Here is a 1153433-nt window from a genome sequence, read left to right as displayed (position 1 = left end):
AATTCAGTTGCTATTCTTGTCCATATTACAAATACACATCAAATTTAAATCTCTGATATAAATAGGCACAGCAAGACAAGTTGTTCAAGATTAAAGTTGGTGGCTATCAATGTCACCTGGCATTCATAGATCAGAAAGGTATTTGTACAGTTAATATCAGCAAACAAAGGGGCTAATTGGATATGACAAGCAGAAAGGTGAGAATTGATTTTGGCTCTGTGAAAGGAGACAGAGGGCAAAGGGGAAAAGAGAGAGACCAGGACGAGAGGAAAGGAACGAAGATGAGTTGGGGGGGAGGAGGGGGGAGGAGTTGGGGAATGTGGAGTTTAATGGAAACCAGAGAAGTTGATGAAACCTCTGTGTAAGCTCATGGCCAGTGGCAGACAAGAGTTCTTTGTGTGGTGCTGCAGCTCCACCATGTCCAACTCTCTAACATTTTAACATGGGTTTGATAATGTTTTTAGTTTCAGGCTGATTTATTAATTTCTAGGTTGATTTATTGGATTTATGCATTTTATATTTTCATTTGTTAAACTTTTAGTGATATCTTTGGCTTGGCTTCGCGGACGAAGATTTATGGAGGGGGTAAAAAGTCCACGTCAGCTGCAGGCTCGTTTGTGGCTGACCAGTCCGATGCGGGACAGGCAGACACGATTGCAGCGGTTGCAAGGGAAAATTGGTTGGTTGGGGTTGGGTGTTGGGTTTTTCCTCCTTTGCCTTTTGTCAGTGAGGTGGGCTCTGCGGTCTTCTTCAAAGGAGGCTGCTGCCCGCCAAACTGTGAGGCGCCAAGATGCACGGTTTGAGGCGTTATCAGCCCACTGGCGGTGGTCAATGTGGCAGGCACCAAGAGATTTCTTTAGGCAGTCCTTGTACCTTTTCTTTGGTGCACCTCTGTCACGGTGGCCAGTGGAGAGCTCGCCATATAATACGATCTTGGGAAGGCGATGGTCCTCCATTCTGGAGACGTGACCCATCCAGCGCAGCTGGATCTTCAGCAGCGTGGACTCGATGCTGTCGACCTCTGCCATCTCGAGTACCTCGACGTTAGGGGTGTGAGCGCTCCAATGGATGTTGAGGATGGAGCGGAGACAACGCTGGTGGAAGCGTTCTAGGAGCCGTAGGTGGTGCCGGTAGAGGACCCATGATTCGGAGCCGAACAGGAGTGTGGGTATGACAACGGCTCTGTATACGCTTATCTTTGTGAGGTTTTTCAGTTGGTTGTTTTTCCAGACTCTTTTGTGTAGTCTTCCAAAGGCGCTATTTGCCTTGGCGAGTCTGTTGTCTATCTCATTGTCGATCCTTGCATCTGATGAAATGGTGCAGCCGAGATAGGTAAACTGGTTGACCGTTTTGAGTTTTGTGTGCCCGATGGAGATGTGGGGGGGCTGGTAGTCATGGTGGGGAGCTGGCTGATGGAGGACCTCAGTTTTCTTCAGGCTGACTTCCAGGCCAAACATTTTGGCAGTTTCCGCAAAGCAGGACGTCAAGCGCTGAAGAGCTGGCTCTGAATGGGCAACTAAAGCGGCATCATCTGCAAAGAGTAGTTCACGGACAAGTTTCTCTTGTGTCTTGGTGTGAGCTTGCAGGCGCCTCAGATTGAAGAGACTGCCATCCGTGCGGTACCGGATGTAAACAGCGTCTTCATTGTTGGGGTCTTTCATGGCTTGGTTCAGCATCATGCTGAAGAAGATTGAAAAGAGGGTTGGTGCGAGAACACAGCCTTGCTTCACGCCATTGTTAATGGAGAAGGGTTCAGAGAGCTCATTGCTGTATCTGACCCGACCTTGTTGGTTTTCGTGCAGTTGGATAATCATGTTGAGGAACTTTGGGGGACATCCGATGCGCTCTAGTATTTGCCAAAGCCCTTTCCTGCTCACGGTGTCGAAGGCTTTGGTGAGGTCAACAAAGGTGATGTAGAGTCCTTTGTTTTGTTCTCTGCACTTTTCTTGGAGCTGTCTGAGGGCAAAGACCATGTCAGTGGTTCCTCTGTTTGCGCGAAAGCCGCACTGTGATTCTGGGAGAATATTCTCAGCGACACTAGGTATTATTCTATTTAGTAGAATCCTAGCGAAGATTTTGCCTGCAATGGAGAGCAACGTGATTCCCCACACCAGGGTCATGCCTAGCGCGGAATGCCACACTGACCACCGGCTGGTTCGCTGCAAGCTCAACCTTCACTTCAAGCCAAAGCCCAGGAACAATAAAGCCCCCAGAAAGAGGTTCAATGTTGGAAAACTGCAGTCAGACGAAGCGAGAGGAAACTTCCAGGCAAACCTCAAAGCAAAGCTCGACGTTGCAACCCGCCTCACGGACCCGTCCCCTGAAACCCTCTGGGATCAGTTGAAGGCTACCATACTGCAATCCACTGAAGAGGTACTGGGCTTCTCCTCCAGGAAAAACAAGGACTGGTTTGACGAAAACAGCCAGGAAATCCAGGAGCTGCTGGCAAAGAAGCGAGCTGCCCACCAGGCTCACCTTACAAAGCCGTCCTGTCCAGAGAAGAAACAAGCCTTCCGTCGCGCATTCAGCCATCTTCAGCGCAAACTCCGGGAGATCCAAAATGAGTGGTGGACTAGCCTCGCCAAACGAACACAGCTCAGCGCGGACATTGGCGACTTCAGGGGTTTCTACGAGGCTCTAAAGGCTGTGTACGGCCCCTCACCCCAAGTCCAAAGCCCGCTGCGCAGCTCAGACGGCAAAGTCCTCCTCAGCGACAAGATCTCCATCCTCAACCGATGGTCAGAACACTTCCAATCTCTTTTCAGTACCAACCGCTCAGTCCAAGATTCCGCCCTGCTCCAGCTCCCTCAACAGCCCCTAAGGCTAGAGCTGGATGAGGTTCCCACCCTGGATGAGACATATAAGGCAATCGAACAACTGAAAAGTGGCAAAGCAGCAGGTATGGATGGAATCCCCCCAGAAGTCTGGAAGGCTGGCGGCAAAACTCTGCATGCCAAACTGCATGAGTTTTTCAAGCTTTGTTGGGACCAAGGTAAACTGCCTCAGGATCTTCGTGATGCCACCATCATCACCCTTTTAGTGATATATTCATTGATGAATAGCTGTACACTCCATAATATTTGGGACAAAGACATTTATTTTCTTTTATTTGCCCCTGTGCTCCACAGTTTTAATCAAACAATTCACGTGATTAAAATGCACATTGCAGATTTTATTCAGAGTTATTTATATCGATTTTGGCTTGACCATGTAGAAATTACAGCACTTTTTAGACCTAGTCCCCTCAGTTCAGGGCACCATAATATTTGGGACACAGCAATGGTCTGTATATTAAAGTTGTCATGTTTAGTACTTTGTTGCATATCCCTTGCATGTAGGGTGGCCATTTCAAACTTGCCAAAGTGGAGAACATACAGGACAGGGTCAGCGCCAGAACGGATCTTATAGGGGGGCATTAGGGTAAGGGGGAGCCACACTCCAACACGCGTAAACCCATGGGGGAGGAGGGAGCTGGTACCTTCCTGCCGAATGAACGTTAATGTCCTTCAACGTTGCAGACAAAAGCTACATGGAGTCACTAGTGTGCGTCAAGCTAGACGCTAGTGATGCTTGACATATGCTAGTGATGCGGGTGGGTCAGCGTCAGAAACTCTCGGGGGTGGGCGCTGCCGTCACACTTCCCCCTCATCGCACGTGCCCGAGAAGAAACATGCACACTGCATTTAACAAGTAAGTGCCTTTTCTGCCACTTAATTTGTCCTCCATTTGGGGGAGTAGGGCCTACACCCTCAAATGGAGGACAAATTAACGTCCGGCTTGAGGTGGTGCCAGATGGAGGACAGAGGGTTCAAAGGCCGGATTGCCTGGCCTAAAACTGGATATATGGCCACCCTATTTGCATGCAATGACTGCTTGAAGTCTGTGATTCATAGATATCACCAGGTGCTGAGTATCCTCTCTGGTGATGCTCTGCCAAGCCTCTACTGCACCCATTCAGCTCCTTCTTGTTTCAGGAGGCATGCTCAATTGGATTTGGATCGAGCCATTCAAGAATTTTCCAGTTTTTAGCTTTGAAAATCTTCTTTGTTGTTTTAGCAGTATGTTTGTGATCTCTGACTTTCTGCAGGATGAAGCACCATCCAATGAGTTTGGAGGCATTTGCCCGAACCTGAGCAGATAAGATGTTTCTATTCACCTCAGAATTTATGTTGCTACTGCCATCAGCATTACATCATCAATGAAGATATGTGCGCCAGACCCTGCGGCAGCCATACATGCCCAAGCCAGAACACCCCCACCACCATGTTTCACAGATAAAGTGGTATGCTTTGGATCTCTTGGTCAGTTCCTTTACGCCTCCATGCTTTGTTCTTGCCATCACTCTGATACAGGTTAATCTTGGCCTCATCTGTCCACAAGACCTTTTTCCAGAATTCTGCAGGCTCTTTTAAATTCTTCTCGGCAAACTGTAATCTGGCCATCCTGTTTCTGTGGCTAATTAGTGGTTTGCATTTTGCAGAGTAGCCTCTGTATTTCTGTTCATGAAGTCTTATGCAGACAGTGTCATTGACAAATCCACACCTGCCTCCTGAGGAGTGTTTCTGATCTGTCAGACAGGCATTTGGAGATTTTTCTTCATTTCTTCATTATGATGAGAATTGTTCTGTCATCAGCACTGGACGTTTCCCTTGGCCTATCAGACCCTTTGTGATTACTGAGCTCACCAGTACGTTCTTTCTTCTTAATGATGTTTCAAACAGTTGATTTTAGTCATCCTAAGGTTTGGGTGATGTCTCTTACTGTTTTATTCATGTTTTCAGCCTCATAATGACTTCTTTGACTTTCATTGGCACAACTCTGGGTCTCATGTTGAAAAATGGCAACTACAGACTCGAAAGGTGATTAAAAGCTTATACGTACACCAATGAAGCAATTAAACATACCTGAGTACTCAGAAACACCTGTGAATCCAAATGTCCCAAACATTAAGGTGCCTTGAAATGGGAGGGGGGGGGGTGGGAGGAATGTTATGGACCATGGACAGTTTTATTTTTGACCAGGGACAGTGACTGACTGTGCAACAGGAGAAAGGACCGTGTGCGGTGCGGAGTGCTGGAGCAGCGAGCTGGGAGGGCGAACAACTGTGGACCGTGAGAGCTGTGCACTGAAGCCAGTGGGCTCACTGAGAGTGCGCCCGCTGTTGTCCACCCCTCTCCTCCAATATGGAGTGCTGAAGTCACAAGCTGCGGCAGTTAAACTATTGCTCGTACTGAGGGACAAACTGTCAGGGAGTTGACCCGACAGCTCCAGCTAAAAGGCAAGAGGCTGAGGGGCTCTGTTGGCGGGTGCTGCTCTGACAGCAGATTTTACACCCTGATTCCCAGAGTGTGTGTCCAACTTGTGCTTCTGCACTCCCCTTTTGAGAGAGGACTTTGTGAGATACAAGTCATTTGGTATAACCTAAGGCAGGATTTTGGCGGAGAAGACCGTGTGACAGAGGGTCATCTGGTGCAACCCCAAAGAGGGCTTCGGAGGTGCAGACTTCGTGCTAGTGACTAGGAAAACACTGTGAGAAACCCCCTTGTGAGGAAACTGAAGGTGGTTGTTGCCACGCGAGAAACTAAGGAAAGTCTCCTGCATTCACCTGCCAAGGTTATAAATCTGCTCAGTGACAACAGTTGTCTCTTTCCACGTTCAACTCAAAGACCTGTGCACAACTGAACTAAGACATTAAAGCCTGGAGACCAGATTCTGTGGACTTTTCTTTTCACTGACTTACTTGACGAGACTGACTTGGGGTTTTATTTTGGGGCATTTGAGCTTAGACTGTCATGGTCTGAGTATTTTTTACATACACACTATAAAATTCCATTGTTAGTATATAGTTGCCATAAAGGCTTATGTTTGGGTATTGAGTTTATTGAGATAATTATGTTATTGACAATTGTTAATAAATTTTGAGTTAAACTTAACCCATTTGTTTATGCGTCCTTCAATTGCTGCTGGTAGAGGCATAACAGGGACTGTGTATAAAAAGTGCTGTAATTTCTACATGGTCAAACCAAAATTTCTATATGGTCAAACCAAAATGTATACAAATAACCTTGAATAAAATTTGGAATGTGCACCTTAATCACAAGTGATTTGTCAGATCACAAATCTAAAACTGTGGAGCGCAGGGGCAAATGAAGGAAAAAAAAGGTCTCTGTCCCAAACATTATGGAGCGCACTGTATCTGTCTTTCACCTTGAAAATTTAAATCAGTAAAAATCAAAAGAAATGGCAATAATTCTTTTTGATGTTGAAGTTGCATAAACTCTGATCGGCCTTTCCAACCCCAATCTCTGAGGTGGCTTCATTTGCCCATGGTTTCTGTGTCACCGTCTTAGTGTTACTCCATAGAACACAGGACTTTGTATTTGTTGTCTCCAAGTTGTATCGGTGTTTATCCATAGATCCAGTGGTAAACTGGCAAAATGGAAGGAGCATTTAAACATTCAGTAGTAATTCCTCAAGGAATAGTCCATTGTACTGTCTTAGTTTTTAAGATGAACCATTTAATGGTTCTACATAATCATTACATTCATGACTCTGCAGTAAGTGGAGTAAACTGTTCCTGCAAAGCAAGTTCCAGTGACGGTCCTGGAGCTGAGCTTTAGGATCTTGTGATGACCTGTTTGAATGGACCATAAAGGATGGATAGAGTATGTCAATTGGAAAATTGCAAAATTTTGAAAACCTTGGGGAATATTTGCAGGTGAGATACAAACCAGAAGACCTGGATTAAAGGTTAAAGGGGAAAATTTTAGGGGGAGTGGGAAGGGGAACTTCTTCACACAGAGAGAGGTAGGAATGCGGAACGAGCTGCCAGCTGAGGTGATGAATGCAGGCTCAGTTTTTACATTTGAGAAGAATTTGGGCAGATACATGGATGGGAGAGGTATGGATGGCTATGGACTGGGTCCAGGTCAGTGCGACTAGGCAAAAAAAATTGTTTGGCACAGACAAGAAGGGCCAAAGGGACCTGTTTCTGTGCTGTAATGTTCTATGGTTCTATACATACTCCATCATGATGGTGGCTTTTGTGGTACAAAGGGGAAAAAGACAGGATGGCAGTTAAAAAATAGTGTCCATTGCTTGTATGGTGACTTGGGCTCAACTCAAAATGGGGAGTTAGTGAATGCAAACCAGTAACCAAGTGAATTTATGCTCACACCAATACCCCAGATGGATCGAGAACGTTGACTGGCCTTTTCACTCCATGGATGCTACCTGACCAGTTGAATAACGAGTTTGATGTCCAAGTGCATCCCAGAAAAATGGTGTGAACCAGAGGCCTTGGATTTGGGGCTTGACGCATTTGATGGTGGCTGTCACCTGCGTAGGCAAATGTTGGCAGTCACGTGGGTGGATTGTTTCCCGGCACAATCTGGGCCTGTGTGAATTTTGCTGAGAGTGCGTGCCCAGCCTGAACCTGGAGTGTGGTGAACGGCGCGACTCATAATGAAATTCTCATGCTGGGCTGTAAAGATCCAGAGTTGGGAGGTTCAAATCTGACCAGGGCAACCGAGGCATTTAAATCAGCTATTCATAATCTTTATTTTGGTGACGGCCCCTGAAGACTCCGCTCAAGATTTATGGCTCCCCTTCCCTGTGAAGCAGTCAAATTTAGTTGGTTTCTTCTGTACATCTCTCCTACCAGCTACATGACATTTTTTAAAAAAGTATTTATGTTACATGAGGTGAAAAGCAAACAAGGCTTTTACTTAAATGTGCTCTGGCCCCTGGGAGGTTGAGAATGGCTGATTTAAATTAATTTAATGAAAGTAAATGGAATAAAGAGAATTAGTGATTGACAGATGAGAGAAGGGCAGGGAGAGGGGTTAGAGGGAGGATGGATCAGCTCATGATTAGAATGGTGGAGCAGACTCAATAGGCCTGTGGCCCTACTTCTGCTCCCAGATCTTGTGAGTTCACTCTCACAAGAGCTCAGGAAAATTGGAGCCCTTGTCCGCTACTCAGGCCCTCAAGTCTGCTCCACCATTCAATGGGATTTTAGCTGATTTACCCCAGGCCTCTCCTCCTCCTCTCTAACCCCACTTTCATCTCTATCTGTTGAGAACTGTGTGACTCTAGATCAGCCATTCTCAACCTTTTTTGGCTACGGCCCCCTTAGGACTCTGCTCAAAGTATATGGACCCCCTTCCTTGTGCAACAATCAGGTTTAGGTGATTTCTTCAATATTTAAATTTTAAATTTTTAATAAAAAATAATGTAGACATACGCCATGGTAACAGGCCATTTCGGCCCACGAGTCCATGTCATCCAATTTACACCCAATTAACCTACATCACCAGTACGTTTCGAATGGTGGGAGGAAACTGGAGTCCCCGGGGATACCCCATGGAGACATGGGGAGAACGTACAAACTCCTTACAGACAGCGCAGGATTCAAACCTTGGTCCCGATCACTGGTGCAGTGTTGCGTTAACCATGCTGCCCCACCAACTATATAAAAAAGATTTTAAAAAATTTATGGTTTCAGTCTGTGGCCCCTCCTTAAGTGTACTGTAGCCCCTGGGGGTGGGGGGAGGGGGACACATATGAAGTGGAGTTTCAGGACTAAAATGGAAACATGAAGGACACCTGACAGCTGTGGCAGGGCCTAATGGACATAACCTGCTACAAAACCAAATCCGATGCCTTCGGAGACGGCTTCGCTCCCTGATGAACTCAATGCCCTTCTGCGCCTGATTCAACCACAAGAACAAGAAAGAACTACCAATGCATAAGCCTATGTCCCTTGATTATCCTCTCTGATCCGTATCCAAGGATGATGTGAGGGCTGTTTTCAGGAGATGGAATCTGAGGAAAGTATCTGGTCCGGATGGAGTACCTGGCTGAGTAGTAATACTGTGCTGACCAATTTACCAACATATTCACGGACATCTTCAACATCTCACTCTGGCGGGGCGTGGTACCCGCCTCTTTCAAACAGACATCAATCGTACTGATGCCCAAGAAGAGTGTGGTAACCTGCCCAAATGATTCTCGACCAGTGGCTCTTGCATCAACAGTGATGAATTATTTTGAAAGGCTGGCAATGAAGCAAATCAGCTTCTGTCTGAGAGGAGACACGGATCCATCCAATTCGCCTACTGTCGCAACAGGTCTACGGTGGATGTCATCTCACTGGCCCTACACAAAGGTCTGGAACACCTGGACAGTAAAGATGCAAGCATCAGGATGCTCTTTATCGACTACAGTTCAGCATTTAACACCATCATCCCCTCAAAATTGATCAGCAAACTTCAAGACCTGGGACTCAACACCATACTGTGTAATTAGAACTTGCATTTCCTCACCTCCAGACTATAATCAGTGAGGATTGGTAAGAACATCTTCCCCACAATCTCCATCAGTACCGGAGCACCATAGGGCTGTGTTCTTAGCCCCCGTTCTACTCACTTTATACCGACGACTGTGCGGCTCAGTGCGACACTATCTACAAATTTGCTGATGGTACCACAGCAGTGGGTGGTTTAAAAAAGGGGGAATGAGTCAGCATATAGGAGGGAGATTGAAAACTTGGGTGAATGGTGCACCAACAACAACCGCGCTCAATGTCATCAACACCAAAGAGCTGATTATTGACTTTAGGAAGGGAAAGCCAGATGTGTACAATCGAGTGATCATTGGGGGATCAGAGAGGGTGAGCAATTTTAAGTTCTTGGGAATCACTATCTTGGAGGATCTTTGCAGGACCCAACACACAAATGGCATCATGAAGAAAGCATGTCAGTGCCTCTACTTCCTCAGGGGTTTGCAGAGTTTTGCTATGACATTGGAACCCTTGGCAAATGTCTGTAGAGGTGTGGTGGAAAGTGTGCTGACTGGCTGCATCATGGTCTGGTATGGGCACATTAATGCCCCTGGGTAAAAAGCCCTCCAAAAAGTAATGGACACAGCCCTGGACATCACAGGCAATACCATCCCCAGTATTGAGCACATCTACAGGGAACGCTGCTGTTGGAGAGCAGCAACAATCATCTACACCACCCAGGACACGCTCTGTTCTCATTGATGCCATCATGAAAGAGGTGTCGGTGCCACAAGACTCGCACCCCCAGGTTCAGGAACAGCTGCCACCCCTCCACCATCAGACTCCTCAACAACAAACTCAATCAGGGACTCATTTAAGAACTCTGACTTGTGCACTTTATTTTTTATAAATCTCTGTTGCTCAGTCAGTTTGTTTACATTTTTTAATTTGTTTATATGTGTACGTTGAGTACAGTTTTTTTGCACTGCCACTAAGTGGTAATTCTGCCTGGACCGCAGGAAAAAGAATCTCAGGCGATATTATGTGTGTGGTCTCTGTCAATAAATCTGAACTTTGAACTTTCAGAATTTTGCTGCTGCAGATCGACGGCAACGTGGCCCATCCTTCTCTGATCACCTGAATAGTTCCAGCAAACGGATACAAGTCCCTCTACAAGGTGGCTCCAGCTCATTCCAATCCATCCTTCGGTGGATGGTAGCCACCTTGTGCTGGTTCACGCGACCACAGTGCCGCACGTTGGAATGCCCACCGAGTCTTCAGAGGGATTCTTTTGGCCCAGTTGCTCGGATTTGCACCATTCTGACCTGTCCATGACTACTTCATCCAACTGACGACTTGCTTTCGGCACTGGCTGTTGTTTCACTCTAATTGGGTTAAAGAATCTGAATTTAATCTTAGCAAATGGAACTGTGCCCAGATGGAAAATTTGAAATGCTGTTGCAGTGTTTTGATTGGATATTAGTGTCATCTCTAATTAGATGGATTGCTGCTTCTCCTGCTTTAATAAGTCAGAGCCTGGGACTTCATTTCTTTCAGCAGAAAAGGAATATTATTTTTAAAACAGCGAGTCAGAGAGGGGAAGTCACAGGCTGCTTTGGGAGAATGGGCTGGTTGATTTTGGGCTCTCTCCAGTGTTGCTGAGTGGCCAGTGTGGGCTATCAGGAGTTTGCCCGAACCTGAGTCGTATCTGCGATGTGCACCCTCCAGGGCGGAGCACTGTTGTAATGCACCATTGGTCTTTTCAGTGATGTGTTTTGTCCGAGCCTCTGGTTTCAGTGGTCGGGGTCCCAGCTGGTCAAAGAGTCAGGAGGACATGACAGTGAAGCAGGCTCTTTGGCCCAGTGAATCCACACTGACCACCCATTAACCTTAATCTGACTAGCTGCACCACTGTGTAGACATCCACCACAATCACTGACATCCCATCCATCAAAGACATTGATGGTGAGTTTGTGCCTCAAGGCCATCATCCTTGTCATGCTCTCTTTGTAAACTCGTAGAAAATGAGTGCAGTAGTAGGCATTCAGCCCTTTGAACATGTACTACCATTCAATACAGTAAGTATGGTAACACTACAAACAATACTTTTTCTTTAAGAGACAGGCACAAAATTAACTAAGAATCAAAAACACAAGGTTTTAACCTTTACAGCGGATACACCAGGGGTTTTACTGTATTATATAATACTCTGGTTAAAATCTCCTTTGGAATTCATGCAAATCTTCCTTGTCCAATTGGCCTCTTAATCCTCTTTTGGCTGAATATTGACATAATTATTTATAAATTACTCTTGTGTTAAACTTTGCATTTCACCATTATTTGGTATGCCTTTGAAAAGGTTAGTGTATTTGTAAAATACTGAGGAAGTCATTTTTTGGCAGAAGTTGTGCAGATAGGTTTATTAAGGATCATTTAATGGTTCAGTATGGTGGCGGGGAGCCTTGTGGTTGGATCCATTCAGTCAGAGATTCTCAGTGATCTCTGCGGAGTTGTAAAATTATACTTGCACTGTCTTTACAACCAATGTAGCTAAGCAACTAATAAAGATCAAATGTTATATAATGTTTTAATGCAGGCATAAACTTGGTGCAATAAACCGGCATTGACATATGGTGAACTTGCTTTAATTCTACTTGTAGGAGAGTTGAACGAATGAACAAATATGAAATTCTACTGGATTTAGTGATCTTACGATGCTTAATTGTGGGTAATATAACCTGCTGCAAGAAATGTAACACCACTGGCATGTGTTTTGTGATATTTATCATTTGTGATCTAAGGACAAACTGCTAATATAGTAGGGAATGATCTCTCGCTGAGGGGCTTTCTTCCACTTCTGCCTCTTCCAGAGACTAGTCTCCAATTTTCCAGTCATCCTGCATTGAAAAGGGAAGAGCTAGTATTGCACCTGGGTCAGGGAGCAATTAGTTTGAGCCTTCAAGCAGGTGCAATCCACGCCCAATGCACTCTTGCAGCTGGGTACAGAAAGCCACAATATTTGTAGACCATTAACTTCATCTGAAAGAAGTTACTCAGCAAACTGCTTTTTAGTTCTGGTCACTTCATGCCAGGAAGGGTGTGGAAGCTATGGAGAGGGGGTGGAGAGGAGATTTACCAGGAAGTTGCCTGGATTGGAAAACCAGTGCTGGGACCTTTCTCTTTGGAACGTAGAAGGATGAGAGGAGACTTAATAGAGGTCTGCACAATTCTGAGAGTCTTTGATAAGGTGAACGGCAGCGCCTTTTCCCGTGGGTGGGAGTAGCAAACACCAGAGGACGTGTGAAAAGTGAAGGGAGGGAAGTTTAGGGGAGATATCAAGGGTACTTTTTTTATATATAAACACAGAGAATTGTGGGTGCCTGGAATGCCTTGCCAGAGATAGTGGTGGAGGCTGAAGCATTAGGGGCATTTAAGAGACTCTTAGACAGCCACATGGATGGAAGAAAAATAGAGGGTTACAGGGTAGGGAGGATTTAGTAATTTTTAAAATGATTACCTGGGTTGATACAACATCAAGGGCTGAAGGTTCTGTACCGTGCTCTAATGTTCTCGATGTGGATGATCCTTTGAATAGTACTGGTGGGGAGTGTCGGGGGTGGGGGAACCTACCAGTGGTCAGGTCTCTGGGATGGAGTCTGGTCCTGAGGATAAGAAAGGATGGGAGGAGAAGAGGCAAGCTGGATAGGAGATTCCATAGTTAGGAAAACAGATAAGAGGTCTATGGAGAGATCGAGAATCCTGGATGGAATGTTGCTGCTCTGATGTCAGGATCTGAGATATGTCAGATCGATTTCATGCCATTCTCAGGAGAGAGGGCGAACAGCCAAATGTCATGGTCCATGTAGCGACCAATGACATGGGTAGGAAGGGTGAGGAGGTCCTGCAAGAGAGATCTGGGAGTTTGGCACTAGGTTGGACAGGACCTCTAGGGTTGTGATCTCAGGATTGCTATCTGTGCTAGTGAGGTTAGAAATAGGAGGATAATTGCAGTTTAACACATGGTAAAGACTGTATAGGAGGGAGGGCTTCAGGTTTCTGGATCACTGGTCTCTTCTAGGGAAGGCGAGACCTGTTCCGAGGGAACAAGTTGCATCTAAACTGCACTATTAGAAGTCAACGGGTTGTGGGAAATTCTAAAGTGCATTTATTTTAATGTAAGAATTACGGAAGGAAAGGCAGACAAGCTTAGAGCATGGATTGGCACGTGGAATTATGACACTTGGTTGCAAGAGGGGCAAGACTGGCAGCTCAATTTTCTGGGCTTCCATTGCTTCAGATGCAATAGAAAGAGGGAATGAAAAGGGGAGGAGTGGTATTGCTCATCAGAGAAAATATCACAGTTCTCAGACAGGACAGATCAGAGGACTCATCAATTGAGGTAAAATGGGTGGAGCTGAGGAATGGGAAAGGTATGACCACACTCATGAGGTTGTATTATAGACAGCCCAATAGTCAACAAGAATTGGAGGAGCAAATTTGCAGAGAAATAGTAGACAGCGGCAGGAAATCTAAAGTTGTGATAGTAGGAGATTTTAACTTTCCATTGGGACTCCCATACTGTAAAAGGGCTGGATGGCTTGGGGTTCATCAAATAGGTTCAGGGAAGTTTTCTAAATCAATATATAGAGATACCAACTAGAGAGAGTGCAATACTGGATCTTCTATTAGGGAATGAGACAGGACTGCTGACAGAAGTATGTGGAGGGGAACATATTGCGGCCAGCGATCATAATGCCATTAGTTTAGTTAATTAAGGAGAAGGATAGGTCTGGGACTCGGATTGAGATTCTAAACTGGAGAAAGGACAATTTTGAGGAAATGAGTAAACATCTCGAAAACCTGGATTGGAATAAGTTGTTTTCTGGCAAGGGTGTGTTTGGTGAGTGGAAGGCCTTCAAAGGCAAAATTTTGAGAGTACAGAGTTTGTATGTTCCTGTCAGGATTACAGGCAAAGTGAACAGCCATGGGGACCCTTGATTTTTGAAGGATGTTGGGATATGGTTAAGAAAGTTTATAGCAGGTATAGGCAACATGAAGCAAATTGAGTACTCGTAGAGGATTAAAAAAATGTAAGAAAGAACTTAAGAAGGAAATCTGGAAGACTAAAATTAGGCATGAGGTTGCTTTGGCAGACAATTCTAAGGGTGTATTAAGAGCAGAAGTAACAAAAATGGTCCCCTCGAAGATCAGAGGGTTCAGCTATGTATGGACCCAGAAGAGGTGGGGGAGATCTTAATTGTGTTTTTTGCATCAGTATTTACTCAGGAAGTAGGCTCGGTGTTGAAGGAAGTAAAGAAAACAACCAGTGCAGGAGGGAGGGCTTCAGGTTTCTGGAACGTTGGGCTCTCTTTCAGGGAAGGTGGGATCCATTCTGATGGGATGGTTTGCATCTGAACTGGAAGGGAGTAATACCCTTGCGGGGAGGCTTGGTTGTGCTGCTCTGGTGGGTTTAAACTAGGTGTCCAAGGGGGTGGGAATGGAAACCAGAGTGCCAAAACAACTAGAGTGGAGGATGGAAAAGAAGATGTGAAAATTGCATGTACTGTTAGAAGTCAACGGGTTGTATGTGGTAGAAATTTTCTAAAGTGGATCTATTTCAATGCAAGGAGTATTTAATGAAAGGCAGAAGAGCTTAGAGTGTGGATTGACACAGGTGGTCCTCAAATTACAATGGGGTTGCGTTCCAACAAGCCTATCTTAAGTTGAAAAAAATGGTAAGTCGAAAAAGAATACAGGTGTATGACTCCGAAGGTGCTGTATCAGTCCCCACAATGATCCTAGTGCCCCGCATTCGCCCCACGGCCCTGTATCATTCATACATTGATCATAATGCCTAACTCGCCCCCTACAGCACAGTATCAGTCCCCACACTGATCCCACTGCCCACTCTTTCCCTACGCCCCTGTATCAGTCACACATTGATCGCAATGCCCAACTCTCCCCTACAGTGCTGTATCAGTCCCCACACTAATCCCACTGGCCCGGTCTCTCCTGACAGCCCTGTATCAGTCCCCACACTGATCCCACTGGCCCGGTCTCTCCTGACAGCCCTGTATCAGTCCCCACACTGATCCCACTGTCCCGCTCTTTCTTGACAGTGCTGTATCAGTCCCTGCAAGCTTTCTGACTGAACTAAAAGAAGTGATTTACCAAGGAGACTACAAAGAATTCATCTTAGAAGAATTTATTATTTATTGGAAAATTCAACAACGCTTTTGAGCCCCAAGGACTCAAAAACTAGCAGCAACAGAAATTCACCAAGACAATGGCAACTTAAACATTACTGGTTTATTTTCTTAACACAGAATAATAAGATCAATATTGAACATATCACTATTATGTTAATTAACAACCCCCTCCTAATTCTAAGCATGTGTGTGTGTATAGGCGGTTCATTTTCACTGTCCACTCATTTACTGTTCACTTCTCCAAGTTCACTGGTATCAGGCAGTTTTCAGTACTGTGCACAGAATTTAACAGTCATTACATTCAACAGGCTCTGGTGCCTTAACCTAAGTTGTTACCAGTCAGGAAGGTCTTTGGTGGGTGCAGAGTGATGTTCTTTGTTCATTGGACATGCAAACTGATTTCCTTCAATCAGCAAACAAAGTGACTTTCTGAAGAAATGTGCTTTCTCCTAGGTTGCCGCAAAGAGTTCTTCTTTTCCCCTATTACGGGAGAAACACAACAACCAGTCACTGCAGAGATTTCGAATAGGCTGAATTCAGAACTCAAAACCTGTCTTGAAATGGGTCTTTAGCAGGCTTTTCACTCTGCAGCCTTGCACTAACTGCGGCAGCTTTTGTCTCCCTCCCTCTCTCCTCTTTGTTTCAGTTTCTGTCTCTCTGTTTCTGTAATGTGATGTTTGCTTGTGAAAAGTGACCTAAACTACCTAATCATTCCCCCTTTTTAAACATATATTTTATTAACTTATTCTATTACAACTTTAACGTATTACATGCAAGTAAATAATGAGAGTCCTGCTATTGTACCATCATAACTGAAAAGTCATGAAGTCAGACCATTGTAAGTAAAGGAGCCCCTGTATGATATTGTGGCCATTAGTGAAACTTGGTTGCAGAAGGAGCCGGACTGGCAGCTCAATGTTCTAGGTTTCCATTGCTTTAAATAGAATAGAGGGGAATGAAAGAGGGAGGAATGGCATTGCTCCTCAGGGAAAATATCACAGCTGTGCTCAGGCAGGACAGACCAGAGTACTTGTCTACTGAGGCTATATGGGTGGAGTTGTGTAGTCTTGCTTGATGCCTGTCTGCTCTGAGATTGGACCTTTTGGTTAGAATTGCAGCTTGTAAGCCATCATGAAGCAAACAGGGGTACTTTTATGGTGGAAGTAGATGAGGGATCAGAGGTCTCCACACACCTAACAATGGTGCATCAGTCTGCATCTGGGAAAATGGCAAACAAGTTGTCTACACATAATCGCTACACAGAGAGATGGGTAGAATTAACAAACATTCGAAATACTTATTTTCTGACCCCCTGCTTCATTCTCCATGGGTTGGTTATTTCTAGTCCACTAAACATCGCATCCATCACTGTTATATCTGTGTCATGTTATCCATTGTAGCCTTTGCCAAGATTACCATTAAAAAAATTGTATTAAGTAGCTGTCAAACCAAAAAATGTGCTATATATTCTGTTCAGTACGAGTTTGTGTTAATCACAGTTTTGTCTATTTACCTGCATGGAGGTGTAATCTTCAAATCAGTTTCCCATCTAAACCTCATTCAACAAAGAACAAGCAGTGGTATGGAAGATGACCACTTGATTAGTCCATATACAGGTTTTTAAGCATTTAGATTAGTTTTCCTATGAGGTCATATGTATTTATATCATGGGGAACATTGTTATTTGCAGGACATCTGAAAGCACTTAACAGCTAGTGCAATACTTTTGAAGTGTAATTCTAGTGGGAAAGGCTGCAATCATTTCACTAGCACAAACTGGGACATCACTTCGTTGAGCACCTTGGCTCTGTCCGCTGCAATAACATGGATCTCCCAATGGCCACCCATTTCAATCCCCACCCCATTCCCATGCCGACATGTCTGTCTACGGTCTCATGCACTGCCAGATTGAGACCACCTGCAAATTGGAGCAACAACATTTCATATTCAATCTGGACACCTCCAAACGGACAACATCTAGTTTTCCTTACCTTCCCCCTCCCCCCAATCCTTGTATCTCTCTCTCTCTCTCTCTCTCTCTCCCATGTCTCCTTTCCTCTAGCTCTGTCTGTCTGTCTTTCTATCTCTCTCTCTCTCTCTTTCCCTTCATCTCCTTTCATCCACGTCTGCATTCACAGAGCCACCCCCTGATCAATGCTCACCTTTCCTCTCCTGTCTTATCCATGTTCAATTCAGGCTTTTTGCCTGTTGGCCTGTCTTCCTCCCCCTGCCCTTTCCTCCCTCCTCCCCCAGCCCTTTTATTCAGTTGCCTACCTGCTTTGTGCTCACATCTCGAAGAAGAGCTCAGATCTGAAGCGTCGGTAAAATATCTTTGCCTCCTACAGACACTGCGAGACGGGCTGAGTTCCTCCAGCAATGTGTGCTTTTGCTATCATCACAGGATCTGCAGACTTTTGTGTTTCACTTTAAAGAAAGTAGATTGTAACTTGAGCAAGCAACTTCATGAAATGGAGACCTATGGGATAATAGAGCAGGAGCAAAGCCAAAGATATTTTCTGCTGCATCTAATTAAGGACATTGGAGAGGAATAATTTGACTCACTTGGTTTACAAAGCTATGATTCATAGATTGTTCAGATAATGTGTGTGTCCCTTCTGGACTGGACCCAGATAGCTTCACAGCAACCCATGTAAAATGATCACCATTCCATCCAGATGATGACTCCCACAGTGCAGAGAAAGTTGGGAGATTCAAAAGAAGATGGATCTCTTAACTTGTGTTTATATTACTGTCGCCATTGTATCCTGGTGCCATGTTTAACGTTTCTAGTTACAGCACTTATAATTTTGAAAAGCCAAATGCTGTACTTAAATTAAGGATTAAATTTGCAATGTTGGCTGTCATCTCTGAACTTGAAAATAATATATTTATTTTTAAAAGGGGTCTTTTTATTTTCCTCAAAATCAGAGGGCTTAAAAGTAAAAAAATAATTTGCAAGTCTTCATTGTAATTGGGGAGAAGGTTTGTTGATGTTTGCATCCACTGTGGGCATGTGCAGCACTAGAATGGTGGATGCAGTCTGTTGGGAAGAAGCATGGGTATATGGGTCAAGCACTGATGAGTGCCGGAAATGCCAGGTCTCCCGACCGCAAGCCCATGTGCCGGAGTTGCCAGAGGTGCCAGGTCTTCCGACCGCAAGCCCGTGTGCCGGAGGTGCCAGGTCTCCCGACCACAAGCCCATGTGCCGGCATTGCCAGAGGTGCCAGGTCTCCCGACCGCAAGCCCATGTGCCGGAGGTGCCAGGTCTCCCGACCGCAAACCCATGTCTTCTACATTCCCACCAATGGGTATTAATCCCTTTAGCAAGGGAAATACATTGACACAAGCACAAAAAGAAATGTCCCTCCACCTTCTAGCAGGTGCATCATATAGATCACATGCGGCTCTTTGACATGTAATGTGTGGCTCGCGGAAAAGTGTTGGCAGAGACAGGAATCGTTCGAGCCAGTGCTGACAATTGTAGTTTTAGTGGGCGTGGCTTGCAATGGAAAATATTTGGTATGTATACTTTATTTGCACGTAATAGTCTATACCATGTAAATGTCGAGACTGCCCACCCATCTGATATACATGACATCACATACAATCCTGAGATTCTTTTTGCTGCAGGCAAAGCAGTATTACCACTAAATAGTAGTGCAAAAAAAAGCTACACAGCGTAAACATGTAAACGAATAAAGAACTGTAAACAGATAACGAATGTAAACAAACTGACTGTGCAATACAGAGAGAATTAAAAAAAGAAAATTAATAAAGTGTACAAGTAAGAGTCCTTAAATGAATCCCTGATGGTGGAGCTCCCAATGCCACGACCACCCTCTCTTGCCTAGGCCCCAGCCACTTGCCCATCCGAGCTCCCGATGCCACAACCATGGACTCTCACCTAGGCCCTGGCTGCCCACCATTCCAAGCTCCCAACGCCCCGGCTGCCCTCCCATCGGCGGTACTGACGCCTCGGTCACCCTCCCACTGGAGCTCCTGACGTCTCGACTGCGAACTCTTTCTCATTTAGGCCCAGGCTGCCCGGTGCTCCTGACGCCCTGGCATCATTTAAGCCCATCCGAGCTTCTGACACCCGACCATGGACTTACCTCTGGTCTTGACCGCCCACCGTCCATCCGAGTTCCCCATGCTCTGAACAACACAGGTACATACTGCGGCCAAAAGTAGAATGTGTGTAATAGTTAACCCCCTAAATTTTACCCTAAAAATTGGTCTACATAATTCAGTATGTGTACTTTTTGATTATTGAAACTAATACAAATGAGCAGTTTAATGACTAAATATTATTACATACATGTATTTCTTAATGTTTATACTGTATAAAGTCCTTGTAAAAAAAATGTATATGTAAGAGTAAAAATGTATATTGCGGCTCTCAAACATTTGAACTTTATGGTATGTAGCTCTTATGGTAAGCATGTTTGGCCACCCCTGATATCGAAACACAAAATCATACAGCACAGATATGGAGCCCTTATGGACTATCTCATCCAAACTGTCTTCAAACCTACCAACCTTAGGCCCATTTGCCCTGTATCCCTCCACGCCTTTCCAATTAAAAAAAAATTTTTAGACCTGCAGCACAGTAACAGGTCCTTCTGGCCCATGAGCCCGTGCCACCCAATTACACTCAGGAGAACTCCTTACAGACAGTGCAGGATTCAAACCCATGTCACCAGCTCTGTAATGGCATTGCGATAACTGTGCTGCCCCATCCAAGTGCTTTTTTTTGGCTTCTCATCCCCCTCAAACCTTTGCATTTAATTCACCCAGAGACCTTTCAGATTGGAAAATGCAGCTTAACAACAACATCAATTTATTTAGTATCCAGGGAAGTCCCAGGCATCTCTGATGTGAACAACATCTCAGGGTGGCGGGAACTTGACAAACATGCAGACACAAAGATAATTTCGGAAGCTCTGAATTTATGAATTAGGGATGAATGATTTTTTGTTGTGTGTAGTGGGGTTCAATGGAAAGCTTAGGTTTGCATACAATACAGGCAGCTTGTAAAAAGTCACCATGCTTTTTTTAAATCTTGGTCCTTAAATGATGCTGATCTCTTCATCTCCTGTGTAACATTCTAACACTTGCTGAAAATATTAGAGTCAAGAGATAATAGGGCCGAAATTCCACTTGGCTCTCTGTTAGAATTTTGGCTCCTGATTGTGTCTCTGTACGGTCGGTTCCATTGAACTCCATGCATTCTCTATTTTAATCATCTTTTCGGATAAAGGCTAAGAATTTCTTTTCTGCACAAAGTGAAAAACCAAATTCACAGCACGTCAATATCAGCGAGAGAAAGAAGTCTAATCCTGTTTGTAGTAAACTGCAAAAGGTTCAAAAAGGTATGGGCTTGGTAGGTCAATTGGTGGAATTGGGCAGTATGGGTTTCATGGTGTATCATTTAACAAAAGGATTCTCATAAGCATGGCAGTTTGTAAACCCTCCAAAAGGTTGTGGACACAGCCCAGGACATCACAGGCAAAATCCTACCCACTACTTAGTACATCTACAGGGAACGCTGCCATCAGAAAGCAATAGCACTCATCAAGGATCCCCACCACCCAGCACACGCTCTGTTCTCACTGCCGCCATCAGGAAAGAGGTAGAGGTGCCACAAGACTTGCGCCACCAGGTTCAGGAACAGCAGGTCCCCCTCCACCATCAGGGATTCATTTAAGGACTCTTACTTGTACACTTTATTAATTTTCTTTTTTTAATTCTCTCTGTATTGCACAGTCAGTTTGTTTACATTCGTTATCTGTTTACAGTTCTTTATTCGTTTACATGTTTACGCTGTGTAGCTTTTTTTTGCACTACTATTTAGTGGTAATACTGCTTTGCCTGCAGGAAAAAGAATCTCAGGATTGTATATGATGTCATGTATATCCTCTGATAATAAATCTGAAATCAACTTCACTTCACAGTCAGAATCAATGAATTTGCACTGAATTTGCCAATTAAATTCGCTGCTGAAACGTAAAGGTTGTTACTTCATAGGGTGAGGACCTTGTAATGTGGCTGTTTATGTTCCTGAAAACCTCTGTGAACAAACCATCAGAAAAAGGCATGAAACTGCCTTTTCACTCCTTCAAGAAGTAAATTGTTCCTAGATATTAAATCAGTTTTAATTTTACCTTGTTTCTCTCAATCCAACAGTTTTTTCCCTTTCTTTCCTCTCTATTGTTTTCTCTGTTCAGTCCATTTCTTTCTGAGCTGTTTGGGGTGAGGAGGCAGATGACAGATCCCCTCATTCAACAAGGTTCCAGTCATGAAGAGGGAGTGCAAATTCATTGAGGACCCCTTCTTCCCTGCATACAGCATCTTTTGGCTGCTCCTGTCGGGGAAGAGATACAGGAATATCAGACCCAGCACCACCAGGCTGAGGAACAGCTTCTTCTCACGGGCAATGAGAACGCTGAATGACCAAAGGAACTGCTCACACTAACCCTCTGAGACTCTCCTATCAACAAAACAAAATTTATTTATTTATTTATTTGTATATATGAATACTTGTCCTGCATATGTATTGTTTGTCTGCAGGTGTGTTATGTCTGGTTGTGTGTCGGCTTTTTTTTGCACTGACGACTGGAGAACACAGTTTCATCAGATTGTACTTGTGCAATCAGATGACAATCTCGACTTTGTTAGCACCTCGGTGTTGGAGTAATTTCTAGTGTGAAATTAATTGAGCCAAACCATGAGAATAAAATCTAACTTGCACTGTGAGATGTCTGCTCCAAAGAAAATCAGGTCCAGAGTTTCCCAAGAGATGCTTGTTCACAGCTAAAAGTTCCAAGTGTGAATGGCTTGCTACAAGTTCACAAAAGCATGCAGTTCCATAATTGCCTTCCTCTTTGAAGGTGGTTGCTTTGTGGCATGCAGTTGCAGGCAGATCATTCATTAACATCTTCCAGCTACTCCAATCGGGAAAGAGGTACAGAAGTGTTAGAGCCAGAACCATCAGGCTGAAGAACAGCTTCTTCCCACGGACAGTGAGGATGCTGAACGACTGCTAAAACAACTCTCTGTGACGCTACTATATATTAAGACTATTTATTTCAATACATGAACATATGTACTGTGTATATGTATCATTGGTCTGTATGTGCATTATGTCTGTCCAGGTGTTTTGCACTGTTCTGCACCGTGCACTGGAGAACGACGTTACCATCAGACGACAAATAAACCTGAACTTTAACTAACAGTAAAAATCTTCAAGGACATGCAGCTAAAATGAATTTTTCTAAATAACCCTTATGATTTTTTTTCTGGATTTTATTGTTCACGGGAACATTTGGCGCCCATCCCCCAGAAGGAAGCAGTTGAGAATCAACCATTTGAGCTCTTTTACAGTAACCTATTGACCAAACCAGGAAAGGATGTCAAATTCCTCTGCTGAAGAACATTTGTAAATCAGGAAGATTTATTTGAAAAACAACAATAATGTGGTTAACTTCACTGAAATTGGGGGAAAAAAATGATTCCAGATTTGTTTTATTTAGTTCAAGTTCCATAGTTGCCATGATGGGATTTGGATTCTGCCCATCATGAAACCGAATACTGAAAAATATGGTGGTGCTGCTGCTGGTGCAGTCCCGGGAGAGCAGCGAGCGGAGATTTGAGAGGGTGCTGAGGGCAGGAAGGGCCTCGGGAGCTGAAGTCTTGTTGATTGTAATGGAGGTTTAGATCTGGAGCTCGGGTGGTCAATGGTTCGAACATGGATCTACCTGGTTGCAGAGGCCGCGGGAGCACTGGAGGCGAATCCGCGGACACTCGGTGTCTCTGAAGGGACCCTCCTTTGCTTCTCTTTCTCGTCTTGTCAGGCTCACCGGACAATGCTCCTGGTGCCTTTTACCAAGCAAAAGTTTAAATATATTGTGTATATTACATATTTTGTATTATTACATGACAGTCAAGGGAACCTTTGACCATTAAGTTAACCATTAATGATAATGAGTTTACTAACATATAATTGTGCATGGTACAAATGCACCAAAATTCCTATTTTCTGTAGCCAAACAATTATTTAATAAATAAAGAATCACAGTGGTATGTATGAAATTAAATAATAAATATTCATAATTACCACAGTAGACGTTACAATAGTGCAGACAGTTCATTTGCGATGACATAGCAGTCCCTGGTTAGTGTTACAAGGGGAGGTTCAAGAGTTTTATAGCTGTTGGAAGGAAACTGTGCTTGAACCTAGAGATGTTGGTCTTCAGGCTTCTGTATCATCTGCCCGAAGGTAGCTGTGAGTAGAGGTTCTGACCAGAGGGGTGGGAATCCTTTTTGATTTTGGCTACCTTCTGGAGGCAGTGCCTCCCAGAGATGTCTGCACTGGATGGGAAGTCAGGGCCTGTGATGCACATGGCTGCGTTTTCTACCTTCTGTGTTCTTAGGCATTCGAATGACTAAACCAAGCCATGATGCAACCAATTAATATACTTTCCACCTATAGATGTGTTTACACACCATTTGAACCTCCTCTCATCCTTCCTCAGTTATCTCTCTCTCAGCTTATTCCTTTAATCCTCTTGCCCTTACAATGTTCCTCTCTCCTTTCCTAAAATGGACCTTACTTACTTATGACCTCCCTGTAAGATTTCTCTGTGACTACTTTATACTGAATGTCCTGAGTTTTGCTTTTCCCTGTATTACCAGCATTCTTGCTATTCAACCTTTCATAATTTAAAATTCATGTTTTGTACCACCTCTGTTGACTCTCTTTACGTCTGTTCACCATTTCTTGATGGGTACAACCCTGGCATTTCTTGCATCATCCTGGTGTCCTTCATCGGAGGTGAATCCACAGGACCATAAGAGTGGCAGAGAGAATCTCTGGAGTCTCTCCACCCCACCCCCCTCCGGCCCAAAACGTGATGTACTGGGATCGTTGTCTGAACAGGGTGCACAAAATCATTGAGAACTTCTTCCCTGCATACAGCATCTTTCAGCTGCTCCCATCGGGGAAGAGATACAGGAGTATCAGAGCCAGCGCCCCCAGGCTGAGGAACAGCTTCTTCCCAAAGACAGCGAGAACACTGAACGACCAAAGGAACTGCTCACATTAACCATCCGAGACCCTCATATTTATAAAACAATATTTATTTATTTGTATTGATGAAGTTCTTGTTCTGCATTTGTATTGTTTGTTTGTATATGTCTGGTTGTGTGTCTGCATGTTTTGCACCGAGGACCAGAGAACGCTGTTTTGTTGGGTTGTACTTGTACAATCAGATGAAAATAAACTTGATTTGAACTTGAACACACCAATGTCTCTGTACCCTTCAGTATGATCTGATGACTGGACTGTATATCCCACCCCCCACATTTGACGCAAAGATGGATTCATTCACTTTTAACATAATATCCCATGTTAAAAAAATTCTCTCTAAAAATAAACCCTTCTAATGTTTTGATCTCTGATGACTTTGTTAACCTGCATTGCTAGTTCTAGGAACTTGTTTACTTTACTCCTTTACCTCAGTGAGATTCTATTTTATCAAGTAAGTCAGAATCTCCTCATATCCTTTGCTAAAATATAATCATTTTTGCTTAATTTTAAACTTAATTAACCAATGCTAATGTTTTCTGTAAGTTTTATTAATGTCCTTTTGGGAACCAAAGAAATTTTGCCATCGTTGATCATTACAAACATGTTTACAAAAAGTTAAGTAAGGCTTTCCAAGAAAGCTCACAGTGTCCATCAGTAAAGAGTAAGCATTACTTTTGTTGGCTTAATTGCATCCCTCTACTTCCTCAGGAGTTTGTGGAGGTTTGGTATATCATCGGAAACCTTGGCAAACATTTACAGATGTTTAGTGGAAAGTTGACTAGCTGCATCATGGGTCTGGTATGGGGGCAAACCATATGTCTGAGTGCAAAGCCCTGCAGAAGGTAACGGACTCAGCCCAGGACATCAAAACCAAAACCGTCGACTACAGCAACAACTACAGGGGTCGCTGCCATTGGAGAGCAGCAGCAATCATCAAGGCTCTTTCTACACCATCCAGGGCACGATCTGGTCCTGCTGCTGCCATCAGGAGAAAAGGTCTAGGTGCCACAAGACTTGTACCACCAGGTTCAGGAACAGTTGCTTCCCCTGCACCATCAGACTCCTCAACAACAAATTCAATCAGGGACTCATTTCAGGACTCTCAATTTGCACATTATTTATTTCTGAATATTTATTTTTTTCTGTATTTGCACAGTCTGTCTTGCATTTCGCTCTTTTTCTTGAGTACAGTTGACACAATCGATAAGTAGAAATTTTACCTGTTCTGCAGGATAAAGAATCTCACAGTTGTATGTGGTATTATGTGTGCACTCTGACAATACACTTGAACTTGAACCCTCTCGAGCAAGGAGGGCATAGAACATTAATTAGTCAAGAAGGAAAACAAGTATCACAAAGACACTCCAATAAAGCAGATCTTTCTTTAAAAAGCTGACAGTTAAGTCTAACATCTTGTTTAAAAATATTTGAAGTGAAGGAGGAAGACATTCTAGGGGGAAAAAAAATTTGGAAGAAATCAGATGGCTTGCTTGAATTTGAACACTGTGTTAATGACCTTTGGTGTATTTGACAATGTTCCCAGCTTGGCAGCTGAATGGATGGGACTTTGTGCAAGTAATTAAGGGCATGTTTAATTCATTATTTATGTGCATGGTGAGTAGGTAGCAATTAAGGAGCAAACAAATTAACATTTCAGATTAAACTCTTCTGTTGAGTGCTAATATCCTCTCTTGAAATTTAAATGTTTAAATTTAGACATAGAACATGGTAACAGGCCATTTTGGCCAACGGCATTTTGGAGGTTGGGAAGAAACCGAAGGGCTCAGGGAAAACCCACCCAGATACGGGGAGAACGTACAAACTCCTTACAGACAGCGCGGGATTCGATCCCCGGTCCTGATCACTGGCGTTGTAACAGCATTGCGTTAACTGTGCCGCCTCTAAATAGTAACTGGTAATTGATGTTGTTATTTCCAACATATTCTACATTTAAGAGACTGGCTTGATTGAATGTTAGTAAGTAAAACATCTGTCCTACCCCTTGCTATTGTCTTCCCTGACATGAGTGCATGCATGGGGCCACAATGGATTAAGAGTACATGCCTGCTTAGGAATTTTAATTTTTTAAAATTTAAATTTAAGTTTAGACATACCACTATTTTAACCCACGAAGGGGTGCCGTCCAATTAACCTACACCGCCGGTACATTTTGAATGGTGGGAGGAAACTGGACCCCCCTGGGGAAAACACACGCAGACATGGGGAGAATGTACTGTGACGGATTATATAATATTTTATATTATATATAAATATGTCTTTAAAAGAGATAGATTGAGGGGTTTAGTGTGTAGGTCACTTCACAATCAGAGAAACACTTCATAAAAGAGATCTCATTTAAAATGCAAGAGCTATGGATAAGGAGACTTCATGTCCACAGTGACTTTGCAGGAACTTTGTAGGTATTAATTGGATTGTTGCTGTGGAGTAAATGAACTATTGTCTTTAAAGTAACAGATGGCCAGGCTCAAGAAACTGATTGTGGGCCCGGCAATCTCCCTGGTTACAGTTTGCTCTTCTAGGAAGGGTCATGTGGTTTTGCAAGCAGAGAGAGTGGAAAAAACAAACAGAATTCGTGTCTTAGAGAGAGAGAGAGAGAGAACTGGTTGCTGCAGTCATGACAAGCTGGCAGCTTGTTGAAACCCCCATTTTGAAGACGGGTTGTGAGTTCTGAGTTCAGCCTGTTGAAAAACCCTTGTGGTCCTTACAAGAGGAAATGGCTGACTAGTGTGTTTCTCCTGAAATAAGGGAAACAAGAGAAACTCTATGGTGAAGAGGTTATCATTTGGAAACCCTGGTGGGTCAAGTTTCTCTGGCAAGACACGGAAATGGCTGTTCAGAGGGAATCAGTGTGTGTGTGTCCAACGAACAACAAATCTTTCTATAAAACCAACTGAACCCTCCTGAGCAGTAACCTTTAAGCACCAGAGCCTGGTGAAAATTCATAAATGTTCAATTCTGTGCACACTATAAGAATTGCCTGATACCAGTGAACTTGGAGGAGTGAGAAGTGAGATTGGACTATTAAAGCAAAGAATTTTCCTGAACATATACACATGACAAAAAAATGTGCTTAGAATTAGAAGGGGGTTAAGTTAAGTTAATAGTAATAAGTTAAAGCTTGATCCTGTTTTTTTATGTTTAAAGAAAATTAAAAACAACCATTGTTGAAGTGACCATTTGTCTTGGTGAATTTCTATTGCTGCTGGGTTTTGGGGTCCCTTGGACTCGTAATAGTACCAACTCCTTACAGACAGTACGGGATTTTACCCCGGTCCCGATTGCTGATGCTGTTATGACAGAGTATATAGATATATTTTTGGGAGATCAACTGGGAAAGGTTTGTTAGAGTAGGTCACATACAAACACTTTAAAACAGATCTTATTTAAAATACTGGAGCTCTGCCCCATGGTAGACATGTCGGGGCCTACAGTCTTTGCAAGAGATTTGGAGAGTGCCCAAGAGACTTCACTAATGAATTGTTGTTTACAAAAAGGAAAGAGATTAAAGAGCATGTTGGAGCTGCCTTCTGTCTGGAAGGGGAACTTGCTGTTCTAAGGGGGTCATGTGGTTTTGCAAGCAGAGAGAGAGTCAAACAGGCTTTCTCTCAGAGAGAGAGAGAGAGACAAAGAGATCACTTCTACAATGTTACAGCTAGCAACAGCAACTGGGACTGGAACAAGACAAGCTGGCAAGCTTGTGGAAAACCCCATTTGGAAGACGGGTTCTTATTTCAGCCTGGTCAAAGCCCTTGTGGTTCATGCAAGAGGAGAAGACTGGCTGTCTAATGTTTCATTTGGAATAAGGGAAACAAAAAGGAACTCTGTGATGACTTGAAAGAAAGAGGTTATCATCTGGAGAACTCTGAAGGGGAAAAATTTTGTCAGCAAGACACTGGAGTGGCTGATTAAAAAGGAATCAGTTGTGGATGTCCCGGAACAACAAATCTCTCCCTGAAAACCAACAAGAACCTTCCTGAGCGGTAACCATTTACCTTTCAAGCACCAAAGCCTGGTGAACTTTATAAATGTTAAATTCTGTGCACAGTATAAGAATTACCGGCAACCAGTGAACTTGGAGGAATGAGAAGTGAGATTGGACTGTGAACCAAAGAACTTTTCTGAACTTACACACACATTACTAATGCGTGCGCTTAGAATTAGAAAGGGGTTAAGTAAGTAAATCAGTAGTGATAAGTTAAAGTTTGATTCTATTTTCATGTTTAAAGATAATTAAAAGCAACTTTTGTTTAAGTAACCATTTGTCTTGGTGAATTTCTATTGCTGCTGGGTTTATGGGTCCTCTGGGCTCATAACACTGTAAAAACATTGCGTTAACTGCTACCCCAACTATGTCACCCACTTCCAATTACTTTCTTGAGAAGTAGAAGCAGTGTTCCATTTGAGTGCAGTCTTTAGTACGAGCAACAGCTGTGTCACAGTAACAGAGAAATAACAGATTATGGGGGATGGAGGATAATTCTTTCTAATAGATTCATTGGCACAGAACCCATTATTCAACTAGTATAAAAACAGAATCATCTGCATTGCATTAACTTCCAGGAACTCTCCAAAATGGTGTGACCCTTTGATGCATCAATCCTACTACCATCTCAACCAAGGAGAGCAACTCAAACTGTTCAATTCTCACCCACACTTGATATTCTCTATATTTCTTACCAAAGCCTGCACCTCTTAGTTTTAGTGCTTCACTTGATTCGGCATCTTTGGTTGGCTGCTGTGGTGCATTCCACATTTACAAAGCAATTTCAAAGGTCATATTTGTTGTCAAAGTATTTACATGACATCATGTACCACCCTGAGATTCTTTTTCCTTGATTTGAGTGAAGGAGTAGTTTCTAGAATTGTTTTTAATTTCTGCTGTTTGAATTTTCCCTGCCTCTCAGTTAATCTGCTAGAGAGAGGTGTCATTTCCCACCCTACTTGATGGTCATTACTATTTAACAAATCTTAAGATGGATTCTCCTCTTCCTTGCAACTGGGGAACTATGCCTTCCTTGGGTATCCATGTAGATTTGGTGAGGCCTGTGAATAGTGAGACAACCAATTCATGGGGAAGAAAGATGAGGTGACGGACTCCATTCCTCGTTACCCACAACAACCCCCTGCTGTTGGGAAGTTTGAACACTGACCCCAAGAATTGGTAAACATACTCTGGTGAAGGAACTCAGTGGGACAATCCAGTTCGACTCCCAATGGTTCGACCTCTGTATCTGCTCTTCCATCTCCACCATGCGTCGATGTGCTGCTTGACCTGCTGAGTTCCCTTCCGGCAGAGTGCGATTACCTTCAGATTCCAGAATCTGCAGTCTCCTGTGTATCTCCAGGATGCTACAAATTTCTGTGGAACCAACCCATTATGTCCGGGTATGTCCAGACTCTTCATGACGAGGGTGAGGGTTTAGGCGAGCCCTCAGGAGGATGTGTAACCTATGGCGTTTCATCATTTGGAGGCATTTTGTTTCTCTTAAAGTAGTAGGTGCTGCATTACAGTATATCCTCCCTTTTGTCACCATTATTATGTGATGTGATACAGCTGCAATTTTTCTGTCCATTAACTTGTAAGGTTTAATAATATCTTTCAGTGGTGAACTCTCTGTCTAGGTAGGATTTAGGGATATATATTTGTAAAATTTCTCTGTCCCGAACCTCGTACATTCTTATCCAGACTTTATTGAACTAAAACTTTTACAATGTCTCCACACCCAGCATTTCATAAGTCTGCACCTTGATCTCATTGTCAGGTACTGTCTCCCACTGCTTGACCTTGTCATAACATCAGAAGATTCATTCATTGAGAGGTACAAGGGCAGAAGCATATCCTTTGGCCCACCAAATCCACACCAACTATCAACCACCCATTTGCACTGATGCCTGCAGATGCTTCCACTCATCTACACGCTGGGGCAATTTACAATGGCTAATTTACTTGTCTATCTGCATGCCTAAAAAAAGGTCAAAAGATCACATTTATTGTCAGAGGACATACATGACATAACATACAACCCTGAGATTCCTCTGTAAGAACACAATGCTGGAAAAACTCAGCAGGTCAAACAGTATCCTGTATATAGGAAAGTTAAAAATACACAGCTGATGTTTTGGGCTCGAGCCCTTCATCATTTTCCTCTGGGCCAGGGAGAATTTCCACTTATCATCAACTGTAAACTGTACTCAATACAAAAGAGAGGAATGTACAGGCAGTCTCCGGCTTATGAACATCTGACTTAGGATAACCCGTACTTACGAACAAATTGCTCCCCAATTTGTGTATGTGCATAATGTTACCTCTCGAATGCAAGAGATCGATGGAATGAGAGTTAAGTGTTAACTTTTAATGATTTTTTTTTGCATAGAAAGATAAAATATATACTAAGATACTATATACTAAGATAAACATTTGACTAACTGACGCTAAATAAGAAGCTGTTCCAACTTACTTACAAATTTGACTTAAAGACAGACTTAAGGAATGGAACTCGTTCGTAAACTGGGGACTGCCTGTATACAAAGGAAAAATGTAAGCAAACTGTGTAATACAGAAAAAAAGACTATTCAATAAGAAATAATGTGCAAAGAATAAGAGTCCTCCAATGAGTCTCTGGATCTGTTGTTCAGGAGTATGATGGTTCTGGGATGTGGGAGAAGATCAGAGCACCAGGAAGGAACCCACATGGTCACAAAGAGAACATATAAACACATGCAGTGTGACGGATTTGTGTTAAAATTAATCTTTAAAGTTAAAATATATTATTTCTTAGTACGGAATAAGTGGGCTGTAGATACACATAATTACTCTCAGAGAATCCTTTGAAATGGCAGCTGGTAGATCTTAGAGACTGTTTGTCCGCTTATTCATTATTCTGCTGGAAGCCTGTTTGTCTAAAGAGACAGTGTGACTGCTAATTCAAAACTGTAAATAGTCATAAAAGTCTTATGACTGTTCTCCATTGAAAATGCAAAAGAATAGGTGTTTGGTCAGAAGCATCTGTGTACATGCATAGCTGTTCTGCTGGCTGGTTTCAATATCCACTCAATCTTTTGGAAGAGTTGAAACTTTAATGACTGCAATGATGTCATGCCACATAATTAAAGACATTTTCAGAAAACCAATTACTGAAGCAGAGACATTTTGAAAACAGAGGAAGGTGCTTGACCATCCTGTTAGTTACATAGAATTGAAGGAGGAAGAGGATGGCTGCTTGTGGTCCTCTTGTGAAAGAGGAACACCAAAAAAGTGGTTTTGAAGAATTTAGCCACTTCATCTGTCTCTTTGAAAAGAGGACAGATTCATTGCGACCATTTCTACATGGTCACTTCATGAAATCCTTGCCTGTGTTTGTGAAAACATCATGGAAGAAAAACAAGTTCTGAAAATTCTATGCAAGAGAGGAAAATCATTCGTATGAAGAAACAATTCTTTGAAAACAACTCTCCAAGAAACCTGAGTTTTGAGAAGTCTGATGCCCTACACTTACTCTATAATTGCTTTTGAAGAGCAGTGAAGACTTTGAGTTTCAACACAAAAGCTTTCTGAGGCTGAATTTTTAAAATCATCTCCAGAATTCATCTTAAACTGTAATGGTTTGCGTTTTGCAAACACACAAATGTTATATTAATAAAAATGATCATTTTGAAGTTACCATTGTCTTGGTGAATTTCTATTGCTGCTGGTCTGATATATAACAGCAGATAGTGTTCAGGGTCAGGCTTGAACCTGGGCCTCTTTCTGTCTGAGAAATGTGTGGATTGGGATTGTAAGGGTGTGTGGTTCCAGGCAGGAACTCTCTGTTTCTGGGCTCTTGATCATCCCCCAATTCAAGGGCTCAGTCATCAGTGACTGTAATGTCAGCTGTCAAGATGCCCAGTGGACCTTTCCCCCTGCCAAATCTCTCTGACTCCCAAACACTTTTTTCTCATTTAACAAATTCTGTAAAGGCTCCATTTTGTCTGAGCTTCTGGATTCCTCTTAGTTCAACTGTCATATTTTGAATGTTACCGCCCCACCCCCCGCCCCCCAAGTGAAGCATCTGGGCACTTGCACTTTACTGTAGTAAAGTGCCTCTATGGAGATTGAGTGTATTTGCCAGTTGCTTGAGATTGTGCATTGTAGGATTCACAAACTAACCGCAAGAAGGCACTGATTTTAAATGTAGGCAATTTTTTCCCTATTTATTTTCTGCAAATTTTATTGCCGGTTGCTTAATTTCTAGATAACGGATACTTTACTGTGCATTGAAGGTGGAGTCACAATACAAATTGTTGTAGAAGTGCTTGAAATGTAAATCCTTCAGCGGTTGCATTGCTGGAGCTGACAAGTGTAATCCCTGTGAATGATAGTGAGCTTACATACTTGCAGAGAACTGATACAATTGTCAAAGAAATTTAAGCACACCACCTTGGAGAATCAGGGGGGCACAGATTTGTTGTACATAATTGTTCGAAATTACCTGTCCACTGGAAAGAGTTACCTGCAATAAGAGCTTCAGGGGACATTAAATCGATTTGGTGCTCTGTTTCCTATCTGTTAATGAGAGAAATTCATGCAACAAGCTCAGTCAAATTTCAAACGTAAGGAAGCACAAGAACCGCAGATGCTGGAATCTTGAGTGAAGCTGGAAGGACTCAGCAGCTGAGAGAAATGGTCAGTCAACATCTCGGGTTGGGGGCCCTTTCTCTCTCTGGATGCTGCCTGACCCGGTGAATCCCTCCAGAATCCCCTTTGTACTAAATTTTTGGACATGTTGCAAATGGACGAAGATGTGGTTTCAACCTGTTAAACAGGAAGTCTTCAGATGCTGGGGTCGAGTGCAAACATACTGGAGAAACTCAGCAGGTTACACAGGGTCTGTAGGAAGTTAAGGGTAAACAAAGTTTTTGGCCCGAGCCCTTTGACAAGGCTTGAGCAGAAAGCAGGCAGGTGCCTGAATTAAAAGGCTGGGAGAGGAGGGAAGAGGGAGCTGGGGGTGAAACACAGGCTAACCACTAAGAAGTCATAGGTGGATATAAATGGGAGGGGAGAAGAGAACATAAAGCTGAGAAGTGATGGAGGGGGGAGGTGGTATTGTGTGAGAGGATGGTTGTTGCTTTATCTGTATTCTGCCTACACTCAAGGTTTTATTTTTTCTGCTTCTCAGAAGGAAGAGGGACCCCTGGCTCCAGCTTTAAAGACAAGTCCAGGTAGGAAACATTTTAATTAAATGATAATTGATTGATGAGCTGTGTCTGTGCATGGTGGCACCACTGCAAACTTAAAGATAAAATTTTTCAGCCACATTTCATATGTAAAGTTTCACATGACAGGAACGAACATTGGGAATTTGGTCATGTAAATGCATTGATCAAGGTCTCATTTTCCTTGTGAAACCTCAAACTGTGATCCATTCTGCCCTCTCTGAATGATGTGAATGACCTGTTGCTCTGAAGGAGTCTGGGGAAGTTTGCCCAGTCAAAACATTTGATTTGAAAATTGCCATCAAAATCTATTGATTTGGTCACCAGCCAAATGTCAAACGTTCAGGCCAAAGCCGTGTATTTGCAAACCTGCCACATTTTGATGAAGAGGCTTCTCACTACTCCAGGATCCCCGAAAGCCTTGATGAAGGTTCCTACTCAACTGCTGTGTTCCTTTGCACCAGATTCTAGCATCCACAGTCTCTTGTGTGCCCACCAAAGATCATCTGCACAATTGGGCTACTGCAGCTGTGACTATTTATCCATGCTTTTATATTTTCTTTTGTGGTGTTAATTTAATTTATGCTTATTGTTTGTTTGTGCATTTTACATGCCTCTATTGCAGCTGCAGAAATCAAGAATTTCATTGCACCTGAACAAAGTGCAGAAAGATCCCTATTGTCCGGAATTCAAGCATCTGGCCAAAAAAATCACGCAAAATAAATAGGTAAAAAAGGCGGAAGCTTAAAGTTGGCACGCCTCGCCATTAATTTGCCAATCATGCAACACACAGCCTTAAACAACCGGAAAATTAACTTATCCTGCATCTACCAATATCCGTAAGTGCCGGATACCAGGGGTTTTACTGTACATGTGGATATTATAATAAACTCATCTCAATTCTCCTAAATCATGAACTTGCCTGACCCGCTCTACCAACCTGCCCAGTGTCTTCTAGGTTTTCTTATTTTAGTTTAAAATTTCGAGAATCTGCAGTCTTTGCAAACTCTGCTCTCAATCATAAAGCGTATCTCGAAGACAACCAAGATGGATTTTTTTTTCAGTTCTTTATGGCACAATATGGCCTGTGTCAAATTTATTTTGGCTCCCTACTACTGACCTCTGAGGTAAACTCATACACAGAATTATTGTTCTGAATCCTTTGACGCAGATACTATTCATATTCGTGATTGTTAAATGTTCTTTGCCAGATTCAAAGGACATTCCCTTCCAGTTGAGATGTTGGATTAAGTATAAAGCAAGTAAAATTTCACTACTCTTTGTTCAAATGATTTTGACATGTGAAACCAGTTAATTCTCAATAGGAACTCATTAAGACTCTCTGAAATGCATTGTTTTACCTCATCCAATTAGTCTAACTGGAGTTCACATTGAATGCAAATAGTTCACTTGGTTATTTCTGGTGTGAACCGAAGCTATTAATGCTTCAAATGTGATTATTAGCAGTTAGAAATTCAAATTGATAATGCAGAATAAAATACATTGGTGCCATGGGAGGTGCTCAAATTTGTTTTTGTATCATTGATGCAATTAAATCTCTTGCTGATTTCAGGATATCATAGGGCGAAACAGCAAGGCTGCATGTGGAATCACATAGTGCAGGAGACCATTCGATCCATGGCGACAATTCTGGCTAAAAAGCAGCCAATGAGACTAATCGCACTTTCCACTTCCTGGTGCATAGTTAATGTCACCCTCAGGTGCACCAAAGCATTCAGCCAATGAATTCAAAGGCTGGATGACACTCTTTTGTGTTTTTACCACAAGCGACTTGGGTCTCAAAGTTACACGTGACAACATTAAAATACAAACCATTAAACAGTTTAGATCAAATTATTCTGACTTGTAACGGATTTATTACTTTTACTGGTCAGCATTCCCCTCCTGACCAAGAAAGCCACCTCATTGATGCTGATTATAAACTACAGTAAAACTCCCGATATCTGGCACCTGTGGGAATTGGTCGATACTGGTTAAGTGAATTTTCCAGTTGCTTGAGATTGTGTGTTGCATGGATTGGAAAACTAACCGCTGGTGGGGGAGGTGCCAATTTTAAACTTTTGTATTTTTTACTTAATTATTTCCCACGATTTTTTTTGCCCATTGCTTGAGGCAGTCAGTTGCTTGAATACCGGATAATGGAAATGTTACTGTAATTAAATGGTTAGATACCTCCTTTAAAGTATTGGAAATAGAAAGTCATTGGTTTGCTGACCCTCTTTAGTGGTCAGCTATGGGCATCCTAAATATTTCCACGAAATGGGGTGGCACATGGTCCTCTTTCCAGATGGCAGCAGTGAGAACAGAGCATGTGCTGGGTGATGAGGGTCTTTGATGATTGCTGCTGCTCTCTGACAGCAGCATTCCCTGTAGATGTTCTCGATAGTGAGGAGGGTTTTGCCTGTGATGTCCTGGGCTATGTCCACTACTTTTTTCAGGGCTTTACGCTCAGGGGTATTGGTGTCCCCATACCAGACCATGATGCAGCTAGTCAGCACACTTTCCACCACACCTCTGTAGAAATTTGCCAGGGTTTCCAATATCATACCAAATCTCCACAAATTCCTGAGGAAGTAGAGGCGCTGACATACTTTCTTCATGACAGTCTGGTGCTGGGCTGGACTTTGCCATCAACGGGGCCACATTTAGTCCTTTCGGAGAGGCCATGACATTTGGTTATTGACACGGTGCCAACCCTGTTTCAGCTGCAGAACTTCAACAACAAATCTCAGCAATACCTGATGAAACTGAGCATCCATTGCACATTATGCTTCCATGTTGCTTGGCCCCACTAAGCACTCCCTACCAGATGGCTTTTTCCCTGTGCAGCACCCGTTCTTTCACCTCTCCCCTTTGCATCATTCAGGAACCCAAAGATTTCTTCCAGCAGAAGCATCAATTCACTTCAAGTTCAAGCTTAATTAGCATCTGATTGTACAAGCACAATCCGACGAAACAGTGTTCTTCGATCCTCAGGGCAAAACATGCAGACACACAACCAGACATAGCACATATACAGACAACCAATATATATGCAGGAGAAGTATACATATACAAAAATAAATAAATAAATAGATATTGGTGAATAAATGGTGAAGTCTCGGTTCGTTAGTGTGTGCAGTTCCTTTGGATGTTCAGCGTTCTCAGCCTGGTGGTGCTGGCTCTGATACCCCTGTATCTCTTCCCAACAGGGAAGGGCAGGAGGGGTCCTCAATGATTCAGACAATGATCCCGGAAGATCACGTGGATGGGAGTGGGGGGGGGGGGGGGGGGGGAGGAAGATTCCAGTGATCGATCATCTCTGCCACTCTTATGTTCCTGTGGATTGACCTCTGATCCATTTCTCTGCAGCAACCGAACCTGTTGCCTGTGTTATTTCTGCACCCCCCCCTCTCACTCTGAACTTCCTGTCTTGTGCTGTAAAAGACAAAGCCCAATGCAACCATGAGGGACAGCCATCACCTCATGCTCTGTCTGGGTACATGGCTGCCTTCCGGACTCGATATCAAATTCCCCAATTTTAATTAATTCACATTTTCTGATGATAGCCTGCCAATCATCTGTGGCTTTTGGAACAGTTTTTCCTCCCCATCAGTATAGCCTGGCTGGGTGAGTATATTTCCTAGCCTTGTTATTGTTAGTACATAACATAAAGAAACATAATGTGTTGTGAACAGCTACTTGAACTCAGTTGATCTCACTCTATCAGATATTCCCTTTGTTCTCCCCATCCTTCTCCCACCTTCTCTGCTTCTGAAAACTCACTTGTTTTCTCTCTTTCTCCATTCTAACAAAGTGCCTTTGACCCAAAATGCCAACTCTGTTTCTCTTCTTACCGATGCTGTCTGACATGCTCAGTATTTCTAACATGTTCTGCTTTTATCCTGGCTTAAGGGATTTGGGGAGAAATGAGGCAGGCACTAAGAGGCCTGGAAAAAAAAGCCTAGAAAGGAGGTGTGAGGGTGGATGTCATGTATCAAGCATCAGCAGTGTGACTGGGGTTTGGGGTGGGGGGGGGTTGACTTACACTGGCCAGAGATGGGTCCTATATCGGGATGTGTTGTCCAACTTGGAAGTCACAGATCAGGAATTCATGGCCAGTGATGTAGAGTGGTGAGGGCTAGGTAAGATTGGGATGGGGTTGGGGTGGAACCACAACAAAAACCTTGCCTGGAGACCAACCAGTGATGTGGTTTGAAACAGTGGTCAACAATATTTTTTCAAAGGGTTTTCTTTCTGAGAAAAGTTGGAGAAATGTGATGCACTGGCGTTAGTTCAACTGACCTTGAAATGTTTTGCCGCTGGTTTTCGTTTGTACTCAGCATCCGATGTCTCTGGTGTCAGTGTCCAACAATAATCAGCCAACAATGATGGATTCCAGTTGCCCTGATACCGCTTTTCCATGGTTGCAATGTCCTGGTGAAACCTTTCAATATGCTCGTCACTGATCAGCAGGGAAGAAGTACAAGTGTGGATGCAGAAAATGAATTTTCAATGACATGTTGCACTTAATGGTTTTGTATGCTTGAAGTAGACTTAAAATATGACAGGAAATCACAAAAGTATCTAAAAAAAAGAATGTGATAGGAAAATTTTAAGGTGATTTTCATGATCAGCAGGCCAAAATCCATAAAATACACCCAAAAGTGTTCAGGAAGCTAAATCTTCGCTGTCCAGTGTAATTTTCAATCTCCCCTGGCAATGTAGAATCATGTAATTTGATCCGTGCCTTGCACAGAAATGAAGCCAGGTGTTCATGGTCATCAAAGTGAGACAATTCCACTGGTCAGAGTTATACTTTGTACAAAAGTTGTGGTTTGTGGAGGTCAACTATTGCAGGCCAAGGGCATCATTACAGAGTTTGTCAAGGCAAGGCCTGATGTTCAATCATTTAGTGGCCTCATCATTAACCTTCTTTCCATTATATGGTCCATCATGAGGTGGGGATGTTTGCTGATGCTTGTCACAGTTAATAATTTCCAGAGCAATATTCTCTCTTCCCTTGTTACAGTTCCTAATCTTTTTCCATTTGACAAATTGAAAAATGTTTGTTTTATAATCAGCTTCTGTTTGTCTCGTTTCCCCACACTGTTCTTGAATCAGCAGCTGTCACTAATCCACAAACAGGCATGTGTTTAATGAAAATAAAAGTATGTGGGTGTAATTTGTCCAGCCCTTGCAAGAGTGTTGGTTGATGCTGCACTTGGAGCTCACAGTCACAGTGCACCAGTGATATTCTTTACCCTTGATTGAATGACAGCACAAAGGTAAAGTTTTTCAAATTGCATTAGTGTTTTTTTGCGGGGGGGGGGAGGAAAGAGGGGTAGTCATGTACTAAATATTAAAATCCATTAAAATATGTAAAACATCAATAGCACCAAAGCCCAACTCTCCCCATCATTAAGAATGCTGCTGTTGGAGACACCACCCAGCACACCTACTCTGATTTCGCTGCTGCCATCAGGAAAGAGGTTAGGTGCCATGAGACTCATACCACCAGGCTCAGGAACAACTGCTACCACTCTATCATCAGATTCCTCAACGACAAACTCAATCGGACTCGCTTAAGGACTCTTACTTTTGCATTTTTATTTTGTTTTTTCTCCTCTCTGTATTTTAGTGAGTTGTTTACATTTGTGATGGATTATATTATATATAAATATGCCTTTAAAAGAGATAGATTGTGGGGTTTAATGTGTAGGTCACTTCACAAAAGCCACTTTCAGGTGGAATAGCTGGGAGAATATGACTCCGGAGCTGGCTGTGGGTGCGTGCGAAGCGACATTCAGGTGGCAGCGCTGAAGGTGCTGTTCTGGGACCTGAAAGGTCCGCAGCGGGGAGAGGTTCCGCGGAGCAAATGCCGGCTCCTGTTGACTGTGACCGTAGTCCCACCCGCTTTCAGGTGCCTAGGGGGCGCTCAGAAGTAGAGAATACGCCTACCTGAGGAGAGTTGGGTAAGTACTCCTCAGGTCAGGGTTCTCCGTTTTCAGGTGGCCTCCTAACAGCTGCATTCGGGTATTTTAGGTGGCTTTACGTTGGGGTATTCTGGCCACCTGAAAACAGCTATTAAGACAGTAATATTTCACAAAAGAGATCTCATTTAAAATGCAAGGGCTTTGCTGAAAGAGAGACTTCATGTCTACAGTGGCTTTACAGAAACTTTGAAGAATGCTTATGGAGATTTCACAAGTAGGTGTTAATTGAACTGATGCCATGGAGTAAATGGACTATTGTTTTGAAAGCAACTGATGGCCAGGCAGAAATTGATTCTGGTGCCGCAATCTGTCTGCTTGCAGTTTGCTGTTCTAAGAGGATCATGTGGTTTTGCAAGCAGAGAGAGAGAGAAAAGGCCAAACAGGCTTTCTCTGAGAGAGAGAGAGAGAGAGAGAGAGAGAGAGAGAGAGGGCCGGGGGGAGAGAGAGAGAGAACTAACTTTTGCAGTGGCTTTTGGAAGCTTGTTGAAACCCCCATTTTGAAGACGGGTTGTGAGTTCTGAGTTCAGCCTGTTGAAAAACCCTTGTAGTCCTTACAAGAGGAAATGGCTGACTAGAGTATTTCTCCTGAAATAAGGGAAACAAGAGGAACTCTGTGGTGACCTGGATAAAGTGGTTATCTTTTGGAAAACCCTGATGAGGCAAGTCTCTTTGGCAAGACACTGAAGTGACTGATGGAAGTAAATCAGTTTATGTGTGTCCAACGAGCAATGAATCTCTCTCTGAAACCAACAAGAACTTTCCTGAGCAGTAACCATTTACCTTTAAGCAACAGATCCTGGTGAAAATTCACAAATGTTAAATTCCGTGCCTGATACCAGTGAACTTGGAGGAGTGAAAAGTGAATGATTGGACTATGAATCAAAGAACTTTCCTGAATATATATACATTACATACACGTGTGTTTAGAATTAGAAGGGGGTTAAGTTGGGTTAGTTAATAGAGATAAGTTAACGTTTGATCCTGTTTTTATGTTTAAAGAAAATTAAAAGCAACTTTTGTTGAAGTAACTATTTGTCTTGGTGAATTTCTATTGCTGCTGGGTTTTGGGGTCCTCTGGACTTGTAACACATTTTAAAATTTGTTTACATGTAAACATTATGTATAGTTTTTTTTGCACAACTAATTAATGTTAATTCTGCCTCACCCACAGGTAGAAGAATCTCAGGGTTGTATGTGATGTCATGTATGTACTCTGACAATAAATCTGAACTTTGAGGGACATAAGAGGTAAATAATCTGAGGCGGGGAGAGAATGCAATAAAACGGAGATAAAATGTTCTCCTTTGCACAAAAGAACATTTGTGCAGCTTAGTAGCCATCTGCTGGGATCTCTGTGGTTGGTACAGAATGTTAAACTCCACCTGGGCCATGAATCCCAATTCCCTTTAGAGCAATTACGGTTTTTAAATTCCATTGATGAAATAAATACAAATGCAATACATGATAGGAAAAATAGTAAATGATCATAAAGACATCTGATTCACCTTTGTGAAGGAATCTGCAGCCCTTATTCAGTGCGGCCTACATATAGAACGACATGTTTGATCTTTCTTATTCTCTGAAGTCATCAAACATGTGCAGAGATGGGGGTCAATCATGGTTTGAATCTATAAAATTAACTTCTTGTGTCTCTACTCTGGAGAGGAATATTGGGACAACATTCAGTATAAGCCTTCTCCATCCAAAAGTTCTGACCAAAATGCTTGTTTTCCATCATTATGAACAGTTTGTGCTCCATCCTTTTACTCTTTGGGTTCTCACTTGGGAGTTTTGCAACAGTTGTATTTCAGAGCAGGTGGAGCAGACAGTTTCTGTTGTGCCCTGATCTCTGTGAAGTCCTTTGTTGTGAAACCAACATCATTAAGTTCTGGATTAACAGAAAAGAGATCGTTCAGGAGTAAATCTGACTTTGGATCACTCTAGAAAGCCCACATTGTGTGTGGGCACTCCCACCGAGTGCCTTATTGTCAGTGTAATTCAATAGGCAAGCCACAATGGCTGGATTCATCTCTGGTCTTAAAATTTAATGAAGGGCTGACAAACACAGCATTCCTTTGCTGCTTTCTGTCAAGAGACCAAGTGTGATGGTGATTTTGAGATTTGTGATATTTTTAGTAAAACTTCTGCTTTCAATGAGGATCCGGAAGGAAGTACGTTGGAGTCAAGTTGAATGTAAACACAGCTCAACTTGGGAGATAAAGTTACATCAGCAGAACTGTGAAGTTCATGATATCCACTGGCAGTCACTGTTTTATGTCAAAAGAATTGATCTTTTTACGTGCTTCTTAACTTTGTGGGGAAAAAAAATGGATGTGGAAGGGGTTCAGTCTGGGGTACTACTGGGCGAACCAAAATGCATAAGCTCTTTGAAAACATCAAGATCAGTGCTCAATTTTTCCAGGTTTCTACGTTAACGTTTGTTACCTTGGCGTATTGATTTGTGTGCTGTTGAAATGGTGTGTAATTGTCCAATTGTCAGAACAGGTGTGTGTGTGAAAGGTTTGGAAGCCTCTGGGTGATGTGAAAAAGTACTAATGAGCACAATTCATGTGTTTCCTCTTGGAATAAGAGGCAGAAGAGAGAGAATAACCCATCTTGCAGGTTGTGAGTAAGGCCATTGGAGTGCAGTCTCAAAGAAGCACGTCTCCCAATCTCCCTGTGCCTATTACAAACTAACTCCAGCAGCTTAACTTAGTTTGTCAGTTAATGGGATGCTGCCCTTCTTTAAAACTTTGCTAATTAACCTATGTTGATATTCCAGTGCAGTTATGAGAGAGTGCCAATCTGTCAAATATGCTGCCTTTTCGATGAATTGAAAAAAATATCCTTGGATGTTAATGGTGCAAAAACACCATGTTCTCCTGACTTTTATTCCGTTAAAGACATCTGAAGTCCTTGTGGCATCTTTCTGTGTAAAATTTGGCAGCCAGATTTGACCTCAAAATGTTGCCTATTGTTGACATGGAAGACAACACTTAGGGAAATCTTTGCAATACTGTAAAGTATAAATAACACATTAGCTGCATCCATGTCCACCCATCACAACCATCGTCCTCGCAAGTTTCAAGATAGCCACCATCAACCAGTACTCAAAAGGGCAACAATAACAGGCCTTAGTGACTACTGCCCTGTGGCATTGACCTCCACCATTATGAAATGCTTTGAGTGTCAGGACCTATCTCCCAGAGACGCTGGATCCATTTCAATTCACCTATGGAAGAAACCAATGCTGTAGTGCCTTCACTCCATCCTGACCCACCTGGAGAACGACGCCTCATACACTAACTTGCTGTTCATCGACCAGCTCGGTGTTCAATACAATCATTTCCCAGAGGCTGGCGAAAAAGCTGTCCTCAATAGGACTCAACATTCCTCTCTGTAACGGGATTCCCCAATGGAAAGACCGCAGTCTGTCTGGGTAAGTAGCAGAATGTCGAGCCCCTTCATGCTGGCGCACTTGAGTCCAGCCCACTCCTGTTCACGCAACTGATCCACGCCAGCTCCAATAATGTCATCAAGTTTGCAGATGACATGACAGTCGTTGGCCTAATCAGCAACAACAATGAGTCGCACTGTGGAGAAGAGGTGTAAAATCACGTGACATGGTGGGAGAGTAACAACCCGAATCTCAATGTGGCAAGACAAAGGAGATGATTGTGGACTTCAGGAGGACCAGGAATGACCACCCTCCACTGCACTTTAATAACTGTAGTGGAAAAAGGGAACACCATGTTCCTTGGAGTCCACTTAACTAGTGACATATTGTGGACATACAACATCTCCTCACTTGTCAGGAAGGCGCAATAGCAAGGCTACCAGCGTCATTATTTCAACCTTCTGCAGGAGCTCTGTCGAGAGTGTCCTGGCTGACTGCATCACAGTGTGGTACGGTTGCTGCAGAGCAATGCATTGGAGGTCAATCCACAGGATCATAAGAATGGCAAAAATGATCACTGGAGTCCCCACCCCCCCTCATTGATATGATCTACTGAAATAATTGTCTGAAGAGGGTGCTCAAAATCACCCCGCGCACAGCATCTTTCAACTATTCCTGTGGGGAAAGAGATACAGGAGCATCAAAGCCAGCACCACCAGGGGCAGGGAGAATGTTGAAAGACCAAAGGAACTACACACACTGACTATCTGAGACTCTAAGATTTCTGAAATAATATTTCTTTATTTGTTGATATGAATACTTGTCCTGCATATGATTTGGTGTATGTTTTGCCAGGTTGAATTTGTGCAATCAGGTGATACTTGACTTGCAAAGATTATAGATCAAAGAGAAATGCCCTCAATTTCCCAGTGAATGGGTCAGTGTGGACATATCGTAATTAGTCCAGAAAATCATGCTTAATGCAAAATTTTTGGTAAAGGTGACCTCGGAAAGAATGTCCCAGATATGGAGTGTCCTCAGTCACAGCCGATTAGTTAACAAGTTGCCATGTTGTGCAAATGAGCTCATTTCTGCAGCTGCTGATGGGTGGATGTGAAACCCCACTGGATCATAATCTGAGTTTTCTTTGGCGAGGACTGATTGAGTTGTTTGCAGCATCTTCAGGCCTACTGATGTTGGCTTATCCATGATGGCCAAGGTATCAAAGACTTTCCTTACCCTTTGCGATGTTCCTGCAATAACTTGTTTATCTGGCTGTAATATTTAAATTTGAATTTTAAATGTTACATTTAGACCTACAGCACAGTAACAGGCCTTTCCAGCCCATGAGCCCATGCCGCCCAAATACCCCAATTAACCTACACCCCCCAAACGATTTGAGAAAGGGCTTTCTCCTCACCTCACAAACTTAGGCAAGTGCATTGCAGTATATAACAAGATTTAGTCCATGCAAACGTTGGATGGGTGCTGATAAGTATTTACTTCAATTGATGGACATTCAAGGATAACCTCATTAGAAATATAATACAAATTGCAGAGGTATTATTCCCTCGTGTGCACATGTCTAGATCAGGAGATTGTGGTTTCAAAAGTAAAACACGAAAGATTGCAGATACCATGATTTAAGTGAAAGGACAACGCTGGATAAACTCAGCAAGTCAAACAGTGTCCTTTATGTAGCAAAGATAAGGATACACAAGTTAACATTTCGGGCTTGAGCCCTTCATCAAGGTTTGAGCTACGTGTGAACAGACATCTGAGCAAAATGGTGGGAGGGAGGGGTAGGGGGAGAAGCACAACCTCACAGGTAGGAAGTAACAGGTGGATTCAAGTCCTGCTCCAGATATTTCTCAGCACTCTCTCACAACTACTCTGGAATATCAACTGAGGTTAATTACCAAAGTTTTAATGGAGTACAGCAAACCATGAACTGACAAACTCTTAAGTTTAGTTGATAGAGTTCTCAGGCTGATACTCCAGTATGGTAAGAGAGGGGTATACAATATTAAAGCTGCCACCTTTCAAATGAGGTGTAAGCCAAGATCTTTAGATTGAATATTTGCTAGCAAATATTAGCCCTTCAATTAACATCCCTAAAGTAGGTTGTTATATGTACATGTTACATTAGGGTTACATCTCAAGAAGTACTTAATTTGCAGTAGGTAGACTTTGGACTCTACATCACCTTTGTTGACCTCACCAATGCCTTTGACACCGTGAGCAGGAAAGGGGGAGGAACCTGCAGATGCAGCGATGTTTAAATGTATTCAATGAATATGACCGAAAATAAAGTAAATTGCTTTAAATTTTATATATTCATGCAAAGGAAGTTTGTTCAGAGAAAGCACAATATAGTATTTTTGTCTTTTAAACTGTTTATTCTTAATTCAGGTGTATTAGTTCGACATTGTAAGAATAAGTCTCAAGCAACCAGAAAATACACTTATCTGGCATCTACCAATCCCCATAGGTGCTGGATACTGGAGGTTTTACTGTACAAAACAAAGAAACGAAACACATATTTTTTATACATTCAATTTGTTGTGAGACAAATGTTGTGTTGCTCAGAAGAGAGCTCCTTTTTCTGTGTATTTTATGGAGTGGTCTGAGATGACTCACATGATGGACAGGTCTATGTGAGTTGCCTTCTGCCAGGACTGTGCACTCGAATAGAACATGCTGAGTTGCTCTGTTGTGTTATTAATTCTTAGGAACTAATGAGTCAGCCTTCAATGCTCCTGGATAATTAGGGAAATGAGCATTGGAACATCTATGACTATCTGCCAAATAGGATGGTAAATAGGTATGTTTACATATTTTAAAATAGTCTCCTCTACTTCAGAATTGAGGCCTGATGCGTAAATGTTTCCCAGGTCATGATTCTGCCAACATTTCCTCACGTAGCTGTGTGTAACTGTTTAATAATGGACAAATGAGATATGGAGAGGAAATGCTTGTGTTTGAAAGCAATGAGAATGTTAAAAATGAATTGTTGTTTAGTGGAAACTGATGTCAATAAGCAAAAGTGGGAGATGGGGTGATCAGGGCTTGGTGTAAGGGTCACAGACCTTTGGGGTTGAGGGGATAAAGGCGGGTGAAATTTGGGAGAGATTAGGCTTTCAGTGGGGGACAGGATTAAGACCAAGGTAGAGTTGGATTAGAGTAAAACACCAAAGTCTGCAGGTACCGTGGTTTAATTAACAACACAATGCCAGAGAAACTGATCAGGACAAAGAGAGTACTTATATAGCAAGGATAAAGATACAAAACCAACAGTTCAGGCTTGAGCCCTTCATCAAGGTATGAGAAAATGACAAAAGAGTTGGAAGAGTTGGGAATTAATGATGTAGTGGTGATGTTCTTCCCACCGGTGTATACATCACCCAACCCTGGTTCAGCCTCAGAGTTACAAGGTGAAATTGTGTGGCTAAGATCCAAGGAATGGAAGCAGAAACATGCATCAGATCTTGTATTGTGAATTGGCTCACAAGTTTGGGCATGGAGTTGGACAATATTCCTTTACAAGAAAGGATGGGCTCCACATTTGTGGAAACCTTTGGGCCTGGCTCCTTTGTGCACCTCAATTCTGAATCCAGATGTGTCAATGCACCAAACATTTCATTGTGCACACCCATCAACTCTCATCTCCACTGACATCTGTGTGAGGCACTTCCTCAAGAAGGCAGCCAGCGTCAGAAAGTTCCCCATCATCCTGGCTCTGCTCTCTTCTCACTGCTATCTTTAGAAGCAGTGGGTCAGGATGGGAGTGAAGCCTTAAATTCAACACCTCTAGGTTCAAGAACAGTTTATTTCCAATAGCCATCAGGCTCTTGAACCTCCAGTCACCTGAACCAAAACATTACATAAAGACATCAATAACTTGTCTGCCCAACTGAGGAACATTTTTAACTACCTGTGAATGTTTGTTCTTTATTTTCCTTTCTTTGCCTGTTATATTTATTATTTTTCTCACTTTGTGGCATCTTAATCATACTTAATTTGTGCTAATGTGTTTGCATTTGTCCATTCTACTTACATTTGTGAAAGTAAACTTCATCTGTGGGTTTCCCATTTAATGATCTCAATGGAGTCCCTGGGAGCAGTACTCTGGCACCAACATGCTCTCAGTGGAATAGCCTTCTCCTTCCTTGGCTGTAGGCCACTGTCTCGTCCACGTGACAATTCAGAAACACTTTTGTGCAAATTTGAGAAGAATGGTGCTGCGCACTTGAAAATTGGCTTCATTCAGAGCAGAGCAATATTTCTGGCCTTCCTTACTTTGGGCTATTCATCTCCTGAATTTTTATCAGGATCTTCATTTGTCTTGCATTTTTTTTCTTATGTATCGCTCCTAACAGATTATGTCAACAGTAGTGCAATGCCCAACATTTATCTCGTGTGATTTTTCAAGGTTTGAGGTTCTTTTTATCGACATGTAATAATACATAAAAATGTAATGTACATGATACACTTTAACTTTTGTCTGGTGTAAGGCAAAGAGTCACCATGAGCATTGCCTGATGCCTCTAAAAATAATTGAAAGAGAAGCAAAGGAGAATCCCTTCAGAGTCGCTGAGTGTCCATAGCTCCCACAGTCTCTGCAGCTATTTGAGAGGTGAGAGGATTCGTCCAGGTCAGAGTTAGGGGAAGGTGGGGGGGGGGGGATGGGGGAAGGGGGGAGGGAGGAATTAGGAACTGTGCGCTAACACCAATCGTAATGTGTAACTATAGTATGGCTTGTGGAGGAGATGGGAACGTGAGAAGATTTTCACCCATGTCAATGCCACAATGTCAAGGAGGGGCTTTGCTCTATTGAACAGTATTTGAGCCATGTGGCAAGGAGTCATTGACTTTGACCACATCTATAAACTCACAGAATCTTTTGCAGTGTGCTGCAGTCATATGCTTGGACTAAAGATTTTTGGCTTTGACCATTACAACCCTCTCCTACTACCTTCTCACAGGTTTGCCTTGTGATTCCTGGGATGCTGCAGACATATCACATTTCCTGTTCTCTCCAGGTTCACTAGTGCCTCCTCAACAGCATCCAAAACCACAGACTCTGCCGTGTGTTGTTATTCTTTGCATTTTCACTGGGTTGCTGCCTGTTGGACAACATTTGCTGTCACCTAATCATGTCCTTCAAGAGATACTGTATGACATTGGCACCTCTGGGCCCCATCTTAGGTGTGGAGCTAAAGAACAGCATTTAGCACTGAATGCATGCAGCATGTAAATAAGGGACAAAAGAAAGTTGGCACATCATCTACAGGAAGCATTAGGTACAGATTAATCTTGCTTAGTATTATGTCCACTTTAGGAGTTCTGAACATCTCATCCAATGGTTTAACGTGATGGGTTGGAGTCATGTGAGCTTTCCATTCATTCCAGCTCTTGCATTAACGGAGGTTTTAGAAAGAAATGTGTGTTTTGTTTGTTTCCTGTTATGTTGGTTTGCTGCTATTTTGTTAGGAGTGTGTTCTCCCAGATCTGGGTCCTATGAATCATTAGGGCTAAAATTGGCCTTCTTTAAAAGTTTAAAATAGCAATTAGCAAATTGGCATCCTATTTTACACCTTATCCCAGTTTATTATCATCTCTGACTTTATTGGGTAGAAAAGTCAGACTTTATGTAAAACTCCCACTAATTGGTGCTTTTTAATGATGTTTTTGAAATATGCCGGTATAACTTATTTGTTCAAAATTACAAGCACTTAAAAGCAAAATTTATTATCCTATAAATAATATTCTTTTGGTCTTTGAACATTTGTAGATTCCCCATTGCCTGTAATAATTTTATTTGACAGTTTGTATTAACGTAGTGTTTGTGATTGTTGGAGGATAAAATTACTGGGTGGTAGCACGATGGTTGATGCAATGTTGTAAAGCAGAGGGATAAGTGAGCACACTCAGAGAATTCTCCATTGCGATTAAAGGCAACTGTAAAGGAAGATATGGTCTTCGTTGTTTGCAAGGAATGTGTGTGGTTAGGTTCACCTTTGTTGGTTGCAGTGTCTCAGCCAACAGTAACTCCATGGGATTAAACATTCCCAGTGAGCTGACCTGGACTCACCACATCAAGGCAAAAGTGCCTCTACTTCCTCGAACACTAAGGAAGTTTAATATGTCCCTTCACACCTTCTACAGGTACACTCTCAAAGGCACATCACAATGTGATATGGGCGCTGCTCCCCACCGTGATCAGAAGCTGCAGATGCTCAAAACATCATACAAATCTCCTTAACTGCATCAACTCCATCTACACTTCCCGCTGCCTCAGAAAGGCAGCCAACATACTGAAGGGTCCATCCCATCAGGAGTCAAGTAATGGAGTAATGGCTGGTAGGGTAAAACCAGCCCTCTCCAGAAAAGAAGAAAGAAAGTTAAGAAAAGACAAAGTTCAATAAATACAAAATATAAGAAATAAAAGATAAAGTTGCAGAGAAGAGAAAGAAAATGGCACCTAAGAAGGAAAAAGTAAAAACAACGGGAAAAATAGAAGAAAGGACACTGGAAAAGAAAGGAGAAGGCCTTACCTGCATGAAAGAACAGGGAGCTGTGGTGGAGAAGAGCGCCCGATCTCCGAGGTTGGTGACGGCCCCACGGAGTCACGAACCCCTGACCGGTGGACTGCAAAAATGGCTCTCTGAGCCAAACAAAAGTGCGCAATGCGCAATCTAAGGTAAAGGAAAACACTGAAGGGAGGGGGGCTCAGCTGAGGAGCGGGTAATCATGGTGCGACCAGCTGAGGGATGAAAGGAAAGAGGAGCAGCAGCAGGAGGCTCAACAGATGAGCAGCTCAGAAGAAGAGGACCAACAGCAAGAGACCAAGCAAGAAGAGACCCGACAAAGTGAGACAAGCTACTCATCAGAAAAATCAGAAGAGACACAAAGAAGAAAAGAAGAAGACACAAACACAGGTACAGACACAGAAGAGGAAGAAGAAGACCAAGATCTTCACAGAGAGATAGAAGGTAAAACAGATGGACAGAATATAGATAAAGTTTTTTTTCAAGAACAAATGAGAGCATTAAAAGAATGGTTGACATTAGAATTTAGTGAAATTAAAAGAAAAATGAAAAGTACAGAAGATAAAGTGAATAGATTGGAGCTGGTCATGACAGAAATAGGGAAAAGATTAGAAAATGTGGAAGTATGAGAAATGGCTGTAGAAATGGAAGTAAATGACAAGAGGAAAATTGGAAGAAAGTGATAAAAAAGTTAGTCACAAGAGTTGTTAGCTCAGAAAATTGATATGTTGGAAAATTGTAGTAGCCGAAACAACATAAAAATAGTGGGCCTAAACGAAGATGAAGAAGGCACAGATATGAAGGAATTTATAAAAGAATGGATCCCAAAGGTCCTGGGAACTACAGAAATGCAGGAAGGAATGGAAATGGAAAGGGCACAAAGAACACTAACTCCAAAACCACAGACACATCAAAAACCAAGATCCATTTTAGTAAAACTTTTGAGATATACCACAAGAGAAAATATACTGGAGCGGGCAAGGAATAAAATTAGAGAAGACCATAAACCATTGGAATACAAGGGTCAAAAAATAATTTTTTTACCCAGACATAAGGTTTGAACTCTTAAAGAAGAGGAAGGAGTTTAATACAGTGAAATCAATCCTATGGAAAAAAGGTTATAAATTCATGTTAAGACATCCAGCTGTGCTTAAAATATTTATCCTCAGGGTGCAAAACAGACTATTCTCAGATCCGGAGGAAGCACAAGAATTTGCAGAATGCTTGCAGGACAGAAGGAGAGATGAAGAGATGTAATAAGAATGAAGAATGGCGATAAAATATATATAAAGATGCAAAAACAATGTATATGTAAAGAACTAAAGAAGGGAAGGAAGGAAGTAAGGGGGAAAAAAGGGAGAACTTTGTTATATGTGTAAAAAAAAAAGTGTTTTCTGGGGGGGATTGTGGGGGGAGAAAATAACCATCACTACGAAATCAGTTGACACTTGCGAGCAGGTTCGCAATCCAAATGGAAAGGGGAGTTGTGGTTGCCCGGCAAGGGATAAGGGGCAACTCAGAGATGGGGGGGGGGAAATATTTGGGGTTAATGGAATATTGGATGTGGGAGTTGTTGGAGTATTTTATGTTTTAAATGTGTTATCATACATTGAGTTTAAAAAGGGAAAACAGATGAAAATGGGGAAAAGGGGGATGGTGGTGGTGAGGAAGCAGAAATGAGGTGTAAACAGGATATGAGATGGCCACATTGAACTATATGACTATAAATATTAATGGAATACATAACCAAATTAAAAGGAAGAGGCTATTAAATTTACTGAAAAAAGAAAAAATAGATATAGCATTTGTGCAGGAAATGCATCTAACTGAAGTGGAACAAAACATATTAAAGAGAGACTGGGTGGGCACGTAGCGGTAGCATCATATAATTTAAAACTAGAGGTTTAGCTATATTAATTTATAAAAATGTACCAATCAAAATAGAGGAGAAAATAATAGATCCAGTAGGGAGGTATGTAATGATAAAGTGTCAGATATATTCAAAATTTTGGAATTTGCTCAATATATATGCACCTAATGAGGAAGATCAAAAGTTTATGCAAGATATTTTTATGAAGATTGTAGATACACAAGGAAATATATTGATAGGAGGGGATTTTAACCTTAATTTGGATCCAATGTTGGATAAAGCTGGACAAAAGACTAGTAAAAAGTGGCCAAATTTATGGTTAAATCAATGCAGGAAATGAAACTTATGGATATATGGAAGAGGCAGCACTCAAGAGAGAAGGAATACTCATATTATTCAAGTAGGCATAAAACATACTCAAAGATTGATATGTTTTTGTTGTCAGCCCATATTCAAAGGAGAGTTGGGGAAACTGAATATAAAGCTAGATTACTATCTGATCATTCACCCCTGTTATTAGCAATAGAACTGGAGGACATCCCACCAAGAATATATAGATGGAGGTTAAACTCCATGCAACTTAAAAGGCAGAAATTTAGAGAGTTTATTGAATGCCAAATTAAAACATATTTCGAAATAAATACGGAATCAGTGAAAGACAAATTTATATTATGGGACGCAATGAAAGCCTTCATTAGAGGGCAGATAATAAGTTATGTAATTAAGATGAAAAAGGACTACAGTCGGGAAATAGAGCAGTTGGAAAGGGAGATAGTAAGTGTCATGATAATGAATGTGTATGAGATGTACCGGAAGTCACGTGGTATGAGAGAGAGATAAGAGCACAAGCAGGAGAACAAAGGAAACTGGAAAATAAAGACACTGAGAAGTTTACCTAATAAAACTTGTGTTCGATGTTTTATTAACTTCACATTTCAGGCCACAAATGTGACATTGGCGACGAGGATGAAAGAAGCTTGAAGAAAATTAAAGACTAAAGAAGATTACAGAGGATTAAAGACAACTTCAAGGTGATAAGAATTTTCTCTTTGACTCAGTACTTTTGGGGCTGGAATATTTCCTCATGGCTGGTGCAGACGGTGACTTTCTAACACATAGTGGGATTGCTCATTTTGACCCAACGGGAGATGCAAGCACTTTAAGTGTGAAGTGGAAGGCATGGCTGGAAGAATTTGAATCCTACGCCGACAGTCGTGGCCTATTTCTAGATACCGGTACAGTTGAACAAAAAGCGCAGAGAAGGGCGTTACTTCTTTTCACTGCTGGTCCCGCAGTTCGGGAAACATTTAAGACACTTTTGAATACTGGAAGAAAGGATGAATACCGGAAAGCGGTAGATACATTAAATGCACACTATGCAGTGACACCGAATTCTACATTTCAACGCCATTTGTTTCGGAGAACGAGACAAGAAGATGGCCAGACAATTGCTCAGTACGTGACGAGACTATGCCAGCTAGCTGTTGGATGCAATTACATGCCAGCTGATTTGGACAACCAATTATTGGATCAAGTCGTACAGCACTGCAGATCAGATAAACTCAGAAGACGTCTACTGGAAAGAGGGAGTGAGTTGGAACTCACCGATGCTTTAACCATTGCTGCTGCATTAGAGGCTGTTGAAGGGCAATTTCATACCATGACCCTGAAAGACAACTCAAGCCAGCAAATTAAGAGGCTCTCACATCGACATAACCAGCCAAGATATATGTCGACACAGGACGTGGAGTGTTATCGATGTGGAAACCGAGGTCACTTTGGAAAAGACCCATATTGCCCGGCCAAAGGCAAAGTTTGCAGAAAGTGTGGAGGTAAGGACCACTTTGCAAAGAAGTGCAAAAGCAAGTCCAATGCAGACCAGAAGAGGAAGAGTACAACTTCCAAAGGCAAAGCCTGGGGGAAAGGAAAGTATCCTGGAAAGAAAGACACCATTCGCCAGATAGACGGTGACGATGATGATACCCAGGAGGAACAGAGTAGTTACCAATTTAAGTTGAATGATGTACATCATGAGAAGGTCCCAGTGATCATTGGTAGAGTGACAGTGCAGGTCATTGTAGACTCAGGCAGTGACAGTAATGTGATTGATCGACATTTATGGGAGAAGTTGAAAAGGAAAAAGATCATCTGTACCTCAAAGAGGTGTTCCAAGAAACTGTATCCATACACAGCAACCAAGCCATTGCAGACCATTGGATGTTTTACTGCAACTGTTGAAGCTGGAGATAAGTACACCGAAGCAGAGTTTATGGTCATAGAAGAGAGGGGAGAACCATTGCTGAGTAGAAGCACAGCGCAAGACCTGGCAATACTTCATATTGGAGCTTGTGTCAATTCAATTCAGTCATATGAGGATATGAAGCAAGAATTCCCCTCAGTCTTCTAAGGAGTAGGAAAGCTGAAAGGACGACAATTGAAGCTAGCGGTAGATGAAACGGTCAAACCCAAGGCACAACCAATGCGCCGAACTCCGTTTGGACTTCGTGGGAAAGTCGAAGCCAAAATTAAAGAATTGATCGAACAAGACATTATTGAACCTGTGGAACATTCGACACAATGGGTCAGTCCTGTAGTGATTGTGCCCAAACCAAAGGGTGACATAAGACTATGTGTTGACATGAGAATGGCCAATAAAGCGATACTTAGAGAACGACACCCTATACCAACAGTGGAGGAAATTCTTCAAGAACTAACTACCAGCAAGGTATTCTCAAAAATTGATCTGAAATGGGGCTATCATCAATTAGAGCTGGATCCAGGTTCCCGAGATGTAACAACATTTGTGACTCACTGTGGATTGTATCGTTATAAGAGACTATCATTTGGAATTAATGCAGCTTCGGAGATCTACCAGTATGAAATCCATCGAGTGATTCAAGGCATTCCTGGAGTTGCCAACATTTCTGACGACATCATAGTCCATGCACCAATGAAGGAAGAGCATGACAAACGGTTGAGGCGTGTACTATCTAGACTACAGGAGGCAGGCCTTACCGTGAATGGAAACAAGTGCCAGTTCGGTGTGTCAGAAATGGACTTCATGGGATACAGACTTACATGGGAAGGACTAAACCCTGCAGAGGCCAAGGTGAAAGCTATTGCAGAGGCACGTGCACCTCAGAACGCAACAGAGGTGAGGAGTTTCCTGGGATTGGTCAATTTTTGTGCAAAGTTCGTTCCTAATTTCGCTACAGTGGCAGAACCACTAAGGAAACTAACCAGGAAAGGTGTACCATTTCATTTTGGATCTGAGCAGAAGAAAGCGTTCACAGCGCTGAAGCAAAGCCTGACAGATGCAAAAACTCTTGGATATTACGATCCGGCGGCATCAACCAAAGTCATAGCGGATGCCAGCCCGGTTGGTTTAGGAGCCGTGTTGGTCCAGATGCATGATGGAGGACCAAGAATCATTGCCTATGCCAGCAGATCGTTATCAGATGTGGAAAGAAGATACTCTCAGACAGAGAAAGAAGCACTCGGACTTGTATGGGCCTATGAGAGGTTCCATGCATATTTATACGGCATTGAATTTGAACTCATCACAGATCATAAGCCATTAGAGGTGATCTATGCACCTAGATCCAAACCATGTGCCAGAATAGAGAGATGGGTACTCAGACTACAACCCTACAAATATAAAGTAATCCACATTGCATGGAAAACAAACATTGCAGATCTGCTGTCCAGATTGGTGAAGGATGGTGGTCCACAATCCAAGTCAGAATTGGGAACAGAAACAGAGAGCCTTGTACGCTTCGTAGCTATTCAGTCGACACTGAAAGCTGTGACTACGAAGGAAGTCGAGAGAGAATCCGAACGTGATCCAGAACTCAGGGAAGTAAGAGAATGCATACAGAGTGGACAATGGGACAAGTGTACTCACAAGGCTTACATTCCCATTAGAGATGAACTTTGTTGCATCGGACAGTGTGTATTAAGAGGTTGCAGATTGGTGATACCGCAAAGATTGAGACCGAAGATCGTATCCTTAGCGCATGAAGGACACCTAAGTATTGTTGGTACCAAGCAAAACCTCAGGACCAAGGTATGGTGGCCAGGTTGTGATAAGACGCAGAGAAATTTGTTAAAACTTGTCACGGATGTCAAATCACAAGTAGGAGTAATCCTCCAGAACCGATCCGGAGCACGCAACTCCCGAGAGGACCATGGATCGATGTAGCTGTTGATTTTCTTGGACCTTTACCGACGGGTGAATCAATTATGGCAGTGATAGATTACTACAGCAGATACTATGAGTACATGGAGTTGAAGTCCACAACCACTGAAAAAACAATACAAGCATTAGCAGAGATATTCGCAAGATATGGATTACCTGTTACATTATACTCTGACAATGGTCCACGATTCATTTCAGAGACATTTGCGGAATACATGAGGACCACAGGTATCCACCATCATAAAGTAACTCCGAAATGGCCGCAAGCCAACGAAGAAGTAGAGAGACAAAATCAGTCCATTGAAAAACGATTGAGGATTACACACGCAGAAGAACAAAATTGGCGAGAAGCATTGCTATCTTATGTGGCTGTCTATCGAGCAACGCCTCATGCAACCACTGGAAAAAGTCCTGCAGAAGCATTTTTTGGGAGAAAAATCCGTACAAATATGCCAGAAATAAAGGAAATCCGAGACGACCAGGAGATGAGGGACCACGATGCTGAAAAGAAAGGTGCAGCAAAGCTGTACACAGATTCGAAACATGGAGCCAAGTACTCAGACATCATGCCAGGAGATAATGTTCTAGTGAGGCATGAAACTGGTGGTAAGATAGACACACCTTATTACCATCAACCCTATACTGTCGTATGCAGAAGTGGCAGTATGGTGACAGTCAAGTCTCCGACTGGAGTCCTGTATAAGAGAAATGTATCAGGTGTAAAAAGGTACCAGTCCAGAGATACATCGAGCGAAGAGGTTGAAAGGCCAATACGAGATGCTGAAACTGAGAGACCTGATGATGTTCCAGAGGCAGTTACCAGCACTCCTGATGAAGTGACTAGAGCGCCAGAAACACCCGAAGCCGTGGCGAGCAGTATTTCCGACGCTGAGAGTGAACAACCGAGAAGCGACGACAATATCGCAGGCAGGCCGAAACGAAACCGGAAAGCGCCCAAACGATACGAAGACTTTGTGCCATAGTTTTAATAAGAACTTTGGGACAGTATTTTAATCTTATATCATAAAGTGCATGTATGAGTGCTGTAGGAAGTAAATTTTATGTAGTTGAGTTATAGTATTACCATTAGTAACCATTGTAGGTTTGCGAGGGATATTGGTAAGTGAAGGTAAAGTTTATTTCTGATTAAAGGAGGGATGTCACGATAATGAATATGTATGAGATGTACCGGAAGTCACATGGTATGAGAGAGAGATAAGAGCACAAGCAGGAGAACAAAGGAAACAGGAAAATAAAGACACTGAGAAGTTTACCTAATAAAACTTGTGTTCGATGTTTTATTAACTTCACATTTCGGGCCACAAATGTGACAGTAAGTACAGAAAAGGAACAAGTAAAAAGGGATGATATAACGAAAAGGAAAGTATTGGCGGACAATAAAATAAAATACGAAACATTACAAATGTACAAGGTGGCAAAGAACATAATGAAAATAAAGCAAAAGTATTACGAACTAGGGAAAAAAAACACGTAAAATATTAGCCTGGCAACTTAAAACAGAACAAGCTAAAAGAATTGTATTGGCATCAAGAAAAAGGACAAACAAATTACATATAACCCAATAGAGCTTAATGAGAACTTTAAGGAATTTTATGAAGAATTATACCAAACTGAGAACGAGGGGAAAAATGATAAAATAGAAGAGTTTTTAGCTAAAATTGAACTGCCAAAATTGCAAGAAGAGGAGCAAAACAAACTGATAAAACCATTTGAAGTAGAGGAAGTACAAGATATATTAAAAAAGCGCCTGGAGCAGATGGATTCCCAATAGAATTCTATAAAACATTTAATGAATTATTAATTCCTCCTCTCCTGGAAGTAATGAACCAGATAGAAGAGACACAAAACTTGCCAGATTCATGTAAGACAGCAATAATTACAGTAATACCAAAGACAGGGAAGGATCCACTAACACCAGCATCGTATAGACCATTTCTTTACTTAATTCAGATTATAAGATAATAGCGAAATGATTAGCATACAGATTGGCCGATTGTGTACCAAAAATAGTAAAACAAGATCAAACTGGATTTATTAAGAAAAGATGAACAGCGGATAATGTCTCTTAACTTAATAATTTAATTCATGCTGTTGCTTTGGATGCCTAAAAAGCCTTTGACAGAGTAGAATGGAATTATTTATTTAAAGTATTACAGAAGTTCAATCTACCAGAAAAATATATTAATTGGATCAAAGCATTATATAATGGACCAATGGCGAAGTTAACAGTAAATGGATATGTATTGAACCAATTTAAATTAAGTAGGTCAACAAGACAGGGATGTCCATTATCCCCTCATTGTTCACTTTAGCAATAGAACCATTGGCAGAACTGATAAGAACAGAAAATAAAATAAAAAGGATAAAAATAAAGGAGAAGGAGTATAAAATCAGTTTATTTGCAGATGACATAGTATACTTAACAGAACCAGAAATATCAATAAAAGAATTACATAAGAAATTGAAGGAGTATGGAGAAATATCAACGCAAATAAAAGTGAAGTGATGCCAACAAGTAACGCGGATTATACAGAATTTAAAAAAGAATCACTATTTAAATGGCAAACACAAGCAATCCGATACCTTGGTATTAGGTTAGATAATAACTTAAGCCACCTGCACAAACTAAATTATCAGCCACTAATAAAGAAATTGCAGAAAGACTTAGAACATTGGAAAGAATTACCGCTAACATTGATAGGGAGGGTAAATTGCATTAAAATGAATGTCTTCCCAAGGATACAATACTTATTTCAATCGTTACCAATTCCCTTAACAGAGAAATTCTTTAATGAACTAAAGAGAATAATAAAGAAATTCTTGTGGAAAGGGGGGGAAGCCGAGGATAACGTTAGACAAAAATTATTATAGAGCAGCACAATTCAGGCATTTATCAGATTTTTACCAGACAAGGGAAAAACCAGACTGGATTAAGATAGAATTAGATAAAATAGGGGAGAAGGTACCAGGACATATACTTTATAAGTGGGATTAAAAGCTGGCACAATATAAAAGCTCACCAGTACTGCATCATTTACTCAATATATGGAAGAAGATCCACTTAGAAAGGAAAAAAAATACCAAATTTACTATTGACGCAAAATCCGCGAATCCCTTTTACAATAGATAACCTTTCCTTTAGAGAATGGGAGAGAAAAGGAATCAAAAGAATAGAAAATTGTTTTTTTGGGAAATAATTTATTAACATTTGAACAGTTGAAGTACAAATATGGAATAACTCATGGTACAATGTTTGCATATCATCAATTGAAAGCTTATTTAAAGGATAAATTGGGAAGCAGACTGAGATTACCAGATGGAAGCAGCTTTGAATGTGATTACAGACACAATGATAATTAAAAGATTTATAAGGAACATGTACATTAAGCTGCAAGAGAAGGAAAATGATGAAATAAGCTATAAACCCAAACAAAAGTGGGAAAAGGATTTAAACATAAAGATAAAAAATGAAACATGGGAAAAGTTATGTTCTGGAACTATGAAGAATATAATAAACACAAGGTTACGCATGATACAGTATAATTGGTTACACAGGTTATATATCAAACCCCAAAAGTTAAAAAAAGTGGGATCCAACATTATCAGATAGATATTTTCGCTGTAAGAAGGAAATGGGAACAACAGTACATGCAATTTGGGCATGTGAGAAAGTGAAAATGTTTTGGGAAGATCTAGATCAGATATTAAATAAAATCACAAAAAATAACATACCAAAAAAATCTAGAGAACTTTCTTCTAAGTAATATAAGAAGTAAGGAATTAGGCCTCAAATTGGATAAAGCGCAAAAAAGATTTATCATGATAGCCTTAGCCTTAATGTCAACTTGGAAAATGGAAGAGAGCCTGAGAATACAGCAATGGTACATGGAAATGAATAAATGTATTCCATTGGAAAAAATAGCATATAATTTAAAAAATAAAGTCACATTACTTAAACAAATTTGGGAACTACACATGGAACATAACAGAGAGGGCTTGCCTCAGACCTCCAGCCCCTAAAATGATAAGAAGACAAAACGACTTGATCCAGTGTATAAAAGTAGATGACACATTTTTCTTGTTTATTTTTCATTGTGTGATGACAGGGGGGTGGGAAGGGGGGGTGGGGGGAAGGTAGGGGTGAAAAAAAGGGAGAAACTGCCACTGTGTATATTTAATGAGAAACGTTTGTATATATTTTGGTTGATATGGTTCAGTGTGAAAAATAAAAAAATTATTTTAAAAAAAGGGTCCATCCCACACTGGCTGAACTCTTTTCCCTCTTCCTTTGGAGACAAGGTTAAAGCGTGTGGGATCATGCACCAACAAGTTCAAAGACAGCTCCCCCACCCCCACAACCATCGGCTCCTGAATGGCCCTCACAATAGTGATCACATGTTGCCCTTGCTATATCCTCATTGATATTTTCACTGTAACACCACCCAGTAACATTCTCTAACTCTTCTACTTCATACCGCTGTACGCATGTTGGAGTTGACTCACTTGCTGGACTGCTTGGAAAACAAACCTTTCTTGCAGTAGTAGGCATAAGGTGACAATGAACATAAACTCCAAAGAAAGTTGACACCTCAACAGAGGAGCCAACTTCCTGCAGCAGAAATCTTTGGTGTAATAATGTTCTTGGCAAAAGCCTAATTGAAATGATCAAGTTTATTTGAGTTTACTACATCAAAGGTCACATCGTGGGGCGGCATGGTTAGTGCAAGGCACTAGTGACTTGCGTTCGAATCCCATGTTGTCTATAAGGAATTTGTACTTTCTCCCTGTGTCTGTGTGGGTTTTCCCTAGGGGCTCCAGTTTCCTCCCACCCTTCAAAAACGTTCCGCAAATGTAGGTCAATTGGCTGTAATTGAGTGGCATGGGCTTGTTGGCCAGAAAAGGGCCTGTTATAAAATTATATGTCTACATTTAATTTAAACTATTTTAATCTTATTGTGGCAATAACATAGTGTTGTCTGTTGACTTTATCATTTTGCTTTGATTGACCCTGTCACTTTAGGAATAATTATTGGGGGACATCTTTTTTTCCCTGAGTTCACTGCCCAGCTGCCTCTGGGCCACAGCATTGTTTAACATGACTCCAGGTACAACTTTTTGCTAGAAACCTAGCTCAGTTACTTTTAAAATTAAGACCAAGAAGCAAGTTAACAATGGACTTAAATTTACAGTGCTCTTTTCACAACCATATGGAGTTATAATATGGAAGATTATTTCCTTCTGATAATACACCTCTAATTGGGGATGATATGGTGCTATTGTGTATATCTTGAGTTTTTAAAGATGGTTGCATTGTTTCTTAAATATTTGATACAGAAGGAAGACCAGATATAGAAATGTAAATTATAGTTAGTCATTCAGATGGAAGCCCTGATACAGAAATGTTCATCACATTCCGACATTCAGAAGGAAACCCTGATACAGAAATTGTCATTACAGTCGGCCATTCAGCCTCAAGCCGGATACAGATATGTTCATCCAAGTCGGTGATTCAGCCTCAAGCCTATACAGAAATGTTAATCCCAGTAGGGCATTGAGAAGGAAGATCTGATAGAGAAATGTTCATCCCAGTCAGTCATTCAGCCTCAAGCCTGATACAGAAATGTTCCTCAAAGTCGGTCATTCAAATTCAAGCCTGATACAGAAATGTTCATACCAGTCGGTCATTCAGACTCAAGCCTGATACAGAATTGTTCATCCCAATCATTCATTCAAAAGGAAGCCCCGAAACAGAAATGCTTCCATGCTGAATAACTGACTGGGAATAACATTTCTGTATCAGGCTTCCTTCTGAATGATTCACTGGGATGAACATTTCTGTATCGGTGCTTTGTTCTGAATGAACGACTGGGATGAACATTTCTGTATCGGGCTTATTTCTAAATTACTGACTGTGGTGAACATATATGTGTCGTGGCTTCCTTCTGTATGACTGAATTTGATGAGCATTTCTGTATCGAGTCTTCCTTTTGAATGACTGACTGGGATGAACAATTCTGTATCAGGCTTGAGTCTGAATGACCGACTGGTATGAACACTTCTGTATCAGGCTTGAATTTGAATTACCGACTTTGATGGACATTTCTTTATTCGGCTTGAGGCTAATTGTCTGACTGGGCTTAATATTTCTGTATCAGGCTTCATGCTGAATGACTGACTGGGAATAACATTTCTGTATCAGGGTTCCTTCTGAATGACTCACTGGGATGAATAATTCCGTACCGGAACTTGCTTCTGAATGATGACTATGGTGAACATATCTGTGTCGGGGCTTCCTTTTGAATAACTAACTGTGATAAACATTTCTGTATCGGAGCTTCCTTCTGAATGCCTGGATGTCATGCACAGTTCTGTATCAGGGCTTCCTTTTGAATAACTGACGGTGATCAACATTTCTGTATCAGGCTTCCTTCTGAATGATTCACTAAAAGAACTTTTCTGTATCATGCTTGAGGCTGAATGACTGACTGTGATGGACATTTCTGTATCAGGGCTTCCTTCTGAACGCCTGACTGTGTTGAACATTTCTGTATCGGAGCTTCCTTCTGAATGACAGACTGGGATGATGTTGTCTGTATCGGGGCTTCCTTCTGAATGATTGTCTGTGATATACATATCTGTTTCTGGGCTTCCTTCTGAATGACAGACTGGTATGATCATTTCTATATCGGGGCTTCCTTCTGAATGACTGAGTGTGATCAACATTTCTGGTTCGGGCTTGAGGCTGAATGACTGATTGGGATGAACATTTCTGTATCAGGGCTTCCTTCTGAATGTCGGAATATGATGAACATTGCTGTATCAGGGCTTCCTTTTGAATGACTGACTGGGATGAACATTTCTGTATCAGGGCATCCCTTTGAATGACTGGCTGGGATGAATATTTTTGTATCGGGACTTCCTTCTGAATGACTGAATGTCATGCACAGTTCTGTATCAGGCCTTCCTTTTGAATGACTGATGGTGATCAACATTCCTGTATCGTTCTTCCTTCTGAATGATTCACTGGGAAGAAGATTTCTGTACGATGCTTGAGGCAGAATGACTGACTGTGATGAACATTTTTGTATCAGAGATTCCTTCCGAACGACTGACTGTGTTGGACATTTCTGTATCGGGCTTCCTTCTGTATGATTCACTGGGATGAATATTTCTGTATCAGCGCTTCCTTCTGAATGACTCATTGTGATTAACATTTGTGTATCGGGTCTTCCTTCTGAATGATTTACTGGGAAGAACATTTCTGTATCAGGGTGCCTTCTGAATGACTGACTGGGATGAACAATTCAGTCTCGGAACTTCCTTCTGAACGATGTCTGTGGTGAACATATCTGTGTCGTGGCTTCCTTTTGAATGACTGACTGGGATGAACAATTCTGTATCAGGCTTGAGTCTGAATGACCGACTGGTATGAACATTTCTGTATCAGGCTTAATTTGAATGACTGACTTTGAGGAACATTTCTGTATCAGGCTTGAGGCTAAATGACTGACTGGGCTGAATATGTCTGTGTCGGGCTTCATGCTGCATAACTGACTGGGAATAACATTTCTGTATCAGGCTTCCTTGTGAATGACTGACTGGGATGAATATTTCTGTATCGGGCTTCATGCTGCATAACTGACTGGGAATAACATTTCTGTATCAGGCTTCCTTCTGAATGATTCACTGAGATGAACATTTCTGTATCGGTGCTTTGTTCTGAATGAATGACTGGGATGAACATTTCTGTATCAGGCTTGAAGCTGAATGACTGACTGGGAATAACATTTCTGTATCGTGTTTCCTTCTGTATGATTCACTGGGATGAACATTTCTGTATTTGCGCTTCCTTCTGAATGACTCATTGTGATTAACATTTCTGTATCGGGGCTTCCTTTTGAATGACTGACTGGGATGAACATTTCTGTATCAGGCTTGAATTTGAATGACCAACATTTTGGAACATTTCTGTATCAGGCTTGAGGCTGAATGACTGACTAGGATGAACGTTTCTGTATCAGGTCTTCCTTCTGAATGCCCGACTGGGATTAACATTACTGTATAAGGCTTGAGTCTGAATCACTGACTGGGATGAACATTTCTGTATCAGGCTTCCTTCTGAATGTAGGAATATGATCAACATTTCTGATTCGGGCTTCCTTCTGAATGATTCACTGGGAAGAACATTTCTGTATCGTGCTTCCTTCAGTATGATTCACCGGGATGAACATTTCTGTATTAGCGCTTCCTTCTGAATGACTCATTGTGATTAAAATTTCTATAACGGGTTTCCTTCTGTATGACTGAATATGATGAGCATTTCTGTATCGGGGCTTCCTTTTGAATGACTGACTGGGATGAACAATACTGTATCAGGCTTGAGTCTAAATGACCAACTGGTATGAACATTTCTGTATCAGGCTTGAATTTGAATGACCGACTTTAATGAACATTTTTGTATCAGGCTTGAGGCTAAATGACTGACTGGGATGAATATTTCTGTATCGGGCTTCATGCTGAATACCTGAATGGGAATAACATTTCTGTATCGGGCTTCCTTCTGAATGATTCACTGGGATGAACATTTCTGTATCGGTGCTTTATTCTTAATGAACGACTGGGATGAACATTTCTGTATCAGGCTTGAAGCTGAATGACTGACTGGGAATATCATTTCTGTATGGGGCTTCCTTCTGAATGATTCACTGGGATGAACATTTCTGTATCGGTGCTTTGTTCTGAATGAACAATTGGGATGAACATTTCTGTATCAGGCTTGAATTTGAATGACCAACATTTTGGAACATTTCTGTATCGGAGCTTCCTTCTGAATGACAGACTGGCATGAACTTGTCGGTATCGCGGCTTCCTTCTGAATGATTGTCTGTGATGTACATTTCTGTTTCTGGGCTTACTTCTAAATTACTGACTGTGATGAACATTTCTATCGGGTCTTCCTTCTGAATGACTGAATATGATGATCATTTCTGTATCGGGGCTTCCTTTTGAATGACTGACTGGGATGAACAATTCTGTATCAGGCTTGAGTCTGAATGACCGACTGCTATGAACATTTCTGTATCAGGCTTCAATTTGAATGACCGACTTTGATGAACATTTCTTTATTAGGCTTGAGACTTAATGTCTGACTGGGGTGAATATTTCTGTATCAGGCTTCATTCTGAATGACTGACTGGGAATAACATTTCTGTATCAGGGTTCCTTCTGAATGACTGACTGGGATGAACAATTCTGTAGCAAGCTTGAGTCTGAATGACCGACTGGTATTAACATTTCTGTATCAGGCTCGAATTTGAATGACCGACTTTGATTGGCATTTCTGTATCAGGGCTTCCTTCCCAACGACTGACTGTGTTGAACATTTCTGTATCGGAGCTTCCTACTGAATGACAGACTGGGATGATATTGTCTGTAACGGAGTTTCCTTCTGAATGATTGTCTGTGATATAAATATCTCTTTCTGGGCTTCCTTCTGAATGACAGACTGGGATGATAATTTCTATATCGGGGCTTACTTCTGAATGACTGAGTGTGATCAACATTTCTGTATCGGGCTTCCTTCTGTATGATTCACTTGGAAGAACATTTCTGTATGAGGGCTTCGTTCTGAATGACTGACTGTGATGAGCATTTCTGTATCGGGGCATCATTCTGAATGAACGACTGAGATAAACGTTTCTGTATCAGGGCTTCCCTTTGAATGACTGACTGGGATGAATATTTCTGTATCGGGACTTCCTTCTGAATGGCTGAATGTCATGCACAGTTCTGTATCAGGGCTTCTTGTTGAATGACTGACGGTGATCAACATTCCTGTATCGGGGCTTCCTTCTGTATGACTGACTGGGATGAACAATTCTGTATCAAGCTTGAGTCTGAATGACCGACTGGTATTAACATTTCTGTATCAGGCTCGAATTTGAATGAACGACTTTGATGGGCATTTCTGTATCAGGGCTTCCTTCCCAACGACTGACTGTGTTGAACATTTCTGTATCGGACCTTCCTTCTGAATGACAGACTGGGATGATAATTTCTATATCGGGGCTTACTTCTGAATGACTGAGTGTGATCAACATTTCTGTATTGGGCTTCCTTCTGTATGATTCACTTGGAGGAACATTTCTGTATGAGGGCTTCGTTCTGAATGACTGACTGTGATGAGCATTTCTGTATCGGGGCATCATTCTGAATGAACGACTGAGATAAACATTTCTGTATCAGGGCTTCCCTTTGAATGACTGACTGGGATGAATATTTCTGCATCGGGACTTGCCTTTGAATGACTGACTGGGATGAATATTTCTGCATCGGGACTTCCTTCTGAATGGCTGAATGTCATGCACAGTTCTGTATTAGGGCTTCTTTTTGAATGACTGACGGTGATCAACATTCCTGTATCGTTCTTTCTTCTGAATGATTCACTGGGAAGCAGATTTCTGTATTATGCTTGAGGCAGAATGACTGACTGTGATGAATATTTTTGTATCAGAGATTCCTTCCGAACGACTGACTGTGTTGAACATTTCTGTATTTGCGCTTCCTTCTGTGTGACTGAATATGATGAGCATTTCTGTATCGGGGCCTACTTTTGAATTACTGACTGGGATGAACAATTCTGTATCATGCTTGAGTCTGAATGACCGACTGGTATGAACATTTCTGTATCAGGCTTGAATTTGAATGACCGACTTTGATGGACATTTCTTTATTAGGTTTGAGGCTAATTGTCTGACTGGGCTGAATATTTCTGTATCAGGCTTCAGGCTGAATGACTGACTAGGATGAACGTTTCTGTATCAGGTCTTCCTTCTGAACGCCCGACTGGGATTAACATTACTGTATAAGGCTTGAGGCTGAATCACTGACTTGGATGAACATTTCTGTATCAGGCTTAATTTGAATGACCGACTTTGAGGAACATTTCTGTATCAGGCTTGAGGCTAAATGACTGTTTGGGCTGAATATTTCTGTGTCGGGATTCATGCTGAATAACTGACTGGGAATAACATTTCTGTATCAGGCTTCCTTCTGAATGATTCACTGGGATGAACATTTCTGTATCGGTGCTTTGTTCTGAATGAACGACTGGGATTAACATTTCTGTGTCAGGCTTGAAGCTGAATGACTGACTGGGATGAACATTTCTGTATCAGGGCTTCCTCCTGAATGTCGGAATATGATCAACATTTCTGTATCGGGCTTCCTTCTGAATGATTCACTGGGAAGAGCATTTCTGTATCATGCTTGAGGCAGAATGACTGACTGGGATGAACATTTTTGTATCAGGCTTGAATTTGAATGACCGACTTTGATGAACATATTTGTATCAGGCTTGAGGATAAATGACTGACGAGGATGAATATTTCTGTATCGGGCTTCATGCTGAATAACTGACTGGGAATAACATTTCTGTATCGGGCTTCCTTCTGAATGATTCACTGGGATAAACATTTCTGTATCGGAGCTTCCTTCTCAATGACAGACTGGGATGATCTTGTCTGTATCGGGGCTTCCTTCTGAATGTCGGAATGTGATGAACATTTCTTTATCAGAGCTTCCTTCTGAATGACTAACTGTGATTAACATTTGTATATCGGATCTTCCTTCTGTATGACTGAATATGATGAGCATTTCTGTATCGGGGCTTCCTTTTGAATTACTGACTGGGATGAACAATTCTGTATCAGTCTTGAATGTGAATGTCCGACTTTGAGGAACATTTCTGTATCAGGCTTGAGGCTGAATGACTGACTGGGATGAACATTTCTGTATCAGGTCTTCCTTCTGAACGCCCGACTGGTATTAACATTACTGTATAAGGCTTGAGGCTGAATTACCGACTTGGATGAACATTTCTGTATCCGGCTTGAGGCTGTATGGCCGATTGTAATGACAATTTCTGTATCACGGCTTTCTTCTGAATGTCGGAATGTGATTAACATATCTGTAGCAGGGCTTCCTTCTGAATGACTAACTGTGATTAACATTTCTATAACGGGTCTTCCTTCTGTATGACTGAATATGATGAGCATTTCTGTATCGGGGCTTCCTTTTGAATGACTAACTGAGATGAACAATTCTGTATCAGGCTTGAGTCTAAATGACCGAGTAGTATGAACATTTCTGTATCAGGCTTGAATTTGAATGACCGACTTTGATGAACATTTTTGTATCAGGCTTGAGGCTAAATGACTGACTGGGATGAATATATCTGTATCGGGCTTCATACTGAATAACTGACTGGGAATAACATTTCTGTATCGGGCTTCCTTCTGAATGATTCACTGGGATGAACATTTCTGTATTGGTGCTTTGTTCTTAATGAACGACTGGGATGAACATTTCTGTATGGGGCTTCCTTCTGAATGATTCACTGGGATGAACATTTCTGTATAGGTGCTTTGTTCTGAATGAACAATTGGGATGAACATTTCTGTATCAGTCTTGAATGTGAATGACCGACTTTGAGGAACATTTCTGTATCAGGCTTGAGGCTGAATGACTGACTGGGATGAAAATTTCTGTATCAGGTCTTCCTTCTGAACGCCCGACTGGTATTAACATTACTGTATAAGGCTTGAGGCTGAATTACCGACTTGGATGAACATTTCTGTATCCGGCTTGAGGCTGTATGGCCGATTGTAATGACAATTTCTGTATCACGGCTTCCTTCTGAATGTCGGAATGTGATTAACATATCTGTAGCAGGGCTTCCTTCTGAATGACTAACTGTGATTAACATTTCTATAACGGGTCTTCCTTCTGTATGACTGAATATGATGAGCATTTCTGTATCGATGCTTCCTTTTGAATGACTAACTGAGATGAACAATTCTGTATCAGGCTTGAGTCTAAATGACCGAGTGGTATGAACATTTCTGTATCAGGCTTGAATTTGAATGACCGACTTTGATGAACATTTTTGTATCAGGCTTGAGGCTAAATGACTGACTGGGATGAATATATCTGTATCGGGCTTCATACTGAATAACTGAATGGGAATAACATTTCTGTATCGGGCTTCCTTCTGAATGATTCACTGGGATGAACATTTCTGTATTGGTGCTTTGTTCTTAATGAACGACTGGGATGAACATTTCTGTATGGGGCTTCCTTCTGAATGATTCACTGGGATGAACATTTCTGTATAGGTGCTTTGTTCTGAATGAACAATTGGGATGAACATTTCTGTATCAGTCTTGAATGTGAATGACCGACTTTGAGGAACATTTCTGTATCAGGCTTGAGGCTGAATGACTGACTGGGATGAACATTTCTGTATCAGGTCTTCCTTCTGAACGCCCGACTGGGATTAACATTACTGTATAAGGCTTGTGGCTGAATCAGCGACTTGGATGAACATATCTGTATCCGGCTTGAGGCTGAATGACCGATTGTAATGACAATATCTGTATCACGGCTTCCTTGTGAATGTCGGAATGTGATGAACATTTCTGTATCAGGGCTTCCTTCTGAATGACTAACTGTGATTAACATTTCTATAACGGGTCTTCCTTCTGTATGACTGAATATGATGAGCATTTCTGTATCGGGGCTTACTTTTGAATGACAGACTGGGATGATCTTGTCTGTATCGGGGCTTCCTTCTGAATGTCGGAATGTGATGAACATTTCTTTATCAGAGCTTCCTTCTGAATGACTAACTGTGATTAACATTTGTATATCGGATCTTCCTTCTGTATGACTGAATATGATGAGCATTTCTGTATCGTGGCTTACTTTTGAATTACTGACTCGGATGAACAATTCTGTATCAGTCTTGAATGTGAATGACCGACTTTGAGGAACATTTCTGTATCAGGCTTGAGGCTGAATAACTGACTGGGATGAACAATTCTGTATCAGGCTTGAGTCTGAATGACCGACTGGTATGAACATTTCTGTATCAGGCTTGAATTTGAATGACTGACTTTGATGAACATTTTTGTATCAGGCTTGAGGCTAAATGACTGACTGGAATGAATATTTCTGTATCGGGCTTCATGCTGAATAACTGACTGGGAATAACATTTCTGTATCGGGCTTCCTTCTGAATGATTCACTGGGATGAACATTTCTGTATCGGAGCTTCCTTCTGAATGACAGACTGGGATGATCTTGTCTGTATCGTGGCTTCCTTCTGAATGTCGGAATGTGATGAACATTTCTTTATCAGAGCTTCCTTCTGAATGACTAACTGATATTAACATTTGTATATCGGATCTTCCTTCTGTTTGACTGAATATGATGAGCATTTCTGTAACGTGGCTTACTTTTGAATTACTGACTCGGATGAACAATTCTGTATCAGTCTTGAATGTGAATGACCGACTTATAGGAAATTTCTGTATCTTTTGAATGACTGACTGGGATGAACAATTCCGTATCGGAACTTGCTTCTGAACGATGACTGTGGTGAACATATCTGTGTCGTGGCTCCCTTCTGAATGACTGACTGTGATGAGCATTTCTGTATTGGGGCTTCCTTTTGAATTACTGACTGGGATGAACAATTCTGTATCAAGCTTGAGTCTAAATGACCGACTGGTGTGAACATTTCTGTATCAAGCTTGAATTTGAATGATCAACTTTGAGGAACATTTCTGTATCAGGCTTGAGGCTAAATGACTGACTGGGCTGAATATTTCTGTATTGGGCTTCATGCTGAATAACTGACTGGGAATAACATTTCTGTATCAGGCTTCCTTCTGAATGATTCACTGGGATGAACATTTCTCTATCGGTGCTTTGTTCTGAATGAACAATTGGGATGAACATTTCTGTATCGGAGCTTCCTTCTGAATGACAGACTGGGATGATCTTGTCGGTATCGCGGCTTCCTTCTGAATGATTGTCTGTGATGTACATTTCTGTTTCTGGGCTTACTTCTAAATTACTGACTGTGATGAACATTTCTGTATCGGGTCTTCCTTTTGAATGACTGACTGGGATGAACAATTCTTTATCAGGCTTGAGTCTGAATGACCGACTGGTATGAACATTTCTGCACCAGGCTTGAATTTGAATGACCGACTTTGATGGACATTTCTTTATTAGGTTTGAGGCTAATTGTCTGACTGGGCTGAATATTTCTGTATCAGGCTTCATGCTGAATGACTGACTGGGAATAACATTTCTGTATCAGGGTTACTTTTGAATGACTGACTGGGATGAATAATTCCGTACCGGAACTTCCTTCTGAAAGATCACTATGGTGAACATATCTGTGTTGCGGCTTCCTTTTGAATGACTAACTGTGATAAACATTTCTGTATCAGGGCTTCCTTCCGAACGACTGACTGTGTTGAATATTCCTATTGAATGACAGATTGGGATGATCTTGTCTGTATCGGGGCTTCCTTCTGAATGACTGAGTGTGATGAACATTTCTGTATCGGGCTTCCTTCTGTTTGATTCACTTGGATGAACATTGCTGTATCAGGGCTTCGTTTTGAATGACTGACTGGGATGAACATTTCTGAATCAAGGCTTCCTTGTGAATGACTGACTGACTGTGATGAACATTTTTGTATCAGAGATTCCTTCCGAACGACTGACTGTGTTGAACATTTCTGCACCGGAGCTTCCTTCTGAATGGCAGACTGGGATGATCTTGTCTGTATCGGGGCTTCCTTCTGAATGATTGTCTGTGATATACATATCTGTTTCTGAGCTTCCTTCTGAATGACAGACTGGGATGATCATTTCTATATCGGGGCTTCCTTCTGAATGACTGAGTGTGATCAACATTCCTGTATCGGGACTCAGTGTGATCAACATTTCTGTATCGGTCTTTCTTCTGTGTGACTGAATATGATGAGCATTTCTGTATCGGGGCTTCCTTTTGAATGAATGATTGGGATGAACAATTCTGTAACAGTCTTGAGTCTGAATGACCGACTGGTATGAACATTTCTGTATCAGGCTAGAATTTGAATGACCGACTTTGAGGAACATTTCTGTATCAGGCTTCAGGCTGAATAACTGACTGGGATGAACATTTCTGTATCAGGTCTTCCTTCTGAACGCCCTACTGTGATTAATATTACTGTATAGGCTTGAGGCTGAATCACCGACTTGAATGAACATATCTGTATCCGGCTTGAGGCTGAATGGCCGAGTGTAATGACAATTTCTGTATCAGTGTTTCCTTCTGAATGTCGGAATGTGATGAACATTTCTGTATCAGGTGTTCCATCTGAATGACTAACTGTAATTTACATTTCTACATCGGGTCTTCCTTTTGTATGACTGAATATGATGAGCATTTCTGTATCGGGGCTTCCTTTTCAATTCCTGACTGGGATGAACAATTCTGTATCAAGCTTGAGTCTAAATGAACGACTTTTATGAACATTTCTGTATCAGGCTTGAATTTGAATGACCGACTTTGATGAACATTTCTGTATCAGGCTTGAGACTTAATGTCTGACTGTGGTGAATATTTCTGTATCAGGCTTCATTCTGAATGACTGACTGGGAATAACATTTCTGTATCAGGGTTCCTTCTGAATGACTGACTGGGATGAACAATTCCGTACCGGAACTTGCTTCTGAATGATGACTATGGTGAACATATCTGTGTCGGGATTCCTTTTGAATGACTAACTGTGATAAACATTTCTGTATTGGTGCTTCCTTCTGAATGCCTGGATGTCATGCACAGTTCTGTATCAGGGCTTCCTTTTGAATGACTGACGGTGATCAACATTTCTGTATCAGGCTTCCTTCTGAATGATTCACTGGAAAGAACTTTTCTGTATCATGCTTGAGGCTGAATGACAGACTGTGATGAACATTTCTGTATCAGGGCTTCCTTCCGAACGCCTAACTGTGTTGAACATTTCTGTATCGGAGCTTCCTTCTGAATGACAGACTGGGATGATCTTGTCTGTATCTGGGCTTCATTCTGAATGTCGGAATATGATGAACATTGCTGTATCAGGGCTTCCTTTTGAATGACTGACTGGGATGAACATTTCTGTATCAAGGCTTCCTTGTGAATGACTGACTGGGATGAACATTTCTGTATCAGGCTTGAATTTGAATGACCGACTTTGATGAACATTTCTTTATTAGGCTTGAGACTTAATGTCTGACTGGGGTGAATATTTCTGTATCAGGCTTCATTCTGAATGACTGACTGGGAATAGCATTTCTGTATCAGGGTTCCTTCTGAATGACTGACTGGGATGAACAATTCCGTACCGGAACTTGCTTCTGAATGATGACTATGGTGAACATATCTGTGTCGGGGCTTCCTTTTGAATGACTAACTGTGATAAACATTTCTGTATTGGTGCTTCCTTCTGAATGCCTGGATGTCATGCACAGTTCTGTATCAGGGCTTCCTTTTGAATGACTGACGGTGATCAACATTTCTGTATCAGGCTTCCTTCTGAATGATTCACTGGAAAGAACTTTTCTGTATCATGCTTGAGGCTGAATGACAGACTGTGATGAACATTTCTGTATCAGGGCTTCCTTCCGTACGCCTGACTGTGTTGAACATTTCTGTATCGGAGCTTCCTTCTGAATGACAGACTGGGATGATCTTGTCTGTATCTGGGCTTCCTTCTGAATGTCGGAATATGATGAACATTGCTGTATCAGGGCTTCCTTTTGAATGACTGACTGGGATGAACATTTCTGTATCAAGGCTTCCTTGTGAATGACTGACTGGGATGAACATTTCTGTATCAAGCCTTAATTCTGAATGACTAAATGTGAATGACACTTCCATATCGGGTCTTCCTTCTGTATGACTGACCTGGATGAACATTTCTGTATCAAGGCTTCCTTGTGAATGACTGACTGGGATGAATATTTCTGTATCGGGCCTTCCTTCTGAATGACTGAATGACATGCACAGTTCTGTATCAGGGTTTCGTTTTGAATGACTGATGGTGATCAACATTCCTGTATCGTTCTTCCTTCTGAATGATTCACTGGGAAGAAGATTTCTGTATTATGCTTGAGGCAGAATGACTGACTGTGATGAACATTTTTGTATCAGAGACCCTTCCGAACGACTGACTGTGTTGAACATTTCTGTATCGGGGCTTCCTTTTGAATGACTGACTGGGATGAACAATTCTGTAGCAAGCTTGAGTCTGAATGACCGACTGGTATGAACAATTCTGTATCAGGCTCGAATTTGAATGACCGACTTTGATTGGCATTTCTGTATCAGGGCTTCCTTCCCAACGACTGACTGTGTTGAACATTTCTGTATCGGAGCTTCCTATTGAATGACAGACTGGTATGATCTTGTCTGTAACGGCGCTTCCTTCTGAATGATTGTCTGTGATATACATATCTCTTTCTGGGCTTCCTTCAGAATGACAGACTGGGATGATCATTTCTATATCGGGGCTTACTTCTGAATGACTGGGTGTGATCAACATTTCTGTATCGGGCTTCCTTCTGTATGATTCACTTGGATGAACATTTCTGTATGAGGGCTTCCTTCTGAATGACTGACTGGGATGAACAATTCTGTATCAGGCTTGAGTCTGAATGACCGACTGGTATCAACATTTCTGTATCAGGCTTGAATTTGAATGACCGACTTTGATGAACATTTCTTTATTAGGCTTGAGACTTAATGTCTGACTGCGGTGAATATTTCTGTATCAGGCTTCATTCTGAATGACTGACTGGGAATAACATTTCTGTATCAAGGTTCCTTCTGAATGACTGACTGGGATGAACAATTCCGTATCGGAACTTGCTTCTGAACGATGACTGTGGTGAACATATCTGTGTCGGGGCTTCCTTCTGAATGACAGACTGCGAAGATCATTTCTATATCGGGGCTTCCTTTTGAATGACTGACTCGTATGAACAATTCTGTATCAGGCTTGAGTCTGAATGACCAACTGGTATGAATATTTCTGTATCAGGCTTGAATTTGAATTACCGACTTTGATGGACATTTCTTTATTAGGCTTGAGGCTAATTGTCTGACTGGGCTTAATATTTCTGTATCAGGCTTCATGCTGAATGACTGACTGGGAATAACATTTCTGTATCAGGGTTCCTTCTGAATGACTGACTGGGATGAATAATTCCGTACCGGAACTTGCTTCTGAATGATGACTATGGTGAACATATCTGTGTCGGGGCTTCCTTTTGAATGACTTACTGTGATCAACATTTCTGTATCGGTGCTTCCTTCTGAATGCCTGGATGTCATGCACAGTTCTGTATCAGGGCTTCCTTTTGAATGACTGACGGTGATCAACATTTCTGTATCAGGCTTCCTTCTGAATGATTCACTGGAAAGAACTTTTCTGTATCATGCTTGAGGCTGAATGACTGACTGTGATGAACATTTCTGTATCAGGGCCTCCTTCTGAATGTCGGAATATGATGAACATTGCTGTATCAGCGATTCCTTTTGAATGACTGACTGGGATGAACATTTCTGTATCAAGGCTTCCTTGTGAATGACTGACTGGGATGAACATTTCTGTATCAGGGCTTAATTCTGAATGACTAACTGTGAATGACATTTCCATATCGGTCTTCCTTCTGTATGACTGACTGGGATGAACATTTCTGTATCAAGGCTTCCTTTTGAATGACTGAGTTGGTTGAATATTTCTGTATCGGGACTTCCTTCTGAATGACTGAATGACATGCACAGTTCTGTATCAGGGCTTCCTTTTGAATGACTGATGGTGATCAACATTCCTGTATCGTTCTTCCTTCTGAATGATTCACTGGGAAGAAGATTTCTGTATTATGCTTGAGGCAGAATGACTGACTGTGATGAACATTTTTGTATCAGACATTCCTTCCGAACGACTGACTGTGTTGAACATTTCTGTACCGGAGCTTCCTTCTGAATGACAGACTGGGATGATGTTGTCTGCATCGGGGCTTCCTTCTGAATGATTGTCTGTGATATACATATCAGTTTCTGGGCTTCCTTCTGAATGACAGACTGCGAAGATCATTTCTATATCGGGGCTTCCTTCTGAATGACTGAATGTGATCAACATTCCTGTATCCGGACTCAGTGTGATCAACATTTCTGTATCGGTCTTTCTTCTGTGTGACTGAATATGATGAGCATTTCTGTATCGGGGCTTCCTTTTGAATGACTGACTGGGATGAACAATTCTGTATCAGGCTTGAGTCTGAATGACCGACTGGTATGAACATTTCTGTATCAGGCTTGAATTTGAATGACCGACTTTGATGGACATTTCTGTATCAGGGCTTCCTTCCCAATGACTGACTGTGTTGAACATTTCTGTATTGGAGCTTCCTATTGAATGACAGACTGGTATGATCTTGTCTGTAACGGCACTTCCTTCAGAATGATTGTCTGTGATATACATATCTCTTTCTGGGCTTCCTTCTGAATGACAGACTCAGATGATCATTTCTGTATCGGGGCTTCCTTTTGAATGACTGACTGGGATGAACAATTCTTTATCAGGCTTGAGTCTGAATGACCGACTGGTATGAACATTTCTGCACCAGGCTTGAATTTGAATGACCGACTTTGATGGACATTTCTTTATTAGGTTTGAGGCTAATTGTCTGACTGGGCTGAATATTTCTGTATCAGGCTTCATGCTGAATGACTGACTGGGAATAACATTTCTGTATCAGGGTTACTTTTGAATGACTGACTGGGATGAACAATTCCGTATCGGAACTTGCTTCTGAACGATGACTGTGGTGAACATATCTGTGTCGTGGCTCCCTTCTGAATGACTGACTGTGATGAGCATTTCTGTATTGGGACTTCCTTTTGAATTACTGACTGGGATGAACAATTCTGTATCAAGCTTGAGTCTAAATGACCGACTGGTGTGAACATTTCTGTATCAGGCTTGAATTTGAATGATCAACTTTGAGGAACATTTCTGTATCAGGCTTGAGGCTAAATGACTGACTGGGCTGAATATTTCTGTATTGGGCTTCATGCTGAATAACTGACTGGGAATAACATTTCTGTATCAGGCTTCCTTCTGAATGATTCACTGGGATGAACATTTCTGTATCGGTGCTTTGTTCTGAATGAACAATTGGGATGAACATTTCTGTATCAGGCTTGAAGCTGAATTACTGACTGTGATGAACATTTCTGTATCGGGGCTTCCTTTTGAATGACTGACTGGGATGAACAATTCTGTATCAGGCTTGAGTCTGAATGACCGACTGGTATGAACATTTCTGCACCAGGCTTGAATTTGAATGACTGACTTTGATGGACATTTCTTTATTAGGTTTGAGGCTAATTGTCTGACTGGGCTGAATATTTCTGTATCAGGCTTCATGCTGAATGACTGACTGGGAATAACATTTCTGTATCAGGGTTCCTTCTGAATGACTGACTGGGATGAATAATTCCGTACCGGAACTTCCTTCTGAAAGATGACTATGGTGAACATATCTGTGTTGCGGCTTCCTTTTGAATGACTAACTGTGATAAACATTTCTGTATCAGGGCTTCCTTCCGAACGACTGCTGTGTTGAATATTTCTGTATCGGAGCTTCCTATTGAATGACAGATTGGGATGATCTTGTCTGTATCGGGGCTTCCTTCTGAATGACTGAGTGTGATGAGCATTTCTGTATCAGGGCTTCCTTTTGAATGACTGACGGTGATCAACATTCCTGTATCGTTCTTCCATCTGAATGATTCACTGGGAAGAAGATTTCTGTATTATGCTTGAGGCCGAATGACTGACTGACTGTGATGAACATTTTTGTATCAGAGATTCCTTCCGAACGACTGACTGTGTTGAACATTTCTGCACCGGAGCTTCCTTCTGAATGGCAGACTGGGATGATCTTGTCTGTATCGGGGCTTCCTTCTGAATGACTGAGTGTGATCAACATTTCTGTATCGGTCTTTCTTCTGTGTGACTGAATATGATGAGCATTTCTGTATCGGGGCTTCCTTTTGAATGAATGATTGGGATGAACAATTCTGTATCAGGCTTGTGTCTGAATGACCAACTGGTATGAACATTTCTGTATCAGGCTAGAATTTGAATGACCGACTTTGAGGAACATTTCTGTATCAGGCTTGGGGCTGAATAACTGACTGGGATGAACATTTCTGTATCAGGTCTTCCTTCTGAACGCCCTATGGGATTAACATTACTGTATAGGCTTGAGGCTAAATCACCGACTTGGATGAACATATCTGTATCCGGCTTGAGGCTGAATGGCCGAGTGTAATGACAATTTCTGTATCAGTGTTTCCTTCTGAATGTCGGAATGTGATGAACATTTCTGTATCAGGTGTTCCATCTGAATGACTAACTGTAATTTACATTTCTACATCGGGTCTTCCTTTTGTATGACTGAATATGATGAACATTTCTGTATCAGGCTTGAGGCTAAATGACTGACTGGCCTGAATATTTCTGTATTGGGCTTCATGCTGAATAACTGACTGGGAATAACATTTCTGTATCGGGCTTCCTTCTGTTTGATTCACTTGGATGAACATTGCTGTATCAGGGTTTCGTTTTGAATGACTGACTGGGATGAACATTTCTGAATCAAGGCTTCCTTGTGAATGACTGACTGACTGTGATGAACATTTCTGTATCAGGGCTTCCTTCCGAACGCCTGACTGTGTTGAACATTTCTGTATCGGAGCTTCCTTCTGAATGACAGACTGGGATGATCTTGTCTGTATCTGGGCTTCCTTCTGAATGTCGGAATATGATGAACATTGCTGTATCAGGGCTTCCTTTTGAATGACTGACTGGGATGAACATTTCTGTATCAAGGCTTCCTTGTGAATGACTGACTGGGATGAACATTTCTGTATCAGGGCTTAATTCTGAATGACTAAATGTGAATGACACTTCCATATTGGGTCTTCATTCTGTATGACTGACCTGGATGAACATTCCTGTATCAAGGCTTCCTTGTGAATGACTGACTGGGATGAATATTTCTGTATCGGGCCTTCCTTCTGAATGACTGAATGTCATGCACAGTTCTGTATCAGGGCTTAGTTTTGAATGACTGATGGTGATCAACATTCCTGTATCGTTTTCCTTCTGAATGATTCACTGGGAAGAAGATTTCTGTATTATGTTTGAGGCAGAATGACTGACTGTGATGAACATTTTTGTATCAGAGATTCCTTCCGAACGACTGACTGTGTTGAACATTTCTGTACCGGAGCTTCCTTCTGAATGACAGACTGGGATGATGTTGTCTGTATCGGGGCTTCCTTCTGAATGATTGTCTGTGATATACATATGTGTTTCTGGTCTTCCTTCTGAATGACAGACTGCGAAGATCATTTCTATATCGGGGCTTCCTTCTGAATGACTGACTAGGATGAACAATTCTGTATCAGGCTTGAGTCTGAATGACCGACTGGTATGAACATTTCTGTATCAGGCTTGAATTTGAATGACTGACTTTGAGGAACATTTCTGTGTCAGGCTTGAGGCTAAATGACTGACTGGGCTGAATATTTCTGTGTCGGGATTCATGCTGAATAACTGACTGGGAATAACATTTCTGTATCAGGCTTCCTTCTGAATGATTCACTGGGATGAACATTTCTGTATCGGTGCTTTGTTCTGAATGAACGACTGGGATGAACATTTCTGTATCAGGCTTGAAGCTGAATGACTGACTGGGATGAACATTTCTGTATCATGGCTTCCTTCTGAATGTCGGAATATGATCAACATTTCTGTATCGGGCTTCCTTCTGAATGATTCACTGGGAAGAACATTTCTGTATCATGCTTGTGGCAGAATGACTGACTGGGATGAACATTTCTGCATCAGGGCTTCCTTGTGAATGACTGACTGACTGTGATGAACATTTTTGTATCAGAGTTTCCTTCCGAACGACTGACTGTGTTGAACATTTGTGTATCGGAGCTCCCTTCTGAATGACAGACTCGGATGATCTTGTCTGTATCGGCGCTTCCTTCTGAATGATTGTCTGTGATATACATATCTGTTTCTGGGCTTCCTTCTGAATGACAGACTGCGAAGATCATTTCTATATCGGGGCTTCCTTTTGAATGACTGACTGGGATGAACAATTCTGTATCAGGCTTGAGTCTGAATGACCGACTGGTATGAACATTTCTGTATCAAGCTTGAATTTGAATGTCCGACTTTGATGGACATTTCTGTATCAGGGCTTCCTTCCCAACGACTGACTGTGTTGAACATTTCTGTATCGGAGCTTCCTATTGAATGAAAGACTGGTATGATCTTGTCTGAAACGGCGCTTCCTTCTGAATGATTGTCTGTGATATACATATCTCTTTCTGGGCTTCCTTCAGAATGACAGACTGGGATGATCATTTCTATATCGGGGCTTACTTCTGAATGACTGGGTGTGATCAACATTTCTGTATCGGGCTTCCTTCTGTATGATTCACTTGGATGAACATTTCTGTATGAGGGCTTCCTTCTGAATGACTGACTGTGATGTGCATTTCTGTATTGGGGCTTCCCTTTGAATGACTGACTGGGATGAATATTTCTGTATCAGGGCTTCTTTTTGAATGACTGACGGTGATCAACATTCCTGTATCGTTCTTCCTTCTGAATGATTCACTGGGAAGAAGATTTCTGTATTATGCTTGAGGCAGAATGACTGACTGTGATGAACATTTTTGTATCAGAGATTCCTTCCGAACGACTGACTGTGTTGAACATTTCTGTACCGGAGCTTCCTTCTGAATGACAGACTGGGATATTCATTTCTATATCGGGGCTTCCTTCTGAATGACTCATTATGATTAACATTTCTGTATCGGGGCTTACTTTTGAATGACTGACTGGAATGAACAATTCTGTATCCGGCTTGAATTTGAATGACCGACTTTGAGGAACATTTCTGTGTCAGGCTTGAGGCTAAATGACTGACTGGGATGAATATTTCTGTATCGGGCTTCATGCTGAATAACTGACTGGGAATAACATTTCTGTATCGGGCTTCCTTCTGAATGATTCACTGGGATGAACATTTCTGTATCGGAGCATCCTTCTGAATGACAGACTGGGATGATCTTGTCTGTATCGGGGCTTCCTTCTGAATGTCGGAATGTGATGAACATTTCTTTATCAGAGCTTCCTTCTGAATGACTAACTGTGATTAACATTTGTATATCGGATCTTCCTTCTGTATGACTGAATATGATGAGCATTTCTGTATCGTGGCTTACTTTTGAATTACTGACTCGGATGAACAATTCTCTATCAGTCTTGAATGTGAATGACCGACTTTGAGGAATATTTCTGTATCAGGCTTGAGGCTGAATCACCGACTTGCATGAACATTTCTGTATCCGGCTTGAGGCTGAATGGCCGATTGTAATGCCAATTTCTGTGTCAGGGCTTCCTTCTGAATGTCGGAATATGATGAGCATTTCTGTATCGGGGCTTCCTTTTGTATTACTGACAGGGATGAACAATTCTGTATCAGGGCTTCCTTTTGAATGACTGAATATGATGAGCATTTCTGTATCGGAGCTTCCTTTTGTATTACTGACAGGGATGAACAATTCTGTATCAGGCTTGAGTCTGTATGACCAACTGCTATGAACATTTCTGTATCAGGGCTTCCTTTTGAATGACTGACGGTGATTAACATTTCTGTATCGGGCTTCCTTTTGAATGATTCACTGGGAAGAACATTTCTGTATCATGCTTGAGGCTGAATCACTGACTGGGATGAACATTTGTGCATCAGGGCTTTCTTGTGAGTGACTGACTGACTGTGTTGAAAATTTCTATATCGGAGCTTCCTTCTTAATGACAGACTGGGATGATCTTGCCTGTATCGGGGCTTCATTCTAAATGACTGAGTGTGATCAACATTTCTGTATCGGGGCATCATTCTGAATGAACGACTGAGATGAACATTTCTGTATCAGGCTTGAGGCTGAATGACTGATTGAGATGAACATTTCAGTATCAGGGCTTCCTTCTGAATGTCGGAAAATGATGAACATTGCTGTATCAGGGCTTCCTTCTGAATGACTTACTTTGATGAGCATTTCTGTATCGGGCCTTCCTTGTGAATGACTGACTGACTGTGATGAACATTTTTGTATCAGAGATTCCTTCCGAACGACTGACTGTGTTGAACATTTCTGTATCGGAGCTTCCTTCTTAATGACAGACTGGGATGATCTTGTCTGTATCGGGGCTTCCTTCTGAATGATTGTCTGTGATGAACATTTCTGTATCGTGCTTCCTTCTGTATGATTCACTGTGATGAACATTTCTGTATCGCATCTTCCATCTGTATGACTGAATATGATGAGCATTTCTGTATCGGGGCTTACTTTTGAATGACTGACTGGGATGAACAATTCTGTATCAGGCTTGAGTCTGAATGACCAACTGCTATGAACATTTCTGTATCAGGCTTGAATTTGAATGACCGACTTTGATGAAGATTTCTTTATGAGACTTGAGGCTAAATGTCTGACTGGTCTGAATATTTCTGTATCAGGCTTCATGCTGAATGACCGACTGGGAATAACATTTCTGTATCAGGCTTCATGCTGAATGACTTGACTGGGAATAACTTTTCTGTATCAGGCTTCCTTCAGCATGACTGACTGCGATGAACAATTCCGTATCGGAACTTCCTTTTGAACGATGACTGTGGTAAACATATCTGTGTTGTGGCTTCCTTCTGAATGACTGACTGTGATAAACATTTCTGTATCGGGGCTTCCTTCTGAATGACTGAATGTCATGCACAGTTCTGTATCAGGGCTTCCTTTTGAATGACTGACGGTGATCAACATTTCTGTATCGGGCTTCCTTGTGAATGATTCACTGGGAAGAACATTTCTGTATCATTCTTGAGGCTGAATGACTGACTGGGATGAATATTTCTGTATCAAGTCTTCCTGCTGAACGCCCGACTGGGATTAATATTACTGTATCAGGCTTGAGGCGAATCACCGAATTGCATGAACATTTCTGTATCCGGCTTTAATATGAATGACCGACTCTTTTTTTAGTTGTATCTTCCTTCATTGCTAATTTTTTTTCTATATTTACTATTTCCCTTTCCAACTGCTCTGTTTCCTGATTATAGTCCTTCTTCATCTTGGTTACATAACTTATTATTTGCCCTCTAATGAATGCTTTCATTGCATCCCATAGTATAAACTTATCTTCCACTGATTCCGTATTTATTTCAAAATACATTTTTAATTGTTTTTCAATAAATTCTCTAAAATCCTGCCTTTAAAGTAGCATGGCGTTTAATCTCCATCTATACATTCTTGGAGGGATGTCCTCTAGCTTTACTGTCAATATTAAGGGTGAATGGTCCGATAGTATTCTAGCTTTATATTCTGTTTTTCTTACTCTATCTTGCATACTAGCTGATAACAAAAATAGGTCTATTCTTGAGTATGTTTTATGTCTAGCCGAGTAATATGAATATTCCTTTTCTTTTGGGTTTTGTTTCCTCCATATATCCAAAAGTTGCATTTCTTGCATTGATTTAATTATAAATTTGGTTACTTTGTTCTTTCTGTTAATTTTTTTCCCAGTTTTATCCATATTTGAATCCAAATTCAGGTTGAAATCCCCTCCTATTAGTATGTTCCCTTGCATATTAGCTACCTTCAAAAAGATATCTTGCATAAACTTTTGATCTTCTTCGTTAGGTGAATATACATTGAGTAGATTCCAAAACTCCGAATATATCTGACATTTTATCATTACATATCTCCCTGCTGGATCTATTATTTCCTCTTCTATTTTAAATGGCACATTTTTACTAATTAATATAGCCACTCCTCTTGCTTTTGAATTATACGATGCTGCTGTTACATATCCTACCCAACCTCTCTTTAATTTCTTGTGCTCCAATTCAGTTAAGTGTGTTTCTTGGACAAATGCTATATCAATTTTTTCTTTTTTCAGTAAATTTAGTAGTTTCTTCCTTTTAATTTGGTTATGTATTCCATTAATATTTAAAGTCATATAGTTCAACGTAGCCATTTTATACTTTGTTTATCTTCCCTTTCCGTTTTTCCATCATTACCTTTCCTCCTTTTCCATTTCTGTTTTCTTATTTTAAACCCTTTATAAGACAACATTCCTAAAACATCAAACATTTTCCTTATTCTCCTATTTATACCTTCTTTAGCCCCAATCTCCCCTTCCCCTCCTGAGTTGTCCTTTATCCCTTGTCGGACAACCACATCTCCCCTCTCCATTTGGGTTTGCGAATTCACTCGCAAGCGTGAACTGATTTTGCAGTGACCGCTATTCCCCCGCACCCAGCCGCCCCCAGAAAAGATTTCACTTTTCATATGTAACAAAGGTCACTCTTTTAATTCCCTCCTTACTCTCTCTATTCCATTACCTTCCCTTATTAATTCTTGTCTATACTATCTATATTTTCCTCTAAGTACAGATACATTCACGTATGCACATTATACCTATACACTCTTATACCTCTTTACCCACATACATATCAATCGTGATCATTTTTACTCTCATTACATGTCTTCATCCCTCAGTCTATTTTGTAATTGTTCTGCAAATTTTCGTGCTTCTTCTGGATCCGAGAATAGTCTGTTTTTTTGTCCTGGAAAAAATATTTTCAATACCGCTGGATGCTTTAGTATAAATTTATACCCTTTCTTCCATAAAATCGCCTTTGCTGTATTGAACTCCTTTCTCTTCTTTCGGAGTTCAAAACTTATATCTGGATAAATGAAGATTTTTTGCCCTTTATACTCCAGTGGCTTGTTGCCCTCTCTTACTTTTTCCATTGTCTTCTCCAGTACCTTTTCTCTTGTAGTATATCTTAGGAATTTTACTAAAATAGATCTTGGCTTTTGTTGTGGTTGTGGTTTAAAGGCCAGTGCTCTATGTGCCCTTTCTATTTCCATTTCTTGCTGTAGTTCTGGACATCCTAGGATCCTAGGGATCCAATCTTTTATAAACTCTCTCATATTCTTGCCTTCTTCATCTTCCTTAAGGCCCACTATCTTTATGTTATTTCTTCTGTTATAATTTTCCATTATATCTATTTTTTGAGCTAACAGTTGTTGTGTCTCTATAGCTTTTTTATTAGATTCCTCTAATTTCTTTTTTAAGTCCTCTACCTCCATTTCTGCTGCTACTGCCCGCTCTTCCATCTTGTCCATTTTCTTTCCCATTTCTGTTAAGGTCATATCTATTTTATTCATTTTCTCTTCTGTGTTGTTTATTCTTCTTCTTAAATCATTAAATTCCTGTGTTTGCCATTCTTTAAATGACTCCATGTATCCTTTAATAAGAGAAAGTAAAACCTTTATCTTGCCTTTCTCTTCTTCTTCTATTTCACTGTACTCTTCCTCTTCCTCTTCTTCTTCCTCTGGGTTGGCCATCTGTTGTATCTTTGTTGCCCTTTTCTTCTCTTCTTTCTTGTTTCCATTGTGTTTTGTGTTCTCTTCTTGCTGCAGGTGTTCTGCAGCTGTCGTTGCCGGCTGTGGAGATCGACTCCCCAGCTGGTCCCCCCTCCCGTCGGTGTGTTTTTTTTCATGCGCGGTTGCGCACTTTTACTCGGCTCAGCGAGCCATTTTTGTAGTCCAATTTCTACCGACCTGAGGGAGCGGGTTTCTCTCTCCACCGCGGGCCTCTTCGAACAGGTAAGGCCTTCTCCTTCTTCCTCCGTTGTCTTCTCTTCCTCTCTTCTTACCGTTGATTTCGATTTTTCTTTTTTTGTCGCCATCTTCTTTCCACCTTTATACTCACTTTTCTTTAACTTTTACTTCTGTGCCTTTGTGTTTTCCTTTGTTTTTTCCGACTTTTCTGGAGAGGGCTGGAGTTCACCGTCCGCCACTACTCCATCACGTGACTCCCTCTGAATGACCGACTTTGATGAAGATTTCTTTATGAGACTTGAGGCTAAATGTCTGATTGCGCTGAATATTTCTGTATCAGGCTTCATGCTAAATGACTGACTGGGAATAACATTTCTGTATCGGGCTTCCTTCTGAATGATTCACTGGGATGAACATTTCTGTATCGGTGCTTTGTTCTGAATAAACGACTGGGATGAACATTTCTGTATCAGGCTTGAGGCTAAATGACTGACTGGGAATAACATTTCTGTATCAGGCTTCCTTCAGAATGACTGACTGGGATGAACAATTCCGTATCGGAACTTCCTTCTGAACGATGACTGTGGTGAACATTTCTGTTTCTATCTTCTTCTGAATGATTCACTGGGAAGAACATTTCTGTATCATGCTTGAGGCTGAATGACTAACTGTGATTAACATTTCTATGTCGGGTCTTCCTTCTGTATGATTGAATATGATGAGCATTTCTGTATCGGGGCTTCCTTTTCAATTACTGACTGGGATGAACAATTCTGTATCAGGCTTGAGTCTGAATGACCAACTGCTATGAACATTTCTGTATCAGGCTTCCTTTTGAATGACTGACGGTGATTAACATTTCTGTATCGGGCTTCCTTCTGAATGATTCACTGGGAAGAACATTTCTGTATCATGCTTGAGGCTGAATGACTGACTGGGATGAACATTTGTGCATCAGGGCTTTCTTGTGAATGACTGACTGACTGTGTTGAACATTTCTATATCGGAGCTTCCTTCTGAATGACAGCTGGGATGAAGATTTCAGTATCGGGCATCATTCTGAATGAACGACTGAGATAAACATTTCTGTATCAGGCTTGAGGCTGAATGACTGATTGAGATGAACATTTCTGTATCAGGGCTTCCTTCTGAATGTCGGAAAATTATGAACATTGCTGTATCAGGGCTTCCTTCTGAATGACTTACTTGGATGAGCATTTCTGTATCGGGCCTTCCTTTTGAATGACTGACTGGGATGAATATTTCTGTATCAGGGCTTCCTTGTGAACGACTGACTGACTGTGATGAACATTTCAGTATTAGGGCTTAATTCTGAATGACTAACTGTGAATGACATTTCTATATCGGGTCTTCCTTCTGTATGACTGACTGTGATGAACATTTCTGTATCAGGGCTTCCTTTTGAATGACTGACGGTGATTAACATTTCTGTATCGGGCTTCCTTCTGAATGATTCACTGGGAAGAACATTTCTGTATCATGGTTGAGGCTGAATGACTGACTGGGATGAACATTTGTGCATCAGGGCTTTCTTGTGAATGACTGACTGACTGTGTTGAACATTTCTATATCGGAGCTTCCTTCTGAATGACAGCTGGGATGAAGATTTCAGTATCGGGCATCATTCTGAATGAACGACTGAGATAAACATTTCTTTATCAGGCTTGAGGCTGTATAACTGAATGTGATGAGCATTTCTGTATCGGGGCTTCCTTTTGAATGACTGACTGGGATGAATATTTCTGTATCGGGACTTCCTTCTGTGTGACAGAACGTGATGAACATTTCTGTATCGGGGCTTCGTTCTGAATGAACGACTGGGATGAACGTTTCTGTATCAGGTTTGAGGATGAATGACTGACTGGAATTAACATTTCAGTATCAGGGCTTCTATCTGAGTGACTGACTTGGATGAACATTTCTGAATCAGGGCTTCCTTCTGTGTGACAGAACGTGATGAACATTTCTGTATCGGGGCTTCGTTCTGAAAGAACGACTTGGATGAACATTTCTGTACCAGGTTTGAGGCTGAATGACTGACTGGGATTAAGATTTCAGTATCAGGGCTTCCTTTTGAGCGACCGACTTGGATGAACATTTCTGTATCAGGGCTTCCTTCTGAATGACCGACTGTGTTAAACATTTCTGTATCAGGGCTTCCTTCTGTGTGACAGAATGTGATGAATATTTCTGTATCGCAGCTTCGTACTGAAAGAACGACTTGGATGAACAATTCTGTATCAGGCTTGAGTCTGAATGACCAACTGGTATGAATATTTCTGTATCAGGCTTGAATTTGAATTACCGACTTTGATGGACATTTCTTTATTAGGCTTGAGGCTAATTGTCTGACTGGGCTTAATATTTCTGTATCAGGCTTCATGCTGAATGACTGACTGGGAATAACATTTCTGTATCAGGGTTCCTTCTGAATGACTGACTGGGATGAATAATTCCGTACCGGAACTTGCTTCTGAATGATGACTATGGTGAACATATCTGTGTCGGGGCTTCCTTTTGAATGACTTACTGTGATCAACATTTCTGTATCGGTGCTTCCTTCTGAATGCCTGGATGTCATGCACAGTTCTGTATCAGGGCTTCCTTTTGAATGACTGACGGTGATCAACATTTCTGTATCAGGCTTCCTTCTGAATGATTCACTGGAAAGAACTTTTCTGTATCATGCTTGAGGCTGAATGACTGACTGTGATGAACATTTCTGTATCAGGGCTTCCTTCCGAACGCCTGTCTGTGTTGAACATTCCTGTATCGGAGCTTCCTTCTGAATGACAGACTAGGATGATCTTGTCTGTATCGGGGCTTCCTTCTGTATGATTGTCTGTGATACACATATCTGTTTCTGGGCTTCTTCTGAATGACAGACTGGGATGATCATTTCTATATCGTGGCTTCCTTCTGAATGACAGAGTGTGATCAACATTTCTGGTTCGGGCTTGAGGCTGAATGACTGATTGGGATGAACATTTCTGTATCAGGGCCTCCTTCTGAATGTCGGAATATGATGAACATTGCTGTATCAGCGATTCCTTTTGAATGACTGACTGGGATGAACATTTCTGTATCAAGGCTTCCTTGTGAATGACTGACTGGGATGAACATTTCTGTATCAGGGCTTAATTCTGAATGACTAACTGTGAATGACATTTCCATATCGGTCTTCCTTCTGTATGACTGACTGGGATGAACATTTCTGTATCAAGGCTTCCTTGTGAATGACTGAGTTGGTTGAATATTTCTGTATCGGGACTTCCTTCTGAATGACTGAATGACATGCACAGTTCTGTATCAGGGCTTCCTTTTGAATGACTGATGGTGATCAACATTCCTGTATCGTTCTTCCTTCTGAATGATTCACTGGGAAGAAGATTTCTGTATTATGCTTGAGGCAGAATGACTGACTGTGATGAACATTTTTGTATCAGACATTCCTTCCGAACGACTGACTGTGTTGAACATTTCTGTACCGGAGCTTACTTCTGAATGACAGACTGGGATGATGTTGTCTGTATCGGGGCTTCCTTCTGAATGATTGTCTGTGATATACATATCAGTTTCAGGGCTTCCTTCTGAATGACAGACTGCGAAGATCATTTCTATATCGGGGCTTCCTTTTGAATGACTGACTGGGATGAACAATTCTGTATGAGGCTTGAGTCTGAATGACCGACTGGTATGAACATTTCTGCACCAGGCTTGAATTTGAATGACCGACTTTGATGGACATTTCTTTATTAGGTTTGAGGCTAATTGTCTGACTGGGCTGAATATTTCTGTATCAGGCTTCAAGCTGAATGACTGACTGGGAATAACATTTCTGTATCAGGGTTACTTTTGAATGACTGACTGGGATGAACAATTCCGTATCGGAACTTGCTTCTGAACGATGACTGTGGTGAACATATCTGTGTCGTGGCTCCCTTCTGAATGACTGACTGTGATGAGCATTTCTGTATTGGGACTTCCTTTTGAATTACTGACTGGGATGAACAATTCTGTATCAAGCTTGAGTCTAAATGACCGACTGGTGTGAACATTTCTGTATCAGGCTTGAATTTGAATGATCAACTTTGAGGAACATTTCTGTATCAGGCTTGAGGCTAAATGACTGACTGGGCTGAATATTTCTGTATTGGGCTTCATGCTGAATAACTGACTGGGAATAACATTTCTGTATCAGGCTTCCGTCTGAATGATTCACTGGGATGAACATTTCTGTATCGGTGCTTTGTTCTGAATGAACAATTGGGATGAACATTTCTGTATCAGGCTTGAAGCTGAATTACTGACTGTGATGAACATTTCTGTATCGAGGCTTCCTTTTGAATGACTGACTGGGATGAACAATTCTTTATCAGGCTTGAGTCTGAATGACCGACTGGTATGAACATTTCTGCACCAGGCTTGAATTTGAATGACCGACTTTGATGGACATTTCTTTATTAGGTTTGAGGCTAATTGTCTGACTGGGCTGAATATTTCTGTATCAGGGTTACTTTTGAATGACTGACTGGGATGAATAATTCCGTACCGGAACTTCCTACTGAAAGATGACTATGGTGAACATATCTGTGTTGCGGCTTCCTTTTGAATGACTAACTGTGATAAACATTTCTGTATCAGGGCTTCCTTCCGAACGACTGACTGTGTTGAATATTTCTGTATCGGGGCTTACTTTTGAATGACTGACTGGGATGAACAATTCTGTATCAGGCTTGAATTTGAATGACCGACTTTGAGGAACATTTCTGTGTCAGGCTTGAGGCTAAATGACTGACTGGGCTGAATATTTCTGTGTCGGAATTCATGCTGAATAACTGACTGGGAATAACATTTCTGTATCAGGCTTCCTTCTGAATGATTCACTGGGATGAACATTTCTGTATCGGTGCTTTGTTCTGAATGAACGACTGGGATGAACATTTCTGTATCATGCTTGAGGCTGAATGACAGACTGTGATGAACATTTCTGTATCAGGGCTTCCTTCCGAACGCCTGACTGTGTTGAACATTTCCGTATCATGCTTGTGGCAGAATGACTGACTGGGATGAACATTTTTGTATCAGAGTTTCCTTCCGAACGACTGACTGTGTTGAACATTTGTGTATCGGAGCTCCCTTCTGAATGACAGACTCGGATGATCTTGTCTGTATCGGGGCTTCCTTCTGAATGATTGTCTGTGATGAATATTGCTGTATTGTGTTTCCTTCTGTATGATTCACTGGGATGAACATTTCTGTATCGGAGCTTCCTTCTGAATGACAGATTGGGATGATCTTGTTTGTATCGGGGCTTCCTTCTGAATGACTGAGTGTGATGAACATTTCTGTATCGGGCTTCCTTCTGTTTGATTCACTTGGATGAACATTGCAGTATCAGGGCTTCGTTTTGAATATCTGACTGGGATGAACATTTCTGAATCAAGGCTTCCTTTTGAATGACTGATGGTGATCAACATTCCTGTATCGTTCTTCCATCTGAATGATTCACTGGGAAGAAGATTTCTGTATTATGCTTGAGGCCGAATGACTGACTGACTGTGATGAACATTTTTGTATCAGAGATTCCTTCCGAACGACTGACTGTGTTGAACATTTCTGCACCGGAGCTTCCTTCTGAATGGCAGACTGGGATGATCATTTCTATATCGGGGCTTCCTTCTGAATGACTGAGTGTGATCAACATTCCTGTATCCGGACTCAGTGTGATCAACATTTCTGTATCGGTCTTTCTTCTGTGTGACTGAATATGATGAGCATTTCTCTATCGGGGCTTCCTTTTGAATGAATGATTGGGATGAACAATTCTGTATCAGGCTTGAGTCTGAATGACCGACTGGTATGAACATTTCTGTATCAGGCTTGAATTTGAATGACCGACTTTGATGGACATTTCTGTATCAGGGCTTCCTTCCCAACGACTGACTGTGTTGAACATTTCTGTATCGGAGCTTCCTATTGAATGACAGACTGGTATGATCTTGTCTGAAACGGCGCTTCCTTCTGAATGATTGTCTGTGATATACATATCTGTTTCTGGGCTTCCTTCTGAATGACAGACTGCGAAGATCATTTCTATATCGGGGCTTCCTTCTGAATGACTGACTGGGATGAACAATTCTGTATCAGGCTTGAGTCTGAATGACCGACTGGTATGAACATTTCTGTATCAAGCTTGAATTTGAATGTCCGACTTTGATGGACATTTCTGTATCAGGGCTTCCTTCCCAACGACTGACTGTGTTGAACATTTCTGTATCGGAGCTTCCTATTGAATGAAAGACTGGTATGATCTTGTCTGAAACGGCGCTTCCTTCTGAATGATTGTCTGTGATATACATATCTCTTTCTGGGCTTCCTTCAGAATGACAGACTGGGATGATCATTTCTATATCGGGGCTTACTTCTGAATGACTGGGTGTGATCAACATTTCTGTATCGGGCTTCCTTCTGTATGATTCACTTGGATGAACATTTCTGTATGAGGGCTTCCTCCTGAATGACTGACTGTGATGTGCATTTCTGTATTGGGGCTTCCCTTTGAATGACTGACTGGGATGAATATTTCTGTATCGGGACTTCCTTCTGAATGACTGAATGTCATGCACAGTTCTGTATCAGGGCTTCTTTTTGAATGACTGACGGTGATCGACATTCCTGTATCGTTCTTCCTTCTGAATGATTCACTGGGAAGAAGATTTCTGTATTATGCTTGAGGCAGAATGACTGACTGTGATGAACATTTTTGTATCAGAGATTCCTTCCGAACGACTGACTGTGTTGAACATTTCTGTACCGGAGCTTCCTTCTGAATGACAGACTGGGATATTCATTTCTATATCGGGGCTTCCTTCTGAATGACTCATTATGATTAACATTTCTGTATCGGGGCTTACTTTTGAATGACTGACTGGAATGAACAATTCTGTATCAGGCTTGAGTCTGAATGACCGACTTTGAGGAACATTTCTGTGTCAGGCTTGAGGCTAAATGACTGACTGGGCTGAATATTTCTGACTGAATAACTGACTGGGAATAACATTTCTGTATCTGGCTTCCTTCTGAATGATTCACTGGGATGAACATTTCTGTATCGGTGCTTTGTTCTGAATGAACGACTGGGATGAACATTTCTGTATCAGGCTTGAAGCTGAATGACTGACTGGGATGAACATTTCTGTATCAGGGCTTTCTTCTGAATGTCGGAATATGATCAACATTTCTGTATCGGGCTTCCTTCTGAATGATTAACTGGGAAGAACATTTCTGTATCATGCTTGAGGCAGAATGACTGACTGGGATGAACATTTCTGCATCAGAGTTTCCTTCCGAACGACTGACTGTGTTGAACATTTCTGTATCGGAGCTTCCTCCTGAATGACAGACTGGGATGATCTTGTCTGTATCGGGGCTTCCTTCTGAATGATTGTCTGTGATGAATATTGCTGTATCGTGTTTCCTTCTGTATGATTCACTGGGATGAACATTTCTGTATTTGAGCTTCCTTCTGAATGACACATTGTGATGAGCATTTCTGTATCGGGTCTTACTTTTGAATGACTGACTGGGATGAACAATTCTGTATGAGGCTTGAGTCTGAATGACCGACTGGTATGAACATTTCTGTATCAGGCTTGAATTTGAATGACCGACTTTGATGAACATTTTTGTATCAGGCTTGAGGCTAAATGACTGACTGGGATGAATATTTCTGTGTCGGGCTTCATGCTGAATAACTGACTGGGAATAACATTTCTGTATCGGGCTTCCTTCTGAATGATTCACTGGGATGAACATTTCTGTATCGGAGCATCCTTCTGAATGACAGACTGGGATGATCTTGTCTGTATCGGGGCTTCCTTCTGAATGTCGGAATGTGATGAACATTTCTTTATCAGAGCTTCCTTCTGAATGACTAACTGTGATTAACATTTGTATATCGGATCTTCCTTCTGTATGACTGAATATGATGAGCATTTCTGTATCGTGGCTTACTTTTGAATTACTGACTCGGATGAACAATTCTCTATCAGTCTTGAATGTGAATGACCGACTTTGAGGAACATTTCTGTATCAGGCTTGAGGTTGAATCACCGACTTGCATGAACATTTCTGTATCCGGCTTGAGGCTGAATGGCCGATTGTAATGACAATTTCTGTGTCAGGGCTTCCTTCTGAATGTCGGAATATGATGAGCATTTCTGTATCGGGGCTTCCTTTTGTATTACTGACAGGGATGAACAATTCTGTATCAGGGCTTCCTTTTGAATGACTGAATATGATGAGCATTTCTGTATCGGAGCTTCCTTTTGTATTACTGACAGGGATGAACAATTCTGTATCAGGCTTGAGTCTGTATGACCAACTGCTATGAACATTTCTGTATCAGGGCTTCCTTTTAAATGACTGACGGTGATTAACATTTCTGTATCGGGCTTCCTTTTGAATGATTCACTGGGAAGAACATTTCTGTATCATGCTTGAGGCTGAATCACTGACTGGGATGAACATTTGTGCATCAGGGCTTTCTTGTGAGTGACTGACTGACTGTGTTGAAAATTTCTATATCGGAGCTTCCTTCTTAATGACAGACTGGGATGATCTTGCCTGTATCGGGGCTTCATTCTAAATGACTGAGTGTGATCAACATTTCTGTATCGGGGCATCATTCTGAATGAACGACTGAGATGAACATTTCTGTATCAGGCTTGAGGCTGAATGACTGATTGAGATGAACATTTCAGTATCAGGGCTTCCTTCTGAATGTCGGAAAATGATGAACATTGCTGTATCAGGGCTTCCTTCTGAATGACTTACTTTGATGAGCATTTCTGTATCGGGCCTTCCTTGTGAATGACTGACTGACTGTGATGAACATTTTTGTATCAGAGATTCCTTCCGAACGACTGACTGTGTTGAACATTTCTGTATCGGAGCTTCCTTCTTAATGACAGACTGGGATGATCTTGTCTGTATCGGGGCTTCCTTCTGAATGATTGTCTGTGATGAACATTTCTGTATCGTGCTTCCTTCTGTATGATTCACTGTGATGAACATTTCTGTATCGCATCTTCCATCTGTATGACTGAATATGATGAGCATTTCTGTATCGGGGCTTACTTTTGAATGACTGACTGGGATGAACAATTCTGTATCAGGCTTGAGTCTGAATGACCAACTGCTATGAACATTTCTGTATCAGGCTTGAATTTGAATGACCGACTTTGATGAAGATTTCTTTATGAGACTTGAGGCTAAATGTCTGACTGGTCTGAATATTTCTGTATCAGGCTTCATGCTGAATGACTGACTGGGAATAACATTTCTGTATCAGGCTTCATGCTGAATGACTTGACTGGGAATAACTTTTCTGTATCAGGCTTCCTTCAGCATGACTGACTGCGATGAACAATTCCGTATCGGAACTTCCTTTTGAACGATGACTGTGGTAAACATATCTGTGTTGTGGCTTCCTTCTGAATGACTGACTGTGATAAACATTTCTGTATCGGGGCTTCCTTCTGAATGACTGAATGTCATGCACAGTTCTGTATCAGGGCTTCCTTTTGAATGACTGACGGTGATCAACATTTCTGTATCGGGCTTCCTTGTGAATGATTCACTGGGAAGAACATTTCTGTATCATTCTTGAGGCTGAATGACTGACTGGGATGAATATTTCTGTATCAAGTCTTCCTGCTGAACGCCCGACTGGGATTAACATTACTGTATCAGGCTTGAGGCGAATCACCGAATTGCATGAACATTTCTGTATCCGGCTTGAATATGAATGACCGACTCTTTTTTTAGTTGTATCTTCCTTCATTGCTAATTTTTTTTCTATATTTACTATTTCCCTTTCCAACTGCTCTGTTTCCTGATTATAGTCCTTCTTCATCTTGGTTACATAACTTATTATTTGCCCTCTAATGAATGCTTTCATTGCATCCCATAGTATAAACTTATCTTCCACTGATTCCGTATTTATTTCAAAATACATTTTTAATTGTTTTTCAATAAATTCTCTAAAATCCTGCCTTTAAAGTAGCATGGCGTTTAATCTCCATCTATACATTCTTGGAGGGATGTCCTCTAGCTTTACTGTCAATATTAAGGGTGAATGGTCCGATAGTATTCTAGCTTTATATTCTGTTTTTCTTACTCTATCTTGCATACTAGCTGATAACAAAAATAGGTCTATTCTTGAGTATGTTTTATGTCTAGCCGAGTAATATGAATATTCCTTTTCTTTTGGGTTTTGTTTCCTCCATATATCCAAAAGTTGCATTTCTTGCATTGATTTAATTATAAATTTGGTTACTTTGTTCTTTCTGTTAATTTTTTTCCCAGTTTTATCCATATTTGAATCCAAATTCAGGTTGAAATCCCCTCCTATTAGTATGTTCCCTTGCATATTAGCTACCTTCAAAAAGATATCTTGCATAAACTTTTGATCTTCTTCGTTAGGTGAATATACATTGAGTAGATTCCAAAACTCCGAATATATCTGACATTTTATCATTACATATCTCCCTGCTGGATCTATTATTTCCTCTTCTATTTTAAATGGCACATTTTTACTAATTAATATAGCCACTCCTCTTGCTTTTGAATTATACGATGCTGCTGTTACATATCCTACCCAACCTCTCTTTAATTTCTTGTGCTCCAATTCAGTTAAGTGTGTTTCTTGGACAAATGCTATATCAATTTTTTCTTTTTTCAGTAAATTTAGTAGTTTCTTCCTTTTAATTTGGTTATGTATTCCATTAATATTTAAAGTCATATAGTTCAACGTAGCCATTTTATACTTTGTTTATCTTCCCTTTCCGTTTTTCCATCATTACCTTTCCTCCTTTTCCATTTCTGTTTTCTTATTTTAAACCCTTTATAAGACAACATTCCTAAAACATCAAACATTTTCCTTATTCTCCTATTTATACCTTCTTTAGCCCCAATCTCCCCTTCCCCTCCTGAGTTGTCCTTTATCCCTTGTCGGACAACCACATCTCCCCTCTCCATTTGGGTTTGCGAATTCACTCGCAAGCGTGAACTGATTTTGCAGTGACCGCTATTCCCCCGCACCCAGCCGCCCCCAGAAAAGATTTCACTTTTCATATGTAACAAAGGTCACTCTTTTAATTCCCTCCTTACTCTCTCTATTCCATTACCTTCCCTTATTAATTCTTGTCTATACTATCTATATTTTCCTCTAAGTACAGATACATTCACGTATGCACATTATACCTATACACTCTTATACCTCTTTACCCACATACATATCAATCGTGATCATTTTTACTCTCATTACATGTCTTCATCCCTCAGTCTATTTTGTAATTGTTCTGCAAATTTTCGTGCTTCTTCTGGATCCGAGAATAGTCTGTTTTTTTGTCCTGGAAAAAATATTTTCAATACCGCTGGATGCTTTAGTATAAATTTATACCCTTTCTTCCATAAAATCGCCTTTGCTGTATTGAACTCCTTTCTCTTCTTTCGGAGTTCAAAACTTATATCTGGATAAATGAAGATTTTTTGCCCTTTATACTCCAGTGGCTTGTTGCCCTCTCTTACTTTTTCCATTGTCTTCTCCAGTACCTTTTCTCTTGTAGTATATCTTAGGAATTTTACTAAAATAGATCTTGGCTTTTGTTGTGGTTGTGGTTTAAAGGCCAGTGCTCTATGTGCCCTTTCTATTTCCATTTCTTGCTGTAGTTCTGGACATCCTAGGATCCTAGGGATCCAATCTTTTATAAACTCTCTCATATTCTTGCCTTCTTCATCTTCCTTAAGGCCCACTATCTTTATGTTATTTCTTCTGTTATAATTTTCCATTATATCTATTTTTTGAGCTAACAGTTGTTGTGTCTCTATAGCTTTTTTATTAGATTCCTCTAATTTCTTTTTTAAGTCCTCTACCTCCATTTCTGCTGCTACTGCCCGCTCTTCCATCTTGTCCATTTTCTTTCCCATTTCTGTTAAGGTCATATCTATTTTATTCATTTTCTCTTCTGTGTTGTTTATTCTTCTTCTTAAATCATTAAATTCCTGTGTTTGCCATTCTTTAAATGACTCCATGTATCCTTTAATAAGAGAAAGTAAAACCTTTATCTTGCCTTTCTCTTCTTCTTCTATTTCACTGTACTCTTCCTCTTCCTCTTCTTCTTCCTCTGGGTTGGCCATCTGTTGTATCTTTGTTGCCCTTTTCTTCTCTTCTTTCTTGTTTCCATTGTGTTTTGTGTTCTCTTCTTGCTGCAGGTGTTCTGCAGCTGTCGTTGCCGGCTGTGGAGATCGACTCCCCAGCTGGTCCCCCCTCCCGTCGGTGTGTTTTTTTTCATGCGCGGTTGCGCACTTTTACTCGGCTCAGCGAGCCATTTTTGTAGTCCAATTTCTACCGACCTGAGGGAGCGGGTTTCTCTCTCCACCGCGGGCCTCTTCGAACAGGTAAGGCCTTCTCCTTCTTCCTCCGTTGTCTTCTCTTCCTCTCTTCTTACCGTTGATTTCGATTTTTCTTTTTTTGTCGCCATCTTCTTTCCACCTTTATACTCACTTTTCTTTAACTTTTACTTCTGTGCCTTTGTGTTTTCCTTTGTTTTTTCCGACTTTTCTGGAGAGGGCTGGAGTTCACCGTCCGCCACTACTCCATCACGTGACTCCCTCTGAATGACCGACTTTGATGAAGATTTCTTTATGAGACTTGAGGCTAAATGTCTGATTGCGCTGAATATTTCTGTATCAGGCTTCATGCTAAATGACTGACTGGGAATAACATTTCTGTATCGGGCTTCCTTCTGAATGATTCACTGGGATGAACATTTCTGTATCGGTGCTTTGTTCTGAATAAACGACTGGGATGAACATTTCTGTATCAGGCTTGAGGCTAAATGACTGACTGGGAATAACATTTCTGTATCAGGCTTCCTTCAGAATGACTGACTGGGATGAACAATTCCGTATCGGAACTTCCTTCTGAACGATGACTGTGGTGAACATTTCTGTTTCTATCTTCTTCTGAATGATTCACTGGGAAGAACATTTCTGTATCATGCTTGAGGCTGAATGACTAACTGTGATTAACATTTCTATGTCGGGTCTTCCTTCTGTATGATTGAATATGATGAGCATTTCTGTATCGGGGCTTCCTTTTCAATTACTGACTAGGATGAACAATTCTGTATCAGGCTTGAGTCTGAATGACCAACTGCTATGAACATTTCTGTATCAGGCTTCCTTTTGAATGACTGACGGTGATTAACATTTCTGTATCGGGCTTCCTTCTGAATGATTCACTGGGAAGAACATTTCTGTATCATGCTTGAGGCTGAATGACTGACTGGGATGAACATTTGTGCATCAGGGCTTTCTTGTGAATGACTGACTGACTGTGTTGAACATTTCTATATCGGAGCTTCCTTCTGAATGACAGCTGGGATGAAGATTTCAGTATCGGGCATCATTCTGAATGAACGACTGAGATAAACATTTCTTTATCAGGCTTGAGGCTGTATAACTGAATGTGATGAGCATTTCTGTATCGGGGCTTCCTTTTGAATGACTGACTGGGATGAATATTTCTGTATCGGGACTTCCTTCTGTGTGACAGAACGTGATGAACATTTCTGTATCGGGGCTTCGTTCTGAATGAACGACTGGGATGAACGTTTCTGTATCAGGTTTGAGGATGAATGACTGACTGGAATTAACATTTCAGTATCAGGGCTTCTATCTGAGTGACTGACTTGGATGAACATTTCTGAATCAGGGCTTCCTTCTGAATGACCGACTGTGTTAAACATTTCTGTATCAGGGCTTCCTTCTGAATGACTGACTGTGATGAACATTTCTATATCATGGCTTCCTTCTGAATGACTTCCTGTCCTGAACATTTCTGTATCGGGGCTTCCTTCTGAATGAACGATTGGGATGATAATTGCTATATCAGGCTTCCTTCTGAATGACTATCTTGGATGAACATTTGTGTATTTGCCCTCGTTCTGAATGACTGAGTATGATTTATATTTCTGCATCAGGGCTTTTTTCTGAATGTCAGAATGCGAAGAACATTTCTGTTTTGGGGCTTCCTTATGAATCCCTGACTGTGATGAACATTTCTGTATTGGGGCTTCTTTCTGAATGAACGACTGGGATGAACATTTCTGTATCAGGTTTGAGGCTGAATGACTGACTGGGATTAACATTTCAGTATCAGGGCTTCCTTTTGAGTGACCGACTTGGATGAACAATTCTGTATCGGGGCTTCCTTCTGAATGACTTCCTGTCATGAACATTTCTGTATCAGGGCTTCCTTATGAATCACTGACTTGGATGAACATTTCTGTATCTCCCCTCGTTCTGAATGACTGAGTATGATGAACATTTCTGCATGAGGGCTTTTTTCGTAATGTCGGAACGCTATGAACATTTCTGTATGAGTGCTTCTTCCTGAATTACTGACTGGGATGAACATTTCAGTATCGGCGCTTCCTTTAGAATGACTGTATGTGTTGAATGTTTCTGTATCAGGTCTTCCTTCCATATGACTGACTGTGATAAACATTTTTGTTTCAGGGCTTCCTTCCGAATGCCTGACTGTGATGAACATTTCTGTATCGGGGCTTCGTTCTGCATGAACGACTTGGATGAACATTTCTGTACCAGGTTTGAGACTGAATGACTGACTGGGATTAAGATTTCAGTATCAGGGCTTCCTTCTGAGTGACTGACTGTGATGAACATTTCTGTATCGGGGCTTCTTTCTGAATGAATGACTTGGATGAACATTTCTGTACCAGGTTTGAGGCTGAATGACTGACTGGGATGAACATTTAAGTATCAGGGCTTCCTTCTGAGTGACCGACTTGGATGAACATTTCTGTATCGGGGCTTCCTTCTGAATGAACGACTGGGATGAACATTTCTGTTTTGGGGCTTCCTTATTAATCACTGACTTGGATGAACATTTCTGTATCGGGGCTTCATTCTGAATGAACGACTAAGATGAACATTTCTGTCTCAGGCTTGAGGCTGAATGACTGATTGGGATTAACATTTCAGTATCAGGGCTTCCATCTGAATGACCGACTTGGATGAACATTTCTGAATCAGGGCTTCCTTCTGAATGACCGACTTGGATGATCATTTCTGTATCGTCGCTTCCTTTAGAATGACTGAATATGTTGAATGTTTCTGTATTGGGCCTTCCTTATGAATGACTGTCTGGGGTGAACATATCTGTATCAGGCTTCCTTCTGAATGACTGACTGTGTTGAACATTTCTGTATCAGGGCTTCCTTCTGAATGACTGACTGTGATGAACATTTCTGTATCGGGGCCTCCTTCTGTGTGACAAAATGTGGTGAATATTTCTGTATCGGAGCTTCGTTCTGAAAGAATGACTTGGATGAACATTTCTGTACCAGGTTTGTGGCTGAATGACTGACTGGGATTAACATTTCAGTATCAGGGCTTCCTTCTGAGTGACCGACTTGGATGAACATTTTTGTATCAGGGCTTCCTTCTGAATGAACGACTGGGATGATTATTTCTATATCAGGCTTCCTTCTGAATCACTGACTTGGATGAACATTTCTGTATCTGCCTTCCTTCTAAAGACTGAGTGTGATTTATATTTCTGCATCAGGGCTTTTTTCTGAATGTCAGAATGCGATGAACATTTCTGTATCGGGGCTTCTTTCTGAATGAACGACTGGGATGAACATTTCTGTCTCAGGCTTGTGGCTGAATGACTGACTGTGATGAACATTTCTGTATCGGGGCCTCCTTCTGTGTGACAGAATGTGGTGAATATTTCTGTATCGGAGCTTCGTTCTGAAAGAATGACTTGGATGAACATTTCTGTACCAGGTTTGAGGCTGAGTGACTGACTGGGATTAATATTTCAGTATCAGGGCTTCCTTCTGAGTGACCGACTTGGATGAACATTTCTGTATCAGGGCTTCCTTCTGAATGACTTCCTGTCATGAACATTTCTGTATCTGTCTTCCTTCTGAATGACTGAGTGTGATTTATATTTCTGCATCAGGGCTTTTTTCTGAATGTCAGAATGTGATGAACATTTCTGTATCGGAGCTTCTTTCTGAATTACTGACTGGGATGAACATTTCTGTTTTGGGGCATCCTTTTGAATCCCTGACTTGGATGAACATCTCTGTATCGGGGCTTCCTTCTGAATGACAGAACGTGATGAACATTTCTGTATCGGCGCTTCTTTCTGAATGAACGACGAAGATGAATGTTTCTGTCTCAGGCTTGAGGCTGAATGACTGATTGGGATGAACATGTCAGTATCAGGGCTTCATTCTGAATGACTGACTGTGTTGAACATTTCTATATCATGGCTTCCTTCTGAATGACTTCCTGTCCTGAACCTTTCTGTATCAGGGCTTCCTTCTGAATGACTGACTGTGATGAACATTTCTGTATCGGGGCCTCCTTCTGTGTGACAGAATGTGGTGAATATTTCTGTATCGGAGCTTCGTTCTGAAAGAATGACTTGGATGAACATTTCTGTACCAGGTTTGTGGCTGAATGACTGACTGGGATTAACATTTCAGTATCAGGGCTTCCTTCTGAGTGACCGACTTGGATGAACATTTCTGTATCAGGGCTTCCTTCTGAATGAACGACTGGGATGATTATTTCTATATCAGGCTTCCTTCTGAATCACTGACTTGGATGAACATTTCTGTATCTGCCTTCCTTCTAAAGACTGAGTGTGATTTATATTTCTGCATCAGGGCTTTTTTCTGAATGTCAGAATGCGATGAACATTTCTGTATCGGGGCTTCTTTCTGAATGAACGACTGGGATGAACATTTCTGTCTCAGGCTTGAGGCTGAATGACAGTCTGGGATTAACATTTCTGTATCAGGGCTTCTTTCTGAATGACTGACTTGGATGAAAATTTCTGTATCGGGGCTTCCTTCTGTATGACATAATGCGATGAACATTTCTGTATCGGTGCTTCGTTCTGAATGACTGAATAAGTTGAATGTTTCTGTATTGGGTCTTCCTTCCGAATGACTGACTGTGATGAACATTTCTGTATCGGGGCTTCTTTCTGAATGAACGACTGGGATGAACATTTCTTTCTCAGGCTTGAGGCTGAATGACTGACTTGGATGAACATTTCTGTATCAGGGCTTCCATATTAATCACTGACTTGGATGAACATTTCTGTATCGGGGCTTCCTTCTGTATGACTGACTGATGAACATTTTATTTTCGGGGCTTCATTCTGAATGAACGACTGGATGACCATTTCTATATCAGGCTTCCTTCTGAATCACTGACTTGGATGAACATTTCTATACCTGCCTTCCTACTGAATGACTGAGTGTGATGAACATTTCTGCATCAGGGCTTTTTTCTGAATGTCGGAACGCGATGAACATTTCTGTATCGGAGCTTCTTTCTGAATTACTGACAGGGATGATCATTTCAGTATCACGGCTTCCCTCTGAATGACCGACTTGGATGAACATTTCTGTATCGGGGCTTCCTTCTGAATGATGAATGTGTTGAATGTTTCTGTATTGGGGCTTACTTCTGTGTGACAGAACGTGATGAACATTTCTGTATCGGGGCTTCGTTCTGAATGAACGACTGGGATGAACGTTTCTGTATCAGGTTTGAGGATGAATGACTGACTGGAATTAACATTTCAGTATCAGGGCTTCCATCTGAGTGACCGAATTGGATGAATATTTCTGAATCAGGGCTTCCTTCTGAATGACCGACTTGGATGATCATTTCTGTATCGGCGCTTCCTTTAGAATGACTGAATATGTTGAACATTTCTGTATAGGGGCTTCCTTCTGAATGACTTCCTGTCATGAACATTTCTGTATCGGGGCCTCTTCTGTGTGACAGAATGTGGTGAATATTTCTGTATCGGGGCTTCGTTCTGAATGTACGACTTGGATTAAAATTTCTGTGTCAAGGCTTCCATCTGAATGACTAACTGTCATGAACATTTCTGTATCAGGGCTTCCTTATCAATCACTGACTTGGATGGACATTTCTGTATCGGGGCTTCCTTCTGAATGACTGAATGTGTTGAACATTTCATTATCGGTGCTTCATTCTGAATGAACGACTGGATGACCATTTCTATATCAGGCTTCCTTCTGAATCACTGACTTGGAGGAATATTTCTGTATCTGCCTTCCTACTGAATGACTGAGTGTGATGAACATTTTTGCATCAGGGCTTTTTTCTGAATGTTGGAACGCGATGAACATTTCTGTATCGGAGCTTCTTTCTGAATTACTGACTGGGATGATCATTTCAGTATCAGTGCTTCCTTCTTAATGACCGACTTGGATGAACATTTCTGTATCGGGTCTTCCATTTGAATGACTTCCAGTCTTGAACATTTCTGAATCAGAGCTTCCTTATGAATCACTGACTTGGATGATAATTTCTGTATCGGTGCTTCTTTCTAATGACTGAATGTGTTGAGTGTTTCTGTATTGGGGCTTCCTTCCAAATGACTGACTGTGATGAACATTTCTGTATCGTGTCTTCCTTCTGTGTGACAGAATTTGATGAACATTTCTGTATCGGAGCTTCTTTCTGAATTACTGACTGGGATGAACATTTCTGTTTTGGGGCATCCTTTTGAATCCCTGACTTGGATGAACATTTCTGTATCGGGGCTTCCTTCTGAATGACAGAACGTGATGAACATTTCTGTATCGGAGCTTCGTTCTGAATGGACGACTGGGATGAACATTTCTGTATCAGGTTTGAGGCTGAATGACTGACTGGAATTAAGATTTCAGTATCAGGGCTTCCTTCTGAGTGACTGACTTGGATGAACATTTCTATATCAGAACTTCCTTCTGAATGACTTCCTGTCATGAACATTTTTTGTATCAGGGCTTCCTTATGAATGACTGACTTGGATGAACATTTCTGTATCTCCCCTCGTTCTGAATGACTGAGTGTGATGAACATTTCTGCATGAGGGCTTTTTTCGGAATGTCGGAACGCTATGAACATTTCTGTATCAGAGCTTCTTTCTGAATTACTGACTGGGATGAACATTTCAGTATCAGGGCTTCCTTCTGAATGACTGTGTTGTACATTTCTGTATCAGGGCTTCCTTCCGAATGACTGACTGTGATGAACATTTCTGTATCGGGGTTTGGTTCTGAATGAACGACTTGGATGAACATTTGTGTACCAGGTTTGAGACTGAATGACTGACTGGGATTAATATTTCAGTATCAGGGCTTCCTTCTCAGTGACCGACTTGGTTGAACATTTCTGTATCAGAGCTTCCTTCTGAATGACTTCCTGTCATGAACATTTCTGTATCAGGGCTTCCTTATCAATCACTGACTTGGATGAACATTTCTGTATCGGGGCTTCCTTCTGTATGACTGACTGTGATGAACATTTCATTATCGGAGCATCCTTCTGAATGAACAACTGGGATGATTATTTCTATATCAGGCTTCCTTCTGAATCACTGACTTGGATGAACATTTCTGTACCAGGTTTAAGGCTGAATGACTGACTGGGATTAACATTTCTGTATCGGGGCTTCCTTCTGAGTGACCAACTTGGTTGAACATCTGTGTATCGGGGCTTTCATCTGAATGACTGAATGCGATGAACATTTCTGTATCGGAGCTTCTTTCTGAATTACTGACTCGTATGATCATTTCAATATCAGGGCTTCCTTCTGAATGACCGACTTGGATGAACATTTCTGTATCGGGGCTTCCTTCTGAATGACTTCCAGTCATGAACATTTCTGTATCAGAGCTTCCTTATTAATCACAGACTTGGATGAACATTTCTGTATCGGGGCTTCCTTCTGAATGAACGACTTGGATGAAAATTTCTGTATAAGGGCTTCCTTCTGAATGACTTCCTGTCATGAAAATTTCTGTGTCAGGGCTTTCTTCTGAATGACTTCCTGTCATGAACATTTCTGTATCAGGGCTTCCTTATCAATCACGGACTTAAATGAACATTTCTGTATCGGGACTTCCTTCTGAATGAGTGAATGTGATGACCATTTCTGTATCGGGGCTTACTTCTGCATGAACGACTTCGATGAAAATTTCTTTATCAGGGCTTCCTTCTGAATGACTTCCTGTCATGAACATTTTTGTATCAGGGCTTTCTTCTGAATGACTTCCTGTCATGAACATTTCTGTATCAGGGCTTCCTCATCAATCACTGACTTGGATGAACATTTCTGTATCAGAGCTTCCTTCTGAATGAACGACTTGGATGAAAATTTCTGTATCAGGGTTTCTTCTGAATGACTTCCTGTCATGAACATTTCTGTATCAGGGTTTCTTCTGAATGACTGACTGTGATGAACATTTCTGTATTGGGGCTTCTTTCTGAATGAACGACTGGGATGAACATTTCTGTATCACGTTTGAGGCTGAATGACTGACTGGGATTAACATTTCAGTATCAGGGCTTCCTTCTGAGTGACCGACTTGGATGAACATTTCTGTATCGGGGCTCCTTCTGAATGACTTCCTGTCATGAACATTTCTGTATCAGGGCTTCCTTATGAATCACTGACTTGGATGAACATTTCTGTATCTCCCCTCATACTGAATGACTGAGTATGATGAACATTTCTGCATGAGGGCTTTTTTCGGAATGTCGGAACGCTATGAACATTTCTGTATCAGGGCTTCTTCCTGAATTACTGACTGGGATGAACATTTCAGTATCGGCGCTTCCTTTAGAATGACTGTATGTGTTGAATGTTTCTGTATCAGGTCTTCCTTCCGTATGACTGACTGTGATAAACATTTTTGTTTCAGGGCTTCCTTCCGAATGCCTGACTGTGATGAACATTTCTGTATCGGGGCTTCGTTCTGCATGAACGACTTGGATGAACATTTCTGTACCAGGTTTGAGACTGAATGACTGACTGGGATGAACATTTCTGTATCTGGGTTTCTTTCTGAATGAATGACTTGGATGAACATTTCTGTACCAGGTTTGAGGCTGAATGACTGACTGGGATGAACATTTAAGTATCAGGGCTTCCTTCTGAGTGACCGACTTGGATGAACATTTCATTATCGGGGCTTCCTTCTGAGTGACCGACTTGGATGAACATTTCTGTATCGGGGCTTCCTTCTGAATGACTGACTGTGATGAACATTTCAGTATCGGGGCTTCCTTCTGAATGAACGACTGGGATGATTATTTCTATATCAGACTTCCTACTGAATCACTGACTTGGTTGTGCATTTCTGTATCTGTCTTCCTTCTGAATGACTGAATGTGATGTACATTTCTGTTTTGGGGCTTCCTTATTAATCACTGACTTGGATGAACATTTCTGTATCGGGGCTTCATTCTGAATGAACGACTAAGATGAACATTTCTGTCTCAGGCTTGAGGCTGAATGACTGATTGGGATTAACATTTCAGTATCAGGGCTTCCATCTGAATGACCGACTTGGATGAACATTTCTGAATCAGGGCTTCCTTCTGAATGACCGACTTGGATGATCATTTCTGTATCGTCGCTTCCTTTAGATTGACTGAATATGTTGAATGTTTCTGTATTGGGCCTTCCTTATGAATGACTGTCTGGGGTGAACATATCTGTATCAGGCTTCCTTCTGAATGACTGACTGTGATGAACATTTCTGTATCGGGGCCTCCTTCTGTGTGACAGAATGTGGTGAATATTTCTGTATCGGAGCTTCGTTCTGAAAGAATGACTTGGATGAACATTTCTGTACCAGGTTTGTGGCTGAATGACTGACTGGGATTAACATTTCAGTATCAGGGCTTCCTTCTGAGTGACCGACTTGGATGATTATTTCTATATCAGGCTTCCTTCTGAATCACTGACTTGGATGAACATTTCTGTATCTGTCTTCCTTCTAAAGACTGAGTGTGATTTATATTTCTGCATCAGGGCTTTTTTCTGAATGTCAGAATGCGATGAACATTTCTGTATCGGGGCTTCTTTCTGAATGAACGACTGGGATGAACATTTCTGTCTCAGGCTTGAGGCTGAATGACTGACTGGGATTAACATTTCAGTATCAGGGCTTCCTTCTGAGTGACCGACTTGGATGAACATTTCTGTATCAGGGCTTCCTTCTGAATGACTTCCTGTCATGAACATTTCTGTATCAGGGCTTCCTTATCAATCACTGACTTGGATGAACATTTCTGCATCAGAGCTTCCTTCTGCATGACTGACTGTGATGAACCTTTCATTATCGGGACTTCCTTCTTAATGAACGACTGGGATGATTATTTCAATATCAGACTTCCTTCTGAATCACTGACTTGGATGAACATTTCTGTATCTGCCTTCCTTCTAAAGACTGAGTGTGATTTATATTTCTGCATCAGGGCTTTTTTCTGAATGTCAGAATGCGATGAACATTTCTGTATCGGGGCTTCTTTCTGAATGAACGACTGGGATGAACATTTCTGTCTCAGGCTTGAGGCTGAATGACAGTCTGGGATTAACATTTCTGTATCAGGGCTTCTTTCTGAATGACTGACTTGGATGAAAATTTCTGTATCGGGGCTTCCTTCTGTATGACATAATGCGATGAACATTTCTGTATCGGTGCTTCGTTCTGAATGACTGAATAAGTTGAATGTTTCTGTATTGGGTCTTCCTTCCGAATGACTGACTGTGATGAACATTTCTGTATCAGGGCTTCCATATTAATCACTGACTTGGATGAACATTTCTGTATCGGGGCTTCCTTCTGTATGACTGACTGTGATGAACATTTTATTTTCGGGGCTTCATTCTGAATGAACGACTGGATGACCATTTCTATATCAGGCTTCCTTCTGAATCACTGACTTGGATGAACATTTCTATACCTGCCTTCCTACCGAATGACTGAGTGTGATGAACATTTCTGTATCGGGGCCTCTTCTGTGTGACAGAATGTGGTGAATATTTCTGTATCGGGGCTTCGTTCTGAATGTACGACTTGGATTAAAATTTCTGTGTCAAGGCTTCCATCTGAATGACTAACTGTCATGAATATTTCTGTATCAGGGCTTCCTTATCAATCACTGACTTGGATGGACATTTCTGTATCGGGGCTTCCTTCTGAATGACTTCCTGTCATGAACATTTTTTGTATCAGGGCTTCCTTATGAATGACTGACTGTGTTGAACATTTCTGTATCAGGGTTTCTTCTGAATGACTGACTGTGATGAACATTTCTGTATCATGGTTTGTTCTGAATGATTGACTGTGATGAACATTTCTGTATCAGGGTTTCTTCTGAATGACTGACTGTGATGAACATTTCTGTATCATGGTTTGTTCTGAATGACTGACTGTGATGAACATTTCTGTATCATGGTTTCTTCTGAATGACTGACCGTGATGAACATTTCTGTATCATGGTTTCTTCTGAATGATTGACTGTGATGAACATTTCTGTATCAGGGTTTCTTCTGAATGACTGACTGTGATGAACATTTCTGTATCAGGGTTTCTTCTGAATGACTGACTGTGATGAACATTTCTGTATCAGGTTTCCTTCTGAATGACTGACTGTGATGAACATTTCTGTGTCAGGGTTTCTTCTGAATGACTGACTGTGATGAACATTTCTGTATCAGGGTTTCTTCTGAATGACTGACTGTGATGAACATTTCTGTATCAGGGTTTCTTCTGAATGACTGACTGTGATGAACATTTCTGTATCAGGGTTTCTTCTGAATGACTGACTGTGATGAACATTTCTGTATCAGGTTTCTTCTGAATGACTGACTGTGATGAACATTTCTGTATCAGGGTTTCTTCTGAATGACTGACTGTGATGAACATTTCTGTATCAGGGTTTCTTCTGAATGACTGACTGTGATGAACATTTCTGTATCAGGTTTCTTCTGAATGACTGACTGTGATGAACATTTCTGTATCAGGGTTTCTTCTGAATGACTGACTGTGATGAACATTTCTGTATCAGGGTTTCTTCTGAATGACTGACTGTGATGAACATTTCTGTATCAGGGTTTCTTCTGAATGACTGACTGTGATGAACATTTCTGTATCAGGGTTTCTTCTGAATGACTGACTGTGATGAACATTTCTGTATCAGGTTTCTTCTGAATGACTGACTGTGATGAACATTTCTGTATCAGGGTTTCTTCTGAATGACTGACTGTGATGAACATTTCTGTATCAGGGTTTCTTCTGAATGACTGACTGTGATGAACATTTCTGTGTCAGGGTTTCTTCTGAATGACTGACTGTGATGAACATTTCTGTATCAGGTTTCCTTCTGAATGACTGACTGTGATGAACATTTCTGTATCAGGGTTTCTTCTGAATGACTGACTGTGATGAACATTTCTGTATCAGGGTTTCTTCTGAATGACTGACTGTGATGAACATTTCTGTATCAGGGTTTCTTCTGAATGACTGACTGTGATGAAGATTTCTGTATCAGGTTTCCTTCTGAATGACTGACTGTGATGAACATTTCTGTATCAGGGTTTCTTCTGAATGACTGACTGTGATGAACATTTCTGTATCAGGGTTTCTTCTGAATGACTGACCGTGATGAACATTTCTGTATCATGGTTTGTTCTGAATGATTGACTGTGATGAACATTTCTGTATCAGGTTTCTTCTGAATGACTGACTGTGATGAACATTTCTGTATCAGGGTTTCTTCTGAATGACTGACTGTGATGAACATTTCTGTATCAGGTTTTCTTCTGAATGACTGACTGTGATGAACATTTCTGTATCAGGTTTTCTTCTGAATGACTGACTGTGATGAACATTTCTGTATCAGGTTTCCTTCTGAATGACTGACTGTGATGAACATTTCTGTATCAGGTTTCCTTCTGAATGACTGACTGTGTTGAACATTTCTGTATCAGGGTTTCTTCTGAATGACTGACTGTGATCAATATTTCTGTATCAGGTTTCTTCTGAATGACTGACTGTAATGAACATTTCTGTATCAGGTTTTCTTCTGAATGACTGACTGTGATGAACTTTTCTGTATCAGGTTTTCTTCTGAATGACTGACTGTGATGAACTTTTCTGTATCAGGTTTTCTTCTGAATGACTGACTGTGATGAACATTTCTGTATCAGGGTTTCTTCTGAATGACTGACTGTAATGAACATTTCTGTATCAGGTTTTCTTCTGAATGACTGACTGTGATGAACTTTTCTGTATCAGGTTTTCTTCTGAATGACTGACTGTGATGAACATTTCTGTATCAGGGTTTCTTCTGAATGACTGACTGTGATGAACATTTCTGTATCATGTTTTCTTCTGAATGACTGACTGTGATGAACATTTCTGTATCAGGTTTTCTTCTGAATGACTGACTGTGATGAACATTTCTGTATCAGGTTTCCTTCTGAATGACTGACTGTGATGAACATTTCTGTATCAGGGTTTCTTCTGAATGACTGACTGTGTTGAACATTTCTGTATCAGGGTTTCTTCTGAATGACTGACTGTGATCAATATTTCTGTATCAGGTTTCTTCTGAATGACTGACTGTAATGAACATTTCTGTACCAGGTTTGAGACTGAATGACTGACTGGGATGAACATTTCTGTATCTGGGTTTCTTTCTGAATGAATGACTTGGATGAACATTTCTGTACCAGGTTTGAGGCTGAATGACTGACTGGGATGAACATTTAAGTATCAGGGCTTCCTTCTGAGTGACCGACTTGGATGAACATTTCATTATCGGGGCTTCCTTCTGAGTGACCGACTTGGATGAACATTTCTGTATCGGGGCTTCCTTCTGAATGACTGACTGTGATGAACATTTCAGTATCGGGGCTTCCTTCTGAATGAACGACTGGGATGATTATTTCTATATCAGACTTCCTACTGAATCACTGACTTGGTTGTGCATTTCTGTATCTGTCTTCCTTCTGAATGACTGAATGTGATGTACATTTCTGTTTTGGGGCTTCCTTATTAATCACTGACTTGGATGAACATTTCTGTATCGGGGCTTCATTCTGAATGAACGACTAAGATGAACATTTCTGTCTCAGGCTTGAGGCTGAATGACTGATTGGGATTAACATTTCAGTATCAGGGCTTCCATCTGAATGACCGACTTGGATGAACATTTCTGAATCAGGGCTTCCTTCTGAATGACCGACTTGGATGATCATTTCTGTATCGTCGCTTCCTTTAGATTGACTGAATATGTTGAATGTTTCTGTATTGGGCCTTCCTTATGAATGACTGTCTGGGGTGAACATATCTGTATCAGGCTTCCTTCTGAATGACTGACTGTGATGAACATTTCTGTATCGGGGCCTCCTTCTGTGTGACAGAATGTGGTGAATATTTCTGTATCGGAGCTTCGTTCTGAAAGAATGACTTGGATGAACATTTCTGTACCAGGTTTGTGGCTGAATGACTGACTGGGATTAACATTTCAGTATCAGGGCTTCCTTCTGAGTGACCGACTTGGATGATTATTTCTATATCAGGCTTCCTTCTGAATCACTGACTTGGATGAACATTTCTGTATCTGTCTTCCTTCTAAAGACTGAGTGTGATTTATATTTCTGCATCAGGGCTTTTTTCTGAATGTCAGAATGCGATGAACATTTCTGTATCGGGGCTTCTTTCTGAATGAACGACTGGGATGAACATTTCTGTCTCAGGCTTGAGGCTGAATGACTGACTGGGATTAACATTTCAGTATCAGGGCTTCCTTCTGAGTGACCGACTTGGATGAACATTTCTGTATCAGGGCTTCCTTCTGAATGACTTCCTGTCATGAACATTTCTGTATCAGGGCTTCCTTATCAATCACTGACTTGGATGAACATTTCTGCATCAGAGCTTCCTTCTGCATGACTGACTGTGATGAACCTTTCATTATCGGGACTTCCTTCTTAATGAACGACTGGGATGATTATTTCAATATCAGACTTCCTTCTGAATCACTGACTTGGATGAACATTTCTGTATCTGCCTTCCTTCTAAAGACTGAGTGTGATTTATATTTCTGCATCAGGGCTTTTTTCTGAATGTCAGAATGCGATGAACATTTCTGTATCGGGGCTTCTTTCTGAATGAACGACTGGGATGAACATTTCTGTCTCAGGCTTGAGGCTGAATGACAGTCTGGGATTAACATTTCTGTATCAGGGCTTCTTTCTGAATGACTGACTTGGATGAAAATTTCTGTATCGGGGCTTCCTTCTGTATGACATAATGCGATGAACATTTCTGTATCGGTGCTTCGTTCTGAATGACTGAATAAGTTGAATGTTTCTGTATTGGGTCTTCCTTCCGAATGACTGACTGTGATGAACATTTCTGTATCAGGGCTTCCATATTAATCACTGACTTGGATGAACATTTCTGTATCGGGGCTTCCTTCTGTATGACTGACTGTGATGAACATTTTATTTTCGGGGCTTCATTCTGAATGAACGACTGGATGACCATTTCTATATCAGGCTTCCTTCTGAATCACTGACTTGGATGAACATTTCTATACCTGCCTTCCTACCGAATGACTGAGTGTGATGAACATTTCTGTATCGGGGCCTCTTCTGTGTGACAGAATGTGGTGAATATTTCTGTATCGGGGCTTCGTTCTGAATGTACGACTTGGATTAAAATTTCTGTGTCAAGGCTTCCATCTGAATGACTAACTGTCATGAATATTTCTGTATCAGGGCTTCCTTATCAATCACTGACTTGGATGGACATTTCTGTATCGGGGCTTCCTTCTGAATGACTTCCTGTCATGAACATTTTTTGTATCAGGGCTTCCTTATGAATGACTGACTGTGTTGAACATTTCTGTATCAGGGTTTCTTCTGAATGACTGACTGTGATGAACATTTCTGTATCATGGTTTGTTCTGAATGATTGACTGTGATGAACATTTCTGTATCAGGGTTTCTTCTGAATGACTGACTGTGATGAACATTTCTGTATCATGGTTTGTTCTGAATGACTGACTGTGATGAACATTTCTGTATCATGGTTTCTTCTGAATGACTGACCGTGATGAACATTTCTGTATCATGGTTTCTTCTGAATGATTGACTGTGATGAACATTTCTGTATCAGGGTTTCTTCTGAATGACTGACTGTGATGAACATTTCTGTATCAGGGTTTCTTCTGAATGACTGACTGTGATGAACATTTCTGTATCAGGTTTCCTTCTGAATGACTGACTGTGATGAACATTTCTGTGTCAGGGTTTCTTCTGAATGACTGACTGTGATGAACATTTCTGTATCAGGGTTTCTTCTGAATGACTGACTGTGATGAACATTTCTGTATCAGGGTTTCTTCTGAATGACTGACTGTGATGAACATTTCTGTATCAGGGTTTCTTCTGAATGACTGACTGTGATGAACATTTCTGTATCAGGTTTCTTCTGAATGACTGACTGTGATGAACATTTCTGTATCAGGGTTTCTTCTGAATGACTGACTGTGATGAACATTTCTGTATCAGGGTTTCTTCTGAATGACTGACTGTGATGAACATTTCTGTATCAGGTTTCTTCTGAATGACTGACTGTGATGAACATTTCTGTATCAGGGTTTCTTCTGAATGACTGACTGTGATGAACATTTCTGTATCAGGGTTTCTTCTGAATGACTGACTGTGATGAACATTTCTGTATCAGGGTTTCTTCTGAATGACTGACTGTGATGAACATTTCTGTATCAGGGTTTCTTCTGAATGACTGACTGTGATGAACATTTCTGTATCAGGTTTCTTCTGAATGACTGACTGTGATGAACATTTCTGTATCAGGGTTTCTTCTGAATGACTGACTGTGATGAACATTTCTGTATCAGGGTTTCTTCTGAATGACTGACTGTGATGAACATTTCTGTGTCAGGGTTTCTTCTGAATGACTGACTGTGATGAACATTTCTGTATCAGGTTTCCTTCTGAATGACTGACTGTGATGAACATTTCTGTATCAGGGTTTCTTCTGAATGACTGACTGTGATGAACATTTCTGTATCAGGGTTTCTTCTGAATGACTGACTGTGATGAACATTTCTGTATCAGGGTTTCTTCTGAATGACTGACTGTGATGAAGATTTCTGTATCAGGTTTCCTTCTGAATGACTGACTGTGATGAACATTTCTGTATCAGGGTTTCTTCTGAATGACTGACTGTGATGAACATTTCTGTATCAGGGTTTCTTCTGAATGACTGACCGTGATGAACATTTCTGTATCATGGTTTGTTCTGAATGATTGACTGTGATGAACATTTCTGTATCAGGTTTCTTCTGAATGACTGACTGTGATGAACATTTCTGTATCAGGGTTTCTTCTGAATGACTGACTGTGATGAACATTTCTGTATCAGGTTTTCTTCTGAATGACTGACTGTGATGAACATTTCTGTATCAGGTTTTCTTCTGAATGACTGACTGTGATGAACATTTCTGTATCAGGTTTCCTTCTGAATGACTGACTGTGATGAACATTTCTGTATCAGGTTTCCTTCTGAATGACTGACTGTGTTGAACATTTCTGTATCAGGGTTTCTTCTGAATGACTGACTGTGATCAATATTTCTGTATCAGGTTTCTTCTGAATGACTGACTGTAATGAACATTTCTGTATCAGGTTTTCTTCTGAATGACTGACTGTGATGAACTTTTCTGTATCAGGTTTTCTTCTGAATGACTGACTGTGATGAACTTTTCTGTATCAGGTTTTCTTCTGAATGACTGACTGTGATGAACATTTCTGTATCAGGGTTTCTTCTGAATGACTGACTGTAATGAACATTTCTGTATCAGGTTTTCTTCTGAATGACTGACTGTGATGAACTTTTCTGTATCAGGTTTTCTTCTGAATGACTGACTGTGATGAACATTTCTGTATCAGGGTTTCTTCTGAATGACTGACTGTGATGAACATTTCTGTATCAGGGTTTCTTCTGAATGACTGACTGTGATGAACATTTCTGTATCAGGGTTTCTTCTGAATGACTGACTGTGATGAACATTTCTGTATCATGTTTTCTTCTGAATGACTGACTGTGATGAACATTTCTGTATCAGGTTTTCTTCTGAATGACTGACTGTGATGAACATTTCTGTATCAGGTTTCCTTCTGAATGACTGACTGTGATGAACATTTCTGTATCAGGGTTTCTTCTGAATGACTGACTGTGTTGAACATTTCTGTATCAGGGTTTCTTCTGAATGACTGACTGTGATCAATATTTCTGTATCAGGTTTCTTCTGAATGACTGACTGTAATGAACATTTCTGTATCAGATTTTCTTCTGAATGACTGACTGTGATGAACTTTTCTGTATCAGGTTTTCTTCTGAATGACTGACTGTGATGAACTTTTCTGTATCAGGTTTTCTTCTGAATGACTGACTGTGATGAACATTTCTGTATCAGGGTTTCTTCTGAATGACTGACTGTGATGAACTTTTCTGTATCAGGTTTTCTTCTGAATGACTGACTGTGATGAACATTTCTGTATCAGGGTTTCTTCTGAATGACTGACTGTGATGAACTTTTCTGTATCAGGTTTTCTTCTGAATGACTGACTGTGATGAACATTTCTGTATCAGGGTTTCTTTTGAATGACTGACTGTGATGAACATTTCTGTATCAGGGTTTCTTCTGAATGACTGACTGTGATGAACATTTCTGTATCAGGGTTTCTTCTGAATGACTGACTGTGATGAACATTTCTGTATCATGTTTTCTTCTGAATGACTGACTGATGAACATTTCTGTATCAGTGTTTCTTCTGAATGACTGACTGTGATGAACATTTCTGTATCAGGGTTTCTTCTGAATGACTGACTGTGATGAACTTTTCTGTATCAGGTTTTCTTCTGAATGACTGACTGATGAACATTTCTGTATCAGTGTTTCTTCTGAATGACTGACTGAGATGAACATTTCTGTGTCAGGGTTTCTTCTGAATGACTGACTGAGATGAACATTTCTGTATCATGTTTTCTTCTGAATGACTGACTGTGATGAACTTTTCTGTATCAGGTTTTCTTCTGAATGACTGACTGATGAACATTTCTGTATCAGGTTTTCTTCTGAATGACTGACTGTGATGAACATTTCTGTATCAGGTTTTCTTCTGAATGACTGACTGTGATGAACATTTCTGTATCAGGTTTCCTTCTGAATGATTTACTGTGATGAACATTTCTGTATCAGGTTTCTTCTGAATGATTGACTGTGATGAACATTTCTGTATCAGTGTTTCTTCTGAATGATTGACTGTGATGAACATTTCTGTATCAGGGTTTCTTCTGAATGATTGACTGTGATTAACATTTCTGTATCAGGGTTTCTTCTGAATGACTGACTGTGATGAACATTTCTCTATCAGGGTTTCTTCTGAATGACTGACTGTGATGAACATTTCTGTATCAGGTTTTCTTCTGAATGACTGACTGTGATGAACATTTCAGTATCATGTTTTCTTCTGAATGACTGACTGTGATGAACATTTCAGTATCAGGTTTTCTTCTGAATGACTGACTGTGATGAACATTTCTGTATCAGGTTTTCTTCTGAATGACTGACTGTGATGAACATTTCAGTATCATGTTTTCTTCTGAATGACTGACTGTGATGAACATTTCTGTATCATGTTTTCTTCTGAATGACTGACTGTGATGAACATTTCAGTATCAGGTTTTCTTCTGAATGACTGACTGTGATGAACATTTCTGTATCAGGTTTCCTTCTGAATGATTTACTGTGATGAACATTTCTGTATCAGGGTTTCTTCTGAATGACTGACTGTGATGAACATTTCTGTATCAGGGTTTCTTCTGAATGATTGACTGTGATGAACATTTCTGTATCAGGGTTTCTTCTGAATGACTGACTGTGATGAACATTTCTGTATCAGGTTTCCTTCTGAATGACTGACTGTGATGAACATTTCTGTATCAGGGTTTCTTCTGAATGACTGACTGTGATGAACATTTCTGTATCAGGGTTTCTTCTGAATGACTGACTGTGATGAACATTTCTGTATCAGGGTTTCTTCTGAATGACTGACTGTGATGAACATTTCTGTATCAGGGTTTCTTCTGAATGACTGACTGTGATGAACATTTCTGTATCAGGGTTTCTTCTGAATGACTGACTGTGATGAACATTTCTGTATCAGGGTTTCTTCTGAATGACTGACTGTGATGAACATTTCTGTATCAGGGTTTCTTCTGAATGATTGACTGTGATGAACATTTCTGTATCAGGGTTTCTTCTGAATGACTGACTGTGATGAACATTTCTGTATCAGGGTTTCTTCTGAATGATTGACTGTGATGAACATTTCTGTATCAGGGTTTCTTCTGAATGATTGACTGTGATGAACATTTCTGTATCAGGGTTTCTTCTGAATGACTGACTGTGATGAACATTTCTGTATCAGGGTTTCTTCTGAATGACTGACTGTGATGAACATTTCTCTATCAGGGTTTCTTCTGAATGACTGACTGTGATGAACATTTCTCTATCAGGGTTTCTTCTGAATGATTGACTGTGATGAACATTTCTGTATCAGGGTTTCTTCTGAATGACTGACTGTGATGAACATTTCTGTATCAGGGTTTCTTCTGAATGACTGACTGTGATGAACATTTCTCTATCAGCGTTTCTTCTGAATGATTGACTGTGATGAACATTTCTGTATCAGGGTTTCTTCTGAATGACTGACTGTGATGAACATTTCTCTATCAGGGTTTCTTCTGAATGACTGACTGTGATGAACATTTCTCTATCAGGGTTTCTTCTGAATGATTGACTGTGATGAACATTTCTCTATCAGGGTTTCTTCTGAATGACTGACTGTGATGAACATTTCTCTATCAGGGTTTCTTCTGAATGATTGACTGTGATGAACATTTCTGTATCAGGGTTTCTTCTGAATGACTGACTGTGATGAACATTTCTGTATCAGGGTTTCTTCTGAATGACTGACTGTGATGAACATTTCTCTATCAGGGTTTCTTCTGAATGATTGACTGTGATGAACATTTCTGTATCAGGGTTTCTTCTGAATGATTGACTGTGATGAACATTTCTGTATCAGGGTTTCTTCTGAATGATTGACTGTGATGAACATTTCTGTATCAGGGTTTCTTCTGAATGACTGACTGTGATGAACATTTCTCTATCAGGGTTTCTTCTGAATGACTGACTGTGATGAACATTTCTGTATCAGGGTTTCTTCTGAATGATTGACTGTGATGAACATTTCTGTATCAGGGTTTCTTCTGAATGATTGACTGTGATGAACATTTCTGTATCAGGGTTTCTTCTGAATGACTGACTGTGATGAACATTTCTCTATCAGGTTTTCTTCTGAATGACTGACTGTGATGAACATTTCTCTATCAGGGTTTCTTCTGAATGACTGACTGTGATGAACATTTCTGTATCAGGGTTTCTTCTGAATGACTGACTGTGATGAACATTTCTGTATCAGGTTTCCTTCTGAATGACTGACTGTGATGAACATTTCTGTATCAGGGTTTCTTCTGAATGACTGACTGTGTTGAACATTTCTGTATCAGGGTTTCTTCTGAATGACTGACTGTGATCAATATTTCTGTATCAGGTTTCTTCTGAATTACTGACTGTAATGAACATTTCTGTATCAGGTTTTCTTCTGAATGACTGACTGTGATGAACATTTCTGTATCAGGTTTTCTTCTGAATGACTGACTGAGATGAACATTTCTGTATCAGGGTTTCTTCTGAATGACTGACTGTGATGAACATTTCTGTATCAGGGTTTCTTCTGAATGACTGACTGTGATGAACATTTCTGTATCAGGTTTTCTTCTGAATGACTGACTGATGAACATTTCTGTATCAGTGTTTCTTCTGAATGATTGACTGTGATGAACATTTCTGTATCAGGTTTTCTTATGAATGACTGAATGATGAACATTTCTGTATCAGTATTTCTTCTGAATGACTGACTGAGATGAACATTTCTGTATCAGGGTTTCTTCTGAATGACTGACTGTGATGAACATTTCTGTATCAGGTTTTCTTCTGAATGACTGACTGATGAACATTTCTGTATCAGTGTTTCTTCTGAATGATTGACTGTGATGAACATTTCTGTATCAGGTTTTCTTATGAATGACTGAATGATGAACATTTCTGTATCAGTATTTCTTCTGAATGACTGACTGAGATGAACATTTCTGTATCAGGGTTTCTTCTGAATGACTGACTGTGATGAACATTTCAGTATCAGGGTTTCTTCTGAATGACTGACTGAGATGAACATTTCTGTGTCAGGGTTTCTTCTGAATGACTGACTGTGATGAACATTTCTGTATCAGGTTTTCTTCTGAATGACTGACTGATGAACATTTCTGTATCAGTGTTTCTTCTGAATGATTGACTGTGATGAACATTTCTGTATCAGGGTTTCTTCTGAATGACTGACTGTGATGAACATTTCTGTATCAGGTTTTCTTCTGAATGACTGACTGTGATGAACATTTCTGTATCAGGTTTCTTCTGAATGACTGACTGTGATGAACATTTCTGTATCAGGTTTTCTTCTGAATGACTGACTGTGATGAACATTTCTGTATCAGGTTTCTTCTGAATGACTGACTGTGATGAACATTTCTGTATCAGGGTTTCTTCTGAATGACTGACTATGATGAACATTTCTGTATCAGGTTTTCTTCTGAATGACTGACTGTGATGAACATTTCTGTATCAGGTTTCCTTCTGAATGATTTACTGTGATGAACATTTCTGTATCAGGGTTTCTTCTGAATGATTGACTGTGATGAACATTTCTGTATCAGGGTTTCCTCTGAATGATTGACTGTGATGAACATTTCTGTATCAGGGTTTCTTCTGAATGACTGACTGTGATGAACATTTCTGTATCAGGTTTTCTTCTGAATGACTGACTGTGATGAACATTTCTGTATCATGTTTTCTTCTGAATGACTGACTGTGATGAACATTTCAGTATCAGGTTTCCTTCTGAATGACTGACTGTGATGAACATTTCTGTATCATGGTTTCTTCTGAATGACTGACTGTGATGAACATTTCTGTATCAGGTTTCTTCTGAATGACTGACTGTGATGAACATTTCTGTATCAGGGTTTCTTCTGAATGACTGACTGTGATGAACATTTCTGTATCAGGGTTTCTTCTGAATGACTGACTGTGATGAACATTTCTGTACCAGGGTTTCTTCTGAATGACTGACTGTGATGAACATTTCTGTATCAGGTTTTCTTCTGAATGACTGACTGTGATGGACATTTCTGTGTCATGGTTTCTTCTGAATGACTGACTGTGATGAACATTTCTGTATCAGGTTTTCTTCTGAATGACTGACTGTGATGAACATTTCTGTATCAGGGTTTCTTCTGAATGATTGACTGTGATGAACATTTCTGTATCAGGGTTTCTTCTGAATGATTGACTGTGATGAACATTTCTGTATCAGGGTTTCTTCTGAATGATTGACTGTGATGAACATTTCTGTATCAGGTTTTCTTCTGAATGACTGACTGTGATGAACATTTCTGTATCAGTGTTTCTTCTGAATGACTGACTGTGATGAACATTTCTGTATCAGGTTTCCTTCTGAATGATTTACTGTGATGAACATTTCTGTATCAGGGTTTCTTCTGAATGATTGACTGTGATGAACATTTCTGCATCAGGGTTTCTTCTGAATGATTGACTGTGATTAACATTTCTGTATCAGGGTTTCTTCTGAATGATTGACTGTGATGAACATTTCTGTATCAGGGTTTCTTCTGAATGACTGACTGTGATGAACATTTCTGTATCAGGGTTTCTTCTGAATGATTGACTGTGATGAACATTTCTGTATCAGGGTTTCTTCTGAATGACTGACTGAGATGAACATTTCTGTGTCAGGGTTTCTTCTGAATGACTGACTGTGATGAACATTTCTGTATCAGGTTTTCTTCTGAATGACTGACTAATGAACATTTCTGTATCAGTGTTTCTTCTGAATGACTGACTGTGATGAACATTTCTGTATCAGGGTTTCTTCTGAATGACTGACTGTGATGAACATTTCTGTATCAGGTTTTCTTCTGAATGACTGACTGTGATGAACATTTCTGTATCAGGTTTTCTTCTGAATGACTGACTGTGATGAACATTTCTGTATCAGGGTTTCTTCTGAATGATTGACTGTGATGAACATTTCTGTATCAGGGTTTCTTCTGAATGACTGACTGAGATGAACATTTCTGTGTCACGGTTTCTTCTGAATGACTGACTGTGATGAACATTTCTGTATCAGGTTTTCTTCTGAATGACTGACTAATGAACATTTCTGTATCAGTGTTTCTTCTGAATGACTGACTGTGATGAACATTTCTGTATCAGGTTTTCTTCTGAATGACTGACTGTGATGAACATTTCTGTATCAGGGTTTCTTCTGAATGACTGACTGTGATGAACATTTCTGTATCAGGTTTCCTTCTGAATGATTTACTGTGATGAACATTTCTGTATCAGGGTTTCTTCTGAATGATTGACTGTGATGAACATTTCTGTATCAGGGTTTCTTCTGAATGATTGACTGTGATGAACATTTCTGGATCAGGGTTTCTTCTGAATGATTGACTGTGATTAACATTTCTGTATCAGGGTTTCTTCTGAATGATTGACTGTGATGAACATTTCTGTATCAGGGTTTCTTCTGAATGACTGACTGTGATGAACATTTCTCTATCAGGGTTTCTTCTGAATGACTGACTGTGATGAACATTTCTGTATCAGGGTTTCTTCTGAATGACTGACTGTGATGAACATTTCTGTATCAGGGTTTCTTCTGAATGACTGACTGTGATGAACATTTCTGTATCAGGGTTCCTTCTGAATGATTGACTGTGATGAACATTTCTGTATCAGGGTTTCTTCTGAATGACTGACTGTGATGAACATTTCTGTATCAGGTTTCCTTCTGAATGACTGACTGTGATGAACATTTCTGTATCAGGTTTCCTTCTGAATTACTGACTGTGATGAACATTTCTGTATCAGGGTTTCTTCTGAATGACTGACTGTGTTGAACATTTCTGTATCAGGGTTTCTTCTGAATGACTGACTGTGATCAATATTTCTGTATCAGGTTTCTTCTGAATTACTGACTGTAATGAACATTTCTGTATCAGGTTTTCTTCTGAATGACTGACTGTGATGAACATTTCTGTATCAGGTTTTCTTCTGAATGACTGACTGATGAACATTTCTGTATCAGGTTTTCTTCTGAATGACTGACTGTGATGAACATTTCTGTATCATGTTTTCTTCTGAATGACTGACTGTGATGAACTTTTCTGTATCAGGTTTTCTTCTGAATGACTGACTGATGAACATTTCTGTATCAGTATTTCTTCTGAATGACTGACTGAGATGAACATTTCTGTGTCAGGGTTTCTTCTGAATGACTGACTGTGATGAACATTTCTGTATCAGTGTTTCTTCTGAATGATTGACTGTGATGAACATTTCTGTATCAGGGTTTCTTCTGAATGACTGACTGTGATGAACATTTCTGTATCAGGTTTTCTTCTGAATGACTGACTGTGATGAACATTTCTGTATCAGGGTTACTTCTGAATGACTGACTGTGATGAACATTTCTGTATCAGGTTTCCTTCTGAATGATTTACTGTGATGAACATTTCTGTATCAGGGTTTCTTCTGAATGATTGACTGTGATGAACATTTCTGTATCAGGGTTTCTTCTGAATGACTGACTGTGATGAACATTTCTGTATCAGGTTTTCTTCTGAATTACTGACTGTGATGAACATTTCTGTATCAGGTTTCTTCTGAATGACTGACTGTGATGAACATTTCTGTATCAGGGTTTCTTCTGAATGACTGACTGTGATGAACATTTCTGTATCAGGGTTACTTCTGAATGACTGACTGTGATGAACATTTCTGTATCAGGTTTCCTTCTGAATGATTGACTGTGATGAACATTTCTGTATCAGGGTTTCTTCTGAATGATTGACTGTGATGAACATTTCTGTATCAGGGTTTCTTCTGAATGACTGACTGTGATGAACATTTCTCTATCAGGGTTTCTTCTGAATGACTGACTGTGATGAACATTTCTGTATCAGGTTTTCTTCTGAATTACTGACTGTGATGAACATTTCTGTATCAGGTTTCCTTCTGAATGATTGACTGTGATGAACATTTCTGTATCAGGGTTTCTTCTGAATGATTGACTGTGATGAACATTTCTGTATCAGGGTTTCTTCTGAATGACTGACTGTGATGAACATTTCTCTATCAGGGTTTCTTCTGAATGACTGACTGTGATGAACATTTCTGTATCAGGTTTTCTTCTGAATTACTGACTGTGATGAACATTTCTGTATCAGGTTTCTTCTGAATGACTGACTGTGATGAACATTTCTGTATCAGGGTTTCTTCTGAATTACTGACTGTGATGAACATTTCTGTATCAGGTTTCCTTCTGAATGATTGACTGTGATGAACATTTCTGTATCAGGGTTTCTTCTGAATGATTGACTGTGATGAACATTTCTGTATCAGGGTTTCTTCTGAATGACTGACTGTGATGAACATTTCTGTATCAGGTTTTCTTCTGAATTACTGACTGTGATGAACATTTCTGTATCAGGGTTTCTTCTGAATGACTGACTGTGATGAACATTTCTGTATCAGGGTTTCTTCTGAATGACTGACTGTGATGAACATTTCTGTATCAGGGTTTCTTCTGAATGATTGACTGTGATGAACATTTCTGTATCAGGGTTTCTTCTGAATGATTGACTGTGATGAACATTTCTGTATCAGGGTTTCTTCTGAATGATTGACTGTGATGAACATTTCTGTATCAGGGTTTCTTCTGAATGACTGACTGTGATGAACATTTCTGTATCAGGTTTTCTTCTGAATTACTGACTGTGATGAACATTTCTGTATCAGGGTTTCTTCTGAATGACTGACTGTGATGAACATTTCTGTATCAGGGTTTCTTCTGAATGACTGACTGTGATGAACATTTCTGTATCAGGGTTTCTTCTGAATGATTGACTGTGATGAACATTTCTGTATCAGGGTTTCTTCTGAATGATTGACTGTGATGAACATTTCTGTATCAGGGTTTCTTCTGAATGATTGACTGTGATGAACATTTCTGTATCAGGGTTTCTTCTGAATGATTGACTGTGATGAACATTTCTGTATCAGGGTTTCTTCTGAATGACTGACTGTGATGAACATTTCTGTATCAGGGTTTCTTCTGAATGACTGACTGTGATGAACATTTCTCTATCAGGGTTTCTTCTGAATGACTGACTGTGATGAACATTTCTCTATCAGGGTTTCTTCTGAATGATTGACTGTGATGAACATTTCTGTATCAGGGTTTCTTCTGAATGACTGACTGTGATGAACATTTCTGTATCAGGGTTTCTTCTGAATGACTGACTGTGATGAACATTTCTCTATCAGCGTTTCTTCTGAATGATTGACTGTGATGAACATTTCTGTATCAGGGTTTCTTCTGAATGACTGACTGTGATGAACATTTCTCTATCAGGGTTTCTTCTGAATGACTGACTGTGATGAACATTTCTCTATCAGGGTTTCTTCTGAATGATTGACTGTGATGAACATTTCTCTATCAGGGTTTCTTCTGAATGACTGACTGTGATGAACATTTCTCTATCAGGGTTTCTTCTGAATGATTGACTGTGATGAACATTTCTGTATCAGGGTTTCTTCTGAATGACTGACTGTGATGAACATTTCTGTATCAGGGTTTCTTCTGAATGACTGACTGTGATGAACATTTCTCTATCAGGGTTTCTTCTGAATGATTGACTGTGATGAACATTTCTGTATCAGGGTTTCTTCTGAATGATTGACTGTGATGAACATTTCTGTATCAGGGTTTCTTCTGAATGATTGACTGTGATGAACATTTCTGTATCAGGGTTTCTTCTGAATGACTGACTGTGATGAACATTTCTCTATCAGGGTTTCTTCTGAATGACTGACTGTGATGAACATTTCTGTATCAGGGTTTCTTCTGAATGATTGACTGTGATGAACATTTCTGTATCAGGGTTTCTTCTGAATGATTGACTGTGATGAACATTTCTGTATCAGGGTTTCTTCTGAATGACTGACTGTGATGAACATTTCTCTATCAGGTTTTCTTCTGAATGACTGACTGTGATGAACATTTCTCTATCAGGGTTTCTTCTGAATGACTGACTGTGATGAACATTTCTGTATCAGGGTTTCTTCTGAATGACTGACTGTGATGAACATTTCTGTATCAGGTTTCCTTCTGAATGACTGACTGTGATGAACATTTCTGTATCAGGGTTTCTTCTGAATGACTGACTGTGTTGAACATTTCTGTATCAGGGTTTCTTCTGAATGACTGACTGTGATCAATATTTCTGTATCAGGTTTCTTCTGAATTACTGACTGTAATGAACATTTCTGTATCAGGTTTTCTTCTGAATGACTGACTGTGATGAACATTTCTGTATCAGGTTTTCTTCTGAATGACTGACTGAGATGAACATTTCTGTATCAGGGTTTCTTCTGAATGACTGACTGTGATGAACATTTCTGTATCAGGGTTTCTTCTGAATGACTGACTGTGATGAACATTTCTGTATCAGGTTTTCTTCTGAATGACTGACTGATGAACATTTCTGTATCAGTGTTTCTTCTGAATGATTGACTGTGATGAACATTTCTGTATCAGGTTTTCTTATGAATGACTGAATGATGAACATTTCTGTATCAGTATTTCTTCTGAATGACTGACTGAGATGAACATTTCTGTATCAGGGTTTCTTCTGAATGACTGACTGTGATGAACATTTCTGTATCAGGTTTTCTTCTGAATGACTGACTGATGAACATTTCTGTATCAGTGTTTCTTCTGAATGATTGACTGTGATGAACATTTCTGTATCAGGTTTTCTTATGAATGACTGAATGATGAACATTTCTGTATCAGTATTTCTTCTGAATGACTGACTGAGATGAACATTTCTGTATCAGGGTTTCTTCTGAATGACTGACTGTGATGAACATTTCAGTATCAGGGTTTCTTCTGAATGACTGACTGAGATGAACATTTCTGTGTCAGGGTTTCTTCTGAATGACTGACTGTGATGAACATTTCTGTATCAGGTTTTCTTCTGAATGACTGACTGATGAACATTTCTGTATCAGTGTTTCTTCTGAATGATTGACTGTGATGAACATTTCTGTATCAGGGTTTCTTCTGAATGACTGACTGTGATGAACATTTCTGTATCAGGTTTTCTTCTGAATGACTGACTGTGATGAACATTTCTGTATCAGGTTTCTTCTGAATGACTGACTGTGATGAACATTTCTGTATCAGGTTTTCTTCTGAATGACTGACTGTGATGAACATTTCTGTATCAGGTTTCTTCTGAATGACTGACTGTGATGAACATTTCTGTATCAGGGTTTCTTCTGAATGACTGACTATGATGAACATTTCTGTATCAGGTTTTCTTCTGAATGACTGACTGTGATGAACATTTCTGTATCAGGTTTCCTTCTGAATGATTTACTGTGATGAACATTTCTGTATCAGGGTTTCTTCTGAATGATTGACTGTGATGAACATTTCTGTATCAGGGTTTCCTCTGAATGATTGACTGTGATGAACATTTCTGTATCAGGGTTTCTTCTGAATGACTGACTGTGATGAACATTTCTGTATCAGGTTTTCTTCTGAATGACTGACTGTGATGAACATTTCTGTATCATGTTTTCTTCTGAATGACTGACTGTGATGAACATTTCAGTATCAGGTTTCCTTCTGAATGACTGACTGTGATGAACATTTCTGTATCATGGTTTCTTCTGAATGACTGACTGTGATGAACATTTCTGTATCAGGTTTCTTCTGAATGACTGACTGTGATGAACATTTCTGTATCAGGGTTTCTTCTGAATGACTGACTGTGATGAACATTTCTGTATCAGGGTTTCTTCTGAATGACTGACTGTGATGAACATTTCTGTACCAGGGTTTCTTCTGAATGACTGACTGTGATGAACATTTCTGTATCAGGTTTTCTTCTGAATGACTGACTGTGATGGACATTTCTGTGTCATGGTTTCTTCTGAATGACTGACTGTGATGAACATTTCTGTATCAGGTTTTCTTCTGAATGACTGACTGTGATGAACATTTCTGTATCAGGGTTTCTTCTGAATGATTGACTGTGATGAACATTTCTGTATCAGGGTTTCTTCTGAATGATTGACTGTGATGAACATTTCTGTATCAAGGTTTCTTCTGAATGATTGACTGTGATGAACATTTCTGTATCAGGTTTTCTTCTGAATGACTGACTGTGATGAACATTTCTGTATCAGTGTTTCTTCTGAATGACTGACTGTGATGAACATTTCTGTATCAGGTTTCCTTCTGAATGATTTACTGTGATGAACATTTCTGTATCAGGGTTTCTTCTGAATGATTGACTGTGATGAACATTTCTGCATCAGGGTTTCTTCTGAATGATTGACTGTGATTAACATTTCTGTATCAGGGTTTCTTCTGAATGATTGACTGTGATGAACATTTCTGTATCAGGGTTTCTTCTGAATGACTGACTGTGATGAACATTTCTGTATCAGGGTTTCTTCTGAATGATTGACTGTGATGAACATTTCTGTATCAGGGTTTCTTCTGAATGACTGACTGAGATGAACATTTCTGTGTCAGGGTTTCTTCTGAATGACTGACTGTGATGAACATTTCTGTATCAGGTTTTCTTCTGAATGACTGACTAATGAACATTTCTGTATCAGTGTTTCTTCTGAATGACTGACTGTGATGAACATTTCTGTATCAGGGTTTCTTCTGAATGACTGACTGTGATGAACATTTCTGTATCAGGTTTTCTTCTGAATGACTGACTGTGATGAACATTTCTGTATCAGGTTTTCTTCTGAATGACTGACTGTGATGAACATTTCTGTATCAGGGTTTCTTCTGAATGATTGACTGTGATGAACATTTCTGTATCAGGGTTTCTTCTGAATGACTGACTGAGATGAACATTTCTGTGTCACGGTTTCTTCTGAATGACTGACTGTGATGAACATTTCTGTATCAGGTTTTCTTCTGAATGACTGACTAATGAACATTTCTGTATCAGTGTTTCTTCTGAATGACTGACTGTGATGAACATTTCTGTATCAGGTTTTCTTCTGAATGACTGACTGTGATGAACATTTCTGTATCAGGGTTTCTTCTGAATGACTGACTGTGATGAACATTTCTGTATCAGGTTTCCTTCTGAATGATTTACTGTGATGAACATTTCTGTATCAGGGTTTCTTCTGAATGATTGACTGTGATGAACATTTCTGTATCAGGGTTTCTTCTGAATGATTGACTGTGATGAACATTTCTGGATCAGGGTTTCTTCTGAATGATTGACTGTGATTAACATTTCTGTATCAGGGTTTCTTCTGAATGATTGACTGTGATGAACATTTCTGTATCAGGGTTTCTTCTGAATGACTGACTGTGATGAACATTTCTCTATCAGGGTTTCTTCTGAATGACTGACTGTGATGAACATTTCTGTATCAGGGTTTCTTCTGAATGACTGACTGTGATGAACATTTCTGTATCAGGGTTTCTTCTGAATGACTGACTGTGATGAACATTTCTGTATCAGGGTTCCTTCTGAATGATTGACTGTGATGAACATTTCTGTATCAGGGTTTCTTCTGAATGACTGACTGTGATGAACATTTCTGTATCAGGTTTCCTTCTGAATGACTGACTGTGATGAACATTTCTGTATCAGGTTTCCTTCTGAATTACTGACTGTGATGAACATTTCTGTATCAGGGTTTCTTCTGAATGACTGACTGTGTTGAACATTTCTGTATCAGGGTTTCTTCTGAATGACTGACTGTGATCAATATTTCTGTATCAGGTTTCTTCTGAATTACTGACTGTAATGAACATTTCTGTATCAGGTTTTCTTCTGAATGACTGACTGTGATGAACATTTCTGTATCAGGTTTTCTTCTGAATGACTGACTGATGAACATTTCTGTATCAGGTTTTCTTCTGAATGACTGACTGTGATGAACATTTCTGTATCATGTTTTCTTCTGAATGACTGACTGTGATGAACTTTTCTGTATCAGGTTTTCTTCTGAATGACTGACTGATGAACATTTCTGTATCAGTATTTCTTCTGAATGACTGACTGAGATGAACATTTCTGTGTCAGGGTTTCTTCTGAATGACTGACTGTGATGAACATTTCTGTATCAGTGTTTCTTCTGAATGATTGACTGTGATGAACATTTCTGTATCAGGGTTTCTTCTGAATGACTGACTGTGATGAACATTTCTGTATCAGGTTTTCTTCTGAATGACTGACTGTGATGAACATTTCTGTATCAGGGTTACTTCTGAATGACTGACTGTGATGAACATTTCTGTATCAGGTTTCCTTCTGAATGATTTACTGTGATGAACATTTCTGTATCAGGGTTTCTTCTGAATGATTGACTGTGATGAACATTTCTGTATCAGGGTTTCTTCTGAATGACTGACTGTGATGAACATTTCTGTATCAGGTTTTCTTCTGAATTACTGACTGTGATGAACATTTCTGTATCAGGTTTCTTCTGAATGACTGACTGTGATGAACATTTCTGTATCAGGGTTTCTTCTGAATGACTGACTGTGATGAACATTTCTGTATCAGGGTTACTTCTGAATGACTGACTGTGATGAACATTTCTGTATCAGGTTTCCTTCTGAATGATTGACTGTGATGAACATTTCTGTATCAGGGTTTCTTCTGAATGATTGACTGTGATGAACATTTCTGTATCAGGGTTTCTTCTGAATGACTGACTGTGATGAACATTTCTCTATCAGGGTTTCTTCTGAATGACTGACTGTGATGAACATTTCTGTATCAGGTTTTCTTCTGAATTACTGACTGTGATGAACATTTCTGTATCAGGTTTCCTTCTGAATGATTGACTGTGATGAACATTTCTGTATCAGGGTTTCTTCTGAATGATTGACTGTGATGAACATTTCTGTATCAGGGTTTCTTCTGAATGACTGACTGTGATGAACATTTCTCTATCAGGGTTTCTTCTGAATGACTGACTGTGATGAACATTTCTGTATCAGGTTTTCTTCTGAATTACTGACTGTGATGAACATTTCTGTATCAGGTTTCTTCTGAATGACTGACTGTGATGAACATTTCTGTATCAGGGTTTCTTCTGAATTACTGACTGTGATGAACATTTCTGTATCAGGTTTCCTTCTGAATGATTGACTGTGATGAACATTTCTGTATCAGGGTTTCTTCTGAATGATTGACTGTGATGAACATTTCTGTATCAGGGTTTCTTCTGAATGACTGACTGTGATGAACATTTCTGTATCAGGTTTTCTTCTGAATTACTGACTGTGATGAACATTTCTGTATCAGGTTTCTTCTGAATGACTGACTGTGATGAACATTTCTGTATCAGGGTTTCTTCTGAATGACTGACTGTGATGAACATTTCAGTATCAGGTTTTCTTCTGAATGACTGACTGTGATGAACATTTCTGTATCATGTTTTCTTCTGAATGACTGACTGTGATGAACATTTCAGTATCAGGTTTTCTTCTGAATAACTGACTGTGATGAACATTTCTGTATCAGGGTTTCTTCTGAATGACTGACTGTGATGAACATTTCTGTATCAGGTTTCCTTCTGAATGACTGACTGTGATGAACATTTCTGTATCAGGTTTTCTTCTGAATTACTGACTGTGATGAACATTTCTGTATCAGGTTTCTCTGAATGACTGACTGTGATGAACATTTCTGTATCAGGGTTTCTTCTGAATGACTGACTGTGATGAACATTTCTGTATCATGTTTTCTTCTGAATGACTGACTGTGATGAACATTTCAGTATCAGGTTTTCTTCTGAATGACTGACTGTGATGAACATTTCTGTATCAGGGTTTCTTCTGAATGACTGACTGTGATGAACATTTCTGTATCAGGTTTCCTTCTGAATGACTGACTGTGATGAACATTTCTGTATCAGGTTTTCTTCTGAATTACTGACTGTGATGAACATTTCTGTATCAGGTTTCTCTGAATGACTGACTGTGATGAACATTTCTGTATCAGGGTTTCTTCTGAATGACTGACTGTGATGAACATTTCTGTATCATGTTTTCTTCTGAATGACTGACTGTGATGAACATTTCAGTATCAGGTTTTCTTCTGAATGACTGACTGTGATGAACATTTCTGTATCAGGGTTTCTTCTGAATGACTGACTGTGATGAACATTTCTGTATCAGGGTTTCTTCTGAATGACTGACTGTGATGAACATTTCTGTACCAGGGTTTCTTCTGAATGACTGACTGTGATGAACATTTCTGTACCAGGGTTTCTTCTGAATGACTGACTGTGATGAACTTTTCTGTATCAGGTTTTCTTCTGAATGACTGACTGTGATGGACATTTCTGTATCAGGTTTCTTCTGAATGACTGACTGTGATGAACATTTCTGTATCAGGTTTTCTTCTGAATGACTGACTGTGATGAACATTTCTGTATCAGGGTTTCTTCTGAATGACTGACTGTGATGAACATTTCTGTATCAGGTTTCCTTCTGAATGACTGACTGTGATGAACATTTCTGTATCAGGTTTTCTTCTGAATTACTGACTGTGATGGACATTTCTGTATCAGGGTTTCTTCTGAATGACTGACTGTGATGAACATTTCTGTATCAGGGTTTCTTCTGAATGACTGACTGTGATGAACATTTCTGTATCAGGTTTCCTTCTGAATTACTGACTGTGATGGACATTTCTGTATCAGGTTTTCTTCTGAATGACTGACTGTGATGAACATTTCTGTATCAGGGTTTCTTCTGAATGACTGACTGTGATGAACATTTCTGTATCAGGGTTTCTTCTGAATGACTGACTGTGATGAACATTTCTGTATCAGGTTTCCTTCTGAATGACTGACTGTGATGAACATTTCTGTATCAGGTTTTCTTCTGAATTACTGACTGTGATGAACATTTCTGTATCAGGTTTTCTTCTGAATGACTGACTAATGAACATTTCTGTATCAGTGTTTCTTCTGAATGACTGACTGAGATGAACATTTCTGTATCAGGGTTTCTTCTGAATGACTGACTGTGATGAACATTTCTGTATCAGGTTTCCTTCTGAATGACTGACTGTGATGAACATTTCTGTATCAGGTTTCTCTGAATGACTGACTGTGATGAACATTTCTGTATCATGTTTTCTTCTGAATGACTGACTGTGATGAACATTTCAGTATCAGGTTTTCTTCTGAATGACTGACTGTGATGAACATTTCTGTATCAGGGTTTCTTCTGAATGACTGACTGTGATGAACATTTCTGTATCAGGGTTTCTTCTGAATGACTGACTGTGATGAACATTTCTGTATCAGGTTTCTTCTGAATGATTGACTGTGATGAACATTTCTGTATCAGGGTTTCTTCTGAATGACTGACTGTGATGAACATTTCTGTATCAGGTTTTCTTCTGAATTACTGACTGTGATGAACATTTCTGTATCAGGTTTCTTCTGAATGACTGACTGTGATGAACATTTCAGTATCAGGTTTTCTTCTGAATGACTGACTGTGATGAACATTTCAGTATCAGGTTTTCTTCTGAATGACTGACTGTGATGAACATTTCTGTATCAGGTTTTCTTCTGAATGACTGACTGTGATGAACATTTCAGTATCAGGTTTTCTTCTGAATGACTGACTGTGACGAACATTTCAGTATCAGGTTTTCTTCTGAATGACTGACTGTGATGAACATTTCTGTATCAGGTGTTCTTCTGAATTACTGACTGTGATGAACATTTCAGTATCAGGTTTTCTTCTGAATGACTGACTGTGATGAACATTTCAGTATCAGGTTTTCTTCTGAATAACTGACTGTGATGAACATTTCTGTATCAGGGTTTCTTCTGAATGACTGACTGTGATGAACATTTCTGTATCAGGTTTCCTTCTGAATGACTGACTGTGATGAACATTTCTGTATCAGGTTTTCTTCTGAATTACTGACTGTGATGAACATTTCTGTATCAGGTTTCTCTGAATGACTGACTGTGATGAACATTTCTGTATCAGGGTTTCTTCTGAATGACTGACTGTGATGAACATTTCTGTATCAGGGTTTCTTCTGAATGACTGACTGTGATGAACATTTCAGTATCAGGTTTTCTTCTGAATGACTGACTGTGATGAACATTTCTGTATCAGGTTTCCTTCTGAATGACTGACTGTGATGAACATTTCTGTATCATGTTTTCTTCTGAATGACTGACTGTGATGAACATTTCAGTATCAGGTTTTCTTCTGAATGACTGACTGTGATGAACATTTCTGTATCAGGGTTTCTTCTGAATGACTGACTGTGATGAACATTTCTGTATCAGGGTTTCTTCTGAATGACTGACTGTGATGAACATTTCTGTACCAGGGTTTCTTCTGAATGACTGACTGTGATGAACATTTCTGTACCAGGGTTTCTTCTGAATGACTGACTGTGATGAACTTTTCTGTATCAGGTTTTCTTCTGAATGACTGACTGTGATGGACATTTCTGTGTCATGGTTTCTTCTGAATGACTGACTGTGATGAACATTTCTGTATCAGGTTTCCTTCTGAATGATTTACTGTGATGAACATTTCTGTATCAGGGTTTCTTCTGAATGATTGACTGTGATGAACATTTCTGTATCAGGGTTTCTTCTGAATGATTGACTGTAATTAACATTTCTGTATCAGGGTTTCTTCTGAATGATTGACTGTGATGAACATTTCTGTATCAGGGTTTCTTCTGAATGACTGACTGTGATGAACATTTCTGTATCAGGGTTTCTTCTGAATGATTGACTGTGATGAACATTTCTGTATCAGGGTTTCTTCTGAATGACTGACTGTGATGAACATTTCTGTATCAGGTTTCCTTCTGAATGACTGACTGTGATGAACATTTCTGTATCAGGGTTTCTTCTGAATGACTGACTGTGATGAAGATTTCTGTATCAGATTTCCTTCTGAATGACTGACTGTGATGAACATTTCTGTATCAGGGTTTCTTCTGAATGACTGACTGTGATGAACATTTCTGTATCAGGGTTTCTTCTAATGACTGACTGTGATGAACATTTCTGTATCAGGTTTCTTCTGAATGACTGACTGTAATGAACATTTCTGTATCAGTTTTTCTTCTGAATGACTGACTGTGATGAACATTTCTGTATCAGGTTTTCTTCTGAATGACTGACTGTGATGAACATTTCTGTATCAGGGTTTCTTCTGAATGACTGACTGTGATGAACATTTCTGTATCAGGGTTTCTTCTGAATGACTGACTGTGATGAACATTTCTGTATCAGGGTTTCTTCTGAATGACTGACTGTGATGAACATTTCAGTATCAGGTTTTCTTCTGAATGACTGACTGTGATGAACATTTCTGTATCAGGTTTCCTTCTGAATGACTGACTGTGATGAACATTTCTGTATCAGGGTTTCTTCTGAATGACTGACTGTGATGAACATTTCTGTATCAGGGTTTCTTCTGAATGACTGACTGTGATGAACATTTCAGTATCAGGTTTTCTTCTGAATGACTGACTGTGATGAACATTTCTGTATCAGGTTTCCTTCTGAATGACTGACTGTGATGAACATTTCTGTATCAGGGTTTCTTCTGATTGACTGACTGTGATGAACATTTCTGTATCAGGGTTTCTTCTGAATGACTGACTGTGATGAACATTTCTGTATCAGGGTTTCTTCTGAATGACTGACTGTGATGAACATTTCTGTATCAGGGTTTCTTCTGAATGACTGACTGTGATGAACATTTCAGTATCATGTTTTCTTCTGAATGACTGACTGTGATGAACATTTCAGTATCAGGTTTTCTTCTGAATGACTGACTGTGATGAACATTTCTGTATCAGGGTTTCTTCTGATTGACTGACTGTGATGAACATTTCTGTATCAGGGTTTCTTCTGAATGACTGACTGTGATGAACATTTCTGTATCATGTTTTCTTCTGAATTACTGACTGTGATGAACATTTCAGTATCAGGGTTTCTTCTGAATGACTGACTGTGATGAACATTTCTGTATCAGGTTTTCTTCTGAATGACTGACTGTGATGAACATTTCTGTATCAGGTTTCTTCTGAATGACTGACTGTGATGAACATTTCTGTATCAGGTTTTCTTCTGAATGACTGACTGTGATGAACATTTCTGTATCAGGTTTCCTTCTGAATGACTGACTGTGATGAACATTTCTGTATCATGTTTTCTTCTGAATGACTGACTGTGATGAACATTTCTGTATCATGTTTTCTTCTGAATGACTGACTGTGATGAACATTTCTGTATCATGTTTTCTTCTGAATGACTGACTGTGATGAACATTTCAGTATCAGGTTTTCTTCTGAATTACTGACTGTGATGAACATTTCTGTATCAGGTTTCTTCTGAATGACTGACTGTGATGAACATTTCTGAATCAGGGTTTCTTCTGAATGACTGACTGTGATGAACATTTCTGTATCAGGGTTTCTTCTGAATGACTGACTGTGATGAACATTTCAGTATCAGGTTTTCTTCTGAATGACTGACTGTGATGAACATTTCTGTATCATGTTTTCTTCTGAATGACTGACTGTGATGAACATTTCAGTATCAGGTTTTCTTCTGAATGACTGACTGTGATGAACATTTCTGTATCAGGTTTTCTTCTGAATGACTGACTGTGATCAACATTTCTGTATCATGTTTTCTTCTGAATGACTGACTGTGATGAACATTTCTGTATCAGGTTTTCTTCTGAATGACTGACTGTGATCAACATTTCTGTATCATGTTTTCTTCTGAATGACTGACTGTGATGAACATTTCAGTATCAGGTTTTCTTCTGAATGACTGACTGTGATGAACATTTCAGTATCAGGTTTTCTTCTGAATGACTGACTGTGATGAACATTTCTGTATCAGGGTTTCTTCTGATTGACTGACTGTGATGAACATTTCTGTATCAGGGTTTCTTCTGAATGACTGACTGTGATGAACATTTCTGTATCATGTTTTCTTCTGAATTACTGACTGTGATGAACATTTCAGTATCAGGGTTTCTTCTGAATGACTGACTGTGATGAACATTTCTGTATCAGGTTTTCTTCTGAATGACTGACTGTGATGAACATTTCTGTATCAGGTTTCTTCTGAATGACTGACTGTGATGAACATTTCTGTATCAGGTTTTCTTCTGAATGACTGACTGTGATGAACATTTCTGTATCAGGTTTCCTTCTGAATGACTGACTGTGATGAACATTTCTGTATCATGTTTTCTTCTGAATGACTGACTGTGATGAACATTTCTGTATCATGTTTTCTTCTGAATGACTGACTGTGATGAACATTTCTGTATCATGTTTTCTTCTGAATGACTGACTGTGATGAACATTTCAGTATCAGGTTTTCTTCTGAATTACTGACTGTGATGAACATTTCTGTATCAGGTTTCTTCTGAATGACTGACTGTGATGAACATTTCTGAATCAGGGTTTCTTCTGAATGACTGACTGTGATGAACATTTCTGTATCAGGGTTTCTTCTGAATGACTGACTGTGATGAACATTTCAGTATCAGGTTTTCTTCTGAATGACTGACTGTGATGAACATTTCTGTATCATGTTTTCTTCTGAATGACTGACTGTGATGAACATTTCAGTATCAGGTTTTCTTCTGAATGACTGACTGTGATGAACATTTCTGTATCAGGTTTTCTTCTGAATGACTGACTGTGATCAACATTTCTGTATCATGTTTTCTTCTGAATGACTGACTGTGATGAACATTTCTGTATCAGGTTTTCTTCTGAATGACTGACTGTGATCAACATTTCTGTATCATGTTTTCTTCTGAATGACTGACTGTGATGAACATTTCAGTATCAGGTTTTCTTCTGAATGACTGACTGTGATCAACATTTCTGTATCATGTTTTCTTCTGAATTACTGACTGTGATGAACATTTCTGTATCAGGTTTCCTTCTGAATGACTGACTGTGATGAACATTTCTGTATCAGGTTTCTTCTGAATGCCTGACTGTGATGAACATTTCTGTATCAGGGTTTCTTCTGAATGACTGACTGTGATGAACATTTCTGTACCAGGGTTTCTTCTGAATGACTGACTGTGATGAACATTTCTGTACCAGGGTTTCTTCTGAATGACTGACTGTGATGAACATTTCTGTATCAGGTTTTCTTCTGAATCACTGACTGTGATGAACATTTCTGTGTCATGTTTTCTTCTGAATTACTGACTGTGATGAACATTTCTGTATCAGGTTTCCTTCTGAATGACTGACTGTGATGAACATTTCTGTATCAGGTTTCTTCTGAATGCCTGACTGTGATGAACATTTCTGTATCAGGTTTCTTCTGAATGCCTGACTGTGATGAACATTTCTGTATCAGGGTTTCTTCTGAATGACTGACTGTGATGAACATTTCTGTACCAGGGTTTCTTCTGAATGACTGACTGTGATGAACATTTCTGTATCATGTTTTCTTCTGAATTACTGACTGTGATGAACATTTCTGTATCAGGTTTCCTTCTGAATGACTGACTGTGATGAACATTTCTGTATCAGGTTTCTTCTGAATGCCTGACTGTGATGAACATTTCTGTATCAGGGTTTCTTCTGAATGACTGACTGTGATGAACATTTCTGTACCAGGGTTTCTTCTGAATGACTGACTGTGATGAACATTTCTGTACCAGGGTTTCTTCTGAATGACTGACTGTGATGAACATTTCTGTGTCAGGGTTTCTTCTGAATGACTGACTGTGATGAACATTTCTGTATCAGGTTTTCTTCTGAATGACTGACTGTGATGAACATTTCTGTATCAGGTTTCTTCTGAATGCCTGACTGTGATGAACATTTCTGTATCAGGGTTTCTTCTGAATGACTGACTGATGAACATTTCTGTATCAGGGTTTCTTCTGAATGACTGACTGTGATGAACATTTCTGTATCAGGTTTCCTTCTGAATGATTTACTGTGATGAACATTTCTGTATCAGGGTTTCTTCTGAATGACTGACTGTGATGAACATTTCTGTATCAGGTTTTCTTCTGAATGACTGACTGTGATGAACATTTCTGTATCAGGGTTTCTTCTGAATGACTGACTGTGATGAACATTTCTGTATCAGGTTTCCTTCTGAATGATTGACTGTGATGAACATTTCTGTATCAGGGTTTCTTCTGAATGATTGACTGTGATGAACATTTCTGTATCAGGGTTTCTTCTGAATGACTGACTGTGATGAACATTTCTGTATCAGGTTTCTTCTGAATGACTGACTGTGATGAACATTTCTCTATCAGGGATTCTTCTGAATGATTGACTGTGATGAACATTTCTGTATCAGGGTTTCTTCTGAATGATTGACTGTGATGAACATTTCTGTATCAGGGTTTCTTCTGAATGACTGACTGTGATGAACATTTCTCTATCAGGGTTTCTTCTGAATGACTGACTGTGATGAACATTTCTGTATCAGGTTTTCTTCTGAATTACTGACTGTGATGAACATTTCTGTATCAGGGTTTCTTCTGAATGACTGACTGTGATGAACATTTCAGTATCAGGTTTTCTTCTGAATGACTGTCTGTGATGAACATTTCTGTATCAGGTTTCCTTCTGAATGACTGACTGTGATGAACATTTCTGTATCATGTTTTCTTCTGAATGACTGACTGTGATGAACATTTCTGTATCATGTTTTCTTCTGAATGACTGACTGTGATGAACATTTCTGTATCATGTTTTCTTCTGAATGACTGACTGTGATGAACATTTCTGTATCAGGGTTTCTTCTGAATGACTGACTGTGATGAACATTTCTGTATCATGTTTTCTTCTGAATGACTGACCGTGATGAACATTTCTGTATCAGGGTTTCTTCTGAATGACTGACTGAGATGAACATTTCTGTATCAGGTTTCCTTCTGAATGACTGACTGTGATGAACATTTCTGTATCATGTTTTCTTCTGAATGACGGACTGTGATGAACATTTCTGTATCAGGGTTTCTTCTGAATGACTGACTGTGATGAACATTTCTGTATCAGGTTTTCTTCTTCTGAATGACTGACTAATGAACATTTCTGTATCAGTGTTTCTTCTGAATGACTGACTGTGATGAACATTTCTGTATCAGGGTTTCTTCTGAATGACTGACTGTGATGAACATTTCTGTATCAGGGTTTCTTCTGAATGACTGACTGTGATAAACATTTCTGTATCAGCGTTTCTTCTGAATGACTGACTGTGATAAACATTTCTGTATCAGCGTTTCTTCTGAATGACTGACTGTGATGAACATTTCTGTATCAGGGATTCTTCTGAATGACTGACTGTGATGAACTTTTCTGTATCAGGTTTTCTTCTGAATGACTGACTGATGAACATTTCTGTATCAGTGTTTCTTCTGAATGACTGACTGAGATGAACATTTCTGTGTCAGGGTTTCTTCTGAATGACTCACTGTGATGAACATTTCTGTATCAGGTTTTCTTCTGAATGACTGACTGATGAACATTTCTGTATCAGTGTTTGTTCTGAATGACTGACTGTGATGAACATTTCTGTATCAGGGTTTCTTCTGAATGACTGACTGTGATGAACATTTCTGTATCAGGTTTTCTTCTGAATGACTGACTGTGATGAACATTTCTGTATCAGGGTTACTTCTGAATGACTGACTGTGAGGAACATTTCTGTATCAGGGTTTCTTCTGAATGACTGACTGTGATGAACATTTCTGTATCAGGGTTTCTTCTGAATGATTGACTGTGATGAACATTTCTGTATCAGGGTTTCTTCTGAATGATTGACTGTGATGAACATTTCTGTATCAGGGTTTCTTCTGAATGACTGACTGTGATGAACATTTCTGTATCAGGTTTCCTTCTGAATGACTGACTGTGTTGAACATTTCTGTATCAGGGTTTCTTCTGAATGACTGACTGTGATCAATATTTCTGTATCAGGTTTCTTCTGAATTACTGACTGTAATGAACATTTCTGTATCAGGTTTTCTTCTGAATGACTGACTGTAATGAACATTTCTGTATCAGGGATTCTTCTGAATGACTGACTGTGATGAACATTTCTGTATCATGTTTTCTTCTGAATGACTGACTGTGATGAACTTTTCTGTATCAGGTTTTCTTCTGAATGACTGACTGATGAACATTTCTGTATCAGTGTTTCTTCTGAATGACTGACTGAGATGAACATTTCTGTGTCAGGGTTTCTTCTGAATGACTCACTGTGATGAACATTTCTGTATCAGGTTTTCTTCTGAATGACTGACTGATGAACATTTCTGTATCAGTGTTTGTTCTGAATGACTGACTGTGATGAACATTTCTGTATCAGGGTTTCTTCTGAATGACTGACTGTGATGAACATTTCTGTATCAGGTTTTCTTCTGAATGACTGACTGTGATGAACATTTCTGTATCAGGGTTACTTCTGAATGACTGACTGTGAGGAACATTTCTGTATCAGGTTTCCTTCTGAATGATTTACTGTGATGAACATTTCTGTATCAGTGTTTCTTCTGAATGATTGACTGTGATGAACATTTCTGTATCAGGGTTTCTTCTGAATGATTGACTGTGATGAATATTTCTGTATCAGGGTTTCTTCTGAATGACTGACTGTGATGAACATTTCTCTATCAGGGTTTCTTCTGAATGACTGACTGTGATGAACATTTCTGTATCAGGTTTTCTTCTGAATTACTGACTGTGATGAACATTTCTGTATCAGGTTTCTTCTGAATGACTGACTGTGATGAACATTTCTGTATCAGGGTTTCTTCTGAATGACTGACTGTGATGAACATTTCTGTATCAGGGTTTCTTCTGAATGACTGACTGTGATGAACATTTCAGTATCAGGTTTTCTTCTCAATGACTGACTGTGATGAACATTTCTGTATCAGGTTTCCTTCTGAATGACTGACTGTGATGAACATTTCTGTATCATGTTTTCTTCTGAATGACTGACTGTGATGAACATTTCAGTATCAGGTTTTCTTCTGAATGACTGACTGTGATGAACATTTCTGTATCAGGGTTTCTTCTGAATGACTGACTGTGATGAACATTTCTGTATCATGTTTTCTTCTGAATTACTGACTGTGATGAACATTTCAGTATCAGGGTTTCTTCTGAATGACTGACTGTGATGAACATTTCTGTATCAGGGTTTCTTCTGAATGACTGACTGTGATGAACATTTCTGTACCAGGGTTTCTTCTGAATGACTGACTGTGATGAACATTTCTGTACCAGGGTTTCTTCTGAATGACTGACTGTGATGAACATTTCTGTATCAGGTTTTCTTCTGAATGACTGACTGTGATGGACATTTCTGTGTCATGGTTTCTTCTGAATGACTGACTGTGATGAACATTTCTGTATCAGGTTTTCTTCTGAATGACTGACTGTGATGAACATTTCTGTATCAGGTTTCCTTCTGAATGATTTACTGTGATGAACATTTCTGTATCAGGGTTTCTTCTGAATGATTGACTGTGATGAACATTTCTGTATCAGGGTTTCTTCTGAATGATTGACTGTGATGAACATTTCTGTATCAGGTTTTCTTCTGAATGACTGACTGTGATGAACATTTCTGTATCAGGGTTTCTTCTGAATGACTGACTGTGATGAACATTTCTGTATCAGGGTTTCTTCTGAATGACTGACTGTGATGAACATTTCTGTATCAGGTTTCCTTCTGAATGATTTACTGTGATGAACATTTCTGTATCAGTGTTTCTTCTGAATGACTGACTGTGATGAACATTTCTGTATCAGTGTTTCTTCTGAATGACTGACTGTGATGAACATTTCTGTATCAGGGTTTCTTCTGAATGACTGACTGTGATGAACATTTCTGTATCAGGTTTCCTTCTGAATGATTTACTGTGATGAACATTTCTGTATCAGGGTTTCTTCTGAATGACTGACTGTGATGAACATTTCTGTATCAGGTTTCCTTCTGAATGATTTACTGTGATGAACATTTCTGTATCAGGGTTTCTTCTGAATGATTGACTGTGATGAACATTTCTGTATCAGGGTTTCTTCTGAATGATTGACTGTGATTAACATTTCTGTATCAGGGTTTCTTCTGAATGATTGACTGTGATGAAGATTTCTGTATCAGGGTTTCTTCTGAATGACTGACTGTGATGAACATTTCTGTATCAGGGTTTCTTCTGAATGATTGACTGTGATGAAGATTTCTGTATCAGGGTTTCTTCTGAATGATTGACTGTGATGAACATTTCTGTATCAGGGTTTCTTCTGAATGACTGACTGTGATGAACATTTCTGTATCAGGTTTCCTTCTGAATGACTGACTGTGATGAACATTTCTGTATCAGGGTTTCTTCTGAATGACTGACTGTGATGAAGATTTCTGTATCAGGTTTCCTTCTGAATGACTGACTGTGATGAACATTTCTGTATCAGGTTTCCTTCTGAATGACTGACTGTGATGAACATTTCTGTATCAGGGTTTCTTCTGAATGACTGACTGTGATGAACATTTCTGTATCAGGGTTTCTTCTGAATGACTGACTGTGTTGAACATTTCTGTATCAGGGTTTCTTCTGAATGACTGACTGTGATGAACATTTCTGTATCAGGTTTCTTCTGAATAACTGACTGTAATGAACATTTCTGTATCAGTTTTTCTTCTGAATGACTGACTGTAATGAACATTTCTGTATCAGGGATTCTTCTGAATGACTGACTGTGATGAACATTTCTGTATCAGGGTTTCTTCTGAATGACTGACTGATGAACATTTCTGTATCAGTGTTTCTTCTGAATGACTGACTGAGATGAACATTTCTGTGTCCGGGTTTCTTCTGAATGACTGACTGTGATGAACATTTCTGTATCAGGTTTTCTTCTGAATGACTGACTGATGAACATTTCTGTATCAGTGTTTCTTCTGAATGACTGACTGTGATGAACATTTCTGTATCAGGGTTTCTTCTGAATGACTGACTGTGATGAACATTTCTGTATCAGGTTTTCTTCTGAAGGACTGACTGTGAAGAACATTTCTGTATCAGGGTTTCTTCTGAATGACTGACTGTGATGAATATTTCTGTATCAGGGTTTCTTCTGAATGACTGACTGTGATGAACATTTCAGTATCAGGTTTACTTCTGAATGACTGACTGTGATGAACATTTCTGTATCAGGTTTCCTTCTGAATGACTGACTGTGATGAACATTTCTGTATCATGTTACTTCTGAATGACTGACTGTGATGAACATTTCAGTATCAGGTTTTCTTCTGAATGACTGACTGTGATGAACATTTCTGTATCAGGGTTTCTTCTGAATGACTGACTGTGATGAACATTTCTATATCATGTTTTCTTCTGAATTACTGACTGTGATGAACATTTCAGTATCAGGATTTCTTCTGAATGACTGACTGTGATGAACATTTCTGTATCAGGTTTCTTCTGAATGTCTGACTGTGATGAACATTTCTGTATCAGGGTTTCTTCTGAATGACTGACTGTGATGAACATTTCTGTATCAGGGTTTCTTCTGAATGATTGACTGTGATGAACATTTCTGTATCAGGGTTTCTTCTGAATGACTGACTGTGATGAACATTTCTGTATCAGGGTTTCTTCTGAATGACTGACTGTGATGAACATTTCTGTATCAGGGTTTCTTCTGAATGACTGACTGTGATGAACATTTCTGTATCAGGTTTTCTTCTGAATGACTGACTGTGATGAACATTTCAGTATCAGGGTTTCTTCTGAATGACTGACTGTGATGAACATTTCTGTATCAGGTTTTCTTCTGAATGACTGACTGTGATGAACATTTCTGTATCAGGGTTTCTTCTGAATGATTGACTGTGATGAACATTTCTGTATCAGGGTTTCTTCTGAATGACTGACTGTGATGAACATTTCTGTATCAGGGTTTCTTCTGAATGACTGACTGTGATGAACATTTCTGTATCAGGGTTTCTTCTGAATGACTGACTGTGATGAACATTTCTATATCATGTTTTCTTCTGAATTACTGACTGTGATGAACATTTCAGTATCAGGGTTTCTTCTGAATGACTGACTGTGATGAACATTTCTGTATCAGGTTTTCTTCTGAATGACTGACTGTGATGAACATTTCTGTATCAGGGTTTCTTCTGAATGACTGACTGTGATGAACATTTCTGTATCAGGTTTTCTTCTGAATGACTGACTGTGATGAACATTTCTGTATCAGTGTTTCTTCTGAATGACTGACTGTGATGAACATTTCTGTATCAGGTTTTCTTCTGAATTACTGACTGTGATGAACATTTCTGTATCAGGTTTCTTCTGAATGACTGACTGTGATGAACATTTCTGTATCAGGGTTTCTTCTGAATGACTGACTGTGATGAACATTTCAGTATCAGGTTTTCTTCTGAATGACTGACTGTGATGAACATTTCTGTATCAGGTTTCCTTCTGAATGACTGACTGTGATGAACATTTCTGTATCATGTTTTCTTCTGAATGACTGACTGTGATGAACATTTCAGTATCAGGTTTTCTTCTGAATAACTGACTGTGATGAACATTTCTGTATCAGGGTTTCTTCTGAATGACTGACTGTGATGAACATTTCTGTATCAGGTTTCCTTCTGAATGACTGACTGTGATGAACATTTCTGTATCAGGTTTTCTTCTGAATTACTGACTGTGATGAACATTTCTGTATCAGGTTTCTCTGAATGACTGACTGTGATGAACATTTCTGTATCAGGGTTTCTTCTGAATGACTGACTGTGATGAACATTTCTGTATCATGTTTTCTTCTGAATGACTGACTGTGATGAACATTTCAGTATCAGGTTTTCTTCTGAATGACTGACTGTGATGAACATTTCTGTATCAGGGTTTCTTCTGAATGACTGACTGTGATGAACATTTCTGTATCAGGTTTCCTTCTGAATGACTGACTGTGATGAACATTTCTGTATCAGGTTTTCTTCTGAATTACTGACTGTGATGAACATTTCTGTATCAGGTTTCTCTGAATGACTGACTGTGATGAACATTTCTGTATCAGGGTTTCTTCTGAATGACTGACTGTGATGAACATTTCTGTATCATGTTTTCTTCTGAATGACTGACTGTGATGAACATTTCAGTATCAGGTTTTCTTCTGAATGACTGACTGTGATGAACATTTCTGTATCAGGGTTTCTTCTGAATGACTGACTGTGATGAACATTTCTGTATCAGGGTTTCTTCTGAATGACTGACTGTGATGAACATTTCTGTACCAGGGTTTCTTCTGAATGACTGACTGTGATGAACATTTCTGTACCAGGGTTTCTTCTGAATGACTGACTGTGATGAACTTTTCTGTATCAGGTTTTCTTCTGAATGACTGACTGTGATGGACATTTCTGTATCAGGTTTCTTCTGAATGACTGACTGTGATGAACATTTCTGTATCAGGTTTTCTTCTGAATGACTGACTGTGATGAACATTTCTGTATCAGGGTTTCTTCTGAATGACTGACTGTGATGAACATTTCTGTATCAGGGTTTCTTCTGAATGACTGACTGTGATGAACATTTCTGTATCAGGTTTCCTTCTGAATGACTGACTGTGATGAACATTTCTGTATCAGGTTTTCTTCTGAATTACTGACTGTGATGGACATTTCTGTATCAGGGTTTCTTCTGAATGACTGACTGTGATGAACATTTCTGTATCAGGGTTTCTTCTGAATGACTGACTGTGATGAACATTTCTGTATCAGGTTTCCTTCTGAATTACTGACTGTGATGGACATTTCTGTATCAGGTTTTCTTCTGAATGACTGACTGTGATGAACATTTCTGTATCAGGGTTTCTTCTGAATGACTGACTGTGATGAACATTTCTGTATCAGGGTTTCTTCTGAATGACTGACTGTGATGAACATTTCTGTATCAGGTTTCCTTCTGAATGACTGACTGTGATGAACATTTCTGTATCAGGTTTTCTTCTGAATTACTGACTGTGATGAACATTTCTGTATCAGGTTTTCTTCTGAATGACTGACTAATGAACATTTCTGTATCAGTGTTTCTTCTGAATGACTGACTGAGATGAACATTTCTGTATCAGGGTTTCTTCTGAATGACTGACTGTGATGAACATTTCTGTATCAGGTTTCCTTCTGAATGTCTGACTGTGATGAACATTTCTGTATCAGGTTTCTCTGAATGACTGACTGTGATGAACATTTCTGTATCATGTTTTCTTCTGAATGACTGACTGTGATGAACATTTCAGTATCAGGTTTTCTTCTGAATGACTGACTGTGATGAACATTTCTGTATCAGGGTTTCTTCTGAATGACTGACTGTGATGAACATTTCTGTATCAGGGTTTCTTCTGAATGACTGACTGTGATGAACATTTCTGTACCAGGGTTTCTTCTGAATGACTGACTGTGATGAACTTTTCTGTATCAGGTTTTCTTCTGAATGACTGACTGTGATGGACATTTCTGTATCAGGTTTCTTCTGAATGATTGACTGTGATGAACATTTCTGTATCAGGGTTTCTTCTGAATGACTGACTGTGATGAACATTTCTGTATCAGGTTTTCTTCTGAATTACTGACTGTGATGAACATTTCTGTATCAGGTTTCTTCTGAATGACTGACTGTGATGAACATTTCAGTATCAGGTTTTCTTCTGAATGACTGACTGTGATGAACATTTCAGTATCAGGTTTTCTTCTGAATGACTGACTGTGATGAACATTTCTGTATCAGGTTTTCTTCTGAATGACTGACTGTGATGAACATTTCAGTATCAGGTTTTCTTCTGAATGACTGACTGTGATGAACATTTCAGTATCAGGTTTTCTTCTGAATGACTGACTGTGATGAACATTTCTGTATCAGGTTTTCTTCTGAATTACTGACTGTGATGAACATTTCAGTATCAGGTTTTCTTCTGAATGACTGACTGTGATGAACATTTCAGTATCAGGTTTTCTTCTGAATAACTGACTGTGATGAACATTTCTGTATCAGGGTTTCTTCTGAATGACTGACTGTGATGAACATTTCTGTATCAGGTTTCCTTCTGAATGACTAACTGTGATGAACATTTCTGTATCAGGTTTTCTTCTGAATTACTGACTGTGATGAACATTTCTGTATCAGGTTTCTCTGAATGACTGACTGTGATGAACATTTCTGTATCAGGGTTTCTTCTGAATGACTGACTGTGATGAACATTTCAGTATCAGGTTTTCTTCTGAATGACTGACTGTGATGAACATTTCTGTATCAGGTTTCCTTCTGAATGACTGACTGTGATGAACATTTCTGTATCATGTTTTCTTCTGAATGACTGACTGTGATGAACATTTCAGTATCAGGTTTTCTTCTGAATGACTGACTGTGATGAACATTTCTGTATCAGGGTTTCTTCTGAATGACTGACTGTGATGAACATTTCTGTATCAGGGTTTCTTCTGAATGACTGACTGTGATGAACATTTCTGTACCAGGGTTTCTTCTGAATGACTGACTGTGATGAACATTTCTGTACCAGGGTTTCTTCTGAATGACTGACTGTGATGAACTTTTCTGTATCAGGTTTTCTTCTGAATGACTGACTGTGATGGACATTTCTGTGTCATGGTTTCTTCTGAATGACTGACTGTGATGAACATTTCTGTATCAGGTTTCCTTCTGAATGATTTACTGTGATGAACATTTCTGTATCAGGGTTTCTTCTGAATGATTGACTGTGATGAACATTTCTGTATCAGGGTTTCTTCTGAATGATTGACTGTAATTAACATTTCTGTATCAGGGTTTCTTCTGAATGATTGACTGTGATGAACATTTCTGTATCAGGGTTTCTTCTGAATGACTGACTGTGATGAACATTTCTGTATCAGGGTTTCTTCTGAATGATTGACTGTGATGAACATTTCTGTATCAGGGTTTCTTCTGAATGACTGACTGTGATGAACATTTCTGTATCAGGTTTCCTTCTGAATGACTGACTGTGATGAACATTTCTGTATCAGGGTTTCTTCTGAATGACTGACTGTGATGAAGATTTCTGTATCAGATTTCCTTCTGAATGACTGACTGTGATGAACATTTCTGTATCAGGGTTTCTTCTGAATGACTGACTGTGATGAACATTTCTGTATCAGGGTTTCTTCTGAATGACTGACTGTGATGAACATTTCTGTATCAGGTTTCTTCTGAATGACTGACTGTAATGAACATTTCTGTATCAGTTTTTCTTCTGAATGACTGACTGTGATGAACATTTCTGTATCAGGTTTTCTTCTGAATGACTGACTGTGATGAACATTTCTGTATCAGGGTTTCTTCTGAATGACTGACTGTGATGAACATTTCTGTATCAGGGTTTCTTCTGAATGACTGACTGTGATGAACATTTCTGTATCAGGGTTTCTTCTGAATGACTGACTGTGATGAACATTTCAGTATCAGGTTTTCTTCTGAATGACTGACTGTGATGAACATTTCTGTATCAGGTTTCCTTCTGAATGACTGACTGTGATGAACATTTCTGTATCAGGGTTTCTTCTGAATGACTGACTGTGATGAACATTTCTGTATCAGGGTTTCTTCTGAATGACTGACTGTGATGAACATTTCAGTATCAGGTTTTCTTCTGAATGACTGACTGTGATGAACATTTCTGTATCAGGTTTCCTTCTGAATGACTGACTGTGATGAACATTTCTGTATCAGGGTTTCTTCTGATTGACTGACTGTGATGAACATTTCTGTATCAGGGTTTCTTCTGAATGACTGACTGTGATGAACATTTCTGTATCAGGGTTTCTTCTGAATGACTGACTGTGATGAACATTTCTGTATCAGGGTTTCTTCTGAATGACTGACTGTGATGAACATTTCAGTATCATGTTTTCTTCTGAATGACTGACTGTGATGAACATTTCAGTATCAGGTTTTCTTCTGAATGACTGACTGTGATGAACATTTCTGTATCAGGGTTTCTTCTGATTGACTGACTGTGATGAACATTTCTGTATCAGGGTTTTCTTCTGAATGACTGACTGTGATGAACATTTCTGTATCAGGTTTTCTTCTGAATGACTGACTGTGATGAACATTTCTGTATCAGGTTTCTTCTGAATGACTGACTGTGATGAACATTTCTGTATCAGGTTTTCTTCTGAATGACTGACTGTGATGAACATTTCTGTATCAGGTTTCCTTCTGAATGACTGACTGTGATGAACATTTCTGTATCATGTTTTCTTCTGAATGACTGACTGTGATGAACATTTCAGTATCAGGTTTTCTTCTGAATGACTGACTGTGATGAACATTTCTGTATCAGGTTTTCTTCTGAATTACTGACTGTGATGAACATTTCTGTATCAGGTTTCTTCTGAATGACTGACTGTGATGAACATTTCTGAATCAGGGTTTCTTCTGAATGACTGACTGTGATGAACATTTCTGTATCAGGGTTTCTTCTGAATGACTGACTGTGATGAACATTTCAGTATCAGGTTTTCTTCTGAATGACTGACTGTGATGAACATTTCTGTATCAGGTTTCCTTCTGAATGACTGACTGTGATGAACATTTCTGTATCATGTTTTCTTCTGAATGACTGACTGTGATGAACATTTCAGTATCAGGTTTTCTTCGGAATGACTGACTGTGATGAACATTTCTGTATCAGGTTTTCTTCTGAATGACTGACTGTGATCAACATTTCTGTATCATGTTTTCTTCTGAATGACTGACTGTGATGAACATTTCTGTATCAGGTTTTCTTCTGAATGACTGACTGTGATCAACATTTCTGTATCATGTTTTCTTCTGAATGACTGACTGTGATGAACATTTCAGTATCAGGTTTTCTTCTGAATGACTGACTGTGATCAACATTTCTGTATCATGTTTTCTTCTGAATTACTGACTGTGATGAACATTTCTGTATCAGGTTTCCTTCTGAATGACTGACTGTGATGAACATTTCTGTATCAGGTTTCTTCTGAATGCCTGACTGTGATGAACATTTCTGTATCAGGGTTTCTTCTGAATGACTGACTGTGATGAACATTTCTGTACCAGGGTTTCTTCTGAATGACTGACTGTGATGAACATTTCTGTACCAGGGTTTCTTCTGAATGACTGACTGTGATGAACATTTCTGTATCAGGTTTTCTTCTGAATCACTGACTGTGATGAACATTTCTGTGTCATGGTTTCTTCTGAATGACTGACTGTGATGAACATTTCTGTGTCAGGGTTTCTTCTGAATGACTGACTGTGATGAACATTTCTGTATCAGGTTTTCTTCTGAATGACTGACTGTGATGAACATTTCTGTATCAGGTTTCTTCTGAATGCCTGACTGTGATGAACATTTCTGTATCAGGGTTTCTTCTGAATGACTGACTGTGATGAACATTTCTGTACCAGGGTTTCTTCTGAATGACTGACTGTGATGAACATTTCTGTACCAGGGTTTCTTCTGAATGACTGACTGTGATGAACATTTCTGTATCAGGTTTTCTTCTGAATGACTGACTGTGATGAACATTTCTGTATCAGTGTTTCTTCTGAATGACTGACTGTGATGAACATTTCTGTGTCAGGGTTTCTTCTGAATGACTGACTGTGATGAACATTTCTGTATCAGGTTTTCTTCTGAATGACTGACTGTGATGAACATTTCTGTATCAGGTTTCCTTCTGAATGATTTACTGTGATGAACATTTCTGTATCAGGGTTTCTTCTGAATGATTGACTGTGATGAACATTTCTGTATCAGGGTTTCTTCTGAATGATTGACTGTGATGAACATTTCTGTATCGGGGTTTCTTCTGAATGACTGACTGTGATGAACATTTCTCTATCAGGGTTTCTTCTGAATGATTGACTGTGATGAACATTTCTGTATAGGGGTTTCTTCTGAATGATTGACTGTGATGAACATTTCTGTATCAGGGTTTCTTCTGAATGATTGACTGTGATGAACATTTCTGTATCAGGGTTTCTTCTGAATGATTGACTGTGATGCACATTTCTGTATCAGGGTTTCTTCTGAATGATTGACTGTGATGAACATTTCTGTATCGGGGTTTCTTCTGAGTGACTGACTGTGATGAACATTTCTGTATCAGGGTTTCTTCTGAATGACTGACTGTGATGAACATTTCTGTATCAGGGTTTCTTCTGAATGACTGACTGTGATGAACATTTCTGTATCAGGGTTTCTTCTGAATGACTGACTGTGTTGAACATTTCTGTATCAGGGTTTCTTCTGAATGACTGACTGTGATCAACATTTCTGTATCAGGTTTCTTCTGAATGACTGACTGTAATGAACATTTCTGTATCAGTTTTTCTTCTGAATGACTGACTGTGATGAACATTTCTGTATCAGGGATTCTTCTGAATGACTGACTGTGATGAACATTTCTGTATCATGTTTTCTTCTGAATGACTGACTGTGATGAACTTTTCTGTACCAGGTTTTCTTCTGAATGACTGACTGATGAACATTTCTGTATCAGTGCTTCTTCTGAATGACTGACTGAGATGAACATTTCTGTGTCAGGGTTTCTTCTGAATGACTGACTGTGATGAACATTTCTGTATCAGGTTTTCTTCTGAATGACTGACTGATGAACATTTCTGTATCAGTGTTTCTTCTGAATGACAGACTGTGATGAACATTTCTGTATCAGGGTTTCTTCTGAATGACTGACTGTGATGAACATTTCTGTATCAGGTTTTCTTCTGAATGACTGACTGTGATGAACATTTCTGTATCAGGGTTTCTTCTGAATGACTGACTGTGATGAACATTTCTGTATCAGGTTTCCTTCTGAATGATTTACTGTGATGAACAGTTCTGTATCAGGGTTTCTTCTGAATGATTGACTGTGATGAACATTTCTGTATCAGGGTTTCTTCTGAATGATTGACTGTGATGCACATTTCTGTATCAGGGTTTCTTCTGAATGACTGACTGTGATGAACATTTCTCTATCAGGGTTTCTTCTGAATGACTGACTGTGATGAACATTTCTGTATCAGGTTTTCTTCTGAATTACTGACTGTGATGAACATTTCTGTATCAGGTTTCTTCTGAATGACTGACTGTGATGAACATTTCTGTATCAGGGTTTCTTCTGAATGACTGACTGTGATGAACATTTCTGTATCAGGGTTTCTTCTGAATGACTGACTGTGATGAACATTTCAGTATCAGGTTTTCTTCTGAATGACTGTCTGTGATGAACATTTCTGTATCAGGTTTCCTTCTGAATGACTGACTGTGATGAACATTTCAGTATCAGGTTTTCTTCTGAATGACTGACTGTGATGAACATTTCTGTATCAGGGTTTCTTCTGAATGACTGACTGTGATAAACATTTCTGTATCAGCGTTTCTTCTGAGTGACTGACTGTGATGAACATTTCTGTATCATGTTTTCTTCTGAATGACTGACTGTGATGAACATTTCTGTATCAGGTTTTCTTCTGAATGACTGACTGTGATGAACATTTCTGTATCAGGTTTCTTCTGAATGACTGACTGTGATGAACATTTCTGTATCATGTTTTCTTCTGAATGACTGACTGTGATGAACATTTCTGTATCAGGTTTTCTTCTGAATGACTGACTGTGATGAACATTTCTGTATCAGGTTTCTTCTGAATGACTGACTGTGATGAACATTTCTGTATCAGGTTTCTTCTGAATGACTGACTGTGATGAACATTTCTGTATCAGGGTTTCTTCTGAATGATTGACTGTGATGAACATTTCTGTATCAGGGTTTCTTCTGAATGACTGACTGTGATGAACATTTCTGTATCAGGGTTTCTTCTGAATGACTGACTGTGATGAACATTTCTGTATCAGGTTTTCTTCTGAATTACTGACTGTGATGAACATTTCTGTATCAGGTTTCTTCTGAATGACTGACTGTGATGAACATTTCTGTATCAGGGTTTCTTCTGAATGACTGACTGTGATGAACATTTCTGTATCAGGGTTTCTTCTGAATGACTGACTGTGATGAACATTTCTGTATCAGGGTTTCTTCTGAATGACTGACTGTGATGAACATTTCTGTATCAGGGTTTCTTCTGAATGACTGACTGTGATGAACATTTCTGTATCAGGGTTTCTTCTGAATGACTGACTGTGATGAACATTTCTGTATCAGGGTTTCTTCTGAATGACTGACTGTGATGAACATTTCTGTATCAGGTTTCCTTCTGAATTACTGACTGTGATGGACATTTCTGTATCAGGTTTCCTTCTGAATGACTGACTGTGATGAACATTTCTGTATCAGGTTTCCTTCTGAATTACTGACTGTGATGGACATTTCTGTATCAGGTTTCCTTCTGAATGACTGACTGTGATGAACATTTCTGTATCATGTTTTCTTCTGAATTACTGACTGTGATGAACATTTCAGTATCAGGGTTTCTTCTGAATGACTGACTGTGATGAACATTTCTGTATCAGGTTTTCTTCTGAATGACTGACTGTGATGAACATTTCTGTATCAGAGTTTCTTCTGAATGACTGACTGTGATGAACATTTCAGTATCAGGTTTTCTTCTGAATGACTGACTGTGATGAACATTTCTGTATCAGGTTTCTTCTGAATGACTGACTGTGATGAACATTTCTGTATCAGGGTTTCTTCTGAATGACTGACTATGATGAACATTTCTGTATCAGGTTTTCTTCTGAATGACTGACTGTGATGAACATTTCTGTATCAGGTTTTCTTCTGAATGACTGACTGTGATGAACATTTCTGTATCAGAGTTTCTTCTGAATGACTGACTGTGATGAACATTTCAGTATCAGGTTTTCTTCTGAATGACTGACTGTGATGAACATTTCTGTATCAGGTTTCTTCTGAATGACTGACTGTGATGAACATTTCTGTATCAGGGTTTCTTCTGAATGACTGACTATGATGAACATTTCTGTGTCAGGGTTTCTTCTGAATGACTGACTGTGATGAACATTTCTGTATCAGGGTTTCTTCTGAATGACTGACTGTGATGAACATTTCTGTATCAGGGTTTCTTCTGAATGATTGACTGTGATGAACATTTCTGTATCAGGGTTTCTTCTGAATGACTGACTGTGATGAACATTTCTGTATCAGGGTTTCTTCTGAATTACTGACTGTGATGAACATTTCTGTATCAGGTTTCTTCTGAATGACTGACTGTGATGAACATTTCTGTATCAGGGTTTCTTCTGAATGACTGACTGTGATGAACATTTCTGTATCAGGGTTTCTTCTGAATGACTGACTGTGATGAACATTTCAGTATCAGGTTTTCTTCTGAATGACTGACTGTGATGAACATTTCTGTATCAGGGTTTCATCTGAATGACTGACTGTGATGAACATTTCTGTACCAGGGTTTCTTCTGAATGACTGACTGTGATGAACATTTCTGTACCAGGGTTTCTTCTGAATGACTGACTGTGATGAACATTTCTGTGTCATGGTTTCTTCTGAATGACTGACTGTGATGAACATTTCTGTGTCAGGGTTTCTTCTGAATGACTGACTGTGATGAACATTTCTGTATCAGGTTTTCTTCTGAATGACTGACTGTGATGAACATTTCTGTATCAGGTTTCCTTCTGAATGATTTACTGTGATGAACATTTCTGTATCAGGGTTTCTTCTGAATGATTGACTGTGATGAACATTTCTGTATCAGGGTTTCTTCTGAATGATTGACTGTGATGAACATTTCTCTATCAGGGTTTCTTCTGAGTGACTGACTGTGATGAACATTTCTGTATCAGGGTTTCTTCTGAATGACTGACTGTGATGAACATTTCTGTATCAGGGTTTCTTCTGAATGACTGACTGTGTTGAACATTTCTGTATCAGGGTTTCTTCTGAATGACTGACTGTGATCAACATTTCTGTATCAGGTTTCTTCTGAATGACTGACTGTAATGAACATTTCTGTATCAGTTTTTCTTCTGAATGACTGACTGTGATGAACATTTCTGTATCAGGGATTCTTCTGAATGACTGACTGTGATGAACATTTCTGTATCATGTTTTCTTCTGAATGACTGACTGTGATGAACTTTTCTGTACCAGGTTTTCTTCTGAATGACTGACTGAGATGAACATTTCTGTGTCAGGGTTTCTTCTGAATGACTGACTGAGATGAACATTTCTGTGTCAGGGTTTCTTCTGAATGACTGACTGTGATGAACATTTCTGTATCAGGTTTTCTTCTGAATGACTGACTGATGAACATTTCTGTATCAGTGTTTCTTCTGAATGACAGACTGTGATGAACATTTCTGTATCAGGGTTTCTTCTGAATGACTGACTGTGATGAACATTTCTGTATCAGGTTTTCCTCTGAATGACTGACTGTGATGAACATTTCTGTATCAGGGTTTCTTCTGAATGACTGACTGTGATGAACATTTCTGTATCAGGTTTCCTTCTGAATGATTTACTGTGATGAACAGTTCTGTATCAGGGTTTCTTCTGAATGATTGACTGTGATGAACATTTCTGTATCAGGGTTTCTTCTGAATGATTGACTGTGATGCACATTTCTGTATCAGGGTTTCTTCTGAATGACTGACTGTGATGAACATTTCTCTATCAGGGTTTCTTCTGAATGACTGACTGTGATGAACATTTCTGCATCAGGTTTTCTTCTGAATTACTGACTGTGATGAACATTTCTGTATCAGGGTTTCTTCTGAATGACTGACTGTGATGAACATTTCAGTATCAGGTTTTCTTCTGAATGACTGTCTGTGATGAACATTTCTGTATCAGGTTTCCTTCTGAATGACTGACTGTGATGAACATTTCTGTATCATGTTTTCTTCTGAATGACTGACTGTGATGAACATTTCAGTATCAGGTTTTCTTCTGAATGACTGACTGTGATGAACATTTCTGTATCAGCGTTTCTTCTGAGTGACTGACTGTGATGAACATTTCTGTATCATGTTTTCTTCTGAATTACTGACTGTGATGGACATTTCAGTATCAGGGTTTCTTCTGAATGACTGACTGTGATGAACATTTCTGTATCAGGGTTTCTTCTGAATGACTGACTGTGATAAACATTTCTGTATCAGCGTTTCTTCTGAGTGACTGACTGTGATGAACATTTCTGTATCAGGTTTTCTTCTGAATGACTGACTGTGATGAACATTTCTGTATCAGGTTTCTTCTGAATGACTGACTGTGATGAACATTTCTGTATCAGGTTTCTTCTGAATGACTGACTGTGATGAACATTTCTGTATCAGGGTTTCTTCTGAATGATTGACTGTGATGAACATTTCTGTATCAGGGTTTCTTCTGAATGACTGACTGTGATGAACATTTCTGTATCAGGGTTTCTTCTGAATGACTGACTGTGATGAACATTTCTGTATCAGGTTTTCTTCTGAATTACTGACTGTGATGAACATTTCTGTATCAGGTTTCTTCTGAATGACTGACTGTGATGAACATTTCTGTATCAGGGTTTCTTCTGAATGACTGACTGTGATGAACATTTCTGTATCAGGGTTTCTTCTGAATGATTGACTGTGATGAACATTTCTGTATCAGGGTTTCTTCTGAATTACTGACTGTGATGGACATTTCTGTATCAGCGTTTCTTCTGAGTGACTGACTGTGATGAACATTTCTGTATCATGTTTTCTTCTGAATTACTGACTGTGATGGACATTTCAGTATCAGGGTTTCTTCTGAATGACTGACTGTGATGAACATTTCTGTATCAGGGTTTCTTCTGAATGACTGACTGTGATAAACATTTCTGTATCAGCGTTTCTTCTGAGTGACTGACTGTGATGAACATTTCTGTATCATGTTTTCTTCTGAATTACTGACTGTGATGAACATTTCAGTATCAGGGTTTCTTCTGAATGACTGACTGTGATGAACATTTCTGTATCAGGTTTTCTTCTGAATGACTGACTGTGATGAACATTTCTGTATCAGGTTTCTTCTGAATGACTGACTGTGATGAACATTTCTGTATCAGGTTTCTTCTGAATGACTGACTGTGATGAACATTTCTGTATCAGGGTTTCTTCTGAATGATTGACTGTGATGAACATTTCTGTATCAGGGTTTCTTCTGAATGACTGACTGTGATGAACATTTCTGTATCAGGGTTTCTTCTGAATGACTGACTGTGATGAACATTTCTGTATCAGGTTTTCTTCTGAATTACTGACTGTGATGAACATTTCTGTATCAGGTTTCTTCTGAATGACTGACTGTGATGAACATTTCTGTATCAGGGTTTCTTCTGAATGACTGACTGTGATGAACATTTCTGTATCAGGGTTTCTTCTGAATGACTGACTGTGATGAACATTTCTGTATCAGGGTTTCTTCTGAATGACTGACTGTGATGAACATTTCTGTATCAGGTTTCCTTCTGAATGACTGACTGTGATGAACATTTCTGTATCATGTTTTCTTCTGAATTACTGACTGTGATGAACATTTCAGTATCAGGGTTTCTTCTGAATGACTGACTGTGATGAACATTTCTGTATCAGGTTTTCTTCTGAATGACTGACTGTGATGAACATTTCTGTATCAGGTTTCTTCTGAATGACTGACTGTGATGAACATTTCTGTATCAGGGTTTCTTCTGAATGACTGACTGTGATGAACATTTCTGTATCAGGGTTTCTTCTGAATGATTGACTGTGATGAACATTTCTGTATCAGGGTTTCTTCTGAATGACTGACTGTGATGAACATTTCTGTATCAGGGTTTCTTCTGAATGACTGACTGTGATGAACATTTCTGTATCAGGTTTTCTTCTGAATTACTGACTGTGATGAACATTTCTGTATCACGTTTCTTCTGAATGACTGACTGTGATGAACATTTCTGTATCAGGGTTTCTTCTGAATGACTGACTGTGATGAACATTTCTGTATCAGGGTTTCTTCTGAATGACTGACTGTGATGAACATTTCAGTATCAGGTTTTCTTCTGAATGACTGACTGTGATGAACATTTCTGTATCAGGTTTCCTTCTGAATGACTGACTGTGATGAACATTTCTGTATCATGTTTTCTTCTGAATGACTGACTGTGATGAACATTTCTGTATCAGGGTTTCTTCTGAATGACTGACTGTGATGAACATTTCTGTATCAGGTTTTCTTCTGAATTACTGACTGTGATGAACATTTCTGTATCAGGTTTCTTCTGAATGACTGACTGTGATGAACATTTCAGTATCAGGGTTTCTTCTGAATGACTGACTGTGATGAACATTTCTGTATCAGGTTTTCTTCTGAATGACTGACTGTGATGAACATTTCTGTATCAGGTTTCTTCTGAATGACTGACTGTGATGAACATTTCTGTATCAGGTTTCTTCTGAATGACTGACTGTGATGAACATTTCTGTATCAGGGTTTCTTCTGAATGACTGACTGTGATGAACATTTCTGTATCAGGTTTCTTCTGAATGACTGACTGTGATGAACATTTCTGTATCAGGGTTTCTTCTGAATGACTGACTGTGATGAACATTTCTGTATCAGGTTTCTTCTGAATGACTGACTGTGATGAACATTTCTGTATCAGGGTTTCTTCTGAATGACTGACTGTGATGAACATTTCTGTATCAGGGTTTCTTCTGAATGACTGACTGTGATGAACATTTCTGTATCAGGTTTTCTTCTGAATTACTGACTGTGATGAACATTTCTGTATCAGGTTTCTTCTGAATGACTGACTGTGATGAACATTTCTGTATCAGGGTTTCTTCTGAATGACTGACTGTTATGAACATTTCTGTATCAGGGTTTCTTCTGAATGACTGACTGTGATGAACATTTCTGTATCAGGGTTTCTTCTGAATGACTGACTGTGATGAACATTTCTGTATCAGGGTTTCTTCTGAATGACTGACTGTGATGAACATTTCTGTATCAGGGTTTCTTCTGAATGACTGACTGTGATGAACATTTCTGTATCAGGGTTTCTTCTGAATGACTGACTGTGATGAACATTTCTGTATCATGTTTTCTTCTGAATTACTGACTGTGATGAACATTTCAGTATCAGGGTTTCTTCTGAATGACTGACTGTGATGAACATTTCTGTATCAGGTTTCTTCTGAATGACTGACTGTGATGAACATTTCTGTATCAGGGTTTCTTCTGAATGACTGACTGTGATGAACATTTCTGTATCAGGGTTTCTTCTGAATGATTGACTGTGATGAACATTTCTGTATCAGGGTTTCTTCTGAATGACTGACTGTGATGAACATTTCTGTATCAGGTTTTCTTCTGAATTACTGACTGTGATGAACATTTCTGTATCAGGTTTCTTCTGAATGACTGACTGTGATGAACATTTCTGTATCAGGGTTTCTTCTGAATGACTGACTGTGATGAACATTTCTGTATCAGGGTTTCTTCTGAATGACTGACTGTGATGAACATTTCAGTATCAGGTTTTCTTCTGAATGACTGACTGTGATGAACATTTCTGTATCATGTTTTCTTCTGAATGACTGACTGTGATGAACATTTCTGTATCAGGGTTTCTTCTGAATGACTGACTGTGATGAACATTTCTGTATCAGGTTTTCTTCTGAATTACTGACTGTGATGAACATTTCTGTATCAGGTTTCTTCTGAATGACTGACTGTGATGAACATTTCTGTATCAGGGTTTCTTCTGAATGACTGACTGTGATGAACATTTCTGTATCAGGGTTTCATCTGAATGACTGACTGTGATGAACATTTCAGTATCAGGTTTTCTTCTGAATGACTGACTGTGATGAACATTTCTGTATCAGGTTTCCTTCTGAATGACTGACTGTGATGAACATTTCTGTATCATGTTTTCTTCTGAATGACTGACTGTGATGAACATTTCTGTATCAGGGTTTCTTCTGAATGACTGACTGTGATGAACATTTCTGTATCAGGTTTCCTTCTGAATGACTGACTGTGATGAACATTTCTGTATCAGGTTTTCTTCTGAATTACTGACTGTGATGAACATTTCTGTATCAGGTTTCTTCTGAATGTCTGACTGTGATGAATATTTCTGTATCAGGGTTTCTTCTGAATGACTGACTGTGATGAACATTTCTGTATCAGGTTTTCTTCTGAATTACTGACTGTGATGAACATTTCTGTATCAGGTTTCTTCTGAATGACTGACTGTGATGAACATTTCTGTATCAGGGTTTCTTCTGAATGACTGACTGTGATGAACATTTCAGTATCAGGTTTTCTTCTGAATGACTGTCTGTGATGAACATTTCTGTATCAGGTTTCCTTCTGAATGACTGACTGTGATGAACATTTCTGTATCATGTTTTCTTCTGAATGACTGACTGTGATGAACATTTCAGTATCAGGTTTTCTTCTGAATGACTGACTGTGATGAACATTTCTGTATCAGGGTTTCTTCTGAATGACTGACTGTGATAAACATTTCTGTATCAGCGTTTCTTCTGAGTGACTGACTGTGATGAACATTTCTGTATCATGTTTTCTTCTGAATTACTGACTGTGATGAACATTTCAGTATCAGGGTTTCTTCTGAATGACTGACTGTGATGAACATTTCTGTATCAGGGTTTCTTCTGAATGATTGACTGTGATGAACATTTCTGTATCAGGGTTTCTTCTGAATGACTGACTGTGATGAACATTTCTGTATCAGGTTTTCTTCTGAATTACTGACTGTGATGAACATTTCTGTATCAGGTTTCTTCTGAATGACTGACTGTGATGAACATTTCTGTATCAGGGTTTCTTCTGAATGACTGACTGTGATGAACATTTCTGTATCAGGGTTTCTTCTGAATGACTGACTGTGATGAACATTTCTGTATCAGGGTTTCTTCTGAATGACTGACTGTGATGAACATTTCTGTATCAGGGTTTCTTCTGAATGACTGACTGTGATGAACATTTCTGTATCAGGGTTTCTTCTGAATGACTGACTGTGATGAACATTTCTGTATCAGGTTTTCTTCTGAATTACTGACTGTGATGAACATTTCAGTATCAGGGTTTCTTCTGAATTACTGACTGTGATGAACATTTCAGTATCAGGGTTTCTTCTGAATGACTGACTGTGATGAACATTTCAGTATCAGGGTTTCTTCTGAATTACTGACTGTGATGAACATTTCAGTATCAGGGTTTCTTCTGAATGACTGACTGTGATGAACATTTCAGTATCAGGTTTTCTTCTGAATGACTGACTGTGATGAACATTTCTGTATCAGGGTTTCTTCTGAATGACTGACTGTGATGAACATTTCAGTATCAGGTTTTCTTCTGAATGACTGACTGTGATGAACATTTCTGTATCAGGTTTCCTTCTGAATGACTGACTGTGATGAACATTTCTGTATCATGTTTTCTTCTGAATGACTGACTGTGATGAACATTTCAGTATCAGGTTTTCTTCTGAATGACTGACTGTGATGAACATTTCTGTATCAGGGTTTCTTCTGAATGACTGACTGTGATGAACATTTCTGTATCAGGTTTCCTTCTGAATGACTGACTGTGATGAACATTTCTGTATCAGGTTTTCTTCTGAATTACTGACTGTGATGAACATTTCTGTATCAGGTTTCTTCTGAATGTCTGACTGTGATGAATATTTCTGTATCAGGGTTTCTTCTGAATGACTGACTGTGATGAACATTTCTGTATCAGGGTTTCTTCTGAATGACTGACTGTGATGAACATTTCAGTATCAGGTTTTCTTCTGAATGACTGACTGTGATTAACATTTCTGTATCAGGTTTCCTTCTGAATGACTGACTGTGATGAACATTTCTGTATCATGTTTTCTTCTGAATGACTGACTGTGATGAACATTTCAGTATCAGGTTTTCTTCTGAATGACTGACTGTGATGAACATTTCTGTATCAGGGTTTCTTCTGAATGACTGACTGTGATGAACATTTCTGTATCAGGGTTTCTTCTGAATGACTGACTGTGATGAACATTTCTGTATCATGGTTTCTTCTGAATGACTGACTGTGATGAACATTTCTGTGTCAGGGTTTCTTCTGAATGACTGACTGTGATGAACATTTCTGTATCAGGTTTTCTTCTGAATGACTGACTGTGATGAACATTTCTGTATCATGGTTTCTTCTGAATGACTGACTGTGATGAACATTTCTGTGTCAGGGTTTCTTCTGAATGACTGACTGTGATGAACATTTCTGTATCAGGGTTTCTTCTGAATGACTGACTGTGATGAACATTTCAGTATCAGGTTTTCTTCTGAATGACTGACTGTGATGAACATTTCTGTATCAGGTTTCTTCTGAATGCCTGACTGTGATGAACTTTTCTGTATCAGGGTTTCTTCTGAATGACTGACTGTGATGAACATTTCTGTACCAGGGTTTCTTCTGAATGACTGACTGTGATGAACATTTCTGTACCAGGGTTTCTTCTGAATGACTGACTGTGATGAACATTTCTGTATCAGGTTTTCTTCTGAATGACTGACTGTGATGAACATTTCTGTGTCATGGTTTCTTCTGAATGACTGACTGTGATGAACATTTCTGTGTCAGGGTTTCTTCTGAATGACTGACTGTGATGAACATTTCTGTATCAGGTTTTCTTCTGAATGACTGACTGTGATGAACATTTCTGTATCAGGTTTCCTTCTGAATGATTTACTGTGATGAACATTTCTGTATCAGGGTTTCTTCTGAATGATTGACTGTGATGAACATTTCTTTATCAGGGTTTCTTCTGAATGATTGACTGTGATGAACATTTCTGTATCAGGGTTTCTTCTGAATGATTGACTGTGATGAACATTTCTGTATCAGGGTTTCTTCTGAATGACTGACTGTGATGAACATTTCTCTATCAGGGTTTCTTCTGAGTGACTGACTGTGATGAACATTTCTGTATCAGGGTTTCTTCTGAATGATTGACTGTGATGAACATTTCTGTATCAGGGTTTCTTCTGAATGACTGACTGTGATGAACATTTCTGTATCAGGGTTTCTTCTGAATGACTGACTGTGATGAACATTTCTGTATCAGGGTTTCTTCTGAATGACTGACTGTGATGAACATTTCTGTATCAGGGTTTCTTCTGAATGACTGACTGTGATCAACATTTCTGTATCAGGTTTCTTCTGAATGACTGACTGTAATGAACATTTCTGTATCAGTTTTTCTTCTGAATGACTGACTGTGATGAACATTTCTGTATCAGTTTTTCTTCTGAATGACTGACTGTGATGAACATTTCTGTATCAGGGATTCTTCAGAATGACTGACTGTGATGAACATTTCTGTATCATGTTTTCTTCTGAATGACTGACTGTGATGAACTTTTCTGTACCAGGTTTTCTTCTGAATGACTGACTGATGAACATTTCTGTATCAGGTTTTCTTCTGAATGACTGACTGATGAACATTTCTGTATCAGTGTTTCTTCTGAATGACTGACTGTGATGAACATTTCTGTATCAGGGTTTCTTCTGAATGACTGACTGTGATGAACATTTCTGTATCAGGGTTTCTTCTGAATGACTGACTGTGATGAACATTTCTGTATCAGGGTTTCTTCTGAATGACTGACTGTGATGAACATTTCTGTATCAGGTTTTCTTCTGAATGACTGACTGTGATGAACATTTCTGTACCAGGGTTTCTTCTGAATGACTGACTGTGATGAACATTTCTGTATCAGGTTTTCTTCTGAATGACTGACTGTGATGGACATTTCTGTACCAGGTTTTCTTCTGAATGACTGACTGTGATGAACATTTCTGTATCAGGTTTTCTTCTGAATGACTGACTGTGATGAACATTTCTGTATCAGGGTTTCTTCTGAATGACTGACTGTGATGAACATTTCTGTATCAGGTTTTCTTCTGAATGACTGACTGTGATGAACATTTCTGTATCAGGGTTTCTTCTGAATGACTGACTGTGATGAACATTTCTGTATCAGGGTTTCTTCTGAATGACTGACTGTGATGAACATTTCTGTATCAGGTTTTCTTCTGAATGACTGACTGTGATGAACATTTCTGTATCAGGTTTCCTTCTGAATGATTTACTGTGATGAACATTTCTGTATCAGGGTTTCTTCTGAATGATTGACTGTGATGAACATTTCTGTATCAGGGTTTCTTCTGAATGATTGACTGTGATGCACATTTCTGTATCAGGGTTTCTTCTGAATGACTGACTGTGATGAACATTTCTCTATCAGGGTTTCTTCTGAATGACTGACTGTGATGAACATTTCTGTATCATGTTTTCTTCTGAATGACTGACTGTGATGAACATTTCTGTATCAGGTTTCTTCTGAATGACTGACTGTGATGAACATTTCAGTATCAGGGTTTCTTCTGAATGACTGACTGTGATGAACATTTCTGTATCAGGGTTTCTTCTGAATAACTGACTGTGATGAACATTTCAGTATCAGGTTTTCTTCTGAATGACTGTCTGTGATGAACATTTCTGTATCAGGTTTTCTTCTGAATGACTGACTGTGATGAACATTTCTGTATCATGTTTTCTTCTGAATGACTGACTGTGATGAACATTTCAGTATCAGGTTTTCTTCTGAATGACTGACTGTGATGAACATTTCTGTATCAGGGTTCCTTCTGAATGACTGACTGTGATGAACATTTCTGTATCGGGGTTTCTTCTGAATGACTGACTGTGATGAACATTTCTGTATCAGTGTTTCTTCTGAATGACTGACTGTGATGAACATTTCTGTATCAGGTTTCCTTCTGAATGACTGACTGTGATGAACATTTCTGTATCATGTTTTCTTCTGAATGACTGACTGTGATGAACATTTCAGTATCAGGTTTCCTTCTGAATGACTGACTGTGATGAACATTTCTGTATCAGGGTTTCTTCTGAATGACTGACTGTGATGAACATTTCTGTATCAGGTTTCCTTCTGAATGACTGACTGTGATGAACATTTCTGTATCAGGGTTTCTTCTGAATGACTGACCGTGATGAACATTTCTGTATCAGGGTTTCTTCTGAATGACTGACTATAATGAACATTTCTGTATCATGGTTTCTTCTGAATGACTGACTGTGATGAACATTTCTGTATCAGGTTTTCTTCTGAATGACTGACTGATGAACATTTCTGTATCAGTGTTTCTTCTGAATGACTGACTGTGATGAACATTTCTGTATCAGGGTTTCTTCTGAATGACTGACTGTGATGAACATTTCTGTAGCAGGTTTTCTTCTGAATGACTGACTGTGATGAACATTTCTGTATCAGGGTTTCTTCTGAATGACTGACTGTGATGAACATTTCTGTATCAGGTTTCCTTCTGAATGATTTACTGTGATGAACATTTCTGTATCAGGGTTTCTTCTGAATGATTGACTGTGATGAACATTTCTGTATCAGGGTTTCTTCTGAATGATTGACTGTGATGCACATTTCTGTATCAGGGTTTCTTCTGAATGACTGACTGTGATGAACATTTCTCTATCAGGGTTTCTTCTGAATGACTGACTGTGATGAACATTTCAGTATCAGGGTTTCTTCTGAATGACTGACTGTGATGAACATTTCTGTATCAGGGTTTCTTCTGAATAACTGACTGTGATGAACATTTCAGTATCAGGTTTTCTTCTGAATGACTGTCTGTGATGAACATTTCTGTATCAGGTTTTCTTCTGAATGACTGACTGTGATGAACATTTCTGTATCATGTTTTCTTCTGAATGACTGACTGTGATGAACATTTCAGTATCAGGTTTTCTTCTGAATGACTGACTGTGATGAACATTTCTGTATCAGGGTTCCTTCTGAATGACTGACTGTGATGAACATTTCTGTATCGGGGTTTCTTCTGAATGACTGACTGTGATGAACATTTCTGTATCAGTGTTTCTTCTGAATGACTGACTGTGATGAACATTTCTGTATCAGGTTTCCTTCTGAATGACTGACTGTGATGAACATTTCTGTATCATGTTTTCTTCTGAATGACTGACTGTGATGAACATTTCAGTATCAGGTTTCCTTCTGAATGACTGACTGTGATGAACATTTCTGTATCAGGGTTTCTTCTGAATGACTGACTGTGATGAACATTTCTGTATCAGGTTTCCTTCTGAATGACTGACTGTGATGAACATTTCTGTATCAGGGTTTCTTCTGAATGACTGACTATAATGAACATTTCTGTGTCAGGGTTTCTTCTGAATGACTGACTGTAATGAACATTTCTGTATCATGTTTTCTTCTGAATGACTGACTGTGATGAACATTTCTGTATCAGGGTTTCTTCTGAATGACTGACTGTGATGAACATTTCTGTATCAGGTTTCCTTCTGAATGACTGACTGTGATGAACATTTCTGTATCATGTTTTCTTCTGAATGACTGACTGTGATGAACATTTCAGTATCAGGTTTTCTTCTGAATGACTGACTGTGATGAACATTTCTGTATCATGTTTTCTTCTGAATGACTGACTGTGATGAACATTTCAGTATCAGGTTTCCTTCTGAATGACTGACTGTGATGAACATTTCTGTATCAGGTTTTCTTCTGAATGACTGACTGTGATGAACATTTCTGTATCAGGTTTCCTTCTGAATGACTGACTGTGATGAACATTTCTGTATCAGGGTTTCTTCTGAATGACTGACTGTGATGAACATTTCTGCATCAGGGTTTCTTCTGAATGACTGACTGTGATGAACATTTCTGTATCAGGGTTTCTTCTGAATGACTGACTGTAATGAACATTTCTGTATCAGGGTTTCTTCTGAATGACTGACTGTGATGAACATTTCTGTGTCATGGTTTCTTCTGAATGACTGACTGTGATGAACATTTCTGTGTCTGGGTTTCTTCTGAATGACTGACTGTCATAAACATTTCTGTGTCATGGTTTCTTCTGAATGACTGACTGTGATGAACATTTCTGTATCAGGGTTTCTTCTGAATGACTGACTATGATGAACATTTCTGTGTCAGGGTTTCTTCTGAATGACTGACTGTAATGAACATTTCTGTGTCATGGTTTCTTCTGAATGACTGACCGTGATGAACATTTCTGTATCAGGGTTTCTTCTGAATGACTGACTATGATGAACATTTCTGTGTCAGGGTTTCTTCTGAATGACTGACTGTAATGAACATTTCTGTATCAGTGTTTCTTCTGAATGACTGACTGTGATGAACATTTCTGTATCAGGGTTTCTTCTGAATGATTGACTGTGATGAACATTTCTGTATCAGGGTTTCTTCTGAATGACTGACTGTGATGAACATTTCTGTATCAGGGTTTCTTCTGAATGACTGACTGTGATGAACATTTCTGTATCAGGTTTTCTTCTGAATTACTGACTGTGATGAACATTTCTGTATCAGGTTTCTTCTGAATGACTGACTGTGATGAACATTTCTGTATCAGGGTTTCTTCTGAATGACTGACTGTGATGAACATTTCTGTATCAGGGTTTCTTCTGAATGACTGACTGTGATGAACATTTCAGTATCAGGTTTTCTTCTGAATGACTGACTGTGATGAACATTTCTGTATCAGGGTTTCTTCTGAATGACTGACTGTGATGAACATTTCTGTACCAGGGTTTCTTCTGAATGACTGACTGTGATGAACATTTCTGTACCAGGGTTTCTTCTGAATGACTGACTGTGATGAACATTTCTGTACCAGGGTTTCTTCTGAATGACTGACTGTGATGAACATTTCTGTACCAGGGTTTCTTCTGAATGACTGACTGTGATGAACATTTCTGTATCAGGTTTTCTTCTGAATGACTGACTGTGATGAACATTTCTGTGTCATGGTTTCTTCTGAATGACTGACTGTGATGAACATTTCTGTGTAAGGGTTTCTTCTGAATGACTGACTGTGATGAACATTTCTGTATCAGGTTTTCTTCTGAATGACTGACTGTGATGAACATTTCTGTATCAGGTTTCCTTCTGAATGATTTACTGTGATGAACATTTCTGTATCAGGGTTTCTTCTGAATGATTGACTGTGATGAATATTTCTGTATCAGGGTTTCTTCTGAATGATTGACTGTGATGAACATTTCTGTATCGGGGTTTCTTCTGAATGACTGACTGTGATGAACATTTCTCTATCAGGGTTTCTTCTGAGTGACTGACTGTGATGAACATTTCTGTATCAGGGTTTCTTCTGAATGACTGACTGTGATGAACATTTCTGTATCAGGTTTTCTTCTGAATGACTGACTGTGATGAACATTTCTGTATCGGGGTTTCTTCTGAATGACTGACTGTGATGAACATTTCTCTATCAGGGTTTCTTCTGAGTGACTGACTGTGATGAACATTTCTGTATCGGGGTTTCTTCTGAATGACTGACTGTGATGAACATTTCTCTATCAGGGTTTCTTCTGAGTGACTGACTGTGATGAACATTTCTGTATCAGGGTTTCTTCTGAATGACTGACTGTGATGAACATTTCTGTATCAGGGTTTCTTCTGAATGACTGACTGTGATGAACATTTCTGTATCAGGGTTTCTTCTGAATGACTGACTGTGTTGAACATTTCTGTATCAGGGTTTCTTCTGAATGACTGACTGTGATCAACATTTCTGTATCAGGTTTCTTCTGAATGACTGACTGTAATGAACATTTCTGTATCAGTTTTTCTTCTGAATGACTGACTGTGATGAACATTTCTGTATCAGGGATTCTTCTGAATGACTGACTGTGATGAACATTTCTGTATCATGTTTTCTTCTGAATGACTGACTGTGATGAACTTTTCTGTACCAGGTTTTCTTCTGAATGACTGACTGATGAACATTTCTGTATCAGTGCTTCTTCTGAATGACTGACTGAGATGAACATTTCTGTGTCAGGGTTTCTTCTGAATGACTGACTGTGATGAACATTTCTGTATCAGGTTTTCTTCTGAATGACTGACTGATGAACATTTCTGTATCAGTGTTTCTTCTGAATGACAGACTGTGATGAACATTTCTGTATCAGGGTTTCTTCTGAATGACTGACTGTGATGAACATTTCTGTATCAGGTTTTCTTCTGAATGACTGACTGTGATGAACATTTCTGTATCAGGGTTTCTTCTGAATGACTGACTGTGATGAACATTTCTGTATCAGGGTTTCTTCTGAATGACTGACTGTGATGAACATTTCAGTATCAGGTTTTCTTCTGAATGACTGTCTGTGATGAACATTTCTGTATCAGGTTTCCTTCTGAATGATTTACTGTGATGAACAGTTCTGTATCAGGGTTTCTTCTGAATGATTGACTGTGATGAACATTTCTGTATCAGGGTTTCTTCTGAATGATTGACTGTGATGCACATTTCTGTATCAGGGTTTCTTCTGAATGACTGACTGTGATGAACATTTCTCTATCAGGGTTTCTTCTGAATGACTGACTGTGATGAACATTTCTGTATCAGGTTTTCTTCTGAATTACTGACTGTGATGAACATTTCTGTATCAGGTTTCTTCTGAATGACTGACTGTGATGAACATTTCTGTATCAGGGTTTCTTCTGAATGACTGACTGTGATGAACATTTCTGTATCAGGGTTTCTTCTGAATGACTGACTGTGATGAACATTTCAGTATCAGGTTTTCTTCTGAATGACTGTCTGTGATGAACATTTCTGTATCAGGTTTCCTTCTGAATGACTGACTGTGATGAACATTTCTGTATCATGTTTTCTTCTGAATGACTGACTGTGATGAACATTTCAGTATCAGGTTTTCTTCTGAATGACTGACTGTGATGAACATTTCTGTATCAGGGTTTCTTCTGAATGACTGACTGTGATAAACATTTCTGTATCAGCGTTTCTTCTGAGTGACTGACTGTGATGAACATTTCTGTATCATGTTTTCTTCTGAATTACTGACTGTGATGAACATTTCAGTATCAGGGTTTCTTCTGAATGACTGACTGTGATGAACATTTCTGTATCAGGTTTTCTTCTGAATGACTGACTGTGATGAACATTTCTGTATCAGGTTTCTTCTGAATGACTGACTGTGATGAACATTTCTGTATCAGGTTTCTTCTGAATGACTGACTGTGATGAACATTTCTGTATCAGGGTTTCTTCTGAATGATTGACTGTGATGAACATTTCTGTATCAGGGTTTCTTCTGAATGACTGACTGTGATGAACATTTCTGTATCAGGGTTTCTTCTGAATGACTGACTGTGATGAACATTTCTGTATCAGGTTTTCTTCTGAATTACTGACTGTGATGAACATTTCTGTATCAGGTTTCTTCTGAATGACTGACTGTGATGAACATTTCTGTATCAGGGTTTCTTCTGAATGACTGACTGTGATGAACATTTCTGTATCAGGGTTTCTTCTGAATGACTGACTGTGATGAACATTTCTGTATCAGGTTTCCTTCTGAATGACTGACTGTGATGAACATTTCTGTATCATGTTTTCTTCTGAATTACTGACTGTGATGAACATTTCAGTATCAGGGTTTCTTCTGAATGACTGACTGTGATGAACATTTCTGTATCAGGTTTTCTTCTGAATGACTGACCGATGAACATTTCTGTATCAGGGTTTCTTCTGAATGACTGACTGTGATGAACATTTCAGTATCAGGTTTTCTTCTGAATGACTGACTGTGATGAACATTTCTGTATCAGGTTTTCTTCTGAATGACTGACTGTGATGAACATTTCTGTATCAGGTTTTCTTCTGAATGACTGACTGTGATGAACATTTCTGTATCAGGTTTCTTCTGAATGACTGACTGTGATGAACATTTCTGTATCAGGGTTTCTTCTGAATGACTGACTGTGATGAACATTTCTGTATCAGGGTTTCTTCTGAATGATTGACTGTGATGAACATTTCTGTATCAGGGTTTCTTCTGAATGACTGACTGTGATGAACATTTCTGTATCAGGGTTTCTTCTGAATGACTGACTGTGATGAACATTTCTGTATCAGGTTTTCTTCTGAATTACTGACTGTGATGAACATTTCTGTATCAGGTTTCTTCTGAATGACTGACTGTGATGAACATTTCTGTATCAGGGTTTCTTCTGAATGACTGACTGTGATGAACATTTCAGTATCAGGTTTTCTTCTGAATGACTGACTGTGATGAACATTTCTGTATCAGGTTTCCTTCTGAATGACTGACTGTGATGAACATTTCAGTATCAGGTTTTCTTCTGAATGACTGACTGTGATGAACATTTCTGTATCAGCGTTTCTTCTGAATGACTGACTGTGATGAACATTTCAGTATCATGTTTTCTTCTGAATGACTGACTGTGATGAACATTTCAGTATCAGGTTTTCTTCTGAATGACTGACTGTAATGAACATTTCTGTATCAGGTTTCTTCTGAATGACTGACTGTGATGAACATTTCTGTATCAGGTTTCCTTCTGAATGACTGACTGTGATGAACATTTCTGTATCAGGTTTTCTTCTGAATTACTGACTGTGATGAACATTTCTGTATCAGGTTTCTTCTGAATGTCTGACTGTGATGAATATTTCTGTATCAGGGTTTCTTCTGAATGACTGCCTGTGATGAACATTTCTGTATCAGGTTTTCTTCTGAATTACTGACTGTGATGAACATTTCTGTATCAGGTTTCTTCTGAATGACTGACTGTGATGAACATTTCTGTATCAGGGTTTCTTCTGAATGACTGACTGTGATGAACATTTCTGTATCAGGGTTTCGTCTGAATGACTGACTGTGATGAACATTTCAGTATCAGGTTTTCTTCTGAATGACTGTCTGTGATGAACATTTCTGTATCAGGTTTCCTTCTGAATGACTGACTGTGATGAACATTTCTGTATCAGGTTTCTTCTGAATGACTGACTGTGATGAACATTTCTGTATCATGTTTTCTTCTGAATGACTGACTGTGATGAACATTTCAGTATCAGGTTTTCTTCTGAATGACTGACTGTGATGAACATTTCTGTATCAGGGTTTCTTCTGAATGACTGACTGTGATAAACATTTCTGTATCAGCGTTTCTTCTGAGTGACTGACTGTGATGAACATTTCTGTATCAGGGTTTCTTCTGAATGACTGACTGTGATGAACATTTCTGTATCAGGGTTTCTTCTGAATTACTGACTGTGATGAACATTTCTGTATCAGGGTTTCTTCTGAATGACTGACTGTGATGAACATTTCTGTATCAGGGTTTCTTCTGAATGACTGACTGTGATGAACATTTCTGTATCAGGGTTTCTTCTGAATTACTGACTGTGATGAACATTTCTGTATCAGGGTTTCTTCTGAATGACTGACTGTGATGAACATTTCTGTATCAGGTTTTCTTCTGAATGACTGACTGTGATGAACATTTCTGTATCAGGGTTTCTTCTGAATGACTGACTGTGATGAACATTTCTGTATCAGGGTTTCTTCTGAATTACTGACTGTGATGAACATTTCAGTATCAGGGTTTCTTCTGAATGACTGACTGTGATGAACATTTCTGTATCAGGTTTTCTTCTGAATGACTGACTGTGATGAACATTTCTGTATCAGGGTTTCTTCTGAATGACTGACTGTGATGAACATTTCTGTATCAGGGTTTCTTCTGAATGACTGACTGTGATGAACATTTCTGTATCAGGGTTTCTTCTGAATGACTGACTGTGATAAACATTTCTGTATCAGGTTTTCTTCTGAATGACTGACTGTGATGAACATTTCTGTATCAGGTTTCTTCTGAATGACTGACTGTGATGAACATTTCTGTATCAGGTTTCTTCTGAATGACTGACTGTGATGAACATTTCTGTATCAGGGTTTCTTCTGAATGATTGACTGTGATGAACATTTCTGTATCAGCGTTTCTTCTGAGTGACTGACTGTGATGAACATTTCTGTATCATGTTTTCTTCTGAATGACTGACTGTGATGAACATTTCTGTATCAGGGTTTCTTCTGAATGACTGACTGTGATGAACATTTCTGTATCAGGTTTCTTCTGAATGACTGACTGTGATGAACATTTCTGTATCAGGGTTTCTTCTGAATGACTGACTGTGATGAACATTTCTGTATCAGGGTTTCTTCTGAATGACTGACTGTGATGAACATTTCTGTATCAGGTTTTCTTCTGAATGACTGACTGTGATGAACATTTCTGTATCAGGTTTCTTCTGAATGACTGACTGTGATGAACATTTCTGTATCAGGGTTTCTTCTGAATGACTGACTGTGATGAACATTTCTGTATCAGGGTTTCTTCTGAATGATTGACTGTGATAAACATTTCTGTATCAGCGTTTCTTCTGAGTGACTGACTGTGATGAACATTTCTGTATCATGTTTTCTTCTGAATGACTGACTGTGATGAACATTTCTGTATCAGGGTTTCTTCTGAATGACTGACTGTGATGAACATTTCTGTATCAGGTTTCTTCTGAATGACTGACTGTGATGAACATTTCTGTATCAGGGTTTCTTCTGAATGACTGACTGTGATGAACATTTCTGTATCAGGGTTTCTTCTGAATGACTGACTGTGATGAACATTTCTGTATCAGGGTTTCTTCTGAATGACTGACTGTGATGAACATTTCTGTATCAGGGTTTCTTCTGAATGACTGACTGTGATGAACATTTCTGTATCAGGGTTTCTTCTGAATGACTGACTGTGATGAACATTTCTGTATCAGGGTTTCTTCTGAATGACTGACTGTGATGAACATTTCTGTATCAGGTTTCCTTCTGAATGACTGACTGTGATGAACATTTCTGTATCATGTTTTCTTCTGAATTACTGACTGTGATGAACATTTCAGTATCAGGGTTTCTTCTGAATGACTGACTGTGATGAACATTTCTGTATCAGGTTTTCTTCTGAATGACTGACTGTGATGAACATTTCTGTATCAGGTTTCTTCTGAATGACTGACTGTGATGAACATTTCAGTATCAGGGTTTCTTCTGAATGACTGACTGTGATGAACATTTCTGTATCAGGGTTTCTTCTGAATGACTGACTATAATGAACATTTCTGTGTCAGGGTTTCTTCTGAATGACTGACTGTAATGAACATTTCTGTATCATGTTTTCTTCTGAATGACTGACTGTGATGAACATTTCTGTATCAGGGTTTCTTCTGAATGACTGACTGTGATGAACATTTCTGTATCAGGTTTCCTTCTGAATGACTGACTGTGATGAACATTTCTGTATCATGTTTTCTTCTGAATGACTGACTGTGATGAACATTTCAGTATCAGGTTTTCTTCTGAATGACTGACTGTGATGAACATTTCTGTATCATGTTTTCTTCTGAATGACTGACTGTGATGAACATTTCAGTATCAGGTTTCCTTCTGAATGACTGACTGTGATGAACATTTCTGTATCAGGTTTTCTTCTGAATGACTGACTGTGATGAACATTTCTGTATCAGGTTTCCTTCTGAATGACTGACTGTGATGAACATTTCTGTATCAGGGTTTCTTCTGAATGACTGACTGTGATGAACATTTCTGCATCAGGGTTTCTTCTGAATGACTGACTGTGATGAACATTTCTGTATCAGGGTTTCTTCTGAATGACTGACTGTAATGAACATTTCTGTATCAGGGTTTCTTCTGAATGACTGACTGTGATGAACATTTCTGTGTCATGGTTTCTTCTGAATGACTGACTGTGATGAACATTTCTGTGTCTGGGTTTCTTCTGAATGACTGACTGTCATAAACATTTCTGTGTCATGGTTTCTTCTGAATGACTGACTGTGATGAACATTTCTGTATCAGGGTTTCTTCTGAATGACTGACTATGATGAACATTTCTGTGTCAGGGTTTCTTCTGAATGACTGACTGTAATGAACATTTCTGTGTCATGGTTTCTTCTGAATGACTGACCGTGATGAACATTTCTGTATCAGGGTTTCTTCTGAATGACTGACTATGATGAACATTTCTGTGTCAGGGTTTCTTCTGAATGACTGACTGTAATGAACATTTCTGTATCAGGGTTTCTTCTGAATGACTGACTGTGATGAACATTTCTGTATCAGGGTTTCTTCTGAATGATTGACTGTGATGAACATTTCTGTATCAGGGTTTCTTCTGAATGACTGACTGTGATGAACATTTCTGTATCAGGGTTTCTTCTGAATGACTGACTGTGATGAACATTTCTGTATCAGGTTTTCTTCTGAATTACTGACTGTGATGAACATTTCTGTATCAGGTTTCTTCTGAATGACTGACTGTGATGAACATTTCTGTATCAGGGTTTCTTCTGAATGACTGACTGTGATGAACATTTCTGTATCAGGGTTTCTTCTGAATGACTGACTGTGATGAACATTTCAGTATCAGGTTTTCTTCTGAATGACTGACTGTGATGAACATTTCTGTATCAGGGTTTCTTCTGAATGACTGACTGTGATGAACATTTCTGTACCAGGGTTTCTTCTGAATGACTGACTGTGATGAACATTTCTGTACCAGGGTTTCTTCTGAATGACTGACTGTGATGAACATTTCTGTACCAGGGTTTCTTCTGAATGACTGACTGTGATGAACATTTCTGTACCAGGGTTTCTTCTGAATGACTGACTGTGATGAACATTTCTGTATCAGGTTTTCTTCTGAATGACTGACTGTGATGAACATTTCTGTGTCATGGTTTCTTCTGAATGACTGACTGTGATGAACATTTCTGTGTCAGGGTTTCTTCTGAATGACTGACTGTGATGAACATTTCTGTATCAGGTTTTCTTCTGAATGACTGACTGTGATGAACATTTCTGTATCAGGTTTCCTTCTGAATGATTTACTGTGATGAACATTTCTGTATCAGGGTTTCTTCTGAATGATTGACTGTGATGAATATTTCTGTATCAGGGTTTCTTCTGAATGATTGACTGTGATGAACATTTCTGTATCGGGGTTTCTTCTGAATGACTGACTGTGATGAACATTTCTCTATCAGGGTTTCTTCTGAGTGACTGACTGTGATGAACATTTCTGTATCAGGGTTTCTTCTGAATGACTGACTGTGATGAACATTTCTGTATCAGGTTTTCTTCTGAATGACTGACTGTGATGAACATTTCTGTATCGGGGTTTCTTCTGAATGACTGACTGTGATGAACATTTCTCTATCAGGGTTTCTTCTGAGTGACTGACTGTGATGAACATTTCTGTATCGGGGTTTCTTCTGAATGACTGACTGTGATGAACATTTCTCTATCAGGGTTTCTTCTGAGTGACTGACTGTGATGAACATTTCTGTATCAGGGTTTCTTCTGAATGACTGACTGTGATGAACATTTCTGTATCAGGGTTTCTTCTGAATGACTGACTGTGATGAACATTTCTGTATCAGGGTTTCTTCTGAATGACTGACTGTGTTGAACATTTCTGTATCAGGGTTTCTTCTGAATGACTGACTGTGATCAACATTTCTGTATCAGGTTTCTTCTGAATGACTGACTGTAATGAACATTTCTGTATCAGTTTTTCTTCTGAATGACTGACTGTGATGAACATTTCTGTATCAGGGATTCTTCTGAATGACTGACTGTGATGAACATTTCTGTATCATGTTTTCTTCTGAATGACTGACTGTGATGAACTTTTCTGTACCAGGTTTTCTTCTGAATGACTGACTGATGAACATTTCTGTATCAGTGCTTCTTCTGAATGACTGACTGAGATGAACATTTCTGTGTCAGGGTTTCTTCTGAATGACTGACTGTGATGAACATTTCTGTATCAGGTTTTCTTCTGAATGACTGACTGATGAACATTTCTGTATCAGTGTTTCTTCTGAATGACAGACTGTGATGAACATTTCTGTATCAGGGTTTCTTCTGAATGACTGACTGTGATGAACATTTCTGTATCAGGTTTTCTTCTGAATGACTGACTGTGATGAACATTTCTGTATCAGGGTTTCTTCTGAATGACTGACTGTGATGAACATTTCTGTATCAGGGTTTCTTCTGAATGACTGACTGTGATGAACATTTCAGTATCAGGTTTTCTTCTGAATGACTGTCTGTGATGAACATTTCTGTATCAGGTTTCCTTCTGAATGATTTACTGTGATGAACAGTTCTGTATCAGGGTTTCTTCTGAATGATTGACTGTGATGAACATTTCTGTATCAGGGTTTCTTCTGAATGATTGACTGTGATGCACATTTCTGTATCAGGGTTTCTTCTGAATGACTGACTGTGATGAACATTTCTCTATCAGGGTTTCTTCTGAATGACTGACTGTGATGAACATTTCTGTATCAGGTTTTCTTCTGAATTACTGACTGTGATGAACATTTCTGTATCAGGTTTCTTCTGAATGACTGACTGTGATGAACATTTCTGTATCAGGGTTTCTTCTGAATGACTGACTGTGATGAACATTTCTGTATCAGGGTTTCTTCTGAATGACTGACTGTGATGAACATTTCAGTATCAGGTTTTCTTCTGAATGACTGTCTGTGATGAACATTTCTGTATCAGGTTTCCTTCTGAATGACTGACTGTGATGAACATTTCTGTATCATGTTTTCTTCTGAATGACTGACTGTGATGAACATTTCAGTATCAGGTTTTCTTCTGAATGACTGACTGTGATGAACATTTCTGTATCAGGGTTTCTTCTGAATGACTGACTGTGATAAACATTTCTGTATCAGCGTTTCTTCTGAGTGACTGACTGTGATGAACATTTCTGTATCATGTTTTCTTCTGAATTACTGACTGTGATGAACATTTCAGTATCAGGGTTTCTTCTGAATGACTGACTGTGATGAACATTTCTGTATCAGGTTTTCTTCTGAATGACTGACTGTGATGAACATTTCTGTATCAGGTTTCTTCTGAATGACTGACTGTGATGAACATTTCTGTATCAGGTTTCTTCTGAATGACTGACTGTGATGAACATTTCTGTATCAGGGTTTCTTCTGAATGATTGACTGTGATGAACATTTCTGTATCAGGGTTTCTTCTGAATGACTGACTGTGATGAACATTTCTGTATCAGGGTTTCTTCTGAATGACTGACTGTGATGAACATTTCTGTATCAGGTTTTCTTCTGAATTACTGACTGTGATGAACATTTCTGTATCAGGTTTCTTCTGAATGACTGACTGTGATGAACATTTCTGTATCAGGGTTTCTTCTGAATGACTGACTGTGATGAACATTTCTGTATCAGGGTTTCTTCTGAATGACTGACTGTGATGAACATTTCTGTATCAGGTTTCCTTCTGAATGACTGACTGTGATGAACATTTCTGTATCATGTTTTCTTCTGAATTACTGACTGTGATGAACATTTCAGTATCAGGGTTTCTTCTGAATGACTGACTGTGATGAACATTTCTGTATCAGGTTTTCTTCTGAATGACTGACCGATGAACATTTCTGTATCAGGGTTTCTTCTGAATGACTGACTGTGATGAACATTTCAGTATCAGGTTTTCTTCTGAATGACTGACTGTGATGAACATTTCTGTATCAGGTTTTCTTCTGAATGACTGACTGTGATGAACATTTCTGTATCAGGTTTTCTTCTGAATGACTGACTGTGATGAACATTTCTGTATCAGGTTTCTTCTGAATGACTGACTGTGATGAACATTTCTGTATCAGGGTTTCTTCTGAATGACTGACTGTGATGAACATTTCTGTATCAGGGTTTCTTCTGAATGATTGACTGTGATGAACATTTCTGTATCAGGGTTTCTTCTGAATGACTCACTGTGATGAACATTTCTGTATCAGGGTTTCTTCTGAATGACTGACTGTGATGAACATTTCTGTATCAGGTTTTCTTCTGAATTACTGACTGTGATGAACATTTCTGTATCAGGTTTCTTCTGAATGACTGACTGTGATGAACATTTCTGTATCAGGGTTTCTTCTGAATGACTGACTGTGATGAACATTTCAGTATCAGGTTTTCTTCTGAATGACTGACTGTGATGAACATTTCTGTATCAGGTTTCCTTCTGAATGACTGACTGTGATGAACATTTCAGTATCAGGTTTTCTTCTGAATGACTGACTGTGATGAACATTTCTGTATCAGCGTTTCTTCTGAATGACTGACTGTGATGAACATTTCAGTATCATGTTTTCTTCTGAATGACTGACTGTGATGAACATTTCAGTATCAGGTTTTCTTCTGAATGACTGACTGTAATGAACATTTCTGTATCAGGTTTCTTCTGAATGACTGACTGTGATGAACATTTCTGTATCAGGTTTCCTTCTGAATGACTGACTGTGATGAACATTTCTGTATCAGGTTTTCTTCTGAATTACTGACTGTGATGAACATTTCTGTATCAGGTTTCTTCTGAATGTCTGACTGTGATGAATATTTCTGTATCAGGGTTTCTTCTGAATGACTGCCTGTGATGAACATTTCTGTATCAGGTTTTCTTCTGAATTACTGACTGTGATGAACATTTCTGTATCAGGTTTCTTCTGAATGACTGACTGTGATGAACATTTCTGTATCAGGGTTTCTTCTGAATGACTGACTGTGATGAACATTTCTGTATCAGGGTTTCTTCTGAATGACTGACTGTGATGAACATTTCAGTATCAGGTTTTCTTCTGAATGACTGTCTGTGATGAACATTTCTGTATCAGGTTTCCTTCTGAATGACTGACTGTGATGAACATTTCTGTATCAGGTTTCTTCTGAATGACTGACTGTGATGAACATTTCTGTATCATGTTTTCTTCTGAATGACTGACTGTGATGAACATTTCAGTATCAGGTTTTCTTCTGAATGACTGACTGTGATGAACATTTCTGTATCAGGGTTTCTTCTGAATGACTGACTGTGATAAACATTTCTGTATCAGCGTTTCTTCTGAGTGACTGACTGTGATGAACATTTCTGTATCAGGGTTTCTTCTGAATGACTGACTGTGATGAACATTTCTGTATCAGGGTTTCTTCTGAATTACTGACTGTGATGAACATTTCTGTATCAGGGTTTCTTCTGAATGACTGACTGTGATGAACATTTCTGTATCAGGGTTTCTTCTGAATGACTGACTGTGATGAACATTTCTGTATCAGGGTTTCTTCTGAATTACTGACTGTGATGAACATTTCTGTATCAGGGTTTCTTCTGAATGACTGACTGTGATGAACATTTCTGTATCAGGTTTTCTTCTGAATGACTGACTGTGATGAACATTTCTGTATCAGGGTTTCTTCTGAATGACTGACTGTGATGAACATTTCTGTATCAGGGTTTCTTCTGAATTACTGACTGTGATGAACATTTCAGTATCAGGGTTTCTTCTGAATGACTGACTGTGATGAACATTTCTGTATCAGGTTTTCTTCTGAATGACTGACTGTGATGAACATTTCTGTATCAGGGTTTCTTCTGAATGACTGACTGTGATGAACATTTCTGTATCAGGGTTTCTTCTGAATGACTGACTGTGATGAACATTTCTGTATCAGGGTTTCTTCTGAATGACTGACTGTGATAAACATTTCTGTATGAGGTTTTCTTCTGAATGACTGACTGTGATGAACATTTCTGTATCAGGTTTCTTCTGAATGACTGACTGTGATGAACATTTCTGTATCAGGTTTCTTCTGAATGACTGACTGTGATGAACATTTCTGTATCAGGGTTTCTTCTGAATGATTGACTGTGATGAACATTTCTGTATCAGCGTTTCTTCTGAGTGACTGACTGTGATGAACATTTCTGTATCATGTTTTCTTCTGAATGACTGACTGTGATGAACATTTCTGTATCAGGGTTTCTTCTGAATGACTGACTGTGATGAACATTTCTGTATCAGGTTTCTTCTGAATGACTGACTGTGATGAACATTTCTGTATCAGGGTTTCTTCTGAATGACTGACTGTGATGAACATTTCTGTATCAGGGTTTCTTCTGAATGACTGACTGTGATGAACATTTCTGTATCAGGTTTTCTTCTGAATGACTGACTGTGATGAACATTTCTGTATCAGGTTTCTTCTGAATGACTGACTGTGATGAACATTTCTGTATCAGGGTTTCTTCTGAATGACTGACTGTGATGAACATTTCTGTATCAGGGTTTCTTCTGAATGATTGACTGTGATAAACATTTCTGTATCAGCGTTTCTTCTGAGTGACTGACTGTGATGAACATTTCTGTATCATGTTTTCTTCTGAATGACTGACTGTGATGAACATTTCTGTATCAGGGTTTCTTCTGAATGACTGACTGTGATGAACATTTCTGTATCAGGTTTCTTCTGAATGACTGACTGTGATGAACATTTCTGTATCAGGGTTTCTTCTGAATGACTGACTGTGATGAACATTTCTGTATCAGGGTTTCTTCTGAATGACTGACTGTGATGAACATTTCTGTATCAGGGTTTCTTCTGAATGACTGACTGTGATGAACATTTCTGTATCAGGGTTTCTTCTGAATGACTGACTGTGATGAACATTTCTGTATCAGGGTTTCTTCTGAATGACTGACTGTGATGAACATTTCTGTATCAGGGTTTCTTCTGAATGACTGACTGTGATGAACATTTCTGTATCAGGTTTCCTTCTGAATGACTGACTGTGATGAACATTTCTGTATCAGGTTTTCTTCTGAATTACTGACTGTGATGAACATTTCAGTATCAGGGTTTCTTCTGAATGACTGACTGTGATGAACATTTCTGTATCAGGTTTTCTTCTGAATGACTGACTGTGATGAACATTTCTGTATCAGGTTTCTTCTGAATGACTGACTGTGATGAACATTTCTGTATCAGGGTTTCTTCTGAATGATTGACTGTGATGAACATTTCTGTATCAGGGTTTCTTCTGAATGACTGACTGTGATGAACATTTCTGTATCAGGGTTTCTTCTGAATGACTGACTGTGATGAACATTTCTGTATCAGGGTTTCTTCTGAATGATTGACTGTGATGAACATTTCTGTATCAGGGTTTCTTCTGAATGACTGACTGTGATGAACATTTCTGTATCAGGGTTTCTTCTGAATGACTGACTGTGATGAACATTTCTGTATCAGGTTTTCTTCTGAATTACTGACTGTGATGAACATTTCTGTATCAGGTTTCTTCTGAATGACTGACTGTGATGAACATTTCTGTATCAGGGTTTCTTCTGAATGACTGACTGTGATGAACATTTCTGTATCAGGTTTTCTTCTGAATGACTGACTGTGATGAACATTTCTGTATCAGGGTTTCTTCTGAATGACTGACTGTGATGAACATTTCTGTATCAGGTTTCCTTCTGAATGACTGACTGTGATGAACATTTCTGTATCAGGTTTTCTTCTGAATTACTGACTGTGATGAACATTTCTGTATCAGGTTTCTTCTGAATGTCTGACTGTGATGAATATTTCTGTATCAGGGTTTCTTCTGAATGACTGACTGTGATGAACATTTCTGTATCAGGGTTTCTTCTGAATGACTGACTGTGATGAACATTTCAGTATCAGGTTTTCTTCTGAATGACTGACTGTGATGAACATTTCTGTATCAGGTTTCCTTCTGAATGACTGACTGTGATGAACATTTCTGTATCATGTTTTCTTCTGAATGACTGACTGTGATGAACATTTCAGTATCAGGTTTTCTTCTGAATGACTGACTGTGATGAACATTTCTGTATCAGGGTTTCTTCTGAATGACTGACTGTGATGAACATTTCTGTATCATGTTTTCTTCTGAATGACTGACTGTGATGAACATTTCTGTATCAGGTTTCTTCTGAATGCCTGACTGTGATGAACTTTTCTGTATCAGGGTTTCTTCTGAATGACTGACTGTGATGAACATTTCTGTACCAGGGTTTCTTCTGAATGACTGACTGTGATGAACATTTCTGTACCAGGGTTTCTTCTGAATGACTGACTGTGATGAACATTTCTGTATCAGGTTTTCTTCTGAATGACTGACTGTGATGAACATTTCTGTGTCATGGTTTCTTCTGAATGACTGACTGTGATGAACATTTCTGTGTCAGGGTTTCTTCTGAATGACTGACTGTGATGAACATTTCTGTATCAGGTTTTCTTCTGAATGACTGACTGTGATGAACATTTCTGTATCAGGTTTCCTTCTGAATGATTTACTGTGATGAACATTTCTGTATCAGGGTTTCTTCTGAATGATTGACTGTGATGAACATTTCTTTATCAGGGTTTCTTCTGAGTGACTGACTGTGATGAACATTTCTGTATCAGGGTTTCTTCTGAATGATTGACTGTGATGAACATTTCTGTATCAGGGTTTCTTCTGAATGACTGACTGTGATGAACATTTCTGTATCAGGGTTTCTTCTGAATGACTGACTGTGATGAACATTTCTGTATCAGGGTTTCTTCTGAATGACTGACTGTGATGAACATTTCTGTATCAGGGTTTCTTCTGAATGACTGACTGTGATCAACATTTCTGTATCAGGTTTCTTCTGAATGACTGACTGTAATGAACATTTCTGTATCAGTTTTTCTTCTGAATGACTGACTGTGATGAACATTTCTGTATCAGTTTTTCTTCTGAATGACTGACTGTGATGAACATTTCTGTATCAGGGATTCTTCAGAATGACTGACTGTGATGAACATTTCTGTATCATGTTTTCTTCTGAATGACTGACTGTGATGAACTTTTCTGTACCAGGTTTTCTTCTGAATGACTGACTGATGAACATTTCTGTATCAGGTTTTCTTCTGAATGACTGACTGATGAACATTTCTGTATCAGTGTTTCTTCTGAATGACTGACTGTGATGAACATTTCTGTATCAGGGTTTCTTCTGAATGACTGACTGTGATGAACATTTCTGTATCAGGTTTCCTTCTGAATGACTGACTGTGATGAACATTTCTGTATCAGGTTTTCTTCTGAATTACTGACTGTGATGAACATTTCTGTATCAGGTTTCTTCTGAATGTCTGACTGTGATGAATATTTCTGTATCAGGGTTTCTTCTGAATGACTGACTGTGATGAACATTTCTGTATCAGGGTTTCTTCTGAATGACTGACTGTGATGAACATTTCAGTATCAGGTTTTCTTCTGAATGACTGACTGTGATGAACATTTCTGTATCAGGTTTCCTTCTGAATGACTGACTGTGATGAACATTTCTGTATCATGTTTTCTTCTGAATGACTGACTGTGATGAACATTTCAGTATCAGGTTTTCTTCTGAATGACTGACTGTGATGAACATTTCTGTATCAGGGTTTCTTCTGAATGACTGACTGTGATGAACATTTCTGTATCATGTTTTCTTCTGAATGACTGACTGTGATGAACATTTCTGTATCAGGTTTCTTCTGAATGCCTGACTGTGATGAACTTTTCTGTATCAGGGTTTCTTCTGAATGACTGACTGTGATGAACATTTCTGTAGCAGGGTTTCTTCTGAATGACTGACTGTGATGAACATTTCTGTACCAGGGTTTCTTCTGAATGACTGACTGTGATGAACATTTCTGTATCAGGTTTTCTTCTGAATGACTGACTGTGATGAACATTTCTGTGTCATGGTTTCTTCTGAATGACTGACTGTGATGAACATTTCTGTGTCAGGGTTTCTTCTGAATGACTGACTGTGATGAACATTTCTGTATCAGGTTTTCTTCTGAATGACTGACTGTGATGAACATTTCTGTATCAGGTTTCCTTCTGAATGATTTACTGTGATGAACATTTCTGTATCAGGGTTTCTTCTGAATGATTGACTGTGATGAACATTTCTTTATCAGGGTTTCTTCTGAATGATTGACTGTGATGAACATTTCTGTATCAGGGTTTCTTCTGAATGATTGACTGTGATGAACATTTCTGTATCAGGGTTTCTTCTGAATGACTGACTGTGATGAACATTTCTCTATCAGGGTTTCTTCTGAGTGACTGACTGTGATGAACATTTCTGTATCAGGGTTTCTTCTGAATGATTGACTGTGATGAACATTTCTGTATCAGGGTTTCTTCTGAATGACTGACTGTGATGAACATTTCTGTATCAGGGTTTCTTCTGAATGACTGACTGTGATGAACATTTCTGTATCAGGGTTTCTTCTGAATGACTGACTGTGATGAACATTTCTGTATCAGGGTTTCTTCTGAATGACTGACTGTGATCAACATTTCTGTATCAGGTTTCTTCTGAATGACTGACTGTAATGAACATTTCTGTATCAGTTTTTCTTCTGAATGACTGACTGTGATGAACATTTCTGTATCAGTTTTTCTTCTGAATGACTGACTGTGATGAACATTTCTGTATCAGGGATTCTTCAGAATGACTGACTGTGATGAACATTTCTGTATCATGTTTTCTTCTGAATGACTGACTGTGATGAACTTTTCTGTACCAGGTTTTCTTCTGAATGACTGACTGATGAACATTTCTGTATCAGGTTTTCTTCTGAATGACTGACTGATGAACATTTCTGTATCAGTGTTTCTTCTGAATGACTGACTGTGATGAACATTTCTGTATCAGGGTTTCTTCTGAATGACTGACTGTGATGAACATTTCTGTATCAGGGTTTCTTCTGAATGACTGACTGTGATGAACATTTCTGTATCAGGGTTTCTTCTGAATGACTGACTGTGATGAACATTTCTGTATCAGGTTTTCTTCTGAATGACTGACTGTGATGAACATTTCTGTACCAGGGTTTCTTCTGAATGACTGACTGTGATGAACATTTCTGTATCAGGTTTTCTTCTGAATGACTGACTGTGATGGACATTTCTGTGTCATGGTTTCTTCTGAATGACTGACTGTGATGAACATTTCTGTATCAGGTTTTCTTCTGAATGACTGACTGATGAACATTTCTGTATCAGTGTTTCTTCTGAATGACTGACTGTGATGAACATTTCTGTATCAGGGTTTCTTCTGAATGACTGACTGTGATGAACATTTCTGTATCAGGTTTTCTTCTGAATGACTGACTGTGATGAACATTTCTGTATCAGGGTTTCTTCTGAATGACTGACTGTGATGAACATTTCTGTATCAGGTTTCCTTCTGAATGATTTACTGTGATGAACATTTCTGTATCAGGGTTTCTTCTGAATGATTGACTGTGATGAACATTTCTGTATCAGGGTTTCTTCTGAATGATTGACTGTGATGCACATTTCTGTATCAGGGTTTCTTCTGAATGACTGACTGTGATGAACATTTCTCTATCAGGGTTTCTTCTGAATGACTGACTGTGATGAACATTTCTGTATCATGTTTTCTTCTGAATGACTGACTGTGATGAACATTTCTGTATCAGGTTTCTTCTGAATGACTGACTGTGATGAACATTTCAGTATCAGGGTTTCTTCTGAATGACTGACTGTGATGAACATTTCTGTATCAGGGTTCCTTCTGAATGACTGACTGTGATGAACATTTCTGTATCGGGGTTTCTTCTGAATGACTGACTGTGATGAACATTTCTGTATCAGGGTTTCTTCTGAATGACTGACTGTGATGAACATTTCTGTATCGGGGTTTCTTCTGAATGACTGACTGTGATGAACATTTCTGTATCAGGTTTCCTTCTGAATGACTGACTGTGATGAACATTTCTGTATCATGTTTTCTTCTGAATGACTGACTGTGATGAACATTTCAGTATCAGGTTTCCTTCTGAATGACTGACTGTGATGAACATTTCTGTATCAGGGTTTCTTCTGAATGACTGACTGTGATGAACATTTCTGTATCAGGGTTTCTTCTGAATGACTGACCGTGATGAACATTTCTGTATCAGGGTTTCTTCTGAATGACTGACTATAATGAACATTTCTGTGTCAGGGTTTCTTCTGAATGACTGACTGTAATGAACATTTCTGTATCATGTTTTCTTCTGAATGACTGACTGTGATGAACATTTCTGTATCAGGGTTTCTTCTGAATGACTGACTGTGATGAACATTTCTGTATCAGGTTTCCTTCTGAATGACTGACTGTGATGAACATTTCTGTATCATGTTTTCTTCTGAATGACTGACTGTGATGAACATTTCAGTATCAGGTTTTCTTCTGAATGACTGACTGTGATGAACATTTCTGTATCATGTTTTCTTCTGAATGACTGACTGTGATGAACATTTCAGTATCAGGTTTCCTTCTGAATGACTGACTGTGATGAACATTTCAGTATCAGGTTTTCTTCTGAATGACTGACTGTGATGAACATTTCTGTATCAGGTTTCCTTCTGAATGACTGACTGTGATAAACATTTCTGTATCAGCGTTTCTTCTGAGTGACTGACTGTGATGAACATTTCTGTATCATGTTTTCTTCTGAATGACTGACTGTGATGAACATTTCTGTATCAGGGTTTCTTCTGAATGACTGACTGTGATGAACATTTCTGTATCAGGTTTCTTCTGAATGACTGACTGTGATGAACATTTCTGTATCAGGGTTTCTTCTGAATGACTGACTGTGATGAACATTTCTGTATCAGGGTTTCTTCTGAATGACTGACTGTGATGAACATTTCTGTATCAGGGTTTCTTCTGAATGACTGACTGTGATGAACATTTCTGTATCAGGGTTTCTTCTGAATGACTGACTGTGATGAACATTTCTGTATCAGGGTTTCTTCTGAATGACTGACTGTGATGAACATTTCTGTATCAGGGTTTCTTCTGAATGACTGACTGTGATGAACATTTCTGTATCAGGTTTCCTTCTGAATGACTGACTGTGATGAACATTTCTGTATCATGTTTTCTTCTGAATTACTGACTGTGATGAACATTTCAGTATCAGGGTTTCTTCTGAATGACTGACTGTGATGAACATTTCTGTATCAGGTTTTCTTCTGAATGACTGACTGTGATGAACATTTCTGTATCAGGTTTCTTCTGAATGACTGACTGTGATGAACATTTCAGTATCAGGGTTTCTTCTGAATGACTGACTGTGATGAACATTTCTGTATCAGGGTTTCTTCTGAATGACTGACTATAATGAACATTTCTGTGTCAGGGTTTCTTCTGAATGACTGACTGTAATGAACATTTCTGTATCATGTTTTCTTCTGAATGACTGACTGTGATGAACATTTCTGTATCAGGGTTTCTTCTGAATGACTGACTGTGATGAACATTTCTGTATCAGGTTTCCTTCTGAATGACTGACTGTGATGAACATTTCTGTATCATGTTTTCTTCTGAATGACTGACTGTGATGAACATTTCAGTATCAGGTTTTCTTCTGAATGACTGACTGTGATGAACATTTCTGTATCATGTTTTCTTCTGAATGACTGACTGTGATGAACATTTCAGTATCAGGTTTCCTTCTGAATGACTGACTGTGATGAACATTTCTGTATCAGGTTTTCTTCTGAATGACTGACTGTGATGAACATTTCTGTATCAGGTTTCCTTCTGAATGACTGACTGTGATGAACATTTCTGTATCAGGGTTTCTTCTGAATGACTGACTGTGATGAACATTTCTGCATCAGGGTTTCTTCTGAATGACTGACTGTGATGAACATTTCTGTATCAGGGTTTCTTCTGAATGACTGACTGTAATGAACATTTCTGTATCAGGGTTTCTTCTGAATGACTGACTGTGATGAACATTTCTGTGTCATGGTTTCTTCTGAATGACTGACTGTGATGAACATTTCTGTGTCTGGGTTTCTTCTGAATGACTGACTGTCATAAACATTTCTGTGTCATGGTTTCTTCTGAATGACTGACTGTGATGAACATTTCTGTATCAGGGTTTCTTCTGAATGACTGACTATGATGAACATTTCTGTGTCAGGGTTTCTTCTGAATGACTGACTGTAATGAACATTTCTGTGTCATGGTTTCTTCTGAATGACTGACCGTGATGAACATTTCTGTATCAGGGTTTCTTCTGAATGACTGACTATGATGAACATTTCTGTGTCAGGGTTTCTTCTGAATGACTGACTGTAATGAACATTTCTGTATCAGGGTTTCTTCTGAATGACTGACTGTGATGAACATTTCTGTATCAGGGTTTCTTCTGAATGATTGACTGTGATGAACATTTCTGTATCAGGGTTTCTTCTGAATGACTGACTGTGATGAACATTTCTGTATCAGGGTTTCTTCTGAATGACTGACTGTGATGAACATTTCTGTATCAGGTTTTCTTCTGAATTACTGACTGTGAAGAACATTTCTGTATCAGGTTTCTTCTGAATGACTGACTGTGATGAACATTTCTGTATCAGGGTTTCTTCTGAATGACTGACTGTGATGAACATTTCTGTATCAGGGTTTCTTCTGAATGACTGACTGTGATGAACATTTCAGTATCAGGTTTTCTTCTGAATGACTGACTGTGATGAACATTTCTGTATCAGGGTTTCTTCTGAATGACTGACTGTGATGAACATTTCTGTACCAGGGTTTCTTCTGAATGACTGACTGTGATGAACATTTCTGTACCAGGGTTTCTTCTGAATGACTGACTGTGATGAACATTTCTGTACCAGGGTTTCTTCTGAATGACTGACTGTGATGAACATTTCTGTACCAGGGTTTCTTCTGAATGACTGACTGTGATGAACATTTCTGTATCAGGTTTTCTTCTGAATGACTGACTGTGATGAACATTTCTGTGTCATGGTTTCTTCTGAATGACTGACTGTGATGAACATTTCTGTGTCAGGGTTTCTTCTGAATGACTGACTGTGATGAACATTTCTGTATCAGGTTTTCTTCTGAATGACTGACTGTGATGAACATTTCTGTATCAGGTTTCCTTCTGAATGATTTACTGTGATGAACATTTCTGTATCAGGGTTTCTTCTGAATGATTGACTGTGATGAATATTTCTGTATCAGGGTTTCTTCTGAATGATTGACTGTGATGAACATTTCTGTATCGGGGTTTCTTCTGAATGACTGACTGTGATGAACATTTCTCTATCAGGGTTTCTTCTGAGTGACTGACTGTGATGAACATTTCTGTATCAGGGTTTCTTCTGAATGACTGACTGTGATGAACATTTCTGTATCAGGTTTTCTTCTGAATGACTGACTGTGATGAACATTTCTGTATCGGGGTTTCTTCTGAATGACTGACTGTGATGAACATTTCTCTATCAGGGTTTCTTCTGAGTGACTGACTGTGATGAACATTTCTGTATCGGGGTTTCTTCTGAATGACTGACTGTGATGAACATTTCTCTATCAGGGTTTCTTCTGAGTGACTGACTGTGATGAACATTTCTGTATCAGGGTTTCTTCTGAATGACTGACTGTGATGAACATTTCTGTATCAGGGTTTCTTCTGAATGACTGACTGTGATGAACATTTCTGTATCAGGGTTTCTTCTGAATGACTGACTGTGTTGAACATTTCTGTATCAGGGTTTCTTCTGAATGACTGACTGTGATCAACATTTCTGTATCAGGTTTCTTCTGAATGACTGACTGTAATGAACATTTCTGTATCATGTTTTCTTCTGAATGACTGACTGTGATGAACATTTCTGTATCAGGGTTTCTTCTGAATGACTGACTGTGATGAACATTTCTGTATCAGGTTTCCTTCTGAATGACTGACTGTGATGAACATTTCTGTATCATGTTTTCTTCTGAATGACTGACTGTGATGAACATTTCAGTATCAGGTTTTCTTCTGAATGACTGACTGTGATGAACATTTCTGTATCATGTTTTCTTCTGAATGACTGACTGTGATGAACATTTCAGTATCAGGTTTCCTTCTGAATGACTGACTGTGATGAACATTTCAGTATCAGGTTTTCTTCTGAATGACTGACTGTGATGAACATTTCTGTATCAGGTTTCCTTCTGAATGACTGACTGTGATAAACATTTCTGTATCAGCGTTTCTTCTGAGTGACTGACTGTGATGAACATTTCTGTATCATGTTTTCTTCTGAATGACTGACTGTGATGAACATTTCTGTATCAGGGTTTCTTCTGAATGACTGACTGTGATGAACATTTCTGTATCAGGTTTCTTCTGAATGACTGACTGTGATGAACATTTCTGTATCAGGGTTTCTTCTGAATGACTGACTGTGATGAACATTTCTGTATCAGGGTTTCTTCTGAATGACTGACTGTGATGAACATTTCTGTATCAGGGTTTCTTCTGAATGACTGACTGTGATGAACATTTCTGTATCAGGGTTTCTTCTGAATGACTGACTGTGATGAACATTTCTGTATCAGGGTTTCTTCTGAATGACTGACTGTGATGAACATTTCTGTATCAGGTTTCCTTCTGAATGACTGACTGTGATGAACATTTCTGTATCATGTTTTCTTCTGAATTACTGACTGTGATGAACATTTCAGTATCAGGGTTTCTTCTGAATGACTGACTGTGATGAACATTTCTGTATCAGGTTTTCTTCTGAATGACTGACTGTGATGAACATTTCTGTATCAGGTTTCTTCTGAATGACTGACTGTGATGAACATTTCAGTATCAGGGTTTCTTCTGAATGACTGACTGTGATGAACATTTCTGTATCAGGGTTTCTTCTGAATGACTGACTATAATGAACATTTCTGTGTCAGGGTTTCTTCTGAATGACTGACTGTAATGAACATTTCTGTATCATGTTTTCTTCTGAATGACTGACTGTGATGAACATTTCTGTATCAGGGTTTCTTCTGAATGACTGACTGTGATGAACATTTCTGTATCAGGTTTCCTTCTGAATGACTGACTGTGATGAACATTTCTGTATCATGTTTTCTTCTGAATGACTGACTGTGATGAACATTTCAGTATCAGGTTTTCTTCTGAATGACTGACTGTGATGAACATTTCTGTATCATGTTTTCTTCTGAATGACTGACTGTGATGAACATTTCAGTATCAGGTTTCCTTCTGAATGACTGACTGTGATGAACATTTCTGTATCAGGTTTTCTTCTGAATGACTGACTGTGATGAACATTTCTGTATCAGGTTTCCTTCTGAATGACTGACTGTGATGAACATTTCTGTATCAGGGTTTCTTCTGAATGACTGACTGTGATGAACATTTCTGCATCAGGGTTTCTTCTGAATGACTGACTGTGATGAACATTTCTGTATCAGGGTTTCTTCTGAATGACTGACTGTAATGAACATTTCTGTATCAGGGTTTCTTCTGAATGACTGACTGTGATGAACATTTCTGTGTCATGGTTTCTTCTGAATGACTGACTGTGATGAACATTTCTGTGTCTGGGTTTCTTCTGAATGACTGACTGTCATAAACATTTCTGTGTCATGGTTTCTTCTGAATGACTGACTGTGATGAACATTTCTGTATCAGGGTTTCTTCTGAATGACTGACTATGATGAACATTTCTGTGTCAGGGTTTCTTCTGAATGACTGACTGTAATGAACATTTCTGTGTCATGGTTTCTTCTGAATGACTGACCGTGATGAACATTTCTGTATCAGGGTTTCTTCTGAATGACTGACTATGATGAACATTTCTGTGTCAGGGTTTCTTCTGAATGACTGACTGTAATGAACATTTCTGTATCAGGGTTTCTTCTGAATGACTGACTGTGATGAACATTTCTGTATCAGGGTTTCTTCTGAATGATTGACTGTGATGAACATTTCTGTATCAGGGTTTCTTCTGAATGACTGACTGTGATGAACATTTCTGTATCAGGGTTTCTTCTGAATGACTGACTGTGATGAACATTTCTGTATCAGGTTTTCTTCTGAATTACTGACTGTGAAGAACATTTCTGTATCAGGTTTCTTCTGAATGACTGACTGTGATGAACATTTCTGTATCAGGGTTTCTTCTGAATGACTGACTGTGATGAACATTTCTGTATCAGGGTTTCTTCTGAATGACTGACTGTGATGAACATTTCAGTATCAGGTTTTCTTCTGAATGACTGACTGTGATGAACATTTCTGTATCAGGGTTTCTTCTGAATGACTGACTGTGATGAACATTTCTGTACCAGGGTTTCTTCTGAATGACTGACTGTGATGAACATTTCTGTACCAGGGTTTCTTCTGAATGACTGACTGTGATGAACATTTCTGTACCAGGGTTTCTTCTGAATGACTGACTGTGATGAACATTTCTGTACCAGGGTTTCTTCTGAATGACTGACTGTGATGAACATTTCTGTATCAGGTTTTCTTCTGAATGACTGACTGTGATGAACATTTCTGTGTCATGGTTTCTTCTGAATGACTGACTGTGATGAACATTTCTGTGTCAGGGTTTCTTCTGAATGACTGACTGTGATGAACATTTCTGTATCAGGTTTTCTTCTGAATGACTGACTGTGATGAACATTTCTGTATCAGGTTTCCTTCTGAATGATTTACTGTGATGAACATTTCTGTATCAGGGTTTCTTCTGAATGATTGACTGTGATGAATATTTCTGTATCAGGGTTTCTTCTGAATGATTGACTGTGATGAACATTTCTGTATCGGGGTTTCTTCTGAATGACTGACTGTGATGAACATTTCTCTATCAGGGTTTCTTCTGAGTGACTGACTGTGATGAACATTTCTGTATCAGGGTTTCTTCTGAATGACTGACTGTGATGAACATTTCTGTATCAGGTTTTCTTCTGAATGACTGACTGTGATGAACATTTCTGTATCGGGGTTTCTTCTGAATGACTGACTGTGATGAACATTTCTCTATCAGGGTTTCTTCTGAGTGACTGACTGTGATGAACATTTCTGTATCGGGGTTTCTTCTGAATGACTGACTGTGATGAACATTTCTCTATCAGGGTTTCTTCTGAGTGACTGACTGTGATGAACATTTCTGTATCAGGGTTTCTTCTGAATGACTGACTGTGATGAACATTTCTGTATCAGGGTTTCTTCTGAATGACTGACTGTGATGAACATTTCTGTATCAGGGTTTCTTCTGAATGACTGACTGTGTTGAACATTTCTGTATCAGGGTTTCTTCTGAATGACTGACTGTGATCAACATTTCTGTATCAGGTTTCTTCTGAATGACTGACTGTAATGAACATTTCTGTATCAGTTTTTCTTCTGAATGACTGACTGTGATGAACATTTCTGTATCAGGGATTCTTCTGAATGACTGACTGTGATGAACATTTCTGTATCATGTTTTCTTCTGAATGACTGACTGTGATGAACTTTTCTGTACCAGGTTTTCTTCTGAATGACTGACTGATGAACATTTCTGTATCAGTGCTTCTTCTGAATGACTGACTGAGATGAACATTTCTGTGTCAGGGTTTCTTCTGAATGACTGACTGTGATGAACATTTCTGTATCAGGTTTTCTTCTGAATGACTGACTGATGAACATTTCTGTATCAGTGTTTCTTCTGAATGACAGACTGTGATGAACATTTCTGTATCAGGGTTTCTTCTGAATGACTGACTGTGATGAACATTTCTGTATCAGGTTTTCTTCTGAATGACTGACTGTGATGAACATTTCTGTATCAGGGTTTCTTCTGAATGACTGACTGTGATGAACATTTCTGTATCAGGGTTTCTTCTGAATGACTGACTGTGATGAACATTTCAGTATCAGGTTTTCTTCTGAATGACTGTCTGTGATGAACATTTCTGTATCAGGTTTCCTTCTGAATGATTTACTGTGATGAACAGTTCTGTATCAGGGTTTCTTCTGAATGATTGACTGTGATGAACATTTCTGTATCAGGGTTTCTTCTGAATGATTGACTGTGATGCACATTTCTGTATCAGGGTTTCTTCTGAATGACTGACTGTGATGAACATTTCTCTATCAGGGTTTCTTCTGAATGACTGACTGTGATGAACATTTCTGTATCAGGTTTTCTTCTGAATTACTGACTGTGATGAACATTTCTGTATCAGGTTTCTTCTGAATGACTGACTGTGATGAACATTTCTGTATCAGGGTTTCTTCTGAATGACTGACTGTGATGAACATTTCTGTATCAGGGTTTCTTCTGAATGACTGACTGTGATGAACATTTCAGTATCAGGTTTTCTTCTGAATGACTGTCTGTGATGAACATTTCTGTATCAGGTTTCCTTCTGAATGACTGACTGTGATGAACATTTCTGTATCATGTTTTCTTCTGAATGACTGACTGTGATGAACATTTCAGTATCAGGTTTTCTTCTGAATGACTGACTGTGATGAACATTTCTGTATCAGGGTTTCTTCTGAATGACTGACTGTGATAAACATTTCTGTATCAGCGTTTCTTCTGAGTGACTGACTGTGATGAACATTTCTGTATCATGTTTTCTTCTGAATTACTGACTGTGATGAACATTTCAGTATCAGGGTTTCTTCTGAATGACTGACTGTGATGAACATTTCTGTATCAGGTTTTCTTCTGAATGACTGACTGTGATGAACATTTCTGTATCAGGTTTCTTCTGAATGACTGACTGTGATGAACATTTCTGTATCAGGTTTCTTCTGAATGACTGACTGTGATGAACATTTCTGTATCAGGGTTTCTTCTGAATGATTGACTGTGATGAACATTTCTGTATCAGGGTTTCTTCTGAATGACTGACTGTGATGAACATTTCTGTATCAGGGTTTCTTCTGAATGACTGACTGTGATGAACATTTCTGTATCAGGTTTTCTTCTGAATTACTGACTGTGATGAACATTTCTGTATCAGGTTTCTTCTGAATGACTGACTGTGATGAACATTTCTGTATCAGGGTTTCTTCTGAATGACTGACTGTGATGAACATTTCTGTATCAGGGTTTCTTCTGAATGACTGACTGTGATGAACATTTCTGTATCAGGTTTCCTTCTGAATGACTGACTGTGATGAACATTTCTGTATCATGTTTTCTTCTGAATTACTGACTGTGATGAACATTTCAGTATCAGGGTTTCTTCTGAATGACTGACTGTGATGAACATTTCTGTATCAGGTTTTCTTCTGAATGACTGACCGATGAACATTTCTGTATCAGGGTTTCTTCTGAATGACTGACTGTGATGAACATTTCAGTATCAGGTTTTCTTCTGAATGACTGACTGTGATGAACATTTCTGTATCAGGTTTTCTTCTGAATGACTGACTGTGATGAACATTTCTGTATCAGGTTTTCTTCTGAATGACTGACTGTGATGAACATTTCTGTATCAGGTTTCTTCTGAATGACTGACTGTGATGAACATTTCTGTATCAGGGTTTCTTCTGAATGACTGACTGTGATGAACATTTCTGTATCAGGGTTTCTTCTGAATGATTGACTGTGATGAACATTTCTGTATCAGGGTTTCTTCTGAATGACTGACTGTGATGAACATTTCTGTATCAGGGTTTCTTCTGAATGACTGACTGTGATGAACATTTCTGTATCAGGTTTTCTTCTGAATTACTGACTGTGATGAACATTTCTGTATCAGGTTTCTTCTGAATGACTGACTGTGATGAACATTTCTGTATCAGGGTTTCTTCTGAATGACTGACTGTGATGAACATTTCAGTATCAGGTTTTCTTCTGAATGACTGACTGTGATGAACATTTCTGTATCAGGTTTCCTTCTGAATGACTGACTGTGATGAACATTTCAGTATCAGGTTTTCTTCTGAATGACTGACTGTGATGAACATTTCTGTATCAGCGTTTCTTCTGAATGACTGACTGTGATGAACATTTCAGTATCATGTTTTCTTCTGAATGACTGACTGTGATGAACATTTCAGTATCAGGTTTTCTTCTGAATGACTGACTGTAATGAACATTTCTGTATCAGGTTTCTTCTGAATGACTGACTGTGATGAACATTTCTGTATCAGGTTTCCTTCTGAATGACTGACTGTGATGAACATTTCTGTATCAGGTTTTCTTCTGAATTACTGACTGTGATGAACATTTCTGTATCAGGTTTCTTCTGAATGTCTGACTGTGATGAATATTTCTGTATCAGGGTTTCTTCTGAATGACTGCCTGTGATGAACATTTCTGTATCAGGTTTTCTTCTGAATTACTGACTGTGATGAACATTTCTGTATCAGGGTTTCTTCTGAATGACTGACTGTGATGAACATTTCTGTATCAGGGTTTCTTCTGAATGACTGACTGTGATGAACATTTCAGTATCAGGTTTTCTTCTGAATGACTGTCTGTGATGAACATTTCTGTATCAGGTTTCCTTCTGAATGACTGACTGTGATGAACATTTCTGTATCAGGTTTCTTCTGAATGACTGACTGTGATGAACATTTCTGTATCATGTTTTCTTCTGAATGACTGACTGTGATGAACATTTCAGTATCAGGTTTTCTTCTGAATGACTGACTGTGATGAACATTTCTGTATCAGGGTTTCTTCTGAATGACTGACTGTGATAAACATTTCTGTATCAGCGTTTCTTCTGAGTGACTGACTGTGATGAACATTTCTGTATCAGGGTTTCTTCTGAATGACTGACTGTGATGAACATTTCTGTATCAGGGTTTCTTCTGAATTACTGACTGTGATGAACATTTCTGTATCAGGGTTTCTTCTGAATGACTGACTGTGATGAACATTTCTGTATCAGGGTTTCTTCTGAATGACTGACTGTGATGAACATTTCTGTATCAGGGTTTCTTCTGAATTACTGACTGTGATGAACATTTCTGTATCAGGGTTTCTTCTGAATGACTGACTGTGATGAACATTTCTGTATCAGGTTTTCTTCTGAATGACTGACTGTGATGAACATTTCTGTATCAGGGTTTCTTCTGAATGACTGACTGTGATGAACATTTCTGTATCAGGGTTTCTTCTGAATTACTGACTGTGATGAACATTTCAGTATCAGGGTTTCTTCTGAATGACTGACTGTGATGAACATTTCTGTATCAGGTTTTCTTCTGAATGACTGACTGTGATGAACATTTCTGTATCAGGGTTTCTTCTGAATGACTGACTGTGATGAACATTTCTGTATCAGGGTTTCTTCTGAATGACTGACTGTGATGAACATTTCTGTATCAGGGTTTCTTCTGAATGACTGACTGTGATAAACATTTCTGTATCAGGTTTTCTTCTGAATGACTGACTGTGATGAACATTTCTGTATCAGGTTTCTTCTGAATGACTGACTGTGATGAACATTTCTGTATCAGGTTTCTTCTGAATGACTGACTGTGATGAACATTTCTGTATCAGGGTTTCTTCTGAATGATTGACTGTGATGAACATTTCTGTATCAGCGTTTCTTCTGAGTGACTGACTGTGATGAACATTTCTGTATCATGTTTTCTTCTGAATGACTGACTGTGATGAACATTTCTGTATCAGGGTTTCTTCTGAATGACTGACTGTGATGAACATTTCTGTATCAGGTTTCTTCTGAATGACTGACTGTGATGAACATTTCTGTATCAGGGTTTCTTCTGAATGACTGACTGTGATGAACATTTCTGTATCAGGGTTTCTTCTGAATGACTGACTGTGATGAACATTTCTGTATCAGGTTTTCTTCTGAATGACTGACTGTGATGAACATTTCTGTATCAGGTTTCTTCTGAATGACTGACTGTGATGAACATTTCTGTATCAGGGTTTCTTCTGAATGACTGACTGTGATGAACATTTCTGTATCAGGGTTTCTTCTGAATGATTGACTGTGATAAACATTTCTGTATCAGCGTTTCTTCTGAGTGACTGACTGTGATGAACATTTCTGTATCATGTTTTCTTCTGAATGACTGACTGTGATGAACATTTCTGTATCAGGGTTTCTTCTGAATGACTGACTGTGATGAACATTTCTGTATCAGGTTTCTTCTGAATGACTGACTGTGATGAACATTTCTGTATCAGGGTTTCTTCTGAATGACTGACTGTGATGAACATTTCTGTATCAGGGTTTCTTCTGAATGACTGACTGTGATGAACATTTCTGTATCAGGGTTTCTTCTGAATGACTGACTGTGATGAACATTTCTGTATCAGGGTTTCTTCTGAATGACTGACTGTGATGAACATTTCTGTATCAGGGTTTCTTCTGAATGACTGACTGTGATGAACATTTCTGTATCAGGGTTTCTTCTGAATGACTGACTGTGATGAACATTTCTGTATCAGGTTTCCTTCTGAATGACTGACTGTGATGAACATTTCTGTATCATGTTTTCTTCTGAATTACTGACTGTGATGAACATTTCAGTATCAGGGTTTCTTCTGAATGACTGACTGTGATGAACATTTCTGTATCAGGTTTTCTTCTGAATGACTGACTGTGATGAACATTTCTGTATCAGGTTTCTTCTGAATGACTGACTGTGATGAACATTTCTGTATCAGGGTTTCTTCTGAATGATTGACTGTGATGAACATTTCTGTATCAGGGTTTCTTCTGAATGACTGACTGTGATGAACATTTCTGTATCAGGGTTTCTTCTGAATGACTGACTGTGATGAACATTTCTGTATCAGGGTTTCTTCTGAATGATTGACTGTGATGAACATTTCTGTATCAGGGTTTCTTCTGAATGACTGACTGTGATGAACATTTCTGTATCAGGGTTTCTTCTGAATGACTGACTGTGATGAACATTTCTGTATCAGGTTTTCTTCTGAATTACTGACTGTGATGAACATTTCTGTATCAGGTTTCTTCTGAATGACTGACTGTGATGAACATTTCTGTATCAGGGTTTCTTCTGAATGACTGACTGTGATGAACATTTCTGTATCAGGTTTTCTTCTGAATGACTGACTGTGATGAACATTTCTGTATCAGGGTTTCTTCTGAATGACTGACTGTGATGAACATTTCTGTATCAGGTTTCCTTCTGAATGACTGACTGTGATGAACATTTCTGTATCAGGTTTTCTTCTGAATTACTGACTGTGATGAACATTTCTGTATCAGGTTTCTTCTGAATGTCTGACTGTGATGAATATTTCTGTATCAGGGTTTCTTCTGAATGACTGACTGTGATGAACATTTCTGTATCAGGGTTTCTTCTGAATGACTGACTGTGATGAACATTTCAGTATCAGGTTTTCTTCTGAATGACTGACTGTGATGAACATTTCTGTATCAGGTTTCCTTCTGAATGACTGACTGTGATGAACATTTCTGTATCATGTTTTCTTCTGAATGACTGACTGTGATGAACATTTCAGTATCAGGTTTTCTTCTGAATGACTGACTGTGATGAACATTTCTGTATCAGGGTTTCTTCTGAATGACTGACTGTGATGAACATTTCTGTATCATGTTTTCTTCTGAATGACTGACTGTGATGAACATTTCTGTATCAGGTTTCTTCTGAATGCCTGACTGTGATGAACTTTTCTGTATCAGGGTTTCTTCTGAATGACTGACTGTGATGAACATTTCTGTACCAGGGTTTCTTCTGAATGACTGACTGTGATGAACATTTCTGTACCAGGGTTTCTTCTGAATGACTGACTGTGATGAACATTTCTGTATCAGGTTTTCTTCTGAATGACTGACTGTGATGAACATTTCTGTGTCATGGTTTCTTCTGAATGACTGACTGTGATGAACATTTCTGTGTCAGGGTTTCTTCTGAATGACTGACTGTGATGAACATTTCTGTATCAGGTTTTCTTCTGAATGACTGACTGTGATGAACATTTCTGTATCAGGTTTCCTTCTGAATGATTTACTGTGATGAACATTTCTGTATCAGGGTTTCTTCTGAATGATTGACTGTGATGAACATTTCTTTATCAGGGTTTCTTCTGAGTGACTGACTGTGATGAACATTTCTGTATCAGGGTTTCTTCTGAATGATTGACTGTGATGAACATTTCTGTATCAGGGTTTCTTCTGAATGACTGACTGTGATGAACATTTCTGTATCAGGGTTTCTTCTGAATGACTGACTGTGATGAACATTTCTGTATCAGGGTTTCTTCTGAATGACTGACTGTGATGAACATTTCTGTATCAGGGTTTCTTCTGAATGACTGACTGTGATCAACATTTCTGTATCAGGTTTCTTCTGAATGACTGACTGTAATGAACATTTCTGTATCAGTTTTTCTTCTGAATGACTGACTGTGATGAACATTTCTGTATCAGTTTTTCTTCTGAATGACTGACTGTGATGAACATTTCTGTATCAGGGATTCTTCAGAATGACTGACTGTGATGAACATTTCTGTATCATGTTTTCTTCTGAATGACTGACTGTGATGAACTTTTCTGTACCAGGTTTTCTTCTGAATGACTGACTGATGAACATTTCTGTATCAGGTTTTCTTCTGAATGACTGACTGATGAACATTTCTGTATCAGTGTTTCTTCTGAATGACTGACTGTGATGAACATTTCTGTATCAGGGTTTCTTCTGAATGACTGACTGTGATGAACATTTCTGTATCAGGTTTCCTTCTGAATGACTGACTGTGATGAACATTTCTGTATCAGGTTTTCTTCTGAATTACTGACTGTGATGAACATTTCTGTATCAGGTTTCTTCTGAATGTCTGACTGTGATGAATATTTCTGTATCAGGGTTTCTTCTGAATGACTGACTGTGATGAACATTTCTGTATCAGGGTTTCTTCTGAATGACTGACTGTGATGAACATTTCAGTATCAGGTTTTCTTCTGAATGACTGACTGTGATGAACATTTCTGTATCAGGTTTCCTTCTGAATGACTGACTGTGATGAACATTTCTGTATCATGTTTTCTTCTGAATGACTGACTGTGATGAACATTTCAGTATCAGGTTTTCTTCTGAATGACTGACTGTGATGAACATTTCTGTATCAGGGTTTCTTCTGAATGACTGACTGTGATGAACATTTCTGTATCATGTTTTCTTCTGAATGACTGACTGTGATGAACATTTCTGTATCAGGTTTCTTCTGAATGCCTGACTGTGATGAACTTTTCTGTATCAGGGTTTCTTCTGAATGACTGACTGTGATGAACATTTCTGTAGCAGGGTTTCTTCTGAATGACTGACTGTGATGAACATTTCTGTACCAGGGTTTCTTCTGAATGACTGACTGTGATGAACATTTCTGTATCAGGTTTTCTTCTGAATGACTGACTGTGATGAACATTTCTGTGTCATGGTTTCTTCTGAATGACTGACTGTGATGAACATTTCTGTGTCAGGGTTTCTTCTGAATGACTGACTGTGATGAACATTTCTGTATCAGGTTTTCTTCTGAATGACTGACTGTGATGAACATTTCTGTATCAGGTTTCCTTCTGAATGATTTACTGTGATGAACATTTCTGTATCAGGGTTTCTTCTGAATGATTGACTGTGATGAACATTTCTTTATCAGGGTTTCTTCTGAATGATTGACTGTGATGAACATTTCTGTATCAGGGTTTCTTCTGAATGATTGACTGTGATGAACATTTCTGTATCAGGGTTTCTTCTGAATGACTGACTGTGATGAACATTTCTCTATCAGGGTTTCTTCTGAGTGACTGACTGTGATGAACATTTCTGTATCAGGGTTTCTTCTAAATGATTGACTGTGATGAACATTTCTGTATCAGGGTTTCTTCTGAATGACTGACTGTGATGAACATTTCTGTATCAGGGTTTCTTCTGAATGACTGACTGTGATGAACATTTCTGTATCAGGGTTTCTTCTGAATGACTGACTGTGATGAACATTTCTGTATCAGGGTTTCTTCTGAATGACTGACTGTGATCAACATTTCTGTATCAGGTTTCTTCTGAATGACTGACTGTAATGAACATTTCTGTATCAGTTTTTCTTCTGAATGACTGACTGTGATGAACATTTCTGTATCAGTTTTTCTTCTGAATGACTGACTGTGATGAACATTTCTGTATCAGGGATTCTTCAGAATGACTGACTGTGATGAACATTTCTGTATCATGTTTTCTTCTGAATGACTGACTGTGATGAACTTTTCTGTACCAGGTTTTCTTCTGAATGACTGACTGATGAACATTTCTGTATCAGGTTTTCTTCTGAATGACTGACTGATGAACATTTCTGTATCAGTGTTTCTTCTGAATGACTGACTGTGATGAACATTTCTGTATCAGGGTTTCTTCTGAATGACTGACTGTGATGAACATTTCTGTATCAGGGTTTCTTCTGAATGACTGACTGTGATGAACATTTCTGTATCAGGGTTTCTTCTGAATGACTGACTGTGATGAACATTTCTGTATCAGGTTTTCTTCTGAATGACTGACTGTGATGAACATTTCTGTACCAGGGTTTCTTCTGAATGACTGACTGTGATGAACATTTCTGTATCAGGTTTTCTTCTGAATGACTGACTGTGATGGACATTTCTGTGTCATGGTTTCTTCTGAATGACTGACTGTGATGAACATTTCTGTATCAGGTTTTCTTCTGAATGACTGACTGATGAACATTTCTGTATCAGTGTTTCTTCTGAATGACTGACTGTGATGAACATTTCTGTATCAGGGTTTCTTCTGAATGACTGACTGTGATGAACATTTCTGTATCAGGTTTTCTTCTGAATGACTGAATGTGATGAACATTTCTGTATCAGGGTTTCTTCTGAATGACTGACTGTGATGAACATTTCTGTATCAGGTTTCCTTCTGAATGATTTACTGTGATGAACATTTCTGTATCAGGGTTTCTTCTGAATGATTGACTGTGATGAACATTTCTGTATCAGGGTTTCTTCTGAATGATTGACTGTGATGCACATTTCTGTATCAGGGTTTCTTCTGAATGACTGACTGTGATGAACATTTCTCTATCAGGGTTTCTTCTGAATGACTGACTGTGATGAACATTTCTGTATCATGTTTTCTTCTGAATGACTGACTGTGATGAACATTTCTGTATCAGGTTTCTTCTGAATGACTGACTGTGATGAACATTTCAGTATCAGGGTTTCTTCTGAATGACTGACTGTGATGAACATTTCTGTATCAGGGTTTCTTCTGAATAACTGACTGTGATGAACATTTCAGTATCAGGTTTTCTTCTGAATGACTGTCTGTGATGAACATTTCTGTATCAGGTTTTCTTCTGAATGACTGACTGTGATGAACATTTCTGTATCATGTTTTCTTCTGAATGACTGACTGTGATGAACATTTCAGTATCAGGTTTTCTTCTGAATGACTGACTGTGATGAACATTTCTGTATCAGGGTTCCTTCTGAATGACTGACTGTGATGAACATTTCTGTATCGGGGTTTCTTCTGAATGACTGACTGTGATGAACATTTCTGTATCAGGGTTTCTTCTGAATGACTGACTGTGATGAACATTTCTGTATCGGGGTTTCTTCTGAATGACTGACTGTGATGAACATTTCTGTATCAGGTTTCCTTCTGAATGACTGACTGTGATGAACATTTCTGTATCATGTTTTCTTCTGAATGACTGACTGTGATGAACATTTCAGTATCAGGTTTCCTTCTGAATGACTGACTGTGATGAACATTTCTGTATCAGGGTTTCTTCTGAATGACTGACTGTGATGAACATTTCTGTATCAGGGTTTCTTCTGAATGACTGACCGTGATGAACATTTCTGTATCAGGGTTTCTTCTGAATGACTGACTATAATGAACATTTCTGTGTCAGGGTTTCTTCTGAATGACTGACTGTAATGAACATTTCTGTATCATGTTTTCTTCTGAATGACTGACTGTGATGAACATTTCTGTATCAGGGTTTCTTCTGAATGACTGACTGTCATAAACATTTCTGTATCAGGTTTCCTTCTGAATGACTGACTGTGATGAACATTTCTGTATCATGTTTTCTTCTGAATGACTGACTGTGATGAACATTTCAGTATCAGGTTTTCTTCTGAATGACTGACTGTGATGAACATTTCTGTATCATGTTTTCTTCTGAATGACTGACTGTGATGAACATTTCAGTATCAGGTTTCCTTCTGAATGACTGACTGTGATGAACATTTCAGTATCAGGTTTTCTTCTGAATGACTGACTGTGATGAACATTTCTGTATCAGGTTTCCTTCTGAATGACTGACTGTGATGAACATTTCTGTATCAGGGTTTCTTCTGAATGACTGACTGTGATGAACATTTCTGCATCAGGGTTTCTTCTGAATGACTGACTGTGATGAACATTTCTGTATCAGGGTTTCTTCTGAATGACTGACTGTGATGAACATTTCTGTATCAGGGTTTCTTCTGAATGACTGACTGTGATGAACATTTCTGTATCAGGGTTTCTTCTGAATGACTGACTGTGATGAACATTTCTGTGTCATGGTTTCTTCTGAATGACTGACTGTGATGAACATTTCTGTGTCTGGGTTTCTTCTGAATGACTGACTGTCATAAACATTTCTGTGTCATGGTTTCTTCTGAATGACTGACTGTGATGAACATTTCTGTATCAGGGTTTCTTCTGAATGACTGACTATGATGAACATTTCTGTGTCAGGGTTTCTTCTGAATGACTGACTGTAATGAACATTTCTGTGTCATGGTTTCTTCTGAATGACTGACCGTGATGAACATTTCTGTATCAGGGTTTCTTCTGAATGACTGACTATGATGAACATTTCTGTGTCAGGGTTTCTTCTGAATGACTGACTGTAATGAACATTTCTGTATCATGTTTTCTTCTGAATGACTGACTGTGATGAACATTTCTGTATCAGGGTTTCTTCTGAATGACTGACTGTGATGAACATTTCTGTATCAGGTTTCCTTCTGAATGACTGACTGTGATGAACATTTCTGTATCATGTTTTCTTCTGAATGACTGACTGTGATGAACATTTCAGTATCAGGTTTTCTTCTGAATGACTGACTGTGATGAACATTTCTGTATCATGTTTTCTTCTGAATGACTGACTGTGATGAACATTTCAGTATCAGGTTTCCTTCTGAATGACTGACTGTGATGAACATTTCAGTATCAGGTTTTCTTCTGAATGACTGACTGTGATGAACATTTCTGTATCAGGTTTCCTTCTGAATGACTGACTGTGATGAACATTTCTGTATCAGGGTTTCTTCTGAATGACTGACTGTGATGAACATTTCTGCATCAGGGTTTCTTCTGAATGACTGACTGTGATGAACATTTCTGTATCAGGGTTTCTTCTGAATGAATGACTGTGATGAACATTTCTGTATCAGGGTTTCTTCTGAATGACTGACTGTGATGAACATTTCTGTATCAGGGTTTCTTCTGAATGACTGACTGTGATGAACATTTCTGTGTCTGGGTTTCTTCTGAATGACTGACTGTCATAAACATTTCTGTGTCATGGTTTCTTCTGAATGACTGACTGTGATGAACATTTCTGTATCAGGTTTCTTCTGAATGACTGACTGTGATGAACATTTCTGTATCAGGGTTTCTTCTGAATGACTGACTGTGATGAACATTTCTGTATCAGGGTTTCTTCTGAATGATTGACTGTGATGAACATTTCTGTATCAGGGTTTCTTCTGAATGACTGACTGTGATGAACATTTCTGTATCAGGGTTTCTTCTGAATGACTGACTGTGATGAACATTTCTGTATCAGGTTTTCTTCTGAATTACTGACTGTGATGAACATTTCTGTATCAGGTTTCTTCTGAATGACTGACTGTGATGAACATTTCTGTATCAGGGTTTCTTCTGAATGACTGACTGTGATGAACATTTCTGTATCAGGGTTTCTTCTGAATGACTGACTGTGATGAACATTTCAGTATCAGGTTTTCTTCTGAATGACTGACTGTGATGAACATTTCTGTATCAGGTTTCCTTCTGAATGACTGACTGTGATGAACATTTCTGTATCATGTTTTCTTCTGAATGACTGACTGTGATGAACATTTCAGTATCAGGTTTTCTTCTGAATGACTGACTGTGATGAACATTTCTGTATCAGGTTTCCTTCTGAATGACTGACTGTGATGAACATTTCTGTATCAGGTTTTCTTCTGAATTACTGACTGTGATGAACATTTCTGTATCAGGTTTCTCTGAATGACTGACTGTGATGAACATTTCTGTATCAGGGTTTCTTCTGAATGACTGACTGTGATGAACATTTCTGTATCAGGGTTTCTTCTGAATGACTGACTGTGATGAACATTTCAGTATCAGGTTTTCTTCTGAATGACTGACTGTGATGAACATTTCTGTATCAGGTTTCCTTCTGAATGACTGACTGTGATGAACATTTCTGTATCATGTTTTCTTCTGAATGACTGACTGTGATGAACATTTCAGTATCAGGTTTTCTTCTGAATGACTGACTGTGATGAACATTTCTGTATCAGGGTTTCTTCTGAATGACTGACTGTGATGAACATTTCTGTATCAGGGTTTCTTCTGAATGACTGACTGTGATGAACATTTCTGTATCAGGTTTTCTTCTGAATGACTGACTGTGATGAACATTTCTGTATCAGGTTTCTTCTGAATGCCTGACTGTGATGAACATTTCTGTATCAGGGTTTCTTCTGAATGACTGACTGTGATGAACATTTCTGTATCAGGGTTTCTTCTGAATGACTGACTGTGATGAACATTTCTGTACCAGGGTTTCTTCTGAATGACTGACTGTGATGAACATTTCTGTACCAGGGTTTCTTCTGAATGACTGACTGTGATGAACATTTCTGTATCAGGTTTTCTTCTGAATGACTGACTGTGATGGACATTTCTGTGTCATGGTTTCTTCTGAATGACTGACTGTGATGAACATTTCTGTATCAGGTTTTCTTCTGAATGACTGACTGTGATGAACATTTCTGTATCAGGTTTCCTTCTGAATGATTTACTGTGATGAACATTTCTGTATCAGGGTTTCTTCTGAATGATTGACTGTGATGAACATTTCTGTATCAGGGTTTCTTCTGAATGATTGACTGTGATTAACATTTCTGTATCAGGGTTTCTTCTGAATGATTGACTGTGATGAACATTTCTGTATCAGGGTTTCTTCTGAATGACTGACTGTGATGAACATTTCTGTATCAGGTTTCCTTCTGAATGACTGACTGTGATGAACATTTCTGTATCAGGGTTTCTTCTGAATGACTGACTGTGATGAACATTTCTGTATCAGGGTTTCTTCTGAATGACTGACTGTGTTGAACATTTCTGTATCAGGGTTTCTTCTTAAAGACTGACTGTGATGAACATTTCTGTATCAGGTTTCTTCTGAATGACTGACTGTAATGAACATTTCTGTATCAGTTTTTCTTCTGAATGACTGACTGTGATGAACATTTCTGTATCAGGTTTTCTTCTGAATGACTGACTGTGATGAACATTTCTGTATCAGGTTTTCTTCTGAATGACTGACTGTGATGAACATTTCTGTATCAGGTTTTCTTCTGAATGACTGACTGTGATGAACATTTCTGTATCAGGGTTTCTTCTGAATGACAGACTGTGATGAACATTTCTGTATCAGGGTTTCTTCTGAATGACTGACTGAGATGAACATTTCTGTGTCAGGGTTTCTTCTGAATGACTGACTGTGATGAACATTTCTGTATCAGGTTTTCTTCTGAATGACTGACTGTGATGAACATTTCTGTATCAGGTTTTCTTCTGAATGACTGACTGTGATGAACATTTCTGTATCAGTGTTTCTTCTGAATGACAGACTGTGATGAACATTTCTGTATCAGGGTTTCTTCTGAATGACTGACTGTGATGAACATTTCTGTATCAGGTTTTCTTCTGAATGACTGACTGTGATGAACATTTCTGTATCAGGGTTTCTTCTGAATGACTGACTGTGATGAACATTTCTGTATCAGGTTTCCTTCTGAATGATTTACTGTGATGAACATTTCTGTATCAGGGTTTCTTCTGAATGACTGACTGTGATGAACATTTCTGTATCAGGTTTTCTTCTGAATGACTGACTGTGATGAACATTTCTGTATCAGGTTTCTTCTGAATGCCTGACTGTGATGAACATTTCTGTATCAGGGTTTCTTCTGAATGACTGACTGTGATGAACATTTCTGTATCAGGGTTTCTTCTGAATGACTGACTGTGATGAACATTTCTGTACCAGGGTTTCTTCTGAATGACTGACTGTGATGAACATTTCTGTACCAGGGTTTCTTCTGAATGACTGACTGTGATGAACATTTCTGTATCAGGTTTTCTTCTGAATGACTGACTGTGATGGACATTTCTGTGTCATGGTTTCTTCTGAATGACTGACTGTGATGAACATTTCTGTATCAGGTTTTCTTCTGAATGACTGACTGTGATGAACATTTCTGTATCAGGTTTCCTTCTGAATGATTTACTGTGATGAACATTTCTGTATCAGGGTTTCTTCTGAATGATTGACTGTGATGAACATTTCTGTATCAGGGTTTCTTCTGAATGATTGACTGTGATTAACATTTCTGTATCAGGGTTTCTTCTGAATGATTGACTGTGATGAACATTTCTGTATCAGGGTTTCTTCTGAATGACTGACTGTGATGAACATTTCTGTATCAGGTTTCCTTCTGAATGACTGACTGTGATGAACATTTCTGTATCAGGGTTTCTTCTGAATGACTGACTGTGATGAACATTTCTGTATCAGGGTTTCTTCTGAATGACTGACTGTGTTGAACATTTCTGTATCAGGGTTTCTTCTTAAAGACTGACTGTGATGAACATTTCTGTATCAGGTTTCTTCTGAATGACTGACTGTAATGAACATTTCTGTATCAGTTTTTCTTCTGAATGACTGACTGTGATGAACATTTCTGTATCAGGTTTTCTTCTGAATGACTGACTGATGAACATTTCTGTATCAGGTTTTTCTTCTGAATGATTGACTGTGATGAACATTTCTGTATCAGGGTTTCTTCTGAATGACTGACTGTGATGAACATTTCTGTATCAGGTTTTCTTCTGAATGACTGACTGATGAACATTTCTGTATCAGTTTTTCTTCTGAATGATTGACTGTGATGAACATTTCTGTATCAGGGTTTCTTCTGAATGACTGACTGTGATGAACATTTCTGTATCAGGTTTCCTTCTGAATGACTGACTGTGATGAACATTTCTGTATCATGTTTTCTTCTGAATGACTGACTTTGATGAACATTTCAGTATCAGGTTTTCTTCTGAATGACTGACTGTGATGAACATTTCTGTATCAGGGTTTCTTCTGATTGACTGACTGTGATGAACATTTCTGTATCAGGGTTTCTTCTGAATGACTGACTGTGATGAACATTTCTGTATCATGTTTTCTTCTGAATTACTGACTGTGATGAACATTTCAGTATCAGGGTTTCTTCTGAATGACTGACTGTGATGAACATTTCTGTATCAGGTTTTCTTCTGAATGACTGACTGTGATGAACATTTCTGTATCAGGTTTCTTCTGAATGACTGACTGTGATGAACATTTCTGTATCAGGTTTTCTTCTGAATGACTGACTGTGATGAACATTTCTGTATCAGGTTTCCTTCTGAATGACTGACTGTGATGAACATTTCTGTATCAGGTTTTCTTCTGAATGACTGACTGTGATGAACATTTCAGTATCATGTTTTCTTCTGAATGACTGACTGTGATGAACATTTCTGTATCAGGGTTTCTTCTGAATGACTGACTGTGATGAACATTTCTGTATCAGGTTTCCTTCTGAATGACTGACTGTGATGAACATTTCTGTATCAGGTTTTCTTCTGAATTACTGACTGTGATGAACATTTCTGTATCAGGTTTCTTCTGAATGACTGACTGTGATGAACATTTCTGTATCAGGGTTTCTTCTGAATGACTGACTGTGATGAACATTTCAGTATCAGGTTTTCTTCTGAATGACTGACTGTGATGAACATTTCTGTATCAGGTTTCCTTCTGAATGACTGACTGTGATGAACATTTCTGTATCATGTTTTCTTCTGAATGACTGACTGTGATGAACATTTCAGTATCAGGTTTTCTTCTGAATGACTGACTGTGATGAACATTTCTGTATCAGGGTTTCTTCTGAATGACTGACTGTGATGAACATTTCTGTATCATGTTTTCTTCTGAATTACTGACTGTGATGAACATTTCAGTATCAGGGTTTCTTCTGAATGACTGACTGTGATGAACATTTCTGTATCAGGTTTTCTTCTGAATGACTGACTGTGATGAACATTTCTGTATCAGGTTTCTTCTGAATGCCTGACTGTGATGAACATTTCTGTATCAGGGTTTCTTCTGAATGACTGACTGTGATGAACATTTCTGTATCAGGGTTTCTTCTGAATGACTGACTGTGATGAACATTTCTGTATCAGGGTTTCTTCTGAATGACTGACTGTGATGAACATTTCTCTACCAGGGTTTCTTCTGAATGACTGACTGTGATGAACATTTCTGTATCAGGTTTTCTTCTGAATGACTGACTGTGATGAACATTTCTGTGTCATGGTTTCTTCTGAATGACTGACTGTGATGAACATTTCTGTGTCAGGGTTTCTTCTGAATGACTGACTGTGATGAACATTTCTGTATCAGGTTTTCTTCTGAATGACTGACTGTGATGAACATTTCTGTATCAGGTTTCCTTCTGAATGATTTACTGTGATGAACATTTCTGTATCAGGGTTTCTTCTGAATGATTGACTGTGATTAACATTTCTGTATCAGGGTTTCTTCTGAATGATTGACTGTGATGAACATTTCTGTATCGGGGTTTCTTCTGAATGACTGACTGTGATGAACATTTCTCTATCAGGGTTTCTTCTGAGTGACTGACTGTGATGAACATTTCTGTATCAGGGTTTCTTCTGAATGATTGACTGTGATGAACATTTCTGTATCAGGGTTTCTTCTGAATGACTGACTGTGATGAACATTTCTGTATCAGGGTTTCTTCTGAATGACTGACTGTGATGAACATTTCTGTATCAGGGTTTCTTCTGAATGACTGACTGTGTTGAACATTTCTGTATCAGGGTTTCTTCTGAATGACTGACTGTGATCAACATTTCTGTATCAGGTTTCTTCTGAATGACTGACTGTAATGAACATTTCTGTATCAGTTTTTCTTCTGAATGACTGACTGTGATGAACATTTCTGTATCAGGGATTCTTCTGAATGACTGACTGTGATGAACATTTCTGTATCATGTTTTCTTCTGAATGACTGACTGTGATGAACTTTTCTGTACCAGGTTTTCTTCTGAATGACTGACTGATGAACATTTCTGTATCAGTGCTTCTTCTGAATGACTGACTGAGATGAACATTTCTGTGTCAGGGTTTCTTCTGAATGACTGACTGTGATGAACATTTCTGTATCAGGTTTTCTTCTGAATGACTGACTGTGATGAACATTTCTGTATCAGGTTTTCTTCTGAATGACTGACTGTGATGAACATTTCTGTATCAGGGTTTCTTCTGAATGACAGACTGTGATGAACATTTCTGTATCAGGGTTTCTTCTGAATGACTGACTGAGATGAACATTTCTGTGTCAGGGTTTCTTCTGAATGACTGACTGTGATGAACATTTCTGTATCAGGTTTTCTTCTGAATGACTGACTGTGATGAACATTTCTGTATCAGGTTTTCTTCTGAATGACTGACTGTGATGAACATTTCTGTATCAGTGTTTCTTCTGAATGACAGACTGTGATGAACATTTCTGTATCAGGTTTTCTTCTGAATGACTGACTGTGATGAACATTTCTGTATCAGGTTTTCTTCTGAATGACTGACTGTGATGAACATTTCTGTATCAGGGTTTCTTCTGAATGACAGACTGTGATGAACATTTCTGTATCAGGGTTTCTTCTGAATGACTGACTGAGATGAACATTTCTGTGTCAGGGTTTCTTCTGAATGACTGACTGTGATGAACATTTCTGTATCAGGTTTTCTTCTGAATGACTGACTGTGATGAACATTTCTGTATCAGGTTTTCTTCTGAATGACTGACTGTGATGAACATTTCTGTATCAGTGTTTCTTCTGAATGACAGACTGTGATGAACATTTCTGTATCAGGGTTTCTTCTGAATGACTGACTGTGATGAACATTTCTGTATCAGGTTTTCTTCTGAATGACTGACTGTGATGAACATTTCTGTATCAGGGTTTCTTCTGAATGACTGACTGTGATGAACATTTCTGTATCAGGTTTCCTTCTGAATGATTTACTGTGATGAACATTTCTGTATCAGGGTTTCTTCTGAATGATTGACTGTGATGAACATTTCTGTATCAGGGTTTCTTCTGAATGATTGACTGTGATGCACATTTCTGTATCAGGGTTTCTTCTGAATGACTGACTGTGATGAACATTTCTCTATCAGGGTTTCTTCTGAATTACTGACTGTGATGAACATTTCTGTATTAGGGTTTCTTCTGAATGATTGACTGTGATGCACATTTCTGTATCAGGGTTTCTTCTGAATGACTGACTGTGATGAACATTTCTGTATCAGGTTTTCTTCTGAATTACTGACTGTGATGAACATTTCTGTATTAGGGTTTCTTCTGAATGACTGACTGTGATGAACATTTCTGTATCAGGGTTTCTTCTGAATGACTGACTGTGATGAACATTTCTGTATCAGGGTTTCTTCTGAATGACTGACTGTGATGAACATTTCAGTATCAGGTTTTCTTCTGAATGACTGTCTGTGATGAACATTTCTGTATCAGGTTTCCTTCTGAATGACTGACTGTGATGAACATTTCTGTATCATGTTTTCTTCTGAATGACTGACTGTGATGAACATTTCAGTATCAGGTTTTCTTCTGAATGACTGACTGTGATAAACATTTCTGTATCAGCGTTTCTTCTGAGTGACTGACTGTGATGAACATTTCTGTATCATGTTTTCTTCTGAATTACTGACTGTGATGAACATTTCAGTATCAGGGTTTCTTCTGAATGACTGACTGTGATGAACATTTCTGTATCAGGTTTTCTTCTGAATGACTGACTGTGATGAACATTTCTGTATCAGGTTTCTTCTGAATGACTGACTGTGATGAACATTTCTGTATCAGGGTTTCTTCTGAATGACTGACTGTGATGAACATTTCTGTATCAGGGTTTCTTCTGAATGATTGACTGTGATGAACATTTCTGTATCAGGGTTTCTTCTGAATGACTGACTGTGATGAACATTTCTGTATCAGGGTTTCTTCTGAATGACTGACTGTGATGAACATTTCTGTATCAGGGTTTCTTCTGAATGACTGACTGTGATGAACATTTCTGTATCAGGTTTTCTTCTGAATGACTGACTGTGATGAACATTTCTGTATCAGGGTTTCTTCTGAATGACTGACTGTGATGAACATTTCTGTATCAGGGTTTCTTCTGAATGACTGACTGTGATGAACATTTCTGTATCAGGTTTTCTTCTGAATGACTGACTGTGATGAACATTTCTGTATCAGGGTTTCTTCTGAATGACTGACTGTGATGAACATTTCTGTATCAGGGTTCCTTCTGAATGACTGACTGTGATTAACATTTCTGTATCAGGGTTTCTTCTGAATGACTGACTGTGATGAACATTTCTGTATCAGGTTTCCTTCTGAATGACTGACTGTGATGAACATTTCTGTATCATGTTTTCTTCTGAATTACTGACTGTGATGAACATTTCAGTATCAGGGTTTCTTCTGAATGACTGACTGTGATGAACATTTCTGTATCAGGTTTCTTCTGAATGACTGACTGTGATGAACATTTCTGTATCAGGGTTTCTTCTGAATGACTGACTGTGATGAACATTTCTGTATCAGGGTTTCTTCTGAATGACTGACTGTGATGAACATTTCAGTATCAGGTTTTCTTCTGAATGACTGACTGTGATGAACATTTCTGTATCAGGTTTCCTTCTGAATGACTGACTCTGATGAACATTTCAGTATCAGGTTTTCTTCTGAATGACTGACTGTGATGAACATTTCTGTATCAGGTTTCCTTCTGAATGACTGACTGTGATGAACATTTCAGTATCAGGTTTTCTTCTGAATGACTGACTGTGATGAACATTTCAGTATCAGGTTTTCTTCTGAATGACTGACTGTGATGAACATTTCAGTATCAGGTTTTCTTCTGAATGACTGACTGTGATGAACATTTCAGTATCAGGTTTTCTTCTGAATGACTGACTGTGATGAACATTTCTGTATCAGGGTTTCTTCTGAATGACTGACTGTGATGAACATTTCTGTATCAGGGTTCCTTCTGAATGACTGACTGTGATGAACATTTCTGTATCAGGTTTTCTTCTGAATTACTGACTGTGATGAACATTTCTGTATCAGGTTTCTTCTGAATGACTGACTGTGATGAACATTTCTGTATCAGGGTTTCTTCTGAATGACTGACTGTGATGAACATTTCTGTATCAGGGTTTCTTCTGAATGACTGACTGTGATGAACATTTCAGTATCAGGTTTTCTTCTGAATGACTGACTGTGATGAACATTTCTGTATCAGGGTTTCTTCTGAATGACTGACTGTGATGAACATTTCTGTATCAGGGTTTCTTCTGAATGACTGACTGTGATGAACATTTCTGTATCAGGGTTTCTTCTGAATGACTGACTGTGATGAACATTTCTGTATCATGTTTTCTTCTGAATGACTGACTGTGATGAACATTTCTGTATCAGGTTTTCTTCTGAATGACTGACTGTGATGAACATTTCTGTATCAGGTTTCTTCTGAATGCCTGACTGTGATGAACTTTTCTGTATCAGGGTTTCTTCTGAATGACTGACTGTGATGAACATTTCTGTATCAGGGTTTCTTCTGAATGACTGACTGTGATGAACATTTCTGTACCAGGGTTTCTTCTGAATGACTGACTGTGATGAACATTTCTGTACCAGGGTTTCTTCTGAATGACTGACTGTGATGAACATTTCTGTGTCAGGGTTTCTTCTGAATGACTGACTGTGATGAACATTTCTGTATCAGGTTTTCTTCTGAATGACTGACTGTGATGAACATTTCTGTATCAGGTTTCCTTCTGAATGATTTACTGTGATGAACATTTCTGTGTCATGGTTTCTTCTGAATGACTGACTGTGATGAACATTTCTGTGTCAGGGTTTCTTCTGAATGACTGACTGTGATGAACATTTCTGTATCAGGTTTTCTTCTGAATGACTGACTGTGATGAACATTTCTGTATCAGGTTTCCTTCTGAATGATTTACTGTGATGAACATTTCTGTATCAGGGTTTCTTCTGAATGATTGACTGTGATGAACATTTCTTTATCAGGGTTTCTTCTGAATGATTGACTGTGATGAACATTTCTGTATCAGGGTTTCTTCTGAATGATTGACTGTGATGAACATTTCTGTATCAGGGTTTCTTCTGAATGACTGACTGTGATGAACATTTCTCTATCAGGGTTTCTTCTGAGTGACTGACTGTGATGAACATTTCTGTATCAGGGTTTCTTCTGAATGATTGACTGTGATGAACATTTCTGTATCAGGGTTTCTTCTGAATGACTGACTGTGATGAACATTTCTGTATCAGGGTTTCTTCTGAATGACTGACTGTGATGAACATTTCTGTATCAGGGTTTCTTCTGAATGACTGACTGTGTTGAACATTTCTGTATTAGGGTTTCTTCTGAATGACTGACTGTGATCAACATTTCTGTATCAGGTTTCTTCTGAATGACTGACTGTAATGAACATTTCTGTATCAGTTTTTCTTCTGAATGACTGACTGTGATGAACATTTCTGTATCAGTTTTTCTTCTGAATGACTGACTGTGATGAACATTTCTGTATCAGGGATTCTTCTGAATGACTGACTGTGATGAACATTTCTGTATCATGTTTTCTTCTGAATGACTGACTGTGATGAACTTTTCTGTACCAGGTTTTCTTCTGAATGACTGACTGATGAACATTTCTGTATCAGGTTTTCTTCTGAATGACTGACTGATGAACATTTCTGTATCAGTGTTTCTTCTGAATGACTGACTGTGATGAACATTTCTGTATCAAGGTTTCTTCTGAATGACTGACTGTGATGAACATTTCTGTATCAGGGTTTCTTCTGAATGACTGACTGTGATGAACATTTCTGTATCAGGTTTTCTTCTGAATGACTGACTGTGATGAACATTTCTGTACCAGGGTTTCTTCTGAATGACTGACTGTGATGAACATTTCTGTATCAGGTTTTCTTCTGAATGACTGACTGTGATGGACATTTCTGTGTCATGGTTTCTTCTGAATGACTGACTGTGATGAACATTTCTGTATCAGGTTTTCTTCTGAATGACTGACTGATGAACATTTCTGTATCAGTGTTTCTTCTGAATGACTGACTGTGATGAACATTTCTGTATCAGGGTTTCTTCTGAATGACTGACTGTGATGAACATTTCTGTATCAGGTTTTCTTCTGAATGACTGACTGTGATGAACATTTCTGTATCAGGGTTTCTTCTGAATGACTGACTGTGATGAACATTTCTGTATCAGGTTTCCTTCTGAATGATTTACTGTGATGAACATTTCTGTATCAGGGTTTCTTCTGAATGATTGACTGTGATGAACATTTCTGTATCAGGGTTTCTTCTGAATGATTGACTGTGATGCACATTTCTGTATCAGGGTTTCTTCTGAATGACTGACTGTGATGAACATTTCTGTATCATGTTTTCTTCTGAATGACTGACTGTGATAAACATTTCTGTATCAGGTTTCTTCTGAATGACTGACTGTGATGAACATTTCAGTATCAGGGTTTCTTCTGAATGACTGACTGTGATGAACATTTCTGTATCAGGGTTTCTTCTGAATGACTGACTGTGATGAACATTTCAGTATCAGGTTTTCTTCTGAATGACTGTCTGTGATGAACATTTCTGTATCAGGTTTTCTTCTGAATGACTGACTGTGATGAACATTTCTGTATCATGTTTTCTTCTGAATGACTGACTGTGATGAACATTTCAGTATCAGGTTTTCTTCTGAATGACTGACTGTGATGAACATTTCTGTATCAGGGTTTCTTCTGAATGACTGACTGTGATAAACATTTCTGTATCAGCGTTTCTTCTGAGTGACTGACTGTGATGAACATTTCTGTATCATGTTTTCTTCTGAATTACTGACTGTGATGAACATTTCAGTATCAGGGTTTCTTCTGAATGACTGACTATGATGAACATTTCTGTATCAGGTTTTCTTCTGAATGACTGACTGTGATGAACATTTCTGTATCAGGTTTCTTCTGAATGACTGTCTGTGATGAACATTTCTGTATCAGGGTTTCTTCTGAATGACTGACTGTGATGAACATTTCTGTATCAGGGTTTCTTCTGAATGATTGACTGTGATGAACATTTCTGTATCAGGGTTTCTTCTGAATGACTGACTGTGATGAACATTTCTGTATCAGGGTTTCTTCTGAATGACTGACTGTGATGAACATTTCTGTATCAGGTTTTCTTCTGAATTACTGACTGTGATGAACATTTCTGTATCAGGTTTCTTCTGAATGACTGACTGTGATGAACATTTCTGTATCAGGTTTCCTTCTGAATGACTGACTGTGATGAACATTTCTGTATCATGTTTTCTTCTGAATAACTGACTGTGATGAACATTTCAGTATCAGGTTTTCTTCTGAATGACTGACTGTGATGAACATTTCTGTATCAGGGTTTCTTCTGAATGACTGACTGTGATGAACATTTCTGTATCAGGGTTTCTTCTGAATGACTGACTGTGATGAACATTTCTGTACCAGGGTTTCTTCTGAATGACTGACTGTGATGAACATTTCTGTATCAGGGTTCCTTCTGAATGACTGACTGTGATGAACATTTCAGTATCAGGTTTTCTTCTGAATGACTGACTGTGATGAACATTTCTGTATCAGGGTTTCTTCTGAATGACTGACTGTGATGAACATTTCTGTATCAGGGTTTCTTCTGAATGACTGACTGTGATGAACATTTCTGTATCAGGGTTCCTTCTGAATGACTGACTGTGATGAACATTTCTGTATCAGGTTTTCTTCTGAATACTGACTGTGATGAACATTTCTGTATCAGGTTTCTTCTGAATGACTGACTGTGATGAACATTTCTGTATCAGGGTTTCTTCTGAATGACTGACTGTGATGAACATTTCTGTATCAGGGTTTCTTCTGAATGACTGACTGTGATGAACATTTCAGTATCAGGTTTTCTTCTGAATGACTGACTGTGATGAACATTTCTGTATCAGGGTTTCTTCTGAATGACTGACTGTGATGAACATTTCTGTATCAGGGTTTCTTCTGAATGACTGACTGTGATGAACATTTCTGTATCAGGGTTTCTTCTGAATGACTGACTGTGATGAACATTTCTGTATCATGTTTTCTTCTGAATTACTGACTGTGATGAACATTTCAGTATCAGGGTTTCTTCTGAATGACTGACTGTGATGAACATTTCTGTATCAGGTTTTCTTCTGAATGACTGACTGTGATGAACATTTCTGTATCAGGTTTCTTCTGAATGCCTGACTGTGATGAACTTTTCTGTATCAGGGTTTCTTCTGAATGACTGACTGTGATGAACATTTCTGTATCAGGGTTTCTTCTGAATGACTGACTGTGATGAACATTTCTGTACCAGGGTTTCTTCTGAATGACTGACTGTGATGAACATTTCTGTATCAGGTTTTCTTCTGAATGACTGACTGTGATGAACATTTCTGTGTCATGGTTTCTTCTGAATGACTGACTGTGATGAACATTTCTGTGTCAGGGTTTCTTCTGAATGACTGACTGTGATGAACATTTCTGTATCAGGTTTTCTTTTGAATGACTGACTGAGATGAACATTTCTGTGTCAGGGTTTCTTCTGAATGACTGACTGTGATGAACATTTCTGTATCAGGTTTCCTTCTGAATGATTTACTGTGATGAACATTTCTGTATCAGGGTTTCTTCTGAATGATTGACTGTGATGAACATTTCTTTATCAGGGTTTCTTCTGAATGATTGACTGTGATGAACATTTCTGTATCAGGGTTTCTTCTGAATGATTGACTGTGATGAACATTTCTGTATCAGGGTTTCTTCTGAATGACTGACTGTGATGAACATTTCTCTATCAGGGTTTCTTCTGAGTGACTGACTGTGATGAACATTTCTGTATCAGGGTTTCTTCTGAATGACTGACTGTGTTGAACATTTCTGTATTAGGGTTTCTTCTGAATGACTGACTGTGATCAACATTTCTGTATCAGGTTTCTTCTGAATGACTGACTGTAATGAACATTTCTGTATCAGTTTTTCTTCTGAATGACTGACTGTGATGAACATTTCTGTATCAGTTTTTCTTCTGAATGACTGACTGTGATGAACATTTCTGTATCAGGGATTCTTCTGAATGACTGACTGTGATGAACATTTCTGTATCATGTTTTCTTCTGAATGACTGACTGTGATGAACTTTTCTGTACCAGGTTTTCTTCTGAATGACTGACTGATGAACATTTCTGTATCAGGTTTTCTTCTGAATGACTGACTGATGAACATTTCTGTATCAGTGTTTCTTCTGAATGACTGACTGTGATGAACATTTCTGTATCAGGGTTTCTTCTGAATGACTGACTGTGATGAACATTTCTGTATCAGGGTTTCTTCTGAATGACTGACTGTGATGAACATTTCTGTATCAGGTTTTCTTCTGAATGACTGACTGTGATGAACATTTCTGTACCAGGGTTTCTTCTGAATGACTGACTGTGATGAACATTTCTGTATCAGGTTTTCTTCTAAATGACTGACTGTTATGGACATTTCTGTGTCATGGTTTCTTCTGAATGACTGACTGTGATGAACATTTCTGTATCAGGTTTTCTTCTGAATGACTGACTGATGAACATTTCTGTATCAGTGTTTCTTCTGAATGACTGACTGTGATGAACATTTCTGTATCAGGGTTTCTTCTGAATGACTGACTGTGATGAACATTTCTGTATCAGGTTTTCTTCTGAATGACTGACTGTGATGAACATTTCTGTATCAGGGTTTCTTCTGAATGACTGACTGTGATGAACATTTCTGTATCAGGTTTCCTTCTGAATGATTTACTGTGATGAACATTTCTGTATCAGGGTTTCTTCTGAATGATTGACTGTGATGAACATTTCTGTATCAGGGTTTCTTCTGAATGATTGACTGTGATGCACATTTCTGTATCAGGGTTTCTTCTGAATGACTGACTGTGATGAACATTTCTCTATCAGGGTTTCTTCTGAATGACTGACTGTGATGAACATTTCTGTATCATGTTTTCTTCTGAATGACTGACTGTGATAAACATTTCTGTATCAGGTTTCTTCTGAATGACTGACTGTGATGAACATTTCAGTATCAGGGTTTCTTCTGAATGACTGACTGTGATGAACATTTCTGTATCAGGGTTTCTTCTGAATGACTGACTGTGATGAACATTTCAGTATCAGGTTTTCTTCTGAATGACTGTCTGTGATGAACATTTCTGTATCAGGTTTTCTTCTGAATGACTGACTGTGATGAACATTTCTGTACCAGGGTTTCTTCTGAATGACTGACAGTGATGAACATTTCTGTACCAGGCTTTCTTCTGAATGACTGACTGTGATGAACATTTCTGTGTCATGGTTTCTTCTGAATGACTGACTGTGATGAACATTTCTGTGTCAGGGTTTCTTCTGAATGACTGACTGTAATGAACATTTCTGTATCAGGTTTTCTTCTGAATGACTGACTGATGAACATTTCAGTATCAGGGTTTCTTCTGAATGACTGACTATGATGAACATTTCTGTATCAGGTTTTCTTCTGAATGACTGACTGTGATGAACATTTCTGTATCAGGTTTCTTCTGAATGACTGACTGTGATGAACATTTCTGTATCAGGGTTTCTTCTGAATGACTGACTGTGATGAACATTTCTGTATCAGGGTTTCTTCTGAATGATTGACTGTGATGAACATTTCTGTATCAGGGTTTCTTCTGAATGACTGACTGTGATGAACATTTCTATATCAGGGTTTCTTCTGAATGACTGACTGTGATGAACATTTCTGTATCAGGTTTTCTTCTGAATTACTGACTGTGATGAACATTTCTGTATCATGTTTCTTCTGAATGACTGACTGTGATGAACATTTCTGTATCAGGGTTTCTTCTGAATGATTGACTGTGATGAACATTTCTGTATCAGGGTTTCTTCTGAATGACTGACTGTGATGAACATTTCTGTATCAGGGTTTCTTCTGAATGACTGACTGTGATGAACATTTCTGTATCAGGTTTTCTTCTGAATTACTGACTGTGATGAACATTTCTGTATCAGGTTTCTTCTGAATGACTGACTGTGATGAACATTTCAGTATCAGGTTTTCTTCTGAATGACTGACTGTGATGAACATTTCTGTATCAGGTTTCCTTCTGAATGACTGACTGTGATGAACATTTCTGTATCATGTTTTCTTCTGAATAACTGACTGTGATGAACATTTCAGTATCAGGTTTTCTTCTGAATGACTGACTGATGAACATTTCTGTATCAGGGTTTCTTCTGAATGACTGACTGTGATGAACATTTCTGTACCAGGGTTTCTTCTGAATGACTGACAGTGATGAACATTTCTGTGTCAGGGTTTCTTCTGAATGACTGACTGTGATGAACATTTCTGTGTCATGGTTTCTTCTGAATGACTGACTGTGATGAACATTTCTGTGTCAGGGTTTCTTCTGAATGACTGACTGTAATGAACATTTCTGTATTAGGTTTTCTTCTGAATGACTGACTGTGATGAACATTTCTGTATCAGGTTTCCTTCTGAATGACTGACTGTGATGAACATTTCTGTATCATGTTTTCTTCTGAATGACTGACTGTGATGAACATTTCAGTATCAGGTTTCCTTCTGAATGACTGACTGTGATGAACATTTCTGTATCAGGGTTTCTTCTGAATGACTGACTGTGATGAACATTTCTGTATCAGGTTTCCTTCTGAATGACTGACTGTGATGAACATTTCTGTATCAGGGTTTCTTCTGAATGACTGACCGTGATGAACATTTCTGTATCAGGGTTTCTTCTGAATGACTGACTATTATGAACATTTCTGTGTCAGGGTTTCTTCTGAATGACTGACTGTAATGAACATTTCTGTATCAGGTTTCCTTCTGAATGACTGACTGTGATGAACATTTCTGTATCAGGGTTTCTTCTCAATGACTGACCGTGATGAACATTTCTGTATCAGGGTTTCTTCTGAATGACTGACTATGATGAACATTTCTGTGTCAGGGTTTCTTCTGAATGACTGACCGTGATGAACATTTCTGTATCAGGGTTTCTTCTGAATGACTGACTATGATGAACATTTCTGTGTCATGGTTTCTTCTGAATAACTGACTGTGATGAACATTTCTGTGTCAGGGTTTCTTCTGAATGACTGACTGTAATGAACATTTCTGTATTAGGTTTTCTTCTGAATGACTGACTGTGATGAACATTTCTGTATCAGGTTTCCTTCTGAATGACTGACTGTGATGAACATTTCTGTATCATGTTTTCTTCTGAATGACTGACTGTGATGAACATTTCAGTATCAGGTTTCCTTCTGAATGACTGACTGTGATGAACATTTCTGTATCAGGTTTCCTTCTGAATGACTGACTGTGATGAACATTTCTGTATCATGTTTTCTTCTGAATGACTGACTGTGATGAACATTTCAGTATCAGGTTTCCTTCTGAATGACTGACTGTGATGAACATTTCTGTATCAGGTTTCCTTCTGAATGACTGACTGTGATGAACATTTCTGTATCATGTTTTCTTCTGAATGACTGACTGTGATGAACATTTCAGTATCAGGTTTCCTTCTGAATGACTGACTGTGATGAACATTTCTGTATCAGGGTTTCTTCTGAATGACTGACTGTGATGAACATTTCTGTATCAGGTTTCCTTCTGAATGACTGACTGTGATGAACATTTCTGTATCAGGGTTTCTTCTGAATGACTGACCGTGATGAACATTTCTGTATCAGGGTTTCTTCTGAATGACTGACTATGATGAACATTTCTGTGTCAGGGTTTCTTCTGAATGACTGACTGTAATGAACATTTCTGTATCATGTTTTCTTCTGAATGACTGACTGTGATGAACATTTCTGTATCAGGGTTTCTTCTGAATGACTGACTGTGATGAACATTTCTGTATCAGGGTTTCTTCTGAATGACTGACTGTGATGAACATTTCTGTATCAGGGTTTCTTCTGAATGACTGACTGTGATGAACATTTCTGTATCATGTTTTCTTCTGAATTACTGACTGTGATGAACATTTCTGTATCATGTTTTCTTCTGAATTACTGACTGTGATGAACATTTCAGTATCAGGGTTTCTTCTGAATGACTGACTGTGATGAACATTTCTGTATCAGGGTTTCTTCTGAATGACTGACTGTGATGAACATTTCTGTATCATGTTTTCTTCTGAATTACTGACTGTGATGAACATTTCAGTATCAGGGTTTCTTCTGAATGACTGACTGTGATGAACATTTCTGTATCAGGTTTCTTCTGAATGCCTGACTGTGATGAACTTTTCTGTATCAGGGTTTCTTCTGAATGACTGACTGTGATGAACATTTCTGTATCAGGGTTTCTTCTGAGTGACTGACTGTGATGAACATTTCTGTACCAGGGTTTCTTCTGAATGACTGACTGTGATGAACATTTCTGTACCAGGGTTTCTTCTGAATGACTGACTGTGATGAACATTTCTGTATCAGGTTTTCTTCTGAATGACTGACTGTGATGAACATTTCTGTGTCATGGTTTCTTCTGAATGACTGACTGTGATGAACATTTCTGTGTCAGGGTTTCTTCTGAATGACTGACTGTGATGAACATTTCTGTATCAGGTTTTCTTCTGAATGACTGACTGTGATGAACATTTCTGTATCAGGTTTCCTTCTGAATGATTTACTGTGATGAACATTTCTGTATCAGGGTTTCTTCTGAATGATTGACTGTGATGAACATTTCTTTATCAGGGTTTCTTCTGAATGATTGACTGTGATGAACATTTCTGTATCAGGGTTTCTTCTGAATGATTGACTGTGATGAACATTTCTGTATCAGGGTTTCTTCTGAATGACTGACTGTGATGAACATTTCTGTATCAGGGTTTCTTCTGAATGACTGACTGTGATGAACATTTCTGTATCAGGGTTTCTTCTGAATGACTGACTGTGTTGAACATTTCTGTATTAGGGTTTCTTCTGAATGACTGACTGTGATCAACATTTCTGTATCAGGTTTCTTCTGAATGACTGACTGTAATGAACATTTCTGTATCAGTTTTTCTTCTGAATGACTGACTGTGATGAACATTTCTGTATCAGTTTTTCTTCTGAATGACTGACTGTGATGAACATTTCTGTATCAGGGATTCTTCTGAATGACTGACTGTGATGAACATTTCTGTATCATGTTTTCTTCTGAATGACTGACTGTGATGAACTTTTCTGTACCAGGTTTTCTTCTGAATGACTGACTGATGAACATTTCTGTATCAGGTTTTCTTCTGAATGACTGACTGATGAACATTTCTGTATCAGTGTTTCTTCTGAATGACTGACTGTGATGAACATTTCTGTATCAGGGTTTCTTCTGAATGACTGACTGTGATGAACATTTCTGTATCAGGGTTTCTTCTGAATGACTGACTGTGATGAACATTTCTGTATCAGGTTTTCTTCTGAATGACTGACTGTGATGAACATTTCTGTACCAGGGTTTCTTCTGAATGACTGACTGTGATGAACATTTCTGTATCAGGTTTTCTTCTGAATGACTGACTGTGATGGACATTTCTGTGTCATGGTTTCTTCTGAATGACTGACTGTGATGAACATTTCTGTATCATGTTTTCTTCTGAATAACTGACTGTGATGAACATTTCAGTATCAGGTTTTCTTCTGAATGACTGACTGTGATGAACATTTCTGTATCAGGGTTTCTTCTGAATGACTGACTGTGATGAACATTTCTGTACCAGGGTTTCTTCTGAATGACTGACTGTGATGAACATTTCTGTATCAGGGTTTCTTCTGAATGACTGACTGTGATGAACATTTCTGTATCAGGTTTCCTTCTGAATGACTGACTGTGATGAACATTTCTGTATCATGTTTTCTTCTGAATGACTGACTGTGATGAACATTTCAGTATCAGGTTTTCTTCTGAATGACTGACTGTGATGAACATTTCTGTATCATGTTTTCTTCTGAATGACTGACTGTGATGAACATTTCAGTATCAGGTTTCCTTCTGAATGACTGACTGTGATGAACATTTCTGTATCAGGGTTTCTTCTGAATGACTGACTGTGATGAACATTTCAGTATCAGGTTTTCTTCTGAATGACTGACTGTGATGAACATTTCTGTATCAGGTTTCCTTCTGAATGACTGACTGTGATGAACATTTCTGTATCAGGGTTTCTTCTGAATGACTGACTGTGATGAACATTTCTGCATCAGGGTTTCTTCTGAATGACTGACTGTGATGAACATTTCTGTATCAGGGTTTCTTCTGAATGACTGACTGTGATGAACATTTCTGTATCAGGGTTTCTTCTGAATGACTGACTGTGATGAACATTTCTGTATCAGGTTTTCTTCTGAATTACTGACTGTGATGAACATTTCTGTATCAGGTTTCTTCTGAATGACTGACTGTGATGAACATTTCTGTATCAGGGTTTCTTCTGAATGACTGACTGTGATGAACATTTCTGTATCAGGGTTTCTTCTGAATGACTGACTGTGATGAACATTTCAGTATCAGGTTTTCTTCTGAATGACTGACTGTGATGAACATTTCTGTATCAGGTTTCCTTCTGAATGACTGACTGTGATGAACATTTCTGTATCATGTTTTCTTCTGAATGACTGACTGTGATGAACATTTCAGTATCAGGTTTTCTTCTGAATGACTGACTGTGATGAACATTTCTGTATCAGGGTTTCTTCTGAATGACTGACTGTGATGAACATTTCTGTATCAGGTTTCCTTCTGAATGACTGACTGTGATGAACATTTCTGTATCAGGTTTTCTTCTGAATTACTGACTGTGATGAACATTTCTGTATGAGGTTTCTCTGAATGACTGACTGTGATGAACATTTCTGTATCAGGGTTTCTTCTGAATGACTGACTGTGATGAACATTTCAGTATCAGGGTTTCTTCTGAATGACTGACTGTGATGAACATTTCTGTATCAGGGTTTCTTCTGAATGACTGACTGTGATGAACATTTCAGTATCAGGTTTTCTTCTGAATGACTGACTGTGATGAACATTTCTGTATCAGGTTTCCTTCAGAATGACTGACTGTGATGAACATTTCTGTATCATGTTTTCTTCTGAATGACTGACTGTGATGAACATTTCAGTATCAGGTTTTCTTCTGAATGACTGACTGTGATGAACATTTCTGTATCAGGGTTTCTTCTGAATGACTGACTGTGATGAACATTTCTGTATCAGGGTTTCTTCTGAATGACTGACTGTGATGAACATTTCAGTATCAGGTTTTCTTCTGAATGACTGACTGTGATGAACATTTCTGTATCAGGTTTTCTTCTGAATTACTGACTGTGATGAACATTTCTGTATCAGGGTTTCTTCTGAATGACTGACTGTGATGAACATTTCTGTATCAGGGTTTCTTCTGAATGACTGACTGTGATGAACATTTCAGTATCAGGTTTTCTTCTGAATGACTGACTGTGATGAACATTTCTGTATCATGTTTTCTTCTGAATGACTGACTGTGATGAACATTTCAGTATCAGGTTTTCTTCTGAATGACTGACTGTGATGAACATTTCTGTATCATGTTTTCTTCTGAATGACTGACTGTGATGAACATTTCAGTATCAGGTTTTCTTCTGAATGACTGACTGTGATGAACATTTCTGTATCAGGGTTTCTTCTGAATGACTGACTGTGATGAACATTTCTGTATCAGGGTTTCTTCTGAATGACTGACTGTGATGAACATTTCTGTATCAGGGTTTCTTCTGAATGACTGACTGTGATGAACATTTCTGTATCAGGGTTTCTTCTGAATGACTGACTGTGATGAACATTTCTGTATCAGGTTTCCTTCTGAATGACTGACTGTGATGAACATTTCTGTATCAGGTTTTCTTCTGAATTACTGACTGTGATGAACATTTCTGTATCAGGGTTTCTTCTGAATGACTGACTGTGATGAACATTTCTGTATCATGTTTTCTTCTGAATGACTGACTGTGATGAACATTTCAGTATCAGGTTTTCTTCGGAATGACTGACTGTGATGAACATTTCTGTATCATGTTTTCTTCTGAATGACTGACTGTGATGAACATTTCAGTATCAGGTTTTCTTCTGAATGACTGACTGTGATGAACATTTCTGTATCAGGGTTTCTTCTGAATGACTGACTGTGATGAACATTTCTGTATCAGGGTTTCTTCTGAATGACTGACTGTGATGAACATTTCTGTATCAGGTTTTCTTCTGAATTACTGACTGTGATGAACATTTCTGTATCAGGGTTTCTTCTGAATGACTGACTGTGATGAACATTTCAGTATCAGGTTTTCTTCTGAATGACTGACTGTGATGAACATTTCTGTATCAGGTTTCCTTCTGAATGACTGACTGTGATGAACATTTCTGTATCATGTTTTCTTCTGAATGACTGACTGTGATGAACATTTCAGTATCAGGTTTTCTTCTGAATGACTGACTGTGATGAACATTTCTGTATCAGGGTTTCTTCTGAATGACTGACTGTGATGAACATTTCTGTATCAGGGTTTCTTCTGAATGCCTGACTGTGATGAACATTTCTGTATCAGGTTTCCTTCTGAATGACTGACTGTGATGAACATTTCTGTATCATGTTTTCTTCTGAATGACTGACTGTGATGAACATTTCTGTATCAGGTTTTCTTCTGAATGACTGACTGTGATGAACATTTCAGTATCAGGTTTTCTTCTGAATGACTGACTGTGATGAACATTTCTGTATCAGGGTTTCTTCTGAATGACTGACTGTGATGAACATTTCTGTATCAGGGCTTCCTTCTGAATGCCTGACTGTGATGAACATTTCTGTATCAGGGTTTCTTCTGAATGACTGACTGTGATGAACATTTCTGTATCAGGGTTTATTCTGAATGACTGACTGTGATGAACATTTCTGTACCAGGGTTTCTTCTGAATGACTGACTGTGATGGACTTTTCTGTGTCATGGTTTCTTCTGAATGACTGACTGTGATGAACATTTCTGTATCAGGTTTTCTTCTGAATGACTGACTGTGATGGACATTTCTGTGTCATGGTTTCTTCTGAATGACTGACTGTGATGAACATTTCTGTATCAGGTTTTCTTCTGAATGACTGACTGTGATGAACATTTCTGTATCAGGGTTTCTTCTGAATGACTGACTGTGATGAACATTTCTGTATCAGGGTTTCTTCTGAATGACTGACTGTGATGAACATTTCTGTACCAGGGTTTCTTCTGAATGACTGACTGTGATGAACATTTCTGTATCAGGGTTTCTTCTGAATGACTGTCTGTGATGAACATTTCTGTATCAGGGTTTCTTCTGAATGACTGACTGTGATGAACATTTCAGTATCAGGTTTTCTTCTGAATGACTGACTGTGATGAACATTTCTGTATCAGGGTTTCTTCTGAATGACTGACTGTGATGAACATTTCTGTATCAGGGTTTCTTCTGAATGACTGACTGTGATGAACATTTCTGTATCATGTTTTCTTCTGAATTACTGACTGTGATGAACATTTCAGTATCAGGGTTTCTTCTGAATGACTGACTGTGATGAACATTTCTGTATCAGGGTTTCTTCTGAATGACTGACTGTGATGAACATTTCAGTATCAGGTTTTCTTCTGAATGACTGACTGTGATGAACATTTCTGTATCAGGGTTTCTTCTGAATGACTGACTGTGATGAACATTTCTGTATCAGGGTTTCTTCTGAATGACTGACTGTGATGAACATTTCTGTATCATGTTTTCTTCTGAATTACTGACTGTGATGAACATTTCAGTATCAGGGTTTCTTCTGAATGACTGACTGTGATGAACATTTCTGTATCAGGTTTTCTTCTGAATGACTGACTGTGATGAACATTTCTGTATCAGGTTTCTTCTGAATGCCTGACTGTGATGAACTTTTCTGTATCAGGGTTTCTTCTGAATGACTGACTGTGATGAACATTTCTGTATCAGGGTTTCTTCTGAATGACTGACTGTGATGAACATTTCTGTATCATGTTTTCTTCTGAATGACTGACTGTGATAAACATTTCTGTATCAGGTTTCTTCTGAATGACTGACTGTGATGAACATTTCAGTATCAGGGTTTCTTCTGAATGACTGACTGTGATGAACATTTCTGTATCAGGGTTTCTTCTGAATGACTGACTGTGATGAACATTTCAGTATCAGGTTTTCTTCTGAATGACTGTCTGTGATGAACATTTCTGTATCAGGTTTTCTTCTGAATGACTGACTGTGATGAACATTTCTGTACCAGGGTTTCTTCTGAATGACTGACAGTGATGAACATTTCTGTACCAGGGTTTCTTCTGAATGACTGACTGTGATGAACATTTCTGTGTCATGGTTTCTTCTGAATGACTGACTGTGATGAACATTTCTGTGTCAGGGTTTCTTCTGAATGACTGACTGTAATGAACATTTCTGTATCAGGTTTTCTTCTGAATGACTGACTGATGAACATTTCAGTATCAGGGTTTCTTCTGAATGACTGACTATGATGAACATTTCTGTATCAGGTTTTCTTCTGAATGACTGACTGTGATGAACATTTCTGTATCAGGTTTCTTCTGAATGACTGACTGTGATGAACATTTCTGTATCAGGGTTTCTTCTGAATGACTGACTGTGATGAACATTTCTGTATCAGGGTTTCTTCTGAATGATTGACTGTGATGAACATTTCTGTATCAGGGTTTCTTCTGAATGACTGACTGTGATGAACATTTCTGTATCAGGGTTTCTTCTGAATGACTGACTGTGATGAACATTTCTGTATCAGGTTTTCTTCTGAATTACTGACTGTGATGAACATTTCTGTATCAGGTGTCTTCTGAATGACTGACTGTGATGAACATTTCTGTATCAGGGTTTCTTCTGAATGACTGACTGTGATGAACATTTCTGTATCAGGGTTTCTTCTGAATGACTGACTGTGATGAACATTTCTGTATCAGGTTTTCTTCTGAATGACTGACTGTGATGAACATTTCTGTATCAGGTTTCTTCTGAATGACTGACTGTGATGAACATTTCTGTATCAGGGTTTCTTCTGAATGACTGACTGTGATGAACATTTCTGTATCAGGGTTTCTTCTGAATGATTGACTGTGATGAACATTTCTGTATCAGGGTTTCTTCTGAATGACTGACTGTGATGAACATTTCTGTATCAGGGTTTCTTCTGAATGACTGACTTTGATGAACATTTCTGTATCAGGTTTTCTTCTGAATTACTGACTGTGATGAACATTTCTGTATCAGGTTTCTTCTGAATGACTGACTGTGATGAACATTTCAGTATCAGGTTTTCTTCTGAATGACTGACTGTGATGAACATTTCTGTATCAGGTTTCCTTCTGAATGACTGACTGTGATGAACATTTCTGTATCATGTTTTCTTCTGAATAACTGACTGTGATGAACATTTCAGTATCAGGTTTTCTTCTGAATGACTGACTGATGAACATTTCTGTATCAGGGTTTCTTCTGAATGACTGACTGTGATGAACATATCTGTATCAGGGTTTCTTCTGAATGACTGACTGTGATGAACATTTCTGTATCAGGGTTTCTTCTGAATGACTGACTGTGATGAACATTTCTGTACCAGGGTTTCTTCTGAATGACTGACAGTGATGAACATTTCTGTATCAGGGTTTCTTCTGAATGACTGACTGTAATGAACATTTCTGTATTAGGTTTTCTTCTGAATGACTGACTGTGATGAACATTTCTGTATCAGGTTTCCTTCTGAATGACTGACTGTGATGAACATTTCTGTATCATGTTTTCTTCTGAATGACTGACTGTGATGAACATTTCTGTATCAGGGTTTCTTCTGAATGACTGACTGTGATGAACATTTCTGTATCAGGTTTCCTTCTGAATGACTGACTGTGATGAACATTTCTGTATCAGGGTTTCTTCTGAATGACTGACCGTGATGAACATTTCTGTATCAGGGTTTCTTCTGAATGACTGACTATGATGAACATTTCTGTCAGGGTTTCTTCTGAATGACTGACTGTAATGAACATTTCTGTATCAGGTTTCCTTCTGAATGACTGACTGTGATGAACATTTCTGTATCAGGGTTTCTTCTGAATGACTGACCGTGATGAACATTTCTGTATCAGGGTTTCTTCTGAATGACTGACTATGATGAACATTTCTGTGTCAGGGTTTCTTCTGAATGACTGACCGTGATGAACATTTCTGTATCAGGGTTTCTTCTGAATGACTGACTATGATGAACATTTCTGTGTCATGGTTTCTTCTGAATGACTGACTGTGATGAACATTTCTGTGTCAGGGTTTCTTCTGAATGACTGACTGTAATGAACATTTCTGTATTAGGTTTTCTTCTGAATGACTGACTGTGATGAACATTTCTGTATCAGGTTTCCTTCTGAATGACTGACTGTGATGAACATTTCTGTATCATGTTTTCTTCTGAATGACTGACTGTGATGAACATTTCAGTATCAGGTTTCCTTCTGAATGACTGACTGTGATGAACATTTCTGTATCAGGTTTCCTTCTGAATGACTGACTGTGATGAACATTTCTGTATCATGTTTTCTTCTGAATGACTGACTGTGATGAACATTTCAGTATCAGGTTTCCTTCTGAATGACTGACTGTGATGAACATTTCTGTATCAGGTTTCCTTCTGAATGACTGACTGTGATGAACATTTCTGTATCAGGTTTCCTTCTGAATGACTGACTGTGATGAACATTTCTGTATCATGTTTTCTTCTGAATGACTGACTGTGATGAACATTTCAGTATCAGGTTTCCTTCTGAATGACTGACTGTGATGAACATTTCTGTATCAGGTTTCCTTCTGAATGACTGACTGTGATGAACATTTCTGTATCATGTTTTCTTCTGAATGACTGACTGTGATGAACATTTCTGTATCATGTTTTCTTCTGAATGACTGACTGTGATGAACATTTCAGTATCAGGTTTTCTTCTGAATGACTGACTGTGATGAACATTTCTGTATCATGTTTTCTTCTGAATGACTGACTGTGATGAACATTTCAGTATCAGGTTTCCTTCTGAATGACTGACTGTGATGAACATTTCTGTATCAGGTTTCCTTCTGAATGACTGACTGTGATGAACATTTCTGTATCAGGGTTTCTTCTGAATGACTGACCGTGATGAACATTTCTGTATCAGGGTTTCTTCTGAATGACTGACTATGATGAACATTTCTGTGTCAGGGTTTCTTCTGAATGACTGACTGTAATGAACATTTCTGTATCATGTTTTCTTCTGAATGACTGACTGTGATGAACATTTCTGTATCAGGGTTTCTTCTGAATGACTGACTGTGATGAACATTTCTGTATCAGGGTTTCTTCTGAATGACTGACTGTGATGAACATTTCTGTATCAGGGTTTCTTCTGAATGACTGACTGTGATGAACATTTCTGTATCATGTTTTCTTCTGAATTACTGACTGTGATGAACATTTCTGTATCATGTTTTCTTCTGAATTACTGACTGTGATGAACATTTCAGTATCAGGGTTTCTTCTGAATGACTGACTGTGATGAACATTTCTGTATCAGGGTTTCTTCTGAATGACTGACTGTGATGAACATTTCTGTATCATGTTTTCTTCTGAATTACTGACTGTGATGAACATTTCAGTATCAGGGTTTCTTCTGAATGACTGACTGTGATGAACATTTCTGTATCAGGTTTTCTTCTGTATGACTGACTGTGATGAACATTTCTGTATCAGGTTTCTTCTGAATGCCTGACTGTGATGAACTTTTCTGTATCAGGGTTTCTTCTGAATGACTGACTGTGATGAACATTTCTGTATCAGGGTTTCTTCTGAATGACTGACTGTGATGAACATTTCTGTACCAGGGTTTCTTCTGAATGACTGACTGTGATGAACATTTCTGTACCAGGGTTTCTTCTGAATGACTGACTGTGATGAACATTTCTGTATCAGGTTTTCTTCTGAATGACTGACTGTGATGAACATTTCTGTGTCATGGTTTCTTCTGAATGACTGACTGTGATGAACATTTCTGTGTCAGGGTTTCTTCTGAATGACTGACTGTGATGAACATTTCTGTATCAGGTTTTCTTCTGAATGACTGACTGTGATGAACATTTCTGTATCAGGTTTCCTTCTGAATGATTTACTGTGATGAACATTTCTGTATCAGGGTTTCTTCTGAATGATTGACTGTGATGAACATTTCTTTATCAGGGTTTCTTCTGAATGATTGACTGTGATGAACATTTCTGTATCAGGGTTTCTTCTGAATGATTGACTGTGATGAACATTTCTGTATCAGGGTTTCTTCTGAATGACTGACTGTGATGAACATTTCTCTATCAGGGTTTCTTCTGAGTGACTGACTGTGATGAACATTTCTGTATCAGGGTTTCTTCTGAATGATTGACTGTGATGAACATTTCTGTATCAGGGTTTCTTCTGAATGACTGACTGTGATGAACATTTCTGTATCAGGGTTTCTTCTGAATGACTGACTGTGATGAACATTTCTGTATCAGGGTTTCTTCTGAATGACTGACTGTGTTGAACATTTCTGTATTAGGGTTTCTTCTGAATGACTGACTGTGATCAACATTTCTGTATCAGGTTTCTTCTGAATGACTGACTGTAATGAACATTTCTGTATCAGTTTTTCTTCTGAATGACTGACTGTGATGAACATTTCTGTATCAGTTTTTCTTCTGAATGACTGACTGTGATGAACATTTCTGTATCAGGGATTCTTCTGAATGACTGACTGTGATGAACATTTCTGTATCATGTTTTCTTCTGAATGACTGACTGTGATGAACTTTTCTGTACCAGGTTTTCTTCTGAATGACTGACTGATGAACATTTCTGTATCAGGTTTTCTTCTGAATGACTGACTGATGAACATTTCTGTATCAGTGTTTCTTCTGAATGACTGACTGTGATGAACATTTCTGTATCAGGGTTTCTTCTGAATGACTGACTGTGATAAACATTTCTGTATCAGGGTTTCTTCTGAATGACTGACTGTGATGAACATTTCTGTATCAGGGTTTCTTCTGAATGACTAACTGTGATGAACATTTCTGTATCAGGTTTTCTTCTGAATGACTGACTGTGATGAACATTTCTGTACCAGGGTTTCTTCTGAATGACTGACTGTGATGAACATTTCTGTATCAGGTTTTCTTCTGAATGACTGACTGTGATGGACATTTCTGTGTCATGGTTTCTTCTGAATGACTGACTGTGATGAACATTTCTGTATCATGTTTTCTTCTGAATAACTGACTGTGATGAACATTTCAGTATCAGGTTTTCTTCTGAATGACTGACTGTGATGAACATTTCTGTATCAGGGTTTCTTCTGAATGACTGACTGTGATGAACATTTCTGTACCAGGGTTTCTTCTGAATGACTGACTGTGATGAACATTTCTGTATCAGGGTTTCTTCTGAATGACTGACTGTGATGAACATTTCTGTATCAGGTTTCCTTCTGAATGACTGACTGTGATGAACATTTCTGTATCATGTTTTCTTCTGAATGACTGACTGTGATGAACATTTCAGTATCAGGTTTTCTTCTGAATGACTGACTGTGATGAACATTTCTGTATCATGTTTTCTTCTGAATGACTGACTGTGATGAACATTTCAGTATCAGGTTTCCTTCTGAATGACTGACTGTGATGAACATTTCTGTATCAGGGTTTCTTCTGAATGACTGACTGTGATGAACATTTCAGTATCAGGTTTTCTTCTGAATGACTGACTGTGATGAACATTTCTGTATCAGGTTTCCTTCTGAATGACTGACTGTGATGAACATTTCTGTATCAGGGTTTCTTCTGAATGACTGACTGTGATGAACATTTCTGCATCAGGGTTTCTTCTGAATGACTGACTGTGATGAACATTTCTGTATCAGGGTTTCTTCTGAATGACTGACTGTGATGAACATTTCTGTATCAGGGTTTCTTCTGAATGACTGACTGTGATGAACATTTCTGTATCAGGTTTTCTTCTGAATTACTGACTGTGATGAACATTTCTGTATCAGGTTTCTTCTGAATGACTGACTGTGATGAACATTTCTGTATCAGGGTTTCTTCTGAATGACTGACTGTGATGAACATTTCTGTATCAGGGTTTCTTCTGAATGACTGACTGTGATGAACATTTCAGTATCAGGTTTTCTTCTGAATGACTGACTGTGATGAACATTTCTGTATCAGGTTTCCTTCTGAATGACTGACTGTGATGAACATTTCTGTATCATGTTTTCTTCTGAATGACTGACTGTGATGAACATTTCAGTATCAGGTTTTCTTCTGAATGACTGACTGTGATGAACATTTCTGTATCAGGGTTTCTTCTGAATGACTGACTGTGATGAACATTTCTGTATCAGGTTTCCTTCTGAATGACTGACTGTGATGAACATTTCTGTATCAGGTTTTCTTCTGAATTACTGACTGTGATGAACATTTCTGTATCAGGTTTCTCTGAATGACTGACTGTGATGAACATTTCTGTATCAGGGTTTCTTCTGAATGACTGACTGTGATGAACATTTCAGTATCAGGGTTTCTTCTGAATGACTGACTGTGATGAACATTTCTGTATCAGGTTTCCTTCTGAATGACTGACTGTGATGAACATTTCTGTATCAGGGTTTCTTCTGAATGACTGACTGTGATGAACATTTCAGTATCAGGTTTTCTTCTGAATGACTGACTGTGATGAACATTTCTGTATCAGGTTTCCTTCAGAATGACTGACTGTGATGAACATTTCTGTATCATGTTTTCTTCTGAATGACTGACTGTGATGAACATTTCAGTATCAGGTTTTCTTCTGAATGACTGACTGTGATGAACATTTCTGTATCAGGGTTTCTTCTGAATGACTGACTGTGATGAACATTTCTGTATCAGGGTTTCTTCTGAATGACTGACTGTGATGAACATTTCAGTATCAGGTTTTCTTCTGAATGACTGACTGTGATGAACATTTCTGTATCAGGTTTTCTTCTGAATTACTGACTGTGATGAACATTTCTGTATCAGGGTTTCTTCTGAATGACTGACTGTGATGAACATTTCTGTATCAGGGTTTCTTCTGAATGACTGACTGTGATGAACATTTCTGTATCAGGGTTTCTTCTGAATGACTGACTGTGATGAACATTTCAGTATCAGGTTTTCTTCTGAATGACTGACTGTGATGAACATTTCTGTATCATGTTTTCTTCTGAATGACTGACTGTGATGAACATTTCAGTATCAGGTTTTCTTCTGAATGACTGACTGTGATGAACATTTCTGTATCATGTTTTCTTCTGAATGACTGACTGTGATGAACATTTCAGTATCAGGTTTTCTTCTGAATGACTGACTGTGATGAACATTTCTGTATCAGGGTTTCTTCTGAATGACTGACTGTGATGAACATTTCAGTATCAGGTTTTCTTCTGAATGACTGACTGTGATGAACATTTCTGTATCATGTTTTCTTCTGAATGACTGACTGTGATGAACATTTCAGTATCAGGTTTTCTTCTGAATGACTGACTGTGATGAACATTTCTGTATCATGTTTTCTTCTGAATGACTGACTGTGATGAACACTTCAGTATCAGGTTTTCTTCTGAATGACTGACTGTGATGAACATTTCTGTATCAGGGTTTCTTCTGAATGACTGACTGTGATGAACATTTCTGTATCAGGGTTTCTTCTGAATGACTGACTGTGATGAACATTTCTGTATCAGGGTTTCTTCTGAATGACTGACTGTGATGAACATTTCTGTATCAGGGTTTCTTCTGAATGACTGACTGTGATGAACATTTCTGTATCAGGTTTCCTTCTGAATGACTGACTGTGATGAACATTTCTGTATCAGGTTTTCTTCTGAATTACTGACTGTGATGAACATTTCTGTATCAGGGTTTCTTCTGAATGACTGACTGTGATGAACATTTCTGTATCATGTTTTCTTCTGAATGACTGACTGTGATGAACATTTCAGTATCAGGTTTTCTTCTGAATGACTGACTGTGATGAACATTTCTGTATCATGTTTTCTTCTGAATGACTGACTGTGATGAACATTTCAGTATCAGGTTTTCTTCTGAATGACTGACTGTGATGAACATTTCTGTATCAGGGTTTCTTCTGAATGACTGACTGTGATGAACATTTCTGTATCAGGGTTTCTTCTGAATGACTGACTGTGATGAACATTTCTGTATCAGGTTTTCTTTTGAATTACTGACTGTGATGAACATTTCTGTATCAGGGTTTCTTCTGAATGACTGACTGTGATGAACATTTCAGTATCAGGTTTTCTTCTGAATGACTGACTGTGATGAACATTTCTGTATCAGGTTTCCTTCTGAATGACTGACTGTGATGAACATTTCTGTATCATGTTTTCTTCTGAATGACTGACTGTGATGAACATTTCTGTATCAGGGTTTCTTCTGAATGACTGACTGTGATGAACATTTCTGTATCAGGGTTTCTTCTGAATGCCTGACTGTGATGAACATTTCTGTATCAGGTTTCCTTCTGAATGACTGACTGTGATGAACATTTCTGTATCATGTTTTCTTCTGAATGACTGACTGTGATGAACATTTCTGTATCAGGTTTTCTTCTGAATGACTGACTGTGATGAACATTTCAGTATCAGGTTTTCTTCTGAATGACTGACTGTGATGAACATTTCTGTATCAGGGTTTCTTCTGAATGACTGACTGTGATGAACATTTCTGTATCAGGGCTTCCTTCTGAATGCCTGACTGTGATGAACATTTCTGTATCAGGGTTTCTTCTGAATGACTGACTGTGATGAACATTTCTGTATCAGGGTTTCTTCTGAATGACTGACTGTGATGAACATTTCTGTACCAGGGTTTCTTCTGAATGACTGACTGTGATGGACATTTCTGTGTCATGGTTTCTTCTGAATGACTGACTGTGATGAACATTTCTGTATCAGGTTTTCTTCTGAATGACTGACTGTGATGGACATTTCTGTGTCATGGTTTCTTCTGAATGACTGACTGTGATGAACATTTCTGTATCAGGTTTTCTTCTGAATGACTGACTGTGATGAACATTTCTGTATCAGGGTTTCTTCTGAATGACTGACTGTGATGAACATTTCTGTATCAGGGTTTCTTCTGAATGACTGACTGTGATGAACATTTCTGTACCAGGGTTTCTTCTGAATGACTGACAGTGATGAACATTTCTGTACCAGGCTTTCTTCTGAATGACTGACTGTGATGAACATTTCTGTATCAGGGTTTCTTCTGAATGACTGACTGTGATGAACATTTCTGTATCAGGGTTCCTTCTGAATGACTGACTGTGATGAACATTTCTGTATCAGGTTTTCTTCTGAATTACTGACTGTGATGAACATTTCTGTATCAGGTTTCTTCTGAATGACTGACTGTGATGAACATTTCTGTATCAGGGTTTCTTCTGAATGACTGACTGTGATGAACATTTCTGTATCAGGGTTTCTTCTGAATGACTGACTGTGATGAACATTTCAGTATCAGGTTTTCTTCTGAATGACTGACTGTGATGAACATTTCTGTATCAGGGTTTCTTCTGAATGACTGACTGTGATGAACATTTCTGTATCAGGGTTTCTTCTGAATGACTGACTGTGATGAACATTTCTGTATCATGTTTTCTTCTGAATTACTGACTGTGATGAACATTTCAGTATCAGGGTTTCTTCTGAATGACTGACTGTGATGAACATTTCTGTATCAGGGTTTCTTCTGAATGACTGACTGTGATGAACATTTCAGTATCAGGTTTTCTTCTGAATGACTGACTGTGATGAACATTTCTGTATCAGGGTTTCTTCTGAATGACTGACTGTGATGAACATTTCTGTATCAGGGTTTCTTCTGAATGACTGACTGTGATGAACATTTCTGTATCATGTTTTCTTCTGAATTACTGACTGTGATGAACATTTCAGTATCAGGGTTTCTTCTGAATGACTGACTGTGATGAACATTTCTGTATCAGGTTTTCTTCTGAATGACTGACTGTGATGAACATTTCTGTACCAGGGTTTCTTCTGAATGACTGACTGTGATGAACATTTCTGTATCAGGTTTTCTTCTGAATGACTGACTGTGATGAACATTTCTGTATCAGGTTTCTTCTGAATGCCTGACTGTGATGAACTTTTCTGTATCAGGGTTTCTTCTGAATGACTGACTGTGATGAACATTTCTGTACCAGGGTTTCTTCTGAATGACTGACTGTGATGAACATTTCTGTACCAGGGTTTCTTCTGAATGACTGACTGTGATGAACATTTCTGTACCAGGGTTTCTTCTGAATGACTGACTGTGATGAACATTTCTGTATCAGGGTTTCTTCTGAATGACTGACTGTGATGAACATTTCTGTACCAGGGTTTCTTCTGAATGACTGACTGTGATGAACATTTCTGTATCAGGTTTTCTTCTGAATGACTGACTGTGACGAACATTTCTGTGTCAGGGTTTCTTCTGAATGACTGACTGTGATGAACATTTCTGTATCAGGTTTTCTTCTGAATGACTGACTGTGATGAACATTTCTGTATCAGGTTTCCTTCTGAATGATTTACTGTGATGAACATTTCTGTATCAGGGTTTCTTCTGAATGATTGACTGTGATGAACATTTCTTTATCAGGGTTTCTTCTGAATGATTGACTGTGATGAACATTTCTGTATCAGGTTTCCTTCTGAATGACTGACTGTGATGAACATTTCTGTATCATGTTTTCTTCTGAATGACTGACTGTGATGAACATTTCTGTATCATGTTTTCTTCTGAATGACTGACTGTGATGAACACTTCAGTATCAGGTTTTCTTCTGAATGACTGACTGTGATGAACATTTCTGTATCAGGGTTTCTTCTGAATGACTGACTGTGATGAACATTTCTGTATCAGGGTTTCTTCTGAATGACTGACTGTGATGAACATTTCTGTATCAGGGTTTCTTCTGAATGACTGACTGTGATGAACATTTCTGTATCAGGGTTTCTTCTGAATGACTGACTGTGATGAACATTTCTGTATCAGGTTTCCTTCTGAATGACTGACTGTGATGAACATTTCTGTATCAGGTTTTCTTCTGAATTACTGACTGTGATGAACATTTCTGTATCAGGGTTTCTTCTGAATGACTGACTGTGATGAACATTTCTGTATCATGTTTTCTTCTGAATGACTGACTGTGATGAACATTTCAGTATCAGGTTTTCTTCTGAATGACTGACTGTGATGAACATTTCTGTATCATGTTTTCTTCTGAATGACTGACTGTGATGAACATTTCAGTATCAGGTTTTCTTCTGAATGACTGACTGTGATGAACATTTCTGTATCAGGGTTTCTTCTGAATGACTGACTGTGATGAACATTTCTGTATCAGGGTTTCTTCTGAATGACTGACTGTGATGAACATTTCTGTATCAGGTTTTCTTTTGAATTACTGACTGTGATGAACATTTCTGTATCAGGGTTTCTTCTGAATGACTGACTGTGATGAACATTTCAGTATCAGGTTTTCTTCTGAATGACTGACTGTGATGAACATTTCTGTATCAGGTTTCCTTCTGAATGACTGACTGTGATGAACATTTCTGTATCATGTTTTCTTCTGAATGACTGACTGTGATGAACATTTCTGTATCAGGGTTTCTTCTGAATGACTGACTGTGATGAACATTTCTGTATCAGGGTTTCTTCTGAATGCCTGACTGTGATGAACATTTCTGTATCAGGTTTCCTTCTGAATGACTGACTGTGATGAACATTTCTGTATCATGTTTTCTTCTGAATGACTGACTGTGATGAACATTTCTGTATCAGGTTTTCTTCTGAATGACTGACTGTGATGAACATTTCAGTATCAGGTTTTCTTCTGAATGACTGACTGTGATGAACATTTCTGTATCAGGGTTTCTTCTGAATGACTGACTGTGATGAACATTTCTGTATCAGGGCTTCCTTCTGAATGCCTGACTGTGATGAACATTTCTGTATCAGGGTTTCTTCTGAATGACTGACTGTGATGAACATTTCTGTATCAGGGTTTCTTCTGAATGACTGACTGTGATGAACATTTCTGTACCAGGGTTTCTTCTGAATGACTGACTGTGATGGACATTTCTGTGTCATGGTTTCTTCTGAATGACTGACTGTGATGAACATTTCTGTATCAGGTTTTCTTCTGAATGACTGACTGTGATGGACATTTCTGTGTCATGGTTTCTTCTGAATGACTGACTGTGATGAACATTTCTGTATCAGGTTTTCTTCTGAATGACTGACTGTGATGAACATTTCTGTATCAGGGTTTCTTCTGAATGACTGACTGTGATGAACATTTCTGTATCAGGGTTTCTTCTGAATGACTGACTGTGATGAACATTTCTGTACCAGGGTTTCTTCTGAATGACTGACAGTGATGAACATTTCTGTACCAGGCTTTCTTCTGAATGACTGACTGTGATGAACATTTCTGTATCAGGGTTTCTTCTGAATGACTGACTGTGATGAACATTTCTGTATCAGGGTTCCTTCTGAATGACTGACTGTGATGAACATTTCTGTATCAGGTTTTCTTCTGAATTACTGACTGTGATGAACATTTCTGTATCAGGTTTCTTCTGAATGACTGACTGTGATGAACATTTCTGTATCAGGGTTTCTTCTGAATGACTGACTGTGATGAACATTTCTGTATCAGGGTTTCTTCTGAATGACTGACTGTGATGAACATTTCAGTATCAGGTTTTCTTCTGAATGACTGACTGTGATGAACATTTCTGTATCAGGGTTTCTTCTGAATGACTGACTGTGATGAACATTTCTGTATCAGGGTTTCTTCTGAATGACTGACTGTGATGAACATTTCTGTATCATGTTTTCTTCTGAATTACTGACTGTGATGAACATTTCAGTATCAGGGTTTCTTCTGAATGACTGACTGTGATGAACATTTCTGTATCAGGGTTTCTTCTGAATGACTGACTGTGATGAACATTTCAGTATCAGGTTTTCTTCTGAATGACTGACTGTGATGAACATTTCTGTATCAGGGTTTCTTCTGAATGACTGACTGTGATGAACATTTCTGTATCAGGGTTTCTTCTGAATGACTGACTGTGATGAACATTTCTGTATCATGTTTTCTTCTGAATTACTGACTGTGATGAACATTTCAGTATCAGGGTTTCTTCTGAATGACTGACTGTGATGAACATTTCTGTATCAGGTTTTCTTCTGAATGACTGACTGTGATGAACATTTCTGTACCAGGGTTTCTTCTGAATGACTGACTGTGATGAACATTTCTGTATCAGGTTTTCTTCTGAATGACTGACTGTGATGAACATTTCTGTATCAGGTTTCTTCTGAATGCCTGACTGTGATGAACTTTTCTGTATCAGGGTTTCTTCTGAATGACTGACTGTGATGAACATTTCTGTACCAGGGTTTCTTCTGAATGACTGACTGTGATGAACATTTCTGTACCAGGGTTTCTTCTGAATGACTGACTGTGATGAACATTTCTGTACCAGGGTTTCTTCTGAATGACTGACTGTGATGAACATTTCTGTATCAGGGTTTCTTCTGAATGACTGACTGTGATGAACATTTCTGTACCAGGGTTTCTTCTGAATGACTGACTGTGATGAACATTTCTGTATCAGGTTTTCTTCTGAATGACTGACTGTGACGAACATTTCTGTGTCAGGGTTTCTTCTGAATGACTGACTGTGATGAACATTTCTGTATCAGGTTTTCTTCTGAATGACTGACTGTGATGAACATTTCTGTATCAGGTTTCCTTCTGAATGATTTACTGTGATGAACATTTCTGTATCAGGGTTTCTTCTGAATGATTGACTGTGATGAACATTTCTTTATCAGGGTTTCTTCTGAATGATTGACTGTGATGAACATTTCTGTATCAGGGTTTCTTCTGAATGATTGACTGTGATGAAAATTTCTGTATCAGGGTTTCTTCTGAATGACTGACTGTGATGAACATTTCTCTATCAGGGTTTCTTCTGAGTGACTGACTGTGATGAACATTTCTGTATCAGGGTTTCTTCTGAATGACTGACTGTGTTGAACATTTCTGTATTAGGGTTTCTTCTGAATGACTGACTGTGATCAACATTTCTGTATCAGGTTTCTTCTGAATGACTGACTGTAATGAACATTTCTGTATCAGTTTTTCTTCTGAATGACTGACTGTGATGAACATTTCTGTATCAGTTTTTCTTCTGAATGACTGACTGTGATGAACATTTCTGTATCAGGGATTCTTCTGAATGACTGACTGTGATGAACATTTCTGTATCATGTTTTCTTCTGAATGACTGACTGTGATGAACTTTTCTGTACCAGGTTTTCTTCTGAATGACTGACTGATGAACATTTCTGTATCAGGTTTTCTTCTGAATGACTGACTGATGAACATTTCTGTATCAGTGTTTCTTCTGAATGACTGACTGTGATGAACATTTCTGTATCAGGGTTTCTTCTGAATGACTGACTGTGATGAACATTTCTGTATCAGGGTTTCTTCTGAATGACTGACTGTGATGAACATTTCTGTATCAGGTTTTCTTCTGAATGACTGACTGTGATGAACATTTCTGTACCAGGGTTTCTTCTGAATGACTGACTGTGATGAACATTTCTGTATCAGGTTTTCTTCTAAATGACTGACTGTTATGGACATTTCTGTGTCATGGTTTCTTCTGAATGACTGACTGTGATGAACATTTCTGTATCAGGTTTTCTTCTGAATGACTGACTGATGAACATTTCTGTATCAGTGTTTCTTCTGAATGACTGACTGTGATGAACATTTCTGTATCAGGGTTTCTTCTGAATGACTGACTGTGATGAACATTTCTGTATCAGGTTTCCTTCTGAATGATTTACTGTGATGAACATTTCTGTATCAGGGTTTCTTCTGAATGATTGACTGTGATGAACATTTCTGTATCAGGGTTTCTTCTGAATGATTGACTGTGATGCACATTTCTGTATCAGGGTTTCTTCTGAATGACTGACTGTGATGAACATTTCTCTATCAGGGTTTCTTCTGAATGACTGACTGTGATGAACATTTCTGTATCATGTTTTCTTCTGAATGACTGACTGTGATAAACATTTCTGTATCAGGTTTCTTCTGAATGACTGACTGTGATGAACATTTCAGTATCAGGGTTTCTTCTGAATGACTGACTGTGATGAACATTTCTGTATCAGGGTTTCTTCTGAATGACTGACTGTGATGAACATTTCAGTATCAGGTTTTCTTCTGAATGACTGTCTGTGATGAACATTTCTGTATCAGGTTTTCTTCTGAATGACTGACTGTGATGAACATTTCTGTACCAGGGTTTCTTCTGAATGACTGACAGTGATGAACATTTCTGTACCAGGCTTTCTTCTGAATGACTGACTGTGATGAACATTTCTGTGTCATGGTTTCTTCTGAATGACTGACTGTGATGAACATTTCTGTGTCAGGGTTTCTTCTGAATGACTGACTGTAATGAACATTTCTGTATCAGGTTTTCTTCTGAATGACTGACTGATGAACATTTCAGTATCAGGGTTTCTTCTGAATGACTGACTATGATGAACATTTCTGTATCAGGTTTTCTTCTGAATGACTGACTGTGATGAACATTTCTGTATCAGGTTTCTTCTGAATGACTGACTGTGATGAACATTTCTGTATCAGGGTTTCTTCTGAATGACTGACTGTGATGAACATTTCTGTATCAGGGTTTCTTCTGAATGATTGACTGTGATGAACATTTCTGTATCAGGGTTTCTTCTGAATGACTGACTGTGATGAACATTTCTGTATCAGGGTTTCTTCTGAATGACTGACTGTGATGAACATTTCTGTATCAGGTTTTCTTCTGAATTACTGACTGTGATGAACATTTCTGTATCAGGTTTCTTCTGAATGACTGACTGTGATGAACATTTCTGTATCAGGGTTTCTTCTGAATGACTGACTGTGATGAACATTTCTGTATCAGGGTTTCTTCTGAATGACTGACTGTGATGAACATTTCTGTATCAGGGTTTCTTCTGAATGACTGACTGTGATGCACATTTCTGTATCAGGTTTCTTCTGAATGACTGACTGTGATGAACATTTCTGTATCAGGGTTTCTTCTGAATGACTGACTGTGATGAACATTTCTGTATCAGGGTTTCTTCTGAATGATTGACTGTGATGAACATTTCTGTATCAGGGTTTCTTCTGAATGACTGACTGTGATGAACATTTCTGTATCAGGGTTTCTTCTGAATGACTGACTGTGATGAACATTTCTGTATCAGGTTTTCTTCTGAATTACTGACTGTGATGAACATTTCTGTATCAGGTTTCTTCTGAATGACTGACTGTGATGAACATTTCAGTATCAGGTTTTCTTCTGAATGACTGACTGTGATGAACATTTCTGTATCAGGTTTCCTTCTGAATGACTGACTGTGATGAACATTTCTGTATCATGTTTTCTTCTGAATAACTGACTGTGATGAACATTTCAGTATCAGGTTTTCTTCTGAATGACTGACTGATGAACATTTCTGTATCAGGGTTTCTTCTGAATGACTGACTGTGATGAACATATCTGTATCAGGGTTTCTTCTGAATGACTGACTGTGATGAACATTTCTGTATCAGGGTTTCTTCTGAATGATTGACTGTGATGAACATTTCTGTATCATGGTTTCTTCTGAATGACTGACTGTGATGAACATTTCTGTATCAGGGTTTCTTCTGAATGACTGACTGTGATGAACATTTCTGTACCAGGGTTTCTTCTGAATGACTGACAGTGATGAACATTTCTGTACCAGGCTTTCTTCTGAATGACTGACTGTGATGAACATTTCTGTGTCATGGTTTCTTCTGAATGACTGACTGTGATGAACATTTCTGTGTCAGGGTTTCTTCTGAATGACTGACTGTAATGAACATTTCTGTATTAGGTTTTCTTCTGAATGACTGACTGTGATGAACATTTCTGTATCAGGTTTCCTTCTGAATGACTGACTGTGATGAACATTTCTGTATCATGTTTTCTTCTGAATGACTGACTGTGATGAACATTTCAGTATCAGGTTTCCTTCTGAATGACTGACTGTGATGAACATTTCTGTATCAGGGTTTCTTCTGAATGACTGACTGTGATGAACATTTCTGTATCAGGTTTCCTTCTGAATGACTGACTGTGATGAACATTTCTGTATCAGGGTTTCTTCTGAATGACTGACCGTGATGAACATTTCTGTATCAGGGTTTCTTCTGAATGACTGACTATGATGAACATTTCTGTGTCAGGGTTTCTTCTGAATGACTGACTGTAATGAACATTTCTGTATCATGTTTTCTTCTGAATGACTGACTGTGATGAACATTTCTGTATCAGGGTTTCTTCTGAATGACTGACTGTGATGAACATTTCTGTATCAGGTTTCCTTCTGAATGACTGACTGTGATGAACATTTCTGTATCAGGGTTTCTTCTGAATGACTGACTGTGATGAACATTTCTGTATCGGGGTTTCTTCTGAATGACTGACTGTGATGAACATTTCTCTATCAGGGTTTCTTCTGAGTGACTGACTGTGATGAACATTTCTGTATCATGTTTTCTTCTGAATGACTGACTGTGATGAACATTTCAGTATCAGGTTTCCTTCTGAATGACTGACTGTGATGAACATTTCTGTATCAGGGTTTCTTCTGAATGACTGACTGTGATGAACATTTCTGTATCAGGGTTTCTTCTGAATGACTGACTGTGATGAACATTTCTGTATCAGGGTTTCTTCTGAATGACTGACTGTGATGAACATTTCTGTATCAGGGTTTCTTCTGAATGACTGACTGTGATGAACATTTCTGTATCATGTTTTCTTCTGAATTACTGACTGTGATGAACATTTCTGTATCATGTTTTCTTCTGAATTACTGACTGTGATGAACATTTCAGTATCAGGGTTTCTTCTGAATGACTGACTGTGATGAACATTTCTGTATCAGGGTTTCTTCTGAATGACTGACTGTGATGAACATTTCTGTATCATGTTTTCTTCTGAATTACTGACTGTGATGAACATTTCAGTATCAGGGTTTCTTCTGAATGACTGACTGTGATGAACATTTCTGTATCAGGTTTTCTTCTGTATGACTGACTGTGATGAACATTTCTGTATCAGGGTTTCTTCTGAATGCCTGACTGTGATGAACTTTTCTGTATCAGGGTTTCTTCTGAATGACTGACTGTGATGAACATTTCTGTATCAGGGTTTCTTCTGAATGACTGACTGTGATGAACAATTCTGTACCAGGGTTTCTTCTGAATGACTGACTGTGATGAACATTTCTGTACCAGGGTTTCTTCTGAATGACTGACTGTGATGAACATTTCTGTACCAGGGTTTCTTCTGAATGACTGACTGTGATGAACATTTCTGTACCAGGGTTTCTTCTGAATGACTGACTGTGATGAACATTTCTGTATCAGGTTTTCTTCTGAATGACTGACTGTGATGAACATTTCTGTGTCATGGTTTCTTCTGAATGACTGACTGTGATGAACATTTCTGTGTCAGGGTTTCTTCTGAATGACTGACTGTGATGAACATTTCTGTATCAGGTTTTCTTCTGAATGACTGACTGTGATGAACATTTCTGTATCAGGTTTCCTTCTGAATGATTTACTGTGATGAACATTTCTGTATCAGGGTTTCTTCTGAATGATTGACTGTGATGAACATTTCTTTATCAGGGTTTCTTCTGAATGATTGACTGTGATGAACATTTCTGTATCAGGGTTTCTTCTGAATGATTGACTGTGATGAACATTTCTGTATCAGGGTTTCTTCTGAATGACTGACTGTGATGAACATTTCTCTATCAGGGTTTCTTCTGAGTGACTGACTGTGATGAACATTTCTGTATCAGGGTTTCTTCTGAATGATTGACTGTGATGAACATTTCTGTATCAGGGTTTCTTCTGAATGACTGACTGTGATGAACATTTCTGTATCAGGGTTTCTTCTGAATGACTGACTGTGATGAACATTTCTGTATCAGGGTTTCTTCTGAATGACTGACTGTGTTGAACATTTCTGTATTAGGGTTTCTTCTGAATGACTGACTGTGATCAACATTTCTGTATCAGGTTTCTTCTGAATGACTGACTGTAATGAACATTTCTGTATCAGTTTTTCTTCTGAATGACTGACTGTGATGAACATTTCTGTATCAGTTTTTCTTCTGAATGACTGACTGTGATGAACATTTCTGTATCAGGGATTCTTCTGAATGACTGACTGTGATGAACATTTCTGTACCAGGTTTTCTTCTGAATGACTGACTGTGATGAACTTTTCTGTACCAGGTTTTCTTCTGAATGACTGACTGATGAACATTTCTGTATCAGGTTTTCTTCTGAATGACTGACTGATGAACATTTCTGTATCAGTGTTTCTTCTAAATGACTGACTGTGATGAACATTTCTGTATCAGGGTTTCTTCTGAATGACTGACTGTGATAAACATTTCTGTATCAGGGTTTCTTCTGAATGACTGACTGTGATGAACATTTCTGTATCAGGGTTTCTTCTGAATGACTGACTGTGATGAACATTTCTGTATCAGGTTTTCTTCTGAATGACTGACTGTGATGGACATTTCTGTGTCATGGTTTCTTCTGAATGACTGACTGTGATGAACATTTCTGTATCATGTTTTCTTCTGAATAACTGACTGTGATGAACATTTCAGTATCAGGTTTTCTTCTGAATGACTGACTGTGATGAACATTTCTGTATCAGGGTTTCTTCTGAATGACTGACTGTGATGAACATTTCTGTATCAGGGTTTCTTCTGAATGACTGACTGTGTTGAACATTTCTGTATCAGGGTTTCTTCTGAATGACTGACTGTGATGAACATTTCTGTACCAGGGTTTCTTCTGAATGACTGACTGTGATGAACATTTCTGTATCAGGGTTTCTTCTGAATGACTGACTGTGATGAACATTTCTGTATCAGGTTTCCTTCTGAATGACTGACTGTGATGAACATTTCTGTATCATGTTTTCTTCTGAATGACTGACTGTGATGAACATTTCAGTATCAGGTTTTCTTCTGAATGACTGACTGTGATGAACATTTCTGTATCATGTTTTCTTCTGAATGACTGACTGTGATGAACATTTCAGTATCAGGTTTCCTTCTGAATGACTGACTGTGATGAACATTTCTGTATCAGGGTTTCTTCTGAATGACTGACTGTGATGAACATTTCAGTATCAGGTTTTCTTCTGAATGACTGACTGTGATGAACATTTCTGTATCAGGTTTCCTTCTGAATGACTGACTGTGATGAACATTTCTGTATCAGGGTTTCTTCTGAATGACTGACTGTGATGAACATTTCTGCATCAGGGTTTCTTCTGAATGACTGACTGTGATGAACATTTCTGTATCAGGGTTTCTTCTGAATGACTGACTGTGATGAACATTTCTGTATCAGGGTTTCTTCTGAATGACTGACTGTGATGAACATTTCTGTATCAGGTTTTCTTCTGAATTACTGACTGTGATGAACATTTCTGTATCAGGTTTCTTCTGAATGACTGACTGTGATGAACATTTCTGTATCAGGGTTTCTTCTGAATGACTGACTGTGATGAACATTTCTGTATCAGGGTTTCTTCTGAATGACTGACTGTGATGAACATTTCAGTATCAGGTTTTCTTCTGAATGACTGACTGTGATGAACATTTCTGTATCAGGTTTTCTTCTGAATTACTGACTGTGATGAACATTTCTGTATCAGGTTTCTTCTGAATGACTGACTGTGATGAACATTTCTGTATCAGGGTTTCTTCTGAATGACTGACTGTGATGAACATTTCTGTATCATGTTTTCTTCTGAATGACTGACTGTGATGAACATTTCAGTATCAGGTTTTCTTCTGAATGACTGACTGTGATGAACATTTCTGTATCAGGGTTTCTTCTGAATGACTGACTGTGATGAACATTTCTGTATCAGGTTTCCTTCTGAATGACTGACTGTGATGAACATTTCTGTATCAGGTTTTCTTCTGAATTACTGACTGTGATGAACATTTCTGTATCAGGTTTCTCTGAATGACTGACTGTGATGAACATTTCTGTATCAGGGTTTCTTCTGAATGACTGACTGTGATGAACATTTCAGTATCAGGGTTTCTTCTGAATGACTGACTGTGATGAACATTTCTGTATCAGGGTTTCTTCTGAATGACTGACTGTGATGAACATTTCTGTATCAGGGTTTCTTCTGAATGACTGACTGTGATGAACATTTCAGTATCAGGTTTTCTTCTGAATGACTGACTGTGATGAACATTTCTGTATCAGGTTTCCTTCAGAATGACTGACTGTGATGAACATTTCTGTATCAGGGTTTCTTCTGAATGACTGACTGTGATGAACATTTCAGTATCAGGTTTTCTTCTGAATGACTGACTGTGATGAACATTTCTGTATCAGGTTTCCTTCAGAATGACTGACTGTGATGAACATTTCTGTATCATGTTTTCTTCTGAATGACTGACTGTGATGAACATTTCTGTATCAGGTTTTCTTCTGAATGACTGACTGTGATGAACATTTCTGTATCAGGTTTCCTTCAGAATGATTGACTGTGATGAACATTTCAGTATCAGGTTTTCTTCTGAATGACTGACTGTGATGAACATTTCTGTATCAGGGTTTCTTCTGAATGACTGACTGTGATGAACATTTCTGTATCAGGGTTTCTTCTGAATGACTGACTGTGATGAACATTTCTGTATCAGGTTTTCTTCTGAATTACTGACTGTGATGAACATTTCTGTATCAGGGTTTCTTCTGAATGACTGACTGTGATCAACATTTCAGTATCAGGTTTTCTTCTGAATGACTGACTGTGATGAACATTTCTGTATCAGGTTTCCTTCTGAATGACTGACTGTGATGAACATTTCTGTATCATGTTTTCTTCTGAATGACTGACTGTGATGAACATTTCAGTATCAGGTTTTCTTCTGAATGACTGACTGTGATGAACATTTCTGTATCAGGGTTTCTTCTGAATGACTGACTGTGATGAACATTTCTGTATCAGGGTTTCTTCTGAATGACTGACTGTGATGAACATTTCTGTATCAGGTTTCCTTCTGAATGACTGACTGTGATGAACATTTCTGTATCAGGTTTTCTTCTGAATTACTGACTGTGATGAACATTTCTGTATCAGGGTTTCTTCTGAATGACTGACTGTGATGAACATTTCAGTATCAGGTTTTCTTCTGAATGACTGACTGTGATGAACATTTCAGTATCAGGTTTTCTTCTGAATGACTGACTGTGATGAACATTTCTGTATCAGGTTTCCTTCTGAATGACTGACTGTGATGAACATTTCTGTATCATGTTTTCTTCTGAATGACTGACTGTGATGAACATTTCAGTATCAGGTTTTCTTCTGAATGACTGACTGTGATGAACATTTCTGTATCAGGGTTTCTTCTGAATGACTGACTGTGATGAACATTTCTGTATCAGGGTTTCTTCTGAATGCCTGACTGTGATGAACATTTCTGTATCAGGTTTCCTTCTGAATGACTGACTGTGATGAACATTTCTGTATCATGTTTTCTTCTGAATGACTGACTGTGATGAACATTTCAGTATCAGGTTTTCTTCTGAATGACTGACTGTGATGAACATTTCTGTATCAGGGTTTCTTCTGAATGACTGACTGTGATGAACATTTCTGTATCAGGTTTTCTTCTGAATGACTGACTGTGATGAACATTTCTGTATCAGGGTTTCTTCTGAATGACTGACTGTGATGAACATTTCTGTATCAGGGTTTCTTCTGAATGACTGACTGTGATGAACATTTCTGTACCAGGGTTTCTTCTGAATGACTGACTGTGATGGACATTTCTGTGTCATGGTTTCTTCTGAATGACTGACTGTGATGAACATTTCTGTATCAGGTTTTCTTCTGAATGACTGACTGTGATGGACATTTCTGTGTCATGGTTTCTTCTGAATGACTGACTGTGATGAACATTTCTGTATCAGGTTTTCTTCTGAATGACTGACTGTGATGAACATTTCTGTATCAGGTTTCCTTCTGAATGATTTACTGTGATGAACATTTCTGTATCAGGGTTTCTTCTGAATGATTGACTGTGATGAACATTTCTGTATCAGGGTTTCTTCTGAATGACTGACTGTGATGAACATTTCTGTATCAGGTTTTCTTCTGAATGACTGACTGTGATGGACATTTCTGTGTCATGGTTTCTTCTGAATGACTGACTGTGATGAACATTTCTGTATCAGGGTTTCTTCTGAATGATTGACTGTGATGAACATTTCTGTATCAGGGTTTCTTCTGAATGACTGACTGTGATGAACATTTCTGTATCAGGTTTCCTTCTGAATGACTGACTGTGATGAACATTTCTGTATCAGGGTTTCTTCTGAATGACTGACTGTGATGAAGATTTCTGTATCAGGTTTCCTTCTGAATGACTGACTGTGATGAACATTTCTGTATCAGGGTTTCTTCTGAATGACTGACTGTGATGAACATTTCTGTATCAGGGTTTCTTCTGAATGACTGACTGTGTTGAACATTTCTGTATCAGGGTTTCTTCTGAATGACTGACTGTGATGAACATTTCTGTATCAGGTTTCTTCTGAATGACTGACTGTAATGAACATTTCTGTATCAGTTTTTCTTCTGAATGACTGACTGTGATGAACATTTCTGTATCAGGTTTTCTTCTGAATGACTGACTGATGAACATTTCTGTATCAGGGTTTCTTCTGAATGACTGACTGTGATGAACATTTCAGTATCAGGTTTTCTTCTGAATGACTGACTGTGATGAACATTTCTGTATCAGGTTTTCTTCTGAATGACTGACTGTGATGAACATTTCTGTATCAGGGTTTCTTCTGAATGACTGACTGTGTTGAACATTTCTGTATCAGGGTTTCTTCTGAATGACTGACTGTGATCAACATTTCTGTATCAGGTTTCTTCTGAATGACTGACTGTGATGAACATTTCTGTATCAGGGATTCTTCTGAATGACTGACTGTGATGAACATTTCTGTATCATGTTTTCTTCTGAATGACTGACTGTGATGAACTTTTCTGTACCAGGTTTTCTTCTGAATGACTGACTGATGAACATTTCTGTATCAGTGCTTCTTCTGAATGACTGACTGAGATGAACATTTCTGTGTCAGGGTTTCTTCTGAATGACTGACTGTGATGAACATTTCTGTATCAGGTTTTCTTCTGAATGACTGACTGATGAACATTTCTGTATCAGTGTTTCTTCTGAATGACTGACTGTGATGAACATTTCTGTATCAGGGTTTCTTCTGAATGACTGACTGTGATGAACATTTCTGTATCAGGTTTCCTTCTGAATGATTTACTGTGATGAACATTTCTGTATCAGGGTTTCTTCTGAATGATTGACTGTGATGAACATTTCTGTATCAGGGTTTCTTCTGAATGATTGACTGTGATGCACATTTCTGTATCAGGGTTTCTTCTGAATGACTGACTGTGATGAACATTTCTGTATCAGGTTTTCTTCTGAATTACTGACTGTGATGAACATTTCTGTATCAGGTTTCTTCTGAATGACTGACTGTGATGAACATTTCTGTATCAGGGTTTCTTCTGAATGACTGACTGTGATGAACATTTCTGTATCAGGTTTTCTTCTGAATTACTGACTGTGATGAACATTTCTGTATCAGGTTTCTTCTGAATGACTGACTGTGATGAACATTTCTGTATCAGGGTTTCTTCTGAATGACTGTCTGTGATGAACATTTCTGTATCAGGTTTCCTTCTGAATGACTGACTGTGATGAACATTTCTGTATCATGTTTTCTTCTGAATGACTGACTGTGATGAACATTTCTGTATCAGGGTTTCTTCTGAATGACTGACTGTGATGAACATTTCTGTATCAGGTTTTCTTCTGAATTACTGACTGTGATGAACATTTCTGTATCAGGTTTCTTCTGAATGACTGACTGTGATGAACATTTCTGTATCAGGGTTTCTTCTGAATGACTGTCTGTGATGAACATTTCTGTATCAGGTTTCCTTCTGAATGACTGACTGTGATGAACATTTCTGTATCATGTTTTCTTCTGAATGACTGACTGTGATGAACATTTCTGTATCAGGGTTTCTTCTGAATGATTGACTGTGATGCACATTTCTGTATCAGGGTTTCTTCTGAATGATTGACTGTGATGAACATTTCTGTATCAGGGTTTCTTCTGAATGATTGACTGTGATTCACATTTCTGTATCAGGGTTTCTTCTGAATGACTGACTGTGATGAACATTTCTCTATCAGGGTTTCTTCTGAATGACTGACTGTGATGAACATTTCTGTATCAGGTTTCTTCTGAATGACTGACTGTGATGAACATTTCTGTATCAGGGTTTCTTCTGAATGACTGTCTGTGATGAACATTTCTGTATCAGGTTTCCTTCTGAATGACTGACTGTGATGAACATTTCTGTATCAGGTTTCCTTCTGAATGATTTACTGTGATGAACATTTCTGTATCAGGGTTTCTTCTGAATGATTGACTGTGATGAACATTTCTGTATCAGGGTTTCTTCTGAATGATTGACTGTGATGCACATTTCTGTATCAGGGTTTCTTCTGAATGACTGACTGTGATGAACATTTCTGTATCAGGGTTTCTTCTGAATGATTGACTGTGATGCACATTTCTGTATCAGGGTTTCTTCTGAATGATTGACTGTGATGCACATTTCTGTATCAGGTTTCTTCTGAATGACTGACTGTGATGAACATTTCTGTATCAGGTTTCTTCTGAATGATTGACTGTGATGCACATTTCTGTATCAGGTTTCTTCTGAATGATTGACTGTGATGCACATTTCTGTATCAGGTTTCTTCTGAATGATTGACTGTGATGCACATTTCTGTATCAGGTTTCTTCTGAATGATTGACTGTGATGCACATTTCTGTATCAGGGTTTCTTCTGAATGACTGACTGTGATGAACATTTCTCTATCAGGGTTTCTTCTGAATGACTGACTGTGATGAACATTTCTGTATCAGGTTTTCTTCTGAATTACTGACTGTGATGAACATTTCTGTATCAGGTTTCTTCTGAATGACTGACTGTGATGAACATTTCTGTATCAGGGTTTCTTCTGAATGACTGTCTGTGATGAACATTTCTGTATCAGGTTTCCTTCTGAATGACTGACTGTGATGAACATTTCTGTATCAGGTTTCCTTCTGAATGATTTACTGTGATGAACATTTCTGTATCAGGGTTTCTTCTGAATGATTGACTGTGATGAACATTTCTGTATCAGGGTTTCTTCTGAATGATTGACTGTGATGCACATTTCTGTATCAGGGTTTCTTCTGAATGATTGACTGTGATGAACATTTCTGTATCAGGGTTTCTTCTGAATGATTGACTGTGATGCACATTTCTGTATCAGGGTTTCTTCTGAATGATTGACTGTGATGCACATTTCTGTATCAGGTTTCTTCTGAATGACTGACTGTGATGAACATTTCTGTATCAGGTTTCTTCTGAATGACTGACTGTGATGAACATTTCTGTATCAGGTTTCTTCTGAATGACTGACTGTGATGAACATTTCTGTATCAGGGTTTCTTCTGAATGACTGACTGTGATGAACATTTCTGTATCAGGTTTCTTCTGAATGACTGACTGTGATGAACATTTCTGTATCAGGGTTTCTTCTGAATGACTGTCTGTGATGAACATTTCTGTATCAGGTTTCTTCTGAATGACTGACTGTGATGAACATTTCTGTATCAGGGTTTCTTCTGAATGACTGACTGTGATGAACATTTCAGTATCAGGTTTTCTTCTGAATGACTGACTGTGATGAACATTTCTGTATCAGGGTTTCTTCTGAATGACTGACTGTGATAAACATTTCTGTATCAGCGTTTCTTCTGAGTGACTGACTGTGATGAACATTTCTGTATCAGGGTTTCTTCTGAATGACTGACTGTGATGAACATTTCTGTATCAGGGTTTCTTCTGAATGACTGACTGTGATGAACATTTCTGTATCAGGGTTTCTTCTGAATGACTGACTGTGATGAACATTTCTGTATCAGGTTTCCTTCTGAATGACTGACTGTGATGAACATTTCTGTATCATGTTTTCTTCTGAATTACTGACTGTGATGAACATTTCAGTATCAGGGTTTCTTCTGAATGACTGACTGTGATGAACATTTCTGTATCAGGTTTTCTTCTGAATGACTGACTGTGATGAACATTTCTGTATCAGGGTTTCTTCTGAATGACTGACTGTGATGAACATTTCTGTATCAGGGTTTCTTCTGAATGATTGACTGTGATGAACATTTCTGTATCAGGGTTTCTTCTGAATGACTGACTGTGATGAACATTTCTGTATCAGGGTTTCTTCTGAATGACTGACTGTGATGAACATTTCTGTATCAGGTTTTCTTCTGAATGACTGACTGTGATGAACATTTCTGTATCAGGTTTCTTCTGAATGACTGACTGTGATGAACATTTCTGTATCAGGTTTCTTCTGAATGACTGACTGTGATGAACATTTCTGCATCAGGGTTTCTTCTGAATGACTGACTGTGATGAACATTTCTGTATCAGGGTTTCTTCTGAATGACTGACTGTGATGAACATTTCAGTATCATGTTTTCTTCTGAATGACTGACTGTGATGAACATTTCTGTATCAGGTTTCCTTCTGAATGACTGACTGTGATGAACATTTCTGTATCAGGGTTTCTTCTGAATGACTGACTGTGATGAACATTTCTGTATCATGTTTTCTTCTGAATTACTGACTGTGATGAACATTTCAGTATCAGGGTTTCTTCTGAATGACTGACTGTGATGAACATTTCTGTATCAGGTTTTCTTCTGAATGACTGACTGTGATGAACATTTCTGTATCAGGTTTCTTCTGAATGCCTGACTGTGATGAACTTTTCTGTATCAGGGTTTCTTCTGAATGACTGACTGTGATGAACATTTCTGTACCAGGGTTTCTTCTGAATGACTGACTGTGATGAACATTTCTGTACCAGGGTTTCTTCTGAATGACTGACTGTGATGAACATTTCTGTATCAGGTTTTCTTCTGAATGACTGACTGTGATGAACATTTCTGTGTCAGGGTTTCTTCTGAATGACTGACTGTGATGAACATTTCTGTATCAGGTTTTCTTCTGAATGACTGACTGTGATGAACATTTCTGTATCAGGTTTCCTTCTGAATGATTGACTGTGATGAACATTTCTTTATCAGGGTTTCTTCTGAATGATTGACTGTGATGAACATTTCTGTATCAGGGTTTCTTCTGAATGATTGACTGTGATGAACATTTCTGTATCAGGGTTTCTTCTGAATGACTGACTGTGATGAACATTTCTCTATCAGGGTTTCTTCTGAGTGACTGACTGTGATGAACATTTCTGTATCAGGGTTTCTTCTGAATGATTGACTGTGATGAACATTTCTGTATCAGGGTTTCTTCTGAATGACTGACTGTGATGAACATTTCTGTATCAGGGTTTCTTCTGAATGACTGACTGTAATGAACATTTCTGTATCAGGTTTCTTCTGAATGACTGACTGTAATGAACATTTCTGTATCAGGGTTTCTTCTGAATGACTGACTGTAATGAACATTTCTGTATCAGGGTTTCTTCTGAATGACTGACTGTAATGAACATTTCTGTATCAGGGTTTCTTCTGAATGACTGACTGTGTTGAACATTTCTGTATCAGGGTTTCTTCTGAATGACTGACTGTAATGAACATTTCTGTATCAGGGTTTCTTCTGAATGACTGACTGTGTTGAACATTTCTGTATCAGGTTTCTTCTGAATGACTGACTGTAATGAACATTTCTGTATCAGGGTTTCTTCTGAATGACTGACTGTAATGAACATTTCTGTATCAGGGTTTCTTCTGAATGACTGACTGTAATGAACATTTCTGTATCAGGGTTTCTTCTGAATGACTGACTGTGTTGAACATTTCTGTATCAGGGTTTCTTCTGAATGACTGACTGTGATCAACATTTCTGTATCAGGTTTCTTCTGAATGACTGACTGTAATGAACATTTCTGTATCAGTTTTTCTTCTGAATGACTGACTGTGATGAACATTTCTGTATCAGTTTTTCTTCTGAATGACTGACTGTGATGAACATTTCTGTATCAGGGATTCTTCTGAATGACTGACTGTGATGAACATTTCTGTATCATGTTTTCTTCTGAATGACTGACTGTGATGAACTTTTCTGTACCAGGTTTTCTTCTGAATGACTGACTGATGAACATTTCTGTATCAGGTTTTCTTCTGAATGACTGACTGATGAACATTTCTGTATCAGTGTTTCTTCTGAATGACTGACTGTTATGAACATTTCTGTATCAGGGTTTCTTCTGAATGACTGACTGTGATGAACATTTCTGTATCAGGGTTTCTTCTGAATGACTGACTGTGATGAACATTTCTGTATCAGGGTTTCTTCTGAATGACTGACTGTGATGAACATTTCTGTATCAGGTTTTCTTCTGAATGACTGACTGTGATGAACATTTCTGTACCAGGGTTTCTTCTGAATGACTGACTGTGATGAACATTTCTGTATCAGGTTTTCTTCTGAATGACTGACTGTGATGGACATTTCTGTGTCATGGTTTCTTCTGAATGACTGACTGTGATGAACATTTCTGTATCAGGTTTTCTTCTGAATGACTGACTGATGAACATTTCTGTATCAGTGTTTCTTCTGAATGACTGACTGTGATGAACATTTCTGTATCAGGGTTTCTTCTGAATGACTGACTGTGATGAACATTTCTGTATCAGGTTTTCTTCTGAATGACTGACTGTGATGAACATTTCTGTATCAGGGTTTCTTCTGAATGACTGACTGTGATGAACATTTCTGTATCAGGTTTCCTTCTGAATGATTTACTGTGATGAACATTTCTGTATCAGGGTTTCTTCTGAATGATTGACTGTGATGCACATTTCTGTATCAGGGTTTCTTCTGAATGACTGACTGTGATGAACATTTCAGTATCAGGGTTTCTTCTGAATGACTGACTGTGATGAACATTTCAGTATCAGGGTTTCTTCTGAATGACTGACTGTGATGAACATTTCAGTATCAGGGTTTCTTCTGAATGACTGACTGTGATGAACATTTCTGTATCATGTTTTCTTCTGAATGACTGACTGTGATGAACATTTCTGTATCAGGTTTCTTCTGAATGACTGACTGTGATGAACATTTCAGTATCAGGGTTTCTTCTGAATGACTGACTGTGATGAACATTTCTGTATCAGGGTTTCTTCTGAATGACTGACTGTGATGAACATTTCTGTATCAGGTTTTCTTCTGAATGACTGACTGTGATGAACATTTCTGTATCATGTTTTCTTCTGAATGACTGACTGTGATGAACATTTCAGTATCAGGTTTTCTTCTGAATGACTGACTGTGATGAACATTTCTGTATCAGGGTTTCTTCTGAATGACTGACTGTGATAAACATTTCTGTATCAGCGTTTCTTCTGAGTGACTGACTGTGATGAACATTTCTGTATCATGTTTTCTTCTGAATTACTGACTGTGATGAACCTTTCAGTATCAGGGTTTCTTCTGAATGACTGACTATGATGAACATTTCTGTATCAGGTTTTCTTCTGAATGACTGACTGTGATGAACATTTCTGTATCAGGTTTCTTCTGAATGATTGACTGTGATGAACATTTCTGTATCAGGGTTTCTTCTGAATGACTGACTATGATGAACATTTCTGTATCAGGTTTTCTTCTGAATGACTGACTGTGATGAACATTTCTGTATCAGGTTTCTTCTGAATGATTGACTGTGATGAACATTTCTGTATCAGGGTTTCTTCTGAATGACTGACTGTGATAAACATTTCTGTATCAGCGTTTCTTCTGAGTGACTGACTGTGATGAACATTTCTGTATCATGTTTTCTTCTGAATTACTGACTGTGATGAACATTTCAGTATCAGGGTTTCTTCTGAATGACTGACTATGATGAACATTTCTGTATCAGGTTTTCTTCTGAATGACTGACTGTGATGAACATTTCTGTATCAGGTTTCTTCTGAATGATTGACTGTGATGAACATTTCTGTATCAGGGTTTCTTCTGAATGACTGACTATGATGAACATTTCTGTATCAGGTTTTCTTCTGAATGACTGACTGTGATGAACATTTCTGTATCAGGTTTCTTCTGAATGATTGACTGTGATGAACATTTCTGTATCAGGGTTTCTTCTGAATTACTGACTGTGATGAACATTTCTGTATCAGGTTTTCTTCTGAATGACTGACTGTGATGAACATTTCTGTATCAGGTTTCTTCTGAATGATTGACTGTGATGAACATTTCTGTATCAGGGTTTCTTCTGAATGACTGACTATGATGAACATTTCTGTATCAGGTTTTCTTCTGAATGACTGACTGTGATGAACATTTCTGTATCAGGTTTCTTCTGAATGATTGACTGTGATGAACATTTCTGTATCAGGTTTTCTTCTGAATTACTGACTGTGATGAACATTTCTGTATCAGGTTTCTTCTGAATGATTGACTGTGATGAACATTTCTGTATCAGGGTTTCTTCTGAATGACTGACTGTGATGAACATTTCTGTATCAGGGTTTCTTCTGAATGACTGACTGTGATGAACATTTCTGTATCAGGTTTTCTTCTGAATTACTGACTGTGATGAACATTTCTGTATCAGGTTTCTTCTGAATTACTGACTGTGATGAACATTTCTCTATCAGGGTTTTCTTCTGAATGACTGACTGTGATGAACATTTCAGTATCAGGTTTTATTCTGAATGACTGTCTGTGATGAACATTTCTGTATCAGGTTTTCTTCTGAATGACTGACTGTGATGAACATTTCTGTATCAGGGTTTCTTCTGAATGACTGTCTGTGATGAACATTTCTGTATCAGGGTTTCTTCTGAATGACTGACTGTGATGAACATTTCAGTATCAGGTTTTATTCTGAATGACTGTCTGTGATGAACATTTCTGTATCAGGTTTTCTTCTGAATGACTGACTGTGATGAACATTTCTGTATCATGTTTTCTTCTGAATGACTGACTGTGATGAACATTTCAGTATCAGGGTTTCTTCTGAATGACTGACTGTGATGAACATTTCTGTATCATGTTTTCTTCTGAATGACTGACTGTGATAAACATTTCTGTATCAGCGTTTCTTCTGAGTGACTGACTGTGATGAACATTTCTGTATCAGGTTTCCTTCTGAATGACTGACTGTGATGAACATTTCTGTATCAGGTTTCCTTCTGAATGACTGACTGTGATGAACATTTCTGTATCATGTTTTCTTCTGAATAACTGACTGTGATGAACATTTCAGTATCAGGTTTTCTTCTGAATGACTGACTGTGATGAACATTTCTGTATCAGGGTTTCTTCTGAATGACTGACTGTGATGAACATTTCTGTATCAGGGTTTCTTCTGAATGACTGACTGTGATGAACATTTCTGTACCAGGGTTTCTTCTGAATGACTGACTGTGATGAACATTTCTGTATCAGGGTTCCTTCTGAATGACTGACTGTGATGAACATTTCAGTATCAGGTTTTCTTCTGAATGACTGACTGTGATGAACATTTCTGTATCAGGCTTTCTTCTGAATGACTGACTGTGATGAACATTTCTGTATCAGGGTTTCTTCTGAATGACTGACTGTGATGAACATTTCTGTATCAGGGTTCCTTCTGAATGACTGACTGTGTTGAACATTTCTGTATCAGGTTTTCTTCTGAATTACTGACTGTGATGAACATTTCTGTATCAGGTTTCTTCTGAATGACTGACTGTGATGAACATTTCTGTATCAGGGTTTCTTCTGAATGACTGACTGTGATGAACATTTCTGTATCAGGGTTTCTTCTGAATGACTGACTGTGATGAACATTTCAGTATCAGGTTTTCTTCTGAATGACTGACTGTGATGAACATTTCTGTATCAGGGTTTCTTCTGAATGACTGACTGTGATGAACATTTCTGTATCAGGGTTTCTTCTGAATGACTGACTGTGATGAACATTTCTGTATCAGGGTTTCTTCTGAATGACTGACTGTGATGAACATTTCTGTATCATGTTTTCTTCTGAATTACTGACTGTGATGAACATTTCAGTATCAGGGTTTCTTCTGAATGACTGACTGTGATGAACATTTCTGTATCAGGTTTTCTTCTGAATGACTGACTGTGATGAACATTTCTGTATCAGGTTTCTTCTGAATGCCTGACTGTGATGAACTTTTCTGTATCAGGGTTTCTTCTGAATGACTGACTGTGATGAACATTTCTGTATCAGGGTTTCTTCTGAATGACTGACTGTGATGAACATTTCTGTACCAGGGTTTCTTCTGAATGACTGACTGTGATGAACATTTCTGTATCAGGTTTTCTTCTGAATGACTGACTGTGATGAACATTTCTGTGTCATGGTTTCTTCTGAATGACTGACTGTGATGAACATTTCTGTGTCAGGGTTTCTTCTGAATGACTGACTGAGATGAACATTTCTGTGTCAGGGTTTCTTCTGAATGACTGACTGTGATGAACATTTCTGTATCAGGTTTCCTTCTGAATGATTTACTGTGATGAACATTTCTGTATCAGGGTTTCTTCTGAATGATTGACTGTGATGAACATTTCTTTATCAGGGTTTCTTCTGAATGATTGACTGTGATGAACATTTCTGTATCAGGGTTTCTTCTGAATGATTGACTGTGATGAACATTTCTGTATCAGGGTTTCTTCTGAATGACTGACTGTGATGAACATTTCTCTATCAGGGTTTCTTCTGAGTGACTGACTGTGATGAACATTTCTGTATCAGGGTTTCTTCTGAATGACTGACTGTGTTGAACATTTCTGTATTAGGGTTTCTTCTGAATGACTGACTGTGATCAACATTTCTGTATCAGGTTTCTTCTGAATGACTGACTGTAATGAACATTTCTGTATCAGTTTTTCTTCTGAATGACTGACTGTGATGAACATTTCTGTATCAGTTTTTCTTCTGAATGACTGACTGTGATGAACATTTCTGTATCAGGGATTCTTCTGAATGACTGACTGTGATGAACATTTCTGTATCATGTTTTCTTCTGAATGACTGACTGTGATGAACTTTTCTGTACCAGGTTTTCTTCTGAATGACTGACTGATGAACATTTCTGTATCAGGTTTTCTTCTGAATGACTGACTGATGAACATTTCTGTATCAGTGTTTCTTCTGAATGACTGACTGTGATGAACATTTCTGTATCAGGGTTTCTTCTGAATGACTGACTGTGATGAACATTTCTGTATCAGGGTTTCTTCTGAATGACTGACTGTGATGAACATTTCTGTATCAGGTTTTCTTCTGAATGACTGACTGTGATGAACATTTCTGTACCAGGGTTTCTTCTGAATGACTGACTGTGATGAACATTTCTGTATCAGGTTTTCTTCTAAATGACTGACTGTTATGGACATTTCTGTGTCATGGTTTCTTCTGAATGACTGACTGTGATGAACATTTCTGTATCAGGTTTTCTTCTGAATGACTGACTGATGAACATTTCTGTATCAGTGTTTCTTCTGAATGACTGACTGTGATGAACATTTCTGTATCAGGGTTTCTTCTGAATGACTGACTGTGATGAACATTTCTGTATCAGGTTTTCTTCTGAATGACTGACTGTGATGAACATTTCTGTATCAGGGTTTCTTCTGAATGACTGACTGTGATGAACATTTCTGTATCAGGTTTCCTTCTGAATGATTTACTGTGATGAACATTTCTGTATCAGGGTTTCTTCTGAATGATTGACTGTGATGAACATTTCTGTATCAGGGTTTCTTCTGAATGATTGACTGTGATGCACATTTCTGTATCAGGGTTTCTTCTGAATGACTGACTGTGATGAACATTTCTCTATCAGGGTTTCTTCTGAATGACTGACTGTGATGAACATTTCTGTATCATGTTTTCTTCTGAATGACTGACTGTGATAAACATTTCTGTATCAGGTTTCTTCTGAATGACTGACTGTGATGAACATTTCAGTATCAGGGTTTCTTCTGAATGACTGACTGTGATGAACATTTCTGTATCAGGGTTTCTTCTGAATGACTGACTGTGATGAACATTTCAGTATCAGGTTTTCTTCTGAATGACTGACTGTGATGAACATTTCTGTACCAGGGTTTCTTCTGAATGACTGACAGTGATGAACATTTCTGTACCAGGCTTTCTTCTGAATGACTGACTGTGATGAACATTTCTGTGTCATGGTTTCTTCTGAATGACTGACTGTGATGAACATTTCTGTGTCAGGGTTTCTTCTGAATGACTGACTGTAATGAACATTTCTGTATCTGGTTTTCTTCTGAATGACTGACTGATGAACATTTCAGTATCAGGGTTTCTTCTGAATGACTGACTATGATGAACATTTCTGTATCAGGTTTTCTTCTGAATGACTGACTGTGATGAACATTTCTGTATCAGGTTTCTTCTGAATGACTGACTGTGATGAACATTTCTGTATCAGGGTTTCTTCTGAATGACTGACTGTGATGAACATTTCTGTATCAGGGTTTCTTCTGAATGATTGACTGTGATGAACATTTCTGTATCAGGGTTTCTTCTGAATGACTGACTGTGATGAACATTTCTATATCAGGGTTTCTTCTGAATGACTGACTGTGATGAACATTTCTGTATCAGGTTTTCTTCTGAATTACTGACTGTGATGAACATTTCTGTATCAGGTTTCTTCTGAATGACTGACTGTGATGAACATTTCTGTATCAGGGTTTCTTCTGAATGATTGACTGTGATGAACATTTCTGTATCAGGGTTTCTTCTGAATGACTGACTGTGATGAACATTTCTGTATCAGGGTTTCTTCTGAATGACTGACTGTGATGAACATTTCTGTATCAGGTTTTCTTCTGAATTACTGACTGTGATGAACATTTCTGTATCAGGTTTCTTCTGAATGACTGACTGTGATGAACATTTCAGTATCAGGTTTTCTTCTGAATGACTGACTGTGATGAACATTTCTGTATCAGGTTTCCTTCTGAATGACTGACTGTGATGAACATTTCTGTATCATGTTTTCTTCTGAATAACTGACTGTGATGAACATTTCAGTATCAGGTTTTCTTCTGAATGACTGACTGATGAACATTTCTGTATCAGGGTTTCTTCTGAATGACTGACTGTGATGAACATTTCTGTACCAGGGTTTCTTCTGAATGACTGACAGTGATGAACATTTCTGTGTCAGGGTTTCTTCTGAATGACTGACTGTGATGAACATTTCTGTGTCATGGTTTCTTCTGAATGACTGACTGTGATGAACATTTCTGTGTCAGGGTTTCTTCTGAATGACTGACTGTAATGAACATTTCTGTATTAGGTTTTCTTCTGAATGACTGACTGTGATGAACATTTCTGTATCAGGTTTCCTTCTGAATGACTGACTGTGATGAACATTTCTGTATCATGTTTTCTTCTGAATGACTGACTGTGATGAACATTTCAGTATCAGGTTTCCTTCTGAATGACTGACTGTGATGAACATTTCTGTATCAGGGTTTCTTCTGAATGACTGACTGTGATGAACATTTCTGTATCAGGTTTCCTTCTGAATGACTGACTGTGATGAACATTTCTGTATCAGGGTTTCTTCTGAATGACTGACCGTGATGAACATTTCTGTATCAGGGTTTCTTCTGAATGACTGACTATGATGAACATTTCTGTGTCAGGGTTTCTTCTGAATGACTGACTGTAATGAACATTTCTGTATCAGGTTTCCTTCTGAATGACTGACTGTGATGAACATTTCTGTATCAGGGTTTCTTCTGAATGACTGACCGTGATGAACATTTCTGTATCAGGGTTTCTTCTGAATGACTGACTATGATGAACATTTCTGTGTCAGGGTTTCTTCTGAATGACTGACCGTGATGAACATTTCTGTATCAGGGTTTCTTCTGAATGACTGACTATGATGAACATTTCTGTGTCATGGTTTCTTCTGAATGACTGACTGTGATGAACATTTCTGTGTCAGGGTTTCTTCTGAATGACTGACTGTAATGAACATTTCTGTATTAGGTTTTCTTCTGAATGACTGACTGTGATGAACATTTCTGTATCAGGTTTCCTTCTGAATGACTGACTGTGATGAACATTTCTGTATCATGTTTTCTTCTGAATGACTGACTGTGATGAACATTTCAGTATCAGGTTTCCTTCTGAATGACTGACTGTGATGAACATTTCTGTATCAGGTTTCCTTCTGAATGACTGACTGTGATGAACATTTCTGTATCATGTTTTCTTCTGAATGACTGACTGTGATGAACATTTCAGTATCAGGTTTCCTTCTGAATGACTGACTGTGATGAACATTTCTGTATCAGGTTTCCTTCTGAATGACTGACTGTGATGAACATTTCTGTATCATGTTTTCTTCTGAATGACTGACTGTGATGAACATTTCAGTATCAGGTTTCCTTCTGAATGACTGACTGTGATGAACATTTCTGTATCAGGGTTTCTTCTGAATGACTGACTGTGATGAACATTTCTGTATCAGGTTTCCTTCTGAATGACTGACTGTGATGAACATTTCTGTATCAGGGTTTCTTCTGAATGACTGACCGTGATGAACATTTCTGTATCAGGGTTTCTTCTGAATGACTGACTATGATGAACATTTCTGTGTCAGGGTTTCTTCTGAATGACTGACTGTAATGAACATTTCTGTATCATGTTTTCTTCTGAATGACTGACTGTGATGAACATTTCTGTATCAGGGTTTCTTCTGAATGACTGACTGTGATGAACATTTCTGTATCAGGGTTTCTTCTGAATGACTGACTGTGATGAACATTTCTGTATCAGGGTTTCTTCTGAATGACTGACTGTGATGAACATTTCTGTATCATGTTTTCTTCTGAATTACTGACTGTGATGAACATTTCTGTATCATGTTTTCTTCTGAATTACTGACTGTGATGAACATTTCAGTATCAGGGTTTCTTCTGAATGACTGACTGTGATGAACATTTCTGTATCAGGGTTTCTTCTGAATGACTGACTGTGATGAACATTTCTGTATCATGTTTTCTTCTGAATTACTGACTGTGATGAACATTTCAGTATCAGGGTTTCTTCTGAATGACTGACTGTGATGAACATTTCTGTATCAGGTTTCTTCTGAATGCCTGACTGTGATGAACTTTTCTGTATCAGGGTTTCTTCTGAATGACTGACTGTGATGAACATTTCTGTATCAGGGTTTCTTCTGAGTGACTGACTGTGATGAACATTTCTGTACCAGGGTTTCTTCTGAATGACTGACTGTGATGAACATTTCTGTACCAGGGTTTCTTCTGAATGACTGACTGTGATGAACATTTCTGTATCAGGTTTTCTTCTGAATGACTGACTGTGATGAACATTTCTGTGTCATGGTTTCTTCTGAATGACTGACTGTGATGAACATTTCTGTATCAGGGTTTCTTCTGAATGACTGACTGTGATGAACATTTCTGTATCAGGTTTCCTTCTGAATGACTGACTGTGATGAACATTTCTTTATCAGGGTTTCTTCTGAATGACTGACCGTGATGAACATTTCTGTATCAGGGTTTCTTCTGAATGACTGAATATGATGAACATTTCTGTATCAGGGTTTCTTCTGAATGACTGACTGTGATGAACATTTCTGTATCATGTTTTCTTCTGAATGACTGACTGTGATGAACATTTCTGTATCAGGGTTTCTTCTGAATGACTGACTGTGATGAACATTTCTGTATCAGGGTTTCTTCTGAATGACTGACTGTGATGAACATTTCTGTATCAGGGTTTCTTCTGAATGACTGACTGTGATGAACATTTCTGTATCATGTTTTCTTCTGAATTACTGACTGTGATGAACATTTCTGTATCATGTTTTCTTCTGAATTACTGACTGTGATGAACATTTCAGTATCAGGGTTTCTTCTGAATGACTGACTGTGATGAACATTTCTGTATCAGGGTTTCTTCTGAATGACTGACTGTGATGAACATTTCTGTATCATGTTTTCTTCTGAATTACTGACTGTGATGAACATTTCAGTATCAGGGTTTCTTCTGAATGACTGACTGTGATGAACATTTCTGTATCAGGTTTCTTCTGAATGCCTGACTGTGATGAACTTTTCTGTATCAGGGTTTCTTCTGAATGACTGACTGTGATGAACATTTCTGTATCAGGGTTTCTTCTGAGTGACTGACTGTGATGAACATTTCTGTACCAGGGTTTCTTCTGAATGACTGACTGTGATGAACATTTCTGTACCAGGGTTTCTTCTGAATGACTGACTGTGATGAACATTTCTGTATCAGGTTTTCTTCTGAATGACTGACTGTGATGAACATTTCTGTGTCATGGTTTCTTCTGAATGACTGACTGTGATGAACATTTCTGTGTCAGGGTTTCTTCTGAATGACTGACTGTGATGAACATTTCTGTATCAGGTTTTCTTCTGAATGACTGACTGTGATGAACATTTCTGTATCAGGTTTCCTTCTGAATGATTTACTGTGATGAACATTTCTGTATCAGGGTTTCTTCTGAATGATTGACTGTGATGAACATTTCTTTATCAGGGTTTCTTCTGAATGATTGACTGTGATGAACATTTCTGTATCAGGGTTTCTTCTGAATGATTGACTGTGATGAACATTTCTGTATCAGGGTTTCTTCTGAATGACTGACTGTGATGAACATTTCTGTATCAGGGTTTCTTCTGAATGACTGACTGTGATGAACATTTCTGTATCAGGGTTTCTTCTGAATGACTGACTGTGTTGAACATTTCTGAATTAGGGTTTCTTCTGAATGACTGACTGTGATCAACATTTCTGTATCAGGTTTCTTCTGAATGACTGACTGTAATGAACATTTCTGTATCAGTTTTTCTTCTGAATGACTGACTGTGATGAACATTTCTGTATCAGTTTTTCTTCTGAATGACTGACTGTGATGAACATTTCTGTATCAGGGATTCTTCTGAATGACTGACTGTGATGAACATTTCTGTATCATGTTTTCTTCTGAATGACTGACTGTGATGAACTTTTCTGTACCAGGTTTTCTTCTGAATGACTGACTGATGAACATTTCTGTATCAGGTTTTCTTCTGAATGACTGACTGATGAACATTTCTGTATCAGTGTTTCTTCTGAATGACTGACTGTGATGAACATTTCTGTATCAGGGTTTCTTCTGAATGACTGACTGTGATGAACATTTCTGTATCAGGGTTTCTTCTGAATGACTGACTGTGATGAACATTTCTGTATCAGGTTTTCTTCTGAATGACTGACTGTGATGAACATTTCTGTACCAGGGTTTCTTCTGAATGACTGACTGTGATGAACATTTCTGTATCAGGTTTTCTTCTGAATGACTGACTGTGATGGACATTTCTGTGTCATGGTTTCTTCTGAATGACTGACTGTGATGAACATTTCTGTATCATGTTTTCTTCTGAATAACTGACTGTGATGAACATTTCAGTATCAGGTTTTCTTCTGAATGACTGACTGTGATGAACATTTCTGTATCAGGGTTTCTTCTGAATGACTGACTGTGATGAACATTTCTGTACCAGGGTTTCTTCTGAATGACTGACTGTGATGAACATTTCTGTATCAGGGTTTCTTCTGAATGACTGACTGTGATGAACATTTCTGTATCAGGTTTCCTTCTGAATGACTGACTGTGATGAACATTTCTGTATCATGTTTTCTTCTGAATGACTGACTGTGATGAACATTTCAGTATCAGGTTTTCTTCTGAATGACTGACTGTGATGAACATTTCTGTATCATGTTTTCTTCTGAATGACTGACTGTGATGAACATTTCAGTATCAGGTTTCCTTCTGAATGACTGACTGTGATGAACATTTCTGTATCAGGGTTTCTTCTGAATGACTGACTGTGATGAACATTTCAGTATCAGGTTTTCTTCTGAATGACTGACTGTGATGAACATTTCTGTATCAGGTTTCCTTCTGAATGACTGACTGTGATGAACATTTCTGTATCAGGGTTTCTTCTGAATGACTGACTGTGATGAACATTTCTGCATCAGGGTTTCTTCTGAATGACTGACTGTGATGAACATTTCTGTATCAGGGTTTCTTCTGAATGACTGACTGTGATGAACATTTCTGTATCAGGGTTTCTTCTGAATGACTGACTGTGATGAACATTTCTGTATTAGGTTTTCTTCTGAATTACTGACTGTGATGAACATTTCTGTATCAGGTTTCTTCTGAATGACTGACTGTGATGAACATTTCTGTATCAGGGTTTCTTCTGAATGACTGACTGTGATGAACATTTCTGTATCAGGGTTTCTTCTGAATGACTGACTGTGATGAACATTTCAGTATCAGGTTTTCTTCTGAATGACTGACTGTGATGAACATTTCTGTATCAGGTTTCCTTCTGAATGACTGACTGTGATGAACATTTCTGTATCATGTTTTCTTCTGAATGACTGACTGTGATGAACATTTCAGTATCAGGTTTTCTTCTGAATGACTGACTGTGATGAACATTTCTGTATCAGGGTTTCTTCTGAATGACTGACTGTGATGAACATTTCTGTATCAGGTTTCCTTCTGAATGACTGACTGTGATGAACATTTCTGTATCAGGTTTTCTTCTGAATTACTGACTGTGATGAACATTTCTGTATCAGGTTTCTCTGAATGACTGACTGTGATGAACATTTCTGTATCAGGGTTTCTTCTGAATGACTGACTGTGATGAACATTTCAGTATCAGGGTTTCTTCTGAATGACTGACTGTGATGAACATTTCTGTATCAGGGTTTCTTCTGAATGACTGACTGTGATGAACATTTCTGTATCAGGGTTTCTTCTGAATGACTGACTGTGATGAACATTTCAGTATCAGGTTTTCTTCTGAATGACTGACTGTGATGAACATTTCTGTATCAGGTTTCCTTCAGAATGACTGACTGTGATGAACATTTCTGTATCATGTTTTCTTCTGAATGACTGACTGTGATGAACATTTCAGTATCAGGTTTTCTTCTGAATGACTGACTGTGATGAACATTTCTGTATCAGGGTTTCTTCTGAATGACTGACTGTGATGAACATTTCTGTATCAGGGTTTCTTCTGAATGACTGACTGTGATGAACATTTCAGTATCAGGTTTTCTTCTGAATGACTGACTGTGATGAACATTTCTGTATCAGGTTTTCTTCTGAATTACTGACTGTGATGAACATTTCTGTATCAGGGTTTCTTCTGAATGACTGACTGTGATGAACATTTCTGTATCAGGGTTTCTTCTGAATGACTGACTGTGATGAACATTTCAGTATCAGGTTTTCTTCTGAATGACTGACTGTGATGAACATTTCTGTATCATGTTTTCTTCTGAATGACTGACTGTGATGAACATTTCAGTATCAGGTTTTCTTCTGAATGACTGACTGTGATGAACATTTCTGTATCATGTTTTCTTCTGAATGACTGACTGTGATGAACATTTCAGTATCAGGTTTTCTTCTGAATGACTGACTGTGATGAACATTTCTGTATCAGGGTTTCTTCTGAATGACTGACTGTGATGAACATTTCTGTATCAGGGTTTCTTCTGAATGACTGACTGTGATGAACATTTCTGTATCAGGGTTTCTTCTGAATGACTGACTGTGATGAACATTTCTGTATCAGGGTTTCTTCTGAATGACTGACTGTGATGAACATTTCTGTATCAGGTTTCCTTCTGAATGACTGACTGTGATGAACATTTCTGTATCAGGTTTTCTTCTGAATTACTGACTGTGATGAACATTTCTGTATCAGGGTTTCTTCTGAATGACTGACTGTGATGAACATTTCTGTATCATGTTTTCTTCTGAATGACTGACTGTGATGAACATTTCAGTATCAGGTTTTCTTCTGAATGACTGACTGTGATGAACATTTCTGTATCATGTTTTCTTCTGAATGACTGACTGTGATGAACATTTCAGTATCAGGTTTTCTTCTGAATGACTGACTGTGATGAACATTTCTGTATCAGGGTTTCTTCTGAATGACTGACTGTGATGAACATTTCTGTATCAGGGTTTCTTCTGAATGACTGACTGTGATGAACATTTCTGTATCAGGTTTTCTTCTGAATTACTGACTGTGATGAACATTTCTGTATCAGGGTTTCTTCTGAATGACTGACTGTGATGAACATTTCAGTATCAGGTTTTCTTCTGAATGACTGACTGTGATGAACATTTCTGTATCAGGTTTCCTTCTGAATGACTGACTGTGATGAACATTTCTGTATCATGTTTTCTTCTGAATGACTGACTGTGATGAACATTTCAGTATCAGGTTTTCTTCTGAATGACTGACTGTGATGAACATTTCTGTATCAGGGTTTCTTCTGAATGACTGACTGTGATGAACATTTCTGTATCAGGGTTTCTTCTGAATGCCTGACTGTGATGAACATTTCTGTATCAGGTTTCCTTCTGAATGACTGACTGTGATGAACATTTCTGTATCATGTTTTCTTCTGAATGACTGACTGTGATGAACATTTCTGTATCAGGTTTTCTTCTGAATGACTGACTGTGATGAACATTTCAGTATCAGGTTTTCTTCTGAATGACTGACTGTGATGAACATTTCTGTATCAGGGTTTCTTCTGAATGACTGACTGTGATGAACATTTCTGTATCAGGGCTTCCTTCTGAATGCCTGACTGTGATGAACATTTCTGTATCAGGGTTTCTTCTGAATGACTGACTGTGATGAACATTTCTGTATCAGGGTTTATTCTGAATGACTGACTGTGATGAACATTTCTGTACCAGGGTTTCTTCTGAATGACTGACTGTGATGGACTTTTCTGTGTCATGGTTTCTTCTGAATGACTGACTGTGATGAACATTTCTGTATCAGGTTTTCTTCTGAATGACTGACTGTGATGGACATTTCTGTGTCATGGTTTCTTCTGAATGACTGACTGTGATGAACATTTCTGTATCAGGTTTTCTTCTGAATGACTGACTGTGATGAACATTTCTGTATCAGGGTTTCTTCTGAATGACTGACTGTGATGAACATTTCTGTATCAGGGTTTCTTCTGAATGACTGACTGTGATGAACATTTCTGTACCAGGGTTTCTTCTGAATGACTGACTGTGATGAACATTTCTGTATCAGGGTTTCTTCTGAATGACTGACTGTGATGAACATTTCTGTATCAGGGTTTCTTCTGAATGACTGACTGTGATGAACATTTCAGTATCAGGTTTTCTTCTGAATGACTGACTGTGATGAACATTTCTGTATCAGGGTTTCTTCTGAATGACTGACTGTGATGAACATTTCTGTATCAGGGTTTCTTCTGAATGACTGACTGTGATGAACATTTCTGTATCATGTTTTCTTCTGAATTACTGACTGTGATGAACATTTCAGTATCAGGGTTTCTTCTGAATGACTGACTGTGATGAACATTTCTGTATCAGGGTTTCTTCTGAATGACTGACTGTGATGAACATTTCAGTATCAGGTTTTCTTCTGAATGACTGACTGTGATGAACATTTCTGTATCAGGGTTTCTTCTGAATGACTGACTGTGATGAACATTTCTGTATCAGGGTTTCTTCTGAATGACTGACTGTGATGAACATTTCTGTATCATGTTTTCTTCTGAATTACTGACTGTGATGAACATTTCAGTATCAGGGTTTCTTCTGAATGACTGACTGTGATGAACATTTCTGTATCAGGTTTTCTTCTGAATGACTGACTGTGATGAACATTTCTGTATCAGGTTTCTTCTGAATGCCTGACTGTGATGAACTTTTCTGTATCAGGGTTTCTTCTGAATGACTGACTGTGATGAACATTTCTGTATCAGGGTTTCTTCTGAATGACTGACTGTGATGAACATTTCTGTATCATGTTTTCTTCTGAATGACTGACTGTGATAAACATTTCTGTATCAGGTTTCTTCTGAATGACTGACTGTGATGAACATTTCAGTATCAGGGTTTCTTCTGAATGACTGACTGTGATGAACATTTCTGTATCAGGGTTTCTTCTGAATGACTGACTGTGATGAACATTTCAGTATCAGGTTTTCTTCTGAATGACTGTCTGTGATGAACATTTCTGTATCAGGTTTTCTTCTGAATGACTGACTGTGATGAACATTTCTGTACCAGGGTTTCTTCTGAATGACTGACAGTGATGAACATTTCTGTACCAGGGTTTCTTCTGAATGACTGACTGTGATGAACATTTCTGTGTCATGGTTTCTTCTGAATGACTGACTGTGATGAACATTTCTGTGTCAGGGTTTCTTCTGAATGACTGACTGTAATGAACATTTCTGTATCAGGTTTTCTTCTGAATGACTGACTGATGAACATTTCAGTATCAGGGTTTCTTCTGAATGACTGACTATGATGAACATTTCTGTATCAGGTTTTCTTCTGAATGACTGACTGTGATGAACATTTCTGTATCAGGTTTCTTCTGAATGACTGACTGTGATGAACATTTCTGTATCAGGGTTTCTTCTGAATGACTGACTGTGATGAACATTTCTGTATCAGGGTTTCTTCTGAATGATTGACTGTGATGAACATTTCTGTATCAGGGTTTCTTCTGAATGACTGACTGTGATGAACATTTCTGTATCAGGGTTTCTTCTGAATGACTGACTGTGATGAACATTTCTGTATCAGGTTTTCTTCTGAATTACTGACTGTGATGAACATTTCTGTATCAGGTTTCTTCTGAATGACTGACTGTGATGAACATTTCTGTATCAGGGTTTCTTCTGAATGACTGACTGTGATGAACATTTCTGTATCAGGGTTTCTTCTGAATGACTGACTGTGATGAACATTTCTGTATCAGGTTTTCTTCTGAATGACTGACTGTGATGAACATTTCTGTATCAGGTTTCTTCTGAATGACTGACTGTGATGAACATTTCTGTATCAGGGTTTCTTCTGAATGACTGACTGTGATGAACATTTCTGTATCAGGGTTTCTTCTGAATGATTGACTGTGATGAACATTTCTGTATCAGGGTTTCTTCTGAATGACTGACTGTGATGAACATTTCTGTATCAGGGTTTCTTCTGAATGACTGACTGTGATGAACATTTCTGTATCAGGTTTTCTTCTGAATTACTGACTGTGATGAACATTTCTGTATCAGGTTTCTTCTGAATGACTGACTGTGATGAACATTTCAGTATCAGGTTTTCTTCTGAATGACTGACTGTGATGAACATTTCTGTATCAGGTTTCCTTCTGAATGACTGACTGTGATGAACATTTCTGTATCATGTTTTCTTCTGAATAACTGACTGTGATGAACATTTCAGTATCAGGTTTTCTTCTGAATGACTGACTGATGAACATTTCTGTATCAGGGTTTCTTCTGAATGACTGACTGTGATGAACATATCTGTATCAGGGTTTCTTCTGAATGACTGACTGTGATGAACATTTCTGTATCAGGGTTTCTTCTGAATGACTGACTGTGATGAACATTTCTGTACCAGGGTTTCTTCTGAATGACTGACAGTGATGAACATTTCTGTATCAGGGTTTCTTCTGAATGACTGACTGTAATGAACATTTCTGTATTAGGTTTTCTTCTGAATGACTGACTGTGATGAACATTTCTGTATCAGGTTTCCTTCTGAATGACTGACTGTGATGAACATTTCTGTATCATGTTTTCTTCTGAATGACTGACTGTGATGAACATTTCTGTATCAGGGTTTCTTCTGAATGACTGACTGTGATGAACATTTCTGTATCAGGTTTCCTTCTGAATGACTGACTGTGATGAACATTTCTGTATCAGGGTTTCTTCTGAATGACTGACCGTGATGAACATTTCTGTATCAGGGTTTCTTCTGAATGACTGACTATGATGAACATTTCTGTCAGGGTTTCTTCTGAATGACTGACTGTAATGAACATTTCTGTATCAGGTTTCCTTCTGAATGACTGACTGTGATGAACATTTCTGTATCAGGGTTTCTTCTGAATGACTGACCGTGATGAACATTTCTGTATCAGGGTTTCTTCTGAATGACTGACTATGATGAACATTTCTGTGTCAGGGTTTCTTCTGAATGACTGACCGTGATGAACATTTCTGTATCAGGGTTTCTTCTGAATGACTGACTATGATGAACATTTCTGTGTCATGGTTTCTTCTGAATGACTGACTGTGATGAACATTTCTGTGTCAGGGTTTCTTCTGAATGACTGACTGTAATGAACATTTCTGTATTAGGTTTTCTTCTGAATGACTGACTGTGATGAACATTTCTGTATCAGGTTTCCTTCTGAATGACTGACTGTGATGAACATTTCTGTATCATGTTTTCTTCTGAATGACTGACTGTGATGAACATTTCAGTATCAGGTTTCCTTCTGAATGACTGACTGTGATGAACATTTCTGTATCAGGTTTCCTTCTGAATGACTGACTGTGATGAACATTTCTGTATCATGTTTTCTTCTGAATGACTGACTGTGATGAACATTTCAGTATCAGGTTTCCTTCTGAATGACTGACTGTGATGAACATTTCTGTATCAGGTTTCCTTCTGAATGACTGACTGTGATGAACATTTCTGTATCAGGTTTCCTTCTGAATGACTGACTGTGATGAACATTTCTGTATCATGTTTTCTTCTGAATGACTGACTGTGATGAACATTTCAGTATCAGGTTTCCTTCTGAATGACTGACTGTGATGAACATTTCTGTATCAGGTTTCCTTCTGAATGACTGACTGTGATGAACATTTCTGTATCATGTTTTCTTCTGAATGACTGACTGTGATGAACATTTCTGTATCATGTTTTCTTCTGAATGACTGACTGTGATGAACATTTCAGTATCAGGTTTTCTTCTGAATGACTGACTGTGATGAACATTTCTGTATCATGTTTTCTTCTGAATGACTGACTGTGATGAACATTTCAGTATCAGGTTTCCTTCTGAATGACTGACTGTGATGAACATTTCTGTATCAGGTTTCCTTCTGAATGACTGACTGTGATGAACATTTCTGTATCAGGGTTTCTTCTGAATGACTGACCGTGATGAACATTTCTGTATCAGGGTTTCTTCTGAATGACTGACTATGATGAACATTTCTGTGTCAGGGTTTCTTCTGAATGACTGACTGTAATGAACATTTCTGTATCATGTTTTCTTCTGAATGACTGACTGTGATGAACATTTCTGTATCAGGGTTTCTTCTGAATGACTGACTGTGATGAACATTTCTGTATCAGGGTTTCTTCTGAATGACTGACTGTGATGAACATTTCTGTATCAGGGTTTCTTCTGAATGACTGACTGTGATGAACATTTCTGTATCATGTTTTCTTCTGAATTACTGACTGTGATGAACATTTCTGTATCATGTTTTCTTCTGAATTACTGACTGTGATGAACATTTCAGTATCAGGGTTTCTTCTGAATGACTGACTGTGATGAACATTTCTGTATCAGGGTTTCTTCTGAATGACTGACTGTGATGAACATTTCTGTATCATGTTTTCTTCTGAATTACTGACTGTGATGAACATTTCAGTATCAGGGTTTCTTCTGAATGACTGACTGTGATGAACATTTCTGTATCAGGTTTTCTTCTGTATGACTGACTGTGATGAACATTTCTGTATCAGGTTTCTTCTGAATGCCTGACTGTGATGAACTTTTCTGTATCAGGGTTTCTTCTGAATGACTGACTGTGATGAACATTTCTGTATCAGGGTTTCTTCTGAATGACTGACTGTGATGAACATTTCTGTACCAGGGTTTCTTCTGAATGACTGACTGTGATGAACATTTCTGTACCAGGGTTTCTTCTGAATGACTGACTGTGATGAACATTTCTGTATCAGGTTTTCTTCTGAATGACTGACTGTGATGAACATTTCTGTGTCATGGTTTCTTCTGAATGACTGACTGTGATGAACATTTCTGTGTCAGGGTTTCTTCTGAATGACTGACTGTGATGAACATTTCTGTATCAGGTTTTCTTCTGAATGACTGACTGTGATGAACATTTCTGTATCAGGTTTCCTTCTGAATGATTTACTGTGATGAACATTTCTGTATCAGGGTTTCTTCTGAATGATTGACTGTGATGAACATTTCTTTATCAGGGTTTCTTCTGAATGATTGACTGTGATGAACATTTCTGTATCAGGGTTTCTTCTGAATGATTGACTGTGATGAACATTTCTGTATCAGGGTTTCTTCTGAATGACTGACTGTGATGAACATTTCTCTATCAGGGTTTCTTCTGAGTGACTGACTGTGATGAACATTTCTGTATCAGGGTTTCTTCTGAATGATTGACTGTGATGAACATTTCTGTATCAGGGTTTCTTCTGAATGACTGACTGTGATGAACATTTCTGTATCAGGGTTTCTTCTGAATGACTGACTGTGATGAACATTTCTGTATCAGGGTTTCTTCTGAATGACTGACTGTGTTGAACACTTCTGTATTAGGGTTTCTTCTGAATGACTGACTGTGATCAACATTTCTGTATCAGGTTTCTTCTGAATGACTGACTGTAATGAACATTTCTGTATCAGTTTTTCTTCTGAATGACTGACTGTGATGAACATTTCTGTATCAGTTTTTCTTCTGAATGACTGACTGTGATGAACATTTCTGTATCAGGGATTCTTCTGAATGACTGACTGTGATGAACATTTCTGTATCATGTTTTCTTCTGAATGACTGACTGTGATGAACTTTTCTGTACCAGGTTTTCTTCTGAATGACTGACTGATGAACATTTCTGTATCAGGTTTTCTTCTGAATGACTGACTGATGAACATTTCTGTATCAGTGTTTCTTCTGAATGACTGACTGTGATGAACATTTCTGTATCAGGGTTTCTTCTGAATGACTGACTGTGATAAACATTTCTGTATCAGGGTTTCTTCTGAATGACTGACTGTGATGAACATTTCTGTATCAGGGTTTCTTCTGAATGACTAACTGTGATGAACATTTCTGTATCAGGTTTTCTTCTGAATGACTGACTGTGATGAACATTTCTGTACCAGGGTTTCTTCTGAATGACTGACTGTGATGAACATTTCTGTATCAGGTTTTCTTCTGAATGACTGACTGTGATGGACATTTCTGTGTCATGGTTTCTTCTGAATGACTGACTGTGATGAACATTTCTGTATCATGTTTTCTTCTGAATAACTGACTGTGATGAACATTTCAGTATCAGGTTTTCTTCTGAATGACTGACTGTGATGAACATTTCTGTATCAGGGTTTCTTCTGAATGACTGACTGTGATGAACATTTCTGTACCAGGGTTTCTTCTGAATGACTGACTGTGATGAACATTTCTGTATCAGGGTTTCTTCTGAATGACTGACTGTGATGAACATTTCTGTATCAGGTTTCCTTCTGAATGACTGACTGTGATGAACATTTCTGTATCATGTTTTCTTCTGAATGACTGACTGTGATGAACATTTCAGTATCAGGTTTTCTTCTGAATGACTGACTGTGATGAACATTTCTGTATCATGTTTTCTTCTGAATGACTGACTGTGATGAACATTTCAGTATCAGGTTTCCTTCTGAATGACTGACTGTGATGAACATTTCTGTATCAGGGTTTCTTCTGAATGACTGACTGTGATGAACATTTCAGTATCAGGTTTTCTTCTGAATGACTGACTGTGATGAACATTTCTGTATCAGGTTTCCTTCTGAATGACTGACTGTGATGAACATTTCTGTATCAGGGTTTCTTCTGAATGACTGACTGTGATGAACATTTCTGCATCAGGGTTTCTTCTGAATGACTGACTGTGATGAACATTTCTGTATCAGGGTTTCTTCTGAATGACTGACTGTGATGAACATTTCTGTATCAGGGTTTCTTCTGAATGACTGACTGTGATGAACATTTCTGTATCAGGTTTTCTTCTGAATTACTGACTGTGATGAACATTTCTGTATCAGGTTTCTTCTGAATGACTGACTGTGATGAACATTTCTGTATCAGGGTTTCTTCTGAATGACTGACTGTGATGAACATTTCTGTATCAGGGTTTCTTCTGAATGACTGACTGTGATGAACATTTCAGTATCAGGTTTTCTTCTGAATGACTGACTGTGATGAACATTTCTGTATCAGGTTTCCTTCTGAATGACTGACTGTGATGAACATTTCTGTATCATGTTTTCTTCTGAATGACTGACTGTGATGAACATTTCAGTATCAGGTTTTCTTCTGAATGACTGACTGTGATGAACATTTCTGTATCAGGGTTTCTTCTGAATGACTGACTGTGATGAACATTTCTGTATCAGGTTTCCTTCTGAATGACTGACTGTGATGAACATTTCTGTATCAGGTTTTCTTCTGAATTACTGACTGTGATGAACATTTCTGTATCAGGTTTCTCTGAATGACTGACTGTGATGAACATTTCTGTATCAGGGTTTCTTCTGAATGACTGACTGTGATGAACATTTCAGTATCAGGGTTTCTTCTGAATGACTGACTGTGATGAACATTTCTGTATCAGGGTTTCTTCTGAATGACTGACTGTGATGAACATTTCTGTATCAGGGTTTCTTCTGAATGACTGACTGTGATGAACATTTCAGTATCAGGTTTTCTTCTGAATGACTGACTGTGATGAACATTTCTGTATCAGGTTTCCTTCAGAATGACTGACTGTGATGAACATTTCTGTATCATGTTTTCTTCTGAATGACTGACTGTGATGAACATTTCAGTATCAGGTTTTCTTCTGAATGACTGACTGTGATGAACATTTCTGTATCAGGGTTTCTTCTGAATGACTGACTGTGATGAACATTTCTGTATCAGGGTTTCTTCTGAATGACTGACTGTGATGAACATTTCAGTATCAGGTTTTCTTCTGAATGACTGACTGTGATGAACATTTCTGTATCAGGTTTTCTTCTGAATTACTGACTGTGATGAACATTTCTGTATCAGGGTTTCTTCTGAATGACTGACTGTGATGAACATTTCTGTATCAGGGTTTCTTCTGAATGACTGACTGTGATGAACATTTCTGTATCAGGGTTTCTTCTGAATGACTGACTGTGATGAACATTTCAGTATCAGGTTTTCTTCTGAATGACTGACTGTGATGAACATTTCTGTATCATGTTTTCTTCTGAATGACTGACTGTGATGAACATTTCAGTATCAGGTTTTCTTCTGAATGACTGACTGTGATGAACATTTCTGTATCATGTTTTCTTCTGAATGACTGACTGTGATGAACATTTCAGTATCAGGTTTTCTTCTGAATGACTGACTGTGATGAACATTTCTGTATCAGGGTTTCTTCTGAATGACTGACTGTGATGAACATTTCAGTATCAGGTTTTCTTCTGAATGACTGACTGTGATGAACATTTCTGTATCATGTTTTCTTCTGAATGACTGACTGTGATGAACATTTCAGTATCAGGTTTTCTTCTGAATGACTGACTGTGATGAACATTTCTGTATCATGTTTTCTTCTGAATGACTGACTGTGATGAACACTTCAGTATCAGGTTTTCTTCTGAATGACTGACTGTGATGAACATTTCTGTATCAGGGTTTCTTCTGAATGACTGACTGTGATGAACATTTCTGTATCAGGGTTTCTTCTGAATGACTGACTGTGATGAACATTTCTGTATCAGGGTTTCTTCTGAATGACTGACTGTGATGAACATTTCTGTATCAGGGTTTCTTCTGAATGACTGACTGTGATGAACATTTCTGTATCAGGTTTCCTTCTGAATGACTGACTGTGATGAACATTTCTGTATCAGGTTTTCTTCTGAATTACTGACTGTGATGAACATTTCTGTATCAGGGTTTCTTCTGAATGACTGACTGTGATGAACATTTCTGTATCATGTTTTCTTCTGAATGACTGACTGTGATGAACATTTCAGTATCAGGTTTTCTTCTGAATGACTGACTGTGATGAACATTTCTGTATCATGTTTTCTTCTGAATGACTGACTGTGATGAACATTTCAGTATCAGGTTTTCTTCTGAATGACTGACTGTGATGAACATTTCTGTATCAGGGTTTCTTCTGAATGACTGACTGTGATGAACATTTCTGTATCAGGGTTTCTTCTGAATGACTGACTGTGATGAACATTTCTGTATCAGGTTTTCTTTTGAATTACTGACTGTGATGAACATTTCTGTATCAGGGTTTCTTCTGAATGACTGACTGTGATGAACATTTCAGTATCAGGTTTTCTTCTGAATGACTGACTGTGATGAACATTTCTGTATCAGGTTTCCTTCTGAATGACTGACTGTGATGAACATTTCTGTATCAGGGTTTCTTCTGAATGACTGACTGTGATGAACATTTCTGTATCATGTTTTCTTCTGAATGACTGACTGTGATGAACATTTCTGTATCAGGGTTTCTTCTGAATGACTGACTGTGATGAACATTTCTGTATCAGGGTTTCTTCTGAATGCCTGACTGTGATGAACATTTCTGTATCAGGTTTCCTTCTGAATGACTGACTGTGATGAACATTTCTGTATCATGTTTTCTTCTGAATGACTGACTGTGATGAACATTTCTGTATCAGGTTTTCTTCTGAATGACTGACTGTGATGAACATTTCAGTATCAGGTTTTCTTCTGAATGACTGACTGTGATGAACATTTCTGTATCAGGGTTTCTTCTGAATGACTGACTGTGATGAACATTTCTGTATCAGGGCTTCCTTCTGAATGCCTGACTGTGATGAACATTTCTGTATCAGGGTTTCTTCTGAATGACTGACTGTGATGAACATTTCTGTATCAGGGTTTCTTCTGAATGACTGACTGTGATGAACATTTCTGTACCAGGGTTTCTTCTGAATGACTGACTGTGATGGACATTTCTGTGTCATGGTTTCTTCTGAATGACTGACTGTGATGAACATTTCTGTATCAGGTTTTCTTCTGAATGACTGACTGTGATGGACATTTCTGTGTCATGGTTTCTTCTGAATGACTGACTGTGATGAACATTTCTGTATCAGGTTTTCTTCTGAATGACTGACTGTGATGAACATTTCTGTATCAGGGTTTCTTCTGAATGACTGACTGTGATGAACATTTCTGTATCAGGGTTTCTTCTGAATGACTGACTGTGATGAACATTTCTGTACCAGGGTTTCTTCTGAATGACTGACAGTGATGAACATTTCTGTACCAGGCTTTCTTCTGAATGACTGACTGTGATGAACATTTCTGTATCAGGGTTTCTTCTGAATGACTGACTGTGATGAACATTTCTGTATCAGGGTTCCTTCTGAATGACTGACTGTGATGAACATTTCTGTATCAGGTTTTCTTCTGAATTACTGACTGTGATGAACATTTCTGTATCAGGTTTCTTCTGAATGACTGACTGTGATGAACATTTCTGTATCAGGGTTTCTTCTGAATGACTGACTGTGATGAACATTTCTGTATCAGGGTTTCTTCTGAATGACTGACTGTGATGAACATTTCAGTATCAGGTTTTCTTCTGAATGACTGACTGTGATGAACATTTCTGTATCAGGGTTTCTTCTGAATGACTGACTGTGATGAACATTTCTGTATCAGGGTTTCTTCTGAATGACTGACTGTGATGAACATTTCTGTATCATGTTTTCTTCTGAATTACTGACTGTGATGAACATTTCAGTATCAGGGTTTCTTCTGAATGACTGACTGTGATGAACATTTCTGTATCAGGGTTTCTTCTGAATGACTGACTGTGATGAACATTTCAGTATCAGGTTTTCTTCTGAATGACTGACTGTGATGAACATTTCTGTATCAGGGTTTCTTCTGAATGACTGACTGTGATGAACATTTCTGTATCAGGGTTTCTTCTGAATGACTGACTGTGATGAACATTTCTGTATCATGTTTTCTTCTGAATTACTGACTGTGATGAACATTTCAGTATCAGGGTTTCTTCTGAATGACTGACTGTGATGAACATTTCTGTATCAGGTTTTCTTCTGAATGACTGACTGTGATGAACATTTCTGTACCAGGGTTTCTTCTGAATGACTGACTGTGATGAACATTTCTGTATCAGGTTTTCTTCTGAATGACTGACTGTGATGAACATTTCTGTATCAGGTTTCTTCTGAATGCCTGACTGTGATGAACTTTTCTGTATCAGGGTTTCTTCTGAATGACTGACTGTGATGAACATTTCTGTACCAGGGTTTCTTCTGAATGACTGACTGTGATGAACATTTCTGTACCAGGGTTTCTTCTGAATGACTGACTGTGATGAACATTTCTGTACCAGGGTTTCTTCTGAATGACTGACTGTGATGAACATTTCTGTATCAGGTTTTCTTCTGAATGACTGACTGTGATGAACATTTCTGTACCAGGGTTTCTTCTGAATGACTGACTGTGATGAACATTTCTGTATCAGGTTTTCTTCTGAATGACTGACTGTGACGAACATTTCTGTGTCAGGGTTTCTTCTGAATGACTGACTGTGATGAACATTTCTGTATCAGGTTTTCTTCTGAATGACTGACTGTGATGAACATTTCTGTATCAGGTTTCCTTCTGAATGATTTACTGTGATGAACATTTCTGTATCAGGGTTTCTTCTGAATGATTGACTGTGATGAACATTTCTTTATCAGGGTTTCTTCTGAATGATTGACTGTGATGAACATTTCTGTATCAGGGTTTCTTCTGAATGATTGACTGTGATGAAAATTTCTGTATCAGGGTTTCTTCTGAATGACTGACTGTGATGAACATTTCTCTATCAGGGTTTCTTCTGAGTGACTGACTGTGATGAACATTTCTGTATCAGGGTTTCTTCTGAATGACTGACTGTGTTGAACATTTCTGTATTAGGGTTTCTTCTGAATGACTGACTGTGATCAACATTTCTGTATCAGGTTTCTTCTGAATGACTGACTGTAATGAACATTTCTGTATCAGTTTTTCTTCTGAATGACTGACTGTGATGAACATTTCTGTATCAGTTTTTCTTCTGAATGACTGACTGTGATGAACATTTCTGTATCAGGGATTCTTCTGAATGACTGACTGTGATGAACATTTCTGTATCATGTTTTCTTCTGAATGACTGACTGTGATGAACTTTTCTGTACCAGGTTTTCTTCTGAATGACTGACTGATGAACATTTCTGTATCAGGTTTTCTTCTGAATGACTGACTGATGAACATTTCTGTATCAGTGTTTCTTCTGAATGACTGACTGTGATGAACATTTCTGTATCAGGGTTTCTTCTGAATGACTGACTGTGATGAACATTTCTGTATCAGGGTTTCTTCTGAATGACTGACTGTGATGAACATTTCTGTATCAGGTTTTCTTCTGAATGACTGACTGTGATGAACATTTCTGTACCAGGGTTTCTTCTGAATGACTGACTGTGATGAACATTTCTGTATCAGGTTTTCTTCTAAATGACTGACTGTTATGGACATTTCTGTGTCATGGTTTCTTCTGAATGACTGACTGTGATGAACATTTCTGTATCAGGTTTTCTTCTGAATGACTGACTGATGAACATTTCTGTATCAGTGTTTCTTCTGAATGACTGACTGTGATGAACATTTCTGTATCAGGGTTTCTTCTGAATGACTGACTGTGATGAACATTTCTGTATCAGGTTTCCTTCTGAATGATTTACTGTGATGAACATTTCTGTATCAGGGTTTCTTCTGAATGATTGACTGTGATGAACATTTCTGTATCAGGGTTTCTTCTGAATGATTGACTGTGATGCACATTTCTGTATCAGGGTTTCTTCTGAATGACTGACTGTGATGAACATTTCTCTATCAGGGTTTCTTCTGAATGACTGACTGTGATGAACATTTCTGTATCATGTTTTCTTCTGAATGACTGACTGTGATAAACATTTCTGTATCAGGTTTCTTCTGAATGACTGACTGTGATGAACATTTCAGTATCAGGGTTTCTTCTGAATGACTGACTGTGATGAACATTTCTGTATCAGGGTTTCTTCTGAATGACTGACTGTGATGAACATTTCAGTATCAGGTTTTCTTCTGAATGACTGTCTGTGATGAACATTTCTGTATCAGGTTTTCTTCTGAATGACTGACTGTGATGAACATTTCTGTACCAGGGTTTCTTATGAATGACTGACAGTGATGAACATTTCTGTACCAGGCTTTCTTCTGAATGACTGACTGTGATGAACATTTCTGTGTCATGGTTTCTTCTGAATGACTGACTGTGATGAACATTTCTGTGTCAGGGTTTCTTCTGAATGACTGACTGTAATGAACATTTCTGTATCAGGTTTTCTTCTGAATGACTGACTGATGAACATTTCAGTATCAGGGTTTCTTCTGAATGACTGACTATGATGAACATTTCTGTATCAGGTTTTCTTCTGAATGACTGACTGTGATGAACATTTCTGTATCAGGTTTCTTCTGAATGACTGACTGTGATGAACATTTCTGTATCAGGGTTTCTTCTGAATGACTGACTGTGATGAACATTTCTGTATCAGGGTTTCTTCTGAATGATTGACTGTGATGAACATTTCTGTATCAGGGTTTCTTCTGAATGACTGACTGTGATGAACATTTCTGTATCAGGGTTTCTTCTGAATGACTGACTGTGATGAACATTTCTGTATCAGGTTTTCTTCTGAATTACTGACTGTGATGAACATTTCTGTATCAGGTTTCTTCTGAATGACTGACTGTGATGAACATTTCTGTATCAGGGTTTCTTCTGAATGACTGACTGTGATGAACATTTCTGTATCAGGGTTTCTTCTGAATGACTGACTGTGATGAACATTTCTGTATCAGGGTTTCTTCTGAATGACTGACTGTGATGCACATTTCTGTATCAGGTTTCTTCTGAATGACTGACTGTGATGAACATTTCTGTATCAGGGTTTCTTCTGAATGACTGACTGTGATGAACATTTCTGTATCAGGGTTTCTTCTGAATGATTGACTGTGATGAACATTTCTGTATCAGGGTTTCTTCTGAATGACTGACTGTGATGAACATTTCTGTATCAGGGTTTCTTCTGAATGACTGACTGTGATGAACATTTCTGTATCAGGTTTTCTTCTGAATTACTGACTGTGATGAACATTTCTGTATCAGGTTTCTTCTGAATGACTGACTGTGATGAACATTTCAGTATCAGGTTTTCTTCTGAATGACTGACTGTGATGAACATTTCTGTATCAGGTTTCCTTCTGAATGACTGACTGTGATGAACATTTCTGTATCATGTTTTCTTCTGAATAACTGACTGTGATGAACATTTCAGTATCAGGTTTTCTTCTGAATGACTGACTGATGAACATTTCTGTATCAGGGTTTCTTCTGAATGACTGACTGTGATGAACATATCTGTATCAGGGTTTCTTCTGAATGACTGACTGTGATGAACATTTCTGTATCAGGGTTTCTTCTGAATGATTGACTGTGATGAACATTTCTGTATCATGGTTTCTTCTGAATGACTGACTGTGATGAACATTTCTGTATCAGGGTTTCTTCTGAATGACTGACTGTGATGAACATTTCTGTACCAGGGTTTCTTCTGAATGACTGACAGTGATGAACATTTCTGTACCAGGCTTTCTTCTGAATGACTGACTGTGATGAACATTTCTGTGTCATGGTTTCTTCTGAATGACTGACTGTGATGAACATTTCTGTGTCAGGGTTTCTTCTGAATGACTGACTGTAATGAACATTTCTGTATTAGGTTTTCTTCTGAATGACTGACTGTGATGAACATTTCTGTATCAGGTTTGCTTCTGAATGACTGACTGTGATGAACATTTCTGTATCATGTTTTCTTCTGAATGACTGACTGTGATGAACATTTCAGTATCAGGTTTCCTTCTGAATGACTGACTGTGATGAACATTTCTGTATCAGGGTTTCTTCTGAATGACTGACTGTGATGAACATTTCTGTATCAGGTTTCCTTCTGAATGACTGACTGTGATGAACATTTCTGTATCAGGGTTTCTTCTGAATGACTGACCGTGATGAACATTTCTGTATCAGGGTTTCTTCTGAATGACTGACTATGATGAACATTTCTGTGTCAGGGTTTCTTCTGAATGACTGACTGTAATGAACATTTCTGTATCATGTTTTCTTCTGAATGACTGACTGTGATGAACATTTCTGTATCAGGGTTTCTTCTGAATGACTGACTGTGATGAACATTTCTGTATCAGGTTTCCTTCTGAATGACTGACTGTGATGAACATTTCTGTATCAGGGTTTCTTCTGAATGACTGACTGTGATGAACATTTCTGTATCGGGGTTTCTTCTGAATGACTGACTGTGATGAACATTTCTCTATCAGGGTTTCTTCTGAGTGACTGACTGTGATGAACATTTCTGTATCATGTTTTCTTCTGAATGACTGACTGTGATGAACATTTCAGTATCAGGTTTCCTTCTGAATGACTGACTGTGATGAACATTTCTGTATCAGGGTTTCTTCTGAATGACTGACTGTGATGAACATTTCTGTATCAGGGTTTCTTCTGAATGACTGACTGTGATGAACATTTCTGTATCAGGGTTTCTTCTGAATGACTGACTGTGATGAACATTTCTGTATCAGGGTTTCTTCTGAATGACTGACTGTGATGAACATTTCTGTATCATGTTTTCTTCTGAATTACTGACTGTGATGAACATTTCTGTATCATGTTTTCTTCTGAATTACTGACTGTGATGAACATTTCAGTATCAGGGTTTCTTCTGAATGACTGACTGTGATGAACATTTCTGTATCAGGGTTTCTTCTGAATGACTGACTGTGATGAACATTTCTGTATCATGTTTTCTTCTGAATTACTGACTGTGATGAACATTTCAGTATCAGGGTTTCTTCTGAATGACTGACTGTGATGAACATTTCTGTATCAGGTTTTCTTCTGTATGACTGACTGTGATGAACATTTCTGTATCAGGTTTCTTCTGAATGCCTGACTGTGATGAACTTTTCTGTATCAGGGTTTCTTCTGAATGACTGACTGTGATGAACATTTCTGTATCAGGGTTTCTTCTGAATGACTGACTGTGATGAACAATTCTGTACCAGGGTTTCTTCTGAATGACTGACTGTGATGAACATTTCTGTACCAGGGTTTCTTCTGAATGACTGACTGTGATGAACATTTCTGTACCAGGGTTTCTTCTGAATGACTGACTGTGATGAACATTTCTGTACCAGGGTTTCTTCTGAATGACTGACTGTGATGAACATTTCTGTATCAGGTTTTCTTCTGAATGACTGACTGTGATGAACATTTCTGTGTCATGGTTTCTTCTGAATGACTGACTGTGATGAACATTTCTGTGTCAGGGTTTCTTCTGAATGACTGACTGTGATGAACATTTCTGTATCAGGTTTTCTTCTGAATGACTGACTGTGATGAACATTTCTGTATCAGGTTTCCTTCCGAATGATTTACTGTGATGAACATTTCTGTATCAGGGTTTCTTCTGAATGATTGACTGTGATGAACATTTCTTTATCAGGGTTTCTTCTGAATGATTGACTGTGATGAACATTTCTGTATCAGGGTTTCTTCTGAATGATTGACTGTGATGAACATTTCTGTATCAGGGTTTCTTCTGAATGACTGACTGTGATGAACATTTCTCTATCAGGGTTTCTTCTGAGTGACTGACTGTGATGAACATTTCTGTATCAGGGTTTCTTCTGAATGATTGACTGTGATGAACATTTCTGTATCAGGGTTTCTTCTGAATGACTGACTGTGATGAACATTTCTGTATCAGGGTTTCTTCTGAATGACTGACTGTGATGAACATTTCTGTATCAGGGTTTCTTCTGAATGACTGACTGTGTTGAACATTTCTGTATTAGGGTTTCTTCTGAATGACTGACTGTGATCAACATTTCTGTATCAGGTTTCTTCTGAATGACTGACTGTAATGAACATTTCTGTATCAGTTTTTCTTCTGAATGACTGACTGTGATGAACATTTCTGTATCAGTTTTTCTTCTGAATGACTGACTGTGATGAACATTTCTGTATCAGGGATTCTTCTGAATGACTGACTGTGATGAACATTTCTGTACCAGGTTTTCTTCTGAATGACTGACTGTGATGAACTTTTCTGTACCAGGTTTTCTTCTGAATGACTGACTGATGAACATTTCTGTATCAGGTTTTCTTCTGAATGACTGACTGATGAACATTTCTGTATCAGTGTTTCTTCTAAATGACTGACTGTGATGAACATTTCTGTATCAGGGTTTCTTCTGAATGACTGACTGTGATAAACATTTCTGTATCAGGGTTTCTTCTGAATGACTGACTGTGATGAACATTTCTGTATCAGGGTTTCTTCTGAATGACTGACTGTGATGAACATTTCTGTATCAGGTTTTCTTCTGAATGACTGACTGTGATGGACATTTCTGTGTCATGGTTTCTTCTGAATGACTGACTGTGATGAACATTTCTGTATCATGTTTTCTTCTGAATAACTGACTGTGATGAACATTTCAGTATCAGGTTTTCTTCTGAATGACTGACTGTGATGAACATTTCTGTATCAGGGTTTCTTCTGAATGACTGACTGTGATGAACATTTCTGTATCAGGGTTTCTTCTGAATGACTGACTGTGTTGAACATTTCTGTATCAGGGTTTCTTCTGAATGACTGACTGTGATGAACATTTCTGTACCAGGGTTTCTTCTGAATGACTGACTGTGATGAACATTTCTGTATCAGGGTTTCTTCTGAATGACTGACTGTGATGAACATTTCTGTATCAGGTTTCCTTCTGAATGACTGACTGTGATGAACATTTCTGTATCATGTTTTCTTCTGAATGACTGACTGTGATGAACATTTCAGTATCAGGTTTTCTTCTGAATGACTGACTGTGATGAACATTTCTGTATCATGTTTTCTTCTGAATGACTGACTGTGATGAACATTTCAGTATCAGGTTTCCTTCTGAATGACTGACTGTGATGAACATTTCTGTATCAGGGTTTCTTCTGAATGACTGACTGTGATGAACATTTCAGTATCAGGTTTTCTTCTGAATGACTGACTGTGATGAACATTTCTGTATCAGGTTTCCTTCTGAATGACTGACTGTGATGAACATTTCTGTATCAGGGTTTCTTCTGAATGACTGACTGTGATGAACATTACTGCATCAGGGTTTCTTCTGAATGACTGACTGTGATGAACATTTCTGTATCAGGGTTTCTTCTGAATGACTGACTGTGATGAACATTTCTGTATCAGGGTTTCTTCTGAATGACTGACTGTGATGAACATTTCTGTATCAGGTTTTCTTCTGAATTACTGACTGTGATGAACATTTCTGTATCAGGTTTCTTCTGAATGACTGACTGTGATGAACATTTCTGTATCAGGGTTTCTTCTGAATGACTGACTGTGATGAACATTTCTATATCAGGGTTTCTTCTGAATGACTGACTGTGATGAACATTTCAGTATCAGGTTTTCTTCTGAATGACTGACTGTGATGAACATTTCTGTATCAGGTTTTCTTCTGAATTACTGACTGTGATGAACATTTCTGTATCAGGTTTCTTCTGAATGACTGACTGTGATGAACATTTCTGTATCAGGGTTTCTTCTGAATGACTGACTGTGATGAACATTTCTGTATCATGTTTTCTTCTGAATGACTGACTGTGATGAACATTTCAGTATCAGGTTTTCTTCTGAATGACTGACTGTGATGAACATTTCTGTATCAGGGTTTCTTCTGAATGACTGACTGTGATGAACATTTCTGTATCAGGTTTCCTTCTGAATGACTGACTGTGATGAACATTTCTGTATCAGGTTTTCTTCTGAATTACTGACTGTGATGAACATTTCTGTATCAGGTTTCTCTGAATGACTGACTGTGATGAACATTTCTGTATCAGGGTTTCTTCTGAATGACTGACTGTGATGAACATTTCAGTATCAGGGTTTCTTCTGAATGACTGACTGTGATGAACATTTCTGTATCAGGGTTTCTTCTGAATGACTGACTGTGATGAACATTTCTGTATCAGGGTTTCTTCTGAATGACTGACTGTGATGAACATTTCAGTATCAGGTTTTCTTCTGAATGACTGACTGTGATGAACATTTCTGTATCAGGTTTCCTTCAGAATGACTGACTGTGATGAACATTTCTGTATCAGGGTTTCTTCTGAATGACTGACTGTGATGAACATTTCAGTATCAGGTTTTCTTCTGAATGACTGACTGTGATGAACATTTCTGTATCAGGTTTCCTTCAGAATGACTGACTGTGATGAACATTTCTGTATCATGTTTTCTTCTGAATGACTGACTGTGATGAACATTTCTGTATCAGGTTTTCTTCTGAATGACTGACTGTGATGAACATTTCTGTATCAGGTTTCCTTCAGAATGATTGACTGTGATGAACATTTCAGTATCAGGTTTTCTTCTGAATGACTGACTGTGATGAACATTTCTGTATCAGGGTTTCTTCTGAATGACTGACTGTGATGAACATTTCTGTATCAGGGTTTCTTCTGAATGACTGACTGTGATGAACATTTCAGTATCAGGTTTTCTTCTGAATGACTGACTGTGATGAACATTTCTGTATCAGGTTTTCTTCTGAATTACTGACTGTGATGAACATTTCTGTTTCAGGGTTTCTTCTGAATGACTGACTGTGATGAACATTTCTGTATCAGGGTTTCTTCTGAATGACTGACTGTGATGAACATTTCAGTATCAGGTTTTCTTCTGAATGACTGACTGTGATGAACATTTCTGTATCAGGTTTCCTTCTGAATGACTGACTGTGATGAACATTTCTGTATCATGTTTTCTTCTGAATGACTGACTGTGATGAACATTTCAGTATCAGGTTTTCTTCTGAATGACTGACTGTGATGGACATTTCTGTGTCATGGTTTCTTCTGAATGACTGACTGTGATGAACATTTCAGTATCAGGTTTTCTTCTGAATGACTGACTGTGATGAACATTTCAGTATCAGGTTTTCTTCTGAATGACTGACTGTGATGAACATTTCTGTATCAGGTTTCCTTCTGAATGACTGACTGTGATGAACATTTCTGTATCATGTTTTCTTCTGAATGACTGACTGTGATGAACATTTCAGTATCAGGTTTTCTTCTGAATGACTGACTGTGATGAACATTTCTGTATCAGGGTTTCTTCTGAATGACTGACTGTGATGAACATTTCTGTATCAGGGTTTCTTCTGAATGCCTGACTGTGATGAACATTTCTGTATCAGGTTTCCTTCTGAATGACTGACTGTGATGAACATTTCTGTATCATGTTTTCTTCTGAATGACTGACTGTGATGAACATTTCAGTATCAGGTTTTCTTCTGAATGACTGACTGTGATGGACATTTCTGTGTCATGGTTTCTTCTGAATGACTGACTGTGATGAACATTTCTGTATCAGGTTTTCTTCTGAATGACTGACTGTGATGAACATTTCTGTATCAGGGTTTCTTCTGAATGACTGTCTGTGATGAACATTTCTGTATCAGGGTTTCTTCTGAATGACTGACTGTGATGAACATTTCTGTACCAGGGTTTCTTCTGAATGACTGACTGTGATGAACATTTCTGTATCAGGTTTTCTTCTGAATGACTGACTGTAATGAACATTTCTGTATCAGTTTTTCTTCTGATTGACTGACTGTGATGAACATTTCTGTATCAGGTTTCTTCTGAATGACTGACTGTAATGAACATTTCTGTATCAGTTTTTCTTCTGAATGCCTGACTGTGATGAACATTTCTGTATCAGGGTTTCTTCTGAATGACTGACTGTGATGAACATTTCAGTATCAGGTTTTCTTCTGAATGACTGACTGTGATGAACATTTCAGTATCAGGTTTTCTTCTGAATGACTGACTGTGATGAACATTTCTGTATCAGGTTTCCTTCTGAATGACTGACTGTGATGAACATTTCTGTATCATGTTTTCTTCTGAATGACTGACTGTGATGAACATTTCAGTATCAGGTTTTCTTCTGAATGACTGACTGTGATGAACATTTCTGTATCAGGGTTTCTTCTGAATGACTGACTGTGATGAACATTTCTGTATCAGGGTTTCTTCTGAATGCCTGACTGTGATGAACATTTCTGTATCAGGTTTCCTTCTGAATGACTGACTGTGATGAACATTTCTGTATCATGTTTTCTTCTGAATGACTGACTGTGATGAACATTTCAGTATCAGGTTTTCTTCTGAATGACTGACTGTGATGAACATTTCTGTATCAGGGTTTCTTCTGAATGACTGACTGTGATGAACATTTCTGTATCAGGTTTTCTTCTGAATGACTGACTGTGATGAACATTTCTGTATCAGGGTTTCTTCTGAATGACTGACTGTGATGAACATTTCTGTATCAGGGTTTCTTCTGAATGACTGACTGTGATGAACATTTCTGTACCAGGGTTTCTTCTGAATGACTGACTGTGATGGACATTTCTGTGTCATGGTTTCTTCTGAATGACTGACTGTGATGAACATTTCTGTATCAGGTTTTCTTCTGAATGACTGACTGTGATGGACATTTCTGTGTCATGGTTTCTTCTGAATGACTGACTGTGATGAACATTTCTGTATCAGGTTTTCTTCTGAATGACTGACTGTGATGAACATTTCTGTATCAGGTTTCCTTCTGAATGATTTACTGTGATGAACATTTCTGTATCAGGGTTTCTTCTGAATGATTGACTGTGATGAACATTTCTGTATCAGGGTTTCTTCTGAATGACTGACTGTGATGAACATTTCTGTATCAGGTTTTCTTCTGAATGACTGACTGTGATGGACATTTCTGTGTCATGGTTTCTTCTGAATGACTGACTGTGATGAACATTTCTGTATCAGGGTTTCTTCTGAATGATTGACTGTGATGAACATTTCTGTATCAGGGTTTCTTCTGAATGACTGACTGTGATGAACATTTCTGTATCAGGTTTCCTTCTGAATGACTGACTGTGATGAACATTTCTGTATCAGGGTTTCTTCTGAATGACTGACTGTGATGAAGATTTCTGTATCAGGTTTCCTTCTGAATGACTGACTGTGATGAACATTTCTGTATCAGGGTTTCTTCTGAATGACTGACTGTGATGAACATTTCTGTATCAGGGTTTCTTCTGAATGACTGACTGTGTTGAACATTTCTGTATCAGGGTTTCTTCTGAATGACTGACTGTGATGAACATTTCTGTATCAGGTTTCTTCTGAATGACTGACTGTAATGAACATTTCTGTATCAGTTTTTCTTCTGAATGACTGACTGTGATGAACATTTCTGTATCAGGTTTTCTTCTGAATGACTGACTGATGAACATTTCTGTATCAGGGTTTCTTCTGAATGACTGACTGTGATGAACATTTCAGTATCAGGTTTTCTTCTGAATGACTGACTGTGATGAACATTTCTGTATCAGGTTTTCTTCTGAATGACTGACTGTGATGAACATTTCTGTATCAGGGTTTCTTCTGAATGACTGACTGTGATGAACATTTCAGTATCAGGTTTTCTTCTGAATGACTGACTGTGATGAACATTTCTGTATCAGGTTTCCTTCTGAATGACTGACTGTGATGAACATTTCTGTATCATGTTTTCTTCTGAATGACTGACTGTGATGAACATTTCAGTATCAGGTTTTCTTCTGAATGACTGACTGTGATGAACATTTCTGTATCAGGGTTTCTTCTGATTGACTGACTGTGATGAACATTTCTGTATCAGGTTTCTTCTGAATGACTGACTGTAATGAACATTTCTGTATCAGTTTTTCTTCTGAATGACTGACTGTGATGAACATTTCTGTATCAGGTTTTCTTCTGAATGACTGACTGTAATGAACATTTCTGTATCAGTTTTTCTTCTGATTGACTGACTGTGATGAACATTTCTGTATCAGGTTTCTTCTGAATGACTGACTGTAATGAACATTTCTGTATCAGTTTTTCTTCTGAATGACTGACTGTGATGAACATTTCTGTATCAGGTTTTCTTCTGAATGACTGACTGATGAACATTTCTGTATCAGGGTTTCTTCTGAATGACTGACTGTGATGAACATTTCAGTATCAGGTTTTCTTCTGAATGACTGACTGTGATGAACATTTCTGTATCAGGTTTCCTTCTGAATGACTGACTGTGATGAACATTTCTGTATCATGTTTTCTTCTGAATGACTGACTGTGATGAACATTTCAGTATCAGGTTTTCTTCTGAATGACTGACTGTGATGAACATTTCTGTATCATGTTTTCTTCTGAATGACTGACTGTGATGAACATTTCAGTATCAGGTTTTCTTCTGAATGACTGACTGTGATGAAAATTTCTGTATCAGGTTTTCTTCTGAATGACTGACTGTGATGAACATTTCTGTATCAGGGTTTCTTCTGAATGACTGACTGTGATGAACATTTCAGTATCAGGTTTTCTTCTGAATGACTGACTGTGATGAACATTTCTGTATCAGGTTTCCTTCTGAATGACTGACTGTGATGAACATTTCTGTATCATGTTTTCTTCTGAATGACTGACTGTGATGAACATTTCAGTATCAGGTTTTCTTCTGAATGACTGACTGTGATGAACATTTCTGTATCAGGTTTTCTTCTGAATGACTGACTGTGATGAACATTTCTGTATCAGGGTTTCTTCTGAATGACTGACCGTGATCAACATTTCTGTATCATGTTTTCTTCTGAATTACTGACTGTGATGAACATTTCAGTATCAGGGTTTCTTCTGAATGACTGACTGTGATGAACATTTCTGTATCAGGGTTTCTTCTGATTGACTGACTGTGATGAACATTTCTGTATCAGGGTTTCTTCTGAATGACTGACTGTGATGAACATTTCAGTATCAGGTTTTCTTCTGAATGACTGACTGTGATGAACATTTCAGTATCAGGTTTTCTTCTGAATGACTGACTGTGATGAACATTTCTGTATCAGGGTTTCTTCTGAATGACTGACTGTGATCAACATTTCTGTATCATGTTTTCTTCTGAATGACTGACTGTGATGAACATTTCAGTATCAGGTTTTCTTCTGAATGACTGAGTGTGATGAACATTTCAGTATCAGGTTTTCTTCTGAATGACTGACTGTGATGAACATTTCTGTATCAGGTTTCTTCTGAATGACTGACTGTGATGAACATTTCTGTATCAGGTTTTCTTCTGAATGACTGACTGTGATGAACATTTCTGTATCAGGTTTTCTTCTGAATGACTGACTGTGATGAACATTTCTGTATCAGGTTTCTTCTGAATGACTGACTGTGATGAACATTTCTGTATCAGGGTTTCTTCTGAATGACTGACTGTGATGAACATTTCTGTACCAGGGTTTCTTCTGAATGACTGACTGTGATGAACATTTCTGTACCAGGGTTTCTTCTGAATGACTGACTGTGATGAACATTTCTGTATCAGGGTTTCTTCTGAATGACTGACTGTGATGAACATTTCTGTGTCAGGGTTTCTTCTGAATGACTGACTGTGATGAACATTTCTGTATCAGGTTTCCTTCTGAATGATTTACTGTGATGAACATTTCTGTATCAGGGTTTCTTCTGAATGATTGACTGTGATGAACATTTCTTTATCAGGGTTTCTTCTGAATGATTGACTGTGATTAACATTTCTGTATCAGGGTTTCTTCTGAATGATTGACTGTGATGAACATTTCTGTATCGGGGTTTCTTCTGAATGACTGACTGTGATGAACATTTCTCTATCAGGGTTTCTTCTGAGTGACTGACTGTGATGAACATTTCTGTATCAGGGTTTCTTCTGAATGATTGACTGTGATGAACATTTCTGTATCAGGGTTTCTTCTGAATGACTGACTGTGATGAACATTTCTGTATCAGGGTTTCTTCTGAATGACTGACTGTGATGAACATTTCTGTATCAGGGTTTCTTCTGAATGACTGACTGTGTTGAACATTTCTGTATCAGGGTTTCTTCTGAATGACTGACTGTGATCAACATTTCTGTATCAGGTTTCTTCTGAATGACTGACTGTGATGAACATTTCTGTATCAGGGATTCTTCTGAATGACTGACTGTGATGAACATTTCTGTATCATGTTTTCTTCTGAATGACTGACTGTGATGAACTTTTCTGTACCAGGTTTTCTTCTGAATGACTGACTGATGAACATTTCTGTATCAGTGCTTCTTCTGAATGACTGACTGAGATGAACATTTCTGTGTCAGGGTTTCTTCTGAATGACTGACTGTGATGAACATTTCTGTATCAGGTTTTCTTCTGAATGACTGACTGATGAACATTTCTGTATCAGTGTTTCTTCTGAATGACTGACTGTGATGAACATTTCTGTATCAGGGTTTCTTCTGAATGACTGACTGTGATGAACATTTCTGTATCAGGTTTCCTTCTGAATGATTTACTGTGATGAACATTTCTGTATCAGGGTTTCTTCTGAATGATTGACTGTGATGAACATTTCTGTATCAGGGTTTCTTCTGAATGATTGACTGTGATGCACATTTCTGTATCAGGGTTTCTTCTGAATGACTGACTGTGATGAACATTTCTGTATCAGGTTTTCTTCTGAATTACTGACTGTGATGAACATTTCTGTATCAGGTTTCTTCTGAATGACTGACTGTGATGAACATTTCTGTATCAGGGTTTCTTCTGAATGACTGACTGTGATGAACATTTCTGTATCAGGTTTTCTTCTGAATTACTGACTGTGATGAACATTTCTGTATCAGGTTTCTTCTGAATGACTGACTGTGATGAACATTTCTGTATCAGGGTTTCTTCTGAATGACTGTCTGTGATGAACATTTCTGTATCAGGTTTCCTTCTGAATGACTGACTGTGATGAACATTTCTGTATCATGTTTTCTTCTGAATGACTGACTGTGATGAACATTTCTGTATCAGGGTTTCTTCTGAATGACTGACTGTGATGAACATTTCTGTATCAGGTTTTCTTCTGAATTACTGACTGTGATGAACATTTCTGTATCAGGTTTCTTCTGAATGACTGACTGTGATGAACATTTCTGTATCAGGGTTTCTTCTGAATGACTGTCTGTGATGAACATTTCTGTATCAGGTTTCCTTCTGAATGACTGACTGTGATGAACATTTCTGTATCATGTTTTCTTCTGAATGACTGACTGTGATGAACATTTCTGTATCAGGGTTTCTTCTGAATGATTGACTGTGATGCACATTTCTGTATCAGGGTTTCTTCTGAATGATTGACTGTGATGAACATTTCTGTATCAGGGTTTCTTCTGAATGATTGACTGTGATGCACATTTCTGTATCAGGGTTTCTTCTGAATGACTGACTGTGATGAACATTTCTGTATCAGGGTTTCTTCTGAATGATTGACTGTGATGCACATTTCTGTATCAGGGTTTCTTCTGAATGACTGACTGTGTTGAACATTTCTGTATCAGGGTTTCTTCTGAATGACTGACTGTGATGAACATTTCTGTATCAGGTTTCTTCTGAATGACTGACTGTAATGAACATTTCTGTATCAGTTTTTCTTCTGAATGACTGACTGTGATGAACATTTCTGTATCAGGTTTTCTTCTGAATGACTGACTGATGAACATTTCTGTATCAGGGTTTCTTCTGAATGACTGACTGTGATGAACATTTCAGTATCAGGTTTTCTTCTGAATGACTGACTGTGATGAACATTTCTGTATCAGGTTTTCTTCTGAATGACTGACTGTGATGAACATTTCTGTATCAGGGTTTCTTCTGAATGACTGACTGTGATGAACATTTCAGTATCAGGTTTTCTTCTGAATGACTGACTGTGATGAACATTTCTGTATCAGGTTTCCTTCTGAATGACTGACTGTGATGAACATTTCTGTATCATGTTTTCTTCTGAATGACTGACTGTGATGAACATTTCAGTATCAGGTTTTCTTCTGAATGACTGACTGTGATGAACATTTCTGTATCAGGGTTTCTTCTGATTGACTGACTGTGATGAACATTTCTGTATCAGGTTTCTTCTGAATGACTGACTGTAATGAACATTTCTGTATCAGTTTTTCTTCTGAATGACTGACTGTGATGAACATTTCTGTATCAGGTTTTCTTCTGAATGACTGACTGTAATGAACATTTCTGTATCAGTTTTTCTTCTGATTGACTGACTGTGATGAACATTTCTGTATCAGGTTTCTTCTGAATGACTGACTGTAATGAACATTTCTGTATCAGTTTTTCTTCTGAATGACTGACTGTGATGAACATTTCTGTATCAGGTTTTCTTCTGAATGACTGACTGATGAACATTTCTGTATCAGGGTTTCTTCTGAATGACTGACTGTGATGAACATTTCAGTATCAGGTTTTCTTCTGAATGACTGACTGTGATGAACATTTCTGTATCAGGTTTCCTTCTGAATGACTGACTGTGATGAACATTTCTGTATCATGTTTTCTTCTGAATGACTGACTGTGATGAACATTTCAGTATCAGGTTTTCTTCTGAATGACTGACTGTGATGAACATTTCTGTATCATGTTTTCTTCTGAATGACTGACTGTGATGAACATTTCAGTATCAGGTTTTCTTCTGAATGACTGACTGTGATGAAAATTTCTGTATCAGGTTTTCTTCTGAATGACTGACTGTGATGAACATTTCTGTATCAGGGTTTCTTCTGAATGACTGACTGTGATGAACATTTCAGTATCAGGTTTTCTTCTGAATGACTGACTGTGATGAACATTTCTGTATCAGGTTTCCTTCTGAATGACTGACTGTGATGAACATTTCTGTATCATGTTTTCTTCTGAATGACTGACTGTGATGAACATTTCAGTATCAGGTTTTCTTCTGAATGACTGACTGTGATGAACATTTCTGTATCAGGTTTTCTTCTGAATGACTGACTGTGATGAACATTTCTGTATCAGGGTTTCTTCTGAATGACTGACCGTGATCAACATTTCTGTATCATGTTTTCTTCTGAATTACTGACTGTGATGAACATTTCAGTATCAGGGTTTCTTCTGAATGACTGACTGTGATGAACATTTCTGTATCAGGGTTTCTTCTGATTGACTGACTGTGATGAACATTTCTGTATCAGGGTTTCTTCTGAATGACTGACTGTGATGAACATTTCAGTATCAGGTTTTCTTCTGAATGACTGACTGTGATGAACATTTCAGTATCAGGTTTTCTTCTGAATGACTGACTGTGATGAACATTTCTGTATCAGGGTTTCTTCTGAATGACTGACTGTGATCAACATTTCTGTATCATGTTTTCTTCTGAATGACTGACTGTGATGAACATTTCAGTATCAGGTTTTCTTCTGAATGACTGAGTGTGATGAACATTTCAGTATCAGGTTTTCTTCTGAATGACTGACTGTGATGAACATTTCTGTATCAGGTTTCTTCTGAATGACTGACTGTGATGAACATTTCTGTATCAGGTTTTCTTCTGAATGACTGACTGTGATGAACATTTCTGTATCAGGTTTTCTTCTGAATGACTGACTGTGATGAACATTTCTGTATCAGGTTTCTTCTGAATGACTGACTGTGATGAACATTTCTGTATCAGGGTTTCTTCTGAATGACTGACTGTGATGAACATTTCTGTACCAGGGTTTCTTCTGAATGACTGACTGTGATGAACATTTCTGTACCAGGGTTTCTTCTGAATGACTGACTGTGATGAACATTTCTGTATCAGGGTTTCTTCTGAATGACTGACTGTGATGAACATTTCTGTGTCAGGGTTTCTTCTGAATGACTGACTGTGATGAACATTTCTGTATCAGGTTTCCTTCTGAATGATTTACTGTGATGAACATTTCTGTATCAGGGTTTCTTCTGAATGATTGACTGTGATGAACATTTCTTTATCAGGGTTTCTTCTGAATGATTGACTGTGATTAACATTTCTGTATCAGGGTTTCTTCTGAATGATTGACTGTGATGAACATTTCTGTATCGGGGTTTCTTCTGAATGACTGACTGTGATGAACATTTCTCTATCAGGGTTTCTTCTGAGTGACTGACTGTGATGAACATTTCTGTATCAGGGTTTCTTCTGAATGATTGACTGTGATGAACATTTCTGTATCAGGGTTTCTTCTGAATGACTGACTGTGATGAACATTTCTGTATCAGGGTTTCTTCTGAATGACTGACTGTGATGAACATTTCTGTATCAGGGTTTCTTCTGAATGACTGACTGTGTTGAACATTTCTGTATCAGGGTTTCTTCTGAATGACTGACTGTGATCAACATTTCTGTATCAGGTTTCTTCTGAATGACTGACTGTGATGAACATTTCTGTATCAGGGATTCTTCTGAATGACTGACTGTGATGAACATTTCTGTATCATGTTTTCTTCTGAATGACTGACTGTGATGAACTTTTCTGTACCAGGTTTTCTTCTGAATGACTGACTGATGAACATTTCTGTATCAGTGCTTCTTCTGAATGACTGACTGAGATGAACATTTCTGTGTCAGGGTTTCTTCTGAATGACTGACTGTGATGAACATTTCTGTATCAGGTTTTCTTCTGAATGACTGACTGATGAACATTTCTGTATCAGTGTTTCTTCTGAATGACTGACTGTGATGAACATTTCTGTATCAGGGTTTCTTCTGAATGACTGACTGTGATGAACATTTCTGTATCAGGTTTCCTTCTGAATGATTTACTGTGATGAACATTTCTGTATCAGGGTTTCTTCTGAATGATTGACTGTGATGAACATTTCTGTATCAGGGTTTCTTCTGAATGATTGACTGTGATGCACATTTCTGTATCAGGGTTTCTTCTGAATGACTGACTGTGATGAACATTTCTGTATCAGGTTTTCTTCTGAATTACTGACTGTGATGAACATTTCTGTATCAGGTTTCTTCTGAATGACTGACTGTGATGAACATTTCTGTATCAGGGTTTCTTCTGAATGACTGACTGTGATGAACATTTCTGTATCAGGTTTTCTTCTGAATTACTGACTGTGATGAACATTTCTGTATCAGGTTTCTTCTGAATGACTGACTGTGATGAACATTTCTGTATCAGGGTTTCTTCTGAATGACTGTCTGTGATGAACATTTCTGTATCAGGTTTCCTTCTGAATGACTGACTGTGATGAACATTTCTGTATCATGTTTTCTTCTGAATGACTGACTGTGATGAACATTTCTGTATCAGGGTTTCTTCTGAATGACTGACTGTGATGAACATTTCTGTATCAGGTTTTCTTCTGAATTACTGACTGTGATGAACATTTCTGTATCAGGTTTCTTCTGAATGACTGACTGTGATGAACATTTCTGTATCAGGGTTTCTTCTGAATGACTGTCTGTGATGAACATTTCTGTATCAGGTTTCCTTCTGAATGACTGACTGTGATGAACATTTCTGTATCATGTTTTCTTCTGAATGACTGACTGTGATGAACATTTCTGTATCAGGGTTTCTTCTGAATGATTGACTGTGATGCACATTTCTGTATCAGGGTTTCTTCTGAATGATTGACTGTGATGAACATTTCTGTATCAGGGTTTCTTCTGAATGATTGACTGTGATGCACATTTCTGTATCAGGGTTTCTTCTGAATGACTGACTGTGATGAACATTTCTCTATCAGGGTTTCTTCTGAATGACTGACTGTGATGAACATTTCTGTATCAGGTTTCTTCTGAATGACTGACTGTGATGAACATTTCTGTATCAGGGTTTCTTCTGAATGACTGTCTGTGATGAACATTTCTGTATCAGGTTTCCTTCTGAATGACTGACTGTGATGAACATTTCTGTATCAGGTTTCCTTCTGAATGATTTACTGTGATGAACATTTCTGTATCAGGGTTTCTTCTGAATGATTGACTGTGATGAACATTTCTGTATCAGGGTTTCTTCTGAATGATTGACTGTGATGCACATTTCTGTATCAGGGTTTCTTCTGAATGACTGACTGTGATGAACATTTCTGTATCAGGGTTTCTTCTGAATGATTGACTGTGATGCACATTTCTGTATCAGGGTTTCTTCTGAATGATTGACTGTGATGCACATTTCTGTATCAGGGTTTCTTCTGAATGACTGACTGTGATGAACATTTCTGTATCAGGGTTTCTTCTGAATGATTGACTGTGATGCACATTTCTGTATCAGGTTTCTTCTGAATGACTGACTGTGATGAACATTTCTGTATCAGGGTTTCTTCTGAATGATTGACTGTGATGCACATTTCTGTATCAGGGTTTCTTCTGAATGATTGACTGTGATGCACATTTCTGTATCAGGGTTTCTTCTGAATGACTGACTGTGATGAACATTTCTGTATCAGGGTTTCTTCTGAATGATTGACTGTGATGCACATTTCTGTATCAGGTTTCTTCTGAATGACTGACTGTGATGAACATTTCTGTATCAGGTTTCTTCTGAATGATTGACTGTGATGCACATTTCTGTATCAGGTTTCTTCTGAATGATTGACTGTGATGCACATTTCTGTATCAGGTTTCTTCTGAATGATTGACTGTGATGCACATTTCTGTATCAGGTTTCTTCTGAATGATTGACTGTGATGCACATTTCTGTATCAGGGTTTCTTCTGAATGACTGACTGTGATGAACATTTCTCTATCAGGGTTTCTTCTGAATGACTGACTGTGATGAACATTTCTGTATCAGGTTTTCTTCTGAATTACTGACTGTGATGAACATTTCTGTATCAGGTTTCTTCTGAATGACTGACTGTGATGAACATTTCTGTATCAGGGTTTCTTCTGAATGACTGTCTGTGATGAACATTTCTGTATCAGGTTTCCTTCTGAATGACTGACTGTGATGAACATTTCTGTATCAGGTTTCCTTCTGAATGATTTACTGTGATGAACATTTCTGTATCAGGGTTTCTTCTGAATGATTGACTGTGATGAACATTTCTGTATCAGGGTTTCTTCTGAATGATTGACTGTGATGCACATTTCTGTATCAGGGTTTCTTCTGAATGATTGACTGTGATGAACATTTCTGTATCAGGGTTTCTTCTGAATGATTGACTGTGATGCACATTTCTGTATCAGGGTTTCTTCTGAATGATTGACTGTGATGCACATTTCTGTATCAGGTTTCTTCTGAATGACTGACTGTGATGAACATTTCTGTATCAGGTTTCTTCTGAATGACTGACTGTGATGAACATTTCTGTATCAGGTTTCTTCTGAATGACTGACTGTGATGAACATTTCTGTATCAGGGTTTCTTCTGAATGACTGACTGTGATGAACATTTCTGTATCAGGTTTCTTCTGAATGACTGACTGTGATGAACATTTCTGTATCAGGGTTTCTTCTGAATGACTGTCTGTGATGAACATTTCTGTATCAGGTTTCTTCTGAATGACTGACTGTGATGAACATTTCTGTATCAGGGTTTCTTCTGAATGACTGACTGTGATGAACATTTCAGTATCAGGTTTTCTTCTGAATGACTGACTGTGATGAACATTTCTGTATCAGGGTTTCTTCTGAATGACTGACTGTGATAAACATTTCTGTATCAGCGTTTCTTCTGAGTGACTGACTGTGATGAACATTTCTGTATCAGGGTTTCTTCTGAATGACTGACTGTGATGAACATTTCTGTATCAGGGTTTCTTCTGAATGACTGACTGTGATGAACATTTCTGTATCAGGGTTTCTTCTGAATGACTGACTGTGATGAACATTTCTGTATCAGGTTTCCTTCTGAATGACTGACTGTGATGAACATTTCTGTATCATGTTTTCTTCTGAATTACTGACTGTGATGAACATTTCAGTATCAGGGTTTCTTCTGAATGACTGACTGTGATGAACATTTCTGTATCAGGTTTTCTTCTGAATGACTGACTGTGATGAACATTTCTGTATCAGGGTTTCTTCTGAATGACTGACTGTGATGAACATTTCTGTATCAGGGTTTCTTCTGAATGATTGACTGTGATGAACATTTCTGTATCAGGGTTTCTTCTGAATGACTGACTGTGATGAACATTTCTGTATCAGGTTTTCTTCTGAATGACTGACTGTGATGAACATTTCTGTATCAGGTTTCTTCTGAATGACTGACTGTGATGAACATTTCTGTATCAGGTTTCTTCTGAATGACTGACTGTGATGAACATTTCTGTATCAGGTTTCTTCTGAATGACTGACTGTGATGAACATTTCTGTATCAGGGTTTCTTCTGAATGACTGACTGTGATGAACATTTCTGTATCAGGGTTTCTTCTGAATGATTGACTGTGATGAACATTTCTGTATCAGGGTTTCTTCTGAATGACTGACTGTGATGAACATTTCTGTATCAGGGTTTCTTCTGAATGACTGACTGTGATGAACATTTCTGTATCAGGTTTTCTTCTGAATGACTGACTGTGATGAACATTTCTGTATCAGGGTTTCTTCTGAATGACTGACTGTGATGAACATTTCTGTATCAGGTTTCTTCTGAATGACTGACTGTGATGAACATTTCTGTATCAGGTTTCTTCTGAATGACTGACTGTGATGAACATTTCTGTATCAGGTTTCTTCTGAATGACTGACTGTGATGAACATTTCTTTATCAGGGTTTCTTCTGAATGACTGACTGTGATGAACATTTCAGTATCAGGTTTTCTTCTGAATGACTGACTGTGATGAACATTTCTGTATCAGGTTTCCTTCTGAATGACTGACTGTGATGAACATTTCTGTATCATGTTTTCTTCTGAATGACTGACTGTGATGAACATTTCAGTATCAGGTTTTCTTCTGAATGACTGACTGTGATGAACATTTCTGTATCAGGGTTTCTTCTGAATGACTGACTGTGATGAACATTTCTGTATCAGGTTTCCTTCTGAATGACTGACTGTGATGAACATTTCTGTATCAGGTTTTCTTCTGAATGACTGACTGTGTTGAAAATTTCTGTATCAGGGTTTCTTCTGAATGACTGACTGTGATGAACATTTCTGTATCAGGTTTTCTTCTGAATGACTGACTGTGATGAACATTTCTGTATCAGGTTTTCTTCTGAATGACTGACTGTGTTGAAAATTTCTGTATCAGGGTTTCTTCTGAATGACTGACTGTGATGAACATTTCTGTATCAGGTTTTCTTCTGAATGACTGACTGTGATGAACATTTCTGTATCAGGTTTTCTTCTGAATGACTGACTGTGATGAACATTTCTGTATCAGGTTTTCTTCTGAATGACTGACTGTGATGAACATTTCTGTATCAGGTTTTCTTCTGAATGACTGACTGTGATGAACATTTCTGTATCAGGTTTTCTTCTGAATTACTGACTGTGATGAACATTTCTGTATCAGGTTTCTTCTGAATGACTGACTGTGATGAACATTTCTGCATCAGGGTTTCTTCTGAATGACTGACTGTGATGAACATTTCTGTATCAGGGTTTCTTCTGAATGACTGACTGTGATGAACATTTCAGTATCATGTTTTCTTCTGAATGACTGACTGTGATGAACATTTCTGTATCAGGTTTCCTTCTGAATGACTGACTGTGATGAACATTTCTGTATCAGGGTTTCTTCTGAATGACTGACTGTGATGAACATTTCTGTATCATGTTTTCTTCTGAATTACTGACTGTGATGAACATTTCAGTATCAGGGTTTCTTCTGAATGACTGACTGTGATGAACATTTCTGTATCAGGTTTTCTTCTGAATGACTGACTGTGATGAACATTTCTGTATCAGGTTTCTTCTGAATGCCTGACTGTGATGAACTTTTCTGTATCAGGGTTTCTTCTGAATGACTGACTGTGATGAACATTTCTGTACCAGGGTTTCTTCTGAATGACTGACTGTGATGAACATTTCTGTACCAGGGTTTCTTCTGAATGACTGACTGTGATGAACATTTCTGTATCAGGTTTTCTTCTGAATGACTGACTGTGATGAACATTTCTGTGTCAGGGTTTCTTCTGAATGACTGACTGTGATGAACATTTCTGTATCAGGTTTTCTTCTGAATGACTGACTGTGATGAACATTTCTGTATCAGGTTTCCTTCTGAATGATTGACTGTGATGAACATTTCTTTATCAGGGTTTCTTCTGAATGATTGACTGTGATGAACATTTCTGTATCAGGGTTTCTTCTGAATGATTGACTGTGATGAACATTTCTGTATCAGGGTTTCTTCTGAATGACTGACTGTGATGAACATTTCTCTATCAGGGTTTCTTCTGAGTGACTGACTGTGATGAACATTTCTGTATCAGGGTTTCTTCTGAATGATTGACTGTGATGAACATTTCTGTATCAGGGTTTCTTCTGAATGACTGACTGTGATGAACATTTCTGTATCAGGGTTTCTTCTGAATGACTGACTGTAATGAACATTTCTGTATCAGGTTTCTTCTGAATGACTGACTGTAATGAACATTTCTGTATCAGGGTTTCTTCTGAATGACTGACTGTAATGAACATTTCTGTATCAGGGTTTCTTCTGAATGACTGACTGTAATGAACATTTCTGTATCAGGGTTTCTTCTGAATGACTGACTGTGTTGAACATTTCTGTATCAGGGTTTCTTCTGAATGACTGACTGTAATGAACATTTCTGTATCAGGGTTTCTTCTGAATGACTGACTGTGTTGAACATTTCTGTATCAGGTTTCTTCTGAATGACTGACTGTAATGAACATTTCTGTATCAGGGTTTCTTCTGAATGACTGACTGTAATGAACATTTCTGTATCAGGGTTTCTTCTGAATGACTGACTGTAATGAACATTTCTGTATCAGGGTTTCTTCTGAATGACTGACTGTGTTGAACATTTCTGTATCAGGGTTTCTTCTGAATGACTGACTGTGATCAACATTTCTGTATCAGGTTTCTTCTGAATGACTGACTGTAATGAACATTTCTGTATCAGTTTTTCTTCTGAATGACTGACTGTGATGAACATTTCTGTATCAGTTTTTCTTCTGAATGACTGACTGTGATGAACATTTCTGTATCAGGGATTCTTCTGAATGACTGACTGTGATGAACATTTCTGTATCATGTTTTCTTCTGAATGACTGACTGTGATGAACTTTTCTGTACCAGGTTTTCTTCTGAATGACTGACTGATGAACATTTCTGTATCAGGTTTTCTTCTGAATGACTGACTGATGAACATTTCTGTATCAGTGTTTCTTCTGAATGACTGACTGTTATGAACATTTCTGTATCAGGGTTTCTTCTGAATGACTGACTGTGATGAACATTTCTGTATCAGGGTTTCTTCTGAATGACTGACTGTGATGAACATTTCTGTATCAGGGTTTCTTCTGAATGACTGACTGTGATGAACATTTCTGTATCAGGTTTTCTTCTGAATGACTGACTGTGATGAACATTTCTGTACCAGGGTTTCTTCTGAATGACTGACTGTGATGAACATTTCTGTATCAGGTTTTCTTCTGAATGACTGACTGTGATGGACATTTCTGTGTCATGGTTTCTTCTGAATGACTGACTGTGATGAACATTTCTGTATCAGGTTTTCTTCTGAATGACTGACTGATGAACATTTCTGTATCAGTGTTTCTTCTGAATGACTGACTGTGATGAACATTTCTGTATCAGGGTTTCTTCTGAATGACTGACTGTGATGAACATTTCTGTATCAGGTTTTCTTCTGAATGACTGACTGTGATGAACATTTCTGTATCAGGGTTTCTTCTGAATGACTGACTGTGATGAACATTTCTGTATCAGGTTTCCTTCTGAATGATTTACTGTGATGAACATTTCTGTATCAGGGTTTCTTCTGAATGATTGACTGTGATGCACATTTCTGTATCAGGGTTTCTTCTGAATGACTGACTGTGATGAACATTTCAGTATCAGGGTTTCTTCTGAATGACTGACTGTGATGAACATTTCAGTATCAGGGTTTCTTCTGAATGACTGACTGTGATGAACATTTCTGTATCAGGGTTTCTTCTGAATGACTGACTGTGATGAACATTTCTGTATCATGTTTTCTTCTGAATGACTGACTGTGATGAACATTTCTGTATCAGGTTTCTTCTGAATGACTGACTGTGATGAACATTTCAGTATCAGGGTTTCTTCTGAATGACTGACTGTGATGAACATTTCTGTATCAGGGTTTCTTCTGAATGACTGACTGTGATGAACATTTCTGTATCAGGTTTTCTTCTGAATGACTGACTGTGATGAACATTTCTGTATCATGTTTTCTTCTGAATGACTGACTGTGATGAACATTTCAGTATCAGGTTTTCTTCTGAATGACTGACTGTGATGAACATTTCTGTATCAGGGTTTCTTCTGAATGACTGACTGTGATAAACATTTCTGTATCAGCGTTTCTTCTGAGTGACTGACTGTGATGAACATTTCTGTATCATGTTTTCTTCTGAATTACTGACTGTGATGAACATTTCAGTATCAGGGTTTCTTCTGAATGACTGACTATGATGAACATTTCTGTATCAGGTTTTCTTCTGAATGACTGACTGTGATGAACATTTCTGTATCAGGTTTCTTCTGAATGATTGACTGTGATGAACATTTCTGTATCAGGGTTTCTTCTGAATGACTGACTATGATGAACATTTCTGTATCAGGTTTTCTTCTGAATGACTGACTGTGATGAACATTTCTGTATCAGGTTTCTTCTGAATGATTGACTGTGATGAACATTTCTGTATCAGGGTTTCTTCTGAATGACTGACTGTGATAAACATTTCTGTATCAGCGTTTCTTCTGAGTGACTGACTGTGATGAACATTTCTGTATCATGTTTTCTTCTGAATTACTGACTGTGATGAACATTTCAGTATCAGGGTTTCTTCTGAATGACTGACTATGATGAACATTTCTGTATCAGGTTTTCTTCTGAATGACTGACTGTGATGAACATTTCTGTATCAGGTTTCTTCAAAATGATTGACTGTGATGAACATTTCTGTATCAGGGTTTCTTCTGAATGACTGACTATGATGAACATTTCTGTATCAGGTTTTCTTCTGAATGACTGACTGTGATGAACATTTCTGTATCAGGTTTCTTCTGAATGATTGACTGTGATGAACATTTCTGTATCAGGGTTTCTTCTGAATGACTGACTGTGATGAACATTTCTGTATCAGGTTTCTTCTGAATGATTGACTGTGATGAACATTTCTGTATCAGGGTTTCTTCTGAATTACTGACTGTGATGAACATTTCTGTATCAGGTTTTCTTCTGAATGACTGACTGTGATGAACATTTCTGTATCAGGTTTCTTCTGAATGATTGACTGTGATGAACATTTCTGTATCAGGGTTTCTTCTGAATGACTGACTATGATGAACATTTCTGTATCAGGTTTTCTTCTGAATGACTGACTGTGATGAACATTTCTGTATCAGGTTTCTTCTGAATGATTGACTGTGATGAACATTTCTGTATCAGGTTTTCTTCTGAATTACTGACTGTGATGAACATTTCTGTATCAGGTTTCTTCTGAATGATTGACTGTGATGAACATTTCTGTATCAGGGTTTCTTCTGAATGACTGACTGTGATGAACATTTCTGTATCAGGGTTTCTTCTGAATGACTGACTGTGATGAACATTTCTGTATCAGGTTTTCTTCTGAATTACTGACTGTGATGAACATTTCTGTATCAGGTTTCTTCTGAATTACTGACTGTGATGAACATTTCTCTATCAGGGTTTTCTTCTGAATGACTGACTGTGATGAACATTTCAGTATCAGGTTTTATTCTGAATGACTGTCTGTGATGAACATTTCTGTATCAGGTTTTCTTCTGAATGACTGACTGTGATGAACATTTCTGTATCAGGGTTTCTTCTGAATGACTGTCTGTGATGAACATTTCTGTATCAGGGTTTCTTCTGAATGACTGACTGTGATGAACATTTCAGTATCAGGTTTTATTCTGAATGACTGTCTGTGATGAACATTTCTGTATCAGGTTTTCTTCTGAATGACTGACTGTGATGAACATTTCTGTATCATGTTTTCTTCTGAATGACTGACTGTGATGAACATTTCAGTATCAGGGTTTCTTCTGAATGACTGACTGTGATGAACATTTCTGTATCATGTTTTCTTCTGAATGACTGACTGTGATAAACATTTCTGTATCAGCGTTTCTTCTGAGTGACTGACTGTGATGAACATTTCTGTATCATGTTTTCTTCTGAATGACTGACTGTGATGAACATTTCTGTATCAGGTTTCTTCTGAATGACTGACTGTGATGAACATTTCAGTATCAGGGTTTCTTCTGAATGACTGACTATGATGAACATTTCTGTATCAGGTTTTCTTCTGAATGACTGACTGTGATGAACATTTCTGTATCAGGTTTCTTCTGAATGACTGACTGTGATGAACATTTCTGTATCATGGTTTCTTCTGAATGACTGACTGTGATAAACATTTCTGTATCAGCGTTTCTTCTGAGTGACTGACTGTGATGAACATTTCTGTATCATGTTTTCTTCTGAATGACTGACTGTGATGAACATTTCAGTATCAGGGTTTCTTCTGAATGACTGACTATGATGAACATTTCTGTATCAGGTTTTCTTCTGAATGACTGACTGTGATGAACATTTCTGTATCAGGTTTCTTCTGAATGACTGACTGTGATGAACATTTCTGTATCATGGTTTCTTCTGAATGACTGACTGTGATGAACATTTCTGTATCAGGTTTCTTCTGAGTGACTGACTGTGATGAACATTTCTGTATCATGTTTTCTTCTGAATGACTGACTGTGATGAACATTTCAGTATCAGGGTTTCTTCTGAATGACTGACTATGATGAACATTTCTGTATCATGTTTTCTTCTGAATGACTGACTGTGATGAACATTTCTGTATCATGTTTTCTTCTGAATGACTGACTGTGATGAACATTTCAGTATCAGGGTTTCTTCTGAATGACTGACTATGATGAACATTTCTGTATCAGGTTTTCTTCTGAATGACTGACTGTGATGAACATTTCTGTATCAGGTTTCTTCTGAATGACTGACTGTGATGAACATTTCTGTATCAGGGTTTCTTCTGAATGACTGACTGTGATGAACATTTCTGTATCAGGTTTTCTTCTGAATTACTGACTGTGATGAACATTTCTGTATCAGGTTTCTTCTGAATGACTGACTGTGATGAACATTTCTGTATCAGGGTTTCTTCTGAATGACTGACTATGATGAACATTTCTGTATCAGGTTTTCTTCTGAATGACTGACTGTGATGAACATTTCTGTATCAGGTTTTCTTCTGAATGACTGACTGTGATGAACATTTCTGTATCAGGTTTCTTCTGAATTACTGACTGTGATGAACATTTCTGTATCAGGTTTCTTCTGAATGACTGACTGTGATGAACATTTCTGTATCAGGTTTTCTTCTGAATGACTGACTATGATGAACATTTCTGTATCAGGTTTTCTTCTGAATGACTGACTATGATGAACATTTCTGTATCAGGGTTTCTTCTGAATGACTGACTGTGATGAACATTTCTGTATCAGGTTTTCTTCTGAATTACTGACTGTGATGAACATTTCTGTATCAGGTTTCTTCTGAATGACTGACTGTGATGAACATTTCTGTATCAGGGTTTCTTCTGAATGACTGACTGTGATAAACATTTCTGTATCAGCGTTTCTTCTGAGTGACTGACTGTGATGAACATTTCTGTATCATGTTTTCTTCTGAATGACTGACTGTGATGAACATTTCAGTATCAGGGTTTCTTCTGAATGACTGACTGTGATGAACATTTCTGTATCATGTTTTCTTCTGAATGACTGACTGTGATGAACATTTCAGTATCAGGGTTTCTTCTGAATGACTGACTGTGATGAACATTTCTGTATCATGTTTTCTTCTGAGTGACTGACTGTGATGAACATTTCTGTATCATGTTTTCTTCTGAATGACTGACTGTGATGAACATTTCTGTATCAGGGTTTCTTCTGAATGACTGACTGTGATGAACATTTCTGTATCAGGGTTTCTTCTGAATGATTGACTGTGATGAACATTTCTGTATCATGTTTTCTTCTGAGTGACTGACTGTGATGAACATTTCTGTATCAGGGTTTCTTCTGAGTGACTGACTGTGATGAACATTTCTGTATCATGTTTTCTTCTGAGTGACTGACTGTGATGAACATTTCTGTATCATGTTTTCTTCTGAATGACTGACTGTGATGAACATTTCTGTATCAGGGTTTCTTCTGAATGACTGACTGTGATGAACATTTCTGTATCAGGGTTTCTTCTGAATGACTGACTGTGATGAACATTTCTGTATCATGTTTTCTTCTGAGTGACTGACTGTGATGAACATTTCTGTATCAGGGTTTCTTCTGAGTGACTGACTGTGATGAACATTTCTGTATCATGTTTTCTTCTGAGTGACTGACTGTGATGAACATTTCTGTATCATGTTTTCTTCTGAATGACTGACTGTGATGAACATTTCTGTATCATGTTTTCTTCTGAATGACTGACTGTGATGAACATTTCTGTATCATGTTTTCTTCTGAGTGACTGACTGTGATGAACATTTCTGTATCATGTTTTCTTCTGAATGACTGACTGTGATGAACATTTCTGTATCATGTTTTCTTCTGAGTGACTGACTGTGATGAACATTTCTGTATCATGTTTTCTTCTGAGTGACTGACTGTGATGAACATTTCTGTATCATGTTTTCTTCTGAATGACTGACTGTGATGAACATTTCTGTATCATGTTTTCTTCTGAGTGACTGACTGTGATGAACATTTCTGTATCATGTTTTCTTCTGAATGACTGACTGTGATGAACATTTCTGTATCATGTTTTCTTCTGAGTGACTGACTGTGATGAACATTTCTGTATCATGTTTTCTTCTGAGTGACTGACTGTGATGAACATTTCTGTATCATGTTTTCTTCTGAGTGACTGACTGTGATGAACATTTCTGTATCATGTTTTCTTCTGAATGACTGACTGTGATGAACATTTCTGTATCATGTTTTCTTCTGAATGACTGACTGTGATGAACATTTCTGTATCATGTTTTCTTCTGAATGACTGACTGTGATGAACATTTCTGTATCATGTTTTCTTCTGAGTGACTGACTGTGATGAACATTTCTGTATCATGTTTTCTTCTGAATGACTGACTGTGATGAACATTTCTGTATCATGTTTTCTTCTGAGTGACTGACTGTGATGAACATTTCTGTATCATGTTTTCTTCTGAATGACTGACTGTGATGAACATTTCTGTATCAGGGTTTCTTCTGAATGACTGACTGTGATGAACATTTCTGTATCAGGGTTTCTTCTGAATGACTGACTGTGATGAACATTTCTGTATCAGGGTTTCTTCTGAATGACTGACTGTGATGAACATTTCTGTATCAGGGTTTCTTCTGAATGATTGACTGTGATGAACATTTCTGTATCAGGGTTTCTTCTGAATGACTGACTGTGATGAACATTTCTGTATCAGGGTTTCTTCTGAATGACTGACTGTGATGAACATTTCAGTATCAGGTTTTATTCTGAATGACTGTCTGTGATGAACATTTCTGTATCAGGTTTTCTTCTGAATGACTGACTGTGATGAACATTTCTGTATCAGGTTTTCTTCTGAATGACTGACTGTGATGAACATTTCTGTATCAGGGTTTCTTCTGAATGACTGACTGTGATAAACATTTCTGTATCAGCGTTTCTTCTGAGTGACTGACTGTGATGAACATTTCTGTATCATGTTTTCTTCTGAATTACTGACTGTGATGAACATTTCAGTATCAGGGTTTCTTCTGAATGACTGACTATGATGAACATTTCTGTATCAGGTTTTCTTCTGAATGACTGACTGTGATGAACATTTCTGTATCAGGGTTTCTTCTGAATGACTGACTGTGATGAACATTTCTGTATCAGGTTTCTTCTGAATGACTGACTGTGATGAACATTTCTGTATCAGGGTTTCTTCTGAATTACTGACTGTGATGAACATTTCTGTATCAGGGTTTCTTCTGAATGACTGACTGTGATGAACATTTCTGTATCAGGGTTTCTTCTGAATGACTGACTGTGATGAACATTTCTGTATCAGGGTTTCTTCTGAATGACTGACTGTGATGAACATTTCTGTATCATGGTTTCTTCTGAATGACTGACTGTGATGAACATTTCTGTATCATGTTTTCTTCTGAATTACTGACTGTGATGAACATTTCTGTATCAGGTTTCTTCTGAATGACTGACTGTGATGAACATTTCTGTATCAGGGTTTCTTCTGAATGACTGACTGTGATGAACATTTCTGTATCAGGGTTTCTTCTGAATGACTGACTGTGATGAACATTTCTGTATCAGGGTTTCTTCTGAATTACTGACTGTGATGAACATTTCTGTATCAGGGTTTCTTCTGAATGACTGACTGTGATGAACATTTCTGTATCAGGGTTTCTTCTGAATGACTGACTGATGAACATTTCTGTATCAGGGTTTCTTCTGAATGACTGACTGTGATGAACATTTCTGTATCAGGGTTTCTTCTGAATGACTGACTGTGATGAACATTTCTGTATCAGGGTTTCTTCTGAATGACTGACTGTGATGAACATTTCTGTATCAGGGTTTCTTCTGAATGATTGACTGTGATGAACATTTCTGTATCAGGGTTTCTTCTGAATTACTGACTGTGATGAACATTTCTGTATCAGGGTTCCTTCTGAATGACTGACTGTGATGAACATTTCTGTATCAGGGTTTCTTCTGAATGACTGACTGTGATGAACATTTCTGTATCAGGTTTCTTCTGAATGACTGACTGTGATGAACATTTCTGTATCAGGGTTTCTTCTGAATGACTGACTGTGATGAACATTTCTGTATCAGGTTTCTTCTGAATGATTGACTGTGATGAACATTTCTGTATCAGGGTTTCTTCTGAATGACTGACTGTGATGAACATTTCTGTATCAGGGTTTCTTCTGAATGACTGACTGTGATGAACATTTCTGTATCAGGGTTTCTTCTGAATTACTGACTGTGATGAACATTTCTGTATCAGGGTTTCTTCTGAATTACTGACTGTGATGAACATTTCTGTATCAGGTTTCTTCTGAATGATTGACTGTGATGAACATTTCTGTATCAGGGTTTCTTCTGAATGACTGACTGTGATGAACATTTCTGTATCAGGTTTTCTTCTGAATTACTGACTGTGATGAACATTTCTGTATCAGGGTTTCTTCTGAATTACTGACTGTGATGAACATTTCTGTATCAGGTTTCTTCTGAATGATTGACTGTGATGAACATTTCTGTATCAGGGTTTCTTCTGAATGACTGACTGTGATGAACATTTCTGTATCAGGTTTCTTCTGAATGATTGACTGTGATGAACATTTCTGTATCAGGGTTTCTTCTGAATGACTGACTGTGATGAACATTTCTGTATCAGGGTTTCTTCTGAATGACTGACTGTGATGAACATTTCTGTATCATGTTTTCTTCTGAATGACTGACTGTGATGAACATTTCAGTATCAGGTTTTATTCTGAATGACTGTCTGTGATGAACATTTCTGTATCAGGGTTTCTTCTGAATGACTGACTGTGATGAACATTTCAGTATCAGGTTTTATTCTGAATGACTGACTGTGATGAACATTTCTGTATCAGGTTTTCTTCTGAATTACTGACTGTGATGAACATTTCTGTATCAGGTTTCTCTGAATGACTGACTGTGATGAACATTTCAGTATCAGGTTTCTTCTGAATGACTGACTGTGATGAACATTTCTGTATCAGCGTTTCTTCTGAGTGACTGACTGTGATGAACATTTCTGTATCAGGGTTTCTTCTGAGTGACTGACTGTGATGAACATTTCTGTATCATGTTTTCTTCTGAATGACTGACTGTGATGAACATTTCTGTATCAGGGTTTCTTCTGAATGACTGACTGTGATGAACATTTCTGTATCAGGTTTCTTCTGAATGACTGACTGTGATGAACATTTCTGTATCAGCGTTTCTTCTGAGTGACTGACTGTGATGAACATTTCTGTATCATGTTTTCTTCTGAATGACTGACTGTGATGAACATTTCTGTATCAGGTTTCTTCTGAATGACTGACTGTGATGAACATTTCTGTATCATGTTTTCTTCTGAATGACTGACTGTGATGAACATTTCTGTATCAGGGTTTCTTCTGAATGACTGACTGTGATGAACATTTCTGTATCAGGGTTTCTTCTGAATGACTGACTATGATGAACATTTCTGTATCAGGTTTCTTCTGAGTGACTGACTGTGATGAACATTTCTGTATCATGTTTTCTTCTGAATGACTGACTGTGATGAACATTTCTGTATCAGCGTTTCTTCTGAGTGACTGACTGTGATGAACATTTCTGTATCATGTTTTCTTCTGAATGACTGACTATGATGAACATTTCTGTATCAGGTTTTCTTCTGAATGACTGACTGTGATGAACATTTCTGTATCAGGTTTTCTTCTGAGTGACTGACTGTGATGAACATTTCTGTATCATGTTTTCTTCTGAATGACTGACTGTGATGAACATTTCTGTATCAGCGTTTCTTCTGAGTGACTGACTGTGATGAACATTTCTGTATCATGGTTTCTTCTGAATGACTGACTATGATGAACATTTCTGTATCAGGTTTTCTTCTGAATGACTGACTGTGATGAACATTTCTGTGTCATGGTTTCTTCTGAATGACTGACTATGATGAACATTTCTGTATCAGGTTTTCTTCTGAATGACTGACTATGATGAACATTTCTGTATCAGGTTTTCTTCTGAGTGACTGACTGTGATGAACATTTCTGTATCATGTTTTCTTCTGAATGACTGACTATGATGAACATTTCTGTATCAGGTTTTCTTCTGAATGACTGACTGTGATGAACATTTCTGTGTCATGGTTTCTTCTGAATGACTGACTATGATGAACATTTCTGTATCAGGTTTCTTCTGAATGACTGACTGTGATGAACATTTCTGTATCATGTTTTCTTCTGAATGACTGACTGTGATGAACATTTCTGTATCATGTTTTCTTCTGAATGACTGACTGTGATGAACATTTCAGTATCAGGTTTTCTTCTGAATGACTGACTGTGATGAACATTTCTGTATCAGGTTTCTTCTGAATGACTGACTGTGATGAACATTTCTGTATCATGTTTTCTTCTGAATGACTGACTGTGATGAACATTTCTGTATCAGGTTTCTTCTGAATGACTGACTGTGATGAACATTTCTGTATCAGGTTTTCTTCTGAATGATTGACTGTGATGAACATTTCTGTATCATGTTTTCTTCTGAATGACTGACTGTGATGAACATTTCTGTATCATGTTTTCTTCTGAATGACTGACTGTGATGAACATTTCTGTATCAGGTTTCTTCTGAATGACTGACTGTGATGAACATTTCTGTATCAGGTTTCTTCTGAATGACTGACTGTGATGAACATTTCTGTATCATGTTTTCTTCTGAATGACTGACTGTGATGAACATTTCAGTATCAGGGTTTCTTCTGAATGACTGACTATGATGAACATTTCTGTATCAGGTTTCTTCTGAATGACTGACTGTGATGAACATTTCTGTATCAGGTTTCTTCTGAATGACTGACTGTGATGAACATTTCTGTATCAGGTTTCTTCTGAATGACTGACTGTGATGAACATTTCTGTATCATGTTTTCTTCTGAATGATTGACTGTGATGAACATTTCTGTACCAGGGTTTCTTCTGAATGACTGACTGTGATGAACATTTCTGTATCAGGTTTCTTCTGAATGACTGACTGTGATGAACATTTCTGTATCAGGTTTCCTTCTGAATGACTGACTGTGATGAACATTTCTGTATCAGGGTTTCTTCTGAATGACTGACTGTGATGAACATTTCTGTATCAGGTTTCTTCTGAATGACTGACTGTGATGAACATTTCTGTATCAGGGTTTCTTCTGAATGACTGACTGTGATGAACATTTCTGTGTCATGGTTTCTTCTGAATGACTGACTGTGATGAACATTTCTGTATCAGGTTTTCTTCTGAATGACTGACTGTGATGAACATTTCTGTATCAGGGTTTCTTCTGAATGACTGACTGTGATGAACATTTCTGTGTCATGGTTTCTTCTGAATGACTGTCTGTGATGAACATTTCTGTATCAGGGTTTCTTCTGAATGACTGACTGTGATGAACATTTCAGTATCAGGTTTCCTTCTGAATGACTGACTGTGATGAACATTTCTGTATCAGGGTTTCTTCTGAATGACTGACCGTGATGAACATTTCTGTATCAGGGTTTCTTCTGAATGACTGACTATGATGAACATTTCTGTGTCAGGGTTTCTTCTGAATGACTGACTGTAATGAACATTTCTGTATCATGTTTTCTTCTGAATGACTGACTGTGATGAACATTTCTGTATCAGGGTTTCTTCTGAATGACTGACTGTGATGAACATTTCTGTATCAGGGTTTCTTCTGAATGACTGACCGTGATGAACATTTCTGTATCAGGGTTTCTTCTGAATGACTGACTATGATGAACATTTCTGTGTCAGGGTTTCTTCTGAATGACTGACTGTAATGAACATTTCTGTATCATGTTTTCTTCTGAATGACTGACTGTGATGAACATTTCTGTATCAGGGTTTCTTCTGAATGACTGACTGTAATGAACATTTCTGTATCATGTTTTCTTCTGAATGACTGACTGTGATGAACATTTCTGTACCAGGGTTTCTTCTGAATGACTGACTGTGATGAACATTTCTGTATCAGGGTTTCTTCTGAATGACTGACCGTGATGAACATTTCTGTATCAGGGTTTCTTCTGAATGACTGACTATGATGAACATTTCTGTGTCATGGTTTCTTCTGAATGACTGACTGTCATAAACATTTCTGTGTCATGGTTTCTTCTGAATGATGACTGTGATGAACATTTCTGTATCAGGGTTTCTTCTGAATGACTGACTGTGATGAACATTTCTGTATCAGGGTTTCTTCTGAATGACTGACTGTGATGAACATTTCTGTATCAGGGTTTCTTCTGAATGACTGACTGTGATGAACATTTCTGTATCAGGGTTTCTTCTGAATGACTGACTGTGATGAACATTTCTGTATCAGGGTTTCTTCTGAATGACTGACTGTGATGAACATTTCTGTATCAGGGTTTCTTCTGAATGACTGACTGTGATGAACATTTCTGTATCAGGGTTTCTTCTGAATGACTGACTGTGATGAACATTTCTGTATCAGGGTTTCTTCTGAATGACTGACTGTGATGAACATTTCTGTATCAGGGTTTCTTCTGAATGACTGACCGTGATGAACATTTCTGTATCAGGGTTTCTTCTGAATGACTGACTATGATGAACATTTCTGTGTCATGGTTTCTTCTGAATGACTGACTGTCATAAACATTTCTGTGTCATGGTTTCTTCTGAATGACTGACTGTGATGAACATTTCTGTATCAGGGTTTCTTCTGAATGACTGACTGTGATGAACATTTCTGTATCAGGGTTTCTTCTGAATTACTGACTGTGATGAACATTTCTGTATCAGGGTTTCTTCTGAATGACTGACTGTGATGAACATTTCTGTATCAGGGTTTCTTCTGAATGACTGACTATGATGAACATTTCTGTGTCATGGTTTCTTCTGAATGACTGACTGTCATAAACATTTCTGTGTCATGGTTTCTTCTGAATGACTGACTGTGATGAACATTTCTGTATCAGGGTTTCTTCTGAATGACTGACTGTGATGAACATTTCTGTATCAGGGTTTCTTCTGAATGACTGACCGTGATGAACATTTCTGTATCAGGGTTTCTTCTGAATGACTGACTATGATGAACATTTCTGTGTCATGGTTTCTTCTGAATGACTGACTGTCATAAACATTTCTGTGTCATGGTTTCTTCTGAATGACTGACTGTGATGAACATTTCTGTATCAGGGTTTCTTCTGAATGACTGACTGTGATGAACATTTCTGTATCAGGGTTTCTTCTGAATGACTGACTGTGATGAACATTTCTGTATCAGGGTTTCTTCTGAATGACTGACTGTGATGAACATTTCTGTATCAGGGTTTCTTCTGAATGACTGACTGTCATAAACATTTCTGTGTCATGGTTTCTTCTGAATGACTGACTGTGATGAACATTTCTGTATCAGGGTTTCTTCTGAATGACTGACTGTGATGAACATTTCTGTATCAGGGTTTCTTCTGAATGACTGACTGTGATGAACATTTCTGTATCAGGGTTTCTTCTGAATGACTGACCGTGATGAACATTTCTGTATCAGGGTTTCTTCTGAATGACTGACTATGATGAACATTTCTGTGTCATGGTTTCTTCTGAATGACTGACTGTCATAAACATTTCTGTGTCATGGTTTCTTCTGAATGACTGACTGTGATGAACATTTCTGTATCAGGGTTTCTTCTGAATGACTGACTGTGATGAACATTTCTGTATCAGGGTTTCTTCTGAATGACTGACTATGATGAACATTTCTGTGTCATGGTTTCTTCTGAATGACTGACTGTCATAAACATTTCTGTGTCATGGTTTCTTCTGAATGACTAACTGTGATGAACATTTCTGTATCAGGGTTTCTTCTGAATGACTGACTGTGATGAACATTTCTGTATCAGGGTTTCTTCTGAATGACTGACTATGATGAACATTTCTGTGTCAGGGTTTCTTCTGAATGACTGACCGTGATGAACATTTCTGTATCAGGGTTTCTTCTGAATGACTGACTATGATGAACATTTCTGTGTCATGGTTTCTTCTGAATGACTGACTGTCATAAACATTTCTGTGTCATGGTTTCTTCTGAATGACTGACTGTGATGAACATTTCTGTATCAGGGTTTCTTCTGAATGACTGACTGTGATGAACATTTCTGTATCAGGGTTTCTTCTGAATGACTGACCGTGATGAACATTTCTGTATCAGGGTTTCTTCTGAATGACTGACTATGATGAACATTTCTGTGTCATGGTTTCTTCTGAATGACTGACTGTCATAAACATTTCTGTGTCATGGTTTCTTCTGAATGACTGACTGTGATGAACATTTCTGTATCAGGGTTTCTTCTGAATGACTGACTATGATGAACATTTCTGTGTCATGGTTTCTTCTGAATGACTGACTGTCATAAACATTTCTGTGTCATGGTTTCTTCTGAATGACTGACTGTGATGAACATTTCTGTATCAGGGTTTCTTCTGAATGACTGACTGTGATGAACATTTCTGTATCAGGGTTTCTTCTGAATGACTGACTATGATGAACATTTCTGTGTCAGGGTTTCTTCTGAATGACTGACCGTGATGAACATTTCTGTATCAGGGTTTCTTCTGAATGACTGACTATGATGAACATTTCTGTGTCATGGTTTCTTCTGAATGACTGACTGTCATAAACATTTCTGTGTCATGGTTTCTTCTGAATGACTGACTGTGATGAACATTTCTGTATCAGGGTTTCTTCTGAATGACTGACTGTGATGAACATTTCTGTATCAGGGTTTCTTCTGAATGACTGACCGTGATGAACATTTCTGTATCAGGGTTTCTTCTGAATGACTGACTATGATGAACATTTCTGTGTCATGGTTTCTTCTGAATGACTGACTGTCATAAACATTTCTGTGTCATGGTTTCTTCTGAATGACTGACTGTGATGAACATTTCTGTATCAGGGTTTCTTCTGAATGACTGACTATGATGAACATTTCTGTGTCATGGTTTCTTCTGAATGACTGACTGTCATAAACATTTCTGTGTCATGGTTTCTTCTGAATGACTGACTGTGATGAACATTTCTGTATCAGGGTTTCTTCTGAATGACTGACTGTGATGAACATTTCTGTATCAGGGTTTCTTCTGAATGACTGACCGTGATGAACATTTCTGTATCAGGGTTTCTTCTGAATGACTGACTATGATGAACATTTCTGTGTCATGGTTTCTTCTGAATGACTGACTGTCATAAACATTTCTGTGTCATGGTTTCTTCTGAATGACTGACTGTGATGAACATTTCTGTATCAGGGTTTCTTCTGAATGACTGACTATGATGAACATTTCTGTGTCATGGTTTCTTCTGAATGACTGACTGTCATAAACATTTCTGTGTCATGGTTTCTTCTGAATGACTGACTGTGATGAACATTTCTGTATCAGGGTTTCTTCTGAATGACTGACTGTGATGAACATTTCTGTATCAGGGTTTCTTCTGAATGACTGACTGTGATCAATATTTCTGTATCAGGTTTCTTCTGAATGACTGACTGTAATGAACATTTCTGTATCAGGGTTTCTTCTGAATGACTGACTGTGATGAACATTTCTGTATCAGGTTTCTTCTGAATGACTGACTGTGATGAACATTTCTGTATCAGGTTTCTTCTGAATGACTGACTGTGATGAACATTTCTGTATCATGTTTTCTTCCGAATGACTGACTGTGATGAACATTTCTGTATCAGGGTTTCTTCTGAATGACTGACCGTGATGAACATTTCTGTATCAGGGTTTCTTCTGAATGACTGACTATGATGAACATTTCTGTGTCAGGGTTTCTTCTGAATGACTGACTGTAATGAACATTTCTGTATCATGTTTTCTTCTGAATGACTGACTGTGATGAACATTTCTGTATCAGGGTTTCTTCTGAATGACTGACTGTGATGAACATTTCTGTATCAGGGTTTCTTCTGAATGACTGACCGTGATGAACATTTCTGTATCAGGGTTTCTTCTGAATGACTGACCGTGATGAACATTTCTGTATCAGGGTTTCTTCTGAATGACTGACTATGATGAACATTTCTGTGTCAGGGTTTCTTCTGAATGACTGACTGTAATGAACATTTCTGTATCATGTTTTCTTCTGAATGACTGACTGTGATGAACATTTCTGTATCAGGGTTTCTTCTGAATGACTGACTGTAATGAACATTTCTGTATCATGTTTTCTTCTGAATGACTGACTGTGATGAACATTTCTGTACCAGGGTTTCTTCTGAATGACTGACTGTGATGAACATTTCTGTATCAGGGTTTCTTCTGAATGACTGACCGTGATGAACATTTCTGTATCAGGGTTTCTTCTGAATGACTGACTATGATGAACATTTCTGTGTCATGGTTTCTTCTGAATGACTGACTGTCATAAACATTTCTGTGTCATGGTTTCTTCTGAATGACTGACTGTGATGAACATTTCTGTATCAGGGTTTCTTCTGAATGACTGACTGTGATGAACATTTCTGTATCATGTTTTCTTCTGAATGACTGACTGTGATGAACATTTCTGTACCAGGGTTTCTTCTGAATGACTGACTGTGATGAACATTTCTGTATCAGGGTTTCTTCTGAATGACTGACTGTGATGAACATTTCTGTATCAGGGTTTCTTCTGAATGACTGACTGTGATGAACATTTCTGTATCAGGGTTTCTTCTGAATGACTGACTGTGATGAACATTTCTGTATCAGGGTTTCTTCTGAATGACTGACTGTGATGAACATTTCTGTATCAGGGTTTCTTCTGAATGACTGACTGTGATGAACATTTCTGTATCAGGGTTTCTTCTGAATGACTGACTGTGATGAACATTTCTGTATCAGGGTTTCTTCTGAATGACTGACCGTGATGAACATTTCTGTATCAGGGTTTCTTCTGAATGACTGACTATGATGAACATTTCTGTGTCATGGTTTCTTCTGAATGACTGACTGTCATAAACATTTCTGTGTCATGGTTTCTTCTGAATGACTGACTGTGATGAACATTTCTGTATCAGGGTTTCTTCTGAATGACTGACTGTGATGAACATTTCTGTATCAGGGTTTCTTCTGAATTACTGACTGTGATGAACATTTCTGTATCAGGGTTTCTTCTGAATGACTGACTGTGATGAACATTTCTGTATCAGGGTTTCTTCTGAATGACTGACTATGATGAACATTTCTGTGTCATGGTTTCTTCTGAATGACTGACTGTCATAAACATTTCTGTGTCATGGTTTCTTCTGAATGACTGACTGTGATGAACATTTCTGTATCAGGGTTTCTTCTGAATGACTGACTGTGATGAACATTTCTGTATCAGGGTTTCTTCTGAATGACTGACCGTGATGAACATTTCTGTATCAGGGTTTCTTCTGAATGACTGACTATGATGAACATTTCTGTGTCATGGTTTCTTCTGAATGACTGACTGTCATAAACATTTCTGTGTCATGGTTTCTTCTGAATGACTGACTGTGATGAACATTTCTGTATCAGGGTTTCTTCTGAATGACTGACTGTGATGAACATTTCTGTATCAGGGTTTCTTCTGAATGACTGACTGTCATAAACATTTCTGTGTCATGGTTTCTTCTGAATGACTGACTGTGATGAACATTTCTGTATCAGGGTTTCTTCTGAATGACTGACTGTGATGAACATTTCTGTATCAGGGTTTCTTCTGAATGACTGACTGTGATGAACATTTCTGTATCAGGGTTTCTTCTGAATGACTGACCGTGATGAACATTTCTGTATCAGGGTTTCTTCTGAATGACTGACTATGATGAACATTTCTGTGTCATGGTTTCTTCTGAATGACTGACTGTCATAAACATTTCTGTGTCATGGTTTCTTCTGAATGACTGACTGTGATGAACATTTCTGTATCAGGGTTTCTTCTGAATGACTGACTGTGATGAACATTTCTGTATCAGGGTTTCTTCTGAATGACTGACTATGATGAACATTTCTGTGTCATGGTTTCTTCTGAATGACTGACTGTCATAAACATTTCTGTGTCATGGTTTCTTCTGAATGACTGACTGTGATGAACATTTCTGTATCAGGGTTTCTTCTGAATGACTGACTGTGATGAACATTTCTGTATCAGGGTTTCTTCTGAATGACTGACTATGATGAACATTTCTGTGTCAGGGTTTCTTCTGAATGACTGACCGTGATGAACATTTCTGTATCAGGGTTTCTTCTGAATGACTGACTATGATGAACATTTCTGTGTCATGGTTTCTTCTGAATGACTGACTGTCATAAACATTTCTGTGTCATGGTTTCTTCTGAATGACTGACTGTGATGAACATTTCTGTATCAGGGTTTCTTCTGAATGACTGACTGTGATGAACATTTCTGTATCAGGGTTTCTTCTGAATGACTGACCGTGATGAACATTTCTGTATCAGGGTTTCTTCTGAATGACTGACTATGATGAACATTTCTGTGTCATGGTTTCTTCTGAATGACTGACTGTCATAAACATTTCTGTGTCATGGTTTCTTCTGAATGACTGACTGTGATGAACATTTCTGTATCAGGGTTTCTTCTGAATGACTGACTATGATGAACATTTCTGTGTCATGGTTTCTTCTGAATGACTGACTGTCATAAACATTTCTGTGTCATGGTTTCTTCTGAATGACTGACTGTGATGAACATTTCTGTATCAGGGTTTCTTCTGAATGACTGACTGTGATGAACATTTCTGTATCAGGGTTTCTTCTGAATGACTGACTATGATGAACATTTCTGTGTCAGGGTTTCTTCTGAATGACTGACCGTGATGAACATTTCTGTATCAGGGTTTCTTCTGAATGACTGACTATGATGAACATTTCTGTGTCATGGTTTCTTCTGAATGACTGACTGTCATAAACATTTCTGTGTCATGGTTTCTTCTGAATGACTGACTGTGATGAACATTTCTGTATCAGGGTTTCTTCTGAATGACTGACTGTGATGAACATTTCTGTATCAGGGTTTCTTCTGAATGACTGACCGTGATGAACATTTCTGTATCAGGGTTTCTTCTGAATGACTGACTATGATGAACATTTCTGTGTCATGGTTTCTTCTGAATGACTGACTGTCATAAACATTTCTGTGTCATGGTTTCTTCTGAATGACTGACTGTGATGAACATTTCTGTATCAGGGTTTCTTCTGAATGACTGACTATGATGAACATTTCTGTGTCATGGTTTCTTCTGAATGACTGACTGTCATAAACATTTCTGTGTCATGGTTTCTTCTGAATGACTGACTGTGATGAACATTTCTGTATCAGGGTTTCTTCTGAATGACTGACTGTGATGAACATTTCTGTATCAGGGTTTCTTCTGAATGACTGACCGTGATGAACATTTCTGTATCAGGGTTTCTTCTGAATGACTGACTATGATGAACATTTCTGTGTCATGGTTTCTTCTGAATGACTGACTGTCATAAACATTTCTGTGTCATGGTTTCTTCTGAATGACTGACTGTGATGAACATTTCTGTATCAGGGTTTCTTCTGAATGACTGACTATGATGAACATTTCTGTGTCATGGTTTCTTCTGAATGACTGACTGTCATAAACATTTCTGTGTCATGGTTTCTTCTGAATGACTGACTGTGATGAACATTTCTGTATCAGGGTTTCTTCTGAATGACTGACTGTGATGAACATTTCTGTATCAGGGTTTCTTCTGAATGACTGACTGTGATCAATATTTCTGTATCAGGTTTCTTCTGAATGACTGACTGTAATGAACATTTCTGTATCAGGGTTTCTTCTGAATGACTGACTGTAATGAACATTTCTGTATCAGGGTTTCTTCTGAATGACTGACTGTGATGAACATTTCTGTATCAGGTTTCTTCTGAATGACTGACTGTGATGAACATTTCTGTATCATGTTTTCTTCCGAATGACTGACTGTGATGAACATTTCTGTATCAGGGTTTCTTCTGAATGACTGACTGTGATGAACTTTTCTGTATCAGGGTTTCTTCTGAATGACTGACTATGATGAACATTTCTGTGTCATGGTTTCTTCTGAATGACTGACTGTCATAAACATTTCTGTGTCATGGTTTCTTCTGAATGACTGACTGTGATGAACATTTCTGTGTCATGGTTTCTTCTGAATGACTGACTGTCATAAACATTTCTGTGTCATGGTTTCTTCTGAATGACTGACTGTGATGAACATTTCTGTATCATGTTTTCTTCTGAATGACTGACTGTGATGAACATTTCTGTATCAGGGTTTCTTCTGAATGACTGACTGTGATGAACATTTCTGTATCATGTTTTCTTCTGAATGACTGACTGTGATGAACATTTCTGTATCAGGGTTTCTTCTGAATGACTGACTGTGATAAACATTTCTGTATCAGGGTTTCTTCTGAATGACTGACTATGATGAACATTTCTGTATCAGGTTTTCTTCTGAATGACTGACTGTGATGAACATTTCTGTATCAGGTTTCTTCTGAATGACTGACTGTGATGAACATTTCTGTATCAGGTTTCTTCTGAATGACTGACTGTGATGAACATTTCTGTATCAGGTTTCCTTCTGAATGACTGACTGTGATGAACATTTCTGTATCAGGGTTTCTTCTGAATGACTGACTATGATGAACATTTCTGTGTCATGGTTTCTTCTGAATGACTGACTGTGATGAACATTTCTGTACCAGACCTCCTTCAGGCAAAAAATATTTGCAATATTGCATTGGAAAGCAGGGCTTTGGCAATGATTCAATCTCTCTCGAGAACACCTGAGAGAACATGCAAAATTGCAGTGATTGAAAGTTCTCCTGGGCTCACCATCCCATTGATGACAGTTCTCTCGTGTAAGGGCACAGGCTGGGAATTTTGCCAGATACTGTGACTGTAAGCGATTCTGTGTGAATAACTCGAGGCATTTTCCAGATTCCTGTCTCCAGTCATGATGTTGTTTTCTTTCTGTCCTTGGTTTCACTTGCATTTGAAACACTACTGCAAATCAAGGGCTGTCAACCGGATAACCAGGGCTCTCTGCTTAAGATCTGGCTGATGCGTCTGATGTGGAAGCCACAATGACTTGGGATGCTTGCATGCACATCCAAGAACACTATCAGAAAAGTACTTAGAGCAGCCATCCAAATCGAGGATAATGTGCTGTTCATTGTAAAGCCTTGTCATCACAGGGACATTCTCTTGTCATTAGCTATACAGGTGGTGCAAGGAGCAGGAAAACAAAGGAGGAGGTAGCTTCCTGGACAATCACTTTCTGGGATGTGATAAGCAGTTTCATCAGTATTATACAACCCTGACTCTTTCCGTCTGTCATTGAACAACTTGAAATTAGTGCTCCAATCTCAATTTATGAATATTTTCGCTAATAATCTTATCACGTTCATGCACTGGGACTTGATAGAGCTGGGGCTTGTTTACTGGACTGGAATCAGATTTCTAGACTCTGACAGAGGTATGAAATAGCACCTTTGCACATGGGAATTTAAATACACAATGGTGGCACAGTCACTCAGCGAGTAGAGTGGAGTACTCCTTTCCACTGTCCACCTCTTCCATTAAAAGCTTGGACTCTGACATTCCATTCCATATATTTCCCCATCTCAGCAGGAGTTGCAGAATGGTGGCCAAGACCTACGACAGCCAGAATACAATTCCCCATGAAGGGCCATGGCTAACATTAAGAGGTACCCTCCACTTGCAAGTGGAGGCATCCACTCAGAGGGGTTTGTACTTGCTGACAGCAGTGATCAAGAAGAGCCCCTAGTTCATGCATTGAAAGGGAGAAGGTTCCCACATTCCCAATCTATGTTTTGAGAACAATAGGATTGTGCAGCACATTCAGGATCAGAGTCTGAGAAGTGAAAAGGCAGTCAAGGCAATGCAGAGATGTCTGATCCAAGAGCAAGGTCTGCTGAGCCTGGCTTCCTTCTGAAGCTACTTTGAACTCACCCAGATTATTTGCAATAATTCCCCTTTGCGAGAAAGGCTGAACTCAGTCTGGTGGAACATAGGAGAGATGGTAGGACAACGTTCTCCAAGTACATTTTATTTAATCTTGCGACTCATTACCCTGAAATACCACACAATTTCATTTAATTTTTGGCATTAGATATTTTAATTCTTTGACACTTCAAGATTGCCACGTAAACATGCGGAGCAGACCTAACTACTGTAATAGTGTTGAGGCCACTAGACATGTTTAGCATATAGTTACTGCAGTGTTAAACGCCTCCAAACATAAACCGAGCCAAAAAGAATACAAGCATGAAAATTATGACAGATATAGAATAAGATCGCATTCCATTTAATATTTATCTAAGCTAAATTTCTTCTTCTAAGTGCTTTTGCTTGTGGGCCAAATTCTTTGTATCTGTGACTGTGAAGGACTTCCGTGCCAAGCCTGTAAATCAGATTTCTGTCTTTTGCCCATGCCTGTTTGTCCAAGTACTTGGAACTGAGTCTGGTTATCACAGAGGCTTCCACTCCTTTAGCAAGCAGCACCTTAACCTCAAGGGTCAGGTATGTGGCCCCTTTGACTGATCTAGGGAGTTCAATCAAATAGAAAGACAAATACAGTAAAACCCCTGGTATTTGGCACCTACAGGGATTGGTAGATGCTGGATAAGTGTGTTTTCTGGGTTGTTTGAGACTGTGTGCTGTGAGAACTAATGGTGAGGCGTTTAAGCCTCTGTATTTTTTACCCATTTATTTTCCTTAATTTATTTTTTTGCTGTTTGCTTGAGGTTACCGGTTACTTGAATTCCGGATAACAGGGATTTTACCACATATGACACTTCTTTGTACAAGGCCTATTGGGTGGCATGGTTGGCGTACCGGTTAGTGCAATGCCTTTACAGTGCCAGTGATTGGAACCAGGGTTCTCCCAGTGTCTGCATGGGTTTTCTCTGGGGGCTCCGGTTTCCACCTACCATTCAAAATAAACAGCGGGTGTAGGTTCATTAGGTGTAAATTGGGCGGCATGGACTTTTGGGCTAAAATGGCCTGTTGCCATCTTGTATGTCTAAATTTAATCATTTTTAAATTTAAAATTATGCCTCGCTTGAGTGATATTGAAGTGGAATGCTATAGTAAACTGAAGATAAGGAAATAAATACACTTTACTGCCTCAGACATAGGAATTTGAAGCAATTTTGCAAGTTTGAGTGAAAACTACCCAGTGGTGCATGAGAAGACTGGAGTTTTAAAGAAACCTTGATAGGAAGAGAAAGGAAACAGGATAAAGTAATGTATAGGCATGTATATTACTTCAAGCAGATTACCATCCACCTCTTGGGAAAGATCATGTTTTGAGGCGTTACTCCTCTAAGGCTTGAGATATTGTCAATGGCCTAGTGGTAGAGAGATTTGCAGAATTCAGAAGTGGAATCCTCAGAACAGAGCAAGCGATACAGTGGGATCCAGGAATGAAGTAGGGCTCTTACTGGTTGCACCAAAATTACCCAATTTCATTATCTCTAGAGAATTACTACCATGAATTTGATTCCCATTATCACAAAAATAACTTTATCAATGTCCAAAAATTTCTTTTCAGTTTTTCTGGTACAATCAGCTTTCATCATCCATTTCTAACTCATTTCAAAAAGATGGGAAAAATACCCCAACAGAGATGTTAGATAGAGGCATCACCATTTTGTTCAGATGCCTGCCCACATTTTATTCATACCTTGATAAAGGGCTCAAGCCCAGAACACGGGTTATCTATCCTTACCTTTGCTATTAGCACAACGTCCTTACAGCACCAGTGATCAGGACCAGGGTTCAAATTCTGCACTCTCTGTAAGGAGTTTGTACGTTCTCCCCGTGTCTGTGTGGATTTTCCCCTGCATTTTGTTTACTCCCACTGTTCGAAACATACCGGGGTTGTAAGTTAATTGGGTGCAAATTGGGAGGCACGGACTCATGGGCCGAAATGGCCTATGTCTAAATTTAAATTTAAAAAAATATATTTAAAGTGCATTGTTTGACCTGCTGAGTTTCTCCAGCATTGTGTTTTTACTTCAATCACAGTGTCTGCAGAATTTTGTGTTTTACTCTTTAGATTAAGGGTTTTTACAGATATCTGAACAGTAAAAGAAGAGTTAAGGATAGAGTAAGTCCACTGGATGAGGGACCGGTGGACTATCTGAGGAACCATATGCGATGGGAGAGATATTAAACGATCTTTTCTCGTCTGTATTCACGAGGGAAAGAGACATTGGGCTCTATGAGATAAGTGAGGCAAATGGTTTAGTTATGGAGAGGATAAGGATTAGTAAAGTGAGGGTTTTGGAGCTTCTAGGTTTAATAAAGGTGGATAAGTCTCCTGGTCCTGGTGGAATTTTTCCCAGGACGTTAAGGGAAGTCAGGGAACAAATAGCGGGGGCACTAACAGTGATTTTTCAAAGATCACTGGAGGAGGGTGTGGTGCCGTGGGATTGGAGGTGCCACGCAAATGTAGGTCCGTTGTTTAAAAAAGGTGCAGGCCAAGTAATTATTGGCCATTAAGTTTGACTTTGGTGATGGGGAAAGTTATGGAAGGTATTCTTCGAGATAGTATATATGCATATCTAGATAGGCAGGGATTGATTATGGGCACCCAGCATGGGTTTGTAAAGGAAAAGTCAAGTTTGATGAACCTTGTTGAGTTTTTTGAGGAGGTGACAAAAAAGTGGATAAAGGTAGAGCGGTTGATATGATCTATTTGGATTTTAGTAAGGCTTTTGATAAGCATGTAAAGTTAATAAGAAAGGTTCAGTCACTAGAGATTAATAGAGAGATAGTGACATGGGTTCAGAGATGGCTGGAAGATAGACAGCAGAGAGTCATGGTGGACAAGTGTCGGTCAGGATGGAAGCCGGTGCTGGGTCCCCTGTTGTTTATCATTTATATTATTGATTTGGAGGAGGGTGTGGTTAACTAGGTAAGCAAATATGCAGGTGATGTGAAAATAGGGGGAGTGGTGGATAGTGAGGAAGGTTTTCTTGGATTACAAAAGGATTTGGTTTGTTTGGAAAAGTGGGCTGAAAGATGGCTGATGGAATTTAATGTTGACAAGTGCGAGGTGCTGCATTTCAGAAAAAATAACCAAAATAGGACATATGCAGTTAAGGGGAGGGCATTGAGGTATGCAGAGGAGCAAAGGGACCTGGGGGTTATGGTACAGAGTTCATTGAAGGTGGATTCCCATGTAGACAGGGTGGTTAAAAAGGCATATGGTATGTTGGCTTTCATAAATCATAGTATAGAGTATAGGAGCTGGGAAGTGATGCTATGGCTGTTTAAGGCATTGGTGAGGCCTGGTTTGGAGTACTGTGCTCAGTTCTGGTCTCCTAATTATAGAAAGGATATAGATAAGGTGGAGAGGGTGCAGAGAAGATTTACAGAGAAGATGGCTTACACCATTTAGATTACGGAGAAAGATTAAGGAGACAGGGGCTTTATTCATTGGAATGTAGATGGCTGAGAAGGGATTTGATAGAGGTATTTAAAATTATGAAGGGAATAGATAGAATAGACGTAAATAGACTCTTTCCCCTGAGGGCAGGGGAGGTTGGAACAAGAGGGCATAAGTTAAGGGTAAAGGGGCAAAACTTTAGGTGAAATATTAAAGGATGCTTTTTCACTCAGAGAGTGGTGGCAGAATAGAATGATCTTCCAAAAGAGATAGTTGCGGTAGGGTCCCTTCTGTCATTTAAGAGAAGGTTGGTTGTGTACATGGATGTGAGGGGTTGGAGGGTTATGAGCGGAGGGAAGGAGAGGGAAGCTAGTGGTGTTGTTCAAGTGAACCGGCGTGGACTTGAAGGGCCGACATGGCCTGTTTCCACGCTGTAAACAGTTATATGGTTATAGATCCAATGAACTGGCCAAAGAGTTAAAAGAAGCTGTTTGCTGATTTCTTTCGTACAAGTTTTATGTTTTTTTAAAATGAACATCTGTTTTAAAAAAAAATCTATTTTTGGATGAAAATAGTTTTAGAAATATTCAGCAAGTCCCTGAGCGTTTGAGTATTGCCTTTTGGCAGTGCCCGCCTTTTGACCTGACTGCAGCCTCCAGTTGCTTTTGCATGGACCCAGCCAAAGCAATAGCAATTGCCTCCTTTCATCTTCAGTCACTGTTAAGACTGCCTGGTAACTACGTTATACCAAACTGGTTTATTGTGGCAATAAACAGTTTAATTGTAAGCTCTCAAATGCTGAAATCCAGCCGTACATAGCCAGGCCACATTGTATTTATTTACCCAAAGTGCCAGAATTTTAGGCTGTTCAACATTCCACAAAGGGCTATTTATTATTAACATCTAACTTGCGTCTCAAAGATAACAACGAAACCGTGAAGATACCACTCAAGTTCAAATATTAATACTCGTTCAGAAACTGTTCCAGAATTTGCAATTTTTAGAATATTGTTTAGCATAAATAATACCCAAATTATGTCTTACAAATAGAATTATCTGTTAATTTTGGGAGAGGCAATTATTGCAGTGTTCCCACTAATGTGGGGGATTAAAGTAAAAACCCACCAAACTGCTGGAAGAACTCAACCGGACTTTTCAACGTCCATAGGAGACTGTTACGGAGTGGGTTAATAAATTTATGATAAAATATATCTTAAAAGGGGTAAGATTGTGAGGTTTAGTTGTTAGATCACATTTCACAAAAAAAATCAAGTGCCCTGAAGGGATAGACTTCATGTCTCCAATTGGCTTTGTTGAGACAATGGGCGAGCAGGTGTTAATAGATCAGCATACTGTACAGTGCCAGGCTCAGAACTGAAAATCTTTTGCTCATGCCAGAAGTTTAAATTGCTGTTCTATAAGGGGCCATGTGGATTTGCAAGCAGAGAGAAAACATTCATTCTTTGGGAGAGAGAGACTGAGAGATTCAGCTGCAGTTGGTGTTGAAGACTGCAAGTTTGCAGACCTGCTGCAAGACCCCATTTCAAGACGGGTTTTGATTTCCGAATTAAGCTGATTACAAATCTCTGTAGCCAGTTGCACAGGCTGTGGCCAGTTAATGGGGTTCTCCTGAAATAGGAGAAAAAGAAGAACTCTTTGTGGTAACCTGGAAGAAGAGATTATCTTTTGGAAAAACCTTAAGAGGGGGAAAGTTTCTTCAGCAAAACACTAGTGATTGATGGAAATCAGTTTGAGTGTGTCCAACAAACAATGAATGTCTTTCTGAAACAAATAAAGACCTTCCTGAGTGGTAATAACTTAAGTTAAAGCAACAAAGCCTGGTGAATATAATATCTGTTCAATTCTATGAACAGTATGGAAGATTGCCTGATACCAGTGAACTTGGAGAAGTGAAAAGTGAATGATTGGACAGTGAAAAAGAACTTTCTGGAACACATTACATACACGTGCGCTTAGAATTAGAAAGGGGTTGTTAATAGGAACATGTTAATATTGATCTTATTATTCTGTATTAGGAAAATAAACCAATTTTGTTTAAGTAGCCATTGTCTTGGTGAATTTCTGTTGTTGCTGCTTTTGAGTCCTTGGGGCTTGTAACAAGACAGAGATATATTACCGACATTTTGGGCTTGAGCCCCTCTTCAAGGAATAAGCAGAATAAACCAGAAACAGGGAATCTCAGAAAGTCTCAGAATTCAGACAATGCTGGCTTGGGGGAGATCTGGTTCAGATCAACAAAAGGTGTCAATTGTACATGATAAGGAACAAGGTCAGAATTTATCACGTTTGTGCAAAAGGGGACAGAATGGAGAGACAGAGATAGGGAAAGGCGATGGGGGAAGGGGGGCAGTTTAACGAAAGCCAGAGAAGCCAATAGGGATGCTATCTGGTTGGAGGGTGTCCAGACGGAAGATGACGTGTTGTTCCTCCAATTTGTGGGTAGTCTCAGTCTGGCAGCAAGGGAATGGGATGGAGAATTGAAATGGATGGCCTCTGGGAGATCCAAGCTATTGCAGCAGACAGAGCTGAGGCTCTCAACAAAGTGATCTCCCAGTCTGTGTCCAGTCTCTCCAATGTAGAGGAGCCACAGCAGGAGCACTGGATGTGGTAGATGACCCTGCAGATTCACAGGTGAGTAGTTGCTTCACTTGAAAGGTCTGTTCAGGGCCCCAAATTGTGTTGAGGGAAGAGGTGTGGACACAAGTGGAGCATCTCCTGTGGTCACAGGGTCCCAAGAGGACAATTGGTGTGGAGGGAGGAGTGGACAAGGGAGTCATGGATGGAGCCGTCCCTGAAGAAGGTGGAGCAGGGAATATACGTAGTAGATGTGGGACAAGAGGCATCCTGTCCTTGTTGCACGTGGGGGGTGGAGGGGGCTAGAACAGATGTGCAGGTAATGGAGGATATGTGCGTGAAGGCCGAGTTGATGGTGGTAGAGTGGGCGATACAGTGGTTTGATGAGTTTTGGTGGGGTCCTGTTGGAGGGGTAAGTCTGAGGAGGTATCAGAGTTGTCGTCTAGCTTCAGCCAGATAGAGGCCAGTGCACCAGACCACAACAGCACCACCCTTGTCTGTAGGTTTGATGGTGAGGTTCGGATTAGTGCAGAGAGAGTAGAGGGCCAGGTGTTCCGAGGGGGTTAGAGTGAAATGAGTGAGAAGAGTAGTGAAATTGAGAGTCAATTGGGTAGAGGATGTCGGGGAGGGGAGGAGGATGGTGTGGATCAGGAGGTGGAGGGTGAGGAGAAGGTGGACCACCTCCTGATCCATCCCCTTCCCCTCCCTGACACTCTCCACCCCACTAAATCTCCACCCCAATGAACCTCCACCCCATTGGCCCTCCCATGCCTGATCTTCATCATCCCCTACAACCTTCCCTTCTCAGAGACCGAATTCACCTTCATCCCCATTTGCCCACACCTCAATGAGTTCCGCACATGCCGTGATGCTGAACTCTTCTTCTGTTGGCTCTCTCTCTGTGCCTACTTCCATAACCATGATTCTCCACCCCCCGCAATAGATTCCTTCTTCTGCTTTAAATATTCTTCCTCTTCCTGGAAACCTCATTCTTGTCTTTTGCCTGCTCTGGACCTTTATATTTCTAACTGCCGCCATGACGTTAATCATTTTTACTACATTGCTCTCCTCACTCATTCCAATCTAACCCTCTCAGAACGCCTGACCCTCTACACTTTTCACACCAATCTGAACCTCACCTTCAAATCCACAGACAAAGATGGTGCTGTTGTGGTCTGGTGCGCTGACCTTTATCTGGCCAAAGTCAGATGATGACTCTGACACCTCCTCTGACTTAACCCTCCAACAGGACCTCATCAAACCACTGTGTAATGCACCATCTCTGAACCCATCACTTCCAGTCACCTCCCTGGCATGGCCTCCAACCTTATTGTTTCCCAACCCCGCTACTACCCAAGATCCGCAAACCCAATTGTCCTGGCAGACCTATCATGTCCGCATGCTCCTGCCCCACCGAATTTGTCTCTGCTTGCCTCAGCTCTGTTTTTCCCCCCTCCCCCATCCAATATCTCCCCACTGACATCCGGGACACTTCACAAACCCTCCATCGCTTCAACTTGCAGTTCCCTGAACTCGATCACCTCATGTTTACAATGGACATCCAATCCCTATACACCTCCGTTCCTCAAAGCCCTTTGCTTCTTTCTGGACAATAGACCTATCCAGTCCCCCACCACAACCACCCTCCTCTGGCTGGAAGAACTTGTTCTCTCACGCAATAATTTCTCTTTTGACTCTTCGCACTTTCTCCAGGTTAAAGCAGTAGCCATGGGTACCCACATGGGCCCCAGCTGCACCTGCCTTTTTGTTGGCTACATGGAACAATTCAGGAGGCTACACAAGCCTACACAGGCAAGACCCCTAAACTCTTCCTCTGCTACGTAAATGACTACTTTGGTGCTGCCTCATGTACCCATGATGAGCTCGTTGACTTCATCCACTTTGCTGTCAACTTCCACCCTGACCTCAAATTCACTTGGTCCATCTCTAGCAACATTCTCCCTTTCCTCAATCTCTTGTCTCTATCGCAGGAGACAAACTCTCGACAGACATCTTCTATGAACCCACCAACTCCCACAGCTACCTCGTCTCCACCTCTTTCTGTCCCCTGTAAGGATCCATTCCATTCTCTCAATTCCTCCGTCTCTGTCACATCCGCACCCAGGATGAGGACTTCCTTGCCAGATCGTCAGAGATGTCCTCCTTCTTCAAACAACATACTTTCCCCCTACCACCATCAACTCGGCACTCACCCGTATATCCTCCATTACCTGCATATCTGCCCTGGCCCTGTCTTCCCCCATGCACATAAAGGACAGGATTCCTTTTGTCCTCACCTACCATATCACTAGCTGCCACATCCAACATGTGCTTCTCCACCATTTCCACCAGCTACTACGTGATCCCACCTCAAGACATATTTCTCCTCTCCTCTCCTCCTCTGCAGGGACCACTCCCTCAGTTACTCCCTTGTCAACTTCTCCTTCCCCACCAATCATCCCCTTGGGACCTACCCCTGTGACAGCAGAAGATGCTCTGAAAGTGAAGTAACCTTTCACTTGTGAATCTGCAGGAGTTGTCTACTGCATCCGGTGCTCCCGTTGTGGGCTCCTCTACATCGGAGAGATTGGGTGCAGATCGGGAGATCACTTGGTTGAGCGCCTCGTCTCTGTCCGCCACAATTGCATGGATCTCCCAGTAGACACCCATTTCAATTCTCCATCCTATTCCCTTGCTGACATGTCTATCCATGGTCTCATGCAGGGATAACACCTCCTCTTCTGACTGGGCACCCTCCCACCAGGTGGCATTAATGTAGACTTTTCTGGCTTTTGTTACCCCCCCCCCCTCACTTCTTCCCCCATCATCTCCCTTCCATCTCCTTTCTCACAGACATGATAAATTCTTATTTTGTTCCTTATCATATCCAATTAACACCTTTTGTTGGTCTGGATTCCTCCCCAAGCCAGCACTGTCTGAATTCTGAAACCTTCTGAGATTTCCTCCTTTTTGTTTATTCTGCTTATTCCTTGAAGAGGGGCTCAGGCCCAAAGCGTCAGTGATATACCTTTGTCTCCTAAAGACATGGAAAAGACCATCTGAATTACTCCAGCATTTTGGTGTGTTTTTACTATAATCACAGCGCATACAGACTTTCATAAGGGATTAAAGGTACAGTTGACACCCCCTTCCCCCAAGCCCCCCCCCCCCCCCCCCACTCTGCACCCCTACCCTCAGCATTAGGTATGTTCCTGTAGCAGAAATTCACTTTTATAGAATTTACAACCACTACCAAAAAACAAATCTGGGATATAGAACTTATGAAATTCACTTGAGAAAATGTAAACACAAAAACAATTTCTTTTTCAACTTGCATTCTTCATCGTGAATAAGTAAGTGCAGCTTCACATTGCAGACATAACGCGGGGGTTTCCTGTGGTGTAACAACATTTTCTAGTTCATACATAGAGTATAATAACTTCCTGGAGTAAATTCCAGGGGAATCTCACCTCTAGAGTGATGAAAGTAGAGTGGCACCTTTTTTGAATGCTGCCTTCAATACCCACCTCCTGCAAAGTGGATGGACATGTAGTTGGGGGAAGTATTTCCATTCTGTTTATCTGTTCATTCTCATTCCCTTGAGAGATGGAATGTCTTCTCTTTTTGTTTTAATAACCATAAAATCTAGTGGTTCCTCGCATCATCCTTCTTAAGTAATGAGGTGATTTAAAAAAAATACATAAATTTCGACATACAGCTCGGTAACAGGCCCTTTCGGCCCATGAGACCGTACCACTCAATTTACACCCAATTAACCAACACCCCCAGTACGTTTTGAGTGGTGGGAGGAAACCGGAGCCCCCAGGGAAAACCTACGCAGACGCATTTAGAACATACCAACTCCTTACATAAAGCGCAAGGTTCGAACCTCGGTCCCTGTCACTGGCACTGTAACAGCGTTGCGCTAACTGCTACACTAAACATTTTCTCATTAGAGAAAAATGAAGTCAAGGCCTATTAACCAGAATCATTTAATTCCGTTCCTCAAGCACTCCACTGACCATTAAATTAAGTAGAACATAATGGCATGTTTGGTCTGTTGCTTTGACTTAAATAGAGAGAGATAGGAACAGACAAGTTAGAAAAACATTTCATTGGAGTAAGGGGAATTATGAAGCAATCAGGCAGGAAATTGGAAGTTTAAATTGGGAACAGATGTTCTCAGGGAAAAGTAGGGAAGAAATGTGCCAAATGTTCAGGGGATATTTGTGTGCAGTTCTGTACAGGTATGTTCCAATGAGACAGGGAAGTTATGATAGGGGACAGGAATGGTGGTGTACAAAGGCTGTAAAAAATCTAGTCAAGAAGAAAAGAAAATCTTACAAAAGATTCAGAGAGCTAGGTAATGTTAGAGATCTAGAAGATTATAAGGCTAATAGGAGGGAGCTTAAAAAGGAAATTAAAAGAGCCAGAAGGGGCCATGAGAAGACCTTGGTGGGCAGGATTAAGGAAAACCCCAAGGCATTCTGCAAGATTAGGAAGGGAATTGACAGATTAAATGTAAATTGACTCTTTCCACAGATTAGGAGAGATAAATATGAGAGGACATGGCTTTAGGGTGAAAGGGGAAAGGTTTAGGAAATTTTCACTCAGAGGGTGGTGGGAGTGTGAAATGAGCTGCCATCCGACATGGTAAATGCAGGCTCACTCTTAAGTTTTAAGAATAAATTGGATAGATACATGAATGGGAGAGGTCTGGAGGGTTATGGACTGGGTGCAGGTCAGCGGAACTAGTGGAATAATGTTTCAGCACAGACTAGAAAATGGCCATTTTCTGTGCTGTAGAGTTCTATGGTTCAAGAGGATAAGATATGAAAGAAAAGGATCTATTAAATGTGGGAGTGGGAAAGTGTGTATGGAACCGGAGAAAATAGCAGAGGTACTTAATGACGACTTTATTTCAATATTCACTATGGAAAAGGACCTTGCTGATTCTAGTGATGACTTAAGGGAGGAGATTGCTGAGCCTCTGGCGATGATCTGTTCAAGCCAAACTGGCCTCTTCCCTATACTCCTCTACCCACCCCCTCACAGCTTAATTTATAATGGAATGGTATCACCCTTCTTTTGCTCTCTGTTAACAGTGGCACAATTTCATCCTCCTCCTTCCTTCCAATATCCCCCTTCCTCTCCCTCCTTCCTCTGCCACTCTACTTTTCTTCTCGCCCTATCCATTTTCTCCATTCTTCCCTTTCCCTCTCCTTCCTCATCCCCTCTCTTCCCTCTTCACACCCCATCCCCTCTAGTATGGCACTCTCAGCTATAGGGAATCCTGCGATGTCATTGAATGTATTTAAGGCTGAGATTGGCGGGTATTCGGTGTATTCGATGAGTCAGGGCATCAAGGGGAGAAGGTCAGGGAGTGGAGCTGAGTGGGAGGATAGATCAGAATAGCAGAGCAGACTTGATGGGCCAATGGGCCTACATCTGCTTCTATATCTTGTAATACAGCACTGCTGCATCTTCTGACTTGGACTATACCAGAGGTTGATCCAAATAACAGCAGCTGTAGCACATCAGTATTTAGGAACAAATAGCGGAGCAGAGGATGTGTCTCCATGTTGGATGGCTTAATAATAATGCTATCACAATTTTCCAGTGTCATGGCTACTCTATTAAATCCAAGTGTTTGGTAAGACAGGTAGGCTTTAATTTTTAAATTGATTGACGTAAGAATCCACTGAAATACTGTAATTTAGAATTGTATTTGAAAGTGGATTTATTTGAATTGTATTTGAATGGAAGTATTTTATGGAGCCCTTGTGATTTTAAACAGTGATTGGAGGGCTATATGCAATGTTGAGAACTTTAAATTTGATTTATTTCTAACATTTCTTCTTAAAGCTCATCAATTTTTTCCCCCTCTTTTAACAATTGTAGATCAGCCCAAGTGTTTCTTGAATTTTCTGATTTTCTTTCAAAATTTCCAGCATCTGCTGTATTTTACATTTGGGTCCTTCTTTTTGTGCAGGTCTGAGGAAGTCGGCTTTGCTGGTTCTTTAGCTGAGCTCTCTTCTTGATTTCTAGCCAAGGATTTTGGATGTACTATCACCATTATTTAATCCAACACATTCAACTCCAACTGTCTATATAAGTCTAGCACATCTCTTCCACTGCAATACATAACTTGGCTGGAGAAACTCAGCAGATCAGATGCCCTACTGAGTTTCTCCAGTGTGTTTGTGTATTGCACTCGACCTCAGCATCTGCAGTCTTTCTTGCTTTCTATTGTCTTCTGTGCAGGGGGAGAGTGAGACTAAAAGTAGGAGCGAGGCCACGAGTGGGGCATTTGTTATCTTATTTGGGGATGCCAGTGGAAACCAGAAAATTCTAAAACCAGAGGCTATAGGTTTAAAGTAAGCAGTAGAAGGGTTAGGGGAATTGAAGGAGAAAGACTTTCACCTGGAAGGTGTTGCAACCTGGAACACTGTCTGAGACTGTCATGTTGAGAGGTACTTGCACAACATTTGAATAATAACTGGATAAGCACTCAAATTGCCAAGACATAAAAGACTAAAAGGGCGGTACAGTTGGCAGAGCTGATAGCACAACACCGTTACAGCACCAGTGATCGGGCTGGGGTTCTAATCCCGCGATGTCTGTAAGGAATTGGTACATTCTCCCGGTGTCTGCGTGGGTTTTCTCTGGGGGCTCTGGTTGCCTCCTACTGTTCGAAATATTCCAGGGGTTGTAGGTTAGTTGGGTGTAAATTGGGCTGCACGGGTCTGTGGGCCGAAATTGCCTGTTACCGTGCTGTATGTCTAAATTAAAATTAAAACTACAGACCAAGTGCTGACAAATGGGATTACAAAGTGTAGATGAATACTTGATGGTCAGCATGGACAGATGGTGGGCCTGTTTCTGTGCTTTATTTTGCTATGGGAATATAAATTTCAATCAAATATGCTGAATCACACAGCGTAAGAGCAGCTCATTTGTTCCGTGATGTCCATGTCACATCAAAAAGTGATTCAGTCTCATTTCATTTCTCAACTAATGCTCTGAGGCACTGTAGGTGACTGCACAAAACGACTTGGAGGAGTTTGTGATAAATGTTATGAGGGTAGCTGTCTCCAAATCCCCCTTCAAGGAGCGATTTCCTGACCTCATCACCCACTGAATGAAGAGCCTTTTCTTCCATTCCCTTCTAATCTCTGTGGGAGAATGGTGACTGAAAAGCTCTCCTGAGGCAGAGCTAAAGAGAAGTGACGTGACGTATGATTTAAAACATGCTGTATTTTAATGATGTCTTTGCTAAGATATATATTTGACCTATCTTTGTTACAAATTAAAGGACATAACAATTTCCAGGAGGTCCAAGAAGGCCTTGAAATTGAAGCTTTAATCACTGGAGGACAGATTAGGTGTGTCATGTTACACCAAAATGAGAAATTGCATCCAACGTTATGAAATCAACTTTTAATCATGAATACAGAAGAGTAAAGTTAGCTCCTATTTTTTAAATATATTCTTTTGTAATACTCAGCTATCAGGTTTTTGAACCTTCCCATTATCAGCTAAACCATAACACTTCTACAAGATAAGATCGATGACTGCTGACCAAAAACTTTTTCTTGGCACAACCAGCCAACTAACTGAATATTTATTATTCATTTTTATTTCTCTTCCTTTTATAGATATTCTTTTTCTCCCTTTCTGGCATCTTAATTTTAGTTAATTTGTGTTTTACGTAACTGAGAAGCTGTCGTAATACTTCCTTTGCATTTGTTCATTGTACATAATATACTTTAAATGACAATAAATTTTCATTCATTCACTGTACTTTCTGTTTGTTCTGTTCTGTCTCTGTTGCTTTTATTACCTCAAGTTAAATTGCAACTGTTAACTCCCACTCTCACTTTTTATTTTCCTCCCTCCTTTGCTTTTTAAATTTTTTTTCTGGAACACATTGCTGGAGCTTCCTCTTTCTTTCCCAAAGGGTGAAGTTGCTGCTAAAGCGAGTGGTTCCCAGCAAGATGTGCTCGTTGACTGCCCTCACATGATGTAGTTTGACCTAAATGCGACTTCCTCAGCAGTAAGTGGATTAGCAGCCTCTAACAAAGGATTAAAATAGATATACAAGGAACACAGGGCATAGCATGCCAATCTCCCACTTTGCAGTTCAACTGTCACATAGTGTTAACTGCACGGACTGTGGAGGGCATGGAAATTGCTTGAAAAATTACTGATACATTGTACAAATCAAGGAGCAGAGGATATTAGCCTGTGCTGCAATGTGAGATAGTGTAGCAGCCCCAGCAACCGCGTGGTTAGATGGGCTGAATCGCTGCCCCAGCTAGCTGATTCAAGATGGCACGGGTCCCCCTTCACTCCCAAGGAGAAGCCCACGGTTGACACCACATGTTGCCCAGGGGAGCTCCCCGCTTCTGGGTGATGCACCACCAGCCAGGGAGCGATGCCGCAATGTGCTGACGTCACTTCCAGAGCCGGCGCACACGTCACCGGAAGTAGGTGTTCCCTTAATTTGCAAGGAATCCAAATAATAAAGTCAGTTACTGGTTCACCCTCGCACCGTGTGGACATCTCTTTATTCCATAGCGCTGCTGTAGCAGATGCTACAATTACTTAATTATATTAGCTCTGGATGACAGATCACTGAAGAGGGTAGGAGACATGAGATTCCTTCAACTAACAGCTTTAAATAACCTACACCCCTCATTTAAAGACAATTCTGGCCAAAGAAAACACCCAAAGGTTAACAATGAAAATATTATTTGCAACCTGTGTCAACTGTTGTTCGACATCCTTGCCTCAATTGTGGAAAATATGTCTACAAAGGCAGTGTATTGATTGAAAATCTGCTGAATTAAATCTCAAAGTTAATGGTTTTTAAAAAAAAGTTGTGGATTCCAGAAATATATAAGACAGCAGCTTTATAAGACTTTAGTTAGACTCCACTTAGAATATTGAGTTCAGTTCTTGTCACTTCACTACAGGAAGGATGTGGACGTTATTAGAGAGGGAGCAGAGGAGATTCACAAGGATGCTGCCTGGATTGGAGAGTATGAACTTGGTCTTTTCTCCTTGCAGCAACAAAGGATGGGTAGTGACCTGATAGAGGAGTATAAGATGATGAGAGGCACTGATCACATGGGTGGTCAGAGGCTTTTCCCCCAGGGCTGAAATGGTTAACACAAGGGGGCATAGTTTTAAGGTGCTTGGGAGTAAGTACGGGGGGTGGGGGGGGGGGTGGATGGGAAGAGCAAGTTTTTCACACCAAGAGTTGTAGGTGCATGAAATCTGCTGCTGTCAACTGTGGTGGAGGCTGGGACAATCAGATATTTTAAGAGACTATTAGTACCTAAATGGAATTGAGAAAAATGGAGGGTAACGTACCAGGGAATTTCTAGGCTGTTGTTAAAAGTAGGTTATTAGGTTGGCAAAACACTGTGGGCTGAAGGGCATGTTCTGTGCTGTAGATTTCTATGTTAAGTAGGTTTAAATATGTGTTCTATAAACACAGTCTTGAAGTGTTACATTGATTAGTTCTCTTGATAAGAGTTAGACAGGCAAAGTGGATTTCCAGGATATGACAGATTACTGTAGATGTCATTAATTATCAGGGTAATATTTGTTCACATAGATATAGATAAGATATACACATTTTACCCAAGAAGTTGGGCATGGCCCTTAAGGTCAAAAGGAAGAAAAAGCAGAAAGGGTTCTGAAATCACTAGATCAGCCATGATCATATTGAATGGCAGTGCAGACTCGAAGGGCTGAATGGCCCACTCCTGCACCTATTTGCTATGATACACCAAGTTATTATTTAAATACCTTCCTGTTTCCTCTCAAATTCCTTCATTGCATTTGAGTTGGGTTATTAATGTGTAATAATTATTGGGGAGGGTATAGTTTATTTAGATTACTGATACTGTATTGTAATTTTATTATTTTATTCTTAATTTTTTTTAATGTAATCCTATATGTTATTCATGTTATAAAATCTTAAATAAAGTTTAAAAAAAAATTCCTTCATTGCTTTGCTGGTTAAAAAGTGGCTATTTTAAAAGGTAAGTGGGGAAACTGGGAAGGCAGCACAGTTGGTGTAGCGGTTAGTGCAATGTCTTTACAACACCAGCAATCGGGTCCGGGGTTCGAATCCCATGCCGTCTGTGTCCCTGTGGGTTTTCTCCGGGGGCTCCAGTTTCCTCCCACTGTTCAAGGCACACTGATTAATTGGGTGTAATTGGGCAGTGCAGGCCTATAGGCCGAAATGGCCTGTTACCATGCTGGATATTTAAATTCATTATTGTTGAATATTTCAGGCATAAAAATTCAGGATTTAAGATAACTTTGAAAGTAACAAATGCATGTATAAATGATATGAAGCCAAAAGATGGAAATCTATTACCTTACAGCCCATTATCTTTATATTCAGGTATGAAAGAAAATGAATTGGGGTTTTGTTTTCAGTCTGAAAGTGATTAGAAACACCTCCAATCTACTTGCACTTGTTTTTCCTGATGTTCTCCTCCTAACAACACCCCCAGTCACCCTATTCTTGACATGCTGAAATTTTGATTTTCACTGTGTTTCAGATTCCATTAAACAATTAAAAATCCCTGTTATCCTGAATTCAAGCAACCGGCAAAAAAAATTGCAAAAAAATACGTTTAAAATTGGCTCATCATTAATTTGCCAACCATGCAACATGCATTCTCAAGCAACCAGAAAACTCACTTATCTGGCATCTACCACTCCCCATAGGTGCCGGATACCAGGGATTTTACTGTACTGTCTCAGTAAAAAGACAACACTACTGAGCTTGTACACAAGTTAAAATTCTGTTTCTAGTTAGGTGTAAAAGGGATGGAAATAATCCCAGCATCGGTAGTTGCTGTTAAAAAATGGAAACTTATGTTTTTTGCTAAAATCGTTGAACTCCATATTTAGCTCAACAAACCACACAGTACCCAAGTGAAAAATCCAGTTTCACCTCAGCTCAATGAGAACTGGAGAGGAGGCCAAGGAAAGAGGGTGTCAATGAAGGTTAAAACATAAAATGCAACAACTACTCCAGACAAGTAGCACTTCCTGAAGAAGTGCAATATTTCCAATGAGGCACTCGACAGAATTTTGGGCATAGCACTGATTTCATCAATTTAAAATCTTAACACTTCCAATTTTTCATGCAGCAGCTGTTATGGCAAACATGATTTATACCTCTTAAGCCTAGAAATTAAATAAAACCAGATTCTGAAAATTTGAAACAAAATCCTAGTTTAAAAAAAGGCATATCTGGAAACATTTCTCTTTCCACAGATGCTATGTTGTTTCTAACATTTTGATTTCCTGCCCCCCCTCCCCCCCCCCCCCCCCCCCACCCTTTGTTGCTTAGGCTGTCAGACCTGCTAAGAATTTCCAGCACTTTGTTTTGACAATTTTCCAACATCCACAGATCTCTGAGGGAATTTTAAGAAAGAAAATTACTGCCAATAGTTCAGAGCCACGTTTATAAAGTGGATGGAGATTTGTTTTCTGCAAAACGATTAGGCAAACTGTAAACTCAGACCTCAAAGTCATGTACAATTGTAATAATTGTAAGACTTGCTGTTCTTCAACCAGTTCCAATGATAAAGCCTAATATGCTACTTGACAAAAGGTTTTCGACCTGAAACATTAATTGTTTCTCTTTCCTCAATTGTGGTGTTTTTCCAGCATTTTCTGTTTTTACACCATTTCCCCTCCTCATTGTTCGCTGTTCCTGTAACTTGTGTACAAGCAGACCTGGGTCCCATTCAAAATTAACACTATCTAATCTCCTATTATTCAACAAATACTCAGCTATTTTGTTGTGAATAATCTTGCTTTTTTCCACATTACATTCTACACTTATCCATTCACTCAGCTTGTCTACACTCTCTGAAGCTTCTTTATATTTTCTTTGGCCTCCCAATGCCAGGCAGTTTAGTATTATCACCAAACTTACAAATACAGGTTGTACCTCTCTAATCGGGCACTCTGTGGACTAGCAACTCCCATGGTCTAGCACACCAACCGTGACGCCCCACAGTATTATTTCCTGTTTTAAGCTTTGATCTACTTTTGATAACACAGCAATATGAGCGGTAAGACTGGGGGTTTCGGGCATATATTTACATAGGGGGTTCCCTTATGGGTCAATTTCTGTTTTCAGGCATTTTCTGTGGTCTGGCAATGGCCAGGTCCCAAAGCCACTGGATTAACGAGGTACATCCTGTATAAGATTTGACACCCTCCACTAAATTAGGGATGGATAAGAAATGCTCACTTTGCCAGTGAGTCCCAGATGCTATCAAAAAAAATAACATGGCTATTTGAGTTTGCTCTGCAATGTTACAAGATTATGGCTGATCAAATGCTTCAAGTTGACTTTTCAATCTGATTGCCATGTTGACCACAGCCCTTATTTATAAAAAGTTCTGCCTTGACTGTATTTATGATTGGCTTTCAATGTACTCGTAACTGGGAATACTCAAATGTAATCAATTCCAAAGATTTACAATCATCTGTATAAACTAGTCAGCCTTCATCTCTATACTCAATTGTAACTCTTATTCCAGGACTATGACTTCTTGTTCTGGATACTTCACAAAGAGTTAACAGTCTTTCAGCATCTGACCTGTCAGTCCCTGTCAGAATCATGGCAGTCTCAGAGATACCCTTTCTAATTCATCTGAGGTTCAGTGAATAAGGTCCATTGTTTGTTAGTCACTGTTCACAGGTAAACCCAATAATTCCTACATCTAATAAAGTCATGCGGCACTGATTTCAGTGTCATTTCTATCTTTCCAGAGACCAAAACAATATTTCTCTATGTGATATCTTGTTTAAAAACTCTGTTCAGTCTCATGAAGTGAAGTTGAGGAAGAGAAAGGAAGGTTGAGATGACCATATGAAGACAAGAGAAGGGTGGAAACTGGAAGCAGGCTGATAATTATTTTTCAATTCTGTTCAAGAGCAGTAAACAGCATCAATAATGTGGTCAATACACCTTAAAAAAATAAAGGAGCAAGGAGGGTAACTGAATGAGACTGAAACAAAATTGTTCTACTGTTATGGAGTCCAGAGGACCCCAAAACCAGCAGCAATTAGATATGCACCACAACACAGGGTTACTTAAACAAAAGTAGCTTTTAATTATAATTGAACAAGAAAACAGAATTTCAGTAAATTTAGCAGTTTCTTCCTTTTAATTTGGTTATGTATTCCATTAATATTTAAAGTCAAATATTTCAGCGTAGCCATTTCATACTTTGTTTATCTTCCCTTTCCATTTCTCCATCATCACCTTTCCTTCTTATCCATTTCTGCTTTCTTGTTTTGAACACTTTATAAGACAACATTTCTAAAACATCAAACATTTTCCTTATTCTCCTATTTAAAACTTCTTTAACCCCATTCTCCCCTCCCCCTCCTGAGTTGCCCTTTATCCCTTGTCGGGCAACCACATCTCCCCTCTCCATTTGGATTTGCGAATTCACTCGCAAACGTCAACTGATTTTGTAGTGACCGTAACTCCTCCCCACCCAGCCCCCCCAGAAAAGATTTCAATTTTCATATGTAACAAAGGTCACTCTTTTAATTCCCTCCTTATTCCCTCTATTCCCTTTCCCTCCCTTATTAATTCTTGACTATACTCTATATATTTTCCTCTAAATATGGATACATTCATGTATACACACTATATATATCTATATATATATATACACACACATATACCCCTGTACACACATACATATAGTTCGTGGTCATTTTTACTCTCATTACATGTCTCCATCTCTCTGCTTGTTTTGTAGTTGTTCTGCAAGTTTCCTTGCTTCCTCTGGATCCGAGAATAGTCTGTTTTGTTGCCCTGGAATAACTATTTTAAGTACCGCTGGGTACTTTAACATAAATTTATATTCTTTTTTCCATAAGATCGTTGTTGCTGTATTGAACTCCTTCCTCTTCTTTAGGAGTTCAAAACTTATGTCTGGATAGAAAAAAATTTTTTGACCTTTGTATTCCAGTGGCTTTTTGTCCTCTCTTACTTTCTTCATTGCTTTCTCCAATATATTTTCTCTTGTTGTATATCTTAAGAATTTTACTAAAATGGATCTTGGTTTTTGCTGCGGTTGTGGTTTCGGGGCTAAAGTTCTATGTGCCCTCTCTATTTCCATTTCTTCCTGTAATTCTGGTCTTCCCAGGACCCTGGGGATCCAATCTTTTATAAATTCTCTCATATTCTTGCCTTCTTCATCTTCCTTAAGGCCCACTATCTTTATATTATTTCTTCTACTATAGTTTTCTATTATATCTATCTTCTGAGCTAACAGCTCCTGTGCCTCTTTAACTTCTAATTTCTCTTTTAATTCCTCTACTTCCATTTCTACAATTATTTCTCGTTCTTCCATATTTTCCACTCTTTTTCCTATCTCTGACCTGGTCATTTCCATTTTATTCATTTTTTCTTCTGCATTCTTAATTCTTCTTTTTATCTCATTAAATTCTTGTAATTGCCATTCTTTCACTGATTCCATATATTCTTTAAAAAAGATACATCCATTGTCTTGCCTTTCTCTTCTTCTTCCACTTCTTTCTGTTCTTCTTCTTCTCCTTCCTCTGGATTGACCATCTGTTGTTTCCTTGTTTTCTTTTTACCCTCTTCTTTCTTGTTGTCATTATTGTCTGTGTTTTGCACCTGCTGCTGTGCTGCAGGTGTCTCTCTCAGCTGTGGAGATCGACTCCGCAGCTGTTCCCCCCTCCCGTCAGTGTGTTTTGTTTCATGCGCGATTGCGCACTTTTACTCGGCTCTGCGAGCCATTTTTGTAGTCCTGAGCCCGGGACTTCCACTGATCTGCGGGAGCGGGCTTCTCTCTCCGCGGCGGGCCTCTTCGGACAGGTAAGGCCTTCACCTTCTTCTTCCGACATTCTTTCTTCCTCTTTTCTTCCCGTTGTTTTCGACTTTCCTCTCTTCGCTGCCATTTTCTTCTCACCTTTATTATAAATTTTAATCTTGTACCTTTGTACTTTATGTGTTTTTTTTTAACTTTTCGGGAGAGGGCTGGAATTACCTGACCGGCCACTACTCCATCACGTGACTCCTCCCCGGCAGTGCATATTTTCATGGAGGAAGTGCAGGGCTCTCAGCTTGATCTTTTGAGAGGTTTGGTATCGAAAATAATTGCACACATTTTGTAACAAAGAGTCAGGGGAGTGTGGATCATGGTGGAAGTTTCGTAGATGTGGATGGAAAGAGATTGGATAGGGGAGTAAAATCATGTTTCAATTGAAATAAATCTGAATTTCTGATCCAAGGTAATCAACCTGAAACATTATTTGTCTACTCCACAAATATTACAAAACTGCTTTTGATCAATTGTATTAAAATAAACATATTTCCAAGAGTATAATACCTCTTTCAATTACTGCCTAAACCACTATCTCAGAGGCTCTTTCAGGAGTTAAATAAATATGTCAGAAAATTTCTTTGGAAAGGTTAGATGTCGAGGGTCTCTATTGAACATTTAACCTGGAAATATGAATTGTGTGGTTCACAAAATTACTATTGAGTGGCACAGATGAGATTTCATACCTTTTTTGAAGAAGGAGGTAGAACTGCATGGGTGAAAATAGAATTGGATAAAATAAGGGAAAGAATGGCAGAGAATTTTATATATAAATGGGATTTGAAATTAATAACTGGTGAGAGAAAAACCTCTTTGCTAAACCATTTAATAAATATTTAGTATAAAGTAAGTAGAGGTATTGGAACAAAGGGGTGGGGGATGTTATCTCCTAAAACTCCTCCGATTCATAACAGCCTTATACTATATTCAATGAGTAATCAAATTTTCAAAATCTGGTCCCGTAAAGGGATCAAGTATATTGAAGATTGTTATGAAATGACAAATGATGTCATTTAAGCAATTAAAAAATAAATAGAGAATTCATAACAAAGCAATCTTCTGTTATTTTCAAATAAGAGTGTATCTAAGGGATAAATTGAGTCCAACAATGTTTATACCAAATTGTAGTGATGTGGAGACTCGGATTCGAAAAGGAAATACAAAGAAATTGACTTCAGCAATGTATCTCTTACCCCCAAACAGGGGGCTCACAAAATCCAGGCAGAGATGGGAATCAGACTTAATGTAAGAATAGATGAAGAAACCTGGTCTGAATTATGTTGGGATAGTGATGAATGTAAGATATAGATTAGTACAATATTTTTTGTGGCAACTGTATCTTACACCACAGAAATTAAACAAATTAAATTCAAATCTTTCAGATTGATGTTTTAGATGTGGTGAGGAGATAGGAACTTTTTTATATTCAACTTGGTCATGCTTAAGATCTTTTTGGATGGATTTGGGATTTTTTTTGGAGTAAATTATAGGAATTGTATTTCCACAGAACCCAGAATTATTTTTACTAGGAAACATAACAGGGATAGGACCCAAATTGAAACTGCCCATACATCAAATAGAATTTGTTAAAATTGTGCTGCAGTGGCCAGAAAATGTATAGCTTTTGCATGGGAGCCTGATTCCCATCTAGGTATGGCATGTTGGAATGCAGAAATACTCCGTTATATTCCCCTTGAGAAAATTACCTACAACTTAAGAAATAAGTATGACATTTTTACAAATTTGGCATCCATATTTACAAAATTCAAGCATAAACTGTCATAAATATATCAGCTTGTGCATATAAAATCAATATAGTAAAAAACCGAGGACTATTCAGCATCTATAGGAGACAAAGATCTATTGCTGATGTTTCGGCCCTGAGGCCCCAAGGAAAAATCAGAAAACGGAGAAGCAGGATGTATCAGAATGTCTCAGAATTCAAACAATTGGGGAGGAATCCAGACCAACAAAAGGTGTTAATTGGATGTGATAAAGGATGAGGTAGAATTTATCCTGTCTGTGCGAAAGGAAACAGGAAATGGAGAATGGAGGGGAAGCAAGAGGGACGGGTTAATGAAAGTCAGAGAAGTCGATAATGATGTCATCCGGTTGGAGGGTGCCAAGTTGAAAGATGAGGTGCTGTTCCTCCAATTTATGGGTAATGTGGCAGTACATGAGACAATGGACAGACATGTCGGCAGGGGAATGGGGTGGAAAATTGAAAAGGGTGGCCACTGGGAGATCCACACAATTGTGGCGGACAGAGCTGAAGTGCTAACAAAGCGATCTCCCAGCCTATGTCCAGTCTCTCCAATGTAGAGGATGTGAAATTGATGTAAAATCAATCTCCAGGTCCTCTAATCTATAGAATTAATATTGGCCCTTTCCACCGTGCCCTTCATATAAATCAGGCTCATGATTAGTGCTGTAATCATTTATATTATATTTATATGAATATTATATTTGGAATTACAAGGATGAAAAACAGAGGGGAATGAAAATGTGTCATTGTTCTCCAGTGCTAAAGTCATGGGCAAGGATTGGATGCCAGTTATACTCCCCTCTGAATCTTTGCTTTCATTGAAGGGAGCATTCACATTCATTTGATGTTTGTGACTAATTTCTGCCCCAGTCTACCCTCACAATTAATTCAAGTATTGTGGCCAAATTCAAGGGCATAAATAACTAATAGTTGTTAAATGTTAGTTGAATGTGGAGTTTGCAGCCATATATGCGGCTTTGTTTCTAATTACTCTACGGGTTTAATTTTTAAAAAATTTTTTTATTTTTCACACTATGAACCATATTGACCAAAATGCACACAGACATTTCCCTCTTCAATATACACAGTGTCATTTTCTCCCCTTTTCCCCCCTCCCTTCCCTCCCTCTCTCAACCCCCCTCCCCACTCACTCAATGTTTAACCTATATGATACATTAAACCCATTAAACAATGTCATCACACAATGAAAATAAACAAGAAATTTGTTTCTTCTACTTTTACATACTAGGTCAGTTCATTTATTTTATTTTAGGCGGTGGAGGTCTGCGGTAGGACTTCTCTATTGTGTTCCATGTACGGTTCCCAAATTTGTTCGAATACAGTTATGTTATTTCTTAAATTATATGTTATTTTTTCCAATGGAATACATTTATTCATTTCTATGTACCATTGCTGTATTCTCAGGCTATCTTCTAATTTCCAGGTTGACATAATACATTTTTTTGCTACAGCTAAGGCTATCATAATAAATCTTTTTTGTGCTCCATCCAAATCAAGTCCAAGTTCTTTACTTCTTATATTAGTTAGAAGAAAGATCTCTGGAATTTTTGGTATGTTGCTTTTTGTGATGTTATTTAATACCTGATTTAGATCTTCCCAAAACTTTTCCACTTTCTCACATGCCCAAATTGCATGTACTGTTGTTCTCGTTTCCTTCTTACAGTGAAAACATCTATCTGATACTGTGGGTCCCATTTATTTAACTTTTGGGGCGTGGTGTATAGCTTGTGTAACCAATTATATTGTATCATGCGTAACTTCATGTTTATTGTATTTCTCATAGTTCCGGAGCATAGCTTTTCCCATGTTTCATTTTTTATCTTTAAGTTTAGATCTTGTTCCCATTTTTGTTTATTTTTACAGCTTGTTTCCTTGTTCTCTTTTTCTTGCAGTTTGATGTACATGTTTATTATAAATCTTTTAATTATCATTGTGTCTGTAATCACATATTCAAAATTGCTTCCTTCTGGTAACCTCAGACTGCTTCCCAATTTGTCCTTTAAGTAGGTTTTCAGTTGGTGGTATGCAAACATTGTACTGAGTTATACCATTTTTGTCCTTCATTTGTTCAAAAGATAATAATTTAATTCCCAAAAAACAATTTTCTATCCCTTTTCTCTCCCATTCTCTAAAGGAAAGGTTATCTATTGTGAAAGGGATTTTGCGTCAATATTAATTTTGGTAGTTGATCATTTGTTTTATTCCTTTCTACATGAATCTTCTTCCAAATGATGAGCAGATGATGCAGTACTGGTGAATCCTATGTTGCACCAACTTTTCATCCCACTTATATTATATATGTTCAGGTACCTTCTCCCCTATTTTATCTAGCTCTAATCTGGTCCAATCTGGTTTTTCCCTTGTTTGATAAAAATCTGATAGGTATCTTAATTGTGCTGCTCTATAATAATTCTTAAAGTTTGGTAGCTGTAAGCCCCCCTGTTTGTACCATTCTGTTAATTTATCTAGTGCTATCCTCAGTTTCCCCCCTTTCCATAAGAATTTCCTTATTATTTTCTTTAGCTCCTTGAAGAATTTCTCTGTTAGGTGAATTGGTAATGATTGAAATAGTTATTGTATCCTTGGGAAGATATTCATTTTAATACAATTTACCCTTCCTATCAGTGGTAGTGCTAAGTCCTTCCAATGTTCTAAGTCGTCTTGCAATTTCTTCATTAATGGCTGATAATTTAGTTTGTATAGATGGCCTAGATTATTATCTAGTTGTATACCTAGGTATCGAATTGCTTGTGTTTGCCACCTAAATGGTGATTCTTTCTTAAACTTTGTGAAATCCGCATTATTCATTGGCCTTGCTTCACTTTTATATGCGTTGATCTTGTACCCTGATTCTTCTCCATATTCCTTCAATTTCTTATGTAATTTTTTTATTGATATTTCTGGTTTTGTTAAGTATACTATGATGTCATTTGCAAATAGACTGATTTTATATTCCTTCTCTTTTATTTTTATCCCTCTTATCTTATTTTCTGTTCTTATCAGTTCTGCCAATGGTTCTATAGCTAATGCAAACAGTGAGGGAGATAGTGGACATCCCTGCCTAGTTGATCTGCTTAATTTAAATTGGTTTGATATATATCCATTTACTGTCTCCTTCGCCAATGGTCCCTTATAGAATGCTTTAATCCAATTAATATATTTCTCTGGTAGGTTGAACCTCTGTAGTACTTTGAATAAATAATTCCATTCTACTCTGTCAAAGGCTTTCTCTGCATCTAAAGCAACTGCCACTGTTGGCGTCTTGTTTCCTTGTACTGCATGGATTAAGTTAATGAACTTACAGATATTGTCCGTTGTTCATCTTTTCTTAATAAATCCAGTTTGACCTAGTTTTACTATTTTTGGTACACAGTCGGCCAATCTGTTTGCTAATAGTTTAGCTATTATCTTATAATCTGTGTTAAGTAGAGATATTGGTCTATACGATGTTGGTGTTAGTGGATCTTTCTCCGCCTTTGGTATTACTGTAATTGTTGCTGTTTTGCAAGAATCTGGCATGTTTTGTGTTTCTTCAATCTGGTTCATTACTTCCAGGAGAGGAGGAATTAATAAGTCTTTAAATGTTTTATAGAATTCTATTGGGAGTCTATCTCTAATTTATTTTGCTCCTCTTCTTGCAATTTCGGTAGTTAAATTTTAGCTAGAAATTCATCTATTTTGTTTACATTCTCAGTTCGATATAGTTGCTCGTAGAATTCCCTGAAGTTTTCGTTGATCTCCGTTGGGTTATATGTAATTTGTTTGTCCTTTTTCCTTGATGGCAATACCGTTCTTTTAGTTTGTTCTGCCTTAAGCTGCCAAGCTAGTATTTTGTGCATTTTTTCTCCAAGCTCATAATACTTCTGTTTTGTCTTGATTATGTTCTTCTCCACCTTATATGTTTGTAGTGTTTCATATTTTATTTTTTTGTCCACCAATTCTCTTCTTTTTGTTGTATCTTCCTTTATTGCTTATTCTTTTTCTGCATGCTATTTCCCTTTCCAACTGTTCTATTTCCCAATTGTAGTCCTTCTTCATCTTAGTTACATAACTTATTATCTGCCCTCTGAAGAAGGCTTTCATTGCATCCCATAGTATAAAATTATATTTCACTGACTCTGTATTTATTTCAAAATACATTTTAATTTGTCGTTCAATGAATTCCCTAAAATCCTGTCTTTTAAGTAGCATAGAGTTTAATCTCCATCTATACATTCTCGGTGGGATGTCCTCCAGCTTTATTGCCAATAACAGGGTTGAGTGATCCGATAACAATCTAGCTTTATATTCCGTTTTCCTAACTCTCCCTTGGATGTGGGCTGACAACAGGAACAGGTCTATCCTTGAATATGTTTTATGTCTACCCGAATAATATGAGTATTCCTTCTCCTTTGGGTGTTATCTCCTCCATATATCCAAAAGTTGCATTTCCTGCATCGATTTAACCATAAATTTGGTTACTTTGTTCTTTCTGCTAGTCTCTTTTCCAGTTTTATCCATCTTTGTCCAAATTAAGGTTAAAGTCCCCTCATATCAGTATATTCCCCTGCGTATCTTCAATCTTCAAAAAGATATCTTGCATAAATTTTTGATCTTCTTCATTAGGTGCGTAATCATTGAGCAAATTCCAAAATTTTGAATATATCTGACACTTTTTCATTACATACCTCCCTGCTGGATCTATTATTTCCTCCTCTATTTTGATTGGTATATTTTTATTGATTAATATAGCTACTCCTCTGGATTTTGAATTATATAATGCTGCCATTACGTGCCCTACCCAATCTCTCCTTAATTTCTTGTGTTTCACTTCAGTTGTATCAATTTTTTTCTTTCTTCAGTAAATTTAATAGCCTCTTCCTTTTGATTTGGTTATGTATTCTGTTAATATTTAAAGTCATATAGTTCAACATGGCCATTTCATATTTTGTTTACCTCTCATTTCCGCTTCCTCATCACCACCTTCCCTCCTTATCCATTTCTGTTTTCTTTTTTTGAACACATTGTAAGACAACACTTCTAAATCATAAAATATTTCCACTATTCCCACATCTAAAATTCCCTTAACCCCAAAAGTCCTCCCCACTCTCTGAGTTGCCCCTTGTCCCTTGTTGGGCAACCACATCTCCCCTCTCTATTCGGATTGCAAACCCGCTTGCAAGCGTCAACTGATTTCGCAGTGATTGTTATTCTCTCCCACCCAGACCCCTCCAGAAAAGACTTTTATCTTCACATATAACAAAGCTCACTCTCTTAATTCCCCCCTTACTTCCTTTCTTCCCATTCTTAGTTCTTACTTATACTTTATTCTTCTTCTTTATATGTAGTTTGTCATCATTCTTGTTCTTGTTACATCTCTTCATCTCTCTGTCTGTTTTGCAGGCATTCTGCAAATTCTCGTGCTTTCTCCGGATCCGAGAACAGTCTGTTTTGCTGCCCCGGGATAACTATTTTAAGCACTGCTGGATATCTTAACATAAATTTACAGCCTTTTTTCCATAGGATCGATTTTGCTGCGTTAAACTCCTTCCTCTTCTTCAGGAGCTCAAAACTTATGTCTGGGTAGAAAAAAAAATTTGACCTTTGTATTCCAATGGCTTTTTGTCTTCTCTTATTTTTTTCATTGCCTTCTCCAATATATTTTCTCTTGTCGTATCTCTCAGGAATTTTACTAGAATGGATCTTGGTTTTTGTTGTGGCTGTGGTTTAGGGGCTAATGTTCTGTGTGCCCTTTCTATTTCCATTCCTTCCTGTAATTCTGGCCTTCCTAGGACCCTGGGGATCCATTCTTTTATAAATTCTTTCATATCTTTGCCTTCTTCATCTTCCTTAAGGCCCACTATATTGTTTCTCCTATTATAGTTTTCCATTATATCCATCATTATATCCATCTTCTGAGCTAACAGCTCCTGTGTCTCTTTAACTTTTTTATCAGATTCTTCCAATTTCTTTTTTAAGTTGTCTACCTTCATTTCTATGGCTGTTTCTCGTTCTTCCACCTTGTCTACTCTTTTCCCTATTTCTGTCATTACCATCTCTTATCTACTCACTTTTTCTTCTGTACCTTTTATTCTTCTTTTTATTTAATTAAATTCTCGTGTCTGCCATTCTTTTACTGCTTCCATATAGTCTTCAAAAAATTTCCTATTTATGTACAGTCCCTTTATCTTCTATTTCTCTGTGCAGAGCTTGATGTTCTCCCTCCTCTTCCCCTGAATCCACTTCAGGACCTGTACCCTTTACCTCTCTTCCTTGTATCTGTGTCTCTTCTGACTTTCTTGTTGGGCTATTTGTCTCAGTTTGCTGGGTATTTTTTTTTATTAATGGTGTCTTGATGTTGGTCCTCTTTCTCTGGGCTGGTCACCTGTTGAGTCTCTGATTTCCTTTTTTCATTCTCCTCCTTCTCGTTCCCGTTATTTTCTGTACCTTCTCGCTGGGAGCCCTGCTGTTGGATCTTACTCAGCTGGTCCCCCCTCCCGTCGGTGTTGTCTTTGTCGTGCGCATTGCGCACCTCTGTTTGGCTCCGTGAGCCATCCTTGTAGTCCTGCGGTCAGTGGGTCGCTTCCCCTCGGGGTTTCCACTGACCTCAGGGAGTGGGCTCCTCTCTCCACGGTGGGTCCCTGCTTCTTCATACAGGTAAGGCCTTCACCTTTCTCTTCCGACGTCTTTCCTTCTTCCCGTTATTTTTGGCTTTTCTTTCTTTGGTGCCATTTTCTCCACACCTTTATTTTTTATTTGTTGTGGTTTGTGTGTCTATGGCTTTGCTTTTTCTTTATTTTTTTCCTTCTTTTCTGGAGAGGGCTGGTATTCCCCTACCGGCCACTACTCCATCACGTGACTCCTCCTCTCTACGGGTTTAATTATGCTGTTCCTGAACCTTCAGAATTGGGATGGTGCTGAGGAAACCAGTGAATGTAAAAATAATAATTTTCTGATACAATAGTGTATTTTCTGTTTCTTTTGCATATTTGTTAAGGTTTTGAAAAGAGTAGAAGTAGCCATATGTTACCAATTTGATGCATGAGATATTCATAAGTAACCTGCCTTTCACATTTTAATGCATTCAGATTTTGTGTGAATGTCACTGAATTTATTAGACATGTTGTCTACTCTGGTTTGGAAATTAGCAAAAACATATTTCCTATTATAAAGACATGTCGAGGCAGTTCAGCCTCTTGATTAGCTAAATCAATTTTCTCAGTTATCCCTATGCTCTCCTTAGGCTAATTGAAGAACCATGTTTGAATATGAGAAGAGAACTTGGGTAAAATAGTTTGCTGACAAGTTATGGTGGTGCAGTTACAAGAACATGTTCTGCTGTAACTACCATGCTGCACTGCCTCACAGTTCCCTGCATTTCAATCCTGTCATCCACAACTATTTATGGCCCTTCACTTGTTTTATTTAATTTTGTGCACTAATTTATTCTATTCTTTTCTAATACCTTCCCTCACTAAAGCCCTAAATTCTGCATGAATTCTACTTAACTAACATACTTGACTTGGATCCACTAATGTTATTGTGTGAATCTGGGAGATTCCTGTAAGGAATTTCAGGATCAAAAAGCTTTTTCAGCTCCTTTGAAGGTAAATTCCACACACGAGGAGTGGCAGTGCCTCAGAAGTATTGACTGTAGAGCACTTTGGAAATCCTAAAGGTTCTAGAAGGAGTGCGTCCGTGACAATTCCCAGCAGAGCAAAATCACTCTCATTTTCTTGTACCCCTACACGTTCTCTCTTTCATGCTCATCTCCACTTATCAACACAAATGGGTAAATTACAGTGGGAAGAAAGCAAAGATCCTGGTGGAAAACCAGACAGAATATGGCTGCTCCACACAGCTGAGGACAGGATCAAATCTGAGTCCCTGGAGCTGTGTGGCAAAAGTACTAGCTGCTGCATCAAGGTGCATCAAGGTGCTGCCCACATTATTCTGGCCCAGCATCTACACGGTTCTAAAACAGTGGTTCTCAACCTTTTTCTTTCCATTCACATACCACTTAAAGTACTCCCTATTGCCATAGGTGCTCTGTGATTAGTAAGGAATTACTTAAAATGGTATGTGAGTGAGAAGAAAAAGATTGAAAACCATTCATCCCTTGTTGACTCATTATGTGCACGGTTTCATAACCTCAAAGGAAATGGGCCAATGACAATTTTTCTCAAGCAAAATATTTCAGCAACAATTGGGTCTAGAGCAGAGATTCTCAACCTTCCCTTCTCACTCACATCCCACCTTTAAGCAATCCCTTACTAATCACAGAACACTTAAAGCATAGGGATTACTTAAAAGTGGCATGTGAGTGGAAAGATAAAGGTTGAGAACCATTGCTCTGAAACTACTTGAGCTCTTGAGGATTGGGTAAATAATTAAGTGGCATCCTCTCCAATTCTATGCTGTTTATTGAGGATAGTAACTCTCTTTTGTCTGATAAGGGTATGGAAATTCATCATCCTTGGGATATCCATAAAATACCTCAGCAAATTCTGTCTTTTATGTCATCTGGCAGCGTACAGTGCATCACCATCTGCTAGCAAGAATAATAAAGGAGTGTGTGAATGATCCATGACCTCAGGAAAGAATTTATAGGCTTTGAACTGCAGATGCAAGTATACAGTCCGTCTGTTTGTGCAGTTATGTTATGTAGGACTAGTTGGATCCTACATAATGAACCATTCTAATGTGTTAAGATCCAACTACATAATGTGCTCCATAATTGTCAAGCTGATGACAATTGCATCCATTTGGCCATGGCATCTGAGTCTGCCTGCATGTTGCTGAACCACTTGCATCTCCTGCATGGTTTTGGCTTTATGCCCAAATCCTCACTTATGCACAATCAAACATCTGCTGTACTTTTGGAAACCAGTCCAGTGGTCTGGATGAATTGAGCAGCCCTTGTCATTGAGGAAGAAAGTGGAGATGCCACCCCACTTCAAAGTATTGATCAACTCTGCTGAATGTATGGGCAAAAAAATTGGAAAATTTTCTGCAAGTGGGCGATACAGTTGCCGTAATGGTTAGCACAATCCCTTTACAATGTCAGTGATCAGGACTGGTCCTGGGTTCGAATCCTGCGCTGTCTATTTGTACATTTATATGTTCTCCCTGTGTCTGCGTGGATTTTCTCCGGGGGCTCCGGTTTCAAAAATGTACCGGGGTGTAGGTTAATGGGGTGTAAATTGGGCGGCATGAACTTGTTGGGCCGAATTGGCCTGTTAGAGTGCTGTATGTCTAATTAAAATAAAACAAATGTTTAAAGTGTGGGAAAAGATGAATTTACAACTTTGCATCTGTCAATTGTTCTGTCATTATGTCTATAGTCATCCTCAGACAGATGAAACAAACTCTCCGTATTGAACAACTTGCAGCACTACTCTTCAGTTATGTCTCAGAGCTGAGGCAGAGATTTGTAGCTGATTACCATAGCAACAGGTCTGGACGGAATGCCTTCGGCATTGCAGCCTTTCTGTGCTTCTGTTCATCCTTGCCTGTGAAATAAAATAACAAAAGCACAACTGGACTCAAGATCTAGAAATGTTTTGTCTGAAGAAATTTGTGAACTACTGAGTTGTTTTGCCATTGCTCTGTGCATGAAGGTTATACGGTACAGTACCCCGTATCCGAAACGCTTGGGACCAGATGTTTTTCATTTTATGGGATTTTTTTCAGATTTGGAAAAATGGAACTAAGCAGCACATAACCAGAATACTTGGATCAGTGGTTAAACACCAACAACAAACAGCGGCAGGCTTTTTGAGCACCAACGTGACGCCACAAGTGGAAAATTCACATGAAATAATGTTTAGTACTGTACTTACCAAAATAAAACAATTTCTGCTTACAAGATAAATGCAGCACCAAACACTAGAAATTCTCCTCGATGGCATTTTCAAATGTTTCCTTAGTGTCATCTGCCTCATTAACAATGTCTTTTGTCTTTTGCAACTGCTGGTCCCCGACACCTCCCCACCACCACCACAGGTCCTCACTCCTGCCCGGGAGCCTGAGGCGACTTCTTCGATGCAGATGGCACCTCACCTGATGTTGAGAATGGAGTCACCATCGCCGACTCCGGCTGCAGCTGAGGCTGAAGACTTGAACCCTGGTTCATTTGGCATCTTCCTGGCCAGAAGCAAAAATTTTGGGTTTTTTTCACTGTTATTGTAATCAAACTGGTGCCAATTCAAGTCAGGTGTTGAATTTTTTTCCACTTGTGATGTCATGTCAGCGCGGAAAAAAAGTTCGGATTTTGGATCTTCTTGGTTTTCAGAACTTTGGATACAGGGTACTCGACTGGACCAGGTGATAGAAAAGAGAGCACACAGGGGAATCTGCTGGGGTATATTATAGAAATTGCAAGAACAATGAAGATACTGTATCCCCAATTTCTAGAAGAGATTTGTCTGCTACAGAGTTGCTTCACAATTTCCAAAATACATAGCTTTAACCTCTCCTGCTCATAAATAAAATTTTAGCATTTCACATGTGCAGGGCACTCAATGGCATTTCATCAGTTTTCACAACAATTGAAACACTACAGTGTGTGATGGCTCAGAGTGGCCTGGCAAAGTGTTGATAACTTTCCACTATGGAAGGATGTGTGTGGTGGGGATAATGATGAGAAATGAGGCATACTGATGCCTCTGGTCAGCTGTGTCGAATTGTTGCCAATTGTCATGGTGAAGTGACACCATATTTCATGACAGAGAAAGCAGGAAAAATAGACAAGGAACATGTTTCATTTTTATGGAAATTAGTGCAGTGAGAATGTGAGCGGTAATGCTTTAAGGTCACAGGCACTGAAATGTGCTGACATAAACAACAATAAGAAAAGTGACAGAATGGTTGATGTTCTCCTTCATGGGCTCTTTTCTACACACAGTAATTCTTCACTCCTGTCATCTCCATTGAAGCGGGCTTTGGGTCGCATTTGTGTGTGTGTGTGTGTGAAACACCTCACAGAGGGAAAAATACTAATTAGATTTTGGATTAAAGGCTATAAAAGGGATTTTTCTATTCATATACATATATATCTATTTAGTGACATAAATGCCTTTGGAAAATGGTCTTGGGATTTATTTCTGTTATTATGGGAGCAGCTGTTCGAGGTATATTGTTGTCAGTAATTATAGCTATCCAAACATTCCTCGATAGATAGATTTTAATGTGAGACCTTTAGATTGAAGGAATTCATTGGAAGTTCTCTTTACGATATAACTGTGCTAAACTTTGCAATTATCACATAAAATTGATCTTTTTAACTTTAACTGTGTCATTGTTAAATTTGAGGGTTTCCTATTGATGAAACCAATAAACTGGTTATACTACTACAGGCCTCCCAATAGGCACTGTGAGATAGAGGAGCAGATATGTAGACAGATTATCAAAAAGTGTAAAAGCAACAGGGTTGTTGCAATGGTAAACTTCTAAGTTCCTCAATATTGACTGGGATTACCTAAATGCCAGAAGCTTAGATGGAGCATAATTTTTTTAAAGTATATTCAGAAGGGTTTCTTGAAGCAGAACATAGATAATCAAACTGAAGAAAGTGCTACGAGATATTTTACTGGCACTGAGAATGGCCAGGTGATCAGAGTTTCAATGGGGGAATGTTTTGGGAATAGTGGTCACAATTTTTTTAAGTTTTGAGATAATTATGAATAAAAATAAGCTTTGATCTTGTGGGAAAATACTAAACTCGGGGGGGGGGGGATCACATTGGTAGGCAGGATCTAGGGAAAGTTGATTGGGAGCAGCTGGTATCAGGGAGTTGTTGAAGGGCCAGCTGATTAGAGTCCACAACCCACTTGTTCCAGGAAGGAGGAAGATCAGAGATGGCCAGGTCATGAATCCAGTCACAATGAAAAAGTCAGTATATGTAAATTTAGCAAACTAAAATCAGACTGAGCCCAGGAGGAATACAAGGATTCAGGGGAAAAAAAAAAACTCAAGGACGGCATTAGGAAAGCCAAAAGGGGCCATGAAATGTCTTCAGTGAGCAGGATTAAAGAGAATCACAAGGCATTTTGCACTGGCCTTAAAAACAAGAGGATGGCAATAGAAAAGATTGGACCACTCAAGGACAAAGGAGGTAATTTATGCTTGGATTCAGAGAAAGTGGGCGAGGTACAGTACTAAGTGAGTTCGTTGCATCAGTATTCACCAAGGAAAATGACACAGAGGATAGTGGGTACCAGATGTCGGAACCGGGATGCAAGAAAGTGCCGAGGATGTTGTAGAATAAGAGCATAGGCTGAAGAATGTCAATGGTCTAGGGCATCTTTTCAACAAAAGCAATAAGGTTCTTGGTGCCTGTTAGGATATCACCTAGGTAATTGTAAGACCCAAGTGAGGAGATTGCTAGGGCCCGGACAAAGATCTTTGGATCCTCACCAGCAACAGATGAGGACCCAGAGGATTGTTGAGTAGCCGGTGTTGTTCCATTGTTCAAGATGGGAAATTGGGATGATCCAGGGAATTATAAGCCTGTGAGGTATGGAGACTTAGGGATAAGATTTATGAATGTTTGGAAAGAATGACCACATTAGTGGCACCAGTGTCAGGGCAGTCGGCATAGCTTTGTGTGGGGAATTTTGAGTTTTGAAAGGGTGACGAAGGTGGTTGATGATGGTAGGACAGTGGATGTTGTCTGCACCAATTTTAGTAAGGCGCTTGACAAGGTCCTCCATGGTAGACTGATCCAGAACGTACAGGTGCATGGGATCCATGGGGAATTGATAAAGATGGAAGGTTGTGTTGGACTGGCGTCATTCTGACTGAAGGCCCATGATCAATGATGTTCAGCATGGATTGGTGTTGGGACTCCTATTGTTTACAATATACATAAATGGATGAAAAAGGAGATGAGTGGGTAGGTTTGTGGAGCTGTGAACAGTGGAGAGGGCTATCAAAGAATACAGCAGGACATAGATCAGTTAGGGATCTGGCGAGAGACTTGTCAGACACTGGAAAGATGGTGATGCTGCCGGAGCCGTGGTAGTGGCAGTATTCCACTGGACCCACAGAGAGTGAGGGAGCAGAGATTTCAGCTTTCCCGTGGGGTCCAGCATCCAGTCAAATGCTGTCAGCTCTGCACGGGCTTTGAACAGCCATTGAGGGAGCCGACAGTGGTTTTAGTTGAAATCCCACGACCATGGGTCTGCACCCAAGATGGCGGCGACTGTTAATCAGCAGCAGACACAAGGGGCTGCAGACTCTGGGGAAGAAGAGGACTGGAGCAGGGCACCAGAGGATGGGAAAATCATGCACTGTCTAAGAGGGAGAAGTGGAGGAGATGACCCATGGGGACCAGTGAGGGGGCTCTGCGGCTGAGGGACCAGTGCATGCGGCGACCTGCTGCTGACTTGAAGCAAGGATCTGCGGAAGTTGTGGGCTGCAGGAAACTGCTGTAGGGAGACTCATGCTGGGCTGCGGACTGCTGGAAACTGACTCAAAATGGCTGGAGAGGTGCTCGGTATTGGAACCAGAATGCAAGGAGGTACTGAGGGCACTGAGGGGCTCCTGACTGTGTCGGAGGTTCAGATCCGGAGCTTGGGTTGCCAGTAGTTAGGACTGGACTAACTATGGGGCTGCAGAAGCACTGGGGGTGTATCTACAGACTCTCAGTGACTCTGGGGTGGGACTCTCTTTTGCTTCTCTCTCTCTGACTGTAAGTTCTGTAAGAGGTGCTTAGTCAATTCCTGCCAGTGGTGAATCTGTCTGCCTTGCAGCAGGCAAAATAAATTTCAAGTGATATGACACTGTTTTATTATTATGACAATAAATAAATTGAATCTTGATTGAAATGAATCTCGAGATGTAGTAATCTAGATAAGTGTGAGATGTACTTTGGGAGGTGAATGTTCAAAGTTAAAATTTATTGTCAAAATGTATTCATGACATTATATACAACCCTGAAATTCTTTTTTCTGTGGACCAGCCAGAATTTCTAATTATTGGTAACTGTAAACTGGACTCAAGAAGGAAAGAAATGTAAACAAAACAAGAAATGTAAACAGACTGCAGTATGCAGTAAAAAAATAATGAGCAAAGTACAAGTCTTGAAATGAGCTTTTGAATGAGTGTCGTTCAGGAGTCTGATGGTTGAGGGATAGCAACTATTCCTGAACCTGCTGATATGAGTCCTTCCTGATGGCAGCAGTGAGGATAGACCATGTCCTGGGTAGTGTGGATCCTTGATGATTGCTGTTGCTTTCCGATGGCAATGCTCCATGTAGAATTGTTGATGATGGGGATGTGATGTACTGGGCTGTATCCATTACCTTTTGTAGGGCTTTCCACTCAGAGGCATTGGTGCCCCCCCTACCAGGCCACAATACAGCAAGTAAACACACTTTCTGCCACACATTTAACCATATAACCATATAACTGTTTACGGTGTGGAAACAGGCCATGTTGGCCCTTCAAGTCCACGCCGGTTCACTTGAACAACTCCACTAGCTTCCCCCTCCTGCCCTCCGCCCATAACCCTCCAACCCCTCACATCCATGTACACAACCAACCTTCTCTTAAATGACAGAAGGGACCCTACCGCAACTATCTCTTTTGGAAGATCATTCCATTCTGCCACCATTCTCTGAGTGAAAAAGCATCCTTCAATATTTCACCTAAAGTTTTGCCCCTTTACCCTTAACTTATGCCCTCTTGTTCCAACCTCCCCTGCCCTCAGGGGAAAGAGTCTATTTACGTCTACTCTATCTATTCCCTTCATAATTTTAAATACCTCTATCAAATCCCCTCTCAGCCATCTACATTCCAATGAATAAATCTATAGAAGTTTGCCTATGATTCCAATGACATATTGAACCTCTGCAAACTCCTGATGAAGAAGAAGTGCTGATGTGCTTTCTTCATGATGGTATTAATATTAACATCGAAGTACTCGAGATGGCAGAGGCCGACAGCATCGAATCCACGCTGCTGAAGATCAAACTGCGCTGGGTAGGTCACGTCTCCAGAATGGAGGACCATTGCCTTCCCAAGATCGTGTTATATGGTGAGCTCTCCACTGGCCACCGAGACAGAGGTGCACCAAAGAAGAGGTACAAGGACTGCCTAAAGAAAGCTCTTGGTGCCTGCCACATTGACCATCGCCAGTGGGCTGATATCGCCTCAAACCGTGCATCTTGGCACCTCACAGTTCGGCGGGCAGCAACCTCCTTTGAAGAAGACCGCAGAGCCCACCTCACTGACAAAAGACAAAGGAGGAAAAACCCAACACCCAACCCCAACCCACCAATTTTCTCCTGCAACCGCTGCAACCGTGTCTGCCTGTCCCGCATCAGACTTGTCAGCCACAAACGAGCCTGCAGCTGACGTGGACATTACCCCTCCATAAATCTTCGTCCGCGAAGCCAAGCCAAAGAAGAAGATTAATATGATAGGTCCAGAAAAGGTCATCCAAGATACTGACCTCCAGGAATTTAAAGTTGCTCACCCTTTACACCTATGATCCCCCAATGATCTCTGGATTGTACACCTATTGGTTTTGCCTTCCTGAAGTCAACAATCCTTGGTCTCAGTGACATTGAGTGAGAGATTGTTGTTAGTACATCATTCAGCCAAGTTTTCATTTCTCTCCCGTAAGCTGATACATCGCCCCATTTTAAACAACCCACTACCTGGGCATCATCAGCAAATTTGAAAATGGCATTGTTGTCGTATCGAGCCACACAACCATAGGAGTAAAGTGATTAGATCAGGGGGCTAAGTACACAACCCTATGGTACTCAGTGCTGATGGAAATTGTGGAGAAAATGTTCTTGTCAATCCGCGCTGACTGGGGTCTAGAGGCCAGGAAATCCAGGATCCAATTGCAGAGTGGGATATTGAGGTCCATGTCTTGGAGTTTATTGATTAGTTTTGAGGAGATGATAGTGTTGAATGCAGAACTGTAGTCAATAAAGAACATCCTGATGTATGCATCTCTGCTGCTCAGGTGATCCAGGGTTTTGTGTAGAACCAGTGAAATGGCACTTGCTGTAGGCTTGTTGCTATGGTAGACAAAATAGAAAAGATCCACATCACCACTCAGACAGGAACTTTCAACACCAGACTCTTAAAAGCACTTCATTACTGTGAGTGCTACTGGTTGTAGTCATTTAGTCAGATTACCACACTCTTCTTGGGCACTGGTACAATCGAAGCCTATTTGAGACAGGTGGGTACCACACCCTGTTGTAGTGGGAGGTTGAAGATATCCTTGAATACACTAGCCAAGTTGGTTGTTATAAGTTTTCAGTACTCTGACTAGTATTGCTACGTGGTCAGAAGGCCACTGTGGATTCGGTCCTGGAGACTAAATTAATCACATGTCTCTGAGCCTCCACTGTTCTCATTTGAAATGTAGTCTTTGATCTTCTTTTGTTCCAGATCACTGCCTTCCACAGCTGGTCAATGAAATCAGTTTGTGTAAGAATTTGATCCTGATCTTGGTAATAATCAATTGAAATTTTTTTGTGTTACGTCTACCCAGATCTCTGGCTTATCTGCCAATTTTTGCAGTTTCTCAGTAGGATTTGCCGATTTTATAAAGTGCATCAATTTTGCTGCTGGCCTTCAGATGCCCCTCGGTGGAGACCCTGTACCTCCAGGACTCTGAGATGCTGCATGTTTTGAGCCAGTTTATACCTTACCGAGGGAGCAAACTGGTCTCTCTGTGATCAAGCATGCCATTTGTACTTTGGATTAGATCTATTGCCAGATCTGTAACTCCTCCCGCTCATTATCAGGTCTAGAGGTCGAGACCTGCTGTTTACGCAAAGTCTATGCTAAGTAGATGTATTCCCTTTCTCACCACTCCCCCCCCCCCCCCCCCCCATCCTCCACTGCTCTCGTTCTCTCTCTCTCTTGCGGTTTGCTATCATCAACATCCATCCTGACTAGAATAACTACATCCAACTTAGAATAGAAAGGGAATAGTTAAAGATAGGGCTCTTAAAAACTTGGACCTGCAGAGGCATCTGGAGTTCAGGTCTATAGCTACTTGAAAGTGGCCATGCACTTTGATATGGTGGAAAAGCAGGTAAATGGTATGCTTGTCTTCATTGGATGGGGGCATTGCATATAGAAATAAGGAAGTCATGTTCCAGGTATATAGAACTTTGGTTAAACTGCTCTTAGAGTAGAACCATAGAATTCTCTTTCTTTTCTCTCTTTGGCTTGGCTTCGCAGATGAAGATTTAGCACAGAAAACAGGCCATTTGGTCCTTCTAATCTGGGCCAACCATTATTTCAATGGTCCCACTGACCTGCTCCCATTCCATAACTCTCCAGACCTCTCGCATCCATCCTGTCTATCCAATTTATTCTTAAAATTCTCGATTGAGTCTGCATTCACCACACCAGATTGCAGCTCATTCCAGATTGCAGCTCATTCCACACTCCCACCACTCTCTGAACATTTCTCTAATGTTCCTTCTAAACCTTTCCCCTTTCAGCTTAAAACTATGACCTCTTATCTCACCCAATCTAAGTGGAAAAAGCCTACTCGCATCCATTCTGTCTATACCTCTCATCTTGTAAACCTCTATCAAATCTCTCCTCATTCTTCTTCGCTCCAAGGAATAAAGACCTAACCTGTTTAATTTTTCCCTGTAACTTAACTCCTGAAGACCCTGCAACATCCTAGTAAATCTTCTCTGCACTCTTTCATTCTTATTAATATCCTTCCTGTAGTTAGGTGACCAACATTGCACACAACATTCCAAACTTGGTTTCATCAATGTTTCCCTTCCAAAATGTATTACCTCATATTTGTCTGCATTAAATTTCATCTGCCATTTTTGGGCCCATTCTCCTGGTTGGTCCAGATCCCTCTGCAAGTTTCGCTGTCCACAACACCTCCTATCTTTGTGTCATCAGCAAACTTGCTGAACCAATTTACCACATTATCATCCACATCAGGGGTCCCCAAACATTTTAGGCATCTACCCTTTCAGGGACTACATGGTTCCTCATTGACCCCCAGGCAGGGAATCTCAGCATGGGATAGAAGGTGCTGGGCAAGGTGGCCAGATGTCTAGTTTCAGTCTGGCTTTTGAGCCCACTGTCCTCCATCTGGCACAACCTCGAGCCAGACGTTAACTTATTCTCCATTTGGGGGTGTAGGGCCCGTCGCCAATTTCTTCGGGACTCTATAATTATTTAAATAGAAAACACAGCCCGGGAGATAATTTCAGAAGAGTTTATTGACAAGGTTAACCTTGGAGAGTCCACAACAGAGACTCTGCCCGTATGAGGCAGAGAACAAGCTTTTATAACTCAAAACAAACAAGTCTTTAATCAATTGCTACAGGATATGTACTCCCTCTCGCACAGTATGGTTACAAGACAGATTGAAAAGCAGGAAACATACAAGGACGCATCCTTATCAAATTATGAGATGCCTTGATAGGGCAGATGTCAGAATCTTTCTCCCAGGATTAAAAATGTCATATACTGGAGGAGATGCATTTAAAGTGAGGGGAAAAAAGTTTAGAGGATATGAGTGCTTTTCCCCCACTCAGACAGTTATCAGTGACTGGAACGGACTCCCAGGAATGGCGGTGGAAGCAGATGCAATAGTAACGTTTAATAGGTTACTAGATAGAGGCATGAACATGCAGGGAATAGAGAGATGTGTACCATATACAAGCAGCAGGGTTTAGTTTAACACTGGTATCCTGTTCGGTGCAGACATGTAGGTCGAAGTGCCTTTTCCTGTGCTGTATTCTTCTGCGTTGTATGTTTCTGTGTTCCAAATTTGAATGATTTTAGCATACTATACAAAGGTATTGCTTGGGCTGACATTCACCACAAACAATATGTAAAATTTTTAGATCATGTGATAGATTTTTAGGAAGCAGTTAAATTAGTGCATTTGGCCTGTCCAACCGAGTTAAAAAATGATAACCATGAGATTTTATGTAATATCGCCACCCAACATCAGACAGAGTTAGTGATAATTTTGTCTTTTCTCTTATTCTTCTTTGTTCACCAATTGCAGGGAGAAAACCTCTTGACCAGTGGTCAAATCTCTGGCAGCAGGTCCAGTCATCCACAAAAAATCCCTGGCATAAATCTGTCAGACCAAATTTCCCTTTTGATTTGCACCTGTTTGGTATTAGTTTGGGGGTTGGAGGTGAAGGTTAGGAATTGTGCTGCATAAATGCGTCTAATTAAATTTTGCTTCCTTGATCTTTTGCATTTCCCTCCCTTTGTCATCTTTGTTTTTAAGATGTCTGACCTAATTTCTTTTTTTTCACAGTATGAACCATACTGACCAAAATACACACAAACATTTCCCTCTTGAACATACACAGTGTCATTTTCTCCCTTTCCCCCTCCTTTCCCTCCCTCCTTCACCCCCCCTCCCCACCCACTCAACATTCAACATATATAATACATTAAACCCATTAAACAATGTCATCACACAATGAAAATAAACAAGAAATTTGTGTCTTCTACTTTTACATACTTTTACGTCGTCTTCTCCTGTCATTTTAGGTAGTGGAGGTCCACGGTAGGACTTTTCTGTTGTGTTCCATGTACGGTTCCCAAATTTGTTCGAATACTGTGATGTTATTTCTTAAATTATATGTTATTTTGAACAAATGAAGGATAAATATGGTATAACTCACGGTACAATGTTTGCATACCACCAACTGAAAACCTACTTGAAGAACAAATTGGGAAGCAAGCTGAGGTTACCAAAAGGAAGCAATTTTGAATATGTGATTACAGACAAAATGATAATTAGAAGATTTATAACAAACATGTACATCAAACTGCAAGAGAAAGAGAACGAGGAAACAAGCTGTAAACCCAAACAAAAATGAGAACAAGATCTAAACATAAAGATAAAGAATGAAACATGGGAAAAGCTATGCTCCGGCACTATGAGAAATACAATAAACACGAGGTTACGCATGATACAATATAATTGGTTACATAGGCTATACACCACGCCCCAAAAGTTAAATAAATGGGACCCAACAGTATCAGACAGATGTTTTCACTGTAAGAAGGAAACGAGAACAACAGTACATGCAATTTGGGCATGTGAGAAAGTGGAAAAGTTTTGGGAAGATCTAAATCAGGAATTAAATAAAATCACAAAAAGCAACATACCAAAAAATCCAGAGATCTTTCTTCTAAGTAATATAAGAAGTAAAGAACTTGGACTCAATTTGGATGGAGCACAAAAAAGATTTATTATGATAGCCTTAGCTGGAGCAAAAAAATGTATTAAGTCAACTTGGAAATTAGAAGATAGCCTGAGAATACAGCAATGGTACATAGAAATGAATAAATGTATTCCATTGGAAAAAATAACCTCATTTCTTTTAATCCCTTTTGATGTCTGTGACTTCATGTTGTGGTCAACCTGATTTATTTTTTTCATGCTTCAGATTTCTGCATTAGAAATGCTTTGAAGAAAGAATTGGGGTTGAAAAATAAGCATGAAAAGTACATAACACAAACACGCACTGTGTTTTAATACTGGACATTGAGTCTCGTTTCTCATTTATATTTCAATAGTGTTGGAAGACATCAAATAAGTAAACTGAAGTGCTATGGTTAGAAAGCAATGTGTTAGAAAGGGGATAATAAAATAAACAGTTGCAGAGGCTATTAAAGAAGTCCCTGCAAGAGGAACCAACCTGCAAAATATATCACATCACCATGGACATCTGACACTACCATACTAAAATTTGGCAGTGGTGGAATCAGTGCTTCTGATGGCCATCATCACACCTTTCAGCCTCTGAATTCCTGAGAATGCCATGATGCCCCAAAAACGCAGCCCAGACATTCTACTGGTCAATGGATGTGGTTGGAAAGGACCTCAACTTCATCTTCATCTATCTAGATGACATCCTCATTGCCAGCACGCACAGGACGCACCTCACTCTCCTGTTCGTTGGGCTTACAGTCAACCTGGCCAAGTGCCAGTTTGGCCTACAAACAATAGACTTTCTGGGATACCACATTACCCCAGAGGGCACCATGCCACTGCCTGCCAGGTTAGAGGTGATTCAGAATTTCCCTAAGCTGAGCACGACCAAAGGGCTGCAGGAGGCCCTAGGGATGATATTCAACTTCTACTATCACTTCCTCCCAGGAGTGGCAACCCTCATGCAGCCACTTAACTCATCAAGCTCAGCAACAAGACACTGCAAAGGACACTGGGATCCATGGAGGCTTTCCATATCATAAAGCCAGCACTGGCGAGGGCCACAGTACTCGCGCATCCAGACTCCACCTCTCCCCTGGCCCTCACAACAGACACTTTAGACAGAGTGGTGGGTGCAGTGCTAGAGCAATGGGTTGATGTAAACACTTTTAAACACCAGAGCTCAAATATAGTGCGTTTGACTCCGAACTGTTAGCCCCGTACCTGGCAATATGGCATTTCCACTATAGGCTAGAAGGGTAAGTGTTCACTACCTATATGGACCACAAACCGTTGACCTACACACTGAGCAAAGTTTCAGACTCATAGTTGGCAAGACAACAATGGCACCTCTCTTACATATTGGAGTATACCATGGATATCCGCCATGTCACTGGCAAGGCCAACATAGTGGCCGATGCGCTGTCCAGGCCCACAATCACTGCAACCTCAGGAGGACTCGATGTCACCCAGCTCGCCGAGGATGCAGACGTCCAGGCATACTGGATGGCCATCACTAGCCTGAAGGTCAGTGATTTCTACCCCTCACCAGGAGAACCGACAATGCTGTGCGACATTTCCACTGGTTCCCCCAGGCCTATCCTACCCGCAACCTGGCGACGGCAGGTTTTTGGCCAGATCCATGGTTTTTCTCACCCCTCCATAAGGTCCACAGTCTGCTTGCAGTTGGACAAGTTCGTATGGCATGGACTCCTCTGAGACACTACCCTGTGGTCTCAAAGACCAAGATACACTGGCACACGAAAGTCCCCCGAGACTTTCAAGCCGGCGCAATGCAAGTTTGAACATGTCCTCCATGTTACGTTCACGAACATCGACAGATTCAGAGGTGATACCCATGACTACGTGCGACATGGAGACATGTGCCTGGGCTTTCCTAGCCAGCTGGATCACACGTTTTGGAGTCCCGACCCACATCATATTGGACCGAGGAGCGCAGTTCACCTCCTCTGGTCCAACCTCGCGAAATTCTGCGGCAGTCAGGTCCACCACACCACGGCCTACCATCCCCAAGCAAACGGACGAGTCGAATGGTTCCACCGCCACCTGAAGGCTGCCTTGAAAACCCGACTGATTGGACCGAACTGGATGGATGAGCTCCTGTGGGTGCTGCTCGGAATCTGCACGGCACCGAAAGATGACCTGCCTGCATTGTCCGCGGAGATGGTGTACGGCACACCTCTCAGCATTCCAGGGGACCAACATTTCAAACCCCCAGTCTACAGCCCAACGCTTTAGATGTCCTACGCAGATTGAGAACGCAAGCGGGTGAACGACTCTCCCCGCCACCGTTCTGACAAGGCTTGCCACCCAGTCACGTTCTAGCAGAACTGCAGTCTACCCACTACGTCTCTGTATGCAGAGGACAACAAGGAATCCCCCTTCAGTGCCCGTACAAAGGCTCATTCAAGGTACTGCAGAGAGACGGTGTTGTGTTCACATTGGATATTGGCGGCCGACAGGACAGATTCACAGGTGACCACCTCAAAGACGCACACCTGGACTCCGAACTGCCAGCCTGAACCCCTGGGTCAGACACAGAGGTAAACTTTCCAGAAACTGTCAAACCGCTTAAACAGCGGTGGTGATTCTGGGGGGGGGGGGGGGGGGGAGCTGCGGGGTGTAGTGACCATACAAATGGGCTGAATTGCTGCAACAAATGACCATTCCAAGATGGTGTGGGCCTCCTTTCACTGCCAAGAAGGAGCCCATGTTTAGCGCCAAATGCAAACTAAGGAGCCCTCCGCTTCCATGTAGCAGGCCACCAGCTGAGGAGTGACACCGCGACATGATGATGTCATTTCCAGATTCCGGCAGATATGTCACTAGAAGTGGGTACTTCCAATGGGGCATCATCGCGAATTCAAAGAATAAAGTCAGTCTTTGTTTCACCCTCGTACTGTGTGGACATCTCGTTATTCGGTAGTGCTGCCAAAGCAGTCGCTACAGTGGCTCAGTTTTGTTGTGGCTTCTGATTCTTGGTGAATTACTTTACTATCAGTAAATTGAGTTGTCTTTTGATTAGTTCACTTTTACACAATTTAATCTTTAAGTACAAGATTTTGTCCCATGAATAAAGGAGCATTGGAACACAGATATCATTTATCATGAGCCTGGTCCACTTTTCAATGGATCATGGTTGATGCATGCTCTAATTCCTTACACCCAACTTCGACCTATTTAATTTAATTAGTGTAGTGATCTCACTACATGAGTGTGGAGAAGAATGACACGTACAGAAAAGCCTTGGAAAATGAGACTGGTTTATTGCTCTGGCCGTCGTGTTTATATGGGCCCCAGGCGCTGACATCAGGGTCTCGCATCATCGAAGCTCCGGCTGGGATTGGTCGGCATTTCCGCCAGAGTTCCCCATCTTCCCACTGTACAGAATCACCTGAGATGATGGCTGGTCTCACCCCAAGGTCCTTGCGGCCATTTTGCGGGCCAGTCCATGTCTCCATGTGTGGGCTGCTACATTAGAACCTTTAATTCTCAGATTTAGAATCAGTCGGTGATTCAGCATTAGTTTCTGTTTGTGGGGAGAGTGGGGGGTGGTGTGGGATTTTGGTGAGGGGGGGAGAAGTTTTCAATTTCTATTGTGTTTTATGTATAGCGGGAATATGGATAGTGTTGTAGACAAATAAGTGAGGCAACTTATTTACCAACTTATTTCTATGCTTCATAACTATAATCCATATTGTGGTTAACATATTAAGCTAGTCATTGGAATTCTCGTCTGTTGCTCTAGTCTAAGGACACAAATTCAAATCTCACTGCTTGCAACTGCAAAGTTAAATGCAAATAACACTGGACAACAATTTTTTTCAAAAGGTTTCAGTATCAGATTTCAGATTTATTGTCAGAGTACATATCTCACATCACTTACAACCCCAGTTTTCTTTTTTACTGCGGGTGAAGCTGAATTACCACTTAATGTTAGTGCAAAAAAACTGTACACAATGTATACACGTAAACAAATAAAGAAACGTAAAAAAACTGACTGTGCAATACAGAGAAGGAAAAAACAACAAAGTGCAAAAATAAGAGTCTTTAAACGAGCTCCGATTGAGTTTATTGTTGGGAAGTCTGATGGAGGAGGGGTAGCAGTTGTTTCAGAACCTGGTGATACACCTGTACCTCTTTCCTAATGGTAGCACCGAGAACAGAGCATGTGCTGGGTGCTGTGGATCCTTGATGATTGCTGCTGCTCTCCAACAACAGCGACCCCCGTAGATGTTCTTAATAGTGGAAGGGTTTTGCCTATGATGTCCTAAGTTGTGTCCACTAGATTTGGATGGGGTATTAGTGTCCCCATACCAACCATGATGCAGCCGGTCAGCACACTATCCACCACACACCTGCAGAAATTTGCCAGGGTTTCTGATGTCATACCAAACTTCCACAACACCTGAGGAAGTAGAGGCGCTGACATGCTTTCTTCATGATGCCTTCGTGTATTAGTGTAAGGTCCTCCAGGATAGTGACTCCCAAAAACTTAAATTTGCTCAACCTCTGATCCCCCAATGATCACTGGATTGTATGCCTCTGGCTTTCCTTTCCTGAAGTTAACAATCAGCTCCTTGGTTTTGGTGACATTGAGTACAGGTTGTTGTTGGTGCACCATTTGGCCAAGTTTTGAATCTCCCTCCTGTATCCTGACTCATTGCCCCTTTTCATACAAACACTACTGTGTGTCATCAGTGAATTTGTAGATGGTGATGTTGTTGTACTGAGCCACATAATCATAGGTGTAAAGCAAGTAGAGCAGGGGGCTAAGAATGCAGGCCTGTGGTGCTCTGGTACTAATGGAGATTGTTGAGGAGATGTTCTTACCAATCCTCACTGATTGTGGTCTGGAGGAGAGGAAATCCAGGATCCAATTACACAGTGAGGAGTTGAGTCCCAGGTATTGAAGTTTGCTGGTCAGTTTTGAGGGGACGATGGTGTTAAATGCTGAACTGTAGTTGATAAAGAGCATCCAGGTGAATACATCTTTGATGTTGAAGTGTTCCAGAGCTTTGTGTAGAGCCATTGCGGTGGCATCCACCATAGATTTTTTGCTACAGTAGGTGAATTGGAATGGATCCATGTCGTCGCTCAGACAGGAACTGATATGCTTCAACGCCAGCCTTTCAAAACACTTCAACACTATTGATGTGAGTGCCACTGGTCGAAAGTCATTTAGGCAGGTTACCACACTCTTCTTGGGCACTAGATCGATTGATGCATGTTTGCTTCCTGAAAATCAATTGGGGATTATGATGGACAACTTCAAACTAAACACAAAGATAATTTCAAATGTCCTGTATCACATAGGAAGTTGGAGAAACATTAAATTAACTTTTATTGAATTTAGCATGTTTAATCGCAGAATTATACTGAGCCCAAGCACTCAGGTTGACTGAACATGTTGTACAACAAATGTGAGGAGTCCAGGGTTTGTCTTGGACATCAATTTTACAACTGAAGTAGAGCTTATAGGCTTTCTTAATAAGTGCAGTCATGCTGCGTCTTTGAGCGCGAGGCAGTGGGATCAGTGTGAGTACTGATAGCGTGTAACAGAATGTAACAGAATGTATCATAGCTGATGTGTCATTGATGAGACATTTTTGCTGTATTGAATCTTCCTGAAGATAATAAATGCTATTGTTAAATACACTCACTCTGCTATTGCCTGAAGAAATGTGCATTGACATGGATTCAATCTACATCCGTTATGCATTGCATCTGTATATGAACTGCTTTTATAGCCTGTCTGCATCTATCTGGACTAAGCATACCTAAGCCTAAGACAACATTTGCAGAGCACCTGCACTGAATGCATACCCAGGCATGCTTGGACTGAGCCAAACAGCATGTTTTAAGGATAATATACTAGTAGACTTAAACTGACAAATCACAAAAAGAGGTATATATCGAAAAAAACAGTATATGATAGGAAAGTTTTACAGCAATTTTCATGATCAGCAGCCCAAAATCCATAAAATACACCCGAAAATTATCAAGAAGAAAAAATATTCGTTGACCAGTGTAATTAAGTACAGCTATTCCATGACATACGTCCAAGTTCCGTTCTGACTAACCAGATGCATATCAAAATATATGCAGGTTGGACATTTATTAACATGGCACGTAGTCCCCATGCTACCAGTACTCACACTGATCCCACTGCCTCGCGCTCTCCCGACAATCCATTATCAGTCCCCACCAAGGATCCCTCTGCCTCGCACTTTCCAACAGTCCACTATCAGCCCCATATTGATCCTACTGCCCCACTCTCTCCCATCAGGCCGTTATCAATCTCCACACTGATCCCACTGCCCTGCGCTTTCCCAACAGCCCAGTACCTGTATAACATTCTTTTATCCTGAGAGAAATGCCTGTGATGTACAACTTGTCAGTCACTATCGAATGCACGTAGCTGTTAGCACTATTGAACATACAACCAAGCATAATTTTTATATTTACATATATTTTTCTTTATTTTAAAAAATTTATATAGTTTTTTTTGTCATATATACGGATGGTCGTAAGTCGCATAGATCATAAGTAGGTGAGAGGCTGTCTATCCAAAATTCTAAAGAAAACTCTTTTCAATTACAGCAACTATGAAACTATTTCATCATTGTAAAGACCTACTTTATTCACAACTGTCTTCTAGAGAAGAGAAATCTGCCTTCCTTGCATGGTCTGGCTTTAGGATCTCACCTAAAACATTCAACCATCTTTGGTTACTTCCTCCCACTGATGCTTCATCTTAGATTTTGGGTAATTTCCTGGTCTACAAATAATCAGGACCTTTCTAAGGGAGTTCACTCATTCAAAGATGTAACAAGTGCCCACTCCTAGCTTTAGAATACAGAACATAGAACACGACAGCACAGTACAGGCCCTTCGGCCCATGATGTTGTACCAACCCATATATCCCTTAAAAAAAGTTCTAAACCCACCCTACCCCATAACCGTCTATTTTTATTTCATCCACGTACCTGTCTAAAAGTCCATTAAATATCCCTAATGTCTCAGACTTCACCACCATCCCTAACTCTCTGTGTTAAAAACAACCATACCCTGATGTCTCCCTAAACTTCCCTCCTTTAAATTTGTACGTATGTTCTCTGGTGTTTGCTGATCCTGCCCTGGGAAATGGGTCTTGGTTGTCCACCTTATCTATGCCACTCGTAACTTGTAGGCGTCTATCAAGTCTCCTCTCATCCTTTTACACTCCAGAGTGAAAAGTCCTAGCTCTGCTAACCTTGCCTCATAAGACTTTTCCCAATCCAGACATCTTGGTAAATCTCCTCTGCACCCTCTCTATAGCTTCCACATCCTTCCAATAATGAGTTGACCAGAATTGAATACTAATACTCTAAGTGTGGTCTTACCAGAGATTTGTAGAGTTCCAACTTGATCTCTCTATTCCTGAACTCAATCCCCCATTAATGAATCCAGGATAGTCAGCATGGCTTTGTGAAGGGAAGGTCATGTCTCACAAGTCTACTTGAACTTTTTGAGGAGGTAACAAAAGAAATTGATGAGGGTCGGGTGGTAGATGTGGTCTACATGGATTTTAGCAAGGCATTTGACAAGGTCCCCCTCGAGAGACTCATCCAGAAAGTCATGAAGCATGGGATCAGTGGAACCTTGGCTGTATGGATAAAAAATTGGCTTGCAGGAAGAAAGCAGAGAGTAGTAGTGGAAGGAAAATATTCTGCCTGGAGGTCAGTGACTAGTGGAATGCTGCAAGGATCTGTTCTAGGACCCCTGTTCTTTGTGATTTTTATAAATGACCTGGATGAAGAGGCAGAAGGATGAGCTAGTAAGTTTATGGATGACACGAAAGTAGAAGGAGTTGTGACTGGAGCTGAAGGCTGTCGAAGACTACAAGAGTATATAGACAGGATGCAGAGTTGGGCAAAAAAGTGGCAGATGGCATTCAATCCGGATAAGTGTGATGTGGTGCAGTTTGGAAGGACAAACCAGAAATTGAGTACAGGGTTAATGGTTAGTTACATAAGAGTGTGGATGAACAGAGGGACCTTGGGGTTCAAAACCATACATAGCTCAAGGTCGCTGCATAGATTGATAGGATAGTTAAGAAGGCCGCTCCATTTTTTATTTGTCACTACTCCTTATCTTAATTACTCCTCCCACCAATCACCATTCTATTTAACCCTTAACTTGCTTTTTAAAGGCACTCATCTCCACATGGCTCCCAACGATCCCAGCTCTCTCAAGTCCCACGCTCCTCCTCTTTCAGTAACGGTCCCAAACTTTGTGCTCATCAAACTACAAACTGGACTTGGATGTAGTTTAATTCAGCCCTCGCTTTGACTTTAAGAGATGTAATAGTGATGTGATTTAGCAGGTTATTTTCAGCTGGCATGCAGGATGTTGGAAATTATTCATGTTTAATGTTTGCTAACAGGAAATGCATCAGAATTGCCAAAATTCATGGATGGTATCTGAATGAAAAGAAGTACCAACAGCATAAGCTCAGCTAGTTTGAAAACCTTAATAAAATTTCTCCGTAACCATCTAACTTTCATGGAGAAAAATGGTATAATTTGGTCTTATTTAAAATCTTAAAATCCCGTTAACATTCTGATACAAATAAAAAAAAATTCTACAAATGCTGGTCATCTGAAATAAAAGCAGCAAATGTTATTAACACTCAGCAGATCATGCAGTATTTGTGGAAAGAGAGACAGTTAACCTTTGACACCACAGTCCAGCATCTTTCCATTATCAGGCATTGAGGGGCTGAGTCCAAGGGGAAGCCCCTCGAAAAACAGGGGGTGGGGGGAGTAATGACAAGATGCCACAGTGGTGGTAATGGGGTAAATAGAAATGAATGGAACAATGTACAGTGATGCAAATGTATGGATGTAAAACTAAGGGTGGGAAAAGACATTAAACAATTTTCCTTTTATAAATGATATCATTTTATAAATTATATAAATAACATCTATTTTTGGTTAAAATGATTGTCCATCTTGCTTTCTTTGGGGATCTGCAATTTCCACAATTCTCACTCTTTTTTTTTTATACAGCACAATGCAATAATTTTTTTTTTGGAATGAAACTCAAGCAACAAGTTCTGAATCATTAGTCACCTTTAAAGTCCTGATGTCATTTTTGCATCAAACCTGGAGGTGATGAAGTGTTTCCCTGTTTTATGCTCCTTTTGGAGCTTTAAAAAAAGGAATTTGTCCAAGTTGAGCTGGGTTTGCCTGTGTTGGATACTCCTGGAAATAGAATTGATCCTTGTATATTCTAGCTAGGCCTCTAATGAATCAATCCACCTCAGCAGAATCTCTGCTCAGTCTGCTCTACTTAAAGTTGTGCCCCAAACCATTGCTATCAATGTGTGAAAATATTTTTCTCAATTTTCTGTCCCATATGGAGAGCTGTAATCAATCCTGACAACTTTCTGGTCAGAACTGGTGTGGATAATAAAGAGCTTTTGCACAGTTTAAATCTAATTTTCCTGTCTATATGGGAGCTTGACAAGAACAGAAATAACCAATGGTCGATACAATGAAGTTTTGAGTGGAAAAATTAACAATTAATTAATTGTTAATTTTCTTGCTTTGAAAAATATGTTGAATGGATGATAGCTCACTTTTTTACTAACTTCATTATCTTTCTTTCTTCTTCTTTGGCTTGGCTTCGCGGACGAAGATTTATGGAGGGGGTAAATGTCATTATAATATCTAATTATAAACATTATTTATGTAATGCACTAGCAAGGTGTTCATTTGTTGCCCATGCTAATTGTGTTGTACTGAGTGGCTCATTAGGGCAACTTTAAGGGTAGTTGCAAATCAACAGATTAAGTGTGTCTGAAGCCATGTGCTTGCTGGACTGAACAAGGATGGCATATAACTGCATTTATTTTTCATTCCCTTGAGCTGAAGAGATAGTTAACAGTCACATTAGTCATCTGTGGTTACAAAAAGAAAGACTGGTTAAGGACAACAGATTTGCTTCCCTGAAGGGCATTTCTGAACAAGATGTGTTTTAGAATCTGGTGTTTTATAGTCATACCTCATGTTACGCGTTTAGATTCCAGGTCAATCAGTCTTTAACTTAAGTCTCCAGATCATTAAACCAGGCTTTAGGACCCTAATTCAGTATTTTTTCTACAATGTTACTGCAATTGGATTTTTAATGAAATTGATTGTGGAGAGCTTCAGCAATTGACTGTTCCTGGATTGCCACAATGAAAAAATATAAGATGCTTTATGCTACTTTTCCTCTCTACACTGCAATCAGAGGCTTCCACAGAGAATTTATGCGACGAACAAGACATGTAGATGATTTAATGTTTCAATGGCCACAGTTAGCTATTTCTTCAAGGATTACTGCCAAAGCATCCTAGAAGCTTGAAAATGCCATGAAATAAAGTACCATTTTCAATGGTCTTCACAGAAGAAGACAATGATAAGTTAATTTGCTGTCAAAACAACAGCAAATACAATGGTATTCTTTATGGACAAATGATTAATTAACTTCAATAGAGAAGTGATTAAATGTCTGGAGATGTGCCTCTCTCTTGCCTATATGGTTCATGAAAATGCCCTCTTGCACTTAACCCAATAGGAACTCACAGGATTTGTGATAATTTTGCATAACATTGGTAATAGAAAGATTTATTATTAAGAGTGTATTTTTTTTCCACGATAAGACGAACAGTCAAACTCTATCTCTGCCTCTGGCAATTAATCTGCAAAAGTTAGACTTTTTGTGGAAAAATAATCTTCTGACGATATATTTTTTTCTAAATGTGATTTGATTTTGGGATAGAACCTGTCAGCAATTATGCCCCAATCTACTGGCATTCCCCAGTAAGTGTCAGAAATTTCTGAGTAGAAATGCAAATGTAGAAACATTAAATTCTCAAGCCAAAATCCATAATCCACATGACTAAGAAAATACCATCATTGGATGACATGATTACCTGGTTTCCAAGTTTGCACACATTAAGTAATCCATTTTATAGCCTTGTGATACTTTCAAAGGCAATCATATTTAAATTATTTGCGAATTTGTAGATGTATTTGCATAGACTTTCAATGCAATTTATACAATTATCAATGCATGTTAATCTGCTCATGTACATTTTATTTTAGGGAAGATTACCACTGCACTTCGACTTGAATTTGAACCAGTGATTGCCAAAGACGTATTGTGCATTTTTGTTGAACTGGTGAGTTTGATATTTGGTTTATAATTAGATGAGTTGTGAAGATTATAAATTCATTTAATGCTATATATCAATATCAAAATGACAATAGAGACATGCTCACTTTCAAGTATCAAAAACAAATGCAATATTATTTTCTCATCTGTTTCATTGTTCATTTTTAAATCAAGAAATTTAATGGATAGATTTCTACAGTACATGTCTGACGTTTATGGAACTTTCCTTATCATTTCCTGGTTTTCATCCAGATTATATTTGCTGGAGCATTTATGACATCGAGATTGATTTGAAAGAACTGTTACCTAGCAACATTTAAGATATGCTGATGCATAATGCTTCTCGTAATTGCACAAGACAGGAATCATGGAATGAATTTTCAGAAAATAAAAGGATTGATGATATCTTTTCATTTTTTTCCCCTTTTTCTCCTGAGGCAACTGATGTTGGGTGGAGTTCAACAGGCATCAGCTATTCTCCAGGGTATTTGTGCAAAATGTTTATGCGACTTGAAATAACAGAATGTTCTTATCGACAGCAGATTTTGGGGTAGGGAGGAGGAAGATGATGCCACTGACAGTGTACTGCCATTTTAGTAGGGATCATTGGACACCAGACTAATGGAATGGATCTCTGCAGGATTCATCCTTAGGCTGGAGTGTTGAGGCCAAGTATTAAGGACTCAATTATTATCCCAGTTATCAGCACATTCACTGTTTATAAAAACTATTAGTTAAGAGGAACAAGCAAATCCAGACAAATGTCTGGTATTAAAGCTTTGCAGTTATCGATAAAATTATCAAATACCAACTTTATCTTTGATTAATTTACTAATTATTTTGATGGGGATATCATTTTTATCCACAGAACATACTGAAAAGGCAAGGGAGACTGAGTAAAAGCAGGATTTTTAGTGTTCCTAAATAGTTTTAGGAAGATGATGCTTGTGAATATTACATGAGGTAGCACCTGAGAAAGAGATGGAGAAGCTTGGATGGATGATTAGCTAGAGCACAGAAAGCAAATGAGAAATAAATGGGTCATTTTTAGATTTGCTACCTGTAGGATATATGGGGTACTTAAGTACTCATAATCTAAATTCACAACTTAGGCAGGAAGATAATAGGATTGTATTATTTCAGGTTAGCTGATGGCTCTCAGTCAGGTAACATTCCTGAATAAGGAGATGGAATAAGATGTAAACATCTAACCAAGTGGGCAAGAAATGGCAGTTGTGGTATAATGTAGGGACCTAAAGGCATTTACTTTGGTAGAAAGATTGGAAAAACAATACTTAAAGGGGCTAAACTTGTAAATGTTCCTGTCTAAAGTTTGCCATTTTATGAGACAGAAAACAAATATGCAAGTAATTAATAAAGTAAATAGTGCATTGACCTTTGAAATACAATAATAAGGTGCAGAAATTGTGCAAGGTTTTGGTGAGCCCTCATTGATGTATTTGGACGAGTTTAGATTTCCATGTTTAAGAATGGACATGCTTGTCTTAGGGTCAAGTGTAGCACAAATTCACAAGATAAATTGTGGCTTTATTTCTCTTTGTTCTTAATATTTTAGTTGGTACTTTGCCTGGCCCTCCAGTTCCTTATTCTGTTCTTTATGAATTACTTCCTATTTCCAATGATGTAGATTCCATCACACTTGCTTAATTGTTAGGTGTTTAATGATTCAGGCCATGCCAGAGGAAAATATATATTGGGATAGACTAGTGAAGAACATAAAAGTAGAAAGGCATGGAAAGGGAGGAAGGCACAGGAATGCACACAGAAGTTGACGAAGGGCTCAAGCCCGAAACGTTGGTGACGTAGTTTTGCTACATAAAGGCACTATTTGACCTGCTGAGTTTCTCCAGCATTTGTGCGTTTTTTCATTTAACCACGGTGTCAACAGAATTCTGTGTTTTACCCCAGAGGATTCATGATGATAGCCCTGCAGACTAACAATCTCACCCATTGATTTAAATAGTCATAACTGAAGAAAGACTTGCTGGTCAGCAAGAGCTATGGATGCAATTACAAATAATTGTGATTATACAATATATGGATTTTCACGTAAATTTCAGAAAGTTTATGAGTAAACAAGAAGTAACTGTTAAATAGGTTTCACTTTTTCTGGGTAATGTAACCAAGGAAATGTAACCAGAAGGAAATTCAGTTCCGTGCAGTTAATCCAAGGAGGTTTGTTCTGTGTCTTCAACTGCGTATTTTTTTATGATTAACATATTCCCAGATGGGCAGAAGTGGTTGGTTGTAAACACAACTAGTTTTTTTGAATACCTTGTCCCTTGTGTTAGATATCATTACAAGTTCTTTGTGAGATTTGAAACTTGCCCACCTATTATCTTTAGAATATTTGGTGTCCTCTCTAGTGAGACTGATGCAAAGTATTGGTTTAACTTGCCTGTCATTTCCTTGTTTCCCCTTATTGATGCCCTACTTTCAGCCTCTGCTTTATCCTCTTTCTATATATCAATAAAATTTCATTCTTTCTATTGAGATGACTCACTAGTTTTCTCCCAATCAATTTTATTCCCCCCACCAGATTTTTGTTTCTTTACAGATGGTCAACTGAGAGATACCAGGCTTCTGTCCTGCCATTAGCTTTTCCACTTTACATTCTCTAGTTTTTGATTAAATATTTTTCCTTGTTTGTCATTGAACCTCTCTTTCTAATTGGAATACATTTCTGTTGAATATTAAAATCTGCCACAGGTCATTTATCGACCTTTCCTTTAGCCTGTTTTTCCAGTCCACTCTGCCCAACTCTATTTCCATATCTGATAATTGTTCTTATTCAAGTTTAGGACACTGGTTTTGAATCTGGGATATTTGCCCTCAAATTGTGTCTGGAATTTTATTATTCTGTGATCTCTGTGGAATCGTCTTAATAAGACCTCTTATTAATTCTACCTCATTATGCATGTCCAAATTTAACATAGCATGTTCATGGACAGTTTCTATAATAAACTGCTCTAGGAAACAGTCCTTGATAAACTTCCCAAATTTCTCTTCCATGATAACCAATACACAGAAAATAATAATTTCATGCCTTTGATATTTACCTTTTGAGCGTTGTGAGGGAATATTTTGGGGGATTCAAGTTTATTTGTCATCCAATTGTACCAGTACATCCTGATGAAATAGTATTCTCTGGTTCACAGTGCAGAACAGTGCAAAACCAGCATACAGACATAACACACATACAGACATGATACATATACACAGTACATACAGTACCCTCCATAATATTTGGGACAAAGACACTTTTTTTCCCATTTATTTGCCCCTGTGCTTCAGTTTTAAATATGTAATCAAACAATTCACATGTGATTAAAGTGCACATTCCAGATTTTATTCAAGGTCATTTGTATATTTTTTGGTTTGACTATGTAGAAATTACATCACTTTTTAGAAAAAGACCCTCATTTCAGGCCTCCATAATATTTGGGATATAGCAATGGTATGTATATTAAAGTAGTTGTGTTTAGTACTTTGTTGCAAATCTCTCGCATGCAATGATTGCTTGAAGTCTGTGATTCATAGATATCACCAGGTGCTGAGTATCTTCTCTGGTGATGCTCTGCCAGGCCTCTACTGCACCCATCTTAAGCTCCTGCTTGATTTGGGGGATTGTCCTCTAAGTTTTCCCTTCAGCATATGGAAGGGATGCTCAATTGGATTTGGATTGGATGACTGACTTGCCCATTCAAGATTGTTCCAGTTTTTAGCTTTGAAAAACCCCTTTGTTGCTTTAGCAGTATGTTTGGGATCATTGTCTTGCTGTAGGATGAAGCACTGTCCAATGAGTTTGGAGGCATTTGCTTGAACTTGAGCAGATGTTTTTATACACCTCAGAAATCATTTTGCTACTGCCATCAGCAGTGACATCGTCAATGAAGATATGTGCAGCAGTACCTGTGGCAGCCATACATGTCCAAGCCAAAACACCCCCACTACCACGTTTCACAGTTGAGATGGTATGCTTTAGATCTTGGGCAGTTCCTTTACTCCTTCACACATTGGTCTTGCCAACAGTCTGATACAGGTTAATCTTGGTCTCATCTGTCCACAAGACCATTTTCCAGAATTCTGCAGGCTCTTTTAAATACTTTTGGCAAACTGTAATCTGGCCATCCTGTTTCTGTAGCTAACTAGTGATTTGAATCTTGCAGTTTAGCCTCTGTATTTCCGTTCATGAAGTGCTTCTTCAGACAATAATAATTGACACATCCACGCCTGCCTCCTGAGGAGTGTTTCTGATCTTTCAGACAGGCATTTTGGGATTTTTCTTCATTATGATGAGAATTCTTCTGTCATCAGCAGTGGAGATCTTCCTTGGCCTCCCAGTCCCTGTGCAGTTACTGAGCTCATCAGTGCGTTTTTTCCTCTTCATGATGCTCCAAACAGTTGATTTTGGCAATCCTAAGTTTTTGGCAATGTTTTGCACTGTTTTTCAACTTCATAATAGCTTCTTTAACTTTCATTGGCACAACTCTGGTCCTCTTGATGAAAAGTGTAAACTACAGACTCTAAAGGTGATCAAAAGCTTAGAAGCAAACTCGATTTCTTATACCTGCACCAATGAAGCAATTAAACATAGCTGAGAATTCATGAACGTCTGTGAAGCCAAATGTCCCAAACATTATGGTGCCCTGAAATGGGGGAAAAGTGCTGTAATTTCTACATGGTCAAACCAAAATGTACACAAATATCCCTGAATAAAATCTGGCAATTGTGTGAATTGTTTGATTACACATTTAAAACTGTGGAATACTGGGGCAAATAAAGGGGGAAAGAAAAGTGTCTTTGTCCAAAACATTATGGAGGGCACTGTTTGTACATATATTCAAATAAATATTATTAATAAATGGTAGAGTCATGGAGAGTTGTTTTTCAGTCATTCAGCAGGTCTTGCTGGCTGTGGGAAGAAGCTATTCCTCAGCCTGTTAGTTCTAGCTCTGATACTTTTCTATCTTTTTTCCCAATGGAGTAGCTGGAAAATGCTGCATGTGGGGTGGTACAATTATGTACTTATGGACTTATGTACTTATGGAAAATGCTGCATATGGGGTGGTACAAGCCCCCTTTAATGGTAAATCACATCAACAAGGGGGAGGGTGACCCTAGTGTTTCTCTCTGCCACTTTTATGGTCCTGTGGATTGACCACTACATCAACCACACCACACTGTGATATAGCCGACCAGGATGCTCTCAATAGAGTTCCTGTAGAAAGTTGACCGAATGGCAGTTGGTAGTTTTGCCTGCTTCAGCCTTCTAAAGATATGCAGTCCCTGTTGCGCCTCCCTGACAAGTGAGGAGATATAATGTGGCCAGTATAGGTTACTTCATAAGTGGATTCAGAGGAACTTGGTGCTCTCCATCTCTCCACTAGCAAGCTATTAATGTGTAGTGGAGGGCAGTCATACCTGGTCCTCTTGAAATCCACAATAATCTCCTTCGTCTTGTCCATGTTGAGACTCAGGTTGTTATTGTCACACCATTTCATGAGATTTTCCACCTCTTCTCTGTAGTGTGACTTATTGTTGTTGCTGATGAGGCCAACTATTGGTGTGTCATCTGCAAACTTGATGACTCGGTGGGAGCTGGATCTGGCACTGTAGCTGTGGGTCAGCAGCTTGAACAGGAGTGGTTGAGCATACACCCCTGAGGTGCGCCAGAGCTCTGTGTGATGGTGCTTGACATTCTGCTGTCAACAAAGACATACTGCGGTCTTTCCGTTTGGAAATCACAAATCCAGTTACAAAGTGGGGTGTTAAGTCCCAATGAAGACAGCTTCACCACCAGCCTCTGGGAAACGATAGTATTAAACACCAAGCTGAACTTAGCGAACAGCAGTCTGGCATATGAGGTGTCATTCTCCAGGTGCGTCTGGACAGATAAGATTATAGCATCGTCAGTGGAACAGTTCCATCTGTAGGTGAATTGAAGTGGATCCAGAATCTATGGGAGGTATGTTTTGATATGTTCTATCACCAGAGGCTCGAAGCATTTCATAATGATAGAGGTCAGTGCCACTGGGCCATAGTCGTTGAGGCCTGTTATTGTTGCCCTCTTTGGAACCACAATGATAGCCACCTCGTTTCCCTGCTATTCCTTTTAAACACAGACCAATTCCACATCACCATCTACTGCATCTATATCACTGCTCATTGCCATGCTGATATTTTCCTTGATAAGTGACCCTACCCCACCTTCTTTCCCTTTCTGTTTATTCTTTTGAAATATTGAACTAACTGGAACATTGATGTCTCAGTCTTGGTCACCATGCAAACATGTTTCTGCAATAGGTATTTGATTGGAGTCATTCATTAGTCTTTGTGCCATGATATAATTTATCTTGTAACAAATGATGGGTCCATTCAAATAAACAGCTATGACTTTCAATTTTTTACTCTATCTTGAGCTGCTGCTCACATTTGCTTATATTTTCTGCCGTTCCCTATTAAACTGATTTTCATTTTCCTCCACCATACTGCATAAGTACATAAGTCCATTTCTGTTTGCTTTTTAAACTTATTATCATTAAAACTCCTTCCACAAATAAATTTTGTCAGGACACCATTCCCAGCATGGTTTAAATGAAGCCTGTCCAAACAGAATAGCTCTCTCCTCCCTCAATAACAGTGGCTCCTGATTCAGAACCCATCTTTTCCATGCCAACCTTCAAAGTGTGCATTTCTCTAATCTTATTTATGGTCTGCTGATTTGGACATTATCACTCTTGTGTTCTGCTTTGTAAATTTTTCCCCAAGATGCTGGTAATCCCCTAGCAGAACTGCATTCCTAGTTCAACCTCTGTCCTTAGTGCCTAAATGGACCGTAGCAACTAGATCCTTTCTCCCCCGCCCCCCCCCCCCACCCCTACTCTTATCACTTATATAGTGTGTCTGCATCATAAGATATCAAATTACTGAATCACACCATGGAACGAAAGGAATACACAATTAAATATATAATGTTCTTCAGCTTAACACCACACTGATATATCAGGGGCTAAGGCTTCAAAATTGTTGCCTTATTGTATATTTTTCCTCTCCAGAAGATGCTATCTCACTCTGGGGAAACATTTTATTTCCAGCAAATTAAACAGCCATACCTGCAAATAGCAGGACTTCAACAACACCAGGCATAGGCTGATAAGTGGCAAAGAACACATGCCACAGAAGGGATCAGAAAATAATTATGGATAAAGAAAGCTATTCGGTTCACCTTATTTCATCCCTCAAGAAAGATTACGCAGCACATGGTTGTTCTAAATATTTATAGGGGTTTCACTTCGCTGCAATAGTGTGGATCTCCCAGAGGCCATCCATTTCAATTCTCCATCCCATTCCCTTGCTGACATGTCTGTCCAGTCTTATGCACTGCCAGACTGAGACCACCCATAAATCGGAGAAACAACACCTCACCTTCCGACTGGGCACCCTCCAACTGGATGGCATTAATATCGACTTCTCTGGCTTCCGCTAAACCACCCCGCCAATTGCCTTTCCCGATCTCTGTCTCTCCATTTTGTTTACTTTTGCACAAACATGATAAGTTCTTACCTCGTCCCTTATCATATCCATGAACACCTTTTGTTGGTCTGAATCCTCTCCCAGGCCAGCATTGTTTGAATTTTGAGACTTTGAGATTTTCTGCTTCTGGTTTATTCTGCTCATTCAAGCCTGAAACGTCGGCAATATATCTGTGTCTCCGATAGACATGGAAGAGACCAGCTGAGTTCCTCCAGCATTTCAGTCTGTTGTCAGTTCTATCACTTTATCTAGGATCTTTTCCATGTGTTGATCACATTGTGAAACAGAATTTCCTGGTATCTGTCTTAAATTTGTCTTCACTAGTTTGAAACAGAACAATTTAACAAATTAAACAGATTAAACAAATACAGTACAACTCCAATTAACCAAAATAGTCGGACCAAGCCCATTTTGGATCAACGTTTTTTTTTCCGAGAACTAGTCATTTTTAAAAAACAGACCACTAGCAACAACAAATCACTTGTAACAATGTTTAAACAACAACAAACAACAAGGGAAGGCTCTTAAGCATTAAAATAATGTTTAATTCTCACCAAAAAAAAATGTTAGCCATCGCCGATCACTGACACCTCCCCACTGAGGCCCCGCTCATGCGTGGGAGCTTGAGGTCTCCGCTGCTGCCATGAGCCCAAGGTCCGCTACTGCCACTGCTGGGAGCCGAGGTCTGCTGCTGCTAACGCTAGGAGCCTGATGTCCCTGGTCAGTTTGGCTCTAAAAAACTTTCAGATAAATGAGGATTTCTGATTTGTTTTGGATGTCCTCATCCAAAATTTTAAAAAATGTTGGATAATTGAAGTTTTCGGAGAGTCCGATTTCAGATAACCAGAATTGTACTCCAAAACACCAGGCTTTGTTAACAGAATTTTATATGTTGTTAACTGAATGAAGAAAAAAAACTGTTAGGCATAGTTTACCCAGATTTTCAGCAAGTCTTCAATTGGGCATCTCATGCCAAGTTAATTACAAGATAGAAACTTGTGGCATCACTTGGGATTTAACGTACCAGTTAAAGCATTGTTCCATCCCTGTAGCCAAACATTTTCACAAATACATATGGTTCAGCTTGGAACCACATCAGTAGTGAATTTTATGGTCTCCCTTCCCTTCTGGATTCATTGCTGTCATTATTAATGACCTAGATAATGATGCTTGGACTATAGTTAATAAGTTTGCAAATGTAAAATTAAGGTAGTGGATGAGTTTAATCAAGTACAAAAAGATTTAAAGGCCAAGGAAGTGATTCACAATAATAGATAGTGTTCAATGTAGATAAATGCAGAATCATGTTTATTAGTTATTCCAACACAGAATACACATTTCCATACAATACAGCAGAACAAGGTGAGCAAAAGATTTTGGTTCTTACATGACCAATTCAGCAATCATTAACAGACTTTTGTTGCATTAATAGAATGATTCAGTATAATTTAGGAAAACACTGTTGTTATTGAAACTGATCAAAATGATTTAAAACTAATTAATGTTTCAAAACACACTATATTGTTCCAGTTAAATAGACTGGGGAAGACATGACAATGCACAGGTTGCACAGTTAACGTAGCAGTTAGCCTAATGCTATTACAGCATCAGTAACCTGGGTTTGAATCCAGCACTGTCTGTAAAGTGATTGATTGTACATTCTTCCCGAGACTTGCGTGGTTTTCCTCCAGGTGCTCTGGTTTCCTCCCTCCCTCGAAAACCTACAAGGTCTGTAGGATTATTGGATGTAATTGTGCAGCACAAATTTCATGGACTTGAAGGGCCTTCTATCATAAAATTAAATTAAAAATTAGAATAAGGAACATTAGAAATCAACCAATTCATAGACAGTTCTTCTTGGAGAGCAATGAGTCATTATAGTTCCTTTTGTCTGATATAATGTGTGGTATGTCTGATATGATAAGTAGAAATTCTGCCTGGCCCACAGGAAAAAGAATCACAGGGTTGTATGCAATGTCATGTATGTTCTGTGACAATAAATCCTTGGAAGTTTGGTGAGGTACAGAGAAAGGCTGGAGAAAATGGTACAATGTAATGACCATTTGAATATGCGGCACACTATGCTTATGCTGTCTAGCTTGCTGCAGTCCCATTTCCTGTTTTCAAAAATCTGATTCTGGGAAGATCAGCAGCAATGATTGTCAGATTGTTTCAATATGAAACTAGCAAGTCCAACATTTATTACTTGTAACTAATTTATTCAAAATTGGTGATTTCTTGCACATTTAGAGTCCACATGGATAAAGGCACTTTCAGAGTGGTGAAGCAATGATGAAGAAATTGTAATACATTTTCTTTTTAAAAAAATTTTATTTATTAAATCATGATTAAACATACAATAATGGATACAGCTTAGAAAAACAAAATACATATGATTTTTTAATGTAAATAATAACCCCTTCAACCCCTCACCCCCTACCTTAACCCACCCACCCGTACCCACACCCCCTCTAATCTACCCACAAAAAGAAAGAAGAAAGATAGATCAGCATTTATGGCTCTTCCTCAATTGTACTAGACAGGGTGATGTTGATTCATTAATTAAGTACCATGGTTCAGAACAACGTCACTAACGTGCAGAAAGGGGATTTAATAATTCAATCCAAATACGGGCTCTGAGTTTTAGCAAAAAAGGAATAATTATATAAATTATATGATATATTTACAAGATCTAATCTCCATATGCCATCTCTGAACACTCAAATTATTCTAATTTTTCCAAATAATTGCTAAACATTTTCTAGCCACAGCTAAAGCCGTTCTCAAAAAAGCAATTTGAAATTAATTTAATTTTAATTCTAAACTCAATCTTTCAATATTACCCAACAAAAACACTAAAGGATCTAGTGGAAGTTTCAATTTAAAAATAGCTTCTAAGAGTTCCTTAAATCTATTCCAAAAGGGTTTCACTGTCCCACATAACCAAATAGAGTGTAAAAAAGAGCCTACTTCCTTATGAGATCCGGAGTTAAATATAATTGATGAATAAAATTATAATGAACCAATCGATACCTTATATTTACAATTTTAGTCATACTATCCTTACATAACTTCATCAAATCATCCTGAGAAATGCATATACCTAAATCTTTTTCCATTTTAATCTAGATTTATGAATATCTGGCTTAAGCATTTTATTCTGTAATAAAGCATACATCTCAGATATAAATCCATTCTTGCCACCTTCAGTAAGTAAAATTTCAAACTTAGATTATCTGGGAAACCGTAAAGTTCGTCAAAAATTATCCAACAATAGGCTTTGATTTGATAATAAGAAAAAAAGATATTCGAGGATCTATCATAGTTCTCTTTCATTCTTTGAAAAGAAATAAAATATCCTGCATCTTCTTTCTTCTTCTTCTTCTCCTTTGGCTTGGCTTCGCGGACGAAGATTTATGGAGGGGTAAATCTAACTTCATTTTTTTAATACCATAAATACATTAAATATTTCAAAACAGGTAAATTATAATTATTCCATAATTTAGGATTCCATCTATAAATAAACTCTTCCATCATCTTCTCACCAATCTGAGATAACTCAATATCAGCCCATATCAAAGGTTTATCCACTTAAAACATCCTATTAATAAATTTCAATTATGCTGATTCATAATCATTTTGAAAGGGAGTTGCAAGCCTCCTAATTCATACTTCCAAGTTAATTTCTGTAATGATACCCTTACCATATAATCTTAACATAAAAATTTCCTCCCCAAAGCATTTAAATCTTTAAAAAAACTTTTGAGGAATCTTACAGGGGATAGACTGAAAAAGAGACTGATTTTGTGGAAAAATATTCATTTTAATACAATTAAATCTTTCTACCGATTCAAATTATATTTAATTTTAGACAAAAAGGGCAAATAATTCCAATCTTTCTTAACACCTAAATACTTAATCCGATCTGACCATTTAAATTTCACAATATGCCAACATAAAGAATAATCCATTTCAGTTAAAGGCATAATCTCACTCTTTTCCCAATTAATTTTATAGCCTAATATTTTACCGTACTGCTCCAGTCTATCATGCAAATTCCTCAAAGAATTCAAAGGCTTTGTTAAATATATCAAAACATCAGCAAACAAGTTTATTTTAAATTCATTAGATTTCACCTTGTAATACATTTTCAAGTCAAGAATGATATACAATTTGTGGAACTCCTGTGCCTTCTTCACTAATGTCAATCAGCACTGCACAAATTACAAATGAGCCAATAACTCAGTCCCACACAAACAGTCTGAGTTGGTATCTTAGTATCACTCAGACTGAGACTCAACCTGTCTCAGATCAGAATGTGAGTTTATTGTCAAATACACAAGTACAGTGCACTGATGCAATAAAAGCCTTACTTACTGCAGCTTCCCAGTTACATAAAATTTAAAATGACTGTAACAAGACACAAAGTGCTGCAGGAACTCAGCAGGTCAAACAATATCCATAGAAAGAAATAGGCAGTTGAATGTGTGGCTCAGGACAGACCGGAATTGAATCTGAGGCTCAGTGTCATCAGACAGGGATTGAACCCTTGGCTCAGGGTAAGCTTTTTTATGGTGTATCGTTGCCTTGAAGGTGGCTTAACTAAAAGGAAAAAAAGTTGAACTTAACTTTTTAAAAAAGTCTTACAAGGCAGATCCAGAGTTGCTTTCAACTCAGCTGCGTCAGGAGCCATCTTCCAGAGCTGGGTGGTGGGGCAAGTGGTGCAGTAGTCCTGCCCGTCGCTGAGATGATATCTATACACTCTGAGAAGGGAAACCGGCCTATACCCAAAATGGCGGCCGAAGAGCAGGTAAGAGTGCTGGTGAAGATCTGTTCAAGGAGTTTTAGGACTTGAGGATCATACAAACTGAGCTCCAGTGACATTGCATCCTATTGTGATAGGTAGTTTGGGGAAACAGGAGTATGGGCTTTAGACCATAAGGAAAAAAAAATCACAGGGTGAAAAATCAACAGGAGTCCAAGCCATGGTAGATCAAATTAGGGGACTAGTTAGGGCCTGGGTCTCAACTGATTGCAAGTAAGTACACTGTTGCTTGAGGGGTGCTCTTGGATGCAAGGTCATTGATTTAATTGACTTATTTTCCATTGCTGGGAAGGATAGAATTTTGTAGGAGTGTCCATTGACAGTGATTCCCATGACAATGCAGAACAAGTTTCCTTGTATTGTTTCAAAACGTATATTGCATGGAGGATAGTTGGCATGCTACAAGACCTTGATAGAGAAATTTCTTTGGGATCATAAGAAAGATGCTGTTCTTTCTGGAACATTCCTTTAAGAATATTGCAAGGGAATATGGACCACATTTTCTGTGGAAAATCTATTACTAGACATTCCCAGAAGAACTGTATCTGAAGCACAAAAATGACATGTCAGAATGTGCACAGTTATATTTCTGGAAAATCACAACAACCATTGTGATTGAAATAAAAGAGCAGAATTTTAAGGGGAAAAGACATTTTTCAATTGAAGCTGATATTTATTCTGCAAGTTATGGGTTAAATATATATTTCTGCCACCCAAACTCCACTATTTCATGAAGGCATTGAGTTATTCAGGTTTTCAATTCCAATTATCTTCAATGTACTCTACACAAAGGAAATATTTTATTTCTTTGTCCAGTTTATGAGCATTGAGACCAATTACGTTCAGGTAACTGCACATGAATCAAAATACCATACTGTACTACAAAATAATCACATTTTGCAAGATGATTGCTTCTTCTAATTATAAATATGCCTTCTGAAAATTGCAGTAACTCCAAACATAGGTGTCAGTTGTACATTTTTACAGCACTCCTATTTGCTCTAAACACTGGTTTCTTAAAGACTAGCACACCAGTCCCCAGAATACCTGCTTAAATGAAGTACTGAGTTATAATCACAAGCAAAAAATAATTTTATAAATAAAAGCTACATGTGTCAACTGCTGAGCCATTTATTTTTCAATTGTGAAAAGAATAAACTACATATTCTGTGCATTTGAAATTCAGATAGTGTTGTCTACATGTTGATTAGAAATAACTGAAATGTAACAGAATTCCAATGTCTTTTTTCTTGAAAAATAATGAGTGGAGGGGATGACGATTTGATGATTCCGAACATTTTAAAAATACTGTAAAACCCCTGCTATCTGGAATTCAAGCAACTGCCAAGCTCAAGCAACTAACAAAAAAAACAAGGAAAATAAATAGCTGAAAATGCAGAAGTTTAAAATTGTAAAAGTAAATGTTCTCTAAAATAACACATAAACCTTTGGTGAAGATGGGAGGAAATATTTAGACAGCTGAGTGCCTTGGTCTGCTTTGCTCGAAACAGCTGTTTGAATAAAGTTGTGTTTAAATAAAACAGCGTCGCTGTTGTGTGGGAAGGGAAAAGTTCATTGGGTTCGAAGAACAACGAATCTGGACACACGCTGAGCACAAGAAGGATCTTTATTGAAACACATATAAGGAATCGCAACAGAGTTAACACACACAAATATTCTCAATCACACAACAAAGTGCAAAAAGTCATAATGAACTTAATACTACCAATACCAGCAACTGCTTACACACTTACAAACACAGTACAACCCAGTCACATCAGACAGTACTACTGATACTAACAGCTGTTTGTACAGACTTATCACAACCAAGGACCACAATATGCCTCCTGCTGTTCTTTACCTAATGTGGGCACAGCACAGATGCTATCTACAACTACAACAGAATACAACAGCCCTGATCTCCCTGGAGTGCACACCTTACCAACAATTCCTCCAGCACTAACCACAGCAGGGTTCGTCTCAGGGCTGAAGAGCAAAAGAGAAAGAGGTACTGCACGTGGTGGTCTTGATAGTACAATAAGCTGGGGGTCCAGCCCAGGTAATCAGTAGGTTTTAAAGGGGAAAATATTCAGTTATGCACTAATGGGTGGGCAGATTCCTACCTTGATTGACAGGTGATGCGACTTCCAACTAGGTTCCAGACGGAGAAATCACATAACCCACCCACAGTCCACACTACAGTCACCCAAGATGAAGAATTCATTGATGCCACTGGCTGTTGGGGTGACTCTCTTCAAGTGTCTCCTTATCTCTGCTCAGTAAGAGTCAGAGATTTTATTTATAAACTTGGGGAAGGGGAGGTTAATTATCTATAATGTTATTGATCATCTTTCAGGTGGGAGAGGAACCTGCCGATTCAGTAATGGTTAAATATTTTCAAAGGAAGTGACTGAAAATAAAGTTAAATGCTTTAACGTTTATATATTCATGTAAATTCAGTGTAGTATTTATGTCTTTTAAACTCTTATTCTTTTTAAAAATTTTTTTTATTTTTCACACTATGAACCATACTAACCAAAATACACACAAACATTTCCCTCTTGAATATACACAGTGTCATTTTCTCCCCTTTCTCCCCCCTCCCCACCCACTCAACATTCAACCTGTATGATACATTAACCCCATTAAACAATGTCATCACACAATGAAAATAAATAAGAAATTTGTGTCTTCTACTTTTACATACTGGGTCAGTTCACTTCGTCTTCTTCTCCTTCTGTCATTTTAGACGGTGGAGGTCCGTGGTAGGATTTCTTTGTTGTGTTCCATGTACGGTTCCCAAATTTGTTCGAATACTGTGATGTTATTTCTTAAATTATATGTTATTTTTTCCAATGGAATACATTTATTCATTTCTATGTACCATTGCTGTATTCTCAGGCTATCTTCTAATTTCCAGGTTGACATAATACATTTTTTTGCTACAGCTAAATGCATTGTAAGAGTAAGTCTCAAGCAACCCACTTATCTGGCATCTTCCAATCCCCATAGGTGCTGAATACTAGAGGTTTTAATGTACATACCTCACTGTCTTCACTGAAATAGTCATGGGAATTACATACATAATAGTGCATACCAATATAAAATCAATTATTCTAACAAACCGTTACACATGGTTAAACAAAGTATAACCCTACCTTTCAACATTAAATTCCTTTTCCTGGTACAGAGTATTTTGTTCAATTTGAAAAAAAAACTTCATTACACACTCCCTTTACCCTTATCAATCAATACTCATGGAGATTGCAGAAAGCTTATCTCTGCATAAACGTAGGAGTAGAATGAGGCCATTCAGCTCATCCAAGTCCTCTCTGCCATTCAAATCATGGCTGATACATTTTTCCTTTCAACATATTTCGCCTGCCTTTTACCCATAATCTTTGACACCCTTACTAATCAAGAACTTATCAACCTTTGTTTTAAATACACACAATGATGACTGGGCCTCCACAGTTCTATGTGGCAATAAATTTCACATTCACCACCCTCTGTCTGGAGAAGCTTCTCGTCTGTTTTAAAGAGACATCTTTTTTATTCTGAGGCTATGCCCTTGGGTCCAAAACACTTTCACAACTGGAAATATCTTCTCCACATATGCTTTATCTGGCCCTTTCAATTTTTTATGTTTCATTGAGACACCCCTGTCACATTTGTGACCCGAAATGTGAAATTAATAACACCATCACCACATGCTTTACTAGTTGAACATCTCAGAGTCTTTATTTTCCTGCTTCCCTTATTTCATCATCCTGCACCTTCCACCTCCAGTGCATACCATCTGACTTCCGGTCAGGTTAATACATATCATGCATATTCATTATCATGACATCCCTCCTTCACCAGAAATATACTTTATATCTTTATGTTTAAATGTAAATGCTTAAACACTATCAATAACATTTTTCTGCCTTCTGAACCAACAAAACAACTTCAAATTCCCTCTTCACAAAATGTAACATAAACATGTTATAACCCAACGTAATATAATAGCTCAACTGTTCTTCTGTAATTATACTAATACAATGCTCATCTCGTATGCAAAATGTAAACATTTAAATTTATACACCTCCCTTGTTTAAATTCCAATACTTTTGTTTTTTTTTCATTTAATACCAAATAGTCGACTAAACAAAAATGCAATTCATACAGCACTCATACATGTACTTTATGATGTATTGATCAAATCACTGTTCAAATGTTCCCATTATCACTTCTCTTCCTTGGTGAGTAACATTACTGCGCTTCATTGAAACTCATTCCAACTATCACAAACTTTCACTTTCGTGATAATGCAGGCACGATTAGAAATATGGCACAAAATCTTCATATCGCTTAGGTGGTTTCCTGTCCCGTCTCGGCCTTCCTGCAATGCTACTGTCGCAACTTGGTTGTTCACCCTCAGCACCGGAAACACTGTTCGCTGCGGCCTCTGGTGTTTCTGGTACTCTGGCCACTTCATCGGGATTGCTGGTAACTACCTCTGGAACATCATCTGGTCCCTCAGGTTGAGCATCTCGTATTGGACTTCCAACCACTTCACTCGGTGTCGCTCTGGATTGGTACTTTTTGACACCAGATACGTTTCTTTTGTACAGGAGTCCAGCTGGAGACTTGACTGTCACCATACTGCCGCTTCTGAATACAACAGTGTAGGGTTGATGGTAATAAGGTGCGTCTAGCTTACCACCACTCTCTTGCCTCACCAGAACATTATCTCCAGGCATGATGTCTGAGTACCTGGCCCCACGCCTCGAGTCTGCATAGAGCTTTGCTGCTCCCTTCTTTTCAGCATCGTGGACCCTCATCTCCTGGTCGTCCCCGATTTCCTTTATTTCGGGCATTTTTGTGTGGATTTTCCTCCCAAAAAGTACTTCTGCTGGACTTTTTCCTGTGGTTGCATGAGGTGTTATACGATAGACAGTTACATAGGATAGCAATGCTTCTCTCCAGTTCTGTCCTTCTGCATGAGCAATCCGTAATCGTTTTTCGATGGACTGATTTTGTCTCTCAACTTCCCCATTGGCTTGCGGCCATTTAGGAGTTACTTTATAATGGAGGATACCTGTGGTCCTCATGTATTCAGCAAATGTCTCTGAAATGAACTGTGGACCATTGTCAGAGTATAGCGTAACAGGCAATCCATATCTCGCGAAGATCTCTGCCAATGCTTGTATTGTTTTTTCAGTGGTCGTTGACCTCATCACAGAGTACTCATAGTATCTGCTGTGGTAATCTACCACTACCATGATTGTCTCACCAGTTGGTAAAGGTCCGAGAAAATCAACAGCTACATCGATCCACGGTCCTGTCGGGAGTTGCGTACTCCAGATCGGCTCTGGAGGATTACTCCTACTTGTGAGTTGACACCCATGGCAGGTTTTGATGAATTTCTCTGCGTCTTTATCACAACCTGCCACCATACTTTACTCCTAAGGTTTTGCTTGGTACCAACAATACCTAGGTGTCCTTCATGAGGTAATGATACGATCTTCAGTCTCAACCTCTGTGGTATTACCAATCTACACCCCCTTAATACACACTGCCCGATGCAACAAAGTTCGTCTCTAATGGGAATATATGCCTTGTGAATGCACTTGTCCCATTGTCCACTTTGGATACATTCTCTAACTTCCATGAGTTTTGGGTCATGTTCGGACTCTCTCTCGACTTCCCTCGTTGTCACAGCTTCCAGTGTCGACTGAATAGCTATGAAGCGTACAAAGCTCTCTGCTTCTGTCCCTAATTCTGACTTGGATTGTGGGCATCCATCTTTCAACAATCTGGACAGTGGATCAGCAATGTTTGCTTTCCCGGCAATGTGAACTACTCTGTACTTGTATGGTTGGAGTCTGAGCACCCATCGTTCTATCCTGGCACACGGTTTGGACCTGGCAGCATAGATCACCTCCAATGGTTTATGGTCCGTGATGAGTTCAAATTCAATGCCATACAAATATGCATGGAATCTCTCGCAGGCCCATACAAGTCCGAGTGCTTCTTTCTCTGTCTGAGAATATCTCCTTTCCACATCTGTCAAAGATCTGCTGGCATAGGTAATGATTCTTGGTCCCACATCACGCATCTGGACCAACACGGCTCCTAAACTAACAGGACTAGCATCCGCTATGACTTTGGTTGGTGCAGCCGGATCATAATACCCAAGAGTATTGGCATTCGTCAGACTTTGTTTCAGAGCTGTGAATGCTTCCTTCTGCTCAGGGCCAAAATGGAATGGTACACCTTTCCTGGTTAGTTTCCTCAGTGGTTCTGCCAGTGTAGCCAAGTTAGGGATGAACTTTGCGCAATAATTAACCAATCCCAAGAAGTTCCTCATCTCCGTTGCATTCTGGGGTTCACGTGCATCTGCAACAGCTTTCACCTTGGCATCAGCTGGGTTCAGTCTTTCCCGTGTAAGCCTGTGTCCCATGAAGTCCATCTCTGACACACCGAACTGGCACTTGTCTCTATTCACAGTAAGGCCTGCCCCCTGTAGTCTGGATAGCACACACCTCAACCGTCTGTTATGGTCTTCCTTTGTAGCCGCATAGACTATGATGTCATCAGAAATGTTGGCAACTCCAGGAATGCCTTGAATCACTCAATGGATTTCGTACTGGTAGATCTCAGGAGCTGCACTGATGCCGAACGATGTCTCTTGTACCGGTACAATCCACAGTGAGTCACAAATGTTGTCACGTCCCTGGATTCTGGGTCCAGCTCTAATTGATGATAGCCCCATTTTAAACCAATTTTTGAGAACACCTGACTGGTAGTTAACTCCTGAAGTACTTCCACCACTGTTGGTATGGGGTGTCGTTCTCGAATTATAGCTTCATTGGCCATCCTCATATCAACACACAGTCTTATGTCACCATTTGGTTTGGGCACTATCACTACTGGGCTGACCCATTGTGTTGAATGTTCTACAGGTTCAATAATGTCTTGCTCGATCAACTCTTTGATTTTGGCCTCGACTTTCCCACAAAGTCCAAATGGAGTTCTGCACACTGGTTGCGCCTTGGGTTTGACCGTTTTGTCCACTGCTAGCTTTAGTTGTCGACCTTTCAGCTTTCCTACTCCCTGGAAAACTGCGGGGAATTCTTGCTTCATATCCTCGTATGATTGAACTGAATTGACACGAGCTCCAATATGAAGTATTGCCAGGTCTTGCGCAGTGCGTCTACTCAGCAATGGTTCTCCCCTCTCGTCAATGACAACAAACTCTGCTTCGGTGTACTTGTCACCAGCTTCAACAGTCGCAATGAAACATCCAACGGACTGCAATGGCTTGGTTGCTGTGTATGGATACAGTTTCTTTGAACACTTCTTTGATGTACAAATGATCTTTTTTCTTTTCAATTTCTCCCATAAGTGTCGGTCAATTACATTACTGTCACTGCTTGAGTCTACAATGACCGGAACTGTCACACCACCAATTATCACTGGGACCTTCTCATGATCTACATCATTCAATGTAAACTGATAGTATTTCTGCCCATCCTGGTTGTCATCATCATCGTCACTTTCTGGGTCACCTTCTGTATGGCGAATAGTGCCTTTCTTTCCAGGATACTTTCCTTTCCCCCAAGCTTTGCCCTTAGAAGCTGTACTCTTCCCATTCTGGTTTGCATTTGACTTGCTTTTGCACTTCTTTGCAAAGTGGTTCTTACCTCCACACTTTCTACAAACTTTGCCTTTTGCTGGGCAGCATGGGTCTTTTCCAAAATGACCTCTGTTTCCACATCTGTAACACTCCAAGTCATATGTCGGCATATTTCTTGGCTGGCTATGGCTATACGAGAGCCTATTTACTTGTTGACCAACTTTGTCTTTACTGGGCTGGCTTGAGTTGTCTTTCAGTTTCATGGTATGAAATTGCCCCTCAACAGCCTCTAATGCAGCAGCCATTGTTAAAGCATTGGTAAGTTTCAACTCACCCCCTTTTTCCAGCAGTCGCCTTCTGAGTTTGTCTGATCTCCAGTGCTGCACAACTTGATCCAATAACTGGTTGTCCAAATCAGCTACCACGTAATTGCATCCCACAGCCAGTTGTCACAATCTCGTCACGTACTGGGCAACTGTTTCTCCATCTTGTTTTGTTTTGCGAAACAAATGGCATTGAAATGTAGCATTCGGTGTCACCACATAGTGTGCATTCAATGCATCTACGGCTTTCTGGTATTCCTCCTTCCAGTATTCAAAAGCGTCTTAAAAGTTTCCCGAACTGCGTGTCCCGCGGTGAAGAGAAGTAACGCCCTCCGCTACGCTTTCAGTTCCGCCGTACTGCTATCGAGAAATAGGCCACGACTGTCGGCGTAGGCTTCAAATTCTTCCAGCCATGCCTTCCACTTCACACTCACAGTGCTTGCATCACCCGTCGGGTCAAAATGAGGAACACCTTGAAGTGCTAGAAATGCAGCTCCTGTGACTGCCATGAAGAAAACCTTCCAGCTCAAAGCCACCGATTCAAAATCCAAAATGTTTATCACATTTAAAATCCAAAATGTTTATCCTCGTCGCCAATGTCACATTTGTGGCCCGAAATGTGAAATTAATAACACCATCACCACATGCTTTACCAGTTGAACATCTCAGTGTCTTTATTTTCCTGCTTCCCTTATTTCATCATCCTGCACCTTCCACCTCCAGTGCATACCATCTGACTTCTGGTCAGGTTAATACATATCATGCATATTCATTATCATGACAACCCCTTTCATCCTTCTAAATGCCTGTGAGTTCAGGTCCAGAGCCATCAAATGCTCTTCATACCATAACTCACTATTCCATGGGATCATTCTCGTAAACTTCCGCTAGTCCTTCTCCTTCCTTAGATATAGAGCCCAAAAGTACTTGCAATATTCTAAATGTCGTAGGTTATTGACTTTCATATTTCAATTTTTTTCTCCCCTTATTGCTTTTTTTTGTTGCTTTCTGTTGGTTTTTAAAAGTTACCCAATCCTCTGGCTTCCTGCTAATGTTTGCACTGGCCTCTTGTTTTTATGCTGCCTTTGACTTGACCTGTCTGCTATAGTTGCCTCACCTTCCCTTTGCAATACCTCTTCTTCTCTGGGATGAAACAATCCCACATTTTACAAATTATTCCCAGAAACTCCTGCTATTGGTGCTCTACCATCATCCCTGCTGGGATCCCCTTTCAATTAACTTCATCTAGCTGCTCTTCCATACTTCCATTGTTACCCTAACGACTGTAATACCAACACACCCAATTTTGGAGAATCTATGTAACTCCCATTGAGGTCTTTTAACCCTTGTAATTTCTCAACTCTACCTATAAGGACACTACATTTCCTGATATGATGCTCATTCCTTCGAAGGATTTGATTTTTTTTAAACAATTTGTGGCTTTAAGAGGAAAATTTCAGGGTGTTCCCTGTGAAGCCTTTGCTCACCTTCACCTCTTAAGTCCCACTCCAACAATAGATGCTGCACATCAGCTTCCCTTCCTTCTATTAGCTCCAGTTAATTAGTCACTAGCACTTTTTAAAGAGTCCCTCTCTCACACCAACCCCCAAGATAATATGTATCCCTTGTGCTCGGCTCACTGCAGAAATTAATTTTTGTTGTAATTAAGAAATAAGTTACCATTTCTTGTAAAAGTCTTCTGCAAACACTGACAGGATCTTTGATATTTTTCATATTTGAATGAATCCAAGTAATAAATGTGGAGTTGGAAACATAACTAGGAATCTTTCTACTAAAGAAACTGAAATACTTCTGGTTGTGACTATGGAGATACTGCCTTACTTATTGTGCACAATTTTTAAAAATGTATTACATGATAGAGGAATTAGGGGATATGGGGAGAAGGCAGGTAGGTGGAGTTAGGTCATAAATTAGATCAGCCATGATCGTATTGAATGGCAGAGGAGGCTCGATGGGCCATTTTTGGCCTATTCCTGTTCCTACTACCTATGTATGTAAGGTGATTCATATAAATGTTTGCACTATGATGCTTCCGCTAAACGATGAATTTATTCATGACAATAAATTCTGATTCTGAGATAATGAGATTATGGCTGGGTATGGTTGGTGGCAGGGAGGTTAGCAGTGGATTGGTGACACAATGAAGTTGGTGGTAGGATGGGGGTAGGCTGATTAGCAAGGGGAAGGGGTGATGAGGAGGTGTTGGAATAGAGGAGATGGAATGAAGTTAGGGAAGTGGTTGGGGGGGGGGGGGTGAGTGACAATAGGTGCTTTTAAGCTGCAGCACCTGGGTAGCCCTCCTGGGACCCAGCACCTTTTAAGCTGAGGGGATGGCACTGGTAAATTGCTAACCGAGCAATGTAAGGGGGATCCCCCCCCCCCCCAAGATGACACGGTAAGTGGCGCATAATGCAAACTAGTCTCCCCCGTCCCCCCACCAGCTGTCAGCCTCCCACTGTCAATCGCGCTTCCCCCCCAACCCACGGCATCCGACCCCTCTCTCTCCCCCCTTAACAGCGACCCCCTCCCGCTGATCGTGGCAACTCCTCTCCTACTGATCGTGGCAGTTCCCCCTCCCCCCCCCCCCCACAACATCGAACTCACTCCCCCCGATTGTGGTACTCGTCTCTCCCCCTCGCGGCAGCGACCTCTCAACCCCCACTTCTCCGCCACGGGCCCCCGATCACCGCAGACACTTCAGCCAGTGTTTCCCTGCGTAAGTGCTGATGTCCCTGGAGTAACTGGGTTGGCCATTTTGCTGTTCAAGCCGCCAGTCGACACGTCCTGGGTAAGTTTAACTGGGTTTCCTGACCAACTGTGAGACAGGGCAGGGACCAGATTTGGACCATGCTGACCAGTTCGGACCCTTTCAAGCTGCCTTGTGAGTGGAGCACTAACCCAGCAAAAAGATCCATAGATATTGATGTTCCTTGAAAGGTTCCCTGCTTACTTTTCGATTAGCCCCGTGCATCATCAGGTGCTGTTGTCAGGGCTAGAGGCGGGGTGGATACCTCCCACTGGGCTGTCAGAGAATGGACGGGCCGACAACGTCCAAACCACACAGAGCGAGATGGATCCGCCTCCCGTTGACCAGGCCGGGGGACGACCCCACTGCGCTGGTTGTCATGGCAACGCGGGGTGCTCACCGCCTCACGCGACTGCCGTTTGACGCACGGGCGTTTGGCGGCCGGTGCTCCGGGAGTACGCCGGTGATCGGGCGGGATGACCCCCACGACTGGTGAAATCACTGCGCTTGGTTGCCTGGGCAACGCGGGAGCTGGTCACCGCCCACGTGACCGCTGTTTGACGCAAGGGAGGGGAGGGGAAGAAGAGGAGTCAGTGCGCGTGGTGGTGAGGTGGTCGCCGTCAACTATGGGCTGTTGAAACACACCTCTGGGCGCCCTCCCATCAGCCAGGCAGTCAGGTAAGGGAAGGTTCCGGCGGGGGGCGGGGGTCGTCGAGTTTGAGGCTGCCTGGTTCTCGGCGGAATGATCGAATCACTCGCTTGAGCGGCGAGAGTGGAGAAGTTTGTGTTTCCATTGAGTGCCAACTCAGTTTCTGCCGCAGCAGAGCCACCCGGCTGTTTCCTTGAGCTGCTGCTGTGTGAATGGTGGTCGAACTCCGTTCGGGGCATGTCAGTTTCAACGGAAATGCAACTTTATTGCTGTTTTAGTTTAAAATGTTGCAATCCTCAGTGGAACAATAACGCTGCTTGAAAATAAGTTCAGTGCAACATTACAGGTTGTAGCTCCATGGTAAATTTAAAACCCACGCACAGTCCATTAAACCCTTATAACTGTGACCTGCAGCTATTCCTTCCAATACGGGAAATGAAGGCATTACAAAAAACCTCAGCAAAAAAAAGGAGCATTTTCCTTTGTTTTCGCGTTGTGTCTGTTTTTAAAGCATTTTTTTTTTGGTTTGAAGATTTATAAACGTTGAATGGTTGATTTTTGTGTTGGTTTTAAATGTTATGATTTAGTATAATTAATATTTGGAAAGATGTTACCAGTGTAAGAAATACCTGTGCTTCAGTTCTTTCTGTGACTTCTGCACAATAACTGAACGTCAGAGGTGGGCAATCTGTTGGAAAGGATTCTCAGGGGCAGGATTTACGAACATTGAGAGAAGTGTGGTCTCGGCGGTGGTTAGCATTGCTTTGTGAGGGGCAGGTCATGCCTCACGAGCCTTATTGAGGTTTTTTGAGGAAGCGACAAAAGAAATTGATGAAGGTAGATGTGTGTATAGAATTTAATAAGGCATCTGACCAGGTCCCCTATGGTAGACTCATTAAGAAAGTCATAAGGTATGGAATTCATTGAATCTTGGATGCCTAGATTCAGAATCGACTTGCCTGCAGAGTAGAGGCAAATAGGAGAAGGAACATATTCTGCCTGGAGATCATTGACTCATGGACTTCTGTAGGAACCTGTTCTAGGACCCCTGCTCTTTGTGATTTTTTTAAAATATATATATATATAAAATCAATGAAAATAAGTTCAGTGCAAAGACCCAACTGCGCTGGGTGGGTCACGTCTCCAGAATGGAGGACCATCGCCTTCCCAAGATCGTGTTGTATGGCAAGCTCTCCACTGGCCTCCGAGACAGAGGTGCACCAAAGAAGAGGTACAAGGACTGCTTAAAGAAATCTCTTGGTCCCTGCCACATTGACCACCACCAGTGGGCTGATATCGCCTCAAACCGTGCATCTTGGCGCCTCACAGTTCGGCGGGCAGCAACCTCCTTTGAAGAAGACCGCAGAGCTCACCTCACTGACAAAAGACAAAGGAGGAAAAACCCAACACCCAACCCCAACCAACCAATTTTCGCTTGCAACTGCTGCAACCGTGCCTGCCTGTCCTGCATCGGACTTGTCAGTCACCACCGAGCCTGCAGCAGACGTGGACATACCCCTCCATAAATCTTTGTCCGCGAAGCCAAGCCAAAGAAAAAAGAAATATAAAATCAATGACATGGTAAAATAAGTGAAAAAATGAGTCAGTAAGTTTGTCGACAACAGGTTGGAGGTTACAACAAGGTTAGGACGGGATGCACAGTTGGGTGGAGAAGTGGCAGATGGAGTTCAATCTAGATAAATATGAAGAGATACAATTTGAAAGGTTGAACTTGGAGGTATGTGGTTAATGGCATGATTCTTAACATTGTGGAAGAACAAAGGGAACTTCGGTTCCAAATAAATAGATCTGTCAAAGTTACTGTGCAGGTTTATTGGGTAGTTAAGGCTAATAGTCTGTTAACCTTCAATTGTCAGGCAATTTAGTTCAAGAGCCACGAAGGTAATTTTGCAGCTCTCTAAAATTCTAGTTTGATCATGCTTGGGATATTGTGCTCATTTATGGTTGCCTGATTACAGGAAGGATGTGGAAGCTTTGAAGAGAGTGCAGAAGAGATTTACCAGGATGTTACTTGGATTGGGGAATGTGATTTATGAGCAAGGTTAAAAGGGTGAGGACTTTTCTTTTCGAAGCAATGAAGGATGAGAGCCGATGAAACTTTAATAAAGGTGGACAGCGCCTTTTCCCCAGGGTTAATGTAGCAATACCAGAGGCATCTGTATAAGGTGAGGGGAGAAAGTTTAGGGGAACTGTAAGGGATAAGTTTTTTTTTATTTACACCAAGATTAGTGGGTGCCTGGAATGCATTTCTAGGGTTGATGGTACAATAGGGACATTTTAAAGATTTTGACAGGCACAAATATTGACTGGCACCTCCTGACTGCAAGAATTTGTCCAGTATGTCCAAGTATTCCTGACACAGCATGTGGACCAGCCAATTAGAGGAGAGGCCATACTGGATCTAGTACTGGGTAATGAACCTGGTCAGGTGGGGGAGCATTTCTGTGATGGTGACCATAACTCCCTGAATTTACCATAGTTATAGACAAGAATAAAAACAGAATGGGGAAAGTGTTTAATTGGGAAAGGACTAATTACAATAGAACTCAGAGGAGTAAATTGGGAAAAGATGTCTTTGGGAGAAAGCACAGAAGTAATGTGGAGGATGTTTAGGGACTACTTGTGTCGGATTAGGACTGAAACAGGGAAAAGTGGTAGGAAAAGAACTGTGGTTGACAAAACAGGTGAGTGAGTCAGTCAGAATTAGTCATTTTTAAAACCATAAAAACAAAATTGTGTTTCTCCAGGACAAAAGTGTTACTTAATAACATAATACTATACATAAGACCAAGTGTAGAAGCAGGCACCGTAGCAAGAGGGTGCTGTGAGAAACTGCTGCACAGGAATCTCAAACCATGGCCCGCATCTAAACCCAGCCTCCCAGTAACAGTTTTATCTCTTACAAATTAACAGCATAACATTATATTTAACTTTAAAACAAACTGCTCAACAGAATGTGCAAAATAACAGTGAATGGTACATGTTTATAGACCGAGCCCAGTCTGTGGGCTCAGTAAAACAGGATAGTAATATCCATATCGACATAAAGTGACTCCTGGCTCAGCAATTGCCATTTTTTCCCCCATCTAGAAGCTTCTGCCGCGCTGCCATCTAAGGTTTTAGACCACTACCAGGCCACAGGTGGTAGCGAGAATCCTCCAGCCTATTTATTTCAGGGAAACTCCTCTCAGCCTACAGTTTCTCGGAGTCTTGGCCCTGATAGCTAGTTAAGAGGAAGAAGGAAGCATACATTAGGTGTAGGAAGCAAGAAATGGGAGGGAATCATGAGAATTATATGATAGCCAGGAAGGAACTTAAGAAAGGACTTGGGAGGCTCAAAGGGGGCATGAGAATGCCTCGGCAAGTAGGATTAAGGAAAACCCAAAGGAGTTCGAAGAATAGACGGATGATGAGAATGAAAGTGGGGTTGCTAAAGGATAAAGGAGGCAACATGTGCCTCAAGGTGAGGAAGAGAAGGTTGGTTGGGGAGATCCGAAATGAATAGTTTGTTTCCGAATTCACCACAGAAAACTACCTTGGTCAAGCTGAGGTCAGAATAGAACAAGCTCATGTGCTAGATCATCTTCGATTCATAAAGAAAGAGCGCTGGATCTTCTTAAAGATGTTGGGATTGGTAAGTTCCCAGAACCGGGCAAGTTGCTGAACTCTAACCATTGTGATGTACAGCACCAACATGGATTGTGGTATGTGGGAGTTGCTCAAGAAAGGGTATGTGGACAGCCACTCTCATTGGCTGCATTGCACCCGCTGCAATTGCATTGCAGCCACCATACTTAGCACAGCGCTACCGCACATGTGTGAGTCCCCGCGAGGCATGGCTGATAGCGGACACCATTTCAAGAAGCTCCTGTTGTTTGAGTTTAACAATAAAGCGTTGACTAAGGTTACCACTTATTTGGTACAATAACAAACATAGTGGAAGCTGGTTCATTAAGGACATTTAAAAGACTATTATGCTGACGAATGAATGAAAGAAAAGAAAAAGAAATGAAATAAGAAGGATTTTGTTTTTAAAAATTATTTGTTAGGAATATATAGGTTGGCACAACAGTGAGGGGCTGTACTGTGTTGTAATGTTCTATGTACAGCCAACAACAATATTTGCAAGTTTTTGGATGGATTGAGAGAGAAGGATGTGTCACATTTGTGGCCCGAAATGTGAAGTTAATAAAACATTAAACACAAGTTTTATCAGGTAAACTTCTCAGTGGCTTTATTTTCCCGTTTCCTTTGTTCTCCTGCTTGTGTTCTTATCTCTCTCTCATACCACGTGACTTCCGGTACATCTGATACATATTCATTATCATGACATCCCTCCTTTAATCAGAAATAAACTTTACCTTCACTTACCAATATCCCTCGGAAACATACAAACATCGTAACTAATGGTAATACTATAACTCAACTACATAAAATTTACTTTCTACAGCACTCATACATGCACTTTATGATATAAGATTAAAATACTGTCCCAAAGTTCTTATTAAAACTATGGCACAAAGTCTTCGTATCATTTGGGCGGTTTCCGGTTTCGTTTCGGCCTGCCTGCGATATTGTCGTCGCTTCTCGGTTGTTCACTCTCGGCGTCGGAAATACTGCTCGCCACGGCTTCGGGTGTTTCTGGCGCTCCAGTCACTTCATCAGGAGTGCTGGTAACTGCCTCTGGAACATCATCAGGTCTCTCAGTTTCAGCATCTCGTATTGGCCTTTCAACCTCTTCGCTCGATGTATCTCTGGACTGGTACATATCTCTTATACAGGACTCCAGTCGGAGACTTGACTGTCACCATACTGCCACTTCTGGATACGACAGTATAGGGTTGATGGTAATAAGGTGTGTCTAGCTTACCACCAGTTTCATGCCTCACTAGAACATTATCTCCTGGCATGATGTCTGAGTACTTGGCTCCACGTTTCGAATCTGTGTACAGCTTTGCTGCACCTTTCTTTTCAGCATCGTGGTCCCTCATCTCCTGGTCGTCTCGGATTTCCTTTATTTCTGGCATTTTTGTGCGGATTTTTCTCCCAAAAAATGCTTCTGCAGGACTTTTTCCAGTGGTTGCATGAGGTGTTGCTCGATAGACAGCCACGTAAGATAGCAATGCTTCTCGCCAATTTTGTCCTTAAGCGTGTGCAATCCTCAATCGTTTTTCAATGGATTGATTTTGTCTCTCTACTTCTCCGTTGGCTTGCGGCCATTTCGGAGTTACTTTATGATGGTGGATACCTGTGGTCCTCATGTATTCCGCAAATGTCTCTGAAATGAATTATGGACCATTGTCAGAGTATAATGTAACAGGTAATCCATATCTTGCGAATATCTCTACTAACGCTTGTATTGTTTTTTCAGTGGTTGTGGACTTCAACACCATGTACTCATAGTATCTGCTGTAGTAATCTATCACTACCATAATTGATTCACCCGTCGGTAAAGGTCCAAGAAAATCAACAGCTACGTCGATCCATGGTCCAGTCGGAAGTTGCGTACTCCGGATCGGTTCTGGCGGATTACTCCTACTTGTGATTTGACATCCGTGACAAGTTTTAACAAATTTCTCTGCGTCCTTATCACAACCTGGCCACCATACCTTGGTCCTGAGGTTTTGCTTGGTACCAACAATACCTAGGTGTCCTTCATGCGCTAAGGATACGATCTTCGGTCTCAATCTTTGCGGTATCACCAATCTGCAACCTCTTAATACACACTGTCCGATGCAACAAAGTTTGTCTCTAATGGGAATGTAAGCCTTGTGAGTACACTTGTCCCATTGTCCACTCTGTATGCATTCTCTTACTTCCATGAGTTCTGGATCACGTTCGGATTCTCTCTCGACTTCCTTCGTAGTCACAGCTTTCGGTGTCGACTGAATAGCTACGAAGCATACAAAGCTCTCTGTTTCTGTTCCCAATTCTGACTTGGATTGTGGACCACCATCCTTCACCAATCTGGACAGCGGATCAGCAATGTTTGCTTTCCCTGCAATGTGGATTACTTTATATTTGTAGGGTTGTAGTCTGAGTACCCATCTTTCTATTCTGGCACATGTTTTGGATCTAGGTGCATAGATCACGTCTAATGGCTTATGATCTGTGATGAGTTCAAATTCAATGCCGTATAAATATGCATGGAACCTCTCACAGGCCCATACAAGTCCGAGTGCTTCTTTCTCTGTCTGAGAGTATCTTCTCTCCACATTTGATAACGATCTGCTGGCATAGGCAATGATTCTTGGTCCTCCATCATGCATCTGGACCAACACAGCTCCTAAACCAACCTGGCTGGCATCCGCTATGACTTTGGTTGATGCCGCCAGATCGTAATATCCAAGAGTTTTTGCATCTGTCAGGCTTTGCTTCAGCGCTGTGAACGCTTTCTTCTGCTCAGATCCAAAATGAAATGGTACACCTTTCCTGGTTAGTTTCCTTAGTGGTTCTGCCACTGTAGTGAAATTAGGAATGAACTTTGCACAAAAATTGACCAATCCCAGGAAACTCCTCACCTCTGTTGCGTTCTGAGGTGCACATGCCTCTGCAATAGCTTTCACCTTGGCCTCTGCAGGGTTTAGTCCTTCCCGTGTAAGTCTGTGTCCCATGAAGTCCATTTCTGACACACCGAACTGGCACTTGTTTCCATTCAAGGTAAGGCCTTCCTCCTGTAGTCTAGATAGTACACGCCTCAATCGTTTGTCATGCTTTTCCTTCGTTGGTGCATGGACTATGATGTCGTCAGAAATGTTGGCAACTCCAGGAATACCTTGAATCACTCGATGGATTTCATACTGGTAGATCTCCGAAGCTGCATTAATTCCAAATGATAGTCTCTTGTAACGATACAATCCACAGTGAGTCACAAATGTTGTTACATCTCGGGAACCTGGATCCAGCTCTAATTGATGATAGCCCCATTTCAGATCAATTTTTGAGAATACCTTGCTGGTAGTTAGTTCTTGAAGTATTACCTCCACCGTTGGTATAGGGTGTTGTGCTCTAATTATAGCTTCATTGGCCATTCTCATGTCAACACATAGTCTTAGGTCACCCTTTGGTTTGGGCACAATCACTACGGGACTGACCCATTGCGTCGAATGTTCCACAGGTTCAATAATGTCTTGTTCGATCAATTCTTTAATTTTAGCTTTGACTTTCCCACGAAGTCCAAACGGAGTTCGGCGCATTGGTTGTGCCTTAGGTTTGACCGTTTCATCTACCGCTAGCTTCAATTGACGACCTTTCAGCTTTCCTACTCCTTGGAAGATTGCGGGGAATTCTTGCTTCATATCCTCGTATGACTGAATTGAATTGACACAAGCTCCAATATGAAGTATTGCCAGGTCTTGCGCTGTGTTTCTACTCAACAATGGTTCTCCCCTCTCTTCTATGACCATAAACTCTGCTTCGGTGTACTTATCTCCAGCTTCAACAGTTGCAGTAAAACATCCAATGGTCTGCAATGGCTTGGTTGCTGTGTATGGATACAGTTTCTTGGAACACTTCTTTGAGGTACAGATGATCTTTTTCCTTTTCAACTTCTCCCATAAATGTCGATCAATCACATTACTGTCACTGCCTGAGTCTACAATGACCTGCACTGTCACTCCACCAATGATCACTGGGACCTTCTCATGATGTACTTCATTCAACGTAAATTGGTAACAACTCTGTTCCTCCTGGGTATCATCGTCGTCACCGTCTATCTGGCGAATGGTCTCTTTCTTTCCAGGATACTTTCCTTTCCCCCCCAGGCTTTGCCTTTGGAAGTTGTACTCTTCCTCTTCTGGTCTGCATTGGACTTGCTTTTGCACTTCTTTGCAAAGTGGTCCTTACCTCCACACTTTTTGCAAACTTTGCCTTTGGCCGGGCAATATGGGTCTTTTCCAAAGTGACCTCGGTTTCCACATCGATAACACTCCACGTTCTGTGTCAACGTATATCTTGGCTGATTATGGCGATGTGAGAGCCTCTTAATTTGCTGGCTTGAGTTGTCTTTCAGGGTCATGGTATGAAATTGCACTTCAACAGCCTCTAATGCAGCAGCAATGGTTAAAGCATCGGTGAGTTCCAACTCACTCCCTCTTTCCAGTAGACGTCTTCTGAGTTTATCTGATCTGCAGTGCTGTACGACTTGATCCAATAATTGGTTGTCCAAATCAGCCGGGATGTAATTGCATCCAACAGCTAGCTGGCGTAGTCTCGTCACGTACTGAGCAATTGTCTGGCCATCTTCTTGTCTCGTTCTCCGAAACAAATGGCGTTGAAATGTAGAATTCGGTGTCACTACATAGTGTGCATTTAATGCATCTACTGCTTTCCGGTACTCATCCTTTCTTCCAGTATTCAAAAGTGTCTTAAATGTTTCCTGAACTGAGGGTCCTGCAGTGAAAAGAAGTAACGCCCTCCTCTGCGCTTTTTGTTCCACCGTACCGGATTCAAGTTCTTCCAGCCATGCCTTCCACTTCATACTTACAGTACTTGCATCACCCGTTGGGTCAAAATGAGGAATTCCACTATGTGTTAGAAAGTCACCATCTGCCCTAGCCATGAGGAAATATTCCAGCCCCAAAAGTACTGAGACAAGAGAAAATTCTTATCACCTTGAAGTTGTCTGTATTCCTCTGTAATCTTCTTTAGTCTTTAATTTTCTTCAAGCTTCTTTCATCCTCGTCGCCAATGTCACATTTGTGGCCCGAAATGTGAAGTTAATAAAACATTAAACATTAAACACTTCTCAGTGGCTTTATTTTCCCGTTTCCTTTGTTCTCCTGCTTGTGTTCTTATCTCTCTCTCATACCACGTGACTTCCGGTACATCTCATACATATTCATTATCATGACAGGATGTAATGAGTATGGAAAGATAAAATGACTCCTTTTATAACATTACCTATCATAGGGAGTCAGAGATCCTAAACATAGTCCCTTTTTAATATTCAATCAAATAGATTTGTTGAGATATTAATTCATGTCCAACATTGCTGAGAGCTTGTAGATGAGAGCACATCTGATGTGTTGTAGCAGCTGCTACATAGATTGAGACACACCACGACCATGTTGGAGGTTTCAACGAATTGATTTATTCAAACTTTGCGCGCATCCTTTTAAGGGTGGTGGTGTTGTCACCATGCTAGCCTGAGGTGCGCGCCTTGCTCAACCCACGAGGCAAGGAGGCCCCCCAACGGTGCCATCTTCTCACGGCAGTACAAGCGGAGCTGGTTTGCCACGAGGATGTGCGCTGCCACACTGCCCCCCCCTCGCCAGACCATGCCATTATTTTGGCTGGGCCGTCGCTACCGGCTGGCTAAGGTCCAGGTGTTCCGCCTTGAGTCGGTTGACTGTAAACAACTCCCCCTTGGCCCTGATGCCAGGGTGAACGTCTTGCCTGAATGTTGCAGGACTTTGTAGGGACCTTTCCAGGGGCACGGTGTGTGGACCTTGCCAGACGAAAACGAAATCGACTGTGGCCAACTCCTTGGGGATGCAGGACAGGCGGCTGCCGTGGTGGGACAGTGATTGGGGTGGTAGTGAGGTGAGCTTCCCCGCAAGTCTGCCAGCAAGGTCCTACTCTCAGTCGCGGGGATGGTGCTCAGGCCAAAGAACTCCCTGGGTAGTGACAGCAGCGCACCATAGACCAGCTCCGTGGATGATACCTGTAGGTCTTCTTTTGGAGCTGTTCTGATGCCGAGCAGGACCCAGGGCAACTCGTCCGTCCAGCTGGGACCAGTGAGGCAAGCTATGAGGACCGAATTTAGATGCTGGTGGAAGCACTCCACTAGACTGTTGGTTTGGGGATGGTATGCGGTGGTATGGTGGAGCTTGATCCCCAAGAGGTTTGCCAGCTGTGACCAGAGGTCGGATGTGAACTGGGCACTCCGTCACTTGTCATGTGCACCGGGATCCCGAACCTAGCGATCCAGTGGATGGGTAGATTCCTGGCACAGGCCTTGGTGGATGTGTCCCTCAGTGGGATGGCTTCTGGCCACCTTGTCGCATGGTTGACCACTGTCAACAAATAGCAGGCTTCCCTGGACACCGGCAGGGGGCCCACGATGTCGACATGTATGTGCTCGAACCTCTTGGCCGTGGAGTCAAACTGCTGTACTGGGTCTTTCCATGGAGCTGGACCTTAAGAGGTCTGACACTGCATGCAGTTTCTCACCATCTGGGCTACCTGCTTCTTGAGGCAGTGCCACACAAACCGTTCTTCCACCATGCGAACTGAGGGGTGGGCCAAATCATGGACCATGCTGAAGGCCTGTGGCCTCCATTGCGGTGGAACTACTGGGTGCAGCGAGCCAGTGGAGACGTCACAGAGCAGCATGTTGGGGCTGTCCGTCAGCTTGAGGTCCTGGAGCTGGGGACCCGTGATGGTGGTGTGGAAAGCCATCAACCCTGCAAAGTGTCAGTTCAGACTGATAGCCATTGATTTCCTTGGGTACTGCATCAACCGGCATGGAGCAGTTCCCTTGCTGGTGAAAGTCAAGACCATACACCAGTTTGCCAGAGCCAATACTGTCAAGTGCCTACAGGAGTTCGTGGGCAAGATCAATTTTTACCATTGATTCCTAGTTAATGGCCCAAATCACGATGCCTCCATGCCTGATGCCCAGCAACACCGTAGCCTGCAACTTGAGGATATTTCCATTGGCCCAATAGGCAGTAAGCTCCTCTGTGATGTATCCACCGGTCAACCCCAGCCCATTGTTCCAACTGCTTGGAGGCATCGCGTTTTTGACGCACTACATGGTTTGGCCCACACGTCCATTTGGGCAGATAGTTTTGCTTGGCACGACCTCCACAAGCAGTTCAGGCACTGGGCCAGGACATGCAACACTGCCAGACCTCCAAAGTCCAAAGGCATGTGAAGGCCCCCCTTCAACCCTTCCAGCTGATGTACAGGAGGTTTGAGCATGCCTGTGTGGACATTGTTGTCTGCTCCCAGACTCCCAGAGGACAAAAGTACCTTTTCACCTCGGTCGACACGTCCACCAGATGGCCAGAAGCCATACCGCTCACTGACATGTCCACTGAGTCCTGAGCCTGAGCCCTCATTGGAAGCTGAATTGCATGTTTCGGCCTGCTTAACAACATCACTTCAAACAGGGGGATGCAGCTGCACCACACCACGGCCTACCATTCACAGTCCAATGGCCTGTTCGAGCATTTCCACCAGCACATTAAGTCAGCCATGATGGCTCATCTCCGAGGCCCGGATTGGGTGGATGAGCTCCAATGGGTGCTTCTTGGCATCCACACAGCTCTAAAATAAGACTCTGCCATGTCTTTGGCAGAGTTGGTATACAGTGCCCCACTGACGGTTCCAGGTGAGTTTGTGCCAGCAATCCATGGCACAGAGGAGACAACCGTAGCAGTGCTCACAAGACTCCGAGAGAAGGTAGGAGCACTAGTTCCTGTCCCAACCTCATGCCACAGCAGGATACCTTCTGTGACTCCATCTTCGTCTGCAGGGGCATGCACTGGACTCTACTCCAGCAGCCGAACAAGGGTCCAAATAAGGTGGTGCATCAGAACAGAACCACATGCGTCCTTGACGTGAGGAGACTTTCACCATTGACCACCTCAAGCTGGCGCACCTAGACCTGGAACATCCTGTGACTGTCACCCCCCCATGGAGACGAGGTCGGTCATCCAAATGGACTAAAGAGGTGTTGGCTGTGGCTCCACACCTCCTAACACTGGTTCTTGGTGGGAGGGGTCATGTGGCAATCTCTTGGCTACATCTAAAGCATTAATCTGAAAGTTCTGACTTCAATCTATTTAATTTTTGTGGGGTAAGATGTAATTTATATAAAGAGTTATATTGAACCAATGTATATCAAACATTTATTGTACTTGTCATATCATGACATAATTCCAACTAATTTTTCTCTCCAATACTGATATTTAGATTTATTTTCCCTGCTTTTGAGTTCCCTTTTGCATTAATATATACCTAGCTGAGATAAATTTCTTAATACTGTAGGTCAATTACAAAATAAATTTCTATTTCACTCCTTTTGGGAAATAACATTGTCGGACTCAGTTTATCTCATAAATAGGCTTTTATTAATAACAAAGTATTGTATTCTGTATTCCATATTTATTTTTTAATTGATCAAATGACATTAAATTTCCTCCCTCATAACAATCTTCTATGTTTCTAATTCCCTTGGAGAACCAAATATTCAAAAGTCGATAATTCATTGTAAGTGGAATGTCTATTTTGATTGAAAGGCATTTTAGATACGACAGGGTTCCTTATTCCCATTTTAATATTTGCCTTATTCTGTATATTAATCAAACGCTTCAACAGTGGGGTTTCCCTATCTCCAGAAATTAGTCTAGATTCCATTTATATATAAAATCTTCTGATGTCTTCTCTCCTATCTCTATCGATCCATGCTGGTTTCTCCTTCAAAAAAGGAAGAGAGAAATATAATTTGCGTTGCTTTAAAATAATTCTTAAAATTTGGAAGTTGTCAATCTCCTACTTCAAATTTCCATGTTAATTTTTCTCACAAAACCCTTGACATCTTCCCCTTCCAAAGAAATCTTATATATTTATTTAATTCCTGCAAAAAATTCTGTGACAAGGATATAGGCAGTATTTGGAAAAAAATATTGTATTCCAGGAAATGTATTCATTTTAATATAATTCACTCTTCCCAATAATATTGTTGGCAATTCCATCCATTTAAGTTTTCTAGAATTGTTTTAGGTAAAGGGGTATAGTTCGATTTTAAATATTATATACAGGTACACGATCCTTTATCCGGACATCTAAAATCCGGAAAGCTCCAAAATCCGACAAGTGGGAATGGCAGCCGGGGGACCGGGGGACCGGCGGCCGGGTGGTGGGGGTGAATACGACAGCACAATTCGTGTGGGCTTTCCGAAATCCGTAAAAATCCAAAATTTGGAACACACTGTCCCCTAAGGGTTCCAGATAAAGGATCGTGTCGCTGTAGATTATTATCTACTCTCGTATTCCTAACTAGTTTGTTCCATGTATTGGACATTTATGTTGCCTATCTCTTTGACACTGAGTATAATCTCACTTTTTTCCCAATTTACTTTAGAACCAGATACTGTTCCATATTCTTTTAATCTTTAATATAATTTATGTAAAGATCCTTTTGGTTTTGTCAAGTAAATTATTACATTATTTGCAAATAAATTGATCTTCTGTTCCTCTTAATCAACTTTAAATCCGTTCTGCTAATGGCTAAAATAAATATAGCTGGTGATAATGGACACCCTTGTCTACTAAATCTAGATAAAGGTGCAGATATTTCCCCATTTGTTACAACTTTGGTTTTTAGCTCAAATTGCAAATACTTGTCCCTACCCGAATTTTTCAAGCACATTAAATTAAAAGTCCCATTCAAATCTGTCAAACTCATTTTCTGCATCTGAGGCCACTGCTACACTTAAGTCTCCTCTCTTTTGTGCCAAATGTATCTGTTATTTTTCTATTTTTAACAAATCCATTCTGATCCATAATTATTAACTACGGTAAAAATTTTGCCAACCTATTCAGTAATAACTTGGCTACTATTTTAGAATTTATTTGAAAGACTATATGAAAGTAGTAGAACAATTGGAGAGAGGTAACAAATTTAGAAAAAGATTTACAGAGATTTAATGAGAAGTGGTGATGGCTTATTAAAAAGAAACGTCAATATAAATACAAGCATATTGAACAGGAAGCGATAATGAGAACTAAACAGAAGTATTGTGAATTAGGTGAAAGTGCACATAAAGTTCTTGGCAATTAAAAACAGAACAAACATCGAGAAAGATTATTGTAACTAAAAATGATTTTAACTTGATTAACTGTTACAGATTATAGGTATGCTTTTGGAAGATAAATTGGGACAGGTTTTTTAGGGTAGGTCACTTCAAAACAGATCTCATTTAAAATACTGGAGTTCTGCTGAAGCTAGACATTCTGGCTCCAAGAGCTTTTGCAAAAGCTTTGGAAAGTGCCCAAGAGACTTCACTAATGGATTATTGTTTTGAAAAGCCGCAAATGAAAGAACTTGGAGGAGTAGGTTAGGAGCCGCAAGCTATGTGGGGGTGCTGCTTGCTGTTCTAAGTGGGTCATGTGATTTTACAAGCAGAGAGGCAATCAAACAGGCTTTTTACTGCTAGAGAGTTCTGCAGTTTTACAGTCAGCAGCAACAGCTGGGATTGGAACAGGACAAGCTGGCAAGCTTGAGGAAAAAACCCCATTTGGAAGATGGGTTGTGAGTGTTTAGTTCAGCCAGGTCAAAGCCCTTGTGGTTCATACAAGAGGAGCGGACTGTCTACCTAATAAGAGAAACAAAAAGGAACACTGTGGTGACCTGAAAGAAAGAGGTTATCATCTGGAAAACCCTGAAGTGACTGATTAAAAGCAATAATTTGTGGGTGTCCAGAGAGCACAAATCTCTCTCTTCACACCTTCATGAGCGGTAATCATTTACCTTTCAAGCACTAAAACTGGTGAACTTCATAAATGTTAAATTCTGTGCACAATATAAGAATTGCCTGCAACTTGTAAACTTGGAGGAATGAGAAGTGAGATTGGACTGTGAAACAAAGAACTTTTCTGAACTTACACACATTACATACACTTAGAATTTCAATGGGGTTAAGTTAGGTTGTTTAAGTTAATAGTGATAAGTGAAAGTGTGATTCTGTTTTCATGTTTAAAGATAATTAAAAGCAACTTCTGTTTAAGTAACCATTTATCTTTGAGGAGTCACGTGATGGAGAAGTGGCTGGTAGGAGAATACCAGCACTCTCCAGAAAAGAAGGAAAAATGTGAAGAAAATGCAAAGCCCCAGACACACAAATCACAACAAATAAAAAATAAAGGTGTGGAGAAAATGGCACCTAAGAAAGAAAAGCCAAAAACAACGGGAAGAAAAACACCAGAAGAGAAAGATGAAGGCCTTACCTGCATGAAAAAGCAGGGACCTGCCGTGGAAAGAGGAGCCCACACCCCAAGGTTAGTGGAGACCCTGCAGTGTCGTGACCCACCGACCGCAGGACTGCAAAAATGGCTCATGGAGCCAAACGGATTTGGCTCGTGCATGCGTGAGGAACCGCGGGCGCGCAACCGTGCACAACAAGAACACCAATGGGAGGGGGGACCAGCTATGGAGTGAAACTCCACAGCACGAACAGCTGAGAGAGGCATGACAGCAGGGCTCCCAGCTGGAAGATAAAGAAAGCAACAGGAATGGGAGGGGTGAGAAGGAAAAAGGAAAACTAGAGACACAACAGATAACCAGCCCAGAAGAAGAGGACCAACATGGAAAAAAAATACCCAACAAACTGAGACAAGCAGCTCAACAAGAAAGTCAGAAGAGACAAAGATACAAGGAAGAGAAATAGAAGACACAAACCCAAGAGCAGACACAGAAGAAGAATAATACCAAGCTCTGCACAGAGGAATAGGGGGTAAAATGAATGGACAATACAAAGATTTTAAAAATTTTCAAGAAATTTTCAAGAGCATTAAAAGAATGGCTGACACTAGAATTTGGTGAAATGAAAAGAAAAATGAAAAGTACAGAAGAAAATGTGAGTAGAGTAGAGCTGTCATAACAGAGGTAGGGAAAAGATTTTAAAATGTGGAAGAACGTGTAATGGCAGTAGAAATGGAAGTGAACGACTTAAAAAGAAAATTGGAAGTGACAAAAAAGTTAAAGAAACACAAGAGTTGTTAGCTCAGAAGATGGATGTAATGGAAAACTATAGTAGGCAAAACAATATAAAGATAGTGGGCCTTAAGGAAGATGAAGAAGGCAAAGATATGAAAGAATTTATAAAAGAATGGATCCCAAAAGTCCTGGGAATGTCAGAAATGCAGGAAGGAGTGGAAATAGAAAGAGGACACAGAACATTAGCCCCAAAACCACAGTCACAACAAAAACCAAGATCTGTTTTAGTAAAATTCCTGAGATACACGACAAGAGAAAATATATTGGAGAAGGCGATGAATAAAATTAAGGAAGACAAAAAAACATTGGAATACAAAGGTCAAAATTTTTTTTCTACCCAGACATAAGTTTTGAGCTCCTAAAGAAGAGGAAGGAGTTTAACTCAGCAAAATCGATCCTATGGAAGAAAGGCTATAAATTTGTGTTAAGATGTCCAGCAGTGCTTAAAATAGTTATCCCAGGGCAGCAAAACAGACTGTTCTTGGATCCTGAGAAAACACGAGAATTTGTAGAACGCCTGCAAGACAGAAAGAGAGATGAAGAGATGTAACAAGAACAAAGAATGACGACAAACTACATATAAAGAAGTAAAAATAATCAATAAGTAAGAACTAAAGGAGGGAAGAAAAGGGAGAAAGGGGGGAAAAAGAGAAGGTGTTAAAAATAATAATCAATAAATAAAAAAGAAAAAGATAATAAGAGGGGGAGCTTTGTTGTAATGTGAAGATAAAAGTCTTTTCTGGAGGGGGTTGCGATGGAGAAAATAACAGTCACTGCGAAATCAGTTCACACTTGCGAACGGGTTCGCAGTCCGAATGGAGAGGGGTGTTGTGGTTGCCTGGCAAGGGACAAGGGGTGACTCAGAGAGGTGGGGGACACTTGGGGTTGAGGGAATTTTAGATGTGGGAATGGTTGAAATATTTTATGTTTTAGAAGTGTTGTCATACAGTGCGTTCAAAAAAAGAAAACTGAGAAATGGAAAGGGGATAAGGTGGTGGTGAGGAAGCGGAAATGAGATGTAAACAAAATATGAGATGGCCATGTTGAACTATATGACTATAAATATTAATGGAATACATAACCAAATCAAAACGAAGAGGCTATTAAATTTACTGAAAAAAAAAGCATTCGTGCAGGAAATGCATCTAACTGAAGTGGAACACAATAAATTAAGGAGAGACTGTGTAGGGCACATAACGGCAGCATCATATTACTCAAAAGCCAGAGGTGTAGCTATATTAATCAATAAAAATGTACCAATCAAAATAGAGGAGGAAATAATACATCCAGCAGGCAGATACGTAATGTTAAAATGTCAGATATATTCAGAACTCTGGAATTTGGTCAATATATATGCACCTAATGAAGAGGATCAAAAGTTTATGCAAGATTTTTTTTTTAAGATTGTAGATACGCAGGGGAATATATTGACATGAGGGGACTTTAAGCTTAATTAAGATTCAAAGATGGATAAAACTGGACAAAAGACTAGCAGAAAGTACAAAGTAGCCAAATTTATGGTTAAATCAATGCAGGAAATGCAACTTTTGGATATATGGAGGAGACAACACCCAAAAGAGAAGGAATACTCATATTATTCGAGTAGACATAAAACATGCTCAAGGATTGAGCTGTTCCTGTTGTCAGTCCATATCCAAGGGAGAGTTAAGAAAACGGAATATAAAGCTAGATTGTTATCTGATCACTCACCCCTGTTATTAGCAATAGAACTGGAGGACATCCCACCAAGAACATATAGATGGAGATTAAACTCCATGCTAGTTAAAAGACAGGATTTTAGAGAATTTATTGAGCACCAAATTAAAATGTACTTTGAAATAAATACGGAATCAGTGAAAGACAAATTTATATTATGGGATGCAATGAAAGCCTTCATCAGAGGGCAGATAATAAGTTATGTAACTAAGATGAAGAAGGACTACAATCGGGAAATGGAACAGGTGGAAAGGGAAATAGTAAGTAAAGAAAAAGAACTAGCAACAAGGGAAGATGCAACAAAAGGAAGAGAATTGGCGGACAAAAAAATAAAATACAAAACACTACAAACGTATAAGGTGGAGAAGAACATAATGAAAATAAAGCTGAAGTATTATGAGCTAGGAGAAAAAACGCACAAAATACTGGCTTGGCAGCTTAAAACAAATCACATATAACCCTACAGAGATCAATGAAAACTTTAAGGAATTCTACGAGCAATTATACCGAATTGAGAGCGAAGGGAAAGAAGACAAAATAGATGAGTTTTGAGCTAAAATTGAACTACCGTAATTGCAAAAAGAGGAGCAAAACAAATTGATAAAACTATTTGAAATAGAGGAAATACAAGATATATTATAAAAGCTACTGAACCATTTATCTTGGTGAATATCTATTGCTGCTGGGTTTTGGGGTTCTCTGCGCTCATGACATTTATAAACCTCAAGAAATTATTGAAAATTTCAAACAATTCTGTACAAAGTTCTATCAATCAAAATCTTTAAATGATGAAAATAAAATAGATAATTTTTGTCAAAAATAAATTTACCTGCATTAAGTTTGGAAGATCAAAGAGAATCAAGTGCTCTATTTAACCCAATAGAGGTGACAGAAACACTGAGCTCATTACAAAGTAATAGATCTGGGAGAGGATGGTTTCCTGTCTGAATTTTATAAAATGTTTAAGGATTTATTAATACCTCCCTTTATGAAGGTGCTAGGATAGGCAGCTGAAACATATACCTTACTGGAGGCTTTTAACAAAGCAATAATAACTAATACAAAAGAAAGGACCCTTTAAAGCAGTGGTTCTCAACCTTTTTCTTTCCACTCACATACCACTTTAGGTGCTCTGTGATTATTAAGGGATTACTTGGGTGGTATGTAAGTGAGGGGGAAAAAGTTTGAGAACCACTGCTCTCGATCCAATTGTTGCTGAAATATTTTGCTTGAGAAAATTTGTCATTGGCCCATTTCCTTTTGGAGTTATCAAATCGTGGTGCACATAACGAGTCAATGAGGTACGATTAAAACGGTGGTTTTCAAACTTTTTCTTTCCACTCGCAAACCACCTCAAGCAATCCCTTTCTAATCACAGCACCTATGGGACAAGGAATACTTAAAGTGGTATGTGAGTGGAAAGAGAAAGGTTGATATCTACTGCTTTAAAGCCATCATTATATATACCTATTTCATTATTAAATGTAGATTATAAAATAGTAGTGAGTTGTGTGGTGTGAGGAGTGGAAGAAACACAGCCACCACGTTGAGGGTTGTTAACGACTGTTTTTATCCAAATTCAGCACGCCCCTATAAGGGCAGCATGAGCTCAGTCACCTGGTGCATTGTGACATCATAATCGCTGCCCAGGGTGCTGGAGTCCGAGAGAAACCTCTGATGACACCATTTCCCTATGGCTGCCCCACCACGTGGCGATACAAGCGGGGCCGGTTCGCCATGAGGATGTGCACCACCCCACAGCCCCCCCACCCCTCCCCAAACTGGCTATGCGTCCTGTCACTTTGGCGGCTGGCCCCGGCGCTTGGGTGTGGACATCTGCACCGGCTGTGATAAATCCAGATGAGCCAGCTTCAGTCAGTCCACTGTAAAAAGTTCCTCTTTTCTCTTCCCACCCCCCACCCCCCCCCCCCCCCCCCCACAATGTCCAGGGTGAAGGTTCCACCGGACCGTTGCAAGAATTTGAATGGCCCCTCGTACGGTCGCTGTAGCAGTGCACCTTGTGGTTCCCTCTGCATGAAAACGGACTGGGCAGATTCGAGCTCTTTGGGGAGATGAAACAGCCGGTGCAGTGGCGTGCCGTGGTGGGGGAGCTAGGGAGGCCAGTCGCCTGCATATATCCGCTAGAAGGTTTTTGTCAGTGGCTGTGGTGTTGGGGTCTGAGCTGAAAAACTCACCTGGCAGGGAAAGTGGTGCACCAAAGACCGTCTCCGCTGCTGATGCCTGCAGGTCCTCCTTGGGTGCCATCCTAATCCCGAGGAGGACCCAGGGTAGTTCGTCTGCCCAGTCTGGTCCAGAGAGCCTGGCCATAAGCGATGCCTTCAGGTGCCTGTGGAACCTCCACCAACCCTTTGGACTGCGGGTGGTATGCTGTGGTGTGGTGGAGTTTGACCACTAGGAGCTTCGCCTTCTAAGTCCACAGGGCAGATGTGAACTGCGCCCCTCTGTTGCTAGTGATGTGCGCCAGGACTCCGAAACAGGCGATCTATTAGCTGACCAGAGTCCTGGCGCAGGTCTCTGCTGAGGCTTCCTTAATCGGGACGGCTTGTGGCCCAATCCACCATCGTGAATAGGTAACAAGCCTCCTTGGACACTGGCAGGGGCCCAATGACATCAATGTGCAACTGCCGAGTTGAAGTTCTGGATGGGGGCTCGCGTGTGTCGCTGGACCTTGGAGGTCTGGCACCTGGTACAGTTTCTGGCCAGTTCCGCCACCTCCTTCTTCAGCCCGTGCCAAATTATCTGCTCCGCAGCCATCCGCACAGTTGTCTTTACCGCTGGATGAGCAAGGTCGTGGATCAGACTGAAGAGCTTCGCCTTCCAATGCAGTGGAACCACTGTGCGCGGCGTGCCTGTTGAGACGTCGCAGAGGAATGTGTCCGGGCTGCTAGGCACCTAGACATCCTTGAGTTTAAGGCCCGAGATGGTGGTCCGCAAGGCCTGTGTCTCCGCGTCGTTTCTCTGTGTCTGAGCCGGTTGCTCATAATCCAGGCCGGGCACGAGAGTGTTGATGGCTGGATGGGAAAGGGCATCAGCCACTACATTGTCCTTGCCGGCCCTGTGTCGGATGTCAGACGTGAACTCAGACATGTACGAGAGGTGGCGCTGCTGTGTGGCAGACCATGGATCCTTGGCCATCGCCAATGCTTAAGTGAGGGGCTTGTGATCCGTGAAGGCTGTGAACAGCCTGCCCTCAAGGAAGTAGTGGAAATGGCGGATAGCCAAATACAGCGCCAGGAGCTCCCGATCGAAGGTGCTGTATTTGAGCTTTGGCGGGTGCAGCTGCTGGCTGAAAAAGGCCAGCGGGTGCCATTGTCCATCGAGTCACTGTTCTAGAACCCCCCCCCCCCCGCCATAGCTGAGGCGTCCATAGAGAGTGCCGTGTGCATCTCCAGCCGTGGGTGCACCACCAGCAGAGCCTTTGTTGCGAAGAAAGCCCTGTCTGCCTCCTCTGACCACGATAAAGTCTTTTCATTCATGGCCATGAACGTGAACAATGGGCACATGGTGAGCATGGCACTGGGGATGAAACGATGGTAAAAGTTCACCATCCCCGCGAACTCTTGGAGGGTGAAGGGTTTGGGGAAATCGTTGAACAGCTGCTACCTTCTCCGGCACTGGCGCGGCCCCAGCCGCCAAAATGGTGTTTCTCAGGAACTGGAGGGACTCCTTGCCGAACTGACATTTGGCTGAGTTGACTGTGAGACCGAAGTCCGCCAGCCGGGCAAAGAGTGTGCAGAGGTGGGCTTTGTGTTTGTCACGGTTGCGACTGGCAATGAGAATATCGTCCAGGTAAATGAACTCAAAGTCCAGGCCTTTTCCAACCATGAGGCGCTGGAATGTTTGGGCCGCATTCTTTAGACTGAAGGGCATACGCAGGAACATGAATAGGCCATATGCAGGAACTCGAAGAGGCCAAAAGGTGTGATAATGGCCGTCTTAGCCTTGTCATCTGGATGCACCGGGATCTGATGGTAGCACGAGGTCTACTTTGGAAAAGACCCGTGTCCAATGGAAGTTGGCGGAGAAGTCCTGTATGTGGGGCACTGGATACTTGTCGGGGTTGGTTGCATCATTCAACCAACGGTAGTCCTCACACGGTCTCCAGCCCCCAGTCGATTTCTTGGCCGTGTGGAGTGGCGATGCCCAGGCGTTGTCTGAGCGCCGGACGATTCCCAGTTCCTGGAGCCTGGAGAACTCCTCCTTTTGCCTGCTGGAGCTCCTCGAGCGGCAGCTGTCTGGGTCTAGCATGCAGTGGGAGGTCCCTGTGTGGCGATGTGGTGGAAGATCCCATGCTGGGGCAGGGTGGCATTGAACCTTGGCTCTAAGATGGTGGGGAATTCGTGGAGGAACTTGTCGAACTCATTCCTGGCAGCGACTATGGCAGCAATTTCGGGCCTGCGGGCTTTTGCTCTGTCCAGTCGGGTGGAGTGGAACGTTCAGGCGTTGACCAGCCTTTTGCCCTTCATGTTAACCAGTAGGCCATGTGCTCTGGGAAGTCAGCCCCTAACAGCGCGGTGCACACGGAGGCTAGGACGAACCTCCAGTGGAACTTCTTCTCGATCTGGATCTGTGTCCTGCGGGTGCCATAGGTCCTGATGGTGGAGCCGTTGGCTGCCTGCAGGGTTGGAACTCGAGATCGGGTGCGGTTCTCTAATGCTGTGGGGGGAAGGATGCTGAGCTCAGCCCCTTTGTCCACCAAGAATCAGCAGCCAATGGATCTGTCCATCACGTGAAGGAGGCTGTGAGGCCAGCCGTCGCAGCCATTAACGGCAGCTTGTCTGGTCATTTCCCTGAAACCTGCAGGGCTGGTGGCACTTATGGGGTTGCGCTCCCCAGCACTGGTGGTAGAAACACCAGGTCGACTGGCCCTCCTCTGGCTTGGTCTTGGGAGTGGCTTGCAGTCGACTGGCTCCTGGTCATGCCACCTGGTTGAGGGCTGCCTCCTTCTCCCTCTTCATGCGCCAGAGGGAATCCGCACAGGCTGCTGCTCTCTGGTTCAAGAAGTCTTCATCTGTGAGGAGCAGCTGGATGTCCTCCAGCATCTGTTCCAGGAATATCTGGCGGAAGAGAAAACAAGGCTTGTGGTCTTCCTCTAGGTCCATCATTTCGTCCATCAGCGCCGACGGACTACGGACCAGAAACCCATCTAGGTGAAGGAGCCTGGAAGCCCATTGCTGGCGTATTAGCCCGAAAGTTCCAAGCAGCAGGTCTTCGATGGCGGTATACTTCCCTTAGATGGGGGGGCTGGTGGATGATGTTGTCCATCCTTGCTGCTGTATCTTCGTCCATAGGGCTCACGACATGATAGAACATCGTGACATCTGAGGAGATGTTGCAGAGTTGAAATTGTGCTTCCACCTGCCCGAACTACGTTTTTAGCTGGTGGGTCCAAGAGGGGGGAAGCTTGATGGAGACAGCATTAACCTCTGCTAAATCCATGATGTTTTGAGTCCAGAAAATCGTCTGGGCTCGTCGGGGTCACCACTGTGGCGGTGAGAGCAGTGGAAGAAACACATCCACCACGTTGAGGGTTGTTAACGACAGTTTTTATTCAAATTCAGCACGCCCCTATAAGGGCAGCATGAGCTGCTGCATTTTGACATCATAATTGCTGACCAAAGTGCACGCTGGAAGGGATGCTGGAGTCAGAGAGAAACCTCTGACAACGCCATTTCCCCATGGCTGCCCCGTCAAGTGGCGAAACAAGCGGGGCCGGTTCGCCGAAGTGTCAGCAAAGTGATGGTTGGGCTCTTGGGCTATCAACCCATCTTAAATGAATGAATTCTCACCAGAAGATATCAGACATGAAGGTAGTGACTGCTTCTTGATAAAGGGTTTTAGTTCAATATTGACTGACCATTTCTACCTGTGGATGCTGTCTGATTTGCTGAGTTCCTCCAGCAATTCTTTGTCTGCTCATGATTACAGCATCTGCATCTATTGTGTTTTTTTAGTGATGGCTTCTTGTTTAACTTAAACCATGTACAAGTAAGAAAGTACTTTTTAAATTTAATTTTTCTCTGGGAATATTTGAATATATTGATACTCTTGGATATTAATTTTAAATTGGTCAGAGTAGTGGGATGGTATTTGAAAAGATAATTCTTTAGCTCAAATTAAGAAGAGAATTTAAATTTGTGTGCCTCTGGATCATAAGTCACCAAAGAACTTGCACAGTTAATTACTTTGAAAGCAATTTTCCTTCAAAATGTCTATAAAATTGTATTAAAATAAAAATATTTTTCAGAAAAACTTCAAGCGGGCCTAGTTTAAGAAATGGAATATTAATGTAATTAATATTGTTTTAGGATAAAAGAAATACACTTTTTAGGGCAAAGTGTAAAGATTTACTGTATACTTCGATTCAGAAGGAGTGTAGAATGTTTCATGGCACAGGGCTGGCATATTCCATGCTGAAATGAATGGCCACATAACCATTGGCTCTCTACCTATCACATCTGTCTTTGACCCAACTCTTAGTCTGCATTTTTTTGATCCCATTTGGATCTCTGCCTGTTCCGTCTAACCTATCATCCTTTCATCATACTTTTCCTTTCTTTCATACCTCTGTAGTATGCTTTAAAAGCACATAACTTATTTGCATCAACCATTTCATATGTAAGTTCTAGATTCTGTCTTTTAATAAGTATTTTGCAATTCTTTCTGCCAGGTGAAAAAAAAATCCACTCTGTAGAGAATAGCCAAAATTGTTCCTTGGTTTAAAAAGGCCAACAGAGCAATTATTAGAGAAGATCCTTTGGGATAATGTACTTGGAATTGGAAAAGCGTAGACTTGGTAAACAACATAAGCATACTTTGGTGCATGGGAGGTCTTGTATCTCAAATTTGATTTGATTGTCAATTTTGAATAAAAATGCCACACAGCTGTTACCAATTTCAGGGCCTGTGTGGATGAGTCTGTATCCACATGTACATACTGTGAGCACCCCAACTTAAAGCTATGGATGAACTGAAGGATTCACAGCCTGCTGAGAACTAGGTGGTTGATGTTTAAAACAAGTGATCCAGATCTCTATAGAAGGTTAGGTGTGACCTACGGAAAACTATCTTAACAGCAAAAAAGCAAATCTGAGTGAAATTAGAAACAGAATCAGCTATTCACCAGCTTTGACATGGCTTACAGAGCACAGGCAAAACGAACAAAACCAGTTTGCAAGGAGATCAGAGGTGGTGGTTGGTGGGGGGGTGGGTGGGGGGGGGGGGGGGGGGGCGGGTGGGCACTATAGGACATCTTTGAGACCATGAACTGGAGCTGTTTCAGGTCATGCAAGCATCGAGGAGTATATGTGGTTAGTGACTGGCTACATCAGAAAGTGCATTGAGGATGTCGTCGAGATCAAATGCTTCACAACCAGGGCTAACCAAAAGCCAAGGTTGGATGCAGATGTCAGGCACTTCTTAGCACTTGTGATGTTGCCTTCAGGACAGTGTGTAGGATGGCACAAAGATCAGCCAGAGTAGAACTCTCCCATGTAATCTGGAAGGCAAAGCATAGGAATGCACAGAAAATTCAGTCAGCTATGCGACACCAGTGCATTTCAGGTTCATATTACTGTCACATATTAATTTAAATTTAGACATGCAGCATGGTAACAGGCCATTTCAACCCACGAGACGGTGCTGTCCAATTTACACCCCATTAACCTACACCCCCGGTAAGGTTTTGAATGGTGGTTGGAAACCGGATCCCCCGTAGAAAACCCACACAGACATGGGGAGAGCGTACAAACTCCTTACAGACAGTGCAGGACTCGAAGTCCTGTTCCGATCACTGTAAAGGCATTGAGCTAACCACTATGCCAACTGTGCTGCCCTACATTAAAATGCATACATGATACATTTTAATTTTTGCCTGCCATAAGGAATGCAAAGAGTCGCCATTAGTATTTCCTGGCTCCCCTTACCGAAAGAGAAGCAAAAGAGAGTCTCTTCAGAGTCGTTGAGTTTCCATGGATGTTCCTTCAGCACTCCTGCAGAAGGTCAAATGCATATCTCCAATTTATGATCTACATATGAGCAAGCTTCCATTAAGTTATTATATTCAAAAGTCCAATGTGCATGTTTGTTCCTATGATTGGCAGACTAATTGCCTCCCTCTCTCCACTTTTAATTCTTGTTCTTGTAAATCTGGTATGCTTTGGATGCCAGTCATTACAATGCTGTTAAGATTTTTGTGCATTTTCAATTTATTTACATCTGTAAATATGGAGCCCGTGCATTACATGAGAACAACCTGTATATAGTAACTAGTAGGACCCTTAGTGATGTAGATATTCCGAGGGATCTGCGGGTGCAAGTCATTAGCTCCCTTAAAGGAGGTAAAGAAGATTACATTGGTTTCATTGATCAGCGCATTCAGTGTAATACTCAGGAAGTCATGTTGCAGCTGTAAAGCTTTGGTAGGCTACACTTAGACCACTCTATGTAATTCTGATCATGACAGGAAGATGTAGAGACTTTAGAAAAGGTACAAAAGCGATTTACCAGGATGTTCCATGGATTCAAGAGTATTAACCATGAGAAGAGATTGGATAATTGAGGCTGTTTTTGTTGGAACATTAGAGGCTTGATATATATAAAAATATTGAAGGACATGGAGCAGTGGATCTCGACTATTTTTCCCCCCACTTGCTATAGGTGCTCTGTGGTTAGTAAGGTATTATTTAAGAAGGTTTGTGGGTCGGAGGGGGGGGGTGGAAGGTGGAAAAGGTTGAGAAACACTGGAATTTAGTATGGAAATTTGAAAATCTGGGGGGAATAGATCTGAGGTGACGGGGAAGTTCAAAAGAAGATTTGTGAGGCAAGAACATGCTGCCACATGAAGTGGTAGAAACGTATGGTGGCAGTGTATATGATGCATTTAGACAGACAGAGGAACACGTAGGGAACGGAGGGATACAAACCATATGCAGGTAGATGGGATTGTTTAGTTTGACGTGGTCACTGGTGGCTGAAGGTCCTGTTCCTGTACTGTTTGTTCTTTATTCTATGCACATCATATAGCTCTTTAAAACTTCCAATTTTTCTCAAGATTCTCTCATCACTGAAGCCTTTTCTGTAACTATAATCTTATCAGTTCTGGAGTTATTCATATTAATTGTATTTGCCTTCTCTTCACACCATGTCCTTTATGGGAAAATGAAGCAGATGATCAAAGATCCATAAGTTTTGTAACTTGCTTTTAGACGTAGAATTCAAAAGTCATCATACTTTATTTGATTTTAATTTGTTTTGCTGCAAATTAAATCTGATTTAATTATTTGTTTGGATATACTCCTGCTTTACTATTCCATTCAATTTCTGTTTTTTTTAATTTGTGTAAGTTATAACCCATGATAAACTTGTGCCACTTAATTATTCAGTTTGTAAGTTTTATATTTTGATGCCTTCTTTCTCAGTGCTACTAATTGAATCCTCTCAGTTTGATATCATCAGTAAGTTCTGATATTGAGCTACATATCTCTGGGTTTAAATAATTAATTTTACTTTTTAAAGTTAGAAATGCAGCACAGTGACAGGACCTTCCAGCCCAAAAGCCTGTGCCACCCAATACCCCCAATTGACCTACAACCCCGGTACGTTTTGACGGGTGCGAGGAAACCAGAGTACCTGGAGAAAACCACACAGACACAGTGAGAACATACAAACTCCTTATCGAGCACTGGATTTGACCCAGGTCGCTGATGCTGTAACAGCATTGCACTAACTGCTATGCTAGCCATGCCTCCCATTTAAATTTTTAAATTTTATTTACAGCACAGTGGCAACCAATTCTGGCTATTGAGTCCTGTGCCGTCCCAATATTTTTTAAAAGAGGGTGAGCGCTGCAAATTATGAATGATGATAATCCAAATGGTCCTAAATGGAATTTTCTATCTTATAATATAGTACTCTGTGTGACGTGCAATTTTTTTTATGAGCCAATATAATTCACTAAGCACAAGAACATAAGAAACAGGAGCAGGAATAGGCCATTTGGTCTGTCAATCCATCTCTGCCATTTAAAACAATCATGGCTGATCTGGCAGTGGACTCAACTGTTCCAAAAGAATCTGGAAAAACAACCAACTGAAAAACCTCACAAAGATAAGCGTATACAGAGCCGTTGTCATACCCACACTCCTGTTCGGCTCCGAATCATGGGTCCTCTACCGGCACCACCTACGGCTCCTATAACGCTTCCACCAGCGTTGTCTCCGCTCCATCCTCAACATCCATTGGAGCGCTCACACCCCTAACGTCGAGGTACTCGAGATGGCAGAGGTCGACAGCATCGAGTCCACGCTGCTGAAGATCCAGCTGCGCTGGATGGGTCACGTCTCCAGAATGGAGGACCATCGCCTTCCCAAGATCGTATTATATGGCGAGCTCTCCACTGGCCACCGTGACAGAGGTGCACCAAAGAAAAGGTACAAGGACTGCCTAAAGAAATCTCTTGGTGCCTGCCACATTGACCACCGCCAGTGGGCTGATAACGCCTCAAACCGTGCATCTTGGCGCCTCACAGTTTGGCGGGCAGCAGCCTCCTTTGAAGAAGACCGCAGAGCCCACCTCACTGACAAAAGGCAAAGGAGGAAAAACCCAACACCCAACCCCAACCAACCAATTTTCCCTTGCAACCGCTGCAATCGTGTCTGCCTGTCCTGCATCGGACTGGTCAGCCACAAACGAGCCTGCAGCTGACGTGGACTTTTTTACCCCCTCCATAAATCTTCGTCCGCGAAGCCAAGCCAAAGATACCCTCTCCATAAATCTTCGTCCGCGAAGCCAAGCCAAAGAAAGAAGAATTCCCCTACTCTGCATATATTTAATGAGGCAGCCTCCACTGCTTCCTTGTGTAGAGAATTCCACAGATTTGCTCCTCTCCAGGAAAAGCAGTGCCTCCTCATCCTAAATTTATTCTCCTGAATCTTTAGGCTCTATCCCCTAGTTCTAGTCTCACCTTCCACTATCGTATCGATTATATGTTTCTACAAAACCCCATCTCATTCTTCTGAATTCCAGCAAATACAGTCCCAGGTGATAATCTCCTCATTGGCTAAACCTCTCATCTCCAGAATTAACCCAGTGAACCTCCTCTACACTGCTCCCATGCACAAAGCCAGTACATTCTTTTTCAAGTAAGGAGACCAGAATTGCATTTAGTGTCCCAGTTTCAGCAGAACCTCGCTGGTCTTAAATTCAATCTCTCTAGCATTGAAGGCCGACGTTCCATTTGCCGCCTTGATTACCTTTTGAACCTGCAAGCTATCTCTTTGCGATTCGCACAAAAGCGCTTATGTTCCTTGGCACAACAGCATGCTATAGTCTTTCACAATTTAAATAATAATCTGATCTATTTTTCATTCCAAAGTGGATGACCTTGCATTTACCAACATTGCACTCCACCTGCCAGACCTTGCCCACACTCTTAACCTATCTATCTGCCGCAGACTTTCTGTTTACATTGCAGAATTTGCTTTTCCACTCAGTTTAGTGTTTTCATTAAACTTCAATATCCTACACTCAGTCCCCTCCTCCAAATCAATAATAAATATAGAGAACAGTTGCAGGCCTAGCCCTGATCCTTGTGACACTCTGCTCACCAGTGATTTCTACCCATTTATCTTAACTCTTTGCCTTCTGTTGATGAGCCAATCCTCTAATGCATTACCCCCAACTCAAGGCATCCTTGTCTTTTACATGGCCCCACAGGTTGAACCTCTTTAATCTGGCAACATTGGGTCCTGACCATTGCCGGAGCACAGAAAATCCCAGAAAACATAAATAGGTCCCTATGTAAACCTATCAAAGAAAGAACAAAGCTTAAAACAAGAAATAATACTGTGGGGCAGCTCGATTAGCTTAGTGGTTAATGCAACTCTAATGCGCCAGCGATTGGTGCGTTAGGACAACTCTTTACAGACAGCGTACTCGAACTCTGGACCTAATTGATGGTACTGTAAAGGTTGAATCTGCCACCATTAGTACAAACCCTTTAATGGCAATGTGGGGCTCAAACCTCGGTCCTGATGCAGCAGATTCAACCTTTACAACCCCAGCGATCAGGACCGGGGTTCGAGCCCCGTGCTGTCTGTAAGGAGTTTGTACTAATGGCAGCAGATTCAAAACATACCAGAGCACAGGAGTTCCCGGACTACAGAGTACCAGATAATAGATGTTAAACCTGTATAACATCCCGGTAGTACAATCCTCAGGGTGGCTGGGTATAGCATCGCATAGTCTATTTAAAAAAAAATCTCACAATATTTTCTTAACCTGGTTGAATTCTTGTTGCTGTTTGAGCAGCGCTAGACTCAGATTGGGGAAGAACATCAATTTCCCCCCCCAAAATTCCATCTGTCCCCGTCTCCCTTGCTAGTGCTATTGCTGTCCTCAGCACTGCCTCCCAATCCTGGCTCTCTCTCTCTCTCTCTCTGTCTCTCCCTCCCTCTGTACCAAACCTAGCTGCCAATATATTGACCCCTTTTGGGTTTAGGTGTAACCCATCCTTCTTGTAGAGGTCATGACTTCCCCAAAAGAGATCCCAATGATCCAAGAAGCCAAAACCCTGTCCTTTACACCAGCCCCTCAGCCACACATTCATTTTTCTTAACCTTCCATTTTTCTCCTCAGTTGCTCTTGGCACAGGTAGCAAACCAGAGATCACCACCCTGGCTGTCCTATTTCTTAGTTTCTGTCCTAGCTCTCTGTAATCCTTTTTCAGTACTTCCTCCTTTTTATCTATGTCATTGGTACCCACATGTACCAAGACATCAGGCTGTTCGCCTTCCCCTTTTAGAATACCCTGGACCCGATTTGAGATATCCCACACCCTTGCACCAGGGAGGCAGCACACCATGCGGGCATACCTATCTGGCTCACAGAATCTCCTGTCTGTATTTCTGACAATGGAGTCCCCAATGACCACTGCATTCCTCTTTACCTTTTGGTCCACCATTGTCCATCAATTAAATCAGAGTCTTGAATTAGAGAAACAGATTGCTGAGTTAGAAAAGGAATTTCAGAAAGATGCTACAGAAGATCAGAAAATAGAATTATCTAGGTTGAAATTGGAATATAATACTTTGCAATCTTATCAATTTGAATGTGTGATTAATAGGACTAAACAACGGTATTATGAATGGGGAGAGAAAGCACATAAGGTATTGGCATGGCAATTAAAGAAGGAACAGGTTTCGAGGATTATTAATGCTGTTGGATGGAATTCTCTTATTACTTATAAACCTCGTGAGATTAATGATGAATTTTGTTCATTTTATAAAAAGTTATATACATCTGAAGAAAAACAAGAAATTGGATTGATTGATCTTTTTCTATCACAGTTGAATTTACCAATATTAGAGGATACAGATATACAGGAGTTAGAGGAACCATTTACTGATTCAGAAATTAAAATGGCTATAATGGAAATGCCGAACGGTAAATCGCCTGGTGATGATGGGTTTTCGGTTGAATTTTATAAAATCTTTTATGATGATTTCTCTACAGTGTTTGAGGATGTATAACGTCAAGTTGGAGAACATTATGAATTACCTGTGTCTTGTTCTAGTGCTTTAATTACAGTAATCCCAAAGAAAGATAGAGATCCTTTGAAAGTATCTTCATATAGACCAATTTCGTTGTTAAATGTAGATTATAAAATAATTGCTAAAATATTAGCGAATAGATTGGCTAAATTTTTTACCTAAGTTGATTCATATGGATCAAACAGGTTTTATAAAGAATAGATATGCTTCAGATAATATTCTGCACGTGATTAGTTTGATTAATAGATTTCGACAATCTTCAGATCACCCGATGGTGATATCTTTAGATGCAGAAAAAGCATTTGATTGAGTTGAGTGGAATTTTTTGTTTAAAGTTCTGGAGAAATTTAAGTTTGGTCCTTTTTTTATTGATTGGATTAAGGCTTTATATAGTAAACCGGTAGCTGGAGTATTGACAAATGGATTGATTTCGGAACCTTTTAAATTGACTTGATCAACTCGTCAAGGTTGTCCTTTATCACCAGCTTTGTTTGCGTTAGTGATTGAACCTTTAGCACAATTGATAAGACAAAATACACAGATACAAGGTATGAAAGTTTTAGATGAGGAGTATAAAATTAATTTATTTGCTGATGATGTATTGGTGTATTTAATAAACCCAGCTCAGTCACTTTTGAACTTGAAGGAGTTTTTAATACAATATGGATGTCTTTCTGGATATAAAGTTAATTGGGGAAAAAAGTGAAATATTACCGGTAAGTGAAGAATATTATTAACTTGAAATGGACTGATCGAATTAAATATTTGGGTATAATTCTGAATGTTGATTATCAATCTTTATATAAATTAAATTATGTTCCGTTAATAAAAAAATTAAAACTGATTTGATTAAATGGAAAGATTTACCTATTAATTTATTGGGTAGGATAAATACAATTAAGATGAATATTTTTCCGCGTATGCAATATTTGTTTCAATCTGTTCCGAATTTGATAATTTTTTTTTGAGATTTGAATAAAATGGTTAGGGAATTTTTATGGAGGGGTAAATTTTCGAGAGTAGCTTTGAATAAATTAACTTGGAAATATGAGTTAGGGGGAATTACGTTTACCACATTTTCAAAATTATTATGAAGCAGCCCAATTTAAATTTATTAGTTCATTGATGGATTTGGAACGACCTCTTAGTTGGGCCAAAATTGAGATGGAAAATATTTCTGAATTTGAAATACATCAATTTTTGTTCAGATGGAATATAAATTTGTTACAGCAATATAATGTGCCTATACTAAAACATTTAATGAAGCTATGGGTTAATAAAAATAAAATGATAGGCTCTAGGGGCAAATTATCGGTTTTAATCAACTTATTTCTTTTTCAATACATAATCGAAGTTAATTGCATTGGAGATTTAAAGATGTGAAGAATTCTGGAGATTCTTTTAAAGAGGGTAAATTTTTATCTTTTAATCAGATGAGAGACAGTTTTGGTATTGATAAGAATTCTTTGTTTCTCTATTACCAAATTCGATCTTTGGTAAAACGTACGTTTGGTAGAGATATGATTTTACCTGAAATGACTAAATTTGAGATTTTTATTATGAAGATATCAGAGAAGGGTTATATTTCATCTAAGTATCAAATATTACAGGATGGTATGGATAAAAAGAGTTGGGATAGGTCTAAAAGTAAATGGGAAGGGGACACTGGTTTTATTTTTTCCGAGGATGATTGGTTAGATATTTGTTATGATAGTGTAACTAGATTGATAAATGCATGTTATGCAATGATTAACTATAATTTTTTACATCAGTTATACTTAACACCTGAAAAATTAAACAAGTCTGGTTTTCATGAATCAGATTTGTGTTTTAGATGTGGTAATTCTGTTGGAACTTTTTGTCATGCTGTTTGTTCATGTATACATATACAATCTTTTTGGAAGAAAATTCAATTGTTTTTAGAATACCTGTATAAGATTAAAATACTTTTAGATCCGACAGTGTTTTTATTGGGTAGTTTGGAACCTTTGAAAAGTTTGGGATTAGATAAGTTTCAACTTGCTTTTGTATATTTAGCTTTATCTGTAGTGAAAAAATATATTGCTAGTACGTGGAAAGATACAAATATGATTGATATTAATAGATGGCATAATGAGATGAAATATTGTTAAATAATGGAAAAAAATTACATATGTTTTGCATGATAATTATAGTTTTTATTAATAAGTGGATGTTATATTCAGAATATTTACATTTCAATTTAAATTGATTAGATCTTAATATGTATGCTTAATTTTTTTTCATATTTTTTCTTTATGGCTCTCCTTAGGAGAGTTGGTTGAAGTGGGGGGGCGGGTTCTTTTTTTCTCAAAATATCATTCATGTTTAGGGTTAATTGTTGTATATGTTATGTATTATTTGTTTTTTGAACGGATAAATAAAGTTTTAAAATAAGCAAACTTATAAAGAGCAACCTGATTACTGTGAATATTATCTGCTCCATGTGTGGGTTTCTTTTGGATGGCCATGTATGACTTCACAGTTTAATTAAATTAAAAATTAAAATGGTCTCTTAATTAATTGGTATTCTGTCATAGTTTTTCTTTACTACAGTACGTTTCCCCATATCCAAAAAACTTGGGTCCGGACGGTTTTCAGTTATTGAGTTTTTTCCGTTACGGAACAATGGCTTTAAGCAGCTCAGTCGCATCAGCAGAAATACTTGTATCAGTGGTTAAATAATAACAAAAAACAATGGGAGGTTTTTCAAGCATGAAATAATGTTTAATACGTACCTAAACAAAAGCTTACAAAATAAGCTCCAAACACTAGAAATTCTCCTCAGTGGCTTTTTCATCTTTGTACAGTTAACAAGAGCCCCATTTTTATCAAAATGGCGCCAACATGACAGAGCCTCACATGGGCAAGTCAGGTGATCATTTTTTTACAACTTATGACGTCGTGTTGGCAACATAAAAAAGTTTGATTAATGGAACATTTTGGTTAACAGAGCTTCAGATGAGGGGAAATATAGTACCAGTTTGGGTGCAGCAAATGAGAATATGGTACATTATCAATTGTCAATTTGTTTTGCTTTTTCTTATATATTTGTGCTATTTGTTACAGAATTGTGTAGTCAGTAGAAATGTTCATAGTTCTCTGTTTCAGATTTAGTTTCCTTAAACCAGTTCTGAAGTGTCTTGTTACAATGTTTCCTTGCTTTCATAATGTGAGCTGATGATGACATTGTATTTGCTGATTCTGGCTGGGGGGCTGGTGGGCGGGGGAGGTGGCAGGCAGAGGGAATATTACAGTGGACATGTAATATGGCAGGTTAGACTATTAGAGAATTAATTCATTGGAATTACCTAGAAATGACAGATGTCTGCCTGAGACTGAGTTACTGAAGAGTGCATGTATTGAAACATTTCAGCAAAATTTTAAAGCCATTTAAATAGGGATAGGAGAAAATTGCCAAAAGTGAAACCAATACTTAATAGTTCACATGGTTACCAGATTTCTTCTTTCATCTTAAAATACTCTGTATTTTCATCTTGATGCCAAATTTGGGATCAACAAATAAAATGTAATCCTTTGCTGTGTCCTCAAACAAGTCAGGTCAAATTAAATGTTTGATCTGTCCACTACACTGCATATCATAACAACATAGCACCTCTACTGTTAGCACCTAGAGCTTTTCTTAAAATATATTTAAACTATTTAAACTCTGAGGAGAAAGACATTTTGAGAGATGAGTGGATAAATTTGCTACTTGGCACCTTGAAAAGTTCTGGCATTCTGAGCAGGTAATTGTAAACTTTGTTACATTTGTAAATCATCTGTTAAGTTTCAAAGACTTTTATATTATCTGCTCCATGTGTGGTTTTCTTTTGGATGGCCATATATGACTTCACATTTTTAAAAATTATGTTCAACTAGCAAAGGAAAATAATTATTTAAGAACAAATTATTGTAGTGTCGTGGCCCGCGCACGGAGATGCAGACTGGCCCACAAAATGGCTGCGTGGACCTGGGGGTGACATCGGCCATCATCCCAGGTGACCTGCATGGCGGGAAGATGAAGTCTGGCACGAATGTTGGCCAGTCCCAGGCTGGTGCTCCGATGATGCGGGGCCCTGATGTCAGGACCTGGGGCCCATGTAAACACGACAGCCAGAACAATAAACCAGTCTCATTTTCCAAGGCTTTGGTGTGCGTGTCGTTCTTCTCCACACTCGCGTAGCCGCGAACACTACATTGGTGACCTCGGCAGGTCCAACTGGCAGTTAGGCCTGAAGATGATGGATCAAGCAGAGCCAGTGATCCATCGCAGATAAAGATATATTGCTGTCATTTCAGGACTGAGCCCTTCTTCAAGAAATAAACAAAAAACCAGGAAAAGTCAGAATAGAGACAGTGTTGGCTGGGGGAGGAGTTCAGACCAACATAAGGTGTTAATTGGATATAGTAAGAAGAAAGCCACGTCAGGAACTCAGCCCTGTAAACAGCTTGGGCCAGGGTGGAGACTTGATTGACACCAGGTGACCATAGAATTGGCAGTTGAACGTGTGGATCCAGCAGAGGATGAAGTGTAGGAGACATCCGTGGTAGGTCATGGTGAGTGAAGTACAGAGCTGTGGCAGCGAAAGTGTGAGGGTCTGCTGTTACCTGGATTTTGAGCCAAGGATAGTCCATAGGATATGCCAGGAGAAGACTAAAAAACAAGAGTCAATGCAGCACAGGTACCTGAGATCCTGGTCGGGCCAAACTGGGAGGCTTGGAACTGGAATTCACCTGGCACCAGATGGCGGTAGAGGCAAGTAGCCGGGAAGGCACATGGCTGTGGAAGTGAGTCTGGGTGAGAACATGGTCATGGAGCTTGAGAATAACAGAGAGCAGATGGGGAGCAGTGAGAGAGATTCACACAGACTCCCTTTAAAGAAAGGACAACTTCTTCAGGCAACCCTTGAAGAGATTTTGCAGTGGATGAACTGAACTGAGTGAAACATGAAAGTCTGCAGATGCTGAGATTATAATAAAAATAGAGTGAAGTGTTGGAGTAACTCAGTCGGTCTCAAGGTGATGGGGAAGCTAGAGAAGTTGCTGTTAATGCCATCTGGTTGGTGGATGTCCAGTCAGAAGATGAGGTGTTGTTTCTCCAATTTGCTGTTTGGCAGTGCATGAGACTGTGGACAGACATATCAGCGAAGAGATTGGATGGGGGATTTGAAATGAGTGCTGAGGACAGAGCAAAAATGCTCAACAAAGAGATTTCCTAGTCTGTGCCCAGATTCTCCAATGTAGAGAAGACCACAATGGGAGAACTGAGTGCAGTAGATGACCCCTGCAGATTCACAAGTGAAATGTTGCTTCACTTGGAAGGACTGGACCCTAAATGGTGATGAAGGAGGAGGTGTGGGCACAAGTGGAGCATCTCCTGCTGTTACAGGGATAGATACCAAGGAAACAATTGGTGGGGAAGGAGGAATGGACAAGGGAGTCGTGGGGGAATAATCCTTGCAGATATGGAAGAGACTGGAATATGTATCTAGTGGTGGAAATGGCGGAGGAGGATATGTTAGATGCGGAAGCTGGTGGTGTGGTAGTTGAGGACATGGTGAGTGAGGAACTTCCAATTCCCTGAACTCGATTGCCTCATGTTTAGCATGGACATCCAATCCCTATACATCTCCATCCCCCATACTGAAGGCCTCAATGCCCTTCGTTTCTTTCTGGGCAATAGACCCAACCAGTCCCCCACTGCCACTCTCCTTTGGCTGGCAGATCTTGTCCTCTCCCTCAATAACTTTTTCTTTGACATCCCAGTTTCTCCAGGTCAAAGGGGCCCCCATGAGCCCCAACTATGCCTACCTTTTTGTTGGTTACATTGAGCAATCCATGCTACAACCCTTCACATGCAATGCCCCTTCCATCACTATGTCAATGACTAATTTGGTGCTGCCTCAGTGCGCATGATGAGCTTGTCTCCTTCATCCAGTTTGTTGCCAATTTCCTCACTGACCTCATATTTTCTGTCTGGGTCTGAGTCTCTGTCTCTGTCTTCATCACTGGAGACAAACTCTCACTAGACATCTTCTACAAACCCATCAGCCCCCACTGCTACTTCATTCCCTTTCCCCTGCAAGGATTCCATTCCATTCTCTCAATTCCTCTGTCTCCGTCACATCTGTACCCAGGATGAGGACTTCCATGCCAGATCATCAGAGGTGTTCTCCTTCTTCAAACAACATAGCTTTTCCTCTACCATCATCAACTTGGCCCTCACCCGTATATCCTTCATTACCTGGACATCTCCCCTGGTCCCCTTTGGTCTCACATGTAACAAAGTCAGGATTCATCTTGTCCCCAACCACCATTTCCACTAACTACCACATGATCCCACCATTAGACAACTATTCCCCTCTTCACCTTCTGCAGGGACAGCTCCCTCCATGACTTCCTTGTCCACTCCTCTCTCCCCAACAATAGTCTCCTTGGTACCTATCCCTGTGACCACAGGAGATGCTCCACTGGCACCCATACCTCCTCCCAAACCACCATTCAGGGTCCCAAACAGTCTTTCCCAGTAAAGCAACATTTTACTTGTGAATCTGCAGGGATGAGAGGCTGGATGTGACTAGGAGATTGCTTTGTTGAGCTTCTCAGCTCTGTCCACCACAATAGTGGTGATTTCCCAGTGGCCATCCATTTCAATTCCCCATCCCTTTCCCTTGCTGACATGTCTGTCCATGGTCTCATCCACTGCTAGACTGACACCATTCGCAAATTGGAGGAACAACATCTCATCATCTTTCTGGATACCCTCTGACCGGATGACATTAACATAGACTTCTCTGGCTTTCTTTCCCCCCCCCCAACACTTATTTCCCCTGTCACCTTTCCCCAGCTCTGTCTCTCTCACTTTTCCCTCTTTCCTTTCACAGTACCAAAATCAATTCTCACCTCCTCTTATCGTATCTAATTGAAACCTTTTGTTGGTTTGGACTCCTTCCCCAGCCAGCTCTGTCTCCATTCTGACATTTCCTGTTTTTTACTTCTTCTTTGAAGAAGGGCTCAGGCCAGAAGTGTCAGAAATATGTTTTTATCTCCTATGGACGTTGCAAGACCAGCTGAGTTCCTCCAGCAGTTCCGTGTGTTTTTTTTAAAAAAAATTGTATAGTGCATAACACCTCCTCACAGTTTCAAATGTTTTGCAGTCAATATGAAGTATATCTTTTGTGTGGAATACAGGAAAGCCCCACAAACAGAAATGAGGTAAATTCTAAGACAGTAGCCTAGAAATTGAATTGCAACAAATTTGACTTGATATGAGCACATTGAAGGAAACGCACATCTTTTTGGATATTTGTAGCTGGACCACTGGTTCAGCAACCTTATTTTTATGATGCTGCAGTCCTCAGAGTCTGATCATGGTCAAAGTGTAAGACTGTTGTTTGACATGTAAGCCTGGGAGTTGGAGAGGAATTTGGGAGATAAACCAACTCTATCAGAAGGCAGCTGGAGCTTGCAGCTGCGAGCTCCACAATTGGGGCATCTTTTTTGTTCCTAAGCTTCGTTTATCTGTTCACAGCAGTTCGGGATGCCTTGTAAACAAGGAACCAGCTGTACAGCATGAATGGTTAATTTTTTTGGGGGAAAAAAATAACTTTAATTGATGTTTGCCTATTTTGTGTCCAATGATTGCATACTGGACTGTGTAACCAAAATTGCAACTTCTGCTAATTTGAAATATGAATAGCTAGTCAGAAGATGCTGTCAGAGCTGTCCAGATATTTTGTGTCCAATGATTGCATACTGGACTGTGTAACCAAAATTGCAACTTCTGCTAATTTGAAATATGAATAGCTAGTCAGAAGATGCTGTCAGAACTGTCCAGATTGTTTGGACATGGAACTGCAGCTTGTCAAGATTGATCAGATCAATCGGCATTTGAGACTGGAGCTTGTCAGAACCAATCTCGCATTGTTGTTTGCATACAGACTTGTAAAAAAAAAATTATTTATCAATAAATGTACTGTATTATAAATCAATTACAAAGTATTTGATATACATTCCATTTTTTCCTCATACATGACAATTTTTAATAGTTTTACCCCCACACCCTCCCACTAAAGATCCCATAGAAAACAAAAAATAAAAGAGAAGAATTACTCTTTGACTAAAATTTTTTTAGAAATCATATATATATATATATAAATATATATATATAAATATATATATATATATAAATATATATATGTATATATCTATATATAAATATATGTATATATCTATATATAAATATATATATGTATATATATATCTATATATAAATCTATATATAAATTTATATATCTATATATAAATCTATATATAAATTTATATATCTATATATAAATCTATATATAAATTTATATATATATATATAAATCTATATATAAATTTATATATATATATAAATATATATATATATATATATATATATATATATATAAAAATATAAATATATATATAGTTAGCAATGGATATACAGGAACACGACCTTTTACCCTTTGGGGGACAGTGTGTTCCGAATTTTGGATTTTTCTGGATTTTGGAAAGCCAGATTTAAGCCCACCCAAATTGTGCAGCCGTATCCATCCCACCCCCTTCCAGTCGCCCTGCCATCTCCCCCCCACCCCCTCGTCCGCCCGACTCGCGCTGCCGGTCTCTCCCCCTCTCGCCTGCTCGACTCACGCTGCCGGTCTCCCCCCTCGCCCGCCCGACTCGCGCTAACGGTCACTCCCCTGCTCAACTCACGCTGCCGGTCTCCCCCCTCGCCCGCCCGACTCGCACTGCCGGTCTCCCGGCCGCCCGACTCACGCTGCCGCATCTCTCCCCACTTGCTGGATTTTGGAGCTTTCCAGATTTTAGATGTCCGGATAAAGTATTGTGTACCTGTATTATAAATATTGCATAGTCAACTAGGATTCTTCTTGCCATTACTACCTATTAGTAAATATATTACAAGAGAGAATCCAAAAGATTATTTCACTAGTTAATACTTATTTCTAAAAAAAAGTAGTACTGATTTAAAAAAAACAAAGTATGTTAAAATAACAGTATTTTATCATCAAAATGAGGTTGGGGAGTGAATAAAGGAATCACAAAACAGACTGGCCTGTTATTTGTATGAGACCAGATCTTCAAAAAATCTTTAAACGTATTTCTTAAATTATAAGTAATTCGTTCTAGAGGAATATAACTTCGGATTTCATTATGCCAGCATTCCAGCAATAAATCAGTTTCTAATTTCCATAAAACCGCAATGCATTTTCTCGCAACTTAAGAACTAATGGTGGAAAAGCAATGGCAATAGTTTCAGGATAGCTTGGAGCAAGTACAGCAAATGTACATTCCAGTTTGTAAAAAGAATAAATCAAGGAGTGTACTGCATCCATGGCTAACAATGGAAATCAGAGAGAGTATCAAATCCAAAGAAGCAGCATATAAATTAGTTAAAAAAATAATATTCCTGATGATTGGGAGAAATTCAGTGTTCTGCAGAGGAGGACAAAAGGATTAATTAGGAAAGGTAAAGGGGATTATGAGGGGAAGCTGGCAGGGAACATAAAAAATGACTAAAAACTTTTATAGACACGTTAAGAGAAAGAGGTTAGTTAAGACAAATGTGGGTCTGTTGCGGACAGAAACAGGTGAGTTAATCATGGGGAACAAGGGTAAGGCAGACTGTTTGAATGACTACTTTAGTTCTGTCTTCACCAAGGAAGACATAACTAATCTTCAGGAAATTGTTGAGGATCAGGGATCTAATGTGAGGGAGGGAATAAAGGAAATAATTGTAAGTCAAGAGGTTGTATTAGTTAAATTGCAGGGATTAAAGGCAGATAAATCCCCAGGGTGGATGGTCTGCATCCAAGAGTACTGAAGGAAGTAGCCCAGGAAATAGTGGCTGCATTAGTGATAATTTTTCAAACCTTATATACTGGATTAGTTCTTGAGGATTAGAGGGAGGCCAAAGTAACCCCACTCTTTAAGAAAGGAGGGAGAGAGAAACTGGGAAACTACAGACCAGTTACCCTGACATCTGTAGTTGGGAAGGTGCTAGTATCAGTTACTAAAGATGCAATCACAGTACATTTGGAGAGTAGTGCTGTCATCGGACGGAGACAGCATGGTTTTGTGAAGGGAAAATCATGTCTGACGAATCTAATAAGAGTTTCTTGAGGATATAACCAGTAGAGTGGATGGGGGAAATCAGTGGATGTGGTATATCTGGACTTTAGTAAGGCCTTTGATAAGGTTCTGCACAGAAGAATAGCGTACAAACTTAAAAGCACCGTATAGGAGGTATGGTATTAAGGTGGATAGAGAATTGGTTGATAGACAGGAAGCAAAGAGTAGGAATAAATGGGTTCTTTGCAGAATGGCAGACAGTGACTAGTGGGGTACCTTAGGGCTCCGTGCTGTGGCCACAATTGTTTATAATATATATCAACGACTTAGATGTGGGAATAGATAGCAATATCTCAAAATTTGCAGACGAGACAAAGTTGGGTCGTGGGGTTAGCTGGGTAGAGGATGCTTGGAGGGTGCAGAGTGATTTGGACAAGTTAGGTGAGTGGGCCAGGACGTGGCAGATGCAGTGTAATGTGGATAAATGCAAGGTTATCCACTTTGGAGGTAAGAACAGGAAAGAGGACTATTATCTAAATGGTATCAGTTTAGGAAAAGGGGAGATGCAGAGAGACTTGGGTGTTGCTGTGCATCAGTCGTTGAAAGTGGACATGGAGGTGCAGCAGGCGGTGAGGAGGGCGAATGGTATGTTGGCATTCATAGTGAGAGGATTTGAGTCCAGGAGTAGGGAGATCCTGCTGTAGCTGTACAGGGCCTTGGTGAGACCACACCTGGAGTACTGTGGGCAGTTTTGGTCACCTTAGCTGAGGAAGGATATCCTTGCCTTTGAGAGGGTGCAGAGAAGGTTCACTAGGCTGATACCGGGGATGGATGGACTTGCATATGAAGAAAGGTTGGATAGACTAGGCTTGTATTCTCTGGAATTTAGAAGATTGAAGGGGGATCTTATAGAAACTTATAAAATTCTTAAGGGTTTAGACAAACTAGACGCAGGAAGGTTTTTTCCAATGCTGAGGTAAAACTAGAACCAGGGGTCACAGTTTAAGGATAAGGGGGGAGTTTTTTGGGACTGAGATGAGGAAAAATGTCTTCTCTCAGAGAGTGGTGGATCTGTGGAATTCTTTGCTACAGGAAGTAGTTGAGACCAGTTCCTTGTCAATATTTAAGAATGTTAGATTTGGCCCTTGTGGCTAAGGGGATCAAGGGGTATGGGGAGAAGGCAGGAACTGGGTACTGATCAGCCATGATCATATTGAATGGCAGTGCAGGTTTGAAGGCCCAAATGGCCTACTCCTGCACCTATTTTCTATGTTTCTATGCTAACGCAATTTTTAAAAAACTTTCTGAGGCCAGCTAATATTTGAATCTGAAGATATAACTGATAAATCTCCCAATAAAAATAATACAGGGGTTTGAGGTAACAAAATCCACATTATTTGCTTTAAGAAAACTATCAAGTTAGTCCAAAACTTACTTAATTTAGAGCATGCCTACGTGGCGTGTAAGAAGGTTCCACTTTCCTGTCCACATCGAAAACATTTATCTGATAGACTCATTTTCAACTTCAATCTTTTGAGGTGTGATATATCACTGGTGTTTTTTAAAAAAAAAATTATACTGAACCATTTTGTAGTGAATTAAAAAGACTAATGTGACTAAATCCAAAAATAGGTGGGAAGAGATTTAAATATAGTTATATCTGATGACAATTGGGCTGAGATATGTTATGATAACATGAAAAGTATTCCTTCTTCAGGCCATTTAAATTTTGAGGCTTGGCTACATTGTGTATAATTACCTACTGTTAAAGGTATTAATTCACTCTTACTCCAATTAACCTTGTAACCTGACACTGTCCCATACTGTTCTAGCAATTTCTGCAAGTGATTTATTGAATTCTCAGGATCTGTCAAGTGTACTAAGGCATTATCTGCAAATAAACTCCATTTATGTTAATTTTCCCTACTGTATACCCTTTATATCAGAATTCAATCTAATCATCTCCGCCAACGGTTCAATTGCCAGAACAAAAAGAGCTGGGAATAGTGGGCATCCCTGTCTAGTGGATCTGCCCAGGCAAATATAGTTTGACATAATACCATTAGTTATAATTCGTGCTCTAGGTTCCATATACAAAGCTTTTACCCACTTTATAAACATACGGCCTAATCCAAATGTATCAAGTGTATGAAATAAAAAGTCCCACTCAACTCTATTGAAAGCCTTTTTTGCATCTAGTGCCTCTGCAATACTCATTTTTCCTTTTGATTGTGCCTAATGAGTCAGGCTTATAAATCAAGTTACATTATCTGCCAATTTTCAATTTCTAATAAAACCTGTTTGGAAATTTTTTTATAAAATTAATTAATAATGACCAATCTATTCACTAACAATTTTGTTAATATTTTGTAATCTACATTCAATAATGATATTGGTCTATAAGAAGCTGGTATTGATGGATCCTTGTCTTTTTTCAAAATTACTGTTGTGATGTAATATATGTAGATGTATTTGGGAGATAAATTGGTAAAATTAGAGTAAGTTTACATATATACACACATTTCAAAACAGATCTTATTTGAAATACTGAAGAATTAATATTCAGTGACTTTACAGAAACTGTGGAGAATGCTATGCACATTTCACAAGTAGGTTCTAATTGAAATTATGTCATGAAATGAATGGACTGGAGACAGGTCACCTGTGTTAAACATTTTTACAAGACTTCTGACTTTTCTGCAAAGTGCTCACTCAAAGGTCACTCCTGGGTTCTTGTTTACCTAAAAACAACAGATGGGAGCAGAAGACTGACTCCTATTGTTTGCTGGAGAAGGAGTAGGTTTTGCAAGTGAGAGAGAGAGAAGGACATGTGGCTGGGAGTTGGATCTGAGACGGAGAGAGAAAGTCACAGCTGAAACAAGCAGGAGAAGGTTGTTGGAACTGAAACAGAAACTCCAGAGTGGTGGATGGCTAGAAGTGCTATCTGTTTGATGTTTCTCTTGGAATAGGAGGAACAGAAAGGAATTCTGTGATAGCCTGAAAGAAAGAGGTTATCAACTGGAGAACCTTGATGGGGAAAGTTTTATTAACAAGACATTGAGGTGACTAATGGTGATACCTCAGTTGTGAAAATCCTGGAACAACATATCTCTCTCTGCAAACCCTACGAGAACTTGCTGAGAGGTAAACATTTACCTTTCAAGCGCTAAAGCCTGGTGATCTTTATACATGTTAAATTCTGTGCAAAGTATAAGAATTGCCTGCAACCAATGAACTTGGAAGAATGAGAAGTGAGATTGAACTGTGAACCAAAGAACTTTTCTTCAATTTACACACACATTACATACACGTGTGCTTAGAATTAGAAGGGGGTTAAGTTGGGTTAGTTAAGAGATAAGTTAAAGTGTGATTCTATTTTCATGTTTAAAGATAATTAAAAACAACTTTTGTTTAAGTAACTACTTGTCTTGATGAATGTGTATTGTTGCTGGGTTTTGGGGTCCTTTGTGCTCATAACACTGTTATGATCGTAGTTTTAAAGGAGTCCAGTAGATCACCCATTTTGCCAGTACTTGCATAAAAACTGGGATTGAAACATTTCTAAATTCTTTATAAAATTTGGATGTAAAACCATCTTCACTTGGTGATTTATTATTTTGTAAAGAAGTTATTGTAACAGTAGCTATGAGGAATGAGACTCACAACCACCACATTGGGGGTTTCAACGACCATTTTATTCAAAACCTGCACCCACCCCTTTAAGGGCAGCATGAGGTCCGCCCCAGCGCAGGCGATGATGTCATCCTGCTTGCCTAAAGCACAAGCGCCATTCAGACCATGCGGCAAGCAGGTCTCGTGGCTGCTCTGCCTGTGTGGGGGTACAAGCGGGGCCGGTTTGCCACGAGTATGTGCTCCGCCACATTATAACCTTTGCCACTTCACTCATCATAAAAGTAGTACCCGTACTCTGTTGTTCAGCTGTACTTGAGCTCGGTAACTTTACCTGATCTAAAAAAAACTCAAGATTTTCCTGTCATCTTTTAATGATTCAGATTGATACAGATTAGAGTAAAATCTTTGAAAAGATTCTTTTATATCACTAGGTTTGTATAATATAATGTAATTTCCTATTTTAGTTGCTGTAATTACTTTAGATTTCTGTTCTATTTTCAGTTGCCACACTAATACTTTGTGCTCTTTCCCCTAGTTCATAATATCTTTGTTTACTACGTAAAATCACCTTCTCCAACCTAAAGGTTTGCTAAGTATTGAATTTTTTTCTTTACCAACATTCTTTTTTTATTTTCTTCCAAGGTATTTTTATATAGATCCTTCTCCAATGTCATTATCTCTTTTTCCATGATATTAACTTGAGACATAAAATCCTTTTTAATTTTAGCAGAGAAGCTTATTATTTGACCACGAATATAAGCTTTCATAGGATCCCACAAAATAAACTTATTGGCCATTGTATTTTCATTCAGTGCCAAATAAAGTTTAATTTGATCTCTAAAAACTGACAAAATTCCTCTCTTTCTAGTAATGTATTGTCAAATCTCCATCTAAAGGTTAAGTCTTGCATATCTTCCAAATTAATTACCAATAATATGGGGGAGTGGTCTGAAATAAGTCTTGCTTTATACTGAACTTGTACTCTACCTTGAGTTTGCATACAGACTTGAGACAGAAATTTTAAATGAGCTGAGTCAGAAAACAAACTGCTTGAAGAACTCAGGAGGTGAACCAGCAACTGTGAGGCAGAAGGAGAAATTATTTGCATTTCAGGTTGAATTAGGACTGGGAATGGAGAGGGCAGGTAGCCAGTTTAAAGGGCGAGGTGAAGGGGTGATATGGTTGGAGGGTGATTAGCGAAGACTACATTCTGGAATCTGATAAGTAAGGTGATAATGGGAATCACAAAGGGAGAAATGGGTTCAGAGCATTTCAATTTGGGGCCCATGTTTTCACTGCAACTAGGCACACATGAATAGCATGCAACTTGCAAAAATGATTCTCCCATTAGTTGAAGATTGGTCATTTTCAAGAGGCTAGGTAATATTTGCTTTGTTCCTCCTCTCCCTTCACTGCATGCTCAATTCCATTTCCCATCCTCCAACATAAGCCAACTTCTAATTATCCCTGCTGTAAAGGGGGGCTTGGCCAGGATCCGATGCCACAGACTTGCTTATTTTCAAAACTAAATTATTTAAAATGGATAATTTGTAATCTACAGTATATTCAAGAAGAAAAGAGCAAGTTTGTGTTTGGGTATGATCCCATTTCAGAGTTGGCATATGAGTTTTGTTTTAATGATGCTGACTTGCCTTTATCTCAGTTATTGAAAGATATCAAATATTTTTCCAAAGTAGTTAACTCTGTGTATCCTCAATCAATGTGATCAACCCAGCCCATTTATTTGGTCTAAGACAGTAGGCCTCAACCTTTTTTCCACTCACACACAGGTTAGTAAGAGATTACATAAATTACTTAAGATGATATATAAGTGGGGAGCGGGGGGAGGTTAAGAACCACTAATTCAAGACTAATGTGATTTTTTAAAAATAATCATATTGAAAGTATTGAGCTGATAAGTGTATGGCTATGTTATGAAATGTAATGATTTAATTGAAGTCAGATTTTTTTCGGAAGAATGGAGCCTTTAAAAGTTGCTGTTGGCTTTGTATTTTCGCATTTAAAAACTCCATGCTCCTCAAGAGAAATTGTGTTTCCCAATAAATTTTGATTTAGAAAAGGGACAAACTCAAACTTGGGTCAAATTCAAACTTGGTTAAAAGACTTCTATTGGCAAATAGATCTGATGTCTTTTACATTCACACTTCCCTTTAGATCTATCCATTCCTATGTGATGTACATGCTTTTTTTTGTAGGCTTTCAGTTCTCTACTTGTACGTCCCTGTTGGGGCAGGGACATTTTTTTTCTTAAAGAGGAAGGATTACTATTATTCAACAAGTCAAGAGATTTTTAAAAAAAATCATTTTGAAGAAGAATATGGATTGAAAATTTAAATTTATTAGTTTTAATGTTTATGGAATTAATTGGCTGGTGAGGAGAAAATGGACTTGGGATATCTTAAAAAAAATTAAAGGCAGATTGGAACAAGCAAAATTAAAAAGAGGATGGGTGGGGAAAGTAATATCTTCATTTGGATCAAAAGCAAGAGGTTTAGCGATTTTAATTTAAAATATTACCAATAATAATAGAAGAGAATGGAAGATTTGTAATGGCACACTGTGAAATTTAAACAGAATCATGAACATTTATGAACATTTACGCCCCATATTATGGCAATGAAGTTTTATGAAGGATTTCTTTTTAAAAACCACATGGGGAAGGCAAAATATATTGATTGGAGACAATTTCAATTTTTAGATCCAATATTGGACAAATCAATGAGAACAATAACAAGGTGAAAGCTGCAAAAACATTATGATTTAAATGTAATTGATATATGGAGGTGGCTTCACCCCTTAGAAAGAGACTATTCATTCTATTCAAGGGTACATTAATGTCTGCCCAGTTACAGAGTGATAAAAGCAGAGTATTTGGCAAGACTTTTATCAGACCACTCGCCATTAACATTAACTATCACAATAATGGAAAAGCAAGAAAGTATGTACAGATGACGCCTTAATCTTCTTTCTTCTTCTTTGGCTTGGCTTTGCAGACGAAGATTTATGGAGGGGTATGTCCATGTCTGCTGCAGGCTCGTTGGTGACTGACAAGTCCGATGCGGGACAGGCAGGCGGTTGCAAGGGAAAATTGGTTGGTTGGGGTTGGGTGTTGGGTTTTTCCTCCTTTGTCTTTTGTCAGTGAGGTGGGCTCTGCGGTCTTCTTCAAAGGAGGTTTCTGCCCGCCGAACTGTGAGGCGCCAAGATGCACGGTAGGAGGCGATATCAGCCCACTGGTGATGGTCAATGTGGCAGGCACTGAGATTTCTTTAAGCAGTCCTTGTACCTCTTCTTTGGTGCACATCTGTCTCGGTGGCCAGTGGAGAGCTCGCCATATAACACGATCTTGGGAAGGCGATGGTCCTCCATTCTGGTAAAGAGGAAGGATTTTTGTGAACTTATTAAGAGACAGATAGAAACATTTTGTGAAAACAATCTTCCTTCCACTGACAACAGTTTTCTAATATAGAATACACTTAAAGCTTTATTTAAGGGGACAAATTATTTCTTACACTAAAAATCTTGAGAAAATATGTGAGACTCTTAGAAATCTAGAGAAGAATATAACAAAATTGTAAAAAGAATATCAGGAACACAAGAAAAATATAGAATATTGGAAAATTAAAATTTACAAAATAATACACTACAAACATATAGAATGGAAAAAATGATATTAAAAAGAAACAAAAATATTATGATCTTGGAGAACAGGCATATCAAGTGTTATCTTTACAGATTAGAGCAGAGGTGTCATTCAGAGTGATAAATGCAATAGAAACAGAAGCTGATACTATAACATAATCAAAAAGAAATAATGTTTAGAGAACACTATACAAAACTATATCAATCAAAATTAGTAGGAGATGAAAACAAGATAGAAGAATTTTTTAACAATTGTTGAACTTCCTGAACTAGAAGAGAGAGAAAGAGATGATTTAGATGCTCCTTTTACAAAGGAAGAAATAGATCAAGCTCTGGGTACTTTGCAAGCTAATAGGTCCTTGGGGGAAGATGGGTTCCCTCCTGTGTTCTATAGAAAATTTAAAGATCTGTTGATACCTCTTTTGATGGTTGTGTTAGACCAGGCGGAGCAGACCCAAACCCATCTGGAAGCTTTTTCAACAGCTATAATTATAGTGCTACCAAAGAAAGATAGAGATCAGTTAAAAATCTCATCATACAGACCAATATCACTTCTGAATGCAGATTATAAAATTCCAGCAAAGCACTTTCCAACAGACTGAGTGAGTATTTTCCAAAATTACTGCATCCAGATCATGTGGGATTTGTTAAAGGAAGACATTATTCAAATAGTCTAGGTAGATTATTCAATATAATACATAGCAAAATCAAGGTTGAATCCAAACATAACTTTTTTTAGATGCAGAAAAAGCATTCAATCGATTAGAATGTGCTTTCTTATTTAAAATGTTGGAAAAATTTGGTGTAGATAGAATATTTATAAATTGGATAAAAGCTCTCTCATAAACCACAAGTTAAAATTATAACTACTAATAACCAAATATTCTCCATTTTTCCTGAATAGATTGAGTAGACATGGGTATTCCCTATCACCAGTATTATTCATACTAGCTATAGAACCTCTGGTGGAGATTATAAGAAGGGATCCAGATATTAAGGGCTTCAAAGATGGACAAGAAGAACGTAAAATTAACTTATTTGCTGATGATGTGCTATTATATAAATCTAACCCAGCTGAATCACTGATAAGATTACAAACAATATAAAAAAAATATGGAAGAATATCAGGATATAAAATAAATATGGATAAAAGTGAGATAATGCCATTACAGAATTTTAACATACCAAAAAAGCAGTAGATTTAAATGGAAGAAAGATGGAATTAAATACTTGGGAATAATGACACACAATGAATTTGTATGTTTAATTATACCCCTCTATTAAAGAAAAAAGAGAAATATTTACAGAAATTGAAAGATCTGCCATTACATTAATAGGAAGGTTAATAAAAAGTTTTTTTTTTGGTGTGTGAATGTATATAATCTTATTTATTTTTTTATACATGGGGAGGGGGGGGGGAACTATAGCCAAAAAAAAGGGTTGAGAATGGCTGTTCTAAACTCTAGTGAATACAAAACAAAAAAACCCAATTCCCCCCTGCTCTTTTCTTTTCATATGACAGACTTGGTCATTCCAGGGATCAGTCTTTATGAACTTTATGCAAGTGTATCCTTTCTGGGGTGTGGTGTCACATGGCTGTATTGATGTGTCAAACATTCCTGCTCCTGAACTCTCCCTCTTACTAAAAGGGGTTCCCCAGATTACGAATTAGTTGACTTTATGCAAATTCTTCTATTCATTTTATATAGTAATTAGTAATAATAAAATGTTTGATAGTATTCATTAATGATTGGTTAGTTTAAATACAGGTAGGGTTGGGACAATTCTTAAATAAAATATAAGAATTATAGCAAGTGTACATAGAGCAATAGGCCATGGGGTTACTATAGAAACTGGGATGTCCTAACTTGTGGAGAAATTGGTTTATGGACATTTCCCAGATAATGCCTATATTTTTTTTAATGTAGTTAATGTGGACTTTAACAGGGCATTTGAGAGCTCTAGCTTAACAAATCAGATCCAAAATTGCCTCAGTGGAGTGGAACAAAAAGGAATCTTTGGTGATCAGTTATCTTTCCAACTTCTACAGTTATTGTTCTTGATCCCATGTTTTCTCAATGCTTTCTCTTTTTCCAATGAACTATTCTTCTTTCCATTATCATCCCAGTATTTGCATCATCCCATTTGAATAACTTTTCAACTGTTTCCTGTTTTCTCTTTGCTGATGTCTGTTTTTTTTCTCCCTTCTCTTTCTGTCAGATAATTTTCATAACGATACCAGTCATTGATTGGTAATTCATTCGCAGATTGTTCAGCCAAGCAAGCCAGTTAGTATTTAGTGTAAACAACAGAAAAATCTGTTTTTACCATAGTTACTTATCAACAGGGCGCAACATCATCAGGACAGAGTTCAGTCTGGGAAGGATTCCTGTCACCTCCATTCACGGTGCTTGTTAAATGCAGCAGTATTCTTGTAATTGAATAACATTATTAGACTAATATCAAGTAAACTTCCTTGCTGAAATTGGCACAGCTGACAAGCTACAGGTGGGGGATTTATTTGTGGTTAAGTTGATTGACAAAAGGTAAAAATGTTTCATGATCTGTCTTTCATTTACCAGACTTGATCTTTGGAAATTCTTTTTGTTATCCTCCCAAACTAGTAGGAAACCTATTGTATTTGGCAGGGGCTGGAGAAGATTGTGCAGTGTTATGGCACAATCACGCTCTCACGTGGCCATCACTTTCCTTGCAGATTGTATAGCAGGATGATGCCTTTTACTCAGAGGATGTCACTCACTCCAAGGGGCCACTATTGCACTGCTATAGGTCTCTCACATACTTACATCTTGAATCAGATAAACCAGGCAATTACTTGTCTGATTTTAATTATTAGAATACAGGAGCTTTGGTTGTCTGCTGTAATACCTTCATATTTAGCTTGATGTAATTTCTTTATGATGTAATGCTCATGTGAAACAACTTGATGTCTTTAACATAACATAACAATTACAGCACGGAAACAGGCCATTAGGCCCTTCTAGTCCGCACCGAACCAAACACCCCTTTCTAGTCCCACCTCCCTGCACAATGCCCATAACCCTCCATCTTCTTCTCATCCATATACCTGTCCAACCTTTTCTTAAATAATACAATTGACTCCGCCGCCACTATTTCTCCCGGAAGATCATTCCACACAGCTACCACTCTCTGAGTAAAGAAGTTCCCCCTCATGTTACCTCTAAACCTCTGCCCCTTAATTCTTAACTCATGTCCTCTTGTTTTAAACTTTCCTCCTCTTAACGTTTGCTGTATTGAAGTTGTTAATGCTTTTTATGTCTCCAGCCAGTGGAGAGATTTCCCCCTTGAGACCCATTGATTCGATGTTACTAATTCACTGATGCTGTTTGTAGCGAAATAATATCTTAACAATAAAGGCAATAAGTCTCCCCTCATCTTTTGGAATTCAGATGTTTATAGCCCATATTTTGACAAATTTTTAAATACAAATGTGTTTGGAGTTGACGGGTCCTAGCACCACAGACTGTTGATGTCTGAATGCCATTTGATACCATTTGTTACTTTTATCTCTGAGTACAGGATTGTAGTTAACCTAATCTTTGTACACAGGGCATATACTAACCCACTAATAGTCATTACTGCTATTTAAAACTTTAAATCAGAAAATCCTTGTTATCTGGAATTATAGCAACCGGGAGCCTCAAGCAATTGGCAAAAAATATTGCAGAAATTAAATAGGTTAAAAAAAAAATGGGGGTTTAAAATTGGTGCCCCCTAGTGGTAAGATCATCATTCATGTGACATGCAATCTCAATCAACTGGTAAATACCTATCCGGCATCCATCAATACCCATAGGTGTCAGATACTGGGGGGGTTTTACTGTATTGCAGTGTGAAAGACTGGGTGCACATTTTAAAATAGAACAGCTTATAAATGTCAGCAAGAAACAAATGATGCTGAATCTGTATCATAATAGGAGATTAGATCGCCAAAATTCAAGGTTCTATTTAAGTTTTAAGACCATGTTCAGTTTGTTTCACTAGTAAAGTCACACTAATGGGATACTGCATTAAATCCTTCCAACTTTGTAAGTGGCATACTTGTGTAATGAACCAAGAGCATATTTGTTTATGTTTTAATAATGTTTTAAAGTTTGTTACCATGCTAATTCAATCTTAAGTAGTCAACTGTTAAATGTGATGTGCCTTTAGGATCAAATAACAATGATATGGCATGTATTGATGACATTTCATTTAAAATATGTTCAGTTGTTAAGAAAGTAATTTTTCTGAAAAATGTGCTGAACAGTACTCAGAGGATTAATATGAAATATAGGTGCATGACATTTTAAAAAGGGTTATCAAATTTTATTTAAAATATCATTCAGAGAAGAAGTGTTACCAATTTTCTCACCAAGAAGTGCAAGCACAATGAAAGGATCTTGTAAGTCAGTACACACTATGTTGTATAAATGTAGTTGTACCTCATTGTGATTTACTGTATTTACATTACTGAACAGTTTGCCTAAAAATATTTGGAGATGCAGATGCCCTGAATTCCAGTCTGTTTGCCTTGCTCAATGTGTTTTGGAACATTGTACCCATCATTGATTCAGTGTTGGAATCATTTAATCTTTATGTATTTGGCCATCCTGGAGATCCGGATTTTTTTAAAAAAAATAATAAGAGCTTGTTATATTCAAGCATGTAACAAATTATGGCCCATTCTTATTTCATCTCCTCCCAGTGTTCCTTTGTTGCTAGCATTTCAGCATCCTTAGATGGCATCCTCAGAGGCAATATATCTGTGATCGTGCTGCCAGGAGTGTCTGAGCTGCCTTTAAACAGTAGTTGGATTATCCTTTATGTTGTATTCTTAAGTAATTGATGTACGGTGAAAGTATTGTTCTTGTTTATTGACTTCTGCCTTCACTTAAACAAGACGATAGCTCATAATCACTAGTTCCCTCATCCTTGTCTTCATTGCATGGTAACACAATGCATTGCTGGTGCTTTAGTGTAAGGCCCATTCTCTCTAATACTTCAGTAAATAAGGTGATAGTGCACATACAGAAGCTTTTTTCACCATTGACCTTGGTTTTTGAGAGTTGACAATGCACAGTGAAGAGTTTTCCACTTGTTATGCGGGTTAGGGCAGGTTAGCTCCACTCCAGCATGAAAACTGTAGGAAGTGAAATGTTGACGTGATGAAAAGACAAAGAAATGTATTGGGGTGAGGACCCAAACTTGATGCCAATCTGCACTGGGTTCAGTTAATTAAAATTCTAGCAGATATTAGAAGGATACTTCACAATCATTATCAATGGCTTATGTAAAATGAAAAAAGGCCGTGGTTCATGTTGTTCTGTGCAATTTTGGAATTCCTGCACGATGACGATCGGATGGACTCCGAACTGGAATAGGGAACAACTCTCAGCCACTGAAAGGAGATGGGATGAGGGTACTTGTGAGAATTTTCCCTCTGACAGATAGCAGGTAGACTCCTCTGTAGGTAATAGAGTCATATTTATCTTGAGTATCAGCTATCCTATTAAGGTTTTAGTTTGTGATTCTTTTCTTGAACCTTGCAAAATAATATTATTCTCAAAAGGTATGCCAAAGTGAGCTGGGAACCATTGCAAATAGTTGTCGCAAAACCAACTCAGTAATTAGATTGAGGATTCATGAATAATCAAGGCAGATGCACTTGCAGGCAGTAAGAGATTAACATCATCCATGCTGCTTCCCTGGCTGATGATGTATATACTATTTGGTAAGACATGTAATGTGGGGAGGATGGTTGGATTTTCCTGATGATGGAGGGAGGGGGTGGGAAGGAGAGAATTATAATTTACTGGGCTTATTAGAAATATCACTATTAAGGGATCCATTATATCATGTGTGAACAATGCCTGCCTCCTCTTGTCATCTGTAAGATGAGGCTGTAGATATTGAGCAGGAATAATACCCTGTTCATTGCCTTTCTTCTTGCTGTTTTTCTTTTTGTACCAGCTGCAGTGTACTGAAAATGCACCCAGGCTAGTACAGGGTATGAAATCTCATTCCTGAAGGCAGTAGCATTTTCTGCTGCTATCTGTCTTTGGCTTGGCTTCGCGGACGAAGATTTATGGAGGGGGTAAAAAGTCCACGTCAGCTGCAGGCTCGTTTGTGGCTGGCTGGCTGCTATCTGTAGGCCCTTACATAAAGCAAAAAAAACCCGAATGTAAAGGCGGAGATCTCTGCCCTCATGTTGAAAAACTTGCCTTCATTAATGCTCCAAGGTGCTGACTCCAATCCATCTCCGAGGCAGTGTCAGTGGTGGAGTGCAGCACTTCATTATGCATCACGAATGTACTGCTGCTGCAAGCGGCTGGTTAGGGCTGGGCTGATGACATCACTGAGATGCAGGAGCGGTATTTTGAAAATGCTGACAGTGCACAGGATTTCTGCCTGGAACTAAGACTGGCTGCAAACATCTCAATCAACTTTTCTACCTGCTCTGGGGTCACCATTCTCCACTAAAGGGCTCTTTCTGCGCTTGGTGCATGTGAATAACATAGACTTGGCGGGGGGGGGATGGTGCTATGGCACTGGTCACACCACCTCCATTGGCTCCGGAGGACACCACGAGGCACTGCTCTTCATGAAAGTGACGCAAGAGCAGCCTTTTAGGGAAACTCTATGAAAGGGTAAGTTCAAATTTTTTCCGCGAATTTAGCTGATCTCAAGGCAGAGGCATGACATGAAAAACCACCTTCTGTCATTTGATGGTTTTCATTATATCTGTGCACTCTTGGTGAAGTTGCACAGCCCAGAAGTCCACCTATGTATCATTAATCTGAACTGCCACCTTCACTTCTCTTAGCTGTGATCTTATCCTGGTCTATCAGCATCCATCCCTTGCGATATACTGACTCCATAATGAAGGAATTACATTCTTTCTAAAAATCTGGTATTGACCATCAAATTCTTCTGAAAATTCATATCTGCCTACACCTAGAGGAAGAATTTTCTTTTCAGAAAAAGGTGTGGATTATTAAGGTGAGCTCTTCTTGGGCACACTAGCACATTAAAGTAATGGGAAGCAAGCAATCCTGTTGCCAGAGTTGACACATCACTGAAATCAAAATGTTGCATCTTGCAAGTGCAATCCAATACTCTGGTGGACAAGAAATTGGGAGATACGATAAATATATGCGGTGGCTCATTGAAATGATCCTTCGACGTTGATCTGTGGACTATTGTCTGTGGGGACAGTTGTTCAACCATGTTAGTGTGACTAAAGTTCTTCTGGAAGAGTGTTGTGTATTTCATTGATGAGTGAACCTACATAAACATCTAATTGATGGGGAGGACTGTGATGCTGTGAAGATTCTGTGGAAATTTTATCTTTATTGAATAACCTCCAATGCTAGGGTTTCTAATCTAATGTCACCAGTCACAATCATGTCACTGGTATTTACTAGGAGTCACTATTGAGGCATTCATTAGATCTAGACATAGAACTCTACAGCACAGTAAAGGCCCTTCAGCCCTTGATGTTGTGCTGACCCATATTCCTTAAAAAAACATACTAAGCCTCCCTACCCTGTAACCCTCTATATTTCTTAAATCAATGTGCCTGTCTCGGAGTTTATTAAATACCCCTAATGTTTCAGCCTCCACCACTATTCCTAGCAAGGTATTCCATGCACCCACAACTCTGTGTTTATATTAAAAAAAAACCTTACCCTGATGTCTCCCCTAAACATTCCCCCCTTCACTCTTATTCCTGCCCTGGGAAAAAGATGCTGGCTGTCCATACTATCTATGCCTCTCATAGTCTTGTAGACCAATAAAATAATTTAGAGCTGCACAAGAGACTTAAGACACTGGAATCTGGAGCAAAATACAACCTGGTGGAAGAACTCAACAGGTCAGGCAGCACCAGTAGGAAAAAAAGGACAGTCGATATTTCATCAAGCCGTAAAGGGTTCCGACTGAAAACTCAAGGTTCCCCTTGAGGCTGCTTGACTCACCAGGAATGGGAACCTCTGATGAATGCTTTACTGTTAAATTGAACAATGCAAATGGCGTCTGCCACCAACCAAGCTCTGTCTCCGTCTTCAACTAATGCGCTTCACAAGGACTCGTGCAAGGGAAATATCGTAGCGAGTACAGAGGCTGTAGCGGGCGCAATCAATAAAAGTGCTGTCTACCCCTTTCTTGGGCAACCCCTTTCACATACCACAATCCATGTAGGTGTCATACATTACAATAATTATAGTTCAGCAGTGAACTGTCAGTCTAGTTTACAAGTGCACCCAAAACGTGTTATGTATTAGCCATTGGTGGAAGTGGATGCTTGGGGTGCTTCAGCTTGAAATTATGTGCCATCCTTGGTCTTGGGGTTGCGGCCATTTGATTATGGGTTGTTACTGAGGGAGCTCTGCCTACCCAGGGTTCATATTCCAGATCCTGGTTTATAGTCTCATCAGGAATGGTTCGGGATATGGGTGGTTCCCTTATGGGTAAGATGTGTCGACGGTTTCTTCGATACACCCTTCCTTCTGATTTTACCAGGTATGACCTGGGCTCCTGGCAGCTACTTTCGACTATGCCCATGTGGTCATAGCCCTGTGGAGTCTGCATCTTTATGACTTGCCCTTCTGCTAATGGCACAAGCTGTGTCAAATGGCCAACTGTTTCTGTCATAGCATCCTTTCTGTGTTAGGATTTAATTTCTTGCAGATTCTTTAGCTGAGGCTCCAAGCGTCTCCTTCCCACAGGCTGAGTCGTCCGTGTCTGCCTGGAGATATGCCGCTGTGCTGGAGAACCCAATATGGCGTCGCCGGGAAGTTCAGTAAGTTTAGGAACACATCCATATTTTCCCTGTGGAATTTCTCTGCGAGTTGCTTCGCGCTCCTCAGAGCTCTTTCAGCCAACCTGTTTGACTGTGGGTACTCCAGGCTGCTAGTGATATGGTTGAAATCCCATGTTGTTGCAAAGCATCTGAATTTCTCACTGGTGAACTGGGTGCCATTGTCTGACAGCAGAGTGTAGGGGTGGGGGGGGCGGGGGGGCGGGCCCATGCACTGAAAAGTGACTCTTTAACTTGATAGTGACTGCCGACAAGTGACGTTGGGTAAAAGGTCTCTCTCAAACCATCCAGAATATGAATCGACAAGAATTAAATACTGTTGACCGTGCCATTCGAAGATGTCTGCTGCCATGGTTGACCAGGGGAGGTCCGGCACCACGTGAAGCTGCAGCGGCTCTTCTGTTGGTGCGGTCTGGTCCTGTTGCACCCTGAGCAAGCTTGTACATCCTGGTCTATGTTCTTGGTCATCCCTGGCCAAAAAACTATGTCTCTAGCCCTACGTTTGGTTGCTTCTGCCCCTGGGTGCCCTCTGTGCAGGATGTTGACATAAATGTTTTGCAGTGAACTCAGAACTACTGCTCTCGGGGCTTTCATTATGATTCCATTATTGATGAGTAATTCATCCCGGAAAGGGAAGTAGGGTTGCACTTCAGGTGATAGGCTGCGCTGCTTGTCAGGCCAGCCGCCCTTGATAAAAGTGCTCAGGGTCCTCAAAGTTGTGTCTTCAGCGGTGTACTGTCTCAGTTCATCCAACCAGGAGGAGGAAAAGTGCATTACTGTCATTATATCAAACGTGTCGTCTTCCTCAGCTCATTGGATCGTGCATTTTCTGGGAGCACGAGATAGCACATTGACTGAGTGCATTTCTTTTCCGAACTTGTAAACTAAAGTCAGGTTGTATTTCTGAAGCCTGAGCATCATCCTCTGTAATTGTGCAGGAGCCGCATGGATTGGCTTTTTCAGAATTGTGACCAGAGGTAAGTGGTCTGTTTCTATGGTCACTGGTCTACCATAAATATAGTCATTAAATTTTGAACAGGTGAAAACTACTGCCAACAATTCCTTCTCTATTTGGGCGTATCTGGTCTCCGTGGTGGTGAATGATCTGGATGCGTAGGCCACTGGTTTTCCATCCTGCAGGCATACTGCACACAGACCATACTGTGATGCATCACAGGTTAGCATGACTAGTCTGCACACGTCGTAGTATGATAGAACAGGTGGGCATGACATATGCCTTTTTAATGCGTGGAATGCATTTTGTTGTTGCTCTTGCCAGGACCAAACCACAACTTTATGTGTCAACTCCCTTAGTGGGGCAGAAAGATCACTGGTGTTCAGAATGAACTTGCTCAGGTAGTTGACCATGCCCAGGAAACGTTGTAGCACTGACACGTCTGTCGGTATCGGCATGTCACTGATTACTCTAGTCTTTGAAGGGTCCACCTTCAGGCCTTCTCCTGTGAAAACATGGCCTCCATAACCAACCTGTTCAGCTGAAACCTGCACTTACAGGGGTTGATCTTAAGATTAACCTTTCGGGCTTTGTCAAGTACCTTTTTTAAATTTGCATCATGTTCTTCCAAGTCTTTGCTACCTGCAAGTATGTAAACCAGGGTGATTAGCATCTGTGGCAGCAAAAGGTGTATGTTTTATATGGAGACCCTATATCAAGATTGAGAAGAGCAAAGATTAACATGCTAAAGCAGTATGAGGGAAGGGTGGGACAGAGGCTTATAAGTGAAAGGTAAGAGGATTATGGGCAAATGGAACTGGGGGAGGAAGGGGAAGGGAAAAGGTGAACAAAGGTAAAAGAAGACTAGTTGGATAGGTGTGTCCAGGGTGTAGATGATCCAGAATGGAAAAATTCAATATTCATACCATTGGTTTTTAAGCCACCAAACCAGAATAAGAGATGTCTTCTATTTTGAATTTGGCCTTTGTAATAATGGAGAAAAATTGACATGTCGGTGTGGGAGTTGAGAGTTGGAAGCTCAAAGAGGCCATTGCCAATAGAATGTAGGTGCTCCATAAAATAGTTTCCTAGTCTATATTTAATTTCTCCAAAGTAGGGGGAACATAATTGTGATCACTTAATGCAGTAGACCAGGTTAGAAGCGGTGCAAGTGAACCTTTACCGTGATTGGAAGTGCTGTTCCAGTCCCTACCCGCTGTACCCCTCAGTGTCATCTGCAAATTTGCTGATCCAATTTACCACATACTTTCATTCAGATCATTGATATAAATGACAAACAACAATGGAGCCAGCACCAATTCTGCTTGGGGGTGGGTAAGAGCAGACATGCAGGAGATGGAAGAAATTTGTATGAGAGCTCCATCAATTATAGCAGAGGAAAAGCCATCCTTACAGAAGAAGGAGGCCTTCAAAATGTACAGGGGTGTAATTGGGCAGCATGGAAATGACCTATTACTGTGCTTTTAAAAATTAAATTTCAGAAGCCCAATATCTTGAACAAATTCTGAGAAATCGAGGAAAGGGGATAACAACCTTGCAGGAAGAAGACCCATAGGAAGACCCTTGGTTGAGATGGCTGAGGGGTTCAGTGGGCTTATAAAGATGATGGTGGTGATGGCAAGTCTGTCTTTTGAGATGGAGATAGATTCAGAAAGGAAATAAGTGTGTAACAGATAGTCTAGATTCACTTTTGGGCAGAGTGGAAAATGTAACTCTACTGTGCACTATATTAAGTTGATGGGAAGCACTGTATTCCAATAACTTGCAATATAAAACTGAATTTGTTTTTATTTACAAAATTATTATTATTTGAACTGAAACTTTTCATAAATTAAAAAGACTCAACAAAAAGCATCATAGCTATTTTGGAAGTGTATGCAAGGTATTCCTATGCATCAAGAGTGGTGCTCTAATAGTTATAGGTACAAAATCACTTCACAAATCAAAGAAGCTCAACTCAAAGGATCAATATTATTTTAGGGAAAACTCATAACTCAGAATATAGGTAAATCGAGGAATAACTGGATATCATTGATTCTGCAGCATTGGGCTGCAATTCGGATACTTTGATTTTGTTTATCATATTCATTTGAAAGTATCTCTAAACAAAAGAGAGTTTTAATTATTCCAAATTGTATTGCTGTAAATTGCTTTTGAATACACTTATTTGTATTTGATTTTGTTGTGACCTTTTTCTGAGAACATTTCTCTGCTAAATACTGAATGAAAAAGGCAATTTCTTCTTAATTTGGAATTGATCCCATATCTATCAACCTTTCCTTCCTAAGGTGATAATAATGATAATTAGTAATATTTTGGGAGCTTTGGATTAAAATTCTTGTTATGGATTCTAAACAGGATTTTGGCTTTAGCCTTCAGTATCAACCTGTATATGTGCAGAGTTTTGTATTTCTCAGAGTTGCATGTTTTTGATGTCTTTTTATCTTTTGAAATTGAAATGTCACTTGGAATATTGGATTGGATTCACTTTAACTTGGTTCAAATCAATGTTCTTTTGCAATTGTTCTGCAGCTTAAGACCTTTAAATTTGAGATGGGGAAGCAGAATAGCAAGCTACGGCCTGAGGTGATGCAGGATTTGCTGGACAGCACAGACTTCACAGAGCACGAAATTCAGGAGTGGTATAAGGGTTTCCTCAGGGATTGCCCGAGTGGCAACTTGTCAATGGAAGAATTCAAGAAAATTTATGGGAACTTCTTTCCCTATGGGGATGCTTCCAAATTTGCTGAGCATGTTTTTCGCACTTTTGATGCCAATGGAGATGGAACAATAGACTTTCGGGAGTTTATCATTGCACTAAGTGTCACGTCAAGAGGCAAACTGGAGCAGAAGCTAAAGTGGGCGTTCAGTATGTATGATCTAGATGGAAATGGATATATCAGCAAGTCAGAAATGCTGGAGATTGTTCAGGTACCCTCAATTCTTGCAATTTCTTGCATGGTGTAACACATTCTTAAAATGTTTCAATAATCTAAATCTATTGACTTTTTGTTTTTGTCCTCTCATTGAGATTTATGTTTAGAATTTCTTACTTTGTGTAATCACAAAGCACAAATGTGTTCTCAGACTTTATTCATGCTTTGTCACTTATTTCTCTGTAGTTTTGTTTTTGAGAAAATGATTATAACAATATTTTCATCATAAATGTCATGGAAACATGAAGTTAAACAATAGTGGCTGGACAACATTATTATGAGACACATTAATTACAAAAATGAACCATCTATCTTTAAAAAATTTTAGATGTACAGCTCGGTAACAGGCCCTTCTGGCCCATGAGCCCCTGCCAACCAAATATCCCATTTAACCTAAAACCCTGGTATGTTTTGGAGGGTGGGATGAAAGCAGAGCACTCAGAGGGAACCCTCAAAAACATGGGGAGAACAAACAAACTCCATTAACGGCTCAAGTGCTTTTCTTCTCAAAATGGGCAGTAGTCTGAGATTAATAGTCTTAATTTTTAAAAAATAAAAATAGTGGTGGTTAAGGGGGGAGGAAGTGTATTGAATTTGGCTTTTTTTTCTATTTCTTAAGTTCCATGTATAATTATAGTTATCATTTGGCACTTTTTGCATTTTATACCCAACTTAAGTAATTTACCCAAATACTCAGCCTAACTGAGTTCTGGATGTTTTCCAGAAGTGGGTTTAATTTATCTGCAGGAGGTTTGGCAGAAGAGTAGTGAGAGTTCCAAAGAACAGTATCGCAGAGAACTGTTTTCCTGATGTTTCAAGATTGCAGGGATTGACTCCTCAAATTTCACACCATCTTATTGAAGATAAGGTATTCTTAATGCAAGTAAACACTTCACACATTTACAGTAAAAATATGGTTGCAGTGTTTACTTAAAATTGAATAAATGTATGCCAGTAAATTCCCATTTATATTTAATGTCGAAAAGTACAAAATGAAAAGTGGAAAGAAGCATGTGGGGGAGAAAGTCTTGGCTGGTTTGAGTTTTATAAATTTTTATAATTTAATGTATATTTTAGTTGGTGATTATCTGCTTGGTTAACTGATATCATGAGTTAAAAGTCAATGGCTTTGGATGTTAAAAATGAGTTATTTGTCATACACAACATTATTCAATGTACATGTACACTGAAATTACTTGCTGCAGCTGAACAGGTATTTTGTAAAAGGAATAACTAAATAGTACACTTAATAGAAGTTTTTTTGGATGTTGTAGTTTTGGTGAGGGGAGGGGTGTTGAGATTCAATCAGATGCATTCATGAAAGCAAAACCAAAAAAATATTGAACAACATTAAACTAAAAAGACTTCAGATTCAGATTTCAGAATCAATTGACATGAACAAGACATGTTTTGTAGCAACATTACAGTGAAAACATTCATATACACCACCTTGCAACAGTTGATAAAAATAGTGCAAAGGAAGGGAATGTTTTTAGTCCTTTTTTTACATAGAGATCCCACAATACTGCCATAAAGAAGACCCGTAATTAAGCCAGCTTTGCTTGTTTACACTGAACCAAACAACACTGGCATAATACTGCCCCAGAGTGTCATTTTACACAGCATTTTGGATGCAAAAGAGGTGTGACTTGTAACACAACAGCATCAGTGTTCTAGTGTGGCATATAATGTACTGTATATACTCATGTAATCATTGAATTTTTTGGACCACTTTTGGGCAAAAAAAGAAGTCGACTTTTACATGGGTCCAACTTTTGACCTCACAAGTACCTGCGTTGTTCAAGGCATCGAAAGCTCGGATGGCTGGCACTGGGTGATAAGTTCATGGTTGGGGTGTCGGTAGCTCAGATGGGTGGGCGGCTGGGACAAGGATCCACGGTCGGGAGTTCAGATAGGTGGGTGCTTGACGAGAATCTACAGTCAGAAGTTCAGATGGGCAGACACGGGCTAGAATCTGCGGTTGGGAGTTCGGATGGTCGGGTGGCTGGGACAAGGATCCACGGTCGGGGGTTCAGATGGGTGGGTGCTTGGACGAGGATCTGTGGTTAGAAGTTCAGATGGACGGGCACTGGGGCTAGAATCCGCGGTTGGGAGTTCGGATGGTCGGGTGGCTAGGACGAGGATCCATGGTCAGGAGTTTGGGCAGGTGGGTGCTGAGGCGAGGATATGCAGTTGAGAGGTCAGATGGGCAGGTGCTGGGCTGAGGATCTGAGGTCAGGATATTGGATGGGCAGACATCAGTGGCAAGGATCCACGGTCAGGAGTTCGGATGGGTGGGTGCTGGGGTGAGGACCCACAGTTGGGAGTTCAGATGGGCGGACATCAGTGGTGAGGATCCACGGTTGGGAGTTCGAATTGGCGAATGTCAGTGACAAGGATCCACGGTCAGGAGTTTGGATGAGTGGGCAGTGGGGGTGAGGATCAGCGGGCGGGAGTTCAGATGGGTTGGTGGCCAAGGTCAACTTTTACACGGGTCCTATAAAAACCATCCTTTTTTAAGGCCAAATAAGGCGGGGGGGGAGGGGGTTTGACTATTACACAGTATCGACAATTACACATCCCTTCCCGTCCCGTCTCAGTCTGCTGGCTTGCAGTTTTTAACACAGAAGTCAATTGGCACTGTGACTATCTCCGCTGCCAGCTTAGACGGCACTACAATGACCCTTCCCCCCCACCATTCTGTGTTCATACCTGTTACATTGAAGGCGTGGCATAATAAAGGTGCAATATTCCTGCCTTGAAGTGGCTGTGTGAAAGGGGCTTTTGTTTCGTCATTTATGAATCTGATCACAGTGGGGAAGAAGCTGTCCTTGTGCCGTTGAGAACTTATCTTTAGGCTCCTGTACTTATTTCCCCCCAATGATTTCCGATTTATTATCTGAGTATATGTATGACATGCAATCCTGAGATTCATTTTTTTCTGTGTGCTCTTTTTAATTTTTTTGACAGGTGAAATGTGGGGTACCTCAAAGTCTATTTTACCAAGACCCTGTTTTTGTTTTAAAGAGCCTTTCATTTATGTTTTATTACATATAACTGATAGTTTTTTTTCCATCGACAATTATCACACCTACCTTCTGGAGTTGCCATTTACACTGGAATGACTAGAATGCCAAAAATTGGGATCTCACCGCAAGTTTACACTAAATACCTGAGATGCAGTATTTTCATAGGCTGGACATGGGATGCCACTGTGTCGACCGTGACGTATAACCTACGTGCAATGTACAGCACATTGCACATCATCAGTCGCGTCCCAATCTTTAGCCGTTGCTACTGACCACATGCAGTTGTGTTTAGACTACAGGCATTCTGTGAAATTCTCTCGGAATTCAGCAGGTAAAATGTCAGAACAATATTTTACCTCCAGGATCTTTTACACAGACTGTGTTCTGGAATTTTAGGAACAATTTTCTGGAACGCAGTGGTTGTGTTTTTTTTTTAAAACATAATTGTGTCAAGCTGCCAATTTGTCATCATTTGTTTCTAAATTTGGAATATCCCACACCCTCCAGCACTTTGACATCTTCCAATTCTCTGACTCCCACAGTCTCATCCTTGCCTTGGATGTTCAGTCTCTGAACATCTTCATCCCCTATCAGAAAGGTCTTAAAGCCCTACGCTTCTTCCTGGAACAACAATCCAACCACATTCCCTCCTCCAACACTCATTTGGCCTCTAGAGCTTGTTATAATGGGACCTTGCCAGATAATTGAGGAAAGGTCTAATTTGTAATTTTGTTTTTATTTAACCTTTTAAGTTTGGGTGATGCTGACAAGGCTGAGTTACTTGAATTGTAGTATTCTTGCCTTTCTGGAAATTGACACTGTAATAGCAAATGTAAGTAACCAAATGTATGTGGGAAGGGAAAATGATGGGAAGGGAAAATGATGTTCCCATTCTATTTTTGCATTAATTTTGCTGGGAGCAGGTATTGAGGAAATTGATGATAAGGCATGACTTACTCATGCTTTCTGTTTAACATAACATTTACCAAATTGTTGCTTAACCCTGGACATTGTGGTGATGCATTTGTATACTTTGAGCGATTATTTCATCTGTTACACTAGTCATGTGGATCTTTTGCCCAAAGTACAAAACACAAAATTTGTACACACTGAAGACTTTTAGTGTGTTTTAATTTCTCATATTAAATATCAAATAGCACCATTATGTTGCGTATGGGATCCTCAAAAAACCTGCCTTGTTGAATATACTGGTTTTGTTGACTTTGCTTTCACTTCTCTTCAGGCTTCCCAAACTGTTAGTTACACATTCAATGAGGTTATAATTCAGGGACTAGATTTGGCCTACAACTTTGCCTTGTGTTGTATTGAAGAATACAGTACAACTCCGATTTTCCGAGATTGGATAGAAATCCTCATTTATCCAATTTTTAAAAAGATTCTGACAAATGAGGATACCTGAAACAAATCAGAAATCCTCATTTATCCAATTGTTTTTTTTCCAGAGCCAAACTCACTTAACAGGTTTGGTAAAAAAAATTCACTCAATGTAAAATTACAACAACAACTGTCATCATCTCAGGTAACTCCCTCCCTCCATTATAAATTGTGCCCATTCTTTCATTGTGCTATTATATTCTTATACTCACTTTAATACTCCTATGCTAGCTATAAATTACCAGCACATCTTTCCCACAGCCGCTATTATATCCCACACTCACTAATATTCCCACACTCGCTATAAATTGCCAGCGCGCCTTTCCCACAGCCGCTATTATATTCCCACACTCACTAATATTCCCACACTCATTATAAATTGCCAGCGCGCCTTTCCCACAGCCGCTATTATATTCCCACACTCACTAATATTCCCACACTCACTATAAATTAACAGCGCATTTTTCCCACAGCTGCTATTATATTCCCACACTCATTAATATTCCCACACTCGCTATAAATTGCCAGCGCATCTTTCCCACAGCCGCTATTATATTCCCACACTCACTAATATTCCCACACTCACTATAAATTAACAGCGCATTTTTCCCACAGCTGCTATTATATTCCCACACTCATTAATATTCCCACACTTGCTATAAATTGCCAGCACATCTTTCCCACAGCCGCTATTATATTCCCACACTCACTAATATTCCCACACTCGCTATAAATTAACAGCGCATCTTTCCCACAGCCACTATTATATTCCCACACTCACTAATATTCCCACACTTGCTATAAATTGCCAGTGCACCTTTCCCACAGCCACTATTATATTCCCACACTCACTAATATTCCCACACTTGCTATAAATTGCCAATGCACCTTTCCCACAGCCACTATTATATTCCCACACTCACTAATATTCCCACACTTGCTATAAATTATCAGCGCATCTTTCCCACAGCCGCTATTATATTCCCACACTCACTAATATTCCCACACTTGCTATAAATTGCCAGCGCATCTTTCCCACAGCCACTATTATATTACCACACTCACTAATATTCCCACACTTGCTATAAATTATCAGCGCATTTTTCCCACAGCTGCTATTATATTCCCACACTCACTAATATTCCCACACTTGCTATAAATTGCCAGCGCATCTTTCCCACAGTCGCTATTATATTCCCACACTCATTAATATTCCCACACTTGCTATAAATTGCCAGCGCATCTTTCCCACAGCCGCTATTATATTCCCACACTCACTAATATTCCCACACTTGCTATAAATTGCCAGCGCATCTTTCCCACAGCCACTATTATATTCCCACACTCACTAATATTCCCACACTTGCTATAAATTGCCAGCGCATATTTCCCACAGCCGCTATTATATTCCCACACTCACTAATATTCCCACTGCCGCTATAAATTGCCAGCGCATCTTTCCCACAGCCACTATTATATTCCCACACTCACTAATATTCCCACACTTGCTATAAATTGCCAGCGCATCTTTCCCATAGCCGCTATTATATTCCCACACTCACTAATATTCCCACACTTGCTATAAATTGCCAGCGCATCTTTCCCACAGCCGCTATTATATTCCCACACTCACTAATATTCCCACTGCCGCTATAAATTGCCAGCGCATCTTTCCCGCAGCCGCTATTATATTCCCACACTCACTAATATTCCCACTGCCGCTATAAATTGCCAGCGCATCTTTCCCACAGCCACTATTATATTCCCACACTCACTAATATTCCCACACTTGCTGTAAATTGCCAGTGCATCTTTCCCACAGCCACTATTATATTCCCACACTCACTAATATTCCTACACTTGCTATAAATTGCCAGCGCATCTTTCCCATAGCCGCTATTATATTCCCACACTCACTAATATTCCCACACTCGCTATAAATTATCAGCGCATCTTTCCCACAGCCGCTATTATATTCCCACACTCGCTATAAATTAACAGCGCATCTTTCCCACAGCCGCTATTATATTCCCACACTCACTAATATTCCCACACTCGCTATAAATTACCAGCGCATCTTTCCCACAGCCGCTATTATATTCCCACACTCACTAATATTCCCACACTTGCTATAAATTGCCAGCGCATCTTTCCCACAGCCACTATTATATTCCCGCACTCACTAATATTCCCACACTTGCTATAAATTGCCAGCGCATCTTTCCCACAGCCGCTATTATATTCCCACACTCACTAATATTCCCACACTTGCTATAAATTGCCAGCGCACCTTTCCCACAGCCACTATTATATTCCCACACTCACTAATATTCCCACACTTGCTATAAATTGCCAGCGCACCTTTCCCACAGCCACTATTATATTCCCACACTCACTAATATTCCCACACTCGCTATAAATTAACAGCGCATCTTTCCCACAGCCACTATTATATTCCCACACTCACTAATATTCCCACTGCCGCTATAAATTGCCAGCGAGTCTTTCCCACAGCTACTATAAATTGTGCTCATTCTTTCATTGCTGCTGTTATATTTCCATGCTCGCTAATATTCCCACATTTGATATAAATTTCCAGAGTACCTTTCCCACGGCTGCTATTGTGCACGTTCTTTCAATGCCACTATTATATTCCCATGCTCACCATAAATTGCCAGTGAGTCTTTCCCATGGTGGCTATTAATTTTGTGCATTCTTTCAATTCTGCTATTATATTTCCATACTCGCTAATATTCCCACACTCATTATAAATTGCCAGTGCATCTTTCCCATGCTATTAATTGTACCTGTTCTTTCAGTGCTGCTATTATATTTCCATGCTCGTTAATATTCCCACACTTGCTATAAATTGCTGGAGCATCTTTCCTACGACTGCTACTGTGCACGTTCTTTCAATGCCGTTATTATATTCCCACACTCACTGTAAATTGCTAGTTCGAATTTCCCATGCCCGCCATTAATTGTGTGCCCTCTTTCAACATGTAAAAATATTCTCATATAACACACACATGCATATAATGCGCGGGGGTTACCTGGTTTGTAAAATATGCATATAATGTGTGCGTTATATGTGTAGAAATACAGTAATTAACTTTTCGTTCCCATCTGGCTCTCGGTGTTCTGGCTTTTCTAAGTCTCCCCCAACTCAATCCATTTGTATTAACTACCAGTTCCTACATTACAAATTAGTCATCTGACTCATTTGTCTCTCCGTTATTCTTGACTGTCTCCAAATTCACGTTGTGAAGAAAAGGTCATTTAAGTTCATGTCCTCACAAAACACATGGAAAACTTTTATTTTGTTGGCAGCAACAAGTTTTAGTTTAATATTTAATCAACCTTTGCTGGTTTTAATGAATGATCCTGCATTGTGCAAATGACCTATTTGCCTTATTTAATTTGAGTCTTGTTGTCCTATTTGGAATAATCGAGTTGTAGAGCACACAACAGACCCTTGAGCCCAGCTCGACCATGCAACCAGATGTCTTTTTAATTGATGCTATAGTTTGCTCTGGCAGCTAGGTAAAATACCTGCCTCTCTGCTCCCTTTTAAATCTCTCCCCTTTCACCTTAAATATGTGTCCCCAAGTTCAAGAACAGTCCAGTCTGGGAAAGAGACTATGAGTATTCATTTTATCCATGCCTCTCACCATATATACCTCTATAAGGTCACCCCTCTGTTTGCTTTGCTCTAGGGACTAAAAACCATGATTTAACCCCATAATTCAAGTTCTCCAATAGTAGCAACATCTTAGTGAACCTCTTTTTTACCCCCTTCCAGTTTTTGCTATCACTGGGTGACCAGAGATGCACATGGTATTCCAAGCTTACCAGTGCTCTGAACAGTTGTATCAATACCCTACCCAATGAAAGCATCAATACCCTACCCAATGAAAGCAAGAGTGCCAAATGTCACATTCACACTGTCCCCTCTATTGCCATTTGAGGAACTATGCACTTGTACTCCTAGGTAGCATTCATCAATAACACTCCATGGGATTGTACCATTTACTGTGCAAGTCCTGTATAAATTATCAAAGTGCAGAGTTAAATTCTATTTGGCTCTCCTTGTTCACCTTTCCATGTAGATCTGTTGTAAATGTGGATATCCTTTATTATTGTCCACTACATCACCAATTTTGATGATCTTTGCAAATGTACTAATCATGTTAACTCATTCCTCCTTAATACTTTGTATATTGTTGACAGTATCACTTATTTACTTCAATACCTTTGCTTCCGTGATCTTCTCCACAATAATGAGTGATGAAAATTATAAACATCTTTGTCCAGCAGATGCCATTGCTTGAGATGCATCTGCTTCCTTGTTCCTTCTCTATAGCATGACATCTGTGGTAGCCTTGATCTTCCCTATTGACAGTTTACTTTATTAATACGATTAATTCTTTGAACCCATTTTCTCAAACCTTCATGCCTCCACACAAGCAGGTATTGTAAATGGACTTCTTAGCCAGGCAATGTGTTTTTTTTTCAAAACTGCTATCTTTAGTCTAAATTCCATTTCATTTCCCAGGTCTACTGACCAAGCTCTTGACCTTTTTCCCTGAAAGTTCATGTTTGAAATCTTCACGTGGGCTTCTTCCCTGAACACAATATTGAAGTTTGCAGTGGCATCATCTGTAATTGTGATAATGGCACATTACTCATCCCTGTATTCTCTTTCACTCTGCCAACCCTCCTAAGAAGTGGGAAAACTTACTGGGCCTGCTGCACTCTGGAGCCTTTCCCACTGCACCGATTTACCTGGTTAATCGGCAACCCAGCACTTCAAGGGGGTGGGGGGTCCTGCCTCCAGCGGTGACAATGCGAGAGCAGGTTTTGCTTTCACGCCACCAGAAGGGGATTAGTGAGTTAACTTGGCTGGGCTCTGACACTTGCCCCCACCAAGTGTCAGCCTGGTTGAATTTAACGCGCCCTGCCAGGTTGGGATGTTTCCCACATGTGATTACCGGGTATGGTCCCAGTAAATTACCCAGTTCAACCCACATGTAATTGGAAGTGTGAAGGGAACATGGCCAGTTACATTATCATCCTTAAATCTGTTTAATTGAATTGAATTAAATTTCTCCTGGGACCTTTTGCCTATCCTATTTTAACCAGAATATCATAAATCCATCTTCTCTTGCATATGGTATTGCATTTAGAATTCATTAAGGATATATTATCTGCCTTTTTCTTCCCCATTTACTCCTGAAATGTGACGGTTTATCCCACACATTCACAGCACTCAGTTCTACTTTTCCACCCTGGCCTCCACCTACAATTTAAGCGTCGGGTTGATCTTCCACTCTAATTATTTTTCCTAATAAAGATCAATTACTTTTAACTTTACTATTTTATTAAACCTCATTTTTTTGTGAACTTTTTGCAATTCTCCCAGAACATTCCCATTTCTCTGATAGAAATCTTCCAGTTCCACCACTGGCTTTAGGCATCTATGTCATTTAATTTTTTTTAAATAAAGTTTAGTCATGCAGCACGGTAACAGGCCATTTCGGTCCATGAATCCGCACCACCTAATTTACACACAATTAACCTACACATCCAGTATGTTTTGAATGGTGGGAGGATTCCAGACCCTCAGGGAAAACCCACACAGACAAGGGGAGAATGTACAAACTCCTTACAGACAGCGTGGGATTCGAACCCCAGTCTAAAGGTGTTGTGCTCACCACTGCGCCAACTGTACCACCCTCATCAACCACCTACCTCCTCTAGTACCCTGAAAACTCCTTCACTAAATTCCTCCATCTCTCAGCTTTCTGAAACTTGCCCCCTCTTCCCACTTTAATCCATTTACTCATTGTCTTAAAACACCTGCCTATAATTGGTTTTCCCACGTTTCTCGTTGGTACCTGCGAAAGATGTTACGCAAGTGCAATTTTTAAAATTTTTACAATTCTTTTTAAATTTATATATTAACAGGCCAATTCGGCCTTGGGAGTCGTGCCGCTCAATTTACACACCATTAACCTACACCCCGTTACTTTTTGAAATTGTGGTTGCCTTTTGATGACGGGAACAATCCTTTCATTTAAATCATCATGAGGGTATTTCAGAACAACACACAGATTAATTTCAGAGTTCAAATGGAACCCAATTTGTGGTATGGATGGGAGGAAAGAGGGTGAGAGCAGGAAATAGAACAGATGGACTTGAGAGCCCTGACAGCCATGGTAGAAAAAGAGCCAGGATCAAGGAAAAGGTGGTGCAGAAAGTTGTGTTGGATAAGATATAAGATGAAGAAACTAGGAGAATGGAATGCTTACAAGGATATTACAAGGAGGCATTGTCGTTGAGAAAGTTGTGCAACTTCATGGAATAACAATGGGTTATTTATTGGTAGCCCAGATGAGAAAGGTGTTAAGGAAGGAGAAGGTCAAATATGAATCATGAAAGTAGGGACAGGGTGGAAAATGGCAGAAAACATCATGAAAAGTTTGAGGTGGTTAGAGTAATGGAAAAGAAGTATTAAGGGAGAGGACTTGAATAAGACCAGCACAATAGCCAATCAAGATGCCTTGCATTTTTAAAAATGTATTAAAAACATGACTTTTTATTTGGATTTAGTCACTGATTGGTTCAGTCACACAAGGCCTGAAGCATCAGCCAAAACCAAGAAGTGAGAACTTGAGCACACGTGTTCAGAGAGGCAAGTATCTGATCTAATTTCATAAGAGCATCGTCTGAGATACAGACAAGGAAAGCTTTGGACTCTTTTGCCTGTCTTACTATCAGCTTCAGATTGCCAGAGAAGTTTTACAATGTTTTTAAAACAAGTTTGAATGCCCAGGTATCTTTTGGTCATGGCAGGAAGCTAAGATCATCGTTGAACTATGTTCCAGTCATAAATAGCTGTTTCCTCTTTCATTTTCCATTGTTATAAAAAAAATATTTTAAGCTCTGTCATGCTCAAAGATTTTCAATTTTCGACTCCAGCCATTTCCCATGGTTCATGCCTTCCTTTCTTTCTGCATCGATGTAAGAGTTTAGAATCAAAGTGTAGCAAATAGTACTAAATAATTGTGAAGCAATAGGAAAAAAAAACACCAGTTCAGCCTTGGTATAGCAATGAGATAGCAGTGAAAATCGTGCTTGCTAAGAGTGAGAGTAATGTAACAAGGACAATTCAGGAAGATAATGTGTGGGGGAATTATAAAGTAACTTTTGGTGGGATCTCCAAAGCTCATATGGCCCATTTTAATGGGTTCAATAATATGAATAGAGGAAGCAGAGTATATTGGGAAAATCATGCCCAACCCACATTAGAATAAGTGAGAGAGCAAGACCCTGTTACCTTTGACTTAGCAGGGATAGAAACCCAACTCAACTCATCATAACGTACCTTGTTTCCATACACACAAGCAGACGATTAAAATTTTCTAACTAGCTTAGAAGGGAAAGATTTGTAAATCCCTTATTATTGAGAAAGTACATTTGTGGGAAAGCTGTAGTTCTGAAGGTTAGATTGAGAATGAACAAAAATAGTCTGAAATATTTTTTGGTTTGGCCAGAATCTTAGCAATTTGTTTCATTTCTATAACTCTTAGCCAATCTTAGAAGGAACAAATCAACTGAACAACACACTTAAGTGTTGAAAAATAAGTAGCCACTAGCGAGACTTTTTTGTTAGAAAAGGAAAAATGGGACAAATTCAGCTCCAAATAAAGCACTTGCTTTAAAAACATTTTACTAAAACCCAAGATCGTAGTTATCTCGAATATAGGAATGTTTTATGTTATTTATTCTTTTGATCTTCTTAACAAAAATTAGGCAAAAGTACAACACAATCCTAGCATAGTCATAATCCAGAATCATACTTACAGACATTGCATCACCCTATCTTGTCCTATCAGTAAGTTATCTCATGTAGTCTCATGGCAAGGGAACTTCTTCATTTCTACCCATTCACCTTCCTTAACTGATGAATCAGTGCTTACATGTGTACATACATGCTCTTCATGTTGAACATTTGGATGAAGCATTGAAAATGTCACAGAATGTACTAAGGGTGGATAAGTTCAATGTCCATCAACAAATGGTTTGGTAGGACTACCACAAATTGAGTTGGCAAAGTCCCAAAATACACAGTCTTTACACTGATAATCCCTTTATTACACTGTGTGTCTCAGAATCTATCTGGCAGCTCAACTGGATGTCCGTGAGGTACTGTGGACCATCAATGGCAACAGAAATATATACTGTCTCATGGCCAAGCTTTTTCCTCACTCTGTGATTTCTTCTATACGATTACCTCTGGTTCAATGCAGAAGGGCCTGCTGCAAGTGGCACCTGGCATTCATGTAAATGCAGAAATGCCACCAAATGAAAGTTTGGAAATGAAAATCAAACAAAAAAAAAACTCCAGATGCTGAAAACCAGAAATAAAAACGGAAAATGCTGGGGAAAACTTAGTGGAAAAGAAAAAATAATTAGTGTTTCAGATCTGCGATTCTTGATCTGATTTGTGATGGTGGTGGAGGTCACAGGTTTGAAAGGTGACGTGTAGTAGTGTTACTGAATATCTTCACTGCATTTTGTTATGGTACATTCTTCAGCCACTGAGGTTCTGGGAATGAGCATTTAGAGTGGCAGATTGATTGCCAAAGGTGGATAAACATTGGGAGATGAGTCACCTACTGCAGGGTAACCGGTCTTGTAACCATTGTAGGTGTGCAACTGAATAGTTCAGTTTCTGGTCAGCTGTGATCTTCAGAATATTTATGGGATAGGTCTTGGTGACAATCATGAGTAACCACTGTATTTCTTCCTATCAAAATCTTGTACCTCACATTTATCTGTATTGAATTTCATTAGCTAGTAATTTCCCCATTTTCTGAGTTTATTCATGACCTCCTAAGTATTGCATTCCTTCTTGGTACTGATTATCGTCCCAATTTGATATTGTCAACATAACTGGACATTCTGAAGTGGTCATATCACTGACAATTTCTCTGAGCACCTGTGCACATCCACAGGTTTTGTGGATGTTTTTGGTTCAACCACAGCAGAACAGTGATTTATCACAATTTTGCAGCTGTCTCTTTCGATCCCATTGAGAAACAAACATTTTTCCATTTGGAAGAATAGTGCATGCTGTTGGATGCCAGCTTTTAAAATCAACCATGGATGCTTGCAACTTGCAGACTCTGCTGCAGAGCTGTTAATTGGATTTTTCTCCACCCTCTCACCTCTTTATCCAAAAAAATTAACCAATGGTTTATTGGAAACTTCTGCAATCTAGAAGGAAAGGCTTTTGGTACCTTTAATAAAGCACAAATGGTGGCAAGTAGATAAATTTACTTGATTTAAATGATTTACCATCTATTTATTTTAATACTCTAGTCTTTAGCCACTTTCAGGTGCTTGGATGCAGATAATGCACCAGCAGACGCAGCTGGGGGAGTGCAGCTGGGACATTCAGATGGCCACGGAGAAGACACCTGAACGTGCCAGCTGAAGGAGAGCCGCATCCGAGCGAATACCGGCTCCTGTGGACTGTGGCCGTAGTCCCACTGCTGCTTTCAGATGCAATGGGGGATGCTCCTCCTGCGGGTTCTCCACTTTCAGGTGGCCACCCGACAGCTGCATTGGGGTAGAATAGGCGATTTTACAGTCAGCTATTCTGGCCTCCTGAAAGCAGCTAGAGTCTAATCAGTAGTAATCCTGCAAGAAGGGCAGTAAGAATGTTCAATCTCCCATTTACATAGAAGAATATGCAACAGATTACCAATTATTTACAAACCTAATACCTTCTGTAATCCAAAAAAGCACTTTCTTAAAAAGGATTTTATTGTAGAACTTTATTCAAGAAATCAGAAGCAAACATGCAAGTGAGTTTATTTATGTTCCTCTGTAATTTCTTGCTCTTCATCAGAAATTATTATCCTCTCAGTTTAGTACCATTTGCAAATTTAGAAGTTCAGAAGAGTTCAGGTTACTGATTTTCCTTTCAATATCTCTATGCTGCTTCAGTATTCACAGTTCAGTAAATGGTTTTGAACCAATTATCACAGTTTTTCAGCTGAATCTTTTGATCTGTAGAAGAAATCAATAAACCTCTGTGTGAAATCCCTGTTAGTCAACCTGATCTTTTCCTGGCATCAGGTATGTAATGATGAAGTTTGTCAAGCATCAGCACCTAATGCCATTGCTAATCAAGCATCACACATTTTCACCAATACCAAAATAAATTCAAAGCTCTATACTGCAGCAATTGTGGAAGAGTAACAGATAACCTGACCTCAGCTTCAGAACATACTGTAGGCCATTCACCCACATTCCATGGTCTACAGAAAGTACTCAATCTAATAGTAAGCATTTTCTCCAGCATTTAGCTGCCAAGATGTTCTTTCTATGGTTGCCTCAGTGGTGATGCTGCTTGCAGATCCTTACTGGAAATATTGTTCACCATAACAACAGGTGGGTCAGTGATGTTGATGCATGAGGCACACATATACCCACCAGTGAAATAATTTATTTAGAGAAAGCCTACAGTGACACCACGTTCTACCCAGATGTCTCTGATGAACAATGTATTTGCATGCTCAGGATTTCCAAAACTCATAAATGAGATACAAGATGTTCTGTGAGATGAGCTTCATTCACTCTTCTGTACATTTGTTCTTCTGTCCATGGAGATACATCGACTCCTAGTTTCCTCACAAATCTTTCTGAGTGGATCTGGCAGATCTCAGCATTGTCTTTCAATTTGTTACACCTCACTGCATTAGAGAGGTCACCAGCGTACTATATTCACAAAAATTCACAAATGGTTGTAGATGTTGTCTACATGGACCTTAGTAAGGAGTGTGGCAAGGTCCTATGTGGGACGTTGGTCAAGAAGGTTCAGTCGCTTAGTATGATGTAGTAAATTCCAATTCTACATTGGCTTTGACATAAGATATAGGCACAGAAATGGGCTATTCAGCCCATCGAGTCTGCTCTGTCATTTAATCACAAGCTGATCCATTTTCCCACTCAGCCCCACTTTTTTCCCCATAACCTTTGATGCCCTGTATAATCTATCAATCTCTGCCTTAAATGCACCCAGTGTCCTTGTCTTCACAATGGCCTGTGGCAACAATCCACAGATTAACGACCTCTGGCGGAAGAAATTCTCCCATTTTTCTACTTTGCAGCAGAAGACAGAGTGGTAGTATATAATTGCCTCTCTAACTAGAGGCCTGTGATTAGTGGTGTGCCTCAGAAATCGGAGCTGGGAAAATTGTTGTTTGCCATCTATATCAATGATCTGGATGATAATGTGGTATAATGAATTAGCAATTTTTCAGATGACAAAGTTTGGAGGTGTAACGGGTGGTGATAAGGTTTCAAAACTTGCAGCGCGATCTTCACCAGATAGAAAAATGGGCTCGTCAAGAGTGGTGATAGCTGTAATTCAGGATTCAGCTGAGATATCTGAACCAGAATTTTTTCTGTGATGGATGTTAGCTTGGCGACATGCTGAGCACACATTAATTGTTGTAATTCCCCTTTTATAGGCTTTGGTTTTTTTGTTGTTGAATTGACCCACCTAAAAGCATATCCCGAAATGGGGGAAGAATGGATGGCCCCACTCTTTTGCTTCCTGTGACTAGTCAGAGAATGTAGAAAGGATAAAAGTTAAGGGTCATCAATCAGTCTGTCAGTTCTAGGAGTTAGCATGGCCCAGTGAGGAAAAGTTGCGCCCAGAGCAATTGAAACAAAGGGCCAACAAGAAAATGTAACCATGGAATTGAGATAACGTAGTACCTTTTATTGGTTTCTTTGGAACTTTGTCATTATTTTGTAATTAAAATTTATAGTTAATTATTTCTGCTGCTTAGCTCATTGACATGTTATCCACAAAGTAAAGCAATAAAATGATTTATAAGTAACCCTCTACTAGTAAAGTTCTTCAATCCACTTATGAAAGATTGGAGGTAGAACAAGCTTAAGTTCTAGAGAGTGTACATTTATGGCAGCATGGTTTTTGTTACTGTATTATATAATTTCAATGTTGGAAAATTCTGATACTTGAATGACTGATGAAGCAACTCTACATAAAGCATATCGAAGATGACCCTAAAATTGTAGCGTGGAATTAATAATTTTTTTTATAGCCTTGGAAGGAAATGAAAAGCATTTAATCCAGTCTTTTCTTCATTTAAAACCCAAATCCACACTATCAATTTAGAGTGTGACCAGAACTCTGCTTGCAATAATCAATGAGAACTCCTTTTGATACAAAACCACCTTTTATACAGGCAATATACAAAATGGTTTCTTCTGTGATGAGGATGCCAGAGGATGAGTCTACACCTGAGAAAAGAACCGAAAAGATCTTCAGACAGATGGACACTAACCGGGATGGTAAGTCCACGAGTTCCTCTGAAATCTATGTATCTCCACCTTACTACCTTCACATAATAGCCAATCATTAAAATATTCACATATATTGATGAATAAGAAATGAATAAGTAGCAATTTTTATTAAAAAAATAGCATGATGCCTGAAATTGTAACTAATGGAATGTACAACCACATTCTGCATTTGAACCATAGAATACTACAGCATAGAAACAGGCCCCTTCAGCCCTTCTAGTCTATGCCAAACCATTTTTTTGGCCTCCTAGTCCCATTGATCTGTACTCAGTCCATAGCCCTCCATACCTATCCTATCCAAATACATGTCCAAATTCTTCTTAAATGTTGAAATTGAGCCCACATTCACCACCTCAACTGGCGGGTCGTTCCACATTCCCACCTCTGTGTGAAAAAGTTCCCCCTCATGTTCCCCATAAAGTTTTTCCCCTTTCACTCTTAACCCATGTCCTCTGGTTTGTATCTCATCAACCCTCAGTGCAAAAAAACTTACTTATATTTACTCTGTCTATACTCCCCATAGTTTTAAATACCTCTATCAAATCTCCCCTCATTCTTCTACATTCCAGGGAATAAAGTCCTAACCTGTTTAACCTTTCCCTGTAGCTTGGTTTATGAAGTCTGGGCAACATCCAAATAAATCTTCTCTGCACACTTTCTATATTATTGATATCTTTCCTGTAGTTAGATGACCAAAACTCCACACAATACTCCAAATTTGGTCTCAACAATGTCTTATTCAACTTTACCACAACATCCCACCTCCTGTACTCAATACTTTGATTTATGAAGGTCAATAAGGCAAGACCTCTCTATACAACCCTATCCACCTGTGACACCACCTTCAGGGAATTATGAATCTGTATTCCCAGGTCCCTCTGTTCTACTGCACTCGTCAGTGCCCAATCATTCACTGTGTACATTCTTTCTTGGTTTGTCCTTCCAAATGCAACACCTCACACTTGTCTGCATTAAATTTCATCTGTAATTTTCAGCCCATTTTTCCAGCTGGTTCAGATCCCTCTGGAAGCTTTGAAAACCTTCCTCGCTGTCCACAATGTCTCTCATCTTAGTGTCATCTGCAAATTTACTGATTTAATTTACCACATTATCATCCAGATCATTGATATAGATGATAAACAACAATGCTCCCAGCACCGATCCCTGAGGCACGCCACTAATCACAGGGCTCCAGTCTGAAAAGCAACCATCCACAATCACTCTCTGGCTTCTCCCGTCCAGCCATTGTCGAATCCTGAATACCTAGCGTCTGAACCTTCCTGACTAACCTGACTGAACAGAAGCATTTCTAGTTGAAAATTATGTCCCATTGATTATGGTCTTGTGTACAATATTGTAGTCATAGATTAATAAAAGATAGCATATTCTGTTTTTATAAAGCTTCTCTTGTGGCTTCAAAGAGTGGTTGTATTAACAAAAATGAAATGTATGTTGAACAGAAGCATGTTCTATGTTTCTTCCCAATGTGTCTAGTTCAAGAGCAGTAAGTAAACATTGTGAAATTAGTTATTTTTCCATTGGCATGAATCAAGTCTTTATGTAATTTTTGTTGCACATTTTAATTTTCTACTTTAAAAAACCCTGTCTATTTTATTCAATCATTATATATGATATATATATCATTATATATTTCTGAAGTAGAGTTGTATAACACAGAAATAGACCCTGAAGCCCAACTTATCCATGCCGACCAAGATACCCTCATGACATTTCCCTGCATTTGGGTCATATCAATCTAGCCTTTTCCTATCCATGTACCTATCCAAATGTCTTTTTAACTTTGTAATTCTATCAGCCTCTACCACTTCCTCTGGCAGCTCGTTCCTTATGCCCACAACCCTCTGTATGGAAAAACCTGCCCCTCTTTAAATATTTCTCCTCTCATCTTGAATCTGTGCCGTCTAGTTGTAGACTCATCTGGGGAATAAGACTGTGGCTGTTCAACTTATAAGCCTCCATAATGTCACCCCTCAGTTTCCTTTGCTCCAAGGAAAACAGTTCCAGCCTATCAATCTCTCCTTGTAATTCAAGCCTCCACTCCTGGCAAGATCCTGATGAATATTTTCTTCATGCTCTTGATCACATCCTTGCTAAAGTTTGGCAACAGGAACTGCATATATATTCCATCTGCTATCTCACCAACATCTTGTGCAGCTGTAGTGTGAAATCCTAACTCTTCTACTCAATGCCCCGACTGATGAAGGCAAGCATGCAAATGCCGTCTTTGCCACTCTGATCAACTCTGTCCACTCTTTCGAGGAACTAGGTGTTTGTACCCCTAGCCCAGGGGTTCCCAACCTTTTTGTTCCTCTGTACCTCGTGGATATTTTTGTAGGTTCCCGTGTACCCCTAAAAATTAAAGATTAAAAAAACACAACATTGTGCAATCTGACTGCAGATTACAATACCATGTATTGTACAGTAGTGGTTATTCTCTCAGACCCAATGTACCCCCAGAAAAGTGCAAATGTACTACTGGGGGTGGATGTACCCCAGGTTGGGAACCCCTGCCATAGGCCTTTCTGTTTTACAGATAAGCTCCCCAGGGCCTTGTTAATCAGTCAATGTTTCTCGTTAGTTTAATTTCCCAAAATGCATCACTGTGCATTAGTTTAAGTATGAGGTGTACATTCATAAAAATAATCACATCAATTAGCCTGTGCTCTAGATCCTTTCTCCTCTGATGCTTAGGCCAAAGCCACCATTTTATATCTGAATCATTTATATATCCTCTCCAGTTTCTCTAGTTCTCCTATAGAGATTTGTGCTGCAAGGCCCTTATGGTAGCAGACCAAGTTTATGGGCCTTTGAGAATTGGCAGGCAAGCCAACCAGGGAGAATAGTTAAGTATTTTCATGTCATTGTCTATTGTAATCTTTTAAGAAGTAAGTGAAAAACAAAATTGAAAAAAAAAACTAAAGACAATTATCCACCTCTCTTTTGAAGGGTCATGATAAAATAAAATTATAGAGTAGTGATATGAAAGGAAGCTGTTCAGCCTATTAAGTCAGTTCGGATTCTTCAAAAATTATTTTAGCTTCACTCCACTAGTTTACTCTGAATATCCATAGTAACGGTTTATCTTCATTTTATCTAATTCATTTGATTTTGAGCTATTCTAATTCATGGTGTTTTCTATTCCAAAGAGAAAAACTCCAATTTCAGACAATCCATTTAACTTTCTTACCTGGAACCATAATTACTTCTTCACCCTTTCCAAAAAAGCCATTACATTCATCTAAATGTGTAGTAGTACTCATCATTAGACACAACTGGAGCTGAACTAATGTTTACTATGGTTTCAGCATGCTCCTAACTCTTGTTGGCCCAAGTAGTATCCTGTTTTTGGTTTCAATCTTTCGTCTTGTCCTCTCAATTATAAAAACAAATTGCAAAACGAATCTACTCTGGCACTATTCCAAATCAGGCCAGGTTGTTGAGGTGACATTTGCCCCCAAAATCCATGCACTTTAAAGGCCAAGTATTTGTGAGGGGCTCTTTGCAGTGATTCAGATTGTTAATATAACTCACCTTGCAAACTATTGCCAGCCACTTATGTTAAATAATATTGATCCAGAATCTCCTTGATTCAGCAAGTTAGCAATAACATTTGTTTATGAATTTACATCATTTAACATTCAACAATGATACAGAATCTATAAATAAAATATTAGTTGATGTAAAGATTGTACATAGTATTTAGTGCAACAGGAGTTGTCCCATTCAATGTTCAATGAACATTTTGACATCATGTACCTAGTATTCTTTTTGAGCCCACAAGGTAAGGTATCTGTACTGGAAGTTGAGGTCTTTGTGGCTTTTTTGGTTGCTCTTCCTTTTAGTGTTCTTCCTAGCATTTGCTTAAAATCCTTAATTTTCCACTTCCCTTTCCCCAAAATCTGCCTGCCAAATGTTGTCTTCCATCCCTTCTGCAAACTGATAGCTGGTCATCTGTGACTCTCATCCTATCTCCTTCCTGACTCCCTACTTTCATCTCAAGCTCTTCACTTCCATTCACAACTCTCCCATTTTGCAACCTCCTTCTCTCCCTGATTCCTCATGATCTACAGGCCAGTTGTTTTTCTCCACAATGGCACAGAATTGCTCAAGATCTGTACCATCATGCACAAGATCTTGGGTCGTCTGAGTGATTACACTTTGCCACTAGGCATTTGCACACGAAGCTGGCAGGGATGTCGCTCACTGTCACCCTGGAGGAGCAGCATTTAGTTTGACTTTTTTTGCAATTTTCATCCCATTGTTTATCAAAGGGGTCAATAATAGTTACCAATTGAAAAATCAAGTTTCCATCGTGCCTAACCTCCAGATCATGAACACTCTTTCCCTGTAATTTTTCACATCTTACCTCCGATTTTGAAATCGACTAGACAAAAGCAACATCTATTCCAAATGTTTATGCCTTTAAAATCAATTTACTTTTTATCTTTGATGTGCTTCTTTAATTTGATATACACAGTGCCTTGTTGTTCAAAAATATTCTCCTCATTGAGCTTGATATAATAGAATATATTTTATTACATGCACCTTCCTTTCATCCCTACTCTTTTAGTCCATTTGATCTAATTTAAAATGCTCATTTTTAGAAGTTTTTGTTTTATTGTAGGAAAGCTATCCCTTGAAGAGTTCATCCGAGGCGCCAAAAGTGATCCTTCCATCGTCCGCCTCCTTCAGTGTGATCCTAGCACTGCTGGTCAATATTAATTCCAAAGTGAAGAAAATCACAGTTGATATGACTGTGTTTCTGCTTCCTGCCATTTTGTCATTGCTGGCTCAGTCACATCTTCATGGCTGCATTTGACATTGTTTAGCCTATTTGGTTTTTTTAAACTCTGAATGTGTAACTGGTTGTTTAATTAAATGCTCTTTGAAAATATTACGCAGCCTTTATCGGCTGTGGAAATGCATCATTACAATACTGATATTTACATTGATCAGAATTCTTAGAAATGGGTTCTTTCTTCATTTGAATTGGATGAAGGCATTGATTTAATTTGTATTCTTGTGCCACTTGGTTGCAGAGTTTAAAGAGAGCAAATGTTTGTGTCTGTTCGAGATGTATCCTAGCCAATTTTCGAAATGCACTCAGAAAGCAAGCAGTATTATCAATGCTGTTATAAGGAAATAGAAGTCGGTTAGGTGGATGTTTATATGCAGCCTTTGAATGATGAGTGAAGCTAATATTCTGCGTGTATTGGTTTTAGTTGAACCCAGTGTGATTAGAATTGAGAGTAAATTGATTAGAAATATGAGATTAAATTCCTGTAGACATAAAGATGGGTGTACACATGAATTAGAGTTGGATCTGCCATCCTTGTTGGGAAGTCATTATCCGGGAAATGTTTGAGTTCAGAAGGAAATCCAGCAGGACTATTTTTCATCCAATTTTAAAGCACTCCTGCACGAGGGTGCTGGAAATTCACTGCCAATGTTTTCATGTATCACTTAACTCCCTTTGGAACAAATTTGTCAACTTTGGCAGAGGCATGAAATGGGCAGGAGGCCACACAATATACATCTTGTCTTTTTATTAACCCCATTGACCTGCTGCAAATGAAAATTTTGACCCAGATATTGAGAATAACTATAGCCTTTGGAATAGATGAAAAGAGCAAGAGATAATTGGTGCAATTCATTTTAAAGTTCTACATGCTGTCCTTTTATTATGTATTTTGATATTTATAGTTTAAATAATTAACAAAACAAATAATTTTGGAAATAGAATTAATTGGAGCACAAGAGTTGGCAGTGTCTTCTGAATAGCTAAATATTACATGGATACATTAACTCAAGTGTATGTTGATATTTCTTTAATTTACTTTCATGGGCCATTCCATTTGTGCAGGCCTCATTATAACCCAAGTAATTGGCTTCTTTAAATTGTAGAATAATAATTAAGTGTTAATAATTCAGTGTGCCTTCATTCTATATGGATCTTTATTGTTATTTCTTATGAATCTAATCTGCCAAATAAAACTAATTGGTTCACAGCATGTACATGCTTTATTATAGAACAGTTTAGTGCTACTTGATATTTTTCAAAGGTCATCCTCCCAAAGAGCAGCTTATGAAAATTGTAGAGCAAAAGGAGGCCATCTATCACATTGTCAAGTCTGTCTTCTCCATCCCACTCCCCAACAATTCATAGCTCTCTCGACATAAAAGGCTATTTGATTTTTGCCAGCTCACTGATCAATCCCATTCCCCCACTTATTTTCCCATAACCCACATCTCACATTCCTATCAACTCACCTTGATTCTCCTACAACCCATTCATTACACTCAGGACAATTTACAAATCCAATTAACCTACCAACCAGCATGTCTTAGGATAAGCACCTGGGGGAACCCCACCTGGTCATGGGAAGGAAGTCTGAACTTTACACACAGCCCAGATCCCTGGAGTTAAGAGATAGCAGTGCTAAACAACCATGCTGGTTCTTGGATCCTAGCCTTTGAATTATGACAATTCAGTTGTTTAAGGAGAATGAGGCATTCTGCCTCATTGACACAGACACTGAGGGCTGAAGAGCCTGCTTGTATCATATAGGTGAAAATCATTCTCCTCATTCATCCCTTTTCCTTTTGCAAATTACTTTAAATTCATGTTCTTGGTTACATCTCTGCCCACCTACTCTAAAGGGACCCTCATGTGAGAAAATCAGATTGTAAATTACTCCAATGGGGGTATAAAGGACCAAGGTAGAGAAGAGTTCTTAATGTGGAAAATGCCCATTAACTTCCACATCAAATTATATTCAAACATAATCACTTAGTGGGTAATGTGAGTTTACAGCATTTATTTGTAGATGAAAATCTCTTGCCTGTTGCTCCAGTCTGAAAGGGATTGACAGCTCCATACATCACTGAATTTGTATCTAATTGCGTTTGAATGTTGAGGACAAGTGCTGCTTCATCATATGTAATAACTTGTCATTAACTTACCTGAAAATGAATCCCTTGGCAAAGGTTTTGAATTATAAGTTGTTCCATATGCTAATTTGCTGGCTTGCGAAATTGATGTCGGCAGAGATGTGTAGCAATGCATCTTTTCCATGTTGATGTTTCTGTTTTATCACCATTAGTGGGTCAGAACCTTTTTTTTTAAAGATTTTTATTTTTCACACTATGAACCATATTGACCAAAATACACATAAACGTTTCCATCTTGAATATAGTGTCATTTTCTCCCCTTTTCCCCCCTCCCTTCCCTCCCTCCTTCCCACCCTCCTCCCCACCCACTAATGATATGATTGTTTCCATAAATACATTAGCTGAGATAATCTGTTGTCATAAAAATGCAGAATCCCAATCAATAATTTTTAATATTCAATTTTTCTATTGTATATAAATTAGATTGTATTAGTGAATCACTTCAAGCGTTTCATTAAAGTTCATTTTAGTACATTGAGCTTGCATGAAACCTCCAGTAAAACGAAAAAAAAAATTTAACTGTCGTCCAAGGAAAAGTACAGTACAGTCTCATTTTTAAAAGAATTGAATCCTCGGAAAAGTAGTCAGATTGCTCACTTTTAAACCAGCAAAACATTTTTTTCTTAAATACTGCGTGGGTTTGATATATTGAAAGTTTAAACTGACATACAGTAATGTTAAAAAGATTTTTTCCATGCTAATAAATTTAGAGTGCCATTGATTCCTTGCACAGAAGCATTAGTTCGCCAATACTAATGCGACCATGGGCAGCAGGGTTAGTGCAACGTTGTTACATTTACATAGGCTGTTTTCCACCTAGAATTTAAACTTTCAACCTATAGGCTCACAATCTGTAGGCGCACAGTTAGCGTAGCCGTTAGTGCCATGCTATTACACCACCAACTGGGGTTTGAATCTTGCGCTGTCTGTAACGAATTTGTGCGTTCTCCCTTGTGTCTGTGTGGGTTTTCCCTGGGGCTCCAGTTTCCCCCCCACCATTCGAAACGTACTAGTGGTTGGAGGTTAATTGGGTGTAATTAAACCACACAAGCTCGTGGTAAAAGGCTCTTGTTACTGAGCTATATGTCTAAATTAAAATATTTAAATTTACTAGGAATATGTTCTCAATTTCAGCATGAGCAGAGAATGAACAGCTTTTCAGCAGACTTGTTTTCCCATTTTGAAGGGGAAAAATACCATTTATTGATGCAAAATTACTTCAGTCATTGATGGCATGTATTTGTCAGGATATGAAAACCTTTCAGTTAATCTCATTCTTTTAGACATAATTAAAGAGAAAAGTCACTTTTTTTTACATTGTGAAATCCTAAACATTTTCTATTCCAGCGATGTTACAAACAAGAAGCATGCCATTTGTTTTTGAAATGTAACACTATTTATTCCAATATATTGTCAGATGTTAGTCATTAAAACAGGAAAGCTTTCTGAAGAAGTGTATAATGAGGTAATGCCAACTCTTGAAAACAGTTTTTTTTTAAAAAGCTGACTTCACTCCCATTCTTTCTTCCCTCATGCTTTTCATTAAATGTTTGCAACTATTCAGGAGCACAGGAACAGGCCATTTAACCACTCAAACTAATAATCTTGCCAAATTTAAATGAAGAATCAGGCCAAAGTTTTGGCACTTTCAATTAACTAAGTTTTAACAATTCTTTGTGGCAGAGTTCCACATTACCCCACTCTTTGAAGTAGTATTCCTCCTATCACCCGATCCCAAAAAAGTAATTGTTTCAATTTTAAATTTAATTTCTGTCCCCAACCTCCTGTCCTGGACACCTTTCACCAGCTCACCATCAAAATCGAGAAATAGATTTCTGCCACCTAGTTCGTCAAACAGTAATTTTCAGCTCATTTATGGGTTTCTATATTCAAGAGAATTAAAAAAAAAACACAATCCAATCTGTCTTCATTCTAACCTAGATATTATTACGATTAAAGATTGTAATAGTCTCTTTTCGGTAAAAATAACCTTGCTAAGTTGTGTGGCCTGACTTAATTGAAATATTCCAGATATCATCGCATTAGAGTTTTTATGTAACCTGATAGCAGTTTCATCTCATTGTATTCCTGTCACCCTGAGATAGACACCATTATTTGGTTTTTTAAAACAATTTTATAACTTTGTGCCAGTTCTATTGATTTCGATATTGTTCTTGCAAACCTTTTTGAGAAACACTCTTTTAAATGAAACAGTCTATTTGCCTCCAAGTTAAACAAGGAAGTCACCAGACACTGATTCTAATGTAATACATAGGGCTTTCCCCAACTTTTTGTTCAGACACTTGCCTGTTTTTTGCTCACACCTTTATGAAGGGCTCAGGCCTGAAAACCTTGGTTATATATCTTTGCTTCCTATGGATACTGTGTGACCTGATGAGTTTTTCCAGTACTATTCATCTCTGAATCTCTTTTGATAGCTCTCACTACTTTGTACCACTATCTGTACTTGAGATTTCTGCTATTCTTTGCACACTCAATTTTCTTTTGGACCAAGATTGCTTAATCAATCAATTTAGGTAATTATGCTTTAATATGTAGCTACAGGTACACGATCCTTTATCCAGAACCCTTGCGGGACAGTGTGTTCCGAATTTCGGATATCCAGATTTAAACCCACCTGAATTGTGCTGCCATATCCAGCCCCACCCCCTTCCAATCGCGCTACCAGCTCGCTCCCCATTTGCCGGATTTTGGATCTTTCCGAATTTTAGATGTCCGGATAAAGGATCATGTACCTGTACAATTGCTTGCTTGCTGCTTTATCCATTAGTAGGTCTGCTTGGTAAAGTTATGTCACTTCAGTGAAAGCCCTCCTAAATCTAGATACAATTTTCCCATCTAGAATCATACTGACAAGTGATTATATTTTGTGCAATTCACTAGGTCTCCTCTTTGTGTTAGATTATTATCCAATTCAAGCTCATAGCTTGCAACAAAATGTAAAATAACCCGCTCGCTTAAAAAGCAAAGAAAAAAAGCAGAAAATGATGGAGGTACGGGTCAGGCAGGATCTGCAGAAAACAAATTGAATGAATTTTGAACAGTTTTGATGAAGGTTAGTTAGTCTCCACAGGCATTGCCTGATTTGATGAAGATTTCCAGTATTTATGTATTTGTGTCTTGTTCTCATTAAGATATTATTCTAGTAAGCTGTCTTGCATACAGTAATGAAATTTTATTACACTTTCCCTTTAAATATCTTTTGTGAGTCTTTGTTCAATTTATCTGCAGGCCAAAAGCTACAGGCAACTTCTGAAAGGCACGAGGTACAGTACTGTACAATGCTATATGGTGGGGAGTTATCTACTCCCTCCACTAGATGGAGGTAGATGCTTGGTTTTTGATCTTAGATTTTTTTTCCCCCCCGCTTCATTATTAAACATCCATACATACTACATGTGAAACTGTCTTTTAAACTACATTGTTAAACCTATAGTCATTACACTAGACTAAGATTTTGCTTCCTGAACATTTTTGGGTGTATTTTATGGATTTTGGGCTGCTAATCACTAAAATTTTCCTATTACGTACTTTTTTTTAGATATAACATATTTTTGTGATTTCCTGAAATATTTTGTCTACTTCAAGCATACAAAACCATTAAGTGCAATATGTTATTGAAAATTCATTTTCTCCATTCACTCTGGGACTTCTTCCCTGCTCATGTAGGTGCGGTTTGTGACAAACACGGTGAAAAGTTTCACCAGGACTCTGATATCATGGGAAAGCAGTATCAGAGCAACTGGAACCATCAGTGCTGGCCGACTATTTTGGACACTGACATGAGAGGCATCAGATGCTAAGTACAAACTAAAATCAGCAGCAAAGCATTTTTAGGTCAGTTAAACTAATGTTTAACATTAGCAAAAAACAGGCAAGTGCCTGAACAAAAAGGTGGGGAAAGCCCTATGTATTATCAGTGTCTGCTCACTTCCTTGTTTAACTTGGAGGCAAATAGACTGTTTGCATTATTGTGCAAATAAACATGCTAAATTCAATAGAAGTTAATTTAATGTTTCTCCAACTTCCTATGTGATGCAGCAAATCTGAAATGATCTTTGTGTTCAGCTTGGAAGTTGTCTATCATAATCCCCAATTTGTTTTCAGGAAGCAAACCTTTTGAAAAAATTTGTCCTCCAGTGTAATCACTTGATTTGCCTTTGGTTATTTCCATTACGCAAACTGTAAAAGAGAGATGATGTGATTGTTGAATGTACAAATTATAGAATAGTATTATTTTAAGTACAGTTCAAATGTTGAGTTTAATTGTAATGTGCATAGTAAATTTTCCTCCTGTTCTCATGAATTGCATTCCATCAAAGATTTTGGCCCTTAGATTTGTCTAATCTTCTTTTGCCAAATAAGAATTTGAAGCTTCTAAAATGTTCATTGTTGGTTTTGTAGTGAATCTGGAAACAAGCTTAGTGAATGATTTAAAAACACACAATGCTGGAGAAAATCACCAGGTCATTGTTCTTTATATTAGCAAAGGTATGTAAAAATATCAGCATTTTTACCTTTGGCATATAAAGAACACTTTTTGACCCAAGTTTCTCCAGCATTGTGTGTTTACTTCAACCATGGTGTCTACAGATTTTTGAGTTTTACTTAATGAATTATTTTATTTGTCAACATTTTGACATGTTAAAAGCTGTTTATTACTTTTCAAGCATTTTGCTCTGGCATTTGACAATTGGCTCTTTGGTTCATGGTGACTAGAGTGTTTCAAAAATTATTTCTCAACTTTCATTTTGAGTGATGTCTTTGTATCACGTGATAGCATTCACAACAGCACCTCTTGCCCTTTGAATACAGGATCAAGTGATGATAGTTTTTATCAAGATCCAAGAAACATTGTCTGCCCATTTGAAGCTTTCAACAATTTTGTTGTGCTTTATTCTGTCATTTTCATGTCTGGACATCTAGAAGAAAAATAAACTAGAATGTTAGTGCTTGGTTTGTAATCCTTTGAGTATGTTTAATCAGATAATAATTTGAGGTATGTGTTTTTTTGAGGGTAGGTAGCACTAAGCTAATCATTGAATTAATTCCAATGACTGAAAGTTTGACATGGTTTTGTCTGTAATTATGTTAGCACTTGATACCTGAACCATGGCTTCTGATGTTCACCCAGTTTTCTCCAGTCTCGAAGTATCTACAGGCCAAGACTATTATGGGCATTAATACATAGAAATGAGCTCCCATAATATGACATTCAAAGTCAAACCTACGACTAAACACTTGTTACTACAAATGGAAGAACTTATTCCTCCCCCCCTCTCTCTTCCTATTAAAAATTGTTCTTATCAGTCTCATGTGCTTTTGATGCCATCCATTAGAATTCAGATGCTCCCCTACTTAACGATGGTACGATAGCGATATACATTCGGTAGAATCTGTACTTCGAATTTTGAATTTCAGTCTGTTCCTGTGCTTGCGATATGCGGTACGATACTCTCTTCCGATGCTGGGTAATGGCAGTGAGCCACAGCATCCACTCAACCACACTTGTCTCTGTAGCAATCATGCAAACCAGTGTAAACAACTGCTCCTGTGTTGAAAGTGGGTTTTTTTGGTTTTGTGTTAGATGATTTTACCTAATTATAGGCTACACTTAGTGTTCTGAGCACATTTAAGGTAGACGAGGAGATGATGTTTGGAAGGTGGGGTACTGTATTCTTTTACAACTTATGATTTTTCCACTTACAACATAAGTTGAGGAGCATCTGTACTGTGGAAATAGGGTTACATATCAGGTGATTTTTGTGCATTTTCTGACACGCAGGCAAAATTGACGTTTAGATACTGTATTTGTAAAAAAAGCACATCCATTATCTGGGGACAGCTTGTACTTGCATTCCTTCTTATAATGCCTAGGTTACCTTGTAATTTATTTGGTGTAGTTATTGGACACTCTCCTCTGCCTTTTCCACAATGGGTATTCAGCACTCTACCATTCAATACACATTCCGGTTCCTCAGCCTCTCAATTTTGACAATATTGTTGCTGCAACTAAAAAGGACGAATGCAATTTGTAACCATCCCAAAAGACTTCTCAACAGGAGCTTTCTTGATGTACTTCTATAGATATACCCATTGTATGAGTGCCTTCAAAATGTTTTGTTTGTGTAATTTGTGCATGTACATTGACAGATGAAGGAGCTTTCTTGATGTACTTCTATAGATAGACCCATTGTATGAGTGCCTTCAAACTGTTTTGTTTGTGTAATTTGTGCATGTACATTGACAGATGAAGGAGGACTACATCCACGGAAACCAATACTGGTAGGCAGTTAACTCCTGATGAGTTGAGAGCACAAAATCAGGTAGGTTCTGCTAAATAGTCTGCGATGCTGGTTTGATGACAGATTTGTACAATTCTGGTCACCACATTACAGGAAAGATGAGTTTGAAAGAGAGAGGGTGCAGTGCAGATTTATGAGGATTTTGCCGGGCTGGAAAGTTTGGATTGGTTGGGATTGTTTCCCTTTTATCAGAGGGTGCAAAGAAGATTGTGGTATCTTGAATACTGAGAAAGATTGAGTAGACTGGGACTTTATTTGTTGGAGCATAGAAAGTTGAGAGGGGATTTGATAGAGGTATTTAAAATTATGAAGGGAATAGATAGTAGATAGGCTCTTTCCCCTGAGGGTAGGAGAGATTGGTACAAGAGGTCATAAGTTAATGGGCAAAACTTTAGGAGTAATATATAAGAGGATGTGGTTGAGTGGAATGATCTACCGGAAGAAGTAGTTGTGGCTGGGTCAATTCTGTCATTCAAGAGGAGGCGAGATGAGTACATGGATGATAGAGGGTTGGAGGGTTATGGGAGTGGGTAGGTGGAACTAGTGGAGTTTCACGTAAATCGGTGCAGACCAGAAGGGCCGATTATGGCCTGTTTCCATACTATAAATTGTTATATGGTTACATACTCGTGTAAAAAATTGTATTGTGTAGGCCATGTTTTAATGTTAAATTGATGGGATTGACTATTACATGGATACTACTTTTTGAGGGGCTGAAATTTACACTAGAATCTAAAATACAATAATTAATTAAAGTAATAATACAAATTCTGCACATCAAAACACGTGTCCTACTGCGGGGGGAGGTTTGCAGTATCTGTATTGTCTGAAGCAGCAGGTACCCCAATCAGTGGGTGGCCAGGGTCGAGGCGAAGGTCCGCATCAGACAGGTTGGGAGCTTCAATCATTGGGTGGCCAGAGTTTGGATCAGACGCGGGAGCTCCAATGGTGGACAGCCAGGGCCAAGGTAAAGGTTGGCGCTCGAGCCATTGGGAGGCCAAGACGAGAGTTCACGTTAAACACGTAGGAAGCTCCAATGGACGGACAGGGCCGAGTTAAGAGACTAGAGTTGGCTTTTACAATTTTTTTGGCCAAAGGGGATCAACTTTTACACGAGAATATACAGTGATTCACATGGTTTGGAGAACTAGAATGTTAAGGCACTATCTCATTGGCGGAGACATCGCCGCGACTGATCAGTTGCGGCAACTTGGGAGACCAAAAAGTGGCTTCCACTTTCACCAAGGCGACAATCAATTCACCCGGAAGTCGCTGGGACGTAGCCATGGGTCTCTGCAAGGTTGCAGAGACGTCGCCGTGACTTCTCCCTGTCTATATATACATAGATCTATCATTCGCTTTACAGATGTCAGACAGTCAAGAATTCTCACCATGGACATCTGCGATGAGGCTGTGCAGAAGGAGGCCTTGACCCTCGTGCTGATAGCTTTGGCTGTGAACAAGGCCAGGGCTAGGGTCATGAAAGCAAGGACGGTGTGGGTACATGAGTGGATCCTACAACGGCAAATCCCTTGGCTGGTACGAAAAGCTGATGAAACACCTGGAATAAGGGGAATTTTCTGAGGGTGGATCCAGAGATGTTCATGAAGCTGGTGGCTCACCTTATTCCCAAGATCCAGAAGCAAGACACTAACTTCAGGAAAGCCCTGCACCCTGGTTTAAAGGTTGCCATCACTCTGAGGTTCCTTGCTACAGGAAACATTATGATTTATTCAGCCTCTGTGTAACTGGAATGTCTTATTTGTGGGAACGATGTTGAAGCTCTAAGGAGGGGTGGACCTGGAGGTGGTGTCTTAAACAGTGCACTCAGGTTGCTTGTCCCACATGTGGGGTGGGGGGGGAGGAGGACATCACCGTCCTCGAGCCTGTCCCCACAGTGCTGCCACTAGACGATGCAATGTGTTGTCGATTCCTCCAGGACTGGTGGAACATGGGCTGTAAGAAAAGGAACATAATTTTAGAAGGTAAAGAGGATGGCAGGAGGAAGAAAAAAAAAATTGTTGATCTAAAAAAATAACAGTATTACAAGAAGAATGTCAAACATAATTCATCACTCAATGCAGTTTAAATATCTACTCACATGTATGGTAGTGACTTTAGGATCACTGAAAAAATATGCTCCCCTTCCTACCTGTTGGTTTACTTGTGTCCCATACTGCATCTGGTGCCTCCCCTGGCTTGTTGCCTGCACTTGATTGGACCTTCCCATGGACTGGTTCATTCTGCTCTGCATGAACTGGTTCCCTTGAACACAACCATGGGCCTGCAAAAGAAATGCACATCAGATAGAAATATGACATTTTCAAAAAAAGTGATGTGAACATGAACTATTTCAACAAAGTCACATATTTCAAAATTCTTCATATATTTTTTTTACATACCTGAAAATTCCTGACCAGGAACATGACCTCCATACTACAGTTGTTAAGTTGATGCTCTGGGACCTGGTCCAAAAGCTGCAACACACAGGCCAAGTGTCAGGAAATGGAGAAAGAAGATTTAAAAAAGGTGGACAAAAACATCAGTACAGTTCAACACGCTAGATTAAACTGGTGGAACAGAGTACAAAAAAAAGGATGGGGGGGGGGGGAATGCATCAGATCACAAGAAGATGACAATGTAAATCTTATATAAACATGGCATTTCCAAAAGAGCAATCTGAATGTCAATTCACACAAGATGACAATACACTTAGCCTGTATGTTACCCCTGCCTCGGAGACACCACCGCTTTCCTTCCGCATCTTCTTCTGCCTCCTTCCTTTGGTGCAAGTGGTGGTGCTTGTGCTTTGTCCAGGTGGCGAAGAAGATTCCACACTTGACCCGACACTGATGGCATCATCATCAAGCTCTTCTCTGGAGTGGTGGCCTCTGCCAAACTGTCGAAGAAAATAGGAAAATGTAATTATGAATAATGATCTACTACATCACATCTTCTTTGGCTTGGCTTCGCGGACGAAGATTTATGGAGGGGGTAAATGTCCACGTCAGCTGCAGGCTCGTTTGTGGCTGACAAGTCCGATGCGGGACAGGCAGACGCGCTTGCAGGGGAAAATTGGTTGGTTGGGGTTGGGTGTTGGGTTTTTCCTCCTTTGCCTTTTGTCAGTGAGGTGGGCTCTGCGGTCTTCTTCAAAGGAGGTTGCTGCCCGCCAAACTGTGAGGCGCCAAGATGCACGGTTTGAGGCGATATCAGCCCACTGGCGGTGGTCAATGTGGCAGGCACCAAGAGATTTCTTTAGGCAGTCCTTGTACCTCTTCTTTGGTGCACCTCTGTCACGGTGGCCAGTGGAGAGCTCGCCATATAACACGATCTTGGGAAGGCGATGGTCCTCCATTCTGGAGACGTGACCCACCCAGCGCAGCTGGATCTTCAGCAGCGTGGACTCGATGCTGTCGACCTCTGCCATCACATAACACAGGGCATATGTGGTATAAGAAAAAAGTACATTTAATGTCTATACTTACTGAATGAGTCTCATGCGCGAGATGCCTATACCCCTCAATGTGCTTCCACAGAAATTTGTACCTCTCTATGATGAAGGCTTCCTTGGCAGAGATGGTATGTGCAGGCTGCCCTGACTTCTTAGTTGTGTATCGGTTGAATCTTGCCCTTATATTCCGCAGGTGCTAGGAACTGTGCATCTGAAAAAATAACAGTATTACAACAATTATATTAGACATATTCATCATTACTACTTTCACTAACATTTTTGCATGTATTTATTTTAATGCAATTAAATATAAATTCAATGCAATTTAAATATACTCACATGGAGGCAGGGGCTTCTTAATCTCAAAGATGTTCTGCAATTCAACAAGGAAGGTTTCAACTGCGGTTTTCTTGTGTTAGTTATCTTTGTATCTTGCATGCGATTTATCGTAAAGTTCTGGATGATCCTCTCAGAAGTCAGCCATTGCCTCTTGATGCCCCTCTTTCCAATCATAATTGTTTTCTAGTTGGGCCGCTGGAACCATCTTCCTCATCTTCTCTAGCATCAACTGCTGCCTCAGCATCCACAAACTGCGCTGAAGCTGCTTCATCCTCCTTCTTCTTGCCCTTTCAGCCCCCACTGCCCTTGGGTGGCATGGTGGAAGGACAGTTCTGCTTTGGAGTTGGAGCTGTCCCCTGGCAAGACAAGATGGCGGGGCCTCTTCCAAGGCAGTAAAAGGAGCAGCAGCAGGAACAAGTACCAGATGATGAAGACCTTGACGTACCTGTGACTTGGACCAGGAGTTAAGGCGTCTCGATGATATCAGTCATACGGTCTCTAAGTCGAGCATCGTCGCGGAGACATCGCCGCAATGTCTCCTTGGTCTCAAGCAGATCTCAGAGACATCTCCCCAGTCATGGACAAAATTAGTCTCCGAGACCTGCTGGAAACTGGAAAAAGTCTCCAAAAAAATCGAACATTTTTGAATTTCCCACGACTCCTCGGAGACCCAGCTAGTCGCCACCAAGTCTCCAGGCCAATGAGATAGGCCCTTTACTGTTACCTCTGCCATTGTTATGTGGATGGAACTGGATGCCAATCCAGTGCATACCTTGAATGTTTTGTTGTGGTATTTTATTCTTGCACAAATTAGTACGATATGGAAATAGATATTTAACCTCCATCCAAGTCTTCTCTTGCTTCATTTAATCCTTGTCAGCTGATGTTATCTTAAGTTCATCTCAACTGATCTTTGTAATGGTAAGTTCTGAATTATTACTTCACTTAAATAAGTTTATTTTAAATTCCCCTATAGGATATAAAAATGGAATATTAATTGTTCCTAGTTATGATCTATTGACAAGTGGCCATGTGACCTGCTGCTTCTGAGATTAGTGACTTTTCTAGTGGAGACCCAGGCTGTTGTTTCCTACGTTACTCGTATTCTTTTCACAAATCCAAGGAGCAATGAAGAGACCTTAAAATGTTCTGCACTTGTTGTTTATCCAAACTTTCATCTCTTCTACATGATCCAGTCTACCCTTTTAAGAAACAAGGTTTGAAATTGAGGTTAGTTTTTGCAGAGCATGGTCTCCTCCCTCAACTGATGGCATTCTTGATACTTAAATACTTCTTGTGATGTTGTTTCAAAATATTTTATGGGTCAAAATGCATTTGAAGTATTTTGTTTTTATTCCAGATCTTCAGCAACTGTTGCTTTGCTTTCAATGTTCTATCTCTTTGCAACATAATTTAATTGCCTTTTTTTTCTTAGCCTTTACATACTGTAGCTAAAGTAATAAATGCTTTATAAAAATTTAGATCGGTTATCATTTTGACAACATTTCCATTAAGATATTGATTTCAGTTTTGACCAAATCAGAATTTACCTATAAATCTCTGATGGGAATTTGATAGAATTGGTCTTTTACCACTTTCTAAAGTGCCAGAAAATGGTAATAAACTTAGTGTTTATGTGTGTGTATATAAAATGCATAACTAGATGAATGGTCGTTTGGAAGAAGGCTGTTATTCCCAGGGGAATTTAGTCCAGCAACTGCAATTTAAAATTCAACATATGTACAGCATGGATAATTTTGGTAACTGCTTTAAGATACAATTCAGAAGCCCAATAATGTTCAAAATCTCACTGTTCTCATGTCTGTATGGCGTTTTTTTTAGTTCCTGAAGCATTTATTTTCATTGAACTATTATTTCCTTCCCTATCCTTTTGCTTACCATAATCATTCCTTGTGGTAGATGAATGTTAAAGGTTCCCAGGGTGTTTCTCTCCTTCTTCCATGGAAAATTAACATCACCAAGAAATTATAACCATATAACCATTTATGGAGCGGAAACAGGCTATGTCGGCCTTTCGAGTCCACACCGGTTCACGGTTCACTAGAACAACTCCACTAGCTCAAACCTCCCACTCACCGCCAATAACCCTCCCTCACCTCCATGAACACATCCAACCTTCTCTTAAATGACAGAAGGGACCCTGACGTTCGGAAGTTCATTCCATTCTGCCACCACTCGCTGAGTGAAAAAGCCACCTCTAATATTTCTCCTGAAGTGTTGTCCCCTTGCCCTTAACTCATGGCCTCTTGTTCTAACCTCCCCTGCCCTCAGGGGAAAGAGTCTGTATATGTCTAATCTATCTATTCCTTTCATAATTTTAAATACCTTTATCAAGTCCCCTCTCAGTCGTCTATGCTCCAATGAATAAAGTCCCAGTCTCCTTAATCTCTCCCTGTAATCCAGATGCTGTAAGCCAGGCAACATCCTTGTAAATCATCTCTGCACCCTCTCCATCTTATCTATATCCTTTCTATAATTTGGAGACTAGAACTGAGTACTCCAAACCTGGCCTCACCAATGCCTTAAACAGCTGCAGCATCACCTCCCAGCTCCTATACTCTATACTATGATTTATGAAGGCCAGCATACCATATTGCCTTCTTAACCACCCTGTCTACATGGCAATCTACCTTCAGTGAACTCTGTACTATAACCCCCAGGTCCCTTTGCATACCTCAATGCCCTCCCTGGGTTATTTTTACCGAAATGCAACACCTCACACTTGTCTACATTGAATTCCATCTGCCATCTTTCAGCCCATTCTTCCAAACAAACCAAATCCTTCTGTAATCCAAGAAAATCTACCTCTTTATCCACCACTCCCACTATTTTCGTATCATCCGCATATTTGCTTACCCAGTTAACCACACCCTCCTCTAAATCATTAATATAAATGATAAACAACAAGGGACCCAGCACCGATCCCTGAGGCACCCTGCTTGTCACAGGCTTCCAACCTGACATACAGTTGTCCACCATGACTCTCTGCTGTCTATCTCCCAGCCATCTCTGAACCCATGTCACAATCTCTCTAATTCCTAGTGACTGAACCTTCCTTTTTAATTTCCCATGCGAAACCTTATTAAAAGCCTTACTAAAATCCAAATAGATCATATCCACCACTCTACCTTCATCCACCTTTTTTGTCAACAAGGTTCATCAAACATGACTTTCCTTTTACAAACCCATGCTGGGTGCCCCTAATCAATCCCTGCTTATCCAGATATGCGTGTATACTATCTCGAATAATACCCTCCATAACCTTCCCCACCAATGAAGTCAAACTTACTGGCCGATAATTACTTGGCCTACACCTACTGCCTTTTTTAAACAATGGAACATTTGCAACTCTCCTATCCTGTGGTACCACCCCCTCCTCCAGTGATCTTTGAAAATTCACAGTCAGTGCCCCCGCTATTTGTTCCCTGACCTCCCTTAAAGTCCTGGGAAAAATCCCATCAGGACCAGGAGACTTATCCACCTTAATTGACCCTAGAAGCTTCAAAACTCTAGCTTTACTAATCCCTATCCTTTCCATAACTAAGCCCTTTTCCTCTCTTATCTCGAATAGCCCAATGTCCCTTTCCCTTGTGAATACAGACGAGAAAAAATTATTCAATATTTCTCCCGTCTCATACGGTTCCTGACATAGTTCACCGGTCCCATCATCCAGTGGACCTATTCTATCCTTTTTTTTAAAAATAATTTTTTATTTTTCACACTGTGAACCATATCAACCAAAATATGTACAAACATTTCTCATTAAATATACACAGTGGCATTTTTCCCCCCTTTCCCTCCCTCGCCTCTTCCCACCCCCCTCCAAAACCCATAAATATTCAACATATACAATAAAACCATAAAACAATATCTTCACACAAAGGAAAATAAACAAGAAAAATGTGTCATCTATTTATTACACACTGAATCAAGTCGTTTTGTCTTCTTATCATTTTAGGGGATGGAGCTCCGAGGCAAGCTCTCTCTCTTATGTTCCATGTATGATTCCCAAATTTGTTCAAACAATGTGACTTTATTTTTTAAATTATATGTTATTTTTTTTCCAATGGAATACATTTATTCATTTCCATGTACCATTGCTGTATACTCACGCTTTCTTCCATTTTCCAAGTTGACATTATACATTTTTTTGCTACAGCTAAGGCTATCATAATGAATCTTTATTGCGCTTCATCCAATTTGAGACCTAATTCTTTACTTCTTATGTTACTTAAAAGAAAGATCTCTGGATTTTTTGGTATGTTATTTTTTGTGATTTTATTTAATATCTGATTTAGTTCTTCCCAAATTGCATGTATTGTTGTTCCCATTTCCTTCTTACAGCGAAAACATCTATCTGATAATGTTGAATCCCGTTCTTTTAATTTTTGAGGAGTAATATATACCCTGTGTAACCAATTATACTGTATCCAGCGTAACCTTGTGTTTATTATATTCTTCATAGTTCCAGAACATAACTTTTCCCATGCTTCATTTTTTATCTTTATGTTTAAATCCTTTTCCCAATTTTGTTTAGGTTTATAGTTTATTTCATCATTTTCCTTATCTTGCATCTTAATGTACATGTTCCTTATAAATCTTTTAATTATCATTGTGTCTGTAATCACATATTCAAAGCTGCTTCCTTCTGGTAATCTCAATCTGTTTCCCAATTTATCCTTTAAATAAGCTTTCAGTTGATGATATGCAAACATTGTACCATGAGTTATTCCATATTTGTACTTCAAATGTTCAAATGTTAATAAATTATTTCCCCAAAAAAACAATTTTCTATTCTTTTAATTCCTTTTCTCTCCCATTCTCTAAAGGAAAAGTTATCTATTGTAAAAGGGATTAGTGGATTTTGCATCAATAATACTTTTGGTAATTCGATTTTTTTCCTTTCTAAGTGGATCTCCTTCCAAATATTAAGTAAATGATGCAATACTGATGGGCTTTTATATTGCACCAACTTTTCATCCAACTTACAAAGTATATGTACCGGTACCTTCTCCCCTATTTTATCTAGTTCTATCTTAGTCCAATCTGGTTTTTCCCTTGTCTGGCAAAAATCTGATAAATACCTTAATTGTGTGGCTCTATAATAATTTCTAAAGTTTGGTAACAGCAAACCACCTTGGTTATACCTCTGCTAATTTATCTAATGCTACCCTCGGTTTCCTCCCTTTCCACAAGAATTTCCTTATTATTCTCTTTAGTTCATTAAATAATTTTTCTGTTAAGGGAATTGGTAATGTTTGAAATAAGCATTATATCCTTGGGATCACGTTTATTTTAATGCAGTTTGCCCTCCTTATCAACGTTAGCAGTAATCCTTTCCAATATTCTAAGTCTTGAAACCCTGTCCCCAACCATACTAGTTTAAACCCCCACCCCCGAAAACCCTAGCAAATGCCCCCACAAGGAGACTCATCCCTCTGGGATTAAGATGTAACCCATCATTACAGTATAGGTCCCATCTTCCACAAAAAAGGTCCCAGTGGTCCAAGAACTTGAAACCCTGTCTCTTACTCCACCCCTTTAGCCACGTGTTTAACCTCCACCTAATTCTGTTTCTGGCCTCATTGTCACGTGGCACAGGAAGCAATCCAGAGATTACCCCCTTAGTGGTCCTCCTTTTAAGTTCCCTACCCAACTCCCTATACTCATTCTGCAGGACCACTTCTTCCTTCCTTACAACATCATTGATACCAACATGTACCACAACCTCAGGCTCCTCAGCCTCCCCTTTTAGGATGTTCTGAACACGCATAGTCACATCTCGGACCCTGGCACCAGGGAGGTAAACCACCATCCGGTTTTCCTTAATGCGCCCACAAAAACCTCTGTCTGTCCTCCTAACCACTGAATCCCCTATAACTATCGTCCTTTTCTTTTTATCCCTACCTTTCTGGGTCACAGAGGTTGACATCATACCTCTGCCCACCATAGTCTGACTATCCCCCTCCTCAGTACTCAAGGTGGAGTACTGATTTCTGAAGATTACCAACTCGGGTGCTTGCACATGAACCTGACCCCTCCCTTTCCTTCTCCTAATGGTAACCCACTGCCCCTCCTCCCGTGGTCCCTGTGCAACCACCTGCATAGTCTACGATAGCCTCATTCTCCCTAACCAGAGTGAGGTCATCGAGCTGCAGCTCAAGTACACTTACTAAGTCCCTTAGATGCTGCAGCTCAGCCCACTTTGTGGAGACGTGAAGACTCCATGACTTCCCACATGTGACACTGAGAGCAGAAAACTGCCCTCACACTGATTCTTCCTCCTTCTCCTCACACCTTACAAAATAAAAAATAAACAGATATATATTAAATTAACTGCAAGTGTCTTACCTTTAGTCCAGTAGGCTCGTCCTCAGCCTCTGGTCGCCTAAGCCTCTCGAGCCAAAGCCTCAAGGACCCACTCTTTCACTGTGCCACTCACTCACTCACTGGGCCACTCCTCGCTGGCCACTCCCCTATACTTATCCTCCTTTTATTAGCCTCTTGACCAATTTAACCCCCTCACTCTTTCCAAGCTCCTCCTCCGACTCACAGCCCGAACCAAGAAGGCCCAAGCCCCAGTAAGCCCTGGAATTTAACGGCTTACCTGCCCGTCACTCTCCAAGCTCCTCCTCCTCCTCCAGATAGTCGCCGCCGCCTCCGACTCACAGCCCGAACCAAGTAGCAATGTGTTACAGAAAAAAAATGCTAAGGAGATTGCAACTTAGTGTCATTACTTTTAATTTACTTTCAGCATTGCTTGTTTTTATTTCTGTTACCTTTTAAACTGAGTAGATTTACTGAATGACTGTCTTTAAAAGGACATTACAGAAGCAACTCTTAATTGTTTTTAGTCTACTTGCAGTGGTGGACTTAGCATGCCGGAACAAATTCCATGGTCACTGCCGACAATATATCAAAGAAGACCAGTGATCCTTAAACTGAGTTTCAAGGCTTCTTTTATTTTTATAGCCATGATAATAAGAGAAGGAAATATAAAATGAGTAATCAAAATTGTTCCACTTGAAAAAAAGATTTGTGGCAACCAAACCAAAACCTGAGTACCTGGTATAAATTGTATTAATATTAGAAGCTAAACATTTAGGCAGAGTTGTTCATCCACATTGATAGAAGAAATGCACTGAATGGCACTCATTTAGCGTTTTATTGTATTGTACAGTAATAACTGTACTCAAAATTGGAACTGTCTAATTTTAGTTGAACAGGCTGCAAAGATTATTTTCCTATAATTAGCATAGTGTCTGAGCCTTCTGTTCCTACAAATGGGCATATGTGGATTCTAATACAGTGATGCATGGTTTGTTGCCATTTTATATATGTTGCATGCTTATGCCACTTTAATCTGGTTGTTATCTTGTGAATGTTGTAAGGAGGGTAACTACAAAATGTGTGATAACTCAGTCCATAATTTTTATTAGATAGTTATGCCTTTAATACTTCATGGGGTCAAGTGTGTTTAAACTGTGATTGATTTTTTTTTTAAAAAATGCTTACCTTTTAATTGTAGTTTTTTTTGTGTATTTTGCAGTTAAACTTTCTATTTTTTTGATGTCAAATTGTTGAAGAAAAATCTCTTCACAAAAAAATGCATTTGTAAAAGAAAAAAGTTTGATTAAAATGTTGAAGAAAAGACTATTTGTGGTACATGATGTGGTTCTTTACACAGAAGGATTGGATGAAGGCCAAGATACCAAATCTTTCACTCAAATTCCAAGAATAGGCATTGGAAAAGATCATAATTTTAAGGGAAGTATGGAAGGTGGCACTTTTCAGCATTAAAATTAGTCTTATTTAGTAGAAAGGAATTGTAAATAGGTATATCTGTACCATGGTGGTGCAGCAGGTAGTGATGCTGCACAGCTTCAGCACCCAATTGGATCCCTACTTGCTGTGCAAATCCACATACACATTCTGTGATCACATGGCTAATCCATTTGCTTCCTGCATTCCAAAGTCTTGCTAACTGGTAGATTAATTGTCCCTTGTGCTGATATCCTGGGGTAGGTGGGGGGGCATGGTGGAATTGATGTGGAGTAGCTTTGTGAATAGTAAGGGATTGTTTAAGGTGATATGTGGGTGGAAAGAAAAAGTTTGAAAACCACTCATTGACCCATTATGCGCACGGTTTCATAACTCCAAAGGAAATGGGCCACTGATAATTTTTCTCAAGCAAAATAGTTCACTAACAATTGGGTCTAGAGCAGTAATTCTCAATCTTCCCTTCCCACTCACATTCCATCTTAAGCAATCACAGAGCACTGATGGCAATAGGGAATATTTAAAGTGGTATGTGAGTAGAAGGTGGAGAACCACTGGCCTGTGCTGAAAATGAGAAAAACAAATGTGTGTATCGCTTTTTGAAAGTGATAGGACAGGCTGAGAAAATGGCTTGGCGTTGCATGTGTTTTTAAGGACATGGAGCAAAACTATTCCCAGTGGCAGGCTGGTAAAGAACCCAGAAATAGGGATGGAACCAAAAGTGAGAAGAAAATCCAAATTGAAAATACTTGGCTTATGTTGAATCTGGGAAGAGAAACCGAGTTAATGTTTCAGGTTTAAGAGCCTTCATTAAAATTGGGAAGGAGAGAAACAAGTCTGCAGGGAGAATATCTTCCATAGAATGACTGGGGTTAAGCTTATCTGCTCATGTCAATGGAAGCAGAGGATGAGAATGTAGACAAAAGAATGTGGGTGTTGTGAACGGCACAAGAGGAGAACATGTCTGGCAGGCTCGGTAAATCCTTCACTTCTGGCAGAGAGGAAAAAAATAACAAACTGAGCTCTTACTGCAGTTTGATAACTGATACAAACCAAAATATCAAGTTACCTAAAGATGTACCATTCAATATAGAGTCCAGAAGGCTGTACCATGCTCAGGCAGACGAGGTGGTGTCATTTGGGTATCACCTTTACGGTACAAGATGTTGTCAATTCAACAGGCCAGGATAGGAGTAGGATGATGAATTAAAGTGGCAGGAAGTTCAGGATCACACCTACGGACAAAATGCAGATGTTCACCAGAACAATCAGTATGAACATAACACGAAGAATGCAGAAAGACTGTTTTCCTCTGTATTTTTGGAAAACAAAAGAATCATCCAATTGGTGTTTGGTTTCTCCAGTGGTGAAAAAAAATCCACTTTGTGTACACTGAATGCAGTACACTAACTAGATAGGAAATAATTGCTTTGCTTGGAAGGACTGTTTGGGTCCCTGGATGCTGGGAATGAAAGATGAAAAGATAATTGCATTGCCTGTGGTTGCAAGAAAAAGATTTTTACACATCAAGTGATTAGTGCCAATTGAGATACAAGAGGAGAGAGATATATTCAATTATAGCATTCAATAGGGATCAAGGTTGATAGCTGAAAATTAACTTGCACAGCTACAAGGCGAGGGCAAGGAAGGAAGTCTAGCAAGATTGGACTGGTATTAATGTGGGGTTAAATGACCTCCTATATTGTAACCATTCTATGATTCTGAATAGTAGAGAATCTGCAGAGCCGAATAGAAAACAAATTAATAGAACTAATGAAAAAGGAATGTTTTCTTTTAAAAGTTAAGCTTGCTTCAGTTCTCTAGAGTAAAGATATTGAGAAAAGTTCCATTATTTACCTTTCTGCTCCTTTCAGCATTCTTTCCATGAGGTCTTCTGCTCACCCTTTGTTTCCTTCTTCCTTTAGCCAGAGTTCCTCTTGCAATTGCTTGACTCCCAAAGTTTCTCTGCCCTGTCTTTACAGCTGTTCAAATTCTTGTTTCAGGTGAAGTAATAATTTTCCATAAAAGATCCAAAATTACCTTCTCTTAAAGGGCTAATTCTTTCTCCAGACCACCACAATTCAATCTCATTTAGATTGAAGGAGACGTTACAGCAAGAATAACTCATGACAGGAACAACTGACCCAATTGTTTTCACAGGTTTCATCTTATATAAACAATATTATAAAGGTGACAAAAACAAAGATTCAGTTGAGCTTGATGGCAGATTTATATCGAGGCGATCATACCTGGCTGCACAATCTTAAGAATTTGATGCACAAAAGTAATTGATCAAAAAGCTCACTAACAATTGGGAACATTGGTACTTGCTATCAAAAGGTTAATGGGGAAACAACAATATTTGAACCATTAATGTTGCTGAAGAACGTGTACCAAAAAAAAGCATAGCTACCGGCAGAGGAAGCACCAAAAGTAACAATACAATATGAAAGCCAAAAACAGTTAGAAAGAGAAGTAGGGGAAAGGCAAAGGGAGGAAGGAGAATGGGCAAAAATAAGGAATGAAGGAAATGGGCACATGGCGGGGGGAGAAGTAGGAACGAGAGCAGACTGGTAAAGAGATAATGGCTGTGTTTACATTCCACATTAATTCTGTGTGCAACAAGGTGGGTCTGGTCCTTAAAGAGTATAACAAATGTCCATGTACACTGGTTTATTTTGCTCTTAAAAAATTGTACAAAAAAAATAAAATACAACTGTCTTTTTAAAGTCTGAAAAGATCCCAACTCCCATTTCCAAAAATATTACCTTGTATACAGTTTTGCTCATATTGTAAAAACGTTCAAGTTTCCCAAGTCCTTTAAATACCCTGGATTGCAATTTACAGTCAGTTTGTAAAACCTCATGATGCCTTTCAAACTTAATATATAGACAAAAGAAAACAGTTTTTACATTAGCAAATAAAAATACACAACTACCATGAAAACCCTCAACCCAAAGAAAGCAAAATGGCAGTAAACATGCCTTACATAAAATTTAATATTGCACATTATAGACATTTATACAATTATATATGCTATCCTCTATTTTAGTTAGTGTCAAATTCTACTAAAGATGATATTACTGGTTCACTGCTACATAGTCAAGAACCAAGGCAGACACACATTGTTCTGTATGGTCTACTGGAGCATTAGATCTATTAATCTTAATTGCATATGTATTTGACTAACAAGCAATCAGATGATGTACAAGCTCTTAATTACTTTAAAAGGTAATAAAACACATCGCTTTCCACTTGAAGGAACAAATGGAGAGATGTTCACTTTCTCTTTCAAAAACTTGTCTTCTGAGGTATCAATGAACGCACCTACTATGCAAAAAAAAACTGCTTTGTGATTGGAACAGAGGATCACAACACTGACTGCAATTACCATGAGTTGAATAAAAGGGACCAGGTGTGATTGTATCCAATGCCTGTACCAATTTAATCGTCTAATAGCTAAAATATAGTCCTCTAAGTAACACAACAATGAGGATCTTTTTGAAGTCTTTGGACCAATTAATACAGGAGTAGCTAAAGTTGTCAATATTTGAAGGTTGTGAAGTAAAGAGACATGACAGTTCAGCTTCACTGCGGTTCACTGACAGGAGCAAACTCCTTTTCATCAGTTATTAATAGTTAATGAGGAGTTAGGCTAGTGACAGCAGGATGATCATCTCTGTGAAGTTCATTTATTGGAAGCTTCTCCTAAGTTATTGTTAAATTTCAGTCAGTGTAATCTTGAAGCTCTCACCCAGACTTTCAATATTGAGAATGAATGTATCTTCATTGGAGTAGTGTTCAATGATGTTGTCATCCATGTTCACCAAAATTCTAATTTAATGAAAGAAAATGATCAATTCTTGTTTAAAGAATATTTCTCCTACACTTAACTGGTATTACTGAGGTGGAATAAATAGCTAGAAGCTCAACTTGGGCAGGGGGGGTGAGTAGTGCACACCTGACACCATGATCACATGAGCTAAATAGCTCATTATTGGACAGGTGCATGAGAGAGGGAACAGAGTAATAGGTACAACTTCCCAATGTTTAACTGAGGATGGTTTTGGTTAAGTAGTATTGTGGTCTTTAAATTTGTCATATTCCTTACAACACAATAGGCCAATCATCCCGTAGTCTACAGTGCCCCCACAGGAATTCAGCCAATGCCATTCTCCCTCTCTAACCTATTCTCTTACACAAACTTCAAATTCTCACATTAGCCACCAATACAAAGTATCCAATTAATTAATTTTGGGAGAGAACCCAAAACACCCAAGTGTCCACAGAGAGAACTCCATATTGACAACACCCAAGGTCAAGATTGTTGAAGCTGAAAGACTGCAGTACTGCCATTCCTGAGTTAATGGCTCAGGACAGATCCTTGAACAGAAGCAAAGAAAAGTATGCATTCGGCTGGGTGGGACTCAATGGATAAAAGTGAAAGTAGGTGAAACCATTTTATCCGCTGGAAAAGAAACCCTGGATTAGCATCCCCAGTGGAGAAACATTGGCAGAAGATTTTCTGATCAACTATGTCAAAGAACTAACCAGACCCTAAAAAAGACCCAAAATTGGTATGCACTACTCGCACAAAACATTTTTTCCACTACCAACCAATTCTGAATTTTTTGTCCCCCTCTAATTTGCTGGTGTGTTTTATCTGCCTGGGAAACTTCAGCAAGTGTCGAAGTGCCAGACTTCTCATTCTTGTTCATTCATTCATTCATTACTATTGCAAGGATGAGGAATTTTTTTAAAAAGGAGTCCAGCAAAGATTGATATGAATCCAGAAAATACATTCAAAGATGTTGGACAGAAAGAGGTTTTTGTATTTTTCTACCTCAGGAGGCCATTATTTCTGTGCACTTTTTAACCCAGACTGCAAACTTATACAGGAAATCTTCATTCAGGTTTCCAGTTAAGATGATAAAACATACAGTGCCCTCTATAAAGTTTGGGACAAAGACAATTTTTCCTTTATTTGCCCCTGTACTCCACAGTTTTATATTTGTAATCAAACAATGCACATGTAATTAAAGTACACATTTTAGATTTTTTCAAGCATATTCTATACATTTTGGTTTGACCATGTAGAAATTATAGCATTTTTTATGATAATCTCCTCATTTCAGGGCACTATAATATTTGGGACATTGCAATGGTCTGTATATTAAAGTAGCCATGTTTAGTACTTTGTTGCATATCCTTTGCAGGCAATAATTGCTTGAAGTCTGTGATTCATAGACATCACCAGGTGCTGAGTATTTTCACTGGTGATGTTCTGTCAGGCCTCTGCTGCAGCCATCTTCAGCTCCTGCTTGTTTCAGGGACTTGTCCCCTTAAGTTTTCTCTTCAGCATATAGAAGGCATGCTCAATTGGATTTAGATCGGGCCATCCAGTTTTTGGCTTTGAAAATCTCCTTTGTTGCTTTAGCAGTATGTTTAGGATCATTGTCTTACTGCAGGTTGAAGCACCATCCAATGAGTTTGGAGGTATTTGCATGAACCTGAGCAGATGTTTCTATACACCTCAGAATTCATGTTGCTACTGCCATCAGCATTACATCATCAATGAAGATAAGTGCGCCAGTACCTGTGGAAGCCATACATGCCCAGGCCAGAACACCTCCCACAATGTTTCACAGGTGAGGTGGTATGCTTTAGATCTTGGGCAGTTCCTTTACCCCTCCACACTTTGCTCTTCTCATCAGTCTGATACAGGTTAATCTCGGTCTCATCTGTACACAAGACCTTTTTCCAGAATTCTGCAGGCTCTTTTAAATACTTCTTGGTGGTTTGTAATCTGGCCATCTTTTTTTCTGTGCTCACTAGTGATTTGCATCCTGCAGTGTAGCCTCTGTATTTCTGTTCATGAAGTCTTCTGTGGGCACTAGTCATTGACACATCCACACCTGCCTCCTGAGGAGTGTTTCTAATCTGTCGGATAGGCGTTTGGGGATGAGAATTCTTTTGTAACCACCAGTATGCTCTTTCTTCTTAATGATGTGCCAAACTGTTGATTTTGGTGATCCTAAGGTTTGGGCAAAGCCTCTTACCTGCCTTAATGACTATTTACTAGTAGCACTTAAATCAACAATGATGAAGTATTTTGAAAGGCAGGTAATGAAGCATTTCAGCTCCTGTCTGAGCAGTGACATAGATCTATTCCAGTTTGCCTCTCACAGCAATAGGTCTACATTGAATGTCATCTTACTGGCCCTACACACTACCCTGAAACATCTTTATCGACGACAGTTCGACATTTAACACCATCATCCCCTCAAAACTAATCAGCAAACTCCAAGACCTGGGACTCGACACCGCACTGTGTAATGGGATCATGGATTTCCTCCCCTCCAGACCACAATCAGTGAAAATTGGCAAGAACTTCTCCTCCACAATCTCCATCACTACCGGAGCATCACAGGCCTGTGTTCTTAGCCCCCTGCTCTACTCGCTTTGCACCTACGTCTATGTAGCTTGGCATGACACTAACACCAACTACAAATTTGCCGACGATACAACGTAGTGGGTTGTATAAAGGTTGGGGATGAGTCAGCATACAGGTTTAAGATTGAAAACTTGGCTGAATGATGCACCTTGCCCTCAATGTCACCAAAACTAAGGAGCTGATTGTTGACCAGGAAAGGAAAGCCAGAGGTATACAATCCAATGATAACTGGGGGAATCAGAGGTGGAGAGGGTGAGCACATTTAGGTTCTTGGGAGTTACTATCATGGAGGATATTTCCTGGCCCCAACACATCAGTGCCTCTACTTCCTCAGGAGTTTATGGAGGTTTGGTATGACATCAGAAACCTTGGCAAATTTCTACAGAGGTATAGTGAAAGTGTGCTGCCCGGCTGCATCATGGTTTGGTATGGGAATTAACCCTTGAGTATAAAGCCCTGCAAAAGGTAGTGGACACACCCCACATCATCACAAGCAAAACCTTCCCCACTATCAAGAACATCTACAGGGAACACTGCTGTTGGAGAGCAGCAGCAAGAAGAACTTCTAGAGTCCAGCTAACGTCCCGGTCGAGGGAGGTGGAGAAGCTGCTACCAGCGCCCCGACAACAGGTGCAAGAAGACTTGCACCACCAGATTCAGGAACAGTTGTAACTCCTCCATCAGACTCCTCAACAACAAACTCAATCAGCAATTCATTTAAGAACTCTTAATTATTTTCTTTGCTCTCCCTGTATTGCACAGTCAGTTTGTTTATATACATTACCTGTTTACAATTCTTTTGATTGTTTATATGTTCAAGCTGTGTGAAGTTTATTTTTTGCCAATTAGTGCTAATTCTGCTGTGCCCACAGACAAAAGGAATCTCAGGGTTTACTGTGATGACATGTATGTACTCTTGTCAATAAATCTGAAATCTTTATTCTTGTTTATCAGCCTCATAATGGCTTCTTTGACTTTCATTGGCACAAATGGACCTCATGTTGCAAAATGACAAATACAGATTTCAAAGGTGATCAAAAGCTTAGAAGCAAGTCTAGCTTTCTTATACCTGCACCAATGAAGCAATTAAACCTGAGTAAACACACACACACCTGTGAAGCCAAATGTATCCTGAAATGGGGGACTATGTATAAAAAGTGCTGTAATTTCCACATTGTCAAACCAAAATGATTACAAATAACCTTGAATAAAATCTGGAATGTGCACTTTAATTACATGTGAATTGTTTGATTACAAATAACCTTGAATAAAATCTGGAATGTGCACTTTAATTACATGTGAATTGTTTGATTACAAATAACCTTGAATAAAATCTGGAATGTGCACTTTAATTACATGTGAATTGTTTGATTACAAATTTAAAACTGGAGCACAGGGGCAAATAAAGGAAAAATGTGTTTTTGTCTCAAACATTATGGAAGGACTGTAGGAGCAGAAATAGACTATTCAGCTCACCAAGTCTGCGCCATTTTTCCACTCAGCCCCACTGCCCAGCCTTCTACCCTTTGATACCCTGGCTAATCAAGAACCTATCAATCAATCACTGTCTTAAATACACCCAATGACCTGGCTGCCACAACTGCCTGTGGCAACAAATACCACGGATTTACCACCCTATGGCTGAAGAAATTCTTATGCATTTCTATTCTAAGTGGAATTCTGAAGTTGTGACCTCTTGTCCTAGATTCTCCCGCCATGGGAAATAACCTGTCTACATCTACTTTGTCCATGCCTTTCAACATTCAAAATGTTTCAATGAGATCCTCCTTCATTCTCCTAAATTCCAATGAATACAGTCCAAAGGCTCTTAAACACTCCTCATATGATAAACCCATTCATTCTTGAAATCATCCTAGTGAACCCACTACAATGTCAGCACATCATTTAGGTCTCATCCCTTATTAAAGTCTCAACATCACATCCCTGCTTTTACATTCTATTCTTCTTGAGATGAATGCGAGCATTGCAATTGCCTTCTTCACCACCGTCTCAACATGCAAGTTTGCCTTCAGACTATCCTACACGAAGATTCCCATCCTTTTGCATCTGGATATTTTTGATTTTCTCCCCATTTAAAAAATTGTCTGTTTATTTTTTCAATCAGGTACATGACGGTACACTTTCTGACGATAGATTTCATTTGCAAATATTCAGTTAACTATCAGTTCCTAAAATCAATTACTTACTTTGGTCTGGAAAATGCCTGCTTCTAAAATATTGCTTTTATCATTACTGATCAATAGATGTTCCTTACCCTTTTTTGCTTTTCTTGTAAATTTTTCCAATTTTTTCTGCCGGAAATCCATACTTGTCAGACAACTATCAGTAGAAAGGAGGAAAAATGAATCAGCATTCCTAAGCTATCAGTTATTTGTGTTCACAAATTAAAAGGCTCCAAGATAATGGTTTAAAAAAAAAGGAATTTCCTTGCAATGAAATGTTTCCCCAGCTCAGATTTACATTTACATTTTTGTTTTCTTCCAGTAGCCTGGGCTCAGAGTCAAGGATAAAAAGTTCCAACTAAATTTCAATGCCTGAATATATTTAAAATGAAAACATGCCCAGCCATTCCGTTGCATTATGTTTGGTTTGTAAACATTCTCAATTTCCATGTACCTCTTCTCACCCTTTGCCAATTCAGGATAATGTGATGACAACCTTCTGAGAAAGAAAAGCAGAAAAATTATCCACAAGCTCTAACACAGGCTGTTCTGCAAATGCTGAGGTCCCACAGCTGGCCAGCAGTCATGAGAGGGAATGGCGCTGGAGATTGTGGCCAGCCATCTGTGGTAATGAGCATCAGCAGATGAGAGATTCCAGCAGAACCAAATCCAGCATCACAACGTTCCACCATCATTGTGAGGAAGAGGCTGGGATGTCTACTGATTTCTTGATCTAGAGGGAGCGCTCATTCTCCTGGCATAGTAGGAGATGTAATGAGAAAACTTTAACCAATTGGTAATTCCAGCCTTGATTCTGCTGCCAACCTCAGTCAGTATGGGACTTCTGCTGATTGATTTAAATGAGTGTTAATGGAAAGGTGCAAGATGTAGAGGACTGACTGGATAGATCCCCTGGGTAGAATCTTGGTTAAAGAACTGGCTATTTAGAACTAAGTGAAGTGATTTATCCATTTTAGTGAATTATAAACCTTTAAACTCTCCACCTCAGAGAGTTTTGGGCAATCAGTTGTCCAGCATATTCAACACTGAAATCAAAAGACTATTGGCTCATGATGGTGTGACAGAATATGGATATGTTTTTGGGAGATAAATTGGGAAAGGTTTTTAGTGTAGGTCACATACAAACACTTTAAAATAGATCTTATTTAAAATAGATCTTATTTAAAATACTGGAGGTCTGCTTATGCTAAACATATCGGCCCCACAGCCTTTGCAAGAGCTTTGGAGAGTGCCCAAGAGACTTCACTAATGGATTGTTGTTTACAAAAAGGCAACAGATGAAAGAGCTTGTTGGAGCCGCAGACAGTCTGGAGGGGAACTTGCTGTTCTAAGAGGGCCATGTGGTTTTTTTGCGAGCAGAGAGAGTCAAACAAGCTTTCTCTCTAAAAAAGAGAGAGAGAAAGAGAGATATCACTTCTACAATGTTAGTCATCAACAGCAGCTGGGACTGGAACAGGACAAGCTGGCAAGCTTTTGGAAAACCCCATTTGGAAGATGGGTTGTGAGTGCTTAGTTCAGCCTGGTCAAAGCCCTTGTGGTTCATGTAAGAGGAGAGGACTGGCTGTTTAATGTTTCACTTGGAATAAGGGAAACAAAAAGGCACTCTGTGGTGACCTGAAGAAAGAGGTTATCATCTGGAGAACCTTGAGGGTGCAAATTTCATCAGCAAGACACTGAAGTGGCTGATGGAGTTAAATCAGTTGTGGGTGTTCTGGAACAACAAATGTCTCTGAAAACCAACAAGAACCTTCGTGAGCGGTAACCATTTACCTTTTAAGCACCAAAGCCTGGAGAACTTAATAACTTACACATATATTACATACACCTATGCTTAGGATTAGAAGGGGGTTAAGTTAGGTTGGTTAAGTCAATAGTGATAAGTTAAAGTGTGATTCTGTTTTCATGTTTAAAGATAATTAAAAACAGCTTTTGTTTAAGTAACCATTTGTCAGTGAATTTCTATTGCTGCTGGGTTTTGGGGTCCTCTGGGCTCATAACAATGGGAATGAGGAATATGTGGATATAGCAGGATACTAGGCTGGAAGTGCAAGGTCAGCCATGATGTTATGGAATTGCAAAGCATGTGGTCTGCCCTATGTCTATTATCATTTTAGATGAGATTAGTTTGACATAGTTTACAACCTATTTTGGCAAAGACTGCCTAACACAAAAGCCTTTGGAAAAGAATCAGGTTAAATGGTTTGGAATGGCATCAAACTTTCACCACTGGCAGATATTTTCACTAATATTGACTGTCCTTGTGCAGAAGCAGTTCACAGTAATTAATACCTATATGCCGGCGTTTAGGACAATTCACAAAACTTAAAAATGTCACCTCAAAATTGAGTTGTCTTGAACACTGGGTCTAAAATCCGAACCATATAACAATTACAGCACAGAAACAGGCCAGTTCGGTCCTTCTAATCCATGTTGAACACATTCTCCCATCCGGTCCCAATGACCCACACCCACCCCATAACCTTCCATATTGGTCTCGCCCATATATCTATCCAACTTTTCCTTAAATATTAAAATTGAATCCGCATCTACCACTTTGGTCAGAAGCCCATTCCATGCTCCCAGCACCTTGACTGAAGAAAGTCCCCCTCATCTTTCCCCTAAACTTTACCCTCTTCGATCTCAATCCATGTCCTCGTTAGAATCTCCCCCACTCTCAATGGAAAAAGCCTATCCACATTTACTCTATCTGTCCCCCTCATAATTTTAAATACCTCTATCAAATCACCCCTCAATCTTCTTCACTCCAAGAAGTAAAGTCCTAGCCTGTTTAACCTTTCCCTGAAGCTCAAACCCTGAAACCCAGGCAGCATTCTTGTAAATCTTCTCATCACTCTCCATGTTGTTGATGTCCTTCCTATAATTCGGCGATCAAAACTGCACACAATTTTCCAAATTTGGCCTCATCAATGCCTTATACAACTTCAACATGACATCCCAACTCCTGTACTCAATACTATGATTTATGAAATCTCAACATCGCTGCCATCTTCCCATTGGCTCCAACACAATGTTGCCCGTCTCTTGTTAGCTACCAATGAAGTGTCAGCATTCCCCCACGGGATACATCCATCCAAACTGACTGCTGTCGGCTCTGTATAGGTGCCAACGTTGGTCTATTTTAAAATATGCTAATAAGATTAAAAGCTTCACTGGATAATTTGGTATAAAATATTGTGATTTGCTTTTAACAGCATCCACAGGTAAGCAGTATGTGCCAGATTTTTTTTGGTGGGGGGTAGTTGGCTGTCTTATACAAAGGGTATCACTCAAAACTTCCATTTTAGGTGCAAGTTCTGGGGTTGTCCTATATGCCGGCATAGGAGATGCTTGTAGATTCGCTTGCTACCCACCCTTAAAACTCAAGCACCTTCAGACTTCAAAACTACAAGTATTATTGGTGACATCGTTGGTGTAGCGGTCAGCACCACACTGTTACAGTCCCAGCAATCAGGACCAGGGTTCGAGTCCCACACTGTCCTCCCTGAATCTGCATGGGTTTTCCCCCAGGGACACCGGTTTCCTCCCACCCTTCAAAATGTACACGGGTTGTAGATTAATTGGCTATAATTGGGCAGCACGGGCTGGTGGGCCGAAAGGGCTTGTTACCATACTGTATGTCTAAATTTAAAATTGCACTTACTGCATCTACCAATCCTTTGACAGTTGGAGACCTCAGCATCAATGCATCAAACACCTCATCAGATTCTTTCCGTACATACAGCAGGACTAGAAAAACAAACAACTCCATGTTGAAAAAATGTTTATAAATTTACTACAATGCCACAGTGAAATAAAATCATAACACAACTGTTGTTTGATTTTGATTCCATCACTGTTTTGATGAATAACAGAGGTACTGTTATGAAATCATGCTCTTGAAGTGGAACCTTGCCAAGTAGGGCACCTGTCAAAAGTTCCCAAATGCGTACTTCATTACTTAATGCTGATATAAAATACTGGCTTAAACACAGTGGCACAGATGCTATAACTTCCAGTCTATCTAGATGGTAAATGAAATTTAGTCAACCATCAAATAGTTAGAAATTGGTTGGCACGGACTCATGGGGCTAAAATGGCCTGATACCGTGCTGTGTGTCTAAACTTTAAAAAATTTAAAAGCACAATATTATAATACAAGACTAATGTGAGCTTAGTTACTTTATCCCAGATTCCTACTAATGAGCCATGATGATTTCAAAGCAATATGTTTAAATAATCTTAATATCGATCCAGACAACGGAAGTCTAAATACCCTAGTGGTTCAGTGATCACCCAACATCAAGGTTTTTAAAAAATATACAGATCTGCCAGTCTCTGGTCACAAGCCAGAAACAAACTACATTTTAAGATCATTCCTATAATCATGTCTTTATCTCATTCCACTTCTGATTTTGACCATGTATTTGCAGTGGATATAGTCAAATGTCCAAATGACAACAATCTTCCTACTGAAGGTTTTAAAATTGTTTTTTAAAGAAGAATGTACTACCAGGCTGACATGGTTAACTACAAATAATATACAGTACAACTCTGATTATCCAAAATCAGATTCTCTAAAATCCTCATTTATCCAAATTTTTTTTAAACATTTCAGATAAATTAGGATATCCAAAACAAATCAGAAATCCTCATTTATCTGAATTTTTTTTGGAGCTGAACTGACCTCACAGGTTGGAAAAAATTTCACCTGACAGGAAATTAGAATGACAATTGTCCTCGTTTCAGGTAACTCCCTCCCCTCTCTCTTTCTATTTCTTCTTTATCTTCTCCTATTGACATTTCTCTCCAACTCTCCCTCTCAAACTGCATGCCATTGTCTCTCAGCCGCAAGCGGTCGGAAGAATCCCTTGTCCCGGCGTCATCAAGGAGAGCGACCTCACATGCAGGAGCGGGACCTTAGCCTCCCAGGCAGGAGGTGGACTTTGGGCTCAATGGCGTTCCCTCCCTCTTGGCACAGCCGAGCTCCCTGACACCGACTCCGAACCCTCCCCTTGCCCTACTACTGTGCGCTCACACACACCTGGCGTGTGTGTGTGTGTGTGTGTGTGTGTGTGTGTGTGTGTGTGTGTGTGTGTGTGGGGGGGTAGGTTTAGCAGGGGAGGAATCGAGACTCGGATGTCGGGGTTCAGCTCCAGTGACCAGGGAGACAGGAGCCTGCCAACTAGCCAGTGAGTGTTCCACCGGCCTGGGAAGCCTCTCCAGGGATCCAGGATCAGTACATGTAGGGGATCAGCTGTGGTTGGGAGGTCTCAGTGATCAGCTGCTGCCAGCATTTTTTTTTGGTGAGAATTAAACATTATTTTAATGCTTAAAAAGCCTTCTCTTGTTGTTTGTTGTCATTTAAAACATTGATAGAAGTTATTTGCTGTTACTACTGAGCTATTTTTAGAAAATGACCAGTTTTCCAGGAAAAAAAAATTTATCCACTGTAGGTCCAGTCCCGACCATTTTGGATAATCAGAATTGTACTGCTTAAGCATCTGGACCTTTAAAATAAATAAATAAATAAATAAATAAATAGATATTTTTAAAATCGAATGATAGTGGTTTGCTAATAAATCCAGGATGTATTAAACTACTTGTAATAGCTTGGAAGGAACCAATAGCTTTTAAAATTGCCTTCACAAGGATGTTTCATCAATAATTAGCTGCTACCTTCTCAATGGTCTTTTGAGAATGGTTTGCAAAGTTGAAAATGTGCCATACAGTGGTATCAATTAGAGCCAAAGATCTGTGTTCCTTGAAACAAACTATCAAAGTTTATTAATCATCATCTACCCTTGTCTTTCACTTTGCAACATTGGAGCAAAATCAAATTAATGGTTTGTACTGATTGACAGTCATCCACAGGCACAAAGCCCATTTACTGCACTGCTATGCATATCCCTCTGGCCAACTTCTTGCTCTAGCAGAATAATAAACTACTGGATTGCTTCATTATGGGGAGCCAGTTGAATGAATGGTCAGCTCTTTCATGAAAGGTAGAACCTTTCTTACCAAAGCTTGAAATAAATTCCAACTCTTATTATGTACTTGAATAACTCTGGGGCTCTCTTTTCCCCTCTCATTCATTTTCACCAATCCTCCTTAAAAGATACTTCTCCTTTTCTCTGAAGTATGCTTTCAAAATACGAAACAGGAAAAATTATTCCCACTGCTTTCCATAATACTTTGTAAAACCACGAAGAGGTGATTGATCTATTTAATAAAATAAATTACTATTTGATAATCACTGTAAAATAAGGCTTAAAATAATTTATAACTATCCAAAATTGAGCAAAGTCTCTTGCCATCTGGTAGTTTCAGCTATGTGCTCAACTTTTAATTGGATGATGGGAAGAACTCTACAAAAATTTTAAAGGTGAAGTTTAAATTTCTCAAGTAGTCCTTACTGAAATGGACCAAAATGCTGGAGGAACTCAGCCGGTCTTGCAGCATCCACAAAAAGCAAAGGTATACACTGCTGACATTTTGGGCCTGAAACATCAGCAATATATCTTTGCTTTTTATAGATGCTGAAAAGATAGGCTGAGTTCCTCCAGCATTTTGATGTGTTTTTAGTCCAATCACAGCGTCTGCAGACTTCCATGTTTCACTTAGTGAAATTGAGTATACACTGGTTTGAATTCCACAGATGCACACCAACCCACTCAACAATATTTGTTTCAGTCTGGCAACTTACTTATCAAATACAGTTTAGTACATGTGTCTTTATGACAAATTTCACAGGACTATTTCAATCTCTAAACAAGATACTATAGAAGATGAGAAAGTTACCTTTTTTCTGCACTTCTTCTTTAATCTGTTTGGTTGGGGGATATTCATCTTCTAGAGATCGGAGCATCCTTTTTACAAGAACACTGAGGAGAAGAAACAGTCAGAATCTCAATCCAAGAAAAGGGAACATTTTCAATTAGACTCCACTGCAAGACAATCTTTCTTGCACAGACTGCTTTGCTTTTCCGCAAGATAATCACGGACGAAGGTGGCTGATTGGTTCTTAAGTGAAACCAGTTGTTTTGCCTCTGTTACTACAGCAAGGCGTTACAGTCTCATACACTGCTCACTCAGCAACAGGAACAGGATCATTGACCCTGTGATGTGAATCTAATGTGTCCCATTTGCCTGAATGTGATCTGCATCCTTCTATTCACTGCACATTCATGTCTCTGTCCAAATACCTGTTAAGCATCGCTTTCATTTCTATTTCTGCCACCTACCATGTCAACAGGTTCCAAACAACTACCATTCTGTTAAAAAAAAATACTTTGCCTTGCAATCTTTAAACTTCCCCCTACTTCCATCTTAAAGCCAATCCCTCTGATATTTGACATTTCCACCCTGGGAGAAAAAGACTCTATTGACCCTATATGTTATCTGCCTCCCATCATTGTATATTCTTCTTCTGGTCATCCCTCAGCCTCCAACACTACAGAGATAAAAATCCAAGTTTCTTAATCTCTCTTTATAATTCTCCAATCCAGGTAGCATCTTGGTGAATCTCTTTTACACTCTCTTCAAAGCCTACATATCAGTCCTGTAGTGATGAAGAAAATCTTTTTTTTTCCCCCATGGCAAACTGAAAGACCAATAATTTTCTTTGTGGCAAGACTGGGGAAGTTTTACAGCTTCACCAATATTGGTAATATTTTTTTATTGAGTTTAACATTGAAATATTAGTAAATCAACTGGCATGATCTGCTATCGTTATTTAAAAACTGTTGAGAGTAGAATGGTTGAAGAATGACCAGTTTAACGTAGCTATTTTTTTAAGGTGTCTTTTGATCTGAAATATGAAATAAAAGGACACATGTGAGGAGTCATTTATAATGTGGTGCCCTGAAGCCCAGAAGCTTGAGACGGTTTTGGGACTGGGAATATTAATTGATTCCAGCTGTAAAGCTATTGAGCTTGGTCAGCTTTAAGTGTCCATTGTCCCAAACCCCATTTTTAAAAAATGAACGTGAGCAGAAGATGGAATGAAATCTCAACTCAGTACTGACTCTTGCCCTTCTTGTCTCTGCCAATACCAGAAAAGAAATGGCATTTACTCCCTGGAACCATACCTGGAGAATGGTTAAATCTATGGAGGATCAGGAAATGTATTTTCCAAACTTTTATCAATGATTTTTAAGATTAAAATAGAACCATGTCCACTATTTGCTTTGTTTGGTTTTTCATGTGAGCCAGATATATCTTTGTCTGCAACACAGGAGAGAGTTTTGGCCTTTACCATGCTGATAACAAGAGGAAATGAAATGGAAAGATGACTCTTCACCTACTCATACACAGTGGTTACATGATGTAATGTCCTATTTAAGATTGGATAAAATTAGAATCAACATTAAAGATAGAAAGCTTCAATTTGTAAAGATGAGGGGCCTATTCATAGAATACTATTGTGATGTCTGGAGGTCACTCCGATCCACAATTTCCCTTTTTTTTTACAAAGGTTACCTGGATTAGAGGGAGGGGGTAGATTAGATTTAGTTTTTAGGTTGATTTTTGTTTGTTTTTCTTTTTTTTCTTTTAATCAATTTTTAATTTGGATTAATATGGCAAATATGAGTTTAACATGATTACCATAGATCAATTCATAACATGCTTCTCATCTGGATTAAGGAACTGTCTCAAGTTGTTCCCTCTTTTTTGTGTACTTGTATCAATGTGAAATGGCTTCTGTGTTTTCCTTAAAATTTTGTATGGAAGTTTATATGTTAAACTCAATAAAAAAAATTTAAGAAAGAAAGGAAATGTGCTGAAACTCAAAGTATTGCATCTTATTGGGAGTGAGCACATTCGACAAGTGTGTGGGGGTGATTGTATGGTTCATTGCAAATTTAAGTAGAATAAACCATGCGATGACCTGCTAATTTATTTTGCTGCTAAGACTTGTCTGAGCCCATAAACAGCCTCCTCAGCCAACTGTGTCAATGCAGGCCATAAAAAAAAACAGTCAATACTAATCCATTTTTCCAGCACTTGGCCTATAGCCTTCTATGCCTTGGCATTTTAAGTGCTCCTCTTAATATGTTCATTTTTTTTTAATTTAATTTTTAAAATTTATTTAAATTATATTTAGACATACAGCATGGTAACAGGCCATTCAGGCCCACAAGCCCGTGGCACTCAAATTACACCCAATTGACCCACACCCCCGGTATGTTTTGAACGGTCCACGGAGATAACATACCAACTCCTTACAGACTGAATAGGATTCAAACCTCAGTCACAATTGCTGGTGATGTAACCACTATGCCAACCTTGATGCCCTTTAAGAGAAACATCCTTAAATGTTGAACCAATGCCTTCAACCCCTCGGGAAGTGCATTCTAGTGTTCACCTTCAGGGTGAAAAAAATTCTTCCTGAAATCCCCTCTAAATTTCCAACCTCTCATCTCAAACTACTCCTATAGATATCTCTCCCACAGCAGATTCCTGAGTGATTCCTGAAAGATCACTACTTCCTTGCAATCTCTTCTGCTACCTCTGGGGTGTTGCTCATCCAGTCCAGGTGACCTATCCACCTTCAGCTTCCCAACCCCCTTCTCCTGAGTAATGGACCATTGACAAGCCCACCAATGGTATTATAAATATTATTTCAAGAGATACGGTGGAAGGCTAGAATCTTATTCATTAAAAGTGTACACTTTAATTGCCAGTATTGCATTGTGCACAGGGATAAATTTGTTGCCATTTCAAGAAAGAACATTCAGCTACTGTTGCAATAACACTGAACAATATTCCAAAATGCTTGCTTCCTGGAGCCAATTTTAAGCTGAACACAAAGATAATTACACATCTGCTGTATCACATAGGAAGTTGGAGAAACATTAACTTTTATTGAATTTAACATGTTTAATCACAGAGTGATGCTGAGCCCAAGCTCTCAGGTTATCTGCACATGTTGCACAACAAATGTGAGGAGCCCAGGGTTCATCTTGGTCAACATTTATACAACCGAAGTAGAGCTCATAGGCTTTCTTAATAAATGCAGACATGATGCATCTTTGAGCCCTAAGTGTATACTCGCCACAAATGTAACAGAATGTATCGCAGCTGTTGTGACATTTTGACTGTATTTAACCTTCTTGAAGACAATAAATGCTATTGTACTCTCAATGTGCCATTGCTTGAAGAACATTCGCATCAATATAATCAATATAATGCACAGCATCTGTACATGTGAGCTGCTTTTATAGCCTGTCTGCATCTATCCTAAGCGTGTCCAGGCCTAAGCCATCATTTGTATAGCACCTGCACAGAGTGCATACCCAGGCATGCTTAGAGTGACCAAAAAAGCTTTCTTAGTGGGCAATATACTAGTAGACTTAAATTATGACAGGAAACCACAAAAATAGGTTATAACTAAAACACAGAATGTGATAGGATAATCCTAAGGTGATTTTCATGATCAGCAGTCCAAAATCCATAAAAGTGTTCAGGAAGCAAAATCTTCATTGTTCAGTGCAATCTGGCCATGAATGACAACACATTTTGCTGTTCTACAGCATCATCCTAATCCCAGAACAAAAATTCAGAAAGAGAAACAGCATTCTTACCCTTCCCTCTCCATGTCATCAGTGCTGACGCTGTACATCTATAAAATCAAAGCCAAAGTAGAGAGATTGGTGGTTTTAACATGTCACATCGCGGAGGTACATTCTCAATATCAATGTGAAGTTTTGGTCACCAAACTAAAGGAAGGATATCAATAAGTGTGCAGAGAAGATTTACTAGGATGTTGCCTGGACTTCAAGGATCTGAATTACAGGGAAAGGTTAAACAGGTCAGGACTTTATTCCTGCAGTGTAGAAGAATCAGGGGAGATTTGATAGAGGTATTTAAAATTATGAGGGGTATAAATGGAAGAAATGCAAGTAGGCTTTTCTCACTGAGATTAGGTGAGATACAAACCAGAGGACATGGGTTAAGAGTGAAAGGGGGAAATTTTAAAAGGAAGAATTTCTTCACAGGGAGAAATGGGAGGTTGGAATGAGCTCACAAAATGTGGACAGGTACATGGATGGGAGAAGTATGGAGGGCTATGGAGTGGGTGCAGGTCAGTGGGACTAGGCAGAAAAATAGTTTGGCACAGACTAGAAGGACCAAAGGGCCTCTTTTCTGTTCTGTAATTTTCTATGGTTCTATAATCAATTGACAACACATTTGATGATGAAATGTACAGTTAAGACCCCAAAGAATTCAAGCCATTTCTGAAAGTTCAGCATTGATCATTTCTAATTCTACCTTTGTCTGCAGGTTAGAGCAATTTGAGTGGATGGTCTTTCACCAATATTTAATTTCTCAACATCATAATCCAAAAAGGCCTTGTTTGACATTAGATTCCATTACAATATGGGCAGTCCAGCTTCACATTTTTCAACCCAACTACAGACAGACATTTTTTTCAACAAGATATTGTTCAAAAGAAGGGAAGGTAGGCTAATCAGAAAGTCAGGCAGCTCATTTTCTTCCACTGGTTCCCTGCTACTAATGCTGGGAACAGAATCCTCACAGAGACAACAAGGGAACAGGTTCTGAAGTTGATGGTGGAGTCTTAACAATGGTCTCACACTGAAGGAACTGGGGAGAGTCCGGAATTAAATATCAACGTTAAGGCTTAAATTTTACTTTGAGATTCTAGCCTTTTAAATAAAATGCATATTGTTTCATGCTAATGTAACGTCAAAGCGTATTATAGTGGCCCATTTCTGGAAGAGTTGAACTTTGCCAGGGTATCAAAGCCAGTGGTACAGTTGGTCATGACTTTGCCTCATAGCTATAGCCACACAGGTTTAATCCTGGCCTCGGTCAGAACCATAGAACATTGCACCACAAAAACAGGGCCTTTGGCCCTTCTAGTCAGTGCCAAATCTGCTTCATCCCACTGACCTGCACCCAGTCCATAGCCTTCTATACCCCTTCCACCTATGTATCTATCCAAGCTGTCATCTGTATGGAGACTGCATATTTTCCCTGTGAGTGTTTGGCTTCCCCTGGATGCTTTGGTTTCCTTCCATGTCATAAAGATGCTTTGATTAATTATTTGGCATGTGTGAATTAGCCCTCGTGCAGGCAAGTAGCAAAAGAACCAAAATAATGTTGATGGGCTTTTGAGAGAACAAGTTGCAGGGCTACAAGGAAACAAGAAGTAGGATGGGACTGATGGGATTGCTCTATTATAAGCTGGAATGGACCCAATGGGCTGAATGACCTTGTTCTGTGCTGCAATGTGCAAGCTCCTTACCAGTTAATCGGGTACACCTCAAGGGGCAAGGGAAAGAGAATAGAAACATAGTGGAAACGTGATGGTGACTATAATTTGCCAGGTCAGGGATGGAGCATATTTTGTACCTGGCCACTCCTCTGGAGGTTCCCAAAGTGGACGTCAGGAATGAAGAGAACGGGTTGTGAATCCAGGTCAGTCATGGCTTTGAAGAAAGTTGCATCACTTCGCTTTTGTAGGGCTGTTGTGTTCAACTTGGATTCTGATGCTGAAATGCAGAGAGGAAACACTTTACCTCTCATCCCAGAGGAAGGGTGTTCACAAGGAAATACAGTACTCCCTTGTGACATCAGAACATTTTCTAAGGTGTCGAGTACTGAAAGTTGCTTACAGGGATTTACTTGGTTTGAGGTTCCTGAAGCTTTGCCTTTCTTTCGGTTTTGTTTCCGCTCTTCGTCCCGGATTTTCCTCTCAGCTCCCTTAGGATAGGACAGGAATAAAAATAACTGTTGAGTTACAGCTGTTAAACTGTCAGATTAGGAAGTGCATTCTACATGTAAATCTAGCAGCTTGGAAAATAAAATAAAAAAATTTTAAACATGGTTCTGTTATCAACTGGCCATCTGAAACCACATGAGGGCAGGCAAAATTGTGGATGCAGAGGAATAAAGGGACGCACACAGTGGCATGATGGTATTCACAATGGGACACCACAATCACAAGTCAAGTCTCAATTAATGATGAGACTCAATATAGAAAGAAGATTGAGAGTTTAGTGGCAAGACAACAACCTCTCAACATCAATAAGATGAAGGAGGTGGGCAGAGTCCACACCCCTGCCCTATTAATGGCACTGCAGCAGAGAGAACAGTCAGTTTCAAGTTCTTGGAACTAAACCTCTCCAATGACTTGACCCGGATCACATTGAAACAATAGTACAGGAAGCACACTAATGCCTCTATTTCCTTCAAAGACTACGGAAGTTGCGTATTTCAATAACTTGGACAGGTACTCAGCAAAACCAGACTTGCTGGACACATCAGAGCATGGTGAGGGAATACTCTGGCCAAGATTGGAAGAGCTGCTCATGCAAGTCCCCCCCATCCCATCCCATGGACTTCACCTACACCTTCCACTGCCAATTCACTGGACCCATCACAACCCAGTGACACTCTCTTCTCCCTCCACCCATCTGAGAAAAGGGTGAAATTGCACATCAACAGTCGAAAAGATTCTTTCTTGCCTGCAGCTATCGGGCTTTGAATGAACCCCATAAAATGCTGCCCTTGCTATGTACTAATTGATCTTTTTCACTGTAACTCTATACTTGCCTTTCCACTTTGTATGAATATTGAGTTGGCTTGTTAGACTGCTTGCAGAAGAATTCTTCTCACTGTACCACGTAATAAATAACCATGAACTTGATTATCACTGTATCTGGCACAACGCAAAGTTGTCCACAAGTCTGATCACCCATGAAATACAACAGGGGGAAAAAGAACTACACCTGCCTTTGGTTCAATAAATTCTGTCAGGGAAGGAATGGGTTATTGGCCTATTTTATAACACTCTTGCTGGAGTCCTTTATTGCTCAGTCGTTTTGCATTGTGGTGGAAGGTCAGGTGTCCTTTGCTTTGTGGATATTAAGAGCAAGGCTAGTGTAAGCTTCAGTGAACGACTTGATGATGACTTGAGACTTGCTCTCTGAATATGCATCTGCACTGGTGTTGTCTGCAGAGTGCAGCCCAATGACCGTTGGGGTGGTTTTGCTTGAGATGACCTAGTTTGAACGTTGTCTTATAAACTAATTATGGTCCAGCTAGAAGCTTGCTGGAAATGAGGTGCTGCATTGCACAGAGAAAGATTGGGGCAATGTCACATCTTGCCTGATACCAGTATGCACTAACATGTGCTCTGTTGACATTTATACTCATCACACAGAAAAGGAGAACAAGAAGACACTGAGACTATCTCTTTTCCCACCAACATCACTCCCCAACCACATATCCAACATCAGGCAGAGCATATGAAAATAGAACAGCAATAAAACTGGTTCAGATTACAGTTTTCACACTTTTGAGCAATTTAACTGTCAAGGATCACTGGGAAAGACTAATTCATGATAAAGATTATAAAGGGAACACGCTATGGTAAAGAGGAGATTTTGGAAGGTTAATTAACGCACATGATCATGCAATTTCATTTGTGCAATTCTGAGCAGGGTCATTAGATGGTGCTGTGACATCATCGATGTGGAAGCGGTGCAGAAAGGTCCATTTCATCCTAAAACATCAGCTAGCTGCCTGTTTAGTTTGGTTCAATTCTTTATGGTCTCACGGATTCTACTCCGCAATACCTGTATTGCAGTGATAAAATAAACCTGAAGGTGAAAGGAGGTAAAACAGGTATCATAGACACTGAAGGCCTGTCAGCAGGTTGAATCGGAGGGAAGTGCTCAGCTATGCATTTCCTTCTGAAAATCATATAAACTGGAGAGGAACAAATCTGTGAAGTGCGGTTTCGATTGCACAATATTTTAAAGATAATAAACCTGTTGTTCCCAAGCAAAGTTTTGGGAACTTGAGAAGTTAAAAAAAATAATCCTCTTTTGCTTCCAATGTGCATTGTTCACCACACCTTGTCACAGAACACTTTGATCTGGCAGAATGCCCGGTGGATGGGTTTGTTGCTTCGATTGTTGTAGCTGTAGGTGTCAATCTGTATCATGAGGGGAAGGCCTTTCACCCCCTTTTGAGAGGAGAAATCTGTGCTCAGGCAGTTCACAGTGATGAATATCTGGAGCAGAAAATAAAAACAGGGAACATTAATTATCAGCAAGAGGGAATGCTGACATGACTGTCATTATCATGTTCAGCAGCGTCCCAGGCAATGGATGCCACCCATTTATAGATGATGAAATCAGAGCATAAGATGGACCCTGCTTGTTTAGTAAATAGAACAATGGGGTTTCATGTTCCACAATGCAACTGCAGCACTGCTGTGAACCAAGAGGCCACAATACACTGATCCTAATATTACAAGAGAGGCCATTTCTTGCTGCAACTTCACCCTTTTGAGGCCTTTACATTCCTGTTCGGCTAAAGCAAGGGAAGGCTCTTAAGTAAAACTCTTATCACCAACTGACAGGATCTGCTGGTATTAGGCTTCCTTTGAGCAGCTTTAGGACTTTGTGAATGCCAGGACTTCAGCCTTCACTGGGAATTCACCCACAAGTCAGGAGAGGAGCAGGTAGAGGCTGGAATGTTAGATGTTCCACTGGGGAATGGGCCAGGTCCAATTAAGTGGGAACACCCATAACTTTGACAGTGGATGCAAACAGATTTCTCTCCCCATCTCCACTTTAGGGTCACACTAGCAGGAGTAGTAAGCCAATGAAGAAGCATGTCCTACATTATTAGAATCTGGCTGCTTTGCATCTTAAAACTTTCAATCTCGTTAAATTCTGCAACTCTTCATAAAGCTAGCTAACAGATATATATTTTTGGAAACTATTATCTGACTCCAAAAACTTCTTAAATTTCATTAAGATTCTTTTATTGTCATGTAATACAGCAGAAAATTAATGTTACATTAAATTTTCGTTAGCCTGTCTTAAGGCAGACAAAGAGTTGCCATTAGCATTGACTAGTGCCCCTTACAGTAAGAGAGGGAGAGAGCCAGAGTTTAACAGGTTGGAATGGATAATCTCTCCTCTGATCAGGACGGCATGGTTAGCACAGCGATTAGCACACTGCTGTTACTACGAGTGACCCCAGTTCGAATCCGGCGCGGTCTGCAAGGAGTTTGTACATTCTCCCCGCCCGTGTCTGTGTGGAATCCCTCTGGGAGCTCCAGTTTCCTCCCACCATTTGATACGTACCATTTGATATGGTTGTAGGTTAATTGGGAGCCAGCTCTTCAGCGCTTGACGTCCTGCTTTGCGGAAACTGCCAAAATGTTTGGCCTGGAAGTCAGCCTGAAGAAAACTGAGGTCCTCCATCAGCCAGCTCCCCACCATGACTACCAGCCCCCCCACATCTCCATCGGGCACACAAAACTCAAAACGGTCAACCAGTTTACCTATCTCGGCTGCACCATTTCATCAGATGCAAGGATCGACAATGAGATAGACAACAGACTCGCCAAGGCAAATAGCGCCTTTGGAAGACTACACAAAAGAGTCTGGAAAAACAACCAACTGAAAAACCTCACAAAGATAAGCGTATACAGAGCCGTTGTCATACCCACACTCCTGTTCGGCTCCGAATCATGGGTCCTCTACCGGCACCACCTACGGCTCCTAGAACGCTTCCACCAGCGTTGTCTCCGCTCCATCCTCAACATCCATTGGAGCGCTCACACCCCTAACGTCGAGGTACTCGAGATGGCAGAGGTCGACAGCATCGAGTCCACGCTGCTGAAGATCCAGCTGCGCTGGATGGGTCACGTCTCCAGAATGGAGGACCATCGCCTTCCCAAGATCGTATTATATGGCGAGCTCTCCACTGGCCACCGTGACAGAGGTGCACCAAAGAAAAGGTACAAGGACTGCCTAAAGAAATCTCTTGGTGCCTGCCACATTGACCACCGCCAGTGGGCTGATAACGCCTCAAACCGTGCATCTTGGCGCCTCACAGTTTGGCGGGCAGCAGCCTCCTTTGAAGAAGACCGCAGAGCCCACCTCACTGACAAAAGGCAAAGGAGGAAAAACCCAACACCCAACCCCAACCAACCAATTTTCCCTTGCAACCGCTGCAATCGTGTCTGCCTGTCCCGCATCGGACTGGTCAGCCACAAACGAGCCTGCAGCTGACGTGGACTTTTTACCCCCTCCATAAATCTTCGTCCGCGAAGCCAAGCCAAAGAAAAAAGAAAGGTTAATTGGGGGTCATGGGCTCAAGGGCCAGATGGCCTGTTACTTACTGTCTGTATACCTAAATTTAAATTAAAAAGTCTGAATTCGATATAAATTGTAAGGCTATTCCCTCTTATTGAGGACTAATAGCAACTTTGTTAAAATATAGGAGAGGACGCTTATAGATCATTTTAAGGAATAAGGAGCAAAAGATATTTTGTTGTGTCATTAAATTTTTAAAAAATAATTATAGCCTTTACTTTGGGAAAAGAATTGAACCTGTAAAGCAGGCAAACACTAATTAGGTGTAGATTTCCTCAAACAATGCATGTGACTGGCACAAGGAATGGAATCCTGACAAAGAATCTTTGGTCTGAAACATTAACTCTGTTTCACTTTCCATGGATGGTGCTTGACCTGCTTAGTGTTTCCAGCTTGTAGTATTGAAGGTATGGAGTTTGCAGTTTGGTGTTACCACGGAACCCACAGTTTAGTGAAGGTGCAGGACTATCAAATATCTCTTCTGTCACAAATAAAATCCTCCATTATACCTCCTTTTCTACTTCTAATCCCAAACTTTTTCTGGGATGTTCTAGGAGTTGGTAATTTTAGCATCAGCCAACAAAATAATAAAGTTGTGTCTTCCATGAGAGCTCAGATGATCATCAAAACCACAAATCATTTGCAATTCACTCACACACACACACACACACACACACACACACACACACATATTTTGGAACCAATGAAGAGTCCTCAGTCTGATTGCTTCCATTTCTTTAGGTGCTGCCCAACCTGCGTTAACCCAAATGTGTTTTCAGTTTTCATATGGGAAATCTATATATCCTGTGAAAACTGGAGGGCCACCAGGTCCACGATGCCTATGCACATTACTAGAGGTCATCATCAAATACCAAAGTACTCTTTGCCAAATGACATTTTGTTTTATAAATGTACAGCACAGTAACAGACCCTTTCGGTCCAGGACCCCATGCTGCCCAATTACACCCAATTAACCTACAACTCATGTTATGTTTTGAAGAGTGGGAGGATACCAGAGCCCCTGGAGGAAACCCATACAGACATAGGGAGAATGTACAAACTGCTTACAGACAGTGCCGGATTCGAACCCCTGTCACTGACGCCATAACAGCGTTGCGCACTAACTGTGCTGCCCCATTGTTGGATTTTTTTTGTGATGTGTTAGGTTCACAGGTGTCCCTCATTTCATGTTGGCACATCATTAAGTCTCAGAGCTAAGCTTCAACCAGCATCTTATCATATCCTACAAAAATACACACCACCCAGTGAAGTACATTCACTTCTTTAAATGCAATAAAACTAATTTCAATAATTTGAACGTTATTTTAATTGCATTTATTTCCTCAGACATTTAGAGCAGTGACAGGTGACATTGTTGTCAAAGACGGTCAGGGCTGTTTGGGGAAGAGGAGAGCTCCAGGTTCTGCAGGCCGAGACCACCTAACCTCTTGTGCCTACAGAAGAGTCATAGTACAAAGATGTCCAGGAGGCCCTGCTGACTCCGCACCAAGTGAATGTAACTGTGGGATTAACACACGGGGCAGTGTGGGCAGCAAGTCAGACTGAGAGTACTGCAGCTCATTAAGCCTTTACCTCTCTCCATGACCTGCTGATCATCCATAGCATTTCCAATTTGAAACTCACAGATCTGACAAAGGGTTGAGAAATAGACCAGGAGTAGCCCAGTCAGCCCACTGAGGGTTTTGCTCCAAGATCTCAAACCCTATTTTCCTATCTGATGCTTGAATCCCTTAATTCCTCAAACCCCATCCATCTGCTGATTTCAATTTTTAATGCAATCAATAACTGGTAAAGAATTCCAAAGACTCACTACCCTCAGAGTGGAGAAAGGGCAGTACAGTTAGCACAATGTTATAACAGTGCCAGTGCCAATCTGGCGCTGTCTGTTGGGGTTTGTACATTCCCATCATACCCTCCAGTTTCCTCTCACCTTTCAAAGACTAGTCAGAATGGTGCATTTGGGCAGCATGGGCTCGTGGGTCAGTAGGCCCTGATACCATGCTTTATCTTCAAATTAAAAATTAAAATTAAATTTTCCCCTCACGTCACTCCTTGGTAGCCTACCTCTTATTTTAAGACTGTAACCACAAGTTCTAAGCTCCTTAGCCAGAGATGTGTTCTCCCAACCTTCTGTCAAATCCTCTCAAGAATGTTGAAGGTCAATCCACATTCTTCTAAACTCTTAAGGGCACAGGCCACATCTGTTTAATCTTCCCACACACAATGCTGGCTCCACTGTCCCAGAATCAGCCTTCATTGCAAGTTATAGCAAGAATGACTTACCTTTGGAATGGAGTCCAGAATTATACACAATGCTCCCGATGTGGTCTAAGGAAGGAGCCACATAATCATAGTCTTCTTGTGCTCAATTTCTCCAGCAAGAGAGGTCAATGTACCATTTGTCATTCTAATTGCCTGCTTCTCCTACATATTAATTCTCAGTAGGCTCTTTCAAATTGCCATGGAAAATGGGGCTAACCAGGCAATTTGCTTGGGTTGACAACCCAGGTAAATGGCTATTTGAAAGGGTCCAAGCAGGTCAACCCAGTCAATACCCTACTGCAGAGGTGGTCAGGGAACCCAGTTAAACATACCCAGGCATCCTGCTCCAGCAGTTTGAAAAGGGCAATGGCCGACCTGGTTATTCTGGTGATGTCAGTGCTTGAGCGCTTGCGACACAGGGGAACTCCTGGCTGAAGTGTCACTGCTGTGAACGGGGTGGAGGGTTACATGATCGGGGTGGGGGGGGGGGGGGGGGGGGGGGGGGGGGGAGAGGCGGGAGCAATGGCCATCTTGGCCATCTTCCTTACCGATAATCCCCCACACTGCTGGAACCACTCTGGCACTGGCAGCAATCACTCCCCCCGCCCCCCCATTTGTGGCAGCAGCACGTCACTGGGGAGGGCGACCAATGGTGGGGGGGGGAAATGATGGGGAGGGGCGACTAATTGGGGGGAGTGTCGTTTGACAGGGTGAGTGGGAACTGACTGCCGGGGCAAGGGGGAACTGACAGCTGGGAGTTGAGGGGGTGACTGATGGCCGGGGGAGTGGGTTGGCGACTTGGTGTGGGGGCGGACTGGTGGCTGGGATTGGGGGAGGGGACACAGGAGACGGGCAGCCCGGAGCCGGGAGGGGGGTCATGACTAGCAGCCAGGAGCCAGGGGGAGGGTGACTGACAGCTGGGAGCAGGGGGACTGGCGGCCCAGAGCCGGGGTGGGGGTGGGGAGGCTTAACTGGCAGCCGGAAGCAGGGTGACTGGCAGCTGGGAGTAGGGGGGACTGGCTGCTGGGAGCGGGGGGGGGAGGGGTTTAGCCGAATTTAAAACAGAAACAGAACTGACTGCATGATGCACCACTTGCCGCGTCATCACAGGGGCAGGATTCCCCCTTAAATCTCAAGGTTGGCAATTTATCAGGTAGGTCTGACTGCGATTTGAAAGGTTTACCCTGCACCCACAACCCAGTGATCGGACCTGAATTGCAATTTGAAAGCATTTCCGTTAAAGACACCCAGGTCTTGTTTTGAACTTTTCCTAATCTTTCACGCTTCAATAAAAAGCTAAATTTTTCTCTTTTTTTTACAGGAATGGAAAGCCTCACATTTTTTCAAATGCTGTATTCCATCTCCTGAGTTGGTTCACTCACTCACCTTGTCTATATCCCCACCTTGTCTATATCCCCACCTTATCTATATCTCCACCTTGTCTATATCCCCACCTTGTCTATATCCCACCTTGTCTATATCCCCACCTTGTCTATATCCCCACCTTGTCTATATCCCCACCTTGTCTATATCCCCACCTTGTCTATATCCCCACCTTGTCTATATCCCCACCTTGTCTATATCCCCACCTTGTCTATATCCCCACCTTGTCTATATCCCCACCTTGTCTATATCCCCACCTTGTCTATATCCTCACCTTGTCTATATCCCCTTGGGGCGTCTCTGCATCTTCATCATTCCCTACATTTCCAACATGTCATCAGCAAACTTTAGATCATTACATTTGGTCCTCTCAACAGAAACACTGACAAGGATTCTAAATCGTTGGAGCTGGGACACCATTCTCTCAACCACACCAATGATCACATCCTCTCAACATGAGAAGGGTCCACGTTCCTACTCTTTACTTTTAAAGAGAACTCTCAATCTAGGCTAACATGCATCAGCCTCATTTCCACGGGCTTCATCCTTATTTGGCAACCTCTCGCGTGGGACCTCATCATAAGTGCCCTGAAAATCCTATTGCACTCCAACTGCTGGTTCTCATTCATCCACCGTGCAGGATGCATCCTCAAGTTAAACATGATATCCCATTCATAAATTCACGTTGACTCTGCTCAATCGTGTTATTATTTTCTTAGTGTCTTGAAATCACATCTTTTTTTTTAAATTTAGACACACAGTAACAGGCCCTTTCAGCCCAGGAGTCCACACCACCCAACTTGAATAATGGACAACACTTACTGTAAGCAAACTTAATTGTCAGAAGAACAGGAAGGATGATGTCAGTCAACAGTAAAACAGTCGAGAAGTGGGAGAAATCTAACATCAAAGCTCAATTTACCTTTGGATAATGCATATGTTTATCAAATTTATCTGGAGCCAAGAATTATTTCCAGGACAAGACCTGAACACCTTTTCATGTCTTCAGTGGGGGACATCGTTAACCCAATTGCCTGGCCATTTGCTCATCACAGCTCAGAGCAGTAACTATGAAGAGCAATGCTTGAGCATTCAACTATCTTTCTTCTTTGGCTTGGCTTCACGGACGAAGATTTATGGAGGGGGTAAAAGTCCACGTCAGCTGCAGGCTCGTTTGTGGCTGACAAGTCCGATGCGGGACAGGCAGACACGGTTGCAGCAGCTGCAGGGGAAAAATGGTTGGTTGGGGTTGGGTGTTGGGTTTTTCCTCCTTTGCCTTTTGTCAGTGAGGTGGGCTCTGCGGTCTTCTTCAAAGGAGGTTGCTGCCCGCCAAACTGTGAGGCGCCAAGATGCACGGTTTGAGGCGATATCAGCCCACTGGCGGTGGTCAATGTGGCAGGCACCAAGAGATTTCTTTAGGCAGTCCTTGTACCTTTTCTTTGGTGCACCTCTGTCACGGTGGCCAGTGGAGAGCTCGCCATATAACACGATCTTGGGAAGGCGATGGTCCTCCATTCTGGAGACGTGACCCACCCAGCGCAGCTGGATCTTCAGCAGCGTGGACTCGATGCTGTCGACCTCTGCCATCTCGAGTACTTCGACGTTTGGGATGAAAGCGCTCCAATGGATGTTGAGGATGGAGCGGAGGCAACGCTGGTGGAAGCGTTCTAGGAGCCGTAGATGATGCCGGTAGAGGATCCATGATTCGGAGCCGAACAGAGGAACTACTGACATGGTCTTTGCCCTCAGACAGCTCCAAGAAAAGTGCAGAGAACAAAACAAAGGACCCTACATCACCTTTGTTGACCTCACCAAAGCCTTCGACACCGTGAGCAGGTAAGGGCTTTGGCAAATACTAGAGCGCATCGGACGTCCCCCAAAGTTCCTCAACATGATTATCCAACTGCACGAAAACCAACAAGGTCGGGTCAGATACAGCAATGAGCTCTCCGAACCCTTCTCCATTAACAATGGCGTGAAGCAAGACTGTGTTCTCGCACCAACCCTCTTTTCAATCTTCTTCAGCATGATGCTGAACCAAGCCATGAAAGACCCCAACAATGAAGACGCTGTTTACATCCGGTACCGCACGGATGGCAGTCTCTTCAATCTGAGGCGCCTGCAAGCTCACACCAAGACACAAGAGAAACTTGTCCGTGAACTACTCTTTGCAGACGATGCCGCTTTAGTTGCCCATTCAGAGCCAGCTCTTCAGCGCTTGACGTCCTGCTTTGCGGAAACTGCCAAAGTGTTTGGCCTGGAAGTCAGCCTGAAGAAAACTGAGGTCCTCCATCAGCCAGCTCCCCACCATGACTACCAGCCCCCCCACATCTCCATCGGGCACACAAAACTCAAAACGGTCAACCAGTTTACCTATCTCGGCTGCACCATATCATCAGATGCAAGGATCGACAATGAGATAGACAACAGACTCGCCAAGGCAAATAGCGCCTTTGGAAGACTACACAAAAGAGTCTGGAAAAACAACCAACTGAAAAACCTCACAAAGATAAGCGTATACAGAGTCGTTGTCATACCCACGCTCCTGTTCAACTATCTTTAGTGTGTCAGTAAATCACATGATTGCAGCACTGTCCCGGTTAAAAGACAACCTTTGCAGCCACCTCATTTCCCAAAGTGTGCAAGTCATTGTTGCAGTGTCTGGCAGTCCTGAGCAACAGCAGCTTGTATCAATGACTCTAATATCTGAAAGGACTGATTGAAAGAGCCAAGTTTGTTAATAATATGTACCTGACAAACTTTCTTCCTGCAGTAACCTTTCAAGTCAGTTCAACTATGACAGTATCCTAGCAACAAGAAATGTCATAGCAAGTTTAATTGTAACCCTTAGTCAAGCAGACAATAAGTCTATGCAAGAGGTAGTGTGGAGGCTTACAAGCCTTATTTTAAGAACTAACCTGAAATGAACTAAAGTTATTTAAATTCATTGTTTTTTAAATAATTTGAACTGTTACCATTCCAAGCTCATCACTATATTTGCATAAGCTTTTACAAAAGCTAAATGTGAACATAGAGACCACTGCCTATTCAGTTACCTGAGGAATGCAAAATCAATGACAGTTACTTAATGCTTTCAAAACAGTTTTTCCCTTAATGAACCCAATGCAAGTGAACACAAAAGAAGGGGAAACTGTTGACAATTGAGACACAAGGTGACAGCTCTGGATGTTTGCAAAGTGGGGCATGTCCAGATGAGGCTTTCACAGATTTTATATGTTTATTCATCTATGAATCGTGACTCATTGCAGCAAGTGGTGGGATGAAGAGGGCGAGGCTACCGCCCCCCATTTGGACAAGTTTATACAGGAGCACAACTGAGTGTCCTGTCTAGCTGCATCACTGTGTAGTACAGTAGTAGCAAAGCATCCGGGCTGGAAGTCAATAGAGGATCATCAAAATAGCTGAGAAGATCACTTGGATCTCCCTGACAACATTTACTGGGAGTGTTACTTAAATAGGGCACAAATAATCCATCCAACACACAGCATCTTTCACCTGCTCCCATCAAGGAGGGTCAGGAACATCAAAATCAGGTCTGCCAGGTTAGGAACTGGCTTCTTCCCACAGGCTGCAAGATTGATGAACAGTGCCCTTTAACTGAGTAAATCATCCCAAAATATTTATATTTTTATATATTTATTTTTTTTTAAAATTTATTTATATCTTTACATATATATCTGATTATTGTGTGTGGGTGCATGTGTGCAGGTGGGTACAGGCATGCGGGTGCGTGCATGTGCGTGTTGGGGCTGTGCATGCATGTTGGGGCATGTGTTTGTATTGGGGCATGTGTTTGTATGGGAGTTGGTGTGCATTGCTGTGTGTGTGTGTGTGTGTGTGTGTGTGTGTGTGTGTGTGTGTGTGTGTGTGTGCTGTTGCCAGGAAAATATGGTTTCATCTAGTTGTATATGATAATAAACCTGAACTTGAACGAATCATCTTCACTGCTACAGTTCTTTGTGGATTGCATTCGGGTTTTACTTTGTTTATGGGCCTTTGCATGTGGAAGCAGACAAACAAAACTAGGTCACTCAGTACTGTTCCCTTGAAAGAATCTCGAACACAGTGGACACAAAAAGCAGGGTAAATGACACATATTTACACAAACCTAAGCATAATAAATTCTATTTATTATAACATGACAAATGCATGACATTTACAGAAATAATTTTGGATTCTGCAGCAGTATCGAGACACTCTCGATTGTGACTAGTTCTGTTTCGTTTAGACATCCAACATGGTAGCAGGCCCTTCCGGCCCACCAACCCATGCTTCATAAATACACCAATTAACCTATAAACCCCATGCATTTTTGAATGGTGGGCAGTCACCGGCACCTGGAGAAACTAGGAGAGAATGTACAAACTCCTTAAATACATTCGAACCCAGGTCGCTGATGCTGTAATAATAGCATCGCGCTGACCATGCCCTCTCCAACACAATCGCCACCGAGTTTCAGGGTGGGATCTCCTTTCCTATCTGCCTTGCTTTGCTTTTTGGCATATATTACATCTTAAAAAGGAGTAAGGATATGAACAAACTTTGCTCAAGCCCTCCTTCGAGCTTCTTCTATTTAAAGTGATCTTTACCATTTACAAGTGAACACCTGACAGCGAGACTGGTGCTGTGGTGAGGAATTCCATCGACTTGGTTCTGATAGAATCACATGGGGCAAATATCAGCAAAATACACAAAAAAAGATCAAAATGCTGATGCCATCCCAATATCCTTCGAATTGCTCTCAAGGCTCTGTCAAAACACAATTCACATTGATTTAGAGTTTCCCTGCTTCTCTGATAGAGCCTTGACAGCCTCAGGAAATTTCCATCCAACAGGATGGAACCATTTCATTGTTTTGACACACCCTTTCATTCCAGGTGCAGGCACAGGCTGGTTTAATAATGAGCACACTGAAAACCAAATAAAAATTCACACACGTGGTTTGTACAGAGGCATCCAAACCTCTATTCATTACATTTTTTTTAATCCTCACCTTAGCTTCCTCATTCACATCCCAGGTGAAAGAGATGGCATTGTAGGCAATTTCTTCAATGTTTCCAATGGTGTTGAAGCTCTCTTTGTAATCAGCTAATAAGGGAAATAAAGAGACAAAGAGCCATGAGGTGTGAATAGGCAGCCATTCAACTCGCAGATAAACAACCACCTGAAGAGAGAAGAGGGTCAGCTACAGACTAGTACGACAAGAGATTAAGGGACCCACTCAGATTCCAGGGGGGCGGGGGGGGGTGGGGGAGAGGAATGGAAGTAGTAGCTACCTCTCTCCACCTTATGTGGCATTCGCACAATTCAAGTCCCATAGCATACAGATTACAACTGCCCTCCCAAGAGATCCCACAACCAATCATACTAATTCCATCGTATTAATGCCATCATGAAGAAAGCACGTCAACGCCTCTACTTGCTCAAGTGTTTGTGGAGGTTCGGCATGACATCAGAAGCCCTGGCAAACCTACAGAGGGGCAGTGGAAAGTGTGTTGACCGGCTGCATCACTGTCTGGAGCAGAAAGCCCTGCAAAAGGTAGTGGACAAAGCCCAGGATATCACAGGCATTGAGAAAATCAACATAGAACACTGCCATCAGAAAATACCAGCAATCATTTAGGATCCACACCAGCCAGGGCATACTCTACTCTTGTTGCTGCCATCAGGAAAGCGGTTTCAGTGCCACAAGACTCGTACCACCAGGTCCAGGAACAGCTGCTACCCCTCCACCATCAGACTCCTCAACGACAAACTCAATCAGGGACGGACTCATTTCAAGGACTCCTATTTTGCTTATTACTGAATATTTATATTTCTGTATTTGCACAGTTTGTTTACATGTCTTTCTTCTTGTATACAGTCTACAGTTTCCATTAGTTAGAAATTCTACCTGGTCCACAGGAAAAAGAATCTCAGGGTTGTAGGTGATGTCATGTATGTACTCTGACAATCTTTCACAGAACATCTCAGTATGTGGCCACCCCAAAGAAACTTCAGAAATGGTCAGATTTGATAAAATATTTTCAATCTGAAATATTAAGTCTGTTTCATGTTCCACAGATGCTGTCTGACCCATTGAGCACCCTCAGCATTTCCTGTTATTTCAGATGTTCAGCACCTACAGCTTTTTATACAACTTTTCGCAAGGATGTCTCTGGGTGTGTACATTCTCAGAAATTTCCACACATCCCTGAATTACATAGATGCAGGGCAGCAGCAGGCATTTCATCCACTGTTCTGAGTGGCAAGAGATGGTTAATGTTGATGGCCCAGAGAGGATGAGGAGGGGGAGGGGGAATGAGGCGGGGGGGGGGGGGGTGTTCACAAGTGGATTTGGAGGAGGATGATTGGAAATGAAGAAATGGAACAGTGAAGAGCTGGGGTGAGGGGGTTGGAACCAGCAGACTGCTTGGATGGTGTGAAGAGCTGCACGTGACCAGAGTCCAAAGGTCAGGGCAGAAATGAAACTGCCAGCCAAGTTGGGAGGGGAGAGAGAATGGTGAGGTGGTGACACTGAACAGCTGGACTAATTTTAGGGTGGAAGGCCCCTTGGATATGGGAATTTATACATGAGTTTATAGTCATTCTCACAAGTACAATACACACACAAGACAGTACTTGGGACAGCATGTACTCAAGTAATGTCTGTGTCCATCCCTTCTGGATTTGGGAGTGAAGGATTAAAAAGGATCATAATCTCCTTGACATGAAATTTTTAAAAGATGGTTCCTTTTGAGTGGTTGCTTAATTTCCAAACAGATTCTTACTTGCTGCAGCCAAGCAGATTTGTTAGACCAACTGTAATCGCATACATTAAATTGCTACAGTAGAGAAAGAGACAATAAATTTAAAGGACAGACAGGTGATATTCCCAGCCAGTTATGCAAGAAAAAAAATGTTGTCTTAGTGAAATTTATGGTTAAGGGCCATAAGTGGGAGAGTTTCGGCCCAGAGGGCACAGCCTCAGAGTAAAAGGACTTCCCTTTGGAACAGAGATGAGGAGAGATTTCTTCAGCCAGAGGGTGGAGAATGTGTGGAATTCATTGTGACAGACCGAGACTGCTGTGGCAGCCCAGCCCTTGGGAAGATTTAATGCAGAGGATACAAGGTTCTTAATTACTATGAGCGTTAAAGGCCATCGGGAGAAGGCAGAAGAATAGGGTTGGAAGGAAGAATACATCTGCCATTATTTGAATGCCAGAGCATGCTCAATAGGCCAAATGGGCTAACTCTGCCCACAAGTTTTATGGTGATATGGGTAGTATGGGGAGGTTCAAGGTCTGATAGCCATGGCATAAAAACTGTTCTTGAACCTCGGGATGTTGAACTTCAGGATCTTCTTCCCAAAGGTAGCAGTGAGAAGAGATTGTTACCAAGGTAAGGCAACACCACACATATACGTCTTCAATAGAGGGGAGCTCGGACCCTGTGGTGACCTGCCTTTATTTGCAATTTTCTGCACCCTTCAGTGTTCCTGAGCACTTGAATGACCTCACCAGGATGTGGTCCGACCAGTCAGTATACTTTCCACAGGGCACCTTTAGAGGTTTGATGGAATATTCCATTTATTGTCATGTAATTTAAAAAATGTAATATTACACAAAATTTCCTTTAATTTTTTTTAATGTAGACGTACAGCACAGTAACAGGCCCTTCCAGTCCATGAGGCCATGTTGCCCAAATATTCCAATTAACCTACAACCCCTGTATGTTTTGGCAGGGTGGGTGGGAACCAGATACGGGGAGAACATACCAACTCCTTACAGACAACGTAGGATTCGAACCCAGGTCACTGGCACTCTAAATGTGTTGCACTAACTGTGCCTCCCCACCATAAAATTCACCATTACCATTACCCAGCACCCCTTACAGTCAGAGAAAAAGAAGCAAAAGAGATTTCCCCAGAGTCACTGAGTATCCGGGGATTCGCCTCCAGTGTTCCTGCAGCTGCACAGGACTCCAGTTCAGTTCAAACCGTCACCAACTCGAGCCCAGATCCAAACCTCCGGCATTATGAGGAAGCATCAAGCACCCAGAGCCAGTTACGTCACAGACCAACAGCAATTCACCAAGACAGTGAAATTTTAAAAAATATTTTTATTATGAATTACTTATCTAATTACCTTATCTAAATTTAACCCCAACTTGTGTGGGTGTGTGTGTGTGTGTGTGTGTGTGTGTGTGTGTGTGTGTGTGTGTGTGTGTGTGTGTGTGTGTGTGTGTGTGTGTGTGTGTGTGTGTGTGTGTGTGTGTGTGTGAAAGAAATAATTACATATGAGATTGGAGAGACTGAGTGACAGATCACCGAGACTCACAAAATGTTGGTCGAGTTACTTCCAGAGAGAATGTCCTTTCGGACAAGTGGTGATCACAACTCGCCTTTTCCAGGACCTCTAAAGGTGCCCTGTGGAAAGTATAATGACTTTCAGAGCACTTCCAGAAGCCAGAATCAGGTCGGTCGGTCCAAAATGACCATTACAATGATCCAAATGCAGTATTTTTCCTGCTTCCAATACCCAAATACTGGTCAGTCAAAGTGACCTTTCTTTTGGTCACAGTGTGGTACATTAATTCCCCTTCAAAATTACCTTTCCTTTGGTCATGATGGGGATCAAAATTCTCCTGATGGAAAAACAAACAAATTGACCATTACCACACAGAGATCCTCCAGTATCTTCAGCTGGCTGCTGTTCAAAGAGCTGTTCCTTTAACAATGGCAGCTGATCACACAGTGCCTGTTCTTTTAAGTGTGTCTCACACATGACTCTTCCCACCTGCATCCCTGGAAAAGCAATACATTTCCTCTCTTCTCTTCAAAAGTACTGAAGGTGGTACATGCTGGACAAGTTGTTGCCACATCAGTTCTTTCCACTGTTGTGAATGGTCGCAGCTTATACTAGCCTTAACGTGACAGTCCCACTAAAATGAAATGCCTCGTCATAAGCCCTAAGGAAGCCATCTTGCCCTCAGGATACATGGTTCCCAAGAGCCAGTTTCCAGCAGCCTGCAGCCTGGTGTGAGTCCTTTGACCTCAAGTTTCCAGCAGCCCACAGTCTGTGTGGGTTCCTCACCCGCAACTCGTCAACAGCTTGATGCCTGTGTGTGTCCTTGCTGGTCCGCTAGTAGAGTCACCATCCTTAGGGTTGCCTCCATTGCTTCTATTTCTTAATGGGCTTGGAGTGGGGGTGGGGGGTCTACTCCCCATTATTGGTGCCCTGCTCCAGACTTCTGCTCACCTTGAGTCAGCAACCCCTTGAGGCCTCTGGCAAATACAGGTGCTGCCATCTTGGGCCTAGACCCCATGGATGCAGGATCAACATACTTAATCTCCACAAATGTCTGAGAAAGTAGATGCGTTGGCGTGGCCTCTTCGCATCTCGCCAGTCTCCCACTTCTGCAGTAGTTCTAAGAACATGCTGTTCCAGGAATGCCCGACACACATGCCCAGGACTAAGTGTTCCAAGTTATTCTGCAGACTTTCGTGTTTTAGTGCAAAACTCCAGAAGCACCTTACAGGGTGAACAATTTGAACATGGGATTCTGCTGCTAAAACTGCATCAGATCACAAGGGTGATTGAATATAGAGCATTATAGCACAGTAGGCCCTTCAGCCCACGATGTTGTGCCAACCTATGTACACATACCTCCACAACAATCTAATCCTTCCCAACTTTACACCCACAACCCTCTATATTTCTTGCATTGATAACAGGAACTGCCTGGTTGAATTTTCAGTGACACAAGAGAGAAATGGTCATTAACTTTTTCTACTCCCAAAATCTTTTTTTTTAATTGAATGATTTTAAATTCTATATTGTTGGGGGGGGGGGGGGGGGGGGTGAACTATAGTGAGAAAAATTTTCTCCACAAGTATTATTTCTGTAAATCCTGGCAATCTTGGTCCCTGACCATATGCCAATCATTATTTGAGAAGTTATCAGAGAACAACGTGTGCCTGTTTATTCACACCAAAGATTCAACATCTTAGCACTGAACAAGCAAAAAGGTGTAAAAAGATAAGAAAGTGAAAACAAATTACAAAAGCAATTAAATGGGCTTCAATAATGATAAGAATTCTTTGTCACTGGTACAGATTAGATAGCAATATCCCAATTTATTTCACGAGTAATCTTAGATAACAATTTACATTACTTTTCATTGCACTTTCCTTGCATTGCCATCTGATCATCCAATTCAACAGTTGCACTGTTTAACTAACGTCATATAAACCCAAGGAGCTACAATATTGATTCTGAAAGAGTTCTGTTTTTGTTGTAAATGTGGTCTCCTCTACATCGGAGAGACTGGACACAGACTAGGAGATCGCTTCACTGAGCACCTCTGCTCTGTCTTCTGCAATAGCTTCCAGTAGTCACTCATTTCAATTCTCCATCCCATTCCCTTGCTGTGCCAGAATGAGAGCACCTGCAAATTGGAGGAACAACACCTCATATTCTGTCTGGGTACCCTCCAACCAGATGACAATAACACAGATTTTGGAGTATACATTAGCCCCTGCCACACCCCCCCCCCCCTCATTCTATCTCTATGTCTCCCCTTCCCTTTGTCTCCTTTCTCCCACCTCTGTACTCACAAACCCAAACCCCATCCCCCCCCCCCCCCCCACCACCACAATCAATTCTCACCTTTCCCCTCTCTTGATGTCTATAATCACAGCATCTGTAGCCATTTGCGTAACCATGAAGATGGGCTCAGGCCCAAAGCGTCGGTAATATATCTTTACCTCCAATGGACGCTGCAAGACCGGCTGAGTTCCTCCAGCATTTCTGTGTTTTTACTACAATCGTGTCATCTGCAGACTTTGGTGTTTCACTCCGATTACAAATTAAGAGATCTTCCTTCTTCATCCAAACACACTTTGTATGCACCCATCATTGCAGGAATCCCTGACATCTGCACTCATTTGTCTCGTAACTTTAACCCGTTTGAAAAATTTATTGAAATGATTTTCTCTGACTGTTTCTTGAACACTAAATGCCTCCCTCTGCACAGAAGTGTTCATTCACATTTTAAAACGGTAGAACATATTTAATGTCAACACATTAGACATTCCCTTTCTTCACTCTTGCTACTTCATACTGACTGTGGACTTCCAATGAGCAAGTCAAGGATCCAGTTGCAGAAGGGGGTACAGAGGCCTAGAGTTTGTACCTTCTTGACCAGCACTGAGTGAATAATGGTATTAAAGGCCGAGCTGTAGTCAATGAAGAGCAGGTGTAAATTGCTGTTTTTGAGGTGATCCAGAGCTGAGTGGAGAGTCAGCGATATTGCATCTACTGTGGAGCGATTGTGACGATAGGTGAATTGCAATGAGTCCAGATCTTTGCTTAGGTACGTGTTAATTCTGGCCATGACCAGCCTCTCAAAGCATTTCATCACAGTTGAAGTTAGTGCTACTGGGCGATAGCCGTTGAGGCAGTTCACACTACTCTTCTTGAGAACCAGGATGATTGATGCCTTTTTGAAGCAAGTGGCAACTTCTGACTGCAGCAATGAGAGGTTGAAAATGCAGATTTTCAGCACCCTACTAGGAAATGTGTCCAAGAAAGTCTTCTCAAACAACACAAAAATGGCTCTACTAGAGAGGACGCAACGCTGAACCTCCTCTTGGGAAACATGGGAGGGCAAGTGTCTGAGGTGTCAGTAGGGAAGCATGTCAAGACCAGTGACCATTATTAAGCTTAGACTTAAATTTAGAGATACATCAGTAATAGGCCATTTCAGCCCATGAATCCATGCTGCCCAATTACATCCAATTAACCTAAAACCCCTGGTACATTTCGAATGGTTGGAGGAAACCGGAGCCCCCGGGAAAACTCATGTAGGCACGGGGAGTACACACAGACAGTGCAGGATTTGAACCCTAGTCCTGATTGCTGGCGAAGTAACAGCATTGCGCCAACTGTACCTCATTGGTCTGTAGTTCCATGATGGCCTTGCAACCTGTTTTAAACAAAGGCACAACACTGGCCACCTTTTTGTCTTCCAGCTCCTCACTCTTGGCCCAAGGATTACACGAACCTTGCCCAGGGCTCCTGTAATTTCTTCCCCAGCTTCCCATAATGTCCCAGGATACACTTGATTGGGCCTCAGGGATGTATCAACCTTTGTGTTTTAAGACTTCCAGCACCTCCTTTTCTGTGACACGGACTGTCTTCAAGACATTGCTATTTACTTCAAATATCCTCACCTCCATGTCTTTCTCCCACAGTAAATACAGATGAAAAATACTCATCAAGGACTTCATCCATCTCCTGTCGTTCCACAAATAGATTCCCCTCTTGATCTTGAAGGGATTCTATTCTTCCTCAGTTATTCCATTGCTTTTAATATACTTTTTGAATCTTAGGGTTTTCCTTTGGCTTATTTCTTCCCTCCTCATTTCCCTCTTCAGTGAACTCTTACATCTTCTTTACTGCTCAAGGTTTATTTTATTATCATGTAATAATAAAAAAAATACAAAATACACAATATATATCAACGTTCGCCTGCCATAAAGGCAAACAAAGAGTTGTCAAGAGCAGAAATTGCTAATTTCAAAGTATTTGCACAATTTCAACTTATATGTAACAGACACATGCCTTATTTTTGATTGACCAGAGTCGCAATATGTCTGGTTATCCCGGGATCCCTAATCTTCCCAAAGGAAGATGCTCTCAAAGACTTTCCCTGTCTCTCTTTTAAAAGCCTCTCACTCGCTAAGCTTCCCGTTACCTGCAAACAGCCTGTCCCATTCAATTTTAGCAAGTTCCTGTCAAATGCCATCAAAAGCTGAACTTTCGGCATAGTGGCTAGTGCAGCGCCTTTATAGCACCAGCAATTGGGATCGGTGTTTGAATCCTGCGCCGTCTGTAAGGAGTTTTTATGTTCTCCCCGTGTCTGCATGGGTTTTCCCCCAGGGTTCCAGTTTCTTTCCACCATTCGAAATGTTGGTTAATTGGGTGAAATTTGGGCAGCACAGAACTGTTACCGTGCTGTATGTCTAAATTTCAATTTTTAATTTAAAAAAAAAGAACCTTACCCTAATCTAGACTTTAATCTGTGGACTAATCCTATCTTTTTCCATCACTAATAGAGTTATGGTCACTGGATAACATGCAAACTGACCTTTTCACTTTACCTCAATACATGTGATAATAACCCATAAATCCAGAGACGTTCTTGTAGTCCATTTCCACGTCTCTCACAATCCCCTACACCTTTCTATCTCTAATTTTCTTTTCTTTATCGATGTCTTGGTCCTCCTTTTCTAATTTCTAAAACATCCTCTATCCTCAAGCTATTTTTGGCAACTTCGTATATCCCTTCAGTGGATTTGACAATACCTTAAATTCTCTTGACAGCTAAGAAGGAATCTCTCCCCCACCCACCCCTCCTCTCGAGTTTGTGCTTTAAAGGATTTATTTTGCAAAGTTAGAATGTGAACTATTGCTTGTTCCTTTCAATGTTTCTCCCAATCAAGCACAGCCAACTCTCTGCTCATGAATTTATTATACTGGTTTTGCATTAATGGTGCTTGGATGTTCGAAAGTATATGATGATATAACCATGGGCCAATCAAATAATAAGAACACTGCCAAATGTGTGGCCCCAAACTTTCCTAAAAGTTTACTTTCAGCTTTGGGAAAGAAATAAGAAAGCATTTTGGAATGTTTTTTTCTATTTTACCAAAACAAAAGCTGGAAATACTGAACACTCCACTCCAAGAAAGAGAGAGAGTAAAAAAAACAGCAAGAAACCCAAGATGAGCTTGTGTCACAGTTGTATAATGGATACGGTACTGGGTACTGAGTCGATGATCAGCTTGATCAAAATTAATGGCAGTGTAGGCTTGAAGGGCCAAATGGCCTACTCCTACACCTATTTTCTATGCTTCTAAATCAAGTTTTAATTTAACATGACGTGTATATCTTAATATTCTGTCATGAAAAAACACAGCCAAAGAAAACAGGAATTCTTACCAGAGTTAATTCTGTTGGCAATTTAGAAGTATTTAAACTTCTTTGTGATTGGCAAAACAACTACTAGCCTCAATACTTGTCACCTAGATGAACTAAAAGTCAGGCCTCAGCCTGTATCTTTGTTTTCAGTGAAAGCATGTCTAGATTTTGGCCACCAAAATCATCAGTTTGAAAGGATTTAAAAGGATCAATAATAGTTCTAGCAAATTAAAACCATATTACCAATTGATTACCAATATATGGAACAACACTGCTCATTCACTATGATAAATCAACACTTTGAAAGCAAAAGCTAGTTTAATTACACCCAGCCTCCAATACATTGGAGGGGGTGTGTTACTAAAAAGCAACCTGAGTAAATACAAATCAGGAAGAGCTAACCATAAAATCAACTTAAAATGAACAAAAATGCAAACCTCTCCCAGTGAGCAGAATCAAATTAGCTCTGGGTGAATGAGCCCAGGATCAAACGGAGCAGCCAGTCCCCGGCTGACAGTATGTCAGCTGATTGCGCTGAGAAAGGGTCCTGTTAACCTTGAACAAAAGGCAAAGCTACTTATCAATTCCCATGGACTATAACTTCCTGAGTGCATTTTCCTTAGTGCTCAATCAGTGCAAGGTAAATAAGTGGCTTATCAAAAGCCACCTGTTTGCACTGGAAAACAAATTGTTGTCCACCCAGACAATATTCAGCATTCGATCCCTATCTCTGGGCTGCTTTCTTCTCTGTTGGCAGTGCTTCCTGCTCAGAGGCTCAAATATGCGACTAGAGGTATCTACACTGCTTAGTCAGCATTAAGAGGATACAGGGCTACAGGCTAATAGCGGAGGGCAGATGGAATGATCACCTCCTCTAGTCCATTATGTTTCATTCTGATCTAGTCAAGTTTCTTCAAGTTAACATGTTATAGACCAGCCATTCTCAACAAAGGCCCTACGCTCCCCACCAGTAAATGCCTTGTTTTCGTTTCACCTCTCATAATTATTTTATGTAGCCGGTAGGAGAAAAATACGAAATAAACCAAAACTTGACTGCCTCACAGGAAAGGGGCCTATAAACTTTGAGCAGAGTACTTGGTGGGGGAGGGGGAGGGGCCATAGCAGAAAAAAAAGTTGAGAATGACTGTTACAGAATCATAGAAGGTAAACAACAAGAGGGAGATTACATTGCTGGTGGTTGGGATTCAAATCCCATGCTGTCTGTAAGGAGTTTGTACATTCTCCCCTTGACCTGTGTGGGTTTTCCCTTGGGGGCTCCGGTTTCCTCCAAACCTTAAAAAATGTAACGGGGTTTGCAATTGGATGTCAATTGGCAGCATGGACCTGAATGGCCGGAATCGGTTGATGCAGAGTCGAAAATGCTTATCCAAATACCAGTACTTCTTAAATGAAATGAGTATTTCACTGTTAGCCTTTCAGGGACAAGTTCCAGACTCCACTACCCTCTAGGTGAAGATGAAATACATCTTCACCCCTCTAATTCTTTTACCAATTAGTTTAAATGATGGTTCAGCACTTGGAACAGGCACTCATAACTGAAGCATTCAATCATTATTTTAAAAAAACTTAACTATAAAGGAACTAGGTAAGTACCTGTAACAGTGCCACATAAATGAGGATGTCTGTACAGATTTATTCATCTCCAGGGTGTCAATGGATGCAACTTAAGTCACCTTAATATCCATTAGTTTAGGGAAGGAAATTAAAATATCATTTTTTTTTATTCTTACCTACGATCAACAGTTTGGTTGGGGTAAAATCTTGAGGAATGCCTAGAGCCATGAGTTATAGTCCATGATTTCAATGCCTTTAGGAGTAATGAGTGGAGAATAAAGGTCCTCAAAGATGACTAATTTCATGCAAACCAGAATCAGAATTTATTGACAAGTGCATGTCACGAAATTCATTATTTTACAGTAGCATCAGCATTTATATAAACGACCTTACAAAATAAATCCAAAAAGTGCAAGAAACAAAAAAGACAAAGGTTCATTGATCATTCAGGAATCTGGTGGCAGCAGGGAAGCAACTGTCCTTGTGCAACTGAGTGCTCGTCTTCAGGCTCCTGTACCTTTTCCCCGATGGTAGCAGAGTGAAGAGGGCATGGTCTGGGTGGTGGGGGTCCTTGAGGTTAGAGGCTGCTTTCTTATGATACTGCCTCTTGTTGATGTCCTCGATGTAGTGAAGTCTGTTACCCGGTTAATTGAAACTACTCATAAATTCCATGACTATACTAATATTGTGTGTGTGTGTGTGTGTGTGTGTGTGTGTGTGTGTGTGTGTGTGTGTGTGTGTGTGTGTGTGTGTGTGTGTGTGGTGTGGGTGGGTGTGTGTTGTGTGTGTGTGTGTACACAGAAAGAGAGAGTGTTCGTGAGTGTGCGTGTTTCTGAGTGGCTATAAATGTGTTTGTGAATGAGTGCGTCTGTGCGTGCATCTATCCAAAGACAGACTAGTTTATAGTTTCATTGGTATATTTGGGGTTCGTGGGCCGGAAGGGCCCTATTACTGTGCTGTATCTCCAAATTAAATTAAATATAAAATGTAAGCTAATGTTCAGAAATTCTCTCCATAATTTAAATAATAAGAAAGCAAAACACTTGAAAATCAAAAAAGATACCAGGATTTCTGTGATGGAAGAGTTGGCTATGAGAAAGATCTTGAAACTGGTAAGTGTAAAGCTTGGGAAGAACCACCAGCAAGCTGACTGCCAAAGGTGAATGAAGGTTCCTGATTCCTAAGGGGCTTCCATGAGATAGCAGTGATATGGAGGTCTGAGTAGATTCAGTACTTCACAGCCAACAACACCAATGGTAGCTAATGAAACCAACAGAACATTGAGATACATAGCCAAAACAATAAAATACAAAGAAAATAATGACCTGGGGTCAAACAACAGCTCCATTATTCTGTCTAATCTTCTTTACTGATGGATCCAAATATTAGAGGAAGTGCAAGTGCTGGAAATCCAGGATACGGTGACTGATGAGAGAGAGTTAGATATTTCATCTCTGAGAGATGAGATTGAATGACGTAAAGACCAATTAAACCAATAAATAGTGCAGGACAAGGGAACACAAGTTCAAACAAGAGACAAACAGATTGACTGCTGCTCTGGTACGCACCATCCAGATAGGAAGCCAATTTCCTGACTGCAACATGACATCAAAGTGGATGCGAAGATAGGTTGGTGGGTGGGGAGGAGGATGTATTTCTGGTCTGCTGAACGAGGAGAGGCCACCTTCCATTGCAAAAAAACAATTCTGTACGGTGATTTCCGCCTCACAGGGTTCACCATAGTGATTACTTTCATACAGAATCTCTCCTATCAACCTTCCCTCTCACGAGGATAGTAAAGATCTTATGATATTTTGAGTTTCCCGTTGCCCAGCCCAACTAAGTCCACTAAACCAAGACTAAACCTATGGCTTTTTGTGCAATCCTTGTATGCAAACCGACAACATTGGATGTACTGCTTGCCTCTTACACTATTGGTTGCACGACATAAAAAATACTTAATTGCCTGTGAGTAATTTGAGAGGCTACAACGCTCTACAACTGTCCACAAAATGATGCTCATCCAAAGACAATTTCCTGAAGCTAGGGACAAGAGGAAATACCTGTCCAGATTTTAACACCCGAGTGGAATTTTACAGCAATCCCAGCGGCACTTGTGGGCCCCTTTATGGAAGGCCAGCTGGTTTGGCCACACGAATGATTTTATTATGATCACTGTCTCAATCCACTTGAACAATTGGACAAGCTGAGCAGGTTAACAGAATAACCGCCTGCAGCAGACTGCAGTCAGATGGATAAAACAGATTACTGAGAAAGAAACCAATAGAGCTCAGTTGGCATGTTAATATCCAGAGAATAGATAAGCACTTTGCTGCATGTCATTGACCTGAAGTTATGCATGGCTGCCTCTGTACCGAAACGGTGCCCTCCAGGATTGTTGTCCTGCTTTGCAACTTGCGCTATATTGGTCACCTCTTCATGTTAAGGAACATCCTGAATTTACTCAGTATTTTAATTTACTTGGTATGAACTTTAAAGTACATTTCCAGACAATCTGTGAAGTTCCAGCATACTGAGTCATGCCGAGATACAGCATAACCCTTTGGCACAATGAATCCACACTGACCGTCATTTTTACACTAGCCCTCTCCCCTGATTCTTCTATAATTTACAATGACCAATTAACCTACCAATCTGCACATCTTTGGAATGTGGGTGGAAACCAGAGTATCCAGAGACAGAGACTGTAAAAACTCCACACACACATCACTGAAATTCAGGATCGAATCCAGGAGATGACTAGCTGTGCCACCCATAAATTCTTGACTTGTCTCAAGAGAAGATGAACCTGATAGTAAGTTGCAGGGCTCCTCCAGAAACACCACTGCTGACTTGTGACTTGACAACTTGGTGGCACAGTTAGCGCAGCGATTAGTGCAACGCTATTCCAGGGTGCAAATCCTTCACTGTCTGTAAGGAGTCTGTATGTTCTTGCCGTGTCTGCATGGGTTTTTCTCTGGGAGCTCTGGTTTCATCGCACCATTCAAAACGTACGGGGGTTTTAGGTTGATGGGCGTATTTGGGCAGCAAGGGTTCGTGGGCGGAAGGGCTGGTTACTGTGCTGTACATCTATATTAAAAAAATGCAGTTTTTTCTGCGCAGTGTAACACTGCCACAAAAATGACAAATACTGGAAATCTAACATAATAGAAAATGCTGGTAATACTCATCAAATCAGGCAGTATGTGAGGAGAGGGAAACAGTTGACTATTCAGGCAGGAGGCAGATTTTTAAATTAAATGTAGCCCTTCCAGGTCATGAGCACCCAGAGGAAACCCACACAGGCATGATGAAAACATGCCAACTCCTTATAGGCAGCACTGGATTCAAACCAGGGCTGCTGATGCTGTAATAGGGTTGCACTAATCACTACGGTAACCATGTTGCCCTAGATGTTGTAATCTGGAATTTAAAAAGTAACGAACTGCTGGAAGATCTCAACAGGTCGAGCAGCAGCTGTGGAGGCAGAGGAATGGTAAATGTTCCGGTTCAAAACCCTGTACTAGGATCCAAAACATTGACCACAAGTTCTTCCAGCAGTTTATTAACATTTCATGCATATGCATTCCTGCTGTTATTATGTGGTAGGTTAGTACGTACTATGCCATGGTTTAATTAGGAGAAAAGGCATAAAGCTACAGTTAATAGAATCCACATAAACTAGGTTTTATTCTGCAGAATGAATGTATAGCTAACATATGCCGACTTTTCCAGATGAGCCAATAAAATTGTTAATGTTTGATTATTATAGCTGAGCAAACATTTAATTTTACAGTGCATTTTTAATAAATAACAATGTCATAAACTTTTACAATCATAAAAATTTTCAGAACAGTGATCACTGGCTCATAAATTGGGCAGACCTACCAAAGAACCTCAATTCTCCAACCACTGATATTGGCATGAAACCTGACAGTTAATCTAAAGATCCTGATGATATGCAAACTTCATAATTAGTTTTGTGCTGGTTTCCCTTCCAGTGAACTGCACTTGAAAGACTTGACAAAACACACCGAAATGACGGAGGAACTCAGCCGGCTGACGTTTCAGGCCTGAGCCCTTCTTCAAGGAATATTCCTTGGAAACACTGGCACAAAACCCCACTACCTGGCGGGGCCTTATCCACACAGGCTGTCAAGCTTATGAAGCAAGGTGCACTACTGAAGCTCAACATAAGCGTGAGCTGCGCAAGTCCAGAGACATCAGTGCAACAACTACAGTTCCTACACACGTCTGCCCAACATATGCCAGGACATTCCGTGCTCAAATTAACTTGACCAGTCATTTCCGGACACACCGCATCCAATCTTAAAGGGACTAACTGTGTTGAGGTCTTCATCGACAATGATGGATGAATGAAAAAATTATACTCAGCTCAGTACTTAGAATGGAGAACATAGAAATCTACAGCACAGTACAAGCCCTTCAGCCCACAGTGTTGTGCTGACCTAATAACCTACTCTAAACAACAGCCTGGAACTTAGCTACTGCATAATTCTTCGATACACAAATGTAAATTTTAAATTTAAGTTTCAACATACAGCACGGTAACTTCCAGCCCACCGGCCCGTGCCACCCAATTAACGTACAACTCCCGTACATTTATGAATGGCGGGAGGAAACCGGAGCACCCAGAGGAAACCCACGTAGATACAGGAAAAAGATACAAACTCCTCACAGACAGCACCAGATATGAACCTGAGTCGCTGGCACTATAAACACAAATCTACTCTCACAGATTTGCAACAACTTGGTAGAACGATTTAGGTTCTGTAGCCAAGGGCATTATTTTTCTAATTTTTATAAAGATTGCAGACAAAACATGTCTTTTGCAGCATCGTAAAAAGTTTCAACTCTGATAAACACCATTAGGAATAACTAGCTTTGGATCATCTCTGTATCCAATGTGAAAGGAACTTTCAAGCCCAGAGTGATCTAATCTGCCCCAACTATACACATCGTAACAGTGAAGTCTGGATATCGTATTCTTTACTCGAGAATGACTGACCAAGAACAATAAGGATCAAGGAAAAATAAAAGTGGCACTGCCAGGTTCCTGCTCTTCATTCAATACAAGGGGCCAAATTTATAAGTGGAATTTTTAATCTGGGGATGACACAGCCTCAGCCAATTGGGAGGGAGGGGCAGGGGGGAGATGAAAGGTGTGAGAGGTCTATGCATTAGGAAGTAGCATGGCTTGGCAGAGTTGCTCATCTAACTTCTAAGTCAGCTGGGTCGACAAATATCTGCAGTAGTAAAGCAGAAAATGCTGGAAACAGCCAACAGGACAGGCAGCATTGGTGGGAAGAGAAAGAAACAAAAATCCATCATAGAATTCTACAGCACACTACTGGCACTTCAGCCCTCAATGGTGTACCAACCCATATATTCCTTTAAAAAAGTACTAAAACCTACCTACCCCGTAACTCTCTATTTTTCTTTCATCCATGTGCTTGCCGAAGAGTCTCTTAAATGCCCCTAATGTTTCAGCCTCCACCAACATCTCTGGCAAGGCATTCCAGGCACCCACAACTCTCTACATAAAAAACATACCCCTGGTATCTCCCCTAAACTTCCTTCCCTTCACATACATTCTCTGGTGTTTGCTGATCATGCCCTCTATTAAGTCTCTTCTCATCCTTCGATGCTCCAAAGAGAAAAGTACCAGCTCTGCTAACCTTGCCTCATAAGACATTTTCCAATCCAGGCAACATCCTGTTAAGTCTCCTCTGAACCTTCTCCATAGCTTCCACATTCTTCCTATAATGAGGTGACCAGAAATGAACATGATATCCAAATGTGGTCTCACCAGAGATTTGTAGAGTTGCAACATGACCTCTCTACTCCTGAACTCAATCCCTTTATTAATGAAGCCCAACTTCCCTTTGGCCATCTTAATTATCCCATCAACCTGTGCGGCGACCTTGAGAGATGTATGGATCTGAACCTCAAGGTTCCTCTGTTCATTCCACTAGCATCACTAGGATTGTGTTGGGGGTGCGGACTGATACCAGAAGGAGGTGTCAGCCAGGTGGATCCAGCCCACGATCCAAATTTATCTAGCCTGCAACCTGATTAGCATAGATGTATGTCCGATTCGTCTTAGATGTCAGACACCCGCCCCGTCCAGCCACCCTCCCTTCTAGCACCGCCCCTCTCATCCAGCACCACCGCCACCCCACCTTGTCCAGCGCCATGTATGGCCCATTGGGGGGGGGGGGGGGTGGGTGGTGACACCATGAGTTACCGCACCAGGTGACACCAACCATAATGATGCCACTGGTTCATCCACACTCTTGAGTTACCAACCATTGACCCTGTACTCAGCCTTCTGGTTTGTCCTTCCAAAATACATCACCTCACACTTATCTGGATTGAACTCCATCTGCCACTTCTATGCCCAACTCTGCATCCTGTCATATCTTTTTGTAACCTATGACAACATTCAGCACCATCCACATCTTCTCCCACCTTCGCAACAACCGTAAATTTACTGACCCATCCTTCAACCTCTTCACAAAAGTCATTTATAAAAATTACAAGGAGCAGGGGGTCCCAGATCCTTGCAGAGCTCCTCTCATTATTGACCTCCAGGCAGAATACTTTCCTTCCACTACTAATCTCTGCTTTCTACATGTGAGCCATTTCTTTTATCCACACATGTATCCCATGCCTCATGAAATCTGAAATGTTAATTCCATTAAAAACACAATGCTGGAGAAACTCAGCAAGTAAAACCAAGTACTTTATACAGCAAACATAAAGATACATAACCAACATTTTGGGCTTGAGCTCTTCATCAAGGCATGACCAAAATGTAGTCAGGCACCCAAACAAAATGGTTGTGGGGAGGAGCTTAAAAGCAGCAGGGATTACAGATGGGGAGCAGTGAGAGAGAATCAATGGATACTGTCCAACCTGCTAACTGTTTATAGAATTTTCATTTATATCCAACTTCCAAAATGTGAGTTTTGTTTTTCACCTAGACTATCATGAACTCAGGGAATAAAAGAGCACAGAGACAAAGGTCGTGACTGAGGGTTGGGATCCTAAACAGAAATTTTGCAAGCGCAAGCACTAACAAGTGAGAAGCCCTATAAACTGGTGAATTAAGAAAGCCTGCAGATGCTGTGATTGTATTAAATACACAAAAGTTCTGGCGAAACTCAGCATGGCAACCATAGAAGGCAAGGATATATAGGTAATGTTTTGGGCCTGAGCCTTTCGTTCAGGTATGAGCAAGAGCAGGAAGGTGCCTGGGTAAGAAGGTAGGGGGAGGAGGGAAGAGGGTAGGGGGAGGAGGAAAGAGGGTAGGGGGAGGAGGGAAGAGGGCAGGGGAAGGTGCCTGGGTAAGAAGGTAGGGAGAGGAGGGAAGAAGGGCAGGGGAAGGTGCCTGGGTAAGAAGGTAGGGGGAGGAGGGAAGAAGGGCAGGGGAAGGTGCATGGGTAAGAAGGTAGGGGGAGGACGGAAGAAGGGCAGGGGAAGGAGCACAGGCTAACAGCCAAGAGCCATAGATGGATAATAGGGCAGGAGAGAAGAGCTGAGTATTGAACAGGATGGGGGGAGATCTGTGAGATAGGGGAGAGGAGAGAGAGAGAGAGAGAGAGAGAGAAAAGAGGTGATGAACTGGAGGAAAGGAAGCATAAGGATGAGGAACGAGAGAAATGGGGTGGTGGAGGGGAGGAGGTCTAACCAAATCCAGCGATGTCGATGTTAATGCCATCTGGCTCCTCCAATTTGAGGATGCTCTCAGTCTGGCAGTGCATGAGACCATGGACAGACATGTTGGCATGGGCATGGGAATGGGGCGGGGAATGGAAATGGGATGTCATTAGGTGAATGGAGTGAAAGTGCTCAATGAAGCTCTATAAGCTTGTGTTCATTTAGCCGATTTAAGACATGTTGGAGAGAGAGGAGTAGAGGGAGAGAACATTTGAATGATGGCCCTTCCTCAGAAAAAGGTATTTCATTTGGAGTAATAATTTCCTAATGTTATAAAATACATTTTTGTTAAGTTTAAATTTTCATTGAGGTCCCTAAATTTTAACCAATGGGAATTTGTGCCTCAGTTCTCTGCGCTTTCACTGGGATATGATGTATGGATAAATTATCTGTCCATCTGATTTAACTAATTAAAACTAATTCAGCAAAAAAAAGCTGACTGAATAAACATTAATCAAGCATTTGTGACATCTGACTGTGCCTCACAATGATCAATTGGAAGTATATATCCAATAAAAGACTCAAAGTATATTCACTGCAAGGACATGATGGATTAGTTAGTGGCTGTGTAAATAAACAAAGATGTAATTAATGGGAGATAAACAGTTAGCACAGTTCTGCTCACCAGAACTGAATAGGGTTCCTGAATAATAAAAGGAACAAACACTGTTAAACAAATTCAGTGCTCTTTAAGCCCTTTCAGATAACCTCAGACTGAATGGCAGGCCTGATTTAAAAGGACCTTGGACAGTGTGGTTTATTTAACACAAGATCACCAAAAAAAAATGCAAGCTTCCTCTTTTATTTACCATAGCTCCTCAAAGCTTTTTATTTAGACATACAGCACAATAACAGGCCTTTCTGGCCCACCAGCCCCTGCTGCCCAATTACACCCACATTAACCTGCAACCCCCATATGTTTTGAACGGTGGGAGGAAACCGGAGGACCCAAGGAAACCCACACAGACATGGGGAGAACGCACAAACTCCTTATAGTCAGGCGGGATTCAAACCTGGGTCACTGGCGCTGTAATCTTTGGCTTGGCTTCGCGGACGAAGATTTATGGAGGGGGTAAAAAGTCCACGTCAGCTGCAGGCTCGTTTGTGGCTTACAAGTCCGATGCGGGACAGGCAGACACGGTTGCAGCGGTTGCAGGGGAAAATTGGTTGGTTGGGGTTGGGTGTTGGGTTTTTCCTCCTTTGCCTTTTGTCAGTGAGGTGGGCTCTGCGGTCTTCTTCAAAGGAGGTTGCTGCCCGCCAAACTGTGAGGCGCCAAGATGCACGGTTTGAGGCGTTATCAGCCCACTGGCGGTGGTCAATGTGGCAGGCACCAAGAGATTTCTTTAGGCAGTCCTTGTACCTTTTCTTTGGTGCACCTCTGTCACGGTGGCCAGTGGAGAGCTCGCCATATAACACGATCTTGGGAAGGCGATGGTCCTCCATTCTGGAGACGTGACCCATCCAGCGCAGCTGGATCTTCAGCAGCGTGGACTCGATGCTGTCGACCTCTGCCATCTCGAGTACTTCGACATTAGGGATGAAAGCGCTCCAATGGATGTTGAGGATGGAGCGGAGACAACGCTGGTGGAAGCGTTCTAGGAGCCGTAGGTGGTGCAATAATAGCTGTAATAAACACTGTAATAGCGTGGTACTAACCGCTATGCTAACCGTGCCACCCCTTCTTACCAATATTTCCTGTCTTCTTATTTTGTTTGACAACATGCAACTTGTCTGTGGAAATGTGACTACACAACTGTGCCATTGACCCCGGGCTGTATATTCTGCCCCAGACATGACATCAATTCATCAAAGATCTGATGAGGCCAGTTTTTGTACAATGACCAAACTGTGAATATTTTTCTTCCCCTCTTCCTTTATTATCTTTTTCTCCTCTTGTAATGTGCTGCAGCAAGGCATTCACTGCATTTAATTTAAACGTTGCTCGTTCAGACTATTTAAGGATCCGGGCAACTGAAAGTTTGCTGAGCTGATTAGTTGAACTCATCAAGAGTTTGTGAGTGGCTGCCACAAGTCAACATCAATCACCACCTAGTGAACACAGATCGGCACCAATGACAAAGTTAGTGCAGTGGGCAAAAATGGGAGAGGTGAATTATAGTTGGGGAGGAAAAAGCTGGTTGTTGCACTAAAATGTGAAAGAACCGTTGACGTGAGTCTAGTAAATTCATGCTGCATGCCCAAAGGTAGTGGTCATTAGGGCCAACACACGGCTCAGTTACATAGCGGCTAGCACAGCCATTCTCAAGGATTTTTCAGCTATGGTCCCCTTAGGACTCTGCTCGTAGTTTATGGGCCACCTTCCCTGTGAAGCAGCCAAGTTTTATTTCTTGCATGCTTCTCTCCTACCGACTACACAAAAAAAAGTGAGTGTGCAGTGGCTTCCCCCATTGGAGGCCCCTGGGCCTCAGTTGAGAATGGCTGGGTTAGCACAACGCTACTACAGTGCCAGTCTTAGTACATTCTCCCAGTGTCTGCATGGCTTTCCTCCGGGTGCTCCCACCCTTCAAAACGCATGGGGTTTCCTCCCACCCTTCAAAACGTATGGAGTTTGTAGGTTAATTGGGGTATTTGGGCAGCACAGGCTGGAAGGGGCTGTTACTCTGCTGTGTGTCTAAACTTTTCTTTTAAATTTAAACATTTGATTTGAATTTAATTTAAAATTTACAATGAATTGAGAACCTGGGAATGACCACAAAGTGTCAACATTAGTCAATGAAGCTTCATTGATCGCATCCCACCAATTGCACAACCAGCTTCTGATGCATTTCATCATCTCCCATCACTCAGCGATTAACAACTTCCATGTACCCACATCCACATCTCTTCACCATGTGAGTACGACAGAGTTTCCACATCTTCCCATTTACCCCAGATATTTATTCCTTTCCTCTATTGACAAAATTTACTAGGAATATTGCTTAAATAGGGCTTAAAGAATTATAGAAGACCCTTTCACACTGTATCTTTGCCCCATTACCATCAAGGAGGTGGTACAGGACCATCAAAATCTAGAAATAGCTGGGAAATAGCTTTTTCCTACAGGCAATGAGATTGATGAACAGTGTCCTGTAACTGAATAAATCACCTCCAAAATATAACTCTATTTATTTATTTATTTAAAAGTATATTTTTCTGTAAACCTGTGATTATTATGTACTGTATATTGCGTGTAAAAGTGTGTGCCCTTTGGTTCGGAGAAACAGTTTCTTGTGTTGTATGTGTGCAATCAGATAACAATTAACATATTAAATGACATTCACTGATGTATGGCCCTCACTTAGTTGGGACAAAATTACATACAGCCTGACGGATCAGAATCTAACCATGGGGGAGAATATGCATTGAAGTAACCTTCTCCCTTGGAAGAGATTGTGCTGGCCTTGGCCTTTGCAGAAGCTATGAACAGTAGTTAAGTAACAGTATCAATGACCTCAAATGACCTCCAGGAGCCAGATATTACTACTGTAGCCCACAGTTTGCAAAGGGGGTTGGACCATATTCTGTCAATCCAAAAGATCCATCCTTCTTCCATTACTGGCTCGGCAGAGGTGGCAACCAAGGAAAACCGCAAAGGCTCCATGGAACATAAAGCTTGGAACAGGCTGTTCAGCCCACCATGTCTATGCTGACAGGTGGGCATGTATCCATAATTAATCCCATCTTCCAGCACTTGGCCCACAGCCCAATGCCTAGGCAATTCAAGCGTGCATCTTAAATGCTGTTCGTAACTCTGCTTTCACAGTTCTAAACCGACAAATGTTGACCATTATTTTTCTCTGATTGCTGAAAGAGTTTTTTTTAACTGAAGAGTCACTGACTTGTCCAGTACCCAAGAGGTCAATGGTTACCAAACATATGCCTTGTATTATAACTGATTCTTGCTTTCTCACAATTCCCTTCGGCTACAATGGCAACAAATTCTACATTAGACTTTGGTTAACAGAACTCACCTCTAATTGTTATGGAATTCTTTAATTGCTTTGACATAATTCAAAGTACATTAATCTGTCAAGATGTACTAAAATAAAATACACAGAATGGAGATTAAGTAAAAACACAACGCTGGAGAAATTCAGCAGGTCAAATAGCGTACTTAATATACCAAAGATAAAGATACATAACCAATGTTTTGGGCTTGAGAACTTCATCAAGGTATGAACAAAATGTAGACAGGCACCCAAACAAAATGGTTCATGCTGGATCTTTCAAACCTTGCTTTTGGTTTTTCGGCATATTAAATCCATGCTAATTTATTTGACCATAACAGAGGAATTAGAAGCTCACGAGAAAAGAAAGAACACATTAAAACTTTTTGTTTACTTCTGCATTTTCCCTTCACCACAGATCAAGTCTTCTTCTTTAAATATTTTATTTAAAATCAACAAATATATAATTAGCAAATTCATAAATCACATTGTTATAAAACTTATGAATACATTTTGATTTATATAGAAAAATAAAAATAAAAAGCCCCACCTAAACCCCAACTGATCCCTTTCTCCCACCCCAATCCCTACTACCCCACTAAAAAGAACTAATTGATAAAATATATAATAGAATTATATATGGAATTGGATTGCTTCAGAAGATGCTCAAAGATCCAAAAACCCCATTTTTCTAAAACAAAACGTTATTTATTTTAAAGGAAGACTTCACCAGTCTTCAGGACTCAAAAGAATTATTTATAGTTTTAATCCCATTGTTCGAGCATACTGGCTTCAAATCTGTAAAAATACAGAGTATTTACCCCTCAAATTATATGCAATTTTTTTCTTATGGAATACAACTTTGAATCTCTGTTTGCCATCTTCCTAATGTCAATGAAACATCTGATTTCCAAGTAACAGCAAACATTTCCCTGCTATCACCAAAGCTAAGTTAACAAATTTCAATTGAAAATCTGATAAATTTTGAGTTATACTCTCAAAATTTTCCATCAACAACAATTCAGGTTTTGGGAGAGGGGTCATGTGATGGTGTAGTGGCCGGTCGGGAAAACCAGCCCTCTCCAGGAAAACAGGAAAAAAGTTAGGAAAAAGTAAAGCATAACAAAATTAAAATATAAGGAATAGAAGAGAAAGATACAAAGAGAAGGAAGATGGCTTCCAAGAAGGAGAAAGTAAAAACTGGAAAAAAAGTAGAAAAGTCACCAAAGAAAGAAGGCCTTACCTGCATGAAGGAACAGGGCGCTGTGATGGCGAGGAGCACCTGACCCTTGAGGTCAGTGCCTGCCCTGCGGAGTTGCGACTCACAGCCGGTGGACTACAAAAATGGCTCTCAGAGCCAAACAAAAGTGCGCAATGCGCAATCAAAGGAGAAAGAGGACACCGGCGGGAGAGGGGCTCAGCAGAGGAGCGGACTGCCACAGAACGAACAGTTGAGGGACACCCAACACCAGGGCGCTCAGCTGGAGAACGAGGAAGGCAGCAGAAGAGGGAAAGATGAAACAGACATGGGAGATAGACGGAGGGATGACCGACAAGAAGATCAATGTCAGGAAGCACAACAGACGAGCAGCCCAGGAGGGGAGGACCAGCAACAAGAGGCCCAGCAAGAAGAGGCCCGACATGAGATACAAGTAGCTCATCAGGAGAAACAGAAGAGATACAGACACAAAGAAGAGAAGAAGACACAAACACAGGTACAGACACAGAAAAAGAGGAAGAAGACGACCAAGATCTTCACAGAGAAATAGAAGGCAAAACTGATGGACAAAGAGAAATAAAAGGTAAAACTGATGAACAGAATATAGATAAAGTTTTTTTTGAAAAACAAATGAGGTCACTAAAAGAATGGTTATCATGAGAGTTTAATGCAATTAAAAGGAAAATGAAAAGAACAGAAGATAAAATGCAAAGGTTAGAACTGGTAATGACAGAAATAGGGAAAAGAGTGGAGAGTGTGGAGGAGCGGGAAACGGCTGTAGAAATGGAAGTAAATGACAAGAGAAAAATTGGAAGAAAGTGACAAAAAAATTAAAGACACAAGAGTTGTTATCTCAGAAAATTGATATGTTGGAAAATTGGCGAAACAACATAAAAATAGTGGGCCTGAAGGAGGGTGAAGAAGGCACAGACATGAAGGAATTTATAAAAGGATGGATCCCGAAGGCCCTGGGAACAACAGAAATGCAGGAAGAAGTGGAAATAGAAAGGGCACATAGAGCATTAGCTCCAAAACCACAGACGCATCAAAAACCAAGATCCGTCTTAGTAAAATTTTTGAGATACACGACAAGAGAAAATATACTGGAATGGGCAAGGAATAAAGTTAGAGAAGATAATAAACCATTGGAATACAAGGGTCAAAAAATATTTTTTTACCCAGACACAAGTTTTGAACTCTTAAAGAGGAGGAAGGAGTTTAATACAGCAAAATCAACTTTATGGAAAAAAGGTTACAAATTCATATTAAGACATCCAGCTGTGCTTAAAATATTTATACCCGGGGAGCAAAACAGACTGTTCTCAGATCTAGAGAAAGTGCAGGAATTTGCAGAATGTTTGCAGGACAGGAGAAGTGATAAAGAGATGTAACAAGAATGAAGAACGGCAATAAAGTATATATAAAGATGTAAAAACAATGTATATATAAAGAACTAAAGAGGGAAAAGAGAAGGGAAGGAAGGGAGTAAGGGGGGAAAAAAGAAGAGAGAGAGAGCTTTGTTATATGTGTTAAAAAGTGTTTTCTGGAGAATGCTGGGTATAGGGGGAATAACCGTCACTGCAAAATCAGTTGACGCTGCGAACAAGATCGCAATCCAAACGAAAAGGGGAGTTGTGGTTGCCTGGCAAATGATATGGGGCAACTCAGAGAGGGGGGGGAAGTTTTGGGGTTAAGGTTTTTGTGGATGTGGAAAATGCGGGGGTACTTTATGTCTTAAATGTGTTGTCGTACATTAAGTGTAATAAGAGAAAACTAAGAGATGAAAATGGGAAAAAGGGGGATGGAGGTGGTGAAGAGGTGGAAAAGAGGTGTATGCAAGATATAAGATGGCCATGTTGAATTATATGACTATAAACATTAATGCAATACATAACCAAATTAAAAGGAAGAGGCGACTAAATTTATTTTTTTTTTTTTTTTTTTTTTTTTTAAATTTTTTTATTTTTCACACCATAAATCACATTAGCCATGATATACACTATTTCTTTTCACACATATACAGTGACTTTTTCTCCCCCCCCCCCTTTCCTCCCAAACCACCCCCCCACCCCCCCCTCTCATCCATTTTAGGTATACAATCTAGGTTGCATTAATCCAGTCAGACAATGTTGTCATTCAACAAAATTACACCAGAAATTCTACTGAGTCCATTCTTTTCTTTCCTTCTCCTTCTATCAACTTAGGTAATGTTTGTCCCCGGTAGGTTTTCGCTATTGTATTTAATGTAAGGCTCCTATACTTGTTCGAATATTTCAATATTATTTCTTAACCAATATGTTATTTTTTTTTCTAATGGAATACATTTATTTATTTGAGGAGGAAAAAATAGATATAGCATTTGTGCAGGAAATGCATCTAACTGAAGCGGAACATAAACTAAAGAGAGACTGGGTAGTACATGTAGCAGCCCCTATTATTAGCAATAGAGTTGGAGGACATCCCACCAAGAACATATAGATGGAGATTAAACTCCATGCTACTTAAAAGACAGGAATTTAGGAAGTTCACTGAACGCCAAATTAGAACATATTTTTAAATAAACACAGGATCAGTAAAAGACAAATTTATATTATGGGACGCAATGAAAGCCTTCAGTAGAGAACAGATAATAAGCTATGTGACTAAGATGAGAAAGGATTACAATCAGGAAATAGAGCAGTTGGAAAGGGAGATAGTAAGTACAGAAAAGGAATTTGTAAAAAGGGATGATATAACGAAAAGGAGAAAATTGGCGGACAAAAAAATTAAATACAAAACATTACAAACATACAAGGTGGAGAAGAACATAATGAAAACATATTACGAACGAGGAAAAAAAACACAAAATATTAGCCTGGCAACTTAAAACAGAACAAGCTAAAAGAATGATACTGGCATCAAGGAAAAAGGACAAACAAATTACATATAACCCAACAGAGATTAATGAAAATTTTAAGGAAGTTTATGAACAATTGTATCAAACTGAGAACGAGGGGAAAGATGATAAAATAGAGGAATTTTTAGCTAAAATGGAACTGCTGAAATTGCAAGAAGAGGAACAAAATAAACTAATAAAACCATTTGAAATAGAGGAAGTACAGGATATATTAAAAAAAGGTGCCGAACAATAAAACACCAGGAGAGGATGGATTTCCAATAGAATTTTATAAAACATTTAAAGAATTATTAATTCCTCCTCTCCAGGAAGTAATGAACCAGATAGAAGAAACACAAAACTTGCCAGATTCATGTAAGACAGCAATAATCACAATAATACCAAAGATGGGGAAGGATCCATTAACACGAGCATCATTATAGACCAATATCTCTATTTAATTCAGACTATAAGATAATAGCAAAATTATTAGCAAACAGATTGGCCGATTGTGTACCTAAAATAGTAAAACAAGACCAAACTGGATTTATTAAGAAAAGACGAACAGCGGACAATGTCTGTAAACTTATTAATCTAATCCACGCAGTTCAAGGAAATAAGAAACCAACAGTGGCTGTTGCTCTAGTTGCAGAAAAAGCCTTTGACAGAGTAGAGTGGAACTAGTTATTTAAAGTATTACAGAAGTTCAATCTACCAGAAAAATATATTAATTGGAATAAAGCATTCTATAATGGACCATTGCGATGGTAGCAGTAAATGGATATGTATTGAGTCACTTTAAATTAAGTAGGTCAACTAGACAGGGATGTCCACTATCCCCTTCATTGTTCACCTTAGCAATAGAACCTTTGGCAGAACTGATAAGAATAGAAAATAAAATAAAAGGGATAAAAATAAAGGAGAAGGAGTATAAAATCAACTTATTTGCAGATGACATCATAGTATACCTAACAGAACCAGAGGTATCAGTAAAAGAATCACATAAAAAATTGAAGGAATATGGAGAAATATCGGGGTACAAGATCAATGCAAATAAAAGTGAAGTGATGCTAATGTGTAATGCAGACTATACAGAATTTAAAAAAGAATCACCATTTAAATGCCAAGCACAAGCAATCCGATACCTAAGGATCAGGTTAGATAATAACTTAGCCACTTGTACAAACTAAATTATCAGCCATTAATAAAGAAATTGCATGAAGACTTAGAACATTGGAAAGAATTACCACTAATGTTGATAGCGAGGGTAAACTGCATTAAAATGAACGTGTTTCCAAGGAAACAATACTTACTTCAAATGTTACCAATTCCTTTAACAGAAAAATTCTTTAATGAACTAAAGAGAATAAGAAGGAAATTTTTGTGGAAAGGGAGGAAACCAAGGGTAGCATTAGATAAACCTCTTTTCAATCTTCTTCAGCATGATGCTGAACCAAGCCATGAAAGACCCCAACAATGAAGACGCTGTTTACATCCGGTACCGCACGGATGGCAGTCTCTTCAATCTGAGGCGCCTGCAAGCTCACACCAAGACACAAGAGAAACTTGTCCGTGAACTACTCTTTGCAGATGATGCCGCTTTAGTTGCCCATTCAGAGCCAGCTCTTCAGCGCTTGACGTCCTGCTTTGCGGAAACTGCCAAAATGTTTGGCCTGGAAGTCAGCCTGAAGAAAACTGAGGTCCTCCATCAGCCAGCTCCCCACCATGACTACCAGGCCCCCCACATCTCCATCCGGCACACAAAACTCAAAACGGTCAACCAGTTTACCTATCTCGGCTGCACCATTTCATCAGATGCAAGGATTGACAATGAGATAGACAACAGACTCGCCAAGGCAAATAGCGCCTTTGGAAGACTACACAAAAGAGTCTGGAAAAACAACCAACTGAAAAACCTCACAAAGATAAGCGTATACAGAGCCGTTGTCATGCCCACACTCCTGTTCGGCTCCGAATCATGGGTCCTCTACTGGCATCACCTACGGCTCCTAGAACGCTTCCACCAGCGTTGTCTCCGCTCCATCCTCAACATCCATTGGAGCGCTTTCATCCCTAACGTCAAAGTACTCGAGATGGCAGAGGTCGACAGCATCGAGTCCACGCTGCTGAAGATCCAGCTGCGCTGGGTGGGTCACGTCTCCAGAATGGAGGACCATCGCCTTCCCAAGATCATGTTATATGGTGAGCTCTCCACTGTCCACCGTGACAGAGGTGCACCAAAGAAAAGATACAAGGACTGCCTAAAGAAATCTCTTGGTGCCTGCCACATTGACCACCGCCAGTGGGCTGATATCGCCTCAAACCGTGCATCTTGGCGCCTCACAGTTTGGCGGGCAGCAAACCTCCTTTGAAGAAGACCGCAGAGCCCACCTCACTGACAAAAGGCAAAGGAGGAAAAACCCAACACCCAACCCCAACCAACCAATATTCCCCTGCAGCCGCTGCAACCGTGTCTGCCTGTCCTGCATCGGACTTGTCAGCCACAAACGAGCCTGCAGCTGACGTGGACTTTTACCCCCTCCATAAATCTTCGTCCGCGAAGGCAAGCCAAAGAAGATAATCAAGGAGGTCTGCAGTTACCAAATTTTAGAAATTATTATAGAGCAGCACAATTAAGGTATTTATCAGATTTTTACCAGACAAATGAAAAACCAGACTGGACTAAGATAGAACTAGATAAAATGGGGGAGAAGGTACCGGAACATATACTTTATAAGTGGGATGAAAAGTTGGTGCAATATAAAAACTCATCATTATCAGTACTGATACATGGAAGAAGATCCACTTAGAAAGGAATAAAATGAATGATCAAATACCAAATTATTGACGCAAACTCCACTAATCCCTTTTACAATGGACAACATTTCCTTTAAAAAATGGGAGAGAAAAGGAATCGAAAGAATAGAAAATAGTTTTTTGGGAAATAATTTATTAACATTTGAACAGTTGAAGAACAAATATGGAATAACTAACTCATGGTACAATTTTTGCATATCATCAATTGAAAGCTTATTTAAATGATAAATTGGGAAACAGCTTGAGATCACCTGAAGGAAGCAGCTTTGAATATGTGATTACAGACACAATGATAATTAAAAGATTTATAACCAACATGTACATTAAGCTGCAAGATAAGGAAAATGAAATAAACTATAAACCTAAGCAGAAGTGGGAAAAGGATCAGAACATAAAGATAAAAAATGAAGTATGGGAAAAGTTATGTTCTGTAACTATGAAGAATACAATAAACACAAGGCTACATACGATACAGTATAAGTGGTTACACAGGGTATATATTACTCCTCAAAAAATGGGATTCAACATTAACGGATAGATGTTTTCGCTGTAAGAAGGAAATCGGAACAGCATTACTTGCAACTTGGGCATGTACAAAAGTGAATACGTTTTGGGAAGCACTAAATTAGATATTAAATAAAATTACAAAAAAAATAACATACCAAATAAACCAGAGATATTTCTTTTACGTAACATAAGAAGTAGAGAATTAGGCCTCAAATTGGACAAAGAGCAAAATAAAATTCATTATGATAGCCTTAGCGATAGCAAAAAAAATGTATAATGTCAACTTGGTAAATGGAAGAGAGCATGAGTATACATCAATGGTACATGGAAATGAATAAATGTATTCCATTGGAAAAAATAACATACAATTTAAAAAATAAAGTCACAATGTTTGAACAAATTTGGGAACCATACATGGAATGTATCAGAGAGAGCTTGCCTATGACCTCCATCCCCTAAAATGAGAATGAAAATGATAAGAAGACAAAACGACTAGATTCAGTGTGTAATAAATAGATGATGCATCTTTCTTGTTTATTTTCCTTTGTGTGAAGATATTGTTTTATGGTTTTATTGGATTGTACATGTTGAATATTTATGGGTTTTCGAGGGAGGGAAAGGGGGGAAAAAAGGGAGAAAAGACCACTGTGTAAATTTAATGAGAAACATTTGTACATATTTTGGTTGATATGGTTCATAGTGTGAAAAATTAAAAGTTATTTAAAAAAAACAATAATCCAGGTTTTAACAGAAAAACAACACCTGTAACCTGTTGTAAAAACTTATTAATGGAAATCCAAAAAGGTTTAACTTTTCAACAAGACCATGTAGAATGAATAAGAGTTCTGATATCTTCTCCATATCTAAAACATTGATCCGATTTCCATCTATTCAATTTCTGAGGCGTAATATATAACTGATGTAAAAAAATTATAATAAAGTAATCTATATCTTATGTTAATTGTATTGGACATAACCTCTTTACATAAATCTTGCCAAATTTGTTGATCTATTGATATATTTAAATCTTGTTCCAATTTTTCTTCTGACTTATACAAACCTAATTTAGGTGTTTTTCTTGTAACATCATGTACGCGATTGAAATACATTTTTTAACCATTCCATCAACAATTAACTGTTCTAAATCTGCATAATCTTTTAAAACCATATCAGATCCTAGTTTCTCTCTTAAATAAGCTCTTAAATGAAAATAACAAAAAAGTATATTACATGGAATATCAAAGTTAGTTTTTAATTGATCAAATGACATCAATCTGTCATTTTCATAACAATCTCCTATTTTAGAAATTCCTTTATTATTCAAAATATTTTAAAAGGATTATGTTTTGTAAAAATTAAAGAGGATTAATCAATGACATTTTAATGACAAAAGATTTCCATCACTTTCTAACTTAACCTTATTCCAAACATTAATCAAATGCTTCAATAATAGAATATCTCTGTCAATACTCATTAACCTTGGTTCCCATTTATAAATAAATTCCTCAGATATAGTTTCTCCAATCTTATTTAATTCAATTTCCACCCATGATGGTTTAATTTTCCCAAATAAAGAAAGAAGAAACCTTAATTGTACTGTTTTATAATAATTCTTAAAATTAGGAAGCTGCAATCCTCCTAATTAATATTTCCATGTTAATTTTTCTAATAATCTTCTTGTCATCTTCCTTTTCCAAAGAAATTTCCTAATTTATTTAGTTAAATCCTGAATTTTCTTTGAGGTATAGTGATTGGTAAAGTCTGAAATAAATATTGAATTCTTGGAAAAGTATTCATTTTAATACAATTAGCTTTTCCAATTAAAGTTATAGGTAAATGTATCCATTTTTTAAAATCTTCATTTATTTTCTTAAATAATGGAATATAATTTAATTTATATAAATTTTTCAAATTATTATCTGTACATATACTTAAATATTTAATCCTATCAGTCCACTAAAATTGAATATCTTTTTGACATTGTGAATAATCACCCTGTACTAATTCTACTACCTCACTTTTATCGCAATTATTTTATATCCTGAAACTCTTCCATATTCTATTAATTGTTTATAAAGTCTACATAGTGATAATTGTGGTTGAGTTAAATATACTAACACATCATCTGCAAATAAATTAATCTTATGTTCGGTTTAATTTATGACAAAGCCCTTCAATTGCTGATCTATAAGAATCCTTTGTGTTAGAGGTTCCATAACCAAATAATAATAATAATAAGTGTTTTTGATTCTTAAAAATTATTGATTATTCAGGAATCTGATGGCAGCCGGAAAGAAGCTGTCCTTGTGCCGTTCAGTGCTCGTCTTTAGGCTCCTGTACCTTTTCCTGATGGTACCAAATTGAAGAGGGCACGGCTTGGGTGGTAAGGGTCTTTGAGGATAGAGGCTGCTTTCTAAAGACACTACCTCATGTAGGTGTCATCGATTGGGTGAAGTCTGGTGCCTGTGATGTCACAGGCTGAGTTAACAATCCTCTACAGTTTATTCTTGTCTTGAGATTTGTTGCCTCCATACCAGGCTGTGATGCAACTGGTTAGGATACTCTCCACGGTACACCTGTAGAAGTTTACAAGAGTCTTCGGTGACATACCGAATCTCCTCAGATGCCTAACAAAGTGTAGCCACTGGTGAGCCTACTTTGTGATTGCATCAATGTGGAGGCTCCAGGACAGATCCTCGGAGATGTTTACACCCAGAAATATGAAGTTCTAGACCCTCTCCACTACTGACCCCTCAATGAGGACTGGGTCGTGTTCCCCTGCCTTCCTCCTGCAGTCCACAATCATCTCCTTGGTTTTGCTGACATTCAGTGTAAGGTTGTTGTAATTACAAATGAGCTGATCTAACTCCCTCCAGTACGTTTCCTCACTGCTATCTGGTAATCCACCAACGACCCACCAACAACAAAGTAGGGGCGGCATAGCGGTCACAGTGCCAGCGATCATAACTGGGTTCAAATCCTACACTGTCTGTAAGGAGTTTATACGTTGTATGGAGTCCAGAGGACCCCAGAAACCAGCAGCAATAGATATGCACCACAACACAGGGTTACTTTAGCAAAAGTAGTTTTTAATTATATTTGAACAAGAAAACAGAATTAAACTTTAACTTATTACTTAACCTACTTTCTTAACCTACCTAACTACTTAATCCTCCCTCTGATACTAAGCGCAGGTGTCTATAATGTATATTTAAGATTAGAAAAATTCTTTGGATCACAGTCCAATTTCACTGGCTGCAGGCAAACCTTGTACTGTGCACGGAAGTTAGCATTAACAAAGTTCACCAGTCTTTGGTGCTTAACAGGCAAATGGTTACCACTCAGGAGGGTTCTTGCTGGTTTTCAGAGAGAGATTCCTTTTCCAGATGATTCTCTCTCTTTCAGGTCACCTTTCACACCGCTAGTCTTCTCCTTTGACCAGACAGTCTTCCAAAGTTTGCCAGCTTGTCCCTCCCTTTGGAACAGATTTCTGTCTCTCTCCTCTCTGTTTCACTCCCTCCCTCTCTGAGAGCAAAACTCTTCTGCCCACAAGGATCATATGCTCTCCCAGGCAAGCTGCTGTCGATACTTTGTTGCCTCCTGCGAAAAGCATTCTGCAAAAGTCCTGCAAGTATTCTGTGTTTTAAAATGTGTGTGTGCAGGCTGCTCTAACAATTCCTCCCAATCCACCTCTAAATACCCTGTCACAACGTTCTCCCAGTGTCTGTATGGGTTTTCCCTGGGAACTCGGGTTTCATCCCCCATTCAAAAAAATGTAGCAGGGGTGTGGTTATTTGGGTGTAATTGGGCAGCACAAGGCTCATGGGTCAAGACCCTGTTACTGTGCTGTATGTCTAAATTTATTAAGAAAAATAGTGAATGTAAAAACATCAATTTTAGTTACTTTGATTTATGGACTAATATTGTAGAACACGTGGAGCATTCCTTTGGTTTGCTTTAAATATTTCCATGAATTTTTAACATCCATTTGGTTGAGAGATATAAAGTCCTGTCACCATATCGATCTTGGACAGGTTCATCAGGAAACAGTACAAACAGCGGAGACCTCATCAACGTTTCCTTGTACCAAAATCCCTCATACAGTAAGCTCCTAATTCGTGGATTCTTTGAAAGATGCTCTCTAACTAAGTAGTGCTCTGCTGTGGTATGTTTTGGGAGGTGCTGTAGTTTAGGTAGTAGAGCTCTGCCTCAGAGTGTCTGAGTCCTGGGTTCGGTGTCGTCTGTGTGCAGTTTGCACATTTCCCAGTAACTGCATGGGTTTGACCTGGGTGGTCTGCTTTGCTTTGATTAATTGGCCACTGGAAATTGCTCAAGCATGTGTATGTGAGTGGGAGAACCAGGACCTTTCCCCATATTCCTTAATTCCCCTACTAAGCAAAAATCTAACCAATCAGGTCTTAAATATAACAAAAACATAATGCTGGAGAAACTCAGCAAGTAAAACAGTATCCTTTATACAGCAAAGATTTTTTAAAAATACATAATCAACATTTCAGGCTTAAGCCCTTCATCAAGGTATGGAAAAATGTTGGCAAGTATCCGAATAAAAAAGTAAGTGGGGTGGAGCATGATAGCACAGGCAGGAGGTACTAGGAGGAGGGGACAGCAGCAAGCAGGGGGAGCAAGGATGGCTCTGTGAATGGAGAGGGAAGGTGGTGAGGAGCTGACGGAAAGAAGATGAGGGAAGGGGAAAGGGAAGGGAGAGCAGGTTAGCAGAAAGTGAAAAAGTCGATGTTAGTGCCATCTGGCTGGAAAGTGCCCAGACTCCAAAAGTGCCTCCCTATCCCTGCCTAGTAAAAGTCTGTAAATGTGGGGCAGGGCATAATTAGCTTAGTAGCCACTGCAACACTGTTACAGTGCCAGGAACTGACGATCAAATTTAAAGGAAGAGGGTCAAAGATCTGACTGGGACACTTGTGCATAGGGAAGTCGGGTGGTGCTGTGGGCCTGACCGGGACTCTTGTGTGAAGTAAGTCAGGTTGTCAGTGCAAGGGGAGGGGGTTAATTATAATAGTGGCACATTTAGTGCAGCAGTTAACACAATGTTTTGACAGCCCCAGCGATCAGGATTCAAATTTAAATTTTGTAAGTTACGGGAATTACTTGATTAAAGACTACAATATTGATTTTATTTTTCAAATTTACATTTTCCACTTTTTTTTGTGTTTTAAACAGAATATTCTTAATACAGGTGTATTAGTGAGGCATTTGGAGGAGTGAGTCTCAGTCAAATGGAAAATTCACAAATCCGACACCTGTGATCCCTGTAGGGACTGGATAATGGGGATTTTACTGTATATAATATTGAAAATCAAAACTTCCCACAACCTGCCTAATAGGGAGTTAACAGACATGGAGAGATAGTTATGGAGAGATAGGCAAAGGAATTAATGGGTCTTGATGGAATTGCTTTGAGCTAGCATAAACTCAAATGGCTGAATGTCCTCCCTTTGAAATCATACGAAAATATTAACGAACAAAATCGCACCTTACAGAAACTGCCTGCATTTTTCTGAACAGGTTTCAATCTGAAGAACTGAAGAAACATAGGAGACAGAGTCGGCCATCTGACCTGTTAAAGCTTCTCTGCCCTTCAATAAGATCATGAGTGATCTGGTCATGGACTCAACTTAATTTACCTTCCCATTCCCCAGAATTAATTCCCTTATGGTTCAAAAACCTATCCATCTGTGTCTTCAATGCTTTCAATGAGGCAGCCTCTACTGCTTCCTTGGGCTGAGAATTCCATAGATTTTTGTGGAGAAGCAGCTCCTCCTTATCTCCTTCTGTGGCCATGTTGTGAAAAGAAGTCTCAAACATCAGCTATTTCAAAAATATGCTTAATGTTATAAAAATTACTGGAGAAAAATCAAAGCTTGGCATAGACCCAGAAAGAAAATCTTCCATCTATGCAGCCTCCACAATGTGCTGTCAGGAAAAGAATGTTAAGAGGGATCTGCAAAAGGTTGACTCAAAAACAGAAGTTTTTAAGAAAAAGTGGAAAAAATGGTAGGTAGGTTTATTTTAAGCAATATTCAGCAATTTTGTTACTGCTCCAATCAATATTCCTCCACCAAATTAATAGGAAACTGTTAAACCTGAAAGTCTGCTAATGCAGGGGCCGAGTGCAATATCTAAATGTGCTGGAGAAACTCCGCAGGTCACACAGTATCCATAGGTAGTAAAGAGTAACCAACATTTCAGGCCTTGGCCCTTTACCACATAGACGTGGGTTTCCTTTCACTTCCAATGGGTGCTGCATGACCTGTGGAGTTTCTCCAGTGCACTTGTGCACTACAGAAAAATAGAAAGCAGGATATGACCAGGAGCCATATTTACATATTTTTCAAAACTGTTGCTCAAAGCCAATCAAATAGTCAAAAGTATATTTGGCGCAGGAGTTTTATCAAAATGAGAATTGCAAGACAGCTCTACAATGTCATATGTCCCAAGTGTGCTGGAAACCAAACACTGCAGGGTGAACGATAATATTAACCTCAGTATACCTGCATGTGGCTCTGCATGCATGTACACACAACTGTACTGTACAGCCTGATCTCCAGTAACCTTACACCTATTTCTCACATTCTCATGTATTTCCAGCTGATCAAGTCTGATTCACCACTGTAAGAATGGTTCATGGGAATTTTCTCAACGGCATCACAAATTAAACTGACGTGTACATACAAATACTTTTTGATGGATGAACCCACATTACACCAAGTTATGTCCTAGTGGAAACAACTTGTTGTAACATGCTGTATCGACTGTATCTATAACATGTAGAGACACAGCTAACGTCTTACAAATAAAATCTGGGGATATTGTTTGGGCAGAATGAGGCTCCATACACTTTTATCAATACTCACCACCACCTCCCACTAACTCCAACCAGTGCTTTTTTTTGTTCCCCTCTTTGGAATCCAGTATTAAGAGCTTCACATTTAACCCAGTACAAGTAGTGTTAGTCGTGGGCAAAGGGTCAAATGTGAGATCCAAAATATTCACTGCCTTATCTACAGGGAGCCCCTGCCGTCAGAGAGCAGTAGTAATCATCAAGGGTCCACACCACCCAGAACATGCTCTCTTCTCGCTGCTGCCATCAGGAAAGAGGTAGAGGTGCCTCAAGACTCACACCACCAGGTTCAGGAACCTCTCCATCATCAGTCTCAACAACAAACTCAATCAGGGACTCATTTAAGGACTCTTACTTTGTACATTATTTATTATTGAATATTTATTTTCTGTATTTGACAGATTGTTTACATTTCTCTCTTTAGTATACATAATTTTTCTCGAGCAGTTTTTTTTTACACTACTGATTAGTAGAACTTCTGCCTGGCCCACAGAATGAATCTTGGTGTTATATGTGATGTCATGTATGCACTCTGACAATGAATCTGAACTTTGAACTTTATTATACAAGTTTGTGTTCTAGTGTCTCAAATTAAGAAAAAAGATCAAAGGTCAAATATTTCCAAACTGCATGTGTGAGTTCCATGCTATTAATCTTTAATAATGAGCAATGTAACACCAAAGCAGAAGCTGTTAAAATACAAATGCCCGAAGCGCATAATCTTTCTCGAGTTATTAAAAAGAAAGAATGCTAACAAAGAGTAGATGGGGAATAGGTTGTGTGAATTATTCATTATTTTGATATTAAATTGTCAAAATTCTCAAAAGAATTAAAGCAAATCATTATTTGACCTATTAGGGTGTACGCTTGTTTTGAAAACCAGCATATCCATGAAAGGATTTCCATGAGGCCTGGAGGCACAGCAAGTGAGGTAACACAGAAACCGGTTCCTCGGCCAACATCAATCAGCAAGCATTACACTAATCCCATTTTACTTTCTCACATATCCATCAGATTCTACCACTCACCTCCAAACTAAGGGCTATTTACCATGCCCCATTAACCTACCAACTCATAGGTCTTTGGGACGTGTGAAGAAGTCAACCATTTCAATTCTGTGCCTCACTCCCACACTGACATGTCAGCCCATGGTCTCGTACAATCAAACCAAGGCCACCGTAAACTGAAGGAGCAACACCTAATTTTCTGTCTGGGCACTCTCCATTCGGCTGACATTTATGTTGATTTCTCCAGTTTCTGTTAGCCTTCTCTCCCATTCTCTCTCTTTTCCCCATCCCTCTGTCTTCTATCCTTCAGCTCTCCACCCCTTTCCTCTCCATTCACAGAGCCATCCCCTGGTGTCTGGTGATGTGCCCTTCCTCTCTTATCCACCAATTACCTCCTGCCTGTCAGACTGTGCTCCTCCCCCTCCCCTACCATTTTTTTCAGGCACCTGCCTACCTTTTGCTCATACCGTGATGAAGGGCTCAAGCCCGAAACATTGGTTATATATCTTTATCTTTGCTATATAATGTATGCTGTTTGACCTGCTGAGGTTCTCCAGCAGTGTGTATTTACTTCAATCATGGCTTTTGTGTTTTGCAACTGAGGAAACCTGTGGGTCACAGAGATAAGGTAGGAGACACTACAGAGATAGCCCAAGAGGACAGGTTTGAAGCTGGGTCTCTGGAGCTGCGAGGCAGTGGTTGCACTTGCTGCACCAGTGAGCCTCCCCTCTGTCCTTCTAACAGCTGGACCCCAACATCCCCCACCCCAACCTATTAAGACTGCTGGCCTCCAATGTTACAGAAAATGCCAGACACCGGCCCGGTTTCCCCTCCCCACAAAGCAACAAAACTGCCAGCACCAGTACACTGGCTTCTTTCTCCAAACTATAGGTCCATTCTCCATCCAGCTCACACCACCCAAGCTACTGATCCCTTGCATGCAACTGACACCTTCAGCCGGAAGCCAGTGAGCAAATCTAGGGCACCCACAGGACCTTCCCTGTAATGGGAAGATCTTCAAGACATTCCTCAGCCACCCCTTGTCCAAACAAAGACATCTGGTCTCCACTATCCATCTCCTCTTGGCTCTTTTCCCATGGTAACATGGCATATTTTAGTTTCTGCTAAGCAGAATTTCTTGCATCTTTATGTTAAATTCACATAAAAATTTACATTTTTAATAAAAATAAAAATTTTTATAAAATTTTTATAAATTTTTATAAAAATGAAGACGCTGTTTACATCCAGTACCGCACGGATGGCAGTCTCTTCAATCTGAGGCGCCTGCAAGCTCACACCAAGACACAAGAGAAACTTGTCCGTGAACTACTCTTTGCAGACGATGCCGCTTTAGTTGCCCATTCAGAGCCAGCTCTTCAGCGCTTGACGTCCTGCTTTGCGGAAACTGCCAAAATGTTTGGCCTGGAAGTCAGCCTGAAGAAAACTGAGGTCCTCCATCAGCCAGCTCCCCACCATGATTACCAGCCCCCCCACATCTCCATCGGGCACACAAAACTCAAAACGGTCAACCAGTTTACCTATCTCGGCTGCACCATTTCATCAGATGCAAGGATCGACAATGAGATAGACAACAGACTCGCCAAGGCAAATAGCGCCTTTGGAAGACTACACAAAAGAGTCTGGAAAAACAACCAACTGAAAAACCTCACAAAGATAAGCGTATACAGAGCCGTTGTCATACCCACACTCCTGTTCGGCTCCGAATCATGGGTCCTCTACCGGCACCACCTACGGCTCCTAGAACGCTTCCACCAGCGTTGTCTCCGCTCCATCCTCAACATCCATTGGAACGCTTACATCCCTAACGTCGAAGTACTCGAGATGGCAGAGGTCGACAGCATCGAGTCCACGCTGCTGAAGATCCAGCTGCGCTGGATGGGTCACGTCTCCAGAATGGAGGACCATCGCCTTCCCAAGATCGTGTTATATGGCGAGCTCTCCACTGGCCACCGTGACAGAGGTGCACCAAAGAAAAGGTACAAGGACTGCCTAAAGAAATCTCTTGGTGCCTGCCACATTGACCATCGCCAGTGGGCTGATAACGCCTCAAACCGTGCATCTTGGCGCCTCACAGTTTGGCGGGCAGCAACCTCCTTTGAAGAAGACCGCAGAGCCCACCTCACTGACAAAAGGCAAAGGAGGAAAAACCCAACACCCAACCCCAACCAACCAATTTTCCCCTGCAACCGCTGCAATCGTGTCTGCCTGTCCCGCATCGGACTTGTCAGCCACAAAAGAGCCTGCAGCTGACGTGGACTTTTTACCCCCTCCATAAATCTTCGTCCGCGAAGCCAAGCCAAAGAAGATGTTAAATTCACATAAAAATTTACATTACTCCTGCACCCCCTTGTAATTTAAACACTTTTTCTGCATCTGCGCCTGCTCTAGACTTTTGCTATCTTGCACGATCATCTGAGACATTTAATCTTCAACTCCATCACATCTTCCCTTTTTGTTCTCTCCTCCTGTCTCTTCATTTTAAAGCACACTTTATCTGCCCATTCCCAGATCGGACAATGTTTACTGTCCTGAAGCATTACTTTGGTTTCTCACTCCACCAGTGTTGCTAGTTCAAATGAATGATCCCTGCAATATTTTTGCTCTTACTGATAGAGCACCAGGGAAAATGATCAAGCTCAATTTTGGCTGTACACTGGGGCAGACAACAAACGTTTTAGTGAAAGCATTCAAAATAGGATATTTCAATAAGTAGGTTTAAACATGAAACTTTGATATTCATGGAATTTTAGATGTTCTGGAAATTAGTAACTGCTCGTAACATGATAAAAGACTGGGTGAGGGGGAATTCAAAGCATTTTGAACAACTAGAGACAGACTCTATCGCCAGAAAGTACATTTATGGGTGATATAGTCTATTAAAAATAAGCTGTAGTGTATTACATCAAGTCCTGTGAATGTATTTAACACTGCAATGGCTCATTTTTGCAACACCCACAAGACTAACAGGTTCTGCTAGAACAATAAAATGGCTCACATACCACATTTAACACGTAACAGGAAGATCATGCCAGATGATCTAACTTGAATAGGAAGCTATCAAATACACAAAGTGAATTGAAGCTGGTTCTTAACCAGCATTCCTTAAGACCATAAAATATAGGAGAAAAAATAGGCTGTTCAGCCCATCAAGTCTGCCCCACCATTTAATCATGAGCTGATAACTTTCCCTGTGGCACCATTAACTGAACGAACACTGAACCCACAGTTTCTGCTTGCCATTTGGATGTTTCCTTACAGTGTCAAATGGGTCATGACTGGCCAGAGGTAAATTACTTCAATGTTAATTAAATGAATCTTTGTCACAATCAAGAGTTAAGGGACACAAAATCATCAATAATCATTTTATAATGGCTGTATATAAAAATGGTATTCATCCACAATCTAAATAGGAAAATAAAATAAATATATTTAAAAATTGGATAGGAGAGGTATGGAGGGCTATGGTCTGGATACGTCAATGGTCTAGACCAATGGTTCTCAACCTTTTTCTTTCCACTCACATACCACTTAAAGTATTCCCTATGCCATAGGTGCTCTGTGATTAGTAAGGGATTGCTTAAAATGGTATGTGGGTAGAAAGAAAAAGTTTGAAAACCACTGTTTTAATCGTACCTCATTGACTCGTTATGTGCACGGTTTCATAACTCCAAAGGAAATTGGCCAATGACAATTTTTCTCAAGCAAAATATTTCAGTAACAATTGGGTCTGGAGCAGTGATCTCAACCTTCCCTTCCCACTCACATACCATCTTAGGCAATCCCTTACTAATCACAGAGCACCGATGGTATACGGATTACTTAAAGTGGTATATATATGTGAGTGGAAAGAAAAAGGTTGAGAACCACTGATCTAGACAGAACAGTTCAACATATACTAGATAGGCTGAAGGGCCCATTTCTGTGCTGGAGTATTCTCCAGTTCTAGGAACTTTTTTCCACAATCCCAGTACTCTGAAGGAATTTCTTCTTTCTTCTTTTCTTTGGCTTGGCTTCGCGGATGACGATTTATGGAGGGGTATGTCCATGTCTGCTGCAGGCTCGTTGGTGACTGACAAGTCCGATGCGGGACAGGCAGGCACGGTTACAGCGGTTGCAAGGGAAAATTGGTTGGTTGGGGTTGGGTGTTGGGTTTTTCCTCCTTTGTCTTTTGTCAGTGAGGTGGGCTCTGTGGTCCCAATGAAGAATAATTGCCATCCCAGAAATACAGAGGAAAAACTTTGCCAAATAAATCATATTTCCTCACATCACCTGTACACAACTTCAGGGTGTATTGGAAAGACATGACACTGATCAGTGATTTGTTTTCCTCAGAGACAAGCCACCATTAACAATTTCATTGTCATGAGAGGGAGCTTGAACATTTGTAAGAGGGTCTCCTTACAGGAGATGGAGAAGCATCTGCAGGACTACTTTGAATCGATGGACTGGAACATATTCAAGAACTCATCCATAGACTTCATCAAGACCTGTGTGAATGAGTGTGTGCCCAGGTGTTCCCCAACCAGAAGTTTTGGATGAATCAGAGACTCCGCAATCTGCTGAGAGTGAGAACAAGAATGTCTAAGGCCGAGGATCGAAATCTTTGTAAGAAATCCAGGTATGACCTGCAGAAGGCCATCTCTGAAGCAAATTGACAATTCTGGAGGAAGCTAGAGACAGAGACTGATTCACGGCAGCTATGGCAGGGATTGCAGGCCATTACAGCCTACAAAGCGAAGGTGATGGATGACTATAGATGACTATGATGCTTCACTACCTGATGAGCTGAACACCTTCTATGCCTGCTTTAAGAAGAACCACCAAACAGTCCCTACTAGAATCACAGAGAAGGCTGAGGACCCTGTGATATCTGTCCCTGAGGGTGATGTCAGAACATCATTCAAGAGGGTGAGCCCTCGCAAGGCGTCAGACCCTGATGGGATACCTGGCAGAGTACTGAAAATCTGTGATAACCAACAAACCGGAGTGTTAACGGACATTTTCATCTTCTAATTGCTGCAGTCAAAGCTTCCCACCTGCTTCAAAAGGGCATCAATCATCCCGGTGCCAAGAAGAGTAGTGTGAGCTGCCTCAACGACTATTGCCTAGTAGCACTAATTTCAACTGTGATGAAATGCTTTGAGAGGGCTGGTCATGCCCAGAATTAACACGTACCTAAGTAAAGATCTGGATCTGCTGCAATTCTCGTATTGTCACAGTCGCTCCACAGCAGATGCAATATCGCTGGCTCTCCACTCAGCTCTGGATCATCTCAAAAACAGCAATTAATACATACGGCTGCTCTTCATAGACTACAGTTCGGCCTTCATTACTAATATTCCCTCAGTGCTGGTTAAGAAGCTACAAACTCTAGGCCTCCGTACCCCTCTCTGCAACTGGATCCTTGTCTTTCTCAGTAGAAGACCATAGTCCGTACAAATTGGAAACAACGTCTCCTCCTCACTGATCATCAGCACAGGTGCGCCCAAGGATATGTGCTTAGCCCACTGCTCTATTCATTATACACCCATGACTGTGTGGCCAGGCCCAATTCCAATGCCATCTACAAGTTTGTCAATGAAACCACATCTTAAGGAACTCCCTACCACAGAAAGTTGTTGAGGCCAGTTTGTTAGATACATTAGAAAGGCAGCTGGATGTGGCCCTGCTGGCTAAAGGGATCAAGGGGTATGGAGAGAAAGCAGAAATATGGTACTGAGGTCATACATTCAGCCATGATCGTTCTGAATGGTAAAGCAGGCTTAAAGAGCTAAATGGTTAGTTCCTGCTCCTACTTTCTATGTACCTATTCTTGTACATTTCCTCTTCCTCCTCTCCAATGCAGACATATCGATCCTGTCATGGGACTTATAAACAGTACAGAAGCTGGGTTCTAATTATCAACACTATCCCCTCTCCAGCTGATCAATCAGTTTATTGGCCTGTTCTGCTAAGGGTCTCTGGACAAACACTCCCCACTGCTCCTCTGCACTTCTTAATATCCTCTCTTCCTCCCTTTACTTTGTTGCACTTTCCCAAAGATATTACTGCACTTGAAGAGCTTGATATAGGTTGACACAAAATCATGGGCCGGAGGGCCTGTACTCTGTTTTATGTTCTATTTGTCATTTTTCTGCTGAACTGACTATGCCATCATATCTTCCTGACTGTAAACCAACTTCCAAAGTTCAGATTTTTTGTTGGAACACATACATGACGTCACATACAACACTGAGATTCTTTTTCCTGTGGGCCAGGCAGAATTTCTACTTATCAGTAGTACAAAAAAAACTGTACTCAAGAAAAGACATGTATACAAGAAAGTGAAATGTAAACCAAAGTAAATGTAAGCAAACTGACTGTGCAATATAAAAAAAGCAAAGCAGTTCCCAGGTTGAAGCATCTGATTTACAAACAACTCATGCTTACATACTGAAAAGTGACCAGAAGTAGAATCCTGTGAACTTCTGGTTTGATCGTGGTTATGCTGTGGGATTCTCTTGCATAATGCTGCCGTCACCCAGCACTGTGAGAGAGTAGCGTACCACATTGTGTGGGAACATTTGAAAGGGGGGAGTGAGCAGGGAGCGAGGGAGGGGAAAGCGAGCGGGAGGGAGGGAGGGGAGAGCGGGAGCGAGGGAGGGGTGAGATGGAGGGGGGGTGAGATGGAGGGGGGGGCGAGTGAACAGGAGGGAAGGAGCAAAGATGGAGAAGGGCCATGGGGTCGGGGTGCTGCATCTCTCTAACATCTCCTCCTGTGAGTGTTAACTTTCAATCATGATCTTATGACCATATAAAGTTACTTCTATTATTACATACAGAACTGTATTTTTACCTGTATCATTATTATGTACTGTATTATGTTTAGGATGTTTTAGTGTATTGGGAAGTGTTTTATATGCAAATAAAGGTAAAAAAAATATATACTAAGATAAATATTTGACAAACTGATGTTAAATAAGGACCATATGTACCTGTTTGGATTTGAATACAAATTCGAGTTAAAGACAGACTTGGGTAATGGAACTCATTTTTAACTTGACGACCACCTGTATAATCAGTAATGAATAATGCAAAAAGAAAGAATCCTTAAAAAAGTTTGTTGATGAAGAGTCTGATGGTGGAGGGAGAGCAGCTGTTCCTGAACCTGGTGGTGCAAGTCTTGTAGCACCTAGACCTGTTTCCTGATAGCAGCAGTGAGAACAGACTGTGTGCTGGGTGGTGTGGATCCTTGATGATTGCTGCTGCTCTCCGATGGTAGCGTTCCCTGTAGATGTTCTCAATGGTGGAGCGGGTTTTGTCTGTGATGTCCTGAGCTGTGTCTATTACCTTTTGGAGAGCTTTATGCTCAGAGGCATTGGTGCCCCCATACTATACCATGATGTCGCCAGTCAGCAGACTTTCCAATAGACATCTGTGGAAGTTTGCCAAGGTTTTTGATGTCATACCAAATCTTTGCAAACTCCTAAGGAATTAGAGGTGCTGAGGTGCTTCCTTCATGATGACACTAGTGTGTTGGGTCCAGGAAAGATCCTCCGAGATGGTGACTCCCAGGGATTTAAATTTACTCATCCTCCCCACCTCTGATTCCCCCAATGACCTCCAATCATACACCTCTAGTTTTCCCTTCCTCAAGTCCACAATCAGCTCTTTTAGTTTTGGTGACATTGAGATGCCTCATCTAAAAACTTAGTTTATCACGTCTCCTACAATCCAAAGTAATATCCAAACAATTGCAAATGTAGTTGATCTGACAAAATGCACAACAATAAATACATGGCATATTGAGTTGGTATAGGAAAGGGGGTCCTCAAATTAGCAAGGAACCAGGCATGGCTTCAGGTTAAATGCACAAAGGATTTTTCAAGATTCCTTTTCTTGTTATGTAAAAATACAAAATTGTACTATACATGAAATTTTCCATTTGCCTGCCATAGGCAAAGAGTCACCATGTGCATTGCCTGGTTCCTCTTACAGTAAGAGAACGAGAAGCAAAAGAGTCCCTTCAGAAGCAGAGTCTCTGTGAATTCACTTCCAGTGCTGCCTCAGCCTCTGCAGCCACACAGACCTCTGTGAGACCCATCAGAAAACCGAGCTCGAGATTCAAATCTCTGATACGATCAGGTAGCCTGCAAACTTACAGGCCCTTTGGGAATCTTTCTTGCCCTCCCGATTCGAATAACTGGTTCCCATGAGCCCGTGTGGGTCCTTTGACTGCAAGTCTCCAACAGCACACAGCCTCCGAGTCCTTCAGCTGCTGAACCCCTCACTGGTCTACTGCATCTCCTAAGTTTTTCCTTCTCAACAGGGCACTCAAGTTTGGAGAGATGACCAACAGACAATGGCCAACAAGAAGCCTATGTAATATATGTTAATATCCCAGTCTCCATCACCACCTTTGACTAAATGCCTGTACCAGTGCATAAATGAAAGGTTTAAAAAGAGATAGAAGCACAGTGGAAGGGATTGCAAGAGCTGTAAATATTGGAAGCCTTGAAATCATCTTGACATTTCACCACAGGTTCATTCGATTCGTGAAGGCTTTGGGAGCATTTCCCTTCTGGTTTCAATTAATATTCATTTCTAGGAAATGGAGAATGGATGCCTGTGATGACCAAAGCCCTGAATACTCGGTTTGCTCCTCAAATATTATGGTGGGCAGCACTTTCAATAAGAGGTAAGGGCCCAACAAAATGGCAACATAATCACCATAAAATCCTACACAAAATACAAATCTGTAGTAAATCTACCCAGTAAAAATTAGTATAATCCTCTTTAGTCATTAAGCAATACCACTACAATTAGAAATTCTCATTGTAATTGTTATTCATTTCATTGAGGGTCACTTACCAATATCAAGAACCCTCTGTTTGGCTGTATGCTGTCGAGAATGCCAGTATTTCCAATATTTCAGTTGTTCATCACGATTTTTATCTTCACTGAATACCACCATTATTACACTCTGGGGAAATGGATTATTCACATTAAGTTCTATCGTCTGCACCTTCCGAAAAGTAACAAAGAATCAAATATTGATCTTATTTTTCATGATTATACGTTACCTGGAGACAAACTTTGCAGCACATTCCATGCCTTTTTCTCAATTGATAGTAATACCTTAAAATTACCCTGTAAACACTTGTCACTTATTGTTAGCAGAAAGCCCAATATTTCTTTCTGCAATAAAACTTTCCAGAGAGTTTTTTTAAAAATTGCTTTGAGATGATTGCAGGTTCCAGGTTCCTTTTAGTGTCACATAATAATTCATTAAAAATGTGATATACATGGTGTATTTTACATTCTGTCTGCCATTAAGAGTCGTCATGAGCATTGCCCAGTGCCCCAAACAATAGGAGAAAGAGAAGTAAAGGAGCAAAAGGCTAATGTGTGGCAGCCCACAATTGCGGAGATCGGGCCGGCACATGGCGCGGCAGCAGACGCGGACAGAGATCGCTAAAGCGACTCCCAGGACAATGAACTGGTGGGGGTAGAAGCTGGGGCAGCATCAGACCAACACCCCTAAAATGGCATTGATCAAGCTGCCCTGCTAACTCAGCAGAAACTGGCTGGAGAAGAAGGGCATTCACAAGCATGGATGTTCCCGTCCGCTACTGTTATTCATATGGCTGACTCAGTCAATCAGCAAAAACGGCGGGAACTAGAACAGTATAAAAGCAGCCTTTCCAGCCCTAATAAAGAAGTGAGCTTAACCTGCCACACTGTATGTGAGTGTTTCTTTGTAGCGGTCGGCTACAAGTGAAACATTATTTGGTCCTTCATTCCATTTGTGCTGTTATCAACATTCAAATCTTCATTGTTCATATTCCAAAATTTTTTCCGTATGCAAGCTGCCTTGCTTCACATAACACATCAGTGTAAAAGAGTTCCATTTAAAAAAAAAACATGGCATCCTGCAGTTTTAAGAGAAAATTCTATCCGGCAGAAGAGCAGGTTGGGACTGAATGCATGTTTTAACACCCCAGCATTTTTTACACATTAGTTAATTGGAGTCTGACGGCAGTTTTCATGAATGGCAATTTAACATGTGCCATCACCTTCAAATCAGAAGTTACATGGCACAGAGAGCTGCATTGTTAAAAAGATTCAAGTTCAAGATTCTTAATGACCACCACTGCAGAGTATGGTACACACCAAGTTTCAAGTCAGCTCGGTCACAAAGAAGGACATAGTTAGAAAATTGTCACGAATGTAGTACTACTGGCCCTGGTTTTCAGACTGTTGTTATGCTGGGCAGGATGTAGAAGATATGATTCAGTACCCAATTCAGGCCAAGATAGTAAAACAAAACTGTTAAAAAAAAATTGTCAATGTTCAGGCTGTTGAAGCCACTTTTATTTGGATGCCTTTATAAATGTTGGAAGAAAGAGCTACTATCCTACAAAACTGTGTACTTGGAAGAATGGAAGAAAAATTGTGAATGTTGGAAATGGCAAGTTGTTTTAAGTCCTAGATTTCAATGAGTTTCAGGTATTTTCTAGATTTTATGGTGTCAGATTTGTGGTTGGAAACATTCTGGCAACATACTGTACACGTCAGTTAAAACTGGTACAATGTGGAAAGGTTACAGCTATGTTAGGGCACTGTCTTTCAGATGAGACATTAAACTCTCTACCACACTGAGGATTCCTAAATCAGTATTTTGAAATAGAGCACCCTGGGACTTCAAGCACACAGCAGAGCAAGGACACTAATATTTCACTTACAATTATGAGCATCAACTTCTCCCTGATTCATCACTCATCTACACACTGGTAGTTATCTTACCAACAAGAGGTGGGAAGAGCATTTAGGGGTCTCAACGTGCTTCAGAGATGGGAAAGAAGCAACAGTGTGAATTGAAACAGTGGCGGGGGAGAGGGGCGGGTGTGAGGGTGGACTTGGGCGAGGAGGTGGTGGGAGTTCAAGGATTAAATATTTTCCTCAGCTTCAGCAATGCGGGATTACAAATGTGTTGTCCCACAATCAGTGCCCCCCTATCCCCCAAGGAAATTGTGGTCCAAACATTCCTGTGGCATTCCAAATTGTGCACAGGGAGCAGCTTCACACTGCACATCCTGGCAAAGAAATCACATCAGGTTGCATGGGTTATATTATATCATTGGTTGAATTTCATGACTGCTGTGACTTGACTCTGTTATACATTTCAGTCAAAAAAAAAAATTGCTGAGAAAAACCTTCAGCATAAACACGATTAAATTTCTCGGCAACAATTGAAAACAGGAACTCCTTTGCAAAGCTGAAATGATTAAATATTAGTCACCTGAGCAGGTCACAATTGTGTGCAACATTTGGAATGGCTGAATTAACATGTTTAATACCACAAAAGACAGTGATTCTCCCATCCACACCTCCTCAAGACAGAAATTGGGAAGCTTTTCAAACTCCCACCGATCCCCAATTAAACAGAAAACAGGAGCCCTGGAATTATTCTCACAGAACTCAGCAATTACATAGGAATGCAGGTCTTTCCCCTTAATGCTGAATATACCAAAACAATCTCCTTCAGGCATGAGTACAACTTTTTAATAAATGCACTATTTTTTGACATGAACTTAAAATGTCCCTGCCATTTCACATAAAGTGTCAATGAAGGCCAATTTAAGATGAAGGGCAATGTAGCCACTTACCCTAACTTTGCTAATTGGATGACGAAGGCATTTGTTGGCTCCAGTCTCCCTGAGTGTTATGGCATAAAACTGTCCTTTGTTCAGGTAAGACATTGGCCCCTCCCCTTGCTTCTGGCGCAAGGATTTTGTTGCTTCCAATGTGTAGTGGAATGAATCTCTGCAACAAAGCAAGAATTATCAATGTGTGGATAAACAGTCGACAGAAACACATGCAGGACTTGGCAAAAGACAATATTAGCAATTTGCACTTAGACTCATTGCTAAAAGTTAAATTTAATTTTAGTTAAACTGAAAACGCACACGACAGGAGATGCAGGAATCTGGATCAAATAACAATCTCCTGGTAGAACTCAGCAACTCAGTAGGAGAAAGAATGGTCAACACTTCATCAAGACTGAGGAAGGGATCGATGAAGGATATCTACCTAAAATGTCAACATTCATTTTCTCTCACAATGTTGCTCTAGCCACTGAGGTCCTCCAGCAGAGTGATTTTTTTAAAAAATTTGGTTGTCAGTTATGATCATTGTAGTTCTTGCAGAGAATTATTATGGCTAAAGGTTTTGTATTTAAATGAATGCAGCATAAGAAATCAAGTGGATGACCTTGTAGTACATCTGTAGATTGGTAGTTAGGTGAAGAATTATAGGAAGGGGGCTTCTGCTGCAGTAAGTAGGCCAACAAAAAGTCCACAGCTGCAGAAAATAGCATGACTAGAATGGGATGGGAGCATGAAGCGAGAGATATGGCGTATCAGAAAGTTGTTGGATTGTAAATCGCAGACGCTGCGAAGAACAGAAGTAGCAAAAACATTAGATTGCCAAAGTAAAAAAACCATTTAAAATTACATTGAAAAATGCACATAGGCACCCACCTAAAGGACAATACAAGTAGAACCCAACTTACAATGGGGTTCATTGTCAGGAATCGCATCGTAAATTGAAATTGGGCAAAAATAAAGCGAGATTTCACTGACAAAAAACATGAGATTTCCACTTAAAAAAACATGAGATTTTGCCAAAAAAAAACACAAGAACAGAACCATCGTAAATTTGAAATATCATATCTCAGGACATCTTAAGTTGGGATCTATCTGTATATGCTGAGCAAGATTACTGTGTACTTTGAGTGAGGTTCTATGCAGGGAATGAGTTACATTGCTTACTTTTTCTTTGACCTCCTCACTCCCGCTAGCGAAAGATAATAAAAAAGTGATTGTAGCACTTTGGTTTTGCTGTTTGTTTTATTACAGCGTCGGTTAACTTTAACAGGTATAATTGGCAGGTAATAAAGGCCAAAGCCAGCACGGTTTCCTTAATGGAAAATTTTGGTTGACAAACCTATTGGAATTCTTTGAAGAAGCGACAAACGTGCCAGATAAAGGAGATACAGTGGATGTTGTGACAGTAAAATCCCCATCATCCGGAATTCAATCAACCGCAAACTCAAACAACCAGCAAGAAAAAAAAATCAAGGAAATTAATTAATAAATAAATACAACTGGGCAGCTGAGACTTTGTTGGACATGCGTAGGTTTGCCCCACTGAACTAGCAATGTTCCTCAATGCATTTGGATTCTTTTCACTGTCATCACTTGCATAGAGGTGAGTCGGGTTGTCAGCATGAGGAAGGTCAGACAAGGGCCTGACCGGGAAACTTAAGTGGAGGTGATTCAGGTTGCATTGCCGAAAATGGGAGCAAACATTCAGCTAGAAGAGTGGCCCCGTTGTGCCCTGCCTGCAGCAGCTGTTTGAATAAAGTTTCAATAAAGTTGTGTTTGAATAAAAGAGCAGCACCCAGGATGAAGAGCCAGCAGATGCTGCTGGCTGCTTGAGCAACTCTCCCAAAGTGCCTACCCATGTCTGCCGAGTGAGAATCTTTATTTGTATAAGTATTAAGGATATTAGTAAGGCTTTATCTGCAAATTTGGGGAGGGGATTAATTACATCGGTGGCATGGTTAGCGTAGCAGTTAGCACAATGCTGTTAAAAGTTTCAGCGATCAGGTTTCAAATTTAAAGTTTGTAACTTACGGGAATTACTTGATGAAAGTGAACGTTACATAATTAAAAACTATAATAATAATTTTTTTTCCAGATTACTTTATATTTTCCACTGTCTTTTGTCTTTTAAATTGTATATTCTTAATGCAGGTGTATTAGTCAGGCATTGGAAGAGGGAGTCTCAGTCAATCAGAAAATTTGCATTTTCGGCATCCACAATCCCCATAGGTGCCAGACATTGGGGATTTTATTGGTTTTGGATTTTGAGAAGTCATTTGACAAAGTCTGCACATAAGTCTACTTAATAAGGTAAGTATGACAGGAAACATATTAGTGTGGGTAGAGCATTGGCTGATTGGCAGGAAGCAGAGTCAAAATACAGGGATCATATTCTGGTTGGCTGTTAGTTACTCGTGGGGTTCCACAGGGGTTGGTTGGTGTTGGGGCCACTTCTTTTTATGTTGTATATTTAGATTATGGAATGAATGGCTTTGTGGCCAAGTTTGCAGATGATACGAAGGTAGATGGAGGAGCTGGTAGTGTTGAGTAAACTCAGAGGCTGCAGAAGGATTTGGACAGATGAGGAGAATGGGCAGATAAGTGGCAAATGAAATATGCTCTTTGGTAGAAAACATAAACAGGCAGACTATTTTCTAAATTTTGGAGAAAAATGAGAATGCCTGGATGCAAAGGGACCTGGGAGTCCTCTTACAGGATAGCCTGAAAGTAAACTTGCAGGTGGTAAGGAAGGCAAATGCAATATTTGCATTCATTTCAAGAGGTAATAGAATATACGAGCAGGGATGTGATGGTGAGGCTTCATAAAGGGACTGCTGACACCTCACTTGGGAGTATTGTGAGCAGTTTTGGGCTCCTCAGTTAAAGGATGTGCTGATGCTGTAGAGGATTCAGAGGAGGTTTACACGGATGATTCTGGGAATGAAGGGATTTATTATACGAGGAGCATTTGACAGCTCTTGGCTGCACTCTTTAGAATTTAGGAAAATGAGGGGTAACCTCATCAAAACATTTTGAAATACGTGGACAGAGCAGATGTAGAAAGGTGTTTCCCACAGTGAGAGAGACAAAGAGGGCACAATTTTAGGATTGGAGAGCACCTGCATAGAACACAGATGTAAAGTCATTTCTTTAGCCAGATGGTGGCAAATCTGTGGAATTTGTTGCCACAGATGGCTGTGGCAGCCAGGTCATTGGGTGTATTTAAGGCATCAAAGCTTAAGGGGAGAAGGCCGGCCCATGGGGATGAGTGAGAAAATGGATTAGGTCATGATTAAATGGCAGCAGACCCAATGGGCTGAATAGCCTGTTTCTGTTCCTGTGTCTTAAATTTATAAATTTAGACATACAGCCCAGTATCAGGCCATTTCAGCTCACAAGCCCGTGTCGCCCAATTAACCTACAACCCCAGTATGCTTCAAATGGTGGGAGGAAAACGGTGCCCCAGCAAAAACAAATGCAGACACAGGGAGAACGTACAAACTCCTCATAGACAGCGTGGGATTTGAACCCTGGTCCCAGTCGCTGGTGCTGTAACAGCGTTGCACTAACCACTAAGGTAACCGTGCCACCCGCTAATGGTCTTATGGTCCTGCTTTAATTTCTTCCAATTTTGAATGAATGTTACGTTTTCTGTAAAATGCATGGTTAGGAGCACAGTTATGAAAAAAAGTCCATTGTAAAACTTTATAAAATGTAATTAATATATTGCAATTCGTAAAATACAGAAAGTATTGCAAAGAGTTTACAAGGCCGGTTTACCATCAGAGAGTCACGAATGTCAGAAAGGGCTCCTGAAAAGTGTCCACCTACAGCAAATATATCATTGTGGAAAGGGTGCAGAAAAGATTCACATCACCAGGAATGGAAGGCTTCAGTTGTAAGGAAAGGCAGAAAAGACCTACTATCATCCAGTCCAAGTCCCGCTCAGACTTCAGCACAATCCGACTCAGGTGTGTTGCTATTATGGGCTTTTTTCACAACATTTTGCAGTCCTTTGTTTTTTTTAAAAATGATAACAATTAAAGTGGTCTACCTGAATTTGGGGCTTCTCTCTATAGGTCATCAATTCCACCTGGAGTGTGCATCGGAAAACAGGTAAAAATACCAGAAAGAATAGGACACCTGCCATCAAAGTGTGCAGCAATAGTTTAACACTGACAGCCCTCAACTAAATTCAACTTGTATTTCTTTACTCTTCCTTTTTTCTGTCCATTAACTACTTGTCGGGATGTTGTTTTTCAACACTAGGCACTTTTAATACCTCATGCAAGTATCCAATATTCACAAAAGAATGCAGAGACCATGTGTAATAGTCCATTTCATGCAAATCACATGACAGCTTTGACCCAAAGCAGCCCTCAAGGTGTTCACTTGTCAGGCCTTCACAGAAACTATCAGCTGACATAAAGCTCTGGGACAACAAACGGATGAACACTGGATCTGCCTTGTTCCTGTAACAAGGTGCACTGTATCATTAGATTTCTTGTGCCTTACCCTCCTGCATGATCGTAGATAAATTCTTCATCCCTTAATGAAGGACTCCGGTATTTCTGCAATTATAGGGGGAGGAAAGGCAGACATTAGCAATGGATTCATGCATTGAAGTTAAAAAGTAGATTATGAAAGTTTTGATGGTCTTTTTGACCATTACTTAAAGCTTAGCAATCCAAGTTAGAATGTCAAATTCAAATTCAAATTTACTGTCAGAGTATATACATGACATCACATACAACTCTGAGATTATTTTTCCTGTGGGTCAGGCAGAATTTCTACTTATCAGTAGTGCATAAAAGAAGCTCCAATCAAGAAAAGATACACATACAAAATAGAGAAATGTAAACAAGGCAGCAAACAAACTGTGCAACACAGAAAATTAATATTCAATGATAAATAATGAGCAAAGTGTCCTTAAATGAGTCCCTGATTGAGTTTGTTGTTGAGGAGTCTAATGGTGGAGGGATAGCAACTGTTCCTGAACCTGTTGGTGTGAGTCTTGTGGCACTGCTCCCTCTTGCCAAGGAGTTTGATGTCATCCCAGACTTCCATCAACTCCTGAAAAAGTAGAAGCACTGACGTGCTTTCTTCATGATGACATTCTTGTGTTGGGTCTTCACGATGACATTCTTGTGTTGGGTCTAGGAAAGGACCTCCAAGATAGTGACTCCGAGAAATTTAAATTTGATCACCCTCTCCACCTCTGATCCCTCAATGACCACTGGATCGTATACCTCTGGTTTTCCTTTCCTGAAGTCTACAATCAGCTTCTTGGTTTTGGTGACATTGAGGGTGAGGTTGTTGATGATGCACCATTCAGCCAAGTTTCTACTCTCCCTCCTGTATGCTGACTGATTGCCTCCTTTTATACAACCCACTACTGTGGTATTGTCAGCAAATTTGTTATTGTCGTACCGAGCCACATAGCTATAGGTGTAAAGTGAGTAGAGCAGGGGACTAAGAATTCAGCCCTGTGGTGCTTCGGTAGTGATGGAGATTGTGGAGAAAATGTTCTTACCAATCCTCACTGATTGTGGTCTTGAGGTGAGGAAATCCAGGATCCAATTACACAGTGGAAGTCACAAGTTACCGAGTTTTCACTGTCATATATTATATTGATAATTCAAGTGTTTTATTTGGCTATCTACCGCTTCTCTCTCCCTGAATTACAAATTACAGGATGAAAGAATTCTCCTCGTACCTCCCAAAAGACATGCACCGATCTAACTCTGACAACCATGGGTTACATCCTAAAGTGCTTCCCCATGTCTTGACCCTACCACATGAACAAGTGACAATTATGGCCCAAACCTTGTCCATTGCAGTTTAATGACTGCAAGCCACAATGGGTCCACTTAGCTGCATCTTGTTGTCCTTGCCATTCCTTAGTGCTTGTAGCCCTGCTTCTGATTTGCCTGCTTCTCACCACACTACCTGCCTGACTGTGACCTTGATGATAGTCCCCAGAAATCTATTACTATGGAAGAGCAAAGGAGACCATGACTTGTGGAGTGCAGATTGCAATCAATGGCTCAAGGAAGGACTCAGCGCTCCCCATGTATTCCCCCCGTCCCACCCCTAATTCTTAACGGGACACAGAGCAACAGGGCTGCTTAATATCAAGCAATTGGTCTGCAGTTAGAGTCCCAGGCATGTGACATCCAGGGATCACATATTCATGACCATATCCAGACCATTCTGTTATTCTGGATTCTGGTTCACATCCAGTCCTAAACTCAGATGATGTGAGTTGGCAGGTATGGGTCTTTGGTACTGGCTGGCAGGTGCGAGTTGTTGTAAATTCAGGTATGACAAGATGAAAAGTAGATGTCGTGAGTGGGGCAGTGAGTGAGACTGCAAGGGGGTCAATCAATTGGGAGACAAGTGAAGCAGTGGGTGATGCAAAACGCAGGAAAGCAGCAGAGTAGCAACACCGTGTATTTGGAAACGTGGGATGGCAACAGAGTAAGGAATCTGCAAGTAGAAGAGAGAGGACACAGGTTTCGATAAGCAAACAAACATTGCAGTTCTGATTTATGTCTGTCTTAAACAAAATACTCTTCTTTTGATTGCCCCCCCCACCCCCCCAGAAGAGGTTTGGATTGCCAATCTGACCCTTCCCAGAAGAATGTTATACACTATTGATTTAGACCAGCCATTCTCAACTTTTTTTGGCGATGGCCCCATTAGGATTCTGCTCAAAGTTTATGGGGCCCCTACCCTGTGAAGCAGTAAAGTTTAGCTGATTTACTTCGTACTTCTCTCCTACGGAATACATAAACAAAATTAAAAATATTTTGAGTTTAGTCCGTAAACCTCCTTAAATGTACTGTGCCCCCCTTAATCCCATTTGCCTACTTGGGGCCACAGCCCACCCCAAAACATTTCTATGTACCTGTCTAAATGTCTTTTAGATGTAAAATTGTTCCTACCTCTGATGCGTCGTTAGTGGATTTTAAATTTCCACTTAGCAGGCTGAAATGAACATCAGAGAAGATTCAATCACAAAAAAACTGAGAATTGGCAAGAAACAATTTGCAACAGGGAATAATGTCCCTTTAATAAGATGAAAGGTTTTCAAATTGTTTAAGTTAAATCAAGTCAAGTTTATTGTCATCTGATTGTACAAGTACAACCCAATGAAACAGCGTTCTCATGTCATTGGTGCAAAACACACAGACAAACAACCAGACATAACACTCATACAGACACACAATACATATGCAGGACAACTATCCACATGTACAAATAAATAAATAATGTTTCATGAAGATGTGAGTCAGAGGGTTAGTGTGATCAGTTCCTTTGGTCGTTCAGCGTTCTCATTGCCTGTGAGAAGAAGCTGTTCCTCAGCCTGGTGGTGCTGGGTCTGATACTACTGTATCTCTTCCCTGACGGGAGCAGCTGAAAGATGCTGTGTGCAGGGTGGGAGGGGTCCTTAATGATGTTGTGCACCCTCTTCAGGCAACAATCCTGGTAGATCACATCGCTGGGGAGTTTACAGTGCTTTGGGGTCCATTGAGAATGGCTCATTTAGACAATTGGAAATGAAGATTTCCCTGTGTATGACAGATTATCAATGCAAAGAGGTTTCTCAAGAGCAGAATGAAGACAAGAATTCCAACATTTTCACACACACAACGGCTTTATATGGGCAGTGGCATGGTTAATGATTATTCTTCCACAATAATTCTGTTTGTTGCTTTGTGGAGATCACCATTGGAAAACATGACATATCTAATCTGGCACATACCCAAAACATTAATGGACTACTTTGCTCATCAAATTGATCCAGTAAGGAGACAAGACATAAAATAATACATTAATGTATAGTCAATTCATAAATTCATTGCATAGTTAGTCAAACCAACAAATAAATGTTAATGAAAAAGTAATGTGTTAGTGAGTGAGTATATTTCATTTGCAGATTGCATCACCACCACAAAAGATGCAGAACTTATATTATCTTCAACCAATCAGCCAATTATAATTACGTCGGGTAGAAAGAAGTCCCCATAATGAGGATCCATCAGCTCCATTTAGAGCACATTAGACCTAAATATGGACACCATTAAATCGGATTTTTCATTAAAAATGTTATCTTATTTATTTGAATAACACTCCTCTACCTGATTATCCATGCATTTACACTAGATTTCAATTATAAAATTTATTACAAATATTTTTTGATAATTATAAAAGTTGTTACAAACATTGTAACAAGCATGGTTTGTATAGGTAATAAAACCATAATACATAGGAACAGAAATTAGCTATTCAGCCCATCAAGTCTGGCCCTGCCATTTAATATGAGCTGATCCATTTTCCCAATCAGCCCCACTGCCTGGCCTTCTCCCCATAATCTTTGATGCTCTGGCTAATCAAGAACCTATCAATCTCTGTCTCAAATACACCCAATGACCTGGCCTCCACAACTGCCTGTGGCAACAAATTCCACAGATCTACCACCCTCTGGCTAAAGAAATTCCTCCACATTTCTGTTCACAGATGACACCCTTCAATCCAAAATTTGTTCCCCTTTGTCCTAGACTCTTCCACCATGGGAAACAACCTTTCTATATCTACTCTATCCAAGCCTTTCAACATTCTAAATGTTTTCATGAGATTTCCCACCCCCACCCCCCCTCATTCTTCTCAATTCCAATGAGAACAGGCCAAGAGCTGTCAAGAGCATATTTTACACAAATATCTTGTTAATGATAATGCAGGCGGCAGTCTCCTGCTTCAATAGATACTTAAAGTAAATACATCAATGGAATTGCTGAACAAATGCCAGACAAAAGAATATCAAATATTAGTGTAATCAGATGAAGAGATAATGGCTAAAATTGTGGTTGCACAGGCATAAAAGCAACCTTCTCTCTTAATATTATATAATTCTAACAAGAACTGATGCCATCTACAGATGTACAGTTTATGCAGAAATCTAAAACTACATTTCTATGATGTCCTAGTCCAACAATTGCTACCAGCTATGTAGACACCACCAACCTAGGATCACTTTTTTTTCTCCCACATGCCAATCCTATTGTAAAAGCCATTGAGAATGTTAAAACTTGCAAAATAAAGGTAATATAAACACAGGCATGGTGGAGGAACTCAGCAGGTCTCACAGACCCCTTAGGAGGTATAGATATATAGCCAACATTTTGGGCCATGCCCTATTCAAAGTATGAGCAAAAAAAGCCAGCTAGGTGCCTGAACAGAAAGGCTGGGGGAGGAGGGAAGAAAGGGCAGGCGGAGGACTTAAGGCAGCTTGAGAGCAGCAGGTAATGCAGAGGGGGATCAGTGAGATAGACTCTCATAGAACTCCCTTTGAAGAGCGGAGCACTTCTTCAGGGTAGGCATCCCGTGAAGAGATTCCGCAGTGATTCAACTGAATGGAATGAAACACAAAAGTCTGCAGACACTGTGATTGTAGTAAAAGCACAGAAAAGCTGGAGGAGCTCAGCAGTAACTCAGTTTTTAAACAACAGTGAACAGCCCAATGGTCTTACTCACTATGGAATTTGATGAAAAGATCTTCTGGATGTTATTTCCATTCATACCCCAAAATATTATTACATCTTTTTTAAGATGTTATACTAATTATAGGATTTCCAGTGAACTAGGTGAGTGTAAAGAGTGTAGGAACTGTGGCCACAGTGAGTACAAACCAATCACAACTTTTGTTACCAGGTGAGCCAGATGCCAAACCATCGAGATCTCCAAATGGACAGAGGTTTACGAGAGCTTCACTGCAAAACATAATTATTCCTGTGACACCAAGGTCCTGAGCAATTTCAAAATAAAAATTATTGCCTCCCTCCATACAAATTATATCCCACCAATTATGGATTGACCAAATTTCAAGTCTCGGGGGAAAAAAAGTTTAGAATAGCCCTTTAGAAGTAAAACCAGTGAATCATATCTTGATGCAATGTTCATGGAGCACTAATGAATTCCCATTCACAACTTGCTTCCTACTACAGCTTATCCAGGTTCATTCCAATCAATAAAATCCTTCTGACCCCCCCCCCCACCCCCCACCCCTCCACTTAAAGCCAATTTCCAGGTGGGAGCCAATGTATTAATTACTGTAGTGTGTGAAAGAGTGCATTGCTAATGTGTAAAACTTTGGATATAATACCTTTATCCAGGTACTTAAGTTAGGATTATCAGATTAAAGGTATGAGCCAGTTTGCATCAGTGCAACCTGGGCAAAGTGGGTTCATTTTAAATGCAAGTGAACAATTCACTACAGTGTTTACACAACTGTTTTTTTAAACATTCTGTTTGCTAGCTCTTCCTTAAAATTGTTAAATTCTACCAACCACCACACCGCTTCAAGAAAGCTCAACAAAATTTGGTCATCTTCTTTGCAAAAAGTTTGTATAGGCCCATTTTAAAAAAAAAGTAATCTATCAATGAATTTAACTTGGGTGTTTAGCTGAGACAATCAAAAGTCTGCTTACCTCTGCAATGTTATTCAGTAATTTGAAATCACCAGGTGGAGAAATAAATGTAATGATAATATGCGCTTATTTCTGGTGAGAAGCATACATTCAACTACAGTCATGCGTCTCTTAACGTCAATGATACATTCTGTGAAATAGGACGATAGGACTTTATGCAATTTGGACATTGTCCGAACACCATAATATCTAGTTACATCCGATCAGAGAGCGGAATGTAGTGGACATTGCCAGATAATTGCTTTGCTTTGATTAAATCATTAACTCATACTGATTTCAATTTTCAACATAAAGATATGTCACCATAAATACAGAAATAGGCAATGGATAATCTATTAGAACCTCACGGGATCACGGATGTATATGCGGTTGGACATTGCCCGAACGGACATTCCTTCTTGTTTCTTTGGCTTGGCTTCGCGGACGAAGATTAATGGAGGGGTAACGTCCACGTCAGTTGCAGGCTCGTTTGTGGCTGACAAGTCCGATGCGGGACAGGCAGACACGGTTGCAGCGGTTGCAAGGGAAAATTGGTTGGTTGGGGTTGGGTTTTTCCTCCTTTGTCTTTTGTCAGTGAGGTGGGCTCTGCGGTCTTCTTCAAAGGAGGTTGCTGCCCGCCAAACTGTGAGGCGCCAAGATGCACGGTTTGAGGCGAGATCAGCCCACTGGCGGTGGTCAATGTGGCAGGCACCAAGAGATTTCTTTAGGCAGTCCTTGTTATGCAGCACCTAACTGTACATCAATTGAAGTACAGCACCTCTCCAGTTTTAAATGCATCAAAGGCACACGTTATATTGGGAATAAATTTCATTTGATTAGACAGCTTCATTTTACAATTATGGTTGTGTTAATCATTTTACTTGAAACTCAAAGTTTAGCCTAATCGAAACAATACTGGGTGTATTTAATCCTGTGATGCTAAAAGGCCCTGTTAGCTGACAAGCAGTTTACCACTAAAAAGATTGCTTTTGAGACCCTTGAGCTGAAACCATCATTCAACTGATGAGTGCTAGACTCAGTATCTGCTGCTCACATCAGGACAAACATTTGGAAGCAGTGTAATTCTTCAGTTACATGAAACTCAATGATTTAATCAATATTCAACGTGCATCAGTCACAAGTTCAGGCACACAAAGCTAAACATGCAATACAATGCATAACAGTATTTCTTGGAATATCCTTTCATAGATGTCATTAAAATATAGTTAATCTCAAATTGAAAATTAGTATGGAATGTAGTTCAGAGTCCCCTGTCTGTGCCGAGTTTACGTTTGTCATCTAGTTTGCTAGAGGTATTACAACTCGCTATAGTGAGTTAAAAGCAGAATTCTTGCTCTGGTTGGCTAATCAATGACACACACTCTGTATCTTGTCATGGTGTGATTCAGATCAACGCAAGAATACAAGAAATAGAGCAGGAATAGGCCATCTGGCTTCTGAATTGGTCTTGGACTCAGCTGCTCCTATCCAGCCTTTGCAAAAAACTATCAAACTGTACCTTATACTGTATATAATGAGGCAGCCTCAACTGCTTTCTTGGGCAGAGAATTCCACAGATTCACCATCCTCAGGGAAAAGCTGTTCCTCCTCATCTCCACCCTGAATCTATTCCTCTAAATCTTGGGACTATGCCACTTAGTTCGAGATTCACCTCGAAGTGGAAATAACTTACATGCCTCTATCTTATTTATGCTTTTCATAATTTTATATGGTTCTATAAGATCCCCTCTCATTTTTCTGAATTCCAGCATATATTTCCAGATGGATCAATCTCTCCTCATAGGCTAACCCCCCCCCCCTCTCCCCCTCATCTCTGGAATCAACCCAGTGAACCCCCTCTGTATCATCTCCAAAGCCAGTATCTCCCTTCTCCAGCAAGGAGACCAGAACAGTACACAGTATTCCAGGTGCAGCCTCACTTGTACCCTGCAGATATGCAGCAGAACTGGCCTTCTCTTAAATTCACCCCCTCTAGTAAGGCCAACATCCCATTTGCCTGCTTGATTACCTGTTGCACTTGCAAATCAGCATTTTGCAATTAATGCCCGTATTCCAGTCCCTCTGCACAACAACATACTGCTGTTTAAATAATAATTTGATCTGCTGTTTTTCCTTCCAAAGTGGTTGACCTTGTACTAACCAACAATGTACTCCACCTGCCAGACTCCTTCTGTCTCACTTAACCTAGCTCTATCTCTCTGCAGACTCTCCATATCCTCAGCACAATTTGCCTTTCTATTCAATTAAGCATCATCAACAAACTAAGATACGTTACAATTGGTCCCCTTCTTCCAAATCATTAATGTACTCAGTGGCCAATTGTGGGCCGAGAGTTAGACCAACCCCTGCAGCACTCTGCTCACCACTGATTGCCAGAGAAATACCTATTTATCCCAACCAATCTGGGTAAAGTAATCTCTGAGAAGAGAAAACAAAAGGGAATTACAGAAGGGGTAATCACGCTAGGTAGGTGAAACAAAATGGGAAGGTATGTTAATAAGATTAATCAATTTAAACTTGCTCCACATTCCCCAGCAGCCATTACTCAAATTTAAATTTAATTATTTTTAAAATTTAGACATACAGCACAGTAACAGGCCCTTCTAGCCCACAAGCCCATGCCGCTCAATTTCCTCCCAATTGACCAAAACCCCGATACATTTTGGAGAGTGGGAAGAACCTGGAGCCCCCGGGGAAAACTCACGCAGACATGGGGAGAATGTAGAAACTTCCTACAGACAGCGTGGGATTCAAACACAAGTCCCGATCGCTGACGCTGTAAGTGTTGGGCTAACTGCTACGCCAACCGTGCCGCTTTGTAAAACGAATCCATTTAATCTTTTTTAAACTTTATTTAAAATTTTTCAAACAAAAACTTTTACAAAATCCATAACATAAAAATTAAAACTAAAACTACAACTATCCCACCCCCTCCCCCCTCCCTCAACAGACCCCACAAGGGAAGCAAAAACACTTATCACAATTTAAGATATTACTAAGTTCATACATCTCAAATAAGGCAACCACATCATAATAAAAAAATCGTAATTATCATGCAGGTTATAAGTTATTTTTTCCATATAAATACAGGACCTCAACTCATTATTGCCAAACGATTTACATTTATCTCAACTTAATCTTTCCAATACATTTATGTGCCACCGTCAATGCTAAACGCCAAAAGGCTATCTGAAACTTATCTAATCCCAAGTCCAAAAATGGAACAATATAACCCAGCAAGAAAATTTGGGGATCTAATAAAAATTGAATTTTAAACAAATTTTGAAGGAAGTCCCTAATTTTATACCAAAACAATTGAACTTTATCATAAAGCCAGACTGAATGTAAAAAAAGTTCCAACACATAATGAATCCATTTAATTGAAACCAATCTCTTTCCACTTTTGTGACAAACCTCATATCTGTTCCTGTATTAAGTCAACACAATTTTCATCCTTTTGTTCGGTCAGGACGAATGAAAACTGCTGAAAGTAAAGCAAGCAGATTTAGGAAGTACAAATCTTTAGTTATGCTTGAGATGTCAAAAACACACATACTCTTAGCAGTAAGGCAAGAATGGTTAAGTTAATTATGTCTCAAGGTAGACTGCTTTAAAACAAAAAGTTTCTGTCTGCTAGTGAACCATGACTGTGTATGTGCTTTCAAAGGGAACTCAAACCCTTTCTGAGAATATTATCAACTCTAATAGCTCCTCACAAAGAATTCCCCCCCCCACCCCCCACTAGCTCTGACACCGATGTGTGGACATGTGCAGTTTTATTGTTGACAATCCCATCTCATTATACTTTCATTTATTTCTGATTGCCTAAGCAATGATACTCCCTTTTTCTGATCACACAAGCACACTCCATTCTTGAGGATTTATTAACGTTTAAAGCACTCAGCTGGATTTCATAATAAAAAATTCATGCCAATTACTTCAAACAATGATTTCCACCCTTTTTTAAAAAAAACGGGAAATCAGACCATTACAAAAACATTATTCACATTAGCCATGAATTTAAATGAAATATAGAATGGATAAATTTAAAGGGAATCCAAGTGTCTAAATTAAGGGAAAAGCATTAGTAGCAGGAGAGATTAAATAGAAAGTATGGAGGTGTAGCAACTGTGTCTTAGTGCGAAATGAAGAAGGAGAAAATGATCAATCGTAATCGAGTTGAAGTTCAGTAAAAGTTGTTCACTCAAACACTCACCTGCACCTTTTAAAACCCTGTGCGTTCCAAATGATGTCATTGCTCTGTGAGATCATGACGTCACTCAGAACTACCTGATCCGGTTCGATTAAACATCCAGTGAGCTGTCACATGGCATTCCCCCCTCCCCCCCCCAGAACTGGTGAAGGGAGGTTTAACCTCTGATGCTATTACTGACCACCGTTCTTGAGCGGTCATCCTCGCCTTCGCATCAGTGGTCTTGGCATGGGCCAATCAAGGTCAAGATGAGCGGGCTTTAGTCGGTCAATCGTAAATGTCTTTGTACGCAATGTCCAGTACACAAGTTGTATGATTGTTTCATAGCTCTCTGAAGGGGCCCTCATACAGCCTCTGTAAGGTGGCCCGAGTGCAGACGGTAGAAAGCGAAGATTGAAATTGACCATCCTGGAGTTCTTTAATCGTACTGGGCCTCGTGAATTTGAGGATGGCTTCCATCTTGCTAGGCAATGGAACGACACCCCAGCTACTGATCTGATGTCCCAAGAACTTGATAGGGGACTGCCCAAATTTGCACTTGGCAGGTTTCACAGTTAGCCCGAACTCCTGCAGAGTAAACGCAGATGCCGCAAGTGCTCTTTGTGGAAGTGGCTGGCGACGAGCATGTTGTCCAAGTATACGCAAAGAAAGTCCATGCCCTGCCCCACTGCGTCCATCAGTCACTGGAACCTTCGTGCTGCATTTTTGAGCCCAAAAGGCATTCTCGAAAATTTGAAGAGGCCGAACAGTGTTATGATGGTGATCTTGGGCACATCCTCCGGGTTTACAGGTACTTGGTGGTATCAATGCACCAAGTCAATTTTAGAAAATATCCTGGCCCCATGAAGATTAGCTGTAAAGTCCTGTATATGGGGCACAGGATAGCGATCTGCGGTGGCAGCATCGTTGAAACACCTGTAATCCCCGCAACGTCTCCAGCCTCCCGTGGCTTTGGGCACCATATGTAGCGGGGAAGCCCATGAGCTATCAGACCTGCATATCATTCCAAGTTCCTCCATTTTGAGGAACTCTTGTTTTGCAAGCTGCAACTTGTTGGGCGGCAGGTGTCGAGATCAGGTGAGTAGAGGAGGTCCTTGGGTGAGGATGTGGAGTGCAACGCCATATTTGGTTGTGGCAGAGGAGAACTGGGAAGTGACAATGTCTGGAAACTCCGCAAGAACTTTGATGAATTTGTTATTTGAATACTCTATGGTGGCTAGGTGCGGGGTGGGTAGTTTGGCTTTTCCAAGATGCCCTTGCAAGGCATCAGGCCCTGGGAGGGTACTGAAAATCTGTGCGATCCAACTAGCTGGAGTGTTCACAGATATTTTCAATCTCTCATTGCTGCAGTGGGAGTTTTTCACCTGCTTCAAAAGGGTCCAAGAACAGGGTGAGCTGCCTCAATGACTATTCCCCAGCAGCATTCACATCTACTGTGAGAGGTTGGTCATCAGCCAGAGTTAACTTGCACAAAGACATGGACCCACAGCAATTTGCCTACTGTACAATCATTCCACAACTGATGCAATCTCACTGGCTCTCTACTCAGCCCTGGATTACCTAGATAACAGCAATACATACATCAGGCTGCTTTTCATCTCATCGATTACAGCTCAGCTTTCAACACCATCATCCCCTCAGTACTAGTCAGCAAGCTTAAAAAACATGGGTCTCTTCACCTCCTTCTTCCTCGATGGAAGACCACAGTCAATATGGATCGATAATATCTCCTCCTCACTGACAATCAGTAGAGGTGCACCACTTGTGCTTAGCCTGTTTCTCTACTCTTTTTACACCCATGACTGTGTGGCTAGGCACAATTCAAATTTGCTGATGACACCACGCATGGTTGTTGGCAGAGTCACAGACGGCAATGAGAAAGTGGACAGGAAGGAGATAGATCAGCTGGTTGAGTGGTGCCACAACAGCAACCTTGCACTCAACATGAGAAAAATTAAACAATTGATTTTGGACTTCTGGAAGGGGAAAATCAGGAGACCACAAACCAGTCCTCATCAAGGTGTCAGCTGTGGAAAGGGTAAAGAAGCTATCCTGGGGCCATCATGTTGATGCAATCATGAAGAAGGCTCACCAGTGGCTATATTTTGTTAGGAGTTTGAGGAGATTTGGTACATCACCAAGATTCTTGCAAATTTCTACCATGGAGAGCATTCTGACTGGTTGCAGGAATGCTCTCCTTTCTTACAGGAAAAGGCTACAAGGTGTTGTGAACTCAGCCAGCACCATTATGGGCATTCGTCCTCACTCTTCAAGAGGTGGTGTCTCAAAAAAGCAGCCTCTATCATCAAGGACCCCTGCCACCCCGACCATGCCCTTTTCTCACTGCTGCCATCAAGAAGGAGGTACAGAAGCCTGAAGACACACAATCAATGTTACAAAATCAAATTCTTCCCCTCCGCCATCAGATTTCTGAATGGACAATGATCACTTTTCTCTCCTTTTAGCACTAATTATTTATTTTTCAATCTTTATATTTACAGAATCGCAACTTCAATTCCAATTTTTCACCCATAATGCACAGTACTGCTGCCGCAAAACAATTTTCTGATACATATTTATGACAATAAACGATTCCAATTCATATGGACACAAGACTGTGACTCAATGATGTTTTGCCTTTACCACAAATAAAATTCCGTGTGAAAGGAATGATCTGCAGAGCAATGCAATACCTGACATAACATGAAATAAAGAAGACACAGGATCAATGAACTTGGCTTTAACTAACTCCATGATCATTTTATGGGATAAAAATCACATACATGGAAATTGGATCAGGAAGCATATTGGTCACAATCTGGCTGAATGTCTCATAGGACTGTAAGACCGGTTCTTGTTCTCATGACTTCACAACTGTATATAAAGGGAGTGACACAAATATCTCAGATTCCCAGATAAGGGAGGCAACTAAATCAGCCACAGGTCCAGGTTCAAATACTATCTGGGTTCCTAGGCTGCAGATTTAGACTGGGTGGAAGTTATAATGAAAATGGGAGTGAGCTTGTCTGTGCTTCTCATAGGCAGCTGAAACTCACCAGCTAGGTTTCCCGAGTTGGTCTGAAGGTGCAGCCCAAAGTGAGTCAGTGCCTTTAGGGGTAGGGAGAAGCAATGAAAGAAAATCTCCTGCTCAAGAATGTTTTCATACAGCGAGCCCAAACATAGACAAAATTATGATCTACTTGATTGGGAAAATCCAAATTATATTTGAGGTAATTACCTCCATCGTATTTTCATTCTAGGAAAAAGGAGTGAATGGTTCTTATTGTTCTTGAAAGTGATCCAATGCAAAAATGCTAGAAGCAGTCCACATTAATATAATCAAAGCAAAGGAATAAATTAATGAAGATTATTGTCATGTAGACAAGCACAAAGCTCAAGATGCAATCAGTGAAAGGGCTACAATGTCAGAAAGAGATATGGTTCCATATCCCAATAAAGCCCAACATCGCTACATTGCCAACTTCTGGCTTAATGCAGCTTTTAACTGGGCAACAATAACAGGCCTCAATGACTTCCACCCTGTGGCATTACCTCCACCATTATGAAATGCTTCGAGCGTCTGGTGATGGAACACATCAAAGCACACTTCCCAGAGGCACTGGACCCATTTCAATTTGTCTATAAAATAAACTTTTCCACAGACGATGCTATAGCCTTGTCACTCCGTCCTGGCCCACCTGGAGAACGACACAACATACACTGCTGTTCATCAACCTCAGTTCGGCATTTAATACAATCATTCCCCAGAGGCTGGTGGAGAAGTTGTCCTCACTGGGACTCAACACTCCTCTTTGTAAATGGATCCTGGACTTCCTATCGGAAACACCACAGTATGTCCACGTCGGTAGCAGAAAGTCGAGCACCGTCATGTTGAGCACTGGTGCTCAGCCCACTCCTGTTCACAACTGCATCACCAGATCCAGCTTCAACAGCATCATCAAGTTTGAAAATGACACAATAGTAGTTGGCCTCAACAGCAACAATGAGGAGACGCACGACAGAGAAGAGGTGGAAAATCTCGTGAAATGATTTGAGAATAACAACCTGAGTCTCACAGTGAACAAGATGAAGGAGATGATTGTGGACTTCAGTAAAACCAGAATGACTGACCTCCACTACACATCAACAATCCTGCAGTGGAAAGAGTGGAGAGCACCAAGTTCCTTGGAGTTCAATTAACTAGTGATCTATCATGAACAAATAACATCTCCTCACTTGTCAGGAAGGTGCAACAGTGACTGTACTTCCTGAGAAGACTGAAGCAGTAAAGTCTACTGGGCACCATTATCGAGAGCTTCCTAGCCAGCTGCATCACAGTGCAGTATAGTTGCTGCAGAGAAATGGATCAGAGGTCAATTGACAAAATTTTAAGAGCGGCAAAGAGGATCACCAGTGTCTCCCTCCCCCCACCCCATTAACGTGATCTACTGGGATCATTGTGCGCACAAAATCCTTGAGGACCCCTTCCACCCTGCACATAGCATCTTTCAGCTGCTCCCGTTAGGAAAGAGATACAGGAGGATCAGAGCCAGCACCACCAGGATGAGGAACATCATCTTCCCATGGGCAGTGAGAACGGTGAATGACCAAATGAACTGCTCACCTTAACCCTCTGAGTCTCTCATATTCATGAAGCAATATTTATTTGTATATATGAATACTTGTCCTGCATACATATTATGTGTTATGTCTGGTTGTGTGTCTGCGTGTTTTTGCACTGAGGATTGGAGAATGCAGTTTCGTTGGATTGTATTATACAATCAGATGACAAAAAAACTTACCTAGACTTATCTTGACATAAAAAGCACTTAATGATATTTATTTTATATTTATTCTGGATGAATCATTGAATCATTGAAAATTTGGGCCTACAAATTGCTACGCTAAATTTCTGTAACACAGAATCAGATTTCTTATCATGAAATTTGTTGTTCTACGGCAGCGTTATTGTGTATTACAGATGCCAAAATTGCATTTCTTTAAATACACTATTTAAAAAAAATAAATAAAGTAGTGCAAAAGAAGAGAAAAAAATTGAGGTAATGTCTAAGGTTCATTCATCAGTGTTAAACCACAACAATGAATCACGCTGTGTAACACTGTATCAGATTCAACACGGCATACTGTACTGTGAATTTCAACCGTTGGTACACAGTGAAATACTGCTACAATGCTGGGAGAAAATGGAACTTGCTCGCAGAGGCACGTGGTCAGGCAGTGATCACAACTTTTCAAGTTTCAAGATACAGTAAAACCCCTGGTATCCGACACGTACGGGGACAGGTAGATGCTGGAGAAGCGAGTTTGCTAGCTGCTTAAGAATCACTCTTACAATGCCTAGCTAAGAATAAAAATAAAAAGTTTAACAGATAAAAAAAATACTATATGCTGCATTTACAGTGAACAAACTTCACTTACATGAACATAGAAACCTTAAAGCATTTTATTTTCAGTCACATCCTTTGAAAACATTTTGTCAACCACATGCAACATTCCTTATGGAGCACTACGGGGTTATACCTGGACTGCATTGACAAGGGATCCCCATTACTCAACAGTTCCAGAACAGCAGTCTTAATCCTACAACCCTGGCCTGAGTCATCTGCAGATAAGTGAAAAAGTGGCAAGTGAACCCTAGTGCATCTACAATCCTGATTACCTACCCAGCACTGACCAAGCATCCTCAACCATCCTCTCCTCTTTCACCTTCCCTAAACGCTGAAGCCTGACCAGGGCCCAATCCCAACCACGCATCCACCTGCTAGCCTCCAGTGGGTTCTGACTGCAGGCCCATGCATGCCTGTGGCCAATAAACCAAGCCTCGTCTCTGGAGAAGAGTACAGGAAGGGCCATCTTCAAATAAGAATTTAACTGAATGTTAATGTACTGATTTGTACAGGTGCTCCTCAACTTACAATGGGGTCACATTCCAGCAAATACATCGTCCATTGAAAAAAGCGTGAATTGGACCATCGTAATTAGGGGAGCACCGGTACTGTTACATCTAAGCAGCAATGTTTAGCATAGTTGAATATAAAATAATTTCAAGGATATGACACTGTCTTAATAAAGTTGAATGTTATTCTTCATTTCAAATACTAACAGAATTAATTTTTAGAAGGATGTAATTTCAACAATCTGGAGCTACTGTTCTATGATGTCAGGTTAGGCGCAGACTGCTTATGGATCCCGTAAGATGCATCAGATAAACTTTATAATTTGAAACGTACATTTATGTCCAAATGAATACCTATCAGACAAATGAATTCTAAGACAAATTCAATCATTAATAGTTCTTGCTGCTGGTCTTTTTGGCTATTCCATGAGTAAGCTACAACTGAGTTTATATTAGCTATCACTTGGAGAATAGCAACTAAATTTTTTTGGCTCCAAATGGGCTGAAAACTTAACTGCTTGGCTTATGCCTGGCTGAACTTCTAGTTATAAACCCACCAAACCCACAGCTACCTCGACTACGCCTCTTCACACCGTCTCCTGTAAAGATTCCATTCCATTCTCTCAATTCTTCAATCTCTGTCACATCTCTACTCAGGATGAGGACTTCCATGCCAGATCATCAGAGATGTCCTCCTTCTTCAAACAATATGGCCTTCCCTCTATCATCATCAGTTTGGCACTCACCTGCATATCCTCCATTACCCAGACATCTGCCCAGGACTCCTCCATCCCCAACACCACAAGGACAGGATTTCCGTTGACCTCACCAGCCTACGCATTCAACACATCCTCCTCCACCACGTACTACATGATCCCACCACAAGATGCATATTCTCCTCTCTGCCTTCCACAATGATCGCTCCCTCTCTGTCTCCCTTGTCCACTCCTCCCTCCCCACCAACCATCCCCTTGGGGCATACCCCTGTGTCCGCAAGAGATGCTCCTCCCATTCAGGGCCCCAAACAGTCCTTCCAAGTGAAGCAACATTTCACTTGTGAATCTGCAGGGGTTATCTACTTCATCCGGTGCTCCCGCTGTGGTCTCCTCTACATCAGAGAGACTGGACACAGACTGGGAGATCGCTTTGTTGAGCAACTCGGCTCTGTCCGCCGTAATAGCGTGGATCTCCCAGTGACCACCAATTTCAAATCTCTATCCTTTTCCCTTACCAACATGTTTGTCCATCACCTCATGCACTGCCAGACTGAGACCACCCGTAAATTGGAGGAACAATACCTCATCTTCTGACTGGTGCCCTCCAACTGGATGGCATTAATATCAACCTCTCTGGCTCCACCCCCCCCCCCCCCCCCCCCACTTCTTCCACGTGGTCTCTCCTTTCCCTGTCTCCTTTCGCACAGACATGGTAAGTTCTCACATAGTTCCTTATCACATCTAATTAACATCTTTTGTTGATCTGGATTCCTCCCTATTGTTTAAATTCTGAGACTTTCTGACATATATCATGCTTCTATCTTTACTGATTTTACCTTGAAGAAGGGCTCAGGTCTGAAATGTTGGCAATATATCTTTGTCTCCTATAGAAGCGGAAAAGACCAGCTGAGTTCCTGCAGCATTTCACAATGTTTAATAAAAGAGGAATTGCCCAAGTACACATTGAATAAACACACTACAAACTGTTCTAAAACAAAACAAATTGCTGTGTTAAGACGAGAACCTTTTCCTCCAATTAAGTACAGACAGGTAGATTTATAAATGCACATTATCTGCTCTTAAAAAGCCACCAACACGGATCATACTGCACACTGGAATGGAATTCCATGCAGTGTTCTCAAGAGCAGTGAAAAGTGTGCGCGTGCACGCTGGGGGAGTCTGCATGTGTGTGCTGGGGGTTTGTGTGTGAGTTGGGTGTGTATGGGGGTGGGTGGGTGTGCGCATGTGCGTACGTGGAACCATTGCAGCTTTAACACAATTTTGGAAAGTCTTTCCCAAAGTTCAGTCTTAGAAGTCCTGTGTTGAAACTCAAACTTTTAAATTGATGCCCAGAAATAATCACAAAGGAGGTGGGAGAGACTGAATGACTGGACAGCTGAAAACTCATGAATTCTTGTCAAGTTTCTTGCTGAGACTTGTGTAAGGGAAAATTAAGCACGTGACTTCCACGAGGTTTCCAAAACCTAGGCATGGGTCAGTCCAAATGACTATCACAATGGCCATGATCCAATGCAGAAATTCTCCTGCTTCTGTTACCCAGATATGGGTCAAGCAAAGTGACCTTTTCTTTGGTCACAGTGGTTCAATAATTCCTGACAGGGAGAATCGGCCAAATTGTCCATTTCACAGAGTCACTCCACTTTTATGTTCATCAGATGGCTGGTGGTCAAATAGTCAAAATCCTGTTTTTTTAAGTCTCCCACCTGTTTTCCTGGATAAACAACCATTGTTCTCACTTCTTTTAGAGCATCAACTTTGTTTATAGTTTGCACTTGATGGTGCCATCCAGTCTAACCACCACTGTGAATGGTTGCAGCCTGTATTAACCCTTAAAGTGACAGTCACATTAAATGAAACATAAGCATGTAATAGTGTGCTTTGTATTTTATATGAAAATGTTCCATTAATAAACTAATAATAAATAGGTATTAAATAACCCAGTTTCATTTTGTACTGTATTTTACTATTACAATATTATTTTTTAAACATTTCAAGCATTACACATCTTTTTTCGTAGTGAAAAAAATGTTTACATTTTTGTCAAGTGTTGATTATTTTTCTTTAAAACTGCTTGGACAATGCAGTCCAGGTATAACCCCGTAGTGCTCCATAAGGAATGTTGCATGTGGTTGACAAAATGTTTTCAAAGGATGTGACTGAAAATAAAATGCTTTAAGGTTTCTATGTTCATGTAAATGAAGCATGATATATTTACCTGTTCATCTCTTTCTTCCTCCTTAATTCTGAATTTTAAAAATATTTTAAAAGAATCTGAAAAATCCAAAACCGACCCAATCCTCGACCAGATCAGATTTTGAACTTCTACTGTACAGTACATGTAGTCCTCAACTTATAATGGGGTTATGTTCCAGCACTCCCTTTGGATGTCAAAAAAAATCGCAAGTCGTAAAAGGCTGACACAGAGCTGTGGCGGAGAGAGTGGGGCAGTGGAATCAATGTGGGGACTGACACAGAGCTGTGGGGAGAGAGCGGGGCCGAGGAATCAATGTGCGGACTGACACAGAGCTGTGGGGAGAGAGCGGGGCCGTGGAATCAGTGTGGGGACCGACATGGGGCGGAGGGGAGAGTGGGGCAGTGGAATCAATGTGGGGACTCATACAGCACTCTCGGGAGACACTGAAAATTCGAAGTACAGAATGGATTTGAACCATCATAACTTTGGGGACTATCTGTGTATCTAGCCAGGTCAGTGTGATTGTGCCAGCTGAACATTCTAAACCAAAGCAGAAAATTGCAGATTAAAATCCCACTCCAGACAATGGGAGAACTGAGTCATACTAACAACGTGCAGAACTGTCAGGGTTCAATCTTTCAGATGAGCTGTCAAAACAAAATGTTGAGGGTCAATCCACTACAAGTGAACATTATCAATTTCCACAGGGGACTTTCTTTCAGTCCTGACTAATTCCCCTCAATCAGTATTTCTAAATTGCTGTTCCAAAACCAAAATAGTGCAGATGTTGGAAGTTTGAAGTAGATTCAGATTTGATGATAGATCAATGATCTTGCAGCAGGCCAAACAACCGCGCGGTTAGACGGGCCGAATCACCGCCCCAGCTGTCCAACACAAGATGGTGCGGGCCCTCCTTCCCTTCCAAGAAGCCAGAGGTTGGCGACACACGTTGCCAGGGGGACAGTGCCATTTCTGTGTTGCCAGCAGCGCCCCTCACAGGAAGTGGGCAGTCTTCTCGAGCAGCCTGAGTAATTCAAAATAAAGTTCAGTTTCTGGTTCACCTTGTGCTGTGTCGACGTCTCTCATTTCGGTAGTGCTGCTATTAGCAGACGCTACAATCTGACATTAAATTGGTTTCTCACTTCATGCTTGCTGCCTAACCCATAATTTCCAGCATGCTAATTTATGTTGGGCTTGCTATGCATAAATTCATTGTCACCTTGCAACAATCACTACATATAATATACTTAACATAAAGTACCAACAGCAATGCTGAATAGGAATTAAAATGCACATGAATGAAAGACATTCTTATTTGTAAACTCAAAGCGATGGATGGTATTAATAATGGGCCTTTACAAACATTTCAACAATGTTCTTGCTCTGGGGTTCGATGACTGTTGCACAATGACCTCTTTAACAAAGATGATAGCCTACATTGGAATGAAAGGTTTCCTCCCAGAACACCACGAGTCATTGCAAATAGTCCTCTAAAGTTAAAGCTTATGTCACAGCATTCAAATCCCATTCATCTTCAAAAATCTTTCCCAAGCCCTTCCAAACTAAAGTGATGCCAAAATCTTTCTCCAAAGCACAATTGTCAGCACCCAGGCCCATCCAACACCTCATGAATGTTTAAAAATACACTTACAACACATTGTTAAGAACAATTTCTTGCATTTCCAAAGTTTTTAAATCCATAAATTATAGATAGATAGATAGATTAATTAATAGATAGGTTCTACTGGTTCATCTGATATGTATTTGCTGAAGTTTAAAAGTATATCTCAGGGCTACTGTCATTAAAATCATTCATTTGGAATTACCTACCCTGAAAGTTGGCGGAGGCTAATTCACTGCGCATACTTAAAAATAAAGTAGATTAGTTTTTGAAAGATAGGGAATTGAGGGTGATGACGGTCTAGCACAGAAGAAGAGTTGAGATGTGGGGTAGGTTAGCGAAGATTGTATTGAATGGTGGGACTGGGTTGAGAACCCGAGTGGCCTCGTTATGTTCTTAAGATTCAGCAGACACCATTTCATTATAATAGACCTCCATTATCTTCATCAAGGATCTCTTCTCTTCCTGAACTGCCCTAATCATCAACTTCTAAAATCTCTGTTTGTATTATTAAAACTTCTTTTTGCACTAACTGCAACAGTGAATAGTTCTCCATCCTTTCATTTTTATTATTTCTTTTTCAGGCTCATGGCACATTATGGTCATTTAATTTACAGAAGGTTGATCCCAGCCCTGTAAATTTGATTCTGAAAAGTGTCCCAATGTCAGAGATGAATTAGGACCTGACGATGATGTTACCACAGGGCAGTGAAATGGAGATTCTGATTCGAAAGGGGACACAAGGAAGTTTACGTCTGCAACGTAGTCCTTACTTCAGTCAGGAATTCCAAAGTGGAATTATATAAATCAAAGATAGGAATCAGACTTGAATATTAATGTTGGTGATAAAAATTGGTTCAATTTATGTCAGGACAGCATAACCAATACAATTAATGTAAGATAAAAATTGGTGCAAAATAACTTCTTGCATCAGCTATATCATGCCCCGCAGAAATTACATAAATTAAATTCTAATATATTGTGGGCATAAGACCCAAAATAAGGCTGTCCAAGCGCCTATTAACATTTCTTATAATTGCATTGGTGGCAGCCATGAAATGTATTACAATTACTTGGAAGTCTGACTCCCCTCTGGATATTGTCCAACGGAAAGTTGAAACGCATATTTGTGTTCCCCTGGTGAAAATTACTTGTAATCGAAGTATAACATGTTTTTGCAGGTATGGCAGCTATACTTGCAGAATGCAGGGTTGGATATTTAGGGATACTTATTCTGATCTTGAGATCTACGTCCTGGTTCTTTTCCCTGTTTGAGATCTGGATAAGAAAAGGAATTAGATCCTCTGAAGGGGATCACAGATGCTGACATTTCCTTTCCTTTTCTTCTTTTCCCACTTTTCTGTTTCTTTCTCATCTATTTTCTCCTTCTTTTCTATTTTGGGGTTTTGTTTGGGGGGAATGGGGCTGTTTGGAGTTATGGACAACTTTTACCATTGATTTCTTATTTCAATTTATGTATTTAGGTAATGGTTATTTCTTTATACATGTTTGGTCACAAAATTAAACCATTTAAAAAAAAATTCCAAAGTATTTCAAAAGCAAAATGCTACAGGTATTGGAACCCTTACCAATCTCTGGAGGCAAATCCAATAGTTACTTTGTTGCTGAATTGATTGTAAAACAGAAAAAAATAAAATAATAACCTTCTAACTAGAACTCAATTATTGATCTTACAACCTTTAAACAAAATAGTAGGGAGGTAAGTTCAATAGATTGGAGAGGGATGGATAAAGTAAGAGAGAAGGGAGTGGAAAAATTTAAATATTAATTTTTTTAAATTTAAATTTAGACATACAGCATACTAACAGGCCATTTCGGCCCATGATTTTACACTGCCCAATTTACACCCAATTAACCTAGATGTTTTCAATGGTGGGAGGAAACCAGAACCCCCAGGGAAAACCCACATAGACACCAGAAGAATGTACAAACTCTTTACAGACAGTGTGGGATTCTAACCCCGATCACTAGTGCTGTAAAAGCATTGCACTAACCGTGACCCCCAACAGCGCTGCTAAAGTCAAAGCAAAAGTTGTCAAGCGCAGTGGGAAGATTGGGAAAACTTTAGGAAGCACAAAGAATCACGAAGTGAGCAATAAAGAGAGAGAAGGTTGACAATTATAAATAATTAGCACAAAATATAAAAACGGACAATAAAAAATTTTGCAATTATATAAATCATAAAAGGACGGCTAAAGGTTGGTTCTTTAGAAGATGAGAAGGGGAAATTGATATTGGGAGCTCAGGAAATGGCTGAGGCTTTGAATGACTATTTTGTGTCAGTCTTCACGGTGACACATCAAACTTGCCAAGGACACATGTTATGAATGTGATGGGAGGTGAGGACCTGGATGTAATAACTATCACTAAAGAGGTAGTACACAGAATATGTGAGGATATAATGATAGCTAAATCCCCTGGTCCTGATGGAATGCATCACATGATATTGAAAGAAATGGCAGAAGTTGTAGATGAGGCTTTTGTGATAATTTACCAAAGTTTTCTGGACAAGTCCTGATAGATTGGAAGTTGGCAAATGTCATGCCACTATTCAAAAAGGATGTAGGCAAAAGGCAGGGAACTAAAGGCCAGTTAGTTTAACATCTATAATTGGGAAAATGCTTGAATTTATCATGAAAGAAGAAATAGCGAGCCATCTGGAGCAAAATAGATCCATCAGGCAGACGCATGGATTCAACAAAAGCAGATTCTGTTTGTCAAATTTACTGGAGTTCTTTGAGGATACAACAAGTGCAGTAGATAGAAAGAAGCAGATGGATGTTGTTCACCTGGATTTCCAAAAGGCGATCAATAAGGTGCCACATAAAAGACATACAGAAGATAGGTATACATAGTGCTAGGAGTGATGTATTAGCATGTATAGTGGATTAATTAACCAATAGAAAACAAAGACTTGGGATACGGGGGTGTTTTTATTTGGTTGGCAATCAGTGATGAACAGGGGGTCGCAGTGGTCGGTGCTTGGCCTGCAACTGTTGACAATATGCATACATGATCTGGAGGAGAAGACTCCGAGTGTACCATAACTAAGTTTGCAGATGATACGAAATTGAGTGGAAAAGCAAATTGAGCAGAGGATACAAAGAGTCTGCAGAGAGATATGGATAGGAAAGTGAGTGGACAAAGGTCTGGCAGATGGAGTAGAATCTTAGCAAATGTGAGGTTATCCACTTTGCGAAAAATGGAACAGAATACTGTTTAAATGGCAAGTGATTGCAGCATACTGCTGCTCAGGACTTTGGAGCGCTTGTGCATTAATCGCAAAAGGTTGGCTTGCAGGTGGAGCAGGTTATCAGGAAGGCAAATGGATAGTTTGCCTTCATTGCTGGAGGATTATATTTAGGAGCAGGAAGGTTATGCCGCAACTCTACAAGGTAATGGCGAAGCCACATTTGGAGCATTGTGTGCAGTTCTGGTCTCCTTACTTGAGGAAGGATGTAATGGCTTTGGAGGGAGTGCAGAAGAGATCCAACAGGTTGATTCCAGGGATGAAAGGGACCTTATAGAAACATATAAAATTATGAAAGGCATAGATAAGATAGAGCTAGGTACGTTGTTTCCATTGGTAGGGGAGACCAGAACTACGGGACTTAGCTTCAAAATTCATGTTAGTAGATTTAGGATAGCGACAAGGAACTGGTTTATCCAGAGGGAAGTGAATAAAGGAATTTACAGTCCATGGAAGCAGTGGAAGCTACCTCAGTACATATATTTAAGACAAGGTTGGATAGATTTGTACATAGTAGAGGACTTAAGGGAAATGGGGAAAAAGTTAGGTAGGCGAAGATGAGCCTATCATCAGATCAGCCATGATCTCATTGAATGTCGGAGCAGGCGTGACAGGCCAGGTGGCCTACTCCTGCTCTTAATTGTTATGTTTCTGCGTTCTAATACCACCATTGCTGCCTTAAGCCTTTTTAACAGTTTCTGCTTTTACTTTGGAATTACAACATCTGCTGTTTTTTGCTTGTCAAGGTGGGTGGCCCCTATTTAGCTTCCTGCTCATTGCTAAGAGATTTCTCTTAACATATTTCAGGTAACTATTCCTCAATTAGCACCAGAGAATATTTATTACCCATCTGAAATGCAGAATAAAGGCAGTTTTATATTTCTTGATAAGTAATATCACTTAGCCAACAGATGAAAGATCTGGCAATGCAGATGGAAAGCTAGAAAATATTAAATGATTATTCTCATTGAAATTCCTTGGTCAGATTGAAGTCTAAAGGATCTGTAAATTTATAAATGAAATATGAAAAGTTTAAAAAAATTACCCCTGGCTAGCATTAAATTATTGAAGATGAAGACAGCCTTAACTACATGAAAGTGTTTAAACTTTGCCATCCATCTCGGTGATAAGCTTTATTCGGTAAGAGCTGCCTTGCATACTAAATAGTTGCTTTTATTGGCAATTGAGAAATCCCAGCTGCAAGAAAGTGGTAGATCATTTCTGGATGTTGCAGGAAAACTTGTAGTTGGTCAACAACTCTGCTCAGCTGAGTTCTGTGTGAAATATTTCAATTTAGATTAAATAGCAGTTTCACAGAAAGGCCCACTCTGACTCAAACACACTCATCCTGCTGTTCAGTTCCATTGAATTTTATTTTAATTTTGACATATAACATGGTAACAGGCCCTTCTGGCCCATGAGCCCATGCCACCCAATTACCCCAATTGATCTACAACCCCTCCCCCACCCCGTCCCCGTCCATTTTGAAGGGTGAGAGGAAACCCACATAGACACAGGAAGAACGTACAAACTCCTTACAGCACCAGATTCAAACCATGCTGCTTTCACTAAACATAGGTTTGAAAAAAATATCTATAAATATAATTTCTCTCCAAAGATCCTTGTGTGAGCAAGTGTGAAGACAGTTTCTATCAATAATAGATGAAGCAATTCTGCAGTACGCCATATCCCAATGATATACTGTTGTTCCATCGTGTGGCAGTTAGGAAACTGACTTAGGATCAGTATTTATCAAGACAGACCCAAAATACTAAAATTTATGTTTTCACTATACTTTAGTTAAATATTTTGTGAGTTCTTTTTTTAAAAAATAAGATGAAATCCACATCAATACTCCACTCTCTCCAACATTTGCCTTGTCAAAGTATTGCTATTTACAATTGGAGTTTATCCCTCATGATACCACAGAGCAACGGACCTTACATCAAATTCTCCTTACCTGCTGAAAGAAACTTTGATATTTACATCTTTTCCATTACAATCAAAAGCTGTCCATATGCCTAATACATTAATGTCACCACATACCATGGTCTGTCTAGATCAAGGATGGGTAACCTATGGCCTGTGGGCTGGACGATCCAAATTTATTCTGCCCACAACCTAATACGTTTGCCCAATCACCCTCAGTCACTCCAACATACTCCATTCGATGCACTAAAATGTCAGTCTTTGTCATCAGTGGCTCCGGGGACTGTGTATGAATTAAACATCCTTCAGAAAAGGAAATACTTTATGGCTATATAAATGCTGCCCATTCCTTTGAACTCATGGACTGGGCAGTGAAATGACTATGTTTATGCAGAATGTTGTCTGAAGTCTCTCAACATTGTTCTAAACAGGAATCAATCATCAACCGCATCACTTTCTGCCCCTGGAAAAATAGCTCACCCTGGCACTCTCGGGAACACGCTTCGCCCTCAAGATGGGCCTGTGACAAGCTGTGCATCAGTGGCAAGCTGTCTCGCTCTTGGTACCAGGTGACTCACCCCCCAGTGAATGTGGAGCCAGGAGACCAATGGGCAACCTTTCAGAGAGACCACGAAGTGCCCCTTCCCCTCCCAAGCTGCCAGTATTGCCACCCACCCCTCCTCTCCCCTGAGCCACTCTCTCTCTCTCCCCCCTGCTCCACTGAGCCACCCCCTCTTCCCACAATCTCCCTGCTCCCCGGAGTGCTCTCCTCCCTGCTGGGGGCCCCCGCTTCCGAGCCGGGAAAAGGCTCAAAGCCAGATATCCATGTTTGGGACGCTGCAATGTTCCTTCATCCAACTCCAGCTGCAAGCAAAATTCATTTACCGCAAAGTAAATTTTGTTCACTCAGAAATGGGATTTGCCTCACATACTCGTAGTTCAAAACACACCTCAGAGTGCAGAGAAATTAAATAAAAACAGGAGATCTGGATCAAAGGTAGAAGTTGAGAGGAATACACAATAGCTTCTACTGAGAAAGATTCAAGATGTTATATTCGACAAATTTATGTCTGCAGTTTTGCAACAAAAATAATTTTTACTGATTATTTTTTTTAAACTCCTGAACTATTTGTAAACTTATTTGAAAGCAGCCAACTTTAAATGTCAGTTTGCAGCACTCCAAATGGCTGGCTGAAATATTTATATCCAGCAAGGGATGATTTTATCACTCCTGTTAAGAAGTTCATTCAATGGTGGTAAGATTGATAGCACAATTAACTTCTTGAGATGATGTCTTGTTATTGGCATCAACAACTATGTCACCCAATATCAAAGAGCTTTCAAACCCCCCCAACCAAATCAAGTTTCCCACTGATTCAGCTGCTGTCTGTTTCGGGGTTTGTTATTATGTTTTCATTGTGACTCATTTTTCTCCTTTTTGATTTTATTTTATAGTGTAATTTTAATGACTAACTCGTGATTTTTGGTGTATTTCCAGATTCGAAGATGCCTTCCCTGACTTAGTTTTTTGGAAGGAACACGCTTGATCTTGTTGCTTGGACCTTTTCTGTGTTTTTTGATAAATTATCATTAGTTATGTTCATACATTGGACATTACGTTCTTCAAACAGAGACATTTGAAAACTTAACTTAGATAATGTCTGCTTCAGTATTTATTTCATTTATGGTAGCATCAGTGCGGCCCACCTTTCAACCACTAACACACCAACTGGCCCACACACAGTAAAAGGTTGCCCACCCCTGGTCTAGACTCCTAAACAACAAATATGATCAGAGACTCATTAGAGGTCTCTTACTTTGTACATTATTTATTACTGAATTTATTTTTCTGTTTTGCACATCATTTTATTTACATTTCTCTCTTTTATATTCATATCTTTTCTTGAGTACAGCTTTTTGCACTTCTGAGAATCAGAAATTCCGCCTGGGCCACAGGAAAAAAGAATCTCAAGATTGTATGTGATGTCATGTATGTGCTCGGACAATAATTATGAACTTTGAACTAGAACTTGCTACACTTTCGTAGCTTTAAAGCAGTGGTTCTCAACCTTTTTCTTTTCATTCACATACCACTTTAATCCCTATGCCATGGGTGCTCTGTGATTAGTAAGGGATTGCTTAAGATGGTATGTGGGTGGAAAGTAAAAGGTTGAAAACCACTGTTTTAATTGTACCTCATTGACACATTATGTGCAGTTTCATAACTTCAAAGAAAATGGGCCAATGACAATTTTTCTCAAGCAAAATATTTCAGTAACAATTGGGTCTAGAACAGTGGTTCTCAACCTCCTTTCCCACTCACCTTAAGCAATCCCTTACTAATCACAGAGCACTGATGGCATAGGGATTACTTAAAGTGGTATGTGAGTGGAAAGAAAAAGGTTGAGAACCATTGCTTTAAAAGACTGTTATTGGTCATCTTAATGGTGGTTGTGAATGTCCATAAAGATTTGGATCTCTATTTGTGAACATGGTTGTGCATTTCCCTATGTCACGACACAGTAAAATTGCTGGTTTCAATGCGACATTCCCTGCAAGTACATTACAAGTTCTCATAGTGTCAGCATTTAGCCCAGCAGATGTGATCTCCAAATGCAGTTACAGGCATAACACAAAACAGGCAACTTTGTTCCAGATACAGTAAAACTCCAATAATCTGCTGTCAAATTAGTCATAAATCCCATTTGTTTATATCTGAGGCACTGCTTGCCGATTCCCGCACTTCCATCCACCACACCAGGACACTGGTTCCCATGATGCCTTCCAACTCAGAGAGTTCACTATACTGTGCAACATCTAAAAAAAAAAGTGAAGTAAAAAGTCTTGTGGAGTATTAATAGTCAGGATAATATGCCAATTCAGTACCAAAGACATAAGCATGTTAGATTAATGGTTTTAGGAGAGCACAGTTGGCGTAGCGGTTAGTGCAATGCCTTTACAGCACCAGCGATCGGGACCGGGCTTCGAATCTCGTGCTGTCTGTAAGGGTTTTGCTTGATTCCCCGGACTGTGTGGGTTTTTCCTAGGAGCTCCAGTTTCCTCCCACTGTTCAGAAATGTACTGGGAGTGTAGGTCATTCGGGTGTAATTGGGCAGAGTGGGCTCATGGGCTGAAATGGCCTGTTACCATGCTGTATGTCTAAAATTTACGGGGGTGTGGCCATGTGAAGGATCTAGGCAGATGTGTTTTGAATGAGCTCTCTGTGAAGAGTGATTAAAAAGACAGTTTTAAAAGTTTAAATTCAAGAATTTTTCTACTATGGATATACAAAATGACTAGCAAGAAACCAAGACTGCAAAAAATGAAATCTGAAGAGGCACCCAGTTCACCAGGATCATCAAGTGAAAGCCCAAAAGAGAGCGGCACAAAATTTTATTCGAGACCAGCTGAGCCCGGCAGTGCTGGGGGGGTGGGGGGGGGGGGGGGGGGAGAATCAGCGCAAGATTTAAATAAAATCCTGAAGAAGATGGATATCTTATGTACACATTTTACGTGTGGAAAATGCAATAAAGTGCATGTCAGAGAAGATGGGAGAACTCTAAGAGGCAATTGATGACTTAATGAATCAAATGGGCCAAGTGGAAGTCGACAAGTGGGTCTTGACAGGAAAATGGTACTGAACAAGATCAAACATTTGGAAAACTTCAGCAGATGCCATAACATTCAAATTATTGAATTGAAGGAAAGTACTGAAGGGAATGATCCAGTGAGCTTTTTTGATTCATGGATCCCATGAGTGTTGCGAGAAAATAAATTTAATGAGAAGTTACATATAGAAAGGGCTTATCGGACCCTCAGTCACAAAAGACCCGAGGAGCAGCGACCATGGCTGGTCCTGGTAAGGCTTTTGAGTTACTGGGATCGAGAAGCGATTTTGGGACCAGCATTGGCCCACTTGAGATCAACAGTGGATGGGTGCTATTAACTTTAATCCAAGTTTTATCAAGCAAAAGAAGGAGTTTGATGATGTGAAGAGACAATTATGGTCAAAAATTATGAGATATTCGATGGTACACCCTCCGACATTGAAGGTTGAAGTAACAGAGGGAAATTGGCATTTTTTTCAAGTCTAAGAAAGATGTGAGAAAAATTATGAGAAAACTGAAGACATTAGATAAGAAGACTGAGAAGAATATTTATAATGGGACCAAGTAAAAGTTATATTTTTTGTGAATCGTCTTTTAATTATTACTAAATATGAATGTTATTGCAATTTGAGAGCTCAAGAGTGAGAACTTGGAAAAGCTAGTAGCAGAGTGGAGACTCCAGTCGGGGAAGCATTTTACAGGATGGCGCTAAAGTGGGGGGCACTCCTTCCTCCGAAGAATCCATGGGCTTTCCTTGCAAGCTTCCCCGGTTTCTTGTTTACGTCGCCATCAGAGCATGGGCACTATACGTGGTTTTTTTTAAAAAGGAAAGACCACAGTATTATTTGAACAATCAGTATTATTTGGGTGAGGCAAGTAATATAGCTTCTTTTAATTCAAAAGCAAGAGGGATAGCGATCTAAATTAATAAAAATTTACCAGTAAGAGTAGAAAAACATATCAATTGACCAAGTGGGAAAGCACATTGTAATGGCACATTACAAGATTTATGCAGAATCCTGGATGTTTATGAATATTTTTGCTCCAAATTATGACGATGAAGCCTTTTTGAAAGATGTATTTATAAAAAGAGCAGAGGGAAGGCACAATATATTGATTTTGGGGGGGGGGTGGAGGAAATTTTAATTTTTAAAAATCTGATATTAGATAAACCAGCAGGAACAGTAACGAGGGCAAAAGCTGCAGAAGTGACATTATCATTTGTGAAGGGTTTAAATGTGATTGATATCTGGAGGCAGCTCAACCTTGGAGAGAGACTACTCGTTCAACTCAAGGATTAATTTATTTTTAATGTCTGCACAGTTAAAAAAGCAGAATGATAAAAACAGAGTACTTGGCGAGACTACTCTCAGATGATTCGTCATTAACCATTTCAATATCGCAAGAGTTCTTATGTCTTTTGATAAACTAAAACAGAAATACGGAGTAGCTAATGGAACTTTCTCCTGTTTCCTCCAGCTAAGGTCATTCTTGAAAGAAAGATGGGGGCCAGCGTTGGTCCTACTGGAAATTAGTGAAATGTAACCAATGATTTGGATGGGGAATACACCTAAATTCAACACAAAAATGCATTTTGGTCTCCAGAGTGAAAGTGCAAAACCAGGTTTGTGGAGGTCGAGAAAGAAATGGGAGTCAGACTTGGGTGTTGTAATATCAGCAAGAGGTTGGTCTGATTGGTGTTTGGATAATATGGCATCAATTATCAATGAAAGATATGGACTGGTTCAGTACAACTTCCTACACCAATTATATTTGTGTCACAAAAACTACATAGGTCAAAATCTAAAATATTGGAGATGTATTTTAGATGTGGGATTAAAACAAGAAAGTTTTTACATGTTATGTGGTTAAGTGTGAAGGTTTTAGGCAAGGTATTGTAGAAACATTATCAAGGATAGTGTTTTATCTTTTGGGTAATTTTATTGAAATAAGTAATAAATCAATTAAATTCCAATTTTCTTTTGAGAAAGTAGCTTTAGCAATGACTAAGTAGTATATTGCAACTACTTGAAAGTCCAACACTCCCTTACTCGTAGCACGATGGACTGAAGAGATGAATAGTTGTATACCTCTGGAGAAAATTACATACAATCTGAAAAAAACAATTGTGATATATTTGTCAAGATTTGGCAGCCATATTTGAACTATATAGGGGCCCAATTAAAATAATAACAGATGCTGTTACAATACAGCAGATGCGACTTCCCCATGTAATCTTTTATAGATGTTTTTTATGGATCATATAAGTATGAGCCCTGATGGAGTGTGGATTTATACTTTGTAGGAAGGGGAAGGGAGTTTTTCTTTGTTTTTCGTATGTTTTTTTTAATATATGATGATACTTATAAAAATGAAAAATATTTTTAAAAAATTATTTTTCTAGCAAGTGTGGCTACTGATTGAATGGACGCTGTGATGATGTGACGAAAGATGGAGGGAGATTAAACCTGAAGAGTAACTGGACCAAGAAAGGCCAGTGTAGAACAATGTCTATGGAGATCATCTAGGGCAACAGCCAAGAACTCTGCCAGGGAAGTCTTGGCAGGGACATGTCCACAGCATTCACTTGGAGTAAGCGTGTAATGCACGTAAATGCTCACACCAGATCTGCTTGATTCTATGGCTGAAGGAAGGCAAGATGAAACCTTCTACCAATGAGTATGGAGCAGTGAACAACAACGAGGTTGTCAGCAGCAGCCTGAAGGGATCCAAAGACCAGGAAGCTGAGATCGACAGGCAAAACATTCCACACAAATGTGAGAGGCTAAAGCAAAGGTCATGGGAGGTCACAAAGCTCAGCGAGAACAAGGTTTTGGTTTTGAGTGTTGGTCCTTAAAATTGAACATTTGCAGGGGAAAATAGGGGTCAGTAAAAGTTGTTTTCTGATTAAATAAGAACTGTTGTTTAACAGGCCCCTGGGGTTGAAGATCAGCAGGACCAACTGAAGTAATTTTGCGGAGAGTTTTCTTCCAAAAAGGTGATAGAGCAAACAAAATTTCTGCTGTGTTTAATTTCTTGAAGAAACCCAGAAATGTCCACAAAACTCCTGTGGTAAGAAAAATAAAAACAAATTTAAAAAATAGGTGTAGGAATAGACCATCTGGTCTATGATTGCATACTCCACCATTCAAAAAATCCATGGACATAGCTCCAGTTTCCTGCCTGTTCCCCATAATTCTTTAATTCCCCGGCCACTGTAAAATTACCTGTGACTTCAAATCATTCAATAAGACTGCCTCTACCTCTTCAATAAGCAGAGACTTCCACAAATTCACTTCTCTCTGGAAGCAGCAATTCGTCCTTATTTCAGTCTTAAAATTTTGTATTTCATATTAACAACTGGCCTGAATTGGTGCAATAATTGTCCAAAACCAAGTTGTATTGCTAATTTTTTTACTAACTTGGTTCAACTTCACAAAGCTGATTTTATAGCATAGGCCATTCCTGATGAAGGGGTTTCTGCCTGAAACGTCAACAGATTATCACCTTGCATATGTGCTGCCTGACCTGTTGAGTTCTTCCATTGATCAGTGCTGAGGGAATTATACATTTAGCAAAAAATTTGTGGCAGAAGCACACATTAGCATAATTTTCATCACATTAGAAAAAAAAAATGCGTTAAATCTTCTTTACAAATTAAAACCCAGGATTCCAGAATCTGGCATTTCTAAACCAAGTCATTTTGCAAAAATAGGTTTACAAACCAAATGTACCTAATGTAGCCAGTTTCCATTCCCATGCAGCCATCTTTGCTGGACCCCCCCACCCCCAATCCATTTGATTTGGCTGCTGGCCATGAACTGGATGAGTGAGGGAAAGCTCCACTTAAAATTACTGAAAATCACCCAGTATATTTATCTTATTGAGATACTGGAGGAACTCAGCTGATCTTGCAGTGTCCGTAGGAGGTAAAGGGAACAAGTATTTCAGGCCTGAAACGTTACATATCTTCACCCCGTTTGGATGCTGTGAGACTGGCTGAGTTCCTCCAGCATTTCTTTGTTTTTACTATAATCATAGCATCTGCAGACTTGTATGTTACACTCTTATCTAACTGTTTACACACTCACATGGGTGTGATCAGATTTCTTTGTTATTTAATATTGACAACCTCTGATAAATTCTTAATTAAGACAGGAAGGCTCTTTGCTCGGAATGAGAAGGGAAATTGCCAAATCTTCCTCCAAAATCATTGTACTATTATATACTTCTCAGAACCAAAAATTCAAAAAAGCATAGTATTCAAAATAACTAAATCCAAATTCTTTAAGCTGCATGATGGGAAGACAACATTTAGATTCCATTAATTATTGGTACAGACATTTCGTCAAAAGCTAGTCTGGCAACCAATATACAATCTCTTCCCTGGCTTGAGATGAGTTCACAAAATTCCTATTTTACCGCCATATCCCTTGAAATCTGTACCCAAAAAAACTATCTCAATCATGAAAACTGCAAACCACGTAGACGCCTCATCTCGTAGACTTCTCACCTCTCTACAGTCCTTACATAGAGCAAACAGTCGCTAACAATATGAACTGCACTATTTGTTCTTCCCTACAGAAACAACATGTCTTTTGCAGGAATAAAGTACATCCTCATCTTTCCACAATAAATATTGTATATTAAAACACACTCACTTCAGCTATTCCTTCCTTAAATGATTCACTGTAGCTGCTGTCGGGTGAGCTGCGCTGATCGTCCTTGAGGTAGTTGGTGTGTGTGACAGTGAGCACTTCATATTGGTTGTTGCTGAGGTTCTGTTCAAAAATCACCCCTCTCTGTTCATCACTCTCAGCTCTGCTGTAGTGCACGTTGGGTGTCACTGTTCCCGAGTAGCTGGTGGGGTAACCCTCTGTCTTGATGCTGACCACGGCGACTCCTGCCACTGACACTGGCATGTTCTCAGCTGGATTTGCACCATAATTCTCCCTCTTTGAAATGTCCAAGTGGTCCGGGTGCAAAGACAGGTTCACGGGGAGCGTCTTAAGAACTTGTACCCGATTGTCTTGCATGTCTAGATTGTTCTGATTATCAGATGACGTGAGACAATTTCTGATAAAAGAAACAGAGGGACAAAGAAACCAGTCAGAAATTGAAGTTTTAAAATTAATTCAACTTCAATTGTATGTGATTAGCAAGTGGTAGTGATAGAAACTATTTACATTATGGATTTGTTTCACTTCTATCATAGTCCATGGAGCTAACCATTGTAGAAATTCATCTATGATCATGAGTTTTAAATGTGCTCTAATATTAGATGACGTGTGGAATCACCTGCACAAATTTGATTGGACTTAAGTCAATGGAATCAAATGTGTGGCACTGAAAATTTCTCAATGGCTGAGTTCTAACAAACAAAAGACAAATTTCATCCCAAGAGGTGTTATTCTAACATTCCCTCCTTGTACTGATTTAAGGTTATCCAGTCAACCCGTATGGTCCAGGTCTTCATAGAACAGTATATAGAACATTACAGCAGAGTACAGGCCCTTCAGCCCTAGATGTTGTGCTGACCTTTATATTATATATAAAATACTGAACCTCTATTTTTCTTGAGTCTCTTAAATGTCTCTAACATTTAGGCCCGAACAACCATCCCTGGCAAGGCATTTCCAGGCACCGCAACTCTCCGTGTGTAAAAAAAACTTACCCCTGATGTTTCCCCTAAACTTCCCTCCCTTCATTTTGTACAGATGTCCTCTGGTGTTTGCCCTGGGAAAAAGGGGCTGGTTGCCATAATTAGAATGGTAGCTCTTGGGAAGTATGAAGCAATACAAAAGATGTCACACATAAACAGAAAGTTCTTTTTTCTGATGCTCCCCACCAATAAAAGGCTGAGTGGTTGGTCAAGGTCAAAATTGGGGTTGGATGTTACACCCTCTCAGTCAAGCAATTGAAGAGTTAATGAACATTGCCATCCACATTGGTGCTCAAGGAGAACAAAACTAAACCAGATCTCATGAACATCAAGAAAGTCCTTGGAAAAAGAAAGCAGTTCAACCAAAGGCAGCCTTGCCTCTCAACTTCATAGATAACAGGTTCAGTTCCACTACCGTGTACAAGTACAAACTCTTTGTGCCTTGTGCCTTGGATTTGTTCAGACTTTCAAAGAGAATTTATTAATGCCAAACAATTCAAAACCCGGAAATTGAACATTGCCCAAAATGTATTCTCCAATCAGTATTCCAGATGAGATCAGAAAAGATCAGGCATCAAACTTGTGATGCTCCTTCCTAGTCTTTTTAGTATTTTAATTGCACTGGATGGTACCTTTAATCACCAGGTCATTGCTCTTTTAATTTCATTTTTAAGTACTGCCAGCCAATTAACTCAAATACAACAAAGTACAGACACATTTGATCGTGGGCTGATCAGTCTTGACATTAGATTACTGTGTATGTCAGTGTATAAGATGGAATTTGAACCTTAAAAATGTCACCCCAAAACCAGGGATTGTCTTATACGTCAAGTATATAATCCGAATCTTAATATCCTGTGTTTAGAGTGTCCCCCATGGCAATGGAGAACAGCATAAAACACTCAGATAACTCCTACAGTCCTACCACAAAATACCTATCTACTGAAACTTGCGTTTATAAAGCTGGATTAATAGGATTGTTATATTAAAACAATAAAAATGTGTATCTAACATACCTTAAAATAACAGTACAGCAAATGAAGCCAACACTCACCATTTGCAACAGCTGACAAATAGTAAACAATCAGACAGGATCACAGGGTGCGTTCTGTTTACACTGTCTCATCAGGTCAATCTCAATAAATCTTGCAGAGACCAGTTACCTGTACTTTAAAACTTTTAAAGACAGGGTTTCTTTGAAAGGCTTAAGTTTTCACTCCTTCATAAACCCAGTAGCACTCTCTCTGGGCGAACATTAATCTCCAGCTACTGTAAAACCCTAATTAGGCTCAACTGATAAATGAACGAAATATGAAGCTAGTTTTAAGCTGAAAGTGGTTGCATACACCAAGGTCCACAATTGGCCACTGTATGAGAATGGTACAACCAAGAAGATGGTATGAGTTTGGAGATTGAGGTAAGCTCTCAGCAGTAATTTCCAGACGTGAGGTAGTAATCTTATATAGTGAGTAGAGATCAAAACCAGTATTTTAAGTGGAAATTTTGGGGGTTGTCTTATATACCCAGTCATCTAATACACTGACATATATGGTAGCCAAAAGTCCAATGCTGCTTTATTACACTACATTAAAAATAAATTAAGGGATTGGGAATAATCAAACCTTATAATCACTCTGACGCAAGCACCCGTAAATCTCACCTTTTTGAAATATGTACATTAAAATTCCACAGCAACTTTACAGAGTAAATTGCACCAGATACCACAAAGGTGGTGCAGTGAATATCTGTTGGAATATTGCAGAGTGAGCAACAGGGTGCAGTGACCTCAGCAATGCTATTGTTGAACTTCTTATACTGAATGCACATTAATCAATAGAGAGAACCCTCTCTCAAATATCAGAGAATAATTGTCATAACACAGAAACAGGCTCTCCAGCCCAACCAATCCATGCTGGTCAAGATGCATGCCAGAGTTGGTTCCATTTGCCTGAATTTGGCCCATATCTCTCCAAAACTTTCCCATGATACACCTGTCAAAATGTCTTTAAAAAATTGTACTCCCAGTTGCTCTGGCACCTGATACCCAGCACCCGCTATGCAGAAAAGCATGCCCCTTTGATCTCCTTTACATCTTTCCCCTCTCACTTTAAACCTACACCCTTGGGCTTTAGTGTCCCTTTCCCTGGATAAAAGATGGTGGCATCAACTCTGTCTATGCTCTTCGTGATTGGATCAATTTCACTCCTCAGCTTCCTTCACTCTGAGGAAAGCAGCACCAGCCTATCCAATCTCTTCCAACAATCTAAACCCTCCCTTCCAAACAATATCCTCGAGAACCTCTTCTGCACCCTCCCTAGCTTAATCATATCTTTATTACGTGGAGAACAGAACCACACACAGTGCAATATTGGACAAACGCGGGTTGCTTTCTCTGTAGCATCAATGGAGAGATAATAGAAGTTTATAAAATTATGAGAGCCATTGATGGGGTGGACAGTGAGAATCATTTTCTCAGGTTGAAAATGACACATTCTAGAGAAAAGAAAATTAAATTAAGGAAGGAGAAAGAATAAAGGAGATGTGTGGTGCAAGTTTTTTTTATTAAATGCAGAGTCGATTGTATAATAATATTTAATAGGGATCTTCTCCATTAACTATGGCGTGAAGCAAGGCTGTGTTCTCGCACCAACCCTCTTTTCAATCTTCTTCAGCATGATGCTGAACCAAGCCATGAAAGACCTAAACAATGAAGACGCTGTTTACATCCGGTACCACACGGATGGCAGTCTCTTCAATCTGAGGCGCCTGCAAGCTCACACCAAGACACAAGAGAAACTTGTCCGTGAACTACTCTTTGCAGACGATGCCGCTTTAGTTGCCCATTCAGAGCCAGCTCTTCAGCGCTTGACGTCCTGTTTTGCGGAAACTGCCAAAATGTTTGGCCTGAAGAAAACTGAGGTCCTCCATCAGCCAGCTCCCCACCATGACTACCAGCACCCCCACATCTCCATCCGGCACACAAAACTCAAAACGGTCAACCAGTTTACCTATCTCGGCTGCACCATTTCATCAGATGCAAGGATCGACAACGAGATAGACAACAGACTCGCCAAGGCAAAAAGCGCCTTTGGAAGACTACACAAAAGAGTCTGGAAAAACAACAAACTGAAAAACCTCACAAAGGTAAGCGTATACAGAGCCGTTGTCATACCCACACTCCTGTTCGGCTCTGAATCATGGGTCCTCTACCGGCATCACCTATGGCTCCTAGAACGCTTCCACCAGCGTTGTCTCCGCTCCATCCTCAACATTCATTGGAGCGCTTTCATCCCTAACGTCGAAGTACTCGAGATGGCAGAGGTCGACAGCATCGAGTCCACGCTGCTGAAGATCCAGCTGCGCTGGGTGTGTCACGTCTCCAGAATGGAGGACCTTCGCCTTCCCAAGATCGTGTTATATGGCGAGCTCTACACTGGCCACCGTGACAGAGGTGCACCAAAGAAAAGGTACAAGGACTGCCTAAAGAAATCTCTTGGTGCCTGCCACATTGACCACCACCAGTGGGCTGATATCGCCTCAAACCGTGCATCTTGGTGCCTCACAGTTCGGCGGGCAGCAACCTCCTTTGAAGAAGACCGCAGAGCCCACCTCACTGACAAAAGGCAAAGGAGGAAAAACCCAACACCCAACCCCAACCAACCAATTTTCCCCTGCAACCGTGTCTGCCTGTCCCGCATCGGACTTGTCAGCCACAAACAAGCCTGCAGCTGACGTGGACATTTACCCCCTCCATAAATCTTCGTCCGCGAAGCCAAGCCAAAGGATTCTAGATAAACACATGAAGATTTAAATTTTTTAATATTTTATTTACAACACGGTAGAAGCAGATTTCAGCCAAATTAAACCTGTGAGGCCCAATTACATCCTATTTAAATTGTAACCCAATCGTTTTGGAGGAAACCAGAGCACCCGGGGAAAACCCACACTGACCCTTACAGAGAGCTTCGGGTTCAAAACTGGGTCACTGGCACACCTAGTGCTATGCAAGGAATAGAGGGATATGTATCATACAAACAGCAGAGTTTAATTTGGACATTGTGTTCAAAACAGACATATGGTCCAAAAGGGCCTGTTACTGTGCTGAACTTTTGTATGTTCTACTTATCCCAAATTTTCCTCATATCCCAATTTACTCTCTCCCCTTCTCTCCTAATGGCACTTTAGGGTGGGCAATTAAACAAAAAAGTACATCTGTGCCATGTGGGATGAAATGGGTGCATCAGGTAATTGACAACAGCTAATTGACTCATAGCAGATTAACTGCTGTCGAATTTTTTTTTTTGCCTATTTGTATGACCAATGGTGCTTTCGAGAGTAGCTTCTAACTCCAAACACCTATTAAGAGTGGTAGAACAAGTGCTTGGAGTTTCAAGGTTTCCCCACACACTTGGCTGTCAAAGTGACAGTAGCAATGGACTTTGCATCTTGTACCTTCCAGGTAAGAGTTGGAAATACCTGCCAAACTTTGCAATTAACCATCCACTGTTATGTAAAGGAAGTCACTGATGCTTCCTTTAAAAACAGCTAAAGTTAAATTTTATTCTCGCATGACAGCTCACAAAGCATAACCAGGATTGCAGACTTCCCTGTGGTCCAAGATACCACTGACTGTGTGCATCTTCGGATGGGAATTCAGGTGTCAACTCTGTCCATTGGATTAAAGAATTCCTCTGCTGACCATAATCCACTGTATCATCAACATTTCAGATGGTTTGATATGTTAGCTGAAATGTTGATGACACAGTTATCAAATGACTACATGGACATTGACTTGTTTCAAAGCAACACACATGGACAGCATGTATTCATTGAAAGTCATGCCACCATACAATATCTTATCTCGTGGACTACTAGTGTACAATTACAAGCCACCTGTTGTCTGATTGCCAGGAATCTTGCAGTGCTTAGCCACCATACAATATCTCATGTCTTGGACTACTGGTGTACAGTAACAAGCCATCTGTTGTCTGATTGCAAGGAGTCTTGCAGTGCTTAGCCATGCAGTTGTCAAGCTTTATGGTGGTCTTCTGGTTGCTTTATGACTTTAGTCATGACGGAGATGTCCTTGGCAAGCAGTTTTGTATCATAACTCCAAACCTCCACTCATCAAAAATCCCAAGCCTTTATTTTCTCTGTAACTGACTAAAGCATCCAATTCAGCCCGACACAAAAACTAAAGTCACCACAGATATTCAAAATTTATAATGATGTTACATCACATTGCTCAACTAATTAGACATGCAAAATTTACCACAAGCCTCTGATTTTGCAAGCACTCCTACATGTTCACAGCTCAGCACTGAAGCCTGGTCATTGGCTGGATGCTAAATTATTGTAGGAGAGACTGCAGACAGATCTGGAGCATAATCTGCAGCAGCTCTGAGACTGGTAAAGCCATGGACTGGATCATTTTAGCAAGGTTGTGCAAGTGCCAAGACTGGCTGGCTGACTGACTGCATACATAGGGCATGGCCAATGTGACAGCAGTGGGAGAGCAGCCATGGTCTTTCTGAGGGAGAACAGTACAGTTTGTGCTCCATGAAGCCACTATTAACTTCAGTGCCACAAGGGTTGGCACGAATGACATAGCAGTTAGTACAACGCTGTTATAACATTCTGCGATCGGGACTGGGGATCGAATCCTGCCCTGTCTGTAAGGAGTTTGCATATTCTTCTTATGTCTGTATGGGTTTTCCAGTTTCCTCCCACTGTGCAAAATGTACTGGAGCTGTAGGTCAATTCAGTGAAATTGGGCGTCACAGACTCGTGGGAAAAGGGCCTGCTACCGTGCTGTATGTCTAAATTTAAAATGCAAAAGAATTTAAATCTGCCAGATGAATGGTTACAAGATTGCTGCAATGCCCTTCAATCTCCAGTGCACTAATGATTCCAGCAATCCAGTGAGAATTGTACTACTCACTGCAGTTGTCCCTGTGCTGCCACATTGCATCGCAATTGGCTTCTTGGATCTGAACTATGCCAAGCCTCAGCTAAATATTGTGTCAAGAGAGTTCAGAATTCCTCTGTATAATTTCAGGAGTTCCAGCAGGATCTTTATATTTAAATGTAAACAGACAGCACAGTATAGGGCCTTCTGCCCCATGAGCCCTTACTGCCCAATTTGCCTACATCCCTGGTACATTTTAAAGGGCAAGAGGAAACCCACACAGCCGTGGGGAGAACGTAGAAACTCTTTACAGATAGCGCCAGATTCTAACCCGGGTTGCTGGAGCTGTAACAGTGTTACATTAACTGTGCCGCCACTGTGTTTTGCCTTCAGGTTGCTCCACTGAAGTCTCTGTTTGCATCCTCATGTGCAACCTCACCAGTTAAGGGAGATGCAAAGAGGAGAATTAGCTGTAGAGTTCTTATCATCTTTGGTGGCTTCAGAGGTGCTGATGGGCACAGCCTCATCAACAGATGTCCTCATGATGACTAGAATCCATCTCCTTGGGGTGACTGAATGCAGGCATGCCTCATCCTCCTCACTTGGTTCTTATTCCTTCCATGTGTGCACTTTGGCCTACAGTGGGGAGGAGTGTTATTCAATGTGTTTGGCTGCTATGGCTATGCCAAATTTATTGTCATTGCGCATACAACCCTGAGATTCTTTTACCTGCAGGCGAGGCAGAATCACCACTTCTTGGTCATGCAAAAAAATGTACACGCCTATACATGTAAACAAAAAGAACTGTAAAGATAAATGTAAACAAAACTGACTGTGCAATAGAGAGAATTTTTTTTTAAATCAATAAAGTTCACAAGCAAGAATCCTTAAATGAGTCCCTGATTGAGTTTATTGTTGAGGAGCCTGATGGCGGAGGAGTAGAAGCTGTTCATGAACCTGGTGATGAGAGTCTTGTGACACCTACACCTCTTTCCTGATGGCAGCAGTGAGAACAGAGCATGTGCTGGGTAGTATGGGTCCTTGATGATTGCTGCTACTCTCCGACAGCAGGATTCCCTGTAGATGTACTCAATAGTAGGGAGAGTTTTTCCTGGGCTGCATCCACTACCTTTTGGAGGGCTTTATGCTCATGGGTATTAGTGTCCCCATACTTTTGTAGATGTTTGCCAGGGTTTCTGATGCCACGCCAAACTTCTGCAAACCCCTGAGGAAGTAGAGGCACTGACGTGCTTTCTTCACCATGCCATTTGTGTGTTGGGTCCAGGAAAGACCCGAGATTATAACTCCCAAGAACTTAATAGCTCACCCCCCTCCATCTCAGATCCCCCAACAATCACTGGATCGTACACCTCTGGCTTTTCCTTCCCAAAGTCAACAGTCCTTAGCTTTAGTGACACTGGTTGTTGTTGGTTTATTTTTACTAATTTTTCATTACTTTACCCAATAAATCGCATCATTAGTGCAGCAGTTAGTGTGAAGCTATTCCAGAAGCCAGCAACCAGGGTTCAAATCCAGTGCTGTCTAGTGTTTGAACCTTTTTCCAGGTGCTCCAGTTTCCTCCCACCCTTCAAAAAACATACAGGGGTTGTAGGTTAATTGGGTGTAAATTAGGTGGCATAGTCAGAATTAACATCTAAAGTGCTGTAAATAAAATTTTAAACTTAAAAAAATGTTAATTATACCATTTGAATAAGTGGCATTGTATACGAACTACACATGTGGGTGTGTAGTTTGCAGCTGTGCCAAGTGATTATAATGTGCAAATCTGAATGGACAGAAATATGTAAAGGTCATTGATGGGGGTGAAAAATAAACATTTGGAACTGCTGTGTTTTAGTAGTGAGCTAATAGCATGTGCCATTTCAAAATGCACTCACTGCTCTTCGCCACTTGTGTGTGGCCACTGAACACAATGCAGTACTACATCAAGATAGATACTCAGCACTGACAACCAGTCCAGTCTCCTCGCAGTACCTCTTAAGCAAATGCATGGAAGACCCATGCAGTCTCAGGACACAATTTCACTTGCATGAGCCCAGAGACAGACATGTCAGCAAAGGAATGGGACAGAGAATTGAAATAGGCAGATCTCATGCACTGTCAGACAGACCATCCACAAATTAGAGGAACAACACCTCATATTCTGACTGGGCACTTTCCGATTGGATTAACTTCTCTGGTTTCCATTAAACCTTCCACCTATCATCTCTCCCTGCCTCCTTTCCTCTAGTTGTGTCTCTATTTTCCAATTGTCTCCTTTACTTCTGTTCTCCTTCCAGATGCCCAAACAAACTCCTCCCCCAGTCAATTCTCACCTTTTCTCTCTCCTGCATCTTATCCATATCCACTTTTGTCTGTTGGCCTGTGCTCCTCCCTCTGCCCATTCTTCCCTTCTTTCCCAGCCTTTTATTTCTGGCACCTTGCCTGCATTTTACACATTCGGCTCATTCAGGTGGACCCTCCACCTTGAGGGCAATGGCAGAACTTAACTTGTGGGCTCACCTTTCAGGTGGTAGCCCGAAAAGGCTGCTGCACCGTTGCCTGGTCCACCTGAAAGGGCCTATTCATACCAGAGGCGTGTCCGGATCTGATGGAGGCGGGGCGACTGGTACTGCTGCGCCACCCGTCAAATATATGACATAACATGGCCATCTTCCCCACCCACAATTCCCCATGCAGGTGGAACGGCTAGGTTTCCCACAACAGTTCCAGCTGTGTGGGGGATTAAGGGTAGGGAAGACAGTCATTGCAATGCCGCATTTTGAGCCACAGACAGCAGCCCCAGTGCAGAAGCGGGGAGTTAAGTCGCCAGCTGAGAGTCATTAGCCCAACCCCAGGCAGCCACTTACAGCAGAACGCGGCATTCCGCCAATTATCCCTTCCGGATAAAGGCTGGCATCAGCACCTCGGAGGCACTCCTGCCACATTCAGGTGACTGTCTTTATCCGCATGGAGGGGGGGGGGGGGGGTGTAGATCATGCGGCTTTACACTGGGGTGTTCAGGTCAACTGAAAGGATCTATTATTCCTTGATAAAGGGCTTAGGCCCAAACTGTCAGTTATGTATCCCTCTTGATAACAGGGAAGAACCTGGTCATCAGGCATAAGGTCCTCTTGGTACTGCTGTATGTGACGCAGATGTGGCCCATCCCCTGTCCTTACAGTTACCAGAGTTTTTAAGATTAATTTGGGGGGGCCAAAGTGGATAGGGTCCCAAGAAGCACCATGGACATTTTTTTTTTTTAAGCGTAACACCTTCAACCACAAGGCCATCAAGCAGAGAGTGATCAGCATGGAACGAACAGATTATCTGGCAGAATGCCTCATTGCCAGGGCTCACAAACAAGTACCACGACTTGGCCTGGCTAGCAATGAGAAGAGCCCTCCCAGTGAGATCCTGCGTGTACAACCAGAACATCACCCTCCATGAATGTTGTCCTCCAGACAGCTGCAGTGGAGAGGAGACTGTGGCTCACCTCTTTGCCAAATGCAGATAAGTAAAGTGTGTGGAGAAGGATGCAGGGAACCTGGTCACAGTTTATCACCAGAAGCAGCATGATAGAGAATTCTCTAATCTATGGGCTTATCCCAGAAACACTGAGTCAGACATCCAGAGCTTCAGGAAGACCATCAACTCAGTGAAAGATGCTCTTTGGTCTGCCCGAAACCTATTGATCTTTCAGCACACTGAGATGTTGGTCCAGGGGAATGCTGATTATTGATACATTCCAGGCTACAGGAGTACATGTTGAGGAACAATCAGAGGCTTAGCGCAGCCAATGTGAGGGTGCTGTGGGGAAGGACCACAGTCTAGAGTCACAGGGGCTGAAACCAAGGGGAAGTCCTTTAAACAACAGGGGAAGAAACAACAAAGTGCCACAAGGGTGGTAACAGGGTGTCGAGAAGACGACAAAAAATGTGCAATGATTGACACTATGAATCTAAAAAGTCCTGGACAGTTTTGTTGTATTGTAAATAATTTATTGTGAATAAAGTATATTTTTGGAAAAAACGTACATCTTTACCACCAATGGATGCTGTGAGACCTGCCGAGTTCCTTCAGCATCTGCTTTCCCTTTCAAAAATTTGACTACCTTGGATGCTGCGTGACCCACTGCTCCTCAAGCACTTCAATGTACTTGCCCTTAGATTTTTCAGTCCTCACTCACTTTGTGCAAGGCCACCAGCACACAAGGCAGTTCCACCCCCTTTTACGAAGCATAGGTTACCATCAACCACTGCAGACCACACAGAACTGGAGCTCACCTTGCCGATACGGAGTCTGACAGGTGCTCCAGATAATTTAAAAAAATGTTTTGGTGTTGGCTATTCAAAAAAATATGCCCATTTTCAGGGCCAATGCAACTTGGATCCCTTGTTCAGATGCAAGAATGCCCGCTCATTTTATATGTGAGGAATTTCCTCAAATAGGGCATGACAGTTGGAATATTGGTTAGTGCAATGTTGTTACTGCACCAGCGACCCGGTGTTTGAATCTCGCACTGTCTGTAAGGAGTTTTCCTTGTCTGTGTGCACTGGTTTCCTCCCACCATCTGAAACATACTGGGTTGTAGGTCAATTGAGCAGCACAGGCTCAAGGGCCAAAAGGGCCCGTTACCATGCTACATGTCTAAATTGCTTTCAAAAACAAAGATCATGGGCAAGAGGACAACTTTAATTCTGTTTGATGGTCATTGTAATCACCACCCTGATTTTCAGAAAACTACCTGCATGATTTTAGTTTGGGTGCCGAACTTCCTTTCCTAACTTTAATGTGCTGTCTTAAATAAAAATTTGCTTTGTAAGACTCTTTTCCCCACCCCCCCCAAACTGTAAACACAAAGACCTTATTAATGTTGCATCACAAAACCACCACACCCAACACCACTTCTAATTTATATGCTGTTGTCACAACTTGGTGCAGCTTGGGATGATTAAAGCAAATGTGAAGGGGAACCAGGGAAATCTCACGTTAATGTTTTGTTTGCATTCAGCCATTAAAACACAAAGACATTTGCAATTTTAAATGCTAGCAAGCATCCATATAATTTATATAACAAAGTGCATCCTGTCAACAGTGATTTTCCTCCCTTATTCTGTTGCTTGATGAAAGGTTACATCAGTCTGCTCATCCACCTTTCCAAAGTTTCGATGCACTTTGCATAAAACTGTTTCCAAGTATGCAAATCTATACGGTTCCACCTCTTCTGGCACAATCTGCCTTCCACAAGACAGAAAGAGTAGCCATGAGCATTGTCTGTTGGCCCTTACAAAAAGAGAAGCAAAAGAGAGTCCTTTTAGAGTTACTGAGTGTCCGTGGATTCGCTTGCAGCGCTCCCTCCTGCCTCTGCAGCCACACATCCAAGCTCCAGATCCAAACCTCTGACATGATTGAGCTTTCAGAAGTTTCAGGAGCCCTTCTTGCCCTCAGCACCCTTTCAAATCCCCAGTCCCGATACCTGGTTCCCATGAGCCAGTTTTCAGCAGTCTGCAGCCTGTGTGGGTCCTTCAACCACGTCAGCAGAATTTTAATTTAAAACATTGTCAGCTCCTTTGACCGGCTGTTTAAACCCTGTACAGCCTGTTGATATTAGGACCAGGCTGATGGACCCTGCAGAGCAGTGCCACTTTCCAGTTTCGCTCTTCTGGGTCCGCACCAGTGGCAGAGCTAACATGACAGCTACTCTACCAATTTTTTTTAAACCCTTCCCGTGCCATCAGAACATCCATGTGCACCACCCCCCCACCAATACACGACTAGATTTGCAGAAAGTGTGTGGACAAGGACGCAAAGGTTTTTGTCATGACTCATCCCCAAGTGAATTCAGATATAGGGAGTTAAATAAGAATATCTGCAGATGCTGGAGTAGCAGCAGGGAACAAAATTCCCTTCAAAGAGAGGAGGAGAACTTCTTCAGGGTGGGCATACTTGAGGAGACTTCACACTGGAGTAGCAAAATGGGGTGATTTATGTTTTTTTTCTTACATGGATACACACAGAGGAATACATCCAGTCTTTAGTAACTCAAAAGCATAATTTACGATCCACTCACTACGAGGCATTGTGGGGCAGAAACCAATGGGGAAAGCCTCTCATACAGCTGGGGGCCACAGTTTGGCAATGGCACTATGAAGGATCATTGTAACAAAAAGTATACAGGAATTTGACAGCAAGAATGTTAAAAGTCTGCATTGCCTTACTTTGTACATCTGGAGCATTTCAGTTAGCGCAACTCTATTACAGCACCAGCAATCAGGACTGGGGTTCAAATCCCGCGCTGTCTGTAAGGAGTTTGCACATTCTCCCCGTGTCTATGTGGGTTTTCCCCAGGGGCTCCAGTTTCCTTCCACCATTTAAAAACATTCAGGGGGTTGTAGGTCAATTGGGTGTAAGTGGGCAGCATGGGCTGAGAGGCTGTTCGTCTAAATGATTAAAATATTATTTTTAATGTGAATAAAGTTTATTTTGGGGGCATGCAGGTGCCTACAACTGCATTCAGGCTGACAGGTGATTACGCACGAGTGGGTGTTAAAAGTCCAAGCAGTAGAGCTTAGTCCCCACTTATCTTGGGCCCTCCTGCTACTGCATTATAGCTTTGCTCTGTGAACCCCAAGTTAAATCAGCTTCCACCCCTCAACATAAAGCTCAGGACCAAGAACACCAGGACCATCAAGGAAAGTTAGTGAAGCATCAGATTTAATGTCACTCCACTCTTTCATCATGGGAACCTGTCACTTTGACATTGACAACATTGCTCCGAGTCAGAGACAATGGGTGGAAGGGCAGTTCAAGAGCAAGGCAAGGGGTACCCCTCCCTTCTGTTAGACAAAAGTCAAGAGAGAAATGTTGTCTTCATGAGGTGGAAATTCACCACTTCTCTTGACTTCTCTCCTCAAAAACCATGTTTTATGAAATTCACGACCCAATCAATAGCAAATACAAGCCATTGTTGGATTGGAAACCACAATGCCAAAAAAAAAAGAGGCCCGCAGGCAGATGAGGGCCGGGGTCCAGCAGGAAACCCATGACCTGATCATGAGAGAAAAAGCAGAAGTCAAGCAACACCCTCCTCAATCACAGAATGCACAGATTCTGTGGTGCGGTCACCACCTACAGCCAAATAAGAGGTTCCAATGCTGAGACTCAACTATACAAAGAAAAGGGCTCAGCAGCTGAGGGGAACACAGGCTGTGAGTGATGTGGTTGGGAGGAACCGGAATGGCTGCTGGTGTCTGGATCATGGGAACCAGGTGTCAGAAGTGGGATTTGAGAGGATGCTGAGAGCAAGGGCTCCCACAGGGCCTCCAGCACTGAAGGTTTCCTGATCGTATCGGAGCTTTGAATCTGGAGCTCAGGTTGCTGATGTATCGAGCAGAGGTATGTGCAGCTGCAAAGGCTGTGGGAGCACTGGAGGCAAAACCACAGACACTCAGTGACACCGAAGGAACTCTCTTTTGCTTCTTTCTCTCTCCAGGCCATACTAATGGAAACTCCTGTCTGCCTAGCAGCAGGCAGAAGTTAAAGTATATCATGTATGATACATTTTTAACGTATTATTACATGACAATAAAAGCAACCTTGAACTCTGAAGCCAGGTCTCAGGTCTCACTGCAAGATTAATTTGAAAGGCGACTTAGAGGTGTACAAGATTTCAAGGGTGGATAGCCAGCACCTTTGTCCTGGGATGACAATAGCAGCTACCAGAGGACATTAGGCGATTAGAAGAAAGTTGAGGGGAGATGGCAGAGGTTTGTTTTTTTAAATAAAAACAGTGTGTTCCTGGAATACATTGTCAGGGTGGTGGTGAAGGCTGATAATAGGAACAACTCAAAAGACTTAGAAAGACACATGGATGTAAGACAAATACAGGGTGTGAGGTAGGGAATAATTAGATTGTTAAGGAGTATGTCAGCACAACATTATGAGCTGAAGGCCCTGTATTGTTCTATGTTTTATGCAAATTCTCAACCATAATTCGGTCTCCAACATGAGAGTCTTTGATCCATTTCAGAAGAGACTATTTGGTTCAGCCTTACCATTACCCCATATCTAAAATGGCCATTTGCCAACAGAAAAGCATCAAGTCTTGAAATCAGATGGCCCCCCCGAATTTCTAAAACTTGGTGGAAAGGATCTTCAATCACAAACTCATCTCCCACAAAAGGAAGACATTTTGGAAGTACTGTAAAGAGTACTTTTGAGATAAATCTTATTGTAATAAATGTAGATGGTTTGTGCTCTTGTCCATTGCAGGAAAAGTTTTTCCTCAACCTCTCCTCCCAGTGACCAATGAGCTGCTCCCTGAATCAGTGCGATTTCCATTCAGCTACAGGTACAGTGAACAAGATCGTTCCCATGCTTTAACTCCAGGAGAAATATACGGCAGCAACAACATGGCCTTCCTTGAACCATAATAGACCAATTCTCATTGAGGCTAGTCTAAAGCCCCACTTTTCTCAATCTTTCCCATCATAATTAGGGACATCCCCAGAAGGATGCCAACTCTCAGGATAAATGGAAAATTGTTCAACCCACGCCACTTTCACTCCAAATCCAAGGCTGTTGACACTGTAATTGTCAAACTGCAGAATACAGATGATGCTGGTACATGTGCATGTTCAGAGACCAAGCTACAAGAAATTGCTGGTTCAATCATTGAAGCAATTCAGGGAATGTTAATGTCTGCAAAACATTCATCCTCTATCAATCTTCACATGGAAGAACGCTACCGATATTCAAAACGGTCCACAACAAGCCTATGTAAAATGTGAACTACTTCCTAAAATCAAGACCCATCTCTCAATGAACGCTAACAACCATTGTGAAATTCCCCATCACCCTCACTGCCCTGGGAGAGTCATAAAAGGATAAATTGTGTTTTTAAAAAAATCAAGATGTCAAATCTGACAAACCTCATGCTGGATGAAGCAGCAGTAATCCTTGCCCCCTGATGTACTACTGAGAACAGGACTACTTACAGCAGCTACCTCAAAGCACTGGAGAGGACTTCCAACATTGTTTCCGTATAATCTTTCATACCCACTGGCAGTATGAGCAATCCTGAGGCCCTAATTATATTCAGTCAGGTCCATTGGATGGAGCATGTCATTTGCACGACTGACACCAGACACTGGAAATAAACACCCCACTCTAAGCTTCACTATGGTTTAAAAAAAAAGTCAGAACACAACTCAAGGATATTGTCATAAGATCACAATGTAGGAGCTGAAGTAGACCCATTGAATCTGCTCCGCCATTCTAATCCTGCTACTTAATCCCATTCCTCGGCTTTCTCCCCGTAATCCTCAATGCCCTGACTAATCAAATACTTGCAAATATCTGGCTTCAATACATCCCACAATCTCACTTTCATGGGCACCTGTGGAAGCAAGTTCCACAGAGTCACGATCCTCTGGCTAAAAATATTTCTTAGCATCCATTTTAAATTGATATCCTTAAGTTGTGCCCTTTTATCCTAGACTCCCCTTCCATGGGAAACAACCTTGCAACATTTACTCTGTCCAGGCCTTTCACCACTTTAAAATGTCTCTTGAGGACCCTCATCCTTCTGTACTCCAATGGTACAGTCTGAGAGCCAACAAATATTCCTCATACACTAATCCTTTCATTCCTGGTATCTCTCTCCAGTAAATCTTCTCTGAACCTTCTCCAACACCAGCACATCCTTTCTCAAATAAGGTGCCCAAAACTGTACACATTACTCCAAGTGAGGTTTCAGCAGTGCCCTATAGAGTCTCAACATTACATCCCTGCTCTTGTATGCTATTCCTCTAGAAATGAATGCCAACATTGCATTCACCTTCTTTACCACAGACTCATCCTGGAGGTCAACCTTTAGGGTATCCTGCACAAGGACTCTCAAGTCTCTTTGCACCTTTGAATTTTGAATTTTCTCCCCATCTACTACTTCGATCAAAGTGCACGACCATCCACTTTCTCACATTGTATTTCATATGGGCACCTCTTTGCCCATTCTCCTATTCTCTCAGAGTCTCTCTGCAGCCTTTTTGCATCCCTAGCGCCACTTGCCCTAGCACCTATTTTGGTAATAACTGCAAACTTAGCCATATATAAACCTTTTCAAAGAGGCTTTGAGATTAACATCTCCATTGACCTGTGGGAATTCCAGATCTCTGAATATTCAAAAGAGAGAAGCATTTGCTGCAGCACCAGGGACCAAGTCAATTAGTTGGGATCACAAGTCAGTATCACCTCCCAAATTACCTCCAAATGCCATTCCAACTCCATCCTCAAATTTGCTAATAACAAGATGGAATACAGGAAAGAGAATGAAAGTCTACTGCCCAGTAAGTAGCAAGATAGCAACATCTCTCTCAAGGACATTAAGATGCAAGAAATGATCATCAACTTCAGGAGAGGGGGCAGAGTCCACAACTCAAGGAAAATCACAAGGGCTTGTCATGCTCAGGGGATTTATCCACGCTTATTTGCCTTCGACAGATACATTAGAAGCAAAAAGTGAGCAAGGTCCTCTTGAAGACTAGAGTGAGCAGCTATGTATGGAGTCAAAAGAGATAATGGGGATCTTAAATTATTCTCTTTTCGCATTTACTCAGAAGACAGACACACCTATAGAAGTGAGGGAAAACATAAGGATGACAGAGGAATAAACCCCCAGAGCACAAGATATTCCTTCGGATAATGAGAGGGCTAGTGCAGAAATGACAGGGGCCCTAACAGAGGTATTTAAAACATCAGTAGTGGGCAAATTATTGGAAGGTGTCCTAAATGACTGGATAAACAAGAACTTGGATAGACAAGGACTGGTTAGGGATAGTCTACATGGCATGCCAGGTGTAACTAATTGGATTTTTTTTAAAAGTTACCAAAAATGTTGATGAAGAAAAGGCAGTGGATGTTATCTACATGGGTATTAGTAAGGCCATTGAGAAGATCCCACATGGGAGATTGGTCAAAAAGGTTCTCTCTGTATACAGGATGAGGTAGTAAATTGGATTATTCATTGGCTTTGTGGGAGAAGCCAGAGTGGTAGCAGAAGATTGCCTCTCTAACTGAAGGCCTGTGTCTAGTGGTGTGACTCAGGGATTAAGTTGGGTGCATTGTTGTTTGTCGTCTACATCAATGATCTGGATGATAATGCTGTAAATTGGATCAGCCAATTTGCAGATAATACAAAGATTGGGGTTGCAGTGGAGAGTGAGGTAGGCTTTCAAAGCTTGGAGTGGGGTCTGGACCAGCTGGAAAAATAACAGATGGAATTTAATGTGGACAATTGTGAAGTGTGGCACTTTGGGAGGACGGACCATGGTAAGATTGACCTGGTTAATAGTAAGGAACTACAGAGTGTGGTAGAAGAGGGATCTGGTAAAGAGAGCTTTTGGAACAGTGGCCTTCATAAATCAGTACTGAGTGCAGGAATTGGGTTGTAGTTGTACTGACATTGGAGAGGCCAAATTTGGATTATTGTGTTGAGTCTGGTCACCTACCCACAGGAAAAATATCAATAAGATTGAAAGAGAGCAGAGAAAATTTACAAGACGTTTCCAGATTTGGAGCTGAGCTATGGGAAAAGGTTGAATAGGTTAAGACTTCATTCCCTGGAGCAACTGAGAATGAGAAAACGAGGTGAGATTTAATAGCGATACAGATACACGATCCTTTATCCAAACATCTAAAATCCGGCAAGTGGGGACTGGCAGATGAGGGAGGCGGCCAGGCGACTGGAAGGGGGTGTGGGTGGATATGGCAACACAATTCAGGTGGGCTTTCCGAAATTTGGAACACACTGTCCCCCAAGGGTTCCAGATAAAGGATTGTGTACCTGTATACAAGATTATTGGGGGTGTAGATAGGGTAAATGGAAGCAGGCTTTTTCCAAGGTTGGGTGTGGCAAGAACAAGAGGACATGGGTTAAGGGTGAAAGGGGAAATGTTTAAGAGGAACATAAAGGGGAGATTCTTCTGAAGGTGGTGAGAGTGTGGAATGAACTCCCAGCATAGGTGGTGGATTGAGTTGATTTCAACATTTTAAGAGATTGAATAGGTATGTGGATGGTAGGGGTATGGTCTGGGAGCAGGTCAATGGAACTGCAGAATAATAGTTCTGCATGTACTAGACGGGACAAAGGGCTAGTGGTGTTCCATGTTCTATAGTTCAATCTGAATATGAGCAGTTATTTCATATTCTCCTGGCAATAGATCTGAAAAATTATCCAACACATTAATGGATTTTGTATTGCATTGCCATATTTATTGTGGCTGCCACTAGTATTGGTTGGGGGGTGGGGGAAAAAGCAGTAACAATTTGGGTTCAAATCTAGATTTTTTTTTAAAGTCATTGATAAGTCAATTGTTTTTTTTGCAGAACCCCCCCCCCGCCAACAATTTCTCTCTTAATTAATTATTTTGTACAATACAATAACTTTCTCCCTTGAGAGGTCAAGATTTTTTTTCCCATAGATACTGTTACTCTCAAAATATTTAAAACATCAAGATTAGCATTTTAATTACCAAAGCAAGTAAACAATGGACCAAATGATGGTGATAGGTCAGCATGAACCTGATGGACCAAAGGGCATGTTTCTGTGCTGTGTTACTCTACAATCTGGTTGTCACACTGATCCCATATTTAAAGAATTTGGATCATGCTATGGTTATAATAATTCACCTGCACCTCATGATTTTTATTAAATTATGCCCTATTCAGAATGTTGAATGCTGGCTGGTTTCCAATTTTCTACAACTCAAACATGAGATCATCCAGAACTCTGCTGGCTTGGCTATAATCTTTACTGCTATGTTTATAAAATAAAAAATGGAAACAAGTATTTCTTGAGACTGCAGAGTTTGCATGTTCCTGTTAGGTTTAAAGGCAAAGTTACCAGGCATAGGGAACCCTGGTTTTCAAGGGATATTGGCAACCTGGTTAAGAAAAAGAGGGAGATGTAGAGCAAGTTTAGGCAATAAAGAGCTAATGAGGTACTTGAAGAGTGCAAGAAAATATTCAAGAACGAAATCAGGAAGGTAAAAAAACATAAGGCTGCTCTGGCAGATAATATGAAGGTAAACCCGAAGGGTTTCTACGTATATTAATAAAAGGATAGTAAGGGACAAAATTGGCCCTCTAGAGGATCAGAGGTGTCATCTATGTTTGGAGGCTCAAGTAATGGGGATAGATCTTAAATAGAATTTTTTTTGCATCAGGAAGGAAGGGAAACAAACAGAAGAGTCATGGAACAGATGGAGATAAGAGATGCTTCCTGCCTTACAGCGAATAAAGGTAGATAAATCACCTTGGCCAGATATGATATAGTGTAGGAATTTCAGGGGCCCTGGCTGATCTGTTCAAAATGTCCTTAGCCACAGGTGAGGTGCCAGAGGATTACAAGGTAGCTCATGTTGTCCCATTGTTTAAAAAAAAGGCTCAAAATTAAACCAGGTAATTAAACCAGGTAATCAAAATTAAACCAATGAATCTGACGTCAGTAGTAGGTAATTTATTGGAAGGAGTTCTGAGACAGGATATATAGGTATTACAACAGTCATGGGCTGATTAAGGATAGTCAGCATGGCTTTGTGCGTGGTAAGTTGTGTTTAACAAACCTTGTGGAGTTTTTTTTGAGGAGGTTACCAGGAAGGTGGATGAAGGAAAGGCTGTTGATGTTGTCTACATGGACTTTAGTAAAAGCCTTTGACAAGGTCCCACATAAAGAGGTTAGTTCAGAGGTTATGACACTAGGAGAGGTGGTAAAATGGATTCAAAATTGGTCGTGTGGGAGAAGGCAGAGGGTGGTAATGGATGGTTGCTTCTCAGATTGAAGGCCTGTGACCAGTGGTGTGCTTCAGGGATCCATGATGGGACCATTGTTGTTTGTTGTATATATATATAGCAATGATCTGAATGATAATGTCGTGAATTGGATCAGCAAGTTTGCTGACGATACAAAGATAGGTGGCACTGTGGATAATGAGGAGGGTTATCAAAGCTTGCAGAGGGATCTGGACCAGCTAGAAAATGGGACAGAAAGTGGCAGATGAAATTTAATGCAGATAAGTGTGAGGTGATGCATTTTGGAAGGGAAAACCAAGATAGAAGATATACAGTAAATGATGAGGCACTGAGGAGTGCAGATGTATCTAGTGCAGATACATTGTTCCCTGAAGATGGCATCGCAGGTGGACAGAGTTGTAAAGAAAGCTTTTGTTATTTTAGCCTTTATAAATCAAAGTATTGAGTATAGGAGTTGGGATGCTATGATGAAGTTGTTTAAGACATTGGTAAGACCATATTTGGAATAGTATGTGCAGTTCTGGGCACCTAACTACAGGAAGAATATCAATACGATTAAAGAATGCAGAGAAGATTTACTAGGGTGTTGCCGAGGCTTCAGGAGTTGAGTTACAGGGAAACAGATTAGGACTTTATTCCTTAGAGCGAAGAAGCACGAGGGGAGATTGGATTAAAGGTTAAAAGATTATGAAAGGTATAGACAGAGTGGATGTGAATAGGTTTTTTCCACTTAGATTGGGGACATAGTTTTCAGCTGAAGGGGGAAAAGGTTTGGGGGAACATTATGGGGAAGTTTTTCACTCAGTGGTTGGAATGTGGAATGAACCATCATCTGATGTGGTGAATGTGGGCTTAATCGTGTGTTTTAAGAGTAAATTGGATAGGTACATGGATTTGAGAGGACTGGAAGGTTATGGTATGGGAGCAGGTCAGTGGCACTAGGAAGATGGTTGGCACAGGCTAGATGGGCTGAATGGCACATTTTCTATGCTGTAGTGTTCCATGGGGCTTGGTGTAGTGGTTAGCATAATCCCTTTACAGCGCCAGTGCTTAGGACCAGGTTCGAATTCCGTGCTATTTGTAAGGAGTTTGTACATTCTCCCCATGTCTGCATAGGTTTTCCCTGGGGGCTCCAGTTTCTTCAACCCTTCACTGGGGGTGGAGGTTAATTGGGTGTAAATTGGGCGGCACATGCCAAAATGGCCTGTTATTGTGCTGTATGTCGAAATTAAAATAAGGACAACTCTTTCAAAGAAACTGCAGACACCAAAAGGATGAAATGGTCTTTTTCTATTCTTCTGTTTGATTAAAATTATCATAGAGGAAGTCAAGAGGCAATATCCACCAATGCAAACTACCCAACTGCCAGGTAAAGCACAGGTTCAGATAACACTGCATTAATAACATTTCTGGCAACTTAGCCCTTCCAACGTCATTGGGCACCACTGGTTACGTAATTACATCTATCTTATGCAACTTCCACCCGATACACACAATCGCCATTCATCAAAAACAAATGTACCTTTTCTCTTGATCATCCTGTGAATCAGCTCCTTTACCAAGTGGCATCAGTCTCTTGTCCCTGGGGACCTAAAAGATACAACAAAATCCAAATATAAAACTAACAACTGCTTGCATTCGGAAGGAGACTGGATGGAGAACACTACCTAATATTTGCAGTTGACAAACCTTGTAGTAATCATAAAGCAATCCTAAGGCAGCAGCACTGTCCTCATCACCATTAATGCTCATCATGGCTTTTGTAGCAGCTGTCAAAGGGTTTTCAAGATAGGACTTCCAGGCCTCATCTTCACTGGTGTAGGCACGTCTGGGATGGAAATTCGAATCATTCTGCAGTACTACCACCAGGCGCTTGCTGCTGCCAAAGGAAGAGAGTCAATCGGATTACTGTTTGGTGCCGACTTCAACATTAGTAGGATCGTGACAGTTCAGTGCCACCATAATAGCCCAGGATCAATGGTCACCATTTCAAACAAAAAGGTGTTAAACTAAACCAAATAAACTTGTCATTTGCAGGTCGTCTCTGGAAAGAATGAAAAAGATTGCCGTCGAAGCTGACAGGTTGTTGTAAAAATGCACGAGCTCAAATGTTCTTCAGGTCACCCCCAACCCCCATGACTCTAAAGAGGCCTATAAACTACTCATATAAAAACAGATGCAAAACACACAAGTCTGAAGACACTGTGATTGTAGTAGAAACACAAATGCTGCAGGAATGCAGGAGGTCTCGCAGCGTCCATACGAGATAGATATATAACCAACGTTTCAGGCCGTAGCTTTTCCAGGTAAACAAGTGCATTAGCTTCTCTGAGAAACTGAGGGCCGATAATGTGCGTGCATAAAATCAAAGTTCAGATCTATTGTCAGAGTACATACATGACATCACTTACAATGTTCCCAATGTTGGGAGAGACTAGGACTAGAGGGCATAGTTTAAGAATACAGGGAAGGCCCTTTAGGACAGAGATGAGGAGAAATTATTTTACGCAGAGAAGTTAGAATCTGTGGAATGCTTTGCCGCAGAGGGTAGTGGGGCAGATTCTCTGGATATGTTCAAAAGGGAGTTAGATAAGGCTCTTGTGGGCAGGGGAGTTGAGTGTTATGGGGATAAGGCTCGGAATGGGTACTGATAGTGAATGATCAGCCATGATCTGAAAAATGGCGGAGCTGCTCAATAGGCCAATTGGCCTTCTCCAACATCTACTATCTATTGTCTATAACTCTTAAGATAATTTTTCCTGTAAGGCAGAATTTTTACTTGTTGGTAGTGCAAACTGTACTCAAGAAAAATGTGTACAGAAAGAAATTTAAACATTGAAAGGAATGTGAACTGTGGAAAGACAGAAAAAATATTTAGTAATAAATATGTACAAAGTAAGAGTCCTTAAATGAGTCTGAGTGTTTAGTACGTCCCAAGAGCAAGTCTACAGGAACCTTCAATGAAATAGTTAGGTACATATGTGGCAATTTCAGACTCATCAACACTAATTTGGAAGTTTATGCTCCATTGAAATACTTCAGAAGTACTCTGAAGTAAAACCACCTGTAATAAATCAAAGTTAAGCTTGTATCAAGCACATTTGGCTCAACTTATGGAAACTGGTGTACTTGACCACTGGTTATTTCATTTTATTTCATCTATTATAGAAATCATTCCCCTCTGAACCTCGTATTTCACAGAGGGACGACAAGGTTGCTATTCTGAGACCTGTGCCAACATAGTTCAATAAAACCGATTATGGAGATGATTTATGACAAGAGCATTAAAACACAAATGCACAACCAGTGTGGCAAGAAGAAAAATTATGTAAAAACAGTCAAAAAGTTGGGTTTGTTCATTTCAAAATATAAAAGTCAAAATGGTAATAAACATGTATTCTTAAAAAAAAAAATGAAACTATGATATTGCATTGCTTTGGGGCCAGACTTGGATTAAATCTATTGAATGGGACCCAAGATTTTTTTTGGAACATTGATGAAGAAGTGATTGCCAGCAGATGCAAACAATGCAGCTAAAGTAGAAAACTAATAGGCACCGACAGTTATTTGTAGAACATTTATTTCTAAAGATTAATTTAGTACACTATAGGAGTAGGCCCTTCAGCCTAAATCTTCATGCCATACAATACCCACATCAAACTAAATATCTGCTGTTTCTGCTTGATGGACATCCCTCCACGTGCTCACACAATAAATGTCAGTAAATATGCCAAAACAGTATGGCGGTGCTGCATTATCAGAGCCACATCTTTTTGAGGAGGAAAGTATTCATTTCCCCCCCAGAGACATTGAGGCCCAATTTGGTCTCCATAGAAAGCTTAAAAGATCCATTGGTACTCAGTTGGAGAAGAGAATCATCTGCTATGCCAGCTAATACATCTCTTTCAATTATTAGAATAGATCATTTGCTGCTTGTGCAGAGTTTATAATACACGATTTCAAAGTTCAAAATGTAGTGTCAGTGTACATGCACGACAACACATACAACCCTGAGATTCTTTTTCCTGCCGACCAGGCAGAATTTCTACCTATCGGTAACTCAAGAAATAAGTACACAAGATAGAAATATAAACAAAGAAAGAATTGTAAACAAACTGACTAAGTACTGACAAAATATATATTCAGTAACAAATAATGTGCAAAGTCAGAGGCCTTCAATGAGTCCCTGATTGAGTTTATTGTGAGGAGTCTGATGGTGGAAGGGTAGCAGCTGCTCCAGAACCTGGTGGTACATGTCTTGTGGCACCTAGTCCTCTTTCTTAGTTGCAGCAGCGAGAACAGAGTGTGTCCTGGGTGATGTGAATCCTTGGTTATTTGACCATTTGTCAAAAGCATTTCCTACACGGTGACAGTGAAGGGCCGTAACAGTGGCAAAGCATCCAGTGTGCAGAGGAGTGGGAGAATCTGCAGAAATTTGATGCAAATGCAGCGTTAATTTTTTTTAAATGGGACTGATGCAGTATGAGTGTAAATGGTTTGCTGAAAGTCTGAGTAGACACCATGGGCCAAAGGGCCCATTTTCCTTCTAATTCTACTCCAAATTCTGTAAAATAAAATGCAATGGAATGGCTTGACAAGCATGTGACAAGGTTTTTAATTTCTTGAAACATTAAGCCAAGTTCCACCTACTTTCTCAGAGGTTGTGGGGGAGTGAAGTGTTGGCTGGGAGAGATTCAAAGTATTCCATCAAACTATTGCAACGAATAGGGAGGGGAGTGTTCTCCAGAGTCCTCGAAAATATTTCTCTCTCAATTAACACATTTACAACTGATAATCTGGTCTTTATCACACTATTTTTATTGGAGTTCCCTCTGTACAAGTTGGTAGCACATATTTTAGAGGTAGAGTGAGAAAAATCAAGATCATAAAACAGCAGAAACCATAGCCATTGCTGAGCGACAACTTTTACATCCAGAAAAAGTCTCAGAACCAAACACCAACTTTCCAAACAAAGACTGAAGATGCTGAATCTCAAGCAAACCAAGAAATGCTGGAGGGACTCAGCAGGAGAGAAAATATCCATGGGTAAAAATGGCCATTCAAAGTCTCTCGACTGGGCCTTTACAATCCCAACCCAAAATGTTGTCAGACCATCTTTCTTTCTTTGTTTATATTTCTATCTTGTGTACTTATTTCTTGAGTTACCGATAGGTAGAAATTCTGCCTGGTCGGCAGGAAAAAGAATCTCAGGGTTGTATGTGTTGGTGCTGTCTGACCTGTTGAGTTCCTTCAGTGATCTTTAGTTTTCACTGCCTTTTAAATTATTTAATTAAAGTGAGCAAAGCCCAAAGAAGTTGTATTGAGCAGGCTATGCAAAATTTGGTTTCTAAGCAAGCATGAAGTTTTTAAAAATTTCATTATTTTACTTTAGAAGTTTCACTGACATCTTATAGTATTTCATAAAAGTTTTGAATTCCCCTGTCGATGACACTCACGTGCACCTGGACCCCCAGCTCTCCACCGCAATCAACCTTTGTAGTCTCCTCTACATCAGAAAGAGGATGCAAACTGGGAGATCGCTTTGTTGACCACCTCTACTTCATCTGCCACAATAGCAGGGATTTCCCAGTGACAACCCATTTCAATTCCCCGCCCCATTCCCATGCAGACACGTCTGTCCAAGATTTCATGTACTATCAGAGACCACCTGCAAATTGGAGGAACACCATCTCACATTCTTCCTGGGCACCCTCCAACCTTTTCTCTAGCTTTGTATGCGTCTCTCCCTCTCCTTTCCTCTAATTCTGCTTTCTCAGAACCATCCCTTCCCCTGATGAAACCAAAGAACACAACAGCACAGAAACTAGCCACTTCAGCCCTTCTAGTCTAGTCTAGTCCCACTGACCTGCACCCAGTCCGCAGCCCTCCATACCTCTCTCATCCATGTATCTGTCCAAATTTGTCTTAAATATAAATTGAGTCCACATTCACCACCTCAGCTGGTAGCTCGTTCCACACTCCCATCACTCTAGGCCTTTTCACATTGGAAACTCGCTAAATTTAAAATCTTGGTAGGGTCATTCACACTGAACCAAGAAAAACTGGTTCAGCGCACCCTTTCACATTACCTCCCTGGTGCCACAGACTAAAGGGGGCGATGTCCTGAGTGACGCATTATGTACACGCAGGGCTGTGAAATTGTAGCAGGAATAAAGCATCGATGAGCACAATGTATAAAGGAGCATGGGAAAATACACACAATTTCATAAAACATATGCACAATGTGTACAAGAACATGGGAAAATGTTTTGTAATCTCCTCATTGGCCACAATTGAGGGGAGCTCCCTCACCTCCCAATCCCCTCAATGCACCACCATCATCCTTTAGATCACTACTAATTCCCACTTCTGCCATGCTAGAACCACTCTACCTGCCTTCAGCACCTCGCCAAACTGGCTGTTCTGCTAGGAGGTTGCACGCACGCAACAAATGTCATCAGCACGTCACTAATGGGACCCATCAAACCAGGTCACCCAATCACACAAGCTGATTTGAAATAGATCGGCTTTGATATGACCTCCCTAGTCAGTTGAGTCCAGAGTTGAAATGGACCCCCTCCAATACCATACCGGTTTAGGATTATTCACACTGGTAGGTGAACTGGTAAATTGCCATTTAATTCCAGTTTTCAGTGAAAGGGGCTTCTGAGTGTAGTTTCCCCTTGCATTCCCCCAAACTTTTCCCCTTTCACTCTTATCTCTGGATTGTATCTCACTTACACTCAGTGGAAAAAACCTATCTACATTTACTCTGTATATTCCATTCAATCTTAAATTATCAAATCTCCCCTCATTCTTCTACACTCCAGGGAATAAAGTCCTAACCTGTTTAACCTTTCCCTGTAACTTGGTTCCTGAAGTCCAGGAAACAACCTAGTAAATCTTCTCTGCACTCTTTCCATCTTATTGATATCTTTGCTGTAGTTAGGTGACCAAAACTGCACCCAATACTCCAAATTTGGCCTCACCAATGTCTTATGCAACTGCTCCATAATATCCCAACACCTATACTCAATACTTTAATTTATGAAGGCCAATATGCCAAAAGCTCTCTTTACAACCCTATCCACCTGTGGCATCACTTTCAGGGAACTATGTATAGGTATTCCCAGATCCCTCTGTTCTAGCACACTTCTCAGTACCCTAACATTGACCATGTATGTCCTTTCTTGGTTTGTCCTTCCAAAATGCAACTCCTCACACTTGTCTAGATTAAATTCTATCTGCACTTTTCCAGCCCATTTTTCCAGTTGGTCCAGATCCCTCGGGAAGCTTTGAGAACCTTCCTCGCTGTTCAAAACACTTCGAATCTTAGTGTAATCAGCAAACTTGCTGATCCAATTTACCACATTATCATCCAGATCAATGACATAGACAACAAACAACAATGGTCCCAGTACCGATCCAAGCCCCATCAATAGTCTGAGAAGCAATCATCCACTACCGCTCTCTGGCTTCTCCCATCAATGCTCACAATTTCTCTCCCGTCCTCCTAGCTATCCCCAATTATCAACTTTCGTCGTTGGTCTGTATTCCTCCCAGTGCCCTTTCTTTCCTTCTCCCCAAGCTTTTAATTCAGACACCTGCTTGCTTTTTACTCAGATTTCGAAGGGCTCAGGACTGAAAATCAGTTATAGATCTTTACCACCTATGAACACCACCTATCCTTCGTTGAAGTTTTAAAAAAAAAACACATTTGACCATGTTCGTTTGTAAGGCTGTGTGGCCTATTTATTTAAATAGAGCAGAAAATGCTGTAAAGACTAAACAGGTCAGGCAACATTTGTGGAAAGAGAAAGAGAGCTAACCTTCTACAAAGTAAAAATACGAAAGTGTTGGAGCCTCAACAGATCACATAGTATCATACAATATAACCAACGTTTTGGGCCTGAGCCCTTCAAGGCAACGAGACTTTCTCCCTGATCTCCACTTCCCACACAATTCCAGATTTGAATAGTCCATGATTTCTAACTGCTTGCACAAAAATTGAGGAGCTTGTGGAAGTGCAATGGAGGGAGGGTGGGGCGGAGAAGCAGGGACAGCTAACCATTGGCTCCTTGGCAGCTCCCCACAATAAACAATTATCAATATCTGCAGCCATGAAAACAAAGAGACTGCAGGCTCTGGAATCTGGAGTGACCAACACTGCCTCATTCCAGGGTCTTGACTCAAAATGTCATCTCGCTCCTTTTTATCTCAGCAGAAGCTACTGACCCAATCATTTCAACAACTCTTAATGATGGCTTCCTTACCATTGCCAGCCCTGGAACAAACACTAGATGTAGTATTCCAACAGGTACAGTGATAAAATCCAATGTAAATTGGATTTGTAAATTGGATTTGCAACTCATCGATTCTGGCTGAATCAATAACCCATTCTCTGAGTGATGAATCACATCAACAAATAAAACATAAGCAATGATACTGACTGTACCAGGAACTCCTGAGCTTCATACACTACAAGTAAAAAGTTACAAGTTTCAAAAAGTTTTAATAGAGAAAAATACAAATAATTAGGACATGTATCCCAGCTGCTGGAAGATGCACAGTGTTAACCTACTCCTTGGATATTTTTCTTCTCGCTGATTTATATTATACATGACTGGTCAAACTATTGAAAAGCTCGAGGTCCTGTTTTCAGATTATTAGCTTTCCTGCTGCTGTTGCACCAAGTAGCAATAAGATACTTGGTCTGTCATCCCTTAATAAAATTAATTCAGGCACCTGCCTGCCTTTTACTTGTATGCTGAGGAGGGGCTAAGGCTGGAAATGTTGATTATGTGAGACCTGCTGAGTTCCTCCAGTATTTTTACCAGAATCTGCAGACTTTTGTGATTCATTTCAGTAATAAAAGACTTCCTTGAAGTTCATTTAAGTTGACACTCTATAACAGACTACATTTACCAATTATTCACGGTCAATGTTCTTTCAACACACTTGAAGGTACCAAGGTTCCTCTGTCACTAACACTCATGTACCTGGACAGACTGTGTGATCTTTATTTAAACAAAAGCAGAAAAAGCTGGGAAGAGTAATAAGCATGTCAGGCAACATCTGTGGAAAGAGTTAACCTACAGCAAGGTAACTTTCATCAAAACTGAGAGACTTGCTGTCTGATCATCATTTCCAACATTTTCTGTTTTAGATTTTCAGCTTTCACAGTGCAGTTCTTTTTAAATGTATTGACCAATCTTTTACTATTAGAATTGATTTTGGCCTCTAATTAGTGAAACATCGCTGCTAAGTGTAAAAAGTGCCATTTTTTACTGGAGTGCAGACAAACTGAAAGACAGTTGAAATTAGGAATCTATTGACGGGATTGGTGTTGCAAAACAAAGGGTAATTAAGGTCAGGCAATGAAAGGGATTTGGATTTCATAATCCCAAATCCCAACCATTTATTTAATCTATACTAAAACCTTAAATTTGCAAATAAATTAAGAATGCTGGAGATGCTGCAACAGCAACATGCTGCAGACCTGGGAGAAGTGGGGAGTGGAGACAATGAAACACAAAAGTCTGCAGATTCTGGTAAAAATACTGGAGGAACTCGGCAGGTCTCATATAATCAACATTTCCAGCCTTAGCCCCTCCTCAGCATACAACTACTCCACAGGGTTCAAATGCCTGCTGGTGATGCCAACAGCCTGTTAAGGGAGCCGCTATATTTCTTTTAAATCCCACAACCTCGGAGATCTGTGCTTTGGATGGTAGCACCTGCAGTACCATGGGAGTTGGGGGCGGGGTGGGGGGGGGGGGCTGCAGCAGACCAGTGCAGGGCCCCAGAAATGGGAGAACACCACCCACTAACCACCTATTGAGAAGAAGAATGGGAGGCAATGGAAGCAAGGAAGGTTAACAAGGCAGTGGATTAGCGAGAGGCTGAACAGCAGAACCCGCACAGGCTCCAGGCTGCTGGCTCTGAGAACATTTATCAGAACCAGGATTCAAGAGTGCTTAGGGCAAGAAGGGTTTTTGAAGGGCCTCAGGAGCTGAAATCTTCCTGATTGTATCAGAGGTTTGCATCTGGAGCTCAGGTTGCCAATGGATTGAACAAGGGTCTATGTGGCTGGAGGTGCTGGAGGTGAAACCACACTCAGCGACTCTGAAGGGATTCTCTTTCTCTTGTTAGAATGCTGGGAAATCCTCATGGTGACTCTTTGTTTGCATTACAGCAGGTAGAAGTTGAAGTGTATCATAGCTACAGTAAAATCCCTGGCATCCAGAATTCAAGCACCCTACCAACTGGCCAAAAATAAAACAAAGATATAAATGAATCTCTTAAAAATGTAAATAAAAGTTTAAAATTGTAAAAGTAAACATTCTCCAAAGCAACACACAACCCCTTGATGAAGATGGAAGCCAACATTCATAAGTGGAGCGCCCCGGTCAGGCCCTGCCCGCAGCAGCTGTTTGAATAAGGTTACATTTGAATAAAATGGCGGCGCCCAGGATGAAGAGCTGGATGATGTTCTTTGCCACTGGGGCAACTGTCCAAAAGTGTCTCCCTATCCCTGCCTGGTCAGAGTCTTTACCTTTATTCGTATAATGTGCATTAATTAGTAAGGCTTTATCTGTAAACCTGGGAGAGGGGTTAATTATGACGGCAGAATAACGCAGTTACAATGCCAGCGACCAGGGTTTGTATTTAAATTTAGTAAGTTATGGGAATTACCTGATTAAAGTAAACCTTACATTAAGGACTACAATACTGATCTTTTTCAAATTACGTCTCAAACTTAATGCAGATGTATTAGTTCAATATTCTAAGCATGTCTCAGTCTTCCAGAAAATACACATTTCTGCATTCTCGATCCTCATAAGTGCTGAGTACTTCACTGTATTACATTTTTATGCATTATGTGACAATAAAAGGAAACTTGGACTCAATGCTGGAAGATTTGGGTCACAGCAGTGGACTAAATGGATCATTAATAAACTAACTTTAATATTGAAAAATTACAAAAGAAAAAAAAAACAAGATAAAACAGAAAAACGATCATGAACAAATGTCAAGCACTGGTGGAAATTGCCCAAAATATGAGTAAAACAAGGTTTGTAAAGAAAACTCAAAAGGGATGAATCGGTACAAGATTTGCCATGGGTCAGCCAATAGCTCTAAAACAATGCTGATAACCAAGTAAATGAGAATATGGTGTACAGGAAACCAAAACAAGGCAATACAAGTCTAGATAACATTGCAGTAACATCTTTTTTTAAGATGAGAGTGGATCTGGAATTCACTGTTGAGTTGACAGATTTGAAGGCTTTAAAATGAATTGGTCAGGCATCAATAATAAAAGATAATAATTTGCAAGATTATGCAAAGGTGCAAGGAATGGGACAGACAAGAATGATCATCTAGGAGTACAGGCAGGCTCCCCTGTCTCCAAACAACTATGACATAAAACAAACACATTTAGGTTTATCATCTTTTAGGACTTGTTGAACATCCTATTGCATATTGCAGTCAATAAATCATGTCAATGGAATCATGAAGAAGGTTCGCCAGCTCCTATTTTGTTAGGAGCTTGGAGATCTGGTATGCCACCAAAGCCTCTTGCAAATTTCTACAAGTGTACCATGGGGAAGATTCTGACTGGTTGCATCACTGTCTGCTATGGCGGTGCTAATGCACAGGACAGGAAATTACTTCAGAGAGTTGTGAACTAGGTCAGTACCAACATGGGCAGTAGTCTTCACTCCATTAAGGACAGCTATACGAGGTGGTGTCTCAAGAAAGTTGCCTCCATCATATCTACAGTATGCCTCCATCATAAAGAACCCTCACCACCCTGGTCTTCTCACTGCTACCATCAGGAAAGAGGTTCAGGAGCTTGAAGACAAACACCCAAAAGGTACAAAAACAGATTGTCCATTCAGAAATCTGATGGTGGAGGGGACAACGAACCACAGACTGCCTCACTTTTTTCCTCTTTTGCAGTAATTTATAGAAATGCAATTTATATTATATTTTGCACCGATAATACACGATATTGCTGCCAAAGCAAATGAATTTTGTGACACGTTCATGTCAATATAATAATGTGGAAAAGCTCCCTGAACAGTAACTTTGAGCCAAAAAGACAATCATTTTTAGCTGATATTGATTCGGGGACAAAACTAGACAGGACATCCCTGAATTTTATTAGTACCCTTGGATCTTTTACAATTGCGTGCAGAAGAACCACATCATCCAAAGGACAACACAAACTCAGAACCCCAATAGGTGCCGGGTTAGATTCCATGCTCAGGTCCAAGAATGGAAATTTAACAATTGGAATCAGATGCAAGGGTCTGTAGGTTGAGGTGAGCCCAGCAAAAAGATTTGTTGAACTCTAGTCAAAGACTATGGATGAGAGGAGAGGCCTTCAAGGAAAATTGCAGGAATCAAAGATATGAATGAGAAGCCAGTTTGGCGACATTGCAAAGGTCAAAAATGTGATCAGAGATAGAAATGACAGTTTAAAGGATTTGAAATTTTACAATTCTTTATTTGCAGAAAACTTAAAATAAACAGCAGCTGTTACAGAATAGTGAGCTTCAATTACATTGCACTGAATTTTCATTCTTCATAAACCATTGACTGTCTGGTATGGGGACACCAATACCACTGAGCAGAAAGCCCTGCAAAAGGTCAGAATATCACAGGCAAAACTCTCCCCACTATTGAGAACATCTATAGGGAATGCAGCCATTGGAGAGCAGCAGCAATCATCAAAGACCCACATCACCCAGCACACACACTGTTCTTGCTGCTCCCATCAGGAAAGAGGTATAGATATCTCAAGACTCACATCACTAGGTTCAGGAACAGCCGCTAATCCTCCACCATCAGACTCCAAAACAACAAACTCAATCAGAGACTCATTTAAGGCTCTTACATTTGTACATTCTTGACATTTTCTCTCTCTGTAGTGCAGTTTGTTTACATTTCTTTATTCATGTGTACATTGAGAAGTTCTTTTTGCACTACCAACAAGGGGCAATTCTGCTTTACAGGAAAAAGAATCTCAGGGTTGTATGTGATGTCACGAATGTACAATAAATCAGGAATCTGACTTGATGTCTCTCCAATGATCTTGCTACCCCACTCCTGCATTGGAAGCCCGACAGGGCCAGAACCTTTTGAAAGTGTTTTGTCATGCACGGCCTCATTTCCAGAAGATATTGTGCCACAGGTCCACAGTTATTGTTAGTTTGCTTGGTAGGTTTACTATATTTGCTACCTGCAGTACAAGATCCACAAACTGTAAGATTGTGGCTATACAGCATCAAAAAGATCATTTCCTTCTTACTCAATAACAGTAGATACAGTCTTTTTCTTTGGCTTGTCTTCGTGGACAAAGATTTATGGAGGGGTATGTCCACGTCTGCTGCAGGCTCATTGGTGGCTGACAAGTCCGATGCGGAACAGGCAAGCACGGTTGCAGAGGTTGCAAGGGAAAATTGGTTGGTTGGGGTTGGGTGTTGGGTTTTTCCTCCTTTGTCTTTTGTCAGTGAGGTGGGCTCTGCGGTCTTCTTCAAAGGAGGTTGCAGCCTGCCGAACTGTGAGGCGGCAAGATGCACGGTTGGAGGTGAGATCAGCCCACTGGCGGAGGTCAATGTGGCAGACACCAAGAGATTTCTTTAAGCAGTCCTTGTACATCTTCTTTGGTGCACCTCTGTCTCGGTGGCCAGTGAAAAGCTCGCCATAGAACACGATCTTGGGAAGGTGATGGTCCTCCATTCTGGAGACATGACCCACCCAGTGCAGTTGGGTCTTCAGCAGCGTGGATTCGATGCTTGCGGACTCTGCAGCTCGAATACTTCAATGTTGGTGATGAAATCATTCCAATGAATGTTGAGGATGGAGCAGAGACAGCGCTGATGGAAGAGTTCTAGGAGCCGTAGGCGATGCCAGTAGAGGACCCATGATTCGGAGCTGACTAGGAGCGTGGGTATGACAACGGCTCTATACATGCTGATCTTTGTGTGTTTCTTCAGGTGATTGTTTTTCCAGACTCTTTTGTGTAGTCTTCCAAAGGCGCTATTTGCCTTGGCGAGTCTGTTGTCTATCTCTTTGTCGATCCTTGCATCAGATGAAATGGTGCAGCCGAGGTAGGTAAACTGGATGACTGTTTTGAGTTCAGTGTGCACGATGGAGATGTGGGCGGGGCTGGTGGTCATGGTTGGGAGCTGGCTGATGGAGGACCTCAGTTTTCTTCAGGCTGACTTCCAGGCCAAACATTTTGGCAGTTTCCGCAAGGCAGGACGTCATGCGCTGGAGAACTGGCTCTGAATGGGCAACTAAAGCAGTATCGTCTGCAAAGAGTAGTTCACGAAGTTGCTCTTGTGTCTTGGTGTGAGCTTGCAGGCGCCTCAGATTGAAGAGACTACCATCTGTGCGGTACCAGATGTAAACAACGTCTTCATTGTTAAGGTCTTTATTGGCTTGTTTCAGCATCATGGTGAAGAAGATAGTAAAGAAGGTTAGTGCGAGAACGCAGCCTTGCTTCACGCTGTTGTTAATGGAGAAGGGTTCGTAGAGCACATTGCTGTATCTGACCCGACCTTCTTGGTTTTCGTGCAGTTGGATAACCATGTTGAGGAACTTGGGGGGGCATCCGAGGCACTGTAGTATTTGCCAAAGCCCTTTCCTGCTCACGGTGTCGAAGGCTTTGGTGAGGTCAACAAAGGTGATGTAGAGTCCTTTGTTTTGTTCTCTGCACTTTTCTTGAAGCTGTCTGAGGGCAAAGACCATGTCAGTAGTTCATGTTTGCATGAAAGCCACACTGTGATTCTGGGAGGACATTTTTGGTGACACTAGGTATTAGTCTATTAAGGAGAATCCTAGCAAAGATTTTGCCTGCAATGGAGAGCAGCGTGATTCCCCTGTAGTTTCAGCAGTCTGATTTCTCGCCTTTGTTTTTGTACAGGGTGATGATGATGGCATCATGAAGGTCCTGAGGCAGCTTTCCTTGGTCCCAGCAGAGCATAAAAAACTCATGCACTTTGGTATGCGGAGTTTTGCCGCCAGCCTTCCAGACCTCTGGGGGGATTCCATCCATACCTGCTGCTTTGCCACTTTTCAGTTGTTCAATTGCCTTATATGTCTCTTCCCGGGTAAGGACCTCATGCAGTTCTAGCCTCAAGGGTTGTTGAGGGAGCTGAAGCAGGGCAGATTCTTGGACTGAGCGGTTGGCACTGAAAAGGGATTGGACAGATACAGTATACACTATTAAAATGCTATCCTTTCTTTCAACATGGAAGAACCTCATTGAACTACTGATCTCTCATAAACCCAATTCTCCGTTTTTTTATAAACCTATCCTCTCTCACTTCTATCAATTTTCATCCAACCCCTCCCCTGAATTCTCCAAACACAAGCACACACCAGGGGTCATTTTGTGAAGGCAATTAGTCAAAGGCCAACACATCTTTAAGATGAGAGAAGAAACCCCACTGGGACACAGTGAAGCCAGGCAAATTCTATGCAATCAGGACCAGAGATACCTGCTGCACCACTATGTCACCTGATGACAGATCTTGGGACAGCATCAGGGATAAAATTCTCTTCCAACACTTGCACTGGAAGAATCAATTCCCTTACTGGTATAGGGTTGCAATGCCACAGAGCATCTTCCAGTACGATGATAATCAAATGAGCATTGATTAGCAGATAAATTAGCACAATGATAATTGTGAATCTGGTGCTGTCTGCAAGGAATTTATATGTTCTCCTACGTCTGCATGGGTTTCCTCTCATGTTCCAAAAAACTTACGGAATTATTAGATTAATAGCCCATGCACACTTGTGACAAAAGTGCTTGTTACCGTGAGATGTCTCCAAATTAAAAGCAGATTTTTCTGGTCTGAGAACTCGCTCCAGCAGTGCTGACGACCTGATGGTTTTGTGCCTGTGTATCATTGGTTGATAAAAATACTTAAGAATTTTGTACTCGTGTTTTTATCTGTATAAAATTTCAGGCAAATCAACCTCCACCTCCTCCTCCAACCAAAGAGTCCCTATAAAAACACACACAGGGAGTAGGGTGGCCAGATGTCTGGTTTTAGGCCAGAGTCTGGCTTTTGAGCCCTCTGTCCTCCGTCTGGCGCAAGCCAGACATTAATTTGTCCTCCATTTGCAGGTCCTACTACCCCCAAATGGAGCACAAATTAAGGGGCAAAATTTAATTTCTGCATGTGCAGCCATGTTCCTTCTTGCATGCATGCTGGGTTGAGCATGCACAATGAGAGAAGTGTGAGGGCAGCGCACAAAGTCGCGATGAGTGGGAAGCGTGATGCCACCACAAGAACTAATCCACAGCTATTGAGATCTGATAAAGATACAACCTCACACACAGATCTTTTCAAAAGTATTCCATTACAACCAACTTCATGTAGTCCTCATTAGTGCTGATGTTTTTCATTGTTCATAGGAACAAAAGAAGAGCTGTTCATCTAGTCACCACAGAACTTTTTTTTCCTTGCTTGATACAAAATTATTGACCACAATTTACTGGCCCTTTTTATTGGATTGTAGCAAAATATTCTATGCTGTGCTACCATATACGTCGGTGTACATGGTATGGAATCGCTGTACACATTGTCGAGTTAATGTATACATGGTGAAGTCTGTGTACATGCTGTGGAGTCCAGTGCAAGGCTGGCACCTCTGGGCTTATATACATCACTGCTTCTGTCACATGGACAGAAAGTGACATCACCAGTGGTGTCATCAGCCCAGATAAAAACCTGTGTTGGATGCAGGTCAATTTCCTGTGTTGTCCACAGCTCATCCACTATTTTGGGAGCTGGTTCGCTTGCTGGTTAGTGGGTCACCACAGGATAACAACCAGTATGTCAACTGTGCAAAGATTATTTTTAAAACATTACTACTTCTACTAGTCTACTACTACTGCTACCAAATCATCAGTCGATTTTTTTTGTCTTTCAGATATAAAAATATAAATTATAGATCCTCTCTCTAAAATATATTCTCACAAATCAGGAGCCAAGACCAGAAAAAAAGGACAGGAAAATTAAAAAAAGGTATATAAAAAAAAACTCTTCAATTTGGATTAAGTGAAGCTTAGAAAAAAAGTTCTTTGAACTTACCCATAGAATTGGAACAAGAAGAAAGTGTTGAAAACCTCATCCCCAAACAAGGAGCAGTTGATTTGGATAATCATGCACAGGAATTTGATGAGGGGGCAGGTGCAGAAAATGAAAAAGAAAGAAACAGACATTCAGACACATATGAAAGTGAATTTGGAAGATGACAGGAGTGTAAGCCTTGACATTGAATGCATCAAAACCAAGTTCCCATCTCAAAAGGAAATAGAAAATTATGTTACAGTCACATCCCTCTCCTGAAAATATTCCCAAAAGACACCTGCAATCATGGTTTTCCCAGAAAGCATAGTGAAACTTCAAAGTATCAATGGCAAACTACGTGCAAGAGACCACTTGACTGTAGTCAATAGAAACAAGCATTGAGGAGGTCACGTGATGCCATAGGGAACGCAGCGCTCCCTTACGACTCCCAGGGATTTGAATAAAAAAGTGATGTTTTTAAATCATTAAAGTTAATTTAAAGTCTTTTAAAAATACTGATCATTTTAATTACAATACACCAACAAAAGAAAAAACCTCCGAAAACTACACTAAAAGAAAAATGCGAACAGAGAAAAGAAAAAGAACCTGGGCCTACCTCTTCAATGAAGCCGGCTGTTGGAGTTACTCCTGGACCTGCTGGAGACAGCCCTGGAGAGGGACTGTCTCACAGAGCCATCCCTGTGACTTTCCACAAAGATGGCGCCGTCCCAAAAACTACTTCTGCACTGTGCATGCGTGAAGAGTCGTGCATGTACGCTGCAGGTGAAAAAGTTAAAGGGAAAAAAAAATCCTCATCTCTCTTAAAGGGCCAGTCCAGCGCTTCAAGTCGATAAGACTTCCTGGTATGAAAGATGATTCTAATGATTCTACAAGTGAAGATGATTACCAAAGAAGAATTGAAAGGCTAGGCAATTTTTTTTAAGAAAAAAATGGATAACATTGAGGCTAAAATTGATAATCTTGCAAATGCAATGGAGAATAATTTTAAATTTTTAACTGGAGAAATACAACAAGTTAAAATTGATTTAACTAAATCAATAAATAATGTTTGTCAAAGGGTTGATAAATTAGAAGAAAGAATTCAGGACAACCATGAAGAAGTTCAACGTATTGCAGAAAGAACAAATGTTAACGAGGACTCTGTTACTGCTTGAAAAATTGTTGGAGAAGATTGATATTTTGGAAAATTATAGTAGAAAGAATAATCTTAAAATTGTTGGAATGTCTGAAGATAAAGAAGGTGAAGATGTAATTCTCTTTTTTCAAGATTGGATACCGTAAATATTTGGACGAGAAAACTCTGAGGAGAAACTTTTGATTGAAAGAGCCCATAGAGGATCAAAATTTATTAATTGGATTAAAGCTTTATATAGGAACCCTAAGGCTAAAGTAGTTACTAATGGACAACTTTCTCCTTCTTTTCCATTAATGTGATTGGCTAGGCAAGGCTGTCCTTTATCTCCTGCATCGTTTGTTTCAGCAATTCAACTGTTGGCACAATCAATAAGACAAGATGTTAGACTTAAAGGAATTAAAGTGAATAAAGAGGAATATAAAATTAGTTTGTTTGCAGATAATGTATTGATTTATATAACAGATCCTGAGAATTATTTAGTTTCTTTACATAAAAAAAATTACAAGATTATGGAGAAATAACTTGTTATAAAATTATTGAGATAAAAGTGAAGTTATGCCATTAGTAGAAAGAGATTATGATCATTGTAAATGTGTAGCTCAATTCAGGTGGACAAATAATCTGATTAAATATTTGGTTATTAGAATTGATAGAAATTTAGATAATTTGAATGGTTAAATTATGTTCCATTATTCAATAAAATTAAAGATGATTTAAATAGATGGAATGATTTAATAGGAAGAGTGAATAGTATCAAAATGAATATTTTTCAAAGGATTCAATATCTTTTTCAATCTATTCCGTATTTCTTTTCTTTGGCTTGGCTTCGCAGACGAAGATTTATGGAGGGGTATGTCCACGTCTGCTGCAGGCTCATTGGTGGCTGACAAGTCCGATGCGGAACAGGCAAGCACGGTTGCAGAGGTTGCAAGGGAAAATTGGTTGGTTGGGGTTGGGTGTTGGGTTTTTCCTCCTTTGTCTTTTGTCAGTGAGGTGGGCTCTGCGGTCTTCTTCAAAGGAGGTGGCAGCCTGCCGAACTGTGAGGCGGCAAGATGCACGGTTGGAGGCGATATCAGCTCACTGGCGGTGGTCAATGTGGCAGACACCAAGAGATTTCTTTAAGCAGTCCTTGTACCTCTTCTTTGGTGCACCTCTGTCTCGGTGGCCAATGGAGAGCTCGCCATATAACACGATCTTGGGAAGGCGATGGTCCTCCATTCTGGAGACGTGACCCACCCAGCGCAGTTGGGTCTTCAGCAGCGTGGATTCGATGCTTGCGGACTCTGCCAGCTCGAGTACTTCGATGTTGGTGATTAAGTCATTCCAATGAATGTTGAGTATGGAGCGGAGACAGCGCTGATGGAAGCGTTCTAGGAGCCATAGGTGGTGCCGGTAGAGGACCCATGATTTGGAGCCGAACAGGAGTGTGGGTATGACAACGGCTCCATACACACTGATTTTTGGAAAAACAACCACCTGAAGAAACACACAGACTCTTTTGTGTAGTCTTTCAAAGGCGCTATTTGCCTTGGCGAGTCTGTTGTCTATCTCATTGTCGTTCCTTGCATCAGATGAAATGGTGCAGCCGAGGTAGGTAAACTGGTTGACCGTTTTGAGTTGTGTGCACGTTGGAGATGTGGGGGGTGCTGGTAGTCATGTTGGGAAGCTGGCTGATGGAGGACCTCAGTTTTCTTCAGGCTGACTTCCAGGCCAAACATTTGGGCAGTTTCCGCAAGGCAGGACGTCATGCACTGGAGAGCTGGCTCTGAATGGGCAACTAAAGCGGCATCATCTGCAAAGAGTAGTTCACGGACAAGTTTCTCTTGTGTCTTGGTGTGAGCTTTCAGGCGCCTCAGATTGAAGAGACTGCCATCCGTGTGGTACCGGATGTAAACAGCGTCTTCATTGTTGAGGTCTTTCATGGCTTGTTTCAGCATCATGCTGAAGAAGATAGTAAAGAGGGTTGGTGCGAGAACGCAGCCTTGCTTCACGCCGTTGTCAATGGAGAAGGGTTCGTAGAGCACATTGCTGTATCTGACCCGACCTTCTTGGTTTTCGTGCAGTTGGATAACCATGTTGAGGAACTTGGGGGGGCATCCGAGGCACTGTAGTATTTGCCAAAGCCCTTTCCTGCTCACGGTGTCAAAGGCTTTGGTGAGGTCAACAAAGGTGATGTAGAGTCCTTTGTTTTGTTCTCTGCACTTTTCTTGGAGCTGTCAGAGGGCAAAGACCATGTCAGTAGTTCCTCTGTTTGTGCGAAAGCCACACTGTGATTCTGGGAGGACATTTTCGGCGACACTAGGTATTAGTCTATTAAGGAGAATCTTAGCGAAGATTTTGCCTGCAATGGAGAGCAGCGTAATTCCCCTGTAGTTTCAGCAGTCCGATTTCTCACCTTTGTTTTTGTACAGGGTGATGATGATGGCATCATGAAGGTCCTGAGGCAGCTTTCCTTGGTCCCAGCAGAGCATAAAAAACTCATGCACTTTGGTATGCAGAGTTTTGCCGCCAGTCTTCCAGACCTCTGGGGGGATTCCATCCATACCTGCTGCTTTGCCACTTTTCAGTTGTTCAACTGCCTTATATGTCTCTCTTAGGACCCCAAAAAAATGCTAAGACCTTAATTTTATTTAATTGAAGAAAATTTTTATGGAAGGGGGAAATGAATAGGCTATCTTTGGAGAAATTAACTTGGAAATTTGAATTAGGTGGCTTGCAACTTCATTAGAATCATCACAATTGAAATTTATTGATGCAATGTTTGATATGAATAAATTTTCTATTTGAGCAAATATAGAGTAAGATATAATTGATGAGAAGTTTATGGCTGAATTTATTTATGTGGAATAAAAAATTGTTAACTGATATAGATCCACCAATTTTGAAACATTTAATTGAAATATGGAATAAAATTGATTACCAGATAGGTGGAAAGGGCACGATTTCAGCGAAAATGCCTTCATATCAGAATAAACTTTTCCCCTTTACTGCTAATAATCAGTTTTTGAAAACATGGAATCAAATGGGGATTTAAAAAGTTGAAGATTGTTTTGAAGCAGGGAAGTTTTAAATCAAATGAAGTAGAAGTTTCAAGTTCCTGAGAATATTTTTTTTGTTATAATCAGGGTAAAAAAAAAATTATTGGGAAAATTAGGCCATAGTTTAAAATTACCCAAGGAATCTGCTTTAGATTTATGATTTACTAAGGAAGATTAAAATAAATTGATCTCGGAGATGTATGTTGTTATAAAATAAAATGCCTAAATTGAATACTCATAAATAAAGAATGAAATGGGAACTTGATTTGAATAGAAAGATAGATTAAAGTGTTTGGAGAAATTTGTGTAAAGATAGTATGACTAAGGTTATAAATGCAAGATATAGATTGATATCATCTATTTATTTATTTATTTTTACATCAATTGTATTTAACTCCTCAAAAAGTAATTTGAATTAAGTTCTTCAGATTTATGTTTTAGGTGTGGACAAGAAATTGGTACTTCTTTTCCATTTGACTTGGACTTGCTCCAAGGTTAAGAATTTTTGGTCACAAGTTAAATAGTTTTTGGAGCGAGTATTAACAGCAAGTTTACCGTTTGATCCAATGTTATTTTTATTAGGGGATATTAAGTCAATTGCTTTAAGTTGGGATATTAAGTCAATTGCTTTAGGTTGGGATATTAAGTCAATTGCTTTAGGTTGAGATTGACTATGTACCAAATTGAATTTTTACAATTGGCTTTGGTTGATTCTAAAAAAATGTTTGGCTATGCATGGAAATCAGATTTATTTTTAGGAATACAAAGGTGGCATATTGAAATGAAATCATGTATTCCTTTAGAAAAATAACACTTTGAGGGACAAATATCATTTCTTTGTAAAAGTATGGAGCCCATATTTAAAAACTCTTGGTATTAAAATTTAATCTCCCAATCTGCTCTGGTGGATGTCTCAGTTTCCACAGCTAAAAAGTTGATAATGACTGTTTTTAGTGATAATCTCTTTCTTTCTTTGTAGGTGGGGAGGAGAGGGAGGGTGTTAGTGGGGAGGACCAGGGAGATTGCGGAGGTTTCATTTAATTATATAATGTTTGTATCAATATTATAACTAATGTCATATGATTTAAAATTGTAAATTCAATATTTTTTAAAAGCCCATAGAGCTCTCCGACCTTATCCAGGGCCAAATCAAAGACCTCGATCTATATTGACGATATTTTTAAATCATCAAGATGGAGAAAAGATACTTGGATCGGCAATGACAAGAGCTAAAGAACATGGACCTTTGAATTACGAGGGTGACCTTTTTTTAAAAAATCAGATCTGAGTCAAGATCTTTTGCAGAGGAGGAAAGAATTTAATCCAGTTAAGAAGACTTTATTGATAAAGGTTATAGATTTGAAACTTTGGAAGTTTTTATTCCAGATCAGCACATGGCACGACTTGCCTACCACTCTTGTTGAAATGATTTATTAAAATGGGGAGTATTTTCTCCTCTTTCTACAATCTTTTTTTCCTTTTCCCCAGGAGCCGGGGTTGTGTTTGTTATTTTCTGACTACTGAATGCGTTTTTGTGGTTTAACTGTGACCCATAAAATAGAGGGTCATAGTGCTCATCTTTCTGGCATTTTGGGGAGGGAGGATTTTTTTTTTTTGTTTTTTTTTAAACTCAATATTTTTACATAATACTTCTATTTTGAACAAGTTCAGTGTTTTTGGATTGCAGATGATGACACCTCAGACCAATTTAATTTATGGGAATTCTTCCTGTTAATAATTTGAAAAATAATGGGTAAAACAGTTAAGATATTAAGTTTTAATATTAATGGGATTAACGGTCCCATAAAAAGGTATTATTTTATATTAAGAAACTAGAATTCGATGTTAAAAAAATTTACCAGTTAAAATCCAAGAGGCAATTACAGATCTGGCAGGAAAGTATCTTATAGTAAATTGTCAAATATTTTCTGAAGAATGAACTTTATTGAATATTTATGCTCCAAATCTAAATGATCAGAAATTTTACAAAATACTTTAAATTTAGTGAATGTACACAAAAATGTTTTAGTGGGTGGTGATTTTAATTTCGAACCTGTATTGGATAAGTCTTCAAGACACATAGTTAAATCAAAGGTAGCTAAAACATTGTTATTTTTAAATGAAAGATTTTAAAATAATTGATACATGGAGAACAATGCATCTTAAGGAAAGGGATTATTCTATTAGATTTGATACGTATTCTAAAATTGATTTTATTTTCTTGCTTTCTTCTCAAAATCAATCAAGAGTGATTGCTGTGGATTATGCCGAGATTATTATTTAACCATTCTCCTCTCTTCGTTGGAATTTGCAGAAAAACATTTAATTTATAGATGGAGATTGAATTCTACATTATTGAGGAGACCAGATTTTTGTTTATTTATAAGACAACATATTCAATTGTTGTGTGAAACTAATTTAAATTCAGTTGATAATATGTTTGTTCTTTGGGATACATTGAAAGCTTATTTAGGAGGTCAAATTATATTATTCTTAAAAAGAATATATGAAAGATATAACAAATTGGAAAAGGAGACAACTTTAGTGGAAAAAGAAATTCAAACATCATTTTCTGAGGATAAATATAGAATTTTAGCAAATAAAAAATTACAATACAATGTTAACATATAGAACAGGGAAAATATTACGATCCAAGCAGAAATATTATGAGTTAGGGAAAAAAAAAATCACAGTTTTGGCTTGGCAATTAAAAGCAGAACTATCTTCTACAATATTAATGCTATACAACAGGATGATGATGAAGTGACATATAAGCCACAAAGAATTAATGATGTTGTTAAGGAATTTTATGAGAAGTTATATACATCTCGTTCACTATAAAATGAAGCTATAGATTATTTGTCACAATTAACCTTACCATCTTTGACTCAAGAAAATTTAGAAAGATTAGAGAGCATTTTTACTGAGCAGGAGAGTTAAGATGCACTTACTAGTTTAAATAATAAATCTCCAGGTGAAGATGGGTTTCCAGTTGAATTTTAAAAAGAGTTTATAAAGATTTATTGATTCCATTATTTATGAAAGTAATAGAACAAGCTTCTAAACAACAGTCTTCCAGAAACCTTTCCTATGGTGATAATTATGGTTATTCCTAAAAAAAAAATAAAGGGACCTATTAAAGCCTACTTCTTATAGACCTATTTCTTTGTTAAATGTAGCAAAGTATTGGCAAATATGATTAATGAATATCTTCCAGATTTAATAAATATGGATCAGACAGCTTTAGTTAAAAATAGACAAACATCAGAGAATATAGTAAGGTTATTAATTACAATTCATTTAGATGAGAAAAAAAGATTTAAGTCTTATTGTAGCTTGAGATGCTGAAAAAGCTTTTGATAGGTTGGAGTGGGATTTTTTTCTATTTAAGGTGTTACGTAAATTTGGTTTTGGTACTAACTTTATAAATTGGATGAAGGTCTTGTCCTAAAGCTAAAGTGATTGCTAATAGACAGATATCTCAATTTTTTTTAAATTAAATAGATCTAGTAGGCAGGGGTGTCCTTCATCACCAGCTTTGTTTTCTTTAGCTCATCGAACCAATGATCAACAATTAAAGGGATTTGAGATAAATCAGGCACAATGTAAAATTAGTTTATCTGCTGATGTATTAGTATATTTAATTTAACCACAAATATCATTACCAAGACTATAGTCATTTGTTAGATTATAGGAAAATTTCTGGACACAAGACAAATTGGGATAAAAGTTAAGTAATGCAACTTGCAAAAGGAGATTATTCACAATATAGACAAGTGGTTGGTTTTAAATAGACAGATAAGATTAAATATGTAGGTATACATTTTGATACTAATGAAAAATTTATACAAATTAAATTATATTCAATTACTTAAAAAGCTAGAGGAAGATTTCAAGAAATGGCTAAGTTTACCGATTATATTAATTGGGAGTTAATTGTATTAAAATGAATATTTTTCCATGATTTCAATATTTATTCCAAATTTTACCTATATCGCTACCTCAAAAATTTCTTTGGAAAGGGAAAATGGCAAGAAAGTATTAGAAAAATTAACATGGAAATATGAACAAGGAGGATTACAAATTCCCAATTTTAATTATTATGGAGCAGCACAATAAAGATTTTTATTTTCGCTAAAATTAAACCATCATGGGTGGATATTGAACTAAATAAGACAGGGGAAGTTAAACCAGATGAGTTTATTTAAATCCAATGTAATAGATGTGGAGGCTCTGATACAAAAACATTTGTTGAACATTTGGAATAAAGTTAAATTAGAAAATTGATGGATATATTCTTTAATTAAAAAGACCAGTAATTAATCAGTTATTGTTTTTATTCAAAATATAATCTTTTTTTAAAATATATTGTATCACAAGGATAACTCTAATTTGGAAAATTGTCTTTTGATCAAGTAATGATACATTATTTTGTTATTTTCAATTGAGGGCTTATTTGAGAGAAATTGGGACCAGAAATTATTTTAAAAGTTCTTTCAAATTTGGAACAAATCATGGTTGATGGAATGATTAAAAAAGTTTATTTCAATTGCATACAAGAACAGACACCCAAAGTAGGGTTGTTTAATTAAAAAAAAAAAGATGGAACGGGATTTGGACACTATAATGGATCAACAAGTCTGGCAAAATTTGTGTGAAGAGGCTATGACAAATACGATTGTATATTACTCTTCAGAAATTGAGTAGATGGAGATCAGATTTATTGCATCAATGTTTTAGATGTGGAACAGAAATTGGAACTTTTCTTCACTCTACATGGTCTTGCTTAAATGTTAACCCTTTTTGGGTTTCTATCAGTAAATTGTTTTTTTAAAAAACAACGGATAATGGGAGTGAATTTTCCTTTAAATCCTGAATAACTTTTGTTAGGAAATTTTCAAAGTGCCTCTCCTAAATGATTGTGGTCAGGTTCCCAGTTAAAGTTTGCTTAGTTGGTTTTAGTAATAGCAAGGAAATGTGTCACTGTAACATGGTAATCCAATGTTTCATTAACAATGGATAGATGGCATGCTGAAATTTAAAGCTGTATACCATTAGAAAATATTACATACAATTTAAGGGTTAAATAATCTTTATTTTGCAAATTTGGGGTCTGTATGCTAAAATAATGAAATTCAATTATGATTTTATTAATTTATTTCTTGATCACTGAAGTTTTCCCTAAAAATATAACTTTATGACAGTTTTGAGGTCTGACAGACAATCCTAATTAATTACTTGTAATCATTTTATAATGAAATATCTTATATTTTAGTTTTGGGACTAGATTAGTTTGGGGGAAAGAGGTTAATAGGGTTTTTTTGTAGTTTTTAAGTTTTTAGAATTTAGTATTTTAGTTTTTTTTATAAATAGGCTTTTAGGATATATTTGTTGATATTTTATGTGCTTATGCTATAACATTCTTAATTTTTGACATATGTTGAATAAATATTTTAAAAAACCAGAAGCAAGCATTATATTGCTTTCCATGTTGATTATTTTGGCACAAGACAGTCAAGACTAGTACTTCTGTGTCTAAGTTTACTGAAGGCTGGGATTCTAGTGAAAACTTTCCGACAGAATGCCAAAACATGAAAAGGGTAATGATCACAGAGAACGTTACCTAGCTTGGTGAGAACGAGAAAGGTGCCTGCTGCCTAGGACAGGTACTGACAATATCTTTGAAGCGTCAATCAAAACTGAAGCTGTGAAATGGTACTATCTTTTAAAGCATGGTCATCAATGTTGTACTCTTCTTGGGAGAACATGGTCTGGCACAGGGGTGTCAAACTCAAATTCAGAGGGCCAAAATTGAAAACTTGGACTAAGTCGTGGGCCAAACTAAATATTTATTGAAAATTTTCAACAACATCTGCATGTTTTCTCTTCTTTCAACATATGTAATGTTAAACTTTTTCTTATTAAAATAAATGTTGAATAGTAGTTTTGGTTAAACTCTTTCCAGAAGAAGCATTAACAAATGAGAAATAAAATATAAAATAAAGTTTGCTGTAAAACCAGACTTCTTTTCATCTCCTCCACCTTCTGGAGCTTTTGCTTCTCATTCAGATCCTTATACCTGTCCTGGTGTTTCGTTTCATAGTGTCGTCGTATGTTATATTCTTTAACTACAGACACACTGGCTCCACACACAAGACGAACAGGTTTGTCTTTTAAAATGATGAACATATAGTCTGCCTCCCACCTGTCTTGAAAGGTCCTGTTTTCTGTCTTTGGTTTGGCCATTTTTCGTAAGGGGTTTATTACATGCAAGTTAGGCGACAGGTCGCAGATGCTAATGAAAGTAAACAGAGGAGGTGGGGGCGATTAGCGGGCTGATGGGCCAGCGCCAATGCATTTGCAAAGCATTCTGGGATTTGTAGTATTAGCTGTGCATGCGCTATACTGGCGCGACGGCCAGCGGGCCAGCTCTAATACATATTTGATATGATCTTGCGGGCCAAATATAATTATATCACGGGCCAAATTTGGCCTGCGGGCCTGAGTTTGACATGTGTGGTCTGGCATTTACTGGTTCATCCCATGAATTTGGTGATTCAAACAATAGAAACTTTTTAAGACTTGAACTGCTCTCCAGATGGGACTTCATCCTTCAGGAACATGTGCTAAGTGTAGAGGAGTCACAAAAAAGTGAGCGGCTTCAAGTTCTTATCTGTCCCCCAACTCACAAAATGAATTTTGTGAAACAATACATTTGATTGAGAGGTAATCTGCAAAGTAATTTGCAGTTATAGTAGATACCACACCAGATTCCTCCTGTATTGAACAAAACATTTCTTTTGAGATGCATACTTTTAAAAGAAAAGCAGTAAAGATACAAAAAAGATCTGAAGTTTGCAGATTGTAGCAACAAAAAAAGGGGGAAGATTGCTCAGTTGATAACTGATACATTGAAAGTACATGCTACTCTCGGTGATTGTAGAGCTCAAGCCTACAATAATGGGGCAAATAGGGCTGGAAAATACAACAGTGCACAAGAGAAAATACAAGAAAAATGCTCAAGGTTAGTTCAATATAACTGATTTTATTCAGTTATATTTAACACCATAAAAGTTACATAATGAATTATGTTACAGAGTCCAGAGGACCCCAAAAACCAGCAGCAATACATATGCACCACAACAATGGGTTACTTAAAAGTAGTTTTTAAATTATATTTGAACAAGAAAACAGAATTAAACTAACTTATTACTTAACCTACTTAATCCCCCTTCTAATACTGAGCGCAGGTGTGTTTAATGTATATTTAAGATTAGAAAATCACAGTGAGATCAGTCCAATCTCACTGATTGCAGGCAATTCTTTTACTGTGCACAGAAATTAACATTAACAAAGTTCACCAGTCTTTAAGCTTAACAGGCAAATGGTTACCACTCAGGAGGGTTCTTGCTGGTTTTCAGAGAGATTCCTTTTCCAGGACATCCACAACTGATTCCTTCTCAATCAGTCTTGCTGATGAAACTTGCCCCCTTCAGGGTTCTCCAGATGATCCTCTTTCTTTCAGGTCACGCTTCAGACTACTAGTCTTCTCCTTTGACCAGACAGCCTTCCAAAGTTTGCCAGCTTGTCCCTCTGGAACAGATTTCTGTGACTTTCTCTCTCCCTCCCTCCCTCTTTGAGAGCAAAGTTGTTCTGTCCCTTGCCTGCAAAGATCACATGCTTTCCCAGGCAAGCTGCTGCCATTGCTACTTTGTTGCTTTCTGCAAAAAGCACTCTGTAAAAGTCCTGCAAATATTCTGTGTTTTAAAATATGTGTGTGCCAGCTGCTTTACCATTTCCTCCCAAGCCACCTCTAAAGACTCTGTCACAATTTATTCAGATTTATGCTTTAGAAGTGGACAAGAAGTCCATTTTTTGTTTTGCATTTGACTAGGCAGTGTTCCACAATTAAACCCTTTTGGCTTGATTTGGGTAATTTATTAGTACAAGTAACTAGAGTAAGATTCCCACAGGATGCAATGTTATTTTTACTGGGAGATGTTAGAGGAATTAAACCCAAATTAAAACTGAATATGTATCAAGTAAAAATTTGCCTTGGCAATAGCTAGAAAATGTATTGTTACAACTTGGAAGCTGGATATTGATTTGGGAATGGATAGATGGCAGGCAGAAGTTTGGAGTTGTATTCCACTTGAGAAAATTACACAATTTAAGAGATAAATATCATATTTTGTGAAATATGGAGCCCATATTTTTGAACTGTGGGTATTAAAAATTGTAATACATCTCAAACATTCCCTTTCTCTTATAGGTCTCTCTAAGGATTTAAACGATGTTTAAAAGTATCAGAAGGGAAGTACTCCTGTTGTGGTTTTTTTTGCCCCACTTTCCCCCCCCCCCCCCAAAAAGGTTTGTAGGGGGATGGCATTGGGGGGATTTATAGGAGGTTTTTCTTTCTTTTGATTTTCTTTTTTTTTAAATAAAATACCACGCACTTGGATTTAGTTTGAAATATTGTGATATGTTTGCTACGTGGTTTTATATTAAATAAAATGTATGTATTAAAAAAGTACAATGCTCAACAGCAATATTTTCACCTTGCACTTGTCACACACTCAACTTGTCTGGATGCTACTGAATGCATACCTGAAGCAATAACCTTTTCCAGAACAATTCAAACTGTTTCCCACCTACTCAGTTCTAATCCCAAGTGGTGGAAATTACCACAAAACTGTATTGGTTATTCTCTTGATGGTATGTCTGAAACAGGATGGTCAGATCATGTTGAATGCATAAAGCCTTTTGTAGCTCACTTGCCTGGCATTAAATTAGCACTGGAAGACTTCCTAGAACTAAATTTAATATGTTCACATCAGCTGTGTGGTACAACATTTTTAGCTAACATTGATATTTGGAACAAGGTCATTCAAGCTTGAGATGCCACACTGGATGTTGAAGTAGCAAATATGGAAACTCTCCTCACAAATCTGATAAAACTTTGAAACAACTGGAAATCCATGTGGAATGAAGCCAAATTTGTTGCATCAAACCTAAAGATAGAAATAAAACTCTCCATTGGGTGTGGTGAAATTAGGCACAAAGGGGCATGGTCACAAGATGACAGCACACCGGATGTTAACTTGAACGAAATGAACGACAGATGAAACACCAGAAGAGACCTACGTCAAAATGTGTGTGCTTTAAGTTTTGGTAGACATTGTTACAGAAGGATTAACTGTCCACTTCAATGCTGTTAAGCAGTTGGCAGAAAAATGTGATTTCTTGTGGAAAGATCTCATCATGACTGAAAGTGATGTGAAGAGAAATGCCACATTTACCCTCAGTACATAAAGCAAATTTTGGAAATGCACAATTAAAGTCCATGAGCTTGTTAACAGAATATAGACTTGGTGACTGGTTTTAAAATGTTTGTGTTAGCTGAAGAATACTATTAACAATTCCAGCAACAGTAGCTTCTGCAGAGAGGTCATTTAGCAAACTCATGATTAAGAATTTTTCAAGGTCTACAATGTCTCAGGAACATCTTGTGGATTTGGCCAAGCTAAGCATTGAATCAAACATTGCTAGAACAATTAATTTTCATGCTGTGATTCAAAATTTTTCACGAAAAATGCCAGGAAAGTTTATTTTTAAAAAAGTAAACACTAAACCTATCTACCTTTTTTTCTTCTCACTAATTGTCTTCTGATGTTCTGATCTGCATTACAATATAAAATGATGTTTCAATGTGAATTCTCTCCTTATCTGTATTGTAGCATAATCAAAAGATGTTGATAACAAATGCATTTTCTTCTCTTTGATCCTTCCATTTTACTTACATTTATCATGGCGGGAGTATAGGAGCACAAGGCCTCAAATGCAGAAAATCCATTCCACCCCTCACTCATCTTCCCTACCATTTTTGGCCTTACAGGCATAAAATCATATTGGATAAAAACAGGATGACTAATGGAGAGAAGGGAAGGGGTCCCGAAAGAAATTTTGCACTCCCTGATGAAATTCTTCTCAAAGGCCCTGGATTGATCTGTGCATAGGTAGTGAGTGCATGGTTGTACTTAAAGGGCATCCCATCCCAGTCACTGAACACACTATAAATGTCTAAGAATACACATGTGTGATAGTTTAACATTCCCCTTCAAAAGCATCTCAATTTAAATTTCCACAGGCTCCTCCATCATTAAATAAGCTACAATCCATGCTACATTCTGCATTGACTGACAATACCTTGACCAATCTCCAGGTGAGAATGTCACTAGTCACATTCCTGGTCTGTGACGTTTAGCTCATCACCTAACTAGCCATTTAATATAGGGTCACAGTAGGCAAAGGAAAAACCCAACACCCAACCCCAACCAACCAATTTTCCGCTGCAACCGTGTCTGCCTGTCCCGCATCGGACTTGTCAGCCACAAACGAGCCTGCAGCTGACGTGGACTTTTTACCCCCTCCATAAATCTTCGTCCGCGAAGCCAAGCCAAAGAAAGAAGACAGTAGACTAATGAAAAAAAAATTGACTGCCTCATTTCTAAGCTCTGGGGTTCAACTTTATATGCAATTAAAAGCTCCCAATTATTGGGAGATTAACATGACTAGCACTCATGGTAACATACACCAACAAAGTCAAAGGTTATTGGACAGGAAAGAGAAAGATTAGAGTTATTATTCTTTTTTCAAAATAAAAAAAAAGAATTGGACTCCAGGAGATCCAAAAACTGTTAGCTCATATTCTCATCACAGGCCAAAGAATATAATCTCATGGTACAATTATGGCAAGGATCTTCAATAACCTCATCACCTGCTCAGAATTATCCCAAGGTCCTTCTGATATCACTCCCATACATTTCCTTCCCCCCCAAAAAAAAAAATCTAGGGGTTTTACCTCTGGGAACCTGGTCCACAATGAAACTAACGTGACTTCCTAAGTTAGTGCCAATTTTGCTTTTGTACAATAATAAACTGATATTCCATTTCCTCATTCATTGGGATTTAAAATAATATGGAAAACAAATCTGCAAATTAATTATCACTCTGCTTACATCTATTGAATCATCCTAGCTCTTTTCCTTTTTAAAAATCAGTCAGGTCTCCTGGCACTTTTCTGTAGTCAGCACCACTTAAATGACCCCTTTTTGTCTTTATGATAAAAATGTAAACACTGTACTCATTATTTACTGCATGGATGATAAAGTCTACTCTACTGATTATGTACTCCAAGATATTGTTAGCTTTGTTGACTGCCACTCCCCACTCACTGAGCATTTTTGGTATTCAGTCCACTCGAGCTCAGAGTTCTCCTCTCAAACATGCACATCAGTCATTACATGTCCATGTACAATACGTTACAACTATCAAATTAAATTCATTCACCATTTCCCAATTTCAAGACATTCTGTAACATCCAAACTACTTGCCTGACATTACAGATCTGCCTAATGTATCATCTGTAAACCTTATCTAGTTGTATTGAGTTTCTAGTTAAAGTAAAAACAGTGGCCAAACAGGTCTCCCATTCTTCATCTACACTGAATTTTAGTTCTCAAGGTAAAAATTTCCATTATTGTCATGTAATACTACATTTAGAATGTAATGTGAATAATTTTTTTTTAAACTTTGTCCACCATAAGAAAGACAGAGTCCCCACTTGGTCAAATGCCCCTCACAGAAACAAGGCCCCAGCAAGGCACAAACTCACAACCCCTCATTGACAAGATCAGTGCTCTAACCACTGAGCCATCAGAGCCCGTAATCTTGATCTGATGTTTGGCTTTCATGTAGAACAGTATTGAATGTTTATTTGGAAACCTTTACAAAACCCATACAAAACACGATTTCAAGTTGCCAAAAAATAATTTTCCAATTCTGATTTTAGTCATTGACCTGAAACATTAACTCTTTCTCTTTCCATCAATATGGAGCATCCCCATCATTTTCTATTTTTATTCCTGATTTCCAGTGACTGCGGTCATTTACAATTTCTAGGATTTTTCATTATCCATTTCCAGAAAAGGGATAATCATTCAAATATGCATCAGGTGTTGCTGCAGTTCTGATATTCAAGTTTACCCAGGAACAGGATGGATTTTTAAAAATGAATCAGGGCTGGGGTTTGGGAAAGAGGAAAATTTCAGTTTTAATCCTGGGCACAATTTCTATGCCCACTTATAGGGTTATATAATTTCTTTAACTCACACTTTTACATATAGAAAAAAACTTCTCCCAGGAGCAACCCATATTGGCCAACTAACAGGAAATGCAGGTAAAACTCAACAGGTCAGTATTTGTCAAATGGGAAAACAGTCAACATTTTGTGTCTGTGTTGCACTGTCAAATTCCAGCTTTTGCTCTTTGTTTGATTAACATTCACTGGTTAATCCTGAAACCGTATTTAGTTGCCTTTCATCACAACCCACTTCCCTCTACACCAATGTCATTTAGTTTTATTTATATTCTTTTCTTTGGCTTGGCTTCACTGTACAGATCACAAATCACATCTTAACTTAAGCAGCTATTTAAAGTGCAGTATAAAATGGGTACCTAAGGTTTAGAAGTGGACATGCAACACAGTAACAATCAACAATCACCTCAAAATGCTTGCCAGTAAAAATGCAACTTCAACCCTGGATTTAACAGAGTTAAAGGAAGGGGCTGATTTGATGGAGGGAGGAATACTGTTCCACAGTTTGGGAGCTGCAATAGCAAAAGCGTGATCTCCCCTGACTTTGCGATTTGAGCACGGAACAACCAAGCCCCCTAAATTGGCCGATTTGAGTGATCTTGAAGTGGAGTTGAGCGTTAGGAGATCGGTAATGTAAGAGGGGGTTAGTCCATTAAGGACTTTGTAAACAAATTGAAAAACTTTTAAATCTATTCTAAGCTGTACTGGCAGCCAGAATAGGGGTGACATGGTCCCTCTTCTTGGCTCCTGTCAGGAGCCTTGCTGAAGCATTCTGCACAAGTTGCAGATGGAATAATGATGATTAATTCCCATACATGAAGAGTTGTCTAAACAGGAGAAAATGAAGGTGTGGATGACTTTGAGATCTTTCAGTGACAGGAATGATTTGATTTTGCTAAAGTGCGGAGCTGGAAAGAGCTTTTACCTACTGCATTGACAAACTTGAAGGTGGGATCGAATATCACACCAAGGGATCTGATGTGTGGTTTGATGAGGGTGGATAAGTTACCAAGAGTACTGGAAATACTTTTGGTGGAGTTGGGGGGGGGGGGGGGGGGGGGGAAAGAAGGGTAAATAGGATGATCTCAGATTTGCCTTTGTTTAGCTGCAGATGCTTTGAGCCATCCAGCACTTTATGTCCTCCAGACAGTTGCTGATTATCTTTGCTTGTTCATTGGGCTTCAGGGGAGATTGAGCTTGGTGTCATCAGCATGGCAGTCAAAGGAGATGCCATGGTTTTGGATCATATGGCCGAGGGGAAGCATGTACAAGGAGAAGAGAATGGGGCCCAGAATAGACCCTTGTAGGACCCCACAGAAAAGGGTAGCAGGAAGATGAAAATTTGCCCATGTTGACTGAGAAAGTCCTATCACTAAGATTTAGACCAATTTAGGGTCTTGCCATCGACAGTGACCCTCTGCTGGAGGTGATCTATAAAATAGCGTGATTCACTGTATCAAATGCTTCACTGAGGTCCAGGAGAATTAGAATGGCAGAGCTCTCCAGATCAGTGGTGAGGAGCAGGTCATTGTATACTCTTAGGAGGGCCACCTCTGTGCTATGGTGGGCCTTATAACCTGACTGGAATCTTTCCGATATGTTATTTTGGTGTAGGTAGGGCAATAATTGGCTAAGAACAACTTTTTCAAGGGCCTTTGACAGGAATGGAAGTGATTAAGCAATTTATTTGATTAAGCAATTGTCCAAATGAAGTTCATGTTTACCATTTTTCTCCAAATTCTCTGGTGCACAGTGGCTTGGTTGTTGAGACAATTATTAAAACACAATATGTGTACAAATAAAGATTCAATGATGATTGATGAATTATACCCAGCTATCCATTGTCATTACCTGCAATTGTATTATTAAAAACACATAACGCTGCAATACTCATACCTGGCTATGTCAGTAAAAACATGGGAGGGTGGGGGGGAAGAGGAAATACTTTACATTTGTTTTAGCAATAATGAAACAAATTACACATATTTCTCAAGAATCTCTCCATCCCAAATGTTCTCCTTAAACATTGGGTGGCATGGGCTTAAATGGCCAGAATCTGCTTCTACCGTGTTGTAAATGAAAAAAATATTAAATCTGTTCCTCTCCCACTGATGGCTGTGAATATGCCCAGCACAGTAAACTTTTACTTTAGATTTCCAGTGATTTGTTTTTAGATTATTGGTAAAATGTCAATTCTGAGGCAAAATAAAATGTTGAAAATACCCCCCAGGTCAGACAGCATTTCTGGAGAAAGAGGCCGAATGAATCAGACAGTCTAGTTATTGCTACTTTGTAACAGCACTGTGTCAAGCACGGTAACTCGGCTTGTCAAACCTTTCCACAGATTGCTTCGAGTCTCTCTCATTGTATTTAAAATGTGGGATAGCAACACAACAGCCACTGACAAAAGGACTACCTGCTCTCACAACCCCTCCCCCTTCCAAAATAAATACATCTACAAGGGGAAGTAGCAGGTTGGTACTGGTTCTGCTTGCACTTCGTGGAAAGTCCTCCTGCTGGATGTGTTCAGCGAAACAGGGCTTTGCTTTGGACGGAAGAGTCTGCCTAGTGCTCGTCTGCTGCTGGGATTCTTCACGCTTGTCCACCGACCAGTAGCGTTTCGTGTTGGAAATTATAAAAGATTCCCACCTCCCCAAATGGGAATCCAACCCAATGTGTTCCTTAAACATCAATGCACAAAATATCCACGGTTGGATATTGATGTGGCTGCGATGAGTTGGTTCTGACGAGATGTCGCCCTGATGAACGTGATTGGAGAGAGATGTCCCATCCGGCCGAAAGACCGTCGGTTTCCTCTGGATTGGGGTGGGAGTGTTGCCCGTTCAGGAAATAAAGAGTTTGCAATTTCCTTTGCACAATATGGGCGAGAGTGCGTGCAGGAATCGTCCGCCTTTAATTAGCACACCTTCCATTCAGAATTCGAGGTCGAGTTTGGAGAGAGGGGGCGCGGGGGGTAATAAACATCGTGTCCCTCTCCCCACCAGCACCCGTGGTGCTGCAGTTGTCCAGGGCTCCGGCGTACGGGCCCGGGGAGGCGAACACCTGGTTCAGGTCCAACAACGGCCCAGCGGAACCCAGCATAACACGAGAGCATGGGCTCCTAACACCCTTCACTCCCCCCAGCACCGAGGGAGGGGAGGGGGAATCTCCCAACCAGCACAATGTTCATTTGTTTTAAAAGTTCGGACCCCCCCCCACACCTCCAAAAAAAATGGCCGATGAAAAGAACTGGTGAATCTGCCAAAACACCAGCACGTCGTCCCACTACTAACTTCTTTCAAAAAAGGTGAAAAGTTCGGTGTTAACAAAGGACGGGGTGGGGTGGGGAGGGGAGGGGAAATCATGGCAAAAAAGGTTAACCAGACTGAGATGTGCGGATAAAGACACCGGTTTGTCGAGTTGGGTGGGGGAAGAGAAGACCATTAAAAGACAGAGCAGCGGATAAAGACAGAACCAGTAGGTTCACTTACTTGTCCATCTCCTGTGTCATGTTCCTCCAGCTCTCCCCGGCGTCTCTTTTTGCGGAACTGGACTTTCAAGTCGGTGCGGTGTGGTCGAACTGCAGAACCCGGACTACAGGTAATTCCTCTTCTCTGTTGCAGAACCGGTGGGATGAGAACAACCCCTTCGATTCACCTGGACTACATGAGATTGACGGGGGCTGCCCAGTAGGGAGGGAGACACAATTTCTTCCCCCACCCCCCCCCCAACAGGTGGAAACAATGATCAGACTGTGGGAACGTGTGCACAGTGATCAATGACAGGGGTGGGGGATGCTCCAAAGAAAAGTGGTTTGGGGGGGGGGGGGGTGTTAGGGGTAAATAGAGTTTTGAACTGGGTACTGCATGTAAAAAAAAAAGTTGTGCTTTTCGCAGACTGCGCGCTTTCCGATTCCTGAGGGCGGTACCAGCCCGTGGAAATCAGGTAAGTGACTGGATCAAAAGGTGCGTGGGTCCGCCCATCTTCAACGAATGGAGGGAACGCCGAGCGAGAGGTGCTGCGCCTAACCTTGCGGCCACCAAAATGAAGGCGGCCGGCCGGAGGTGGGTGCACTGTTTGGAGTGCGTCTGCAGAGCAGGTATTGTTGAGGAACGTGGCCGAAAGCAGCGGGAATAAGATGAAGTCAAGCAACCGGAGGACCGGCAATGGAGACCCTCTTGGGGCAGAGAGCAAAACAAAATCCAACTGCTTCCTGAAGGAACTGGGGTGAAATGGGTTACCTTGGGCGGAAAAGTGACATTGCATCTTGTCATAGAACTGTTATGGCGACCGTGCAAACTGTATTGGGATTACAATTGCCCATTCACTCCACATATCGGCTTCAGGAGATACACTGTCAATCACCATCTGCTCCAACACCTGTTACTGGAATGGAATCAAAACTGAATAAAAAAAACCATTCCATCAAGTTTATAGTATATACTTCCAGGAGACAGCAAGGTGGAGGAGTTGAGTACTGTAATCTAATCTCAGGGATCAGATGACAAGTTATTAACCACTAGTTTGCTTTCATGTTTTATAACACTTGATTAGATTACTGCTTTGTATTTACTCCCCAGGAGAGCACCCATTATTCTGATACAAACTAACATCGATGCTGATTGGAAACTTAAAATTTATGAGGCTTCTCTTGCTATTTCCACTTTCTAAGAGCATTATAAAGTGAAATTCAAATACAAATCAAGTTGACACGATTGTATTATATAAGCCTTCATCCAGACCAGAATTGGATCTGTGGGTAACTGCACAAACCAAAACCACACTTAATTTTAGATCCAAATCACCAGTTGGTGGGAGCAAAGGAAATAATTCACATTAGTGTCTTGAGATTTTTTTTAAAAAAGGAGGGGGCAAAAAAGCAGCCAAGGTTGCTTTCCAGATCGCTGCCTAAATAATCCCACTGAGAAATAGTTATTTTGACTTGAAGTTCAGTAGTATTAGGAATAAATGGAACGCTCTGCAGTTGGTATGGCAGCATCTGTAAAGACCGATTTACTTAAAGACTAAAGTACACGGCATTCATGTTTAATGCTTCCATATGGAACAGAGTCTTTTGGCTAAAATTCCAGCATACTGAATCTTAGTGAGGAAACATTTTTGAATATGGATTATGGTCCAACAAAGAAAGCAAAGGCAGATTCAAACAAGAGTTGGAATTTTTAATGTTGAGAGAGGGGAAGTGTTGCGACAGCTATGAGAAAACCCTGAGAGCAAGGCTCAAGTGTCAAGCTCATCAAGGCTTTAGAATTTCCAATGACCATTGTATCTTTAGTCTTGAGCCTGGGCCTCAAGGAGTCAGGGTGATGAAACACCTTGAGAAGTGGGAGCAGAAATTGATTTTCTTCAGGGGAAAGCTGAGATCAAGGAAGAGCATGAGATTAACAGGATTGAAATTTTGAGAGGAAGTAGGATGATGTGATGTGGACGTTGGACAATATTTTATAAAATACCAATGGAAAAAGCTTAAAATATTGAGCTGGTCAAGCTACATTTGTAAAGTGAACAAACTGGCAATAGGGGTGTGACTTGTGTATCTGAAAAGGAAGAAAAGTTCTGCTTTATTCAAAGTTTATCTCAAACATGTTAACTTAACTGTTCCTCTTGGGAAATTGTTGAATCATGATGTCTCCAGCAATTCCTCTTTTCTTTCCAGTGCAGAATGTGTCACAAGTGAAAAAGCAGAAGCCAATTAATATTCATTATGAACAATGCAATACCCTGAATCCATAAAGAGCTGAACTCTTATAGATTGACCCATCATTTGAATTACAATGAAGCAAACAATCTTGCAAGGCTATATATTATAAACATAGTTTTGCCAAAGTTCAAATATGTTATATTGCATGGAATTAATGCAATAACAAGTAGGTAACTAAAAAAATGAATATACAGGAAAGAATTCATATTCTCTTTGGCTTTCTTCTTTCTTTGGCTTGGCTTCGCGGACGAAGATTTATGGAGGGGGTAAATGTCCACATCAGCTGCAGGCTCGTTTGTGGCTGACAAGTCCGATGCGGGACAGGCAGACACGGTTGCAGGGGAAAATTGGTTGGTTGGGGTTGGGTGTTGGGTTTTTCCTCCTTTGCCTTTTGTCAGTGAGGTGGGCTCTGCGGTCTTCTTCAAAGGAGGTTGCTGCCCACCGAACTGAGGCGCCAAGATGCACAGTTTGAGGCGATATCAGCCCACTGGCGGTGGTCAATGTGGCAGGCACCAAGAGATTTCTTTAGGCAGTCCTTGTACCTTTTCTTTGGTGCACCTCTGTCACGGTGGCCAGTGGAGAGCTCGCCATATAACATGATCTTGGGAAGGCGATGGTCCTCCATTCTGGAGACGTGACCCACCCAGCACAGCTGGATCTTCAGCAGCGTGGACTCACTAATAAACTCACTAATAAAGGCGTGTAGCAGTCATCCATAGTCAAAACATCCAAATATGCACAGTGCCCTCCATCATGTTTGGGACAGATGCTTTTTTTTTCCCCTTTATTTGCCCCTGTGTTTAACAGTGTTAAATTCATAATCAATTCCTATGTGATTAAAGTGCACATTCCAGATTTTGTTCAAGATTATTTGTGTACATTTTGATTTGACCATGTAGAAATTGCAGCATTTTTTATACATAGACTTCTCATTTCAGGGCACCATAATATTTGGGACATAGCAAAGATAATGTATATTAAAGTAGTCATGATTAGTACTTTGTTGCATATCCCTTGCAGGCAATGACTGCTTGAAGTCTGAGATTCAAAGACATCACCAGGTGCTGAGTATCTTCTCTGGTGATGCTCTGCCATGCCTCTTCTGCACCCATCTTCAGCTCCTGCCTGTTTTAGGGATTTGTCCTTTAAGTTTTCTCTTCAGCACATGGTCAATTGGATTTGGATCGGGTGACTGACTTGGCAATTCAAGAATTTTGTTGTTTTTAGCTTTGAGAATGTACAAATTCCTTACAGACAGCACCAGATTTGAACCCTGGTCACTGGCGCTGTAGCAGCGTTGTGATAACAGCTACGCTAACTGTGAACTTTTGAATTTAGTTAACCCATCTCCCCCAGTGTTCCTTTTCCACTCCCAGCATTCAGATGTATGTGTATATATATATATATATATATATATATATATATATCACATGAACTGTTACAGGGAAAGGTTAAACAGGTTAGGACTTTATTCCTTGAAGTGTAGAAGATTAAGGGGGAATTTGATAGAGGTAAAAGTTTAAAGAGAACATTAGGGAGACATTCACACAGAGTGTGCAATGAGCTGCTGGTTGATGTGGCGAATGAGGGCTTCATTTTGACCTTTAAGGAAAGTTTGGATAGGTACATGGGTTGGAGGGGTAAGGAGAGCTCCAGATTGGGTGTAGGTCATTTTCTGTGGTCTAAAATTTAATTGATATAAAAAATAGTATTGAACTAATCTACACTGATAGTATTAGTCATACAATCCCTACATATATTTTGCCACTTTTGTTGGTGGGCAGGGTTTTTTTGACACCGACCTGCTGGTGCCATTCCACCTAGGTTCTCATTCCCTTTTGTTTATCTTTCCCATTTCATTTGACCATTATCCACACACCCATCTAGCTGGGTTCTCCTTTGGACTACTCTCCCTATCCCCTCCTCAATCTGGCCCATCAGCCCTCTGTTTCCACCATGGTTGGCGCCGGGGGGCATCCGCAGGATTTCCCCCATCAAATAAGGTGTTGTGTCCCCCCATATAGTAACGGCCATCCCTGGCCGTCAGACCTGCCCCTAGTCCCTCCCACGTCATGTGTCTTGGTTGACTCAACTCTCCATCTGCCCCCGACCGACCGCATCACTAGCGTGCATCAAGCATCAGTACCATCTCGTGACCCTTGACGCAATAAAAGGAGTGTTCTCATGTCCCATATCAGAGGGGTGGATGGTGTTAGTGATAGGTAGCTCCCATTTAGCACCCCCATCAATGGGTACATTCCTGCCAGCACCTACAGGTAGGTCATGGCTAGCATTCCCCTCTGCTGAACAAGCCCCCCCTTTCACACACTAATGCCCCACTCTAACATACATTCTAGTGCTGACCCTGGTTTCCACCCCTCAGTCTCAAGACTCTTCTCTCCCCCACTGCCAAACCATGATGCAGCCAGTCAGCACACTTTCACTACACATCTGTAGAAATTTGCCGGGGTTTCCAATGTCATACCAAACCTCCACAAACTCCTAAAGAAATAGAGGCGATGATGTCCTTTCATCACAATGGCATTAGTGTGTTCTGTCCAGGAAAGATCCTCCGAGATAGTGACTCCCAATAAATTAAATTTGCTCACTGTTTTCACCTCTGATACCCCCAAAGATCACTGGATTGTACACTTCTGGATTTCCCTTCCTGAAGTCAACAATCAACTCCTTGGTTTTGGTGACATTGAGTGCAAGGTAGTTGTTGGTGGACCATTCAGCTTTTCTCTATAACCTGCACTTTGTCCTAGTAATGTAATTCTCTGCACTTTTGGTTTATTATTGCTGTACTTAATGTAATTACATATGGGTTGACTCGCTCAGATAGCGCACCAAACAAAGCTTTTCACCATATCCTGGTGACATTATAATAAATAGAAAAGCAAGATTCAACCTTTGATTCATATCCACTATCCTCCAACTATGGGTATCATAAAGAGCATTCTTTATGATATTCACATCAGTATTGCAGGAAATGGATAGGCAGGTACAGTAGCAGGCAGAATAAGCAACTTTTGCAAACTCTGCACCTTTTATCAGATAAGATGAAAAATGATTAGGTGGGTGGGAGTAAAAGATACTTTTGAGGATAACATATAGCTTTTAATTAGCCTCTGTAAAGCTTAAAATCAAAAGGTCCTGATAATCCTAACAGGTCTTTATTTGGTTACCAGATCATTGCCACAGACGCGTTATTGTTCAAGTGTTTAGCAAGATCCAATAAACAGCAGTCACTGAATGTGGTTCTGTTTATTATTTAACAGCTTCAAACATACATTTTCTAGAAATTCCAGATGAATTATTAATGATCAACCTCTGATAATTTTGTACACCCTGTGAAGATGTTAGCATCTTCCTGGGATACATTATCATGAGTGATTCAATGAAATGAAAAGAAAATTCATGCCATTTCCATGAGAGCCTTCTCAACACAAACATGGATTTTAGAAAACCCTCCTGTTTTGCTAGGACACTGCCATGAGCAATCTCAGAAAAGACATTGTCAATGACAAAATCTGGAAAACCCCAAATAGAGATTAATTTTTCAGACCAGATCTCCAGCCACCAGTGTGTTAGCGAATTTGCTGTCACTTTCTAGTTCCCCTGGTTTCCGCAGCAATTATTTGCAAGTTACCCACCCTCTATGTAAACAAGCTCTTCATTGTTCTTTACTGAGTTGGTTCACTGATGTAGAGTTGTGACAATTTTAACATCATTAGGGCTCAGTCCACCTTTATAACAACAACCTTATTTCTCAGAAACCTTATCTACAGAAAATAGCACCTATGGCAATCACTGAAATTGCGCCCCTATCAAAACATCTGACACCCATCTTTTAGATAATTTTACCATAATATCAGCTCAAATACAAGTCGAGCTCATTAATCTTTTAATTCAAAAATTATGGCACTGCATGAACATTATAATTCCATCTTCCTTGCTTTCACAGATGCAAGTTGGTCTACAGTGTGATCAAAGTCCTTTTTTTTCAGTTTCTTCCCTTTCTACATTCAGCAGAGCAAGATCGCAGAGTCTGCCTAAATTCTTGGATGCTCAGGGTACCTGCTCCTAAAGACCAGCAAGACAGACAGGCAGTCTTTGACATGTGTGTTATTGAGGAAGCACAGGATGACAAGCTCCTTGCAGCTCGTCATCATGGTTCTTCAGCTCCTCGAATCACTCGGGCTTGCTCAGGCTGGATACCTCATAAACGTGGTCCTGGAGCCACTCAAGCTGGGGTCGTCAATCGACATGGCTGGACTGGTCCAGGCCTCACAGCCAGATCTGCGCTCCAGAGTCCTGTCTCCATGTCTCCATTTACTCCCATTCCCATGGTACCAACATGTCACTTCTCCAGAATTTGAACAGTTTAGCAGCAGCAACATTGATGCACAGGCGTAAGTGCCCCAAAATTCTGCTCAAGGGATGGCTTGTCTGACTTTAATGGAAACTGTTCAGTAGCATACCTTAGATACGGCACTGCATAGCATTTTGAATATTTACAGAATTAGCATGCCCCACTCAGTTCATATAAGCCATTAGTAAAATCAATCCTCAGCCTTTCTTCATGGCCCTGTAAATACTTTCAGATATTTGAACACTACAGTCATCTACCTGCACCAATACCTCTGACAATGGAGTGCCATTCTGACATCAATTCATTTTTCCTTGCATCACTTTTGGTTATTTTGCTGATCAGCTTCATGCTGAAGTGGCTCCACAATGTCAACTGTGTCTACTTTCCACAAGATTCTGGCTGAATTTGCAGCATTTTCTGTGTCTCAGTTCTCTGCAGTTTCTTTTCTTGCTTAATTCCACAATCCTACCACCAATGGGAAAAAGTCTTATTTAAATACAGAAGTTTCCCTCTATTGAGACCCATGCAAGTATGGAAATAGCATTCATCCCACCACGTCCATGTTGCCCAATGGGTACCCATCTATCCAAGGGTTATGCTGTTCATAATTTTAAATACCTCTTTCAAATCCCCTCTCAAATTCCTCTGTTTCATGTACAACAATATCAGCTTCTCTAGATTCTTCTCCAGCTTTGTCTTGAATCACTCCATATTCCAGCTTCTGCAGTTTGTGGTTCCTGAATTTAGTACTCACAACCAGAATTGATTGGTTCTGCCAGATTCCAAACTAGTGACTTATATGAAAGATAAGTGTTGGACTCAGCTATCGAGCCCTTCTTGGCTTTTAACAAAATCAAGGCTGGTGTACCGCAAAATGATTTCCTTGCCATTTCCCCATAATCCTCGATTCTTTTGGTATTCTCTGATTTCACCTCTTAATGATTCTTTGATTTCCTCTTCAACAGACCCCAATCAGTGCTGATTAGAAACGTCACCTCTTCCTCATTGGCCATCAAAGCAGGGGCACCTCAAAGTTGCATGCTTGGTTCCCTGCTCTATTCCCTCCACACTCACAATTGCCAAGCTGCTATTTAAATTTGCTAACAACACCACTGCTGTTGACTAAGCAAATAATGATGCATCAGAATATTGGATGACAATCAAGAATCTCGTCGTGTGGGGTCATAACAACAATCTTGCTCCCAAGTAACACCAAGCAGCTTACTGAGGACCTTAAGAAGGGAAGGCCAAGGGGCCATGCATTGACAGTGGAGAGGGTTATTATCTTCAAATTCCTGGGGGTCCACATATCAGAGAAGATCTTTCCTGGATCCAACTTATCATGAAGAAGGCACATATGCATCTGTACTTTCTAAGGAGTCCAAGATAATGTCATACATTGACAAAATAATATCACCTGCAGGTGTATTGTGAAAAGCATACTGACTGGCTGCACGACAACCTGGTTTGGAAACGAGTGCATAGAAGGTAGAGGGGAGGCAAACCTAGCCAAGTCCATCACGGGCACCAACCTCTTGTCCATTGAGGATGAGGTGCTGACTCAAAAAGGGATCCAGCAGGCTCCTCCTGCAAATTTCAGCTGGAATGATTCAAAGCCTGTTCAGCAAATCTAAGTTCAAGAATGGTTTTTTTTGTACAGCTGTTTGGTTCCTAACCATAAACTACTCTAGGACCATCAAAAGATCTGTCTGCACCATCTACAACTGTAAAAATTGATCTATCCTTTAATGTTTATTTTCTCTTTCTTGTCTCATGACATATTGTGGTTGGTATTTATTATACCTGTGTGGCTGCAGCAAAGATTTTAGTACATCTGTACATTGTTCTCGTGTATATATGCCAACAAACTCTCATAATTTTTTTAATGTAGACATACAGCACAGTAACAGGCCCTTTTAGCCCACAAGCCTGTGCCGCCCAATTTATCTTAACCTCCCAGTACATTTTGAATGTGGGAGGAAACCAAAGTCCCCAGGGAAAACCCACGCAGAGATGGGGAGAACATACAAACTCCTTACAGGCAGAGTGGGATTCAAACCCAAGTCCCAATGCCTGGCTCTGTAATGGCATTGTGCTAACTGCTATGCTAACTATGCCGTTCTTGTATTCAGAATACATTAGGAAATCAATGAAATCAATCTGGCAGAGAAATGCAAAGGTTCACTCCTTCTGAGTGATCAAATTTATTTTTACTGCAGTTCCACATGGCCTAGACTTTGAGACTGTAACATTGCCACCCTCTCTCCAGACACCTATTGAGTGAACCTTTTATATGGTATCTTGTTCAAGTTCTTATCATCCATTTGTACCAGTGCTACCCAACGAATCAACATTCTCCGGTTCATGGTGCAAAACAGTACAAACACTCATACAACAAATAATACTTGGAGGAGTCACGTGATGGAATAGTGGCCGGTAAGAGAATACCAGCCCTCTCCAGAAAAGAAGAAATAAAGTAAAGAAAATACAAAGTTCAAGAAACACAAAACATAATAAAATATAAAGTTGTGGAGAAAAGAAAGAAAATGGCACCCAAGAAGGACAAAGTAAAAACAATGATTAAAAAAAAGAGAAAAGACGCCGGAAGAGAAAGGAGAAGGCCTTACCTGCATGAAGAAACAGGGAGCCGTCGTGGAGAAAAGAACCCATTCCCAAAGGTTGGTGATGACCCCGCAGAGTCGTGACTTCCTGACCGCTGGACTGCAAAAATGGCTCTCTGAGTCAAACAAAAACAAAAGAGGAGTCATGCATGCACAGTGCGCACACTCAGGAAAAAGAACACCGACGGAAGGGGGGCCCAGCTGAGGAGCGAATAAACACAGCGCGACCAGCTGAGGGATGCCCGACACCAGGGCTCTCAGCTGAAAGAAGAGGAAAGTGATAGGAAAGAAGAACAGGAACAGGAGGCCCAACAGATGACTCGCCCAGAAGAAGAGGACCAACAGCAAGAAGCCAAGCAAGTAGAAGCCCAGCAAAATGAGGCAAGCAACTCAACAAGAAAGTCAGAAGAGACAGATACAAGGAAGAGAAGAAGAAGACACAAACACAGGTACAGACACAGAAGAAGAGGAAGAAGAAGACCAAGCTCTGCACAGAGAAATAGAAGGTAAAATAGATGGACAGTACATAGATAAAAAAAATTCTCAACAAATAATATGTATACACAGAACCTATATACATGTCATATATTAAAGATAAACATTTGTAATAAGTAGTAGGGTCTAAGAGTTGTTTTAGCAGTTCAGCAGACTCACTGCTTGTGGGAAGAAGCTGTTCCTCAGCCTGGAGGATCTGGGTCTAATACTGCTTTATCTCTTTCCAGATGGGAGTAGCTGGAAGATGCTGTGTTCGGGCTGATTGGAGTCCTTCCAGATTTTGTGAGCTCTCTTTAACAACAATCCTGATAAATCACATCGATGCAGGGGTGGGGAGGTGGTGGTGTGTGGAGAGGGTCACCTCACAGATCCTCTCTGCCACTTTTATATAGTCCAATAATTTGCAGCTTCTGTACTAGATGGTGATACTTTTTACATAGAACTAAGTTTTTTCCTGTCGTCATTTTTCACACTTAACTTCCGGAGTGGCCGTTCGCACAGGAACGACCAAAACTCCAAAATTCCGGTTTTCACCATGAGTTTAGACTGAATACCTCAGTTGCGGTATTTATGTAGACTGGATGTGGGACGCCACTGTGTCAATATCGACGGTGACGGAGAACCTACATGTGATGTGCCTGTTATGGCAAGCGTCAGAGACTGATAAATCCAGAGAGTCAGATCATTAAAATTGAAAACTAATCTACTGATTTAATGTACATCTTACGCAAAACCTGTTGAATGCCATATAATCACCACGGTTCCAGTCATTACAAATATGCTGGTTATTACCACATTTAAGTCCCAGATTTCCGACTAAGGCAGCAATAAACACCCGCTGGTTGTGCTCGATGTAAAACTATTTCCGCTCCGATCCTTTTACATAGACTGCATTCTGGAATTTTGGGGATAAATTTCTGGAATTGTGGCTGTATAAAAAAACATAGCCAGCCAGGATGCTCTCAATGGAGCTCCTGTTGAAAGATGACAGAATGCTGCCAGGTAACCTTGCTCGCCTCCGCCTTCTAAGGAAGTGCAGTCACTGTTGTGCCTTCCAGACAAGTAAGGAGATGTTATTTTTTAAATTTAAATTTAGACTTACAGCACATAACATTGCAGGTTATGTGTCCAGGATGGGTCATTTCTAAAGTGGACTCCAATATAACTTGATGCTCTCCACTGCTCAGCTATTATATATAATGTGTTGTGGAGGATGATCATTCCTGGTCGTCTCGAAGTCCGCATTGTATTTATATTTTTAATTTTAACTTAATGCGTTCAGCGGCAAGTAGGAATTTTGATGCTTATTATACATTGTACAATATGGCTCATTATCAAGATTATCAAGCATCTCAATAAAAGGGCAAAAGGTGAAAAAGTCGGAGTAGCAGTGATAGCCTGAGGTGTAACAATCCATTCCCACACACCTGGAGCTCAGAACAATCGCTAGAAATAGGCTGGTAATTATTCTAATTGACGCCATTTTCTAGCTCCATGCAACCATTAAAATACTTTACAAGACAAACAAAAGGCGCATAAAAGTAGTATTATATAGTGATATCTGAAGATCTCCTGAGCGTTTTTTATTTCCCAACTCATTGTCATGTCAAATGGAATGGACCTCCGTCTTCGGTGCCTCTGCAGATTCTTTACCCTCAAGGCATACTGGGGCTTCCAATACAAGAATGTCTTGCATTTGCAACTAATTAGCTCTAGATTTCCTGATCATTTTTATCTGTCCTGGTTCTTTTTCAGCAGGGAGGGGCAAATTATGTTCGACTTAAGGGTGCATACTCTATCTGCGACTTGACAAGTTGTGTACAAGGCATTGTAAGGGATTGTTGACACCAGACACATCTTCCCCTCTCCCCCTTCTCTGCCTTCTGTTGGGACCTTGACACCTTTTTCTTCTTCTGGCTATCCATCCCATAGGATGATGATGGTTCCTTTCAGTCACTTTGTGGGGTTTGACATGAGGATACCCCATTCCTCATAAAGGAACAACGTGTGTGAATGGATTTAGGTGAGTAGGGCATCGCACAAGTCCAGACCCACCCTCTCGACATTCCCTCCCAGATCCAGCAGCATGGTGAGGTCCAATACGGCTGAGGGAATTTCTGTTTCAGTGAATGGCCAAACCAAGCTTCGATGCAAGGGATGCCCTTTCTGCACTTCACGGCATGTGTTTGCTAGATGGCCGTTGATCCTTCGAGAGGGTTCGTCCGCCCTTTGACAGGTCTTGTTTTTCATCCTGCAGGGTGTCTAGCCACCCTCTACAACAGACAAGCCTGATGGGGAAGCTGGTTTAGTCGCCAACCACCTGAGCATGCAACAGGTAGTACTGGGTTACATGGTACCAGTAGCACTCAGATGAGTGACCTGACATTTGACACCGATTGCTGTGACCACTGTGCCAACACCTCCTCACTCACCACTATTCAGGACCCAAAAGAGTCCTTCCAAGTGAAGGAACATCTCACTTGTGAATCTGCATTTGGTGCTCCCTGTTGTGGTCTCCTCTACATCGAAGAGACTGGATGCAGACTGGGAGATTGCTTCGTTGAGAACCTTGGCTCCATCCGCCGCAATAGTGTGGATCTCCCAGTGATCACCCATTTCAATTCTCCACCCTATTTCCTTGCTGACATGTCTGTCTATGGCTTCATGGACTGCCAGACTGAGACCACCTGCAAACTGGAGGAACAGCACCTCATCTTCCATCTGGGCACCCTCCAACCAGATGGCATCCACATCAATTTCTCTGGTTTCTGTTACGAAACCTCCCTTCTTCTTCCCATCTCCTCCCCTCTAGTTTTGTCTCTCTTCTCTTTTCCCTCTGTCTCCTTTCATAGAATCAAGATCAATTCTCAACTCTCCTCTTATCATATCCAATTAATACCTTTTATTGGTCTGGACATCTCCCCCTTCCATTCATCCCCCTTCCATTCATCCCCCTTTCTCTTTTGTCTTTAATTAATATCTTTGCCTGCATTTGCTTATACTTTGAAGAAGAGCTTAGGCCCGAAAACATCATTAATACATCTTGACCTCCTATGGACCCTGCGATACCGGCTGAGTTCCTCCAGTGTGTTTTTACTATAGTCTCAGCATCTGCAGACTTTCGGATTTCAATGGATTTTTGCTATTGGTCGTATTTTGGAACCACTTGAAAGAGATAATGGAACACTATATCAGTCCAGCTGTTATTGGTACCTGTCATGGCACAGGAGGGTGGACATCCAAATCAAAATTTCAGAATCAGGATCAGAATTTATTGTTATGAACATGTCACAAAATCCATTGTTTTACGGCAACGTTGCAATGCAAACATTTCTACAAACCACATTTCTTAATAAATAAAATAGTGAAAGAAGAGGGGGAAAGGGGTGTGGTCATGCTAATGAGCTGAGCAAGTGCTTTGAAAGAACTCTCCACAAAAAGTATTAAAAAGATGATTTAAAAGCTCAAAAACCAGAATTTTATCATCAAAAATGGCTAAAACTGATGCTAAATGACCAAGGCAACCAAAAACAAAAATTGAAGTTACAGCTCAGCCAAGAACATTGAATGGAAGCCTGATGAGGAGTGACTCAGCAGGGGGCTTGGAACCGGCTGAAGCTAGTAGAGCTGGGGAGTCGGTCCAAGATATAGCCACTATCCTGAACATAATGGAAACTCTATGCAGTCATTTTAAGAGTAAAAAATCAACGCTGAGAGATGTATCAGAGAAGGTAACGGAAATTAAAGAAGTTGTGGAAGACTTAAATGAACGGATGACTCATTCAGAGACTGAGCTGGATAAAAGACAAGCTGAAGGCACTGGAAGAAAAAGCAAAAATATGGGACTCAGAAAAGAAAGGACTGATGGACAAGATCGACCATATAGAAAATTTTAGCAGACGTAACAATGTAAGAATTATTGGACTGAGAGAAGGAATAAAGGGAGAAGATGCGGTGAGTTTCTTTGAAACATGGATCCCACAAATGCTGGGACAAAATAAATTAAATGCAAAGCTGCAAATTGAAAGGGCTCACTGGACTCTCAGACCCAGAAGAACCAGCAAACAGCGATCACGACCAGTCCTGGTAAGACTATTAAGTTACCATGAGAGAGATGCAATCATGGGAGCAGCATATGAATATTTTTAAAATGGCCTATTAGTGGTGGACAATATAAAAGTAATATTTTTCCAGGACTTCAGCCCTGCCTTGGTCAAACAAAGAAAGAATTTGATGAGGTAAAGAGACAACTGCAATCTAAAAATGTTTAATATTGAATGATTTATCCAGCAACACTGAGGAGGTAATTTATGAATTTTCAAGAATAAAGAAGTGGAAGAATTTTTAAGTTATGAAAGGATTAAAGTGACCAGCTGAAAGGGCTGAAAAGACTATTTCAAAACAAGACTAACTGAAAGGCGCATCTTTTTATTTATACTAATAGTACTGAGCCATCTTGTTTTCACTGTTAAAAGAAAAAAAAACATTGGTTTATATGGAGAGCTCTGAAAAGACAGAAAGGTGGTAAGGAAAGCAGCAAGGTGGGGTCTCTGACTTGGGGTGGGGGGGGAGATGGCACCAGGAGGAGCAATTTTAGAAGATGGTGCCAAAGGGAAGGTTTCTTCTTCTTTGGAAGAACCTGCGGGTTTTTATCACGGACTTCCGGGTACTGTTGTCACTGTCAGAGCCGGGGACGTGTGTGTTTCATAAAGGGGAAATGTATGTGTTGGAAATGTCTTTTAATAGGGAAATGTTATGCAATATTTAGAAAATGGGGAAGATATTATTGTTATACTGTGATGGCGCACATATTTGTAATGGTAAACTGGTTCCGCTTGTTATGCGTGGTCAGTGGACCAGCTATGACAAAAATGGCATCGTGGGTCCTTCTCTTCTGGTACACACCGGAAGTATGCATACGCGCTTACGTCAGCATGACGTGAGTTCCGGATGTAAGGATCAAGCACCAGAGGGCCTTAAAGGCTGCAGCATGAAACTCGAACTGTGAGCTTAATCAGCTCACAGCCTGCTGTCTCAGTTCTTTTCACTGCATTTGTGCACACACTACTGCACTGGTGACCCCGATGAGTTTCCACATTCTGAAGACTTGACACAGTGGACCCATCAGCTGTAGACACCATTGCGTTAAAGCTGCCCACATTCTGGATGAACAGGCCCTGCACTTGGTTCAGCCAAGCAGAGGCCCAGTTCAAGATCAAACAGATTACCTCGGATTTGACAAAATACTTCCACGTCGTCAGCCCGCTGAACCAGGAGGCTCCCATATGAGTCGATGATCTCATCCAGTCACTGCCAGAGGAAGGTAAATACATGGCTCTAAAGACCATCCTCATAAAATCTTATGGGCTTTCAAAATGAGAAAGGGCTGCCAGGCTCCTCCATCTGGACATCCTTGGGGACAGGACACTGTCCACTCTCATGGACGGGATGCTCACCCTGGCAGAGGGACACAAGCCCTGCCTCAAGTTCAAGCAGCCGTTCCTCGAGCAAATACCCAGACATTAAGCTGCTGCTGGCTGACGCGGACTTCAGTAATCCACGTAAAGTCGCAGCATTGGCAGACATCCTTTACTGCTCCAAATGTGAGCCCGCAAGGACAGTCAACTGCGTTACAAAGCTGCCGACCAAACCAGTGCCCAAGACCAGCCCAACATATAAGTCAGAACCGCCCCACCCATGAACAGAGAAGCCCGACCCAAAGTGGTGCTTCTACCATCAATGGTGGGGTGCAGGAGCTCACAGGGGCCACCAACCATGCTCGTTTCAGGGAAACAACAGGGCCAGCCACCATTAGTGGTCACGGAGGCTACTCCACATGTGGGACAGGATCTCAGGCTGCACATTCCTCGTGGATGTGGGTTGCGGAGATAAACATCATTCCCCCTATGTCATTCGAGCACACACAAGACCCCACGGCCCCTCCTTGCTCGCAGCCAAGAACACCACTATTAAAACTTTCAGCAAAAGGCACATCTCTGTTTGTTTCAGCAAGACCACTTTCAATTGGTTATTCATACTGGCATCCGTGGATAAGTCACTTATCGGAGCAGATTTCTTGCGGACACACTGTCTACTAGTAGACCTCCAGGACAGGCAATTGGTCCATGCAGAGACCTTCCAGACAGGACCCCTCCAATGAGCCAGCCACCCAGCTTGCCTCTGTGGAGACTTCACACAGCCAATACAGCCGCCTCCTTGCCAGCTATCCCTCCATTGTGCGTCCCCAGTTCATCGCCATCCCAAAGCACAGTGTCCAGCACCACAAGCCCACCCATACATTTCAGAGCCTGCCGTCTGGTTCCCAACAAGCTCAACCTCACCAAGGAAGAGTTTAAGCACATGGAGGAACTCAGTTTCATCGACTGGTCTGACAGTCCATGGACCTCTCCCTCCACTTGGAGCCCGTCCAATGGCAGCTGGAGACCCTGAGGAGATGACAGGTGCCTCAATGATGCGACAACACCCGTCTGTTACCCAATCCCTCACATACAGGATTTTGCAGCAAACCTCCATGGTGCACGCATCTTTTCCAAGGTTGACCTGATCCGGGGATTTCACCAGATCCCAGTTCACCCAGAAGGCATCAAGAAGACTGCTATCATCACCCCCTTTGGCCTCTTTGTTTCTCAGCATGCCATTTGGCCTAAAGGACACAGCCCAGACTTTCCAGCGCCTCATGGACGCTGTCAGCAGAGACTTACAGTTCCTCTTTATCTACGTGGGTGATATCCTGGTCGTGAGCAAGATACACGAGGAGCAATTCTCCCACCTCCACCAACTTTTTGACTGGCTAGCCGAATATGGCCTAAACATTAACCAGGTGAAGTGCCAGTTCGGCATCGATAAAATTGATTTCTTTGGCCACAGGATCACCAAGGACGGCACCACTCCTTTACCTCACAAAGTGAAGGCTATCCGACGCCAGGCTAACGACCCTGAAAGGACTGGTGAACCTTTACAACAGGTTTAACTCCACAGCTGCCAACATCATGCGCCCACTCTTCACATGAATGTCAGACAAGCTCACAGCCTGGTGTCTCAGTTCTTCTCGCTGCGCTTGCGCACACACTACCACAATACAATATTTGTGTGAAAAATGGTATTGATAAAACACTAAAGTTTATTAGTCTTAATTCTTTCTTTCTTCTTTGGCTTGGCTTCGCGGACGAAGATTTATGGAGGGGGGTAAAAAGTCCACGTCAGCTGCAGGCTCGCTTGTGGCTGACAAGTCCGATGCGGGACAGGCAGACACGATTGCAGCGGTTGCAAGGGAAAATTGGTTGGTTGGGGTTGGGTGTTGGGTTTTTCCTCCTTTGCCTTTTGTCAGTGAGGTGGGCTCTGCGGTCTTCTTCAAAGGAGGTTGCTGCCCGCCAAACTGTGAGGCGCCAAGATGCACGGTTTGAGGTGTTATCAGCCCACTGGCGGTGGTCAATGTGGCAGGCACCAAGAGATTTCTTTAGGCAGTCCTTGTACCTTTTCTTTGGTGCACCTCTGTCACGGTGGCCGGTGGAGAGCTCGCCATATAACACGATCTTGGGAAGGCGATGGTCCTCCATTCTGGAGACGTGACCCATCCAGCGCAGCTGGATCTTCAGCAGCGTGGACTCGATGCTGTCGACCTCTGCCATCTCGAGTACTTCGACGTTAGGGGTGTAAGCGCTCCAATGGATGTTGAGGATGGAGCGGAGACAACGCTGGTGGAAGCGTTCTAGGAGCCGTAGGTGGTGCCGGTAGAGGACCCATGATTCGGAGCCGAACAGGAGTGTGGGTATGACAACGGCTCTGTATACGCTTATCTTTGTGAGGTTTTTCAGTTGGTTGTTTTTCCAGACTCTTTTGTGTAGTCTTCCAAAGGCACTATTTGCCTTGGCGATTCTGTTGTCTATCTGATTGTCGATCCTTGCATCTGATGAAATGGTGCAGCCGAGATAGGTAAACTGGTTGACCGTTTTGAGTTTTGTGTGCCCGATGGAGATGTGGGGGGGCTGGTAGTCATGGTGGGGAGCTGGCTGATGGAGGACCTCAGTTTTCTTCAGGCTGACTTCCAGGCCAAACATTTTGGCAGTTTCCGCAAAGCAGGACGTCAAGCGCTGAAGAGCTGGCTCTGAATGGGCAACTAAAGCGGCATCATCTGCAAAGAGTAGTTCATGGACAAGTTTCTCTTGTGTCTTGGTGTGAGCTTGCAGGCGCCTCAGATTGAAGAGACTGCCATCCGTGCGGTACCGGATGTAAACAGCGTCTTCATTGTTGGGGTCTTTCATGGATTGGTTCAGCATCATGCTGAAGAAGATTGAAAAGAGGGTTGGTGCGAGAACACAGCCTTGCTTCACGCCATTGTTAATGGAGAAGGGTTCAGAGAGCTCATTGCTGTATCTGACCCGACCTTGTTGGTTTTCGTGCAGTTGGATAATCATGTTGAGGAACTTTGGGAGACATCCGATGCGCTCTAGTATTTGCCAAAGCCCTTTCCTGCTCACGGTGTCGAAGGCTTTGGTGAGGTCAACAAAGGTGATGTAGAGTCCTTTGTTTTGTTCTCTGCACTTTTCTTGGAGCTGTCTGAGGGCAAAGACCATGTCAGTGGTTCCTCTGTTTGCGCGAAAGCCGCACTGTGATTCTGGGAGAATATTCTCGGCGACACTAGGTATTATTCTATTTAGTAGAATCCTAGCGAAGATTTTGCCTGCAATGGAGAGCAACGTGATTCCCCTGTAGTTTGAGCAGTCTGATTCTTCGCCTTTGTTTTTGTACAGGGTGATGATGGTGGCATCACGAAGATCCTGAGGCAGTTTACCTTGGTCCCAACAAAGCTTGAAAAACTCATGCAGTTTGGCATGCAGAGTTTTGCCGCCAGCCTTCCAGACTTCTGGGGGGATTCCATCCATACCTGCTGCTTTGCCACTTTTCAGTTGTTCGATTGCCTTATATGTCTCATCCAGGGTGGGAACCTCATCCAGCTCTAGCCTTAGGGGCTGTTGAGGGAGCTGGAGCAGGGCGGAATCTTGGACTGAGCGGTTGGCACTGAAAAGAGATTGGAAGTGTTCTGACCATCGGTTGAGGATGGAGATCTTGTCGCTGAGGAGGACTTTGCCGTCTGAGCTGCACAGCGGGCTTTGGACTTGGGGTGAGGGGCCGTACACAGCCTTTAGAGCCTCGTAGAAACCCCTGAAGTCGCCAATGTCCGCGCTGAGCTGTGTTCGTTTGGCGAGGCTAGTCCACCACTCATTTTGGATCTCCCGGATTTTGCGCTGAAGATGGCTGCATGCGCGACGGAAGGCTTGTTTCTTCTCTGGACAGGACGGCTTTGTAAGGTGAGCCTGGTGGGCAGCTCGCTTCTTTGCCAGCAGCTCCTGGATTTCCTGACCTAAAAGCTCCTTTGCGCAGGCCCGAGGACAGGTCCACGTCCTCCCACGTCCTCCCCCTCCACATCCTCCCCCTCCACGTCCTCCCCCTCCACGTACTCCCCCTCCACGTCCTCCCCCTCAAAAGATGCTCACAAACTCAAGCTAACATGCTGGAACATCAGAACCATGCTAGACAAGGCTGACAGCCACCGACCTGAACGTCGGTCTGCCCTCATTGCACATGAACTCCTCAGACTTGACATCGACATAGCCGCTCTCAGTGAAGTCCGCCTGGCAGATGTAGGCAGCCTCCAAGAACGCGGCGCGGGCTACACACTCTACTGGTCTGGCAAGCCTTCGGATGAACGACGCCTATCTGGTGTAGGCTTCATGGTCAAGAGCTTCATTGCCTCCAAACTCGAAAACCTTCCGACAGGCCTCTCGGACCGAATCATGTCCATGCGACTCCCACTTCAAAACAAGCGTCACATCACCCTCATCAGTGTCTATGCTCCAACCCTCCAGGCGGAACCAGCAGAAAAGAACAAGTTCTACACCGACCTGCGCAACCTCATCCAACGTACCCCTACAGCCGACAAGGTTGTCATCCTGGGCGACTTCAACGCTCGTGTCGGCAAAGACTCAGAAACCTGGCCAGGAATCCTGGGCAAGCATGGCGTCGGCAAGTGCAACGACAATGGGCGCCTCCTGTTGGAGCTCTGCGCAGAACAGCGACTTGTCATTACAAACACCCTTTTTCAGCAGAGGGACAGCCTTAAGACCACCTGGATGCATCCCCGATCCAAACACTGGCACCTCCTGGACTACATCCTGGTGCGAGAAAGTAACAAACAAGATGTGCTCCACACCAGGGTCATGCCTAGCGCGGAATGCCACACTGACCACCGGCTGGTTCGCTGCAAGCTCAACCTTCACTTCAAGCCAAAGCCCAGGAACAATAAAGCCCCCAGAAAGAGGTTCAATGTTGGAAACCTGCAGTCAGACGAAGTGAGAGGAAACTTCCAGGCAAACCTCAAAGCAAAGCTCGACGTTGCAACCCGCCTCACGGACCCGTCCCCTGAAACCCTCTGGGATCAGTTGAAGACTACCATACTGCAATCCACTGAAGAGGTACTGGGCTTCTCCTCCAGGATTAGTCTTAATTATAACAGGATAAATAGGTAAATGAAGAGGAAGAAGGTCTTGTCATACTTAAAGAAATTAAAAATAGATATAATCTTTTTTCAGGAAACACATCTTACCAAATTGGAAAATGATAAAAAGAGGATGGTGGGACAAATAATATCATCTTCTTTTGGTTCAAGGGCAAGAGGGGTGGAAATTCTAATTAATAAAAATACACCAGTGTTAATAGAAGATGCCTCAGTTGATCAAGTTGGAAGGTATGTAATAGCACACTGTAAAATTTATGGAGAAACTTGAACATTTATGAATATATATGCTCTGAATTATGACGATGAACCCTTTATGAGGATATCTTCTTAAAAACAGCAGAAGGAAGATAAAATCTATTAGTTGGAGGAGACTTTAATTTCTGCTTGAACCCAATACTAAATAAATTGGCAAGAACAATGACAAGGACAAAAGCAGCAAAAACCACAATTTCATATTGTATGTATGGAGGCAATTAAATCCCACAGTCAGAGACTACTCTTTTTACTCAAGGGTTCATGACTCACATACAAGGATTGACTTATTTTTAATGTCTGCCCAGTAGAGTGATAAAAGCAGAATTTGTAGCGAGACGTCTATCAGATCATTCTCCATTAATATTAACAATAGCAATAATGGAAAAGCAAGCAAATGTATACTGATGGCATCTCAATATGACATTGCCTAAAAGAACAGAATTCTGCAAATTTATAAAGAGATGGATAGAAATATTTTGTGAATCAAATCTGCCATTTCCAGAGTGAAACAAATCTGCCGTCATTAGTTTTCTGATATGGGACACTCTTGAAGCATATTTAAGGTGACAAATTATAACCTATACCAAGAATCTTAAGAGGGAACATAAGACAAAAGTAAACAGTTTGGAGAAGGATATTTAAAAAATTGAAAAAAAAAATCAAAGAACAAGACTACAAGAAGAATAAAGATTACTGGAGAATAAAAAGCTAAGATATAATACAATACAAACATATAGGACAGAAAAGCTATATTACAAACTAAACAACAATACTATGAGTTGGTTAAATGGGCACACAAAGTTTTAGCTTGGCAGATTAAAACAGATTAGCCATTATCATCAAGAATGATAAATGCTATAAAAACAAACAGACACGCTAGTATATAAGCAAAAAGAAATTAACAGCACTTTTAGACAATATTACACAAAACGGATCAAGCAGGATTTGTGAAAGGAAAACATTCCTCAAACAGTCTAGGAAGGTTATTCAATATAATACACATGACTAAATCAGAATGAAATCCAAATATTACAGTCTCCCTAGGTGTGGAAAAAGCATTTGACTATTTGGAATGGCCCTTTTTGTTCAAAACACTGAAAAAATTGATATAGGCAGAACATTTATAGATTGGATAAAAATTTTGTACCATAAACTAAGCTAAAATAATAACAAATAATCAGATATTGGCAGTGTTCCCCTTGAGTAGATCAAATAGACAGGTATGTCCCTGTTCCCAGCATTTTTTATTTTAGTGATAGAACTGCTGGCAGAAATAATAAGAAGGGATTCAGATATAAATGGCTTCAAAGTCGGCCAAGAAAAACACAAAATCAGTCAATTCACCAATGATGTGCTACTGTACCTATCAGTACTGGCTAAATCTTTGGAAAAATTACGTAACATGAGAAAAATATGGAAGAATATCAAGCTACAAAATAAATATGGATAAAAGAGAGATAATGCCATTAACAAATTTTGAATATGAAAGATACCAAAAAGGAAGTAAATTTAAATGGAAGACAGATGGAATAAAATATCCTGGAATAGTAACTGACAATAACTTGTAAAATCTGTACAAACTAAATTATGTTCCTCTTCTTTGGAAGATAGAAAGAGACTTTCAGAAATGGAGAGTCTTACCGATCACTTTGGTGGGAAGGGTTAACTGTGTCAAAATGAAAGTAATGCCAAGACAGCAATAGCATTTTCCCATTGCTGCCTTTTCCGTTACCTAAAAACTGTTTTTAAGCTACTAAACAACCATATTAGATGGTTCCTAAGGAATAATAAGGAACTAAGTATTGCATTGGAAAAATTGACATTGGACAATGAGCTGGGAGGATTTAGAATTCCAGATTAAAAAAAAAATTACCTAGCTTTACAGGCCAGATTTCTCACAGCCTTCTTCATTGAAGACAACCCTCCCACCCCTACCACTGTCTTGGGTTCAAATGGGAATGGACTCAATGGAGGTGGGGGAAGCAAAGAACTTTATCTATAAATGGAGTTTCAAATCACTAAAGAAAAAGATGGATAGCCCCATTCTAATACACATGATTAGAATGTGGCAAGAAATTAATGAATGTACATGAAAAAAAAGTAGGGATTTCAATAAAAGCACCATAATGTAAAAATGTGTTATTGCTTATGAACATGGACAATCAAATATTAAATTTGTGGTATGAAAAAGGTGCAAGATATATTAAGGACTGTTACATGGAAGGAACTCATGTCCTTAAAACAAATATGGAGTGGCCAATGGGACCTTCTTCCATTTTCTACAGCTTAAATCATTCTTAAAAGAAAGATGGGGACCAACTTGACCTCGCCTGAAATTAGTGAAACTGAACGAACTGTTTGGATGGGGAATATATCCAAATTTATAACAACAATGCACTATGCTCTCCAGAGCAAATGTGCAAAACCAGGGTTGCAGAGGTCAAGGGAAAGATGGGATTTGGGTGTGGTGATTTCAGAAAGAAGATGATCAGATTGGTGTAAGGACAGCATGACATCAATTATAAATACCAGATATGGATTGGTTCAGCATAATTTTTTACACCAATTATATCTTACTCCACAAACGTTACACAGATCAAAAGCCAAAATTTCAGATTTGTTTCACACGTGTGACTGAGACAAGAACATTTTTACATGCCATGTGGTCGTATCTGAAGGCGAGGCCATTTTGGCAAGAAATCGCAGAAAAATTAACCAGGATAACAGGAGTGGTCTTCACTCTATATCTATTAGATAATTTCATGGAAATAAAGGACAAATTGACCAAATATCAAATCTCATTTTTAAAAACAGTACAGGCAGTAGCAAAAAAAATGTATCGCGATCACTTGGAAGTTTTACTCCCCTCTACTCATAGCATGATGGACTGAGGAAGTGAACAGCTGTATACCTATGGAAAAAAAATCACCTATAACTTAAAGAATAAATATGACACTTTTGTAAAGGTCTGGCAAACACACCTGGACTGCATAGGAGCCCAGATACAGTTATAAAAAGGAACCAAAAAGGTATGAAAGTAACTATTATATATTCAAAAATGTAGTTTCCCCAACTGTGCTCTATATAGTTAAAATATATGTAAGCTGTGACAGTGAACGGATCTGTATGTTTGGAAGGGGAGGGAGGGACTGTTTTTGTTGTTGTGTTTGTGAGAAAAAAGTTTCAATATATTGTATATTTAAAATGTTACTATGAATACTTCTTTAAAAAAAAATATTCAAAAAATGAAGAGAAGAGAAAAGCAGTGTGTGCAGTTCATTAATCATTCAGGAATGCGATGGCAGAGGGGAAGAAGCTGTCCCTGTGCCATTGAGTGTTCATCTTCAGGCTCCTGTACCTTTATCCTGATGGTAGCAGAGTGAAGAGGGCAAGGCGTGGGTGGTGGGGGTCATTGAGCATAGAGTCTGCTTTTTTAAGACACCGCCTCATTTAGGTGTCCTCGATGGAGTGAAGTCTGGTGCCTGTGATGTTGCAGGCCGAGTTAATAACACTCGAGTTTTTTCTTGTCCTGAACATTGGCACCTCTGTACCAGACAGTGATGCAACCTGCCAGAATGCTCTCCTCGTTATACCTGTCGAAGTTTTTGAGAATCTTTGGTGACATACTGAATCCTCTGATGATAAAATCTAACAGAATGCATAGCCCAAACCAGAATGGGATAGTACAGATTCTATCACCAATGTGTCTATGTATAGATGGTCGTGTAGGATGACTGTGATTGGCTAAGAGTGTAGCCACATCTACTGGCAGGTCTTAAAGGATTGCTCCTAGCCAGACCAGGTCATTCTGGACTGGTCGACGTACTTGTGATATGCTCCAGTCTGTTAGTTAATAAAAGCCTTGGTTTGGATCAACAAGTCTTTGGTTCTTTCGACGCACACTACATAGAGTTGCTAAGGGGTCTTATGCCCATTTCTCTACCAAACTGGGTTCGGGGTATGAAAGACTCTGCTTGAACCAGTTTGTCAGAAATTGATTATGTAAGACTCTGTGGAGTTCACCCGCCTTACTTGCTGATCACATCTTGACAGAGGATTATATCATTTCCCATCCTAGCAATGATGTCATAGTATTCAATGGTGACCAAGTTGCCTACTCAATCTAGTCTCATTTGCCTGTATTGAGATCTTATCCCTCTGAACCTTTTGTATCCATGTTGCTGTCCAAATGTCTTTTAAACATGACAATCGTACCTACCTTTACCACTTCCTCTGGCAGCTTGTTCTATATACTTACCACCATCTTGGTGGAAAAGGTGCCTCCTGTGGTTTTTAGACTGCAGACAAGTATCGGCACAATCAAGGAATTTTGCCACTACATGGGCAGTCTAAAAAGGAATTTGCAGGAATTTTGAGTCAATTCCTGCACTGCGATTTATCCTGCAGGACCCCTACAACTTTTTGGAAGACGCCTGCATTGTAAATTGTACCCGAAAAATTAATTGACGGACATCCACTCTACTGCAAGTCCAACCACCGGGACTGTTGCACTCGGGTATTTGCAGTCTAAAAAGGTGACGAGTGTGAACGACCACATGGACAGTAATTATGTTAATTTTTTTCCACGATTTTCCCGACATAGCAGTCTAAAAGCCATACACCAGACAGTTCCCTCTTAAATTTATCCCATTTAAGTTTTAGATTTCTCCCCCTTGGGAAAAAGACTATGACTATTTACTTTATCTATGCTCCTCGTGCCAGCCTATCAAGATTCAAGATTATTTTATTGTCATGTAATAAATCAGAAAACGTGATATTACATGAAATTTCCTTTAGTCTACTGTAAGGTAGAATCGCTATCAGCAAAAATTGCCCACACCTCATACAGCCAGAAAAGAGAAGCAAACGAGAGTCTTCCCAGAGTCACTGAATGTCCATGGCTTCGTCTCCAGCACTCCTGCAGCCTCAGCAATCACACAGCCTTTCAGTCCAAATCATCGGCAAACCAAGATCCAGGTACACATGTATGACATGATCAATAAGCTCCAGCACCCTCTCGGATCCCAGTTCTGATAACTGGTACCCCTTCAGCCAGTCTTGAATCAGTCTCCAGCAGTCCTAAGCCTGGTGTGAGTTCCTTGACCACAGCCATCAGCAGCCCACAGCCTGTGTGGGTTCCTCGCCTCGAGTTAACGCAGACTGGTGTGAGTCCGTTGACCATAGTCGCCCGCAGCCTATGAAGGTTCCTCGCCTCGATTCACCAACAGCCTGCTGTCTCTGTGTTCTTCAACCTCAGAGCACCTCTCTAGTCTGCCATAAAGGTCATTGCCCTTGGGTTGTCTCCTCTGCTTCTCTTTCCTAAATGGGGGTGGTCTCTCTATTCTCTTATGCCCCGCTGCTATTACAGCAGCTCCGGCAGTGCTGCCACTTTTTTTTCCCATATATCCAGCCTCTCCTTACAATTCAAAACCATCATTTGATCCTCTAATTCCAGCTAACTCCATCAAAATAAGGACCCCCTTCCATAGATGTGGAAAGAGAAAATGGATATTGGGTAGCATGGTTAGTGCAGCGGTTAGAACAACGCTATAGCAGTGCCAGCATCGGGGTTTGAATCCGGTCTGTTTGTAAGCAGTTTATATGTTCTCCTCATGTCTGCGTGAGTTTCCTCCAGGAACTTCGGTTTCCTCCCACCCTTCAAAACATATAGTTGTAGGCTAATTAGGTGGCACTGGCTTGTGAGCCAGAAGGGCTTGTAACAGTGCTGTACATTTCATTGTGCATCAATGTCAGGATGCTGAACTAATTATATATGGGCTTTTAAGACCTTACTATCTATGTCAACTGGAAGGAACTGACAAAGTACCCTCTTTAATTTCAGCTGCTCATAGAAATTCATCTTCATGTAATCAGTAGTTCTCAACCTTTTTCTTTCCACTCACATACCACTTTAAGCCATCCCGATGCTATCGGTGCTCTGTGATTAGTAAGGGATGGCTTAAGGTGGTATGTGGGTGGAAAGAAAAAGGTTGAAAACCACTGTTTTCACTGTATCAATTGTACCTCATTGATTTGGTATGTTCATAACTCCAAAGGAAATGGGCCAATGACAATTTTTCTCAAGCAAAATATTTCAGTAACAATTGGGTCTAGAGCAGTGATTCTCAACCTTCCCTTCCCACACTCAAACCACCTTAAGCCAACCCTTACTAATCACAGAGCATTTATGGCATAGGGATTATGTAAAGGTTAAGAACCATTGATATAAATGTTAGCTTTGCTTCATTTCAGGCTAGGTTCACAATGGCATGCAACCCATGATAGGTCTACAGCAGAGCCCATCATGGGATCAACCAAGACCTCATCATTGCACCAATGTCTTTTCTAATTTTTGTTTGTTCCAATGCTGCATCTCATATCTAACAGTCTACTCAAATTAAAAAGAAACAATAAAAACAAAACAAAAATAGATTTTTATTTTTCAATTTATAAAAAATCTACTTTTGTATTTATTGACTTTTTTAATTCAAGTATACTATGGTAGATTTTTTTAATAAAGTATCTGTACAGCTAAAGTCAAATTTTTAGAACATATGCAGATTGTACAATAAAACAATAATGATTTTATTACCATCAGAGTCTTTGACTGACTGAAGAAAAAGATTATTGAAGATCAAGGCTGCAAGACTAGCACTGTGCTGGGTAATCCCTGACCTGTTACACGGATAACCTGTAGCAGATTTCTCAAGACACTGATATCACAACATGTATATTTATAATCTTTAAATTGTTTAAAATGTAAATTTAAAATTTTTAATAAATTTAGACATATAGCATGGTAACAGGCCCTTCAGTCCCATGAGCCTGTGCCACCCAATTACACCCAATTGACCTACAACCATTTTGAAGGGTGGGAGGAAACTCATTCAGACACAGGGAGAATGTACAAACTCCTTACAGTCAGCGCCAGATTCAAACCCCAGTCACTAGTGCTACCGTTACACTAAAATTAGATTAATTATTCCAGATTAATTCTTTGCATAATTTCCACTCATAATTTAGACCACTAACACCAGTGATTAATGTTTTTGGTCTGTGTCAAGATCAAGAATAGCTCCTTTGTTGCCCAGTAATCATGACTGGACACAGCACTCAAAGTGTGCCTGATCAAAGCAGAGCCCAGATTAATCACACCACTCTTTAACCTGTACTCAAACCATGCTCCATTAACTGTCTGGACTGCAACTCAGCCTTGGTTAGACATTGTCAATCTTGCTGGGTGTAATAAAACCCCCCTGTCATCTTTCATTCTCAGCTATTTCAATGCACTGCTAAAGTCCACCATATTTTGCCGATCTTATTCCTTTGTTCAGGGCTTTTTATTTAAGGTGAAGTGTGATTGAAGTTCATCTATCATCACATGGCAATGTCACCTTTCTGTTTAAGTCTATGCTGCTTCTCCATCATGCTATGTGAGATTTAACTTTTGAACTAATGAATTCAAGTACTGTAATTGAAATTAAAATTAGGAACTTGACATTTACCAGAACCTCCATTTCAATGCAAGCCTGGTTCGTGGTAAAGGAATAGCGATGTGAAACAATCTGGAAACTTATCCAACTAGATTCTGCCAAATGCATGACACTGAAGTTGCCTTACAAGAATAACCAATGATAGTAATATGATTTGTGTTGAAGTTATTTTTAAATGTTAAATTTAATTTAAAAAACATTTAGACATACAGCATGGTGACAGGCCCTTCTGGCCCACGAGCTCGTGCCACCCAAATATCCCAATTAATTTACAACTCCAAGTATGTTTTGAATGATGGGAAGAAACCGGAGCACCTAGAGAAAACTCACACAGACACGGGGAGAACGTACAAACTTCTTACGGCCAGCACCGGATTTGAACTGGGTTTCTGGCGCTGTAGTAGTTTTGCGCCAACTGCTATGCTAATCATGTTACTCTTGTAATCATCTAACAAGTAATCACCTCACATACCACATTACATAGTCCCTAAGCCATAAATGCTCTGCACAGATTTTAATGTTAAGTCTGTAAGTGGCTGTTGTTATTGAACAGAGATTGAATGGCTAACTGTCTGATGGGCAAGTTAACCTGTGGCATGGACACCAATTAGAGAACATTTAAATATGGGGAGAGTTTGGAGTTCTTGGGAAGGGGTGGGATTAAAATGTCGCTGGGAAAAAGCTCAGGGAGATCTGTTGTGGAGGATGCACATCAGAAAATTGAGAGTTGCCTGCCAAAGCTGGGGTTGGAGGCAAGGGGGAGGGACAAGAATTTCAAGTTATCAACTGGCAGAGAGTGGAACATGGAAGTCAGTAGATGCTGTGATTGTGTTTCACCACAGTAAATACTGGAGGAACTCAGCAGGTCTCGCAGCATCCATAGGAGGTAAAGATACTTATATTACCCATGTTTTGGGCCTGAGCCCTTCTTCAAGGTATAAGCAAAAAAGCAGGCAGGCATCTGAATAAAGACTGGAGATGGGAGAGAGAAAGGGGGGAAGAATGAGAGGGAGTCTAGACCAAGAAACAAAAATTCTATGAGAGGAGACAGAGGAGGAGGAGAGAGAGAGAGAGAGACAGAAGAAGAGCAAAGAAGACAGGGAGATGAAGTTGGAGGCGAGGCGGAGTTTTAATGGAAACCAGATAGGTTGGAGAGTGCCAAGCACCCGTAAGGTGTGCACTACAATGAAGCTGAGCCATACTACTATGATAGAACAGTACTTGCAGAGAGCCCCATTCCCTTTGGGTCAGGGAGCCAGATAGATGTGTGTGTGAAAGTCCCTCTCTGTAGAGTGTGTTCTCAAGTGTGTCGAGTATAGGCAGTCACTGGTATCAGAGTTCAACCTAGGTCTGATCTGGATATCTATATCATTTTTTAAGTAATATACTAATCGAGTACTGTTTAACATTCTCCTGTTTGTCTCCTGCGTGTTAATTTAAAGTTAAGTGTGATTGTAACACTTGTGTCCAGACTTGTCATCCATTTTGAATCTACCCAAGATGCAACAGCTCATCTCCCGACTCCCCTAGTGATCAGGATTAGCACAAGCACTTGTTCTAGCACTCTATCAATATATCAATACAAATGGCCTGCATGAAATTAAATTGGTGTAATTGATGTGTTTTCAGGAGGACATTAATTGGAGTCAAATATTTAACCATCATTGCATCTTTAGCCTCCTCCCCCTCGACAGACAAACAATAATAATATAAATAATTAATCCCCCTTCCCCAACGTTTACAGATAAAGCCTCTGACCAGGGCAACACTTATTAGATTAAAATGTGAACAGATGCAAGAGCCCAATTGACCACTTCCTTCTGAGCATCAGGGAATTTGTGCCAAAATTATGAGACCTTTGACAAAGACTGGTCAAGCATTAATTTAACATTGTAGCATGCACACTACTGCAAAGTGTGGAAAGAAGACACACACAAAAGAAGTCAAAGTCGAAGACAGGTTTATTACACTGGCAGCCCTGCTTATATTCTCTCCCCACTCCTGACGACAGGAGTGACGTCACAGCAGTGTCGATCTTGGATTGTTCGGTGTCCCCGATATTGCTCATCATTTCCTACCATGCAGGTAGTCACCTGGGATAAAGGTTGATTCCCCCGTGGCATCTGCGCAGTCACCACATTCGTCGGGCATCTTGTGTACTAGGTCGCGCCCCAGTTAGTGGACCTCTACACCAACACCCCCCCCCCCAGAACCAGTGATCGGAGCGCTATTCACCGCTTTCATTGGCCTACCTCTGCATTGCAGGGGCTGAGTGGAGGCCAGTTGGCTAATGTCCAGATGTACTGACTTTTTAAAAAATATATATTTTTCACACTATGAACCATATTAACCAAAATACACACAAACATTTCCCTCTTGAATATACAGTGTCATTTTCTCCCTTTTCCCCCCTCCCTTCCCTCCCTCCTTCCCACCCCCTTTGAACCCATTAAACGTTCAACATATACAATACAATAAACCCATTAAACGATGTCATCACACAATGAAAATAAACAAGAAAATTGTGTCATCTACTTTTACACACTGGGTCAGTTCATTTCATCTTCTCATTCTGTCATTTTAGGGGGTGGAGGTCTGCGGTAGGCCCTCTCTGTTGTGTTCCATGTATGGTTCCCAAATTTGTTCGAATACTGTGATGTTATTTCTTAAATTATATGTTATTTTTTCCAATGGAATACATTTATTCATTTCTATGTACCATTGCTGTACTTGCAGGCTCTCTTCTGATTTTCAGGTTGACATTATACATTTTTTTGCTATAGCTAAGGCTATCATAATAAATCTTTTTTGTGCTTCATCCAATTTGAGGCCTAATTCTTCTTATATTACTTAGAAGAAAGATCTCTGGAATTTTTGGTATGTTGCTTTTTGTGATTTTATTTGCCCACCAGGCTCACCTTACAAAGCCGACCTGTCCAGAGAAGAAACAAGCCTTCCGTTGCGCATGCAGCCATCTTCAGCGCAAACTCCGGGAGATCCAAAATGAGTGGTGGACTAGCCTCGCCAAACGAACACAGCTCAGCGCGGACATTGGCGACTTCAGGGGTTTCGACGAGGCTCTAAAGGCTGTGTACGGCCCCTCACCCCAAGTCCAAAGCCCGCTGCGCAGCTCAGACGGCAAAGTCCTCCTCAGCGACAAGATCTCCATCCTCAACCGATGGTCAGAACACTTCCAATCTCTTTTCAGTGCCAACCGCTCAGTCCAAGATTCCGCCCTGCTCCAGCTCCCTCAACAGCCCCTAAGGCTAGAGCTGGATGAGGTCCTCACCCAGGATGAGACATAAAAGGCAATCGAACAACTGAAAAGTGGCAAAGAAGCAGGTATGGATGGAATCCCCCCAGAGGTCTGGAAGGCTGGCGGCAAAACTCTGCATGCCAAACTGCATGAGTTTTTCAAGCTTTGTTGGGACCAAGGAAAACTGCCTCAGGACCTTCGTGATGCCACCATCATCACCCTGTACAAAAACAAAGGCGAGAAATCGGACTGCTCAAACTACAGGGGAATCACGCTGCTCTCCATTGCAGGCAAAATCTTTGCTAGGATTCTACTAAATATAATAATACCTAGTGTCGCCGAGAATATTCTACTGACATGGTCTTTGCCCTCAGAAAAGTGCAGAGAACAAAACAAAGGACTCTACATCACCTTTGTTGACCTCACCAAAGCCTTCGACACCGTGAGCAGGAAAGGGCTTTGGCAAATACTAGAGCGCATCGGATGTCCCCCAAAGTTCCTCAACATGATTATCCAACTGCACGAAAACCAACAAGGTCGGGTCAGATACAGCAATGAGCTCTCTGAACCCTTCTCAATTAACAATGGCGTGAAGCAAGGCTGTGTTCTCGCACCAACCCTCTTTTCAATCTTCTTCAGCATGATGCTGAACCAAGCCATGAAAGACCTCAACAATGAAGACGCTGTTTACATCCGGTACCGCTCGGATGGCAGTCTCTTCAATCTGAGGCGCCTGCAGGCTCACACCAAGACACAAGAGAAACTTGTCCATGAACTACTCTTTGCAGATGATGCCGTTTTAGTTGCCCATTCAGAGCCAGCTCTTCAGCGCTTGACATCCTGCTTTGCGGAAACTGCCAAAATGTTTGGCCTGGAAGTCAGCCTGAAGAAAACTGAGGTCCTCCATCAGCCAGCTCCCCACCATGACTACCAGCCCCCCCACATCTCCATCGGGCACACAAAACTCAAAACGGTCAACCAGTTTACCTATCTCGGCTGCACCATTTCATCAGATGCAAGGATCGACAATGAGATAGACAACAGACTCGCCAAGGCAAATAGCGCCTTTGGAAGACTACACAAAAGAGTCTGGAAAAACAACCAACTGAAAAACCTCACAAAGATAAGCGTATACAGAGCCGTTGTCATACCCACACTCCTGTTCGGCTCCGAATCATGGGTCCTCTACCGGCATCACCTACGGCTCCTAGAACGCTTCCACCAGCGTTGTCTCCGCTCCATCCTCAACATCCATTGGAGCGCTTTCATCCCTAACGTCGAAGTACTCGAGATGGCAGAGGTCGACAGCGAGTCCACGCTGCTGAAGATCCAGCTGCGCTGGGTGGGTCACGTCTCCAGAATGGAGGACCATCGCCTTCCCAAGATCGTGTTATATGGCGAGCTCTCCATGGGTTCATAAGAATTTCCTTATTATTTTCTTTAGCTCATTGAAGAATTTCTCTGTTAAGGGAATTGGTAATGATTGAAATAGGTATTGTATCCTTGGGAAGATATTCATTTTAATGCAATTTACCCTTCCTATCAGTGTTAGTGGTAAATCTTTCCAATGTTCTAAGTCGTCTTGTAATTTCTTCATTAATAGCTGATAATTTAATTTGTGCTGATGGCCTAGATTATTATCTAGTCTAATACCTAGGTATCGAATTGCTTGTGTTTGCCATTTAAATGGTGATTCTTTTTTAAACTTTGTGAAATCCGCATTATTCATTAGCATTCTTTTCACTTTTATTTGGGTTGTTCTTGTACCCCGATATTTCTCCATATTCCTTCAATTTCTTATGTAATTCTTTTATTGATAATTCTGGTTCTGTTAAGTATACTATGATGTCATCTGCAACTATACTGATTTTATATTCCTTCTCTTTTAGTTTTATCCCTCTTATTTTATTTTCTGTTCTTCTCAGTTCTGCCAATGGTTTTATAGCTAACACAAACAGAGAGGGAGGTAGTGAACATCCCTGCCTAGTTGACCTGCTTAATTTAAATTGGTTCGATATATATCCATTTACTGTCACCTTCTCCACTGGACCCTTGTATAATGCTTTAATCCAATTAATATATTTCTCTGGTAGGTTGAACCTCTGTAGTACTTTGAATAAATAATTCCATTCTACTCTGTCAAAGGCTTTTTCTGTGTCTAAGGCAACCGCCACTGTTGGTGTCTTGTTTCCTTGTACTGCATGGATTAAGTTAATGAACTTACAGATATTGTCCGTTGTTCGTCTTTTCTTAATAAATCCCGTTTGATCTAGTTTTACTATTTTTGGTACACAGTCAGCCAATCTATTTGCTAATTGTTTAGCTATTATCTTATAATATGTGTTGAGTAGAGATATTGGTCTATATGATGCTGGTGTTAGGGATCTTTCCCCGTCTTTGGTATTACTGTAATTATTACTGTTGTACATGAATCTGGCATGTTTTGTGTTTGTTCAATCTGGTTCATTACTTCCAGAAGAGGAGGAATTAATAAGTCTTTAAATGTTTTATAGAATTCTATTGGGAGTCTGTCCTCTCCTGGCATTTTATTGTTCGGTAGTTCCTGAAATGTGCAGGGTGGGCAGCATCGACTGGCCCACGCACCCTGCACCCCTGGGACCAAGGCCATAAAGGTTGGGCCACCTCTCCCGTCCCTGCACTTCCCTCGTTCGGATCCGGGCCAGCTCAAGTTTTCTGTGCAATGAAGCCTATCGGTCCACTCAGTCTTTGTCCTTGTGATTACTGGGGTAATTGGTAGTGCCCAACAATTTATTGCACAAAAATTTTTAATGTCTCTGGTAATGGAGAAGTTGCTGCGCTCCGATCGGCTAGAGGACTTGGATCCCCAGTCCCAGGTGCATCAGAACTCTTCGAGTAGTGGGAGTCAATTGCTTCAACAACTTCCTGGAGGCGCTGCTGGAGTGGTCGATTCGGATGAGAAGAGGCTGAAAGTCCTACAGGCAAGAGTCGGCCAGAAGACTTTCCAGGCCATCAGAAGCTGCACGACCTACACAGAGGCGATGGCTGAACTACGGGCACTATACAAGTCCATGATCAACGAGGTCTACTCCCATTACCTCCTGGCATCCAGAAAACAGCACCCTGGTGAGTCAGTAGAAGAGATCGTTCGAGCCCTGATCACACTGGGAAAAGACTGGGGAACCCAATGGTCCTTGTGCTGGGGGCCCAGTGCATGGAAGACCTGGTCCAGGACGCTTGCATGTTGGGCTTGGGTTCGGACTATATCTGACAACGTCTCCTCGAAGAGGATCAACTCCCACTGAAACGGGCGATCCAACTGGTCAGGACCTTAGACTTGGCCCAGCGCCACACAGAGTTGATCATGGGCAGAAGCGGACCTACCCAGTACATGCTGCCATGAGGGCCGCAATCCTGGGAGTCGGCATTGGGGACAGCCAACTTGACTGCGTCTGCAGTAGCGCCGGGATCGTCGAGGTGCAACTTCTGTGGTCAGGCAAGACATCTGCGACGTCTTTGCCCCATGAAAGCAGCTACCTGCCCAGGCTTCAGGAAGAAGGGCCACTACCAATGTGTTTGAAGATCCAAAGCCCCATCTCAGAGCAGTGTGGCGTGTATGGCGGAGGAGCTTCAGGTGCTGGCCACGTGCACGGTAAGGTGAGCTTTTTACCTGCTCCCACCACTATCCTCTGTGCAGCGGCAACACTCACCAGTGACATCACTTCCGCCTTCTTCACCGGCATTGACAGCATGGTCAACATGGAGGCTGCCATCTTGGGCAATGGGCCTCCCCACTGACGACGAAGACGATGCACCCCTCCTGGCATTGATCACCTTGGACCAAGGCAGCCCTCACCTGATCATTAAATTCATGATGCAGATTGAGGTGAATGGGCACAAATCGAACTGCCTCTTTGATAGTGGCAGTACTGAAAGTTTTATCCAACCCAACGTGGCGCGTAGACTCTCGATACCCATTTGGCCGATGACCGGGTCCAGGTCGATGGCGGCAAAAGACTAGTGGACTTGTATCCGGGGATACTGTGTGGCATCTCTGACAGTGGGGGGAGTGTTATAATGATTTCTTGTTATTGGTCATGCCCCAGCTCTGTGTGCCAATCCTCCTGGACTTTGACTTCCAGAGTCAGTTCAGGAGCATGACGATGGCGTTTGGAGGAGCCCCAATCTCCGCTCACGTTTACAACCCGCAGCTTATGGAACACCAACCCCCCCCCCAATCCAGCACCCAGGCTTCGACACCGACCTGCAGCCTCACCACCTTGTGGGTGGCCACTCTGTCACTATTCGCGAATCTCAACCCAGACTGTAAACCAATCGCCACCAAAAGCAGGCGCTACAGCACTGAGGATATGGCATTCATCCGGGCCGAGGTTCAGCGACTCTTGGCAGAGGGGATCATAACCCCTAGCTCCAGCTAGTGATTGATTATAGCCAAACCATCAACTGCCACATCCAGTTGGATGCATATCCTCTACCCCGGTTAGCCGACTTGGTCAACAAGGTTGCACACTACAGAGTCGTTTTGACCATTGACCTCAAGTTGGCCTATCATCAACTTCCTCTTTGCCCGAGTGACTGGCTCTACACAGGCTTTGTGGGTGAAGCAAACTTTTACACTTCCTGCAGGTGCCTTTTGGTGTTACTAACGGTGTCTCTGCTTTTCAGAGCGTTATGGATCAGATGGTGGAGGAGCACAAGCTGACGGCGACTTTCCCATATCTTGACAATGTCACCATCTGCGGCCACGACCAGCAGGACCACGACACTAACCTCGCAAAGTTCTTACATACGGCCAAGTCTCTCAACTTGACGTACATAAGGACAAGTGTGTGTTCAACACAGACCACCTGGCCCTTCTTGGTTGTGTCATGGGACATGGTGTTTTTGCCCTGGATCCCGACCGCATGCAACCTCTTATGGAACTCCCAGTTCCAAACATGGTGCTGAAAAGGTGCCTGGGGCTGTTTTCCTATTATGCACAGTGGGTGCCCTATTACGCTGATAAAGCCCATCCCCTGATTAAACCCACAACTTTCCCATTATCGGCGGAAGCCCAAGCTGCATTCTACCAAATCCGAGGAGACATCACAAAGGCCACGATGCATGCCGTGGACGAGTCCATCCCATTTTAGGTGGGGAGCGATGCCTCCAATTTTACATTGGCCTCCACTCTTAACCAAGCAGACAGGCCAGTAGCTTTTGTCTCCCCACCCTGCACGGTCCTTAGGTATGTTATTCTTCGGTCGAAAAGGAGGCCCAAGTGATTGCTGAGGCGGTGCACCACTGGCGACATTACCTGGCTGGTAAACGTTTTACCTTGCTGACAGACCAGAGGGCCATGGCCCTCATGTTTAAATACTAAACAGTGAGGTAAAATCAAGAATGACAAGATACTATAATGATCCTCCAGACGTCCTATCCCAGGTGATGTGCGCAAGCGCGCATCTTGACCATTTCCAGACCCTCCACGACAGTCTGTGCCACTCTGGAGTCACAAGGTAATACCACTTCATCAAGACTCGGAACCTTCCGTACTCCGTTGAGGACGCCCGGTCCACAACCAGACGCTGCCAGATCTGCACTGAATGTAAGCCGCAGTTCTACCAGCCCAAGAAGGCACATCTCATCAAGGCCACACACCCTTTTGAACGGCTCAGTGTCAATTTCAAGGGCCCCTTACCCACTGCAAATAGGAATGCCTCCTTCCTAACGGTGATGGATGAGTTTTCCAGGTTCCCCTTTTCTATTCCTGTGGTAGTACACCACCAGCCTACTGCAGGGGGAAACTGCTGTACCTGCAGAAGTGTAAGGGGTCAGGACAACACCTGTCCAACTGCCAATCAGTCAACCTGAATGGATCAAGCCCCACCCAGTTGGGTGTCAATCACCCTCCGGGATATAAGCCTGTGTCGGCCTCCCGAGGCCTCACACTGAGTTGCTGCAGCCACAGCCAGCCTGGCTCTGTGGAGGTTTTTGTGGATTAAAGCCTGTTGTTCAGTCTTTACCTTGTGTGTGTCTTATTCTGTCTAACAGCGCACCACAATTCCCTGTCCAGATATGATCTCGGCAACGGTATCAAGGTGCTGCGCAGTATCTTCACCCTGTTTGGGTACTCTGAGTACATCCACAGTGATCGGGGGGACCTCGTTCATGAGTGAGGAACTGCAATAGTACTTCTTGGCCAGAGGCATAGCCACCAGCAGGACCACCAGCTATAACCCCAGGGGTAATGGCCAGGTGGAAAGGGAGAACGCCACCATCTGGAAGGCCCTTAGATCCAAAAACATGCCATTGGCCCGCTGGCAGGACATTTTGCCTGAAGTGCTTCATACCATCCAATTGCTCCTGTGCACCGTGACTAACATGACTCCACATGAATATTTGTTTGCTTTCCCTAGGAGATCAGCGAATGGTGCCTCCATTCCTCTTTGGTTGGCAACCCCAAGGCCAGTCCTGCTACGGAGACACAAAAGGGGCCATAAGACGGATTCACTGGTGGAAGCGGTACACCTCATACACGCCAACCCGCAATACACGTTTGTGATGTACCCCGATGGCCTCAACCAAAACTGCCCTGTCTGCCACAGCCCATCCCAATGAGCAAACCACCCCACACTGGGGTGCAATACTGGATGCAAAGCCACCCAGCTCCCCACTCCAGGAGTCGGTCCTCCGGGGGGCATCAAATTCCCCCTTCCTCCCAGGAGCCCTCAGCATCACCCCGATTCAGACTGTTCCGCCCCCCCCCCCCCCCCCCGGGACCGCTTCCCCTCCCAAACAGCAGAGCTAGGACACACCTCCCTCCAGTGGTCCCGCAGAAGGAGTAAGTCACCAGTGCACCTAAACCTCTAGCAAAACTTTTTTCTCCTCTCTCTCTCCCCTCCCGTTGTGTCAAAGAGGGGGGTGGGTGGTTTCTGTTTAAAAAGAGGGGGTGAATGTAATGGTATGGATTGTGTGTGCTAATTGGCTTGGGCTGGCCCACCCCCTGATGACACTCTCACCTGGACTCCTCCCCTGGGACTCAGGCCATAAAGGTCGGGGCACCTCTCCCTTCCCTGCACTTCCCTAGTTTGAATCTGGGCCAGCTCGTCTTCTGTACAATAAAGCCTATCGTTCCCCTCAGTCTTTGTCCTTGTGATTATTGGGGCAACTGGTAGTGCCCAACAGTTACATATCGGACAGCACAATAGAAATGAGCCCAGATGGTGGTATATTTAAAATAATATTTTAAATTATTAATTAACAATGATATAACATCTCATCTAATTTATTTACACTTATCTAAACTTAACTATATTTATCTAACTTAAATCCAAAGTATGCATGAATATACAGGTGTGTGCGTGTGTGGAATGAATACCCCAAGCCACCAGAGCTCAAGGTACAACTCTCGAAAGACAGTTCAATGTCCAAAGTTCCGTTTCAGAAATTCAGTGTTGACAAATAGGATTGAAATTGATGCGACACGCGGGTGTTAGATGGTTGAGACACACAGGCCTTAGGTGAAATTAGCAGTTCATAAAGTGAGTGAAAGAGACCAAAGATGACAGAATGTTGATTAACTCACGAAACCCTTGTTCAGGAGCTTCCAACAAAAAAATGTCCTTTTTGGATGAGTGCCAACCAAAATTTCCCTCTTCTTTGGCGTAGGGGACATGAAGCAAGTGATGCTCACAAAGCTTCTGGAACCTTTTCTGGGCTTCATCCGAACTCAAGTGACTCTCACTCTGGGGTCACCCTCCAAATGGAGTATTTTTTCTGCAAGTAGAACACTTTTCAAGGGTTAGTCGAACAAAAGTGACCTTCACTCTTTTTGTCACAGCGTGGTCTTCTTATTCCTCAGTAACAAACAGGAAGAAATCAGGGAGATTGCCTATATACTCATTCCTCTATAAACAGACAGGTGGAAATCAGACTGATTGTCTGTAACCACATATGAGGCCAATCCAGGACAGTATTTCTTCTTCAGAGAGCTGTTGCTCCTGTGCTTTCACCTTAAAATGGCCCCTGAGCAAAGCTGGCACTGCTTCTTCAATATGCTGGTCATGTTCTCTGCACCTGGCATTTCCAGGGCTTCTCTCCTCTGCAAATGCATCCAATTTAGGAGCATGCTATCCAAAGCCTTCTCCCAGACACAGTCACTTTTCAAAGCCTGCAGGCTTTTGATAAAACTGCTCACTTAATCTGGCAGTCCCACACAAATGTAAATGAACTGAAAAATGGTGGTGTTCCTCCAATTTGCGGGTGGTCTTGGTGGGATAGTACATAAGGCCATGGACAAACATGTGAGTATGGGAGTGTGACACAGAACTGAAATTGTTGGCTACTGGGAGGTCTCTGTCACTGGTGTGGTCGCAGCAAAGGTGCTCAGTGAAGCGATCTCCCAATTTGTGCCCAAATGTAGTGAAGGCTACAATGGGAGCACTGGATGCAGTAAATTAGTCCTGCAGCTACACAAGTGAAGTGTTGGTTCACTTTAAAAGCCTGTTTAGCAGCAATAATTACAGTAATACCAAAGACGGGGAAAGATTCCTATCACCAGCATCATATAGACCAATATCTCTACTCCACACAGTGGCAGTTGCCTTAGACGCAGAAAAAGCCTTTGACAGAGTAGAATGGAATTATTTATTCAAAGTACTACAGAGGTTCAACCTACCAGAGAAATATATTAATTGAATTAAAGCATTATATAAGGGACCATTGGGGAAGGTGACAGTAAATGGATATATATTGAACCAATTTAAATTAAGCAGGTCAACTAGGCAGGGATGTTCACTACCTCCCTCACTGTTTGTGTTAGCTATAGAACCATTGGCAGAACTGATAAGAACAGAAAATAAAATAAGAGGGATAAAACTAAAAGAGAAGGAATATAAAATCAGTATAGTTGCAGATGACATCATAGTATACTTAACAGAACCAGAATTATCAATAAAAGAATTACATAAGAAATTGAAGGAATATGGAGAATATCGGGATACAAGATCAACACAAATAAAAGTGAAGCAATGCCAATGAATAATGTGGATTTCACAAAGTTTAAGAAAGAATCACCATTTAAATGGCAAACACAAGCAATCCGATACCTAGGAATTCAACTAGATAATAATCAAGGCCATCTATACAAATTAAATTATCAGCCATTAATGAAGAAATTACAAGATGACTTAGAACATTGGAAAGATTTACCACTAACACTGATAGGAAGGGTAAATTGCATTAAAATGAATATCTTCCCAAGGATACAATACCTATTTCAATCGTTACCAATTCCCTTAACAGAGAAATTCTTCAATGAGCTAAAGAAAATAATAAAGAAATTCTTATGGAAAGGGGGGGAAACCGAGGATAGTGCTAGATAAATTAACAGAATGGTACAAACAAGGGGGCTTACAGCTACCAAACTTTAAGAATTATTATAGAGCAGCACAATTAAGATACCTATCAGATTTTTATCAAACAAGGGAAAAACCAGATTGGACCAGATTAGAGCTAGATAAAATAGGGGAGAAGGTACCTGAACATATACAATATAAGTGGGATAAAAAGCTGGTGCAACACGGAAATTCGCCAGTACTGCACCATCTGCTCAATATTTGGAAGAAGATTCACAAAGAAAGGAAAAAAAAACAAATTATCAACTACCAAAATTAATATTGACGCAAAATCAACTAATCTCTTTCACAATAGATAACCTTTCCTTTAGAGAATGGGAGAGAAAAGGGATCAAAAGAATAGAAAATTGTTTTTCAGGAAATAATTTATTATCTTTTGAACAAATGAAGTACAGATATGATATAACTCACAGTACAATGCTTGCACACCACCAACTGAAAAACTACCTGATGGACAAATTGGGAAGCAGGCTGATGTTACCAGAAGGAAGCAATTTTGAATATGTGATTACAGACACAATGATAATTAAAAGATTTATAACAAACATGTACATCAAACTGCAAGAGAAAGAGAATGATGAAATAAGCTGTAAACCCAAACAAAAGAGGGAACAAGATCTAAACATAAAGATAAAGAATGAAATATGGGAAAAGCTATGCTCTGGAACTATGAGAAATACAATAAACACGAGGTTACGCATGATACAATATAATTGGTTACACAGGCTATACACCACACCCCAAAAGTTAAATAAATGGGACCCAACAGTATCAGATAGATGTTTTCACTGTAAGGAGGAAACAGGAACAACAGTACATGCAATTTGGGCATGTGAGAAAGTGGAAAAGTTTTGGGAAGATCTAAATCAGGCATTAAATAAAATCACAAAAAGCAACATACCAAAAAGTCAATATGGTTCATAGTGTGAAAAATAAAAAAAATTTAAAAAGAAAAGCCTGTTTAGGGCCCCAGACTGTGTTGAGTGAAGAGGTGTGGGCACAAGTGTGGCACCTCCTGCGGCCACAGGGGAAGGTTTAGGGAATCCACAAGGGAGTCACAGAGGGAGAGAGCGGAAGATGAGTCTGGTAGCTGGATTTTGTTGTAAGTGCTGGAAATTCCGGAGGATAATGTGTTGCATGCAGAGGTTGGCGGGGTGGTAGGTGAGGATGAGGGGGGATTCTATGTTTGTTGCTTCTGGAGCCAGAAAGGGCCAAGGCAGATGAACGGGAATTGAAGGAGATGCAGGTGAGGGCTGAGTTGATGGTGGTATAGGGGAAGCCACATTTGTGGAAGAAGGCAGACATTTTGGAAGATCTGGACTGGAAATCCAACAGGTTTTCAGCAGAATAAAGAGCATCTTTCACCAAATTGCTAATCTTCCAGCAGCTCTGGATGCCCTTTGCTGCATCCGTCCCTAGGAAATCAGTATGCTGCTGCTGGGGATGAACCATGACAAGGATCCTAGCATAAATCTCCACACACTCTTATCAGATGCAGAGTCTGAAAGAAGCTGGGCGACTGCCTCCTTCCCATCGCAATCATCTTAGCAGTTACAAAGTAACGTATTTAGTTAAGGTTTTGTTCTATACTTTGAACAAGGAAACTAATCTTTTGTGTACACATGAATTTCCTTTGTGCGCTGGTTGCAAAATGTGTGTGTACACGCACACGTGTACAGCTTAGAGGGAACAGTGTTCATGAAAATAAATTCTGATTCTGAATTCTATGACCTCTTAATCCCTGTTGGCCTCTACTCCACCCGTTGCCCCTTTCATCCGACCTTTCCTCTCTTCCCTGCACCTTTCTGTTCAGGCGCTTGACAAAAGGCTCAGTCCCAAAACATTGCTTACCCTTTGATTCTTGTAGATGCTGCATGATCTGCTGAGTTTATTCAGCACTTCTGTGCATTGCATACAATCATAGCATCTGCAGACTTTACTGTTTCATTCTATCCATGCTCAGATCTTTCATGTGATACCATGCACTCCTGCATTTTTTAGCAGCCTCATATAAAGTAGCAGGTGAAATGCCATCTGAAAATTCAAGTAAACTATATTGACTGACTCTCCTTTGTCTGTCTTACTCATTTCTTCCTCATAGAAGTCAAAAAATTTGTGATGTAAGATCTCCCCTGAAAGAAACCTATTTTATCTTGTGCTTTCTCGGCTCCAAACCTCATCTTTAATAATGGATCTCTCTTTTACTCTTTATATACTGTAAAACCCCTTCCATCTGGAGTTCAAGCAACTGGCAGCCTCAAGTAACTGGCAAAAAAATCATGGAAAATATATTCCGTATATTTTGATGTACAAGTTGAGTCATGAAACCTAAAAAAATCTCTCAAAAAATGAGGTTCGACTTATATGCCAGATATTCTTTTGAAAGCTTAAATTCAGCTCAAAATCCAATCCACACCAATCTGGTGTATAAGTCAATCCATGAAAACTGATTTGACCTATAAGTTGACCCTTGAAACTCAAAAAATAACCCGACTGTGACAGATTTTCATTGAGATTTTTATTGAAAACAATGAGACAATTAGAACCCTTCAAACTCACACTTGCTAACATTGTCTGAGACAAAGATGGCGACAAGCACATCCATACTCTCACTGTTTAAACAGTCATCATATATATCCCAGACTGTATTTGATCAGGCGGTTTCAGCTTTGTTGTTAGTGTCCTGCAATAAATCATCTTCCATGCCATCAATTGGACAAGAGATACTGCACTTTTTAAACAATTTTATCAGAGTTGCTACTTTAACTTTTTCCCATGTCTTAAGCACGAAGTTACACAGCTCATCAAGTGATGCAGAACACATTGCCCCGCCTTGTATAAACAACTTTTCTGCACTCAACATCCATGTATTCCTTGTTCAAGCAGACACCGAGAGGTTGCAATGTAGACGTCAAATTACCTGGGATAACCACCATATAAATATTATGAAGTGCTAATCTACTTTTAGTCTTCTCAGTTAAGTGGCTATGAAACATATCCCAGACCAGCAAATTCTGTTCTTTGCATAAACCCCTGGCCACCTGTCCCACACATTGTCCATCCATAGTTTTACACCATTCTTATCCATCCATCTTTTTTCATGAAAATGTTCAAAAATAATTGCAGGAAATTTTATTTTAGGTTTACTTTTGCGCTTGAAGACTACCATGGGTTTTAACTTCATCCCATTGGCCATGCACGATAACACCACGATAAACCTGGTCCTTCATTGGCCTATACTTCCGGTTTGCAGTTTTAACATCTTTCCACTCCACTGTTTTATTGCCTATCATGTCAAAATTCATGAGAGTTTCATCTATGTTTCCAATATTTGCCAATGAAAACTGGTGTTTCTGCCAGTTTTGTATAATAAACTGATGAAAACTTACAAATTTATGATCAAGCTCTTTTGGTAGTTTCTGCAATTTTTATTTTTTTGTCATAACACCAGATTTTTCCTGTTCATGAAATGATTGCACCAGCCTACTGAGGTCTGGGTGTGACTTGGCCCACTGCAGTGTAAATGTTCTTATTTTATTTCGGGTAACTATGCAGCGATCTTGCCTCAGTTCATGTACCCATTCTGCAACGTGACTTTCCAACTCTGGCCAATGAGTGATTCCTTGGTCATAGAGAGAAACTCATAGGGACAGCACCAGAATCAAACCCGGGCCGCTGTGCTCTAACAGCTTTGCTTGAACCACTAACCAGAAAGTACAAATGAACATGATACATAAATAATACAAGACCTTGCACTATATATTATATATCATAAATATAGATATGTATAACTGGCTGATGGAGGACCTCAAACTGAGGTCCTCCATCAGCCAGCTCCCCACCATGACTACCAGCCCCCCCACATCTCCATCGGGCACACAAAACTCAAAACGGTCAACCAGTTTACCTATCTCGGCTGCACCATTTCATCAGATGCAAGGATCGACAATGAGATAGACAACAGACTCGCCAAGGCAAATAGCGCCTTTGGAAGACTGCACAAAAGAGTCTGGAAAAACAACCAACTGAAAAACCTCACAAAGATAAGCGTATACAGAGCCGTTGTCATACCCACACTCCTGTTCGGCTCCGAATCATGGGTCCTCTACCGGCATCACCTACGGCTCCTAGAACGCTTCCACCAGCGTTGTCTCCGCTCCATCCTCAACATCTATTGGAGCGCTTTCATCCCTAACGTCGAAGTACTCGAGATGGCAGAGGTCGACAGCATCGAGTCCACACTGCTGAAGATCCAGCTGCGCTGGGTGGGTCATGTCTCCAGAATGGAGGACCATCGCCTTCCCAAGATCGTGTTATATGGCGAGCTCTCCACTGGCCACCGTGACAGAGGTGCACCAAAGAAAAGGTACAAGGACTGCCTAAAGAAATCTCTTGGTGCCTGCCACATTGACCACCGCCAGTGGGCTGATATCGCCTCAAACCGTGCATCTTGGCGCCTCACAGTTCGGCGGGCAGCAACCTCCTTTGAAGAAGACCGCAGAGCCCACCTCACTGATAAAAGGCAAAGGAGGAAAAACCCAACACCCAACCCCAACCAACCAATTTTCCCCTGCAGCCGCTGCAACCGTGTCTGCCTGTCCCGCATCGGACTTGTCAGCCACAAACGAGCCTGCAGCTGACGTGGACATTTACCCCCTCCATAAATCTTCGTCCGCGAAGCCAAGCCAAAGAGATATGTATAAATAATATGTGTGTATATATATATATATATGTGTGTGTGTGTGTGTGTGTGTGTGTGTGTATAAACACACACACACACACACACACACACACACACACACACACACACACACACATATATATATAGCTTATGGTGAATCAAGTTAATTTTGAAAAAATATATTAATCTCTAGACATCTCGCCTTTCTCATTTCTACACAAGCTAGAGTTGGTGCAGGGATTCCTTCAACTACAGATGATTACCACAAAGTGGGCTGCATGTGAAAGGTCTCCGATTGTCCCATTCATTCTGAATCAAAATTTCAAAGTTCTAAGTTCAAATGTACATACATGACATCATATATAACCCTGAGATTCTTTTTCCTGTTAGCCGCGCAGAATTTCTGCCTATTGGAAACTAAATTGTACTCAAGAAAATAAGATACGTATACAAAAGAGAGAAATGTAAACAAAGAAAGAAATGTAAACAAACTGACTATGAAATACATAAAAATAAATATTCAGTAATAAATGATATGCAAAGTAAGAGTCCTTACTGATTGAGTCTGTTGTTTAGAGGCTGCTGGTGGAGGGGTAGCAGCTGTTTCTGAACCTGGTGGTGCGAGTCTTTCCTGACGGCAGCAGTGAGAACAATGTGTCCTGGGTGGTGCAGATCCATGTTGATCCCTTCTGCTCTCTGATAGCAACGTTCCATGTAGATTTTCTCAATGGAGGGGAGAGTTTTACCTGTGATGTACTGGGTTGTATCCAATATCTTTTGCAGGATTTTCTGCTCAGAGGTACTAGTTCCCCATTTCATGCTGTAATGCAGCCAATCAGCACGCTTTCCACCACACATCTGTAGATGTTGTGGAAATAGAAGTCATGATGATATTAATATGTTGGATCCAGGAAAGGTCCTCTGAGATGGTGACTCTCAGGAATTTAAATTTGCTCAACCTCTCCACCTCTGTTCCCCCAATGATCACTGGATCATATACCTCTCATTTTCCCTTCCTGAAGTCTACAATCAGCTCCTTGGTTTTGGTAACATTGAGTGAGAGGTTTTTAAATAGACCATTCAGTGAAGTTTCCAATCTCCCTCCTGTATGCTGATTCATCACCCTTTATTATACAGCCCACACTGTGGTATTGTTAGCAAATTTGTCAATGTTTTTGTTGTACTGAGCCGCACATTCATTAATGGGTTAAAGGTGTTGCTGGCAATGTTGGGAATTACAGTCCACCTTAATTGCCTCTGAACTGATCAGGAAGCAGTTTAGAGACAACTACTTTGGTGGCTTTGCAGTTATGCATTGCATCAACTCAGTAAGAATGTCAGATTTCCTTTCCAGAAGCAAATTAGTGAATCAGTGGGTTTTGAAACAATTAAGTAGATGATTGTGCACTTCAGGAGGACCAGGGACAACCACCCTTCACTACAAATTTATAGCTCGGTAGTGGAGAGCACCAAGTTCCTTGGAGTTCACTTAACTAGTGTCCTAACTTGAACACACATCTCCTCATTTGTCAGGAAGGCGCAACAGCGACTGCACTTCCTGAGAAGTCTGAAGCAGGCAAGGCTACTGGCCACCATCATGTCAACTTTCTACAAGAGTGTGTTGGGCAGCTGCATCACAGTGTGGTACAGTTGCAGTATAGTATTGGATGAGAGGACAATACACAAGAAGATAAGAGTGTCAGAAAGAATCACTAGGGTTGCCCTTCCTCCTACCCTCCCCATCAAAATGATCTACCGGGATCATTGTCTGAAGGAATAAAATCATTGATGACCCCTTCCGCCCTGCACACGACATCTTTCATCTGCCCCTGTTGGGGAAGAGATGCAGAAGTATCAGAGCCAGCACCACCAGGCTGAGGAACAGCTTCTCCCCACGGGCAGTGAGAATGGTGAAGGACCAAAGGAACTGCTCACTGATCATCCAAGACTCTCATTTTACAAAACAAAAATTATTTAATTAATTATTTGTATATTTGAATACTTGTCCTGCATACATATTTGTCTGTATTTATGTCTGAGTGTTTTGCACAGAAGACCGGAGAACTCTGTTTCATCAGGATGTACTTGTGCAATCAAATAACAATAAATTTAACTTAACTTGATTTCTCTTTGTTCACTCCAAATAATGTTGTAATGGTCCTTAAATAGGGCAAATGCTGGATGTAGTAATTTGACTGCCCTTGGAGTGACATGTTAAATATACCCTAACCCAAGACATTGTTATGTTGAGTCTTGATGACATTTTGGCTGGAAAGGTTAACCATTGTTTGTCCTTCCACTAATTTGCCAGGGATTGTGATGGAAGTTGGTACAATAGAGACATTTAAAAGACTCTTAGGCATATGGATGCAAGAAATATAGAGGGGTATGAGTGTGAGGTTGGGTTAGACTGTTGAGTAGGTTTATATAGGTTGGCACCACATCATGGGCTGAAGGGCCTGTACTGTGCTGGAATGTTCTATGATGACACTTGAATCACGGAATTCCTCCAGCTGATGTGCTTGGCTTCAGATTCCAGCCTCTGCAGTTTCCTATGTGTCTCCAACCCAGAAAATTGACTGACTATCTCTCTCCATGGTTGTTTTTTAAAAAAATATATTTTATTTAAGTTTAACAACTATGATCATACAAAATCATTAGGCAAAATATATCTTCAAACAAACATGGTTAATATGAAAAGAAGAGAACCTTCCCCTACACCTCCCCAACCCCTTATACTAATCCCCCCCTCTCCAACATCCCAACCCTTGACCTCTAAAACCTTCTACCCTTAAGAAAAGAAAAAAAAGAAAGAAATGAAGAAAAAGAAAGTTAAGGAGAAATAACCGAAAATAACACAGTAATTAATCATCGCGTTAAGGCCTATGTGCTGCCACATATAATCCATATAATACAAATAAGGGCTCCAAACCTTCTTAAAAACATAATACTTATCTCTCAAATTATGTTATTTTCTCCAAAGGAATACAACGTCTCAATTCTGAATGCCATCTTTGTAAATTACAATCTATTTGATCCTTCTATGTAATTGCAATACACTTCCTTGCTACTGCTAACGCTAATCTAAAAAAATCTATTTGAAATTTGTCCAGACATAATTTCAAACAAACTGTACTTATATCACTAATTTTAAAAAATGGGTCCAAAGAAAATATAATTTTTAAAACATTTTGTAAAAATTTTCTAATCCTAGACCAAAAAAATTTAACTTTTTCACGTCCAAACTGAATGCAAAAAATGTCCCTTTCTCCTTCTGACATGGAAACATAGTTAGAAGATATCAAATTATATCTTTTTAATTGTTCCGGTGTTAAATATAATTGATGTATAAAATTATAATCTAACATTATCAAATTATAACTATAATAATTTTACTAAAAAATATTTTTACAAATAGTTTGCCAGCGATTGATACTAAGTTCCACCCCTAAATGCTTTTCCCATTTTAATCTTTACTTATGTAAATCTATATTAATCACTTTTTGTTGCAGTATAATTTATACATTTCAGATATAAATCCTTCCTTTCCACCTTCCCGAATTAACATTTCAAATTTTGATTCCTTTGGAAGCTCCAAATATCTCCCATAAAAAATCATGCAACAGTGATTTTATTTGATAATAACAAAAATGTGTAAGGGTTGGTATTTGGTATCTCTCTTTCATTCTCTCAAACAAAAGATAATGATGCAATTCATAACAATTATTCACTATCTTAATAACTTTCTGATCCCAGATCTTAAGAAATTCATTATTAATCATAAAGGGAAAAAAATGATTCTGATACAAAGGAATATATCTTGATATTTTACCTTGAGTACGAATTTCCTTATTCACTAACTCCCATATTCCTATCAAATGAGACAATATTGGTGACCTATGCAAATATAACAACTTTTCATTCCATTTATATACAAATTGATCTCTTCTATTTTCATTAATTCATTTTAACTCTATATCTGTCCATGTTAACAAATTATCACAATCAAACATTCTATTAATACATTTTAATTTTGAAAATTTGAGAGTTGTAACCCTCCTAATTCATATTTCCACATTAATTTCTGAGTAGCTACCTTTACCATTTCACCTTTCCATAAAAATATTCTCACTACTGTATCCAAATCTTTTAAAAATTTCTTGGGTACTTTACATGGAATAGATTGGAAAATATATTGAAGTCTTGGAAATATATTCATTTTAATACAATTCTCTCTGTCTATTAAAGTTATTGGTAAGTCTTTCCCTCTAATTAAGTCATTTTTAATTTTAGAAAATAATGGTAAATAATTTAATGCATATAAATTATTTATATGTCTATCTATTTTAATACCTAAATATTTAATTTGATCTGTCCATTTAAATCTTACAATATCTTAACAAGAAGCATAATCTGCACCAGGCAATGCCATAAGTTCACTTTTCTCCCAATTAATTTTATATCTTGATAATTCCCCATATTCCCTTAATCTATCCTGTAAAACTTTCAATTACTTTTTTTGTTCTGTTAAGTAAATCAACAAATCATCAACAAATAAATTAATCTTGGGAGTCACGTGATGGAGTAGTGGCCGGACGGAGAACTCCAGCCCTCTCCAGAAAAGTCGGGAAAAACAAGAGAAAATACAAAGGCACAGAAATAAAAGTTAAAGAAAAGTGAGTATAAAGGTGGAAAGAAGATGGAGTCTGTCTTGGGTAAACTTATACCTCTCATTTTGTTCATTTTAGATTGGTCACAGTGTTTTAGCTACCGAAAGAAAATAGACACACACACCGAGAGCAGTTCAGTTTATACAAATGTTTATTACTAATTCAAAAGCTGATTTCACACTACAATATGCAAGCCCTTCCCAACTATACTTATCAACGCTTGGACTGGTCCCAACTGCCGAAGCGAGGCAACAACTGCACACTTGTAGTAGGTTGTCAGGGCGCTGGTAGCAGCTTCTCCACCTCCCCCGACCGGGACGTTGCTCGGACTCTGGCTGTTCTTCCTTCTTGACAAGGGGTGTTCCCACCCCTCGGAGAGTCTAAACTTCAGCAGCAGGACCACAGGCTTATATACCCCAAAAACAATTAATCATGCGCCTACTCCTTCTAATATTTGTCAGTCAAAATCAAAACTGAACATTACATTCTACAATTTAGAAGATTAATTATTATGGAACCAGGATGTTATAATTTCCTGGTTTATCTCGTAGATACAAAGACTTATTAAAACTTCTCGAGCAAGACAGGTTGTGACCAATTCGTCAATTTCAGAGTGTCGTATTTGACAACTGCTTTCCCTGGGCCTCACGGTGGAATTCCATTTCAAAGTGTATCTTCAGATAAGTCCCCATGGCTGAGTTTAATTACATCTGCTAGTTCTGAAAGTAAGGTGACCTGCGTGTGGACCCAGTGTCGTCAGTTCCACATAAGCAAAAAGCATCTGAGTACATGGTTTTAATCCTCCATTACATTCCACCCCTTGGTCACAATCTGTCATTTGCGAGGCCTAACCAGTATTTGAGTACAGAGGGAGCGAAAAAAGAGAAATCAAAACAACAATTACAAAGATAAGCAATGACGCGAGCAACCAACGGAGGATAGTGTGGCCCACTCCCCCAAATGTAGCAGTTAGCCATGAGAAAGGATTCCAACCAAGGCTCAAATTATCCTTGTTGGCCACAATACCCAGATACTGGAGCTCACGAACAGATTTTGAAACATGCTGAACAATAACATATTTATATAAGCTGCACTTGAGGCTGGTGACCGAGGACTTCCTTGGTGTAATGCATCGGACCGTGTTTCACACTGGGAACTCCCTTGGAACGTCCTCGACATTACAAATCCAATTGCTGGCATCAAAGCAGCTGTTAAGCCAGATCACCAGGAGTGTAAAATGGAGAACCTGGAACAAAGAAGCCTGACACATGTCACTCACGATACCATAAGCGTTCAGTGTTTAAACAGACTAAATCATCCTGTCCCTCAATAGCTACCCACCGAGTGTTACCCTGGGCAGGTGTCACTATTTCCCCTTTTACAGGAGGGCCACTACCTGGTGGTGCCACCCATACCTTTTGTCCAACATTCTCTGGCTCGGGAATGGGGGGCAATGACTGTTTTTCCTCTGGAATAGGCTGTAGTTCAGAAGCGTGAAGAAGTCGGTGGAAAGGTGTACCTCCTTTTAAAGGGCGATGATTCAAATTGTTGACTGCCTGCTGCAGCACATGGCACCATCCCTTCTGGGTCCCCAGTGATGTTTCCAAACGAATTTGTTCCTTCAGTAAGCCGTTCATTTGTTCAACTAACCCGGCAGCCTGCGGGTAATAAGGAATATGGTGGATCCATAAAATACCGTTGTCATTTGCCCAATCACAGATTGCTTTCCTGGAGAAGTGCGAGCCATTATCAGAGTGAATCTCCTCTGGAACATCATAACGATAAATCAAATGGTTTAGTCCTTGGATAGTGCTAGCTTGGTCAGCCGTCTTGGTGGGAAAAGTAAAAACCAGGCCCGAAAAGGTGTCAACCATTACTAGGATATAATATTTACCCATACAGTCTAGCATGGGGCCTATGTAATCAATTTGCCAGACCGCAGCTGAGTGAGCACCCCATTTTATTCGGCCATGTGGACCAGGTGGAATGGTATGGAACTTCACAAGCTGACATTCTGGGCATGTACGTACGACCATGCGGACATCATCCTGATGGACGGATAAAGCATGTGTACGGGACCACATAGCTGATCCCTTCTCCCCCAAATGACCACTCTGTTCATGTGCCCATCGAGCCAGGGGGACGGTATCAGCACAGCTGATAGTGGCAAGCTGATCTGCTACTGCATTATGTTGAGCCATGTTAGTCGCCATATTGGTATGGGCATCAACGTGATAAACGGTTATCTCACGATGGTGGGAAGCATCCCACAACAGCTGCCACAACTCTTTGCCCCATACTGGGCGGTCATGTATCATCCAGTTGTTCTTTTGCAAATCAGGCATCCATACCACAAGTCCATTAGCCAAAGCCCAGGAATCAGTAAACAGGCGAAGAGGGTGATCATGGGGATCTAGTGGTAAAGTGACTGCCTTCAACTCAGCATACTGACTGGAGCCACCATCCCCCTCCTCCGATAAGTGAGTTCCTGACCTGGGATGGTAAGCCACTTGTTCGTGTACGTGGCCCACCCCTTCAGGCCCTCTGGTCGCATGACTCTGAATATACCACTTCCATTTAACAATAGAAGACTGCTGAGCCCGCCCGATCTTTAGATTAGCATCATTAGCCAGGACCCAATTCATTATAGGAAGTGCAGGTCGCAATTGAACATCTGCATCGCCTGTCATTCTTTCAGTCTCTAGCAGGGCCCAGTAACAGGCTAGTAACTGTTGTTCAAAAACAGAATAACGAGTGGCAGCCTCAGGCATGGTACGTGACCAGAATCCTAGTGGGACTCGGCGACCCTCTTGTTTCTGCCAGAGGCTCCAGGAGGCCACATCATCAATATAATGGTGAATTGAGAGGGAAGGCGATACTGGAAGGTGGGTGAAGGTATACTGGCGCCCCTTCCAGGTAAAGGCGAACTGATCCTGTGAGTCCTCAGCTATAAGAATACTGAAGAAGGCCTTAGCGAGATCAATGACAGCATACCATGTTCCTGAGTTCCCAGTAGCAATGTTTTCAATAAGAGTGACAATGTCCGGAACTGCTGAAGCAAGTGGTGGGGCATGTTTGTTCAAAAAACGATAATCAACTGTCATTCTCCAGGAGCCATCTGGCTTCTGGACCGGCCAAACAGGGCTATTAAAGGGCGACGTTGCGGGCCTCACTACCCCTTCTTCTTGCAGAGCATCGATGGTGGCAGTAATCTCTTCCTGCCCCCCAGGGAGACGATATTGTGGAATGCACACTGGTTTCATGGGGGCTGGCACCATCACAGGATCCCACTTAACCTGACCCACTACTAGTTTTTTTGTAATAGTTCGAATTCCAAATTCAAATCCCCCTTGGCTAGTATTAAGGGCCATACCGGCCAACATATTAATACCCAGGATACACTCGTCAGTAGCAGCCACCAGGGCATGTAACCAGACAGGGGAAGGGCTATCACCCACCATGGCACAGACTTTTATTTCCTTTGCCAGGGTGACCGCTCCTCCCAACCCCTCTATTTGAAAGGCCGGTCTAGTCCAGAGGTCGGGATTACCAGGAATCACCGAGTGCTCTGCACCGGTGTCGACCAAAGCCAAGTATTGGCGATCATTACCCCCACCCCAGTGGATTGTTAACGGTATGTAGGGCCGCGGATCCCCGTGTGTGCGCCGTGTCTCGATGGAGTAGACACGGGAATCCTGCCCACACCTTGAGGCTTCAGAAGGGTTCGGGGGCTTCCAGGACCACATGCTATTGTTATCTTTAAGAGCCTGTTTAACCCATTGTTTTACCTCATCATGAGTAACTGGAGCAGGAGAAGCCAGCTCGATAGAAGCAGCAGTGGGAGCAGAAAGCACAGCTGGGCCAGGAGGACTCAGCAGCTGGGGATGATGTTCCCCTGCTTTTTGCCTAAATCGATCTCCAATGGCAGCCAGCTCTTTTACAGAGAAATCACGGATCATTGACTCCTTCTGACCCCTGTTCCCACTTTGACTCACAGGGTCCTCCACCCAGTCTAGGGGAGGAGGTGGAGGCCATCCAACAGAGGGAGTAGGCCATAGAGCATAAGCAGGGGTTTGGGTATTTTCCCCTGGGTCCACATGGGAAACCGGGGTATCTATCCCTTCCATCTCTACCCTTACATCATCCCCCCTTCTGTCTGTTTGGGAAATCTGCTGCCTTATAAGGCGGGCGTGAACAGCAGATGGAGAGGGTAGTATGTTAGACACATGCTGAGGAGTATCTGCATTATTACCATTGTCATTCCAGATATTCCCATCCCAATCCTCAATTACATCAGGATCGTCACCATTCCTTATCATGGCATGAATACGATATGGATCGGGTTCTACTCCATGCCTTTCCTTATCTGCACAGAGCTGCTGCCGGAGTTTAATATTACGGCAAATCATTTGGACATGCTTATCTTCCCATTCTTTGGCTCTGTCCTGACTGGTACGAACAATCTCGCTCATCATGGAACAGCATTGTCGCAGGACTTCTAGCTCCTCCTCTAATTGCTTTCTTTTGCACTGAGATTCTACTTCTCTTTGAATTAATTCTGCTTCACGCTGAACGGAGTGGCGTAATGCTGTGGCCAGCAACCAAAAACCATTCGTCAGCATTCCCTTTTTATCAGGAAATTTACTTTCTCGAAGGAGAGTGGCAACCCGCTCTCCCAGAGGTGCACTTGATGAGTCTAACTTCTCATCCCAACTAATGGGTGGTCCCAACAAAGACAGGGTATTGGCCAACATGCCAAACCCATCGTCTTTGGAAGTCCATCCAGGAATCAAGAACTGCTCAGGGCTCACCTCTTTCTTTCGGCGAAACATCTTGAGACCAACCCTGCTCGCTGCGCCAATTGTCTTGGGTAAACTTATACCTCTCATTTTGTTCATTTTAGATTGGTCACAGTGTTTTAGCTACCGAAAGAAAATAGACACACACACCGAGAGCAGTTCAGTTTATACAAATGTTTATTACTAATTCAAAAGCTGATTTCACACTACAATATGCAAGCCCTTCCCAACTATACTTATCAACGCTTGGACTGGTCCCAACTGCCGAAGCGAGGCAACAACTGCACACTTGTAGTAGGTTGTCAGGGCGCTGGTAGCAGCTTCTCCACCTCCCCCGACCGGGACGTTGCTCGGACTCTGGCTGTTCTTCCTTCTTGACAAGGGGTGTTCCCACCCCTCGGAGAGTCTAAACTTCAGCAGCAGGACCACAGGCTTATATACCCCAAAAACAATTAATCATGCGCCTACTCCTTCTAATATTTGTCAGTCAAAATCAAAACTGAACATTACATTCTACAATTTAGAAGATTAATTATTATGGAACCAGGATGTTATAATTTCCTGGTTTATCTCGTAGATACAAAGACTTATTAAAACTTCTCGAGCAAGACAGGTTGTGACCAATTCGTCAATTTCAGAGTGTCGTATTTGACAACTGCTTTCCCTGGGCCTCACGGTGGAATTCCATTTCAAAGTGTATCTTCAGATAAGTCCCCATGGCTGAGTTTAATTACATCTGCTAGTTCTGAAAGTAAGGTGACCTGCGTGTGGACCCAGTGTCGTCAGTTCCACATAAGCAAAAAGCATCTGAGTACATGGTTTTAATCCTCCATTACAGAGTCAAAAAAAGAAAAATCAAAATCAACGGAAAGAAGAGAGGAAGAGAAGACAACGGAGGAAAAAGGTGAAGGCCTTACCTGTCCGAAGAAGCCCGCTGTGGAGAGAGGAGCCCGCATCCTCAGGTCGGTAGAAAAAGAACTACAACAATGGCTCGCAGAGCCGAGTAAAAGTGCGCAACCGCGCATGCGCATGAAAAAAAACACACCGACGGGAGGGGGGACCAGCTGGGGAGTCGATCTCCACAGCCGGCAATGACAGCTGCAGAACACCTGCAGCAAGAAGAGACCACAGAAAACAATGAAAACAAGAAAGAAGAGAAGGAAAGGGCAACAAAGAAACAACAGATGGCCAACCCAGAGGAAGAAGAAGAGGAAGAATACAGTGAAATAGATGAAGGGAAACGCAAGGTAAAGGATATACTTTCTCTTGTTAGAGGATACATGGAGTCATTTAAAGAATGGCAAACACAGGAATTCAATGATTTAAGAAGAAGAATAAACAACACAGAAGAGAAAGTGAATAAAATAGATATGATCTTAACAGAAATGGGGAAAAAAATGGACAAGATGGAAGAACGGGCAGTAGCAGCAGAAATGGAGGTAGAAGACTTAAAAAAGAAATTGGAGGAATCTAATAAAAAGACTAAAGAGACACAAGAACTACTAGCTCAAAAAATAGATACAATGGAAAATTATAGCAGAAGAAATAACATAAAGATAGTGGGCCTTAAGGAAGATGAAGAAGGCAAGAATATGTGGATCCCTAAGACCCTAGGATGTCCAGAACTACAGCAAGAAATGGAAATAGAAAGGGCACATAGAGCATTGGCCTCTCAACCACAACCACAACAAAAACCAAGATCTATTGTAGTAAAATTCCTAAGATATACTACAAGAGAAAAGGTACTGGAGAAGGCAATGGAAAAAGTAAGAGAGGGCAACAAACCACTGGAATATAAAGGGCAAAAAATCTTCATTTATCCAGATATAAGTTTTGAACTCCTAAAGAAGAGAAAAGAGTTCAATACAGCAAAGGCGATTTTATGGAAGAAAGGGTATAAATTTATACTGAAGCATCCTGCGGTATTGAAAATATTTATTCCAGGACAACAAAACAGACTATTCTCGGATCCAGAAGAAGCACGAAAATTTGCAGAACAATTACAAAAATAGACTGAGGGATGAAGACGGGTAATGAGAGTAAAAATGACCACGATTGATATGTATGCGGGTAAAGAGGTATAAGAGTGAATAGAGACAAGGTGCATACGTGAATGTATCTGTAATTAGAGGAAAATATAGATAGTATAGACAAGAATTAATAAGGGAAGGTAATGGAATAGAGAGAATAAGGAGGGAATTAAAAGAGTGACCTTTGTGACATATGAAAAGTGAAATCTTTTCTGGGGGGTGCTTGGTGGGGGAAAATAGCGGTCACTGCAAAATCAGTTGACGCTTGCGAGTGGATTCGCAAATCCAAATGGAGAGGGGAGATGTGGTTGTCCGACAAGGGATAAAGGACAACTCAGGAGGGGAAGGGGAGATTGGGGATAAAGAAGATAGAAATAGGACAATAAGGAAAATGTTGGATGTTGTAGGAATGTTGTCTGGTAAAGAGTTGAAAATAAGAAAACAGAAATGGAAAAGGAGGAAAGGTAATGATGGAAAAACGGAAAGAGAAGATAAACAAAATATAAAATGGCTACGCTGAACTATATGGCTTTAAATATTAATGGAATACATAACCAAATTAAAAGGAAGAAACTACTAAATTTACTGAAAAAGGAAAAAATAGATATAGCATTTGTCCAAGAAACACATTTAACTGAATTGGAGCACAAGAAATTAAAGAGAGATTGGGTAGGACATGTAACAGCAGCATCGTATAATTCAAAAGCAAGAGGAGTGGCTATATTAATTAGCAAAAATGTGCCATTTAAAATAGAAGAGGAAATAATAGATCCAGCAGGGAGATATGTTATGATAAAATGTCAGATATATTCGGAGCTTTGGAATCTACTTAATATATATTCACCTAACGAAGAAGATCAAAAGTTTATGCAAGATATCTTTTTGAAGGTAGCTAATACGCAAGGGAACATACTAATAGGAGGGGATTTCAATCTGAATTTGGATCCAAATATGGATAAAATGGGGAAAAAAATTAACAGGAAGAACAAAGTAACCAAATTTATAATTAAATCAATGCAAGAAATGAAACTTGTGGACATATGGAGGAAACAAAACCCAAAAGAAAAGGAATACTCATACTACTCGACTAGACATAAAACATACTCAAGAATAGACCTATTTTTGTTATCAGCTAGTATGCAGGATAGAGTAAGAAAAACAGAATATAAAGCGAGAATGCTATCGGACCATTCACCCTTAATACTGACAGTAAAGCTAGAGGACATCCCTCCAAGAATGTATAGATGGAGATTAAACCCCATGCTACTTAAAAGACAGGATTTTAGAGAATTTATTGAAAAACAATTAAAAATGTACTTTGAAGTAAATACAGAATCAGTGGAAGATAAGTTTATACTATGGGACGCAATGAAAGCATTCATTAGAGGACAAATAATAAGTTATGCAACCAAAATGAAGAAGGACTATAATCAGGAAACAGAGCAGTTGGAAAGGGAAATAGTAAACATAGAAAAAAAATTAGCAATAAAGGAAGATAAAACCAAAAGAAGAGAATTGGCGGATAAAAAAATAAAATATGAAACATTACAAACATATAAGGTGGAGAAGAATATAATGAAGAAAAAACAGAAATATTATGAACTAGGTGAAAAAACACACAAAATCTTAGCATGGCAGCTTAAGACAGAGCAAACTAAGAAAATGGTATTGGCAACAAGGAAAAAGGACAAACAAGTTACATATAATCCAAAAGAAATTAAGGAAAACTTCAGAGAATTCTATGAACAATTATACCGAACTGAAAACGAAGGGAAAGAAGGGAAAATAGATGAATTTTTGACTAAAATTGAACTACCAAAACTACAAATAGAGGAACAAAATAAATTAACAGAACCATTTGGAACAGTAGAAATACAAGAGATAATAAAAAAATTACCAAATAATAAGACACCAGGAGAGGATGGACTCCCAATAGAATTCTACAAAACATTTAAAGACCTATTAATACCGCCCCTCCTGGATGTAATCAACCAGATTGATGAGACACAAAACTTACCAGATTCATGTAAAACAGCAATAATTACAGTGATACTAAAACAAGGGAAAGATCCACTCTCACCAGCGTCATATAGACCAATATCTTTGCTAAACACAGATTATAAGATAATAGCTAAACTATTAGGAAACAGATTAGCAGAACAGGTACCGAAAATGGTAAATTTAGACCAAACTGGATTTATCAAAAAAAGACGCACAACAGACAATATTTGTAAATTTATTAACTTAATTCATGCAGTAGAAGGAAATAAAGCACCTGCAGTAGCAGTTGCTTTAGACGCAGAGAAGGCCTTCGACAGAGTAGAATGTAATTATTTGTTCAAAGTATTGCAAAAATTCAGTTTACCGGAGAAGTATATTAATTGGATTAAAGCATTATATAAGGGACCGTTAGCGAAAGTGACAGTAAATGGACATGTATCAAAGCAATTTAACTTAAGCAGGTCAACGCGGCAGGGATGCCCACTATTACCGTTATTGTTTGCACTAGCTATAGAACCACTAGCAGAATTGATAAGAATAGATAATAATATAAAAGGAATAAAAGTAAAAGACAGGGAATATAAAATCAGTCTATTTGCGGATGATGTGATAGTGTACTTAACAGAACCAGAACTATCAATAAAAGAATTATATAAGAAATTGAAGGAATATGGAGAAGTGTCGGGATACAAGATAAACGTAAATAAAAGTGAAGCAATGCCTATGAATAACGCGGATTTCTCAAAATTTAAGAAGGAATCCTCATTCAGATGGCAAATGCAGGCAATAAGATACCTAGGTGTACAAATAAACAAAAATCTAGGCCAATTATATAAACTCAATTACAATCCACTAATGAAAAAAATTACAGGACGATTTAGAGCATTGGAAAGAGCTACCACTAACACTGATAGGAAGGATAAACTGTATTAAAATGAACATTTTTCCAAGGATACTATACTTATTTCAGGCATTGCCAATACAACTGACAGAAAAATTCTTCAAAGAGTTAAAGAAAATAATAAGGAAATTTTTATGGAGGGGGGGAAACCGAGGATAGCACTAGATAAATTAACAGAATGGTATAAACAAGGAGGCTTACAAATGCCAAACTTCAAAAATTATTATAGAGCCCCACAATTAAGATACCTATCAGATTTTTATCAAACAAGGGAAAAACCAGACTGGACGAGATTAGAATTAGATAAAATAGGGGAAAAGATACCTGAACACATATTATATAAATGGGACGAAAAATTGGTACAACATAGAACTTCCCCAGTATTACACCATCTCCTCAATATTTGGAAAAAGATTCATGTAGAAAGAAATAAAACAAATTATCAATTACCGAAACTAATATTGACGCAAAATAAGCTACTCCCTTTTACAATAGACAACCTTTCCTTTAGAAAATGGGAAAAAAAAGGGATTAAAAGAATAGAAAATTGTTTTTCAGGAAGTAGATTCTTATCCTTTGAACAAATGAGAGATAAGTACAATATAACTGGAGATACAGCGCTAGCATATTACCAACTGAGATCCTACTTGAAAGATAAATTAGGAAGCAACTTGAGTTTACCAGAGGGAAGTAACCTTGAATATGTGATTACAGATACAATGTTAATCAAAAGATTTATAACAAATATGTATATTAAACTGCAAGAAAAGGAGAATAAGGAAACAAATGGTAAAACTAAACAAAAATGGGAACAAGATTTAAATATAAAGATAAAAAAGGAAACATGGGAGAAATTATGTTCTGGAATGATGAGAAATACAATAAATACGAGGCTACGTATGATACAATATAATTGGTTACACAGACTATACATTACACCGCAAAAGTGAAATAAATGGGACCCAACAGTATCTGATAGATGTTTTCGATGTAAAAAAGAAAGGGGAACAACAATTCATGCAATCTGGACATGTGAGAAAGTAGAAAAATTTTGGGATGATCTCAATCAGATATTAAATAAAATAACAGAAAACAATATACCAAAGAATCCAGAGATCTTTCTCCTAAGTAACATAAAAAATAAAGAATTTGGAATTGACTTGGAGGATGCACAAAAAAGATTTGTTAAGATAGCCCTAGCCGTAGCAAAAAAATGTATTATGTCAACCTGGAAATTGGAAGATAATTTGAAAATACAACAATGGTATATAGAAATGAATAAATGTATTCCATTAGAAAAAATAACATATAGTTTAAGAAATAATATTGAAATATTCGAACAAGTATGGGAGCCTTACATTAAATTCAATAGCGAAAACCTACCGGGAACAAACATTACCTAAGTTGATGGAAGGAGAAGAGAAGAAAAGAATGGACTCAGTAGAATTTCTGGTGTATTTTTGTTGAATGACAACATTGTCTGACTGGCTTAATGCAACCTAGATTGTATACCTAAAATGGATGAGAGGGGGTGTGGGGGGGGTGGCTTGGGAGGAGGGAGGGGGGGGGAGAAAAAGGTCACTGTATATGTGTGAAAAAGAAAAAGTGTATATCATGGCTAACGTGATTTATGGTGTGAAAAAAAACAAAAAAACAAATAAATTAATCTTAAATTCATCCAATCCTGATGTAATACCCTTTATCTCACTATCTTGCCTTATTAACTGCACTAAAGATTCTATCAACAATGCACATAATGCAGGTGACAAAGGACAACCATGCCTAGTTGGTCTCTTTAACCTAAAAGATTCATATAAAAGTCCATTTGTCACAACTCTAGCCATAGGCTTTTATATATTGCCTTAATCCAACTTATAAATATTGGTCCAAATTTAATTTTTTCTATTTAAATAAAAAAACACCATTCAACTCTATCAAATGCTTTTTCAGCATCCATTGGTAAGTTAGATTTCTCCTGTAAAACTAATTAAACTAATTAATTTAATTATATTATCCACTGAATAATGGTTTTTAATAAATCCTGCTTGATCAATATGAATTAACTTGGGTAAAAATTGAGCTAATCTATTGGCTAGAACCTTAGTCACAAGTTTGTAATCAACATTTAACAATGAAATTGGTCTATAAGATCCTGTATTCAAAGGGTCTCTGTCTTTCTTAAGTATAACTGTAATAATAGATTGTGAAAAAGAATCTGGTAAAGATTGTGTCTCTCTCGCTTGTTCCAATACTTCATTAAACAGTGAAAATAATAACTTCTGAAACTTTTTATAAAATTCTATAATAAATCCATCCTCTCTTGGAGATTTGCCATTGGGCATTGATTTAAGAGCTGAAGATATTTCCTTAATATCTATTGTTTTCTCCAATTCCTCTCTCATCCAATCATTTAAAATAGGTAATCACAATTTACTTACAAATCTATCAGTTTTATCTTGATCCTGCTCAACTTCTGAAGAATATAATTCCTTATAAAATTCTATAAACTCCTCATTAATATCTTGAGGTTTATATAAAATTCTCAAATATTTTCGAATAGCATTTATTGTCCTAGATGTCTGTTCAGTTTTTAATTGCCATGCTAAGACTTTATGTGTCCTTTCCCCTAATTCATAATATTTCTGTCTAGATCTTTGCAATAAATGTTGAAATCTATAAGTTTGTAATGTATTATATTTCAATTTCTTTGAAATCAATTATGTTTTTCTCCCCTTTTCAAATGGATTTATTTGTAATTCCTTTTCCAAAATATTTATTTCTTTCTCTAACGTGTCCGTTTCAGCTAAATACTGCTTTTAGACATAAAACTAATAATATGACCTCTCAAATATGCTTTTAATGCATCCCATAATACAAATTTACTGTCCACCGACTGTCTATTTATATCTAAAAACTGTTGTATTTGTTCAGTAATAAAATTTAAAAATTCAGAATTTTTTAATAGTGAAGTATTAAATCCCCAATAATACATAGAATTAATTTTTTCCATTTTTGTAAATGTCAATAAGACAAATGAATGATCTGACAGAATTCTAGACATATTCAACCAATACCACATTACCTCTTAACTGAGGTGATAACAAAAAAAATCAATTCTAGAATAAGTATCTTATTGAACTGAACAACAAATAGTCTCTCTCTTTTGGATTTAAGTTCCTCTATATATCAACCAAATTCACTTCCTTCATCAAAGATATTAATTTTTTAGCTATCTTTGTTCTAGTTGTTATTTTGCCAGATTTATCAACTAAGGGTTAAAATCACCTCAGATCATAATTTGATCAAAAGATTGTGCTAAATTAAGAAAAACTTCTTGAAAATATATCTCATCATCAACAAATAATAACGTGCCAAAAATCTGAATAAATTTTATAATTTATTATCAAAACACTTCCCCCTAACTTGTATACAGATTCTAAATTAAATGACTGTCCTGGGTAAATTTGTACCTCTCACTTTGTTCATTTTAGATTGGTCACAGTGTTTGAACTACCGAAAGAAAATAGACACACACACTGAGAGCAGTTCAGTTTATACAAATGTTTGTTACAAATTCAAAAGCTGATTTCAAACTACAATATGCTAGCCCTTCCCAACTATACTTATCAATGCCTGGACTGGTCCCAACTGCCGAAGCGAGGCAACAACTGCACACTTGTAGTAGGTTGTCAGGGCACCAGTAGCAGCTTCTCCACCTCCCTCGACCGGGATGTTAGCTGGACTCTAGAAGTTCTTCTTCTTGCTGAGAGATGTTGCCACATCTCGGAGAGTCTCTAACTTCAGCAGCAGGACCATGACTTATATTACCCAAAATCTGCTTACCCAAGCACCTATTCCCAGCACAATAAGAAAGATAAGCGAGCAAGCTAGCATGCCTAGGCTTCTATTGAATAACGTAATTTTCAGCTTATCATTTTGAATACAATGGTTTATTTTGCATCAAGGCTAGGCCTCTGACAGTCTGTGATCAAAACAAGCAGGAAGATTAAATGTTCTTGGTACACAGATGTCCTTTCGTCAGATAACTGCATCTCTGGCCCCTCGGTGGAATTTAGCTTATGTCTGCTGATTCTAAAAAACAAGCAGGTTCTCAGCCTTGCAGAAGCAAAGGCCGCAAAAGTAAAAAACATAGTTTAAATCTTCCATTACAATGACAAATTTTTATTAACCAATATTGCCATACCTCTAGATTTTTAATTAAAGGAAGAAGCAAAAACCTGACCAACCCACAATCTCACTTTAATTTTTGATATTCCTTTTCAGTTAAATGTGTCTCCTGCAAAAATACAACATCTACCTTTATTTTTTTTTAATATAAGCTAAAAAACGTTTTCTTCAAATTAGATTATTGAGCCCATTCACATTAAATGTTGCAAATTTTAAATTAGCCATCTCATTTCACTACCATCCAAACCTATGTAGCAAGACCCCATCCACATAAAACATAGTAAAATTAATCCTCATCTCCTCAACAAAGTTAGAACAAATAAACAATAAAAAAAAGAAAAAAATTAAAAAGAACAATAATAAAATCCCCCATCACCTCAAAAGTACTTACTGTACTATTCCCCTCTACTGTACTGGTAGTAGCCTAAGCCACTGTGACCAACGGTTTTGGTTAGAGATACAATGAGATTTTGCATCACTCCCTAACAGAATTAAATAAACAAACAGTATATATAAAAGAAAAGTTCAGGTATGTTAAGCTTCTTCCAAGTCCTTATTCACTTAATCGTCATCAATGAATATCTCTTCAGAATCACTACTCTCCTTCTTCTGTGGCTCATCCTTCTGATCTTTCTTCTTTCTCTCTTTTTGTGCTCCATTACTCTTCTTTCCAAAGGTACCATTTGATTTCCGCATCTGAGAAGATGAAGACTGTCTCTTTTAAATATCAGGCAAAGAATTGGCAAATACCAAAGCATCTCCATCGTCATCAAAAAAGTGTGTTTCATACTTTTCATATGAGACCTTTAATACAGCTAGGTATCTGAAAGCAAATTTATAGCCCTTCTGCCAGAGGACTGCTTTCACCGAATTAAATTCTTTACGTATTTTAATAATAGTTTGACTATGGTCCGCATAGAAAAAACATGCTTCTATTTTTAACCATTGATGGACCTCCATGTGGATGAGCATTCTGGACTGCCAATCGCAAAATTAACTCTCTATCTTGATAACGAAGACACTTTACCAAAACAGATCGGGTCGTTGACCGTGTAACAGTTTTTTTCTAATCACTCTATGACCCCCATTTAATTCCTGCCTGTTCGGAAAAAATTCAGATCCTAAAACTTCTGGAATCCATTTTTTTTTTAAAATTTTTTTATTTTTCACACCATAAATCACATTAGCCATGATATACACTATTTCTTTTTCACACATATACAGTGACTTTTTCTCCCCCACCCTTTCCTCCCAAACCACCCCCCCACCCCCCCCTCATCCATTTTAGGTATACAATCTAGGTTGCATTAAGCCAGTCAGACAATGTTGTCATTCAACAAAATTACACCAGAAATTCTACTGAGTCCATTCTTTTCTTTCCTTCTCCTTCCATCAACTTAGGTAATGTTTGTCCCCGGTAGGTTTTCGCTATTGTATTTAATGTAAGGCTCCCATACTTGTTTGAATATTTCAATATTATTTCTTAACCTATATGTTATTTTTTCTAATGGAATACATTTATTCATTTAAATTTAGTAGTTTCTTCCTTTTAATTTGGTTATGTATTCCATTAATATTTAAAGACATATAGTTCAGCGTAGCCCTTTTATATTTTGTTTATCTTCTCTTTCCGTTTTTCCATCATTACCTTTCCTCCTTTTCCATTTCTGTTTTCTTATTTTCAACTCTTTATAAGACAACATTCCTACAACATCCAACATTTTCCTTATTCTCCTATTTCTATCTTATTTATCCCCAATCTCCCCTTCACCTCCTGAGTTGTCCTTTATCCCTTGTCGGACAACCACATCTCCCCTCTCCATTTGGATTTGCGAATCCACTCGCAAGCGTCAACTGATTTTGCAGTGACCGCTATTTCCCCCCACCCCGCCTCCCCTAAAAGATTTCACTTTTCATATGTCACAAAGGTCACTCTTTTAATTCCCTCCTTATTCTCTCTATTCCATTACCTTCCCTTATTAATTCTTGTCTATACTATCTATATTTTCCTCTAAGTACAGATACATTCATGTATGCTCATTGTCTCTATTCACTCTTATACCTCTTTACCCGCATACATATCAATCGTGATCATTTTTACTCTCATTACCCGTCTTCATCCCTCAGTCTATTTTTGTCTTTACCCACATACATATCAATCGTGATCATTTTAACTCTCATTACCCGTCTTCCTCCCTCAGTCTATTTTTGTAATTGTTCTGCAAATTTTCGTGCTTCTTCTGGATCTGAGAATAGTCTGTTTTGTTGTCCTGGAATAAATATTTTCAATACCGCTGGATGCTTTAGTATAAATTTATACCCTTTCTTCCATAAAATCGCCTTTGCTGTATTGAACTCTTTTCTCTTCTTTAGGAGTTCAAAACTTATATCTGGATAAATGAAGATTTTTTGCCCTTTATACTCCAGTGGTTTGTTGCCCTCTCTTACTTTTTCCATTGTCTTCTCCAGTACCTTTTCTCTTGTAGTATATCTTAGGAATTTTACTACAATAGATCTTGGTTTTTGTTGTGGTTGTGGTTTAGAGGCCAATACTCTATGTGCCCTTTCTATTTCCATTTCTTGCTGTAGTTCTGGACATCCTAGGGTCTTAGGGATCCACTCTTTTATAAACTCCCTCATATTCTTGCCTTCTTCATCTTCCTTAAGGCCCACTATCTTTATGTTATTTCTTCTGTTATGGTTTTCCATTGTATCTATTTTTTGAGCTAGTAGTTCTTGTGTCTCTTTAGTTTTTTTATTAGATTTCTCCAATTTCTTTTTTAAGTCTTCTACCTCCATTTCTGCTGCTACTGCCCGCTCTTCCATCTTGTCCATTTTCTTTCCCATTTCTGTTAAGGTCATCTCCATTTTATTTATTTTCTCTTCTGTGTTGTTTATTCTTTTTCTTAAATCCTTAAATTCCTGTGTTTGCCATTCTTTAAATGACTCCATGTATCCTTTAATAAGAGCAAGTATATCCTTTACCTTGCCTTTCTTTTCTTCTTCTATTTCACTGTACTCTTCCTCTTCTTCTTCCTCTGGGTTGACCATCTGTTGTTTCTTTGGTGCTCTTTCCTCCTCTTCTTTCTTGTTTCTATTGTCTTCTGTGGTCTCTTCTTGCTGCAGGTGTTCTGCAGCTGTCGTTGCCGGCTGTGGAGATCGACTCCCCAGCTGGTTCCCCCTCCCGTCGGTGTGTTTTTTTTCATTCGCATCGCGCATGCGCGAAGTATCGCGCATGCGCGGTTGCACACTTTTACTCGGCTCTGCGAGCCATTTTTGTAGTCCATTATTTACCGACCTGAGGGAGCGGGTTTCTCTCTCCGCAGCGGGCCTCTTCGGACAGGTAAGGCCTTCACCTTTTTCCTCCTTTGTCTTCTCTTCCTCTCTTCTTACCGTTGCTTTCGATTTTTCTTTTTTTGTCGCCATCTTCTTTCCACCTTTATACTCACTTTTCTGTAACTTTTATTTCTGTGCCTTTGTGTTTTCCTTTGTTTTTCCCGACTTTTCTGGAGAGGGCTGGAGTTCACCGTCCGGCCACTACTCCATCACGTGACTCCTCTGGAATCCATTTTTGAAATTTTTTTACCTGTTCAGAGTCTTCAAAATCTTCCAGAAGTCCCACTATCTTCACATTGTTCCTCTGGTTCTGATTTTCCAAAGAATCAATTTTCTTTAATAAATCATTTTTCTCTATTCTCCACCCAGTGGAAGAATCATCCAAAATATTCAATTTCTGTTGACGTTGATCAATATCACAAACACAATCCTCAAATTTGTCTTCTATCTTTTTAACTTTTTATTGTACTTTATCCATCAACTTAGCATATTTTGCCATATCCACTTTAACAAGTGCTATATCTTCCATAACATTAGAGAGTTGTTTATTCATAGATGTAAAACCAGAAGAAATCTGTTGAGACATAGCCTGGAATTGTTGTTCAAAATAACCTTTATATTTAGCTGTAGGCCTACCATAAGCTGGAGATATTTATTCTTCAACTTCCTCCTCCTCCTCACTAAACTCCAGTTCTTCTTTAGGGCTTTCAGGTTCAGTAACTCCAGCCCCCAGGTCTTCTGCCTCCACCAGTTTAACCTGTCTTCCCTTCCCCCCACCCCGGGCCCTCGGCTGGTCTTTCACTGACCCTGGATCACTGGGTCGGTGAGTGCCAGCCCCCCCACAGGGAGAAAAAATACTCAGAATAGTATGCACATGCATAGAGGTGCGCGTGTTCACTACGTCTCCAGTCTCCATGGAGGAGCATCACTTGCTCAGAGCTCCGCAGTACTAGCGCCGGTGTCACTTTTGGAACGGCTGCCTGTCATCACTGGGGGCGAGGAGGAGCACCACCTGAGTTTCCAGGCTCCAACCCCAAGGTAGGCCTCACTTCTTCCAGACTTACCAATTATTTTAAAATCGGTTTCTTTGTTGTTTGAGTTCTAGTTTTCTTCATATTTATTTCTTATTTCTTCTCATAAACTTTTAGAAAACTTTTATACTGTTAGAAAATTATTGTAAATATGGGCTTTTCTTTAATCTGTTGAGGGAGATATTTTCCCATGTCTCTCACCTATGCCATCACACCACACCCCTCTCTCCATGGTTGATGGCTGACCTGCTGAGTCTCTCCAGCTTCTTTGTTCATTCAAGATTCCAGCATCATCATACACGAGCATGCATGGATTCTCAAGGTTCTGAGTGCTATGCCTTCCCACCAACACTGGTCTTTAAATAACAACTTGGAAAAATAAGCATTTTGCCTTTTGACCCAAGTTCTGAAATCAATCCACCATATAAACAGAACAGAATAACCATTAACTTGTTAGATGGCAAGCAACTATCGTAAATGTTTTCTGAAGTTCTAATGAGTTAATTTTATGAGGTTGTACTTTTACCAGGAGCCTTGCTTGCTAAACAGAAATACAAGTTACTGATTAAAGTCCAATATGAGCTCAGAGCAAGCCTAATTTATGTCAGCGCGCGCACACACACACACACACACACACACACACACACACACACACACACACACACACACACACACACACACACACACACACACACACACACACACACACACACACATTTGCCAATGCATTTTGGAACAAAGGAGTTAATTTACATTGATGTATGTGTGTGGGAAGTTTAGCATGATAAGGCACACTATCATCCTTTTGGTAACTCCTGAAGCACATTAGCACTGAGTTGAACCTTTCCAAACTTGAATGGGACTGAGAATGGGTCCGGGCATTTTTTGAGGGAGAATCAGAGTCAGTGGATTAGAATATGATGGGTTTAGCCAGCAAGCAAGTGCAAGGGATACGCTGGTGATCGCAAAGAGGGTCCTGCAGGACAATTGGTGGTGCAGTGAAGAGAAAAGTTGTTGAACTTCAGGATCCGGATTGTCAGAATGAACATAGACTTGATTGGGGTTTTGCTGCCATGTGGGATGGATGACCAAAGAATCAACCACTGAAATAGGAGTAGGAAAAAGATACTGCTCCTGATGGCAATCTAAATTCCACATTCCCACTTATGCCTGCTATCAACTCATCTATGCTTTAAAAATACTCAGAGACTCTGCTTCAACTACACCTCTTGGAAGAGTGTTCCAAAGTTCACATCCCTTTGGCTGAAAAGATTTTTGCTTAATTTGCCTTAACCAGTGTTGGGAGCTACCAGTTTCCCCAATAATCACAGAGACAAAGAATGAGGGGAACAATAGGCTTCATTACACATGAGACTGCCAGTCCGGGTACAAGCTAGGGAAATGAGGAAAGGAAGAGGAGACTCGACCTTTATGGCCTAGGTCACAGGGTAGGAGTCCAGGAGAGGATGTCATCAGGAGGGTGGGCCAGCCTGTGCCTATAGTACATACAACCATATCATTAGATTCACCCCCTCTTTTAAAAATAGAGACCACCAGGAACAATCACGAGGAAGGGGGGAGGAGAAGAAAAACGGAAGAAAAAAAAGGCTGACACTCCCTCAGACTAGAGATTCAGTCACAGGCGACTTCTTCCTTCTGCTGGACTGCTGAGGGGCCAGCGTATCCATGCGTTGCTCCTCAGGAGAGGAGGCCGTCGGGGGAGAGGCCAGGGCGGGAACTGTTGGGGTCGGCGTGCTGTTGGGGGACTCCCAGGAGAATGGGTGATCCACTGTCTTGCGGGGGGTAGACTCCTGGAATTCTGGTGGGGAGACTGGTGGCTTGGACTCTAGGATTGTACTCCTATGCAATGTGATCAGATCCGTAGTCTGGTCAGTGGCAGGCAGGGCTGTTTCAGGGTCTCCAGCCCTCACCAAGGCTCGGATTGGTACAGTGTCCTCGTGGCCATCAGGGTACCTCACAAACACGTATTGGGAGTTGGCATGAATGAGGTGCACCACTTCCATCGATGGGTCCGTCTTATGCCCCCTGATATGCTTCCGTATCAGGACTGGCCCTGGAGTTGTCAACCAAGGAGGGATGGAGGAACCATTCACCAATCTCCTAGGGAAAGCAAAGAGGCATTCATGTGGGGTGGTGTTAGTAGCGGTGCATAGCAACGATCGGATGGCGTGGAGTGCCTCGGGCAAAAGTTCCTGCCAGTGGGACACTGGCATGTTCCTGGACCTGAGGCCAGGAGCACCGCCTTCCAGATGGTGGCGTTCTCCCTTTCCACCTGGCCATTACTCCTGGGGTTATAGCTGGTGGTCCTGCTGGTGGCTATGCCTCAGGCTAGAAAGTGCTGTCGCAACTCCTCACTTATGAACAAGGACCCCCAGTCACTATGAATATAGTCAGGGTACCCAAACAGAGTGAAGATGCTATGTAGCGCCTTGATAACTGTTGTTGAGGTCATATCCTGGCAGGGAATAGCAAATGGGAACCTGGAGAATTCGTCCACCACCGTCAGGAAGTAGGCATTCCTATTTGAGGTTGGGAGGGGGCCTTTGAAGTCAACACTGAGTGGTACAAAGGGGCGTGTGCCTTTTCTGGTTGGTAGAACTGTGGCTTACATTCTATGTAGACCTGGCAGCACCTGGTTGTGGACCGGATGTCCTCTATGGAGTACAGGAGGTTCCGAGTCTTGATGAAGTGGTACAGCCTCATGACTCCGGGGTGGAGCAGATTGTTATGAAGGGCCTGGAGACGGTCGAGATGCGCGCTGGAGCACATCACTGGGATAAGCCATCTGGGGATCGTTGAGTTTACCTGGCCGATACAAGATATCGTAATTATAGGTGGATAGCTCGATCCTCCACGTAAGTATCTTGTCATTCTTGATTTTATCCTGCTGTTTCGTATTGAACATGAAGGCCACTGCCCTCTGGTCTGTCAGCAGGGTAAACCTTTTACCAGCCAGGTAATGTCGCCAGTGGTGCACAGCCTCAACGATCGCTTGTGCTTCCTTCTTGATGGAGGAGTGCTGTACCTTGGGACCGTACAGGGAGAAAAATGCTACCGGCCTGGCTGCCTGGTTAAGTGTGGCAACCAGTGTGAAGTTGGAGGCATCCCTCTCCACCTGGAAGGGGATGGATTCATCCATGGCATGCATCATGGCCTTTGCGATGTCTTTTCGGATCTGGTAAAACGCAGCCTGGGCTTTCACCGATAATGGGAAGATTGTGGACTTAATCAGGGGGTGGGCTTTATCGGCATAATTGGGCACCCATTGTGCGTAGTAGCCCCAGGCACCTCTTCAGCGCCTTTAGGGTGTTTTGGACTGGGAGCTCCATGAGGGGTCACATGTGGTCATGTGCCATGACACATATGGTGTCATTACTCCGAATCCATCCGAGGAGGGCCAGGCGATCTGTATTAAGCACGTGCTTGTCCTTGTTGTACATCAGGTTGAGGGACTTGACCGTACATAAGAACTTGGCGAGGTTAGCGTGGTGGTCCTGCTGGTCATGGCTGCAGATGGTGACATTGTTGAGATAAGGGAACGTTGCCATCAGCTTGTGCTCTTCCACCATCTGATCCATCACCCTCCTAAAAGCAGAGACACCATTAGTCACACCAAAAGGCACCCGCAGGAAGTGGAATAGTTTGCCGTCGGCCTCGAATCCCATGTAGATTTGATTGTTCAGACGGAGGGGGAGTTGATGGTAAGCCGACTTGAGGTCAATGGTCGAAAAAACTCTATATTGTGAGACCTTGTTGACCAAGTCGGCTATCCAGGTTAGTGGGTATGCATCCAACTGGATGAAGCAGTTGAATGTTTGACTATATTCAAATAGCACATGTGAACACAAAACAATAGGCATAGGAGGTAGACCACCCAATCTGCCCCACCATTCAACACCATTCATGGCTGATCGACCCCAAGCCTCAAACTCTATTCTATGCCTGCTCCAAACTCAATCCCAATTCCCTGATCTTTCAAAAAATGTAGCCACCTCCTCTTTTAATAACTCCAGCGATCCAGCCTTTTCTGTTCCAGAGTAGAGAATTCTAGACCTTCACTAACCTCTGTGAGAAGGAATTGCTCAGTTTTTAAATAACCATCTCTTTATCATGTAATGATGCGCATTTGATCAAGTCTCTCTCACTTGATCAAATCTCACATCTCACTAAGATGTGGACACATCTTAGCCCCTGTTGGAAGTTATTTGTTTGAATAAGATTACCTTGCAATCTTCTGAACCTAATTGGTTGCTCATGATGGGACTGTCCCCTCATCCCAAGAATGAAGCCAGTGAATCATTTCTAGAATACCTCCAAAGTCAATATAGCCTTGCATATAAAAGAGATACAAGCACCAGCAGTAACTCACAAAATACTTATTTCTATTTTTACATAATCATGACAAAAAAGATGCAGCTACTCACTGCCTGTGTATTCTGAGTTACTGACTGGTGTTAAATATTTACTCTTGCTTCCAATTCAAAACCTGTGAATCTTGAACCTCCATTAGATTTCCTTGTAAGTTCCCTTGGTCACAAAAAGAACGGAGAGACATACAGCCTTATAAATCCTGCTTGGTCCATAGAAATTATCTGAGGAAGCATATTTTCCAATCTAAAAGCTAAAATCTTTTCTTTTTGGAAAAGCAATGGAATGTCCATTTTTTGGATCTGTTTATATTTGGATGTTTAATGTCTTTTGATACAATATCTAATAAATATTATATATCTAAGTCACATTTTTTTAGCTATTTCCAAGTTAGACATTTTTTGAATATTACCTAACTTTCCTATATCAAATCAACCTGATTTGGATGATACTCTTTTTCAATTAAATCCTTCCCATAAGGATTTAATAGGTAATATTTACAATAATTTATTAAAATTAAAATCAATCTCTAATGATAAAATTAGAGGAGTTTGGAAATTAGAACTTCAGTCACTTCTCCCAGAGGAACTTTGGGAAAAGATTTTTGGAATGGTTAATACCACCTCATTTTGTGCTCGACACATATTGATACAGTTTAAAGTGGTACATTGGGTTCATATGTTGAAAGAACAGACAACACCCAAGGTTAGAGTTGAATCTCAAATCTGAGTGGTATAGCATGGAAATAGGCCCTTGGGCCAACCTGCCCATGCCAAATAAAATATTCCACCCACACTAGTTCCACCTGATTGCATTTGACCCATATCCCTCTGAACCCATTCTATCCGTGTATCTGTCCAACCTTTTTTTAAACATTGCAACCTCAACCATCTCCTCTTGCAGTCCATTCCATTACACTTACCATCCCCTGTGTAAAAGATTACCCTCAGGTTCCCATTAAATATCTCTTCTCTCACTTTAAACCAATGCCCTCTAGTTACTGATTCTTCTACTCTGGGCAAAAGACTTGCTGCATTCATTCATCTGTTCTATTCCTCTCATGATTTCCTCACCCCTCATTCTCATATGCTCCAAAGAGTAAAGTTCTAGTCTGCTCAACCTCTCCCCATAGCTCAGGCCTCTGGTTCCTATAAACATCCTCAGAAATCCTCTCTGGACCCTCTCAAGCTTGACAACATCATGGTGACGAAAACTGAACACAATACTGCAATCGGGGCCTCACCAATGTCTTATACAACTGCAACATGACCTCCCAATTGCTTCTAATGGATAATGTTACCAAAATTTAAAGATATTAATTCAAGCACAGGAAACCCATGAACATCTATTACATTTGGGCTAGCAAATCTCTGAAAAATTAATTGTATATAATACTGTTTAGACAAGTAGCTTTTGTATAAAATGACTGTGTAATTGACTGCCAGTTGTCATTTAGGAGGTAACTAATGATGTCTTTTTTGAACTGTCGAGCACTTTGGTCAACGTGAGTTGTTTTAAATGTGCTATATAAATAAATAAACTAAACTAAACTAAAATAAACTAAGGACATAATCAGAAAAATGTGAGCCTTAATACTTTTTAAAGGAATAAAGTAAAAGATTGTGTGTGGAAAAGATTGCGCTTTCATTTAAGATTGGCGAAGAATTGGGAATATATGTACTCTGGCAATAAATCTAAACTTGAATTTGAACTTGAATCATTATCAATGACATTTATAAATTTCTCAAAAGCCCTTTTTAACAGATGATTTCCTACTCTGCTCCAGCTGACTAGTTTTGAATTGGATTTGAATTATTTTTGTAAATGCGCATTCTTTCGAGACCTAGATTCCTTAAGTAACATAGCATTCACTTGAATTCTTCTTTGTGTGATAACAGCATTGAATAAGGAAATCCAAGGAAGAATTTAGTCAGTTGGGAAGCATTTGGATATTGTGCAGGTCTGTTTCAAGTCTACACATCAATCATAGCCAACTTTCAAATGAATTGGCCCAAAACTTAAATTTTTTGTTGCAACAATAAAAACCAGACAAGCAAAGACAGCTCACCTAAATTATAGTGATAAGGTCTGACATCCCTGTTCAAGTGAGCCAGAACATCCAGGGTGGGGCAAATGGTGGATTGTGTGTTCCTCTGACTATGTGTCCTTAAATAGATCAGAACTGTCAATCCATTTTATATCCCCAACCTGAATTGATGTGTCAAGATCGTGTTATATGGCAAGCTCTCCACTGGCCACCGAGAAGAGGTGCACCAAAGAAGAGGTACAAGGACTGCCTAAAGAAATCTCTTGGTGCCTGCCACATTGACCACCGCCAGTGGGCTGATCTCGCCTCAAACCGTGCATCTTGGCGCCTCACAGTTCGGCAGGCATAAACCTCCTTTGAAGAAGACTGCAGAGCCCACCTCACTGACAAAAGACAAAGGAGGAAAAACCCAACACCCAACCCCAACCCACCAATTTTCCCTTGAAACCGCTGCAACCGTGTCTGCCTGTCCCGCATCGGACTTGTCAGCCACAAACGAGCCTGCGGCTGACGTGGACATTACCCCTCCATAAATCTTCGTCCGTGAAGCCAAGCCAAAGAATGTCAAAAGAATTCTCTATAGCCACTAATTAATTTCAAATAGAGAAAAGCAAATATAAATGTAGGTATTGAAATATGAGCTCAGCATTAATACGGTGGTGTGGTGGTGCACTCTCTCATGGCAAACCAGCCCCGTTTGTAACGCCACATGGTGGGGCAGCCATGGGAAGACGGTGACATCCAGGGTTCTTCTTGACTCAAACCTCCCGCTCAGCACGCGCCTCGGGCGATGATTATGATGTCACCACGCACATGGTGACTGAGCCAGCACTGCCCTTAAAGGGGTGCGCGCTAAATTCAAATGAAACAGTCGTTAACGACCCTCAATGTGATGACTGTGCTTTCTTCAGCTGCGCATAGTGCTACATTGGTGACCCCCGACGAGCCCAGACATCTTTCTGGTCTCCGTGACATGGGTTCAGCTGAGGTTAATGCTGGGGCAATCAAGGTTCCCCCCTTCTGGACCCATCGCCCGCGGACATGGTTTGGGCAATTCCATCTCAGTAGACGCCACGATGTTCTACCATGTCGTGAGCGTGCTGGATCAAGAAACAGCAGCCAGGGTGGACGACCTCATCCATCATCCTCCGACTGAGGGTAAATATACCACCCTCAAGATCTTGCTCCTGGGGACATTTAGCCTCAGCCCCCAGCAATGGGCTTCCAGGCTCTTGCACCTGGACGGGCTTGGGGACCGCAGCCCATCAGCACTAATGGACGAAATGCTGGCCCTGGCGGAGGATCATAACCATTGTTTCCTCTTCCGCCAGATTTTCCTCAAACAAATCCCAGAGGATATCCAGCTACTCCTGGCAGACGAGGATTTCGTGGACCCATGTAAGGTCACAGCCCGAGCGGATGCCCTCTGGCACATGAAGAGGGAGAACGAAGCTGCCCTAAACCAGGTTTCGCGACCAGGAACCAGCCGACCGCAAGCCGCCCCCAAGCACAAGCCAGTGGAGAGCCATTCCACCTGGTGCTTTTATCACCACTGTTGGGGAGCGCAAGCCCATAAGTGCCGCCAACCCTGCAGCTTCAGGGAAACGACCAGGCCAGCCACTGTTGATGGCTGCGATGGCTGGCCTCGTGAACAGCCTCCTGCATGTCACCGATAAATCCACCAGCCAGCATTTCCTGGTGGACACAGGGGCCGAGCTGAGTGTCCTACCCCCCACAGCACTAGAGACACGCACCTGATCTCCCGGTCCAACCCTGTGGGCGGCCAATGGTTCCACCATCAAGACTTATGGCACACATAGGGCACAGATCCAGATCGGCAAAGAAAAATTCCACTGGAGGTTCGTGTTGGCCTCGGTGGGCACCATGCTGTTGGGGGACGACTTCCTGAGGGCTCACAGCTTACTGGTCGATATGAAGGGCAAGAGGCTGGTCAATGCCTGCACGATCCACTCTATACGCTTGGACACCTTGGATGCCTGCAAACCCAAGATTGTCGCCGTGCCCACCACCAGGGATGAGTACTCCAATATACTCCATGAGTTCCCCGCCATCTTGGAGCCACACTTCAACGCCGCCTTGCCCCAGCATGGAGTGTTCCACCACATTGCCACGCAAGGCCCCCTGTTGCATGCCAAACCCAGATGGCTGCCACCCGAAAAGCTACAACAGGTGAAGGAGGAATTTTCAAGGCTTCAAGAGTTGGGGATTGTCTGGCATTCGGACAGTGCCTGGGCATCACTGCTCCACATGGTCCCCAAATTGTCTAGGGGCTGGAGACCCTGTGGAGACTACCGGTGGCTGAATGATGCAACAACCCCAGACAGGTACCCAGTCCCTCACATACAAGACTTCTCAGCCAACCTCCGCGGTGCCCGTCTTTTCCAAAGTTGACCTAATGCGGGGATATCACCAGATCCCAGTGCATTTCGACGACGTGGGAAAGACTGCAATCATCACCCTGTTCTGCCTTTTCGAATTTCTCTGGATGCCCTTCAAGTTAAAGAACGTGGCCCAGATGTTCCAGCACCTCATGGACGCAGTGGGTAGGGATTTGGACGTCGTGTTCATCTACCTAGATGATATCCTCATCGCCAGTCGCAACCGCGAAGAACACAAGGCCCATCTCCGCACCCTGTTTGCCTGACTGGCAGACTTCGGCCTCACAGTCAATGCAGCCAAATGCCAGTTCCTGGATCACACCATCTTGACGGCTGGGGATGCTACGTTTCCCCAAACCTTCCACCCTTAAAAGCCTGCAGGAGTTTATAGGGATGGTGAACTTTTACCATCGGTTCATCCCCGGTGCCACCCGTACCATGCGTCCACTGTTCGCACTGATCGCCGTGAAGGAAAAGACTTTATCCTGGTCGAAAGAGGTGGAGAAGGCTTTTATGGCAATGAAGTAAGCCCTCGCCAGCGCGACGCTGCTGGTTCAACAACGCCCTGAGACACACACGGCGCTCTTGGTGGATGCCTCAGCCACGGTGGTCACGGGAGTTCCAGAGCAATGACTTAATGGACAATGGCGTCCACTGGCATTTTTCAGAAAGCAGCTGCGCCTGCCGGAGCTCAAGTACAGCAGGTTTGATCGGGAGCTCCTGGCACTGTACTTGGCATTCCGCCATTTCCATTATTTCCTGGAGGGCAGACCTTTCACATTCATCACAGACCACAAGCCCCTCACGCAGGCATTCACGATGGCCAAGGACCTGTGGTCAGCCAGGCAACCGCGCCACCTCTCTTACGTGTTGGAGTTCACCACCAACATCCGGCACAGGGCAGGCAAGGACAATATGGTAGTGGACAGACTCTCGCACCCGTCCATCAACATTCTCGCCCCCGGTCTTGACTATATGCAGCTAATCCAGGCCCAGCAGCCTGACGTGGAGACACAAGGCCTCTGGTTCACCATCTTGGGTCTTGACTTTAAGGTCATCCAGTTGCCCAACAGCCTGGACACACTGCTCTGTGACATCTCCACTGGTCCACCGCGTCCGGTAGTCCCACCCCGGTGGAGGGCTAGAGTCTTTAGCCTAGTCTACGACCTTGCCCACCCCTCGGTGAAGAGGACCGTGCAGATGGTTGCAGAGCAGTTCGTGTGGCACGGGCTCAAGAAGAAGGTGGTAGAGTTGGCTAGGAACTGCACCAGGTGCCAGGCCTCCAAGGTCCGCCTGCACACGCAGGCCCCAATCCAGCACTTCAACTCGTCAGCACGGAGGTTCCAACACATCCACGTTGATGTCGTTGGTCCCTTGCCGGTGTTCAGAGAGGCGCGCTACCTCCTTACGGTGGTGGACCGAGCTACAAGATGGCCCGAGGCCATCCTGATAAGAGAAGCTTCTGCGGAGACGTGTGCTAGAACCCTGGTCAATCAGTAGATCGCCTGATTCAGGGTTCCGGTGCACATCACCAGTGACAGGGTGCCCAGTTTACCTCCGCACTTTGGGCCCAGCTGATGAGACTCTTGGGGGTTAAACTCCACCACACCATGGCCTACCACTCGCAATCCAATGGTTTGGTGGAGAGGTTTCATAGGCATCTAAAGTTCGCGCTTATGGCCCGACTCACGGGCCCAGACTGGGCAGACGAACTGCCCTGGGTCCTCCTCGGGATCAAGACTGCACCCAAGGAGGACCTGCAAGCCTTATCAGCAGAACTGGTATACAGCGTGCCACTCTCCCTGCCTGGCGAGTTCTTCATCCTGGAACCCGACACCGCACCCGAGGACATGAACCTGCTGGCGAATCTCTGCAGGAAACTTGCCTCTCTGACCCCTCCAACCCCATCATGCCCTAGCACCCGGCGGTCCCACCGTCCCAAGGAACTAGATTTGGCAGTTTGTGTTCGTCCAGAGAGGACTGCAGATGGCACCATTAGAGCGCCCATACGAAGGTCCATATAAGGTCCTCCAGTGATCCGGTGGAACTTTCACTTTAGGCGTGGCAGGGGGAATGATGAAGGCGGCCCACTTGGAGTTATCACAGTCGGTACAGATGGCCGTGACTAGTGGCAGGACGTGTAGCTGTTTCTGAGGGGGTGTGTGGCAGCGCACTCTCTCATGGTGTACCGGCCCTGTGTGTAACGCCACGTGGCGGGGCAGCCATGGAAAGATGGCGCCATCAGGGGTTCTTTCTGACTCAAACCTCCCACTCAACGTGCGCCTCAGGCAGCGATTATGACATCACCATGCACGTGGTGACTGAGCCAGCGCTGCCCTTAAAGGGATGCATGCTAAATTCAAATAAAACAATAATTAATGACCCTCAACATGGTGGCTGTGCTTTCTTCAGCTGCGCATAGCGCCACAGTGGTTAATAAATATTTTGTTAGGCTCTTCTTCCAGAAGCTGCTACATTGCTGAACCAATTGATTTTTTCCCTGTTCTTCAAACAACACATGTAAACAGCTCCTAATTATCAACCATGAACAAGAAATAGAGATGATTTCATTCCATCTAACACCCACTTAAATTCAGATGACATTTGGTTCTAGGTTCCAGTTGTTCTAGATGAGAACAGAAATCAAACCTACCACCATTCTGGTTCATCAGTCTTATATGCTGATCTATCTCTGAGCCATTGAAACAAATTTGTTAAAGTAACATGTTTTGGTTCATTCCCCTGAGTGGGTTTATTAACATAACATATGATCAGGTACTCCTACAAAAGTTTTCACTGTGTCAGCTGACATTGGACAAGGCAATAGTTGGCTGCTGTGAAGGAAGAAAAAGCATTTATGTTTGAAGGCCCGAAACGTTGGTTATGTGTCTTTACCTCCTATGGATGCTGCAAGACCTGCCGAGTTTCTCCAGCATTTGTGTTTTTTACCACAGTAAGTGACTGTAGACTTTGAAGATTCACTTTCTTCAAACTTCTGACTCCTCCTGCCACCTTGCTGGGGATAGCTTTGATCTGGTTGGGAGCTTCCACTTGACTTAAACCTCTTAACCCACCTGATTTAAAAACATCACACAAGAAATGGAAGCAAGAATAGGGCAGAGGGCCTTTTGCATCTGCTCCGCCATTCATTATCATGGAGAATATGACAGTTGTCCTTAATCCACTGTCCTGCTTAGATTCTTGATTTACCTTCAGTTCATAAATGGTGTCAGCCTTAAATATATGATTCAGCCTCCAAAACTGATGATTCCACAGATTCATAATTCCCTGAGAGAAAAAAATCCTTCTCATCTCAAATGATAAGTGGGCAACCCTGTTTCTGAACCCTATTTTGAGATTGTCCCACTGGGTAAGATTCCTTGCAACATCCAACCTCTAAAGTCATCTCCATGGTAGCACAATGATGCCTCACAGTGCCAGAGACCTGGGTTCAATCCTGACTTTGGGTGCTGCCTGAGGTTTCCTTTGGCTGCTCCAGTTACCTTGCACTTCTCAGGGATGCACATGTTGGCCACCGAAACTTTCCCCGAGTGTACAGGTGAGGGATAGAATTTGGGGGAAATTGATGAAAATGTGGAGAGATGTTTAAAAATGAGATTAGTGCAAGATTAGTAATAAAGAAGGTGGGTTTTTGTTTTTTTTAAATTTTTTATTTTTCACACCATAAATCACATTAGCCATGATATACACTATTTCTTTTTCACACATATACAGTGACTTTTTCTCCCCCCAACTCCCTCCTCCCAAACCACCCCCCCACCCCCCCTCTCATCCACTTTAGGTATACAATCTAGGTTGCATTAAGCCAGTCAGACAATGTTGTCATTCAACAAAAATACACCAGAAATTCTACTGAGTCCATTCTTTTCTTTCCTTCTCCTTCCATCAACTTAGGTAATGTTTGTCCCCGGTAGGTTTTCGCTATTGTATTTAATGTAAGGCTCCCATACTTGTTTGAATATTTCAATATTATTTCTTAACCTATATGTTATTTTTTCTAATGGAATACATTTATTCATTTAAATTTAGTAGTTTCTTCCTTTTAATTTGGTTATGTATTCCATTAATATTTAAAGTCATATAGTTCAGCGTAGCCATTTTATATTTTGTTTATCTTCTCTTTCCGTTTTTCCATCATTACCTTTCCTCCTTTTCCATTTGTTTTCTTATTTTCAACTCTTTATAAGACAACATTCCTACAACATCCAACATTTTCCTTATTCTCCTATTTCTATCTTCTTTATCCCCAATCTCCCCTTCCCCTCCTGAGTTGTCCTTTATCCCTTGTCGGACAACCACATCTCCCCTCTCCATTTGGATTTGCGAATCCACTCGCAAGCGTCAACTGATTTTGCAGTGACCGCTATTTCCCCCCACCCAGCCCCCCCCAGAAAAGATTTCACTTTTCATATGTCACAAAGGTCACTCTTTTAAATCCCTCCTTATTCTCTCTATTCCATTACCTTCCCTTATTAATTCTTGTCTATACTATCTATATTTTCCTCTAAGTACAGATACATTCACGTATGCTCATTGTCTCTATTCACTCTTATACCTCTTTACCCGCATACATATCAATCGTGATCATTTTTACTCTCATTACCCGTCTTCATCCCTCAGTCTATTTTTGTCTTTACCCACATACATATCAATCGTGATCATTTTTACTCTCATTACCCGTCTTCATCCCTCAGTCTATTTTTGTAATTGTTCTGCAAATTTTCGTGCTTCTTCTGGATCCGAGAATAGTCTGTTTTGTTGTCCTGGAATAAATATTTTCAATACCGCTGGATGCTTTAGTATAAATTTATACCCTTTCTTCCATAAAATCGCCTTTGCTGTATTGAACTCTTTTCTCTTCTTTAGGAGTTCAAAACTTATATCTGGATAAATGAAGATATTTTGCCCTTTATACTCCAGTGATTTGTTGCCCTCTCTTACTTTTTCCATTGTCTTCTCCAGTACCTTTTCTCTTGTAGTATATCTTAGGAATTTTACTACAATAGATCTTGGTTTTTGTTGTGGTTGTGGTTTAGAGGCCAATACTCTATGTGCCCTTTCTATTTCCATTTCTTGCTGTAGTTCTGGACATCCTAGGGTCTTAGGGATCCAATCTTTTATAAACTCTCTCATATTCTTGCCTTCTTCATCTTCCTTAAGGCCCACTATCTTTATGTTATTTCTTCTGTTATAATTTTCCATTGTATCTATTTTTTGAGCTAGAGTTCTTGTGTCTCTTTAGTTTTTTTATTAGATTCCTCCAATTTCTTTTTTAAGTCTTCTACCTCCATTTCTGCTGCTACTGCCCGCTCTTCCATCTTGTCCATTTTCTTTCCCATTTCTGTTAAGGTCATATCTATTTTATTCATTTTCTCTTCTGTGTTGTTTATTCTTTTTCTTAAATCATTAAATTCCTGTGTTTGCCATTCTTTAAATGACTCCATGTATCCCTTAATAAGAGAAAGTACCTCCTTTATCTTGCCTTTCTTTTCTTCTTCTATTTCACTGTACTCTTCCTCTTCCTCTTCTTCCTCTGGGTTGGCCATCTGTTGTTTCTTTGTTGCCCTTTCCTTCTCTTCTTTCTTGTTTCTATTGTCTTCTGTGGTCTCTTCTTGCTGCAGGTGTTCTGCAGCTGTCGTTGCCGGCTGTGGAGATCGACTCCCCAGCTGGTCCCCCCTCCCGTTGGTGTGTTTTTTTTTCATGCGCATCGCGCACTTTTACTTGGCTCAGCGAGCCATTTTTGTAGTCCATTATTTACCGACCTGAGGGAGCGGGTTTCTCTCTCCGCAGCAGGCCTCTTCGGACAGGTAAGGCCTTCACCATTTTCCTCCGTTGTCTTCTCTTCCTCTCTTCTTACCGTTGATTTTGATTTTTCTTTTTTTGTCGCCATCTTCTTTCCACCTTTATACTCACTTTTCTGTAACTTTTATTTCTGTGCCTTTGTGTTTTCCTTTGTTTTTCCCGACTTTTCTGGAGAGGGCTGGAGTTCACCGTCCGGCCACTACTCCATCACGTGACTCCCCCAATAAAGAAGGTGGTTGATGGTCAACAGGAACTTGGAGGGTTTGTGGACTTGTTTCAGTGCTGTACCTCTCTATGACACCATGAGCATTCAATGATTTAATAAGATCATTTCTCAGAGAGTTTGATGGTCAGTCTACGTGATCTCTCCACATTAAGCAAGCTTTTTATTCCCTAGAATCAAGGTAGTAAATTTCCATGGCTTCATGACAACTATACAGTATCATTCCTTACATAATATGATCAGATCTGCATACACTTCTCCAGATATGATCTGACCAAGGTTTTATATCGCTGTAGGAAGTCCTTCCTGGTTCAGCATTCCACCTTGCAGTATAAGCCAACGATCCATTTGCCTTCTAAATTACTTGCATTACTTCCATGGAAACTTTGTTTTTCATATTGGAGCACAGATCTCAATGCCAGCTTGCACTTTCTATTTATCATCCCCTTGGCACCTTCCCCTGTGACTGCAAGAAGGGCCACACTTGGATCCACACCTCCTCCCTCACCTCCATTCGGGGTCCTAAACAGTCCTTCCAAGAGAAGCAACACCTCACTTATGTATCCACAGGAGTCATCTACTGCATTTGGTCCTCACATTGTGGCCTACATCAGATAGAATGGGTGCAGACTGGGAGATCACTTCACTGAGCACCTTCGCTCTGTCCAGATCAGTGACAGGGATCTCCCAGTGGCCAACCATTTCAATTCTGTGCCAACTCCCACACAGACAAATATTTGCCATCAGCAGAAATTATCCTGTGCCTCTTAGTATCAGAGAAAGAGAAGCAAAAGAGAGCCTCCCCCCAGAATCACCGAGTGTCCGTGAATTCACCTCCAGCGCCCCTGCAGCCACACAGAGCAGTCCATACCATTGGCAATCTGAGCTCCAGATTCAACCCTTAGACACGATCAGGAACCCTTCAGCATCCTCTCACATCCCAGTTCCAATACCTGATACCCCCTTCAGCCAGTCGAAAGCCATCCAGCAGCCCACAGCCTAAAGTGGGTCCTTTGAACACAGATGCCAGAAGTAAGCTACCTGCATGGGTTCCTCATTCAAGTCTTTCGTCTGTTCTTTAGCCACAGATCCAAATTCAAAAAAACTTTAATAAATTTATCAATTTTCTCTTTCAAACAACTATCTTGACTTTGCCAAATTGTATTATGATTTTTTTAAGAATCCCATGAATACTTTTTTAATAACAAACCTCAGTATTTTTCTTGCCAACAGAAGTTGGGTTAATGGGCTTAATATACAAAAGATACATAACCAACATTTCGGGGCTGAGCCCCTTTATCAAGGTGTGAGCAAAAGGCAGACAGGAGTCAGAATAAAATGGTGGGGGAGGAGCACAGGCCCACAGGCAAGAGGTCATAGGTGAATATGGGTCTCTTACTTCCGGGTTTCTGGCTTTTTTCATTGAATAGAAGTGTTAGATCTGAATACAAATTACTAGATGGGAAAAAAATTGTAATCAGAACAGTTATTAATTTTATCAAGTATCAACAGTAAGGATTCCATGAAAATAGATCAGATTGCAGGCATGAGTTATTGCAATCAGGAGAGATGCTGTTGAAAACATCAATCTATCAATTCAGCAAATTTATTGCAATTATGTTCATTAAGACAGTCATAGAGGTTAAATGTTGCATTGATTGTTGGAGTTTTAACTTTCCAAATTTGCCATGATAATCTTCATGGAAAATAAATATTGCAGTTGTCAGTTTTAAGGTTCGACAACTTCTACAGAATATAGACAAAGAGTATGCTTCTTTTGCTCAGTAACATCTTGGGTATTTTGCATGGACTTGCATCTCATGCTTGCCTACAAATTCCTAAGATGTTTTGCACCCACGTGGCCCAAGGGGAACAGGAATGTTCCTGTGCTGACAAAGAATTGGAAGAACTCAGCAGGTCAGATAGCATACATGGGTCAAAATATCAGTCAACGTTTTGGGTCTGAACCCTTTATCAAGACTGAGGTAGAATAGGTGAATAAAGGTGGGGTAGGGGCCCAGAGGTGAATGAGTATAGGATAGAAGGCATGAGAGTTGGACAGACAGGTAGAGGGAGAAACCATTTGGAAGGTGAGGAAAGAGAAAAAGATGGTGTGTGTGTGTGTGTGTGAGAGAGAGAGAGAGAGAGAGAGAGAGAGAGAGAGAGAGAGAGAGAGAGAGAGAGAGAGAGAGAGAGAGAGAGAGAGAGAGAGAGAGAGAGAGAGAGAGAGAGAGAGGGCACCTGGGTAAGGGTAGCCCTCCCGGGACCCAGGTGCGATTAGTGGGGCAAAGGTGCTTCCAGCACCTTTTAAGCTGCAGGGGGTTCGGTCCATTAAACTGCCAATCTGGTGAGTTAAGGGGGAATCTTGCCCCGGTGATGATGTGATAAATGATGTGTCACGCACTGGGGGAACTGTTGGTAAGTCTCCCCAACCCCTCCACCGGCTGTCATTCACCCCCCTCCTCAGTCCCCACTCACCATCAATTACCACCCCCCAAGTCAGTCACCCTCCCCCATCATTCACAACCTCCACCGTCAATCAACACCCACCCCGTCAATCGCGCACCCCCTCCCCCCAGCATTGTCCTGCTGCCATGAACGTTGAGCTGTCAAAAACAGAGTGATGTTTGCATCAGCAGCAGTTCACGGCCCCCCTTTCTCCCCCACCCCTATGGCAGCATCGTCTCTCCTCCCGCGGCATCAACCCCTGTCCTCTCCCCCACGGCAGTGATCTCTTCCCCCATGGCAGTGACCTCACTCCCCCTGATTGTGGCCCCCCCTCTTGGCAGCAACCTCTCACCCCCCTCAGCTGCTATGGCAGTGACCCCTCTTTCCCCCTAATTGCGGCAGGCACTTCACCGACGTCACGGGAATAACTGGGTCGGCCATTTTGCTGTTCATGTTGGCAGATGATGTGACCTGGTTATATTTAACTAGGTTCCCTAACTATCTCTGAGGTAGGTCAGGGACCCAGTTGGATTTGGACCACGCTGACCAGGTCAGACCCTTTCAAGCTGACACGTGATTGGGGCGCTAACCGGGCAAGTTGCCCAGTTAACCCCATTTTACACAGCAGCTTGAAAGGGCTGATGGAGAGAGAGGGGGGGGGGAGGGAGGGAGGAGGGAGTAAGTGGAAGAAGAGAGAGAGATGGGAGGGAGTGAGTTAGAGAGAGAGGGGGAGGGAGGGAGTGTGTGAGCGAGAGAGGGGGAGGGAGGGAGTGTGTGAGCGAGAGAGGGGAGGGGGCAGAGAGACAGAGAGACAGAGAGATTAGGTAAAGAAGAAATAGATCCAGTAGAATCAGATGAGGCTGGGGATTACCTAAAATTAGAGAAATCAATGTCCATGCCATTAGTTTTAAGGCTGTCCAGGGGAATGTGATGTGTAGATCCTCAAGTTTATGTTGAGCCTCGCTCTGACAATAGATAAGGCCAAGGACAGAATTGCAGGAATGGTTGGGTGAATTAAAATAGTTGGCTTCAGGAGTAGATGTGCCTGGGCTGTTTGACAGAGCCAAGGACTACAGTTATCCAGTCATTGTTGGAGAGACACCTTTGCTTTTACAGGAACAAGGATTTCAGAGTGCCGAGTCAATCAAAGCCTGATTATGCTGCATACGTGATGAATGAATTATTAGTGGTTGGCAATTATTAAAGGCAAGTTTAGATAAACTGCTCAGATCAGACTTGTATGTATAAAGCATGAAGTTGATCTTGCCAGGCGAGTAATTAAGTGACATGGTTCACTTCATTCACATTGTTTCATTACTGATTTTAGCATCTGGTCACACCATTGGTGAGTGCAGCAAATTTGATGCTGATGAAAGTTAAGGAATGTGGTAGAATGAAAATGAAAATCGTTGTAGAAGAGTGAAAGGCAATTCAGCTCATCAACAGTCTTGCCCAGATTGAAGGAGACAAAGGTCATGGAAGACAGGAGGACAAATGCTCTGTCCACTGTAATAGCGTGGACATCCCAGTGGCAACTAAATTTAATTCCCTGTCCCATTCCCTTGCTGACATGTCTGTCCATGGTCTCATCCTCTGCTAGATTGAGACCACTCTCAAACTGGAGGAACAACACCTCATCTTCCAACTGGTCACCCTCCAATCAGATGTCATTAACATCGACTTCTCCAGTTTCTGTTAAAACCACTTTGTCTTCTTCTTCCCTAACACCTTTCCTCTAGTTCTGTCTCTCACACTCTCTTTCCTTTTCTTTTTGTTTCCTTTCACAGAGTCAAAATCAATTCTCACCTTTCCTCATCATATCCAATTAACATCTAGTGTTGGTTATCTGGACACCTCCCTTTCCCATTCTTCCCCTCTTCTCTCTCAGTGTTAATTCAGATGCCTGCTTCCTTTATCCTTATACCTTGAAGAAGGGCTCAGGCCTGAAACATCAGTAATATATCTTTACCTCCTATGGATGCTCCAAGACCGGATGAGTTCCTCCAGCATTTACTGTGTGAATTTACTACAATTGCAGTGTCTGCAAACTTTCGTGTTTCACTCCTAATTGAATATGCCATCGCAATTGACAAATGAAAGATGGAGGAGCCCTATTTGATTACAGTACAGGGACCTTCGTATGGCTTCTGCAGTGGTGAATGGTGGGGTCCTCTGTGTGGAAATATGTACTTACAGTCTATGAGTACTTTGGGGATATTGAACTTGGCTTGTCCGTGTCTGGAGGGTGGGATTGGAGCCAGGTTCCCAACCTTTTCACGTAGCTTGTCCAGGAAGGTGGTTGTCTCCTCGTGCTGTCCTCTGGCCTGTGGAACGAAATCCCCGGGAACCATGAGTGGGGCTCCGTAGATGAGTTCAGCAGAGGATGCATGGAGGTCTTCTTTCGGTGCTGTTCGGATGCCCAGCAGGGCCTATTGTATGTAGCTTGTCCACCCAGTTGGGGCCCTTGAGTCTGGTCATGAGGGCAGTCTTGAGGTGCCTGTGGTGAGTTGCCCCATGGGTTGGCAATGTCGGTCCACAAACTGGAGATGAAGAGGGCCAGGGGGATTGCTTCTGGCCACTGGGTGAAGCGGTCGACCACTGTGAACAGGTAGAGGAAACCCTGAGAGACTGACAAGGGTCCCAGTATGTCCACGTGAATGTGGTCAAACCTGCGTTCCGTTCTGTGGGGGGACCTTGGTGTGTTGCTGCACTTTGGCTGTTTGCCACTGCGTACACGCCTTGGCCCACCCCCGGACTTGTTTCTGCAATCCATGCCACACGTACTTGCTGGCCACCAGCCGGACTGTAGTCCTGATGGATGGGTGTGCCAGTTCGTGGATGGAGTCAAAAATTCGTTGCCTCCATGCCGTTGGGACAATAGGTTGAACCTGCCCGGTGGCCACGTCGCACAGGAGGGTGATGGTACCTGTGCCAACTGGAACGTCCTGAAGCCGAAGGCCTGTGACAGCGGTCCTGTACTGCGGGATCTCGTCGTCCTGCTGCTGTGCCTCCAGACCGTTGACCAGGCAGTGGATGCTGTGTCTTGACAAGCCATCTGCGACCACGTTGTCTTTGCCTGAGATGTGCTGGACATCAATGGTGTACTCCGAGTTGTGAGACAGGTGTTTCTGTTGGTGGGTTGACCAGGGATCGGAGATTTTAGCCAGGACGAAAGTCAATGGTTTTTGGACTGTGAAAGCTGTGAAAGTACCGGAAGTGGCGGATGGATAAGTACAGTGCCACCAGCTCTCTATCGAAAGCACTGTACTTTAGTTCAGGGGGCCGCAGATGTTTGCTGAAGAAAGCTAGTGGGTACAAACTTCCTTCTATCTGCTGCTCCAGGACTTCACCAATCGCTGTTCCTGAGGCATCGACTGTGAGGGCCGTGGGTGAATCTGGTCTGGGGTGGGTCATGAGTGCAACTTTGGCCAGGGCTTCTTTGGTTTCCATAAAAGCACATGCGGATTTGTCGTCCCAGGTCAGGTCCTTCTCCTTGCTGGACATCAGGATGAACAGAGGGCACATCACTCGGGGAGCTGCTGGGATAAACATGCGATAAAAGTTTATCATCCCCATGATCTCCTGCAGACCTTTGGTCGTACTGGGCTTCGGGAAGCTGCAGATGGCCTCTACCTTGTCGGGCAGTAGCGTGGCCCCGTCCTTTGTAATCCTGTGGCCTAGGGTCAATGGCGTTCAGGCCAAACTGGCATTTGGCCAGGTTGACGGTGAGACCGAACTCATGCAGACAACTACAGAGATTTTGAAGGTGCTGAAGGTGTTCCTGTCAGGTTCTACTTGCCAAGAGGATATCGCTGAGGTAGACGAAAGTGCCATCCAGGTCTCGGCCCACTGCCTCCATCAGTCGCTGGAATGTCTGTGCCTCATCTTTGAGCCTGGATGACATCCTCAGGAACTCGAACAGCCCAAATGGAGTGATGATGGCCATCTTAGAGATGTCATCAGGATGCACCACGATCTGGTGATATCCTCGCTCGAGATCAACTTTTGAGAATATTGTTGCCCCGTGGAGGTTTGCTGCAAAATCCTGGATGTGTGGCACAGGGTAAAGGTCCGGGGTGGTGGCCTCATTGAGCTGGTGATAGTCGCCACATGGTCTCCAGCCCCCAGTTGCTTTAGGAACCATGTGCAGGGGAGAGGCCCATGGGCTGTCTGACCGTCGAACAATACCCAACTCCTCAAGCTTATGGAACTCCTCCTTGGCCAGACTGAGATTCTCTGGGGGAAGTCGTCTCGTCCTTGCGTGGAGAGGTGTGCCCTTGGTCAGGATGTGATGTCTGATACTGTTTCGAGACATCTCCGTTGTGAACTGATGGGAAAGGATTGCCAGGAATCTTGCTAGCACCTTGGAGAACTCATCCTCCGAGCTGTGGACGGAGTCCAGGTGCATTGCCAGAAACCTAGTGCCTTCAGTGCGATGCTCTGCTAGGTCTCGGTGTGGACGAGTTGCTTACCCTTAAGGTCCACTAGGAGGCTGTGGGCTCACAGGAAATCTGCTCCGAGGAGTGGTTGTTCCACTGCAGCCAGTGTGAATTCCCACGAGAAGTGACTGCCCCCTAACTGCAGCTCGGCCCTACGAGTGCCATAGGTCGGTATACTGCTGTTTTTGGCAGTCCTCAACGTGGGTCCCGCTAGCCTGCACCTAGTGTCCAACCCTGTCAGGGGTATCATGCTGACCTCTGCTCCTGTATCTGCCAGGAAGCGTCTGCCGGACAGGCAATCCCAGATGTGCAGGAGGCTCTCTTGGTGGCCAGCCATCATGGCTATCAGCGATGGCTGGCCTTGTCGTTTCCCTGGAATTCACAGTGGGACTGGCATCAGAGGGCTTTGGTGTCCCATCTCCGGTGGTAGAAACACCATCTGTCGCTGGACTTGCTTCTGCCTCTCGTCTGCTGTTCCTTCCTTGGGATTGGTCTGGTCTGATTGCGGGACTTCTTTAAGAACCCCATGGTAGCCGAGCACATCTGTTTCTGTTTCCACAGAATGTCTGCCCATGCTGCGACTTTCCAGGGGTTGGTGAAATCCGCATCTGCCAGGAGCATTTGGATGTCTTCAGGCATCAGTTCCAGGAATGCCTGCTTGAACATGATGCCGGGCTGCTCATCTCCCAGGAGGGCCAGCATCTCGTCGATGAGTGCAGACGGGAATATGTCTCGAAGCCCATCCAGGTGGACCAAACATGCTCCTCGCTCTCACTGCAAGAGTCCGAACGTCTCAGTTAATAGCTCTTTGAAGGCATTGTAAGTACCTTCCTATGGTGGCCTGTGGATAAAGTTGGCCACTCTGTCTACAGTATGTGGATCCAGGGTGCTGACCACATGATAGTATCGGGTGGTCTCTGCTGTGATGCCCCAGATCTGGATCTGAGCCTCCTCCTGTTCTGAAGGTCAGGAGGTTCAGGCCGACTGTGCTGACTGCTGCTTCGTTCTCCATCCCTAGATTTAGATTCCTTCTAAACCGTCAAGTCAACAATTGTAGCCAATCACTACAAAGAAACACACACACATACACAGTGTGGCAGGTTAAGCTCACTCCTTTATTAGGGCTGGAAAGGCTGCTTTTATACTGTTCAAGTTCCCACCATTTTTTGCTGATTGACTGAGTCAGTCATATAAATAACAATAGCAGGCAGGAACATCCATGCATATGAATGGCCTTCTACCCCAGCCTGTTTCTGCTGAGTTAGCAGGGCAGCTTGAACAATGCCATTTTAGGGCTGTTGGTCTGATACTGCCCCAGCTTCTACCCCCACCAGTTCGTTGCCCTGGGAGTCGCTTTAGCGATCTCTGTCCGCGTCTGCTGCCACGCGATGTGCTGGCCCAAACTCCACAATTGCAGGCCACCACACCTCATGCAATCAGGCTCTTGAACTTCTCAGTACTAACCTAACAATAACATTACTCCAGGTTCATCAGTGTCTATCTAAATTATTTTTAAACGTAATTTTAAAAAAATTCAATTTAGACATACAGCAAGATAACAGGCCCTTCTGGCCCATGACCTCATGCCACCCAAATACCCCAATTAACCTACAACTCCTGCACATTTTGAAGGGCAGGAGGAAACCAGAGGAAATCCATGCAGACATAGGGAGAAAGTAGAAGCCCATTACAGACAGGCCCAGATTTGAACCCGTGTCTCTGATGCTATAATAGCGTTGTGCTGACCTGCTACAGTAACTGTTTCGCCCTCTATTGGTAGAAGCAGCACATTTTTTTTCACAATTGCATCTGTGCACATTTACCTATCCTTTTATAATTATTATCTTTCCCTCATGGCACGTTTGTGTTCATTTACTTTATTATTATTGTTGTTCATTTGCATGTTTTACAAACCTGTGCAGCCGCAGCAGACAAGAATTTCATTGCATCTGCACATTGTACTTATGTTTATAACAAATTCTCATCACATTATCTTTAACCCTGCATTTCCCAAAGGTACATACCAGATTTAATTTTGGTTACTATTAATTTAGTTTTAAATTTGTATTTTATTTTACAAAATGTATGGAATTTTTAGTGAAGGTGCTGAGCATCTGAAGAAAATATTAATTAATTTAATATTTAATTTTTTTTTACATTAAATTTAATTGTAAACAATGTTTTCTAAACCAGCAACAGGTAATTTCCACCATAGCACCCAATTTCTGTTTTGCCTGCTTTTCATGTTCTGCCACTTGATACCACTGCTGACATTATGCCCAGCTCCTAGAGAAATACTTTTGTGAGTTTAAATAGAACATTACAGCATAGTACAGATCCTTCAGACCTCAATGTTGTGCCAACTCATATATCCCTACCAAAAATACTAAACCCTTCCTACCTCGCAACCCTCTATTTTTCTTTCATCCAAATGCCTGTCTAAGAATCTATTAAATCCCCCTAATGTTTCAGCCTCCACCATCACCCCTGGCAACACATCCCAAGCACCCACACCTCTCTCTGTAAAAAACTACCCTTGATGTCTCTCTTAAACTTTCCTCCCTTCACTTGAACAGATACCTTCTGCTATTTGCTATTCCTGCCCTGGGAAAAAGCCACTGGATATTCACCTCTCAAAACCTTATAGACCTTGATTAAGTCTCCTCTCATCCTTCTTCACTCCAACAAGAAAAGTCTGAGCTCTGTTAACCTTGCCTCATAAGACTTATTTCGCAATCCAGGCAACATCCTGGTAAATCTCCTCTGCACCCTCTCCATAGCTTCCATATCCTTCCTATAATGAAGTGACCAGAACTCACACAATACTCTAAGTGTGGTCTCACCAGACATTTGTAGAATTGCAACATGTCCTCTCAACTCTTGAACTCAATCCCAGCATCCCATAGGCTTTCTTAACCATCCTATCAACCTGCTCAACAACCTTGAGAGATGTATGGATTTGGAGCCCCAAGTTCCCTCTGTTCCTCCCTACTTTAAGTATCTGACCACTAACTCAGTACTCAGCCTTCTGGTTTGATCTTCCAAAATACATCACCTCATACTTATCTGGATTGAACTCCATCTGCCATTTTATTCCCAACTTTGCAGTTTTTGACAACCTTCAGCGCTCTCCACAAATCCTCCCACCTTCGTATCATCCGCAAACTTATTTACCCATACTTCCACTTCTCCACTTTGGTCAGTTATAAAAATCACAAAGAGCAAGGATAAGAGTGAGTTAGTCTCTCAGCTTGTTCTCATCAAAGATCTATGTGACTATGCACATTTTATCATAAACCACTCATGATAATTGGAAACGCACTCTTGTAGATTTTACTTTCAAGTCTGAGTATATTGAGGAAAATCCTATCATTGACCAAGAGTGAAAGACATCAAACATAATTCTGGTTGGCTGTCAAGTTATACCACTCATGATCTATTTTTCCAAAAATTAGAATTTATTTAAATCTACAGAGTTATATAAACAGGCCTTGCTTCATTTACTGTACCAAGAATATAATTATATTTGCTTGCAATACTTACAATACATCAATATGCCATCATCTTTTTCAGTCTTGCACATTCTGTTAATGATAACCTTGGGCAGTCCAGTCCCTCAGTATCCAATGAGGGGAGCCCTCTACATGGTGGTCTTCCCCATAAGGCCTTTTCGATGGCTGCACCAAGCGCAATGCATAATTGAGCACATAATTCTGCACCCTGGAGCATGGCATTCAGCTGTATTTCGTTGTGGATGACTCCTAGCACTGCAGTGCCGGGCAGTCCAGGCAGATGATCTTCCAGCAGCAATCATTGTTTGTTTCACAATGGGTTTCTGGGAACAACCCACAGATCACAGCAGCATCCTGGAATGAAACTTGACAAAGATCACTGCATGCCTTTCCAGATCTTCTTGGCAAACATACATTCCACTTAAAGGTGGATGACTTTCTCTTCTGCACCACAGCCACTTTGAGGGCAGTCTGCAGTGGGACTGAGACTCCGGTAGTGAATAAGGTATACGACAGGAAAGGTTTTTCTCACCATCAGCTAAGCAAGAGTTCCAGTAACGGGGCATTCAAACAAATACCTTTGACAATCTGTTCAGGAAGCCATGCACAATATGCTCCTTGACCTTTGTGTTTAAAGATGTTTCTCTGCAGAATATTTTTTTCCGAGGGGCAGGCGGAGAAGGACCTTCTACAGCTGCAAGGCCAGGCAAATCCTTATTATCTCATGGGACAGAACCTAGTGACACTTGGCATTTACAAATCCAGGCTTCCCACATATCTTGATGTAGCCCAGAAGGAACATTATTCACCAACCACCAGGGGTTTCTCCCCACAAAATATATGGTAAATGGAGAATACTAAGAAATGTTATTATAATTTCCTTTAAGTGAATTGCTGCTATTTTTAAAAGTTTTGTGGGCCCATTCCCTCTTTCTCCACTGGTACATATTTACCTGTTGCACTGAGCATCTAGCAGTCAGTGTGTGTATTTCTCGAATGAATTGGAAGAAGGTGGATGTTCACGTTTCAGTTAGAATCATCAAGGGATAGTTGATCCTTATTAACATCTCTGACAGTCTCAACTGATTGAAGTAAAACACGAAAATCTGTAGACACTGGTTGAAGTTAAAACACAACACTGGAGAAGCTCAGCAGGTCAAACAGTGACTTTTATACAGCAACAGTAAAATGCATAACTGATGTTTTGGGCTTGAGCCTTTAGTCTCAACTGATTACTGGTCATGCCAGAAGGTAAAGGTAAAGGTTCCATTATTGTCACTTAATACTATATTTAGAAGGTAACATACATGAAATTCTTTAACTTTTGTCTACTGTAAGGCAGACAGAGAGTCGCTACTTTGTCCAGTGCACCTCATAGGAAGTGAAATATAAAACAGGGGTGAAACAAGAATGCCTGCAGATGCTGGGGTTGAGTGTAATACACAAATATGCTGGAGAAACTCAGCAGGTCAGGCAGCATCCGTAGGCCAGTGCCATCACAGGCATCAGTTTTCACTCCATCTACATGAGGCAGTGTCTTAAGAAAGGAACCTCTATCCTCAAGGACCCTCACCACCCAGGCTGTGCCCTCTTCACTCTGCTACAATCAGGAAGGAGGTACAGGAGCATGAAGATGAACACTCAGTGGCACAAGGACAGCTTCTTCCCCTCTGCCATCAGATTCCTGAATGAACAATGAACCACAGACACTATCTCACTTTCTCTTCTTTTTTGCTCTAATTTATTATTTTTAAATGTATGCTGTTGTAAAACAACAAGTTTTGTGACTTATTCATGACAATAAATTCTGATTCTAGTTCTGATCCAGAAGTAAGGATAACCAAAGGTAAAGGGTGAAAATCAATTTCCTTCTGATCACTGCAAAAAAAATCCCTGCAGATTCAGGAAATCTAAAACAAAAACAGAAAATGCTGCTCAGGTGGAATCTGTGGAAAGAGAAACACTTGATGCATCAAGTCCAGGACCCTTCATCAGAAATGGGAAAAAGAGAAAATGAGTTAGTTTTCAGAAGAAGAGGAAATGGGGGACAGATTGGGTAGATCAAAGGGAATATCCATGATAGAGTAAGACCAAATGAGTTAATGTAGAGAACTACATTATGTTTTTTTGTCTATATTATATATTACTAATTTCCAGGCCTTTGGATATGTCCAGGTCAAGCAATGCTTTAGTAGGGTCTTAGACCTAAAGCATTCAGTCTGTTTCTCTTTCCATGGATGCTGCCTGACCTGCTGAGTATTTCTTGCATTTTCTGTTTTCCTTCTCTTTATTGCCAATTTGGCATTCAACTTCAATGCCCCGGAGCCAAAAATCAAAATAATTGTCCATAAAATAACATGCTGGCAGGTGGCAACAAAGAAAGAGTTTAACTGTAAATAAATGGAAAGGAGATGTATTCCTGGAATGTTTGTGGTTATATACTGCACTCTAATGAAGAAAATATTAAACTTTATTTATGTTCCCCTGCAAATAAGTATTATGTGAATACATGGGGTACTGCCTTTTTCACTGCAATTACTTTTTGTTCAATTTACAACAATTAAATGGTTGTTAAAAAATTCTCAATAGAAATATCAGGGATTAGTGGATTTTAGCGAACTGACTGCATGCAAATTCCTTCATGTTTGCACATGGAGTTAGATAATCCTGTTTTGCTCTTTCAAACATGTCCCAGCTGGATGAGTTGAACAGGAGGTATCAACAGTTTGTCTTGATTTCACCTTGTTTACACTAACCTGTGGAACTACTATGTCACAGGTTTAATTACTATTGACTGCAAAGGTGCAGCAAAATCTGGATGACATTCAATTATGGGCATGTAAGTCTTGCCAAGTGAAAACTAGGCGAGAACCATTTCTTCATAAGAAGGGTCAGAAAAGGGTCCTAACATCAAATGATCTCTGTTCTCCTTCTCTTCCCAATCCCTCTGTCTTCCTTCCTTTAGTTCTCCACCCCCTTCTCTCTCCATTCACAGAGCCATCTCCCCTCCCCCTGTTTGCTGGTGTGCCCATCCTCCCTTATCCACCTCTTACCTCCTATCTGTGGAACTTCAGTCCTTCCCCCCACTATTTTGTTTGGGTGCCTGTCCACATTTTGTTCATACCTCAAGCCTGAAACATTGTTTATGTGTCTTTATCTTTGCTAGATAAAGTACACTGTTTGACCTGCTGAGTTTCTCCAGCTTTGTGCTTTTACCAAAATATTGACTGTTCATTTCTCTCCGTGGCCTGCTGATTCCCTCCAGCAGTCAGTCCTAACTGGAGAGAGACTGATTCCCATTTCCCACTGCTCACACTATATCACCCACCATCAACATCCATAACCTGAAGTTTAGCTAGGCCATACTTAAATACTGTGGCTGTGCAGACAGTTCATAAGTCAAGTATCTTGGAGTATGACTCCTCTCCTGACACCAGTGTATCCAGAGGTAACTTTCTGACTGTCTTAAAGATGGCACATGTACCAGGATATTGCTTGGAATGGAAGGGACAGGCTGGATAGGAGAGATCTGCTTTCACTGGAGAGGAGGAGATCAAGTGGGTGATGATGGAGATATATAAAATTATGTGGGGCAAGGAACTTTTCCCTTTATTTGTGGTGAATTAAACCAGGGGTCATAATTAGGTGTGCCTTTTATTCCCAGAGAATGATGAATACTAGAATGTACTGCTGGAGAGAGTGATGGAAGTAGATTTGAACAAAGCATTTAAAAAGTGTCAGGATGTGTACACTAATCACTTTGGCAATGAAGACTATGGGTCATGTGCTAAATGATGGGATTTAATATGTTTATAGATGGATGCCTGCTGGTTGACATGGATGTGTGGTCTGAATGGCCTGTTTCCATGTGGTATGACTCAATGACGTGAGGTTATTGGATTTACTCCCTTAATGCAATACCTGAATGTTGACCTTTGTTTCACAGCTGAACTGTGTCTGTACTGCAGCAACTGACTAAAACTTCCCAAACTCATACCTGCATTATCTCAAAAGAAAGGATGCACGAGAACATCATAAACAGTTCCCCTCCAAATTATTGGTGAACCTGACTTGGAAATAGATAGCTGTTTCTTTATTATGGCTGAAGTTAAAGTCATTTGGAATTTTTCATTCAACAAAAGCTTCATCACAAGGACTGCAGTGGATCAAGAAAACAGTTCATTTTCCTAGAGCACTTGGGGAGAGACTTTGGCACTGAACTTGCCAACAACATTCTCTCTCATATTTGCTGGTCTTCATCTTCTCCAAGGAGCCAACATCCTTCTCCCAGTCCTGTCCCCATGAAGCTCTGGGTACACATCTTTCCTCACTTCAGAGAAGGCTGTAAAGGATCTTGGGGTACTCAACCGTTCCCCAATGCTGTTATTTTCACAACTCTTATCAAACACCAATCCTTGACCCTTTCACCCATGAAATGGAACCTAGCTTCAACCTTCCTTTCAACTCCAAGGTCATTAAATGAAGGGGCCTGGGCAGTACACACATCAAAGCTTTTTGGTGTATCCAGGTACAAGTGGCAATAACCAATTCAGCTAAGGCATTCAAGATTCAAAAGGTACTAACATGAGCCCAAGAAAGACTCATTAGCACTGATAAAACTATGCATAAATCCCATTTGGCAAGTGCTATGATGCAATAGCATCCTGATTCAGGCAGAAGTTCTGCGTGTTGGGAAACTGTATCAGGTTTTTCCAGGAGTATTAAAAAAAACTGCTGGAGGAACCTAAAGGGTCAAACAACATCTGTGGTGAGAAAAGAATGTTGCTGTTTTGGGTTGAGACCCTGCATCAGGACTCTGAGTGGAGAGGGAAGAAAGCCTGTTGCCTTTTGCTCTAGATTCCAGCATCCACAGTCTCTTGTATTTTCTTTTCCAGGATTGATTCACACTAATTTTTTTTAAAATTAGACATACAGCACGGTAACAGGTCATTTCAGCCCACAAGTCCGAGCTGCCCAATTTATACTCAATTAACCTACAGCCCCAGTAAGTTTCAAATGGTGGGAGGAAACTGGAGCCCCCTGGGAAAACCCATGCCAACACGGGGAGAACGTACAAACTCCTTACAGACAGTGTGGGATTCAAACCCATCACTGGCCCTGTAAGGCATTGCGCTAATTGCTGAACCATATATGGGTACCATTTCCTACCTTTATTTATGAATGTAATGTTGTTAACCATGTTGAGGAACTTGGGGGGACATCCGAGGCACTCTAGTATTTGCCAAAGCCCTTTCCTGCTCACGGTGTCAAAGGCTTTGGTGAGGTCAACAAAGGTAATGTAGAGTCCTTTTTGTTCTCTGCACTTTTCTTAGAGCTGTCTGAGGGCAAAGACCATGTCAGTAATTCCTCTGTTTGCGCGAAAGCCACACTGTGATTCTGGGAGGACATTTTCGGTGACACTAGGTATTAGTCTATTAAGGAGAATCTTAGCGAAGATTTTGCCTGCAATGGAGTGCAGAGTAATTCCCCTGTAGTTTGAGCAGTCTGATTTCTCGCCTTTGGTTTTGTACAGAGTGATGATGATGGCATCACGAAGGTCCTGAGGCAGCTTTCCTTGGTCCCAGCAGAGCATGAAAAACTCATGCAGTTTGGTATGCAGAGCTTTGCCGCCAGCCTTCCAGACCTCTGGGGGGATTCCATCCATACCTGCTGCTTTGTCACTTTTCAGTTGTTCAATTGCCTTATAACCCACAAGGTCGGGTCAGATACAGCATTGAGCTCTCCGAACCCTTCTCCATTGACAACGGCGTGAAGCAAGGCTGCGTCCTAGCACGAACCCTCTTTACCATCTTCTTCAGCATGATGCTGAAACAAGCCATGAAAGACCTCAACAATGAAGACGCTGTTTACATCCGGTACCACACGGATGGCAGTCTCTTCAATCTGAGGCGCCTGCAAGCTCACACCAAGACACAAGAGCAACTTGTCCGTGAACTACTCTTTGCAGACGATGCCGTTTTAGTTGCCCATTTAGAGCCAGCTCTCCAGCGCATGACGTCCTGTTTTGCGGAAACTGCCAAAATATTTGGCCTGGAAGTCAGCCTGAAGAAAACTGAGGTCCTCCATCAGCCAGCTTCCCACCATGACTACCAGCCCCCCCACATCTCCATCGGGCACACAAAACTCAAAACGGTCAACCAGTTTACCTACTCGGCTGCACCATTTCATCTGATGGAAGGATCGACGAAGAGATAGACAACAGACTCGCCAAGGCAAATAGCGCCTTTGGAAGACTACACAAAAGCGTCTGGAAAAACAATCACCTGAAGAAACACACAAAGATCAGCGTGTACAGAGCCGTTGTCATATCCACGCTCCCGTTCGGCTCCGAATCATGGGTCCTCTACCGGCATCACCTACGGCTCCTAGAACGCTTCCATCAGCGCTGTCTCCGCTCCATCCTCAACATTTATTGGAATGACTTCATCACCAACATCAAAGTACTCGAGGTGGCAGAGTCCGCAAGCATCGAATCCACGCTGCTGAAGACCCAACTGCGCTGGGTGGGTCACGTCTCCAGAATGGAGGACCATTGCCTTCCCAAGATCGTGTTATATGGCGAGCTCTCCACTGGCCACTGAGACAGAGGTGCACCAAAGAAGAGGTACAAGGACTGCTTAAAGAAATCTCTTGGTGCCTGCCAGATTGACCACTGCCAGTGGGCTGATATCGCCTCCAACCGTGCATCTTGGCGCCTCACAGTTCGGCGGGCAGCAATCTCCTTTGAAGAAGACCGCAGAGCCCACCTCACTGACAAAAGACAAAGGAGGAAAAACCCAACACCCAACCCCAACCAACCAATTTTCCCTTGCAACCGCTGCAACCGTGCCTGCCTATCCTGCATCAGACTTGTCAGTCACCAACGAGCCTGCAGCAGACATGGACATAACCCCTCCATAAATCTTCGTCCGTGAAGCCAAGCCAAAGAAAGAAAGAATGTTGTTAACAACATACACATCGCTCAACTCAGTTACACTGAGAGGAAAACTGGCATAATAATCCACAATCTATGACCTTTATTTTAACTCCAAGTAAAACAAGTAGAAAATCTTTCAGCAAGTCAGCGTGTTATTCAAATTAAAGGATCTTCACTGAGACATCTCAAATTAAAAAAGAGAAAATGAAATCTGTGTTACAGGGGTTTGCATTACTATTTCTATAATGGAAAAGTGCATCATCCAATTATGCATCAAGAAACTTCCAATTCTCTGAACTTGACTGCCTCATTTTCACTATGGACCTTCAACCCCATACAGAAGGTCTCAAAGCCCTTTGTTTCTTTCTCGACAAGAGACCTAACCAGAAACCCTCCACCACTGCTATCCTCTGCCTGGCAGAACTTGATCTCACCCTCAATAACTTCTCTTTGATTCATCCCACTTCTTCTTCTAAATCAAAGGAGTAGCCATGGGTACCACCTGCCTGTTTGTGGGCTTTGTGAAGCAATCCATGCTGCAAGCCTAAACTGATAAGGCCCCTCAACTCTTCCTCCACTATATTGACAACTATATTGGTGCTGCCACATGCACAGTGATAAAGCTTATCAACTTAATTCACTTTGTTGCTAACTTTCACCATGACCTCAAAATCACTTGTCCCCCTTGTGTGATACTCTCCCCTTTCTTAATCTCTGTCTCCATCTCAGGAGACGCAGACATTTTTTTACAAAATGTCTATCAACTCCCACAACTACCTAGACCATACTTCGCACCCAATTCCCTGCAAGGATTCCATTCCTTTCTCTCAACTTCTCCATCTCCAACATATCTGTTCCCAACATAAGGTCTTCCAGTCGAGATCATCTGAAATGTCCTCCTTCCAAAAACATGTTTTCCCCTCCACCACCATCAACTCAGCCTTTACCCACATCTCCTCCATTTCCCACTCATCTGTCCTGGCCCCCTCTGCCCCAGATACAACAAAAACAGGATTTCCCTTGTCCCCACCTACCATCCCACCAGCCTCTGCATCCAACACATTATCCTCCATAATGTCCACCCCCTACAACTTATACCGCAGCAGACACATCTTCCCCTCTCCACCTTCCGTAGGGACTGCTCCCTCCATGATTTCCTCGTCCACTCATCCCTTTCCATTAATCGGCCCCTTGCCACACTTGCACCCAACCTCCTCTCTCACCACCATTCAGGGCCAAAACAATCCTTCCAAGTAAAGCAACACCATGTATCTATTGGAGTCATCTGGTGCTCCCGTTGTGGCCTTTTCTACCTCAGAGAATCTGGATGCAAACTGGGAGATCGCTTCACTGAGAACCTTTACTCTGTCTCCATCAGGGACAGGTATCTCCAGTGACCAACCATTTCAATTCTGCGCCCTACTAGTGCACTGACATGTCTGCCCATGGCCTCATGCACTGTCAAATCAAGACCATCTATAAAATGGAGGCAGAACACCTAATTTTTTAATCTGGGGACTCTCCAATGGATTGCATTAATATCGACAGCTCCAGTTTCTGCTAGACCATTCTCCAATCTCCCTCTCTTTCCTATCTCTCTGTCTTCTTTCCTATAGCTCTCCACCCTTTCCCTTGTTTGGTGGTGTGGCCTCCCTCCCTTATCAGCCTATTACCTTCTGCCTGAGGAACTGTGCTCCTCCTCTGCTATATCCACCACCATTTTGTTTGGGCACCTGCCTACATTTTGTTCATACCATGATGAAGGGCTTAAGCCCGTAATATTGGTTATGTATCTTTATATTTGCTATATAAAGTACACTGTTTGACCTGCTGAGATTCTCCAGCATTGTGTTTTTACTATGCATCAAGAAATGTGAGTTGAAAAAAATAAATGTTCTATTTATTTACTATATTTAACATAAATTCTGGAAGAACAAATTTGATTCCATATCTCTGTAAATTCTGTAAAAGTGAATTTTCATTACCCAAATTATAGTAAGGTGGGAGTTCCCTGTACTCATCAGGACAGGGCACTCTTCCCTTCCCTCCAATCACCCCCTTGGCACCTTCCCCTGTGACAACAGGAAGCATAACACTTGTGCCACTCCTCCTCCCTCATTACTATTTGGGGCCCTAAACAGTCCTCGCAAGTGAAGCGACACTTTACTCGAGTATTAGCAGGAGTTATCTACTACATCCAGTACTCCCAATGTGGCCTTCTCTATATTGGAGATATTGGACACAGACTGGAAGATCACTTCGCTGAGCATCTTTGCTCTGTCTGCAGCAAAATGGCAGGGATCTCCCAGTGGTTTACCATTCAATTCCATGCCATGCTCCCATGCTGACATTTCTGCCCATTGCCTCATGCACTGAAAAATGAAGGCCACCTGCAAAGAGGAAGAGCAACACTAAATATTTTGTCTGGATACTCTCCAACCTGATGGCATTAACATCAACTTCTCCAATTTCCATAAGGCCACTCCCCCCTCTCTTCCCCATCCCTTGACTCCTTTCCTCTAGCTATCCACCCCTCCCCTCTGTGTTCAGAGAATGAACCCCTCCCTCTCTCACTTCTCAGCTTTTTTCTCCTCTGTCCTGCTACCCATATTTTCCTATGACTTCTTGCCTGTAGGCCTGTGCTCTTCCCTCTGCCCCTCCCACCACTATTTCATTCAGGCACCTGTCTGCTTTTTGCTCATACTTTGACGAATGTCTCAGGCCCAAAATATTGCTTATTATCATTAGGTTATGATCATCAGGTGTGAGGTGCTCTCGGTACAGCTGTACATGGAAAAGGTATGGCCCGGAGGAGTCACGTGATGGAGTAGTGGCCGGACGGTGAACTCCAGCCCTCTCCAGAAAAGTCGGGAAAAACAAAGGAAAACACAAAGGCACAGAAATAAAAGTTACAGAAAAGTGAGTATAAAGGTGGAAAGAAGATGGCGACAAAAAAAGAAAAATCGAAAGCAACGGTAAGAAGAGAGGAAGAGAAGACAAAGGAAGAAAAAGGTGAAGGCCTTACCTGTCCGAAGAGGCCCGCTGCGGAGAGAGAAACCCGCTCCCTCAGGTCGGTAAATAATGGACTACAAAAATGGCTCGCAGAGCCGAGTAAAAGTGCGCAACCGCGCATGAAAAAAAACACACCGACGGGAGGGGGGACCAGCTGGGGAGTCGATCTCCACAGTCGGCAACGACAGCTGCAGAACACCTGCAGCAAGAAGAGACCACAGAAGACAATAGAAACAAGAAAGAAGAGAAGGAAAGGGCACCAAAGAAACAACAGATGGCCAACCCAGAGGAAGAAGAAGAGGAAGAGGAAGAGTATAGTGAAATAGAAGAAGAAAAGAAAGGCAAGATAAAGGATATACTTTCTCTTATTAAAGGATACATGGAGTCATTTAAAGAATGGCAAACACAGGAATTTAAGGATTTAAGAAAAAGAATAAACAACACAGAAGAGAAAATGAATAAAATAGAGATGACCTTAACAGAAATGGGAAAGAAAATGGACAAGATGGAAGAGCGGGCAGTAGCAGCAGAAATGGAGGTAGAAGACTTAAAAAAGAAATTGGAGGAATCTAATAAAAAAACTAAAGAGACACAAGAACTCTAGCTCAAAAAATAGATACAATGGAAAATTATAACAGAAGAAATAACATAAAGATAGTGGGCCTTAAGGAAGATGAAGAAGGCAAGAATATGAGGGAGTTTATAAAAGAGTGGATCCCTAAGACCCTAGGATGTCCAGAACTACAGCAAGAAATGGAAATAGAAAGGGCACATAGAGCATTGGCCTCTAAACCACAACCACAACAAAAACCAAGATCTATTGTAGTAAAATTCCTAAGATATACTACAAGAGAAAAGGTACTGGAGAAGACAATGGAAAAAGTAAGAGAGGGCAACAAACCACTGGAATATAAAGGACAAAAAATCTTCATTTATCCAGATATAAGTTTTGAACTCCTAAAGAAGAGAAAAGAGTTCAATACAGCAAAGGCGATTTTATGGAAGAAAGGGTATAAATTTATACTAAAGCATCCAGCGGTATTGAAAATATTTATTCCAGGACAACAAAACAGACTATTCTCGGATCCAGAAGAAGCACGAAAATTTGCAGAACAATTACAAAAATAGACTGAGGGAGGAAGATGGGTAATGAGAGTAAAAATGATCACGATTGATATGTATGTGGGTAAAGACAAAAATAGACTGAGGGATGAAGACGGGTAATGAGAGTAAAAATGATCACGATTGATATGTATGCGGGTAAAGAGGTATAAGAGTGAATAGAGACAATGTGCATACGTGAATGTATCTGTACTTAGAGGAAAATATAGATAATATAGACAAGAATTAATAAGGGAAGGTAATGGAATAGAGAGAATAAGGAGGGAATTAAAAGAGTGACCTTTGTGACATATGAAAAGTGAAATCTTTTCTGGGGGGGCGGGGTGGGGGGAAATAGCGGTCACTGCAAAATAAGTTGACGCTTGCGAGTGGATTCGCAAATCCAAATGGAGAGGGGAGATGTGGTTGTCCGACAAGGGATAAAGGACAACTCAGGAGGTGAAGGGGAGATTGGGGATAAATAAGATAGAAATAGGAGAATAAGGAAAATGTTGGATGTTGTAGGAATGTTGTCTTATAAAGAGTTGAAAATAAGAAAACAGAAATGGAAAAGGAGGAAAGGTAATGATGGAAAAACGGAAAGAGAAGATAAACAAAATATAAAAGGGCTACGCTGAACTATATGACTTTAAATATTAATGGAATACATAACCAAATTAAAAGGAAGAAACTACTAAATTTAAATGAATAAATGTATTCCATTAGAAAAAATAACATATAGGTTAAGAAATAATATTGAAATATTCGAACAAGTATGGGAGCCTTACATTAAATACAATAGCGAAAACCTACCGGGGACAAACATTACCTAAGTTGATGGAAGGAGAAGGAAAGAAAAGAATGGACTCAGTAGAATTTCTGGTGTATTTTTGTTGAATGACAACATTGTCTGACTGGCTTAATGCAACCTAGATTGTATACCTAAAATGGATGAGAGGTGGGGGTGGGGGGGTGGCTTGGGAGGAGGGGGGGGGGGGAGAAAAAGTCACTGTATATGTGTGAAAAAGAAATAGTGTATATCATGGCTAATGTGATTTATGGTGTGAAAAATAAAAAAATTTACAAAAAAAAAAAAGAAAAGGTATGGCCCATCCCCTGCAATTCTGCCCTGGCAGTTACCAGAACAGTGTTCCAATTTATTTGGGGGTCAAAAACGAATAGGATCCAAAGGAGCAGCATGTCAAAGTCACCAGAAAATGGGGACGAGGGAGCACCAAATATGGCTCTCACCTTCATGTGTGGCTTCATCAGCCTGTCCGTGGAACCAAAGTCCGAAGGTATTAAATGTCATTATGTGCTGAGGTTCTACCTGTCCCAGGAACTGAGAAGAATAGGGCTGGCCCCATTGCTGTGCAATGTCCCAGTTGGCTGGACTTTTCCACACCACCTATCCATCATGGAAATGTTTTTCCAGAGCAACACCTTCGACCACAAGCCCAATAGGCATTGGTCAGCATGGAACTTCCTGCAGAAACTGAGAGACTTGATGGATCCAGTGGGGTAGTTTCCTGAACAGACTGTCCAGGTCACATGGCAGAATGCCTCATCGCCAGGGCTCACAAACAAGCACAAGGACTTGGCCTGGCTAGTGGTGAGAAGAGCCCTCCCAGTGAGATCCTTCTGATACAACCAGAACATCACACTCTGTACACATTGTCCTCAGGACAGTTGCGGTGGAGTGGAGACTGTCACCCATCTCTTTGCTGAATGTAGATCCAAAAAGAGTGAATGGAGAAGCATGCAAGGGACTTTGTCATGGTTCATCCCCGGCAGAAGCGTGACACAGGATTCTCTGATCTATGGGCTGTTCCCGGGGACACACTCTGAGTCCGATGTCCAGAACTGCTGGAAGACCATCAACTTGGCAAAAGACACTCTTTGGTCTGCCTGAAACCTATTGGTCTTTCAGCACATGGAGATATCCGTGGGGGAATGCAGCTGACTGGCACATTCCAGTCTCCAGGAGTATGTGCTGAGGGATGCACTGGTGCAGCCAACGCGAGGGTGCTGTGGGGAAGAATCACAGTCTAGAGTCCTCCCATTACTGGGCACTGAGGGGCTGACACTGAGGGGAAGCTCCTCAACCACAAAGGGGGGAGAAACGACAAAGTGCCAGATGAGTGGTAATGGGAATGGAGAGAACAAATGTAACTATGTAACAATGTACATTGATAAGAATGTATAGATATGACTAATATTATGAGTATAAAAAGACGAACTCTTTTAACATATAATAACATAACAATTACAGCACGGAAACAGGCTATTAGGCCCTTCTAGTCCGCACTGAACCAAACACTCCTCTCTAGTCCCACCTACCTGCACAATCACCATAACCCTCCACCTTCTTATCATCCATATACCTGTCCAGCTTTTTCTTAAATAATAAAATTGACTCTGCTGCCACTATTTCTCCCGGAAGCTCATTCCACACCGCTACCACTCTCTGAGTAAAGAAGTTCCCCCTCATGTTACCTCTAAACCTCTGCCCCTTAACTCTTAACTTATGTCCTCTTGTTTCAATCTCTCCTACTCTTAATGGAAATAGTCTATCCGCATCCACTCTGTCTATCCCTTTCATAATCTTAAATACCTCTATCAAATCCCCTCTCAACCTTCTACGCTCCAAAGAATAAAGACCTAATTTGCCCAATCTCTCCCTGTACTCTAGATGCTTAAACCCAGGTAACATTCTGGTAAATCTTCTCTGCACTCTCTCCACTCTGTTTATATCCTTCCTATAATTAGGCGACCAGAACTGCACACAGAACTCTAAATTAGGCCGCACCATCCCCTTATACAATCTCAACATCACTTCCCAACTCCTATATTCCATGCAATGATTGATAAAGGCCAGCATACTAAAAGCCTTCTTCACCACCCTATTCACATGAGTTTCTACCTTCAGGGAACGATGTACCGTTACTCCTAAATCCTTCTGCTCTTCTGTATTCATCAATGCTCTCCCATTTACTACGTATGTCCTGTTCTGATTCTTCTTACCAAAATGAAGCACCTCACACTTATCAGCATTAAATTCCATCTGCCATTTTTCAGCCCACTTTTCTAAGCAGCCCAAATCCCTCTGCAATCCTTGAAAACCTTCTTCATTATCCACTATTCCGTCTATCTTAGTATCGTCTGCATATTTACTAATCCAATTCACCACCCCATCATCTAGATCATTAATGTATATAACAAACAACAATGGGCCCAATACAGATCCTTGAGGCACACCACTGGTCACCGGCCTCCAACCTGACAGACAATTTTCCACTACCACTCTCTGGCCTCTCCCTTTCAGCCAATGTTCAATCCATTTGACTATCTCAAAATTTATACCTAAAGACTGCACCCTCCTAACTAACCTTCCACGTGGTACCTTACAAAGGCCTTACTGAAGTCCATATAGACAACATCCACCGCGCTACCCTCATCCACATTCCTAGTCACCTCTTCAAAAAATTCAATCAGATTGGTCAAACAGGACCTCCGCCCACAAATCCGTGTTGAGTGCTCCTGATCAGACCCTGTCTATCCAGATATTTATAAGTACTATCTCTAAGAACTTTCTCCATTAATTTACCTACCACAGACGTCAAACTTATAGGCCGATAATTGCCAGGCTTCCTCCTTGAACCCTTTTTAAATAACGGAACCACATGCGCAATACGCCAATCCTCCGGCACTATCCTCATCTCTAATGACATTTGGAAAATTACCGTCAGAGCCTCTGCTATTTCCTCCTTTACTTCTCTCAATGTCCTGGGGAAGATCCCGTCTGGTCCCGGAGACTTATCCACCTTTATATTCCTCAAAAGCCCTAACACTACATCTTTCGTAATCACTATATTCTCCATATTTACCCAATTTGCTTTTTTTATCTCACATATCCCAATATCCTTCTCCTTGGTGAATACCGAAAAAAGAAACTGTTCAATATCTCCCCCATTTCTCTAGGCTCCACACACAGTTTTCCGCTCTGATTCTCTAAGGGACCAATTTTGTCTCTTGCTTTCCTTTTACCATTAACATATTTGTAGAACCCTTTTGGATTAATTTTCACCCTGCTTGCTATAGTCTCCTCGTACCTTCTTTTAGCTTTCCTAATTCCTCTCTTAAGATTCCTCTTACATTCAATGTATTTTTCAAACATCTCCTTAATTCCATGCTTCTTATACCTAATGTACGCCTCCCTTTTTCTTCGAACCAAGTTTCCAATATTCCTTGAAAACCACGGCTCTCTCAAACCTTTTGCCCCTCCTTTTAACCTAACAGGAACATAGAGGTTTTGCACTCTCAAAATCTGATCTTTAAAAGACTTCCATCTCTCTACTACATCCTGCCTATAAAACAAATTGTCCCAATGCACACCCTATAAGTCCTTTCGCATCTCCTCAAATCTAGCTTTTCCCCAATCAAAAACCTCAACCCTTGGCCCTGACTTATCTCTTTCCATAATGACATTGAAGCTGATGGCATTATGATCACTGGACCCGAAGTGCTCGCCAACACTAACCTCCGTCACTTGACCCATCCCATTTGCCAACAGTAGATCTAACACTGCTCCTTCTAACACGGCACCTCTACATATTGTTGTAAAAAACTATCTTGCATACATTTCACAAACTCTAACCCATCCAGCCCTTTCACAGAATGTGTTTCCCAATCTATATGTGGAAAATTAAAATCTCCCATAATTACAACCCTGTGCTTATCACAAATATCCACTATCTCCCTACAGATTTGCTCCTCTAGGTCTCGGTCCCCTCCGGGTGGTCTATAATACACCCCTACAAGTGTAACCTCTCCTTTCCCACTCCTCAGTTTCACCCAAATAGCCTCCGTGGACGAGCCCTCTAATCTATCCTGCCTAAGCACCGCTGTAATATTCTCCCTGACAAGCAATGCAACACCACCTCCTCTTGCCCCTCCGACTCTATCACATCTAAAGCAACGAAACCCAGGGATATTCAGTTGCCAATCACATCTTTCCTGCAACCATGTCTCACTAATCGCTACCACATCATACTTCCAAGTATCAATCCACACCTTCAGCTCATCCACCTTTTTTACAATACTCCTGGCATTAAAATATATGAATTTCAGAGATTTCCCAATTCTTAATCCCTGTTTTCCCTCATCTTTAATAACAACATTATTTCCTTTTCCTGCCAATTGCCCTTCATCTTCTTCCAGAGCATTTCCTTTCTCTATCACCTGCCCATCCATATTCAAATACTTACTACAAACTTTCTTTGCATTCTAACCTTCTCCTTACTGCTCTGTACTATTTTGCTCCCTCCCTCCAACCATTCTAATTTTTTTTTTTTTTTTTTTTTTTTTTTTTTTTTTTTTTTTTAAATTTTTTTTATTTTTCACACCATAAATCACATTAGCCATGATATACACTATTTCTTTTCACACATATACAGTGACTTTTTCTCCCCCCCCCCCCTTTCCTCCCAAACCACCCCCCCACCCCCCCCTCTCATCCATTTTAGGTATACAATCTAGGTTGCATTAAGCCAGTCAGACAATGTTGTCATTCAACCAAATTACACCAGAAATTCTACTGAGTCCATTCTTTTCTTTCCTTCTCCTTCCATCAACTTAGGTAATGTTTGTCCCCGGTAGGTTTTCGCTATTGTATTTAATGTAAGGCTCCTATACTTGTTCGAATATTTCAATGTTATTTCTTAACCAATATGTTATTTTTTCTAATGGAATACATTTATTCATTTAAATTTGGTAGTTTCTTCCTTTTAATTTGGTTATGTATTCCATTAATATTTAAAGACATATAGTTCAGCGTAGCCCTTTTATATTTTGTTTATCTTCTCTTTCCGTTTTTCCATCATTACCTTTCCTCCTTTTCCATTTCTGTTTTCTTATTTTCAACTCTTTATAAGACAACATTCCTACAACATCTAACATTTTCCTTATTCTCCTATTTCTATCTTATTTATCCCCAATCTCCCCTTCACCTCCTGAGTTGTCCTTTATCCCTTGTCGGACAACCACATCTCCCCTCTCCATTTGGATTTGCGAATCCACTCGCAAGCGTCAACTGATTTTGCAGTGACCGCTATTTCCCCCCACCCCGCCTCCCCCAGAAAAGATTTCACTTTTCATATGTCACAAAGGTCCCTCTTTTAATTCCCTCCTTATTCTCTCTATTCCATTACCTTCCCTTATTAATTCTTGTCTATACTATCCATATTTTCCTCTAAGTACAGATACATTCATGTATGCTCATTGTCTCTATTCACTCTTATACCTCTTTACCTGCATACATATCAATCGTGATCATTTTTACTCTCATTACCCGTCTTCATCCCTCAGTCTATTTTTGTCTTTACCCACATACATATCAGTCGTGATCATTTTAACTCTCATTACCCGTCTTCCTCCCTCAGTCTATTTTTGTAATTGTTCTGCAAATTTTCGTGCTTCTTCTGGATCCGCGAATAGTCTGTTTTGTTGTCCTGGAATAAATATTTTCAATACCGCTGGATGCTTTAGTATAAATTTATACCCTTTCTTCCATAAAATCGCCTTTGCTGTATTGAACTCTTTTCTCTTCTTTAGGAGTTCAAAACTTATATCTGGATAAATGAAGATTTTTTGTCCTTTATACTCCAGTGGTTTGTTGCCCTCTCTTACTTTTTCCATTGTCTTCTCCAGTACCTTTTCTCTTGTAGTATATCTTAGGAATTTTACTACAATAGATCTTGGTTTTTGTTGTGGTTGTGGTTTAGAGGCCAATACTCTATGTGCCCTTTCTATTTCCATTTCATGCTGTAGTTCTGGACATCCTAGGGTCTTAGGGATCCACTCTTTTATAAACTCCCTCATATTCTTGCCTTCTTCATCTTCCTTAAGGCCCACTATCTTTATGTTATTTCTTCTGTTATGGTTTTCCATTGTATCTATTTTTTGAGCTAGTAGTTCTTGTGTCTCTTTAGTTTTTTTATTAGATTCCTCCAATTTCTTTTTTAAGTCTTCTACCTCCATTTCTGCTGCTACTGCCCGCTCTTCCATCTTGTCCATTTTCTTTCCCATTTCTGTTAAGGTCATCTCCATTTTATTTATTTTCTCTTCTGTGTTGTTTATTCTTTTTCTTAAATCCTTAAATTCCTGTGTTTGCCATTCTCTAAATGATTCCATGTATCCTCTAATAAGAGCAAGTATATCCTTTACCTTGCCTCTCTTTTCTTCTTCTATTTCACCATACTCTTCCTCTTCTTCTTCCTCTGGGTTGGCCATCTGTTGTTTCTTTGCTGCCCTTTCCTCCTCTTCTATCTTGTTTCTATTGTCTTCTGTGGTCTCTTCTTGCTGCAGGTGTTCTGCAGCTGTCGTTGCCGGCTGTGGAGATCGACTCCCCAGCTGGTCCCCCCTCCCGTCGGTGTGTTTTTTTTCATTCGCATCGCGCATGCGCGAAGTTTCGCGCATGCGCGGTTGCGCACTTTTGTTCGGCTCTGCGAGCCATTTTTGTAGTCCATTATTTACCGACCTGAGGGAGCGGGTTTCTCTCTCCGCAGCGGGCCTCTTCGGACAGGTAAGGCCTTCACCTTTTTCCTCCTTTGTCTTCTCTTCCTCTCTTCTTACCGTTGCTTTCGACTTTTCTTTTTTTGTCGCCATCTTCTTTCCACCTTTATACTCACTTTTCTGTAACTTTTATTTCTGTGCCTTTGTGTTTTCTCTTGTTTTTCCCGACTTTTCTGGAGAGGGCTGGAGTTCACCGTCCGGCCACTACTCCATCACGTGACTCCTCCCCCAACCATTCTAATTTAAAGGATCCTGAGTAGCCCTAGCAAATACCCCTGCCAGGATTCTGGTCCCCCTGGGATTTAAGTGTAACCCGTCCTTACTGTACAGGTCACTTCTTCCCCAAAAAAGGTCCCAGTGATCCAGAAACTTGAAACCCTGCCCCTTACTCCACCCCTTCAGCCACATGTTAATCCTCCACCTCATTCTATTTCTATTCTCACTGTCACGTGGCACAGGGAGTAATCCAGAGATTACCCCCTTTGCGGTCCTTCTTTTTAACTCCCTACCTAACTGCCTGTACTCACTTTTTAGGACCTCTTCTCTATTCCTCCCTCTGTCATTGGTACTTACATGTACCATGACCTCTGGCTCCTGTCCCTCCCACTTTAGGATATCCGGGACACGAGCAGCAACATCCCGGACCCTGGCACCAGGGAGGCAAACCACCATCCGGTTCTACTTGCTGCGTCCACAGAATCCCCTATCTGTCCTCTTAACTATGGAGTCCCCTACCACTATTGCCCTCCTCTTCCTTTCCCTACCTTTCTGAGCTACAGGGGCTGACCCCGTGACAGAGGCACAGCCACTGCTGCTCCCCCCAACTTTGATGTCCTCCTCAACAGTACTCAAAGAGGCATACTTATTGCTGAGGGTTACAGTCATAGGGCTCCTCTCTGGCACCTTACGTTTTTCTGTCCCTCTCCTAACTGTTACCCACCTTTCCTCCTCCCGTGGCCCTGGCGTGACCACCTGGCTGTAACTCCTGTCTATGACTTCCTCTGTTTCCCTAACCAGCCTGAGGTCATGGAGCTGCAGCTCTAGTTCCCTAACACGGTCCCTAAGAATCTGCAGCTCGACACACCTAGTGCAGATATGGACATCCGGGAGTCTGGAAGACTCCAGGACCTCCCACATCTAGCACTCCCAACAACACACAGCCCTAACACTCATCCTTTACCCCAATGAAGTAGTAATAAAGACTATCTTACCTGAATGTGCAGTGACTCGTCCTCAACCTGTGCTCCCGCCGCTTGCTCACTCGCTCGGGCCGCTCGCTCCGCTCGCTCGGGCCGCTCGCTCCGCTCGCTCGGGCCGCTCGCTCCGCTCGCTCGGGCCGCTCGCTCCGCTCGCTCGCTCGGGCCGCTCGCTCCGCTCGCTCGGGCCGCTCGCTCCGCTCGCTCGGGCCGCTCGCTCCGCTCGCTCGGGCGGGCCGCTCCCCTAAAACCTTTCCTTTACTTTAATACACTACCTAATGTGACCACTAGCACTGTCCAATCCTAACCAGTTTCCTTTAATTACTCCCACCTGCACTCCCTATTCAATTACTGTCTCTGCACTGAACAGCAATCCCCACCTAAATTATTAACTCTTAATTAAGACTAAATGACCACTCTACTCACGTCCGTTCAGCACAGCACGCTCCCACCTCTTCGCTCCTTACCAACTGGACCTCAACTGAGGTAAGGTTTTCTTTGTTTTTAAAACTCCCTCCCTGCTGACGTCACCACACGCCTGCGCACTAGCCCCCTCCCCCTTTTAAATTTTAACTTAAAATTAAATTAACTACTTTAACTTTAAATTTATACCAACAAACCCTTCCCCTTACAATTTAAATAAATAAATACACACCTGACTTTTTAAATAAATTGATAAATTAGGACCACTCTACTCACGTCCGTTCAGCACAGCACGCTCCCGCCTCTTCACTCCTTACCAACTGGACGCTGACTAACAAAGTAAATATGCACATTTCTTGTTGGTAAATTTTTTTTCTAGAAAAGGTATGTCTAATGACAATGTAGAAACCACAAGGTGCCACATTGGTGGTAATGATGTATGTAAAATGTACAGTGATGAGAATGTATAGATACGACACGTTATGAATGTAAAAAGTCTTGAATGGGTTTCTTGGTTTGTAAATAATTTAATGTGAATAAAGTATATTTTTGGAAAAAATGTATTTTTATCTTTACCACATAAAGAATACTGCATGACTTGCTGAGATTCCCCACATTTTTATATAAAACATGATCACTGTGTTTGCAGACTTTCTTGTTTAATGCTGAATATATCATTTGCATTATCAAAGGAGAAGATGCTGGGTGATTAGAACAGTAAATTCAGGAGAAAATTGGATAGGCACCTGGAGTATTGACTAATGAGAGTAAGGTGTGATGTTATCAAGGGATTCAATATTTTGTCAACACTGGAATAGGCAGAACAGATCACAATATCTCTGTGCATTCTTATGTTCCTATGTATGGCAACTAAATACAATTTCATCAGCTTTTCTCATTGTTCCTTGATTTATCTGATGTCACTCAAAAGTTAAGTATGCACAGCCTTTTAAAAATAATTATCTTTAGTGAACTAACAAACTCTAATGTTATTTGGCATTCAGGTATGAGATCACCATTGTTGTATCCAATATGCAGGACTTGAATTTGAAAGATGCACTTTTACAAACATGCATTACATTGAAAACATGCAGCACACAAACAAATCTTCAGATTCTTTACTGTTGATGATTCTTTACTGTTGTATTGTTGATGATCCTCGATTACTGCTTACAAATTCTCTGTGGATTCTTTTCTTCCAGTTTGCTAACTGTATTCAAATATGTAAGCTAGCTATTAAAGTAGTTTAATGTAGTTTGCTGCCATAACTGATCTCTTTCTGTTAACAATGTAAAATCCTAGTTATTTGGAATTCAAGCAACCAGCAGCCTCAAGCAACTGGCAAAAAATTGTGGAAAATATAGGTAAAATATGTGGTAGTTCAAAATTGGTGCTCCATAGAAGTCAGTTCGCCAATCCGTGCAACATACAATTTCAAGTAACCGATAAATTAACTTATCTAGCGTCTATATATCCCCATAGGTGCTGGATACCTGGAGTTTTGGTGTACTGAGTTTTTGCTGCTGTATATGTGTGGGTTGACTGGCTGAACTGCTCACAAAACAACTTTCTCGCTGAACCTCAGTGCATATGACAACTTGAAGTTGTTGTGGCTGAATGGTCACGTATGTTTTGCGTAGGTCTGGTCGCCGCTGGAGACTCACTGGAGGCAACGTTCCAGAGTCTGTGTGCACTGACGAGGCGAGAACAGGTATCACGTTGTAGTCACGTGCTGAAAGCAGTAAATGGGGTGGTGCAGGGCGGAGTTGTAGAGTGGAATTAAGATTTAAATTTAAATTTTAAACATAGACATACAGCATGGTAACAGGCCCTTTTGGCCCATGAGCCCATGCCACCCAATTACACCCAATTGACCTATACTACCAGTACATTTTTTGAAGGGTGGGATGAAACCAGAGCACCTGGGGAAAACCCACGTAGACACGGGGAAAGCATACAATCTCTTTACAGACAGCACAGGATTTGAATCTTTGACCCAATTGCTGGTGCTGTAATAGTGTTGCGCTAACCATATAACCATATAACAATTACAGTACGGAAACAGGCCCTCTTGGCCCCTCTAGTCCACTCCGATTTAAGTGAACTCCACTAGTCCCACCTACTTGCTCCCTGCCCATAACCATCCAAACCCCTCACATTCATGCACTCATCCAATCTTCTCTTAAATGACAAAATTGAACCTGCTGCAACCATCTCTTCCGGAAGGTCATTCCACTCATTCACCACTCTCTGAGTGAAGAAGCACAAAAATCAAGATGGCTGCACCCAGCCTATGGACCCCGGGACGCTGACTAACAAAGTAAATATGCACATTTTGGCTCTTACATGCCCTGTATCCCTGTTATAGTTTGTGAAATACAACATAAACTGTGTACATTTTACATTATGTATATTTTTAAAATTTGTTTGTATGGGCAGATAGATGTAAGTTGCATTGGTCGTAAGTCAGGGAACAACTGCACTACAAATTTCAGTTTGAACTTCAGACACAAATATAACATAAATAGGTTAATTGCTGCACTGGCAAAGCCCATGGTGCATCTTCAGTTTTAAACAGACCTGCAAGCCCAAAAAAAAAACACTCATGCATTTATTTTTAACCTTAGTGAATGGTTCTGTTGTTTTAGAAGGGAGGAAAGTAGACCAATAAAACATAAAATGAGACATCCCAATCTTAGCCCTGAAGAACTAATCTCCTAAACTAACCAGATTTCTATTCAATCTGTTCCAGGGGGAGGGGGGGGAAGGGGGGGGGGGCGTGGCATGATAGCGTAGGGAGAAGACATGGAAAAATACCCCTTCCTGGCATAACTTTTAAAAACCCGTATAAAAGTTTTAAAATTATTTTTAAAAAAAATTGCAGATTGTATTATTGAAGTACTTAACAAGCAATAATGAGGAAAACTAAAATACAAATTTCTAAAAAAAACAACTATCAAACCAGCTACAACAACAGAGGAATCTTGGCCTACCTCATCAATGCAGCCTGCGGACTCAATTTCCTCTCAACCTAGACAAAAGGCAAAGGATGAAAAACCCAACACCCAACCCCAACCAACCAATTTTCCCCTGCAACCGCTGCAATCGTGTCTGCCTGTCCCGCATCGGACTTGTCAGCCACAAACGAGCCTGCAGCTGACGTGGACTTTTTACCCCCTCCATAAATCTTCGTCCGCGAAGCCAAGCCAAAGAAGAAGAAAGAGACCACAACACCAGTCCAGCAGTAAGGTGTATTCAACACCAGTGACGACTTTGCATTCGGTTGTGCAAGATGGCGCCGCTGCGTAGCGTCGACCTACTCCCAACCAGGAAGATCAATTGTACATGCATAAACTTTCACGCATGTGCACAACTTCCGAAAAGGCCCAGGCTGCGGGGGAACCTGATCTCCACTGACCCAGTAAACCTGGGCTGGTGGGGAGGGGAGTGTCCGTACCCACAGTTGGCTGAGGTAGCCGTTTTTTTTTGACGGAGGAAGAAGAGGACATTGTTGGAGTGGAGGAATAAGAAGACCAATATTTGACTGAAGAGGAAGCTGCTGCACTTCAGGGTAGGCCCATGGTGAAGCAGACTTCTAAGCTTAAGTCTGGGCCTCACCAGTCAGATTTACCTTCTCATGTTGGTTTGGCTTGCAAATAAGTCAAGGCTTTTCAATTATGAAAGATCAATTTGCTGAGATGAAAGGGGAAATAGCAACAATTAAAATGGATGTGGCCAAATGTTTGAAAGCTGTGGATAAAGTTTAAGACAAGTTTAAAAAGACTGAAGAAGAATTTATTAATTGTAAAGCTAATGTTGACTTTTGTAAGGAGAAGATGGGATAGATAGAAGATTCATTTACTGGTTGGGAAATTCAGAAGACTGGTTTGTTAAAGAAGATTGATGCTTTTGTTACGAAACCAAAGGACCCCAAAACCCAGCAGCAATAGACAATCACCAAAACAAGTAGTTACTTAAACAAAAGTTGTTTTTAATTATCTTTAAACATGAAAACAGAATCCAACTCTAACTTATCTCTATTAACTTAACTAACCCAATTTAACCCCTTTCTAATTCTAAGCGCATATATATGTGATGTGTGTGTGTGTTTAAGAAAAGTTCTTTGGTTCACAGTTCAATCTCACTTCTCATTCTTCTAACTTCACTGGTTGCAGGCAATTCTTATACGGGTACATAATTCTTTATCCGGAACCCTTGGGGGAACAGTGTGTTTAGAATTTTAGATTTTTCTGGATTTCGGAAAGCCAGATTTAAGCCCACCCGAATTGTGCTGCCAGTCCCCCTTCGCCCGCCTGACTTGCGCTGCCGGTCTTTCCCACCCCCTTGCCCACCCGACTCGCACTGCTGGTCTCCTCCTCTTGCCCACCTGACTCGCGCTGCCGGTCTCTCCCCTTCTCCCACCCGACTCACGCTACTGGTCTCTCCCCTTTGCCCACCCGAATCGCACTGCCGTTCTCCTCCCCCAATTGCCCAACTCGCACTGCCGGTCTCCGACGTGCTGCTGGTCTCCCTCCCCCTCACCTGCCCAACTCGCGCTGCCGATCTCCCCCCCTCACCCACCCGACTCACGCTACTGGTGTCTCCCCCTTGCCTGCCTGAATTGTGCTGCCGGTCTCCTCCCCAATTGCCTGACTTGCGCTGCTAGTCTCTCACCTGCCCGACTTGCGTTGCCATTCTCCCCCCCATCGCCCAACTCGCACTGCTGTTCTCCCCTCCCATTTACCTGACTCGCGGTGCTGGTCTCCCCCCAATTGCCTGACTCATGCTGCCGGTCTCCCCCCTCCATTCGTCCGACTCGTGCTGGTCTCCACCCCAATCGCCTGACTCACACTGCCAGTCTCCCCCTCATTTTCTTGACTCATGCTGCCAGCCTCTCCCCCTCACCCGCCCGACTCACTCTGCCGGTCTCTCCCCCTCGCCTGCCCAACTTGTGCTGTCAGTCTATCCCCACTTGCTGCATTTTGGAGCTTTTTGGATGTTCGGATAAAGGATTGTGTACCTGTACTGTGCACAGAATTTAACGTATATTAAGTTCAGCAGGCTTTGGTGCTCAAAAGGTAAATGTTTACCACTCAAGAAGGTTTGTAGGTTTGCAGAGAGAGTTTTGTTGTTCCAGGATTTCCACAACTGAGGTACCACCATTAGTCACCTCAATGGCTTGCTGATGAAACTTGCCCTATCAGGGTTCTCCAGATGATAACCTCTTTCTTTCAGGCTACCACAGAGTTCCTTTCTGTTCCCTTTATTCCAAGAGAAACATCAGACAGATAGCACTTCCAGCCATCTGCCACTCTGGAGTTTTTTTTTCAGTTCCAGCCAGCTTCTCCTGCTTGTTCCAGCTGTAACTGTTCAGTCTCTCTCTCTCTCTCTCTCTCTCTCTCTCTCTTTCTCCATCTGCCAGCCACATCCTTCTCCAGCAAACAATAGGAGTTAATCTTCTGCTCCCATCTGTTGTTTTTAGGTAAACAAGAACCCAGGAGTGACCTTTGAGTGAGCACTTTGCAGAAAGGTCAGAAGTCTTGTAAAAATGTCCAACATAGATGACCTGTCTGCAGTCCATTCATTTCATGACATAATTTCAATTAGCACCTACTTGTGAAATGTGCATAGCATTCTCCATAGTTTCTGTAAAGTCACTGGATATTAATTCTTCAGTATTTCAAATAAGATCTGTTTTAAAGTGTGTGTATGTATGTAACCTACTCTAATTTTACCAATTTATCTCTCAAATACATTTACAAATATTACATAACACTTTGGAGAATCAAAAGTCACAGGAATAATGTTAATTAGTTGGCCTTCTGGAACTGGACCCTGTCCAGTTTTTTCAAAAGTGGATTCCCGAAGTTTTGGGAACAATGCATTTTCTGAATGGTCTGGAGTTGGAAAGAGCTCATCGGGCAATACGAAGGAAGCCATTTCCTAGCCAAGGGTGGAGAATATTTATTGTGAGCGTTTTAATTATTTTTTATTGAAAGATGCAGAATTTTGTAAATTTATACGAGACCAATTCAGAGTTTTTTGAAAATAAATGTAGGTTCAGTTGTCTCTAAATTTGTTTTGTGGGATGCTTTGAAGGCTTATTTATGAGGACAAATCATTAGTTATAAGGTTAAAGTTAAGAAACGACTGATGGCTGAGGCTGATAAGTTGGAGAAGGATATAGAGATTTTGGAGAAAGATTTACAATGTGTTTCGACTGAAGATAAAAAACGATTAGTCAATCTGAAATTACAGTATAATTCATTACAAATGTATAAATTTGAAAAGCTCTTACAGAGGACTAAGCAATGGTATTATGAGTTAGGGGAGAGAGCTCATAAAGTGTTGGCATGGCAGTTAAAAATGGAACAATCTTCTTGAACAATAAATGCTATTTGGCATCTTTTGAGGGTTACGTATAAACCTCAAGAGATTAATGATGAGGTTCGTATGTTTTATGAGAAATTGTAGACTTCTGAGGTAGTGCAAGATGAGATTAATATTGAATAATTTTTATCTGATTTAACCTTACCTCCTTGAATGATAAATATGTTAAGGAATTGGATGCTTGTTTTACTGTTAAAGAATTAATAGGCACACTTCGATCTATGCTGAGTGGTAAATTTCCAGGTGGGTTTGCTTCTGAATTTTATAATGAATTTCAAGATTTATTAGTCCATTTGCTGATGGAGATTTTAGATCAGGTGGGGAAAACTGGTTCCTTTTCTAAAGCAATTATTACTATCATTCTTAAGAAAGATAGAAATCCTTTGAAGGTGGGAACTTATAGACCTATTTCTTAAATGTGGATTATAAGACAGTTGCCAAGGTTCTAGCTAACGTCGAAGTACTCGAGATGGCAGAGGTCGACAGCATCGAGTCCACGCTGCTGAAGATCCAGCTGCGCTGGATGGGCCACGTCTCCAGAATGGAGGACCATCGCCTTCCCAAGATAGTGTTATATGGCGAGCTCTCCACTGGCCACCGTGACAGAGGTGCACCAAAGAAAAGGTACAAGGACTGCCTAAAGAAATCTCTTGGTGCCTGCCACATTGACCACCGCCAGTGGGCTGATAACGCCTCAAACCGTGCATCTTGGCGCCTCACAGTTTGGCGGGCAGCAACCTCCTTTGAAGAAGACCGCAGAGCCCACCTCACTGACAAAAGGCAAAGGAGGAAAAACCCAACACCCAACCCCAACCAACCAATTTTCCCCTGCAACCGCTGCAATCGTGTCTGCCTGTCCCGCATCGGACTTGTCAGCCACAAACGAGCCTGCAGCTGACGTGGACTTTTTACCCCCTCCATAAATCTTCGTCCGCGAAGCCAAGCCAAAGAGCTAATAGATTGGCTAAATGTTTACCTGATTTGATACATGTAGATCAGTTAAGTTTTATTAAGAACCGTTATTCAGCGGAGAATGTGGTAAAATTGATTTCTTTAATTAATATTTCTGAGCACCAATCTGACTAACTAATGGTAATTTCTTTGGATGCAGAAAAGGCCTTTGATAGAGTTGAATGGAGTTTTTTGTTTAAGATTTTGGAAAAATTTAATTTTGGGCCTCTCTTTATTGGTTGGATTAGGACTTTGTATAAAAATCTCACTGTGAGAGTGGTGACAAATGGACAGATGTCTTTACCTTTTACATTATCTAGATCGACCAGACAGGGCTGCCCTTTGTCACCAGCTCTGCTTGCATTGGTTATTGAGCCTTTGGCACAGAATATTAGGCATGATAGAGCTATTAAGGTTATTAAGGTGGATTCTGATGAATATAAGATAAACTTGTTTACCGACGATGTTTTAATATATTTAACACATCCTTTGCAATCTATGGAGACTTTATATAAACATTTGGAACATTACGGAGCATTATCAGTTTATAAAGTAAATTTGGAGAAGAGTGAATTATACCTTTAGTGGATATGGATTATTCATCATGTAGACAGGTTGTGAAGTTTAAATGGTCTGATTGTATTAAGTATTTGGGTATTATTATTGATAATAATTATAATCATTTATTTGCATTGAATTATTTACCTTTATTGACTAGAATTAAATGTGATTTTAAATAGGTAGAGAAATTTGCCTATGAGGTTGATAGGATGGGTGAATTGTATTAAAATGAATATCTTTCCCTGAATTCAATATTTGTTCCATGTAAGATGCCTCATAATTTTTTTTAAAGATTTGAATACTTTGGTGAGAATATTTTTGTGGAAAGATAAAATAGCAAGGATTTCATTACAGAAGTTAACTTGGAAATATGCATTAGGAGGTATACAACTTCCTAATTTTCAAAATTATTATGAATCGGCTCAGTTAAAATTTATTAATAGAATGTTTCAAGTGGATAGCCCCCTGGTATGGGCTAATATTGAATGATCTCTGATTGGAGAAAAGAGGATGGATCAATTTATTTACCAATGGAATTCTCAGTTATAAGTAATTATAATTTAATGGTGTTGAATCATTTGATTGAGTTATGGACAAATAAGAATAAAATTGTACTTACTCAAGGAAAAATTTTGGCTAAAACACCGTTATTTCAAAATAAGCTTTTTCCTTTTACAGTAAATAATCAACTTTTGAAATTATGGGAACAAAAAAGAATTAAACTGGTAGAAGATTGTTATGAGGTGGGGTTTTTTTGGAAAACTTTATTTATAACTTTAAGATACATACATAAAAAAATCCTCCCACCCTCCCTCCCCCAAACCCAACAAACCCCTCAAGGGTAGAAAACAAAATAAATTAATTACATACGCTGTGTGATCTGTCAAATTTACAAATTTACAAATTTACAACACCAGAGAGGAAAAAAAATTAAGATATTTCCAAGCCCATAAATTTCAAATAAGGAAACCACATCTTAACAAAAAAGGGGTAATTATGATACAAGTTATACAAGTTAAATCTTCGCTAGGATTCTCCTAAATAGAATAATACCTAGTGTTGCCGAGAATGTTCTCCCAGAATCACAGTGCGGCTTTCGCGCAAACAGAGGAACTACTGACATGGTCTTTGCCCTCAGACAGCTCCAAGAAAAATGCAGAGAACAAAACAAAGGACTCTACATCACCTTTGTTGACCTCACCAAAGCCTTCGACACCGTGAGCAGGAAAGGGCTTTGGCAAATACTAGAGTGCCTCGGATGCACCCCAAAGTTCCTCAACATGGCTATCCAACTGCACGAAAACCAACAAGGTCGGGTCAGATACAGCAATGAGCTAACCGAACCCTTCTCCATTAACAATGGCGTGAAGCAAGGCTGCGTTCTCGCACCAACCCTCTTTTCAATCTTCTTCAGCGTGATGATGAAACAAGCCATGAAATACCTCAACAATGAAGGCACTGTTTACATCAGGTACCGCACGGATGGCAGTCTCTTCAATCTGAGGCGCCTGCAAGCTCACACCAAGACACAAGAGAAACTTGTCCATGAACTACTCTTTGCAGATGATGCCGTTTTAGTTGCCCATTCAGAGCCAGCTCTTCAGCGCTTGACATCCTGCTTTGCGGAAACTGCCAAAATGTTTGGCCTGGAAGTCAGCCTGAAGAAAACTGAGGTCCTCCATCAGCCAGCTCCCCACCATGACTACCAGCCCCCCCACATCTCCATCGGGCACACAAAACTCAAAACGGTCAACCAGTTTACCTATCTCGGCTGCACCATTTCATCAGATGCAAGGATCGACAATGAGATAGACAACAGACTCGCCAAGGCAAATAGCGCCTTTGGAAGACTACACAAAAGAGTCTGGAAAAACAACCAACTGAAAAACCTCACAAAGATTAGCATATACAGAGCCGTTGTCATACCCACACTCCTGTTCGGCTCCAAATCATGGGTCCTCTACCAGCATCACCTACGGCTCCTAGAACACTTCCACCAGTGTTTTCTCTGCTCCATCCTCAACATTCATTGGAGCGACTTCATCCCTAACATTGAAGTACTCGAGATGGCAGAGGCCTTCAGCATCGAATCCACGCTGCTGAAGATCCAATTGCGCTGGTCACGTCTCCAGAATGGAGGACCATCGCCTTCCCAAGATCGTGTTATATGGCGAGCTCTCCACTGGCCATCGTGACAGAGGTGCACCAAAGAAGAGGTACAAGGACTGCCTAAAGAAATCTCTTGGTGACTGCCACATTGACCACTGCCAGTGGGCTGATATCGCCTCAAACCGTGCATCTTGGCGCCTCACAGTTCGGCAGGCAGCAACCTCCTTTGAAGAAGATTGCAGAGCCCACCTCACTGACAATAGACAAAGGAGGAAAAACCCAACACCCAACCCCAACCAACCAATTTTCCCTTGCAACCGCTGCAACCATGTCTGCCTGTCCCGCATCGGACTTGTCAGCCACAAACGAGCCTGCAGCTGACGTGGACATTACCCCTCCATAAATCTTTGTCCGCGAAGCCAAGCCAAAGAAAGAATACGTTATCTTCTCCAAATAAATATAGGATCTTAACTCATTATGCCAATGAACTATATTCAATTCCACATTATCTTTCCATGTAATTGCAATACACTTCTGCACTACCACCAATACCAGACAAACAAATGCCATCAAAACTTATCCAACTTTAAACCAGAAATCAAAGATACAGTGTAATCCAAGAAAAAAATTAATGGATCCAATGATAATTTAATCTTAAATAAATCTTCCAAAATATTTTTATGGTTGAACTTTGTCACAAGACCAAACTGCATGTAAAAACATTCCAGTGTGAATCCCACATCTAAAACACAAATCTGAATTATTGAAACCATATCTTTTTAACTTTTCAGGAGTCAAATATAATTGGTGGAAAAAATTATAATTGACTAAGCTATATCTTACATTAATCAATTTAGTTACACTTCTCATTCCTCCAATCAACTTTGTACCCAGACATTGCTCATATTGCTCTAAACAATCTTGCAAATGTCTCAAAGATTGTTCAGGATGTGTTAAATATATCAACTTATCATCTGCAAATAAATTGATCTTATACTCATCTTCTGCAATTTTTATTCCTTTAATATTACCATTTTGTCTAATGGTGTTGACCAATGCAAATAAGGCTGGTGACAATGGGCAACCCTGGTGCATTGATCTCGATAAATTGAATGAAGAAGAAGTTTGTCCATTTGTCACCACCCCAGCAGCTGGATTTTTATATAGTGTCTTAACCCAGCCAGTAAAAAGTGGCCCGAACTTAAATTTTTTTAGTACTTTAAATAAAAAATGACATTCCACTCGGTCAAAAGCTTTTTTCACATCAAGTGTGACTATCATTGGTTGGTTGGGTTGATGTCTGGAAGCATTGATCAAAGTAATCAATCTAAGATTATTATCCAAAGCATATCTATTCTTAATAAAACCTGCCTGGTCAACATGTACCAATTGTGGTAAATATTTGGCAAGTCTATTTGCGAATGTTTTAACTACTATTTTATAATCTACATTCAATAAAGAAATTGGTTGATATGAAGCTAGTTTCAAAGGGTCTCTGTCTTTCTTTGGAATTACTGTAATTATTGCTCTTGAAAAAGAAATGATTCCTCTTCTGTTGCTTGTTTAAGCTAAGAAATGTCTTGCAGCTTCATGGAAAAATGATACTAAATTGAATATTCAGCGATGGTATGTGGAGATGAAATCATATATTCCTTTAGAAGAAAATAACACATAATTTCTTCGTTAAAACCTAGAGCCTGTATATGGATTGGATGCGATTAAATTATTAATTTTTTTCGCATACATTGGTGGTATGGTCCTAAACCATGATACATAATTGAATGTAGTGTTTTAGTTGTTCTCCTCTTTCTTTTTTTTTCTTTCTTTTTTTGGGGTAGTTTAGAGGGGGATTGCGTTGGGTGGGAAGGATAGGGATGGGGTGGGGGGGTTTATGGGATAAAAAATGCATTGGATTGTATTTTGAATGCATGACTGATTATTGATTATAAATAAAATTTAAAAAAAACTGTTCCACAACAATTTTCATCTATGGACACTCAGTGACTCTGAAGGGATTCTCTTTTGCTTCTCATTCTCTTTCTTGTAAAGGGCACCAGGTGATGCTAATGGCACTCTTTGTCTGCTTTACAGCAGAATAAAGGAAATTTCATGTAATATTACAGTTTCCATTTATATGACAATAAAAAAATCTTGAAAATTTGATTTTCAATTCCAACAAGAGGACAACTTCATTGAGTGTATTCTGGATGGAGTAATGTAATAAGGAACCAACAAAGAAGCAAGTATTTTTCATCTAGTTTTATGAAGAGTCATTGAGTCACATACCACATAACAGGCCCTTTGGCTCATCTCCTCTATACCTACCGAGTTGGCATTCTGGGCTAGTCCCATTTGCTTGCATTTGGTTCCTATCCTTCTAAGGCCCTCATATCAATCATCTGTCCAAGTGTCTTTTTAATGTTGTCATTGTGCCTGCTTCTACAGTTCGCAGCCTATTCCAGAGAGTCCCTCATGACTCTCTTAAATTTCTCCCCATTCACCTTAAAGCATATGCACTCTTGTTTTAGAATAATCTATGCTGGGAAATAGACTGAACATTCCCTTTATCCACACCCTTTATGATCTTACAAACCTCCATAAAGGTCACCCCTCAGCCTCCTTCACTCTGGGGAATGTTCTATATTCTCACTCTGTTCTATGGTTCTATCAAGTCAGTGGGACTGGGCTTAAAAAAAGGTTCAGCACTGAATAGAAAAGCCGAAGGGCCTGTTTCTGTGATGTAATGTTCTATGGTACAATGCAATTAAGTCCCAGCCTTTCCTTTTCTTTTTAATATTTATATATATATTTAAATATTTTATTTATAATTTTAAATCATATAACATATTGATACAAACATTATATAATTTAATAACCCCCTCAACCTCCTTCATCCACTCCACTAACACCCTCTCTCCTCCCTCTTCCACCTACAAAGAAATAAGAAAGGAGATCATGACAAAAAGACAATAATAATCAACTTTTTATCTGCGGAGACTGAGACATCCACCACAGTGGACCGAGACATCCACCAGAATGGACTGAGACATCCACCAGAGTGGACCGAGACATCCACCAGAGTGGACCGAGAGATTAAATCTTGATACCATTGGGTGGTATCCAAAGAGATTGGGAAAGCGTCTTGAATATAACTTTTTTCAGATGAAGATTGGTTCTCTACTCTAAGCTTAATTAATGATTCCTCATTTTGTGCAAGACCTCGCTTATTACAATTTAAGGTGGTGCACAGAATTCATATGTCTAAACTTAAATTATCCAGTTTTTATGCAGATATTGATCTTTTTTGTGAAAAATGCAAAATTTTTGGAGCCTCTCTGATTCATATCTTCTGGGAATGCCCACATTTAGAGAGATTCTGGAAAGAGACCCGACCTTTCCAACACCTTCATAAAACTCAAACCCTCTAATCCTAGCCACATCCTGCTGAACTTTTCTCTGCACCCTTCCAATGTCCATCCTATGGCTGGGCATACAGGACTGCACATAGTATTTCAAGAATGGCATGGTTAGTGCAGCGATTAGCACAATGCTGTTACAGTGGCAGCAACTCTGCTCTGAATCCATTGCTAACTTTAAGGAGTCAGCAAGGTCCGCATGGGCTTCATCCAGGTGCTCCGGTTTCCTCCCACATTCCATACATGTATGGGGTTAGTAGATCATTGATCACAATGATGTATTTGGATGACGTGGGCTCATGGGCTGGAAGAGTCTGTTATGATGCTGTATCTGTGAATTTAATTTAAAAAAGTTGAATCATGAAGTCCCAACTTTTGTAAAAACACAATGCTGGAGAAACTCAACAGGTTAAACAGAGTACTTTATATACTAAAGATAAAGGAAAAATAACCAATGTTTTGGGCTTGAGCTTCATCAAGGTACGGTCCCAACTTTTGTGCTCAGTACCCTGCCCAGTTAAGACAATCATGCCAAACATCAATTTCATGACTTTGCTAACATGAATTTTGTAATTTTCAGCAAACTATTTACCTCTACCCCTGCATCTTTCTCCAACCCCCTCTCACTCCCCCCCCCCCCCCCCCCACTCTGCAGGGTGCTGCCTTTCATTTTTTGAGTATTAACCTCATCTGACTACCCAAATGAGTGACCCAAAGGCTGACCTGCATTGGAATTTGCAATGGGAGGGGAGAAATCCAGTGGCCATGGTCTATGTGTTTACCAATGATGTAGGTAGAACCAGGAAAGAGATTCTGCTAAGGGAATTTGAGGAGCTGAGGGCCAAATTAAAAAGCAGAGCCAAAAGATTGGCACAGAGAAGATGAAAGAGTTAAATACATAGCTCAAGTATCGGTGTTGGAGAAGTGGGTTCTAATTCATGGGGAAAAGGCATCAGTATTGAGGAAGGAAGAAAGGTACTGCTCAAAGTGGATGAGCTCCATCTGAACCATGATGGGACCTGGATCCTGGTGAATCCCATAACTTCCCATAACTAGTACTGGCCAGGTCTTTGAACTAAATTGGGAGGGGGGGGGGGTGGGGTTGTGTGGGGAGGGGAGAGTTCAAAGATTGGGGAGGAATGGATAAAGTAAAAGAGAAGAGTGAAGATAAAGTAAAAGCAAAAGTTGCAAAAGAGAAAAGTAAGAGTACAGTGCATAAAAGTCAAGTGCAAAAGAGGCAAGGATTGCCAGATTTTAAAAGCACAATAAGTGTAAGGGCTCTTTATCTGAATGCCTATAGTATTCAAAATATCCAAGGATATCAGGTAATAAGGAAGGAGAGGCAAGAAGGGAGGTGGGGTAGTGCTCTTAGTTGAGGATGACATCAGGGCAAGAGTGAGAGATGATGCAAGATCTAAGGAGCAAAATGTTGAATCCATTTGGGTAGAGAGATTAGGAATAGTAAAGGGAAAAAAAAAAGTCACTGGTGGGAGTGATCTATAGGCCACCCAATAATAATATTACAGTGGCACAGGCACTAAACCAAGAAATATCAGAGGCAAGTAAGGGTGGAACAGCAGTTATTGTGGGGGACTTTAACATGCACATAGACTGGATGAATCAGGTTGGTTTAGGCAACCTTGAGGAAGATTTCATAGAATGCCTATGTGATGGCTTTCTTGAACAGCGTGGTACTGAACCTGCAAGCGAACATGCTATCTTGGATCTGGTCCTGTGCAATGAGATGGTCAAAATTAGCGATTTGGAAAGAGTGATCACAGTATGATTGAGTTTCTCATACAAGAAGAGAGTACAATACTTGGTCTAAAACCAGTGTGTTCTGCCTAAACAAGGGAAACTACAAAGTGATGAGGGAGGAGTTGGCCAGTGTAGACTGGGAATGCAGACTATATGGAGGAATAGTTAAGGAACAGTGCAAGACTTTCAAAGTCAAAGAGATTCTTCATGGTGCTCATCAATAGTATATTCCAGTTAAAAGCAAGGACAGTAAGGTTGGAGACAGACAGCCTTGAATAATTAAGGAAATAAAGGCAGACACCAAACTAAAAGCTTGTGCATACAGTCTTCAAGAGCAGAGGGAAACTAGAAAATTGGGAAAACTATGAAGTGAGAAACAAAGAGAGGGAAGGTCGACTGAGAAAAGATTAGCACAAAATATAAAAATGGACAGTATAAATTTTTATAATTATAAAAGTGCAAAAGGGTGGCTGCAGTTGATTGACACTATGGGTGTGAAAAAACTTAGAATAGTTTTCTCTTTTGTAAATAATTTATTGTGAATGAAGTCTATTTTTAGGGAAAAAGTTTGTTGAAAATAAGAAAGCTGTGTGAGATTTTCAGTGCATCTGGACTACTAAATGGCATATGGATTCAGACTGAGAGGGAAGGAAGACTGTAGCCGCTTTCAGGTGCAATTGCTCTGAGAATGCGCCTGCAGAAGTTGCTGTGAGTGTGTTCGAATTGACATTTAGGTGGCAGCGCTGAAGGCGCTGCTCTGGCACCTGAAAGGGCCAGCTGCAGGAGAGGAACCTCAGAGCAAACATTAGCTTCTGTTGACTGTGGCTGTAGTCCTGCCCGCTGTCATAATGTCATTTGCAGTGCGTCGAGGCTGAAGAAGAAAGGATCACAGGATCATGGCGGGCCCGGAACAGAGAGGAGAAATGCCTCTAATGTACCAAAAAAATGTGACTGTACTGGTAATGCCGAGCCTGCACACTCTCCAGTTTTTTAAAAATCGCGCCAAAGTGTCTCAGGCTGACAACGTCACTTTCAGGTGCCTTGGTGGACTGCTCGGAAGCGGAGAATATACCTCCTCGAGGAGGGTTGGATAAGTACACCTCAGGGCTGCGTTTTCTGCTTTCAGGTGGCCTCCTGACAGCCGTATACAGTTACGATAGGCGGCTTTACATCAGGGTATTCTGACCAACTGAAAATGGCTTATGAATCATTTTGGAGTTAGGTAGGTAGATAGACCTTGATTCATTCTGGTTTAGGTGGGGGTGGTTGAGGTGAGAAGTGAACTGCCTTTTAATTGAAACAATGGTTACATAACAATAGCCCATTTTTTTGAGGTTAAAAAAACACTCATTTGTCATCCTATTATATTTATTTAAATATAAAATATCCTTTTATATTTATTTATTAGGCCAGTAACAGATAATTTAACATAGAGTATCTACTACATTTGGAGAGATGTGTACCTATATTCCCTATCAGAATCAAAAGCAAGAAATAAATGTTTAACATTAATTAATTAATACAATGCACGGACAATATATGTGATTCCTTCTGCGGCAAAAATGTGGGTTATATGTGTGGTTAAAATTGGAACAGATACATACATTATCAAATACAGGCAATAAGTGACCCACACTTTCCAAAAATGGAAATCAAAAAATGAATTGGACACACGCTTGTTTAACACTGATCCCAGTATCTGCAGTGTCCCATATTTCTTACTTAAAAAAAACTATTGCAACACAAATTAAATGCATCCTGGTATTTTATTAAAGAACAAGGTAACAGGATGCAACAAGCGTAAGTGCTGCAACAAAATTCTTGAGGGGCTGAGACTGGAGGAAACCTCTGAAACAACATATGGGGGCGTAATGACAAGGTGATACAGTGATGTTAAATATAAAATGAATGTAACAATGTATAGGGATGAAAATGTATGGATACAACATTAAAGGTATGAAGAGGCTGAACACCCTTTTTTGTAAATAATTTATGGCTAATAAAATCTATTTTTTGTTCTTAAAAAAACCCTCGGACAGTCTGCCTGTGGTCATTGCTTTAAATGTGTTGAACATGAAGGGGGATTCCCAAGCACAATATAGCTTTGGCACATAATTGGGATCAAGGTGCACATATAAGACAAACAAAAATTTTTACTCAAAACAAGTCCAACTTCTGTGAGCAGTATGACTTGTACTGGAATTCTTTTTGAAATTGCATTCAGCCTTTTGTGTTTCTGGTTTTATTAATGTTAAATAGATGTAAATGAAAAGACCATTCCTTCACACTGATGGAGAAAGGGTATGGATCACCTCCAAGCAACCTTCAACCATTCCATCACTAACCAGCCATCCCAACCTGCTTCCCTGGGCATGTTTGCCAGACCAAACTGCTATTCAGAAGATACCTTGATGAAGGGCTCAAGCCTGGAACTTTGGTTATATATCTTTAACCTTGCTGAAAAAAGGACACTGCTGAGTTTAATTCAGTCATGGTGTCGGCATACTTTTACTCGTATTCAGAAGAGTTCTACTGGGTCAGTCTAATTTGTTAATCTGGGTAGAATACACTAAGAGACAATTTAAAAAAAATTAAATTGAGATACAGCACGGTAATAGGCCCATCCGGCCCACGAGCATGTTCCATCCAAATACCCAATTAACTTCCAAACCCCATATGTTTTGAAGGGTGGGAGGAAACCAGAGCACCCAGAGAAAACCCACGCAACATGGGAAAATGTACAAACTCCTTACAGACGGCATCAGATTCCAAACCTGGGTCACTGACGTTGAAATAGTGTCATGCTAACTGCTGCGCTAACTGTGCCTCCCATGGAGTCGAATCTCTGATATAAAGCCCAAGGAACTTAGAGGCAAAAGATTTAAAGCTGTATAATCAGGGTGAATGTGTGAGGGCCAATCAAGTGACATCTCTTGTGCACTGAGTATAGCTCAGTAGTTTGGATACTGCCACAAAATAAGACACTGAGATTTCAGAAATTCTTCAGACTCATCAACCGTCACTAAGCACTGTGCCTCATGGTCCCAATGAAGCAGCCAATGATAGGCGAATATCCCAACTCAAAGCTGCTAAGTGATTTGCAACTAAGCCCATTTTTGTCCTGACATTCCTGTACCTGCACTTCTGAACCTCTGTGAGCAAAAGCATAAATGCTATTGCAATCAGAACCCTTTATTCTAGTGAATTTTCTGTGTCTGTGTAATGGGAAGACCTGAACTGCACATAATTATCTCAATGAACTTCACCTATAAAATGAACACAAATTTGAACAATATTGTTTATTCAATCTTTATAAGCACTCCAAGTGCTGTTCACACAGAGTTCCTGTTTATTTAAGCGTTTGCAAGGGTTAATGGGAAAATGTGTATATTTTTAAAGGTATGTACATTTAAGTTTTCATGGGAAAATCTATACTACTGAGTTCAGGAAATCTACCTTTTTGTTGTTGGACAGCTAACAATTAGACTAATCGTTTGTCTTAAAAGAATGTGGCTGTTTGGGGCCCAATCCCAGAGGGATCTGGTTTACCTGTTAGCAGGTGGAGTCTGTACATCTGAAGGAAGTATGTACACACAGCATTCCAGAGGATCAATTTACTGCTCAAGTCACAAGAATGACTGCAGGGAAAATAAGTATGGGCTGAAATAAGGATTGGTAAAGCTTGATTTTAAACTCTAGAGTTATTTGAAAAGGTAAATGCTTACTGCCTGCATCATGTAAACCCATCCTTCATTAAATTTGCGCCTAACACACAAACAGAAATCCTCCAGATTAGTCTGAAATACTGCATTGTTAAAGATCAAGATCTTAAATTATTCGGTTGTGCTTTCCAAAAAAATTTTTTGGATCATTTGTCTCAGTTATGAAATAATGATATGTGCTGAAAATCAGCTGTTTTGCATAACAATCAGGTTCAGAACATAAGTTGTCATATTGTATATTATGTACTTCATTGAACAACATAAAATATGAACTATGAACACAATTGGAAAACAGTTAACAGAATCCAATAAGCAGCCAACGTCTGCTTCTTCTGCAACCAGCATCAAAATAAAACTCTGATCCCTCTGGGTAAAGATTAATCGCCTGCTTTTATCTTAATCTTCTAATCAGGTGCCTGAGCAAAACACACCTGCAATCTTCCCTTTTATTTGAATGGATTCCACAACATAAAATATGTTTTCAGGAGCGTTAATTTTTTAGAAGAGATTTATAGTTTTATCGCATCTGGAGAGAGTTAATAAAGTTAGTGTACATATCTTATATTAATCAATCTCTTAGTTCTCCAGAGTATATGATATACATAGAGGAATATAAATTATTTACATAGGAAAAATTTTCAAAGTTTATTCCCACGTTTAGTTTCATATCCGTACATTCCCATAACTACATTACAACATTCATTTCAATTTACACCATTGCCACTACTGTGGCACCTTGTCATTACTCCACCCCCTACCCCCTCTGCTGTTTGAGGGGCTTCCCTTCAGTCTCAGTCCCTCAACACCCAGTGACAGAAGGATTCTAGACAGTGGTCATACCTCATGACATTGGCTGCGCCATTTCAGTACATCCCTCAGCACATACCCCTGCAACCTGGAATGTGCCAGTCGGCAGACCAAAGTGCATCTTTCACCGAGTTGATGGTCTTTCAGCAGTTCTGGATTTGTAACCCTGAGGGCGTCCCAAGAAACAGCCCATAGATCTGAGAGTCCTCTGCCACGTTGCTGATGGGGATGAACCATGACAAGGACCCTTTCATCCTTCTCCACACACTCTGTGCAAATCTGCATTCTGTAAAGAGGTGGGCAACTGTCTCCACCTCACCTCAGTCATCTCTGAGACAGTGGGTGTTGTGAGTGGTGTTCCTGTTGAACAGGAAAGATCTGACTGGGAGGGCTCCTCTCACTGCTGGCCAGGCCAAGTCCTGGTGCTTGTTTGTGAGCACTGGCGATGAGGAATTCCGCTAGATGACCTGGACAGTCTGCTCAGGAAACCATCCTACTGTGTCCATCGATTCCTTGTCTCTCAGTGCCTGCAGGATGCTCCATGCTGACCACTGCCTGATGGCCTTGAAGGCAAAGGTGTTGGACTGGAAAAATCTTTCCATGAAGGATAGGTGGTGTGGCAAAGTCCAGCTGATTGGACATTGCATGACATTACACGGAGCAGGGACATCTTTCACAACACCTGGGACAGGTAAAAGCTCAGTACATAGCAGAACTTGGTGCCTTCATACTTTGGTTTCACGAATAGCCTGATGCAGTCACACAGGAAGGTGTACATTAGGATGAGGGTCACATTGGGTTCTCCCTTGTCCCCATTGTCTGACAACTTATAAATGGTGACCCTTTGGGCCCTTTCCATCTTGGATCTCCATATGAACCAGAAGAATGCTCCAGTGGTACTGGAGGACTATGGGAAACTTTCTGGGTACAAGATCAATTGGGAAAAGAGTGAGGTGATACCACTCACCAAGGATAATTATAGTCAATTTAAAGAAAACAGTAATTTAAAGTGGCCACAGAAGGGGATCAAATACTCAAGAGTTAATATTGATGGTAACTTGAATAATCTATACCCACTTGCTGGAGAGAGTCAACAAGAACCTAAAGAGGTGGATGTCCCTGCCCATAACATTGGTGGGAAAGATTAACTGCATTAAAATGAATGTTTTGCCAAGATTCCGGTATCTTTTTCAGACATTGCTTGTGCATTTGCCTCAGGGTTTCTTTAAACAGCTGTTACATAAGGTTAGAAGGTTTCTCTGGAGTGGTAAGGTGCCAAGGGTCTCCATGGAAAAATTAACATGGGACTACAGTCTAGGCGGATTGAGAATGCAAGACTTCAAAAAATATTATTGAGGTGCTCGTTTGAGATACATCGCCTCTCTCTTTCAGGGAGGAGGTGCACCATCCTGGGCACAAATTGATCTGCACTTGGTTGGCGAGAAGATGGCAGAGGATTTCATTTACAAATAGGACGCCAAAATGCTGTCAGGGAAGAAGGGCAGCCCCATACTAAAACAAGTAATTAGTATCTGGACCAAAATTAACCAGTATCTGAACGCTAAAGTGGAGCTGTCACCAAAAATGCCCCTGACTCCTAATAAATTAATACCATTGTCAGTAGGTAACAAGATCCTAGACATCTGGTGCTGTAATGGCATCAGGTGCATAGAGAACTGTTAAGAGCAGGGGCAATTAATGTCATTTGAGCAGCTAAAAAACTAATATGCTTTGCCAAATCAGTCATTCCACTGCTATCTTCTATTAAGGTCTTTCCTACGGGACATATTTAGTCCAAGTATGGCCCGACCTCGATGCAGTAACATAGAGGCCTTGATTCAAAGGTGGAGCAGTAATAAATTTATTTCATCAATGTATTGCCTGAATATTCCCTCAAATATTTCCTCAAAGGGACCCAAACAGGGCCTTCATAGGTCGAGATAAAGATGGGAGTCGGACTTGGGCATTGCAATTGATGAGGGATGCTGGTCCAAACTGTGCCAGGAAAGCATGACCACGGTCATCAATGCATGGTATAGACTGGTCCAGTATAACTTTTTGCACCATTTACATCCAATACCACAGAAAATAAACAGCTCAAAACCAGAACTTTTGGACCAATGCTTCAGATGTGGCATTGTGACTGGGAAGTTTGTGCACGCAACCTGGTCATGTACCAAGGTAAGGCCCTTATGGGTAGATCAAGTCCAAGTCCTGGAGAAAATGGTAGGCAAGCGATTCCAACAAGACCCAGAGTTATTCCTGCTGGGAAATATAATGGACATAAGGCTTACAGTGAAGCTGTCCAAATTTCAAATCCAATTTGTGTTAATCGCATTGGCAGTGGCCAGGAAGTGCATTGCGGCAAATTGGAAATCTGACTATAGTCTTAGTATCGAACGATGGAACAAGGAAATGCAAAGCTGCGTTCCCCTGGAGAAAATAACTTATAACCTGAGAAACAAATACAGTACCTTTCGTAAGATTGGGCAGCCATACATGCACTACATAGGTGCATGGCGGTGATTGGTTTTCCGTTCCTTGCTGTGGCTTCTTCTCCCTCACACTGATCCCAATCAAGGAAAGTCAGGAATGTGTATCAGCCCAGAGGCCGCCCACTGAGTGTGATAGTACAGATTCTATCACCGATGTGTATATGTAGATACGTACAGATGGTAGTGTAGGATGACTGTGATTGGCTGAGAGTGTAGCCACACCTACTGGGTGGTCTTAAAGAATTGCTCCTAGCCAGACCAGGTCATTCTGGACTGGTCGACCTACTTGTGATATGCTCCAGTCTTTTAGTTAATAAAAGCCTTGGTTTGGATCAACAAGTCTTTGGTTTGAGTGAACCAGTGTGGACTTGAAGGGCCAAGCTGGCCTGTTTCCATGCCATAAACTGTTATATGGTTCTTTCGACGCACATTACACTGAGCTGCGACAATCCCTGCCCCTTGTTATTTGTTGTTGTTGGTTGAAGTTTGAGTGAGTAGTCTTGTTTTATGTGTGTGTGTGTGGGGGGGGGGGGGGGGGGGGGCGGGGTGTTGGTAGAGACACAGGCTTGTATATATCGTCATAAAGAGAATGAATATATGTATATTTGAATGTGAACTGCCATTGTTGGTATGACAGTGTATGTACAAGATTGTGTGAAAATATAAATAAAATATTTAAAAAAGAAGAATGCTCCAGTGACCGCCAGCCTGGAGATGCAGGTGATGGGCCACACCTGAGTCTCATACAACAGCACCGAGAGCACCTGATGACCAGGTTCTTCCCTGTTATTGAGGGGGAGCGCCATGCCCACAGACCCAATTTCAGATTTTCAGATTTATATTTATTGTCAAAGTACATACATGACATTACATATAACCTGGGATTCTTTTTCCTGCGGATGAGGCAGAATTACCACTTCTTGATAGTGCAAAAAAAAATGTACTCAACATATGCATGTAGGGGGGGGGGGGGCGTGGCAAGATGGCGTAGGGAGCGGACGTGCATTTCCGGTCTCCCCCAGGCAGTTATATAAATACCCGTTTTAAGAATATTTCTTTTCTGTTAAAAGTCTTTGTTTTGTTTATCAATTGTTTTTAGTTTAAAATGGCAACAAAGATTAAGGAAAATAGAGTTCAAATACAGAACAAAACTACACTCTCCGACTTTGGAAAAAACTCGGCCTACTTGCCCAGACAGAACCACGGAGTCAAGGCTGGAATTTTCTTAAGAACGGAGCTCATTAATTGGACTGTCGGATAAGCTGGCCTTGGACACCCCTCTGAAAGATGTTTAAAATGGCAACAAAGATTAAGGAAAATAGAGTTCAAATACAGAACAAAACTACACTCTCCGACTTTGGAAAAAACTCGGCCTACTTGCCCAGACAGAACCACGGAGTCAAGGCTGGAATTTTCTTAAGAACGGAGCTCATTAATTGGACTGTCGGATAAGCTGGCCTTGGACACCCCTCTGAAAGATGTTTAAAATGGCAACAAAGATTAAGGAAAATAGAGTTCAAATACAGAACAAAACTACACTCTCTGACTTTGGAAGAAACTCGGCTTACTTGCCCAGACAGAACCACGGAGTCAAGGCTGGAATTTTCTTAAGAACGGAGCTCATTAATTGGACTGTAGAATAAGCTGGCCTTGGACACCCCTCTGAAAGATGTTTAAAATGGTAACAAAGATTAAGGAAAATAGAGTTCAAATACAGAACAAAACTACACTCTCCGACTTTGGAAGAAACTCGGCCTACTTGCCCAGACAGAACCACGGAGTCAAGGCTGGAATTTTCTTAAGAACGGAGCTCATTAATTGGACTGTCGGATAAGCTGGTCTTGGACACCCCTCTGAAAGATGGTGATGAATATTGATTTGAAATGTTTTATGAAGATAAATTGCAGTAATTGGCATTGGTTGCCCGTGAGTTTTAAAAATCCAGATAACATTAAAGTTTATTAGTGATTTTTTTTGGATGAAATATCGGAAGGATGAATTTATTATCTATAAATACAGAACAAAATTACATTCTTTGACTTTGGAAGAAATTTGACCTATTTACCCAGACAGAGCCGGAGTTGGTGCTGGAATTTTCTCAAGAACAGAACTTATTAAAGTTGATTTCGGACTCCTTTTTGAAAGATGGCGACGAATGTTGATTTGAAATATTTGAAATATTTTCTGAAGATAAACATATATATGGAACTCCTTGACCTGCAATAAGGTTTATCAGTGATTTTTTTTTGGATGGAATATTGGAAGAGTGAATTTATTATCTGTAAGTATGCATACATTGCAAACAGATTTTAATAGTTTTGAAAAGGTTTTTTTTTAAACTAAACAACAAGATCAGTTTAATATTGAGAAAATTGGAAAAAACGGAAACTTTATTATTAAATTTGGAAATTCAGTAGAAAGAAACTATGAACAAGATTGATGATTTATAAAATTAAAGTCTAAGGAGCAATGTCCAAGAAGAGTTAAAAATTTTGAATAAGTTTTTCTTGAAAATAAACAATAATTTCAACTTAACATTGAGAAGATTGACAAAGTGGAAAATTTGGTATTAAATTGGGAAACACAGAAGAAAGAACTTATGAATAACATTGATGGTTTAGAAGATCAAGACCGAAGGAATTATGTTCAAGAATATTTTAAAAGATTTGAAAAAAAATTTTTTTGAAAGTAAGCTACAAATTCAAGTTGAGACTGAGAAGAATGGAAGATTCGGTGTTGAACTGGGATGTTCAGAGGTGTTTTAATTCAGTGGATGAAATTCAGGAAGACTTGAAAAAAAAACTTTTATTGTTTGTAAACAATGTTTAACTCAGTGTTGGGAGGGTGGAAAGGGTGCAAAATTTAATATCAAGTTTGGATTTTCAAAAAAAAAGAGTTTATGAATAAGATTGGTTAAATTGATGGACCGGGGTTTTATGGATATAAGAAATGATGATTTTTCGGTTTATATGTGTATTTTGTCTGCCTTGGGGGGGGGAGGGAGTGGTACTTCTGCTCCCAAAAGTCATATGCCACTTGTGGTTTATACCACACCCATTTGGGTTTTTGGGAATTAACCACCACAAGGTGGTTTCCTAAGGGGTTAGGGGAGGTGGGGGGGGGGGGGTGAAAATTAGAAAATTATTTAGTATCTATTATGTAATATTATACTAAGTCAATTTGAAATGAATGTATGGAGATACTATAAATAAATTTCGAAAAAAAAACATATGCATGTAAATAAATAAATTAAATTAAACAAACTGATTGTGCATGACAGAGATTTTAAAAATCAATTAAGTGCAAAAGTAACAGTCCTTAAACAAGTCTAATTGAATTTGTCATTGAGGAGTTTGATGGTGGAGGAGTAGCAGCCGTACCTGAACCTGGTGGTGCGAGTCTTGTGGCATCTCTACTCTCTTTCCTGGTGATCAGCAGAAATAGAGCAGGGAAAAGGATGTGGCGATAGTAAAAATGGTGTGGCGGCTCACAATTGCAGAGGTCGGGCCGGCACATCGTGCGGAAGCAGACGCGGAGAGAGATCACTAAAGTGACTCCCAGGGCAACGAACTGGTGGGGGTAGAAGCTGGGGCAGTATCAGACCAACAGCCCTAAAATGGCATTGGTCAAGCTGCCCAGCTAACTCAGTAGAAACAGGGCATTCATATGCATGGATATTCCTACCCGCTATTGTTATTCATATGACTGACTCAGTCAATCAGCAAAAATGGCGGGAACTTGAACCGTATAAAAGCAGCCTTTCCAGCCCTAATAAAGGAGTGAGCTTAACTTGCTACACTGTGTGTGTGTATTTCTTTGTAGCGGTCGGCTACAATTGGTGACCCCGACGGTTTAGAAGGAATCTAAACCTAGCGATGGAGAATGAAGCAGTAGTCAGCACAGTCGGTCTGAAGCTTCCGACCTTCTGGACAGCTCGACCCGGCATGTGGTTCAACCAGGCAGAGGTTCAGTTCCAGATTCAGGGCATCACAGCAGAGACCACCAAGTACTACCATGTGCTCAGCACCCTGGATTGACAGACAGCTGACAGAGTGGCCAACTTTATCCACAGGCCACCATCGGAAGACACTTACACTGCCTTCAAAGAGCTATTAACCAAGACGTTTGGACTGTCGCGGCAAGAGCGAGGAGCACGTTTGCTCCATCTGGATGGGCTTCGAGACAGATCCCCGTTGGCACTCATCAACGAAATGCTGGCTGTCCTGGGAGATGAGCAGCCTGGCATCATGTTCTAGCAGGCGTTCCTGGAACAGACGCCTGAAGACATCCAACTGCTCTTGGCGGATGTGGATTTCACTAACCCCCGGAAAGTCGCAGCACAGACAGACATTCTGTGGAAACAGAAACAGAAGTGCTTGGCTACCATGGGGCTCGTAAAGAAGTCCTGCAATCAGACCAGAGCAGTCCCAAGCAAGGAACAGCAGTCAAGAGGCAGGAGAGAGTCCAGCGACAGATGGTGCTTCTACCACTGGAAATGGGGGACCGAGGCCCTCCGATGCCAGTCCCTCTGCGAGTTCCGTAGAGACGACAAGGCCAGTTGTCGCTGATGGCCACATTGGCTGGCCACCGAAAGAGCCTCCTGTACATCTGGGGCTGCCTGTCCAGCAGACGCTTCCTGGTGGATACAGGAACAGAGGTCAGCATGATACCCTGATAGGGTTGGACACTAGGCACAGGGCCCACATTGAGGGCTGCCAATAACAGCAGTATACGGACGTATGACATTCATAGGGCCAAGCTGGAGTTCGGGGGCAGTCACTTCTCGTGGGAGTTTATGCTGACTGCAGTGGAACAACCACTCCTCAGAGCAGATTTCCTGCGAGCCCACAGCCTCCTAGTGGACCTTAAGGGAAAGCGACTCATCCACACTGAAACCTAACAGACCATCGCACTGATGGGTGCTAGGTTTCCGGCATTGCACCTGGACTCCGTCCACAGCTCAGTGGATGAGTTTTCCAAGGTGCTAGCGGGATTCCCAGCAATCCTTTCCCTTAGGTTCACAGTGGAGATGCTTCGACACAGTGTCAGACATCACATTCTGACCAAGGGTCCACCTCTCCACACAAGGGTGAGATAACGTCCCCCAGTGAAACTCCAACTGGCCAAGGAGGAGTTGTGTAAGCTCAAGGAGTTGGGTAGTGTTTGACAGTCAGACAGCCCATGGGCCTTGCCCCTGCATATGGTGCCTAAAGCTGGAGACCATATGGCTGGAGACCATGTGGTGACTATCGCCAGCTCAACGAGGCCACCAGCCCGGATCATTGCCCTGTGCCATACATCCAGGATTTTGCGGCAAACCTGCACGGAGCAACAATATTCTCAAAAGTGGACCTTGTTCAAGGATATCTCCAGATCGAGATGCTTCCTGATGACATCCCTAAGACAGCCATCATCACTCCATTTGGGCTGTTTGAGTTTCTGAGTATGCCATTCGGACTCAAAAATGTGGCACAGATATTCCAGTGACTGATGGATGCAGTGGGGCAAGACCTGGACAGCACTTATGTCTATCTCAACGATATCCTCGTGGCAAGTAGAACCCGACAGGAACACCTTCAGCACCTCTGAAATCTCTGTAGTCGTCTACATGAGTTCGACCTCACCATCAACCTGGCCATTTAGCCTGAACACCATCGACTTCCTGGGCCACAGGATTACAAAGAATGGGACCACACCACTGCTCGACAAAGTAGAGGCCATCCACAGCTTCCGAAGCCCAGTACAGCCAAAGGTCTGCAGGAAATCGTGGGGATGATAAACTTTTATCGCAGGTTTATCCCAGCAGCTGCCTGAGTGATGCACCCTCTGTTCATCCTGATGTTCAGCAAGGAGAAGGACCTGACCTGGGAAGACTAATCCGCACGTGCGTTTGTGGAAACCAAAGAAGCCCTGGCTAAAGCTGAACTCCTGACCCACCCCAGACCAGATGCACCCATGGCCCTCACAGTCGATGCCTCAAGAACAGCGATTGGTGGAGTCCTGGAGCAGCAGGTAGAAGGAAGTTTGTACCCACTAGCTTTCTTCAGCAAACATCTGCGGCCCCCTGAACTAAAGTACAGTGCTTTCGATAGAGAGCTGCTGGTGCTGTACTTAGCTATCCACCATTTCCACCATGTACTTTTTTGAGGAATGGACCATAAGCCACTGACTTTCTCCCTGGCTAAAATCTCTGATCCCTGGCCAGCCCGCCAACAGAGACACTTGTCTTACATCTCAGAGTACACCATCGACGTCCATTACATCTCGGGTAATGGCAACGTGGTCGCGGATGCCTTGTCAAGACACAGCATCCACTTCCGCAAAAGTCAAAGTCAACGGTCTGGACTTTGCAACACTGCCATAGGCACAACAGCAGGATTACGAGATCCCGCAATACAGGACCGCTGTCACAGGCCATCGGCTACCACCCTCCTGTACGACATGGCCACCAGGCAGGTTTGACCTATTGTCCCAACGGCATGGAGGCAATGAGTTTTTGACACCATCCACAGGCTGGCACACTCATTGATCAGGACTACGGTCTAGCTGGTGGCCAGCAAGTACATGTGGCATGGATTGCAGAAACAAGTCCAGGGTTAGGCTAAGGCGTGTATGCAGTGCCAAACAGCCAAGGTGCAGCAACACATCAAGGTTCCCCCACAGCCTTTCTAGCCAACAGAACGCAGGTTTGACCACATTCACATGGACATAGTGGGACCCTTGCAAGTCTCTCAGGGTTTCCGCTACCTGATCACAGTGGTCGACGGTTCACTCGGTGGCCAGAAGCAATCCCCCTGGCTGACACATCCACCAGGTCCTGTGCCAAAGCACTCCTCTCATCCTGGATTGCAAGATTCGGACTGCCACAGCACATCACTTCTGACCGAGATGCACAGTTCAGCTCCAGTTTGTTGACCAACATTACCAACCTTTGGGGCACTCAACTACACAATACAATGGCATACCACGCGCAAATCACGGCATGGTGAAGCGTTTCCACAGACATCTCAAGACCGCCCTCGTGACCAGACTCAAGGGTCACAACTGGGTGGACGATCTACCATGGCCACTACTGGGCATCCGAACAGCACCAAAAGAAGACCTCCATGCATCCTCCACTGAACTCGCCTACGGGCCCCACTCATGGTTCCCGGGGATTTAGTTTCACAGGCCAGAGGTCAGCAGGAAGAGACAGCCACCTTCCTGGACAGGCTGCGCGAAAAGTTCGGGATCCTGGCTCCAATCCCACCCTCCAGACTCGGACAAGCCAAGTGCAACATCCCCAAAGATCTCAAGGACTGTGAGTACATGTTTGTACACAGAGGACCCCACCGTTCATCACTACAGAAGCTGTACAAAGGTGCCTTTCAGGTTATCCGGAAGAATGGAGCCACCTTCAAATTGAACATCGGTGGTAAACCAAAGGTCTTCACTACAGATAGACTCAAGCCTGCCCACACAGACCCAGCAGAACCCATGGAGACAGCAACATCTCAATGCAGAGGCAGACCACAAAAGACTTTAGGGACTATACCTATGGACACTATAGACTATAATGGCGGTTGGGGGGGGGGGTCATGTGGCGGCCCGCAATTGTGGAGATCGAGCCGGCGCATCACGCGTCAGCAGACGCAGGCAGAGGTCGCTAAAGTAACTCCCAGGACAACAAACCGGCGGGGGTAGAAGCTGGGGCAGCATCAGACCTGGTCAAGCTGCCCAGCTAACTCAGTAGAAACAGGCTGGGGAAGAAGGGTAATCATATGCATGGATGTTCCCACCCGCTATTGTTATTCATATGGCTGACTCAATCAATCAGCTTGAACAGTGTGTGTGTGTGTGTGTGTGTGTGTGTGTGTGTGTGTGTGTGTGTGTGTGTGTGTGTGTGTGTGTGTGTGTGTGTGTGTGTGTGTGTGTGTGTGTGTTTCTTTGTAGCAGTCGGCTACAATGGGATTATTGTAGAATTTGTGTAAATGGATAATTAATGATCAGTGTGGATGTGATGGGCTCAAGGGCCTGTTTCCATGGTATTCGTCTCTATGGATCTGGAACTCTGTCACTTCAAGACCAACACAGTAGATACGTAAAAAAAAAATCTGTGCGGACCAACGTATTAACAGATATCTTCAACATCTCACTCTGGCAAGGTGTGGGTGTGGTACCCACCTGTTTTAAACAGACATCAATAATACTAGCGCCACGCCCAAGAAGAGTGTAGTAACTTGCCTAAATGACTATCGAACAGTGCCCCTCACCTCAACAGTGATGAAGTGTTTTGAAAGGCTGGTGTTGAAGCATATCAGCTCCTGTCTGAGTGGCAACATGGATATATTCCAGTTCACCTATTGTATCAACATATGTGCGTTGGATGCTATCTCACAGGCTCTACACAGAGCCCTGAAAAACCTGGACAACAAAGGTCCATTCATCAGGATGCTCTTTATCTACTAGAGTTCAGCTTTTTATCACCAGCATTCCCTCAAAATTGATCAACAAACTCCAAGGCCTGACACTCAACACCCCACTGTGTAATTGGATCCTGGATTTCCTCACCTCCTGACCACAATCAATGAGGATTGGTAAGAACAGCTCCTCCACAATCTCCATCAGCATCAGAGCATCACAGGGCTGAGTTGTTAGCCCCCTGCTCTACTCGCTATACACCTACATCTGTGAGGCTCAGTATGACAACAACACCATCTATAAATTAGCTGACGATACCATGGTAGTGGGTTGTATAAAAAAGGATGATGAGTCAGCATGCAGGAGGGTGATTGAAAACTTAGCTTAATGGTGCACCAACCACAACCTTGCACTCAATGTCACCAAAACCAAGGAGCTGATTGTTGACCTTAGGAAAGGAAAACCAGATCTGTACAATCCAGTGATCACTGTGGGGCAGGAAGGTGGGGGGGGGGGGGGGGGGGTGGGGGGAGGGGTGCAATCAGAGGTGGAGGAGAAGGTGAACAAATTTAAATTCTTGGCAATTACCATCTTGGAGAAACCATCTTGGACCTAACACACAAATGGCATCATGAAGAAAGCACTTCAGCTCCTCTACTTCCTCAGGAGTTGTGAAAGTTTGGTTTGACATCAGAAACCCTGGCAAATTTCTAAAGATGTGTAATGGAAAATGTGCTGACCGGCTGCATTACAGTCTGATATGGGGACACCTGTAACCCTGAGCATAAAGCCCTGCAAAAGGTAGTGGACACAGCCCAGGACATCACAGGCAAAGCTCCCCGCCACTACCAAAAACATCTATAGGGAACACTGCTGTGGGAGAGCAGCAGCAATCATCAAGGATCCACACCACCCAGCACATGCTCTGTTTTTGCTGCTACCATCTGGGAAGAGGTGTAGGCCCCACAAGACTTGCACCATCAGGTTCAGGACCAGCTACTACCCCTCCACCATCAGACTCTTCAACAATAAACTCAATCAGGGATTCATTTAAAGACTCTTACTTTTGTAATTCATTAAATTTTTAAATCTCTGTATTGCACAGTTATTTTATTTACATTTCTTTATTTGTTTACAGTTCGGCACTAACAATAAGTGATCATTCAGCTTCAGCAGCAGGATAAAGAATCTCAAGGTTGTATGTGATGTCATATATGTACTCTCACAATAAATTTGAAATCTGATCTGAATGCACAGTGAAGACCTTTCATATAGCATGCATAGGAAATCCCAAGCAAGGTCAGAACATTAAGAATGCCCATGAAATATCCCATATCTATATATCAGGAAAAAAGAGATGCCCAGAATCCATACTGGAAGGAATGACCACCTTGGAGACCAACATGGATTATTTGAGGACTCATTTATTCATCCACATCCAAAGTAGATTGGTTAGCTCCTGTAAATTAACCCTTAGTGCAGATTAATGACAAAAAGAACCTAAGGGTGGACAAATGAGAGCGAATGTAAATTGCAGGGATGCAAGGAAATAAGGGTAAGTGAGAGTGGAACTGGGTGGTTCCCAGCCTAGACCTGATGAATGAAAGGCTTACTTTTTTGACATTGTGAATACGAAACTGACCGTCCACTTGTTCCTTCTGTGGAAATGTTTGCAGAACCCACTTTAGCCTAATTAGTCATTTCAAAAGTAACTGAACTGGAAGCAAGTCACATTTGATCCCAAAGAGCAGCAAAGGGCTAAAATTATTTTGCAAAGGTGTAATAATCTGGTCTATTATTCTCAGAAATTCAAGAAATTAAATGAAATGGTATCACCAAGAGCTCTGGAAATATGTATCATAAATCATCAACTTGACCAATGTGAATTAATTAATCTTTAAAATCTGAAAATAGAGCGCAGGAGTTGATTTCCATATAGAATAGAATACAAAACCAGATAGCTAATTTACAATTAAATAATATGTATTCCATATATTTTGTAGAACTGGAAGAAGTATTTACAGAATCTACTATGTTGTCACCTGAATTGATCTGATGGAATTTATAGAATTCATAGTTGTAGTAAAAACATAATGGTGGAGAAACTTAGCAGGTTAAACAGTGTTCTTTATATAGCAAAAATAAAGATACATAGCCAATGTTTTAGGCTTGAGCCCTTCATTAAGCTATCTTCATTCACCTGAAACATTGGTTATGTATTTTCAGGAGGCGGGTAGCTGGGTAACTGTCAGGAGAGGGAAGAGGAATAGACAGAGAGAGCAGAGCTTACCTGTGGCTGTTCCCATCAACAATAAGTATACCATTTTAGATACTGTTGATGGGGATGACCTACCAGGGACAAGTTGATGTGGTCATATCTCTGGGTGACTGGACCCTCTGCTCAGAAAAGGAGAGAAAGGAGGAGAGCAGCAGTAATAGGGGATTCGATAGTTAGGGGGACAGACAGGAGGATCTGTGGGAGAGATCAAGAATCCCGATGATCTGTTGCCTTCCTGGTACTAGGGTCTGCGATATCTTGGATCAAATTCTCTGTATTCTCAGGAGGGAGGGTGAGCACCAGGGACCAATGTCATTGGGTAGGAAGGGTGAGGAGGTCCTGCAAAGAGAGTTTAGGGAGTGAGGTGCAAATTTGAAGGACAGGACCTCCAGAGTGGCATTCTAGAAGTTAGTGCAGCTAAATATGTGGCTTGAGAGATAGTACAGGTGAGAGGGCTTCATGTTTCTGGACAATTGGGGTCTGTTCCAGGGAAGATGGGATGGGATGGTTTGCACCTGAACTTTAGGGGGACTAACATCCTTGTGTGTACATTTGCTATGGTGCTCCAGTGGGTTTAAACTAGATTTGCAGGGGGATGGGAACCAGAGTGTTAGAGCAGTTAGTGAGGTGGAGGAGGATAAAGGTCATGTGAGGACTGCATGTATAGACTGAAATCAAAGGTTTGTAAGTGATAGAAATGTCCTCAGTTGCATTTATTTCAATGCAAGGATTATTGTTGGAAAGGTAGATGAAATGAGGCCATGGATTGGCACGTGGGATTATGACATTATTGCTATTAGCGAGTCTAGGTTGCAGGAGGGGCAGGATTTGCAGCTCAATGTTTCGGGTTCCATTGTTTCAGAGGTAATAGAGGGGGAGGGATAAAAGTTGGAGGAGTGGCATTGATACTCATGGAAAATAGCACAGCTTTTCTGAGGCAGGACAGCCCAGAGGGCTCACTGACATCGACGCCCCAATCCCTTTAAAAAAAATTTTAAAAATGCCACCACACACAAGTTGTGGATACGTTGCAATTCTATGAAGTAACGTATTTAGTTAAGATTTTATTCTATACTTCGAACTACTTTGTTCAGTTTGTTGTTCCCTTAAATAAAATATTGATGAATATTTCTTATTTTAATGTGATGCAATGTCTAAATAAATTAATAACAATAACACCCATCAACTTACAGATTATTTATTCAGTGAGGTATTCATTGGAAAATCTCCACGGGCAGCTGGGGCGCGCTGTCGGCAGGGCTGTTAGAGAGGCCATTGGTGGGCAGACGGTGTAGGCTGTCGGCAGGGTCATCAGTGGACAGCTGGAGCAGGCTGTCAGTTGAGCTATCACCGGGTGGCCAGAGTGGGCTTTAGGTAGGGACATCAGTGGACGACAGGCAGACCCATCAGGGGGTGACTGGGGTGGATTGTTACAGCCGCACTGGCTTCCTGCTGACAGCCTGCCCCGCCAGCTGCCCCGCCACCAGCACCTCACCAGGCCTTCAGGTCTGCTCGTTGGAACCAGTGGCTCAATGCAGGATAATGGCCAAAATGGCCATCTTCCCTATCCATAATTCCCTATGCAGCTAGAACCACTCTGCATTTCCCTGGCTGGCACTGGCACTGGCAGAGTGGTTCCATCTGCATGGGGGATTGTGGGTAGGGAAGTCAGCCATTCTTCCCACTGATCCCGCAGGAATGGCCCCGAAGCAGCCTGTGCTCGCAGGGAGGGCGCTCTGGGGTACTCAAGTGAACTCTGGCAGCGCAAGATGGAGATTAATTATTTGGCTAGGGACACAGATATTGTGCAGGTAAGGCAAGGACAGTGGGGTTCCTTGCAAGTGATACCCCTGTTCTCTGCCACCTGCCATACTCTATATTTGGCTATGCATCTACAGAGGGCATAAGAGTAGAGCTGAGGATCGGGAAAAGTGTGACCACACTGTAGGGTTGTATTATACACCACCCAATAGTCAGAGAGAATTGGAGGTGCAAATCTGTAGAGAGATAGCAGACTGATGCAAAAAACAGGGAGTTGTGATAATGGGAGACTTAACTTTCCACATATTGACTGGGACTCCCATACTTTAAAAGGGCTGGATGGATTGTCAAATGTATTCAGGGAAGTTTTCTAAATCAATTTATAGCAATTCCAATGAGAGAGGATGCAGTACCTGATCTCCTATTAGGGAATCGTGCAGTTGGAGAAGGGCTCTCTGAACTCTTCTCCATTAACAATGGCATGAAGCAAGGCTACGTTCTCACACCAACCCTCTTTTCAATCTTCTTCAGCATGATGCTGAACCAAGCCATGAAAGACCTCAACAATGAAGACGCTGTTTACATCCGGTACCGCATGGATGGCAGTCTCTTCAATCTGAGGCGCCTGCAAGCTCACACCAAGACACAAGAGCAACTTTTCCGTGAACTACTCTTTGCAGACGATGCCGCTTTAGTTGGCCATTTGGAGCCAGTTTTTCAGCGCTTGACGTCCTGTTTTGCGGAAACTGCCAAAATGTTTGGCCTGGAAGTCACCCTGAAGAAAACTGAGGTCCTCCATCAGCAAGCTCCCCACCATGACTACCAGCCCACCCACATCTCCATCGGGCACACAAAACTCAAAACGGTCAACCAGTTTACCTATCTCGGCTGCACCATTTCATCGGATTCAAGGATCGACAACAAGATAGACAACAGACTCGCCAAGGCAAATAGCGCCTTTCAGTGGACGACAGGCAGACCCATCAGGGGGTGACTGGGGTGGAAGACTACACAAAAGAGTCTGGAAAAACAACCAACTGAAAAACCTCACAAAGATTAGCATATACAGAGCCGTTGTCATACCCACACTCCTGTTCGGCTCCGAATCATGGGTCCTCTACCGGCATCACCTACGGCTCCTAGAACGCTTCCACCAGCGTTGTCTCCACTCCATCCTCAACATTCAATGGAGCAACTTCATCCCTAACATCGAAGTACTCAAGATGGCAGAGGCCGACAGCATCGAATCCACGCTGCTGAAGATCAAACTGCGCTCGGTAGGTCACGTCTCCAGAATGGAGGACCATCGCCTTCCCAAGATCGTGTTATATGGCGAGCTCTCCACTGGCCACCGTGACAGAGGTGCACCAAAGAAGAGGTACAAGGACTGCCTAAAGAAATCTCTTGGTGCCTGCTACATTGACCACCGCCAGTGGGCTGATATTGCCTCAAACTGTGCATCTTGGCGCTTCACAGTTCGGCGGGCAGCAACCTCCTTTGAAGAAGACAGCAGAGCCCACCTCACTGACAAAAGACAAAGGAGGAAAAACCCAACACCAAACCCCAACCAACCAATTTTCCCCTGCAACCGTGTCTGCCTTTCCCGCATCGGACTTGTCAGCCACAAACGAGCCTGCAGCTGACGTGGACATTTACCCCTCCATAAATCTTCGTCTGCGAAGCAAGCCACAGAAAGATTAGGGAATCAGACAGGTCAAGTGACAGAAGTCTGTGTCGGTGAACATTTTTGGTTCAGTGATCATAGTGTCATTAGTATCAGGTTAATTATGGAGAAGGATAGGTCTGGTCCTCAAGTTGAGATTCTAAATTGGAGAAAGGCCAATTTTGTGGAAATGAGGAAAGATCTAGGAAGAGTGGATTGGGATAAGTCATATTCTGGAAACCATTTGTTCAGTAAGTGGAAGGCCTTCAAAGGCAAAATTTTGAGAGTGCAGACGTTGCATGTTCCTGTCAGGATTAAAGGTAGTTAACAGGCACAGGGAACCTTGGTTTTCGAGGGATATAGGTGATCTGGTTAAGAAGAAGAGAGGTATATAGCAGATATACGCAACAAGGAACAAATGAGGCACTAGAAGAGTACAGAAAATATAAGAAAATACTTAAAAAAGGAAATCAGGAAGGCAAAAAGAAGACATTAGGTTGCTTTTGTGGATAATGTGAAGGTAAACCCAAAGAGTTTCTACAAGTATATTAAGAGAAAAAGGATTGTAAGGGACAAAATTGGTCCCCTAGAAGATTAGCATGGTCGTCTATGTGTGAAGTCTCACAAGATGGGGGGAGATCTTAAACAGTTTTTTCTGCATCAGTATTTACTCAGGAAACTGGCATAGTGTATAAGGAAGGAAGGAAACAAGGAGAAATGCTATGGAACATATAGGGATTAAAGACGAGGAGGTGCTTGCTACCTTACAGTGAATGAAGGTAGATAAATCCCCTGGGCTTGACATGATATTCTCTCAGACCTTGAGGGAGACTAGTGTAGAAATTGCAGGGGCTCTGGCGGAAATAATTAAAATATCCTTAGTTATAAGTGAGGTGCCAGAGGATTGGAGGGTAGCCCATGTTGTTCTGTTGTTTAAAAAAGGCTCCAAAAGTAAACTGGGAAGTTATAGGCTGGTGAGCCTGACATCAGTAGTAGGTAAATTATTGGAGAATGTTCTGAGAGATCACAAGATGTACCAGAATTTGGACAGCCAAGGGCTGATTAAGCTTTCAAAGTTTGCAGAGGGATCTGGACCAACTGGAAAAATGAGACAGAAAATGGCAGATGGAATTTAATATAGACAAGTGTGAGGTGTTGCATTTTGGAAGGGCAAAGCAAGGAAGGACATGCACTGAGGAGTGCAAAGGAACAAAGGGATCTGGGAATACAGATAATTCCCTGAAAGTAGTATCACAGGTAGACAGAACTGTAAAGAGAGCTCTTGGCATCTGTACTTAATAAATCAAAGTATTGAGTATCGGAGTTGAGGAGTTTTGGCAAGGTTGTATAAGAAATTGGTGAGGCCAAATTTGGAGTATTGTATTGCCAAACTACAGGAAGGATATCAGCAAGGTTGAAAAAGTGCAGAGAATATTTACTAAGATATTGCCAGGTCTTCAGTAGTTGAGTTACAGGGAAAGATTTAACAGGTTAGGACTTTATTCCTTGGAGCGTAAAAGAATGAGGGGAAACTTGATAGGGACATGCCTTTAGGATGAAAGGGGAAAGGGTTAGGGGGAACATTAGGGGGAATTTCTTCTCTCAGGGAGTAGTGAGAGTATGGAATGAGCTGCCATCTGACATGATAAATGTTGAGCTCACACAAGTTTTTTAAAGAATAAATTGGATAGATACATGGATGGGATAGGTCTGGAGGGTTATGGACTGGTTGCAGGTCAATGGCACTAGTGGAATAATATTTCAGTACAGACTAGAATGGCAGAATTGCCTGCTTTCAGAGCTGTAGTGTTCTATGGCTCTATCTTCATCTTTGCTACACTTTTTGACCTGCTGAGTTTCTCCAGCCTTGTGTTTTAACTTCAATCACAATGCCTGTAAACTTTTGTGTTTTATTTCAGGCATAGTTGTAGACTCTGTGTCATAGTCAAAGAGTCATCATCATAGATTACCATTTAATCCTGCTTGACTATGTCAACTCAGTTAATGCAATTTGCCTATATTTGGCCTATATCCCACTAAACCTTTCCTATCCATGTACCTGTCTAAATGTCCTTTGAATGTTACATTTGTCCTCGGTTGTCCCACTTCCTTTGGTATCTCGATCTGTATGTCTACCATACTCTGAGTGAAAAAGGTGCCCCTCAGGTTCCTTGTGAATCATTCCACTTTCACATCAAATTCATAACCCTCCAGTTTTAGATTCCATTATCTTACTTACTTTACTTTATCCATGCTCCTCATGATTTTATAAATCTCCAAAAGCCTCCTACACTCCAGGGAGAGAAGACCCAGCTTATTCAGCCTCAACATAGTTCAAGTCAACCAGACTTGACAACATTCTCATAAATCTTCTCTGCACCCTTTGCACCTGAATGATATCCCTCTTAAATGTACTTCACAATACTTTTTGATTGATTCTTCCTTCCCTTCACTGAAAGGTCTAAGATGTCACTAAGATAGGTGGTGGAGCAGGAAGTGTTGAAGAAACAGTAGTGTCAGAAGGATATAGACAGATTAGGAGACTGGGCAAAAATATGGCAGATGAAGTACAATGTTGAGAAGTGTTCAGTTCTACATTTTGGCAGTGGAAATAAACAGGCAAAGTACAATTTGGATGGGGAGAAAATTCAATCCTCAGAGGTGCAAAGAAACCTGGGCATCCTTGTGCAGAGTAATCTAAAAGTTAATGCCCAGGTGGAATTGGTAGTGAAGAAGGCAAATGCTCTGCTATCATTCATTTCAAGAGGTATAGTTGTGGTGGTACACCACCGGGCTACTGCAGGGAGCCACCTCTGTATCTGCAGGAGAGAATGGGGGACAGGACAACTCCTGGTCGACTGTCAATCAGCCGACCTGAATGGATCAAACCCCACCCAGTCAGGTGTCAATCACCCTCCAGGATATAAGCTTGAACCAGCCCCCCGAAGACTCACTCAGAGTTTACAGCAGTACAGCCAGCCCTGTTCTATGGATGTCTTTGTTGATTAAAGCCTGCTGTACAGAATCTTCGGTTTTGTGTGTTTACTTCTGTCTAACAGCACACCACAATAGTGTATAAGAGTAGAGAGATATTACTGAGACCCCATTTAGAGTTCTGTATACAGTTTGGGGTCCCCTATCTTAGAAAAGATGTGATGGTGTTGGAGAGGGTGCAGAGGAGATTTACTAAGATGATTCCTGATATGCAGGGGCTGGTGTATGGTGAGCGTTTGACAGCTTTTGGATTGTATTTATTGGAGTATAGGAGAATGAGGGGGGATCTCATTGAGACATTTCGAATATTGAAAGGTTTTGATGGAGTGAATGCAGATGTTTCCATTGATGGGTGAATCGAGGACAAAGGTCATAGTATAAAATTAAAAGTTAATCCAATTAAAACAGAGAGAAGGAAGAGCTTCTTTAGTCAGAGGGTTGTGGATCTGTGGAACTCACTGCCGCACAAAGCAGTGGAGGCCGGATCACTGGGAGTATTTAAACAGGAAATGGATGTATCTCATTAGTAAGGGTATCAAGGGGTATGGGGAAAAGGCTGGAACTAGGTGTGAGCATAATTCAGCTTAGTGTAGAGTCACAGAACAGACTTGATGGCCTAATGGCTTGCTTCTGCTCCTTTAACATGTAATAAACCTGGAGATGCTGGAAATATGATTCAAAGGATATGGGGCACAGGGAGAAGTGTATGACCATAATGAAGTAGGAACTGGGGTTGTGGAAAGGACATTTTTCTTGAATACAAGAAAAAACTTGGTCATCAAGTAGAGAGTGATCTTGGTAATGGTATTTGTGACACAGGGGTTGCCCACATCCCCTTCTTCATTCATTCAGCTACTTTCCAGTTCCATTGCTGATTGATGATAAATTGTCTCAGCGGTGGCACAACGTTGAAATCTGCAGCAAACAGAAGAAGAATTTACCCAAGGTGTGTCTCAGACTGTTGCTGAGTTTTGGGTGTTCTCCCCTTAACCTTTGCACCAACTATGTGCAGATCCTGGCTATTCAATAAACCACAAATTACTACAAATTGAATTCATCTGTTGCTAACTTTGTTTCCTGCAGTTTACCCTATGTGAACACCTCATCATTTTATATATGGCAATCATGGGCACACAATATAAGAGCAGAAGTAGGCCTTTTGGGCTAATGAGTCTGATCCAACATTCTATCATGAGCTGGTCCATCTTCCCACTCAGCCCCACTCCCCAGCTTTCATCCTGTAATCTTGGTGCCTTGACTAATCAAATACCTGTCAATATCTGCTTAAATACATCCAACAACTTTGCTTCCATACCTGCTTGTGACAAGTTCCACACACTCATGACCCTCTGACTAAAAAAATGTTTCTGCATCTCTGCTTTAAATTTTATCTTGAAGATGTGCCCTCTTGTCCATGGAACCACTACCATAGGAAACACCCTTGCCACATCTACTCTGTCCAGGCGTTTCAGCGTCCTCTCATAACCTTCTCTGCTCCCTGAAGATTAAACTCAGCCTTCTTACTCTCTACTTGTAACTGAACTGCTCCATCCAAGGCAACATTGTGGAGAATTTCCTCTGCACCCCTTCCAGTGCTATTGCATCCTTCCTATATTTTGATGAATGAACAAGCACAAAGAATTCCAGCTGAGGTCTGTCCATGATTATATAAAGTTAGAGCATAACCTCCCTGATTTTGTAATCAACTCCTGACCAGTGAAGCCCAGTATCCCACATGCTTTCCTATGCACTATATCCACCTGTGATGCACCTTCAAGGATCCATGGACTTTGTCTCCAGCCCCTCTTTCCCTCAATACAATAAAACCCTTCATATCCAGAATTTAAGAAACTACAGCATCAAGCAACCAGCAAAAAAAAACAAGGAAAATAAAATTTTAAAATAATATAAATGAGAATAAAATAATAGGTAAAATATGTCTAAAATTGTAAAAGTAAATAGAAACATAGAACATCACAGGCCTTCAAGTCTGTGCTGAACTATTATTCAGCTTAGTCCCACTGTCCTATATTCTCTGAAGTAACACAAAACCTTTGGTGAAAATGGGAGCAAATATTCAGCCAGTGGAGGGCCTTGGTTGTTCTATGCTTGTAGCAGCTGTTGAATAAAGTTGCGTGAAACAGTGACGACATCGCCCAGGATGTAGAGCTGGGTTTTTTTAAATTTAAAAAAAAACTTTATTTATTTAAAGAATCATTAATAGTAATACAAAGTACATTCCATAAAGAAATTTTATGAATATACATAAAAAAATTAAAACAAACAAATAAAAAAAACAAGACAGCTAAAAACAAAACTAAAATTAAAACCCCCTTCTCACCCCATCAGCCAGCTCTCTTAAGGAGAGCTAAAAATATATAAACAGAAACTTAAAATATATAATAAATCAAAATAAATCTAAATGCATATATTCCAAATATGGTAACCACTTATTAACAAAAAAAATAATTGTCATGTAGATTATACGCAATTTTTTCCATAACAATACAAGCTTTCAATTTATTATGTCATCACATTATATTAATCACTATATTATTTTTCCATGTACTTGCTACACATTTTTGAGCTACAGACAATGCTAAATATATAAATGTAATTTGAAATTTATCCAACCTTAATCCCCTTAAAGGATTCATGTTAATCCATTTAAAAATAGATGATCTAATGGTAACTTAAAATTATATAATTTTTCCAAAATTAACTTAATTTCATCCCAGAATGGTTGTACATACATACAAGACCAAACAGCATGTAAAAAAGTTTCAGTACATACACCACATCTAAAACAAGAATCTGAATTACTAAAACCATATTTTTTCAATTTCTCTGGTGTTAAATACAGTTGATGTAAAAAATTATAATTAACCATTCCATATTGCACATTCGTCAATTTAGTAACACTATCATGATATGTATCTGCCCAATAATCTTCAGGAAAAACAAAAGCTAAATCATTTTCCCATTTAAGCTTAGATTTCTCCCATTCCGACTTATCCATATTGTCTTGTAATACTTGATACATAACAGAAATATAACCCCTTTTTGGTGTAGAAGAAATCAAAGACTCGAATTCCGTCAATACAGGTAAAATCATCTCTCTACCATACATATTTTTCACCAAAGATCGAAGTTGATAATAAACAAATAAAGAATTTTCAGCAATATTAAAATGCTCTTTTGAGTGAGTAAAAAAGAAACAATCCTGTAATGTTTTTATACCCTTAAAATTCCAACTCTTTAAATGACTATTAAACATTGAAAAATAAATAAGTTGATTATTATATAATGGAGTTAAAATTGACAGTTTACCTTTTGATCCTAAAATCTTATTTTTAAAAAATCCATAATTTTAATAAATGTTTGAATATCGGCATATTATATTCCCTCAACAAATTTACATTCCATCGAAATATAAATTGATACACCTCAACTTCAGGAATACGGGCCATCTCAACTTTAGCCCAACTTCGAGGCTGGTCCAAATCCATCAATTTACTAATAAATTTCAACTGGGCTGCTTCATAATAATTCTGAAAATGAGGTAATTGAAGCCCACCAAATGCATATTTCCAAGTGAGTTTATTTAATGCGACCTGTAGTAATTTACCTTTCCATAAAATTTTTCTCGTAACTTTATTTAAGTCCTGAAAGAAACTCTTTGTAGGAGAACATGGTACTGATTGAAAAAAATATTGGATACGAGGAAAAATCTTAATACAGTTAACTCGACCAATTAAAGTTAACGGAAGATCTTTCCACTTAAGTTAATTTTGATAGAGAATTTTGAAGATGTTATAAAGTACCACAGAATACCTGAGTTGCCCTATGTCTTTTTTTCCACAACCGTTCTTTCACAGAATTAAATTTGCGTTGTAATAGCATAGTATTAAATCTCCATCTTGAAGCTTTCTGAACATCTTGTGAACTCAAATATTCTAATAATAATAATGAATGATCCGAAACCAATCTAGCCTTATACTCCACAGATGTAACCCTACCCTGCAAATGTGCTGATATTAAAAAATAATCAATTCTAGAAAAATAATTATGTTGCGAGGAATAAAAAGAAAAATCTTTCTCTGTAGGATTAACTCTTCGCCAAATATCAATTAAATTCAAATCTGCCATCATATTAATCACTTGGATTGCCATCTTAGACTTCTTAATTACTCTTGAGTACTTATCCAATAAAGGCTCCAACACCACATTCAAATCTCCCCCAACATCACATTAGAGTTCGATTGTCCAAGTAATAAAGACATATCCACAACAAAATCTGTATCCTCAACATTAGGAGCATAAACATCAAGCAAAGTCCATGCCTCATTAAAGATTGTACAATTTAATTTTAATAATCTTCCACCATTTTTCTCTTCACTCTGTAACTAAAATGGTAGATTCTTATGTACCAAAATTGCCACACCTTTTGGCTTAGAATTAAACGAAAAATAAAAAACGTGCCCAACCCATTCACATTTGAGTTTCAAATGTTCCTTATCTATTAAATGAGTTTCCTTTGCCATTACGACCACCGTTTCTTCCATTTCTTTCAGAAATCAAATTCCCTTCTTGCAGCTCTGCCCTCTTTGGAGACCGTGGAGGACTACGTCGTTCCTGGAATTGCATAATTGGTAAAGACTGAGCAAAATCCATAGCTTCTTTAGGATTATCAAAGAACTTTGGTTGATATCCATCCTGAAAAATCTTCAGTACCGCAGGGTATCTAAATGTTGCCTTATATCCTTTTTTCCACAAATTCACGTCGTTGAAACATAATTTCGACTCAAATCCGGATAGAAGAAAACACATTACTCTGGACCATCAAAGGAGATTTGTTTTGCTGTGCATTTCTAATAGCCATACGTAAAATAGTCTCTCTATCACAGTAATTTAAACAGCGAACCAGAACAGGTCTTGGATTCTGTCCTGAAAAAGGTCTCCTTCTCAAAGCTCTATGAGCCCGTTCCAATATTAAACCTTCAGAAAACTTATCTTGTCCCAACACTTGTGGAATCCATTCAGTGAAAAATTTTCTTGGATCTGGCCCTTCTATGCCTTCTGGCAAGCCGACAATTTTCACATTATTCCGTCTGGATTGGTTCTCCAAATAATCAACCTTTTTTGCTAAATTTTTATTCTGAATCTGTAACGTTTCAATTGTTTTATTCACATCTTGCAATTGATCTTGTACATCAGATAATCCTTGATCACACATCTCAAGTCTTTCAATAGTTTCAACTTTAAAAGCTCCATAATCAGCCATCTGTTGAGTATTGACATCCACCAATGCATTAATCTTAGAAGTAAGATTATTCATAGAATCACCTAAATGCATCATTGAAGAAAATCTCTTATGTTCAAGACTCTTGAAAAGTATATCAACATCAGTAGATCCAGACATGGTGGGATTCTGCTGTTCTTGTGGAATCAGAGGACCTTCTATCCCTTCTTTTAATTTAGTAGCTTTTCTTGCAGTTTGACTCCGTGTAAGAGCCCCTGCCACAGACCCCCCAGAAGTATCAGGAGGCTGATGATCAGGGTTATCTTTGATCCAAACCTCCTTTAAAAGCTTCGTTACATCAGTATCTGGAAGAGCTGATATAACTGGTGGTATAGCAGTCAAATAACAACTCTTTAACTCTCCAACTGGTGGCGCCCCAGCTAATTCAGCAGTCAAAGTCTCAGTAGACATTGTTTGAAATACTGGCATCCGGCCAGCCCTTTGTTCTAAAGGCAGCTGAAAACGACCTTCAGAAAGACTTACGGAATCAGAACGGAGCTCCAAGGCCGAATTCTTCGCTTGTTTTCCTGGATCCATTTCACGCTGAGTCGTGGCTTTTTGTAAACAAGCAGGCTCAGATAATTTCAGAAAATATAATTTTTTAACAATCTGTTGATGTTTCCTTTTACTTTTTTTTTAACAAATGTACCATTAGGTATTAATTCAACATCTCATACTATTTATAAACTTTAAAAAAAAGTTTTAACAGGCACTTAAAGACAAAACAATAAGTTAGAGTCAGGAGAGGACTGGAAGGCACGTCTGTTCCTTACGCCATCTTGCCACGCCCCCCTATTTTTACCTCTTTATATGTAGTTTGTCATCATTCTTTGTTCTTGTTACACCTCTTCATCTCTCTTTCTGTTTTGCAGGCTTTCTGCAAATTCTCGTGCTTTCTTCAGATCCAAGAACAGTCTGTTTTGCTGTCCCGGGATAACTATTTTAAGCACTGCTGGATATCTTAACATAAATTTATAGCCTTTCTTCCATAGGATCGATTTTGCTGCATTAAACTCCTTCCTCTTCTTCAGGAGCTCAAAACTTATGTCTGGGTTATGTGCAGGTAAGGCCTTCACCTTTCTCTTCCGGCGTCTTTCTTTCTTCTTTTCTTCCCATTGTTTTTGGATTTTCTTTCTTAGGTGCCATTTTCTCCACACCTTTATTTTTTATTTGTTGTGATTTGTGTATCTGGGGCTTTGCTTTTTCTTCACTTTTTTCCTTCTTTTCTGGAGAGGGCTGGTATTCTCCTACCGGCCACTACTCCATCACATTGAGTCAAATATAACTGATGTATAAAATTATAGATTACTAGTCTATAACTAACATTTAAAATTTTTGCCATATTGTTCCTACAAATATTTCTCCAATGATCATTTTGAAAATTAACTCCCAAGTCCTTCTGCCATTTAAATCATGATTTATGTAGCTCAATTTTGGGCATTTTCTGCTGCAATAATTTATACATTTCAGAGGTAAAACCTTTCTTCCCTCCATCATGAACAAATATTTCAAATTTTGATTCTTTAGATAAATGGAAATGTCTCCCAAAATAATCATACAACATTAATTTAATTTGATAATAACAAAAAGGTATATGGGTAGGTATTTGATATTTTTCCTTCAACCATTCAAATGATAAAAAAACAACTTAATTCAAAACAGTCATTTATCATCTTAATTCCTTTCTGATCCCAAATTTTAAGAAGGTTATTATTAACCATAAAAGGTAAACATTTATTTTTATACAAAGGACTATATATAGACAATATACCTTGATTACCAATGTCTTTATTTATCCCTTCTCAAATACACATCAAATGAAATAAAATATGTGATTTATTAAAACTTATTAATTTAGCATTCCATTTAAATAAAATAACCTCTTCTATCTTCTCCAATTGTCTTTAATGCTATATCTGCTCAAGTCAAAGGACTATCTAAATCAGGGGTGTCAAACTCAAATTCAAGGAGGGCCAAAATTAAAAACTTGGACTAAGTCGAGGGCCGAACTAAATATTTATTGAAAATTTTCAACAACATCTGCATGTTTTCTCTTCTTTCAACATATGTAATGTTAAACTTTAGGATATAACTTTAGGAGGATAATGTTACAGGTCAGGAGTAGGTAGCTCAAGTTCACCCTTTGCTTGACCTGAGGGAAACCTATTTGGTCCCTGTGGAGATGTAGTCAGCATTCACAGGCTGTGTCCATTTTGGCCTGCATCAGGACTCAGCATTTCCTGCTCACTCCTCAGGCTCTAGGCCTCTATTCACCCTCGACCCACCATCCGCCTACCTGACCAGTCCTTTACCCAACTTCTACTCACCCCTCACTCCACTCGCTCTGCCTCTACCCACCCCATCCTATACACACCCCTCTACTGCCTCTCCCCTCAACCTGTTCCTCCCTCTACCCGTCTCTCACCCTCTAATCACCCCTCCCCTACTCGCCCTGCCTCTCCCCTTTTACCTCTTCCCTATCCACCCCTCCTTCTACTCATCCCTCCCTCTAACTGCCCCTCGCACCACCATAACTTCCCCTGCCCATTACTCCTCACCTACACCCTCTGCCCACCCCTGCTTACCCACCCACTCAGGCACAGCGCGCTGCCGATCAGCCTTTGCGGACAGCCACCATCTGTCTCTTCACATGCAGGGCTGAACCAGCCATTCCTGGGGTCTGCGCGGGTGCAAGCGCTGAAGGCCGTGGCGACCGGGAGAAGTGCGCTTGCGCTGTGGAAAGGCCATCCGGTGCCAGTTGCGCGGGGCTCGCGCTGCCCGGGGGCCGTGCGCAGCCTGCCATGCCCGTCGCGCCGACAGGAAATCACAGGTGCTCGCCAATCTGCCGCACCGCTCGACAAGTGGGAGAAGTGACTGGTTGTGCGGGGAGCCTTCCAACTGGCTTGCCGGCTGATGACATTGACAGACTTCTCATATTACAATTTCTCATGTTACAACGGGGAAGGATGTGCAATGAAGGGGGAGGATGAGGGGATGACATTACCAAAAAACAGCATCGGCTCTCGCTGCAGGGCAGGCCACCTCTAATACATTTTTGAAATGATCTTGTGGGCCAAATATAATTATATGCCCGCGGGCCAGAGTTTGACATGTGTGATCTAAATCAAGCATTTTATTTATAATTTTTAATTGTGCAGCTTTAGAATAATTTAAAAAATTTGGAAGTTGCAAACCACCAAATTCATATTTCCATGTTAATTTATGGATATAAATTCTTGCCTATTATCCCTTCCATAAAAATTTCCTCACCATCGTATTCAAAACTTTAAAAAACTTTTTCGGTATATTACAAGGACTATTTTGGAAAAAAAATACTGACGTCTAGGAAATATATTCACTTTTATACCATTCACTCTGCCCACCAAATTTAATGGTAAATTCTTCCATTTTTAAAAATATTCTTTTATTACAGAAATTAACAGTAAATAATTTAAATTAAATAATTGGTCTATATATTGATTTACCTTAATAACTAAATGCTTAATTTCATTTGACCATTTAAAACCAACCACTCTTTTACAGCCAGAATAATCAGCTTCAGACAATGGCATAAGCTCACTTTTATTCCAATTCACTTTATAACCAGATAGTTATCCGTACTGTATTAACATTAACTGTAACACCTTCAATTACTCTAATGGGTCAGTTAAACATATTAATACATCATCTGCAAATAAACTAATCTTATACTTCTCCAATCCTGATTTAATACCCTTTATATTCGTTTCCTGTCTTATTAATTGAGCTAAAGGTTCGATCACCAATGCAAAGAATGCTGGTGATAAAGGCCAACCCTGTCTGGTAGAACTCTCCAAATTAAAAGATTCAGATAAAAATCCATTTGTCATAACTCTAGCACTGGGTTGTGTATATATTGCCTTAATCCAAACTGAAATTTCTCCAACACTTTAAATTAAAAAAAAAACCCTTACACACTATCAAAAGCCTTTTCAGCATCCAATGATAAGACCATTGACAAGTTGGAATCCTCCCGAGAAATATTTATTAAACTAATTAATTTAAATACATTATCCGCAGAATATCTACCCTTAATAAAACCGTCTGATCAATATGAATCAACTTTGGTAAATACTGTGGCAATCTATTAGCCAAAATCTTAGTTCAAATTTTATAATCAACATTCAATAACAAAATTGGTCTATAAGAACCAGGATTCAAAGGGTCTTTATCTTTTTTTAAGAATCACCGTAAATGATTCTGGAATAGATTGTGTATCCAAAACTTGTTGTAGAACTTCACCAAACACTGGAAGCATTAAATTTTTAAAATTTATTATAAAATTCCACAGTAAACCCATCTTCTCCTGGATTTACCATTCAGCATTGAATTCAAAACCAATTTAATCTTTCTCAAATTAATTAATTTCTCCAACTGTTCCCTAGTTTAATCATTCAATTTTAGTAATTGCAATCTACTTAAAAACTTTTCTATTTTATCCTCATCTTGTTGCACTTCAGAAGTATATAATTTTTTGTAAAATTCTTTAAACTGTTTATTAATATCCTGAGGTCTATAAAAAAATCTCAAAATTTTTCTTAACTGCCTTTATCATTCTAGACATTTGCTCAGATTTCAATTGCCATGCTAAAACTTTATGTGTTTTTTTTCCCTAACTCATAATATTTCTGGTTAGATCTTTGTAATACATGAACAACTCTATAAGTTTGTAATGTATTATATTTCAATTTCATAGAATCCAAATTAGTTTTCTTCTCCTTATTTAATTTACCCTTCTGTAACTTTTTCCAAAACACTAATAATGTCGTTTTACAGCTTATCTATTTCAGCTAAATATTGTCATTTCAGCTTAACTGTAAAACTGATAATTTGACCCCTTAAAAAGGCTTTTAACGCATCCAACAATACAAACTTACTACTTACTCACTGTCCTTATTTATATAAAAACTGTTGACTTTGTTCATTTACAAAATTCCTCAATTTTCAACAGTGAAGAATTAAATCTCCAGCCATTTTATCTGTTCCCGCATATGTTAATAAAACCAAAGAATGATCCAACAAAAACCTACACCACCTACGGCTCCTAGAACGCTTCCACCAGCGTTGTCTCCGCTCCATCCTCAACATCCATTGGAGCGCTTACATCCCTAACGTCGAAGTACTCGAGATGGCAGAGGTCGACAGCATCGAGTCCACGCTGCTGAAGATCCAGCTGCGCTGGATGGGTCACGTCTCCAGAATGGAGGACCATCGCCTTCCCAAGATCGTGTTATATGGCGAGCTCTCCACTGGCCACCGTGACAGAGGTGCACCAAAGAAAAGGTACAAGGACTGCCTAAAGAAATCTCTTGGTGCCTGCCACATTGACCACCGCCAGTGGGCTGATAACGCCTCAAACCGTGCATCTTGGCGCCTCACAGTTTGGCGGGCAGCAACCTCCTTTGAAGAAGACCGCAGAGCCCACCTCACTGACAAAAGGCAAAGGAGGAAAAACCCAACACCCAACCCCAACCAACCAATTTTCCCCTGCAACCGCTGCAATCATGTCTGCCTGTCCCGCATCGGACTTGTCAGCCACAAACGAGCCTGCAGCTGACGTGGACTTTTTACCCCCTCCATAAATCTTCGTCCGCGAAGCCAAGCCAAAGAATATTCAGTCGAAGGTACATTATTCATGAGTTAAGTTGACAACAAAAAGTCAATTCTAGTATAAGAATTGTACTGAGCTGAATAATACGAATAATCTTTCTCTCTTTTAAATTCAACTTTCTCCATACATTGACTAAATTAAGTTCCTTCATCAAAAACAACAATTTCTTAGCCATCTTTTTCCTAAGTATAACTACCTGACTTATCAACCAATGGGTGTAAATAACAATTAAAGTTACCCCATATCATAATTTGATCATTAAAATATTACAAATTAAGTAAAATGTCTTGAAAAAGCATCTCATCATCCACATTTGGTGCATAAAGATTCTGAAAAAGTTTTAGAATTAACTATCAAAATCCTTCCAACTGACTCATACGTCGACTCCAAAGTAAATGGTAAGTTCTTATGAATTAAAATCACCACCCCTCTAACTTTTGAATTGAAAGAAGAATACATAGGAACATAGGAACATAGGAAGTAGGAACAGGAGTAGGCCAAAAATGGCCCATCGAGCCTGCTCCACCATTCAATACGATCATGGCTGATCTAATTTATGACCTAACTCCACTTACCTGCCTTCTCCCCATATCCCCTAATTCCTCTAACATGTAAAAATTTATCTAACCGAATTTTAAATATGTTTAATGAGGCAGTCTCAACCACTTCCCTGGTTAGAGAATTCCAAACATTCACTACTCTCTGCGAAAAACTATTTTTCCTCATCTCTGTCCTAAATCTACTACCCCGAATCTTGAGACTGTGTCCTCTCATTTTAGTTTCCCCGCCCAGCTCAAAAAATCTTCCTACATCTATCCTATCCATGCCCTTCATAATCCTATATGTTTCTATAAGATCTCCTCTCATTCTTCTGAACTCAAGCGAATGCAATCCTAGATGATTTAATCTTTCATCATAAGTCAACCCCTTCATCCCAGGGATCAACCTAGTAAACCTCCTCTGGACCGTCTCCAAAGCCAGTATATCCTTCCTCAAATATGGAAACCAGAACTGGACAGAGTACTCCAGGTGCGGTCTCACCAGTACCTTATACAGTTGCAACATTACCTCCCTACTCCTGAATTCAATTCCTCGAGCAATGAAGGCCAAGATTCCATTTGCCTTCTTAATAACCTGCTGCACCTGCAACCTAACTTTTTGCGATTCATGCACAAGCACTCCCAAGTCCCTCTGCACAACAGCATGCTGTAGTTTTTCACCCTTTAAATAATATTCAGCTCTTTTATTTTTCTTGCCAAAGTGGATAACCTCACACTTACTAACATTGTACCCATCTGTCAGACCTTTGCCCACTCATCCAGCTTAACTATATCCCTCTGCAGACTCTCCACATCCTCATTACAATTTGCTCTTCCACTCAATTTGGTGTCATCCGCAAACTTGGCTACACCACATTTTGTCCCCTCCTCCAAGTCATCAATGTAAATGATGAACAGTTGTGGGCCTAACACTGACCCCTGCGGCACCCCACTTACCACTCTCTGCCAACCTGAAAAACTCCCATTTATCCCGACTCTGCCTCCTGTCAGACAACCAATTTTCAATCCAGGCCAATATACTTCCCCGGACTCCACTTTCCTGTAACTTACTGATAAGTCTCTTGTGCGGCACCTTATCAAACGCTTTCTGGAAATCCAAATATACAACATCAAACTGTTCCCCTCTATCCACCGCACCCATTATATCCTCAAAGAATCCTAACAAGTTTGTCAAACAAGATCTTCCCTTTCTAAAACCATGCTGCGTCTCCCTGATTGAACCCTTACGTTCCAAAAGTTTCACTATTTCATCTTTAATGACGGCTTCAAGCATTTTTCCAACTACAGACGTCAAGCTAATTGGTCGATAATTTCCAGTCTTCTGCCTATATCCCTTCTTAAAAAGTGGCGTGACATTTGCTGTCTTCCAGTCTGTCGGGACCTGCCCAGAATCCAAGGAATTTTGGTGTATGACCACCAATGCATCAACTATAACTTCTGTCATTTCCTTCAGAACCCTTGGATGCATATCATCAGGACCAGGTGATTTGTCTGGCTTTAGTCCCATTAGTTTCTCCATCACTACTTCCTTTGTAACAACTATTTTATCAAGGCCCTCCCCAACATTCACATCCTTAACTCCGCACTTGGGAATGCTGGACGTGTCTTCCACCGTGAAGACTGACACAAAATATTTGTTCAATGCCTCTGCCATTTCCTCAGTTTTTGCTACCAGTTTTCCTTTCTCATCCTCCAAGGGTCCTATGTTAACTCTGGCCACCCTCTTCCATTTTATATACATAAAATTTTTTGCTTTCTATTTTTATATTTTGTGCCAATTTACTTTCATAATCCTTTTTCCCATTTCTTATTACCCGCTTTGTAACCCCCTGTTGTCTCTTAAAGTTTTCCCAATCTTCCAGTTTCCCACTGCTCTTTGCAGCTTTGTACACCTGCGCCTTCAATTTTATACTCTCCTTTATTTCTTTTGTTAACCACGGTTGATTTTTCCCTCCCTTGCTGCCCTTTTTCCTGACCAGAATATATTTTTGTTGAGCATTACAAAATATTTCTTTGAAAATCTTCCACTGTTCCTCAACTGTTTCATCAATCAGCCTGTGCTCCCAGTCCACTCTGCCCAATTCCTCCCTCATCCTATGGTAGTCACCCCTGTTTAAGCATAATATATTAGTTTTAGATCTAACTATTTCCCCTTCCATCTGAATGAGAAATTCAATCATACTATGATCGCTATTTCCCAGATGGTCTCTGACTATTACATCATTTAGTCTACCTATCTCATTGCACAACACTAGATCCAGGAGAGCATTTTCTCTTGTGGGTTCCTTAACATGCTGCTCAAGAAAGCTATCGCGGATGCATTCTATGAAGTCCTCTTCCAGACTCCCACGACCAACTTGATTTTCCCAATCAATGTGGAAGTTAAAGTCCCCCATGACTACTGCCATATCATTATTACATGCCTCACTCATCTCTCTATTTATTTCCTGTGTCACTAAACTATTGTTATTTGGTGGGTGATAGATAAAACCCACCAATAATTTTTTCCCTTTGTTATTCTTTATCTCGACCCAAATGGACTCAACATTATGCTCTTTAGATCTTATATCATTCCTCACTACTGCCTGGAGCTCATCTTTGATTAAGAGTGCAACTCCACCTCCCTTACCATCCTGTCTATGTCTTTGCACCACCTGATACCCTTGAAAGTTTAATTCCCATTTAGGGTCACCTTGTAGCCGTGTTTCCGTGATGGCTACCAAATCATAGGCATGGGTACCGATTTGCGCCTCAAGTTCACTAACCTTATTTCTAATACTGCAGGCATTCAGATAAAATGCCCTTATGCTCTTTATCCTTTTAATATCTAGTGACTTCTGTAACCTTTTCTTTTGATTTTTCTGCCCACTATTTTTCTTTGCAATTTTCTTAACACTATCATTGACCTGAAAACTCACTGCACCATCTGATTTTTTACTTTCTCCTCCCAACATTACTTTTCCTATTTTACTTTTCCTGGCCATTACTTTATCTTCCCTACCCTTTTCCCTATCACTCTGGTTCCCATACCCCTGCCAAATTAGTTTAAACCTTGCCCACTGCTGTACCAAACATATTTGCCAAAATGTTGACACCTTTTGGATTTAGGTGCAACCCGTCCCTCTTGTAAAGATCATGCCTTCCCCAAAAGAGATCCCAATGATCCAAGAAGCCAAATCCTTGTCTTGTACACCAGCACCTCACGTTCATTTTCCTTATCCTTACATTCTTTTCATCACTTGCATTTGGAACAGGTAGTAATCCCGAGATCACTACCCTAGCGTTCCTGTCTTTCAGCTTTCATCCCAGCTCACTGTAATCCCTTTTCATTACCTCCTCCCTTTTCTTGTCAATGTCGTTTGTACCCACATGAACCAAGACATCAGGCTGCTCTCCCTCTCCTCTCAGAATATTTTGGACCCGATTTGTGATATCTCGTACCCTTGCATCAGGGAGGAAGCACACCATGCGGGTATACTTATCTGGCTCAAAGAACGTCCTGTCTGTACCCCTGACAATGGAGTCCCCAATAACTACTGCATTTCTCCTTTTCCTTTTCTTTTGCACCACTCTGCCAGGCTCATTGCCATTGACCTGATGCTCGTGGGCATCTTCTGTCCGGTCATCTCCCTCAACAGAATCCAACACAACATAACTGTTGCTGAGTGGGATAGTCACTGGTGTGCTCTCTGTTATTTTTGCTTTTTTCTTTCCCCCCCTGACCGTTTCCCACTTACTTGACACGGGTTCTGGAGTATTTATTGCCCTGAAAGTTGAGTCGATTAACTCCTCACTCTCCCTTACAAGCCGCAGGTCATCAATCTACAACTCCATATCCCTAATTTGCTCCCTTAGTAACTGCATCTCGGTACACTTGGTGCAGATGTGGCCATTTGGGAGGGTGGAGGTCACCCATTGTTCCCAGATCTGACACCCAGTACATAGCACTGACCCTATTGGCATGACTCTGAATACGAAGGGAAATAACTCAGCATACCTGCTTTCGCCGAAGCCTGATAAGCCAAAGCCAGGAAGTCTCACTCCCTCACTGCTCCACTCACTCAATGAGCCACTCCTTGCTGGCTGCTCCCTCCCCTTTCACTCCTTTTATTGGCCCCTTGACGAATTAACCCTGTCACTTTCAGCAAGCTCCTCCTCCTCTGATTCACAGCCCGACTCTCTCCAAGCTCCTCATCCAACTCCCAGCCGAACCAAGTAGGCCCAAGACCCGGTAAGCCCCCGACTTTTTATAGCTTACCTTCTCCTCACTTTCAGCAAGCTCCTCCTCCTCTGATTCACAGCCCGACTCTCTCCATGCTCCTCCTCCGACTCACAGCTGAACCAAGTATATGGCCTGTCCTACCCAATTCCTTTTCAACTTTTGATGTTCACTTTCCGTTAAATGCGTTTCTTGCAAAAATGCAATATCAACTTTAAATTTCTTTATATAGGTTAATACCCTCTTGCATTTAATCGGATTATTGAGCCTATTCACATTAAATGTAGCAAATTTTAAATTAGCCATCTACAATATAACCACCATAGTCCATGCAAGTGGATCTCCATCTCAACAAAATAAAACAACACTTCTCCTCAAAGATTAAGAAAAAAGAGTACATATATATATGTTTTTAAAAAACCCAACCCCCTTCCCCCCTCCCTTTAATACAAAGTACTACTCCCCTGAAACACGGGTAGTAGCCCAAGCCACTAGCGAGTGACAGTTTTGGCTGAGCTACAATGAGATTACATCTATCCCAGACAGATTAACCACATTATAAAAGTCCGCATCTTCGAGTATGATAAGTTTCTTCCAGTTCTTTATTCACTTGTTCATCATCCATCGAAACTTCTTCAGAATCACTTGAATCTTTCTTCCCTTTCTTCTTTATTCCCTTCTGAAACCCATTTCCATTACCATTCTTTTTCATTTGAGGTGGTGAAGATCGACCTTTCTTAAGATCCGGCAAAATTTTGCAAAGTCCAAAGCTTCTCCACCATCATCAAAAATTCATGAGTCATACTCCCCATAGAAAACTTTTAGAAACACAGGAAATCTAAAAGCAAATTATAACCTTTCTGCCAAAGAACCGCTTTCGCTTAATTAAATTCTTTACGCTTTTTAATAATATTTTGACTGAGATCCACATAACAGAATACTCTTCTGTTTTGAACCATCAAAGGACCTCCATGTTGTCTTGAATTGTGAACTGCCAATCTTAAAATTAACTCTCTGTCCTGATATCTCAGACACCTGATCAAAACAGATTGAGAGGTTGACCAGGCATCGGTTTTTTTTTCAAAGCTCTATGTGCTCTATCCAATTTCAGACCATCTGGAAACATTTCAGCTCCCAACACATCTGGTATCCATTTTTGAAAAAAAAATTACCAGTTCTGACCCCTAAAAATCTTCAGGTAATCCTACAATCTTCACATTAGTCCTACGATTCTGATTCTCCAGTGAATCAATTTTCTTCAATAAATCTCCTTTCTCAATCCTCCATCCCATAAAAGAATCATCATACATGTTGATTTTTTTTTGATATTGTCTAATATCACTGACATAATCCTCCAACTTTTCTTCCATCTTCTTAACCTTTTCTTGAACTTTATCCACCACTTTTGCATAATTCACTACATCAGCTTTAACAGTGGAAATATCTTCCATAACATTAGCCAAGTTACTATTAACAGATGTAAAACCCAATGAAATTTGCTGTGACATTGCTTGAAACTGATTTTCAAAATAATTTTTATATTTAGAATAGTGCCTACCCTGGTCAGCCACAGATTTCTCATACATTTCTTCCTCTTGATCACTGGCCAGCTCTTCTTCAGAGCTGATGTCTTGCTGCTTCTCCTCTCTCCCTTTATTAACTCCTTTAATTCTTTCTTCTGCCACTTTGACTCTCCTCTCCCCCTCCCCTTGAATCTGGGCCCCGGTCTCTGCTGATCCAGACTCACTGGACCGACGAGCATCGGCCCCCCTCATTCAGGGTGGAAAATACTCGGAAATAGTGCGCACGCGCACAGATTCTTCAACATCTGTAGGAGATCATCAGGCGCCATCTTGCCCAGGACTTCGCAATCCAGGTGTCGGTGTCACTGTCAGGGTCACCTGCTGTCGACGCTGGGTACAGGGATGAGAAATACTCGAGGTCCCTGGTTCTAACTCCAAGGTAGGCCGAACTTCTTCCAAACTTACCGATTGTTTTAAAATCAGATTCTTCATCGTTTGAGCTCTAGTTTTCTTCATTCTTATAGTTAGTTACTTATAATAGCAAAACTTTAAAACTTTATAATTTAAATGGTACTGAAAAACAGGTTTTTATGCAAATCTGCTGGGAGAGATGTTCAATCACGTCTCTCCCCTACGCCATCATGCCACGCCCCCCCCCCCCACATCCAAGTTATTCTCATATATTACAAACAACAAGGGTTCCAAGAACTGAGTGTTTTGGGACACAACTAATCACAGACATCCAATTGCAAAAACAACCACCTCCCTTCTCCTAATTCCAAGCCAATTTTAGATCCAGTTTGCCAACTTTCCCTGGATCCCATGGGTCTTAACTGCTTGAACTAGATTTCCATGTTGGACCTTGTCAAAGTCTTTACTAAAGTCCAGATTGGTTGGGATTTGCCATAAATAAACCTATGTTAGCTGTCTCTGATTAATTCCAGCCTTTCCACCGATCATTAATCCTCTCCCTCAAAACTTTTTTCGATTTATTCCCTGTCACTGATGTTGGACTCAGCATTAATGCAGTGGGCCAAAGGACCTCTTTCTCTGCCATACAACTCTATGACTCTAAGTCATAATGCCTTAAACCCTGCCTCAGCATTAACATCTCTGAGCTCCAAACCAACTTGAAAATTTTTCTTAGATTGATAGAATAACATAGGAGGCTAATCAGCTTCTGGCATGGGACATTTGTTGTAGGACAATTCTCTAACCCACAACCCTTAAAAACCTTTTCAAATACACACCCCATTCCATTTTGAATGAAATGCTAGTCCTTGCTCAATAGACAGATGGTAAGAGACAAGAGCCAAGAACCTCTTGATATTCTCTTTGGTTGCTTCCCACCAGGTCACTGGGGAGTTGAGAGGTTTCATGGTTATCCAACCAGCGTACTCCTTCTTTAGTTCCTCTATGTTTTCTGGGGTCAGCAACTTCATATTCAGCTTCCACGTTCCCCTGACCACCTTCTGGTCCTCCTGTAGGGGTGATAGAATGTGTGAAGGAGGCAGTGGTCAGAGAAGATGTCTAAATTTAAAATTTAATTTAAGAACACCAGGGTAATGTCGTTGGTTCTGATGTGATGGCCTTTGACACAAAGACAAAGTCTAACCAAGTCTGGGTTGAGTTCTCCGATCTTCACCACATGGGCTGTGACTTTACTCCACCTGCAGGGTTGCTGAACGTGTTGCACAGCTGTGCATCTTTTACTGTCTTCATCAGGAATTTGAGTCCTTCTTCAAGGTAAAGGAAAAAAGGAGGCAGGTACCTGAAAAAAAAGAAGGTGGAGGAGGGGAGAAAGGGCATGGAAGTGGGAGTGTAGAGCACAGGCCAAAAGGCAAAAGGCCATAATTGGGTATGGATAAGAGGACAGGAGAGAAAAGCTGAGAACTGATCAGGGGAGGGGTGGCTCTGTGAACGTAGAGCTGGAGAAAGAGAAACAGAGCTACAAAAATGAAGAAATAGGGATAGGTCGATAAAAGGAGAGATACGGTTGTCGGGGTGGGGGAGTTAGCTAACAGAAATCAGAGGAACCTAAGTTAATACCATCCAGTTGGAGGGTCCCCAGACATAATGAGACATTGTTCCTCCAATTTACAGGTGGTTTCAGACTGGCAGTGCATGAGACCATGAACAGACATGTTGGCATGGGAATGGGTGGTGACCACTATTGCAGCAGACAGAGTGAAGGTGCTCAACGAGATTATTTACCAGTCTACGTCCTATCTCTCCAATATTAATTGATCTTATTTCATTAAACATAACCAGATCTAAAATACTATTCTTTGGTTGGGTTCAAGATGTACTCTTCCAGCAATATGTCTTGAATGCATTAAATGAACCTGTCCCTAAGACTACTATGTCAATTTGATTTCTAAAATTTCAAGGATGCATGAAGATTAAAGTCAGCAATGAGTATTACATTAACTTTGTTACTACCCCCTCCACCACCACTGTTACTTAATTGATTCTCTGACTCTGTCCAGCAATACAACAACTGGTAGAGTTAAACAGGATAGTCTGCAGACACTGAGATTGTTGTGGAATATACAAATCTGACAGAGAAACATGACAGGTCATGTGGTGTCCATAGGAATAAAGGATAACCGATGTTTTGGGCATGAGCCCATTGTCAAGTATGAGCAAGAAGCAGCCAGGCGCCTGAATAAATAGATGGGGTGGGAGGGGAGGGGAGGAGAGGAGTGGAGGGAGAAAGGGCAGTGTGAGGAACTCAAGGTAATAGTTAAGAAGTCATAGGTGGATATAGATGTTTCTCCTTTTTGAAGACCTACTGGTGTTTCCAGTGTATGTTTTCATTGCAGACTAGACAGTTTACTTGCTCATGTAGTCAGCTTCAGTCCAGCAACACTTTGAATATAAATGCAAAATGATCGTGATGCATCAGATAATCAATGGCATACACCAAGAACACTTTCCCTCAAAATCTTACAGTGCTTTGACTATCTACTGAAAGTATCATACAGTTACCATATTATGTCCTTCCCTTATCTTGCATCAACTCACAATTTGGCTAAACCAATTTCAAACATTGAAGAATATGCAAGAGGTCTTCATCTGCATCGAAAGGGCCCAAGTTTCAGCATACTCCTCTGCCACACTGATCATTCTCAAAGCTTGTTCACTACAGAAATTGAAACTAATCCATATTCATCTAGGTCTAGAATGTTATGCACACAGCTCCAAAAAATAAACATTGAAACAACCCAGACTGGAGCAATAGAGTACATATTCATGAGCATATTAGGGGCACCAGAAAATTCATTTCCTTACTGTCTGGAATTTTCATTCTGGCCAGCACTTTTTCCTGGTGTAAAACTTCACCAAGCAGTGTTATGTCAACCTGGAAATCAGAAGATAGCCCGAGAATAGAGCAATGGTACAGAGAAATGAATAAATGTATTCCATTGGAAAAAATAACATATAATTTAAGAAATAAATTATAGTTTTCGAACAAATTTGGGAACCGTACATGGAACACAACAGAGAAGTCCTACCGCAGACCTCCACAGCTAAAATGACAGAATGAGAAGAAGACGAAATGAACTGACCCAGTGTGTAAAAGTGGATGACACAATTTTCTTGTTTATTTTCATTGTGTGATGGCATTGTTTAATGGGTTTAATGTATCGTATATGTTGAACGTTTAGTGGGTGGGGAGGGGGGGTGGGAAGGAGGGAGGGAAGGGAGGGGGGAAAAAGGGGAGGAAATGACTATGTATATTCAAGAGAGAAATGTTTATGTGTATTTTGGTCAGTATGGTTCATAGTGTGAAAAATAAATTAAAAAAAAAGCAGTGTTGTGACACCAAAAATCTGTCAGCAGTAGGATTTGCAACATGAATGATCTGAAACTCAATTTTAGTTACTCACTGAGAAATAAAGTGCCTACACTGAACTGCTTTTTTGCCCTCATGACCTCAAACACAACCTAAGATAAATCTTGACTGCTTTGACTCTGAATGCTGGGGATGTGATTAGTCTCAAGATATTACAGGCTGATGACTTCTGGAATAAATTTGTGGGGGAGAGAGAGAGAGAGAGAGAAAGAGAGAGAGAGAGAGCAGAAGGCTCAGTAACTAATTACAGCCTTGATATGCATGTATTCTTCCGTTCTGTCAAGACCAGCAATGGTTCGAAAATCCAAGACCCCAATAAGAGTCAAGAATAGATGTACCTTATCAAAGGCAAAGGAGTAGGCTGCATTCCCTGCAAGGAACACTTTAGGAACTTCACAGGCATGACTCTGTGATTAACACAGCGTCCTTACCTCCATCTCACAGCAAACTCTTATCCAGCCTCATCACCACCTCAGGCTGACAAGATCAAAATGGTGGATAAAAGCAAGGCCATTGGACCAGATGATATCCGTGATTACATTCTAAAGCCTGGTCATCACAAATTCACAAGCTCATTTAAAAGAAAAACAACCATAGACTTTATTCATAATAAATTATTTACATAAAGAAAACTGTTCATAGTCTTAGTGTCACATCCATACATATCTAACACTGCATTGTTACATTTCTTTTTTCCAATTCGCAGCATTGCCACCTCCCACATCTGAGAAGAGAAGGGCAGCTTGGCTAGTGTAGAGGGTGGCACAGTTAGTGTAGAGGGTGGGACAGTTAGAGCAGAAGAGCAGCGATTCTCAACCTTTTTTGCCCACTTTAATTTAAAAGAAATGTATGCCCACCATTAGCAGAAAAAGTTACATATTCACAAGAATTTTAATTAAATAATTTACTGCAAGTGTATTTCAATGCAATTAAGGTCGGGAATCCACTGGAAAATATATTTCATATTTAACTACTTCAATATGTCAACCATCTCAAATACACATTCAACAATTATCGTCACTTCAGTGGGAACCTTGCCCCTGATGCTGGCTGCAGATTTTTTTGATTCAATGGATTAATTTTGTTAGTTTCAACCTTAAATCTAAATTTTTTCTAATTTCCGATCAGTTTCTCTTAGCTTTTAGCAAATTACTAACAGCACTGACAAAATAAGAAAATGGAAAATGTATCAATAGTTCCCTTGCTAAAGTAGTCAAGTTTGGGTATTTCTTTTCAATCTCATTAGACAGCCACATCATGATTCCTTCACAGATTCATCATGTTGGAACTCAGATAACTCCTCTTGGAATTGCACTGGAACTTCAGATAAGTCTACCAGCAATGGCTGAGTTAACCAAGAGGGAAAATCAATTGCCTTTAAATCATAAAATCTATCATTGTATTCAGTAAGCAACATTTTCAAATGGTCAACAATGGCATTTGTAGGAGCATTAGTTACCTCACACTTATTTAACCTATAGAATAGACTGAAATTTCTTGAAGAAATATTCCTTTGTCATAATTCTAGAAGTGTCATGAATTCAAATATCAAATGCATCAACGAGCATCATATTTGCAACTTGGAACTGCATTTTCAATATACATAGTTTCTCAAAACTGTCTGCCAAGTAACTCACATAAGCATTGCCATCTGTTGTTAGCAAGAGCTTCATTTCAAGTTTGTCCTTCAAAAATTTGCTGAGGAGATCAAACAGTTCCATAAACTTTTTGAAGCAGTTTCCCTTTGACAACCACCTTACTTCAGTGTGAAGCAATAATCTCACATGTTCTGCATTCTTATCAACACAAAACTGCTTAAACAGACATTCATATTTGGCATAAGCTTTGCTGGCATTGATACACTTGATCACAGAATGCAGAATCTCATGTAGAACAGGGTTTTCTAAGTTTTCTCGGTAGATAACACAATGCACAACCAACATGCCTGAATTTTCATCCTTCATTAATTTTAAACATCCTGTGTTTTTTACCCATCATAGCAGGTGCACCATCTGCTGCACAAGATACAATGTTTCCTTTTCATTTTTGTTATAGATAGAGAATTTAGGTTAAAATGGCTTAAGTTAAAATGTGATGATTAATCATAAAAAGGGAAGCCAGAACGGACAGGGAGCTTACTAGCAGCCAAGGACAAAAAGTTCAGCTGGATATGTTTTTTTTTAAACATATCTTTTCATGGTCATAGTGAGAGACATGCAGGAGACAAAAGATTGATAAGAAGGGTGAGAAACAGAATTTAGTGTATGTAGAGTTCGCAGCGTACGTAACGAACGTGATAATTAAAAATGCAGTTGTACTTAGAATGCTTTTGCAATACTAACCAATTAAAACAGTATTAATAAGAAGGGGAAGGGCAAACAACAAGGGTATAAAAATCAATGCACTGTATGTATCGGGGCTTAACTGGTGAGAAGCCAGTTGAGTCCAACTCTGCAGACTTGTAAATAAAGCTTGTCGTGTCATCAGTTTTAAAGAGACTCATATGTGAGAAGTTTTATTTCTGACAAATGGGGGCTCATCCGGGATCTACACTCCGGCCGTGAGGGGAGGCGAGAAGAGGGACATCGGAGGTGGTGCACCCCGCTGAGTTCAGCGGCTCCTAGTCCCTTGCTCGTCGCTTCGGGCGGCTTGAGCGAGTGGTATCCGGACAAGGTGACACGACAAGACGGAGAGGAGAAGGGTGACAGTTCAATCCCCGAGAAGACACCGGTAAGTGACGACTTACGATTGTGGTGTGGGGATTGGGTAACAGGTGTAACGGGATACACCTGTTTGGATAAAAAAAAACCTAACGTAATAGATCAGGTATAGAGCTTTTGTCATGGCGTGAGGACCCTGTCCTGGGACTCTAGGATAGACCTCAGGGAAACCTCGGCGGTAACCGAAGGAGGGACAGCACCTCCGACGAAGTGCCGAGAAGAGAGGGGTCGACCCCAGGGAAACCTCAGCGGTAACCGAAGGAGGGACAGTACCTCCGACGAGGCGTCTGAGAAGAAGGGAGTAGGGTCCAGAACGAGAGGGTCCTCAGCAACGATAAACGGATCTAGGTGGGAAAATGGGAGGATCAAAATCTAAGGGCTCGTCTGAAAATTCAGGACAATTCCTGGGAGTTCCCCTTGACAGCCCTTTGGGGAGAATGTTTGAAAATTGGGATAGTAAAAGATATCGAGACAAAAACAAGAAAAAGATGGTTCAATATTGTCTCCTTTGGTCGAAACAACCTATTAAAGGTTCCTCGGTCTGGTGGCCGAAATTTGGATCTGATGAGGATTGGGTTAGACAAGCATTAAACATATATGTAAATTCGAGACCAAAGGTGAATCAAGAAGAGTCAGCATATGCATTTTGTTGGGTTCCCTGGCCAGGATCCTTAACAAAATGTTTTAAATTGAGGGTAGCGGGAGAAAAGAAGTGGGAACCTCTGGACAACCTTCCCCCTCCTTATATTCCCCCGGTGCCTACTGCGCCCGAGGAAAGCTCATTACCGGAGGGGAAAGGTGATGAATCTGATTGCCCCAAAAGGGGCCGGGAAAAAAAGAATGAATTAAGGGAGTCGGACCCTAAACTTCCACCGGTAAACCGACCCTGGACAAGATCCCAGACTGGTCCAGGACCATAAAAGTTTTCAGTAAGCCTAAATCCCCTGAGGGAAGTTCCTATGGGAGGACCGGGAGGGGGAACGGGATATGTGAATGTTCCCCTAACTAGTACAGAGGTGCGGGGATTTAAGAAAGAAATGAAAAAGTTATTGGAAGATCCTATAGGACTGGCCGAACAGCTTGACCAATTCCTGGGACCAAACACATATACGTGGGAAGAGATGCAGGCAATAATGGGAACATTATTCTCACCCCAGGAGAGGCAGATGATTCGACGGGCTGCCCTCCTCATGTGGGAATATGAACAACCTGGGGACCCCAGACCCCATGAACAAAAATATCCCTTAAATGAACCCAGGTGGGACAAATGAACACCCGAGGGATTGGCAAGTATGAGACAATATAGAGAGTGGACAATTAAAGGGATACGGGAGGCTGTGCCAAAGGGTCACAATTTCACCAAGGCATTTGGGAACCACCAGGGGAAAGACGAGTCCCCTACTGATTTCTTGGAGAGGGTGAGAAAGAATGTCCAACAGTATGCGGGCGTGGACCCTAGTACACCAATGGGTGAACAGCTTATTCGAATTGAATTTGTTTCCAAATCATGGCAGGACATTAGAAAGAAACTAGAAAAGGAGGAGGACTGGAGCGAAAAACCCCTAAGCGACCTGTTAAACAAGGCGCAAAAAGTATATGTGCAGAGAGAAGAAGAAGATCAAAAGAGGGCGACAAAGGTTATGGTACAGACTATCCGACAGATGAATGCCGAATCCAGAGGGGAAAGAAAACAAAACCTTCCTCTAAACAATCCAAGATATCCAAGAGAGGGAAGACCCCGGAAGTTCGTTAAGTGCTATTACTGCAATGAGGAAGGACACTTTAAGAGGGAATGCCCCCGATACAAGAGGGAATTGCGTGCCCTCGAACTTATGGAAGAAGATTAGGGGGGTCAGGGGTTCCAAATGTTGGGGACCAAGTATAAGAGGGAACCCCTGGTAAAACTAAAAATTGGTCCCAAGGGAGAAGAGGTGGTGTTTATGGTGGACACAGGAGCGGAACGAAGTAGTGTAATAACTGTGCCAATTGGGACTGAAACTGTAAAAAGTAATTTGAAAATTTCTGGGATAGAAGGGGCTCCCAGAATGGTATCAATAATTCCCCAAGTAACAGTGAAACTGGAAGAAAGAGAAGGGGTACAAGACCTCTTGTTGTTACCGTCGGCTGGATTTAACCTCCTAGGAAGGGACTTACAGGCTCTCCTAGGTTTGGGTGCTCTCCCTGTGGACGGAGAAGTGCGAGTCCACCTCTGTGCTCTAAAGGAAGGGGATGAACGGCAGATTGACGAGAGAGTCTGGTATAAGGAGGGAAATCGAGGAGGTCTGGGCATCCCACCTTTACATGTCACATTAATACCAGGTCATCAGCCGGTAAGGAAACGTCAGTATCCTATTTCTTTGGAAGGGAGAAAAGGGCTACAGCCGGTAATTGAGACTCTAATACGAGACGGACTATTAGAAGAATGCATGTCACCTTATAACACCCCTATACTCCCAGTGAAAAAGTCAGATGGATCCTATCACCTAGTTCAGGATCTAAGAAGTTTGAATGCTATTGTTCAGACCCGCCACCCAGTGGTGCCTAATCCCTATACTATTATGAGTCGGATTCCCCCAGACCATGAGTGGTTTAGTGTTATCGACTTGAAGGATGCCTTCTGGATGTGTCCATTAGAAGAGGAAAGTAGAGATATGTTCGCGTTTGAATGGGAAAATCCATGGACAGGTAGACGGAGACAGCTTCGGTGGACTGTATTGCCCCAAGGGTTCACTGAATCTCCGAACCTGTTTGGACAAATGCTAGAACAAATCTTGGCGGACTATCCACAATCTGATGATTCCCAACTAATGCAGTATGTGGACGATTTACTATTATCAGGACCCAAGGAACAAGAAATGAGGGGAGATACAATTAGACTCTTGAATTATCTGGGGAAAAAGGGTCTACAGGTGTCCAGGAACAAGTTACAGTTCGTTGAGAGAACTGTGGTATATCTGGGACACCAGATAAGTAAAGGACAGAAACGGATTACCCCTGAATGGATTGCGGGAATCACTAGAATGCCGTTACCCCGTAATAAGAAGGAAATAAGACAATTCCTGGGACTCTTAGGTTACTGTAGGTTATGGATAGAGGACTACTCAGCGTTGGTGAAGTTTATGTATGAAAAGCTGACAAATGAAAATGAATATCCATTGAAATGGACCCAGGAGGAGGAGGGATGGTTTGAGGACTTGAAGCATCGCCTGACACGAGCCCCGGTACTCACTCTGCCCTCTTTAAAACAGCCCTTCCAGCTATTTGTCACTCATAACCAAGGAACAGCTGTGGGAGTTTTAACACAGGAAAAAGGCGGTCAGCGACACCCAGTGGCTTTCCTTTCCAAAATGATGGACCCAGAGTCTCGCGGATGGCCGACGTGTATCCAGGGAGTAGCGGCTGCTGCTCTGTTGGTAGAGGAAGCACGTAAACTTACTTTTGGAGGAAAGATGACTGTGTACACCTCCCATTCTGTGAGTGTTTTATTAACACAAACTGCCCATCGATGGCTGACTGATTCTCGCATATTAAAGTATGAAACCATTTTAATGGTCGGAGAAGATCTACAGTTTGCAAAGATTAATAGCTGCAACCCAGCTCAGTTTTTATACGGCAGTGAAACAGAGAGAGAGGTGGAGCACGACTGTGTCGAGTTGACGGATCTTCAGACCAAGACCCGAGAAGACCTTTGCGATACTCCTCTGGGAGAAGGATATGAATTCTACATTGACGGCTCCGCCAGATGTGTTGACGGAATGAGAAGAAGTGGGTATGCTATAATAGAAGGAAATACTTGGAAAGTAGTAGAATCCACGAGACTACTCGGAAGCTGGTCAGCACAGTCCTGTGAACTATATGCCTTGCAGAGAGCCCTCAGAATACTGGCAGAGAAAACTGGAACGATTTACACTGATTCCAAATACGCATACGGGGTAGTGCATACCTTTGGTAAGATCTGGAAGGAGCGTGGTCTAATTACATCAAGAGGAAAGGAATTGGCACACGAACAGATGATTACTCTGACTTTAGAAGCCTTGACATTACCCCAGGAAATAGCAGTGGTCTATATACCAGGCCATCAGAGGGGAGATACCCCAACAGCAATTGGAAACAGACTGGCTGATGAAGAAGCTAAAAGGGCAGCCATGCAACAAGAAGTCCGTTTGCTGACCTTAATCCCAATAAGACAAGGCATAAAGAAGGCTCCCATTTTCACTGCTAAGGAAGAAAAGGACATGGCTCAGCTGGGCGCAAGCCAGCTGCCTGATGGAACATGGAAGACACCAGATGGAAGAATGGTTCTAAATAAAGAAATAACTCGCAATATTTTAAAACACCTGCATCATCAGAGCCACTGGGGCACCCAAGCCTTATGTGACACAGTGCTTCGAGAATATGTGTGTAAGGGAATCTACACCTTGGCCCAACAGGAGGTGCAGAATTGTCACCTATGCACAAAAATTAATAAGAAGGTAATGAGGACAGGGACCATGGGAGGTCAACCATTAGCCATACGCCCTTTTCAAAGTATCCAGATCGACTTCACAGAGTTACCTCAAGTCCAAAGATGGAAGTATCTGTTGGTGGTAATAGATCACTTTACCCGATGGGTGGAAGCCTTCCCAACAGTAAATGCTACAGCCTCTACAGTAGCTCGCCTCCTCCTAGAGCAGATAATCCCCAGATATGGTATAATGGATTCTATAGACTCAGACAGGGGTCCACATTTTTGTTCAAAAATCCAGCAATTGATTTGTAATGCATTACAGGTCTCTTGGAAATTGCATACCCCTTGGCATCCACAAAGCTCAGGGAGGGTTGAACGTATGAATGGAACCCTAAAAATGCAATTGACAAAATTAATGGTGGAAACTAAAATGCCTTGGATAAAGTGTCTGCCCCTGGCTTTATTGAGAATTTGTACTGCCCCACGAAAAGATGTAGGGTTGTCCCCTTATGAAATGATGTTTGGGCTTCCCTTCTGGAGTACAGTTGAGGGGTGTCCCACCTTGGGGGAAGGGGATATATTTGTTAGGAACTATTTACAGGCACTGTCACGCTCTCTTACAGATTTACGAAAGAGAGGACTATTGGCACAAACAACGCCTCTAGACTTTTCTTTACACAAAGTGGAACCAGGAGACTGGATTCTCATCAAGACCTGGAAAACTGAAAAACTCCAGCCCCAGTGGGAAGGTCCATACCAAGTTCTCTTAACTACAGAGGCTGCAGCACGAACAAGAGAGAAGGGGTGGACACACGCATCCAGATTTAAGGGACCTGTAGAGGCGCCTCAGGACCCTGATACGAACTCAGATTGGACTTGTGTTCCTGGAGAAAAACCTCTTACCTTGCGATTTCGCAGAAAGACTTGATTCACAATGTTATTGTTATGTTCTTTGATTTTTCTTAGTTTGCCTATGTCTTTATCAGGTGTGAAATGTAAGAAATGCAGAGACACAGCGGTCCTGTTTCAGGACCGCACTTGGGGAAGAAAGCTTAATTTGACTAACTGCTGCTTACAGATTGATGATAATGGCCAAGCCATTCGAAAAATCGCTGATAATATTCGTACTTTGTCCCATGTACCGGTTCAAACCTGGCATCCTTTTGCAAAATTAAATTGGATGGACAAATGGTTTGGAGGAACCTGGTGGCGTACCTTATTGTGGGTCATCGGAGGTATTTTATTCCTCCTACTTGTTTTGCCCTGTATTATTCCCTGTCTACGCAGCCTGGTGATTTCCATGGTCCAACAGGCTATGCAACCAGGGGAACTGGGAGACCCCGTTAGAATTATACTTCAGCACGAAATTAATTTATCATGAGACGTTTCTCTTCCCCGAGTTAAAATCCCCATTCATATATATATAATACACACATTTTAAAGAGAGAAAGGGGTGGATTGTTATAGATAGAGAATTTAGGTTAAAATGGCTTAAGTTAAAATGTGATGATTAATCATAAAAAGGGAAGCCAGAACGGACAGGGAGCTTACTAGCAGCCAAGGACAAAAAGTTTAGCTGGATATGTTTTTTTTTAAACATATCTTTTCATGGTCATAGTGAGAGACATGCAGGAGACAAAAGATTGATAAGAAGGGTGAGAAACAGAATTTAGTGTATGTAGAGTTCGCAGCGTACGTAACGAACGTGATAATTAAAAATGCAGTTGTACTTAGAATGCTTTTGCAATACTAACCAATTAAAACAGTATTAATAAGAAGGGGAAGGGCAAACAACAAGGGTATAAAAATCAATGCACTGTATGTATCGGGGCTTAACTGGTGAGAAGCCAGTTGAGTCCAACTCTGCAGACTTGTAAATAAAGCTTGTCGTGTCATCAGTTTTAAAGAGACTCATGTGTGAGAAGTTTTATTTCTGACAATTTTCATCCAAATAATTTTTGAACTTGGTGCAGTAGTTTGTAATGATTCACAAAACAACATCTCTTCTTGAAACTCTTCCTGATCAATATATTTCATGTAATGCCAATAACAGAGCCTCACTGTCCCGTATGGTAGATTCATCCAGTTGTATTGAGAACTTTTGTAATTTCAACTTCTCAATAAGCTGTTTTTCAACTTCTTGACCCATGTCATCTATTCTGTTGCAGACAGTACTATTACTCAATGGCATTGTTTGGACATCTTTGACAACCTTTTTCAGAACTGTTTTGAGAAACAATGATATTGTGGGTTTAATCAATTCCTCCCAAATCGTATGATTCTTACCATGTTTTGCTATCATCATAAATGCCCCCCCCCCATAAATACACTACCCATAAATACGCTAGTGCACAAAGATACATAGAGAAAGTCTCACTCACTACTGAACTGAAAAAGTAAAGGGGGTATGGATGGAGAGATGATTGTTGAGATAATTTTGAATCCTCATTGCCAATGAGATCATTTGTAATGGATAATAATAAGACCGATCAGAAAAAAATATAATTATAATGTTAACCAAGGATAACAACAGTTAAAATAAGAGAAACAACAGAGAAACAACGGAGAAACATCAAAAACATGTTATGAAAATAAAAAGAACAAAGTGATTTTACTTGGAAGTTATCACAATTGCATTGTCCTGATAGTGTTGCCAAGTCACATCTTTCACACCAACATAACGAGTTTATTTTTTCAAACCAACATTTTAATTATTTCCCAAAATATTCCTACACCCCACTAAAATATTCTTAAGACCCATGCCCCACTGGTGAGGTGTACACCCCATCTTGAGAATGTATGGTGTAGAGGGCAGCACAGTCAGTGCAGAGGGTGGCATGATTAGCATAGAGGGCAGCCTGATTAGCAGAGAGGGCGACACTAGCATAGCAGTTAGTGCAACATTTACAGTGTCCATGACCTGGGTTCAAATCAAATGCTGTCTGCAAGTAGTTTGTACATTTTCCCAGTGTCTGTGTGGGTTTCTTGTGGACACTCTGTTTTCCTCCCACCTTTCAAAACATATAGTGGTTGTAGGTTAATTGAGGTATTTGGGCGGAATGGGCTCAAGGGCCAGAAGGGGCTTTTACTGTGCCATCGGTCTAAATTTAAATTTATTTATTTATAAATGTATTTGAAAGGAATAACAGAAGGGTTCATGATGCTGTAGTCATGGACTGCTTCCTGTATGTCAGGAGCCACCTCTCAGTGAATGCTAACATTAATGATGAAATTCGTCATTGCCTTCTATAGAAATTTTGAGGAAAAGGAGATGAAAACATCAAACTTACTTGTTGTGCTGTGATGGGTGCTCCCACTGGTGCCAAATCCCTGGTTGTGACGGTGTTCTCCCTGCTGCTGCTGAACCTAAAGTAGGCATAGTTATGGTTTGCATGTAGGAGGAACACCTGCTCAACCAGGGGTTCAGCCTTGTGGGCCCGCACATGTCTATGCAAGAGCACCAGTCCTGGGGACGTGAGCCATGCTGGGAAAGATGTTCCAGTTGCCGATTTCCTGGGGTAACCAAACAGATGTTCATGAGGGGTCTCGTTGGTAACCGTGCACAGGAGTAACCTGATGGAATGGAGTGCCAATACTCTATGGACCACCCCTTAGACTTAAGTGCCAGAAGGACTGCTTTCCAAATTACACCGTTTTCGCGCTCCACCTGTCCATTACCTCTCAGACAGAAGAAGCGGTGCTTGCATTCCACACAGACCTGGCACGCCTCAGTCATGGTCCTGATGTTCCTGACGGTGTACAGGAGGTTTCGGGACGATGAAGTGGTATAAGCGGGTGACACCTGGGTGGCAGAGGGACTCGTGCAGAGGCTGGAGCTGGTCGTCATGGAGTGGCGCGCAGGTCCAGGAGAGGACATCGGGGAAGTCATTAAAATTCCCTGGTCGGTAGGGGGGCGTGGCAAGATGGCGTAGGGAACAGACGTGCCTTCAAGACCTCTCCTGACTCTGATTTATTGTTTTGTCTTTAAGTGCCCGTTAAAGATCTTTTAAAAGTTTATAAATAATAAGAGGTATTGGATTAGTGCCTAATGGTTTATATGTAAAAAAAAGGTAAAAGAAAACATCAACAGACTGTTAAAAAACTACATTTTCCGAAATTGTCTGAGCCTACTTGTTTACAAGAAGCCAGGACTCAGCGTAGAATGGATCCAGAGGAAGACGTACAGAGTTCGGCATTGAAACTCCGTTTTAAGCCGGTGAGGCTCTTTGAAGGTCGCATTCAACAGCTGTCAGACCAAAGAGCTGGACGGGTGCCAGTATTTCACACAACGGCCACTGTGAGTGCTGTTACTCAGACTTTGACAGTTGAATTAGCTGGGGCGCCACCAGCTGGAGAGTTAAAGAGCTGTCATTCGACTGCTACAGTGGTGGCGCTGCAAAATGCATCTTCAATTATAATGGTTTTCCAGACATCGATTCAGTGAAGATGATTAAAGAGATTTGGCTTAAAGATAACTCTGATCTTCAGTCTCCTGGCATTGCTGGGGGGACTTTGAGAGGGATTTTTATACGAAGTCAAACTGCTAGAAAAGATACTAAATTAAGGGAAGGGATAGAAGATCCCGTGGTCTCTAAGGAACAGCAAGACCCCATTATGCCTGAATCTACTTTTGTTGAAATGTTTGTTAAGGATCTTGAAGATAATATATATTCTGTATCGAGTCACTTAGCTAATTTTGTGAACCTGTTTATTTCCAAGATTAATGCGATGGCGGAAGTCATTAATGGAGCTTTTAAGCTTGAAACCATTGAAAGATTTGAAATGTGTGATCAAGGTTTAGTCGATGCACAGGATCAACTGCAAGATGAAAACAGAATAATTGAAACATTGCAGATCCAAGATAAAAATTTAGCAAAAAAGGTTGATTATTTGGAGAATCAATCTAGACGGAACAACGAGAAAATTGTTGGTTTGCCAGAAGGCATAGAAGGACCAGATCCAAGAAAATTTTTTACTGAATGGATTCCACGAGTGTTAGGACAGGATAAATTCCCTGAAGGTTTAATACTGGAACGTGCTTATAGAGTTTTAAGAAGAAAATCTTTTTCAGGACAGAATCCAAGATCTGTTTTGATCCGTTGTTTAAACTATTGTTCTTCTTTGGCTTGGCTTCGCGGAGGCGAAACTGTGAGGCGCCAAGATGCACGGTTTGAGGCGTTATCAGCCCACTGGCGGTGGTCAATGTGGCAGGCACCAAGAGATTTCTTTAGGCAGTCCTTGTACCTTTTCTTTGGTGCACCTCTGTCACGGTGGCCAGTGGAGAGCTCGCCATATAACACGATCTTGGGACGGCGATGGTCCTCCATTCTGGAGACGTGACCCACCCAGCGCAGCTGGATCTTCAGCAGCGTAGACTCAATGCTGTCGACCTCTGCCATCTCGAGTACTTCGACGTTAGGGATGAAACTATTGTAACAGAGAGACAATTTTACGTACGGCTATTAGAAATGCTCAGCAAAATAGATCTCCTTTGATGGTTCAGAATAATCCTGTTTTCTTCTATCAAGATTTGAGTCAAGAAATTATGTTTCAACGACGCAACTTTAATTCTGTGAAAGAACGGTTGTGGAAAAAAAGACATAAGGCAACATTTAGGTATTCTGCGGTACAGAAGATTTTTTAGGATGGAAATTAGCCAAAGTTCTTTGACAATCCTAAAGAGGTTATGGACTTTGCTCAGTCTCTACCAATCATGCAGTTTCAGGAACGATGTAGTCCTTCAAGGTCTCCAAAGAGAGTAGAGATGTAAGGTGGGATCCAGATTTTTAAAAGAAATGGAAGCAATGGTGACCGAAGTGGTAACGTTGATTTAAAAAAATAAATCTTTTATCTTTTTTTTTGAGAAGAGTTTAAATAGTTTAAATAATGATGATAGTTTAATGAAATGGGAGTTGGGAGAGGGAACTGGGTGGGCACTAGTTTCCAGAAGTCATCAGCTACCTGTGAGTTATCTCACACCCAATATTTTGGGGGAGTTACCGCTTTGGACGGTTTAAACAGGAGGAGGTAGTTGTGACCTCCGACCTGTTTTTTTTTCTTTTTAATTTTTGGGTTAAGAAGTGAAGGTTTTTTTATTATTTTTTTTTAAATAAATAATTTTTTTTAACTCTTTTTGTTTTCTGATTGTAATTGAGAGGGAATTAGGAGGTTTTTTCTCTCTCCTTTTTTTCTCTTTTTTTTGGGGGGGGAGTTTTTTTCTCTTTTTTCTTTCTTTTTTAAGAGGATGATGTCACAGAAGATAATAAGTCAAAAATTGAGGATGTTGAATTAGATGAAGAGGAAGATGAGGGGAAAGGTGATAAGAAGAAAAATAAGAAAATTAAGTACAAATACATTGAGGGAGAAGAGTTTAATAAAATTAAGTTAATTTCGATAGAGAATTTTGAAGATGTTATAAATGAAGAATATGGAGAATTTTATAAGAGTTTGAACTTTTTTTTTCTTTTTTTTATATAAGGGGAGGGGAAGGGAATAAAAAGTTTATCTGATTGTTTTTCTAAGGGATGTTTTTGTTCCCTCGATGAATTATAAAGGAAACTTGGTATTAATGGAAATTCTGTATTTATGTATTATTAATTATGATTTTTTGTAAAACAGATATGTGGTTGATATATGATTTTAATATTTGAACTTAGTTTTAAAGTGGATTTCATTTGTTAAATACATGTATTATGTTTGATTTAAATATATGTTTAAGGGTATTATTTTAGTATTGATTTTTTTTTTGTTGTTAAGTTTTATCCTTTTTTTTGTAAGTGGGGTTTTTTCTATTTTATTTACAACATTGTTAATTAATTCTTCACTCTTTATTTGGTGGGAGAAGGGTTGGACTAATTTTAAATTAGATGATTAATGTTGTGTTATAATTATTGGGGGGTTAATTTGTGTAGTTTAATGATGTAGTATTCTAATTTTTATTATCTTATTTTTTATTATTTCTTTAAATGTAATTTTTATTTTATTCATGTCATAAAATTTTAAATAAAGTTAAAAAAAAAATTCCCTGGTCGGTACTGAATGTCGTTGCCAGCTCGACTCTCCAGCACAAGATCTTAATGTTCTTGATCTTGCCTTTGTGGGTGGTGCTAAACATAAACGCCACTGCACGCTGGTTGGTGAGGAGGGTGAATCTCTTGCCAGCCAGGTAGTGGTGCCAGTGGCGGACTGATTCCACAATCTCCTGGGCCTCCTTTCCAATGGCAGAGTGCCCTAGTTTGGAACCATGGAGGGTTCTGGAGAAGAAGGTGACAGGGTGCCCCTTCTGGTTCAGGGAAGCAGTGAGAGCCACATCGGAGGCATCACTCTCCACCTGGAAAGGGGATTCCTCGTCCTCACCCTGCATCTTGGCATCTGCGATATCCTGCCTGATGCGCATGAAGGCTGCCTGCGCCTCAGGTGGGAGAGGAAAAGTTTTAGCCTGGGTCAGTGGGCAGACCTTGTCCAAAAAGCGAGGAACCCACTGTGAGTAACAGGAGAAAAGGCCAAGGCACCTGATGATGGCCATGAGCGTGTGGGGAAGGGGCAGCTCCATTAATGGGCGCATCCATTCTGGATCCATGCCGATGACACCATGTACCACAATGTATCCCAGGATAGCTGAACACGCACTTCTCTTTATTATAAGTGAGGTTCAGCTCCTCGGCCATCCGGAGAAATTTCTCCAGGTTTGTATCGTGGTCCTGCTGGTCATGGCCACAGATGGTGGCATTATCCAGCTGTGAGAATGTCGCCCTTAACTTGTGCCAGTCTACCATGTGATCCATCTCCCACTGGAAGACGGAGACCCCGTTTGTGACCTCAAATGGAACTTAGCAGAACTGGTAGAGGCACGCGTCTGCCTCGAAGGCGGTGTAAGGCTTGTCCCGCAGGTGGATGGGGAGTTGGTGATAGGCCGACCAGGTCAATCATGGAGAAGACCCAATAGTGGACTATCTCGTTGACCATGTCAGCTATCCTCAGTAAGGGGTAGCCATCCAGCTGGGTGTACTGTTTAACGGTCTGGCAGTAATCCATGACCATCCTCGGCTTGCTGCCCCCTTGACCACCAGGACTTGGGCTCTCCATGAGCTGTTGCTAGGCTCTTTGACACCTCCTGCCAGAACCCGCTGGTGAAGTCTCTGCCCTGATGAAGTCTCTGTCCACAGCGCAATAGCACCTACTTCCAGCGGCTATCAGCTTGCAGTCTGGCGTGAACTGTGAGGAAGTGCGGGAAGGGCGATGCGCAGCGTGGAGAGGCCGCAGGTTGGCTGGGGCTAGTTAGACAACGCGCTGTGGAGCATGAGTGGGGGTAGGCGAGGATGACACTCTGCAGGTGACATTGGAAGTCTAAGCCCAGGAAGACTGGGGCGCAGAGTTTGGGCATGACCAGAAGCCTGAACACGGTGTATGTCTCCCCTCTACAGTCAGATCGGGTGGCTGTTGCGCTTTCGCCTGCTGGCACAATAAGGAATCGTTGCATGGGTGTGCGTGGTGGCGGCTTGACTGACCTTCTTCTCTAGCTGTGCTGGCTGCATTGGGGGAAGTGACATCACACCATCGGCTATTGGTGATGGTGACGTCATCGTTCTGTGGACCGGAAGTGACATCATTGTAGTCCACGGATGTGGCGTCTTAGCAGGTCAATGCTGGTGCAGTTGAGCGTTTGTCCGGGCACATGGCGAGCATGCGGCGATCGTTGCCGATGAGGCTGGAAGTAAGGCTGCAGAGGTTGGGGAGGCCGTAAGTTGCTGTGGGGGCAATGGCATCGCCCAGCAATTGCTCGTGGCCGGAACCTGGAGGGAGGGGGGCCGGTCATAGAAGGCCGCTGAGCTGCCGGCAGGCTTTGAAAGGCATACTTTAGCGACATGGCCTTTCCTTCCACATCATGAGCAGTACTGATTTCTGGCTGGGAAGTTTTGGCATGATTGTCGATCTGACCCACACTGGGACCCACAGTACTTACAATGGCAGCAGTGATGCTCTCGTCCACTATCTGGTTTTGGGCCACAGCTGTGGTCTGTCCTGACCACGTGGGGAGACCTGGGGAAGCCTGGAGTCAAAGGCATCAGTGTGCAGGACTGCTGCCTCCCAGGCTCGGTCTACCTCCACTGTTTTGGCCAGAGAGTAAATATTGTCCTCCAGCAGCTTCTGCCTGATGGCTCTCAAGCATAGACCACGGACGCAGGTGTCTCTGATCAACCTTTCCACCTCTCTTTCGGTCACCCCGGGTTCTGCCAGGCACGGTTGGGCTAACTCACGTAGGGGTCCCAGGTAGGACTCGGTTGTCTCTCCGGGTTGCTAGACATGAATACTCAGAAGGTACCTTGTGAAGACCATGTTTATGGGAGGTTTGTACATGGTTTCCAGGGTGTTCATTGCTTTAGAGCAGTCTTTGAGAGCCTGGAAGGCTCGGGGACCCAGCTTCGAGCAGAGCAAGATGAGCCTTTTCCTGTCAGAGTCTAGGATGTCATCGGCGTGTGCCTCAATGATCACTTCGACTGTGTGCTTCCTGATTTCGAAGCGTGCCTATGCTTCGAGATGACGTGGGTCGACTTCGAGGCTCCTGGTGCTCAGGAGCTTCTCCATTACAGCTTCAAATTTTGTGTGGAATAAATTGTGATGCGCTATCAAGCAGAAAAGCAGACACAAAACATAAAGTCTGTTCGACAGGCTTTGTTCCACACAAACTTCTACAGAGCTAGCTGTGAGAGTAGCTGTGCTGGCTCTGACACTGACCTCACGGGGCTGGATGTAGCTTATGTCCCGGAGGGTGATTGGCAGTCGACTGGGTGGGACTTGATCCATTCAGGTCAGCTGATTGACAGCCAGCCAGGTGTTGCCTTGTCCTCCAGTGCTCTTCCTCCAAGAACACTGGTTGCCCCCTGCAGTAGGCTAGTGGTGTATCACCACATCAACAATGTTTTCTCCACAAAATCCTCCACATTTATTGGTGGGATCACCCAAGTCAATTCCTCCAGCATTGACCTTTTAATCACTATCAGTTGGGAAAGATATTCGTGCCATGTCATTTGCATGATCAACACCAGACATTTTATTCTCAGTTCCATTATGCCAAGGGATTGCTAGATTGACAAGGAAATTATGTATTGTGCAATGTACCACCTGAATTATGGGAGTCCCAACTTGAGCCTGCTTAAAATGAAGAATTATTATTAAAATGAAAAATTCAAGATAATTTATAGGATTTTGTAGAGACAGGGTTTTGTTGATATCACTATAGCATTCCTTATCTTTTCCTTCAACTAACTGGAGGAGGGACAGGGATTTGCCTGCTCAATAGGTCTCCTCATAGTTCCAGCATTAAGAAATTGCACCCATGTCCTTATGGAGACCTCCGTGGCATTGTCTTCCAGGGGTGACTAGCTGTAGGCTTGGAGTATATCTGCGCCTTTTAGCAAAAAATATGGGTGCAGTGAGCATGGCGGAGGGCACCAATAGCCTTAAGGCCCTTCAAATGAAGCACAGAGAAGCTAAATATAGTCAGCAGAAAGAGTACAATATCTTACAAAGTATCCACCCACCTACTCTATCAAGTATCTTGTGTTCCATATGTTAGAATATGTAAGTTGCATACTGGCCACATCAGTTACTTTGGACTCCATGTAACAGTAATGAAACCAATCATCCTCAATTCTGAAGGAAGAGTGAGGTAACCCAACATGCTCAAGGAGAGGAAAGATTTTAGAGAAAATTGGTTTCACTAAAAAGCAGGCAAAGTCTGTTCAGCAGGTTGCTTACACAGTGAAACCGCACAACACTTCTTCTTTAAAAACTTTATTTATTTAAAGAATCATTAATAGTAATACAAAGTGCATTCCATAAAGAAAATTTTATGAATATACATTAAAAAATAATAAAATTAAAAAAAACAAGACAACTAAAAAAAAAATTAAATCCCCACCTCTTTCCCACCCCATCAGCCAAATCTCTTAAGGAGAGTTAAGCATATTAAAAAATAAATTAAAAGTATATAATAAATCAAAATATATCTAAATGCATTAATTCCAAATATGGTCACCACTTATTAACAAAAAAAGAATAATTGTCATGAAAATTATGTGTAATTTTTTTCCATAACAATACAAGCTTTTAATTCATTATGCCATCGCATTGTATTAATCACTATATTATCTTTCCATGTACTTGCTACACATTTTTGAGCTACAGACAATGCTAAATATATAAATGCAATTTGAAATTTATCCAACCGTAATCCCCTTTAATGAATCATATAACCCATTAAAAAATAGGTAACTTAAAATTATATAATTTTTCCAAAATTAACTTAATTTCATCCCAGAATGGTTGTACATACATACAAGACCAAACAGCATGTAAAAAAGTTTCAGTACATACACCACATCTAAAACAAGAATCTGAATTACTAAAACCATATTTTTTCAATTTCTCTGGTGTTAAATACAGTTGATGTAAAAAATTATAATTAACCATTCCATATCGCACATTCATCAATTTAGTAACACGTATCATGACACGTATCTTCCCAATAATCTTCAGGAAAAGCAAAAGCTAAATCATTTTCCCATTTAAGCTTAGATTTCTCCCATTCCGACTTATCCATATTGTCTTGTAATACTTGATACATAACAGAAATATAACCCCTTTTTGGTATGGAAGAAATCAAAGACTTGAATTTCATCAATACAGGTAAAATCATCTCTCTACCATACATATTTATCACCAAAGATTGAAGTTAATAATAAACAAATAAAGAATTTTCAGCAATATCAAAACGCTCTTTCAATTGAGTAAAAGAAAGAAACTGACCTTCTACAAAACAATCCTGTAATGTTTTTATACCCTTAAAATCCCAACTCTTTAAATGACTATTAAACATTGAAAAATAAATAAGCTGATTATTATATAATGGAGTTAAAATTAACAATTTACCTTTTGATCCTAAAATCTTACCTCTTTTAATGCATAATTTTAATGAATGTTTGAATATCAGCATATTATATTCCCTCAACAAATTTACATTCCATCGAAATATAAATTGATACACCTCAAATTCAGGAATACAGGCCTTCTCAACTTTAGCCCAACTTCGAGGCTGGTCCAAATCAATCAATTTACTAATAAATTTCAACTTCATAATAATTCTGAAAATGAGGCAATTGAAGCCCACCTAGCACATACTTCCAAATAGGTTTATTCAATGCTACCTGTGGTAATTTACCTTACCATAAAAATTCTCTCATAACTTTATTTAAATCCTGAAAGAAACTCTTTGAAAGAGAACACGGTATTGATTGAAATAAATATTGAATACGAGGAAAAATATTCATCTTAATACAATTAATTCAACCAATTTAAGTTAATGGAAGTTCTTTCAACTTAATTAGATCTGCTTTAATCTTTTATAATAATGGAACATAATTTAACATATAAAGATTGATACTCAGTATTTACAATATTCCTAAATATTTAATTTTATCAGACCATTTCAATTTTATAATATTTTTATACTCTGAATAATCTCTTTCTCTAACTGATAAAATTTCACTTATATTCCAATTAACTTTATTTCTAGATAATGTTCCAAAATGTAATAAACATTCCCATAAATGTGGCAATGATTGTTCTGGGTTTGTTAAATATATCAAAACATCATCTGCAAACAAATTAATCTTATACTCTTCATCCATAACTCTCATCCCTCTTATCTGTTCATTCTGCCTTATTGTTTGTGCTAACAGTTCAATAGCCAATGCCAATGGACAACCTTGTCGAGTTGAAAGTGTCAATTTAAACGATGATGAAACTTGACCATTTGTCACCACCCTAGCAGTCAGGTTCGTATATGAAGCTTTAACCCAACCAATAAAAAAAGGGCCAAATTTAAACTTCTCAAGTACTTTAAATTTAAAAATCCCATTCGACCCTATCAAAGGCTTTTTCCACATCAAGCGCAACAGTTGGGCTGCTGTCGATATGTATTGACCAAACTAATCAATCAAAGAATATTATCTGAAGCATTTCTATTTTTAATAAAACTTGTTTAATCAACATGTATCAATTTAGGTAAATACTTAGCAAGTCGATTTGCTAGCATTTTTGCTATTATTTTATAATCAACATTCAATAAAGAAATAGGTCTATATGAAGACACTTTCAACGGGTCTCTATCTTTTTTCAGGATTACAGTAAATAAAGCACTAGAACAATATAACAATATAACTCATAATGTTCAGTCACTTGTTGTAATACCTTACCGAACACTGAAGATAAATCTTCATAAAAAGTTTTATAAAATTCCACCGAAAACCCATCATCACCTGGTGACTTCCCATTGGGCATTTTCAACATAGCCGCCTTAATCTCTAATTCTGTAAACAGAGCTTCCAAATCCATAACATCCTCCTCTTCTAATGCTGATAACATTAACTTAGATAAAAAAGAATCAATAGAACCATTATCCTGTTTCCCCTCAGAAGTATATAATTTTTAATAAAATGAATAGAACTGGTCATTAATTTCTTGAGGTTTATAGGTAACTGTTGAATTCTTTTTTTTACAGCATTAATAACCCGTGAAACCTGTTCCTTCTTTAACTGCCATGCAAGTACTTTATGTGCCCTCTCAACGAACTCATAATATCACTGCTTAGATCAATTAATTAAACATTCAAATGGATAAGTCTGCAACATATTATAATGCAATTTTAATTTAGTCAAAGCCACTTTTTTAAATCTTCTGTCACTTCCTTCTGAAATTCCTTCTCCAATTCATCAATTTGCTTTTCTAATTCAAAGCTTTCAACCATATACTGTTTCTTAACTTTAGTGGTATGACTAATAATCTGCCCTCTTAAATAAGCTTTTAATGCATCCCATAACACAAGATGACTTTTTACCGAATTAGCATTTTCAGACAAGAAAAAAATAATCTGTACTTTAACAAATATAACAAACTCTGGTTTTTTTAACAACATTGCATTAAATTTCCTTCTATGAGATGAACATATCACTTCTGAACTTACATAAGAAAAAAATAATAAAGATCTGATATAACCCGGCTTTTATATTCTGCCTGTGATACCCTTCCTTGTAAATGTGCCGATACTAAAAAAAAAACCTATTCTAGAAAATGAATCATGTCGAGACAAATGAAAAGAAAAATCCTTCTCTGTAGGATTAACCCTTCTCCAAATATCCACTAAATTTAAATCCTTCATCAAGGCCCCAATTTGTATTGCCACCTTTGATTTCTTTATACTTTTTGGGGATCTGTCCAACAAAGGATCCAAGACACAATTAAAATCTCCCCCAACTAAAATATTTTCATTAGCTTGATTTAATAACAAAAAAGGATCCCAAATAAAACACTCATCATCCACATTAGGTGCATAAATATTAAGCAAAGTCCAAAATTCAGTAAAAATTTTACAATTCACCTTTAAAACCCTTCCAGCATTCCCTCCCATAGTATGCAACTCAAAAGACAAATTCTTATGAATTAGAATTGCTACACCCTTGCCTTAGTATTAAATGAAGAAAAAAACACATGCCCAACCCAATTTCTCTTCAATTTCAAATGTTCTTTTTTAGTCAAATGTGTTTCTTGTAAAAAAGCAATAACAATTTTCATTTTCTTATTAACATTTTTGTCTGTTGATCTGTGCTCCTACCACTGCCTTTTCATACTTTCTCCCCAGCCTTTTAATTCAGGCTTCTGCTTGCTTTTTACTCATGAAGAAGAGCTCAGGCCTGAAACATTGGTTATATTTTTTTACCTCCTATGGATGCTGCAAGATCTACTGTGTTCCTCCAGCATTTCTGCATTTTTACCATAATGCAATTTCCAGGAATAAAACATGAAAGTCTGCAGACACCGTGATTGAAGTAAAAACACAACACTGGAGAAACTCAGCAGGTCACTCAGTGTCCTTTATAAAGATACATTATCAATGACTTGAGCCCTTCATCAAGGTATGAACAAAATGTGGGCAGACACCTAAACAAAATGGTTTGGGGTGGGGGAGGATCATAGTCCCACAGGCAGGAAGCAATAGGTGGATAAGGGAGGGAGAGCACACCACCAGACACCAGGGGATGTCTCTATGAATGGAGAGGGAAGAGGGGGAGAAAGTAGACAGAGGGATGGGGAAGAGAGGTAATACAGGGAGTAGGCCTGCAGAAACCAGAGAAGTCAATGTTAATGCCATCCATTTGGAGAATGCCCAGACAGAATATTGGGCATTACTCCTCCAATTTACAGATGGTCTTGGTTTGATAGTACATGAGGCCATGAACCGACATGTCAGCACAGGAGTGAGGCACAAAATTGAAATGGTTGGACAGTGAAGATAGATGTAGTCTGATGTAGTCAGAGCGAAATTGCTCAGTGATGCAATCTCCCAGTCTGCGTCCATTTCTCCAATGTAGAGAATGCAATTTCCATGACATGGTATTTTGAACCCTCTTAGTTCTTGGTAATGTTTTTGATGAACAACATTTCCTACAGATTGGATTTGATCACCAGCTGCTATCCATATCTTACGTGAACTGCCTGACATTTCTTTACAAATTACTGACAAGTTCTTTAAATTTATTAAGGATTGATTTAATATTGTTCCAGGGTGGTCTTCCATAAGTTTATTGCAGATCTTGTGTGACATGAAATTTTTTTGTTTTATGTTTGCTTTTCCTAGATAATGAATGTAGATCCTACCTCCATTTTCAGAATCAAACTTGCCTTTCTGCATTCTATTGGCTATGATGGTGAAGGAGAAGATGTATTATTTCCAGCAAAGGAGTAGGTGCCAAAAGGGGAGATTGGTGGGAAGGCAGGAGTGGATGAGGGACTCATGGAGGGAGAAGTCCCAGCAGAAGGTAAAAAGGGAGGACAGGAGAAGATGGTGATGGGACCACATTGTAGGAGGCAGAAATATGTAGGATTTGGAGGCTGAGGGAAATCCTGTCCTTGTTACATCAGGGGGCAGAGGGGCCAGGGTAGATGTGTGGGAAATGAAGGATATGTGGGTGAGGGGTGAGGGATGGGTTGATAGTAATGGAAGAGAAGCAAGATATCTTCCAGATGTGACAGAGATGGAGGAATTGTGAAAATGGAACAGCATCCTGTATTACGTGACAATAAAAGGAAACATGAACCTGCTGTTGAGCAGTGGAAGTAGATAGACCTTCACTTCCTCTCATGCTCACACACACTCTCTCTGTGGATTGTGTGTTTGAGCATCACAGAATCCTTCCATAGTATTACAAGCCTGTTACCTGAATCTGTTTTAAAATGGCACTGGTTATATTGCTCAAGCTATCAAAGCAGAAAGATTATAAGCTCAATTTTGTGATTATCACCATCTCATTCAGAATATACAAGAATCAACCTCAAGGCATTTCATAAAGTTAAAGTAATGCAGACAGGTTTAACATAAAACAGCAGCGCTTGGCATTTGACCTCGTCAAGTCGTGAAGTCTGCACAGAACTGAAAAAGAAGATGATTATGGACTCCACGAGGACAAAGGATCACTCCCTACTACATATCAGTTATGGCTTTTTAGATTTCAATGTCAGGAAAATCGCAGAAAAAATTAACATAATTACTGCCCATGTGGTTGTTCTTACTGGGCGCCTTTTTAGACTGCAAGTACCTGAAGGCAAAAGTCCCAGAGGTTAAACATGCAGTAGAGTGGATGACCATCAACTAAGTTTTCTGGTATGATTTACACTGTAGGCTTAATCCAAAAAGTTGTAGGGGTCCTGCAAGATAAATTGCAGTGCAAGAATTGACTCAAAATTCCTGCACATTCTTTTTTAGACTGCCCATGTAGCGGAAAAATTCCTTGGATGTACCATTACATGCCTGTAGTCTAAAATCCGTAAATGCTTCTGTCATAGAGAGAGCTGGAAAGCACATAGTTCCTTGGGGTCCATTTAAAGGATGAACTAACCTGAACCCACAACACCTCTTCATTAGTCAGAAGGGAGCAGCAGTACCTACACTTCTTAAGGAGGTTGAGGAGGGCAAGGCTGCCAGCCACCATTCTAACAACATTCTACTGGAGCACAATAGAGTGTGTCCTAGCTAGCTGCATTATAGTGTGATATGGTAGCTGCAAAGCATCAGATCAGAGCTTAGTACAGATGGAGATTAAAACTGCAGAGAAGATCACCAGGGACTACCTTCCCTCTATTGATGGCATCTACAGGGAGTGCTGCTTAAAGAGGTCTCAAAGAATCATTAAGGACTCTTACAATCTAGTCTACAGAATCTTTGAGACACCACCTTCAAGGAAGAGGCACAGGAGCATAAAGAAAAGGACTGCCAGGCTGGGAAACAGCTTCCTGCAGGTAATGAGAAGGTTGAACAAATTTAGAAACCCATAAATTATTTTATGTATTTATTTTAGATTGCTATATTATATATATGTTATTTGTGTGTATTGTATACTGCGTGTCTGTAGTCCCTTTTGTGCAAAGAAAAAGCCTGACTGTAAAGGCAGAGGTTCTCAATCCTTACGTCAGGAGACTTACCTTCTTGAATGTGCCATAGTCAGCTCCAAGGTGCCGAATGCAATCCCTCTCAGGGAAGAATGATCGGTGGGAGTGCTGTTCTCTGCTGCCTCACATGAATGTACAGCCGCTACAAGCGGCTAGTTAGGGACGGGCTGATGACACCGTCAGCCTGCGACCAATCTCCCCACTCACCCCTTTCCCTCCATGACCCCCTCAAGACAGCGGCGGCTGGTGGGAGTCATCAGGTCAGGGGCAGTCAGTGAGGGCCGTGGGGCAGCGGATGCCGCCAGATCAAGGGTGGTTGGCGGGAGCTGTCAGGGCAGCGGGGACCATCAGGTCAGGGGCAGTCAGTAGGGGTTGTCAGGGCAGCGGGGGCTATTAGGGAGTGGTCAGTGCTGGGCACTCTGACATCTCATTGGGCTGCTTTGGCCTTCGGGGCCGCCCTCTGCAGGAGATCAATGGCTGTCTTCCCTACCCATACTCTGTGGGAAACACAGAGTGGTTCCAGCTGCATTGGGGATTATGGGTTGGGAAGATGGCCATTGCTCAGCCGCTTATTTATGACGGGTGGTGCTAAGGCACCAGTTGTCCTGTCTTGATTGGCTCTGGAGGGCGCTATGAGGTGCCGCTCGACATGAATGCAGCACAGGAGCAGCCTTTTAGGGCTGCTCCATGAAAGATAAGTTTTATGTTTTCCCTCCGCACTTATAGTCAGCCTCCAGGTGGAGGCTTGGCATGAAAGGGCCTTGTGTGTGTGCACTGTGGTCCAGAGATATGCTGTTTCATTGTGTTGTGTTGTGTTACCCCTCCATAAATCTTCGTCCGCGAAGACAAGCCAAAGAAGAAAGATATATAAATGTGCCATCAGATGAACTTGAAATTGGAACTATGTGTAATAAACTTGACTGGTGTAAAAGGTACAAATTATACACCGAGTAGAGAAGGCCCCATATACATAAGTATCCTTTGATTCCTCCTGCAGAGAATGAAAAGCTGCAGACTTCAGTGGAGATCTGTTTATTGGTTCACCTGGGTGTTAGCAGCTTCCTGGATACTCTGTTGTATGTATCTGTAATAAACTATCAGATTTCCTCTGGCTTTGTAAGGTGATATGAGTGGTTTGCAGAAAGTGGGCCGACTATGGAACATAAAAACAAAAGGCTTCCAGAATGAACTCTATACATGTTTATTGTGCAATGCAGTTACTAAGGTGTAGGGTCATGGCAAAGGACAGGCATAAGCTAAACTTTCTTTATTCTCCAACTTTTCCTACCCATTTTATTTCCCCTTTCTGACAGTGCTATTTCCCTGCACCAGGGGCATTCTCATCCTTATCCCTAACCAGGTGTAACAGTTAATGCAATGAAACTACAGCACCAGCGACCTTGGCTCGAATACTGTGCTTGTCTGTAAGGAGTTTGTACGTTCTCCCCTTGTCTGTGTGGGTTTCTTCCAGGTACTTAGGTTTCGCCCACCATTCAAAATGTACCAGAAATTGTGCCATGTGAACAAAACCAGTGTTCACCATCCATTCTCTCAAGTCTGTTCAATTAGATCACACCTCATCTATTGCCTTAGCATCAGCCATGCCCATTCTGGTTTATCAATGATTAGAAACTTTATTTAACAAAAAAACTGACATACTTTGTTTAACACTATTTTGAACAATGCAGATTTTGATATAACACAGTCGGTCCCCACCCTGAGTGGTCAGTCCCCATCCCAAGCAGCAGTCACCGTCCTGAGCAGGCAGTCACTGTCCCAAGTGGGCAGTCACTATCCCAGACAGTCACCATCCCAGGCAATAACTGTCCTGAGCTGAAGGCAGGCGTCTGACAATCACCTGGCTCTTTGTCTCCGCAGCTCTGAGACCGCCTTAACCCCCACCCCCTCCTCACCTGATGGATCACGCAGATTGAGCGTGGTGGGCTGAGTTTGCTGGAGACAGGCAGGGGGAACTGGAACTAAAGAAGGGCAACCTACATTAGACAAATATCTTCTTAAGTAAACAATGGTCACTTATTGCCAATAAAGATCTTTGTCATTTTTCAGTTTTGTATATCCCTTTTAAATATTTTGTGAACATGGTTGCATAAGAGTTCCAGGTAAAAGAATAAATAATTATAGGATTGGAATGAATTACATTAAAGTGCATTGTAATAATGGCTTGAACAATGTGGTTTTCCATAACACTGAACTTGCTTGGAAAGTATTAATCGTGTTATACAAGATATGCCTGCACATCAGTCTCATTGCTTACATTTTCTGTACAGTGATAATTTTAAGGTTAGTTCCCTACTACTCAATTCCCCACCAAAGGACATGACATTTAATCACCCTGTAAAATTAGAGATTCCCTTCAGCTGTCTATATAATTTATTCTCTGGTATGATTTTTTTTCATCATTCATAGACTTGTCAGCCACAAACGAGCCTGCAGCTGACGTGGACATTACCCCTCCATAAATCTTCGTCCGCAAAGCCAAGCCAAAGAAAGAAAAAAAAATAATCTCTACAATCCATGTATTAACTCACATCAAAGTTTAGTAATGCATTATCCCATCTCTCTCTCTCTCACACACACACACACACACACACACACACACACACACACACACACACACACACACACACACACACACACACACACACACACACACACACACACACATACACACACACACACACACATGGGTTTCAACCCATGTGGAATATCAAAGCAGCAGGAGAGATGGGAGGGGGTGAGGTGAATGATTTTTTGATAATGCATTACTGTATCTGATGTGTGATACAAGTGGCCTGTGAGTCACAATCCCATCAAATATTTCCAGTTGAGGAAGTGCCCTTTAAAGCTCCAAAATAATCTCTCCCTACATGTTTTTGCACCCCTCTTTCTTATAAAATAATTTAGCTGTTTGCCCAAGCTTATCAACATTAGTTGTAATATATCTTTATGTGACTCCAGGATAAATTATGTTTGATTATATTCCTGTGAAGTGTTTTGGGAAGTGTTAACTATGCTAAAAACTGATATAAACACAATCAGTTGTTATCATGGATTCAACATAATGGACTAGGAAGAGAAAAATGAAGATGACAATTAAAGAGAAATGAATGATAGAGAAAAGGAAAAATATCTTACGAGGGGAATTTTTAAACTCTATTTCTGTAGTTAGCACCTATGAAAGGAAAAGTTTATTTCTGTTTGTGCCATGAAGCTACACCGAAGGTTTGTTAACAAATGGAAGCCTTGAAGATTCGCTGAGCTTTGGTAGTTCTGGTTATATTTCAAGCAATTCCTCTGGAATTGCCAGAGGAACTCAGAAAGTCAGACGGAATCCTTGGGTAGAAAGGGCCAGTCAATGTTTCAATTCTGATCCAAAACGATGACTGACCACTTCTACCCACGGATGCCGTCTGTCTTGCTGAGTTGCTCCAGCAATTATTTATCTGCTCAAGATTCCAGGACCTACCACTTCTATATGTCTCTCTGGTTATTTTTCAAATATTTCTAATTTAAAAGTGAAATAATGCAGATGCCAGAAACCTGAAATAAAAACAGAAAATGTTGAAAATATTCACAAGCCAGGCATCGTTTGTGAAGAGGGAAACAGAGTTAATGTTCTAAATTAATGATCTCTCATTTGAATGAAATATCATGGGTGCAACACAAGGCATTTAGAAATAAGATTTATAAAATTCTACAGGAAATCCATCTGGAGCTGGAGATTTACCAGACTGCAAAGAAGAGATAGCTATAGACATTTCATCCTGAAAAATAGGTTCCTCCAGCCTTGTATGCTTATTCTGAGCTAAAATGGGTAAATTTATACATTCCAGGAACTCTGCCATTGAAGTAAAATTATTCTTAAATTCAGAATTATAAAGGCTAAAATAAAATTGATTGAAAGTCTCATTAATTTTAGAATGATCTGTTATTATTATACCATCTTTCATTTGAATCTTATTAATGTTTTTAACTGTATTACCTTTCAACTGACTTGCAAATAACTTACCAGTCTTTTCACCATGAATATGAAAATGACTTTTACTTCTCAACAATTGTTGTTCAATAGGATATGTAGGAAGAAGATCAAATTTAGTTTAAGTTCAAGTCCATATCTTTATTTTGCACAAATAATATATCAATTTCTTTAATCTGATTAATCAGTTCCAGTCTTTCTTTAATAAACTTTTTCCTAAGATTAGCCATTACAAAAAAATTTGTCCCCTCAAATAGGGTTTCATAGTATCCCAAGCAATCAAATTTGACATTGTTGGTGAAGAAGTAGTATTAAAGAAAAACTGTATGTGTTATTCAAAAAAAACTTAAATATTCTTTATCTGTTAGTAAAGAGATATTAAATCTCCATTGTCTTTTAAGGACAAGGATATCAGAAAAAATCAAGGCTAAAACTACAGGAGCATGATCGAATATAACTATTGCCTGATAATCACATGCTTTAGTCAAAGAGATCAATTGATTATCAGTTAAAAAATAATCGATTATAGAGTAAGAACAATGTACATTTGAAATAAATGAGTATTCCCTGTCATTAAGGTTTAAAAATCGCCATACATCTGAAACACCATAATTGGATTGAAAGGAGTATATTAAAGTTGCCGATTTAGAAAGAGTAGTTGATTTTGAAGAAGAACGATATAAAAACACATCTAAATAACAATTGAAATCCCCTTCCAAGATCAATGAGTAATAACTTAAATCAGATAGGGCCGAAAATGTTTTTCAAAAAAAGCAGGTTCAGGAGTCACGCATTGGAGTTGTGGCCAGTTGGAGAATACCAGCCTTCTCCAGAAAAGAAGGAAAAAAGTGAGGAAAAAACAAAGTCCCAGACACACAAATCACAACAAATAAAAAATAAAGGTGTGGAGAAAATGGCACCAAAGAAATAAAAGCCAAAAATAACGGGAAGAAAAGAAGAAAGAAAGACGCCGGAAGAGAAAGGTGAAGGCTTTACCTGTACGAAGAAGCAGGGACCCGCCGTGCAAAGAAGAGCCCACTTCCTGTGGTCAGTGGAGACCCTACAGGGTCGTGACCCATCGAACGCAGGACTGCAAAGAGAGGTACGCAATCGCGCACGATAAAGACAACACCGACAGGAGGGGGAACCAGTTGTGGAGTGGAACTCTACAGCACAAACAGCTGAGAAAGACCTGACAGCAAGGTTCCCAGTGGGAAGATACAGAAAATAATGGGAACGGGAGAGGTGAGAAGAAAAAAGGAAACCAGAGACACAACTGTAACCAGCCCAGAAGAAGAGGACCAACATCAAGACACCATAAAAAAACCCAAAAAACTGAGACAAGCAACCCAACAAGAAAGTCAGAAGAGATACAGATACAAGGAACAGAAGTAGAAGACACAAACCCTGTGTCTAGAGCAGACACAGAAGAAGAAGAAGGAGAACATCAAGCTCTGCACAGAGAAATAGAAGGTAAAGTGAATGGGCAGTACATAGATTAAAATTTTTTTCAAGAATATATGGAAGCATTAAAAGAATGGCTGACACAAGAATTTACTGAAATAAAAAGAAAAATGAAAAGTACAGAAGAAAAAGTGAGGAGAATAGAGCTGGTCATAACAGAAATAGGGAAAAGATTAGAAAAAGTGGAAGAACGAGAATCAGCCGTAGAAATGGAAGTAAACAACTTAAAAAGAAAATTGGAAGAAACTGATAAAAAAGTTAAAGAAACACAGGAGTTGTTAGCGCAGAAGATGGATATAATGGAAAACTATAATAGGAGAAACAATATAAAGATAGTGGGCCTTAAGGAAGATGAAGAAGGCAAATATATGAAAGAATTTATAAAAGAATGGATCCCCAAGGTCGTGGGAATGCCAGAATGCAGGAAGGAATGGAAATAGAAAGGGCTCACAGAATATTAGCCCCAAAACCACAGTCACAACAAAATCCAAGATCCATTTTAGTAAAATTCCTGAGATAAAAAACCACTGGAATACAAAGGTCAAAAAAATTTTTTTTCTACCCAGATATAAGTTTTGAGCTCTGAAGAAGAGGAAGGAGTTTAATGCAGCAAAATCGATCCTATGGAAGAAAGGCTATAAATTTATGTTAAGATATCCAGCGGTGCTTAAAATAGTTATCCCAGGGCAGCAAAACGGACTGTTCTCAGATCCGGAGAAAGCACGAGAATTTGCAGAATGCCTGCAAGACAGAAAGAGAGATGAAGAGATGTAACAAGATCAAAGAATGACGACAAACTTCATATAAAGAAGAAAAATAACGTATAAGTAAGAACTAAGGAGGGGAAGAAAAGGGAAGAAAGGAAGTAAGGGGGAAATAAAGAGGGTGAGCTTTTTATATGTGAAGATAAAAGTCTTTTCTGGAGGGGGTTGGATGGGTGAGAATAATGGTCACTGCGAAATCAGTTGACGCTTGCGAACGGGTTCGCAATCCAAATGGAGAGGGGAGTTGTGGTTGCCAGGCAAGGGACAAGCAGCAGCTCAGAGGGGGAGGTGGAACATTTGGGGTTAAGGGAATTTTAGATGTGGGAATAGTGGAAATATTTTATGTTTTAGAAGTGTTGTCTTACAGTGCGTTCAAAAAAAGAAAACAGAAATGGATATGGGGGAAAGGTGGTGATGAGAAACCGGAAATGAGAGGTAAACAAAGTATGAAATGGCCACGTTGAACTATATGACTATAAATAATAACGGAATACATAACCAAATCAAAAGGAAGAGGCTGTTAAATTTACTTAAGAAAGAAAAATTGATATAGCATTCATGCAAGAAACACATCTAACTGAAGTGGAACACAAGAAATTAAGGAGAGAATGGGTAGGGCACGTAATGGCAGCATCATATAATTCAAAAGCCAGAGGAGTAGCTATATTAATCAATAAAAATGTATCAATCAAAATAGAGGAGGAAATAATAGATCCAGCAGGGAGGTATGTAATGATAAAGTGTAAGATATATTCAGAACTTTGGAATTTGCTCAATGTATATGCACCTAATGAAGAGGATCAAAAATTTATTCAAGATATCTTTTTGAAGATTGCAGATACGCAGGGGAATATACAGATAGGAGGGGACTTTAACCTTAATTTGGACTCAAAGATGGATGAAACTGGACAAAAGACTAGCAGAAAGAACAAAGTAGCCAAATTTATGGTTAAATCGATGCAGGAAATGCAACTTTTGGATATATGGAGGAGACAGCACCCAAAGGAGAAGGAATCCTCATATTATTTGAGTAGACATAAAACATACTCAAGGATTTACCTGTTCCTGTTGTCAGCCCACATCCAAGGGAGAGTTAGAAAAACGGAATATAAAGCTAGATTGTTATCAGACACTCACCCCTGTTATTAGCAATAGAGCTGGAGGACATACCAGCGAGAACGTTTAGATGGAGATTAAACTCCATGCTACTTAAAAGACAGGATTTTAGAGAATTAATTGAGCGCCAAGTTAAAATGTACTTTGAAATAAATACAGAATCAGTGTAAGATAAATTATACTATGGGATGCAATGAAAGCTTTCATTAGACGGCAGATAATAAGTTATGTAACTAAGATGAAGAAGGACTACAATTGGGAAATAGAACAGGTGGAAAGGGAAATAGCAAGTACAGAAAAAGAATTAGCAACAAGGGAAGATACAACAAAAAGAAGAGAATTGGCAGACAAAAACAAAACAAAACACTACAAACGTACAAGGTGGAAAAGAACATAATGAAGACAAAGCAGAATTATTATGAGCTAGGAGAAAAAAAATGCACAAAATACTAGCTGGGGGGGGGGGCGTGGCAAGATGGCGTAAGGAACAGACGTGCCTTCAAGTCCTCTCCTGACTCTTTGTTATTGTTTTGTCTATAAGTACCCGTTGAAACTTTTTAAAAAGTTTATAAGTAGTTAGAGGTGTTAAACTAGCTTCTAAAGGTACAATTGCTGAAAAAAAGTAAAAGAAAACGGAAACAGATCGTTAAGAAATTACATTTCCTGAAGTTATCTGAGCCTACCTGTTTACAAGAAGCCAGGACTCAGCGTGAAATGGATCCAAGAGGAGAAGTGCAGGATTCGGCAAAGGAGCTCCGCACTGTACCGGTAGGGCTCTTTAAAGATGGCGCCCAGCAGCCTTTGGAACAAAGGGCTAGCCAGGCGCGTGTATTTCAATCAACGCCCGCTATGAGCGCTGTCACTGAACTTTTGACAGCTGAAACAGCTGGGATGCCGCCAGCTGAAGACCCAACTTTAAAGAGACGTTCACCGATTGATGTAGCGTTGGCGCTGCGAAATGCACCACCAGTTATGAAGACTTCAACTGATCCCGATGTAATGAAGGCTCTTGATGTAATATGGTTTAAGGATAACCCTGAATACCAGTCTTCTGATACTGCTGAGGAGGTTGTGGCAGGGGTTTCTACATGGAGTCATACTGCAAGAAAAGCAGTTAAATTAAGGGAAGGATTAGAAGACCCTCTGGTTACTCAGAAACATCAGGATCCTATTTTGCCTGAATCTATTTCAGTTGATATGGTTATTAAGAATCTTGAATTTAAGTTATCTTCTTCAATCAAAGAGTTAGGTAAATCTTTGGTTCTAGTCAAGACCAAGCTTAATACCTTGGTGGATATTAATACTCAACAGATGGTTGATTATGGAGCTTTTAAGCTTGAAACAAATGAAAGACTTGATGTTTGTGACCAAGGTATAGTTGAGGTACAAGACCAAATACAAGACGTAAATAAAACAATTGAAACTTTAAAAATTCAGAATAAACATTTAGCGAAAAAGGTTGATTATTTGGAGAATCAGTCTAGACGAAACAACATAAAAATTATTGGTTTGCCAGAAGATATAGAAGGACCAGATCCAAGAAAATTCTTTACTGATTGGATCTCTCAAGTTTTAGGACAAGATAAGTTTCCGGATGGTTTAATACTGGAACGTGCTCATCGAGCTTTGAGAAGAAAACCTTTTTCAGGACAGAACCCAAGACCTGTTCTAAACTATTATGATAGAGAGACAATTTTGCATGTGGCTATTAGAAATGCTCAACAAAACAGATCTCCTTTGATGGTCCAGAACAATCGTGTTTTTTTTAATCCAGATTTGAGTCAGGAAATTATGTCTCAACGACGTGAATTTAATTCTGTGAAAGAAATGTTATGGAAAAAAGGATATAAAGCAACATTTAGATACCCTGCAGTATTGAAGATTTTTCAGGATGGATATCAACCAAAATTTTTTGACAATCCTAAAGAAGCTATGGACTTTGCTCAATCGTTACCAATTACACAATTCCAGGAACGATGTAGTCCTCCACAGTCTCTGAAGAGAGTGCAGATGCAAGATGGGAATCGAATTTCAAGAAGAAATTGAAGCAATGGTGGTCGAAGTGACAAAGCTGATTAAATTTTAAAAAAAATTTTTAAAATTTTTTTCTTTTTCGAGAAGATTTAGATAATGATGATAGTTTTATGTGAAATGGGAGTTAGGAGAGGGAACTGGGTGGGCATTATTTTCCAGAAGTCATCAGCTACGTGTGAGTTATCTCGCACCCAATATTTTGTGGGAGTTACCGCATTGTGCAGTTTAGACAGGAGGAGGTAGTCGTAACCTCTTACCTGTTTTTTAAATGAATTTTTGGATTAAGGAGTGAAGTTTCTTTTTATTATTTTTTTTTAAATATTTTCTCTTTTTTTTATTTTTTTGTTGCAGTTTTAAGAAGGGATAAGGGGAGGGTTTTTTTCTTTTCTCTTTTTTTCTTGTTTTTTTTCTTTTTTTTCTTGTTCTGTTGTAGGAAATGTCTAAATTAAAGTTTGCTTCTCTTAATGTTCAGGGTTTAAATAATCCTATTAAGCGTAAGAAAGTACTTACTTATATAAAAAAACTAAAAGTTGATGTGGCCTTTTTGCAGGAAACTCATTTAACAGATAAGGAACATTTGAAACTTAAACGTGAATGGGTTGGACAAGTTTTTTATTCTTCATTTAATTCAAAGGCAAAAGGAGTGGCAATTTTGGTGCAAAAGAATCTACCATTTCAGTTACAGAATGAAGAGAAAAATGGTGGAAGATTATTAAAATTGAATTGTACAATTTTTAACGAATTTTGGACTTTGCTTGATGTTTATGCTCCAAATGTTGAGGATACAGCTTTTGTTGTGGATATGTCTTTATTACTTGGACAAGCAAATTCTAATGTGATGATTGGGGGAGATTTAAATGTGGTATTGGAGCCTTTATTGGACAAGTATCCAAGAGTAATTAAGAAATCTAAAATGGCAGTGCAAGTGACTAATATGATGACAGATTTGAATTTAGTTGATATTTGGCGAAGATTTAATCCTACAGAGAAATATTTTTCTTTTTATTCTTCATGCCATAATTCTTTTTCAAGAATTGATTATTTTTTAATTTCAACGCATTTGCAAGATAGAGTTATATCTGTGGATTATAAGGCAAGGTTGGTTTCAGATCATTCATTACTATTATTAGAATATCAGAGTTCGCAAGATGTTCAGAGAACCCCAAGATGGAGATTTAATACCATGCTATTACAAAAACCAGAATTTATTAGTTATTTAAAAAAACAAATTGAGGTTTTTATTAGTAATAATATTAATTCTGTTTCTAGTTATTTTGTTTTAAGGGATGCAATGAAAGCTTTTTTACGAGGTCAAATTATTAGTTATGCTTCTAAAGTAAAGAAAGAGAGAATTAGAGAGATTGAAGATTTAGAGAAAAAGATAACTGTTACTGAAAAAGAATTTCAAAAAAATCCTACTGAAATGCAGAAGAATCAGTTAACTAATTTAAAATTTAAATATAATGAATTACAAACATATCGGTTTGAATGTTTAATGAATCAAACTAAACATAAGTTTTATGAGAAAGCTCATAAAGATCTTTCATGGCAGTTGAAAAAAGAACAATTATCTAGGATTATACCAGCAATTAGAAAGAAATCGGGTATTACTTTTAGACAAAAAGAAATTAATGAGAAATTTTGTAATTTTTATAAAAGATTATATACTTCAGAATGTAAAGATGTAGCTGAAGATGCAATAGATTCTTTGTTTGAAAAATATTAAATTGCCACAATTGAATCAAGAAGATAGACAAGAGTTGGATAAATCTTTTACAGAAAATGAAATTGAAATGGCAATAAGAGATATGCCAAATGGAAAGGCACCTGGTGAAGATGGGTTTTCTATAGAGTTTTATAAAACTTTTTATGTTGATATATCTTCTATTTATAAGGATGTAATATAGCAAATTTATAAAACTTTTCAATTACCTGAATCTTGTTCTAATGCTATAATTACAGTTATATCAAAAGAAGATAAAGATCCTTTACAGGATTCTTCTTATCGACCAATATCGTTGCTAAATGTGGATTATAAAATTGTAGCTAAAGTTATGGCTAATAGATTAGCTCAATATTTACCTAAAATAATACATAAAGACCAAACAGGATTTATAAAAAATAGATATGCGTCTGATAATATTTTGCGTTTAATAACTTTGATAAACAAATCTAAATCTCAAATGAATTATCTAATAGTGTATAACATCCTGTATAACATCCTTTTTTTAAGCTCTTTTAGAATTTTTCTTTCTTTTCTTTTAGTGTAAAATTTTTGAAGCCTCACTGATTCATATGATTTGGAAATGTCCTAAATTACGAAGTTATTGGCAGAATATTTTTTAATTCTTTGTTCATGATTTTTCAGATTAAATTAGATCCTTGCCCTTTAACTGCACTGTTTGGTTTTTCACGTGAACTGGATAAACTTTTATCAGCATCTCAAGGGAATGTTTTAGCTTTTCGCACGTTGACGCCCAGATGAGCAGTTTTAATGAAATGGAAAGATGAACTCTCACTGACTCATTCACAGTGGTTAAACACTGTAATGTAATATTTAAGCTAAGAGAAAATTAGGTACAGTATTAAAGATAAAAAAGTTTCAGTTTGACAAGGCATGGGGCCCATTATTGAATATTATCATAATTATCAGTTTTAGATCATTTGGATTGATGAGGATTGATGATGAAAATCCTCATCTCTAGTGCTGATCTGTCTGTCTTCTGGAGGTCGTGACTTGTTCCATCTTTGTATTTTTCTTTTAACCTTCATTAGAGGGAAGGGGTAGATTAGTTTTGGTTTTAGAATTTTTTTTTCTTTTCTTTTAGATAAGTAGATTTGTTGGTTTAATTATAATTATCCTGTATAACATCCTTTTTTTAAGCTCTTATTAAGATATAGTGTGATTTGTTGTCATAGTCAGCATGATGCTGAAACAAGCCATGAAAGACCTCAACAATGAAGACGCTGTTTACATCCGGTACCGCACGGATGGCAGTCTCTTCAATCTGAGGTGCCTGCAAGCTCACACCAAGACACAAGAGCAACTTGTCCGTGAACTACTCTTTGCAGATGATGCCGCTTTAGTTGCCCATTCAGAGCCAGCTCTTCAGCGCTTGACGTCCTGTTTTGTGGAAACTGCCAAAATGTTTGGCCTGGAAGTCAGCCTGAAGAAAACTGAGGTCCTCCATCAGCCAGCTCCCCACCATGACTACCAGATCCCCTACATCTCCATCGGGCACACAAAACTCAAAACGGTCAACCAGTTTACCTATCTCGGCTGCACCATTTCATCAGATGCAAGGATCGAAAATAAGATAGACAACAGACTCGCCAAGGCAAAAAGCGCCTTTGGAAGACTACACAAAGAGTCTGGAAAAGCAACCAACTGAAAAACCTCACAAAGATTAGCATATACAGAGCCGTTGTCATACCCACACTCCTGTTCGGCTCCGAATCATGGGTCCTCTACCGGCATCACCTACGGCTCCTAGAACGCTTTCACCAGCGTTGTCTCCACTCCATCCTCAACATTCATTGGAGCGACTTCATCCCTAACATTGAAGTACTCGAGATGGCAGAAGCCGACAGCATCAAATCCACACTGCTGAAGATCTAACTGCGCTGGGCAGGTCATGTCTCCAGAATGGAGGTCCATCACCTTCCCAAGATCGTGTTATATGGCGAGCTCTACACTGGCCACCGTGACAGAGATGCACCAAAGAAAAGGTACAAGGACTGCCTAAAGAAATCTCTTGGTGCCTGCCACATTGACCACCACCAGTAGGCTGATGTCGCCACAAACCGTGCATCTTGGCGCCTCACAGTTCGGCGGGCAGCAACCTCCTTTGAAGAAGACCGCAGAGCCCACCTCACTGACAAAAGACAAAGGAGGAAAAACCCAACACCCAATCCCAACCAACCAATTTTCTCCTGCAACTGCTGCAACCGTGTCTGCCTGTCCCGCATCGGACTTGTCAGCCACAAACGAGCCTGCAGAAGATGTGGACATTTACCCCTCCATAAATCTTCGTCCGCGAAGCCAAGCCAAAGAGAAAGAAAGAAAGAAGAAGATTTAATTGATTTATATGTATAATTACTTTAACAGATAATCACATTTAATAATAAAGGATCGAATTTAAAATGTTGCGTTTTGTGTATTTACTTTAATTTTATATTATATATAGATTATTATTTTGCCTTGTTTTTTAATATTTTTATATAGACTGTTATGTTACTCAATAAAAATATTTTGAAAAGAAAGGAAGAAAATCTGGAACAGTTACAATAGATGGATGGAAACCACCACATGATAAGAAGCAAAGAACATAGGAAAGGATTGTTAATCTGATAAAATGTCATTAGTAATTTACAAAATGCTAGGCAAGTCTAAATTTGTGCATTGGCAGAGACTGTGAATTATTGCGAACTAATGTACATCAGCAATGCCAATGTTAAAATGAAAGCCACATTAAATGCAGAGAATAAACAACTGAAAAAAAACAACTCATAGAGAAATTAAATAGAATTGCACACCCAAATCCATCAGCACAGCAATAGAAGAAAATAAATAATGAGCAGGCAGGTTGATCAAACCAAATTAAATTTAAAGGATGCTGTTTAACTATGATATACCCATTTGTCTGATGCCAATTGCAGTCAGAAAGAAAAGTGAAATATTCAATCTATTTATAAGGAGCATTTGAAACAAGTTTGTCTGTTAAAATTCAATTTTAAAATTGAATATGATTTTTTTTTCAAAATAGGATAGGTGTATTTCTATAAACAACTAACCAGATATCACCTATCACAGCTAAAGTCTCTAAAAATTCTGAAATGTATACATTTATGTCAGTTTATATTAATTTAGAGCAAGGTGGGAATCTGGGAGCTGTTTTGTGGGTAGGGTATACTAAATATTCTGCAGTTCCAAGTCTAATGGCAGATCATGATGAATATTTTTTTCATTTTGTTCCCTGGTTGCACTCAGCTCAATTAAGTTCCCATTGGCTCTATTTTTTAAATAGATTCTGTTTGCTGAGTAAATTGTTTGTGTTTGCTGCAGAATAGGCTGCTGCGATCTATGTGTTCCAATTCACCTCCAATCCATTGTCAATAACCATGCTGAAATTAGAACGGTTGCTAAGGGCACCACTGCTGTTAGTGATGACCCAGGCGGAGTGGAGATGTGTCTACTAACATTCCTCTGTGGGCTCCTGCTGCCCAGTTGTCACACCCGACAGGTCAAGGCTGCCTGTAGAACAGGACTGATGTTTTTATTACACTGGAGAACCCAAAGAGGTCCATGCTCCAAGATGGCAGTATCTGTGCTTTGCAGCCCAGACCATGAGAGTTGTGGGCTCCAGAGGAGCAGTAAGCTGGTGCAGAGCACTAGAGACAGAGAATACCACCCTGCCAAGAGGGACAGAAGCTTGGGATAAGACCCTACAGGGTAGGAGACCATGGCAGCAGACTAGGCTGAAGGAGGACTAGCTTGAGGGAACCAGGTATGGGATCAAGATTCATAAGCAGGGCTCCCGAAGGGCATCAGGAGATGACCAGTTTCCTAATTGTATTGAGGGTTCAGAACCAGGGGCCATGGAGAGAGACTTAGATGCCTGGAATGGATGAGAGGCCAGGTGACTACAGAGGTTACAGGAGAGCAGAAAGCAGTGGCAATAGAGAAGATGGTGGGATCCACAAACACTTGATGTCTCTAAAGGGACTCTCTTGCCAAACAACAACCCAACTCCTCTGCACCTCTTCCCCATCACCATGTAATGCCAAACCTCAAGGTTAATTGATCACATCTGCCTACTGTGTCTCCATCGGAGGTAAGATCAATTAACATAGAGGCCTGCCCTACGAGGCAACCCTGCAAGGCAGATGGAACTGTTAGCAGCCACAAGGACTCAGGAGGCTGACTGTGAACATTCAATCCTGGAATGACTTGATGGTCTTTTCACTACTTGCTGCTCTCAAAGAATTTTAATATTCATAAGCACTCAAGTTTTCAAGGGTATTTAAAAATCATTCATTTAACTAAAATACCATTTTATATTCATTCTTATACTAAAGAAGGAGGCCTTTGGATATTTTAGAGCAATCCTATTAATTCTGTTACCCAACTTATTTCCCATAACTTATTCTCTCTCATCTTCCATCGAGTCCAACTTGAATCTTCGAGCATACATTAAAGCAGCCAATCTCAACAGGCGCAGCCCCTCCATGGTCCACAGCACGTTTAAGTAAAAGCCTGATTTTCTTTTCACTTCAAGTAACATGCAGTAAATATTCTTAATGTTTTTTTTAATGCAGTCGGTAGGAGAGAAGTACAGAAGAAACCAAAACTTGACTGCTTCACAAGGAAGGGGACACATAAATTTTGAGCAGAGTCCTACAAGGGGATATAGCCAAAACAAGGTTGAGAATGGCTGCTCCAAACTAGAGACAATTTAGAGTGGACAATCAACCCCCAGCCCTCACACACACACACAAACCATGCAAACTCCACATAGACAGTGATGGAGTCTGTGAAGCAGCAGCACTACCTGCTGCACAACTGTGCTGTATGGCACTCAAGAATCATTAGATAAAATAAAACAAAAAGACGTATCAACTCAGTTGCCTCAAGTTAAATATTTAAATAAGTTGGGCAATTTCATTTTGGTGAATGAGCATACTACTCCCGAGTTGCCAGGAGGAGAGTAAGTGAATGGCAGGCCAGAGAAAAATATGATGTGCCTTAATAGTTAAACATTAAATAGCTTGCTGGGAGTAGGTTGGGTATCTGCCTCCACCTTCTCGAATGAAGTTGGGTGAATTCATGCCTTTCTATTAAACACTGATGCAGATGGCAGGATCCAAATCAACAAGTTGTGGAACAACACCTCATATTCTGTTTGGGCATTCTCCAAGCAGACAATATTAGCATTGTCTTCTCCAGTTTCTGTTAAACCCCACCCCTGAATCTCTCACCTTCCCTATCCCTTTGTCTCCTTTCCTCTCCATTTAGAGAGTTATCCCTTCCTTTATCACTTCTCAGCTTTTTTCTCTTCTACCCTCCCACCCATGCCCACCTATGTCCTCTTACCTGTTAACCACTGTCCCTTACTTCCTCCTCTCCTCTCTCTGCCACTCCCCTCACCTCCATGTCTTTATATTCAGGAGCCTCCCTGCTTTTTGCTCATACCTTGAAGAAGGGCTTAGGCCTGACATGATAGTTACCCTTTATTTCTTATTGATGCTTTGTACCTGCTGAGTACACCTTTGTGTACTGAACTATAATCAGAGCATCTGAAGACTTTTCTGCTTAACCTTACGTCAACCACGAACCCAATCCCAGTGCCGAAAGGGATCAAATGAGGCTGAACCATTGCTTCCACCCTCTTCTCGATCATCTTTGCTGGAATTCTGAAACTTTCCTCTGAGAAGATTCCTACTAGAAATCTGACCTTCATCATCCCAAATCCAAGATCACCTCAACCTCAGTCATCAAATTAGAGGGTGCAGACATCACCTGCAAGTGATGAATGGTCAGAAGCTCTAAGCCATCATTTTTATTCATTCATCAAAGCATTTCAGTGTATTGATCTTACACTGAAGGGTGTGTACATTGCCCATTGCTCTAATCTCTCTACACCTATAACTGTGTGGCTAGACACAATTCAAATCCCATCTACAAATTTAACTATGACACCACGGTCATTGGCAGAATCACAGATGGCAATGAGGTAGTGTACAGGAGGACCATAGATCAGCTGGTTGAGGTGTCACTCCAACAATCTTGCATTCAACATTAGCAAAACTAAGGAGCTGATTGTGGACTTCAGAAAAAGAACACAAAACAGTCCTCATTGAGGGGTCAGCATCATCTTAAGAACTTCCAAATTCCTGGGTGTCAGCATCTCTGAAAATTTATCCTGGGGCCTCTATGTCGATGCAATTATGAAGAAGGTTTGCCAGCGGCTATACTTCCTAAGGAGTTTGAGGAGATTTGGCATGTTACCAAAGGCTTGCAAATTTCTACAGGTATTTCATGGTGACCATTCTGACTAGTTGAATCACTGTCTTGCATTGAGGTGCCAATACCATGGCAACTCTGCATCAGCATGTAACTCCTATTCCAGTCAAAAATAATCAATTCAAATAGGAGAGGTAAATTATTCATTAAATTGGTGTTATTTGGTTTAAATCTCCTTCAATTAATAATTATGTTCCAATCAATGCTAGTTGGCTCAGGTTTCTGCCTTAACTACACATTAATACTGCATGACACATTGTGAGGGAATAACGAGATCACCGATATTTATGTACTTGCAGATATGAACATAGTGAACAGAAACAGAGCCACTAGAAAACTGATTCTGAGAAACAGAAATATGTCCTCTTTTGTGTGCTTTAAATGCACTAAGGTGCATTGAAATCTGCTTCTGAAATTCAGTTTCATTAACTGTATTAACCTGTAAATATAGGACAAATTTCAATATGCATTTTTTTTCTCTTTTCCTTTTCCACCATGGGTCAGCAGACTCTCCTACAGAGTCCACAATCAACACACAGTTGAATTAGATCAGTAAAAAAAAATTGCCAAACCATTTGATCATGTCACTTTTTCACTATTTAATTAATATTATCTGTACTGTGTTGCTATTCCCAACAATGCTTCTTGTGACTCTCCAAATTACAACCGTCTGTGAACTTCCTCTTCAGAATCAGAGGAGCTGCTTCTTCCCATACTTGTGGTGGGATCCTGTACAAGCTCTTTTGCACCAATTTTTAATAAAGCATTAAATCTCAAACACTTCCAATCATATTGTAAGTGAAGTCAAGAATGGTTTATTGATCTTCCCAGCCCTGCTTTTATAGACCCAGCTTCCCACTATTGGGCCCGATTTTCCTGCCGCTGCGGGCGGATGTGATGTTACCAACGAGCTGGCCTTTGATTGGCCATGGTTCCCGTTGTGCAGGCTCCTGGCCCGTGAAGGCCATTAGTGTGTGTGGGTTTTCTGCACTCGCCACGTTAGTTCACCATTTTGAATGTCGCTTTCCTTGCCAGATAGCGAGCTGTTACTAGAAACCACCCCCCCCGAACCTGCTATGTGGATGCTCTCGACCTTGGTTATGGTCTGCCTTTGCTTGGGCAACCTGCCCCTGCGATATGGTGGCTGCGTGTTGACCGGTTGGTTTGTGTCCAGGTGTGCTGGTTTGAGGCGGTCAATAGTGAATGTCTCTTCTTTCCTGCCTATATCGAGCACACATATTAACCCATTCCACCTGATCGCCTTGTAAAGTCCTTCATATGGCCATTGTAACGGTGCCCAGTGAGCTCCCCTAGAGATGAAAACATACTTGCCAATTCTCAAGTCCTTGGGGATGAAAGGTTTTGTTTGCCCATGCTGTGTGGTTGCACTGGGGCCAGGGTACGCAGTCTTTCCCTGAGCTTCTCTAGAGTTGTTGCAGGTAGTTCTTCTGGGTCTTTGGCAGTGGGCACCAATTTCCCAGGAATCACCAAAGGTGTACATTAACTCTGCTGCTGAGGCATTTAGATCTTCTTTGGGGGCTGTACAGATCCCAAGCAGGTCCCATCAAAGCTCATCTGTCCTTGAGCTAAACCATCAGTGTCGCTTTTAGGTGTCTGTGAAACCACTCCACCGTACCGTTTGCTGTGGTATGGTGGAGCTATGACCACAGTAGGTTTGCCAGCGCTGTCCACAGGCTTGAGGTGAACTGTGTGCCTCTGTCTGAAGTCATATGTTTTTGGACTCCTAACCTTGCCACTCAAGTGTTCATCAGGGCTCTGGTGCAGGCCTCCATCATTGTCTCTGTCAGTGGGACTGCTTCTGCCATCTTATGAAGCGTTCAACCATTGTCAGTAGGTATCGTGCCCCCTGGGAGACTGGCAGTGGTCCCACAATGTCTATGTATATGTGGTTAAACTTTTTTCATGCTGGCTTGAGCGACTTGGAGTGTGCCCTAGTGTGCTGTTAGACCTTTGGCACAGTGTGCAGGTTCTGACCCACTAGCTGGCCTGCTTCTGGAGTCCGTGCGACATGAACCAGCTGGCTACCGTGTGAAAGGTTGTTCTGATGGCTGATTGTGCCAAGTTGTGTGCTGTATTGAAGACTTGTCGCCTCCAGGCCACGGGTACTATGGGGCAGGGGTGGCCAGTGGATATGTTGCAGAGAAGTACTGTGTTACCTGGACCTACTGAGATGCCTTCCAGGTGGAGTCCCAATACCGCAGTCCTGTATGCTGATATCTCTGGGTTCACCTGCTGTGCTTATGTCAGGGCCATATAGTTTATCCCCTGGAACAGGGTCTATATGCTTTGCACCGTTGGTCACAATAAAGCATTGGCCACCATGTTGGTTCTCCCAGCTATGTGGTCGATGTCGGTGATGAATTCTGACACGTATGACAGGTGTCTCTGCTGCCAAGCTAACCACGGGTCTGACACTTTATTAAATGTGAAATTCTGTGGTTTATGATCCATAAAGACTTGGAATTGTCTTCCTTCCAAAAAATAGCGGAAGTGTCAGACCACAAGGTATAATGCCAAGAGCTCTTAGTCAAGGAGCTGTATTTCAGCTCAGGTGGTGGAAGGTGCCTGCTGAAGAAAGCCAGAGGCCACCATTGTTCCTTGACCAATTGTTCTAGTAAGCCTCCAACTGCTGTGGTGGATGTGTCCACTGTGAGGGCTCTGATTCCTTGTCCCAGGTGATTTTGTTCTTATTCTTGAATAGGGAGCACATGATGTGACCGGTATGAAATGGTGGGTGGTAAAAGTTGATCATACTGGTGGATTCTTGTAGGCTCTTCACCGTGTAAGGTTTGGTTAGGTGCCTGATGGCCTCTACCTTCTCTGGCAGGGGTGTTGCTCCATGCCTGCTAATCCTGTGGCCCAGGAAGTCAATGGTTTTGAGCTCTATTTGGCACCATTTTGAGTGCCGGTTCGCTTGCCAGGTATCGGGCTGCTACACTACCTCTAAGCAAAAACTTTTATTTTTATTCCACCTTTAGATTGGGTTGCAGACTCCAAGGGAGCAGCAGACTAACATAGGGCACCAGAAAAAGGAAACCCCTCCACGCTGAGAAGAAGCCTAGGATATGACCTTACATGGAAGGTGACCAGCAAGGGGCTCAGTGGCTGAAGGAATCACGCAGGTTTTTAATGGATTCACACAGACTGTGGGTTACTGATGACTGGCTCATGGGAAACAGGTATCAGAACTGGGATTTGAGAGGGTGCTGAGGGCAAGAAGGTCTCCTGAAGGGCCTCAGGCACTGAAGGCTTCCTGATCATGTCGGAGGTTTCGATCTGGAGCTCGGGTTGCCAATGGAATGGACAGCAATCTGAGGCTGCAGAGGCTGCAGGCGTGCTGCAGGCAAATCCACCGACACTCAAGAGTCTCAGAAGAGACTCTCTTTTGCTTCTCTTTTCCTTACTGTTAGGGTGGCGGGTAATGCTAATGGCAACTCCTTGTTTGAATTTATGGCTGGCATAGTATTTTATGTATATTACATTTTTTGTAATTATTACATGGCAATAAGAGGAATCTTGAATAGATAAGTTAAACATCCGAAATCTTGCACTGGAGCTTTGTTGAGCATTACGCGACCCAGAACACCAAGGATGTAGGACAGATAGCTAATACTTGCATGAAGGGATAGATTTGGAGGATGATTTCAAAATCAAGAAGAAGAAATAAAAAGATTAAGGGATGGAATTACAGATGTTATTGCCATCACTTATAAAGGTAGTGGTGGTGTGAATAAATCTGGGTATGATCAGAGATAGATCTTTCAGGATTGCAGAGTGGGAAAGCATCAAAGAGAAAGGGAGGGGCAAGACCATGAAAGGAAAATTATCTCGTTCCATTGGGGGTGCCAGGCAATACTAATGAAAATTCTGTGTCAAAAAGAACATTTTGCATTTTCTGTTTTAGAAAGCATCTTGAACAAGGTGAAAACTTTTAAATTGGAGCATTGCTATAACCAGTGTTACAGAGTTCTGTGTTGTGTATTGGCCTATGTGTTGTGTGGTTTTATGTCAAAAAGTGACAGTTTGCCTTAGAGAGCCAAGGTTAAGATGGACTGCTGAGAGAGTGGGAGACACACTGAGCAGGTGCAGAAAATTTTCTAAAAATTTCTGGACTTGGACAATAAACCACTACTGGGGTTGCTGTGGAGTGGAAGAAGGCCCAGAGCATGAGTCATGGTCTGGAGGACAGTTTAGAATGTTGGGATTTCAAAAAGGATGAACATTCCAAAGGCAGCCAGATGGATTTGGACCAAGCCAGTTTTTCCTCTCTCTGAAAGCAACACAAGACAACTTTGAATTTTGAGCTCTCTCTCTCTCTCTCTCTCTCTCTCTCAAAAATCTTTTGGCTTCAGTTTATCCAACAAACTGAATTTTGTTTATGATCTTTGCTTCAGTTGAGTCTTGTGTGTTTTGTGTTTGTTTTGTGTCTAAGCTTTTCTGTGGGCTGGTTGGAAATATAACTTAGACTTTAATTACATATGTTATATTTAGGCTAGGGAATGTATTAGTTTTACACTATTATAGAAATTTGCATAGTAACCAGTGGGCATTGTTATAAAAGGGGGGGGGGGGGATTTTGAATTAAAGTTTGAAGGTGAAATTTTTGTTAATAAAGTAATTGTTCATCTATACCCCTGTATGATATGCCTTCTTTGTGGTTGCTAGTTTGATCTTATAACATAATTTAGGGGCATCATCCAGAATCAAACCAATTTGGAAGCTTTAGGGGCGATTGACTTGTGCTTAGTTATCAGTCGTCTGAGTTTGACTCAACCTCCAGCTTGAAATTAAAAATAAATGGTGAGTGTATAAATCACCAGCAGAAAAACCAGCAACTATGAATATTGATCAGTTCATAGCTAACCATTCAGTGGTTAATTTAAAAATGGCTAAAATGTCAGAACTGATGGTTATAGGTGGCAGGTTAAAACTTCTTACAGTAAGAACTGGGATGAAAAAAAAAGAAATTGCCCGAAAGATTGTTGGGACAGATAGGATTTGAAGGTATTTGAATAAACTGCATTAGAACTGTTTCCAAAGGAGAAAACTTCAGAGGAAGTAAAGTTGGCTTTGAGAAAACTAGAGTTAGGGTAAAAAAGAGAGGCAGAAAGGAAAGCCAAACGGGAAGCAGTAAGGCAGGCAGAAATGGAGGAAAGGGCAGCCGCAAGGGAGGAGAGAGAGAAAAAGAATGGAAACATGAGCTAGAACTAGCTAAATTGAGGCAGAGCCTAACCCAAGGAGAGGGAGAAGCCCAAAACCCAAGTGCTGGTCAGGAGGAGAGGTTTCTGGTCAGTAGAGAAGTGAGGTTAGTTCCTCCATTTGAGGAAACTGAAATAGACCAGGATTTTCAGCATTTTGAGAAAGTAGCTGTAAATTTAAAATGGCCACCAGACCAGTGGTCACTCCTGCTACAAAGGGTTCTTAAAGGGAAAGCCCAACAGGAGTATTCGTGTTTCACTGTACAACAAGCAGCTGATTATGAATTTGTAAAGCAGCTATACTCCGATCTTATGAACTAGTCCCAGTGGCTTATAGACCAAAGTTCAGGAGTTTAAAGGAAGGTTGTGTGTTTTGATTGGTGGTGTACTGCAATGAAAGTAGAAAATAACTTTGATTTATTGAGGGAAATCATTCTGATTGAGCAGATTAAAAATTGTGTTCCTGATGATATTCAAGTGTACTTGGCAGAGAAAAATATAAAAACTTTGTAAGATTTTCTAAATTCGCAGATGAATATGCTTTAACCCACAAGCCTAAGTGGACACCAGGGAAAACCTTTCAAAGGAATACTGCTGATAATCTAAGTAGAGTTGAAAGAAAATCTAGAAGTGAGGTTAAATAAGAGAGGAAGAGTGTTATTTGCCACTATTGTAAGAAGCCAGGGCACATAATAGCATATTGTCCTGTACAGAAAAAGAAGAAAGAGAAAGGGGTGGTACCAACTGTCAGTGTTCAGAGTGAGAAAGTTAGGGATATTTTTAAACCATTCATGACTGAAGGTTTCATTTTGGTTAAAGAAGGATCCAATCAAGTGCCAGTTAAAATCCTGCGGGACACTGGAGCAGCCCAATTGCTTGTATTAAGCAATGTTTTGAATTTTGGTGAGGAGACTGATACTGGAGATGTGAATTTAATTAAAGGCATTGATGGAGAAGCAGAGCCTATACCTTTGCATGGAATAATGATGAAATCAGACTTAGTTAATGGCCCGGTTACAATAAGGATAAGATCAAGTCTGCTGGTGGACGGAGTTTCTCTTTTGTTAGGAAATTATTTAGCAGATGTTCTGCGGTAAAACTCACAAGTAAGCCATTGGTTTATGAATCTAAAAAGGATTTGGAAATCTACCCTACGTGTGTCATTACTAGAGCCATGCCTAGAAAAAAGGTAGAGGTAGAGAAATTTTGTGATGATCCTGTAGTGGAGGCAAGCATTGAGGACAAACCTAAGGATCCAGCTTTGCTGTTGTCAAGAGAAGAATTAATAGCCAGAAAAAAGCATGATCCTGATCTTGCTGGGATAAGAGTTAAGATTCTGTCTAACCAGGAAATTGAAACTGTACCAGTAGGCTACTTTGTTCAAGATGGAATATTGATGAGAAAGTGGAGACCACAAGTGATACCTGCTAGTGAAAACTGGGCGGTAGTAAGGCAGGATGTAATTCCTAAAACTTACAGGAATGAAATATTAAAGTTGGCGCATAGTACACCTTTAGGACGTCATCTTGGAGTTAAGAAGACGGTAGAAAAGATAAGGAAACTGTTTTATTTGCCGAAATTAAGAAAGGATGTTGTGAACTTTTGTAGAACCTGTCACACTTGTCAACTGGTGAGCAAGTCTAATCAAGGACCACCAGTGGCACCTTTACAACCCATCCCTGTTTTCGGGGAGCCCTTCTCAAAAGTGATAGTGGATTGTGTTAGCCCATTGCCAAAAACCAAAGCAGGAAACAAATATTTGTTAACACTCATGTGCACAGCTTCAAGGTTTCCAGAGGCTATTCTCTTGAGAAACATTCTTCTTTCTTTGGCTTGGCTTCGCGGACGAAGATTTATGGAGGGGGTAAATGTCCACGTCAGCTGCAGGCTCGTTTGTGGCTGACAAGTCCGATGCGGGACAGGCAGACACGGTTGCAGCGGTTGCAGGGGAAAATTGGTTGGTTGGGGTTGGGTGTTGGGTTTTTCCTCCTTTGCCTTTTTAAAGCAAAGACAATTGTGAAGGCTATGCTAAAAATTTTCACACTGTTTGCCCTACTAAGGGAAATTCAATCGGACCAAGGGAGTAATTTTATGTCTGGAATATTTCAACAGATGGTGTATGAATTGGGAGCCCATCAAATTGTGTTGTCTGCCTATTATCCTGAAAGTCAAGGGGCCTTGGAAAGGTTCCATTTAACTGTGAAAAATATGATGAGGACTTATTATGTGGAAAATAATAAGGATTGGGATGAAGGAATCGATTTGTTATTGTTTGCTGTTAGAGAGGTAACTCAGGAGTCTCTTGGCTTTAGTCCATTTGAGTTGGTGTTTGGTCATGAAATCAGGGATTCATTACTATTGTTGAAGGAACAATCAAATCTGTTGGATTATGTTTTCAAATTTAAAAACAGATTACATCAGGCTTTTGAGATGGCAAGGAAAAATTTTAAAACTGCTCAGGGATAAATGAAAATTCAGCATGATTAAAAAGCAAAAATTAAGGACATCAAACCTAGTGACAAAGTATTTTCCAATGCAGTCAAATCCTTTGCGAGCTCAGTTTTCAGGACCATATAAGATTAAATCAAAAATTAACCATGTCACCTATGTCATTGAGATGCCTGATCATCGAAGAGAGACACAGGATTGTTACGTGAACATGCTTAAACCTTACTTTGAGAAAATGATTTGAGGAGGAGACTAGGGTTCCAACCAAGGTACTAGTTATAGAGGAAAGTAAAGAGGAGATAAGTTTTGTGGAAGGTCATGGAGCACAGAAAGTGATAAGCCCCATACTGGAAAATTCTATAGTTTTGCAAAATGTAGACACCAAGTTAATGCATTTGACTAAATCAGAAAGGGAAGAAATAAAGACATTACTTATAAAATTTAAGGATATATTCCAAGATGTTCTTAGAAGAACTACTGTGGCTTGTCATAATGTGGAGGTCTGTGATGTTAAGCCTATTAAGCAGCATCCTTACCAAGTTAATCAGGAAAATAGCAGATTGTTGGATCAAGAGGTGGATTATATGCTCAAAAATGACATAATTCAAAAATCAAGTTCAAATTGGAGTTCACCCTGTGTTCTGGTGCCTAAGCCAGATGGCTCAATTAGGTTTTGTACAGATTATTGAAAGGTAAACATGGTGACAAAGACAGATGCTTTCCCTATTCCCAGAATAGATGATTGCATAGATAAGGTGAGGAAGGCTAAGTTTCTTACAAAGATTGATCTCTTAAAAGGATGCTGGTGTGTTCCTTTGACAGAGAAAGGTAGGGAGATTTCTGCATTTGTTACACCTTCGGGATTGTATGAATATCATATTATGCCTTTCGAATGAAAAATGCACCTAACATGAGCACACAGGAGCCTATATCGATGATTTAGTAATTAGTACAGATACATGGGAAGAACACATGCTTGAATTAGAGCAGTTATTTCAGAGACTGGTGGAAGCACACCTCACAGTGAATGTGCACAAGAGTGAGTTTGGACATACCACTGTAATTTATCTGGGTTATGTGGTAGGACAGGGACAGGTGGCATCGGTTGGTGCGAAAGTATTGCCTATCACTGCATTCCCTCTCCCAGATAATAAGAAAGCTCTTCGGAGATTTCTAGGTATGATTGGCTACTATCGTAGATTTTGTAAAAACTTTGCAGAAATTGCACTCCCATTAACAAAACTACTTGGAAAGAAAGAAAAATTTATCTGGTCAGATGCATGCCAGGAAGTGTTTCTGAAGTTAAAGGCCATTTTATGCCATCAGCCTGTACCTGTGTCCCCTAACTTTGAAAAGCCATTCTCTTTAACCTTGGATGCCAGTGATGAAGTGGTTGGTGCTGTACTGTTACAGAAGAAGCATGGTGATGGAGTAGAACATCCTATTTTGTACTTCTCAAAAAGGTTTAATGACCATCAACAAAATTATTCAACCATTGAGAAAGAGTTATTAGTGCTTGTTATTCTTTCTTTGGCTTGGCTTCGCGGACGAAGATTTATGGAGGGGGTAAACATTTTGATGTGTATATTTGCACTGCTCAAAAACCATTATAAAATATACTGATCATAATCCATTAGTTTTTCTGTCTACAATGAAAAATAAGAACAGACGGTTATTGAATTGGAGCTTACTATTACAAGAGTATGATTTAATTATTATACATATAAAGGGGATGGATAATGTAATAGCAGATTGTTTGTCAAGATGTTAATCTGGGTAGATATGAATCTAATCACATACTTATTGTAAAAAAAAATGGAGTGTTTATTTTATTTATGTAAGACTTACATTAATTTCTAAAAATTTGTTCTTGTGGACCAAATTTATTTTTTAGCAGGGGAGGTGTTACAGTGTTGTGTATTGGCCTATGTGTTGTGTGGTTTTATGTTAAAAAGTGACAGTTTGCCTCAGAGAGCCTAGGATAAGGTGGACTGCTGAGAGAGTGGGAGTCACACTGAGCAGGTGCAGAAAATTATCTAAAAACTTCTGGACTTGGACAATAAACCACCACTGGGGCTGCTGTGGAGTGGAAGAAGGCCCAGAGCATGAGTCATGATCTGGAGGACAGTTTAGAATGTTGGGATTTCAAAAAGGATGAATATTCCAAAGGCAGCCAGGTGGATTTGGACCAAGCCAGATGTTCCTCTCTCTGCAAGGAACACAAGACAACTTCGAATTTTGTGCTCTCTCTCTCTCTCTCTCAAAAATCTTTTGGCTTCAGTTTACCAAACAAACTGAATTTTGTTTATGATCTTTGCTTCAGTTGAGATCGAAGTTTTGTGAGTCTTGTGTGTTTTGTGTTTGTTTTGTGTCTAAGTTTTTCTGTGGGCTGGTTGGAATTATAACTTAGACTTTACATATATTTAGGCTGGGGAATTTATTAGTTTTACACTGTTATAGAAATTTGCATAGTAACCAGTGGGCATTGTTATAAAAGGGGGGGGGGGGATTTTGAATTAAAGTTTGAAGGTGAAATTTTTGTTAATAAAGTAATTGTTCATCTTTACCCCTGTGTGATATGCCTTCTTTGTGGTTGCTTATTTGATCTTGTAACACCAGGAACTGATGTAGGTCAGTGTGCAGAAGAGTGATGGTTGAATGAGACCTGACTTCATTTTAAATGTGAAGAGCAGTCTGAAAGGACAACATATTACCAGTTTCATTTCACAATTGCACAAAAAGAAACCCGTTGCATTCACTCCCCAATTTCTTAGACTAGATTAAAAGCTCGACTTTATACCTTTCTTTTTGCTACAGCAAAAAGTAAATAAAAGTGTTTAATTTCACTGTTGTGTTATTGCACTAAACTTAACAATGTATTAAGTCCACATCACTTGGAAATTACTTTTGTACTTTTGGAAAATTCTATCCTTATAATCTGCGTGATTTATATCAGTGTCCACAGATAATCTTAGTAGAACTGGTTCCACTGGTTTCAGATACTCGTCTGATGTTACCTACAGGATTTAATTACAAGCTTCCTTTTCAGTCGTTTAGCCTGTTCAACCTGATTAAACATTGATTATTTGTTTATATGTATTTATATATATATATATATATATATATATATATATATATATATCATCTTCTTCTTCTTCTTCTTTGGCTTGGCTTTGTGGACGAAGATTTATGGAGGGGTATGTCCACATCTGCTGCAGGCTCGTTCGTGACTGACAAGTCTGATGCGGGACAGGCAGACATGGTTGTAGCGATTGGAAGGGAAAATTGGTTGGTTGGGGTTGGGTGTTGGGTTTTTCCTCCTTTGTCTTTTGTTAGTGAGGTGGACTCTGAGGTCTTCTTCAAAGGAGGTTGCAGCCCACTGAACTGTGAGGCGCCAAGATGCATGGTTGGAGACGTTATCAGCCCACTGGCGGTGGTCAATGTGGCAGGCACCAAGAGATTTCTTTAAGCAGTCCTTGTACCTCTTTTTTGGTGCACCTCTGTCTCGGTGGCCAGTGGAGAGCTCACCATATAACACGATCTTGGGAAGGTGACGGTCCTCCATTCTGGAGACATGAACCACCCAGCGCAGTTGGGTCTTCAGCAGCGTGGATTCGATGCTTGCGGATTCTGCCAGCTCGAATACTTCGATGTTGGTGATGAAGTCATTCCAATGAATGTTGGGGATGGAGCAGAGACAGCGCTGATGGAAGTGTTCTAGGAGCCATAGGTGATGCTTTTAGAGGACTCATGATTCAGAGCTGAACAGGAGCGTGGGTATGACAACGGCTCTGTACACGCTGATCTTTGTGTGTTTCTTCAGGTGATTGTTTTTCCAGACTCTTTTGTGTAGTCTACCAAAGGCGCTATTTGCTTTGGCGAGTCTGTTGTCTATCTCTTTGTCGATCCTTGCATCAAATGAAATGGTGCAGCCAAGGTAGGTAAAGTGGTTGACTGATTTGAGTTCTGTGTGCCCGATGGAGATGTGGGGGGGCTGGTAGTCATGGTGGGGAGCTGGCTGATGGAGGACCTCAGATTTCTTCAGGCTGACTTCCAGGCCAAACATTTTGGCAGATTCCGCAAAACAGGACGTCATGCGCTGGAGAGCTGGCTCTGAATGGGCAACTAAAGCGGCATCGTCTGCAAAGAGTAGTTCACGGACAAGTTGCTTGTATATATATTTATATATATAAATATATATATATATATATATATATATATTTCTTTTCTTTGGCTTGGCTTCGCAGACGAAGATTTATGGAGGGGTAATGTCCACGTCAGCTGCAGGCTCGTTTGTGGCTGTCAAGTCCGATGCAGGACAGACAGACACGGTTGCAGCAGTTGCAAGGGAAGATTGGTTGGTTGGGGTTGGGTGTTGGGTTTTTCCTCCTTTGTCTTTCGACAGTGAGGTGGGCTCTGCAGTCTTTTTCAAAGGAGGTTGCTGCCCGCCGAACTGTGAGGCGCCAAGATGCACAGTTTGAGGCAATATCAGCCCACTGGCGGTGGTCAATGTGGCAGGCACCAAGAGATTTCTTTAGGCAGTCCTTGTACCTCTTCTTTTGTGCACCTCTGTCACGGTGGCCAGTGGAGAGCTCGCCATATAACACGATCTTGGGAAGGCGATGGTCCTCCATTCTGGAGACGTGACCTACCCAGCGCAGTTGGATCTTCAGCAGCGTGGATTCGATGCTGTCGGCCTCTGCCATCTCGAGTACTTTGATGTTAGGGATGAAGTCGCTCCAATGAATGTTGAGGATGGAGCGGTGTCAACACTGTTGGAAGCGTTCTAGGAGCCGTATACACACATACATAAATACGGAAACTTGCCATCAACCTTCCCCTCTCAAGAACTTTATCCCTGCACCATTTCCCTGGTACTCACTGCTCTACTCATTGACACTTTATAATCCCCAGCAGGTTATGGTGAAAGAATGTACTCCTCAATCTCAGTGAAGATTGGCTGCTAAAACCATCCATACGATCCCACTCCCTCTGCTGGTCAGCCCAGTAATTGGTGAGGCCATGTTGGCTCTCAGGAGTTCCAAATGGTCTCAGTGACTCTTTATGAAGCATTTGATCTTGGTGACATCCTCAATGTACTTACTGATGTCGCCAGTCACTGAGTTTGTGTACTTACATGATTGTTGTAGGTAGCCGCCTCCCTAAAACATCTCTGAGTAGTAAATTGCTGGCAACTTCAATCACACCAACTTGAAAATGTTCTTAACATGGTTTCAACAGCATGTGAACTTCAGCAACAGAGGAGAGAATACTCTGGAGAGAGTACACACCAATATCCATGGTGTGTACAAGGCTAAATCTTGCCCCACCTTAGTTACTTGGATTACATATCCATCCTGTTAACTCTGCCATACAGATCACTGGCTAAGCAAACTAGGTCAGTTCACAGGGAGATCAGGATTTGGCTTGGGGGTACCTCAGACTGGAGCTGTTTCAGGGAGGTGGCCACCTACAACGATCATGTAAACCCAGGAATACACGAGCTCAGTGACTGGCTATATCAGCAAGTGCATTGAGGATGTCCCTGAGATCAAATGCTTTACAGCCAGGGCTAACCAGAAACCATGGTTGGATACAGAGATCTTGGCTCTTCTCAGTGGTTGTGGTGCTGCCTTCAGGACGGGGTGTAGGATGTCACTAAGATCAGCCAGGGCTGAACTCTCCTGGAAATCTAGAACGCAAAGCGAGGGTACACACAGAAGATCCACAGAGAGCTGTGCATCATCGGTAACACGAGGCACATGAGGGAAGGGATCAAGACCATAACAGATAACAAGTCAACCTTGTGAGTTAAAGACAACGTTACCTCCCTTGTGGACAGACTGAACACCAACTATGCATGGTCTGATGAGAAGAAGCCAAAGAAAAGTCCGTGTCCCCCTGATGAACAGGCTCCCTGCATAGCTGTGACCGAGGTAAGGAGAACCCTATCCAAGGTGAAACCACACAAGCCAGCGGGACTAGACAACATACCTGGTCAGATACTGAAGAACCACGCAGACCAATTGACGGAGGTCTTCTTGGACATCTTTAACACCTCACTGCAGTAGTCCATAGTTCCCACAGAGTTCAAGACAGCCACCATCATCCTAGTACACAAAAGGTCAACAATAACAGGCCTCAATGACTACTGCCCTGTGGCACTAACCTTCATTATGAAAAAATTTGAGTGTCTGGTGATGGAACTCATCAAAGCACTTGTTCCAGAGACGCTGGACTTATTTCAATTCACCTAAAGCAGAAATCGTTCCACAGATGATGCTATAGCCTTGTCCCTTCATTCTGTGCTGACCCACCTTAAGAATGATGCCTCATACTCCAGACTGCAGTTCATCAACTTCAGCTCGGCATTTAATATGATTATTCCCCAGAGGCTGGTGGGAAATACAGGAAGGAGATTGAAAACAGCTGAATGGTGCACCGACAACAACCTTGCTCTCAATGCCACCAAAACTAAGGAGCTGATTGTTGACTTCAGGAAGAGAAAGCCAGAGGTATACAATTCAGTAATCATAGGGGTGATCAGAGATGGAGAGGGTGATAAAATTAAAGTTCTTTGGAGTCACTAACTTGGAGGGTCTTTCCTGGACCCAACACACATCATGAAGAAAGCATGTCAGTGCCTCTACTTCTCAGGAGTTTGTGATGGTTTGGTATGACACCAAAAACCCTGGCAAATTTCTATAGATGTGTGTGGAAAGTATGCTGACTGACTGCATCATGGTCTGGTATGGGGACACCAATAACCCTGAGCGCAAAGCCCTCCAAAGGGTAGTGGACAGAGCACAGGACATCACAGACAAACCCTCCCCACTTTCGAGAAGATCTACAGGGAACACTGATGTCGGAGAGCTGTAGCAATCATCAAGGATCCACATCACCCAGTGCACACTCTGTTCTCATTGCTAACATCAGGAAAGAGGTATATGTGCCACACGACTTGCACCACCAGGTTCAGGAACAGCTGCAACCCCTCCACCATCAGACTCATTTAAGAACTCTTACTCGAGTATGTTACTGATTTTTAAAAATTGTCTCTGCATTGCACAGTCATTTTGTTTACATTTGTTATCTGTTTACAGTTCTTTATTTGTTTACATGTAAACGCTGTGTACAGTTTAGCATTTAAAATTTTTAAATAAAATTTAAATTTAGACATACAGCACATACAGACATACAAGCCATTTCGGCCCACACGTCCATGCCGTCCAATTTACACACAATTAACCTACACCTCCGGCACGTTTCGAATGGTGGGAGAAAACTGGAGCCCCCCCCCGGGAAAATCCATGCAGACGGGGAGAGTGTACAAACTCTTTACAGACAGCACTGGATTCAAACCCTGGTCCCAATCACTGTAAAAGCATTGTGCTAACTGCTCGCCAATCGTGTACTACCAATAAGTGGTAGTTCTGCCTCGCACACAGGGAAAAGAATCTCAGAGTTGAATGTGATATCATGCTTATATTGACAATAAATCTGAAATCTGAATTCTAAGAAGAGGTCCCTACTGGGACTCAGCACCCCTCTTTGTAGCTGGATCTTGGATTTCCTAATGGAAAGACCATAGTCGGTCGGTAGCAGAATGCCAAACATTGTCAAGCTGAGCACTGGCACACTCAGGCTGTGTGCTTAGCCCATTCCTGTTCATGTTACTGACCCATTGTTATATATAGAGAATTTAGGTTAAAATGGCTTAAGTTAAAATGTGATGATTAATCATAAAAAGGGAAGCCAGAACGGACAGGGAGCTTACTAGCAGCCAAGGACAAAAAGTTCAGCTGGATATGTTTTTTTAAACATATCTTTTCATGGTCATAGTGAGAGACATGCAGGAGACAAAAGATTGATAAGAAGGGTGAGAAACAGAATTTAGTGTATGTAGAGTTCGCAGCGTACGTAACGAACGTGATAATTAAAAATGTAGTTGTACTTAGAATGCTTTTGAAATACTAACCAATTAAAACAGTATTAATAAGAAGGGTAAGGGCAAACAATAAGGGTATAAAAATCAATGCACTGTATGTATCGGGGCTTAACTGGTGAGAAGCCAGTTGTGTCCAACTCTGCAGACTTGTAAATAAAGCTTGTCGTGTCATCAGTTTTAAAGAGACTCATGTGTGAGAAGTTTTATTTCTGACACCCATGACTGCATTGACAAATCCAGTTCCAACAGTATCATTGTGGCGGTGTGAGGAGTGGAAGAAACACAACCACCACGTTGAGGGTTGTTAACGACTGTTTTTATCCAAATTCAGCACGCCCCTATAAGGGCAGCATGAGCTCAGTCACCTGGTGCATTGTGACATCATAATCGCTGCCCAGGGTGCGCGCTGGAAGGGATGCTGGAGTCAGAGAGAAACCTCTGACCATGTTATTTCCCCATGGCTGCCCCAGCAAGTGGGGATACAAGCTGGGCCGGTTCGCCATGAGGATGTGTGCTGCCACACAAAACCCCTCCCCCCCCAGAACTGGCTACACATCCTGTCGCTTTGGCAGCCGGCCCCGGCGCTTGGGCACAGCCCTCTGCACCGGCTATGATAAGTCCACCATAAAAAGTTCCTCTCTCCCCCCCCCCCACCAAAGTCCAGGGTAAAGGCTCCTCGTACGGCTGCTGTAGTGGTGCACCTTGTGGTCCCCTCCACACGAAAATGAACTGGGCTGAGTCGAGCTCTTTGGGCATATGAAACGGCCGGGGGCCGTGGTGTGCCGGGGGTGGGGGAGCTAGGGAGACCAGTCGCCTCCGTAGGTCTGCCAGCAGGTTTTTGTCGGTGGCCATGGTGTCGGGGTCTGGGCTGAAAAATTCACCCAGTGGAGAAAGTGGTGTGCCATAGACCATCTCCGTTGCTGAAGCCTGCAGGTCCTCCTTGGGTGCCATCCTAATCCCGAGAAGGACCCAGAGTCGTTCGTCCACCCAGTCTGGTCCAGAGAACCTGGCCATAAGTGATGTGGAACCTCTCCACCAACCCGCTGGACTGCAGGTGGTGTGCTGTGGTGTGGTGGAGCTTGACCCCCAGGAGCTTCGCCTTCTGAATTCACAGAGCAGATGTAAACTGCACCCCTCTGTCGCAAGTGATGTGCACTGGGACTCCAAAATGGGCAATCCATTGGCTGACCAGAGCCCTGGCGCACGTCTCTGCGGAGGCCTCCTTAATTGGGATGGCCTCCGGCCACTTGTGGCCCAATCCACCACAGTGAGGAAGTAACGGGCCTCCTTGGACACCGGCAGGAGCCCGATGACATCAGCCATGATCGTATTGAATGGCGGAGCAGGCTCGATGGGCCATTTTTGGCCTACTCCTGTTCCTACTTCCTATGTTCCTAATGTGGATGTGTAGGAATCTGAGAACTGCCGGGTCGAAGTTCTGGATGGGGGCTCGCGTGTGTTGCTGGACCTTGGAGGTCTGGAACCTGGTACAGTTCCTGGTCAGTTCCGCTACCTCCTTCTTCAGCCCGTGCCACATAAACCACACCGCGACTATCTGCACAGTTGTCTTTACCGCTGAGTGAGCGAGGTCGTGCATCAGACTGAAGACCTTCGCCCTCCAGTGCAGCGGGTCCACTGGGCGCAGAGTGCCTGTTGAGACGTCGCAGAGTAATGTGGCCGGGCTGCTGGGCACCCGGACATCCTTGAGTTTGAGGCCCGAGATGACAGTCCACAAGGCCCGTGTATCCGCATCATTCCTCTGTGCCTGAGCCAGTTGCTCGAAATCCAGGCCGGGCATGAGACTGTTGATGGCTGAACGGGAGAGCGCATCCGCCAATACATTGTCCTTGCCGGCCCTGTGTCAGATGTCAGTCATGAACTCAGACACGTATGAGAGGTGGTGCTACTGTCTGGCGGACCACGGTTCCTTGGCCATTGCTAGTGCTTGAGTGAGGGGCTTGTGATCCATGAAGGCTGTGAACAGCCTGCCCTCAAGGAAGTAGTGGAAATGGCAGATGGCCAAAAACAGCGCCAGGAGCTCCCAGTCGAAAGCGCTGTATTTGAGCTCCAGCAGGCGCAGCTGCTTGCTGAAAAGGAGGCCAACAGGTGCCATTGTCCATCAAGCCACAGTTCCAGAACCCCCCCCCCCCCCACCCACTGCCGTAGCTGAGGCGTCCACAGAGAGCACCGTGTGTGCTTCTGGCCATGGGTGCACCAGCATGGTGGTGCTGGCTAGAGCCTCCTCTGTCGCAAAGAAAGCCCTGTCCACCTCCTCTGACCACGATAAAGTCTTTTATTTGGTGGCAATGAGCATGAACAATGGGTGCATGGTGCGCACTGCTCCGGGGATGAAACGATGGTAAAGGTTCACCATCCTCGTGAACTCTTGGAAGCCTTTCAGGGTGGAGGGTTTGGGGAATCGTTGAATAGCTGCTACCTTCTCCGGCGCTGGCGTGGCACCGGCCGCCCAAATGGTGTACCCCAGGAAATGGAGGGTCTCCTTGCTGAACTGGCATTTGGCCGCATTGACCGTGAGGCTGAAGTTTGCCAGCCGGTCAAAGAGTGTGTGGAGGTGGGCTTTGCGTTCGTTGCGGTTGCGACTGGCAATGAGAATATCATCTAGGTAACTGAACACAAAGTCCAGGTCTTTTCCAACCGCATCCATGAGGCGCTGGAATGTTTGAGCTGCGTTCTTTAGACCAAAGAGCATACGCAGGAACTCAAAGAGGCCGAAGGGGGTGATAATGGCCGCCTTACCCACGTTGTCTTGATGCACTGGGATCTGATAGTATCCCCGCACGAGGTCCACTTTGGAGAAGACCCGTGCGCCGTAGAGGTTGGTGGAGAAGTTCTGTATGTGGGGCACCGGGTACCTGTCGGGGGTGGTTGCATCATTCAACTGACAGTAGTCCCCACATTGTCTCCAGCCTCTGGACGATTTCAGGACCATATGGAGTGGCGATGCCCAGTTCCTGGAGCCTGGAGAACTCCTTCTTTGCCTGCTGGAGCTTCCCAGGTGGCAGCTGTCTGGGTCTAGCGTGCAGTGGGGGGCCTTGTGTGGTGATGTGGTGGAAGACCCAATGCTGGGGCAGGACGGCCTTGAACCGTGACTCTAAGATGGCGGGGAATTCGTGGATGATCTCATCAAACTCGTCCCTGGCGGTGGCTACTCTGGCGAATTCAGGCCTGAGGGCTTCTGCTGTGTCCAGTCGGGTGGAGTGGAACATTTGGGCATTGACCAGCCTTTTGCCCTTCATGTCAACCAGTAGTCCGTGAGCTCTGAGAAAGTCAACCCCCAACAGCGTGGTGCCTATGGAGGCTACGACGAACCTCCAGTGGAACTTCTCCTTCCTGATCTGGATCTGTGCCCTGCTGATGCCATAGGTCCTGATGGTGGAGCTGTTGGCTGCCCACAGGGTTGGACCTCAAGATCAGGTGCAGTATATAATGTTGTGGGGGGAAGGACGCTGAGCTCAGCCCCTGTGTCCACCAGGAATCGGCGGCCAGTGGATCTGTCCATCACATGAAGGAGGCTGTTTGTGTGGCCAGCCGTCGCAGCCATCAACGGCAGCTGGCCTGTTCGTTTCGCTGAAACCCACAGGGCTAGCGGCACTTATGGGCTTGTACACCAGGTCAACTGGCCCTCCTCTGGCTTGGTCTTGGGAGCGGCTTGCGGAAAGCTGACTCCTGGTCGTGCCACCTGGTTGAGGGCTGCCTCCTTCTCCCTCTTCATGCGGCAGAGGGAATCCACACAGGCTGCTGCTCTCCTCGGGTTCAAGAAGTATTCAAGGAGCAGCTGGATGTCCTCTAGCATCTGTTCCAGGAATATCTGGCGGAAGAGAAAACAAGGCTTGTGGTCTTCCGCCAGGGCCAGCATTTTGTCCATCAGCGCCGACGGATTATGGTCCCCAAGCCTACCTAGGTGAAGGAGCCTGGATGCCGGTTGCTGGGAGTAAGCCCGAAAGTTACAAGCAGCAGGTCTTTGAGGGCAGTGTACTTGCCCGTAGCCGGGGGATGGTGGATGATGTCGTCCACCCTCACTGCCGTATCTTGGTTCAGGGCACTCATGACATGATATAACATCGTGGCATCTGAGGAGATGTTGCGGAGTTGAAATTGTGCTTCCACCTGCCCATTCCACTTTCTCGGTAGGTGGGTCCAAAAGGCGGAAAGCTTGATGGAGACAGTGTTAACCTCTGCTGAATCCATGGTGTTTTGAGTCTAAAAGAACATCTGGGCTCATTGGGGTCACCACTGTGGCAGTGTGAGCAACGGAAGAAACACAGCCACCACGTTAAGGGTCGTTAATGACAGATTTTATTCAAATTCAGCATGCCCCTATAAGGGCAGCATGAGCTCAGTCACCTGGTGCATTGTGACATCATAATCGCTGCCCAGGGTGCGCGCTGAAAGGAATGCTGGAGTCAGAGAGAAACCTCTGACAACACCATTTCCCTATGGCTGCCCCGCCACATGGCGATACAAGCCAGGCCGGTTCACCATGAAGATGTGCACCTCCACATCATCAAGTTTGCAGATGACATAACAGTAGTTAATCTAATCAGCAACAATGATGAGTTGCACTACAGAGAAGAGGTTGAAAATCTCATGAAATGCTGCAAGAAAAACAACCTGACTCTCAATGTGAACAAAATGAAAGAGATGATTTTGGACTTCAGGAGAACCAGGAACAACTGCCCTCCACTACATATCAACAACTCTAAAGTAGAGAGAATAGAGTTCACTTAACTAGTGACCTATCATGGACACTCAACATCTCCTTTCTTGTCAGGAAGGTGCAACGGTGACTGCACATCTTGAGAAAACTGAAGCTGGGCAAAGCTACTGGCCACCATTACGTCAACCTTATAAAGGAGCACTATTGAAAGTGTCTTGGCTGACTGCATCACAGTGTGGGACGGTTGCTGCAGAGAAATGGATTGGAGGTCAATCCACAGGACTATAAGAATGGCAGAAAAGATCGCTGGAGTCTCCAAGGAACAGCTTCTTCCCATGGGCATCAAAAATGCTGAACAACCAAAAGAACTTCTCACACTAACCATCTGAGACTCTCATATTCATGAAACAATATTTATTTTCTTGTATAACTGAAATACTTGTTCTGCATATGTATTGTTTGTCCATATGTTTATGTCTGGTTGTGTGTCTGCATGTTTTGTACCAAAGAATTCTGTTCCAACAGGTTGCACTTGTACAATAAGATGACAATAAACTTGATTTGAAATAAAAGTTTTGTTTAGCTATTCAATTGTGGGTATCAAATAATAATGAAACAGAATACAGGAAGAAGATTGAAAAACTGGTGGCACGGTGGCAAGGTAACAACCTCTAACCTTTAATGCCAATGTTGAAGGATGTGATCATAGACTTCAGAAGATGGGGAAGTGGCCATCCACATCAATGGTGCACAAGTGGAAAGAACAGAGAGCTTAAAGTTCTCAGGAGTAAACATTTCAAATGATCTGTCCTGGGACAAGCACATTGATGCATCAATTAGGAAAGCACACCAGCACCTCTACTTTCGTAGAAAACTAAGGAAGTTCGGCATGAAACTATGTCCTTTCAATAATTTCTATGGATGCGCCATCAAAAGCAGACTTGCTAGATGAATCATAGCATGGCATGGCAGCTGCTCTGCTAAAAAAAAGGTTGTGAAAGCAGCTCAGAACATAACACAAACTTTCCTCCCCTCCATCAATTCCACCTACATTTCCTGGTGCCTAGAGAAGAAAACCAGCATACTGAAAGATGCATCACCCCCTGAACACACTCTCTTCTCTTTCATTCCATCAGGTCAAAGGCTCAAGAGTGTGAAAGCACCAACAGGCTTAAAGACAGTTTCTACCCTGCAGCCTTCAGGCTCCTGAATGAACCCCATATCCGCACAATCAGCTTGGTGCTAACTGATTCTCCTTTTTATTGTCATTCCATACGCTGTAAATTGTGCTCTTTAAACAGCTATATGAATGTTAGAGAGAACCGGTAAGATTGCTCGCAAAAGAACCTTTCTCATGGTACCAGGTATAATGTGACAAATAAACTCAATCCTAAAGTATCCTGCCTCTATCTTCTCCACAAGCATGATCTCCATTAACAATCAAAGCTGACACCAAAATGAATTCATGCCAGGTAGTATCTTCCTCCCTGAAACATTTTTCCTCACTGCAGTACTTGACTTCACTCCCAACAAACTCACTGATGCAGTGAAGTTAGTCGCCTTGACAAATTAGAAACCGTTTATTTTTTGCTTCTCAAGCAAAAAGGTCACTCCAATCTCCGTGGTCAAGTTAAAATCCACACATAGCACTACTAAGTATGTACACTTGGAAGCATCAAAGAGGATAGGTTGATGTTAAACAACCACAAGTCAAAGGTCTGTCACAAACCTGCTCTCACTGAAAAATAGCAGACTCCCTGATAAAAATCATTCATGATGAGACCCTAGTTGAAAAAGGTCATAGAAGTTATCTCTCATCAATGACAAAATTCACCAAAGCTTCCATACAGTCTATGGCTGACTGACAGAAAAACTGATTCAAGATAAAGACCTCAGACCTCACACTTTACTAATTGTTTGCCAAGCTCATTGGAGTCTCCCCCCCACCACCCATTAATGTGATCTACCGGGATCATTGTCTGAAGAGGACACACAAAATCACTGAGGACAACTTCCACCCTGCACAGTGTCTTTCAGCTGCTCCTATCAGGAAATCAGAAACGAGATACAGGAATATCAGAACAAGTACCACCAGGCTGAGGATCAGCTTCTTCCCATGGCAGTGAGAATGCTGAACAACCAAAGGAACTGTTCACACTAACGATCCAAGACTCTCATATTTATAAAAAAATATTAATTTATTTATATGTATGAATATCTGTCCTGCATATGTATTTTTTTCAGTATGTGTGTTATGCCTGGTGATGTGTCTGCATGCTTTGCATCGAGGACTGGAGAACGCTATTTTGTCAAGTTCTATTTGTGCAATCAGATGCTAATAAAATTGTCTTGACATGACAGTGAGCTACCACAAATGCCGTTCCCCTCAAAAATCCTTCAGCGGAGCAGGATAGCACAGTTCCATATGGTCCTATTGGCTGGTGCTGATGCCAAGGGCTCTGCACAAGCTTTAAAGGGGGCAATAGTGCTTTTATTAACTCCTGAAAAAATGAATATCTGTGCTAAGATGGCAGCTCCTATGCTGGGCACCATACAACAAAAGCTTGCAGACTCTCAAGAAGCAACGGACCAGGGTAGGGCACCAGAAATAGGGAGAATACCTGTTGAGAAGGAGAACCTGGGAGATAACCCTACAGGATGGTGACCCTGGCTGTGGACCAATGAGGGGCTCAGCAGCTGAAGGACACACACAGGCTGTGGGCTGCTGGAGACTAGTCCATGAGAACCAGGTATCAGAATCATGATTTGAGAGGGTATTGAGGGAAAATATGACTACCGAGGGGCCTCAGGCAGTGAAGGCTTTCTGATTTTATCAGAAGTTTGGATCTGGAGCTCGGGTTGCCAATGGTTTGAACTGGAGTCTGTGCAGCTGCAGAGGCTGTGGGAGTACTGGAGGCAAATCTACGGACATTTGGTGTATCTTAAGTAGGGGTCTCCAAAGTGGTCAATATTGACCCTTTGGTGGGGGTGGATGGGACTATTCAAAGGGTCGAGAAATGCCAGGGGAATCAAAAGGGGGTAGATAAACGCCGGTGGGGGAGAGGGGGGTAAATTGAACTTTTGAGTTGAAAAATTATAGAGCCCAAGTTACCTGCTCCTGCCGGGAGCCCAATGTCCCCGCTCCTGCCCAGGAGCCCAATGCGCCCGGTCTTTCCTGGGAGCCTGATGTCCCTGTTTCTGCTGGGAGCCCAAGGCAACTTCTTCCATGTGGACAGAACCGCACCCAATGTTGAGAATGGAGTCACCGTTGCTGATGCTGAAGACTCAAACCCAGCTCCGTTTGGCATCTTCCCAGCTCGAAGCAAAGGTTTTTTTTTTAACTGCTATTGTAATCACTTGCTTGGTTAATTTACAGATTTGTTACTTGGTGGTTGGAGTGTTGCAACTAAGTTTGGATTGCTGCTGGGAGGCCCGGACACTATGCATATGGTATGCAGTTTCCCCTCACTAATGTATATGGAAACTGCACATCTATTTAATAAATATTTGTTTATTTATTTTTGTACCTGCCAGTAGGTCTATGAAGGATCAAGGATTACATGATGGGGTTGATGGTCTAAAATGTTTGGGGACCCCTAATCTGAAGGGACTCACTTTAGCTTCTCTTTATTGGAAGGGACACCGAGCAATGCTCACGGTGACTCTTTGTTTGCCTTATGGCAGGCAAAAGTAGAAGTGTATCATGGATATAACATTTTTTTATGTATTATTATGTGTCAATAAAAGGAATGTTTGATACTTTGAAGCATTAAATGGTCAAACTTGGTTTCTGACATTTTAATATATCAGCCAAATCAGATCAATTCACAGCAATTTCCTCCCATTCCAGGAGCTACTCAGCCACTGTGAATCTGTCAGGAATAGTCACTCTGTCCCATCAGTTCTCATCCTAGTAAGAGCGGCTGCAGAAACTGTCCTGCATCTGGTACCCTCCGAGCAGCCGCCATACTCTCCCTGATCAGAGTGGCCTCTACAGCCTCTCTTGCTCCTCTTGTTCTCCAATAAAATGCTGCTTGGACACAACCTCAGGCAGGAACCCATCCTGGTGCAGTTCCGCATGCCACCACTGTCGTTGTGCTGTGGAGCTATACCCGAGCTCACACCATGCTCCTGCCTCTTCCAGCATCTTGGTGGAGATGGTGAACTTGCATGGCAACAGCTAGATGTATCTTCAATAGGAGTTTGTGGAACCAAGGACAAACAATAGAAAGGGCAGATGACAATCCAAATAACTAACTCCATAAAGCTTTAGATGCTTGTAACATACAATGGACTCACGATCCAACTATTACTTCATTGCATATACACACCCACAAAATCATCAGACTCTGTTTTGCATTTACAGATTTTGTTGATATAATTACAGTTAGCATAATTTACATTCAATTTATAGATTTATTTTTCTGTGGCATTCTGAGAGGTGCAGCATTGTTGGTTTTCAGTAAACTAATCCATAACAACATCATTATCTTCATTCAAATCAAAATCTAATGCACTGTAAATAGATGGTTTATTTACAGCACTAACATTCATGAAATAAGTTCAAGGACAGAAGCTGTCAGGTCAGCTGTGTTTTCTGCTCTTCATTATGCACAATACAAATAAGATACTGACATCTGTTCCAAAAGTACCTTGCTGAAATTAAAATACGGTTACTGCCTGACACTTTGCTTGACATTTAACTTTATCAACATCAAAGTGCACCATCTAGGATCTTTCTATGGGAAAATTAGATTTATCTTGAGGTTGGGGAGAACAAGCAGTTCTCATTTATCACAGATGAATATTGCTGAGGAGTGGCAGAGTCACACAGTTCTGGTCACATACAAACATTTTAAAGCAGATCTTATTTAAACACTTGGACTCTGCTAATGCTAGACATGTTGAGACCTCAGAGCCTTTGCAAAAGCTTTGGAGAGTGCCCAAAATACTTCACTAATGGATTGTTGTTTACAAAAAGGCAACAGATGGAAGAGCTTGTTGGAGCTGCTTCTGTTTGTAGTGGAACTTGCTGTTTTAGGAGGGTCGTATGGTGTTGCAAGCAGAGAGAGTCAAACAGGCTTGCTTTCAGTGTGTGTGTGTGTGTGTGTGTGTGTGTGTGTGTGTGTGTGTGTGTGTGTGTGTGTGTGTGTGTGTGTGTGTGTGTGTGTGTGTGTGTGTGTGTGTGTGTGTGTGTGCGTGTGTGTGTGTGCATCCGTGCGTGTGCATCCGTGCGTGTGTGTGCATGAGAGAGAGAGTGAGAGAGACAGACAGTCAGAGACAGAGATCAGTTCTACAGTGATACAGTCAGCAACAGCAGCTGGGACTGGAACAGGACAAGCTGGCAAGCTTGTGGAAAACCCCATTTGGAAGATGGGTTTTGAGCTCTTAGTTCAGCCTGGTCAAAGCCCTTGTGGTTCATGCAAGAGGAGAGGACTGGTTGCCTAATGATTCACTTGGAATAAGAGAAACAAAAAGGAACTCTGTGGTGACCTGAAAGAAAGAGGTTATCATCTGGAGAACCATGAGGGAGCAAGTTTCTTCAGCAAGACACTGAAGTGGTTGGGTGTCTATTGTACAACAAATCTCTCTCTGAAAACCGACAAGAACCTTGCTGGGTGGTAATCATTTACCTTTCAAACACCAAAGCCTGGTGAACTTTATAAATGTTAAATTCTGTGCACAGTATAAGAATTGCCTGCAACCAGTGAACTTGGAGGAATGAGAAGTGAGATTGGACTGTGAACCAAAAAACTTTTCTGAACTTATAAACATATTACATACATGTGTGCTTAAAATTAGAAGAGGGTTCAGTTAGGATAATTAAGTCAATAGTGATAAGTTAAAGTGTGATTCTGTGTTCATTTTTAAAGATAATTAAAAGCAACTTTAGTTTAAGTAACCATTTGTCTTGGTGAATATCTATTGCTGCTGGGTTTTGGGGTCCTCTGGGCTCGTAACACTTAGTTTTTATGCTTTTTTTCCTCTTTGTGCCATTTAGATCAGTACAATGTTTGGCCAAGAATTTATTTGGAGGTCTTTTTTGTATGCCCCAACTGTATACTTTGTTTAACCAAAAATAGACTTTATTCACAATAAATGATTTACAAAAGGAAACCGTTCAAAATCTATTCACACCCTTAGTGTTGTATCCATACATTTCTATGAATGTACATTGTTACATTCATTTTCTATTTAGTAGCATTGCCACCATTGTGGCAACTTGTCATTACTCCCCCAAATGTTGATTGAGGGGCTTCCCCACACACTCAGGCCCTCAGTGCCCAGTAATAGAAGGTCTCTAGACTATGGTCCTTCCCCACTGCGCATTCATGTTAACTGCGCCAAGCATTAGTGCATCCCTCAGCATGTACTCCTGCAGCACGTACTCCTGTCCCAATCAGCAGTATTCCTGCATCAACATCTCCATGTGTTGAAAAATCAATAGGTTTTGAGCAGACCAAAGTGCATTTCACTGTGTTGATGATCTTCCAGCAGCTCTCGATGTCTAATTCTGAGTGTGTACTCAGGAACAGCCCATAGATCAGAAAGTACTCTGCTGCTGCTGGGGATGAACCGTGTCAAGAACCCTTCCATCCTTCACAACAAGCTGAGCAAATATCCATTTTGCAAACAGGTGGGCAACTGTCTCCATTCCACAGCAGCCATCTCAGGGGCAATGTGCAAAATCAAGAAACGAGGGATAACTGGTTCAGCACCCACTACCCACAGGCACGGTTATACCAAGAAATGAGGATTTAACTTGTCAGCACCCACGACCCACAGACACTGTATACCAAAAAACAAGGTTTTAACCTCTTCAGCACCTACCACCCACAGGCAAGGTATACCAAGAAATGAGAGTTTAAATTCTTTAGCACCCACCACTCACAGACATGATAATACCATGTAACAAATAAATTAGTACATACACATAAACTGGGTCTCCAGTGTAGCACCTGCTTGGGTCTGGGACTTACCCTTGGTCTTCCTTTCTTGAAGTCATCAATCAACTCCTTGGTTTTGGTGACGTTGAGTGCAAGGTCATTGTTGGTGCCAAGTTTTCAATCTCCCTCCTGAATGCTGACTCATTGCCTTTTTTAATACAACCCACTATCATAGTATCTTCAACAAATTTGTAAATGGTGTTTTTGTCCTACTGAACAATACAGTCAGAGGTGGAAAATGAGTAGAGCAGGGGGATAAGAACACAGCCCTGCAGTGCTCCAGTACTGAGGAGATGTGGAGGAGATGTTCTTACCAATCCTCACTCATTGTGGTCTGGAGGTGAGGAAGTTTTCCAAGAATTCAATATCTTTTTCAATCAATTCCATATGGGATTCCTCAAAAATTCTTTAAAGACTTAAATTCTACACTTAGGACATTTTTATGGAAAGGGAAATTGGCTTGAGTTGGTATAGAAAACCCATCAGGGTTTTTTAGACTCAAAACACCATGGATTCAGCAGAGGTTAACGCTGTCTCCATCAAGCTTCCCCCTTTTGGACCCACCTACTGAGAACGTGGAATGGGCAGGCGGAAGCACAATTTCAACTCCGCAACATCTCCTCAGATGCCACGATGTTCTATCATGTCGTGAGCGCTCTGGACAAAGATGCGGCAGCGAGGGTTGATGACATCATCCACCACATCCCAGCTACGGGCAAGTACATTGCCCTCAAAGACCTGCTGCTTGTAACTTTCAGGCTAACTCCCCAGCAACAGGCTTCCAGACTCCTTCACCTAAATGGGCTTGGGGACCGTAATCCGTTGGCACTGATGGACAAAATGCTGGCCCTGGTGGAAGACCACAAGCCTTGATTTCTCTTCCGCCAGATATTCCTGGAACAGATGTCGGAGGACATCGAGCTGCTCCTCACAGATGAATACTTCTTGAACCTGAGGAGAGCAGCAGCCTGTCCGGATGCCCTCTGGCGCACGAAGAGGGAGAAGGAGGCAGCCCTCAACCAGGTGGCACAACCAGGAGCCAGCCGACCGTAAGCTGCTCCCAAGACCAAGCCAGAGGAGGGCCAGTCGACCTGGTGTTTCTACCACCAACACTGGGGAGTGCAAGCCCATAAGTGCCGCCAGCCCTGCGGGCTTCAGGGAAATGACCAGGCCAGCTGCCGTTGATGGCTGCGACGGCTGGCCACACAAACAGCCTCCTTCATGTGATGGACAGATCCACCGACTGCTGATTCCTGGTGGACAAAGGGTTCCGAGCTCAGCGTCCTGCCCCCCATAGCATTAGAGACTCAGACCCGATCACGAGGTCTAACCCTGCGGGCGGCCAATGGCTCCACCATCAGGACCTACAGCACCCGCAAGGCACAGATCCAGATCAGGAAGGAGAAGTTCCACTGGAGGTTCGTCCTAGCCTCCGTGCGCAATGCGCAGTTAGGGGCCAACTTCCTCAGAGCTCACGGCCTACTGGTTGACATGAAGGGCAAAATGCTGGTCAATGCCCGAACATTCCACTCCACCCGACTGGACACAGCAGAAGCCTGTAAGCCCGAAATCACCACCGTAGCCACTGCCAGGGATGGGTTTGACAATACCTTCCATGAATTCCCTGCCATCTTAGAGCCATAATTCAATGCCGCCCTCCCCCAGCACGGGGTCTTCCACCACATCACCACACCGGGCCATCTGCTGCATGCTAGATGCAAACGGCTGCCGCCCAAGAAGCTCCAGCAGGCAAAGTAGGAGTTCTCCAGGCTCCAGGAACTGGGAATCGTCCGGAACCCGGACAATGCCTGGGCATCGCCACTCCATATGGTCCCAAAATCATCCGGGGCTGGAGACCATGTGGGGACTATTGTTGGTTGAACGACACAACCACCCCCAACAGGTACCCAGTGCCCCACATACAGGACTTCTTCAACAACCTCCACAGCTCATGGACACAGTTGGAAAAACCTGGACTTTGTGTTAATTTACCTGGTCGATATTCTCATTGCCAGTCACAATTGCGGCAAACACAAAGCCCACCTCCCCACACTCTTTGCCCGGCTGACGGACTTCGGCCTCACGGTCAACGTGGCCAAATGCCAGTTCGGCAAGGAGTCCCTCCAATTCCTGGGGCACACCATTTTGGCAGCTGGGGCTGCGCCGGTGCCGTAGAAGGTAGCAACTGTTCAACGAATCCCCAAGCCCTTCATCCTGAAAGGTCTCCAAGAGTTTGCGGGAATGGTGAACTTTTACCATCGTTTCAATCCAAGAGCCGCGTGCACCATGCACCCATTGTTCGTGCTCATGGCCATCAAAGAAAAGACTTCATCGTGGTCAGAGGAGGTGGACAGGGTTTTCATCATGACAGTGGAGGCTCTAGCCAGAACCACCATGCTGGTGCACCCGCGGCCAGAGGCGCACATGGCGCACTCCAGCTACGGCAGTGGTACTGTTCTGGAACAGTGGCTTGCTGGACAATGGCACCTGCTGGCCTCCTTTTTCAGCAAGCAGCTGTGCCCGCCGGAACTCAAATACAGCGCTTTCGATCAGGAGCGCCTGGCACTGTATTTGGCCATCCGCAATTTCTGCTACTTCCTCGAGGGCAGGCCGTTCACAGCCTTCATGGATCACAAGCCCCTCACTCAAGCACTGGCAATGGCCAAGGATCCGTGGTCCGCCAGACAGCAGCGCCACCTATCGTACGTGTCTGAGTTCATGACTGACATCCGACACAGGGCCAGCAAGGACAATGTATTGGCGGATGCGCTCTCCCATCCAGCCATCAACACTCTCGTGCCCGGACTAGATTAAGAGCAACTGGCTCAGGCACAGAGGAATGATGCGGATATTCAGGCCTTGCGGACCGTCATCTCGGGCCTCAAACTCAAGGATGTCCGGGTGCCCAGCAGCTCGGACACATTCCTCTGTGATGTCTCAACAGGCATGCTGGCGAAAGTCTTCAGTCTGATCCACGACCTCACTCACCCAGTGGTCAAGACAATCATGTGGATGGTCATGGTGTTGTTTGTGTGGCACGGGCTGAAGAAGGAGGTGGCGGAACTGGCTAGGAACTGTACCAGATGCCAGTCCTCCAAAGTCCAGCAACACATGTGAGTCCCCATCCAGAACAAGACCCGGTGGTTTGCAGATTCCTACACATACATGTTGATATCATCAGACTCCTGCCGGTGTCCAAGGAGACTCGTTACCTCCTCACTGTGGTGGATTGGGCCACAAGGTGGCCGGAGGCCATTCCAATTAAGGAGGCCTCCAAAGAGACGTGCACCAGGACTCTGGTCAACCAATGGATCACCCATTTCGGAGTCCCGGCACATATCACTATCAACAGAGGGGTGCAGTTTACATCTGCCTTGTGGACTCAGATGGCGAAGCTCCTAGGGATCAAGCTCCACCACACAACAGCATACCATCCGCAGTCCAACGGGTTAGTGGAGAGGTTCCACAGACACCTGAAGGCATCGCTTATGGCCAGGTTCTCTGGATCAGACTGTACGGACAAACTACCCTGGGTCCAGCAGCGGAGGTGGTCTATGGCGCACTGCTTTCCCTGCCGGGTAAATTTTTCGGCCCAGACCCTGACACCACGGCCACTGACAAAAACCTGCTGGTGGGCCTAGCAGCCAGCTGGCCTCCTTTTGTTGGGAGATATTAAAAGTATTTGTATTAAAATGGGATTAACTGTGTATCAAATAGAATTTTTACAAATTGCTTTAGCTGTTTCAAAGTAATGTTTTGCTACAACATAGAAATCTGATGTAGATTTAGAGCTAGAGAGATTGCATGCAGAATTGCATTAATGTATTCCACTTTTTAAAAATTACATAATTTACACAATAAATATCATTTCTTTTTGAAAATATGGAGCCCATATATAAAAAGTGTTGGTTTAAAAATTTAAAGTTCTCTCAATATCTGGTCTGATGGGTAAACCTCTGCTCCATAATTTATATCAATTTATATTTATATTTTTAGATTGACATTCTCCTATACTTATCTTATCTATTCTTTATTATTATTATTAGTTTAGTAAGGGGGAGGGTTAGGAAGGGAAGTTGGGAGGGAGAGTTGAAAATATTCACATGTAATTTGATATCAATATGCTTATATCGATGTAGTTTTTTATATGATTAAAAATTAAATAAATATTTTTAAAAAAAGATTAACCTGCATCAGAGTGATGTTAAGAGCAATGTGTGTAGGCATAAAGGAACTGCCTAAGATCCACAGCATTCCACCTCATCTGTGAAACACAATGGTGGGAGTGTTTGGCTTCCACAGGCATGTTTGGCTTCCACAGGCACTTATCTTCATTGATGATGTAATTGCTGATGGCAGTAGTAAAATAAATTCTGAGGTATATAGATACATCTTATCTGCTCAAGTTTGAGCAAATGCCTCCAAACTCATTGGATGGCGCTTCATCCTGCAGTAAGAAAATGATCCTAAACGTACTGCTAAAGCAACAAAGGAGTTTTTCAGTGATAAAAACTGGAACATTTTGAATGGACAAATCAGTCATTCAATCTAAATCCAAATGAGCATGTCTTCCAGGTGTTGAAGAGAAAACTTAAGTTGACAAGCCCCTGAAATAAGCAGGAGCTATAGATGGGTACAGTAGTGGCCTAGCAGAGCATCACCAGAGAAGATACTCACCACCTGGTGATGTCTATCACAGACTTCAAGGAGTCATTGCATGCAAAGAATATGTAACAAATACTAAATATAATGACTTTAATATACATATCATTACTACATCCCAAATGTTATGGTGCCCTGAAATTAAGGAACCATGTATAAAAAGTGTTGTAATTTCTACATGGTCAAACCAAAATGCACGCAAATACCCTTGAATAAAATCTGGAATATGCTCTTTAACCATATTTGAATTGTTTGATTACAAATTTAAAACTCTGAGCACAGGGGCAAATAAAGAGCACTATATAAATTAGTGAAACACTCCACTGTCAAGGGCAGGATCTCTGACATGAATGAGTCAGAGAACAGAAGGGAGATAGAGAGATTAGTGGAGTGGTGCTAGTACAACAACTCCCTCAGTGTCAGCAACACCAATGGGCTGGTTATAGACTTCTGGAAGAGGACTGGAGTTCACTCCCCAGTGTGCATCAGGTGTGATAAGATGGAGATAGAGGAGAACTTTAAGTTCTGGGACTAAACATCTCCAGTAACTGGTCTATCCATGTCAACATAATGGTCAAGTGCACAAACACCTCTATTTCCACAGACACCTGAGGAAAATCCCTTAAAAACATAGAGATGCACCAGTGAAAGTGTGCTGTGAGGGTGTATCGCTGTGAAGTATGGGAATTGTTCTGCTCAGTGTGGAAGAGGATTCACAAGCATGAGATCATGAACAACCAGATTAAAGGTCAGTTTCTTTCCTGCCATTATAAGACTCCTGAATGAACCTCACAATAGTAAAAGTATGTTGCCTTTGCTCTGTATCAATTGACTTCTCTCTGTAACTCAGTAGAGCAGTGGTTCTCAACCTTTTTCTTCGCACTCACATACCACTTTAAGTAATCCCTATGCCATAGATGCTCTATGATTAGTAAGGGATTGCATAAGGTGGTATGTGGGTGGGAAGAAAAAGTTTGAAAACCACTGTTTTAATTGGACGTATTTGACTCATTATATGCACAGTTTCATAACTCCAAAGCAAATGGGTCAATGACAATTTTTCTCAAGCAAAATATTTCAGGGGTCGAGAGCAGTGATTTTCCACTCGCATACCACCAATGTCCCCAGTGTGTACAATGCTGTTCTTTACCCCACCTAGGTTACATATCTGCCCTGCTAACCTCAGTGTATAGAACTTTGGCAAAATGAATGAAGCCAATTCATAGGAAGATCAAGATGTGGTGGGGGAGTGTTGGGGGGCAGGCAGGGACTACAGAACTGCTTTGAGACCTCGGACTGAAGCTGTTTCAGGGAGGTGGCCACCCACAATGGTCATGTAAATATCGAGGAGTACACTCAGTAACTGGCAAAATCAGCAAGTGATGACACAGATAATAAATGTTTCATAACCAGGGCTAACAAGAAACCATGATTGGATGCAGAGGTCTGGACACTTCTCAGAGCTCATGATATTGCCTTCAGGACAGGAGACAAGATGGCACTAAGATCAGCCAGGGATGAACTCTCCCATGCAATCTGGAAGGCAGTATGGGTAAGCACAGAGAGCTGTGTGACATGGGTGACACGAAGTGCATGTGACAAGGGATCACCGGTGACACGAAGTGCATGTGCATGTGACAAGGGATCATGACTATAAAAGAACACAAGATGCTCCTCATCTCCTCCCTGCTGCTCTCAAGCTCTACGACACTGTGTTTTAAAAGATCGCAACTCAACCTTGCGAGTTAAGGATAATTACGCTCCCTTCCAGACAGACTGAAAATCTTCTATGCACAGTCTGATGAGAAGAAAGCTCTGTGTACCCCTGATGAATGGGTCTACTGAATAACACAAGTGTTAACAAATATTCATTTCCCGCCTTGGTTTTTGGCAATGGGCCAACACAATCCACTGTCACTTTTGAGAAGGGCTCCCCAAAAGCATGGATTGGTTGTAAAGGTGCCACTGGTGGTCTTTGATTAGGCTTGCCCACCAGTTGACAAGTGTTACAGGTTCTACAAAAGTTCAAAACATCCTTTCTTAATTTCAGCGAATAAAACTGTTTCCTTATCTTTTCTACCATCTTCTTAACTCCAAAATGACCTCCTAAAGTGTACTATGAACCAACTTTAATATTTCATTCCTGTAAGTTTTAGGAATTACAACTTGCCTTATTATCACACAGTTTTCACTGGCAGGTATAACTTCTGATCTCCACTTTTTCATCAATATTCCAGCTTGAACAAAGTAACCTACTGGCACAGTTTAAATCTCCTGGTTAGACAGAATATTATCGCTTATCCCAGTAAGATCAGGATCATGCTTTTGTCTGGCTATTAATTCTTCTCTTGACATCAGCAAAGCTGGATCCTTAGGTTTGTCCTCAATGCTTGCCTCCACTACAGGATCATCACAAACTTTTTCTACCTCTACCTTTTTTCTAGGCATGGCTCTAGTAATGACACACGCAGGGTAGATTTCCAAATCCTTTTTGGATTCATAAACCAATGACTTACTTGTGAGTTTTACCGCAGAACATCTGCTAAATAATTTCCTAACAAAAGAGAAACTCCGTCCACCAGCAGACTTGATCTTATCCTTATCGTAACTGGGCCATTAACTAAGTCTGATTTCATCATTATTCTATGCAAAGGTATAGGCTCTGCTTCTCCATCAATGCCTTTAATTAAATTCACATCTCCAGTATCGGTCTCCTCACCAAAATTCAAAACGTTGCTTATTACAAGCGATTGGGCTGCTCCAGTATCCCGCAGGATTTTAACTGGCACTTGATTGGATCCTTCTTTAACCAAAATAAAACCTTCAGTCATGAATGGTTTAAAAATATCCCTAACTTTCTCATTCTGAACACAGGCAGTTGGTACCACCCCTTTCTCTTTCTTCCTTTTCAGTACAGAATAATTTGTTATCATGTGCCCTGGGTTCTTACAATAGTGGCAAATAACACTCGAAAAATTTTCCTTCACCCATTTCTCTTCCTCTCTTCCTTTAACCTCACTTCTATATTTTATTTCTACTCTACTTGGATCATCAGGATGGTTCCTTTGAAAAGATTTCCCTGGTATCCATTTAGGCTTTTGGGTTAAACCATATTCCTCTGCAAATTTACCAATTTTTGCCAAGTTTTTTATATTTTTCTCTGCCAAGTACACTTGAATATCATCAGGAACACAATTTTTAATCTCCTCAATCAGAATGGTTTCCCCCAATAAATCAAAGTTATTTTCTACTTCCATTGCAGCAAACTACCGATCAAAACACACAACCTTCCTATAAGCAAAATCCAGGTAAGATTGGGTTGCTGCTTTTTTTAAACTCCTGAACTTTTGTCTATAAGCCTCTGGGACTAGATCATAAGATCGGAGTATAGCTGCTTTACAAAGTTGTAATCAGCTGCTTGTTGTACAGTGAGACACAAATACACCTGTTGGGCTTTCCCTTTAAGAACACTTTGTAGCAGGAGTGACCACTGGTCTGGTGGGCATTCTAAATTTACAGCTACTTTCTCAAAATGCTGAAAATCCTGGTCTATTTCAGCTTCCTCAAATGGAGGAACTAACCTCACTTCTCTACTGACCAGAAACCTCTCCTCCTGACCAGCACATGGGTTTTGGGCTTCTCCCTCTCCTTGGGTTAGGCTCTGCCTCAATTTAGTTAGTTCTAGCTCATGTTTCTGTTGTTTTTCTCTCTCTTCTCCCTTGCCGCTGTCCTTTCGTCCATTTCTGCCTGCCTTACTGCTTCCCGTTAGGCTTTCCCTTCTGCTTATCTTTTTTCCTCTAACTCTAGTTTTCTCAAAGCCAACTTTACTTCTTCTGAAGTTTTTTCATTTGGAAACTGTTCTAATGCAGCTTCTTCAAATACCCCCTTTCCTACATAGTACTTAACAATCTTTCAGGCAATTTCCTTTTTTTTTTCATCCCAGTTCTTATTGTAAGAAGTTTTATCTTGCCAACTATAACCATCAGTTCTGACATTTTAGCCATTTTTAAATTAACCACTGAAGGGTTAGCTATGAACTGGTTTTTCTGCTGGTGATTTATACACTCACCATTTATTTTTAATTTCAAGCTGGAGGTTGAGCCAAACTCAGATGACTGATAACTAAGCACAAGTCAATCGCCCCTAAATCTTCCAAATTGGTTTGATCCCAGATGATTCCCCCAAATTATGTTACAAGATCAAACTAGCAACCACAAAGAAGGCATATCACATAGGGGTAAAGATGAACAATTATTTTATTAACAAAATTTCACCTTCAAAAAATTTCTATAACAGTGTAAAACTGATAAATTCCCCAGCCTAAATATAACATATATAATCAAAATCTAAGTTATATCCCCAACCTGCCCACAGAAAAAAACTTAGACACAAAACAAACACAAAACACATAAGACTCACAAAACTTCAATTGCAATCAAAGTAAAAATCGTAAACAAAATTCAGTTTGTTTGGTAAACTGAAGCCAAAAAATCTTTTTTAGAGAGAGAGCACCAAATTCAAAGTGGTCTTCTTGTGTTGCTCGCAGAGAGAAAAAAAATTGCTTGTTCCGGATCCTTCTGGCTGCCTTCGGAATCTTCATTTTTTTAAAAAATGCCCAAAATTCCAAACTGCCTCTTAGACAATGAATCATGCTTGGGTTTCCTTTCATTCTACAGCCACACCCAGTTGTGGTTTGTCTTCCAAGTCCAGAAATTTCAAAATCATCTTTTGCACATGCTCAGTCAGTCTGTCAGTCTCTCTCTCTCTTTCACTCACACTCTCAGCAGTCCACCTTCACCTTGGCTCTCAAAGGCAAACTGTCACTTTTTAACATTAAACCACACAACACATACGTTAATACACAACATTTAGCTCTATAACATTGGTAGGCAATGTCTGACATTAATTTGGGCAGTTGAAATATGTACCATCCAGTTATCCATCTCATCTGTATCCAATCAGTTCCTGAAGGCAGGAAGATTAAGAGTTAATTATAGACAGTGCATGTAATTTGAAGGCCAGTGGTCCTCAACCTTTTATTTTACACTCACTTAACCATCTTAAGTGTAGACAGCCGCTGCCATCGGCTGCTCGCACCCGATGCAATTGTATTGCAACCACCGTACTCTCAACAGCACACTGCTCAGGTGTGAGCACCACGAGGGCGTGTTAGTTGAATCGAGAACCAGCAGGGAGCAGATATCACACGATGGGCTTTCTCTCTCCCTACCCTGTTTATCATGTTTGGTTGTGTTCAGTAAAATCTTTTATTTGGTTTACTTTACCCACCGTCTCGACTCGTTATTAACCACACAATAACGAACATGGTATCAGAAGTGGGATCAAGAATGTCCCAAGCCTGAAGTCTTCCAATCGCAAATCGGTTACAGTGAGAAACCACAACCACATTTTGCACAGTCGGTATAATGGTAGATGGATTCAGGCACCCCAACCCACTCATGTTTGATGGAAATCTGGCAAAAAACTGGCGTATCTTTGAACAAGAATATGACATATTAATAGCGGCAGCTCATAGTGACAAGCCTGCCCACACCAGGGCCTACATTCTGTTAAATTTAGCGGGCCCTGAAACCATTGAAAGGGAGAGGTCGTTTGTGTATGCAGGTGAAGTATGTGATGGGAACCGCGTTACCAGCCCAGATGTAATGCTTAAAGCATAAACTCAGAGAAATGGGAAACCTTCAGAAAAATGTGACAATGGAAAGGCACAAATTCAACATGAGAGACCAAAAGCCTGGCAAGTCAATACACTCATATGTCAATGATTTAAAAATCAGGACGAGAACCGGCACACTTCGCGATTAATTAGTTAAAGACAGAATGGTCTGTGGCATTTGCAATGATAATATGCAGAAGGCATTCCTGCGAGTCAATGAACTGACACTAGCAAAGGTCATCGCAACGTGCTTGGTGTATGAAACTACCGAGGAAAACAGTAAAAGGCTAGCCACAAGCATCAATGCAATACAGGCAGGACCAGTGAGCAGACAGTGGTTGGAGTTTAGAAGCAAGAGATAACCAAGCCAGACAGGCCACCCCACACACAGGACAGGATGCGGCAGTTGCGGAGGAGATCACATACCGCGAGGAGAGATGTGCCCAGCATTCAGCCAGCAGTGCAGGAACTGAAGCAAATGGAAACACCTTCAGCAGATGCTGCGGATCCCAGCAGCAGACTGCATCACGGACCAGGCCCAGGAAGACCATCGACCATTTGGAACCAGAGCAGAGAGGGAGCGACCCCGACGATGAGTACTATGTCAACGGGCTCACCACAAGGACAGAAGGCAACACAACAGAAACCCAGATCAGAGGTAGCAACGAAGCCTTCGTGTCTATAGAAGTCAATGGCAAGATAGCGAGATGAAAGTTGACATCAGGCCCAAATGCAATGCCATGTCACTGGGGACATTCAATTGGCTGAGAAAAATGGAACAAGTCAAATCATGCATCAAGGCTATGAGCCTAGTGGCTTTTGGAGGCTGCAGAATCCAGACCAGCAGTACGACATGACTGCATTATTTTGTACAAGGATGCTAACCTTCTATGTGGTCCGTGAAGATGCCATGCCTCTTCTAGGCATCAGTGCGTGCATGAACATGGGGCTTGTCTCATTCAGCACAGAGATCCATCAGATAAGCCTATTAGAGGATGATTTCTCACAGAAGATCTTTTCTGAGTACAGTGAACTTTTCAAAGATAAGCAGGGAAACTGCTGGTAATGAACTCCATGTGGCTTGACCCAGAGGTAAGACCCATAGTCCAGCCGGCACACTGCATTCCAGTAGCAATGAAGGGTAAAGTCAAGGCCAACGGGACAGAATATAGGACTTGGGTGTCATCACTCCAGTCTCAGAACCAACTGAATGGGGATCCTCCAAAGTGGCCACCAAGAAAAAGATGGACAGGAAATCTGAATTTGTATAAATCCTCAAGACCTCCATGCGGTCCTGAAAAGACCACATCAACTCATGTACACTGTAGAGGAGCTTGCCGCACAGATGCCCGGTGCATCACTATTCTCTGTCCTGGATGCAAAGAACTCATTCTGGCAGGTCTCGCTCAACTACTGTTCATTGCTACTGACCACATTCAGCACCACATTTGGTCAATACAGGTTCCTGAGGATGCCATTTAGCTTCAATTTGGCCAGCAAGGTATTCCAAAGGCCTATGGATCAAATTTTTGCTGGGTACCCGTGTGCCATCATAGTCCACGATATACTAGTAGGTGGCAGGACTCTAGAAGAGCACGATGCCAACCTAAAGAAGGTGTTTGACCAGGCACAGAAGGTAAACCTACGGCTCAACCCCCGCAATTTCAGGTTCCATCTAAATCAACTATGTGGGTCCTATGTTCACCAGCAAGGGCCTGCAGGCGGACCCGTCCAAAACAAGGGCCATAAGCGAAATGTTGGTGCCAGCAGATATGGCTGCCCTGCAACAGTTCCTGGGCGTGGTGATCTACCTGGGCAAGTTCATCCCCAAATGCAGTGAACTGACGTCCCCACTCAGACAGTTGACCCATGGAGACATCAAATAGGCCTGACACAAACAACAACAAAATGCCTTCGATGCTCTAAAGAAACACGTGTCTTGTTCTCCAGTCCTCACCTACTACAACATACATAGACTGGTGATGCTGACCTGCAATGCCTCACAATATCGTTTAGGGCAGCATGCCTGCAGAATGGAAGACCAGTGGCGTACACTTCCAAGTCACTCACAGACAGGGAAACAAGGTATGGTCAAATTGAAAAAGAACTTCTGGCAGTGGTTTTCGCCTGCTTAAAATTCAATAATTATGCGATGGCACTATAGAAACTGACCACTTACCTCTGGTGACCATAATAAACAAGCCAATTCATGCAGCACCAACGAAACTGCAATATATGATGCTCAGGCACATGAAGTTACCACATTCTCTTGTACCCAAATGCAGTAAGGAAATGCATTTAGCCGATGCCTTATCGCGGGCTCCCAAAAAATGCATGGTCCAGCAAGTCGATCTTATGAAGGTAACCCATATATCTTCAGGCCAGCTGGATGAACTAAGAAAATGCACAGCAGAAGACACAACCCTAAAAATATCCTGGGTACCTTCATTAAGGGTGGCTGCCACCAGCAGTGTTACCCTTCTTTCCATACCACGACAAACTGCTTATTGATGAAGGGATAATCAGGAAGTGCCTAAGAGCAGTCATCCCTAGCACACTGCAGAATACGTACATGGAGATCCTGCACAGAGGGCATTCTGGTGCAGAAGTGATGAAATGCAGAGCCAGGGACATTGTCTTCTGGCCAGGTGTGACAGAGAACATAGATGATGAGGTACAGTCCTGCTGGGTGTGCAACAGGGCCAACCCACAACAGCAAAAAGAACCACTGCAGCTGCACCCAGTACCTGACCTATCTTGGTCGGCCATGGCTACCGGCATCTTTGAATGGCAAAGCCACCAGTACCTAGTACTAATAGACTCATACTGATTCGAGATAGACCTGCGGCCGTCATCACCAAACTGAAATGGCACTTTTTGGTACATGGAGCACCTCATACACTTCTCTCGGACAATGGCAGACAATTCACCAGCCAGATGTTCCGCGACTTTGTGATAGCATGGGACGTCACCCCCTATTACCAGCACCCCAGAAAACCCACAATCAAATGGGCTGGTTAAAAGAGGATTGGGAAGTGCCAAGCAGCTAATGGAGAAGTTCCACAGAGAGAAAACAGACATCTTTCTCAGCCTACTCAACTTAAGAAACATTCCTTGTGACACCACCTTGGGCAGCCCAGGACTAATCTACCAGTGGCAAGGAGACTCCTGGAGCCTCAACCAAAGGTCCCACAGGATGTCAAAGCCCAGCTGCTAAACAGAAGGCTGGCACAAAATAAAACCAACTGACCACTCGTCCCAAAGACCGAAGGGAAAGTTGTACAGATGCAGATTCCACAAGGTCACGACTGCCCAGGTATAGTGGAAATGAGTTGCCAGGAATCCAGGTTGTACCTGGTTCCTTTAAGGGGGAAAATAAAGAGGAGAAACAGACAACATATCCTCCCAGTAAGAGAGCCACCCTCACCTCAAACCAACCCAGACAAATTGGCATTTTTGGATTTGGAACATGAACCCAGGTTCGATGTGAGTCCCCCCAGTAAGCACAAGAGAAGACATGGACAATGCTCTTGAGACTATGGACAGTAGAGACAATCAGGATAAAGTGCCCCAAGCCTCCACATCATAGAGGACTATTACAAAATACGTGCTGGGCATATCTGTAAGCTGAACCCAAAATATTGGGACTGAACTGGTGGGGGGGGGGGGGGGGGGGGAGTAGCTCAAAAAAGGGGATGTAAACAGTTGCTGCAATCGGCTGCTCTGCACCCGATACAATAACATTGCAGCCACAGTACTCGCAACAGCGCACTGCGTATGCGTGAGCACTGCAAGGGCATGTTAGTTGAATCAAGAACCAACAGGGAACAGATGTCACACTGTAGGCTCTGTCTCTCCCTATCCTGTTTATCATGTTTGGTTGTGTTCAGTAAAGTCTTTTATTTGGTTTACCTCAATGCCGACTTGACTTGTTATTAAGCACACAATAACGAATATTAAGTAATCCCTTACTAACCACAGATCACCTATGGCAGTCTGTGGTTAGTAATGGATTACTTAAGGTGGTATTTAAGTGGAAAGTAAAAGGTTTTTTTAAATTTTATTTTTGATTTGTTTCAAATATACATAATTAAATATCAATATCACAATATATTAATTTTTTTCTTATAAACAACAACAAACAAAAACAAAACAGTCCTCCCTCCCTCCCCTTTCCATACACATAAATCTGCATGCCGTCAGAGCTTACATATCTTTCAAATAAAATGAATACAATTGGGGAAACCATGTTTATATATATATATATATATATATATATATATATAGAATAGTGAATTTACAGTCCTTTTTTATTACTGTATTTGGGTGTCTATATCGTCCAGGTATGACTGCCAGATCTTTACAAAAGTGTCATATGTATTCTTTAAATTATGTTATGTTTTCCATAGGTATACAGCTGTTCATTTCTCCAGTCCATCATGTTATAAGTAGAGGGGAATCAGACTTCCAAGTGATCACATTACTTTTTTTTGCTACAGCCAGTGCTATTTTTATAAATGAAATTTGATATTTATTCAATTTGTTGCTAATTTTCATTAAATTACCGAGTAGATATGGCTCTGAGCCCCCCGTGAAGGCCACTCCTGTCATCCTGGTTAATTTTTCTGTGAAGTCTTGCCAAAATGGCCTCACCCTCACACATGACCACATAGCATGTAGAAAAGTTCCTGTCTCAGTCCCACATCTGAAACACATCTCTCATATTTCTGTTTCTGATCTATGTAATTTCTGTGGGGTAAGATATAATTGGTGTAAAAAAATATCTTGCATTTATAATTGAAAGACAAAGGTTTGAGAAACACTGCAGTAGGTGGATGAAGCCAGGAGGAGAGGGGGATGATGCAAAGCTGGAAGGTAAGAGATATGGGAAAAGGAAAGAAAATTCATGATAATCAATTCCTTGTTCTTGCAAATTATTCTATTTTATTAGTTTCCATGGTTTAAGATGTTCGGATAAAAGGATATTTATATATGAATATACAGATATAGTAAAATACCTGTTATCTAGAATTCAAACCAGCAACCGACAAAAAAAATTGAGAAAAATAAATACATTTTAAAAATTAAAATAAATAGGAATAAATAAAAATGTGAATAAAAGCTTTAAATTGAAGTAAATATAAATCTGAAGTAAATATAAAGCTTTGCTGAGGAGGAGAGCAAATATTCAGCCATCAGAGTACCTTGGTTGTGCTTTATTCATAGTGACTGTTTGTAAAAAGTTTTAATAAATTTGAGTTGAATACCAGGATGAGGAGCAGGTTGCTGCTGCTTGTAGTTGAAATGACTCTGAAAGTGTCTCCTTATCCCTGCTTAGTAAGATTCTTTATCTTTATTTGTATATTATTCAGTACATTAGTACAGCTTTATTTGTAAACTTGGGGTGGGGGGAGGTTAAATTATGATGTTATTGTTCAACTTTCAGGCGGCTCCGTGGAGGGGAAGGAACCTGCAGATCCAGGTGTAGCGGTGTTATAAATAGACTACAACTCCCAGAACTTTAGCAAACCAGCACAGGATGTTATTACATCATGACATCTTGACGTGGTGAGCATGGTTCGGTGTTTTAAAAGAATACGTGTGTGACTCGAGTAAATGAGTTCTGATTTACCTGCAACTGTGTGTGTTGTTATTTTGTGTTAATCAGCCACCACTCTATTTTCAGTGGCTATAATTGGTGACCCCGACGGGTTCAAAACGAGCTTTTGGACCATATGGATACTGAAGCTGTTGTTGTTAAGCTACTGCCCTTCTGGATGGCTGGATGCAACTCGCTATTATCAAGCCATTGTCAAGCGAGTCAGTGACGTCCTGCGCCATCCACCGAAACCTGGAGAGTGCAAGTATGACACTCTAAAAGCGCTCCTGCTATTGATTATGGCATGTCCCATGCAGAGAGGGCCACCAGACTGTTCACATGGAGGAGTTGGGTGACCGTGCCCCACCCAAACTAATGGTGTGCCTGGCATCCGGCCAACGGCCAGATATGTTATTTGAACAGCAATTCCTGGAGAGGATGCAAGAAGATATTAGACTCTTATTATCACAGATTTCTTTCGAAGACCCCAGGGCAGTAGCTGCAGAGGCAGACGTCCTGTGGCTGGCAAAAAAACACACCAAACGGTCTTTGCACAATGTCACTGCATCAAAGCAGTCCATATCCAGCATCTCTATTGTTGACACAACTTCCCACACCTGGTTGTTTTACCACTGGTGTTGGGTAGCCTGCTATCCTGTGAGTTCTCAGGAAATACCCTGGCTGACCATGGTTAATAGCTGCGATGGCCAAAAATCAGCTATCCTAACATAAATTTTTGGTGGACACAGGATCGTGGACACATGTTATCCTGCTCCTAACCTCCAACTCACAGCAGTCAATAGTTCCAATATACCCATGAATGGCACCAAAAAATGAATGTTCAGTTCGAGAGGAACATTTACAGATGGCCTTTTATTATAACAGCAGTGTCGTGACTGCTATTCCGGGCCGATTTCCTTTGAACTTATTCATTCATGGTGTATTTAAAAGGGCGTCGGCTGGAGGATAGTACCACCTTTCAAACTATTCACCTGGCAGAATTGCATGTTCCTGGGGGAGGATGTAGAACTACAACTCCCAAAATTCTAGTGAACTGGCACAGGATGTCATAACATCATGATGTGGTGTGCATGGTTCATTGTGTTTTAAAAGAATACACATGTGACTTAAGTAAACTAGTTCTGATTTACCTGCAACTGTGTGTGTCATAATTTCGTGTTTTCAGTGGCTATAGAGCAATGTTTAAGTGTTTTCAAAGAATGTGACTGAAAATGAAGTAAACTGCTTTAAGGTTTATATATTTATGCAAGTGAAGTTTATTCAATATAACAGTATAGTATTTTTGTCTTTTAAACTGTTTATTCTTAATGCTGGTGTAGTAGTTATGCATTGTAAGAGTGAGTCTCAAGCAACCCGAAAACTCGCTTATCCAGCATCCACCATTCTCTGTAGGTGCTGGATACCAGGGGTTTTATTGTATATAGTTTTAAAAATTCTAATTTCATGAGGAAAATATGTATAAAGACCACATAAAGTTAGTTTCTTTATGCAAAATCAGTGTTCAATATGACCTCTGGACAAGTGGATGGATGTTTTATGAGAACTTGTTTCAATAAATATTTCTGTACATAATACCTTGTTCAGCTTTTCTCATTTTACATACAGGTGGCTGGTTCTTTACTGCCTTGAGGCAAATTTGCATGGGGCACCTTTCCAAAGTGTCCATTCAAAAGACAACAAAGGGCACCTTCTTATAGAGTACACAGTTACACATTGGTGCCAGTATTATATGGTATCTCAGAAATTAAGAATTGCTTCTTTTTACAATAACCAATTGTGGTGAAGAAAACTAGTCAAAAGTAAGATTTAACTTGATTCAATATATCTGTCAAATGATAGTTGTAACCAAGGATAAGAGCTCTGACCAGGATGTCTGGTGTTAGCTGTGTTCAGATCACATTTATATCTCTAAAAGGAGGAAGGATTCTTTAGTCAGATCAACTGTTCAGGAAATAAGGAGGCTTTTTTTTCCCTTTTATTTTCTAAAGGCAGATACACATGAATCAAAAGCTGGTTGCAAAGTGATTGGATAACACCACAAAATTCACAAATGTTTATCCTACTTTGAAAGTTCATAGGATGTACCTTTGCATAAAAGTCATATTGCACAATATCTTTCTGCATTAAGTACTTGTATTGATCTATTAAAACTTGTTTGCAATGTGAAGATCATGAGAATTCAGTATTTAGTTTATTAACTGCATTAACTGAAAAAAATTAAACAGTTAGTAAAAATAATTTACAAATTGGCATTTCATCATTATATGTAACAAAGATTGGTGACGCTATGGATAGCAAGGAAGACTTTCAAAGCTTGTAGAGAGATCTGGACCAGCTGGAAAAATAGGCTGCAAAATGGCAGATGGAATTTAATGCAGACAAGTGTGAGGTGTTGCATTTTGAAAGGACAAACCAAGACAGGATGTACATGGCAAATGGTAAGGAACTGAGGAGTACGATAGAACACAGGGATCTGAGAATATTGATGCATAATTCCCTGAAAATAGTATCACAGGTAGATAAGGTCATAAAGAGAGCTAAAAGCACAATGCTGAAGAAACTCAGCAGGTCCAACAGTGCAATATAGCAAAGATAAAGATACATAACGAACGTTTCAGTCTTGAACCCTTCATTAAGGTATCAATGCACCAAAAGCTCATAAAGAGAGCTTTTGGTACATTGGCCTTCATACATCAAAGTACTGAGTATAGGAGTGAAACATGAAAGCCTGCAGACATAAAAACACAAAATGATGAAGGATCTCAGCAGGTCTCGCAGCATCTATAGGAGGTAAAGATTTTTTTTTACCAAACTAAACTTTATTCACAATAAATTGCATAACACAGTTAATACATTCCAAACAAGTTCAGTGTAATGAAAAACTGCACTGTTCAAAGTATTATTACAATGTAGTTTAATGTAATGCATCCCAGTCCTATAATTATTTATTCTTTTACCTAATGTCCACAAAATATATGAAAGGAATATATAAAACTGAAAAATGACAAAGATTTTTATTGGCAACAAGAGAACATTGTTTATTTAAGAAAATATTCATCTAATTTAGTTTGCACTTCTTTATTTCCAGCTCCCCTGCCTGTCTCCGGCAAACTCAGCCTGCAACCCTCAACGCAATATGTCACGTGAGGAGGGAATGAGGGTGAAGGTGGTCTCAGGGCTGTAGAGACGCAGAGAAGGAGATTGTCAGATGCCTCCCTTCGGCTTGGGATGATGACTGCCCGGGATGGTAATTGCCCACTCAGGACGGTGACCATCCACTCAGGATGGTGACTGCCCTGGATGGTGACTGCCCGTTCGGGACAGGGACCAACCGCTCAGGACAGGGACCAACCACGTTATGTCAAAACCCGTGCTGTTATACAAGGTATCTCTGTATTTACAAACAGAAAAAAAACATTCAAAGTCTCTTTCCACCTTTAGTTTCATATCCATACATTCCCATCACTGTACATTGTTACATTCATTTCTATTTACACCTTGTCATTACTCCCCCTCTGTTATTTGAGAGAATTTTGCTCGGTCTCAGCCCCTTAATGCCTGGCAATGAAAAGATTCTAGATCAGGGGTGGCCAAACCGCAGCTCGCAAGCAACATGTGGCTCTTTGACATGTAACATGCGGCTCGCAGCAATACTGTACATGCCATTGAATAAGATTATCAAGCCATCCTATACAAAGGGTCCTATACAAGATCTTACCTTAACGACAAAGTCTCAACACCACCACCATTTTCCCGCCAGCTCTGATGTAACCTTGCTCGTACTCTGTTCGTTTTCAGTGGTCTCAGCCAGCGCTCCTCCATGGGGTCCATCTGCCTGGGTCGACAGCTGTCGACTTTGACCCAGATTTAAACGGCCTGTTACAGGACCCAACAGTGGTTTATTTTAAAATATCCAAATAAAATTTAAATCTTTAAATTTCAGTGGTTCTCAACCTTTTTCTTTCCATTCACATACCATTTTAAGTAATCCCTATACCATCAGTGCTCTGTGATTAGTAAGGGATTGCTTAAGGTGGGATGTGAGTGGGAAGGGAAAGTTGAGAATCACTGCTCTAGACCCAATTGTTACTGAAATATTTTGCTTGAGAAAAATTGTCATTGGCCAATTTTCTTTGGAGTAATGAAACTGTGCACATAAAGAGTCAATTAGGGACGATTAAAACAGTGATTTTTCAAACTTTTTCTTCACCCATAGACCACCTTAAGCAATCCCTTACTAATCACAGAGCACTTACGGCATAGGGATTACTTAAAGTGGAATGTGAGTGGAAAGAAAAAGGTTGAGAACCACTGGATGCTAATTTGTTAGTAAAATATTGTGATTTGCTTTTAACATCCACTGGTCAGCGGTAAGTGCCAGATTTGGGAGGGAGGGGGGTATTTCATCTAATTTAAAGGGCATTGCTCAAAACCAACATTTTAGATGGAAATTCCAGGATCGTCCTATACAACAGCATATATGATATGTTGGCTATGACAGGAATCATACAAGCTGCTGCTCACAATGATAGTGATTGCTACAGCTCTCAAACATCTGAAGTTTATGGTATGTGGCTCTTATGTTAAGCAGGTTTGGCTACCCCTGCTCTAGACTGTGCTCCTTACCCACAGTACCCTCATGTTGGCTGCACCATCTCAGTCCATCCATTAGCATGTACGTCTGCAGCCTGGAATGTGGCAGTCGGCAGCATTCCCTCACCCCGACATCCTCCGTGTGCTGACAGACAATAGTTTTCAGGCAGACCAAAGTGTGTCTTTCTCCAAGTTGATAGTCTTCCATCAATTCTGGATGTCTGACCTTGTGTGCATCCCCAGGAACAGCTCATAAGCTAGAAAGTCTGCTGCTGCTGGGGATGTACTGTGACAAGGACATTTGCATCTTTCTCCACACACTTTAAGTGAATTTGCATTCTAAAAAGAAGTGGTTGACTGTTTCCCACTTCACCGCAGTCATCTCAGGAACAATGTGCATGTGCTTGATGTTGCGGTTGTACTGGAGCGATCTGACTGCAAGGGATTCTCTCTGTTGATCTCTATATACCCTTCTGTGACTGCGCCTCCTCATCCTTAAGGCTGTAGATCATTTTGTGAACCTTTTGGATGATGAAGCATGAGCACACCTCATCCTGCTCCACTGTACAGACACTAGATGGGAAGTTGATCTTGGAAGATTCTGAAGTGAATAGCGCGATTTGCCAACTCTTCACTTCTCGAAGTTCCTCTCTCACATCCACCCTTCTCAACTGCAGAAGGAGGAGTTGATGCAGGTCATTCTTGAGTTGGTTCATTTCCCACTGACTCTGTCTTGCTCTCCAAACACCTTTGAGGAGAAGAAGCTCTTGATTTTATCCTTAGTCATTTCCCACTGTGGAGTCCAACCACTGCTTCTCTGGCATCAGCAACTTCAGGTTCAGCTTTCATGTTTCCTTGCCCACTTTTAGGCCCTCCTATAGGTGACAGGATATGTGAAGGGAGCAGTAATCAGAGAAGAATACCAATATAACATCTGTGGTTTTGACTGTGACAGCCTTTGACACAAAGACAAAATCTATCCGAGACTGGATTAAGCCATCTGATCTCGACCAGGTGGACTGCGGCTGTGCTCCAACTGCAGGGTTGCTGAAGGAATCATACAGCTGTGCAACCTTTACTGTCTTCATGACTAGACTGGAGGGAATGTTCAGTCTGCTGTTGCCACTGCCGGTCATCCAGCCACATCAATGATGCTGTTGAAGTCACCAGCCAGTTCAACCAGCCTGAACGTTGCCAACAACAGTAGGGAGTTGCTGGAAGATGGCCAGCCCCTCACTCTGCACGTGAGTGGCATACATGTTGATCAGCTAGAGTGGGGTGTCACAGAATGTTAGGTCCACCACGAAGAGATGTCCCTCCTAACCTCAGTGATTATGAAGTGTTTCCTCACAGCAAGATACCCAAACTGGAGGTGCGACAATCATTCCTCCCTCCAACCCATGAGGCCACCATCACAACCACCATCTTTAGCTGTGACAGCCAGCACTCTTGTATGAAAGTCACATCTGTGTAGTGCATTTGACACTGTGCATGTTGAGAGTTGTTATTTTAATCAACATTTTTGGTTTTTGGAGTCTCCAGTTCACAATCATTAATTCAATCAGCCTGAGACCTCATGCCTACCAATTTGGTGACAGGAACAGGGGTGATCTTCCTCTAGGAGTGGGGTCTCCTCAGGCAAAGCTGGTGGTGTCACTGGAGTAAGATCTGCTTCTCCAATTCCTGGCTGGCTTGTATTTTCCTTCTGTCAGAATTGGGGAGGGGTGACAGTTTCGGCACTACTCTCAATCTGCCGGAGCTGGGTGGTGGGGGGGGGGGGGTGGGTTGCGACAGTCTCTGCACTGCTCCTGGTCTCCCAAAGCTGGGGGCGACAGCCTCTGCACTGCTTCCAGTCTCCCAGACCTGGGATTCACTGGGAATTGTGCATCCTACAGCTGGGCTTACTAATAACAGTTGTTCTCCTTTTTCTCCCTTCTGTCTTGACGCTTCCTTTACCTTCATCTAGTGCTCATGCTAGCTTCATCCTCTGACTAACGAGAAGTTGCTGGTGCCTGTTTGCATCTTGACCCTTGCAGTGTCAGTTGCCAGTTTCTTCCATTCATTCTTTTTCATTGTAAAGGTGAAGAATGGCTGTCCCTTGAATAGCAAGAGTGGCACTAAGTTCTCCTTCTTCTGGAAGTCCCAGAGCATCCTCTGCAGGGGTTTTCAATGCCACATCAAATGGACTGTTATCTACGACATCCTGGAGGCAGTAAAATGTCTTTCATCTCAAATTTGCAGCAGTCCATTAACATCTTCCTGATGAAGATGTCCCAGGAACAGAAAGCTTTTGCTCACATCCTTCACTGCCACCCTGACAGTGTTCCAGATTCATTGTTCTCCCAAGGAATTTGCTGCCTGCCACATCTATCCTCATAAGACTGGTGGAAAAGATATATAACCAACATTTGGATCTGAGCTCTTCTTCAAGGTATGAGTAAAGAGCAAGCAGGCAACTGAATAAAAAAACTAAGGGAGGAGAGAAACAAGGGCATAGGCAGGAGCACAGGCCAACAGGCAAAAAGTGATAATTGGACATGGATGAGAGGAACAGTGAGAATTGATCAGGGGAGGTGGGGTGGCTCTGTGAATGCAGAGCTGGAGGAAAGGAGACAGAGGGAAAGAGAGAAAGAGCTAGAGGAAAGGAGAAATAGGGATATGGGGAAGGGGAGAGACGGAGAGAGTGGTGAAGGGGGCTAGGGGCTGACTGAGGATGCCCAGACAGAATATGAGATGTTGAGTCTCCAATTTATGCATGGTTTCAGTTTGGCAGTGCACGAGATCATGGACAGACATGCCGGCATGGGAATGGAGCAGGGAATTAAAATAGGTTGCCATTAAACGATGCCCAGTGGTGGTAGAGGAGATGCAGCAGATGCAGTTTTGTACTTTCTTCAGTTAGAATCAATAACCAACTATTGCCATTAAACAGCTATCTGAGATATCAACAACTAAAAAATGATGGCACATTGCAACAGCAACTCTGCATGCAGTTCAGTACTGGTCATCAAGCTTCAAAACCTGTATCTCTGCACCTCCCTCTGCAAATAGATTCTTGACTACCTCATCAGAAGAATACAGTCAGAACAGATCAGTAACAGCATTTCCTCCTCACTGACAATCAACACCTCAAGGATGTGGTGTATATAGCCCACTACTCTACTCTCTCTACATCCATGACTCTCTGGCTAAGCATATTTCAAATGCCATCTGCAAATTTGCTGATGACACCACAGTTGTCAGCAGAATCACAAATGCCAATAAGGAAGCATACAGTAATGAGGTGGATCAGCTAATTGAATGGTGTCACACGAACAACCTTGCACTCAACATTAGTAAAACTAAGGAAATGATTGTGAAGTTCAGGAAGGGGAAACCAGGAGAACACAAACCAGTCCTCATTGAAGGGTCATCAGTGGAAAGGGTCTCTGATGAATACAATTTAGTATAGTATTCTTTAAAAGAATCATTTATATCCTGTGATTTATAAGTAATTTGAGAATTTTTTTTAATCTTTGATGTTTGCTCTGCTATTAACTGCCAAGCCATACTTTGTGAGCTCTTTCCCCCAGCTCATAATATTTTTGTTTACTCCTGTCAATCAATCTTTCCATCCTATGTCTGAATTGAATTATAGTGCATTTTCTTATTTTCTAATTCTAACCTATCTTTCTCTGATGAATTTTTCAGTGTTTTTTCCATAACTGAAATTTCCTTCTCTAATTCCTCTACTTCCTGTCAATACTTCTTTTTAATCTTGGCTGAAAAACCTATAATCGGTCCCCTCAAATAAGCTTTTAACGCATCCCATTTAACAAGTATATTATGAACTGAATTAAGATTAGTCTCCAAATAGATCTGTATTTGGTTCCATATAAACTCACAAAATTTTACATTTCTTAACATTGATTCATATTGTATATTTTCAATCCTTCCTTGCAGATGAGCTGAGATTAAGAAAAAAATCAATTCTAGAGTATGAATCAAATCGATAATAAAATTAATAGATTCTTTCTCAAGGATTCAATCATCTCCAAATATCAACCAAGTTCAATTCTTCCATCAATATCAATCACTTTTTTTTTGCCATTTTCATTTCAACCAAGGATTTTGTAGATTTATCTAAAATTGGGTCAACAATTAAAATCTCCACTAATTAATACATTTCTATCTGCTTGTGCTACATGAAGAAAGACATTTGAAATAATTTTTTCATCATCAACATGGAGCATAAATATTCATAAAAATCCAAGATTCTGAATAAATTTGACAATTCATTAATCTGGATTTATTAAGAATAGATATTCAGCTGATAATGCAGCAAAACTGATTAGTTTAATACATAGTGCTCAAAAACAATCAGACCTGGCATTAGTTTTATCTTTAGATGCAGAAAAGGCTTTTGATAGATTAGAATGGAATTATTTGTTTAAAGTTTTATAAAAAATTCAATTTGGATCAACATTTATTAATTGAATTAAGGTTTTATGTAGCAGTCCAAAGGCCAGAGTGGTTACTAATAGACAACTTTCTTTGCCTTTCCCCTTAACAAGGTCGGAGAGGCAAGGTTGTCCCTTATCTCCTACGTTGTTCATTTTAGCAATTGAACCATTAGCACAATGGATAAGACAAGAAGTTAAAAATTAAGGGAATTATAGTAAATAAAGAATAATATAAAATTAATCTTTTTGCAGATGATGTATTAATTTAGATAACAGATCCACTGAATTCTTTAGCAGCATTGTAAAAAGTTGCAAGATTATAGCATGACATTGGGTAAAATTAATTGCGATAAAAGTGAAGTTATGCAAATGGTGGAAGGGAATTATGATCAGTGTAAAGACATTGTTCAATTTAGGTGGACTAAAAATCTGATTAAATATTTAGGTATTAGAATTGATAAAAATTTAGAAAATTTATACAAGTTAAATTATGTTCCATTATTTGAGAAAATTAAACAAGATTTAGAAAGATGGAATTACTTACTTTGATGGGGAGAGTGAATTGTATTAAAATGAATATTTTTCAAAGAGTATAGTATCTTTTTCAATCTATTCCTTTTTTCATACCCCAAATTCTTTTAAGGATTTAAATTTAGTTATACGAACATTTTTGTGGAAAGGGAAGATGAATAAGGTTTCTCTGGAAAAATTGACATTGAAATTTGAATTAGGAAATTTACAACTTCCTCACTTTCAGAATTACTATAAGGTGGCACAATTAAAATTTATTAATGCAATGTTTGATGTGACAAAATCTACTGCTTTGGCTAAAATAGAATTGGACAAAATTGGTGAAAAATCTATGATAGAATTTATTTATAAATGGAACTCAAAATTACTAATTGGTATAGATCCACCAATTTTTAAGCATTTATGTAAATATTCATGTATAATGCATTCCGTGTATAATGTGACCTCCATTTTTGAGGGGGAAAAAATTTTACCTCGTGTATAATACGACCCACCTGAGTCGCGCTGCCATCTCTCCGGCTGCTCACCCGCCCGCCCGAGTCACGCTGCCATCTCTCACGACCCTTCACTCTCATTTCTAGAATCCCTTAAACTGTGTAACTACCTGACATACCAGCACTTCTCAAATTCTGTTCCTTTGCATATTTAATTACCCCAACATCAGGAGCCAAGCAGCCAAAATCTTAAACTCCAAAAAATCCTCCATAAACTCCTCCATCTCTTTTACTTTTTTTCCCTTCCTTTGAGATGCTCCTTAATTGACCCGCTCGCCTGCCTGGCCATCCAAGTCACGCTGCCGCTCGCCTGCCCAAGTCGTGCTGACGCTCACCCACCCAGCCATCCGAGTCGCACTGCCATCTATCGCCCTGCCACCTGAGTCACACTGCCATCTACCGCTCACCCACTCGCCTGCAGAAATTTTTTTTAAAAATTTCTCTCAAGCATAATGTGACCTCCCTATATTTGAGGGGAAAATGGGCGAAATTTATTTTGCATTATACTCGAATATTTACGGTAATTGAATTATGAAATAAAATTGAATAACATACAGGTGGAAAAGGGAAGATTTCAATGAAAACACCTTTGTAACAGAATAAACATTTTACTTTTACTGTGAATAATCAGTTTTTGAAAATTTGCAACCAAATGGGAATTTAAAAAGTTGAAGATTGTTTTGAAGCAGGGAAATTTTTGTCTTTTAATCGCGTGAAAGACAAATTTCAAATTCCTCCAAAAACTTCTTTTTGTTATTATCAAGTTTAAAAAAATTATTAGAACAATTATGTCATTATTAGAACAATTGTGTCATGATTTAAAATTACCTAGACAATCTTCTTTATAATTATTACTTATTAAAGATTATTCGAAAAAATTCATTTCTGAAATGTATAAGTTGTTACAAAATAAAATGCCTAAACCAGATCTTCATAAATCAAGAATGAAATGGGAATTGGATTTAGATAGAAATATTGATGAAAATGTTTGGAGAAATTTGTGTAAAGATAGTATGACTAAGGTAATAAATGTATGTTATAGATTAGTGCAGTATAATTTTTTACATCAATTGTATTTGACTCTGTATAAACTGAAAAATTTTCAACTTAGTGCTTCAGATCTATGTTTTAGATGTGGCCAAGAAGCGGGAACTTATTTTCATTTGATGTGGACTTGTTCTAAGGTTAAAAGTTTTTGGTTGCAAATTAAATTGTTCTTAGAGCAGATATTAAAAGTAAATTTACCTTTTGACCCAATGTTGTCTTTACTGGAAGACATTAAGTCGACAGCTTTAAGATTGAGAATGAATATGTATTAAATAGAATTTGTGCATTTTTCTTTGGTAGTTTCCAAAAAGAGTTTAGCTATTACATGGAAATCTGATTCGGTTTTTGGGATGAAAAGATGGCACAATAAAATGAAAGTCTGTATTCCTTTAGAAAAGATTACATATAATTTGAGAGATAAATATTTTTTCTTTGTTAAAGTTTGGAGCCCATATCTGAAAATTATTGATGTTAGATATTGATCTCTCAGTCCACTTCGATAGATGCCGCCGCTCCTGCAGCCAAGATATTTTAAGGTTTTAAAAGTGATTGTATGAGATAATGATCTCCTTTTTCTCTCTTTATAGGTGGGGAAGAGAGGAGGGAGGGTATTAGTGGGTTGGTTGGGGAGGGGGTTTTATATAAAACTGATTAATCATATTTTTCTTTCTTTGGCTTGGCTTCGCGGACGAACATTAATGGAGGTGTAATGTCCACGTCAGCTGCAGGCTCATTTGTGGCTGACAAGTCTGATGCAGGACAGGCAGAGATGGTTGCAGAGGTTGCAAGGGAAAATTGGTTGGTTGGGGTTGGATGTTGGGTTTTTTCTCCTTTGTCTTTTGTCAGTGAGGTGGGCTCTGCGGTCTTCTTCAAAGGAGGTTGCAGCCTGCCGAACTGTGAGGCGCCAAGATGCACGGTTGGAGGCGATATCAACCCACTGCTGGTGGTCAATGTGGCAGGTGCCAAGAGATTTCTTTAAGCAGTCCTTGTACCTCTTCTTTGGTGCACCTCTGTCTCGGTGTCCAGTGGAGAGCTCGCCATATACCACGATCTTGGGAAGACGATGGTCCTCCATTCTGGAGACGTGACCTACCCAGCGCAGTTGGATCTTCAGCAGCATGGATTCAATGCTGTCCGCCTCTGCCATCTCGAGTACTTCGATGTTGGTGATGAAGTTGCTCCAATGAATGTTGAGGATGGAGCGAAGCCAACGCTGGTGGAAATGTTCTAGGAGGCGTAGGTGATGCCGGTAGAGGACGCATGATTCGGAGCCGAACAGGAGTGTGGGTATGACAATGGCTCTGTATACGCTAATCTTTCTGAGGTTTTTCAGTTGGTTGTTTTTCCAGACTCTTTGTGTAGGCGCTCTTTGCCTTGGCGAGTCTGTTGTCTATCTCGTTGTCGATCCTTGCATCCGATGAAATGGTGCAGCCGAGATAGGTAAACTGGTTGACCGTTTTGAGTTTTGTGTGCCTGATGGAGATGTGGGGGGGGCTGGTAGTCATGGTGGGGAGCTGAGTGATGGAGGACCTCAGTTTTCTTCAGGCTGACTTCCAGGCCAAACATTTTGGCAGTTTCCGCAAAACAGGGCGTCAAGTGCTGAAGAGCTGGCTCTGAATGGGCAACTATAGTGCCATTGTCTGCAAAGAGTAGTTCACGGACAAGTTGCTCTTGTGTCTTGGTGTGAGCTTGCAGGCGCCTCAGATTGAAGAGACTGCCATCCCTGCAGTACCGGATGTAAACAGCGTCTTCATTGTTGAGGTCTTTCATGGCTTGTTTCAGCATCATGCTGAAGAAGATTGAAAAGAGGATTGGTGCAAGAACGCAGCCTTGCTTCACGCCATTGTTAATGGAGAAGGGTTCAGAGAGCTCATTGCTGTATCTGACCTGACCTTGTTGGTTTTCGTGCAGTTGGATAACCATGTTGAGGAACTTTGGGGGCATCCAAGTCGCTCTAGTATTTGCCAAAGACCTTTCCTACTCACGGTGTCGAAGGCTTTGGTGAGGTCAACAAAGGTGATGTAGAGTCCTTTGTTTTGTTCTCTGCACTTTTCTTGGAGCTGTCTGAGGGCAAAGACCATGTCAGTAGTTCCTCTGTTTGCGCGAAAGCCGCACTGTGATTCTGGGAGAACATTTTCGGCGACACTAGGTATTATTCTATTTAGGAGAATTCTAGTGAAGATTTTGCCTGCAATGGAGAGCAACGTGATTCCCCTGTAGTTTGAGCAGTCTGATTTCTCGCCTTTGTTTTTGTACAGGGTGATGATGATGGCATCACGAAGGTCTTGAGGCAGCTTTCCTTGGTCCCAGCAGAGCTTGAAAAACTCATGCAGTTTGGCATGCAGAGTTTTGCCGCCAGCCTTCCAGACCTCTGGGGGGGATTCCATCCATACCTGCTGCTTTGTCACTTTTCAGTTGTTCAATTGCCTTATATGTCTCTTCCCGGGTGAGGACCTCATCCAGCTCTAGCCTTAAGGGCTGTTGAGGGAGCTGGAGCAGGGCGGATTCTTGGACTGAGTGGTTGGCACTGAAAAGAGATTGGAAGTGCTCTGACCATCGGTTGAAGATGGAGATATTGTCGCTGTGGAGGACTTTGCCGTCTGAGCTGCGCAGCGGGCTTTGGACTTGGGGTGAGGGGCCGTACACAGCCTTTAGAGCCTCGTAAAAACCCCTGAAGTCGCCAATGTCCGCGCTGAGCTGCGTTCATTTGGTGAGGCTAGTCCACCACTCATTTTGCATCTCCCGGAGTTTGCGCTGAAGATGGCTGCATGTGCGACGGAAGCCTCGTTTCTTCTCTGGCCAGGATAGCTTTGCAAGGTGAGCCTGGTGGGCAGCTCGCTTCTTTGCCAGCAGCTCCTGGATTTCCTGGTTGTTTTTGTTGAACTAGTCCTTGTTTTTACTGGAGGAGAAGCCCAGTACCTCTTCAGTGGATTGCAGTATGGTAGTCTTCAGCTGATCCCAGAGGGTTTCAGGGGACGAGTCCGTGAGGCAGATTGCATCCTCGAGCTTTGCTTGGAGGTTTGCCTGGAAGTTTCCTCTCACTTCGTCTGACTGCAAGTTTCCAACATTGAAACTCTTTCTGGGGGCTTTACTGTTCCTGGACTTTGGCTTGAAGTGAAGGTTGAGCTTGCAGCGAACAAGCCTGTGGTCAGTGTGGCATTCCGCGCTGGGCATGACCCTGGTGTGGAGCACATCTTGTTTGTTTCTTTCTTGCACCAGGACGTAGTCCAGGAGGTGCCACTGTTTGGATCGGGGATGCATCCAGGTAGTCTTCAGGCTGTCCCTCTGCTGAAAAAGGGTGTTTGTAATGACAAGCTGCTGTTCTGCGCAGAGCTCCAACAGGAGGCGCCCATTGTCGTTGCACTTGCCCAGGATTCCTGGCCAGGTTTCTGAGTCTTTGCCGACGCGAGCGTTGAAGTCGCCAAGGATGACAACCTTGTCGGCTGTAGGGGTGCGTTGAATGAGGTTGCGCAGATCAATGTAGAACTTGTCCTTTTCTGCTGGTTCTGCCTGGAGGGTTGGAGAATAGACACTGATGAGGGTGATGCGACGCTTGTTTTGAAGGGGGAGTCGCATGAACATGATCCGGTCCGAGTGGCCTGTTGGGAGGTTTTCGAGTTTGGAGGCAATGGAGTTCTTGACCATTAAGCCTACACCAGATAGGCGTCGTTCATCCATAGGCTTGCCAGACCAGTAGAGTGTGTAGCCTGCGCCGCGTTCTTGGAGGCTGCCTACATCTGCAAGGCGGACTTCACTGAGAGCGGCTATGTCGATGTCAAGTCTGAGGAGTTCATGTGCGATGAGGGCAGACCGACGTTCAGGTCGGTGGCTGTCAGCCTTGTCTAGCATGGTTCTGATGTTCCAGCATGCTAGCTTGAGTTTGTGAGCATCTTTTGAGGGGGAGGATGTGGAGGGGGAGGACGTGGAAATGTCCTCAGGCCTGCGCAAAGGAGCTTTTAGGTGGAGTGCAGTGTGCGCAGTACTGGCCCCACCCTTTACACCCATGGTTCGTGTGCCGTGGCCAAGCAAGCTGGGACATGGCAACGAGGGCCTTGGGTCGTAGGTTTTATATCAGAGTGGCCTTCTCCTATGCAGGTTTCTTACCCGGGCTGGAGGGGCCTGCCTCCCCTCCTAGGTCGGACCATACCTGGTCGCAATCCAACCTGTTGGCCTCCGCCTGCTTCTCGGGGCCTCCGCCGACATAATCATATTATGTCTGTATTAAAATGTAGTAACTAATGTTACGTTATGTGATTTAAAACTTTAAAATAAATATTAAAAAATAACAGTGGAAAAGGTAAAAAAAACTTAAAAATCCTGGGTGTCAATATCTCTGAAGATCTATCCTGCGGCATCATGTCAATGCAATCATGAAAAAAGCTCACTAGGGCTATATTTCGTTAGGAGTTTAAATAGATTTGGTATGTCACCAAAGACTCTTGCATTTCTACAGGTTCATCATGGAAAACATTCTGACTTGTTGCATCTCTGGTGTGGAGGTGTCAATGCACAGGACAGGAAAAGGCTAGAGACCACCTTGACCACTCCCATCATGGGCATTAGTCTTCACTCCATTCAGGTCATCTTTAAGAGGTGGTGTCTCAAGAAAGCAGCCTCAATCATTAAGGATCCTCATCTCCTTTTTCTCACTACTACCATCAGGAAGGAGGCACAGGAGCCTGAAGATGCGCATCCAACATTACATTCTTCTCCTCTGCCATCGTATTTCTGAACGAACAATAAACCTATATACATTACCTAACATTTTTTCTCTTTTTTGTAGTAATTATTTTAAAATATTGTATTTACAGAACCATAATTTATAGCAATTTTGCTTTTGTATTGCATAATACTACTGCTGCAAAACAACAAATTTCATGACAATAAACTTGATTTTGATTCTGTTATTTCTAATAAATGGCTATATAGTTCCTTTTTTTAACTAAAGTTTATTCTTTTCTTTCTTTGGCTTGGCTTCGCGGATGAAGATTTATGGAGGGGTATGTCCACGTCTGCTCCAGGCAGACAAGTTGGTGACTGACAAGTCTGATGCGGGACAGGCAGGCACGGTTGCAGCGGTTGCAAGGGAAAATTGGTTGGTTGGGGTTGGGTGTTGGGTTTTTCCTCCTTTGTCTTTTGTCAGTGAGGTGGGCTCTGCAATCTTCTTCAAAGGAGGTTGCTGCCTGCCGAACTGTGAGGCGCCAAGATGCACGGTTGGAGGCGATATCAGCCCACTGCCAGTGGTCAATGTGGCAGGCGCCAAGAGATTTCTTTAAGCAGTCCTTGTACCTCTTCTTTGGTGCACCTCTGTCTCGGTGGCCAGTGGAGAGCTCGCCATATAACATAATCTTGGGAAGGCGATGGTCCTCCATTCTGGAGACGTGACCCACCCAGCGTAGTTGGGTCTTCAGCAGCGTGGATTCGATGCTTGCAGACTCTGCCAGCTCGAGTACTTCGATGTTGGTGATGAAGTCACTCCAATGAATGTTGAGGATGGAGCGGAGACAGCATTTTAGGAGCCGTAGGTGATGCCGGTAGAGGACCCTTTCAATCACTTTGAAAAGTTTATTCAAAGCAACAACAACATGACAAGACACAAAGCATACACAGAACTGCATCTAAAACCATTATTTACATTAGATATTTGCGAGAAGCGGTAAATCACTACCACCTCTCTGTTATACACTAATTACATTTTCAAATTAAAATCCCATATTATTGTACAAGATGCACTTGATCACCCGGGGCTACCACAGTTCCCAACTATATACAGTAAAACCCCTGGTATTTGAATTCAAGTAACCGCCAGCCTTAAGCAACTGGCAATAAAAAGAGGAAAATAAATGTTTTAAAAATTTAAATAAATAAGAATAAAATAGGTAAAAAATATAAGTTTAAAACTGTAAAAGTAAATGTTCTCTGAAGTAACACATAAATATTTGGTGAAGATGGGAGCAAATATTCAGCCAGCGGAGTGCCTTGGTCAGGCTTTACTCATAGCAGCTGTTTGAATAAAGTTGTGCTTGAATAAACTGCATTCAGGATGAAACGCCCAGGTTGATGCCTCACACGTTAGGGTGACTCTCTTGAAATGTCTCCTTTATCCTGATTATCTTGGGAGAGGGGAGTTAATTATCTATAATGTTATTGTTCATGTTTCGTGCGGCTATGTGGAGGGGAGGAACCTGCAGATGCAGCGACGGTTAAATATTTTCAAAGGATGTGACTGAAAATAAAATAATGTGGCAGCACACATTTTTGTAGCGGTGAACTGATTCTGCTTGTTACACACGATCAGCAGAGCATCAGCAGCAAAGATGATGCCGTGAGTCCTTCTCTTCTGGTACAGACCAGAAATACACGTATTCACTTACATTAGCATGACAGAGTTTCAGGACATAAGCAGCGGACTCCAGAAGGCCTTAAAGACTGGAGTGCGAAACTTGAAGTAAACTAATTGTGCTTAATGAGTTCACAACCTGCTGTCTCATACATACACACTACTACAGTAAAATCTTTAAGGTTTATATATTCATGCAGGTGAAGTTTATTCATTGCAAGTACAGACATTTTTGTCTATTGTCTTTTCAACTACTTATTCTTAATGCAGGTATGTTAGGCTTTGTAAGAGTAAGTTTTAAGTAACCGGAAAAATACACCTATCTGGCATCTACTGCATAGCTGCAGGATATCAGAGATTTTACTGTAGCTTCTTAAGCAGAAAAACATAACTGCAAATCATCATAGATGTATCTAGGGTATGGCAGCCAGAGAATGTGCCCTGGGCACCATTTGAAGAGGGACACCACTGTCCTCGTCTCACCCTCCTAGTATTGAACTCCTGAGCCCAACAAAGAATCTCTATCTGACAAAGAACTTTAGGTATGGGCGACACATTTTACTTTCTGATGGAAATAAAGCCAGTGTCAGACAAGTTGAACTGATTTATAAACAGGCAATTCAAAGAGACTCACGAATCATATCGACTCATCTTAGTGTAAAGCTAATTCTAGCTAAGGATAGATCAACAAGCACTCGCAAGGCATCAGGCCTTGATTGCGTACCTGGCAGGGTACTGAAAATCTGCACCAACCAACTAGCCAGAGTGTTCACGGACATTTTTCAACTTCTCAGTGCTGCAGTTAGAGGCCTCCTACCTGCTTAAAAATGGCATCAATCATACCGGTGCCCAAGAAGAGCAGTGTGAGCTGCCTCAACGACTATCGCCCAATATCACTAGCTTCTACTGTGATGAAATGCTTTGAGAGGCTAGTTATGGCCAGAATTAACACATACCTAAGCAAAGATCTGGACCCACTGCAATTTGCCTATCGTCACAATCGCTGCACAGCAGATGCAATATTGTTGGCTCTCCATTCAGCTCTGGAACACCTCAAAAACAGCAACTCATACATACAGTTGCTCTTCATCAACGACAGCTCAGCCTTCAATACCATTATTCCCTCAGTGCTGGTCAAGAAGCTACAAACTCTGGGCCTCTATACCCCTCTCTGAAATTGGATCCTCAGTATGAATTGAAAGCAGCATCTCCTCCTCATTGATTATCAACACAAGCGCACCCCAAGGATGCGTGCTTAGCCCACTGCTCTACTCATTATACACCCACAACTGTGTGGCCAGGCACAATTTCAATGCCAATGACACCAGAGCTCTTGGCAGAATCACAAACGGCAATAAGGAAGTGTACAGGAGGGAGATAGGTCAGTTCTTTGAATGGTGTCAAATTAACAACCTTGTGCTCAACATTAGCAAAACCAAGGGGATGATTGTGAACTTCAGGAGGAAGTCAAGGGAAATGAACCCAGTCCTCATCGAGGGCTCAGTAATGGAGGGGGGGGTCAAAAACTTCAAATTCCTGGGTGTTAACATCTCTGAGGATCTGTCCTGGTGTCTTCTTGTTGATGCAATCATGAAGAAGGCTCGCCAGCGACTATACTTGATGAGGTGCTTGAGGAGATTTGGTATGTCACCAAAGACTCTCAAAAACTTTTACAGGTGTACCGTTTCTGGCGGGTCGCATCACTGTCTGGTATGGAGGCACCAAATCTCTGGACAAGAAAAAACACCAGAGGGTTGTTATCTCGGCCTGCAACATCACAGTTACCAGACTTTACTCCATTGAGGACATCTACATGAGGAGGTGTCTTAAAAAAGTAGCCACTATCCTCAAAGACTCTCACCATCCAGACCATGCCCTCTTCACTCTGCTACCATCAGAAAGCAGGTACTCGTCTAAAGATGAGCACTCAGTGCCACAGGAACAGCTTCTTCCCCACTGCCATCAGATTCCTGAATGATCAATGAATCAAAGACACTGCCATACTTTTAATGCACTGCTATTTTTATTTTTAAAAATATATTAGTGTTATAAGATGGTTAATAATATTAATGTTTGCACTGTGATGCTGCACTAAAACACCAAATTTCATGACTTGTTCATGGCAATAAATTCTGATTCTGATATAAAACTAAGAGCTGTGTGTCAGGGATCCTCTGTGATTGTTCAGCTCCTCATGTGCTTTGTGAAACACATTTATTTTGTATATATTTAAAAATATAATTGTCATCAAGTTTGTCTATTTTATAAAATAAATTTTATTTAGTTTGGCAAGAGAGCGACTGAATCTGTGACTATTCTTAAAAGGCTATTAGATTAATGGCAGACTGTCTCAAAAAGGCAGTGCCTGTGGTTAAACTGCAAAGCTATTGCCTGCCAGACTTGATTTATTGCTGCTACTCAAAAGCAAAATATTAAAGGGGCAGGTCAGACGTGTTGTGAACAGAATTTGCCTAACTTCACTTAATTAAAGTTGTACGTTAAGGATGTTGCAAAAATGTTCAATTCATATTCATTTAATTTATATCATGACATAGTTTAAAATTTTTTTTGACGAGTATAGTGTTTTACCAAATACTCTGACCAGGACAGCAATGAATTTAATCAGTCGACACTGATTTATATTATTACTCCCAATGACTCGGAGCAAGATTAATCACTGACTGCAAATTTTGCCATGAAAAGAAAAGAATATGTATGGGAGTGAGGAATAACCTCAAAAAAGTCTGTCAATTTGTTCAACTGCAAAATGTGGTGTAAACCTACTTTTAAGAGTGTCTTCCCTGAGAATGATAATTCCCGAAAATGTAAATAGCTTTTAATAACATTGTATAAACACAATGCTGGAGAAACTTAACAGGTCAAACAGCGTACTTTACATAGCAAAGATAAAGATATATAACCAACCTTTCCAGCTCGAGGCATTCATCAAGGTAACCATAAAATAATGTAGATAGTGTGTGCACATGCATTTACCCAGTGTTTTAAGTACAATAGTTTTGTTGGTTGAGTTGCCGTACAGTGTCTCAGTGACAAAACTTGGCATTACAAAAGGATAGCATATGGTCTGCAAGAAGCATCTTGGGAAAAGTCAAATGCCTGTGTAATTCTTTTAATTAAATTGTTGCATATTTTAATGATACAAAAGCAGTTTTAAGTGCCTGAGGTTTCTAGAAGGATTTTGGCATGAATTGGTTGTCAAAACTCAAACTTGATGTGTGAGTTGTGCACACCTTGCCATTGGCCAATTAAAATCCCTTTGTACTTAGCCTTAGGCCATTGGCCTTTGTAATTGGCTTAACTTTATTACACCAAGCCATTGATTCCCTGTAAATTACCAAGCCCAGCCCTCCAGCACTATAAAAGGCTCCACATGTGCTTGAATTGCCATCTTTACCACCCTGTTTCACTCCAGGCCTAGAACCATGGAACAGCGCTAGAGAAATTGTTGGTAAGATGTGCAGTTAAAGGGGTTTGGAGCATTTAATAAGTGTCCTTAGTACTAGTAGCATTGAGCTGTACCTGCAGAGTGTGTGTGTGTGTGTGTGTGTGTATTTCATCCCTGCTGCGATTTTCCCATGTTCATCTATAAATTGCGCGTGTGTGCTTTATTGCTGGTGTGACTTTCTCTTGCTCACTATAAATTGTGCACATATGTGTAAGTAAGTTTTAACAAAGGGGGCACAATTTCAGTGCTTGCCATAGGTGCTATTTTCCCTAGATAGGCCACTGCAAATCAGACATTTTAATTTCATTCCTTTTATGGAACTTGGTTCACAATTTTGCACAGAATTAAAAACTCTACAACGCTATTAATTTAAATGATAAACATGAGATTCCTCAAAAGGACATTTTGTTTTTATTAAAAGAGCAACATATAGCTTTTAGGAGGCCCCTATATCGTGCACTATTGAACTGAACAATGTCAAAAAATATCATTGTATGAAAATATACTATAACTATTTCATCTAGAGAAAGGCTCACAGAGATCTGAAAACAGATGTTAAATCAAAAACAAAGATTAGAAGGCCTGTTCAGAACTTAGATCAAAAGCAGGGTTTTTAGAGATAATCCAAAATACAAAGGAGGGAGGACAACATGAGCATGAGAGTTTACTGTAAACATATGTAGGTACAATGTACAGATATACCAAAGATCTTACTTGCTGCACCACACAGGTACAGATACACCAACATCAATAGTATAAATCAAATTATCAGCTGGATTTCGGAGGGGGTTTAAGGCACAATGCCTCAGTGGCAGAAAACATAGGTACCAATGGTATGGAAAGCGTAGAAGGTTAAACAGGAACAAGATTGTGATATTGCAAAGTCATCCATTGATTTAAAACAAGTTAAAGAAAAGCTTTATATTATAGAAAAATATCAGGCAAATGGGTAGCAAATTAATCAGTGAAGACTTGAGTGAAAAAAAGATATGAACAAAAGAGTTCAGACAAGTTGAAAGTATGAGTTGAAACAATTTAAAAGTCAGTCTGGACTTTTAATGGCTATGACATGGAGTAACAACTTCAGTCACGAGTTTCTGCAGAATTTGCATTCCTTCATTCCTCCATTCTTTTTGCACAACCTAAAGGTGTCAGATTTCATATCCTTGCCTTCTTATTATTCTGAAATGTCTACAAGTGACAAGACTGGAAGGAAGGAAGAAATGTTGGCCAATTCATCCTTGAAGGCTATCTCCAAAGCACTTGGTCAGCTCAAACTATTGATTGCTGAGGAATTCAAAATACTTAGCTAAGACTAATTGATAATAAACTCGATCAAGTTTGCCTCTCTGTTAAGTCACAAGGTGAGCATCTATCTTCTTTGGAATTTACTTTAAGTGATCAAAGTGGCTGAGTTCGGCATTTGGAAGACACTTGCTCAACATTAACTTGAAAGTTAATGACGAAAGTCATTGATTTGGAAAGCAAGAGTTAGTGTCAAAACTTACACATTCTGGGTTTAGCTGAGTCTACTGAGAAAGGACAACTTACAAAATTTTTCTCGGATCTGTTTGTTGCTGTATTTGAAAAGGAATTGTTTTCATCATCCCCAGAGAGCGACAGAGCATACCGTTTGTTGTTACCAAATCCTGCACCTGGGCAGAAGCCACTTTCAATTGTTATTCGGCTGCATCAATATCAAACAAAGGAGCTTTTAATCTGTGAAGCCCATCAGAGATAAAAACTTGACTGACATGGTCAGCAGATTAAGATCATTGAAGATTACTGTCTAGAAATTATGAGTCAGCATGCAGCATATAAAGAAGTGATGTTGGAGTTATTTAAACCTTTTTTCCTATATCCTGCTCATCTCCATATTACTCTTTCTAACAGGCAAAAGAAATAGCTGGGCTCAGTCGATATGGCTCGGAAATACATTATCAAGCACCCTTCTACACCTCAACCTGTGTGACTTTTTATTAATTGGATGATTAAAGATAATGATTTAGAATTATTACTTTGAAAGTCTTAATATTTGTTTTATAGTATTTGCAGGGAGATGGCTGTTTGTTTTGACTTACTTAGTTTAGAATGTATATCAGGAATCTGATGGATTTGGATTGTACTTACATAAACATTTATTCTCATAATTAATTTGCTGTATTACTTAATTTTTAATGAGAAGAATAATTAGACTCTTACATTCTTTTTTAAATGGTTAAAAATTCATATATTTTCAGTATATGCTACTTAGAATTCTAAATCTAGAGATTTTAATTGTTTTTCCCTTTTCTGTATTTTTAATTCGTATGTGTTTTGGCCATTCTATTTCTAATCTTTTAGTTTTCAATATTTGCTGCAAGATGCCAACTGGTGTTTGAACATTGTTTGTGCTGATGTCACATGGTCCTGCATTTGAATTGATATTTGTAATGTTAATTTTATTTGCACTAATCAACCTTTTTTAATCAATGGTAAAATATGGCTAATTCTATTAATTTCCTTAGCTGGAATGTGAAGGGCTTGATCTATTTTTTAATTTTAAAATATTTAACCCCTCCAACTAAACACAGTTATCAGTAAATAAATTGTAAAGAATCAAGTATTGGCTCTCAGGCATTGGATAGAAAACCTCCCAGGGCACTCCTGCCTACGTAATCAAATTATGATAATAGTCCATGAATGGGCCCCATATCTTATCAAATTCAAACTTGATATCTTTAACATTATATATAATTTTTCCAAACTCAAGCAAGACTTAAGATGCCGTAATCATTTCATATGAGTTGGTACTATGCTGTCTTTCCATCTTATCAAAATTGCTCATCTGGCCATCAATTAAGTAAAAGATACTATTCTTTTTTTGAGTTGAATTCAAGGAAATCCTCTTCTACAGAATAACCAATCAAAGCAATAAAAGGACATGGTTCTAATTTAATCCTAAGGATCTGTGATAGAGTTTTAAAGAATTGTTCCCAATATTCTTGTAGTTCTGGACACTCCCAAACATATGAATCAGAGATGCCTCAAAAATTTACATTTGTCACTTAGTGGATCAACATCAGGATAAAAATGAGATAATCTAGCTTTGAACAACTGATACTTTGTTATATCAGACACAAATGGTCTCATACGACAAAGTATTGTTTCAGGAAAATTGTATAACAAAATAGTGGTCTTTGCTCATGTTTATGCTCCTAATGTTGATGATGTGGGATTTTTTGAACTTTTTTTTCTTTGCCAGATTTAAGTCTATACTCTCTGGTCCTGGGTGGGGATTTTAATTGTTGGTTAGACCCTGTTTTAAATTGTTCATCTGTTAACCCTGCCACATTAGGGTTATGTAAGTCTGCCTCATTAATTCGTTCTTTTTAAAATCAGATTATGATATTTCTGATGTTTGCCCTTTTTAATTCTACTAGCAGAGAGTATTCCTTTTTCTCAATGTCCATCATACTTTTTCACAGTTTAAAAAAAATTGATAATTAATTAATCCCACTAACTCATTCTTGTGATTACCACAGAATTGTAATATCGGATCATACCCTTGTTATATTATCAATGATTTTTCATAATCTTCCTCAAACAAAAAGACAATGGCATTTCAGAAAGTAATTTTGTGAAAATTTTTTAAAAATAATGTCTCATTGGAAGCTTCCAGTTTGGTTGTGTGGAATAACTTGAAAGCCTTTCTTAGAGGACAAATTATATCTTATACTGTTAATTAAAAAAAAAAAATAAGGCCAATAAAGAAAGATTAGAATTAAATAATCAAATTAAACAAATAGATAAACAATTCGCTCAAGTTAAAAATCTGGAATTATGTAAAAAGCAAATTGAACTTAAAACTAAATTTGATCTTCTTTCAACATATCCAATTGAATAGCAACTTCTGAAGTCCAAGAGTCAGTTTTATGTTCACAGTTATAAATCCTGCAAGTTTTTAGCCAACCAATTGAGAGGATTTGGAGCTAAGCAAAATATTACAAAGATTTGTAAGGATAATGGTAAGATTACTTCAGATCACTCAAGAGATAAATTATACATTTAGAAAATTTTGCTCTCAACTTCATACTTCGGAAGGTACAAATGATAATGGTTTGATGATGAATCTCCTAGATTGCCTAAATATTCCCATGATCTCCTTGGATAATCAAATGAGTTTAGATGAGCCTATATCACAGAAGGAAATAGTTGCTAATATTCCTCATTACAATCTGGAAAGTCTCTGGGGTTTTTCAAATCATTTTCTCATTTGCTCTCGCCTCACTTAGGCACGGTGTTATCCAACTCGTTCAAGCAGGTTAAGCTTCCAGAATCATTTAATGAAGCCTGTATATCACTAATAATGAAGAAAGATAAAGATACAACTGAATGTTCCTCCTATAGACCAATTTATTTATTGAATGCTGATGTTAAAATTCTTGCTAAGGTTTTGGCCAATAGGATGGAGAATATTTTACCATTAATTATTTTTGAAGATCAGACAGGTTTTATTAAAAATCATTGCTCATATTTTAATATACATCGTTTATTGAATATTCTTTATTTTCCCTCTGGTAAGGCCCCTGAACATGTTCTTTCACGAAATGTAGAAAAAAACATTCGATCAGATAGAATGGCTGTATTTGTTCATGATCTTAAAATTTTAATCCTGATTTCATTACATGGATTAAATTATTGTAATCAATTACTGCTTCAATTCTTACTAATTTACAACAGTCACTACTTTTAATCTTCAATGTGGCATTCATCAAGGATGCCCTTTAAGACCATTACTTTCTCATTTGGCTATTGAGCCACTCTTGATTGCATTTCGAGAGTGTAAGGATATTTCAGAGATATGGAGGAAAAGAATTGAGCATAAAGTTTCTTTTTATGCAGATGATCTTTTACTTTTCATTTCAAGGACTGATACATCCTTACTCCCTTTGATGTCATTAATTTCACAATTTAGACAGTTTCAGGTTAGAAATTAAACTTGCATCAAAGTGAACTTTTTTCCTTGTACTCATCTTCATTACTGTATGCTAGTTCTCCATTTAAAGTTGTTAGAAATAAATTAACTTAATTTGGTATTACAATTACAAAGAATCATAAAAATCTTTTAAAGGAAAATTTCCTTACTTTGTTAAAGCAAATGAAACAGTCTTTAACACAATGGTTGTCTTTAGTTGGTGGCATTAAAAATGAATATTTTACCCAATTTTTATCTTTTTCAATCAATACCCATTTTTATTTCTAAATCATTTTTTGATTTGCTTGATTCAATTATATTGTCTAATATATGGAAGGATAAACACGCACATTTAAATAAAATACATCTGTATAAATCTAAAAGAAATAGGTATAGCTACCTAATTTCAGATTTTATTATTGGGCGGTCAATATAAGTTGCCTTGTAGTGGTCTACGCATGGAGATGTGGACCGGACCACTAAATGGCTGATGAAAGCAGTGACCATGTGAACCTGGGAGTGACACCAGATGTCATCCCAGATCACCTCCTGCACAGTGGGAAGACAGCAAGCTGTGGCACTATGATGATGTGGTGACCTGACATCAATGCCTGGGGTCCATATAAATGCAACAACCAGTGCAATAAACCAATTTCGACTTCAATACTTTGTGTGTGCATGTCATTCTTCCCCATGCCCATGTAGCATGAACACTACAGTCTTACATTTTAGTCATATTTTTATCATTGTGATGACTGTCCATTATGGGTAACTAAAAATATTTCCAATTTAGCACTTCTTTGATCTCATTTCCACTTCCTTTAACTAAGTTAATTGATAATCCTATTGTTAAGCATTCTGTAAGAACATGGGTACAGTTTAGAAAACATTTTGGATTTTACAGTTTTTCTCTTTCTAGTACTGTTTTATCTAATTATTTTTTTCAACCCTCTTTACATGATTTTGTCTTTCAGGAATGGCATATAGCAGGTATTCAATGTTCTAAAGATCTTTTCTTTAATTGACAACAGCTTTGTATCATTCAAACAACTCTCTGAAAAGTTTAGATATTTGAAAACTAGGCATTTTCTTCAATTTCAGATTTCTGATTTAGCTGGAGCTTCCAAAGCAAACTTTGCAGATGAGATTTTTTGGTTTGCAGCCTTCTCATAAAAGTTTAATATCGATTATTTATGATGTTACTATGTTTAAGACAGGCCCTGTTATTTAAAATTAAAAATCCCTGAGAACGGGATTTAAACCTTTCAATATCAGATGAAGTTTGGGATTTAATTTTTAAGTTGGTCAATAACTCATCGTTAATGTGCTCGTCATTGCCTACTACAATTTAAAGTTGTACATAGGGTGCACATGTCCGAAGCTAAATTGTCTAGTTTTTAATCCAGATATAAATTCTTGCTGTGATAGATATAAGAGAGGAGGTTTCTTTAGTTCATCATATGTTCTGGACTTGTCCTAATCTGGAAAAATACAGGAAAGATGTCTTCCATACTTTATCTTTAATTCTTGATATAAATTTAGAGCCAAATCCTTTGGTTGCTCTTTTTGGAATAATGGGAAAGGATGATGTTCTTTTGACTTCAATTAAATGTCGAACTCTATCCTATGCTTCTCTTTTGACTAGGCGAGCGATATTACTTAGATGGAAGGATACTGCCCCACCCACTCGTGCTCAGTGGCTGAGAGATATTATGTTATGTTTGAACTTGTAAAAGATGTTATTCAACTGATAATTTGGGTATAAGAATTCAAATGCTATTGGGGCCATTTGTGAGTCATTTTCTTAGTCTTTAATACTTGATGTTTATTTGTTTTTTCTATGTTTTCATTTTACTGTACTTGTTATCATACAACATGGATAAAGTAGGGATAGGGTTTGGATTTCTCTCTAATTGGAATAAAGTTATTAATATGTTTATAAATTTTGGATATATCTTATGATTTCTGGATCTTGTTTTTAATGGTTGAATCTGTTATTTACACTTAACACTCCACAATTGCTTTTTGTACTTTTATGTTTTCTCTGCTTTAAAATCAAACTAATAAAAATATTTTAAAAAGAAAAAGTCAGTCTGAAGTGAACTGGATGGCACACAGGAGAGGAAATGAGCACAACAGCAAACCAGCAAGGGTTTCAGTGGCCAAAGGACCCACATAGGGTGCAGACTGTTAGCAACTTCCAGTTGAATGAGTTACACAGGCTGTGGACTGCTGGTGACTTGGAGTAGAAAGACCTACACAGGATTCGGGCTGCTGGAGACTGACTCATGAGAACCAGGTATCGGAACTGAGATTCGAGAGGGTGCTGAGGGCAAGGGTTCTGAAAGGTCGCAGGTACTGAAGGTTTCCTGATCATAAAAGAGGCTTAGATCTAGAGCTCAGGTTGTTGATGGTTTGAAAAGGAGTTTGTGCAGCTGCAGAGGCTGTGGGAGTGCTGGAGGCAAATCCACAGACACTTGATGTCTCTGAAGGGACTCTCTTTTGCTTCTCTTTCTCCTATTATTATGGGCACTGCGAATGATCATGGTGACTCTTTGTTTGCCTTATGGCAGATAAAAGTTAAAGTATTTCATGAATATAATATTTTTAATATTATGTGACAACAAAAGAAACCTTGAACCCTTTGAACCATTGAAGTGACTCGTATTTGGGATGCAATAATACTGAGTATGAGCCAAACAAAATTCAAAGGTCACAAAGAGTTTAAATTGCATGTAATCATCACCTAGGATCCACTTCTGGGCAGAAGAATACATTTTGGAGATGCGTTCACTCTTCACTGTTTTTAGCTGGACATAATAATGGTTCTTTAAAGATGGACAAGCAGTGAGGGAATCAAAGTGTGCGGTGAAAAGATAAATGTGGCTGCTTGTATATATTTGTATAATAACCCAGTGTGGATGTACAGAAATAAAAATGAGTAACCTCCAACCTCCACTCAAGGAATTCCCAAAATGAAAATTCAAGCATAGACTACAAATATTGTAGCAGAGATCTGATTATAAGGATGGGGCAAGGATGCCAATCCTACAAAAAACAAAGTTAGGCATTGGTATGGTGCTTTCCAAACCCATGCACCTGTCAATGTGAATACCAATTGCTGCTGTGCATCAAACTAATTTTGGTTAATTTTAGACATACAGCATAGTAAGAGACCCTTCCAGCCCGTGAACCTGTGCCACCCAAGTACCCCAATCAACCTACAACTCCTGTACATTCTGAAGGTTGTGAGGAAACAGGTGCACCCAGAGGAAACCCAAGCAGACACAGGGAGTACATGTAAACTCAAGTCAGGATCTTCAGCCAATGTCTTTGCTGAAAATGAAGCCAAACTAAACTATATCTCTTCTGCCCGTACATTCATACGTCTATCTAGAAGCCTTTTAAATGCTGCTAATCTGCATCCACAAGTATCCCTGTCAGACTGTTCCAGGCAACTACCACTCTCTATGCAGAAAGCTTTCCCCTACACAATTCCTTTGAACTTTAACCTCTCCTTTAGTATTTGATGTTTGTACCCTGGGGAAAAAGATTCTGACTGTCTATCCCAATCATTCCCAGCCTTTTTTTTTTGTCTATGGCTCTCTGAGGACTCTTCAAAGTTTATGAGCCCCCTTCCCTGTGAAACAGTCAAGTTTTGGTTTCTTCCGTACATCTCTCCTACCGAACACATAAAAAACATAATTTTTTTTTAGAATTTCAGTCTGTGAACTATGGCCCCCAAGGGAGAATGCCTGGTCTACCTTATCAATGATTTTTATAATTTTACAAACTTCTATGAGGTTACCCCTCAGCCTCTGATGCTCCACAGAAACCAACCCAAATTTGTCCAATATATCCTTTTAATTTTTAATTATGTATACTGCTGTATTTATTTTACAAATTACCTGTTCAGGTGCAGAAAGTAAACATTTTGAAGCAGTGTGGTTGGCATAGCGATTAACACAATGCCTTTATGGCACTGCACTGTCTGTAAGGAGTCCATACATTCTCCCCATGTCTGTGTGGGTTTTCCCCCAGTGGCTCCAGTTTTGGGTTTCCTACCATCTTTCAAGGTTAATTGGGTGTAAATTTGGCAGCATGGACTTGAGGGCCAAAATGGTCTGTTACCATGCTGTATGTCTAAATTTTAAATTTTAATAGTTTTTAAAATTTTTAATTAGTACATTGCACAATGTAAATGACAATAAACTTGATTATCATTACTGTTTAATTCAGGCAGTATCCTGGTAAATCTCTTTTGTATCCTTTCTAAACTTTACATCCTTCCTATAATGGGCTTACCAGAACCATATAACCATATAACCGTTTACAGCACAGAAACAGGCCATGTCGACCTTTCAAGTCCGTAACGGTTCACTTGAACAACTCCACTAGCTCCTCCGCAAACTATTGATAAAAAATGGAGAATACTTGACTAGGTTAGATTGAGAGGGATTACATCTAGTTTATTCAAGATTCAAGATTATTTAATTGTCATGTATTAAAACAGAAAATGTGATATTTCACAAAATTTCCTTTAGTCTACCATAAGGCAGAAATTGTCTACCACTCCTTACAGCCAGAGAAAGAAAAGCGAAAGAGATTCCTGCCAGAGTCATTGATTATCCATGGCTTTGCCTGCAGTGCTCCTGCAGCCTCCATAGCCACACAGCCTTCAGTCCAAACCATCATCAACCCGAGCTCCAGATGCAAATCTCTGACACAATCAGGAAGTCTCCAGCACCCTTGGCACCTTTTCACATCTCAATTCTGATACCTGGTACCCCTTCAGCCAGTGTCCAACCAGTCTCCAACAGTCCACAGCCTGATGTGAGTCCTTTGACTGCAGTTGCCAGCAACCCTCAGCCTACGTGAATTCCTCGCCTTGAGTCACCAATAGCCCACCAATTGCCTCAGAGCCACTCACTGGTCCACTGCCATGGTCTTCTTCTCTGCTTCTCCTTCTCAAATGGGGGATATTCTCCCCATTTTCTGGTGCCCTGAACCAGCCCTCTGCTTCCCCAGAGTCTGTAACCCCTCAAGGCCACTGCCAATCACAGGCACCACAGTCTTGGGTCTAGACCCCATGGTTGTGGGATTTTAAAGTAAACCATCATTACCTCCTTTAACAGGCCATTTAAAGCCTGTATGGAGCTGATGCCAATCAGACTGGGTGCTCTCCACAAGTCTGCACAGTGGCATTGGTGCTATTAGAGAAGCTCCGCCTATACTGTGCTATAATGTTTTATGTTCTATGTACATAAATTTATTGTGAAGCCTTAAACAAAACTGGAGGAACACAATTGGTCGGGGAGTTTCTGCAGAGAGAAATGGTCAGTCAAAGTTTCAGGTTGGGACCTTTTGTCTAAAGTGAGAAAAGACAGAAAACATAAGAAGGTTGGGAGGGGTGAGAATGGGTCAAGAGATTATAGGATACTGGACAAGTGAAGGTGAGAAAGCTGGAGGGACAAGGAGTGGAGACCTAGAAGTGGTTTCAGATAAATGTGACAGGAGCAGGTAAAGGACAGATGGAAAAAATGGATCCAGATTGGGAGGGAAGAGGGACTGTTTACCTAAACTTGGAAAATCCATCACTTGTGCCATTGTGTCCTGGGGTACCCAGGAAGAATATAACATGTTGTGTGTTTGTGTTTAACTTCACCTGGCGATGCTTGAGGCCAATGTCAGATAAAGGGATGGCAACCAGGAGTTCCAGCTTGGACTGATGTAAACATAACTTTTAACAAAGATTCCTTGTTCCAAACACTTTTACTGGGACTTCAGCTGAGATCAATTAACTACAGCACAGATCAAGATTACACTTGGAACTTTTCTGATCAGTATGGCTCCTTTATTGTTCACTTTTCCCTACCCACCCCACTTCTAATTCTACCACCTCCCCTTATCACTTCTCAGCTTTTTTTCTCTTCTACCCTCGCACCTACTTCCACCTAAGACCTCTTGCCTGTTAGCCTGTTCTCCTCCCTCATCCCTTCTTATTCTCCTCTCCCTCTCCCCCTTACTTTGTATTCATGCACCCGCTATTTTTGTTCATGCCTTGATGAAGGGCTCAGGCACAAAATGTTAATTCCCTTTACTTCCTATGGATGCTGCCTGACCTGCTGAGCTTCTCCAGCACATTCATGAATTACACTTAGCCCCACCATCTTGTTTAATTCCACTTTTATTTCTTTCAGTGCCTTGCCTCTCTGGAACCAAAATTGGGTTTTGTATCTCATCTTGACATTATGGATGACATTGGGCATTAGAAGGCATCAGAATTAATTAGGTTCATCTGCCTCACAGACATGAGCTCTGTTGGATTTTGAAGGGGGGGAGGATGGTAGAGACAATTTTAATTTCAACATACAGCACAGTAACAGGCCCATGAGCCCCTACCACCCAAATACCCCTATTAACCTACAACTCCTGTACATTCTGAAGGCTGGGACGAAACTGGAATATCTGGAGGAAATCCACATAAACGTGGGAAGAATGTACAATCTCCTTATTGACAGTGCCAAATTTGAACCTGAGTCGCTGGCACTGTAATAGCGTTGTGCTATGCTAACTGTGAGGTATCTGACAGAAATGACTTTGTAGAGTCATGAGGACAGCTCTGGACTCTTCTTGTCTTCATGTTAGACCCCTTTTAATGAAAATGGATTAGGTGCTTTGAGACAATGGACAATTTTTTTTCTCTTTGTATTGCACAGTTGGTTTACATTTATTTATTTGTTTACATGTGTACATTGTGTACAGTTTTTTTTCACTACCAATAAGTGGTAATTCTGCCTTGTCCACAGGAAAAGTAATCTCAGGTTTGTACATGATGTCATGTATGTACTCTGGCAATAAATCTGAAATCTGAATCTGAATTGAGTGGAGCAAATTTGAGTGCAAAGGCATTGTCAAGGTGTATCCTTAAATACACCTCTCAAGCCCATTTTAAAGAAGTGCCCAAGTATCATCTCAGATTAAATGGCATCATTCAGGCATTTAAAGTGCAGAAAATACAATCTTGTGAAATTTAGACATGCATACAGCACGGTTACAGGCCCTTTTGGCCCACGAGTTTGTGCCTCCCAATTACACCCAATAGACCTACACCACCAGTATGTTTTGAATGATGGGAGGAAACTAGAGCACCCAGAGGAAACCCATGCAGACACGGGGAGAACATATAAACTCCTTACAGACGGTGCGGAATTCGAACCCCGGTCCCAATCACTGGTGCTGTAACAGAGCTATGCTGACCACTACACTAACTGTATGTACCATTTTGTCTCAGTTTTATAGATGAAAAATAAACATAATGTACAATTTTGCTCATAAATCAAGGCTCTCACATAAACAGAAATAATGCAATTGTCACTTTAAACAGCTTCACAAAAAGGATGCAGGTGGTTTTGTTAAGGTAGCAGATGATTAAGTAGGACAAATAAATCTAAAAGAAATTCAGTATCAAGTCAAACATAGTATTGACTGATAATTTGCCAGTGAAGCATATTGAAAAGAGCTTAGTTTAATTCTGCCAAACTGATTTACTTCTGGCACAGCTGAGGCTTTATGACTCAATTTTGCCAACCTAAATATGACATTCATCACTGAACTTCCTTTTCTCCCAATCAAGTTTCAACCCTACTTCACTGAAAAAGGAGATGTCAAAGTTCAAATTTGAATATTAGACAATTATTCCATGATGTTTCATGACTTCCATGGATATAGATGCAAATCACAATACTCTGTAATTTAAATTTAAAATTAATATTTAAAGATTCTTATTACAATGAGGAACTGCAACTTTAAAATGTAATTGAACATTTGTCTGAATAATTTATATTCCCCAGAAAGGTGACAGCACTAATCAACAGGACTAAAAGACATTTTTTTTGTGTCTCTGGAACATGTCAAAGTTCCTTATGATCTAAAATGGTGCCAGCGGAGCAGTCACTGTAATATATTCAGGAAAGAATAAGAACATATGAAACAGGAGCACGTCAATCGTCCATTGAGCCTACTCTACCTTTCAATATATCATCAGAGAACTCCTGCTCTTCTTCAACAAATTGTACAGAACATTTCTGTCATCTATCAGAGGCTGGACAAGGTCAGGGATTAACATCTGATTTGGGAGGCAGCATTTCTAGCTTTGTAGCAATCTCTCTGTAATGCACTGAGATTTCAGTCTTGGTTACTTGTTCAAGACCCTAATTTAAAACTCAATCCATGACTTGGAGACAAGAAAGATTTTTTTAACAAAACAAGAAAGACAAATAACATTGCTACTGCCAAACCTGGTCTAATACTGTGGCAAAGAAGTCAGGATAGGGAGCATTTAACCCTGTGGTAGTTCTTGCATATGAAAGCAAACCCCATGAACTTTCCATTGATGGAGGATGGGATGGATAAATTTCCAGTTTTATTTGTTTGGAGTCTATAGTGCAGAAATTCTGATAGTGAAGTGGAAGGAAATAGTGTGCTCCACAATTATCAATATTTGGTGCAAAAAGTAGTATTTTAGTTGCCACAGTTAGTATTTCCAGAATTATTAGCCCTGACCACAATTGGCGTATAAATTGGTGGCCCATCTACTCAATGCCATTTTGAAACCTCAGTTGCAGGTGCTATCAGGTCCATTTTCATATTTGAAAATAGAACAAGAGGTCTATCCAGTTTACAAGCTCAATAGCATGTGCTGGGATTACCACTAAGGAGGTTAAGTGATCTTTTCTCTGTGTGGGCAGCAGTACTCTTACCAGCCCTCAGCTTTACTTTGTTGCCAAATTAAAACTGTGAGGGTGGAACAGGAGACGGGATTGTGGCTGGGCTAATGCAGTTTGTTCTTTGCTTTATTGTTAATATATCCTGGTACATAATAAAGAAACCAAATTTCAACTTTTCTAGGCCAAAACTGACAAATACTGAAAGATCTCCTGCAGCCACTCAAAATACTGAGTGTGAATATAAAACTAAACTGAGCATGTGAATCTCCTTTGAAATCAGAAACTCCCACCTCAATATAGATGGCATTCTTTATAACATTGCAACTCTGTGGCTGGAATGGAGAATAATTTCCACAGCAAAAGTTATAGTCGAGGCTTTGGTGATAATTTACCAAATTGCTCTGGACTCTGGGCAGATCCCAATGGATTAGAAGATGGTGGATTTCACACCACTATTTTAAAAAGGATATAGGCAAAAGGCAGGGTTAGTTAATTTAACATCTGTAGTTGGGAAAATGGTTGAAACTCTCATTAAAGAAGAAATACCGGGACATCTGAAGTGAAATGGATCCATCAAGCAGACACAGCATGGATTCAGCAAAGTCAGGTCCTGTTTGACAAACTTTCTGGAGTTTGTTGAGGATATAATGAGTGTAATAGATAGATGGCAGCAGATGGACATTGTTTACTTGGATTCCCAGAAGACATTCGATAAGGTACCACAAAAAAAATGTACAGAAGATAAGGATGTATAGAGTTGAGGGTGATATATTAGCATGGATAGAGGATTGGTTAACCAATAGAAAGCAGAGAGTTGGGATACAGGGGTGCTTTTCTGGTTGGCAATTAGAGGTGAGCATTGTGCTGCAGGCATTGGTGCTGGGCCACACTGTTCACAATATACATACATGATCTAGAAGAGGGTACAGAGTGTAGTGTATCTAGTTTGCCGATTACACTAAATTGAGTGGAAAAGCAAATTGTGGCGAGGATACGGAGAGTCTGTAGAGAGGTAGAGATAGGTTAAATGAGTGGGCAAGGGACTGGCAGATGGAGTACAATGTTGGTAAATGTGAGATTATCCATTCCGGAAAGAAAAATGAAGATCACATTATAATTTAAATGGAAAGCAATTGCAGCATACTGCCTTGCAGAGGACATGGGAGTGCTGTGCATGAATCGCAAAAGATTGATATGCAGGTGGAGAAGGCTATCAAGATGGTAAATGGAATGTTAGGCTTCATTGCTCGAGGGACTGAATTTAGGAGCAGAGAGGTTATGCTTGCAACTGTACAAGGTACTGGTGAGACTATATCTGGTGTACTGCGTGCAGTTCTAGTCTCCTTTCCTGAGAAAGGATGTACTGGTTTTGGAGGTAGTACAGAAGAGGTTCACCAGGTTGATTCCAGAGATGAGGGAGTTAGCCTATAAAGAGAGATTAAGTTTTCTGGGACTGTACTTACTGGGATTTAGAAAAATGAGAAGAGATCTTATAGAGAAATATAAAATGATGAAAGGCATAGATAGTGGTAGATAAGTTGTTTCCATTGATGGTGAAGACTAGAACTAGAAGACATAGGCTCAAGATTCAGGTTAGTAGATTTAGGACAGAAATGAGGAGGGACTGCTTTTCCCAGAGGGTGTTAAATCTATGGAATTCACAGGCCATTGAAGCAGTGGAGTCCACCATAGTAAATATATTTAAGACAAGGTTGAATAGATTTTTACATAGTTGGGGAATTAAGTAACATTGGGGAAAAGGCAGATAGGTGGAGATGAGCCTATCATCAGATCAGCCATGATCTCATTGAATGGCGGATGGCCTACTCCTGCTCCTACTTTTTATGTTCTTATGCTCTTAATGGATTTAGTTGCTCAATTTATCCACTGGTGATTGAGTAAAGCTTCAGAGCAATTAGACAACTGGAAGTTAAGGCATTATACACAGAGAATATCAGGTGCCTGGAAGGCATTGACATGGGAAGAGGTGGAAACAGACACAATGGAGTGAAACATCGAAGTTTGCAGGCGCTGTGATTGTACTACAAACACAAAATTGCTGAGCTTCAGTATATCTTTGCCTCCTATGGACACTGCTGAGTTCTTGCATTCTTTTTTACTTAAGCAGACACAATAGCAACATTTGAGAAGTATTTAGAAGGCATGTGAATTGGCATGGAATGGAATGATGTCGACAATATGCTGTCAGAAGGGATCATTTAAATTGGTTTCAAGGTCAAAACAAACATGGACTGAAGGCTAGTTCTTCTGTGGTACTGTCCAATATTAATAACGTATGCCTTTTTAAGTTCGATTGTCTTGAATTAAATTGGTGACTAAGTGTTCACTGCCCCCTACTGTAAAGCTCCAACAGTTCTAAACTTTTAGAGTGAAGACAATATTTTTTCATTCCAGTAATGAATAACAAATCACTTATTCTAAATCTGCACATTGGTTTTGCTCTAATTGCAGCGTTGCCACTGGCACGGACCTGGAAGAGCAGGGAATGTAGACACTGTGCTATCTGCAGGGTCCTACTACCTATTCGTGGTGCCAACGGCTCTGTACAAGCTTTATACGGCCTGTTAAAGGAACTGATTGTTTTTTAAAAATCCTGCAACCATGGAAGTCTTTACCTAGGATGGTGGTGACTGTGGTGGGCAGTGTATCATGAAAGGTTGTAGACTCCAGGGGAGCAACGGACAAGTGCAGGGCTCCAGAAATAGGGAGAACATTTCCACAAGAATCTTTACCTTTTACCTTAACCCCCCCTCCCCCACATTGAGAAGAAAGATGGGAGATGACCCTACAGGAACGATGACCACAGCAGTGGACCAGCGAAGGGCTCAGCAGCTGAAGGACCCACACAGGCTACAGTCTGATGGTGACCAGTGGTCGAAGAACCCACACAGACGTTGGGCTGCTACAGTCTGGCTCATGGGAACCAGATATCAAAACCAAGATTTGAGAGGGTGCTGAGGGAAAAAGGGCTCGCAAAGGGCCTCCTGCATTGAAGACTCAGATAGTTTTGGAGGTCTGGACCTAGAGCTCAGGTTGCTGATTTGAACTTGGGCTTGTGCCACTGGAGAGGCTGCGGGAGCGCTGGAGGTGAACCCATGGATACTCAGTGATTCTGAAGGGACTCTCTTTTGTTTCGCTTTCTCTTTTTATTAGGGGTGTCAACCAATGATCATGGCAACTCTTTGTTTGCCTTTATGGTAGGCAGAAGCTGAAGTATATTGTGTATACACTATTATATTTTTATGTATTATCATGTGAACTTTGAACTCCCATTCTAGAGAATAGCCTCCTAATGGAGTGAAACTGTGATTGTAGTAAAAACACAGAAATGCAGGAGGAACTCAGCAGGTCTCACAGCGTCCATAGGAGGTAAAGATATGGATGCAGCGAGACCTGCTGAATTTCTCCAGTATTCTGTGTTTTTGTTAAAAATAGTATCTTTATACCTACCCTGTCTGCAACCCACCCACTCCCCCCCCCCCAAGAACTTTACATGTCGTTATTTTGACAAGTATTTGTTTTTGTTACTCACAAAATTGTTTTGTTTCCAACTCCCATAAGAGAGGCATGAATCATCTCTTGAAAGCTCTGCATCACAACGGGGATATCTTGCTATCACATCAGTGAATACACCATCCCAAATATATCAACTGGCATATAACTGCAAGACTAGTCTGATAGCTTGTTGGAAATGAGAGTGAAAAGGTATTGTAGAAGGCACAATTATCGACCTATCACATGCCTCCATATGTCCTCTAGTATCAGAGCTGGTCAACCTACTGCCTCACAACACCAGCAATCTGGCTTCAATCCTGACTGGTAGAGTTTTCTATGTGGAGTTAACACATTCTGTCTGTGACCACAATGATTAAATTTCCTTCCAAAGATATACAAATTGCTAAGTTTGATTACTCACCATGAATTGCATCTGACATGTAATTGGATGGTAGAAGTGGGGATCCGTTGATGGGAATAGGCAGAGAATAAAATGGATTTAATATAGAATTAGTGTAAATGGGTGGTTGGTGATGAGGGCAGACTCAATAACTTCCTCAGACCCCTCCTCAGTCCAGGACAGTCGACCAGCAGGGATGTGCCTTCATTCTATTGCTAATAAAAACCTATCAGTTTTGCTCAATTTCAGTCTTTTGAGTCATTGATGGTGCATCACTGTACCTTGATGAGATATGAGGGCTCCAATGACACCAATGGAATCAACTCAAATTAAGAAATTGAGTCATTCAGCATAGTGGGGAGAGAAAGAACAGAACAATTTTGACATACTCCTATTCATGAATAGCTCCATTCACAGTTAGAGTATTTGCAAGTGAGCAAGTAATTCATGCAGTGGGAGCAATGGCCTTTTAGTATTTAATTATTGCTCATTGATACTAGCCAGCGATTTTGGAAAACATAGGAAATGAAAAAGGATATTTTGAAACCTCAGTTGCAGGTGCTATCAGGTCCATTTTCATATTTGTGCCTGCTCTTCAATTCATCAATTCAATGTTCATCATTTACATGTCAGCAACATGCTCTGCATTAATCCCATGTCCCTTAACATCTAAAATTCAACACAGCCTTCCTGGGAAGAGATTTTCAAAGATTCTTCCACTTTAAAACACCATGATGAAAGAAGCATCATACCTGCAACTACTCTGTGGGGCTCAATCCTTTTCACAATGAAATTTCCAAAGGAGAGCAACAAGATAAATCTTAAGTAACATGGTTGACTTTATTAGGCAGCAAAAAGAGGTGGAAATGAGACATCATGGATGTGCTATTGACTGATGTTTAAATCATGTTCATGATCATTACACTCAATTTTGAGCAAACTAGAGCACTTCTGATATTGTGTCCAGTCATTTAGTTACATTATAAATGATGATACTTCTATAACAATGTAGAGTTCCCTCAAATTTTTCAGATAAATTATATGGTAGACTTTAGGAAGTGAGAGACATGTCAGAGCAAACACGGTAACAGGAAGCAGGGATAATGATATCAAATATTGTGAAAAATCAGCTGGTTTATATGAACAAAGATTAAAGAGTTCAGTTACAAGCAAAAGTAGAGTACATTCTGGGAATTATGTTGTAATAAGCAGAGCTTTTGTGAGTAAGGAGATGTGGCCACTGCCATTGATGGGAATGGAGTAGAAGATCTTAGAGGAATGGAAAGTAGATGACATTAGAAGCAAATGTGGGGTCGGATCTAAAATCAACAATGAAGTTCACGGAATAAAAACAGAAGAATTAGCTTCAATGAAAAGAGAAGCAGTTAAATGAGTTAACAGCCCAGAGAATCCCAAAACCCAGCAGCAATAGATATTCACCAAGACAAATGGTTACTTAAACAAAAGTTGCTTTTAATTATCTTTTTAAATTTTTTTATTTATAAACAATAATGAATCATACAATCAAAATACATCCAATTCATAAAATTTTATCCCAACATAACACCCCACCCCCCCAACCTTATCCTCTTCTAAACTACCCCAAAAGAAAAGAAGAAAAAGAGGAGGAGATCTACAACAATGCCATTCAATTTGCCATGGTTTTGGACCACACCACCAATGTATGGGAAAGAAAATATTAATGATCTAGTCGCATATATTCCATATACGGGCTCCATTTTAATAAAAAAATAATAATTATTTTATAAATTATACTTTATTTTCACCAAAGGAATACATGATCTCATCTCCATATACCATTGTCGAATACTAAATTTAGTCTAATTTTTTCCATGTAACTGCAAGACATTTCCTAGCTATTGCTAAAGCTAATCTTAAAAAAGCAATTTGAAATTTATCTAATTTTAATTCCAAACTCAATTTTTAAAATATAATCCAATAAAAATATCTTAGGGTTGTCATGATAATGAATATGTATGAGATGTACCGGAAGTCACGTGGTATGAGAGAGAGATAAGAGCACAAGCGGGAGAACAAAGGAAACTGGAGAATAAAGACACTGAGAAGTTTACTTGATAAAACTTGTGTTCGATGTTTTATTAACTTCACATTTCGGGCCACAAATGTGACATTGGCGACGAGGATGAAAGAAGCTTGAAGACAATTAACGACTAAAGAAGATTACAGAGGATTACAGAGAACTTCAAGGTGATAAGAATTTTCTCTTTAACTCAGTACTTTTGAGGCTTGAATATTTCCTCATGGCTGGGGCAGACGGTGACTTTCTAACACATAGTGGAATTGCTCATTTTGACCCAACGGGTGATGCAAGCACTGTAAGTGTGAAGTGGAAGGCATGGCTGGAAGAATTTGAATCCTACGCCGACAGTCGTGGCCTATTTCTAGATACCGGTACGGTTGAACAAAAAGCGCAGAGGAGGGCGTTACTTCTTTTCACTGCGGGACCCGCAGTTCGGGAAACATTTAAGACACTTTTGAATACTGGAAGAAAGGATGAGTACCGGAAAGCAGTAGATGCATTAAATGCACACTATGTAGTGACACCGAATGCTACATTTCAACGCCATTTGTTTCGGAGAACGAGACAAGAAGATGGCCAGAAAATTGCTCAGTACGTGACGAGACTACGCCAGCTAGCTGTTGGATGCAATTACATGCCAGCTGATTTGGACACCAATTATTGGATCAAGTCGTACAGCACTGCAGATCAGATAAACTCAGAAGACGTCTACTGGAAAGAGGGAGTGAGTTGGAACTCACCGATGCTTTAGCCATTGCTGCTGCATTAGAGGCTGTTGAAGGACAATTTCATACTATGACCCTGAAAGACAACTCAAGCCAACAAATTAAGAGGCTCTCACATCGCCATAACCAGCCAAGATATACGTCGACACAGGACGTGGAGTGTTATCGATGTGGAAACCGAGGTCACTTTGGAAAAGACCCATATTGCCCGGCCAAAGGCAAAGTTTGCAAAAAGTGTGGAGGTAAGGACCACTTTGCAAAGAAGTGCAAAAGCAAGTCCAATGCAGACCAGAAGAGGAAGAGTACAACTTCCAAAGGCAAAGCCTGGGGGAAAGGAAAGTATCCTGGAAAGAAAGATACCATTCGCCAGATAGATGGTGACAATGATGATACCCAGGAGGGACAGAGTTGTTACCAATTTACGTTGAATGATGTACATCATGAGAAGGTCCCAGTGATCATTGGTGGAGTGACAGTGCAGGTCATTGTAGACTCAGGCAGTGACAGTAATGTAATTGATCGACATTTATGGGAGAAGTTGAAAAGGAAAAAGATCATCTGTACCTCAAAGAAGTGTTCCAAGAAACTGTATCCATACACAGCAACTAAGCCATTGCAGACCATTGGATGTTTTACTGCAACTGTTGAAGCTGGAGATAAGTACACCGAAGCAGAGTTTATGGTCATAGAAGAGAGGGGAGAACCATTGCTGAGTAGAAGCACAGCGCAAGACCTGGCAATACTTCATATTGGAGCTTGTGTCAATTCAATTCAGTCGTACGAGGATATGAAGCAAGAATTCCCCGCAGTCTTTCAAGGAGTAGGAAAGCTGAAAGGTCGACAATTGAAGCTAGCAGTAGATGAAACGGTCAAACCCAAGGCACAACCAATGCGCCGAACTCCGTTTGGACTTCGTGGGAAAGTCGAAGCCAAAATTAAAGAATTGATCGAACAAGACATTATTGAACTGGTGGAACATTCGACACAATGGGTCAGTCCCGTAGTGATTGTGCCCAAACCAAAGGGTGACATAAGACTATGTGTTGACATGAGAATGGCCAATGAAGCTATAATTAGAGAACGACACCCTATACCAACAGTGGAGGAAATACTTCAAGAACTAACTACCAGCAAGGTATTCTCAAAAATTGATCTGAAATGGGGCTATCATCAATTAGAGCTGGATCCAGGTCCCGAGATGTAACAACATTTGTGACTCACTGTGGATTGCATCGTTACAAGAGACTATCATTTGGAATTAATGCAGCTTCGGAGATCTACCAGTATGAAATCCATCGAGTGATTCAAGGCATTCCTGGAGTTGCCAACATTTCTGACGACATCATAGTCCATGCACCAACGAAAGAAGAGCATGACAAACGGTTGAGGCGTGTACTATCTAGACTACAGGAGGCAGGCCTTACCGTGAATGGAAACAAGTGCCAGTTCGGTGTGTCAGAAATGGACTTCATGGGACACAGACTTACACGGGAAGGACTAAACCCTGCAGAGGCCAAGGTGAAAGCTATTGCAGAGGCACGTGCACCTCAGAACGCAGCAGAGGTGAGGAGTTTCCTGGGATTGGTCAATTTTTGTGCAAAGTTCATTCCTAATTTCGCTACAGTGGCAGAACCACTAAGGAAACTAACCAGGAAAGGTTTTGGATCTGAGCAGAAGAAAGCGTTCACAGCGCTGAAGCAAAGCCTGACAGATGCAAAAACTCTTGGATATTACGATCCGGCAGCATCAACCAAAGTCATAGCGGATGCCAGCCCGGTTGGTTTAGGAGCCGTGTTGGTCCAGATGCATGATGGAGGACCAAGAATCATTGCCTATGCCAGCAGATCATTATCAGATCGTTATCAGTTGTGGAAAGAAGATACTCTCAGACAGAGAAAGAAGCACTCGGACTTGTATGGGCCTGTGAGAGGTTCCATGCATATTTATACGGCATTGAATTTGAACTCATCACAGATCATAAGCCATTAGAGGTGATCTATGCACCTAGATCCAAACCATGTGCCAGAATAGAGAGATGGGTACTCAGACTACAACCCTACAAATATAAAGTAATCCACATTGCAGGGAAAACAAACATTGCAGATCCGCTGTCCAGATTGGTGAAGGATGGTGGTCCACAATCCAAGTCAGAATTGGGAACAGAAACAGAGAGCTTTGTACGCTTCGTAGCTATTCAGTCGACACTGAAAGCTGTGACTACGAAGGAAGTCGAAAGAGAATCCGAACGTGATCCAGAACTCATGGAAGTAAGAGAATGCATACAAAGTGGACAATGGGACAAGTGTACTCACAAGGCTTACATTCCCATTACAGACGAACTTTGTTGCATCAGACAGTGTGTATTGAGAGGTTGCAGATTGGTGATACCGCAAAGATTGAGACCGAAGATCGTATCCTTAGCGCATGAAGGACACCTAGGTATTGTTGGTACCAAGCAAAACCTCAGGACCAAGGTATGGTGGCCAGGTTGTGATAAAGACGCAGAGAAATTTATAAAATTTGTCACGGATGTCAAATCACAAGTAGGAGTAATCCGCCAGAACCGATCCGGAGTACGCAACTCCCGACAGGACCATGGATCGATGTAGCTGTTGATTTTCTTGGACCTTTACCAACGGGTGAATCAATTATGGTAGTGATAGACTACTACAGCAGATACTATGAGTACGTGGTGTTGAAGTCCACAACCAGTGAAAAAACAATACAAGCATTAGCAGAGATATTCGCAAGATATGGATTACCTGTTACATTATACTCTGACAATGGTCCACGATTCATTTCAGAGACATTTGCGGAATACATGAGGACCACAGGTATCCACGATCATAAAGTAACTTCGAAATGGCCGCAAGCCAACGGAGAAGTAGAGAGACAGAATCAGTCCATTGAAAAATGATTGAGGATTGCACACGCTGAAGGACAAAATTGGCGAGAAGCATTGCTATCTTAAGTGGCTGTCTATCGAGCAACGCCTCATGCAACCACTGGAAAAAGTCCTGCAGAAGCATTTTTTGGGAGAAAAATCCGCACAAAAATGCCAGAAATAAAGGAAATCCAAGACGACCAGGAGATGAGGGACCACGATGCTGAAAAGAAAGGTGCAGCAAAGCTGTACACAGATTCGAAACATGGAGCCAAGTACTCAGACATCATGCCAGGAGATAATGTTCTAGTGAGGCATGAAACTGGTGGTAAGCTAGACACACCTTATTACCATCAACCCTATACTGTCGTATCCAGAAGTGGCAGTATGGTGACAGTCAAGTCTCCGACTGGAGTCCTGTATAAGAGAAATGTATCAGGTGTAAAAAGGTACCAGTCCAGAGATACATCGAGCGAAGAGGTTGAAAGGCCAATACGAGATGCTGAAACTGAGAGACCTGATGATGTTCCTGAGGCAGTTACCAGCACTCCTGATGAAGTGACTAGAGCGCCAGAAACACCCGAAGCCGTGGCGAGCAGTATTTTCGACGCTGAGAGTGAACAACAGAGAAGCGACGACAATATCGCAGGCAGGCCGAAACGAAACCGGAAAGCGCCCAAACGATACGAAGACTTTGTGCCATAGTTTTAATAAGAACTTTGGGACAGTATTTTAATCTTATATCATAAAGTGCATGTATGAGTGCTGTAGGAAGTAAATTTTATGTAGTTGAGTTATTGTATTACCATTAGTTACCATGTTTGTAGGTTTCTGAGGGATATTGGTAAGTGAAGGTAAAGTTTATTTCTGATTAAAGGAGGGATGTCATGATAATGAATATGTATGAGATGTACCAGAAGTCATGTGGTATGAGAGAGAGATAAGGCAGGAGAACAAAGGAAACTGGAGAATAAAGACACTGAGAAGTTTACCTGATAAAACTTGTGTTCTATGTTTTATTAACTTCACATTTCGGGCCACAAATGTGACAAGGGTCAAGTGAAATTTTAAATGTAAATATAATCTCAAAAAATTCCTTAATTTTATTCCAAAAACATTTAACCATCTCACATAACCAACCCAAATGTAAAAGGTACCAACTTCTTTGTGACATCTAAAACATAAATCAGAAGAAACATATTTATATTTCTTTAATTTCTCTAGAGTCAAATATAGTTGATGGATAAAGATATAATGAACCAATCTATACCTTATATAGGTGATGCCAGTAGAGGACCCATGATTCGGATCCAAACAGGAGTGTGGATATGAGAACGGCTCTATATACGCTTATCTTTGTGAGGTTTTTCAGTTGGTTGTTTTTCCAGACTCTTGTGTAGTCTTCCAAAGGCGCTATTTGCCTTGGCGAGTCTGTTGTCTATCTCGTTGTCGATCCTTGCATCTGATGAAATGGTGCAGCCAAGATAGGTAAACTGGTTGACCGTTTTGAGTTCTGTGTGCCCGACGGAGATGTGAGGGGGGGGAGCTGGTAGTCATGGTGGGGAGCTGGCTGATGGAGGACCTCCGTTTTCTTCAGGCTGACTTCCAGGCCAAACATTTTGGCAGTTTCCGCAAAACAGGACGTCAAGCGCTGAAGAGCTGGCTCTGAATGGGCAACTAAAGCGGCATCATCTGCAAAGAGTAGTTCACGGACAAGTTACTCTTGTGTCTTGGTTTGAGCTTGCAGGCGCCTCAGATTGAAGTGACTGCCATCCGTGCGGTACCAGATGTAAACAGCGTCTTCATTGTTGAGGTCTTTCATGGCTTGGTTCAGCATCATGCTGAAGAAGATTGAAAAGAGGGTTGGTGCGAGAACGCAGCCTTGCTTCACGCCATTGTTAATGGAGAAGGGTTCAGAGAGCTCATTGCTGTATCTGACCCGACCTTGTTGGTTTTCGTGCAGTTGGATAACCATGTTGAGGAACGTTGGGGGGCATCCGATGCGCTCTAGTATTTGCCAAAGCCCTTTCCTGCTCACGGTGTCGAAGGCTTTGGTGAGGTCAACAAAGGTGATGTAGAGTCCTTTGTTTTGTTCTCTGCACTTTTCTTGGAGCTGTCGTAGGGCAAAGACCATGTCAGTAATTCCTCTGTTTGAGCGAAAGCCGTACTGTGATTCTGGGAGAACATTCTCAGCGACACTAGGTATTATTCTATTTAGGAGAATCCTAGCGAAGATTTTGCCTGCAATGGAGAGCAGCGTGATTCCCCTGTAGTTTGAGGAGTCTGATTTCTCGCCTTTGTTTTTGTACAGGGTGATGATGATGGCATTACGAAGGTCCTGAGGCAGTTTTCCTTGGTCCCAACAATGCTTGAAAAACTCATGCAGTTTGGCATGCAGAGTTTTGCCACCAGCCTTCCAGACCTCTGGGGGGATTCCATCCATACCTGCTGCTTTGTCACTTTTCAGTTGTTCAATTGCCTTATATGTCTCTTCCCAGGTGAGGACCTCTTCCAGCTCTAGCCTTAGGGGCTGTTGAGGGAGCTGTAGCAGGGCGGAATCTTGGACTGAGCAGTTGACACTGAAAAGAGATTGGAAGTGTTCTGACAATCGGTTGAGGATGGAGATCTTGTCGCTGACGAGGACTTTGCCGTCTGAGCTGCGCAGCAGGCTTTGGACTTGGGGTGAGGGGCCGTACACAGCCTTTAGAGCCTCGTAAAAACCCCTGAAGTCGCCAATGTCCGCGCTGAGCTGGGTTCTTTTGGCGAGGCTAGTCCACCACTCATTTTGGATCTCCTGGAGTTTGCGTTGAAGATGGCTGCATGTGCGACGGATGGCTTGTTTCTTCTCTGGCCAGGTCGGCTTTGTAAGGTGAGCCCGGTGGGCAACTCGCTTCTTTGCCAGCAACTCCTGGATTTCCTGGCTGTTTTCGTCGAACCAGTCCTTGTTTTTCCTGGAGGAGAAGCCCAGTACCTCTTCACTGGATTGCAGTATGGCAGTCTTCAGCTGATCCCAGAGGGTTTCAGGCAACGAGTCCGTGAGGCGGATTGCATCCTCGAGCTTTGCTTTGAGGTATGCCGGGAAGTTTCCTCTCACTTCGTCTGACTGCAGTTTTCCAACATTAAACCTCTTTCTGGGGGCTTTACTGTTCCTGGGCTTTGGCTTGAAGTGAAGGTTGAGCTTGCAGCGAACCAGCCGGTGGTCAGTGTGGCATTCCGCGCTGGGCATGACCCTGGTGTGGAGCACATCTCGTTTGTCCCTTTCTCGCACCAGGACGTAGTCCAGGAGGTGCCAGTGTTTGGATCGGGGATGCATCCAGGTAGTCTTCAGGCTGTCCCTCTGCTGAAAAAGGGTGTTTGTAATGACAAGCTGCTGTTCTGCGCAAAGCTCCAACAGGAAGCGCCCATTGTCATTGCACTTGCCAACGCCATGCTTGCCCAGGATTCCTGGCCAGGTTTCTGAGTCTTTGCTGATGCGAGCGTTGAAGTCGCCAAGGATGACAACCTTGTCGGCTGTAGGGGTGCGTTGAATGAGGTTGCGCAGGTCAGTGTAGAACTTGTCCTTTTCTGCTGGTTCCGCCTGAAGGGTTGGAGCATAGACACTGATGAGGGTGATGCGACGCTTGTTTTGAAGGGGGAGTCGCATGGACATGATCCGGTCCGAGTGGCCTGTCAGGAGGTTTTCGAGTTTGGAGGCAATGGAGTTCTTGACCATGAAGCCTGCACCAGATAGGCGTCGTTCATCCATAGGCTTGCCAGACCAGTAGAGTGTGTAGCCCACGCCGCGTTCTTGGAGGCTGCCTACATTAGCAAGGCGGACTTGACTGAGAGCAGCTATGTCGATGTCAAGTCTGAGGAGTTCATGTGCAATGAGGGCAGACCGATGTTCAGGTCTGTCGGCCTTGTCTAGCATGATTCTGATGTTCCAGCATGCTAGCTTGAGTTTGTGAACATCTTTTGAGGGGGAGGATGTGGAGGGGGAGGACGTGGACCCGTCCTCGGGCCTGCGCAAAGGAGCTTTTAGGTGGAGTGCAGTGTGCGCAGTACTGGCCCCACCCTTTACACCCATGGTTCGTGTGCCGTGGCCAAGCAAGCTGGGACGTGGCAGTGAGGTCCTTGGGTCGTAGGTTTTATATCGGAGTGGCCTTCTCCTATGCAGGTTTCTTACCCGGGCTGGAGGGGCCTGCCTCCCCTCCTAGGTTGGACCATACTTCCCGGTCCGAGGCCGAGGCCACCGCTGCTTTCCCTGTGTCCGGACTGGAGCCGCCGCCTCCTACTTTCTGCCTGGACCGGGGCCTCCGCCTGCCTCACTCGACCGAGGCTGGGGCCGCCGCCTCTCCTTTTCTCTTGCCCGGATCGGGGCCGCCGCCACCTACCCTCTGCCCGGACCGGGGCCGGGGCCGCCGCTGCTTTCCCTGTGCCCGGACCGGGGCCGCTGCCTCCTTCTCTCTGCCCGGACTGGGGCCTCCGCCTGCCTCACTCAACCGAGGCCGGGGCCGCCGCCTCCTCTTCGCTCTTACCCGGATCGGGGCCGCCGCCGCCTACCCTCTGCCCAGACCGGGGACGGGGCCGCCGCTGCTTTCCCTGTGCCTGGACCGGGGCTGCCGCCTCTTTCTTTCTGCCCGGACCGGGGCCTCCGCCTGCCTCACTCAACTGAGGCCGGGGCCGCCGCCTCCCTTTCGCTCTTGCCCGGATCGGGGCCGCCGCCGCCTACCCTCTGCCCAGACCAGGGCCGGGGCCGCCGCTGCTTTACAAAGTGTCTACAAAGTGAATAATCCACTTCAGCTAAAGACATAATTTCACTTTTTTCCCAGTTAACTTTATATCCTGATGGTTCGCAGTACTGCTCCAATCATTTATGTGAAGTTTCCAAGGACTGCAAAGGATGTGTTAAATATATCAAGACATCATCCACAAAAAAATTTATCTTATATTCATCAGAATTCACCTTAATACCTTTAATAGTACTATCCTGCCCTATCATTTGGGACAGAGTTCAATGACCAAAACAAACAAAGCTGGTGACGAAAGACAGCCCTGTCCGCATGATCTAGATAATACAAAATGTAAAGACACCTGTCCATTTGTTACCATTGTCGCAGTGGGATTTTTATATAAAGCCTTAATCCAACCAATAAAGAGGCCCAAAATTAAACTTTTCCAATACTTTAAACATAAAACTTCATTCCACCTTATCAAAGGAATTTTCTGCATCAAGAGAAATTAGCATTGGTTGGTCAGATTGCTCCCAAGAAATATTAACTAAAGAAATCAACTTTACAACATTGTCGACTAAATAACAATTCTTAATAAAACCCACCTGATCTACATGAATCAAGTAAGGTAAATATTTAGCCAATCTAATAGCCAGAACCTTAGCTACAATTGTATAATCCACATTTAGCAAAGATATAAGAACCCACTTTCAAGGGGTCCCTATCTTTCTTAAGGAAAACAGTAATAATTGATTTTGGAATAAGAATCAAGAATTCCACTTGATCTGAAACCTCCATCAATAAGGGAATTAATAAGTCTTGAAATTCCTTATAAAATTCAGAAGTAAACCCATCATCACCTGGAGACTTGCCACTCAGCATAGACTGAAGTGCACCGATCAATTCTTTAGCAGTAAAGGAAGCAACCAATTCCTTAATATCCATATCTTTCAAAGAGGGTAAAGTTCGGCTGGATAGAAAATTTTCAATTTTAACCTCATCTTGTGATACCTCAGAAGTATACAAAACATAATTAATTTCTTTATATGTAATCATCGAATTATGCCTAATAGCATTTATTGTTCTGGAAGCCTGTTCCATTTTTAACTGCCATGCTAACACTTTATGAGCTCTCTCCCCAATTCATAATACCACTGCTTAGTTCTCTGTAGTAGTTTCTGAAACTTATGTTTGTAACGAATTATACTCTTATTTCAAATTAACTAATTGTATTTTCTTCCATAGAATTTTGTTATAAATCTTTTTTTCCAAATTCTCTATCTCTTTTTCCAATTTGTTAAATTCAGACATTTTCCGCTTCTTAACAGTATAACCAATAATTTGTCCTCATAAATAAGCCTTCAAAGCATCCCACAAAACAAATATACTATCAACTGATCCTATACAGTTATATGTTTTCAAAAATAATTGGATTTGGTCTCTTATGAATTTACAAAATTCAGGATCTTTCAACAAAAAACAATTAAATTGCCAACAATTGACATTCTCCACTCTCTGAAGCAGTACAGGTAATTAATAGCAAAGAATCATCAAACAAAATCCTAGACTTATATTCAGCCTTAAAAACTCGACCTTGTAATTGTGCTGATACTAGAAACAAATCTATTCTCGAATGAATCATGTTAAAATGAATAAAATGAAAAATCTTTTTCTTTAGGATTTAATTTCCTCCATATATCTACTAAATTCTGCAATAATTAATGTCTTTCATTAACACCATTAGCTGCTAAGCCATTTTAGTTCTAATTACCAATTTAGGAGATTTGCCCAATAATAGATCTAAACAATTAAAATCACCTCCTACCATAACTTTGTCATAAGCTTGACTTAAATTAAGAAAAGAGTCCACCATAAATTGTTCATCATTAATGTTCAGTACATAAACATTCATTAAGGTCCAACATTCAGAAAAAAATTGTACAATTAACAATCAAAAGTCGACCAGCCACTTCAAAAACTGACTCCAATTTAAAAGCTAGCTTCTTGTTAATCAAAATAGAAATTCCCCTTGCTTTAGAATTAAAAGAAGCTGCTATAACCTGTCCTACCTAATCAGTTTTTAATTTTTGATGCTTTTTATCAGTCAAATGGGTCTCCTCAAAAAGGCCACATCCACCTTCAATTTTTTAATATAAGCCAATACTCTCTTTCTCTTAGAAACATAGAAAATAGGTGTAGGAGTAGGCCATTTGGCCCTTCAAGCCTACACTGCCATTCTTAACATTATTCCTCCGACTTTGGTTCTCCAAAGCATCAATTTTTTTTCAACAAATCAGACTTAAGAATTTCCCAACCAGTAAATGAATCCTCCATTTGCCCCACCTTCTCTTTGCAATGATCAACATCATCTTTACAGTCAATAAATTCTTCTTCAATCTTTTTAAATTTGTCCTGAACCTTATCCACAGCCTTCAAACATTTTGCCACATCCATTTTAACTGAAGCTATTTCCCCCTTCATTTCATCAAATTGATCCTTCATTTTTGAAAATCCTTGACTTATTTGCAAAGCCAAGTTTTCCACTTGCTTACATAAATCAACAGTGGAAGGCAAATCTGACTGTTGAGGATCAGTCTTAAACAGAAGTCTGCCTCACCACAGGCCTACCCTGAAATATTGCTACTTCCTCTTCCATCTGGTATTGTTCTTCTTCCTCCTTCACTCCAACGATGTCCTCTTCTTCCTCCGTTCGTATGAAAGCCACTAGGCTGAGGGAGATCGGGTCCCTGCATGGGCAGTTGATCTTCCTGGTCAGGAGTAGGTCAACGTCGCACACCGTCGCCATCTTGGTGCTGGTGTTGTATACACCTTACCTCTGGACTGGCACTGCAGTCGGGATTGAAGAGAAATCGAGTCGGCAGGTTCCATTTGTAAGGTAGGCCGAGATTCCTCTGTTGTAGTTAGTTGTTTAGTGGCTGTTTTCTTGGCAACTTGAGTCTTAGTTTTTCTCATAGTTGCTAGTAGAATACTTCACCAATACAATCAACAATTTTTACAGTAATTTTAAAACTTTTATACGGGTTTTAAAATGTTCTGCCGGGGGATGTGTTTTCTCACGTCTTCTTCCTACGCCATCATGCCACACCCCCTTTAATTTTCTTTAATCATGAAAACAGAATCACATTTTAACTTATCACTATTAACTTAAACCCCTTCTAATTCTAAGTGCACGTGCATGTAATGTGTGTGTGTAAGTTCAGAAAGGTTCTTTAATTCACAGTCCAATCTCACTTCTCATTCCTCCAAGTTTACTGGCTGCAGGCAATTCCCATATTGTGCACAAAATTTAACGCTTATGAAGTTCACAAGGCTTTGGTGCTTCAAAGGTAAATGGTTACCGCTCAGGAAGGTTCTTGTCAGTTTTCAGAGAGAGATTTATTGTTCACTGGACACCCACAACTGATTCCTTGTAATCAACCACTTCAGTGTCTTGCCGAAGAAACTTGCCCCATCAGGGTTTTCCAGATGATAAGTTCTTTCTTTCAGGTCACCACAGAGTTCCTTTTTGTTTCCCTTATTTCAAGTGAAATGTTATGCAGCCAATCCTCTCCTCTTGTATAGACCACAAGAGGTTTGACCAGGCTGAACTAAGAATTCACAACCCGTCTTCAAAATGGGGGTTTTCCACAAGCTTGCCAGCTTGTCAAGTTCCAGTCCCAGGTGCTGCTGCTGAACTTAATTCTCTCCCTCTCTCTCTCTCACAGAGAAAAGGCTGTTTGACTCCCTCTCTGCTCACAAAAAACCACATGACCCTCTTGCCACAGCAAACAGCACTCCCTGACAGCTTATGGCTCTGAACCTACTTTCATCTGTTGCTTTTCAAAACAACAATCCGCCATTTCTCTTACAACGGACCAGTTTGGCCTGTCCATAAGAAGAATGGCACATGGCACATGACAATAGATTATCCAAAATTAAACAAATCCTCCCCCCCCCCCCCACCCCACTGTGGCTCTTTCCAATGTGGTCACGTTGGTCAAGGATATTGTTGGTAGGGACAACAAACCCTGGTATGCTGTGGTGGACTTCGCCAATGCATTTTTCTCTATCCCCTTAAGCCCCAACTCCTAGGATCAGCTTGCCTTCACATGGGGTGGCATGCAATACACTTTCTGTTGTCTACCCTAGGGATATCTCTAGTCCCACCCTCTGCCACTGGTTAATAGCCCTGCAACCTAAAAAAATAGGTTGCAACCCAACATCAATGTAAGTCATTACATCAATATCATTCTGATCTGGGACCCATGAAGGAGACAGTAGCACAAGTACTGGACTCCCTAATCTCTGAGCTTCACAATCATGGCGGAGTGACCAATCAGGAGAAAATACAGGGTCCCATCCAGACGATCCTCTTTCTGTGAATCCAGTGGCACTCAGCCCAGAGGCATATCTTGTAGGTGGTGCAAAATAAGATTTTAAATACAGTAGTGCCCACTAACAAAGCTGAAACACAGAGTTTCGTCAGCTTTTAGGCTACTGATGGCAGTACATTCCCATCTCACCATGCTGCTGCATCCACTATATGCCATCCCCAGGAAGAAGGCCACATTTCACTGGGCGGCAGCTAGCATTCAAGATGATAAAACAAGCCATGAACCAGGCACTGCTGCTAGCCTCCCAACAGTTCAGAATCCCCTTTGAACTCCATATCTCAGCCATCACCATAACAGCCAAGCGGAGCTTTGGGCAAAAAATTAATGGCCACAGAATTCTACTCGGTTTCTGGACAAAGACCCTCCCCGAGCCCGCATCCCACTACACCCACTTTGAACACCAACTCCTGGCATGCTATTTGGCTTTCTTCACCACAGAGCACCAAACAGCTAACGAGACCATTATACTTAGGCCTCACCTGTCCATTCTGCAGTGGATTAAGTCCTTCAATGCCACCCATATATTTTTATGTGGAAATGGTATATTGCTGACAGGGCAGAGGCAGGCCCAGAAGGGGCCAGCAGGCTGAATGAGAAAATCATGTCCCTCCCTGAGAATCACGATCCCCCGTCCCAAAGTTCCTGACATCAATCCTTCCCCCATATCCTGGGGTAAGCCATTTAACTCCCTCACCAAAGAGGAACAGCAACAAGCATGGTTCATGAACTCATCAATGGAAAAACAGGAAGAAGTTATGGAGAGTGGTGACATTACCTTCACCCAGGTAACGTAAGACCATAATTTAGGAAGGGGTTGGGGGATCCAGAAAATCAACGATGGGTTCACTCCATATCTATACAGATTCATGGGCAGTGGTGAACAGAATAGCAGTGTGGATGCCTCGATGGCAATGAAACAGGATGAGAGATCCACAATCACCCTCTGTGGGGTCAGCAGCACTGGAAGTACATCTGGGAGCAGGCTGGACAGAGGGCACTCAGTCCATTACATGGATGCCCACACCAAAAAGGCCACAGCGAAGGGCATTCACAATGCTGCCATGGACCTTTCAGCCGTTACAAGATCAAACCAGCAACCACAAAGAAAGCATATCACACAGGGGTAAAGATAAACAAATTACTTTATTAACAAAATTTCACCTTCAAACTTTAATTCAAAATCCCCTCTTTTCTAACAATGCCCACTGGTAACTATACAAGTTTCTATAACAATGTAAAACTAATACATTCCCCAGCCTAAATATAACATATGTAATTAAAATCTAAGTTATATTTCCAACCAGCCCACAGAAAAACTTAGACACAAAACAAACACAAAACACACAAGACTCACAAAACTTCGATCTCAACTGAAGCAAAGATCATAAACAAAATTCAGTTTATTTCGTAAACTGAAGCCAAAAGATCTTTAAGAGAGAGAGAAAGAGCACAAAATTTGAAGTTGTCTTCTTGTGTTGTTTGCAGAGAGAGGAACAATGGCTTGGTCCAAATCCTTCTGGCTGCCTTTGGAATGTTCATCTCTTTTAAAATGCCCAATATTCTAAATTGTCTTCCAGACAATGACTCATGCTCTGGCCCTTCTTTCACACCACAACACCACCCAATGGTGGTTTTCATTCAAGTCCAGAAATTTTTAGATCATTTTCTGCACACACTCAGTCCGTCTCCCACTCTCTCAGCAGTCTACCTTCACCTTCGCTCTCTAAGCAAGCTGTCATTTTCCAACACAAAATCACACAACATATAGGCCAATACACAACACAGAACTCTGTAACACCTCCCCTGCTAAAAAATAAATTTGGTCCACAAGAACAAAATAAAATAAAAATAAACACTCCATTTTTATTTTACAGTATGTGATTAGATTCATATCTATCCAGAGTAACATCTTGACAAACAATCTAATATTACGTTATCTATCCCCTTTATGTGTGTAATAATTAAATCATACTCTTGTAACATTAAGCTCCAGTTCAATTACCGTCTGTTCTTATTTTTCATTTAAGACAGAAAAACTAATGGATTATGATTAGTATATATTATTAACAGTTTTTGAGCAGTACAAATATACACATCAAAATGTTGCAATGCTAAAACAAGTGCTAATAACTCCTCAATGGTTGAATAATTTTGTTGATGGTCGTTAAACTTTTTTTGAGAAGTACGATATAGAATGTTCTACTCCATCACTATCCTTCTTCTGAAACAGTACAGCACCAACCCCTTCGTCACTAATGTCCACAGCTACAGAGAATGGCTTTTCAAAGTTAGGGGACACAGGTACAGGCTGATGGCATAAAATGGCCTTTAACTTCAGAAACACTTCCTGGCATGCATCTGACCAGATAAATTTTTCTTTCTTTCCAAGTAGTTTTGTTAATGGGAGTGCAATTTCTGCAAAGTTTTTACAAAATCTACGATAGTAGCCAATCATACCTAGAAATCTCCGAAGAGCTTTCTTATTATCTGGGAGAGGGAATGCAGTGATAGGCAATACTTTCGCACCAACCGATGCCACCTGTCCCTGTCCTACCACATAACCCAGATAAATTACAGTGGTATGTCCAAACTCACTCTTGTGCACATTCACTGTGAGGTGTGCTTCCACCAGTCTCTGAAATAACTGCTCTAATTCAAGCATGTGTTCTTCCCATGTATCTGTACTAATTACTAAATCATTGATATAGGCTCCTGTGTGCTCATGTTAGGTGCATTTTTCATTCGAAAGGCATAATATGATATTCATACAATCCTGAAGGTGTAACAAATGCAGAAATCTCCCTACCTTTCTCTGTCAAAGGAACACACCAGCATCCTTTTAAGAGATCAATCTTTGTAAGAAACTTAGCCTTCCTCACCTTATCTATACAATCATCTATTCTGGGAATAGGGAAAGCATCCGTCTTTGTCACCGTGTTTACCTTTCAATAATCTGTACAAAACCTAATTGAGCCATCTGGCTTAGGCACCAGAACACAGGGTGAACTCCAATTTGAACTTGATTTTTGGATTATGTCATTTTTGAGCATATAATCCACCTCTTGATCCAACAATCTGCTATTTTCCTGATTAACTTGGTAAGGATGCTGCTTAATAGGCTTAACATCACAGACCTCCACATTATGACAAGCCACAGTAGTTCTTCTTGGAACATCTGGGAATATATCCTTAAATTTCAAAAGTAATGTCTTTATTTCTTCCCTTTCTCATTTAGTCAAATGCATTAACTTGGTGTCTACATTTTTCAAAACTATAGAATTTTCGAGCTTGTGGCTTATCACTTTCTGTGCTCCATTAACTTTCCCGAAACTTATCTCCTCCTTACTTTCCTCTATAACCTAGCACTAGGTTGGAATCCTAGTCTCCTCCTTAGTCATTTTCTCAAAGGAAGGATTAAGCATGTTCACGTGACAGATCTGTGTCTCTCTTCAACAATCAGGCGTCTCAATGACATAGGTGACCTGGTTAATTTTTACTTTCACCTTATATGGTCCTGAAAACTGAGCTTTTAAAGGATTTGATTGCATTGGAAACAAAACCAATACTTTGTTGCCAGGTTTAATGTCCCTAATTTTTGCTTTTTTATCATACCGAATTTTCATTTTTCCCTGAGCAGTTTTAAAATTTTTCCTTGCCATCTCACAAGCCTGATGTAATCGGTTTCTAAATTTGAAAACATAATCCAACAGACTTGATTGTTCCTTCAACAATAGTAATGGACCCCTGATTTCATGACCAAACACCAAATCAAATGGACTAAAGCCAAGAGACTCCTGAGTTGCCTTTCTAATAGCAAACAATAACAAATCGATTCCTTCATCCCAATCTTATTATTTTCCACGCAATAAGCCCTCATCATATTTTTCACAGTTAAATGGAACCTTTCCAAGGCCCCTTGACTTTCAGGATGATAGGCAGACAACACAATTTGATGGGCTCCCAATTCATACACCACCTGTTGAAATATTCCAGACATAAAATTACACCCTTGGTCCGATTGAATTTCCCTTGGTTGGCCAAACAGTGGGAAAAATTTTAGCATAGCCTTCACAATTGTCTTTGCTTTAATGTTTCTCAGGGGAACAGCCTCTGGAAACCTTGAAGCTGTCCACGAGTGTTAAAAAATATTCATTTCCTGCTTTGGTTTTTGGCAATGGGTCAACACAATCCACTATTACTTTTGAGACGGGTTCCCTGAAAGCAGGGATGGGTTGTAAAGGTGCCACTGGTGGTCCTTGATTAGGCTTGCCCACCAGTTGACAAGTGTAACAGGATCTATAAAAGTTCACAGCATCCTTTCTTAATTTCGGCCAATAAAACTGTTTCCTTTTCTTTTCTACCGTCTTCTTCACTCCAAGATGACCTCCTAAAGGTGTACTATGAGCCAACTTTAATATTTCATTCCTGTATGTTTTGAGAATTACAATTTGCCTTATTACCACCCAGTTTTCACTGGCAGGTATCACTTGTGGTCTCCACTTTCTCATCAATATTTCATCTTGAACGAAGTAACCTACTGGCACAGTTGCAATTTCCTGGTTAGACAGAATCTTATCTCTTATCCCAGCAAGATCAGGATCATGCTTTTGTCTGGCTATTAATTCTTCTTTTGACAACAGTAAAGCTGGATCTTTAGGTTTGTCCTCAATGCTTGCCTCCACTACAGGATCATCATAAACTTTCTCTACCCCTACCTTTTTTCTAGACATGGCTCTAGTGATGCACACGCAGAGTAATTTCCAAATCCTTTTCGGACTCATAAACCAATGGCTTATTTGTGAGTTTCACCGCAGGTATGACTTTACCCTCTGCTAAATAATTCCCTAACAAAAGAGAAACTCCATCCACTGGCAGACTTGATCTTATCTCTATCGTAACCAGCCCATTAACTAAGTCTGATTTTATCATTATTCTCTGCAAAGGTATAGGCTCTGCCTCACCATCAATGCCTTTAATTAAATTTACATCTCCAGAATCGGTCTCCTTATCAAAATTCAAAACGTTGCTTAATACAAGCCATTGGACTGTTCCAATATCCCGCAGGATTTTAACTGGCACTTGATTGGATTCTTCTTTTACCAAAATGAAACTTTTAGTCATGAATGGTTTAAAAATATCCCTAACTTTCTCACTCTGAACACAGGCAGTTGGTACCACCCCTTTCTCTTTCTTCCTTTTCAGTACAGGACAATTTGCTATTATGTGCACCAGCTTCTTACAATAGTGGCAAATAACCCTCAAAAAATTTTCCTTCACCCATTTCTCTTCCTCCCTTCATTTAACTTCACTTCTAGATTTTCTTTCTACTCTACTTGGATTATCAGCAGTATTCCTTTGAAAGGTTATCCCTGGTGTCCACTTCAGCTTGTGGGTTAAAGCATATTCATCTGCGAATTTAGCCAATTCTTGCCAAGTTTTTATATTTTTCTCTGCCAAGTACACTTGAATACCGTCAGGAACATAATTTTTTAATCTCCTCAATCAGAATGATTTCCCTGAATAAATCAAAGTTATTTTCCACTTTCATTGTGGCACACCACCGATCAAAACACACAACTTTCCTATAAGCAAAGTGCAGGTGAGATTGGGTTGCTGCTTTTTTAAAACTCCTGAAATTTTGTCTATAAGCTTCTGGAACTAGTTCATAAGATCGGAGTATAGCCTGCTTTACAAATTCATAATCAGCTGCTTGTTGTACCGTGAGACACGAATTCATCTGTTGGGCTTTCCCTTTATGAACACTTTGTAGCAGGAGTGACCACTGGTCTGGTGCCCATTTTAAATTTACAGCTACTTTCTCAAAATGCTGAAAATACTGGTCTATTTCAACTTCCTCAAATGAGGAACTAACTTCACTCTCTTCTGACAATAAACCTCTCCTCCTGACCAGCACATGGGTTTTGGGCCTCTCCCTCTCCTTGGGTTAGGGTCAGCTTTAATTTAGCTAGTTCTAGCTCATGCTTCTTTCTCTCTCTCCTCCATTTCTGCCTGCCTTACTGCTTCCCGTTCGGCTTTCGTTTCTGACTCTCTTTTTTTCCTCTAACTCTAGTTTTCTCAAAGCCAACTTTACTTCCTGTGAAGTTTTCTCCTTTGGAAACTGTTCTAATGCAGCTTATTCAAATACCCCCTTTCCTACATAGTGCTTAACAATCTTTCGGGCAATTTCCATTTTTTTCCCCAGTTCTTACTGTAAGAAGTTTTATCTTGCGAACTATAATCATCAGTTCTTACTTTTTAGCCATTTTTAAATTAACCACTGAAGGGTTAGCTATGAACTGGTTTTTATGCTGGTGATTTATACACTCACCATTTATTTTTAATTTCAAGCTGGAAGTTGAGTCAAACTCAGACTGATAACTAAGCACAAGTTAATCACCCCTAAAGCTTCCAAATTGGTTTGATTCTGGACGATGGCCCCAAACTATGTTACAAGATCAAACCAGCAACCACAAAGAAGGCATATCACACAGGGGTAAAGATGAACAAATTACTTTATTAACAAAATTTCACCTTCAAACTTTAATTCAAAATCCCCCCTTTTATAACAATGCCCACTGGTTACTATGCAAATTTCTATAACAGTGTAAAACTATTACATTCCCCAGCCTAAATATAACATATGTAATTAAAGTCTAAGTTATATTTCCAACCAGACCACCGAAAAACTTAGACACAAAACAAACACAAAACACACAAGACTCACAAAACTTCGATCTCAACTGAAACAAAGATCATAAACAAAATTCAGTTTGTTTGGTAAATTTAAGCCAAAAGATCTTTGAAAGAGAGAGAAAGCACAAAATTTGAAGTTGACTTCTTGTGTTGTTTAAAGAGAGAGGAACAATGGCTTGGTCCAGATCCTTCTGGCTGCCTTCAGAATGTTCATCCCTTTTAAAATGCCCAACAATCTAAACTCTCTTCCAGACAATGACTCATGTTTTGGTCCTTCTTCCACACCACAGCACACCCAATGGTGGTTTGTCGTCCAAGGCCAGAAATTTTCAGATCATTTTCTGCACGCGCCCAGTCCGTCTCCCACTTTCTCAGCGGTCCACCTTCACCTTGGCTCTCTAAGGCAAACTGTCACTTTCCAACACAAAACCACTCAACACATAGGCCAATTCTTTCCTTTGGCTTGGCTTCGCGGACGAAGATTTATGGAGGGGTAATGTCCACGTCAGCTGCAGGCTCGATTGTGGCTGACATCCGATGTGGGACAGGCAGACACGGTTGCAGCGGTTGCAAGGGAAAATTGGTTGGTTGGGGTTGGGTGTTGGGTTTTTCCTCCTTTGTCTTTTGTCAGTGAGGTGGGCTCTGCGGTCTTCTTCAAAAGAGGTTGCTGCCCGCCGAACTGTGAGGCGCCAAGATGCACGGTTTGAGGTGATATCAGCCCACTGGTGGTGGTCAACGTGGCAGGCACCAAGAGATTTCTTTAGGCAGTCCTTGTACCTCTTCTTTGGTGCACCTCTGTCTCGGTGGCCAGTGGAGAGCTTGCCATATAACACTATCTTGGGAAGGCGATGGTCCTCCATTCTGGAGACGTGACCTACCCAGCGCAGTTGGATCTTCAGCAGCGTGGATTCGATGCTGTCGGCCTCTGCCATCTCAAGTACTTCGGTGTTGGTGATGAAGTCGCTCCAATGAATGTTGAGGATGGAGCGGAGACAACGCTGGTGGAAGCGTTCTAGGAGCCGTAGATGATGCCGGTAGAGGACCCATGATTCGGAGCCGAACAGGAGTGTGGGTATGACAACGGCTCTGTATACGCTAATCTTTGTGAGGTTTTTCAGTTGATTGTTTTTCCAGACTCTTTTGTGTAGTCTTCCAAAGGTGCTATTTGCCTTGGCGAGTCTGTTGTCTATCTTGTTGTCAATCCTTGCATCTGATGAAATGGTGCATCCGAGATAGGTATACTGGTTGATCGTTTTGAGTTTTGTATGCCCGATGGAGATGTGGGGGGGCTGGTAGTCATGGTGGGGAGCTGGCTGATGGAGGACCTCAGTTTTCTTCAGGCTGACTTCCAGGCCAAACATTTTGGCAAACATAGGCCAATACACAACACAGAACTCTGTAACAGCTCAAATCTGCACAGCCTTTGTCTGCACTGAAGATGTAGACTCTAGCCCTGGCAACTTGAGCCCACAGGAAGAATAGTCACCTGGGGTGTGATGGAATGCGATGGTGGGCAGAGGGCTTAGGGGTCGCATTAGATTCGAACAGTAGTAGTCAATTACCCCACATGCCAGCAGGTCAAACTGCAGGGCTGGCGATGAGAAAACCAGGGCACATTTGGCAAGGAGACTATGTCAGCCCTCTCCCACGTCAAAAGAAAAAGCCCTTCATACTAACAATGGTGGCCACCTACTCTGGTGTCCTGGTGGAGGTGCTTTGTGAGTGGGCCAACCAGGACAACAACATTCAAGGAATGAAATACCTCATACTTTACAGGAAGTAAGGTATAAAACTGGGTGACAAAGGCTGGTATCTCATGACTGTGCACATCCCATACCACCCACAAGCATCAGAACTAACTGAATGAATGAACAGTCTCCTCAAGCAAAAGCTGCGCATACTGACACCCCCGACAACATGCTCAAGGGGTGGCTCAGCGTGCTAGAAGTGGTGGAGCATCTTAATTCACACCCCATGTTGGCGTGGGGGCGGGGGGGTTCCCTGCTTTCTAGATATTTGGCTACATCAGGACAGCAAAAGGTAGATGAGGTTGACCTTCAGAACCCTGAGGAGTCCAGTAGGACATGGGTGCAGCAGCCACAATGTTGGTCCAGAAAGAGGGAGGTAGTTGTTCGGGGACTATGAAGCACTATGCATTCCTGGGAGAAATGGCTTTATTATGTTTCCACACTAACAAACTCTCCAAGAGAGAGTGAAGAAAATTCCACCCATCCACCCTGTAGGGCAAAGGCAGATCAATGTTATGGAAGACCATCCTGCAGAACAAAGTCCACTTCAACACAACAGACAGTTGCATTTCCCCTCACTGATTTTCATAGTCTTCCAGCCATTACCAACAGCTTGTTTTAGCTGAGGGAGCTGTTGTCATGAATTGTGCAGAGAATTCTCAGCAGATACACCAAAGCTGTTGCCATGGACACATTATCACTGGACCTTCCTGCTTCAACAGCCACATCCTTTGTAATTCACTTTACAAATACAGAAATACAGCATTTTTTCTTTTTAATTGCACTCTGAGCTGTGGTATACTCTTCACTAATGTATTTCAGCATAATGAGGAAATTGTAGTTTCAGCTTTTAATTACAATGTTACAGATCATAATTACTGTTACGGAGTCCAGAGGACTCCAAAAACCAGCAGCAATAGATATGCACCACAACACAGGGTTACTTTAGCAAAAGTAGTTTTTAATTATATTTGAACATTGTTGGAATCTAGGGGCTAAAATATCACGGAATAGAGGACTATATAACAATTTTTATATTTACTTCATGGTTAAGGGAAAAGTATAAGGTAATTAAGTGGCAATCACAGCATGGAGCAAAGTTGGCTGAGTCCAGTAGGGGCAGAATTGTCTGCTCCCAAAATACAAGGGAGAGGAAATGGATGAAACGATTTAGGAGGAATGCTCAACTGAAGGAGGTGTTGAGTAGCGCAGGAGACACAGGGCAGACCAGAACAAAGAATATCCTGTAAGAAACAAAGGGAATGGAAAGCCAGTCTAGGAAGAAGATTAAGGCATGAGGAGGTGTTAAGGAGAACAGAAGACATTGGCCAGACAGGAACAGAACGATGATTGGAAATATCTGGGGCAGGAATTGATTTCTGGTCAAAACAATAGGATGGTCTGATCTGAAAGATTTAAGATAAGAGGTCTACACCCGAGATAAACTGTAGAATAAGGAAATTGCTGGTGATATACTTTATGTAAAAATCTAGCAAAGGAAGCCAACTTTTGTTCTGTATGGTAAATTCTAGCTATATAAACTGAGCAGACTGGACAATAGGGGTCAGTCTTGGGGAATAGCTCACTGTACAGGTGACCTATGAACTAACGACTGACCCAGAGCTCTGTTAAGTTTTATTCTTGTGCTGTATAATAAACTGATTGTTGAACCGAATACCTTCTCCTATCACTTCATTCAACGAGCATGCTGGACTCAAACGACACATAAACTAAATTGAGGGTAAGGTAAAGCCAGAGTCCGACAATTTGGTGACCCCGACGTGATGAAGATGGAGAAGTGACGGAAGAGAAAAAGACGACACAACGGTCGATTGTGGTGTGGTGATAACAACAAGGGGCAACTCAACAAAAGAAGATAAGCAGACGCCTGTTTAAACAAAGTTCTGCTATTGGCAACGATAAAATTGTGTGTTGTCACTACTCTGCAAAAATCCTAGTAGAAGCCAAGGAATAATGCTTCAGGGGTTAGAGGCCCCTGTAGGTAATGGGGGTTAGAATCCCCTGTAAGGAACGGGGGTTAGAGTCCCCTGTAAGGAACAGGGGTTAGAGTCCCCTGTAGAAAATGGGGTTAGAGGCCCCTAGTAGAGATCTCGAGATATTAGTGTAGACACTTGGCCAAATAGAATAGGGTACATTGTGTTACAGTTATTTGGTTTAGTAGTGTATAATAAGTATTTGTTTAAGGATCGTGTATTATAGTAGTGTATAATAAGTATTTGTTTAAGGATCGTGTATCATAGTAGTGTATAATAAGTATTTGTTTAAGGATTGTATATCTTGGGTAATAGTTATTGGTTAAGTATTGTGTACAGTGTGCCGCGGGTGTTTATAATAACGTGTGAAGGGTCGAAGTAGATTGCAGGGTGGCAAAATCCTACCAGGGGAGAGATCCATTGAAGTACGAAGTCGGAAGGGTTAAAAATCGGAACATAAGATGGAAGGAGTAAGTGGGGATGTATGGCAAAAGTTCGGGGAAGACAGATGGGTTTCCCCATCTGTGAACCGACAGTGGGAAAGAACAAGGAATCAATTACTGGGAGGATTATCGAGGGAGAGGAGGTACAAGCTATGAAACGGTACGAACAGATATGGAAAGAGCTGCAGAGTCAGGGGAAGGTACCGCTAGGGTTTGAAAAGATCCGGCTTGTAATGTACTTGGGAGAAGCCAAGAGGGAAGCGGCAAAGGAGGTACAGGAACATGAGGCAAAGGGACAAGGATCTATCTGGAATAGAAGAAGGCTTAAACAGCAGAAGGAAGCGAAGGAACAGAGAAGGGCAGGTTTACATAATATGACATTTACATAATATTTACATAATATGCATAGCTGTGGAAGCGAACCTTCAGCATGCTACTAAAAAGGCATCCCCTATCACAAAGGAGATGACGGGGGAGGTTAAGCCGTCAGCCCCACTATATCCAAAGTTACCAGAGACATTGCCACCACCTTATCCGATTCCCCAGATGCCAACGATGCAGATAAGTGAGGGAATAGTGAATGTCACTGAGTTAGCAGGTCCAGAACTCCAGGAGGCGAAGGAGAGACTTAAGAGTGTTGTGTAGGAGAAAGAGGAGGAAACAAAGGAATTGATGAACGAAATACAGAACGATATAGGTGCAGTTAGGGAAACTAGTAGGTGCCTGGGAAAAACAGATGAGAGAGAACAGGGACAAGAAGAGGAGAATAGGAGGGGAAGTGACCCAGTGAGTGTCAGATGGGAGCGGGAGAGAGGGCAGGACGAGGAAAATGAGATAGCTAGTGTGAGTGTGGAGAGTGAGGATGAGGAACAGCCAGTCACGATCAGGGGAAGAATGTTCACACACAGAAGACAGGGTCAGGAAAACCCTCGCTCCCCTTTGGGATACGCGTTGCGAGACAGGGAGGAAGTAGGGCTTACAGAAAGGTATAGACAGATGCCGTTAATTTATAAGGGTCCGCAAATTGGGGAAAGGTATCAATCCTTCTCATTCACCGACATGAACTGTATTTTGGACAAAATTCGACCTCCGACTGAGGGAGGTGGAGCGTGGATGGGAAAATTCTGCCAATATACGATGGGACATAAGATAGCCATTGGGGATTGGAGAGCATTATTAGGGAAACAGCTTGGGCTGTGGGAGATACAGCAGGTAGAAATGGTCGCAGGAATCACTAGGTGCCCCGATGCCGAGCCATTTGCCAAACATGCTACGGCGATAGGAGGGGCAATGCGGGATAAGTTTCCCATCCCCCCCGGGGTCTTGCAGTCCCTGACCTTTTCCATTAAGGAGGATGAGGAGATCTCGACTTTTTTGAGTCAGAGTAAGGAAAGTTGGACGGATAAAGCAGGAGTACACCCAGCCTCAGATCCCCTGCAGACTACACTCTTTAGGTCTGCAGTAACGAGCGGGCTGCCAGCTGTAGTTAGGGAGGCGTTAGAGAATAACCCTGACATTCCTGGTTGCTCGAATGAGCAATGGGAAAAACATTTGACCCATCACATGAAGCGTTACAGGGCTAAGCAAAAGGAGGACAAACAAAGTACGGAGTCGGCACAAGTGCAACTCCTTAAGCTTCAATTGGAAGAAGCTAGGAAAAAGGTAAACAAGGCAAAAAAGAATTCCTCAAAGGGTGCGAACCAGATGATTCAGCAGCCACTGCAGCCACCACAAGGGAATAATATGAATTGGCCCCCGGCCCAAACTTGGGCACCGGGTCCCACCTATGGGGGCAGAATTGGAGGTCCAATGGGAGGATTCCGAGAAAGAGGGAGAGGTCGGGGTGTTCCACGAATGCCGCCAGCCGTATGTTTCAGATGTGGTCAACCAGGACACTGGAAGAGAGATTGCCCCCTAGTTTGGGGTCCTCAGGACAGTGGGGGAAGGGGATATGGACCACCACAAAATGAGCCTTGGATCCAGCCCCAGAGATCGTCAGTGCCACCCCCGAGACATCAGGCACCCCATGCGGCTCTCGCTCCAAAGGGACAATTCCCATCGCTGACGGAGGATGAGCCATATTACCAGCAGTGACGGGGCCCGAGCACCCAAGAGCAGGTTAGGTTGGCAGACCCCTTCCTGCAGATTAACGAAATGGACATGGAAGTATCCTTTTTAGTGGATACGGGAGCCAGATTTTCAACACTCACTGGCGCTGAGTTTCAAGATAAAACATCATCCTCTAGCGTCCAGCTGATAGGGTTCTCGGGTACACCAGAAAATCTGCTGTTTTCTACACCGCTAGTCACTTCTGTGGCGGGACAGACTTTCACACATCAATACATTTTGTCAGCCAGGTGCCCTACTAATCTTTTGGGCAGAGACCTGCAGGTCAGGTGCGGAGCATCAATCCTTTGCGGACCCAGCGGAATAGAGATCACCTTTCAATGGATATTCTATGAACTGTTCATTAACTACACTTCATTCCGGTTCTCAGATGTTGTTGGCAGCCGCTGGAGGATCCATGTCTGAAGGACTATGGGCTGACATTTACTGGGGGCTGCTGGAACCAGAGGACCCACAGAAGGGAGGGCTGCTAAAGCTTTATAATCAATGGAAGCCGTGGATCCAGACGTTACACCCATATCCCCCTCCCTCGGACCCCCTCCATGTGACCCTCTTTTACGATAGGGATGGGGATGAAATTTATCAGCATGCCTTTTAAGAAGAGGTAGAGGGCATACAATGGGAGATTAATTCGGACTACATAGTGGTAGGAAAGGAGGGAGTGGCAGCTACGGTAGAACTGACATCTGAACAGGTGGAGTGGTATGTGATGGCAGGTGAGGCCGTTCCGCATGTCACCCTGGCAATTGGCACTACTCACCAGGCAAAAGATTTGGGACCGATGTGTCGGAACTTGATGTCCTTAAGGGATTGGTCCGATACCCAAATACCGACAGTGCAGTTCTCCTCATCTGGTCAGGCGTACAGGATTTTGTACCCGACAAATGATCGAGTCCTCCTTGAGCATAGACAGATTGAATGCTTTCATGGTAGAGAGAAGATGGATCACCCCGACTCGGCCCCTATGCTAGATTCTCTCCCTGAGAACCTGTGGTCAGTGGGATCAGCAGATGTGGGTTTTTGTCAGCAGGCTGATCCCATAACCTTCGAACTGTCAGATTATACTCCAATTTGGCAGACACAGTATCCCCACAAACCTGAAGTTGAGGTGGGTCTGGTAAAGGCCATTGAGGGCTTAGTGGATTCAGGGGTGTTGGAGCATTCGTGCTCAAGTTGGAATACACCCATCTTACCTGTTCCGAAACAGGAGACGGGCAAATATCGGATGGCCCATGATTTAAAACGCATCAATGGTATTGTGCGAACACCCACAGTTCCAGTACCGAACCCATATACTACCATGACTGCTTTAACCCCTGACCACAAGTGGTTCTCTTGCATAGATTTAGCGAATGCTTTCTTTTGTTTGCCGCTGGCAGAACAGTTAAGAGATGTGTTTTCTTTCACGTATAGAGGTAGAAAGTTACGTTATACTAGACTTCCGCAGGGCTTTATCTTATCTCCAGGGATTTTCAATCAGGTTTTGAAGGAACAGCTGGGGAGATTAGTACTGCCAGGTGGGGTAGTTCTGATCCAGTACGTAGATGACATCCTATTGGCAGCACTTGATCATGCTTCCCGTTTGGAGGCCACGCGTCTCCTGCTGATGCAGCTGTTCAAGGCAGGATTTAAAGTCTCTCGCTTAAAGTTGCAATGCTGCAGACAGGTGGTCTCCTTTTTAGGTAGAATGGTCTCAGCGAAAGGTACAGGGATTTCCACTGCACATCGAACAGCGATACTACATCATCCAAAACCAAAGACAGTTAAGGAAATGCTTTCATTTTTGGGCTTGACAGGTTATAGTAGGCAGTTTATCCCATCGTATGGCGAGTTGATACATCCACTGCGAACTTTAGTGAATGAGCAGGGGATGAGGAATCTGGGAGCTACACTTGATTGGACTGCACAGGCTGAGATGAGTTTTATTCTACTTAAGCAAGCTCTTACAACAGCTATAGATTTGGCGATTCCAAATTATAAACAACCTTTCTTTTTGGATGTTTCTGAAAAAGCACACACAATTAATGGTGTTCTTTTTCAGAAAAAAGGGGGCGGAAGATGTGTGCTCATGTATGTGAGTATCACACTGGATCCGACGGAAGACAGACACCCACCATGTACGAGACATGCAGCAGGGATAGCAAAGATTCTACAAAAGGTGGCACACATAGTGATGGGACGTGGCCTGACGGTATTAACGACACATAGTATTGTAGCATTTGTGAGCTCGACAGCATTTACAATGACTTCGCTAAGGCAGACGAGACTAGAAAAGATCCTGAATGCTCCAAATGTTACGTTTACCCATGAAGGCATTAACATGGCAGACAATATGGGAGAGGGAGAACCACACTGTTGTGAAAAGAGGGTAGTAAAGGATATTAAAATAAGACCTGACTTACAGGCTACACCCTTGAGAGAACCAGATGAAACCTTGTTTACAGATGGTTGTTGTTACAGACACCCCACGGATGGATTGAAAGCCGCCTATGCGGTGGTACGAAAAACTACAGGAGGATTTGAAGAAATCATTACAGGGACAGTGAGAGGAAAAGAGTCAGCACAACTGGCAGAACTACAGGGAATGATAGCAGCATTAGAATGGGCAGAAGGAAAGGAGGTCAATATATATACAGATTCGGCATATGTGGTAGGGACAATACAGGTTGAGCTTAGTCAATGGATTAGAAGTGGGTTTTTAACAGCAGCAAGGACCCCAATTAAACACGAGAAGGATGTTAGGAAACTGGCTGAGGCTCTCCTGAAACCAAGGGCATTAGCAGTTCTTAAATGTAAAGGACATGATAGAACAGATACGATGGTAGCTCGGGGAAATCAGGAAGCGGACATGGCCGCAAAAAGGGCAGCAGGATACGGCCCTCAGTTTATTATGACACAGGCAGACAGAACGGCACATGACTTATTGCCACTGTGTGAGGTAGAAGTAATAATTCAGGAACAAGCGAAGGCATCACCTCAGGAAAGGATGGTATGGGAGGAAAGGTGGGCAACCGAGGATCAAGGACTGTGGAGATTGACAGACGGTAGGCCAGCTTTACCATCTGGACTCATAAAACCCCTCCTAGAGGAGGCGCATGGGTTAACACACTGTGGAAAGAAGCAGATGATAAGGTATTTGATACATTGGTGGCACCCCTTCCTGCCGGCGATGGTGGAGAACCATATCAGAGAGTGTGAGGTATGTATAACTTTCAATGTCAAGGCGACTGTGAAGCCGCATGAAGGACAGTTTCCGTTGCCTAAGTTACCAGGGCAGGAAATTGTAAATGATTACACGGACATGATTGAAAGGGCAAGTGGCTATCGATACCTCTTAGTAGCAGTAGATGTGTTCACAGGGTGGCCGGAGGCAATCCCAGCCAAAAGAGAAGATGCAAAGACGGTAAGTAAGTTCCTGATCAACCAGTATATTCCGAGACATGGATTCCCTAGAAAAATTAGGTCAGATAATGGAAGTCATTTTAAGAATAAAGATCTACAGGAGGTAGAAGCGATGTTGGGGTTGAAAAATTTTTTGGAACGGTGTACCATCCACAATCCCAAGGGAAAGTGGAGAGGATGAACCAAACAATAAAAGGTAAGATCGGGAAAGTACAGGCACGGACCAAACTAAATTGGGTGGATGTGTTGCCCCTGCCGTTAATGTCAATAAGGAGTTCGGTAAGTTCTGTGACAGGATTTACTTCATATGAACTACAAACGGGGCACCAGTTTCCGGGACCTGGAGCAGGAATTCAGACCACGAAGAATGAGGTAAGTTCAATGAGATGCAAGCTTTAATATGATAAACTAACGGCTCTGGTGTCAGATTTTTCACAACAGGTCACCAGTTCCGACAGAAAAGGGGAAACACCGATACCATCAGTCGCGGAGTGGGTTCTGCTAAAGGTGATCAAGAGAAAGTGGTCGGAGCCCAGGTGGACAGGACCCTACAGAGTGGTGGAGAGAATGTCCCACGCGGTTCGACTACAGGGAAAAGGAGAGACGAGGTATCATTGGAGTCAGTGTGCAGCAACGGACCCACCGACACGGACACTGGAACAGATTTGAACGGAGATGACTGGGACCCTGTGAAGAAACTACGGACTAAGAATATTTAACGTGTCCCTTTTTAAAGAGACTATTGGACTACGGTGACTGTATATCAGTGTTTGACGTTATAATCAATACATTAACGTCAAAACAAAAGGGATGAATACTTTGTGGGGATTATGGGTGCTGGTGTTCCGAGCCCTTGAAGGATCTGGGGAGGAAAACCACTGTACGAAGTGTTTGCATTCAGCCTGGGGGTCGCATAACGAAAAAGAACAGTACTTTGCGGATTGGACTGACTTTCCTGAACACTGTGTTGGGACTCACACGGGACGTAAGTGTGTTCATAATGGACAAGTGTATGATGTTAAGTTCAATAGGGGATCATTACCGTTCACGCCAAATCGAGACCGCTGTCCACAAGGAATAACATGGTTTTGTGCCCGGGAGGGAGACCGAGATAAGGAGAAAGGGGGCTCAATACCAATTCAGAGGATACAGTGGGAACCCATGTGGCAAAATGGAAAACAACCATACGTATAGGACAGTGAAAAGGGGGATATCTATGCCAACGCTAAACGCCAGGCAGCAACTCACAAAGTAGGCGACAATAGATGGGTAGACCTTAGCCAAACTATGGCAGAACTCTTGGGGGTAAAAAACTGTTGGGTATGTGGGGGACCCACAAGAGATGGGTCATGGCCATGAGGCGGGGAGCCCCTGGAGGTGTGGGAGTTGATGGGTTTTCACGGATCGGCAGATGAGACGCGCCCCCGCCAGACATGGCACTTAGCAAATCACCCATTAGGGGAGGAATGTATCAGGAAGGAGCAAGGCAATCAGTATAAAGGGGATTCGAGGTTGTAAGGTAAAACATCATGAGATGGGAATGTGTAGGGAGTTACCCTGTACAGGGCTGTAACAAGAAGGGGAGGTGTCCTTGTACTCCTGTTAGGTAAAACATCATGAAATGGGAATGTACAGGGCTGTAACAAGATGTGAATGCATCCTTGTACTTACAAGATAAGAGAGACATTGATGGATTGAGAGGCAGGAAGCTAGCAGGGAAAGGATAGCAACAGTTTTAGTCATTGGACAAGTAATGATATGATGATGTTCTAAGCACATATCCAAGGGTATAAAAAATCACCATTTTGCTGATAACGGCAGAATGCATTCTCCGACTAACATGGTTAGTCGCAAGTGTTACAATCCGGTAATAAAGAACAAAGAACCCTGATTTCGACTCAGCCTGGTGATTGTCTCACTCATTCATGAACAAAGCAGACCTAACAAGGTGCACAAGGGTTAAAATCTTGGGGAAGTTCCCTCAATGGCATCCTCAGCGACCACGGTGGTTCCTGGCCCCACAGAATGGAGCAGATTGCAGACCTATAATGGATAACTATCGTGTAAAGTAGTATGGAATTGCACGGGGGATAATCCATATAAGGGGGTTCCCTCACTCAGACAATTGTGGGCTCATTCCTCTCCACACGGATTTGCTCCAGAGGGACTATATTGGATTTGTGGGAATATGGCATACACTTTTTTGGAGCCAGACTGGAGGGTAACGTGTTGTATAGGTATCATTCAACCACAATTTGTGCTTTTACCCCAGAACGACTCACATCAGTTAGCTGAGCGTGTGTATCAGGGGCTCCGTCAGAAGAGGGATTTAAAGATCGGTGAGTGGGGAGAGGATTGGCCTCCAGAGCGCATTATTTCTTATTACGGACCTGCCACCTGGGCCCAGGATGGGTCCTGGGGGTATCGAACCCCAATTTACATGTTAAACCGTCTGATTCGGTTACAAGCTATTTTGGAAGTTATCACCAATAACACAGCCACGGGCCTTGATCTGTTGGCAGAAAAGCAGCAACAGATTAGGGCCACGGTGTTTCAAAACCGCTTAGCATTAGACTATTTGTTAGCCACGGAGGGGGGAGTGTGTGGGAAATTGAATCTCACTAATTGCTGTTTAAAAATCGATGACAATGGGCAAGCAGTAAAGGATATTTCTTCAGGCATTCGCAAATTAGCTCATGTCCCGGTTCAGACCTGGCGACCCTTGGGCAGCGCATGGCTAGGAAATTTGTTTTCAGGAAGCTGGGGATGGATACAGACTGCAGTGCTAGTTGCTGGAGTGGTGGTGTTGGCTTTGATCCTGATCCCATGCATCCTTCCCTGCCTCCAGTGCCTAGTTCAATGAGCGTTTTCACAGAGAGCCATCCCCAGATCCCAAGGCATGTATTTGTCCCTACTGCCCTCCCAAGAGTCTACTGAAACCAAGGGGTTGGAGATGCCGGTCCTTGCAATAACTCCTGAGATCTCGGTCTAATAAGGTAGCAGATGGTTGGTCTCATTTTCATGAGACCAAAAGGGGGACTGTTGGAATCTAGGGGCTAAAATATCACGGAATAGAGGACTATATAACAATTTTTATATTTACTTCATGGTTAAGGGAAAAGTATAAGGTAATTAAGAGGCAATCACAGCATGGAGCAAAGTTGGCTGAGTCCAGTAGGGGCAGAATTGTCTGCTCCCAAAATACAAGGGAGAGGATATGGATGAAACGATTTAGGAGGAATGCTCAACTGAAGGAGGTGTTGAGTAGCGCAGGAGACACAGGGCAGACCAGAACAAAGAATATCCTGTAAGAAACAAAGGGAATGGAAAGCCAGTCTAGGAAGATTAAGGCATGAGGAGGTGTTAAGGAGAACAGAAGACATTGGCCAGACAGGAACAGAACGATGATTGGAAATATCTGGGGCAGGAATTGATTTCTGGTCAAAACAATAGGATGGTCTGATCTGAAAGATTTAAGATAAGAGGACTACACCCGAGATAAACTGTAGAATAAGGAAATTGCTGGTGATATACTTTATGTAAAAATCTAGCAAAGGAAGCCAACTTTTGTTCTGTATGGTAAATTGTAGCTATATAAACTGAGCAGACTGGACAATAGGGGTCAGTCTTGGGGAATAGCTCACTGTGCAGGTGACCTATGAACTAACGACTGACCCACAGCTCTGTTAAGTTTTATTCTTGTGCTGTATAATAAATTGATTGTTGAACCGAATACCTTCTCCTAACACTTCATTCAACGAGCACGCTGGACTCAGACGACACATAAACTAAATTGAGGGTAAGGTAAAGCCAGAGTCCGACAACATGAAAACAGAATTAAACTTTAACTTATTACTATCAACTTACTTAACCTACTTAATCCCCCCCCCTCTAATACTAAGTGCAGGAGTGTGTAATGTATATTTAAGATTAGAAAAGTTCTTTGGATCACAGTCCAATCTCACTGGTTGCAGGCAATTCTTGTACTGTGCACAGAAGTTAGCATTAACAGAGTTCACCAGTCTTTGGTGTTTAACAAGCAAATCGTTACCACTCAGGAGAGTTCTTGGTCTTCAGAGAGATTCCTTTTCCAGGTCATCCGCAACTGATTCCTTCTTGCTGACTAAACTTGCCCCCTTCAGGGTTCTCCAGATGATCCTCTTTCTTTCAGGTCTCCTTTCAGACCGCCAGCCTTCTTTGACCTGGCAGCCTTCCAAAGTATGTCAGCTTTGTCCTTCTGGAACTGATTTCTGTAGGCTTTTTCAGGTGCATTTCCGCTAAGAATGCGCCTGAAGAAGCAGAAGCGGCCCTTTAAATTGCAGTTCAGATGGCAGCGTTGAAAGCGCAGTGCATCTGAGCGCATTCCGGCTCCTGTCCCTTGGGCTGTCAAGTCAGGATGACTGGCTGTCAGGTGGGACAGCCAGCGCGGGCTATCAGTGTGGGGCGTCCCCACACTGATCCCGCCACCCTGCTCTCCCCACTCACGGGACTGGAGCAGCCGGCGGGGGAGAAGGAGGCTGGAGCGGCTGGCAGGTGAGTATGGGGGCTGGAGCAGCCGGGGGGTAGGAGACTGGAGCATCTTAAAAAAAATGGAGAAGGGGACTAGAGCAGCTGGTGGGGGAGAAGGAGGCGCTCGAGTCGGGTACTGGCATTGTTTCGGCCAGCCTCCTTCTCCCCTGCTGGCCGCTCCAGCCCCCTTCTCCCCACTCCTGAAATCAGTCCCAACAGTGTGGGGACAGCCCGCACCCAGCCGTCCGACAGTGTGGGGACTGGGAGAGGAGCTGTCAGGCACTGGCCAGCTGACTGTCATCCGAATGCAGCTGCTTTTAGGCGGCTGCATTTAGATGACTGGGGAGGCCACTGTGCTGCGGGGATTATCTGTCTCAGAGGAGGGTACCAAGCTCGCCTTGCAGGCGCCTCCTGCACATTCACGTGGCCTTCCCACAGCCGCATTTTGCCAAAATATGTGGCTTTACAAGCGGGGCAATTGGCCACCCTCCCTCTCTGAGAGCAAAACTATTCTCTGCTGCCTGCAAAGATCACAAGTTCTCCCAGGCAAGTTGTATTCTGCAAAAAGCATTCTGCAAAAGTCCTGCAAAGATTCTGTGTTTTAAAATGTTTGTGTGCAACCTGCTCTAACAATTCCTCCCAAACTACCTCTAAATACTCTGTCACATTACAAAGTAAAGGATTACACACTAGCACAAAATATTGTATACATTTTGTAACCACTTGGCAATGGCAGCATCCCCTTCCCCTAGCCCTCCCATTAACAGAAACTAATTCCTCATGGGGTGGGTACTTCAGAAGCTTTTATTTAAATACTACTAATTTGGCCAACTTTCAGTCCTGATTCCTCCTGGTTATTGTTACAGAGAACCAACACAGGAATTTGTGGCACCCTTTTAAAGGAGACACCAGAAGGAATGGCATCTTGGTGTCAGGTGACAGCACTGAAAAACAAGTGCTCCCACAGAATATGGGTACACCCTGGATGCACAACTGGCGACTTGTCCCCTGCCTTACCGTGGGAGAGCACAGTGACAGACATCTGAACTCTGTGCTGAGAGAGCACTCAAATGTGAAGCCAAGGTGCACAAGCCAAGAGAGGGCTTTGGCACCTTATGGATGAATTTGTACTGCCTGCTCGTAGATGTTGATGGTAAAGGTCTCACATTTGCCAGCTAAGCTGGAGAAACATGCATGTGAGTCAGTGACCAACTTTATTTGTCTAACCTCCCCTCTCAGACTGGGAAGAAGTTCCCTCAGCACTCAGCGAGGCATTATCATTGAGTTTGATAATGTGCCTTGTCCACCATACATATATGCATATATATGTCATATATGTAAATATGTATATATCGATCCACTTGATTCACATTTTTTTAACTTTATAACACTGTCTAAAAACCCGTGATTCATTGTGTTTGTAGTGATTGGCTAGTGATGTGACTTTCTGAGGGGTGGAATGTTATATGTGAATTGTGGAGGAACACATGGCCTCTCTATCTGGAACATTGTGGATTGCAGAGGGTCACATGACCTCTCTATCTGAAACTTATTCTAGAGTGATATCACCTGCCAATCAAGGTTGGACTAAGGCCACCCATTTGTGCACACCTTGCTGTTAGCTCATTTGAAATACAGGTTCATCATTAGCTAGCTAGGCACTCAGCTCAGAACTGTATAAAACATTGATGCATAGCACATTTCTTGCTCTCTGCCTCATGATCCAAGTCCTGGACATCACTCCACATCAAGATGCTATTGTGGACCTGGAAAAATAGTGGGTAAGCTGTATGTACACTTAAACTGAGCCATAGTACTGCAGTAGATTGGTATTTGCAGAGAGCTGCACCCCTAGTGGTACAGGGAACCGGGAATGTGTTTGAAAGTCCTTGTCTGTAGAGTGTGTATATGTGCATGAGCATGCAGAAGATATGCGGCCATTGGTATTGGAATCCAACCTGGGTCCAATGTGAATGTCTATACAGTTGCTTAGTAGTAGAGTAAGTATCATTTGACATTCTCCCATGTTTGTCTCCTGTTTGTTCAATAAAGTTACATGTAATTGTAACGCGTGTCCAGACTTGTCCCTCTGTGAACCCACGAAACCTGATTCGCTTTCAAACATAACACCAGCACCAAAATATTTTGATGAGTTTATGGAAGGCAGTGTAGTAGTGAATTCAGAGGAGAAATGGAATAAAGAGCCGACAGCTTCTTAGTGCCATGACCTAAAGCTTTGAACTCATGGACAAGATTTTGGCAACTTGTAGATAAGGAAGATTTTAAAAGAGTAAAGGGGAGTTTGGAACAGAATGGTGATTGAAAATTATGATGGATAGAGAGGAGAGAGGTTGATGAATGTCGCTACTAACCTCATAGCTACATAATTAACATAACCAATGTTAAACTGTGTTCTATAATTAATTAATTGGCCTCCCTATTCTTCCCCCTGTTTTTGCCGACGCTGAGTATACTGTCAGATTTCAGATTGATTGTCAGAGGACATATATGAAATCACATACAACCGTGAGTATTCTTTTCCTGCAGTCAAGGCAGAATGATCACTTATTGGTAGCGCAAAAACAACTGTACTCAACATGCACATGCAAACAAATAAAGAAATGAAAATAAACTGTGCAATCCAGATAGAGAAAAAAATCAATAAAGTGGAAAGGTAAGAGTCCTTAAATGAGTTTCTGATTGAGTTTGTTGTTGGAGTGTGGTAATGGAGGGGTAGCAACTGTTCCTGAACCTGGTGGTCCAAGTCTTGTGGCAACTATATCTCTTTCATGATGGTAGCAGCAAGAACAGCGCATGTGCTGGGTCCTGTGGATCCTTGATGATTTATGCTGCTCTCTGACAGCAGTGTTCCCTGTAGATATTCTGGATGATAAGGTAGCTTTAACCTGTAATATCCTGGGCTGTCCACTTCATTTTGCACTCAGGGGTATTAGTGTCGCCATACCAGACTGAAATGCAGCCTGTAGCACACTTTCCACCACACATCTGTTAAAATTTGCCAGGGTTTCTGATGTCATACCAAACCTCAGCAAACTACTGAGGAAGTAGAGGCATTGACGTGCAGGAAATATGCCCCAATATAGTGACTCCCAAGAATTTAGATAGTGGCTCCCAAAAACTACTGTACCCTTATATCTGCATTTAATGTATCACATTAGAAATGGTTTGCTGATTGCATGTATGGCTGAGTTTTCTTGTATTTCAAATATGTCAAAATATTCTTAAATAGCTAAATAAAATTTAGTATAGTTTGCTTTTAAGTCCATTAATCAAGACAGTAACTGTCTGCCCTAATGAACCTTCAAGAAGGGCTCAGGCCTAAACGTCAGTTATATGAAATATCTTTATCTCCTACAGACGCATGGAGACCTGCTGAGTTCCTCTGGCATTTGTTTTTTAACTACAATCACAGTGTCTGAAGACTTTCGTGTTTCACTCTTTCTTTTATTTGGCTTGGCTTCGCGGACGAAGATTTATGGAGGGGTAATGTCCACGTCAGCTGCAGGCTCGTTTGTGGCTGACAAGTCCGATGCGGGACAGGCAGACACGGTTGCAGCGGTTGCAAGGGAAAATTGGTTGGTTGGGGTTGGGTGTTGGGTTTTTCCTCCTTTGTCTTTTGTCAGTGAGGTGGGCTCTGCAGTCTTCTTCAAAGAAGGTTGCTGCCTGCCGAACTGTGAGGCGCCAAGATTCACGGTTTGAGGCGATATCAGCCCACTGGCGGTGGTCAATGTGGCAGGCACCAAGAGATTTCTTTAGGCAGTCCTTGTACCTCTTCTTTGGTGCACCTCTGTCTCAGTGGCCAGTGGAGAGCTCGCCATATAACATGATCTTGGGAAGGTGATGGTCCTCCATTCTGGAGACGTGACCTACCCAGCACAGTTGGATCTTCAGCAGTGTGGATTCGATGCCGTCGGCCTCTGCCATCTCGAGTACTTCGATGTTGGTGATGAAGTCGCTCCAATGAATGTTGAGGATGGAGCGGAGACAACGCTGGTGGAAGCGTTCTAGGAGCCGTAGGTGATGCTGGTAGAGGACCCATGATTTGGAGCTGAACAGGAGTGTGGGTATGACAACGGCTCTGTATACGCTAATCTTTGTGAGGTTTTTCAGTTGGTTGTTTCACTCTACCCATTGACCATAACCCAATCTCAATTGACACTCCCATATTAGCAACAAAAAACTTTTAATGATACCTGATTATATGTTTTTTTTCCCCTTTTTTTTTAGGAAATTATATAAAGATGTAGTTAACCAAGAATTGTAAGCAGATCATATAAACAAAATGACGATTTTTCTACTGAAGAGTATAAATTCCCTTTTTTTAAATAAGGGAATTTTATTTATATCCTACTTTAAAAGAAAGTTATTTTTAAGTTTTCAATATTACCTTTAGATATGCAATGAAGAATGTGTAAACTGTTAATTTAATCCAATCCTAGATTCAATGTTTTACATAAAATTAAGTTAGGAAAAGAATTATGGATATGTTTTCGATCTGAATTCTATGTATTTTATGTATAAGATATGGTTTGTTATTTATTAGATGATTATGTGCATTCTCTATTAAGGTCAATAAAAATAACTTTTTAATTATATCCCCTCACAAGCCGCTTTCAGATGGTCACAAGACCCGGCTGTAAAGCCGCACATTATCCTCCTGTGCGGCTGTCGGGTGGCCATCTCAAACCGGAAAAGCCGACCAGGAGGTCTACTTACCGAACCCTCCTCCAGAATATATAATATTCTGCTTGGAGTCTCAGCCTGAGGACGATGAAAGCGGCCCGGTGTGATGAAGTGTGACGTCATCAGCCATCGACTATGCGAGCCTCATCACCCAGCACCCGCAGTTCTCTAAAGAGGAAGCAGGATTGCGGTTTGACGCGCTCGGTAACGAATTCCCTTTGTCTGTCAACACAGCCGGTTCGGGAGAGCAACTCTGATCACAGCACCCCCAGACAGCCCTGGTTCAGTGGCCGTTGCCCAGCTCTGCTCCTCCTGCCGGCACCGCATTTGTGTGCCGTTCGACGTTGTGCACCGCGGACACGGGGCGCGTAGGTTTCCCGAGCTGTGCCAGACTCCAGGAGAACTGGGAGTGCGATGAGAACTGATGGCTGCGACGCATCCCCAAGCCGCAATCGACGGGCTGCAGCGGATCACTGCGATTTGATGGACCTTCTCGCCTTAAAATTACAACACTCATCGTGTCCCTAAACTTTTTAAAAAAAAAATCGGCAGACCCTTTGACAGCTCTGCTTCGAGGCTTGTTCCCCCGGTCAGGTTAACTTCCTCATTCGTCTTGGGTTGAATTCACTCTGAATTCTACGGCTTTCACATGGGCTAGGAACGGCACCGAGTAACTCACTAACTATGGTCCTCCCATTTACAGCCCGACGAATGAAGCTCAAGGGACCGGGAATTAAAGGGGCAATGCCTATTTGATGTATTATTCATTATTACATGAACCCAACAGTTCTGTTCACACGGATACGTAAATCAAAACGCTAAGGTTACGCAGAGAGAAGGGACTCGAGTTCTCCAACTTAGTATTCAATAAAGCACTTCAATATGAAACCAACTCACATACATTAGAATAGATAAGGCCGTTCCACAAATAGACGCGTCGAAATAGCACTGACATTCAGGACATTGCTCCACATTAACAAATATGATAGTGTATTTGCACGTGACCGAACTTGGAAGTGATTTGGATGGGGAGTATCAATGTGGATTTTAAAATTTGCTGTTTTTGGTTGTTCCAACTTAACAATCTGCACTCGTCCAGGGCTTGGGATGACTTCGCGGCGCTCTCGGAGCTGCCTCTCCGCTCCGTTTCTCTGGGCTGTGTCTTGCCGAGGTGCAAGATGGAGCCAGGCGACTTGGGGCGGATTTCTCGTCTATTCAATGCAGAACTCATGCAAACACATCCAAAACGAACTGGTCCTCGCTAGGGGTGAGGCGGGTTGCGATGGATCGCCTCTCCGGCAAAAGAATATGCACTCACAATACAAGAAATTAGATGCTTTATGTATTTCCCCCTTCCCCTACATAACCTTGAGCCTGCAAAGTGGGCGCTGGCTTTCGTCTTTCAACATGCTTCAGTCACCAAGGAAACGTGAAACGGTGTCGGCAGTGCCGAAAAAAAACACTGACATGTCAGATGTTCAGAGACATGGCACAAATAAAACCAGAGTAACAGAGAAATGTGAAAAGTTTATATAATTTGGCGGAATGGGGTACCTGTTTGATATATTTTTATTGGAGGGAGACTTAAAATTATCTGTGCTAGAATTCGGAAGGAAACATACCGACGCGCTTCTATGACGAGAGGGCAGCATGGGCGGGACTAACAACTGTCCCGAGTAGCCGGCTTTTGCTGCGAGGCAGCTAGCAGTTAGCTGGCGCGTTGAGGTGCCAGGAAGACGTCATTCCGCGGCGGCCTAAACGTGCCAGCTGAACTCTAGCCGCGCCTGCAAGCACCTAATCTTCTGAACATCTAAAAGTGCTTACTGTGTGTGATTTAACATGTTCATTGTCAAACTGACTGCAGTTCCATTTCACATCCACCTGCTGGATTTTTATCCATTTTGATTGAAAACTTTAGACGTGACGGCGGTGAGTGGTGTTCAAGGCATGTGCAATTGATGTGGGGAAAATGTGCAAAGTTCCCTTCCAATGCGAATGCAGGGCAGTGCAATGTTGCTCTCAGCCTCTTGTACTGTCTTGCATACAGGACACCACCAGCATCCACTGCTTCCTTACCACAGAAACACCATTCACTCACAATGGCACATCTTCCCTTAGTAACTCCATTCTCTGGCTTCCACTGCATTCACATACCTCTTCTTACCTTAAAACCTACTTCACAACAGTGTGATTTCTCATGCTATTCATTTTAGGAATACAACAACCTCAAAACCAAGAAATGCTTAAGTGAGGGCAATTGACAATAACACGTGATGCCTGTGATATAGAGAATTTAGGTTAAAAAGACTTAAGTTAAAATGTGATGATTAATCATAAACAGGGAAGCCAGAACGGACAGAGAGTTTACTAGCAGTCAAGGACAGAACGAGCTGCTGAATATGTTTTTTTAAACCTATCTTTTCATGGTCATAGTGAGAGACATGCAGGAGACAAAGGATTGATAAGAAGTGTGAGAAACAGAATTCAGTGAATGTAGAGTTCACAGCGTACGTAACGAACGTGATAATTAATAATGCAGTTATACTTAGAATGTTTTTGTAATACTAACCAATTAAAACAGTATTAATAAGAAGGGGAAGGGCAAATAATAAAGGTATAAAAATCAATGCACTGTATGTATCGGGGCTTAACTGGTGAGAAACCAGTTGAGTCCAACTCTGCAGACTTGTAAATAAAGCTTGTCGTGTCATCAGTTTTAAAGAGACTCATGTGTGAGAAGTTTTATTTCTGACAATGCCTACATCTCTTTCCTGATAGCAGCAGCAAAGACAGAGTGTGTCCTTGATGGTGAAGATTCTTGCAGATTGCTACTGCACTCTGATGGCAGTGTTCCATGTTGATTTTCTCAATGGAGGGGAGTTTTTCCTGTGATGTCCTGGTACCCCTATACCAGGATGTGATGCAGCTGGTAGGCCCACTTTCCAATACATGAATGTTAAGCAACAATACTCAGCATTGATCCTTAAGTTTGAGCTTGGTATTTTCAACAACCAATAAAATGACAAACAGACCAATAAAAGGATAAAATCTGGAAAATCAAATTAACAACAAAAAGCATTTTAGTAAGCAATATAGTAACTTCAATGCCAGGTCATCCTGCATCAGGATCTTGAACTTGCTTGCCCATATTAACCGTTCCTCTTTATAGAGATCTGCCTAAGATATCCTTATGTCCCCAAGTGGCATCGAATGGGACTCAAAATTGCTAGCAAGCTCCCTGGAAATCATTGGTATCCTTTGACAGCTTGCTGCTAACAGAGGTTATTGCCGCTGTTTTAAACAGTGGGATATGTAAAGATAGATTAAAATGGATTGAAATAAAATATTTTTAAAATGACATCCTATATAGCCAATATCGAATCCATGAATACAGAGTGTCTGAACCTTCCTGACTAACACCCCATGTATGACCTTGTCAAAGGCCTTTTCTAAAGTCCATGTAGACAACACTGACAGCCATTCCTTCATCAATTTTCTTGGTAACTTCCATGAAAAACTCTATAAGATTGGTTAAACACGACCTACCCGCACAAAGCCATGTTGACTCTCCCTAATCCTTGGCTATCAAAAAACTTGTATTTCTGATCTCTTAGAACACCTTCCAATAATTTACCTTCAACTGACATCAGGCTCACTGGTCTATAATTTCCTGAATTACTTTTGTAGCCTTTTCTAAACAACAAAACAACATGAGCAATCGTCCAATCCCCCAGCACCTCACCCATGGATAAGGACATTTAAAATATTTATGCCTGGTCAATTTCTACTCTAGACTCCCTCAATATCTAATGGAATATGAGAGGAGTCACGTGATGGAGTAGTGGCCGGACGGTGAACTCCAGCCCTCTCCAGAAAAGTCGGGAAAAACAAGAGAAAATACAAAGGCACAGAAATACAAGTTAAAGAAAAGTGAGTATAAAGGTGGAAAGAAGATGGAGACAGAAGGAGAAAAATCAAAATCAACGGAAAGAAGAGAGGAAGAGAAGACAACGGAGGAAAAAGGTGAAGGCCTTACCTGTCCGAAGAGGCCCGCTGTGGAGAGAGGGCCCCACTACCTCAGGTCGGTAGAAAAAGAACTACAACAATGGCTCACAGAGCCGAGTAAAAGTGCGCAACCGCGCATGCAAAAAAACACACCGACGGGAGGGGAGACCAGCTGGGGAGTCGATCTCCACAGCCGGCAACGACAGCTGCAGAACACCTGCAGCAAGAAGAGACCACAGAAGACAATGGAAACAAGAAAGAAGAGGAGGAAAGGGCAGCAAAGAAACAACAGATGGTCAACCCAGAGGAAGAAGAAGAGGAAGAGTACAGTGAAATAGATAAAGGGAAAGGCAAGGTAAAGGATATACTTGCTCTTGTTAGAGGATACATGGAGTCATTTAAAGAATGGCAAACACAGGAATTCAATGATTTAAGAAGAAGAATAAACAACACAGAAGAGAAAATAAATAAAATGGATATGACCTTAACAGAAATGGGGAAAAAAATGGACAAGATGGAAGAACGGGCAATAGCAGCAGAAATGGAGGTAGAAGACTTAAAAAAGAAATTGGAGGAATCTAATAAAAAAACTAAAGAGACACAAGAATTACTAGCCCAAAAAATAGATATAATGGAAAATTATAACAGAAGAAATAACATAAAGATAGTGGGCCTTAAGGAAGATGAAGAAGGCAAGAATATGAGGGAGTTTATAAAAGAATGGATCCCTAAGGCCCTAGGATGTCCAGAACTACAGCAAGAAATGGAAATAGAAAGGGCACATAGAACATTGGCCCCTAAACCACAACCACAACAAAAACCAAGATCTATTGTAGTAAAATTCCTAAGATATACTACAAGAGAAAAGGTACTGGAGAAGACAATGGAAAAAGTAAGAGAGGGCAACAAACCACTGGAGTATAAAGGGCAAAAAATCTTCATTTATCCAGATATAAGCTTTGAACTCCTAAAGAAGAGAAAAGAGTTCAATACAGCAAAAGCGATTTTATGGAAGAAAGGATATAAATTTACACTGAAGCATCCTGCGGTATTGAAAATATTTATTCCAGGACAACAAAACAGACTATTCTCGGATCCAGAAGAAGCACGAAAATTTGCAGAACAATAACAAAAATAGACTGAGGGATGAAGACGGGTAATGAGAGCAAAAATTATCACGATTGATATGTATGTGGGTAAAGACAAAAATAGACTGAGGGATGAAGAAGGGTAAGGAGGGTAAAAATGACCACGATTGATATGTATGCGGGTAAAGAGGTATAAGAGTGAATAGAGACAATGGGCATATGTGAAAGTATCTGTAATTAGAGGAAAACATAGAGAGTATAGACAAGAATTAATAAGAGAAGGTAATGGAATAGAGAGAATAAGGAGGGAATTAAAAGAGTGATCTTTGTGACATATAAAAAGCGAAATCTTTTCTGGGGGGGGCTGGGTGGGGGAAAAGAGCGGTCACTGCAAAATCAGTTGACGCTTGCGAGTGGATTCGCAAATCCAAATGGAGAGGGGAGATGTGGTTGTCCGACAAGGGATAAAGGGCAACTCAGGAGGGGAAGGGGAGATTGGGGATAAATAAGATAGAAATAGGAGAATAAGGAAAATGTTGGATGTTGTAGGAATGTTGTCTGGTAAAGAGTTGAAAATAAGAAAACAGAAATGGAAAAGGAGGAAAGGTAATGATGGAAAAACGGAAAGAGAAGATAAACAAAATATAAAATGGCTACGCTGAACTATATGACTCTAAATATTAATGGAATACATAACCAAATTAAAAGGAAGAAACTACTAAATTTACTGAAAAAGGAAAAAATAGATATAGCATTTGTCCAAGAAACACACTTAACTGAATTGGAGCACAAGAAATTAAAGAGAGATTGGGTAGGACATGTAACAGCAGCATCGTATAATTCAAAAGCAAGAGGAGTGGCTATATTAATTAGCAAAAATGTGCCATTTAAAATAGAAGAGGAAATAATAGATCCAGCAGGGAGATATGTTATGATAAAATGTCAGATATATTCAGAGCTTTGGAATCTACTTAATATATATTCACCTAACGAAGAAGATCAAAAGTTTATGCAAGATATCTTTTTGAAGGTAGCTAATACGCAAGGGAACATACTAATAGGAGGGGATTTCAATCTGAATTTGGATCCAAATATGGATAAAACGGGGAAAAAAATTAACAGGAAGAACAAAGTAACCAAATTTATAATTAAATCAATGCAAGAAATGAAACTTGTGGACATATGGAGGAAACAAAACCCAAAAGAAAAGGAATACTCATACTACTCGACTAGACATAAAACATACTCAAGGATAGACCTATTCCTGTTATCAGCCCACATTCAAGGGAGAGTTAGGAAAACGGAATATAAAGCTAGACTATTATCGGACCACTCACCCCTGTTATTGGCAATAGAGCTAGAGGACATCCCTCCAAGAATGTATAGATGGAGATTAAACCCCATGCTACTTAAAAGACAGGATTTTAGAGAATTTATTGAAAAACAATTAAAAATGTACTTTGAAGTAAATACGGAATCAGTGGAAGATAAGTTTATACTATGGGACGCAATGAAAGCATTCATTAGAGGGCAAATAATAAGTTATGCAACCAAGATGAAGAAGGACTATAACCGGGAAACAGAGCAGTTGGAAAGGGAAATAATAAACATAGAAAAAAAATTAGCAATAAAGGAAGATACAACCAAAAGAAGAGAATTGGCGGATAAAAAAATAAAATATGAAACATTACAAACATATAAGGTGGAGAAGAATATAATGAAGACAAAATAGAAATATTATGAACTAGGTGAAAAAACACACAAAATCTTAGCATGGCAGCTTAAGACAGAGCAAACTAAGAAAATGGTATTGGCAACAAGGAAAAAAGACAAACAAATTACATATAATCCAAAAGAAATTAAGGAAAACTTCAGAGAATTCTATGAACAATTATACCGAACCGAAAACGAAGGGAAAGAAGGGAAAATAGATGAATTTTTGACTAAAATTGAACTACCAAAACTACAAATAGAGGAACAAAATAAATTAACAGAACCATTTGGAACAGTAGAAATACAAGAGATAATAAAAAATTTACCAAATAATAAGACACCAGGAGAGGATGGACTCCCAATAGAATTCTACAAAACATTTAAAGACCTAATAATACCGCCCCTCCTGGATGTAATCAACCAGATTGATGAGACACAAAACTTACCAGATTCATGTAAAACAGCAATAATTACAGTGATACTAAAACAAGGGAAAGATCCACTCTCACCAGCGTCATATAGACCAATATCTCTGCTAAACACAGATTATAAGATAATAGCTAAACTATTAGGAAACAGATTAGCAGAACAGGTACCGAAAATGGTAAATTTAGACCAAACTGGATTTATCAAAAAAAGACGCACAACAGACAATATTTGTAAATTTATTAACTTAATTCATGCAGTAGAAGGAAATAAAGCACCGGCAGTAGCAGTTGCTTTAGACGCAGAGAAGGCCTTCGACAGAGTAGAATGGAATTACTTGTTCAAAGTATTGCAAAAATTCAGTTTACCGGAGAAGTATATTAATTGGATTAAAGCATTATATAAGGGACCGTTAGCGAAAGTGACAGTAAATGGACATGTATCAAAGCAATTTAACTTAAGCAGGTCAACGCGGCAGGGATGCCCACTATCACCATTATTGTTTGCGCTAGCTATAGAACCACTAGCAGAATCGATAAGAAGAGATAATAATATAAAAGGAATAAAAATAAAAGACAGGGAATATAAAATCAGTCTGTTTGCGGATGATGTGATAGTGTACTTAACAGAACCAGAACTATCAATAAAAGAACTATATAAGAAATTGAAGGAATATGGAGAAGTGTCGGGATACAAGATAAACGTAAATAAAAGTGAAGCAATGCCTATGAATAACGCGGATTTCTCAAAATTTAAGGAGGAATCCCCATTCAGATGGCAAACGCAGGCAATAAGATACCTAGGTGTGCAAATAAACAAAAATCTAGGCCAATTATATAAACTCAATTACAATCCACTAATGAAAAAATTACAGGACGATTTAGAGCATTGGAAAGAGCTACCACTAACACTGATAGGAAGGATAAACTGTATTAAAATGAATATTTTTCCAAGGATACTATACTTATTTCAGGCATTGCCAATACAACTGACAGAAAAATTCTTCAAAGAGTTAAAGAAAATAATAAGGAGATTTTTATGGAGAGGGGGGAAACCGAGGATAGCACTAGATAAATTAACAGAATGGTATAAACAAGGAGGCTTACAATTGCCAAACTTCAAAAATTATTATAGAGCCGCACAATTAAGGTACCTATCAGATTTTTATCAAACAAGGGAAAAACCAGACTGGACGAGACTAGAATTAGATAAAATAGGGGAAAAGATACCTGAACACATATATAAATGGGACGAAAAATTGGTACAACATAGAACTTCTCCAGTATTACACCATCTCCTCAATATATGGAAGAAGATTCATGTAGAAAGAAATAAAATAAATTACCAAATACCAAAACTAATATTGACGCAAAATAAGCTACTCCCTTTTACAATAGACAACCTTGCCTTTAGAAAATGGGAAAAAAAAGGGATTAAAAGAATAGAAAATTGTTTTTCAGGAAGTAGATTCTTATCCTTTGAACAAATGAGAGATAAGTACAATATAACTGGAGATACAGCGCTGGCATATTACCAACTGAGATCCTACTTGAAAGATAAATTAGGAAACAACTTGAGTTTACCAGAGGGAAGTAACCTTGAATATGTGATTACAGATACAATGTTAATCAAAAGATTTATAAAAAATATGTATATTAAACTGCAAGAAAAGGAGAATGAGGAAACAAATGGTAAAACTAAACAAAAATGGGAACAAGATTTAAATATAAAGATAAAAAAGGAAACATGGGAGAAGTTATGCTCTGGAACGATGAGAAATACAATAAATACGAGGCTGCGTATGATACAATATAATTGGTTACACAGACTAAACATTACACCGCAAAAGTTAAATAAATGGGACCCAACAGTATCTGATAGATGTTTTCGATGTAAAAAAGAAAGGGGAACAACAATTCATGCAATCTGGACATGTGAGAGAGTAGAAAAATTTTGGGATGATCTCAATCAGATATTAAATAAAATAACAGAAAACAATATACCAAAGAATCCAGAGATCTTTCTCCTAAGTAACATAAAAAATAAAGAATTTGGAATTGACTTGGAAGATGCACAAAAAAGATTTGTCAAGATAGCCCTAGCCGTAGCAAAAAAATGTATTATGTCAACCTGGAAATTGGAAGAAAATTTGAAAATACAACAATGGTATATAGAAATGAATAAATGTATTCCATTAGAAAAAATAACATATAGTTTAAGAAATAATATTGAAATATTCGAACAAGTATGGGAGCCTTACATTAAATACAATAGCGAAAACCTACCGGGAACAAACATTACCTAAGTTGATGGAAGGAGAAGAAAAGAAAAGAATGGACTCAGTAGAATTTCTGGTGTATTTCTGTTGAATGACAACATTGTCTAACTGAATTAATGCAACCTAGATTGTATACCTAAAATGGATGAGAGGGGGGGGGTGGGGGGGGTGGCTTGGGAGGAGGGAGGGGGGAGGGAGAAAAAGTCACTGTAAATGTGTGGAAAAGAAAAAGTGTATATCATGGCTATTGTGATTTATGGTGTGAAAAATAAAAAATTAAAAAAAAATAAAAAAATATCTAATGGAATATCTTGTCAGGCTCTGGGGATTTACCCACCCTTGTTTGCTTTAAGACAGCTATATCGGTTTCATGACCTCACTGCTTGTTTTCCTTACTTCCCTAGCCTCTGTGCCAGTTTCCTGAGTAAATACTGATGCAAAAAAAAAAATTTACGATCTCCTGGCTCCATACATAGCTGACCATTCTGACCTTCAAAGGGACCAATTTTGTCCCTTACTATCATTTTGCTATAATTTACATACAGAAACCCTTCAGTTTTTTCTTCACATTGTCTGCCAAACTAAACTTGTGTCTTCTTTTAGCTCTCCTGATTTCTTTCCTTTTTTTCTTGCATGTTTTATTCTCCTCAAGTACCCCATTTGTTCAGGAAGGAGTCACATGATGGAGTAGTGGCCAGTAGGAGAATACCAGCCTTCTCCAGAAAAGAAGAAAAAGCAAAGCCCCTGATACACAAAACACAACAAATAAAATATAAAGGTGTGGAGAAAATGGCACCGAAGAAAGAAAAACCAAAAACAAAGGTAAAAAAAGAAGGAAAGACTCTAGAAGAGAAAGATGAAGGCCTTACCTGTACGAAAAAGCAGGGACACCCCTCAGGGTCATGACCCACTGATCGCAGGACTGCAAAAATGGCTCAGGTAGCCAAACAGGGGTGCGCAACCATGCATGCGTGAGGAATCGCGGGTGCGCAACCGTGCATGCGCGAGGAATCGCGGGTGCGCAACTGTGCATGCGCGATGTGCACGACAAGGAGAACACCGATGGGAGGGGGGACCAGCTGTGGAGTTTCACTCCACAGCACGAATAGCTGAGAGGCCCGACAGCAGGGCTCCCAGCTGGAAGATAAAAAAAGCAACGGGAATGGGAGGGGTGAGAAGGAAAAAAGGAAACTAGACACAACAGATAACCAGCCCAGAAGAAGAGGACAAACATCAAGAAACCATGGAAAAAAAAATACCCAACAAACAGACAAGCAGCTCAACAAGAAAGTCAGAAGAGACAAAGATACAAGGAAGAGAAATAGATGACACAAAACCAAGAGCAGACACAGAAGAAGAATACCAAGCTCTGCACAGAGGAATAGGAGGTAAAATGAATGGACAGTACAAAGATAAAAAAAATTTTCAAGAACATATGAAAGTATTAAATGAATGGCTGACACTAGAATTTAGTGAAATGAAAAGAAAAATGAAAAGTACAGAAGAAAATGTGAGTAGAATAGAGCTGGTCATAACAGAGGTAGGGAAAAGATTTTAAAATGTGGAAGAACCTGTAATGGCGGTAGAAATGGAAGTGAATGACTTAAAAAGAAAAATGGAAGAAAGTGACAAAAAAGCTAAAGAAACACAGGAGTTGTTAGCTCAGAAGATGGATATAATGGAAAACTATAGTAGGCGAAACAATATAAAGATAGTGGGCCTTAAGGAAGATGAAGAAGGCAAAGATATGAAAGAATTTATAAAAGAATAGATCCCAAAAGTCCTGGGAATGCCAGACATGCTGGAAAGAATGGAAATAGAAAGGGCACACCGAACACTAGCCCCGAAACCACAGTCACAACAAAAACCAAGGTCCATTTTAGTAAAATTCCTGAGATACACGACGAGAAAATATATTGGAGAAGGCAAGGAATAAAATTAGAGAAGACAAAAAAACACTGGAGTACAAAGGTCAAAAATTTTTTTTTCTATCCAGACATAAGTTTGGAGCTCCTAAAGAAGAGGAAGGAGTTTAACGCAGTAAAATCGATCCTATGGAAAAAAGGCTATAAATTTATGTGAAGATATCCAGCGCTGCTTAAAATAGTTATCCCAGGGCAGCAAAACAGACTGTTCTCGGATCCGGAGAAAGCACGAGAATTTGCAGAACGCCTTCAAGACAGAAAGAGAGATGAAGAGATGTAACAAGAACAAAGAAGAACAACAAATGACATTGAAAGATGTAAAAATAATGTATGTAAGAACTAAAGGAGGGAAGAAAAGGAAAGTAAGGGAGAAGGGGGGAAAGAGGAGGGGTTTAAAAAAAAGAAAAGAGGGGGAGCTTTGTAATGTGAAGATAAAAGACTTTTCTGGAGGGGGTTGGGTGGGAGAGAATAACAGTCACTGTGAAATCAGTTGACACTTGCGAACGGGTTCTCACTCCGAAAGGAGAGGGGAGTTGTGGTTGCCCGGCAAGGGACAAGGGGCGACTCAGAGATGGGGGGGGACACATTTGGGGTTAAAGGAATTTTAGATGTGGGAGTGGTTGAAGTATTTTATGTTTTAGAAGTGTTGTCATACAGTGCGTTCAAAAAAAGAAAACTGAGAAATGAAAATGGGGAAAAGGGGAAAGGTGGTGGTGAGGAAGCAGAAATGAGATGTAAACAGAGTATGAAATGGCCATGTTGAAATATATGACTATAAATATTAATAGAATACATAACCAAATCAAAAGGAAGAGGCTATTAAATTTACTGAAAAAAAAAATAGATGTAGCATTCGTGCAGGAAACGCATCTAACTGAAGTGGAACATAATAAATTAAGGAGAGACTGGGTAGGGCACATAACGACAGCATCATATAACTCAAAAGCCAGAGGTGTAGCTATATTAATCAATAAAAATTTACCAATCAAAATAGAGGAGGAAATAATAGATCCAGCAGAGAGATATGTAATGATAAAGTGTCAGATATATTCAGAACTCTGGAATTTGGTCAATATATATGCACCTAATGAAGAGGATCAAAAGTTTATGCAAGATATCTTTTTAAAGATTATAGATACGCAGGGGAATATACTGATAGGAGGGGACTTTAACCTTAATTTGGACTCAAAGATGGATGAAACTGGAAAAAAGACTAGCAGAAAGAACAAAGTAACCAAATTTATGGTTAAATCAATGCAAGAAATGCAACTTTTGGATATATGGAGGAGACAACGCCCAAAGGAGAAGGAATACTCTTATTATTCGAGTAGACACAAAACATACTCAAGGATTGAGCTGTTCCTGTTGTCAGCCCATCGCCAAGGGAAGGTTAGGAAAACGGAATATAAAGCTAGATTATTATCTGATCATTCACCCCTGTTATTAGCAATAAAAATGGAGGACATCCCACCAAGAACATATAGATGGAGAGTAAACTCCATGGCTACTTAAAAGACAGGAATTTAGAGAATTTATTGAGCATCAAATTAAAATGTACTTTGAAATAAATACGGAATCAGTGAAAGACAAATTTATATTATGGGATGCAATGAAAGCCTTCATCAGAGGGCAGATAATAAGTTACGTAACTAAGATGAAAAAGAACTACAATCGGGAAATAGAACAGTTGGAAAGGGAGATAATAAGTACAGAAAAGGAACTAGCAACAAGGGAAGATACAACAAAAAGAAGAGAATTGGCGGACAAAAAAAACAAAACACTACAAACGTATAAGGTGGAGAAGAACATAACGAAAATAAAGCAGAAGCATTATGAGCTAGGAGAAAAAACGCACAAAATACTAGCTTGGCAGCTTAAAACAGAACAAGCTAAAAGAATGGTATTGGCATTAAGGATAAAGGACAGACAAATTACATATAACCCAACAGAGATCAATGAAAACTTTAAGGAATTCTATGAACAATTATACTGAACTGAGAATGAAGGGAAAGAAGACAAAGTAGATGAGTTTTTAGCTAAAATTGAACTACCGAAATGCAAGAAGAGGAGCAAAACAAATTGATAAAACCATTTGAAATAGAGGAAATACAGGATATATTAAAAAAGCTACCAAACAATAAAATGCCTGGAGAGGATGGACTCCCAATAGAATTCTATAAAACATTTAAAGACTTATTAATTCCTCCTCTCCTGAAAGTAATGAACCAGATAGAAGAAACACAAAACTTGCCAGACTCATGTAAAACAGCAATACCAAAGATGGGGAAAGATCCACTAACACCAGCATCGTATAGACCAATATCTCTACTTAACTCAGATTATAAGATAATAGCAAAACTATTAGCAAACAGATTGGCTGACTGTGTACCAAAAATAGTAAAACTAGATCAAACTGGATTTATTAAGAAAAGACGAACAACGGACAATGTTTGTAAGTTCATTAACTTAATCCATGCAGTACAAGGAAATAAGATGCCAACAGTGGCTGTTGCTTTAGATGCAGAGAAAGCCTTTGACAGGGTAGAATGGAATTATTTATTATCTCTCCTACCAGAGAGAGATATATATTAATTGGATTAAAGCAATATATAAGGGTCCAATGGCAAAGGTGACAGTAAATAGATATATATCGAACCAATTTAAATTAAGCAGGTCAGCTAGGCAGGGATGTCCGTCACTGTTCGCGTTAGCTATAGAACCCTTGGCAGAACTGATAAGAACAGAAAATAAAATAAGGGGGATAAAACTAAAATCAGTCTATTTGCAGATGACATCATAGTATACTTAACAGAACCAGAATTATCAATAAAAGAATTACATAAGAAATTGAAGGAAGGAGGGCGTGGCAAGATGGCGTAGAATCTAGACATGTAATCTCGACCTCTCTGGCCTGACTTTTAAGAACCCGTTTTTAACTCTTTGTTTTCAGGTTTAAATTTTTTAAAACTTAGTTTAAAGTATCAAGGAATTGTTATGGCTAGTAATGGTAAAAAGATTAAACCTCAAGTACAGAAGAAACTACACTTTCGGAGTGTTGAAGATTTAGAGCCTAAACAGCCTCCTGCGACTTCAGGTTTGTTTTCTTTCAAGTCTAAATCACGGATATTGCCTGTGGGAGCTGAGAAAATGACTACTACTCACCAGGAGAAGGACATCGCTGGAATTACCCATTCTCAGGAGGAAGGTGTGTGTGCCCTCGATCTGGATCCCGATCCTGGCAGCCTGCCAACTTTAACTTTAATTGAGGGGGCACGCAAGAAGATGATTCCATTGTCTGAAATACCTCAGGATATACTCCAATCTGAATACTTTGGTCCTTTTTGTGAGTTTTTGAAGCAACAATGGGCTGTGGGGGGGGAGAACAGCGTCGGCCCCCTGAGGAAGTCGGGGTGCCGTCGCTGGGAGTCCAAACTTGCAGTAAAACTGTTAAACTGCCTGTTGTTGAGATGCAGCATGAGCTGCAGTTACCTGGTTCTGCCACTATGCAAGAGAAAGCAGGGCTGAGGTTTTCTGAATTTCAATGTAAACAGCTAAACCTTATCATTCAGCCTATGTTGAATGAAATGTCTCAAAGGCTCAGTTTGGGAATGGATACAGTTAAGATATGTTTGGAAGCAGTTTGTGAGGATTTTAAACAATTTCAGGCTGCTTTTTTGAAATGTCAACAGCAAGTGGCTTCTAATACAGAAAAAGTGTTGGAGGTGGAAAAATCCATTAAAGAATTACGAGAATGTGAGAGGGAGTTAGAGAGGAAAGTGGATTATTTGGAGAATCAAAGTAGAAGGAATAATGTGAAGATTGTTGGTTTGCCAGAAGGTATGGAAGAACAAGATCCTCTTTGTTTTTTCACCGAATGGATTCCACAAACACTGGGGCAGGAATTTTTCTCTGGAGGTCTCGTATTGGAAAGAGCTCATAGAGCGTTAAGAAGAAGACCTTTGTCTGGTCAACCACCGAGACCCGTGATAATTCGATGTTTGAATTACTTGGACAGAGAAATGATACTTTGTCTAGCAGTGCAAAATGCGAGACAGCGACAAGCTCCATTAATGATTCAGAATAGTAGAGAGTTTTTCAATTTTGATTTGAGTCAAGAGGTTATTTAGCATTGGCGTCGATTTAATCCAGTTAAAGAAGTTTTGTGGCATAAAGGTTATAAGTCTACTTTTCGTTATCCGGCAGTGTTGAAGGTGTTTTGTGGAGACTTTCAATCTCGGTTTTTTGAGAATGAGCGTGAAGCAGTGAGTTTTGCTGACTCGTTGCCAGATGTAAGAGGTCAAAGACCTAGCCCATCATTGTCTCCTAAAGAAAAATCTGGTTGTTCTGGAAATGGAAGAAACAGCAGAAATGGGAGAAATGGGAATGGAAAGAGTCCGCTCTCTTGAAATGGGGTCGCTGAGACTGGAATCCCTTGGATAAATAGAAGAAATTTTTTATTTTTACTTTCCTTTTATGTCATTATGATATTTTGTTGTTATTCTTTGTTTGGCTGGGGAGGGAGAGATTTGCTCTATGTTCTACTAGTCATCAGCCACTGGTGGGTGATCCACACCCAGTTTTTGTTTAGGGATTACTACCTTTTGGTAGTTTTTTTTGAGGGTTTTTTTTTTAATCCTTTTATATTTTTTTAAATTTTCATTTTATTTAGACTTTACTTTGTGGTTTCTTTTTCTCCTAATGGAGGGCCTATTTATGTTGATCTGAGTCTTTATATATTGATATTATTACCTTTTAGTAATATTAATGGATATGTCAAAGTTGAAGTTTACTTCCTTTAATGTCTGGGGTTTAAACAATTCGATTAAGCGTAAGCGTATTTTTGTTCAGTTCGATCTTTGGTAAAACATGTGTTCGGTAGAGATATGATTTTATTTGAAATGATTAAATTTGAGAATTTTCTTATGAGGGTACCAGAGAAGGGTTATATTTTAGTTATGTATCAAATATTACAGGATGGTATGGATAAAAAGGGTTGGGATAAATCTAAAGGTAAATGGGAAGTTGATATTGGTTTTATTTTTTCCGAGGATCATTGGACAGATATGATTTGTGTTTTAGATGTGGTTACGCAGTTGGAATTTTTTTTTCATGCGGTTTGGGATTGGATAAACTTTAGTTTGCTTTTGTGTATTTGGTGCTATCTGTAGTGAAAAAATGTATTGCTAGTGCGTGGAAATATATGAATATGGTTGATATTAATAGATGGTATAATGAGATGAAGAATTGTTTAATAATGGAAAAAATACATATGTTTTATGGATAACTATAGTTTTTTTTATTAATAGGTGGTTGTTATATTCAGAATATTTACATTTTGATTTATATTGACTAGATTTTAATTTGTATGCTTTACTTTTCTTTATTTTTTTTCTCTCTTTTCTTTATGGCTCTCCTTAGGAGAGTTGGCTGAAAGGGGGGGGGGCTTTCTTTTTTTTTCTTTTATATATATATAAAATATAACGTTCTTGTTTTGTTTATTGTTATATATGTTGCTTATTATCTGTATTTGAATGAATAAATAAAGTTTAAAAAAAAAGAAATTGAAGGAATATGGAGAAGTATCAGGGTACAAGATCAATGCAAATAAAAGTGAACCTATGCCAATAAATAATGCGATTTCACAAAGTTTAAGAAAGAATCACCATTTAAATGGCAAACACAAGCAATTCGATACCTAGGTATTCAACTAGATAATAATCTAGGCCATCTATACAAATTAAATTATCAGCCATTAATGAAGCAATTACAAGATGACTTAGAACATTGGAAAGATTTACCACTAACACTGATAGGAAGGGTAAATTGCATTAAAATGAATATCTTCCCAAGGATACAATACCTATTTCAATCGTTACCAATTCACCTAACAAAGAAATACTTCAAGGAGCGAAAGAAAATATTAAGGAAATTCTTATGGAAAGGGGGGAAAGCGAGGATAACACTAGATAAATTAACAGAATGGTACAAACAAGGTAGTTTGCAGCTACCAAACTTTAAAATTATAGAGCAGCACAATTAAGGTATCTATCAGATTTTTATCAAACAAGGGAAAAACCAGATTGGACCAAGTTAGAGCTAGATAAAATAGGGGAGAAGGTATCAGAACATATACTTTATAAGTGGGATGAAAAACTGGTGCAATATAGAAGTTCACTAGTACTGCACCATCTGTCAACATTGGGAAGAATTCACATTGAAAGGAAAAGAACAAATTACCAACTACCAAAATTATTATTGATGCAAAATCAACTAATCCCTTTAACAATAGATAACCTTTCCTTTAGAGAATGGGAGAGAAAAGGGATTAAAAGAATAGAAAATTGTTTTTTGGGAAATAATTTATTATCATTTGAACAAATGAAGTACAAATATGGAATAACTCACGGTACAAGGTTTGCATACTGAAAACCTACTTAAAGGACAAATTGGGAAGCAGACTGAGATTACCAGAAGGAAGCAGCTTTGAATATGTGATTACATACACAATGATAATTAAAAGATTTATAACTAACATGTAAATCAAGCTGCAAGAGAAAGAAAATGATGAAATAAGCCATAAACCCAAACAAAAGTGGGAACAAGATCTGAACATAAAAATAAAAAATGAAATATGGAAAAGCTATGCTCCAGAACTATGAGAAATATAATAAATACGAGGTTATGCTTGATACAATATAATTGGTTACCCAGGCTATATATCACGCCCCAAAAGTTAAATAAATGGAATCCAACAGTATCAGATAGATGTTTTCACTGTAAGAAGGAAACGGGAACAACAGTACTTGCAATTTGGGCATGTGAGAAAGTGAAAAAATTTTGGGAAGATCTAAATCAGATATTAAATAAAATCACAAAAAGCAACATACCAAAAAATCCAGAGATCTTTCTTCTAAGTAATATAAGAAGTAACAAATTAAGCCTTTAACTGGATAAGCGCAAAAAAGATTTATTATAATAGTCTTAGCGGTAGCAAAAAAAAATATAATGTCAACTTGGAAATCAGAAGAGAGCCTGAGAATATAGCAATGGTACATAGAAATGAATAAATGTATTCCATTGGAAAAAAATAACATATATTTTAAAAATTAAAGTCACATTATTTGAACAAATTTGGGACCTGTACATGGAACACAACAGAGAGGGCCTACCGTGGACCTCCACCCCCTAAAATGATAGAATGAGAAGAAGACGAAATGAACTGACCCAGTGTTTAAAAGTAGATGAAACTATTTTCTTGTTTTTTTCATTGTGTGATGACACTGTTTAATGGGTTTATTGTATCCTATACGTTGAATGTTTAATGGGTTTGGAGGGGGGTGGGAAGGAGGGGGGAAAGGGGAGAAGATGACACTATGTATATTCAAGAGGGAAATGTTTCTGTGTATTTTGATTTTGGTTCATATTGTGAATTTTTTTTTAAATACCCCATTTGTTCCTTGTTGTCCATATCTGCTATACACATCTCCCTCTAAAACAGATCTCCAATATTCCTTGAAATCCTAGGGTCCCCATGCCTGTTAACTTTGCCTTTAATCCTGACAGGAACATACAAACTTTGTATTCTCAAAATTTAAGGCCTTCCACTTACTGAGTATATCCTTGCCAGATAACAACTTATCCCAATCCACAGTTTCTGGATTCTTTCTCATTTCCTCAAAATTGGCCTTTCTCCAATTTAGAATCTCAACCCAAGGACCAGACCTATCCTTCTCCATAATTAACTTAAAACTAATGGCATTATGATCACTGGACCCAAAATGTTCCCCTGTACATACTTCTGTCACCTGTTCAGTTTCATTTCCTAATAGGAGATTTAGTATTGCACTCTCTGTAGTTGCAACCTCTATATATCAATTTTAAAAACTTTTCTGAACATATTTTACAAACTCCAAGCCATCCAGTCCTTTTACAGTATGGGAGTCTCAGTCAATATTTGGACTTTCCAGAGGGTGATATTATTAATAAGCCTATTCACCATTTTTTATGCTATAACATTTGGAGAAGATGAAATAACACCAACCACCTCATTTGTTATTTCCCATATATTAGAGAGAGAAGTAATCTGGCAAATTACAATCAACACTGGGATTTAGTCCTATTAATCGTATTCACCTGCTAGATTCACTGAAACTAATTCCCATACATTTGTCCATTATCAGTTCTCTTACCATCCACTACAGTTTAACCCCAGAACCAGCGCATCTTTAAAGTGCGCAAGGGAAACCCACACTGTCTGAGAGAGGACATATAATCTCCTCATACCCTCCTCATGGGCCAGCAAGGAGCTCAGAGACTGAAGGATCCACACAAGCTCGGGCTTTTAGCGACGTGGTCAAAGGACTCACACAAGGCTGCAGGATGCTGGAGACTGGTTCAGGGAACCATATTGGAACTGGGATTATTTAAGATACTGAGGGCAAGAAGGGCTCCTGAAATGCCTCAGGAACTGAAAGCTTCCTGATTATATCAGTGCTTTGGACCATGAACTTGAGTTGCCGATGGCTTGAACAGGAGTCTGTGTGGCTGCAGAGGCTGTGAAAGAGCTGGACGCAAATCCATGGACACACAATATCTCTGAAGGGATGCGCCTTTGCTTCTCTTTCTCCTATTATCAGGGCACAGGATGATGCTCATGACAACTCTGTTTGCCTTACGGAAGACAAAATTTGAGGTATATCATGTATATTACATTCTTTTTGTATTATTATGTGACAATAAAGGAACCTTGAATGTTGATCTTGAACTTTGACTGTACCAGACGTTGGGATTTAACCTTGCTTGCTCAAGGTGTGATAAAATAAAAGCACACTGAAATGCTGGAGGAACTCAGCCAATCTATCAGCATCCATAGGAAACAAAAATATATTGCCGATGTTTCAGGCCTGAGGGCTTCTTCAAGGAATAAGCAGAATCAGGGCCAGTGCTAGGAATTGCAGGGCCCAATTAGAAAATTGATACCGGGGCCTCTACTCTACAAAAGTCAAAAATGATGTTTTATATTTCATGTAGTATGCCAGTCTTAGCCAAAAAGCATTAAATGCTTGATATACTAAATATTGAAAGACAATATGAAAGTTTTAATTTTTTTATACAAGACAATTACAGACATACTGTTTATGCACAGGTCTTTTAGAAACACACTTTTCTGGCTTTTTTATTTGCAAAATCTTTCAAAATAATTTCAAAGTCATTGGTTTTAGTAATATCATTTTTGATAGATAGCATCGACAAATTGTTTAGTTTCTCTTGTGAAATTGTTTTAATCAGTTTTTTAGTTTTGAAAAACTTTTCACCCTATGCGACTGTCATGGGTATTGTTAAGTAAATCCTCAAAGCAATAAAAACATTAGGAAATGCTGTGAATCAATTGTTTACTACCAGGTATTCAAACAGAGCTTGAGGCTTAACAACACTGAAGGGAAGAAAAGTTTTCAGAGCTTCAAGTTCTTCGGCCAAAAGATAACCATCCAAGTCTTTAGTTGTTTCAGTAACTACCCCTCCATCAGTGCTCCGTTTTACTATGGTGTCAGTTAAAGCTGCTTCAAGGTCTGCTGTGTGTTTCCTTATTTCCATCTTTTGTTAAGTGTGGTGATATGTAATTACACCACTAGGTCACCAGGGGTCATCCCGGTGACCTTGTATATAAAGCCTTCCAGGTTTGTCTTGAAGAGAGACAAGACCTCTTAGTGTACAAATTAGTTTATTAAAGCTGTCTTATACTCACACTGCTGTTGTGGTTATTGTCAGTACAGTAAGCTCTGAAAGTTATTTAAAAATCCAAATAATTTTACATGGCTTTTAAGCTACTTAAATCTAGATTCTAAAGATTGAATAGTTTTGTCTAGCACTAAGCTGAAGCACTGAACTCTGTATGCTTCTTTTGGATCATCTAAAGCTTGATCTTTTGCCTCATATGAAAACATTCTCTTCCTTCTACATAGTTTTTTTTCTTGAAATTGTCTAAACTCCAATGGTAATTCAACTGCTTCAGCCAATTCATTTGTGCCTATTAGGACATCATTAAAACTGCCCTCTCTATAAATTCTTAGCCATGATAATAGTTTTTCAAATTACTCCAATCAACGTCCTTTGTTTCACCTTGTAGTTCCTTAGTTAACTTTAAAAAGTACTTCATGCTAAAATATCAAAGAAACTAAAAATTTGTAGTCTTTTAGCTGGTTTGCTAAAGATTCAGCTTCTGCTTTTACCTTGGGCTCATCTGTTATCTCTGATATTTCCTCAAATGCATCACATACTTCTCCAACCTGATAACGAATAGGTTTAACACTATCAATCCGACACTCCCACCTTGTGTTGCTCAAGGCTTTCACTGATAACACAGGTACATGTTTGTTAAAAACTGCCCACCTCTTAGTTGATGCTGAGAACAATATGTAGATCCTTTGCAAGATCCCAAAAAATATTATAGCATCTGGACAACACTTGGCTATATCTCCGAGTAAAAGGTTATAAGGTACAAAGAAAGCTCTTGAATTATCCTTCAACAGTGGTGCTTGTTCTCCAGATCTGTGACCTTTCATGTTGCTACCGTTGTCATAGCCTTGGCCTCTAATGTCTTTCATCTCTAAATTTAATTCCTTCAGTGTGTTTAATAATGTTTTATATAAATCTTCTCCTGTGCTACTTTCAACCTGCATAAACTTTATGAAATGTTCATAAACACCTGAAGGAGCCAAGTTACCATCAGACACATACCTGATCGTTAGAGACATTTGCTCTTGGTGACTCATATGAGGTGTGCAGTCTAAAATTATAGTGTAGTACTAAGCTGCTTTTACACGTTTCACTATCTCATTCAAAACAGCTGTAGTCTTTATGTCTAGTAGTTCATTCTGAGTATCTTTTCCTAAATTGTGATTATGAATTTCGTGGGTTTTGACTTTTCGCAAATGTTCTTCAAGAACAGGGTCAAACTTTCCAAACAGCTCAACAAGACCTAAAAAGTTTCCATTGTGTGCACTCTCATTACCAACTTTTTTCTCTGTTCCTCTAAATGCTAGATTTCTCTCAGCAAGGAACTGCGCTATTGCTACTAGCCTTTTGAATACTTGCTGCCAGTACTTTGCATGTTCATTGATGATTATTTCAAGTTCTTTGTCAATTGTCTGTCCACTACAAAGTCTTTGGTGTAACTCCCAGAAACTCCATGTGGCTTCCAAATAGTTTTTAGAATTTTCATGCTCACACAACCTTGTATGAAGATTCAACCATTTGTTGAATCTACTTGTTGATAATGCACTGGTTGTGTTCTTACTAAAAACTTTATAATAAAAACAATAAATTCTATCAGCAGACTGAGAGTATATAATCCAAAGTCTTTCAATACTCCCCATTTGAAAGTTTCCTCTTACAGTGAAACTTCAGAAAACACAATCCCTTTTCATTTCGTGGAAAGTTGTTCACTGGAATAGGAGGACCTTTCATTGTTAAATAACCTCTTACATTTTGATTTATGTATGCTGGCCAGTTGGCTGGGTCATCATAAATGTTAATTACAACTGTACTCATGGATGATCCATCATTGCGTGATGTTTGGGCTTGGACTTTTTCGGCTATAAGTGGACTTTCCACTTTGGCATTGTCTTCTGGTGTATTGAGATCGTCATCACAGCTGCGTCATCCTTTTCTAACTTGTTATCTATTTCATCATTGTATTCATCATCTGTAATTGGGCTCAAAGCTGTATTGTCATTTTCTGAATTGTTTTTGTTTTCTTCATCCTCAATACATGGGTGCTTCAAAGATGGAGTGACAAGGATTTTGTGATAGCACCTCTATGTTTTTCATTTTCAGCTACCTTAGCCTTGGCCAGTGCTCATTTCTGGTTGCCGCTTAAATACTTACGCCCTTTGCCTCTATCTCTGCTTGTGCTTGCCATGTAAAATGACATATAAATTTTAAGCTGCTAATTCTCTGGGCTATATTTTTAAGGTAAAAAATGTAAAAGTATATTTTAAAATGTTTAGACTTAAAATTACACAAAAAATTTGATGTTAGCAATTTGTTATAAAATTGGACTTGACATCCCTGAAAACATGTCTACGTTGTTCCAACAGTGGAACAATGTTGTCATCGTCGTTGGTACAATGTAAGAAACCAATGTCAATCCCACGTCATTTTGATCATTAGCTTTACATTGCTCCAACGTCAGCTGCTGACCTTGGAACAATGCACCCAACTCTCAACTTGTGAATGCCACAGAACAGCAAAACAAGCGACCGATTCCGGATTTGTTGAATGACAACTTTGAATAAGGTAAGAATTGCCTTATTTTAGTAACAGTTAGGTTAGTTAGGTTAGGTTAGTTAGTTAAGGTTACATTCCAGAACAGGGGGACGCACTTTAATTTTGCCATTTTGTTTAGCTGATTTTCTAGTCAAATGTCTAGCGCTAGTTTGTCGCTAGATATTTGGCTAGAAAATTAGTGGAAAAACTGATGCGTGTAATGGATGAAATTTGCCCCCAAAGTAAACAATTTCCACATGGTCAAGCTAAACTGCACCTGTTCCAAATCACCAAAAACATGAAGTAGGCTATATTAAGCCCTGGCAGTGCAATAGCATAGTTAGTAACAGTAGCCGAGTACTATTTTGATACTAAATCAAACCACTGCAAAATTATGAAACAATGACAGAGGCAGCCTTGCTAAGAATATCTGGATTTTGTAAAGATGAATAACCCCAAGATGTTCAGTACATGCTCCTATAGTTGAATAACCTTGTAAACCCGCTCGTAAAGATGTAGACTATAACCCCCACAGTGACCTAGCCTAGTAAAGATCAACTTAAACTAACTTAACTTCGGGGTTATTCATCTTTACAAGACCTGAATATCCTAACCAATTCCATCTACGATTGCTAACATTGTTAGAAATTCTACACTTAGGGCCTAGGCTATTTACGCTCAGGCTAACTGCTTAAGCCTAGGCTATAGGCTAGGCCCTAGGCTAGCATGACGCTATCTCAATCTCATATTAAAGTACAAATTCTCTTATTGATTAGCCTATAGTCTGTTTTGATCTTGATAATAATAAGAGATGCTTCATCAGCTCCAGAATACATCTATCTTACTGGGTCAAATGAATATGAAACATGAAAATTTTGGCTAGGGAGACAAAGGAGGCCTATAGCCAGTAGTTTAATTGAAGACATATTTCCTAAAAATATTTCACTGAATTAATACAATCAATTAAGGGTAATAACTTCATGAATTCACTGACAAATCCCTCAGTTTATAAGGCCTATAGTATTATTATTTTTTTACCAGTTTAAATGAAGTGCGTCACAGTGTTCTCTGCTCAAGGCCTGGGCTCAAACACGTGCACGGGGGCCCCCTTGAGGCGCGGGACCCAATTTGATCAAATTGATCAAATAGGCTTAAAACCGGCCCTGAGCAGAATGAACCAAGAGCAGGATATCTCAGAAAATCTCAGAATTTAGACAATTTAAGATTGAGGGCAAGAAAGGCTCCTGAAATGCCTCAGGAACTGAAAGCTACTGAAGAATCCAGACCAACAAAGGGTGTAAATTGGATATGATAAGGGGAGAGGAAGATGATGAGGGAAGAAGTGAGGGGTGGTGGAAAGGGTAGGGGGTTTTAATGAAAGCCAGAGAAGTCAATATTAATGCCATCCAATTGGAGGGTGCCCTGTCGGAAGATGAGGTGTTGTTCTTCCAATTTGTGTGTGGTCTCAGTCTGCCAGTGCATGAGACCATGGACATACATGTCAGCAAGGAAATGGGATGGAGAATTAAAATGGATGGCCACTGTGAGATTCACGCTATTGTTGTGGACAAAGCCGAGGTGCTCAACAAAGCAATCTCCCAATCTGTGTCCCGTCTCTCCAATGTAGATGAGACCACAACAGGAGTACCTGATGGAATAGATAACTCCTGAAAATTCACAAGTGAAATTTTGCTTCACTTGGAAGGACTGTTTGGGGCACTGAATGGTGGTGAGGGAGGAGGTGTGGATGCAAGTGGAGAATCTCCTGCAGCCACAGGGGTAGGCACCAAAGAAACAGTTGGTGGGGAGGGAGGAGTGAACAAGGGAGTCGCAGAGGGAGCGGTCCCTGTGGGAGGCGGAGAGGGGAGGAGAGTGAAATAGTGGTGGGATCATGTAGTAGGTGGCGGAAATGACAGAGGAGGATGTGATGGATGCAGAGGCTGGTGGGGTGGTAGGTGAGGACAAAAATAATCCTGTCATTGTTGTATGTGGGGGTGGAGGGGGCCAAAGCAAATGTGCAGTAATGGAGGATATATGGGTAAGCGCTGAGTTGATGGTGGTAGGGGGAAAACCAAGTTGTTTGAAGAAGGAGGACATCTCTGATGATTGGGCATGGAAGTCCTCATCCTGGATGTAAATGTGATGAAAATGGAGGAATTGAGAGAATGGAATGGAATCCTTACAGGGAACAGGGTGGGAAGAGGTGTAGTCGAGGTAGCTGTGGGAGTTGGTGGGTTTGCAGAAGATGTCTGTCAAGAGTTTGTGTCCCAAGATGGAGACAGAGAGATCGAGGAAAGGGAGAGGGTTGCTAGAGATGGACCAAGTGAATTTGAGGTCAGGGTGGAAGTTGGCAGCAAACTGGATGAAGTCAATGAGCTCATCGTAGGTGAATGAGGAAGCACCAAAGTAGTCATCGATGTAGTGGAGTTGAGGGCCTTGCCTCTGAGGCTTGCAGCAAGTATTGGTCCACATAGCTAACAAAAAGGCAGGCATAGCTAGGGCCATCATTAAGCTAATTGGTGAGGCAGTTGAACAAATTACATCACTATCTGCTGCGCAATAATAACAGACAATATGTTACAGAAACAGGCCTTTCAATCCATCAAGTCAGTGCCGACTTGCTCAAAATGTCAACACTCTATTGCTTTCCGTAGATCCACAACTTACTTTGTGCGTTGCTCCACTTTTCTAGCATCTAGAGACCTCTTGTTTACTTTCATTATTTTAGTGTTCCACACACTCTTCCATCTTCATTATTTGAATATAATTTATGATTTCATGGAACCTGATCAACAAGTTTGAAAAATTTGAAACACCTGAAAAGAAAATATTTTTTTCTTCAAATTACTAATTCCTATGATTATCTTGTGTCTCCTTTCCTGTTCTCATCTTCCTCTTCCACCGTCAGGAACAATCTAACATTAGTCATCCAACCATTTTTTACTGCAGGGACAATTTTTTTAATGACAATCACAGAGTCTGCAGACTTTCATTTCAAACCAATCTTCAGGACTGCCCTGGAATCAAGTCAAGTCAACTTTATTTATTGTTCATAACATGCTCGCATGGCAGGGCTAGATAGCGTTTCTCCAGGACCATGAAGCATATTTAATGTTAGGAAAGCAGGTAACACATTAAAATATAAAGTCCACGGTGCACTATGTACATCTGTACTGGGAGTTCAGGACCCTGATGGCTTGGGGGAAAAAAAGCTGTTTCCCACTCTGGACTTAAGGGCCTGAGTGCTTTGGTACCTCCTGCCAGATGGCAGAAGGGAGAACAGTTTACATGCAGGATGTGTGGAGTCTTTCAAAATCTTTATTGCTTTCCACCTGCATCAAGTGCAGTAGATGTCTTCCATGATAGGAAGAGGTTCCCCAATGGTCTTTTCCACTGACTTCACTATCCTCTGCAGAGTACAATGGTCTGAGGTGGTACAGTTTCCAAACCAGACAATTATACAGTTGCATAGGATGCTCTCAATATATCCTCTTTAGAATGTAGTATGGATGGAGAGTGGGAGATGGACTTACCTCAGTCTTTGTAGGAAGTAGAGGTGCTGCTGGGCTTTTTTGGCTATGGAGCTGGTGTTAAGAGACCAGGTGAGATTCTCCATCAGGTACACACCAAGGAACTTGATTCTCTTGACAACCTCAATGGTAGAGCTGTCAATGGTCAGGGAAGCATGATCTCCCCAGACCCTCCTGAAGTCAACATCCATCTCTTTTGTTTTTTAACGTTCAGATATAGATTGTTTGCTCTGCACCAGTTCATTAGTGTCTGCATTTCATCTCTTGTTCTTACTGATAAGGCCCACCACTGCCGAGTCATCAGTGAACTTGATGATGTGGTTTGAGCTGTGTTTGACTGCACAATCAGGGGTCAGCAGAGTAAACAGCAGTGGACTAAGCACACAGCCCTGGGGGACCCCTGTGCTCAGTGTGATAATCTTGAGGGTGCAGTTCCTGATCTGGACTGCTTGAGATCTCCTCATCAGGAAGTTAAGAATCCAACTGCAGGGAGAAGTGTTTATTCCTAGCAGGCCCAACTTCCTTATCAGGTACTGGGGTATGATCATGTTGAATGTCAAAATGAAGTCAATAAACAGCATTCGAGCATACGTCTTTATTTTCCAGGTGGGTGAGGGCTAGATGAATGGCAGTGGCGATATCATTGTCTGTGGAGAGGTTGGATCTATATGAGAACTGCAGGGGGGCCAGTGAGGTGGGCAGGAGGTGCTTGATGAGCCCCATGACGAGCCTCTCGATGCACTTCATGATGATGGACCTGAGTGCAACAGGTAATTGTCTCATGTTACATAGTGGCCACTGGTGGAAGTGGATGCTTGGGGTGCTTCAGCCTGAGAGGATGTGCCATCCGTTGTTTAAGGGGCATGGCCAATTGTTTCATGGGTTGTTGCTGAGGGAGCTCTGCCTATCCCAGGTTCACATTCACATGGTATATAGTCTCAACAGGAATGATTTGGGATGGGGGTAGCTCCCTTACAGGTAGGATGTGTTGACAGTAATTGTTGAGGCAGGACAAAGACAACTTCTTCGGCACAGGGACAATGGTGGCAGCTTTGAAGCACAAAGGGACCTCTGCGTTACTTAGGAAGATGTTAAAGAGAACATCTGCTAACTGAGCCACACAACCCATGAGCATTCTGCTGGGAATGTTTATCGGTCCAGCAGCTTTCTTTGGGTTGACTTTGCCTAGTTCTCTCTTAACATCAGCCACTGTAAGACACAGCACCTGATCATTTGGAGGAGGGGTGGTCTTCTCCGTTGCCACTTCATTTTCTCAAACCTCACATAGTTGTTCAGTTCATCTGGAGGGAGGTATCACCAGCATATGCAGATGGAGTAATCTTGTGGTTAGTGATATATTGGATCCCCTTCCACATACGTTGTGTGTTCTTGCTGTCCAGGAGGTGACTATGAATGCACTGAGCCTGCACACGTTTAGCCTCCATGATGGCCTAAGACACCTTGGCTCTGGCCATTGCTAGGGATGCCTTGTTGCCCATTCTGAAGGCCGCATCTCAGTTCCTGAGCAGCATACACAACTCCGCAGTCATCCATGACTTCTGATTAGAGCGAGACTTGGGCACAGTGACGTCATCAGTACACTTACTAATGTAACTGGTCACTGCTTCCGTATATCCTCCAGACTTATGCAGTTGTCAATGGTTGCTGCTTCCTTGAACATGTGCCAGTTAGTGAGCTCAAAGCAGTCTTGAAGTACATGAATGGCCCCCCCACTGGCCATGTTTTAACCTGCTTCAGGACTGGTCAGGAGCATCTAGCTAGTATACTGTCTGCTGGGATTAGCATTACAGAGATGTAGTCTGCATATCTGAGGTGGGGTCAGGGCTCTACCTGATAGGCGTCAGAGATGTTCGTGTACACGAGGTCAAAAATGTTCACCCCTCTCATAGCAAAGTCCACATACTGATGGAAGTTAGGTAGCCCTGCCTTGAGATTCACCTGGTTGGAGTCCCCAGCGATGATGATCAGTCTGTCATGTGTGCAGTCTATAGTTTGTTTATCGCCTTGTTCAGTTCCCAGATCGCCTCCTTAGCATTTGTGCTGGGAGTGGTAGTAAGGGGGTTTGGGGGGGGGGTGGTGGTAGGGGGTAATGTACACACCTACTATGAGGACCATGATAAATTCCCATGGTAGATAAAATAGTCTGCATCTGACAGTCACAAATTCCACCAGCATTGAGCAGTGCCTGGGGATTTGTACCGAATCCTTACACCATTCCATTTTGATGTAAATGCACAGGCCATCCCACAGGCTTTTCCACACAGGGCAGCATCTCTGTCAGCCCCAAAATAATGTGAGCTTGTTGTTTGTTATTGCACCAAATAAGCAAACAACACAAGTAAACTCAAACAACACTATGTACATTTGTTATGGCATCTGCTATCAGCCAAACTCCATTTTTAACTGCCACACCTCGGGGGGACTTGCACATGTGCAGTAGCACTGTGGGGAGTACGGTGGCTGCAAAACAATTGCAGCGGGTGCAGAGCAGCTGATAAAAGCGGCTGTCTACATTCCCCTTTCTTGAGCAACCACCCACATACATGTTGGTGTTGTACATCACAATCATTACAGTTCAGCAATGAAGTCAGTCCAGTTTAGTCCTGATATTTTTAGTTGGGCTTACAAATATGCCCAGCTCATGTTACATAGTGGCCACTGGTGGAAGTGGATGCTTGGGGATGAGAGGATGTGCCATCTGTTGTTTCAGGGGCATGGCCAATTGTTTCATGGGTTGTTGCTGAGGGAGCTCTGCCTATCCCAAGTTCACATTCACATGGTATATAGTCTCAACAGGAATGATTTGGGATTGGGGTAGCTCCCTTACAGGTAGGATGTGTTGACAGTTTCTCAAATACACCCTTCCTTCAGATTTTACCAGGTATGAACTGGCTCTTGGTAGCTCCTTTCAAGTATGCCCATGCAGATATAACCTAGTGGAGTCTGCATTCTTATGACTTGCCCTTCATCGTAGTAAATTTTCTGTGTTAGTCTCCTGTATAGTAGCTGGGACAATTTCTTGTGGGCAGGGCAAGGTCGTCTATGTCTGCCTGGACATGAATCTTTTGATCTCAATGTGACATCATGAAGGATGTTCCTTAGGTTCAGCTGATTGAGGAATACATCCATCTTCTCCCTATGAGACTTCTCCATGAGCAGTTTTGGGCTCCTCACAGCTCCTTCTGCCAACCCATTTGACTGTGGGTACTCTGGACTGCTTGTGATGTGGTTGAAATCCCACGTTGCTGCAAAGTGTCTGAATTTCTCACTGGTAAACTGTGAGCCATTGTCTGATATCAGAATGTGGGGTACCCCATGCACCAAAAAGTGCCTCTTCAATTTAGTAATGACTGCCGAGGAAGTGACATCAGGTAAAAGGTCTATTTCAAAAAATTCAGAGTATGAATCGATAAATAGTGCTGTTTTGCCATTCGAAGATGTCTGTTGTTACGGTTGACCAGGGGAGGTCTGGCACCAGATGGAGTTGCAGCAGTTCTTTCTGCTATTGTGGACTGGTGCAGTTGCACACCGAGCAAGCTTGTACTTTCTGGCCTATGTCTTCGGTCATCCCTAACCAAAAAAACTGTCTCTTGCCCTGCGTTTGGTTGCTTCTGCACTCAGGTGCCCTCTGTGCAGGATGCTGACATAGATATTTTGCAGTGAACTCGGGACTACTGCTCTCAGGCACTTCATTACAATTCTGTCATTGATGAGTAATTCATCCTGGAATGGGAAATAGGTTTGCAGTTCAGGTGATAGGCTGTGCTGCTTGTCTGGCCAGCCGCCCTTGATAAAACTGTCCAGGGTCCTCAAAGTTGCGTCTTCAGCCATGTACTGTCCAGGAGGAGATGTGCATTTCTGTCATTATATCAAAGTGTCCTCCTCCTCAGTTTGCTGGATCGTGCATTTTTTGGAAGCATGGGATAGCACATTGGCTAAGTGCATTTCTTTTCCAAACTTGTAAACTAAAGTCAGATTGTATTTCTGCAGCCTGTGCATCATTCTCTGTAGTCATGCCAGGGCTGCATGAATTTTCTTCTTCAGAAATGTGATCAGAGGTAACGAATCAGTCTTTATGGTTACTGCCCTACCATAGATGTAGTCATTGAATTTTGAGCAGGTGAAAACTACTCATTTTCTACTGGCTGTACCTGGTCTCCATGTCGGTGAGTGATCTGGATGTGTAGGCTACTGGTTTTCTGTCTTGCAGGCAAGCTGCACCCAGATTGTACTGTGATGCATCATAGGTTAGCATGACTGGTCTTTTTATGTCATAGTGCAATAGAACAGGTGGGCATGACATATGCCTTTTTAATGGGTCAAATACATTCTGTTGTTGCTCGTACCAGGACCACACTATGTCTTTATGTATCAGCTGCTTTAGTGGAGCGATAAGATCACTGAAGTTTGGAATGAACTTGCTCAGGTAGTTGACTATGCCTAGGAAGTGTTGTAGCATTGTCACGTCTGTCGGTACTGGCGTTTCACTGATTGCTCTGGAGGGTTCTCCTTCAGGCCTTCTCCTGTGAAAATATGGCCTACATAACCGACCTGGTTCAGCCAAAATCTGCACTTCCAGGGGTTGAGCTTAAGGTTTACCTTCCGGGCTATGTCGAGTATCTTTTTTAAAAATTTCTGTGGTGTTCTTCCGAGTCCTTGCCACCAACAAGTATGTCATCAACAATGATGGCACTGGGGTATCCAGCAAAGATTTGCTCCATTGACCTTTGAAATAGGTCGCTGGCTGAATTGATTCCGAATGGCATTTGCAGAAATCTGTATCAGCTGAAACTCGTCCTGAATGTGGTCAGCTGTTGTTAGTAGTCAAGTTTGATTTGCCAGAAGGAATTCTTTGCATCCAAAACCAAATAAACGGTTGTGCTGGCCATTTGCATGGCAACTTACTCCACAGTATGCATTGGTTGGTGTGGTCATTATAAAGCTGTATTGAGGTCTCTCTGGTTGATGCAGACTGGATCTCCTATCTGCCTTTTTTTAGCAGCCACTATGGAGGACACCCTAACGGTGGGCTCGGAGACTGAGGTAATCATGCCCAGATCCTCCATCCTGTCCAGCTAAACCTTGTCCTTCATTGCTACTAGTATATGGTGTGCCAGATGAACCTCGGGCCTCACTTCCAGGTCAGTTGCTTGGAGTATGTCATCGGCAGTTTACCCATTTTCTCCGTAAAAAGGTCACTGTAGTCAGAAAAGATTCAGTGTGTCAAAAAATCTTCAGTCGTACTTCTCCGGTGTACCTCTCTGCTAAACAAAATAAGTCCCATATCCATGCTTGTGCTCAGGCCCAGCAGAGGCATGACGACTTCTTGAACTACAAAAGAAGTTAGCATGTGCACCCATCTTTGTACGTAGCACTGTATTCACATTGTGCCGTCGGCTCTGATTCTGCTGCCCATGTATGCCACTAGGCTTGTGGACTTGGTGCTCAGTATGATCTGTTCTGACTTCCTCAGTTGGTTGAACGTTCTTTGTGACATGATGTTGCGTTTGGCTCCAGTGTCAACTTTCATGTCTGTTGCTTTACCATTAATCTTTTTTAAATTTTATTTTCCATTTGCATCAAAACATATATGGCATTTATTCATAACTTAAGAATAATAAAAACTACGACACAAAAGTAATAATTTTTATATATTTTCTCCTCCCCCCCCCCCACCACCACCCACCCCTTCCTTCCCCAAAAAAGTAGGAAAAGGATAAGGAAAAGCCTGGCTAATAAACCTATATCTTTTGATTAATTCATTGCACTTTACACAACAATCTTAAACCATAACTAATTAGGGTGGGTTAGATGGGTAGGGTGATGGTAAAATCATAGAATAAAATCCATGTAGGGTTTCCAAATCATTAAATTTTTCTGGTTGATTTTGTAAATTATACATTATTCTCTCTAAAGGTATATAATTTAATAATTCTATTCGCCATCTATTCAACCCCACAATATCACCAGATTTCCATGTTACTGCTATAAATTTCTTTACTATTGCTATTGCTACATTTAAAAACTTCTTTTGATAAATATCTAACTTCAATTGGGAAATAGCTCCCAATAAAAATACTCTGGGATCCTTCAACATTTGCGTCTTCAAAAATCATCCCAATAAAATTATATCCTTCTAAAACTTATCTACCTTTTCACATTGCCAGACTGCATGCAGGAAAGATCCTACCTCTTTATTAGATTTAAAACATTGATTAGAATGAACTGCATGCAATTTGTATGGAGTATAATATAATTGATGTAAAAAAATTAAATTGTACCATTATCTAACATTAATTGTATTGTCACACTTTCATAGCATAATTTTGACCATACTTCTTCTTGAATCTATTTATTTAAATTTTTTTTCCCATCTGGATTTAGATTTGAATAAATCCTTTTTCTGAATAGTCTCTTGTAATTTGATTTACATATTAGTAATAAATCTTTCAATAAAAGTATTGTTATTAGATATTTAAATGGACTTTGTTCTGGTCATTTTAAATTCCTCCCTTATTGTCTTTTTAAATATGATTTAAGTTGATAATAAGAAAAAATAGTATTATGTGGTATATTATACATATCTTTCAATTGGTCAAAAGTCAAAAAAACAATCCTTTATTTTTTTTATTCCACAATTATTGAAAACATTGAAATAATGATTATTAACTGTAAAAGGAATTAAAGGATTTTGATTTAATATAATTTTAGCCATTCTTCATTCCTCTTTCAACATGTATTTCATTCCATACTTTAAGTATATGCTTCAAAATTGGTGGATTTGATTTGCCTTTTAATAATCCCTCATGCCATTTATATAAAATGTGTTCAGAATTACTTTCTCCTATTTTACTCATTTCAATTTGCACCCATGCAATCAGATAACAAGAAGACAAAAATCTAGGTTGAGCTGCTTTATAATATATTTTTTTTTAATTAGGCAGTCAAAGTCCCCCTTAATCAAATTTCCATGTTAATTTTACCAATCCCATTCAAGGCATTTTATCCCTCCAAATAAATCTTACACTTTTATTTAAATCCTGAAAAAAAACATTATTGGTACAAAAGATTGAAAAAGGTATTGTATTCTAGGAAAGATATTCATCTTCACACAATTAATCCTTCCTATTAAATAAATTGGCAAATCTTTCCTTCTTAATAAATCTTCTTTATTTTTTCTAAATAAAGGTATGTAGTTTAATTTAAATAAATTATTTAAATTCTTATCAACATTGATTCTTAAATATTTAATTGCACCAATCTTCCATTTAAATTTTGTCCTTTTCTTAACTTGAACATAGTTTGTCTTGATCATTGGCATTACTTCACTTTTATCACTATTTACTTTGTAACCTGATACTAACCCATACTCTGCCAAGTGAGCATTTACTTTTTGTAATGAGGTTTCAGGATTTGTAAGATATAATATTACATCTGCAAAAAGACTAATTTTTTGTTCTTTATCATGTATCTTAAAGCCCTGAACCTTATTATCACTTCTAATCACCTCAACTAAAGGTTCTCTAGCTCATGCAAATAAAAAAAAAGGAGATATTGGACATCCTTGTCTCGATGATCTTTCCAACAAAAAAGATATTGATATTTGTTTATTTGTAATCACCTTAGCCTTTGGAGAATTATATAATGCTCTTATCCAGTTTATAAAATTTGTCAGAATTCCAATAACCTTCAGTACTTTAAATAAATAGTCCCACTCTAATCTATCAAACACCTTTTTTGCTTCTAAAGCTAAAGCCACTGATGGTATTTTTCTTTTCTGAGCCACATCTATTAAACTTAAAAATCTAACAATATTATCTGCTGATTTTCTATTTTTTAATAAACCCTGTTTGGATCATATTAATCAATTTAGGTAAACATTTAGATAATATATTCACTATTAGTTTGGACAAAATTTTATAATCAGTATTCAATAGTGAAATTGGTCTATATGCAGTTGGAAGCAAAGGGTACTTCCCTTTTTTTGGAATAACTGTTATTAATGTAGTTTTAAATGACTCAGGTAAGTCCCAAAGATCTTCCATTTGATCTAAGAACCCCATAAATATCAGAATTAATAACTCTTTAAATTCTTTATAAAACTCCTCCCCTGGAGCCTTATTGTTTGGTAAATTATATGTCATATAATTCTGTAACTGTAAATGGATTTGTTAATTCTGTCTTCTTTTCTATGCTTAACTGTGGTAAAGTAATTTTGGACCAATAATCATCTATTTTATCCCCATCCTTCAAAGATTCTGATTTATATAATTTTGAGTTTCTTGCATAAAAGCCACATCTACTTTAGCTTTTTTCATATAACTCAATAACCTTTTTCTCTTTATCAGATTCTGAATTCCATTAATATTAATAAATGATAGTTTTACTGCCATTAGACATCAAAATGAAAACCTATATCCCTCCAGCATCCCCCTCCATCTCCCCATCCAACCCAACCCTCCCCATATCATATCTTACATCTATAAACAGTCCAGCCTAAGAACCAAAAAAAGAAAAGATAAGAAAGGAAAAAAAAGAAGAATGATAAGGAAAAACCCCAGAGGCATGTGATGTTAAAGCATCTCCATCATCCTGATCTATACGGGATGCAAACCTGGTTGCAATAGTGCCCATGATACCATAGTGGTCAGCATCACATTTTCAACTAACTCACTCGAAACATCATTACCATCCCTTACTATAAGCTTATCAATAGACCTTTTAATCCATTAATCTTATCCAGTATATTAGATCACACACAATATAGGTTAAACAGTCCTCCCTTTTTAAATTTTCTCAAAACTCAATGTATTTTCAGTTACAGCAAAATCTCTCAGTTATATAATGAATTCAAGTGTCTACAACCATCTGCTGATCTTTAACAGGTAATGAAGTGGCATATACTTTTACTTCATTAGGCACAGTAAAAAATCTATTCCTCCCTCCCGGGACGAATACTTTCGAAACAGCTGGATATCTCAAAACAAAGGCATAGCCTTTTTTTCCACAATACATCTTTAACCGGATTAAACTCCTTTTTCTTGTTCAACAAATCAAAACTTATATCTGGATTTTTAAAAATCTTATTTCCATTATAAATCAAAGGTGATAGTCTTTCTTCTGCTTGTTTCACTGCCAGCTCCAATATCTTCATTACGAAGGAATCTGACAAGTATTGGATGGGACCTTTGGTTAGACTGAGGTTTAGGTTTCAGTGTCCTATGGGCTCATTCCATCTCCAAATCACCTTGAAATGCAGCCTGACCCAAAGATTCCAGTATCACCGTTGCAGAACTTTTTTCCAATCTTGACCCTCATCCCCTTCTTTAAGCCCAACAATCTTGATATTATTCCATCTACTAAAATTTTCCAAAAAATCTATTTTTTGCATTAACGGATCATGCTTCTGCTTGTGCTTTCTTCATTTGATCTTTAAGATTTTGGACTTCAAATTCATTCCCTTTAATTTTTCCATCCACTATTTCAAATCTAGTGTCCAACTGTTGTATTAATCTTTTCCTTATCACCATTCTTCCTTACTTCATCAGTTAACACTTCCATGGATTACCCAAAAAAATCTAACATTTGCTTTAATTCACCAGAAGATAAAGAAGCTTCTGCACCTTTTTTTTTAAATTTTTTGGTCATTCCTGTTCTTTCCTTTGCTTTTTCAGGTCTTCTTCTTGATCACTGGAGCTTTTTTTTGTATGCATGCACAGAGTCATTTTTTTCACCTGATGTCGACAGCCATGGGGGGGGGGAGACCTTGTGCAGCAGTGTCCAAGGTCTTCCAATCTTCTGGCATCTCTCCTTTGGATACTGCCTTACGAACAGCTCCAGGATCTTTTCTTATGGTAGCCCTTTCTTCCTTTTCTTGCTCAGTTTCTTGTACAGTAGTAAGTCCTTTATCCTTCTTTGGTGGCATTGTTGATGTTTTCTATGTGTCTTTCGACAGTTCTTTCATATATTTTCTGTAACTTTTATAACCTTTTTGTTACTTTTTCAAGGAGAGCAGGGATTATCAGTCTAACCCCATGTCGTCACATGGTACGCCTCTCACCATAATCTTCATTGCTATAAATGCTTTCTTGTTCCTTCTGATTCTTGCTGGGTCTCCTGCCATCTGCAAAGTCAATCCATCAAGGTAATACTCGTTGTCCGAGTTGGTTTGTCCTTGCTCAGGTTCCAACTGGTTAATCATCCTTCTGTATCTGGGTCTCGGGGTGAGTTGCTGCCTGGCTCTGCAGTATCTGCTAAAATGGTTCCATTTTCGGCAGGCTCTGCATTGTTGGTCAAATGGTGGGCACATCTCTCATCTTGCCACGAGGTCACCGTTGCAGTTACTGTACTCCATCATAGGTGATGGTGTAGTAAGGCTTGGTTGGCTTCGTCTTCTTCTGGCTATCGGCCACTGCCTATATGCAGTACTGTGTCTACGCTCGTGCCTTACTGCTCTGGAGGGGCTGGCTTTCTGCTGTTCTCCTCTGAGGCTTCGTAGGTCAAACATGTGGAGATGGCCTTTGCAAGCATTAGTTCACTGTCACTCAGCACTGCCTTTCTCATGCCTTCATTGCAGATGCCGCAGATGATCCTGTCTTTAATCAACTCTTCACAGAGCGCTCTGAAATCATGGGTCTGATTTTTAAGTTGCTGATGTATGAGTGAATCAACTCGCCAGGTCTCTGGTTTCTGGTATTAAATCTGTGTCTTTCCATCATTAAGTTCTTTTGTGGATTACACATTTCTTGAAATTTTCTTATTAAACATTCAGGGTCCTCTCTCGACTCACCCAGGTTGATAACGATACTCCCTTCGCGCACCTCGTTTGCATATATGAATGACCTTTCCCTTTCAATGGCCTTGGAGCCTGTCAAATTTAGTAAAATATATGCTCTGACTCATTCAAATATGCGCCAATTCTTGGCCACATTGCCCTCAAACACGAGCAGGTTGGGCCTTCTGAATTCATCTGCCATTATGGTGCAGTTACAAACGTGTTGCAAGCATGGCGCTGGCTACTCACTTTTCACTTTGAAGACTTCAGGCTTGGGATGCAAGCAATCCCACTTCTGACACTGTGGTGAGCTGTTAGACAGAACCAGACACACACAGGTAAAGACTGTTAAATAGGCTTTAATCAACAAAGACTTCCACAGAGCCAGGCTGGCTGTTGCTGCAGTAACTTCAGAGGCCGGCGCAGGCTTATATCTCAGAGAGTGATTGACATTTGATTGGGTGGGGCTTGATCCATTCAGGTCAACTGATTGACAGCTGGCCAGGTGTTGTCTTGTACCCCTTACACTCCTGCAGGTACAGAGGTTTCCCCCTTCAGTAGGCCGGTAGTGTACCACCACAGACACCATGTTTGTTATTGCTCCAAATATGCAGACAACACAAGTAGTAACTTTAATCAACATTTCACTATTAAACTCAAACACTGTGTACAACGGGAGCTTCTTGTACAATGGCTGCAACACAATTGCAGTGGGTGCAGAGCAGCTGATTGGAACTGCTATCTACACCTGTCCAGCTGAATGTCAGCATCCAGGACCCTGTCGCTGAGCCACATTTTGATGAAGACCAAAGAACAGCAGTCCCAGTGCTCATGTTGCATGGCCCTCTGGAGTCGGATGTCATCTATTTTATTCACCAGGAAGCAGATGTTGGCAAGCTGGATGGATGGGAGAGCCAGGTGGCAGGGGTTTATTCTCACCTTAGTACACATCCTTACCGTGCTTTGTCCACCTCACACACCACTTCCTTCTCCTCAGCGATCCCGAGGCCAAGATCCCACAGCAGTTCGTGGTCGTTTAGCTTGGCCCAGTGATCTTCCCAGAGGTAAGTATACATTTCTAACCAACTTTAAGTATTTTAAACTGTAGCAACGGATAGTCATGACTTTACAAACTAAAATTATATAACTATATGACACTTTAACTGAACTATTTAACTGTAATTAAAGAAAACAAAGTGAAAGTACTGGTGTCCTGGAGAGGCCACTGTGTCCAAAATTGTGCCACCTCCTCACACGTTCAACTACATTAATAAATCTTGTTTCATGAAGATAACGAGGGCGGTATGGTTGGTGCAGCAGTTAGCGCAACGCCTTTACAGTGCCAGCGATCGGGACCAAGGTTCAAATCCTGCGCTGTCTGTAATGACTGTATGTTCTCCCTGTGTCTCCATGGATTTTATCTGGGTGCTCCAGTTTCTTCACATTCTTCGAAATGTACCGAGATTGTAGGTTAATTGGGTGTAAATTTGGCGGCACGGACTCATGGGCCAAAATGTTACTGTGCTGTATGTCTAAATTTAAAAAATAACATGTCCCTGGCTATTTTGGCTATTTGATACTGATTTTATCCACCTTGTTATATCATTTCTGAAATAATGAACTTAAAACTGCAAATGCTGCCTAACTTGTAGTGCAGCACTTAAGTATTTACATTGCTGCTTGCCATTACTGTAGAACCTTAAATGTCAGGATACTGCGAATATGATTGCTTCTACATATAGACTTCATGACATGACTTTATCCTTGATTCCTGGTACAACACTGCCATCCTTTGGCAGTGCCTGTGTTGAGCAGTGTTCCACAAGGGTTTGCAGACTCTGAGGGATCAATGGATCAGCACAGGGCACCAGAAAATGGGGAGAACACATAAACCACCCCTCCCCCCCCCCCACTGAGAAGGAGAAGCAATTGAAACGACCCTACAGGGAAGGTGACCACAGCAGCGAACCAGCAAGGGGCTCAGCGGTTGAAGGACTTACACAGGCTGTGGACTGCTAAAGACTGACTCATGGGAACCTGATATCAGAACCAAAATTCAAGATGGTGCTGAGGACAAGAAGGGCTCCCTAAGGGCCCCGGGTGTTGAAAGCTTCCTGAATGTATCAGAGGTTTGGACCTGGAGCTTTGGTTGCTGATGGATGGAACAGTTGTCTGTGTGGCTGCAGAGCTTGTGGAAGCGCTGGAAGTGAATCCATGGACACAGTGTCTTTAAAGAGTCTCTCTTTTGCTCCTCTTTCTCCTATTGTTGGGAGCGCTGGGCAATTTTATGACAACTCTTTGGTTTACCTTGTAGCAAACAAAAGTTGAAGTATATTATGTATATTACATTTTTATGTTATTACATAACACAAAACAAACTTTCCTTGATTAAGCAAGACATCCAGACAAGTTGAGATACAAATTGGGCAAGACACAAATAAAAACCAAAAGATACAAGTCTGTGAGCAGCAGAAAAGATAAAATGCTAATTTACATTTGACAACTGATGAAGAGATGTAAAAAGCCCTAATACAGGCTTCAAAAAAGAGATTATATGTAAAGATTTCTCTCTTTAAGGGTGTATGTATAAATACAAACTACAATCATTGAGCAATATGGTAAGTGTTATCACAAAAGGGAAGCCATTGAGTTTAACTCTATAAATATTGAACATAGAAATTTACAGCACACTACAGGCACTTTGGCCCATGATGTTATGCCAACCCATGTAAAACCACTCAACAAATTAAACCTTTCCTACCTCACACCCATTTATTTTTCTATTTTTCTTGTATCCATGTATCTATGTAAGATTATTTAAAATGCCAATGTTGTACCAGCCTCCTTCCTGGCAATGCATTCCAGGCACCCGGTACTCTGTATCGAAGACTTACTCTTAACTTCCCCCTACCCCTTACCTTGTACAGATTTCCTCTGGTGTTTGCCATTCAAGGACTTGGAAAAAAAAGTCCTATCTGTCCACCCTATCTGTCTCTCATAACCTTGCAAACCTCTAATTCACCTCTCCAATTCTCCAATCCAGGCAACATTCTGGTACATCTCCTCTGGTCCCTCTCCAATGTTTCCACATACTTCCTGTAATAAGGCAACAAGAAGTGAACACAATATTCTAATTGTGGTATAATCAGAGTGGTCCAGAGATCTAAAATGACCTTATAACTCAAACTCAATCCTGTGACTAATGAAAGCCAGCATACCATATGCCTTGTCAACCTGCATGGCAATCTTGAGAGATGTATGGATTGGAATCCCAAGGTCTCTTTCTTTTTCCATGCTTAAGAATCCTGCCATTAACCAAACTCCTCTTTCAAGTTCATCCTTATCCAGATTGACTTCCATCTGCCACTTTTCTGGTCAACACTGCCTCCTTTCTACATCCTGTTTTAACCTACAAAAACCTTCTGCACTAACCACAACACCTCTAACCTTCATGTCATCTGCAGACTTACTGAGCCATCCTTCTACTTCTTTGTCTTTTATAAAAATCACAATGTGCAGGGGTCCCAGAATATATCCCTGCGGAACACCACTAATCACTGACCTCCAACCAGAATACATTCCTATTACTACTCTCCACAAGGAAGCCAATGATTTTATCAATGAGTCTACCATGGGGGACCTTGTCAAATACCTTACTAAAATTTATATCCACCACATCTACTACCCTACATGCATCAATTTCTTTTGTTCAGAGGTTCAAAGATTCCTTTTATAGTCGTGTAATAACACATAAAAATTATACACTTCAACTTTTGTCTGCTGTAAGGCAAAGAGTCACCATGAGTTTTGCCTAGTGCCCCCAATAAGAAAAGACAGAGAAGCAAAAGCGAGTTCCTTCAGAGAACCTGAGTACCCATGGATTCACGTTGCCTCTGAGGCTGCAAGCACTCTTGTTCAAACCATTGGCAACCTGAGTTCCAGGTCCCCATGAGCCAGTTCCTGCAGACCGCAGCCTCTGTGTAAAACTACAACTGTGAATTGTCCGAAAAGACACACAAAGCACAAACATCCAGGGCTGCTAGAAGATCACGAACTTGCCATTTGGCCATTTGCCAACTGGCACATTCCAGGCTGCAGGAGTACATACTGATGGATGCATTGAGGCTTGGAGCAGCCAAGGTGAGGGCATTGTGGGGAAGGACCACAGTTACTGGGCATTGAGGGGCTGAGACTGAGGAGAAGCCCCACAAACAACAGAGGGGGGAGTAATGACAAGGTGCCACAGGGGTGGCAATGCTGCTAAATAGAGTGCTAGAAATGTATGCTACGGATGTGAAAGGTCTTTGAAAAGTTATTTTTTTCTAAATAATATATTGTGAATAAAGTTTATTTTTGGTTTTAAAAAAATTTAGATTTTCAATGACACCCTGACAATTTTTCAGATCAAAGCAGGCCATAAAGTGTGGAGATGGAGCACTTAGAACATAGAACATACTAGAAAAATTATATTGACAATGTCTTGGTATAAAGCCAAGCTTGAAGATTATTTTCATTGAAATTACTTAATTTAAATGTAACTACCCAGATTTAATTTTTTTGGTGCTGCATATTCTGCATTCTCTAGTCTTCAGATGTACACTAAAATCCTCAGGAAAGCAAGGGACAGGGACACAGATTTACCATGGTATACATAAAAAGATGGGTAACACTAAGACTACAGGCGATGCTATGAAAGATGTAATAACTTATCAAAAGGGCTTTTTTTCTGTGCAACAACATTACGTTTCTTGAATGTTTCAACTCCTCAAAACAGAGTGCTCCACAAACCCAACCTACGCTCCCAGTAATATAGAACCAACTGGAAGTACACAGATTCTATGGATACTAAATCTGCAGATTATAAGAACTAGCATACTTGCTGAGAAATTCAACTACATAATTTTTATTATGAAGCACTATGCCATTAGTATAACTTGAAGGGATTCTCATCATTTGTATCTTCAGATGTATTGTGTTTTCATAGCACTCTTCCTCTGTTACTTCTGCTGGATCTAAACATAGGAGGTTACTTGCTGTGCTAATTCAGGATGCAAGATAATTCAGGATCCTTGTTTAATCATTAAAACAGGATAATGGCAAATGGATTAAAATTAAACTTTTTCCCATGTTGTTTTTTCATGATAGTCTAACATGATTAATTGTTTATTCTCATTTTTCGATGTGATACATTGAGGATCTTTTCTTTTCTTTCTGCTCATACTCTGAGAATTCTTGAGATTTAAAATCCTATTCTTCATAGTATAAAGGAATAATGTACAATATATGTTGCAATATAAACCAAATGCAGAAAGAAATTTTGCAAGGAGAAATTTGAAATAGAATCTGAATCCTATCCTACGGTTACAGCACTTAGGCTAATCAATGCTAAAGTTTTCACTAATAATACAGCCCATTAAAGTAAATTGGATCAATGCCACAAAAAACCTAATTATATTACTAGTCTGAGCCAAAATATAAATAAAGAATAATTATATATTTAGGGATAAGTGTCTAGCACAGTATAAAGATTCTGTTTGTTATCTTTTTTACACTAAATCATAAAGGGAAAAGCTAAGAAAATCTATTTGGCTTCAGAGCTCCAAGATAACAAATCATTTAGAATTGCACCCATTACCTTTATCTGGCAAATTTATTTATGCAGGGAAATGAAAGTACACTGCAAGGCTGGTATTGTTGAATGAGAAAACAACACTCCATTCCTCATAAACAGACAAAGGGCTCTATGTGAGATTCTGAAATCCTGCTGTTTCCCATAGAATCTGCACAATGCACAATGCATGAATTTCTGCCTCAAGAGATGAAAAAATATGGGAAATAATGTCTCAGCTATAGAATTTATAGACATACAGCACAGTAACAGGACCTTTGGGTTCTTGAGCCTGTGCTGCCCAATTATATCCAATTAACCTATAACCCCAGTACGTTTTGAGGGTAGGTAGAAAATGGAGCATCTGGAGAAAACTCATGCAGACTTGGGGAGAACATACAAACTCCTTACAGACAGTGCTGATATGTCCAGCTGTTACAGATCTATCCTCTTCCACAAAGCTGTTGATCACAGAGCTAAGTTCACATGTTATTGTCAGAGTACATCCATGACATCACATAAAAAAAACCCTGAGATTCTTTTCCCTGCGGGCTCGGCAGAATTTTTATTTAGTACAAAAAAACTGTTCTCAAATAAAAAGATACATATACAAAAGTGATAAATGTGAACAAACTGGCTGTTTGATAATAAATATAACAGAAAATAAATATTCAATAATAAATAGTGTACAAAGAGCAAGTCCTGAAATGAGTCTCTGATTAAGTTTGTCGTTGGGGAGTTGGGGAGTTTGACAGTGGAGGGGTAGCAGCTGTTTCTGAACCTGGTGGTACAAGTCTTGTAGCACCTATACTTTTTTCCTGTTGGCAGCAGCAAGAACAGAGCTTGTGCTGGGTGGCAGGGATCCTTGATGATTACTGCTGCTCTCTGATGGCAGCGTTCTCTGTAGATGTTCTTGATGATGGGAGGGTTTTGCCTCCTTTTGTGGGGCTTTCCACTCAGTGGTATTAGTGTCCCCGTACCAGTCTGTAATGCAGCCAGTCAGCACACTTTTCACCACACATCTGTAGAAATTGTCTTTGAATGAAGTAAGAAAGTCTGCAAGGGAGGTGATTGTAAACACAGTTAATATACAAATGTGCTGGAGAAACTCAGTATGTCCCACACTGTCCATAAGAAGCAAAGATATATACCAATAATTTGGACCTGGTCCCTTTGTAAAGGAAAGAGCCTGCCTTCTTTTTTCATACAACCATTGTGATAGTACAGACCTATCACCAATGTATATAGTTACAGTATCTAGAACGTAATGACTGTGCTTACAGCGATTGGCTGTAAAATAGCCTCAAAGTATCACATCAAATAACCACGCCTACTGTCTGGGCCTTAGAGGGTTGTGTCCCTAGCCAGGTCGGATCATTCCGGACTGGTCGGCCACCTGTGAAGAGCTCCTGTCTTTTGCTAATAAAAGCCTTGGTTTGGATCAACAAGTCTTTGGTTCTTTTGACGAGCACTACAATCATAAGATTCTTTTTCCTGCAGGCCAGGGAGAATTTCTAATTACCAGTAACTGTGCACTATACTCAGAGAAAGAAAGAACTATAAAAAAAAGAAAGAAATATAAACAAACTTACTGTGCAAATATATAAATATAAATATTCAGTAATAAATAATGAGCAATGTTCAAGTCCTTAAATGAGTTTCTGAATGAGTCTGTTGTTCAGGAGTCTGATGGTTGAGGGTGAGTAACTATTCTGAATCTGGAGATACAAAGTCCTGTGGCACCAATACCTTCCTCCTGATGGCAGCAGTGAGAATAGAACATATCCTGGGTAGTGTGGATTCTTGTTGATTGCTGCTGCTCTCCAATGGTAACTTTGTAATATTCTTGATGGTGGGGAGTGTTTGGGCTGTATCCACTACCTTTTGGAGGGTTTTCTGCTCAGAGGTATTGGTGCTCCCATACCAGGCTGTGATGCAAATGGTCAGCACTCTTTCCACTACATATCTGAAGAAGTTTGCCAATGTTTCTGATGGCATACTGAACCTCTGCAAACTCCTGAGGAAGTAGAGGTGCTAATGTGCCTTCATCACAACTTGACAGGTCCCCCAAGATCATGACTCCCAGAAATTTTAAATTTGTTCATCCTCTTCACCTCTAACTCTCCCAATGATTACTGGATCGCACACTTCTTATTTTCCATTCCTGAAGTCTACAATCAGTTCCTTGGTTTTGGTGATATTGAGTGCAAGGCTGTTGTTAATACACCATTTAGCCAAGTTTTTAATTTCCCTCCTGTATGCTGACTGATCACCACTTTTTATGCATCCTGGTGTACTGGTATTGTCAGCAAACTTGTATATGGTGTTGTTGTATTGATGTACCAAGCCACATAGTCATAGGTGTAAACGAGTAGAGCAGGGAGCTAAGAACACTGCCCTGTGGTGCTCCAGTGTTTATAGTGATTGTGGAAATGTTCTTGCCAATCAACATTGATTTGGATCTGGAGGTGAGGAAATCCAGGATCCTGAAATCCATCTGAATAGTATATTAATCAGATTGCCTCAAGGGTATCCAATAATATTGCCAGTCCATCAACCTCACCAAAGTTGATAGCTACCCTCCCACCCCAATCCCATCTCATGCTTTAGATATCATAATAGCAATGACATTTGAATGATTTTCACAAGAATTATTGGTGACCTCTTGCATAAATGATAAAAACATTTATGTTTTTCTGCAGCAGCTAACTTTTCCTACTGAATCTTACTAATGGGGCAATTTGACTGAATGCCAGTTATCAAACTAAAATTATTTTTAACATCAACTTATGCTTTATGCCCTAGTGTGGGGTTATTTTGACATTAGCCAGTGGTGTAAATTGGGCAAAAGTGAGTGTGCAGCACTTTCACACTCTCCCAACATTTAGTTCCCTTCATTTTTAATTGAAAAAAAAACAGGGAATATACAAAACAAACTGCCAATTTTCTAACACAAATTTTTCATCAGATTCTTTCACACTCAAATAATTTAAATAATGACAATGGCAATGAATCTTATGCATTGATAAAGTTTTGTTTTCATTGGCACTTTATCTAGGCCATAGTGGAGACATGGCCAAAGACTCCTTCATGAAGACCAAAAGGTGATGAACACCAAGATCGTTGTCTGAAGAGGGCTCACAAAATCATTGAGGACCCCTTCCACCCATGCACGGCATCTTTCAGCTATTCCCATCAGAAAACAGATACAAGAGTATCAGACCAAAGCCACCAGGGTGAGAAATAGTTTCTTCCCACGGGTAGTGAGACTGCTGAACAACTGAAATGACTGCTCATACACACCCTCTGAGACTCTTTTTATGAAACATTTATTTGTGTGTGTGTGTGTGTGTGTGTGTGTGTGTGTGTGTGTGTGTGTGTGTGTGTTTGTGTGTGCGTGTGTGTGTGTGTTGTGTACGTACTGTATATGTATCATTTGACTGGATAAGTATTTTCTTGTTTTGTATCAAGGACTGGAGAATGCTGTCTTGTCAGGATGTACTTCTACTTTCAAGTGTTAAATAAACTTGAACTTGTAAATTCAAAATCAATGAATGAAAATTGATGACCAGGTTTAAACCTGAACATCAATTAAAGGCTGAATTATCACCAGAGAAAGAGAGGGGGAAAAAAAATCACAATCAGTTTGTCCCAAAAGAACTAGTCAAGAATTTTTGAAGTGAAGTCACTATTGTAATACAAGTAAGGAAGAAGGAGAGAAATAAGAGCAGGGATAGGCTGTATGGCTCCTCCAGGCTGATCTGCTCTTGCTCTCAACTCCACCTGCCTATTTGTTCCCCACAACATTTTAATCTCCACATTTCAGAACTCTATCTCAGACTTCAATAAATTCAATGACTCAACCTCTACTGCTCTCTGAGGTAGAAAATTCTACCAATGGCCAAACTGCACTGAACCAATGTTTTGAGTGGAAGAGTTACAGACCACACCAAATGAATGACCCTCATCAATGCACTTCATTGCATCTTTGAAAAATTCAAATATTTGAAAAGGATCTTCTATTAATAAAGCCATGCTGACTATCCTTGCTATAGAACTGCTGTAATGTTTACAATAACTGAGTAACATTCATCTTATTCTTCTCTGTCTTTCTTTCCTGAATGCTCTGCTGAATTTTTAGTTTTTTCATCTAACCTTTCCAATTCTTTGCCTTTTAACTAAATTCCTGACTCCAGCTTGGCACAGTAATTCTGCATTCTGTCAATGCAGTCTACTCCAGTTATGAATTCCACATTTCATCCTTCTTCTCTGATAATTCATATTTCTTTTATAATGTCCAGTGTCCTCATGAAACATTCCTAATTTACCGATCTTAGAACATAGGACATAGAACATTACTGCACAGTACAGGCCCTTCGGCCCTTGATGTTACGCCAACCTACATATTCTTACTAAAAAATTGCCAAATCCTTCCTACCTCATAACCCTCTACTTTTCCTTCATCCATGTGTCTGTCTAAGAGTCTCTTAAAAGCCTCTAATGTTTTGGCCTCCACCACCATCCCTGGCAAGGCATTCCAAGCACTCACAACTCTCTGCATAAAAAACATACCCCTGGTGTCTCCCCTAAACTTTCCTCCCTTCACCATATAGAGATCCTCAGGTGTTGGCTATTTCTGCCCTGGGATAAAGGTGCTGGCTGATCACCTTATACATGTCTTTCAGAATCTTGGGGGAGAAGACCTCTATTAAGTCTCTCATCCTTCTTCACTCCAAGGAGAAGAGTCGAGCTCTTCTTACCTTGCCTCATAAGAATTATTTTCCAATCCAGGCAACATCCTGGTAATTCTCCTCTGCACCCTCTCCACAGCTTCCACAATCTTCCTATAATGAGGTGACGAGAATTGAACACAATACTAAGTGTAGTCTCACCAGACATTTTTTGAGTTGCAACATGTCCTCTCAACTCTTGAACTCAACCAATAAAAAGAGGCCCAAAATTAAACTTTTCCAAAACTTTATACAAAAATTTCCATTCCACCCTGTCAAAAGCCTTTTCTGCATCAAGAGAAATTACCATTGGTTGGTCAGATTGCTCCCAAGAAATATTAATTAATGAAATCCACTTTACATCATTGTCTGCTAAATAATGGTTCTTGATAAAAATCCGCCTGATCTACATGAACCAGGTAAGGTAAACATTTAGCCAATCTATTAGCCAGAATCTTGGCTACAATCTTATAATCCACATTTAACAAAGAGATCCCTATCCTTCTTAAGGATAACAGTAATAATTGCTTTAGAAAAAGAATCCAGGAAGGACCCAATCTTTTCCACTTGATCTAAAACCTCCATCAATAAGGGAATTAAAAAATCTTGAAATTCCTTATAAAATTCAGAAGTAAACCCATCATCACCAGGAGACTTACCACTTGGCATAGGCCGAAGTGTGTCATTCGGTATTTTAGCAGTAAAAGAAGCATCCAATTCCTTAATATCCTTATCCTTCAAAGAAGATAAAGTTAAACCAGATAGAAATGTTTCAATTTTAACTACATCTTGCGATATCTCAAAAGTATACAATTTCTCATAAAACATACAAAACTCATCATTAATCTCTTGTGGTTTATACGTAATCATCAAATGATGCCTAATAGCATTTATTGTTCTAGACACCTGTTCCGTTTTTAACTGCCATGCTAACTCTTTATGAGCTCTCTCCCCCCAATTCACAATAACGATGCCTGGTTCTCTGTAATAGTTTCTCAAACATATCAGTTCATCATCAGTGCTCGGGCCATAAACATTCATTAAGGTCTAACATCCAGAAAAAATTGTACAATTAACTATAAAAAAACAGACTCCAAATGGCAAGGGTATCATTGCAGAAGTTAACTTGGAGATATGTTTGAGAAGGTTTGCAACTCCCTAATTTTCAACATTATTATGAATCAGCTCAGTTGAAATTTATTAATAGGATGTTTCAAGTAGACAACCCTCTGATATGGGCCAATTTTGAATTATTTCAGATAGGTGAGAAGAGGATGGATCAATTTATTAATCGATGGAATGTTCAGTTATTAAGTAATTATAATTTACCTGTGTTAAAACATTTGATGGAATTATGGAATAAAAAGAATTAAATTATAGGTACCAAGGGAAAATTTTGGCTAAAATACCTTTGTTTCAAAATAAGCTTTTTCCCTTTACTGTTAATAATCAACTTTTGAAGTTGTGGGAGCAAAAAGGAATTAAATTAGTAGAAGATTGTTATGAGGTGAGTTATTTTGTTTCTTTTCAAAGAATGAAAGAGAAATATGAAATATCTTCAAATACTCTTTTTTCCTATTATCAAGTTAAAACATTATTGCTTGATAATTTTGGGTGTACTTTGAGGCTTCTTAGAGGGTCTAAATTTGAAATTTTATTTACTGATGGCAGTAAGAAAGGATTATATCTGATATGTATGCTTTATTGCAGAATAAAATGCTTAAACCAGATGCTTATAAATCTAGAGTGAAGTAGGAAAAAAGATTTGGAAATATCTATTTCTCAAGATGAATGGATGTCTATATTTGAGAATAGTATGACTAAAATTGCAAATGTAAGGTATAGATTGGTTCACTATAATTTTATCCATCAATTATATTTGACTCCAGAGAAATTAAAGAAATATAAATATGTTTCTTCTGATTTATGTTTTAAGTGTCATAAGGAAGTGGGTACTTTTTTACATTCAGTTTGGCTATGTGAGACAGTTAAACCTTTTTGGAATAAAATTAAGGAATTTTTCGAGGTTACGTTTAAATTTAAAATTTCACTTATCCCTAATATATTTTTATTGGGTTATATTAAAACACTGAGTTTGGAATTAAAATTAGATATATTTCAAATTGCTTTTTTTAAGATTAGCTTTAGCAGTGGCTAGGAAATATTTTGCAGTTACATGGAAAAATGAGACTAAATTGAGTGGCATGTGGAGATGAGATCATCTATTCCTTTGGAGAAAATAAAGTATAATTTATGAAATAATAATTATTTTTTTATTAAAACTTGGAGCTCATATATGGAAAATATGTGACTAGATCATTAATATTTTCTTTCCCATACATTGGTGCTGCAGTCCCAATCCATGGCAAATGATTGAGTGGCATTGCTGGAGATCTCCTCTTTTTCTTCTTTTCTTTTGGGGTAGTTTAGAGGGGGCTTGGGTGGGTTGGGGATCGGGGCTACATGCGATAAAACATTATGTATTGGATTGTATTTTGATTGTATGATTCATTATTGTTTATAAATAAAATTTTCAAAAAAAAAATTTCCTCCCTCAGCTTTTACAGATGTCTTTTGGTATCTGTCTCTCTTACCCCAAGAAAAATATTCTGGCTGTCATAATCTCTATTAATTCACTTTCATCCTTCACTCTAAAGAGAAAAGCACTACTTTTGCTAACCTTGCCTCAAAAGACAGCTTCTTCAATACAGGCAACATCCTGGTAAATCTCTGAACCTTCTCCATAGCTTCTACATCCTTCCTGTAATGAGAACTACACACAATATTCCAAGTGTGGTAAATCTAGTTTTATAGAGCTACAAAATTACTTCTCAACTCTTGAACTCAATCCCTCTACTAATGAAGGCCAGCATTCCATAAGCCTTCTTAGCTACCCTATCAATCTGCATGGCAACCTTGAGAGATCCATGAATTTGGATTCCAAGGTCCCTCTGTTCTTCCACGTTGTTAAGAATCATGCCATTAACCATGATTTCCACCTTCAAGTTCGGCCTTCCAAAATACATTTACAGAATCTATATTGAACTCCATCTGCCACTTTTTCTGCCCAACACTGCATCCAGACTATATCCTGTTGTAACCTATGACAACCTTCTAAACTATCCACAATTCCTCCAACCTTCCTATCATCTCCAAACTTACTAACCCATCCTTCCGCTTCTTCATCTAAGTCACTTATAAAAATTACAAAGAGCAGGGGTCCCAGAATAGATTCCTGCAGAACTCCACTAATCACCGACCTCCAGGCAGAATACTTTCCATCCACTACTACTCTCTGCTTTCTACATGCAAGCCTATTCTGTATCCGCATAGCCAAGGTTCCACAGATCCCGTGCCTCAAGACTTCCTGAACAAGGCTCCCATGGAGGACCTAGTCAAATGCCTTACTAAAATCCATATATACATCTACCATCCTACATTCATCAATTTCTTTTGTTATCTCCACAAAAAACTCAATTAGGCTCATGAGGCTCAACCTTCCCCTCACAAACCCATGCTGACTATCCTTGACGAGATTGTACTTCTCCAAATGCTCATAAATCGTATCCTTAAGAATCCTCTCCAATAGTTTGCACACCGACGTAAGACTCACTATCAATAATCCCAAGGATTCTCCCTATTACATTTTTTTACACAAGAGGACCACATTAGACATTCTCTAATCCTCCAGCACCTCCCATGTAGCCAAGAAGGACTCAAAGATCAAAACAAATTCCATAACTTTCTCTTCCCCCCCCCACCCCTTCCCACAGAAACCTGGGGTATATCGCATCTGGCCCTGGGTACATCAATCTTAACGTTTATAAGATCCAACACTTCATCTTCCCTAATCTCAACATCGTCAACACAAAAGCCTGTTCTATTCTGACCTCACCCTGATCAAGGTCCATTTCTCTTGTGAATACTGAACCAAAGTATTCATTTAGGACCTCATGAATCTTCTCTGCCTCCAGCCACATGTTGGCTTCAATCTCGTCATCCTTTTATTCACATACACATAGAATACCTTGAGTTTTTCTTTAATCCTACTTTCCAAGGCACTCCATTAGTCACCGGCCTCCAATTTGACAATTTTGCACCACTACTCTCTGGCATCTTCCGTCCATTTCACTACTTCAACATTAATACCCAATGATTCAACCTTCCTAACCTCTTATGTGGAACCTTGTCAAAGGCCTTACTAAAGTCCATATAGACAACATCCATAGCTTTTCCTTCGTCATCCTTCTTAGTAACCTCCTCAAAAAATTCTATAAGATTTGTTAAACATAATCTACCACACACAAAACCATGTTGACTACAACCAATCAGTCTCTATCTATCCAAATACTTGCATATTCCATCTTTAAGAACACTCTCCATTAATTTTCCTTCCACTGACGTCAGACTCACATGTCTATAATTACCAGGTTTACTTTTAGAGCCTTTTTAAAACTTTTTTAAACAGTGGAACAACATGAACTAACTCCTCCGTGGCTAATGAAATTTTAAATATTTCTGTCAGAGCTTCCACTATCTCTACACTAACCTCCCTCAAGGTCCTAGGGAATATCTTGTCAGGACCCGGAGATTTATCCACCTTTATTCTCTTTAAACTGTGATGCAGCTAGCCAGTACACTCTCAATAGAGCTCCTGTAGAAAGTTGACAAAATGGTGGCCAGTAGTTTCATCTGCCTTAGTATGCTCAGAAAGTGTAATCGCTGTTGCACCTTCTCGACAAATGGAGATGTTATGTGTCCAGGATAGGTCACTGTTTTAAGTGAACTACGAGGAACTTGACACTCTTCACTCTCTCCACCAACCTATTAGTGTGTAGTGGAGGGTGGTTGTTCCTACTCCTCCTGAAGTCCAGTCATCTCCTTTGTCTTATCAACATTGAGACTCAGTTTGTTATTCTTGCATCATCTATTTTGACTCATCGTTGTTGCTGATAAGTCCAACTACTGTTGTGTCATCTGCAAACTTGATGACTCTTTTGGAGCTGGATCTAGTGTTGAAGTCATAGGTCTGTAGTGTGAACAAAAGTGGGCTGAGTACCTAGCACCTGTGCACTTATGCTCATCATGCTTGCCTTTCTGCTGCCAACATGGACAGACTGTGGTCTTTCCGTTAGGAAGTCCAAATCCAGTCACAGAGAGAGTTGTTGAGTCCCAGTGAGGACAAATTCTCCACCAGCATCTGGAATATGAATATATTAACACACATGATTGGATGTGAGCATATAAAATGTCCTTCTGTCACTTAGATATTATATGTGGGAAGTCATGAGGATTTTGAATCATTGTTAAAAGGGGAACACAGTTAAGTGAGCAGGGTTATTTTGTAGCAGATTGTCTTTGTAGATATTGTAATTTTACCAAAATTACACAATAAAGTGCACAAACAGGGAATTGCTAATTATAAGGTAGTAAACCCAATGAACAAGGATTGTACCTATTTTAGGAACCCCCAAGAGTGCCTGATCTCTAGAAAGAAAAATAAGAATGTTATCAATTATTACTTGGTTGTAATCAAGGCAATTAATTGGGAAATGACACACAGCTCAATTGAGACAGTAACATCCTGCAGCCGGCGCCAAATCGATGCACTAATCATCTCATTTGGCAAATTCAAGGTAAAGAAATCATATCTATCTGCCAGAATTGCCAGTATTTCCTGGCTTTCTCCTGATGTATCTGCAGGACACTTCTACCAGAGGAAGATAGGATGTTAAGGAAGTCTTCCACATTGACAAAGGAGCCCAGAAAATTTCAAAGTTCAGGTCAAACATGGCAAAAAAAAATGCTTATTGATTACCACTTACTATACTCCCTCAGCTAATGAATTAGTTTTTCTCCATGTTTTATGTCCTTTGAAGGGAATTTCAACACACATCACCAAAAGAGTGCTACCATAGACTAGACTGGCAGAACCCTCAATGAAATGACAGTCATGAAATTGTAACTGATGGCAATAGGATCAATAATAAGAGAATAAACTGCATGCACATTCTCACCAATCTACCTGTCAAAACAACATCTGTTCAATATAGTTGTGATAAGAATGACACACTGCATACTGTGCTGCATGCATTTTGATGCTATGGGTCATCAGCTGTACCAAAATTGCATTCCATCAATTTTATTTCTGCTAAGACTGAACAATTCTGCAAAATATTGGTACAGAACTACAAAAGCAAAATGTTTACACATTCTGAAAAGCAATAACCAAAATTACAGTTCTGAGAATAAGTTATAGTATATAATATAACCACTGAGGGGCAGAGCTGTTTTAAAATGTAAAATGAGCAAGCTGCAAGAATTGCAGTCAAATCATGAAACTAACCATTAAAACAGCAAGAGGACACTGCCTTTATTTTGATTGATATTACTTCTGCTTTCTTCACCAATATGATCAAGATAACATGAAAAGTTGAATGTTTCATATATTTCAAAAATGTCTAAAATAAAAGAATTAGCAAAAGCAGTTGACAATCCAAAATAGATTAAGATGGATGGACAAAATCTTAGAGGAGCTATTAAGGTTTCAATTCAAAAAACTTTCACAGGAAACTTGACATCAATAGTAAAATCAAAATATCATGTTCAAAGGTAATCAACCTGACATCTGCTTTATGCTTTATCTAACCTCCCTAGTGTTTCCATTAATAGAAGTAAGCCATTGTAACAGGAAAATCACTGCATCATTCCACTACTGAATCAAGGTTAATATATCATTCTCTTACTGCAATGTTGTACTGCAGGGGTTAGCATCTTTCAAATGAGATGCTAAACCAAAGCCTCATCTGTCATTTACTCTTTAATTTAGAGATACAGCACGGAAACAGTCCCTTCCAGCCCATGAGCCTATGCCACCTAACTATGCCCTTGAGACCAATTAACCTATTAACCCCGTATGTCTTTGGAATGTGGGTGGAAACCAGAGCATTGAGTGGAGAACCATGTGATCATGGGGAGAACGTACTAACTCCTTACCATCAGCAACAGATTCAAATGTGGGCCAATGGTGCCTCTATGCTACCTATGTTGCTCCAAATAGACTCTCCAATAGATATAAAATAACCCATGGCTCTATTCTAAACAAGGGAAGAATATTTCCTCAGAATTTCTGGCTCTGATTGCTGTTTATGGACATTTGTTGTATGTAAATTGGTTCCCATGCTTCTTATATTAATGACTGCAATTTGAAATATTTCTTTGGTTGCATATTATTCTGGGATACTTTGAGGATAAGCAGTTGCTAAGTAAATGCAAGCTCTCAATTGATAATGTATTAATTGCCATATACATTTTACAATATACATATGCACTACAATTCCTACTTGCTAAACAGGTACTTTATTAAAAAAATTAAATAGATGATCTTTAAAAAGTAGATAGATAATATTCACAGACTGCAATATTCAGATGATCCTTCTGTGGTGACGGAAAGTCCATCATTAGTATAACAATAGGAGGTTCAAAACCTATTGGAAAGAAACTGTTCTTGAACATAACAGGCGCTGGTCTTCTACTCAAAGATAGTAAGATGGGACTGTCACCAAGATGATGTTGGTGTCATCTTGAGGCAGTGCCTCACGTGGATGTATTCAATCGATGGGAGGTTAGATCCTGTGATGTACCTGGCTACCTTTGTTACCTTCTACAGCAGAGGTGGCCAAACAACGGCCTGTGGGCCAACTGCAGCCCGTTGCCCATTTTTAAGTGTTCCCATTTGAACATAGTCTCTAACAATAAGTGCTTTCAAAATTGCAGCACCCGGGTAGCCCTCCTGGGACCCAGGTATGATTACTGGGTCGTGGGTGCAGAATGCAGCTTTCAAATTGTAGCCAGACCTACCTGATAAATTGCCAACCCAGCAATTTAAGGGGGATCCTATCCCCGTGATTTTGTGGTGAGTGATGCGACGTGCACTCACGGGAAGTATTGGCCGTCAGTATTGGCCCTCCCTCACCAGCTGTCAATAGCCTAGCATCAGTCGCCAAACCCCCTCGTCAGTCGTCCCCCCTCCACCCCCTCCAGCGACATGCCGCTGACGCAAATGGGGGTGGGTAGGAAGTGACTGCTGCCGTGATATGTTGAGACATGGTTGACCGTTTTGAGTTTTGTGTGCCCAATGGAGATGTGCCCAATGGCTGGTAGTCATGGTGGGGAGCTGGCTGATGGAGGACCTCAGTTTTCTTCAGGCTGACTTCCAGGCCAAACATTTTGGCAGTTTCCGCAAAGCAGGACGTCAAGCACTGAAGAGCTGGCTCTGAATGGGCAACTAAAGCGGCATCGTCTGCAAAGAGTAGTTCACGGACAAGTTTCTCTTGCGTCTTGGTGTGAGCTTGCAGGCGCCTCAGATTGAAGAGACTGCCATCCATGCGGTACCGGATGTAAACAGCGTCTTCATTGTTGGGGTCTTTCATGGCTTGGTTCAGCATCATGCTGAAGAAGATTGAAAAGAGGGTTGGTGCGAGAACACAGCCTTGCTTCACACCATTGTTAATGGAGAAGGGTTGAGAGAGCTCATTGCTGTATCTGACCCGACCTTGTTGGTTTTCGTGCAGTTGGATAATCATGTTGAGGAACTTTGGGGGACATCCGATGCGCTCTAGTATTTGCCAAAGCCCTTTCCTGCTCACGGTGTCGAAGGCTTTGGTGAGGTCAACAAAGGTGATGTAGAGTCCTTTGTTTTGTTCTCTGCACTTTTCTTGGAGCTGTCTGAGGGCAAAGACCATGTCAGTAGTTCCTCTGTTTGCGCGAAAGCCGCACTGTGATTCTGGGAGAATATTCTCGGCGACACTAGGTCAAAACTCAAAACGGTCAACCAGTTTACCTATCTCGGCTGCACCATTTCATCAGATGCAAGGATCGACAATGAGATAGACAACAGACTCGCCAAGGCAAATAGCGCCTTTGGAAGACTACACAAAAGAGTCTGGAAAAACAACCAACTGAAAAACCTCACAAAGATACCTGTTCGGCTCCGAATCATGGGTCCTCTACCGGCACCACCTACGGCTCCTAGAACGCTTCCACCAGTGTTGTCTCCGCTCCATCCTCAACATCCATTGGAGTGCTTTCATCCCTAACATCGAAGTACTCGAGATGGCAGAGGTCGACAGCATTGAGTCCACGCTGCTGAAGATCCAGCTGCGCTGGATGGGTCACGTCTCCAGAATGGAGGACCATCGCCTTCCCAAGATCGTGTTATATGGCGAGCTCTCCACTGGCCACCGTGACAGAGGTGCACCAAAGAAAAGGTACAAGGACTGCCTAAAGAAATCTCTTGGTGCCTGCCACATTGACCACCGCCAGTGGGCTGATAACGCCTCAAACCGTGCATCTTGGCGCCTCACAGTTTGGCGGGCAGCAACCTCCTTTGAAGAAGACTGCAGAGCCCACCTCACTGACAAAAGGCAAAGGAGGAAAAACCCAACACCCAACCCCAACCAACCAATTTTCCCCTGCAACTGCTGCAACCGTGTCTGCCTGTCCCGCATCGGACTTGTCAGCCACAAACGAGCCTGCAGCTGATGTGGACTTTTTACCCCCTCCATAAATCTTCGTCCGCGAAGCCAAGCCAAAGAAAAAGAAGATGTTGAGACATGCCACTCCGGTCCACAGTGATGGCTCAATGCGGGAGTGCAGGAGCAATGGTTCTCTTCCTTATTCATAATCCTCCACACCACTGGAACCGCTTTACAGTGCCGCAAACTGGAGCAGCCTTCACAGCAGCAGAACATCGCGGACCCCAGTCTTTCCCCGATCATGGCAGCGGCCACTCTTCCATCGCGGCAGCAACCACTCTCCCCCCTATTGCTGAAGCAGCTCTTCAGCTGGGGATTTTCCTGTGATGCACGCACTCAAGCGCTGACACCACCAAAGTAACCGGGTCAGCCATTTTCCCTTTCAAACTGCCGGAGTAGGACACCCGGGTAAGTTTTACTGGGTTCCCATACCACATGTGAGGTAGGTCAGGATTCTGACCAGGCTGTCCCTGGGTCACTAACCATGCAAATTGCCCGGTTAACTCTATTTTACATGGTAGTTTGGAAGGGCCTAATAAATAGCAATGATACATTGCACTTCTTAGTTTCAGCACTAGATTCTGCTGCATGAATAAATAAATCAATCAATAGAAACGCTCCTGCTTTTTTTCCCGCAAGAAAACTGCTGGGCTTAATATTGTTTAGCCCATGATTCCTTACATTTTTCTGTCTGTGGTCCACAACCAAAAAAGTTTGACCATCCCTGTTCTAGAGCATTCAAATATCCAAACCACGCTATAATACAAGAGTCAGTATAATTTCTATGGCTCACCTGCATGAGTTTGATAGTTTCCAACATGCCAAATCTACTCAGACTCCTTAGAATATTCAAGCATTGGTGTGCCTTCATAGTTGCCTCGATGTGCCTACTCCAAAAGACTTCTGAAATATAGGAATTTGAAGGTCCTAACCCTCTCCATCTCTGTCCTATCAATGCAGAATGTTGCATGATCCCTTGACCCCTCCTTTCTAAAACCAACAACAAACTCCTCGTCTTGGTGATGTTGAGAGCAACTTTGTTGTTCTAACACCACCAACCAGCTTCTATCTCCATCCTGTATTCTGACTCCACATTTCAGTCAACAAAGGTGATGTCATCAGCAAATTTGTAGATTGAATTGGAGCTGAACTGTTATTCATTCATGAGTGTACATGGAATAGAATAGGTGTCTAAGCATGCACCCTTGGGTGCCCCTGTGTTGATGGTCAGAGAGGAGGAGGTGATAGTGCTGATCAAGGTTTGTCAATAAGGATGTCAACGATCCAGTTGCAGAAGGATGTACAGTCTCAGATCATTTAGCTTGGTCATGTTATGGTAGTGTTAAATATCAAGCTGCTGTCAATGAAAAACTGTTTGACCAAGGTGCTCCTGTGGCCTAGGTGAGCTAACAGAGTGGAGGGCTAGCAGGATAATAGGCAAATTGAAATGGGTCCAGATCCTGAGATAGTAGTTGATTCAGTCCAGAATCAATCTCTCAAAGCATGTCACCACAGAAGATGTCAGTGACATCAGCTGATAGATGTTGAGACAAGTCATCTTGTTCTTGGGCACCAAAATAATGGATATCCTTTTCAATTAGGTGGAGACCTCTGACTGTTGTTAGGAGTGGTCCAAATTAATTGAAAAAAAAACTGATTTCAATGGGATGAGAATGGATCTGATCTCAGTAAAAAAGAAACAAACATTGACAGAACTTGGACCATCTTTAAGGAAAATATTGTTACAACTCAGGCACATTTCCTGAGGGGAAAAGGATTTAAAAAAAAACAAAGCCAGATCTCCCTGGATAATGAGATGCAGAGCAAGATAAACCAAAAAAAGGTTGTATACATCAAGTATTAAGTTGTCAATACCAGAAAGAATGAGGCTGATTACAAAAGAATCTGAAAGTGAAAATTAAAATGATAAGCAAAAACAGAGTATGAGAAAAAATAGCTGTTAACATAAATGGGAATGCAAAGGGATTCAAAAGACATACGTATTAATAGAGTAGAACATCAAGGAGTGGGCCTATTAAGGATAAAAGTGGGAACTTGCATGTGGATGCTGAGGATATTGTTAAGAACCTAAATAAGTACTTTGCATTCATTTTCATCAAGAAAAAGAGACACTTTGGGTGTGAGGGCTGTGACAGATTATGTTGTGTTTTATATTGTATATAGATGTTTTTGGGAGATAAATTGTGGCAGGTTTTTTAGTGTAGGTCACATACAAACACTTCAAAACAAATCTCATTTAAAATACTGGAGCTCTGCTCAAGCTAGACAGGGCAGCTCCGAGTGCCTTTGCAAAACCTTTGGAGAGTACCCAAGGGACTTCACTAATGGATTGTTGTTTACAAAAAGGCAACAGATGAAAGAGCTTGTCGGAGCCACAGATAGTCTGGAGGTGTACTGTGATGAATATTTGGGAATGTTATTGGGAGATAAATTGGTAAAATTAGAGTAGGTTACATACATACACACATTTTAAAACAGATTTTATTTGAAATACCAAAGAATTAATATCAGTGACTTTACAGAAACTATGGAGAATGCTATGCACATTTCACATGTAGGTGCTAATTGAAATGATGTCATGAAATGAATAGACTATTGTCGTGGAAGAACAACCAGAGTCAGGTTGTCTGTTTTGGACCTTTTTGGAAGGTTTTTGACCTCTCTGCAAAGTTCTCACTCAGAGGTCATTCATTGAGAGATTATTGTTTACCTAAAGCAACAGATGGAGCAGAAGACTAACTCCTATTATTTGCTGGAGAAGGTCAGGGGTTTTGCAAGTGAGAGAGAGGACATGCTGCTGGCAGTTTTGAATCTCAGATAGAGAGAGAGAGATAGAAGGGAGTCTTTGACTGTGTGTGACACAGAAAACTGTAACATGCCAGGAGAAGCTTGTTGGAACTGAAACAGAAACTCCAGACTGGCAGATGGCTAGATGTGCTATCTGTCTCATGATTCACTTGGAATAAGGGGAACAGAAAGGAACTCTGTGGTAGCCTGAAAGAAAAAGGTTATCATCTAGAAACTTGCCCCAAGTTTCATCAGTAAGACTTTGAGGTGACTAATGGTGGTACCTCAGTTGTGAAAATTCTGGAACCACGCATCTCTCTCTGCAAACCTACAAGAACCTTCCTGAGCAGTAAACATTTACCTTTCAAGCACCAAAGCCTGGTGAACTTTATACATGTTAAATTCTGTGCACAATATATGAATGGCCTGCAACCAGTGAACTTGGAAGAATGAGAAGTGAGGTTGAACTGTGGACCAAACAACTTGTCTTAAATTAACACACACATGTGCGCTTAGAATTAGAGTGGGGTTAAATTAATAGTGATAAGTTAAAGTGTGATTCTGTTTGCTTTAAGTAACCATTTTCCTTGGTGAATATCTATTGCTGCTCTGGGCTCGTAACATTTTATGGGGATCGTCCTTTCAGATTGAAAATTGGATTTTCGGTGATTTATTAGTTAATTGGGTTTTTTAAAGCTTATTTTTAAAGCAATGGATGTTGATACATTTTTTGTCACAACCATCACCTGCAGAGCCAGAAAAAAGAGGGTTATTTCTAAGGCATTAAAACTGACTGAAGTCAAGCATTGGATGAGGAAAATACAAATAGAGAGGATTATAGTGAAATATAGTGAAAAAGAAAATTTTCCAGAGGATAGATTTGTTGAGTTGTAATTGGAATTGGAGAAATTGAGGGTGGAAGAGGAAAGACAGAAATGGAGCATGTTAGAGGCTGAGAAAGAGACAATATGAGGCAGACCAAGCTGAAAAACAAATAGGCTGAAAAACAGAGGATATATGAGGCACAGGAAACTGAAAAATGGAGGAAATATGAGTTAGAGGTAGCTGAAAGACGGAGCAAGGAAATTGAAAGGGACAGAGGGTTTCAATTAGAGAAGTTAAAATTGGAGATGGAGGGAAGTAAGAGAATTGAAGCTGTAACTTCTGGGGAGAGGTTTTTGGCTAGTAGAGAGGTAAATCCAGTTCCTCCTTTTGATGAGGGAGATATATATATTTTCAGATTTTTGAAAAAGTTGCTGAAAGATCAAGATGGGCAAAAGAAAAATGGCCTCTTATGCTCCAAAGTGTATTGAAAGGAAAAGCACAAATTGCATACTCTAGATTGACTACAGAGCAAGTGGCAAATTATGATACAAGCAGTATCGAAAGCTTATGAGTTGGTTCTGGAGCCATAAACACAAAAATTTAGGAGTTTCGTGAAAACATGGAATCAATCTTATATGGATTTTGCTCTGAGAAAATCTCTATGTTTTCACCATTGGTGTGCCTCAAAAGCAATAAATAATGATCTTGACAGATTGAGAGAATTGATATTAATTGAGGAAATTAAAAAGTGTGTTCCAAATGAGATTAAATTATACCTGGATGAGAGAGGCGTGGGGGAAAACAGCTAGATTAGCGACAAATTTGCCCTAATTCACAAAAATGCATTTCAGAATAGTAAACCTTTTCAGAGAGTTAATGTGGAACAGATTAGTCAGCCTGTTCAGAAGGTTAATGTGGAGCAGACAAGTAAGACTGAAATTAAGTCTGGAGAGAATGTTAAGAGAAAAGATGAAGGTAAGGTGGGAAAGGACAGAACTTCTGCATTTGTATGTCATTTTTGTAAGAAACCTGGTCATGTTATTGCGAATTATCTCGTATTGAAAAAGAGACGAAAAAAGGAGGTTTTACCAGAAGCATGTATTCAGACAGTTGAATTTAAGGAGAGCAGATGTTCCAAACCTGGTAAGGGTGTCATGGATGTTTTCAAACCTTTTGTGTTAGAGGGCTTGGTTTCAGTAAAGGAGGGAGAACCACAGGTTCCAGTTAAAATTCTTAGAGATACTGGGGCTGCTCAGTCACTGTTGCTGGAAAATGTTTTAACTGTGGATCAGAAGATTGACGCAGGGGAGACAACTATGATTAAAGGTGTTGGAGGTGAGGTAGAGTCAATATCTCTTCACAGCATAGTGCTGAATTTAGAATTAAAGGAGCTGTTGTAGTGGTTACCCATGCAGGGTGTCTTATTTTTATTAGGGAATGATTTGGCAGAGGATAAAGTTGGGTCAGTTTTGAGATTAACAAATTGGCCTAGTAAGGATGAAGTTGAAGAGGATTATGAGATATATCCTGCATGTGCTGTAACAAGGTCTTTGTCTACCTCCTGAAATAGTTTTAAAAGAGCAAGGTAACTCTTTCCTTGATAAAGAGAAATCCTTACTCTCACAATTACTCTACATCGACAATAATGGAATAGATAACTTTGTAGCTAAATTTGTGGGTGACACCAAAATAGGTGGTGCTGAGGACATGGAAAGGCTGCAAAGAGATTTGGATAGATTAGGGGAATGGGCAAGGAGATGGCAGATGAAATACAATGTTATAAGTGTACAGTCATACACTTCAATGTATTAAATAGATGGGAGACTATTATTTAGATGGGGATAAAATGCAAAATTCAGAGGTTCAAAAGAACTTGGGAGTCCTCTTGCAGGATACCCTAAAGGTTTACCTCCAAGATGAGTCGGCAGTGAAGAAAGCGAATGGAATGTTGGCATTCATTCAGGAATAGCATATAACAGCAGGGATGTAAGATGAAACTCTTTAGGGTGCTGGTAGGACAGAGTACTGTGCACAGTTTTGGTCACTTTAATTGAAAAAGAATGTGCTGGCATTGGAGAGGGTTCAAAGATTTACTAAAATTATACCAGGAATGAAAGGGATAGTAGATGAGGAACATTTGTCGGCTCTTGAACTGTACTTGTTGGAGTACAGAAGAATGAGGGAGGACCTCATAGAGACATTTCAAATATTGAAAGGCCTGGACAGAGTAGATGTGACAGTTGTTTCCCATGGTAGCTGAGTCTGAGACAAGGCCACAATTTCAGGATAAAAAGGTGTTAATTTAAAACAGAAATGCAGAGAATTTAGCCAGAGGTTGTGAGTCTGTGGAACTTGTTGCCACAGACGGCTGTGGAAGTGAAGTCATTGGGTATATTTAAGACAAAAAAATTGAGATATTTAATTAGTTAGGGGATCAAGGGTTATGGGGAGAAGGTCAGGAGGTGGAACTATGTGATGAGGATCACTCTTGTAAATGTCCTTGATGGAGTGATTTCTAGTGCCTGTGATGTTGCAGGACAAGTTAACAACCCTCTGGAGTTTTTCTGTCCTGAGTGTTGGCACCACCATTCCAGACAGTGACCAGAGTCAGCATCAGAATAGATCTAATCGGGAGCATTAGGATAATTGTGGTGGGGGGAGGGGGGGCACATACTGCTGTTCAAGAACTCACTCAGTGGTGTGGGGGGGGGGGGGGGCTGCAGTTCGCAATTGTAAATTAAAACTATCTTCCAATCATAAAGTTTTCCACCACTGATAAGTGTCCATCAGAGTTGTGCAGAATGTGGCTTTCGATTTAATCCATGTTCGTTTGTTAATTCTTTTAACAGTCTCTGATGACTGTCAATGCTTGAAATTCACAAGAGAATGGTTTTCCATGGGATCCATATGGTTTGAGTACATCCCAATAGATTGCTGGATCTGTTCCCATAGGTACAAACACATCCCCCAGACTTTCTCAATTCACCCTTGACCAAATGTGCTGGCTGCTGCTGAGGCAAGTTTTCATCTGTCTTTTTTTTGGGCCCCGTTGGCAGCCTATATGAATACGTTTGGTCACTCAGGCATTTTGGGGCTCAAAGGCAAACCCTATCCTATCCCATTCAGGTCACTACATGCTCTCGCACCTGGAGGCCACGCACTGAGCCGACTTTTCACATGACCCACAACTCCCGAGTGATGCTTGTGCAGTGGCTGGGGGGGGGGGGGTACAATTGGGGGGGCATAGCCCTCGAATGCCCCAGTACCCCCTCCCTCATGATACCGAGCCCTGGCACTGAAGCTTGGCTTTCATGACGTTGATGAACTGCCCCGACGCACTTGTGCCATCCTGCATAGTGCAAGAGTTAATCGTGAGGCAGACCTGGATTTCCTTGTGTGTGACCAAGGTAGGTTGTGGATTTAAATGGAGTTGATATAAGGAGCACAATGTAATGTCACGCCCATTTCAAACCACAAGCTCTCAAGGGTTAGAAATCCTCACTGCTTTAAAAAAAGCTATTACTACTACACTTACATTATGTTTTCTTTCTTCTATATAACCATCTCGTTGCCCACTTCTAGCGATTAGTGTGTGTTAATGCGGCGGAATATGACGGAAGGAATTTCATTTGGTCGCGCACCACAGGGACAGCGCGCGCTGGGTGTTCGGCCGTTGCTCGGGGTCGGGTGGGGGGGGGAGTGCGCGCGGGATTTGGGCCGTTGCTCGGGGTCGGGTGGGGGGGGAGTGCGCGCGGGATTTGGGCCGTTGCCTCGGGGTCGGAAGCGCGCGGGGGTTGGGCCGTTGGCCTCGGGGTCGGGTGGGGTGGGGGAGTGCGCGCGGGATTTGGGCCGTTGCCTCGGGGTCGGAAGCGCGCGGGGGTTGGGCCGTTGCTCGGGGTCGGGTGGGGGGGGAGTGCGCGCGGGATTTGGGCCGTTGCTCGGGGTCTGGTGGGGGGGGAGTGCGCGCGGGATTTGGGCCGTTGCTCGGGGTCGGGTGGGGGGGGAGTGCGCGCGGGATTTGGGCCGTTGCCTCGGGGTCGGAAGCGCGCGGGGGTTGGGCTGTTGCTCGGGGTCGGGTGGGGGGGGGGAGTGCGCGCGGGGGTTGGGCCGTTGCCTCGGGGTCGGAAGCGCGCGGGGGTTTGGCCGTTGCCGGGGGGGGGGTGGGGGAGAGGAGTACGCGCGGGGGTTTGGCCGTTGCCTCGGGGGGCGGGGGAGGAGCGTGTGCGCCGGAGTGGGTTCCTGAGCTCCTTGGCGACTGACCTGAGTTGCCTTAGAGTAGGAAACGGGTCGGCCATCTCACTTATCTAATTTTATTGAAGGAGCGTGGGAAATCGAGCGAGGAAAGGTAAAAGGAGCAGTGTGTGGAAAGATGGGGATGTGATGTTTCTTCTATTGTGGTAAAGAAACTTGGGTTATTTTGTATTACATATTTTATTATTAACTCACAAGTTCCATTTTGTGCATTTAACCCAAGGTGGGACATTTCGTCTCCTGCTTTCTCTAATGGTCAGGAGGATCACCAACTCCCAATCACCACATCACCTTTTCTTAAGATGTTTAATCTAGCAATCTTACATTGTTTTACAGTATTCTTTCAATTTGAAGTTGAACACAAAAATCAACAGCACAAACATTATAAGTGTCCAGTTCTTTTTCCTTTAGAGACTTAGCCTGTTGGTTACTTTACTAATGCTTGTGTCAGCTCTTCTGGTCCACAACTGTCTAGCACTGGTGGTGTTTCCCATTTCTGCATTTGTCTGTTCTTCCAACATTGTGTTTTCAGCAGGCTCTTTTGATTCCTCCTCAGTATTTGATCATTCTCTGTTCTGACATGGCAGGATCTTACCTTTACCTCTTCCAGGACAGTGGCCTTCCTTCTTGTCCCAGGTGTTGGAATCTCTGAGTCTCACTGTGTCATGTGCCATTGACTCTAAGCTTTTGCTGACTTGTCATAATTTGCTTTTTGCCTCCTTTATTTTTCCACTTTCTGAGTAGAAGCCCATTGACAACACTCTTTTCTGCTCTGATATTGTAGTATTGATGACATTCACTTCTAGGCCAACCTCCATTCAGATTCTTGATGACCTTTTGTAGAACTATGTCCTTTTCTGTTTTAGCCACAATCTGCTTGGATTTCATGCCAGTCGGATATGGGAAGAGATTCAGTGATCAAGTTCACACAGAGATTCACATCTTTATCCGTGGAACTCTTATTGTGTGCTTCACTCTGCGTTGTTTCCCTGGACAGAGTATCAGCCACCGCAATAAGTTTCCCTGGTATGTACACCAATTCAAAGTCATAATGTTGTAGCTTCATCATCAGTCTTTGGATTCGTGGTGACATCTTACTGAGGTTTTTTTTTTGATTATGGCTATTAATAGCTTTTGGTCTGTCTCTGCCATGAATATTGGTGGAATTTCTTTAGTCCATAGACCAGACCTAGGCACTCTCTCTATCTGTGCATATTGACATTCAGATGTGGTTATTGTCCTTGATGTGTATGCAACTGGCCTCCAATCTTCTCGCACTGCTTGAAGTAGTATGGTACCTTTCCATCTTTTGAAACGTCCATAGATATTTTTGTCCTTCTGGATGGATCAAAGAATGTCAAAAGTACCATTTCTGTAGTTAAAATGGTCTTCAGTCATCCCCATTCTTCCTTGTGGTTGGCCATCCACTTGAATTCAGATTTGTCATGTAACCACTCCCTCAGATACTTTATTTTGGAAGACAGGTTTGGTATGAACTTACCATTGAAATCGATCATTCCCAGTACTCTCTTTTTGTCTATAGTCTGGGCATGTCTAGAATTCCTTTCAGCTTGCTCTTGTTTAGCTCTACACCTGCCTCTGACAGCTTATCTCACAAAAAGGTAATTTCCTTCACACCAAACTGAAATTTTCTCTGTTTAGCTTTAATCCATATTTCTGAATGTGTGTAGCACTTTGATGAACCTCTCGTTGTGTTGCTCCTGTGTGGATTCCCATAGGACAATGTCATCTATGTATACATTTATGTCTTCTATGATGTGCTCCATTGTCTGGTGGAACACTAAAGGAGCTGAGGAAATTCCAAAAGGTGTCTTTAAACAGGAGTATGGGCCAAACAGTGTATTGAACAGTATTTTGTGCTATCTTCCTGCCGTTTTAATTGGTAGAAGCCCTGGGATGCATCCAATTTGGTGAAAAACTTTGCACCTGTCATCTCACTTTAATTTCATTGCTGGTTGGAATGTGATAATGTTCCTTTATACTGGCATTCAAGTCTTTTGGGTCCATGCACACACATAGGTCAGCATTCTTTTTGACACACACCATTGAATTCCCCCATTCTGTGGGCTCCTCCATTTTCTTTATCAACTTTAATGATGTCATTCAGTTGAGCTTCTGCTTGAGCTTGTCCTTAGTGGTGGTGGAACCACCTTGGGGTATGTACTTGAATACATGTCTGCGTCCTCCTTTAACTGTATTTTGTAGGTGAATGATAGAACATAAAACCTCTTGAAGATGTCTGCAAATTGATCTAGTATTTCCTCTACACTATTCTTGCATTGGCGCTGTTAATGCCAATCCCTCTTGACTAGGCCTAAGTTTTCACATGCTTTATCACCAAGTAGTGAGTCATGTCCATCTGGGACTACTACAAACATGAGGTGGTGCTCTTTAACTTTCACCTTGAGTCTATATGTGCCTTTCACGTGAATATGCTGTCCATTGTAGGCTGAATAGAATTTGAATGAATGTGTGACTTTATCTCATTGCTCTGATGTTGCGCTCTCAGATCAAATTAGCCTTTGCCTCTGTCCAACTTGAAAGGAATATCTGGTCCATTTCCATGCAATGGCATTGTCCACTTGTCCTACTCAACTCTGTTCACACTTGGCTGTTCAACATCTATTGGTTTGAAACCTCTTGCGCTACCATGCCTACGAAGAATTAATTTTCACCTTCACTTCTGTTTTGTTTCCCTTTGGAAAACATTGCTTTGCAGAGTGATTTTGTCCTTTGCACTGTTAAGGACTCTTCCATTTGCTTGGCATTGTTTTGGTGCATGTTAAGTAACACATCATTTACAATTGAAAGTTTCTCTGTCTTTTTATTGTTTTCTATGTCTCATTCTCTGTTCATGTGTACTTCCAGACACTGTAGCTACAGCTGTGCCTTCATTTTCACCAGCCCTTGCACTCCCATCAAACTTTTTCATGTGCTGCAGAGCAAATTCACTGGCATGGCATATTGTATCTTCACAGCTCCAGCTAAGGTAAGCTCTTTCTTTCATAGCAACCTCTCACTCTCCCTTGTCAATAATTCCAAACACAATTTGATCATTGAATCTTGCAAGCAATCCAAAATTGCATGTTCTTATTTTCAATTTCAAATCTGTTAAAAAAGTATCAAAGCTCTCTACCTGCAGCTGCATGCGCGAGCGAAATACGAACCTCTCGAACATTTAATTTTGCTTTGGTGAGCAGTGTCCATCAAACATCTCAATAACCTTGTCAAACTTGCCCTGGACCTGCCACAGTAAGTAGCAGTGTAATCTTCTGTGCATCTGGTTTGCTATCAAGTCCAATGGGTTGCAGATAAAGCATGAATCATTGTTTGAACAACCACGACCTGTGGTCCAATTCACATCATCAGGTGGCTTCTGTAATGAGCCCAGAGAACCCCAAAACCCAGCAACAATAGATATTCACCAAGATAAATGGTTACTTAAACAAAAGTTGCTTTTAATTATCTTTAAACATGAAAACAGAATCACATTTTAACTTATCACTATTAACTTAATTAACCTAACTTAACCCCCTTCTAATTCTAAGCACACATGTTTGACACATGTTTGAAATGTGTGTGTAAGTTCTTTGATTCACAGTCCAATCTCACTTCTCATTCCTCCAAGTTTAATGGTTGCAGGCAATCCTTATACTGTGCACAAAATTTAACAATTAAAAAGTTCACCAGGTTTTGGTGCTTGCAAGGTAAATGGTTAGTGTTCAGGAATGTTCATGACAGTTTTCAGAGAGAGATTTGTTGTTCGCTGGACACCCACAACTGATTCCTTTTTATCAGCCACTTCAGTGTCTTGCTGAAGAAACTTGCCCCTTCAAGGTTTTCCAGGTGATAACCTCTTTCTTTCAGGTCACCACAGAGTTCATTTTTATTGCTCTTATTTCAAGTGAAACATTAGGCAGCCAGTCCTCTCCTCTTGAATGAATCACGAGCTTTGACCAGGCTGAACTAAACACACGCAACCCATCTTTCAAAATGGGGTTTTTCCACAAGCTTGCCAGCTTGTCCAGTTCCAGTCCAAGCTGTTGCTGCTGATCATAAAACTGCAGAACTCTCTCTCTCAGAGAAAAATCTGTTTTGCTCTCTCTGCTTGAAAAACTACATGCCCCTCTTAGAACAGTAACCTCCACTCAGACAGACTAAGGCTCCGATGAGTTCTTTCATCTGTTGCTTTTCAAAACAACAATTCCTTGGGCATTCCCCAAAGCTTTTGCAAAGGCATTTGGAGCTGGCCTGTCTAGCTTGAGCAAAGCTCCAGTATTTTAAATGAGATCTGATCTAAAGTGTTTGTATGTGACCTACACTAAAAAAAACTGCCACACTTTATCTCCCAAAATCATATCTGTATACAATATAAAACACAACATATTCTGTCACACTTCATGTCTTCTGCTGATACCCACTCCTGGTATCATGTAATGTTTCTTCTATTGTGATAAAGAAACTTGAGTTCTTTTGTATTACTTACCGTATATTTTATTATTAACTCATGACCTTGTGGAACATCCATTTTGTGCATCTAACCCGAGGTAAGACCTTCCTTCTCCAACATTCGCTCGTGGTCAGAAGAATCCCAATTACCATGAGGGAGGGGATGATGATGGGGACGATGGGATGTAGGGGAGGAAGGTGGAGGGGGAGTCTGCTGAGTGGTTATTGACCATAATGTGGATGGGGTTTAGGGGATTAATGAAACTCCTTGAGTGCAGGCTGAGAATAGTTTCCCACTATGCTGCCCTGTGATATGATCAACTTCCAAAGTTGTTTTCTGCAAATAATGCATCCCACATGATTGCCTTTATGATGATGTGTATTTTCTTTCAGAATTTACCCAGCAGTGTCTCCTGCAATTGTAAATGTTTTTGTTGTAAGAGTGCAACCCGACAAAGCAATGTGATATGCAAATATATGGAGTGTGGAAAAAAAAGTGGGGAAGAGAAACTCAACACTTTTCTGGTGTTGACTTTCTCTTGAAGGATGGCACACTTGTGGGGAGCGGATGTGTAGTGATAGCTATCTTGAACTGTAATGTATCTGACCTCCTGGTATGATGCTAGATGGGAAAAACACCACACTTGATTCATGCACTGAGTATTGAGGGAAGTAGATTGTAATCCCTTGTCCATTCTTGGCAGTAAGTGCTTACAAGGACTGCATTGTTGAATCTTAATTCCTCAAAGAATTAACAAAGAGAAGATGAAGGAACTCAAGTGAGTCGGACAGCATCCATGGATAGAAATGTCAAGGTTTTGGGTTGGGACTCTTTATTGAGATTAAAGTGGAAACAGGAGAGGGCAAGTATAAACAAAGGGCTAAGATGACAGGAGAGATCTGCTGTATTTCTTCAGTAGGTTTGTGCATTTGCTGGGTGTGATAGTACAGATCTATCACCAATGTATATAGTGTATATAGCTACAGTATCTAGACTGTGCTTACAGCGATTGGCTGAGAGCTTAGCCACGCCTACTGTCTGGGCCTTAAAGGGTTGTGTCCCTAGCCAGGTCGGATCATTCCGGACTGGTCGGCCACCTATGAAGAGCTCCTGTCTTTTGCTAATAAAAGCCTTGGTCTGGATCAACAAGTCTTTGATTCTTTCGACGAGCTCTACAATTTTATTAGCAAAAAGGAAAAAAATTTTTTGAAAGGGATGGAGCGTTTGACTCGGCCAGAAAAACTTGATATTGACCCACAGTCAGCTACAGCCTTCAAAGCCTTTAAGTTCTGGCTGCTGAACTTTGAAAACTTCCTGAGATTCATTCAGGAAGAGGAGGATAACTAGCGTCTAACAGCATTGCTGTCTATGGTGTCCTTGAGAGTCTACGAGAATATCCAGGATGAGACCACTTACACCGTAGCCATAAAGATACTGAAAGAACTGTATGATCAACCGGTGAACAGAGTTCATGCCCGGCTTGTGCTTGCATCGAGGAAGCAACAGCCCGGCGAGTCCAGCAGGGCATATTTACAAGTATTAAAGGCATTGGGCAAGGACTGTAACTGTGGACAAAACTGCTGCCGAGATCACTAGCGACTTTGTCCGAGATGCCTATGTGGCCGGGCTCCAATCGAACGAAGTGAGGCTGCGCTTGCTTGAGCAAGGGGTAGAAAAACTAGAGGATGTAGCCCAGATTGCGATCACAATGGAGGATGCAGCCTTAAAGTCCAATGAGTTCTCTAGGGACTGGACCCCTCGTTCTGATGTGAGTAGAATGCCCTTCTACCCTACCACCCCCCGAGATACCTACGGCCTGTCGGCTGCTGCTACGCTGCTCCCTGCGAACCCAAAATGTTATTTCTGCGGGAGGGACAAGCACAGCAGGTCCCAGTGCCCAGCAAGAAAAGCCAGGTGCCAGAAATGCCTTAAGAACGGCCACTTTGCTGCAGTCTGTAGGTCTAAAATGGCCGCCGGCAAACACAGTGCCTCGTGTGAAGCCCAACCGCCATTATCCAATTCAAACTCTTCTTCCCCAGAGCTCTCGTCTAATGAGAGCGAGGGCTCCCCTGCACGGCAACGCCTGACGTCACAGAGACACCGAACCCGGAAGGGGCAGCCCACCCTAGCAACCATGATATTGGCCCGCCTCTCGCCCCCATGTGGAACACTCGACCCGGCCTTGGTCCCGACTGTAGAGTCCATTACTGCCATGACCACCCCCAGGGCCGACGCTCCCGCTGCTGCTGCCGCCGCCACAGCCACCCCCGGGGCCGACGCTGCTGCTGCCCGCTCCCCGTCTGCCGCTGCCTAAGCCACCGCCGATGCGGCCACCACGACTGACTGGGGACCCGCCGCGGCCAACGCTACCGCTGCTGCTGCCCGCTCCTCTGCTGCCGCCACCGGTGTGGCCACCACGACTGACTGGGGACCCACTGCAGCGAACCAGGTACTCACCCTAGCGTCCATCGCTGATGACAACCGGGGCACGACCACTGCAACCAACTACCTACTCACCGCCAACCGCGAGCAACTACAAACCCCACTACTTACCTTTCATCTGCTGACGCCGCCACAACAGCACTTCCGGGAGGTCCTCCAACCTGCTCCTCCAGCGCTGACTGCGTCTATGACGTCATCCCGTTGCGTGACGTCATCACGCAGAACTCCCCTGTCAACTGGATCAGTGGCTGCTTCTATAACACTAAACCAGCAATGCTCTCATCCCCTCACTAAAGCAATGGAACTGATTAAAGTGCATGGACACTACACCAATTGCTTATTTGACTCTGGGTCAACTGACAGTTTTATCCGGCCAGATCTGGCCCTCAGTTGGGGACTTGACATTATCTCCACTACCCAGAGGATCTCATTAGCGACGAGGTCGCACTCGACTGGGATAAAGGGGTATTGCATCGCCACGCTGGAAGTACAGGGCATAACGGTCACCCACTTCAAATTATTCGTCCTTCCCCAATTGTGCGCCCCAGTGTTGCTGGGATTAGACTTTCAGTGTCAGTTCCGAACGGTGTCCCTACACTTTGGGGGACCCCACACCCCCCCTCTCGGTCTGCCATCGCCCCACCCTCGAAGCACCCGAGCAACCTGCCCCCGTGCCCTGGGGCCAATCCTGCGGCCTTTCCACACTCCGGATTGCCCCGCCAGCACTCTTCGCAAACATCACCCCTGGCTGGAAGCCTGTGACCACCAAAAGTCGGCAATATAGTTACGAAAACAGGCAATTCATTAGGAGTGAGGTGCGTAGATTGCTGGATGAGGGCATCATCGAACCCAGTTTTAGTCCCTGGAGAGCCCAGGTGGTGGTTGTCAAGAACGGGGAAAAGCTACGGATGATGGTTGACTATAGCCAAACCATTAACCGCTTCACGCTCCTGGATGCGTACCCCCTGCCACGCATCATGGATGTGGTGAACCAGATCGCTCAATACAGCATATTCCACCATTGACCTACGTTTGGCCTATCACCAGCTCCCGATCCGCTGCGAGGACCGACCATTCACGGCCTTTGAAGCGAATGGGCGGCTGTATCAATTTCTCAGGGTACCATTCGGGGTCACAAATGGTGTCGCAGTCTTCCAGCGGGAAATGGACCGGATGGTGGACCAGAACGTGCTAACCGCTACCTTCCCGTATCTGGACAATATCACCATCTGCGGCCACGACACGCAGGACCACGACGCCATCCTAGACAAATTTCTTCAAACTGCCCGTCGGCTGAACCTGACTTACAATTTGGACAAGTGTGTCTTCCGGACCACACGACTCGCGATTCTAGGTTGCGTGGTGGAGAACGGGATAGTCATGCCAGATCCTGACCGCATGCGTCCCCTAATGGACTTACCCCTCCCCCCCCATACCCAGATAGCGCTCAAACGCTGCCTGGGACTTTTCTCATATTACGTCCACTGGGTTCCACACTATGCCGACAAGGCGCGTCCTTTTATCAAGACCACCTCCTTTCCCCTCTCGATCAAAGCCAGAGCGGCTTTCAATCGAATCAAATCCGACATCGACGCTGCACGCGATCGATGAGTCTGTCCCGTTTCAAGTCGAGGGCGATGCATCCGACTTCGCCCTGGCAGCCACTTTGAACCAGGCCGGTCGGCCTATAGCCTTCTTCTCCAGAACCCTCCAGGGTCCAGAGAGTAGACACTCCTCAATCGAGAAGGAGGCCCAGGCCATAGTTGAAGCGGTGCGTTGTTGGAGACATTACCTCGCTGGGAGGCGCTTTACACTGTTGACTGATCAACGCACGGGCTCCTTCATGTTCAGCAACACCCAGCGTGGTAAGATAAAAAACGACAAAATCGCCAGATGGAGAATCGAACTCTCCACCTTTAACTATGACATCCTGTACTGGCCTGGTAAGCTCAACGACCCGCCTGACACGCTCTCCAGGGGGACGTGCGCCAGCATACAGATGGACAGACTACGGAAACTCCATGAGGCGCTCTGTCATCCAGGGTCGCTAGGTTTTCCCACTTTGTGAAGGCGCGCAACCTACCCTACACAGTCGAGGAGATCCGCTCCATGACCCGAGCCTGTTCGGTGTGCGCTGAATGCAAGCCCCACTTCTTCCGTCCAGATAACTCCCATGTTATCAAAGCCACCCGCCCCTTCGAGTGTCTTAGCATAGACTTTAAGGGGCCCCTACCGTCGACTAACCTTAATAACTACATCCTTACGGCCATCAACGAGTACTCCCGCTTCCCGTTCGCTGTGCCCTGCCCAGACACCACTGCCACCTCAGTGATACAGGCCCTTCACAGTATTTTCGCCATTTTTGGGTACCCCAATTCCATCCACAGTGATAGGGGGTCCTCATTCATGAGCGCAGAGCTACAACAGTACCTTCTGGAGTGTGGTATCGCTTCAAGCAGGACCACCAGCTATAACCCACGCGGTCACGGCCAGGTCGAGAGGGAGAATGCCACCATTTGGAGAGCGGTTACACTGGCTCTCCAGTCTAAAGGTCTCCCCACCTCTCACTGGCAGGAGGTTCTCACTAGTGCCTTACACTCCATCCACTCCCTCCTATGTACTGCAACAAATGCCACCCCCCACAAAAAGATGTTCCTTTTCCCGAGGAAATCTGAATCAGGAACCACTGTACCGGCATGGCTCACCGTCCCTGGCCCCGTCCTTTTGCGACGCCACGTCCAGCACTCAAAGAACGACCCCTTGGTCGACCGAGTGACTCTACTCCACGCGAACCCGCATTACCCCTACGTTGAGTTCTCAGACGGGCAGGAGGACACTGTTTTGGTGCGGGACCTAGCACAGGACGTGGTAGACCCAGCAAACCCCCCAACCCAACCTTCCTCAACTCTTTATTCCCCAGGGCCCGTGCCGCAACAGAAGGACCAAAGGCACCCCAACGACCTGGGCCACCCTGCCGACAACACGACTGGGGAATTGAGCGAAGGAGCGGTCGCACCCGACGAGCCCGCTGGCGACACCACTCCAGCGACCCCAATCCCGGCACCACGGTGGTCACGCCGGATGGTCAGACCTCCTGACCACTACAGTCCTTAACCTATCCCTTCCTTTCATTCTCTCCCTCGTTTTTTTTTCCAGGGTCAATTCTCCAAGAAGGGGTGAATGTGATAGTACAGATCTATCACCAATGTATATAGTGTATATAGTTAAAATATCTAGACTGTGCTTACAGCGATTGGCTGAGAGCTTAGCCACGCCTACTGTCTGGGCCTTAAAGGGTTGTGTCCCTAGCCAGGTCGGATCATTCCGGACTGGTCGGCCACCTGTGAAGAACTCCTGTCTTTTGCTAATAAAAGCCTTGGTTTGGATCAACAGGTCTTTGATTCTTTCGACGAGCTCTACATGCACAAAATAGTGAGTAACAAAAAGTGTGGAGGAATGAAGGATCTTGAGGTCTATTTCCACAAATCATAAAGGTAGCAGGTTTGATAAAGTGGTTCACGTATATGAAATGTTTTTCACCCATTAACTGAAGCAAGTGTAGCAGATATTTTAAATATTAGTTAATCTAAAGGGAAGGACTCCTGAAGGACCTCGAGCACTGAAAGCTCCTGATCATGCCGGAGCTTTGGATCTGAAGCTCGGGTTTCTGATGGATCAAAGTCTGTGCAGCCTGCAGAAGCTCTCTCTCTCTCTCTCTTTTTTTGCTCCAGAGCCCTCGGGGGCATTTCTGAGTCCCGCTCCGCCTCCTCAGCCTGCAGAAGCTGCGGGAGCACTGGAGGCAAATCCACAAAACTCAATATCTCTGAAGGGACTCCCTTTTGCTTCCTTTTCTCTTATTGTTAAGGCCATCGTGCTCACGGTGAGTTTTTGCCTTACAGCAGACAAAAGTATATCATATATGTTACATTTTTAAAGTATTATTATGTGACAGTAAAATAACATTGAACCTTGATAATTACAGTGCAGCGCAGGCCCTTCGGCCCATGATGTTGTGCCTACCTATGTAAACCTTCTCCACAACAATCTCATCCTCCACCACCTTACACCCATAACCCTATATTTTTTTCTTGCTTCGTGTGCCTATCTAAAAGTCTTTTGAATGTCGCTGTTGTGCTGGTCTCCCCTCTGCCCCTGGCAATACAATCCAAGCATCCACCATGCCTCTGAGAATTCCCATAAACATCTCCTCAAGATGTATGAATCTACATGTGGTTCACATGTAAGATCTAGTTCATAATTAATATGAAATTAAATCAAGAGAAAAATTGGAAGTACTTCAGATGGTAATTTACAGTTCTCAATTAGATAAAACTAAATTGTCACCTTTTATGAATGTGCTAGCTAGTGGCTGTGTTCTACACACCTGAAAATGTTTAATTCATGTGGCTATGATGTATAAAGTACTGTACCCAGTCAATTTTGATCCAGTGAGACTGTCTCTAAAGATGGCTGTCCCCTCAACTAACTAGCATGAATTAATGAAAGGCTCAGGACTGAAACATTGCCTTTTACTTCCAATGGATGCTGAGTTTCTCCAGCATTTTTATATATTGGACAGGACCCCAGCATCTGCAGATTTTCTTGTGTAACTCTACTTTAGGTCTTCTCATGTATAAGCAATCTGGGCCTCAGTGGAGGACGGTGGCATCTGGTGCTCTACGTGTTGCTGCAGATGTCACTTGATCAACTTGGAAAGGATGACTGCAATTCCTTATACGATGTATATGTTGATTTCTGCATCTAAGGATTGCTGGTGATTGTGAAGCCTACTGTGTGAAGGTGTTGACATCTCCAGAAATTAAGATGATTGATGGTGATGTGGCAATATTCAGGGTCATGTCATTCATCTTCCTTTTTTGCCATTCTGCATTCTTTATGGCCATAAATGTTGCAGGTGTTTCACAAAATGGGTGCAGATGGGCATGACTGAAGTTTTCCATTAGTTCTGATATTGAAATGAAGACTACGATTGGGCTGAAGTCACATGACAGTTACATTAATAAGAGAATGTCAGTTGTTGGCACATTCCCACTGCATAACAAGTTTTGATGTTACTGGGAGCATTGAAATTTCAGAACGTGGACTATCAGCACCAACTGTAACAATCAAAACTGGGTTTAATCCTTAGCTTAACACAATGCAGAATAGCAGCAAAACAAAGAGGTGGAAAAACACAGCAAAACGTGGGGAAATGGTATGCAATAGACCAAAACTATCCTGCAATGAGTGGATCAGAAGCTGAACACTATCTGCCGAATGAACTCAGCTAGTCAAGTAGCAGCAGTGGGGAAACTCTTCTTCAAGAATGGGGATGTGGAGAAAAGAAGCCAGTGTAAAGAGGACAGAGTGGATGGGACAGGGTCCTACGTGGAATTGGTAATCCATTGATGGATAGAAGCAATAGATTGGCAGATGTCAGACAAGGGGGAGAGAGAGGCAAGAAAATTAAAAGGTTCAGGTGGAAGATGATGAGTTGTAGAAGGTGGAGTGGGTGATTGGAATCTGGTAAGAGGAGAAAGTGACAATGATAGTGCAACGAGATTAGCTGGAACCAAGGGTTGGGGAAGGAGTAGAAGAATCCAGTGGGAAGATAGAGGTGGAGGAGAATGGATTTCTCGTACTTCTGCCCTCACTTCATCTCCCACTTAGATTTTTCTCTAACAATTCTTCTCCCCCCCAAATGGTTTTTCCTTCTACTTGTCTCTCCACACTTCTCTCCTCTAGCTATTACCTTTGAGACTCTCCCTCAGCTTCTCTCACCCCTCCCCCCTTTATATGTGTAATTTCACCTGTTTAATCTTGGTTTTGATGAGTTTAAACCCAAAATGTTGACTGATCATTTCTACCCATGATTACAAGGAGTTCTGGTTAAATAGAAACTAATGGCTATCAATGGGAAAACATGCCATTAGTTGGAATTTATCTTGCCCAAAAGAAATGGTGACTGTGACTAAAGGTCATTCATTTTTCTCCTGGAGCATCATTGCTCGAACTCAACAGCATTGTCAGTCCAAACATCTGCCATTTATTCTTCAGCCTGCTTTCTTCAAGGTCAGAAGTGAATTTTTATGTTATGTTCATTTCCATTTGTGACAGTGAGAAAATGAAGCAGTCCATTCCTTTGTATAGGATGATCTAGACAACCTTGGGCTGATTAAGTGATTAGTGCAACGTGTGCCTAAATTTCTTCCATTCTCTGTATTTGCGCATAGGTTTTGTTATGTAGAAAACCTGAATCAGGAAGCAGTGAGTTACAAAAGTAATTTGTTCCATTAACAGTTTAGCTTAATTTCTGTAACATTTACATTCAGCATGTCTTTGGCTGTGATCTTTTCCCCACTTTTTAAGATAATGCTTCTGGGATACATTTCCAAAGATGTTTCTTATTTCAGGCTTTTGCTCAAAGATCCTTTGTTTATGTGTGAATTGTTTAATGAGGTTAAGTTTCCAGTGTTTTTCAAGCAATTTTCTGCCCATGTATCATAAATGGTTGGAAAATTATAAGAAATAGAATGCATATACAAACAAAAGTGCCTCTCTCCAGAAGAAATTGCAGACAATTCATATCTATTCCCACATTTGCTCTTTTGCAATGGGTCACTGCATAATTATGAACTGAAGTGCAAAGCACATTTTCCCAACACTCATTTAAGGGTAACAAGTCTAATGCGTTTGCTGCAATACAGATTGGAGAATTTTGATACACAGCAAAAGTAAGATTTACTCATAAAGTAATTGCTCTTACAGAAACTAATTTTTGTGATTTTGATCTAATAGATTGACCCCATTTGTAACAATGTTGATTAATGTATCACCTATTTTAAGTAAATTAAAAAGTGAAATTGGAGAATCATGTTAAATTCCCATGCAAAAATTAAAAGGATTTATACTTTTGCATTCCAGTGGATAATTCTCATTTTAGCTCTTGACCTTGACTGGAGCTGATGTTATTTTGTTGTCTGAAAGAGGCTACTTTGTAGTCATTAATGTCTCACTATTTGATTATTTCAGCTTCAATCGGCCATTTCATGTCAGGCCTCTGCTTGGAGGCTGGCTACAAGAGCTGATCGAAAACAGAACTTACCTTACAGACAGCAGCCCTAAAAGGCTGCTCCAGCATCGCATTCATATTGAGCGACATCTCGTAGCGCCCTCTGGAGCTGATGGAGACGGGGTGACTGGTGCCATAGTGCCAACTGTCATAAATATGTGGCAGAGCAATGGCTGTCTTCTCTACCCATAATCCCCCATGCAGCTTGAACTGCTCTGAGTTTTCCAGAACAGTTCCAGCTGCATGGGGGTTTATGGTAGGGAAGTCGGCCATTGTTCTGCCACGTTTTGAGCCACAGAGAGTGACCCCGAAGGCTGAAGTGGCCCGGTGAGGGTGTTGCAGCCTACACCGGGCATCCCCTGATGGCTCTCACTGCCCCAACGGCTCCCGCTAGCCCCCGCTGCCTGACAGCTCCCACCCGCCACCCCTGCCTTCAGGGGGTCATGGAGGGAGAGGGGTGAATGGGGAGATAGGTCGCGGGCTGACAGCGTCATCAGCCTGCCCCTAACCAGCCTCTTGCAGTGGCTGCACATTCAGGTCAGGTGGCGGAGTACAGGGCTCCACCAATTATTCTTCCCTAAGAAGTTTGGAATCGGTGCCTCAGAGCCGGCCACACTGCATTCAGAGAGGTAAGTCTTTAGACATAAAAGTGAAGAACCTCTGCCTTTATAGATGGGCATTTTCCTTGCTCGAAAGGGTCTAATATTAGTTACTGGGTTATTAATAGCTCCATTTTCATGTTTATAACATTATCTCAAAATTGCCATTTCCTTGGTTATGAGAAAATTCTGTCTTGGAAATTGATATCAAAATTCCTTTTGCCTCCATGAACTACTTTTTAGGGAATCAGTAGTGGGCTTTCTGTCTTCTACTTCTACCCTTGTAACAGAACTTGCTCACAGTAATGAGCCATCTGCATTAGTTACTGACATTTAATTAGTCATTACATTTAACTTGAATGAACAAAAGCCCCTTTCAAACTTGCATCCCACTAAATTGGCTGTCAGTGTCCTGGGATAGGAATGGGGGTTTGACTTTTCACATTTGACCACTCCTAACTGGGATACTGAACACTTTTACACTTGCAAGGAGCCATCCTCAGAGTTAGGACTCTTCTATCTTCTACTGGTGATGTCATGACGCATCGAATGATGATGGATCTGCCCAAAATCTTGAGGGGGTGTGGCATGATGGTGTAGGGAGAAGATGTGGAGAATCATCTCCCCCTGGCAGAACCATTAAAAACCTTCTTTTAAAGTTCTTTAATTTTTTTTTCAGAAAATATCAAATATATTTCTGATATATCCTGGAAGAAATTATGAGGAAAATAAAAGCACAAGCAGTTTTTTTTAAAATGACTTCTAAACGGCTATCAAGTACAGAAGAACTTGGGCTTAACTTCGAAGTGGAGCCTCTGGAGTCTATTCCTCTTCACCCCAAGACCGCAACAACAGTCCCTGGGTAACATCCATTCGACTCCAGCACCGACTTCATGCAGTGTTGTGTAAGATGGTGCCAGCACTCGACCTGCATGCATGAAACTTCACGTATGCGTGTTATATCGAGTGCGGACCGGGCTTCAGAGGGACCCAATTTCTCTCAGGCTGGGCTGACGGGAGGGAGGATCCGAACCTGCAGTTGGGCTGAAATGCCATCTGCATTGACAGAGGAGGAAGAAGGTGTCATTGGAGGGGGACTGGAAGAAGAAAAAATTACCCAGGTATGGATAAAATCCATTGCTTTCCTTGTTCACCTGGGTCTCTGTTTTTGCATAGGTATTAGATTGTTTAGACCTCTACACTGTAGACCAGGGGTGTCAAACTCAAATTCACAGAGGGCCAAAATTAAAAACTTAGACTAAGTCGAGGGCCGAACTAAATATTTATTGAAAATTTTCAACAACATCTGCATGTTTTCTTTCAACATATGTAATGTTAAACTTTTTCTTATTAAAATAAATGTTTAATAATAGTTTTGGATAAACTCTCATTGTCATTGTCATTGGCCCATTTCCTTTAGCGTTCTGAAACCGTGCACATGACGAGTCAATGAGGGATGATTAAAGCAGTGGTCTTCAAACATTTTCTTTCCACCCACAGACCACCTTAAGCAATCCCTTACTAATCACAGAGCACCAATGGCACAGGGACGCGAGTGGAAAGAAAAAGGTTGAGAACTGTTGTATTGTGGTAACTCCACATCTGATTAGGTTAATTGTTAGGCAAGTGGTCAGAGAAGGACCCCCCCACCCCAAGAAAGGCTTAAATCACAGGAACAAAATAAGCTTCCGTCTCACTGCTCCCAATCTTACACACAGTCCTGATGTGGAATGTGGGGTCGCAACTCCACGTTCACCCGAGTTCAGGTGCTGTCTGTGTGGAGTTTGTACGCTCTCCCCTTGTCTTGGACCAACAGGTCGGTCGCCTGACGAAGGCATCCGAACCCCCCATTGAAACGCCGGCGTCCGGGGCGGTGGAGGAATTGGCTGAGAAGAGCGCGTTGCTCCCACCCCCCTCCCATGGTTGGAGAGGGATTAAACTGCGATCTCACAGCGCCGGGCTCATCTCCAACAAAAGGAGCGGGAGGCAGGGTCCGCCGCGAACGGAGCGAGGGGGAAGGCATCACCAACAAGATGTTCGGTCCGGCGTCGCCGCTGAAGCGCAGACCCAGCGAGGATGGTCCCCAACTCCAGCCGTATCTGTGTGTCCAGGAGCCGGGCGGGCTGAGTGCGGCGCTCTGATCCCCGGGATTTGAGACTCTGAGATCCCTCCACACCTCCGGCGTCTTCATTTTCACCTTCAGTGTGCATGCGATATACTGCCGTGGCGGCCAGCGGGCCAACTCTAATATATATTTAATCTGATCTTGCGGTCCAAATATAAGCCCGCGGGCCAGAGTTTGACATGTGTGCTGTAGACCATTTGCACAAACTTCCCATGCATTGCTCAAGGAAAGTAAACCAATAAAAGACACGTGCTCTTAGTCCCCAATAAATTCTGAGCTAGGTAAAACTGTCTTCTCACTTTAGCCATTTCCTACATCATGATACTTTGCTGTCCTCTGAATCCTTCATTTGAGATGGCAATCTAACAATGCTATTTGTTCTAGAGACAAAAATGTACAAAATATAGTCATTCACAATTGATATTCATATGCTTGTTATTCTTCCATGGTTGATCTGAAGTTTTGTATCCAAGACAACCTCCTTAAAATTAATATTTTCAATAAATTGGATTGGTGCAGATTTTTTAAACTCAAAGTTATGAATCTTTTAAAGTTAATTTATTCATTGAGATGTCATTCAAATTGTGTACTCAAGGCTGAAATTAATAGATTTTTTTTAGAAACAATCACAGGGCATTACTTTTGTGTAGTAGTGCATTTCAGTCAACAACTGTAAAACCTGACCAAGACTTGCGTAATAATAATTGGTAAAGCAAGGTAGAAATCTCATCCAGAAAAAGCAGTAGACTCAAATACATTATACACAAAATTAATTCCTCATATCAATGATATATAACTAAACCTGCAGAGACCAGGTTGTTGCATGAGAAAGATTGTTTCCTGTGGGATGAAAGAATAACTTCTGGCTGAAATCCAATTTTCCAAATGGTTCCCTGGAAGATGCTATCACCTTCACTTTCGTTACAAAAACCAACTTTCCCAGGTCTGAAACATCAAGTGCTTTTCTTTCTAGATGTGTCTGAACTGCTCAGTGTTTGAAGCCCTTTTATTCCAGATTTTGAGCATATGTGGCTTATTTGATTTTTTGCTTATTTTAAAGTTGTCTTTTTAAATTGGAGTTGTAAACTTTGTTCCTAATCTTAAACTTTACTTTCTGTGGATGTTAACAATGGAAAATTAAGTATTTGTTTGGGCTCCCAGTCAGTCAGAATGATTGGATATAAGAGTGGATCTTGGTGTTTCTGAAATTATTCCCTTTCTGAGGTCCTGTACCTATCTGACTCTTCGACTCGAACAAAAACCTCCATTCCTTGTTCCAGTTGTATCATTGCTTCCTTCATGTATTACTTGAGCTTGTGATACAAAGTGCTACTTGGAATGCTTATTAGTTTTTGTTGCTCTGTCAATATTTCTGAAAAACATCAACTAGTTTCTCTCTACACTGATAATGCTTGATTAATTTCTTCCATCATTTTCTGCTTTTATTCCATTTTGTCATATTTTTGAAAAATTATTGATGTCTGTAGAAATCCACTATCAACTCTCCAATCATGTGCAGTTCATTTCTACTGTCTCCCTACAATCCACAAGTGTTGGTAGATCATTCATTTAAGACATTTTTTGCCCCACAGAATTATTTTCTTCCTTTGTGATTCCCCCACCTGACCATCTGCCAGGCAACCCCCCTCCTCACTTAGATCTACCAATTGCTTACCTGCTGTTGTCTACTCCTTCCCCTTACCTTTTTATATTGGCTCTCTTTCAACCTGAAATGTAATTTGCCAATTTCCCTCCAGAGATGTTGCCTGACCCACTGAGTTCTTCCTACACTTTTTTGTTTCCAATTTCAGCATCTGCAGTTTCCCATGTCTAAGTCGTGCTGTGAATTTCTGACGGAAGGCAGCGTGGTGTAGCTTTGAGAGGAAATGCACCTGACTACCAAGGTTCACGCAACGATGGTTCTGGAGTGTAATTATGTATATTTCCATTCGTTCTCAAGATTAGCTCCCTAGGTAAGACACAACATTATGGTGAGATATCAGGCTCCCAAAGCTGATCTCATTGTATAATAGAGGTAAGAAAGATTGCCAGATAAACAAATTAAAAGATTCATGGATGTATCAAAGCCTATTTGACTCCCGGGAATTGTATGCCCTTCACTTCTCAGAATGAAGAAGCATTTAGTTTAGTTATCGAGAACCTAGGGTCCGTGCATTGATGACAAATGAGTGGCAGAAGTGACACCATATCACAAGCTTTCAGGCCACTCAGTTACCACCTCCCCATCTGCAGAAGAAATTGTGATTTTTTTTCACCACAGTATTTGCAAAACTGGAGTGGTTGCAGTAGTGATATGTAATTACACCACTAGATCACCAGGGGTCATACTGATGACCTTGTATATAAAGCGGTCCAGAGCTACAGTCTAGCCTTCTAGGTTTGTCTTGCAGACAGACAAGACCTCTTAGTGTACATATTAGTTTATTAAAGCTGTCTTATACTCGCACTGCTTTTGTGGTTATTGTCAGTACAGCAGCAAATAATCCTTGATCGTAAGGGGCTGCCTAAGAAAAGAAAGTAGTCTTCCATCCTACCGCCCTCTAAAGTTGACAGACCATTCTTCCTTGTTTCTGACACCAGAAATAGGATGTCACTAGCAAGTACATCATGTCATCTTCTCTCAACATTCTGAAGGATTGTTCTTTTCAATACACTCTGGTTCATTTCTCTATCTCCACTAATGCCACTATCCATTTCCAGTGAAGTGGTGTTACCAGGCATAAGGTGTGCATTTGCTTCCCTTTTGTTTCCTGTCTTGCCAAAGTGCACTTTACAGGTGATATTTGTTTTTGACGTGCTACTTCTAATGAAGCCCTTCCACCTGTTCAGAGAATTCTTGGCCATGCTGAATGCCGCAGTCTATGTTCTGCCTTTGGCTAATGAGACAGAACCCATGAAGGAGCTTTACGGTGCCATCTGTGAAGCCCAGTTGTCCCACCCTGACAGTGCTATGATTGCTGTGGGCAACTTCAATCATGTCAACTTGAAAGCAGTCTTACCACATTTGCCACCAAAGGAGAGAGTAACCTAGATTGGATGTATACCAACGTCCCTGGTGTGTACAAGGCTGCACCTTGCCTCCACCTTGGTTATTCGGATAACATATCTGTCCTGCTAATCCCAGTGAACAAAGTAAACTAGGTCAGTTTTCAGGAAGATCAGCAAGTGGCCGGGGTAAAGTCCACAGCAGCGCTGCAAGATTGCTTTGAGTTACTGTCTTGGGTAAACTTGTACTTCTCACTTTTGTTCGTTTTAGATTGGTCAGTGTTTGAGCTACCGAAAGAAAATAGACACACACACCGAGAGCAGTTCAGTTTATACAAGTCTTTATTACTAAATCTAAAGCTGAATTCACACTACAATATGCAAGCCCTTCCCAATTATACTTATCAACGCCTGGAGTGGTCCCAACTGCCGAAGCGAGGCAACGACTGCACACTTGTAGTAGGTTGTCGGGGCGCCGGTAGCACTTCCTCCACCTCCCTCGACCGGGACGTTAGCTGGACTCTTCTTCTTGCTGAGAGATGTTGCCACCTCTTGGAGAGTCTCAAACTTCAGCAGTGGGACCATGGCTTATATTACCCAAAAGTTGTTTACTTCAGATCTTATCTCTTTGAACAAATGATTTAATTATCTTCAAGATCTGACAGTCTGTGACCAACAAAAGAAAACTGCATCCTGGGCCACATGGTGGAATTTTGATGTGTCTACTAATTTTAAAAAACAAGCAGGTTCTCAGCCTTGCAGAAGCAAAGACTGCAAAAGTAAAAAACACTTTAAATCTTCCATTACATTCCACCCCTTGGTCGCAACCTGTCACTTACGAGACCCAACAAGCATTTGAGTACAGAAGGAGTGAAAAAGAAAAACTAAAACTATAATAAGCACAAAAATAGGCAATAATCGAGCAACCAACGGAGAATATTGTGGTCCACTCCCCCAAATGTACTATTTAACCATGAAAAAGGATTCCAATCAAGGCTCAAAATATCCTTGTGGGCCACAGTACCCAGACACTGAAGCTCACAAACAGATTTTGAAACATGCTTAACAATATCAGATATATTAGTGGATACATCGGGCCATGACCCCCACGGGCAACTCCCTCGGAACGTCCTCGACATTACAAATACAATTACTGGCATCAAAGCAGCGGTTAAGCCAGATTAGCAGGAGTGCAAGACGGAGAACCTGGATCAGAGAAGCCTGACGTATGTCACTCACGATGCCGTAAGCGTTCAGTATTTAAACAAACTAAACCATCCTGTCCCTCAATAGCTACCCACCGAGTGTTACCCTGGGCAGGTGTCACTATTTCCCCTTTTACAGGAGGGCCACTACCTGTTGGTGCCACCCTTATCTTTTGTCCGGCATTCTCTAGCTCGGGAATGGGGGGCAATGACTGTTTTTCCTCTGGAATAGGCTGTAGTTCAGAAGCGTGAAGAAGTCAGTGGAAAGGTGTTCCTCCCTTCAAAGGGCGATGATTCAAATTGTCGACTGCCTGCTGCAGCACATGGCACCACCCCTTCAGAGTCCCCAGTGGTGTTAACAAACAAATTTGTTCCTTCAGTAAGCCATTCATTCGTTCAACTACCCCGGCAGCCTGTGGGTAATAAGGAATATGGTGGACCCATAAAATACTGTTGTCAGCTGCCCAATCACAGATTGCCTTCCTGGAGAAGTGCGAGCCATTATCAGACTGAATTTCCTCTGGTACATCATAACGAGAAATTAAATGGTTTAGTCCTTGGATAGTGCTAGCTTGGTCAGCCGTCTTGGTGGGAAAAGCAAAAACCAGGCCCGAAAAGGTGTCAACCATTACTAGGACGTAATGTTTACCCATACAGTCTGGCATAGGGCCTATGTAATCAATTTGCCAGACCGCAGCTGAGCGAGCTCCCCATCTTATTCGGCCATGCGGACCAGGAGGAATGGTACAGGACTTCACAAGCTGGCATGCTGGGCATATATGCATGACCATGCGGACATCATCCTGATGGACAGGTAAGGCATGTGTACGGGCACACATAGCTGATCCCTTCTCCTCCAAATGGCCACTCTGTTCGTGTGCCCATCGAGCCAGGGGGACAGTATCGGCGTGGCTGATAGTGGCAAGCTGATCTACTGCATTATGTTGTGCTATGTTCGTCGTCGCACTGATATGGGCGTCAACATGATATACTGTTATCTCACGATGATGGGAAGCATCCCACAACAGCTGACACAACTGTTTTCCCCATACTGGGCAGTCATGTACCAGCCAGTCATTCTTTTGCCAATCTGACACCCATATCACTAGTCCATTAGCCACAGCCCAGGAATCAGTAAACAAGCGAAGAGGGTGATCATGGGTGTCTAGTGGTAAAGTGACCGCCTTCAACTCAGCATACTGACTGGAGCCACCATCCCCCTCCTCCAATAAGTGAGTTCCTGACCTGGGATGGTAAGCCACCGCCTTCCACTTCTGCTTTCCTTGCACCCACCGGCTGCTACCATCAGTAAACCAGGTGTCCTCTTGTTCTGCTTTCTGTACCATCTCTTCCGTGGCCCCTTGGATCATCACATCATCAATATAATGGTGAATTGAGAGGGAAGGCGATACTGGCACCGTCTCCAAATCACAGACAATTAGGCTGTGGCAAATAGTGGGAGAGTGGACATAGCCCTGAGGGAGGCAGGTAAAGGTATACTGATGCCCTTTCCAGGTAAAAGCGAACTGATCCTGTGAGACCTCAGCTATAAGAATACTGAAGAAGGCGTTAGCGAGATCAATGACAGCATACCATGTTCCTGAGTTCCCAGTAGCAATGTTTTCAATAAGGGTAACAATGTCCGGAATGGCCAAAGCAAGTGGTGGGGCATGTTTGTTCAAAAAACAATAGTCAACTGTCATTCTCCAGGAGCCATCCGGCTTCTGGACCAGCCAAACAAGGCTATTAAAGGGCGACGTTGCAGGCCTCACTACTCCTTCTTGCAAAGCATCGATGGTGGCAGTAATCTCTTCCTGCCCCCCAGGAGGTGATATTGTGGAATGCATACTGGTTTCGGGGGTGGGGGGGGAGAGGCACCATCACAGGATCCCACTTAGCTCGACCCACCACTAGTCTCTTTGTAATAGTCCGAATTCCAAATGCAAATCCCCCTTGGCTAGTATTAAGGGCCGTACTGGGCAACATATTAATACCCAGGATACACTTGTCAGTGGCAGCCACCAGGGCATGTAACCATATAGGGGAAGGGACATTACCCACCGTGGCGCGGACTTTTATTTCCTTCGCCAGGGTGATCGCTCCTCCCATCCCCTCTATTCGAAATGTCGGTCCAGTCCAGAGGTCGGGGTTACAGGAATCACCGAGTGCTCCGTACTGGTGTCAACCAAGGCCAAATATTGGCAGTCATTACCCCCACCACAATGGATTGTTAATGTTGTGTAGGGCCGTGGGTCCCCATGTATCCGCCGTGTCTCAATAGAGTAGACACGGAGGCCCTGCCCACACCCTCGTGCTTTAGTAGGGTTCGGGAGGCTTCCAGGCCCACGTGCCACTATTATCCATAAGAGCCTTTTTAATCATTTGTTGTATCTCATCATGGATAACTGGAGCAAGAGAAGAGAAGCTGGCTCGATAGGAGCAGCAGTGGGAGCAGAAGGCACAGTTGGGCCAGGAAGACTCAACAGCTGGGTATGATGTTCTCTTGCCTTTCTCTTATAAAGGGCATAAAGGACCACAGTAGGTTTCCTATCAATATCACTTTTAGGTACGCCTAACTTTAACAAGGTTAGAAAAAGGTCCTTTCTTGTCGGTCCGTTATTAGCAGCAGCCCCTCTCTTTTCATCCTGCTTGTCAAATTTAACTTGAGTTGTACGTGAGTGGATTTTACTTCCAAACTCTAATTCTCTAAGCCCAGATAAGGCGTGCACCGCCTCAGACACAGGGTGCCCAATTAGCGGACTAGTTACGGACAGAACCAGTCCCCGTACAGTGGGTTGGGCGGAACGAACCAATCAGGTATGCATTCCGGCTGTGAATATCTCTTCATCAGGGCTCCCCCCATATACTCACAGCCTAAAACGCCCTGCATACAAGACAGAGGCCAGGGCCTGCTGATGAATTACAGCTATACCCTCCTCTGGGGTGCCCCAATTCTGCAAATGTAAATCCCAATCTACTGGTGATGGGTATACTCGTAGCAGGGCATCCCCTAGAGTGGCAAGTTAGTAATCCATCTCTCTTCCTCTACCCCGCAGCTCAGCAGTGACCTGGATATCAGTAGTCAATGTTCCTAATCCCAACAATTCCTCAGGGGCTAAATATACATTACCCCCCTCCTTGCTCCCAAACACGCAGGAGCCAGGCTGCCAGAGTTTCTCCCGCTTTTTGCCTAAATCGATCTCCAATGGCAGCCAGCTCTTTTATAGAGAAGTCATGTATCATTGACTGCTTTTGACCTCTGCTCCCACTTTGGCCCACAGGGTCATTTGCCCAGTGGACGGGATGAGGCCTAGGCCATCCCGTAGAGGGGATAGGCCATAGAGCATAAGCAGGGGTTCGGGTATTTTCCCGTGTCCGCTTGGGAGATCGGGGTATCTATCCCTTCAATCTCTACCCTTACATCATCATCCCTCCTTCCGTCTGTTTGCTAAGTCTGCTGCCTTATGGGGTGGGCGTGAACAGCAGGTGGAGAGGGCAGTATGTTATCTACATGCTGAGGAGTATCTGCATTATTACCATGATCATCATTCCAGATATTCCCGTTCCATTCATCAATTACATCAGGATCGTCGCCATTCCTTATCATGGCACAAATACGATGTGGATCGGGTTCTACTCCATGCCTTTCTTTATCTGCACAGAGTTGCTACCGGAGTTTAATATTACGCAGATCTTTTGGACATGCTTATCTTTCCATTCTTTGGCTCGGTCCTGACTGGTGCGAACATTCTCGCTAATCATGTAATGGCGTTGTCACATGGCTTTTAGCTCCTCCTCTAATTGCTCTCTCTTGTGCTGAGATTCTACTTCTCTTTGAACTAATTCTGCTTCATGCTTAACGGAGTGGTATAAGGCTGCGGCCAGCAGCCAAAAACCGTTTCTCAGCGTTCATTTTTTTTACCAGGAAATTTACTTTCTCGAAGGAGAGTGGCAACCCACTCTCCCAGAGGTGCACTTGATGGATCTAACTCCTCATCCCAACTAATGGGTGGTCCCAACAAAGACAGGGTATTGGCCAACATGCCAAACCCATTGTCTTTGGAAGTCCAACACTGAATCAAGAACTGCTCAGGGCTCACCTCTTTCGGCGAAACATCTTGAGACCAATCCTGTTCACAGCGCCAATTGTCTTGGGTAAACTTGTACCTCTCACTTTTGTTCGTTTTAGATTGGTCACAGTGTTTGAGCTACCAAAAGAAAATAGACACACACACACCAAGAGCAGTTCATTTTATACAAGTCTTTATTACCAAATTTAAAGCTGAATTCACACTACAATATGCAAGCCCTTCCCAATTATACTTATCAACACCTGGACTGGTCCTAACTGCCAAAGCGAGGCAGCAACTGCACACTTGTAATTGGTTGTCGGGGCGCCAGTAGCAGCTTCTCTACCTCCCTCGACCGGGACATTAGCTGGACTCTTGAAGTTCTTCTTCTTGCTGAGAGATGTTGCCACCTTTTGGAGAGTCTCAAACTTCAGCAGTGGGACCATGGCTTATCTCTCTTTCTTCTCTCTTTGGCTTGGCTTCGCGGACGAAGATTTATGGAGGGGTAATGTCCACGTCAGGTGCAGGCTCGTTTGTGGCTGACAAGTCTGATGCAGGACAGGCAGACACGGTTGCAGCGGTTGCAGGGGAAAATTGGTTGGTTGGGGTTGGGTGTTGGGTTTTTCCTCCTTTGTCTTTTATCAGTGAGGTGGGCTCTGCGGTCTTCTTCAAAGGAGGTTGCTGCCTGCCGAACTGTGAGGCGCCAAGATGCACGGTTTGAGGCAATATCAGCCCACTGGCGGTGGTCAATGTGGCAGGCACCAAGAGATTTCTTTAGGCAGTCCTTGTACCTCTTCTTTGGTGCACCTCTGTCACGGTGGCCAGTGGAGAGCTTGCCATATAACACGATCTTGGGAAGGCGATGGACCTCCATTCTGGAGACGTGACCTGCCCAGCGCAGTTGGATCTTCAGCAGCGTGGATTCGATGCTGTCGGCTTCTGCCATCTCGAGTACTTCAATGTTAGGGATGAAGTCGCTCCAATGAATGTTGAGGATGGAGCGGAGACAACGCTGGTGAAAGCGTTCTAGGAGCCGTAGGTGATGCCGGTAGAGGACCCATGATTCAGACATGGCTTATATTACCCAAAAGTTGTTTACTTCAGATCTTATCTCTTTGAAATGATTTAATTATCTTCAAGGTCTCCTGACAGTCTGCGACCAACAAAAGAAAACTGCATCTCTGGGCCTCATGGTGGAAAAGATCTTAATTCATATGCATCTGGGCCTCATGGTGTAAATTAGATAATGTCTACTGATTCATATACCATCCCTGGGCCTCATGGTGTAAATTAGATAATGTCTACTGATTCATATACCATCCCTGGGCCTCATAGTGTAAATTAGATAATGTCTACTGATTCAACTGCATCCTGGGCCCCATGGTGGAATTTTGATGTGTCTACTAATTCTAAAAAAACAAGCAAGTTCTCAGCCTTGCAGAAGCAAAGGCTGCAAAAGTAAAAAAACAGTTTAAATCTTCCATTACAGTTACAAAATCAATTACAATAAGAGTGAAATAACGCCACTTACAAAAAGGGATTATGAAGAGTATCAGCAGGAGAGTAAGTTCAAGTGGCCACAAAAGGGCATTAAGTATCTGGGGATAAGGGTGGACAATAACCTACAAAATTTATATAAATTGAATCCCACTGCTTGGAAAGATCAAAGAGGACTTGTATGCCCATAACATTGATGGGTAGGGTTAACTGCATTAAAATGCACATGATGTCAAGGCTACAATATCTTTTCAATCTTTGCTCATGTCATTGCCCCAGAGTTTCTTTAAGACACTCAACGGACATGTTAGGCAGTTTATTTGGAGGGGTAAAGTGGCTAGAGTCTCCATGGGAAAATTGACTTAGGATTATAGTCTGGAAGGAAATGAGACTCTCAGACTTCAATAAATAGTGGCCTTATTCTTTGGGGGGGTGGTATACCCTCTTGGACACAAATTGATATACACAAGGTAGGGGAGAAGATAGCAAGAGAGATTATATATAAATGGGATTCTAAATTAATAACAGGAAAAACGGACAACCCCATATTAAAGCACACAATTCAAAAGTGCCAAAATATAAACTAGATTATTGGGTTAAAAGTGGGGTTGTCCTCCAAAGCACCCCTAACCCAGAATAAATTGATACCTATGACCATGGGTAACAAGATCCTGGACATCTGGTGCCAGAATGGGATTAGTGTATCAAGGACTATTATGAAAGGAGGCAGCTCATGTCATTCAAGCAATTAAAAAATAAATTTGATCTGTCAAATAGGACCTTCTTTTGCTATCTTTAATTAAGATCTATTTTGAGAGGCAGTTTAGGCCCATCTTATGGCCCTGACGATGTGTAGTGACATGGAGGCTCTAGTTCAAAAGGGGATCACATATATTCATTTCTGCTATATATCTCCTGTTCCACAATGAGGGCCTGAAACCAGGCCTCCATAAATAAAGGCAAAGATGGGAGTCAGATTTAGGAACAACAATCCATCAGTGATGCTGGTCTGACTTGTGTCAGGACAGCATGACAGCAGTTATTAATGCTAGAAAAAGGCTAATGCAATTTAATTCCTGCACCATCTATACCTCACGCCACCAAAATTGCATAAGGTAAAGTCAGAGATTTCAGAATTGTGCTTTAAATGTGGCATGGAAACAGGAACCATTATACATTTAACCTGGCTATATACCAAAGTGAGTCATAGAAACATAGAAGATAGGAGTAGGTCATTTGGCCCTTTGAGCCTGCTCCGCCATTCAATGAGATCATGGCTGATCTTAAAGTTCAGTATCCCGTCCCCACCTTCTCTCCGTAACCCCTAATTCCCTTATACTGAAGAAATATATCTAATTCCCTCTTAAATATATTCAATGAACCTGCCTCTACTGCTCTCTGTGGCAATGAATTCCACAGATTCACCACCCTCTGGGTAAAGAAATTCCTCCTCATCTCGGTTCTAAATGGTTTGCCTATTATCCTCGAACCATGGCTCTGGGTTATGGACTCCCCCACCATCGGAAACATCCCTTCCGCATCCATTCTGTCCAGTCCTGCCAGAATTTTGTATGTCTCTATGAGATCCCCTCTCAATCTTCTGAACTCCAGCGAATACAATCCCAATTTGCGCAATCTTTCCTCATAAGTTATTCCTGCCATTCCAGGTATCAGCCTGGTGAATCGCCTTTGGGGACATTCTGGAGAAAATTACAGGGGTGGAATATCCACAGAACCCAGCACTGTTCCTATTGGATGATATTTTATGTATGTGAGTCTGAGACTGTCCATATACCAAATTCAATTTGTAAAAGTTGCCTTGGGGGTGGCCAGGAAATGTATAGCAGTTACCTGGAACTCTGACTCCCAGCTGATCACTGCACAATGGAACTCGGAAATGAAGAGTTATATTCCCCTGGAGAAAATCACCAATATCCTGAGGTGGAAGTACGACATGTTTGTTGAAGTGTGGCAACTATACTTAGAGTACATTGGAACACATAAGTGATTAACCTTCCCGATGCCTTTCTTCAAAAGGAACAGTGGACAGTAGACTCACACCAATCCCGGAATGCCAAGATTGAAGAAATAACTTTGAGGCCCAGTTGGCATTCCCCCCTCCCCCCAACGAAATATTTTTTCTGTCTCTGTTTTGTTATTTTAATGTATTTGTATTATTATTCTCAGCAATATATGTTTGTTTCTGTTAATTTGGGATGGGATGGGAAGAGGGAAGAGGAGAAAATTTTTAAAAAGTCTTCATACAAAGTGGTCTGTAAAAGGAAAAGATTGATCTACATTGTGTATAAAGCATGAGTCTGTAAAATCAAAACTAAAATTTTCAAAAAAACTGATACCACGGACTGGAGCTGTTTCAGGGAGGCAGCTACCTACAATGGTCATGTAATCATGGAGGTGTACACGAGTTCAGTTACTGGTGACATCAGCAAGTACATTGAGGATGTCACTGAGATCAAATGCTTCACAACCAGGGCTAACCAGAAACCATGGTTGGATGCAGAGGTCCAGGCCACTCTAAGAGCTCATGATGCTGCCTTCAGAAAGAGTTGGATGGCACTGAGATCAAGCATGGCTGAACTCTCCCATGCAATTAGGAAGGCAAAGTGGGGTACACACAGACAGCTGTGTGACACTAGCAACACAAGGCACATGTGACATAGAATCAAGACTATAATGAATCGCAACTCAATCTTGCAAGTTAAGGATAATGAACCCTTCCTTCCAGACAGACTGAATATCTTTTATGCACAGTTTGTTGAGAAGAACAGGCTGATAACAAAGAAAACTCCACGTCCCCTCTGATGAACAGGCCAAGGAGAGGCAAACCCTATCCAAGGTGAACCCACACAAGGCAGTGGAGCCAGACAACCTACCTGGTCGGGTACTGAAGGACTGCACAAACCAATTGACGGAGGTTTTCAGGGACATCTTCAACATCTCATGGCAGTAGATCATTGTTCCTGCATGGTTTAAGACAACCACCATCATCCCGGTACACAAAAGGGTGACAATAACAGGCTTCAATGATAACCGTCCTGTGGCACTGACCTCCACCATTATGAAATGTTTTGAGCACCTGGTGATGGAATACATCAACGCACACCTCCCAGGGACGCTGGATCCATTTCAATTCACCTATAGAAGAAACTACTACAGATAATGCTATAACTTTGTCCCTTCCCTCCATCCTGACCCACCTGGAAAACAACACCTCATATGCCAGGCTACTGTTCATTGACTTCAACTATGTGTTTAATATGATAAATCCCCAGAGGCTGGTGTAGAAGCTGTCCTCACACCCCCTCTGAAGTGAGATCCTGGACTTGCTAGCAGAAACACCACAGTTTATCTGGGTCATTGAACATTGAACATATCACGCTGAGCACACTTCAGGGTTGTGTACTCAGCCTGCTCCTGTTCACACTACTAACCCATGACTGCATTGCTATATCCAGCTCCAACAGTGTCATCAAGTTTCCAGATGACACAGCACAATTACGATTTTCTTTCTTTTAAGGAAGGGGATAAAGTAGCATGGGTCAATGCTGAAATGAATAAGACAGGTGAACAACAATCTGAAGTGATTATATAAATGGAATGAGGTGTTATTGATTGGGGAAGTAGATATACCAATATTGAGAGTGATAAGATTGTGGCATATGGTTCATTGATTGATGGGAATGCAGGGATATGCCATTGGTACAAAATAGACTGATGCCTTTTATGTTGAATAATAAGAATTTTATTGATTGGTGAAAGAAAGGAATAAAGGCTATTAAAGGTTGTTATCAAGATAGATGTTTAATGACGTTTGACCAATTGAAACTTACTTATGGGATACAAAATAATACAATATTTGGATAATATTAATTAAAGGCTTTTTTATGGGAAAATTTGACTTCATTATATTTATTACCACAGGAAGATGAAATTGAAACTATCATAACAAAACCTAACCTTAAACAATTTATTGCAGTTATGTATCTTTTACTTTTAAGAGGAGTTAAGAAAAAAGGTTTCTGATGTAAGCAAGATACTGGTACTTTTATTCATTCTACATGGACATGTCCTAAATTGAATTCCTTTTGGACTTATTTAATTGACTTTTTACAACAGGTAATAGGGACTCCACTTCCACAGAAGTTATTTTTGTTAGGAGATATATCAAAGATTAATTTGGGATCCAATGTGGAATGGTCTCGGAAGGAGTCTTAAAGATTGTATTGGCAGTTGCTAGAAAATGTGTAGCAGTTTCATGGAAATTGGAAACAGATCTAGTATTAGAACACTGGCGCAATGAAATTCGGTGTTGTATACCTAAGGAATAAATATGGAATTTTTTTGGAAAATTTAGTTCCTATATGTGCAGAAGATTGGTGGTGTTACTTTATAATATATTAAGATTATTAGTTAAATTTGACGTAATTTGTCACTCCTTAGCCTCATCCTCATGATGAAATATGTTCTTATTATCTTCAATATAAGGTACAATTGTATTTTTATAATCTTTAAAATTTTATATATATATATATATATCTTTATTGTTATTAATATATGATATAGTTGTATAATAATATCCAGTATTATTGTTAACCTAATCTATTTTCTTTTTCTTCTTTCTTTTCTTTCCTTAGGGGATTCATGGGAGGGAGTGGGTGGGGGGGGGGGGAGGAAAATGAAAAAAGCATGTATGTTTTTTTGATTAGATTAAGCTTTACCCATGTAATTTGAATGGATGTGTCAATATAATATGAAAAAAAAGTTTGCAGCACTACAGAGAAGAGGTGGAAAATCTATGAAATGGTCAGAGAGTAACAACCTGAATCTCAATGTGGACAAGGCGAAGAAGATGATCATGGACCTCAGGAGGACCAGAAACAACCACCTTCCACTACACATCAACAACTCTGTAGTAGAGAATGGAGAGCACCAAGTTCCTTGGAGTTCACTTAACTAGTTACTTATTGTTGGACACTCAACATCTCCTCACTTGTCAGGAAGGTGCAACAGGAACTACATTTACTGAGAAGATTGAAGTGGGCAAGACTACTGGTCACCATTATGTCAACCTTACACAGGACCTCTATTAAGAGCGGCCTGGCCAGTTGCATCACAGTGTGGCATGGTTGCAGAGATATGGATTGAAGGTCAATCCAGAAGACTATGAGTAGCAGAGAGAATCACTGAAATCACCCCCCACCCCCCTCACCATCGATATGACCTAATGGGATTGTTGTCTGAAGAGGCCGCGCAAAATCATTGAGGACCCCATCTTCCCTGCACACAGCATTTTTCAGCTGCTCCCATCAGTGAAGAAATGCAGGAGTATTAGAGCCAGCAAAACCAACCTGAGGAATAGCTTTTTAACCCTGGGCAGTGAGAATGCTGAAAGACCAAAGGAACTGCTCACACTAATCAAATGAGTCTCTCATAATCATGAAACAATATTTATTTATTTCTATATATGAATACTTGTTCTGCATATGTATTGTTTGTCTGCATGTGTGTTATGTCTGGTTGTGTGTCTGTATGTTTTGTACAGAAGACCAGAGAATGTTGTTTCATCAGGTTGTACTTGTACAGTCAGATGACAATAACCTTTTACTTGATTTTCCATGCTTGGGAAGACCTAATGCGCATTGGATAACTGCAGAACATCTCTGATAAGTTGCAAATATTACCTTGTACTTGGTTGCCAGTTACTTGAAATCTCACCTGTCACTTCATTGTGTGTACTTTATTTTCTGCATTGTTCCAGTGAAACATGGTATAAGTTAGGATAGATGCCACTCCATCTTCCATCTAGGCCTGTTAGAGCCTTCTTGATCTAACACTAGTTAAATTTTAAATAATTAGCACTTTTAGCCTACTCTGATTTTTTTTTAAAAATTCCTGGCCCTTACCATTGGTCTAGAAAAGTGCTGTGGTCGGTGTGTTGTGCAGTGAATGAAAGAAAAAAGCACACAGAAGCTGTGAGTGAGTGAACCAACCAACTGATTTTACTGGAACTCTCCACTTTCATGATCCTTTTCGTCCCTCCCACTGGGACCATTGTGATATCAACCCAGTGCAAGCCTGCATCTCTGTGACCTGGTTTGCTTGTGGATCAGTGCAGCTCGCTACATGACCCCGCCCCCCCAACACAGAACTGGTGTTCGGAAGTGCCAAGTCCATAGTTCATTCGTTTGGGAGGCCAACCTCTCCACCATGGTGCTGGAACAGTTACTGGTTGGTCAAGGTCAAGGTGTGCTGGTTTTAGGTAGCTGCCTCCTGTCTATCCCCATTGTCCAAAAGGCACGTAGTCCCAATGTGTTGTAACATCTGTATGGACCCTCATATGGGCGCTGAAGGGGTGTCCGGTGCACGCTTATGAAGATTCACAGTCTTCAAGATCATTCAGAAAGTAGGATGGAGCTGGACTGTGTGTATAGGGGCCAAGGTGCCAACATTCTTGCAAAGTTGTGTTAGGAGCGCTGTAGGTGTTTACTCCTAGCTGCGAGTCACTGGCACAAACTCTCCCGGGACTGTCAGCAGAACTTCATAAATAAGCTCAGCAGAGGATGTAGCCAAATCCTTCAGCATTGTGTGGATGCCAAGGAGCATCCAAGACAGCTCATTCACCCAATACGCACTTCGGAGCCACGCCATAAGGTCCGCCTTCAAATGCCGATGGAACCTTTCCACTAAGCTGTTAGACTGTGGGTGGTATGATGTAATTGTGTCCCTAGGAGCTGTGCTAGAGCTGCCCATTGGCCTAACGTGAACTGTGCTTCCCTATCTGATGTGATATTTGAAGGAAGGCCAAAATGGGGTATCAATTTGGTGATGATGGCCCTCGTGCAGGATGTCATGGAAGTCTCCAAGAGTGGGTCAGTTTCTGACCATCTAGTGAACCTGTCCACCATTGTGAACAGGTACGTGGCTCCTCCGGAAACCGGCATCAGCCCAACAATATGCACACGGATGTGGTCAAATCATCTGAGTCTTGCTTGCCTCTGCACCTTGGATGTCTGACAGGGCAAGCAAGTTCTGGCCCAGTGGTCAACCAATTTACGCAGGTCATGCCACATGAATCTGTCTGTGACCAGTTGAATTGACGCCTGGATAGATGAGTGCGCCAACCCACGAAGCACATGGAAGACGCAATGCCTCCATGTGGTGGGAATGATGGGCCTAGGTTGACCAGTGGGCACATCACAGAGAAGTGTGGCTTTGGATAGCTCAAGATCCATGACTTCCATCTGTAGCTCTGGAAATGAAGTGCGGTAGGTTGGTATCTTGACATTTTGCCACTGCAAGCACTGTATAGTCAATTCCATTGGATATGGAGTGCACAGACAGACGGATGTACGGGACAGAGCGTCAGCCATGACATTCTTGCCGGAAATGTGCTTGATAGCAATCATGTACTCTGAGATATAAGAGAGGTGATGCTGATGCCTTGCTAACCATGGGTTCGACACTGGCAAAGGCAAAAGTGAGGGGCTTGTGATCAGTGAAACCAAGAAATCCCATCCTTCGAGGAAATAGTGGAAATGGCGAACAGTGAGGTAGAGGGCTAGCAACTCCCTGTCAAATGCACTATAAATCTGCTCCAGGGGCCACAGGTGTCTGCTGAAGAAAGCAAGTGGCCTCCAATGTGCATCAATCAGCTGCACCAGGATGCTGCCGATGGTCGTGTTGGATGCATCGACTGTGAGGGTGGTGGGCACATCAACACGTGGATCCACTAGAAGGGTGGCATTGGCCAGAGCATCTTTGCCTGGTTGAAAGCTGCTGAAGACTCCACATCACAGCTGAGTTCTTTGGTATGACTTGACAGCAGCTTGAAAAGAGGTCTCATGGTCCTGGCAGCTGACAGCAGGAACCGATGGTAGAAGTTGACTATCCTAATGAACTCCTGCAAACCTTTGATAGTAGTTGGCATGGCAAACTTATGAATGGCCACAACCTTTGACAGAAGATGGACCACCCCACGATGACCAATGCAGTGCCCAAGGAAATCGATGGCTGTCAGGCCGAACTGTCATTTTGCTGGGTTGATGGCTAGGCAATGGCAGATCAGCTGCAGATGTGTTAGGTACTCCTGTCATGAATAACTAGTGATGAGGGTGTCATCTAGGTAGATACAAACAAAATCCAGGCCGCACCCCATTGAGTCCATGAGTATTTGGAAAGTCTGCACTGCGTTTTTGAGGCTGAATGGCATACAGAGGAACTCAAAAAGGCAGAATGGAGTGATGAGGGCTGTCTTGGGGGTGGTGCTGGGGTGCATAGGGATCTGGTGGTACCCCTGGACCAGGTCGATTTTTGAGAAGATCCTGAAGTCCTGGACGTGGGGAACTGGGTACCGGTCAGCTGTCATGGTGTCATTGACCCCACAAGGTCTCCATCCCACAATAGACCACCACCATGTGTAGAGGAGAGGCCCATGGGCTGTCTGAGTGCTGAATGATTTCCATCTCCTCCATCTTCCTGAATTCTTCCTTGGCAAACTGCAACTTGTCGGAAGGAAGTCTGCGTCTCTGGGCATGTAGCAACGTCCATGCATGTGGATGTGGTGTTGGACATCATGTTTCGGGACCGTGGTGGAGAACTGTGGCATTATAATGGCAGGAATCCTGCCAGGATTCTGGTAAACTTGTTGGCCGTTAAGTTTACTGAGCTGAGGTGGGGGGCCAGGAACTTGGCTTCTCAAAGGGTGGTCTGGAAGGTCCTGGAATTGACCATATAGTGCTTTTTCATGTCCACCAGGAGGCAGTGGGCTTGAAGAAAGTCTGTGCCAGTAGGGGCTGAGACACATCAGCCAAAGTGAAGGTCCAGGTAAAACGGCAGGAGCCAAATTGCGTGGGATGGTCCACACCCTGTACGTGCTTATGCTGCTATTGTTGGCAGCAGTGAGGGATGGTCCCAACATTCCATTGCAGGTGTCTTGCTTAGAGGGGGGAAAGACACTGACCTCCACCCCTGTGTCCATGTAGAAATGACGCCCTGAGTTCTTGTCCCATAGATAAAAGAGGCTGTCTTAGCGGCCGACCATCATAGCCATTAACGATGGCCAGCCCTGGCGTTTCCCGGATGGGAGTAAGGTGGATGGCAGTGGCAGGCTCCAGAACCCTATTTCAGATGGTAGAAACACTACTGCTCTGAGTTTGAATCTCCACCTGCTGCAGATGTTGCTGGCCTCCTTGTTGGAGTGGGAAAGAGACAAATCGCTGGGCATGATGCAGCAACTAGGTCAACAGATGCCCCATCATATTGTTTGGCATGCCACAGGACATCTACACAGGCTACTAACCTGTGTGGGTCATTGAAGGAGTAGGCAGATGTCTTACGGAACCTGAGAAATATCTGCTCGAACAGTAAGCAGAGCCCAGTATATTATTTATAAGGGCGGACGGTGTGCAGTCGCCAGGCTGTCCATGTGGAGCAGCTGGGCTATTCATTTGCAGTGAGAAAGGCCGATAGTGCAGCTGAAAAACACCTTAATTGCCTCATATCTGTCGGCGGTTGGCGGCTGATGTAAGAAGTCGATAATTCAACTGGCAGTCTCCTGGTCGAGCAGACTGACCACGTAGCAATACCTGTCTGACCTGAAACTAGACTGCAGCCTGTTCGAACTAAACTAGTGGCTGTGATGCCCAAACATTCGGCAGCTTCACTGAGACTGCATTCTGTGCATTCATGTTGTTCGTCGTGGGGTCCACAATGCTGTTTTGGACCATCGGGAACACCACTGTGGTTGGTGTGCTGTGCAGCGAATGAAAGAAAAAAACCACACAGGTGTGAGTGAGTTGAACCAACCAACTGACTTTACTGGAACTTATCAGCACTACTCCCATGATCCTTTTCAGCCTCTCCCACCAGGACCATTGTGATGTCAGTCCAGTACAAGGCTGCATCTCCATGACCCGGTTTGCTTGTGGGTCAGTGCAGCTTGCTACAGTGCCATGATTAATCCTTTGTTTTCCACTAGCATCTTTTTTCAGTTTAATCTCTCTTGCCCTACTTTCCAACATAAATGTAACTTATTTTGTTCACTACATCTTCTCACATTTTCCACATCTTAAAATATGTGTATCAAAATATATTAAAAGTGTCTCCTCCAAACCTTCCGTAGATGCTGTTTGACCAGGTGAGCATTTACAGCATTTTTTTTATATATAGAAAAGGATGATGCAATTTTAGTTTTAAAATGCTCTTTATAGATTGTGTTTTCCTCCTTTACCTGGGTCAGCTGATTTCAGAAAGGAGAGCCATAGTATTGTAATTGGCCTCAATGCATGAAAATAAAAGAAAGCAATTACAATTTCTGCTTCATTAACATGCATCCAACTTTGGAACTAAAGTGAGTAACCCACAGTAAAATTTGTGACTGGCTTAGTGCCCTAACCACATGATAATTGCTGTGATATTGAGCTATCCTAAGTTAATTGCTACCTCTAAACGATATCCCAAAGGTCAATGTCTGTAAGAGGGGAGAAAATTAAGGTAAAGATAAAGTTGTTCTTTTATTTGTGAAGTCTACATGCATGTTCAAATGAAAAATATAAATATTGCCTAGATCATGGACAATTTGATATTAATTCAGTTACTCTGGTGTGAATGGAATTGGAGAATTTAATTTTAAAATAGATTGCTGTAATTTCAGAACAGTACAATACAATTTCATTTTTAATCAATTTATTTAATTTCTTTTGAGGAGTAAATAAGAACTCCCTAGAATTACAACTTTGCAACATGAGGACGTGCAAGTATTTAGACTGTAAATATTGTAGCACAAATTAATTGCACTTATTTAGATTTTCTAACATGGAAAAATATCTTGAGTACTTCAGTAAGAAAATTGGCCACACAATCAAAGCAGATAAAGCTGATGTTGATAACAGGTTGTTCAAGATATTTTTTTTTTATCAAGAAGAAATCTGAGTAGTTCAGATCAGATACTATTTACTGCCATATAATAAAACAGACATATAATATTATACAAAATTACCTTTAGTCTGCCGTAAGGCCATTAGCATTGCCCGGCACCCCTTACAGTCAGAGAAAGCAAAGCAAAAGAGTGTCCTCTCAAAGTCACTGAATGTCCATGGATTTGCTGTTGGAGCTGCTACAGTTTCTGCAGTCACAGAAGACTCCAGTTCAGTTCAAACCATCAGCGACCAGATCCAAACCTCCGACACAATCTTGGAGCTCAGCACTCAAGACTCTTCAGGACCTCTCGTACCTTCAGCACCCTCTCAAATCCTGGTTTTGAAATCTGGATTCCATGAGCCAGTCTCCAGCAGCCCATAGACTGGTGTGGATTTTTTGATCTAAAATGGACAGTAGCCAGTGTGGGTTTCTGGCCTGCAAGTCACCAACAGCTCATCTGCTATGTGTGTCCTTCAGCTGCAGAGCCCCTCGCTGGTCCACCACCATGGTCACTGTCCTTAGGATTGTCACCTCTGCTTCTCCTCAATGGGTGGGGGGGGCAGGGAGGGGTGTTTTCCCCATTACTGGTGACCTGCACCAGTCTGCTTCTCCCGGAGAGTCTGCAAGTCCTTGTGGCCACGACCAAACACAGGTGACGCCATCTTGGGCTGAGATCCTGCTGTCGCAGGATTTTATATAAAACATTGTTGACTCCTTTAACAGGGAATTTAATGCCTGTCTGGAATATCAGCAGTGGAACTGTGAAGTAGGACCCCGCATGTAAGCGCTGTGTCTCAGTTCACTGCTCTCCCTAGGTCTACACCAGAGGTAGTGCTGCTGTTACAGCAGCTCTGGCAGTGCCGCCATTTTTTTGTTAAAACATGGCTGACAACTCTTTCATTTAATTGAAGTTTGGAAATTATTACTCAAAGTTACACTCGGAATATTTCAATATCACAATTTTCTCATGTTACAATGTTTTTTGGGGGTGGGAGACTTGCAGATAAGGAAGAGCAACAGAAATAAGATCAACTCAAAATATAGAGAATCTTTCTGCTATCCCAAGAAATACCTTTCCAGATCAATCTGGCTATTTTGGAGATTTTGTATGTAATGTGATGTTTTCATTGCCTACCTTTTTTTTTTCAAACCTGTTTGCTTGTTTATTAAATAAAGGAGTTTTATTTTGTTCTTTGCCTTTCAGAACAGAAACTACTGAAATTAGTTTAATAAAAGTACTAGATGATTGATGGACTTGACTAGTGCATTACTTATCCAACATTTAGTGATCTGAAGCTGCATGGAGTGAGTTTTCACAGGGCTTCAAACTCCTGCTTTTCAAAGTCTAAATAATTTTGAATTTAAATATAAGAGGCAGTTATTAAGTCTACAGATGAGATGCCAACATTGCCTGAAAGGATAAAAGTTATAGATGCCAATGATTTGTTTTGTTAGAAAAAAAATCAAATTAATTTTTATCTGAATTGAAGGTTGGCAGACAAGGCAAGAAATGCACTGTGATAGTACAGATCTATCACCAATGTATATAGTGTATATAGTTACTGTATCTAGACTGTGCTCACAGCGATTGGCTGAGAGCTAAGCCACACCTATTGTCTGGGCCTTAAAGGGTTGTGTCCCTAGCCAGGTCGGATCATTCCGGACTGGTCGGCCACCTGTGAAGAGCTCCTGTCTTTTGCTAGTAAAAGCCTTGGTTTGGATCAACAAGTCTTTGATTCTTTCGACGAGCTCTACATGCACAAAATAATGAGCAACAAAAAGTGTGGAGGAATGAAGGATCTTGAGGTCTATTTCCACAAATCCTAAAGGTAGCAGGTTTGATAAAGTGGTTCACATATATGAAATGTTTTTCACCCATTAACTGAAGCAAGTGTAGCAGATGTTTTAAATATTAGTTAATCTAAAGGGAAGGACTCCTGAAGGACCTCGAGCACTGAAAGCTCCTGATCATGCCGGAGCTTTGGATCTGGAGCTCGGGTTTCTGATGGATCAAAGTCTGTGCAGCCTGCAGAAGCTGCGGGAGCACTGGAGGCAAATCCACAACACTCAATATCTCTGAAGGGACTCTCTTTTGCTTCCTTTTCTCTTATTGTTAAGGCCATCGTGCTCATGGTGAGTTTTTGCTTTACAGCAAACAAAAGTATATCATATATGTTACATTTTTAAAGTATTATTATGTGACAGTAAAATAACATTGAACCTTGATAATTACAGTGCAGCGCAGGCCCTTCGGCCCATGATGTTGTGCCTACCTATGTAAACCTTCTCCACAACAATCTCATCCTCCACCACCTTACACCCATAACCCTATTTTTTTTTCTTGCATTTGTGTGTCTAGCTAAAAGTCTTTTGAATGTTGGTGTTGTGCTGGTCTCCCCTCTGCCCCCGGCAATACAATCCAAGCATCCACCATGCCTCTGAGATATCCCATAAACTTTCCTCCACACACCTAAAATAGCAAATACAAGACGACTTTTGTTTTCACCCTGGGAAAAAGGAGTTGGTTCTCATCTCTCAATGTTTTATATACTGTTGGTAAACATTCTCTAAGGAAAACCATGATGCCACTATTTGAATCAATTATTCTGATAGAATAGTGTGTTTTTAAAAATTCTTGGTTACCATTAGAACTCTCTACATGCAGTTAACTAATAGCATAGCATTGATTATTTTATTGTCTTCTTAGGTATGGCCCATGCACATCAAAAGCTTCAGTCCCAGCAGCTGAATGCAAAGAAGCATAACTGCTCTTGTCTACACTTGTTCTGTCAGTCTGGTAAGGGGAGCTGAGGACTAAGCATTCTTCTGAGCGGCTCTTTCTAATTTAAGACCTAATGAAGTGTGACAATTTTTATATGAATTAAACTTTGTTAGTGGAAAGAAGAACTAATCTACCTTTCAGACTAGAATGTAAACAATTTAAATCGAAGCACGTATCTTATAAGTTGTTTCTTTCACTAGTTCAGTTGTAATATATTGTCTCTACATAGCTTGAATTGTAATTTGAATATCATTGTTTTTAATTTTAAAATTCCCTGATTGGGCTCTGATACAAAGCCGATCTATTTTTTAAATATTTTATCTTGACTTGTAAATACCTTCACTGTTGACTGTCCTTTAGTTCTCAGACCATGGAACATTTCTGGGGAAATGATTCAAAGTAAGTAAAACTGTTCTCAAAAGAAGATCAAAGCTCAATGAATGAAACTGTTAACTTGTATTTAATGCAAATAGCAACAACTTATCCACAAAATGTAGACTTTTTTGAAGATGAGAGCTGGTTAATTGTGCAGCATTTCTTTTCAATTGGTAAATGAGACCATCAAAGCAATTTACAGCACATCAGGAAAACCTAATGTCTTCTGTTTGGAACCATGAATTAACTAAGCTCCTCATCATTTACATTCTTGATTGTTCATCTCATGGCAGAACATGCAACTTCCTAATTAAACAATACTGGATGATAGAAGGTTTGATAATGAACTTTAGGGCTTAAATGTGCTTCACTGAAGGAATTTTTATTTTCATTGGATCCATTGATCTGATCCTGCTACAACACAACTTGTGTGCAAATATTTTAAAACACTTAAAGTAAGAGTTTCGCTGATTGACAATTTTTGCCATTTTGACATATTACTTGTAACCATTGTTCATCAGTGGAGGAATATTGAACAAAACTCTTGGAAATCAGTGACATTCTCATAAATGTTGAATAGATTAGCTACACTAAAATGAAAAAATAAGGTAAAATTAATTCTGACTTGGTCATAACTGTTAAGCAATTTACTGATTGTTACTTTTTTTGTTAGACTTGGATGCTATTTAAAGAGCATTTTGGTGCTTTTTGATGCTTATTCTCAATGTCACCAGAATATGTTATTGTAGATACGAAGAGAAATTGTCAACTTGTGTTATTTCTGGTATGTACTGTTTTGAGATTTTATGTAACTAGTTGTCACTCCAAACTTCCATTAGGATCAATATAATTCAGACATTTGAAGAGAAAATTCATGAAAATAGTGCATATGCAATAAAAAATGCCGCTGATAAAAATCTGATCCATCAAACAAATATCCCTCTTAAATCTGACTGTACATTTACTGTGATTATCCAATTTGTAGTGCTCAGCACTGAAACTTATTTTGAAGTCCATTTGTATAGGGGACATAGGTAGACAATGTGCCTAGCTTGCAAAATAAAATACTGCATGCAATGAATTTTGGAAAAGTCCAGATGTAAGCAGAAGCTACTTTGGCAAGACAGCTGTATATTTAATGGGAAATTAGGCCTATCTAAAGAAAATAATTGATTTTACGGAGATTTGGGATGCTTTGAAGCATTACAATATGTCATTAATCTTTGGAAAAAGTTTTGCGTTGAATCAACTTGTTATTCTCATTCAGAATTCTGAATTTTTGATACAAAATAGCTGGCAATGATTTGTAGTGGTCTAAAGATATGTAATTTGATTTAGTGTTGAACTTTTCTTTATCATAATGACAGGAGATGCTCCTTTTCTTCCACTGCACTTTTTAAAAATCCATTGATCTAGGTTCTTTCAATAAAGAAGATCTCTCTGAAGTCTGAAGATTTAGTGGTAACGTGAAAGTACTAACTGTTCCATGCCCATTACACATCTCTCTTCATTTGGAGGTAAGAAATTGGGACTCAACCATCTAACACAATAAGAGTTTCTACAATGGAGTAATTGCTATGCTTTTAATACCAAATATCCAGATTTTGCCAACGTTTAACCACTCAGATGCTTGGACTTTGTTCCAAAAATTCTCCAATAGTTACTATTTAAGATTTTTAAAAAAATCCAAATTGGTTCTTATTAAATAGTGAAAGAATGTAAAGCTTTAAAGTGGATTATTTTCAAATGCAGGCACATAAACTTAAGATGATGGTTTTTCAAGTCTGTTACAAATGGGAAATTCTGGAAACTGATTAGTTAATCAACTGGAGAGAGCCAATGTGTGGATACAGGACAACAATTTGGTATCTGTGTTATTCGGTCAGTTTTTAAACTGTACATAGCTACCTGGTTCAGTGGGAGAACCCTCACCCACACCGCTAGAGATTATGGATTCAAATGCCAGTTTCAGAATTTGAGCACATAATCTGGATTTGCTTCAATACTGCATTGTTCTCAAGTGTTTTACTCTGATTATCTACTTGTTTAAGTGGGCTTGAATCTTTTTGTAAAATTTAAAATATGAATGTTCTGTCAAACTTTACTTATTATCCAAGCATAGAGATGCATGGTGACATCTTATTTGTTCGGGATATATACACAAAGTACTTATTTATATAAATGGCCTTGGAAGTATTTGCACTGGCTTTGAAATGTACTGCAGGACAATATGGAATTGTACAAAGTTTTCCAGTTTTGTGCTGCATAAAATTTTGGTCTTTCCACTTGTCCATAATGCAATTTATGACTATCAAGCTGAATTCCAGTTCAAAGATAAACATTTAAAATTGAAAATTCATTGTGACTTTGTCTTGTTCTACCCATTTATTTAAATTCTCATTTTAATATGGTGTCTGCTGGAATCTCTTAATGTATCTCTCAATTATTTGTCTATTCACATATTGGAATTTTAGTGAAAAATGTTTTCAATCAATATATTTTTTGCTTTTTTAATCTTGTTAATTAATTTCTTGTTTTTCTTTGTATAAAACTACAAGGCTCTATCTTAGAAGAATTTGCAATCTAATGCTGAACAACTACAGCAAAGGAGCTCCTTTGAATTACTTTTCTGCAATGACACTTAAACGTCAGCAGACGCTGTGATTATAGTCAAAACACAAAAATGCCTGAAAAACTCAGCATGTCATGCAGTGTCCATCGGAGGTAATGGTATATAACCAACTTTTTTTAACCAAAAATAGACTTTATTAACGATAAATTTTTTACAAAAGGAAAACTGTTCAAAGTCTTTTCCAACCATTAGTTTTGTACATTTCCATAACTACATTCATTCCTGTTTACACCATTGGCATCATTGTGGAACCTTGTCATTATTCCCCCATCTATTACTTGAGGGCCTTCTGCTTGTTCCATATATAGCCAACATTTTGGGCCTGGCCCTTCAAAGTATGAGTAAAAAGCAGTCATGTGCCTGAATACAAAGCCTGGGGAGGAGGGAAGAAAGGGCAGGGGAGGAGCATAGGCCAACAGGTAAAAGGCCATAAATGGACATGGATAGGATAGAAGAGAAAGGTGAGAATTTATTGAGGGAGGGGGTAGCTCTGTGAATGCACAGCTGGAAGAAAGGTGACAAGGAAAGAGAGAGAGCGAGACCAAACTAAAGGAAAGGAGACATGGGGAGGGGGGAGGGGAGGAGTAGATGGGGGCTAACGGAAATTGAAGTGGCTGTTAATGTCATCTGGTTGGACAGTGCCCAGACAGAAGATGACATGCTGTTCCTCCAATTTGCAGATGATCTCAGTCTGTCAGTGCATGAGATTATGGACAGATATATCAGCATGGGAATAGGGTGGGGATTTAAAATAGGTTGCCACTGGGAGATGCCCACTACTGCAGCGGACAGAGTGTAGGTGCTCAGCAAAATGATCTCCCAGTCTGCATCCAGTCTCTCCAATATGAAGGAGGCCACAATGGGAGCACCAGATGCCATAGATGGCCCCTGCAGATTTGTAAGTGAAGTGTTGCTTCTCTTAGAAGGACTATTTGAGTCCCTGAATGATGGTGAAGGAGGAGGTGTGCGCGCAAGTAGAGCATTTCTTGCGGTCACAGAGGTAGGTACCAAGGGGGCAATTGGTGAGAAGGGAGGAGTGAACAAGGCAGTCAAGAAGTGAGCAATCCCTGCGGAAGCTGGAGAGGAGAGGGGAAGATGTGTCTGATATTAGGATCAGGTGGCAGAATTGTTTTTCTCCCCTACCTTTCTTCTATTTCTATTTAGACTATGGATTACTCATTCTAAGCCATGTTGAAATTCAGAATTTTTGATTATTATAAAGTTAGTTTTACTCCTGTAATTAGTTATTGTGTATAATATTTAATAAAATGGTAATTTGATTGTTTTTTATGGAATTGTGCCATTTATGACAAGCTTTTTTTAAAGTATAAGCTGACTTGTTTCAAGTTTCAATGCTCTTCTACTACTATTTGCAGTGACTTTTCATGCTGGTATTCATGCAGAAATAGGGCATCACAGTTTGTGTAGCACTATTAAAATGCTTGTGAACCTGGTTCGAATCTAGATGAAGTTTATTATCATCCGATTATTCATATACAACCTGACGAAAGGCTTGTTACCGTGCTTCATCTCTACATTAAAACTAATTACATTTTAAAAATTTTAAATTAAATTAAAATGTGAGGAACATGGCTAAGCAAAACAGCAGCTGATAAAACATGGTGATTCAGTTGCTGCCTTGATTTCTAAAAACTGGAATTGTTTCTCTGCATGGTTAATGCACCTCCTTGCTCCCTTTCTGTTGTCATCATGCTTTTCTGTCCCACGTGAAGAAATCTTTTGTCTTGTTGAAATCTGAAAATTGGCTCTCTTTTTCTTAAAAGACAGAAAAAATTACTAGATATCAATCCAGTTCTGTTTGATGGCCAAGCTGGGAGTAGTATCAGTTGAGTCTGACTGAAGTATTCTATGATTGGATCACAATTTCTTGTAACTTTCGCCATACTTTTTGGTAATGTGGTTCAACAGCTGATTTATTGTTCTGCATTGGTTGGACATGTTTCAAGCTTTTTCTTCTTTTTCTCTGACTGTAAGAGGCACTTCAGGTAATTTCTGCCGATGGTGAAACAAATTTCATGTAATATTGCACTGTCTTTATTACATGACAATAAATTGAATCTTGAGCTGAGTCTATTCTTGGTAAATGATAGCCTTGGATCAATGATATCAGAGGTTAATATTACATTGTAGAAAATGGAGAGTGATGTACAAGTTCATTGCAGATGTGCATCTTACCTATTTTCCTTGCTCCTACACATTCTGTCCAATTGGCTTCAATGGAGTCAAAATAGAATGGTGAGTACAAATATCATTTGATCGACTTGGATATGTTTGATACCAGCAAAATTTATTCTTTACTGGACACATCAGTCTGATTGTTCAGTATAAGAAGAGGCAGGAATGCAGCTTCTCGGTCAAAGCAAGCTGAGACTGGCATGATTTCTTAGATGGAAAATTCCTCCTCCATTTCAGAAGAAATTTACTTGCATTTTAAAATTTCTTGGTCTTAATCTTTACACTTATAAGCCACTGATTTACCAAAGCTTATAAACAAATAAAGTATACCCTCACTCATTTCTTTCAGCACACCATGAAGTCAACTTTTTTTTTATTATTCACTAGACACAACATTGTATTCTTCAACTCCCCAAGTACCACCCAGCTAAATTCTTCTGACCTTCTCATTGTCTCAACATCACATGGGTGATCCTGATGCTCTCACTCTCCTCCCGACGACCACAACAGCCCCCACACAGCCTCCCAGTCATGCAAGGAGGTGAATGATTGAAATTGTTCCACTACGTAATGGTCTGGAGGGCTGATAGTTCGGCCCAACCTTGTACGATAGTGCAAGACAAGCGTGGCACAATCCAACTGGCAAGGGTGCAACTGGTCCTCAGACTCTGGCTCCGGCACAGAACATGAACTGTCAATATATGTTGGCTTCAACCTGCCAATGGAAACCATGTCAGCTTTTCCATTCCTGTCCATCTCAAAAGTCTTTGGGTGGAGTCTTAAGACCTGAAACGTGTCATGATAATGAATATGTATGAGATGTACCGGAAGTCACGTGGTATAGGAGAGAGATAAGAGCACAAGCAGGAGAACAAAGGAAACTGGAAAATAAAGACTCTGAGAAGTTTACCTGATAAAACTTGTGTTTGATGTTTTATTAACTTCACATTTCGGGCCACAAATGTGACATTGGCAACGAGGATGAAAGAAGCTTGAAGAAAATTAAAGACTAAACAAGATTACAGAGGATTATAGACAACTTCAAGGTGATAAGAATTTTCTTTTTGACTCAGTACTTTTGGGGCTGGAATATTTCCTCATGGCTGGTGCAGACGGTGACTTTCTAACACATAGTGGAATTGCTCATTTTGACCCAACGGGTGATGCAAGCACTGCAAGTGTGAAGTGGAAGGCATGGCTGGAAGAATTTGAATCCTACGCCGACAGTCATGGCCTATTTCTAGATACCGGTACGGTTGAACAAAAAGTGCAGAGGAGGGCGTTACTTCTTTTCACTGCGGGACCCGCAGTTCAGGAAACATTTAAGACACTTTTGAATACTGGAAGAAAGGATGAGTACCGGAAAGCGGTAGATGCATTAAATGCACACTATGTAGTGACACCGAATGCTACATTTCAACGCCATTTGTTTCGGGGAACGAGACAAGAAGATGGCCAGACAATTGCTCAGTACGTGACGAGACTACGCCAGCTAGCTGTTGGATGCAATTACATGCCAGCTGATTTGGACAACCAATTATTGGATCAAGTCGTACAGCACTGCAGATCAGATAAACTCAGAAGACGTCTACTGGAAAGAGGGAGCGAGTTGGAACTCACCGATGCTTTAACCATTGCTGCTGCATTAGAGGCTGTTGAAGGGCAATTTCATACCATGACCCTGAAAGACAACTCGAGCCAGCAAATTAAGAGCCTCTCACATCGCCATAACCAGCCAAGATATATGTCGACACAGGACGTGGAGTGTTATCGATATGGAAACCGAGGTCACTTTGGAAAAGACCCATATTGCCCGGCCAAAGGCAAAGTTTGCAGAAAGTGTGGAGGTAAGGACCACTTTGCAAAGAAGTGCAAAAGCAAGTCCAATGCAGACCAGAAGAGGAAGAGTACAACTTCCAAAGGCAAAGCCTGGGGGAAAGGAAAGTATCCTGGAAAGAAAGATACCATTCGCCAGATAGATGGTGACGATGATGATACCCAGGAGGGACAGAGTTGTTACCAATTTACGTTGAATGAAGTACATCATGAGAAGGTCCCAGTGATCATTGGTGGAGTGACAGTGCAGGTCATTGTAGACTCAGGCAGTGACAATAATGTGATTGATCGACATTTATGGGAGAAGTTGAAAAGGAAAAAGATCATCTGTACCTTAAAGAAGTGTTCCAAGAAACTGTATCCATACACAGCAACCAAGCCATTGCAGACCATTGGATGTTTTACTGCAACAGTTGAAGCTGGAGATAAGTACACTGAAGCAGAGTTTATGGTCATAGAAGAGAGGGGAGAACCATTGCTGAGTAGAAGCACAGCGCAAGACCTGGCAATACTTCATATTGGAGCTTGTGTCAATTCAATTCAGTCATACGAGGATATGAAGCAAGAATTCCCCACAGTCTTCCAAGGAGTAGGAAAGCTGAAAGGTCGACAATTGAAGCTAGCGGTAGATGAAACGGTCAAACCCAAGGCACAACCAATGCGCCGAACTCCGTTTGGACTTCGTGGGAAAGTCGAAGCAAAATTAAAGAATTGATCGAGCAAGACATTATTGAACCGGTGGAACATTCGACACAATGGGTCAGCCCAGTAGTGATTGTGCCCAAACCAAAGGGTGACATAAGACTATGTGTTGACATGAGAATGGCCAATGAAGCTATAATTAGAGAACGACACCCTATACAAACAGTGGAGTAAATACTTCAAGAACTAACTACCAGCAAGGTATTCTCAAAAATTGATCTGAAATGGGGCTATCATCAATTAGAGCTGGATCCAGGTTCCCGAGAAGTAACAACATTTGTGACTCACTGTGGATTGTATTGTTACAAGAGACTATCATTTGGAATTAATGCAGCTTCAGAGATCTACCAGTATGAAATCCATCGAGTGATTCAAGGCATTCCTGGAGTTGCCAACATTTCTGACGACATCATAGTCCATGCACCAACAAAGGAAGAGCATGACAAACGGTTGAGGCGTGTACTATCTAGACTACAGGAGGCAGGCCTTACCGTGAATGGAAATAAGTGCCAGTTCGGTGTGTCAGAAATAGACTTCATGGGACACAGACTTACACGGGAAGGACTAAACCCTGCAGAGGCCAAGGTGAAAGCTATTGCAGAGGCACGTGCACCTCAGAACGCAACAAAGGTGAGGAGTTTCCTGGGATTGGTTAATTTTTGTGCAAAGTTCATTCCTAATTTCGCTACAGTGGCAGAACCACTAAGGAAACTAACCAGGAAAGGTGTACCATTTCATTTTGGATCTGAGCAGAAGAAAGCGTTCACAGCGCTGAAGCAAAGCCTGACAGATGCAAAAACTCTTGGATATTACGATCCGGCGGCATCAACCAAAGTCATAGCAGATGCCCGCCTGGTTGGTTTAGGAGCCGTGTTGGTCCAGATGCATGATGGAGGACCAAGAATCATTGCCTATGCCAGCAGATCGTTATCAGATGTGGAAAGAAGATACTCTCAGACAGAGAAAGAAGCACTCGGACTTGTATGGGCCTGTGAGAGGTTCCATGCATATTTATACGGCATTGAATTTGAACTCATCACAGATCATAAGCCATTAGAGGTGATCTATGCACCTAGATCCAAACCATGTGCCAGAATAGAGAGATGGGTACTCAGACTACAACCCTACAAAAATAAAGTCATCCACATTGCAGGGAAAACAAACATTGCAGATCCGCTGTCCAGATTGGTGAAGGATGGTGGTCCACAATCCAAGTCAAAATTGGGAACAGAAACAGAGAGCTTTGTACGCTTCGTAGCTATTCAGGCGACACCGAAAGCTGTGACTACGAAGGAAGTCGAGAGAGAATCCGAACGTGATCCAGAACTCAGGGAAGTAAGAGAATGCATACAGAGTGGACAATGGGACAAGTGTACTCACAAGGCTTACATTCCCATTAGAGACGAACTTTGTTGCATCGGACAGTGTGTATTAAGAGGTTGCAGATTGGTGATACCACAAAGATTGAGACCGAAGATCGTATCCTTAGCGCATGAAGGACACCTCGGCATTGTTGGTACCAAGCAAAACCTCAGGACCAAGGTATGGTGGCCAGGTTGTGATAAAGACGCAGAGAAATTTGTTAAAACTTGTCACGGATGTCAAATCACAAGTAGGAGTAATCCGCCAGAACCGATCCGGAGTACGCAACTCCCGACAGGACCATGGATCGACGTAGCTGTTGATTTCCTTGGACCTTTACCGACGGGTGAATCAATTATGGTAGTGATAGATTACTACAGCAGATACTATGAGTACGTGGTGTTGAAGTCCACAACCACTGAAAAAACAATACAAGCATTAGCAGAGATATTCGCAAGATATGGATTACCTGTTACATTATACTCTGATAATGGTCCACAATTCATTTCAGAGACATTTGCGGAATACATGAGGACCACAGGTATCCACCATCATAGAGTAACTCCGAAATGGCCGCAAGCCAACTGAGAAGTAGAGAGACAAATTCAATCCATTGAAAAACGATTGAGGATTGCACACGCAGAAGGACAAAATTGGCAAGAAGCATTGCTATCTTATGTGGCTGTCTATCGAGCAACGCCTCATGCAACCACTGGAAAAAGTCCTGCAGAAGCATTTTTTGGAAGAAAAATCCACACAAAAATGCCACAAATAAAGGAAATCCGAGACGACCAGGAGATGAGGGACCACGATGCTGAAAAGAAAGGTGCAGCAAAGCTGTACACAGATTCGAAACGTGGAACCAAGTACTCAGACATCATGCCAGGAGATAATGTTCTAGTGAGGCATGAAACTGGTGGTAAGCTAGACACACCTTATTACCATCAACCCTATACTGTCGTATCCAGAAGTGGCAGTATGGTGACAGTCAAGTCTCCGACTAGAATCCTGTATAAGAGAAATGTATCAGGTGTAAAAAAGTACCAGTCCAGAAATACATCGAGCGAAGAGGTTGAAAGGCCAATACGAGATGCTGAAACTGAGAGACCTGATGATGTTCCAGAGGCAGTTACCAGCACTCCTGATGAAGTGACTAGAGCGCCAGAAACACCCGAAGCCGTGGCGAGCAGTATTTCAGACGCTGAGAGTGAACAACCGAGAAGCGACGACAATATCGCAGGCAGGCCGAAACGAAACCGGAAAGCGCCCAAACGATATGAAGACTTTGTGCCATAGTTTTAATAAGAACTTTGGGACAGTATTTTAATCTTATATCATAAAGTGCATGTATGAGTGCTGTAGGAAGTAAATTTTATGTAGTTGAGTTATAGTATTACCATTAGTTACGATGTTTGTAGGTTTCCGAGGGATATTGATAAGTGAAGGTAAAGTTTATTTCTGATTAAAGGAGGGATGTCATGATAATGAATATGTATGAGATGTACAGGAAGTCATGTGGTATAGGAGAGAGATAAGAGCTCAAGCAGGAGAACAAAGGAAACTGGAAAATAAAGACTCTGAGAAGTTTACCTGATAAAACTTGTGTTTGATGTTTTATTAACTTCACATTTCGGGCCACAAATGTGACAAAACGGACCACCATAAACAGGTTGAGATGGTTTGCGAACAGCATCATGCCAGAGGAACGTGAGTACAACATTATAAATCATTCATCACATACACTGCAGGTGACACCTCCCGCATAGGAGTAGGTGGAGTAATCTCATGTTTACCCGAAGACCATCAACATCGCTAGCTGGAACATTGAGCTTTGTGCTTGGACTCAAATTCACAAACTCACCTGACAAGGTTAACATAGTGCCATGTACTATCTCTGCTGCTGAATGTCCAAGATCTGCCTTAAAAGCAGTATGCACTCCCAAGAAGAACCATGGGCAAAAATTCGCTCCACATAGATGCATCACCACCTGCTGTTAATGCTGCTTTCAATTGTCAATGGAAATGCCCAATGAGGCCATTGGCCTGCAGATGGTAAGCCATAGTGCAAATATGGGTAGTGCCCAGAATATCAGTGAGAGCATGGAACAACACCAACTTGAACTGAGACTCTCAATCTGTTGTAATAGTGACCAGAACACTGAAAGATGGAATCCAATGATCCACAAAGGATGTCAGTGATAGGAATGATCTCCTTCCACTTGGTAGTCCAGTTTTCACACGTGAGCAAATAAATATATCACGAAATGGTGGAAGTGGGGCTACCAAGTCTAGGTGCACGTGCTGGAAACAGAAATGCAGAACAACAAAATCCTCCAGCTTGGAATTCTTGTGTCTGGAGACTTTAGAGCATTGACATGGTAAGCAGGTCCTTGTCTATAATTCAACATCCCGTTTAACATGAGGCCAGGTGTGATGGAATATTTAGGAATGTTTTTGGGAGATAAATTGGTAAAATTAGAGTAGGTTACATACATACATGCACTTTAAAACAGATCTTATTTGAAATGCAGAAGAATTCATAATCAGTGACTTTACAGAAACTATGGAGAATGCTATGCACATTTCACAAGTAGGTGCTGATTGAAATGATGTCATGAAATGAATGGACCATTGTCTTGGACTGGAGTCAGGTCGGCTATTTTGGACATTTCTGACCTCTCTGCAAAGTGCTCACTCAAAGGTCAATGAGAGGTTTGTTTTCCTAAAACAACTGATGGGAGCAGAAGACTAACTCCTATTGTTTGCTGGAGAAGGAGGCAGGTTTTGCAAGTGAGAGAGAGAAACATGTGGCTGGCAGTTTTGAGTCTTAGATGGGAAGAGAGAGACACACAGCTGAAACAATGTCAGCCAGGAGAAGCTTGTTGGAACTGAAACAGAAACTCCAGAGTGGTGGATAGCTGGAAGTGCTATCTGTCTGATATTTCTCTTGGAATAAGAGGAACAGAAAGGAACTCTATGGTAGCCTGAAAGAAAGAGGTTATCATCTGGAGAACCCTGATAGGGCAAGTTTCATCAGCAAGACATTGAAGTGACTAATGGTGGTACAGGTACACAATCCTTTATCTAGACATCTAAAATCTGGAAAGGTCCAAAAACTGGCAAGTGGGGAGAGAGACAGCAGCATGTCGGGGGGGCAAGGGGGAAGAGACCAGCAGCGCGAGTCAGATGGCCGGGGGGGGGGGGAGAAACTGGCAGTGCGTCAGGTGGGTGAGACCGGCACCGCGAGTCGGGCTGGTGAGGGGGGGGGGGTGAGACAGTAGCACAATTCGGGTGGGCTTAAATCTGGCTTTCCAAAATCCAGAAAAATCTGAAATTCGGAACACACTGTCCCTCAAGGGTTCCGGATAAAGGATTATGTACCTGTATCTCAGTTGTGAAAATCCTGGAACAACTCTCTCTGCAAATCTAGAAAGTATCTTCCTGAGCGGTAAACATTTACCTTTCAAGCACCAAAGTCTGATGAACTTTATACATGTGAAATTCTGTGCACAGTATAAAAATTGCCTGCAACCAGTGAACTTGGAAGAATGAGAAGTGAAATTGAACTGCGAACCAAAGAACTTTTCTTAAATTTACACACATTACTTACATGTGCAGAATTAGAAGGGGGTTAAGTTGGGTAGTTAAGTTTATAGTGTTAAGCTGAAGTTTGATTCTGTTTTATTGTTTAAAGATAATTAAAAACTTTGGTTTAAGTAACTACTTGTCTTGGTGAATGTCTTGCTGCTGGGTTTTGGGGTCCTTTGGGCTTGTAACACAGGTAAAACATTCTATAACTGGTTTGATTGATGCTCTTCAACCAGGATATGAAGAGACTCCAAAATCTCTCACCTCATAACCACCAGCTCAAAAGTCCTAGGCCTTCCTGTGGAAAAATCGCAGACTAATTTTTCACTCGATTAATCCAGGGAACATTTTGAAGACGGAGAACAGAGTTGATTAGGCGATATCGGATGACATTGTGATTGGTGTGCTGAGCATGAGTCATGGCAGTGAAATTGATGGCAGTAGTTGTATATAAGGCATCAATGTCATGCCTGAACAGGGCATTGGCCATGTTTGCAACCATGAAAACCCACCGAAAGGTTTTTTGAGACAGAAATCCAACGTGAGTGACCTCTGGCCATATGTTTGAATATGCGAATCATTCACGGCTGAAAACACATGACATATTGGGGTGTCTGCATTCCTCCGTGATTTCAGGGACCACTGAAATCTCCTTATTGAAATCAACAAGAAATTGAACACCTGAGAGACAGTCTTTGAGGAAAAGATGGTGCTTGGCATGCCCAAGGGCAGTAGTTGCCTGTACTGTTGGCCTGTTCGTTTCCCAGTTGCCATTTGTAGAAGTTGCAGAGGGCAAACAGGACCAGGCAGCAACACCAAATCTTCAATGTTTCCAATAAATACCATGGCCTCTACCATGACTACCCTACAGTAACCGAACCAACCACTTTCGCACAAGCTACCAATGTTGGCAGGGTTTAAAAAAAACGTGTAGCTAATTGCTGAACATTGGGTTGAAGGCTGGATAAGTTTTGATTGTGGACTGGATCTGACCTATGAGCTGTAGGTTGCCCACCCCTGACTAAGGTTATCATCAGAACGTTAAGAGTCTCCCTAGATGGCTGTGTATGCTGCAAAATAGCCACCTTAAGTGTGTTGTATGGGAGATTACCATTCAGAACCACTAAGACATCCTCCACTTTACAGGCAATCTGCTCTGGAAGATGCTCCACAAGTAAACTATACTTCGTCTTTTGACTCATCACACTGAGGGCAGAGAAACGTGCTTCGAGCATCATGAACCATACTGGTGCATTATTAATAAAAAGGGAGAAATCTTAGTTTGACCTCCCCAACTGCTCCTGTAAGGGGTTTATGCTCATCAATATCCATTTTAAATTAGAGGGTACTATGAACTCACAGAGTCACCACTTGTAACAGCACTGATTTGCCACAACTTACAAACAAATAAAGAATACACTCATTTCTTTCAGCACACCATGAAATCGACTTTCTTTTTATTATTCACTAGACACAACATTGCATTCTTCAACTCCTCAAACACCACCCAGATAAACTCTTCTGACCTCGTTGTCTCACTGCTACATGGGTGATCCTGACATTCTCACTCTCTTCCTGATGAAGG

General features: G+C 40.6%; 5 protein-coding genes and 1 long non-coding RNA gene across 20 annotated transcripts; 2 read left to right on the top strand and 4 right to left on the bottom strand.

Moving 5' to 3' along the window:
* Window positions 1-396922: 396922 nt before the first annotated feature.
* Window positions 396923-411710, bottom strand: LOC138755124 (uncharacterized). The gene is made up of 2 exons (XR_011352037.1): window positions 411375-411710; window positions 396923-397418 (listed from the first exon to the last, which is right to left on the bottom strand). It is a non-coding gene; the product is annotated as an uncharacterized lncRNA (long non-coding RNA).
* A 23248-nt stretch (window positions 411711-434958) lies between these two features.
* LOC138755121 (neurocalcin-delta) lies at window positions 434959-503249 on the top strand. 6 transcript variants are annotated; one of them, XM_069920454.1, is made up of 5 exons: window positions 434960-435114; window positions 472635-473033; window positions 489753-489858; window positions 500095-500129; window positions 501959-502156. In XM_069920454.1, exons 1-5 carry the CDS (start codon window positions 435082-435084, stop codon window positions 502052-502054), a joined length of 669 nt encoding a protein of 222 aa, XP_069776555.1. In that variant the 5' UTR covers window positions 434960-435081; the 3' UTR covers window positions 502055-502156. The 6 variants fall into 6 exon arrangements, with proteins under 6 accessions (XP_069776558.1, XP_069776555.1, XP_069776554.1 ...); XM_069920453.1 differs by having other exon boundaries at window positions 501679-502016; XM_069920452.1 differs by lacking the exon at window positions 501959-502156 and adding an exon at window positions 500533-501763.
* A 14167-nt stretch (window positions 503250-517416) lies between these two features.
* grhl2b (grainyhead-like transcription factor 2b) lies at window positions 517417-1098403 on the bottom strand. 3 transcript variants are annotated; one of them, XM_069920439.1, is made up of 17 exons: window positions 1098235-1098403; window positions 957972-958129; window positions 659502-659688; window positions 659335-659402; window positions 637092-637506; window positions 602966-603021; window positions 598451-598607; window positions 595653-595764; window positions 549244-549338; window positions 538304-538462; window positions 536058-536145; window positions 535795-535934; window positions 534000-534037; window positions 530215-530297; window positions 527078-527163; window positions 523488-523552; window positions 517417-518592 (listed from the first exon to the last, which is right to left on the bottom strand). In XM_069920439.1, the coding sequence occupies exons 2-17, from the start codon at window positions 958082-958084 to the stop codon at window positions 518478-518480; spliced, it is 1977 nt and encodes a 658-aa protein (XP_069776540.1). In that variant the 5' UTR covers window positions 958085-958129; window positions 1098235-1098403; the 3' UTR covers window positions 517417-518477. The 3 variants fall into 3 exon arrangements, with proteins under 3 accessions (XP_069776540.1, XP_069776541.1, XP_069776542.1); XM_069920440.1 differs by lacking the exons at window positions 957972-958129; window positions 1098235-1098403 and adding an exon at window positions 694754-695156 and having other exon boundaries at window positions 659502-659691; XM_069920441.1 differs by lacking the exons at window positions 957972-958129; window positions 1098235-1098403 and adding an exon at window positions 694754-695156.
* On the bottom strand, window positions 1077353-1082867 carry LOC138755123 (uncharacterized). Its single transcript, XM_069920458.1, has 2 exons — window positions 1082190-1082867; window positions 1077353-1077856 (listed from the first exon to the last, which is right to left on the bottom strand). The coding sequence occupies exons 1-2, from the start codon at window positions 1082569-1082571 to the stop codon at window positions 1077606-1077608; spliced, it is 633 nt and encodes a 210-aa protein (XP_069776559.1). The 5' UTR covers window positions 1082572-1082867; the 3' UTR covers window positions 1077353-1077605.
* On the top strand, window positions 1097983-1146927 carry LOC138755119 (uncharacterized). 8 transcript variants are annotated; one of them, XM_069920447.1, is made up of 7 exons: window positions 1097983-1098106; window positions 1117471-1117632; window positions 1139083-1139172; window positions 1139518-1139556; window positions 1140949-1141049; window positions 1142091-1142256; window positions 1144748-1146927. In XM_069920447.1, exon 7 carries the CDS (start codon window positions 1145460-1145462, stop codon window positions 1146909-1146911), a length of 1452 nt encoding a protein of 483 aa, XP_069776548.1. In that variant the 5' UTR covers window positions 1097983-1098106; window positions 1117471-1117632; window positions 1139083-1139172; window positions 1139518-1139556; window positions 1140949-1141049; window positions 1142091-1142256; window positions 1144748-1145459; the 3' UTR covers window positions 1146912-1146927. The 8 variants fall into 8 exon arrangements, with proteins under 8 accessions (XP_069776548.1, XP_069776545.1, XP_069776550.1 ...); XM_069920444.1 differs by lacking the exon at window positions 1097983-1098106 and adding an exon at window positions 1098890-1099044; XM_069920450.1 differs by lacking the exons at window positions 1097983-1098106; window positions 1117471-1117632 and adding exons at window positions 1135155-1135481; window positions 1135579-1135593.
* LOC138753090 (uncharacterized) lies at window positions 1098278-1098994 on the bottom strand. Its single transcript, XM_069915682.1, has one exon. The coding sequence runs from the start codon at window positions 1098992-1098994 to the stop codon at window positions 1098278-1098280; it is 717 nt and encodes a 238-aa protein (XP_069771783.1).
* Window positions 1146928-1153433: the final 6506 nt, after the last annotated feature.

This window comes from Narcine bancroftii, chromosome 2 (assembly GCF_036971445.1).
Source record: "Narcine bancroftii isolate sNarBan1 chromosome 2, sNarBan1.hap1, whole genome shotgun sequence".
NCBI classification, from domain to species: Eukaryota; Metazoa; Chordata; class Chondrichthyes; order Torpediniformes; family Narcinidae; genus Narcine; species Narcine bancroftii.
Note: the sequence above shows the minus strand (reverse complement) of the source record. Positions and strands in the feature narration are given on the sequence as shown.

Bases quoted from the DNA above. Each gene is read 5' to 3' on its own strand.
- LOC138755121 (XM_069920452.1), top strand. From the start codon at position 435,082: ATGAATTCTCACCAGAAGATATCAGACATGAAG. The intron at 435,115-472,634 runs GTAGTGACTGCT...ATTGTTCTGCAG, and splicing joins AGAAGATATCAGACATGAAG to CTTAAGACCTTTAAATTTGA. The intron at 473,034-489,752 runs GTACCCTCAATT...CCTTTTATACAG, and splicing joins AAATGCTGGAGATTGTTCAG to GCAATATACAAAATGGTTTC.
- grhl2b (XM_069920439.1), bottom strand. From the start codon at position 958,084: ATGGACCCCATGGAGGAGCGCTGGCTGAGACCACTGAAAACGAACAGA. The intron at 538,463-549,243 runs GTGAGGATTAAA...TTTCTGCTCCAG, and splicing joins ATGTGAATGAGGAAGCTAAG to ATATTCATCACTGTGAACTG. The intron at 527,164-530,214 runs GTAACTTTCTCA...TTGTTTTTCTAG, and splicing joins AGAAGAAGTGCAGAAAAAAG to TCCTGCTGTATGTACGGAAA.
- LOC138755123 (XM_069920458.1), bottom strand. From the start codon at position 1,082,571: ATGAATGTTTATGGCCCGAGCACTGATGATGAACTGATATGTTTGAGA. The intron at 1,077,857-1,082,189 runs GTAAGTCTCCTG...CCTCCCTTGCAG, and splicing joins ACTTCGGCCTATGCCAAGTG to ACTTTCTTACTTCATTCAAA.
- LOC138753090 (XM_069915682.1), bottom strand. From the start codon at position 1,098,994: ATGGCCGACCCGTTTCCTACTCTAAGGCAACTCAGGTCAGTCGCCAAG.
- LOC138755119 (XM_069920447.1), top strand. From the start codon at position 1,145,460: ATGGCTGGTGCAGACGGTGACTTTCTAACACATAGTGGAATTGCTCAT.